This window comes from Chiloscyllium plagiosum, unplaced genomic scaffold, assembly GCF_037043375.1.
Source record: "Chiloscyllium plagiosum isolate Xiang-an unplaced genomic scaffold, Cpla_swu_hap1 HiC_scaffold_25, whole genome shotgun sequence".
In the NCBI taxonomy this organism is placed as follows: Eukaryota; Metazoa; Chordata; class Chondrichthyes; order Orectolobiformes; family Hemiscylliidae; genus Chiloscyllium; species Chiloscyllium plagiosum.
The window spans coordinates 28,165,857-29,265,374 of record NW_028270163.1 but is presented as its reverse complement, the minus strand read 5'-3'; the positions used below and the strand labels follow the sequence as shown (position 1 = coordinate 29,265,374).

At 40.4% G+C, this 1,099,518-nt stretch overlaps 3 protein-coding genes and 2 long non-coding RNA genes across 17 annotated transcripts; 3 read left to right on the top strand and 2 right to left on the bottom strand.

The window, feature by feature from the left end:
- Positions 1-11,121: 11,121 nt before the first annotated feature.
- LOC122562111 (SEC14-like protein 1) lies at positions 11,122-59,669 on the top strand. 2 transcript variants are annotated; one of them, XM_043714639.2, is made up of 16 exons: positions 11,122-11,446; positions 11,673-11,758; positions 38,171-38,320; positions 40,043-40,174; positions 43,823-43,951; positions 45,583-45,826; positions 46,178-46,287; positions 48,224-48,413; positions 49,705-49,793; positions 54,067-54,137; positions 54,662-54,833; positions 54,937-55,071; positions 56,194-56,328; positions 56,487-56,738; positions 56,941-57,119; positions 58,702-59,669. In XM_043714639.2, exons 2-16 carry the CDS (start codon positions 11,696-11,698, stop codon positions 58,805-58,807), a joined length of 2,157 nt encoding a protein of 718 aa, XP_043570574.1. In that variant the 5' UTR covers positions 11,122-11,446; positions 11,673-11,695; the 3' UTR covers positions 58,808-59,669. The 2 variants fall into 2 exon arrangements, with proteins under 2 accessions (XP_043570574.1, XP_043570575.1); XM_043714640.2 differs by having other exon boundaries at positions 11,159-11,192.
- A 229,079-nt stretch (positions 59,670-288,748) lies between these two features.
- rasd4 (rasd family member 4) lies at positions 288,749-290,531 on the top strand. The gene has a single exon (XM_043714638.2). The coding sequence runs from the start codon at positions 289,298-289,300 to the stop codon at positions 289,922-289,924; it is 627 nt and encodes a 208-aa protein (XP_043570573.1). The 5' UTR covers positions 288,749-289,297; the 3' UTR covers positions 289,925-290,531.
- Positions 290,532-293,833: 3,302 nt separating this feature from the next.
- LOC148145307 (uncharacterized) lies at positions 293,834-308,167 on the bottom strand. Its single transcript, XR_015761403.1, has 2 exons — positions 299,882-308,167; positions 293,834-298,619 (listed from the first exon to the last, which is right to left on the bottom strand). It is a non-coding gene; the product is annotated as an uncharacterized LOC148145307 (long non-coding RNA).
- A 6,184-nt stretch (positions 308,168-314,351) lies between these two features.
- Positions 314,352-1,007,735, bottom strand: tnrc6c1 (trinucleotide repeat containing adaptor 6C1). Of its 11 annotated transcripts, none has more exons than XM_043714631.2 (27): positions 1,007,512-1,007,735; positions 996,469-996,823; positions 924,929-924,976; positions 874,748-874,822; positions 697,241-697,305; positions 464,221-464,320; positions 464,110-464,131; positions 434,925-435,275; positions 403,080-405,692; positions 390,364-390,570; positions 386,066-386,253; positions 385,848-385,928; positions 374,394-374,451; positions 366,547-366,692; positions 363,287-363,436; positions 358,168-358,308; positions 357,530-357,649; positions 355,857-355,940; positions 352,726-352,948; positions 347,895-348,062; positions 347,021-347,212; positions 344,288-344,437; positions 342,123-342,239; positions 327,833-328,033; positions 326,778-326,848; positions 325,132-325,271; positions 314,352-318,555 (listed from the first exon to the last, which is right to left on the bottom strand). In XM_043714631.2, the coding sequence occupies exons 4-27, from the start codon at positions 874,817-874,819 to the stop codon at positions 318,195-318,197; spliced, it is 6,021 nt and encodes a 2,006-aa protein (XP_043570566.2). In that variant the 5' UTR covers positions 874,820-874,822; positions 924,929-924,976; positions 996,469-996,823; positions 1,007,512-1,007,735; the 3' UTR covers positions 314,352-318,194. The 11 variants fall into 11 exon arrangements, with proteins under 11 accessions (XP_043570566.2, XP_087856672.1, XP_087856676.1 ...); XM_088000546.1 differs by having other exon boundaries at positions 363,287-363,460; positions 1,007,512-1,007,734; XM_088000550.1 differs by lacking the exon at positions 342,123-342,239 and having other exon boundaries at positions 363,287-363,460.
- On the top strand, positions 512,227-569,860 carry LOC122562106 (uncharacterized). 2 transcript variants are annotated; one of them, XR_015761402.1, is made up of 6 exons: positions 512,227-512,374; positions 521,180-521,341; positions 562,308-562,777; positions 563,658-563,827; positions 567,863-568,020; positions 569,557-569,860. It is a non-coding gene; the product is annotated as an uncharacterized LOC122562106 (long non-coding RNA). The 2 variants fall into 2 exon arrangements; XR_015761401.1 differs by having other exon boundaries at positions 521,180-521,365.
- Positions 1,007,736-1,099,518: the final 91,783 nt, after the last annotated feature.

The window sequence follows — 1,099,518 nt, the reverse complement described above, 5'->3', positions numbered from 1 at the left end:
CATTAATTTGATTGGGTTTTTTGAAGAAGTAACAAGGAGGATTGATGAGGGCAGGGATATGATCTATATGGACTTCATTAAGGCATTCAACAAGGTTCCTCATGGTAGATGTGGAAGCTTTGGAAAGGGTTCAGAGGAGATTTAATAGGATGTTGCTTGGTATGGAGGGGAGGTCTTATGAGGGAAGGCTGAGGAACTTGAGGCTGTTTTCGTTAGTGAGTAGGTTAAGAGGTGACTTAATTGAGACACATAAGATAATCAGACGGTTAGATAGGATGGCAAGTGAGAGCCTTTTTCCTCAAATAGTGATGACTAGCATGAAGGGACATTGCTTTAAATTGAGGGGTAATAGATATCGGACAGATGTCAGAGGTAGTTTCTTTACTTGGAGAATAGTAGGGGCATGGAACGCACTGCCTGCAACAGTAGTGGACTCACTAACTTTAAGGACATTTAAATGGTAGACATATGGATGAAAATGGAATAGTATAGGATAATCCAACCTATAATGCGGAGACCAGAACTGTGCACATTGCTTTCCTTTATTGGTCAGTGCAATGTTGGGAGGTCATGTTGCAGCTGTACAGGACATTGGTTAAGCCACTTTTGGAATACTGCATGCAATTCTGGTCTCCCTGCTATGGGAAACTTGAAACGGTTCAGAAGAGATTTACAAGGATGTTGCCAGGTTTGGAGGGTTTGAGCTATAAGGACAGGCTGAGTGGCTGGTGCTATTTTCCCTAGACCTTCGGAGGCTAAGAGGTGACCTTATAGAAGTTTGTGAAATCATGAGGGCATGGACAGGGTAAATAGACAAGGTCTTTTCCCTGGGGTGGGGGGAGTCTAGAACTAGAGGGTATAGGTTTAAGATGAGAAGGGAAAAATTTAAAAGGGACCTAAAGGGTAACTTTTTCATGCAGAGTGTTATGGGCTAAGTGCTGACAAATGGGACTAGATTAATTGAGGATAGCTGGTCAGCATAACAATTTGGACCGAAGGGTCTGTTTCCATGCTGTACATCTCTATGACTTTCTCCTCTTTGATACTCAATGGCATTACCGTCACTAAATGCCCTACCATCAACCTCCTGGGAGTTACCATGACCTGGATTAGCCATATAAATTCTGTGGAAAGAAGAATAGGGATCCTGCAGCCACTAACTCAGCTCCTGATTATCCAAAGCCTGTTGACCATCTACAAAAGCCAAGTCACAAATGTGATGGATTGCTCCTCATGTGCCTGGATGGGTGCAACTCCAACAAGACCATTCAGTGCAAAGCACCACATCCACAAACATTCACTCCCTCCGTCACAAATGCTCAGTAGCAGCATTGTATACAGTCTATAAGACATACTGCAAAAATTTGCCAAGTATTCTTAGATAGCACCTTCCAAACCCACAATACTATCAGTAGAAGGACAAGGGAGCAAATACATGGGAACACCTGTAAGTTCCCCTCCAAGCTACTCACCATCCTAATTTAGAAATATATCACCGTTCGTTTATTGTCACTGGGTCAAAATCTTGAAATTCCCCCTAATGACATTATGGGTCAACCTATGGCACATGGACTGCAGCAATTCAAGAAGGCTGCTAACCATAACTTTCACAAGGACAACTAGGGATGGCAATTAATTCTGGCACAGCCAGAGATGTCCATATCCTATGAAAAATCTTAAATTGCAAAATGAAAAATCTCAGTGCAAGTTGTTAGAACTGAGAAGAAGACCATTCTGTCTATCTTTTCTGCTCTTGCTCTCAACATGAGTACTTCACTTGGTGCTACCCTCCCACCTTCTCCCTGTAACCCTGCACCTTGTTCATTTTCAAATAATAGAATGTTTTGATTGAACCTGCCTTCACTAAATTCTCAGGACAGCCATTGTAAACCTTAACAAATTCTTGTGCGAGAAAGATTTTACTGAAATTGTTTTTGCTTCCTTTGTTAATTGCTTAAATCTATCCTCTCTCATTCGTAATTCGTTGACAGAATAACGTTTGCCTATCTTCTCTGTCCAGACTTCTACTGATTTTGAATACCTTCATCAGAAAAACAGCGTTAACTTCTCCAGTCTACTTAACTCAAAGTCCCCATCTCCAGAACCATGACATGGTGAGGCTGCTATGTGTTAGGTGTCAAGATCGCCAATCCCAGTGCATGTAGATGCTGCCTGTGGAGTGTGCCCTGAGATGCTGGCACTTGGTGTCCACGATGGAGATCTGGAGGACCAAGTGGTGAGTTGTAGTCTACAGATAATCATTAGACTTTAATCGTTAGGGATTGTCACCATCTAGTTTCTATCCAATGAGTATGAGAATGGGAACCTGCACACCATTGAGGTGAGATTAAGTAATGATAAAATATTAATGTATGCAAATAAGCTCCTCATTATTCACCAGCAAAAATCTCAGTTTGCTATTCAAAATTTGGTTGGAAAATGGAACCTTTTGCTGTCAACATTGAGAAACATCTCGCTGACTAGTTCACATCATTTTCCCAACTTTCTCACTAACTCTCATGTATTCAGGGTCTGGGAGGTTTCCACCAAGTCTGTTCACAATCTTAGCATCACAGTTACATTGAGATAAGCTTGCAGCATCAAATCCCTGTCATCACTAAGACTATTTTTACCATTGTGATATTACTCAACTTCACCCATTTCAGCTCATGTGCTGCTGAAACCACAGCTCATACCTATTTTTACCACTGGGCTAAGCTAATGCACTCTAGGCTTGTCGGTCATAACCAGCTTCTGTAAAATTTAGATTATTCAAAACTCTACTGTATGCGTCTTAACTCATATTAAGTTCTGTTCGTTTTACCCCCATGCTTGCTGATCTATTTTGGCTCCTGGTCAATGTTTTCTCATTAAAGTTCTCATCCTTGTTCTCAAACTGTTTTATGATCTTATCCTTCCTATCTCAGAAATCTCCTACACAGCCACAACTTTCTGTGAAATATGCATTCCTAATTCTGGTCTGTTGGGCCTCCTTGATATTTAATTTCAGCTGGAGCATTGCAAAAGACTGTTATTGCTGCAAGTGGTACCTTTTATCTCTTACTACTTCTGTTTTTCTTATAAGACTGTATCTGTATTCGTGCCAAAGTAAAATTTCACTTCCTATCTGCTTGGTACAATAGTGTGATACATAATGGATGTAATCTTACAATATTGCAGAGCATTCATTTCTATTGTACCTTATCCAAACGCGCAATGTACATGAACAGTTTCCAAGCACAGATAAATAAACCAGGCAAGTCAGAAATGTAAATCTTTTGCCTGATTTCTGAGAAAAAGACAAATTAGCTCAAGAATTTCAGTTCTTAGTTTAATCATACTTCATGAAAAAGAAGGACAAAAAGAAACTCAACCATGAGTGAATAAATGCTTAAATTGCTAGAAATTGTTTTCCTTACGGAACGTGAGGGAGGCTTCACACGCCAGTAAAACATGTAGGATGTTTTTATTCACACCAGTATTCACACAGGAAAAATACATTGATTCACCTCCGTTTCTGGTGATATGTGGCGACATCTAATTGTGCTCAGTACTGCCAAGTACTGTACATTCCGTGCTGATTTCTCCACAAACAGATTTGAATATAAACATTTCTATTCCAGATAATATTTTGTAAACTTATTTGTCTTTCCTCCTTCTGAAAATAATTCTTCGCCAGCATTAGATCCTGAGGAGTGTTGCTGAACAAAGTGATCTCGGAGTGCAGGTTCATAGTTCCTTGAAAGTGCAATTGCAGGTAGAGAGGATAGTGAGGAAGGTGTTTGATATGCTTGCCTTTATTAGTCAGAGCATTGAGTATAGGAGTTGGGAGGTCATGTTATGAATATACGGTATGCTGCTTAGGCCACTTTTGGAATATTATGTTCTATTCTGGTCTCCCTGTGATAGGAAGGATATTGTGAAACTTGAAAGGGTCCACAAAAGATTTACAAAGATGTTGCCAGAGTGGCAGGATTTGACCTATAGGGAGAGGCTGAATAGACTGAATAGATGCTGAATATTTCCGCTGGAGCATTGGAGGTCAAGAGGTGACGTTATAGAGGCTTCTGAAAACATGAGGGGCTAGGATAGGATAGATAGACAAGGTCTTTTCCCCGGGGTGGGGGAGTCCAGAACCAGAGAACATTGGTTTAAAGTGAGAGGGAAAAGATTTAAAAGGGACCTAATGGGTAACCTTTTCATGCAGAGGGTGGTACGTGTATGGAATGAGCTGTGAGAAGACATGATGAAAGCTGGTACAGTTACAACATTTAAAAGGATGGATATATGAATAGGAAGGGTTTAGAGAGATATGGGCCAAATGCTGGCAAATGGGACTAGATTTATTTAGGATATCTGGTTGGCATGGAAAAGTTGGACTGAAGAGTGTGTTTCTGTGCTGTACATCTCCATTTCTCTGAGTCTATTTGGAATAAACACTGGATGAAATGTTACACCAAATCACAGAGCACCCACCCAACCCCATATCTTACCTCTCATGGCACAGTTCATGATAGGGAGAGCATTTAATCAGGCAGGAGGGTGTGAATGAGGATCCTGCTACTTTCCTGTGTCCAACCCTGTTTTCATGTGAAGGAAAGGTAGCTTTCATACCTGACAACCAACTGAAACCATTAAGTGAACAATATATGCCCATGTTAAGGCCTCTTGCTGCCTCCACTCACATTAACCCAATAGTGTGCAGGGTGGGTACAGCATACAGGAAGCAAGACAAGCCCTGTGAGGGTTCACTGTGAGTTCCCAGGGGTGGGTTTCTCATTCTAACCATTTGGTACCTGATGGAGGCACCTAGCGTCAGAAAGGGTAGGCAGGTTCACTGAAAGCTCACCCTGCTGCCAACACTCCTGCCCACAACTCCCAGTCTGCAAACCCACATCCCACCAACACTCACCCACATCTCACCAACACTTATCTGTGGCCTGTGACCAACAATATTCAGCCTCTGTTTGATGTCCTCCTGGTTGCAGACACTACCTCAGCCGTAGTTCTACAGAACAATTGGCCTCTGATGAAGCAGGAGTTCTTTGTGGGCAGAACTTCCAACCCTGTAGTCCATGATTCCAGTGAAGACCTGCTAAGTGACAGTGTAGCATGTTACATGGCAGACCTTCCCTGAAAAAGATATGAAGACCTCTTGCATTTCTTTAGCTGGTGGGTAAGGTTAACATCACTTCTATTAAATACTTCCCATTGTTTCACCTGTCTGTTGTTCCTAACAAATAATTATTTATCCCTTTATAAACAAGTTGCTCATGAATTTACAAATTAGATTCTCTTCAATGCATTAATTTACACCAGTTCAGTTTGTACAAAACTGAAAAATGCACATATCGTGGTGTTCAAATAGATTGATTCCAAAATGTCAGCTTTAATACTTCTTGAGTAAACAGCAGTAATTGGTCATTCAAGTTGCAAGTAGGAAGTGTTCATTCTACATTCTTTATAGTTATGTAATACAGTAAAATCTATAATCTGCATTCCTACTTCCTAGTCTCTTTAGATTACTACTCACCAAACCTATTTACCTCATGAAGGCCCTGAAATGTACTGATATATTGTGATGCATCTACATAATTTGCTATACCTGAAGAACAATGACATAAACATAGTGATTCAGTGTATCCAAAGAATTGCATCAACAATAACAGTTGAACTTCAGGTTAAGTTATTCACTATTTGTTGAATTTGACAATTCATGGCTTTATCTGTTTGTTTTATTGTAATCCACTTTAATGCAATCAGATGACTGTGCCCTTGTCCTGGATAAAATCCATTCATTGCTTTATAATTTCCATTTTGTGATATTATTTTACAACTAACAAAGTTTTCTTTGTTAATCATTGACTGCAATTTTGATGCCCTGAGGTAGTGAAAGTCACGACATAAATGCAGTTCTTTCTCTCTTTCTGTGTTATTTCCTTTCCTCTGCTGATGATGCTGATTCTTGTTCAGATTGGATTCATGATTGTTCAAGTCAAGTGACCATTTTCAATATTTCAGTATATACTAATCTATTTCAGATAATATATTACCCGTAGCTGCAAGCCATTACTAAACAGCAGCATTATTTTACTGAATAGTGTCAATAATGTATCTCATACCAGCATCAATAAAATCTGGCTTTCAGCTGTGAACCTTTACTCTGCGGTATTAACTAAGCAATCACAAGTATTTTGGTTCTGCTAGTGATTTTAGAATGTAATAGTTTGTTCCTGTTATTGGTACTAAAGAAAGTCAAATGCTGTTGCTCATTGTGAGGGATCAACAACAATGGCAGAACATGACTCAAAAATACCAAAACCGTCTGGAAAATATCACTCAGTAGACATTTACCATCAGTAAACCATTACTCACCAGCACCATGACAGTAATTTAATATTAGAAGTTAGCCTGAAAGTATCCCCAATTTGCTGAATTAAATTGCTTTCAGCCATGATGTCACTAAGAATTTCTGGTGGGTGATGTGGTCAGGTTTGTCACTCTGGATCATTATTTGGTACTGAATACTATCAATAAATAGGCAAAGGGATTGCTTATGATTCCTCTTGTGATTGAATTACCTCCAGGATGATTTTTTTTGTGGTAATCCTTTATCCAGGCCTTTATTTTTATTCAATCACTAGATATGGGATTCACTGGCTAGGTCAGCAATTAGTTCCAGTCCCTAATTTTCCTTGAGAAGATGGTAATGAGCAACCTTTTTGACCATTGTAGTCCATTGGGGCACTTATGGTGGTATTAAGGAGGGAATTCCAGGTTTTGACGTAGTCATAACGAAGGATCAGTGATATATTTCTAGATCAGGATAGTGTGTGTTTTGGAGGATAACCTGCAACCTGCATGGATCTATTACTTTTGTCCTTCTAGATGATAGAAGTCACAGTTTTGGAAATTGCTACTGAAAGAGCCTTGGTAGTTTGTTGCTATGACTCTTGTAAATTATACTGCTGTTACTGTGCATTAGTGGTGGAAGGAGTCACTGTTTAAGGTTATGGATAGGGTAACAATCAAATGCTGATGGTGCTAAATGGTGTCAAGATTCTTAAGTGTTGTTGGAGTTGCATTCATCCAAGCAAGTGGAGTGTATTTCATGACATTCTAAACTTGTTGTGTGTAAGTAGCGGACAGCCTTTGGATTCATTACAGAATTCCCAGCCTCTGAGTTGTTATTGTAGCCATGGAATTTATACAGCTAATTTAGCTTAGTTTCTAGCTAAAGATAATCTCCCGGATGATCACAGTGGGTGTTCAGTCAAGGTAATGCTGTTGAATTCCAAGAAGATTTGGTTAGATTCTCTAGTATTGGAAATGGCCAGTGCCTTGCACATTTGTGGTCTAAATTTTACTTGCTACTTATCAGCTCAAGCCTAAATGCAAATCAGATCTTGATATATACAGACAGGAGCTGCTTCAGTGAGTAATGATTTTAGAACAGTGAGTAAAGATTTTGCTTAGAGAGTAGGTTTTCTCCCCAGGGAACAGTGAGTATTATTTTCTAGACAGCTATCAATTTTTGTTTTCCTGGCAATGAGTGATATGTTTTGCAGGGACATTGTGCTATGCTTTTTGAGATTTTTTTTTGTTCAGTCTGTGTGTAATTTATTTTGACCAGGTAGTGAGTAATTGCTGCATGTGCAGTGAATATAACAGATATTAATGCAGTGAGTATTATTTACTAAATAGCCAGTGGCAATTTTGCCCAGGCAGTGAGTAATATTTATTCCCCAAGAAGTGAATAATTCTTTTTTCCTGGATATTTTCTACCCAGTAGTATTTTCTACCCAAGCAGTAAGTAATTGCATTTGCCCAGGCAAATTTGTTAGTATTTGCTGCCATTTAGTCCAGGCAGTGAGTAATATTGTTTCACAAGCAGAGAACAATATTTGCAATGCAGACAGTGAGTACCATACTTTGACTGATATTTATAGCTCAGACAATAAATAGTATTTGTTCCCAGGCACTGTGGAATATTTTACCCAAATAGTGAGTATTTTATTGCTCAGACAATAAGTAACATATTCAATCACACAACCAAGGTACTGTGTAGTATTTATATGCCAGACATGAGTATTGCTTACTCCTCAGGTAGCGGGTATTATTTATTCCCCATGCAGTATTATTTATTGCCCAGGCAGTAAGTATTGTTTATTCCCCAGGTAGTGAGCAATATTTATTCCCTGGCAGTGAGTAACATTTATTTCACAATCAGTGAGAATTAATTATTGCCAAGCATGAGAATTTGTTATTCCCCAAGTAGAGTATTATTTATTTGCTGGGTTGGATGTTAATTTTTTACCCAGGCAGTGACTAATACTTATTCATCAGACAGTGAGTACTAATTATTGCCAGGCAGAGAATATTATCTATTCCCCAGGTAGAATATTAGTTATTTTCCAGGTGGTGACTATTATTTATTCCCAGGCAGTGAATGTTATTTATTTCTCAATTGGTGAGTATTATTTGTTCCCCAGGCAGTGAATATTATTTATTTCCCAGGTGGAGTATTATTTATTCCTCAGGTGGTGAGTGCTGTTTATTCCCCTGGTGGTGAGTATTATTTATTATCCAGGCAGTGAGTATTATTTATTCCTCTGACAATGAATACTATTTATTCCCCAGGCAGAGCATTATTTATTCACCAAGCAGTGAGTATTATTTATTCTACAGGCAGTGAGTATTATTTATTCCGAGGTGGCGAGTATTATTTATTCCCCAGGTGGTGAATATTATTTATTCCCCATGTGGACTATTATTTATTCCCCAGGCAGTAAGTATTATTTATTCTGCAGGTGGTATTAATTATTATCCAGGCAGTGATTATTATTTATTCCCCAGGCAGTATTATTTATTATCCAGGCAGTGAGTTTATTTATTCCCCAGGCAGTGAGTATTATTTATTCTGCAGGTGGTATTAATTATTATCCAGGCAGTGATTATTATTTATTCCCCAGGCAGTATTGTTTATTATCCAGGCAATGAGTTTATTTATTCCCCAGACAGTGAATATTATTTATTCCCCAGATGGGGTATTACTTATTCCCCAGGCAGTGAATATTATTTATTCCCCAGGTGGGGTATTATTTATTCCCCAGGCAGTGAGTATTATTTATTCCCCAGGCAGTGAATATTATTTATTCCCCAGGTGGACAATTATTTATTGCCCAGGCAGTGAATATTATTTATTCCCCAGGCAATGAGTATTATTTATTGCCCAGTCAGGGTAATATTTGTTTCCCAGGCGGTGAGTATTGTTTATTGCCCAGTCAGGGTAATACTTGTTTCCCAGGCAGTGAGTATTATTTATTCCCCAGGCGGTGGGTAATATTTGTTTCCCAGGCAGTGAGTATTATTTACTCCACAGGCGGTGAGTATTGTTTATTGCCCAGTCAGGGTAATATTTGTTTCCCAGGCAGTGAGTATTATTTATTCCCCAGGCGGTGAGTATTGTTTATTCCCCAGGCGGTGGGTAAAATTTGTTTCCCAGGCAGTGAGTATTATTTATTCCCCAGGCGGTAAGTATTGTTTATTGCCCAGGCAGGGTAATATTTGTTTCCCAGGCAGTGAGTATTATTTATTCCCCAGGCAGTGATTATTGTTTATTGCCCAGTCAGGGTAATATTTGTTTCCCAGGCAGTGAGTATTATTTATTCCCCAGGCGGTGGGTAATATTTGTTTCCCAGGCAGTGAGTATTATTTATTCCCCAGGCGGTGAGTATTATTTATTGCCCAGTCAGGATAATATTTGTTCCCCAGACAGTGAGTATTGTTTATTCCCCAGGCGGTGAGTATTGTTTATTGCCCAGTCAGGGTAATATTTGTTTCCCAGGCAATGAGTATTATTTATTCCCCAGGTGGTGAGTATTGTTTATTGCCCACTCGGGGTAATATTTGTTTCCCAGGCAGTGAGTATTATTTATTCCCCAGGCGGTGATATTGTTTATTGCCCAGTATGGGTAATATTTGTTTCCCAGGCAGTGAGTATTATTTATTTCCCAGGCAGTGAGTGTTGTTTATTGCCCAGTCAGGGTAATATTTGTTTCCCAGGCGGTGAGTATTATTTGTTCCCCAGGCGGTGAGTATTATTTATTCCCCAGGCGGTGGGTAATATTTGTTTCCCAGGCAGTGAGTATTATTTATTCCCCAGGCAGTGGGTAATATTTGTTTCCCAGGCAGTGAATATTATTTATTCCCCAGGCGGTGGGTAATATTTGTTTCCCAGGCAGTGAGTATTATTTATTCCCCAGGCGGTGAGTATTGCTTATTGCCCAGTCAGGGTAATATTTGTTTCCCAGGCAGTGAGTATTATTTATTCCCCAGGCGGTGGGTAATATTTGTTTCCCAGGCAGTGAGTATTATTTATTCCCCAGGCGGTGAGTATTGCTTATTGCCCAGTCAGGGTAATATTTGTTTCCCAGGCAGTGAGTATTATTTATTCCCCAGGCAGTGGGTAATATTTGTTTCCCAGGCAGTGAGTATTATTTATTCCCCAGGCAGTGAGTATTGCTTATTGCCCAGTCAGGGTAATATTTGTTTCCCAGGCAGTGAGTATTATTTATTCCCCAGGCGGTGAGTATTGCTTATTGCCCAGTCAGGGTAATATTTGTTTCCCAGGCAGTGAGTATTATTTATTCCCCAGGCGGTGGGTAATATTTATTCCCCAGGCAGTGAGTATTATTTATTCCCCAGGCGGTGAGTATTGTTTATTGCCCAGTCAGGGTAATATTTATTCCCCAGGCGGTGAGTATTGTTTATTGCCCAGTCAGGGTAATATTTGTTTCCCAGGCAGTGAGTATTATTTATTCCCCAGGCGGTGAGTATTGTTTATTGCCCAGTCAGGGTAATATTTATTCCCCAGGCAGTGAGTATTGTTTATTGCCCAGTCAGGGTAATATTTGTTTCCCAGGCAGTGAGTAATAGCTGTTTATTTTTGCTCCTCCTTCTCTGGCGCTGGCTCTGACGTGAATCCCTCATTGGACGTCACACACCGGCGGGGGCGGTGCGCAGGCGCAGTGAGCTCGGCCACTTGCCGGCCGGGGGGCCGAGTCCGGGGGCGGAGCCGGAGCCGTCCGTCAGTCAGTCACTTCCAGCCGGAGAGAGAGAGAGATAGAGAAAGGGACAGCGATCCCGGAGCGGGATCTTGTTAGAGTCGGCGGGCGATCGGAAGCGGCTGGGTAAATCACGGGCCGGACCGTTGATCCGGTGTGGAGGCCTCGGTGTCGCTGTGTGACGGAGGGCGAGAGAGAGAGAGGGGAGAGGGTTTACCGAGAGCCAGGGCTTTGGAGAAGCGGAGGCCTCGCTGGGGTCGAGTGAGAGCTGTTCCCTGTCGAGCCGGGGAGGCGGCGGTGTCCTCCTCCTCCTCCTCCACCACCATCGGGCCAGGGCCTGTGAGGTCCCCGAGTTTCTGATAACTTTGGAGCGGACACAGGTAAAAGGATCATTTCCCAAACCCAGCCCGTCCCCTCCTCAGACTCCCAGGCGCTCAACTCGTTCCGCTCTGACTTTCTAACTCCTGGTGTTTCCAGCCATGCGAGCGCGGACTTGCTTTTCGGATTTGTTTTTGTTTTTGTTTTGATCGGCAGCACAGGAAGCGAGCCCTTGCAGTTTCTTAACCAGATGTCTCTGTTTCTCTTCCCATCTCCTGTTTGTTTTAGGTGCCTTTGATGCAAACGCAGACATGGTCCAGAAATACCAGTCCCCCGTCAGGGTTTACAAACATCCCTTTGAACTTGTTATGACAGTAAGTGGATTGTGTTTATTTTCGGGTCGCTCCTTGGGCTTTTTAGAAACTCGAACGTAAGAGTGTAATTTCACCCTCGCATGTTTTAAGTTAGATAAAATCGATCCTTACATTTTATGTTCGGTCATTAAATAATATAAAACGTGCCCCGAAGAAGTTCGGATTAAGTGTATTTTTTTTAATTTAAACTCTTCAGTGTTAAAAAATGCATTCACCCGTATACTTGGACGTAAAAACTCCCTGTAACAAACACATTTGTGTTACACGGCCAAGGAACTGCACTATTTACTTGTACAAAAACACCTTGATTGTATGACTTACAATATTTAATTTTTTTGTTGGAAAATGGTGTCCAGCTGCACTTTCTCATGGGGCTTCAATGTTGTGACTTTTAACATTTGAAATAGTTTAATTCCATCTCGAACCTGGCTATGCATGCACATGAAATGAAATCTTAATTGCAGACTAGTGGAGAAATCCAATGCAGAACTGCAAAATGTGCTGCACTGGTTATACTGACCGTTTTATAGCAAAAGTGAGAAGATAATATCGCACTTGCTTACTATTGATAGCTTTTTCCATTATCTTTGCACATTGTAGTATAATTTCTGAGCAGTGGATAATCACTGGTTCCATATGCTCTTCTGATTTTAGGTTATAATCTGACTATATTCGCAACAGTAATCCTTCGGGCCAAAATGTGGTTCAAACAATCTAAATAAGCCAACAATTTATTTTAATAAGGTTCGAGGGTGGAAGTTACAAATTCCAAGTTACAATTTATCGCAATAAATACTCTTAAAGTTAGAATATATGTATTAACATAAGATCCAGTTTCCAAATGTGAAAATTTAGTAAGCTACTTAGTTGACAGCTTGAATTTATATAGCTGCTTTAAGCTAGAAAACATGCCAAGGAATTTCACAGATGGTGTTCAGGAATGAATGCTGATTAAGAGGAGGAATCTGAAATGGAATGGGCAGCTTTGTTGACGGAAAGGGATTCTGTCTTCCAAATGTTTCAATTATTGAAATTTTAATGCTGAGAAGAAAAATAATCCACTTTCCATATTCAGCATAAACCAATGATTACAACAAAATAATAGGGTCATTGATCACAAGTAATATTTATGTAAATTGTGCATTGAATGTAACTAACAATTGGAATATTAATTCAGTTTTTTACAGAAGTCATATGTTGATTGCAGTTGATTGGTATTTCTTAACCAAATTGGGAATTAGAATCTAAGAAGACAAATATGTTCTAATAGATTTTTGATGTTTTGGCATTTAGATAAAAACAAGGACTGCAGATGCTGGAAACCAGATTCTAGATTAGAGTGGTGCTTGAAAAGCACAGCAGTTCAGGCAGCACCCGAGGAGCAGGAAAATCGACATTTCAGGCAAAAGCCCTACATCAGGAATAGAGGCTCTATTCCTCATGAAGGGCTTTTGCCCAAAACGTCGATTTTCCTGCTACTTGGATGCTACCTGAACTGCTGTGCTTTTCCAGCGCCACTCTAATCTAGAATCTGTTTTGGCATTTATTTCGCAGAAATTAAGTCGTCACTTTTTTTTTCTTTTTAGTTGCATCACATGGCAACAAGGAAGCGTTAGTTTAACTCTGTTCTAATTTTGGCTGCCTGAAGTAACAAGATTTTGCATTGAATAATCGTTATCTTTCAGTGCAGCTGTCTTAAGCCCCTAAGGAACACATACTTAATCATTTTAGATTTTAAATATATTTCTACAGATAACACTTTTTTAATTTCACTATTTGCAATATTATTCAGTTGGTCAATAATTGTTTCAGGATTTATAACGTTCAGTGTTCTACTGTTGTTGTGTTCACAAAATCGGTAGATTTGTGTTAAGTAACATCTTTATATTTTTATGTTGTCTTGTATGGAAATATATAAATATTTTCTGTAGCAAATTAAGAGAAAATACCGTTTAATACTTAAGAATGGTTCAGTATGCTTTACTTTAGAATATAACTTTATGTAGGTGACTTTTCTTTATAATAATTTTTAAAATTTTGATTGAAAAGTAATTTTCTGATCTTGAATACATCGTGACCAAGATTGGAAATGGTGCAGTTTTGACTGCACAGGTTCTGCTGGTGATCACGCAGTGAGATTATTCTTAATACAAAATATACTTCCTCTTGCAAAACAGAAGTTGTACATAATGGCAGCTAGTAATATCACTTGCTGGTCATGAGACTGGCTGAGAGACACTGGCCTGTTGCTTTTGACGTACATTTGCATGGTAACTGAATATATTTTTGTATCTTTTTGTGGTTGGTCTGAATAGATTTTTCTTCAAAACATTCATTTATTGTCTAATCTACGTAAGCACAAAGAGTTCATAAACGGGTTTCACTGTTCGTTTTTCTTATTTGTTACTCATTGACCACATGCTAATGTATATAAACTAGATGCAAAGCAAGACTTTCTGGTCTTTCCTGGGGCCAGAAGGTACACAGAAATACACTGTGCTGTGTCCCCACTGTCTGAATGGTATTCTCATTTCCACGTCGTTAGTCCAGTAAATGTGGTTACATGTTTGTTTTTGTGACAACACACCCATGATAACAATTTAATGGTAATTCACTGCCTCTGAGGTGGAAGGTTGCCTTTCAGACTGGAGGCCTGTGTCCAGTGGTGTGCCACAAGGATCAGTGCTGATTTCATTGTGAGCATAAGAGATGTAGTTAGTAAGTTTGCAGATGATTTGAAAATTGGAGGTGGAGTGAACAGCGAAGAAGGGTACTTCAGAATACACTGGGATCTTGATCAAGGGGCCAAGGAGTGGCATACGGAGTTCAGTTTAGATAAATGTGAGGCATTGCATTTTGGAAAGGCAAATTGGGGCACGAATTATACACTTAAGTGGTAAGGTCCTGGGGAGTGTTGTTGAACAAAGAGACCTTGGAGTACAGGTTCATAGCTCCTTGAAAGTAGAGCCGCAGGTAGATAGGATAGTGAAGAAGGTGTTTGGTATGCATTCTTTTATTGGTCAGAGCATCAAGTATTGGAATTGGGAGGTCATGTTGCGGCTGTACGGGACATTGGTTAGACCATTTTTAGAATAATGTATGTAATTCTGGTCTCCCTCCTCTAGAAAGTTTGTTGTGTAATTTGAAAGGATTCAGAAAAGATTTACAAGGATTTTGCCAAGGTTAGAAGATTTGAGCAATAGTGGGAGGCTGAATAGGCTGGGCTGTTTTCCATGGAGTGTCAGAGGCTGAGGGATGACCTTTGAGATTTATAAAATCATGAGGGGCATGGATAGGGTAAATAGACAAGGTCTTTCCCCTGGAGTAGGGGAGTCCAGAACTAGAGGGCATAGGTTTAGGGTGAGAGGGGAAAGAAATAAAAGGGACCTAAGGGACAACGGTTTCATGCAGATGGTGGTGCATGCGTGGAATGAACTGCCAGAGGAAGTGGTAGAGGCTGGTACAGTTACAACATTGAAAAGGCATCTGGATGGGAATATGAATAGGAAAGGTTTAGAGGGTTATGGCCCAAGTGTTGGCAAATAGGATTAGATTAATTTAGGACATCTGGTCAGCATGGACAAGTTGGACCATAGAGTCTGTTTCTGTGCTGAACATCTCTGACTTTATCTTGAGGTAGTGAAAGGTGCTACATAAATACAGGACTTTCTTTTGTTTGCGGAATACAAATAAATTGTACATAAATGAGGTAAAGTAAGGTCTTTCTTCAACTTTGCTGTTTGGGCCATATAGTCAGCATTGTGTGAATGGTAGGTTGCCAAGAGAAATTATTCCTGGCAGTTTTCATGTTGTGTGCAAAATTTTTTTTTTCCCCCTGAGGATCTTGTGAATCATCTTAGATCTGTGCGTTTTGCAATCCTGAGGAGGAGAATTGAACATTTTTTAAAAACAGAAAAGCTCCTATTTGCAAGAAGCACAGAAATTGTCATCATAGCATTGCACTATTTTTAAGCTTAACTCCCTAGCACAGGAAGTGCAACCATTTCAAACTAACCCTGAGGTTGGAACGTTGTTCATGATGCCTCCAAGACAGCTAAACATTACCTTCCCCTCGAGATGCATTCCAACAGGAGGGCCACAGTCAGTCTGGATCCTAATGTCCTCATGCAGGTTTAACTGATTTGACTCTAATGCCATCAGAATCTGCTTGTCATCAAATTCAAGCCTTGGCTATTTAAAAGGTGTTTAAAGATTGACATATCATTTTGAACTTTTTGAATCTTAAGAATGCATTAAATTTTCATAGTTGAGATGTTAACATATCTTGAACAGAATTGCTTTGGGGAATGTTGGGAGAGATACATTGGCATGAAATGGGACTATGCAGATTCATTCATGAGGTAGATGATTTGGCAATGTACAGTTACTGACATCTCTTAATTGGTTCAAAGGACAGTGAATTCTAATTCTGCTACATGGTTAGTAAGCACTGTAATGTTGCAGTTATGCAGAAGCCAGATTTCTGATACACCGATAAATACATGTGCTGGGAATTTTAATTTTAGCATGAAGACCATGAGTCGTTTGTAGCAGAATTGTTGTTTTTGAGTCATTTGAATTTACAGCAAATGTTGCAAGAACTATATGAAATTAAATAGAGCTTAGCTCAAAATATTGTGAAAACACAATTTAAGTTGAGTTGAATATCTTAGAGTTGTGATCAGTGTTGAAGAGTAGAACTGAGCTAAAGTAACATAGTACAACTTTTAAAAAATCGATTATGCATTGCTAAATGGCAGTAGAAAGTTAAAAATCATACAACACCAGGTTATAGTCCAACAGGTTTAATTGGAAGCACACTAGCTTCCAATTAAACCTGTTGGACTATAACCTAGTATTGTGTGATTTTTAACTTTGTACACCCCAGTCCAACACGGGCATCTCCAAATCATGACTAAATGGCAGTAGGTTGACAAAATAGGATAGATAGTTCTTTTTTGGGGTTTTGTTTAATCGTATGTAGTATTGTAGGGTTTTGTATTTAGATATGAAACAAATAACTGTTCAGTGGTCTGAATTTGCAACATCTACGTTGAAGGCAATAACAGTTTTTAGCAACCCGAACCCACATTGAAACTAATCAGCTAACTCTAACTGTCATCTGGTGCTTGCTTTTTGTGCAGCCTTCACATTATGCCCGAAGGGATCACCTTCTGTTGAGGTACAATTTATTTGGAAGCTGTTCTTTCTTGTGTATGCATATTTATCATAAGATTATCTGATTATCATAGTTATCACTTAATACCATTGCAGTCATGATCTCAGTTAAAAGGGTGCATATTTCAGAAGAGTTTGCAGATCACCTGGCATGCTGTAACAAAGAACGAGTATTGAACTGGGAATGATCTAATTTTCTGCCACTGCTTCACCTCCAGTTCCACTGCTCAATGATCATATATGGTGAGAAACTGAGATGTTCTCTGTGACTGGGTCTAATCTGAAGTGACACTATAGGTTTTTAAGTTGGCCTCTGTTTCCTGTCAAGGACAGAACTGCTATCAACTTCTTTTCATCGCTTATTTGTAAAATTTGTTGGAAGAGCTATTGCAATAATGGGATATGCTCAGGTATGATGCCATTTATATGGAAATAGCTTGTTGCTAGTTACTGTTGGGGCTGATTGGAACAACTTAGAGCTTATGGAATTGTATCTCAGAAAATGTTTTGTGCTTCAGGCCAAAAGGGGAATGCTGCAAATTATTATAAATGTGATGGAGGAAGGTTTAGAATTCTCTCAGATAATGGGAATATCCTAATATTATTATGGCTTCATTCTATAAGGGATGGTTCATTATCCAACAGAAAATAGCAACAGATTTTAATTTTATAAGCATGCTTAATTGAGTTTCAGAATAAGTTAACTCCATCTTTTCATACACAGTTCATTGTTTTAATATTAGTAAGGTTGTGGTATGTTTTCAGCTATCTCATTAAGCAACCTCTTCAGAAATGTTTGTATGCCTACCAAGCCAAACCAGCACTACATGTTGGAAGGATGTTGTGAAACTTGAAAGCTTTCAGAAAAGATTTACAAGGGTGTTGCCAAAGTTGGAGAATTTGAGCTATAGGGAGAGGCTGAATATGCTGGGGCTGTTTTCCCTGGAGCATCAGAAGGCTGAAGGGTGAGCTTAGAGGTTTATAAAATCATTTGGGGTATGGATAGGGTAAATAAAATCTTTTCGTGGGGGGGGGGCGGCATCCAGAACTAGAGGGCATAGGTTTGGGGTGAGAGGAAAAATTTAAAAGGGACGAAGAGGGCAGCTTTTTCATACAGAGGGTAATGCATGTATGGAATGAGCTGCCAGAGGAAGTGGTGGAGGCTGGTACAATTACAACATTTAAAAGGCATCTGGATGGGTATGTGAATAGGATGCATTTAGTAGGATATGGCCCAAGTGCTGGCAAATTGGACTAGAATAGATTAGGACATCTGGTCAGCATGGACGAGTTGAATCAAAGGATCTGCTTCCGTGCTATACATCTCTATGACTATGTGAATAAAATCCAACACTTTTTGATTGTATGATAACATTGGTTTGCCTTACTGCAAGCCTGAGTTGCTCTGTTGCAAAAAGTTAAATTGTTTTGTTCTGTTGACTTATTGAAAATAAATTCAGCAAAATCTGATTAGCTTTGACACCCACTAAAGATAAATATTTTTCCAATGTTATTGACTGTGTATTTTTATCACTGTGTCCATGACTGCACTGTCAGCTGACAAATAGTTACATATTGTCTGACAGCTGTTTACTTTATTCAGCTGTATTCTGATGCACGATGGGATTGCTGACTGCAGCATACATACTTGCTTTATCGTGGTCAGCAGCTTTTGTGAGCTAAAAGCAAGTTTTATAAATACTGTAACCAGGCAATTCAGCAGCTTCTGTGGCTTGTCTTTTCCAGTAATTGTGTTGGCTGATTTACAGTTTATAAATCACTCCTTTGTTACAAAAGCAACTCAAGTAAAATGACCTGGAAGAAAGAAAAAATGCTAAAAGAAAGCAGAGCTAGTTTAATTGTTTGCTGCAGTATGACTATAACATGAACACAATTTTGTGAAATAATCTTTTAATCTGAATTCTTGAAAAACTTGGCAAATTTATTACTTGTTTGCAATATTCCGACTTCAAAAAGATGTTTCAACCTTTTATTGGGGTGGGGGGGGGGCGGTGTGTGATTACATCATGGATGTAACTTTTGCAGTTTTTAATTGAACCTACCTAGACAAGTGCCTTTTTGCTTTTTGGGGAATATTATAGAAATCCTGGTCAGGTAGAATTTACTGAGGAGAATCATTGCAAGGACGTGATGTCAATTTTGCCATCTTGATTCCTAGTTGAGTTGGCCCAATTTTGATGCATCAGATTATTTTGCTGCATAATTGAAAAGAAGAATTTTGTAAATCATCTATTTTCATCTGTTTCAATATTGAAAAGTTTCAAAAGAAATACAAGTCCAATTAATTTATTATTTTCTCAGAGCCATTTGTTAGTTTATTTTTCACACTACCTTTCTAAATTTTAGAAGTTTCACACACCAGTTATCTTGTGTCATGCATGCTAACAGTGTGCCTCATCACATCTGTTGTATAATCACAAGGAAATTAGGTCAGAAGCACATAGCTGCAATTTCTGAGACAGTTAACAAACTGAAAGGTCAGAGTGTTCTGGAGCAGTTAGACATTTTTTTAAATTTTAAAATTATAAAACAAAACCATGCTATCCAGGTCAAATAAATACAAATGCAGTTTGGTTTGGTGTTGATCTGCCACCAGATTCTAAAGGCATATTGAATAAATCATATTCTTAGTTAAAGATGTCCAAAGAAAGATGTCAAAGTGATGAAATGGCCAGAGTGAATTGGTACATATACACAGTAAAAGAAAAGTTGGGCAGGATATATAATATGCCTTTGGTTTTGTAATGCCCATTTGCTCCTCCACCTAAGTTAAACTTTGTCACCTAATTCCAGATTTTTTTCTGTATCTTTCTTGCCAAGTTTTGCAATTTGGTCATATTTTACAGACATAACAATGGTGTTGCAACTTTGTTTAATGGAAGTGGCCAGGGATAGCAAAACTCAATCTGTCTGGATGCTGCGTTACTTTTTATAGTAGCCTGTCTTTGTTCTTGTTGTACAGGTACGCAGTCCTTTATCTGAAACCCTTGGGGCCAGCTGGTTTTCAGAATTCGGAATTTTTCAGATTTCAGAATAAGTGACCGTTTCACAGTGAAATAAAAACAATATTACCAAACAGCAGATGCACCTGTGAGTACTATGAGCACTGAGACAGAATTGATGCTTGCCAATGCTGGGCCATGCCGCCACATCACATCTGAGTGATGTGGGTTGAGTGGGTGTGGAGTTGGGTTAACTGCACACCAGACAACTTTGTTACGGAGAAAAATACTTCACAAAAGAAACTTTGGATTTCAGAGCTTTTCGGATTTTGGATAAAGGATTGTGTACCTGTATTATGCTAAATGGCTGTCTAGTTATATTAAATAGGTGAAAGTGAGTTCTGCAGATGCTGAAGATTAGAGTCAAGAGTATGGTGCTGGAAACGCCCAGCAGGTTAGGCAGCATCCGAGGAGCAAGAGAATCGATGTTTCAGACAGAAGCCCTTCATTATATTAAATGTCTGTTGATTGTATATAGTATCTATACATTTGTTTTGGAATCCAGATGGCAGAGTAATTAATTATTTTTTTCACTCTGCAAAATCTTGTATATGGAGATGAAAGTTTTGGGGAAACTTTTTAAAGAGTAGCATCAGAGCACTTAACACGTTTGAAAGAACAGCTTTCCTTTTCTCAACCCTCTGTCCTCTTCATGTGATGACTTCTGTGGTGTTTATTTATATATCTGCATTCTGACTTCTAAGCTGTATCGTAATAAGTGGTGGGTTTGTTTAACAGACCATTGTGGTCACCACAAGCGTCATCAGTAAAGTGATGAAAGGTGACATCAATAGTGCCATAAAGCAAGATCTGCCCAGAAGTAACCTGCTCAGTGACAGGCTGTTTGTGTTCTGCTAGGGCCGTTCAGCTGCTGACTTCATTTCAGCATTTGTTAAAACATGGAAAAAAGAGCTGAATTCCAAAGGCAAAGTGAGAATGACAGCATTAGGGAAGCCTAGCAAAACTTGAATTAATGAGTATCTGGGGGAATCTCTCCACTGGTTGGAATCGTGCTTGGCACGTAGGAAGATGGTTATGGTGGTTAAAGATCAGTCATCTCGGCTTCAGGACATCTCTGCAGGAGTTCCTTAGGGTAGTGTCCTATGCCCAACCTGCTTCATCAATGACCTTCCTTTCGTCATAAGGTCGGAAGTGAGGATGTTCACTGATTATTGTACAATGGGGGTTCAGCACCATTTGCTGCTACTCCACGACTGAAGGAGTTCATTTCTCCAAATGCAACAAGACCTGGATAATGTACAGGCTTGGGCTGACAAGTGGCAAGTAATATTTCCAGCACAGAAATGCCAGGCTATGACCATCACCAATAAGAGCCAATCTAACCACCATCCCTTGCCATTTAGTGGTGTTACCAACACTATCAAAATCCTGGAGTTACCATTGACCAGAAACTCAACGACTCACCACATAAACAAGAGCAGGTGAGAGGCTCGGAATACTGCGGTGAGTAACTCTCCTCCTGAATCCCCAAAGCCTGTCCATCACCTGCAAGTCAGGAGTGCGATGGAATGCTCCCCTCTTGCTTGGATCGGTGCAGGTTCAACAACACTCAAGCTTGACCCCATCCAGAACAATGCAGCCTACTTGTTTGGCACCACACTACAAGTACTGATTGCCTTCATCACTGACACTCAGTAGTAGCAGTATGTCCTATCTCCAAAATGCACTGCAGAAGTTCACCAAAGATCCTTAGACAGTAGCTTCAAAACCCATAACTATTTCCATCTAGAAGGATAAAGGCAGTAGATACATGGGAATGCACACCTGCAAGTTCCCCTCTAAGTCACTCACCACCCTGACTTGGAAATTTATTGCCATGCCTTCATTGTCACTGGGTCAAAATCCTGGAATTCCCTCACCAAGGACATTGAGTCAACCCACAGCATGTGGACTGCAGCAGTTCAAGAAGTAATCTCACCACCACCACCTTCCCAAGGGCAACGAGGGACGGGCAATAAATACTGGCCAGCCAGCAATGCCTACATCCCATAAATGAATTTTTAAAAATTATCTAGCATGCATAGAGTTAGCTTGCTTCCTGATTTTGTTTGCCGTTTTGCTTCTAATTCCTGACTCTGGTCTACATCACTAACAGCAATGTGAAAAAGAGGACCAAATGTTGTAAGTCTCTTCCTGTGAGTATACAGCCTGCCCCTTGACTAGTCTTTGGTTGTGTCTCATGCTAAAGTTTCAGAGGAGGAGATAGTTTAAGTGACATCCTAATGGAAGCTTTAGGAAAGAGTAACATCGAGTAATGGAATTTTACATCAAATTTAAAAGTGATGTCATTGCTTTCAAAATTTGCTTCCAAAATTTAATCTAGATGAACAACACTACAGACGTATGAGGGACAAATTTGGCTGTAGTGCATTTGGAAACTACATTTAAAGGGACAGTGATATGTGGGCAATGGTTAGCAGTTAGAAAATTAATACATAGTTTACAACAGCTTACCTTCCTTTGAGAGACACAAACCTAGCATTAGCAGTGGTCTAAATATGGCTAATAAGAGAAGTTAAAGATTGTGTTAAATCAAATGAATCATTTGGATCATTTTATAATTCAGAAAAGGAGGATAAAATAGAATATGCAAGTAAGCAAGTGATAAAGAAAAAGAGGCTTGTTTAAAAACTTGCTGGCATATTTTAAAAAAAATAAAAAGACTAGCACAGACAAATGTTGTCCCATTACAGACAGAGACAGGAAAATGGGAAGTAAGGACATAGCTTGCATTCCTCCTCGAGGAAGAAGATACAGAAAGCCCACTGGATATTATTAGAGAACCAAGAGACTAGTTAGAATGAGGAACTGAAAGAAGTAGTACAATACTGGAGAAATTGATGGGACTGAAAATTGATGCATCCTGGATCTGATGATCCGCAGCCCACAGTGGCTGTGGAGATGTTTGACATACTGGTCAATTTTCCAAAATTTTATAGATCCTAGAACAGCTCCTGCAACTATAAGCCGCACTACTTAAGAAAGGAAGAATAAAGAAACTATTTACTAATTCGCCTGACATCAGTAGTAGGCAAAATGCTAGAATCTATTATAAAGGGTGTGATAATTGAAACTTTGCAAAAGTGTGCTCAAATTGGGCAGTCAGTGTGGATTTATTAAAAGGCAAGCCATGTCTTACAAACTCACTAAACATTTTGAGTACATAGATAAGATAAAACCAAGTTGCTGTAATATATTTGAATTTTTGGAAGTCTTTGATAGGATCACACACAGAAGGACTACTGGATGTCAAATGGCATGATTAAAAATCTGTTAATGATGGAAAAAGACAGCAGGACTAAATAGGTCATTTTCTGGCAGGCAGGCTTGCCTGGTGGGGTACTGCAAGGATCAGTGCTTGGGCCTGAGCTATTCACAATCAATGTTTTTGATATGGGACCAGAATAAGATTTTGAAGTTTGTTGATTTACAGAAAACTGAGTAGGAGTTGATTTGAGAATGTTAAAAAGAGCTTTTATTCAGGGCTAAGTAAGTGGACAAGACACTGGTTTAAATCCTTGTGGCTAACTGAGGACTTTGAGGGGGATCCAATTCTTCCCTCTTCATCTGGCTATGACATAATTTGCATTTGTAATTTTATGGAAAACTTGTCTTCCAGGTAAAACTGATTTAGTATATTTTTAATTTGTATGTAGATGCTGGTAATAACTCAAGTATTGAGAATATTTTGAAAATTACAGAACTAATTGCTTAAATAAGCTTCAGTATAGAATGCAAAAATAAGATTATTTGTGCTCAGTTTTTCAGCTTCCTTTCTTTGTATTCTCTTGGTATCTTTAAAATTTTATCTTCTAATGTAAGCAGTAGTTGAAGCAACATCACAAATGCACTTAACAGGAAGCTAGATAAGTATATGTGGGAGAAAGCAATAGAGGGATATGGACATATGGTTGGATAAAGTAGTATGTGAGAGAAGTGTAGAGTAAGAGTAAACCCTGGCATATATCAGTTGAGTTGAAGAGGTTGTACATTTTGCATAACATACCTGCCAAGTGTAAGTTTCCCTTTTCTCTATTTTCAAGCTATCCTGCTCCGATTCAAGGTGGGAATGACTTTGGAAAATATTTGTACTTTATTTGCTAACAATCATTTCTCAGCCCTTCAAATGTCTGAGCTAGAGTTCCACCATCCTTAAATTTTAATTTTGCCACCAGATCCAGAATCTGTCCATATTTCTTTTTTTTTCCAAAATTGAATAATTTATTATGATATTTATTGCAACTATTATATTTTATTGTTGCTATGAGTCAGGATTTTCATGAATAATAGGTGGAGGCAAACAGCTAGTTTAGTTTTTATATTGGAATATTGTATTGTATTATATTCAGTGTTTTTATGTGTAGCCCCATGTATGCGGGTTGATTATATAGACTGATATAGCAGTGCTGTTAATGCACAGAGGCAATAATGCACTCTACAGTATACTATGTAACTGAAAACTATTGTATGTGGCTTGATGTAGCAATCTAGCAGCAGTCAATTCAAAGTTTAAAATTTTCATTTTCATATTTAACGTGTGAATATTTAGATTTTTGTCAACAAGGATGAAGTTCTTTTTTCCCTTGGTTAATAGCCAGGTGGTCTGACCTCAAGCTGCCACTGATGCAGAGGTATACCAGCTGCCAAGAAATGCTCATCTGGACTTAATGCTTCCTGTTTTCCTTGAATGGGATACTGCCTGGCCTTTATGCTGTGCTTTCCACAGTGATATGGCAGTAATTAGCAACTCATTTGCTTGGGTCCTTATTGGATCTAAAGATTTATTTAGCAGTTCACTTAAGTTTTTCTAAGAATTAGTTTATTTTTATACATTTATCAAAATGGAGGACGACCGCACAGTGGCTCAGTGGTTAGTACTGCTGCCTTACAGCACTAGGGTTCGATTCTAGCCTTGGGTGACTATCTGTGTGGAGTTTGCACATTCTGCTTGTGTCTGCGTGCGCTTCTTCCGGGTACCCCGGTTTCCTCCCACAGTCCAAAGATGTGCAGGCTGGGTGAATTGGCCATGCTAAATTGTCCATAGTGTTCAGGGATGTTTTGGTTAGGTGCATCAGAGTAGAGTTAATACGGTTGGGGAATGGGTCTGGGTGGTCAGTGTGGACTTGTTGGGCTGAAGGATCTGTTTCTACACTGTAGGGATTCCATCTGTGATTAATGTTAGAGAACTAATCATATTTTTGGTGAACTCACCACGTGCTTTGGAATACCCCAGCTCTTTTGTTAATAAACTTCCGTTTTATTATTAAAGCAGAATCTGCAGCTTTACTTACTTATGTTTAAATGAGGGGCCACTTTGCTAGATTATACATTGGTATAATGTATAAAATCAATTCATATCTGGGATCTGACTTTTCCAGTAACACACACAAATTCAATAATCTATCATTTTTCAATTGTTTGCATTCATTCTGTTTGCGAAACATTGATGTTAGTGAACACTTTGAAAAGACCATTAAATAATGTGAAGAAATTCAAACCTTTTCACATCCTCCATGATGCAAGGTTTTCTTCTTAAACTATTGAATTCTAGTTTCCCTCCTGTAGAAAGGATATTATGAAATTTGAAAGGATTCAGATAAGATTGACAAGGACGTTGCCAGGTTTGGAGGGTTTGAGCTACAGGGAGAGGCTGAATAGACTGAAGTTGTTTTCCCTGGAGTGTCAGAGGCTGAGGGGTGACCTTCTAGAGGTTTATAAAATCATGAGGGACATGGATAGGGTAAATAGACAAGTGTTTTCTTTGGGATGGGGAGAGTCGAGAACTTGAAGGCATAAATTTAACGTGAGAGGGGAAATTTTAAAAGGGACCTAAGGGGCAACTTTTTCATGCAAAGGGTGGTACATGTGTGGAATGAGCTGCCAGAGAAAGTGGTGGAGGCTGGTACAATTCAACATTGAAAAGGCATCTGGGACAAAAACATATGAATAGGAAGGGTTTAGAGGGGCATGGGCCAAGTGCTGGCAAATGGGGCAAGATTAATTTAGGATATCTAGTTGGTATGGACAGTTGGACCAAAGGGTCTGTTTCTATGCTGTATATCTCTATGACTGTATTAATGCCAGTTAAGTAGTTTGTTTGTACTGTACCCAATCTCAAATAGGTACTAATTTCTTAATATCTGATAATAAAAAGGCAGGTCATACATATTGCATTTGCTTTAAGTTGTGTTAAAGTCTCCTGAAAATGAGAATAATTGAATTCATAAGTGCTTTGGAAAAATACTTTAATAAAATCATGGAGCTGGAAAACAAAGACAGCAATGGATCTTTTAGAAAGAGCTGGCCGAACATGTAGTAAAACCACACTGGGAGCACATAAAGGAACAGTTGGCTGAGATCTTATGTTGTTGGAAAATGCAGTGTTTCTTCCACAAATGTTAACCTGTTACTGTTGTAGAAATAATCTTTTGGCACAGTGGCTTTTCCCACAGATTTGAAGAATTTTTTTTAACCAAACTTAATTTTTTCTAGCTGAATTGATAAGCTTTTGGTAAAATCAGTGCTATAAATTACCTTTTGAATAGCACTCAGTAATTTAATTTAGAACAGGGTATGTCGGGCCACATGTATTTTATTGCTTTCAGTTATGCTTGTTAATAAAATGCTAACAAATGGCCAGATATGCAATGTTATAAGTTTAAAGTTTTAAAATAAGTTGTGAGGTTAGATGGTTCTTATTAGATTTTCGCTACTGTATACTTCATTATCATTAAATTTCAGCAAAGGACTCTGACAGACTCCCAGGTGGTTAAGGAATGCTGTCCAATCCTGAAGCTATTCTCCAGATATTGTTTCTTTCCCCCTCCCTTGTGCTTAGTTCAACAACTCCTCTGCTCCTATTTCTATTCCTGTAACCCTTTCTGAGAATGATGTAATGAGCTCTCAATTCCTTTGACTTCAGTCAATTGTGTCTTTTCTTACATTTTTCTTCAAAATGGTAGCCAAGCTTTCAACCTTCTAGGCCGAGTACACTAATTGCAGCAATACACTCTCCACCTTTTTTATTTCTCTCTTCTCTTTAAGATTGATTGTGAAACTCGCCTATTTGTCAAAGTCTTTGGCACCCCACTTAACCGCTCACTGATTTTGGCTCAACATTCATTTTTATTTTGGAGTTTATTGATTAATGCAATGTTTTATCGTTCTTTTTACATTAAGTTAGTCAAATAAGCTTGTTTAATCTGTGTATCTTAGTATCACTGTTATGTTAGGAAGGTGTTTATCCTCCCACTTTAGCCGAAGTAGTAATTGAGTAACAGCAGAGAACTTAAATTGGCTTCACTGCACAGTTTTACTAAAAAATGAGTTTGATGTTGCAAAAGTCTTGTTTAAGTATTTTTCTGATGTGAATTCCTAGAAATTCAACAGATGTACATCAAACTAAGCACTGGGTTTTTGCAGCATTCTTAAATTCAGCTCGATCAACCAAATCATATATAGTCAAACTGATACTACTTGTCACACCATTGCTTCCAGTATGGTTTCCTTTAGATGAGTCTCTTACCTGTCTCATGACTGACAGATCTCTTAACTCTTGTCTGTCTCATTTCCTGCTTTTGCTCTTACTTCCTTCTCTCTCTATCCCCCACAAACACAATACGGTTCCTTTTTGGGCTTGTTTCCCTAACCCACAAGCCACAATATTCAAACTATTGTCTCTGTCATTACAGTCACTTTAAGTGTTACTCTATCATCAAATACCCCTCCTTTGAGCACACTGAAGGGGCAGTTTTCACCCATTCATCAATCACACTCTCTGCTTTCACACGAGTACAGGTGATGCAAGCCCTGAATATTTACCTACTCCCTTTCTATTATCCATAATTACAAGCACTCCTTCCAAGTGTTACAGATATGTACTTTTAGTATATTATAATCATGGATTACAGTGGGGGGTGTTTTTAGTAGTAGAGAGGTCAAATGTAGGTCCGTGTTGTTCTGCAGAGCAATCGCCCGAACAGACCACAAGCATGGTCTGAACATCTGGTTATCTGCTGTTATAATTCAACTCCTGATTTTCATCTTTCTGGCCTCATACATATTGTTCAGTAGAAACTCTATGGAATCCAATCCACAGCACTGAATTCTTCAGTTAAATTGTTTGTAACTTCAGAACACAACATTGATTATGATCTGAAATTGTTAAATTTGACAAAGCAAGTTTTTTTTTAGAGATTTGCTGTTGATGTTGATTCTGAAATTGCCATTTGCACCTTTCTTAGACCTATCTTTTGTTCATGCTGTATTACCTCTCCTGTTGCCCTGCACCAGAAAACTTGAATCTTTTTGTCAAGAATTTATGATTACATTTATAACAGGTTTGTCCAACAGTAATCATTATTTTAAAAATGTTCACTTATCGTTGTATATATTTTGCTCTGAGTCTCTAAGGTGGGTAGGGCAAGAGGTAAGTGGGTGAGGGATTTTAGGACAAGTCAGATTAGAGGATGTTGGCGATTTGTTGGAATGGCTCTTTCTTAACAAGTCATACAAAATAGCAGGATTAGGCCATTAAACCCCTGAAGCCTGCTTTTCCATTCAATCAACTTTAGTAAGAAAGGTCGAGAACGTGCCCCCATCTCCATCAACAGAACTGAGGTTGAAAGGGTGGAGAATGGCAAATTCCTCGGAGTGACGATAACCAACAACCTGTCCTAGTCTTCCCATGTAGTTGTGACAATCAAGAAGGCATAACAATGCCTCTTCTTCTTCAGGTGGCTCAGGAAATTTGGCATATCTATAAGGACCCTCACCAACGTCTATAGATGCACAATTGAAAGCCTACTGTTGGGTGCATAATGACACGGTATAGCAACTGCTCTGCCCAGGATTATAGGAAGATACAGAAGGTGGGGTACACATCACATCATAGGAGCCAACCTTCCATCCACAGACTTACGTGGCTTGTGGCCGCGGATTGGCTGATAACATCATCAAAGACACTTCACACTCCGGTAATAATCTCCTACAGCTTCTTCCACCAGGCTGAAGATACAGAAGCCTGAACGCATGCGCCAGTATGTTCAGGGACAGCTTCTTCCCGGCTGTTATTAGACTATTGAATGGACTGTCTAGCTTCAAATAATGCTGATCTTGTTAACATTGATCTCTCTCATATGCTGTGTGCAATGTTGCCTTTATACTTCTGTACATCCTTGCTTACTATGATCTGCCTGTACTGCTTGTAAGCAAAAATTTACTGTACTTAGTACAATTGATTTATTTATTGTCAATGTCTGATCTTTCACTTGAACACCATTTCCTGTACTATCCTTGTATATCAGGCTGAGGGGGAAAGGTGGTAGAGTTAGGCCAGGTTGAGAGGAAGGAGATTGGGTAGATAGGACCCTCAATTTCAGAAGGGTGTTAGAGATAAGTCAAGAAAATTGGGTTAAGGTGGGGTAGAGGTCAGGTGAATTGTAAGAATCTGCTTAACAGTTACTTTGGGTAACTGTTAAGCCAGGTGCATCTGAACCACCTGAGCTGTCAGACTCTATTGTGGCTTTAGGACTTTTATGGAGAGTTCTAGATGTTGGGTAATTGCCCATTGGAGGTTTCAACTTTCTTTGCAAGTCCCACAGAGTCAGCTCCGTGGTGACTTTCACATGGTTTGGCTATGCACCTCCTGCCTATGTTGTTGCAATAACCAGAAGATCTGGGCCTTTACCTTAGCTGTCTATGACCTTGTCTCAGACCTTAGAGTCATAGAAATGTCCAGCACAGAAATGGACCCTTTGGTCCAACTTGTCCATACTGACCAGATATCCTAAGTTAATCTACTCCTATTTGCCAGCACTTGGCCCATATCCCTCTAAACCCTTCTTATTCATATACCCATTCAGATGTATTTTAAATGTTGTAATTATACCAACCTCCATCACTTCCTCTGGCTTCCTTTCCTTTTCCCTTTCTCAGCTTCTGTACTTATTCTAAAAGTGTAAAACAAATTTTGTTTCTTGTTACAGTGAAAGCTTAAAGTATTAACTGAACTTAAAATATTAACTCTGTTGTTCCGGACAAATGCTGCCTGACCACCTGAGCTTTATTCTGTTTTTGACCTTATTTCACTTGAGTCAGATTTTCAGTATCAATAGCATTTGTTTTGACTTGTTTTTCCCCATTACTAAACTGAGATTTCCTAACGTTGACAATGACATGTCGTAGGATGTCAGGTGAGATGTGGTTAGGTGTCTGTAGTCTGCCAGTTTGGATTTATTGGTCAACTCAGCTGAAGCTCTTCAGAGATTTGCAGTTTCAGTGTCTTGTGTATATTCACATTTTGTTTGTATTTTCAAGGAATCACTTGAGTCGGAATGCTGTGATTCTTGTTGGTAACAGAAGAAGCTTCTGAAGGAGGGTCACTATACCCAAAACATTAAATCTGATTTCTCTACACAGATGCTGCCAGACCTGCTGAGTTTTTCAAGCAATTTCTGTTTTTGTTTTTGTTTCTGATTTCCAGCATCCACAATTCTTCCGTTTTATGTATACTTAGGTTCCTGCCTGTACTGTATTAATGCATTTGCTAGCCGATTTAAGATAGATTAGTAACCTACAATTATTTTTAAATTCCTCCATGGCCTCACCCCCTTCCTATTTCCCTAATCTCTTCCAGCTCCACAGCTTCTCTAATCTGGCCTGTTGAGTTTGCCAAATTTTAATTACTCCAACGTTGGTGGCCATTACTTCTGCTATCTGATCTCTAAGCTCTGAAATTCTATTCTTAGCCTTCTGCAGCTCTATGCCTCACCTTTTTCCTTCAAACCTACTACAGACAAACTCGATTATCCGAAGGACACGAGTATTTCATTCAGTTAATCGAATTCTGCATAATTAAATGCCAGATAACATAGTTTAGCCAAGCATCAGGACCTTGCGATCTTGCCGGATAATCGAGGTTCCTCTACTTTGGAGTTTAGGTCAAGAATGTGCTCAAAACATTCTTGAAGAGGTCAAATGTACCAATTGAATGCATGACAGACTCAAACTTGTAACTGATCAAAATGGAGAAGACTTATTCAGGAAGTCACCAAACACATTGAGAGTCTTAAATGGGAACTTAATGTACTTAATTGCTTAAAACACCAGATGCCCCCACATTTGGCAGCGACTGCACATTAGGTTTATGAACCATCACAGAATCCATTGAACAAAAATGGAAGCAAGCCATCCTCCATACCGAAGGTCAACCTGAGTGTATTCATCAACTGATCGTGGTATTGATATAAAATTTTACTTTTTATTCAAACTTAGTTAATTGTGAAACCTCCTGTTCTGAAACTCATTAGAATGAATTGTGAGGATCATTATGTTTGGGCTACAAAGTAACAATAGTTCTTTTTATATGTTCACAATATTCTATTAAGCATTATCTATCAATGCTCAGTTAATAATCAGATGATGATTTTGCCTGGTAGATGTATACGTTGGAGGAACATGTGTAGAATGGTGAAGATCAGGGATGAAAATGAGTAATGGGGTGGGCAGAGAGAATAGAAAAAGCAAAGATGTTCATGTATTAGAATAACATTTCTCATTGATTTATTATGCAGATGATTATAGGTGCTCCATTTTACTGTTTCCACAAAACCTGAGATGTCAACTCTCGACCAGGGTTTTGTTGTTTTTGAACTTGCCCCCTCAGTTATTTGTTCAGCCTTTGTGCAAGATAGCACCCTGTGTGTTTGTGACCCAAGCAATGGTTCCGTTGAAGAACTAACATGTTCCACTATAAATTTGCAATTGACAATGTTTAATGTGTTTTCTTTATGTTATGCTTAGAACCACAGTTAACCAAGGAAGCTGAGAGTATCAAATTGACAGGAAGAAAAACCTACAATGTAGTAAACAAGGAAAAATTTTAAAAGTCAATGAAAGATAAAAATAAAAAGAAGAAAATAAATTGAAGGCAAACTAGCTAGTAATATAAGAACTGATAGTAGGAGCTTTTTGAAATATATATAATTTAGAAGCAAGAGGTCAAACTGAGCAGGGTTTCCTTGTATGAGGGAACCAAATGCAATATTTCCAAGTTTGCAGATGGTGCAAAGCTGAGTGGGATTGAGAGTTGTGAGGAGGATGTGTGGAGGCTTCGAGATGATTTAGATAAATTGAGTGAGTGGATAAACACATGACAGAAACAGTGCAACATGGCTAAATGTGAAGGTATATACTTGTATGTCAAACACAAAAGACAGTACTATTTAAATGGTAACAAATTGGAAAATACAAATGAGGAACAAGAGTAAGCCACTTGATTCTTTGAGCATGCTCTGTCATTCAATAAAAGCATGGCTGATCTGATTATAACCTCAACTCTACTTTCCTACATATCCTTGATTATCTTTCATCCCTTGATAATCACTAATTTGTATACCTCTGCCTGAAAAATATTCAAAGATTGTTCATCCACTGCCACTGAGGAAGTGAATTTCAAAGACACTCAAGCCTCTGGGGAGGGGAAAGAATACTTCCTTATCTCTGATTTAAACAAACGACCCTATATTTTTAAACTATGATCCCAGGTTCCAGATTTTCTCAACAGGAAACATCTTATTGACATCTACCCAATCAAACGCTTCAGGATCTCCCTTCAATTAAGTTATCTCTGACTCTTCTAAACTTCAGGCACAGTCTGTCTAGCTTATCCTCATAAGGCATTCTGCTCATTTGAGGTGTTAGTCTCGTAAAATATCTCTAAACTGCTTCCAATCCATTCTCATTCTGTAAGTACCGTGACCAGTCCTACATCGAGTGTTTCAGATATGGTCTCTAATGCCTTGTATAACTGAAGCATAACCTTTGTACTCTTGCATTCAGTTCCCATTGCAATCAGCATGGATGTACAAAAAGATCTAGGTGTCCTTGTACAACTGGCAGTGAAAGTTGACAGGCAAGTGCAGCAAGCATTTAAGAAGGAAAATTAAATATCGGGCTTCGTTTCAAGAGGATTTGAGTTTGGAAGCAGTTGTATAGAGCCTTGGGAGACCACACCAGAAGTAGTGCATGCATTTTTCATCTCCCTATATAAGAGGATATACTTGCTATAGAGGGTGTGCAACAAATGTTCACTGGGCTGATAGCAGGGATTGTAGAATTGTCCTATGAGAAGAAATTGTTTTGATTGGTCTTATGTTCACTAGAGTTCAGAAGGATGAAAGGGGATTTGATTGAAGTGTATAAAATCCTAACAAGTCTGGACAGGCTTTTTAATGGTTGAGGGGCCTAGAACCAGGGCTCATTGTCTCAGGATACAGGTTAGGTCATTTCAGACTGAGATGAGGAAATACAAAGAGTAATAAATCTGGGATTCTCTATCACAAAAGGCTGTGGAAGTTAAGTTATAGAACACATTCAAGAAAGTTTTTTTTAAGATATTGAGGGCATTAAGGGATATGAGGAGAAAGTGGAACGTATAATTCCGATAGATGATCAGCCATGATTGTATTGAATGACAGACCATTGTCAAAAGGCTGAACGGCCTATTCCTCCTAGTTTCTATGTTTCTACTAGAGAGCTTGCCACCATGGATTTTTCTTTATGGTATGCCTAATGGTCAATATATCAGTATGCCTTTAAGTGACATTTCATGGTATCATCACTGTATCATAGCATGTTCTGAGGGTATAAAGTTCTTAGACTCCAAGGCAAGATGAAGAATACTGCTCTGGGTATGACATAAGTGTCTGGCCAATTAAGCTATTATGTATCTAAAGAATGTAGAATGTGTACATATTAGTTGTAATGCTATGCATAACCAGATGCTAATGTTACAGGTGAAAGCTTGAGCATTGACAGATCAGATAAAACGCAATGTTGGAGGCTAGCTCACACTAAAAATTGGTTTAAAATTGCCAGATTTTTAATGAACCCTCTCAGTGGTTTGAAAACTCCTCATATTAATGATTTTTGTCTCTGCTCCTGACTATGGGCAAAGCAATCCCAACAAAATATTTAAATTCCAATGCTAAGTTCAGAATAACCATTATTTGGACTACTCTATGGGAACCCATTTCTGTGGATGCAAAAAATGTGTGACTGTAAAGATTATTTTAATAAAGCTGCATTGGCTTTGTGTCATGCTGCCTTGGTGCAGCAGTAACAGAGCACTTTTATACCTGTCTGAGTAGGAAGCCTGACAGGTGCAGACACTTTTTTTTTTGCCAACAGTACAGTAGTTTTATGAAAAACTGATTTGGAGGCTTACTTCTTTCTAACAGTTGAATAAGAATACTTTGCATAGTTGATTTTGGAAGTCATTGCTTGATGGAATGTTGATGGTTCATTTCAGAGTGATGCAGTATTGATGGATGTCAGTCACTGAGACCAGAATGAGCTAAATGAAAGCCATTAATCAAAGTGTTGTTAGCTTTCAATTAATGTAATTGGTCAATAGTATTGTGACAGGATTCCCCAATGATTTCTGTTAAATAAGCAGGTAACTGGAATCTACTGAAATTTACATTTCACAACCTTGTGCCTACAAGGTTTACATACAATTTTGTGGAGACAGATGTCAATAAATATCCTTCAAAATTCCTGGAAATGCATGAGTAATGAAGAGTGACAGAAGGATTACGCACTCCAATTCTAAAATCTATCAATTGGCACATCCATGATATTAGTCATTAGACAAGTCACAAGATCTGTGCGAAGCGGTGAAATTGTACCCCTTATTGAATCTCGCTTTTAAAAGTAAAGAAATGGCTGACATATTGCAGGCATATCAAGTTACTCTGCATTAACTTTTAGAGCTTGTATAAAGTAAAGCACAAACAATAAAAGGGATCTGCTTATCCGTCAAATGTTCTCCAGGAATTCCTGTACCCCCAATTACTCAAAGGCATACAGAGCAAGGAACTATTATAACAGCAACAATCATGCCAACTAAAACAGAGTCCAGCTTTCTCTTGATCTTTGCCTGTGGAAATTCTGCATTGTGATGCATGTCATCGAGGGTGTATGTGAAATGAAATCTAGTTTAATACTGTAATGTGTTTCATGATTTTATTCATTTAGGTTCCCCTTTACCCGGTCATTCACATTGGAAATTAATGTATAGTGATTTTGATCATAGAGTTCCACATCCAAGTAATGGGTGCCAATCATGCTGAGTTTATAGTTTGCACAAGGAGTCAGGTCTCAGAACTCTGGCTTGCATATAGAAGCTGTTCTGAGATTCTGACATAATTGCATTAGTGTTTTGATGAATTTGTGCAATGTGCTTCCACCAAAAGTTTCGTTTTTTTTGCTTCTGAGATTGCAGCCTTTGCATTATCCCCCCGATAGGGCTGCTGTCTCATTAAAGAGGAATGACTGGTAGTTTAACTTGAGGGTCACCATGCCTCCGGAGAGGAGAGATGTTGAGAAGTATAGTCTTTCATGGTAACCTCAGCTGGTGCGGGTATTGCACTTACATTGTTGGCATCAGTTGGCATCTGCATTCCAACCAGCTATCCAGCTAATTGAGTTAAATAAATTCTTACACAGCTGAAGTTAGCATGAATTGTCTCCTCAGCCTCTTCTCTTGCCTGAGATGTGGTGACCCTAAGATTAAAAGACGACTAGTCTCTCTAATGAGAGAGCATTCCTACGGCCTCTGAGACTTATCTTTACTTTTTGTACCCCACTGCATTTTAATACATGTATAGTATAATTACTGTAATGAGAAGATAATATTTCTGATAGTCATTGAACATTGTCACACTTCTAATTAAAGTAATCATAGATTATCTAAATTCATTAATATTTAATCTTTACACAAGATGATGTAACACATGCAAGCACTTCACCAAATTTATTTTTTACATTGCCTCTCCTCTCAGAGGGTTTCTCACTGGGTTTAGGAATACCTAGTATGATTAGCTATAGTTTCTGAATAAAACAGGTCTGCATCTGGCCTTGGGTTTATGGAAATAGTTTAAACATTTTTTTAGTGAGCCACGAGGAGCTTTATTCCTTAAAGTTTCCAAATGCATCTTGCAAGAATAAAGTAATTGCTTATGAACTGTCTTAATGTGATAACTGTATGAATGGAGATGCTTAGCTTCAGCTTTAACTGAAGATTACGAAGAGCCGCTGATGAATCATAATCCCTTTAAAACACATTTCATAGAGTTTTGAATATAATTAGTTACATTGTAGGTTAAGCCGTGGGTCATGGCCTGATTCAAGAAGTTGTTCTTCTCCAGGGAACTCAGTTGTGACATATTAATATTGAGCCATTGGTATTGCATTTATAACACTTTCTTGATTTGCCATTGCATAAAATGTTCCCAACCTTTAATGTTAAGAGCTGTCCACAACTAATGTCTTCTATAATGACTCGCATTTACCTCTTCCAAAACAGTGAATAAAGACCATTTTAATGTAGGAAATATCAGTGAGGCATTAACACTTGTTCTCAAATATACAAACTTTTGGAGCATCAGAGCTGTCATTAGCCTTTAATGTTCTGTCTAACAAACCTTGAAAGTATCAAGTCTACACCTTGAATACGTGTTTTCTTTATTTGCAACTGAATCTATTGTAGAAGTTATGCAGCAAAAGAGATGGTGCTAGTGCAGATTCAAGTATATTTTGGGGATGGTGGCATTGTTGTAATGTTGTTGGATTGATAATCCAGAAACTTGAGCTCAAATCTTACCTGGAATGAATTTAAATGGGGACGAGACCTGGTTACACATGTGGTTGTAGCCTTCCTAGTGGTGCATCTCTGTGGTGGTAATCTGGCAGTTTAGCCATTTTTTTTTAATTTGCAGTTTATAAACTTAATGTGACAGTGCTACAGGATGGATTGGGACCTCTGTTTCACCATGACATCAATATCCTGGCAAAATCTTGCTGGAGACTTTCTTCCATTATGCACAAAAGTCTTAACAGGAGCTCTAGTGGAGGCATCCAAATTGTTCTAAAGTTTCTGAAAAAGTCATACCAGACGTTAAATGTTAAGTCATTCTCTCTCCACAGGAGCAGCCAGACCTGTTGAGTTTCTCCAGCATTCTGTGTTTGTTTCAAATTTCCAGCATTTTAATGTTGGATTTTGCTTTTATCCAAATTATTCGTTGAGTAAAAGAATTCAATTTATGAATGTCACAAAAGGAATGACTGATTAGGTCAGAACTTCCTTGTTACAGAGAATTGATAATATGGTCATTGTCCTATCAGGTTATGTGCAACAGCTATAATAGTTATGGGATGAGTGGAATACTCTGATTTCCAAATAGACATTCACAGCAGTGTTGCTATTTGGAGACTTGCTCGCCAATAAAAGACACCAATTTACACTTTTAAATCGAGTACAGAAAAGAGGACTTACGGAACTGTATATATGCAAATCTCAAAAGTGCCAGAAAAAGTTGGAAAGGCTGTTAAAACAGCATATATAATTTGATAAGTTAAAAGATAGCATATAAATCAAAAATCTGCTAAGGGACCAATAACAAGAGAACACAAATTTACAGAGATTGTGAAAAAGCAAGAGGTGATAGGTGAGAGCGTTCATTCAACATCGCAATAACTTGATGTATAAATGTGTTACCTAACAGGAATGTGGTAACTGATTTAGTTGTAATGTTCAGTAGCGAATCAAATATATCCGTATTTTATTTTTATAAAAGGGATCAAAGTGCGAGAGCAGGGATGTGGGATTAATTGAATGGTTGTACAAAAGACCCAGCACAAGCATGATGGATCAAGTGGCCTTTATTTCTGTGCAGTATCATTCAATTATTCTGTTTAATTACTGGCATTTACTATAGTCTCAATGGAGCAGTAATGAAGTAATTACCTTTCTTTTCAGCTGGAAAAAGTTTGCCTATATTCATTTGTAACGACTCAATTATTATTTACCTTTTTATTGGGACTTTAAGCCATATTCGTTATGAAGGGCATCACCAAGAGCAGTGTATGGTAATGTAAATCAGCAAAATTAATGAGGCAATTTACAAGTTCTTGACTTTTAAATATGTGGCTACATTCTTTTATTCCAGTTTCTTTATGTTTGCAAGAATGTTACTTATTTTCATTCTCTGCTGAAGGATTGGTAAAAGTAATATTCTTTGACAACCTGCAGGTGATTTGCAGATGTATTTGCTGGAGCTTGCAGGAAACTTAACATCAGATGTAAATATTTCAATATGCATAATTTTAATAATTGCCTTTTCTCTAGGCTTATGAAAGGCGATTCCCAACATGCCCATTAATCCCTATGTTTGTTGGAAGTGACATTACCAGCGAATACAAGAGTGAGGATGGGGCTATTCACGTTTTAGAAAGGCGATGCAAACTGGATGTAGATGCCCCAAGATTATTGAAAAAGGTAAGGCTAAGAATGAATAGAGGATTATTTATAAGAAAGGTGTTCAGTAAGTAAAGAGAAGTTATTATGTAGGGAAACCTGCTCAAGAAAGGCATAAGAAGATACCTTAAGATGTTGAACTATGATCTGTAACCTCGCCTATTCATTTTTGATGCCCTACAAAATATTTTTGTAACATTTATTTACTTTATTTCATCTGCACTAAATTACCACAATCAGCATTGCTGTGGACATTCTACTCTTGTTCTTCTTTGATGTATTTTATAATGCTTCTAATTTTCTACAACTTTTTTTTAATATTAAACAAGACTATTTTCTTTCGAAGCCCCCTTTCTCTAGCAGAATCAAAGTTAGCTGACAAAGGGTTGGCACAAATTGTTATTTGAAAACGGCACCATCTGCTGTAGGAAGGTAGTGTTACAGTTTTGAGCTAAATAAAATCAAGTGCCTTTGGTTGGCATTGTAGAGCATCAGCAGTTTAGTCGTCTAATTGCTTCAGGCACCTGGAATGTTTCAACCATGCTCCAAATAACTAATATGTCCCTGCATGTATTCTACTGCTCCCTCTTCCTTGTGCAAGGAAGATTTATCCATTGCTGCTGAGAGAAAAACGACTATCATAGACTTCCTCATTCAGAAATTACTTTGTTATCTTAGGATAATTTATTTCAGCAACTTTGAAGAGAGAACTCTTCTATGGTTAATATAAATAGCAAAGTTAGAAAATGGTAGGGCAGAAGAAAAGCAATCATCTGTTTTTAGCATTTGAGGTGTCAAGACAAAGGTCCAATAAAAATATAAAAGACTTAAAGGGACAACTTCTTTGCCCAGAGAGGTCTAATGCTGTAGACTTTAATTTTGAATTAATAGTTCTGGATGTAGGTTTGCGCACTGAGCTGGAAGGTTTGTCTTCAGATGTTTTGTTACCTAATATGGTGATGAAATGTCTGAAAATGAACCTTCCAGCTCAGCGAGCAAACCTACATCCAGAACCTCAACCTGAGCTGCAAATCTTCTCAAAACTCGCAGCATTAATAGTTTCTGCCTTTAACCATGTCAACATCCAAGGTTAGATAGGGCAGGTTGTCAAGAAGTCATGCAAATAGGCTGCGTAAAAGAGATTAGACTTGTACGGAGAGTAACTATTTTTGTAATTTTGGCATTTTTGTGCATCTGTTGGGTAGTTTAGATCGCATAAGGATCCTTAATCATATTTGCTAGTATGTGAGCTGTGGATTATGTGGTAGATTAATGATCTAATTATCATTAGATTCCATGATTTACTTTGACTTTATCAAGTCTTGAAAGTGCTATTCTGTCATTAGATATTGAATTTATTTTAACAAATGAAGTTTACATGATTACTAAGAAGGAACACTGCATTAAACTTATACCAAACAAAAGCCTGTAGCATTGAGTTTTGTAATATTTCCACTCAGTCACGTTTACAGGTTGGTGTTTTTTAACATATTTTGTGGCTGTTCTTGACCTTGAAGATTGCTTTGAGGATTATTGATGTTTTGTACATTTGAAATTGCTGGACGACTAAATAAATAACAATATGCACAACTGCTTTATTGCAAATGTAGTTATCCAAGTTAGTTTTGTTAATAAGTTCTGATTTATGAAATATTGATTGTGATCACCTTGAGATATTTGATACAGTAATTATACTTCACAACTATACAGATGCATCTGACAAAGCTGTTTAATGTTATCCAGATTGCAGGTGTTGATTACATCTACTTCATTCAGAAGAACTCCTTGAACAGGCAGGAAAGGACATTGAAGATAGAAGCCCACAATGAAACATTTGCTAACAGAGTGGTCATCAATGAATTCTGCTGTTACACTGTATGTAATCATTTGCAAAAATTTGAATGTAATTAATGTAACAAAAATCTGGACTCCCAGAAACTTTATCTCTTGAAGTGAGGGAAAATAGAGGGTAATTGAAGAATTCAAGAGGAGAATGAAAATTTCATAGCACACGGAGGACACATAATGCCATAAAAAGTGCCCTTGTGTACTTTGTCAATTTGTGTATAGATCTTTCAGTTCCATTAGGCCTGAGGTTCAGGCTAGCTATTGGTGTTTAAGTTCAAATTGTAATTATCGTCATACTCCATAGCAAATATGTTCATGCTTTATTTGTCTTGCAAAGCTCTTTCACCTACGATACCAAATGCATAATGTATAAATCACAGACAAATTCTCTGCACCAATGCTGTGGCTACTCATCCAAAGAGTGTTAGAGAAAATGTAAAAATATAGTGAGATACTGTTGCCCCCATTGCAACTCATTTTACACTGTGGCTAAGGAAACTAACAAACCATAAGGGTAGAAAAGTGAAATATACACATTTGGAATATGAAAAAGGAATGAAACATTTCTGCCAAATTTTTATCCTTTCACCAATGGCCCCTGTGATGACTTATGGCATGGCAGATATGCAAATTTGGCTTTTTGAATGCCCTAACCTTTAACAATAAATTTTAATCTCCCTTATAAGTAGGTTATATTTTGCAAGTTTCTTTTTTTGTATAATGGTGCAAAGGGAATGAAATTGTGGAAATTCTGAACTGTATTTAACTCTTTTGCTGCTAATGGCCCCAAAGAAATTAAGCATTGTCTCTCTGGCCAGTTTTAACTTTTCATTTCAGGCTGAGATTGAAATAATATTAACATCACAGTTATATTGAGGGAATGTTTGTATAGTGATATTAATGCACACATTTCTAAAATACACCCATTTATATAGATTGGTTTTAACAATGTCAAAATTTAACACTTGTCCTATTTGCTGAGTCATGGAATTATACAATACAAAACAGGCCGTTTGGTCCATCGAGTTTGCACCAACAAAAAAAAACCTCTAAATCTTCAGAAGTTTCACTTTCTAGCACTTGACGTAACCTTGAATATTTAAGAACACATACAAGTACTTAAACGTTGTGAGCTTCCTGCCTCGGAACTATCTTCCCAGACAGTACATTCCAGATTTCCATCGTCCTCTGGGTAAAAAAAGTTTTCTTCAAATCCCCTCTTAAACCATCTGCTTTTCATCTTAAAATTACATCTATTTGTTATTGACCCTTCAATGAAAGGAATTACTGTTTTCTATCCATGAAACTGATACCCTTATAATCTTATACATCTCATTCAAGTCCTCTAATCAGCCTTTCCTGCTCCAAAGAAAACAACCTGAGCTTATCCAGTGCCGCTCCGTGGCTAAACTGCTCTATTGCAAACAACATCCTGGTAAATCTCCTCTGTTCCTGCTGCAGTGCAATCACATTCTTCTGATCGTGTGGTGATCAGAACTGCACTCTGACTATGACCTGTCCAAAATCCTGTAAAACTCCAACATAACCTTCATGCTATTATAATCTTTGGCACAATTGATAAAGACAAGTGTCCGATATGCTTTTTTAACTACCCTATTAACCTGTTCTGCCACATTCAAAGATCTATGGATAAGCACCTCAAGATACCTCTGTTCCTGCGTTTCATGGTGTCCTGCCATTTGTTGAGTACTCCCTCATTGTGACTTCTTCCAAAGTGCAACACTTTGTGCTTAAATTCCATCTGTTACTGATCTGCATGTCTGACCGATTCGATTATATCTTCTTGTATCTGAAGACCTTCTTCTGCACTGTCAACTATGTGGCCAATCTTTATGTGACCCGCAAGCTTATTTATTCCACTTCCCCAACACCACCACTGCCACCACCCCAGCATTATCTATATGGTTTAAATAGATCGTGAATATTAGGGAATCTAGTGCCTATCTCTGTGGCGTGCCACTGGACACCAGCCATCTCTGTCTCCTTTACTCAGCCAATTTTGGAGCAACTTGTCAAATTGCCCTAGATCCGACATGCTTTTGCATTCTTTATCAGTATCCCGTGTGGGACCTTGTCAAAGGCTTTGCTGCAATCCATGTAAACTGCATTCCCCTCACCTCCACATTCCAGGTCACTGCTTTGAAAAATTCAATCAGATTTGTCAGGCATGATCTCCTTTCTGACAAAGTTATGCTGACTATCCCAATCAAATCTTGCCTGTCCAAGTAGGGATAATTCTTTTCAGAATTTTTTTTCAACAGTTTCTCACTGACCTGAGACTCACTGGCCTGTACTTCCTTGGTTATCTGTATCACCCTTTTTTGAAAAGTGGAACCGGATTAATTGCTCACTAGTCCTTTGTCTTTCTCCTGTGCCATAGAAGTACTAAAAGATTGGGTGAGAGCTTCTGTAAATTTCCTTTGTTATCATTCACAGCAACCTGGGATACAGCTCATCTGGACCTGAGGATTTGTCCACTTATAAGCTGACCAAACCTTTACTCTATACATCAAACTTGCTCAAGAGCCTCTCGGTTCCTCGTCCAGAATTCTGTACTTTGATCCTCCTACCCCACCAAAGTGAAGACAGATAATGAAGTAAAACCAGAAATTGATGGAAAAGCTCAGCATGTCCAGTAGCATCTGGGGAGAGAAATCAGTTAACATGTCTGTACTAGTGACCCTTCCTCAGTTACTAAATCCAAAATGTTAACTCTCCTCAGATCCTGCCAGACCTGTGGAGTTTTTCCAGCAATTTCTCTTTTTGTTTCTGATTTATAGCACCAGCAGTTCTTTCAGTTTTTATTACAGATAATGATGTACTGTGTTTAACATCCTAACAATGTGCTCTTGCCCCACTTGAAGATTGGTCTCTAATCACCCCTACTCATTCCCTGGTAATTCTCTTCCCCTTGATATATTTATGGCATACGTTAGGATCCACCCTAATCATAGCTACCAATTTTTTTTCACATCTCCTCTTTGCTCTCCTAGTTGCTTTCTTAAGTCAGTCCACCCCCCGACCCCGCACTTTCTATGCACGTTGTTCTGTGATAACGTGTGTTTCGTTAATGCGAATTCACTATAACGCGATAGATAAATTGTGGACAATGTCTCTGTTTATTAATCTTTTGAAGCGTGTATTAGTGATTCTGGCCCTGTTATTTCAAATGGTGCTGCTATCGCGTGATTTTCTCTCAACATGGGATTGCATAAGAATGGAACTACCATATTATAGCAGAACTGACAGTACCTCACTAATTTTTCTTCTCATCCAGTCCTGAATATTCCTAGACATCTAGTGTTCTGTGGACTCTCTCCAGTTCCATTTAGATTTAGTCAGAAGTAGCTGTTTCCTGTTGAACCTGGCCTGATTCTACCTTTTTTTTAAAAATGTCTGCCATCCCCCAATCCAAAACCCTTTTCATAGGCCATCCTTTTCCTTTCCCACAGCAAACTTAAAATGTATGGGGTGGTGTTCCTCATCATTAAAATGCTCTCCTACTGCTACCTCGAACACCAGTCTGGCTTTATTCCCCAGAATTACATCAAATACTGCTCTGTCTCTTGCGGCCCTTCTATATGTTGAAATGAAAAGAACTGCTTAAAATCAGAGCTGCTCCTGACATGTCTTATTTTATGTGCTTATTGTCAGGTTCATCAAGAAAATGAAGATTGGACCTGCTTTGAGCAGTCAGCAAGTCTTGATATCAAGTCATTTTTTGGTTTCGAAAGCACTGTTGAAAAAATAGCAATGAAACAGTATGCCAGCAGTATCAAAAAGGTACATTAATAAAGAGACATTTTGGTTTTCAAACGAATTCTCCCTTGTCTTTCCAACTGCAGTTATGTTTGTATTGACGAGAAGTACGGTATCAGTATTCACAATGCGGGAGTTACCTGGTCAAGAAGAAAACACATGAATGCAAGAATGTTCATTGCATGTAAATTTATTTAGCTTTGTGGTAATTTTCAAAAAGGTTAAGTAAAATATCTGTGTCATTCTGCTAATGTGATGATTGGAAATGCTATTGATTTAATTTACAAAATAAACTTTTAGTGCATGGATCAAGTACAATGGCTGATGTATAATTGCTGTTGACCATCCTTATTCTAATTTGATTTTAATGTTGGTGTTCTATGTAAGAACCAAGTTTTAAACCTATGAGACTATTCTTTGCAGTCACTTTAAAATCTGCATTAGTAATCCCACTTCACAATTATCCTGCACATCTGTAGCTGCTTCTGCCACCAATTGCCATGAAAAGGTGAAAAGAGTAGCCTGCTGCTCATACTCGTGGCTCATAGCTCTTACTCAGTGATTTTCCACAATTGTATCGTCAAGTGACTGGCATGTTCCTATGAATAATTTTTCTTTACAGTCCTGAATTAATCAATAGGTTAGCTATCTTAAGGGACAATAAAACAAAATATAACTTTCACTATTAAGATAGCTATGGACATCCAAGATCATCTTTGACAAAACAGCTAAAAGACTTTTACTGTAACCAGTAGGTTGAATAAGAGGGAGCCAGTGACTGTCATCTGCAGATTTTCAAAAGAGATTAGCACATAAAATTAGCAGTCATGAGGTTAAGAGTAATGTATTAGCATTGATTGAGAACAGAAAATAAGAGGTGGAATAAATGGCACATTCTCTGGTTGGACTTAACAAGCAGGATTCAACAAGGATCAATACTTGAATTTCAATGTTTGCAATCTATAGTAATGATTTAAATAGAATTAATGTAATGTATCCAGGTTTGCTGATGATACACAGTTAAGTGGGAAGGTAAGCGATGGGAAGTGCAGAGAAAGTTTGTACTCAACTGCTTTCTGGGTTGAGGCACTTGACAAGGTAAGCAGAATCTAGAATAGAGGATCACAGTGTCAGAGTGAGGCATTGACTAGTTAGAATGGAGATGAGACAATCATTAACTCAAAGGATTGTGAATCATTGGAATACCCTTAACCACAAAATGTATTCACTCAGAGTATATTCAAGATAGATGCTTATAGATGTTGTTTTGCTGAAGAAATCAAAAGGTATAATGAAGAGGAAGTTTAGGCAGAAGGTCAACCAGGATCTGGATGTATGATTCACAGAGGGCAAAGTGAAGTTCTCCTTTTTCTTCGTGCTCTTAGGACCATTTTAAGATCTTAAAAATCTGTCTCTGATTTAATTATCCAGAAAGGCCTTCTCAAAGGACTCTAACTCTTAAATCAATGAAATAGTGGAGAAAAATATTGGCATCAATAAAAGGTGATGTGGATATCATATACTTTCTATTGTTGCAAATTGGCTAAGTTCTACTTGAACTGAATTAAATTCCACAACACACAAATGTTTAATTTTTGGAGTTTTGTATGTGATATTTTAATATTGAAAAACTATGAAGTATGTTTTTTTTTAAGGGAAAAGAAATAATTGAATACTACCTAAAACAGCTCGAGGAAGAAGGAATAACTTATGTACCGCGGTGGAACCCAGTAGTAAATACGAATGTGGAAAAGACTGTTTTTGTTCAGAAATTGACCTCCTCTCCAGCTGTGGCCATACCTGGCCGAGGTGATGCTGCTATAAAGGAAGAACATGTTAACAAAGACTCAATTTCTGGTTCCAATAATTCACCTGATTCTCTCTCAGGAACACCTGATGGTAAATAATTTTTTTAATGATAAAAATGCACCTTTTATTTATTGATATTTATAGAACTATTGCACAGTCTGAAACTATGATCTATGCTAATTTTATTGCATTTAGGTTCTTGGGGGAAAAGTTTTCTTTTTCCGTAAATATTTAAAGCTAAGTTGAAAAATATTTATTTTTGTGCCCTTGAAACAGATGTTCTTGTTAACCTAGATATAAAAAAGTTAGTGTGAAGTATTCAGAAAATAACATTTGTCTTTTCTTCAATCTAAAATAAACATTAGGTAGTTAACCGGGTAATGGGCTTCCAGGTGAATTAAAATAATAAACTGATGTATCATTTTGCACTTATGCTTTTAGATAAACTGGATGCTGATTATATCGAGCGTTATTTAGGTGACCTAACACCACTGCAGGAAAGCTGTCTCATTAGACTTCGAACGCGGCTTCAAGAAGCACATAAAGGCAAGGTAAGGGGATAATAGATGTAATAATCTACTGAAATAGCAAGGACACAAATTACTTCACCTTATTTTGTTGATTGCTTGATAGATAGTGGCCAGGGCACTGAAGATAACTCCTTCTCTCCTTCAAAGTAGTGCCACAAAATATTTTACTTCTATCTAAGAGGCCAAACTGAGCTTTGATTTAATGTTCCATTTGAAAAATAGCACCTCTGATAGTGTAGTGCACTCTTAGTACCTTACTGAAGTATGAGCCTTGATCTTTGTGCCCAAATCCTTGAGTAAGACTTGAAACTACTATCTTCTGACTCAGGTGAACTATCAACAGGTCATGACTGAACACCGTGAAGGGATTAAAAGTGCAGAAAGAATCTATGCGAATCATTCCAGGGTTGGGACTCTTCCTTGGCAAGGGAAAATTGAGATGGATTTGATCAAGATTTAAAATCACAAGTGAGTCATGACCATTTAATTAGGCAAAGCTTTCATTGGTGGAAGGATTGAGAAAAGACAATGCAGAGGTTCAAGGTAATTGAGGAAAGAAGCTGTGGCAACATGAGAAAAAAATCTTTTCATATATCAAGTAGTTAGAATCTGGCATGCATTGTCTATGTGTATGGTGGAAGCACATTCAATCTAGATATTCATGAGGGAGTTGGATTATTACTGGGAAAGGATGTGCAAGGCTATGGCAAAAGGCAGGGAAATGTAATTAGACATATTGCCTCTCCAGAGAACTAGTGCAGATGTGACCGGCTGAATATCATCCTTCTGAGGTGTAACCTTGCTATAATTCTGTTTGTTATCAGAGTGCTTTCATCTTTCAGTGTGCAATAGGTCAAATGTTTTAGTTGTTTTTGTGTTAGGATAAACATAACAATATTCTGTGCAGCTAATTCATGATAAAATCGAAACTCTGGCTTTATATATCAAAATGGCAGATTTTTGAAATTATACAGGAAATGTTATTTGATTACTAATTTTAAGATTTAAAGAGAGTAAATATGACTACAAGTTTTTTTGTTGATTATTGATAATGCACAAAGCTTGACAACTGATTTTTGTTTTCCCTAAATTGAGCTTATCAGAAAAACATGATTACTTCTGAAAAGTAATTAACAATAGAATCCTTGTGGAAATACTTGAAACAGAAAATATTGTAAAATCACAAGTGCTTTTTCTCCTTCTGAAAATTACAATAATTTTTTCATACACAAGCTTGTCCCTGTCAGGTAACTTTAATTTACATTCGTGGAGCTTTGATGTTTGAAGTGGACCTTCGATAAAAGCTCTTTGTGGAAAACAAGGGTTGAAATGCCAGAGTGCTCAATACCAGTGGATGCTTTTTATCATCTCATTAGCGCAATCTGTCACAATTATGACATTTCCCAGCTTCCACACAAAAAGCTTAAATGATTTTACCTAATTTTCATTCTGTAAACAATCTGAATAAGTCAAAGACTTAAAAGATAAGAGGAATGGAGTGGATGCCACAAAATAAAGAGGGCTCATTGCAGTAAGTTTTACAGAGTAGTCGTGTTGAATGTGAAGTAGCAGTGGCTCCCCTTGACTTCTCGCCTGCCAATGTGTTGCTGTACTTGCCCTGTATACGTGCCTTTTTAAAAAAAGTTTTGGTTTGAAGAAGGCAATTTGCCGATTCATTATTTGACTTGCACTGATAAAATATGACTTTTAAAATACTGATCTTGTTGCATTTGGAACCATTTTAAAATTTTATTAATTGTATTTTATGAAATTCAATATTTATAATGTAGTCAGCAGACTGCAATTTTAATGTAAGTGAGATTTGGATGAGAAGCTGTGGTACTTGGATAAAAGTCTGATCGAGAAAACATCCATAAAGGAGGTATTGATTACATTTAGACAATCAGAACATTGCTTTGTTCTTTCAATTGAGTAAATTTAATTATCATATAAACAGATCCCCAAAGATGAGCACATCCTACGGTTCTTAAGAGCACGTGATTTCAATATGGATAAAGCAAGGGAGCTTCTGTGCCAGTCTTTGACTTGGCGCAAACAACACAAAGTAGACTACCTCTTGGAAACATGGACACCACCTCAAGTGCTGCATGATTATTACACAGGAGGTTGGCATCACCATGACAAAGGTATGCCAGATATACCATATATTCAATATATTACTTTCACCAACAGTATGATAGCATTACATAAATTTTATTTCCTGACAGAACTAGAATTTATTAATCTAGAAACTTATTGATAGCATTATGTTTCATAATCAGATGTGAAGGTGACTGTATATGTAGTTTAAGGGTTACTTTTAAGTGGCTAGTTTCAGCCTTGAATCATGACTGAAACTTTCTAATGTTTAAAATACAATATAAAGTGAGGTTTGTGTGAGTACCTTGTTAATATTTAGTTATGGTATATCCACTGCATGCACAAGTTCACAACTTGCAAATTCTCTTTACACCAACAAGTAGGTAGCAACAAAATTCAGCGTCTATGGGCAAGCTAATATATCCACATTTTTTAACCTGTAGTTTTAATGGGCTCTGCACTCGCAAATTTCATCATTCACTGGGATTCTCAGAAACAGAATCCTCGAGTATGGGGAGGAATTACCCTATATTTTGCTGCAAAGTTAGTAATTTTAGTTTGTAGGAAATCAGAGCAATATGCTTGTGCAAAAAGGAATCACTTTCTGGGCTAAGTTTAGGCATTAAACTACTGCTTGTCTGCCTTAATTTTGACAGAAGAAACATGAAAGCTAAGGGAATAAAGTGTAGCTGATTATGTTGATATTTGGATTGCTTATGGATTTTTATTCATTGAGGTTATGGGAACTAAGCCAAGCTCACTGCTGGAAATGCATGTTTGTTATACACTCCATTTTAAATTGACAGCTTGGGGGTGCAAGTGGTGGGTGTGCAGCACTTCTTCCAGACAGTTTCAAGTGATTTTGAACACTCACTTCCAACATTGGCTGGAAAATTAGGAAAATGGTCTAACTTGAGCATTATGAAAAAATTGACATTGAGCCACCCAAGGTGATATTAGGGCAGATCGCCAAAGACAGAGTTTAAAGGAATGACTTAAAGAAGGAAAAACAATAGCGGGGCACTGAAATTTAGGGAGAAAATTCTCTGAAGGGCTTGGCAGCTGAAGGCATGGTCACCACGGAGTAAAATCGGGAATGCTCAAGAGAATAGAAATTAGTAGAGACCTTAGAGGTTTTGGTTTGGAGGAGATTAGAGATTGAGCGGTCAAGATCATGGAAGATCTTGAAAGCTTAATTTTAATTTGAGAATCTCAGTTGGATACTGTAAGGATTAGAATCCTTAAAGCTCTTCAGGAAGATTAATTTTCTAATTTGGTATTTTGCATGTTATAGTTGAGACTGGCAAAACAGTTTAATGATGTTTTGTTTTCTTACAGATGGAAGACCCTTGTATATCTTAAGACTTGGGCAGATGGATACCAAAGGGCTCGTCAGAGCACTTGGAGAGGAAGCACTGCTGCGGCACGTAAGTGTACTTCAATCATTTACTTTCTTGATTAAATTGACTTCATGTGTATTTCCAGTATTCTCTCTGCTGAAATTGTGAAACTCTACAGTCAATAAAAATGCTGTTTTTAGTTTCTAGTTAATTATTACTATATTAAAAGTGCTTTCTTTATATAGCATTTAGAATTATGTTATTTTCACATTTGGGGTTTTTGCTGTTGTGAAGAGGATTGAGAATGATCAAACTCTATCTGATAGAAGAGCAGAGAGGATGATGATTTTATTTCTTTACTGTGCGTCAGCGACAAAGTTGCCTGAGGTGCAAATTGTCTACAAATCCAAACTGGATTCAATCTTTACAAATTCTATTCTGGTATTTTTATTGTAGGAGCAGTAAATACACAATGTTAATTGGCGCAACATTTTTATGTTGGACAGTTCAGAAAACTTTACCTAGTTGACTGAATGATTATTAAGCCATTACAGAATGTTCATACATATATGATCACAGTGGGCTTCATCCTTTTCCCCAATTCTGCTAAATGCTAGGTAAACCAGAGCATTATCTGTATTGCCAATGAAATGACAAACTGTCAAATTCATTTGAAGTTTCACTCATTTAATTTAAAGATTGCAATAAACGTATCCTCGTGTGCAACGAAGGATGGAGTTTTTAAACTTTAAATGAAGCAATGATTTCAATACTTTTCTATTACACAATAGTGTGTTTATTACTTTATCCCAGTATTCAAGATTGGGCTTCATTTGTGCCATTTGTTTAGCTTCAGATAACATGACTGAATTTTTGAAAGATAAGTGCTCACCACAGATTTTTAACTGCAATCATTCTATGATATTATTTCAACAAAATAAAATTGAAAATAATTGATAACATATAATGCACAACTATTATTTGTCAACTCTGTGGCATTTCATCATGCAGTTTATATTTTCTGAGATTATACATACTTGAAAACATTTTTGTACCAGGCTAAAATCTCTCAAAATTTCTTGTAATCACAAAGAGCATGTTATATAAGCCTTTGAAGTAATCTTGTTAGGGTTATAGACTGGTTACCTTATCAAATGTAATCAGTTTAAAAGAGAGCCACATTTTGGATTATTTCCAAGTGTGTAGATCTGAGTCATTAGAATTTCTCTTGTCAATTATGGATGAATAGTGAGCAGCTTTTAATGATATGATTATGGAATTCATGATGCCAAAGTGCTGTACAGGAAATTGTCCACTTGACATTGATCATTACTCTCTGGCAGTCTCAGTACGTTGTTGCAACCTTCAGTTTTACCCTGATTTCTTTATCTTTATGAATACCCCTACGCTATTTCATTGAAGCAATTATTTTACTTTTAACTACTTTATGTGGTTGTCCGGTCCACAACTGTCATTTTGAAGAATCTTAAAGATGGCATTTTGTGTGCACAAAGGAGCATTTATTTCTGTTTGAAGAAATGGACTTAAAATAATCTACTTGGTGTAAAATTGGCATGAATCCAAATTTATGTAGGGCAGAGGAGTTATACTAGAAAATCAGCATCAGTGCTAAGGAATCCATTAGGGCTCATCAGGGAGAGCCAGTAATAATTTGTAAAGGCTAAATAACATCTAATAAACATTATTGAATTTTTTTAAATATTCGGTATGCACTCAAATTGTCAGGGATATTGGTGCCTCTCAGAGATTTGTATTTGTGCCCCTGTTCACAATGTACACATGACTAGATGAAGGAATAGAGAATACAATAGCTATTTTTGCTGAAAATATCAAGCTATGTAGCATAATAAATTGTGTAGTTTGGAGTAGAAATTTGCCATGGGGCATTGATAAATTGAGGGACAAACTGGCCTTCATTGTGGGGACTTCATTGTGGGGAAATGGTAATGTAATGCACTGTGGATCATAACAAGATTGATTAAACTATTTACTATATAATAAGTGGCACTGTATGGGAGTGGTGATGTTCTGGAGCCCAAATGAAGAAATCTGTATGATCCTTTTCATTAAACAACCAAAGGAGTGTAATAGAACAAAATTTAACACTGGACTACATAAGTATTAGGTCAGATGATCAAAAGACATCGGTTTTAAAGGGTGTGTTAAACGAGGGGAAAATGGTGTGGACAACTTGGGGAATTATTGAATTTAGGTCTGGACAGTTGAAAGCACAGAACTAGTACTAATCCAATTTAGGAATGCTTGAAGCCAGAATTGGAGAATTTAACCTAGAGATTAGACCACATCGTAGAGTTAAAGGAGGTGATAAAGGTAGGGAGGATTTTGAAAATGAATGTGGAAATTATTATGTCAAGATTTTGGTTGACGTGAAGCCACTGAAGACCAGAAAAGCACAGGGAGAAAGATTTGATGCAAATGACAGTATAAGAGGTCGAGTTTTGAAAGATCTCGGGTTTGCATATCATAGGATGAGGCCAGGAGTGCATTGGAATAACCAAATCTAGAGATCACAAAGAAATGGATGACCATTTCAGCAACATATCAGCTGAGGCAGGGTAGAGTCACATGATATTATGGAGGTGCTGGTAGAGGTTCTTGATGAGTGTCTGAATGATTTGTACGTGTGACAAATATGACACAAGTATTGCAAGCAGTTTGGTTAGCCTCCAGTGTTGTCAGGGAAAAAACTGGAGTTGATGGCAAAGAAAATATGGTTTGCGATGAGGATGAAGGAGCAATATACATTTGGGAAGCAAAATCGTGCTCAGGAATTTTGTGAATAAAGGGAAATGATGTGGTACCTTCCGAGGACTGAGGGTTCAGTGTCAATTTTTTTTTTGTTTTGAGGAGAGGGCTAACAAAAGTTATTTGGAAGAAATTGTTACAATGCCCTATGGGAAGAGAGCTTTTAATAATATCAGTTAACATGGGAGCCAGGAAGGAAAATGGAATGGCCACTAACTTATTAAGTTCCAGAGAGTAAGAGATGGATGTTATGAAGACAGAATTAAAGGACATAGGTTTGAATTAGCAGCCAAAGCATGTGTGGACAGAAAAGCAGGATAATTAAATCTACATAGTTGGCCAGAGTGTACATTCAATCAAGGTACTAAAACTTCGAGTTCCATGCAGGATAGAGAGGAACAAATATACTGGTGGATGGGGAAATAGTTAAAGTCAAAGTTATATGAAGTTGTACAAAACTGACAACAAATTGAAAACCAGGTACTCTGAGAGCAATGATGAGTGTATTTTCAAAAGTATTGAGTATTTTCTGCATCTATTAAATTTCTATTGCTGGAGCCAGGGTGACTATAGTTGACTGTGGATGAGACCCTTTGGAGTCAAAGCAGATAACTCTTGACAGTTCAACTGACAAAATAGTAGATCAAAGCCAGTCTTTACATCACAGGTTATGTTTCAAAAAAGGAGTAGCCAGAGATTGACAAATTTCTTTAACAACGGTCCCTAGTAGCTGGTCGAAATGAGCAGGGTGCAAATAGCTGTTTTGCAATTACTCTGAACCACGGGATTGATCCATCGATGTCCTTGCCGTGTCAATATTGGTATTGTCTATTTCAGTTAGTGCATTGGGTAGAGGTAGTTAATAGTCAGTAGTGTTTAAACCCAAAGGACAAATTCATCCAAGTAGATCCAAATCAGCTTCTGCCAAAAGGGTGGAGGTAACCTTACAGCTGTACAGAGATCTGTTTAGACTCCATTTGGAAGCTGCATTAATTCCAAGGCACCTGCAGGTGAATGTATTAACCTTAGAAGGATGGACTGTGCAGATTCAACAGAGTGACATGAGCAGTAAAAAGTATGAAAGTATGAGAACAGATTGCAAAATGTTTTATTTGCTGAATATACAAGTTTCAGGTCTGCATCTAGTTGAGGTATGTTAAGGTGGTCATAACAACAGTTAACAGAATGTTCTCTGGTGGGGAAGCCTAGAACAAGGGAACATAACCTTATAATTAAAACTACACTTTTCAGAAGTGATTTCAGAAAACATTTTCTCACACACAAGAAGTGGAAATCTGGAGGTCCTTTCTCCAAAAGACTGGTAAGGCTAGGTCAATTGAAAAATGCAAAACTCACTAAGTTTTTATTTGGCAAGGGTGTTAAGAATTACAAGACCCAGGCAGAAAGGAGAAGTTGATGCTCAATGTGTTGAATGGCTACAAAAGGATTTTTTTTAAATGAAGCTTTGTGAGGTTATTTATAATTAAAACATTAATTTAGAAAATAAGGTATTTTTTTCTTTTAAAATGGGGTTACACAAATTTATTTTGTTGAAATTTTTGTTCTGAATCAGGTTCTGTCTATTAATGAAGAAGGATTACGACGATGTGAGGAAAATACCAATGTGTTTGGAAGACCAATCAGGTAATCACGAGTTTAATCTTGGTCCCATTATCAATTAGTCGAGGAGGAAACAGTGTGGTGGTATTATCACTAGACTATTAATCCAGAGACCCAGGCAACATTCTGGGCACTTTGGTTCAAATCCCGCCATGACAGATGTTGGAATTTGAATTCAATAAAAATATGGAATTAACAGTCTAATAGTGATCATGAAACCATTTTTGATTGGAAAAACCCATCTGATTCATTAATGTCCTTTAGGGAAGGAAACTACAATCCTTAGCTGGTCTGGACTGTAGGTGACTCCAGACCCACAGAAATGTGGTTGACCTTAATTGACCTGTATGCAATTAAGGATGGGCAATAAATGCTGATCTAGCCAGTGACACTCTCATCCTGTGAATGAATAAAAAAAAGTATAGAGCAATTAAGGACATGGCTGGAAGAAACGATGTCATATTTATGTATTGCATTATTATATATGTTATCTTTAAGTTCAGTGTCTCACATTGTTCTGCTCTTAATTATTTGGTTTTCTTAAATAGCTCTTGGACATGTTTGGTGGATTTAGAAGGCTTGAACATGAGACATCTGTGGCGACCTGGTGTAAAGGCACTGTTGAGAATAATTGAAATTGTTGAAGCTAACTATCCAGAAACATTGGGTCGACTATTGATCCTTAGAGCACCTAGAGTGTTTCCAGTTCTTTGGACATTGGTAAGTTGTGTTGCAGCGTCTGAGAAATAAATCATGAATTGTTTCATGTTTAAATCACCATGCATTTTAAATTGCAATACAGTGCCCTTTTTTTTAATTCCAGGTTAGTCCTTTCATTGATGACAATACAAGAAAGAAATTCCTCATCTATGCAGGAAATGACTACCAGGGGCCTGGCGGTCTGGTTGATTATATAGATAAAGAAGTGATCCCTGATTTCCTTGGAGGAGAATGCATGGTAAGAATTCACAACACAATCAGCTTTGTTTCTGAGGATACTGAGTCATAATTTATCAAAACTAAGTCACTTCACCTGATGAAGGAGCAGCATTTTGAAAGTTTGTGATTTTGAATAAAGCTGTTAGACTCTGATCTGGTGTCATGTGACTTCTAACTTTGCCCATCCAACCCAACACATATTAAGGGTCTGAAATGAGAATCTTACAAGTGGAAGTAGATGTCTCACTGAGTTTTACATATAAACAGTTGTGTTTTTGAGCTACCAATACCAAAAAGTTGAATGTGAAAAGAATTGTAGAATTCTGTGACGAAAATCATGTCTGCTCCACAGATACTGTCTGACTTGATGTGTTTTTTCCAGCTTTTTCTGTTCTTAGTTTGCAGTCCTTATTACTTTACTGATAGGAAAATTGAGTGGATTGTTGACAAAACTGAATGAAATTATTTCAAATAAGTCATTTTGATTTAGTGTGATATCTTTTCAAACTGATAAGACCTCTGCAAGGTTGTTTGACTTTGTTGGAGTTTTTTGATTCAAAATAATGGAAAGTTGTTTGGAGTGGTGTTTCCTGGAAGGCAGGTCCGCAGGGACATATTAATTTTCATTCTTGCACATTTTCTTACAGGTAACAGGATTATGGGGTGAATGGCAAAACAAAGTGTTCCATTTAAAATAAGCAAATGTGCAGCAAAGTTTATAATTAGTATTGAGTTGAAATACTGCTGTACTCTATAACATGACAATCAAATGACAGCAATAGTTTTAATTTTGAATGTTATCAATATCAGAAGCCTGACCTATTTATCTATTCTCTTGAATTTCCAATGTCATGTAATCCCCATGTTACTGTCCTGCAAAGAAGGGGGATGTAGCTATTTAAATACTTTCCCAACAGCTCAATTAAGATTGAGAACTTAACATGTTGGAAATTAAGACCATTTAGGCAAAGTGCATTTTTTGCTGTAGTATTTTAAATGGACGGAATTTGTTAAGGAGTTACTTAGAAGCATTCTGACCAAAGGGTCCTAGTTATCCAATTTTTAGGTTACAGGAATATCTCTTTGCGTACTGTGTATGAATTTTAAAAAATTATTTAATGATTTATTTTACCTTTTTTAGTGTGAAGTTCCAGAGGGTGGTCTAATCCCCAAATCGATGTATAGAACAGCAGAAGAACTTGACAATGATGATATCAGACTATTGACTGAAACTATTTATCAGTCAGCAAGTGTTTTCAAAGGATCACCACATGAGGTAATATTTGTGCTGACCTTTTAGCTGTTCACATTTCTAATCCTTAATATATTGTTTGTATTGTTGCTATTTTAATTTTAAACCCCATACCCTGATGGTTAAGATGAAATAGGGCACTTTGTATTAATTACATTATATTTTGTTTTATTTGCATCCAGCTATTAATTGAAATGGTGGAAGCATCTTCTGTGATAACCTGGGATTTTGATGTGGTGAAAGGCGATATTGCGTTTAACATCTACCATTCAAAACGAGCACCCCAGCTTCCCAAAAAGGATACCCTTGGAGCACATGGGTTAACAGGCCCTGGAGGAAATAACGTGCAGCTTATAGATAAGTCATGGCAACTGGGCAAGGACTATAGTATGGTGGAGCCCCCACTCATCTGTAAAGAAGGAGAAAGTGTGCAGGTCAGTTTAATAATTCCAGAGAGCAACATTGAGAGGCCAGTGTAATCTGGTCTAATTGTTAATTGTGGTATCCAGTGTGAAGCATTCCAAAAATTTATCTTTGCTGTAATGTTTAGTGTAAGTGGCTTTTGCATATTTTAAAACATATTAAAAAATATTTTATTATAAGGTTATAACCAATTCTCCTGTTTTTATCTTACAGGGTTCGCATGTAACAAGATGGCCTGGTTTTTATATCCTACAATGGAAATTTCACAATATGCCTTCCTGTGCTACAACTAACCTGCCTCGTGTAGATGATGTGCTGGCAACATTGCAGGTCTCTTCCCACAAGTGTAAAGTTATGTATTACACTGAGGTCATAGGATCGGATGATTTCAGGTACAGCATTTTAAAAAAAACTATTGAGAATTCAGTACTATGTCTAAATATGCTCAGATGTTTATTAGGTACAATTAGTCTTTACTGAATGTGGATGAACCTGTTCATTCTTCAGTTTTCCATGGAGATTCTACCTTGATTTTGGATCAGGTTGTGAATTATTCCAGTATTTCATAAAACTGAGAAGAGTTGTACAGTTGAACTGCAGACAATCTTCCTGAAATTCCTTACTTTTGCGCAGATCATGGAACCCTCTACCCACAATGCCACTAGAACCACTATCACCATCTACTTTGCCTCAGTAAGATGCAAAATTTTACTGAAGGAAACCCATGTTTTGTCATTTTTATGTATTTTGGTGGTGATAATTTATTTTTGGTTATAATATACTTAATGTTTAAAACTGGTGTAACCTGGTTACTTGACAAAGTTATAATGTTTCATGGTCACACGTTGGCTTGATTGTTTTTGGTTTGTACCAGCATAGGAAAGGAAGAAGTTCAGATTCCAATTTGCAAATTACATACTGGGAAATAGCTGAGTTGCACTTTACCACAGTGCTAGTGTTAAGTCAAGGCTTTTCAGGTCTTCTGTTGTCATGAGTTCTTTTATGTTGCCCAGTTTTTTTTTAAATAAAAAGTGCTGATAAAAGTGTATTGCATTAAACAAACAAGTCTGTTTTAACATAATTCTCATCTGCCATGTGGGGAAAACATTTATCCTGCCCACATGTATTTCTGATGTCCCCTCCCAGTGAGTGAGAGTCACCCTTATGACTCTGTTTTTGTATTAGATTGGAAGAGCAGTTATCCAATCTCAGGGATATTTACTAAAACATGGATAAAGTTTGTTGAACTGCTTTGATCAATTTTGAAATATCCATAATTTGGACCAAACTTTACTTTTTCAAGGATTTAGATGTGTAATTCCATAAAACCATTTTGAATTTGATACTTCAGGGACAAATTGAGGCACTAAAGAGTTTCACCTACTTTTAATGTACATATATATGTATGAGCTTTATATTAGAGAAAAAATTGATATGTGATGTAAAAATAATAAAATAATTACACCATCTGACTAGGTATCATTTGAAAGCTGCTTGATACTTAATCAGCTTTTAAATATTGATGGACTAGTGATTGGGGGTTTCTAACCCCCTTAAAAGATTAGGTCTGATTCAGAAGTTCAAATTTGCAATGGATGCAAGAATCAAAGCTATTCTTGGAGAAAAACCTGCCTAAGTGAGTTAGAAATTATAAATTGAACATTGTCAACAGAAGAATAAAGTAGAGAGGCTTTTTTTAAAAAAAATAAGGTGCTCCATGAGAGACCATAATTTGAGTGTGGGGAAAGGACAGGATGTACAATTAAGTGAATAATGCTAACAGGAGCCTGTATAACTGCAGTGGGAAGTTGATACTGCTTTGGATTGTAAACTTTCATGTTACAATATTGTTTTGGATACTGAAGAAAATATTTGCAATAAGCAAAATCCAAATGAATATGCAAGTTACTTTATGTAAATGAATGTTTGTATTGCATTGAAACCTGAAAAAAAACTTTGTTAATTTTATTTCAGGGGATCCATGACTAGTCTTGAATCTAGTCACAGTGGGTTTTCACAACTCAGTGCTGCTACAACATCATCCAGCCAATCACACTCCAGTTCGATGATCTCCAGGTAGTGATTCAGAATGCCTGCAATTAAAAAAAAGTGCAAAACAGGACTCTTTTTTTTGGTGGAAGCTGATTGGAATGATGGTGCAGCAACAAAAATGCGTATTTGACTTTGATAATGCAAACAGTACAATCAGTTCAATTTCTTTGTATCCTTCAATTTCTCCTTACATTATATATATGAGTGCATCCATTGTTTGCAATCAAGACTTTTAAAATGTACTAATTCATGTTTTAGTCAGATGTCATAAAGGTGTTAATGTTTACAGAACTGCATTTTCTAACAGACTGTAATATGTTTTAAAGATAGAACTGAACTTTAATTCCTACCTGTTCTGGAAATGTCACCATCTTTCCTGAATTCTTAAGATTGTTGTTACAATGCATTGGAAAAAAGCACAAGGTCAAAGAAACAAGTATCTTTATTCTCAGTTTGACACTTAAATGAAAAGGAAGTTGTGTAATTGAAAAAAATAGTTAGTACAAGCACATGCTAGGCATAGAAATGTGTCTTTTGCACTTGAACTGGATAAACTGCTCAGAAACATGAGGTGACATTTGAAACCATTGTTGTAACCTACTTGAATGTAGTTATAGCCAAACGTTTCATCTTTGTTAAAAAGTTGCTGTTTAACTGTATTACACATCTTTCTACCATTCAATTATCTGTATTAATGTCCTGAAGCCAATAATGTTCCCATGACATGAAATCATTGTGTTAATATTCCTGTTGTGTCTACCAGTACTTTATACATTGCATATCAATCTTTGTTTATGGAGCAATACGTGTTACCACTGGGTTGGTAATAAATCATTCAAATATCTTTTGAGCAGCCTCTTTTTAAGTAATAAACTAAACTGAAATACTAATGTCTGTCTTATTTTGCATTCCAATTATATTTGTGTTTGAGTTGGATTCTTGTGTAACCACAGATTTTCATCAACCATTTCTGTACTGTTTCTATCAATTAACCATTAATCTGTGCATATTTTAGAAGCCAGGTGGACACACTGGTGATAGACAACACAGTTTTCTGCAGGAGGGGCCGTGCCTCACTAACTTGTTCGAATTTTTTGAGGAGGTGACAAAGATGATTGAGGGCAAAGCAGTTGATGTTTACATGAACTTCCATAAAGCAATTAACAAGGTCCCACATGGCAGACTGGCACAAAAGGTAAAGTCACATGGTATTAGGAGTGAGATGGCAAGATGGGTACAGAACTGGCTTAGTGATAGGAGATAGGAGGTAGTGGTGGAAGGATGTTTTTGAGAATGGAGCGTTGTGATTAGTGGTGTTCCACAGGAATCAATGCTGGGACCTCTGCTGTTCATGGTCTACATAAAGATTTGGAGGAAAACGTGACTGGTCTAATTAGTAAATTTGTGGACGGTACCAAGATTGGTGGAGCTGGGGATAGTGAGGAGGATTGTCAGAGGATAAAGATTAGTTGGAGGCATGGGCAGAAAAATGGCAGATGGGGTTTAATCTGGACAAAAGGTGATGCATTTTGGAAGGTCAAGTATAGGTGGAAATTATCCAGTGAATAGCAGAACCCTTAGGAGTGTTGATATGTAGAGGGATCTGGGTGTGCAGGTCCACAGATCACTGAAAGTGGCAGCATAGGTAGATAAGGCAGTAAAAAAAGGCCTATGGCATACTTTCCTTCATTGGAAGAACATTAAATATAAGGATAGCCAAGTTATGCTGCAGCTTTATAGAACTTCAGTTGAGTTACACTTAGAATATTGCATACAGTTCTGGACAGCACACTACCAGAAGGACATGGATGCTTTGGAGAGGGTACAGAAAAGCTTTATCGCCATGTTGCCTGGTATGGGGATTATAGCTATGAAGAAAGGTTGTGTAGACTGGGTTTGTTTTCATTGGAACACAGAAGGTTGAGGGGTGACCTCATAGTTTATAAGATTGTGAAAGGTGTGGAAAGTATGAGTTTTTTTTTCCCTACAGAGGAGGGATCAATTACTAGGGGACACAAGTTCAAAGTGTCATGGGGGAGGGGGGGGGGGATGGAGTTTAAAAGAAATGTTGAAGTAAGCTTTTCATACAAAGGGTGGTGAGTGCCTGGAACCCTTGCCAGAGGAGGTGATGGAAGCAGACATAATAACAACATACATGGAGCACCTGGATGAATAGGAAGGAAGTAGAGGGATACAGATCCTGTAAGTGAAGACCTTTTTAGTACGGAAGGGCAAAATGTGTTGGTACAGGCCTGGAGGGCTGAAGGGCCTGTTTCAGTGCTGTATTGTTCTCTCTATGTCTCGTTTGATATTATGAAGGATGCCACATTGCTTCATAGGAGCATTGTTAAGTGTAATATGAAACTGAACCATGATCAGTTTTTTTTAAGGGCAAGTTTAAGGAATGTGATTTTATTATACACACATGGGATGTGGATGTCTCTGTCGAGGCCAGCATTTCTTGCACATCCCTAATTGTCCAAAGGACAATTAAAAATTAACCACCTTGTTGTGGATCTCGCATCATGTAGACCAGATCCAGTAAGGATGGCATATTTTCTTCCCAGTTAATAGACATTAGTGAACCAGATGGGTTTTTTTCCCCCAACAATTGACAGTGGCTTCATGGCCATTATTAGACCCTTAATTCTAGATTCTTTATTGGATTCAAATTCCACCATCTGCCATGTTGGGATTCAACCCGAATCTACAGAACATTAGCTGAGCTTCTGGATTAATAGTCCACCAATAATACTACGAGGCAAGTGAGGTGTGGGGAAAATATTTGAGCTTGAAGCTGAGACACCTGAAAGCACAGCTACTAATGGTGAAACTTTTAAAATACGGATGCACAAGGAGCCAGAATTAGAGGAGAAATACAAGCGTTTCAGGGCTGCAGGTGATTGCACAGTTGGAGTTCTTGTTGAGACTGTGGAAGGTGTGCAAGCCTGGGATAGCAGCAAGAAAACCAAAGTGTAAATTACTGCAATAAAACCAAATTGCTGGAAAAACTCAGCTGGTCTGGCAGAATTATCTGTGAAGAGAAAGCAGTTAAAGTTTCCAGTCCTTTGACCTTGAAGAACCTTCTGAAGAAGGGTCACTTGACTCAAAATATTAACTCTGTTTTCTCTCCACAGATGATGCTGCCAGACCAGCTGAGTTTCTCCAGCAATTTCTGTTTTTGTTTCAGATTTCCATGTCCATAGTTATTTTGTTTTATTATGTCCAGGGGTATTGACAGGTTGCAGTAGGGAGTTAGAAGGACTTAAATATCTGAGAATAGGGAAATGAAATGAGACAAGAATGTCTATGAAGAGTTTTTTAAAAAAAAGAGCAGCAGTGTCAATAGATAGTTAGGATTGGCTACAGAGTGACAGCCCACGTGAATTGACACTGGAGAAGTCAGGTTACTGGAGAGCTAAATCGACCAGAAAGAGCAGTGGATTTCTCTTCCACTATTCCTAACAATTTCTGTATAAATTGTTTTTTGGTAACTTAGCCAATAGGTTGTCAGTTCTTTCATTTTTCATTGTTCTGTTAAAAACAAACCTGCCTAAGGCAGACCTTAAACATTTTTCATTATAAGTTAATGTGACATCCAATATACAACCTCCTGTGGCGTAATTCAGTTGCAGCTCTCAATACAATAATTGGCAAAGAGAAATCTGAGGAGAAAATGGGGGCAGCAGATCAGAGTAGAGAGTGTGTTGCTGGAAAAGCACAGCGAGTCAGGCAACATCCCAGGAACAGGACAATTGACATTTCAAGCAGAAGCCCTTTATCAGAAATGAGACTTGTGGGCAGGGGGAGTAAGAGATAAGTGGGAAGGGGTAGACTGGGAGCAAGCTAGCTGAGAATGCGATAGGTAGATGAAGGTGATAGGTCAGAGGGTGGAGCGGACAGATGGGAAAGACGAGGGACAGGTCAAAAGGGTGCTGCTGAATTGGAGGCTCGGGACTGGGATAAGATAGGGGGTGGAGAAATGAGGAAACTGATGAAATTCTCATTAATCCCATATGGTTGCAGGGTCCCAAGGCAGAAGATGAAGTGTTCTTTCAGGTGTCAGTTAGGTAAGGTTTGGTGATGGAGAGGCACAGGACCTGCATGTCCTTGGTGGAGTGGGATGGGGAGTTGAAATGATCAGCCATGGGATTGTGGGGCTGGTTGGTGTTGGTGTCCCAGAGATGTTCTCTGAAACGATCCGCAAGTTGGTGTTCTGTCTCCCCGATGTAGAGCAGACCACATCAGGTGCAAAAGGTACAGTAGATGATGTGTGGAGGTACAGGTAAATTTCTGTCAGATGTGGAAGGATCCTTTTCAGCCTTGGCAGAGATGGGGGGGTTAGGTGTGGGCACAGATTTTGCAATTCTTGCGGTGGCAGGAGAAGATGCCAGGAGTGGGGCATGGATCTGACAAGGCAGTTGGGGAGGGAATGGTGTCTCCGAAACACTGATAGGGGTTGGGAGGGAAATATATCCCTACTGGTGGGGTCTGTTTTTAGGTGGTGGAAGTGGTGGAGGATGATGCAATGTATAAGGAAGTTGGTGGGGTGGAAGGTGAGGCTCAGGGGGGTTCTGTCCTTGTTGCATTGGAAAGGATGCGGTTCAAGGGCAGAGGTGTGGGGAGTGGAGGAGATGCGCTGGAGGGCATCATCGGCATTGTGGTCTTTGAAGAAGGAGGCCATCTGGGATTTTCTATGGTGGAATTGGTCATCCTGGGAACAGATGCAACAGTGGCAGAGGAATTGTGAATAAGGTGTGGTCTTTTTACAGGAGGTAGGGTGGGAGGAGGTATAAACAACGAGGTAAAAACAATGACTGCAGATGCTGGAAACCAGATTCTGGATCAGTGGTGCTGGAAGAGCACAGCAATTCAGGCAGCATCCGAGGACAGGCAAAATCGACGTTTCGGGCAAAAGCCCTTCATCAGGAATAAAGGCAGAGAGCCTGAAGCGTGGAGAGATGGGGGTGGGGAGAGAGTGGCATAGAGTACAATAGGTCAGTGGGGAAGGAGATGAAGGTGATAGGTCAGGGAGGAGAGGGTGGAGTGGATAGGTGGAAAAGGAGGTATAGTCCAGGTAGCTGTGATAGTGGGTTTTTAGTCGATGTCTGTGGTTAGTCGGAGATGGAGAGGTCCAGGAAGGGGAGGAGGTGTCAGAGATGGTCCAAGCGAATTTGAGGTTAGGATGGAAGGTGTTTGCGAAGTAGATGAACTGTTCAACCTCTTCGTGGGAGCACGAGGTATTGCCAATACAGTCATCGATGTAAAGGAGGTAAAGGTGCCGATGGTGCCGGTGTAGTTGCAGAAGATGGACTGTTCCGCATACCCAACAAAGAGGCAGGCATAGCTGAGGCCCATGTTATGGCCGTTTGGTTTGGAGAAAATGGGAGGATTGGAAGGAGAAATTGTTAAGGATGAGGACCAGTTCAGCCTGGCAGATGACAGTGTCAGTGGAAGGGTACTAGTTGGGACAGTGTGAGAGGAAGAAATGGAGGGCTTGAAGGCCTTTGTTGTGGTAGATAGATGTGTACAGGGACTGGATGTGCATGGTGAAGACATGGTGGGGGGGGGAAGGGGGAGCAGGGAAACAAACATCTTGGAGGAGGTGAAAGGCATAGGTAGTGTCCCAAACATAGGTGGGGAGTTCCTGGACTAAGTGGGACAGGTCGGTGTTGAGGTATGCAGAGATGAGTTCAGTGGGACAGGAGCAGGCTGAGACAATGGGTCGACCGGGCAGTCAGGTTTGTGAATTTTCAGTAAGATGTAGAATCGGGCGGTGCGGGGTTCATGGATGATGAGGTTGGAGTCTGTGGGTGGGAGAAACCCAGAGGTGATGAGGTTGTAGATGGTCTGGAAGATGATTGTTTGGTGATGGGAGGTGAGGTCGTGGTCGAGGGGGCAATAGAAGATGGTGTCTGCGAGTTGCTGCCTGGCTTCAATGGTGTTGAGGTCAGTGTGCCAAACTATCAGAGTTCCCCCTTGTCTGCTGGTTTGATGGTAAGCTTGGGGTTGGAGCGGAGGATGTGAAGGGTTGCACATTGCGAGGGCGGGAGGTTGGAGTGGATGAGGAGGGTGGACAGGTTGAGGTGATCTATGTCACGGTGGCAGTTAGAAAGGAAGAGGTCAAGAACCAGCCAGCACGGGTGTCAGGTGGATGGGGTGTTTTGGAGATGGGATAAGGGGTCCCTGGGGGGTGGGCAGGAATCTTGATTTAAAAAGTGAGCCCAGACTTGGAGGCAGCGGAAGAAATGTTCAATGACGCAACGTGTGTTGAACTCATAATCTGGGGGCATAGAGGGGTGAAGGTGAGGCCTTTGCTGAGGACTGAATGTTCATCTCAGTAAGGGGAGATCTGGGGAAATAATAAATACATGGCAGGGCTGGGAGCTAGGACCTGGGGTGGGACAGGAGCTAGGGATGGGGACGGAGACTGCCACTGGAGTGGGCCTGGTTATGGGGTCAGGTATGATGTCACAATGGAAGTGATGCTCACTACGGGGGAGGAAGTGGGGCCTAAGGCGGTGCCCACGGGGGCAGAAGTGATGTAATGCATGATATCAGCCATGTAGCCAGCTGAGTCCCGGTGAGTAATGTCACTGGCGGCAGAGTGAGGTTGGCGATGCAGTCATCGGTATTCTGGTGAGAGGTATCTCTGGGGGTGGAAGTGGCTGCGGCAGCGCCAATTGCAGGGCGGAAGTGACGTGCAGAGTAGGAATCGTGTCGGTACCAGCGGCGGTGGATCTTGTGGTGGTCATGGCAGCGGTGGATTCTGCAGTGGTCGCAGAGCTGGTCATCTTCCGGGCAATCGTGGTTGTCTGGACAGCGATCACGGAGGCGGGAGGTGAATCCAGCAGTGGCTGCGGTCTGTGGGACGGCAGTCGCGGAAGTGATGACATCACTCACTGTGGCGGGTGGTGGCTGGAGCAGCTGTCTGGCTAATGGCATCCGAGCAGTTCCAGAGGCCAGGAGAAGTTTCTGGAATGTTCGAGTATTGAGGTAAGTACAAGAAAGTTTGTTTAACTTACGTTCTTTGCTGTCTGATATTATGACGAAAAAATGTTTGTTGAGCATGTGAATTCTTCTGAGGATGTAAAACAGCAGAGGTCCATTGCAGGTCTGGGAGAGTGTAGCCTGAGCTGGGGCAGGGCTGACTGCAGAGAGAGTAGGTGGCGGTGGATGGCTGCGAGTGTGGAGCGGAGGATTCCAAAAGAGAACCGTTTCTGAACGTTTTGGATTTGTAGTATATTCTGGTTGTCGTGTTCTGGTCCAAATTGTGTTGGTCTGAATGTGGTCCAGAGTCTATGCGGGATCTGTAAGTTCCGTAGGCAGACACCGAGGAAGGAGGTGTGGCTGTGGTAGCGAGTCTGCTTCAGGATGTGGCTGGAGAGCTTCAGAGCAGAGGAGATGACCTGGGGGCTGCAGTGAGAGAGAGAGAGACTCATTGAGATCTTTGTAGAGAGAGGAGAAATCATAGGAAGAGGCTTCACAGTAAGGTTGAAAACAACTAGGAGGAAGTGAGGTCTGCAGATGCTGGAGATCAGTGTTGAAGAGTGTGGTGCTGGAAAAGCGCAGCAGGTCAAGCAGCATCCAAGGAGCAAGAGAGTCGACGTTTTGAGCATAAGCCCTGCATCAGGAATGAGGCTTGTGGGCCAGGGGCTGAGAAATAAGTGGGGGGGGGGCTCGGGGAAAGGTAGATGACCTGTACATCGTTTTTCCCAACCATCCACTCCACCCTCCTCTCTGACCTCTCACCTTCTCCCCTACCTATTGCAGTCTCAGTTGCCCTCACTCCAGCCCACCCTCCCCTCCCATTTGTCTCTCAGTCCCCCAGCCCACATGCTTCATTCCTAATGAAGGACTTATTCCCAAAACATCGATTCTCCTGCGATGCTGCTTGACCTGCTGTGCTTTTCCAGCAACACATTCTTGAAAAAGAAATCTGAGAAGAGATTGTTAAATGTGCTTTCCTTCAGAAACTCTACTGGTGAAGGGATAATGTGAACTTTTTTGTTGCTGTCAGATGAAGTGGACAGAGGTAACACCATTTTAACGTGTATTTTCTAGTCAACCTGTCTTGTTTCTTTGTGATGTCAAATAATGACCACCAGATGGTGCTAAATGCCTTCAAATCACATACTTTAATAAAGTAACTTAAGGAAATGGAATTGTCAATCAAAGGTGCTGAAATTTGGTCATCAGCAAGTCTTAATTTGGCTGTGGAAGCTGACAAAATTAGGTAGGCATCAGAGGGAAAAAAAATCACACATGATACTGTTGTCTTTCATGCGTCACAAGTTGAGGTGTAGTTCAGTCTTAATTCAGATTTCCACATTCAAAGTTTTTATGCTCACCTTGATAGAAGACATGAATGTACTGAGTTCACATGTATCACAGGTTTTTCAGCTCCAAGCTTGCATTACTTGCAGATTTCTCTTCATATTTGGCTAATTTGCAGGTAATAATTTAAATAAAATGACAAATCAATCTGTGATTTGCCAATAACATGAAAGTCAAGACACTGATCTCTTTTTATACTCACTCAGACGGAGAGAGTAGGTCTTGTTTAAATGTGTGTGAGAGAAATGGCATTTCGGACAATGCAGTATTATACCCAGATCTGCAGAGTAGAATAGTTTCTCTCTTTCCCACTCCTCATTTAATTACAACAGTTTTTAAGAGAGCACCTTGTCACACCTTATGATTGATGAGCTGTTTACATGCTTTGAACGTAAGAAAAAATCTTTGATTAAAGCAAAGAAATGAGAAAAATACGTTTCAACTTTCACACAAACATTCGAAGGTTCACAAGCACACAGAAGTTACAAAGTGGGAAGACAGGCCAAGTTTTTCTTTTAGGTCAGAATTCAACAGTATACAGATCTTCAAGGTGATTTCGGTTTCAGACTGGGGCTTGGGGATCTCTAGGCTTGTATCGAGAAGCTTTCAAAATCCTTATCAATATATTTTCTTCTAGAGACAGCAGCTGATTCTTAAAATACAGCTTGCAGCGTATAATTGATAAATGAAGCAGGGCTCAAGTTTGCAGGGTGGATGTCCTGGTTTTGCAGTCTCCTTCCTCTACAGCTTGGAGGGTTTTGTTGGCACATCGCATGGTCCATTCATCAACTAACCATTTGTCCAAATATAATCAAAGCAAGGTTAGTTCATGCTTCAACTATAATTCGATTGTAACACAGCAAGTCTGATTGTCAAAAGTAATTGCAACTGATGATTGTCCTCCACTCAGTTAAAGACACAGTTGATCGTCTGGACATTGATGATTTTTTGGATTACTTTTTGTCTGACATCTCCCTCCAACTTTGTTACAATAGATAGCCTTACCAGAAGGAAGGAGTTTGCAATGGCATATCTCACTGATGACATTAAGGGATATGAGGGTAACACTGCAAGGTGGCATTGAGGTCGATGATCAAGCCTAAGACCTTGAATGGTGGAGCAGATTCTAGAAGCTGTATGACGTACTGCCTATGTTTCTATGACTCTAATTGGATAAGGCATTGACTTCAGCAACGATCCAGTGAATGGCTGTCAGCTATTTTGGTGAGTTGTAATGAGCACAGTGCATGTATGTATTCTTCCTGCCTGCAAAGAACAGGGCCTTGTAAATTAATACATCTAGTTTCCAGTGTGTCCAAGTACATGACACTATGGATCCAACTGATAATCTTAAAATGTTGTCTGTATAATTCTTAGGAAGGTTTACACCCAAAACGTTGACTTCTCCACCTGCTGATGCTACCTGTGTTCTTCCAGCCTCCTGCTTGTCGACCTTGGATTCCAGCATCTGCAGTTTTTTTAGTCTCTAATTGTTCACACAGTCTTATGTTGCAGAAATTTCTGGAGTCTGATTGTTGCCCTGCTATCCTCTGACCCTTATCCACAGCAAATGACCAGAGGTCTTCAGAGTGTTTAAACATCATCATTGCTTGCTATAGCAAGGGGCTACAGAGTACAATCATGTTAGTCACTGGAGATCCTGAACAAAGGATCTCAGAGGCAGTTATACTCTCAGATTCAGCAAGAAGTAATTAACATCTACCAATTAAGAGGTGTACTGTTATCTAAATCCAGTCACTTCTATTGATTAGGTTTACATCATGCATAGAGTATGAGCATAACTAACATAAATATGCCTATCTAATTGTAATATATAATTAGTGCAATTTGTTTTTAACATGACAGTTTATATCTGGTTTTATTTATCAATTATCCTCCCCTGTGTGATGTATCTGGTCTTTTAATGATTTCTATCTAAGCACAGAGGTTCAATGGATAAACAAGCCTTTGTGGATCTGTGATCATTACCATTTCCTTCACAATCTTGCAGACAATTGGCTCCTGAAGTAAATGGTATAGAGATCTCACATATTTTCACATACATTGTTTCTGTCCCTGGGTACTGACGACTAACAGCTTTATGTCTTTGTGCGCTTATCCACAGCTAGCAGCTGCCAACTATGTGCCATTAAATATTGTTTGGCAAAATTGATTTTTCTTAACCTTTTCACTTTGGACAACATTTACTAAATAATCCTATGTCAGAGTCACGTTTAATGTTGGTCACTGAATTCTTTAAATATAGTTTTATTGGATACAGTCGCTTTGTTAAGAACAGGCAAAGGGATATGCTGTTGGTTACAATCTACCAATTTTTGGAGGGGACAACGTAAATACTAAGCATCACACCAGCGCTGATATTTGTTTACCACATGTCTCATCTGTGTAATGCACAGAATATCTTATTAGTTTGACAGTGGTATCTAGTTATTGATGAATACCACCCACTTTGCTACAACACTATCACAGCATGAAGCAGCTAATTTTGCCTTGTTGCTCATAAGTTTTATATATTTAACTCCCCCAGGCTAATTTGAGGTAATCTGGACACTTTAAGGACCAAAGGTGACACTCTTAAATCTGTTCATGAGCTTGTGATTTACAGTGTGAAATGATCCGACCAGGATTGCCATTATCCCGCTGGGTAGCTTTGATAAACCATATTTCTTCATCAAGCTTGCACAGTGACCAAGTGGCTCACACCCTATTTATAGGGTTGCTGATATGGTCAACATTACACCGTAAGACTCTCTATGTTTATTGAGGTAAACAGAAGTAGACAGCTCCCTGGTCAATTTTGCAACTGGGACATCAAGGAAAGGAAGCTCATTTGTTGCCTTTCAAGGTCAAGTTCTCTTTATCTTGGCATTTCTAGTGAATTGTCCTGACCAATGCAAGATAAAAATCTTCAAAAAAACATCTTTGTTTCAGCAATATTTTGTTGAGGCATATTTTCACAAGATAAGTCAATAATTGACACGGTAGTATTGAACACCAGGCCTTGTCAGCTCCTGAAAAAGAAAGATTTGAGTTAATCTGGATAGGATTTCCATAAAGAAATTACTATATTAAAAAAATGAGTTTCATTGACAGAGACCCTGCTTTAACATAAGAAATGGGAGCATGAGTAGTCCATTCAGCCCTTCAATCTAGTGTTGGTATTCACTGAGATCATGCCTCATTTTATATATCAATACCATTTTTCTGCACTATTACCATGTCTCATATATTTTTACTATGTAGAAAGCTATCAATTTCAGTCTTGAACAAAGTCAGCAATTGCCTTTAAAGCCCTTTGAGACAAAGAACTCTAAAGATTCACTGGTCAGTGAAGAAATTCACCCTCATCTCAGTATTAAATGGCAAGTCTTAATTTATCTTCACGCAATAGTTTCAGGCAGTCCGGTCGCTCAGTGGTTTGCACTGTTGCTTCACAGCGCCAGGGACCCAGGTTCAATTTTAGATGACTGTGTGGAGTTTGCACATTCACCCTGTGTCTGCGTGGGTTTCCTCCAAGTGTTCCAGTTTCCTCCCACAATCCAGAGATATGCAAGTTAGATGGATTAGCCATGATAAATTGCCCGTGGTGTCTAGGGAGATGCAAGCTAGGTGGATTAGCCATGGGAAATGCATGGTTACAGGGAGTGGGTCTGGGTAGGATGGTCTTTGGAGTGTCAGTGCGGACACAATGGGCTGAATGGCCTGCTTCCACACTGTAGAGATTCTTTGATTCTATGAAATGAAGCATTTGCAAATTTACAGAATGTGACTGGGAGAGCATTTTCAAGTTCAATACTGGGGCTTCAGCTATTTACATTGTATACTAATGCCTCAAAAAGATAAATAATAATATATCTAATTGACTTAATTTAAGTTATGCAGTATGATTCGAATCCACCCTCGGCCAACTGTCTCTGTGTGCACATTCTCCCCGTGTCTGTGTGGGTTTTCTCCAGGTGTTCCGGTTTCCTCCCACAATCCAAAATTGTGCAGGTTAGATGGATTGGCCATGTTAAATTGCCCATAGTGTCCAGGGATGTGCAGCCATAGGAAATGCAGGGTTATAGAGACGGGATGGGTCTGGGTGGGATGCTCTTTGGAGGATTGGTGTAGACCCAATGGGCTGAATGACCTGCTTCCACACTGCAGGGACCCTATGATTCTAGTAACTATACAGGGAAATCAGCCTTGAGTTTGTTCAAAGTAGTATAGACCAAAGAGGGTTATACAATGTGCAAAGAAATAGGATATAGATTGGTTAGACAATGACAACACGCTGAATGATCTAAAACTTAAGCAGATGGGAAAAATTGGAAAATTTAATTTAGTTTGTGTTATATTGAATTATCTTTGCACCCTAATCGATTGTGGTGCAATAATAAGTCTTGAAGTGTCACATAGCTGAGCAATGTCGCATGGCAGGTTTTCATTCAGATGCAGATCATTATGACCTTCCAATTTGGTCACATTTACCTGAGCACAATAAATTTACATCTCATTGTATTTAAAGTATATCATCCATTTGGGACTCCTTAATTTAATTGCTAAAATCACAGTTCATCAGCGTCAAATTAATCTGTTGAATCATTAAATTTCTAATTATACCACCACAGACTGAACTTCATTCATTTTGAAACTGTCATTGAAATGGTACTGAGCATACTCCCATCATCTTATTAAAACACAAATTAAGGAGTCCAAAATATATGAATTGACAGTAGTTACTTAGGTGAGATTAATGAGATTTTATAAAGAAATGACACACTCAACAGAAATTGAAATTTTGCATGGCTTTCCTATGGCTAACTGTATTAAATGCAAGATATTTTTGTAGTTCCTGCTACAAAATGAACCTACTTAGATTATGATTTCCTTCAGTATCTTTCTTGTTTATTGACTCATTTGCATTGCTGATGACACAATCTAAAAGTTACGCACAAGTTAATTACTCTATATGTCACACAAGTGCTATTTAATTTATTAAACAATTATCTATTTTCATTTTCACAACAGTAAATTTAATCTGATAAGTCAACCTTTTTGAGGATTAGTACATGCAGGACTATTTTTCCCCTTTAATTTCCTCTCCTGCACTCATTGATTAATGAAAACAGAAAGAATGTGGATGCTGGAAATCAGAAACAAAAAATAAAATTGCTGGAAGGCTCAGTGGGTGGAGAGAATTTGTGGAGAATCCTTAGCATCTGCGGAGAGAAATCAGAGTGAATGTTTTGGGTCCAGTGGCCCTTCCTCATTGTTTAATGCTTGGTTTCAATTCTGAAGGTTGCTGGCATTCCTTGATACATTTGTCCAAATTGCATTATTATCATGTTTGAGTCTGTATCCTACTCACCATCATAACTTTTGCTTCTAATATTTACGACCGCCAGAACCAATTTCCAGTTCGGCAATCTCCATATCTTCAGACTCGACTGGTCTCCAATGGTTTCCATTGTAGTTATCTATGGTCTACCATTCACAAATTTGATCATATTCAAACTCTGTTGCTCATGCCCTGTCCTCATTCCTGAAGAAGGGCCTGTGCCCGAAACGTCGAATCTCCTGTTCCCTGGATGCTGCCTGACCTGCTGTGCTGTTCCAGCAATAAAGTTTCAACTTTGATCTCCAGCATCTGCAGACCTCACTTTCTCCTGTCCTGTGCTAAGTCATACATACCTTTGTTGATCCACAATAACTTTCCTTTCTTTTTTATTTGTCTAATCAGGGTCAGAAATAAGATACACAGATTCCCCACGAAGGAGTTACCTAAGCAAACCTCCAGACCAGGAATCTTTACAGTTCAAGCTGTCTAGCCCAGACCAGGGATCCAGGCACACCCAGCAATGTGGTGGTGTAATATTGAGACCATACCCTTTCTTGTGACACTAGGTGCCATGTTCCAAGTTTTAAATATCCTAAAGTCATGTTGACAGTTGTTGAGAGAAGGTAAATGTATATAATAAATTGGAAAGGGTGTAGGTTGACAAGTGGCTGAAGAGGTAGCATGGCAAGTGGGTCAGGGGCAGGGTGGAAGGTTGGTGAGGAGTTGGATGTCAGGTGTTGTTTGATGAATTCTCACCACAGCTTTTTGTGATGTAAGATCTAATAATGGATTTGCTATGGCCATTCAATTTCCTGGTTGGGATCTACAGGACCTGCTTGATTTAATGTGGTAGTGGAAAGCCACTTTATTGGTGAATGAGAAAAAAGTTCTTGTCTAAAACAAGATGTATTTTACTGAATGATCGCACCTATATCCAAATTATGCTGATATGATAAACATTGTTACCGAGACTATGAGGGAGACGTCAATTTTAGATCGTAGTCCTTTGAAATCCAAATATTTTCCCCACTCTAATTCATTTAGAATAGGCTGTGTATAATACATTCCTGAACATTAGTCCTTTCAAACCATTACATCCCAGACAACATATCCCCCAAGCTTCTTTCTTTATTATTGATGCTCTGCATTTGTGTGGAGAACTACATGTGTCATAACCCATCTCCCCAAAAACACTGACTTCACAAATTCAGGCAGTCTAAAGATTCCCCTATTCTCCCAGAACACATTCTCTTCAGACTTGGAAAGATTGGTGAGTCTCTGGGTTGACGTCTATTGACCTTTGATTCATTTCTTGATAGTGAGGTTTGTAAGTCAGTTAAATTATGCTGTTCTTCATTTGGTTTGACCCAAACAAGCATTGGTGGCCAATTGATCCATGATGGGAGGAGGTTCTTCCAGTTCCTTCATACAACTCTTTGAGGTTTGTGAACACTATACAATCACAGCTGCTCTGCTGCCTCTTGAATGACTGAACTATTCCTATGAAGGTTCATAACCATATTTGTTGCCTTTGGCCCAAATGTGGTGACAACTATCTTGCACAGTCACACGGATCCATAGAATCACTAGAGTGTGGATAGCAGGCCATTTGGCCATTAGGTCCACACCAATTCTCCGAAGAGCATCCCACCAGACCCATTCCATACCCCCTACCTTATCCCTGTAATCTTGAATTCCCACGGCTGATCCTGCACATGCCTGAACATGGCCAATCCACCTACCCTGAACATCTTTGGACTGTGGGAGGAAATCTTAATACCTGGAGGAAACCTACACAGACATGGGAAGATTATGCAAACTCAGTGGGTAACCTATTGTTTAGGGTAGGACTGCATCTTGCTAGGCTTATGGGTGTAAATGTGAGGACAAATGAGGAATATTCCAGCTCAATCTTCGGCTGTTCTACTCCTGAGATCATTTGAAGAAGATTGAGGGCAATAAATGGATTTCAACTCAATTACACAATTTTTTCATTATGAAGTATTTTTAAGTTATCTACAATGTAACACATGTTGTGTTGCAGAGTTGCTTGTACTGGAACTTTAAAGTGAAGGTGCCAGTGTTGGACTGGATTGGACGAGGTCAAAAATTGCATGACACCAGGTTATAGTCCAACAGGCTTATTTGAAAATACTAGCTTTTGCAGCACTGCTAAAACTTTTTACCTTAATTTTAAGTGTTCCCTCTCCTGGGCCATGTAGTTGTAATGCTATGGGGGCTCTAAACATTGTTTCCTCAACTATGGGACACTATTTGATAATGTCTCACTTCTGCAGTCCTGATCAATCCAGTTTCTCTTTGTACACCAATGCTGCTATGCCAGAAATCAGACTAGTAAACCCTCCTCAGATAAGGAGACAAAAAGTGCACAGAATTCTCTAGATCTGGTCTTACCAATGCCTGGTACAATTGCAGCTTAACATTTTAATGCTGTTGATATGAGAGCCAGCATACTACTTGCCTTCTTCACCGCCTGCTGTACCTACATGTTTGCTTTCAGTGACTGATGTGCAAGGACACCCAGGTCTCAATGCATCTCCCACTTTCGCAATCTATCACCATTCGGATAATAATCTGCCTCCCTGTTTTTGCTGCCAATGTGGATAACCATGCTGACTCTGTCGAAACCTGTTTTCCAAGTGCATTGCTTGTGGATCTTTTATAATGGACACTAGCATGTTGTCTACCAATCTCAGACTAACTGGTCTATAACTTCCTGTTTTCTCTCTACCTCCTTTTTAAATAGTGGGGTTAGCTACCCTTCAATCCTTAGGAACTGTTTCAGAGTCTATAGAATCTTGAAGAGTGGCCATCAATGCATCCACTTTTTCTGAGGCTACTTTCTTAAATACTCTAGGATGCAGGTTATTGGCTTCTGGGGACTTCTTGGCCTTTAATCTCATTAATATTCCCAACACTGGTTCCCTACAAGTAGTGATTTCCTTCAGTTCCTCCCTTTCAGCAGACTCTACGGTGACAACATTTTTGAGATATTGTGTTCTCTTTCGTAAAAACAGAACCTCAGTATGTAGTTAATTGGTTTACAATTTCTTTGTTCCTGTTGCGACACAGGTAAACTCCCCAGCTTAATATAAACCAGCAACACAGAAAAGATTTATCCTGTGCAGTAATCTGTGAAAATTCGAGAGGCCAAGAACTATTGAAAGTAAAAATTAACTTTAATTCTTAAAGTAGTACAAAGAATAATTAACTAACAACTATTTACAATTCCTTCCCCTAACCTATCTGTTACTTTCCCTTCTATAATACTAGTCCAATAAAACCCCGAGTAAGCTTTATCAAAAATTCAAATTTCAAAACCAGGCAGCTATTGAATCTTCCCTTTATATCTTCCTCTGTATATTTACTACTTCTTAGGGATTTTTGTTTCACAGGTCATTGATAGATAAAAGTACTTTTAAGAGAGCTGTGTTTTGGACAGTCTGTACATGCTGGTGGCTTGGCAGTTCTCCGTTCAACTTTTCAATTTTTCCCGGATTTATACCCAAATCATTGGATTGTTTCATCAGTTTTTAATATTGTCATAATAATAAATTCACCCTTGATTGGAGGTTAGTATTTTGGGGTATAATTTAAACTGATTGACCAAATTTGAATTTGTTTTTTTTTGTGTCTTATAGCAACTCAGCTAGTGCTAGTTGCTGGACCAAATGTTACATGGTAAATTCTCCAGCACTCTGTGTGCATGCTAAGTCCTTCACTCTCTTAAAGGTATACTACATTTCCACACCTTCATAACATCCCCGCCTTAAGAAAAAGTGAACCATCATAATGAAAAGGTAGCTTTTTTTTCCTATTCTTTTAACACATTAGCATAACATACAGATAAATTGAATATAGGTTCACCTCACCTTCTTCCTTTACACCTGTATTTATTAAAGACATTAAATAATCACAAATCTCATCTAAACTTTATCAGTTAAATCCACGATAACGCATCTGTAATTACATTCTTATGACCGCAACGTGGATGATTTTTAAATTGGAAGTCTGTAACATAAGACTCCAACAAAATAGTCTCATTTTCTTGTCTTTAAAGTGTTCTAAGAATGTAACAGGATTGTGATCAGTGTACACAGCTGTCTTCAACACATTGTTCGTGACATACACATTAAAATGTTGTAAGGCCAGTACCAAACTCAATAGTTTCCTTTTTGATTGTAGAGTCTTTCCTTTGGTGGATGTTGATCTTCTTTGAAAAGTTACCAACTGGTAATTCAACCCCATCCTCATCTTCCTGCAGGAGTACAGCTCCAACTCCTATGTCACTAGCATCGATGGTAAATTAAAAAGGTTTTGAAAAGTTTGTTATAGCTAAAACTGGTTTGGTGGTTAATATTGATTTCAAATGGTCAAATGCCTCCTGGCATTGTTGTGTCCAACGAAACTTTGTGTTCTTCTTCAGCAAATCGGTTAACAGTGCCACTATACTGCTGCAGTTTGGAACAAGCTTCTGATAAAATCCACTGAATCCCAAGAATCGAAGCACGTGTTTCTTCGAGGTTGGTCACGGAAATTCCTCGATGGCCTTCGTCTTTGCGTTCCGTGGGGTCAACCTTCCATGACCGATGTTATGTCCTAAGAACATTATCTCTGTTTTCGCGAATTCAGTTTGATTTAAGTTTATCACCAGTTTTGCTTCTCATAGTCCTTCAAAAAGCTCTGCCAACTGTACCATGTGATCTTTCCAGGGCTTACTAAAGATCACTACATTGTCCAAATAGAATACACAGCTTGTTAACCCAGCCACAACTCTGTTCATGAGTCTTTGGAATGTGGCGGGTGCATTCTCCTTTCCAAAGGGCATCACTTTAAACTGATATAGCCATTTGGGGTCACAAACGCAGAAATTTATTTTGTCGGCTCTGATAAAGGTATCTGCCATTAACCACGCAGTAAGTCCAACTTGGTGATGTAACTGACTTGCCCAACTTTCTCAATACAGTCGTCCAGTCTAGGAATCGGATATGAGTCTGATTTTGAAACAGTGTTGACTTTCTGATAAACCAGGCAGAATCGTTAAGTCCCATTCGGTTTGGGAACTAAGACAATCGGCAAACTCCACTTGCTCTGGCTTGGTTTAATGATACCCTCACCAAACATGGCCTCCACCTCTATCTGGACCTGTCTGGCTTTGAAAGGATTAAGCCGATAGGAGTGTTGTTTTATCAGAGCAGTATTCCCCGTGTCCACTTCATGTACAATAGCATTCATCCTCACCATCTGATTCTTACAGATGTCCTTGTACTGCGGTAACAAATCTTTCAACTGCGTTCTATGCTCCTGAGACAGGTAGCTTACTAACCTATCCCACTCCTCAAGGACTTCATTTCTTAATCTATTTTGAGGTGCCTCAAAATCCACATCATCTGGATTTGATTACTCATTCTGTGGGGCAGTAACTAACACCTGTTTCTCCAGATCGTTCTCTCTGGTATAATACAGTTTCAACATGTTCACATGACATACCCAATATCTTTTTTTCTATCTGGCACCTTTACTAGATTCTGGATTAGTGGTGCAGGAAGAGCACAGCAGTTCAGGCAGCATCCGAGGAGCAGTAAAATCGACGTTTCGGGCAAAAGTCCTTCATCAGGAATAAAGGCAGAGAGCCTGAAGCGTGGAGAGATAAGCTAGAGGAGGGTGGGGGTGGGGAGAAAGTAGCATAGAGTACAATAGGAGAGGGGGGGAGGGGGGGAGGGAGGAGTGGATAGGTGGAAAAGAAGATAGGCAGGTAGGACAAGTCATGGGGACAGTGCTGAGCTGGAAGTTTGGAACTGGGGTGAGGTGGGGGAAGGAGAAATGAGGAAATTGTTGAAGTCCACATTGATGCCCTGGAGTTGAAGTGTTCCGAGGCGGAAGATGAGGCGTTCTTCCTCCTGGTGGTGTGAGGGAGCGGCAGTGAAGGAGGCCCAGGACCTCCATGTCCTCGGCAGAGTGGGAGGGGGAGTTGAAATGTTGGGCCACAGGGCGGTGGGGTTGATTGCTGTGGGTGTCCTGGAGATGTTCCCTAAAGCGCTCTTCTAGGAGGCGTCCAGTCTCCCCAATGTAGAGGAGACCGCATCAGATACAATAAATGATATTAGTGGATGTGCAGGTAAAGCTTTGATGGATGTGGAAGGCTCCTTCAGGGCCTTGGATGGAGGTGAGGGAGGAGGTGTGGGCGCAGGTTTTGCAGGGGTAGCAGGGAAAGGTGCCAGGATGGGAGGGTGGGTTGTTGGTGGGGCGTGGACCTGACCAGGTAATCATGGAGGGAACGGTCTTTGCGGAAGGCGGAAAGTGGTGGGGTGGGAAATATATCCCTGGTGGTGGAGTCTGTTTGGAGGTGGCGGAAATGTCGGCAGATGATTTGGTTTTTGCAAAGGTTGGTAGGGTGGAAGGTGAGCACCAGGGACGTTCTGTCCTTGTTACGGTTGGAGGGGTGGGGTCTGAGGGCGGAGGTGCGGGATGTGGACGAGATGCGATGGAGGACATCTTTAACCACGTGGGAAGGGAAATTGCGGTCTCTAAAGAAGGAGGCCATCTGGTGTGTTCTGTGGTGGTACTGGTCCTCCTGGGAGCAGACACGGCAGAGGTGGATGAATTGGGAATACGGGATGGCATTTTTACAAGAGGTAGGGTGGGAAGAGGTGTAATCCAGGTAGCTGTGGGAGTAAAAAATGTCAGTGTCAAGTCGGTCATCACTAATGGAGATGGAGAGGTCCAGGAAGGGGAGGGAGGTGTCGGAGATGGTCCAGGTAAATTTAAGTTCAGGGTGGAATGTGTTGGTGAAGTTGATGAATTGCTCAACCTCCTCGCGGGAGCACGAGGTGGCGCCAATGCAGTCATCAATGTAGCGGAGGAAGAGGTGGTGAGTGGTGCCGGTATAATTACGGAAGATTCGACTATTCTACGTAGCCAACAAAGAGACAGGCATAGCTGGGGCCCATATGGGTGCCCATGGCTACCCCTTTGGTCTGGAGGAAGTGGGAGGATTCAAAGGAGAAATTGTAAAGGGTGAGGACCAGTTCGGCAAAACGAATGAGAGTGTCGGTGGAAGGGTACTGTTGGGGACGTCAGGAGAGGAAAAACCTCAACTCCTTCATCTTTCTCTTTACTTTTCGTTTCTGCTGTGACTTATGACAGTGGCATCTGGTTACCACACAGTTTGGGGAAAATACCAGGATATTTCTGTTTTAACTCCTCAGTTTCTTGGTCTTCCTTGAGTTTCTCCACAACAAGGGGTGTCACTCCCACTTTGGATCCTGCCAGATCATTCCCAAGAACAAACTGGATTCCTGGAACTGACACTCTGTCAATCATTCCCACTGTAACTTCTCCAGTCTTGAATTGGCACTCCAAACTGAGCTTACATAGGGAAAAGCTAAATTTCTGTCCATCTATCCCACGAATTACCATACTCTTGGGTAACAGATCAGAAAGAGTGTATATTCGCTCATCCCTTACTGTCAGTGACTGGTTAGATCCTGTATCTTTCTAAGTTGTTCTTTCTGAGTAAACTTTACTCCCATGTGAATTCTTTGTAAAATCAGTACTAACTCCATACCTAGCCCCTGCCTAGGCTGTGCACTCTCCTGCAGCTCCTCAGCTCTTCTTTGGGTCTCCTTTACTAATACCTCTGGCTTAGCTTCTTTTGCCACATCTTTTCCCACAGTGCCTTTCTTTAATGACCAGCACTGTGAATTTACATGTCCCACTTTACCACAGCGGAAACACCTGAGGCCTTTCACCTCCTTTCCACCTGCTTGGGCTTCTTTTTTATCCTGTGGTAAATTCTTATCGGTGCTTTCAGAGTGTAGGATCTCCCCTTCTCCCAACTTCTAACCCTCACAGGATGAAATTTTGGCTGGAAACTTGTCTTATGCACCAACATGTACTTCATCTGCTAATTCTGTTGCACTTCTCACTTCCTGAACTTTCTGTTCCTCCACTTGAATTCTTATCATCTCTGGAAGTGAGTTTTTAAACTTCTCCAGAAAAATACTATCTCTTAGAGCCTCAAAGGTCCTATCTATTTTCAAAGCACCCACCGATCTATCAAAGTGACCAAGTTTAATTCTTTCGAACTCAACATAAGTCTGCCTTGGTTCCTTCTTTATGTTTCTGAAACACTATCTCTATGCTTCTGGTACCAATTCCTAAGCACTTAAAATAGCCTTTTCATAATCTCTTGACCCCTCATCCGACAGCGCGGCAAATACCTCACTAGCTCTGTCTACCAGTTTAGTCTGAAATAGCATTATCCAAAATCCTCAGACCACTCCATCTGCCTGGCCAATTTTTCAAATGAAATAGAGAAGGCTTCAACATCTTTCTCATCAAAATGTGGCAGAGTTTTGACATATTTATATATATCACTACCTTCTCTTTTAATCTCCATCCTGTCAACTTGACTTTGCTGAGTAAGTCTCTTTTTGTCTGTCCCTTTCTTCTCTCTCTTTCTCTCTCTTTGTCCTCTCTCTTTTTGCTCAGCTAAGAACCTTCTCTCTCTCTCTCCACCCCCCCCCCCTTCTCTTTTTTTCTCTCTCTCTACCTTTGTTTATCTTCTCAATCCATTTTCCTCAATTGTAATTTAAGTTTTTCTACTTCTGCTGCACTTGGTCTGTTTCTCTGATACACCTAAGTATTTGAGTAACTCCCTTACAATTTCAGTTTTACTTTTGTCCTTGATTAAACCCAAATCTACCTTATTTGCTGATTCTGAAAGTATGGCCTTTTTCTTTCCACCTAAAATTTCTTGGCAAATTTGAGAATCATCTTCAAATCCCAGAACCTCTTTAGCAACTTTAAGAGCCATTTCTCTCACTTTCAATTTAATCAACCACAAGTCATTAAAATCAAACAAATTGTCTCACCTGTGTTTTATTTAAAGATCTAGGACACAAACCTGCAAGTGTTCAAATCTGCTGGGACTTTTCATACCCCCAAATCTATTCAAATCTGTCTGAACCTGTTGAAATCCCTAACAACGAGCAGGTACCTACATTCGACACCTTCATAACTGTTCCCCATTATAACATCTCCTATTTCTGACTGTAAACACTTCCCATGTTTGTTGCCACTAATCTTTTTTCTCTATATTCCTCTCCTTAATCAATCCCCTTGTTCTCCTTTGCTGAAATCTAAACTGCTCCCAATCCTCATGTCTGCTGTTGGGTTTTTTTTGGCCCATTTGTATGCTCCTCCTTTGGATTCAATACTCTGCCTAATTTCAAAAATCACACAAAACCAGGTTATAGTCCAGCAGGTTTAATTGGAAGCACACTAGCTTTCGGAGCGACGCTCCTTCATCAGGTGATTGTCTGACAATCACCTGATGAAGGAGCGTTGCTCCGAAAGCTAGAGTGCTTCCAATTAAACCTGTTGGACTATAACCTGGTGTTGTGTGATTTTTAACTTTGTCCACCCCAGTCCAACACCGGCATCTCCAAATCATGACTGCCTAATTTCATTTGTTAAATGTTGCTGGGCCATATTTCCCATTTTATTTTTGTGCCAGGCAGGAATGAACAATTTTTGCAGTTCATCCATGTGCTCTTTAAATGTTTGCCATTGCCTGCTGACCATCATCACTATACATAATGGTCACCAAGTTATCATAGCCAGCTCACACCTCATATCATCATAGTTTTCTTTACTGAGGTTGAGAACCCGAGTCTCAAAATGAAATATGTCACTCTCTACTTTCATGAAGAATTCTAGCATATTATGGTCATTCTTTAAAGGGCCATACACAACGAGATTTTTAATTATTCCTTTCTCATTACACATACCCAGTCAAGGATGATGATCAACATGGCATGATTAACTATGTTCCCAATTGTATATAGAGTATTAATTTGTTTAGGTTCATTAGTATTTAATTTGGAAACAATTCTATCTCTTAAGAGCACGCAAACTTATGAGTTAGGAGCAGGCATAAGTAATTTGGTTTCTCAAGACTACTCTGCTATTTAATAAGATCCTAGCTGATCTAATTGTAACCTCAACGCCCCAAGCAAATCTCAATTTTCTGTGGAGTCTACCCTGAGTCCATGCACAAGCTTAACCAATTAGGCATAGGGAGTTAATCAAACTCAGAGCAATTGAACACTACACTATCAGCTACTCTGAAACATGTGAATTATTAGCATTGAACAGATTTTCACCAAGCTTATTATTGCAAAATCTTATTACTTTTCCTTCGCATTCAGCATGTGAGATAATAAAAAGGCAGAACTATCCATATTCCACAACAAAGGATCTGTGGATATGTAATAAATATGAGTTTCATTAAATATTAGATTGGCACCATTCATCCACCTGGAGCTGCCTACAGGCTGCAAACTGTCAATGTAAGCTTTTAGAATTCAAGGGTAATGGAAAATCTAGCTTATACATGCAATAAATCTATATTTCAGAGAGTGTTTTCTTAAAACAAATGTGCTGTTAGATATATTTTGTTCTCCTTTTAAGTGATTTTTTTATTTATATAAATTTTACAAATGCAATGATGTAACGTTTGACCTTTTGTTGGCTCAATAGCCAAACCAGATTTTTTTTAAATGAGACTTTATACAATTGAGCTTTTTAAATGTTTGTGTCTTGTGTGTTCTGCACAGTAAATGTAACTAGAGAATACATGTTTCACAAACACCTGAGTTTACTTGGTGATGTGAACCTTGTCATTTTAAAGATTGAAGCTCATCTCTCAATAACCACAGCAACTCACAATGTGAGCATCATATTCATTAATCCCCCTGTATGCATAGCACTATACAGCACTGAATAAGCATTGGAAATCAAGTTTAATTCATTTCCCTTTAACAGTACTTATAAATACATTTGCTGACATTCTCCTGGGATACAATGCTTTAATTTTGCTGAAGTTGATAAAATATTGAAATGTTTGATAGCTCCCATGATGCTGTGGCAAGTCAGTGAAGCTTTTCACTCTCTGCCTGGGTCATCTGTATAAATGAAGCGATCTTTTAATGAGTCTCCAGTGATTTTCAGCACACAAATTCTAAATTTGTGTCATTCACTTAACTTCCATGCAAGATCATTAGATCAGCTCTGTGCAGGTAGCAGTTTATGCAATAATATGTTTTATATTGTTGGAACTGTTTTCCCTTTGACCCATTAAATTTTGTGTTTGAAGATGACTTAGAACGATTGCTAGCTGTATAAATTGTGATGTATAAAGAGCAGAAGGGTTTTTGATATTGGTATTCATAAGCAACAAAAACAAAACAGTTACAAAAATTCACTATTTATCAAATAATATTCCATTGTTAGCTTATATGATATCAATTGGTAGAACACTGAGCTATGCAGGCAGCAATGCTTAGCATCCTAGTCAGTGTTGAGTCAATTGATGTACTGCCAAGCATTTTTAAGAACAATCATTTGGGTTACTGTCACAAACCAGGGAAGGAGAAATTAGCCTTCGTTTCAGGCACCAGCTGCTATTGGACATTACACATAGGAAAATTTCAAATAAGAATAATTGAATAGGGAGCCAACACTGTTGCAATGCAACTGAAACTGCATAGAAGAAAGGCCACACATTTTTAAATGGAAAATAGACAAAAAAAGTTGCATTGTCAATGATTTTTAATTGTTTCAATGATTTTGTAACATTTGGCTGTTTCTGGTAATAAAATATAGAAAATACATAAATATTTGTTGAAAATGTATGGATTCACATACTACAATATCTCCACATTCAGAGTGTTATCAATGGATATTTCTCAAAACTCAAATGGTGCTGAACATGGTGCAAATCTCAGCGAACATTCTTATTTCTGACTCCATGATGGAGGGAAGCTCATTAAAATGAAGCAATTGAAAATTATTGTAACTAGGACAATACCCTGAAGAACTCCTGCAATGATGTCCTGCAGTTCCAATAATCACAACCATCTTACGTTGTGCTAGATGTGACCCCAAGCATTAGCACCTTTACTGTTAATTCACAGACACTCCAGTTTGGCAAGAGTTTCTTAATGGCATACCTGGTCAAATGTCTTGACGTTAAACAGTGTTGGGTTCACTTCACCTGTGGAATTCAGTTTTCTTCGTCCTTGTTTGAACTAAGCCAGTGGCCCTAGCAGAACACAAGGTGTGTACAAGTGCATACATTACTACTGAGCCAATGCTGCTTGTTAGCACTATCAAAAACCTTTCCAAACCTTTTCTGCTAATTGGGCGTAAACTGCTATGGCAGTCATCAGTTGGATTGGATTTGTTGTGCTTCTTGTGGACATTACAGATCTGGGCAATTTTTCATTCTGACTGTATTGAAACGGCTTGGTTTGGGGCATATCAGAGCACAAGTCTTCAGTACCGGCCACTGGAATGTCATCAGTTAACAATGCATTTGCTGTATCCAATGTTTTCAGCAATTTCTTCGAAATTAATTGAAATTGTCGAAGATGTATTCTGTTATGCTGTGCACCTCAGGAGGAGGTTGGAATAGATCAACCACTCAGCAGATCTGACTGAAGATGGGTGCCAATTCTTTAGTCTTGTCCTTTGCACTGATGTGCTAAGGACCCCATCACTGAGAGTGGAAATATTTGTAGACCCTCTTTCATTGGTTTTAATTATCCACCAACATTTATGACAGCATACTGATGGGCTGCAAATGTATAATAAATCTGATATCTGCGGGATGAGTTACCCCCTCCTATTGCATGCTGTTTCTGCTCTTTAGTATTCAAAGTAGTCCTATTTTTTAGCTTTGCCATCTTGACACCTCACTTTTAGGTACGCCTGATTCTGCACCTGGCATATCCTCCTGCACTCTTCACTGAACTAGTATTGATCTTCTGGCTTAATGGTAATAGTAGAGATGGGATATCCAGGCCATAATGTTGCAGACTGTGATTAAATACAATTCTGCTGTGGCTGATGGCCCACAGTGTCTCAAGGATGGCCAGTTTTCAGATGTTAGATCGGTTCAAAGTCTATCAAATTTTGCACAGTGGTAGTCTGATTGAGAGTATGCTCAATGTGAAGCTGGGACTTCTCTACAAGAGCCATGTGGTGGTCACTCCTACTGGGACTGCCATGGTTAGTTGCACCTGTGACAGGTAGATCAGTGTGGAGAATATCAAGTAGGTTATTGGCTCCTTTTTGTTTCCCTCACTGCCTGCTAGAGACCCAGTCCAGCAGCAATGTCCTTTAAGATTTGGTCAGCTCAGTCAGTAATGGTGCTACCAAGACATTCTTGCTGACAGACATTGAAGCTCCCTAACCCAGAGTACATACTGTGGTCTTTCCACTCTCAGTTCTTGCACCCAGCTGGTGTTCAAAGTGTACTGATTCACCAGCTGAGGAAGGTTGGTATGTGGTAATCAAATATCATGGGTTCAGGAGTCAATGTTGAAGACTCCCAGAGCAACTCGCTGCCAACTGTTATATCACTGTGTCACAATGTCTGATGGTCCATCCTACCAGTTAGTTAGAACATATAACAGGATGGTGGTACCTTCTCTAAAATGTATGATTTCATGGCTATGACTGTGTCAGACTGTTCCTTGAGTAGTTTGTGGAATGACTCTCCCAACTTTGACACATTCCCTGAGATGTTAGCAGTTGGACTTTGCCAGTGCTTTGGTTGGTGCCAAACAGTCTGTCTTTCAATCCTTTTTTATCAGGCTTTGTTACAAGTGAGTGGCTTCCTTGGCCATTTCAGAGTTAACCACATTATTGTACGTCTGGAGTCACATGTAGGTCAGAGTCACATGTACCCTCGCCTAAACTGGAAAACTGGTTGGTTTTTATTAACAATCATTAGAGTAGTTATTAATTAAAGATTTATTTCTTGAATGCAAATTTTAACCATCTGCTAGGCCAAGATTCAAAATTTCATAACATGAGTGTAGGTAACTGGATTACTAGTCCAATAATATGACTAGTATGGCATCAGATTAAAAGTCCTAAGGAAGTTTAAGAATGTATGAGATACTGATGAAGATCTGGAATTAAGATGTGATGGTATACAAAGGCCTCTGGGAAAAATGAAAAATGGAGAGAGATATCAGATGGAAGATTAATCGTTTAGAGACTCTGTGTGATCAAGGAATTTCTGTTTGCATCACAGGAAAATTGGACAATATCTTTATTTTGATTACTTGCTAAGGGCAAGTTTATACCCATAAAATCAATGTTCTAAGTTTTTAACTGATGGAAACTTCAGAAACTGGAAATCAGCACAAGATGAAAGTAGATGGTTCCAAACCAGGTGTTTTAGAATTGAAGGCAGGAATTCTATTTTTTGATATTTCTCCACTTAACTTGACAGTTTTTATAGGAAATGAACTAAAATTTGACTGAATGCAAGAATTACTGGATTATCTGTAGTGCTAGAAGTCATTAGTTCTTCATCAATATTTGTCCACTAACAGTGACCTATAAATTAATTTGTACACATAAACTAATTTTCAAATGTAAAGTGGGTATGCTGAAAGTGCAACAAAAATGTTTGACAATTTGAAGTTGTTGTGTTTGGGAATGCTTTGGAAAGTTGCTCTGGTCTCACTTCTGTCTTGATTAATTCTTGACAGGCAAGGATGAAGCATGTCTCTATCATGCAGGTATATTTAGTGTTGGTGGCATTGAAGTAGACTTGGTAAGAATTCTGATGGATGGCATTATTGTGCCAATCCCATCTCTTCTGAAATGAGTACTCCTTCAAATGGGCTCATAAGTTGTCCTTGTCCATTAATGGACACTGGTGACATTGAACAATTAGAACAGAACCCCAGCAGTTCTTGGTCCAAGAGTTCTTGGCGTTCAATCTTGACAGCATCCTGATTCTACCTTCCCCATCTCTATCCCTTGCAACTGCAGCAGGAGTTATGAACAACTATAAACAAAGGAACAGAAAGAGAACTGTTCCACAAAACAATTGAAAACAATGAGCCACAATCATCTTTCAAATCATGACATTTTAAATGTTTTAGTGATTATTGGATTGGGTTGAAGGAGAATGTAGCTTGGAATAAAAGACATAACTGAAGTGACAAAATTGCTGAAGTATCTGGAGTTAATAACATTAGCTGTGGGTGTTAATTCAGCTATTTTGCAACACGTTAAGCATCTCCAACAAGCCAATGCTCAAGATGATAAAATATTACAATTTAAATTGATATATGGAAACAAGCAAGCAGAAAGAAAATCAGCTTCTATTTGTTGTCAACGTTCTAAAGAGAGTACAATGGTGAAACACACCCCACATCAAAATATTGGTTTAGAGGTGTGTCTGTGTTTACGCGTGTGTGTGTCTGTGTGTGCGTGTGTGTGTGTGTGTAAGGTTGATTTGAAAATAAATGCAAACTCATTTTGCCTTGACAGTTGTGTGATTTCAAATTCAATTACTATAATTTTTATTTCCTGAGACTATCTAATATCAGCAAGCAATACAACAAAAAACAAAGCTCTTTAAAGCAAGTTGTTATTTCACTGTGCCCATATTTCACTTGTTAAAATTAAATGTAAAGGTTACAGAATAGTTGTCTGCAGCATCAGCTGATTAGATTTCACAATCTGAGTTTACGCAACTTTAAAATGAATTCTGAAGACTGATTCAGCACTTCGGTATTTTTAATGCAAATTGATATTTAGAATGATTTAAATTCAGGTGACTGTTTTGCTCTGAATTCTCTTAAATCAAAAAGAACTTTGCATCAGTATTTAATATTCTGTTCGCAAGACACAACGGAAAGTTAAGGTCTAATTCAATGTGCACTGCAGATTGAGGACAGATCCTTCTTTTGGCCATTATTTTTTGTAATTAAAACTTAATTGTGATTTTACAGATAAAATACAGGTAATTTTAAAGTGGTTAGTTTGTATTTCATTTGTAAAATATATTTAATTAATAAGAATTTAGCTGATTATTGTGGAATTTCAACTACACGTAGTAGTAGTTACATTATTATATCAATATACTAGGAAGGAATAAATTTCCACATCTGGTTTGAATCAATCTAGTAGATATAGTTCAGCGTAAAGTTAGAATAATTTATATATAAATAGGATTCTTGGTCATCAGTATTTATATGTCGACATAAAATAAAGTGTGGAAATAGTGTACTTTTCAATCTTTGAACATTTATTCAGTAAACAATCAAACAGCAATGCCTAGTTTATTCTCTAAAATATATGTTAAGGAAATAACTAGTTTACATAGCTTTGTTGAGCCTCTTCACCTGCAATGGAAACTAATAAAAGAAAAACCTTTGTAACTTTTGGTCAATATTTCCACATTTCAAATGATTGAAGTTTTAGAAGCTAACTATTTGTTCACAGGTGTATTCTATATATACATTGGTCTTGCTGCAAAAATGAATGCAGTTGACCATAGCTTAAACTAAATGAATAATCTAATATCCTTTGGTTACAAGCAGCATAGGATTGGTCAGTTAGGATATTACTTGCATGGTAACATTAAATATTCAAATATGACAAAGGACCCTGACAATATTTTGTTTTAATTCGTTATGGGATTTGGATGTCATTAGCTTGGCCAGCATTTATCACCTATCCCTAATTACATAGAACATAGAACAGTACAGGCCGTTCAGCCCACGATGTTGTGTTGAGCATTTATCTTAATCTAAGATCAACATAACCTACACACCCCTCAATTTATTGTCATCCATGTGCTTGTCCAGTAGAATGTTGCCCCAGTGACAATGAAGGATTGGCAGTTTATATCCAATCAGGATGGTGAGTGGCTTGGAGCATATTTTGCTGGTGGTATTGTTCCCTTGTATCTGCTACCCTCGTCCTTCTCAATGGTAGTGGTCATGGGTTTGAAAGCTGCTGTCTTAGGTGAGTTTCTTCAATGCATCTTGTAGATGTTACACTGCATTGCTATTGAGTGTTGGTGATAGTCGGAGTAAATGTTTGTGAATATGGAATCAATCAAGCCAGCTGCTTTGTCCTATTTGATGTCAAGCTCTTGAGTGTTGTTGGAACTGCAGTCACCCAGACAGTGTGGAATATTCCAATAAACCCCTGGCTTGTGTCTGTGGACAGGCTTTGGGGAGTTATGAGGTGAGTTATTCACTGCAGGCTTCCAAACCTCTGACTTAGTCCCAAACCTACAATATTTCTATGTCTGGTCCAGTTAAATTTCTGCTCAGTGGTAAGCCCAGGATTCAGTGATGGTCATGCCTCTGAATGTCAAGGAATGATGGTTAGATTCTCTGAGATTGGAGAGGTTCATTATCTGGTGCTCGGTGTGGCATGAATGTTACTTGTGAACCCAAACCTGGGTATTGCTCAGTTCTGACTACATTTGGACATGGACATTTTTAATGTCATAGGAGTCAGGAATGGTGTTGAACATTATGTAATTATCAATTAACATCTCCACTTCTGCCCTGATGATAGATGGTAAATCATTAATGAAGCAGCTGAAGATGGTGGGGACTAAGGCATTACCCTGAGGAACTCCTGCAGAGATATCCTGGAAATGGAATGACCATCAACAACCATAACAACCTTTATGTGTGTCAAGTATGACTTCAACCTGTGGACAGTATTCCCCATGATTCCCTTTTATTCCAGTATTATTTAAATTCCATGATGCTATTCTCAAACAAATTAGATTGTCCATCATTTGAACAGCAAGGAGATGTTACTGACATCAATTGACATATTGTTTGAATGATATTTTGCCAAAATAATTACTGGAACTTTTAATCTGAACATTTTAGAGATTTTTAATCTTACTTTTAGAATTAAATAATGCATTTAGAGTTTTTTTTATTCTCCTTCATGTATACTGATTGATGAAAAACCCACAGATACAGTTTTGCTAGACGTTGTTCCTTTAAGAAAACATTGATCGTCCCACTGTATAAGATGCTCACTTCCAAACAACAACTCCCTTCCTTCTTGGCATTTTCTGCCATCCTCTGAGTCATTCGCATCTTGAGTTGCTGCCGGTTTTATATGATGTATTCTATTTGTTTCCACATTCTATTCTATTTTATTCCTAACACAGTTTGCAAAGGTATATTAAATATTGGTTTCGTGTATTCGTGTAACACTGGAAGCTTTTCCTGTTAAGATGAAACACTGTATTCACAGGATGTAGAGGGGAGCATTTTTGAAAAATCCTCTTGGTGGAAGCCAGTAATGCACTGCACCAGCCTCCTACTGAATCCACCCACTTTTAAGATAAAAGGATACAGTGTCAAAAACAATTTTTCTTGTAGCCAGAAGCATTAGCAGAGTGGTATTATTTGTTCTAGCTAGGTGTTTTCAAGTCAGTCACGCAGTTTGGGACTGGATTCACATATAGAAAATAGGAGTGGCAAGGCTCTTTCTCTGAAAGACATTGGTGAACCAGTTGTGTTTCTACGACATGTTTACAGTTTTCAAGGACATTTTCGTTGGAGTATAAAAATGGCATGTGCTACACATCTTAAAGGTCTATAGAAGCTACAAAGGCAGTGCTACCATGAATATCACTGTTTCCATGATTCTAACCTTGCCATTTTTTGTTGAAGATAAATAATGAGAGTGTGACCTAAATAAAAATAACATGTGCTTCCAGGGCCCTGGTGGAGTATTATGTGCAATTCTGGTTGCTCTGCTATAGAAATTACGTTATTAAACTGGAAAGGGTGCAAAAAAAATCTACAAGCATGTTACTGAGACGGGAAGGTTTGAGTTATAAGGAGAGACTGGATAAACTGGGACTTTTCCTCTAGAGCATAGGAGGCTGAGGTGTCACCCTGGAGAGGTTCATAAGATCACGAGAGGCCTTTTCTTCAAGGCCGGAAAGTTCAAAACTAGAGAGCATAGGTTTAAGGTGAGTAGGGAAAGATATAAAAGGGCAACTTTTTCACGCAGAGTATTGTGTGTGTATGGAACAAGCTGCCAGAGGAAGTGGTAGAGGCAGGTACAATTCCAACATTTAAAGGACATTTGGACAAATACATGGATAGGAAAGATTTAGAGGGATATGGGGTAAACATGGGAAAATGGGATTAGTCCAGTTTAGGAAAACTGGTCGGCATGGACAAGTTGGGCCTCAGGGCCTGTTTCCATGCTGTATGACTCTGTGACATCCATTCCCTTTTGAAGGTAATAAGCTCCATTTTGATTAAATGATGCATTTAAAACAATAGTATTTATCATTTATATAACTGGATGCAGTGCAACAAAATATCCCAAGAGTAATCTATTGCAAAGGTGGTAAATGTGGACTATCGAATTTTAACTTCCATCATCTGGTTGGTGCGTGTGAGTCCTTTCACAGGCAAAAAAGAAGAAACATGGATCTAAAATGGCTGCAGGGTCACCTGACCACCGATCACAACAAGTTTTGTGAGACCCATAAAGAATAAAGAAAGCACTGAAATTACCATTTGATGTGAAGACTTTAAAGCCAGGCAATTGAGTCAATGCCAAGAAATTTGAATCATTTACTTCAGAGATATGATAATTTCATATTTCAGGAGATAAAGGGATTACTTGGCAGTTACATAATTTGGAAAGACAATGGAGCTACACACAACTGCATTTCAACGATTGCTATTGAACAGCAGAGCAAAAAGAAGAAAAATGATTCGTAACAGCAGAACTTAGAAGGATTTAGATCATACGACTGTAAGGCATAGGAGCACAAATGAGGCCATTCAGCCCATCGGGTCTGCTCTGCCACTGAAACATGGCTGGTAAGTTTCTCAACCACTTTCTCCCATAACCCTTGATTCTCTTGATTCTCTTGATACTCAAGAACCTATCCGTCTCAGTCTTAAATATATACAATGATCTGGCCTCCTCAACCGCTTGTGGCAATGAATTTCATTGATCCACCACTCTCTGGCTGAAGAAGTTTCTCCTTATCTCCATTCTAAAATGTCTTCCCTTTAGTCTAAGGCTCTGCCTCAGATCCTTATCTCTCCTGCCATTAGAAACATCTTCCAAACATCTATTCTGCCCAGGCCATTCAATATTCTGTATGATTCAATTAGATTCCCCCTCATCCTTCTAAACTCCATCGAGTATAAACCCAGAGTCCTCAAACGCTTCTGATATGTTAAGCTTTTCATTCCTGGGACCATTGTCATGAACCTCCTCTGAACACGCTCCAGGGCCAGTTCATCCTTCCTGAGACATAGGGCCCAAACCACACACAATACTCCAAATATTGTCTGACCAGAGACTCAGAAGTACGTCCCTGTTTCTATATCCAAGTCCTCTCAAAATAAATGCCATCATTGTATTTGCCTTCCTAATTACTGACTCAACTTGCATGTTTACACTGAGAGAATCCTGGACTAGAACTCCCAAATCTCTTTGCACTTCAGACTTCTGAATTTTCTCCCCATTTACAAAATAGTCCATGCCTTTACTCTTCCTACTAAAGTACATGACCTCACACTTCCCACGCTGTATTCTATCTGCCACTTCTCACTCCTTGCCCATTTCTCTCATCATCTGGGAAAAACAATGCTCAATGAAAAACCAATTTGGGAAAACAACCATTTACATTTGAGAAATTTTAACAGTAAAGGATCTAAAGTGTAGTAGATGTTGTGTACAGACACCCTGATAGCAGCTCTGAAGTGATAGATTGTATAAATGCAAAAATTAGGCAAGTGTGTCGCAAAGTCAGGGTAGTATTAATGGGGAATTTCAACTTTAACATAGGTTTTGAGAGGCATAAAGATAATGAATTTCTGGAGTCTGCCTGGGATAGTATCCTGCAGCAATATGTCCTGGATACAACAAGGAGATAAGCAACATTGGATTTAATTATGAGTAATGAGCTGGATTTAATTAGTAACTTAATTGTGCATGAATATTTATCAAATAGTGATCATAACACGATTGAGTTCAATGTAGCATTTGAAAGTGAAAAGCATGAATCAGCCACTAGTTTCAGATATAGGTAAAGTCGAAGTTGATGAGTTGAGATACAGACTGTCTGCAGTAAACTGAGCAAATCCGCTCATGGGTAAAAGAACTGAAGAGCACTGGAGGATGTTTTAAAGAAATATTTAATATGTAAAAAAGCAGTTTGTACCCCGAGATGAAAAAACTCCTCTTCGCGGAAATAAAACAGCCATGGACAATAAAAGAGATAAGGAATACCATAAAACTAAACACAAGGGGCTTACAAAAATGCAAAAATCAACACAGATCCTGCTGAATGGGAAAGATACAAAGACCAGCAAATGGTTACAAAGCAGCTTATAAGAGCTACTAAAAGGGATTATGAAAGAAATCTTGCCAGATTCATTGAAATCAATAAGAAGAAATTTTATTGTTACATCGTGGGAAAGTAGATGGTCAAGAACAATTTTAGCCCATGAAAGACAGAATGTGGGGATATTGTCAATGGCAATGAGGAAATGGCAGACATGGTGAATAATTATTTAGCTTCAGCATTAACAATAGAAAAGGAGAATAGTTTGCTGGAAGTCCCGAGAAAATTACTGGTGGATGGGGAACAGGGACTGAATAAAATTAATATAAGTAAAACATTTCAATGAGGAAATTAATGGATTTAAGGACCTAATGATTTCCATTAAGCATGTTGTAGATGCCCTAACTCTAATCCTTCAGAGTTCCCTAGAGATAGGAGTTGTCCCTCTGGATTGGAAAATTGCATGTTCCTCCACTTTTTAAGAAGTGCAAAAGAGGAAAACTAGGAAATTACAGACCATTCAACTTAACATCTGTGATGGGAAAATTGTTGGAGATTATCATCAAGGATGGGGTAACTAAACACCTTAAATTTTCAGTTATTCAGAGAGTACCAGTGTGAATTCACGACAGGTACGTCATGCCTGACAAATCTCATTGACTTTTTAGAAAAAATGACTAAAATATTGGACAGCCTAATGTTTATGGATGTTGTTTGTATGGACTTCCAGAAAACATCTGATAAGAGATTGTTAACTATGGTAAAAACCCATGGAATTGAGGGCAAATTATTGACATAGCTGGGAAATTGGTTGAGTGGCAGGTTACAGAAAGTAAGGCTATAGGTACTCAAATTGACACCATGGGACCAGTGGTGTCCCACAAGGATCTGTATGAGGTCCTCAATTATTCACATTGTTTATTAATGACTTGGATAATGGCATAGAAAGTCATATATCCAAATTTGCTAATGACATGAAGTTAAGTGGCATTATAGACAGTATAGGTGAAGCCATAAAATTACAAAGGGACATTGATAGACTAAGTGAATGGGTAACCTGTTTCAATGTAAGCAAGTGAGAGGTTATCCATTTTGGATCAAAAAGGACAGATTGATTGGTGTACTTACTAGATGGTATGAAGTTAAAGAGAGTGGATGCCCAAACAGAGTTGGGGGTTTAGGTACACAGATCTTCAAAATGTCACAAACCGATGCAGAAAATAATTAAGGTGGCTGATAGAACACTGGCCTTTATATCTAGAGGACTGGAATATAAAGTTGCATACGTTATGCTGTAGTTTGGATGCGAGCATAAGAGGTACAGTTAGTAAGTTTGCAGATGACACCAAAATTGGAGGTGTAGTGGACAGCGAAGAGGGTTACCTCAGATTACAACAGGATCTGGACCAGATGGGCCAATGGGCTGAGAAGTGGCAGCTGGAGTTTAATTCAGATAAATGTGAGGTGCTGCATTTTGGGAAAACAAATCTTAGCAGGACTTAACAACATAATGGTAAGGTCCTAGGGAGTGTTGCTGAACAAAGAAACCTTGGAGCGCAGGTTCACAGCTCCTTGAAAGTGGAGTCGCAGGTTGATAGGATAGTGAAGAAGGTGTTTGATATGCTTTCCTTTATTGGTCAGAGTATTGAATCCAGGAGTTGGGAGGTCATGTTGCGGCTTACAGGACATTAGTTAGGCCACTGTTGGAATATTGCGTGCAATTCTGGTCTCCTTCCTATTGGAAAGATGTTGTGAAACTTGAAAGGGTTCAGAAAAGATTTACAAGGATGTTGCCAGGGTTGGAGGAGCTGAGCTACAGGGAGAGGCTGAACAGGCTGGGGCTGTTTTCCCTGGAGCATCGGAGGCTGAGAGGTGACCTTATAGAGGTTTACAAAATTAAGAGGGGCATGTATACGATAAATAGACAGAGTCTTTTCCTGGGGTCGGGGAGTCCAGAACTAGAGGGCATAGGTTTAGGGTAAGAGGGGAAAGATATAAACGAGACCGAAGGGGCAACTTTTTCATGCAGAGGGTAGTACGTGTATGGAATGAGTTGCCAGAGGATGTGGTGTACAATTGCAACATTTCAGAGGCATTTGGATGGGTATATGAATAGGAAGGGTTTGGAAGGATATGGGCCTGGTGCTGGCAGGTGGGACTAGATTGGGTTGGGATATCTGGTCGGCATGGACGGGTTGGACCGAAGGGTCTGTTTCCATGCTGTACATCTCCTTTACTCTATGCCAAGTTAAACCCCACTTGGAGTACTGTGAACAGATTGGGCACCACACCTTAGAAAGGATTTATTGACCTTGGAGGGAACACAACATAGATTTACAAGAATGAAACCTGGACTTCAGGGGTTAAGACATGAGGAGAGATCATACAAATTAGGCCTATTTTCTCCAGAATTTAGAAAGTTAAGATGTGATATAATTGAAGTCTTCAAGATATTAACAGGAAAACATAGGGCAGATAATGATACACTATTTCCACTGGTTAGGGTTTCTACAACATGGGGGCATATTTGAGAATTAGGGCCAGACTGTTCAGGAGAGATGTTGAGCAGCGCTTGTACACATAACGTGAGATAAGTGTTTGGAACTCTCTTCCACTAATGGCAGCAGATGCTGGATCAGTTGTTAATTTTAAATTTAAGATAGATTAATTTTTGATAAGCCAAGGATCTAAGGGATATGGGCCAAAGGCAGGTAAATGAAGCTTGGCCACAGATTAGCCATGATCTCATTGAAGGGTGGAACAGGCTTGATGAGCAGAGCGGCCTATTGCTGTACCTATGTCCCTATTTACAAATTTTCCTGAACTGCAAATGTGAGCTAACATTTAATCAAGTGTGGTCTCAGGTTAACATCTGACACCTATAATGTTCTAAGAACTCAAACAGTGTAAGCTTATTAATCAAATCCCCACCCCACACCGTCTCATCCGTACTCCCCCCCCCCCCACCCCGCCTTTATGGAACTTATTAAGTGTGTTTGTGTGTGTGCTTCTTCTCATGTTTTTATGATATTTTCCTTGGGGTTATTGGGAATTAAATTCCTCTTTCTTTCACTGAAGAAATCTTTGATCATTGGATCTTTCAATCCTTAGCAAATAACATTGAAATATGCTAACTACATGCTGAAAAGAAAATATTTATTCAACTGAGTAAGAGAAAATCAAAAGGAGGGGAATAGGCGTTCCCCTCTTCATTTTGTCATGACATTGCCAATAGAGTTTGACAACAAGTGACTCAAAGAGATATTTATAGATGTGACCAAAAACCCCGTGGAGAGGTACATTTAAAGAAGCATTTTAAAGGAGGAGAGAAAAGTTCAGTGATGTCAGGCTGTGTAACCCAATCAGTACCATCTTGGAGTGGCCCAAGCCTCGCCCTAACCCACCCTCTTGCTGCTGACCATTCAACCTTCAGCCACTCCCTGACTGGCCCTCCAGCTGCTCCTTGTCCTTGATGAACACCATTCTCCAAATCTGTCATCTTCTCCTCTGAACCCCATTGCAGAGAATATAGGAGCTGCGGTGGCATGAGAACACAGCGGATATTTCTGCAATGAGAACAATAATTCCTACCCAGCACATCTGCACTGCCAGAACCCATGCTACCACAAGCTTGGAGTTCAGGTTTGGGATCTACATTCCCTTTGAGGAAGGTCTGAGGTTCATATCTGATCTGAAGATGGTGTCCTGGGTTTGTTAAAGTTCAAGTACAGTAAATGCATATTTGCTGAGCTGGGGCTAATATAACTACTGTCCTCACTACAGTTTCATCCTCAGGTTCCTAATGCCACTACAGCTCCCGTGCTGACAGCAAGGATAGAAGTGATTAGCAGCACTGGGAGGATTGATGAGAAAAGGACTGGAGGGAGGGCAAGTTACATTGTGGCAGAGATTGTAAGTTGGTGGGTTCCATTCGGGAGTGGGAAAGTCTGTAAGTTGAAGGGTCAGAGAAAGGAAGAACCTGCTGGGACCAGAATAGTCAGAAAGCAAGATGTGTGAACAAGCAGGGTCAGTGGCAAGCAGGAGGTAAGTAAAATTTGTTACATTCTTTTAGTATATTTTTTAAGATTTATTTTATTCCAAAAGTTGTTTTTGTATACAGATATATGAATTTAGCAATGTAAAGTATTTCAACTTGCAGCATATAAATTTTTTACATTATTTTCTGATCAGGAAGTTTTTTTACAAATCTAACTACAGATTTTGTAATAAGCATTGGTTTTAATGGGAAAATATGGTTTGTTTCAAGTGGTTTCACTTAAAGTCATGATATTCAAGAACACAACTGCAACTTTAAGTGAGGACTCCCGACACCAAGGGAGAGAGATTTAGCAAAGTGGTTCCAGAGTTTAGGGTCTAGGCAGCCATGGACTCCATTTGCATCGCTTGTTGCCGTGGAAAGGCTGTCTAGATTAGAGTGGTGCTGAAAAAGCACAGCAGGTCAGGCAGCATCTGAGGAGCAGGAAAATTGACATTTTGGGCAAAAGCTCTTCATCACGAATACCGCCGTGGAAAGGCTGCCAACATTATCAAAGACTCTTCACACCCTGGTAATGCTCTCCTGCAACCTCTTCCGTCAGGCAAAAACACATACACACACACACAACAGCAGGTTCAGGAACAGCTTCTTCCCTGCCGTTATTGGACTGATGAATTGACTCTCTAACTTCAAATAATGCTGGCCTTGCTAATGTTGATATTGCCCAGTGCATGCCTTGTGCGATGTAACCTGTGTGCCTCTGTGTAAGTTTTTTTTTCTCACCTTTATAATCTGTATGTCCTTGCTTACTATGATTTGCCAGTACTGCTCGCAAACATAGCTTTTCGCTGTACTTAAGTACCCGTGTCAGTAAATAAACCAATACAAATCAAGCTGAAGGCATTGAAACAGTTGAAACCTGTACATTTCAAACATTGCCTTTATGAAGGAGGCATGTATTTTCTCTTCAGCTTGGGGAATCTTGGCATTTGGCAAAACCTTCCACTCAATCCTAATACAGAGGAACCTTGATTATCCGGCATTCAATTATCCAAACTTTGGATTATCCGGACAAGTTCACAAGGTCCCGATGCTTGGCTAAACTGTGTTATCTGGCATTTGATTATCTGAGCATTCAATTATCTGAGCAAAATACTCCCTGCCCATGTTGTTTGGATAATCGAGGCACCTCTGCACTTCTAATACATGGAACAATTATACATTTGATAGGTGTTTCAAATAATGGCTTAGTAACCATCATTATATCTCTATCAACTGGCCATTGCCTGCAGTTGCTGAAATGCCCACAATCAGCCTGGAGAAAACCTGTGATAAAGATGTTCATGAGCTGAAGTGTCTCATAGCAATTAACAAGATCACGAACCGCTGAGATTTGGCTGGATGTCACCTTAAAACAAGTACAAAACTTAATCCCATTAAGTACAAATAATTATGCTACGGTTATTGGATACAACCAATATTACAGTAGGTAGGAGCCTTCTTGTATTCAGCTTTTGATATCCATGTATTCTTCTTCTTTCTCCACCTCTTACAGTAGAACAGGTATGCAAGATAAGCACAAACTAATTTATTCATCTGAATGGTATTGAATTAGCAAAATTGGGCAATTTCATAACTCCAGTAGAAAATCATTTGCACATATTATGATGAACTAAATAAAGATTGCTGAGAAAAAGCAATGTGAAGTCAGCTGCATGTTGCTGATGAACCCTTTACAATTTCCTGACATTTAAAAAGCTACAAAAGCTGATTACTCTATTTATCTCAAATGAATTAAGTAGTAGATTACTTCCAATATTCAGCTCAGAGAAAGGCTTCCATATCTTAATGATATGAATATGCTGTGATTTCACATTATAATGAAGCTTACATCTGTCTCTATGACCCAGAAATTACTACAATGTGTAAATTAGGTTGACTAACATAGTAGGCTTCTGACCTTTTGATGGCTACTAATATTCCATCTGCCAGTTTACAGGATGCTACAAATGCAAGGATTAACCTGAAGATCTCCAAAATGATATGTAGGCATAATTTTTGTACCTCTGTGATATTTATTTACATTATAATTAGTAAAACTGCCATAGCATTTTGAATCCACATAACTCTTAATGTCCTTCCTAGGGTCTGTGAGTATTCCTTGGATTTACCACATTCTTTGATATGGGCTGTAGCAAAGAAAAAATAAGAAAGGGAGTTCACTTTCCAGAGAAGTTGCTGTAAAGATTTCAGATAGAATTTTCCCCTCCCTGGTCTGAGTAATGGTGAGAAAGGTCTGAAAAATTCATTGTGAATAAAAATATCTGATCTTGCCACTGAGTGTTAATAATTATATCTGGAGCCATGATTTTAACCCAGTAGCTGATTTAGGGTCCTTCTGGAGTGAAAGTGGGAACGTTTTTGTGTTGTGAGCGTTTCAGAACTGGAGAGAGTAATCATTTGAAGGTAGTAATTTACTTTTAGTTTGGAAGAATCAAGAGTTGGTTATGCTTAGGATAAACCCATAGATTCAAATGCTTTTATTTCAATTTGCAGAAGACCTACCTGGGGACAATATTCAAAATGGAGAAAGACTTCCACATCTTAATGGTATGAAGATGGTATGATTTCATCTTATATTGTTAGGCAGATTTCTCCTGGAGAAAGGATTTAGTTCAGAATGATCAGGTAATAGATTACCTCGAAAGGGTTTTAGTTTGAAGGTTCCAGACCAGAGGTGTTTGGTTAGAAACATGAAGCTAAGAAAAATTAAGCTCAGTTGTGTGAATTATCAACAAAAAGTTATCAAGATCTCAAGAGCAGGAATGAAAGGAAACATTTAAAACAGAAATAGCATAGAATAGAATAGTCTTTATTGTCACATATACTCAATGGGTATAGTGAAAAATTTATACGTCATCAATTACAGTGCTGACTTAGATACATAGACAGAAATAAAAATGTCTAGTATTACAGAAAAGTGTTCAGTATAGCAGACCATGCTGACACTTAGCTTCCAGTCCACACTGGGCCCTGGCTCCACACTGAGCTGATGACACACTGGGCTGGGAGGCCACTGTTGTGCCAGGGGCAGGCTAGGAGATTGCCATGCCACGCTGGGAAGCTGCTGTGAGAGGCCACTACACCAGGACAGGATGACACAACACCTCAAGACCACTGCACATGCCTGTTCTTGGATCAATTCCTACACCATTTCAACCCTTCAATGGATACTTTGGAGCTCAGCATCACGTGACCTATATGTTTCTCCAAAGTCATTTTGCAGGAAAGGACTTAGCTTACTTTTTTATCACTCACTCACTTTGCACTTACGTGGAAGCTGCCAGTCTCTATATACTTCAAATTGCTTGCTTAGCACAGATATGCGGACTTCATAACTGACTTACTGCCTGCCAGCGTCAGTGTGTTTCATATTATTTTCTTATCAACCTCTTTATGGCTTGCATTGCTTTCTTCGTGCAAAGGTTCTCAGTGCGCAGTTACACATTGCCAGCTTCTGTGACTTGCATTGCTTTTTAGCACCAAAGGAGAGGCAGGCAGCACATTATGTTGGGAAGGACTGCATAGTCAATCCAACAAATAGGTAAGGGGTAGGCAAGTTGCTGTGCAGTACCATGGTAAGCAAAGGTCAGATCTGCAGCATAGAATTTTACAGCATGGACAGCGGCCCTTCAACACATTGTGTCTAATGGGCATGTGATAGTAGTTTATACGCCAACACATTACACTTGATTCAAGTAATTGCTTATGTTGAATGTCAAAGGGAAGCAATTCTTAGTTGAATGAAGAGACACAACAATCAGTCAGGGGTGTTCCCAATGTCAGTCAAGAGGGTTGGCCAAACACATTACAAAAATTAGCCATGATCAGTCAGGCAACTGGTCCAACCAGAATCCAGGGATCTGTGCCCTTATATCTAAGGATTAGCCACTCCTGCAAGTTAAATGTGGCCAGTTTAGGAATTACAGGTCCGTCAATCAGGGTGTTCTGTGAACATTAACCTGGAACCTGGATTTAGAGCATGTGGGCAGTTTTTCCTGCAATGAGGCAAATGGCAGGATTGGGTATAATGAAAGTGGATGGGAGAGCCATTACTGCGGATGCAGGGGCAAGAGACATGGTGAGGTGTTCCCAATGAGTGAATAGAAAGTGTAAAGGGTAGGAAAAGTTAGCATTTTGGGAGAATGCAGTGGGTGAGAGTCACTGATGCATGCAAATGGGCCAGATATTCACGCAGGAGTTGGGAAGGGCCAGTTGAGAAACTTGCCAACCTGATAAAGTCATCTTCTCCACAGGCAGAGCTGAGGAGGGATGGAGGTAGGTGGTGACAAGACCAGCACTGTAGAAGATCCACCTCAATTAACCTGTAGAACATAAGTATAATTTTAAACATGAATGGGAGGCACTTAGATCTTCATTTCCACACCACATGCCACCAACCTCATACACGCTTGTAACCCCTGTTCTCCATTTGTCTCCTACATTCATATCCTTCAAGAGTTATTCATGGTCCTTCAGATCTCCATGCCTTCTCATTACCTCATGCTCTCTGGATGCTTGCTCATATTCTAATGCCCTCTACATGACTTCTCACAATTTCTACGTGTTTAGATAGCCCTCACGTATCTTCCATAACTGCTCACCTTGTATCTACTATGGGGAGACCTCGAGGGGGACATCTTTGACATGGAGCTGATAGAGTGAAATTTCTATCAATCAAATTGAAATCTCATTAAGTACTCTTAACACTGTAATTTATGAAATATATTTTAAAATGTAAGTGTCCTCAAATGGTCAATTTGTTGTAAAAATAAATAAAAATCTATGTGACTTACCACATCACAAACAAATAATCCTTTTACAGCTGTTTCAAACTAAACATGTTTTGAATGACCCACCCTAAAGAGATAAATGGTTTTGGATCTTTGAAATTCAACCATTCATCCACAATGGACTCAATTATAACAATAACATTTGGGAATTCTAAACAATGGCTGAAATTAAAACTCAGATATGACTCTTTCTTTCTCAACTATATCAATGACTTACCAAACAATTGTTATGAAGCTATGGTTGTAGTGTAATTTTAAGACAGTTAAAAGCAGCAGAACTACCTGACAGCACCAAGTTATCTGAAAAACGATATAATATAACCTTTTGGTCCAGCAGTTGATGTAGCTGGTTGCCTGGAAACAAAAACAGATTCAAATTAGGCCAATCAGTTTAAATTATACCCCAAAAAATACTCCAATCGAGTTTAAATTTAGTATATTGACATTCTTTAAAGCCAATGACACAATCCAATGCTTTGGCGGTATAAGACTGGGCAAAATTGAACAGTTGGGAGGAGAACTGCCAAGCCACCCACATGTAAAGACTGCCTAAAGATAACTCTCTTAAAGATATCTTAATCGATCAGAAACCTGTGAAGCAGAATTCCCAAGAAAACAAAAGACAGGAATACAGAGAAGAACCGAAAACTGCCTGGTTTTGAGAAAAGAAGTTTTGTTTCGTAAATCATAATCAGGATTTTTATTGGACCAACATTGTAGAGGGAAAAGTTAAAGGTAAGTTAGAGGAAGGAGTCATAAATAGTTGTTAGTTAATTATTCTCTGTTATATATGAAGAAATAAAGTTGCTGATTTTTAGTTTAAATAGGTCTTGGTCTCTCCCTTTTTCACAGATTACTGCACGAGATAAATCTTTTCTGTGTTGCTGGTTTAAATTTAGCATTTACCCCATGTCATAACACAATGCACTCCAGCAGCAAGTCAAAGATGTAGAATTTTTAAAAATCAGTTTTAGAAAGCTAGGAACTTTAGACCATGACATTGAAACAGACCATAACTCCACCATCACAGTGTCTATACCTCCTTTATAAAATTGTGCTTCCCACATTGAGGGTTAAGTCTATTTAAGCAATGAGTATTGGATCTCTTTATTCTCAGCATTAATTCAAAATGGGCCTGTTGAGTTTGGATTCCTGGTTTGTACAATTCATACCCCCATCTCCTCATCTGGCGGCAAAAAGGGAATTTGCCAGAAATGGAGGTGGGATTTCTACATCTTGGACCTACCCATCATTTTCAAAGGCTGCCTGAGTTGTCCTGACTCATCAAAAATAATTGAGTTATCTTGACTCAGCATAAAACTGAGTCAACATGTCTATTCTATAATAATTGGATCTCATTAAGAAGGATATTCTGGGTGCTTTTAAAGGAAAAGCCCTGAAAAGGTGAACCATGCTATTCATTGGTTCCACCTATCAGCAGCCAAATCATTAATTGCTAGCACTACATAGAATTAATCTGCGTGTTTAAAGCTATCCTTCACCTCTGAAAGGGGTTGTGCACTGTAGCTGCTGATGAGATTTGTAATAAAAGCAAAAAGGCAGCTGAATAGGAAAGAATCTACAACGTGGTGCTAGAGAGCTTGGTAAAGGAGGTAGAAAGATAGAAAGATCTCCTGTATCCATGGAGGGCCACAAGGCCTGCAGACACACATTGAGGATGCAGATGTTCCTGAAGAGGCTTCAGATGAGGATATTGTTTCAATTTGAGCATTTGGCATGAGCTTGGCACAGTGCTTTTTCCAAAGCTTGAAGCCCATCTGTTAAAACATGCAATTGGAATCTCAGCACGTGAAGTCAAAGGTAGCTTTTCGTTACGCAGATTGGCTGTGGTCAGGAGTCTGGTTGGGGTATTTTCCATCAGAGGGGTCTGTGCCTCTACAATCTGGGAGGGGTCACAATCTGCCCTGTAGCTCCATAGCAGCCATTCTGGGAGTATAAGCCAAAACAGTGTTGTGTCCTTCTCTGCTGGTCGTCAAGGAAGAGGATGCTCCCTCCTCTGCACCACCTCTTCCTGCAGCGTTTCCAGGTCCCTGTTGGTGAATCGTGGTGCTGTCTTCCCTACTCTACCATCTTCTGACTGAACGTGCAACACCAAGCAGGATAGCTTCAGAATACCCAGGGCATCTGGGTGCACAGTGGCATTTAAAATATGGCATGAGCACAAAGGATTCTGGCCCTTTAGAGGACATCTGGTGAGTGACAACTTATTCTGGTCAGGTAGGATTAGAATTAGGCACAAGGACTGTTATAGGAGATGGCAAAGTAGTTAACACCAGTATGGTAAGGACTTGGACAGGATAGGAGAGCGGGCATGAAAAGTGTGCAGTTATGCATTTTGGTAGGAAGAATAGAGGTGTAGCCTATTTTCTAAATGGGGAAAGGGTTCAGAAATCTGAAGCACAAATGACTTAGAAATTCTATCTCAGGATTTTCTTGAGGTTAACATGCAGATTGACTCGGCAGTTAGGAAGGCATATGCAATGATAAATTTCATTTCAAGAGGCTCGAATACAAGAGCACAGATGTTGTGCTGAGACTGTATAAGGTTGTGGTCAGACTGCATTTGGAATGTTGCAAGCAGTTTTGGGCACCGTCTAAGGATATGCTGACATTGGAGAGAGTCCAGAGGACATTTACAAGAATGATCCTGGGGATGAAGGACTTGTCATATGAGAAGAGTTTAAAGACTCTGGGTTTGTAGTCAGTGAAGTTTAGAAGGATAAGGGGGAACTGAAACTTACAGAATACTGCAAGGACTGGATAAAGTGGATATAGAGAAGATGTTAGCAGGTGAGACTAGGACCCGAGGGCATAGCCTCAGAGTGAAGGGACAACCCGTTAGAACTGAGATGAGGAGGAATTTCTTTAGCCAGAGGGTGGTGAATCTGTGGAACTCATTGCCATAGAAGGCTCTGGTCACCAAATCATTGAGTATATTTAAGGCAGCAATAGATAGGTTCTAGTAATGATTAGTAATGGGATTAGGAAAAGGCAAGATAATGGAATTGAGAAGCATAACAGCCATGATCAAATGGTAGAGCAGACTCAAAGGGCTGAATGGCCCAATTCTGCACCTATATCTGATGGTCTTAGGGTCTCACGGTAAGATGGGGTTAGAGACCTTGTTAGGTGTCATGGCAGAAAATCTTCTAAAAAACCCAACACAGTTGACACGACAATAAGATTCAGACCCTACTGTCTCTCTATCAGACTGACAGCATCATGTTCAAATTCTCCTGTGCTTTCTGTTACTCTTTACCTGTGAACCAGCCAGCTCAGAATGCTATCACCATTGCTGGGATAAGGTGAAACCAAAAACCTGAAACAACAATGGAGTACGTCTATTGTAGCTTTGCAGCAAGCTTCAGAAAAATTGAACTTCAATCTATCTATACTCATGGGGGATCCTCATAGAATTGTGTGTGATTAATGGAGGGTGTTGCTAGAGCTCAGAATTCTAAAACTGTTTTAAATCATGGCATCTGCCTAATGTTTGTGCTGCAGCTAGATATTAAATGTCCCTGCTATGGAAACCATTTTGGATCCTCAAAAGCACTCAATGAGTGCAAAAACCAGGTACTGCCAAGCCTGTAATCTCTTGCATTTATTAAGCAGAACAGCTAATGAATAATGATAATGAGAGCACAGATTTTTACAGTAATTTTATTGCTGGGAGAAAATCCTATGTTTCTTCCCAAGTCATTTGGACAAAACAATTGTTTAACTATGTGCAATAGGTGGCAGTAGAGTTCTGATATACATCAAAACACTAGCCCTTAAAATTAAGGAACAAATAATTGAGAAATATTCAAAGATGACCACAACAAAAGCAACATGAAATATATTTCAAATTTAAACTCTAGAACAGATATAATATTAGAACAGTTTGATGGTTAAATTCATTATTGATATCACATGTAACAAACTGCCAAGGCCCCTGAGACAGTACCTTCTAAACCCACAACCTCTACCATTCAGGACAAGAGCTGCAGATTCATGAACACATCAACATCTGCAAGTTCCCCTCCAAGACTCGCATCACCTTGGTTTGGAAATACAGCACTATTGCTTCACTGTTGTTGAGTCGAAAACCTGGAATTCCCTCCCTAGCAGCTTTGTGAGTGCATCTTCATCATATGGACTGCTGCAGTTCAAAAGGCAACACACCAGCACTTTCTGAAGGACAGTTAGGGATGGGCAATAAGTGTTGGGCATCAATATCTCATGAGTATTTTTTTAAATGAACTAAAAACTATAAAAGAAACTATTCCATTAAAAGCACCTATCATGTTGAGCTTTAAGTGATTTCCTTTTGCAGTTTTCAAACTGTTAATTATTTTCTACTCAATTACAGCAAAAGGATTTTCAGTCCTGAACACGAATTGGTTAAATGAAAAGTAAAATATAATGCAGTTTTTAAAACAGCAATCTCTCATGGGATGTGGGAAGTGCTGGCAAGTTTAGCATTTATTGCCCATCATTAATTGCCCTTGCACTGAGTTTCCTGCTCAGTCATTTTCAACTTAAGAGTCAACCACATAGCATGTGGGAGTCGCATGTAGGGCAAATTTCCTTCCCTAAAGAATTTTAGTGAATCAGGTGTGTCTTTTTTTAATCATGATAGGGTGATGATTACTATTACTGAGAATAGCTACCAATTCCAAATTTATTAACTGAACTTAAATTCAAACAGCTGTCTGTGGCATTTGAACTCATATCACCAAGCCATTGGCTAGGCGTCCGAGTTGCTAGTTCAGTAATATTTCCATAGGGTCGGTATCATCACCTAAATTCATTATTATTAAAATTTATGGCACTTCATTTCCACCCCATGTAGCCCTTCATGTTGTGAGATTGGTCAGACTTTCTCTGAGTATTATTCACTTGTTTATTGTTGGATCTGAAAAATATTCATGGTTTAACATCCTGAATTAGAATTTTATAAACATAATTGAGATTATATTACCACATATAAAATTAAAACATGAGATATTCACCATCAACCAAAGCTACAAGTGATTGATGTCTTGAAGTTATTGAGGCTATATGCAACTGTTAGAAATTGTGATCATTTCTCCTCATTATCGACATTACCATTCCTTTCAAAAGCAATCAGCACTGAAGTGAATTATTCCTAGAATGATTTAGTGGATAAATGCCAAGTGCAGTAAACACTGAGACCAGGATTTCCAAACCCCTCGGGCTTTAACACCTGGCCCGGGGGCCCCCGAGCCCGAGCCCTGCCCAACCCAGCCACGCCCTGGCACTAACCTGGGGGAGGCCACCGCTGTCCCGCCTCCTGCAACGGCCGTGTCTCCGGGCCCCGGAGAGGGAACTAGGCCCCTGCCCCGCCCACCCTCACCTGATAAACCGGGGGTGGGGAAGGAAGTGACACGGCTGGCCCTCCCCACCCTGGCCACGCCCCCTGTCTTCCCCCAGCCATTCGTATTCCGGGAAAGGCTGGGGGGAGGGACCCCGGGCCCCATGACCACCGAGGCGGGCGGGGAGGGGAAGGCCCAGAAATCCCCCCCGGTCTCTCTGGGGAAGAGGCACCGGCCCTTGGAGGGGAGGGACTCTCCTGCAGCGCGCCGGCGGCGCTGCCCCTCTCCGGGGGACGAGCCAACGGTGCCCCTCGACTGTCCCGCACCGCGGCCCGACTCGCCCAAACCCCTGGGGGCTACAGCAGGGCCTCCTGCTGCCTTGACTCCTCCGGCCCCTGGGGAGGACCTCGATGACCACGAGGGCCGTGGTGCGGGCGACGACGGAGGACCCTCTGCTGGGTCGTCGAGCGGTGGAGGGGAGGAGGGTGTTATCCTCGCTCCTCCCTCCCAGACTGTTTTTCCGGGGGCCTTGGCCCTGGGGGATGACCTTTTCCTGGGGGATGACCTTTTCCCCGAGGAGCCAGGCGTCCCGGTGTCGGGAGAGGAGCGGGGCCCCGAGCCTCTGCCGCCCGACGACCCGAACTCGGGGCGTTCCGGGAAGGGGTGCGTCGAGGAAGGTACCGCCGGTGACCCTGGGGGTGGGGTCGCCGGGGGTTTGAGGCCGGTTGGCGGCGCCGGACCAGCCCCCATTCTCTCGGTGGGGGAGGGGTCGGTGACCGAGGGCGACCTCCCGGAGGAGGGTTCGGGATCGGTGGCGGACACCGGGGACGACGCGGACTCCGTCTGCAGTGACTTTTTTGAGTCCCGGGTGCCCCCCACCGATCTCTCCCTCATCCCCCTCGAGGAACTCCGGGAATTTGTCGAGGAAACTCGGAGTCGCCGGGATAGAGCCCAACTGGCGCTCGACCGCTGGAGCTCTTTTGAGAAAGTTTACTGGTCGGCCCTCGCTGCCCGCCAGGCGCCTGGGCTCGATGTCAATGAGCGAAAGCGAGTCAGGAACTTCCTGGGAGCACTCCTGGTGAGGGCGAGGGACTTCAGTGCCCCTCCCTCGTCCTCCCTGTAAATATATACACGGGTTTGTTAACTGTACTGGTGGTGGTTGCACAACGCTTCCGACATGGAGACAACTATAGCCAGCCTCAACATCAACGGCAGCAGGGAGTCGCAGCGCAGATTCCAGACCCTCTCGGTCCTTCGGGACGGGAGGTATGCGGTGTGCTTCCTGCAAGAAACCCACACTACCCCGGGAGACGAAGCCACCTGGCTCCTGGAGTGGCGAGGGGGGGTCTACATGAGTCACCTCACCCGCAGATCTGGCGGGGTGGCTATCCTGTTGGCCCCGCATTTTCAGCCGGAGATCTTGGGGGTCAGGGAGCCAGTGCCAGGCCGTTTGCTTCACCTGACGGTTCGGCTGGGGGGCGCGGTGCTTCACTTGGTGAACGTCTACGCTCCCCCGGCCGGGCCGAGGCAAGCGAGCTTCTTCCAAGAAGTGTCCGCTCAACTCGCTTCCATCGACGAGGGCCAGTGCGTCGTCCTCGGGGGAGATTTTAATTGCGTCCTCGAGGGCAGGGACCACGGCGGTGCCCGCACTGACCGCGCGTCAGGGAAGAGGTTGGGGGACTTGGTCAAGTCCTTCGACCTGGTGGACGTCTGGCGGAATCTCCATCCCGACTCCATCGCCTTCACCTTCGTGAGGCCTGGGGTCGGAGTGTCCAGAATCGACCGCCTGTACGTTTCGCGGGCGTACGCCTCCTGTTTCCCGAAGGCCTCCATGCGGCAGGTGTCGTGCACGGACCACCACCTGGTGTGGGCGGAACTCCTTCCGTTCGGCGCCAGGCTCGGCTCCGCGTACTGGCACTTTAACAACCTGCTGCTGGAGGACGAGCGGTTCCGGGACTCGTTTCGTCGCTTCTGGGCCGGCTGGAGAAGGAAGCGGGGAAGCTTCCCCTCCCTGAGGCTATGGTGGGACGTGGGCAAGGCTCACGTCCGCGTCTTCTGTCAGGAGTACGCGAGGGGGTCGACGAAGAGGCGGAAATCCAGGATCGGGGAGTTGGAGAGGGAGTTGCTCGACCTGGAGTCACGCCTCGGTCAGCCCGACGCGGACCCGGCCCTGCGCGGGGTGTACGAAGAGAAGAAGGCCGCGCTCCGGGACCTGCAGCTCGTCGGGGCTCGGGGCGCGTACGTGAGGTCGCGGATCCAGCTCCTCCAGGACCTGGACCGCGGCTCCCCCTTCTTCTACTCGCTGGAAAAAAGGCGTGGCACCCGTCAGCAGCTCCTTGTGCTGCTGGCCGACGACGGGTCCCTCGTCTCGGATCCGGAGGGCGTCAGGGCCCACGTCCGAAACTATTACACAGCCCTGTTCTCTCCGGATCCGTCCAGCGAGGATGCTCGCAGAGTTCTGTGGGGGGACCTGCCGCAGCTCGGCCCGGAGGACGCCGGAAGGCTCGACGCTCCCGTCACTTTGGAGGAGCTGACCGGCGCCCTCGACCGGCTCTCGAGGGGCAAAACCCCGGGGCTGGACGGGCTGACTGTGGAGTTCTTCAGGGCGTTCTGGGACGTCCTGGGGAGCGACTACGCACAGGTCCTGGGGGAGTGTTTAAATGCCGGACAGCTGCCCCTTTCTTGGCGCAGGGCGGTCATCGTCCTGCTGCCAAAGAAGGGGGACCTTCGTTCCTTAAAGAACTGGCGTCCGGTCTCCCTCCTCGGCACGGATTACAAAATCTTCGCCAGGGTGTTGTCTTCTCGCCTGGCCTCCGTGCTGGCCCACATGATCCACCCGGACCAGTCCTACACGGTCCCGGGCCGGAGGATACACGATAACGTCCACCTGGTCCGGGACCTGATCCATTTCTGTCGACGGGCTGGTCTGCCGAGCGCCTTCCTGTCTCTCGACCAGGAGAAGGCGTTCGACAGGGTCGATCACGAGTACCTGCTCGGGACTCTGCGGGCATTCGGGTTCGGAGCGCAGTTCGTCGCCCGGATCCGACTTTTGTACGCCGCCGCAGAGTGTCTGGTTAAAGTTAACGGGTCCCTGACGGCGCCCCTTCGCTTCGGGAGAGGAGTGCGTCAAGGCTGCCCCCTGTCCGGCCAGCTGTATTCCCTGTGCGTGGAGCCTTTCCTGCGCCTCTTGCGGAGGAGGTTGTCGGGGCTGGTTCTGCGCGGCGCGGGCACGGGGGTGGTCCTCTCGGCCTACGCCGACGACGTGCTCCTCACCTTCACCGACCCGGCTGACCTGGGGAGGATGCGCGAGTGCCAGGCCGTGTACTCGGCGGCGTCTTCCGCCAGGATCAACTGGGCCAAATGTTCCGGACTACTGGTCGGCCCGTGGCGGGTGGACTCTCTGCCGGAGGAGTTACGGGGGTTCAGCTGGAGTACCACCCATCTCCTCTACCTGGGGGTCTACCTCAGCCCGGCTGAGGAATCCTGGCCGGCCAACTGGCAGGAGCTGGAGGCCAAAGTCTCGGCTCGCCTAGGCCGCTGGACAGGACTGCTCCGAGTGCTATCTTACAGGAGTCGAGTGCTGGTCATAAACCAGCTGGTGGCCGCCATGCTGTGGTACCGGCTGGTCACTTTGGTCCCTCCTCTTGGCTTTGTCGCTGGCATCCAGAGAACGTTGGTCGATTTCTTCTGGGACAAAAAGATGCACTGGGTCGCCGCGCAGGTTCTGAGTCTCCCTATTGAGGAGGGCGGTCAGTCGCTGGTGTGCGCCCGCACCCAGGTCGCGACGTTCCGCCTTCAGACCTTGCGGCGATACCTTTACGTCGAGCCTCCTCCTAGATGGTGCGCCCTGGCGACGTATTTTTTCCGCCAGGTGCGTAACCTCAACTACGACACGCAGCTCCTGTTCGTCGACCGTGACGGTTTGCAGGTCGCCCTCAAGACGCTGCCTGTCTTTTACCAGGACCTGATCACTGTCTGGAACATGGTCGAATCGCGTCGCGCCTACCCTCCGGCTGGAGTAGCGGCTGTCGTCAGGGAGCCGTTGCTCAGGAATCCGCACCTCCGTACTCGCGGGTTCGAGTGGCTGTCGGAGGAGAGGGCCGCGGCGGCGAGGGTGACCAGGGTCGGGGACGTGCTGGGTGCCGGGGGCCTGGGCTGGACGCTGCCGCAGGACATAGCAGGCAGGGCGGCGGTAGACGTCCAGTACGTGGCCACCGCCATCCGACGCCTCAAAACGGCGGTGCTCGGACCCGACGTAGTACACCAGTTGGAGGACGCTCAGGTGTGCGGTGGGATCCCGTCCGAGCTCACCCCAGCCCGGACGGAATTTCACATTGGCCCCAAGGTCCCGTACTTCCCGCGGGAGCCTGTGCCCCACAACCTGAGCCGCCTCCGAAATTTTAACTTTGTTTCGTTTAGGGAGGTGAACAGGAGAGCCCTGTACAGACTGCTGCTGCACACCGTCCACCTCTTCTCCCTCATCCACCGTCCGGACACGCCTTGGCGTGCCCATTTGCCACCGGGCGGTGGGGATCCCCAGTGGAGGGCTCTCTACGCGGGAGTCCTCCCCCTTTCTCTCGGGGATCTGGGGTGGAGGGTGCTGCACGCAGCAGTCCCCTGCAACCGCAGATTGCGGTGGTTCACGGACTCCCAGCCCAACTGCTTGTTCTGTGGCGCTGTGGAGTCCGTGGACCACGTGTATATTGGGTGTGGGCGTTTGCACTCCCTTTTTGATTTTCTGAAAAACCTTCTCCTCTGTTTTTGGCTGCACTTCAGTCCCACGCTCCTGATCTTTGGGCACCCGGTACGGAGGAAGGAGGGCAGGTCTGAAGACCTCCTCGTGGGTCTGCTCCTGGGCCTGGCCAAACTGGCCATCAACAGGTCCAGGCAGCGGGCCGTGGAGGGGGTCGTTAGGGCCGACTGCCTGCCCCTCTTCCGCGGTTACGTTAGAGCCCGGGTGTCCTTGGAGAAGGAGCACGCGGCGTCGACCAACACCCTGGAGTTGTTCAGGGAGAGGTGGGCGCCGCAGGGAGTGGAGTGCATCATTTCTCCCTCCAATTCTATTTTGATTTAGTCCCTACCCTCCCCTTCACTGTTTTGATCACACAGCACTGTCCTTTGATGTGAAGGGCAGTGTTTGTCACTGGCCACCCGGGTGTTTTCCTGTCTTCCTGGTGGTGGAAACTGAATAAAGATTCGTGCACTTTGTAAAAAAAAAAAGAAGAGAAAAAAGAGAAAGAAAAAAAAAAAACACTGAGACCAGGATTTCCATAGAGTGATCACCCTCTAGTGGCTTTTGCCGGAATTGCATACGGAGACCCCTTAAAGCAACAAAGGCCACATTCTCTGCAGCATCTGCATTACAATTAAAGCCAACACTGGAATAACTGGGACTGACCATTGTTTTCACATTTTATTCATAGGGACATAGGAACAGGGATAGGCAACTCAGTTCTTTGAGCCTTTTCCACCATTTAATGAGATCATGGCTGATCTGTGATCTAACTTCATATTTGACCCATATCCCTTAATCCCTCATCAAACATTTATCTGTCTCAGGTTTAAAATTTACAACTGATCCAGCAACCACTGCTGTTTGTGGAAGAGAGTTCCAAACAGATACCATCCTTTGTGCGTATAAATGCTTCCTAACGTCTCTCCTGAACGGTCTGATCCTAGTTTTCGGACTATGCCCCCGAGTTCATGAATTCCCAAAAAATGGAAATAACGTACCCTTATCTGTCCTATCTTTTCCAGTTAGCATCTTGAAGACTTCAATCAGATCACCCTTTAAGCTTTTAAATTCTAGAGAAAATAAGCCTAATTTATATAATCTCCTCATAACTTAACCCCTGAAGTCCAGGTATCGTTCTTGTAAATCTGTGTTGTACCCCTCCAAGGCCAAAACATCCTTCATAACTTGAGGTGCCTAATTTGAGCCCCTATCGATTATCCCTACTTTCTGTCACCTGCAATTTCCCAGCCATGTCAGTAATTTGCCCTCAGTCCCATGGGCTTCTACCTTAGTGAACAATCTCTTCCGTGTGTCTTTATGAAAATCTTTGTATTGAGGATGGTTGCTGAATCAGCCTACTCAAGTATAGCTTGTATATTCAGATTGTGTATATTCAGATGCCATTGAGCATCACAAAGTCTGCCATTAGTTCATAATGCTGGACATTAAAATCACCAACAGGACAGTGTGTGAAGGAGAGATCCATTATGGAGATGGGAATCCTAACTGACTTTTCCAAATCTGATGGTTCACAGAACATTAGTCAGGGTGAGCAATAGCCACACAAACAGGCATTACCAAGCCGCACTAGGTGCTCGTCAAAGTGGAACATTTTGGCTTCATTTCCTAGAATTCTATTACAAATACAACAAACAGACTGTGAAATACTTGGATTGTGAAGTTGTAGCCCTTAAAGAGAGCCAGAAAATCAGTAGAAGAAATCAGAATGGCTGATAGAACTGATGAAGATATTCAAGAGATAGTCAAGTTACATCCTGAATATATGCAAAGTGGTGGTGCAGCCTAGTCAAGCTTAATTTCACCTGTGAAAATATTTTGTGATTTGTCCCGCATTGAAATACGATGGAACAAGATGACAGTGCAAGCAGCGCTGATAGCCAGACGGTTTGTCTATTAAAGGAATATACTGGCGAGCTGGATCTAAGTTCTGACAGGCCTGCATCTTTTAAATGGTGTTCATATGACAATCAATTGAAGGTAGACTTTCTGCTACCTGCAATAAACTGTGCGATGTGAAAGCTCCCTGATTTTCAGATTGTGCTCTGAACAATCTAGTCCCCAGAATCAAGACAAGGACGGATATTCTTTTCCCATTGAATCAGAAAAGTATGCATCACACAGGGATAGTCTGAGTTGGCAAAGCATGTCAATATCAAAAACCAGTAATGGTGCAGGAAGAAATGTAATGTTCTCTACCATGTTGCTAAGGTGATACTTCCACTCACAGTTCTGAAGAAGGGTCACAGGACTTGAAACAATAACTCTGCTTTCTCTCCACAGATGTTGCCAGATCTGCTGAGTTTCTTTTAATTACTGATTTGTAACAGCATGGATTTAATTCCCATATCTGGCATGGTGGCACGGTGTTTAACATTGCTGCCCCACAGTGCCAGTCACCTGGATTTGATTCTAGCCTCAGATGACTGTGTGGAGTTTGCACATTTTCCCTATTTTTGCTGGGTGCTCCAGTTTCCACCCACAATCCAAAGATATGCAGGATAGGTGGATTGGCCATACTGAATTGTCCCATAGTGTACAGGGATGTGTAGGCTAGGTGGGTTGGCCATGCTAATTGCGGGGCTAAGGAAATAAGGTGTGAATCTGGGTGGAATGCTGTTCAGGGGACTATACAGTCATCATGGACTGAATGGCCTCTTTCTATATTAGGGATTCTATGATCTAGCTGAGGACTCCCTGTCTCAACCTCTCTTCTCACCTGAGGTAGGGTGACCCTCAAGTTAAATGACCACCAGTCATCTCTGCCATTCAATATGATTCATGTAAGACTCTGTTAACTCATTGTTTAGATTAGAATCAGTCTAAACATTATGGCATAGACAACAGGACACGGGGGCTAACACCTTCAACATCTTATCTGGCTGACACCAATTGTTACAGTTAACCTGAGAATACAACTTTTAAAAAACGTTTTGTGATTTACATATGAAAGAAGTGAAACTATCATGGTCATTCTAACAGATGAGAGACTTAACAAACAATCAAGGTATTTTTCAATGTATAATTTCAGTTACATCACACTGTAAACCTTTGCTATAAATTCTGTGTTTTACAATTATGTCCTCCACAACCACCTGAAGGAGCAGCGCTCCAAAAGCTAGTGCTTCCAATTAAACCTGTTGGACTATAACCTGGTGTTGTGTGATTTTTAAGTTTGTACAGCTCAGTCCAACACCGGCATCTCCAAATCATTAATAATTATATCCTGCCTCTTTATGCATTGTGAAGAGAAACCTCTAGGTTCTCCATACAAAATGTTACCAAAGTTCAAATCCTATCGCAAAGAGAGAAAATGGTGCTAAATATATTTTGATTTTTCGTGCAGATTGTAGAACCTTTATGAAGAGATCTATGGAGGAAGTAATATGCAAATGAGTTCTTATTGCTGTCAATATTGATGACAGAAATTTCTAAGTTATATTTGATTTTGCTTCATATATTGTTTTGAATGTAATGAAAGATCTCCTGAGTTTTGGCAAAGAAACTCCAGGTCATATTGACCATGACGGTAAGATATATTAGAAAAGAAGCAAAATTTGCTCTTGTATTTTTTGAACTCAAATGCCAAGCCATCGGTTTTACAGTAATTCCTTATGACATGTTAAAAAAACAAGCAACCCAATGTGAGGAATTGCTGAAAACCTTCTTCCAGAAATTGACTATAAATTGGGTCAAGAAAATGCAAAGTTTTAGGATTTGATCTTGTGAATTCTTTGTGAATTAACTGTGAAAAGAAATACGTGTTGTTGGAGCAACTGCATTCCGAACGTGAAAATGTCAATCTCATATCATCATTGACTTATGCTCTTGAGTTTATGATGTAATCTGAATTCTAAAGGTCAATGTAACTTTTGTCAGCAAAGTAGCCATGTATCTGTAACCTCCTCCAGTTCTACAACCCCACAGGGTGCTGCACACAGGCAACTGAAAAAGGTAAGGGTCCATGTGTTTAGAGGCAAGGTGCCAGCATGGATAAAATCTTGGCTATCTGGCGAGAAGCAGAGAGTGGGGATAAAAGGGTCCTTCTCAGGATGGCAGCCAGTGACAAGTGGTATTCCACAAGAACTCAGTGTTGGGACAATTTTTCACTTTGTACATTAACGAGCTAGATGAAAGAACTGAGGGCATTCTGGCTAAGTTTGCAGATGATACGAAGATAGGTAGAGGGACAGGTAATGTTGAGGAGGCAGGAAGGCTACAGATAGGTTAGGAGAGTAGGCAAAGACGTGGCAGATGGAATACAACGTGGAAAAGTATGACGTCATGCACTTTGGTAGGAAGAATAGAGGCATGGACTATTTTCAAAATGGAGAGAAAATTCAGAAGTCTGAAGAACAAAGAGACTTGGAAGTTCTAGTCCAGGATTCTGTCAAGGTAAACTTACAGGTTGAGTCAGTAGTTAGGAAGGCAAATGCAATGACAGCACTTAACTTGAGAGGATGTGAATATAAAAGCAGGGATGTACATCTGAGGATCTCTAAGGCTCTGGTCGGACCAGAGTGTTGTGCGTAGTTTTGGGCCCTATATCTCAGGAAGGATGTACTGGCTTTGGAGCATGTTCAGAGGAGGTTCAAGAGAATGGGTGCAGAAATGAAAAGCTTAACATATGAGGAACATTTGAGGACTCTGGGTTTACACTTGATGGAGTTTAAAAGGATGGGGGGGGGGGTTCTAATTGAAACATACAGAATACTGAATGGCCTGGACAGAGTAGATGTTGGGAAGATGTTTCCATTGGTAGGAGAGACTACGACCCAAGTGCACAGCCTTAGAGTAAAGGGAAGACCTCTTAGAACAGAGATAAGGAGAAACCTCTTCAGCCAGAGACTTGTGAATCTATGGAATTCATTGCCACAGAAGGCTGTGGGGCCAGGTCAATGAGTGTATTTAAGACTAAGATAGATAGGTTCTTGAGTATGAAGGGGATCAAGGAGTACAGGGAGAAAGCTGTAGAATGGGGTTGAGAAATGTATCAACTATGATTGAATGGTGAGCAGACTCGATGGGCTGAATGACCTAACCTTTGCTCCAGTATCTTATGGTCTTAGCCTGGAATTTTGTATTTTCATTGCAACATGGGCTGTGATGTGTTGGTATCTATAAAAGCACACTGGTAACAAATACAGTGGAGCTCTGCTGCCTATCATCCACTTTGACCTGCAAACCTGACAATGCTGTGTAGAGTACACCAAAATGAGTGCTGCAGTACAAGACAGTTTGGTTATCACTTTGGTTAATAATATAAAATACATGATGGTGAGTTAGTTGCAGGTTATACAATGTTTCATTTATATTGACTTGAATGAAATATGGACTGATCAGATGGGAGCCACCTTCATGAAAGGGACCTGAAATAAGTGAGGACAATCCAATTTACATGCACAATGGACCAGATGCCTGTTTCAGCTGGTTGATCTGTTTGACCTTGAGGTGCCCTAACCAATTTGGTGTGCATGCACGCTCACCAGAGAATGAATATACACATGCTCACAGTCACTTGAAGCAGTTCTATTTCTAGACCCAGATCTTAATAAATTTGTTTTTCTTTCATTATAGTTGCATTGGAGATTATAAGGCTCATTTGCAGTGGTTCTTGGGTGGGGGCATCGGATACAGGTCTTCATTACAAACACAAGTCAAACATCAGGCATTTTCATAAATCACTCTTGTAATATAAACCAAACAAAAGCTATCTGTTATCATTCAAGTTTTATAATCTCCGATCAAGATGGAGTGAGTTGTTGCTTCCAAACTTCAGAATCTTTGTTCTCTTTGAACATTAAATGACATGTCAGATTTCAGTATTCAATGATTTAGTGAAAACTCAAATTAATAAGGGCACAATGTTTTTAATTACATGCTGGAAAGTGGCCATCTGTACTTAGAACCTTCGCGGCTGCATTGAAGTGGCCGTCTGTCCTTTGCAGTTAATTTGTCAATACTGCAATTTTGTAATTTTTGTGACTCATTTTTACAAGATATCTGTAACTATTGGCACTAACATATTAGGAATTAGTAATTTGAACAAGCAAAGTCTATTACACCACTCCATTGGGATGACAATTTAATTTAGAAGTTCAAAGAAAAATGTATCGTTTAATCCTAGGTCCATTTATGTTTCAACTTTGAAGTGATTTACAGCAAGCAGTACACATTGTGGAATTTCTAATGTGCCCTATTGAAATCCTCAATTTAATTGACTTGCTCATGATTTCAAATGGTCTTTTATTTATGGAAATTGGATTTGATGGCAGCAACCAACTGCATGTCTAAATTTAAAATAAAGATAAAATGTAGGAATCTGTACACAGCTGGCAAAGATCACCATCTCTTGTTACCGTTGAGAAGGTAGTGTGAATGCGACTGATGTGATAAACAAATTAATTGAGGAAATCAGTAGAGAGTAAACAACCGCATGGAAGAGCCTAACCTGCAATTATGTGCAAACTCATCCTATAACATGCAGTTATATTCACCTTTCCTGTTCCCAGCTGTTATAAATTGGAAACACCCCCTTCAGCTTGGAAAAGCTAATTGGTATTTTCTATTAGCTCTTGAATGTCTTTCTAGTCCAAAAAATAATGTAGAGATAGGGAATTTAGTATAATGTAGTCTTTTTAATTGGTACCTGTTGTCAAGGGAAGCACTATCATAAGTGTTTTACTTGCAAGCAGTTCTCCACCAAACAAGAGCAGAAGCTTGCCAGACCTGATGGGTTTTATTGTTTGCAAATACTTTTCAAACAGTAGAGATGGCCAGAACAGAATTTGCTTCACCCAAAATATTATGTAATATCTATTCAATTACAACATTGCATATGTAACATTGCTGTTGAACAAGAGGGAAAACCAGCGAATTAAAGAACTGTTAAGAGTATATCTGTTGTCAGGAAATTACTAGAGTCTAGAATAGGAGTGACTAAATGACTTAAAACCTTTCAGAGAGAGCCAGCTTTGATTTATAGATGGTAAATTGTATCAGACAAATTAGATTAATACTTTTCTTTAAAAGAATAAAGTGAACAGGTAAGTATCAATGGGTACTTTCTTTTGTGTGAACTTCCAGAAGGTGCTTGGTTTAGCTAATGTTGAAATTCATGTGCCTGTGACATTGTTGGGAAGAGCAGTGAGAGATAAGCAGTAAGAATAATTGGCAGGTATCTTTGGTTGGTTGAATGTAACCAGTAGAGTCGCAAGAGGAACTTTATTGGGGTCTCAATTATTCACTATTCAGTAACAACTTATATGATGAAGTAGAGTCATAGAGTCATAGAGACATACAGCATGGAAACAGACCCTTCGGTCCAACCCGTCCATGCCGACCAGATATCCCAACCCAATCTATTCCCACATGCCAGCACCCGGCCCATATTCCTCCAAACCCTTCTTATTCATATACCCATCCAAATGCCTCTTAAATGTTGCAATTGTACCAGCCACTACCACATCCTCTGGCAGCTCATTCCATAACTAAATATCCAAGTTTTTTGGTGACACAAAGATAGACAAATATAAATATAGAAAAGAACATGAAATTACAGAGACATTGATAGGTTAGGTGGGCAAATCTGTGGCTAATGGATTTCAAAGTGGTAAATGTGAAAGTGTTCACTGTGGACCTAAAAATTATGGAAGAAAATCTTTCTAAATGATGAAAATCTAGAAACAGTGAAGGTCCAAAGAGAATTAACAACACACAAAGGTCATGAAAATATAATGTATAAGGGAAAACTTCAAATGGATTAATGAGATGCTGATTTTATATTTAGAGGATTGGAATACAAGAGGGTCAAGTTCATGCTCAAATGATGCAAAGACTTGGTTAGGCTATACCTGAAATACTTTGAGTAGTTTTAGGCAGCATATCCTAGGATGCATATATTGACCTTGAAGGAGTGCAGCATAGATTTACTAAAATGATACCTGAATAATGTTAAATTAGGAGAAGAAATTACACAAAATAGTGGTATATTTTTTGGAATACGGCAAGTTAAAGGGTGATATGAGTGAGATTTTCAAGATAGTAGAGCCATTTTTTTTAAAACAGTAAAACTAGAAAGTATATCTATGCAAACAGTCATAAAGGCTTAGAATCCCCTTCCTCAACCAGCAACTTATTCAAGATAAATAGTTAAACTTAACTTTGAGTTAGGTAAATTTTTGTTATCCAAAGGTAATAAAAGATAGAGGACAAATCCTCATGAGCAAGATTAAAAGCCACAGCCAGATGAATGTGGGATAAAGAAGGGCATTGACTCTGGTTTAAGTATTATAAAAGGGTGCTTTTGGGATTGTAGGATTATCCAATTATATTGTGCCTTGGCACCTTTATTCACAAAATACATGCAAATCGTTTGGTTTATTCTATTTTATCTTCATCTCTTTTGCCTAATAAACATCTATCCTATTGTTAAAACCAGACTTGCATCATTGCATTCTTATGTTTCAGTTTAAAAAAATGTCTATCAAGGCAGAATTCAGTCTCAGGTTTGATTTGTCCAGTAATAGTATCAACTATTATCATAACCGTTAGCAAAGTCAAGTATTAAGCGAAAGAGGAAAACCTTGAAGCAGTCAACAAATTTACCAATCCTAGCCACACACTCTCCACAGGAGTCTACATTGACAACATGACCCAATGTCAAAATACCTAATGATAAACTATAAAAAGCTGTCTGGAAGCAAAGCAGAATGGGATAAGCTCACACAAGATCACTCTTTATTGTTCAGTTTCATCACTTCCTATGAACAGAAAAGTCCACAAATAATATGACCTTTGCAAGTCCAAAGCCACTTCTACCTCTTTTTCACCAATAAGCCTAGTGGAACAGACTGGAGAGGTCAATCAGTCTACTTCGGCTCTTAGCATTAAAATTTATATTTTAAAACTTGAATATGTAACAAAATAATTGCATTTAATTAAATAATTGTGTTGATAAACATGCAATTAAACTCAATGAAATGCATTTGATAGTGAATCTAAATGATTTTGATAGAAACTGCTTCATTATTAAGTATTAAAACTCATTTTTTCAGACAACCTTTAAATATTTTAGTCATGTATAAAAAGAGATTAACTTCGGTTGGAAAAGAATAAATGGATTATGTGGCTCATGAGCAAACTGGACTGTTTATCTGTTTAAGATTTAAGCATGACATTTAATCCAAAAGAAATGGAAATGTAATCTAAACAGAACATGTAGGAAGTGTAAGGAGTAGGCGAGGTGGAGACAGATGAGATTAAGAACTAAAATGTGGCTTCAGGACATGATGTAACTCGTAAACAAGGATGAGAATAACACAAAGAGACAGAAGGAATCAGGTCCAAGGTAATCCAAGGACAAAACTCTGAGTGAGAATTAACCCTTGTAGTGCAAACTGTTCTTTGCAGTGATGAAAAAGTACTTTGCTAAAGAATATATACCCTTGTAATGTTGAAAACTGGGGAGAATTCATGATGATAAACATTATACTCTTATTATATGTTGGAGATAAAATCTTGCTTCAGGCCTCACAGGGAAAATAGAAGATTATACAGGGACAAGTGAACATAGAGTGAGGAGACAATGACTAGAGAAGCAGAAAGCTTCTTTATGAGTCACAAAATAGAGATGGAAAAACAATTATTATACAACTCTGAATATAACTAACAAGTTTTAAAGGAGAAATTCACTGCAATATAATTGCAATGTGGTATGCAAGAATGGTGTATCAAGGTCTTTTGAAAAATATGATTAAATCCCAAGAGATAGGTAAACAAAAAGCAAGAAAGTGATTTCCACGCACAATCTTCAATATATGCAGGGAGTGGACCAGTGTTTTCTGTTTTATTTTTCTTAAAATTGTGTTATAAAGGTATGGAAGAATTTTTAATATACATCAATTTCAGGAGCTGGCATTTTGCATGCTCTATGCTGCTAATCTGCATTCTTCATTACTGGGTTGCTGTCAATCAAAGAGCCTGAAGCAAAAGTAGAGGTCAGCTATGTGAGCACACATTATGTTCCTGGCACTTTTTTCTCCTGAATAAATTCATATTTAATGATGGCAGGAAGAGTTGTTTCTTGTTTCTAATCTAGACTGCTTTTAGCCTATAAATCAGGAAATATAAGAGGCAACCTAGAGATTCGATTGCTTTAATATGATCCTTTGAGCTACGATCTTTGTTTAGGAGCTCGATATCTTTGTGTGAAATCAATTAACATCTCCCTGCCTTCTCATAGTCCAAGGACGGCAATGTGAAGCTGAGAAATGACAGCACGAAGAATCAGATAGCTGCAGATTAGAAATGTTGCTTTTATTTGCCGATCTGAGGATTAAATAAAATACTTTGTTTAAAAATTGTATGCCTCGTTCTTTAATCATATACTTCAACTGCATTACATTTCACTACATCCCCACCTGCTAAAAACTCGGGACATTACTCACCAAAACATTAAATGCATGAAAATACTTTACAGCCAGAATTAGTTTGAACACGACTGTTTAGCTATTTTGGGTTCCTAATTTGAAGTTCAAAGTCAGCTTGAAGTTGGCCACAGCCAAAATCAACTCATAAGTAGAAAAGTTATTTTGAATTCATTGATATTAAACTGGGAAATAGGTGGAATAGTCTCTTGACAGAAAACTATTATTTATGCAAAATCCAAACAACTGCTACTCAGAGAAGCAGTGGATATAAAAATGCAATTACAATCAATGCAAATATGAGTCATAACTTAGTTTAATGAAGCATCAGACTAGACCAGTAGCTCAAGCACTTGGAACATTTCTCTCCTGCAAACAGACAAGAAGATTCATAGTGGACTCAAACTTTGGCTGTTTCTCTTTCCACAGATGCTGCCAGACTTGCTGAGTTTCTTCAACATTCTGCTTTTGTTTCAGATTTCTAGCATCAGCATCTTGCTTTGAGATAAACAATCTCAAATTCATTTCTACTCCATTGAATCTGTTTTCATTGTTAAGTTTTAGTAATTTTTGGGTAGTTGGAGCCCAAGTGGATGCATTTCTACTTCTACCTTAGACTCCTATTTCATAAGATAGAGAGATAGCTCATCCTGCTTATATCATATCTGTATTTAACTATGGTGTAAGACTGAATAGTGTCCCCTGACCAGGACAAAAGGTTGAAAGCAGAGACAATTGGTAGAAAATAAATATTTGTCGGGAGATGTTATAACCCATCATCAGACTAGAACATAGAATTGAGATTTGAAATACTCAGAGATACTATGGTTGCTAAAAGATTTGTTTCAAAAGTAACTGTTTAATTTAAATCATAAACTGTGTTATATATTGTGCACATGTAAATGTAATAATTGCAATATCTGTAATAAATATGCTTTTTTTTTCAAAATTGCAACAATTTTAAAGCAAGCTTATTATAAGTACTCAAAGCCCCTAAACAACTAAGGCACATTTTATATGGTCAACTTATAGCACAATGAGATGACATCATTTATAGATAATTTATGGTTCAGTCAATGGTTTAGAAGCAAACTCACGTCCTATGGACTAGTATTCCACCTCTCAGACCACAAAGTTGAATTTCCTTGTTTGCATTGGGAAGGTATCAGATGCATTTACAACAAGACAAGCCATTTCACAGTCTACTATCATCAATGTTGGTTGTAAAAACTCTAGAAAGTCAATCAGAATATGAATTCATTGGGCTCATGCCTGAAACGTCAGTTGTCCTGCTCCCCAGATGCTGCCTGACTGCCTGTGCTTTTCCAGCATCACACTCTTCAATGCTGATGTCCAGCATCTGCAATCCCCACTTTCTCCTTTCCGCCTGCAATCCAAAGATGTGTGAGGTTTGGTGGAATGTCCAGGTTAATTTGCCCATAGTGTCCATGTATGTGCAGGCCAGGTGGCTTAGCCATGGGAAATGCAGGGATAGGGTAGAGGATATGGGTTTGAGTGGGATGTTCTTTGAAGAATTGGATTAGCCTGCTTCCATGCTGTAAAGATTCTAGACAGTTCCACTGTGGAATCAATAATGACAAAAAGTATTTCAAATATAGGTAACAGACAGATAAACAACATGCTAGAGATGTGAATGAAAAATAATTCTTACAATTCAGAGATGAAACAAGTTGTTACATAGAATATAGTCTTTTATTTAGGAATGATTTACTTGCAAATATTGACAATCTTGATCAAATCTCTAAGAAATAAATTTAGATTCTTAGCACATCACTGCTGCCAGGAAACAACAGAGAATACATAAAGAGGTAGTAAAACACAGTATTGCAGCTTTTCAGTTAGTTAAAATGGAGGATCGTACCTGGATTAACAATTCATCGTTCAGTGTGAATGATTGCAAAATGAAAGAAGGCTTTCAGGATTTCATGTAGCTTGCTGTTGCAATTTCCAATATCTTGTGATATTTTGTTGTTCCAGTGTGTGCTTAGGGATATTTTTGTCTTGTTTTTGCAACTAACACTCAAAGACAAATAGAATCTAAGTGATTAAGTATAATAAAGAATAATTAAACCAATATCATGGCAAGCACACAAAAGCTAACAAATAAATGTCGCTCGGTTTTATAGATCCCTGCAATATTCTAGTGGTTGCTATGGAAACTTTTAAAGCGCTTAGGTTCTGCTAATAATTTAGTACCTTCGGAAATTGAAGCTCTGAATGGGGATGCTTCATTGTTACATTAGGCTCAGTAAAAAGCACTCCGTGTTCAGGTTCAAAGCTAATCAACAGAAACATGCAGAAGGAGAACATTCTGTGCCCAGGTTCTTCGTGTGTACTACTGCACAATTAATATTTGATTGTTTCGACAACTTATTCTCGTCATTCTGGGCAGAATCGATCCAGGCCCTGAACAATATGGGCCCTGATGGGAAAATCTGATGAAATCGTAAAAATGAGATTTTCCACGTCGAGGTAAACACTCCGATTCTGCAGCTAGGTTCTGGGGATAGCCAAGAATCTTGCTACTAGTGGAGAGAGTCGATAAAGTGTGGCGCTGGCAAAGAGACAGCAGGTCAGGCAGCATCTGAGGAGCAAGAGAGTCGATGTTTTGGGAATAACTCTTCGTCAGGTCCTGATGAAGGGTTATGCCCTAAACGTCAACTCTCTTGCTTCTCAGATGCTGCTTGACCTGATGTCCCTTTTTCAGCACCACACTTTATTGACTCTAACTCTCCAGCATCTGCAGTTCTCACTATCTCCTACTGAGTGGAGAGAGGCCTATTTACATGCAAAATGAGGTCCTTCAAGCAGAAATACTATGAAATAGACACCCTCATGGTGATGGACCTGCGTTATTTCAAATACTGTAAGTGGACCTGACACACGATTAGCCATATCGATGGAAAATCTTGGCTCTGAGCATTCTTCACCAGATGAATTCAACAGAACAAATCAATCCCACTAATGGCTGTGAGGCACAAATAATGTCATGTGAGCTGGAAAGATTTAGCTCAGTTCCCGATGTAGCAATCATGTTCCATAGCTCTTTCACCTGCACAAGGTGCATAAACTGCTCACTTCACAGTTTAGGCCATAGAATATCCACACCATGTATAATCTGAGATGCAATGCTGCCTCTCTTGGGTATTGTGGGGATTGGGGATTGGAGGAGACATCCTCATGATTGCTGCCACATGAACAATCTGCTACTCTGGGTTCATCCAAAGGATTGAGTAACAGATGTCTCAATCACATCTGAGCTCCAACCCAATACAGAAAGGATTCCATTTGATCTTCAGAATCTTTGTTCCAAACATCAAAAGGCCAAACCAAGACTCTGGGATGGATAATGGGAATCTATGCAGCCTTGTGCTGAGTCAGAAAACGAGGATGTTCCTCAGATAGAACAAGACCTTCAACAACATACAGCACAGCATCACGGCAAAGCATCACAAGCAGGACTCCTTGTGAACATTATGCAGTGGAACTGCGTTCCATTAAGTCATTTTAGACTGATGCAAATATTTTGATGCTGCCAAGGCCAGCAACCTCTATATAACCCAAACAGCATGAGCATCTGAACATTTGGATCGTTCTATGTGGTTAATGCTGTTTAACAGAAATTCCGATTTCACATGGATGGAAGCCTTCACAACATCCAATGTTCCTTCATTTAATCCTGACAAAACTTTTGTGCTAGTATGGATGCTATGGAAAGAACAGCTATCATTCAGACAGGTTTATAACACTGTTACATTAAGGATGCCTAGCCTTAATTCTTCTAACAATGACACTCACTCACATAGCTGATGATGTAAAGTGAACATATATTTACAATCGTAATTATATGTTTATAAAGTAATGCATTTACCTATGCCACTTATGTCTTATACATTATAGGATAAATGTCTTTGAACAGAGTCCAAGTCCACACTTTTTTAGTGAGAGCTTTATTTCAGATGAAACAGTCCATAAAACTCTAACCCCTAACCTTAATGATTTCTCACCCCCCCCATATTCATACAACTAATTATATCCAATTAACCCTTAATCAACATATTCATCATCTGTTCCTTCATTTCATTAGTTCTCAGACATCCTTTCAGACCTTATTGGATGTTAACACTTTGTGCCATCAAAATATCTTCTTTCACTTTCTGCCACAAGATTTAGGCACATTCCTAGTGTCTGCACCTGGGGTGGCAAGAGCATGTTAGCTCTGGAGTTTTGGGCCGATGACCCAGTCATGCTGAGTGTGTTCTGCCAGGTAGGTTTATTCTGCTCAGTTTGAACTCTCACAGGTTTGAGGGTGGCAGGCAGTAGGTGGAGGATTTCCTGGGAGGAGATTTCTGGGATCCGAGATGTGGTTCCTCCTCCAACTGGGTCCTTACTCTTACTGTCTTGTCTCCTCATCAAGGTCAAAGTCCCTTTGTCACCCTATTGCCTTGCCTTAGTAGTGAACACCAATTTCTTTAGGAGAGTTATGCCCAAAACATTGACTCTCCTGCTCCTCAGATGCTGCCTGACCAGCTGTGCTTTTCCAGCATTGCATTCTTTGACACCAATATTGTTAGCCAATACTTCTGCAGAACTGCCCCTGAACTGAAACCAAAATTAAACCATTTGTTCAGCTGTGTATGACTGTGTATCTTCCACAGTCACAACTGTTCTAATGTTAGGAACAGCCCTGAAGGCTATCTCTTCCAACCTACTTTAAATAAATCACCATGGCTACAGAAATACTTACAAGTTAATCATTAAACCCATCAGAAACACTGAAAAATCTATATATATCACTATTTCAAAATTCAAAAATCCAAACAAAAAAAATGTAACTCACAAACCCTACTTCACAACAGAACCTGATTATTTCTGTAAACATTAAACAGTAAACATTCTGTAAAGAAGATTTGCTTGCATTAATCAAGCCAGAAGCACAATCATGCAAAATTTCAAGGGGAAACAACAATTTCTCTTGTTGAATTTTGCATGTGCACCATTTGTAACTTTGCAGTGTATTTCTCCAAACATTATATTACATAGATGCTATCAGAATAATAGTTGGATTGAATGCAAGTTTGCTCGCTGTGCTGGAAGATTCATTTTCACATGTTTTGTCACCATACTAGGTCACATCATCAGTGAGCCTCTGGTGAAGCACTGGTGTTAGTGACCCACTTTCTATTTATGTGTTTAGGTTTCCTTGGGTTGGCAATGTCATTTCCTGATGTTTTTCTCAGAGGGTGGTAAATGGGGTCCAAGTCGATCTGTTTGTTGATAGAATTCCAGTTGGAATGCCATGCTTCTGGGAATTCTTGTGAATGTCTCTGTTTGACCTGCCCAAGGATGGATGTGTTGTCCCAGTCGAAGTGGTGTCCTTCCTCACCTAGTGTAAGGATACTAGTGAGAGTGGATCATGTCCTTTTGTGGCTAGTTGATGTTCATGTATTCTGGTGGGTAGTTTCCTGCCTGTTTGTCCAATGTAGCGTTCGTTACAGTTCTTGCAAGGTATTTTGTAAATGACATTCATCTTGCTTATTATCTGTATAGGCTCTTTCAAGTTCAGTAGCTCTGTTTTAGTATGTTGGTGGGTTTGTAGGCTACCATGATGCCCAGAGGTCTGAATAAGTCTGGCAAACATTTCCAGAATGTATTTGATGTAGGGGAGAGTGGCTAGGGTTTCTGGACATGTTTTGTCTGCTTGTTTGGATTTGTTGCTGAGAAATCTGTGGACTGTGTTCATTGGATACCTGTTCTTTTTGAATATACTGGAAAGGTGATTTTACTCTGCTCGTCATCGTTCCTATGTGCTGCAGTGTGTGGTGGCTTATTGAAATAATGTTCTAACGCAGCTTTGTTCCTGGGTGTTGGGATGATTGCTTCTGTAGTTCAGTATTTTGTCTGTAGGTGTTGTTTTTCTGTAGACTCTGGGTTGAAGCTCCCCATTGGCTGTTCACTCTACTCTGGCATCCAGTAATGGCAGTTTGTTGTTGTTTTCCTCCTCTTTAGTGAATTTTATGCCAGTAAGGATATTCTTGTTGGTCCTGAAGTTTTCCTCTAATTTTGTCTCATTTAGTGATAACAAAGGTGTCATCCACATAGCGGACCCAAAGTTTGGGTTGGATGGTTGGCAGAGTTTGTTCAAGTCACTGCATTATTGCCTCTGCTAAGAACCCTGATATCGGAGATCATGGATGTCTGTTGGTTTGTCTGTAGGTTTTATTATTGAAAGTGAAGTAGGTGGTATGGCATAGGTCCACTAGCTTGATGGTGTTGTCCTGGCTGATGAAGTTGGTGGTGTTTGGTGTAGGTGTCATTGGTTCTTCTAATCGTGTAGTCAGTGTTTCCTTGACAAAGTTGATGTTGATGGAGGTGAACAGGGCTGTTATGTCAAAGGGAACCATTATTTTATTCTCTTCTATCTTGGTGTTTTTGATTGTGTTCAGGAATATTTGGGTGGAGTGGATGGAGTGGTGTGTCTTCTACTAAGTGTTTTAGCCTTTGGTATAGCTCCTTCACTAATCTGTACCAGGTAGTGAAACTATGGATCTGAGGGGGGCTCCTGGTTTGTGAATTTTGGGTAATCCTTAGAAGTATGGAAGCCGTCTGGTTTCATTTTTTGGAAGTCTAAGCTATTTAATTCTCCAGATTTCTGAAGTTTTTTAAGTAGGATTATGATTCGGTTCTCTAGTTGTGGGGTCAGGTCTATCGCCACCTGTTTGCAAGTGTCAGTATCTGCAAGCACTGCATTTGCCTTCTCAGTGTAGTCTGTTTGATTTAAAATGACTGTGAAGCATCCTTTGTCTGCACATAGGATAACAATGTTTTTTTTTTAATCTTTTTTGAGTCCTTCTAATGCTTTCCTTTCTTTTGTATTGAGTGTGTTTCCATCTTTTTTTCCTGCTTAATGTTGGTGCAACTGTCTGTCTAATGGTTTGCTACATTTCTTCTGTGAGTTTGTTGTCTTTCAGTGTTGTTTCTAATGCTGCTAAGAAATTTTTCTTGTCCGCATCCTGGAAGTTGTAATTTAATCCTCTTACTAAGCTGGCTTTTTCAGTGTCTCTTAAAGGTCGATCACATAAGCTTTTTATCCATGCTTTGGAGTTATCAGTATTGCTATTTCATGTGAGTTTGTCTAGTTTCTTTCTGCAGGTCTAGTATTATAATTTTCTGTGTTTGACGCTGTCTAATGTCTACGGCTTGTTGTACTGTGTCTGTCCATTCATGGTCTGTTGCATTAATGAGTAAAGTTTTTGGCACAAAATTTCCTAGTTGTATTTATAGCATCTGATGTATGCACATTAATCATTTCTCATGCTTGTCTCTGTTTGGCCTGTCCTATGATGAATGTATTGTCCCAGTCAAAGTGGTGTCCTTCCTTATCTGTGCGTAAGGATACTAGTGAGAGTGGGTCATGTCTTTTTGTGGCTAGTTGATGTTCATGTATCCTGGTGGCTAGTTTTCTGCCGGTTTGTCTAATGTAATGTTTATTACAGTGCTTGTAAGGTATTTTGTAAATGGCATTAGATTTGCTTGTCCAGAAAAACTCTAGCCATCTTCCGTACATCAAAGACATCTCGGAAATGACTGCCAGACTACTCAGACTTCTTAGCATCATGGTAGCCCACAAACCCACCAACATACTAAAACAGCAGCTAATGAACTTGAAACACCCTATACAGATAACAAACAAAACTCAGGTTTGTCTTGAGGTAAACTTGCAGATTGAGTCTGTAGTTAGGAAGGCAAATACGATGTTGTCATTCATCTCGAGACTTCTGGAATATAAAAGCAGTGATATAATTCTGAGGCTTTATAAAGCTCTGGTCAGACCACTTTAAGTGCTTGTGAGCAATTTTGGGCCCCATACCTCAGGAAGGCCCTCGAGCGGATCCCGAGGAGGTTCATGAGAATGATCCCAGGAATGAAAGGCTTGACGTATGAGGAACATTTGAAGACATTTGGAGATTAGAAATATATGAGGGGATTTGATTGAAACTTACAGAATACTGAACCGCCTGGACGGAGTGGTTGTTAGGAAGATGTTTTCATTGGCAGGAGACAAAGACCCAACGGCACAGCCTTACAATAAAGGAAAGAGCCTTTAAAATGGAGATAAGGAGAAACTTCTTTAGCCAGAGAGTGGTGAATGTGTGGACTTCATTGCCTTAGGAGGCTGTGGAGGGCAGGGCATTGAGTATATTTAAAACAGAGATAGATAAGTTCTTGATTGTCAAGGAGTTCAAAGGTTATGGAGAGAAAGCCAGAAAATGGGATTGATAAACCTATCAGCTATGATCAAATGGCAGAGCAGACTTGATGGGCCGAATGGCCTAATTTCTGCTCCTATGTCTTATGATCTGATAATGTCATTTACAATACCTTGCAAGAACTATAACAAACACTATATTGGACAAACAGGCAGAAAACTAGCAACCAGGATACATGAATATCAACTAGCCACAAAGAGACATGACCCTCTCTCATTAGTATCCTTATATACAGATGAGGAAAGACACCACTTCAACAGGGACAACATATCCATCCTAGGATAAGCCAAACAGAGACACACACAAGAATTCCTAGAAGCATGGCATTCCAATTGGAACTCTATCAATAAACACATTGACTTGGACCCCATTTACCACCCTGAGAAAAAAACAACAGGAAATGAAATCACCACAGCAAACGGCTTCACCACAGGAAACAATATCACCAACCCAAAGAAACCTAAACACATAAATAGAAAGCGGGTCACTTCTACCAGTGCTTCACTGGAGGGTCATTGATGATGTGACCTAGTATGGCGACGAAAAATCTGAAAATGAACCTTCCCACTCCATGAGCAAACATACATCCAGAACCTCAACTTGAGCTACAAATCTTCTCAAAACTCAATTATAGTTGTCTGAATAATTATAATACAATGGCCATTGTTTAGCCTTTGGTATATTTCAATGGAGAGATTTCATACACTTTACTAATAGCATAAGCTATAGTATAGATCTCAGAGAATGATCTATATGCCACAGTGGAAGAAGGAATTATTTCCAAGTACCTGTTCCATTGTTATTTGATAGAAATTTAATTCTTCAAATCATAAAGTCTATGATCACTGCCTGTTACGTTGATTCACAATTTCAAGAGAAAATGTTTGTGATACCTTCATCCTAAACTGAACTAGTATCATCCTAAATTCTTCCAATGTTGGGATAGTGTCAGTTCAAATCAAGCTACTGACATGTTTCTTGACAATCGTATTATCTTTGATTGCACAGAGGAGTGATATAAATTAGATTAGTCTATAGATTTGTCCTGAGTGGAAAAACAAGATAGGCACTAAACTATTGGCAACCCACTAAGCACCCCACATGATTTTCTTTTCCACTGAGGTCATTGCAAGTTATAACAGTAATGGTCAAATAGTGGCTTGATCAATCCTAGATTAATCAATTTATGAAGGACAGTTCAAACCGAATAGAAGGAAACTTAGGAAAAGCATAAACCCCAATATATTTTATGCATGATGTTGGAAGATACTCAATAGATATCTTCCATCTTACATGCATTACATACTGAAATGTCATAAACCCCTTGCTGGATGGAATCAAGAACTGCAATGGTCAGCTTCCTTGTAACTGAAGAAGTGAAATCACGGTTGATATTGTAGAGAATGACAGAACTGGACGTGTCTCATGTTCAGTCCTTCTTCTGTGGCTGAATTAGAAGAAATGAAAAGTGATAGAACAAATGGTAAGAGCTAGGCTGGTGATAAATAAATGTCAGGCGGCATTCCTGCTTTTATTTGTCAGACAGTAGAAAGTTGGCCTCTGTGAGTATTGGGTGATTGTAAGACAACATGTTTTTGCTTTAGTTTTATTGGGTTACTATAATAAAAATTGCTGTCAACAATTGAGCAATATTATGAGGATCATGTTAAGTTTCATTTCACAGTTACAGTGTCTTGAAGGGGGATGATGGATTGTCAGAAGTTCTTAAAATGAGCCTTTAATTTCAGGAACTTGAATTAGTACAATATAGTCTCTTCAGTTCTCCGAATTTGATTATTTTAACACTGTTGGTAAAGTATTTAAATTAATGGACAGCAGAATCAATACACCCTTTTTAAAAATGTGGAAACATTTCAAAACGTTATTTCACTTTTTTAACATGTGTTTAGTATCTGAATGATAAAATCAGAGAAAGGCAGGAGGAGGCCATTTAGCCCATCAATTCCTGTGCCAGCTCTTCCACATCGTAATTTGGTTAGTGCCAATCGTTCCCCACTTTCACTTTGTCCCTGACATTTAATTACTTAATCATATCTTTTTTGATACTATTATTGAATGAGTATTCACCACCCTACCAAACAATACATTACAAATTCCAGCCTCTCACTCCATAAAATATTTTCTCTTTATATCATTTCTGGTTCTTAAGACCAATAGCCTCAAATCTGCACCTTCTCAGTCTCAATCTTTTAGCTTATAGGAAAAGTTTTGTTTAGTTTTCTTACTCACTTGCTGAGATGTGAGCATCACAAGCAGGCCAATATTTATTACCCATCCCTAGCTTTCCTTGGAAGGTGGTGGTAAGCTGCCTTCTTGAACCACTGCAGATTAGACCCACAGTGCCAATATGGAGGGAATTTCAAGATTTTGACCCAACAACAGTGAAGGAATGATGATGCATTTCCAAGTCAGGATAGTGAATGGCTTGGAAGGTAATATTCAGTTGGTGGTGTTCCCATGTATCTTATGGCCTTGTCCTTCCAGGTGGGAGTGGCTAAGGGTTTGTAAGGTGCTGTCTAAGGATCTTTGTGAATTTCTGCAGTGCATCTTGTAGATAGTACACACTATTGCTACTGAGCATCCTTGTGGTAGAGGGAGTGGATGGTTGTGTATATGGTGCCAATCAAGTGAGCTGCACCCATCCAAGCAAGTGGGGAGCATTCCATTACACTCCTGACTTGTGCCTTGTAGATAGCGGACTGGATTTGGAGAGTCAGGAGGTGTTCATAGCCTCTGACCTGCTCTTATAGCCATTATGTTTATGTAGCAAGTCCAGTTGAGCTTCTGGTCAATGGTAACCCCCAGGATGATGACAGTTGGGATTCAGTGATGGTAACAGCATTGAATATTCAGAATGTGTGAAAGACCTCTACACTGCAGAGGTTGAATACCAGCTCACAGATATGTCCTTCTATCTCCCCTGGACCATACTCCCCATCATGGAACATCAGGCCATTGTATCAATTATGGTTACTAACCACATTTCATCTGGTGATAGTATCCCAGGCTGATATTATCCCAAACCCACTCAGCTCACTTCTACCTCCTTCTGAAAATCCACAAACAGGACTGCCAGGGCATACCCATTGTTTCTCCCTGCTCCTGTCCCACAGAACTCATCTCTTCCCACTGCAACTCAGTCTTTTCTCTCTGGTCCAGTCCCTGCCCACATACTTCCACGATTCCTCTGACGCTTTATGACAGTTTCGGAATTTCCAGTTTGCAGTTTCTAGCTGCCTCCTCTTCACCTTTGACATGCAATTCCATTCCCCTCACCACACCTCCCCCCCACCCTGCCACCGCCCCACCCCCCAGGGTGGTCTCAGGGGTCTCCACTTCTTCCTGGAACAACAGCCTAAACCATCCACACCCACAATCATCCTCCTCTGCCTGGCTGAGCTCATCTTCACCTTCAACAACTTCTCTTTTAACTCCTCTCATTTTCTCAGGTCAGTGGAGTTGCGGGAACCTGAAACATTCCTTATTCTAGTCTTCAGGCCCCCACCTACAACTCTTTCTCCAATATATCGATGATATCATCGGTGCTGCTTCCCTCCCTCGTCCGAAATTGGAAAGGTTTATTGATTTTGCTTCCAATTTCCACCCTGCCCTCACTTTCACCTGATCCATCTCTGACTCTTCCCTTCCCTTCCTCAGCACCTCTGCTTTTATTTCTGGGGATAGACTCGCCCCTAATATCCACTATCAACCCACCAACTATCACAGTTACCTGGACTGTACATCCTCACATCCTGATACCTGTAAAGACTTAATTCCATTCAACCAGTTCTTCCGTCTCCATTGCAGATGTTCGATGATGCCAACTTTGACAAGGGAGCCTCTGAAATGTCTATCTTCTTCCTCAACTGAGGATTCCCCAGCACTGTTGCCGACAGGAACCTCAACTGGGTCTAACCCATCTCCCGCACTTCCGCCCTCACCCCCCTCTCTTCCTTCCCACAACAGCGATAGGGTTCTCCTTGTCCTTACCTGCCATTCTACCAGCATCCACCATCCAGATGATCATCAGCCACCATTTCTGCCACCTCCAGCGAGATGCAACTACCAGACACATATTCACCTCTCAACTCTTGTCAGCTTTCCGCAAGGACCATTCTCTCAGGGACACCATGGTCCACTCCTCCTTCACTCCAACACCCCTCCACAGCCCCACTGTACCTTCCCCTGCAATCACCAAACATTCAACAATTGCTCATTTACCTTCTCCCTCCGAAGTATCCAAGGGCCGAAACATACCTTCCAGGTGAAGCAAAACTTTACCTGTACTTCACACAATCTAGCCTATGTATTCGCTGCTCGTGTTGTCGTCTCCTCTCCGTTGAGGAAACCGCTTCACAGAGCACCTCTGATCCGCTTGCAACAAATACCCTGAGCTTCCAGTTGCCTGCCACTTTAACACACCACCCAGTTTCCTGGCCAATATCTCTGTCTCAGGCTTGCTGCAGCTCTCCACCGAAGCTCAGCGCAAGCTGGAAGAGCGAGATCTCATTTTCCACTTGGGGACCCTGCAGCCCTCCAGACTCAATATTGAGTTCAATAACTTTAGAGCTTGAACTCTCTTATGTCCCAGCCCCTACCCCCAAACATTAGACATTGTAACCACATAGTCTGCTATTATACACAACCCACTATTAGTCACTAACAGTCCCCAATAACAGCTATTCACCCTCCTAGCTAGATCATAATCCACTGCTTTGTCTGTCCAACTGTTCTTCTCTTTCTTTAGGCTCTATTCCCAACTATTATTTACTCATCCCCTCCCCCAACCTATCTTCTGCATAAAAAATCAATATTTTCCTAGCTGCCATCAGTTCTGAGGAAGGGTCATTGGACCTGAAATGTTAACTCTGATTTCTCTTCACAGATGCTGCCAGACCTGCTGAACTTTTCCAGTAATTTCTATTTTTCTGATTATCCATGGGCAGTGGTTAGATTGGCTTTTACTGGAGATGGTCATTGCCTGGCATTTGTGTGGTGTGAATGTAACTTGGCACTTGTCAAATCAAGCCTGGATATTATCCAGATCTTGTCAGATATTTGAACATGAATAAGTATCATAGGAGTAACGTATGATGCTGGACACTGTGCTATCATTGGTGAGCATCCTGAATTCTGACCTTATGATAGAGAGAAGGTCATTGAAGCAGCTGAAAATGGTTAGGCCGAGGACACTACCCTGAAGAACTCCTGCAGAGATGTCCTGGAACTGAGATGACTAACCTCCAACAACAACAAACATCTTCCTATGTGCTAAGTATGACTCCAGCCAGTGGAGAGTTTGGCCCCGATACCTATTAATTCCAGTTTTGCTTAGGGTCCTTGATGCCACACTCAGTTGAATGCATCCTTGATATCAAAGGCTGTCACTCATCTCACCTCTGGAATTCAGGTCTTTTGTCCATGTTTGAACCAAGGCTAGTTATTCTAGCTAAACCTTTCATGATTTAAAACACCTTTATAAAATCCTCTCTTCTCTATAAAACCTTTTCTGTATCTAACAGAATAACCCTAGTTTCCATAGTCTATCCACAACTGTAATCCTCATTACCGGAGGGTGTATATCCTTACCAATGTTTTGACATCCTTCCTGAAGCTTGGTGCCCTGAAGTAATTACAATATTCCAGCTGGGGTCTTTGGAGCATTTTACATAAAGTTTAGTACAGCATTCTTGCTTTTGTATTGTATATTCCTATTCGTAAAGCCTAAAATCCTACGTTTGTTACTGGTTTGTTACTTCGCCCTGTCATCTCCGAAGCACTCTGAGGTCTCTTTTAAAGCTTCTCTTACTTTGTAAACCTTATTTTTGCTACTAAAATGTATTAACTAACACTTTTCTGCCATCAATTTGCCTTTTGTCAAGACATTCCACAAGTCTTTTATTTCTCACTATTAAAAATATAATGCTCCAAATATAAAGCTATTCATTTTAATGGGAATTTTTAAAGCTATTAATAACTTTGCTTTATAAGCAACACCACTCTGAATGTCATAGAAACCAGGAGCAGTTGCACACCATTTGACCTTTTGAGCCTGATCCATCATTCAATATGACCATGGCTGATTCTATATCTCAATGCCTTGTTTCTGCTCTTTCCCCATAGCTCTTGACACTTTTAAAAGGCAAAATTTTAAACATCTCTTTCTTGAATATATTCAGCGTCTTGGCCTTCTCAACCTCCTGTGGGTGAGAATTTCTCAGGTTCACTTTGAGTGAAGATGTTTTCCTCATCTCTGTCCAAAATTACCCAAGTGTTATCCTGAGACCGTGACACCTAATATCAGATTCCCCAGTCAGGGAAAACATCCTATTCACATCTAGTCTGTCTAGCCCTGTTAGAATTTCATACATTTCCATCAGATCTCCTCTGTATCTTCTAAACTCTAGTAACTACAGCCTTAGTCAAATTACTCTCTCATCATAAGATAGTGCTATCACTCCCTGTACCGACCTAGTCAACCTCCACCACACTCCTTCCATGACTAGTATGTCCTTTCTTAGGTAGGAAGACCAAAACTACATGCAAAGTTTCTGTACAACCATCATAAGACATCCCTACTTCTGGATTCAAATCCTCTTCCAATGAAGACCATACACATTTGCCTTCCTAATTCTGCACCTTGCTGTCTATTTTCATTGTCTGATGTACCAGGACACTCAGATTCCTTTGTCCAATTCAACTAAAAAGTTGAACTTTCTATTTATCTAAACTCATATTTTGCAATAAAGCTGTTTAAACTGGTGATGATTTAAGACTCTAACATTAAAAATTAGCATACTATTAGGAATTCAATGTGAGACTGATATGTTTGTATTATTTAAAACTTATTTTCTTTCCAAAATGAACGTTTTTGAAAGAAAAGCTTTTAGTCGACAAATAGACCTCGTGAATACACGCTTCATTTCACAACTCTTTGTCATTTACATAAAGTCTATCAAATCTGGTATTAATACTTTCAAGCTGATGGCTTGCTTCAAGTATCCAATAATGTCATTAGATTTGTACCAGAATAGAAAGTTAGTGTGTTTTAAAAGCTGCTTTCATTTCCCTTCAAACATGGATAGATCCCACAGAATTAGAAGAGAAATGATCTTACATTATTTTTGCTTTGATTTAACTAGCAAAGAATCTTTGTGATGAAAAATTGGCTGCCAATTTGCTACCAACACATTTAGTCACCTCCTGAACATTATTAAATGCTTATAATCAGTAATGAAACTCAACCTTGATAATAACCTCACAAAGAGAAAGACAGATACATGGTGATGACATTGTTTGAAGTGCAACAGTTAGGTGCATATTGTTGCTTATTGTACTGAAATTGGCTTCGCTTACAATGTGGGAGTCAGTTTGTTGGACAGCTGGTTTGTGATGGAAAGTGACACTAACATCAATCATTAAATTTCACCGCGAAGGCTCTGCTTTCTCAATCTCACCCTTTGAAGCACAGTGACCCTGAGGTTAAACTCATTATCAGCCATCTCTCTAATGAGAGAAAAACCTTTGAGAATTTGGCAACATTTATTTCTACATGCTCATCTATAAGGGTTCAAAATTTTATAAAATCAGCATAAATGATTTTATGTTTCCTAAAGACTGTTGTCAAGCATGAGCATAACAATTTCCCTGGGTTATTGCTAGTGACTAAGTCTCTTGTTCACAAACAGACATCTGAGCACAAGCTTGGAGCAAAATGAACATATCATGTTGAATTTTTGTATATCATGAGATTTGATTATATGGACAGTCCAAAGATCATGAAGCAGGAATTCTCCTTTCCACTGACAGGTCATTACAAAAATGAAGAGAAATTGAGGCTGAACAAGGAAGTATTTACATGGAATGAACCTTATTGTTTACACTGGGTTGAAGAATCCTTTGCCTGATCTTTCTTCCCATGAGGCCTCCTTCCACCCACTTTTCCAGAAAGGGTCTGATCAATATTCCAGCTGCGCCCACCACCACCACTTCACGATCATCATCCATTGTTGGAGGTCCTGGCACAAGTGCTCGAGCTCCTCACTGACACCACCTGGAGGGTCCATCATCAATATCTGACCTAATGGATTATAGCAAGCATCAGTTATTTGAAATATAGTCAATCTTCCATATCCGCAAACTCACAATCACGAATTTGCCTATTCATGCCAAATAAAAACCCAACTATTCAAAATCCACAGAAAAACCTTGCCTATCCATGACCACTTTCATTTACATGGCAATCTCACTCTCACACCTGTGCCGTGATGGCTCCCTAGTGAAGTGGTAGTGTGAGTGTACCTAAACACAAGGAGGTGGTAATGAAGCTTAATGAAAAGGTGAGAGTGTTGGATAAAGTGGTGTGCTGGCTACTGCTGTAGGCTGTGAGTTTGGCCTCAATGACTCTATTGTTGATGGATCAGGAGCAAAGAGGCTGTAATAAGAAAAGCTGTGAACGAACCTCCTCATCAAACAGCTAAGATAACATCTGTGGTGCAGGATGCCCACAACAAGATGATGGAAAAGAGGCTTAATTTGTAAATTAAGATGATGGCGATGAAGAGGTCTGTAGTGTATGGCTATGCACTGCAACAGCAAGCACTGTGTCCAGGAGTACGTGACGAAAGATGTGCAGGATGTGAAGCCTTTCCTCCCCCAGTAAGGGTTAGGATGGTTTTTGAATCACAATGGCTTCACAACATAAGCTGAGTGGGGATGCTGGTTCTGCCAACTCAGAGACCACTGACACTTTCATGCCAAATGTTCCTCAAGCTGGTTGACGAGAAGGGATCAAGCAGCGCGTAAGTATTTAATGTTGACAAAACCAGCCCCATCTTCAGGTAAATGAGATCCTGCATGTACATCACCATGAAAGTCACCAAAATGCTTGGATTCAAGGTTTTCAAGGACTGAGCCACATTATTGCTTGCTGCCAACTCTAGCGGAGACTTCAAGTGTAAGCTGCTGATGGTTTATTGATGACCTCAAAGAAAAGAACAATAACTGTATGCCTGGGCATTGGAGATCTAACAAGGCCTGGATGTCCATTCGAATCTTCAGGGATTGGTTTAACAACTAGTCCCAGAAATAGAGAGTTATCTCCAGTCAAAGGACATGGCCTTCAAAGTTTCTCTCATTCTCAACAGTGCACCTGTTCATTGTAAAGATCAGACACAGAGCGGCACGGTGGGCGGCACGGTGGCACAGTGGTTAGCACTGCTGCCTCACAGTGCCTGAGACCCGGGTTCAATTCCCGCCTCAGGCGACTGACTGTGTGGAGTTTGCATGTTCTCCCCGTGTCTGCGTGGGTTTCCTCCGGGTGCTCCGGTTTCCTCCCACAGTCCAAAGATGTGCAGGTCAGGTGAATTGGCCATGCTAAATTGCCCGTAGTGTTAGGTAAGGGGTAAATGTAGGGGTATGGGTGGGTTGCGCTTCGGCGGGTCGGTGTGGACTTGTTGGGCCGAAGGGCCTGTTTCCACACTGTAAGTAATCTAATCTAATCTAATCTAATCTAGAGTAGCCAACCCAACATCAAAGTTCTCTTCACGCCACCCAACACATTGTCATTGATTCAGCCACTCGATGAGAGGACCATCAAGGCATTCAGGAACCAGAACATCCAGAACCTGTACCAGAACCCACTGGCTAAGCCTTGTCTACAGATAAAAACCTGATGATGATGGTGGATTTCTGGAAGCAGCTCCGCAGCTGTGATATCATCACCTTTGGCCATGCTGCTTGGGAGGAACTCACACAATCTGGAAGAAGGTCTCCGCTGACTGTGTGACCAACTTTGAAGTTTCCCCATGGTGTCAGCAAGAACATAGTACGTCTGACTAAGGAAAACAGAAGGGAAAGCTTTGAAGACATGAGCGAGGATGCAGTTGAAGACATGCTGACACAAAGAACTGAAGAACCAACAATAGAGGCATTGGATGAGATGGATAATAAGGGGTTCAATGACAATGACAATAACATTGAAGATCTCCCCAAGGTCAAGCCTCTTACTTTCACAAAGCGGTTATCCCTGCTTAACATCATTGACACCATCTGCAAGGAACTGCAAAAATCTGATCCCATACTTGAACAGAGCCTAAAGTTCAAGAGGGCAGTCAACGCAGCAAGTCTTCCCTTCATCAAGTTCCTCGAGGATATCCGGCAGTGGGCATGACAAACAACGCTGACACAATTTTTCCGACCTGTTCTGGTACTCTACTCTTCCTGTCAACCATCCATGAGCAAAGGCATAGGCATTCGGGAGGATGAACAGGTCAAGGACATCAGCCAGAGGAGGTAGAGGAGGAGCGCACATCATCGGGGGAGAGTGGCTGAGAGGGAGGCACGTCTGCACCATTCTTCCCCTTCCCCACAGCCAGTAACCACCCATAACCAGTGGCATAGTAGCTCAGTGGTTAGCACTGCTGCCTCACAGCGCCGGGGACCCGGGTTCGATTCCCGCCTTGGGCAACTGTCTGTATGGAGTTTGCACGTTCTCCCTATGTCTGCGTGGGTTTCCTCAAGTTGCTCCGGTTTCCTCCCACAGTCCAAAGATGTGCAGGTCAGGTGTGCTAAATTGCCCGTAGTGTTAGGTGGATTAGTCAGGGGTAAATGTAGGGGAATGGGTCTGGGTGGGTTAATCTTCGGAGGGTCGGTGTGGACTTGTTAGGCCAAAGGGCCTGTTTCCACACTGTAGGGAATCTAATCTAAACCTCACCCAGCCCTGGTACATAGAACTTTTCACCTTTATCATTGTTACAATACACTACAATTATTTTAAATATTTTATTATATTAACTTATATTTCAGTTGTTTTCATGTTTATTTTAAACCAAACAAAAACTCAAAAATATTTGTCAAAAAGTTGTAATCTTGGGGTCCAGGAATCCAACCAGTCCAGGAACTCTTCTATTTCATCCGCATTTATGTGTTGTTTTCGTTCTCTGTTTTTATTAATGTTTCCAATTATTATATATACTATCAAGATTCAATGTACCTTCTTTTAATGGCTTCGGTTGAAGCATTTTCCCAACTCGATGACGAGGTAGCTTCCAGCAGCCTGGCATGGTGGTGTTGGCTCAGCGTTGTGATCTTGGTTCAGCGTGGAGGTATCAGGTCAGCGTGGAGATCTCGGCTAAGCGTGGTGGTCTCGGCTCAGCGTAGAGGTCTTGGCTCAGCATGGTGGTCTTGGCTCAGCGTGGTGGTCTCGGCTCAGTGTAGAGGTCTTGGCTCAGCGTGGAGGTCTCAGCTCAGCATGGTGGACTCGGCTCCGCGTGGTGGTCTCAGGTCAGCGTGGTGGTCTCGGCTCTGCGTGGTGGTCTTGGCTCCGCGTGGTGGTCTCAGCTCCACGTGGTGGTGTTAGGTCAGCATGGAGGTCTCGGCTCAGAGTGGTGGTCTTGGCTCCGCGTGGAGGTCTCAGCTCCGCATGGTGGTCTCGGCTCAGCATGGTGGTCTCAGGTCAGCATGGAGGTCTCGGCTCAGCGTGGTGATCTCGGCTCAGCGTGGTGATCTCGGCTCAGTGTAGCGGTCTCAGGTCAGTGTGGAGATCTTGGCTCCGTGTGGTGGTCTCGGCTCCGCATGTGGTCTCAGCTCAGCGTGGTGGTCTTGGCCCAGTGTGGAGATCTCAGCTCAGCATGAAGATCTTGGCTCCACGTGGTGGTCTCGGCTCAGCGTGTGGTCTTGGCTCAGCGTGGTGGTCTCAGGTCAGCGTCAAGGTCTCAGATCAGCATGGAGGTCTCGGCTCTGCGTGGTGGTCTCAGGTCAGCGTGGTGGTCTTGGCTCAGCGTGGTGGTCTTGGCTCAGCATGGTGATCTCAGGTCAGCGTGGAGGTCGCAGATCAGTGTGCAGGTCTCGGCTCAACGTGGTAGTCTCAGGTCAGCGTGGAGGTCTCGGCTCAGCGTGGTGGTCTCAGGTCAGCATGGAGGTCTTAGATCAGCGTGAAGGTCTCGGCTCAGCTTGGAGGTCTCCACTCCGCGTGGTGGGTCTCGGCTCCACTTGGATGTCTTGGTTCAACGTGGAGGTCTCGGCTCAGCGTGGTGGTCTCAGCTCAGCGTGGTGGTCTTGGCTCAACATGGTGGTCTTGGCTCAGAGTGGTGGTCTCAGGTCAGCATGGAGGTCTCAGATCAGTGTGGAGGTCTCGGCTCAGCGTGGTGGTCTTGGCTCCACGTGGAGCTTATGACTCAGCGTTGTGGTCTCGGCTCCGCATAGAGATCTCGGCTCAGCGTGGTAGTTTCAGGTCAGCGTGGTGGTCTTGGTTCAGCATGGTGGTCTTGGCTCAGCGTGGTGGTCTCAGATCAGCATGGAGGTCTCAGATCAGTGTGGAGGTCTTGGCTCAGCATGGTGGTCTCGGCACCGCATGGAGATCTCGGATCAGCGTGGTGGTCTCAACTCAACGTGGTGGTCTCAGTCAGCATGGAGGTCTCGGCTCAGAGTGGTGGTCTCAGGTCAGTGTGAAGGTCTCGGCTCCGCGTGGTGGTCTCGGCTCAGCATGGAGGTCTGGGCTCAGCGTGGTGGTCTCAGTCAGCATGGAGGTCTCGGCTCAGTGTGGTGGTCTCAGGTCAGTGTGGAGGTCTCGGCTCCGCGTGGTGGTCTCAGTCAGCATGGAGGTCTCGGCTCAGTGTGGTGGTCTCAGGTCAGCATGGAGGGCTCGGCTCCACGTGGTGGTCTCGGCTCAGTGTAGCGGTCTCAGGTCAGTGTGGAGATCTTGGCTCCGTGTGGTGGTCTCGGCTCCGCATGTGGTCTCAGCTCAGCGTGGTGGTCTTGGCCCAGTGTGGAGATCTCAGCTCAGCATGAAGATCTTGGCTCCACGTGGTGGTCTCGGCTCAGCGTGGTGGTCTCAGGTCAGCGTGGAGGTCTCGGCTTAGCGTGGTGATCTCGGCTCAGTGTAGCGGTCTCAGGTCAGTGTGGAGATCTTGGCTCCGTGTGGTGGTCTCGGCTCCGCGTGTGGTCTCAGCTCAGCGTGGTGGTCTTGGCCCAGTGTGGAGATCTCAGCTCAGCATGAAGATCTTGGCTCCGCGTGGTGGTCTCGGCTCAGCGTGGTGGTCTCAGGTCAGCGTGGAGGTTTCGGCTCCGTGTGGTGGTCTCCGCTCAGCGTGTGGTCTCAGCTCAGCATGGAGGTCTCAGCTCAGCATGGAGGTCTCAGCTCAGCGTGGTGGTCTTGGCTCAGCGTGGAGGTCTCGGCTCAGCGTGGTGGTCTCGGGTCGGCGTGGTGGTCACGGCTTGCCGTGAGGTCTTGGCTCCGCGTGGTGGTCTCTGCTCAGCATGGTGGTCTCGGCTCAGCGTGGTGGTCTTGGCTCAGCGTGTGGTCTTGGCTCAGCGTGGTGGTCTCAGGTCAGCGTCAAGGTCTCAGATCAGCATGGAGGTCTCGGCTCTGCGTGGTGGTCTCAGGTCAGCGTGGTGGTCTTGGCTCAGCGTGGTGGTCTTGGCTCAGCATGGTGGTCTCAGGTCAGCGTGGAGGTCGCAGATCAGTGTGCAGGTCTCAGCTCAACGTGGTAGTCTCAGGTCAGCGTGGAGGTCTCGGCTCAGCGTGGAAGTCTCGGCTCCTTGTTGTGGTCTCAGCCTAGCGTGGTGGTCTTGGCTCAGTGTGGTGGTCTCAGGTCAGCGTGGAGGTCTTGGCTCAGCGTGGTGGTCTCAGGTCAGCATGGAGGTCTTAGATCAGCGTGAAGGTCTCGGCTCAGCTTGGAGGTCTCCACTCCGCGTGGTGGGTCTCGGCTCCACTTGGATGTCTTGGTTCAACGTGGAGGTCTCGGCTCAGCGTGGTGGTCTCAGCTCAGCGTGGTGGTCTTGGCTCAACATGGTGGTCTTGGCTCAGAGTGGTGGTCTCAGGTCAGCATGGAGGTCTCAGATCAGTGTGGAGGTCTCGGCTCAGCGTGGTGGTCTTGGCTCCACGTGGAGCTTATGACTCAGCGTTGTGGTCTCGGCTCCACATAGAGATCTCGGCTCAGCGTGGTAGTTTCAGGTCAGCGTGGTGGTCTTGGTTCAGCATGGTGGTCTTGGCTCAGCGTGGTGGTCTCAGATCAGCATGGAGGTCTCAGATCAGTGTGGAGGTCTTGGCTCAGCATGGTGGTCTCGGCACCGCATGGAGATCTCGGATCAGCGTGGTGGTCTCAAGTCAGTGTGCAGGTCTCGGCTCAACGTGGTGGTCTCAGTCAGCATGGAGGTCTCGGCTCAGAGTGGTGGTCTCAGGTCAGTGTGAAGGTCTCGGCTCCGCGTGGTGGTCTCGGCTCAGCATGGAGGTCTGGGCTCAGCGTGGTGGTCTCAGTCAGCATGGAGGTCTCGGCTCAGTGTGGTGGTCTCAGGTCAGTGTGGAGGTCTCGGCTCCGCGTGGTGGTCTCAGTCAGCATGGAGGTCTCGGCTCAGTGTGGTGGTCTCAGGTCAGCATGGAGGGCTCGGCTCCACGTGGTGGTCTCGGCTCAGTGTAGCGGTCTCAGGTCAGTGTGGAGATCTTGGCTCCGTGTGGTGGTCTCGGCTCCGCATGTGGTCTCAGCTCAGCGTGGTGGTCTTGGCCCAGTGTGGAGATCTCAGCTCAGCATGAAGATCTTGGCTCCACGTGGTGGTCTCGGCTCAGCGTGGTGGTCTCAGGTCAGCGTGGAGGTCTCGGCTTAGCGTGGTGATCTCGGCTCAGTGTAGCGGTCTCAGGTCAGTGTGGAGATCTTGGCTCCGTGTGGTGGTCTCGGCTCCGCGTGTGGTCTCAGCTCAGCGTGGTGGTCTTGGCCCAGTGTGGAGATCTCAGCTCAGCATGAAGATCTTGGCTCCGCGTGGTGGTCTCGGCTCAGCGTGGTGGTCTCAGGTCAGCGTGGAGGTTTCGGCTCCGTGTGGTGGTCTCCGCTCAGCGTGTGGTCTCAGCTCAGCATGGAGGTCTCAGCTCAGCATGGAGGTCTCAGCTCAGCGTGGTGGTCTTGGCTTAGCGTGGAGGTCTCGGCTCAGCATGGTGGTCTCGGCTCAGCGTGGTGGTCTTGGCTCAGCGTGTGGTCTTGGCTCAGCGTGGTGGTCTCAGGTCAGCGTCAAGGTCTCAGATCAGCATGGAGGTCTCGGCTCTGCGTGGTGGTCTCAGGTCAGCGTGGTGGTCTTGGCTCAGCGTGGTGGTCTTGGCTCAGCATGGTGATCTCAGGTCAGCGTGGAGGTCGCAGATCAGTGTGCAGGTCTCGGCTCAACGTGGTAGTCTCAGGTCAGCGTGGAGGTCTTGGCTCAGCGTGGTGGTCTCAGGTCAGCATGGAGGTCTTAGATCAGCGTGAAGGTCTCGGCTCAGCTTGGAGGTCTCCACTCCGCGTGGTGGGTCTCGGCTCCACTTGGATGTCTTGGTTCAACGTGGAGGTCTCGGCTCAGCGTGGTGGTCTCAGCTCAGCGTGGTGGTCTTGGCTCAACATGGTGGTCTTGGCTCAGAGTGGTGGTCTCAGGTCAGCATGGAGGTCTCAGATCAGTGTGGAGGTCTCGGCTCAGCGTGGTGGTCTTGGCTCCACGTGGAGCTTATGACTCAGCGTTGTGGTCTCGGCTCCGCATAGAGATCTCGGCTCAGCGTGGTAGTTTCAGGTCAGCGTGGTGGTCTTGGTTCAGCATGGTGGTCTTGGCTCAGCGTGGTGGTCTCAGATCAGCATGGAGGTCTCAGATCAGTGTGGAGGTCTTGGCTCAGCATGGTGGTCTCGGCACCGCATGGAGATCTCGGATCAGCGTGGTGGTCTCAACTCAACGTGGTGGTCTCAGTCAGCATGGAGGTCTCGGCTCAGAGTGGTGGTCTCAGGTCAGTGTGAAGGTCTCGGCTCCGCGTGGTGGTCTCGGCTCAGCATGGAGGTCTGGGCTCAGCGTGGTGGTCTCAGTCAGCATGGAGGTCTCGGCTCAGTGTGGTGGTCTCAGGTCAGTGTGGAGGTCTCGGCTCCGCGTGGTGGTCTCAGTCAGCATGGAGGTCTCGGCTCAGTGTGGTGGTCTCAGGTCAGCATGGAGGGCTCGGCTCCACGTGGTGGTCTCGGCTCAGTGTAGCGGTCTCAGGTCAGTGTGGAGATCTTGGCTCCGTGTGGTGGTCTCGGCTCCGCATGTGGTCTCAGCTCAGCGTGGTGGTCTTGGCCCAGTGTGGAGATCTCAGCTCAGCATGAAGATCTTGGCTCCACGTGGTGGTCTCGGCTCAGCGTGGTGGTCTCAGGTCAGCGTGGAGGTCTCGGCTTAGCGTGGTGATCTCGGCTCAGTGTAGCGGTCTCAGGTCAGTGTGGAGATCTTGGCTCCGTGTGGTGGTCTCGGCTCCGCGTGTGGTCTCAGCTCAGCGTGGTGGTCTTGGCCCAGTGTGGAGATCTCAGCTCAGCATGAAGATCTTGGCTCCGCGTGGTGGTCTCGGCTCAGCGTGGTGGTCTCAGGTCAGCGTGGAGGTTTCGGCTCCGTGTGGTGGTCTCCGCTCAGCGTGTGGTCTCAGCTCAGCATGGAGGTCTCAGCTCAGCATGGAGGTCTCAGCTCAGCGTGGTGGTCTTGGCTTAGCGTGGAGGTCTCGGCTCAGCGTGGTGGTCTCGGGTCGGCGTGGTGGTCACGGCTTGCCGTGAGGTCTTGGCTCCGCGTGGTGGTCTCGGCTCAGCATGGTGGTCTCGGCTCAGCGTGGTGGTCTTGGCTCAGCGTGTGGTCTTGGCTCAGCGTGGTGGTCTCAGGTCAGCGTCAAGGTCTCAGATCAGCATGGAGGTCTCGGCTCTGCGTGGTGGTCTCAGGTCAGCGTGGTGGTCTTGGCTCAGCGTGGTGGTCTTGGCTCAGCATGGTGATCTCAGGTCAGCGTGGAGGTCGCAGATCAGTGTGCAGGTCTCGGCTCAACGTGGTAGTCTCAGGTCAGCGTGGAGGTCTCGGCTCAGCGTGGTGGTCTCAGGTCAGCATGGAGGTCTTAGATCAGCGTGAAGGTCTCGGCTCAGCTTGGAGGTCTCCACTCCGCGTGGTGGGTCTCGGCTCCACTTGGATGTCTTGGTTCAACGTGGAGGTCTCGGCTCAGCGTGGTGGTCTCAGCTCAGCGTGGTGGTCTTGGCTCAACATGGTGGTCTTGGCTCAGAGTGGTGGTCTCAGGTCAGCATGGAGGTCTCAGATCAGTGTGGAGGTCTCGGCTCAGCGTGGTGGTCTTGGCTCCACGTGGAGCTTATGACTCAGCGTTGTGGTCTCGGCTCCGCATAGAGATCTCGGCTCAGCGTGGTAGTTTCAGGTCAGCGTGGTGGTCTTGGTTCAGCATGGTGGTCTTGGCTCAGCGTGGTGGTCTCAGATCAGCATGGAGGTCTCAGATCAGTGTGGAGGTCTTGGCTCAGCATGGTGGTCTCGGCACCGCATGGAGATCTCGGATCAGCGTGGTGGTCTCAAGTCAGTGTGCAGGTCTCGGCTCAACGTGGTGGTCTCAGTCAGCATGGAGGTCTCGGCTCAGAGTGGTGGTCTCAGGTCAGTGTGAAGGTCTCGGCTCCGCGTGGTGGTCTCGGCTCAGCATGGAGGTCTGGGCTCAGCGTGGTGGTCTCAGTCAGCATGGAGGTCTCGGCTCAGTGTGGTGGTCTCAGGTCAGTGTGGAGGTCTCGGCTCCGCGTGGTGGTCTCAGTCAGCATGGAGGTCTCGGCTCAGTGTGGTGGTCTCAGGTCAGCGTGGAGGGCTCGGCTCCACGTGGTGGTCTCAGCTCCGTGTGTTGGTCTCGGCTCAGCGTGGAGGTCTCAGGTCAGCATGGTGGTCTCGGCTCAGGGTGGAGATCTTGGCTCAGGGTGGTAGTCTCAGCTCAGCATGGAGGTCTCAGGTCAGCATGGACGTCTCGGCTCCGTGTTGGGGTCTCGGCTCCACGTGGTGGTCTCGGCTCAGTGTAGCGGTCTCAGGTCAGTGTGGAGATCTTGGCTCCGTGTGGTGGTCTCGGCTCCGCATGTGGTCTCAGCTCAGCGTGGTGGTCTTGGCCCAGTGTGGAGATCTCAGCTCAGCATGAAGATCTTGGCTCCACGTGGTGGTCTCGGCTCAGCGTGGTGGTCTCAGGTCAGCGTGGAGGTCTCGGCTTAGCGTGGTGATCTCGGCTCAGTGTAGCGGTCTCAGGTCAGTGTGGAGATCTTGGCTCCGTGTGGTGGTCTCGGCTCCGCGTGTGGTCTCAGCTCAGCGTGGTGGTCTTGGCCCAGTGTGGAGATCTCAGCTCAGCATGAAGATCTTGGCTCCGCGTGGTGGTCTCGGCTCAGCGTGGTGGTCTCAGGTCAGCGTGGAGGTTTCGGCTCCGTGTGGTGGTCTCCGCTCAGCGTGTGGTCTCAGCTCAGCATGGAGGTCTCAGCTCAGCATGGAGGTCTCAGCTCAGCGTGGTGGTCTTGGCTTAGCGTGGAGGTCTCGGCTCAGCGTGGTGGTCTCGGGTCGGCGTGGTGGTCACGGCTTGCCGTGAGGTCTTGGCTCCGCGTGGTGGTCTCGGCTCAGCATGGTGGTCTCGGCTCAGCGTGGTGGTCTTGGCTCAGCGTGTGGTCTTGGCTCAGCGTGGTGGTCTCAGGTCAGCGTCAAGGTCTCAGATCAGCATGGAGGTCTCGGCTCTGCGTGGTGGTCTCAGGTCAGCGTGGTGGTCTTGGCTCAGCGTGGTGGTCTTGGCTCAGCATGGTGATCTCAGGTCAGCGTGGAGGTCGCAGATCAGTGTGCAGGTCTCGGCTCAACGTGGTAGTCTCAGGTCAGCGTGGAGGTCTCGGCTCAGCGTGGTGGTCTCAGGTCAGCATGGAGGTCTTAGATCAGCGTGAAGGTCTCGGCTCAGCTTGGAGGTCTCCACTCCGCGTGGTGGGTCTCGGCTCCACTTGGATGTCTTGGTTCAACGTGGAGGTCTCGGCTCAGCGTGGTGGTCTCAGCTCAGCGTGGTGGTCTTGGCTCAACATGGTGGTCTTGGCTCAGAGTGGTGGTCTCAGGTCAGCATGGAGGTCTCAGATCAGTGTGGAGGTCTCGGCTCAGCGTGGTGGTCTTGGCTCCACGTGGAGCTTATGACTCAGCGTTGTGGTCTCGGCTCCGCATAGAGATCTCGGCTCAGCGTGGTAGTTTCAGGTCAGCGTGGTGGTCTTGGTTCAGCATGGTGGTCTTGGCTCAGCGTGGTGGTCTCAGATCAGCATGGAGGTCTCAGATCAGTGTGGAGGTCTTGGCTCAGCATGGTGGTCTCGGCACCGCATGGAGATCTCGGATCAGCGTGGTGGTCTCAAGTCAGTGTGCAGGTCTCGGCTCAACGTGGTGGTCTCAGTCAGCATGGAGGTCTCGGCTCAGAGTGGTGGTCTCAGGTCAGTGTGAAGGTCTCGGCTCCGCGTGGTGGTCTCGGCTCAGCATGGAGGTCTGGGCTCAGCGTGGTGGTCTCAGTCAGCATGGAGGTCTCGGCTCAGTGTGGTGGTCTCAGGTCAGTGTGGAGGTCTCGGCTCCGCGTGGTGGTCTCAGTCAGCATGGAGGTCTCGGCTCAGTGTGGTGGTCTCAGGTCAGCGTGGAGGGCTCGGCTCCACGTGGTGGTCTCAGCTCCGTGTGTTGGTCTCGGCTCAGCGTGGAGGTCTCAGGTCAGCATGGTGGTCTCGGCTCAGGGTGGAGATCTTGGCTCAGTGTGGTAGTCTCAGCTCAGCATGGAGGTCTCAGGTCAGCATGGACGTCTCGGCTCCGTGTTGGGGTCTCGGCTCCACGTGGTGGTCTCGGCTCCGCGTGGAGATCTCGGCTCCACGTGATGGTCTCGGCTCAGTGTGGAGGACTCGGCACAGTGTGCTGGTCTCGGCTCCACGTGGTGGTCTCAGGTCAGCGTGGAGGTCTCAGCTCCACGTGGTGGTCTCGACTCCATGTGGAGATCTTGACTCAGCATGGTGGTCTTGACTCAGCATGGAGGTCTCGGCCCGGCGTGGTGGTCTCGGCTCCGCGTGGCGGTCGCGGCTCAGCATGGAGGTCGGTTCAGTGGGGAGGTCTCAAGTCAGCATGGAGGTCACAGCTCAGCGTGGCAGTCTCAGCTCCGCGTGGTGGTCTCGGCTCAACATGGAGGTCTCGGTTCAGCGTGGAGGTCTCAGCTCAGCGTGGAGGTCTCAGGTCAGCGTGGTGATCTTTGGCTCAGAGTGGAGGTCTCGGCTCAGTGTGGTGGTCCAGGCTCAGTGTGGAGGTCTCGGCTCAGTGTGGTGGTCCTGGCTCAGCATGGTGGTCTCGGCTCAGAGTGGAGGTCTCGGCTCAGTGTGGTGGTCTCGGCTCCGCGTGGTGGTCTCGTTTCAGCGTGGAGATCTCGGCTCCGCTTGGAGGTCTCGGCTTCACATGGTGGTCTCGGCTCCGCGTTGTGGTCTTGGCTCAGCGTGGAGGTCTCAGTTCAGTATGGAGGTTTCGGCTCAGCGTGGTGGGCTTGGTTCCGCGTGGAGGTCTTGGCTCAGTGTGGAGGTCTTGACTCCGCGTGGTGGTCTCGGCTCAGAATGGTGGGGTCGGCTCAGCATGATGGTCTTGGTTCAGAGTGGAGGTCTCGGCTCAACGTGGAGGTCTTGGCTCAGCGTGGTGGTCTCGGCCTAGCGTGATGGTCTCCGCTCAGCATGGTGGTCTCCGCTCAGCGTAGTGGTCTCAGCTCAGAGTGGAGGTCTCGGCTCCACGTGGTGGTCTCGCCTCTGTGTGGAGGTCTCGGCTCAGCATGGTGGTCTTGGCTCAGAGTCGAGGTCTCGGCTCAGCATGATGTTCTTGGCTCAGAGTGGAGGTCTCGGCTCCATGTAGTGGTCTCAGCTCCGTGTGGAGGTCTCGGCTCCATGTAGTGGTCTCAGCTCCGCATGGAGGTCTCGGCTCAGCGTGGAGGTCTCAGCCAGCGTGGTGGTCTCAAGTCAGCGTGGAGATCTCGGCTCCGTGTGGAGGTCTCGGCTCCGCGTGGTGATTTCGGCTCTGCGTGGTGGTCTCGGCTCAGCATGGATGTCTTGGTTCAGTGTGGAGGTCTCAGCTCAGCCTGGAGGTCTCAGGTCAGCATTGAGGTCTCGGCTCAGTGTGGTGGTCTCGGCTCCGGGTGGAGATCTCGGCTCAGCGTGGAGGTCTCGGCTCAGCCGGGAGGTCTTGGTTCAGCGTGTAGGTCTCGGATCCGAATGGAGGTCTCAGGTCAGCGTGGAGGTCTCGGCTCAGCGTGGTGGTCTCGGGTCAGTGTGGACCTCACAGCTCGGCATGGTGGTCTTGGTCAGCATGGAGGTCTCGGCTCAGCGTGGTGGTCCCAGCTCAGCGTGGAGGTCTCAGCGCCGCGTGGTGGTCTTGGCTCAGCATGGTGGTCTCAGGTCAGCATGGAGATCTCGGCTCAGCCTGGTGGTCTCAGCTCAGAGTGGCGGTCTCGACTCCGCGTGGTGGTCTCGGCTCAGAGTCGAGGTCTCGGCTCAGCATGATGTTCTTGGCTCAGAGTGGAGGTCTCGGCTCCATGTAGTGGTCTCAGCTCCGTGTGGAGGTCTCGGCTCCATGTAGTGGTCTCAGCTCCGTGTGGAGGTCTCGGCTCCGCATGGTGGTCTCGGCTCAGCGTGGAGGTCTCGGCTCAGCGTGGAGGTCTCGGCTCAGCGTGGTGGTCTCAGGTCAGCGTGGAGATCTCGGCTCCGTGTGGAGGTCTCGGCTCCGCGTGGTGATTTCGGCTCTGCGTGGTGGTCTCGGCTCAGCATGGATGTCTTGGTTCAGTGTGGAGGTCTCGGCTCAGCCTGGAGGTCTCAGGTCAGCATTGAGGTCTCGGCTCAGTGTGGTGGTCTCGGCTCCGGGTGGAGATCTCGGCTCAGCGTGGAGGTCTCGGCTCAGCCGGGAGGTCTTGGTTCAGCGTGTAGGTCTCGGATCCGCGTGGAGGTCTCAGGTCAGCGTGGAGGTCTCGGCTCAGCGTGGTGGTCTCGGGTCAGTGTGGACCTCACAGCTCGGCATGGTGGTCTTGGCTCAGCATGGAGGTCTCGGCTCAGCGTGGTGGTCCCAGCTCAGCGTGGAGGTCTCAGCGCCGCGTGGTGGTCTTGGCTCAGCATGGTGGTCTCAGGTCAGCATGGAGATCTCGGCTCAGCGTGGTGGTCTCGGCTCTGTGTGGAGGTCTCAGCTCAGCGTGGTGGTCACGGCTCAGAGTGGAGGTCTTGGCTCCGCGTGGAGATCACGGCTCAGCGTGGAGGTCTCGGTTCAGCGTGGTGGTCTCGGTTCAGCGTGGTGGTCTCGGTTCAGCGTGAAGGTCTCGGCTCCGCGTGGAGGTCTCGGCTCCGCGTGGTGGTCTCGGTTCAGCGTGGAGGCCTCGGCTGTGCGTGGAGGTCTTGGCTCCAAGTGGAGGTCTCAGGTCAGCGTGGAGGTCTCGGCTGTGCGTGGAGGTCTTGGCTCTGAGTGGAGGTCTCAGCTCCGCTTGGTGGTCTCGGCTCCGTGTGGAGGTCTCGGCTCAGCGTGGTGGTCTCAGCTCAGCGTGAAGGTCTCGGCTCCGCATGGTGGTCTCGGCTCCGCGTGGTGATTTCGGCTCTTCGTGGTGGCCTTGGCTCAGTGTGGATGTCTTGGCTCAGTGTGGTGGTCTCGGCACCGCATGGAGATCTCGGATCAGCGTGGTGGTCTCAGGTCAGTGTGCAGGTCTCGGCTCAGTGTGGTGGTCTCGGCTCCGCGTGGAGATCTCAGCTCAGCGTGGAGGTCTCGGCTCTGCGTGGAGGTCTTGGCTCCGCGTGGTGGTCTCGGCTCAGCATGGAGGTCTGGGCTCAGCGTGGTGGTCTCAGTCAGCATGGAGGTCTCGGCTCAGTGTGGTGGTCTCAGGTCAGTGTGGAGGTCTCGGCTCCGCGTGGTGGTCTCAGTCAGCATGGAGGTCTCGGCTCAGTGTGGTGGTCTCAGGTCAGCGTGGAGGGCTCGGCTCCACGTGGTGGTCTCAGCTCCGTGTGTTGGTCTCGGCTCAGCGTGGAGGTCTCAGGTCAGCATGGTGGTCTCGGCTCAGGGTGGAGATCTTGGCTCAGTGTGGTAGTCTCAGCTCAGCATGGAGGTCTCAGGTCAGCATGGACGTCTCGGCTCCGTGTTGGGGTCTCGGCTCCACGTGGTGGTCTCGGCTCCGCGTGGAGATCTCGGCTCCACGTGATGGTCTCGGCTCAGTGTGGAGGACTCGGCACAGTGTGCTGGTCTCGGCTCCACGTGGTGGTCTCAGGTCAGCGTGGAGGTCTCAGCTCCACGTGGTGGTCTCGACTCCATGTGGAGATCTTGACTCAGCATGGTGGTCTTGACTCAGCATGGAGGTCTCGGCCCGGCGTGGTGGTCTCGGCTCCGCGTGGCGGTCGCGGCTCAGCATGGAGGTCGGTTCAGTGGGGAGGTCTCAAGTCAGCATGGAGGTCACAGCTCAGCGTGGCAGTCTCAGCTCCGCGTGGTGGTCTCGGCTCAACATGGAGGTCTCGGTTCAGCGTGGAGGTCTCAGCTCAGCGTGGAGGTCTCAGGTCAGCGTGGTGATCTTTGGCTCAGAGTGGAGGTCTCGGCTCAGTGTGGTGGTCCAGGCTCAGTGTGGAGGTCTCGGCTCAGTGTGGTGGTCCTGGCTCAGCATGGTGGTCTCGGCTCAGAGTGGAGGTCTCGGCTCAGTGTGGTGGTCTCGGCTCCGCGTGGTGGTCTCGTTTCAGCGTGGAGATCTCGGCTCCGCTTGGAGGTCTCGGCTTCACATGGTGGTCTCGGCTCCGCGTTGTGGTCTTGGCTCAGCGTGGAGGTCTCAGTTCAGTATGGAGGTTTCGGCTCAGCGTGGTGGGCTTGGTTCCGCGTGGAGGTCTTGGCTCAGTGTGGAGGTCTTGACTCCGCGTGGTGGTCTCGGCTCAGAATGGTGGGGTCGGCTCAGCATGATGGTCTTGGTTCAGAGTGGAGGTCTCGGCTCAACGTGGAGGTCTTGGCTCAGCGTGGTGGTCTCGGCCTAGCGTGATGGTCTCCGCTCAGCATGGTGGTCTCCGCTCAGCGTAGTGGTCTCAGCTCAGAGTGGAGGTCTCGGCTCCACGTGGTGGTCTCGCCTCTGTGTGGAGGTCTCGGCTCAGCATGGTGGTCTTGGCTCAGAGTCGAGGTCTCGGCTCAGCATGATGTTCTTGGCTCAGAGTGGAGGTCTCGGCTCCATGTAGTGGTCTCAGCTCCGTGTGGAGGTCTCGGCTCCATGTAGTGGTCTCAGCTCCGCATGGAGGTCTCGGCTCAGCGTGGAGGTCTCAGCCAGCGTGGTGGTCTCAAGTCAGCGTGGAGATCTCGGCTCCGTGTGGAGGTCTCGGCTCCGCGTGGTGATTTCGGCTCTGCGTGGTGGTCTCGGCTCAGCATGGATGTCTTGGTTCAGTGTGGAGGTCTCAGCTCAGCCTGGAGGTCTCAGGTCAGCATTGAGGTCTCGGCTCAGTGTGGTGGTCTCGGCTCCGGGTGGAGATCTCGGCTCAGCGTGGAGGTCTCGGCTCAGCCGGGAGGTCTTGGTTCAGCGTGTAGGTCTCGGATCCGAATGGAGGTCTCAGGTCAGCGTGGAGGTCTCGGCTCAGCGTGGTGGTCTCGGGTCAGTGTGGACCTCACAGCTCGGCATGGTGGTCTTGGTCAGCATGGAGGTCTCGGCTCAGCGTGGTGGTCCCAGCTCAGCGTGGAGGTCTCAGCGCCGCGTGGTGGTCTTGGCTCAGCATGGTGGTCTCAGGTCAGCATGGAGATCTCGGCTCAGCCTGGTGGTCTCAGCTCAGAGTGGCGGTCTCGACTCCGCGTGGTGGTCTCGGCTCAGAGTCGAGGTCTCGGCTCAGCATGATGTTCTTGGCTCAGAGTGGAGGTCTCGGCTCCATGTAGTGGTCTCAGCTCCGTGTGGAGGTCTCGGCTCCATGTAGTGGTCTCAGCTCCGTGTGGAGGTCTCGGCTCCGCATGGTGGTCTCGGCTCAGCGTGGAGGTCTCGGCTCAGCGTGGAGGTCTCGGCTCAGCGTGGTGGTCTCAGGTCAGCGTGGAGATCTCGGCTCCGTGTGGAGGTCTCGGCTCCGCGTGGTGATTTCGGCTCTGCGTGGTGGTCTCGGCTCAGCATGGATGTCTTGGTTCAGTGTGGAGGTCTCGGCTCAGCCTGGAGGTCTCAGGTCAGCATTGAGGTCTCGGCTCAGTGTGGTGGTCTCGGCTCCGGGTGGAGATCTCGGCTCAGCGTGGAGGTCTCGGCTCAGCCGGGAGGTCTTGGTTCAGCGTGTAGGTCTCGGATCCGCGTGGAGGTCTCAGGTCAGCGTGGAGGTCTCGGCTCAGCGTGGTGGTCTCGGGTCAGTGTGGACCTCACAGCTCGGCATGGTGGTCTTGGCTCAGCATGGAGGTCTCGGCTCAGCGTGGTGGTCCCAGCTCAGCGTGGAGGTCTCAGCGCCGCGTGGTGGTCTTGGCTCAGCATGGTGGTCTCAGGTCAGCATGGAGATCTCGGCTCAGCGTGGTGGTCTCGGCTCTGTGTGGAGGTCTCAGCTCAGCGTGGTGGTCACGGCTCAGAGTGGAGGTCTTGGCTCCGCGTGGAGATCACGGCTCAGCGTGGAGGTCTCGGTTCAGCGTGGTGGTCTCGGTTCAGCGTGGTGGTCTCGGTTCAGCGTGAAGGTCTCGGCTCCGCGTGGAGGTCTCGGCTCCGCGTGGTGGTCTCGGTTCAGCGTGGAGGCCTCGGCTGTGCGTGGAGGTCTTGGCTCCAAGTGGAGGTCTCAGGTCAGCGTGGAGGTCTCGGCTGTGCGTGGAGGTCTTGGCTCCAAGTGGAGGTCTCAGGTCAGCGTGGAGGTCTCGGCTGTGCGTGGAGGTCTTGGCTCTGAGTGGAGGTCTCAGCTCCGCTTGGTGGTCTCGGCTCCGTGTGGAGGTCTCGGCTCAGCGTGGTGGTCTCAGCTCAGCGTGAAGGTCTCGGCTCCGCATGGTGGTCTCGGCTCCGCGTGGTGATTTCGGCTCTTCGTGGTGGCCTTGGCTCAGTGTGGATGTCTTGGCTCAGTGTGGTGGTCTCGGCTCAGCGTGGAGATCTCGGCTCAGCGTGGAGGTCTCAGGTCAGTGTGCAGGTCTCGGCTCAGTGTGGTGGTCTCGGCTTCGCGTGGAGATCTCAGCTCAGCGTGGAGGTCTCGGCTCTGCGTGGAGGTCTTGGCTCCGCGTGGTGGTCTCGGCTCAGCATGGAGGTCTCGGCTCAGCATGGAGATCTCGGCTAAGTGTGGTGGTCTCAGGTCAGCGTGGTGGTCTCGGCTCTGCGTGGAGTTCTTGGCTCCAAGTGGAGGTCTCGGCTCTGCGTGGTGGTCTCGGCTCCGCGTGGAGATCTCGGCTCAGCATGGGGGTCTTGGCTCAGCGTGGGGGTCTCGGCTCCGCGTGGTGGTCTCGGCTCAGCATGGGGGTCTCAGCTCAGCGTGGGAGTCTCGGCTCAGCGTGGAGGGCTCAGGTCAGCGTGGAGGTCTCGGCTCAGTGTGTAGATCTCGGCTCAGCGTGGAGGTCTCAGCGCCGTGTGGTGGTCTTGGCTCAGTGTGGAGGTCTCGGCTCAGCGTGGTGGTTTCGGCTCCGTGTTGAGGTCTCGGCTCCGTGTTGAGGTCTCGGCTCCGCGTGGTGATTTCGGCTCTGCGTGGTGGTCTCGGCTCAGCATGGATGTCTTGGTTCAGTGTGGAGGTCTCGGCTCAGCGTGGATGTCTCAGCTCCGCGTGGTGGTCTCAGCTAAGTGTGGTGGTCTCAGCTCCGCGTGGAGGTCTCAGCTAAGTGTGGTGGTCTCAGGTCAGTGTGGAGGTCTCGGCTCCGCATGGAGGTCTTGGCTCAGCGTGGTGGTCTCTGGTCAGTGTGGTAGTCTTGGTTCAACATGGAGATCTCGGCTCCGTGTGGTGGTCTCGGCTCAGCGTGGAGGTCTCGGCTCAGTGTGGTGGTCTTGGCTCAGCATTGTGGTCTCAGGTCAGAGTGAAGGTCTCGGCTCAGCGTGGAGGTCTCGGCTCAGTGTGGTGGTCTCAGGTCAGTGTGGAGATCTCAGCTCAGTGTAGTGGTCTCAGGTCAGCGTGGAGGTCTCGGCTCAGCGTGGTGGTCTCGGCTCAGCGTGAAGATCTCGGCTCAGCATGGTGGTCTCAGTTCAGTGTGGAGGTCTTGGCTCAGTGTGGAGGTCTCGACTCCGCGTGGTGGTCTCAGCTCAGAGTGGAGGTCTCGGCTCAGCCTGATTGTCTTGGCTCAGAGTGGAGGTCTCAGTTCCACGTGGTGGTCTCGGCTCCGCGTGGTGGTCTTGGCTCCGTGTGGTGGTCTTGACTCCGCGTGGAGATCTCGGCTCAGCGTGGAGGTCTTGACTCCGCATGGAGGTCTCGGCTCAGTGTGGAGGTCTCGGTTCAGCGGAGGTCTCGGCTCAGCGTGGAGGTCGCGGCTCAGCGTAGAGGTCCCGACTCAGTGTGGAGATCTCGGCTCAGCATGGAGATCTCGGCTCAGCGTGGAGGTCTCGGCTCAGCCGGGAGGTCTTGGTTCAGCGTGTAGGTCTCGGATCCGCGTGGAGGTCTCAGGTCAGCGTGGAGGTCTCGGCTCAGCGTGGTGGTCTCGGGTCAGTGTGGACCTCACAGCTCGGCATGGTGGTCTTGGCTCAGCATGGAGGTCTCGGCTCAGCGTGGTGGTCCCAGCTCAGCGTGGAGGTCTCAGCGCCGCGTGGTGGTCTTGGCTCAGCATGGTGGTCTCAGGTCAGCATGGAGATCTCGGCTCAGCGTGGTGGTCTCGGCTCTGTGTGGAGGTCTCAGCTCAGCGTGGTGGTCACGGCTCAGAGTGGAGGTCTTGGCTCCGCGTGGAGATCACGGCTCAGCGTGGAGGTCTCGGTTCAGCGTGGTGGTCTCGGTTCAGCGTGGTGGTCTCGGTTCAGCGTGAAGGTCTCGGCTCCGCGTGGAGGTCTCGGCTCCGCGTGGTGGTCTCGGTTCAGCGTGGAGGCCTCGGCTGTGCGTGGAGGTCTTGGCTCCAAGTGGAGGTCTCAGGTCAGCGTGGAGGTCTCGGCTGTGCGTGGAGGTCTTGGCTCCAAGTGGAGGTCTCAGGTCAGCGTGGAGGTCTCGGCTGTGCGTGGAGGTCTTGGCTCCGAGTGGAGGTCTCAGCTCCGCTTGGTGGTCTCGGCTCCGTGTGGAGGTCTCGGCTCAGCGTGGTGGTCTCAGCTCAGCGTGAAGGTCTCGGCTCCGCATGGTGGTCTCGGCTCCGCGTGGTGATTTCGGCTCTTCGTGGTGGCCTTGGCTCAGTGTGGATGTCTTGGCTCAGTGTGGTGGTCTCGGCTCAGCGTGGAGATCTCGGCTCAGCGTGGAGGTCTCAGGTCAGTGTGCAGGTCTCGGCTCAGTGTGGTGGTCTCGGCTCCGCGTGGAGATCTCAGCTCAGCGTGGAGGTCTCGGCTCTGCGTGGAGGTCTTGGCTCCGCGTGGTGGTCTCGGCTCAGCATGGAGGTCTCGGCTCAGCATGGAGATCTCGGCTAAGTGTGGTGGTCTCAGGTCAGCGTGGTGGTCTCGGCTCTGCGTGGAGTTCTTGGCTCCAAGTGGAGGTCTCGGCTCTGCGTGGTGGTCTCGGCTCCGCGTGGAGATCTCGGCTCAGCATGGGGGTCTTGGCTCAGCGTGGGGGTCTCGGCTCCGCGTGGTGGTCTCGGCTCAGCATGGGGGTCTCAGCTCAGCGTGGGAGTCTCGGCTCAGCGTGGAGGGCTCAGGTCAGCGTGGAGGTCTCGGCTCAGTGTGTAGATCTCGGCTCAGCGTGGAGGTCTCAGCGCCGTGTGGTGGTCTTGGCTCAGTGTGGAGGTCTCGGCTCAGCGTGGTGATCTCAGCTCAGCGTGAAGGTCTCGGCTCCGCGTGGTGGTTTCGGCTCCGTGTTGAGGTCTCGGCTCCGTGTTGAGGTCTCGGCTCCGCGTGGTGATTTCGGCTCTGCGTGGTGGTCTCGGCTCAGCATGGATGTCTTGGTTCAGTGTGGAGGTCTCGGCTCAGCGTGGATGTCTCAGCTCCGCGTGGTGGTCTCAGCTAAGTGTGGTGGTCTCAGCTCCGCGTGGAGGTCTCAGCTAAGTGTGGTGGTCTCAGGTCAGTGTGGAGGTCTCGGCTCCGCATGGAGGTCTTGGCTCAGCGTGGTGGTCTCTGGTCAGTGTGGTAGTCTTGGTTCAACATGGAGATCTCGGCTCCGTGTGGTGGTCTCGGCTCAGCGTGGAGGTCTCGGCTCAGTGTGGTGGTCTTGGCTCAGCATTGTGGTCTCAGGTCAGAGTGAAGGTCTCGGCTCAGCGTGGAGGTCTCGGCTCAGTGTGGTGGTCTCAGGTCAGTGTGGAGATCTCAGCTCAGTGTAGTGGTCTCAGGTCAGCGTGGAGGTCTCGGCTCAGCGTGGTGGTCTCGGCTCAGCGTGAAGATCTCGGCTCAGCATGGTGGTCTCAGTTCAGTGTGGAGGTCTTGGCTCAGTGTGGAGGTCTCGACTCCGCGTGGTGGTCTCAGCTCAGAGTGGAGGTCTCGGCTCAGCCTGATTGTCTTGGCTCAGAGTGGAGGTCTCAGTTCCACGTGGTGGTCTCGGCTCCGCGTGGTGGTCTTGGCTCCGTGTGGTGGTCTTGACTCCGCGTGGAGATCTCGGCTCAGCGTGGAGGTCTTGACTCCGCATGGAGGTCTCGGCTCAGTGTGGAGGTCTCGGTTCAGCGGAGGTCTCGGCTCAGCGTGGAGGTCGCGGCTCAGCGTAGAGGTCCCGACTCAGTGTGGAGATCTCGGCTCAGCATGGAGATCTCGGCTCCGCGTGGAGGTCTCGGCTCCGCGTAGAGGTCTCGGTTCTGCGTGGTGGTCTCAGGTCAGCATGGAGGTCTCGGCTCCACGTGGAGATCTCAGCTCAGCGTGGAGGCCTTGGCTCCGCGTGGTGGTATTGGCTCAATGTGGAGATCTCGGCTCAGCGTGGAGGTCTCGGCTCCGCGTAGAGGTCTCGGCTCCGAGTGGAGGTTTCGGCTCTGCGTGGTGGTCTCGGCTCAGCGTGGAGGTCTCAGTTCAGTGCGGTGGTCTTGGCTCAGCATTGTGGTCTCGGCTCCGTGTGGCGGTCTTGGCCCCGCGTGGTGGTCTTGGCTTAGCGTGATGGTCTCGGCTCAGTGTGGTGGTCTTGGCTCTGCGTGGTGGTCTCAGGTCAGCATGGAGATCTCGGCTCCGCGTGGAGGTCTCGGCTCCGAGTGGAGGTTTCGGCTCTGCGTGGTGGTCTCGGCTCAGCGTGGAGGTCTCAGTTCAGTGCGGTGGTCTTGGCTCAGCATTGTGGTCTCGGCTCCATGTGGCGGTCTTGGCCCTGCGTGGTGGTCTTGGCTTAGCGTGATGGTCTCAGCTCAGCGTGGAGGTCTCGGCTCCACGTGGTGGTCTCGGCTCAGCGTGGAGGTCTCAGTTCAGTGTGGTGGTCTTGGCTCAGCATTGTGGTCTTGGCTCCGTGTGGCGGTCTTGGCCCCGCGTGGTGGTCTTGGCTTAGCGTGATGGTCTCAGCTCAGTGTCGTGGTCTCGGCTCCGCGTGGAGATCTCAGCTCAGCGTGGTGGTCTCGGCTCTGCGTGGTGGTCTCGGCTCCGCATGGAGATCTCGGCTACGCGTGGTGGTCTCGGCTCTGCGTGGTGGTCTCGGCTCAGCGTGGTGGTCTCGGCTCAGCGTGGAGGTCTCGGCTCCGCGTGGTGGTCTCGGCTCTGCGTGGTGGTCTCGGCTCAGCGTGGTGGTCTCGGCTCAGCGTGGAGGTCTCGGCTCCGCGTGGTGGTCTCGGCTCAGTGTGGAGGTCTCGGTTCAGTGTGGTGGTCTTGGCTCAGCGTGGTGGGCTCAGCTCAGTGAGGAGGTCTCGGGTCAGCGTGGAGGTCTCGGCTCAACGTGAAGGTCTAGGGTCAGCATGGAGGTCTCAATTCGGCGTGGAGGTCTTGGCTCAGCGTGGAGGTCTCGGGTCATCGTGGAGGTCTCGGGTCAGCGTGGAGGTCTCGGTTCAGCATGGTGGTCTCGGCTCCGCGTGGTGGTCATAGCTCAGCATGGTGGTCTCGGCTCAGTGTGGAGGTCTCGGTTCAGCGTGGAGGTCTCGGCTCAGCGTGGAGGTCTCAGGTCAGCGTTGTGGTCTCGGCTCCGTGTGGTGGTCCTGGCTCAGTGTGGTGGTCTCAGGTCAGCATGAAGGTCTCGGCTCCGCGTGGAGATCTCAGCTCAGCGTGGAGGTCTCGGCTCCGCATGGAGATCTCGGCTCCGCGTGGTGGTCTCGGCTCTGCGTGGTGGTCTCGGCTCAGCGTGGTGGTCTCGGCTCAGCGTGGAGGTCTCGGTTCAGTGTGGTGGTCTTGGCTCAGCATTGTGGTCTCAGCTCCGCGTGGTGGTCTCGGCCCCGCGTGGTGGTCTTGGCTCAGCGTGGAGGTCTCGGCTCAGTGTGGTGGTCTCGGCTCAGCGTGAAGATCTCGGCTCAGCATGGTGGTCTCAGTTCAGTGTGGAGGTCTTGGCTCAGTGTGAAGGTCTCGACTCCTCGTGGTGGTCTCAGCTCAGAGTGGAGGTCTCGGCTCAGCCTGATTGTCTTGGCTCAGAGTGGAGGTCTCAGTTCCACGTGGTAGTCTCGGCTCCGCATGGTGGTCTTGGCTCCGTGTGGTGGTCTTGGCTCCGTGTGGTGGTCTCGGTTCAGCTTGGAGATCTCGGCTCAGCGTGGAGGTCTCGGCTCCGCATGGGGATCTTGGCTCCGCGTGGAGGTCTCGGCTCAGCATGGAGATCTCAGCTCCGCGTGGAGGTCTCGGCTCCGCGTAGAGGTCTCAGCTCAGCGTGGAGGTCTTGGCTCCGCGCGTGGTGGTCTCGGCTCAATGTGGAGATCTCGGCTCAGCATGGAGATCTCGGCTCCGCGTGGAGGTCTCGGCTCAGTGTGGAGATCTCAGCTCCGCGTGGAGGTCTCGGCTCCGCGTAGAGGTCTCGGCTCAGTGTGGAGATCTCGGCTCAGCATGGAGATCTCAGCTCCGCGTAGAGGTCTTGGCTCCGCGTGGAGGTCTCGGCTCCGCGTGGTGATCTCGGCTCAGTGTGGAGGTCTCGGCTTCGCGTGGTGGGCTTGGCTCAGTGTGGTAGTCTTGGCTCAGTGTGGAGGTCTCGGGTCAGCGTGGAGGTCTTGGCTCCGCGTGGTGGTCTTGGCTCAGCGTGGTGGTCTCAGCTCAGTGTGGTGATCTTGGCTCAGCGTGGTGGTCTCAGCTCAGTGAGGAGGTCTCGGGTCAGCGTGGAGGTCTCGGCACAGTGTGGTGGTCTTGACTCCGCGTGGAGATCTCGGCTCAGCGTGCAGGTCTCGGCTCCGCATGGAGATCTCGGCTCAGTGTGGAGGTCTCAGGTCAGCGTTGTGGTCTCGGCTCCGTGTGGTGGTCTTGGCTCAGTGTGGTGGTCTCAGGTCAGCATGGAGGTCTCGGCTCCGCGTGGAGATCTCGGCTCTGCGTGGTGGTCTCGGCTCAGCGTGGTGATCTCAGCTCAGCGTGGAGGTCTTGGCTCCGCGTGGTGGTCTCGGCTCAGCGTGGAGGTCTCAGTTCACTGTGGTGGTCTTGGCTCAGCATTGTGGTCTCAGCTCCGCGTGGTGGTCTCGGCCCCGCGTGGTGGTCTTGGCTCAGCGTGGTGGTCTCGGCTCAGTGTGGTGCTCTTGGCTCAGCATGGTGGTCTCAGCTCAGTGAGGAGGTCTCGGGTCAGCGTGGAGGTCTCGGCTCAACGTGAAGGTCTTGGGTCAGCGTGGAGGTCTCAGTTCGGTGTGGAGGTCTTGGCTCAGTGTGGAGGTCTCGGTTCAGCATGGTGATCTCGGCTCCGCGTGGTGGTCATAGCTCTGCGTGGTGGTCTCGGCTCAGCGTGGAGGTCTCGGCTCAGCGTGGAGGTCTTGGCTCAGTGTTGTGGTCTCAGGTCAGCGTGGTCTCGACTCAGTGTGGTGGTCTCGGCTCAGCGTGTTGGTCTCAGCTCAGCGTGGTGGTCTCAGGTCAGCGTGGTGGTCTCAGCTCAGCGTGGAGGTCTCGGCTCAGCGTGGAGGTCTCGACTCAGTGTGGTGGTCTCGGCTCAGTGTGGTGGTCTCGGCTCAGCGTGGAGGTCTCGGCTCAGCGTGGAGGTCTTCTTCAGCCTCAGCTTCCACGTATTCCAGCAACCCGGTGGGCGGTCTCAACCCTGCATGGTATACTGATCAAGGAATCGCGGTCTCGTCCCAACTGCGTGTTCTGGATATTCCATCATTTCTTAATCAACTTTCCCTGAGCCCAGGAGCCATTAACTGAACTGTCGTGATCTTTGTCTTAATTTTACTTGTTTTTGATATTAAGCATGACTTCTGTCCTTAATATAGGTGCCATGGTAGAGCAACTTTTCACTGTGTTATTCATGTACAAATACACATGGCAATAAATTTCTATTCTATTCTATACTGTTCTGCAATAGTGAAAATAAATCTTTAAGTGGTTATCCCTCTTGAAGTGTTTTCAACTGTTATGAGGGGTACTGTTACAACCTGCTCCCATTAGACTTGTACAGCAAACATGTGCCTGATTTCATGTAGGAAGTCTTGTATACTTGTGAGTATGAAATTCATGTCTGCAGATTATTGTCCATTGAAAGCCAACTTAGAACTTCTCTGGATTTGTGTATATGTTCTTCCTTTGTGCAAGAAACTGAACCATCATTAATTCACACTTTTTCGAATAGGTATGGACAAACTTATAAAGCTACTGTAAAAGAATTGATATAACATAAGGCCATTTCAGCAGAGGAAATATTTATTTCCTCCCACTGAAATACATATACACTATCTGGGTTAAGCTTCAATGTTGATGTACCAAATCAGTAGCATGGAAGCTGGTGCAGCATTACCTATGCAAGCATTGAAAAAGAGAAGTTCCTCGCATAATGAAACTGGCCTTGAGCTGGGAGTTCAGCAAAGAGGAAGGTGACCATCCTATCATTTGGTTACCTGTCCTGTGTAATTGGCTAGAAGGACAGAATTAGGTGATTGACATAATGTAGACTTGCAGGTCTAGAAATAGGGTGTATCAATACATGCTCAAAGTTGGGGACCAGTCTTCATCAGATGGCAGTACCCAGCCAGTTGTCTTTTTCAGATGGAAGATGGACCAGAAGAGGAGAATGAAAACCCAAGGTGAAGACCTAACACTGGCTAGAATGCAGGATGCCAACCTCACACACTGTGGTATCCGTTCACTCTCTTGTGTTAGTGAATCATCTTTAATTGTCACAGATGAACCTAAGGGTCCAGGGCAGGGGTGGGGAACCTGCGGCCTTAAGGCTGCATGTGGCCTTCCAGGCCATTGTGTGTGGCCTTTTGAATGAATCCAAATTTAGCAGAACAAATCTTTTATGTTTTTTATCGTCCTTTATTATTTTTATTTTAATCTTAAAATGAATGTATTTAAAGTACCAGAGAGTAAAAGAAAATTCAACGAAATAATGCTCACAGACTGAGCATTGGGCTATTGGTAAGTCATAAGGGCTATTTCGACACCTGTTATGCTCATGATTTAATTATAATGTGACTCTAGAATGTTGATTATTTTCCCCACCTGACTGGCACCACTACCGCCCGAGGCTGGTTGGTGAGAGCCTGTGGGTATCCAGTACGCCAGTGTTTATCAGCTTATGACAACAGTGCACGTGGCTTTCCATTTGAAGTGAAATTTGAGAATAGTTACACAGTCTAACCGTATCAACATTTATATAATTGAAGTTTCTTGGATGCGGCCTTATTAGATTACAACTAACATAATGCGGCCTTCCAACATGAAAAGGTTCCCCACCTCTGGCCCACGGTGTTAGAGGCAAGGTGCTAGCAGGGATAGAAGCAGAGAGTGGGGATAAAAATGTCCTTCTCAGGATAGCAGCTGGTGACAAGTAGTGTTCCGCAAGGCTCAGTGCTGGGACCACAACTTTTCCCTTTATACATTAACGATCTAGATGAAGGAACTGAGGATGTTCTGGTTATGTTTGCAGAGGATACAAAGATAGGTAGAGGGACAGGGTAGCATTGCGGAAATGGGGAGGCTGCAGAAAGATTTCAACAGATTTGGAGAGTGGACAAAGAAGTAGCAGATGGAGTACAACATGGAAAAGTATGATGTCATAGTAGGAAAAAATCCAGAAGTCTTAAGCACTTGGAGGTTCTAGTCCAGGATTCACTCAAGGTAAACTTGCAGGATGAGTCAGTAGTTAGCTCTGAAAATGTGTTGCTGGAAAAGTGCAGCAGGTCAGGCAACATCCAAGGAGCAGGAGAATCGACGTTTCGGGCATGAGCCCTTCTTCAGGAATGAGGAAGGTGTGCCAAGCAGGCTAAGATAAAAAATAGGGAGGAGGGACTTGGGGGAGGGGTGTTGGGAATGCGATAGGTGGAAGGAGGTTAAGGTGAGGGTATAGGCCGGAGAGGGGGTGGGGGCGGAGAGATCGGGAAGATGATTGCAGGTCAAGAAGGCGGTGCTGAGTCCGAGGGTTGGGACTGAGATAAGGTGGGGGGAGGGGAAATGAGGAAGCTGGAGAAATCCTCATTCATCCCCTGTGGTTGGAGGGTTCCTAGGCAGAAAATGAGGCGCTCTTCCTCCAGGCGTCGTGATGCCATGGTTTGGCGATGGAGGATGCCAAGGACCTGCATGTCCTTGGCGGAGTGGGAGGGGGAGTTAGTGTTCAGCCACAGGGTGGTTGGGTTGGTTGGGGAGACAGGCCACCTACTTGCAGGTCCTTGGCCTCCTCCATCGCCAGACCATGGCAACATGACGCCTGGAGGAGGAGCGCCTCATCTTCCGCCTAGGAACCTTCCAACCACAAGGGATGAATGCAGATTTCTCCAGCTTCCTCATTTCCCCTCCCCCCCACCTTATCTCAGTCCCAACCCTTGGACTCAGCACCGCCTTCTTGACCTGCAATCTTCTTCCTGACCTCTCCGCCCCCACCCCCTCTCCGGCCTATCACCCTCACCTTAACCTCCTTCCACCTATCGCATTCCCAACGCCCCTCCCCCAAGTCCCTCCTCCCTACCTTTTTATCTTAGCCTGCTTGGCACACCTTCCTCATTCCTGAAGAAAGGCTTGTGCCCGAAACATCGATTCTCCTGCTCCTTGGATGCTGCCTGACCTGCTGCGCTTTTCCAGCAACACATTTTCAGCAATGGAAATATCTTCCCAACATCTACTCTGTCCAGGCCATTCAATATTCTGTAAGTTTCAATTAGATCTCCCCTCATGCTTCAGGAATGAAGAAGGGCTCATGCCCGAAACGTCGACTCTCCTGCTCCTTGGATGCTGCCTGACCTGCTGCGCTTTTCCAGCAACACATTTTCAGCTCTGATCTCCAGCATCTGCAGTCCTCACTTTCTCCTCGAAGATATTTCCATTGGTAGGAGAGACCAGGACTGAGGCCTTAGAGTAAAGGGAAGAGCTTTTAGAATGGAGATGAGGAGAAACTGCTTCAGCCAGAGAGTGGTGAATCTATGGAGTTCACTGCTACAAAAGGCTGTGGAGGCCAGGTCATTGAATAGACTTAAGACTGACTGAGTTAGATAGGTTCTTGAGTATCAAGGGGAATCAAGGGTTATGGAGAGAAAGTCTGAGAATGGGGATAAGAAACTTATCAGCCATGATTGAATGGTGGAGCAATGATGGGCTGAATGGCCTAACTTCTGCTCCGATGTCTTATGGTTCTAATTCAAGTCCTAACTAATGTACCATATCTGAAGTGCTGCTTCTTAACCAACTCAATAAACTATCTGAAAATTACTTACAAATAATCAACTACAAATCTTAGATAATCTCATGATTTAGAGATGCCAGTGTTGGACTGGGGTGTACAAAATTAAAAATCACACAACACCAGGTTATAGTCCAACAGGTATATTTTAAGGCAGTAGCTTTCAGAGCACTGCTCCTTCATCAGGTGATTGTGGAGTATAAGATCATAGGACACAGAATTTAGAGCAAAGGTTTACAGTGTGATATAACTGAAATTATATATTGAAAAAGACCTGTTGGTTTCAGTTCTTTCATATGCAAGTCACAAAACTTTTTTAAATTTACATTCTCAAGTGAACTTTAATAATTAGTGTCATATAGGCCCAGGTAAAGCATTGAAGGTGTGAGGTGCCCTTTGTGACACTGTCTGTGCCACAATGTTCAGACTGATTCTAATCTAAAAAATGGATTTTCAGAATCTTACATGGATTCATGCAGTTTTTGAGCAAAGTAAAATGTAATTCTGCAAGTGTAAAATGTAATTGCAAGTACAATTCTCCAATTGTTAAAGTTCACTTAAGAATGTAACTATAAAAAGTTCTGAGATTTATATATGAAAGAACTGAAACTAACATGTACATTCTAAAAGATGAGAGACTTAACAAACAATCCACTCTTTTTCAAAGTATAATTTCAATTACATCATACTGTAATCTTCTGCTACAAATTCTGTGTCTTATGATCTTATACTCCACAACCACCTGATGAAGGAGCAGCACTCTGAAAGCTAGTGCTTCGAAATATACCTGTTGGACTATAACCTGGTGTTGTGTGATATTTAACTAGGTAATCTCAGGAATCCTGAATCCTAAAAGTTAACATTTGCAGCCAGTGCTTAAGAATGACTGTCATATCCATTCAGGACTGTCTTCCAACGGACTGTCTTCCATTGCTGCAAAGTAATTGTTTAATTTTCATTATCTTACTGCAATTAATTTTTATTGTTCAGACTATTTGAAATCTGGAGAGATCCTGATACTAATTTCCAGCAATAATAATGTGAAATTAGGGACTTAAGGTCATTACAAGCATAAAATGTTTCACCCCTTCCCTACTCTAATCAATGAATGATAATAGCATTGAGTGATTCTTTGAGTACTATGGGAGTTGTTGATCCTGACCTGATACTAATTAATCAAATGCAGATTTAGTCATATCCAGTAGTAGATATTAATATCAAAGAGTTAAACATGTCACCCCAACCACAGTCTAAAACATTTTACTGGTATTTGATGTTAAATTAATTTTCTTGTCTTCCAATCAAATTTAAGATTTTTTCTACTGTCCAATTAGTGTTAATACATAATCTATTAGAAACATTAAGCACTTTCCTCACGTATTTAACAAGATTGAATAGTTTTATAAAAATAAAATAAGTAAAGGAAAGGAATTTTTAAACTTCATTATGGCATTATTTTGGTTTTTAAATAAAATGTACAAGAATTGGGACATGGGTTGACACAGGTTCCTGTTGTACCACTTTATTTATCACAATTAATGAAGTTTGAAACACAAATAATCTTCATTGAAAGTTGAGATTCCGTAACTTTTGGGCTAGTTTAAATTGACATGAGAAGTAAACTCCATTTGCAAACCTAGGCACACCCCCAAATCAAATTAACTCTCCTTGCATATTTGCATTAATTGTAATCATCTCAAGGAAATAAGGAGAACCTTGCATCTTTTATGTCCACCAAGTCATGTTTTAAAAAGATGCAATTTGTAAGTAAATTAACATACCTGGTAAATGATTCAGTATAGTTTTTTTATTGAGTCATAGTGATAAAGATCTATAGCACAGGAAAAGGTCCTTCACCCATCAGGACTGCACCTGTCAAAAACAAACACCTAACTATTGGCCCTGAGCAGGTCCAGAGGAGGTTTCCAAGAATGATCCCAGGAATGAAAGGCTTAACATATGAGGAACATTTGAGGACTATACTCAAGAGTTTAGAAGGATGAGTGGGGATCTGATTGAAACTTTCAGAATACTGAACATCCTGGACAGTGGATGCTGGGAAGATGTTTCCATTGGCAGCTGAGACGACAACCTGAGGGCACAGCCTTAGAGAAAAAGGGAAGACCTTTTAGAACGGAGATAAGGAGAAACTTCTTTAGCTAGAGAGTGGTGAATCTGTGGAATTCATTGCCAGAAGGCTGTGGAGGCCAGGTCATTGAGTATATTTAAACCAGAGACAGATAAGTTCCTGATTGCCAAGCAGATCAAAGGTTGTGGGGAGGAAGCAGGAAAATGGGGGTGAATAACCTATCAGTCATGATTGAATGGCCAAACTTCTCCTCTTATGTCTTATGGTCTTCTTCTAATCCCAAATTCCAACACTTGGCCTATAGCTTTGAATAGGCAAAAGTGAGGACTGCAGATGCTGGAAACCAGAGTTTAGATCAGAGTGGTGCTGGAAAAGCACAGCAGGTCAGGCAGCATCCGAGGAGCAGGAAAATCAATGTTTCGGGCAAAAGCCCTTCATCAGGAATACAGGCAGAGTACTTTCTCCCCAGCACCCCCTGCCATTTATGTCTCCACCCTAAAGGTGCCTGAAACATCGATTTTCCTGCTCCTCGGATGCTGCCTGACCTGCTGTGTTTTTCTAGCACCACTCTGACAAAAACTATAGCTTTGAATGCCTTGGCATGCAAAATGCACATCAAAAATACTTTTTAAATGTTATGAAGGTTCTGTCTCTACTACCCTTACAGGCAGTGAGCTCCAGATTCCACAACCCTTTAGGTGAAAACGTTTGAACCATCATTTTTATTTATTTACAATGGATCTATTCAGGTAGTGGGCTACACACTGATTTATAACTGCTTATTTCTTCTGATAAACCCATTTTGCATTGCATTAATCAAACTGCACCAACTTCCTATTCTTAGATATATCGAGAAATACACTTGTTATGAACAGATTAGAAAGAGAATCAATTCCCATCCTTTAATCCCCTTATTGAGCATTCACAATCAATGATTTTATTTCTTTTAGCATGCTGCTATGTCACACATCAATCAAATATGCCATTAATTAGATCAAGCTGAAGAAAATGTGAAAACATTCAGTGGATCTGATTGTAACTAGGGAGGTACAGAACTAATATTTTAGGTCAGCAACCCTCTATCAGGGTAAAGGGTTAAGCATGCCACTATTAATCACACATATCTTGAGAATATTTACTAAAACATCAAACAAACCTGATCCATCACAACTGATAGAATAAGGTGTTGTATAAGGTAATAGTTCTGAATGAATTAATCCTTGAGTGGGACAGCAGTCACTCACAGTCTCTGAATGGAAAATCAGTTGGATTCTGACATGCTTTCCGGGAGAAGAAACATGTCTTCTCTATCCCTTTTTAGGTGCAGTCAAGATGCTTAAGAGTTCATGCAAACTGTACACAGACACTGTGATATAATAAGTTACACCTTGTTACCCAAGGGATGCGGCTCCTCTACTGACACTTTCTTATTCTCCAAAGATGACTGAACAGCTACCGAGAGTAGCATAGGAAGTGTGAATGCTGGGTGTGAATTGTGATGAGCAGAGATTATTAGTGGATCAGTGAAGAGGCTGCCATACATGGATAGTGGATGAGGCTAGCAAAACAGTTGATAATGTATCACATTTAAAGATCTTTTTATGATAAAGCATCCACGTCCTTTATTCTGGACAATTGGTATTGACTGCCAAGACTATCTTCTCTGCTTGCCTTTGTGAAATTAGTCAGGAGGATCTTCTACCCATTTTAGATAGATGGTATCTCTTTTCCTGTTCACCTCCGACAACAAAGCTTCCAGGGCAAAGTCAGAAATTCTTGAAGCTCAATCTTTGCTATGTCATACTTGTGTCTTTCCTAGGAATAGAAACAGTGTAGAAATCTGCCCAGTGCCTGCACTAATCCAAATTTACCAGCTTTTTAAGAACAGCTATTTGGATTTAAGTGGTACAGGTTAGATTAAATTTGCACTTGACTCTCGCAGTTTTGCCCCTCCCCTACCACTCAGATGCATGGACATTCAACAGTGTACATAGTGCTGGTTGTATGCTATAGTCATTTAATGAACAAGCAGCTCGAGGTTTACACACTGCACATTGTGATCTCTGTGCTTATTTTCTGGGGTTAACAAATTTTGTGGGTTTGAAGATTTATTTACGAGAGAATTTCACTGCATGTGCATAATTTGCTGTAATAAGTTGTTACCACAGATCACAGCCTGCATTAACAGTTTAATAAATTAAACCGTACATGCCTTTGATAACTTCAACAAGAGAGGCTAATGATTCAGTATCAGATAAAATTGGGAGAGTCATGTTGCACGTTATTTCGGGAGGAAGGTTAATTCGCATGTAGTTGTTGACATCCAGAAATATGCAAAATTGGATTGAAAATATTCTCAGCAGGTGACATTGCCTCATGAATTTGCTGATTTAGTTAGGATGCATTTATTCAAAGAAAAATATTCAGCCTTCCATTTTCAGATCAGAACATAAATAATGTAATTAGAATTCAATTTCAGAGTTATATATTGTAAATATTTGTTCCAGTCCACAAGAGCCTTAGCAGGAAATAGAATTCACCCAGAGGCCATTTGGATTCAAAACATGTAAATTAATGCAATTGTTCCAGAAGTTAACACTTTAAAAATTCTTAATATACAGAGAATAAAGTGCAGAAAATGCTAGAAACCAAATTTAATTTATAAATCAACACGAGTGTATTTTAAATGGCTTACTATAGATCCGCATCATGTCCACAAGCAACATTGTCATTTCTTTTTTAATTGTGTAACTAATTTGGAGAAAATCCTTTCTGATTTTAAATTAATTTTTCATTACCAACTGTCAGTAACCCATGCAAGTGCATCACTTGTCTTCCATTAGATATATCAGGAGCCAGCCTCAAACTTCTATCCAAAACCTGGAACCCCAAAAACTCACAATAACTTGTCGTGCCTCTATGTGTTCAAAGACAAAGTAACACTGCGCTACCTGATTTACAAAATAATGTATTTTTATAGTTGTTACATTAGGTAACAGTTCTGAGGAGATTAATGTTTATGCTACGCTGGTTACACTAATTTTATTGATGCCAGAGAAAGTCTGTGGTTGGAGACCAGGAGCTCAATTCGCATATTTTTAGGCTTATTGTTATTTCGGGGGCTTCTCACAGCCTCTGGCAGAGGTGGTAGTGCTCACCAGTGCTGGAACATTACACCATTCATATTGCTGGTGCTGTATTTAGAACCCAGTTGCACGTCACTTCAGAAACTACAAGCCAAGAACTGCCCTCCACACAGTTTTGTTGGACTGTTTTCACAGAGGAAATGGCATGGAAGGGGAAAGCTTGCATTCCGCTTAGGTGTTGAGGAAAAAGTATCGTACTGAACTCGAAATATTCACTCAGTTTCTCTATCCATAGATGCTGCCAGACTTGCTAAATTTCTCCAGCACTTGTAAATAATTCAGTAAATTGGAGCACGATTTTTGCATCAAATAGGTTTATATTAGACTTCATACTGTGCTGGTTCCTGCAGCGACATACATGTTGTTCTTCGACTAGAAATGGGGTAGGGTTTGCACAGAATACTTCGATTTGAATATGCTGCTATCAAGTTGTGTGGGATGTCGCTGGGGATATTTAAAGTACATTTATGTCATAGTTTATGGTTCATTGGAAAGTAGTCATATGCTGTTCATTCATCACATGAAATACTAGGAAGGAATATTGCCCTCTACCGTATTTGAACTTAGATTATGTAACTGTGGATGCTATTTTTGTTTTGTCTTGTAACAATATTTTTGAGGCATTTATTCTGTTTTAGCTCCAAATATTTCACAGCATCTTTCCTATAGCAGGGAGACTAGGACTGAATGCAGTATTTCAACAGTAGCCTCACCAATTTCCTGTGTAAATAATTTACAATAAAACACATACGCATTAATACATAGAAATAATTGAGGTCATCTCAGTTTAAATGATATGAAAATGGAGAACAAGTTTACAATAATCAGCACTTAAAGCATTACTAAGTGGGTTGTTCCAAATGTCACTGCATTGTCACTATAATTTAAAAGCCATTTATGAATTTTAAAAAAAGTACTCAACATTACTTTATGCCATGACAAAGAATTTTTCAATCAGGCATATCAACAATAAACTATATTGAGCAGCAGGCTTTTCCTGTTTTATTTCAGAAATTGATTTGATCTACGACATGTTGAAGAAAGATGCCTTTATACTTTAACAGTGAAACCAGCAGCTGTTATGTCAAAAGTAGGTTAGAATTGTATCTGGCAAAGGCACGACTTTCAGGAAAAGAAAATTAATCAGTCCCTAGGAAAGTAGCAATTTAGAAAATGGTGTTTGCTAATAACTGACTGGAAGCTGTTCAAGTGCTCAAAAAGCTTTGTTTTGTATTTGATATGCAATGCAAGGCATTTTATGACAAAACTATTGTTTGAAAACAAAGTTAAGAACAGCTTGGTGACAACAGAAAATCAATTAGGTTTTACAGCAATTTTCAAAATGAATTCCAGCATGTCCAAACTGTTGTATGCATAAGACTACCTTTGTACTCTTCTTTTTATAGTGAATGCGCAGAGCTTAAAAGTAGTTGGCAAAATGTATTTTTATCTATCAACTAGAGAAAGTAATTGTAAATAGTTTAACATCAGGCTGCATCTAAGCATCAAATGAGTGATTTTAAATGGCCTATTTCTGCACTTTATATTCTAGGTAAAGCCAGTGGCACAATGCATTATTACTTTTTGTATCCTTAATTCATTGATAAGAAAAATCAGAATAGGTAATGATTTGGAGATGCTGGTTTTGGACTGGGGTGTACAAAGTTAAAAATCACACAACAGCAGGTTGTAGTCCAACGGGTTTAATTGGAAGCACACTAGCTTTCGGAGTGATGCTCCTTCATCAGGTGATAATGGAGGGCTCAATCCTAACACAGAATTTATAGCAAAAATTTACAGTGTGATGTAACTGAAATTATACATTGAAAGATTGATTGTCTGTTAAGCCTTTCATCTGTTAGAATACAGTGATAGTTTCACTTCTTTCATGTGTAAATCACAAAATCTTTTTTTTTAAAAGTTGCATTCTCGGGTTAGCTGTTAACAATGGTGATAGCTAGACAATATGTTGAAGGTGTTGGCCCCCTGTGTTCTCTGTCTTTGCCATGATGTTTAGATTGACACACATACACACAGACGCGTACACAGACACCCACACACTCCCTTACAGACACACACACACTCCCACACTCACACATGCACCCCTCAAAGACTTAAGACACTCTGCACTCACTACACACACACATACACTTTCTCACACTCACAACCCCCAACCCAGACAGATAGACACACACACACACACAGACAAAGACCCTCATGCACAGATATATTTTGTGGGGTGAATTTGTACTTGCAGGGTTACATTGTACTTTGCTCAAAAACTGCATGCATTCATGTAGAACTCTGAGCTCAAAAACTGCATGAATTTATGTAAAACTCCGTTATCTCACTTTTTAGATTAGAATCAATCTAAACATCAGGTCATAGACAGAGAACACAGGGAGCTAACACCTTCAACATATTGTCTTGCTATCACCATTGTTAACAGCTAACCCGAGAATGCAACTTTGTGTAAAAAAAGGTTTTGTGATTTACACGTGAAAGAAGTGAAACTATCAATGTATTCTAACAGATAAAAGACTTAACAGACAATCAATTTTTCAATGTATAATTTCAGTTACATCACACTATAAATGTTTCCTATAAATTCTGTGTTAGGATTGAGCCCTCCACTATCACCTGATGAAGGAGTGTCGCTCCGAAAGCTAGTGTGCTTCCAATTAAACCTGTTGGACTATAACCTGGTGTTGTGTGATTTTTAACAGAATAGGTAAATAATTAACAGCTGATCCACTATCAGTAGATTTGCACCCCCACTGAATATTAGAGACATCACCTTTGTTTGTGTGAAACTAGAGGACAGAATACTAAAGAATAGAATTTGGTACTTTTTGAAACTTCAAATTGACCAAAACTTAAAGAATTCAAGAATAAGAGATACATGAGGAACATCAAAAACATTTTTGGAAAAATGAAAGGAAAATTAGAAGAATCTAAAAGCGAACTTTTCAAAGTAGCAGATGATATAAAAGGAAACGGTGAGAGCTTTTAGAACACAAAAAATAAAAAATAATAATTTTATATAAACCATTCGCCTCAACATTTAAGCATGAACAGAGGACTATATAATATTTTGGAAATATACATGGGTTCATAAGTGGATAGAAAGATGATAAACTTAATTTAATGTAGCTTATTTAGAAGGTAATATAATAGAGTAATAGAGTCATACAGATGTAAAGCATGAAACAGACCCTTCGGTCCATCTCATTCACGCCAACCAGATATCCTAAAATAATCTAATCCTCGTTTGGCAGCATTTGGTTGATATCCCTAGCAACCCTTCCTATTCATTTACCATCCAAATGTTTTTTAAATGTTGCAAACGTACCAGCCTTCACTACCTCCACTGGTAGCTCATTCCTTACACATCCCATCCTTTGCATAAAAAAATTGTCCCTCAGGTCCCTTTTAAAACTGTTCCCTTTCACCGTAAACCAATGCTCCCTTACCTTGTGAATAGACCTCGGCTATTCACTCCATCCAGGCCACTCATGATTTTATAAACCGCTATATAATCCCATCAGCCTCCAACACACCAAAGAAAAATCCCTAGTCTATTCAGCCTCTCGCTATAACTCAAACCCTGGCAATATCCTTGTTAATCTTTTCTAAACACTTAGAAGTTTCACAGCATCTTTCCTATAGCAGGGAGACCAGGACTGAATGCAGTATTCCAAAAGTGGCCTCACCAATGTCCTGTATAGACACAACATGACCTCCCAACTCATATATTCAATGTACTGACCAATAAAGGCAAGCATACCAAATGCATTCTTCATTACCTTGTCTCCCTGTGACTCTACTATCAATGAACTATGAACCTGGACCCCAAGGTCTCTTTGTTTGGCAACATTTCCCATGATCCTACCATTAAGTGTATAAGTCCTGCTCTGATTTGCCTTTCCAAAATGCAGCACCTCAAATTTATCTAAAGTAAACTCCATCTGCCCTTCTTTAGCCCATGTAATGGAAAAATACAAAAGGATATTTATGTAATTTTGGGGTTCTGATTGAAGGCATGTATGCAAGTTGTTAGACAATAAAAAGACAAACAGCATTTTTGATTTTAAAAATAGGGTCATAGAAAAACAATAAAGAAATAATTACTGTATTTCTTAGGCCACAGTTAGGGACACATCCTGCCATATGCAGTTTTGGATGCCTCATGATGGCAAGGTCATTAATGCCATGGGTTGTATATAATGTAGTTAGTCCAAGATGAATCCAGTCATAAAAATGATTATGAGGACAACTTTATTTCCTGGGATTATTTTCACTTGCCCAGAATTAAAGAAGGTTAAAGAGTCTTATTTTAAAATTACACAAAGTTTAATGTAAGGAATACGAATGGCCTAGCTCATCTGTTGAATAAATCATTGAAAATAGTCATTACATTCTCAACATAAAATGAGAGAGCTTGGGAAAAAGGTTAAGTTTAAGATTAGATCAATGCTTAAAGCAAAGAACACAATCATAGTGAAAATCACTAAAATTATCTCCTGATTGCTCTATCAAAGAGCAGTGGCTTAAAAACAGGAGGAGTGAACATATTTTTTCTGAATGAAAACATCTATGTTTCTATTCTTCTGTATTAAAGGATAGACATATTTTGAATACATTGCAGGAAGGCCAGAACTTTGTTGACAGGCTTACGATCAAAATTGAAGCAATTGAAATTAAACAGACAATGACAGCATAGGAACAAAGATATCAGAGTGACAGGAAAGCATTGATGATAGTTTGTTTATCAGATTGGAGGAGGACAACATATATTTTCAAGTAATGGTCAACCTGTTGTAAAAGTCAATCCTAGCTTTTAGCCAGAAACCTAAAGTCTTTGTATTTATACTTGCTCGCTACTGAAGTCAAACTTGCCTGAGTGCAAATCTAATTAATAGAATACAATATCATTAAAGGCAGATTCTTGTCTCTGTACATACCAACATCTGAATGAAGCTTTCTGTATATCCAGTAATCTTTCTCTCTCATTTGCCAACATGGTCTCAAGAAGGGTCAGTATGTATAGGAGAAAGTGAGGACTGCAGATGCTGGAGATCAGAGCTTAAAAATGTATTGCTGGAAAAGCGCAGCAGGTCAGGCAGCATCAAGGGCTTATGCCCAAAACGTCGATTCTCCTTCTCCTTTGATGCTGCCTGACCTGCTGCGCTTTTCCAGCAACACATTTTTAAGCTCAGTATGTATAGTCCAATTCAATATTAAAATCATTGAGATTGCACAGCAGACAATAAATCTGCATCAGCTTGAGAAAACCTAGACATTGGAAAAGATTATTAAAGAGGAGAGGAAACTTGCTGCACAGCTTTGGCAGATGCCAACGAATAAATGTGGATCTAAGACCTAGACTTTTTAAACTTAAAACGGGTCTGATACTCATATTTTAAATCTAAATGGGGGAAAATAATAAGGGAATGAAATTAGAGCTTGATAAAGTGTATAGTCACATTGGGTTAAGGGTAAGTCAAGAGAGATGCTGCAGCAGACAGTTAAGGGATTATTTCAGAAACCCTGAATTATTACAATCCAATGAGAAATACAGATTGTGAGGGGAGAATTGCCATCCATAGTTAACTAAAGAAAAGGTTGATAGTATTACAACAAAAGTAGTAGTTTTTAATTGCACAAAGATGTGTGCCAGGTCAGAAGATTATTGTAATTTTCTTCTGCTTGGCACGATGTAAAAGTGGTGCACATGCCACAGGAATTAGGGCAGGAGCCTCAAATTTTATTTAATTAATGGAATGGTGAGACCAAAAGTATGGTTGTTAAATTTATTGGTGACACAAAGATAGGTGTGAAAGAAAGTTGTGAAGAGAACAATAAGGTACAAGATTGGGCAAACACCTGGGAAATGTAGTATAACCCTGGAAAGTGTGAAATTGTCCATTTTGGCATTAAGTATAAAAAGCATATTGTAAAATGGTTAAAGATTGCAGAGTTCTGGGATACAGAGGGATCCGGGTGTCATAGTGCATGAATCACAAAAGCTTTGTGCGCATGTAAAGCAACCAATCAGGAAAGATAACAACATATTATGGATTATTGTGAAGAAAATGGAGTACAAAAGTCATGCTTCAGGTACACAGGGCATTGATGAGACTACAGCAGGAGCATTGTACAATATTAGTGTCCTTGTTTAAAGAACAATGTAAATATGTCAGAAACAGTTCAGAGAATGTTTATTAAAGTAATTTCTGAAAAAGGGCAGATTACCTTATGTGGAAAGGTTGGATAGGCAAAGCTGGAGTTTAAAAGAAGAATAGGAGTGAAACACAGAAAATCCTGAAGGATCTTGACAAGGTGCAAGTAAAAAGAGATATCTCCTCTTGTGGACAAACATTGAATCGTAACCCCTAGATCTAAGTAAGCGGTCATTCATTTAAAACAGAGATGGGGAAGTTTCTTTCCTCTCAGGGAGGTTTATGAATCTTTGGAATTCTTTTGCCAAAGTCTGTGTGGAAGCAGAGGCCATGAATATTTTTAAGATGGATTGATTCTAGATAAATAAGGGATGAAAGATCACTGGGGTATGTGAGAATATGGAGTAATCAGATCAGCCATAATCTTATTGAATGCTTCAAGTGGACTAGTCCTATTCCCATGTATGTTCACACACTTTTTTGAAAGCAAGAGCATGTGATCATAGTTGGAAAGTGAAGCAGTAAAACATATCAGTTTTAGAGGCAAAGTAGTGACATAGATAGAGAATTGGCTGATTGGCAGAAGGCAGAGAGTGGTGACAAAGGGGTCTTTTTCAGGATGGCTGCCAGTGACTAATGGAGTTCCACAGGGGTCAGTATGGGGTTCACAACTATTCAGGTTATACATCAATGATCTAGATGAAGAATATAGGGCATTGTTGCTAGGTTTGCAAATGACACAAGGATAGTTGGAGGAATAGACAGTATTGAGAAAGTGGAAGGCTGCAGAAGGACTTGGACAGGCTTGGAGAGCAAGCAAAGAAATGACAGATGGAATACAATGTTGGAAAGTGTAAGTTTGTGAATTTTGGTAGGAATAATAGGGGCATAGACAATTTTCTAAATGGGGAAAGGCTTCATAAATCTGAAACTCAAAGGGACTTAGAAGTCCTATTTCAGGGATTTTATTCAGGTTAAGAGCCAGTCAAGAGAATGAATGTAATGTTAGCATTCATTCCAAGAGGGCTAGAATAGAAGAGCAGGGATGTACTGTTGAGGCTGTATAGATTTCTGATTGAACTATATTTGGAATATTGTTAGCAGTTTTGGGCCCTGTATATGAGGAAGGGTATAATAATGTTGGACGGGCTCCAGCAGAGATTTAAGAATGATCCCAGGTTGAAGGGCTGGTCATATGAGGATCAGTTAAGAACTCTGGGTCTGTACTTGATGGAGTTTGAAGACTGAGGAGAGATCTCATGGAAACTTACAGAATACTTACAGGCCTAGATAGAGTGGACATGGACAAGATGTTTCCACAATTTGGAAAGACTAGGACCTGAGGGTATGGCCTCAGAGAGAAGGGATGACACTTTAGAAGTGAGATAAGGAGGAATTTCATTAGCCAGAGGATGGCAAATCTATGGAACTCATTGCCACAGAAGGCTATGTAAGCCAGGTCATAGATTGTATTGAAGACAGAGGTTGATAGCCTCTTGATTAGTGAGGGGATCAAGGCTATGGGGAGAAGGTAGGAGAATGAGGTTGAGAAACATATCGGCCATGATCAAAAGGCACAGCAGACTCGATGGGCTGAATAGCCTAATTCTGCTCCTATACCTACGGTCTTACGGAATTATTCTCATAAATCACCAATAAATGACATTGGTGGATGTGCAGGTAATGCACACAGTCTTTAAAGTCCTCACATCCTTTAGTTGGAGAGTGGATTCTAGCTGAAATACCAAAGCAGATCTTTGTAAATGCTCACCATGGTGTACTTGCATTTATGCTCTCTGCCTCTCTATATAGTGTTCAGGATCCCTATGCCTTATTAACCACTTTCTCAACCTTATGCAATCTTTAATGTTTTGACACATTTCCCTTTAGGTCTGTCTGTTCCAACACCCTTATTTAGACTACTTCGAATAGTACCCTTTACTTTCTATTGAGCTGTCCTGACTTTTCTGACTGAACTGCATCACTTCACACTTCTGTGCATTAAACTACATCTACCATGTGCCTAAAAATTCCATCAGTCCATCTAGGTCCTCTTAAAGTCTCTCACTATCCTTCTCACAATTCAGCATGCTCCCAAATTTTGGTTCATCTTCAAACTTTTAAATGGTGTCTACATATCCAGATTACTATATATCAAAAAACATAATGGTCCGAGCTTAGATCAGAGTGGTGCTGGAAAAGCACAGCAAGTCAGGCAGCATCTAAGGAGCAGGAAAATCGACGTTTCAGGCAAAAACCCTTCATCAGGAATAGAGGCAGGAAGCCTCCAGGGTGGAGAGATAAATGGGTGGGGGGCTGGGGCTAAGGAAGAGTGTAGCAAAGAGTACAATGGGTGAATGGGGTTGGGGATGGAGGTGATAGGTCAGAGGGGAGGGTGGAGCGGATAGGTGGGAAGGGAGATTGACAGGTAGGACAGGTCATGACAGTGCTGAGCTGGAAGGTTGGAACTGGGGTAAGGTGGGGGGAGGAGAAATGAGGAAACTGGTGAAGTCCACGTTGATGCCCTGGGATTGAAGTGTTCCGAGGCAGAAGATGAGGCATTCTTCATCCAAGCATCGGGTGGTGAGGGAGCGGCGGTGGAGGAGGCCCAGGACCTGCATGTCCTCGGCAGAGTGGGAGGGGAGTTGAAATGTTGGGCCACGGGGCTGTGGGGTTGATTGGTGCTGGTGTCCCGGAGATGTTCCCTAAAGCGCTCTGCGAGAAGGCGTCCAGTCTCCCCAGTGTAGAGGAGACCGCATTGGGAGCAACGGATACAATAAATGACATTAGCGGGTGAAACTTTGATGGATGTGGAAGGCTCCTTTGGGGTCTTGGATGGAGGTGAGGGAGGAGGTGTGGGCGCAGGTTTTGCGATTCCTGCGGTAGCAGGGGAGGATGCCAGGACGGGAGGGTGGTCTGTTGGGAGGGCGTTGACCTGACCAGGTAGTCACGAATTAATGGTCCGAGCACTGACTCCTGAGGAATCCTATTGTGTACTATGTATACTCTTGTAAAAATCATAGTTCTCAGACTGAAGTTTTAACATAAAATTAGGTGAATCAACTTTTATACCACTAACATTTTGGAGGGGTTCAAATTCACCTTTTCTCATGCTCGATTCTCAGAATTGCCAGGTCATAGACCACAAAATCCATCCTTTAAAAAGTAGTACAAAAATGAGCCAAAGAATTTTTATTAATGGAATTTTATTTCAAATGATGTGAAATCTTAGTCTCTGCTTGGAGAACAAATTTGCTCCCATTCACAAACCTTCAGAACTGACTTTGATATCTGCAAGTCTCAAGTTTGTTGCTTGTTTCAGGGCAGAGGTATATCTTTAAGAAACTGACAGTCTAGGAAAATCAACGTTTCGGGCAAAAGCCCTTTATCAGGAAGCCCTGATTAAGGGCTTTTGCCTGAAATGTCGATCTTCCTGCTCCTCAGATGCTGCCTGTTCTGCTGTGCTCTTCCAGCACCACTCTAATCTAGACTTTGATGTTGTGGTTCTGTTCGCCGAGCTGGAAGTTTTTGTTGCAAACGTTTCGTCCCCTGGCTAGGCGACATCATCAGTGCTTGGGAGCCTCCTGCGAAGCGCTTCTTTGATGTTTCCTCCGGTGTTTATAATTGTCTGTCCCTGCCGCTTCCGGTTGTCAGTTTCAGCTGTGTGCTGTAGTGGTTGGTATATTGGGTCCAGGTCGATGTGTTTGTTGATGGAGTTTGTGGATGAATGCCATGCCTCTAGGAATTCCCTGGCTGTTCTCTGTCTGGCTTGCCCTATGATAGTAGTGTTGTCCCAGTCGAATTCATGTTGCTTGTTGTCTGTGTGTGTGGCTACTAAGGATAGCTGGTCGTGTCGTTTCGTGGCTAGTTGATGTTCATGTATGCGTATTGTTAGCTGTCTTCCTGTTTGTCCTATATAGTGTTTAGTGCAGTCCTTGCATGGTATTTTGTACACTACATTCGTCTTGCTCATGTTGGGTATCGGGTCCTTCGTTCTGGTGAGTTGTTGTCTGAGCGTGGCTGTTGGTTTGTGTGCCGTTATGAGTCCTAGGGGTCGCAGTAGTCTGGCTGTCAGTTCCGAGATGCTCCTGATGTATGGTAGTGTGGCTAGTCCTTTTGGTTGTGGTATGTCCTCGTTCCGTGGTCTTTCTCTTAGGCATCTGTTGATGAAGTTGCGCGGGTATCCGTTTTTGGCGAATACCTTGTATAGGTGTTCCTCTTCTTCTTTTTGCAGTTCTGGTGTACTGCAGTGTGTTGTGGCCCTTTTGAATAGTGTCCTGATGCAGCTTCGTTTGTGTGTGTTGGGGTGGTTACTTTCATAGTTTAGGACTTGGTCTGTGTGTGTGGCTTTCCTGTATACCCTTGTAGTGAATTCTCCGTTCGGTGTTCTCTGTACCATCACGTCTAGGAATGGGAGTTGGCTATCCTTTTCTTCTTCTCTCATGAATCAGATTCCTATGAGTGTGGCGTTGATGATCCGGTGTGTTTTTTCTATTTCCATGTTTTTAATGATTACGAACGTGTCATCGACATATCTGACCCAGAGTTTGGGTTGAATTTGTGGTAGGACTGTTTGTTCTAACCTTTGCATAACTGCCTCTGCTATGAGTCCCGAGATTGGTGATCCCATGGGTGTTCCGTTGATTTGTTCGTATATCTGAAGTGTGTTGTGAGGCACAAGTCCAGTAGTTTAAGTATGCCGTCTTTGTTGGTAGGTTCAGCGTCCTGTTTTCTGTTCTGTATGTCCAGTAGGTTGGCTATTGTTTCTCTGGCTAGGGCTTTGTCAATCGAAGTGAACAGTGCCGTCACGTCGAATGATATCATGGTTTCTTCTTTGTCTATGTGTATATTTCTGATGATGTCCAAGAATTCTTGTGTTGATTGTATAGAGTGTTTGGATCCGCTGACCAGGTGTTTCAGTTTCTGTTGTAGTTCTTTGGCCAGTTTGTATGATGGTGTCCCTGGCAGTGATACTATGGGTCTGAGTGGGATGTCTGGTTTGTGTACTTTAGGTAATCCATAGAATCTGGGGGTATTGTTGCTTTCCGGTTTCATTCTTTGTAGGTCAGCTCTGGTTATCTGTCCGTTTTTTTGTAGATTCCTTAGTGTGTTATTTATCCTATTGGTGAGCTGTGGGGTGGGGTCAAACTCCCTCTTTTGGTAGGTGTTGGTATCTGCAAGTAGTTGTTGTGCTTTTTGGATGTAATCAGATTTATCTAGGATGACCGTCATTCTGCCTTTATCTGCTGGTAGTATGATTATGTTCTTATCGTTTCTTAGTGATTTCAGTGCTTCCCTCTCCTTGGTGTTGAGGTTATGTGTTTGTCTTTTCCTTATTATCATAGGTACGACAGTTTGCCTCACTGTTTGTTGTGTCTCTTCTGTCAGTCCATTGTTCCTGAGTGTGCATTCTAGTGCTGCTAGGAAGTGTGCTGTCTTGGCGTCCCTGTGGTTGTAGTTGAGTCCCTTGACCAGTATTGTTCTTTCCGTGTCTGTGAGCTGTCTGTGGGAGAGGTTTTTAACCCAGGTGTGTGTTGTGGTGTCCTCTTTGTTGTGTGTTAGTTTGGCCATTTTTTCTTTTAGTGCCGTTTTTTTTCAGTGTGTTGTCCTGTTCTGTCCTATTGTGACAGCCTGTTCTATGGTCCGGGTCCATTCCTGATTCGTGGTTTTTGAAATTAACGACTTTTGGCGCGCAATTTCATGTCTGTATCTGTGAAGTCGGTTGTGCACGTCTGTGATCATTACCTGGATCATCCTGAATCCGTTCTGCTTGGCTGTTTCCCTTGCTTGTGGGTTGTTGACTGGCGGTCTGTATCTGACACATTGTGGAAGGATTCGATTCTTTCGGCATTCATGCAGGAACTGGAGTTGTTTGTATGTGGCGCTTAGTCGGCTAGCGCAGGATTCCCATTTCCTGGCTTGTCTCAGCGTCTCTCGCCCGTAAGTGTTCAAAGTTTGTGTGAAGATTTGTAGCTCGGGTGCTCGGTGTTGTGGTTCTGTTCGCCGAGCTGGAAGTTTTTGTTGCAAACATTTCGTCCCCTGGCTAGGCGACATCATCAGTGCTTGGGAGCCTCCTGTGAAGCGCTTCTTTGATGTTTCCTCCGGTGTTTATAGTGGTCTGTCCCTGCCGCTTCCGGTTGTCAGTTTCAGCTGTCCGCTGTAGTGGTTGGTATATTGGGTCCAGAGGGAGTTTGACCCCACCCCACAGCTCACCAATAGGATAAATAACACACTAAGGAATCTACAAAAAAACGGACAGATAACCAGAGCTGACCTACAAAGAATGAAACCGGAAAGCAATAACATCCCCAGATTCTATGGATTACCTAAAGTACACAAACCAGACATCCCACTCAGACCCATAGTATCACTGCCAGGGACACCATCATACAAACTGGCCAAAGAACTACAACAGAAACTGAAACAATTGGTCAGCGGATCCAAACACTCTATACAATCAACACAAGAATTCTTGGACATCATCAGAAATATACACATAGACAAAGAAGAAACCATGATATCATTCGACGTGACGGCACTGTTCACTTCGATTGACAAAGCCCTAGCCAGAGAAACAATAGCCAACCTACTGGACATACAGAACAGAAAACAGGACGCTGAATCTATCAACAAAGACGGCATACTTAAACTACTGGACTTGTGCCTCACAACACACTTCACATTCAACAACCAGATATACGAACAAATCAACGGAACACCCATGGGATCACCAATCTCGGGACTCATAGCAGAGGCAGTTATGCAAAGGTTAGAACAAACAGTCCTACCACAAATTCAACCCAAACTCTGGGTCAGATATGTCGATGACACGTTCGTAATCATTAAAAACACGGAAATAGAAAAAACACACCGGATCATCAACGCCACACTCATAGGAATCCGATTCACGAGAGAAGAAGAAAAGGATAGCCAACTCCCATTCCTAGACGTGATGGTACAGAGAACACCGAACGGAGAATTCACCACAAGGGTATACAGGAAAGCCACCCACACAGACCAAGTCCTAAACTATGAAAGTAACCACCCCAACACACACAAACTAGACTCTGATCTCCAACATCTGCAGTCCTCATTTACGCCTACTAATTTTTTAGGGTCTAATTAAAAAAGATGTAAAGATGCAAATATTAATGGTTAATTGACATACAACAATTTAGTACCAATAATGTTGATTAAGCCAATAAATTATGAGTTATGAGAAATAGAGAGCTGAACAGTATTAATTTTCTGAGCTGGAATTTGGTGTCAATGTGCTAAGTCTACAATGAATGGTTTTGAACATAACCAGTGATGCACTGATGCCTGAGTACAGAGCAGCGCATTGCGTGAAATGGAGAAAATTTAATGTAACAAGATGGTAATCTGGAACACAGCAGCAGGTTGAGAACATCCAGCTGAGTTAGCTTGTGAGGAAGTAAATTAAATGCTACCACTGAAGAGAAACGAGCTGCAGAGTCCTAGGCTTTGCGATTTATTGAATCCCACAATACTTTCTTCAGAGGAACGAAGCATTACACAGAATTACAGAGACCATGCCTCTAGATTTCAGGTTTGTGTTTTCTGGTAACAGCAACCACCAGAAACGGCCTAGATATATCAAAAGCATGATTGTGTAGAGGATGCCAAATAAAAACTACAAAGCAAATAAACTGAAATTACATTTTTCATAGAAAATCACTTGTTGTGAGTTATTGCCTTTGTTAAGTGGTGCCTTAAAAATTGCAGTTGAAACTCATGGATAAAGCGATGAATTTTAAGTGGTAAGGATGAGTGGGGTTAGGGGAGTTGGATTTCGGAACTTCAATCTACCAGATGAGTAAGGGAAGTTGCTGTGTTAGATTAAACCTCAGATCAAGCCAAAGAGCAGCAGCAGCAATCTAAACAGTAAAACCAAGAGTTGAAAATGTGTTGCTGGAAAAGCGCAGCAGGTCAGGCAGCATCCAAGGAGCAGGAGAATCAACGTTTCAGGCATGAGCCCTTCTTCAGGAATGAGGAAAGTGTGCCAAGCAGGCTAAGATAAAAGGTAGGGAGGAGGGACTTGGGGAGGGGTGTTGGAAATGGGATAGGTGGAAGGAGGTTAAGGTGAGGGTGATAAGGTGAGGGCGATAGGCCGGAGTGGGGGTGGGGGCGGAGAGGTCAGGAAGAAGATTGCAGGTTAGGAAGGTGGTGCTGAGTTCGAGGGTTGGGACTGAGACAAGGTGGGGGGAGGGGGATGTAGCGGAGGAAAAGGTGGGGGGTGGTGCCAGTGTAGCTGCGGAAGATGACTGTTCCACATATCCTACGAAGAGGCAGGCATAGCTGGGGCCCATGAGGGTGCCCATGGCCACTTCCACATATCCTACGAAGAGGCAGGCATAGCTGGGGCCCATGCAGGTGCCCATGGCTACTTCCACATATTCTACGAAGAGGCAGGCATAGCTGTGGCCCATTCCACATATCCTACGAAGAGGCAGGCATAGCTGTGGCCCATTCCACATATCCTACGAAGAGGCAGGCATAGCTGCGGACCATTCCACATATCCTACGAAGAGGCAGGCATAGCTGGGGCCCATTCCACATATCCTATGAAGAGGCAGGCATAGGCTGGGGCCCATTAGCTGCGCCATGACATTAACTGCCTCAACGTTTCCACCCCTCTCATCCACTCCAACCTCTCACCCTCGGAACGTGCAGCCCTCCACTCCCTCCATTTCAACCCCAACCTCACTATCAAACTGGCAGACAAGGGAGGCGCGGTGGTAGTTTGGCACACCGATACATCGAACAATTCTTCCGCTGCCTTCGCCTCCGCGCCTACTTCTTCAACCAGGATTCTCGCCCACCCTCTGATGACCCCTTCTCCCGCCTCCAACACACCCCATCCACCTGGACACCCCGTGCTGGCCTCTTACCTGCCCTCGATCTCTTCATGGCCAACTGCCGCCGCGACATTAACCGCCTCAACCTCTCCACCACTCTCACCCACGCCAACCTCTCACCCTCGGAACGTGCAGCCCTCCACTCCCTCCGCTCCAACCCCAACCTCACTATCAAACCGACAGACAAGGGAGGCGTGGTGGTAGTTTGGCGCACCGATCTTTACATTGCTGAGGCTAAATGCCAGCTCGCGGACACCTCCACCTACTGCCCCCTTGACCATGACCCCACCTCCCACCACCAAACCATCATCTCCCAGACCATCCATAACCTCATCACCTCAGGGGATCTCCCATCCACCGCCTCCAACCTCATAGTCCCACAACCCCGCACCGCCCATTTCTACCTCCTGCCCAAAATCCACAAACCTGACTGCCCCGGCCAACCCATTGTCTCAACCTGCTCCTGCCCCACCGAACTCATCACTGCAGACCCTGACACGGTCCTGTCCCCCTTAGTCCAAGAACCCCCCACCTATGTTCGGGACACCACCCACGCCCTCCACATCCTCCATGATTTTTGCTTCCCCGGTCCCCAATGCCTTATCTTCACCATGGACATCCAGTCCCTGTACACCTCCATCCCCCATCACGAAGGACTCAAAGCCCTCCTCTTCTTCCTTTCTCGCCGTGCCAACCAGTACCCTTCCACTGACACCCTCCTTCAACTGACTGAACTGGTCCTCACTCTGAACAACTTCTCTTTCCAATCCTCCCACTTCCTCCAAACCAAAGGAGTAGCCATGGGAGCCCGCATGGGACCCAGCTATGCCTGCCTCTTCGTAGGATATGTGGAACAGTCCATCTTCCGCAGCTACACTGGCACCACCCCCCACCTTTCCTCCACTACATCGATGACTGTATCGGCGCTGCCTCGTGCTCCCACACGGAGGTTGAACAGTTCATCCACTTTACTAACACCTTCCACCCCGAACTCAAATTTACCTGGACCGTCTCAGACTCCTCCCTCCCCTTCCTAGACCTCTCCATTTCTATCTCGGGCGACCGAATCAGCACGGACATTTACTATAAACCGACCGACTCCCACAGCTACCTAGACTACACCTCCTCCCACCCTGCCCCCTGTAAAAATGCCATCCCATATTCCCAATTCCTTCGTCTCTGCCGCATCTGCTCCCAGGAGGACCAGTTCCAATACCGAACAACCCAGAAGGCCTCTTTCTTCAAAGACTGCAATTTCCCCCCAGACGCGGTCGACGATGCTCTCCACCACATCTCCTCCGCCCTTGAGCCCCGCCCCTCCAATCGCCACCAGGACAGAACCCCACTGGTCCTCCCCTACCACCCCACCAACCTCCATCTTCATCGTATCATCCGTCGTCATTTCCGCCACCTCCAAACGGACCCCACCACCAGGGATATATTTCCCTCCCCTCCCCTATCAGCGTTCCGAAAAGACCACTCCCTCCGTGACTCCCTCGTCAGGTCCACACAGCCCACCAACCCAACCTCCACTCCCGGCACCTTCCCCTGCAACTGCAAGAAATGCAAAACTTGCATCCACACCTCCCCCCTTACTTCCCTTCAAGGCCCCAAGGGATCCTTCCATATCCACCACAAATTCACCTGCACCTCCACACACATCATTTACTGCATCCACTGCACCCGATGTGGCCTCATCTATATTGGGGAGACAGGCTGCCTACTTGCAGAACGTTTCAGAGAACACCTCTGGGACACCCGGACCAACCAGCCCAACCACCCCATGGCTCAACACTTCAACTCCCTCTCCTACTCCACCAAGGACATGCAGGTCCTTGGACTCCTCCATCGCCAGACCATAGCAACACGACGGCTGGAGGAAGAGCGCCTCATCTTCCGCCTAGGAACCCTCCAACCACAAGGGATGAATGCAGATTTCTCCAATTTCCTCATTTCCCCTCCCCCCACCTTGTCTCAGTCCCAACCCTCAAACTCAGCACCACCTTCCTAACCTGCAATCTTCCTGACCTCTCCGCCCCCACCCTCACTCCGGCCTATCACCCTCACCTTAACCTCCTTCCACCTATCGCATTTCCAACGCCCCTCTCCCAAGTCCCTCCTCCCTACCCTTTAATTAGCCTGCTTGGCACATTTTCCTCATTCCTGAAGAAGGGCACATGTCCGAAACGCTGATTCTCCTGCCCCTTGGATGCTGCCTGACCTGCTGCGCTTTTCCAGCAACACATTTTTCAGCTCTGATCTCCAGCATCTGCAGTCCTCACTTTCTCCTAGTAAAACCAAGAGTGACCTGCTACCCATCGGATCACTAGGATCCACAGAAAAGAGGGGTTCAGCAGAGAGGTGTAGTTCACAGAGGCTATAAATGGCACATAACACCCAGCAACAGAGGATATGTGTTGTTTGTGGACTCGAGTTTGTCCACCATGTAGCAGACAGTCTGTTAGGTGAGTTAATGTAACTGTCACAAAACCTTTTAAATCTCACTCCTTGAAGAAGATACTAAATCCAAGGTCATTTCTCTTGCAGCAGTGGGATTCCAAGCCATATCTCTGGGTTACCAGCACAGCACTTTGAACCGACATCTTTCATGTCCTCTTTCACTATCATCAAAAGCAGCAATCCATTGCCCTATTGTTAGCAATGAATTGGAAAGCACCTTCCTGCAGATCAGTGTTGTGATGAAAGACCAAGATGTTAGGATTTCAATCCTATTTAGTGTGGGCATTCTGAGTATATAAGCCTGCACCAAGCTGTTTGATTGCTGTATTCAACATTCCATGCATTTGATCACCATTCTCAAGGCAAAAAGACAGCAGCTCAAAGCTCAGGGACATTATGCAATGTGTATGAAGTAGCAGTAATTAAATTATGAAGTGAATGATAGTCCAAGAAGTCAGAGAAGATGGTAATAAGATAAGTTAAAAAGTTTCTTTATGTGTTCCCAATAGCATTGGAATGCCTGCTGGCTTAGTACACATTTACTAAAGCTTTCAAGAAATGTCCCTTTGATTTCCATCTCAAGGTATAACATCTGTGTTTAGCTGGCCAGAGCTTGGAGTGTCCTGTGCCCTCCAAAGAGACTCCATCTTTGCTGCTGTTTTTAGCTCCACTTCAGCTCTTGTTTACTTCTGAAGTGCAAGTCACCATCTAAAACCCAACCAACTCACCATGTTCACCCACAGAAGTATTTAAGCTGCAGTCTAGCTGTGACAGTGCACTGTCAGAGGCTGTGTACTCTAAGAATTCACTCGCTCTATCCTGTCTATACCTGACATATGCTTCCTTCTTTTTCTTAATCAAACCCCCAATTTCTTTAGTCATCCAGCATTCCCTATACCTATCAGCCTTTCCTTTCATCCTAACAGGAAGCTTCCCATTTTCCAGCCTTCCCTTTTCCTGCGGACATCTGCCCTCAATCAGCTTTTGAAAGTTCTTGCCTAATACAGTCAAAATTGGCCTTTCTCCAATTTAAAACTTCAACTTTTAGATCTGGTCTGTTTTTTTCCATCACTATTTTATAACTAATAGAATTATGCACACGTTGAGAGGGATAGGCACATAGGCACACTATGAGGGATAGGCACAATTTTACATAAGAGTGAATGCGAATGTTAGCGGCGGATGGACCAATAGTATATGAAGAAGTTTATCGACAGAATAGGATAATGCCCCAGATGGGGTAAGATGGCATGAGGAGTAAAGAATTGGAGTAAAACATGTTAAGGCAGAGTGATGAGATTGGTTTGAGATACAGAAGGAATGGGATGCTCACACGTTTCCTGCCCTGCTGAGGTCACTGAATCACTTGTTGCATTAAAGCCAGGAGCACAGCACCAAGGTACTCCAGTGGTCCTCCTCCACAACCTTCAGCTACGTCTTCTTTGTCTCAGCTGCAGGCATCTACCAGGCTTCTGTAATAGCTCCTGACAACACAGTCAGGGTGACATTGCTGAAGCGAGGAACTAAAATTGGTGTCCACTTTAACTCTCTGTCTAAGGATTTATGGTTAACTGTTTTGTTTCCAGGTCAGTATAATTTGTTTGTTTGTCATCAGATGGGTTCTTTACACTTGCTTTTTCTCCTTTTCTTTCGACCCCTCCTTCTGACCTGCGTTCCACTAACTTCTCTATTCTGACCCTCCGTTCTTTCTCTTAAGGTGTGTAATAATAGTCCCTGGTATTCTCACAGTTAAAGCAGTGCTGCATTTTGAAAGAAGCAGCTTTTTCCCCGTGAGAATAAAACAGGACAATTTTATGTCTTCATTTCACTGCTGTAGGCATCATGAGGTCACAAAGAAATAGAGGGCAAATGAGTAACAGTGGTGCAAACAGTGCAACACAGGCTTGAAGGATAGGCCTGAAACAACTTCTTCAAATGCCCCAATATTGATTTTCCCTATGTCAAACTGTCCATGAAATGAAGGACAAAAACTGGGATGTCCCCCATGTTCATATTCACGTGCTTGACCATAGGTGAAGGCACTTCGCTCACATCCTTCTGATGAGTCAGATTTCTTGGATACATTAGACAGACATATCATGGCCACCAGTTTCTTAAAGGTGTATGGTTGCATTTGCACCAACAGCCAACAGTGTCTTGTCTACTTGACAACTGTTTTATGTGCAACCATTGACAGAAAGCATTATTATAGTGTTCGACTATGGATAGTGTCATACTTAAGTCTAATATAGAGTGCACTATAATTTCACAAACAAAGGCATTGTTCACTGAGGCTCATTGAATAAGCATCAGGAGAAGGAATCCTGGTTAACTATTTTACCCTAAATATCCATGGTAATAAATTAATTATACTGCTTGGTACGTCTTAATACTCAGCTGAACACATTTTGAACAATGGAAATGCCATGTTAGAGACTGTAATTATTGCTATTGAATTTACTACCAATGCTTTAAACTGGTGTTAGAAACAAAAATGTATTTTAATACCACTACTATTCAGTTTTGGCTCCGATATGTCAGCCAGTTCAGAAGATGGTCAGAGAAGCACTGATAAAGAAGATTTTTTTTTGTCAACACCCTTACATCTCTGAGATGAAATGTTGTAATTTCAGGAAATCAAATCTGCTGTGAAGTAGAGTAGGTTGTAACAGTGCACTGCTAACAGGAGGCAAAATAAACCAATCCATGAGAGGTAGATTCTGCCCCAAGTGCCGCACATGAAGTGGGTACCAGATGTCATTGTGAGTGGTTGTTTTTGGTGTTGGTACCTGTTGGCAAGACTCTATAGCCAGGCATTGTAATGGTGGCATGCACCATTGGAGTAAACAAAACACATAATGTGGAAGGTTTTGGTCATGTTTTACAATTTACAAAAAATGTGTCCATACATTTGTGGAAAAATTGCTGTTTGTTCATAGAGCAGAACTAAATAATATCATTAGATGTTTTGAGATCCACTTGAAATAAAAGTTTCACACGGATTTCTATTACAAAATCATATGTCCCTCTTTACTAAAGTACTCAAGATCAAACCCTACTCCTGTGATTTCATCTCATAATCTGATATCAGTGTCTACTTTAAATATTTAACCAATTTCTCAAATTGAAAGTAACAGCCTTTTCCTTAGCACACACCCAATAGTACAGCTACATTGTTAGGGAATTAATTATATTTGTGTTACATTATGGGCAGTTCAGTGGCTCAGTGGTTAGCACTGCTGCCTCGCAGTGCCAGAGACCTGGGTTCAATTCCAGCCTTGGGTGACTCTCTGTGTGGAGTTTGCACATTCCACTCCCGTGTCTGTGTGGGTTTCCTCCAGGTGCACTGGTTTCCTCCCACAGTCCAAAGATGTGCAGGTCAGATGAATTGGCTATGCTAAATTGTCTGTAGTGTTAGTGTCAGAGGGCAACGGGTCTGGGTGCGTTACCCTTCAGAGGATCAGTGTGGACTTGTTGGGCCGAAGGGCCTGCTTCCACACTGTAGGGAATTTAATCTCATCATCTATTCAAAACAGGAATAAACAGTTCTTCTCTATTATTGAATTAAATGCTTTCATAATTTAAACAAACAACCTTAAATCTATTTTAACCTTCTTCATTCAAATGGAAATAGGCCTAGTATCTCAGGTTTCTTTTCATAATCAAATACAGTCTTAGAGTCATAGAGATATACAGCACAGAAACGGACCCTCGGTCCAACTCGTCTATGCCAACCAGACATCCTAACCTAATCTAGTCTCATTTGCCAGCACTTGGCACATATCCCTCTAAACCCTTACTAATCTTATTCCCATCCAGATGCCTTTTAATGCTGTAATTGTACCAGCCACCACCACTTCTACTGGCAGCTCAATTCATACATGCACCACCTTCTGCGTGAAAAAGTTGCCCGCTAGGTCCCTTTTAAAACTTTCCCCTTTCACCATAAACTTATGCTCTCGAGTTTTGGACTCTGCTGTGGAGAAAAGACCTTGTTTATTTACCCTATCCAAGCCCCTCATGATTTTATAATCTTCTATGAGGTCACCCTCAGCCTCCTTATTTACACTTACTTCTTACACTATTAATTTTAGTTCATTTTATAACCATGTGAGTACTTTGTTCAAAAGCTACCCACTTACAGAAATTGAGAATTTCAGAAATTCAAAGAGGTTTCTAATAGAGGAAAGAAGCAATAACAGAACCTGAAGTAATTGGAAATTAACTTACTGGTCAAACTGAATTTCTATTTTGAAGCTTGTAAGACTGGTCCTACACAGGACCAATACGTCTCATTCACCAATTTTATTAGTCTTTGCTTCTGGAAGAGGGATTAGTTTGCAAGACGGATAGCTGGGGGAGGGGGCGGCGGTGGTGTCATGCGAGGGAAGCAGGGAGAGTGAACAGTAAGGATAGGAAGTAGCTGTCAGTGAGACTACCTTCTTTGCATCAGGACACTCGATTAGATGCTCAACATTTTTGGATGAGGGGCCTCCACTACTCCCGAAACCCATATGCAACCCTGACAGGTTTTGCTTTCTGCGCTTCCTACGTGGTGACAGTACTGCTTGTCACTGGGTGATTATCAATAGTGGCAGGATGAGGCCCACACATGGGTATTAATTGATGGAAAAGTACCCACTTCCCTTCCCACCACAGACTTAGCCTCTGCAAAGGTTGGAAGCAGCAGGATCCTGACTCAGCTTGCCTCTGGGATGATTGTTAAATTCCACCCAGATCTCTCCACAGATTACATTTTCAGACTGTCTATTTGAAGGTGCAACTATTATTTCTTCAATGTATTTTTCCACCTCTCTCGGAAAACTTTTCTATTTTACTATGTCTTGTAGACTACCTAATTGAGACCAGAAACCCAAAAGAAGAGTGAGTCTGCAGAGAAAAGTATTAGTTTTATGACTAAAACCACTGATTTCTGTCAAAGTTTGAGAAATTAATTCAATAAACCTTTCTTTTTATCATCAGTAGAATCAAAAACAATAATGAACGTAACGGAATGACAAAAATATGTAGTCATGAATTTTGTTCAGTAAATTTCTGGAAACGATAATAAGAGCTTTTGTATTTCTTTAGTTAGAAGAAAAAAGGCTCTAAGAAAGGGTTTAATTGCAGTGAATGAATATAATTGATGAATTTCAGTGGTGTCGAGGTCAGTGTGCCACACTATTACTGCGCCCTCCTTGTCTGCTGGTTTGATGGTGAGGTTGGTGTCGGAGTTGAAGGAATGGAGGGCTGCACATTGTGAGGGCAAGAGGTTGGAGTGGGTGAGGGTGTGGACAGGTTGAGGCAGCAGTTTGAAATGAAGAGATCAAGGGTGGGTAACAAACCAGCGTGGGGTGTCCAAGTGGATGGAGTGTGTTGGAAGTGGGTGAAGGGGTCCTCGGTGGGTGGGCAGGTGACTTGGTTAAAGGTGAGGCATTTACTGTGGACTAAACTTTTGTCCTCAGTGAGGGGGAGGTCTGGGGGAATGGTGTACACACAGCAGGGCTGGGAGCTAGGACCTGGAGTGGGGCTGGAGCTGGAGGGGGAGGGGACAGTCGCTTGAGTGGGCGTGATTATAGGGTCAGGAGTAACATCACCATCAGAAGTGATGCAAAAGGGAGCAGAAGTGGGGCTTATAGCAGTGACCGCAGGGGTGGAAATAACATCATGAGTGATGCGGACAACATTTCAGTTAAGTTCTCGGCGGAAGTGACGTTGGCAATAGAGTCTCCAGTATCTAGGTGAGTGATGTCTATAGGGGCAGAAGAGGCAGCTGCAGTGGCAACTGCAGGGGCGGAAGTGTTGTGCAAGGGAGGTATCACGTCTGCGGTGGGGGCAGTGAATCCAGCGGCGGCGGTAGATCCTGTGGTGTAGTCTTTCTGGTAGTCACAAAGGTGGTTGGATGGACGGCGATCATGGAGGTGGCATGATCGGCAGTGGCTGTGGTCCGTGCAATGGCGGCGGGAGTGGAAGTGATGTAATCGTTCACCCCGGTTGTCTTGGAAGGAACAGCCCATAGCTAATGGCATCTGGGCAGAGGCCAGCAGAAGGTTTTGGAAGATTCGAGGAAACCCACGTATTGAGGGAAGTGCATGAAAGTTTGTTTAACTTGGGTTCTTTTATGTCCAATGTGGCGGAGAAAAACCCATTTGTTGAACGCAAGAATCCTTCTGAGGATGTAGAAACGCAGAGGTCCGCTGCGGCTCTGGACTGCGTGTCTACTAAGCTGGGGCAGGACTGACTGCAGGTAGAGTAGATGGTGGCGCATGGCTGATAGCATGGAGCGGAGGATCCCGAAATAAAATCGTTGTTGAAGGTTTCGGATTTGTAGTGTGTACTGGGTATCCTGTTCAGGCCCAAACTGGGCTGGTCTGAATGTGGTCCAGAGTTCATATGGGATCAGACAGTTCTGTGGACAGGCACTGAGGAAGGAGATGTGGCTGTGATGCGAGTCTGCTTCAGGGCAGAGGTGAGGACCTGGGGGGTACAGTAAGAGAGGGACTCACTAAGATCTTTGTAGAGAGAGAGCTTCAAGGTCAGCATCTTTGGAAAAGGCTTCACAGTAAGGTTAAAATCAACTCAGAGAAAGTGAGGACTGCAGATGCTGGAGTCCTCCCTCCCCTTTCTAGACCATCTTGGACACTTCCCTACCCTTCCTTGATCTCTGCATCACCGTCTCCGGCAATTGTCTAACTTCAGACATCTACTACAAGCCCACTAACTCCCACAGCTACCTAGACTACAACTCCTCCCACCCTACCTCGTGTAAAAGCTCCATCCCTTATTCCCAATTCCTCCGCCTCCACCGCATCTGTTCCCAGGATAACCAATTATATCTCAGAAAGTCCCAGATGGCCTCCTTCTTCCTAGATCGCAACTTCCCTTCCCACGTGATTAGAGTCAAGATTAGAGTAGTGCTGGAAAAGCACAACAGGTCAGGCAGCGCCGAGGAGCAGGAAACACCCCACCAAACTCCGCATACATTGCGTCATCCTCCGCGACTTCCGCCACCTCTAAATGGACTCCATCACCAAAAGGTATATTTCCCTCCCAACCCCTATCAGTGTTCTGGTGAGGTCATTCCCTGCGTGACTCCCTCATCAGGTCCACGTCCCACAGCAGCCCCCATCCCACTCCTGGCACCTTTCCCTGCCACCGCAGGAAATGCAAAACCTGCGCCCACACCACACCCCTCACCTCCGTCCAAGGCCTCAAAGGAATCCTTCTGCATCTGTCAGAAATCTACTAATGTCATGTACTGTATCCGTTGCACCCGATGTGGTCTCCTCTACATCGGGGAGACAGGACGCTTTCTTGCAGATCATTTCAGAGAACATCTCTGGGATACCAGCACCCACCAACCCCACCGGTCCATGGCTGAACACTCCAACTCCCCCTCCCACTCCGCCAAGGACATGCAGTCCAGGGCCTCCTCCACTACCAAACCATTACCACCCGACCCTTGGAGGAGGAATACCTCTTATTCCGTCTTGGCACCCTGCAACCACACGGGATAAATGTGGATTTCAACAGGTTCCTTATTTCCCCTCCCCCCACATTATCCCAGTCTCAAGCCTCCAACTCAGCAGCACCCTCCTGATCTGTCCATCACGCCCCCCCCCGACCTACCACCTTCTCCCTCACCTTCATCCACTAATCGCTTTCTCAGCTACCTTACGCCAACACCACCCCACCACCTCCCCCACCCCATTTATCTCTCAGCCCCCAGCCCACAAGCCTCATTGCTGATGAAGGTCTTATGCCCAAAACATCGATTCTCCTTCTCCTCGGATGCTGCCTGACCTGCTGTCCTTTCCCAGCAACACACTCTCGACCCCTATCACATTCTTGTTTGTCAGTGTAGGCTTTGCACAAAATTTACTGTTGTATTTCCTACTTTACAACAGTGACTACACTTAGAAATGTATTTCATCAGCTATAAGGCATCGTTGGTCATGCAAAATGCTACATGAATACATGTTTTTCTAATTAGTTAAATACCATACAGCAAAAATCATCTGTAAACACTTGAATCAATTTAATGATAATGATATGCTATATAGTTATGAGAGTTTGAAATGTACGCAATGATATGTTGCCACTAACACAAAAGCAAAATTCTGCAAATACTAGAAATTTGAAATAAAAACTAAGATGTGGGGATACTCAGCAGGTTAGCGAGTATCTATGCAGAGAAAAAGAGTTAACACTTCAGGTCAATGAACTTTCATCAGAGCTGACACCAGAAATGTGTGGGTATGCATATCTCAAAATGATTGACAGGGAATTCAGAAGAACTGTCTTTACCCAGAGGGTGATGAGAATGTGGAACTCATAACTACAGGGACTGACTTAAATGAAGAAGACAGTTGCATTTAAAGGGAAGTTAACCAAGTAACTCAGGGAGAATAGAATTGAGCGTTATGATAGTAAATGTAGATAAGGATGTAAAGACACTCAAGTGGACTATAAACACAGGACCAGTTGGCTTAATGTCTATTTCTCTACCATCCTATGTTAACCACACAATTTTGTTATTGTAATAAGTCATCAACCTGAAATATTAAGTCTGTTTCTCTGTACACAGATGTTGACTAACCTCCTGTGCATTGCCAGCATTTTCTGTTTTTATTTTATAACATGCTGACACTACTTGGCTGTGTGGCTCCATGTTTGATGTCCAAATTAAAAAGTTAATCAATGGCTTTGAGGCCTGATATCATTTCTTCCATGCAGCATAATAGCAGAACAATATTACAAGCCTCATGCGAGAGGAGAGAAGAGACCATGACGACAAGAAACCTATTGAAAATGTATTTAAGTACAGAAAATATTGATAACAGAGTTGAAGTTTGGGAAGTACCCTCAAACATATGTTTTGCCTTTGACTTATAGAAGTGGAAATTTCCTTCCTTGTAATAATAGAAGCAAGTTTTATGTAAATTAACCCCACAAGCAAACAGAAATATTTCAGAAAGGTGTTTAATTAAAGATACGTTTTTTGAATTTTATTAACATGAGTATGAATAAATAATGAAAAGAAAAATAAATTCATCATTACATAACATATGTTTTCCGAAGGATCTCAAAACTTAATTTTGAAACAAACTTTACAAAGTATGGCATCTTCAATATCTAAGCCCTGCTAACTATTTTACAGCGTAGTTACTAATCCAGACTTTTCCTTTTGAAGATTATCTGAAATTCATGCAAAATTTCTGTTTGCATATTTCAGCTGATGGCAAAATAAATACAAGGGAAATGGATACTTCTAAGAGATTTATTTTAATCCATCCAGTGTAGGATGAACACGCCACAGAAATGTTATCAGTGCATTTCAGGCCAGGCTGAAGCCAAAGGCTTGGGTGATAAAGAAACAGCCAAACAGTTCTTTCTATTTCATGGCCTTTATCTTTCAGAGGCAGTTACTTCTGTCAAATTTATGTTTTCATGCCAATAATATTTGTGTATATGATGAGACAAGCTTTTTTTGAATCATGTTTCTCCACAGTATTATCTGCATGAAAAGTGACTGTAAGCACATAGAAGTCATTTAAAATAAAAATATAATTAAACAAATTCTCATTGGGGTAGTCATATCAGTATATGTGCCAAAGCTGGTGCAGACACAAATTACAAATACCAAAGGAATTTCACTAAAAATAGATTCCATTCAGAGTGCAATATAGAATTAGGTATTGCCATATAAATATTTTTAAACAGAACTGTATATCTATTTTGACTTCACCCAATGATGAGTGCAAATAAAATTTAAATCAAATAATTCTGATTTGGAATTTGTATCTCAATGATGCCATGTTAAGATGGGAAGAGAAACGAAAACTGCTGGAAGATTCCAGCTGAAAATGTGTTGCTGGAACAGCGCAGCAGGTCAGGCAGCATCCAGGGAACAGGAGAATCGACGTTTCGGGCATAAGCCCTTCTTCAAGATTCCAGTCAGGCGGGCAGTATCTGTGGAGAAAAACTGAGAATGCACTATTCTGATGAAAGATTATTGGTCCAAATGTGAACTCTGTTTCTCTCCATGAATGCTGCCTGACCTGCTGAATATTTTCAAAGCATTCCTACAGTGTGAAAGCAGGCTATTCTGCACATCAACTTCACATCAACCTTCCAAAGAGTATCCCACCCCTCTGCCTGTAATCTTGTATTTCCCCATGGCTAATCCATCCAGCCTATAGATTCCTGGACTCTATGGGAAATTTATCATGGCTAATCCACATAACCTACACATCTTTGGAATGTGGGAGGAAACTGGAACACCCAGAGGAAGCACACGCAGACACAGGGAGAATGTGCAAACTCCACACAGTTGCCTGAAGCTGGTCCCTAAAAGTGTGAGGCAACAGTGCTAACCATTGAGCCACTCGATTAAATTTTGTTTTCTTAGATTACCACAATATTGTGAAAGTTTTCATTAATACTATTAAGGACAACTTTTCTACAAATCTGTCATCCCACAAAATCTAAACAAGACAAAGCAGCAAACAAGACAATGCAGAAATAAAAAGAAACATTATTTAGCTGCAGTGACCAGATTTTATGGTCTCATACAGATTGAATCAACCAGGATCAACAATGCTTGATTCAGCTCCGATATCCTAACTGTGATACTGCTGGTGATCTGTTTCAAGGTAATAATCGTAGGATACAGTCAAGTCTTTGAAATAGGTGCATTTTGGATGTTTATTAGAGATTAGGGATAAAATAACACTAGAGCTTCTCATTTACCAGTCAGCACCAAAGTCTAAGAAGATATTCTGAGCGGATTACCCAACCTACATAAAGACCAAGGTAATCTTTGTTTGATTTCAACAATGATTTTCTAGACTATGATATTGATGATGTTTGAAAGGTTGATCTGTTACACTCTCTCCAGAGGCAGAGTGAAAAGTAGCAATCAAGCAATGACAAGAGTTGCAAAAAGATCCACAACACAAAAGAACTACCTGAGAAGATTTGTTCACTTTGGCCATACAGAGGTGAACTCAGTATGTCATTTTCAATGGTAAATAAGTCCTAATATTAGAAGCTTTATGTTGAAATATCATGTCCACGCCACATTAGGGACGCATGGGCATTGAATCAGCAGAAGGTTAATATGTGAATCTGTGAACTGGCCAGGGATAAATCAGGAGATTCAATGATTTGTGGATTCATCTAAGTCATGCCAAAAGTATCAACTCCTGTAGAAGAGCAAGCTTCTTTGTTCCATCCACCCCTTTGATGAATATAGCAATAAACCTATTCATAACGCAAGGAGAAAATTATATCCTTGAGACAGGATACTTTTCCAAATTTCCCATTATTCAACAATGTAGCAACACAAGGAGCATGATGGGAGCTAACACAACAAGAGCAATTTTCAGTTTATTCAGTGTCCTGGGACGAATACTATCTGACAACAGACCACAGTTCACAAGCAACATTTCAAGACCTATTTACTAAATGAGGAATGTCCGTCATCACATTGTAATCCCGCTGTCCATACTCAATTCATCAGCGGAATGAATGGTATGTAATAGCCAATCAATTGTCATGAAGTATTGAGCAGCAAATGAAGATTTCATTTTGTATTGCTTCTTTTTTAATGTAGCACCAATGGAGAATAGGCAACCATCCCCAGCACAATGGCTCAGTGGTTATCACTACAGCCTCACAGCACCAGGAACCCGGGTTCAATTCCAGCCTCGGACGACTGTGTGCAGTTTGCACGTTCTCTCCATTTCTGTGTGGGTTTCCTCTGGGTGCTCCACTTTCTTCCCACAGTCCAAAGATCTGCAGGTCAGGTGAATTGACCATGCTAGGTGCATTAATCAGAGGGAAATGGGTCTGGATGGATTACATTTTGGAGGGTCAATGTGGACTTGTTGGTCCAAATGGCCTGTTTCCACATTGTAGGGAATATAATCCAATATTTTGAAGGAAAGCATGAATTAACATGCCCAGCAACCAATTATCTAACCTTTCTGAGACACAAAACACTCTTCTTTAAAAACAGAAAAGAATGAAAATGATACATGATGAGTGAGCAAGTACAGAACAAACAAAACTATACACTGGGCAGAAGGTAAAAGTTAGAAGTATAAATTCTTGGATAACAGCATAGGTTTCAAGAATATGCAGTCAGTCCAGTCCCGTGCAAACACAATACTGATTGTGGAGCTACATTGCACAATAAGGTGGACATGGATATTTCCACTGGCTTGTGACTCTAAAATTGGGAAACATAATCTCAGGATGAGGGAGCAGAGTATTTAAGACTCAAATAAAGGAGGAATAGGTGATGAATCTTTGAATTCCTTACCCCAGAAGGGTATGGAAACTCATTCATTGAGTAGGTTAAAGATTGATAGATTTCTGGAGATTAATGACATTACAGGGTAGTGAGATAGTGTGAGAAAGTAGCATTGAGGAGATGACAAGCTGTATCTAGAATGGTGACAAACTCAATGGGATGTATTGCTTAATCCTAATCCTGTTTCTAAATTTTAAGATTAGTATGTTAATGTGTCTTTAAGAGATATACTCATAATATCATTGAAACATTGAAAATAGGAGCAGGAATAGGCCATTTGGCCCTTCAAGTTTGCTCCACCATGCAATATGATAATGGTTAATCATCCAACTCAGCATCCCATTTCCGCATTCTTCGTATACACTTATATCCCTTTAGCCCTAAGAACTGTATCTCATACTGTCTTGAAAACATACATGGTTTTGGCCTCAACTGTGGCAGAGAATTCCATAGGCTCATCACTGTAAGTAGGTGAAGGAATTTCTCCACATCTCAGTCCTAAATAGCCTACTGCACTGTGGTATGTGATCTGAAGGTAAACATTTGCATACTTCTAAATTGCCCGTAGTGTTAGGTGAAGGGGTAAATGTAGGAGAATGGGTCTGAGCGGGTTATGCTTCGGCGCATCGGTGTGGACTTGTTGGGCCGAAGGGCCTGTTTTCAAACTGTAAGTAATCTAATCTAATCCATTTTAACTCATCTCATTTAAGGCATGACATGCTCCAATGACCATTCTGTTCTGTGTTACTTTAATTGCTTAATATCAGCCCAGGTGCTTACATTGCCTGAAAAATGTCATGTTTGTGGATAAGAGTGAGCTGTAATAAACATTTGTTGGATTCTTCAACACAGCAATATCTATTACTAGTTTCTTACATGACAAGGAATAACATTAACATTGCAGCATTAGGTAAAATGCACTGTTAGAAGCAAAACTCCATCAGCCAGATGAACTTGTCTACTTTCGTTTCAGCTGGAGTCTCAGCCCTCTATTTACAGTTTTAAGGTTAGCTTCAGGACAAAACTTTTTTGGCTTTCGACTAGCACTGAATTTGTGCCAGTTGAATAACACTATTAGTCACACAGTGAGCGTTAGTTTCACAGCAGATAGATTTTACTTACTGAAAGCTGTCATTGGTTGCTGTGGAGAAATCACTTGGAGGTCGCTGTAAGCAGATGGTATCATGTTACCTGCTAACTGAAGTTACGTAGCAATCGAGGAGTTCGATGTTTTAATCAGTTCACCAGTTGGTTTCACGTATTTCCAGTGACATTGCATTATTTTTGTCTGACCCTGTGTATTTCAAATGACTAGCAATTCATCCCATTTAAAACAAAACTGATAAAATAAAGGGTGATGTTTGAGTTTATTCTTGCTACAAACCATGTGAAATGATATTTAGTATAATGTCAACATGCATGTTAAATATCCAACTCAAGTCGTAGAACTAGATAATTAAAATTTTAAAATATCAATCACTTGCAAAGCTCCCTCCTAAATCATCCACAAAATGCTGGAATCAACAAGCCTTTCTGGGTCCTGTTTTCTGCTGCTCCATAGCAATGCCGACAGGAGTGAATCTGAACTGAAAGGAAAAGAGAAGAGGAACTGCAAGATTAATTTTCATGCAAAAAAAGCGGTAGAGTTTTGATGTATTGCTTAATTTTAACCCTTTCAAACAGGCAGGCATTGAAAGATGCAGAAGGAAGGTATCAAAAGTGAGCATGAAAATGTTAGCTCGCTTTCCACGATCAAGTGAATTCAAAACAGGAGCAGCTATTCTGTTGGTAGAGGATTTCTGTTTGAGATGGATTTTGCTGCAGATTGTTACATTAACTTCTTCAGCGTCAAAGAAGGACTTCCCGGGAGTGCAGACTGCATGAAGACAAAGTATCAATTTCAGAAACTACTATTACGCCCTCAGAACAGCTGGCTGAATTGTGCTTCCCAGCAGTTTAATTAACTGAGCAGCGCTCTGCCCAGTACCATTTTAAAGCAACGTGTGGCTCAGCTGTACATTGTAACATCTTTCATTAGAAACAGAGTTACCAAGTTATCAGTTTGACTAATTTATTGCAAGGAAGAAAAAAATAATTTCAAGACATTTTCCAATACCAATTGCAACAGTAGACAATGCACACATTTATTTCTGGATTAGTGGTGCTGGAAGAGCACAGCAGTTCAGGCAGCATCCGAGAAGCAGTAAAATCGACGTTTCGGGCAAAAGCCCTTCATCAGGAATAAAAAAAGGCATCACTAATCCAGAATCTGGTTTCCAGCATCTGCAGTCATTGTTTCTACCTAATGCATACATTTACTTTACCATTGTACTGTAGTCTTAATCTATTTTTGAGTTCCAACATTCAAAGTTTTACTTTAGACATAAAGCAAGAAATTGTTTTAACATTTTTAAACCTGTAAATCAATTGAAACATTGAAATGAGCGAATCAGGAAAGCATTCTGCTCTGTTTCCTTCTTTATATTTTCCCAGTCTCTGAAGATACATTAGATTTTTCAGATGGGTTTTTAGACCAAGGCTCTGTCTGCTCCCTCAGATAAAATGTAAGGTGTTAACAACATGTGGTACTGTTGCAAAGTGCCCCTCCAATATTTATTCTTCAATCTACATCACTAGAAGACTATCATTAGCCATGATCATGATGCTGTTTGTGGGATTTTCCGGGCGGAGATTGGTTACCATGTTTTCCTACATTACAACGGTGATTACATCTCAAAGTAAGTTAACCGGCTGTCCTGAGACCACAAAATGCCATATATAATTGAACAAAAGCAGAAATAACTGTTGTTGCTGGAGATAAAAAAAAAACAGAAATTGCTGGAAAAGTTCAGCAGGTCTAGTAACATCTGTGGAGAGAAATCAGGGTTAACACTTCAAGTCCAGTGATGCTTCCTCAGAACTGACGGTAGATAGGAAAAAGTCTTTTTTTAATGCAGAAGGTGGGGCAAGGAGCAAACCTTAGGCAGAGATACAGCCCGAAGAAAGAGAAGAACAATTGAACAGAAAAAAGAGTGGATAATAGTCAGTCTGGAAGAATGAATAGCTGCTAATGGGGACAATTAGTGGCTTATAATGGGTTATGTGTAATTACACACATTTACTCCTTCCCCACCCTATACTCTGCATAAGCATATCAGAGCAAGACTTATACACTTAATGGTAAGGTCCCAGGAAGTGTTGCTAAACAAAGAGACCTTGGCGTTCAGGTTCATAATTCCTTGAAAGTGGAGTCGCAGGTAGATAGGATAGTGAAGAAGGCAATTGGTATGCTTTTCTTTATTGGTCAGAATATGGAGTACAGGAGTTGGGAATTCATGTTGTGGCTGTACAGGACGTTGGTTAGGCCACTGTTGGAATATTGTGTGCAATTCTGGTCTCCTTCCCATCAGAAAGATGTTGTGAAACTTGAACGGGTTCAGAAAAGATTTACAAGGATGTTGCCTGGGTTGGAAGATTTGAGCTATAGGGACAGGCTGAACAGGCTGGAGCTATTTTCCCTGGAGTGTCGGAGGCTGACGGGAGACCTTATAGAGGTTTATAAAATTATGAAGGGCCTGGACAGGCTAAATAGACAAGGTCTTTTCCCTGGGGTGGGGGAATCCAGAACTAGAGGGCATAGATTTAGGGTGAGAGGAGAAAGATATAAGAGACCTAAGGGGCAACTTTTTCCCGCAGAGGGTTGTGCATGTATGGAATGAGCTGCCAGAGGAAATGATGGAGGCTAGTACAATTGCAACATTTAAAAGGCATCGGGGTGGATATATGCATAGGAAGGGTTTGGAGGGACATGGGCTATGTGCTGGCAAATGGGATTAGATTAGGTTAGGATAGCTGGTCAGCATGGACGAGTTGGACCAAAAGGTCTGTTTCCAAGCTGTACATCTCAATGATTCTATGACTCTAATTGAATCGTTGTCTTTCTTGTAAAGCCCTTGGTCATCAGCATGGCTCATGAAGCTGATTTTGAACCACTTACCTTGCAACATGCACTTAATTGCGGATGAGTCCCAGTAGGAGACACATGTTTACGTGTGTTAGACTAACAAAATTATTTTGAATGTTTTCAAGAATCAGGAAACTGAAGAGATTAGAATTTTATTTGTGCTTCAAATTTTGAAGCTGCCAAATTAAACACCCTGGTTTCTAAAGGCCAAGATCACCCACTAAACAGGCTGCAGTATTTAGTCTCAAATTGTGCATGTGCAAAATCATGCCTAAATCCCTAACCCTCCTAGAAAATCTTATGTGACTTACCAAAGTGATTGCAAAGAAAGAATTTGAAGGAGGCCTGTCTTTTAAAAAGGTTCAGAGCTGAAAATGTGTTGCAGGTATCCTGAAGAAGGGCTCACGCCCGAAACATCGATTCTCCTGCTCCTTGGATGCTGCCTGACCTGCTGCGCTTTTCCAGCAACACATTTTCAGCTCTGATCTCCAGCATCTGCAGTCCTCACTTTCTCCTAAAAAAGTTCATACACTTATAATCATATTCCATTATTGAATGCTATTTCGCAAGCAGTGATCATTCATTTTTTTTCCCCAGAATTTTAGACTTCTCCATACATGACTGAGATTAATTGGGGGAATGAAATGCAAAAATACAGGGATAAAAACTAGCCACTAGAGGGAGCCAGTAGGCACACGTTTGCCAATCGACCAGCTTTGTAAGCCGAAAGAAAAGCAAATGCCTGATTTATTATTAAATTAGGTCGAGCTATCTGCAGAATGTCTGTTAGAATAAAACTGATCTGTATGATTTGGTGCATTCAAATTAATCTGACATATTTACTTAGCAGCAAAAGAGAAATTGATTCAGAAGCAAATTGATCCTCATTGTGCCTATTTATCGGCAAAAGACGTGGGCTGGGTGACTCGTTTCAGATTGTGATTTCTTATATGCCATCTCTATTGAAATACTCTGGCTGCCCACTTGGGATCCACGACTACCAGGCATTCATAGTGCTTGATTAAAACAGATGCCAGGTGAGAAATGGATCCTAAAGACCATTTTAGAGCTCCACTCTAAGTTCCACATTGACTATCTCAAGGATATGTGTCTCAAGGGTGGAGAAATATTCTTCCTTCAGTAAATGATGTTCATGATAGAACCTGACCCTGAGACATGGTTCCCCAATTCATTTTGACTCCAGTTGGATTGCCCCAAACTGTGAAGCTCCTAGCTGAGGTTGGATCAACTATTTTTCCTTCTTCCAACCCTTTGCTTGGTTTCATTAAGGTTAAGTTAAAAAGGATCCCTTCTATAGTGATTGCAACAGGGTCAGCCAGGTGGCTCTCATAGAATGTAAATTCCCTGATTGGGGCTGTTAATCTTGTCTAATCAGGGAGCCCTAGCTGACAGGTATAAGCAGAAGAGCCCAGGTGTCTCTGGAAAAGGAGCACGCGGTGTCCACTGACACCCTGGAGTTGTTCAGGGAGAGGTGGGTGCCGCAGGGAGTGGAGTGCATCATTTCTCCCTCCAACTCTATTTTGATTTAGTCCCTACCCTCCCCTTCACTGTTTTGATCACACAGCACTGCCCTTTGATGTGAAGGGCAGTGTTTGTCACTGGCCACCCGGGTGTTTTCCTTTCTTCCTGGTGGTGGAATTTGAATAAAGATTCGTGCACTTTGTGTCTTTCATTGTGTCTCACACCTGCACACACACACACCATGGGTGCTGGGAAAAAAATAAGCCAAAAAAAATAAGCAGAAGAGCCCAGGTGTCTCTGGAAAAGGAGCACGTGGTGTCCACCGACATCCTGGAGTTGTTCAGGGAGAGGTGGGCGCCGCAGGGAGTGGAGTGAATTATTTCCCCCTCCAACTCTATTTTGATTTAATCCCTGCCCTCCCCTTCACTGTTTGATCACACAGCATTGCCTTTTGTGAAGGGCACTGCTTGCCACAGGCCACTTGGGTGTTTTCCTATCTTCCTGGTGGTGGAAATTGAATAAAGATTCATGCACCTGTGTCTCTCACTGTGTCTCACACCTGCACACACACACCATGGGTTAAAAAAATTTAAGCAGGAGAAGGGCCAGAGTAATTCTGGAAAAGGAACACACGGTGTCCACCGACACCCTGGAGTTGTTCAGGGAGAGGTGGGCGCCGCAGGGAGTGGAGTGCATTATTTCCCCCTCCAACTCTATTTTGATTCAATCCCTGCCCTCCCCTTCACTGTTTGATCATGCAGCATTGCCCTTTGTGAAGGGTACTGCTTGTCACTGGCAACTCGGGTGTTTCCTTTCTTCCTGGTGCTGGAAACCAAATAAAGATTTGTGCACCTTGTGTCTCTCACTGTGTCCCACACCTGCACACACACAACATGGGTGCTGGGGAATGAATAAGCACTACTGCAGTTAGGTGGTAGTGTGGAGGTTTATAATAAAAACAGGAGTGTCCAACATCCTGAAAAAAGAAATAAAAAGAGAGAGAAAAAGGAAAGAAGAAAGAAAAAATAAATAAGCAGGTGTCTCTGGAAAAGGAGCACGCGGTGTCCACCGACACCCTGGAATTGTTCAGGGAGAGGTGGGCGCCGCAGGGAGTGGAGTGAATTATTTCCCCCTCCAACTCTATTTTGATTTGATCCCCACCCACCCCTTCACTGTTTGATCACACAGCACTGCCCTTTGATGTGAAGGGCACTGCTTGTCACTGGCCACTCGGGTTTTTCCTTTCTTCCTGGTGGTGGAAACTGAATAAAGATTCGTGCACCTTGTGTCTCTCACTGTGTCTCACACCTGCACACACACACACCATGGGTGCAGGGGAAAAAATAAGCACTATCACAGGTGGTAGTGTGGAAAAAAATAAATAAACAAGAGTATTCATGCAGCATTGCCCTTTGAGGAGGGTATCGCTTGTCACTGGCCACTTGGGTGTTTCCTTTCTTCCTGGTGGTGGAATATCAATCGAACAAAAATAAAAAAGATTGTTAGAGGTTCTATTCAATCTAAGAGCTGGCTCTGAGGAAGCTGGATCAGTGTCAAGAACTTTCCATGGGTAAACGAAGGGTGATTTGGTCATGGGTTACTGGCATCTGTGAAGTTATTTCATCTTCTGTTGTAGATACCTTTCTCCATACCCAAATGAACTTGTTTTTTAAGTTGATCAATTTAACCAGTTCTTTTTAACTTAAAAAAGTGGGCTTATTCATTACTAAACAATAGAAAAATTAGTAACAACAACACACAGAGATCGGAAATCAGCAGTAAGTCCAAAAGATCAAAGTAAAATAAAGGTTATATGGATCATCCTCTGAATTGTTTGCGAACAGCAGATAAGACAATGTTGCAGCCATTATAGAGTCATACAGGTGTACAGCATGGAAACAGGCCCTTCGATCCAATTCATCCATGCCGACCAGATATCCCAACCCAATCTAGTCCTACCTGCCAGCACCCGGCCCATATCCCTCCAAACCCTTCCTATTCATATACCCATCCAGATGTCATTTAAATGTTGCAGTTCTACCAGCCTCCACCACTTCATCTGGCAACTCATTCCACACACGTACCACCCTCTGCAAGAAAACGTTGCCCCTTAGGTCTCTTTTATAACTTTCCCCTCTCACCCTAAACATATATCCTCTAGTTCTGCACTCCCTGACCCCAGGTAAAAAGCTTTGTCTTTTTATCCTATACATGCCCCTCATAAATTTGTAAGGTCACCCCCCAGCCTCCAACACTCCAGAGAAAACAGCCCCAGCCTGTTCAGCCTCTCCCTGTAGCTCAGATCCTCCAACCCTGGCAACATCCTTGTAAATCTTTTCTGAACCCTTTCAAGTTTCACAACATCTTTCTGATGGGAAGGAGACCAGAATTGCACGCAATATTCCAACAATGGCCTAACCAATGTCCTGTACAGCCACAACATGACCTCCCAACTCCTGTACTCAATACTCTGACCAATAAAGGAAAGCATACCAAATGCCTTCTTCACTATCCTATCTATCTGTGACTCTACTTTCAAGGAGATATGAACCTGTACTCCAAGGTCTCTTTGTTCAGCAACGCTCCCTAGAACCTTACCATTAAGTGTATAAGACCCGCTAAGATTTGTTTTCCCAAAATGCAGCACCTTGCATTTATCTGAATTAAACTCCATCTGCCACTTCTCAGCCCATGGCCATCTGGTCAAGATCCTGTTGTAATCTGAGGTAACCTTCTTCGCTGTCCACTACACCCCCAATTTTGGTGTCATCTGCAAACTTACTAACTGTACCTCTTATGCTCGCATCCAAATTATTATATAAATGACAAAAAGTAGAGGACCCAGCACCGATCCTTGTGGCACTCCACTGGTCGCAGGCCTCCAGTCTGAAAAACAACCCTCCACCACCACCCTCTGTCTTCTACCTTTGAGCCAGTTCTGTATCCAAATGGCTCGTTCTCCCTTTATTCCGTGAGATCTAACCTTGCTAACCAGTCTCCCATGAGGAACCTTGTCGAATGCCTTACTAAAGTCCATATAGATCACATCTATCGCTCTGCCCTAATCAATTCTCTTTGTTACTTCTTCAAAAAAACTCAATCTCGTTTCTGGGACATGATTTCCCATGCACAAAGCCATGTTGACTATCCCTAAAATCAGTCCTTGCCTTTCCAAATACATGTACATCCTGTCCCTCAGGATTCCCTCCAACAACTTGCCCACCACCGACGTCAGGCTCACTGGTCTGTAGTTCCCTGGCTTGTCCTTACTACCCTTCTTAAACACTGGCACCACGTTAGCTAACCTCCAGTTGGAACAGATGATGTTCGACATTCTTGACTTTGTAAGCTGATTGAAATTTCTTTGTCCTCATTTCCTTTCTTAGATGGTTTGCAGCAGTCCAAGTGAAAGACGGCCTTCCTTTTCCTGCATCGCAGGGGTGACTAGGAGATAATGCTTTGACTTTTCTTGACTTTCACAGCATGCTAACCTTTGAACACAGAATGCACACCAGCATTCAGTTCCACTAATCCATTCCAGTAGAGTTGAAACTGGCTTTTTAGCCCCTGTCCTTGTGTATTCTTCAAAAGGAAATACATAAAGTGTATCTGCAGTTTGAGATCTAATCCATGAAGGGTAGCTCGTTGTTAAGCAGGCGATCATTAGCTCCTCATTATCTTTCTCGTCAGAAGAGATCACAGACCAGTCTGTTTAAGTTCTTTTCTGACTTTAGGTGTTACATTCTATCACTTCCTCTCTTTCTCTCTCTCTTTCTTTCTCCCTCCTACTAGACGGTCATTTAATTTACATCTGTTGCCATTTATGAAACCTCTTTTCAAAAAAGCAGTTTGGACTTACAAGGAAAAAATGTTCATGGCAAATTGGGGTTCTGTCACAACATCATAACAAGTATTGAAGTAAAGCATCTAAGTTTGCATTCAGTTACGGTCATATATTTTGAGACTGAAGTCATACAATGGAAAAGGAATGGTAAAATAGCATGATAATTGAGCTTGGACTAAGGCCGTGTTAATGCACAAAACAGTTTAAATACTATTAGCCAGTTTATGTGCCACATCAAGACATTGCATATAGGGTGGTGGAAGTGAATTGCTGAAATAATTTAAGAAACAAATGGGTGTCACAATGTAGAGAGAATAGGGTCTCTCTATGGGTGAACTAAGGTAGGTCGTATGGTATTCATCAGTTGTAAGCATCGTGCGATCATTCCAACTCTTCTCGGCTAAGTGGTGGAAAAATCCTACACCACACTAATGGAGCGGAATAAAATCTGCTTTTGCATGCTGTTAAATATCATTAGTGTAACACACTATTCAGAGGTGACAGAAGGGAAATAAAACTGATTAATGGATTCACATTTGAAAATATCAAAATAACACTCACTACTGGGAAAAATTTCCTAGCTGACCTTTGATGGATCTAATTGAGGCTTAGCTACCATGTCACAAGCATTTAATCACAGTCAGAGCTAAGAGTGTTTTTTTTTAAGTGACACAGCATGCAACAAGAAAAATGGAAACATCAACAATCGCTGTCATGGTGACCATAAAAGGTTTTAATCTACTCCACCCCTCAATCCCAGGTGATCTGCAAGTCTCCTGTGATCCTAACAACAAAAATTCAGTTGTGTCTCCCAAATTAATGAATATGACTGTGGTATAATTATTTAGGCCCAGAAATGTAATTTAAGAAAGAACTCATAAAGCAAAGCTCAAATAAAATAGGTTACAAATGAACTAAATTTCTGTGTGATTCTACAGGGGTCTCTGATTTAATCTGAATTATTTGTATGTAAACAAGTATCTTGACATGGCATAACATAATAAAGACCTGCGTCATGGGCTGTCTGTTCTCTGATCCTTGGAATGATAAGAGTGTTGATATACATTAGTTAAAGCTGCTTTCTCTTTTTAATTTTGTGTGCCTTCTACTTGTTGCAGGATTGTTTGTGGACATGAGTTTGTGAAAGATATGCTCATGGTCTGTTGGCTGAGTAAATATAACTGTCACAAAACCTTTTAAAGCTCAATCCCCGAAGAAGATGCCCAAATCCAAGGTTAATTCTCTTGCATCAGATAAATAGATAAAGCAGACAATCTTCTGTGGTTCAACAAGACTTTACCAGGAGAGTTCATTTTTGTTTCAATAGAACAAATAATAAAGTTTAAAATCACACAACACCAGGTTATAGTCCAACAGGTTTAATTGGAAGCACACTAGCTTTTGGAGCGACGCTCCTTCATCAGGTGATTGTGAGGAGCAGTGCTCCAAAAGCTAGTGTGCTTCCAATTAAACCTGTTGGACTATAACCTGGTGTTGTGTGATTTATAACTTTGTGCACCCCAGTCCAACACCGGCACCTCCAAACCACAAATAATAAATACTTGTAAACTATAGCTATGGATGCCATTATTTGGAGCCAGAGAATAAGTGATTGTTATTAGACCTGTGAATATGAACATTTTAACTTGCATTCTATTGACATTGCTTTACGTACCTCCATTTTATATTTTTTTCAAATGCTGATTGAATTTAAGATTTTACAAATTTGAATCACCAATAAACCATGAAGTTCTTAGATTTTGTACTCTCCTTTCCCACTTCTGGCATAGGCATAATATACACAAATGTTGTCCACACTACAGGAAGTGTACACAATTCTACAGTTTTCTGTATCAAGGGATCTGATTGGGAAATACTGCCACTGTCACTGATAGATTCAGTCTTCCTGCATTACCTGACTGCAGGTAGCACCTGATGTTCCTGCTTCTGTTTGTGTGAATTCTTGAGGTGAATTTGAAATTTCCTTGTACAACTCAATATGCTTAACGAAGAAATAGGTTGTTTCCACTTGTGTCTTTATGTGACTCAATGCAGTGATTATACTGAAATTTCAAAATTGTGTTCATTAAATCACTCTGGGTCTTTACTAATAATCAATGAGCTATCTGAGTGGGGTAAGGGTTTGGAGAAGGTTTTCAACAATTTTATGTTTGCTGCTCACAGCCTTTTCTCCCAGAAATTCGGATCCTCTACACAACCTTTTTAACATCTGAAGCAGATCAACTTGCCAAACTATTTGTGGCCATCACAAGTTCAGTTCGTCATTGAAATAATGAATATGCATAATACCATACTGGCCGACATTAAAGTGAAGTAATTATCAGACTTAAAAAACATACAAAAAAACTGCTATGGGTTTATGTTAGCAAAAGGATGAGCAAGTCAACATATTTTCAGGTTGTAATGTCAGTGACCTTTAAATTTGCCACTAATTGTGCAGTAATCAACGTCTCTTTTCAAAAATATGTTATGCTGCATTTGTGCAATACATTCAACTTTGTTTTATTTTGTTTGATATTTTATTTTATTACTATTTATATAGTAGAATGCTTCAGATTCAATACTTCCCTAAGGTGTCAAGATTAATAAATTGCTCCATCACCATTTTTTTCTGTATTCTGTTTCCATTTCAACTTACATCTATTTTCTGCATTCCCTTTGGTAAATGCTTAACTGAATCTTTACATTCCTCTGATCCATTCTTCATTTTTTTCACTGCTTCCAATGTTTCTTCTCCACAAGTTTCAATGTAAACTGTATATGTCACAAATCTGCCTATATGCCACACCTTCCTCATAGCTTACCATGTCCCCTAACTTGGTGTTGCCATCAAATTTTGGTACCACTTTTACTCTGCCTCTATTCACATTATTTATGCATATAAAAACAAGTAAGTTGCCAACACAGAGCCCTGGGGTATACTGTGCTGACATTCTGCTGATCTAAAAAGATCTGTGGTCTCCCCAGCACCTTTTAACCACACTTCTATTCCTGTCATCTCTTGATGTTAGCAGTATGGAATGTAATGTTCACATTCACCATTATTTTGACTGGGTCTTTGTCTGATTAAGGACCATTTATCCAAATTTTCAGTGGATATCTGTCAAAGTTATGGCAATCAAACTGGAGAATTCTCATGGAAATTTAACCTCTTAGTCTCTTAGAACATGAGGCAGAATGGTGGTCCATGGTGAGATTTGTGGCAGAATCAGATGAACGTCGAGAACATCTCGCTCTACCCTTTATGCTTTTGTTCAGTGGTGCGGCAAGTTTCTCACTGGGCAGTGGCAAAATGCCAATTAAGAAGAATTATAGCTTGTTAAACACCTTGTTCATAGCTCAATGCAATTCAGTGAATTAATATTCAGCTCTTTATCTTGGTGGATTCAGCTTGTCACTTGCTCCACAGCACCTCCAGACTGCAGAAGACCAAAGTGCATCTCAGGGCACGATCCATGGGCACCAGCTGCAAGCGCCCTTGTCCATGGACATTGCATCTGACAGTTGCCAACCCCTCAGGATCAGCAGAGCCCCCCTCTGATATACTGGCAGGGCACTCTGAAAGTACAGACTAGCATTGCACAGCATTATGGCAATGAACATTGGAACCCTGCTGGAAGGATACTGTCTGTGCAAGACAGGCAGGTAAGGATTGGACCAATCTGCAATCTTAGAGTTGCTTCCTGCTCTCTTAACACTCACTCACTCAGTCCCTACCTGAATGCACGCAGCATTCATGACCTGCCTTGCCATGCTGTGCCATGTATCATGTCTGTTAGTGCATTAGCACTTCAGCCAGCATCAGTATGGACATGCACTTTTCCGTAGACACACAGAAAAGTTGTTTGACATGCTTGTTAGTAGGGATTTGGCTGAGCTTGGGGAGGGGAAGGGATTGTCTTCCTGCTCGGAGAATTGAGACATCGTTTGAACACTTTCAGCCTGTTCCAGCTGCCTGTGTGACATACTCACTGCATGTTTTCTCCTTGAAAGTGGAGTCGCAGGTAGATAGGGTAGTGAAGAAGGCATTTGGTATGCTTTCCTTTATTGATCAGAGTATTGAGTACAGGAGTTGGGAGGTTATGTTGCGGCTGTACAGGACATTGGTTAGGCCACTGTTGGAATATTGTGTGCAATTCTGGTCTCCTTCCTATCGGAAAGATGTTGTGAAACTTGAAAGGGTTCAGAAAAGATTTACAAGGATGTTGCCAGGATTGGAGGATCTGAGATACAGGGAGAGGCTGAACAGGCTGGGGCTGTTTTCCCTGGAGCGTCGGAGGCTGAGGGGTGACCTTACAGAGGTTTACAAAATTATGAGGGGCATGGATAGGATAAATAGACAAAGTCTTTTCCCTGGGGTCGGGGAGTCCAGAACTAGAGGGCATAGGTTTAGGGTGAGAGGGGAAAGATATAAAAGAGACCTAAGGGGCAACTTTTTCTTGCAGAGGGTAGTACATGTATGGAATGAACTGCCAGAGGATGTGGCGTACGATTGCAACATTTAAGAGGTATTTGGATGGGTCTATGAATAGGAAGGGTTTGGAGGGATATGAGCTGGATGCTGGCAGGTGGGACTAGACTGGGTTAGGATATCTGGGTGGCATGGATGGGTTGGACCGAAGGGTCTGTTTCCATGCTGTACATCTCTATGACTCTATGATTGCTGTGTGTTTGGAATAGGAAGGAATTTGGAATGCAGCAGGTAGTCCCTTTGATCTCATATGCTGGTCACTCAGATTGTAAGGTAAATTATACAGCCCTGATCTGGAGGCTATGTCACCACTGAGAATATATTTCCCTCATTGTGTTTTCAATGTACGTCATTTTTCACCAAGAAGGGAGCTGAAAATGTGTTGCTGGAAAAGCGCAGCAGGTCAGGCAGCATCCAAAGAGCAGGATAATCGACGTTTCGGGCCTGCGCACAGCCTCTGGTCGGTTGCTGATCACTGTGGTTGCCTTCCTAAGAGGATGAAAGCAGATAAAAGAGGACCAGGGCTGTCAGCAGATGTATTCAGGCACTGAAGCAGCCATATCAAAACACTGCACTATTCATCAGTAGGGAGGGGTTCCATTTCATTAATGGCCAGACTTTCTAGAGGTGTATGCCCTCTACTCTGCCAACTGCCACAACTCCTCCTTATTGGAGCACTGGTTTGTACATGTTGTGTGTACAGTACACTGCCTTAGAGGGAGAGGCCCAGTTACTGAGTGACAAAGGCTAGCCACTGGGATCATGCTCATGACAACATTGCTCAACCACTCTGCTTCCAACCCCACCCCCACCCCTGATGGGGAGCACAGATACAGTGTTGCCCATGTCTCAACCAGGGATGTGTTAGAGCAGATAATAGAGCTGCTGAAGATACAGTTTCACTACTTGGATTGCTCAGGTTATAACATCCTTGTGTGGCATGCTCTGCACAATTGGAGCAGGCAACAAGGCAATGTGCTCGATGTTAAGTGACTGGTGGATTTCTTCCAAAGAAGAGGATGAAGACATTGGGAGAATGAAGCTCTCATTGTGCATGACAGAGCTCAACTGCATTAAACTCAACAGAGCTTGACTGACACTTGGTTCCAGTAGATGAGGAGGGGTGTGACAGACCAACATGGAATCTAACACAATTGTTGGTCATCATTCTCACATTTGCTTTGCACTTTGGGGTCAACCTACAAACTCTATTGGTTTTGTCTATGGTCACTTTTGCTGTTTGTAAATAAAAGCTGTTGTTTGGAATTGTCCATTTGGCTTCTTGTCCATGATGATCCCCCCTGGATAATGATGACGTGTGGGTCTTTAGTGGACATCGGGAATCGAGTAATGGTGATGAAGAGCTAAAAGCAGGTAAAACATGTGGTCCGGTTATTAAACAGAGACTAGGGTGAAAGAATGGTGTCTTATTGGTGAAGGAGTGTCAGCCAAGTTATGTGCATTGTGGCATTGCGGTTGCTGTTTTTGATGTTTCTGGTGAAGGTAACAACAGATTTTCAATGCTTAAATCGGCAGGCAGCAGTCTTCCGAAGAAGGCACAGACACGAGGGATGTAAATCATACAATGGTGAGACGTTCTGGGAAAGGTACATAAGATAGAGATGGAATTGGACATGAGAGACGACATAAGCTTGGGTGAGTTTGGCAATATACAAAAAGAAATTGCGTTGGGTCTTGAAGGGAGATTCCCTCTAAAAAACCCAATGCAACTTGCACTTAGCCAAATAAGTGTAAGATTCGGCCCTCGGTGTTTAGTATACATCCTTTTAAAGGTCATTTATGGAAAACATTAAATGTTTCAGGCCATTGTTTTCAGTCATTGACAAAAGGTCATGACTTGCTCAACAAATTACCTCAGGTGGTGGCAATAACACAACAAAATTCATACCTAACTATTGTGAAGATAAAAGTGGGTGATAAACCCAGAGATTCAACTGACAAAGAAAATCAAGGGCAAACAGTAAGAGGGAATGAAAGAGACTGAAAGAATAGAAGTCAATGATTGATGGGGAGTGAGAAAAGAAACTATATTTTTATTTTGGTATAGAAATATATTGAGATTTTATAACTCATAAAATGCATAATTTTATAAGATCCAATTTTGATCATGCTACAAAAACATATTTCTAAAGATGCTGGTAGGGCTTGAAAAGGGTACATTTCTGAGTTTTGGACCTAACCTAATGTAAGTGGCACACTACCCCATTGTTTTCTAACAATGTCATATATTTTATGTCCTTTTTTGAAAACTATGCTATGATTACAAACAACCATGAAAGTCATGACCTCGTAATTTTATCTTTTTCATTTATACTTCGCCCTGACAAAATCACTAAAAGAACCTCCTGGCAGTAGATGCCTGCTCCTTTAGTTCATGTTGTATAGGTTCTTTATCCTTCAAGAAAAGCATTTAACTATCACCACTGTTCATCTCTCTCACATACAAATACTAACTCACATATGGTACAGGCTGCTTAGAATCTTCGGTCATTATACATATTATACAGTGTACACAATCCTTGCCAAACATTAGATAAAAGGAGACAGAAACATGAGCTGAAGAACCCATTTATTCAAACAAAATCTTACAATGGGTGGTTCAGTTTTATAAAATTGGATTAGTTAATGACAATGTTGAAACTATGTTTCATTCTTATTGCAATTATTCATTAATTGCATACTAATATGTTTCCAAATGAAGTACACCAATTACTTCAATTCATATGTGACCGACTTAATTGAGTGTGCTATCATTTAGATGAAAGAGCAATGAGGTCTTCTTCAACTCCATGTTCATGTGTTTGCATTGTAGGATATCAGCTACACTAGTTGCATAAAACAGGCACAGGCCCAATATTAAATTAGGCGAGCTTGCAATTGCCATGCTTTCCATCCAGTTCCTCAATTTTACCTGGATTTCCAAGCATTGAAATGCTGGACAAATTTCTTTCCAGAGCTTCATTAAATCAATGCAATAATATTGAAATGCCTGCCATATTTCCTGGGTCATATATTTTCTGAATACCAGTGGATTGTTTTCCAGTGGGTAGACAGAATGGTGAAGAGGGCACACTTACCTTGATCGGTCAATGCATTGAATATAGGAGTGGGATGTCATGTTGTGGCCCCAAAAGATATTAGTGAGGTAACTTTTAGAATAATGCATTCAGTTCTGGACTCCCTGCTATAGGAAAGTTGATGTTAAACTTGAAAGTGTTCAGAAAAGATTTACAAGGATGTTGTCAGACTTGGAGGGTTTGAGCGAAAGGGAGAGGCTGACTAGGCTGGGGCTAATTTGCCAGGAGCATCTGAGACTGAGGGTGACCTTATAGAGGTTTATAAAATCATGCTGGGCATGGATAGGGTAAATAGACAAGGTCTTTTTCCCCAGATTAGGGGAGTCCAAAACTAGAGGACAAACATTTAATGGGGAAATATTTAAAATGGACCCAAGGAGCAACTTTTTCACACAGAAGGTGATACATATATGGAATGCGCTGCCAGATGAAGTGGTGGAGGCTGGTATAATTATAACAGTTAAAAGGCATCTGGATGGGTATATGAAGAGGAAGGGTTTAGAGGGATGTGGGCCAAATGCTGGCCAATGGAACTAGATTAATGTAGAATATCTGGTCAGCATGGACATGGTCTGCTTCTGTGCAGTACATTTCTATGACCGTATCTCTCCGGGCACTTTCAAAACCAAAGGAGCATCTGGGCAATGATAAGACTGCATGCAAATTTCAGTGAGCCCTATCACTCGGGGGCGTGCTGACATATTACACAATTAGGTTGTGCTATAATGAAATCATGTGTTAATCTCTTGGAAAATACTGACATGCCATAAGACTTTCTGATTTATAGTCTAGCTTGCACGTGTGCTGTGTGTATGAAATACTATCAAAGATTTGTCAGGCATGCTGCACTGTTGTGTTCTAGGAAGTGTATTCTGGAACATCAGATAGAATGATACCCTCTTTGTCCACTTCATGTTACAAAACTTTACTTCAGCAGCAATTGAACAGCATGTGGGTACTCCACCAGTCATAGAGTCATAGCGATGTACAGCATGGAAACAAACCCTTCCATCCAACCCGTCCATGCAGACCAGATATCCCAACCCAATCTAGTCCCACCTGCCAGTACCTGGCCCATATCCCTCCATACCCTTCCTATTCATATACCCATCCAAATGCCTCTTAAAATGTTGCAATTGTACCAGCCTCCACCACTTCCTCTGGCAGCTCATTCCATGCATGTACCACCTTCTGTGTGAAAATGTTTCCCTGTAGGCTTATTTTATATCTTTCCTCTCTCACCCTAGACCTATGCCCTCTAGTTCTGGACTCCCCGACCCCAGGGAAAAGATTTTAGCTATTTACCCTATCCATGCCCCTCATAATTTTGTAAACCTCTATAAGGTCACCCCTCAGCCTCCGACGCTCCAGGGAAAACAGCCCCAGCCTGTTCAGCCTCTCCTTATAGCTCAAATCCTCCAACCCTGGCAACATCCTTGTAAATCTTTTCTGAACCCTTTCAAGTTTCACAATATCTTTCCAACAGAAAGGAGACCAGAATTGCACGCAATATTCCAACAGTGGCTTAACCAATGTCCTGTACACCCGCAACATGACCTTCCAACTCCTGTACTCAATACTCTGACCAATAAAAGAAAGCATAGCAAATGTCTTCTTCACTATCCAATCTACCTGCGACTCCACTTTCAAGGAGCTATGCACCTGCACTCCAAGGTCTCTTTGCTCAGCAACACACTCTAGGACCTTACCATTTATCTGAATTACACTCCATCTGCCACTTCTCAGCCCATTGGTCTGGATTTGTCTTTCCTTGGTTATGGCTTGCCCCTCCTACCCCTCACCAGACTGAATGACTGGCAAATATTATTTTCAGTCTTTAGATAGGTTTAATCTTTTTTTTCACTCTTTAGACTTTCCCAAGCATTCATGTAAGAGCTACAGTAACCCAGTATCTTCTACAGGACCCCACAGGCTGAAGTGTGGGCTAGCCAGAAGCAACACATAAGTCAAATTCGGCTCCATGTGCAAGTGATTTGCTCACAGCAATTCAGCGATCCAGCCCCACTGTATTTGTGCTGAAACCAAAACATTGACTAGAATAGCACAATGAATCATACTTGGGTAACATTATTCATGTTGCAAAAAGAATAAAAGGAAGACTTGCATTTACATAGCACCTTTCATAATAGCAGGGCAACCAAAGCACTTTGCAGCCAACAAATTACTTTTTGCAGTACCATTGTTTTGATATGGGAAACCAGTTTGAAAGCACTGAGCTCCCACAAACAACAATATGATAATGATCAGACAATACGGTTTTATAATGTTGATTGAGGGATACATATTGGTCAGTAAACTGCAAGTAACATCCCAGCTTTTCATCAAGGTAATGCAGAGGGACTTTTTGTACCCAGAAGAGAGGGGCCCCATCATGTTCGAAAGGCTACACCTCCAACAATACTGCACTCAGCCAACTTCAGTGCTTAGATCTGGGAGTAGAACTTGTAGCAACAACCTTCTGACTCAGATGTGAGAGTGCTCCCCACTGAGCTAGAGCTGCCATATGCAGCAGAACTGGCAGACAACTAGGGGTAAGAGGTTAAGCTCAGCATCTGAAATTTAAGAGGGAAGTTGTCTAAAGTGTTTGGAAGGGGGTACGTGGCAGTTGGAGGAGGTAAATGTTGAAAGGTAGCTGTTGTGAAGGACCTTCACAATGCATACACATGGGAAGCTATCTCCTCACTTTCTCCCACATGGGAAGCTATGTCTTACATGATGGTTTAGAGAATTTGATGGCATTCCAAGAGTCTGGAAAACATTGATGCTGAAAGAGCTAAAGGCTGAATATGACATATCCCTATCAGGTGTGTTTTGGGCATGTAATGCAGGTTGGGGTGGCCAGCTTGCCACTTGCCAACCCTCGCGTGATGAGTGGAAGCCCCATATTTAGACGTTACAGATGTGGAGAGGGTTTCCTTCTGGTCCATCGGATTTATTACACACTTTCCTTCCAGCGATGAGGTAGCAGTCATCATGCCTGTAATTACCAGTCCAGTATTTCAGGCTGATAGCCTTTTATTGGTTTCATTGATCAGAGATGGTCACTGTTTTTCTGTCCCTAGAGATGCTGTCTGCTCCCAACATTCTGGACAAAACCTTATTTTTGAGTGATGTGGGCTTGTGGCAAGAAGTGTGGCAGAATCAGATGAGGAGATCTGAGGAAAACTGTTTCCACCCAGAGGGTGGGAGATATATGGAAGGTGTTGCCTGAGAGGGTGGTGAAGGCAGGTATACTCGTGTTTAAGTTACAGGGCACAATATGGAATGAACCAAGTGTGGTTAAATGGGATTAGTGTAATTTGGTGTTTGTTTGATATGATGGGTCGAAGGGCCTGTTTTATGTTGTACCACACTATTACTCTACGAAAAGACTAATGAGGCCCACCTTGACTTTAAGAGTTTCTTACGCTGTCTTTTACGTTTGTACAAGTGATGTGGTGAGTTCCTCATTTGACAGTGGTGAAAAGCCAATTAAGGAGAATTATAGCAAGTCAAACACCTTCCTGATGGCCCAACTCACCTTATCAATGCTCAACTTTCATACAAAACTAGCCAAACAAGCAGGACATCCAAGAAAACTTGCCACGCATGGAGGATTCAATTCATTGTTTACTTCCACGTTGGACAGCAGGCATTAATATCTCAGGGCTGAAAATGTGTTGCTGAAAAGGACAGCAGGTCAGGCAGCATCCAAGGAGCAGGAGAATCGACGTTTTGGGCATGAGCCCTATCTCAGGGCATGGTCCATGGAAAGCTGCCATATGTACCTGATGTCCAACATTTGCCAGCCTTTAACAATTTTCATGTCACATCTTCAAGCCATCTACAGGATGCTTCTGCCCATCAATACAGCAGCTCCGGCTGCACTCTCACAGTAATGCTGCATCCAGGAAACTGTCCAGTCAGGGACACACACCCAGCTCACAGTCTGGACCAGGCTGTATCTCTGAACTCTTCACTCATGGCCTTAGCACGCATTCACTCTGAGTCTACCTGGATGCTCATAGCATCCCTTACCTTGCCTTGCCTTTTTGTACTTTGCCCCCTCCACCAGAGATACCAGGCTTATATTATTACTTCATTGACATTTAGTACAGACACAAGGAAGAAAACTTGACATGTTTATCAAAAGGCCTCAGTCACGTTGAGGGGGATGGTTTCACTCAGAGGTTCCCAATACAGTAAGTCATGGGCAGCCTCTAATCCCAGTTCAGAGCCCTGCTCAGGATAGCCACTGTCAGTATTCTCTCCTCATAAGGAATCAGGAACCAAGTGTTAGGCAGCCCAACACCTGTCTTGCCCTTTTGTGGGCTGTTTTCCTCCTGGAATGAGAGAGGGGCAGATATTATTGAACATGAAAGTGAGTGACACAGCTGTTATTTTTGGAGGAGGTTGGGAGATGTCCAAGTGAGTATGCAGCATAGAGATCATGCAGCATTAGGGATGCCATGGTTTGGGGTGGGTAACAGCAAGTGAGGGAAAGTGTTGCAGGCAATGGTGAGAGTGGTGGAGCATGAGCCTTGGTGGCAAATGGGTATGATAGTAGAGTTAGAGTGAGTATAGGGTTTCACAGAGAAGATGGTGGCATTTATACTGATGGAGTGGAGAAGGTCACTGATCTTCTTCCTACAATGCAATGCATCCCTTCAGATGGAGGAGACTGCTTTAAATCAGCTGTCTGCTGCTATGATCTCCACTGCTGATCATGGAAGGAAGAGGTAGTTGAACCCCTGCATTATTCTTTCCAGTGGAACCTCCAGGACCATGGACTGATTTCCTTCTTTCTGCCAAATCTAAAGCAAATATCAAGTTCAGTGCAGGGCAGCTACAGACTATCAACATGTGTGTGGCTGCTTAATAGGCTTTCAAAGATGGCACAGATTCAAAGGAGGCTGGTGAGGCTTTGAAACTTCAATGAGTGGAACGTTGTTTTGGGAATGGTGTGCAGTAAGACAGGGCTGGAATTGGATGTGAGGGACAACCAGAAGAGCATGATGGGAAATTAATGCTGTGCATATGGTAAAGTACAGTGAGAGAACTCACTGGGTTTTGCAGCGAAAATCCCTCCAAAAAACACTACGCAATTCAGACTTAGGCAAAAAAAAACAATAGCTTATTTATCTGGGCCACTGACTTTTATACATTGGCCTGTTGGAGTTTTTTCATTCGTTCATGAGACATGGGTGTTGCTGGCTGGGCCAGCAGTCATTGCTCACCTCTAATTGCCCCTTGATCTGAGTGACTTGCTTGAGCTGTTTCTGGCGACAGTTCAAAGTCAACCACATCATTGTGGGTGAGGAGTTCAATGTATATCAGACCAGATTAGGACAGCAGATTTCTTTCTTAAAATGACACTCATGAACCAAGGGAACTTTATTCTAAAAAACATTGGCATTATAAGTATTACCACTCAGCAAGCTTTTTTTTCCACAAAAGTTCAGTTTTCTCTGTCTGGTATGGTGAGATTAACCTGGACTTTTGGGTTCCTGGTTCACTGGCTGTACCCTGCAGCACTGCCTCCCTTTACCCTTGCAATTAGAGCCATAGAGTCATAGAGATGTATAGCATGGAAACAGACCCTTCTGTCCAACCCGTCCATGCCGACCAGATATCTTAACCTAATCTAGTCCAATTTGCCCAATTTGGCCCATATCACTCCAAACCCTTCCTATTTATATACCCATTTAGATGCCTTTTAAATGTTGTAATTGTACCAGCCTCCACCACTTCCTCTGGCAGCTCATTCCATACATGCACCACCCTCTGCATGAAAATGGTTGCCCCTTAGGTCTCTTTAATATCTTTCCCCTCTCACCCTAAACCTATGCCCTCTAGTTCTGGACTCCCCCTACCCCGGGGAAAAGACCTTGCCTATTTATCCTCTCCATGCCCCTCATGATTTTACAAACCTCTATAAGGTCACCCCTCAGCCTCCGACACTCCAGGCAAAACAACCCCAGCCTATTCAGCCTCTCCCCTAGCTCAAATCCTCCAAACCCAGCAACATCCTTGTAAATCTTTTCTGAACCCGCTCAAGTTTCACAACTCTGTGACTCCTTCTGAATTCCGTGAGATCACCAGCTGAGTCTATTTGTGTGAAGTTCCAAACATAAACCAGCAAGCTGTCCAAAATAGCTGAGTGGCTGGTAATCTAATTAAATCTAATTTATTTTACAATATTCTTAATTGAAGCATTAAAACAATAAAACTTGAATTACTAAAATATAATATCTCAATGGAGAAGATCAGTTAAAACTGTATATATCAACATAGGGATTGTGATTGAATTTAATCTTTAGTGTTTGGCTTGAGCAGAAAGCTAACATAGAATTCTTTAGCTATATATTGCAATGTATTATTTTAAGAAATTGTCTCTTGACATTCTTCTGGCTTCTTTCAGTGCATCACAATTATATTTTTCTTTGAGAGTTAATATTGTTTAAGTATTATGAATTATGGTTTTGTATTTGCGACAAGGCAACTTCACAGGCAAATAACAACGTTATGAATCCTCTTCCATACATGGGATGACAAAGATTGGGCAACAGTTTTTTGTTTCCTTGCACAGTATTGACAAAGGAATGTCCATTGGGTCTAAGGATGGTAGGAAAACATGTCCAATGATGAGCAACTGACCAGTTTTGCAGATGTATAGGACAAGTGGATGCCAGGAATGAAGCCATATTCCAGACATTCAAGAGTATATACTCAGGAACAAGAATTCCACTGAGAACTTTTTTGCAGCTCTCATCTGTCATGAAAAACATTCTCTCCTGGTCATGCACTGCTTCAATTTCAAAATCAAAGTTGTACAAAGGATTTTATTTCAAAAAAATCCTTAAAATTATCTAAATATTACAAGTGAATTGAATTTAATTGCAGAACAGCAATTACCTAAGATTTGGACCATGAAGAGTTTAACAACCATCTGTTACATAAAGTGGTATCATTTAAATTGAGTCATTGATTGCCTCCACCAGCTCTTTATGGTATCTAAGTTTAAAGTTTTCACTTTTCAACTATAGCATGCATAATCTTCCAGGTTTTTGCCTGGTAATGTGATGTTATGTAGCAATGTATGAAAGCATCAGAATTCCTCTTTGAAAAGTATTGCTCTAATGTAAATCCAGCCAACAAACGTGTAAGATCGCATGCCTTTGACATGTGCAATTTCTGACACCTTGATAATAGGTTGCTCATTATGCAGGAAAATAAATGTATTTCATTCCTCTCTACAGAGGTGATATTATGAGTACTGATACCTTATTGTTTTCTTAATCTACTTATTAAAAATCTTCACGGGCTGAACTCCATGGGAAACTAGATACAGTGAAATACATTTAATGCAAGGATTACTTATTAGGAAATGATTCTCTTTCTCTCATGAGCATTAACTTTAAAAAAAATTGTTATTAATAATTTCTGTGTCCCTTTAAGTGCATTAGCTTTTAATGGAAGCATGACAATTTTTTTTGTGTTGACAAAATACTCATCATAATGCATTCCTATTCAATGAAGCTGAAAGTGATTTTGTTCAGAACAAACCGATCAAGTTGTTTTTGTGAAATCCTGTGACAACAGTATACTGTATTCGTCACAGTTATGGTTGTGAAACAGGGCAAGAACTCACCTCTTTCATAATCATGTCATGGGAACTTTTAATTTCATCAGGTGGGCCTCTGACTTTCCATCTCACCTGAAAGATGACATTTCTAAAAGTGCAGCACTCCCACAGCTTACTCGTCTTGCTTAAATTTGAGTCAGATGTTGGAGTGGAAATTAAACCCATAAATTTCTGACACAAAAATGAAGATATTCCCTATTGAACACAACTGATTCCTGCACATAGAATATTTATTTAGGAGATCTGACTTTTTGCTGTGATAATCAAGCAACCGAACTATCCCATTTCTATTTGTTGTAGAAGAGTAATAGTTGTCTGATGCACTTGGGTAAATGATGCTCCCATCAACCATAGTATTAATTATATCGTTAATGTATTTCAATATATGAAGCTTAGGACGAACAACTGAGCATTAATGTTTTCATTGTTCCTCCTCTTTAGTGTGTAATAGCCTTTTGAAAACCTTTTGGCTAATGTTTTTGTATACAGAATATCTTTTTATAGCATGGTCTCACAAGCTCCAAAGAAGGTGGGAGTTTGAACTCCTAAGTTAGTTTATATGATCCAGTACAGTCATAGATGCCTGAGTGATGACATCACAGTCAATGAGCTAACAGTGAGAGAAGGCAGAAATCACTTACTAATGATTGATAGACAGCAATCACTGCTGAAGGGTAAGCTGATGAGGGCAAGGTTTTGTTTGCTTACTATCTTCCAATTTTGAGTAACCTTCCCACATGCTAAGTCCAATATTTCATGTGTTCAACTTATTACAATAACTGTCAATCAGCTCTTTGTCATTTTTAGCTGGCACAGTGGGAGGCTGAAGAAAGTCTGAATTATGTGACCACATAATATAACTCGTAATATTATCGTGAGATTGCAAAGAGAATAATATTGTTGTTGTAAAGAATAATGTTATAATGAATTAAGTTATCAAGTTTAAGATCAGAAAGCAAAATATTTCTATTTATTTTTTTCAGAGAAGATGGGTGTTGCTAGCTAAGCCAGCAATTATTGCTCATTCCTGATTTCCCTTGAGAAGGTGGTGGTGAGCTGCCTTCATGAATCACTGTCGAGAGTGTAGTGCTGTTAGGGACGGAGTACCAGGGAGGGGGGGGAAGTACCAGGAATTTTACCCAGCAGCATTGATAAGGCTGTCCAGGCCTGAAGCAGTATAAAATAGCTGAACATGGTTTTCAGTTAACATAAAATGGCCGAGGAAGATATTTAGCTGAAACAGCAACTTCCATAGTTTAAAGTTTGAAGTTAAACTACAAGCTAGTGTATTAAATGCCTTCATAGAAGGTGGATGTCCAAGGCAACTAGATTAAGATAACACACACAGGGCCTTGTGAAATGTATACAATAGGCCCTCTGGAACAGAAGCAGATGAAGCTGCTTTTGTGGAGACAGTTATATAATATGGTGGAGGAGCTAAGCCTGGAATGTGGTTGAATAAGATATATTAGGAAGGCCCTAGGATAATTGTTAAGGGGATCTGGTAAACATCATGAGATCCCAGGATGACCTAAAGCTATCAATGGACTAATTATGCAGACACATGATTAACCTGATTGGATTTGTATATAATCAATTAATAATATGATTGGTTTGTAACAGCCAAAGTGGGCTAAAGCAAATGTATAAACAGTGTATGTTTTCCTTTGATCACTGGATAAGTCCTTGGACTGCCCAGAGGCTCTCTCCCCACTGGTGTAAAACAATATACTCTTTGATACTTGAATTGGACTTGGATGCAGACTGATTCATATAGTCATTCCACCCCATTGGGCAGTAAGGGAATAGTGTTATAGTTCAAAATCAAATTGATGTGTGGCTTGAATGGGTCTTGAAGTTGGTTTTGTTTTCATGCATTTACTGTTCTTGTCCTTCTGGGTAGCAAAGGTTATGAATTTGGAAGATGCTGTTAAAGGAGCATTGGTGAATTTCTGCACTGGATCTTATCAATGGTACAGACCTCTGATATTGTCTGTCAGTAATGAAGAGAGTGAACTTTTAAGATAGTGGATGGTGTGCCAGTCAAGTGGGCTGTTTTATCTTGAATGGTGTCAAGCTTTTTGAGTGCTTTTGGAATTGTACTCATCCAAGCATGTGGAGAATATGCCATCACATTCCTAACTTGTTCCTTGTTGATAATGGACAGGCATTGGGAAATCAGAAGAGTTACTCACCACAGAATTCCCAACCTCTCATCTGCTCTTATAGCCATTGTATTTATATAACTGGTCTAGCTCAGTTTCTGGTTTCTGGTAACCTCCAGGATGTTAATATTGGAAATTCTGCAATTATCTTGCCACTAAATGTCAATAGGCAATAGACAGTAGGTGGAGTAGGCCATTCTGCCCTTCGAGCCAACACCACCATTCATTATGATCATAGCTGATCATCCTCAATCAGTATCCTGATCCTGCCTTATCCCCATAACCCTTGATTCCACTATCCTTAAGAGCTCTATCCAACTCTTTCTTGAAAGTATCCAGAGACTTGGCCTCCACAGCCCTCTGGGGCAGAGCATTCCATACACCCACCACTCTCTGGGTGAAGAAGTTTCTCCTCAACTCTGTTCTAGGTGGCCTACCCCTTATTTTTAAACTGTGTCCTCTGGTTCGGGACTCACCCATCAGCAGAAATATTCTTCCTGCCTCCAGAATGTCCAATTCTTTAATAATCTTACACGTCTCAATCAGATCCCCTCAGCCTTCTAAACTCAAGTGTATACAAGCCCAGTCGCTCCAATCTTTCAGCGTAAGATAGTCCCGCCATTCCGGGAATTGACCTTGTGAACCTACACTGCACTCCCTCAATAGCCAGAATGTCTTTCCTCAAATTTGGAGACCAAAACTGCGCACAATATTCCATGTGCGGTCTCACCAGAGCCCTGTACAGTTGCAGAAGGACCTCTTTGCTTCTATACTCAATTCCTCTTGTTATGAAGGCCAGCATGCTTTCTTCACTGCCTGCTGTATCTGCATGCTTGATTTTATTGACTGATGTACAAGAACACATAGATCTCGTTGTACCGCCCCTTTACCTAACTTGACTCCATTTAGGTAGTAATCTGCCTTCCTGTTCTTGCCGCCATTGTGGATAACCACACATTTATCTACATTAAACTGCATCTGCCATGCATCCGTCCACTCACCAAGCCTGTCCAGGTCACCCTGTATTTTCCTAACATCCTCCTCACATTACACCCTGTCACCCAGCTTTGTGTCATCAGCAAATTTGCTAATATCACTTTTAATACCTTCATCTATATCATTAATGTACATTGTAAAAAGCTGCGGTCCCAGCACTGATCCCTGCGGTACCCCACTGGTCACCGCCTGCCATTCCGAAAGGGAGCAGTTTATCACTACTCTTTGTTTCCTGTCAGCCAACCAATTTCCAATCCATGTCAGTATTTTGCCCCTAATACCTTGTCAAGAGAAAATAATTAGATTCTTTCTTGTTGGGGATGATCATTGCCTGTCAATTGAGTGAATGTTTTTGCATTGTAGCTGTTTGTTAGTCACTGCTTTGAGTGTTATATTACTAATATGTGCCATCTCCTGTGGCGCACAGATGGAAGTCAAACCAAGTGCAGTATTTAATTGATTGAAGCAAATTTGGGAGAAGAGGATAAATAGGAATAATTCAGCCTTTATTTTAAAATTACGTATTTTTCATTACCAATTCCATTGTACATTGTATAATGGAAACTACCAATGATAACTTGTCACAGTGAAATTACACCTTGCCCACAATGACTTTTGCTCTTTGAAGGGATTCATTGTGGTAGGCACTTGAGTAACTTAGTGTAATTGGTCCAGATTTTCCAATTCGGAGAAGAAATATAAACACTTTCCTTCACATCAGTTTTCTGCTCAGATATTCCTGACCAGGAACCTTCTCTTCTTAAACAACATAAACAAATCGAGTCACAGGAGTTGAATAGGTCAATATGGAAATTGTGCTATCTTTTTCAGCAGTAGGTGCCACGTTCTGTGGTTTGAAGATCATGTAGCCAGTCAGATTGGGGGTGGCATCAGGTAGATGGGGGTATGCTGGTATGTATCAGGTCTAATTGGAAGGGTGTGGGGGGGATGTTGGTTCTAGTTGTGTCAGTGGTGAGTTTGAGTGTTTGTTTTAATAGTTACCCAGAAGTCACAGTAGGTATCTAACACCCTTAACCTTTCCTTGGTAAGTGTAAAGCATAAGTCAGATGGAACCTTCTGAAATCTCTGATTCTAACTCAGAGTTAGGAACGTTTTCACAGGGTTCCAGGCACCATGTAATTGCCCAAATGCAATAAGAATTTCCAAAGCAATTCCCATAGAGCCAGCTGCAGTAAGACTTCTTTATGGTCCCAACACTCATCTCCAATCTACACTGCTGCATGCATTATCTCCTCACTGGAATTTCAGAGACAATGTATATTGCCTATAGAATGTTTGGGAATTGACAAGTACACTGTAATTAGCAGCTCATGTATAGTTCATTATTGTCAATCTGCAATCTGGACTTGTCTACATCACACTGATTTGTTAGACTTTATACACTGCTGAACATGTCTTGCTGGAAAAGCGCAGCAGGTCAGGCAGCATCCACGGAGCAGGAGAATTGATGTTTCGGGCATGAGCCCTTCTTCAGGAAGGGCTTTCTCCTAGAAGACTTTATACATTATCAAATATCCTGCTTTTGTGTTCTAATTAGAATATTTCTTCCATTAATTTGTATCAAGTATGGTCAAGGATAGTTTTATACTGATCAAGTTAAACACATTTAGACATGTTTAATAAATGGTAGAAAGGTTCAACAATTTTCCAGACAATATTTTTTAATGAACAATTTAAACTGATCTAGGCAATGGCTGTTAAGGATTGGAAATGACACTCTTCCCATTTCAGCGGTCAAGATCACCATCAATCATACTCTCTGTTGTGTGTATCCAGAAATAAGCCAAACTCCCTCCACTGTTCCAAACAACATAAATTAATTCCAACCTTGGACAATTTCCCTTAACTCTATCTGTGTCTTTTTTTTTCTCATTTCACACATCTAAGTGAAATCGCCAGGAATGCTCATTCATTGAGGGAGAATTTTCTTCTGGAGGCGCAGTAGAACTGGGACTGAATTTCAGGAGGGCCCTTGTAGTAAACAGATTAGGAAGACCTCCTTTTCCTCAGTATGGAATAATCCACTGGGTCTAACCCACTGCACTTTCTACACCTAAACAGCCAGGATTGGATTATATTAAGTGTCAAGGTCTCCATCACCAAGGCAACAACCCCACCCCCATTCTGCAGAATTAGTCACGGGCAAACCTTTGAGAGCAGCTAACCAATCAAGTGGATGGCAGCTCTCTGGTCCCAGTAGCCCAACTGGGAGAGGTACCACTTCTGGTACTGCCTTCAGTCCCCAGTGATGAGAAGACTGGAGACAGAATCAGAAAAATGTGATGGATGAGGGAGTTACAACAAGTTCCATGCCGAAAAGCCTCATTGAATAGACAGAGTTGGGGAAGTCAGAATGGAGAGGACAGAGTTAAAGAAGATACTTGGGGGACTGGGGATTCTGTTGGCACCTGGAGGCCCATACCAAAGAAAGCCCCGGTTTGAGCTACTTCTATAGTTTCTCTAACAGCATGAATGCAAAACTATGTTGTTCTGCCAATCATTAAGTCTGTACATTGAGTTTCTGTCTTGCACTCTGAAGTCTTCTCTCTTAAATTAGATTGTCAACAGTCAGAGTCTACTGCCCTCCTAACTCTTCTTTGGAACAAGAAACTTAGGCCAGAACTAGATAGTCAAATAAACAAAGTACTGCTGGTTAAATCTTAACTATTTTTTCATTGGGTGCTGTATTATATGTGAAATTATATTCCTAATTCTATCCACTTCCCCATTCCTTTAAGGTGATCTTTAAAACATATCTTTATTTGATCAAGGTTTTGATTTTCTGCCCTGAAAGCAGCTCTCTCTCTCTCTGGTTTGGTACATTTAATGATATCTCTCTTCTTAAAGTGTTTGAGATGTGCTATATGAACGTTGTTGGTTCTCCTGTACACAGAGTCATAGAGATGTACAGCATGGAAACAGACCCTTTGGTCCAACCAACGCATTTTTGTTGATATCCATAGTAATCACAAATAGATAAGCTACATTGTTTCACACTCAGCCTCATTTTCCATCTTTGCATTCTTCCCGGTATTTCAGCCTTTGTTCTTGTCTATGACTTTGATGTTTCATGCCTGCTTTACCGCCAAACTATTAATGGACTTCCATTGTCTTTGTTTGCATGTTAAGAACTGTAACATTTAGTTTGTAAATCATGACTTGCATTGTGTATGCTTGCCTTCATTCATCCAAGTATTGTACCCTTAACAGATATGTTGGCCAGTAGAAAATTATTCATACCAGTTAAGTACTGACTTAAATATTTTAGATTTTATAATGGTGTTCACATTAGCAATCTGACACACCAATCCTTCCGAAAAATCTAGAATAAAGTTGTATTTTTGTATTGGTGCAAGAGAAAATAAATTGAACTAAATAATCAATTTGTACTGAATGTGAAACATCTTGCTCTCTTTTTAGCATTTATGTTGTACCAAAAGATCAAGTTGCTGGAAGGTGAGTAACTTATCTCCTGACTCCACAATGTCTGACCACCATTCAAGGCAGAGCTCATGAGTGTGATGGAATACTCTCCAATTGTCAGGATGACTGTAATTCTAACAACACTAAGGAAACTCAATACCTCCACAACAAAGCAGACCACTTGATTGGTAGGACTTCAACCACTTTCAACATTCACTATTCACTCCCTTCTTCACTGACACAGAGTGACAGAAGTTTGTGCCTTCTGCAAGATGCACTGCACCAAGCAACTCACCAAAACTCCTTCAACAGCAAAGCCCAAAGCTGTGACCTCGCCTGTCTGGAATGACAAGGCAGAATATGTATGAAAACATCATCACCTGCAATTTCCCTTCCCCCACACTCATCACACCAACTGGACATGGAACTATATCACCATTCCTTCACTGATGTGGAGGTGCCAGTATTGGACTCAGGTGGACAAGGTCAGAAGTCACACGATACTAGATTATAGTCCAACAGTTTATTTGAAATCACAAGCTTTCAGAGTGCTACTCCTTTGTCAGGTGAAGCTTGTGTTGGACTATAACCTGATTATAGAACCTTCCCTGTCACTGAGGAAAAATCCTGGAACTCCCTTCCTTATAGCACTGTGGATATAGCACCTTCCCTTAAATTGCAGTAGTTTAAGAAGGCAGCTCACCACCACCTTCTGAAGGGAAATCAGGGATATGCAATAAATTTTGGCCTTGGCAGAGACATCCACATTCAATATATAACTAAACACATATGAAGGTTTATTAACCAATTTAAATATTACCTCATCTACTGTTATTATATCATATATTATGGGCAATATACCACTGCATAACATGATAAATAAGCAAATAAAGGGAAGTATTAACTTCTGAGAAGTGGCTACAATAATACGACCTATGGCCAGCCCTAATGTACATTATGTATTAAGATTCCACATTCACATTGAGGCAGATGTGAAGGAGAATCTGCTGGAAATTCATTTTGAGCATGCAAATTAAAATTATTTATAAACTGATTTGCATAAACCTCCATCATATTATTGTAGTCTGTATTTGGGATGGTTAAAAGCAACTATGTTTCCCTTTGACGGCACTCCGAACAATACTAATTCACTTTCACCTAAAATAGCACACCAGTATTATGCTGCAGGAAAACTGACTCTGAGACCCATTCTCTAGAACAAGCAGTTTATATCTGCAGGAGGAGCAGCTTTGCAGAAATGAGAACTGACAGCATTTTCCCTCCAACACTATAACCTTCAGCCCTATCATATGATAAATAATTCAGGATGACAGTTTGTAGGAGATTGCATATCTGTCAAGCTAATTTGGGTTCGTCAATGCAGAAGCAAGTCTGAACTAGCGTGTGATATAAATTACTTTGGTGTTTGTCCTTCATTTCTCGGTCTGCAAATGTCAAAGTGTATCACAATTTTTGAAGCTTTGGAATATTTGGCCTTAATTCCGCTCTTATCATTTTTTTTCAGAATTATGTGCATTTAACACTGTGTTAATTTGATCATAACTGATCTGATGAGACAATCCTTCAAAAGATCTTGAAGGCAAAACGTGGTTTTTTGCCCCATTGTATTTTTACCATTGAATGTAACAGGGTAATTATCATATGATTCCAAAAAAAATTGGTAACAAAACACACAGGTTGTGTTTTATAATATTCTAACAAGACACACAACTTGTGAATTATAATGTTCTACATACAATGTGTATCCAATACAAACAATTGCTATGCAAACGGTATTAGCCCTTGTTAGTATTTTGCCCCGTTACCACAGCTATTATTCTGCACTCATGAACACAGATTGTGTTGTTATAAGTATTGATATTTAATGGAATGAGAAGTAGAATTATCGTCCTAGAATAGTTTTAGCAAAGGAGGAGGCTATTTTGCATGCCATGTCCATGTCAACTTTTTTACAACAGCAACTCAGCAAGTCACACTACCCCACTTACCCATATTTCTTCTTAGCCTTCCAATTCTTTTTCTCTTTTCCCACCTCGAAAACCTGCCCATACACTCCCAGGCAGTGCATTCCAGATCCTGCCCACTCAACGCATAAAGATATTTTCCTGAATGTTGCCATTAGTTCTTTTGCCATTCTCTTTAAATCTGTGCCCTCTGGTCACCCTTCTAACAATGGTAGCTTTTTGTCTCTCTACACATAGTCTAGAACTCTGTCGGCTGTGAACTTTTCTATTAAATATTCTCTCAACCTGTTTTTAATCCAAGGAAAAGAACAACATTTCCAGTTTATTCACGTAACTGAAGATCCACACGCCAGAACCATTCTCTGGAAGATTTTCTACGCCCTCTTTAATGTCTTCACATCCTTTCTAAAGTGTTGTGCTCAGAACATAATACAACAAAATAAAATGCAATGTTTTAAGAAGTTTTTTTTTCCATTTTATATCTCAAATTATTAACCCCAGGAATCTTTTTCACAATTTCTTGCAATTTGTTTTAACAGCTGCAAAAAACTGAGTGACAGCAAGTTGCAGCAGGATAGAAGTCACAAAACTATGGCAGCCTGCCAGTCCATTAGATATATGCCCCATTTCATAAAAAGAAAATTGTATGCACATTGATTAAATTCCTTACAGTGTGGAAACAGGCCCTTTGGCCCAACCAGTCCACACCGATTCTCTGAAGAGCAGCCCACCCAGACCCATTTTCCTCTGACTGATGCACTTAACACTCTGGGCAATTTAGCATGGCCAATTCACCTGACCTGCGGGAGGAAACTGGAGCACACCCACGCAGACACGTGGAGAATGTGCAAGCTCCACACAGACAGTCGTCTGAGGCTGGAATCGAACATGAGACCCTGGTGCTGTGAGGCAGCAATGCTAACCACTGAGCCACCATGCCGCCCAACATTTATGATCTACTAAGAAAATTCTTGTTCAATATTAAAACTATAGCAATATCTGAATAATGTGGGCTATGGCCAGAAATTTGGGAGACTTGTGTGAGATGTCCAATGAAGCCTTTCTTGACATCATGACTGACAAGTTGAATTTTCCAACTAAGTCCCAGTCACATGGCATTTGTCGAGAAGAGATTCCTGTTAGTGAGTAACGAGAAGCCTATTAACCGGGATTATCACTCATTATCCCCCTCAATACTACCTAATCTCACCTTATCTCCCTGCTCACAGGCTGGACCAGGTTGCATCTTAGGGTTGCTCATTTGCTGTTTTAATGCTCGGTCATTTTTCACCTTACAGCATCCCTGATTTGCCTTGCCTATTTGGCACTTTGCTTCCTCAACCAGACTATAAAGGCATGACAAAGGTTTTTGATCTTCTGTGCCCCTCCACTGTTACTTTCCAAAAGATTACAATTTATTGCCTGCCTCATTGTCATCTAGCATTGAATGTTATGATTCTGCTGAATTGCATGGTTGATATAAACTAACCCTATCAGAGATATTTAGGTCCAGTAATTAGACATGTAAGTGTCCCTTTAATAATGTTATTGTGAGAAACGAAGCTCACTCACTTCAATAGTTTCAGTCCAAGACAAGATCTGAATCAGTAGTATCATTTATTTCGCTCTTGCAAGAGGGGTGTGGTGTCTACTGTGTACAAAGACAGTCACACACACACACTGAATTCAACTAGTACACAATTTATGTAATTTGTTTCCCTTCTCTCCTCCCATTGCTCACATCTCCGTCTTCTCTAAGACCGGCGCACATTACTCCTGTTTATCTCTTGCCTTATCCGGCCTTGTCTGTGACAAAATGCTTACTTCTGGCCTCACAAGGCCATTTGACCACATCCTGCTGTGGTCCATTGTTAGGTATATCCTCCTTCACTACCATCTGTTTCCCTTACTTGTTATGACCTTATGACCTCATGACTTCTTGATTGTGGTTTATTCTTGTTTTTGCAGAAGTGGGAAATAGATGCTTATAACTACTGTTTGTACAGGCATATCTAGCTTAACTCCCTCCCCTCATCTATCAATTTGTCTGTAACATCTACCATCTATTTGCAGGCACGTTTCATTCTTGTATGCACATTTTAGCTAATACAAAAACAATTATGTATTTCCTTCACATAGTTTTCATTCTTGTTGACTCAGTTCTTGGCTGAAACAATTGTACACTGGTGCGAGTTCATTTACTTTGCAAGTAATTATGATTGCAGAAGTAACACTACTTTACCTATATCTCACATTGTGATTGTTAATATGGAACAAAAACTGAAACAACTGTAGATACTGGGAAACGGAAGCAAAAGCAGAAATTGCTGGAAAAAACTGAGCAGGCCTATCAGCATCTGTAGAAAGAAAGCGGATTTAATGTTTCGGGTCCAGTGACCCTTCTTCAGAACAGTTCTGCCACATGACACAGCATGATCTTGTAACATTGCATCACTTTATGGGATGATGTATACCATGTTAACTTTGGCATGCCTATCCTGCCATGGATTTATAAGATATTGCAAAGGCAGTGCTGGTAATGCAAGAGAATCGAGACAATGGCTCTCTGTAGACCTTGAACTTACTACTGGTTTGAGGTCTCAGATTTCAAAAACTCTGTTCCTAAGGAATCTGAAACTAGCACTGATGAATTGTAGTTGATATTGCATTTCATCATCTTCTCCCAGGTCAGTATCAAGGCACTGATCATCCATGCTGCAATGGTTAAGCCACCTTGTCTGCCATGCCTGATATAAGACTTCCGAACTAAGTCTAGTACTCTGAGCTCCACAATGGTAAACAATTATTGGAAGGCAGAGTAAACAATGCAAGTTCCTGAAAGCTCCCTAAACGAATGTGATAACTCCTTCAACATCTGGGAGTAGTCTGCCAAGAATGCACATGCTAAAGACACCAACTGCCTCAAATATTACTGAGTGTAGCCTGTGGAAGCCAGACACAGAAAACAGAAAGAGGGTGCAGATTCCAGAATGTCCCACTCACCCACTTCCTCACACACCACCCGCCCCACCCTATTTCAGAGTCTGCAGCTCCAGGATTGAACTATTCAGCCACTGCAGAACCCAAGCCCCCAGAGTGGCAGCTAATCATCCTTGACCTTGAGGAATTGCCAAAGAAAAAGTATACTGCATATACTTTTCCTCTGCTAATATTTGCTATATTTCCTAACTAATCATAGATTTCATTCGATGATCAGCCATAGCAAAATATAGCCCATGATTATGTTATAAAATTGGCATGGAATTTTTGGAAGCTTTACAATGGAATGTTTCCTCAACAATCTTCCAAATACCTATCTGCATTTGAATAGTTGCCTGTTTGAGTTCAGTGCTGTCTACAAATCAAGTCTTTATAAACTGCTTGAGAGAAATTACTGTAATTCTTTTGTATCCTGACTGTTCTACATTGACTATGGTAGAAGTAAAACAGATTAGGTTCTTATCTCGATAGAAACTCAATAAATTGAACTGGAGATATTCCAAAAAGTAGGACAAATATGGCTTTAACCTTGCTTGAAACAGGGTTTATCCGTGAGCAATTAAACAATAATAATATGCCATTATGTTTTCTGGTTAACAACAAGACTCTTTTATGTTGCCAACTAATTGAGAACAATCATAAGCAAATTTTAATTTAAACCCATATTCAAGCTTCTACGTCAGCATCACAATCATTGTTTGCTCCTATCCAATTGGTTCATCTTACTTCACCATCGTTTTTCATTTTTATCCTGTTCTTGAAAGAAAGGTCTATATTGAATATGCACTAACTCTGTTCTTTTTTTATGATTAGATTAGATTACTTTAGATTAGATTACTTACAGTGTGGAAACAGGCCCTTCGGCACAACAAGTCCACACCGACCTGCCAAAGCACAACCCACCTATTCCCCTACATTTACCCCTTCACCTAACACTACGGGTAATTTAGCATGGCCAGTTCACCTAACCTGCACATTTTTGGACTGTGGGAGGAAACCGAAGCACCCGGAGGAAACCCACACAGACACGGGGAGAATGTGCAAACTCCACACAGTCACCTGAGGCAGGAATTGAACCCGGGTCTCTAGTGCTGTGAGGCAGCAGTGCTAACCTCTGTGCCACTGTGGGTAACTTTCATAGTAAGTTTTTTTTTCCATATTTAACTTTCATAGTATAATTGTAAATGAAAAATAACTGTAGTATAATGACAAACTGCATAATCTTACCACATTCCAAAATACCTTCATCTTAATTTGCAGCACTCTCTTCTCTCAGAGCCAACCATACCTTGCCATTAACCCTGCTGATAAGATGGAACATGTTAGTTGGCAAAGCAATCTCTACCTTCCTCTCTTATGGCAGTTCGTCAGATACTTGCCATAGAGCACAGTCTAGAGAATCAAGGGTTATCAGCTGCAGACAGAAAAGTAAAGCTGAGACCATAATCAGATTAGCCGTGATACTATTGAACAGTGGAACAGATTTAAAGGGTCAAGTGTCTTTGCCTGTTCATTAAGTCCAATGTTCCTAAGACAAAGGAAGTTGTTGCATTGCCAGATGTCTTTTTTTTTAAATTAAGATCAAAGCAAAGAGCAGAAAATAGATCAGGAAACTAGTTGGCAAATTTGAATTGCACATAACAAAAATATGAATATTGTCTGATGAAGAGTTACCAGACTTGAAACGTTAATTCTGCTTTCTTCCCACAGATGCTGCCAGACCTGCTGGTTTCTCCAGCAATTTCTGTTTTTGATTCACATCTTCAGCATCCACAGTCAGCATCACTGAGAGGAATGGGGCAAGTTGCTACTGTAAGATAGGCGGTCAGCATCATTGAGAGAAGTGGATGAGGTGAGGGCTCTTGCACAAAAGCAGATAGACCAGTGGTGAACCTGAATTGGACTCAGGACAAAGATGAGAATAAGATTGCTCTAGTCTGTACTTCAGTAGGAGTAAGGGTAAAATTAAAGTGAGGGCATGCTTGATCCAAATTTTTGCAGGCAGGAAGCAGGGGGTAATGGCAGGGGAATGTTTCTGTAACTTGAAGTCTGTTTTCTGTGGGCTTCCATAGCACTCGGTGCTGAGCCCCTTGTTGTTTGTGATGCACGTTCATGATTTGGACTTATATGTTGGGTAAATGATGAAAATGTTTGCAGATAACACAAAAAATGGTAGGTTGTTAGTGATGAGGGTAGCTATAAATTGTAAGATAACATCAATGTACTGGTGAGGTGGGCAGAACAGTGAAAAATGGGATTGTACCATGAACAGTGTGAGGTATTGCACTTGGGGAGAGCTAAAAGGCAAGAATGAATGGTAGGATCCAGGAAACTACTGAAGATCAGAGGGAGCTGATAGTCCCTGAAAGGAGCAGGACAGGTAGAGAGGTGGTTAAGGCAGCAATTGAGATAGTTGCCTTTATTAGCTGAGGCTTAGAATACAGGAGCAGGAAAGTCATCCTGAACTGTATAAAATGCTGGTTAATCCAAAACTGGAGTACTGTACTGTGTGCATTTTTGGTCACCACATTATAGGAGGGCTGTGAAATGCAGAGAAAATTTCCTAGGAGGCTGCCTGGGCTGGGGGATATGAGCTACATGGAAAGATTGGTCAGACTTGAGTTGCTTTCTTTAGAGCAGCAATGTTTGAGGGGAAAGCTGTTAGAGATATATAAGGTTATGAGGACACAGATCTGATGGATAGGAAGGTATGTTTTCCATTAGTAGAGGGATCAAAAACAAGGGGTGTAGATTTAGTCTAAGAAGGTTAAGAGAAGAATTGAAGAGATTCTTTTTCACTCAGAGTGGTGAGAGTCTGGGACTCACTGCCCAGAAGAAAGGTCGAGTCAGAAACTCTTTATATTTAAGCAGTCTTTAGATGTTTACTTGTATTGCCAGGGTCTGGACTATAACCTGGTGTTGTGTGATTTTTAACTATGTTATAGCAAGGGGTCATATTGTCAACAGTAACCATATCTTTACTCAATTTAAACTACTTTTGGAAAGAAACTGGAAAATATTAATTATAAAAGTGCTCAACTAAGGAAATATAAATTTTGGTGTTTTAGGAAGGCACCTGGTACAGGTGGATTAGAAAAGCTGATTATTAAAAAGATTTCAGGGGAAACGTAATAACAGATGAATGTAGGACATTCGAGGAAGAGATATTTTAGGTAAAAGCTGAACATGTTCTTTCAAGATGTGGAGGAGCTGGTGTAGGACTGGGGTGGACAAAGTCATAAGTCACATGACACCAGGTTATAGTCCAACAGGTTTGTTTGAAATCACAAGCCTTCGGAGTGCTGCCCCTTTGTCAGGCCACCTGATGAAGCAGCAGAACTCCGAAAGCGTGTGATTTCAAATAAGTCTGACTACAACTTGGTGTTGTGCGACTTCTGATTATATTCTTTCAAGGGAAAAGCTGGAATATCCAAACAAATGTACCCGAGATGACCAAGAAAATATAAATTAAAAGAAAATATAAAAAAAGATGCTCATGAAAACGTCTGGAACATGATTCAGCGAATAACGAGGAAAGCTGTAGTAAGCACCAGAAGGAATTGGGGAAAAAATGGGAGCTGAAGAGATTGCAAAAAAAGCAGGTAAGCAACTTTGGATTAAACCATATAGCATTTTACCACCATCAGAATGTAAGTAATTTGCGAGTGTAAGGGCTACCAATATTTGAAAGACAAACAGACGACAAGGGGATAAACAGAATTAAAAAGTCTGCTCCAGCAATTACACTCAAAATGGAGGTCAAGTGATTCAAAAAGAATTAAATGCCTGCTCCAGCATTTAACTGAAACACAATGGTACCTTCAAACAGGGGTTAATCCAAGGTGACTGAGAGGCTCTGCACAAACAGGAATCGAAGACAATTTGATAAAAGGATGTTCAAGAGCAGACAGTTTGAAAATTTTTTTAAAACATTGAAGAAGATGATAAAACTTCTGACAAACACAAACACAATTTTTTTTAATGGGATTGTGGCTCATAAAAACTTAAAGGATCAAACAAGTTCATTAAACTATGACAAGCATTTGATTCCAGCCTCTTTAATGAAAGGATGTTGTGACATTAGGTGAACAACATCAGTTCGGTCAAGGGGTGTAAATCTCATTTCAGGAGACAGCCAAATGTAGCACCTAACTCATTATGCAGCTGTGAAAACAGCAGCTGAAGTTATTTTGTAGTAATCAGTTGTTTCTTTGGAATTATTCACAATATTAAGAAATTGGTTCTGGTTAAAGATTCTTCAGATAATCACAGAGATAGATTTCAACGTATTTACAGATACACATATATAACCAAAACATAATAAAAGCATTAGGGGAAAACCTTCAAACATAGTTGTGAAAGTTAATTAGTGTCAGGAAACTTTTTCCTTATCATGAAAGGGATGCAAATTGATCTCAACTTATTAGTTAAAGAGTACTAACAGTAGAAGTAGCTATAAAACTTTAATTATAATTAACATTATAATAGAAATTAATATTACAAACTTTATAGCCGCCTTTTATATTTTTTTATAAAGAGTTGGGACAATGGAAAAATGTAAGAGGGATAACAGAATATGATAGAGATAGCACGTGGAATACAGTGAATAACAGAATTCAAGCAGTTCTTCGAGATAAGAAAGCCTAGAATATGTCCAAAGGCCAGTAACTTTTGGAATGCAAATTAATAGGATGCATAGAAAGATGCCAAGGCTTGGAGATCACAATGTCTGTTAAACACCATGAGATCATGGGAACCTGGGAATGTCCATAGGAGTGCCCATCATTGGTGTTTGACAGGATTGGATGTATAGATTAAGGCGAAGGACACAGTGACCATGTTGTATGTGATTAGTGTAACATAAACTATGAAATGGTGTATTTCATTGTAAAAACTAGAGTGTCATTGATCTCTTTCTGACCTGAGCAGAAGATTAAGGAAACAACTGTGTTCTCATATGTCGAGGCCAGATTCAGGGGAGATCCTTGCCCCTTTCCCTGCATGAACCGGTGATTGTTTGAATAAGAATAAAGATCGCCACTGCCAGAATCCTGGGGGGTGGGGGTTCACTCCTACAGCTAGGAAAATAGTTGAATCTGTTAAGGAACCAAAGGACATATTCACGGTTAAGATGTACATTAGTCTTCATAATGAAAGCAGGTAATGTGATACTACGAAAGGAGTGAAACATTAAGGAAAAATATAGTGGTGGATCGAAAAAGTACACTGGCAGGATTAGAATTATTGAAAGTTGGTAAGTCACCAAGTCCAGCTGGAATAGATCCTTCTGAAAGGAATAGTAATAACAGAAGAAATAGTCACAATTTTTCCACCGTCAACAGATCTAGATAAAGTAGTTTTAGGAGTACCAATCATGAAAGATTGTGACAATTACTTCTATTATTTCCACTACTGTGGGGTGATGAATAAAAAGCGAAAAGTAAGCTTTGAGAGTAAACATTATCATTATCAAAGAAGCAAGAACTTCTTTACATATATAAAAAGGAAGTGACAAACCAAAGTGAATGTAGATGCCTTAGAAAATGAGGCTGGAGAAATAATAATGGGAAAGGAGGAATGGCAAAGGGCTTAAATAAATACTCCATATCAGTCTTCACAATAGAATAAACTAATAACAATTCAAAATTACTAAATATTCAAGGGACAAAAAGAGGAGGAGAAAAACTTACACAAACTAGAGAAAAAGTGATAGGAAAACTAATGGGTCTAAAAGCAGATAAGTTCTCTTGACTTGATGGGATGTATCCTGGGACATTAAAGGAAGCAGCTACAGAGATAATAGATGTACTGGTAGTAATCTTCCACGATCCTTAGATTCTGGAAAAGTCTCAGGGGATTTTGAAAACGGCCAATGTAACACTTTATATTCAAAATAAAAGGAGACAAATTAATAGGTAACTATCTACTAGTTAGCTCATTGTCTATTATTAGAAAAATATTAGAACCTATTATAAAGAATGTCATAGCAGATCATTTAAAAATACATAATATGGATAAGCAGTTAGCACAACTTCATGAAGAGGAAATCATGCCTGACACATTTACTGGAATTCTTTGAGAAGGTAATAAGCAAGAAAGATACAGGCAAGCAGTGGATGCAATATGTTTAAAGTTTAAGTAAGTATTTAATAGGGTACTATGCATTAGGCCACTTAATAAGATAAGAGTCCATGGTGTTTGAAGTAGTTAATTAGAATGGATGAGGATTAGTTAACTAATAGAAGGCAGTTGGAATAAGGGGTGCATTCTCAGGGTAGCAACCTATAACTAATGGAATGCCAGAGGGATCAGTGTTGAGGCCACAATTATTGACTTTACATAATATTGACTTGCATGAGAAAAGTCCTGTAGCAAAGTTTGCAAATGACAGAAAAATAGGTGAGAAGGAAAGTGGCGAGAATGCCATAAAGATTCTACAAGAGATTATAGACAGGTTAAATGAGTAGGCATAAGCTTGGTAGATGGAATATAATGTGGGATATTGAGAAGTTATGCACTTTCGCAGGAAGAATAGAGAATTTGAATATTACTTAAGTGGAGGAAGACTGCAGGAAGCTATGGAAAAGAGGAATTTGTGAATCCTCATCCATGAACCACAAGAATCTAACTTCCAAGTTTAGCAATAATAGGGAAAGTTGGCCTTTATTCCAAAGGGGATGGAATATAAAAGTAGGAAGGCACCGGTCAGACCAGAGCTGGAATATTGTGAACAGTTTTGGGTCTCTTATTCCCTTGCTATGGTTCACTCGGCTGATAGCAGGTATGGAGGGATTGTTTCCTGAGGAGACATTGAGTAGGTTCGGCCTATACTCATCGAATATAGAAGAATAAAATACAACCTTATTTAAACATGCAAGATTCTTCAGGGATTTGACAGGCCAGATGTGAAAAGGCTGTTTTCCCTTCGGGGAAGAATCTAGGACCAGACAGCATAATCACGGAATAAGGGATCACATATTTAAGACAGAGATAAGCAGGACTTTCTTCTGTCAGAGGGTGGGTCAAGTGTATTCAAGGCTGAGTGCTTAGAACTACACAGACCAGAAACCACTTCAGCTGAGGTGACTGTTTTCCCTGAAATGAACTGAAACACTTAAATCTCCAACTAGGAGAAAAGCTGTTCTCCTCTGAACTAAAGTTTGGGTTCTGTTCTGCAGACAAAGCAAAATTAATTGCCTTTCTTCACTTCTCTCTCTGTCACAAACTCAACAGATGAACATTGTATCCATTAATAATACAGGGGTTCTGTCAAACAGTGGACTAAATTCAGATACATTTTTAGAACTATGTATTTGAGTCAGTCTACAAATTATTTACTGCTCCTTTTTAATACAAAAAAACCTTCACTGAACCGACCAAAACTCATCTGCCTCTATTTCACAGAAGTCCTAATTCCAGAATTGATAATAATATACTATCCATGTTCATCACAATGGCAGTAGTTGTAGCTTTCAGAATGGCATATGCAGACTGGTAAATTGGTCAGAAGCATAGCAGATGGAGTTCAGTGTGGAGGAGTGTGAAATGATTCACTTTCAGAGAATTAATATGAAAGGTTGTACATTATAAATTATGTGATTTTGAAAAGCATACAGGAGCAGAGAGATTTTAATGTTCTGATTCACAAATTCTTGAGACAGCAGGGCAATTTGATAAGGTGATTTGAAAACATATCTATTACTTTTATAAATAAGGGAATACAGTATAAAAGCAAAAATATTATGCTAAAAGTTTAGAAAGCACCGATTTGGCCCCAACTGGAGTGAACTTTTCTGGACACTGTATTGTAGGAATGTTTTAAATTCACTCGAAAAGTAATAGAGGATGTTCACCAGAATATGGCCAGAGAGGAGAATTCAGTTATGATGAGAAATTGGAAAGGAAACGACTGATCTCCCTAGATCTGAGAAGGTTAAGTAAGAGATTACCAAATAAAAGTTTTGAAAACAATAGAGTTTTAATAGAGTATGCAGAGAAAAATAACTTGTTTTTGCTGAAAAATAGAGGTTGAAAATCATGGCCCACATATCAAGAAAGGAGATGAAGTAAATTACACCCTGAGTTCTTAGGGTCTGTAACTCTATCTGAAAGAATGGAACAATTAATTTTAAAAGGTAATGAAACAGCTACCTGAGGTTGAGGAATGTACAAGATTATGTGAAAAAAGGATATGCATGGTCAATTCAGTGAATTTTTTTTGTATTAAAAAGGAGCAGTAAATAATTTATAGACTGACTCAAATACATTATTTCTAAGCATAACTGTTTTTTCAAACAGGGTGTCACAGCTGTGATGAGCCTAATGACTTCCTTCCTGGCCGCAAATATCTGAGACTCCAAGATGACCACCGTCCCTTTTGCCATTTAATCATTCCCTGCCTTATCCTTGACTTCCCCTTTCATTGTTTCCACCTCTTCCCAACATCCCAGCCTCTGGACTTGTTTAAAAAATGTTAAAAATGGAAAAATAGTGGAGTTGTGGTAATGTAACTAAGCTATAAGCCGGAAGATCCAGGTGAATGTACATGCGACATACATTCAAATTTCATCATAACAGTTGGTGAATTTCACATTCAAAGAACATTGGGAGTCTAAAGACTAGCCTTAAAAACTCATCTGATTTGCTAATGCTCTTTAGGGAAGGAAATTTGCCACCTTTATCTATTAAGGCTTTCATGTGACTCCAGGCCCACATCAATACGATTGATTCTTAACTGCCTCTCAAGAAAACATGATGGCTTAGCCAGTGATATCCTCATTCCATGAATGAATAAATAATAAAGTTTCAGCTCTTTTATTTTCACTCTATTTCTTTAATGTTGTAGTACACTATACTTGATATAGGTTCATGAAAAAACTTAGTAATTAAGTGGAGCTGTGATTTCCACATAAGGACCATTGAATTTTATCTCCTGAACAGAAAATTCAAAATTACAGCTAGTCTTTTCACAGCATACTAAGCAATAATTCCTCTTCCAATTACATATTAATTGTTACATTCATTTGTAAGTGTTTTAGACTTATTGATGTTGACATTTCTTTGATGTAATTAATATCTTGCGGTATTGTTCTGGCGAAACATCATTGTGGTATTTAACGGCTAAAGTTGTGCCTTAAAAGGCCAATTGCATTGCGCTATGAACACATAAATCAAAGCGATTAAAGCTTCTTGTATATTTCCTCAGGTCAATTTCAGTCTCTTATTTAAGTTTACTTTGTGGCACCTTGAATAGTACTATGGGGAGCTGAACTTTCAGGCTGAATGGGGAGATTTATCAGCACCCAAAGTTCTGCCACCTTGGTGAATCGCTCACCTGGTACCAACCTGATGTGACACTGCACCTCTCTCCTCTACCACTGTCCATTCTCAGAACTCAGTCTGTTATTCTAAAGGATCCATCCACACAGAATGTGATGTCTGCCTCATCGAAAGGCTCCTCCTACACTCTCCATTCTTGTCCTGCAGATTCAATTGTTCCAATCTATGGTCATCCTACCATTCCTGGGTAATCATAGACTCTCCTGTTGTGTTACTTAGAATCTGAGACAAATTAGAGCTGACCAATGTTCAGATCTGTGCCAGTGTGCATGGAGTATATAACACCAACTCGCCTAGCTCAGTTCATTGGCCCATATCACCCATTCAGCTTGCACACACCTCATCATTCTGTTCGTTACTGGCAATTGTTTGTTTGAATAATATGTGACCAGGCATTTATAATCCCCACGTCATCGTGTAATCTGTGGCATAATAATCATCAATGGTGCTCAAATGTACATGGAAGGGTTGATTAAAGTTGGGTAAACCCAGGGCTGGAGCCCTAGAAAGGATCTTCTTAACCTTTATGACTACTTGTTCACATTACAGTATCCAATGTGGATAATATACAATGTTGTCAAAGAATACAGCAGGATGTTGATCAGTTGCAGATATGGGTGGAGAAAAGGCAGGTGGAGTTTAATCCGGAGTAAGTAAGTGTGAGGTACTGTACTTTGGGAGATTAAATGGTAAGGAAAAGTATACAGTTAATGGCAGGACCCTGAACAGCATTGACATAGAGGGATCTTGGGGTTCAAGTCCATGGCTCCCTGAAAATGGCCACACAAATAGATAGAATGGCAAAGAAAGCATAAGACATGCCTGTCTTTATTGGTTAGGGAATTGAGCACAAGAGTCAGGATGTCATGTTGCAGCTTTATAAGACTTTGGTTAGACCACAGTCTTACTGAGTATTACATTCAATTCAGGTCGCCACACTACAAAGGATGTGGAGGCTTTGGAGAGGGTGCAGAAGAGATTTATCAGGATGCTGTCTGGATTAGAGGGTATGAGCTATAAGGAGAGGCTAGAAAAACTTGGGTTGTTTTCTCTGAAGCAGCAGAGACTGAGGGGAAAATTGATGGAAGTCTATAAAATTATGAGATGCATAGATAGGGTTGACAGTCAGAATCTTTTTCCCAGAATTAAAATGTCTAATACTAGGGAGCATGCATTTAAGATGAGAGAGAAAAGTTCAAAGGAGATGTAAGGGGCAAGTTTTTTTTTTATACAGAGAGTGATAGGTGTTGGAACACACTGCCAGGGTGGTGGTGGGCAGATACAATAGGGGCATTTAAGGAACTTTTAAATAAATATGAATATGCAAGGAATGGAGAAATATGAACCAAAGGACAGGCAGAAGGAGTTAGTTTAATTTGGCATGATGCTCACCACAACATTGTGAGCCGAGGGCCCGTTCCTGTGCTGTACAGTTCCATGTTCTATCCTCTCATGGGACACAGTGGCATCCCAATTACGAATTCACATCCTCTCTTACATTAGTCTGATCACAGCCGAATAATTATCAATCAAGTTTCTGTGGAATTAAAAAGTTCCAGAACTTGTTGTACTTCCCTACCTGTTGTTGGGCATAGCAGCAATAAGGTTGCTTGTCTCAATTAAAGGGTGAATTAGATTCTCTCCATGTGATACCAAGAAATGATTGCAAACACTGAATGCTGCAAAGGCTGCAGGTCCTGAAAACATTCTGGCAATGGTACCGAAGACTTGTTCTCCAGAACCAGCTGCACTGCTAGCCAAGCTGTTCCAGTCCAGCATCAATAGTGGCATATAACCAAGAAGGGGGAAAACTGCCATCAGACAGATCAAATACAAATCATAGGATGCAAATACAGTAAAAGCTGTCATAAAGCAAAAGAAAGCATGCCCAGCATGGGAAAAGTGATATTTTAATTGCAAAATGCAAAAACACTTTGCATTCAAATGTTTAGTTAGGAAGACAAAATAGCTGATAAAACCTATGAAGATAATTGCGCCAGAAATGTCAGATGATAATTTTGACAAATCAAGCATAGGTTCTTGAGCATTGTTGAGTGAAGTTTCACATTATTTAATTTACACCTTGACAGTGTGGAGATTAAACAAAACTAATGGTTGACAACAATTGCAATGAAAGCAGCAGAATGAGAGCACCAAACAAAGATGAAGTGTCAGATAGACTCTGATGCTTCCTGCAACATTATGAGCTTCACAGACCTCTGTCAAGTTATAGCAGATGACAATGTAAAAGTAAAACCCATGAAGTTGCAGCTAAGGTCCTGTGACAGAGCAATACACACCCCAATAGGGGGCAAATTAGTCTGAGTGTCCAATGCTGAAGGTTTGGAATTCCAGACATTAGACATGACACTGGAGCCACTCACATCAGCAGATGCAAGTGAAAAGCTCAAATGTTTCAGAAGAGATTTATAGTGTTTTGCAGGTCAAATTGTTGACAGTGTAAATTAGCGGTCAGCCAAGAAGAACAAAATCACAGAGCACATCATTCTAACCAGCAGACATTGAATGAAAAGTTAACTATCTGTATGTTTGTAAAGAGATTGACAAAAATGAAACTAACTTGAATAACAAACAGTTAATTCATGAGAACAGTTCTGTGAAAACTTGGGTAGCTTACAGTGTAGATCATAATGCAAACAAATTTTAATTTTTGTTATTATTCATGTATGAAGAGGAATGCAATTCTGTATTAATATCCTTCCTAGCTTGATATAGGCATGTGACCTATGACATGCAATATATTCATGACAGGCAGCCATCTTATAGCCATTGCAATAAATTCACAATAAAATGAAAACTGTTATCCTGTGAGTGCCTCACATATATGAAGGTGTGTCTCTCAAAGTCCAAAAAAATCTGATATTCATCAGTATTCAATACTGTGCCCAATGGGTTCAATTCCCACATTGGCAGAGGTTAACATGAAGGACTCTCGGGTTACACTACCACCAGCTCCCTCTTTCTAATGAGAGCGCAGCTCTAGTTTGGTAGAAACTTGCTTACCTTACCTTACTCATAAAAGTTTTAGATATCAGAAAAAGTCTCCGATTTCCAGACTTCTGGTTAGTGGTACAAACTATCCAAAGCAGTTATTCGACTTTTATAAGTATCCACTCATATCTAAAGCAAACCATGATGTCCGGCCAGACTGGAAGACTTTGGAAAATGAAGTATTGAATAAGCACATCCATACAACTGTACAGGAATAGAGTACTTTGGAGAGTATGGTTGGTTTTAATTCACTGTCATTCAGTAATATGGCTCATTCTATTCAAGCTTTGTAGTCAATTAATGTATAAGTGATGTTATTTTCTCTCTCATACCATTTATCTTTTGTTATCATAGCCTGTGAATTTTTTTCAGTTCTGTGTAGTTTGGTATAGTGTGTTAGAGTTTGTTATGAAATGCTAACAATGTTGATTTCATTGTATGAATTTCAGTTTGGATGGAAAAATGGTGGTACTATGTTTCAGTAGGGTTGTTACAAAGAAGTAAATTTTTCCATTAACTCACATCCTCTCCTGAAAATACTGGAGAAAACTTATCAATGTGCAAGTGTAAATATTGTAATGTGGTTCTATAGTTTGCTGTTAACTTTGGCACTGAGTAAATTTCCACCTTAAGAACTTGCAGTGGTCATTATTCTTCATAGGTTTCCATCTGACTAAAGACCCAATCATCTGGTGTAGAAAAAAAAATCAACACTAATGATCCAAAACATCAAAACAGTATGCAACAAATGTTGGCAAAGGATAAGCTTCACTGTGCAAAGAGAAATATTTTGTGGCAGCTTATTATAGTATATGAAACATTAACAAATATAATTAAGGTCACAGACTAATAGAGGTGTACAGCATGGAAAGAGACCCTTTGGTCCATCTTGTCCATGGCGACCAGATATCCCAACCCAATCTAGTCCCACCTACCAGCGCCCGGCCCATATCCCTCCATACCCTTCCTATTCATATACCCATCCAAATGCCTCTTAAATGTTGCAATTGTACCAGCCTCCACTACTTCCTCTGGCAGCTCATTCCATACACGTACCACCGTCTGTGTGAAAAGGTTGCCCCTTAGGTCTCTTTTATATCTTTCCCCTCTCACCCTAAACCTATGCCCTCTAGTTCTTGACTCCCCGACTCTAGGGAAAAGACTTGGCCTACTGACCTTATCCATGCCCCGCATAATTTTGTAAACCTCTATAAGGTCACCCCTCAGCCTCCAATGCTCCAGGTAAAACAGCCCCAGCCTGTTCAGCCTCTCCCTATAGCTCAAATCCTCCAACCCTGTCAACATCCTTGTAAATCTTTTCTGAACCCTTTCAAGTTTCACAACATCTTTCCGATAGGAAGGAGACCAGAATTGCACACAATCTTCCAGCAGTGGCCTAACCAATGTCCTGTACAGTCGCAACATGACCACCCAACTCCTGTACTCAATACTCTGACCAATAAAGGAAAGCAGACCAAACGCCTTCTTCACTATCCTATCTACCTGCGACACTACTTTCAAGGAGCTATGAACCTGCACTCCAAGAACTCTTAGTTCAACAACACTCCCTCGGACCTTACCACTATGTGTGTAAGTCCTGCTAAGATTTGCTTTCCCAAAATGCAGCACCTCGCATTTATCTGAATTAAACTCCATCTGCCACTTCTCAGCCCATTGGCCCATCTGATCAAGATCTTGTGGTGATCCCAGAGTGCTCCTTCCACATCAGTTGGAGCAAGAAATATAGATGATCCTAGGACCTAAACAGAGCTAACCATTTCGAACAATTGTATAAAACAAAGAAACAAATCAATAACATTAGGAATGTTCCAAATGCAGTTAAATGCTGGACTGTGTAATTTAGAATTTGAGATGGAGAAGTTTCATTCCCATATAGTATTTTCAAGATTTATTTATTTCCTTAAAATCAGTATTGCGATCTTGTGTTTATGATCATGGTCAAAACAATGACCAGCTGTATTATCAAATCTATCATGTACAATCATAGGATGATTTCCACATGCCATGAGTAGAATTTGATGCCCCAAACTAGTGAGCATGCTGAGTGTGGGGAGATGGGGAAGGGGTGTCAGGGTAGCAGTTGTTATACCCATGACCTCTCCATTTGTGCTGGTACTTCTTTCTCCCCCCCCCCTCCCCCCCTCCCCAGTAGCAGAGTTGATGTTTGGCAATACACCTTCAGCCCCATTTCAGCCTTTAATGGACTGGTCAACCCAGGGAGCTTGACATAAGGATTGGTCGGGTGGGGGTTTGCAATTATGCTCCCGATGGAAAATTCCCTGGCAGAAAGATCAATGCCTGTGGAATGATACCAAGATATCTTATATCTCAGAGAGTAGGAGACATATTGAGGAGAATCAAAGTAAATTCCTAAGCTTGCTCCAAGGAGAATTAAAGGAACACTAATATCTTGTGACATACAGGGTAACTTTGGAGTGGAAATAAACATAAAACAAGGAGCGTCCTGATGACTATACATATATCTAAAATTGAAGCATTTATAAAATATACAGTGTCAATCTAGTGTTAACGTTCTTTGTTAATACTTATACAGTGAAAGTTTTTGTTTAAAATGTGTAGCTTTCTGGTGTGATTCTCCTGGTTAATGTTCTCTCTTGAAATCACAATTCTGAGGCAATGAAATTATCTAAACTATTCAAAATTACATCATGGTTCCTGGCCTGGAAGAGGTGAGCTCAACTCTAACTCTACTGTTGTTTGATGGGGATACCATTATCACTCAAACCCCCAACTATAACTAGGCAGAAGTGGGTACTGCAGATGCTGGGAATTAGAGTCAAGGTTCGAGTGGTGCTGGAAAAGCACAGCAGGTCAGGTAGCACCCAAGGTGCAAGAAAATCAATGTTTCGGGCAAAAGGATGAAGGGGTTTTGTCCAAAACATTGATTTTCCTGCTCCTTGGATGTTGCCTGACCTGCTGTACTTTTCCAGCACCACTCTAATCTTGACTCCAAATATAGCTGCCCATTTAGAGATGGAAAGGAATGGCAAATCCACAGACCAGTGTAGGGAAAAATAAACTTGGCTTTGATTCACAAAAAATACTCAGGCAAGTTCCAAGGTCACTTATCTATCAAAGTTCTTTCCAAGGTTCATTGAATCACAAGGAAGCAGTAGTCTTATTTTTGTTCCGTTCACATTTTGCACTTTGCTATCTGTCTTGTAGACTATTCCAATATTACTGATTATTTACATAAATACTTTCTTCAAAATGAATACTTCTGAATTTATGTGCTCTGATGCTCAGGACTGATTTAAGTTATTAGACTGGATGCACTTTTTTACTTAACTCTAACACTCCCAAGCTGGTATCAACCTGCTTATTTTAAATGAGGCCAATGTCTGCACCTATTTTTGATTATACACTGACTTTGTCAAATTAGGATAATTCTACCACTACATGCTGCCTTTAGGCTAGAAAATCAAGGCAACATATTTTAAACCATGCTCTTGATGAATGAGGCACCCCACCAGCACCAACACTCCCTATGTGTTAGTGTTATATTTCAGAGTTGTCTCATTATAATGCCAGTGCTGCAAGGTCACAGATGTAAGTTATGATGTCTTTTACGACCAACAATTAAGTCAGTCCCCCTACACAAAGGTAAGTACAGTATCAAGGTAAGGTCATCTTAATAATCAAACTTCACCTGGAATGTGCTGTCCACCCTTTCATTTTCTGTAGGCCTTGTTGCCTTTGTTACCAGTAGATAGTGCATCCACCAATTGTCACCCCACCTTTCTCCCAGCCCCACACCCTTCCTATATTTATTTTGCAGCCCCCTTCTCCTCCCCCAGTCCTGATGAAAGGTTCTGACCTGAAAGATTGACTCCCATCCGCCTCTGATGCTGCTTGAGCTGTTATGTTTTTTCTAACTCCACTCTTTATCCACTACCTGTAAACCTGTATGGTTTTGCTTCCACAGGCTTGGACATTCCATGGTAAGCAGCACACACTGAAGTTGCACAGTGGGACCCTGAAGCATCTCAGATGCACCTGACTCCTTGGGAATTGTCCAGGGAAGTAAATGTTCTCGTCAGTAATTACCCTGTATCTGGAAGCCTCTGACAAAATCCTGTAAAATCAAAGAACATGGAGGCTTCCGCTTCCATTAATAGGAAAGGGTTGACAATTGAAAACCTAGTTGAGTTCCTGGGTATCAATTAAACTGACCACCACCCCTTCCATCCAACTTACCACACACCCAGCAAACCATCTCCAACCCTTACGCTGCCTAAACTCTTGAATCAGTCCTCTGAACAGAACCCCTCATCCAAACATGAGTCCTTCCATCTCCACCAATGGCTGGCTCTGACAACCCCACCCCCGCCCATCCATGGCTGATGGTCTGAACCCAGTCAGGCAGCAACCAAGGAGCAGGAGAATCGATGTTTCGGACATGAGCCCTTCTTCAGCCCTCCTGAAGAAGGGCTCATGCCCGAAATGTCGATTCTCCTGCTCCTTGGATGCTGCCTGACTTGCTGCGCTTTTCCAGCAACACATTTTGAACTCTGATCTCCAGCATCTGCAGTCCTCACTTTCTCCTGATGGTCTGAACCCCTCAAACACCCCCGCTGCTGGTTTAAATCCTAGTGGTTTGAACTAATCTTCTTATCACTTGTCCTGAAACACTTCACCTACCAACCCAGAAATCCCCCCAACATGCCCATCCCCCAATGATATGAACACCTATGACGACACCCTCTCCCACGACCAACCCCAACAACCTCCACCTCAGCTGGTCCTGTACAATGATCTGGACCTGCACACCCTAACAACCACCTATTTAGTCCCACTGTCCCCATCTGCTCCCCCACCAATCCCAACCCTGACAAATCCATTCCAACAAAACCTAAACACTCCATCACTGCCTGACACACTAACCACCTGGCTTACCTGAGTTCTACCCAACCAGCATCCTAATCTCTCAACAGCCACAAGAACCCCACATTGTATCTTGCATTCTTTGCCTTTCACAGCAGCTGTCAGATTATCTGGCTGAGCTGCTGGATATTTAAACACACCACCCTGATTGCTGCAAAAGGGATCATGGTTTGACCTTTCCTGACTACCTTGCACTACAGACAAACTGTATTGATTAAAGTTTCACTGTGCATTTCTGAAAAATCGAGATCGGGATTCACAGCTGAAAGTGAGGAGCTCAGTACCAACAGAAAAAATATGAATAGTATGACTGTGATTACCTCTCCTCAGAATACCTAGGCCAAGGTTGTAATCTTGTCTTTGATCTTGCATATATATTATGCACTGTCTATTCTGAGTGTGCAGTCAGAAACATCTGTTTCTGTTTTCTTAACCAGTAGGTCAGCCTCTCCAACACAATGAAACATTGCGACTAATGGTCACAATATGATTACTGTATCATCTGTCCTTCTAACTGAATTTGTGCATGTCACTAAGGAAGTGGAAGATTTTACATGGCATACGTGGCATGTTTGCTTTTCTGTTGCACTTTATATTAGTGTTTACTCAGCAGTACATGTGCACACTAAGGAAATTCTGTTTGAACTTTGCTATATACTAGAGTAACCCTTTCAGGGCTACAAATAAACAACAAAAAAACCCAGCAAAGCAAGAATGTAGGACAATCAAATCTCTTCATTTCATAGGTCAAGATCAATCAAACAAAAATGTCACTCACACATTAAACATCAGCTGCTAGTCTAACAGCAGCATGTATAGACTCCTATGGATGCTGTCTTCACAGTTAACCATGTACACATATAGGATGGTGCAACAATCAATCTGGCATTTATACCACAATATGGTTTAATGGAGCTTTGTTTCTGCACATTTGAACAAAATATGGATAAATTCACAATTTATATCAGTGACTGCAGAAGTGGAGTGAAAAATGCGCACAGAAGCTACAGAAAATCAATTTAATGGAAAATGAGCTTTAAAACAATCTGCACAACCATTAGAATTGGGATTGCTTCATTTCCATTAAAGTAGAAAATTGCACAGTGTTTGTGATAGCTACATGATGGTGATACAGAGACAACAGATGCCAGTCAGATCAATCATTATCTCTTGTCTGGAGAGCCTGTTGTTGGACAACTCTACTTGCACAGACTATATATTGATCTGATCTGTAAACCATCAGTGGTCTGTTTCTGGCTTCTTTTCAATTAGATCAAAGCTCATAAAAAGTAAAAGCATAATTTCCCCCATGTGAACATCTGGAGTATTTTTTATATTGCCTCAATCCAATCACTGTAACAGTCTCTTAACCACATATAAGTTTTTAATATGAAAATTGAGCACTGTCATGAAGAAAACCCAGTGGCTAAAAGTTCCTACCTTGGGAGCAATTAGCAATTTAGGCACAAATTGCACTCAAAACTGGATTAGTTTCCAGGAGTACTGTATTGGGTCAAGATTCTGCCCAAACTTTGTTTCACATTGCTGAATGAAAAATGGCTTACTGACAGCACAATCATTTTAAAATGTAATGTTGTAAAGTAAGTTGCATTAAAAAATATCCCTAATATATTGAAGTGTGGAAACATAATACAGAATTACAAGGCAGCTGTAAATGGCTTTATCCATAAAAAGTAAATCTTTTTAATTAGAGTATCTAAGCAATTGCCTGTGATTAATCCAATTTTAAATAAGTTAAACTTAAAGAATTTTAAAAATTAAAGAGAATTATTTACTAGTATCCAGTAGTTACATTTCTTAATAAATGTGTTAAAATTAAAAGCTTTAAATGGGTGTGTAAAAAACCCAATTTTAGACCTCCTTGAAGACCTGTAAAAGACACAAATAGTTGAAAACATCCACGGTAATTAATTCAATCTGAGGGTGCAACCAGTTTTGTGGGTGGGCTGGTTTCTAGTATGATTATTATTAAACTAAATGCTAAAAGGTATGCAAAGTCAATTTGTGCTGGATATAATTTGAATTACAACTTCATCAATTTTTTATTTGACTGATTTTGGTGCATTTGCACTGGGAAACAGTAGCAACAAGCAAATACTTTTGCGACGTCTGTCAACATATAGATCACAGTGTATATAAATATCGCATTACAAATTTTGAATACGTTCATTTGAATTCTGATTAAATATATGGCTTTGGTTATTCTAAATCAGTGAGATATGGAAACTTCCATATAGAGCTGTTATTGCAATTCAAAGTTAACAGCACTGAGTCATAATGTTGGCTTCACATCATCATCTAGGCAGACAAGCAAAACTCTTCATTTGCATGCTTACACATAAAGCAAAACTTCTCTCCCTGGCATTTAAATGCTACTGAGATTTATGGCATCAGAGACAATATGAAACTGTCAATTTTTTATAATAAACTGTTTACAAAAAAACTTATAAAGCTTGCTCTACCCAGTGATAGTTGTACAAAGAAAATGCTTTAAACATTCAGCAAGTTAGCTAGGATTGCAGAATCATTATTCTGGATCAGTGGTGCTGGAAGAGCACAGCAATTCAGGCAGCATCCGAGGACAGGCAAAATCGACGTTTCGGGCAAAAGCCCTTCATCAGGAATAAAGGCAGAGAGCCTGAAGCATGGAGAGATAAGCTAGAGGAGGGTGGGGGTGGGGAGAGAGTAGCATAGAGTACAATAGGTCAGTGGGGAAGGAGATGAAGGTGATAGGTCAGGGAAGAGAGGGTGGAGTGGATAGGTGGAAAAGGAGCTGGGCAGGTCGGACAAGTCCGGACAAGTCGAGTTGCTGTAGGTTAGAAACTAGGATGAGATGGGGGAAGGGGAGATGAGGAAACTGTTGAAATCCACATTGATGCCCTGGGGTTGAAGTGTTCCGAGGCGGAAGATGAGGCATTCTTCCTCCAGGCGTCTGGTGGTGAGGGAGCGGCGGTGGAGGAGGCCCAGCACCTCCATGTCCTCGGCAGAGTGGGAGGGGGAGTTGAAATGTTGAGCCACTGGGCGATTTGGTTGATTGGTGCGGGTGTCTCTGAGATGTTCCCTAAAGCGCTCTGCTAGGAGGCGCCCAGTCTCCCCAATGTAGAGGAGACCGCATCGGGAGCAACGGATACAATAGATGATATTAGTGGATGTGCAGGTAAAACTTTGATGGATGTGGAAGGCTCCTTTAGGGCCTTGGATGGAGGTGAGGGAGGAGGTGTGGGCACAGGTTTTACAGTTCCTGTGGTGGCAGGGGAAAGTGCCAGGATGGGAGGGTGGGTCGTAGGGGGGCGTGGACCTGACCAGGTAGTCACGGAGGGAACGGTCTTTGCGGAAGGCGGAGAGGGGTGGGGAGGGAAATATATCTGTGGGGTCTGTTTGGAGGTGGCGGAAATGTCGGCGGATGATTTGGTTTATGCGAAGGTTGGTAGGGTGGAAGGTGAGCACCAGGGGCGTTCTGTCCTTGTTGCGGTTGGAGGGGTTGGGTCTGAGGGCGGAGGTGCGGGATGTGGATGAGATGCGTTGGAGGGCATCTTTAACCACGTGGGAAGGGAAATTGCGGTCTCTAAAGAAGGAGGCCATCTGGTGTGTTCTATGGTGGAACCGCTCCTCCTGGGAGCAGATACGGCGGAGGCGGAGGAATTGGGAATACGGGATGGCATTTTTGCAAGAGGTAGGGTGGGAAGAGGTGTAATCCAGGTAGCTGTGGGAGTCGGTGGGTTTGTAGAAAATGTCAGTGTCAAGTCGGTCGTCACTGATGGAGATGGAGTGGTCCAGGAAGGGGAGGGAGGTGTCAGAGATGGTCCAGGTAAATTTAAGGTCAGGGTGGAATGTGTTGGTGAAGTTGATGAATTGCTCAACCTCCTCGCGGGAGCACGAGGTGGCGCCAATGCAGTCATCAATGTAGCGGAGGAAGAGGTGGGGAGTGGTGCCGGTGTAATTACGGAAGATCAACTGCTCTACGTAGCCAACAAAGAGACAGGCATAGCTGGGGCCCATACGTGTGCCCATGGCTACCCCTTTGGTCTGGAGGAAGTGGGAGGATTCAAAGGAGAAATTGTTAAGGGTGAGGACCAGTTCGGCCAAACGAATGAGAGTGTCGTGTGGAGGGGTACTGTTGGGAACGTCTGGAGAGGAAAAAACGGAGGGCTTGGAGGCCCTGGTCATGGCGGATGGAGGTGTAGAGGGATTGGATATCCAAGGTGAAGATGAGGCGTTGGGGGCCGGGGAAACGGAAGTCTTGGAGGAGGTGGAGGGCGTGGGTGGTGTCTCGAACGTATGTGGGGAGTTCCTGGACTAGGGGGGATAGGACAGTGTCGAGGTAGGTAGAGATGAGTTCAGTGGGGCATGAGCATGCTGAGACAATGGGTCGGCCAGGGTGGTCAGGCTTGTGGATCTTGGGAAGGAGGTAGAACCGGGCAGTGCGGGGTTCCCGGACTATGAGGTTGGAAGCTGTGGTTGGGAGATCTCCTGAGGTGATGAGGTTGTGTATGGTCTGGGAGATGATGGTTTGGTGATGGGGGGTGGGGTCATGGTCAAGGGGGTGGTAGGAAGAGGAGTCCTCGAGTTGGTGTTTGGCTTCAGCGGTGTAGAGGTCAGTGCGCCAGACTACCACTGCGCCCCCTTTGTCCGCTGGCTTGATGGTGAGGTCAGGATTGGAGCAGAGTGATTGGAGGGCTGCGCGTTGTGAGGGTGAGAGGTTGGAGTGGGGGAGGGGGGTCGACAGGTTGAGGACAGAACGCCCCTGGTGCTCACCTTCCACCCTACCAACCTTCGCATAAACCAAATCATCCGCCGACATTTCTGCCACCTCCAAACAGACCCCACCACCAGGGATATATTTCCCTCCCCACCCCTCTCCACCTTCTGCAAAGACCGTTCCCTCCGTGACTACCTGGTCAGGTCCACGCCCCCCTACGACCCACCCTCCCATCCTGGCACTTTCCCCTGCCACCGCAGGAACTGTAAAACCTGTGCCCACACCTCCTCCCTCACCTCCATCCAAGGCCCTAAAGGAGCCTTCCACATCCATCAAAGTTTTATCTGCACATCCACTAATATCATCTATTGTATCCGTTGCTCCCAATGCGGTCTCCTCTACATTGGGGAGACTGGGCGCCTCCTAGCAGAGCGCTTTAGGGAACATCTCAGAGACACCCGCACCAATCAACCAAATCGCCCAGTGGCTCAACATTTCAACTCCCCCTCCCACTCTGCCGAGGACATGGAGGTGCTGGGCCTCCTCCACCGCCGCTCCCTCACCACCAGACGCCTGGAGGAAGAACGCCTCATCTTCCGCCTCGGAACACTTCAACCCCAGGGCATCAATGTGGATTTCAACAGTTTCCTCATCTCCCCTCCCCCCACCTCATCCTAGTTTCTAACTACAGCAACTCGACTTGTCCGGACTTGTCCGACCTGCCCAGCTCCTTTTCCACCTATCCACTCCACCCTCTCTTCCCTGACCTATCACCTTCATCTCCTTCCCCACTGACCTATTGTACTCTATGCTACTCTCTCCCCACCCCCACCCTCCTCTAGCTTATCTCTCCATGCTTCAGGCTCTCTGCCTTTATTCCTGATGAAGAACTTTTGCCTGAAACGTCGATTTTGCCTGTCCTCGGATGCTGCCTGAATTGCTGTGCTCTTCCAGCACCACTAATCCATAATCTGGTTTCCAGCATCTGCAGTCATTGTTTTTACCTTGCAGAATCATTAATTCAATGTTTCTGGTCAACAACATTTCATCAGTAGTTTTGCCCATCCAAAGTTAGGTGAAACAATCTTTGCAAGAGGCACTGCAGCTAGAAGTTTAGATATATATTCATACTGCTCAATTGAACAATCACGTAGAAAAGTTAATACTCAATAAATTTATTAATAATGCAATAAACTATCTTTAAATTTGGACACATTTTTAACAATCAGCACATGTGCAACATGGATATTTGATAATATTTCAGAAGGTTCCATTTGACCCATTCTAATGAGAATGTTGGTTCTTAATTTGACTATTTGTGACTTGTTTTTCCTATAAGTGGAACATTTATTTGTCCTTGCTAATACCAGTATTTATTGCAAATGCCTGATTGGCTTTGAGGAGGTGGTGATTCATATTATTTGCCCAATAATCTTCCACTTTACATTTGGTCTTAGGTTTATGCCTTGGAATAATAACTACAGATCAAACATTCATTTTTCATTACTGTGTTGGTGCAAAATTCAGCTTTCAATGGCATTACTCTTTTCAGATATGCAGGCAGTGCAGTGTCATTTCATACAGAGCCAAACCTCTTGGGCCAAATCAGAAACTTCCAGCACTCCCTGATAATTTAGAAAGTTGACAGGACTTTGTGTAAGAGATGATTAACATGGTTTGTGGAAAAAACATCTCGATTAGCCTCAAGTTTTTTCTCAGTGTATTAATCTGTATCTTCTTATAGAATTTTTCATAGAATTTATTTACAGTGTGGAAGCAGGCTATTCAGCCCATCAGGTCCACAGTGACCTTCCAAAGAGCATCCCACCCAGATCCACTCCCCTACCCTGTAACCCCGCATGCTCCCATGGCTAACCCACCTATGAGAAAGTGAGGACTGCAGAGTCGAGAGTGCAGTGCTGGAAAAGCACAGCAGGTCAGGCAGCGTCTGAGGAGCAGGAGAATCGACATTTCAGGCATAGGCCCTTCATCATAACCCACCTAGCCTGCACATCCCTGAGCTGTAAGGACAATTTCCCATGGTCCATCCACCCTAACCTAAACACCAGAGCACCCGAAGGAAACCCACACAGACACAGGGAGAATGTGTTAACTCCACACTTCAGTACTAGCCACTGAACCACCATAAGACCATAAGACATAGGAGTGGAAGTAAGGCCATTTGGCCCATCGAGTCCACACCGCCATTTAATCATGGCTGATGGGCATTTCAACTCCACTTACCCACATTCTCCCCGTAGCCCTTAATTCCTTGTGACATCAAGAATTTATCAATCTCTGCCTTGAAGATATTTAGCGTCCCGGCCTCCATTGCACTCCGCGGCAATGAATTCCACAGGCCCACCACTCTCTGGCTGAAGAAATGTCTCCGCATTTCTGTTCTGAATTGACCCCCTCTAATTTTAAGGCTGTGCCCACGGGTCCTAGTCTCCTCGCCTAATGGAAACAATTTCTTAGCATCCACCCTTTCCAAGCCTTGTATTATCTTGTAAGTTTCTATTAGATCTCCCCTTAACCTTCTAAACTCCAATGAGTACAATACCAGGATCCTCAGCCGTTCCTCGTATGTTAGACCTACCATTCCAGGGATCATCCGTGTGAATCTCCGCTGGACACGCTCCAGTGCCAGTATGTCCCTCCTGAGGTGTGGGGCCCAAAACTGGACACAGTACTCCAAATGGGGCCTAACCAGAGCTTTATAAAGTCTCAGTAGCACATCGCTGCGTTTATATTCCAACCCTCTTGAGATAAATGACAACATTGAATTCACTTTCTTAATCATGGACTCAACCTGCATGTTTACCTTTAGAGAATCCTCGGCTAGCACTCCAAGATCCCTTTGTACTTTGGCTTTATGAATTTTCTCACTGTTTAGAAAGTAGTCCATGCTTGTATTCTTTTTTCCAAAGTGCAAGACTTCGCCTTTGCTCACAATGAACTTCATCAGCCATTTCCTGGACCACTGTCCCAAACTGTCTAGATCTTCTGCAGGGAGAAAGTGAGGTCTGCAGATGCTGGAGATCAGAGCTGAAAATGTGTTGCTGGAAAAGCGCAGCAGGTCAGGCAGCATCCAAGGAACAGGAGAATCGACGTTTTGGGCATAAGCCCTTCTTCAGGAACATCGATTCTCCTGTTCCTTGGATGCTGCCTGACCTGCTGCGCTTTTCCAGCAACACATTTTTAGATCCTTCTGCAGCCTCCCCACTTCCTCAGTACTACCTGCCTGTCCACCTATCTTCGTATCATCGGCAAACTTCGCTAGAATGCCCCCAGTCCTTTCATCCAGATCATTAATATATAACGTGAACAGCTGCGGCCCCAACATTGAACCCTGCAGGACACCGCTTGTCACCGGCTGCCATTCCGAAAAAGAACCTCTTATCCCAACTCTCTGCCTTCTGTCAGACAGCCAATCCTCAATCCATGCCAGTAGCTCACCTCGAACACCATGGGCCCTCACCTTACTCGGCAGCTTCTCGTGTGGCACCTTATCAAAGGCCTTTGGAAGTCTAGATAGACCACATCCACTGGATTTCCCTGGTCTAACCTACTTGTCACCTCTTCAAAGAATTTTAACAGGTTTGTCAGGCATGACCTCCCCTTACTAAATCCATGTTCTTGTTCTAATCTGACCCTGCTCTTCCAAGAATTTAGAAACCTCATCCTAACGATGGATTCTAAAATTTTACCAACAACCGAGGTTAGGCTAATTGGCCTATCATTTTCCATCTTTTGTCTTGATCCTTTCTTGAACAATGGGGTTACAACAGCGGATTTCCAATCATCCGGGACTTTCCCTGACTCCAGTGACTTTTGAAAGATCTCAATCAACGCGTCTGCTATTTCCTCAGCCACCTCCCTCAGAACTCTAGGATGTAGCTGATCGGGGCCAGGAGAGTTGTCAAGTTTAAGACCTTTTAGCTTTTCTAGCACTATCCTTATTTTAATGGCAACCATTACAAAATGGTTGAGGATTCTTCTGTTAGTTTGTCTCAAAACATTGCAGGAAAGGCATTTTTGTTCAGCATATTTATTCAGACTCACTAATCTTCACAAATCTTGGAATATTTGCTGGTGCCAATAACTTGAGAAGAGAAAGATTTAAAAAAGACAGGAGTGTTTTTTTAATACAGTGTAGTTCACACGTGGACAAAACTTCCAGACGAAGTGATGGATGCAGGTACAGTTACAATGTTTAAAAGATATTTAGATTAATATGTGAATAAGAAATACTTGGAGGGATCTGGGCCAAGCGCAGGCGGTGGGACTAGTTTAGTTTGGGATTATGGTCAGCATGGACTGGTTGGACTGAAGGGTCTGTTTCCATGCTGTATGAGCAGACAGTTAACTGTGAGAGTGTTCCATTAAAAGATGATTACTTTAGCACCTGTATTCAAGATATGAGATGGTCAGAGGTGATATGAGGAACTTGATCTTTAAAGCTAAACCACCTTGAGAAATAAGTGCAAAGTAAGTGTCTATTTAATAAATGTGGCATTGATGGATTAAGGTTTATTAGAATTTGATTTTATTAAACACTGTCTGTTATCAAATCGCTGAATATCAATCCGCTGTAAAGAATTGAAGGCAAATAAAGTTAGAAATGCCATTCTTAAGCAAATTTGAGATATTTTGCCTAACAAATGTATATTTTGTAAATTTAAAAAACTTACTCAAAGTAGCATAGGTTACAAAATAAACTTTTACAAGCATTGTCTAAAATTTATTTCTGAGCTTTAAATTTATGTTAAATTATATGGTTTCTGCAGTTTCTTTCAAAACCATAAACATCATCCAGGGCATGCAGTGATGTGAACATCCTGCAGCAACTTTGATCCAGTGGATTGTATTAATTTGCCTAGAGGGAAGAGCAGAGGCATGGTGGCAGAGGAAGATGAAGTATACTCAATAATTACTTTGGTGATGAAGAAATGTTAGGAAAACATTTTGACAGACAGTATAAACCATTATTTAGGAAGGCTTATTTAATAAAAGACAGTCAGCATTCATTTGCTGACTAAGTTGAATGAATTTTTCAAGGCGATCTAATGAGGTTAGCACATTTCCTGTTATCTTCATGGATTGTAACAAGGCTATTGACTATGTTCCATGAGGCAAGTGGTCAACAAAATAAAAACTCATGGAACTCAAAAGGATAAAGTCAAGTTAGATCAAAAAAAATGGGACAATAACAGGAAACAAAGGGCAATGGTCAGTGATTAGCGAATGTTGTTGTGGTTGGATGGCAGATTCCCATGGGTTCTAGAGAACTCAGGAACTTTATGTCTTGCTTTAACTAGTGCATGTCAATATTTTAAGTGTAACTGCAACAAACATGATTACGAGGTTTACTGATGATACAAAAATAGGCCATGTTGATTATGAGTAATAAAGATTACAGACTACATAAATTTATCAATAGACTGGACAGGTGGTTTGCAAAATGACAATTGGAATTAAATCCAGAGTAGTGTGATATTGAGAGGGCAAACTATAATACACTATAATTGGCAAGATACTGAAAGTGTAAAAGGAATAGAAGTGCCTAAATTATATGCCCAGAGATCCTTGAAGGTAACAGGTTGTGTAGATAAGGTGAGTAAGGAAGCACACGGATGCTTTCCTTTTCGAGCCAATGCTTACAATATAAGAGCAGAACTATATGAGACATGAGTTAGGCAACAAATAAGAGTGGTGAATTAGTCACTGCAGTACAGGAATGGTTTGATCATACTACAGATGCTACAAAGAAGATTTACAAGATATTGCCAGGAATAGAGAATTTCAGCTATGTGGAAAGACTGGGTAGATCGTGATTGTTTTCTTTGGAATACATAAGGCTGCAGAGAGATCCAATTGAGTTGGATGGATTTATGAGAATTTTAAGTGGCTATGCAGAACTAAGATTCCTCAGCAGAGTTAAGTAATTAAAAGCATACTTTAACGTAATCAGGAGAAGCATTAGAGAGTTGAGGTGATTTGTATTATTGAGGTATTGACTGGGGTCTGACATCCTCTGCCTGAAACTTTGGTGGGAACACATTCTCACAACATTTATAAAACAGCTGGATATGCACATTATAACCTACAGAGTTACAGAACAGGAACTGGTACAGAAATTAGGATGGATAGATCTTTCCCAGCAGGACAAATGGCTGCATTCTGTGATGTTAATTTTCTACCTTTCAATTTTTTAAAAATGTCTTTCCATAATATGATATTTGGAGCATTTAATGAATCTGCAAAACAATATAACGTTTTAGTTATACACAGTGGGCTCTGTCACAGAATGAATGGAGCACTTAAAAAAAACAGCAAGTAGCCCAAAACCTGCTGATCAGGCAGGATCTGTGGAGAAGGAAAGTGGGTTAGAAGCAGAAATCTTAGCATTAAAAAGTGGGCAGATTCTGGGTGGATTGGAGTTAACATGTTTAGAAATTCACTTGCAATTGAAACTTATCACCAACCTGCCCACTAGCAGCATTAATTGAAGAGAGAAGGTAAGCAAGCAACTAACCTGCTCCAAGGAAGTGGTCTGGCACTTTACACAATGGAATGATTGTCAGAATTTCTATTACTTAAGATTTGAAACTTAAGTACGGAGCACCTTGACAACCCGATAGATAAATCCAGGTGAGGTCAGACAGATTTAGGAGGTGGCTGCCTGTTCTCTTACCTGCTGGATTCAGTGCACTTTCCTAAACTATCTGCTGTGACTGAGTGAGTGCCACCACGTAAAACCCCTCCTCCAACCCTTTCTCTCTCTGGAGTGAATGTCTCTGTTTCAAAAGAAAACTAGGAGCTCATAACCATTTGAATAGTACAGGCTGGGCATTGTACTGAAATCAAGCCCCACTATTCCTGGAGTTGTTATGATGTATGAAAACATTTAATCAAGCTATCTGAAGTCCAATATACCTGACTGACAAACCCAGATGAAAAGAAAATACTCATCAGGTTTATGGGCTTAACAAGAAAACTGCGATTTATTGCAAACAGGATATTTTTGACCGATGGCAGGAGAAAAATGGAATTGCTAACTTACAAGTCCCAATGATTTAAATTCTATCCCAATAACAACAAACATACATTTACAAATAGACATGCAAAGAGACAAGACAAGGGGAAGAAATGAAATAGTCAGTGACGCACAGTTCTGGCACCAGTCCAGATTACAGGGGTGGAACAGATATTTTCCTGCAGCTCTCTGCCAATTCATTTTGATTCTTTGAGGAGGACGCAAGGTTGTGGATACACTGATCTTAACCGTTCATTCACCGGCTGAGTATTCAACATTTTAGTGTCACTCAAGATGGTTTACCCCTTTTCTTCCTGTCAAGAAGAGAATTTCCAGATAGAACGAGTAACTAGCTGCTCAGGATTTCCTTTAATCTCTCCACTATTGGAAGGAAAATAGAGATATTTTATTCTTCACAGGCTGGACATTTGCTGTATTGTCCAAATATAAGGCTGTAGCCACTCACCCAAAAACCAATCAAGACATTGGTACTATGCTGAGTACTCTTGACCACACACAATGTGTCCTGATTGAAAAAGCTATGAAATATCTGTCACTGAGCAAAACTTCCCTCAACACACATACACAGAGCCAAAGTGTCTAACTCTCGGTTTGAATGAGGGCAACATTCTAGGTACAACACACAATGACTTCAGATAACTCATATTTTTGAGAACTGTAACATCTGTTTCCATGGTCGCTTTGTTTAAAGCAGAACCTTTTCCCATTTTAAGTCCACAGTCCAAAAAAGAATTAAAATAGTCTGTGCAACTGCAGTTATCATTTAAAACCCTTCCCCAGTCTGAACAATGCACTTTGAGTCAGAGTTAGGGGCCTGAACTCCCCTGTTTCCTAACCCACACATCAGGTCTTGTATTCACATAGTCTGCCATTACATATTACCTATTGTTAGCCACTAACAGTATCCATTAACAGCTATTCACCCTCCCAGCCAAATTGTTAACCATTCCTTTGTCTGTGTAACTGTTCTCCCTCTTTGGGCCCGAGCCCTATGTATCATTTACTCCATACCCCATCTTCTGCATTTCAACTGACATTTTCCTAGCTACCATCGGTTCTGAGGAAGGGTCACTGGACCCGAAATGTTAACTGTGATTTCACTTCACAGATGCTGCCAGACCTCCTGAGCTTTTCCAGCAATTTCTGTTTTTCTTTCTGATTTACAGCATCTGCAGTTCTTTCAATTTTTATTCTCGAAGATATATCTGTTTTTTTGCACAGAGATAGAGCTGGCATTGGAAGGAGTTGATCTTTTAAGAGTGATGTCTACTACTGTGCGGTCCGAGCATGCTCTGCTGGTGCCTGTATAAGAGAAGATGGAGAATGAGTTGTAATTGAACATGTTATGAATTTGTTCAGTCATGAGGGAGCAGTACACAGCACATACAGTGATGTTTGCTTGGCAACTGGGACATGGAGATCACAGCATCCTGAGTTAAGCAGTCTCAATCCTCTTCCACTCAATCTAGAATCTTTTCCTTGTATGGGGTGAGGAGAGGAATGTGAGCCACCACTGCCATCTTTATCCACTTGGCCTATTGCGGGCCATTTTCTCCGCAATGAGACAAAGGGTAGGATTGAGTGAGAGAAAAGTAACTGAAAGAGATATTAGTGACGGTGCAGGAGTAGAGAAAGTGGTGAGTTGATTCAATTATGTGAGTGGGAAGTGCAGAAGGCAGGATGGCTTACTAGTTTAGGAAGGTGAACTTGGTGAAAACGTTAAGTGAACAGTCTGCATGTCGTAGTGAGAGTGGTAGACCATAGCCGTAGTGGAAAATGTGTGCAGTGGCAGATTCAGAGTGAGTGTGAAGCCTCAGAGAGAAGATAGTGGCACTTATCCTTGTAGAGGGTAGAAGATTATTAACCTTCTTGCAGCATTGCTGTGTGTTCCTCTGGATTGTAGACACCGCACTGACCTGAGTAGGTATTTCTGACCAGACTGGTGCTATGGTCTCTCTGGCATTCCTGAAGTAAGAGGACCACCCTATCCACCAGGATCTCCAGGGCACTCTTTGCAAACTGGGATGTCTAATTCCCTCTCTTAATCCATTTCCTTCTGAAAATGCAGTGTCCCAAAAGATGTGGAATGGTTACTTTTGTCTTGCAGTATTTGTGGTGGTGTGGGGGATGAGTTTCGAAATGATGCCTGCAATTTAGATCAAGGTGATGCTGGAAAAGCACAGCAGGTCAGGCAGCATCTAAGGAGCAAGAAAATCGAAGTTTCGGGCAAAAGCCTTTCATTAGGAATCATTGGTGCCTGCAGTGCGTATGCTTGAAGGCCCCTGCGGGGTAAGCATTTCTACCTCTGCGATTCAATGAGACAGGTACCATGGAGGGCAGTTGCATAATCAATTAGGTGAGCAACATAAGATTTTGTGAGAAGTATCAACAGAGCTGAAGGAGCAAAACCCTCCATGAAACTCCCTGAAATGGACACTGAGCCAAAATATGGGAATAATCAGCCTGAGACCTCTTCATTGCTTCAATGGAGCTCATATATTGTTTGATCATTTTTACCATTAGTGGTGACTTAGAAAGATCCAGTGGTGTTTAAGTTACAATATTAACCTTCATGCTCAAGTCAATAGCCTCTTTTGCATCACAGGTTCTCTGTGGGTGGCCATCCAGGAGATGGCAGATGTCTATTGCTAATATGTGGAGGAGGCACCATCTGTTCCTGGACTAAGAATGGATCTGTACAGATTCAGATACTGAGAGTACTTTCACCAGAGCAGAAACAGTGGAATCAACTTTTAAAATTATGGTATTAATGCAGAGGTCAACAAAAGAAAATGAATTTTCCTTGGTTGGGGAATCAGGAACAAGGAGTCTTCCAATTTTGCTGCGCATTCGTTAATGATGTCATCTCATTTGTGCACAAAAAGTCAGTGCCAGTGCACGTCCCACTTTTATTTCACATTAACCTGATTTTAAAAGCATTAACCAATTCCCCGTACTGCCTCAACCTTTCATTTTGTGTTCCCACCAGCACCTCACAATGACTCAGGCCAGGGTTGAGGCAAGGTGGCAGTGCCTTGTGCCATGTAATTTATTCTCTTTTGTTTTATCTCCTTACTGTATATTTAAATTAGTTATTTAACTCCCTGCATAATCTCAGTATATACCCTTTGTGCTGTAGCTGGTCTGCTTGCTTTCAGGAATTAATCTCAGGACATTACAATAATAACTTCCTTAAACAAAAACCTAGAGATGATAAAAAATTGTCAGTTTCCTATTTCTTTTGAAAATCTTTCATTCATTCCAGCTATTATAATAGTGTCTATCTCTTCCGAATGATGTCAGCTTCTTTATACTCATTGTGCCACCTGGAGGTGACATTTGAACATTTTGCAGCTAGGAGTGTGCGGGTTCATTCAGAGAAAAAAGGTCTGTAACAGCAGAAGTACTGTTAAAATCACAGAATCCCTACAGTGTGGAAACAGGCTCTTTGACCCAACAAATCCACACCAACCCTCTGAACAGTAATCCACCCAGTCTCTTTCCCCTACCCTATTACTCTACATTTCCCCTGACTAATGCACCTAACCTACACATCCCTGAACACTACGGGCAATTTAGCACGGCCAATTCACCTAACTTGCATATCTTTGGATTGTTGGATGAAACCGGAGCACCCAGAGGCAACCCACACAGACACAGGGAGAAGGTGCAAACGCCACACAGACTGACACCAGAAGATGGAATCAAACCCGGGTCCCTGGCGCTGTGAGGCAGCAGTGCTAACCATTGACCCAACATGCCACCCCAAAAATGACACTAGAGTGATAGTTTTTATTATAGAATCCCTACAATGTGGAAACAGGCCATTTGGCTCAACAAGTCTACACTGACCCTTTGAAGAGTAACCCACCCAGACCGATTCCCCTACCCTATTACTCTTCATTTTCCCTTACTAATGCAGCTAATGTGCACATCCTTGAACACTATGGGCAATTCAGCATGGCCAATTCACCTAACCTACACATCTTTGGACTGTGGGAGGAAAGCAGAGCACCTAGAGAAAACCCACACAAACACCGGGAGAATGTACAAACTCCACACATCACTCCAGGCTGGAATTGAACCCTGGTTCATGGCGCTATGAAGCAGCAGTGCTAACCACTGAGCTACTGTACATTCGCACCAGAAGACAAAAGTTATTGAAGGTCAGGGGTTTCTGAATTCATGTCAAATAAGTAGTAAGCTGTGCTAGCAGTTTTCTTTAAGAGTCTCAAGAAGAAATATCAATTAAAGAAAATAACATTAAATGAATTCAGAAATTTAACAAAAATAATTAGTCATGCCAACTACCAAGATGTTTTAAAACGGAACCAGGGTTGGTTTTTCACTGAGTTTTGAGTGCCTATGTTGTTGAAAATTAAAAAAAGCTGCATCTTTAGTGCTGATTGTTGTAATATAATCCTTTCACATAGTTCTTGTACAGAGTTTGTGTAGTTTCTTTGCGTTTTGTAAACTTTCACATTCTTTTGTTAAAATTACATTGACACCCTCTTGTGGACATGGTCATTGACCAACCACTGTCAGAGTTAGAACTACAGATCCCTTTCAGACTCAAGCAGATTAACTCCAGAATTTATTGGGAGAAGGTGATGTTCATTGGACTTTGCAGTTTGTACCTCCCTCTCTTTCCTCACTTCTGTTGTTATTGCACTCACCCTACTGGGCAATGCTTCCAAATTTCTTGCTTAATTAGAAAGGTGGATGATTTGAAGGTGGATAAATTTTATTAAAAACATGATTTGGTGATCATAAAAGCATTCAGGGGTGTGTAAAAAAGCAGCACTGGATAGAGAAAAGGATGTTTAAAAGCGACAAGACTGAAATACTAATTTTAATACATGTAAAACAGCTCTTCCAATGATAGCTAAAATTATCTTGGCCCTCATTATGTAATCAGAGTACAGATGTAACTAACAATAGTATTGAGACTTAATAGCCCTTAACTGGGGTTGGACTAGTCTATTACTCACATGTCCCCATTTGTATCAATTGTCTTTCCACTGTCAATGCTTGCTAACATCAATGGATGCTTCTGCAGGCCTACTTCTACAGAACTGTTCTGAAGAAGGGTCACAGGACCCAAAATGTTAACTCTATTTTCTCTCCACAGATGCTGCCAGACCTGCTGAGTCTTTCCAGCAATTTCTATTTTAGTTTCTGATTTTTATGTTCAGCAGATTTGTTTTTTGCTTGTTTACTGGATGCGTCTAGTTAGCTTCTGTGTATATGGGGTCAGCTGGTGATCATGCTGGCTTGGGGAAAATGGCACTGAAAAATTCAAAATTTCAAATGATATAATGCAGAGACTGGTTTAATGAGTTAGCCCTTTATAGCTGAATCGTTTTTTTTTGAAGGAAGTCTCCGCTTTCTAGTGGGTTTCATAGGTTAACATCAGTATCACTGAAGTCTAACTGCTTACGAAATCACAATAGGAACAATTTCTAAAGTAACTAAAGTAAATACATCATTTTATAAAGAATTTCATTGGTTGATATGAGTATCTCGGAAGCCTGCATTTATTAAAATTCATTTCCGGGATGTAGGCTGGTCTTCATTACCCAGTCCAAATTGCCTCGGTTTAACGACTCAGTGGCTTTATTTTGCCGCCGTACAAAGTACATAATCATTTCCTTCCAATCCCTGATAGCTAATGTTTACAAACACTTTCCTTGAAATATAAAACAAATAACAGATCTGAGGCACTAAACTCTATGACTCAAAATCTAATGGTTCATGTCTCTTATCATTGTGTGAATGTTTAATGGGTTTAGCCAGTGGGATGGTTACAGATATTTTCTTTTACTTGTCAAGCTGAAAAATTACAGAATGTCATCTGCCAAGTGACAGTTAAGATTGAATTTGAACATTTGTCATTGGAATAGAAATCCTTTAGTACAAACATACAAGCAAGGTCACTATTTAAAGTCCACTTTTTAACTACTTACTGAACAATGGAAAAACAATTTTTAATTTGTGTTGATCCAATCTGAACAATGAATGTCCCTTTTAAAGTTTATGCATTGGTTTTCATTGCACGTGGTGGAGGATTAATATTTTGTCTGTAAAGAAGCTGGTGTCATTTCCAAGTTAGATGTAGATATTTTCCAAATCAACCTGTTCAGACATGTTTTTATACACCTCTGAAGCAAATGGGAAGTGTACTCAACCTCATCAACAAGAGGCAGGGACACTGCCACTGCACAACAAGAGCTCCTCGAGATTAAGCGTCAATATTTTTTAATCAACCTTTTCCAAGATGTCGTTACACAGCTCTGAAGAATGTGGGATGTGAACCTGGTCCTCCTACTCCAGAAGCAGGGACACTACCATAGCATTACTACAGCCTGAAATGAGTATATTTTGCTCTGTTTAATGTTAATCACCTGCTGTGAAATGCGAAAAAGGAATTGTTTAAGCTTAGTATAAGTAAAAATGTCAAAACTTAGGAATGGCAAATGAAAAAAGCCTGTGAATGTACTTTTAAAAATTAACAAGGAAAAAGAGAAATCCAATTGAAATTCAACTTTCTGTTTGATAAATGAACATTTGGCTTGCATATTTCTGTGTGCTAAAGAAATGTTTTATATGATTTTGTCCAATTGCTACACCTTTATGCAACATAATAAGATCAGGATAACCTGGAGGGATTGGGAGTACTGTGAGCAGATCTGGGCAACACATCATAGAAAAGATATATTGAACTTGAGGGTAGATTTACAAGAATGATACCTGGACTTCAGGGGTTAAGTTATGCAAAAAGAGTTATGTAAATTAGGCCTGTTTTCTCTAGAATGTTATGTCAATCTGATCAAGTCTTAAGATATTAACAGGAAAAGATAGGGTGGATAAAGATAAAATATTTCAACTGGTTGGGGATTCTAGAATCGGGGGTGTAGTCTGAAGATTAGGGCCAGACTGTTCAGGAGAGATGTTAGGAATCACTTGTACACACAATGAATGGTAAAGGTTTTGAACTCTCTTGCACAGCATTTGATGTCAGGTCAGTTGCTGGTTTTAAATCTGAGATAGATAAATTTTTGTTAAAAATCTCTACAGTGTGGAAACAGGCCCTTTGGTCCAACAAGTAGACACACACCCTCTGAAGAGTAATCCACCGAGACCCATTCCCCTCCTATTATCCTATATTTACCCTGACTAATGCACCTAACCTACAAATCTCTGAACTCTATGAGCAATTTAGCATGGCCAATTCACCTAACCTGCACATCTTTGGACTGTGGGAGGAAATCGGAGCACCCGGAGGAACCCACCCAGACATAGGGAGAATGTGCAAACTCCACACAGACAGTCGCCCAGAGGTTGGAATTGAACATGGGTCCCTGAAGCAAAGGTATTAAGAGATATGGGCCAAAGGCAGGTATATGGAGTGAAGCCATAGCCATAGTCTCATTAAATGGCAGAACAGGTTCGAGGTGCTGAATGGTCCCCTCCTGTTCCTGTGTTCCTATTTAAGTGTTCCTTGATTATGTGGTTCATTAGGTTGCAGCATGACTGAAAACTGTACATGCTTGATTATTTTCTGGGTTCAATTTAATATCTGCAGGAATGAGACACCACCAATTGTTTGTTTTCTCCAAGAGGGGTTAAGTGGTATTGCAGGCACCTAAACATGATCAGGGAAGGGTCCTTACATCATTAAATAATTGTCCAAATTTTCCGAGGTGGTTTTATTCTTTTCATCAGCAACAATGTAGCAATTGCTTGAAACTCATGGGGAGGTTTACATCGAGCTGCCATTTTGGTGAGACTAATGACGGAAGCCACAAATATCCATTTATTCCAAACAATGTTCTCTATGACTGATTGCATATTTACTGATATGATTTTAGTGCCATTATTTTCCCAACAGATATGTCCAATATTAAAGTAAAAATAAGTAGATTTTTTAAAAACAGGATCTATTATAGATTTAAATCTCTGAAACATACTTCAAAAATATTAAAGACATAAATGCAATTTTTATGGCACTTGGATTATAAAACAGAGTGAGGTGCTGGATAGTCATGTAACCTAGGCAACCTATTACAGAGAAAAAGTTAATAAAAACAGTTCCAGGTTGGGGCCAGTACCAGGAACAATGAAAAAATCCAGTTCATATCTTGCCTGCAAAATTATTTTGTAAGGCATTTAATCAAAATGCTCATGATCGTTTCAAAATAAATTTGAGTACATATTTAAATTTAAGAAGATGGAAGTTCTTAAGATATAAAATAATTAATCTCATGCACGTTGCCACACATCTTGGCGAGATCGCACTGCAATGCAATAGAAGCTTTGGTACCTTTCGTTAGCCATTCAAATCCACCTTAATTGACAATATAATTTCATTTCATCTTCATAGTAAGGGAAATGGCTTTGTTCTATTATTTAAACAATGCAATAAATAAGAAAAAAAAGGCTTTAAATTGTTAACAGTTTAGTTTGCAAATCTGAACTTGCAAATGAATAATTTATTAGATTGCAAAATAATTATATTTTCTTGGGAATAATTTATTAATTTGCAGAAATACTCAATGTTATTCAATCCATATATTTTGACCATATAAATAATTATAAAAGAAACCAGGCTGCCAGTAGAATCACTCCCAAAATTTCAGTCTTCTTACACATTCACATCCAACCAGTATTCCATATGGCACGGATATTCCCCTTGTTTACACCTAGGAACAATTAGTATCTACATGCAAACAAGAAGAAAATGGGTCAGAAATGCCTTGGATCTCCTGTGGTGTTTCCACATTTATGGTAATGCAACAAAGGAAGACTGGAGTCCTGACAACTGAGGTGAGTACAAGGGAGCATATGCAAATGAGGTGCAGGATTGGGCAGCGATGCCGTGCCTCATTTGTTCTCTGTCTTGACAGATGGACATTCACTCCACATAATACTAGTTGAAGTAGGTATGATGTCCTTCAACAAGCTGTCTTCAGACCAAAAGACCCAAGAGAAGAAAACAAGGCTGCAAACACTTTTAAAGCTGCAATTTCTATTTGTCCAGCAGGAGGTTTGTTAAGATCAAAAACTTTTTTCTTGACAAATACCACAGCTGACAGTCTTAACCCTTCTCGGGTCTGTTGAATTTCCTCTCCCAATACTGGTTCAAGACCAGTAGGTTCATTGAATTGGCAAATTAACGTTAAGCTAATGAAATGGACCAAAAAGTGCAGACAGATTCACTTTAGTTTACCAAGAGTAGGCTTTGGGCACTTGACCTATGCAGCATTCAAGCAGAACAGTAGATAAATATTGAGATCAAGCTGCATTGTTTTCCAAACTGCAAATAATATTAGACTTTAAAATTCAAATGGCTGAAATGTCAGATATCTTTTGACATTATGGGCTCCCTCTTTTGAATTTTCCACACTCAGTATTCATTTCAAATTAATTAATAAAATGTTGCATAATTAAACTCCCATTTTCCCCTACATAACAAGTTATTGCACATTAAAAAACAAGTTATTGCACATCAAATATGAAATCTAATATAATCTAATCATCATCTCATTCACTGGGCAGAGGGGAGCACTTTGGGGCCAGTGACCATAATTCTATTAGATTTAAAATAGTGATGGAAAAGGATGGACCAGATCTAAAAGTTGAAGTTCTAAATTGGAGAAAGGCCAATTTTGACGGTATGAGGCAAGAACTTTCAAAAGCTGGTTGGGGGCAGATGTTCGCAGGAAAAGGGACGGCTGGAAATCGGGAATCCTTCAGAAAGGAGATAATGAGAATCCAGGGAAAGTATTTTCTTGTTAGGGTGAAAGAAAAGGCTGGCAGGTATAGGAAATGCTGGATGACAAAAGAAATTGAGGGTTTGGTTAAGAAAAAGAAGAAAGCATATGTCAGGTATAGACAAGATAGACTGAGTGAGGAGTATACTTAAGAGGGAAATCAGGCAAAAAGGGGACATGAAATAGCTTTGGCGAATAGAATTAAGGAGAATCCAAACAGTTTTTACAAATACATTAAGGACAAAAGGGTAAGTAGGGAGAGAATATGGCCCCTCAAAGATCAACAAGGCGGCCTTTGTGTGGAGCCGCAGAAAATGGGGGGGATACTAAACGAGTATTTTGCATCAGTATTTACTGTGGAAAAAGATATAGAATGTAGGGAAAAAGATGGTGACATCTTGAAAAATGTCTATATTAGAGAGGAGGAAGTGCTGGATGCCTTGAAACGCATAAAGGTGGATAAATCTCCCGGACCTGATCAGGTGTACCCTAGAACTCTGTGGGAAGCTAGAGAAGTGATTGCTGAGCCCCTTGCTGAGATATTTGTATCATCGATAATCACAGGTGAGGTGCCGGAAGACTAGAGGTTGGCTAACATGGTGCCACTGTTTAAGAAGGGTGGTAAGGACAAGTTAGGGAACTATAGACCAGTGAGCTGATGTCAGAGGTGGGCAAGTTGTTGGAGGGAATCCTGAGGGGCAGGAATTACATGTATTAGGAAAGGCAAGGACCGATTAGGGATAGTCAACATGGATTTGTGCATGGGAAATCATGTCTCACACACCTGATTGAGTTTTTTGAAGAAGTAACAAAGAAAATTGATGAGGGCAGAGAGGTAGATGTGATCTATATGGACTTCAGTAAGGCAGTTGACAAGGTTCCCCCTGGGAGACTGGTTAACAAGGTTAGATCTCATGAAATACAGGGAGAACTAGCCATTTGGATTACAGAACTGCCCAAAGGTAGAAGACAGAGGGTAGTGGTGGAGGGTTGTTTTTCAGACTGGAGGCCTGTGACCAGTGAAGTGCCACAAGGATCGATGCTGGGTCCTCTACTTTTCGTCATTTATTTAAATGATTTGGATGCGAGCATTAGTGGTATTGTTAGTAAGTTTGCAGGTGACACCAAAATTGGAGGTGTAGTGGACAGCGAAGATTACCTCAGATTACAACAGGATCTTGACCAGATGGGCCAATGGGCTGAGACATGGCAGATGGAGTTTAATTCAGATAAAGTGCGAGGTGCTGCATTTTGGGAAAGCAAATCATAGCAGAACTTATACACTTCATGGTAAAGTCCTAGGGAGTGTTGCTGAACAAAGATACCTTGGAGTGCAGGTTCATAGCTCCTTGAAAGTGGAGTCGCAGGTAGATAGGATAGTGAAGAAGGTGTTTGGTATGCTTTCCTTTATTGGTCAGAGTATTGAGTACAGGATTTGGGAGGTCATGTTGTGGCTATACAGGACATTGGTTAGGCCACTGTTGGAATATTGCATGCAGTTCTGGTCTCCTTCCTATCGGAAAGATGTTGTGAAACCTGAAAGGGTCCAGAAAAGATTTACAAAGATGTTGCCAGGGTTGGAGGATTTGAACTATAGGGAGAGGCTGAACAGGCTGGGGCTGTTTTCCCTGGAGCATTGGAGGCTGAAGGGTGACCTGAGAGGTTTACAAAATTATGAGGGGCATGGATAGGATAAACAGACAAAGTCTTTTCCCTGGGGTCGGGGAGTCCAGAACTAGATGGCATAGGTTTAGGGTGAGAGGAGAAAGATATAAAAGAGACCTAAGGGGCAATTTTTTCTCGCAGAGGATGGTACGTGTATGCAAGTGGTGGAGACTGGTACAATTGCAACATTTAAAAGGCATTTGGATGGGTATATGAATAGGAAGGGTTTGGAGGGTTAGGGGCCGGTGGGACTAGATTGGGTTGGGATATCTGGTCGGCATTGATGGGTTGGACTGAAGGGTCTGTTTCCATGCTGTACATCTCCATGACTCTGTCTCTGGGAGGTGACTGAGGATTTTATTCATGCAAATCTTCCTCTAAAATTTAAAATACTTGCTGGACATTTGTGTTGTTTCTTTCTGACTTGTGCACTTATGAGTTCAAATTATTTCCAATATTGATGAAAAAGTTTTAATTTTCTTATTCAAGCCAATGGCAACCCAATTATAATATTGTCTTAGAAAGTAAATTTACAATGATTATACTTAGTTGTTTGGCTGCCTTCTTCAATGAAAGTATTATCTAGATCAACTCTAAGCAGAAAAATTTTGGAAAATTGATAGCCCTCTATGAAAGTGCCATTGACCCAGTTGATTTTAACTTCCAAGTCACATTTCAACATGATTCATCAACATAATTGGATCACAATTACTGGCAAACTACGAACTATGTAAAGTGGAAATGCACCTCTAATAAGAAGGTTGCATTCCCAGATCCCACATTTCCATCAATAGTATGGACACAATTCTTTGGGCAGGTGGGACTTGATTGGGTTGGGATATCTGGTCGGCATGGATGAGTTGGACCGAAGGGTCTGTTTCCATGCTATATATCTCTATGACTCTATGTCTCTGGGAGGTGACTGAGGATCTTATTCATGCAAATCTTCCTCTAAAATTTAAAATACTTGCTGGACATTTGTGTTGTTTCTTTCTGACTTGTGCACTTGGTCAAAGCATTGCTTGTCGTTCTTCTGATGCTTTCTTGAATGTCTTGGTGGAAGAGGTAGGAGCTGAGAGGGAACTATCATTTACGAGCACACCCAAGTCAAATATTGGTCTATGGAGGTACACAACTGTTTCAGAATATCTGTCAACTAGATGAAATACAGAAAAGGAACCAGAGAAAGGTATGCTAGCAGTCTCAAAACCAAAGACCACTTCGACCTCCCAGAAACACCTGCCAAATGTATGGTGGGAGATGTGGCTCTAGGATCAGGCTCATCAGCCACAGAGCCCATGACTAGTGACACCAAATTGGACACCTAGTTGGACAATCATTCTCGTTACTGAGTGATTGCAATGCTGACGACAGAGAGCGAGGAGTATCAGTGCTAACAGCATCACTGGGTTCACTAAAAGAAGTGGGTCACTCACCACAAGATAAACAAGGATGAATACAGCGCTTCATCTCTCTCACCAAACACATAGAACAACAAAGGTGCTAATGACTGCATTGTTCTTTTTATTTAACATAGATATTCTTCTTGAATGAATTGTACTTAAGCAGTGAGTAGCAGAGAAATCACGTAGCGATCAATCTATTTCTGATGACCTGTACAAATTGTCAGCGTTGAAAGAAAAGTTATTTTTTCTTTCAATCAGTATCTGCACACGTTCCACGTTGATGCAGAGTGGCTCATTGTTTTGGTGTGATCACTACACATAGCTCAGGGACAATGACAGTGTACTATTTTGTTTATTTATACTGCTTTCTGCTTAACCTGCTTTCTTTTCCTGTGCTTCTCTAAGTTATTTGGGCTTCTAAGTTATGTTGGCAATCTTTGACGTGTCAAGTATTATCTCTTTATGATCGCAAAGAACACAAATCTCAGAAGATAATGAAATTGTGAAGAAGAACATCACAAGTGAGCAGCACTTTCCTTACCCAAAGATTACATCCATCCTTGAAATGGCATGGATAACATTACAGGTAAATTCTAGTTAAGTACCTGGATGACGTAACGCTCAGCAAAGTAGACATACATTGTACAGTTTATAAAAACAAAATAGTGTGGATCCCAGAGATCTAATATAAATCTGTTCTGAAGAAAAGTCATAGAACTCAAAACTTTAGCTCTTTTCATTTCTCTACAGGTGCTGCCAGACCTGCTGAGTTTCTCCAGCATGATTTGTTTTCATACAAATTACACATTAATGAGCACTGTTGTTGTGTGTCAAGTGACATTTGACCCAGAAAATAATTAGAGTTCCAAACAAGGCAAAGGCTCATTGTATTATATGCATACAACTCAAGAGACTGTTCAATAAGTGGAGGCTCCTTTATATTCTTATAAACTTTGCAGTTACCATTTGTCATACGATACACAGTATAACATATTTATAGAAATGAATTAAAAATCACACAACACCGGATTATAGTCCAACAGATTTAATTGGAAGCACTAACTTTCGGAGCACCGCTCCTTCATCCGGCTGAGATAAATACTTTCCATTGTAAGGCTCATCAAAATTCTGGTGTATTCATGTCCAATGACCATGTCCATTGAAAATGTAAACAAACTCCCACTTACAGCAATTATTTATTTATCACCCATTAACGAGGGTCTTCTTCTACATATATTATCATGGTTACATCTATTTGAGTAGCTAAATGACTCATGTCTTCTCTATGAATATGAGGTTCTAAATTAGTTTATAATTAATATGTTTTGCTTTAACTCTTAAAGCCTCAGGCAAGTATCACCCTACATTAATCTCCAAGCCTGCTATATACCTATATGCCCTTCTATTACTTCTACCTAGTCTCCTAAGCAATTTCTGCATCCTATGGGCAGCCACAGGCAGCACTCTATACAACGGTTAGTGACAGAGGAGTACTTTGTGTGTATATTTGGACGCATGGAGAAAAGCTTGTTCTCTGATGTGTATTTTTCATGTTTAGAGAGCACAGGTTGGATTGCTTGCTTTGAACTTAATAGATTATTGAAAAATAAGACTGGAAATCTCCCAGCAAGATCATATGCTGTAATCATAAAACTTGTAATAAGCAATACAACAGCATTTTAATTTGAATCTTAGAAGTCTTGCCATAATATTCAAAGTGTCCCCATATGCTATGTTCCACTCAATGTCTACAAAACAAATCCAATTGGCTATTTCAGGAAGTGCAAAAATAGTAATACTTTCCTCTGTACATGTATCTCAAACCATTTTCAATACTTTTGTTTTACAATGTCCCTTCTTGTAAGGTACACACCCTGATGGGGTTTTTGACTTTCTAGCCCCTCTGTACATAATTACTAAACATCTTAGATTACAATGTTATCCCCATTGCATCTCTACAACAATTTCCCCAGGTTTTAGTCTGTTCCTCAGCACTAATCTTGGACCTTGGATTGTGCCAAGATAAGCCAGTCAGTTGAGGACAACACCCTGCACAGGAACGATCAGCTGGCTTCAGGCAGACCAAACGGCATTTCTTGCCAAGTTGATGGGCCTCCACATGCATTTGATGTTTCCCTCAGTGTGCTTCCCTAGCAACAGTCTTTTGAGCACAGAGTAGGAATTGTAGGAATTGCTTGGGATGAACCTCAATAAAAACCACTGCATCCTTACAGAACCTTCTTTGCAAAGGCACATTTCACAAGAAAGTGGACAACAGTTTCTTCTACTCCACAGCCATCTCAAGAGCAACATGCAAAGGAGATGACACTCTGGAACGGATCTGACAGGAAGAGCCTTTCTCGCCACCAGACATTCTATGTCTTGGTGCTTGTTTGTAAGTTCTAGCAATAAGGCATACAGCCAAATGACTTTGGTAGTCTGCTCAGGGAACCATCTGACAGGATCTACCATCTCCTTTTCCTGCAGGATGTTGAGGACATTACATTGTGACCACTGCCTGATGGCCTTGGTGCATTTCTGAATAAATCTCTCTATGTTGGACAGTGGTACAACATAGTCTAACTCCTTGGAGCTCTCCACAGCAACATGACCAGATCAATCCTTCAGATCAGCAGGGTCAGATAGAACCTCAGCATTTGATGACATTTGTTTGCAAACTAAGGATTCAGCTGCACACACGCGGTGGCCATCAGGAAGAGGGTGATGTTGGGTATGACTCCTTTCTCTTTATCTAGATGTTTGTATATCATGCCCCTGCAAACACTGGTCATTTTTGACTTCCACGCAAAGTAGAAAATGGCGAAGTTAATCACCACAGCGCAAGAGTAAGGAATGGGTCAGACCTATGCCATGTACTGCAATACTGAGACCCTGATAACTAGTTTCTTGCCTACAATGGACAGGGAGGATTGCTCCTCCATGCCCAGTTTTTGTTTGACCTTCCCATTTTTAACATGTACCCCAGTGCATCCAAACTAAGTCCCCAGCACCTTCAGATAAGCTCTCTTGACTATGAAGGAGATAAAGAATTGGTCACCCTATTCCTAAAGAACATGGCATTGCGCTTGCTTTGATTTACTTTGGCATCTAGGGCCAATGCAAACAGATCACAGGTGCTAACCAGCCTGTGCACTGATGATGAATCAAACAGAATATGGTGACATCATCCATGTACAGGGAAGCTTTAAGCTGTGTGCCACTGTTACTTGAGATGGTCACTCTTATCTATCTACATTCTTCCAGATGGTCATGGCAAAGCTTTCTATGCAGCACATTCACAGAACAGAGGAGAAAGGACAGCCCTGAGTAACTCCAGATTTAATTGGAAAGATTTCAGTTTCCTTCTATTGATTGAAACTGTGCCAGTGACGTTTGTGTACAGCAGCTGGATCCAACGGTGGATTCCATCCCTAACCCCCATTTTGGAGATGGGGATGAAGCATCTGAGGATGAAGCATCTTTTGACATTTTCCCTGATATTTCCCATCATAGTTCTCAAACCTTTGAAGACCAATTTGAGATTTTCCATGTTCCCTGGGGTCAGCAGACTCACATTCAATTCCCATATCTCCTACCACAACTCTGGACTTCCTTTAGGGGACCATCAGCCAAGAGAAGGCAATGGCCAGAGAAAAACTCCAGCTTGACATCAATGGATCTAAGTGTGACAGCACGAGACACAAAGAGGAAGTCTGTCCAGAGATAGACCGAACCCTGTCTAACTTAGACCAGGTGACTCTACACTGCTCTCTAACTGAAGAATTGCTGAACAAAGTGTGCAACTTGGCATTTCCTATTGTTTCCTTCAGGATAGAATAATAGACTCCCTACAGTGTGGAAAAAGGCTTTTCAGCTGCACTGACCTTGCAAAGAGCATGCCACCTAGACCCCACCCTATGGAAACTGAAGAACCCAGAGGAAACTCACACAGACATGAGGAGTACAGGCAAGCTCCACATAGATAACCACTCAGGCTGGAATCGAACCGAGGTCCTGTGAGGCAGCAGTGTTAATCACTGAGCTACCACGTTGCCCACCAACGACCTTTTGGTTCACAGCCAAAGAGTCTGCCTGCAACTTCCAGTTTGCTCCAAGACTTTGGGTGGCCGACATAGTCCAGATAACCACAGTACCCCTGTTGGCAAAGCTCAAGTGAACGGGGAAGATTCCTCCTTCATCATTCACCTTCAGAAATAACTTGACCTACTATTTGCTGCTGCAGATCCCAAAAGTATCCTCAACCTCGGTGTAATTCACAACAATGAACCATTCTGGTTAATTGATAAAGTAATTTACATTACAATTAAGGACAGTTAAGACGCTTAACTAAATACGTCTGATTAGTACTTACCCCTTTTGGGACACAATTGGTTATAGTGAACACCTTACTGAATACAATCTCTAAGGTATGTAATACATGTCCCTCCGAGCAAGAGGCCTGGGTTCAAGTCCCACTTGGTCCAGAGGTGTGTAATAACTTCTCTGACTAGGGTGATCAAAAAAAAATCTTTGCACCCTGCGATGGTTATATCGGAAACTCCAATTTTCTAGTTGGAATTCTTACACATCACTTCAATACACTTCGAAGTAAGAGTACCGAATGCTGCTTAGTTGCACTTTCATTTTAATAATACTTTACAGTTCAACACAGGAACAGGCCCTTCAGCCCAACAAACTAGTGCTGATCCTTAATCCTTATTTAGACCCGTTACTTATTGCCCATATACAGTTTCTATCTCCTGTTTGCATCCCATTCACATATCTATCAAGACATATCTTATATGCTGCTAATATGCCTGCTTCCACCACCTCCCCAAGCAATGTGTTCCACACACCAACCACCCTCTGTGTGAAAAATTTTCCCTCTACTTCTCCAGTAAACTTACCTCCTCTCACCTTGAACCTGTACCTTCCTGTAAGTGACCTTTCCAACCTGGAAAAAAGCCTCTGACTTTGCACCGTATCTATGCCTCTCACAATTTTTCAGACCTCTATCAGGTTGCCTGTCAGCCTGTCTTTCCAGCAAAAACAATCCAAGTTTCCCTAATCTCTTATAACCAAAACCTTCCAGACTAGCAACATTCTGCTAAACCTTCTGTACCCTCTCCAAGCATCCATGTCCTTCTGTTAGTGTGGTGACCAGAACTGCATACAATATTCCAAATGTGGCCCAACTAAAGTTCTATATAACTGTCACATAACTTGTCAACTTTTATATTCGATAACCCGGCCAATAAATGCAAGCATGCAGTATTGTCTTCTGACCATCACCAGGGGAGTACAGTGGTTCATTGGTTAGCACTACTGCCTCACAACACAAGGGACTCAGGTTTTAATTAAATGATTTGGATGCGAGCATAAGAGGTACAGTTAGTAAGTTTACAGATGACACCAAAATTGGAGGTGTAGTGGACAGCGAAGAGGGTTACCTCAGATTACAACAGGATCTGGACCAGATGGGGCAATGGGCTGAGAAGTGGCAGATGGAGTTTAATTCAGATTAATGCGAGGTGCTGCATTTTGGGAAAGCAAATCTTAGCAGGACTTATATATTTAATGGTAAGGTCCTAGGGAGTGTTGCTGAACAAAGAGTCCTTGGAGTGCAAGTTCATTGCTCCTTGAAAGTGGAGTCGCAGGTAGATAGGATAGTGAAGAAGGCGTTTGGTATGATTTCCTTTATTGGTCAGAGTATTGAGTACAGGAGTTGGGAGGTCATGTTGCGGCTGTACAGGACATTGGTTAGGCCACTGTTGGAATATTGCGTGCAATTCTGGTCTCCTTCCTATCGGAAAGACGTTGTGAAACTTGAAAGGGTTCAGAAAAGATTTACAAGGATGTTGGCAGGGTTGGAAGAACTGAGCTACAGGGAGAGGCTGAACATGCTGGGATGTTTCCCTGGAGCGTCGGAGGCTGAGGGGTGACCTTATAGAGGTTTACAAAATTATGAGGGGCATGGATAGGATAATAGACAAAGTATTTTCCCTGAGGTCGGGGAGACCAGAACTAGAGGGCATAGGTTGAGGGTGAGAGGAGAAAGATATAAAAGAGACCTCAGGGGCAACTTTTTCACGCAGAGGGTGGTGGAATGAGCTGCCAGAGGATGTGGTGGAGGCTGGTAAAATTGCAACATTTAAGAGGCATTTGGATGGGTATATGAATAAGAAGGGTTTGGAGGGATAAGGGCCGGGTGCTGGCAGGTGGGACTAGATTGGGTTGGGATATCTGGTCGGCATGGATGGGTTGGACCAAAGGGTCTGTTTCCATGCTGTACATCTCAATGACTCTATGACTGTGTGGAGTTTGCACGTTCTCAGTATCTGCATGGGCTTCCTCTTGGTGCTCTAGTTTCTTCCCACAGTCTTCTAGGAGGAAGTGAGGACTGCAGATCAGAGATGAAAATGTGTTGCTGGAAAAGCGCAGCAGGTCAGGTAGCATCCAAGGAGCAGGAGAATCGATGTTTCGGGCATGAACCTGAAGAAGGGCTCATGCCCGAAACGTCGATTCTCCTGCTCCCTGGATGCTGCCTAACCTGCTGCGCTTTTCCAGCAACACATTTTCAGCTTTCTTCCCACAGTCCAAAGATATGCAGGTGGATGGGCCATGTTAAATTGCCCGTTATGTCCAGGAATCTACAGGATAGGTGAGTTAGCCATAGGAAATACAGTGTTAGAGGGATAGGTTAGGGGAGTGGGTCAGGGTGAGTTGAGGATTGGTGCAGACTCAATGAGCCAAATGGCCTGCTTCCACACTAATGGGATTCTATGATTATCACCAGTGGTGCCACTTTCAGGGATCTATGGATCTGTAAGCTCAGCTCCCTCTGCATGCCAATACTGCTAAGGGTTCTGGCATTTATTGTATAATTCACACCTGAATTTGATCTTCCAAAATGCATCAATTTTCATATTACTGGATACTTGAGACAGATTCATGCTGATGTGAAATTGGTATTATAATTATACTCAAGGTTCCAATCTCGACTGAACCAATTTTTTACATTCATTGTCTTCTTGCACAGTTCATGGTTAATAGATGAAGTAATTTACATTACAATTAAGGACAGTTTAAGACTCTTAATTAAGGCACCCAACTTCCATCTAAACGAGAGACTGACAATCTGAACTTGAAATATGAGACCAGTTTGCATAATATTGGCTCGTATTCTCTTGAGTATGGAGGATTAGGGATGATCTCAACTCATTAAAAAGATTAAAAGAATTGATAGGTCAAATGAAGAAATATTATTTTCTCTGATGAGGGATATTAAACAAGACAAATTGGAGCCAGGATTGGAAGTTGCAAGCAAAAATCATGCATTATCTCCTCAACGGTTTGAGAATGCTGGGTTAATTAAAATGTAGAAGAGTAGAATTGTATTTTTTTAAAATGTGTTTAGAGAGTTAAGGTTTATAGAAAAATGCAAATAAATGGGATAGAGTCGCGCATTAAGAATGGTGGGACCGACTGAGAAAATGATTAACTTCATATAACAATAATAAATAATAGTCCAATCAGCGGTTAAAACATACTCCAGAAACAAAAGATGATAGCGCTGGATTTTTTTAAGTGTCTGGTTCCATAAAATCGGCACCTTTCCACCTGTCCACATTGTAATCTGTCAGAATAAGGGAACCGCGGGTTTGCAGATCAGAATCGTTCCAAATACTGTTAAAGCAAAACAAAGCGGACCCAAAACATTAACTGCTTCTCTCATTACAGATGCTACCGGACCTACCGAGTTTCTCCAACAACTTTCTATTTTTGTTTCAGGTTTCCGGCATGCGGAGCTCTTTATTGAGAGAACAACGTTAAATCACTATAGCATTCACACCAGACTCCAAACCTGAACCCCGTGTCCACGGGCGTGGGGCGGGGCCTCAGCTGGGGGCGGAGTCTCACGGCGGGGCAGGCACACAATGAGCGGGCGGGGCCTCAGCTGGGGGCGGAGTCTCACGAATGGGCAGACTCACAATGAGGGGGCGAGGCCTCAGTTGGGATGGGTCCAACCGTACGGAACCCACACAGAGGGGCGGGGCCTCAGTTCATGGAGGACTCTGGTACAGGAAGAACCGTAATGAGGGATTCAACAATGAGGGGTGGGGCCAATCCGAAAGGGGCGGTGTCCACGCTGCTCATTTGCCTTTGATCCTCCGATTGGTGCGCGGTTGCCATGGAGGCCCGGCTTCGCCCGGGCCGCTACCTTTATAAGGGCGGAGCGAGCCGCGGACACAGAAGCAGCACAGGAGGTGCTGCCGGAGAGCGGAGTGGGAGTAGTGTCGCTGATAAATGTGCATGAACGACTGCAACCCCTCTGAACCGCTTTCCTCCACAACAAGTCACCTCAGCAACTTCACCCGTACATTAGTTGAAGAGTTTTCAAAGTAAGAGAAAAGTTGGGGGCGAAGACAAACCAATAAAGCGGCGCCACCATGTCTCTGGCTGTGAAGGAAAGAAACCAGGTCCGCCTGGTCTTCCTCGGGGCGGCTGGGGTGGGGAAGACGTCGCTGATCCGGAGGTTTCTGCTCGACACCTTCGAGTCGAAGTACAAGAGGACGGTGGACGAGCTTCACCGCAAAGAGTACGACTTGGGGTCCATGAAGGTCACGATCGAGATCATGGACACCAGCGGCAGCTACTCATTCCCGGCCATGCGGAAGCTCTCCATCCAGAGCAGCGACGCTTTCGCCCTGGTCTATGCTGTGGACGACGCCGAGTCCTTCGAAGTGGTGAGAAGCCTCCGGGAGGAGATCCTCGACATCAAGGAAGACAAGTACACGCCGATTGTGGTGATCGGCAACAAGGCGGACAACCTGAGCGACAGGCAAGTGTCCAGTGAGGAGATCATGTCCCTGGTGGAGCTGGAATGGAACAGCCGCTACCTGGAGTCCTCGGCCAAAGACAACGCCAACGTGCTGGAAGTTTTCCAAGAGCTCCTGCGGCAGGCGAACTTACCGAGCCGCCTGAGCCCGGCCCTGAGGAGGAGGCGAGAAACTTTCCCCACGGAGAGCCATGCCCGACCTCCCATGAACAAAACCAACAGCTGCCGCATCTCCTAAACGCCCGGTTTCCCAACGGACGGACTTTCCGTTTCGATTGATCCGATCAAAGTTATAGCACAAATAATACGTACATAATTCTTCACCGTCGCTGAAGGTTGAAACCAGACCGAATGGATCCGCGTTTGGAAGAGCGCGTCTCCAAACTGGACAAAATCGTGCAACTGAACTTGTCGCGGTGCTAAAACATACAGGAGCGTTCGGCACGTATCTCAAAAACTGCTACTATTGATTAGGCTGAATTTTAGTTTCATTTTATTTTGAAGATGCTGATATTTATTCAGTAAACTGAACAATTGACGCTTGCATTTACGGTAAACACCATGTAGGGTTGACATCGAACCTGTTGTGTAATACTGTATCAACATTGATCGAAGTTTCCCATACGGTTTGTAACATGCCGTGCGGCCTGGGAACTTAGTTTACAAAGTGTAAATAAACCACCACCGTTATCCAACACCACTCTAATCCACCATCGTTATTTGTTAATTAAGGGGTTGGCGTTTGTTTGTACATCCATGTTATTAGATTGTGTCGTCAGAGTTACCGAGAATGCATATTCTTTTGTATATTTATTTTATAAAGTTGTTAATAAAATCTTTATCCCAAATAACTTGTTGGCTTCGTCGCCCACTAGCTTTGGACATACCTGTATGTTTTTTTTCCCCCCTATCTGCCCTGTCAGGGATTCCCATAGTATATCCTGTACCCATACACATTCAACAATTGTTTCCACATTCATTTTATGTTCGAGACAGGACCAAGAGGCCTTTACGAAAGGACATCCTCAATAAAACTCACATGCAGGAGAGTGCCCCCAACAGCAATTAGGGAGCACTCGGGAGTTACACGGAAAGAGCCCATATTTTAAGAGAATACAAGAGGCGGTAACCCGGCAGTGACTCAAACACCAGGATTACAGTAAATTCTACACGTTGCTTGGAGTTTGTGGGAGGCTAACGCAACTCCTAATTTAACAAAACAATACTAAAATAGATACATTTTAAATAAAAATAGCTTTCATAATCTGTATAAACGACCGGTAAATGGAACAAAATTCGTAAACTCGAATGGCACAGATGAAGACTGCGACCTGGGACCAGTGGGAGGATTTCAGATTCACTGAGAGCTCATTACTACGGAGATATATGGCCTATGTTTTAAACAAACACTAAGGCTCTGATAGACGCAGATTTTATACATTTAACCGGATAATCGTTTAATCACAGTTTTTCACCAGGTTAATGTCACTTACTGGAGAATTACCCAGGATCTCCCTTCCCCCCCCCCCCCCCTTTTGCGTTGCGAGGCAGTTGAGATCCAAGAAGTTGCGGGACTCGGTTATACAGACAGAATTCCCCTTCCTTCACCCAACAGTCATGTTAGACTGGAGCGCAGCGAATTGTATCGGTTCAAGTAACTGAAGTTAACTCAACTAACCTCTTAACTTTATCTGAATTATCTTGGATCGAAAGTACTCCTGAAACTGAAGTTACCTTGATGCGTAGATATACACGTGTAGGGCACGATACTCTGATTTGGACTATTTGGATTTCTTGCTATAGGTAACACACTATTAACTACTGTCTGGAAAAAAATTGAAAACCATCGTCAGTGTTTTCCCCAGATTACCGAAATCATCGTGTGCTCTGTTCCCTTGAGACTGCTCAATTCATTTTCTAATCTCTCACCACCTAGCGGAATATCACGAATTTGCACGGGATGTGTTTTATTTAAATAGAGTAATCGCGAATGTTTTCATAGCGCCACCTTTGGTTTCTTTTTCAAACAAATCAATGTACAATATTTTATTTGAGGTTTGCTATTTCTTTGAAGGTTGTACTCGGCTGTGCCTTACCCCGCACAATTCTTAGCGTGAGTTTTCCTGACAGTACAGTGATTGGTGATTCTGGTATGAACTTTGTGTAGCAGGGGTAAGGGTCTGTCCAGCTAGCCCCATCATTCAATGTGATCACGGCCAATTTAATGCTTAAGTGGGTTTTACCCACCCCGTTCCCATAACTCTGGTAATCGGAAATCTAATAATCTCTGCCTTAAACATACTGAAGGACTAAGGATCCACAGCCCCCTGTGATAGAGTTTTAAAGATTCACAAGCCTGAGTAAAGCCAAACGCATCCTAATTTCAGACCGAAGTAGCATCACTCTTATTTTGAACTTGTGCGTCTTATTCTAGATTGCCCAAACAGGGAAACCTTTCACCTGCATTTATCCTCTTTATCCCTTTATGCCTTCTGTAAATTTCAATGATATCACTTTTTATTTTTCTGAAACTGTAGAGACTGCAGACCCAGTTTATCCGATGTCTCGTCATCAGACAGGTCTACCACCCCAGGAATAATTCCAGTGAACTTTGCACTCCAATCTGGCAGTAATATCTCTCCTGAGATCAGGAGACCAAGATTGCACAGTTCTCTCGGTGCAGTCTGACCATGTTGCTATACAATTGAAGCAAGACTTCACTCGTCCTGTACTCAATCCTCTTGTGAAAAAGATAAACATTCCCAATAGCCTTTCTAACACCTTGCTGCACCTGCATATTGGCTTCATCAGTGACACGGGTACTTATATTCTTTTATACATCTATACTTTCCAACCTGTTACCATTTAAGAACTATTCTGCACATCTGTTCCTCGTACCTAAGTGGATTACCTTTCATTTTTTTCCCCACATCATATTCCATTTGCCTGTTCTTGCTCATTCACTAATGCGATCCAAATCCTCCTGAAATAAACCACTTTTACATCTTCCTCAAAATTCACATTCACAATTAGCTTTGCATCATCTGCAAATTTGGAAATATTACATTTGGTCCCCAACTCCAAATCATTAATATATTATTGTGATTAGCTGGGGCCTAAGCTCTGATCCTAGTGGTACCCCATTAGTCATAGTTGCAAATCTAAGAATAATCCATTTATTCCTCCTATGTTCTGTATGTTTGCAATCATTAATTCATGCCAATACATTACCACCTATCCCATGTGCATTTTTTTCTAACCAGTGTCCCATGGTGGGGGGGGGGGGGGGGGGGGGGGGGGGGGGGACTTTATCAAAAACCTTCTAAAAATCTAAGTATATCATATCCAACGGCTCTCTTCTATCGGTTTTGTTAGGAACAGAGAACATAATACTGCTTGCAATTATGCACAATTCCACAATCTTTGAGACCAGAGGGGATTGATTTCCATCAGCAAGCTTCAACCATGAAAAGGCTAGATGCAGACTTCAAAATATTCCCAGAAAAAGGTCTAAATGCTGATCTATGTATAGATTACCAGCAGTAAAGAGTTCTCCTTCACCACATTCTGCCTCAGCCAACTGCTGCATCTTAGTGAGAGCATGGGGGTGATCCCCAACCTTAGCAAGTGTGGGATGCAATGTCCCAGGGTGGTGTGTACTATGGTGTGGGAGGGGTTTGGGAACAGGGCATGGTAAACCCCTCTCTAAAACTGTCCTTGTCTTCTTTCAGCTGCCAGGATGCAGGTGCCAGTTTTATGCTGAGGATTTATTTTCTCGAGGAATTGAATTCCCAAATTCATTCCATGAAGCAGCTGAGGAAGGGAAGATTCTCCTTTTATGTGTATAGGCTTAATTCAGTTTCTACATGTGAAAGGTCAATGTTCAAACCCATGTGTCACAAGAACTAGCCAAGATTGAAAATGTAACGATGGTCCATTGACTGATATATATGTAAAGGAAATTGCTCATTTTCTCTACTGTATAAACTATAAATATTGTTCTTATATTAACAAATTAATATTTTCTTTTACACCAAACCATTGGAATGAAAGTAAAGGATTTGCAGAAGAGATTTGCAGAAGTAGGAAGTGCTATTGAACAATATTGTGCTTTCTGACTCAGAGATGACTCTCAGAAACTTCAAAGTATGAATAAGAGCTTTATTACAAATATTTTCAAAGTACTAGCAGCCACCAGCTAACATCCAGGTTTCAGTTTCTCTAACTATAGTTAAGAGGCTTGACTAACAGCACACAAGGACAGCAAGCAGTCAACACACACACAAAGCACTGAATAATTGAACACAACAAGTAAGTCATTTTGTTGTACTTTATATGAAAAAGGTATATAATTGCAGTGTGATTACAGCCGTGAGTCCACTGTGGAGATGAACTACGTTGTGGTAGAATTTTGTACCCCAAGTGAAAGTTAACAAAAATCTATAATTTGGATAAATGTTTTAATGCTAGATTCAAATAACTGCTCAAAAAGACACTGTACTTCAGTCTCTCACTCATGGTGCAGCTAGGAATCTTCAAGAAATGAATGGGCAAACTAATGTTTTTAAAAAATCTTCAAAGTAATACTCTTTTAATGTGCTACTGCTCCGAAAAGAATTAGCAAGTACCATTTTTTAAAAGTGTGTTGTTTGTTTAAAAGGAGAGAGAAAAAGAAAAATAGATTGGCAGTAGGCCACACTTAGTTTCACTCTTTTGATTAATTTTGTATCTTAAAGCCAACTATTTATGAAATACACTAGAACTTAACAGAGAAAATGAAACAGTGAAATAATTAATGTCTATACATTAAACCTGAAACATTTGTTTACAGCACCCATTCATACAAAAGTCAGATGGACAAACAAATACACAGTCAAGGGATTAATAAAATAAATTAACAAAACTGGTTAGATTACTTAAGTGACTTGAATAATGCAATTATAGATGCATATTCCTTGGATGCTTTTCCAGAGATGTTGATCATGGAAACCCTCTCAGATCAGCCAGGGAAAGACAGCAATACTTCTATCTCAGCTTTCACTCCCTGGACTACCAAAAGGTGGTATGGCAGATTAGGAAGGGAGCTTTCAAATCTCATGCTGTCTCATCAGTTTGTTTCCTCTGAAAAACACAGTTTAAAAAAAACACTTCAATTCTGGTTCTTCCAAAAATAATAAACTCACTTTTTTCCTGAGGACTCAATTATCATTCAATAAGTGCCATTTGCTTGAACACAAGATCTCTTTCAGACTTGCCACAATCAATTCCCAGGTACTGACCTTGTTAAAAGTCAACTTTGATCATCTGGTTAAAACAGTGCTTATCCCAGGGTCACTATTCTCAGCCCACAATTAGCTTCCAGGCCTGGCTTTACACTTAAACAATGTTTGCTTGGTCTCTTCTTTTCCTTTTACCACAAGCTATTCAAAGTCCAGAAGTAATTTTCAGCAAACAATTCCCAGTCCCCAGCTCCAAATCAAAAGTGATAAAACAATAAAAATAAAAACAACAAAATGTCCACAAGGGCTCTAATAACCACAACATTTACCAGTTCCACTTCATCATCTTTGCTCTTTACATTCTCAAAGAACTTTAACAAGTTTGTCAAATATGATTTCCCTTTCACAACTTGACTGTTTGATCATGTTACCTTTTCTAAACCTCTTACTATTTCTTTGACTGTTATGGACTCTAGCATTTTCCCAATGACATAGGTTAGGTTGACTGGCCTATAGTGTCCTGCTTTATATCTCCCTTCTTTCTTGAACAGGGGTGTCACATTAGTGGTTTTCTAAACTGCTAGAACTCTCCTGAATTCCAGCAAGTTCTGGAATATTTCAAGCAATTCTTCCACTACCTCTGCAACCATTCCTTTAATACCAGGTCCTGGTGACTTGTCTGCCTTTAGCCCCATTAGTTCATCAAATACTTGGTCCCATGTGATAAAGACTATTACAAGATCTTTCCTCCCATTAGTACTTTTTAAATCTGTTATCTTTGTAATGCTTATAATAAAATCATATGGTGCATTGCTCTGTTAGTAACTGGGAGTTAAAATTTCTTTCTAAAGTAACTGGTCTTCACTGAGACCATATCAATCTATTGATGATATTTGCACTTTGAATAGGTTTCATTCAAAAATGTATAGTTGTGGATTTTCTTAAACATCAGAGCATGGCACAAAATTGGAAGATGTGGTGCTTATTAAAGGTAAACACTTTGATTGACAACTCAGTAAGTGAATCATCACCAGAGAGCAAAGGGGAGGAGACATGGGAGTCTAGGTTAGCTTCAACAGTTTAGAGACTTACACAATTAGACCCATATCAAAATGGTAAAGTTGCATAATCTATTCTAATATTAGGAGCAAATTATAACCAATTGTTTGAATTCCATGAGAAAACTGTACTTTGTTCACTCAATTTTACCTAAAATAAAATCAAGTTTGATGGTTAATGATAAACTTGGTTAGACTTAACTGTTTATTGACCACTTTTTGAAACTAAATTGCAAAACGTATTTGGCAGAATGACAGGGGGAGGCCAGTGATTATAATTAACTTGGAGTAAGTCTTACAGTGCCATTTCCAAGTTACATAACTGTCTTGTGTCTCATATTTAATGTCACTTTGCCTTTGGTAGACATGCTCATGATATCATCACTGCATAATAGCATATGTCCTGAGAGTATAAAGATCTCACATTCCATCTTACGGTGAGTCACTTGAAGTAGGACGCTCTACTGTATGTATGCTGCTCTATTGTAAACTACTAGCCTAATGATGATCCAGATACAAATCTACCTGAGAAGTGTAATTTAAGTATAGTTGCAACAGATACCTTTTGAATTCTTTACCAACATGATATCCACACTCAATTGCTTCTGGTACAGATGAAAACATAAGCATTAGTGCATCAGTTAAAAACGCCATGTTGGAGACAAACACATATGAATAATTACTGAAATAGACACTGGGTAATAAAGCAGTAAAGGTATTTTTTCAGCCTCAGCAGCAGAGGCAACTATTTGCAAATATTCCAACAGAATGCTGCAAGTTATAATAATTGACTAAACTTCTTAACTGCACTGAGGTCTGCAATACATCCAAAAAATGGATGAAGAAAAGATGTAGTAATAAAAAGTCAGAAAAACATGTTAATTGCAAGGCACAAATGGAACTGGCTCTTTTTTGACTTTTGCAAGATTGCAACACAGTCAATCAAATGGAATTTATCAAATTACATTTGCTATAATTACCATTATTAAAATTTGCATTTGAACTGATGCAGATATTAAGAAAGGACATGTGTGAATCAACATTCAGTTATAATTGCGAGTCAATCAATACATTAGCAATTTTTAGCAGCCAGCATTAAGTGGCTAATTGGGACCCAATAACTCTTATAATGTGCATCTAAGCTTTTGGTTTCCTAAACAAAGATTTATCAATCAAACATTTGTGAGAACTGCAAAGGCCCATTTCTTATGCTTCAAGCACCTCTTTCAATTTTTTAACATGTTTGAGATGTAATTTTACTGGGACTGATACACTAATGATGTTGTTGCAGGCCTATATGCTGTGAATATGGTTCGAAGAAAACTAGTGATTGAAATAAAATAAAGACCGAACAGAACTGAACTTCTTGACTGACTTTGTACATAAAAGTTTTTTTAAAATGAATTAAGTATATTTTTTGAAATTTAAAAAAAAAGTGTGTGTGTCCTGGAGGGAGAAACCTTCAACTTGTTTAAAAGGTATCAGGAACTGCAACTGAAGTGATATACTGTGGGGTATGAGAATGGGTGGCTAGTTTCTTTCTCTGTGCCTGACACAGTTGCAAAGGGCCAAATAGTCTTCCATGCTGTAATTTTAAACTGCGATTTATCAGCAATAAATAATTACCCTGGTTATAGTACTGGAAAAAAGTATTTATGGTATTCGTTATTTGACTGAATATTATTATTCAAAGCGGCTACCAACATACTTTTTTTTGTATAGTATACAGCTTCAACTCAGAATGCTCAATAGAATCTACTACAAGATTTTTTTTTCCAGTGTTACCCAGAATAAATATTGTGTTGAATGAACAATACCCACAGTTGTGGTAACTTGTATAATAACTGTGAACTCAGCCTGAAGCACTGTAGACAGTACTTGGCAGCTATCCTGTGTCAAAGTGGCAGACAAAATAAGTGAATTACTTGTACTACAAGAATTGAAATGGCAATACAGATACATAATAGCTCGTAAGGTAATAGGATGGTAATGAACATGATCTCTAGCAATAACAACATATATCATTTGTGATCTATGCTAGACAATCCAGCAGAACTGAAAGATTACATTATACCATGATGCAGATGGTGTATTTAGTCCTAACAGCTTCTTTCTGATACAGAAGTGGTTAACAGGAAATAAAGCCCATATTCATGTTAACTACTGCTCCAATGAATGCCACTTAATATTGATTGCTTTGTAATCCATCAATTATCAATCCATGAGATGTTGCTCATGTTAATGCAAGTTGAAAGATAAAAATATCTGGGGTTCTCAAAAGTTATTAAACTTCTGTAAAAAAGGCTATTAGAACTTATCATGCATGGAAATGTACTATACAGAAGCATATTCCTAACAAAGTGTGGTAGAGTTATACTTCTTCATGCCAAGTTTCTTTAGCTGCTTTTTTACAGAATTACATTTAACTTTGAGGGAAAAGTACATATTCACCTGATATTCTTTCATTTGGCATTTAAAAAAAACAATACAGTGGTGGCGGTTTGTGCAAAGGTGTCAGCAAGACCCCATGCCATGTTCCACTTGCTTCCAGAATGCAGTAGACTCTCAGCACAGGTCTCAATCCATAGAACTTCATCTGTGGCCCTTAAGTGATTGCTGATGCTGCCACAATGTCATTTAGGCATACACACGCAGCCTAATTATTAGACACAAGATTAAAAAGTGCAAAAATACAAACGTGCAAAATCCACTACAAACGATTTTCACCCAAGCCATTGATGTGCTCTCAATATATTTTGTTCTCCTTATTTTACCCACTATTTCTCCATGTAGCCCCTGGATCTGCAACTGAGGTGGGTTGCGTTTATTCATCACTGAGGCTTATTTGCACTGTATTTTTGGTTGGGGCAACCCTGGAGCAATTGTGCTTGGACAGGCCAGATCCATACAAACATGAAAAAAACAGGTGCAGGAATAGGCCCTTTGGCTCTTCGAGTCCACACCACCATTCAATATGACATACTGATCATGCAGTCTCTGAATCCCATTCCCACCCTCTTCACCTTGATCCCTTTAGCTGCAAGAGTCATGTCCAGCTCCCTCTTGAATATATCTAATGAGCAGGCCCCAACAGCTTCCTATGGGGAGAAAAGTCTACATGCTCACAACTGTGAGTAAAAAAATTCTTCCTCATCTCAGCTCTGAATGGCCTACCCCTTATCTGCTGAGGGTCTTCAATCCTTGGTTTCAAAATTCAAGGGTCAGAGATGGGCAAGCCCAACATCCTGAGAAGTGATGCATGATAAGACTACATGTTGATCCACCTCCAGCTGAGGCTTCATGATATTGTCCCGTCTCCCTGTGAGGAAGGGGCACCTGCAGTGTATGCCTGGTTGTCCATGTCCCTGTAGGTCTGTATGTCTCTCCAGCAGACCCTGAGGTTACTGGACCCACCAACTTGCCCATAGAACAAAGAACATCTTGCGCCGACTTGTGAAACCAATATGAAGCCTATCTAACCTTCAATATTAAATCATCCATATGCCTATCCACTGATCATTTAAATGCCCTTAAGGTTGGTGATTCCACTACTGTTGCAGGCAGGGCATTCCAGGGCCCTACTACTCTGAGTGAAGAAACTACCTCTGACATCTGTCCTGTATCTATCACCCCTCAATTTAAAGCTATGTTCCCTTGTGCTAGCCATCACCATCAGAGGAAAAAGGCTCTCACTGTCCGGCCTATCTAACCCTCCAATTTTCCTCTGTCTCAATTAAGTCACCTCTCAACCTTCTTCTCTCTAATGAAAACAGCCTCTCTCAGCCTTTCCCCATAAGGCCTTTCCTCACAAGACCTTCCTTCCATACCAGGCAACATCCAAGCAAATCTCCTCTGCAACCTTTCCAAAGTTTCTATATCCTTGCTATAATGTTGGAGGCAGACAGACAGTTGCATTACCTACTGCACTGATGCAGCTTCTGGGCAATGAGGATCGTTGAGTGCCACAGACCCGTCTGCCACTCCAGTTCATCCCTGTGCGTGTGAACAAAATTCCTGATTGCAACCACTCCCTGGGACTGAGCAGGTCCCTGATGTCTAGCAGTCTTCCAAGCAGCAGTATGCTGGGCAGGATGTAACCATGCCAATGTTTCCACTGAGGCTTCAGAACTCTCACCTTCAGAGATTGTGAATATGACATCTGGGGGGAGCTGGGTGTCTCTCAAAGGACGAAGGAGATACTGGTGATTCCTCTAAGATGCAAGAGAGAAACAGATATTGTGTAATGAGTAGCACTGACAGAGGGATAAATGTAAGAGTTGCAATAGAGTGAAGAGTAGTACTTCCTTGGTCAATGGGGCGTGGCCTCCCCTTCTGGTCCTCCAGAAACAGGTCAGTCCCTCTTTGCACCACCCTCTCAAACAGGATCTCCAAGTTTCTGTCAGAGAATTGCAGTGCCATCTTCTCTTTTTCCGACATTTTCACAACGAGTCAAGGGAGCTTTGGAATGACAGTGATTGTCCGAGACCACAGCAGCCTTTTAAAAATGGCATGCCTGCTCGTGATACCAGTGAGTCGAGAGTTGTTCTCAGAATGGCATGTGGTAAGATGGGTCTTGAAATGGATGTGAGGGGCACAATATGGGAGGGTTGGTAGTTAATGAAGTGAGTTTGCTAGGATACGGCGAGTAACCCTCCAACAAAACTGACATAATTTGTACTTAGCCAAAGTAAAATGGACAATTCAGCCCGAAGGATTATTGAAATGTGATCTTCTAAAATAAAAGAATAATTTTTAACAGCAATCCTTATATTATTGCATGGTATTTTTACATGTATGGACAATTCTGTGTATAAAAAACAGTTTAAAAAACGATAAATTGTACCTGACAGGTATTGACTTATTCCATATAAAATATTCTGCTTAATGAAAAGGTTGAAGAGAATATTACAGAATATGTTTGAAAGTTGCAAGCTCAGAATTAGCATTGAAATATTGGTGTCCAAACTCATTATTCCTGAAAGAATTAAAGCCTGTTTGCATGGACTCAATGTAATTCAGCACTGAATTTGTAAAATCTGTACAAGGAAATTTGTTCGGACAGTTGTTTTGTAGAGAAATGGTTGTTTAATTAAATGACCAACATCTATTTACATAATAAAAATCACTTCATAGATGCTGAAGTTATTCCTCTAATGAACATTTCCCAGAAGAGAGATTATCTTCATTGCTTGGTGTTTCTGCATGTTTTAAAACTACTTTCTTTCATTAAATCACTGTGCAATTTCATCCTCTTTTGACAGTGAAATGCTTTGTTTAAAAAAAAATCCCTTGATAGTCACATCGCTAAGACTCATTAAATTGCATCTCAAATGTTCCGCATCTTGAATATTTAACTTTTAAATTACAGAGTGCACTGAATTTATTGCTGAATAATCCTGTTAATTTGAGTGTCCTGATTCCCATGACAATGAGATGTAATTCCAAAGATGCATTACAAACTGAACAGTGAAAAAGGAAAGAGTTTACAAATGAAAGAGAAATCCCCGTAGCCAATGATATCTGACCTAAATGTGTCAAAGCTGATCAACAGACGCCATGATTTACAATAGCCACTTAGACAAGAATCCTTAAAACCTGTTTTAAATGAATTGCTGTTTGTAAATTCACTTACCTAGTGATAACAATCAGTGAAAACAAATTGTTGAAACACATCCCAATAAACTGAAGATTTATAAGTACATTGAAGCTAATAACGCCAGTGGCAACATTGAGGAAAGATTTGAATCACATCTTAAATCTCTGAAGAACTGAACATAAGTATCTTAGAACAAGGAGGATCAATAATCAAAGCAAAAATCAAATCATATAGATACTAACAAATAAACCAAAATACAAAAAACACAACTTATTCACTTGTATAAATATTAATTGAAATTTCTTCATAATAATTCTTTACTTTGCATTTTGAAAACTGACTCTCATATGTATAGTTGCCTACTTTAAAATCATATAGTTAGTTTTGTCTCCAGTTTAGTGAAATGAAGCATCTTATTACAAAATGTGGGCAAACCGAAAAGTTTCAGAGTGGAAGCAAAACTATGGACAGAAGTGGAAACATCAGATTTTTTCCTTCTGGTTATCATAAAATAACTCAATTCACTATAGGTGTCTTTATCAGCTCCCCAGCCAGAATTAGTTGACCTTGGTGCTTTGAATTTACTGGAGTTTTTTGTTTAATGCAATTGTTGCTGAATGTCATCATGTAGCATGACAAATTAATTGCAGCAACAATGGATAATATTTGTGCAAGTTAAAATCAGGCAGCTTCCATTTTAATTCTCTTAAGCCAACTTTCTAAGACATCTGTACTTTGAAATTCCACAGTCTCTTTTTCAAAAAAGACTTGCTTGCCTATTCAAAAGATATTTCCATGTAAACCTATGCAGTATCTGACAGACTGATTACAGTGTTCATGATCCTTGTGCTTTGCTTGACAGGAAACCTAGCTTGTGTTCTCAGCATTCGCTTGAACAGATTAGAGCTGCTTTTATTTCTGTCTTCATGAGGTATACACAAATGACTATTGTTTACTATTTATATGCTTATTAGCTTTGTAAGATTACATTTGCAGTGTGACAATTTTATCTGAAAATGTGTAACATTTTGGGTTGTTTCCTATTCTATTTGCTGACAGCATCCAATTACACTCCATTTGGTTCAGGTTTATAATGGGCATGTAAATACATGTTGTTAATCGAACATACAAAGTCACATTCTCACAGATCACTTGTTTATAAATATTGCACATGGAAATTTACAGAATATAATATTGATACCAATCCTTAGTAACTATTACATAGAATTAATGGATTTCCTGAAGCAGTATTACTGTTAAATTGGAAGACACTTTGTTGATAATATATTGGTTTTTGATGATGCAGATATTTTGCTTTCAAAAGTCATTTATGAAAAAAATAGAATGAGGAAATGACGTCTATATGGATTTGGTTACCTGTAGCACACTTAGCAGTAGATACTTGACAAGATAAATGGTTAATTTAGAAGTTCAATTGGTGCAGATATTGAAAATAGAACTTAACATGAATACAGGCTCTCAGTTATTACCACAGCTTAAAACACTTCTTGAAATTTATCCCTACACAAAATTATTTATTTTGAATACTTTTGGTTATACAGAAACAAACAAAAACATCCTCTTTCATTTTTCGTGAGTATTTCTTCAAATAATATGGTCTTCATCTGAACCAGAGGGGTACGAATATCTGGGGGGAATTCGCTAAGGCTATGGGGCTTGGGTTTAAATTAATCCAACAGGGGGATGGGAACCAAAATTGTAGTTCAAGTATAGAAAAGGTTGAGAGTAGGGAGGTCCGAAATCAAGTTTCAGGGACAAAAGATGGCACCGTCAAGCAAGAAGTTGGTTTGAAGTGTGCCTACTTCAACGCCAGGAGCATCCGGAATAAGGTGGGTGAACCTACAGCATGGGTTGGTACCTGGGATTTCGATGTTGTGGCCATTTCGGAGATATGGATAGAGCAGGGACAGGAATGGTTGTTGCAGGTTCCAGGATTTGGATGTTTCAGTAATAACACAGAAGATGGTAAAAGAGGGGGAGGTGTGGCATTGTTGGTCAAGGACAGTATTACAGTTGCAGAAAGGATGTTTGGGGACTCGTCAACTGAGGTAGTATGGGCTGAGGTTAGAAGCAGGAAAGGAGAGGTCACCCTGTTGGGAGTTTTCTATAGGCCTCCAAATAGTTCCAGAGATGTAGAGGAAAGGAGAGCAAAAATGATTCTCGATAGGAGTGAGAGAGACAGGGTAGTTGTCATGGGGGATTTTAACTTTCCAAATATTGACTGGGAACACTATAGTACGAATACTATAGATGGGTCAGTTTTTGTCCAGTATGTGCAGGTGGGCTTCCTGACACAGTATATAGACAGGCCAAGGAGCGAAGCCACATTAGATTTGGTACTGGGTAATGAGCCCGGCCAGGTGTTAAACTTGGAAGTAGGTGAGCACTTTGGTGATAGCGATCACAATTCTGTTATGCTTACTTTAGTGATAGAAAGGGATAGGTATATACCACTGGGCAAGAGTTACAGCTGGGGAAAAGGCAATTACGATGTGATTAGGCAAGATTTAGGAAGCATAGGATGGAGAAGGAAACTGCAAGGAATGGACACATTAGAAATGTGTAGCTTATTCAAGGAAAAGCTCCTGTGTGTCCTAGATAAGTATATACCTGTCAGGCAGGGAGGATGCTGTAGAGCGCGGGAGCCGTGGTTTACAAAGTAAGTGGAATCTCTGGTCAAGAGGAAGAAGGTGGCTTATGTTAGGATGAGATGTGAAGGCTCAGTTAGAGCGCTTGAGGGTTACAAGGTAGCCAGGAAAGACCTAAAAAGAGAGCTCAGAAGAGCCAGGAGAACACATGAGAAGTTGTTGGCGGATAGGATCAGGGTAAACCCTAAGGCTTTCTCTAGGTATTTAAGGAATAAAAGAATTACAAGAGTAAGATTAGGGCCAAGTAAGGATAGTAGTGGGAAGTTGTGCGTGGAGTCAGAGGAGATAGGGGAAGCACTAAATGAATATTTTTTTACAGTATTCACTCTAGAAAATGACAATGTTGTCAAGGAGAATACTGAGATACAGGCTACTAGACTAGGTGGGATTGAGGTTCACAAGGAAGAGGTATTAGAAATCCTGCAGAGTGTGAAAATAGATAAGTCCCCTCGGCCGGATGGGATTTATCCTAGGATCCTCTGGGAAGCCAGGGAGGAGATTGCCGAGCCTTTGGCATTGATCTTTAAATCATCATTGTCTCCAGGAATAGTGCCAGAAGACTGGAGGTTAGCAAATGTGGTTCCCCTGTTCAAGAAGGGGAGTAGACACAACCCCGGTAATTATAGACTAGTGAGCCTCACTTCAGTTGTTGGTAAAGCGTTGGAAAAGGTTATAAGGGATAGGATTTATAATCATCTAGAAAAGAATAATTTGATTAGGGATAGTCAGCACGGTTTTGTGAAGGGTAGGTCATGCCTCACAAACTTTAGAGTTCTTTGAGAAGGTGACCAAACAGGTAGATGAGAGTAAACTGGTTGATGTGGTGTATATGGATTTCAGCAAGGTGTTCGATAAGGTTCCCCACAATAGGCTATTGTACAAAATGCAGAGGAATGGGATTGTGGGAGATATAGCAGTTTGGATCAGTAATTGGCTTGCTGAAAGAAGACAGAGGATGGTGGTTGATGGGAAATGTTCATCCTGGAATCCAGTTACTCGTGGTGTACCGCAAGGGTCGGTGTTGGGTCCACTGCTGTTCGTCATTTTTATAAACGACCTGGATGAGAGCGTAGAAGGGTGGGTTAGTAAATTTGCAGACGACACTAAGGTCGGTGGAGTTGTGGATAGTGACGAAGGATGTTGTAGGTTACAGAGAGACATAGATTAGCTGCAGAGCTGGGCTGAGAGGTGGCAAATGGAGTTTAATGCAGCCAAGTGTGAGGTGATTCACTTTGGACGGAGTAATCGGAATGCAAAGTACTGGGCTAATGGTAAGATTCTTGGTAGTGTAAATGAGCAGAGAGATCTCGGTGTCCAGGTACACAGATCCTTGAAAGTTGCCACCCAGGTTGACACGGTTGTTAAGAAGGCATACAGTGCTTTAGCTTTTATTAATAGAGGGATTGAGTTGCAGAACCATGAAGTTATGCTGCAGCTGTACAAAACTCTGGTGCGGCCGTACTTGAAGTATTGTGTACAGTTCTGGTCACCGGATTATAAGGAGGATGTGGAAGCTTTGGAAAGGGTGCAGAGGAGATTTACTAGGATGTTGCCTGATATGGAGGGAGGGTCTTACGAGGAAAGGCTGAGGGATTTGAGGCTGTTTTCGTTAGAGAGAAGAAGGTTGAGAGGTGACTTAATTGAGACATATAAGATAATCAGAGGGTTTGATAGGCTGGACAGGGAGAGCCTTTTTCCAAATGTGATGACGGCGAGCACGAGGGGGCATAGCTTTAAATTGAGGAGTGATAGATATAGGACAGATGTCAGAGGTAGTTTCTTTACTCAGAGTCGTAAGGGCATGGAATGCTTTGCCTGCAACGGTAGTAGATTCGCCAAGTTTAAGTACATTTAAGTCGTCATTGGATAAGCATATGGACGTACATGGAATAGTGTAGGTTAGATGGGCTTCAGATTGGTATGACAGGTCGGCGCAACATTGAGGGCCAAAGGGTTTATGCTGCGCTGTAATGTTCTATCAAAACACTGAGCAAGAATCACTGGAAGCCAAATAAATATTTTATAAAACTCAACACGAGGACTAATCTTGCTGCTTTAATAAAATACTAATTTGAAATAAAATGAATAATACAATAGGTATAAAAACTGGAGCAGAAGTTCAAACAGAACATTATTTCTTAGATTACACTAAGAAGGGAGAAAAGACCATTCCTATTAGACAGATCAACATATACAGACCAACATATACAATGAATAGCCCCAGTAATGGATTAAGCCCTTGCCTTTAATTAAAAAAAAACAATTTTTGAAGAACCGCTTAGCAGTGTCTTAATAGATTGTGTAGGACCCCTACCTAAAAGCAGGAATGGGAACTAGCATCTTTAAACTATTATGAATACTTCAACAAGATTTTATGAAGCACTGCTTGTAGAGAAAACAAAATGCAAATATGGTACTGAAAAAGTTCCCACAAGATACAGATTACCCAAAGAAATGCAATTGGTTCAGTGTTAAAACTTCACATTTCAAATATTCAAAGAAAATAGGACTGATTTATAAATGAAATAATTTACATCTTCTGCTTACCAGGTGCATTAGAAAGCTGGCATCAAACTTTGAAGACAACAACTGAATGACAATAAGCTCAATTATTGTCAAAATATCCAAATGATTGGGATAAAAGAATTGCCTTTTTACTGTTTATCATTGGCGATGTTTCTAATGAATCCACAGCATCGAATCCTTTGGAACTGAAATATGAACATGAGTTGAGGGGAAAACTTAAATTGATTAAAGAAAACAAATTGATTAACCAAAGCTCAGAGTCTACGTTAGCTTACAGTTGATGTTTCAGGTTCCAGAGGGATCCACAACAAAGTTTATAAGTTGGTCAATAAGCATTTGAAGAGTTCAAAATATAATGAGAACTAGAGCAGATTAAACAGCCAAAGTTAAAAGATTTGTTGCTGGAGTAAAGGTATTAGTATTGTTACTGGTCTCTGGGGAAGGACTGAAAGCAAAGTTCTCAAATCAAAAAGAAACTAAATGAATAAGTTATGTACTAAGTATTTCAGACAGGACAAAGAGTCAGTGATTAGGTCATTTCCTTTCCTTAATGAGATATTATAATAGATGATAGTCAAGAGCAGAGTGTTTTCAGCAGTGGGGAAGAAATAGGGAACACCAAAACAAAACTGGAGAATATATCAGAAATTTAAAATTCAAAGTTGTATACCCTTCATTAGTTTATCAACCTCTATAAAGATAACCTCTCAAACTCCTACATTCAAGTGAACAAAGACACAACCTATTCAGCCTCTCCTTAGAATTCAAGCCCTCAGTTTGTGGCAACATCCTGGTAAATCTCTTCTGAACCCTCTCCAGCTTATTAATATCCTTATAAACAGGGAGGCCGGAACTAGACACCATAGTACAGAAGAGGTTTCACCAATGTCCTAAACAACTACAACTCCTATACTCAATGGTCTGAGCAATAAAAGCAAGCATGCTCAATGCCTTCCTAATCACCCTATCTTTACAAACTTCAAAGAATCAAGTATCTGACCCCCTAGCTGTCTCTGTTCTAAACACTACCCATGGCCTTACTTTTAATTTTGTAAGCTTTACTTTTGTTTGCTTTTCAAAATGCAATACCTTTCATTTATCCAAATTAAACTCATCTGCCACTCTTCATCCCATTGACTCAATTGATCAAGATCTCTTTGTGGTTCTAAACTGCCAGAGTCAGAGATGTACAGCACAGAAATAGACCCTTTGGTCTAACTCGTTCATGCCAACCAGATATCCTAAATTAATCTAGTCCCATTTGCCAGCACTTGGCCTATATCCCTCTAAACCCTTCCTTTTCATATACCCATCAAGATGCCTTTTAAATGCTGCAATTGTACCAGCCTCCACCACTTCCTCTGGCAACTCATTTCACACATGCACCAGTTCTGCGAGAAAAGGTTGCCCTTAGGTTACCCCTCACCCCAAACCTATGCCTTCTAGTTCTGGACTCCCCCAACCCAAGGAAGAGACCTTGTCTATTTACCCTATCCATGTCCCTCATGATTTTATAAACCTCAGCCTCCAATGATCCAGGGAAAACAGCCCCAGCCTATTCAGCCTTACATATATTTAATGATGCAGGCTTGATTGACCTCAGCAATAAAGAATCCCACAAATTCACTCCCCAGCAGAAGTTCCTCCTCATCTCGGTCTTCAGTGTGCAACTTCTTCTTCTGAGAAGATGCTCTATGGTCCTGGACCTTCCCAAAAGGGGAAACCACCTCCCTCCATTCACTCCAAGTTCCCTAAGCATCTTTCAATAAGGTTGCCCCTCATTCTTCTAAATTCCAATGACCACAGGCTCACCCAATCTTCATAAGACAGTCCTTCCTTACCCATTAACAGCTAATGAACCTTCACTGGACTGCCTCATTGCCAGTGTATCTATCCTTAGATTAGAGGCCCAACAATGTTCACAGTATACCAGTGGTGATCTGACTTGTGACTTTTCTAATTTTTTTGCAAAACCCTTCTACTTTTATACTCCACTATCTTTGAAATAAAAGAGAAAAAACATCATTTGCCTTCCCTATTACCTGAATTTGGATGTTAGATTTTTATGCTTCCTGCATAAGGACTCTAAAATCCTTCTGTTCTGTAGCTTTCTGCAGTCTTTCCCCATTTAAATAATATTCAACTCCTCTATTCTTCCTTTTAAAGTGCAAGAACTTTTTTTTTCCACATTATATTCCATCTGCCAAGTTTTTACCCACTTGCTTATTCTGTCCATATCCCCCTGTGGATGTTGTGCTATCCTCATCACATGCCTTCCCAACTATTTTTGTGAATCCCCAAACTTGCCTTTGTGCATTCACTTTCCTCATTCAAGTAATTAGTATTGGTATGGGCCAGGCCAGGCCCCCTCAAAATATTTTAAGAATGTAGCTCAGACCCTAACTTTGTTTTAGGCAAATGTAAGGTGGATCTCCCAGGAGTTATGCAACTGGCCAAACCACACAGCTTCAAGTAAAACAGAATTTATTACACCATATGGTAGAAACACAAACAAAATAGAATTTAGACTAACTATTGGAAAACCCAACCAACTTGACCCTGCACCTTAATAAAGGAGCTGTTCCAATTTCCTGCAATATTCCATAAACATAGCCCTTGGCATAAGTTAAATTCAAACACAGGTTCTTACAAACAGGATAGATGTCAGAGAGAAAGTTCAGGCAAGACCTCTTTTCACTGTAGCTGCATCTGTTACCAGCAGTGCTCTAACTGCTAAAACTAAACCAAACAAGAATCACCCTGAACTGGGAGAACTGGCTGCTTCCTTTTTATTGTACAAGTGTTTTTAAAAACACTAAAAGCATTTTACCTGATTGCTACCTTGGGCAGTATGTTGGCCATTAAGCATAGACCCCAAAACTCAGACAAATTGGAACATCTGCGTTTTACAACCCCTCTTGAAGGACAACATAACCTTGTTAAAGGAGCAGCATTGTCACAATATACAAATAATTGTGGCTCCAGTATTGGTTTTCTCAGGCTCTCCACTATTTTCAGTTTACTACCTTGAAAATACCCCTCTTATCTGAACATCGTCTTCTATTTTCTAGTTAATCCTCTATCCATGCTAACATACAACATCCAACACCATGAGCTCTTATTAAAGTAGCCTAATTGTGGTATCTTCCCAAATATCTTCTGAAAATCCAAATATACAACTACTGCTCTCCTTTTATCTGACCTGCTTGTAACCTCTTCAAAGAATTCTGGTAAATAGGTCAGGCATGATTTCCCCCTCATGAAGCCGTGCTGATTCTGCTTGATCATCTTAAGTATGTCTAAAAGCTCTATTGCAGCCACTATACTAGATTCTAGGATTTTGCCAATTACAGACGTCAAACTGACTGGCATATAGATATTTTGTGTTTTGTCTCCTTTTCTTAAAAATGAATGTAACACTGTTACATTTCAATCCTCTGACATTTCCAGTATCTGAATGTTTGGATGATTATGACAATTGCATCCACTATATCTGTAGCTACATTATTTCACATCCTAGGTTGCATACAGGGCACTTTTCAGTCTTTAGATCCGTTGGCTTCTCTAGCACTTTTTCTCCAGTGATAGTGTATTTATTTTCTCTCCTCCTTTGCCTGCAGCAGATTTGGTAATTTTGGAATCTTTAAGTAGTTCCTACCATAAAGATGCAAAGTATTTATTTCACTCCTCTGCCATTTCTTGGTTCCTCACTGCAATTTCCTCAGCCACATTCTCTAAGGGGCCGATATTCACTTTGATTTCACTCTTTTTTAAACACACAGAATTTCTTGCCATCTATCTTAATATTACTTTCAAGTTTACCCTCAAAGTTTACCTTCTCCACCTATTATTTTTTGGTCACCTTTTTGCTTTTGAAACTTTCCCAATCCTCTGGCCTACCACTAACCTTTGCACGTTGTACAGGTTTTCATTCAACTTGATGTTGTTCTTAACTTGCTTGGTTAGCGGTTGTTGGCTCACCCCCTTCTGAGAATACTTATCTTTGCTGGGAGCCATGAACCATTTTCTTAAAATTCTGCCATTGTTCCTCAACCTCTGTTAGGGACAAAAAAAAACTGCAGATGCTAGAATGTAAGGTAGACAGGCAGAAGGCTGGAAGAACACAGCAAACAAGCCATCTAGCACTAGGAAGTAGAGAAATCGATGGGAGGAATGAACTGACTGGACTTCCTAGTCACCGGACATTTTAATTCCCCTTCCTACTCCCTTTCTGACATGACCATTCTTGGCCTTCTCCATTGCCACAACAAACCAAACCACAAATTGGAGGGTTAACACCTTATCTTCCACCTGGGCAGTCTACAGCCCAGAGGACTCAATATAGAGTTCTCCAATTTTAAATAGCCTCCCTTCCCAGCCTGTCCCCATCCCTTCCACTCCTCCCAGCCACCTGCTGGATTCATTCCTCCCTGACCAACCAGGTCGTACCCTCGGCCCGTCTTAACCTATCCCCACTTCACTACCTGCCCCCACCACCCCCTACACCCAACCCCAGTCCTGAAGAAGGGTACACCCGAACCTTCGACTTCTGCACCTCCTGATGCTGCCTGGCTTGCTGTGTTCTTCCAGCCTCCTGCCTGTCTTCATTGTTCCTCAACCGTCATGGCTAAATTCCTTTCCCAGTCCACTCCAGCCAGCTCTTCCCTTATTCCTTTGTGATTAGGTTATTTCAACTTAAGAGCTATTTTCATCTCAAGTTCCTCCCTCTCAAACTGAATATTAAATTCGACCATGCTGCTTCCTAGGGAGATCTTTTGCTCTGACATAATTTATTGAACCTGCTTTATGACACAACAGATCCAAAATAGCTTGATCCCTGGCTCGATGAACATATTGCTCAAGAAAACTGTGAACATACACTGATTTCTTCTTAGCTACCTCTTCCAATCTGACTGTCCCAATCTACAAGATTAAAGTCACCTATAATTAATATACTGCCTTTGTTACATCACCTCATTATCTTATAATTTATTTTCTGTTCCACCTAATACCTACTTGTAAGATTACACGTATCAGTTGCTTCCCTGCCTTTTTGTTTCTTGCCTCCTCTGTAGGGATCCACCTTCCAATTCAAAATAATTTTTTGCCACTGTACTTATGCCATCCTGTACCAATAATGCTTCACCAAAACCCTTTCTTTCCTGCTTGTCCTTTCAAAAATTCACATACCCCAAAACATTTGGTTTCCAACTTTGATTTCCTTTTGATCGTGTCTCAATAAAACATAGGTATTTATGAAGAAACTGAACACACCAACAGAAATATTCAACAGCAGCATGTCCCTGATGGTCCTACGTTATTTTGAAATATACATCATTGTGAATTATACTTATTTATATAACAAACAATCATTTGATTTTTTAAATTATTTCAATGGAGTTTAATCCTTCAACAATTTAAAAATGCTTCATCGGTCTGGAAAAGTCAATGTTCTAACAGATATCTTATCAAGAGCACAATGAAGGAAATTGAATGCTGTTACGTGAGCAGACTTAAGTATTAACTACTGTAAGGTTGCATTGGAAGTGTTGAACATAATTTTTATGGGAACTGAAAATGCCTCATACATTTCTATTCTTTAGGAAGGTATTACAAAAGATGCGATTTATATATAATTGTCTTTTCAATCTACAGATTTCAAAGAAATTTGGGGATTTTGTTTTGCCATATATTTCAAAATTGTTCAAATTGTTATGTACAAATTTAACTTATTTTGTGTAATAAACTGGTTTTATTGTTAAAATCAAATACAAAGCCATGTGTTCTTATGTTTCAGTGAAAGACCACCATGCTATATTTTAAAAAAAAAGGGATGATTTATCAAGCCAAATTTCTGTCTGGGATCTGACTTGCCCAATATTAACATAAACTGTAATTAAAAGAACCCTTGACTCCCCGATTTCTTCAGCATTAAGCACAAACTTTCCTTGGACCATATTGTCAAGTTACTTTAAAACCAATGTTTTACTATTCCATTATGGCACACTGATGTTTATATAATGACCCTGATTTTTTGGATGCTTTCTATAAAATAGAATATACCTTTGTTTAATCACCTGTGTGTATAGGTACAATTTGATAATAGGCAGTTAACGAGTGGTGGGTGGAACGATGGGTTGACAAAACAACAGGGAATCTGAAGGCCCATAAAGTCCATTATCTGCTTCATTATATTCTTTGAACCCAGCTACATAGAACCTTACTAGATCTCTGGATTAATAGTCCAGTGTTAATACCACTACCTAGATAACAGTCTAAATTTTGCCGTCATTGCCAAGCAATGGTGCTCCCTATGGCTTCAAAGAAAACTGCCTCCCAAAGATCTAGTGATCTCTGCCATTGTTTTACCCATTACTCAACAGCTGTTTAACTCGGGAGCCAAGTCAAAGGAATGCCTTGGGATGTAGTTGCAATGGTATCACCAAGTAAGCAAATTAGCAAACAAACATGGCTGAAATATTCAGCCTGTCAACCTGGAAGATAAAATTGTAAGGCATGTCAGGTTTGAAAGCTCCAATGTTTTTAGACATATTTTAGGCACAAATCTTCTCTATTGCTAAGAATGTCCAAGTATACCTGAGAAAACTTCTCCCTTTCCAAGGATACCTGACCACCTTAACTGTAACTGCTTCCCAACCTCCCCCACAAAAAGTGCTTCAGGATCACATCCATAGGGGCACCTTATCTCTCCAAAAGGGTACTGTGGCTATCCAAACAAATTAGGAAAGTTCAGACCAGCTTTCACAGGTTCAATGTGCACACTGAATTCCATGCAACAGTGATGCCACAACTCCACTCCACTCTGGCTAGCTGCCTCCATAGACATTCACAAAACAACCTGGCAGTAATTTGCTCCTACACTGTCCTGATTACACCTCTGCTCCTGTGCAGTGTTTGGGATTGGAATGTGTGATTTCAAACTACCTACACTATTTCACTACAATGAAATGCTCTCTGTCATAGCAAAAATTTGGGCCCTAAGCATTTTTAGTTTCCTAGTTGGCAGGTTGAATATTTCAGCAATGATTTGTTGCTAATTCGTTTATTTGCTGATACCATTGCAGCTACATCCAAGACATTCCTTTGACTTGGCTCCTGAGTTAAACAGCTGTTGAGAATAGGGTAAAACAATGGCAGATCTTTCGGGGCAGTTTTCTTTGAAGTCATAGGGAGCACCATTGCTTGGCTGCTGACCGCAGAATTTAGTCTATTATCTCGGTAGTGGGATTAACACTGGACTATTAATCCAGAGATCTAGTAAGGTTCTATGGACCTCGGTTCAAAATACGTAATGGCAGATAATGAATATTTAATTCAATAGAAACATGGAATTAATTGTCTAATGATGACCATGAAACTATTGCTGATTTTTGGAAAAAACCCAAATGATTCACTAATATTCTTAATGGAAGGAAACTGCTAGCTTTACCTGGTCTCGTCCATGTGACTTCAGTCTCACATCAATGCGGTTGACTTCTAACTACCTGCTGGGCAATTAGGGACTGGAAATAAATGCTAGTTTAGCTAGTGACACCCACATGCCATGAATGAATAAAACAAAAATTTGTACAATGAATCCAGATAGATAGTTTATCTCAATCCCACAGTTGCATAAACTCCTTGTCCTATTTTATTACAGGATTAAGCAAAAACGCCTTGTTATTTTACATTTAATACAATTTCACTGAAAAGATAATTGTAAAATCTCATAGCAATACAACTTTGCCAACCATATCCATATTAAAAAATTGTACACTGCTGCCCAAATTTGATTAAATGACAATAATCATGCTGAGCATTAATTTGCAGATTATAAATGATCATTCAAAATAGAACTCTGCATTCGTCTGTAATTTTATTCATATGCACCTATTTGCTCTTGCCTAATTACTTCAAGATTATTAAAATACATTTAATTCTAAATAGGGAAAACTTTTTTTTAAACCAATGGACCAGAGTATATGGCTAAGTATGTTTATATCCTTAGAGGTCAACTCAAAATGAATTCTGGTCTTGTACTATACTTATACACAGCATTGCTTGGTGTTTATTGATAATAATGCATTTCCAATGCAAAACATCATTCCAGTTGTGTGTTCAAAAACAAAAATTCTGCTGTAAAATCCAATGCTTAACTTATAGGAGTTAATAGCTCAAATGTGGCAAGCAAAAGCATATAGCTTGAAGAGGTAAATGGAGGCGTAATCTTTTATTCATTGTTGATTCAATAATACATACTCTACCAGCAAAAATGAAAATATGTTTTAACATTACAAGGTGAAAACTTGATTTGGACGAATATTTGCTGCACAAAGTATGCACGCACAATGGTTGTCACAACTTTTCAATGCTCTGGCTTGTGTCAGTTCTGTTGCTTGTTCTGTTATAAGGAAACATGCAAAGGGAGGGGTATCCATTAAAGTAAACAAAATGGATCAAACTTGTTTACTTATGTGGGTGAATCCAAATCAAGCTTTAATTTCAAATGCATTTAAACATCCAAATGTTTCACCTGAAAAATCCTTGTTTCTCTGAACATTTGTTTTTATTTGTCATTTAATTAAGCTAATTGTGCTTTGTTATCTCAACAAAGTAAAGTTTGGACAGTTTCTTTAAAAAACAAGTTCCACTTTTTAACAAAATCACAAATTCCTCTTAGTGCTGGAGGTGGCATTGACATTTGATATCTCACATCCATACTGAACACTTCCATTGGGCTCTGAAACTGCTTAAAAGTGAGTAACTAATTTCAAATTACAACAGTGCTTTGACATAACATATCTCTAATAGAGTTTGAACCCTAGCAGATTATATACAAAAGCCTTTTATATACAGCAATCTAATTCTTCAAAACAAATTTCAAGGTGAGCAAACCTCCATGAATCATTTGGCAGGTTAGGATAGTCAAATTTCACAATGTGCACTGAAACCCAAAACAAATGCCACCTTTTTTTTTCCAAAAAAAGGAGGTGCAGCCAAAATTCTTCATTAACACTTCCAATAGCAATCGGGTATTAGAAGTATAATTCCTCTTCAAATCAGACCACACAAATTTGGAATGCTGGTGTTACTTTGCAGTTACAAATTAAATCTCAGTTAATCACAGGGTTTTGTATAGGCTGCACTTGACAAGCAAGTGGGTGGATATAAATTGCCAACACACATATAATATATATACATATACACACACACACACACACACACACACACACACATACATACATACACTGGTACCAGACCAGGGCGTCAAACTCATGGAATGGTTTGATGATTAGTTTAAATTGGGGAATTTTATCAATAGACTTTCAACATAGCACTATATACTTCGGGAAAAAAGGTTTCCTAAATTGGTTTAAAAGGTTTGTTTCTGATGTAGTTTATTAAGTATTCACCATTTAATGTTTCAGAGCCACTTAGAGCACCATCTTTATAGAGCTGATGGGGCAACCTCTTTAGTAAACCGAGTATATCCAGTTAATGCAATACATCATGGTAATCTGCTACCTCAGAGTAAACAATGAATAGAACAGGAAAGCAGCTTAACCACAACATACTGACTCTTTAGGATCTGCTCAGTGTAAGTGAATGAAAATTATCCTTCATTTCAAACAGATAATGCATTAATTGATCTTGTTCAACTGCAAGGGAACAAAACCTGCAAATGATAGTTCTCAAGAAGCCCAACAAAGCAATCTTCTGTGCATATGTTTTACAATCACATTCTATGAGGAGAAAATGTTAAAAGCCACCAACTTTAAAAACAAAACTTGGATTATCAACATTTATAAATCAAAGGCAAAAATGAAATAACACAGACGTTCATACCCATTTCCGCCTCCGCACCTCCCGCACCCCCCCCCCCCCCCACCTCCCACAACCCCCTAAATCTTTAAAGTCAGGCTTTTTCTACAACTCAAGACTATTTTCGGCTTGGAATATACATAATGGCAATGAGATGTAAATACCTTCTGAGAAGAAACAAGTAAATACACTCTACTAAAATCCAGGAAAAACAAAGTCTTGAACCCATTTGTGCATAGTTCATGATCCTCTAAACCAGCTTTTCACTTGCCAACAACAGCTCGATAAAACCAATAAAAACCTATCCAAAGTTAATGCACAAGTTACCTGATCAAAGCAGGCTGGGACAAGGAGAGTTTTTACAGTAACATACTGTAAAGTATGTTAGTCCATTGTCTTTAACACAATCAAAAGCATTGATTTCTTTTTAAAACATAAAGCATTTCATAAAGCACTCTTCAAACATTGTTGTGTCCATTATTTGGTAAATAAGTAACTGCTACAGAATAAACAGGTATTTTCTTCTTTTCTTCAGTGCTAGAGGTTGGGTTAAAATACATGAAATGGCGTGGAGTAGCTCCCCAGAAAATTCAGGCCTTCCTGAGACATCATCCACTGTGTGCAAGAAAGTGAGCAAACATTTACGAAGGAAAAAATACACAACAATGGCCAAAAAAATACAACACTGTTCATTCCCAGAGTTCTGAAGTAGCACATCTTCATTCTGAAAATAGGTTTTGATGGAAGAGTAACTGTCCTTTTTTCATTTTATTTTTCCTTTTTCTAAAGTTCCGAAAAGTTTGTAAACAGGAGGATACCAGACATAGGCACCTCCAAATCAGTCACAAAAATTTGCAGTCCAAGTGCTTCCCCTTGCCTGCTTGCAGGCTGGGTCCGCTCTATTGTGTAGCTATGGCCACAGTTCAACTAGAGCATTTTTAAAATTTTTTTAAATTTTATACTCTGAAAGAAAACTGGTGCAATACTCCTGTAATAATTCTCTTGCATTAGTCCACAAAAAAGCCACTAAAGGTAGGTATACACATCATCTCCAGAGCATACACTGTTTAAGAGCGTCCTTGAGTAAACATTTACACATGAATTGCTGCTGGCCCCCTTTGTAAGATTAGCTGGAGGGGCTGCATACACTCAGTGCAAAGTTAGAAGCTAATAATTTGACTGACAAGCAAATAAAAGCATATACTGTATAAAGAAAGAAAAACACACTGATTTCATACACACTCATACATCTGAATCCTCTCTCTCTCTCTCACACACACACACACAAACAAACCTTTTTTTGTTTGAGCCTATTTGTGATGACAACATCTTGGAAGTGTAAATTAGACGGTTTTCACATTTCATTATTGGCCTGCTTGATTCAAGTATTTGTGTTGATATGTTTTTGGGATCAAACGAAATAATGAAAGCAAGGGTAATGTGCATACTAAACCCAGGCTCACAAAAGTAGACTTTTCCATGCCCCTTTCCCTCCCTCCCATTTCCCTGCCCACCCTCCATACCCAACCAAAAAAGGTTGTGGATCAAGGGTCAATATGATGCCCAAAATTGGGTTGTTTAGTGCTGATTGTTAGCTCCACAAGATAGTCAGTTTTCCCTACATGGATTCTCCACTGAGAAGGTCACCAGGGAGCAAGGTGTTTATAGGCGTAGGGCTGCCAATTACTCTGGTATCATCACTGTTTGGAGGCCCCCAGAGGCTGCTGGAGTATTGGGGGACACCACTCCATAGAAGGTCATTTGCTCCTTTCCCACTCAGGCTTGTAGTATTCCAGTGACCCAGGTCATTGCGGACCAATCCGTGAGAGTTGGTGCTTGACCCAAGTCGGCTCTGATTGGTTCCTGTGTTAGACTGCCAGCTAGAGGTCTGTGTCAGTGTTTGACCTTGTGCAAAGAAACGGTTAACTTCCTCGTCACTAGCAAATTCAGCGAGGATGGTAGTGTTTCCCAGAACGCACCTGGTTAAAAAAAGGAGAGTTGAACATGAGAGACGAAGTTGAATTAACTTTTCTGAAAAACTTTGAATGACACTATTCATGACTTATTTATTTAAGACAGGTTTTACATAACTCAACCCCCTTTCAAAATACACATCATCTTTCCGATAGGAAAGAGACCAGAATTGCACGCAATATTCTAACAGTGGCCTAACCAATGTCCTGTACAGCCACAACATGACCTCCCAACTCCTGTACTCAATACTCTGACCAAAAAAGGAAAGCATACCAAACGCCTTCTTCACTATCCTATCTACCTGCGACTCCACTTTCAAGGAGCTGTGAACCTGCACTCCAAGGTTTCTTTGTTCAGAAACACTCCCTAGGACCTTACCATTAAGTGTATACGTCCTGCTAAGACTTGCTTTCCCAAAATACAGCACCTTGCATTTATTGGAATTAAACTCCATCTGCCACTTCTCAGCCCATTGGCCCATCTGGTCAAGATCCTGTTGTAATCTGAGGTAACCCTCTTCGCTGTCCACTACACCTCCAATCTCGGTGCCATCTGCAAGCTTACTAACTGTACCTCTTATGCTCGCATCCAAATCATTTATGTAAATAACAAAAAGTAGAGGACCCAGCACCAATCCTTGTGGCACTCCACTGGTCACAGGCCTCCAGTCTGAAAAACAACCCTCCACCACCACAACCCTCCGTCTTCTACCTTTGAGCCAGTTCTGTGTCCAAATGGCTAGCTCTTCCTTTTTCCGTGAGATCTAACCTCGCTAACCAGTCTCTCATGGAGAACCTTGTCAAACACCTTACTGAAGTCCATACAGATCACATTTACTGCTCTGCCCTCATCAATCCTCTTTGTTACTTCCTCAAAAAACTCAAATCACGTTAGTGAAACATGATTTCCCATGCACAAAGCCACGTTGATTATTCCTAATTACTCCTTGCCTTTCCAAATACATGTACATCCTGTCCCTCAGGATTCCCTCCAACAACTTGCCCACTATCGATGTCAAGCTCACTGGTCTATAGTTCCCTGGCTTGTCCTTACCACCCTTTTTAAACAGTAGCCAACCTCCAATCTTCCGGCACCTCGCCTGTGACTATCGATGATATAAATATCTCAGCAAGAGGTCCAGCAATCACTACTCTAGCTTCCCACAGATCAGGTCCTGGGGACTTATCCACCTTTAACCGTTTCAAGACATCCAAGCACCTCCTCCTCTCTAATATGGACATTTTTCAAGATGTCACCATCTATTTCCCGACATTCTATATCTTCCATGTCCTTTTCCACAGTAAATACTGATGCAAAATATTCATTTAGTATCTCCCCCATTTTCTGTGGCTCCACACAAAAGCTGCCTTGCTGATCTTTGAGGAGCCCTATTCTCTCCCGAGTTATCCTTTTGTCCTTAATATATTTGTAAAAACCCTTTGGATTCTCCTTAATTCTATTTGCCAAAGCTATCTCATGTCTCCTTTTTTGCCCTCCTGATTTCTCTCAAGTATATTCCTACTGCCTTTCTACTCTTCTAAGGATTCACTCGATCTCTCCTGTCTATACCTGACATATGCTTCCTTCGTTTTCTTAACCAAAACCTCAATTTCTTTACTCATTCAGCATTCCCTATACCTACCAGCCTTTTCTTTCACCTTAACAGGAATATACTGTCTCTGGACTCTCATTATCTCATTTCTGCAGGCTTCCCATTTTCCAGCCGTCCCTTTACATGCAAACATCTGCCCTCAATCAGCTTTTGAAAGTTCTTACCTAATATCTAATTCCTCCAATTTAGAACTTCAACTTTTAGATCTGGTCTATTCTTTTCATTCATATTTTAAAACTAATAGAATTATGGTCACTGGCCCCAAAGTGCTCCATCACTGATTCCTCAGTCACCTGCACTGCCTTATTTCCCAAGAGTAGGTCAAGTTTTGCATCTTCTCTAGTTGGTACATCCACATACTGAATCAGAAAATTTTCTGGAGGATCTTGACAGGGTTGCAGGATTTGAGCTGTAGGGAGAGGTTGAATAGGTTGGGGCTGTTTTTCCTGCAGTGTCTGAGGCTGCGGGGTGACCTTATAGAAGTTTATAAAATCACAAGGAGCATGAATAGGACAAATAGACAAAGTCTTTTCCCTGGGGTAGGGAGTCCAGAACTAGACAGCATAGGTTTAGGGTGAGAGGGAAAAGATATAAAAGGGACCTAAGGGGCAATCTTTTCATTCAGAGGGTGGTACGTGTATGGAATGAGCTGCCAGAGGAAGTAGTGGAGGCTGGTACATTTGCAACATTTAAAAGGCATCTGGATGGGTATATAAATAGAAAGAATTTGGAGGGATATGGTCCAGGTGATGGCAGGTGGGACTAGATTGGGTGGGATATTTGGTCAGCCTGAATGAGTTGGATCGAAGTGTCTGTTTCTCTGCTGTACATCTCTATGACTCTAATTAAATGATAACTGAAATTAAGATACAATCTTAAACATAGAGAATATACCTACTGTACAATTTGAACTGGAATTTTTAGTTTTCTATGTGAAGTATACATATTTCAGTTTCTTTATTATATGCCTACAACAAATCTATGACTTGTTATCCCATGACAGTTTAAATACTGCTGTATTAAGGAAGTTGATTTAAGCTTTGTGACTTTTAATAAAATGGTATTGAGGGTGTTAAGTCATTCTAATTCTGCTTACATTGGTTTTCAAACATAATGGTATGCAGGGGGCACAGAGTCAGCAGACAATACCTGACCAAGAGGGAGATTGAATGTCGGAGTGAATTTGGTGCAGATAGGAAAGAAGTACTTAAGAAAGGTTTATTGCAATTTTAAAAAATGGATTTAGTATCAGTTGAACTTTTCAGTACTAGGAAGGCTTTATTCAAAGTTGTAATGTTTATTCAGATTTTTTTCAAGCCGTAGCAAGTTATCTAATGAATAAAGGAATGGCAGGCTGCTTTAATCTCAGGCATGCATACCTCCTGTGCTTTGTGTGAACTCCGGGATGTTTCCAATATTCTGGATAACGATTTATGCAGGAAGTGCCATCAGTTGCAGTAGCTGGCACCATTACAATGCATATGAGACTGAGAGTGATGTGGATAGCATTTTATAGATGGCATGACTCTACAGCTTAACAGTATGTGGGAAAGTAGACAATGGGTGACCTATGGGCATGCTCTCCGATCAGCCTACAGTGCTGTACAGAGAATTTTCAAGTAAGATTGGAAGAGCAACAGTGATAGGCAGTTTGATAGGCTAGGAAGCAGAGAGGCTTCTGTGGCTGCAGACTTGAATCAAGGATAGTGTGTTGCCTCTTTGGTGCTAGGATAAAGGTTGTCATGGAAATGCTTCACACGACGCTGGGGGAGGGAGGGTGAACAACTACAAGTTATGGCCCACGTTAGAATCAACAAATTCGGTTGAAAAGTGGACATGGTTCTGTAATCAGAATTTAGGGAGTTAGACAGCAAGATAACAAAGACCACAAAATCACTGGGTTGTTCCCAGTGGCACATGCAAGTGAGTATAGAAATGGAAGGAGAAGACAGATGAATTATGGCTGGGAAGTTGGTGTAGGAGGGAGGGTTTTAGATTCTTGGGACATTAGACTTGGTTCCTGGGGGAAGATCTGACCTATATTAGCCAGATGCATTGCACCTGAACAAAGTCAGGACTGAGTTTCTTGTTAAATGCTTTGCCAGTGCTTCTCGGAAGGGTTTAAATTAACTTGGTTGTGGTATGGGACAAGGAGATAACAGAAGAATGCCAAGATGTGCAGACTACCAGAACATATAGATAGCACTAGAGTAGAGAAAAGTAAGTTAATAGGTGGGGTCAGTGTAAGGGAGAAAGTAATCAAATCTAAATCAGGGCTACTGTGCGTGCATGTGAATGCAAAGTTTGTAAATATGATTACTGAGTTGGAGATGTATGTTGTCAAGAGGAAATATGATGTAGTTTTGAGAGAGATTTGGCTTATGAAAAGATTAAGAATGAGAGATCCCACATATAAAGTAATTAGTAAGAAAAGGGCAAGTGGTATGAGGGAAATATATTTTTTTGCAGCATATGGCTAGGATCTACTGTCTGAGTGTGGTGGAGGCAAGTTCCATCGAGGTATTCAAAAAAGACTTAGGTGACTATTTGAAAAGGAACAATGTGCAGTATTTTAGGGCAGGAATGGAAGTTAAATATTAATTACAGTATTAATGCAGGAAAATTTAAAAACTGGATGAAGGTGGTACTTTGATTAAAGATAGCCTTACAGCACTGAAGAAAGAGAATGTCCCACTGGGGCCAAGGATATATCAATTTAGCTGGAGTTGATGAATAAAAACAAAAAAGCTGTCATTACATTGTTCGGTATATATTTCGCTCAGTGTTCAGGAATAAATTTGCAAGGATGTTACAAAGAGGAGTGAAAACCATCAGGTAGTTATAACAGGGGCTTTGGGTAGCAGTAGTGTTACAGGCAGAAGGAATTCCTACAATGAATTCATGACAAGGATCAACTAGAAAATACAACTGAGGCCCAGGGTGAACATGAAGAGTTGGGGAAAAAGAAGAAAAGCAAAAATCCAGTATAGAGAGACTGGCAACTATTGCAGAATTTTTGAAAGAATAATAATAAATTGGTGGAGTGGGGGTGCAGCCAGCAGATGAAGTTCAATGCAGCAAAGAAAGAGGTAATATATTTTGGTAGAAAGAATATGGGGCGACAATATAAAAAAAGTGAAAACTCTAAACTGAGTGCAGTTTATACCTGAATGTATAAATGCCTAAGTCATTAAAAGTAACAGGATTAGCTGAGAAAGTTAATACAGTAAATACAGTAGCTCAGGGCTCTACTAATAGAGGCGGAGAATACAGACCAAGGAAGCTGTGGTGATTTTGTATAAGACACAAGGCCAGCCTCAGTTGAAGTACTACTAGTTAGGAAGGATGTGATGGAAGGAGTTGGAAGGGTTGTAAAAACAATTTATGAAAATGGTTCCAGAGGAATCATAGAGTTACAAAGATAGACTGGAGATGCCTTGGACTGCTCTTCTTGAAGAGAAAGCAGATTGGAGACCTGGGTGAAGTATGTATAATCATTCAGGTTCTGGACAGAAGAAACAGGAGAAAACACTCCTCCTCATGAAAGGACCAAGAATGAGAGCGCACACATGGCACAATTTTTTATTCAACACTGTTCTAATAATTTGAAAAAAATTCATTATTGCACTTTTTTTTTAGTCAGTTACTGTTCTGACAGCTGCATAGGGATCAACGGATGTCGGTGGTGGAATTTCTAAATGTTGACGTCTCAACTACAGAGGAACCTCGATTATCCGAACGAGATGGGCAGGCACTATTTCATTCGAATAATTGATTATTTGGTTAATCGATTCAATGCCCCTCCTCTGGAGCTCAGAGTTTTCTGTTAAGTCTACTCCACATTCAGGAGAGGAGACTGCAACACACAGAATGCGAGCCGCTGCCTCCAACCTCACCTAACACCACCCCCACCTGCCCCCCCAGCCCCGTCCAACACTGCACCACAACACCGCCCTCCGCCTGCTCCCACCCACCGTCCAACCCCCGTCTGTGCCAGCCCCATCAGCCACCCTCCCCTCCGGGGCAGCCAGAGTGTAGACCAACAGCAAGACTGCTGCTGCCTTTGTGTGCTAAGTCTCCAAACAGCACGTGTGCGCAGACACACACACACGTGTGCACATGCACGCACACAGACGGACAGAACCTTTTGACAAGTTCCACCTCTGCCCTGTACAGGACAATGTTAGAAAGAATATCTGAGGAAAGGTGTTTTAGGCTTCACCCCTATGTAAAACTCCAGAGAATGTGTGGGAATAGGGAGAGTTGGTGGCAGGTTAGTCATTTAGAGATGGCGCCTGGGCTCCTATCGATGTCCAGGACTGTTCTCAGCAGCATTTCAATGAGCCAAGATAGTTTTTAAATCCCTGTAAACAAAAGGCGTGATGGGTTGAAACAGCTCTTTGATGTAATATTTCTATCGGAACCTAGAGATCTTCTTCGGGTAATCCGATATTTGGATAATTGATATTAGGATAATTGAGGTTCCTCTGTACTTAGCTTGGAGGTTTTCCCCTTCAGAATACAAAATCAGATTCTGTTTTAGACACAATGCTTCCCTAGATTGGCTAGATCTGCAAAATCAATAAACTAACATCCAAGGTTCAGAAACAGTTGTGCACAGGAATTTAGTAAAGGAGATGTTTGAGGAGTATGTTGTGTACATAGCTGGAGGAAGTTAAATGAAAAAAAAAAGAGGACTAAGGGGAAGGATAGGAAGTGCATTCTTGACCCCAACCAGAAAAGGTTGACCCATGAGCATGGAGCAGTGAGGTAGCCACCAATGCACGAGTGAAAGTTTAAAGTAAATACACTAAATCAGGGCTAATGACAGGCTGTGGGAATAATCTGAAACTTTTCTTTTCATTTTTATCTGCATTTTCCTAATCTTCAAGAGGCTTGTTTCTGATTTAAACCCAAGGAAAACCAAATTATGACAAAACCTTTTGCTAGAATAATCTAAGACACTTACATGTGCAGAGATTTCTGGGCCTTAGCTGCTTCTTCCTTGGAACTGTAGCGAACCACAGCATTTCCTTGGGTCAGGTTCAGATGGAATGTTATCAATGGACCATGTTGCATGCATAAAGTCCGCAAAGTCGAACCATCGATCTGCAGCAAATAAGTGAACCATCAATACTTGTATTATTTTGAAATCTTCACATGGACAATCATGTCCATAACTTTACAAGTTTGCTTGGCACACAGTTATGGAAGTGACAGGAAATATTTCTTTCACTCAGAGTGGTGGGAATCTGGAACTCAATGCTTATAAAAGTGGCAGAGACAGGAAACCTCATAACATTCAAGCAATATTTAGACATGCACTTGGATTCCCAGACAGACAAGATTATGGGTCAAGTACAGGCAAATTGGATTAAAATAGTTAGGTTCATGTTCTTGACCAGTGCAGACTCTGAGGTGAAGGGCCTTTTGCTGTGCTGTAGACCTCTATAAGTTAAAACAAATTATTCACAAATAAAACAAAGAATTGCAGATGCTAGAAATCCAAAACAACAAAAGAAAATTGCTAGAAAAACTCGGACTGGCAGCATCTGTGGAGAGAAAGTGGAGCTAATGTTTCAGGCCCAGTGGTTCTTCTGAGTTTCTCCAGCAACTTATGTATTTGTTAATTACTTAAATAGCAGTCGTCATTTAACAAACAAAGACATTTTTAATGTTTAACAAAATTTAAATGAGCTAACTAAAATTACGAATGACCAAACCCTACACCCTGCAGGATCTGAGTGGTTGGTTGAGTAACATTATGGTGATTAATCACATGTGAATAGATTGGCCTCCTGAGTTTTTCCTACTCAGGAAAAATAAAGCACCCATGAGAAAGGAAAATAAACCATTTAATATAACTGCCTTCAGTTGCTCCATTAGATAAATTGTCCCAAGGCTCTAGCAGTCTATGAAGGAGAAAAGCTTTTCGTTGTGGGAATGGGAGTAGAATGGAGAGGAAAGAATACCTGGTCTAGCAATTATATCCTGAGGTTTTACAGAAGCTAAGGATATCATGTGAAACAATGCCAACACCATACTCTCAACTCCTTTTCAGACAGTCATTCAAATAGAGATTTTGAGATTCTCCTTAAGGTTTTGGACTGTGGCTTGAACACATAACTCTGACACAAGAATGTTATGACAGAATTATTGCTATAAGGAGTAATGAATTAAAACAAACTCTACCATTGCAGTTTTTTCATTGTTGTTCATGTCGCATTTTTTTTCCCATTTTGTGTAATCCATATTACCCTAAATGGATGAAAACCTTTTTATTTTCTTCTAATTCTGCAAAATTTCTAGTTGTGAAAGCGATCAGACATAATGGTATCATAAACCTAAATTTTATAAAATATAAAATAAGCTTCATCATAAACTTGGAAATAGGTTATAATATGATTATAATGCTATTATGAGACATACATTTAAAGGAATAACTTGATGATTGATTGGATGTTAAATAAATTCTATAAATTCAGTTAAATAGAATTTGGAAATTTTAGATTACTGATTTTCGAGCTCAATTGCAACCAATGGCATTGGCACGAGTGAAATTATTTTCAGTTTACAGTGAAAGAAAGCTACAATCTTCCTCAGTTCAATTGTTACCTGGGGTGTGAGGTTTCGGAGAACCAGCCAGCTATTGTTTCTTCCAGAGCTGTCAGTACTCCAAGCAGAATCTGAAAAGGCAAAAGGTATGTTACATACTTTTAACATTGGAAAAACGATACACTATTCTTCTGGAAGATTTGGATTTCCTCTGTATCCAATGGACTCATGGAGCAAGATGGCACTTCATCTTAAGAAAAGCAATGTGATTTGTTTCTCTGTTCAGTTTTGAGCAAGTTAGTAAAGGTCAAATATGGAACTTACGTATGACTATATTGCTATTGATGATTACTAATTTACTATACTGAATGTCATAAAGGGTCCTGATAAAGGGCAATTTAATTTCATAGTAATGCAATACCTCTAATGCTAGAATCGAAGGAAACTAGGTAGATTGAATTAAATTTGAAAGGAAGGCACAATACCAAAGTAAATTTTCTTGCTCCAATTGGGAGATTCTGGTCCAAAGTTGAATTTCTGTGCTAATGGGGATTTTTAAAGATTTCCTTTCTGCAAACTTGATTCACTTGCAAAATTAGAAAGCTCAAGTTATACACCTACAAAGCAGAGAGAAAAAAAGAAGTGCTTTAAAGAGAGGAAATTCACTACCAAGTATATACGGGGTTTCCTAATTTCCCTCAATAAGGAATTTTCAATTCTTAAGGTGAAATAACACCTTTCTCCAGGAGTCCTCTGGTTCACTGCTATCAAATGTGTACCACAAACATTATCACAAACTAATATGCGGGATTCCTTGAGCCATCAAATATCGAACAATACATGGTATAGAATATAGGAAGTTTTCTGGTTGTGAATTGCCATTTCTTGAAAAATACCTGATCCTCTAATATTTCAAGATCTCAAATTGTTTCAAAATAAAATGCAATTACACAAGATAATCAAGTCAACTGAAACTTGAACCACCATTTTATTATTATGGAAATCTTAACACCTGGAAAATTAAAAGTCATAATGCAGCAGAAATATTAAAATTCAGATAATAAGCAAATTTCAAATGTCTAAGGCACGAGGCATTGCAACAAATCACATCTTACTGGAGGAATAAGAGCTTGGCCAGCTTGAGACAAGTCCGAGTGAACTGACACCCCAGGATGGTGATGGCTTGGTGTTTGTCAGGCCTGGTGGTGGCCTAGTGTTTTTGGATCCTAGCGGCACTTTCCATAATTCATGCGATAGAGATGGTTGAGTTTGAGCAATGGGTCCAGATGACCAAGTGGATTTATCTGTCAGTTTAGCTGAAATGCAAAAAAAAATTCTCCTTTAGACAAATGAAATCTGATTAATAAACATATTTATTTCAATCACAGGTGCACAGCTCTTCAAAATATATAGATTTCTGCATGTGTTTTTAGAGCATTGAATTTACCCTTTCTGCATTGAAAGTCATTTTGAATCTCAAAATACAAAGTCCCTCTAGAAACGTGTAAAGTCTTAGTCTGCTTATTTATATTTGAGATCACGAAGCAACGCATATAACCACAGAACATATTCTAACACACAATACAGTGTAGTACCATTATTCAAAGTTTTAGAAAAGCAGCACCCACTTTACTGTGACTTTTGTTGTTAAGCATTTCAAATGTTCAAACTCTCAATATTGTTAACAAGACCTGTACCATCAAAGAAAAACTGAAAATATTCAGAAGATTCACAAGTCTATCAACACAATTTGTCTTCCTTAATATTTCTGGTATGAGAATATCTAAATGCACACATTTAGATATTGTGCATGTTTTCATACGGCAGGATAAGTTACAACTTCCAAAACAGTTTTCAGATTTATGCAAATGTTCACTGAGAATACTCCATCAAAATCTAGAAGAATATAGCTTGGCACACAAACAAAGTCTCGAAACCCAACCAGAAATATTCACCCAGCCTGTGACGAAGACCCCTGGAAAAGGGGATATACACACAAATTCCTAAGTTGTTCTGTCCATGTATCCTGTTTTCACATTAAATCAGGTCACTCAAATCCAAATGGTCCAAAATACAAATTTCAATGAATGATGGACCAAATTAAACTTCTCTGCTAATCTGTGCAAGCAATTCGAAATTTTGGTTGTACCATTTCTGTTCATAAAAGCAAGTGAACTACAATTCCTGCATTCTCATCATTCTACAAGGCAATGACTGACTGTGGAATGTTGAGAAATGGATTCACTGAACAGGACTTTTCAAAACCACATTTAAAGTAATTTTACACAATCCAGTACTCAATGGACAGCTTCATTAGCTACAAGTGCATATCAGGAATTCATATACACCTTCTCATGAATGGCAAATTGTAGAGACAATGGAATCAAATCTCAAATATTCAACCACCAACACACAACACAATTTCATAAAGATGGTCCTCATGTCCTTTTCAAAGTGAAGCAAGGATTTTGGTGCATTTCAATGCCTTTCTTTTTCAAATTAACAATTTTCTCGACACATTCTGATGGAATGTTCTACAAATTTTATCCATGAGAAACAACTAAAATACAGGAGCGTACATGAAGCAAATGTTGGGACGATAGTATTTGCGAGGAAAAGAATGAGAAAAAGAGCCCAAAGTTGGAGGAAGACAGCAAGCATTCAGATAGAAAATGCACAAAGATAATCCAAGGTGGAGAACGGGAAAAGTTTCTGGCTGTTAGAGCTGCTCCTTTTTTGAGGTACTTTAGGTGTTGGAGGTGATTTCCTCGAATTCCAAGAGCAGCAATTACTGTTTTATATGCTGCTGCATTGTTTTGGAACTTTGGAAAAAAAAGTCAAAACAACAGCAGTTTAAAAGGGAGAAGAGCAGACAAAGGAAGCACGTGGTGAGGACAATGCAGGAGGGAGAGAGAGAGAAAACCTGCACAGTTACTGTCTTTGCTGTTTGAATTCGTGTATCGCTGGACATCGGAGTTCATCTGGGAAAATTAACAAACAGTGAAATTCACAACTAATCTTGGAGGAACTGTTGGGCGAAGTTCACAGCACAGAATCAGATAAGTTAATTGTTGTTTTAAGTCTGTCCGAGAGAAAGGCTGCAGTAGTGGGTACAGTGGATTCTTTCTTGATTATATGTTTTTGGAGAGAAGTCTCTTGATTAAACTTAAAATATAAGCCATAGCTATTAATTTAACTTGGGGCAGTGTTTGTGGAGGAATAAGACGGTGTTATTTTCTGGGTCTGTAGATTGTGAAGGAGTAAAAATGGCCTTTGCAGTGATATGTACTTCTTGTCAGATGTGGGAGTTTAAAGAGAGTTTAAGGGTTACTGCAGATTATATCTGCCATAAATACTGTTGGATGCGAATCTTATCAGATCGAGTGGATCGGTTGGAAAGCCAAATAGAAGAGATGAGGAATTTGCAACAGCAACAGTGTGATGGATGGCAGTTTATAGAAAGGGGGGAAAAGTCTCAGATACAGTTACAGAGATGGGTTAACTTCAGGAAAGGCAAGAGAGGTAGGCAGCCAGAGCAAGAGCCTTTTGTGGATATATCCATTTCAAACAGGTATGCGGTTTTGCAAAATGTAGGGGGTGATGGATTCTCGGGGAAACGTAACACGAACAGCCAAGTTTCTGGTATTGTGACTGGCTCTAATACATCGAGGGGTACATCGGTTTCCAAGAGATCAATTGTGTTAGGGGATTCTGTAGTCAGAGGTACAGACAGACATTTCTGTGGCCAGCAGAGAAAAAGCAGAATGGGAGATAGTGAGGAAAGAGATCGATCTGAGACGGGTACAGCCGAGAACAGAAGTGAGTCAAACAAACAGTCAGGGGAGGCAGGGACAAGGTAGGACTAATAAATTACACTGCATTTATTTCAATGCAAGGGGCCTAACAGGGAAAGCAGATGAACTCAGGGCATGGTTAGGAACATGGGACTGGGATATCATAGCAATTACGGAAACATGGCTCAGGGATGGGCAGGACTAGCAGCTGAATGTTCCAGGATTCAAATGCTACAGGAAGGATAGAAAGGGAAGCAAAAGAGGAGGGGGAGTGGCATTTTTGATAAGGGATAGCATTATAGCTGTGCTAAGGGAGGATATTCCTGGAAATACATCCAGGGAAGTTATTTGGGTGGAACTGAGAAATAAGAAAGGGATAATCACCTTATTGGGATTCTATTATAGATCCCCCAATAGTCAGAGGGAAATTGAGAAACAAACTTGTAAGGAGATCTCAGCTATCTGTAAGAATAATAGGGTGGTTATGGTAGGGGATTTTAACTTTCCAAACATCGACTGGGACTGCCATAGTGTTAAAGGTTTAGATGGAGAGGAACTTCTTAAGTGTGTACAAGACAATTTTCTGATTCAGTATGTGGATGTACCTACTAGAAAAGGTGCAAAACTTGACCTACTCTTGGGAAATAAGGCAGGGCAGGTGACTGAGGTGTTAGTGGGGGAGCACTTTGGGGCCAGCGACCAGAATTCTATTCATTTTAAAATAGTGATGGAAAAGGATAGACCAGATCTAAAAGTTGAAGTTCTAAATTGGAGAAAGGCCAATTTTGACGGTATGAGGCAAGAACTTTCAAAAGCTGATTGGAGGTAGATGTTCGCAGGTAAAGGGACAGCTGGAAAATGGGAAGCCTTCAGAAGTAAGATAACAAGAATCCAGAGAAAGTATATTCCTGTCAGGGTGAAAAGGAAGGCTGGTAGGTATAGGGAATGCTGGATGACTAAAGAAATTGAGGGTTTGGTTAAGAAAAAGGAGGAAGCATATGTCAGGTACAGATAGGATAGATCGAGTGAATCCTTAGAAGAGTATAAAGAAAGTAGGAGTATACTTAAGAGGGAAATCAGGAGGGCAAAACGGGGACATGAGATAGCTTTGGGAAATAGAATTAAGGAGAATCCAAAGGGGTTTAACAATTATTTTAAGGACAAAAGGGTAACTAGGGAAAGAATAGGGCCCCTCAAAGATCAACAAGGTGGCCTCTGTGTGGAGTCACAGAGAATGGGGGAGATAATAAATTAATATTTTGCATCAGTATTTACTGTGGAAAAGGACATGGAAGATATAGACTGTAGGAAAATGGATGGTGACATCTTGCAAAATGTCCAGATTAGAGAGGAGGAAGTGCTGGATGTCTTGAAACGGTTAAAGGTGGATAAATCCCCAGGACCTGATCAGATATACCTGAGAACTCTGTGGGAAGCTAGAGAAGTGATTGCTGGCCTCTTGCTGAGATATTTGTATCATCGATAGTCACATGTGAGGTGCCGGAAGACTGGAGGTTGGCAAATGTGGTGCCACTGTTTAAGAAGGGTGGTAAGGACAAGCCAGGGAACTATAGACCAGTGAGTCTGACCTCAGTGGTGGTCAAGTTGTTGGAGGGAATCTGGAGGGACAGGATGTACATGTATTTGGAAAGGCAAGGACTGATTCAGGATAGTCAACATGGCTTTGTGCATTGGAAATAATGTCTCACAAACTTGATTGAGTTTTTTGAAGAAGTAACAAAGAAGATTGATGAGGGCAGAGCAGTAGATGTGATCTATATGGACTTCAGCAAGGCATTCGACAAGGTTCCCCATGGGAGACTGATTAGCAAGGTTGGATCTCATGGAATACAGGGAGAACTAGCCATTTGGATACAGAACTGGCTCAAAGGTAGAAAACAGAGGGTGGTGGTGGAGAGTTGTTTTTCAGACCACAAGGATCGGTGCTGGGTCCCTCTACTTTTTTGTCATTTACATAAAAGATTTGGATGGGAGCATAAGAGGTACAGTTAGTAAGTTTGCAGAACACCAAAATTGGAGGTGCAGTGGACAGCGAAGAGGGTTACCTCAGATTACAACAGGATCTGGACCAGATGGGGCAATGGGCTGAGAAGTGGCAGATGGAGTTTAATTCAGATAAATGCAAGGTGCTGCGTTTTGGGAAAGCAAATCTTAGCAGGACTTATACACTTAATGGTAAGGTCCTAGGGAGTGTTGCTGAACAAAGAGACCTTGGAGTGCAGGTTCACAGCTCCTTGAAAGGGAGTCGCAGGTAGATAGGATAGTGAAGGCGGCGTTTGGTATGCTTTCCTTTATTGGTCAGAGTATTGAGTACAGGAGTTGGGAGGTCTTGTTGCGGCTGTACAGGACATTGGTTAGGCCACTGTTGGAATATTGCGTGCAATTCTGGTCTCCTTCCTATCGGAAAGATGTTGTGAAACTTGAAAAGGTTCAGAAAAGATTTACAAGGATGTTGCCAGGGTTGGAGGATCTGAGCTACAGGGAGAGGGTGAACAGGCTGGGGCTGTTTTCCCTGGAGCGTCGGAGGCTGAGGGGTGATTTTATGGAGGTTTACAAAATTATGAGGGGCATGGATAGGATAATAGGCAAAGTCTTTTCCCTGGGGTCGGGGAGTCCAGAACTAGAGGACATAGGTTTAGGGTGAAAGGGAAAAGATATAAAAGAGACCTAAGGGGCAACTTTTGCACGCAGAGGGTGGTAAGTGTATGGAATAAGCTGCCAGAGGATGTGAAGGCTGGTACAATTGCAACATTTAAGAGGCATTTGGATGGGTGTATGAATAGGAAGGGTTTGGAGGGATATGGGCCGGGCGCTGGCAGGTGGGACTAGATTGAGTTGGAATATGTAGTCAGCATGGACGGGTTGGACTGAAGGGTCTGTTTCCATGCTGTACATCTCTATGACTCTATAACAGACATTTACTAGGGTTGAGAGGTTGGAAAGAAAGAGAAAAGAATTGGTGGAGGAGTAGGTGGCACTGTAGGCAGTAAGAAATCACAAAAGAAATGGTAGAATGTCTGCAATGTAAAATGCATGAATTTTCCAAAAGAAAACATTTTTTGTTTTGTGCAACAGAAGAAAGGTTTGTTAATGGCACTAAACTTCAGACAAAAAACTCAGCCAAAATAAAGTATGCCACCTTTGCAACTACTTTCTGCACAGGGCTCAAATCAGCACAAAGAAGTTTCAGCCAGAAAAAACACTCACTAAATCCTTATATATTTTTCCATAAAACTCAGCTACTTTCTACATATACCTATGTCACAATTGCCAAGTCAAAGTTATGGAACTTCACATTTGACCTTAAAACTTGAGTAAAATCTCACGTGACCATAAGATTAAAGTGGCTGAAGTGATCAGCTGCAGAAGTGTGGCTTTCATTCATAGATATAGTATTGAATGAGGTTCAACAACGTTATCAAGACATGAAAGAGCAGTGAAATGCCACGTAAAGCGCCAATCCCCTTACTCTGATTTCCCCAGTTTTCTTCTGTTCAGTACTTTAGAGGAACACAATGTTTTGTTCCACCAATTTTTGAAATGAGATACCTTCTCAAATCTCCATATGAACAGCTCTCACTGGCATTCAGCCTCATCCTGTTGCCATCTCACACCCATCCTGACATTTATTTTCCACAAATACTGTCCTTTAATCCTCTCATCACAAACTATTTGTCACAAAGCAAAGAGTATATGTGTTGTTGTAGAGATTTTTACACTTTTGTACAAAGAGAGAGAGAATGGAGGGCTGATCCTGCAGTAGCAGCATTCTGCTTACTGTAGAGATCCCATTAGGAATGGAGAGATGGATACCTAGATACCCATTGACAGAATTAGACATCACTGAGGAATGTGACCCATAACAATCACTGATTTGTCACCTGCACAATGACTATTTTAAACCTTTATCAGCTTTTAATTCGTATAATTTACATCTGACAGAGGGTCACTGATAAAAGAATTATTCAGGCATTATTTATTTTAGACATTCTTCAGTTCATTGGAGAGGGAATACAGGAATCTTTCTCTCACATGACTGTTATTGTACCCAAGGCTTTGCATTGATGCTTCCATCACCATTGGAAGAATGGTCACCTATCTGATGTTTACGTTGGCCATCAGCAAGTTTAAAATCACACAGCAGGTGTTGTGAGATTTTTAACTTTGTACACCCCAGTCCAACACCGGCATCTCCAAATCATCAGCAAGTTTGTCAGCTTAAACAGGATGGAGGGAAGTCTTGCCATGGCTGTTCAGCATCTCACTGAAATGCAGAAAAATTCTCTCCCACTCTTGTTTGTCAGCAAGTACAGCTGGGCTGCATGTGGGAAGATGGAGAAAGGACACATGGAATTGAAGACTCTTCTCAAGATGCTTCCATATCTTCCACAGTGTCAGAAGACTGTGTGCTAAGTCCTGGTTTAATGGCTGACTCTATTCCTGTATTAGGGTAGATTGGACAATCCTTGGTGGAATGCCTCACAGGTTCCAAAACCTCGCGGACACCAGCCAAGAGCATCTCAGCAAATGAGTAACATAACCAGCAACTTGCCTCTCGTCCTGTTGAAGTTCCAAGGCCAAATATATAAAGGAAAAGAAGCATTTTATAGTATCAATGAGAAAAATGAGTGATTAAAGTCTGTTAGTGTCAAAATTATTTTAAGTTTATGAATTATAAAGCTTAATTTTTAAGTCTCCATTGGTCAGTCATTTTCATTGCTGACTCTTGCCTGCCAAGTAGACATCAGCACGTGAGCTTGATAACCACTGGCCTGGCCTGATAAAGCAGGTCTGGTTGTTCAAATACACAGCACTTCATCTGGTGGATACAGATATCAGCAATGACCTGTTGAGAAGATCTGAGACTCCAGAGGGACATTTGCTTTGCCACGTCCAGAACGATGATCCACAATGAATACCCTCAGATAGGAATACTGACCTTTGCATGTTCATCCACTGCGACCTGCGGAGCGTCAAATGGCTGAGAAGAGAGCAGTTGTTACTACTGGTGTCTCCCCTGTTCTCATGGTCTCAAAGCTCATGTTTCCACCAGAAGTCCAAAATAGTGACTCAAGTGCTGCTGCCAAGGTTGGCAATTTGGAAATATGTTTAATCATTTTCTTAAAACATTCGGAGATAGGTCAAATTGCCTCCAAAGCAATGAAGATACATTCTCAGAGTAAGTCCTTTGAGTAAAAATCCTTCACTAAGGCAAAGCAACTTTGTTGTTTCAGTATTTGATATTCTTGCAAACCTTGGGGTTTCCAACATCACATGAAACGTGCAAAGTTAAATGTGGAAGTCATCAGATTCACATTGGGTACCTGACTTGTCAGTATTCTCACCTTCTTTAAACCAGTGTGTGCCACTGAATGCATGCTTTCATCCTTCTCCTCCCTTGGAGACACAAGTTTGAATCCCATCATGGAAAACATCAAAATTGGAATTCAATAGCCTAATGATGACCATGCAACCATTTTCGATTCTTGCAAAAACCTACCTAGTTCACTGTACAGAAGGAAATCTACCATCTTACCTGGCCTGGCCTGCATGTGACTCCAGATCCTTAACAATTCATTCTTAGCTACCCTTTGGGCAATTAGAGGCAATAAATGTTGAGTTAGCCAGCAATGGCAACATCTCTCACATATAAAAAATAATCACATGCACTATAGCCTTCAACAGAACCTACAGCAAAGCCAAAACAAAGCCTACCTTGTGTATATCACTGCCTATACTCTACATACTCCTCTTTTCCATCTTAGCCCTTACTACTTCTGCCTAGTAAGCCTCTTCTTGACTTAATCAACCACATTACAAAATTCCAAGATAAATATTCTCACTAATCTGAGAGAAGGAATTGCCTATAAATATTTTATTTGATTGGTTGGTAGCTACCTGATATTTATGCTCCCTTGCTCTAGACTGACCCACAAGAGGAATTTCTATGCCATGAACTATCAATAACGGGGGACCAGATCTGCTGCAAGATGCCAACATTGGCTAGCAAATAGTTTACATAAAAGTTTTTACTTTTACATTCATGCCCCTTTTTGCAATTTCTTCCTGAAAGTGACATTTAACAACTTAACCAAAACCTCTCTGTTCCTCTGTTTTTAGGAATCTTACTAATGATGGTGCACTTGCTTTCACCATTTTCTTCTCAGGATTGAATTGCTCGTGTGTTTGCATTTTACTTGTCTCTATCTTCAAGAGGCAAATTAGGTCTACACCTTTTCCATTAAATGGTACATTCCATTAGATTTATTTTGATTATCCATAACTTATCTTTTCATTTTCCTTCTTTATTGGTCAAGTAATTATTTTACAAACATTGTCATTGTAGATAGCATTGAGTCCTCTGAATAATTCCTAACTTGTATGGATGCCATGCTGAGAGTACTCAACATTATTTTAAATAGAAATTAGACCTTCAACTCAGTAAACTGACTGGATTTGAACTCAGGTGAAAATATATTATATGGGTATTTCCCGATGATTTTTCTCTTCTGTTCTGTTATATTCCTTGAATGAAAACGAAACAGAAGTAATAACAAAAGAAAGCATTTACCAATCTTGTATCAGTAAAAATTAGCAAATGGACAATTATTTTTCATCCAAAGTTTTACCTGCACATCCACCAATATCATTTATTGTATCCGTCGCTCCCGATGCAGTCTCCTCTACATTGGGGAGACTGGACGCCTCCTAGCAGAGCGTTTTAGGGAACATCTCCAGGACACTCGCACCAATCAACCACACCGCTCTGTGGCCCAACATTTCTACTTCCCCTCCCACTCTGCCAAGGACATGGAGGTCCTGGGCTTCCTTCACTGCCGCATCCTCACCACCAGACGCCTGGAGGAAGAATGCCTCATCTTCCGCCTCGGAACACCTCAGCCCCAGGGCATCAATGTGGACTTCAACAATTTCCTCATTTCCCCTTCCACCACCTCACCCTAGTTCCAAACTTCTAGCTCAGCACTGTCCCCATGACTTGTCCTACCTGCCTATCTTCTTTTCCACCTGTCCACTCCACGCTCCCCCCCGAACTCTCACCTTCATCCCCTCCCCCACTCACCTATTGTACTCTATGCTACTTTCTCCCCACCCCTACCCTCCTCTCACTTATCTCTCCACCCTTCAGGCTCTCTACCTGTATTCCTGATGAAGGGCTTTTGCCCGAAACTTCGATTTTACTGCTCCTCGGATGCTGCCTGAACTGTTGAGCTCTTCCAGCACCACTAATCCAGAATCTGGTTTCCAGCATCTGCAGTCATTGTTTTTACCTAGTTGATTTTAACCATACTGCAAATCCTCTTGCAAGGATGCCTGCCTTGAAGAAGCTTTCCTCCTCTCTGTACAAGAATCTCAGGGAGTCCCTCTCCCACTGCAACTCCCAGGTCATTTCCTCTGCCCTGAAGCTCTTCAACCATGTCCTGAAACAAACTTGCTACCACAGCCACATTTGCTTCCTCAGTGCCTGCCTCCATAACCAACTCATCCCACACCAACTCCGGACCACCTTTAAACCAGCAGAGTTCGGAACCGAACAGTACAAACAGTACAACTACAGATTCAAAAACACCAGCAACAGTTCTCTTTCAGGATCCTCTGCTCCATGCTCGCAACAATGCGCCGGCACCTAACCTCTCTACAGTCAGCCCTGCCTCAGCTGAGGGTCACACTCTCTCAGAATTGCAAAAGATCCCTTCTGTACTACATCCTCAGGAGAATTCATAATCTCAACAAACAGTATTTCAACTCCATCTCAAATATCAAAAACTGCAAGTACAACAAACTTTTATCTACCCACCTCCATAACCAGCGCTCCTCAAACATTCCAGAAGATTCCCCCGGCCTCTGGAACTGCTTGGATGTCATTAGCCATGCAGCTGGTGCAGCTGCCACCCCCACGCTGATTGATGAAGTCACTTCTGCCCCCATCATGGCCGCTCCCACAGCCACATCCGCCCCTCACAATTCCTCATGCACCACACGTGACATCACTTCCACCCCTCACATCAATCGCTGATGTCACATGCTCAGTGACTTCCACCTCCATGTTTGCCACCACTTCCATCCCCACCAACGCCACTCACCTGCATTCTGCTGACACGCCTCCCACATACCCCACTGTCACTATCCCCACTCCCCAGAACCCCGAGGGGAACACTACCCCTGCTCATGACTCCACCCCCATTCCCCCACCACCACACCCACTCCAGTTACCGGCCCCACCCCCACTCCCAGCTCCACACCCACACCAGATCCCAGCCCTGCTGAGTTTTCACCATCACTCCAGACCTCCCCCTCACTGAGGACGAACGATCAGTCCTCAGCAAAGGACTCACCTTCATCCCCCTCCACCCACGCATCAATGAATTTAATACATGCCGTGACATCGAACACTTCTTCTGCCGCTTCCACCTCAGAGCTTACTTTCACAATCAGGATTCCCGCCCACCTTCCGAGGATCCCTTCGCCCACCTCCAACACACTGTATCCACCTGGACACCCCGTGCTGGCCTATTACCCGCCCTCGACCTCTTCATCTCCATCTGCCGCTGGGACATTAACTGCCTCAACCTGTCTACCCCTCTCCCCCACTCCAACCTCTCACCCTCACAACGCGCAGCCCTCCAATCCCTCTGCTCCAATCCCAACCTCACCATCAAGCCAGCAGATAAAGGGGGCGCAGTGATAGTCTGGCGCACTGACCTCTACACCGCTGAAGCCAAACACCAACTCGAGGACTCCTCTTCCTACCGCCCCCTTGACCATGACCCCACCCCCCCATCACCAAACCATCATCTCCCAGACCATACAGAACCTCATCACCTCAGGAGACCTCCCACCCACAGCTTCCAACCTCATAGTCCGGGAACCCCGCACTGCCCGGTTCTACCTCCTTCCCAAGATTCACAAGCCTGACCACCCTGGCCGACCCATTGTCTCAGCATGCTCCTGCTCCACTGAACTCATCTCTACCTACCTCGACACTGTCCTATCCCCCCTAGTCCAGGAACTCCCCACATACGTTCGAGACACCACCCACGCCCTCCACCTCCTCCAAGACTTCTGTTTCCCCGGCCCCCAATGCCTCATCTTCACCATGGATATCCAATCCCTCTACACCTCCATCTGCCATAACCAGGGCCTCCAAGCCTCCAGGGGCCTCTTCCTCTCCCGACGTCCCCAACAGTACCCTTCCACCGACACACTCATTCGTTTGGCCGAACTGGTCCTCACCCTTAACAATTTCTCCTTCGAATCCTCCCACTTCCTCCAGACCAAAGGGGTAGTCATGGGCACCCATATGGGCCCCAGCTATGCCTGTCTCTTTGTTGGCTACGTAGAACAGTCCATCTTCCGTAATTACACCGGCATCACTCCCCACCTCTTACTCGGCTACATTGATGACTGCATTGGCGCCACCTCGTGCTCCCGTGAGGAGGTTGAGCAATTCATCAACTTCAACACATTCCACCCTAACCTTAAATTTACCTGGACCATCTCTGACACCTCCCTCCCCTTCCTGGACCTCTCCATCTCCATTAATGACGACCGACTTGACACCGACATTTTTTACAAACCCACCGACTCCCACAGCTACCTGGATTACACCTCTTCCCACCCTACCTCTTCCAAAAATGCCATCCCATATTCCCAATTCCTCCGCCGTATCTGCTCCCAGGAGAACCAGTTCCACCATAGAACACACCAGATGGCCTCCTTCTTTAGAGCCCACAATTTCCCTTCCCACGTGGTTAAAGATGCCCTCCAACGCATCTCGTCCACATCCCGCACCTCCGCCCTCAGACCCCACCCCTCCAACTGTAACAAGTACTGAACTCCCCTGGTGCTCACCTTCCACCCTACCAACCTTCGCATAAACCAAATCATCCGCTGACATTTCCGCCACCTCCAAACGGACCCCACCACCAGAGATATATTTCCCACCCCATTCCGCCTTCTGCAAAGGCAGGCTGGTACACTGATTTGACCTGGCCTCAGCCAGGTTGAAGAAAGCACAAAACACAAGTACTTTGCGCAGGGACAAAAAGAAAATATGAGTGAACCATTAAAATGAACAAAGGCTTAAAATCAAATTACCGACAACTGCATAATTTGCAAAGAGATAGTCAAGTATAATAAACCAATAGAAAAAAGCAGCACATTTTATGTTTCAACATATGTCTTCAGTAGAATTTGCATAGCTTACAAGTAGAAATCAAATCTTTGAACATTTAAACTTAGCGAACATTTACATTTTGACTCTCGTTGCAAATGCTTCAAGATAAACTGAAAAGGGTTCTAACTGTGGAATGAAATTAATGTTCCTTGCATGATTATGTGAGAAATGGTAAAATGACATTTTTATGCAATTAATGAATTGAGTAAAACACTGCTTTGAGAGTTTTGTAGTTATGACTGACCTCCAGAAGAATCTATTTACATTTTTGTAAGTGAGCATGTCAGACCAAAAATGTTTTCTAGTACAAACTGGAGTACCCAATTGCAATCAGATGAGTTCTTAGTATTGAGGTTTACAGGGAGACTCTATTTTCAAGTTGCTCCTTTGGTGCTATTTTACTTCATTGTTCCTGTTGTTAGGATCAGAAATCCCATTGAGCACTGAGAGATTCGTATTCCAGCATCTCTCATCTTTATCTGGCCATACTGACAGCATTTTGGATTCATCTCACTCGCTCAAACTTGAAACTGCTCCAAGCTTTCCAATTTGTGCCCTCTCCCTATGCTGCACCAGCCTATCTAACCCACACCACCTTAGGACACCCGCTGAAGCTATCAGCCAACAACATGCCTTCAAGAGATTTGTCAGTGATAGCTTGGTCACTTACAGGAGGCACTGTAAGTAGCGTGTTAAATTTTAAATTATGAGTAATAAAAATGTTATTTTAACAGTTATTTAATCTACCAATGTAGGAATTAGGCACTTCACATACTTTATTTCAACTCAAAGGACACATGTATAATGTTTTAATTCCTTTTTGCAAAGGAAAATCTACGGATCCTAACTCTAGTTTTAACGTGAACTTAACTCCTACAAGAATCAATGCTTCACAAAATCCTTTCACTTAAAATCTCGATTTTTAGGAATGGAACCTTGAGTTTGGATAAGGACATCCGGGATACATGTAAAAGAGGTCACTTTCATGAAGATAGCAAAGAGTCTGTTGAACCATATTCAGGTATCAATTATTCTGGAGTGGACAAGGAAAAAATGTTGATGGACATCTAATGGGAGGAGAGAAATTCCCATCTTTGCTTAACAAATGTCAAGGCATTAATGCTGAATTGAATCAAAACCATAATCTAGAAGAATTTAGATAAATTTGAATTTCATGATGTTCTACACTTAATTACAAGTAAAAGGGTTATTTTTAAAGAACTCACTGAAAATTGTGTGCTTGATTTCATATTAAATTCCACTTTATGAGCCTACTTTCTACATGAAGCAGTACTCTGATCTGTGCTTTTAAACCCACATTAAGACTGTTGCAATCCTGCTCATTCCTTATGATGAGGTTCAGTATGGTCAGCAATGGAAGCAAAAGAACCCTACCTGCAGTATTAGGTGCAGATGTAGAGCTGCTGAAAGAGCTAGTATAGCCAGAGGCACTGAAGGACCAGGCACTAGATGAAGGCAGCGTGGCGTTCTGAGATGATGTTGGGGATGACCCTGTATAAACAGCAAAAAAGCAACTAAGGAAATGGAAAATGATTTAAATTAAATCTCAAAATGATTAGCATATTTTGTCGTGAAAGACACGAGAAAAACAAAGGAATGGAGAAGGATGACTTTCAATGATACTATTGTTTAAATTAAATTCACAAGATTCCTCAGAGTGGAAACATTTAAAGATGTTTGGATTTTCTTTCATAATTATGAAAATATCAGATTAGTTTCATAAAATACTCAATCCATTCTGTCTCTCTCAATTCCAACTAAAACTCTATTTATGCACTTCGCCTGCCAGGTACAAAACTACATAAATATAGTTGTAAGTACTCCAGTTTGTAGAAAATACACTCTAGACATTTGAAATGCTGTATAGTCCAAGATATAAAAAAATGTACAAAGCAAAGAATATAGTAGCAAAGTCTAACTTAAGATATTATTGTCACACAAAAATATTACAAAACTGAACAAAGCTGAAGCCAAAACAGCATGGAAATAGTGAAGATAGGAAGAGTACTAATGTTGCATGAGGCAAGCACTATAGTGTGTAATCGTTAGAGACAATGTATCCCTGTATCAGGAATGGGTTTATATTTTTAAAGAAAACGTTAGGGTGAGTAAATTGAGTTTTAGGTTCTATTTCAAGCAATTTTTTTGAGTTTAGAATGAACTAGCTACAGAGCAAGGAAAACCTCTTTAAAGTAGACTTCAGTTGAATGTGTGTGTGGTGGTTCAAATAATTTAGAATCATTCTCAAATGAACCAGAGTCCCTCTAGTGTGGAAGCTGGCCATTCAGCCCATCGAGTCCACACCAACCCTTTGAAGAACATCCCATCCAGACTCATTCCTCCACCCTATCCCTGCATTTCCCATAGCTAATCCACCAAATCTACACATCCCTGGACACTATGGGCAATTTTGCATGGCCAATCTACCGAACCAGCACTAGTTTGGCCTGTGAATGGAAACCAGAGCATCCGGAAGAAACCCACGCAGACAAGAGGAGAAAGGTACAAACTCCAAATGCGCAGTTGCCAGAGGGTGGTATTGAACCAGAGTGTCTCCCGCTGTGAGGCAGCAGTGCTAACCACTGCCATCCACTGTGTTGCCATGAAAGATGCCATGAACCCAGAGTTCCGGGGTAGCCAAGCTGAGGGAGAATGGCAGAATGAGAGGAGAGACAGAAAAAAAACCTTTCTGAAAGTCAGAGGTTGAGTCAAGAAATCTGAACCATATTTGAATATTTAAACAGTATTCCAGCTGAGAAGCTAAGCTTCACATTTCTGATAAGTATCTGACGTACGATTATTGAGAGTGTAAATGAAATGTGTAGAAGAAAAGTTAAGTTTGGTTTAGAAATATCTGTACTCATTGTACTTTTAATATCGTTAACATAACTGACTACTCAGGAGTGTGTGGCTTTTAGTGTTTATATTCTTTGACTTTAGTTGGTTTTTAAGCTGTCTTTTTGTAAATACCTGTATTTTTGGATTCTAAAAAATAAACAAATATGTTACTGGATTCATTTTAAGAAATATGTAAGGAAAAAAAGGTTGTCTGATCTCTTGAGCTTGCTGCGTCATGAACTAAGATTAGTTTACATTCTATCTCAAGACTATTTTCTCATAACATAAATAAATCTAGAAAACTATAACTTACAGCTAAGTAGTCACATGATTGAGGACCTGGTGAGATGTCCTTTAAGACATTGTGTATCATTTTTATAAAAGGATCAAATCTAAAGTCCCAGGTTCTTCAGCACATTTAAAAATTAGTGACATTCATTTTACAACACTAGCCTAAATACCAGTGTATTTGTATGTGGATTACATCTACATATTTTAGTTAACCATCAAGTTCATTTATAAAGGCATTTATTAAGACATAAGGCAGACATAAGGCTTACTGTGTATTTTACAGACTTTTTCCCTTATAAATAAAACATGTCACAGCCTTTTCTCAAGGAATTAAATAAAACCTCTGAGCAAATTACTTGAAGTTGCGGAGTCTGCTTTGTGTGCCACACTTCAGTTCTATACTGTCTTACCTCCACTCCTGTCCCTGAGCAGGTAACGATCCACATCCCGGATAGTAGTATTAATGGAAGGTCCACTGGGGACACTTCCAGGTGTAACATTAGGATCAGTCTCAGGGTCGATATTCTGTAGTCCTTTCCATGGCTCCCCAGGACGAAACTCTTTAGTAGTTAGGAAGTAGGCAGTAGAACAGTAAATCGCTATTAGTAGTTAAGTAGTCAAACATAATAAAACTATTAGTTTATTACTGATTGTCTAATGTTTTAAAAATTAAATGCTAAACTAATAAAATTGATTTCACAATATAGTATTTTGTGTTTCTCCGTATGCATTTTTTTTCTCACATTGCTTGAAGGCATTGCCTCCTTGCTGGGACATGGTCCCATAACCTTCAGTTGCCCTTCAGCACTTCAGCTAAGAAATTTATTTACATAAACCTTAACAGATCGTTCAAACCTAAAGGGCACCACAGCCAAGTCTGATTCGGTCGTCAATGTTGATTAAAATAAAAATTACAGGCAAAAATTGCTGCATAGTGATCAGCTAAACAAACTGTCTCAAAATTCTCCATTTCTCATACACTGAAGCCAAATGTCAGCTCGAAGCACATCAGCTAAGTCGAAGATTAGTAATTGAACCTGTGACTACCTTCCTCAAAATTACTCAGCTTCTCAAAAGATTATGAAGTAAATTTATTCAGCTGAATGAGCAGTCCAATACTCTTGTTTTAAAATACAACATAATGTAATTCTGATTAGATATACAAAGAAAATAAGGTCAGTGGTATTTTATTTGAAAAAGGCTGCCAAAATATTTGCCCACAAGTTTAAACATGATAAAAAGATTAAAACTAAAATTCTTATTTGAGATTACAGATGTTGGTCCATTTTTCTGGTATTATGGACCCACAGTTTCTGACAAGTACTGTTCTATCAGCATGCTTGAGAGAGAGATCCTGATGTAAACTTAATCAACATCTTAAACTTTTTAATTTACTTACAGAAATACACTACCAATATTTATTGTTATATTATTTTGCAATGAAATGTCTCATCAAAAAAAAGATTGTGAAACAATCATATCTACTGCAAATCAAAAGGACAGCCACACATTGCTAATTTTGTGCTTTAAGACCAGAAAGTGTTCTCCAAACATACTGCATAATCACAATGAAACACTCGCATTTACTCATATCAAAGAAATGATAACTTGAAAGCATCTTTCAAATTAACTGCCAGTATGCCTTTGCTGGCACCCTATAACGGCCCTTTACACGATCATGCTTGAAGCAATATTTAACTAATGCAGTATTAACAATGCTAAACATTGAAGGGATATTCAACAGGGGGTTTGAAAATAAATTAGTCTTTTATCTATTATAGTGCACTTCAAAATGATTCTCAACCACAGTGGCCTTTTAAAGTAGGAACACCCACCTTTATGTGCACAACGCAACTATTTTTGTGTGGTACAGTACCACATCTCACTTCAAATATCAAGTTTACAGCCTTGCAGTTGTTAAATAATTTTCACAGAGGTTATTTATTTTGCATCTCAGTTAAGAAAAACTTTGTTATTTAATATGATAGCAAATTCCATACTTAAGTCTGAAAAAGCTATTAGTATTGTTTCTACAAAGTTAATCAGAAGAAAATTACCTAGGCCAAAATTGGGTTTGAAATAATTAAATGAGGCATTCATAGAATTATAGAATCCCTACAGTGTGGAAGCAGGCTAATCAGCCCATTGGGTCCACAGCAACCTTCAAAAGCATCCCATCCAATCCCCGTATTTCCCATGGCTAATCCACTTACCCTGCACATCCCTAGATGCTTTGGGAATTTTAGCATGGCCAATCCACCTAACCTGCACACCTTTCGACTGTGGGAGGAAACACATGCAGAGAGGGGGAGAATGTGCAAACTCCACACAGACATACACCTTATGGTGGAACTGAACCTGGGTTCTTGGTGCTGTGAGGTAGCAGTGTTAACAACTGAGCCACCGTGCCATCCCAGGCAAAGCATGATACACAAGATTACACTACTCAAACAAAACAAAATCCAAAGTTGATGCTAAATCTATCTGGCTAGTGCATAAAATAACCCTGATCCACACATACTTTCCAGGCCATGCTTATATATACTTTGGTTCAGTTTCCTCAAACTTATAATGTCACAATTCCCATGCCTCAATGGGTGTAATAACATGTCAACTTGCTGAGAAAAATGAAGCATCAAATAGGCGCATGGAAAATACAACCTAGCTGTGCACACTGTATTTAGTCTGTTCCTTGGAAATAAGCCCCAACAAATGTGTGGATTTGGATCAGTGGGTAGAATTGAACAAAATGTGAGATTATGCAATGACGTGATGGCATGCAGTGGATTACAAGGGAGATCATAAGCTAGATCTAAGAACACAACCAAACTCTGAGTATCACTAAACCAACTCCTCCAATATAGTGCAACTGTCTCTAGAAAGCCCTTCAAAAATTCTCAATATGCATTTATAAGCTCCTGTGGCGCAGATTAATCCTAAAGATTTTGAAGGGGTCCAAATGAATGAAATATTTTGCTTCCATTATTAAGTGATATATGCACTAAATTAGCAAATCTTGTTTAAAACAGTTGGCATATGTTTTCAATTTACTAATTTCTCTTAATGTGTAATAAATATACAGGTCTCAGTCAAACACAACATTCTTAACACCTATTTTCTTTTTGCCAGTCTTTGGGGTTTACCTGGTGGCCAGTTAATGTTGGAGCCATTTGAGATCTTATCGGCAGGGGATTTGGCACGTGTCCAGCTATCACTGACTGGTACCGGAGGACTGGCTGGTGACTCACTGCTGGTTATCAGATCATATGGACTGTAGGAGTCCTCAAGGGAGGGCTTGCTTGTTGGACCAATATTGAGACCTCCAGGGATAGCACCTGAATATGCGTCAAGTGGGATAGAAAGGCAAGGTCATGGATATAAAAACATTTTTCTATGGACCTGACTCTGAATCTCAACAGTAGCTAAATTAGACCCAGTTAGTTTTATTAAATGCTGATGTAATTCAGATTGAGACTTTGATGTTCTATTGTTTCCTTTATTACAGTATTAAATTTCTTCAGCACTAAATAAGTCTTGTAGGTAAAATAAAAGTAAAACAATTTATTACAGTTAATTCTGAAAATATCACAAATGAAGAAATGCTCTGTGCTCTATTGTCCAAACTGAAATTTGCAGAGAAAATTCGGTACTCAAATGGCTAAAATACATCATTGCATGTTTTCAAGTTTGTCCTCTGTTTTAGCTGAAGGTGCAAGACAAGAAAATGAACTGGCTGTTTTGATGCCAATACTGAATAGTCAGTTTGCCAAAACCAATGTTTTATTCAAGTTTAGGAAATAATAATGTAGCATGCTCTCAGCATTTTAAATGTGTTCACAGAGATGGTAAGTGAAGAGCAACAGAACCTTTTTTTTTCCCGTTTGCCAAGTCATTAATGGGCATTAAATTACATTCTTGCATTTTCCAAGAAGTTTTCTGAGACTGTGCAAGAACTTAATACCAAATGATGAATGAAGTATTTTGGCCTGCAAGTACTCTGCCCTTAAGGGCTCTTACCATGCTTGCTCTGGCTCTGGTCCAGCGGTAAAGAATTACTGCTTAAATTTTCTATCGAGTTTGGGTGGGTCCACTGCCTCAATCGAGATTGAGCTTGAGCTGAATCCTTCATGGATATACCACCACTTAGCTCCATGTTGCTTACATTCATATTCGGGATCAATCCAGCTATAAGTAAAATACATAGAAAAAACAAAGTATAGAAGCAGTTGGATCATGCAGCCTATGAAAATGGTTGCCTTCACAAACCGTGCAGACTTTGGATCAACCAACTCAGAAAGTTGAGGCAAGTCTTCACAAAGTTGAGATTTTTATTTGTGTAAAATACAGAATAGAAAACTATTTGAACGTTAAAAAACATTTTGTAAAATAAACTGTTCTTTCCTTTGTAAAAACACTGATTTCGGTTTAAGGAAAGCCAATAATGATGATCAGCTGCGAGCAGAAAGTGAGATGCTGCTTGAATATCCAAAGCAAAATCACTAAGGAAGCATTAGTAAGAATGGAGATTACAACTGTTGAGAAATGGCATAAAGCTTAAAATCAACAATAGAACAGGGAGGAAATGCTTTTATTTGTACAATGCTTTGCATCCTTAAAACATTTCAATGTCGTAGAAGCATAGCATATTTGTTTCTAATCGTCAGCAAATGTGGTACAGGTCCTACAAACACTAATTTGTTTATTTTCATAAGAACTGCAGTTGCCATTCAGCTTGTTGAGCCTGATCTGCCATTGAATATCATGGCTGATCAAACACTTCATTCACACAATCCCCATTTGTGCTATTGATAGGCATAAACAGCTTTAAATACTCAAGGACTGAGCTCCACAACTCCTTGAAGATAGATAATTCCAAGTATTTACTACCCTGTGAGTAAAAGAAATTTCCCCTCATCATGATCTCCCCTTTATTTTAAATTCTGCTCTCTGGTTCTTGCTTCCTCAGAGGAAATATCTGACACGGTTTATCACTAACTATTTTATAGGTTTCAATGAGATTATCCCTTCATTCTTTGCAAGTTTAGAGAATACAGGTCTAATTTGCCCAATCTCCCTTCATAGAACAGTCCTGCCATCCAACGAACAAGTCTAGTGAATTTTTGTTGCACTTCCTTTATGGTAATCACATCTTTCCCGAGATAAGGAGATCAAGATTGCACACTGTATTCCAGGCATTGTCTAACCAAGCTCCTTTACAACTGAAACAAGACTTCACTTGTCCTGTACACAAATTCTCTTGTGATAAAGGCAAACATTCTCAATAACATTGCTAATAGCTTTCAGGACCTGCATGTTAGGCTTCAGCGACTTGTTGACAAGGACACTTCCCAACCTTTCATTATTTTGGAAATACTGTGCACATCTGTTCTTCCTTTCAAAAAGTGGGTAACTTGCCAATTTTTTGCTTTATATTCTATCTGCTAGGTTCTTGCCAAATCACGATGCCTGTCCGAATCCTTCCTCACAACGTACATTCCTGCTTAGCTTCATATCAAGGGCAAATTTGGAAATATTACAGTTAGTCCACAACTCTGCCCTTATTCCTTTGTAATCGCCTTTATTTAAGCTTAGCACAGTTGTCCGCAAACCAAGTGCTTCTCTCTCAAACTGAATGCTAAATTTGACCATGTTATGGTCACTTTACTCTGATATTAATTTATTTAAACTGCTTCATTACATATCACTAGATCCAAATTAGCTGAAACCCCAGCTGGATCCACAACAAGAAGTATATACCATCGCCACCACTAAAGAAGTAGTATTAGATAAAATAATAAGGCTAAAGGCAGATAAACCCTGTGGTCTTTAAGGCTTACATTTCAGAAACCAAAAAGAAATAGCTACTTAGATACTAAATGAATTGGTTTTAATTTTTCAAAAATTCTTGGATTCTAAAGAGGTACTACAGGATTGGAAAGCTGCCAATGAGACACCCCAATTCAAGATGTGAGGGATGCAAAAATTGTGCAACTATACATTGATTAGTCTAATGTCCATTGTTGGAAAAATATTGGAATCAATAAATAAGGAAGCATATTTGGAAAATCATCATCTCATCAAGCAGAGTCAGCATGGCTTCATGAAAGGCAAAATAGCATCTCACTAGCCTATTAGGTTTTGAGGAAGTCTCAAACAGAGTGGTTAGAGACGAAACAATAGATGTACTGTATTTGAACTTCCAGGGTACCTCACAAAAGGTTAAGAGCCCATGATGTTGGAGATAGTATTTTGCTTGCACAGAGAACTGGCTAAGGGTTGTTTTCAGGTTGGCACCCTGTAACCAGTGTGGTTCCACAGGGATCAGTGCTGGAATGTAACTATTTACAACATATATTAATAATTTGAAGGTAGGATGTGAATGCACTGTGTCCAAATTTGCAATTAACACAAAAATAGGTAGAAAGGCAAGCTCCAAAGAGGTTGCAATCACTTTACAGAGAGATATTTATAGATTAAGTGGCAGAAAGATGGCAAATGGAATATAATGTCATTCATGTACAGCATGGAAACAGATCCTTCAGTTAAACGCGCCCAAGTCGACCAGCTATCCTAAGTAGACAGGCATGAGGCTGGAAGAACACAGTAAGCTAGACAGCATCAGGAGGTTGTTAAGTTGATGTTTTGGGTGTAACCCTTCTTCAGTACTGGGGGTGGGTGTAGGGGGAGCTGCAGATAAAGGGATGGCGGAGGCAGGGTGGTGAATTAAGGATAGGTGAAGACAGGTAGAGGGTACGACGTGGTTGGTCAGTGGGAGGAATGAACCAACTGGACGTCCCAGTCACCGCCCATTTTACTTCCCTTTCCTACTCCCTTTCTGACATGATCATTCTTGGCCTCCTCAATTGCCACAATGAACCAAACCCCAAATTGGAGGAACAACATCTCACCTTCCACCAGGGCAGCTTACAACCCAGAGGACTCAACAGTGAGTTCTCCAATTTCAAATAACCTCTCCTCCCAACCACCTTCATTCTAGCCTGTCCTCCTCCCTTTCAGCCCTCCCTACCACCAACCGGATTCATTCCTCAAACGTTGACTTCTCCGTTTGCCAAGTTTGTTGTGTTCTTCTAGCCTCCTACCCATCTACTTTGGATTCCAGCATCTGCAGTTATTTTTTGGGGTCTGACCAGATATCTTAACCTAATCTAGTCCAATTTGCCAGCACTTGACCCACATCTCTCTAAACCTTTCCTATTCATATATCCATCCAGATGCTATTAAATGTTGTAATTGTACAGCCTCCACCACTTCCTCTGGCAGATCATTCCATAGATGCACCACCCTCTATGTGAAAAAGTTACCCCTTAGGTCCCTTTTATATCTTTCCCCTCTCACCCTAAACCTATGCCCTCTAGTCCTGGACCTCCCCGCCCCAGGGAATATATCTTGTCTATTTATTCTATCCATGCCCCTCATGATTTTATATATCTCTATAAGGTCACCCTTCAGCCATTGACGCTCCAGGGAAAACAGCCACAGCCTATTTAGCCTCTCCCTATAGCTCAAATCCTCCAACCTTGGCAACATCCTTGTAAATCTTTTCTGAACGCTTTCACTTCATTTTGGAAAGGAAAACAAAATAACAGAGTATTACTTAATTCTGTGAAAAGCTGCAAGACTTGAGGGTACTTGTGAACAACACACCGAAAGCTAGCATTCTGGTGCAGCAGAAAATCAGAAATGTTGGTCCTTATTTCAATGGGTTAAAGGATAAGAGTAGGGAAGTCTTACTGCAAATGTAAGAAGTGCTGCTGAGACCACACCTAGAGTACCAAGTAGTCTTGATCCCCTTATTGTAGGAACAATATCATTGCATTAGAGGCAATTCAGAGAAGGCTCACTTGGATGATCCCTGGTATGAAGGGACTATTTTATGTGCAAAGACTAAACAGGCTGAGATTCTACTCACTGGAAATTAGAACAATAAGAGGTGATTGCATTGAAACATAAAGGATTCTTAAGTGGCTAAATAGGGTATATGCTGAGAGGATGTTTCCCCTCATGGGAGAGTCTATGATCAAAGACCATAATCTCATAATAAAGAGGTGCTAATTTAAGACTGAGATGAGGAGGAATTTTTTTCCCCCTTTGGAAAGTTGAGTGCCTTTAGAACTCCTTGCCACAGCGTGTGGGACAGAGTCGTTGTGTATATTTAAGGCTGCAATGAATAGATTCTTGATCAGGTAGACAAGGCTTGACGGACCAAATGGCCTACTCCTATTTCTTCTGGTCTTAAATTGTTCTAGGAAAATACCCAATATACACTATGATTTCTTCCTCATGATTTCTTCTGCCAATCTGACCATCCCAAACTTCAAGATTTAAGTCACCCATGATTAATGTATTGCTTTTGTTACACACCTCATTATCTCCTGATCTATTTTTACCCCACTGTATATCTGATGTTTGGGACTGTACCAATGCTTCTTTCCCTTTTTATTTCGGATTCCCACCTATAAGGATTCTATTTCTCCCAACTCAAAATCGCTTCTTGTGATTGTTGATATGGATTAAAATAAGTACAATGTCACATCACCACCAATGTCACATCACCACCCTTTCCTTCCTGCCTGCCCTTTTGAAACGTAACATACCCTTGGATACTTAGTTTCCAGATTTGATCTCCTTGTAACCATGTTTTTGTAATGGTTATAAAGTCATATTCATTAAACTGTATTGGTGGTCACAACAGATAGTCTTTTATGAAATATAATGCTACTGGAGGTGGTATTTATACAAGCATGGCAAAGACATTACACAGCTGTGTGTTTTTCAAAGAAAGCAAAACTTAAATAATATTAAAATATTGTTCCGGCAATGTACTTACCCAAGGAATATGCAGGGAAAGAATTGGGTGATGTTTGCTGCTCTTTGGTCTGCAGGTCTGAAAGGCTGGGAGATGGGTGATGACTCAGATTATCAATGGTTACTTTGCCTGCAGATGGGTGCAATGGTGGATGTGGAGGTTGCTGTTTCATAAGCAAGGCCTGGGTCAGCTGCCGCTGGTGTTGTTGGATCTGCTGCTGCATGTTGTTGATTGTACGTGCAACCTAGCAAGAAACAAAAGGTCTTCAGAAATGCTGTGAATAGTAGGTTTGAGCAGAAGATAGAATTCACTTCCAATGTACATTATTCAGTTTTAAGAATAAACTAAAATACTAACACTCAACAGGAGTAGTCATCTTTACTAATAGCATACATATTCTTTTGAACTGTCATCTACATGAGATGTTTGAAGTAGATCACAAATTAGTTGCTTCGGTATCTTGGCTGAAATTTACACTGGCAGAGCTGGGAATGGGGGGTAGCGAAACCGGCAGGTGAGATCATATTCCTCCTGGTGACAGATCTGCCCACCTGCCAGGATTTAACTGTAGGTGGAGGTGGTATTGAGTGAGCTGCTCATCTGTGGCTCAAATCATTGCTCTCAGATGGACAGTTAATACCCAGTTAAAAGGTACCATGCTACCACAGATCTAAGTAAACAGAGGGAATGACATACCTGCAACCAACATGAAACCTAATAGAATTAACCCTGCAAGCAGCAGCTCAATGCAAAACCCGTGTTAGAGGCCACCTCACACAGGTTTGAATCCCAACATCCAGTCTCCCATAAACTGTCTTTCCAACATGCTCCCACATCAGGGTATGCCAACTTATCCTGGAAGAGATCCCAAACTTACCAGAATTTTGGGCATTCATGATTTTATTTTCTCTCTGGACTCCTGCAGTATTAACTGTGCTGACCACCTTGATGTGCACAGAACTGCTGATCTCAAATTGTCCAGGAGCTCCATCAGACAGGTCTCACTCCCAAAGCCTGACTGAAGCCCCAATCCATATTAATTAAAGGGATCTCACTCAGCCATGCAGACACTTATTGCTCTTGAAACATATACTTGTGCTTGGAACCCATCGAGTGTATAATCCAGCCAGATCATTTTATGATATAGGAACTATTGCAGTTGCATACTTTAATCACATATCCATATCTATGTATAGAGCACTGTAAATGCATTGAGTGTCATACAGCACAGAAACAGACTCTTTGGTCTAGCCAGTACATGCCGAACATAATCCCAAACTAAAGGAGTCCCACCTGCCTGCTCCTGGCCCACATCTCTCCAAATCTTCCCTGTTCATGTATCCATCCAAACATCTTTTAAACGTTGCAATTGTAGCCACATCCACCACTTCCTCAGGATGTTCATTTCACATTCCAACCATCCTGTGTAAAAATATATGCTCCCAAGATTTTTTGAATTTCTCTCCTTTCACCTTAAAAATGTACCCCCTAGTCTTGAAATTCCCCAGCTTCGGAAAAAGACAACCACCATCAACTCTATCTATACCTTTCATTATTTTATAAACCCCCTTCCAATTTCCGCTTGATAGCAGCTTGCAAAAGAAATATTGCTAGTTTGTTTACCTTGCTTCCCCAGGCACACTTACAATTGTGAAGGAGATGGAATAAGGCACTTAAGTGGTCATTAATTAGCTTTAAGAGTGCCAATGGGCCCAAGGGCAGATGAGCTGATTGACACATTGCCCATCCACTCCAATGCAGGAGACATATAGAAGGTGGATGACAGAGTGGTGGGATGGCCACCTGTTTTATTGTTAGCCTCCTGTTTGCCCTCACTGATGCAAACCTGGCTAGTCTTGAAACATACAAATGGGGAACTGTAAAATTCATGGCACTGATCTGTTGACCATATATAGTCTTTTAATATTGGATGAACAATTTGTGATCAGACAGGAAAACTGATCAAAATGTTTCAGATAAAAACTTATATGGAAAAGAAATCAACAGATAAACAAATAACAAATGCTATATTATTCGAAATATGTACAAGTGGGCTAAAGTACTTGAATGCCATTATAATATTTTTGTAACATCTGACAATAGAAATGAGCTAAACAATTGTATGGAGAATTTAAGATATTCCTGGAGTAAGTCTTACCAAAACAAAAGCATAAAAGCTACGCTGCCAGGAAAACTTCCATTAGTTATAGGACACAAGTTACTGAAAAGGATGATTCAGGTAACACATTTCAGTGTTTTTCACTAAGTGCAGATTTCATCTCTGTTCGCATTCTTATTTGGAGTTGCTGCCAACACTAGATAACTGGCTCAATATCTTATGTGCTGTATTTATAAACATTCAACAAAAGAGAGTAAAATTAGCCCTCCATATTATTTCAGCAAAGTCAGCATCAGTATATCCACATTTTAAAAAAAAAGCAACTCTTGGGACATGAAGTAGACTTTGTTTGGTTGAAAAGCAATACTATACTGCAAACAGTTCACAAATTAGCCAAAAATTGATTCAATTGCCTTCCAGGGATTTGCAAGATTATTTTTACACCAATAAGACTAAAACCTTCCATTTGTAATTCAACTCATTTGATGTATAATTTTATACTTTGAAATAATATTTCCTACAGGTTAAGCATGCTATTTTCTTGATAAAAGTAATTTCTACATGTTTTCTTGAGGGTGCAGAAAAGGAAGGAATAAAATTTGGGTGCAAACTAATTTTTAACACTGTCTTTTCTATGTAACTTCAGCAATATATGCAAAAGATGCATTGGACAGTCTTGAACCAAGGTGATAATACACACACCAAAGTTTTACTATTCCTTGTCAACAGTACTGCATCATCGGCTACAGAGAATGATCGCTGTTTAAATACCAGAACAGTGAAAAAGACCAGGCTGATTACTATCATCTCACATACATAAATAAGGGACAAATAGGACATTAACAAAAGTAATTTAATGATTCGAAAAATCATTAATTAGATAAATCAATTGTGTACAGAACACATATTTTCTTCCTAATCACAAATTGCACATTTGTTTGTAGAGGCTTATATTAGAAGAATCCCTTCTCTGCCCTATTGTCACCTGACTGCAGAATATCTTGAAATTGGGTTGCAAGCTTGCTATACCTACTTGCTGCTCTTGTTGTCGAATGGTTCCAGAAACATTACGTTGGGCCTGTAACATCTGCTGCTGGAAGAGTAAACGCTGGTAGGCCTGCAAACACAAAATGAAAAATGAATCTGAATAATGCCTCAAACGAAAGAGGTCAGTAAATTTCTGGAAGTATTTCAACAATATGATATAAATATGCTAAGTTCATCTGGTAAAACTACAAATGACCCTATCAGCTTGATTTACACAATAATTTTCTACGGAAATTGCAGCTTTAGTATTCTTTTCTGAATTCTCACTGCATGTCTGATTCACTAAAGTCAAACTCCAATTTATTTGGAATCTGATTTAATTAACATTAAGCCACTTTCTTCACACCAATTTTCCACAAGGAACTATACAATTTCTGCATTTACATGTTTAAAAATAGCATGATTTGTTTCGAAAATGCACACTTAATGCTGCCATATTAATGTCTAATAAATAATGATAATTCAGCAAGTACTAGGTGAATATTAGTGTGGTATTTTCCCAAATGATCACTCCTGGCACATTGTGATGACACCTCTACTAGTATGTGGTACTGGGGAAGGGTCAATTGTGGTAGTTTTCAATCACCAATCCTCCTTTGTCTTGGGCCTGGCTAGTGATAAATGGGAAGAGGATACATCACCACACAGTAGATAGAGAAACATTGAAAGTTTATTGCATGAAAGCAAAAGTGTAACTACAGTTGTTCAGCCCAAATTACCAAGACCTTAGAGAGCTGATTCAGATATATCTACCTCATTCCAAAAGCTAAAGTAGAACTTCTTGTCTCCACCCACAAACTATTTATGACATCAATGGAATGACTGGAGCCAATGTAATATAAACATTAACTCTTCAAAACAAATACCTTATATCTTGCACTTCTGAAAAGCTTTTCTTCCCAGCAGTACTTAAAACACCATTATATTATGTACATAATTATATTATATTTACCATCAACCCATCTCACCACCTGCGCCAGTGCAAGCAGTTTTGATGTCTCACTTTTCTCAGATTGCACTCATTTTGGACTTGGAAGAATGGCAGGTCTATACTTACCAGGGTATTACAGATCTAGTTACTGGCTCTGAACGTTGGACTGGAATACCTTGTCCTTAACCACAGACTATGAGAGACATCAGCAGAGTGCGCAGAGCTAATACAAGCATTAACTTCTTTCAAGACATTACCAGACACAATTTGCTTCCCTTGTTCACACTACTTCTATTCAACTCTTTCAAAATTGGCAAAATACAACATTGCAAATAGCTAGAGAACTATTTCATCTCATAAAAAAGGAAAAACAAAAAAATCAAAGAACTTAAGGTAACAATTAAAATGTATGCGATTTCTGCCAATGGGAATTATACTGACGTGTCATAGGAATGTACGGATTTCAGAGGTTTTTCTCTTTTTAGACTAAAAGACAGTATGATGGGTATGGAAGCTATGGAACAGGATTCAAACTGGTCCACAGAATCAATTGGTACAGCATCATGGACAATATACACAACATATTCTAAAAGTTAAATTGATCCTGCAGAAACCAAATATAAAAATATATATGTTTGTTGTTTCAATGAAATTATGATTACCTTTTAATTATCACTGTCATTAATTTTATTCCAATCCACATAAATGATGACAGCAACATTACTTACCAGCTGCAGCTGATAGAGTTGGTTTAACATAGTCATATGTTGAGGATTAATTGGCGAGGCTAATAGTGCAGGGTTGAGACCCATGTTTTTTGCTGCAAACTGCAAGAGCTGTGCTTGAACCTTTAATGAATATAGAAAAATACTTAAGCATTTAGAAATACCCAAACCAAAATTTTGCACTTTTTAAAATAGCCTTTCCTAAAAGTTGTTAATTACTTAACCTGTAGCCTTGAAAACTGTTTGTATAGCTTTTACAATCTTGTTACAAATATCATGAGACAATGCTACACAAGATGATATTTCAAATCCTTAGCACAGTCCAAATATCCCAGTTTAATCAACTTGGCAGAAAGATATGATGCTCAAATTTTATTGCTGTGACTTCAATTGTGAACTAATTGATATGCTTCGTAGCTAGACTCATGCATTCACTATGAGAAATAAAAAAATAAGCAATTAGAATGAGTCATACATTGGTATTGAGGTACAAAATTGAGGTACACAATGCACTATACACCACTCTTTACCCATGGCCTGAAAAAAGTAGTGTGACATGAAGGTCCTAAAGAATTCCGGAAATCTAGTAGATGTGAAATGAGCACATTTGCTAGCTGCTCATGGTGAGCAACTTTATGTACCTGAGGGGATAGAAACTGAGGCACTTGAGCACGAAGACTAGGCTGGGATGAGTTAAGAGGTTGCACTGGCGGCTGCTGTTGCTGCTGCATGGTCCTGGCTTGTGCTGCTCCACTATTGCCAAACATACCTAGATTGCCACTCTGCAAACAGAGAAAAGAAAAATGTAGTTGATCAGACAATCACAAACTGGAAATAACTGGACATTTGGGTCTGATTTGAACATACTTGAACGTTTCTTATAGACTTTTGGTGGAACATTACCAAGATAAAAAACAAAGGACGCTGCAAAAAAAAAAGAAATGCCATTTGTTTTACAGCTTTAAAAGTATAGTCCACTTCATGAATTGCAACCAACATGAATCATTTAATTCAATACCACAAGCAAATACCCATCAAAGAAGTATAAAAACCGAACAACCTTTTTATTTCTTAACCTTTTAAAATATATATACTGTAAAGACAGATAGATGATCTTGAGGGAAACATGTCCAACACCTAGTGTACTGAATTAAGGTAGGAATTAAATGTCAAATTCCATTTTTAATTAAAAACACAAATATAGAAACAAATATTCCTTATCTCACTTTTAACTTTTTTTTTTAAAAAAAGAGGGTGGAAAAAATCTGAAAAGATATTGAGATCTTCTCAACAGAAATTTTAAGAAGTTATATGGAAAGCAAATGTGTTCCAAAACAAAGCTTAAATAACTTTACATGCATTGGGTGTGGCTATAGTATAGGTGATGCACTGCAAAAGAGTACAAGTTCATTCCTTCAAAGGGTCTCACAATACATGCAAGAATAACGGCTGTGTTTTTCTGCAAACTGGTACCAGAACACTATATAAAACAAACATCCAGAAGATAAATTATCTTGGATTACTAAGCAGGTTGAGAATGTCAAACGTCGACATTTTGAGATAATGCACAGTTTGAGTAGGATAATTTTTACCAGAATTAGCTTTTAATCAGAAGTTAGCTAGAATTATGCAAACATTCAATTCTATATGACCTGAAAGAATGTGAACTATTGCAAATTCAAGAACAGAAGTAAAAAGGAGCTGGTGCTGGCCATTTGACTTGATGGAGGGAACTGTTCCACCATTCAAAAATGTAATGGCTATCATCTTACGCAACCCTACCTTTCTGCCTGAACCAATATCCCATAAAAATTCAAGCTCAGTTATAGTGATTGTGAGGAGGTCAGCCCAGTGGATCTCTCAGAATGAGTTCTTTGACTGGACCAGATTAACAGCTCCAAATAGGGAAACTTGGCTGACAGAAGAACAGGAGTGTCAGACACACAGTTCACTCAGAGCTGGCTCTGAGGAAGTTGGATCAGTGTCAAGGACACTTCACATGTAAATAAAAAGTGACATGGTGATGGGAAACTAGCCTCTGTGGAGTTACTTCAGTGATGATGTGAGAAAGGCATGGTCTTGAAGAACTTTGCTCACAGCAGTCGCCTTTGAGTTGGGGTAAGCATTTCGGGCATCATGCCGTTATTGGGGAAGCTTGCCTTGTTCAATCTTGCCATTGAGGACTGGGCCCAGTAATGTGGAGAGAATGCATGATTTTCTTTTACCCCGAGCAAATAACATTGAGACATATGAAAAACAAGGAGCAATTTTCCTGACAGCTTGTGGATCCATAGCTTTTTTGGTTGAGTACTGAATATTTCCTAAAGTCAAATGGCATTCAACATAAAGACAGCTCAATACCATTCATCATCCAATGGTCTGGCAGAAAGTGCAGTCCAAACATTGAAGGCAGGCTTAAAGAAACAGCCTACAGTTTCACAAGATACCAAACTTTCCTGGTTCCTATTTGATTAAGGGATAGCTCCAGCAGCGTTGCTAAATGGGACTCTGCAACAGGTTAAATTGGATTTCCTGACCTAACATGGGGTGGGGTGTGACAGGTCAGGCCCAGTGACGTATACAGTTCAGGGAGGCATGACAGCCTTGAACAAGCATGTGGAGCATTTGAAATTGCAAACTCTCAATAGGTGCTGGAGCAAAACGTGCCTGCATCCTCAACAGCCTTTCCAACTGTTGCGGAACCTGTGGGTTCTCCCTCTTTCTCATATGTTGAAGATCTCTCAGAATCTCAGATGGACAAGGCAGATGTCACCACCTTGATGCCTTTGCCACCTGAAGAGCAGAATGAATTTCTTCTGAGACAATCTGGATGCAAGAGGTGAGCTACTGTGCGTTACATGCAGTCTGTATTAAGAGGCAAAGATGGAGGAACCTGACCTAATACTAAAACTTCCCAGGAGGAGCTACAAAAAAAAATGCCTATGTCCTCAGACACAGAGGGAAAGGGGTGTAACGATTGTGACAAGGCCAGCCAGGTGGATGTCACAGAATGAGCTCCTTGACTGAGGCTGTTAATCTGGTCCAATCTGAAGGCCCAGGCTGACAGATAAGAAAAGGAATGCATACGTTAGGGCCCGGGTGTCCTTGGGGAAGGAGCACGCGGTGTCCACCCCAACACCCTGGAGTTGTTCAGGGAGAGGTGGGCGCCGCAAGGAGTGGAGTGCCTTATTTCTCCCTCAGTATCGACTGCTGATGCACACCATCCACCTCTTCTCCCTCATCCACCGTCCGGACACATCTTGGCGTGCCCATTTGCCACCGGGCGGTGGGGATCCCGAGTGGAAGGCTCTCTATGTGGGAGTCCTCACCCTTTCTCTCGGGGATCTGGGGTGGAGGGTGCTGCATGCAACAGTCGCCTGTAACCGCAGATTGCGGTGGTTCACGGACTCCCAGCCCAACTGTTTGCGCTGTGGAGTCCGTGGACCATGTATATATTGGGTGTGGGCGTTTACACTCGCTTTTAGATTTTCTTAAAAACCTCCTCCTCTGCTTTTGGTTGCACTTCAGTCCCACGCTCCTGATCTTCGGGAATCCAGTACAGAGGAGAGAGGGCAGGTCTGAAGACCTCCTCGTGGGTCTGCTCCTGGGCCTGGCCAAACTGGCCATAAACAGGTCCAGGCAGCGGGCCGTGGAGGGTGTCGTTAGGGCCGACTGCCTGCCCCTCTTCCGTGGTTACGTTAGAGCCCGGGTGTCTCTGGAAAACGAACACGTGGTGTCCACCGACACACTGGAGTTGTTCAGGGAGAGGTGGGCGCCGCAGGGAGTGGAGTGCATCATTTCCCCCTCCAACTCTATTTTGATTTAATCTCTGCCCTCCCCTTCACTGTTTGATCACACAGCATTGCCCTCTAAGAAGGACACTGCTTGTTACTGGCCACTTGGGTGTTTCCTTTCTTTCTGGTGGTGATAATTTGAATAAAGATTCGTGCACCTTGTGTCTTTCACTATGTCCCACACCTGCACACACACAACATTGGTGCTGGGGAAAAAATAAGCACTACCGCACTTAGGCAATAGTGTGGGGGTAAAAAACAAACAACTGGCTCTGAGGGAGCTGGATCAGTGTCAAGGACTCCCCATGTGTAAATAAAGGGTGACATGGTGACGGGATACCAGCCTCTGTGGAGTTATTTAAAAAAAAAAGAAAAGGAATGTCAGACATCTTGTTCAGTCAGCTGGCTCTGAGGGAGTAGAACTAGTGTTAAAGAACGAAAAGCAAGACAGCACTGGAACAGGGTCTTCAGCCCTCCAAGCCTGCACTAACACATTTTCCCCTTCCATACCAAAAATGTCTTCACTTATAGGATCCATATCCCTCTATTTTCTTCCTCATCATATATTCATCCAGTTGTTGCTATTGTTGACACTCCCACCATCTCTTCTGTCAAGGACTCTCCATGTGTAAATAAAGGGTGACTTCACGACAGGATACTCACCTTTGTGGATTTATTTCAATATTTGCTAACAAAAAAAAAATACTAGTCTTACAAGTTATAAAAAGAACAAAGTACAGGAGTCAAGACTACCAGACCATAAGAAATAGGAACAGGTTTAGCCATTCAGGCCCTCAAGCCTGCTCTTCCATTCAATAGGATAACAACATTTCTCATAACCACTTTTCTGCATTCTCGCCATAAGTCATGATTCTCTGACTAAGAATTTATCTATCTCAGCCTTAGTGTACATAAGGAATCTGCCCCCAAAGGTAGTGCTTGAAACTGTGCAAAATTAATGTATGATGTAGAGTAAATGCAGTTATATACACAATTCTAATTTATAAAAGGTTTTACACAATTCCATGGTCTCCAATACAAATTCAAATTTTGGAAATATTAGAAAGCCTTGAACTCAAAAAGTCTCAAAACATTTTGAAATAACAGATCCTTTAAAATTAGTACAGAATTTTGCAAGATTGTCACTTATGATAGTTTTTATATCAGAAGAGCAACTTCTCTACATGATCAAAAAACACATGATTCAGAAAAACAATAAGTAAGCTTGCAAACATTTGATTCCCTGAAACTTTACTAGTATTTAATTTTAAAACAGCTAATGCTTCAAAAAAAAAATGCATGAAATTTTCATTTAAAATGAAGATTCTTTTTAAATTTTCTGAACAAATGAACTGAAACATTTTGATAAGAACTTCAAGGACATTTGAACAGCAAATTCTCCTTGGGACTAATGAATGTGCATACTTGGCAGCAACAATAAATACAAATTTACAAATATGACCTAAAGTACCATGCAAGAACATATTCATTCCTTAAACAGAATGAATCTAAAGGGATTCCCAAAATGTATTTGTTAAATATTCAAACAAGATGCATGCCAATTTTATAGACATATTTACTTAATCCAGTTTGCTTTGGAGGTATTTTCTAAGTGAAAGATTGTAAACATGATTTTATTAATCTACCAACAAAATAATTCAACCAGACAGGAGGAAATTAGAAAAAATGTTCATTTCAGTTTTAGTTGGTCAAGGTGTGTCATATTTGGAGAAGATTATGGGGGATGAAATGTATCTTAAAGATAAACAAATTACAAGGTTAATGCAAAATTAAAACAATTATGTTTGAGAGTCAAAATAAAAGCACAAGTAACCATCACAAAATGGCAGGTAGATTTCTTAATATCTGCACAGAACAAAATATTTCTGCTATCTTCAAGTTCAAGAAACTTGCTGTTTTAATATTAAGTGAGTTAAAGCAATAAGTCATGAATGGCTAGCCTTACCTGTCTAGAAGAATTCAAGTTTTGCATGCCCAGCCCCGAGGCAATGGCACCAAGGGCCTGATTAGGGTGTGCACTATTTGAAAGGGCAAGCTTCAGGCTTGGTGAAGGCAAAAATGGTGAAGTAGGGGACTCTTCCACTAGGCCGCCATCCTGATTAGAGAAGGATAGGGTGAGCTATGCAATGCCAACCACGGCACAAGGGAAGTGCAATGGATGTCACAACAAGCACATAAAAGGAATTCCATTGTTTTCAAATAAAAATTGGATTAAAAGGATGATGGAAGTGTGTGTTCCAAAATATCAAATGGTGGTGGGTTGGGAAGAGAGAGAGAAAGAGACAGAGAAGGAAACAAAAAACAAGAAAAAGAGTTAAGGTGCATGACTAAAAACCTTTTGTATACTAAAGATGAATATGCAAAGATTAAAAGCAACAATTGCTGCAATATTAAATGATCAAGCTGCAGGTACAAAATACCAACAGTGACAGAAAATTCACAACCTCTATTTCATGAAATTTGCATTATGCTGAAACTAACAAGTTTCATAACCTGGCTATAATTTCAATACTTTTGATAATAAAATACATCCCCTTTATTTAAATAGCAACCAACATTGCAATATTGGAAAATTCCTTTTGATGCAGGCTTGTAAATGTTAAATGTAGATACAAAGATTTTTAACCCAGAAAAAACACCATTCATGAAATTCCTCCTACAACATTCAAACTATCCTATTGAGAAGTCAAAACATTCTTGTCATTAGACATTCACACAGTAATAAATGTACTTCATTGGCAAACGTGACAGGTATTGTACATGAATGGTTGAGATGCTTCACTAAACATATATTTCTGTTGTTGTTTATGTACTAAGAAAGCCGCAGGTTAATGAACAGATATAGTTTTACAAAATTTAATAAATCTCTGACAAACTATTACCAAAACACCAAATTTGTTAATGATCACCTTTTGCAATTAACAGTAACAGCAGAAAACTTATAACATAGAAACGATCCCTGGCATTTTAAAGTAAAAGGTGGAAAAATAAACAGTATTGGACAAGGGAGTAAATGCTAATTAATGTAGGAACCAATTAAGGGCAATAGCGCATATGCTACATATCCAAATGTTATTGCATTAAAGCCCAAGATTGGTATATTAAATGTCAAAATTTAGAGGAACCAAACGTCATTTGTACAAACAAGCAAATTTAATTATCATTTAGTGAGGAAATGTAACAAACAGATCATGAGTAGCAAAGGCATTATATATGTGAAAGTTGTGTGGTTCATTACCAAACAAATAACAGATGATCCAGAGTGTGATGGAATACTCCTCATTTGTGTGGATAGGTGTAGTGCCAGCAACATTTAAGAAGCTTGGTACTATCCAAGACACAGCAGCTCACTTGACTGGCGTCCCATCCATCACCAGCAGCATTCACTCCCTTCACCACAGGCATACAGTGACAGCAATGTGCATCATCAGTGCACAAGATGCACTGCAGCAACTCATCCAGGCTCCTTTGACAATACCTTTCAAACCCAGACCTTTTACCACCGAGAAAGGAAAGTGCAGCAGATGGAATGGGACACCATAACCATGTTCCCTACCAAGTCATATACCATCCTCACTTGGAACTATTTCACTAGTCCTTTAACTTGTGTGGTCAAATTCCTGGAAGCTCTTTCCTAACAGCACTGAGGGTGTACCTAAACCCAAGAACTACAGTGGTTCAAGAAGACGGCTAACACCTTTCTTCGCAAAGACAATTAGAGATGGCCAATAAACACTGGTCCATCCAGTGACCCCTACTTTCTACGAATGAATAAAAAAGAAACCTTCCCCAAAATATATGAAGCAGTAAACACGAGAGAGGTTTCTAATGACATCCCTGCATGCTTTAGATTATTGAAGTGAATCACTTGAATTCTCTCTTTGAAACATTAAGAGCAACAGATTCATAGTGTGACTAATATCTAAATAATATCAATCACACTGTAATCTAATCACCTTATAATCATTTATCTTTCCCATTTTTCTGTATTCCAGAGCTTAAGGCGCTAAACACCACACTCCTCAGTAAAAACTAGTCAATTTTGTAACCACAGCTTTGCCAAACCTAGAGCATTCTCTGTAGCCTGAAAACATAAAAAACTGTAATTACAAATATAAATCTACTGGGGTCACTTTCAAATAAATATTTTAACTGTAGCAAGTGGTTGTAACATGGCAAAATACATCTATTCTCAAACAGGTTATTAATACATTTGACCTTCTGTAGCAACAATTTGAAACTGCAATAAAAGCATATTGGTCAGTCTACAAACCAATGAAGAAAGAAATCCAGATTTTTAAACTGGAGCAGAAAAATAGTGGCTCTCTTCACTAACAGAAATAACATATGCTGTAAATGGTTAAAACACATTCTATTGACCATGTACTTCTTTCTTTTAAAAAAAAGTCTCATTTCACACCATCATGTTGTCAGTACACAACGTTTTATAAAACGTTAATAAACCAAATAGGGTATTTGGATTCTCCCCACTTTGCTAGATTAATTTGCTTAAAAGTAGAATTTCCATTTAAAACTTTACGCCTTTACTTTCGAAAGGGAAGTTGTTCGCTCCTGCAGACCACCCTGTTAGATCTCAGAGCTGCCTGAATTGCTATGAGTTGCAAGGATTTTCCAGTTTAGTTTTCTGTCTGAGTACAAAACAGTACATGAATATTCTATTATAATCCAGAGAGTTGGCAAAATTTTAAAAACATGAAGCAGTTTTGCTTAGTAGTTTAAAGAACATGGTAAGCATGGTGCTGGAGAAAGCATAGCAGGTCAAGCTGCATCCGAGGAGCAAGAGAGTCAATGTTTCAGGCATAACCCTTCGTCAGGACTGGTGACGGGGAAGGGAACTGAGAGATAAATAGCAGTGGGATGGGGGGGAAGTGGGGCTAGGGCACAGGTAGATGAGATGGTGATAGGTGGGTGAAAGTAGGAGATGGTGGTGATAGGTCGACGGGAAACATGGAGTGGATAGGTGAGAAAGACAGACAGACAGGTAGGTCAGGTCAAGAGAGTGGATGTGAGTTGGATTCTCTTGCTCCTCGGATGCTGCCTGACCTGCTATGCTTTTTCCAGCACCACATTTTATCAACTCTGACTCTCTAGCATCTGTAGTCCTCATTTTCTCTTAGTCGAAGGAACTTGCCATCAGGGCACAGATATTTTTGGTTCATTTTCTGTCATTCATTCATAACAAACCTTGTCAAAAAAGGTGGGCCGATCCATGGAAGACTCTTTGGGGATAGAAGGTGGTCGGCAGCCAAGTGGTTTAGAAACTATTCCATTGTAATCTGACATTCCCATTCCACGTTTGTCCATCTCCACTTTTTTTTCTAATAGTGTACCTGGAAAAGGGGAAAATTCATCTTAACATAAAACAAAAAGGAAAGAAAAAGAGAAGACAAACATTAACTTTAACTAAAAATATTACTTGGTGACTGTAGGTAAAATAACAGTCTATATAAAAATGGGCCGAAAAGACTTGTTTTGTGCAGTCGACCTCTAGATCTCTAAAAAGAGACCAACATAAAGGTCAGATTGTAGGAAGCATTTTGAAGGAAGAATCTGAGATTTTGTTCGTAATTCACCACAGTAACATATGCCATCTGGTGAGCTTTAAAATAAAGGACGTCTCAAAAGTTTCCCAGCACTGAAGGAAAGTCAAAGATGATAACCAAAACTGTAGGAGCCCCTCAGGAAGATACTGAATAACTCTAAAGATAAATATTGAAAAGGAATTCATAGTTAAAGTCTGTGAAACTCTTAAGCATAAAAGCCAGAAGGTCTAGTATGATACACACTTCAAAACACTGCTGAAGCAGACACAAAACCATATTTTCTGAAAATCTTTGCAAATGGGATTCTGCCACCTCTCCCAACCCGCAGGGTATGAAGATGGCAATTATTATAAATGCCTTTAACAAAATGATACAAGCAAACTATAAACTTATAAAGCAATTAATTTTGACTTGGTTTGTCGATAAACTTATTTGTACAAGGGGTGGTTCCATGTATTTGAATTGAATTTATTGTCACGTGTACAGAGGCACAGTGAAAAGCTTTGACTTGCGAGCAATACAGGCAGACCACAGAGTCAAGTAACATAGATAAGTAATAGGTAGATAGCGGCAAAAAGCAAAAACACAGGTACAGGCGAATGTTAAGAGGTGAGTCCATTCAGTATTCTAACAAAAGTAGGGTAGAAACTGTTTCAAAACAAGTTGGCGCATATATTCAGGCTTCTGCACCTTCTCCCCGATGGTAGAGGTTGTAGAAAAACATTGCCAGGGTGGGATGGATCTTTGAGGACGCTGGCGGCCTTTTCTTGACAGCGGGCCTAGTAGATGGATTCTATAGATGGGAGGTTGGCCTTTGTGACTATCTGGGCTGAGTTCGCCACTCTCTGTAACTGTCTCTGTTCTTGAAAGGTACAGATGCCATACCAGGTAGTTATACATCCAGACAGAATGCTCTCGATGGTGCACCTATAAAAATTGGCAAGGGTATTCACCGTCATGCGAAATTTCCTCAGATACCTGAGGAAGAAGAGACTTTGTTGGGCCTTTGTAACCAGTGCATCCACATGAAGAGTCCAAGAAAGCTTGTTGTGGATGACCACTCCCAGGAGCTTGACACTCTCTACTCGTTCCACCTCAGTACTGTTAATGTGTGGCATGAGTAACATTCCCCCGAAAGTCAATAGTGAGTTCCTTGGTTTTGCCGGGGGGGGGGGGGGGGGGGGGGGGGTTTGAGTGTTAATGAGGATGAAATATTGTCCCCAATCTTCACTGATGGCCTGTGGGTCAGGAAACTGAGGATCCAGTTGCAGAGAGTGGGGCCTAGTCTGAGATCACTTAGTTTAGCAATCAGTCTTGAGGGGAGAACAGTGTTGAAGGCTGAATTGTAGGCAATGAGTAGGTATCTTATGTAGCTGTTCTTGGTGTCAAGGCGTTGTAGGGAGGAGTGAAGGGCAAGTGATATGACATTTGACGTGGATCTGTTGGCCTGATAGGCAAATTGGAGTGGGTCAAGAGTAGTGGGGAGGCTGGAATTGATTAATGCCATGACCAGCCTTTCAAAGCACTTCATGACCACCAAAGTTAGGGCCACTGGGCGGTAGTCATAAGACAAGCTGCATGAGCCTTCTTAGGCACAGGGATAAGGTTGGCCTCTTGAAACATGCCTGCTGCAGGAAAAGGTTGGTTGAAGATATCCAAAAAGACCTCTGCCAGTTGATCTGCACAAACCCTGAGTGCACAGCCTGGTATTCCATCTGGTGCCGTTACTTTCCTTGGATTCACAGGAAGGAAAACTGATCTTCCCTCTGATGCAGGTGACTGTTGGGATAGGTTTGTCAGGACTTGTCGGAACAGGTGTTACCTCTCCGCCAAACCTCTCCTGCACAAAGCGAGCATAGACTGGTAGAATGCCTCCCTGCCCTCAGAGATAGCAGTGGTCATGGGCTGGCAAGTGTTGTCTAAGAAACCTTCGTGAATTTCTGTAGTGCATGTTGTAGATGGTACACACTGTTATTACTAAACATCTCGTGGTGCGAGGACTGAATATCTGTGAATGTGAAATAGACAATGGAGATGGGCTGCCAGGAAACAGAAGACGACTAAAGACCAGAAGAAGACTAAAGACCAGAAGAAAAAGGTTGTTGTAGCAAAAAACGTAAAGACAAAGGGGCTAGAACAGGAATGACGACCAAGATGAGAAAATAAAAAGGATGATTATTGTCATAACCCCAAGTAAAATAACAGAAATTGACACATCCCACAACATACTAGATTACAAATGGGATCTCACATCAGGTAAGAGTTCAAAAGAGAGTTGTGACACTTGCACCACAGCAGCTGAGACAATCCACTACATTCTAAAACAATAACTTGCAAATAGAATGACCCACAACACTTGTTTTAAAAAAAGTAACTTCACATTGAGAGATAATGTTAACAGATCCTTTAAAAAAAAAAACCCAGGATGTAGATCTGAATTTGCATCGTTGTCAAAAACTAATCAGGTTTTCCTTGGACCATAAGCTGTGTATCATTGTTGACATCTGTCCACTAGTTTTTGAGATACACTGATCACAGGCAAACAGACTAAAAACAGGAGCAAAAACATTACCTCTACCCACTTTCAGGGATAGAGGTAAAAACAGACTGAAATAACACAAGCGACAGAGATACAAATGAAGGTAATTAGTAATAGAAAGCAAAGAAATAGCAGAGACTTTGAACTGATATTGCATCTGACTATGGTGAAAGGCACTAAAAGCATCTCAATAACAGTATAAAACAGTAGGCAAGAGCAAGCAGCAGTTCAAATCCGGACTACTGGAGACTAATGCATGAAAGGCCACAAGTCCCCGAAACAGGATGGCCTGACTTCAAGTCTTAGAAGTGGCTCCACAGATAATGGATGCATTGTTTGCAATCTTCCAAAAATCTAAGATTGTGAAAATGCCAAGGAACATTGAAAAGTCACAAGTTTCATGCCTCAATTCAATAAATGAGAGAGACAGAAATCAAGAAACTATAGACTAGTTAGCCAAAAAGCTGCCACTGGTAAAATGCTTGAATACATTTAAGTAGTCATAACCATAAATATACAAAACAAAGAACATCAAACAGTCAATATTGAATTATGAAAGGGAAGTCATCCTTAACAAACTTATTTTAGATTTTTGAGAATGTAACAAGCAAGGTGGAAAAACAGGAACCTACAGATATACTACATTTGGTTTTCCAAAAGGCATTAGTTAAGATGCTACATAAAAGTCACTGCACAAGATAAGAGCTCATGCTGTTGCAATATATTAGCATGTTGACAGGATTGTCTAATTAATAGAGAACAGTCATGTGGGTCATTTTCAGGGTAATAAACTCATTAAAGGCTGTATCACATAGATTAGTGTTGGGGTCTGAACTCATCAGAACCAGTATTAGTGACTTGGATAAAGTGGCCGAGGTCACTGCAGTCAAATATGCTGATGATACGAACCTACATGGGAACACAAGTTGTGCGGAGGGCACCAAATTTATAAAATGGTTTCAAAGGTTAAGTTAGTAGACAAATTTTTGGCAGATGGAGTGGAATGGCAGGTAGAATTCTCTTTGATGGGATGAATTGAAAAGCAATGTACAATTTAAATGAAGAAAAGCAATAAACTGCTATGATAGTAAAACCTGGCTGTCTTCATACATTAAATATAAACGTGCAGATCCAGGAACGAATTAGGACATTAATTATATGTTAGCTTTTACTGCAAGGAAAATAGAAAATTAAAATAGAGAATGCTTTCTACAAATGTACATCAAGTTTGAGAGATTGAACCGATAATGTCATATAGCTTGGGTCTCCTTATTTAAGGAGGGGTTTACTTGCATTGAAGCAATTCAAAGAAGGTTCATTAGGTTTATTGCAAAAATCAAAAGTGTGAGGACAGGTTGAATGGGTTAAGTCAACACTCAAATTCAGAAGAATAAAAGGTGTTCTTATGAAATATCAAATTCTGAGTTGGTTCGAGAGACGCTTATTCTCCTTCATCTAGGGAGAATTTAGAACTAGGAGCACAGTTTCAGAATGTCAGTTTAGCTTGTGAGAAAATGTTTACTTTTTCAAAGGGGTATGCATCTTTGGAATTTCTTACTTCAGAGAGTCATGGAGGCTGAGACACCGAATATCTTTAAAGTTTGGATAGATAAATGTTTGAAAGGCAACGGAGGCAAGAGTCATGGGATATAGATTTGAAAAAGGAATTGTGGCTAAGACCAACCATAACCTTACTGAATGGTGGAACAAGTTCAAGGAACCAAATGGCACACTCCTTTTATGACTCAATTACAACTCAGCACATAAACACTGCATGTACTCAAGTAAAAGTTGACACCCTATTTTGGGCCAAAAAATCTGGAATTTTCCCCATATATCTTTCATGTAAAATCAATCCTAGTTCTTCACAGATAGCAGATCAGCATTTGACAGTTAAGGTATTAACCTGTACATAAATGTTACGGTGAATTGATTTTTTTCACACCAATATGTGATTAATGTACAATTCACACCAATTCAGCACAGAAAGAGTTAGGTGAAAACCAACCTCGTGAAATACAACCACATACCTAGTTGAGGTTTTGAAATTTCTTCATTTTATAGAAAATTGCCCTCCAGAGAAAACAAAAAAAACATACAGCAGCGTTTAAACCGAAAAGCTATTGAAGGTGCAGAGAAGCAAAATAATTGTGTAGCAGCAAACGAACGGTGTGTTTTGGAGAAACTTGAGACATACTGGAGAAAGATAGCGAACTGACTTTAAACAATGCTAAAATGGAAGCGTGCCAACAGAAGTAAACTTAACAAGTGGCCACAATGGGAGAAAAAAGGTGTTGAGTGGGTACTTGAAATTTGTCAAAATGGAAAATTTGTTAAGTCATGAAGCCATCCAAATCCATGCACGAAACAAATCAATGAAGATAGAATTTCTGATTTTAAGGCAAGTGCTGGATGGTGCACAAGTGCTAACAAGGCATGACACAGTACTTCGGCGGAGAACTAAGATCGCACAAAAGCTGCCTGCTGAACTAGAAGATAAGGTATTTCAGTTTCACCAGTTTGTAATCAGAAATCAGCAGAAGGAAGGCTGCAAGTTATCATGCATTGGAAACATGGACAAAGAGCCTATTACTCTCGACATGCCGGAGAATCAAACCATGAACCAAAAAGCAGAAAAACAATTGCACCGGTGAGAACCACTGGCCATGAGAAAAGTAATTCTGGATCAGTGGTGCTGGAAGAACACAGCAATTCAGGCAGCATCCGAGGACAGGCAAAATCGACGTTTCGGGCAAAAGCCCTTCATCAGGAATGAGAAAAGTAAGTTTACTTCAGTTCTTTCTTGTATGGCTAATGGCACTATGTTAAAACCAATGGCTGTTTTTAAGAGAAAAACTTTGCCAAAAGACGAATTTCCAAAAGGAGTTGTTGTCTATATGCATCCACAAGGCTGAATGGATGAAGGTGGATGTAGGAAATGGATAATGGAAGTTTGGAATTTATGTCCTGTTGGACTATGCAAGGAAAAGAGTTTGCTTGTGTGGGACCAGTTTAGATCACATCTCGGTGAAGAATGCTGTTGATAACATCTGGTCACAAAACACTGACGTAGCTGTAATTCCCAGAGGACTTACAAGTGTTTTGCAACCAACAGATGTTGGTATCAAAACAGCATTAAAGGACATGATGAGAATAAAGTGGAATAACTGGATGCATGATGGAGAAAAAAACATACAGAAAAGGAGGAAGTATGCAAGCTCCATCATTACCACTGATCTGTGAATGGATTGTTGATTCATGGAAGAAAATAAAAGCTGACACTATTTTCAAATCATTCAAGAATTGTGGGAATTTCAAATGCATTAGGCGGTACAGAGGACAATTATCGATGGGATGACATAAATGATGAGAACACAGTGAAGATGAAGAGGATTCATATGATATCACTCATCCTGCTGTTGAGTATGAAGCTTTATTCGGTGCTGAAGATGCTGAACAGTGTGATTTTGCAGGATTTTAATTAACTTTTTTATTTTTTCAGGTTTCATTGAAGATGTAACATGTAATTGTGATTTAAAGCCATATTATATTCTACTTTTGCTTTTTGTATGCATAATTAAAGGCTTACTAATTCATTTTTGTCTTTATCCGGTAATTACTGTAATTCATTTCTTTTTTCTTTAGTTGTTTAGTGATCAATTGGCCTTCTGCTCATTACAAGGTATTTTGGACTGTAGCATGAATTTCAGCTCCTCAAAAGTAGTATCCACCTAATACTCGATCCCATAAATTTAATCTTAAAAAGTAGTCTAAAAAATTCAACTTTTACAAGAGTATATACAGTAGTTAAACTTAACTCAAAGATTAAAATTCATATTGGACAGTGATATCGAAACAATGTGACATACCGGAAATGAAAATCCAGTAGCACGATGTTAATTATTCTTCTGATCACTCAAACACAACTGGTCTGCTGAAGTGAATTTTACATTAGTTTTGCAGGGCCAAGGTAGGTCGCTGAATTTAATAGGGTCACATTTTCTTTTTTTTGGAAGATTGGTAAAAAGCAGCACCAGGAAAGGTTCATCACTTCAAACAAAAACCCAAGCAGGAAAAGTTAACATGATTGAATGGACCAGCTATAATTCATGACCAATCAGAGGACATAGAAATACACATAAGCAAGGAATGAGGGCATTTGGAAAGACAATTTGTAAACCAAATTCATCGGTCATGTGTACAGTGAACAAATGTGACTTCAAAAGTATTTACTTTTACTAATGCAAAAGGTTGAGGGAAACGTGGGTTATCCAAAGCACCAGCTGAACACAGAAAAGCCATTTGCCATTACATTTGATGGTCAAATACATCTACAAGGTCTAAAGGGAGAGTGCAAAAGTGGGCTTGTCTTTAGAACAAAGTACAGAATGGAGAATGACTTAAATATACAATTCGATGGCTCGATAAGTTACCCAGGCTCTTTTTTTCCTCTAATTGACCAAATAAGTAACCTTATGCTAATTGAGAGAAGTCATTAAGATCAAGGAACAACCATTTAAATCACATTTCCCTCTTGCCTGATATTAAGTAGAAAGCACAGACTAGGCAGAGGGAAGCAGAGCCCAAAGTTGGCATAGTTTTTATTCATGGCTATAAGGATGCAAGATAACTTTTAAAGCAGTTTTTGTAAATTTCATAAGGATGTCTTATGAAGAGACCAAGTCTGAGCACTGTGGCCAGTGAATTAATGAAACTGAGCAACTGAGTGGAATGGTAACACTCATGGCCTTCATAATTGGGTTTGAAAGTCTTAATTAAATATATTTATTTTCTTGGGTTTGGATTGACAGGTCTGGCAATAAGGCCTAAATCCAGCGTAAAAAAAGTTTTATTTGTAAACTAGGATTTAAATGACTAATGATCATGTTTATGGGTCACAGTTTCTGTAAGAAAAGGCTCCACTTCAGCACTCTTCTCTCAAGACTTACCCATAGCTTGATCTAAATTCAGGTTATTACTTTTCAGAGCCTCTTCTGCTGGTTCCCTCTGTAAGGTAAATAAATGCAATTGTAGATTAGTTGATCATTGGCATCAGAAATGCAACTGGATCATAGGAAAATAAATGAAATTATTTGGACAGCATAGTGGAATACAGGAATGGAACACATGAAATCATAAGAATATCACCATTTATAACTTATAAATTGCTACTGTCAAAGTTTGACTTCTTCCTAAAAAATTAACTTCAATTACATGCATTTGCCCTGTAGTTACCCACAGCAAATCTGAATCTAACCCTTGCAAAAGGTTGTTGAAATTTGTCTTTTTTAGTATTGTCTGACTCAGACATGAGGCTGGATTCTGGATTAGTGGTGCTGGAAGAGCACAACAGTTCAGGCAGCATCCAATGAGCAGTGAAATCGACGTTTTAGGCAAAAGCCCTTCATCAGGAAATTTTACCCGAAATTAACTAAGTGTAATTTCTGGCCAGTTTTATTGAAGGTTTCTCTCTGAGCCCTGATGAGATTTCTTAACTATTCTCCAAAACATGCCTCATTATTTATATACACACTGCTACAACACCTTGTTTATGGTGTCTTCCTTCTGACCACAGGAGGAAGCACTCTCCACTGTTGAAATCTCCTGGGATTCCCAGCGTCAGTGACATTTTGAAATGCAGTCATGTACCAGCGAGGTGTTGTTCTTCACCATATACATAGTGGGAGGGGAACAAAAAGGAAACGTTTCTCGGGGCACACAGATGGCACGGCTGACACTTCATTGAAAATGGAAGTGCACATTCACAAAGCTACTGTTATTTAAGAACCAAGCTATACATGTTACCTGCAGCCTAATTAATCTTGGAACCCTGTCTAATGGAGAGCTACTCATTCCTCAATACCCATTGTAGCTTGTAACCCCCCCCCCCCCCCCACCACCGTCAAAGCTAGCATGGTTGTGACCAAGGATCCACATTCCCATAGTAAACCATGTCCTCCAATACACCACCAGCTCCTCCACTTACATGTTGTGTTTCCTCTCTTGACAATTATTCACCTCTATGCATCGCAACTTCCCTATTACAACAGTAGCCCCTGATAACCCCTCAACTTTGATTAAGCTGATCTCCAGGAGTGCCCATACGCACCCTGACTGACTTGGACAGATATCCCAAAGTGATAAGTGAATAAGCCCCTGATTAATCTGTGCATTGCTGCTTGGCTGATGTTCCAAGAAATCCTAGACTGGTTGTACTGGACCTGCAGGACTGACCATAGCCCACTCCACAGAATATAGAGGTATAGATACCTTCACACTGACTGCTCTAAGTGGCCAACTGATCATTCCAAGTCCCTAGACAGAGTGTGAATGCTGCTCTTGTCTCACCCTTGCCTATACCACTTAGCTGTTGGTTATTACCTTTGACCTGATGGAGGACTAATCCCTACAGAATTTGAGACATGGCCATTCAGTTGAACCATATGCAGTGTTTTATGTGTTGTGCTGGCACATCGTACACGTATGAGGTTGACAGACATAGTGCCATACAATAATATGTTGGAAAATGGGGTTAGAATAGTTAGGCGGTAGTTTTTGACCAGTGCAAACATGACAGGACAAAGAGCCTTTTTCTGGTGGTGTAGATCGATATGACTAAATCCGCAAGTTGACTTAATGCTCAAAATCACAACAAGCTGACCGACCTTTCTGCACTAAACAGCAATGCAAGGCAGAAATATGTCAGCCTTTAACTTACAGATGAGGGAGCAAATCACAAAAAAAGCAATACAAAGGAGAGATGCCATGAGCAGTCAAGTAAGTGCAAAGTGAGTAAGTGCTAAGAGAGGTAGCAAGGAACCTTAAGCGCACCCTGGTTCAGTCCATGAATTTGATGCCCATCTCTGAGCAAAGTGCTCCAGCAGCAGCAAGATAATGAAAAAGCGTTGACTGGACAACCTTATTGTAATTTGATTGCAGATCTGCCACCAGGATGAAAGGGAGAAGACTTTGGAGCATGCCAGAGTCAATGCTGACTATGGTGGCCCAGATGGGGTTGGATGAGTCACCAAGTAACCGCTCTGATTTTCATGTTGGAAATAGTTGCTGCCTAGTTTCTATCTGGTGTTTGGGAGGATGGAATAATGCATGACAAGGGTCAAGATAGTAATAATAGAATGGTAACTCATGCAAATGGAACAAATCAACTTCCTGTCCCATAGATGCGATATTCTCATCTCATCATTCAAAACTTGGTCAAAGAATCAAACTTTTCTCCTGCTGATTTAACTCTATTTTCATCCCTGACTTATTAATTCCCACTTCATTCAGAGCTTGGAAGGATTCCACCCAGTTTTAATTTTTGATCTGTCCCTTTGCTGCATTCAGTTTTTAAACTATAACCGTACACAATATTTTAAATAACATTTGATTATTGAAGAATATGCATGGATATTTCAGTCTGGTTTTGTTCCAAAACCAACTTGGTTGACCGTGCAAGGTTCTCCTTATGAACATCTGGAGTGTATGCACCTAAAACAGAGCTCTCCACCACCTGCAAGGTGCACTCCAAGGCACATGCTGTCCTGTCTTGGAGTTTTGTGGCTATTCTTTACTGTCTCTTGATCAAAATCCTGGAAATCCCTTCCAAACAGCACTGAGTATACCTAATTGTCAAGTACAGTTAGGGATGGAAAATAAGGGCTAGCTTAGCCAGAGATGCTCACATTCCACAAATCAAAATGAAGTATCCAATTAACTAATAATCAGAGTATCCAGTTCTCAAAAACTAAATAATGAAAATAATTAGGTAGGCATTGGATTTGATACAAGTCTTCGCAAATATCAAGACTGTCACCTTATTTCAATCTGCAAGAAAATCCTTTCACAGAATAAGGAAAATCAGGGTTTTCCATTTTTTTTAACTGGAAAAAGGCCAGAAATTTTAAGCAGCTGGCAAAGGACAAACACACCATTCTTAGTTTTGCAATAATTAAATTCACATATTTATCACTTCCTTTCAAATCGTAACTTCCCAAATTTGACTTTTACCCCTCTGGTTTTTAACTTTCCCCAGTGAAGTATCATCTCAATACTTTCTAAAGTATCATTAGATAATTTCAAGTGTCTATTCTTATTTGCATTTTTAAATGCAGCAATTAATTAACCATTCAATAGGTGTCTCTGCAATAATCACTAGTTCTTTTCTGTTCAGTATTTTGCATTAATGCTCAACTTAACACATACCTCCAGAAATAGGTTTCCTACTTAAAAAGAGTTACATTATGGGATTGCAAATTTGACTGAGTTATAAGAAAATGTTGTGCATTCATTCTTATGCTTGTGGGCAAGACGTCCATTCTGTCTTTGTAAAACATATTTTCAAAACGCTGTTTCAAGTTTCCAGTGTATTCTGAACGCAACCGAACATGCCAGGCTTTGTTAAATAACCTCCTTGGAGGAGGGCTCACATATCATTCTCCACAGTTTTAGTCCATGTGCCAGTTTTATATTGCTATTATGAAACAGCTTTATTTTTAACAAAGGTCCATGATGTACTACAACTATGCCAGTCAAGAATGCAAATTTCCCAATCTGCCTTTATTACACAAATTTGGTATCAATCACAAAATTCAAGATTTTGCTCAAAATATTCTTAACCAAATAATTTACAAGACAAGACTCAAGTCTGAAAATTCCCACTAATTCATTTTTTTAAAGCCAATTTTCTTTTTAAATTCTTTCACAGGATGGGAGTGTCAGTGGCTGGGCCAGCATCTCGTTCCTCGGAGAAAGTGAGGACTGCAGATGCTGGAGAGTCAGAGTTGAAAAGTGTGGCGCTGGAAAAGGTCAGGCAGCATCTGAGGAGGGGAGTTGATGTTTCGAGCACAAGCCCTTCATTAGGAATTGGAGTGGGGGCGGGGGGGTGGGGGGGCAGTGGTGGCCTGAGAGATAAATAGGAGGGTGGGGTTGGGGCAAAGTTTGCTGGGAAGGTGATAGGTACAGGGGGGAAGATTGTGATAGGTCGGTGGGGAGGGTGGAGCGGATAGAACATAGAACATTACAGCGCAGTACAGGCCCTCGATGTTGCGCCGCCCTGTCATACTAATCTGAAGCCCATCCCATCTACACTATTCCATGTACGTCCATATGCCTGTCCAATGACGACTTAAATATACTTAAACTTGGCGAATCTACTACCGTTGCAGGCAAAGGATTCCATACCCTTCCTACTCTCTGACATCTGTCTTATACCTATCTCCCCTCACTTTAAAGTTGTGTCCCCTCGTGGTTGCCGTTCCCATACTTGGAAAAAGGCTCTCCCTGTCCACCCTATCTAACCCTCCAATTATCCTGTATGTCTCTATTAAGTCACCTCTCAACCTTCTTCTCTCTAACGAGAACAGCCTCAAGGCCCTCAGCCTTTCCTCGTAAGACATTCCTTCCATACCAGGCAACATCTTAGTAAATCTCCTCTGCACCCTTTCCAAAGCTTCCACATCCTTCTTATAATCTGATGACCAGAACCGTACACAATACTCCAAGTGTGGCCGTACCAGAGCTTTGTACAGCTGCAGTATAACCTCCTGGTTCCGGAACTCAATCCCTCTATTAATAAAGGCCAAAACACTGTATGCCTTCTTAACAACCCTGTCAATCTGGGTGGCAACTTTCAGGTATCTGTGTACATGGACACCGAGATCTCTCTGCTCATCTGCACTCCCAAGAATCTTACCATTAGCCCAGTACTTTGCATTCCGATTACTCCGTCCAAAGTGTATCACCTCACTTGTCCACATTAAACTCCATTTGCCACCTCTCAGCCCAGCTCTGCATCCTATCTATGTCTCTCTGCAACCTACTACATCCTACGTCACTATCCACAACTCCACCGACCTCAGTGTCGTCCGCAAATTTACTAAACCACCCTTCTAAGCTCTCATCCAGGTCATTTATAAAACTGACGAACAGCAGTGGACCCAACGCCGACCCTTGCGGTACGCTGCTAGTAACTGGACACCAAGATGAACATGTTCCATCAACTACAACCCTCTGTCTTCTTTCAGCAAGCCAATTAATGATCCAAACTGCTATGTCGCCCACAATCCCATTCCTCTGCATTTTGTATAATAGCCTACTGTGTGGAACCTTATCGAACGCCTTGCTGAAATCCATATACACATTAACCGGTTTACTCTCATCTACCTGTTTGGTCACTTTGTCAAAAAAGTCAATAAGATTCGTTAGGCACGACCTACCCTTCACAAAACTGTGCTGACTGTCCCTGATCAGATTATTCTTTTCTAGATGGTTATAAATCCTATCTCTTATAATCTTTTCCAACACTTTACCAACAACTGAAGTAAGACTCACTGGTCTGTAATTACCAGGGTTATCTCTACTACCCTTTTTTGAACAAGAGAACCACATTTGCTATCCTCCAGTCCTCAGGCACTATTCCTGTAGACAATGATAATTTGAAGATCAATGCCAAAGGCTGGGCAAACTCTTCCCTTGTTTCCCAGAGGATCCTAGGATAGATCCCATCCGGCCCAGGGAACTTGTCTATTTTCACACTCTGCAGTATTTCTAATACCTCTCCCTTGTGAGCCTCAATCTCTTCTAGTCTAGATGCAAGTACCTCTGTATCTTCCTCGCCAACATTTTCATTTTCTATAGTGAACACTGTCGAAAAATATTTATTTAGTGCTTCCCCTATCTCCTCTGACTCCACACACAACTTCCCACCATTATCCTTGATTGGCCCTAATTTAACTCTTGTCATTAGGTGGGATAGGTGGGATGGAGGATGGACAGGTTGGACAGGTCAAGAAGACGGTGCTGAGCTGGAGGGTTGGATCTGGGATGAGGTGGGAGGGAAGATTTGGAAACTGGTGAACTCTAGTTGCCCTTGAGGTGGTGGTGGTGATTTGGAAATGCCGGTGTTGGACTGGGGTGTACAAAGTTAAAAATCACAAAACCAGGTGAAAGTCCAACAGGTTTAATTGGAAGCACACTAGCTTCCGGAGCGCCACTTTTTCATCAGGTGACAGTGGAGGACACAATTCTAAGGCACAGAATTTATAGCAAAAATTTACAGTGTGATGTAACTGAAATTTTCAATGTATAATTTCAGTTACATCACACTGTAAATTATTGCTATAAATTCTGTGCTTTAGAATTGTGTCCTCCACTATCACCGGATGAAGGAGCGGCGCTCCGAAAACTAGTGTGCTTCCAATTAAACCTGTTGGACTATAACCTGGTGTTGTGTGATTTTTAACGTGGTGGTGGTGGGCTGTCTTTTTGAACAGCTGCAGTCCATGTGCTACAGGTAATCCCTTAATGTCATTAAGGTGCAAATTCGAGGATTTTGACCAAATGACAGTGAGGGAATGGAGGTAAATTTTTAAATCAGTATGGTGAATGGCTTGGAAAGGAAACTTGCAGGTGGTGGTGCTCCCAAGAATCTGTTGCTCTTATCCTTCTAGATGACAGGCACTGCTACTCAAAGGGTCAGTGGTCAATGAAGTTTGTGTTTGTGGATGTGCTGCCAATCAAGTGGGGTCCTTTGCCCTGTATGTGTCAAGGCTCTTGAGCATTGGGGCTGCACTCATCCAGACAAGTGGGAGTTTTCCATTACACTCCTGACTTATGCCTTGCAGATGGTGGACAGTCTTTGGGGAATCTGTGTCGAGAGTGTGGTGCTGAAAAAGCACAAGTCAGGCAGCAACCGAGGAGCAGGAAAATCGACATTTCGGGCAAAAACCCTTCATCAGGAATGAGGTGATAATTGGCTGGATAGATGCCAATATACAGGAACAGCCATGCTGGGCTCAGCACTATTGCCAAAATGTTGTCAGGGCCCAAAACCTTTCAGTACCCATGCCTCCAATCACATGGAATTAATTGTATTTGCAATAGATTGGCTTGTGTTATGCTGGGGACCTCTGGAGGAGACAAGATAGAGCACTTCTCACTGAAGATTGTTGCAAAAACTTCCACCTTATCTTTTACATGGAAGTGCTGAGCTCCCCCATCATCAAGGTTGGAGATTTCTGTGCAGCCTCCTCCTTCAGTGAGTTGTTTGATTGTCCATCACCCTTCATCATTGGATGGGCTGGACTGCAGAGCTTAAAGCTGATCCATTGGTCGTAGGACCGCTTAACTCTGTCTCATGGATGCCAAACTTGAGTTGCAAGTACGGTTTAAAGTCTGGTTGATTTAGCTCGGTGACAGGGTCATACAACAAAATCTAAGGTACAAATAAACACTAATAGTTGTAAAAGCTCGGCAGGTCGGGCATCATCTGTGAAGAGAAATCAGAGTTAACATTTCGGGTCCGGTGACCCTTCCTCAGAACCGAAGGCAGCTAGGAAACTATTGGTTTATGTACAAAACATATGGTGGGGGGAAAAGAGTAAGGAGTAAACGATAGATGGGGTTAGAGTCGAAAGAGACAGAAGAACAGTTGGACAGACAAAGGAGTGGATAACGATCTGGCTAAGAGTGTGAATGGCTGTTAACTGAGACTGTTAGTGGCTAACAATAGGTCGTGTTTAATGGCAAGGTGCGTACAAAAACAAATCCTGGTATGTGGAGGAGGGGGCTAGGACGTGGGAGGTTTTACAGATGCTACCAGACCTGTGAGCTTTTCCAGTTACTTCTGTTTTTGTTTCTGATTTACAACATCTGCAGTTCTTTTGGTTTTTACAATGTAAGGTATTCTTATTATAAAAGAGGGACTTCATCTCCACCAGGACTGTGCAGTGCTCCCTCTTACTGATACCGTCATGGACAGATACATTGCCAGCAGGTAGTTTAGTAAGAATGAGATTAAGTATTTCCCCCCCTCCCACTCCCCCCAACTTTGTTTGTTCCCTCACCACTTCCTGCAGTCCCAATCAAGCAGCAATATACTTTAGGATTCAACAAGCTCGATCGGTAGTCCTGCTGCCAAACCATTCTTCGTGGTGGATACTTAAATTCTCCACCCAGAGTATATTTTGTTCTCTTGCCATCCTCAATGCCTTCTCCTAGTATTGTTCAACATGAAAGAGTTGCTGACCCTGGTTCTCTGAGCTAATTCTAAGGTTTGCACGCATGTATCAATATATGAATGCTTATAGAGTCATAGAGATGTACAGCATGGAAACAGATACTTTGGTCCAACCTGTCCATGCCGACCAGATATCCCAACCAAATCTAGTCCCACCTGCCAGCACCCGGCCCACATCCCTCCAAACCCTTCCTATTCATATACCCATCCAAATGCCTCTTAAATGTTGCAATTGTACCAGCCTCCACCACTTCCTCTGGCAGCTCATTCCATACACGTACCACCCTCTGCATGAAAACGTTGCCCCTTAGGTCTCTTTTATATCTTTCCCCTTTCACCCTAAACCTATGCCCTCTAGTTCTGGACTCCCCGACCCCAGGGAAAAGACTTTGTCTATTTATCCGACTCATGCCCCTCATAATTTTGCAAACTTCTATAAAGGTCACCCCTCAGCCTCCGACGCTCCAGGGCAAACAGCCCCAGCCTGTTCAGCCTCTCCCTGTAGCTCAGATCCTCCAATCCTGGAAACATCCTTGTAAATCTTTTCTGAACCCTTTCAAGTTTCACAACATCTTTCTGATAGGAAGGAGACCAGAATTGCACGCAATATTCCAACAGTGGCCTAACCAATGTCCTGTACAGGTGCAACATGACCTCCCAACTCCTGTACTCAATGCTCTGACCAATGAAGGAAAGCATACCAAATGCCTTCTTCACTACCCTATCTACCTGCGACTTCACTTTCAAGGAGCTATGAACCTGCACTCCAAGGTCTCTTTGTTCAGCAACACTCCTGGGGACCTTACCATTCAGTGTATAAGTCCTGCTAAGATTTGCTTTCCCAAAATGCAGCACCTCGCATTAATCTGAATTAAACTCCATCTGCCACTTCTCAGCCCATTGGCCTATCTGATTCAGATCCTTTAAAAAAAATTCCTGGAATTGGAGATGGGGGTTCAGATCCATCTTTCCCATCCACCACGACTGTGGATCAGGCCTATATGGTCCTATTCTAAGGTCTGGATATAAAGACTATAAATCAGGCAATCACTGGGGCAAGAAACCTGATAAGGCCAAAAGATGCAGGTACCGATTTGAACCTCCACTCCCCCTTCAGGATAACCCATCTTTGTTCGTATCCAAAGTAAGTAGAGGATGGACAATACGTTGTAATCAGCATGAAATGTTTTGCTCACATTTGACCAGGGACATTCTGGAAGTCAATACTGAGGATTTCCAGGGCAAGTCCCACCATCATCATCATTGGCAGCCCCTCACAGATGAGGATAACTGTCTTCCACTCTCAAGTTGAGTCTGTAGGTGGCAGCACAGACCGATGCAGTTTCTGCTAAACTTGGGGCAGAAGATGGTTGCAGAAAGGGGCGGGTGGGACATTGGTGTGGCAGCCCACTCCTTACACTGTTTTCACTTGGCTTCCACTTTTTCCCCTGATGGCAAGTCTCAAGGTGCTTGATGCCTTCCTAAATGATCCTCCTCCACTTTGGACGATTCCCAGGTGTCTCGGGGAATGCTGCACTTTGCCAGTGAGGCCTTAGGGGTATCACTGAAGAACTTCTTCTGTTCACCTGGGTTTTGCTTGCTGTTTGGGAGTTTACAGCACCTGCTTGGGAAGTCTCATGTTGGTCATGCAGATGATGTGCCCAGCCCATCACAACTGATCAAGGATGGTCAGTGTCTTGATGCTAGGGATGCTGGCCTGGTTGAGGATGCTGGTGTTGGTGCATCTTTCTTTCCAGTGAATTAGTAGGATCTTGCGCAGGCAGCATTGGTGGTACTGCTCATGTGCCTTGGAGGAGTCTGCTGTAGAAGTCCATGTTTCAGAGCCACAAAGGAGGGCAGGAATCATCACAGCTCTGTAAACCATGATCTTGGTGTCAGAACTGATGTCGTTGTTCTTGAACTCCCTTTTTCTTAGGCAGGCAAAGGCCATGCTAGCACGTTGGAGGCAGGGCTGGATCTCTTCATCAATAGTTATTTTGGCTGACAGGACACTCGAGGTATTGAAAGTGATTAACATTCTCAAAGGCCCCCTGTGGACCTTGAAGATCAGGGGTTCACTCCACAACGTTGGACCAGGTTGGTGGAGGACCTTTGCCATAACAAAAATTCAGGGTGAGATCCATGCTCTGATACATCCATAAAGGTGATGACGACATTCTGGAGTAGATTCTCAGATTTCTCATACTCAAGCTTTATCTGCATATTGTAGCTTGATGATACTGGTTGGAGTGACTTTGGTTTTGGCGTGAAGGCAGCAAGGTTGATTAATTCTTCGCTAGTTCTACAAGTTAGGCTGTCCGCTGGAGTGAAGCTATCAGTGGTGAGGTGAAGCATTGCAGCAAGGTAGCTGGAGAACTGTGCTGGAGTGATATCACAGCCCTGTTTGACACTGGTCCAAATAGGGAATGGGTCAGTGGTGGAGCCATTTGTTCTTACCATGACTTCCATGCTTAGTGGAGCAGGTGAAGGATGGTGACAAACTTTATGTTGCAACCAAAATAATGATGACTTTAAAGTCCTTTGTAATGTCAATAAAGGCCATGCGCAGGGGTAGGTTCTTTCTTTCCATCTGTATGTGGGTCTGTGTTGTTGGCACAAGACATAAACAGGGATGGTTATGGTGGTGTCTGGGACACTGCAAAGCATGATTCAATGGGTCTGACTTTGCCAGGCTGTGCATGATTTGTCTATGAGATAGCTCTCCCAATTTTGTCACCAGCCACATGTTTGGAAGGAGAACTTTGTCAATACCGCTTCGCTCGATGTTGTCATTTCCAGTGCCTAAGTTAGGCCAGGTAGCCTGTTCAACTTTTATTCCCCCAATACTTTCTAGCAGTTGTTACAACTGAGTGGCTTGCTACGCCATCAGATGGTGGTTAAGAGTGAATTACATTGCTGTGGTCTGCAGTGATATGCAAGCCAGACCAGGTGAGGATGGCAAGTTCCTTCCCTAAAGGACATCAGTGAACCAGACATTTGACATGGTCATCCCTGGACTGTTACCTCCAGACTTTTATTGAATTCAAATTCCACTATCTATTATGGTGAGATTCGAACACTAGTCCCCAGAACTTTACCAGAGTCTCTGAATTAATATGCCAACAATAATGCCACTAGGCAGCAATACCTGATTATCAGTACTGTGCCATATTTTTCCACTAGTCAGTCAGTCACTCTCTCTTTAACTCAACCATGATGAAACAGTTGTGAAAATAGTTGTACTTGCTGATAAAGAGAGAGACTGAGAAAGCCCAACATAATATTTCATTTTGAAATTTGACTTGTGATTGGAACTGCATTAAAAGATCTGATTTTCAAGATTTTCTTGTGCAAGAATGAAGAGATTTAATAAAAACATACTTACAGGGAAGCCCATATCAGTCAACTGTTTAATCAGGCGGTTCATAAGCCAAGTCTCCTCTTGTTTATTTGATGCTTTCATGCCCTGAAAAATAAGCACCTTGTTCAGATTTCTTTTCCCACAAACTGTAACATCAACAGCAGTCAAACTCATGACTTCCATCATTAACACAAATTAAGTATTTCTGCAAATTTCCAAAATCAAAATAAAATAGATGCAACCTTTGGATGCACTTTCTTGTTGGCATTCCCCCAGCCTGATGAATTGCAGGAAGAGTTGCTCTCCTGAGAAGCCGCGTTATTCCACATTCCCATCTCTCCATCGTCCTCTTCCCAGTTAGGATGATGGCTACTAGTCAGGCCTATTTCATCTCCACCGCTGACCCAACCTTCTTGCATAGATTTGGAGGCTGAATAATAAAAGCAAAATCATTTCGTTGTCAATCAAAACAGTTTTGGAAAGATGAAGCTCACAACCTATTCCAGTTAAACATCCTTGCTGTCCTATATTCAAAGTGTATTTTAAATTATGCAAAACTTTGGTATGTTTTTTTTTTACCATTTCCACCAGTTTCATAGTTAAGGCACAACAAACTTACACAACAATTAAACACTATTTCACAAATAAAATGTTTGGAAGAATTCTGGCAAGTGGAACTTTCACCATGTTATAGACCATAGTTGGAATTATAAGCATAAGGAGAGGGGAGTGTGGCATTATTCATGGAAAGATTGGGGTAGAGACAGCACCCACAGGGTGTCTCACCCATCCCTCCCCTTCTTAATGCCTCCCCTACAGCCATGTACCATTGGTGACCAGCGACTCACTTCTGGGCTTTATAGACGCAACCTATAGGCTGGATGGCCAACCTATATGTTTAGCTACTCAAACACACAGCCCATTTCCTTGGCCTCAGGGTGAGAATAGATGTGGGGAGAACATAAATACCTTTCCAGTACTGCTTGTGGATTGGAGGAGAAGTACTGACCCCTCACTTCCTGAGCTAATTTCAATGTTTGTGCACATGCATCTATATATGAATGCTCATATTTAAGAAGACCACTGAAATTGGAGATGAGGTTTCAGACCAAATGTCCCTACCCACAGCAACTGTGGATCGGGTCTATCTGGTCCTACTCTAGAGTTTCTGCATAAAGAGTAAATCAGGAAAACATTGGGATAAGGAACATGTCTAGGTCAAAAGACAAAAGGACCTATCTGAAACTCCACTTCTCCTTTGAGATAACCTACTTTTGTTATTATCTAGGGCAATCCATAGCACTAGATTCTATTTTGCAAATAACATAAGTTTGATATTATAGGGTTAACACCATCTATCTAAATATCAATAAAAATAAACCTAACACCAAATAGCTGCCATTGGGTCACTGAACTGATCCCTTCTGCAACATGTATCGCTAATCTTACCTGGCCAGTTATTTTGTGATGGAAGACATGACAGTTATTATCCCACATAATAAGAGTAAAATAACTTATTGGAAAAGGATTTGTACTATTAATCCAAAAGGAGGGAAATCACATTTGTCAAATTTGTTAAGAGCTCTTAGAGGATGTAACGGGTTTGGATTTTCAAAAGCAACCATCATAAAAGGTTACTACACAGTATAAGAGCTCATTGTATGCATGTATTCAAGTGTTGTTGTTGTTGGGGGGGGGGGGGAAAGAGTATAATAGCATGGATAGAGAAGAGGATTGGCTAACTAAAAGAAACAAATGAGGATCAATGGGTCATTTTCAGGTTGACAAAATCTAACTTGTGAAGACTCACGGGGAGCTGTACTATGGTCTTCATTATTTATAATCAACATTAATAACTTTGATGAATGAACCAACAGTACTGCAGTGAAATTTGCTGATGGAGAGACATTTGCAAGGAGCCTTTAAAAATCTGCAAAGGCAGATGGAAACAGGGGGTTGTCATTTTGGCAGGAAGAATATGAGAACAGATTATTTTTTTAAATGGAAAGAAACTACAGCATTCTCCAGGACAAGGATATATGGGTGTCTTATATATGAATCACAAAGTATTATCATGCAAGTGCAGCAAGTGATTAGACAGGCAAAAAGAATACTGACAGTTTTTACGAAGAGTAAGCAGTATAAATGTAAGGAAGTCTTTCCACAACTGTACAATGTATTGGTGAGACCATACCTGGAGGACCATAAGCAGTTTCCATCACCTTACATAAGGAGAGACATACAGTTCACACAAAGTTCACTAGGCTGATCTTTGGGTTGAAGGGTTAATCAGGTTGGGTGCATAGTCATTAGTGTTTAGAAGAATGGGAGTTAAACTTATTAAAACTCAAGCTTCTGAATGGGCTTCACTACATAGACACTGAGATGATGTTTATTTACCTGGAGAAATCTAGAAATGAGGGGCAAATTTTAAAAATTACATTTTTCCTGTTTAAAATGGAGATAATGAAGAATTTCTTCTCTCAGACGTTATCAGTGCTTGGAATTTTCTTCTTCAGGAAGAGTGAACGTTGGATCATTAGACTTTTCAAGGCAGAGTGAGAAAATCTTTTGATGACAATAGTGTAAAGGCTTCAGTGTGGGTTGGTGGATGTAGGAAAGCGGAGTTAATGCCACAAATCTAACAGCTATGATTTTATTCAAAGTAGACTCGATACTACAATCGACACCTGCTCCTTTTTTAAAAAACATTCTTAATTCAATAGTTTGTAGGTTACTATTGAGGATACAATCATAACATTGTTAAAAACCCAACTGGCACCCTAATATTCTTTAGGAAGGCAAGTTGACACAGCTATTCTGATTGACTCAAACATACACTAATCCAAGTCTGATTATTAATACTCTTTGAAAGAAAACTAATGAACATTCAATGTGGCCTAGCAACACTTTTCAAGGGAAACTGGGAGAGAGAAATAATTCAGATTTCCCGCAACCCTACCCACATCCAGAGGGGACCTATTTAAAAATCCATTGCTGTGCACGTGTCCATGGGTATTCAACAATATGCATTCAATCTGACAATTCGCATGATTAATTTTTGACTGTTTGTATTGGTAAGCATCAGATTTCCATAATTCCAGTAATCTGGAAACTGTTGCATTTAAACAGTATTATTGCAACCTTCAAAACAAGTCCTAACATTTTTATATTTATTTGAAGTGTTAACTGATGCAACTTTACTTGGAGCCCAGCCTATAAATTATCCTCTATTCTAAAATAGGAAATTGTATTCCAAACTCATTTTGCCATACTTGCTTTTGAGTCCTCTACTCCTTCCTGCTCACAGCCCAATTAAACAAATTGTTTGGATCCAAACCTGGCATTTTAAACACCTGGTTGATGCATTTTATAAATCTATTCTTAAATACATATAAACTCCGTTGTCTCTTGTTGTCCCAATGCCCCAGTCTCTTCCCTATGAAAAAAAATGGTACACAGGCATAATAGCACTCAAAATGAGAGAAACAGTCTCAATGATATTTTTTCTATCGTTGAGTATTTGTGTTGGCTTAGTATTCTAAACAAGTCTATTCAAAATTATGAGTTACAACATCTTAAAATATTGCCATTGTTACATTACAAGCCAAAACGTTGAGACATCATATTCACCAGCAAGGATCTTTAACAACCTCTCATATGCCTTTAACACAGCATCGCAAGACTGCAACAACTTACAATGCTTGAGTTTTTTTTCTTCTTTTGATTGTACCTTCTCCCGGCATTTTTAAAATGTGTATTATTACAACTCTGAAGATCAAATAATTTTCAAATTTAACACATGAAACAAAGTGGGCACACAGTTAATGAGAATGACATTTGCATCACCTTACATAGAGAATCTTAATCTCTCATGCTCAGAGAGCCAAGACAGACACAATTTTGTGATTCTCTATCTTAGTGCTACATAATTTCTACTGGATTTTTTATGATGTAGTTTATTCCCATGTATATTTTTAAACTTCCCACTTTGTTTCATTTATCATGATGATGATAATCCCATTCTGCCATATTGGATTATGAAGTATCAATATATGGGAATTGTTATTTATCGCAGTATTATTATTCCCAAAACTTCTGCATTTAACATATTTCTCAATTAAAATGAGAGTCATTTTATCTCATATGCCAACTATGGTTGAAGGATATTTCACCAACTCAGCTGCTCATAACAGATACTGTTGAAGATTTTCAGAGAGAACAGTGGGCACCTGAATCAATCTCAAACTTCAAGCAAATATCGAAGTTCTCAATTATAAATGAAAACCTTAAAGGATGATAACATGCCGATATATGTATAAAAGTTATACAAAGCACAATGCTACTCCCACCCATGTCAGTTCACTGACATGGATGATGGATTATTCCAATAATGTGAACCCATAGACCTATTGAAGTAATGTATCAAACTGCTCTCAACAACTTTATTTTGGTGACGTTCGTGCATAAGTATTTAAACAAGTGACCACACCAACTGACACTGCGACACAAATAAAGAATCGCTCTCATATTTTGTTACCTGGTTTGCACATTGTCGGGACAGCAGCTGAAGCATTCCCTCTACCAAAATTCCCCGTTGACTCTGCAGTATTATCTGCCCAACTTGAGCTGCCATTGGGAGGTTTGCCCCATGCTGAAGTTCCATTATCGACCGTGGTAGATGGAAGTGGCGGCTCACCCCAAGAATTGTCAGTCTTTGTAGGAACGCTGAGTGTTTCTCCCCAGCCTGGGAAAACATTAAAGACTTCACCATATGAATCCAAATTGACCGTGTATTGTTCAAAAGGTTCTTCCATTTGAGTTTAGCCACGCAATTAAAACTGTTAACATCCTTAACATTTAATGGAATATTATTTAGCTTAAATATGAAATAGTTGGTTAGTCTGAAGATTCTGTATCTTTAGTTAAGATAATTAAAATACCAAGGTTGAAGACTTGATTAGGAACCACTGAATTTCAATACGTAAGGGCAGCATGGCATTCTTTTCTTATAACACAAAGTTTTGCATGGGTTTGCCCCCTGCTCATATCCTCTCAAGCATTCTCTATGACTTTCCTGTACTGAGAATTGAATTAAATTCAAAGACACAATTCCAACTGATTTTTAATTTTTTTCTTGATGCCTTAGTAAATCTCATTCAGTTGGCAATGTACATTGACAAAGTTAGTTTGCTATAAGGGAGGGGAATGTTAGAGGGAGATGAAGAGAGAGAAGAAAATACAATTTAGGAATGGATATTTTTAAATCAACCAGTTCAAGCATCTATGGGGTTGCTGAGAGTTGAACTTGAACCTGCTGGCCCAGGGAAACGAGAGCCCTGTTGAGTTCATAATTAATTTTCTTTTCTTTTTCTAATTTTGATTTGGAACTAAGAGTTGAAGTTGAGAATTGAACTTTGAACTGCAATTTATTTTAAAGAGGGGAGGGAACAAAACACAGGCATAACCAGTTTGAAACTGGCCTGGAAATTAATTACTGCTCTAATGACACTAGATATTTTGACAGAGATGTTCCTCTGCTCAGGGACTAGCATCTCGTTGGATATTGAATTGGCTGATCCAGGGAGGACTGGGGCTGACGAGCCAGCCATAAAAATGTTGAAAAAAAAAGAGAAAAAACAAAGACTGAACTGGCACTGACTGGGTTTTGGGGCAGGAGACGTTTCTGGAATACTTTTTAAAAGAAAATTCTGTCTTTAATTTCTCTCCAGTTATCAACTTGTTGAATATTCTCAGAAAAGAATGGCGATCTATAGAAAATAATTACAAATCTACTGAAGACTGTTGCGGTCATTTCCATGAAATGATAATTTTGGAATTGAAGCAAGATATTCAATTCCATGTGCCTGTAATGCTACTCATTGTCCAAGGATTTCATGACGGTCTGTTATTCATCACTGAAAAGGTTATTGAGTGAGGAAATTGCAAATTCATTATTTTAAAAATTATTCCTTCACTATATCCACCCAGTGTGAGTGTAGGGGTTTATGATCAAAAAGTTTGGGCCTATGTCAAAGACCTGGTATTTGTAAAGTCTGAATATGAACAATTGAGCAAATGAGGGTCGTTCAATAGTCTAATTTTATTCTGCTGCAAATCCAGGATAATGAGGCTGTTTTGATTTGGTTTGCTATGGCTTAACAACCCTGACTTTATGATATAACGATTAGATCACTTAAATCATTGAGCTGAGTCAATCAAACAATCAATCAGATCATTGTTGATCTGTACCTAAACTTTATTTATTTCTTCGCTGATGTTTTGAAACCCTTACCTAAATTAAAAAGAAAATCAATCTCACTTTGAAAGCTACATTTGTCCCAGGATCCAGAAATTTTGGAGGTGCTCCACTTGTAAAATTATGCTTTCTAATTCCTCTTCTAAAAGGATGTAGTACCAAAACTAACATTGTGCCCCTCATACTTGGCTCTCCCAGCAGAGGAAATAGCTTCTTAAATATTTTTAAGAATTTAAACACACTGATCAGATTATCACTGAATCTTCTTCACATAAGGAAATAAAAGCCAATTTTACACAAACTGTGCATGGAAATAAACTTTGTATTTTAATGCAATTTGATACTTCAAGGTCAAATGTGATTTGGAAACTTTCATTAGATCCAAAACAGTGTCGTTATGAAATACATAAATATTGCAGTGTTCATTTTTAAGTAAACGCTTTTGTCAATTATCCATCACATCTTGAACAGGAGTAACTGATATGAAAGAAACAAGCATATAGATCATTGCAGCCGACAACTCCTAGGCAAACAGAAATGTTACTTTCTTAAATTCCTACAGAAGTATGTGCTTGTGCCTAATATATTAATTGGACGTGAAACTTCTTCACCAAAAAGTAATAAGAATGTTGAACTCGATACTACGAGTGGTTGAAGCGAACAATATATATGTTTTAGAGGAAGCTCGACTAGCATTTCAGGGAGAAAAGATTATACGGTTGAAAGGGTAGACTTAGATAAAAAAAGGTGACAGGAGGCTCAAGTGGACCATAAACACCAGAGTAGTTACACTGGGTTGAAAAGGTTCTACAACAAAGAAATGTACCAATATACATGATTACATTATAAAGACTTTTTTTTATTTTTCTATATTTTTGACTGTGAACTGAAATGGGAAAAGAACAATTTTAAATGCCAAGGATTACTGTAAATCTTTAAAAAGACATTTCCTGACATTCATGGCAAGTGCTGTTTAAACAGCTTTTTGGGAAAGTAGTAGGAAAGGTCTAGTTACAGATGAGCTGGAGCCAGAGGCTGTGTACGAATGGAGATTTGACTGGCAACAAGTAGCTGATTACACTGTAGACTTAACACCAGTTATTAACGACAAAGCCTCCTCCCTGCCCACATCTATGTGAATGGTTCCCAAATAACTGTACAACTTGGGGTGTGAATGCTTGTGGCAGAACCATCTGACCTCTCAAAGGGAAGGAGCTGCAGAAAAGCATTTAACCCCCGAAGATAGCCGGTTTATTTCCTTTCATCAGTTGCTGTAAGCTGTAAATTTTTAATTAATAAGCTAGAGACTTCTATAAGTGAGAGCTAGTCAATTCTGCAAGTGAAATGAATGTTCCTGAAGGAAGATTAAGAAGCAGCATTTTGATCAGCAAAACAATACTCTCAACAAATCCTGTAGACAGGGACCACTGAACTGCTTAACCAGTCTTTCCCTCTGCCCATAACATCCATTTATTTGGAGTGTGTGTCTTAGTACAATGGGAGTCTATTAGTGGGTTTGAGTTTCAACTAGTAGAGTTAAACATCAACGGTTCATAATTATCACCTGTCATTAAAATCTATATGTAACAAATAAATCATTCTTGTTAAGAACAGAAACCTGGTCTGAGCTTTCTCAACTTGGATCTAAGAGATAGGCACCCTGGGAGATTTTGGCTACTCTTTAATATCTTTACCTTTTGCAAGGATGCAAGCTGTAGCAGGCCTTGATTATCAGCATGCTACTTCCATGAGGCATAACAACATATATGCATATTAATATGCAATTTAAAATAATATTTGTCTTTTGACAGGGTACAAATCCATAACATAATTTATGCAAATAAGTTTGCAGTTTCAGAAAAGGATTTTCATAATGCATTAGTTCAGGAAAGCATTATCAAAATAGTTTTCTCAAACGTATTACATAAAGTTAAGAACCCTAATTATAGTTAATGCTAGAATATTTGGAGAATTGACGTCAATAAAATTTAACATTCCAAAGACAATCTTCTGTACAGTTGTAAGGCACTTTAAATTTTAGCATACAACTAAGTGCAGTACATTGAACACAAACACAATAATCAGGTTTGAAGGCTAGAAGTGTCTTTTAAATATAGGGCCCATTCAATTGAAATCAAGTTATTATTTCTGATTTCTTAAACTTTTAATATAGACATTAATGTTAAACAAAATGAACACATTTCATGAAAGCACACTTAAAGCAGTGGTTAACCACCAGGGGGCAAAGGATTTCTTGAAACATGAATACAGTACTTCCATTTTGTTGCGGTTTGTTTTGATCTTTTAGGACTCAGTCTTAACCCTAAATTATGAGACATGCTCAACTGAACCCATTTTTTTTCAGTATTTAGTTTATCGTAAATGAGTCATTGCTACTGTACCGTATTGACCATAGTATTTGCAGTTTCTTTTCCATTTTTGATGTTTGCCCAAAATAGTTTGCGGCTTTAAGAACTGATTCATAAAATGTATTTAAAGTAACCCGTCAAACATTTCAAGTGTTGACTATCTAGTAGTCATTTTAGATCCCATAGAAGTGACTTTGAAAGGGTCATTTGTAACAGTTAATACATGAATGTACCACTACTGCTATCCAGACAAACTCAGCCACTAAATAAATAATGTTGTATATTTTGCATCTTGGAGTTTTGCAGAGTGGACAGCTGATAGGAGAGAACACTGTTTTTACCCCCTACAATGTTTAAAATGTTTGCTCCTTGCTTCTAGATTTAGGTTCGAACAACTACTCTAGTTCTTTGTTTTAGCACTGTCTACAATTTATTTACTTTCCTCCACATTCACACTTAACTAAACTAAGCACAGTGAACATCAATAATTAAGACTCTCCTAATCAAACATAGAAAGTTTGAACACCATTAGGAGCACTTCAACTTTGTTCAAAAATACCTCTTAAATAAGTCATAGACAGCACATCTTCCTTAAGCTATTTTCCATAAAATTGACCTTTTAACTTTGTACAAAATACATTAGCAGATGGAGTGTAATATGTCCTTGAAATCTGGGATTCAAATTTCATTTTCACTAGATTTTAAGGGAGACCTTTCTTTTGGGGAACATAGAAGCACAATGACCTTACGTATAAGGCAAAGTCACCATAGTTTTATCAGACCATAAGGGTAGTCTTTCATGAGAGGGAACTGGTAGTGGCTTAACCAATGGGTCACCACTCCTTAGGTGAGGAGATAGATTGAGAATGAGAATCCTTCATGATAATCTTAGCCAGTGCAGAATTGAACCCACACTATTGGCACTACTCAACATTGCAAACCAGCCATCCAGTCAACTAAGCTAACTGACACACTGGGTTATGTGAATGCAGTAAAAATGAACAAAACATTTTCCTCCAAGAGAAAATGCATGTTTCAATGCAGCAAAATACTTAGAGGTCATAAATTTATACCGCACGGAAACAGACCCTTCGGTCCAACTTGTCCATGCAGACCAGGCATCCCAAATTAACCTAGTCCCATTTACCAGCACTTGGCCCATATCCCTCTAAACTCTTCCTATTTGTGTACCACATTGAGATGCCTTTTAAATGTTGTAATTGAACCAGCCTCTGACACTTACTCTGGTCATTCCATACATGCACCACCCTCTGCGTGAAAAAGTTGCTTCTTCGTTCCCTTTTAAAACTTTCCCCTCTCTAAATCTATGCATTTCGGTTCTGGACTCCGCCCAACCCAATGAAAAGACCTTGTATATTTCTCTTATCCATACTCCTCTTGATTTTCTAAACCTCTATAAGGTTACCCTTCATTCTCTGACAGGGAAAACAGCCCTAGCCTATTCAGCCTCTCCCTATAGCTCAAACATTCCAACTCTGGCAATATCCTTGTTAATAGTTTCTGAACCCTTCAAAGTTTCACACCATCCTTCCGATAGGAGGTAGACCATAATTGCATACAATATCCCAAAAGTAGCCTAATCAATGTCTTGTACAGCCGCAGCATGACCTCCCAACTCCCATACTCAATGCACTGACCAATATAAAGGAAAGCATACCAAACACCCTCTTCACTATACGACCTACCTGAGACTCCACTTTTAAGGAACTATGAACCTGCACTCCATGATCTTTGTTTAGCAACATTCCCCAGGACCTTACCATTCAGTGCATAAGCCCTGCCCTAATTTGCCTCTCCAAAATGCAGCACCTCACATTTATCTAAATTAAACCACATCTGCCACTCCTCAGCCCATTGGCCCATCTGATCAAGATCCTGCTTAACTCCCAGGAACCTTCTTCATTGTCCACCATACCTCTAATTTTGGTGTCATCTGCAAAGTTACTAACGATACCTCCTATGTTCACATGCAAATTGTTTATATAAATGACCAAAAGTAGTGGATACAGCACCAATCCTTGTGGCATACCATTGGTCAAAGGCCTCCAGTCTGAAAAACAACTCTCTTGAAGTATTTCAGAATTGGCTACATCATAACGGAAACATATTCATGATATTGCCTTTGCTAACAGGCCCATTAACAGGTTGCACTGCATATTTCACTGAACCTAAAAATTATTTTAATACCATTAAATAGCCTCTTGGCAAATCCATTTTCAAAATGCTTAATTGTTTAACATTATTAATTTATGCAGAGCAATGTATGGAATCAATGCGGGAAGAGGCAGTTTGGCCAATCAAAATCTGCACCAACCCTCCAAAAAGTATCCCACCCAAGCCCAGTTCCTATACTACCCTGCCTAAACCTGCATTTACTATAACTAATCCATGCCTGCACACTAAAGGGCAATTTTAGCATGGTCAATCTACCTAATCTGCACATCTTGGGACTGTGGGATGAAACCAGAGCACCCAATAGAAACCCATGCAGACTGGGGGAGAATCTGCAAACACCATGCAGACAGTCACCCAAGGGTCAAAAAGTGTGGTGCTGGAAAAGCACAGCAGTTCAGACAGCATCCGAGAAGCAGGACAAGTGATGTTCTGGGCATAAGCCCTTCATCAGGAATAGCTGATGAAGGGCTTATGCCTGAAATGTCAATTCTCCTGCTTCTCAGATGCTGTCTGATCTGCTGTGTTTTTCCAGCACCACACTTTTTGACTCTTATCTCCACCATCACTTTGTCCTGGTCACCCAAGAGTGGAAACAAACCCAAGTCCCGCCACTGTGCCCCAATGTCATCCTTAAAAATATTAAAAAGATATACTTATTTACAGGTAATTTAGGTAACCTGAACACTCATTCAAGAATTATGTTCTGCCTTCTTTAATGTTGCTGTCTTTAGAATTGGCAAGAAGTGCACAAATCTAGAGCAATGAATGAACATGTAGCAGTAACTAAGCAAATAATATGGACATACTTAAAATAAAACACACTACTTGTTAATAACAGACAAAGCATTAGAAATTAGTCAAAGAAAGCATTTGTCACTGAAATTATATTTTAGGAAGTATTTTCTTGAATGAAAAGGTAAAATAAAATGTCTGACCAATTGATTAAATTATCAACTGTTTTCAAGGAGGCCAATTTTTGGCTAAGAAGATTCTTAACTAAAATAATTTTAGGAGACTACAACATTTTCAAATATTTTACTTCATATAACATAGCAGTTTCCATTAGGAATATATAAATATAATTTGCTAGATAGCAGCACATTATGTACATGAACGGTTCTTATCAGTCATTATGTGGATATTTCGACAAAACTCAATTCTTTTCAAACCTCAAATGGTACAATATGCACTACAAAGCATTACAGAATGTCCTACCATTTCTTCCATTAATGAAACGATCATTTAAAACTCAACTGTCATTTTGTTTACAAATGAAAAAGTCCTGGACTTCAAGTAATTGTATTTTTAATGGGTCAGATTTTCTGTTTATTTCAAAAAGTAGCTAAATAAAACAATTTTACATAATCCTGTATCAAAACCGAAAACCACAAAAAAACCACTCTATTATTACTTCAATATACATTAGGCTAAATTCCAAGCTCCATGTAAATCATATAGAAAAAATAATTGACAAAATATGCACATGATACTGAAGAGATTTGGAGACTTGTGCACTTACATTTTGCATACTTTGGCTATTTCAGACCCTCAATTGGCAGTATCTTTAAATATCACCTCCAAAACAAACTGAAGTTTTGTGTTACATATATGTTTTGGAATCTTAAGTTTACTTGGACGAATGTAACAATTAAAAATGAATCATACAAGATTAATCTCAGCCATAAACACAAATAAATTGAGGTATAAATTAATAGGTTCGTTTCTAATCCTTTATTATCTAACAAGCTCAAGAAACAAGTGCTTCAACTGCTGCAGAGGAGAGGCCATGATCAGGAAGGTGTCAGCTATAACCAATGATGCCCCTCAGGAAGTGGAGATGATGAAACACTTCCTCTATGGATTGTATTTTATTCATCAAGATGGTTCTAGTTCAGATATGATTTAAAGCAGTGGGCCCTTAATTGTCTGCAGCACCTCCCCAACATTGGATACTTCAATGAGACTTAAGAATATTGCAGTTGTGTAAAGCTTTTCAAGGTCTTTGAAGACAAGAACCATCTTCCACAAGTGAAAATGCTCACAGCAGGGCCATTACTTAATACCAACACTGCAACTTTAGAACTCTCATGCTCCCAGCCAGGATGTATTCATATTCTCAACCAGGTAATACTGACAAGGTTTGGAACTGCACCGGTGATTAACCCTCTCTATAGCACAAATCGGAATTTTTTTTACAGGAGTTAACTTGGAAAATTAAAAATGATGCAGAAAACAAAGGAAACTGAAAATATGATCCATCAATATATGCAAGACATAAATTAAGCAGCAAAATTTAAGTTCACACAATACATTTCAATTGCTATTTTAAGTGGAAAAAGTAGGTTCTAGCAAAACACAGAATCTAAAGACTGCACTCTCCAATTACAACTCCCTTCCTCCTCAGAGAGGAATTGTCATTTCTGCAGTTCTCCAAGGCAGAAACCCTTTTTTCAAACAGAGGTGGCTTGATGGGAGGGAGCAGTTCCAGTGCTAAACTTAATTACCTTTGGAATGATTAGTTCAAGAATAGTTGACCTGCAAAAAAATGCTTTTTGTGGTTTGAAAGCAAACAATATAGACACAGTATACCGAATGTCTAGTTTCTTTAACTAAACTGGTGTTAAACTTGCTTTTCCCCATATTTATATATTCATTGTCCTCTGTAATACACCAGTAATACAACATCCTATGGGAGCTGACGTCGAATTACATAATAAAGCACAGAAGGAGACATCTTTGTCTGTCATGCCCCAAAAGCTATCCAATTAATCCCATTTCGGTTTTCATTCCCAGAACCCTGTAAACATTTCGACTACATGCATTTATTCACTCTATTCCCCTTAGTAACAAAATCACTGAAAATGCTTCCATCACCCATTCAGGCAGAGTACTCTAAGCCACAAGTCAAATGTTTCTTTTAGCAATTATCTTAAATTGGTCTCTGCTAGCTATTCCATTTAAAATGAAAACAGGTAATTTCCTACCTGCTTTGTCAAAATATTATAAACATCTCTATTAAATCTTCCCTTAATCACCTTTGCTCAATACAAAACAGCAACAATTTCTCCTAATCATAAAAAATTCTACCACTGGTATTGATGGTTCTAAATTAGGACTGGATAATAACTGCTGGCTTATACACCAGACCCACAATCAATGCTTGGCATTAACTTTATCTGCCAAGTGCCGATATAATTCAACAATCTTTTATGTTCTCCTTAAGTCTGCTACTATTCTCATGGTTACTTTAATTGAGTCTCATGATATATCCAAACTTTGGAAATACACACTGCATTCAATGTTAGGTTATTATTTTAATGGTTTCTGTTCAGCACCTAATTAAGCAGTTCAAAATGAACGAAATAATGTTGTGTATTAAAAAGATTGGGGATCACATAATATAAGTTACTCACTTCACAAACAGAACATTGTGCACATACATCATTTTAGCGTCCAGTTATCCAAGTATCCCACAATAAGTACAGGTTCAATAAAAATTGGATTCGGAGTACTTTCACATTTTTGTGCTCTGGTGCAGCATTCTATCAACTGGAAGTTAAATTTAGAATTTGATGCCTACTCCCCACAATTTAAGGAGGATTAATGAATGTTGTTGGGGAGGTTTTAAACTAATGTGGCAGGGGCCTGGGAACCAGAAGAGGAAACAAGTAGGCAGCGAGGTCGAGACTGGAGACTGTAAGAATCATGAAGATAGCACTAATAAAAGGGAAGAGTAGGCAGAGCAGATGAGCGCAAAAGAACCGGCGGCCTGAAATGCATCTAGTGTGCAAGGCAGATGAACTTAGGGCTTGGATTGGTGCCTGGGAGTATAACATTATTGCAATCACAGAGACTTGGTTGAAGGAAGGGCATGATGATTGACAACCAGGATATAGACACTTCAGACAGGACAGGGATGGACGTAAAAGGGGGGGATGGAGTTGCATTGCTGGCCAGGGATGATATCACGGCTGTGTTAAAGGACGACACTATGGAGGTCTTGGGTAGTGATGCATTATGGGTGGAGCTGAGAAATAAGAAGGGTGCAGTACATATTACAGGCCTCCCAACAGTGAGCATGAGGTAGAAGAACAAATAGGTAAACAGATTATGGAAAGATATAGAGACAATAGGGTAGTGGTGATGGGAGATTTTAAATTTTCCCAACATTGACTGGGATACACTTAGCGATTGAGGTCTGGATGGGGTAGAATTTAAAGACTTATCCAGGAGAGTTTTCCAGGTGACCAGTGGTGTCCCACAGGGGTCAGTGTTGGGGCCACTGTTGTTTGTAATATACATTAATGATCTGGAAGAGGGCACTGTTGGTATGATCAGCAAGTTTGCAGATGACACGAAGATTAGTGGAGTAGCAGAAAGCATAAGGGACTGTGAAAGAATACAGGAGGATATACATAGACTGGAGAGTTGGGCGGAAAAGTGGCAGATGGATTTCAATCCAGACAAATGTGAGGTGATGCATTTTGACAAGACTAATTCTAGTGCGAATTATACAATGAACGGAAAAGCCTTGGGAAAAGTTGACAGGCAGAGAGATCTGGGAGTGCAGGTCCATTGTACCTTGAAGGTTGCTGCACAGGTGGATAGAGTGGTCAAAAATGCATATAGTATGCTTGCCTTCATTGGACGGGGTGTTGAGTATAAGAGCTGGCTGGCAAGTCACGTTAAAATTGTACAAGACATTGGTTCGTCCGCATTTAGAATACTGTGTACAATTCTGGTCGCCACATTACCAAAAGGATGTGGACGCTTTGGAGAGGGTGCGGAGAAGGTTTACGAGGATGTTGCCTGGTATGGAAAATGCTAGCTATGAAGAAAGGTTGAGTAGATTAGGTTTATTTTCATTAGAAAAAAAGGAGATTGAGGGGGGACCTGATTGAGGTTTACAAAATCATGAAGGGTATAGACAGGGTGGATAGAGACAAGCTTTTTCCCAGGGTGAAGGATTCAATAACGAGAGGTCACGCTTTCAAGGTGAGAGGTGGAAAGTTTAAGCGGGATACACGCGGTAAATACTTAACACAGAGGGTAGTGGGCGTTTGGAACGTGTTGCCAGCAGAGGTGGTAGAGGCAGGCATGGTAGATTTATTTAAGATGCGTATGGACAAATGCATGAGTAGATGGGGAGCAGAGGGACACAGATGCTTAGGAATTAACCGACAGTTTGAGACAGTACATTTGGATGGGCTCAGGCTTGGAGGGCCGAAGGACCTGTTCCTGGGCTGTAAATTTTCTTTGTTCTTTGTATGGAAGATGCAGGTCCATGTACTGACTAATTGTCATGGTTCTACAGGCAAGTCCCTGCCACATGGTGATCCTGACTTGGGGGCTTTTCTATGTGGTGCATGTTAGATCAGCTGCAATAGAGAACAACGATTGTGTACATTATTTTGTTCAAAGGCATGCCATTCGCTATATCATTTATTATTTTACAGCTTGCCAGAGAGGGGAAAGAAAGAAAGAATAAGTAATGCCTGGAAATGAACATTTTGAAGATGAAACAAGGCGAACTAGTCTGTGTCTTTTACTGAAGGCGGCATACAGGATGGTTGCCTTCATCAGCCGAGGCATAGACATAGGGGCAACAGAGTCTTTCTACAACTTCATAAAACATTGGTTAGGCCACAGATGGAATACTGTGTGTAGATTTAGTCGCCTCAATTTCAGAAGAGATGATTACACTGGAGAGGATGCTGTGGCAAATGTATCTAAGATCAGAAGACATAAGGAGGGGAGTAAGTGACTTAGAGGAGATCTGAGAATTTTTTTTTCCCCCCCCCAAGAGGTTGGTAGAAATATGGAACATGCTGCCTGAGTGTGATTGAGGTAGGTATGCTCACAACATTTTAGTAGTGTCTGGAGGAATGCTTAAAATGCCACACATAGGCTACTGACCAAATGCAGGTAAACGGGATTAGCATAATTCAGTGTTCGCTGGTCAGCACAAACATGGTAGGCTGAAAGGTCTGTTTCTATGTTTAAATGACTCTATGACTCCCAATATCTAAAACTCCATGTTCGAAAAGCTATTCAGAAAATTGCTCCCATTATATTGTATATTTACTGACTGCCAGACATACACAGTAGTCAATTTAAGCTGCCCTAATGCATATGAAACTCATTAATTTTAGAGCAGCAAGTGATTGTAATAAGTCACCCTCCTTCCCACTTTGCCAGATAGAAAAAGAAAGCAGCAGACCTTGAAAGGAATCAAGATGAGGGTCAAATTACTTTAGCATTGCATACCTAAGCATAAAGATCATGATTCAAATGGCAGTGTGCATCCTGCAATTTCTCTTTCAGGAATTTCAGGTATGTTTCCAGAATTTCATGAAAATATCAGACTTCCATCACATATATCAACATAATTACATGTTTGTAAAAGAAAATTGAAATGGTAGTGAATCCTACCTGGACCAAGTAGGGGGGACCGGTTTTGCGTGGCACTTGACTGATGGGGCTGAGGTGGTTGTTCAGCCACAGCGTTGCTACTACTTTGATTCACAGGATTGTTTCTATCCCACATGTTTACAGTCTTCTTATAATTGGTTGGGTCTCCCCAAGCAGAGGTACCATCATCAATCTCTATTTTGCGGCGAATAGATGGTGGGGAAGGTTCTTCCCAGCCAGTGGGTTCACTGTCCTTCTGTTTTGTAGGCAAAGATCCACCAACCCAACCCGAACTAGACTGTTTAACAGAAGCAGCTCCTCCCCAGTTGCTAAGATTATTATCCTGAAGTTTATTTCCCCAGTTCTGTGGTGCATTTGACTTTGAAGGCTCTCCCCAGCCTGCATTTGAACTTGATTTGCTGTTGGTACCGCTATTCCATCCACTAGCCTGTGATCTGGTTGTCTCATTCCAATTGGGTCCAGTATGGTTGTTTTCATTCTCCCAACTAGATCCATTTTTTTTTGCCTCACTTAAAGGTCCTGCAGCAGTATCAGTCCAATCTCCTCCACCACTCCCTACTACTCCCACTCCTCCTGATGTCCATCCTTGATTGGTTTTCTGTCCTTCACCCCAATTTTGAGGCTTGGGTTTCTGAGAGTCTGCCCAGGATGGTGGTTTCTCCTCCTGATTAGAAACCCCACCCCAGGCATGGCCACTTTTAGCAGCAGCAGCAGTAGAATTAGCAGAATCTCCCCATCCCCCCTGGCTATTAGACACTTTGTCTCCCCAACCTGCGTTATCAGACATAACTGTTGGTGGAAGATTTCCCCAACCAGATACTAAAGAGGTATTCGTACTGCTTATGCTGGACCCATCACTTCTCGCCCCTGAGTTTGAAGACTGGGCAGCAGCAGAACCCCAGGCCTCAGTTCCATTGTCATTTTTTCGCTCAGACCTAGGGGATTCTTGAATTTCCCAGGAAATATTTTGCTTTACTGGTGTCTGTCCCCATCCAGAATTACACAAGACTCTAGGGTCATGATCTGGCTTTGACATAACACTCTGGACCAGCCCTTGCTGTTCATTCATCCCTTTATCAGCCTTTCGTCGGCTACTACTATGCCTTCCTCCACTTCTGCTGGTGCTTCCTTCATGTTGGCTGCCAGCACTTTCATTACTTCCCTCACTACCAGTGGTACCTGAATCAGAAGGTTTGGCCAAAGAGTTAATTTGTTCATTACCTTGCTGCAAAGCAGGTGTTTGGCTGTTAACACAAAGACCCTCCCATCCTTTCCCATTTCCATTTGCTTCATTACTGGAATGCTGGTTAGAGAGTTTGCCCCATTCTCCATTTACACCATTGCTAGTGTTCCTGTTAGATGGTGTGTTACCCCAAGCTCCAATGCTACTGGGACCAGAGTGCAAGCCCCCAATGGTACCAGCCCTTGTCCATGGCAGTACTCTAGGACTGGTCGGGGGACCGGAGTCCCAAGCATTGTTTCCAACATCCTTTTGCACAGCGTTATTGGAATTGTTTGCTAATGTCTGTTTAGCACTTAAACTTAATGCAGAATTCACAGTGTCTCCATTCCCCTGACTAAATGCAGAGTTACTGTTGGTGGTTGTAGGATTAGTATGTGGCACTCCCCACACTGAGTTGCATGAAGGACTGTTCATTCCTTCGCCATTGCGCCCGCTGAGTTGAGAAACTGCAGATGACCCACCACCACCAGAAAGGTTTTGAAGATGAGATGGGTTTATTGTACCCATGCCTACTGTCATTGCCCAGCCTCCTGGTACAGAAACGTTGGGCAATCCATTTGCTTGCATTGCATTGATAGGATTTGGTGAAGAGTTTATGGGGTTAGTGTTATTTGGTCCATCAGTGTTAAGGTTCTGAGGTTGTATGCTGAAAGACACATTCTGTGAAGTGGACGTTTGTGTATCTGTGCTCTCTGGCTGCAGCAAATTTCCCCAGGTATTCAATGTACCTGCTGGACCATTATTAGGGTTACCATAATTCTGATCAATGGGATTACTTGGACTACAAATATTTGAAGTGCTTCCTCCTCCAACAGTTCCTTGAATTTCCTGGCCAACTACAGGCCAAGCAGCTGGATTGGCATTGGGATTAAGATTCAGATTAATACCAGCAGTAGGTGTAGAAGTGCCCCAACAGTTTGGATTTACACTTACGATACTATCAATCTTTCCATTTCCACTGGGAGCAGAGCAGTGCCCTACACCAGGGGCAGACCCTGGGGCAACAGCCCACACCCTGGATGAATTTCCATTTCCGCCATTTGCTCCGCATCCAATGGCACTCTGGTTTGAACTGCTTTGGACAAGTGCTCCATTGCCACCATTATTGCAATTTTTGTTTTGTCCATTGAAGTTGCCTGGTGCACTCCCTGTAGCCATGCTATTATTATCTGAGCCACAATTTGAGGCAGAGTCAGTGTCTGTGCATTCTGAGGCAGTTTCAGTCTCGTTACCAGAAATGGAAGGCCAAGCCTCTTTGTCACTTCCGTCTATTATCACTTTATCCCAGATGCTGTTTGGTTCACTCCGAAAGGGGGGCTGTCCCCAGTGGGAATTTTCATATTGCGTTCCCAGACCACTGTGGCTAAGATCTAGAAGAGACCAAAACAAAGTTAAGAAATATTCTGTATCAATCAAAATAAAGAATCACACAATGCAACTGCAGACCAAGTTATAGTAACAGCAAATTGTGAATGCATCTTTTCATTCTGTTCAGTTCACAAGCTAAACACGACAAACCTAGACAAAAAGGGAAAAAAAAGTAAATTCAAGATCAAAGCTACAATCAAACATGAGCAATATATTTACTGATCATAATTCAAATATTGTTAACCAGGTATTATAAAAACGATTGACAAAAACAGTTATTTTGGATACATGGAAGCATTTAAGATGAATTCTTTAAAATTCTGAAAGAAACTGAACTGCAAAACAATGATTCTGATTGATAGTTTGTAAAAAGTTTCTATTCAGATACAGTAAGAAGCTAGCAGATGTACAAGAATGACTTGAATGTTCAGTCTCAGCTCTTCCCTTAGCCCATCTGAGAAAGCATATTGACACACCCCTTGGTTACAAGCAGCACAATGATGTGAAAGATTGCAAACATAACTGCTTCTGGACATGTTTTGCTCTCATGTTATTCGTCAGTCCAGTTTCCTTAGTTCAGGTATTAAACTTACTGAAGCTGAATTCTAATACTCTAGGGCAGCCATTTCAAAAGTGAGGGTCAGAATCCCAAGTGGGGTTGTGAGCTCTGACAAAGTTAAAACAGTTGTACACCAGCTGTAATAGACCCCTGCTTTTTCAGCTCACACTCTCCACTGTCTCAGTTCTTACTGATGGTCCTCGATAATACTAAAGCCTCAAAATTGGGCCACAGTTGAAAAACGTTTGGGAAGCACTGCTATAGGGCCCTCAAAAGATCCATCTCAATTGTTGTTCTTCCTCATTGAAATCTATTTTGGTGATTGCCATCAAGACCCATAAACATATTGACAGCTTGCAGTTCCACTTCACCACCTCACTATTATCACACTACATGTACAAAATCTATCTAGTACTGAGAGCTGCAATTAAATTAAATATTTAGAAGACAAAAAAAACTTACATCTACCTTCCCAGTGACACTCTTCACAGCTTGGTGTCCTCCCAGAATCCAAATTTAGCCTCTGAAAACCATCAGAAGTTGACATATATCGGCAAATCTGCTTTTCTTTTTTAAAAATCATCTACATTACAATGATCCACATGTAAATCATTGATTTGTATCCCTGCCTCAACTCAATTTCTGCTGACACTCTCTTCCATGCTTTTGTCACTTTAAGGCTTGATTAGTTTTGATTAGATTAGATTAGATTACATTACATTACGTGTGGAATCAGGCCCTTTGGCCCAACAAGTCCACACCGACCCGCCAAAGCGTAACCCACCCATACCCCTACATTTACCCCTTACCTAACACTACGGGCAATTTAGCATGGCCAATAATGCCTGGCCAACTGTCCTCGCTCTCAGTAAATTTCACCTCCTCTCAGTAAATTTCACCTCCTGGAGAGTTCTGCTGAACAGAGACCTTGGAGTGCAAGTTCCTTGAAAGTAGAAAGTGGAATCACAGGTAGACAGTATAGTGAAGGCAGCAATTGATATCCTTGCCTTTATTGGTCAGTGTATGGCAAAAAGTGGGGTTGGGAAGTCATGTTACAGTTGTACAGGACATTGATTAAGCCAATATTGGAATGGAGCATGCAATTCTGGTTTCTCGGTTATAGGAAGGATGATATGAAATTTGAGAGGGCTCTGAAAACATTTACAAGGATGATGCCAAGGTTGGAAGGTTCGAGCTACAAGAAATGGCTGAATAGACTGGGGCTATTTTCCCTTGAGTCTCGGAGGTGTGAACTTTTTAAAGGTTTATAACATCATGAGGTGCATGGATAGGGTTAATGCCCAAAGTTTTGGTTGGGGGGGGGGGAAAGAGGTGAGAAGATTTAAAAAGGTACCCAAGGAACAACGTTTTCATGTAGAGGGTGGTGTGTATGCAATGGGTTGTCAGATGAAGGGGAGGAGACTGATACAATTACAATGGTTTAGAGGGATACAGGCAAAATGCTAGCAAATGGAATTAAAATTGATTTAGGATATGGAGGCTCTGTTTCCATGCTGCACAGATCTATGACCGTAGCTCACAATGCACTCAGATTATCTCACCTAGCATCTGCTTACATGTGCCAATTTTCCACTCCACCTCCCCCATCTCCCACAGACACACACAAGTCACTCAAATGACTTAAAACGTAAGGCCTCATCTCTTCATGTCTGTAACCTCCTACAGCTCACCAAAACACTGCATGCCTTTATCTCAAGCTTGTAAGTAACCTCCACACCCTTCAGCCTATTATTGACAACTATGCCCTGAACTATCAAGAACCCAACCGTAGGAATTGTTGTGCTTAGCCTCTCCAACATGTTGCCTTTTTATGGCTATCCTTAAAACATGCAATTTGACTTGGTTTCGGTTATCTCATTTAATGTCTCGTTTGGCTCAGCATCAATTTTATCTAATTATAGGTCTAAGAAGGAATCATTGGATTGTTTTCTCTGTCAATGGCATTATGTAAATGCAAATTACTGAATGTTTTAATTGCATGTTTTTCATAAACCTAACCCTGAACTTCACAATTAGAATCACAGAATTCCTTCAGTGCAGAAAGAGGCCATTTGGCTTATAAAGTCTGCAACACCCTTTGAAGAGCATCCCGACCAGAACCAGAATCAGCACTCCCCCTGCAGCCCAAACCCACATGTACCAATGCTAATCCACCGAGCATGTACATCCCTGGACACATTGGGTAATTTAGTATGGCGAAGCAAATCAACCTGCACATCTTTGGATTGTGGGAGGAAACTAGAGCATCCACATATACATGGGAATTGAATGTGGCCCCTGGCGCTGTGAGGCAGCAAGTGCTAACCACTGAGCCATCGTGTTGCGTGGCCCTCTGTGCAAACGTGATTCGAAATCGAACATTTTTTAGTCATTACTTGGCATCTGGTCCAATAAGATCTGCGCTTGCATCAAAGTCATCCAGTTATTTTGTTCAGTATTATTTTTTCCACTTGTAGTTCATCCTGTAAATAAATTGCAATTTTGGCCCACTAAACTATACTCGCCCATAGTAACTGCACCTGCTCTCAATTATACCACTCTTACTTGTCTCAAATTCTGTCATCGCGACTTCACTCCTGCTCATAAAAGGTTTTTTTATTTATGAAATTATTAATCTCAGAACTCCCCACTTTAATTAGAAAAATAATTAAAACTATTTAAGTGTTTGGTAAAGTTGAAATCTTGTGAGCTATACATTACATAAAGCAGCAGCCTAATTAACGATAGGTAACCCCTAATCTTTCGCTAATACACTATACAAACCAGTAGCTAATATCCTGCAAGCTACAGATGTCTCAGTTTCGTACACCCGTAACAGCACACTGAACATCCTAGAACAAAATTACACACAATCTTTCTTAGTAACGTGACAGAGAAGCTAAATAAAGCCAATGTTCCCTTCCATTTAGAGAGGGGAGGAAAAGGGATTGGGGAAATGTCTAATCTTTATGTCATAAACATTAGACATCAATATATTCCTACCAGGAGAAAACTGGAGAGGAGTTTTCTTTTCAGAATGTGAAAATCTCAAGTGTTAGCCCTTCCCTTTTCTACCAGATTTGCTTCCCTTTCAGAATGCTGCTGCAACAAGTATTTCAAGAGCAACCACAGCAAGTTATAGGGGAAAAATGTTGAGAAAGTCCACTAACAGACCATACACAACTAAAAACTCTCAGATGAGAAGTACCAGGGCAAAGCACTGATTTTTGAGCATAAATCTAATATTGATTATTTAAAGATTCAGACAAATTAAATTCTATGTTTCCATGGATAGAGTGCAAAAAAAACTGAGATATTGTATTAAGGCACCTTAATTACAACACTACTGATTTGCATGACCTTAAAGTTGTCTTAAATCCATTCTTCCATGTGGAAATGTTTTAAAACAGGATTAAACTAAGTAGGTGCAACTGTTCAAGTATTCCAAGCTATCAAATACAATGTTCATTGAAGCAGTTCTCACAGGATCATTTTTTTCAATGCTGTATTCCCAGGGGCTAAGTGCAAGCTTTCTCCAAAACAAGGCAGAACATTCCATAAGTGGAAAAAAAACAGCTGCTCCTCGATAGAAACAGACATTGCACCTATTCAGTAAACAATGAATTGACAGTACAGAAACCAAAATTAACCCTTTTCACTACTCTACCTGCTATCTCTTAAATGTGCACTTACAAAAAGCAGATAGTTTATCAAACTACTACCTCGTTTGGGCAACGAGTGAGGTAATAAGATGGTGAGTCAAGGGAATTTACACCATCTTGCTGCCCTCATCATTTTATCATTACTGAAATTTAGTGCAGGTAGTTTGCATGGTTCATGGCTGGGAGCAGCCCAAGTCATGATTCAACTATTGTATTGGGACAATAGAGTTGAAACTTTATTGCTGGAACAGCGCAGGTCAGGCAGCATCCAGGGAACAGGAGATTCGACGTTTCGGGCACAGGCCCTTCTTCTTCGGCCTGTGCCCGAAACGTCGAATCTCCTGTTCCCTGGATGCTGCCTGACCTGCTGTGCTGTTCCAGCAATAAAGTTTCAACTTTGATCTCCAGCATCTGCAGACCTCACTTTCTCCTATTGGGACAATAGACCCAAAATAACTCCAGGATTCAGGAGACCCATTTAGTTCTGAACTCATTAATAACCACTATCAAAATGTGCTAATCAACCAGAAGAGACTCAGCCAAAACTATAAGATGCAGAAGTGGAATGAGGCTATTCAACCCATTGGGCTTGCTCCGGCATTCAATCTGGTTGATGTGTTTCTCTACTCTATTCTCCGGCCTTTTCTCCATAACTCTTGATCCCTTACTAATGAAGAATCTCTCTTTGCATTAAATACAGTCTCTGTGGCAACGAGTTCCACAGATGCACCATCCTCTGTCTGAAAAAAATTCTTATTTCAATTTTAAATGTCGTTGTTGTGGTTCTGTTCGCCGAGCTGGGAATTTGTGTTGCAGACGTTTCGTCCCCTGTCTAGGTGACATCCTCAGTGCTTGGGAGCCTCCTGTGAAGCGCTTCTGTGATGTTTCCTCCGGCATTTATAGTGATTTGTACCTGCCGCTTCCAGTTGTCAGTTCCAGCTGCCCGCTGCAGTGGCCGGTATATTGGGTCCAGGCCGATGTGCTTATTGATTGAATCGGTGGATGAGTGCCATATCTTGAGGCATAGCACTCATCCACAGATTCAGTCAATAAGCACATCAACCTGGACTCAATATACCGGCCACTGCAGTGGGCAGCTGGAACTGACAACCAGAAGCGGCAGGTACAAATCACTATAAATGCCGGAGGAAACATCACAGAAGCGCTCCACAGGAGGCTCCCAAGCACTGAGGATGTCACCTAGACAGGGGATGAAACGTCTCCAACACAAATTCCCAGCTCGGTGAACAGAACCAAAACAACGAGCACCTGAACTACAAATCTTCTCCCAAACTTTAAATGTCATCCTGAGGCTGTGTCCTCAGCTCCTAGAATCTCCTACTCGTGGAGACATCTTTCCTATTTCGACTCAGTCCAGGCCTCTCAGTTAACAATCTCATTGAACCCTCAGAGTACTAAGTGTTATTTTAATTATTATAAGTATATTTTAAATTCTGTTAAGACTTTCAGTAGCAACAGATCCAATGAGGAAATCTAGGGTCTTCTCATCCCTGGGATTTCTCCCCTCTACCCTAACTGATCCAGCTTATTGCTCCACCTTTCCAAGTTTGAATTGGGGTCAAATATTTGCATTCCTTCCCCTTCCTATTATTTCATTTTTTTCTAATACCTCATTTCTCCAAAGGTAATTATATATGCTGGAGCATTAATTCAAGCTTTCTGGCAGTGCACACAAGACAGGCTATTCAACTGCTGGGAAAATCACATTCAAGTTTTACACTGTTTTCCTCCACATATGCAAATACTCTCCAATGCGAGGCAATGGAATAATGATCAATGAAAATTGTTACTTGTTTCTTTCATCCTTTGCCAGGGATACCCAACACCAGGTTTTGTTATTTTCTTTGTAGATGGGATGTAGACATTGCTGATTAGGCCAACATTTGTTGTCCATTTGTAATTGTCCTGGAGATGGTGGCGATCATAGAAATCATAGAATCCTTACAGTGTGGACACAGGCCATTTGGTCCAGCAAGTCCACACTGACCCTCCAAAGAGCTACCTTTTTGAACAGCTATAGTCCTTGGAGAGCTGGAACACCCATAGTGCTGTTCAGGAGAGAGTTCCAGAATTGTGGCCCATAAAGGTGATGTGCAGCTTGAGAGGAACTTGAAGGTGGTGTTTCCATGCAGCTTCTGCCCTTGTTTTGCCAGTTCATAGTTCATATTAGTCCACAGGTAGCGGTACTGGACATTCCTGATGAAGGGCTAATACCCGAAACATTGACACTCCTGTTCCTCGGATGCTGCCTGACCTGCTATGCTTTTCCAGCGTCATAATGTTCGACACAGTACTGGAACAGTTTGGTTAAGTATGCAGCACACCTTTAGAACTGACTTCTACCTGTGAAATGAGGGACCACAGAAGGAGGCCAAGATGAATCACAGACATGATGATTCAGGTTGAAGACAGAGACAAGTCCTTCAGCATGATCTTTTGCACCAATGTGCTAGGCCCTCTCTATCATTGAACAGTAATTGTTTGTGGACCCAACCCTTCCTGTTTGATGTTTAATTGTCTATCATTATTCATGACTGGAAGTAAGAGTGCAGATCTTAGATATGATCCATTAGGTGTGGGATCATATAGCCCTGCCTATTGCATATTGCTTACATTATCGAGTTTTAGAGAAGATTTGTAGCTCGCTGAGCTAGAAAGTTCATTTTCAGATGTTTCGTCACCATATTAGGGAACATCTTCAGTGAGCCTCTGGACGAAGCACTGCTGATGTTTCCTGCTTTCTATTTATATGTTTGGGTTTCTTTGGGTTGGTGATGTCATTTCCTATGGTGATGTCACATTATTTGGCATGCAGGTAAACTATGCTGTAGCCTCACCAGGGGTTGATGCCTTATTTTAGGCGTACCTGGTGCTATTTCTGATATGCCCTGCTGAGTATTTACAAACCCAGGATGATCTCCTGACTTGATGGCAATGGCAGATTTGGGTAAACAGATTGGGCACGAATAGAATTGTGCTTTTGACTCCCCACAGCATCTCATGATGTCCAGTTTTGAGTTGCTCAATATATGTTTGAAGACTGTTCCATTTAGCACGATGGTAATGCCACATGACGCAATGAAAGCTATCCTCAATGTGAAGAGGAGACTTCATTGTCACAAGGACTATACAGGGACCATTCCCACTGACAGTCATGGATGGTGACATCTGCGACAAATAGATTGTTGAGAACAAGGTCTATTAGATTTTCCCCTATTGTTGGCTTGCTCATTACTTCCCACAGTCCCAATTTGGTAGCTATGTCCTTTAGGATTCAGGTAGCTCAATAATCATTAATCATGCCAGTCTTAATGATTAGATTAGATTACTTACAGTATGAAAACAGACCCATTCATTCCCCTACATTTACCTCTTCACCTAACACTACAGACAATTTAGCATGGCCAATTCACCGAACCTGCACAACTTTGGACTGTGGGAGAAAACCGAAGCATCCGGAGGAAACTCACACAGACACTGGGAGAATGTGCAAACTCCACACAGACAGTTGCCCGAGACGAGAATTGAATCCGGGTCTCTGACGCTGTGAGGCAGCAGATTATATTCTGGGCCATTGCCACTTTCAAATACTTCTTCTATGTGAAGTTCAATATGGGAAAGTACTGATTCATAGGGGATGTGTTTGTTGGTGTGCATGTGTTTGTTGTTTTGTGTGGGATTTGTGTAGTGTGCAGATCTGTATGGGCTCGCAATCATAATTCTCCATGTTTGACCTGATTCTGAGATTACATATGGTTCAGAGTTAATGTTGAGGACTCCCAGTGCAACTTCTTTCCATTCTGACATTGTCCGATGTATCTATTCTCTTAGAGGGCAGAACACATTCCGGGGATTGTGTCGTCTGGGGCATTGTGGTATGATTTAATAAGAAGGATTATCTCAGGCAATTACCTGACTAACCTGTGGGACAGCTCTCCCAATTTTGGCTCAAGACCCCATGTTTTTAAGGAGCAGATGCTGTTAAAGATGGTGAATTTCCTTACCCAAACAAGACTGGTCTCTAGGACAATGGTTACATATCGCCATTATACTTACTTTTAATTTCAGATTTCACCATCTGCCACAGTGGGGACTAAACTCATGTCTGCAGAACATTAGCCTGAAGTGTTCGATTGCTAGTTGAGTGAGTTTATCATTATGCCACCAACTCGCCATTATGGAGTGCTTCAGCAACAATCAGCAGGATAGGTATATGAATAGGAAGGGTTTGGAGGGATATGGGCCAGGTGCTGGAAGGTGGGACTAGATTGGGTTGGGATATCTGGTTGGCATGGACAGATTGAACCAAAAGGGTCTGTTTCCATGCTGTACATTTCTATGACTCTATGAACCTGAAACATTATGCTTTAATTTAGACCAGTACCAAGGCCATACTTTTCTTTCAGAGTACTTGATTTCAAAAATAATTTGTAATGAAAGTTGAGGAAACAATTTAAACCACATTCTGGTTTGCATGCTGGAAAAAGTTCATTTTCCAAATCTATATTAATCATTTTGTGCATAAGTCAGTCCACAAAAACCACAACTGCTACTCAGAATTATTTCAATTGGTTAAAAACTTTCGCTCAAACTTACATTATTTTATTCAAAGCAACCACAATTTAACAGCATATCAAAATTGAATGCCAATGATAATGTACACAAATATTCATATATTTTCCAATAGTTTAAAGCATCACTATCACCTTCAGAGAATAAGTACCAAACCTGCAGTCCTTAGTTTAGCTATTTATTTTTAAAAGATAGATTAGCAGAGTCCAAAGGGACCCCGAGTTTGACTGGTCTTTTTTTCGCAAAAATCATTGACAAGAAGCTTTTCATGAGACAATAAGTAATTTTCAAAACGAGAAGCAGCATCTAAGTAAAACATTTGTGAATTAACATTTTATTACTGTGTAAGTGCAAGATGCAAAATATCACTTCCACAAATAACCAAGTGTTAGGTCGCCATTTTCTCAGTTTTAACAGACAGCTACTTCAGACTGCATTTAGTAGCTTTCTAATTTAATACAATATTTTCAGAGAACAAAGCAGCAATTATTTGGTATGTTTCTGCTCTACAGGGGACTGCTGTGAAAAATACCTGACTGAAGGTGACGCCCAACCATCCTAGGAAACGCTACATTTTGTGCAAAGTTGCCTTCATGTCTGCACCTACGCTCGCCTGTGCTCTCTGTTTCAATATGTCGTCTGTGTACTGTTTAAGCCTCATCTTGTCTACATGCCAGAAAAACTACTCTGTGTACTGTACGCTGCTGACAACCTACACTTGCTCAGCCCTCCCCTGCTTGGAAATGCCCTTCTGAGGTGGGATTCAATATTAAGATATCAGCGACAAAGAATCTAGCTTGATTATCTAATTACTGATGACATTAAACCTATCTTCCTTTCTTTAAATTCTTTAACTGTCACAAAACATTTTCTCCTGGCAATGCAATTAACACTAGCCGTTTTTTTGAAAGTCAGCCAAAAAAAACAACCGCATTCATTGGTTGGCTGCATGCAAATAAGCTCGGTTGTATGCCTTATAAAAACATAATCTGGCATACCACTGCAGCTTGAAGGTTCAATATAGAACTAATACATAAATGGGCGTTGCGCCAGTTCCTTGCTTTATTGTTTAATCTAGTCCACGCTGCAACTAAGCATTTTAAAAATCGTCTATCGTTCGAAAAGATTACTCGGGGAAAAAAAAGCCAGAGCCCACTGTAAAACACATTTTATTTGCTACGATTAGCATTTGTTAGCACACACCCACACGATCATTCTCAAGTCCCTGGATGGAAAGGGACGCTGCGTGCTTTAGTTACAGTTCATAAACATATGCCAACGTCCATGCACAACAGCTCCCGAACAAAATGCCTTTATTGCTTGTTTGATTGCAAGTTAAATCAGACTCTGCATAAAAGACCCAGGCAGAAAAAAATAATGTTGTGGAAGTGCCAAGGTGAGCTGAAAGTCATTGAAAGCTGCCTATCTTTAAAAGCATTGAGCACAGACTTGCAACGTGGTTGCTAGGTCACAACCCCTTGTTATCCAGATTGCAGTGTAAATTAAGCCTGAAGCTTAGGCACCGTCAGGTTCTGCAGAGTATGAGCAGCTCACAGCTGCTCCATCAATCAGCAGTGCAAAAGAAACTGAAAACAATGTCTGCACTCAAGACTCAAGCAACCATAGGTGAAAGAGAATACAATGAGAAGTCTTTCTACTTTACTTTGATTAATTTTTGTTGTTCTGGAATTTGCAGTCAAATGTGGTACATTCGCTCAGCTGCATGGAATCACCTCAATAATTTGTACACTAGTGCAAACAAGAATATTCCACCCAACAGTAACTTACATTTATATAATATCTTTAACATAGTGAAATAGCAAAAACACTTCAAAATAGTATAAATCAAATAAGAAGTGTCAAGCAAGAAGATATTAAGACAAGTGATTAAAAGCATGGGTTTTAAATAATACCTTAAGGATGAGACACCAGTGAAAAAAAAAAGAGGGTTAGGGAGGGAATTAAAGTTTACAACCCAAATGACTAGTGGAGACAGAACTGGGGGATGCGCAACAGGCTAGTGTTGAAGGAACGGAGGCTGGGAAAAGGTTCAGATAAACACGCTCAAAACGATTAAGAGGGCAAGCAACTTCCTTTTGAAATTTAGTCAGACTTGCAAACTCATCAGAGTGCTGTAAAATCTTGGGATTTATTTGCTGTTAACAGTTGAAAATGGAAGCTGACCTAGGATGGAGTTGCTGCCTTTGTCTGTGAATTGTCAACTTTGTTACAGAGAGATACCAAAGCCAGCGAAGTTTATTTTATTGGTAAGCATTCTACACAAAGCACTGGAAATGATAAGCAGAGAAGACCAAACAGGGAAGGAAGGGGGGGGTGGGAAGGAAGGGGGGGGTGGGGGGGTGGAATGACTATCACTTTTCTCTTTCAATCTTTTGACGAGGTCACAATAGAAGCCATTTGGGAGTCAAGATTAGAGTGGCGCTGGAAAAGCAGAGCAGGACAGGGAGCTTCGGAGGAACAGGAAAATTGACATTTGCCATTGGGAGTTGACTTAAATTTTCAGGCCACTTTTCAAATTTGTGCATGCACCCACTCCTACCAGCTATCTTTTTTGCAGTTTTTCACTTATTCACTATTTTTGACCCCACACGTACAACCCAACATATATTGCCTATTTTAAAATTCTGGATGACTTTATTTCTATTGTACTTTTACTTCAACTTTACATTTTTTTTAAACTTTCTCTTGTTCTTAGCATCCATTGTGTTGCATTCAATGTAAAGAACTTTCACTCCCCACCTTTTCACCATAACCCACAATTTTCCTCTACCTCTGCTTAAAGTGTATTTAGAATTTCAAACTGTTTGTAGGTACTGATGTAGTAGTGAGATAGTAGTGCAGGAAAAACAGGGAAAAAATATATATAAAGTAGGGGTATTCAAATTGGGGGGGGGTGGAACTGAGGTACCTTGGCAGACAGGTGCACTAATCATTGAACAAAAAGGCATGACAGAGACAGCAGTAAGATATAACACCTTTTGCTTTATTAAAAGTGGCATAGATTATAAGAGCAAGAAAGTGATGTTGAACGTGTAGAAGACACTTCTCAGACTTCAGCTTGAATACTGTTGTTTGTAGTTTTGAATGCATGGTGACTCAGTGGATTGCACTGCTGCCTCCCAGCATCCAGCCTCAGGCAACCGTCTGTGTGGAGTTTGCATATTCTCCCCATGTCTGTGTGGGTTTCCTCCAGGCGCTCCAGTTTCCTCCCACAATCCAAAGATGTGTAGGTTAGGTGCATTGTCCATGCTAAATTGCCCATAGTGTTCAAGGAGGTGTACATTAGGTGCATTAGTCAGGGGTAAATATAGGAGGGAATGGGTCTGGCTGGGTTACTCTTCGGAGGATTAGTGTGGACTTGTTGGGCCGAATGACCAGTTTCCACATTGGAGGGATTCAAGAAGAAAAGGTTTACAAGAATGGTTCCAGTCTGAGGAACTTCAGTTATGAGAATCAATTGAATAAGTTGGGTCTGTTCTCCTTAGAGAGAAAGTGGCTTAGATTTATCTGATACAGGTTTTCAAAATAATGAGCAAGTTGGATAAATGCAAGGAGAAACTGTTCTCGCTCGTAAAAGGAACAAAACATGAGGGCATAGATTTAAAATACTGTTATAAAAGGAAGCAAGGGTGAAGGGAGGAAAAATATATTTACTCAGCGAGTAGTTAGGGTATGAAATTCACTACTTCCAAGTGTGGTGGAGGCAGGTTCAGTTGAGGCATTCAAGATGGCATTGGATGATTATTTGATTAAAATAATGTGCTAGGGGATGGGGAAAAGCAGGAAATTGGCACTAGGTTATGATGTTCATGTAATGAGCTGATGCAAGCACAATGAGCAGAATCGCCCACTTCTGCGTTGTAACATATCTGTGATCCTATGAAATACATTGTTCACCATTATTCTACATGACCATGTCCATATGCATTATTAAATTATTTCAGTACAGTGCAAGTGAAAACAAAACTGAAATAGCTAATAGACTGCTAATTGAAAACATTTCATTTTATGCATGGATAGCATATAATAATACACAAGGTATCACGTGGGACAGGTTGGATTGACAGTTTTTAAAAATCTCAATTATTATTTACACTATGAACCTAACTGCCATAAACATATTTTGAATACCTCAAATTTTAATTGCTGTCCTACTGTGCATATTGCATTAAAATGCATTTACATTGGGACAACCAAGTTTCATGCTTGAATTAGAGAACTGCTCAAACTTGGGTGATAGTAAGACTACCCGTAAATCCATTTCACCTATTTGCAAGAGCAATTCAGTTTGTTTCACTTCAGGCTCTTTCCCTGCAGCCTTGTGTTTTTTTCTCCCCACTTTTCAAGTTCTTGACCAATTCCCCTTTGAAAGCCACAAATTAATTTGCCTCTACCACAGTTAGGTTCCAGATACCAATCACTGACCACATGAACTAGTCCCCACATCACCTTTATCAATCATAAATCTGTGTTCTCTGTTTCTCCAACCTGTCATCAATGTGAATAATTTCTTTCCATCTAATTTATCCAGCCCCCTCGTGATTCTGAATAACTCTCAAATGTCCTCAATCTTCACAAAGGAGGACAGGCTCAGTTTTTATGATTTTCCAAAAAGTGCTTGCATTCTGGAATGGTACTAGCAAATATAACATCACTATTCAGAAAAGGAGTGACAGAGAAAACAGGAAAATTCAGAGCAATTAGCCTTCATCAATCAGAAAAGTGCTGGAATCTACGATGAGGAAGGCTCAACAATGTATTTAGAGAATAGTACATTAAAACAAGTCAAGATGGTTTTATGGTAGGTTTAAAAAAAAAGTGTATGACAAATTTATTGAAGGATTTTTATCTTTCAGAATGTAACTAGGAAAGTAAATTAAGGGGAACCAGTATATGTAGTATTACTTGGAATTGCAAAAAGACATTGAAAAGGATGCCAAATCAGCAGTTAGTACACAAGACAAGAGCCAAGATCTTCTCTGGATCAGTGGAAACCAAATATACCCTGCAAAATGTGCATCTGGACCGCTTAAAAATCCATTAAAGTCCTAAAGTACTATGTGGTAGTTGCCTGGAAAAGTTAAGCTTTTAATAGCAATGTTCTAATGTCTAAAAGGTTCCAAAACATTTTTAAAAAGTCCTCAAATTTGAGTTAGAGGCAGAAACTTCAGGGGGTTTTGATATAAGTACCTTAATATTGAACCATGAAAAATTAGAGAATTAAAATCTGCACTTAACACTTGGCTAACTATAATACCTGACACTCACCACCACCCACTCTCCACTTCATGGCATATGGCTGCACTGGTTACTAATTTCTAATTGTCCTTAAACTGAATGACTTACTATGCTATTTCAAAGAGCTGGCGAGAACCACGTTGTTGATCTGGAGTCACATATAACCCCAACCAGGCAATGATGGCAGATTTCATTCCCCAAAAAAATTAGTGAACCAGATGGACTTTACAACAAGTGATTGTAGTTCTATCATGATCACTATAAACTTAGATTACCTTTACATTTCATATTTATTAATTGAATTTAAATGTCATCACAGAATTTGACCCTGCAACCTAAGAGCATTAGTCAAAGCCTATGGATTACTAGTCCAGGGACATTACCATTAGGTCACTGCCTCCTCGGATGTTTGCATGCGCCAGTTATTTAAAAAAAAACTTCTCTTGCTAACTTATGCTTGTTTTCTTGTGCCAATTTAAATACTGAGATACCTAGGAAATTCATGCTTTCCATGTTTGTTGTGGCTTTAAGTTTAGTGGAGAGTTCATAATTATTGAAAAAGAATTGACAAATTCATATGATTTTGCTTAAGAGTCCAAATACCATGTATGACAATGCAAACATTGCTCCTATGATAGATTAGAAAGAAAGTGAAAGGTCAAGAGCATGCTCTAATGTGAAATGCTCATTTAAAGAAAACTGTGAACAATATTACACTAGGGGGAAAAAAAACTGGAAAAGTTTTCTTACAAATAACAGAAAACCAATTAAATTCAGCTTATTTCTTTCATGCCCAGCAAGAACCTTCAAATACCAAAAACTTAGTTCAGAGTCATCACTATCTCCCCAGTAAAACTTTCTGCTCAGGATGGCATGGCTGCAACTGGTTTCTTCTCTCTCATTTCTTTGCATTCAATAAGTGCCATTTTCCCTCCAGCTGGTATTCCTCCCGGAGATACCAAATAAAAAATGCAAACTAAACTGGCTATTACTTCGATTTCACAGCAACTAAGTGTTCCATAAGCTTTGTTTTCAGCAGTTTTCTTACCAGGCTTCTTACTAAGAAAAAGTGCTAAATATTTAAAATGTTCAAAAAGCCTCTATAATGAGTCATAGAGTCACAGAGATGTACAGCATGGAAACAGACCCTTCGGTCCAACCCGTCCATGCCGACCAGATATCCCAACCCAATCTAGCCCCACCTGCCAGCGCCCGGCCCATATCCCTCCAAACCCTTCCTATTCATACACCCATCCAAATGCTTCTTAAATGTTGCAATTGTACCAGCCTCCACCACATCCTCTGGCAGCTCATTTCATACACGTACCACCCTCTGCGTGAAAAAGTTGCCCCTGAGGTCTCTTTTGTATCTTTCCCCTCTCACCCTAAACCTATGCCTTCTAGTTCAGGACTCCCTGACCCCAGGGAAAAGACTTTGTCTATTTATCCTATCCATGCCCCTCAATTTTGTAAACCTCTGTAAGGTCACCCCTCAGCCTCCGACACTCCAGGGAAAATAGCCCCAGTCTGTTCAGCCTCTCCCTATAGCTCAGATCCTCCAACACTGGCAACAGCCTTGTAAATCTTTTCTGAACCCTTTCAAATTTCACAACATCTTTCCGATAGGAAGGAGACCAGAATTGCATGCAATATTCCAACAGTGGCCTAACCAATGTCCTGTACAGCCACAACATGACCTCCCAACTCCTGTACTCAATACTCTGATCAATAAAGGAAAGTATACCAAACATCTCCTTCACTATCCTATCTACCTGCGACTCCACTTTCAAGGAGTTATGAACCTGCACTCCAAGGTCTCTTTGTTCAGCAACACTCCCTAGGACTTTACCATTAAGTGTATAAATCCTGCTAAGATTTGCTTTCCCAAAATGCAGCACCTCGCATTTATCTGAATTAAACTCCATCTGCCACTTCTCAGCCCATTGGCCCATCTGGTCCAGATCCTGTTGTAATCTGAGGTAACCCTCTTCGCTGTCCACTACACCTCCAATTTTTGGGTCATCTGCAAACTTGCTAACTGTACCTCTTATGCTCACATTCAAATCATTCATGTAAATGACAAAAAGTAGAGGGCCCAGCACCAATCCTTGTGGCACTCCACTGGTCACAGGCCTCCAGTCTGAAAAACAACCCTCCACCACCACCCTGTGTCTTCTACCTTTGAGCCAGTTCTGTATTCAAATGGCTAGTTCTCCTTGTATTCCATGAGATCTAACCTTGCTACTCAGTCTCCTAGGGGGAACCTTGTTGAACGCCTTACTGAAGTCCATATATTTATTATATAATTGATTGCATGAGCTCCACATGGTGTTTTTTGAAAATTGCACACTGCACTTTACAAAGTCATATTAATTCCTTTATTTTGTTTAGAAATCTTTGGTCTAACTCAAAGTTCTCATATTTTTCTATCTGAACAAATTGCTATCCCATATAAAAACTTCAGAACAGTACTTTCCGTGATGCATTAACCTCAACACAGTAGCATGATCACACATTCAGAACAGCAACGTGAATTCAATTCTCGATGCAGGAACATTCCACATATCTCTGCAGTTTGTTCTACATATTCCTTTATGCACTTTCCGAGGTCACATTGATTAGTGCTTATTGGAAATGGATGTGGACAAAACTCTCTTCCTTGCCCTACGATAGCTCACATGATAAATGAGTCAGTGACTTGGCATATCGTTCTCTTTTTAAACCTCTGTTGACATCCATCTGCAGTAAAGCCACCCTCATTCTCTCTGCTATTCCACCTCAGCTTCCAAACCTGCTTTCCATTTCAATGCTTGTGAATATGTTTAGATTAGATTACTTACAGTGTGGAAACAGGCCCTTCGGCCCAACAAGTCCCCACTGCCCCGCCGAAGCGCAACCCACCCATATCCCTACATCTACCCCTTACCTAACACTACGTGCAATTTAGCATGGCCAATTCACCTGACCTGCACATCTTTGGACTGTGGGAGGAAACCGGAGCACCCGGAGGAAACCCACGCAGACACGGGGAGAATGTGCAAACTCCACACAGTCAGTCGCCTGAGGCGGGAATTGAACTCGGGTCTCTGGCGCTGTGAGGCAGCAGTGCTAACCACAGTGCCACCGTACCTCCCAGTTTCATCCATTACTACAAGTTTAAGTTTGAATCTTTCCAAGAAAGTTCCTGCCTGTCACACTAAGGACATAGTCCTCATCAAATTTTCAAATGACATCTTCAAGTGATTGTAACTATGTTGCAGAAACACCACAGCCTTTGCCACAGTCAGTATGATCATCTTCCAATGCCCTCCTTCTGCTGTCCTGCTCAATGCAACTACACTCACTTGGTTTCCCGACCTACAAAACTGTAGCCAAAGCATTGACAGTGAAAGCCACATTTAGTATCCCTGTATTTTCAATTTGACAGATCTTAAGGAATTTATCCTGGACTCACTTCTCTTCATCTCCTCCATTTCATCTATAGCAAGGTTATCAGAATGTTGAGATTAGTTTTGAAAACACCCAATTTAACCCATCAATTATTTCAACCTTGTACCATTTTTGTGCTGTCGGTCGACTGGACTATCAATTATGAATAAAGTTTATAAAGATAATGAACTGTCTCTTTTAGGGTAAAACAGATGAAAGGGTCCTCTGACCTTGTGAATTCTACCCAAAAACAAGCTGTGAAAAGGTTAAAGTGTGGACTCAGCTGTCTTGATAGCAAAAATATGCAACTTATGTATACTTCTCATAGATGCATCCATTCATGAAAATATCAGTAAGAGAGACCACCACACAGTCATCATTGGAAACAAAGTTCCACCTTCACATGATTACACCTTACATTATGTTGTATGGCACTGTCACCATGCTAAATGAAACAGACTTCAAACAGAACTAGCAACTCAAGACTGGGCATCCAAGGAGGTGCTGTGGGCAACGAGCAGCAGCAGAATCTCCAACACAATTTACAACCTCATAGCCCAACAAATCCCCCTCTCCACCATTAGCATCAAGTCAGGGGATCAATCCTAGTACAATGAAGAGCTCAGGAAGGCATGTCAAACTTGGCATACCTAAAAATGAGATGTCAACTTGGTGAAGCTACAAGATTACTTGCATGCAAATCAGCATCAGCAATAAAATGATAGACACAGCTAGACACAGCTAAGCAATCCCAGAATCAATTGATCAGATGAAAACTGTGCAATCCTGTCACACCCAGTCATAATTGATGGTGGGCCATCAAATAATATAGGAGGCTACACAAATATCCCCCATCCTCAGTGATGGGAGAGCCCAGCATACTAATGAAAAAGCATTTCAGCCAGATGTGCTGACTGGATGATTTTTCCACCTCCTTCAAAGGTCCCCAACATCGCAGGTGCCAGTCTGCAGCTAATTTGATTCAACCCAATTGATATCAAGAAATGTTTGGAGGCACTGGGTACTGTAAAGGCCACTGGCCTTGATAACATTCCAGCAATAGTACTGTAACCTTGTGTCCAGAACTTGCCACATTCCTGTCCAAAGTCTAGTACAACTACAACTCTAGCATCTACCAGAAAAATCCCCAGGTATGTCCTATACACAAAATACAGGACAAATCCAACCCAGCCAAATAATGCTCCATCAATCTACTCTCACTGTCAGTGAAGTGATGGAAGACATCATCAACAGAGCTATCATGTAGCACCTGCTCAGCAATAACATGCTCACGGATGTGCAGATATAGATCTGCCATGGGCCACACAGCTCCTGAACTCATTACAGCCTTGGTTCAAATATGGACAAAGAAGCTGAATTCCACAGATGAAACAAGAGTGATATCTCTTGGCATCAAGGCCACATCTGACATTAAGGAGCCCTAGCAAAACTGAAGTCAATGGAAATCACGGGGAAAACTTTTTAATATTTGGAGTCATACGTGAAACATAGGAACATAGTTGTGATTGTTGAAGGTCAGTCAATTAACTCCAGGATCTCTCTGCAGGACTTCCTGAGGGGAGTGCCCGAGACCCAGCCACCTTTAGCCACTTCATTAGTGACCTTTCCCTCCATCATAAGATCAAAAGTGGGGATGTTTGCCAGGGATTACACAAGATTCAGCACCATTCACAACTCCTCAGGTCTAGGTGCAGTCCACATTCAAATGCAACAGAACCTGGACAAATTTCAGTCTTGGGGTGACAAGTAGCAAGTAACATACATGCCGCACAAAATCTGACATTCCTTGTGTTTTGGAGAGTTAGTACTATCATCCCTTGTCATTCAATGGCATTATCACTGAATCCCCGACTATCAGGATCTTGAGATTACCATTGACCACAAATTGAAGACGACTCAACATATATGCAGCAAGTTACCTCCTGACTCCCCAAAACCTGTCCACCATCAAAAAGGCATGTCAGGAGGGTGGTGGAATACATTGATGAGGGCAGTTACAACAACACTGAAAAAGCAGTCTGCTTGACTGGCACCGCATCCACAAGCATTCAGTCACTCCACCTCTGATCCTCAGTAACAGCATTGTGTAACATCTACAAGACCTACTGCAGTAATTTGCCAAAGATCCTTAAACAGCATCTACCAAACCCATAACCACTTCATCTAGAAAGAAATGAGCAGCAGATACATGGGAACACAATCACCTGCAAGATCCCCTCCAAGCCACTCACCATCCTGGCTTGGAAATATATTGCCACTCCTTCAGTGTCACTGAGTCGAAATCTTGGAATTCCCACCCTAACAGCATTGTGGGCCTACCAACCGCAAATGGACTGCAATGGTTCCAGAAGGCAGGTCACCACCACCTTCTCAAGGTTAACTAGGGACAGACAACAAATTAGGAGAACTAAGCCAGTGATGCCCACATCCCATGAACGAGGGAGAAATAGGTATGGGTAGGTAGTTCAGGAAAGTCGCATTGATGGTTAATAGTGTTAACTCTCCAAAACACAGGGAATGTCAGATTTTGAAATGATTATAAGAGATCTACTGAAGTTTAGGATAGAATGGATTTGGCGATCTTCAGGGCAGAAAATCACATTTTTGCATGGAGACAGAAGGTTATAAAATCTTAGTTGCTATGGAGATGGGCTTTCAGAGGAGAAGAGTAAGTAGCAAGCCATCAAGGTGTCAACTTCTGTATGGGGCGAATATATTTGAAAATTCCATAGATTCTGGAAGGATTTCTGCAAAGTTCATGTTTCAGGTCAAATGATCCTTCTGAATAAACGTTAACACTGCTTCCTTGTTAAAAATGCTGCCAGACCTGCTCAATTTCACCAGCAATTTCTATTCCAACTTGGATACAAATGATCTGATTGGGCAACATCAGCATGGATATACGAATGGGTAAGAGTGCTTGACAAACATCTTAAGGAGAGTCAATGGACATAGTGCATGGATTTTCAAAAGGCTTTTGATAAAGTGCCACACAAGGTTGAGTAGAAAAATTAAAACATATGCAACACGAGGTAATGTACTGGCATGGATTAATTATTGGCTTATATACAGAAAACAGTAGGAATAAATGGGTCATTTCGCATTAAGCAGGCTGTGACTAGTGGGATACTGTAACAATCAGTACTTGGGCCTGAATGATTTGGTGCAGGGGGCTAAATGTAATCTTAGTTTTGCATGTGCAAATTTTAAATAGGAACATGTGCTGTAAGGAAGATGTAAAGCAGCTTTAGAAGGTTTTGGACCGGGTTAGTGAATAGGCAAGAACAATACAGATGGAATATATTGTGGAAAATGCGAAGTTATACACTTTGATAGGAGGAACAGATGTACAGAAAACTTTTTAAATAGTAAGAAGTTTTAAAGTGTAGATATACAAAGGGACCTTGTCAGTAAGTCAATGAAGGTTGACATGCAGGCACATCTACCCATTAGAGGGGCTACTAGGATGTTTGCCTTTATTGCAAGAGGATTTGCAGTAAGGCTTTGCCTTAATTATATAGAATCATATGGTTTTACAGCGTAGAAGGCCATTTAACCCATCATGTCTGTACCGGCTTCCAAAAGAGCTACCCAGCTCGTCCCACTTTCCAGCCCTATTTTCCACAGCCCTCTAATTTAATCACTTTCAAATATATATCCAGCTTCTTCTGAAACCTCCAAAGGAATCTACCTCCACCACACTCGGGCAGTGCATTCCTCTCACCCAGAGTTGTCCTCCTGACAGTCCTGACTGTCTTGAAACCGTGACCCAAAGTTACTGACATACCAACTAGTGGAAACAGAACATGCTTCTCTCGCCTGTCAAAATTGTTCATAATTTTGAACACCTCAATAAGATCACTCAACCTATTCTGTTCCAAGGTAAATATGCCCAATCTCCCTAATCTTTCTTTGTATCTAAAATCCTTCATTCCTGGTATCATTCTAGTAAATGCCCTACACACACTCTCCAGGGCTTTACCATCCTTCCTTAAATAAGGTGCCCAGAATGGAAAACAATAGTCCAAATGTGGGCTGACCAATGATTTGCAGAGGTACAGCTTCCTTGCTTTTACACTATGCCTCTATTTATAAACTCAAGGATCCTTTAAGTCCTCTTAACAACGGTTGCAATTTGCCTTGCCACCTTCAGAGAATCATGCACATGAACTCCAATGCCACTCTACTCCTGTACCCCGCTCAATATTGTACCACTGAGCTTGTATTGCCTCTCTACCAAAATGCATTACCACACATCCCTCTGTATTGAAATTCATTTGGCAGATTTCTGCACATTTGGCCAACTGGTCAATGTCCCTCTGAAGTCACTCAGCATCATCCTCACAATTCACTATTCTCCTCAGCTTAGTATCATCTGAAAATTTAGAGATTTGAACACCTATCTCCAAATCATTTATATAAATCAGAAAAAGCAAGGGACCCAACAGCAATCAATGGGGAACACCACTTTCAACTTGTCTCCACCTTGAGAAATATCCATCTATATCCAAACTCTGTTTCCTATCTTTTAGCCAACTTTTAATCCATGCTGCCAAGTCCCAAACATTTCTAATTTGCTAAACAATCTGCCATGTGGCAACATATCAAATGTTTTCCAAAAGTCCAAACGTACAAGGTCTACAACACTACCCGCATCCACTGCTTGTATCACCTTGTCAAAGAACTCAATAAATTTGTCAGACACGACTTGCCCTTGACAAAGCCATGTTGACTGTCGAGTACTAACTTATCTTGCTCTAAATATATATTTACCTTATCCCGTATTATGGCCTCCATTAGTTTTCCCACACTGATGCCAAGCTGACAGGTCTATAGTTTCCTGGGTTATCCTTTGTCCCTTTCTTGAACAATGGTGTCACATTTACAATCCTGCAGTTCCCAGGGACTAGGCCTATGTTCAGAAAGACCTGGAGTATTTCTGTCGAAGTCTATGCAATTTGCTCGCTTCACTCTCAGCAATCTAGGATACATCACATCCAAGCCTGGCAACCTCTTTAATTGAAGTGCTACCAGCATTTTCAGCTTCCCTTCTTTATTTATCACTATACTGTTCAATTGCTCAACACCCATTTTCAACTAGGCCATTGTCACCATCTTCTAATTTGGTATAGACCGAAGCAAAGTATTCATTGGATACATCTGCCATATCCTTTGCTTCAGTAAGCAGCTTACCCTGCTTGTTCCTTTTGGTACCCATTATATCTTTCACTAACCTTTTACTATAATATGCCTGAAGAAGAGGCAGCACGGTGGCTCAGTGGTTAGCACTGCTGCCTAAGAGCCAATGACCCAGGTTCGATTAGCGCCTCGGGTAACTGTCTGCAGAGTTTACACATTCTCCCAGTGTCTGCATGGGTTTCCTCTGGGTACTCGGTTTCCTCCTACAAGTCCAAAGGTGTGCAGATAAGGTGAATTGGCCATGCTTAAATTGCTCATAGTGTTAGGTGCATTGGTCAGGAGTAAATATCGGTTAGGAAAATGGATCTGGGCAGGTTACTCTTCGGAGGGCCAGTGTGGATTTGTTGGGCCAAATAGCCTATTTCCACACTGTAGGGGTTCTAATCAAAGAACATTTTACTATCTGTCTTAGCGAAGCCTGCTATCCATTCCTCATGCTTCACTTCAGCTTTCCGTATTCCAACCTTAACTTCTCTCCTGCATTTGAGATATACTTCTTGATTTCTGCTATTATTATTTTGGTACACATTACATACCTAGCTTTTCTTCCTTTTTTTTTTAAAATCAATATTCTTAGTCATCCAGGGCACTCCATCTTTGGATTCCCTGTATTAACTTTTCATAGGTATTTACCTAGCTTACACCCTATTCATCTCCCTTTTGAAATTCTCCCATTTTGCATCACGATTGTATCCATTGTATTTATAGGAGCTTGGTTAGAGCACAAATAATCCTGTCAGAGAGGGAGTGCAATAAAGGGTCACCAGACTTGTTACAGAGCCATAGAGTCGAAGAGTTATATAGCATGGAAATAGACCTTTCGGTCCAACTTGTCTGCGCCAACCTTAAACCGGTCTTGTCCATTTGCCAGCATTTCCCTCTAAACCTTTTCTATCCATGTCCCCATCCAAATGCATTTTAAATGTCATAACTGTACCAGCCTCCTCCACTTCCTGTGGCAGCTCAATCCATACATGACCATCACCATTCACCCCCCCCCCCCCCCCCCCGGTGAAAATGCTGCCCCTCAGGTCCCTTTTAAATTCTTCCCCCTTTCACCTTAAACGCATGCCCTCTCATTTTACCCATTGTGTTCCTTCAGCTTGCGCTGTGATTTACTGAAGCACTGCAGCATGCCAAAGACAGACCAGTGGGCATGCAAGCAGGATGTGGTGTTAAAGTGACCGGGAAAGTCAGGGTCATACTTTCGCATGGACTGGAGGTGTTCTACAAAGCAGTCACCCAGTCTGCTTTGGTTTCTGTAAAGTAGATAAGGCCACACTGGGTGCAGTAAACGCAATAGATAAGATTGCAGGAGACGATGATGAAATGCTGCTTCACCTGGAAAGACTGTTTAGGCCCTTGGATGGTGATGAAATTGAATGTTCTGGCAAGCTTAGATGTAGATGTGTCTTCAAGGTCAGATGAATATATCGCAGGTTGTTAAGTGAGGCAAGAGTGGAAATAGCAGGAGCGCTTGCAAAAAATTTTGATTCCTCTTTGGTCACAGGAGAGGTGCCAATGGACTGGAGGTCATCCAATATGGTACCATTACACAAGAAAGGAGCAAGGGATAAACTAGGTAAGTTTATGTCGGTCATTCTAACCTCAGTGATGAGGAAATTATTGGAAGCAATTCTGAACAACAGAATTCACCTTAATTTAAAGAGACAGGGATTAATTAAGAACAGTGAACATTGTTTTGCTAAGGGGAGGTCACGTCTGACAAACCAATTTAATTTTTGGAAGAGGTGACCAGGTGTATAGATGAGGGTAATGCTTTTGATGCAGTCTAATTGAACTTCAGCAAGGCTTTTGATAAGGTTGCACACGAGAGACTCATAGCAAAGTAATAGCCCATGAAATCCAAAGAAACTTTGAAAATTGGACCCACAATTGGCCAAGTGGCAAAAAACAGAGAGTAAGTGGTTGAAGGAAGTTTTTCAGACTGGGAGATTGCATCCTGTGGAGTCCCACAGGGGTCAGTATTGGGGCACTTGTTCTTGTTTAAATAATTGATTTAGACGTGAATACAGGAGGTTCAGGAAGCTTGCAGAAACTTCAAAAATTAGTAGGCTGTTAAAAAGAGTGCTGAGGATAACCTTAAACAACAAGAGGATATAGACAGGCTGATCAGTAGTAAATGGATTTCAATTGGATAAATGTGAGATGATGCATTTTGGCAGGATAAACAAGACAAGGTAATACATGATGAACAGTCGAAGCCTGGGAAGCACTGAAGATCAGAGGGACCTTGGTGAGCACAGTGATGTATTAGGGTATCAGGATAGGTGGATAAAGTGGTTAAAAAGGCATATAGGATACTTACCTATATTAGTCAAGGCATCCAGTTTAAATGCAGGGAGGTTATGCTGGAACTGAACAAAGTGTTGGTTAGGCCACAGTTAGACTGTTGTGTGCAGTTCTGGAATCCATATCACAGGAGGGATGTGACAACAATAGAGACTACATAGAGGACATTTACCAGGATGTTGTCCAGACCAGACAGCTTTAGCCATGAAGGAAGATTGGACTGACTGGGGCTAACTTCCTTCGAGCACAGGAGATTGAGAAGGGACATGACCAACATTAATCGGGGTAAAGACAGGAAGAAACATTAAATCCAGAACCCTGCATAGGTGGTAGAGGCAGGAACATCCAAAAAGTACCTAAATGCATTCTCAGAGCACCAAGACACTGGAAAATGGGATTCAAGTTGTTAGGTGGAAATCCCCAACTGGTGCAGATCATATGATCTGTCAGTATTTACTGCCACAGCTCTATGGTTGAATATCCAAAGTATTAGACCAACTGCAATACTAGCTAAGCAAGAGACTAATACATTTCAGTAAACAAGATGAAAAGTTGGAAAAAGTGCAAAAACACATGCGAAAAAACTGACATAAAAGTCTAAACTTAAGTTCATAAAATTGAAACATATTGCAGAACTGTCAAATTTTACTATATGATCACTTTATGCTTCTTTACAAGAGCAGATGGTTAATTAACCAAGCCAATAATCTGCTTTCGTCTTATTATGCAATGGTGTTATGCAGTCAGTGCAGTCATCATAACTGGACACATGATTCTTGAGTTACTTACTTCAATTTCCCTTGCATCAGCTCTTATTCCAAGCAACAGCTGTTTGTCAAAGAACCAATTAAAATTATCCTCAAAATTGTCACACAATCCACTGAAAAGATAGGCAAATTCTAATGGTTGAGCAAGGTTCATGACAGTAAGTTCGAGTAAAAAAAATAAATACTGATGAACTAAAATCAGTATGGCACGGTGACACAGTGGTTAGCACTGCTGCCTCACAGCGCCAGAGACACTGGTTCAATTCCCGCCTCAGGCAACTATCTGTGTGGAGTTTGCACATTCTCCCAGTGTCTGCATGGGTTTCCTCCGGGTGATCCGGTTTCCTCCCACAGTCCAAAAATGTGCAGGTTGGGTGAATTGGCCATGCTAAATTGCCCATAGTGTTAGGTGAAGGGGTAAATGTACGGGAATGGGTCTGGGTGGGTTGCTCTTCAGAGGGTCAGTGTGGACTTGTGCCAAAGGGCATGTTTCCACACTAAGTAATCTAATCTAAACTAAATGAAAAGGCTGATTTGTTTGATTAGCTTGTAATAGTTTATCCATCTGCCAATATGGATTTAATGCCCTTTGTGGTTTACTCAGATATACCGCTGTATAGAATGATATGTTGTGAGGTTTGTTGGGATTAGTTTAGGATTTCTCCAACTCAAAGCTGTGCAAGTCTCCATTAACCATATAATGAGCTCAAATACTTATTTTTAAGGTTGGTTATTAATGTTCGTCAAAACTTGTAATTCTGCACTGAGAACTCATTTCCTACCTACCCAATGCCTCTCCACATCACAACATGTGTCACAAGTGTGATGAAAAAGACTCTCCACTTGCTTGAATAACTGCTGGCCCAACAACACTTAAGTTTGATACCATGCAGGACAAATCAACGCTTGATTTGCACCCCATCCACAACCTTCAATGTTTACTCCCTTCATCACAGACACAAAATATGTGTACCATGTACAGGATGCAATACAGTAACTCAGCAATTCTCTTCGGACAATATCTTCAAAATCTGGGACCACAAGGGCAGCAGGTGCACGGAAACACAACCCTCTGCAACCTCCCCTCCAAGCCGCATACTACCCTGACTTGGAATGATATTGCATACCTTCATTGTCACTGGGTCAAAATCCTGGAACTCTCTCCAGAATAGCCTTGTGGGTATCCCTATGCCCCATGAATTACATCCTGACACCTCATTCAGCTTATCACCATGTCCTCTAGGGTAATTAAGAATAGGCAATAAATATTGATATTGCCTGCAATGCTCAAATCCCATGAACAAACAAAGCACATTGAGTACTGTTCAGCAAATTTGATAGAAATGTAAAATCACATCAAATAACAGACATTTTATTTTGGGTTTGCAAGGCAAGCTCGTAGAGTACACTCTGACTCAAACAGCATGTTCCTTAAGTTGTTTGTAATAGGCAGAGTACAATCAGTCAATCATTGTGATGTACAGCATACATACCTGGCAGTGTGTATGAATTTGTGTCAATGTTCAAATGGCAAAAGATTTTTTTGAACTTACAGTAGCATCCTGTTAGTGACAATGCCACTTGCACAGTTGATATTTAATAGCAACATCAAATTACTTATTGAATCTGTTGCTCAACTTTTAAAAACAACTTGTTTTTCCAAGACAAAGGACAAACTGGGAACTGTAGAGATTTGAAAGTAATGGTCTTTGGTTTATTTGCCAGTTTGTACAATACACAGAGAATGATGATCTTGTCAAGATAGCCAGTATTCTGCAGGATAACTTTGACCTACTTTATTTCTGTATCAAGTTTGCAAGGTAAGCAAATGGCTAACAGCTATTGTCACAAAGTTTATGAAGAAGCCAATCTAATAGCACATGGAGTTTTATAAATTCCAATGGTGAAGACAGTCTTGTGCTGGAGTGTAAGGGATAGGCCATTCATAAAGGGAAAGGCAGCATGCTAGACCAGTATTACCAACTGAGGAGAAATATAAAGGATGCTTAATCCGAGGAGCTGGGAGTAGTAGGGCTTGCTGATAGCCTTAAGGTATGTGGTAGTGCTCATGTTTGCAAATGGTACTTTGGCAACAGCAAAATTATATTTAAAAAAATTCTCATTGAAAGCATTCCCACAGAGGAGTATTATATTACCAATTGTACATCTTTACTGGTTAAGGGAAATTGAACCTCCCCAGGAAATCGCCATCTTTTCACAAGAATATCAATTACTGTTGAGACAAATTGCTTTATGTTAAAGCCTACATATGCAGCCTCATTTGGAGCAATTATTTGTCTCACAAAAACTATGGAATCTTCAAGATTTATCAGAGGTCCACTACTGACTTCAAGTTCTAAGGCTTCAAGCCCAAGTTTGGATATCAACGAATCACAGAATTAGAAAGATACAGCACAGAAGGGAACTGTGCCAAACCAGCGACCTGATTAATATCAGACCATGCCTGCTCCAAAAGCCCTGGCTCTACCTCCCTCCCTTAGTCTCACACTCTTAGTACCATCCAAGTAAATCTCATCAGCACCATCTCTAAACTGTGATGCCAGGAATTGAACCCAGTATTCTAGTTAAGGCCAAACCAATGTTTTAACCATCACTTCTATACCTTTGTGATTCATATCATACCATACTCAATTACTTCTATTTATACTACCAATTCATCTATTTTGTTATGAATGCAGCAATCATTTAGATAAACAGCCTTCAAGTTCAAGCTTACTCAAGATGAAATATGCTTCAGATCACACAACCAGCAATAAACAAGCTACAACACTTACGAAAACCTCAAAAAGTAAAAAAAAACTTATTTTTGCCAACATTGCAGAACTTGTTCTTCACTTTACCTAGTTAGTCAAAAGTCCCTTTTTCTACACAGCTTTCAATGGTTACAAGAAAGTAACTCATGAATTTCTGATCCTCAACAAGGATTAAAGAAATGACGAGGGGGGCAAAATATTGCTCAGTTTAAAAAATCAAATAGAAAGTAATCAAATTAAGTTTCTTATTGACTGAAAGAGATACTTCTTCTATGGAATGCTCAGAACTTTGAGCCATCTTAAATGTCAAATATTTCAATACAATACAGCCAGAAACCTTGATACCTGTATTGTATTCAACTAATGTAACTGAGAAACATTGGGCAGCCAATCAAGCTTGCTTTAAAATATTCAAATCTGACTTTTCCTCTCAAAAAGGAGAAGTGAAATGGTAACAAAAAGAATTTGGCATTTTAACCACTATTCAAAACGTAACACTCTACACATAACAAATCCAGAATTCAATGACAAATTTTGAAATGTATGCTTAAAAATTATGAACAAATGTCATTATCACCAAAGCCCAATATCCAAAGGTTTAGCTTGAATTTAACTCTTAATTGCTCGCTCATTTGTGCAGTTTGCCAAGCACTCTTACCTGTCTGTCCTTTGCTGGGATGCTGGAGTTGCTGTTGTCCACCTGATGCCTGTTGAACACTGTGCTGAGAAGGATTTGCTGCCGCTTGCCCTGTAACTTGTGCTAAACTATTGCTGATGACAGTCCCAGGTGGTAGTGGCTGACCCCTTTTCAATAGCTGTTTCTGTTCTTGATGCCGGAAGCGTGGCGGCACTTCGCGAGGTGGGTAGCGGGACAAGGCCTGTTGCTGACAATTGATAGAAGCTCGCTTGCCATTGTTTCCACTACTGTTAGTAATGGTGGTCGTGGAAGTGCTGTTGCAGGAATTGGCAGGCTGTGGCTGGCTTTGACTGGTCTTGGTAGGTTCTGGCACTGAAAGATAAAATTAAAACCACATCGTAATTTGAAAATGTCACTGGAAGAAAATGGACATTTTTCTGGACACGTTCTAGAATTTCAAAGTAATGATTTGCTTTTACTTTAATACTGCAGTTTATATATGCTAGATGTTGTTTTGGGCATGTTAATTTGGACTTGGAATCACTAGTGTGGAAGCAGACCATTCTACCCCTCGAGTCCATGCTGACCCTCTGAAGAGCATCCTGCCCAGACCCACCCCCCTACCCGATCTCTGCATTTCCCAAGGCTAACCCACCTAGCCTGCACATCGCTGGACGCTATAGGCAAATTAGCATGGCCAATCTACCTAACCTGGACATCTTTGGAATGTGGGAGGAAACTGGAAGAAACCCTCACAGACACTGAGTGACTGGCTGTGTGGAGTTTGTACAGTCATCCAAGGGTGGATACTGCAATTATTTCATAAGAAAATGCTACAGTTTAATATCAGTGAAAATTAAGAAATCGGATAGATAAAGCAGAATCCTCTACTATGCCTAAATGAATCAAAAAGTGTTATTTTTCATCTATCAATTTAAAATGGTGGCAGCACAGTGGCTCAGTGGTTAGCACGGCTGCCTCACAGTGCCAGAGACCTGGGTTCAATTTCAGCCTTGGACAACCATGTGGAGTTTGCACATTCTCCCTGTGACTGCACAGATTTCCTCCAGGTGCTCCAGTTTCCTCCCACAATCCAAAAGATGTGCAGGTGAGGGGATGTGTAGGTTAGGTGCATTAGTCAGGGGTAAATGTAGAATAATGAGTTTGGGTGGGATACTCTCTGGAAGGTCGGTGTGGACTTGTTGAGCCAATAGGCCTGTTTCCACACTATGGGGATTCTATTAAGAAATAGCTCAACAGAAAGTTTGGAGCAAGAACCAGTCCATCAATTCCATGCAGAGACAATTTAAAACTAACTGGCAAAACAATAGTATTTTGTTTCTTGGTTACAAAAGACATGATTTTCATCCCAAGTCCTGAACATTTTCCCATTGAACTGGCTAGTCAGTAATGAACAAAGATTAATCCAACCAATGAACCAATGAACTCAGCAACTAAATGTTTTCTTACATCTCGAACAGGATGAAAAATGTGTTTGAACAATTGTTCATTGCACCTTTTCAACTTCGATGCCAATCTTGCATTTCAAACTATTGAATTTACTTGTACCATAGTTTACCTATGCATTGTAGTGAACCTGCTCAAAGCTGAATGGCAACAATATTTACGTAGTACACTTTTTTTTTTAAAAAAGGGTTGTGGAGAGGAAGGGAGGATGTGAAAACCAATAAAGCTCTGTATGGGACTAATTAAAAAACATTTAGGAAGGATAAAGTCGAAAATTATTTCGCTCTAAAACCTCTTCGGTTGGACAGATCTAAGCATTCGATCAAATTCTGTTTTTTTTTGTCCAATTAGTAGCTACTATTTAAAAAGGTCAAAATAAATTTCTTCATGTAATGGGGGCCTCCTTAAAATTCTAAGGGTGAGGTTTTCTCCATTATTTCTTCAGTGTAGGGATAAGCGTGCTAGGTGGCAAATAACAAGGCAAAAGTGAGGACTGCAGATGCTGGAAACCAGAGTTTAAATCAGAGTGGTGCTGGAAAAGCACAGCAGGTCAGGCAGCATCTGAGCAGCAGGGAAAAAAAAAGTCGATTTTTCGGGCAAAAGCCTTTCATCAGGAATGGAGGCAGGGAGAAGTCCACCAGTTTCCTCACTTCCCCTCTCCCCACCTTACCCCAGTTCCAACCTTCCAGCTCAGCACTGTCCTCATGACCTGTCCCACCTGCCAATCTCCCTTCCCACCTATCCGCTCCACCCTCCCCTCTGACTGATTATCTCTATCCCCAGCCCCATTCACCTACTGTACTCTTTGCTATCTTCCCCCCACCCTCCTCTCTACCTATCACCTCCATCCCCATTTGCTACCTTCTTCCCAGCACCACCCCCACCTCCATTTATGTCTTCACCTTGGAGGCTCCCTGCCTCCATTCCTGATGAAGGGCTTTTGCCCGAAACGTCGATTTTCCGGCTCCTCGGATGCTGCCTGACCGGCTGTGCTTTTCCAGCACCACTCTGATCTAAACTCTAGGTGGCAAATAACAGTCCATGTCCCATTACCTACTTAACTCAGAGATAAGCAGCAGCACAGAAGCAAGTTTCTTCACTAAGATCACTAGACAAGGCCGATTTTATATGGGATCTCGGAGCAAGTCATTTCATCATCTTCTTATTGGAGGCTAGATATCATGGTGGCAATTGAGGATCAGAGATAAGGGCAGTTGGATGACTTTCAGAGGCCGCAACTTTGCCCGCTTTCCATACCTCTGAACGTTTTTCATTGTGGCCACTGAAGACCCCTCCCCCCCCCCCCCAACCCCAACAAAAAGTTCAACATTGTGGTATCCCAGCTGGGAATCTGCCATTTGCATCCACCATGGAGGCAGGTGATCAGGGAAGTGATGCGTTAAGACCCTTGTATGACCATTAATTGATCACTTAAAGGTCTTGATTGCTGACAACTTGAGAATGTTATGAATGAACCTTCTTATGCACACTGAATTGCAGAGGTAGCAAGACAGGAAGGCGAGTTTCTCTGCTGGACAAACCTATCCATTTTTGTCCTTCTCACCCCATCCAGGGAGGAAAGAAAGTTCTTAACAAAGAGTTCAATATCTACTGAATTTAAACTAAAAATCATGCAGAATATCACTCTCAACAATATATCTTTTCCAACCTGCATTAATCAATTATTCCTCATCAAATCCTATGTTTCAGCATGCAGATTCCTCCAATGTATCTTCCATTACTCCAAGATGGGAGCAATTCAGCTTTGCACCTTTCATGCTTAGAATTCAGATCTGCTGCATATTCCCTCCTTATTTTGTTCCAGTTAGTGACAGCACGAGATCCATCTTTCTCCCACTTAAACCTTTCTTTTAACCCCTACAGCTTCCTGTGTTTGGTCTCAGCGTTGTAAATCCTCTTCAGACCCAACTCTTCAATCATGCCTTCAGCAATCGCTTATAATCTTTCCTATTCCATCTCAGAAGTAACCAACTTTGGATATTTTCCTACATTAAAATGGTAAAAAGTAAATGCAACCTGAAGTTGTTCAGTGAAATGCATAATGTGGATAGTAATATGGAACTTGTTTCACAAATGTTAAAAGCACACTTTTACCAATATGGAACGATGGAATAGTTAATATGGAACAGGTGGACATTTGGCAGACTGAATTTCACCATGGAGAACTGGCATAGACCCAATCATTCCTATTCCCCAGCTCTATTCCCATGGCCCTACAAGAGTGCAGATCCAATTTCCTTTTGAAATCATTAATCATCTCCATTACCATCACCCCTGTAGTCAGCAAATTCCAGATAATTCTGACTTACTGTGTTTAAAAATGTCATCCTTATATTCATTAGTATCTCATTTCTAAGACCTTAAATCTGTATCATCTAATCCTTGTACTATAAGCTAACAGAATTCCATCGTGAGGGTTTTCTATGTCAATCGAAATGCTTCAGATATGGCATATGTACAAACTCACAATCATTTGCAAAAGGCAAGTCATGCAATTTTAATTTAAAAACTTTTCCTGCTTGACCCTTTGATTCATTCTTAGTGAGGAATCTGCCTACCTCTACCTTAAAAATACTGAATAACACTGCCTCCACTCCTTCTGGGAAAGAGAATTTCATAGACTCTCAACCCTCAGAAAAAAAACTCATTAATCTTAAATAGGAGATCCCCTATTTTTAAGCCATGTACCCAGTTTTAGTTTTTTCCACAAGAAAAAAACATGCTCTCAGCATCAAACCTGTCAAGTTCCCTCAGGATCTTATGAATCGTAAGACCACCTCTCGTTCTTCCAAACTACAATGTAGCAGGTTAACTCTGACTAATTGTACCTAATAAGAACCTCTGCATCCCAAGAATCAGTTGAGTGAAACTTCTCTAAACTGCTTCTAATGCAATTTTGTCCTTTCTTCATTAAAGAGGCCAAAACCATAAGCATTAGTTTCAACAAACTTCCCTACTCTTACACCTCATTCCCCTTACAATAAACATTTGCTTTTCCTTCATCATTTGCTGTATTTGCACAGTAATTTACTAGAAATGATTCCTCAGTACCTCTCAATTCTGTAATATATATAATTGTAAAAAAACAATTTAAATAATATGATACTTTTCTATTCTATCGAAATGGACAAGTTCACATTTTCCTACATTATACTCCAGCTACCAAAATGTTGCCCATTCATTTAACCTCATGCCTATTCACAACTAACTAATTGACATATTTTTGTATCGCCAGCAGACTTCTCAAATGTACATTTGGTCTTTGATAAATTATTCAGCACATAACTTCAGCTGGCATAAAAATTCAGCAGGTTATAGGTAAGGCAAATGGAACATTGGCCTTTATTTCAAAGGGGAAGGTATCTTGAACTTCTCGTTTGACTTAGAGAAAATTAGATAAGTTAAAAAACAGGCTTCAACGAGAGTCCCAGCTATGCCCATCTCTGCTGGGGTATATTAGATTAGATTAGATTACTTACAGTGTGGAAACAGGCCCTTCGGCCCAACAAGTCCACACCGACCCGCCGAAGCGTAACCCACCCATACATTTACCCCTTTACCTAACACTACGGGCAATTTAGCATGGCCAATTCACCTGACCTGCACATCTTTGGACTGTGGGAGGAAACCGGAGCACCCGGAGGAAACCCACGCAGACACGGGGAGAATGTGCAAACTCCACACAGTCAGTCGCCTGAGGCGGGAATTGAACCCGGGTCTCTGGCGCTGTGAGGCAGCAGTGCTAACCACTGTGCCACCGTGCCGCCCCATTGTATATGTAACATTCCTCGTTCCAGTTCTACTTGCAGGATGTCACCCATTATTCTTTCGCCAATATGTTCATGCCATCTTCAGTGGTGCTTCCTGCTCTCATCTAGAATTGGGAAAATTACGTTTTGCTTCCAACAGTCATCATTTTCTCACTTTAATATAGTTCCATCTCTGACATTTTCCTTCACTTCCTTGACTTTACTAGGCTTATCAATAATAATAATAATAATAATAATCATCAATCTCCATTATAAGGATGATTATCAATATCCATTATAAGACTCTGTTACGTCAACTACACCTACTTGCACCCTATTTCCCATAAAGATTCCATTCCCAGTTTCGCGGTGTTTGCTGCAGCTACATTGCTGCTGTCTCCAACAGAACCTGCTTTTCCTTCAACCAAGCCATAACCACCTGCATCCTTATGCAAAATTGTGGTTGATAGGGCTTTTAACGCTGTCCAATCCATTTCATGCACCGGCCCCACCCCTTCCACTCTTTCCCAGAACAACAACAGGGTCCCCGTTATCCTTACTTCCAGGGGAGCACAATGCAAGCTTGAGGAATAAAACCTCATTTTGCACTCAGGCACCTTACTGCCTCAAGATCTCAATACTGAATTCCAAAAGTTCAGAAAATGACTTCATAATTAACATTCTCCATTTTTCTTGCATTCTTTTCTCCCTGCCCTTGTTTGGGTTATTTCGCTTGAGGAGAGAGGACCCATTATGTTCCTTCACATTTTAATTTACACCCACTTTACATCTCTTTCTTTTTCAACATTAACAACTCCTGTTATCTTCTGCACTAGGCCTCTTTACCATCTGCCACTCCCTCCCCCCCCGCCTCTGTCAAAATTATATTTAAAAATTCCAACATCTTTCAGTTCGAAGAAGTCATATAACAGATTTGAATCTTTGACTCTGTTCCCCTCTCCACAGATACTGGCAGACCTGCCGAGTTCGTCCAGCTGGGACATACTTTCCTAGCTGCTTATTGCTCCACCAATCATACTGCCTTACCACCAACAGTTCCATCCCTGAACAAATGGCAGAAGATGTAAAGTGTTATTGTTGTTATGGAGAAAAATAAACTGCTCAAAGTATCCCAGATATGATGTCACGAAAGCCTTCTATAACTATAGCAAGACTTTGTTTCTTCTATTCCAATCTCCTTGCAATAAGGGCCAAAATGCTATTTGCATGGGAACCGGAAGTGTAGTTGCAGTGCACAAGAGGATGAGAGTAGGAAGGACAGGAACAAGATTTCAGGGTCACAGGAATGTGCTGGCAGATAGCGAAGTGTGTCTACTTCAACTACTTCAACGCCAGAAGTATCCAAAATAAGGTAGGTGAGCTTGCAGCATGAATAGGTACCTGGGACTTCGATGTTGCGGCCATTTCGGAAACATGGATAGAGCAGGGTGAGGAATGGATGTTGCAGGTTCCAGGGTTTAAATCTTTCATTAAGAACAGGCAAAGAGGTAAAAGAGGGGAGGCGTGGCCTTATTAGTCAAAGATTGTATAACGGTGGCTGGGAGAACTTTTGATAAGGACTCATCTACTGAGGTAGTGTGGGCTGAGGTTAGAAACAGGAGAGGAGAAGTCACACTGCTTGGATTTTTTTAATATACGCCACCACAAAGTTCTAGGGAGGTGGAAGAGAAGATTAGCAAAATCATTCTGGGTAGGAGTGAAAAGAACAGGGTGGTCATTATGGGGGACTTTAACTTCCCCAGTATTGACTGGAAATGCTATAACTCTAGTACGTCAGATGGATCAGTCTTTGTCCAACGTGTTCAGGAGGGTTTCCAGACAGTATGTCAAAGGGCCAACAAGAGGGGAGGCCACACTGGATCTGGTGCTTGGTGATGAACCAGGCCAGGTGTTTGATTTAGTTGTAGGGGAGCACTTTGGACAGAGTGACCATAATTCAGCAACGTTTGGTTTAGCGATGGAAAGGGATAGGTACATGCCACAGGTCAAGAGTTATTGATGGGGCAAGGGCAATTATAATGCGATTAGGCAAGAATTAGGATGCATAGAATGGGGTAGCAAAATGCAGGGGATGCAGACAATCAAAATGTGGAGCTCGTTTAAGGAACAGATATCGAGTGTCCTTGATAGGTATGTCCCTGTCAGGCAGGGAGGTAGTGATAAGGTAAGGGAACCGTGGTTTACAACAGAAATTTCATCTCTGGTTATGAACAAGAAGGCGACTTATGTGTTGATGAGGCAAGATGGTTCAGATGAGGCGATGGAGAGTTACAGGTCAGCTAGGAAGGATTTAGAGAGAGAGTTAAGACGACCAAAGTGAGGAAACAAGCAATATTGGATTCTTACAACAGCTGATGCTGGAGCCGACCAGGGAGAAGGCAATTCTGGATTTGGTATTGTGCAATGAATCAGAATTGATCAGGGACCTCGAAGTGAAGGAGCCATTGGGAAGTAGTGACCATAATACTTCAATTTGAGATGGAGAGGGTGCAATTGGAAGTGACAATATTTCTGTTGAATAAAGGGAACTATGGAGTTATGAGGGAGGATCTGGCCAAAGTTCAATGGTGCAATACCTTAGCAGGGATGACAGTGGAGGAGCAATGGTAGATATTTCTGTGTATTATGCAGAAGATGCAGGATCAGTTCGTTCCAAAAAGGAAGAAAGATCCTAGGAAGAGGTATGGGTGGCCGTGGCTGACGAGGGAAGTTAAGAAACATATAAAGTTAAAAGAGAAAAAGTATAACATAGCAAAGAAAAGTGGGAAAACGGAGGACTGGGAAACTTTTAAAAAACAACAGAGGATTACTAAGAAGGAAATATGCAGAGAAAAAATGAGGTACAAAGTTAAACTGGCTAAAAATATAAAGGAGGATAGTAAAAGCTTTTTCAGGTATGTGAAAGGCAAAACAATGGTTAAGACTAAAATTGGGCCGTTGAAGACAGAAACAGGGGAATATATTACGGGGAACAAAGAAATGGCAGAAGAATTAAATTGGTACTTCAGATCTGTGTTCACTGGGGAAGACACAAGCAATCTCCCTGAGGTAACAGTGGCTGAAGGACCTGGAAGGGAATTTATATTTGCCAGGAATTGGTGTTGGAGAGACTGTTAGGTCTGAAGGTTGATAAGTCCCCAGGGCCTGATGGTCTACATCCCAGGGTACTGAAGGAGGTGGCTCGAGAAATCGTGGATGCATCGGTGATTATTTTCCAGAGTTCGATAGATTTAGGATCAGTTCCTGCGGATTAGAGGGTGCCTAATGTTGTACCACTTTTTAAGAAAGGAGCGAAAGAGAAAGCAGGAAATTATAGACCAGTTAGTCTGACCTCAGTGGTGGGAAAGATGCTGGAGTCTATTATAACAGGATAGGTCAGAGTCAGCATGGATTTATGAAGGGGAAATCATGCTTGACTAATCTTCTGGAATTTTTTGAGGATGTAACTCTGAAGATAGATGAGGGAGATGCAGAAGATGTAGTGTACCTGGACTTTCAGAAAGCTTTTGATAAAGTCCCACAGAGGAGGTTAGTGAGCAAACTTAGGGCACATGGTATTGGTGGCAAAGTACTAACTTGGATTGAAAATTGGTTGGCTGACAGGAAACAAAGAGTAGTGATAAACAGCTCCATTTCGGAATGGCAGGCAGTGACCAGTGGGGTACCGCAGGGATCAGTGTGGGACCGCAGCTTTTTTACAATATATGTTAATGATATAGAAGACGGTATTAGTAATAAAATTAGCAAATTTGCTGATGATACTAAGCTGGTTGGCAGGGTGAAATGTGAGGAGGATGTTAGGAGATTACAGGGTGACGTGAACAGGTTAAGTGAGTGGTCAGATGCATGGCAGATGCAGTTTCATGTGGATAAATGTATGGTTATCCACTTTGGTGGCAAGAACAGGAAGGCAGATTACTACCTAAATGGAATCAATTTAGGTAAAGGGGCAGTACAGAGAGATCTGGGTGTTCTTGTACACCAGTCAATGAAGGTAAACATGCAGGTACAGCAGGTAGTGAAGGCGGCTAATAGCATGCTGGCCTTCATAACAAGAGGGATTGAGTATAGAAGTAAAGTGGTTCTTCTGCAGCTGTACAGGGCCCTGGTGAGACCACACCTGGAGTACTGTGTGCAGTTCTGGTCTCCAAATTTGAGGAAAGACATTCTGGCTATTGAGGGAGTGCAGCGTAGATTCACGAGGTCAATTCCTGGAATGGCAGGATTACCTTACACTGAAAGACTGAAGCGACTGGGCTTGTATACCCTTGAGTTTAGAAGACTGAGAGGGGATCTGATTGAGACATATAAGATTAAAGGATTGGACATTCTGGAGGCAGGAAACACGTTTCCGCTGATGGGTGAGTGTTGAACCAGAGGACACAGCTTAAAAATACGGGGTAGACCATTTAGGACAGAGATGAGGAGAAACTTCTTCACCCAGAGAGTGGTGGCTGTGTGGAATGCAGTGCCCCAGAGGGCAGTGGAGGCCCAGTCTCTGGATTCGTTTAAGAAAGAGTTGGATAGAGCTCTCAAAGATAGTGGAATCAGGGTTATGGAGATACGACAGGAACAGGATATTGATTAAGGATGATCAGCCATGATTATATTGAATGGTGGTGCAGGCTCAAAGGACAGAATGGCCTACTCCTGCACCTATTGTCTTTAGCAAATAGAATAAAGGAGAACCCTAAAGCTTTCTATAGGTATGTATGTGAGGAATAAAAGGATGATTAGGGTAGGAATAGGGCCAGTCAAAGACAGAAGTGGGAAGTTGAGTGTGGACCCTGTGGAGATCGGAGAGGTGCTAAACCAACATTTCTCATCGGTTTTCACTCAGCAAAAGGAGAATATTGTAGAGGAGAAGAATGAGGTACGAGATTTTAGACTAGAAAGGATCGAGGTTAGTTATGAACAGGTGTTATCAATTCTAGAAGAAGGAGTAGAATTCTAGATTGTAGACAAGTCCCCTGGGCTGGATGGGATTTATCCGAGGATTCTCTGGGAAGCTAGGGAGACAGCAGAGCCTTTGGCTTTGATATTTGAGTCATCATTGTCTACAGGTTTGGTACCAGAAGACTGGAGGATTGCAAATGTTCTGCCCTTGTTCAAAAAGGGCAGTATAGATGACCCAGGTAATTATAGACCAGTGAGCCTTACTTCTGTTGTAGGAAAGGTTTTAGAAAGGATTATAACAGATAAGATTTATAATCATCTAGCAAGCAATTTGATTTCAGATAGTCAACATGGTGTCTCACGAACCTCAGTATTTTTTTGAGAAGGAGACAAGCACGTAGGGTAGGGTTGATGTGGTATACATGGACTTCTGTAAAGCCTTCAATAAGGTTCCACATGGTAGGCTGTTGGAGAAAATGCAGAGGCATCGAATTGAGGGTGATTTAGCAGTTTTGATTAGAAACTGGCTTTCTGAAAGAAGGCAGCGAGTGGTGGTTGATGGAAAATATTCACCCTGGAGTCCGGTTACCAGTGGTGTGCCACAAGGATCTGTTTTGGGACCACTGCTGTTTGTCATTTTTAATAAATGACTTAGACACAGGCATAGGTGGATGGATTAGTAAATTTGCAGATGACACTAAAGTCAGTGGAGTAGTGTACAGAGTGGAAGAATGTTACAGGTTGCAGGGGGACTTGGATAAACTGCAGAATTGGGCTGAAAGGTGACAAATGGAGTTCAATGCAGCTAAATGTGAGGTGATGCACTTTGGGAAGAATAATAGGAAGGCAGAGTACTGGGTCAATGGAAAGATTCTTGGTAATGTGGATGTGCAGAGAGATCTTGGAGTCCATGTACATAGATCCCTGAAAGTTGCCACCCAGGTGGATAGTGCTGTTAAGGCGGCATATGGTGTGTTAGGTTCTATTTGTAGAGGGATTGAGTTTCGGAGCCGTAATATCTTGCTGCAACTGTACAAAAACGTTGGTGCGGCCACACTTTGAATATTGTGTACAGTTCCGGTCGCTATATTTCGGGGAAGGATGTGGAAGCATTGCAAAAGGTGCAGAGGAGATTTACCCGGATATTGCCTTGTCTGAAGGGAAGATCTTTTGGAGGAACGGCTGAGAGATTTGAACCTGTTCTGATTGGCAAGGCGGCGGCTAAGAGGGGATTTGACAGAGACATACAAGATCATCAGAGGATTAGATAGGGCAGACAGTGAAAGTCTTTTTCCTAGGATGATGACGTCAGCATGTACAAGGGGGCATGTACAAATTGAGGGGTGATAGATTTAAGAGACAGATGTCAGAGGCAGGTTCTTTACACAGAGTGGTAAGGGCGTGGAATGCCCTATCTGATAATGTAGTCAACTCAGCCACATTTGGGAGATTTAAACAATCCTTAGATAAGCACATGGATGATTTTGGGATAGTGTAGGGGGACGAGCTGAGAATAGTTCACAGGTCGGCGCAACATCGAGGGCTGAATGGCCTGTTCTGTGCTGTATTGTTCTATGTTCTATGCTTTCCTAATTACTTGCTTTATCTGCATGTTAACGTTTTATGTTCTTCATGCACGTGATGCAAGTTTGTCTGAACCTCAACATACACAAGTTTCACACCTTGTGAAGAGTATTTTACTTTTCTGTTCTGATAACCAAAGTGAATAACAATTATACTTCATTTGCCACCTTGTTGAACATACGTACCTGCGTTTATCTCTTTGCAAGTACTTGTCTGTAGTCTGTGTCCATCTGACAGTTTATATTCTTAGCGAGCCTTCTATCGTCAACAAGTGTATATAATCTCAGTCTCTGTTTCAAAGTCATTTATATAGACTGAAAGGAATAGAGGCCTCAATGACCTTCACAGCATTTCACCAGTCACACCTTGCCAACATTAAATTGCTCCATTTATCCTGCCTTTTGATCCTGCAGTCATGCTAAAATATTAACCAACTAAAGGCACAGTCTCCAATGATGAAACAATTAAAATCAGAGAAACCCAAGAGGCCAAAATTGGAGGAACAAAATATCTCGGAGCACTGTGAGATAACAGAAGAGATTAGAAATAGGCAGTGACAACAGCAGGGTAGGGAATGGTTCAAAACTGGTTACAGTGTGACATCAAATACGAAGGGTTCTTGTCGTACAGTGGCAGTGTATCTGACTCTGAACCAGAAGCATGGGTTCAAGTCTCACTTATCTTAGATGTGTCATAACAGATCTGAACACAGTGACTAAAAGTATCTGTAGTAACTATTATCCCGATACACCTTTAATAGAGATTTATATACTTATATAACAAGGCAATTAAGCAAGGCAACTACAATTCTGATCAAGTAGCAACTAAATTTCCAGTGGCATGAGCTCAGGGTGAAAATAAACCCAAAAGGTTGTGTAGTCCATTCATTTTAAACTTAATCAAACTTAGGATTTGAGGGCAAAAAGATGAGCTAGTTTTTTTTTAAAGTTTTGGCGCCACTTCTGTTGAAGGTGGCTCCAACCCAGAAGCATGTGTGCTTGGGATCTTTGCATTCAAAAATGGATCAATATCTGAGATGCAGAAAGCCATGACAAGCAGCCAAGACATTATGGCTCAACTTCGTAACATGATGAATTTGATTGAATTGGCTAGGAAAGGAGGAGATTCAGCCAATCATCATTTGATGTATATTGAAAGGGACCACATTTTTTCCTTCATGTGATTATAAATTAAAATGTAAGTTGGACTGCTATATAACAAATACCACGATAGCATTACAACTTGAAAGTCAAGTGCAGATTTTTCATCTGTGAAATTCAAGTTGATTTTTGAAGCAGTGAGGGGAAGAAAAGAAAACTCAGAGGCACAAAGCACCTTCTGAGTTAAGGAAATTTTGCCTGATGACAGCCCTCTCAATGGTGGAGCTGCAGGGAGTTAAAAGCTGGAAGTGTCAGAGCAGCAGAGAGAGAATGTAGCCATCTCTCCCAGGGCCTGGGAAATGAATATTCAAGGATACACGTGTTATCGTAAGGACAGACTGACGGGCAGAGGGGGTGGGGTGGCCTTGTTGGTAAGGGACGATATTCAGTCCCTTGCGCGGGGGGACCTAGAGTCAGGAGATGTAGAGTCAGTGTGGATAGAGCTTTGAAATACTAAGGGTAAAAGGACCCTCTTGGGAGTCATCTACAGGCTCCCAAACAGTAGTCTGGATGTCGGATGCAAGTTAAATCAGGAGCTGAAATTGGCCTGTCGCAAAGATGTCACTACAGTTGTTATGGGGGATTTTAACATGCAGGTAGACTGGGAGAATCAGGATGGTATTGGGCCACAAGAAAGAGACTTTGTGGAGTGCCTCAGAGATGGATTCTTAGAGCAGCTGGTGCTGGAGCCGACCAGGGAGAAGGCAAATCTGGATCTGGTATTGTGTAACGAACCAGAATTGGTCAGAGACCTCGAAGTGAAGGAGCCATTGGGAAGTAGTGACCATAATACAATAAGCTTCAATCTGCAATTTGAGAGGGAGAGGGTACAGTCGGAAGTGACAGTACTTCTGTTGAATAAAGGGAATTATGGAGCTATGAGGGAGGAGCTGGCCAAAGTTCAATGGTGCAATACTTTAGCAGGGATGATCGTGGAGGAACAATGGCGGATATTTCTGTGTATAATGCAGAAGTTGCAGGATCAGTTCATTCCTAAAAGGAAGAAAGATCCCAGGAGGAGGCATGGGCGGCCGTGGCTGACGAGGGAAGTAAAGAAACATATAAAGTTAAGAGAAAAAGTATAACATAGCTAAGATAAGTGGGAAAACTGAGGACTGGGAAGCTTTTAAAGAGCAACAGAGGATTACTAAGAAGGAAATACGCAGAGGAAAAATGAGGTACGAAGGTAAGCTGGCCAAGAATATTAAGGAGGATAGTAAAAGCTTTTTTAGGTATGTGCAAGGCAAAAAAATGGTTAGGACTAAAATTGGGCCCTTGAAGACAGAAACAGGGGAATATATTACTAGGAACAAAGAAATGGCAGAGGAATTAAATGGGTACTTCAGATCTGTGTTCACTTGGGAAGACACAAGCAATCTCCCTGAGGTAACAGTGGCTGAAGGACCTGAACTTAAGGGAATTTATATTTGCCAGGATTTGGTGTTGGAGAGGCTGTTAGGTCTGAAGGTTGGTAAGTCTCCGGGGCCTGATGGTCTGCATCCCAGGGTATTGAAGGAGGTGGCTCGGGAAATCATGGATGCGTTGGTGATTATTTTCCAGAGTTCAATAGATTCGGGGTCGGTTCCTGAGGATTGGAGGGTGGCTAATGTTATACCACCTTTTAAGAAAGGTGGGCGAGAGAAAGCAGGTAATTATAGACCAGTTAGTCTGACCTCAGTGGTGGGAAAGATGCTGGAGTCTATTATAAAGGATGAAATTACTGCACATCTGGATAGTAGTAACAGGATAGGACAGAGTCAGCATGGATTTATGAAGGGGAAATCATGCTTGACTAATCTTCTGGAATTTTTTGAGGATGTAACTATGAAGTTGGACGAGGGAAATCCAGTAGATATAGTGTACCTGGACTTTCAGAAAGCTTTTGATAAAGTCCCACAGAGGAGGTTAGTGAGTAAAATTAGGGTGCATGGTATTGGGGGCAAAGTACTAGATTGGATTGAAAATTGGTTGGCTAATAGGAAACAAAGAGTAGTGATAAACGGCTCCATTTTGGAATGGCAGGCAGTGACCAGTGGGGTACCGCAGGGATCCGTGCTGGGACCACAGCTTTTTACAATATATGTTAATGATATAGAAGATGGTATCAGCAATAACATTAGCAAATTTGCTGATGATACAAAGCTGGGTGGCAGGGTGAAAAGTGATGAGGATGTTAGGAGATTACAGGGTGACCTGGACAAGTTAGGTGAGTGGGCAGATGCATGGCAGATGCAGTTTCATGTGGATAAATGCATGGTTATCCACTTTGGTGGCAGGAACAGAAGGCAGACTACTACCTCAATGGAATCAATTTATGTAAAGGGGCAGTACAGAGAGATCTGGGTGTTCTTGTACACCAGTCAAAGAGGGCAAGCGTGCAGGTAGTGAAGAAGGCTAATAGCATGCTGGCCTTCATAACAAGAGGAATTGAGTATAGAAGTAAAGTGGTTCTTCTGCAGCTGTACAGGGCCCTGGTGAGACCACACCTGGAGTACTGTGTGCAGTTCTGGTCTCCAAATTTGAGGAAAGACATTCTGGCTATTGAGGGAGTGCAGCGTAGGTTCACGAGGTCAATTCCTGGAATGGCAGGATTACCTTACACTGAAAGACGGAAGCGACTGGGCTTGTATACCCTTGCGTTTTGAAGATTAAGAGGGGATCTGATTGAGACGTATAAGATTATGAAAGGATTGGACACTCTGGCAGCAGATGGGTGAGTGCCGAACCAGAGGAGACAGCTTAAAAATACGGGCTAGACCATTTAGGACAGAGCTCAGGAGAAACCTCTTCACCCAGAGAGTGGTGGCTGTGTGGAATGCTCTGCCCCAGAGGGCAGTGGAGGCCCACTCTCTGGATTCATTTAAGAAAGAGTTGGATAGAGCTCTCAAATATAGTGGAATGAAGGGTTATGGAGATAAGGCAGGAACAGGATACTGATTAGGAATGATCAGCCATGATTATATTGAATGACAGTGCAGGCTCGAAGGGCTGAATGGCCTACTCCTGCACCTATTGTCTATTGTGTGAAAAAAAACACAGAAAACCAAAACATCTGAAAATAAAAGTTCATCCACTCACTATGAAACTGAAGAACAACCAACACCCTACACACAACGGCATGTTATCATTGCTAAAAATCAAAATGAGTGTGAATGATTATTTAACCCATCCTTGAAATCTCGACTTTTGATCTTCAGAATTTTGTTTATAGTGTCTATATCCTTGATTCACCTATATTATGTATCAAATTGTCCATCTTTTATGTCTTAAACGTAAATAAGTGAATGCGTAGGTATGTTGGTTGAGGTTGTACGATTTTAAGTTTCATAGTAGAAAATTAGAAATCATTTCTCTTTGATTTTCGATGAAGTTAAATGTGTTACAACAGAGAGAGGTATTTTCGGTGAATAATGAAATCAGGTATGAACTGCTTTTGTCCTGAAAGCAGTCAGGCAGGCATTTTGGTCATCTTGCTGGTTAAATTGGAATTTAATACATTTTGGTATGGCTTGTGGCAAATTGGGGCACAAGTTTTGGTACACTCTGTCCATTTAAATGTAACCGTATAACTGATAAATGCAAACCCAGGTGTTCCTAGGCTCCCAGCAAAATTTATACCGAAGCAAAACAATTCATACGAGTACAATTAACATGAGTTCACCGCAAGAAGTGTAAGTGTCTTTGCAACAGACTTGGTTGAACATAGAATCTAAGTGCAGATTTAACACCAAACCCATATAGTCCTTACCATCACTTTCAGTTAACTTCATTGCCTTCTCTCTTCATCTCAGCAATATAGATGAACAGTATAAAAACTTGCTATCCGAATCTCACATTATGGTGCTATGCTGTTTTTGCTTATGCATATGCAGAGAGTAATAAACTGAAAAAGTTTCAAATCATTGCTGCTTTCTGTTGGTTTAAGGAAATTCATCAATTATTTAGTAATTTTTATGTAAGTAATGGAATAGCTTTTTCCTTTAAATCAGTGTTCTTAGGCAACTGGCTTGTAAAGGCTGATCCATCCCTTCCATTTCTTCAAAGTGCTTATCTGAAAGTATGTAGATTGGACTTGTTACAATAGTGTGTTTCTGGTCACTTCTAAAGTCGTGCTCTATTTAACTTAGGCAAACTTTTAAACTCAACTTACATGATTAATGAAACAGCTATAACTACATATGATCTTTTATATCTGCCATTTTGACAGTTTGCTAGGAGATATCAGTTTAGCAAGGCTGGACTCTCCAGAGAAATCTCAAGAAAAGCAACATACAGGAAACAGCATTCTATAATCTCCCTAAGATGGCCTCATTAGAAAATGGGGTATAAGTATGTAGAAGTTGGTGTCATTTTACAGTCTGCCTTCAAGCACTGTAGAACTAAAAAAGTTGACGGTTATCTAATTCTAATGGTAAAAATAACACAGCCGCTTTGTCAACCTTGGTGTGAAGAGGCAATGGAAACTATGAATGCGATACTTTACAATTCTAATAATTTAAAAATTACAAGGGCTCATGACTGTCAAATATAAACTCCAGAAAAGACAAATATTTATAGGCACCGTTACTTCAACTTCCAAACAAAATTCATCACAAGACGTACTTTCCCTCAAAAATTACTTACAGCCTCGAACAGGTAATTTGAAACTTCTTTCAATACAAATTACTTTCTATGACAGCAATCAAATTTACAAAAAATTTCCCGACACTGGTTTCTGCATTAGACATCCATATAAAACAGTCACCTCCCCTTGCAGTAAGACTCAGAGCCCAGTTGGCTCCAATTAATCTAAATAAACTTACAATTCAAATCTTTTTCAAAAAAGCAATGTTCACCTAGCTCCCACAAGTTTTTATGGTGAAGGATGGGATGAGTAGTGGAAACAAGATACAAGGATGAAAGTCAGTCAAAATCTACAGTCCGTGAAATTACACACAGCGAAGCTAAAATGTAGATTTACTCATTTTCCCCCATAATCCGCAGATAACAAAGTTCTCCAAAAATAACTGATTTGCTGAGGAATTTCAGTTAAGTGCCTGATATACTTACCGTGTTCTATTTATATTTGGAAGCATTTAATAACTGACTAAGTCATTAGCCAACACCACATAAAAAAATCAATTTTACGAATGTCCAATGCTACAGATGGATAAGAACATGAGAAATAAGAGATCACCTTATGGTACTTGAGCATGCTCAACCAGCGTGATCATGGCTGATCTTCAGGTTTAACCCTACTTTACTAGCCACTCCCCCTAGCCTTTAAATCCCTGAAACCAGAAATCTCTCTCTTGGGGTCTCAAATATATTCAGCAATGGAGCGTCTACAACTGATTGGCGTAGAAAATTCCAAAGATTCAATCTTTCAAATGAAAGAATTACTTCAATTCTTCGTCTTAAATGATCAGCACCTTATAGGACTGTGTCCCATCTTCCAACTTTACGATTGTGGTCCATCTTGCTGCTTGAATGTATAGTCCTCTAATTTTCACTGGTTGAAAGGTTTCTAGTATGTGCATTAGGAGGAAGCCATTCACCCAACAAGCCTGCGCTACCATTAAATAAGATCACAACTGATGTGATTAATCTACATTCCTACTTGCTCTTAACCATTCTCCCTTTCCTTAGCAAGAATCCATGACCTCTGCCTTAAAAATATTCAAACACTCTGCTTCCACTGCCTTTGAGGAAGAGATCCCCTGAGTAAAATAATTTCTCCTAATTTTGATCTTTAATATGCAACTCCTCATCTTTAAACAGTGGCAACTCATCTCTTCCACAAGAGAAACCTCCAAACCTTTCAGGATGTTGAGGAGAGTGGTAGGAATCCAGGGGACTAAAATATTTTCCTTTCAAAAAAAATACCTTGGGAGATTTCCAACAATTCAGACAGTCATAGAAACGTACAGCATGGAAACAGACCCTTTGGTCCACCTTGTCCATGCTGAGCAGATATCCTAAACTAATCTAGTTCCATTTGGCCCATATACCTCTAAACTCTTCCCATTCGTATGCACATCCAGATGCCTTTTAAATATTGTAATTGTACAAAACTCTACCACTTCATCTGGCAGCTCAATCCATACACACACCACCCTCTGTGAGAACGTTGCCTCTTAGGTTGCTTTTATAGCTTTCCCCTCTCACCTTAAACCTATGCCCTCTAGTGTTGGATTCCGCCACACCAGGGAAAGGATCGTGTCTATATGCCTGATCCATGTCCTCAATTTTGAAAAACGTCCTCAGCATCTGATGCTCCAGGGATTACAACCCCAGCTGAATCAGCCTCTCGCTATCGTTCAAACCCTCACAAAAATATTGCCAGGGTTGGAATCTTTTCTGAACCTTTTCAGGTTTGACAATGTCCTTCTTACAGCATGGAGACTGAAGTTGCATGCAATATTCTAAAAGTTGCCCAATGTCCTGTACAGTCAGAACATGACCTCCCAAATCCTATACTCAATGCACTAATCAATAAAATTATACCAAATGCCTTCTTCGCTTTCCTGTCTACCAGTGACTCCACTTTCAAAGGACTATGAACCTCCACTCCAAGGTTTCTTTGTTCAGCACACTCCCCAGGACCTTATCATTAAGTGTACTAGTCCTGCCCTGATTTGCCTTTCCAAAATGCAGCACCTCACATTTATCTAAATTAAATCTCCCACTTGTTACGAAGATGTGCATGTACTTTAACAGAATTAAAAGCAGCAGAACTACCGGACACAGCACCAAGTGTTCTCAATAAGGCAACAATGTAACACTTGGTCGAACAACTTGACTAGCTCATTGCCTGGAGACAAAAAACCAATTTGAATTCGGCCAGTTTAAATTATACTCCGAAAAATATCAAACTCCAATCCAGTTTAAATTGAGTATATCTACAATCTTAAAAGCCAATGACACAATCTGTGGCTTTGGGGGCATAAGACCGTGGAAAATTGAACAGTTCAGAGGAGAACTGACAAGCCACCAGCATGTAAACAGACTGCCTGAAAAATAGCTCTCTTAAAAAAAGGTACCTTTCCGATCAGTAAACTGTGAAGCAGAATTCCAAAGAAAAAGAAAAGACACAGGAAGATCTTAATAGAAGAATGAAAGCTGCCTGGTTTTGAGATAATAAGTCTTGATTTGTAAATCTTAATTAGGAGTTTTATTGGTCTAGTATTGTCCCTGACAATACTAGACAAGTATTGGATTTGGTTTCATTTTTGGATATTTGTCTTGCTTATTTGTCCTGATTTATGAAGTATTTTGTTTTTAATGTGAATGTGACACAGTTTTCTAGTTGTGGTCCACAACACACTGCAGCACCCAGGAACTATGAGCAGTAGAAGAAAAATAGCCATACAGCATATTCAAGACGACCTAAGTCCGCCAATTTCTCAACAACAAATTCAAACAAGTAGACAACGCACCCTGAAATTCTAGCCACATTACCATATCAAAGACCACTCCAAAAATGACTTCAAGACTACTCAGACCCCTTGGCATCACGGTAGCCCACAAACCTACCTACACATTTAAACAGCAGCTGATGAACCTGAAGAACCGTATACAAACAAGAAACAAAATGAATGCCATTTACAAAATACCATGCAATGACTGCAACAAACACTACATCAGACAGACAGGCAGAAAACTAGCCACCAGGATACACGAACACCAACTGGTCTCCTTCCTATCGGAAACATGTGAAACTTGAAAGGGTTCAGAAAAGATTTACAAGGATTTGCAGGGTTGGAGGATTTGAGCTATAGGGAAAGGTGGAACAGGCTGGGGCTGTTTTCCCTGAAGTGTCAGAGGCTCAGAGGTGACCTTCGAGAGGTTTACAAAATCATGAGGACCATGGATAGAATAAATAGACAAAGTCTTTTCCCTGGGGTGGGGGAAGTCCAGAACTAAGGGCATAGGTTTAGTGTGAGAGGGAAAAGAGACCTAAGGAGCAACTTTTTCACGCAGAGGGTGGGACGTGTACGGAATGAACTGCCAGAGGAAGTGGTGGAGGCTAGTACAATTGCAATATTGAAAGGCATCTGGATGAGTATGTGAATAGGAAGGGTTTTGGGGGGGGTGGGGGGGGGGGGGAAAATCGGAGCCAGGTGCTGGCAGGTGGGACTAGATGGGTTGGGATATCTGGTCAGTATGGACAAGTTGGACCATAGGGTCTGTTTCCATGCTGTACATCTTAATGACTCTATGTCTATGACCCACTATCACTAATATCCTTACATACAGATGAAGGAGGACACCACTTTGACAGGGACAACACATCCATCCTAGGACGGACCAAACAGAGACACGCACAGGAATTCAGAGGGGCCTGGTATTCTAACTGGAACTCCGTCAATAAACACATCGATTTAGACCCCATCTACCATCCTCTGAGAAAAAAGAACCAGAAATGATGATATCACCCACCTCAAGAGACCAAGACACACAGATAGAAAGTGGGACATAACACCAGCGCTTCACTGGAGGCTCACTGTTGATGTTACCTCCTATGGTGACAAAGCGTCTGAAAACAAACCTTCCAGTTCTTATTTCTCAAGCTGATAAAGTTTACATAATATGCAACATGCAATGACCATTCAAGAAATAGCAATGACACCACAATAAAAAACAGTGATTAATTGGTTCTCCACACAGTTCAGATTTTCCACTGTATACCAAGTTGATAAAGCAAGTGAAGTATGAAAGATAAAATTATTGGTCAGATACTTGGCATATTGTTGTGAAAATCTGGCAGCAGAAATGGGTAAACATTGATTTAATTAACAAATCCACAACTTATTGTTTCAGACCAATTACTGGCAAACAAGTTAGATTTGCTGATCATAACTGAAGACTTTCTTTGGACTCCAAGCAGAATAAATCCAATGACACGTGGCCTGACATGGTCTAGAACTCAGTACAACACAAATAAGCCAGTTTATTCCACTAGAAATGACAGCAATATTACTTGTGTAAAATGCATTCGGTCATTACCTCTAACCAAATAAGTGTCTTTGTCCCTCCAAAAACACGTACCTGCCTCTGGCCAAGTAACATTATTCACTGGCTATTTGTTAAACTGATGAGTAAAGTAAGAATGTAACAGCACTCATTGACACTGCCAGTTATCACCAGTACCTCTTTTTAATCCTCATGTGGATTAATGTTCCTTTTTAGAATATCTGGACATCTCAATTATCATCATTCCCTTATGGAAGTATCGTTCTTGCAAGTGAACTTATGAACTGTCCGTCCATCTTTATGAGCAAAAACCCTTTTGCTAAGTTTTGAGCAGTTAGTTTGTATTTTTCATTCATAATAATAGTCATTCTCTAAACCCAAAACAAAATACTACTTGGACATAAAATTACAGAATCTGCTGTATGTTGCTCAAACTAAATTCCATAAGGACAAACTATATTAAGTTTTAAAATCTGAACAAATATCTAGTGAATATATATTAAAAACAAACACAGACAACCATTTAGTCAAAGATAAGTGAAAACCAGAACCAAAACCATTCTTGTACCAGATTTTTCATTTGTTTTTTCATCATGTCTACTTCCTACATTGTGAGGACATTCCTCCCTTCACTCTCCCTTTTCGGTCTCTGAACTCGCTTAAAAACTGTTACTATTGCAATATTTGAGTTTTGCTAAAAGATTGATCTGAAAAGTTAACTGTTTCTCTCACAAAGATATTACCTAAACAATGTGTACTTCTCTTTAAGTTTCAGACTTCTAGCATGAGCAGAACTTTTCTGAAAGGTGCCTGAATGGTTTCTTTCTGTAACCCATGTTAAATAGCATTAATAACAACATACCCATAAGCAAGGGCAGTTAATCTAAAAACAGCAAGTGAGAAACAAAGTTAACGATTCAAGTCTGACATGACTTCTTCAGAACTATTGTGAACTGAAGAGTCATATTGGACTGAAACTGTTAATTTATTCTCCCTCCACAGATGCTGCGAGACCTGCAGTGTTTCTCTAGCATTTTCCCTTTATATTTTAGATTTCTAACATCTGTAGTATTTTGTTTTTATGCAAGTCAGTACTTTCTACATAAAAGTCTTTATTGCGGTCAATAACACAAATATTCAACATTGCCTTTCAGACTGAACCACTGTAGTATTTAAAGGAGCACTAGTGTACTTTTATCTTACAGATTAGATAAGCAGGGTAGTATTATGAAAAATCAATGCTTTGAAAACACACCTTGTGAAGTCTCATTCATAACTCAACAAAAGCAAGCAAATGGAAAGGTTTTGAGGCAAAAACTAAGGCATATTAACGGATCAACTCTAGTTTGCAACAAGTTGTACTGCGCCCACTTTAACTACTGGTATAATTGGGTATAGAATACAATAGTATCCCGTTTCCAACATTCACATTCATTGCATTAAGTTCACAAAAACCTGATTTTTCAAGACCCTCTCCAATTTTTTTTATATACTTTGTAACATTTCTTGACTACAAGACATTTTAGGAAGGATCGGAAGGTCAACAAATAGGTCATACATATGTCAACTACAAAATTTATTTTGTGCAAATCTGAAAAAATCAAAAAAAACACATTTTCAAAGAAAATCACGAAATATTTCTATATGTTAAATCTACGTAAACTGCAAATTTATACTGTCAAAAAGGCAAAAGACTGACAGACAATATTCTATTTATAAAATCAACATATGCTGTTTCCACAGACTGTAAACTTTCATGCAAAGGACACTTATTACTTGTTTTTGGAAGCAACCATGTAAACATAGTGATGCCAGTGCTGTCAGGATACCAAAACTTCTGATGGCAACAAATTTCATTTGAAGCACAAAGTTAGTAAATTCACCATAGTCACAAGCGATCATAGGGCTGCTCTCTTATAAGAAACGACTGGTGGTGGTTTAATCAGAGAGTCACGACACATAAGAATGAGAATTCTTCATGGTAACCTCAGCCAGTGCAGGACTGAACCCATGCGTGTTAGCATCACTGCATCACAATTCCGCAAAACCTTCTTTAAGCACAAAATACTAAAAAAAAGCAAATGCAAACGGATGCCACAAGAGCCCTGAAGTTAAATCAACGATTTTCAATCTGGCCATTTCATATCTAAGGTGAGCTCTCAACCTAAGTCAACAATGCACATTACAAGTGGAGTCATGTACCTTTGCTCATTAAACTTAAACTTCAAGGGAAGTAGTTCAATAGTAAACAGGCTGATACCACACCAAGTTAGAGTCAAAGAGTCATTGACATGTACAGCACAGAAACAGATGCTTCGGTCCAACCCGTCCATGCCGACCAGATATCCCAACTTAATCTAGGCCCACTTGCCAGCACCCAGCCCATATCCCTCCAAACCCTTCCTATTCATATACCGATCCAGATGCCTCTCAAATGTTGCAACTGTCCTAACCTCCACCACGTCTTCTGGCAGCTCATTCCAAACACGTACCACCCTCTGCGTGAAAATGTTTCCCTTTAGATCTCTCATCTTTTCCTTCTCACCCTAAACCCGTGCCCTCTAGTTCTGGACTCCCCCACCCCATGGAAAAGACTTTGTCTATTTATCATATCCATGCCCCTCAATTTTGTAAACCTCTATAAGGTCACCCCTCAGCCTCCGACACTCCAGGGAAAACAGCCCTAGCCTCTCCCTATAGCTCAAATCCTCCAAACCTGACAACATCCTTGTAAATCTTTTCTGAACCCTTTCAAGTTTACAAACATCCTTCCAATAGGAAGGAGACCAGAATTGCATGCAATATTCCAAAAGTGGCCTAATCAATGTACTGTACAGCTGTACCATGACCTCCCAACTTCTGTATTGAGTACTCTGACCAATAAAGGAAACCATACCAAACATATTCTTCACTATCCTATCTACCTGCAACGCTACTTTCATGGAGCTATGAACCTGTACTCCAAGGTCTTGGTTCAGCAACACTCCCTAGGACCTTATCAGTCCTGCTAAGATTTGCTTTCCCAAAATGCAGCACCCCGCACTCATTTAAATTAAATTCCATCTGCCTCTCCTCAGCCCATTGGTCCACCTGATCAAGATTCCATTGTAATCTAAGGTAACCTTCTTCATTGTCCAATACATCTTCAATTTTGCTGTCATCTATAAATTTACTAACTATACCTCCTGTGGTCACATCAAAATCATTTATATAAATGACGAAAAGTATGGACCCAGCATGATTCTTCTGGCACTCCACTGGTCACAGGCCTCCAGTCTGAAAAACAACCCTCCACCACCACCCTCCGTCTTCTACCTTTGAGCCAGTTCTGTATCCATATAGCTAGTTCTCCCTGTATTCCATGAGATCTAACCTTGCCAACCAGTCTCCCATGAAGAACCTTGTGACTGCCTTACTGAAGTCCATATAGATCACATCTACCGCTCTGACCTCGTCAATCTTTTTGTCACTTCTTCAAAAAACTCAATCAAGTTTGTGAGACATGATTTCCCACGCACAAAGCCATGTTAACTATCCCTAATCAGTCCTTGTCTTTCCAAATACATGTACATCCTGTCCCTTAGGATTCCCTCCAACAACTTGCCCACCACCGTCAGGCTCACCGGTCTATAGTTCCCTGGCTTGTCCTTACCGCCCTTCTTAAATAGTGGCACCACATTAGCCAACCTCCAGTCTTCCAGCACCTCACCTGTGACTTATCAATGATACAAATATCTCAGCAAGGGGCCCAGCAATCACTTCCCTCGCTTCCCACAGAGTTCTCAGGTACACCTGATCAGGTCCTGGGGATTTACCAACCTTTATATATTTCAAGACATCCAGCACCTCCCCCTCTGCAATATGGACATTTTTCAAGACGTCTCCATATATTTCCCTACATTCTATATCTTCAATGTCCTTCTTCACAGTAAACATTGATAAAAATTACTCGTTTAGTATCTCCCCATCTCCTGCGGCTCTACATAAAGGCTGCCTTGTTGATCTTTGAGGGGCCCTATTCTCTCCCTAATTATCCTTTTGTCCTTAAATGTATTTGTAAAAAATACATTGGATTCTCCTTACTCTATTTGCCAAAGCTACCTCGTGTCCCCTTTTTGCCCTCCTGATCTCTCTCTTAAGTATACTCCTACTGCCAAGGATCCACTCGATCTATCCTGTCTATACCTGATATATGCTTCCTTCTTTTTCTTAACCAACCCCTCAATTTCTTTAGTCACCTAGCATTCCCTATACCTATCAGCCTTGCCTTTCACCCTAACAGGAATATACTATCTCTGGACTCTCGTTATCTCATTTCTGAAGGCTTCCCATTTTTCGGCCGTCCCTTTACCTGTGAACATCTGCCCCCAGTCAGCTTTGGGAAGTTCTTGCCTAATACAGCCAAAATTAGCTTTCCTCCAATTTAGAACTTCAACTCTTCTGGTCTATTCTTTTCCATCACTATTTTAAAACTAATAGAATTATAGTTGCTGGCCCCAAAGCGCTCCCCCACTGACACCTCAGTCACTTGCCTTGCCTTATTTCCCAGGAGTAGGTCAGGTTTTGCACCTTCTCTAGTAGGTACATCGACATACTGAATCAGAAAATGTTCTTGTACACACTTAAATTCCTCCCCATCTAAACTGTTAACACTATGGCAGTCCCAGTCTACATTTGGAGAGTTAAAATTCCCTACTATAACCACCCTATTATTCTTACAGATAACTAAGATCTCCTTACAAGTTTGTTTCTCAATTCCCCTCTGACTATTGGTGGGTCTATAATACAATCTCAATAAGGTGATCACCCTTTCTTTTTTCTCAGTTCCACCCAAATAACCTCCCTGAATGTATTTCTGGGAATATCCTCTGTCAGTACAGCTGTAATGCTTTCCCTTATCAAAGATTCCACCTCCTCCTCCTTTCTTCCTGCCCTTTCTGTCCTTCCTGTAGCATTTGTATCCTGGAACATTAAGCTGCCAGTCCTCTCCATCCCTAAGCCATGTTTCTGTAATTGCTATGATATCCCAGTCCCATGTTCCTAACCATGCCCTGAGTTCATCTGCCTTCCCTGTTAGGCCCCTTGCTTTGAAATAAATGCAGGGCATGCGCATCATCCGCCGTCACTTCCGCCACCTCCAAACAGACCCCAGCACCAAGGAGCACCTCTGGGCCACCCGGACGAACCAACCCAACCAACCTGTAGCACAGCATTTCAACTCCCCCTCCCACTCCACCGAGGATATGCAGGTCATTGGACTCATCCACCGCCAAACCACAACAACCCGACGGTCGGAGGAGGAGCGTCTTATCTTCCGACTGGGAACCCTCCAACCGCAGGGGATGAACTTGGACTTCACCAGTTTCTTCATCCCCCCTCCCCCCACCTTGTCTCAGCCGGATCCCTCCAGCCCGGCACCGCCTTCCTGACCTGCAGTCTTCTTCTTGACCTCTCCGCCTCCATCCTACTCCGACCTATCACCCTCACCTTGACCTCTTTCCACCTATCACATTTCCAACGCCCCTCCTCCAAGTCCCTCCTCCCTACCTTTTATCTTCTCCTGCTGAACACTCTCTGCTCATTCCTGAAGAAGGGCCTGTGCCCGAAACGTCGAATCTCCTGTTCCCTGGATGCTGCCTGACCTGCTGTGCTGTTCCAGCAATAAAGTTTCAACTTTGATCTCCAGCATCTGCAGACCTCACTTTCTCCTTGAAATAAATGCAGTTTAATTTATCAGTCCGACCTTATTCTCTGCTTTGTCCCTGCTTGCCCTGACTGTTTGACTAGCTTCTGTTCTTAACGGTACCAGTATCAAATTGATCTCTTTCCTCCTGGTTCCTCCTCCACACCCCCCACCTTACTAGTTTAAATCCTCCTGAGCAGCTCTAGCAAATTTCCCTGCCAGTATATTAGTCCCCTTCCAATTTAGGTGCAATCCGTCCTTCTTGTACAGGTCACTTCTACCCCAAACGAGATTCCAATGATCCGGAAATGTGAATCCTTTTCCCATACACCATCTCCTCAGCCAAGCATTCATCTGCTCTACCCTCCTATTCCTGCCCTCACTAGCTCATAGCAGCAGGAGTAATCCAGATATTACTACTCTTGAGGACCTCCTTTTTAAATTCCTGCCTAACTCTGTGCATTCTCCCTTCAGAATCTCAACCTTTTCCCTTCCTATGTCATTGGTTCCAATGTGGACAATGACCTCCTGCTTGCCCCTCTCCCCCTTGAGAACATTCTGCACCCTCTGAGACGCCTTTGATCCTGGCACCAGGGAAGCAACACACCATTCTGATTTTTCGCTGTTGGTCACAGAAACATCTGTCTGTACCTCTGACTAGAGAGTCCCCTAACACAATTGATGTCTTGGACTCCAACATATCCCTCATTGCATTAGAGCCAGTCTCAATACCAGTCCCAATACTCAATACCAGCATACCAGCTGTTTGTGCTATGTTCCCCTGAGAATCCATCACCCCCTACATTTTCCAAAACAGTGTACTTGTTTGAAATGGCGATAGCCACAGAAGACTCCTGCACAACCTGCCTACCTCATTTACCTTTCCTGGAGTTAACCCATCTATGTGCCTATAACTACCATCATACCCCCTTGCTCTTGTAAATTTCTCACTACCTGTAACTGTCACTCCAAATGATTCATTCGATCTGATAGGATTCGGAACCAATGGCATTTATTGCAGATTTAATTCTTAGTTACACGTAAACTCTCAAACCCCCACAGCTGACAAGAAAAGCACATCACTGTACTAAGGGCAATGTTTGCTTCTTCCATTCTACAAATCCAGAAAATAGAACAGTCTTATTCCTCTAAAAAAAAAACACTGCTCCAGGCTAATTCAATACTTATCGCTTCTATTTTTAAGTTTAATCAAGAGACATATTCTCAAATAAAACATAATCGAGAAAGAACCCACTCTACTCACTATTGTAGATTTACAGCAAGGCTATACTTAAAACGATTCACATATCGGTTTCTGTGCTGTGACTTCTCCCAAACAGGTTCCTCCAAGATCAGTTTGAATTGCATTGTTTGTTAATTAACAAAGTGTCCTGAACTAATGTTTACTGTTTCATACAATAGATCAGACCCCAAAACAGAATTTACGATGAACAATATTTTACATAACCCTTTATTATACTGTTCATTAATAAAAAAAATTATTTTAATTGGGCAAGTTCTTTTGACCAAAACACAAATATTATATATTTATCTCCTACTCACAGAAAGTAACTGAGATAATGTTATACTTGATGATTGAGTCATTTCCCCATAATGTGATCAGAAAGAAGTTTACCTCTATGAAGAATTAGGAGTAAATAATAGCTAACCTTTGGTTTTATGTTCAGCAGCCTGAAAAAAAAACAGAAGAGAAAAAGAATGGGTTCAAAATAGATTTTCTACCAAGTATGAGCAGAGATGACCAATGTCAAATGCAGTACCTTTTTTTGAGCAGCTTCCTTCTTTTTCTTCTCTTCTTGCTTTTTCTTTTTCTTTTCTTCCATCAAACGGTCCTCTCCTTTAGTTTCTTGTTCTTTCTCACTATTTCATTGAACAAAGACATTGGAAAAAAAATGAGCCTTAAAAGTCTAAAAGCAAAATAAATTCAAACACATACTTCCAGAATTGAAGCAAATGAAACTATACCTAAACAACCAATATAGATAAATTACATCATGTTCCAAAGATGCACTGTTGGTCTTCTCCACCAAAGTCTTGAACTGTTACTCATATTTAGTTTTCTATAATGTTGCTAAGCATAACATATTGCTTTTAAAATAATAAGTCACATTTCCAGGAAATTTCAACAGTACACTGTGGCAATTTAATTCTCCTAATTGATGCTCAAAATTAACTAGAATGATGCATCAAATTTGAAGTTTTTTTCTGAAAAAACACTGGGTAAAAAATATCTTCAGTTTAAAACTGGGGGCTACACGTAAAATAGGCATTAACAAATCGAAGTCATAATTCAGCAGAAATCTCTGTTCAGAACATGGAAGTCACAAAATAAGGCAAGTGAGATAAATAGCACAATTGCAAAGTGGAAAATGGAAAAGTACACAGGAGAGAAGTAGAAGTACACAGTATGTTGGTTACAAGGGATGAAGTACGTCAAGTGATTGGAGACTCCTGGGGAGTATAAACATCTGTTTGTATGTGCTAAACTCGAGGCAATTAGATGATGAAATGAGTCCAGCTTTTTATTAATTTTCATTTTCTACATCAACTGGTATCTTTGAGTCACTTGCTCCATATTACAAAATAATATTTGATGCACCAAATATCTGCAGTTCAATTTTAAACATTTTACTATTAATTCTAAACAGCTATTTTATTGAAATAATATACGATCAGCTACAGATATGAATAAAACCATCCATTCACAAGTTACAGTGGACATCAACCATCTTCTGTTTACAAGTTTATAACCAGACCAGCAATTCAAAAAGACAACAGTTATTTTCTCAGTCCGTACAAAAACTTGTACTGCCTTTCAGTTTGGGGTGCTGCTTGGGACTATGGAATTGCAAAGAACTGTAAAATCTATATTTGGAGAGTTATACAATACAAACTACTGCTTGACCTCGCCCACCCACTTCTGCACAGGAAATTGGTAAAGAGAAACATCAATCACTACTGACAGGACTCTGTGCCCCAATTCCAAACACCAAATATGACATAAATAGTCTCACGCTCACATTTGAGATGGAGGAGAGGATGTGGATGAGAAAATGGCAGGTGAGCAAGAGCACTGAGCAGATCCCTGTTAAGCTAACAGAGAAGGTTACCGTTGATATTAGGGTTGATCTTGTCTATATGAAACTCCAAAATGTGTTTGATAAACTGCCACCAAACAGGCTTACCAGCAAAGTTAAAGCCCATGGCATAAAAGAGACACAGTGGGAACATGGATTCAAATTTGGCAAGTGACAGGAAAGAGCAATGGTGATTTGTTTTGTGTGTTGGATTGAAGTATACAGCAGGATTCCACATGGGGTCAGAATAAATACTGCAGCTGTTCTTGATAAGCATGTTTATCAAGCATGACTCAATTTTACAAGGCACAATTTCAAAATTTGAAAATTACACAAAACTTGAAAGAACTGTGAAGTGCGAGAATGACAATGGCAGAATCCAAGAGGATAATCGACAGGTCGGTGGAGCTCTGGTGCCCACAAAAGGTGGCAGAAGCATAAACAATTATTTCAAAATTTATGGGCACTTGAAGAAAATAAACTTGCAGGGCTCTTGGGCAATTGGGGGGAGGGAAAATGTTTTGAGGTATGTTATCATGGAGAGCTGAATGGCCTTTTTCTGTGTCATAAATCATTTTGGTTCCAAGTCACACTGCTTCCAGTGCAGGCATATTTAGACCAAAAAAAATCCAGATTATATATCGATACATTCCTCTTGCAAATATGAAGCATTAATTTAAGTTGAGCTATAAAATATGTAAAGAAATCTTGACTTCCATGAATTACACATGGAATTTTACAATGACCTAAAATGGGAGTGTACAGTGTATTACATAATTTTTCCATAAAATATGCAGAAATATAAAACTACCTATGTATAACATCTTCAGAAACTGAGTATTTCTTCATATGAATATAATTTCTTAAGTACAAAATCCAGAAATCCATTTGACCAATTTGATGCAATTATTAATAGCAACATACTTTGCATCTTGAGCTGCAATTTTCAAGAATCAATGTCATGTTTGCACACATAAAATACAGACCAACGCAAGAGGATTTAGTGTTACCATTTTGGAGAATGTTTTGTGGTAACTATTTAAATTGAGATATATATGTACCATTGGTTAGATACAGGATAATTGAAAACTAAAATGTACAGATTATTTGGATTATTATTGAATCAACGTACTATATGCCACAGGTTACACAACAAATCAATTGAATTTAATAAACTAATAAATGTGGGTCAAATGATTCAGCTCCTGTATATTCCATCAACTCCTCCCCCATCCCAACAGCTCTCAAGGATCTTGTAACCACTGAACAATCACAGGGAGCTGGACTCAAGAGACATCTCATGGGTTCCCATTCCCACTCCACCTCCTGTCTTTGATCACAGACCACGTTTGAATGATTTATCTAATGGGTGTGACTGGCTCCTGGAGCAAAAGAAAGAGTGCCCAGGAAATGTTCCCCTCCTTGTTGTTGTGCTATGGCTGCAGGATGGAGTCCTGCTCCTGAATTTGGACTTGAATTTGAGTCAAAAAAAAGTGTCAGGCAGCATCCGAGGAGCAGGAGATTCGGCCTTTCGCGAGAAGCTCTTCTCTTGTATGTTATGAACCTGAACAACATTGACAAATTTGTCGAAGAATTAAAGATATACTGGTATGTCACTAATATCTCAATTGTTTTCAGATATAATTGCACAATTAAAATGGATTAACTTTTTAACGTTATTAACTTTTGGATGAACAAAGTGCAATAAATCGATAGAACTTAGTATCGGTCTGAATGAATGAATCAATCAAAATGTGCTGTGGTAAACCAAGTCAGTAAGTGGAGTTTTGAATGAAAGAAAGAATAAATACAGACGCAGTATAATAAACAAAGAGCGATGAATTTACCAGTTATGAATGAATGAATGCATGCAATTTCTTTTAAGTGGGTAATGGGAACATGCAGTTTCCTTGGTAAGAGGTTTATAATAAGATATAGTAGGATAGACTTATATACAAGATATATGGAAAATACAAAAGATATTTTGGATAAAAATAAGGGATCTTCTGATATACGAGATCGACCAATACATGAGTATATCTGGCACATACTGCAGTACAGCTGCACAACAGCAACCTTTGAGACTTTACTGGAATATAAAGCAGTGCAGCCAAATACTCCTTTTTGAGTAATGCAGAACAAACTAGTTTCATTTATCCACAATATATTAAAGATACTGATATTGCTGTGGACATTTCACGTTTTCACTGTGAAAAAAGCATTTTGATCACAAAATAAATAACCATGAACATAAAGATGATTTTCTGATTGGTAGTTAGTTAAAAATATTATGCCTGTTTGGAATGTTATCAAATCTGGAAGAGAAACCCTACATATCTCAGGTTGTGAACAGAACACTACCCAGTGCATTCTTAATAGTCAGAACTGTAAATTTTAAAATTAAACTTGATGGTTACTTCCCATGGAGTTGTGTGTCTGGGAAACAGTGAGAACAAGAAAGGATATCAGACAGAAGTCCTTCAGATAGTAAATTAGGAAAACAGTTGCTCAAATGAATATTATGTAACAATTATTGTAGGAGGGAAAAATATGAAGAATGGGAGAAAAGACAACAGAAATACATATTTTCAAATTAACAAAATAGACTTCAATGACCAAATCTTTAACTCCCCAAATGTACAATTAAATAAATGAGGTTTTGGGTGTCAGAGAGTAGACACAGCTTAAAAGTAAAATATTTACAAGGCAAAGCTCAGACAGAGTACAATACATTCTCAGCACGCCTTTACAGAAAATAATTTAGTCAGATCAGTCCTATTGCTTCTTTTAAGGGAGAAGTATTTGAAGTAGCACAGTCTACGGCTTTTGTGCAAAAGCAATATTTAGGGACCTCAAAACATGTACATGGTTGCTGCTTAAGTTTTAATGCTAAAATTAAATACCCACCAGAGGGCTCATTCTGATGATAAGGAAAAAAACCCATCAAACCCAGTGAGGCATTGGCATACAGCATTTCCTTTTACAGAGCCTTCAAAGATTAATCCTGCCCTTGCAGCTCTTTTCTACAATGATATATCTACTCCTCCAGAAAGTGAACAAGCTGATTGGTCATAACCATCTTAAAGCTCTGTGGATCAGCTTGGTTCAACGGTTGAGTTACAAATGTTATGATCCTAGCTAGTAATACCAGAATGAAATCTGGTTTCATAGATCATTTTAAAAATTTTAGTTATCACTAACACATAAATCATAAAAGACCACAGTTTCTTTAACAACATACTTCACAAAAGATGAAAACAAAAAAACAAGCTTAAACATAGAATGACCTTGAAACACACAGTGAATCAAAGTGTTCACCCGACTGCCCAAAACCATCATTTTACAAAGATTCAAATCCAGAGGAATTACCCTTCTATATCAAATCTTTAAGTCTGAATCAATGGATTCTCCCCAGTTTGACCTGTGAACCTCCGGTTTCTGTCACTATTTTACCTGCAGTTAAGGCCAGATAATTGTATCCGAGGCGGTTTTTAAGAAAAGCCAGGAGGAAAGAACAAATACTCGGAGGATCATTTTCGTATCCTCACAAAATACCAGGTGATTGAAATCTGCAAACAATGTACCATTATTTTAAAAAAAAGGATGCGATGAATAGGCCAAACATCTGACCTCAGTAACAGGCAAATTATTAGAATTAATATCGAGCAGTAAGACTGACTGTTAATTGGAAAGGAACAAATTAATCAGCATCATTTTAAGGGAAGATATTGTCTTACTAACATTGAACTTTTTTGAAATAATAAGGAGAATCGATGAGAGTCGTACAGAGGATGTTGTCAATACAGATTTTAGTAAGGCACTTGACAAGGTCACTCATGGCAGACTGGTCAGAAAAATTCAAGTCTTGAGACAGAAGGGAGTAGGACGAGTTGGATCCAAAACTTGGCTCACTGACAGGAAATAACGTGTAATGTTGACGATGGTTTTACAAATGAAAAGGAGATGCCAGTTATATTCCACAGGACTTAGCTTTGCGTTACCTAGACTAGAAACATTAGCTCGCCCTCTCTCCATGGGTGCTGCTTGACCTGCTGTGATTTCCAGCCTTTTCTGTTTTCAGTGCAGAATCCAGCATCTGCAGTAATTTACTCCTGCTTAGTTTTGGGACCCTTGCTGTTTGAGGTATGTATTTAGATTGAATTTGGGAGGTGTGATTGGGAAGTTGGTAACTAACAAAAATTGGCCGAGTGATTGATAATGAAGAAGAGGATACCAGTCAACTACAGGAAGATATCAGTAGTTTGATTCATTGGACAGAAAAGTGAAAAATGAATTCAACCTGGAGAAGTACAAGGTTATGCATTTGAGGATAAATAAATCAGGGGAATACAAAATAAATAGGAAAGTATTATGAAGGGTAGAGGAAGTGAGATGGTAGAGAAACTGGACTCCATGGCCACATGATCCTGATGGTTGCCTTCCTTCACTGGACAAGATATTGAATATAAGAAGAAGATATAATTCCAAAACTATGGAAGATATTAATCGAGCCACAACTGGAATCTTGTTGACAGTTCTGGTTGTTCAGTGGAACAAATTGCTACAGGAAGAGTCCACAGTACACTTAAGAACGCTGCCAGAAAACAAAAGGCATGAGGAAACAAAAACAGAAATTATTAGAAATTGCTCAGTAGATTTGTCAGCATCTATAGGTAGAAAGCAGAGTTCATGTCTCAGATCCAGTGACTCTTCTTCAGGGATGAGGAAAGACTGGATAGGTTTGGATCATTTTCCATAGAACAGGAGGCCAAGGGGGTAAACTTAATTAAGGTGTACAAAGTAATGAAGCAGGGCTGAAAATGTGTTGCTGGAAAAGCGCAGCAGGTCAGGCAGCATCCAAGGAGCAGGAGAATCGACATTTCAGGCATGAGCCCTTCTTCCAGACAAGTGATCTAATGCAGTACGTGTCAGGGAATAGGTAACTGTGAATCCCTAGACTTAAACCAAACTGCAAGCAATTTTTAAAGTAGAATCAATATTTGAAGATCATTCGCTTGCCTTCAGTTCAGAAAATGAAAGAGTTATTTGGTTTAAGAAGTCCAGATATTGAAATTTGTTATGACTCTTCAGAGGAGACCCGAGGGTTAAAAGCAAGCATAGTTTCATTCCTAGGAAAAGGTTGCTCAAAGCAAATTAAAGAAAAAGGTTGCCTCAGTGGACAAGTCTAGGTTATGCAGCTTCCAGATCAACATTGTTTGGTTAGAAATCTGCAGGTAAATTTAAAAACTGCAGTTTTAAAAAGAAGGGCTCATGCCCGAAACGTCGATTCTCCTGCTCCTTGGATGCTGCCTGACCTGCTGTGCTTTTCCAGCAACACATTTTCAGCTATGATCTCCAGCATCTGCAGTCCTCACTTTCTCCTAAAAGTAATGAAGCATACAATGAACAGCAGAAACAGGTCTACCAGCAGCAGACACGTCAATTACGGGGGCCGGGGGGGGGCTATATTTCAGCAGAAGGATGAGGAGACATGGGGAAAAATTTACCTTTTGCTGGAATTCGCTGCTCAGTTTGGTGGTTGACTCAAACTTTCAACTATTTAAAAGGAACCTAGATCTGAAGTGAAGCACTGTAACCTGCAAGACTATGGACCAGGTTCTAGAAAGAGGAATTAGAACGGGCGACTAGTTTATCTAGCTGGAGCAGACCCAATGGGCTGAATGGCCATTTTATGCAGTAACATTTCTATTGTATTTCAAATCGAGAGATTAAAGCTTCAGTTTTTAAACTTACCTGCAGATTTCTAACTAAACAATGTTGATCTGGAAACTGCATAACCTAGACGTCCACTGAGGCAACTTTTTTCTTTAATTTGTTTTGAGCAATCTTTTTCTAGGAATGAAACTATGCTTGCTTCTAACCCTCATCAGGTCTCCTCTGAAGAGTCACAACAAATTTCAATATCTGGACTTCTTAAACCAAATAACTCCTTCATTTTCTGAGCTGAAGGAAAGCGAATGATCTTCAATTCAAATATTTATTCTACTTATCATAATTTAAAAATTGCTTGCAGTTTGGTTTAAGTCTAGGGGTTCACAGTTATCTATTTCCTGACACGTACTGGATTAGATCACTTGTCTGGAAGGAGTGGCTGACTCAGTTTTTCTTAATAAAAAATTAAATGATTAAAAAAAAACCGTGTGCCACAGTTTTAAATTCCAAATTCTTAAAATTATATATAGTAACTGAAAAAAAACCCACCTTCCATCACGAAGTTATTGATCCACAAAGGCCGCAATGTGCTTCAAGCATCTGACATATCATTTTGAAACTATCACAATCCCAGCAACTCTCTTAGACCTCACTTAACCCAATGAGGATGAAAACTATCCAATGAATACCTCAAATAATATGAGTTTAATCCTGACTTAATGAACACAGCTATTAACAGTGCCATTTGTGTGGAGCTGCTAAGTACACAACTGATATGCAAGTGCATTTGCACAAGCCTCCTCGCCTTAGCAAGAAATACCTTATACCCCAGGAACTTTTGGCTTAATCGCTTGAAGTACAGAAGCCCAGTGGCATCCTCAGTGAGCCCAAATTTTTCAAATTTCTGTTTTCATACATTATATAATGGTCACCTGCTTTCTACATTCCAGTGGACCTACATCAGTGCTTCCCAGACTTATTTCTACTGTCATCCTATTTAAAGGCTTAAATATTTGCTCTGACCAACTGTTAAGAACGGAGCGGTAAGAAGGACTTTGCATAAAGGAGATGGGCTGCGTACAGCTCTGTGAAAGCCATTGTTGGTTCAGTGCCTATGAACCAAAAATTCCAATTCAACTCCATCTGAGACCCTGACCCACACAGAATAACTTCCATACTAATATTGCACACTGTATAGGGTGTAGGTTTGCTCGCTGAGCTGTAGGTTTGATATCCAGACGTTTTATTACCTGGCTAGGTAACACCACCAGTGGCAACCTCCAAGTGCACTTCAGAGCTGTTGTCTCCTGCTTTCTATTTATATGTTTGTCCTGGATGGGGTTCCTGGGGTTTGTGGCAATGTCACTTCCTGTTTGTTTTCTGAGGGGTTGATAGATGGTATCTAGATCTGTGTTTGTTTATGGCGTTGTGGTTGGAGTGCCAGGCCTCTAGGAATTCTCTGGCATGTCTTTGCTCAGCTTGTCCCAGGATAGATGTGTTGTCCCAGTCGAAATGGTGGTTTTTTGCCTCCGTGTGTAGGCTACGAGGGAGAGAGGGTCGTGTCTTTTTGTGGCTAACTGGTGTTTGTGTATCCTGGTGGCTAACTTTCTTCCTGTTTGTCTACGTAGTGTTTGTGGCAGTCCTTGCATGGAATTTTGTAGATGACATTGGTTTTGTCCATGGGTTGTACTGGGTCTTTTAAGTTTGTTAGTTTTTGTTTGAGACTGTTGGTGGGTTTGTGTGCTACTAGGATTCCGAGGGGTCTTAGTAGTCTGGCGTCATTTCTGAAACTTCTTTGATGTATGGCAAGGTGGTTAGGATTTCTGGCTGTGATTGGTCTGCTTGTCGTGGTTTGCTCTTGAGGAATCTGCGGACTGTATTTTTTGAATATCCGTCCTTCTTGAATACATTGTATAGGTGGTTCTCCTCTGTTTTTCGAAGTTCGTCTGTGCTGCGGTGTGTGGTGAGCACACCCAGGACAAACATATAAATAGAAAGCAGGAGACAACAGCTTCGCTTTACTTGGAGGTCACCACTGATGGTGTTACCTAGCCAGGTAATGAAACGTCTGGATATCAAACCTACAGCTCAGTGAACAACCCTAAACCTCAACCTGAGCTACAAACCTTGCATTGCACACTGTGTTTAGTTATGCTGTTAAATCACTGTTACAAGTGATTTAACAGTGCTTCAACTCGAAAAAAAGTATCCAGGTAAGAAGCATGTATATTGCTCAAAACCCTGACACTCAATGCAAAAGACATTTGTGGAGGTTCGAGGGCAACATGAATCAGCTCATCAGAACTTCAAACTTCCCAGGCAGGGGGGATCCAAGATGGCGGCGATCTGAGTAGATCTGCCTTGAGGTCTACAACCCAGCCTAGCGGTTTTAATCCCCCACCCTACCTTTATTCAGAGAAAATTGATGTTAAACAATTGTGAAACCATTTAAATCCAATTGCAGTGGAGCCTTGATTAGCTGCGCAAGACAGGCAGGGAATTCAGGTGGCCAGAAACAAGCGACAATCCAGGAGTATCGGTTATCCAAGTGTCTCTCAATTATCCGGCAATTAATGCCATAGTGCCAGTTAGCCTATAGCTGATTGAGTACCGGTTATCGAACATCTCTCAATTATCCAGCTATACACGTAATAATGCCGTTTAACTGATAACACAATGCAGGGTTGCCTGGTGCCATCCCTGCAAGTGCCTTGGGATCTTGTTCAGATGGTCCAGGATTCGGATGGTTGATGTTTGGATAGTCGGTGTTCTACTGTAAATCTTTTTTGAACGAGTGAGGATGACGAAAGGAAAGCATACAGCCAAGCCCTAACACACGGGACACTCGCTAAAGGCATCAGGCGTGCCCACGGCTGCGACTGTGGATGCAGCCACAGCTCCGTCGGCAGCTGAGAAAAAGGTACCTGCACAGCAGAACATTGCTGAAGAACTCGTGGTGATCCACGAGATGATCAAGCACTTGACGGAAGACCATTTTACTCAGTGGCAGCCGATTTTGGTCATGCAACAAAAGCATGAAAGGAGTTGGAAGGGTTCAGGAAGCAAGTTCAAGAGGTCGAGCAGCTGACCACAGCGTCAGAGACCAAGGTTGAGTTCTCGGCGGGGGATCTAAGCCCCAAAGAAACAGATCTGGGCCTTGACTGAACAGGTCGATGATCTGGAAAATCGAGGTAGGAGGAAACATGTTGTTGGGCTGCTGGAGAGAGTGGAAGGTGGGCAGCTGATAAGTTTTTTTTTTGAAGACTGGCTGCCACAGTTTCTTGGCTAGGATGCAGGAGGTGGACAGGGTGAAGGTTGACTGAGCTCACCAGGTTGTGATGTGCAGCTCCGGTCTGGATCGGCACCCCCACCAGTCCTGGTATGATTTCAAAGCTACAGGGACAAACAGTGTTCGAGAAGGATGGGGAAAGATCCACAGGTCCTGACTTATCAGGGAACTAAGATACTATTTTTCCAGGACTTTCTGCGGTGCTATCCGTAAAAGGAAATAGTTTGATGAGGTCAAGAGAAAATTAAGGGACCTTGGTATTCAATATTTGATGAGATACCCAACGATGCTTCATATTACTCACGAGAAGACAGTGAGGTCATTTGACTTCTCGGAACAATTTTCTTGGACACTTCAAAATAATTCGGATGGATTTATATCCTGGAGAATAATTTTTTTTTTCCTTTTACTAAGTTTCTTATAATGTTACCTTTTCTTAAAGCTGCTGTTGGTGTGTTTTTTTTCCCCTCCAATTAGGATTGATGTTGGTATAAAGTCGGGGATGCACAGAGTGCTCATTATTTTGTCTATTTCCTTCTATTGTTTGAGTCTGGGGTGCGTGTTGAACTGGAAAGAGGAGTGAAGATGTGCTTGGGACATGTAAGCGACCTCTATGGGCAGGGGGTAGAGACCCCCATTAAGTGCCTTTTGTGTTTTGTAGTTAGTTTAGTGTTGTAGCTTTCGTAAATAGATTTGACTATTTTGAATATGCCCAGCATGCTATATGTCGAATTCTTCCTCTCGGCAGGTCAAAGACAGTTGTAAAGGATCATGGATAGCAGTGTTCTTAAATGGTGCACCTGGAATATCAGAAGGATCTATTCACCAGTTAAAAAGAAACAGCGTTGTCGAGCCTTAAAAAGGAGAAAATGGATGTTGCCCTGTTACAGGAGACTCACCTTAATGACAAGGAACATTGATATTCACTGTTGTTACAGCAGGACGGGTTTGATCGGGTGTTTTTCCCATCTTTTAACACTAAGCGGGCAGGGGGATTGGCCATAGTCGTTCAGAGGAATCTTCCATTTAATATAATAGATTGTGTTAAAGATGAATATGGTCAGTTTGTTATCCTTAAGGCCCTAATACATGGCAAGGAATATGGTATTTTGAATATCTATTGTCCTCTGGCCCAACCCCTTAAATCTTTGACTGATACATGATCTAAACTGATGGTCTTTGCATCATGTCATATTATTCTTGGGGTGGGGGCTTTAATTGCCTTATGGCTCCTGTGTTGGACGTAATGCCCTAAGGCCTCCCAAAGCTTTCTCCACAATCTAAACAGTTGAGTGATCTGTGTGTGGAACTGGAGTTCGTAGATGTTTTGAGACATCTCCACCCTACAGGCAGGGACTTTACATTCTTTTCCAATCCTCATAAATACCATACGAGGATTGATTTTTCCTAACTCTTGCGGCTCTTCTAGATTCGGTGGTATCTTGTTCAATTGGGAATATTGCCATCTTTGATCATGCAGCAGTAGATTTAGTGGTCGAGATTAAGGGTAGTGCAATGAGCTCTCGGTGCTGGCAAATGGATCCCTTCATCCTCAAGTGGAGTACTTTCCTAGGGAATTTGAAGCATTTTTGCACACCAACTCGGGTACAGCTACTAATCCGTCCATTCTTTGGGAGACAGCTAAGGCCTATACTAGAGGGATAATTATGTCATACTCGGCCAGTCAAAAGTGACAGAAGGGAGAGCAGCAGCGTCTGCTTGAGGCACGATTGTAGGTAGCTGAGACGGCATATTACTGTAGATAGTTAGTGACTAAGCTGCAGTGGATCACAGCCCTTCGATCTGCTTTAAACTCCATGCTTATGCACACAGCCAGGAAGGAACTTTCCTTTGCGAATCAAAGAATGTTTGAGCATGGTGATAGGCTGGGTAAATATTTGGAATATCTGTTTAGGAGGAAGAAAGCCTCCCAGTCTATTAGGGATTGGGAATGGGACGCTTACTTGCAATGCTAAAAAGATTGGAAGCTCTATTCTAAACTGCATCAGTCTGAATGTTGAGAGGATAGATGGGAGTCTTTTTGGAACTTGGATCTTCCGGGGGTGTCTGCTGAGCAGGTTTCTCTCCTTAGTGCGCCATTAACAGCACAAGAGATACAGGAGGAGGTGAGGCAACTTAAAAGTGGAAAGATCTCCAGCCTTGATGGTCTTCCCAGTGAGTTCTATAAAGAATTTGTAAACATACTGTCAGGATCGACATGTATACCTATTCATATCGTTGCGAATGCCTCCCGCCATTCTTGAGAGATGCTAATATCTCTCTTAGGAGGAGAAAGTGAGGTCTGCAGATGCTGGAGATCAGAGATGGAAATGTGTTGCTGGAAAAGCGCAGCAGGTCAGGCAGCATCTAGGGAACAGGAGAATCGACGTTTCGGGCATTAGGCTAATGCCCGAAACGTCGATTCTCCTGTTCCCTAGATGCTGCCTGACCTGCTGCGCTTTTCCAGCAACACATTTCCATATCTAATATCTCTCTTACCCTCAAGAAAGAGAAGGCCCCGGAGGATTGTTTCTCTCATAGACCTATATTGCACTTAAATTAGAAAATTTTGTCCAAGACGATGGCATTGAGGTTGGAAGGGGTGTTGCCCTCTAACTGTAAAAGAAGGTCAGATGGGCTTTATAAAGGGTCACAGATCCTCTAATGTTAGGAGGTTGCTTAACATGATTCAAGTGTGTCAGCAGCGATCAGTTCAAGGATTGCTGGTCTCTTTGGATGCTGAGAAAGCATTTAAATCGGGTTGAATAGCTGTCTCTCTTTTATACTCTGGAGTGGTTTGGCCTGGGTGAAGAGTTTACTAGATGGGTAAAGGTCCTTTACGGTGATCCTCTGGCAGCAGTTCTCACCAATGGTATAAGGTCTGACAATTTTAACATTGGTAGGGGCAGTCGGCAAATCTGTCCCCTTTCACCTTTGCTCACTGGGCCAATGGCAGAGGCCATTCGTGGGGACCCTAATATAGCTGCCCCAAAAGGTGGTGTTGAAAGTGTATTAGATGATAGTATATGTGGATGATATTCTTATTTTTCTTTCAAACCCAGCAGTCTCGGTGCCCTGTTTGGTTCATTTGGTTCTTTCTCAGGTTACAAAATCAATTTTTCAGAGGCTATGCCTATGGGGGTGGGGGAGCGTTAGGGGAACACCTGATGAGGAATGTGGGTTCCACTTTAAGTGGGCACTTTACTTGGGCCTCTCTGTCACTCAGTTATTCAAGGCTAATTTTGTTCAATTGACAGGATTAATCAAGACCGTCAAAGATGGGGACCCCCTTCCAATATCATGATGGGATCAAGTCATTCTTATCAAAATGAAAGTTCTTCCTCGCTTGATCTCATGGAATACAAGAAGAATTCGCCATTTGGATACAGAACTGGCTCAAAAGGTAGAAGACAGAGGGTGGTGGTGGAGGGTTGTTTTTCAGACTGGAGGCTTGTGACCAGTGGAGTGCCACAAGGATCGGTGCTGGGCCCTCTACTTTTTGTCATTTACATAAATAATTTGGATGTGAGAATAAGGGGTACAGTTAGTAAGTTTGCAGATGACACCAAAATTGGAGGTGTAGTGGACAGCGAAGAGGGTTACCTCAGATTACAACAGGATCTTGATCAGATGGGCCAATGGGCTGAGAAGTGGCAAATGGAGTTTAATTCAGATAAATACAAGGTGCTGCATTTTGGGAAAGCAAATCTTAGCAGGACTTATACACTTAATGGCAAGGTCCTAGGGAGTGTTGCTGAACAAAGAGACCTTGGAGTGCAGGTTCATAGCTCCTTGGAAGTGGAGTTGCAGATAGATAGGATAGTGAAGGCGGAGTTTGGTATGCTTCCTTTATTGGTCAGAGTATTGAGTACAGGAATTGGGAGGTCATGTTGCGGCTGTACAGGATATTGGTTAGACTATTGTTGGAATATTGCGTGCAATTCTGGTCTCCTTCTTATCAGAAAGATGTTGTGAAACCTGAAAGGGTTCAGAAAGGATTTACAAGGATGTTGCCAGGGTTGGAGGATTTGAGCTACAGGGAGAGGTTAGACAGGCTAGGGCTGCTTTCCCTGGAGCGTCGGAGGCTGAGGGGTGACCTTATAGAGGTTTACAAAATTATGAGGGGCATGGATAGGATAAAGAGACAAAGTCTTTTCCCTGGGATCGGGGGGGTCAAGAACTAGAGGGCATAGGTTTAGGGTGAGAGGGGAAAGATATAAAAGAGACCTAAGGGGCAACGTTTTCACGCAGAGGGTGGTACGTGTATGGACGGTGGTGGAGGCTGGTACAATTGCAACATTTAAGAAGCATTTGGATGGGTATATGAATAGGAAGTGTTTGGAGGGATATGGGCCGAGTGCTGGCAGGTGGGACTAGATTGGGTTGGGGTATCTGGTCGGACAGGTTGGACCGAAGGGTCTGTTTCCATGCTGTACGTCTCTATGACTCTATTTTACTCTTTTCGGATGCTCCCTTTACTCTTTCCTAGGCAAACATTTTGGAAATTGAATGGCTGGTTTAATTCTTTCATTTGGTGCTACAAGCAATCCCTTATTCAGCTTGTGAAACTGCAATGGCCCCAGGGAATAGTTGGGGGGGGGGGGTGGGGGTGGAAAGAGTGGATCTCCCAGAAATTAGAAGGTATCAACTGAGCTTCTTCCTATCTTTTGTAAGTGACTGGGCCTGTGGGGACTCTACGTCAACATGGTTGGACATTGACATCTCCCAGACGAAGTGTCCTCTTATCAACCTGTTGTTTGTAGACAAAACAAAAACAGTTGCGGAACATTGCCATAATCCAATTGATACTAAGCATGGTCAAAGCATGGAGGGCGATGTGGCAGATGGAGAGTAATATGTATAAAACTTTCTTCCTTGCATAGTTGGCATGCCGGGTTTCTGGCCAGGGACAATGGATCTTAAACTTTGGGCAAATAGGGGAGTCTCTTGTTTGGGTGATCTGTTTGTGTGAAACATTGATGCCATTTGATCAAATAAGTTGGAAATAAAGATTGTCGATTCGCGACCTCTTCCATTTCTTTCAGATTAGAGATTTTATCTGAAAGAAGACCATGTTCTTGACTGAGTGTTACAGATCTGATATGGAAAAAAGAGGGTGCTTCAGGCTAAGGGTACTCTTTCAGTGAGTACTCTATCATTTGTTAGGGGGAGGGTCCTTGGGTGACATTGAGTGTCCACGTGGGGCCTGGGAGAGAGAGTTAGGAGTTGAGACCGCTTCAGAAAGGTGAGAAGGACATTTGTGATAATGAGAGGAAGATTTTGATCTGTAATAGGACCCATGGTATGCAGTTAAAGATTCATAGGGCTCAATCTGGCCCCAGATCATCTTGCGAAATTTAAGCAGGGAGCATCTTCAGTGTGCCCCAAATGTAAAATAAATACATGTATCCTCACTCATTGTCTGTGGTCCTGCCATAGGCTCCGAGCGCATTGGAGCACTTTGGCAGGAGTAATAGAGGGGGTCTTTGGGGACCAAAGTCAATCGGAATTTACCTCCCTTAGATGTACTTGGGAAAAGGCTTTTTAACATTTTTCCTCTCACAAAAACACACTTGATTGGTTGAGCAACTTGAAATGACCAGAGACTGTGAAAGATGCAAGATAAATCAAAGTTTCTCCTTTCTTTGAAAAAAGGAACAGTCCTCGGCACAGCATCAGCATCCCAGATTCCACTGATGAGCAAAGTTGGCATGTCAACTGTGCCCTGAAATACTAGATATCTTAATCTACCTATTGTAAAGGTGTAAATACATGGACCATTATAATTAAAGTGTAGATGGAGAAAGCCATGTAAAAGGTACAAAACCCCACTTAGGTATTGGGCATGTAAGTTGAAAGCAAAGTGGTTGATGTTAAATTCAAAGTTTTGACGTTTTACTCAATGTGTGCTCCACACTTCCCTTATGCATTAATATTTAGTTGTTTTATTTCATTTTACCAATCTTTTAAAAGTACAAGGAGGAAGTAAGCTGATAATGGTGATGACAAAGTCATGAAATTAAAAATTGAGAAATATAGACATTTCTAAAATTTGATTACTTACATGGTTATCAAACAGGGAATATTAAGATTCAGAAAGGAGTCATAACTGTAACTGCACAAAAAGAGCTGTATTAGATGGTATTAAAAAGTTGAAATAAAGCAAGGATCCATGAAAAATGGACAGAAGGAGAGAAGAACAAAAAAAATTGAGCTTGAACTATAAATTAAAAGTAACAAGGAGCAAGAGATTGTGAGCTATTCCAGTTTGTTATCAGTAAGACACCCATACATTTAAGAGAAGATCAGTGATGTCAAATCACTCATTTGGTCAATAGTAAATTTTAGTTAGAATACGAAGTTCATTTCTCCAACTATTTTATCAATGGGAACCAGGTATATACTTGATGGAAATCAAGAGGCAATATTGCACTTCCACAAGTACTTATATTTCACAAAATTGTAGCAGTTTAATGACTTGTTCTATTACTGTTGTACTGAATAGTAATTTATTCTAAATATGTGGGCAGATAGAATCAGCTGATAAGGCAATAGGAGCAAGAGAAATAACTCATGGCCCAAGTGGGTGGGTGTGGAAGGAGAATATAGAATAATAAAAAGAATGACAAATTAACTAACAGTGAAGATTCACTTCAACCAATGCATTCCGTATCAGAAGGAAAGAAAGATTGGTTTGTTGCTGGAAACCTCCAAGAAATATAGACTAGACACAAGATATGCCCCACTACTGAATTTGAGTCAAGGGCCAATCTAAATTAACCAATCAGAGCAAGATCATTAGTTTTAAAGTGGCAGACATCTCTGTCTCAGGCTTGCTGCAGTGTTCCAACAAAACTCAGCACAAGCTGGAAGAACACCTCATTTTTCCACTTCGGGATCCTGCAGCCTTCCAAACCCAATATAGAGTTCAATAATTTTAGGGCCTGAACTCTCCCATTTCTTAGCCACCAAACCCATACACCAGGTCTTGTTATCACAGTTTGCCATTACACACAACCTGCTGTTAGCCATTAACACAGTCTCCATTAACAGCTATTCACTCTCCTACCAGATCATGATTGACTTCTTTGTCTGTCCAACTCTTGTTCTTCTCTCTTTGGGGTTTATCCCCACCTATAGTTTACTCCTTACCCCCAACCTATCTTCTGCACATAAACCAACATTTTCCTAGTTACCATCAGTTATGAGGAAGGGTCACCAGATCTAAAATGTTAACTTTGATTTCTTTTCAAATGCTACCAGACCTGCTGAGCTTTTCCAGCAACTTCTGGTTTTGTCTGATGTACAGCATCCGCGATTCTTTCAATTTTTATTTAGACAACAAATTAATAGTCTTAAGTTGCTGCATTTTTGAATAATTGGATGTTGGTGCTAAAAAAAAACATACAAGGTACCAGATGAGTACATAATTTTCAATAACAAATAGATAATTATTTGGTCAAATATTGTATACTGCAGATATTGGAAATCTGACAAAAATATTGTAAATAATTAGTAGGCTAGGTAGTCTCTGTGGAGAGAAAAACAGAACAAACTTTCTCAATAGAAGATCAGGACACCAATCACAAGTGTTCAATGGTATGGCAAACGAAAAATTGGGGTCACATTCAAAGATGTACTGTAAAACTACTTTCTTACCCAGTTTGAACAAACAAGATTAGAAGCTATTTGTACCTAATCTTGGAAATTGAACATGTAAAATAAATAAGGCAAGCAGGGAGCACTCAGGATCCAGTGAATTTTTAATCAACAAACTTGAAATGCAATCAGGAGGATCCTTGGATAGTGAACATAAAAGGGACTTTAACAGAGAACAAAAGTAAAGTCTGCACATCCACCAGATGTCTGAAAAGCTCTTCAAAGCCAATGAAGAACTTTTGAAATGCAGTCATTGGTACAATGTAGGGAATGTAGTAGCCAGTTTGCGTACAGCAAATTCCCACAAACAACAATGTGACAATGGCTAGATATTTTCATCATGTAAAGGGTAAACATTGACCAGGGCACAGGAGATTGCACCATTTTGAAGAAGAATATTGGACTTATAGGTTTATTTACGTCTAAACTAATGACCCATCTGCCCATTTGGGTAAAGTCTCATTTAAATAAGATTAAGCAGGAAAATGCATGGCTCCAAGTTTCATGTGGGAGAAGTAGGTTTGAATTCATGGGACATTGGCACCAATACTGGGGAAGAAGGGACAGTCTTCATCTGAACCATTCTGGGACCAGCGTCCTAATTGGTGGGTGGGGGGTCGTCCCATTATAGGGGAAAATTAGAAAGCCCAAATTAAAAAGGTGCTGCTAAGAATGCAGACCTCAGGAAGGGTTATTAAAGCCTCCAGCAAAGATCCAAAAATAGAACAGAATGCACGGAAAGAGTCAGCAATCAAACTTCAAGCACACTGGACAAACAAATGACGATAGAAGAGAGACGGTTAATACAGGATTGAAGAAGGTTTTATATCTCAATGCACGCAGTATAAGGAATAAAGTAAATAAGATTGAAAAATTGTCAGGTATGATGTAGTGGACATCAGGGAAACGTGGTTGCAAGGGGATCAGGACTGGGAGCTGAATATTCAAGGATATATATCCTATGAAAAAGATAGGCAGAGGGGCTTGGGTTGCCTTATTAGTAAGGAATGTAATTAAATCAATAGTAAGAAATGAGGTAAGGTCAGATGGTGCAGAATCGAGGAACCACAAAAAGGTAAAAAAAACAATAGTTCGAGTTATGTACAGGACTTCAAATAGTAGTCAGAAGCTGGGGCTCAAGACATACCAAGAGATAGAAAAGTTATGTAGAAAAGGCAAAAAGTTACAACGATCATGCGGGATTTTAAAGTACGGGAGGACTGGGAAAATCAGGTTGGTCATGGTTCACAAGAAAAGGAACTTGTGGACTATCTAAAGATGGCATTTTGGAGCAACTTGTGGTAGAGCCCACTAGGGAACAGGCAGTACTGGATTTAGTGTTGTGTAATGAGGCAGACTTAATAAGGGGGCTTAAGATAAAGGAAACGTTACGAGACAGTGATCATATGATTGAATACTCTGCAATTTGAGAGGGAGAAAATAGAATTAGAGGTAATGGTATTGCAGCTGAATAAAGGCAACTACAGAGGCATGAGGGAGGAGCTGGGTAGAACTACTGGGAGACGAGCTTAGCAGAAAAGACAGTGGAACAGCAATGGCAGGAGTTTCAGGGAGTAATTCAGGAGACAGCAGAGAATTATCCAGAGGATAAAGCAGCATGGTACAGGGAGGATGAGGCAACCATGGCATAAAAACTAGAGAGAGCATATAATATGGTGAATGACAGTGGGAAATCTGAGGATTAGGAAGCTTACAAGGACCAACAGAAAAAGAAATAAGGAGGGAGAAGATTAAATATGAGCATAAGCTCGCCAATAATATAATGGAAGACTAAGAGTTTCTTTAAATATAAAGGGCAAAAGTGGATATTTGGCTGCTGAAAATTATGCTGGAGAGATAGCAGTGGGGAACAAGGAAATGGCTGAGGAACTTCACATCAGCCTTCAAAGTCGACGATATGAGTAATGTCCCAAAACTTTAAGAGTTAGGGGCAGAGCTGAGTATGGTGGACATCAACAAGGTACTAGAAAAACTCAATGGCCTGAAGATGGATAAATACCTGGATCAGATGGACTAAGGGAGGTGGCTGAAGAGATAGTGGAGGCATTAGTGGTGATCTGTCAGGAATCGCTGGAATCAGGGAAGGTCCCCAGAAGACTGGAAAATCACTAACATGACACCCCTGTTTAAAAAGGGATTAAAGGCAAAAGACTGAAAATTACAGACCCATTCATTTAACCTTGGTTGTGGGCAAGTTGCTGGAATCTATCGTGAAGGATGAGATTTCTGAATACGTGGAAGTGTGCGCTAAATTAGGGCAAAGTCAACATGGTTTCATCAAGGTGTGGTCATACCTGACAAATCTGCTAGAATTCTCCAAGGAATTAACAAGCAGGTTAGACCAAGGAGAGCCAATGGATGTTATCTACCTGGACTTCAAAAAGGCCTTTGATGGAAGGCTACTGAGTAAGAGAAGAGCTAATGGTGTTGAGGCAAGGTGATAGCATGGAGACAAGCTTGGCTGTCTGGCAGAAAGTAGAGAGTGGAGATAAAAGGGTCCTTCTCAGGATGGCAGCCAGTGACAAGTGGTACTCTGCAAGACTCAGTGTTGGTACCACAACTTTCACTTTATACATTAGTGATTTACATGAAGAAACTGAGGGCATTCTGGCTAAGTTTGCAGATGATACAAAGATAGGTAAAGGGATAGGTTGAGGAGGCAGGAAGGCTGCAGAAGGATTTGGAAAGGTTAGGAGAATGGGCAAAGTGGCAGATGGAGTACAATTTGGAAAAGTGTGAGGTCATGCACTTTGGTGGGAAGAATAGAGGTGTGGACTATTTTCTCAATGGAGAGAAAAATTTAGAACTCTGAAGTGCAAAAAGACTTGGGAATTCCAGTCCAGGATTCTCTCAATGTAAACTTGTAGGTTGAGTCAGTGGTTAGGAAAGCAAATGCAATGATGGCACTTATTTTGAAAGGACTTGAATATAAAAGCAGAGGTGTATTTCTGAGGCTCTAAAAGACTCTGGTCAAACCATATAGTGTGCACAGTTTTGGGGCCCATGTCTCACGAAGGATGTACTGGCCCTGCAGCATGTTCAGAAAAGATTCAAGAGAATGGTCCCAGGAATGAAAAGCTTAACATACGAGGAACATTTGAAGATTCTGAGTTTATACTCGATGGGGTTTAGAAGGATGAAGGGGATCCAATTGAAACATACAAAATACTGAATGGCCTCAACTGAGAAGATATTTTCATTGGTAGGAGAGACTAGGACCTGAGGGCATAGCCTTAAAGGAGAGACCTTTTAGAACAGAGATGAGGAGAAACATCTTCAGCCAGAGAGTGGTGAATCTATTGAATTCACTTCCACAGAAGGCTGTGGAGGTCAGGTCATTGAGTACACTGTATTTAAGACTAAGATAGAGAGGTTCCTGAGCATGAAGGGGATTAAGGGTTACAGGGAGAAAGTGAGAAAATGGAGTTTAGAAACTTATCAGCCATGATTGGAAGGCAGAGCAGACTTGATGGGCTGAATGACCTAATTTCTGCTCCTATGTCCTATGGTCTTAAAAGGTAGCATCTCTGATAGTGAAGAGTTGCACTGGTTTTTGTGCTTAAGTTCTGAAATGGATCTGGTTAATATTTGGTTTCAAACAATTTAATTTCAATTTACCATAATTAAAAACAAAAGGTTATGTTTGCCATTATGAAATTTTCAGGGGGTGTACTTACTGCCATGCAATCACAAGTATATGCAACGTTACTGCTAGCAATGCAACTGCTCATTTCAGTAACACAGTGATAGCCAAAACTATTACAAATTGCTCCCTGATTGATCAATGAGCAAATATAAATTGTAATGCAGTATTGTCATCAATAATCTACAACCAATGATAAAAACAAAGAAACACTTGCATTCATTTGCCCACCCCATTTGAGTGCTGCGGTCAACTTTCTGATCATGGCAGTGAGCAGGGGACTGTCTGGAGTAGTTTCTGCAGTGCCTAGTGGATGGCAAACGGGGCAGCAATTTATAGCATCAGACAAGGTACCAAGCAGGGCAGTGACCACAATGCTAAAAGGAGACTAGAGTACTAAAGGGCTGAGTGGGTTCGGATTTCCACTTCTGGACACACATTGATGATGTCAACAGCACAGACTTCCTGTTCTAGTGTACCAGTAGAAGACATACTGTAAAAGAAATCCATGAAAGTGCAGATAAGAAACAAATTTGACAAACTTAAGAATCCGCAAGAGAAACTGCAATTATGTTTCATTCCAACAAAGTCCAAACAGCAAAAATGGCAATAGACTCTAACTCTTAGCATTCACCTGTACCTATGTTTTTGTCGCTATTTATCTATCATTTACTTACCTATGCTACTTAACTATGTGATCTGCCTGTATTGCTCGCAAGACAAAGCTTTTCACTGTGCCTCTGTACACATGACAATAAATTCAATTCAATTCAACAGAATTCAAAGTGATTAAGCAAGGATGCAAATGCAGTAAAGAGAATTGATAAATAAAGTTAGGTAAATTAAGAGTGGCCAATGTGCTTCAGTAATGTATTGCTGCCATGAATATTTTAATATTTTGTTTGTGGAGCACCTAACAGTGTACAAGGGCAATACATTAGGCTATGTTTAGGAGAGAGAAGCAATGACAAGTATGTTTTCTGAACCTTTGGAAATGAACATTCAATATTTTAGAAGCACAAGGATCAGGGTCAACTCAATATGCCCAAGAAATGCTGTCAAGTCAATGTAAAGGCATTTCAATATCCTCATAAATATTTAATCACCAGTGCAAAAATCACACTGACTCACTGCATAGGTTAATTAGCAACTCAAAGCTGTGCACATTAATTCAAACAGTACACTGGTTAATAAAACACAGCCCAACAGAGGTTTTGTTTTTGGAAAAGCAGGCAGGGAACCAAGACAACATGATGATTAGCCATTACCTCTGGAATGAGTCTGGAAGTCTGTTCTGCTGGTTCCAGGAGTCCTATGCGGACTGAGTTTAGCCTAGATTAATGAAGTTCCCATTTGGTATAAAATATACCGATCAGGCAGACAGCTATTCAATACAGTGGGAAACATGAGTTTATGGAGCTTCCTCCTCTAGCGGAGTTATTTTAGTCATTCACCACCATTCACGACTGAATGTGCACAGCTTAGATGTGATCCATTGGCTGTGGAATTGCTTAGATCTGCCTATCTCTTGCTGCTTATGCTAGTCCTATTTTGGAGCTTCACCAGGTTGATACCTCAATTTTAGGTATGCTTGGTGGTTCTACTGGCAAGTCCCCCTGTGCTCTTCATTAAGCCAATATTGATGGTAATGGTAGAGAAGGATATGCCGAGCCATGAGGTCACAGATTGTATAGCTGTAAAATTCTGCTGCTGCTAATGGCTCACAGCACCTCATGGATGCTCAGTCGAGTTGCTAGATCTGTTTGAAGTCATTCCTATTTAGCACTTTTGCTGTAAATGGTCAGTCTTCCCATCATGGAAGAATATATCTGCAGCATGCAAATTTGGTGAGGACGACATTGAGGTCAAATATACTTTTCCCCCACCACCTACCGCAGACCCAGTCTACCAGCAATGTCCTTTAGGATTCAACCAACTTAATCAGTGGTGCTGCTGCTGAGCTACTCTTGGCGGACACTGAAATCCCTCACTCAGTACATTTGACACCCTTGCCATCCTCAACGCTTCCTCCAAGTAGAGAATTCAACATACAGGAGTATTGATTCACAAGCTGAGTGGAGTGTGTGGTAATCAGCAGGACTTTTCCATGCCCATGTCTGATGTCATAGTGGGGATAGGAAACACCCAGGTGATGGTGGTGCCTGGAATATCTGGGTAAGTAAGGTAGAATTAGAGGTGTAGGAGTATATAAGGCTGTTGCTTGACAGGTCTATGTCACGGCTCTCCCTTGTAGCTCCTATTTAGGGAGCAACAGGATCAAACCCAGCTCACAAATATCCTCTTCCGAGGTCTTTGATGAAAACATCTGGCAAATTCAAAGATAGTACAAGCTGAACCTGTTGCAAACTAAAGCCTTATCAACTACTTTATAATAGGAGGAAAGTTGTGACAGTCCAAAATAAATAAGATAATAGCAATGTTGCTTCCTAACAGAAACTAGAAACTAACTTTGTCCAAATTAGACCTTGAGGCATGCAGGAATTATGGGAATCAACAAGATATCTATTAACTTTACATGCTGACACAAGAGTGATGAGAAAAAACAATTATTTCAAATGGTTCAATTGAAAGTTACTCAGATTCACATAGATGCAATCAAAAGGATGAAAAGGTTTTACATTTAAAATCACACAACGAACACCTTTGAAATTCCCTCATGGAACCTATCCCAAACAGTCACTGCATCAGAGGTCAGATTAGTTTTCCTTTGTGTGATTCCAAGGAAAACAATGGGAACAGAAAGAGTACCAGGTCGTGCACTCCAGACTTACACAGATCAACTGGCAAAAGGCTTCTCAGACATCTTCAACCTCTCCCTGCAGCAGGCCACTGTCCCTGCATGTTTCAAGAGGGCCATCATCTGTCCCTCCGTGACTACCTGGTCAGGTCCACGCTCCCCACCCCCCCAACAAACCACCCTCATTCTGGCACCCTCCCCTGCCACTGCAGGAATTGCAAAACCTGCGCCCACACCTCCTCCCGCACCTCCATCCAAGGCCCCAAAGGAGCCTTCCAAATCCATCAAAATTTCACTTGCACATCCTCCAATGTCATTTATCGTATCCGTTGCTCCCGATGCGGTCTCCTCTACATTGGGGAGACTGGACGTCTCCTCGCAGAGCGCTTCAGGGAACATCTCCGGGACACCCGCACCAATCAACCCCGCCATCCCATGGCCCAACGTTTCAACTCCTCTCCCACTCTGCCAAGGACATGCAGGTCCTGGGCCTCCTCCACCACCGCTCCCTCACCACCCAACGCCTGGAGGAAGAACACCTCATCTTCCGCCTCAGAACACTTCAATCCCAGGGTATCAATGTGGACTTCACCAGTTTCCTCATTTCCCCCCCCACAACTTACCCCAGTTCCAACCTTCCAGCTCAGCACTGTGCTCATAACCTGTCCTACCTGCCAATCTCCCTTCCCACCTATCTGCTCCACCTTCCCCTCTGACCTATCACCTCCATCCCCACCCCAATTCAGCTATTGTACTCTTTGCTACCTTCTCCCCAGCTTCCACCCCCCCCCCCCCAAATCTCTCCGTTCTGGAGGCTTCCTGCCTCTATTCCTGATCAAGGGCTTTTGGCCGAAACGTCGATTTTCTTGCTCCTCGGATGCTGCCTGATCCTCTGTGCTTTTCCAGCACCACTCTGATCTAAACTCTGGTTTCCAGCATCTGCAGTCCTCACTTTTGCCTAATACCATTTACAAGTTCGCTGATGACACCGCCATAGTCAGTTGAATGTCAAGATGGCAAAGCAACAGACTACAGACAGGATGTGGAAGACCTGTAAAAAATGAGGCACTGAGAACAACTGCTCTCTTATTGCCAGCAAAACCAAGGAATTCATTATTGACTTTTAGCAGTATGTTACTTATGCCCCCTCCACATCAGCAGTACAGAGGTGAAATGAGTGGAGAGTGTCAAGCTTCTGGGAGTGGTCATCCCCACAAAAAGCTTTCTTAGACTCTTCATGTGGATGCACTGGCTACAAAGGCCCAACAACATCTCTTCTTCCTCAGGCAGCTGAGGAAATTTGGTATGATGGCAAATACCCTTACCAACTTTTATAGGTGCGCCATGGAGAGCATTCTGTCTGGATGCATCACTACCTGGTATGGCAACATCGGAGACAGTTACAGAGAGTCGTGAACTCGGCCTGGACAATAACAAAGGCCAACCTCCCATCTACAGAATCCATTTACCAGGCCCGCTGTCAAGGAAAGGCTGCCAGAGTTGTCAAAGATCCATCCCACCCTGGCAATGTTTTTCTACAACCTCGACCATCGAAGGGAAGATACAGAAGCCAGTTTTGAAACAGTTTCTACCCTACTGTTAGAATACTGTATGGACTCACAAACTCTTAACATTCGCCTGTACCTCTGTTTTTGCCACTATTTACCTATTATTTACTTATCTATGCTACTTAACTCTGATCTATCTGAATTGCTCACAAGACAAAGCTTTTCACTGTGCCTCGGTACATGTGACAATAAATTCAATTCAACTCAATGGTATACCCACAAATTGATGATGAGTGGGTTGAATAGTTGCAACTTATTCTATGACCTCATCTAACATAGCATTTGAAAGCAGCAAAAACAAAATGGTTGAAAACGGAGTAGTGTTCTTTACAATTCCAATTGATATTACATGGACAAAGTAATATATCTGTTTTCTTGACAGCTTACTAAGAAACATTTGAGGAATTCAGACATACTTACCTGAAATTGACCATCTGTTTTATTGGTCAGAAAATATGCAGTGAATATCAAATTTCTAATGTGTTTCGTGGTAGGCATGCTTTCTACTGGAGCAAAGACTCAAAATTATTGTCTTATGAAATTTTGCATTGACATAATTCCTTAAATGTAGATAAATGGCCAAAGTACATCATATAAAGACAATTGTTAAAACAGAGTCAAGAAAGAGGAGGGGAGAATAAAAATCTTGGTCAAAAAAAAAAAGCTTCTAAACTAATTTTAAGAATAGACAAAAGTAGTAAGGTTTTACATTGTTAACAGCCATCTACTGTCCCAATGCAGCCAATGCTGGGTTGAAGGAAATGGGGAATGCACAAGAGCTGTGGAAGTACTGAAGTGGGCCAAAGTGGGCTGTAGAGACACAGCCACCGAAGTATGAGAACTTACAACTTAAGGCACTTTGTTGACTAGGAATCAAGCATTGGGTGAGAAAAACTTGGTTTGAGGAGAGAACAGTGTCAGTACCTGACTTATAGATTGCTGCCCCAGTAATAGGGAGCCGTACTATCCAGAAAGCATCCAGTGAGTAATGCACTAAATCTGACTGATTATCAACTAGATCAATAAACTCTCTATATGGGATTCAGAATTGTTTTCCTGAGTCTGGACTAGCAGGAATTAATGAATCAGAATCAGTTTGTCTCATGCTGCAGAAACTAGAGAAATAAAGATGACTAATCCCAAACTGCATACATCTCATATCTAACAACACTAAAGGAGGTTGACAAGGATACAGCTAAAGTGCCAATCATAATTCCCAGTAAAAGCATTGGGAATTAAACCAAGGGAATGGAAGATGACAAATTTAAACACTTACTCAAAAAAGTCAGGAAATTATAATTCAGATCAGAATCAGTTGTTGACAAACTTCTAGTGTCTATAAAGTAGAATAAAATTATTTAACTATTGGAAAGGTGAGGATTATCAAGTTGTCAGGTTTGACCATTTAAGGTTCGACCATTTAGGTTCTGAGCAAATTGACGTCCAACTGATATTGCAAATTCAGATTTCCAGAAGACATCTGATGAGATGCTTATAACATAAGCAAAATGTAGGTTTGGCAAATAGTTACATTTAAATGCCACATTTTAAAAGTCAATTCACACAATATTTTACAAAAAAAAAAGCACCATAGAAATCTGGGTTTGGTAACCCAACAACAATAGATATTTTAAACAAATTGTTCAGACATATGATGACAGGTGAGACTTGAACCCAAGACTTCTCACCCAGAGATACAGAGTCACTACTACTGCATCACAAGTACCCCTCGAATATTAGTTTGGGGTCTGGATTGCCAATCCACAATGCCACCACCTCCCACCACACTTGACAAGTGTGCGGATACTTAATTTCCTCTAACATAGAGAATGGAATTTTACATGCTAGCATACGTTTGGGGATGAATAATACCAGAGTTGGTTCACCTAACTGGCTTCAGTTAACAAGTTTGAGTCAAAACAAAATTTCCTAATCCTCAACATTACCTCCCACATGCTACTTTGTGAGGGAATTCTATTCATCGCCAAAACATCAAGGAATGGAACAGGTCTGACTGCAAGATATGCATAAATGTAATCATTTATGTAACTGAACAACAAATCAGTAAATGAAAGCTATTGCAATGAGAGCAACACAAGCAATTCAGTATGTCAGAGTTCTGAAAATTAACTATATCAGTGATCAGAATCGAAAATTGGAAACAGATTACTCAAATAGCAGTTTTTCCTTTTCAAATGTCTTTCTTTCAGAGGATGAGGACATCACAAGCTTGGTCAGAATTTACTACCCATTCCTAATTGCCCTGGAGAAAAGTTGTGAGCAGTGGAAGAGGAGGATGGATAGGGAGGCCATAGGGCTGTTTGGACAGGACTACCAGGATTTGATGCAGTGACTGCAAAAGGAATGGTGAAAAGTTTCCAATTCAAGATAGCCTGCAGTTTGGAAGGGAGCTTGCAGGTGATGTTTCTATCCATCTACTGTTTTTGCAATTCTGCGTCATAGAGGACACAGGTGAGGTAGTGCTCTCAAAACAACAGTGCATCCTGTAAATCCATAGTTTTCAACACTTAGATTAGTCGATTGCAGAATTACTGACAGGTGATCATGCCATCATTTGCATTCCATTGCCATTCTGCTGCATCACTTCTGCTTCCAGGAGTGCAACGAGAGAAATTACATGCTTTTAAACTGGCTTTATTAGCTTGCTGCATGGTGTTTCAGTTTGGTTCAGATGGACTATCATTGCAGGGCAAAATAAGTTTTTTTGGTGGCATTGCAAAGGAATATACTAAGAGCTGTGAAGCCAGTACATTACAGTACTAGAAACAAAGACGACTATACAGCCATACAAGTGTATATGCAAGAGGAGCCGAGTTAAAACCACACCTCTGCCCATAGACTTCACTCTATCTACAGCTCCTGGTTCTATCTAGGATGAAGAAAAATTACAGGGAACGCTATGACACTTCACATCTGATATCCAATTGTCTCAAAAACAAAATCACAACCACAAAAAGGTACCTCCCATAACCCCACACTTGAAAGCAGCCATCAACATTCTGAATGTTCTAGAGGTATAGATCCAGAAACCAAGTGGAAACGTGACAGCAGAGTGATGGCATGAGCTACAAGATGAAATAATAATGACAAGTGATAAATCTGGACCATCTAAAATGTAACCAAAGTACAACTTCGATGAGGAATGGGAAAATGAATTTCTGTACACAACTATAAAAGATAATAACTTTTACCATATATGCCACAAAAATAGATCTTTAAATATCAATAAAGTAGATTAGATTAGATTAGATTACTTACAGTGTGGAAACAGGCCCTTCGGCCCAACCAGTCCACACCGACCCGCCGAAGCGCACCCACCCATACCCATATCCCTACCCCTACATTTACCCCTGCATCTAACACTATGGGCAATTTAGCATGGCCAATTCACCTAACCTGCACATTTTTGGATTGTGGGAGGAAACCGGAGCACCCGGAGGAAACCCACGCAGACACGGGGAGAATGTGCAAACTCCACACAGTCAGTCGCCTGAGGCGGGAACTGAACCCGGGTCTCTGGCGCTGTGAGGCAGCAGTGCTAACCACTGTGCCACCGTGCCGTCCACAAAAGTAAAAAGGAGAATTTGGAATTATACCATACAATGCACAGTAAACTCAAGGATAGTTTTCCCTTGGCCAGCATGTTTCAAATAAAAAGTTCACATACTAACATCTGTCTGAAAACTCAACAGTCACCTTCTTCTAAACTAGCACCAAAACAGGTGAGGCCTAAACTAAAGCATCATTTCATATATGCCATATTCTGCCAAAACACATCATTCTCAAATTGCTAACAATTAAAGAAGCAATCTAATGTGGCCACTGACTCTTTATTCAAAGACTTGAAAAGCAAAGAAATAATAACAGTAATCCAGAGCATGTCATTTGGCGTTTCCACAGTAGCAAAATGAGTGTAATCATTGTCTGAAGAGGATATTATTCAGTAACTACAGAATTGAATAAGCAGAACTGTGAACTGCAGAGAATGGACAGAGACTTAACACATGCAATCAGTGGGATGAATGCATTTAAAATTGAAAATGGGTTTGTGGTCTTCCCAATTTACACAAAACAAAATTTCAGCCTCATTTAGAGTCTGGATACTGAAAAAGAATGACAAAGAAAAATGGTTCAACCTAGAAAACATCTGTTATTACTAGAAGACATTAGCACAGGAATTCAACAGGCAATTTCAGAAATTAGATGTGACGTATCAAATTGTTGCATTTGTCTTAAAACCTTCAAGTTGACATTGCTGCGTTGGCTATGAAAACCCACGAGATATTCGATTTACAAAAGCACTGCAGTCAATATGGAGTTAGTAGCAATCCAAAATAATATTGAGCTGAAAGTCACATCAAGGAACAGTAATTTTTGGAGACTCCCTTTTATCATCCTGTGCTTTTCAAGTGAAAGTTTACTTTGGCTTCACACACCTCTGTCAGATAGTGTTCTCCCAAATAAAGATGATCAAGTCCAAATATCACACCGGCCTGATAGATGGACATTTGATGCAATGTATACAAATGAGCAGTCTCAAACTATCTGCTTGTGATTTGAAATTTAGGTTGAAACGTGGTCACACAGTCCAAAAAAGAAGTTATATGCTCTTTATGGAAGATTGATATAGCAGAAATATCGATGTTCTGCTGGATATATCCTGGGTTGCACTTCAATTCAAAAAATGATTGTGTTGGAGACCATTGTTGTAGATGGCACATACTGCCGCCCCTGTGCTGCAGAGAGTGAATTTTGATTTTTTGCTAATGCACAGATTTCCAGTTCCAGTTTTGAGTATTGTTGGAGTTGCATTCAGCTAGGGCAAGTGGAGAACCCTCATCACACACCTGACTGATATTTTAAGGTGGCAGACCATCTTTCAAAGAGTAACAGGAGTTACTCACTGCAGAATTCCTAGCCTCTGATCTGCTTTTGCAGCCACAGTATCTATATGACTTTCTCAGTTCAGTTTCTAGTCTACGGAATGTTGATAGAGGGGGATTCAGTGATGCTAATGCATTGAATGTCATGGGGAGATGAATCCAACATCTCTTGTTTGAGCTGGTTATTGCCAGTGCTATAAATGTTATTGGTAGTCAGCACAAGCCTGAATGTCTTTCAGGTCTTCCTGCATATGGATAGAAATGGCTTGTGTGTTGAAGGTGTCAGTCATTAATAGCACTGAATATCGTGCAGTGAACATCCCCTTTTTTGACCTCTTGATGGAAGGACAGTCATTTATGAAGCAGCTGAATATATAGTCAGATCTGGGACAACATGCTTAAAAATTTTAAGGGTTCTTGCGGTGCAGGGGTAGTGCTCCCACTACTGTGTAAGGAGGCCTGGATTCAAGTCCTACTGCTTAAGAGGTATGTTTTAACAAGTATGAACAGGTTGATTCAAAATATCTACCCTGAAGCTTTAGGAGCTGTTATAGTACTGTGGTAGCATTTGTACCTCTGGGCCAGGAGACCCAAGTTCAAATTCTACTCCGCCAGAGGTGTGTAATAACATCTCTGAACAACAGGTTGATTAGAAAATATACACAATGAGGTTTTCCTTCAGTGACGTACCAAGGCTAAGATAACTGACTGCCAACAACTGCAATTATTTTCCTTTGACATATTTTCCTTTGCCCTCAACTGCCATAAACTTCAGTTTTGCTAGGGATCCTTGATGCCATACTCTATCAAATGCTAAAGTGATATCAAAGCAGTCACTCTTACCTCACAGCTGGAATTCAGCTCTTCCCCATGTTTGAATCAACATTAGGAGCTGAGTGGGTCTTGTGCAGCTACCATTCCCTCTAAACTGCACAACCACAAAGCTGCTTGGAAATTCCATGCACATGCTGGCCTGCGTGCTAATGCATGGATTTCCAGTTTCAGAAGGTGCTGACAAGCAGAGATCATGGAGATCCACTCAGCAAGTTTAAAAAAAAGGAAGAACATAGGGTGAAACCCAAGCCAGGTGTCAGTAAGCAGGTATTGTTGAGCAAGTGTCCCTTGGTAGCACTTTTGACCACACCTTCTACCACACTACTGATGATTGAGAATGGACTGATGGATGATAGATGCCAGTGTTCCCATGCTATAGCTTTAGTAGACCAGATTGCTCCGATGCAGTTGGATCAGCAGCATGCCTTCAGTAGTTTTGCCAAATGTTGTCAGGGTCTTTACAGCATCCAATATCTTGAGTTGTTTCTTGATATCATATGGAGCAAATCCATTAGCTGAAAACTGACATCTGTGTTGCTGGGGTTCATAGGAGAAGGCAGAGATGAAACATTTGGCACTTCTTGCTGAAGGGGATTACAAATACTTCTTTAGCACTGATGTGTTGGGCTATCACTCACTGCAGATGGGAATTTCTGTTGAGCCTCTTCCTCCAATGAGTTAACACACATTACTTCTGTGGCTAGATGTAGCAAAACTGTAGAACTTACGATTTCATCTGCCAGTTTGGCATCTCTCATCTCTGTTGTTTGACATAGAAGTAGCCCTGGTGTTATAGTATCACATTCCTGAAGAAGGGCTTATGCCCGAAACGTCGATTCTCCTGTTCCCTGGATGCTGCCTGACCTGCTGCGCTTTTCCAGCAACACATTTTCAGCTCAGTTATAGTATCACAACCTTGACACCTCTTTTTGAGCTATATCTAGTATGTCGACCATAATAATCCATAGACTGGGAGATGTGCTAAACCATGAGGTTACAGATTAAGATCAAATAAATCTGCAGATAGCCACAACACCTCGTGCAAACCCTGTCTTGAGTAACTAGATCTGTTCAAAATCAATGTATTCAGCATAGTGGTTGTGCCTCACAATATGGAGACATTACTTTGACCCCATGAGGACAATACAGTAAATACGCCTAACAATACCATCACAGGTAGATACATCTGTGTAATTAGTCAATAATCGAGGACAAAGAACAGCTCTGAATTGACAGCCTATCAGACTCATTTGTGGTTAACAATGTTAAGAACGAACACAATCCTAACCAGTGTTGTGGCTGTATTAAGTCATTTGCACCAGCACAAGAAGCTCATCAATTCAGTTAAACACAGCTTTTGGAGAACTTTGAACTTCGGATTAGACTGAATGTACTTTTCACTCAAGGTTTCCCTTGCACTATTGAGATACTCACACTTATGTTGGTTCTGTCATAAGTAATTTAACTTCAAATTCAGACACTTTACCCATAAAAAATACTTTGCACTGGTATATAGGGCTCTTACATCTGCTGGGTAAAAGTTCTTAAAAGAATATTTCACGAAATATGGATAACTCCTAATGACAAAAGATAAACAGAAAAACAGCTACTTTCCTCAAAGTTAGTTCCCATATAATCTGATGATCTTTCCCTTTTCACCTCAAACATCTCAGATACAAATGCACTGCTGTCCAATCTTATGTAGTCATTCTTACATATCCACAACGGTTCAGTTCCCGAGAATCCCCACAAATGATTAAATTCACGAGTGCAGAACTAGCTTAAAAAAAAGTTAACATAGTTAAAAACAGCATTGATACGTGATTTTTGCCCATGGATGTTGATTTCACAGATGCAGAATTTATTGCACTAAAAAAGTAACTTGTAACATTATTTAACCATTTATTTGATAGTACTCAGTTCAACAATGGAACTCATGTCGTATGCATATCACAAGGAAGTGAAGCATGAAACTCAAAGGCAACCCCCGAAACAAACTTACATAGCACCATTCAGAAACAAAAAGGTTTAAAATGTTAACGAACCAGGAATTGATGCAGTTTCCCCAGAGACCAGAAACAATAAACCATAAACTAACTTCCAGGATAATTCAATAAATATCTTAATTCCATTGAACTGGGGAGACCTCAGTCCTACGTCTTCAAGTAGGTATGGTCTAAAATAGGTCCTTTGTGAAACAAATGCAAAAAAATGCTAGAGAAATTCAGCAGATCTGGGAGCGTCTGTGGACAACGAAACATGTACAATTAGTCTTCAGAATTGAGGGAGAGTCATATTGGACTCAAAAGTTTAATCTTGTTTGTTTCTCGTTCCATAGATGCTGCTAGACCTGCTGAATTTCTCCAATATTTTCTGTGTTTCTGTGTTTTCTGTGTTTGTTTCAGAATTCCAGCATCTGCAGTATTTTGCTTCTATTCTTTGTGAATATATGGAAATAAAATAGAACAAGATACTCTAACTTGAGTTTTTGATCGAGGATGATTTTATCCAGACTCATAGGTTTAGAATAGATAGTAGTGTAGGTTATAAGAACATTTTAAATTGAGCAAGACAACCTGCTGCAGCTCATTCCATACATGCACCAACTTTTGCATGAAAAAGTTGCCAGTTAGGTCCCTTTTAATCTTTCCACACTCACCTTAAACCTATGCCCTCAAGTTCTGGACACCCCTAACCCAGGGAAAAGACCTTGTCTACGTACCCTATCCAAAGACAAATAAAGTTAACCAAATGTTTACATCTCAATGACATAACTACAGATAAACACTGGGTCTTCAATACAATATTCCTTTATAGGAGCAATTAGTACTACTACATGTGCAGGAATAAGGACCATACACAAAATTTGTAACCATGGTATATTGAAGAGCTAGAACGCACATGTTAAAGGGCTTATGTGTCGCCAGGAATGAGACAGTCTAGTTGAGAGTTTAGAGTTGGAACAAATAGATGATTAGTTAGACTAACGTTATTCAACCAAAGAATCTTTTGTAAGACTCTTGATATCCATTCATCATTTAGGTCCAGGAATTTGTGAATTTTGATAAATAGAATAATAGTCAAAGAAGTAGGCTATTAAATATGACTGAATATAGTAGAACAGCAAGCAGATCTGGAGATACAGATACACAAGTGTTTTGAAAATGGAAATACAAGTTAGAGGCACAAAAGGATAACGGAAAACTAAATTGCAAGAACCTTTGTTTTTATTAAAAAGGGGAATTTATTTTGAATTTATAAAATTGTTTTTTTTTTCATGAGAAAACAAAGAGCTACCTAGTTATCCTTCCCTGAAATGGGAAAAGTGAGAAAAGTTGTATCCATCACACAAGGGATGAACAGGATCCTGAACATTAAAGACAGAGGTGTCACCTAGTAGAGGTTTTAAAATTTATGAAATGTTGTGACAGATTAGACAGTGTTTCTATTTGCAGAGAAGAGCAATACAAGAGGCAATCAATAAAAGATACCGTCACCAGAAAACAAATAGTGAAGTCAGAAGAAACTTCTTTACTAACAGTGGTGAAAGTGTAGTATTTGTTACCAGAGGAAGCAAATCAAGGAAAATAATAACACACACACACTTATATATATAACAGGGGAAGGCCAGTTGAATGTAAGAAGCAGAAAGGAAGAAAGCATTATGCCGATAAGAGTTTGGGGAAATTAGAATTGAGCATAAATGCCAACATGAATTGGTTGGATTGAATGGCTTGTTTCTGTGCTGAATATTGCACGTCATTCTAAGAAAGATGCACAGTACTAGAATGTTGCCTTTCATATTCCCTTATAACAATGAAGAAATCAACACAGAAATACTAATATAAAACCAATTTCTATTTTTGCCTTTGACTTACAACAAAAAGCCTGCACATCTTTCACCAGTGAAAAAGGGAGCTACTAAGTTTGAAAAGTGATGATAAAGCCCAATTATGCAAAGTCAGCAACTCCTATGGATGATGCACAGTTTAAAACTGAAATACCTAAAAGTATGGAGACAGGGAAGAATTTAGTTTCGGAGGGTGACTGATGTTTGAAATTCTGTTCTCTAGCAAGCAGTAGAGTTTTGGCCATTGTTCATGGAATATGGGCATCATTGGCTAGGCCAGCATTTGTTGCCCATTTCCAATTGCCCACAAGCTGGTTAAGAATCAACCACACTACTGTGGATCTAAAGTCACAAATACCAGGGCAGTGGTAAACTAGATGGGTTTTTACAACAATTAACAGTGGTGACATGGTTGCCGCTAGACTAACCTTTTGTCCAAATTTTTAAAAATTGAATTCAAATTCCATCAGCAGCAATGGTGAGGTTTGAATCCATGTCCACAGGATGCCTGACAGTTACTGGATTACCAGTCCAGTGATATTACATTGCATCACTGCCTAACTCACAACTGAGTTGGACCTTTGCAGGGCAAGGGAATCAAAGGTTATCAGAGACAGGAAAGAAAGTAGAATTAAATGCATAATCAAATCAGCTATGATCTTATTGAATCACAGAGATGAGAGGTCAAATGGCCAAGTTCTGCTCTAATTTATGCTCTTGAACATATTTCATGCAGCAAGTGGTAAATATTCCAATTTTAAACTACTCAATTCAGATTTGAATTAGTAATTCCTGTACCCATAATTATTGGGTTTATATATTGAACCCATGTCACACTGAAATAAAGCATAACTGAGGTTTTTTCCACTTATTACAGGTTCCAGAAAAGCAAAAAGGTGGGTCACAGCTTGAAGAGTTAAACCTGCAATTATCACATAAATAGAGCTAACACTACTGCAGCACAGTAAATAGTAAGCTCATGATCTGCTGGGTATTAGTAATAACCATTCACAGTAGATAAAAAGGTTCCTGTTTTAGAATACAACTTTATATTTCAAAATAATATGCCAAGAACGTGACATATCACAGGACAATGAATTAATTACTTTGAACATCACATTTGATAGATGTACAAAAGACACAACACCTCACAGACAGCAATGAAAGGAAACTTGATAATGTTAAGTGAAAGCAATGTTTATATATGCAGTCAGTTATAGTTATTTTAGTCAATGTACTCAGGCATGCAACAACACTTCCGGGGCAGGACTTATACACATCATGGTAAGGGCCTGGGGAGTGTTGCTAAACAAAGACACCTTCATAGTTCCATGAAAGTGTAATCACAGATAGATAAGGTAGTGAAGGCAGTATTTGAAATGCTTGCCTTTACTGGTCAGTGCACTGAGTATACGAGTTGGGAGGTCATGTTGTGCCATTGGTTAGGCCACGTTTGGAATACTGTGTTCAAGTCTGGTCTCCCCATGGTGGGAAAGACATTGTGAAACTTGAAAGAGTACAGAGAAGATTTACAAGTATGTTTCCAGGGTTGGAGGGTTTGAACTATAGGCAGAGGCTTTATAGTTTGGGCTAATTTCCCTGGAATGTTGGAGGCTGAGGGGTGATCTTATAGAAGTTTACAAAACCATGAGGGGTGTGAATAGGGTGAATAGCCAGGGTATTTTCTCCACAATAGGGGAGTCCAAACCTAGAGGGTTTAAGTTTATGGTGAAAGGGGAAAAAGATTTAAAAAAGGGACTCAAGGGGTAACTTTTTCACTGTGTGGTGAGTGTATGGAATGATTTGCTACAGGTGGTGGAGGAGACTGGTACAATTACAATATTTAAATAGCATCTGGATGGGTATACGAATAGGAAGGGTTGAGAGAGATATGAACTATGAGACTAGATTAATTTAGGGTATCTGGTCAGCATATGGAGATGGAGGTCTATTTCTGGACTGTACATGTCTATGACTCTATAAATGAATATACTGCTTTGTAGAGCATTGGTGCAAAGTCAAATTACAAAACTGTTCTGACTGCCGAGGGAGTAGCATGATCAGAAGGATAAAAGGGCAGCCCTGGATCATTTTCTCAGAGTGAATAGAAATGGGTAACAAGTGTTAACTTCAAGGCCCACCCAGCTTCTCAGGTCACCAAAAACAGTTACAAACTGAAAACTAGGTCAACAGCTTCCATTTTTGTACATTCATAATTAAAGCAAGGACTGTCACAAATCAGTCTTAAACTAGAACTCGCACTACTTATGTTCAAGTGAATGCAACCCTGCTCACCCAATGTTTGTTGACTCAATTACCTCAGTCTTTATATTAAAAAACTAAAACTTTCAGTCATCTTGCCGTTAACCTTCAAATCAGAAATCCTGTAATTTGAAACAATTTTACATAAAGCACTGAACTGGACTTTTGGTCATCTTTCCTTAACATCTAAACTGTGGGATCAAGGAGACCTCGCAAAACTGGAGTTGATAGGAATCAGCGTGAATACTTTCTATTAGCTGGAGTCATACCGAACATATAAGCAGATGGCTGAGGCTGTTGGAGGTCAGTCATCTCAGTTATACGACATTCGTATAGGAGCTCCTCAGGGTAATGTCCTAGCTGCTTCATCAATGTCCTTCCCTCCATCATAAAGTCAAAAGTTGAGATGTTCATTGATAATTGTACAATGTTCAGTAGCATTTGAGACTCCTCAGACACAAAAGCAGTCCTTGTCCAAATGCAGCAAGATCTGGACAAAATCCCAGGTTTCAACTGACAAGTAGCAAGTAACTTTCGTGCCATACAAAGGCAAGGCTATGACCATCACCAATAAGAGACAATCTAACCGCTGCCTCTTGACATTCAATGGTGTTACCATCACTGAATCACCCACTATCAACATCCTGGGAGTTATCATTGATCAGAAACTCAACTGGACTCACCAAATAAATGCAGTGGCTACAAGAGCAGGTCAGAAGCTGGGAAGGTTGCAACGAGTAATTCACCTCCTACTTCCCAGAAGCCTTTCCACCATCTACAAGTCATACTCCCCACTTGCCGAAATGAGTGCAGCCCCAACAACTCAAGCAGCTTGATACCATCCAGGACAAAGCAGCCTGCTTGAATGGCACCGCATCACAGACATCCACTCTCTCCACCACCAACACTCAGTAGCAGCAGTGTGTACCATCTACAAGATGCACTGCAGAAATTCACAAAAATCCTCAGATAGCATCTTCTTAACCCCCGACCACTTCCATCTAGACGGACACAGGAAGCAGAAATATGGGAACACCACCATCTTCAAATTCCCCTACAAGTCACTCACCATCCTGACTTGGAAATATATTAGCATTTCTTCACTGTCGCTGGGTCAAAATCCTGGAATTCCCTCCCTAAGGGCATTGTAGGTCAACCCACAGCAGAAGGTAGAAGATGGCTCACCACCACCACCACTTTCTCAAGGGCAACGAGGGACAGGCAATAAATGCTGGCCCACCCTGCAATGCCCTCACACGCGCAAAGTTAATAAATTAAATAAAAACCATCTAGAATGACAAACACAACAGATGTAGAAACAGCACCACATGCAAGTTCCACTCCAAGCCACTTAGCATACTGACTTGGAAATATATCACTATTTCTTCAGTTTTGTTAGGTCAAAATCCTGTAATTTCCTCCATAGTGGCACTATCCGTCTATCTACAGCACATTGACCACCACACTTCAAAAAAAAAGCAGCTCACGCTCCCTTCTCAAGGGCAGCAATAAATGCCGGCCTAGCCAGTGATGCCCAGGTCCCACGACTAAAACTAAACACTGTCCTAATCCAGCACTAAACTGAAGCAGAGACATTTTGCAATAGTAGAAACAACTGGAGTAAAAGTGAAAAAACATATTAAATCATAAGGATAGCAAATACTGGGGAAGTATGAAGAAAATGCATTATGAGGATAGACTGGACTTGTTTCCATTGGAGCTTATGAGAAAATGAGGATGATTTAATTGAACTATACAAAATCTGATCAACCTCACAAGATAGCTTTGGAGAAGATGCTTGCTCTTGTGGCTGAGTACAGAACTAGGGTCCACTGTTTAAGTTTTCGGCATTGCCCTTTTAGATCTCGGAGGAAGGAATTCTGTTTTCACTGAATATTTTTAATTTGGACACAGATAAGATTCTTGTTAGGGAAAGGAATTAAAGGTTATCAGAAACAGATCAACCATGGTCTCACTGAATGGTGGAACAGCTCAGCAGGACAAAGGACCTAATTCTGCTCAGAATTCAATTGCTCATATGAATAAACATAGGTATCAGAGGCCAGTCAGCCATTGTGTCTGATTGATGGTTGCATTAAAAAAAAGCTCTGTAGACTTTCATAAAATAAGTGCAGTTTTGGGGACAGTTGAAATGAAATGAGTGCTTTGCCTCAACCAACAATCCAGGCAGCAAATTACAGATGCCCACCACTTTTCAGGTGAAAATGTTTCTCATATGTCCCCTCTGCTACATCTGTGTCCCTTTGTAATTGATCTCCTTATCTGGGGAAACAGGTCGTATCCACTATATCTAAGCCCCTCATAACTTCATAATTTTATTCCCCATTTATAAATCACATATTCCCTTCCAATAAATGTAACTTGCACAACATAGGTCTATTAACATTTGGAATTTTCTTCCCCAAACAGCAGTGGAGGTTGAGGTCATTAATTGAATATATTTCAGGTTAAGCTAGAAAAACTTTTGGTCCACAAGAGATGTGTGTGTCATGGGCAACGGGTACAGTCAGGAAAGTGGATCTGTCATGATCTTAATGATAGAATAGGCTTAAGTTGCTGATTGATCTCGTGCTGTTCCTATTTCTTACAACCTTATGATCTCACATCCTTAACGTTTACCAAAATACAGACTTTTTATTGAAACATGAAACCCCATTAATACCAACGATATAGCTAATATGCTTATTATGATATTACTACTTTAGAATGAACACTGGCCAAGTAACCAGGAGAACTTCTTGCTCATCTTCAAAATGTTGTCATGAGACCTCTTACATCCTCTTGAATTGGGAGTTTGGGAAGTTTCATACAAAGGCAGCACATTAGTACTGCAATAATGAATGCTCTATAACTCAGTTGTTCATATCAAGAACAAAAAAAAACTGGCATTCAGTAGAGTGCATCCCTCCGTCTGGCTGTGTTAACTCAATATTACATAGCACTTCCTGAGGCTTTTCCCTACTTACTAGATGCCCTGTAACTACAAAAGCTGAAAAAGTAAGATTAGTTTATGGAAAGCTTCAATTTCACGAAGGAGGCTTCAAAGCAATCCATATCCAACAATCTGCTCCGAAAACTCTATTCACATTTTGACAGGTGCAACAAATCCCATATAGCAGCTCAGATATTCCATAACATTTCAGATAAAACCATCCATAATATTGTGAAGATTAAATTTGTCTTTTTCACCTCTGAATGTTAGCAGATCCTTTAAAAAGCAATTTCAGTATCCAGATCTTTGCCAATCAGTTTTTCCTTGGGCAATACCCTGTGTATCAATATTCATAGAATTTTCTCCATTTAAGATACACTGTTTACTGATTAACAAAGCAGAATAAAAACATTTACTCACAACATGTTTTGTAACCAAGATAATTATTTTCCATTCATCACCGCAGTCTGCTACATGATAATAATACACTAGCTTTGTAGAAATGGTCACAACTGGTAAATAACCTGATTAAAACATAAATTCACTGTTATGACTTAGCTGTGGAATATCTGCTAAACAAGTTAGCAAGTGTTATAAGTAACAAAAATTAAAAACTGTGGAGAAACCAAAATTACATTACGCTGTAAATAATTTTGTTAAGTCAATGCCCTAATTGTTGCAACAATTAATTACATCTGTAAACAGTTCTCAAAATGGATAGATTTTGCACTGTAAAGTTGTAGTTAATTAAAGTGACAAGTATAATGTATCAAGTTAATGACATGCAACTATGATAAACATGGAAACTGACAGGATGCTTAATTATGTGTAGGGCTCCCCAAGTATAAAAGACGGCACCCCAATTCTTTAGTCTATTAAAAAAGGAAAATTAAAGAAATAAAAAGGTTAAAGAAATTTGCAGGTTGTAACAAAGATTATCACATAGTATTATCTAGTGTATTCTCAACAAAAAGAAAATTAATATGGTGAACATACTGGACTCAATTTAAATAAAACAGGACTGAAACAAATAATTCACATGATCTTTTGAAAAAAAAACAGATTTCTTTGCCGCAGTAAAAAAAATTAAAAGATCATAATCGACACACAGAAAAACAACTACTTATTTTTGGTGAGAGCTTAGTTGGCAATAGTATTAGCCTGCATTACAACAATGGTAACTGTATGTTGATGATACAAGCAAGTTCAAAGTAGCATGAGGTCAACTACCACTCTTCCTTCATGCCAATTCACAGTTTCCGGCTCAGGCCATTCCAAGAGTGTGTAATGACATTTTCCATTAACCTAGGGTTGGAGGGACTTTACCACCAGCATAGTGTCAAGATATTTTGGTTTTCTATGGTTTGTCTGTTGGTTTAATCTGTTACAAATACGCAAAAACATACTTCACAACTGCACTGTTTCATTTGAATAGTGATATGCTTCAGGCAAAGATCCCAAAAGTGTCACCAATTCACCAAAGGTCCCCAATAAAGGAAACTTGAAAATCAATGAAATGGAATATAAACTATAGACTTAATAGTCATTTAGACGTAGACCTATTTCTGCATATCCACAGAATAAAATATAACCAAACTCTTCTTCTACTCCTCCCAAATAATGGTGAAAGGTCCTCACAAACTTGGAACAGAAGGTATCACCTGCAATTGTGTGTTGGTGAAATTAGTTCACAAGTGTGAGCCAACAACAACTCCCCAGTATCAATTTCATCTATCATCACTGTTCTCCGCTAGACCGATTAAGTTACAAACACATTGCTCGAGGGTGACTCTATGACTCTATATAACTCTGTAAATTCCTACAGGGTCATAGAGAAGTACAGCATGGAAACAGACACTTCGGTCCAACCTGTCCACGCCGACCAGATATCCCATCCCAACCCAATCTGCCAGCACCCGGCCCATATCCCTTCAAACCTTTCCTATTCATATACCCATCCAAATGCCTCTTAAATGTTGCAATTGTACCAGCCTCCACCACATCCTCTGGCAGCTCATTCCATACACGTACCACCCTCTGCATGAAAAAGTTGCCCCTTAGGTCTCTTTTATATCTTTCCCCTCTCACCGTAAACCCTTTAGTTCTGAACTCCCCGACCCCAGGGAAAAGACTTTGCCTATTTATCCTATCCATGCTCCTCAATTTTGAAAGGCCACCCCTCAGCCTCCGATGCTCCAGGGAAAACAGCCCCAGCCTGTTCAGCATCTCTTTATAGCTCAAACCGTCCAACCCTGGCAACATCCTTGTAAATCTTTTCTGAACTCCTTCAAGTTTCACAACATCTTTCCGATAGGAAGGAGACCAGAATTGCACACAATATTCCAACAGTGGCCTAACCAATGTCCTGTACAGCCGCAACATGACCTCCAAACTCCTGTACTCAATACTCTGATCAATAAAGGAAAGTATACTAAGCGCCTTCTTCACTATCCTATCAAACTGCAACTCCACTTCCAAGGAGCTATGAACCTGCACTCCAAGGTCTCTTTGTTCAGCAACACTCCCTAGGACCTTACCATTAAATATATAAGTCCTGCTAAGATTTGCTTTCCCAAAATGCAGCACCTCGCATTAATCTGAATTAAACTGCAGCTGCCACTTCTTAGCCCATTGGCCCATCTGGTCCAGATCCTGTTGTAATCTGAGGTAACCCTCTTCGCTGTCCATTACACCTCCAATTCTGGTGTCATCTGCAAACTTACTAACTGCACCTCTTATGCATCCAAATAATTTACGTAAATGACAAAAGGTAGAGGACCCAGCACCAATCCTGGTGGCACTCCACTGCTCACAGGCCTCCAGTCTGAAAAACAATCCTCCACCACCACCCTCTGTCTTCTAGCTTTGAGGCAGTTCTGTACCCAAATGGTTACTTCTCCCTTTATTCCATGAGATCTAACCTTGCTAATCAGTCTCCCATTGGGAACCTTATCAAACGCCTTACTGAAGTCCATATACTGCTCTGCCCTCAATCTTCTTTGTTACTTCTTCAAAAAACTCAATCAAGTTTGTGAGACATGCTTTCCCACGCACAAAGCCATGTGGACTATCCCTAATCACTCTTTGCCTTTCCAAATACATGTACATTCTGTCCCTCAGGATTCCCTCCAACAACTTGACCACCACTGAGGTCAGGCTCACTGGTCTATAGTTCCCTGGCTGGTCTTTACCGCCCTTCTTAAACAGTGGCACCACGTTTGCCAACCTCTAGTCTTCTGGCACCTCACCTGTGACTATCGATGATACAAATATCTCAGCAAGAGGCCCAGCAGTCACTTCTCTAGCTTCCCACAGTTCTCAGATACACCTGATCAGGTCCTGGGGATTTATTCACCTTTAACCATTTCAAGACATTCAGCACTTCTTCCTCTGTAATCTGGACATTTTGCAAGATGTCACCATCTATTTCCCTACAGTCTATATCTTCCATATCCTTTTCTAGAGTAAATACTGCTGATGCAAAATATTCATTTAGTATCTCCCCCATTTTCTGTGGCTCCACACAAAGGCTGCCTTGCTGATCTTTGAGGGGGCCTATTCTCTCCCTAGTTACTCCTTTGTCCTTAAATGTATTTGTAAACCCCTTTGGATTCTCCTTAATTCTATTTGTCAAAGCTATCTCATGTCCCCTTTTTGCCCTACTGATTTCCCTCTTAAGTATACTCCTACTTTCTTTATACTCTAAGGATTCACTCGATCTATCCTGTCTATATCTGACATATGCTTCTTTCTTTTTCTTAACCAAATCCTCAACTTCTTTAGTCTTCCAGTATTCCCTATACCTACCAGCCTTCCCTTTCACCCTGACAGGAATATACTTTCTCTGGATTCTTGTTATCTCATTTCTGAAGGCTTCCCATTTTCCAGCCGTCCCTTTACCTGCGAACATCTGCCTCCAATCAGCTTTTGAAAGTTCTTGCCTAATACCATCAAAATTGGCCTTTCTCCAATTTAGAACTCCAACTTTTAGATCTGGGTCTATCCTTTTCCATCACGATTTTAAAGGTCAATTAAATTAAGGTGTAAATGGTCTACTCCTGTTCTTATTTCTTTTGAACCAGTCAATTTAAGCCAGTCAATGGAAAGTAAGTGGGGATTTTATTACTAAATTTCCATTTGTTACCAAATACATAATACCAACATGGGTCAAATTTGTAAAATGACAGGAACAGTACTTGTAAACATAGCAACAAAACAGTTGCAATGCAGAAACACTTAAAAACAAAATGTACCGCATAAAGGCTGTGAGCTGCAAAAGCTACTCTTCAGCATAAGATCAGCAATGATCCAGATGTCACAAGAAGGGAATTATTTTTGATAAGTGATTTGATGTTAAAACAATGCTAACAGGAGAGACAACCGTTATATTTTTAGCTACCGGCTCCATCACAGTTTTAACATGAAACCTGCATGTGTGGCCCAACTCAACATAATTTTATATCAAATGGAAACAAAGTGCAGAAATGCCGAAAAGGTCTAGTAGCATATGTGGAGAGAGAAACAGAGTTAAAATTTTAAAATCAATGACCTTTTTTCAGAATTTCCTTTAGCGTTCCGAATAAAAGTAATTGATCTGAAATATGAATTATTTCTTTCTCCAGGGATACTGTGAGTATTTCCATGTTTTTCTGCACGTGCAGACTTACAACAGCCACAGTATGTTTTCATTTGGGGAAAAAAGGTACCTTGCTTTTTACATATTGACTCCTTGTTGGATTACTATTATATAGCAACCATTTACTGTCTTGGATCTCATCCAATTGCTTGGTCATATCCAAACCTCAAAATAGTGTTGAAAAGGTATTTCTAGTCAGATCTTCTGATAATTCTAATCATCAAATCCTCACCTGCACATGAGACGAACCAAGCAACCTGGCCAAATTTTCTTAGTTTAACCCAAGTGAAAGGCACTTTGTAGTAAACCAACCCAAGAAATCAATTTACTCAGTACATTAATTAGTTTTGAAGTTGAATACTCCAAATCTTTAAAGTTGCACTGTCCACTGATCCATTAGGGAAACATTTTGCATTATTTCTATCCATACAAATCCTTGAACACAAACCGTTTTACAGTACATCCAATTTCTTTAAATAACTTTAGATTTTACATGAAGTGTGACAAGTTTGCGCAGTTTCTTCTGAGCACTATGCAATATATTGTTTAACAACAAATGTTACACCTCTGGGTAGGAAACAGCCAATAATTTTCTTAAATCTAATTATATTTTCGTAAGCAAGTTTTGAGAAGATTTGTAGCTCAGGGTGAGGTTCTAGGTGTAGGTTTGCTTCTTCCAGCTCAGCGAGGAAACCTATATCCATATTTTTGTAAAAATGTTGATTACAGGAAATAATTAGTTTATTTGGATTTTTGGCAAATTATACAAAAACATAAGTTCATAATTTTTTAGAAGGTTACATAATGTAAAGTGTGTATACTTGATGGTAAATTGCAGAATGCTGGAATGCATTAATTTCCGGAATACTTCACAAAACAGGGCAATATCTATGACGTTTGTAAAAATGATTGGTGCCAAATACATAGACATAACTTGCTGCAAAGGTTCAAAATAGATTTTTTAATGCACGCAAAGAAAACTCCAATACGGATACTTATATTACACAAAACAAAATATTCCTGGAATACCTACAAACTATAGACATGCCCTGCCCACGTTATATTGACTCTTTTTTGTACTTGTAATTCGATGCTCCATATATTACCATAACAAGGTAGCGTTTCAAATACTTAAAATCTTTCGATTCTCAAATGAAACGAATTCTGCTGCATGTTTTAAAAATTATCTAGTTTGTATTCCTGGAGGAGAACATTTCAGACTAAAAAAAAGCCTCCACACCGCAGCTGTTGTCAAAAGATACATTCCACATCCAAAGAGATCTGGATGATAAGATACAGTACAAGAACTGTGCGCATAGGGAGACAGACAACGTGGGCAACGGTCCAAAAATGCCAGCGCTTTGACGATAAAACAGAAGCCAGTCAACACCAAAGCTCAACATGACTCAAAAGAACAGAAGTGTTCCTTAACGACCACGACTGCACAGAACTTTCAGTAAATTGCATTGTGTAGTAAAAAGTAGAATGTATTCCTAATGTCAAACAAGTACTGCAGAAATGTCCTACTTCACGTTGCAGTGGTTTTACCATTTGCGAAAAAGCTACGACATCTCTTTGCGATAGTGCTGTCATTATATCCAACTTGCACAGCGATCGAAACACGTTTTATTCAGTCAGTCGATTTCAAACCCCGCTGCACCAACTGAGCCGGTTTTATAAACGAAGAACGTTACATTTCAACCTTCACTGCTCTGACCTCTTTTCATTTCACTGGCTGTTGGAAAACCAGTGCACAACCTTTTGCTATTTCATGATTCCTACATTGACAGTTCCTCAAAAGAGAAACAAATCTACAATTCAATCTCTTTTAACATTTAAGCCCGCGAAGAAGACAGACGTTACAAAAACAAAAAAAAGCTACACTCAAATCATCCGTCTTACCTTTTAATTTCTTCCTGAGGCTCTTTGGCAGCTTTAAACTCGGGGTCTCTGAAAACGTCGGGGGGCGGGAGAAGGAGAGACAGGAGGAAAATAAAAGCCTTTTTTTAAAAAGACTCAAATTTGGCAGATCTGAAAACATGCACGGGGGCTGACAGCTGCAGTCAGGATCGCTCAGGCGATCGACGAGAGCGGGGGCTATTTGTACACAAACACACGGGGAAAGGAAGAAGCAGCTAGCAGCAACAGCAGCAGCGCCGCCCGCCGAGTCTCTTCCCCCAACCCAGCAGCAGCCTCTAGACGGCACAACACATTCACACACACCCCTAGCAACAGCCGACAGGTACAAACCTCATCAATTTAAAGTGCAAATAGAAGGTGGGGGGAGGAAATATCCAACAGTAGACAAAACAACGTCAGAGTGGGGTGGTCGGAGAGGGGAGGGGGCTGGAGAAAGGGAAAAGTTGAGCTAGTCGCTCTCGCCGTCAGTTAATTATCAGTAACGGTGCTGCTACTGCAGCCATTTTGTTGTAACTGACAAGAGAAGGGTAATCGTGCTAAGGAAACGACCTCTGACCCTGTCTGGCTGACATGTGATCACAACGAACACTTTCTCTCACCACCCCCCCCAACCCCGAGCTCGCGCCCAACCGTCCCGCCTCTTCGGGTTACCACGACAACCACACCGACCTGTCACTCACTTCGGCTGCCAGAACGTCACGTGACCGCCGCGGAGACCGCAAACTTTTTTTTATTTTTGTTGGGGGTTGGGGAGGGTGAAAGGGGTTTTTTTGTGTGTTTGGGCCGGGGATTCAGACCTGCTCGTCAGACTTTCCTGCTGTTCCTGAACCGCCAAAACAGGGAAGGGAGAAATAAAACAGCCAACAGGTAAACACCCGGGGACGGGAAAGGGAATTGATGGTAATAATAATAATGATGAAGCCACATAACTTCCAAAAGCAGATAGGGCCCGCCTCGGCTATCAGTCTATTTGTCAAATCCAACCAATCGGGTGAACGCGCTCACGGCACGTGATCGCGTCCCCTTCTTCGCTGGTTGCCCCGGTAACCAGTCTGTCCCCAATCATCTCGAAAAGTCATCACAAACAAGCCTGTCCTCAACATATACAAACGACCCGGTAATTGTCAATTGTACACGATCTGATACAGCTCGACTTCATCTACTTAATAGGTGCAGAGCTTATCTAATTTGATCCAGTGAAATAACCCAATCAAAATCAAATATATTAAAGCTGAATTGGCACGCCACTGTGCAGCAGCAGGAGTAAATATTCAGAAAAACAGCCTCTGCTCCATTCCACTCTGGTCAGATCACTTGATGGCTTGCATTTAGAAAATTGATAGTGTCTTTCTTTCAAAAACAATAAAGTGGGAAAACTTTTATCTTTGAGTCAGGTTGTCTTTGTTGATTTTTTTTTCTAATGTGACAATCATAGTAAAAGCCTTTGTGATCAAAGTGCAGGCAGACAAAAATTGGATTTCTTGAGCCAAATATTTCAGGAACGTGAGCAATAAAAACTCAATAGTAATAATTATAGTTCTTTGAATTTCAAAAGAATATGAATGTCAATTTTTTTAAAAAATTAATGTTTTTAAATTGAACCTACTGTCCTGATCTTCAGCCACACCTTCATTTCCTGTTTAGAAGGCATTCATTCTATAATTGACTATGGTTTTGTAGGTCCAAATCCTATTCCAACATATTTACTGGGCGGCGCGGTGGCTTGGTGGTTAGCACTGCTACCTCACAGCTCCAGGGACTCTGATTTGATTCCAGCCTCGAGCGACTGCAAACTCCACACAGACACATTCTCCCCGTGTCTGCGTGGGTTTCCTCCCACAATCTAAAGATGTGCAGGTTAGGTGAATTGGCCATGCTAAATTGCCCATAGTGTTCAGGGATGTGTAAGTTAGGTGCATTAGTCAGGGGTAAATGTAGAATAATAGGGTAGGGGAATGAGTCTGGGTGAGTACTCTTCAAAGGGTCGGTGTCGACTTGTCGAGCTGAAGGGCCTGATTCCACACTGTAGGGATTCTATGCGATCACACAAATGATCATTAAACATATAAGCCTAAGCAGTCAATGTAAGACAATTGCAGGAACAGTCACAGCAAAGCTCCTTAAAACTATACGAGTCCACTTTGCAGCCAAGATTGATTGATGGATGGCAATCAGGTAAGAAAATCCAAGCCCTTCACCCAAAAATAAACAAAGTAGTTTTGGCACCCTGGTTAGAGATCATGTAGCTAAACACATATTGGTGATTTAGGATCTTTCTACTTTGTATGGTTTAGCCATTCACAAAGTAAATACATTGTGCCATTATACAGCCATCACTAAAACGTTTGAAAATGATGGTTTTTGTTTCACCCATATCATGACTTATTCCCTAACACAGCACAAAACATCCAAGGCTGAAATAGCTGCTGAAAGGTGTGTGAAAACAGTTTAAGATTACTCTGCAATTTTTTTCTCTTTCTCGCAATCCCTCACCACGAAACATAACCACACAATGTGAGAGTCACAGATGTGAACTGATAGATTTGATTTACACTGTTCCATTAGGAGAGCAAGCAACCTTCTCATTGACTTTGGAATGAAGTTCCCTATAGCAGGGGATTCTTTTAAAGTATGTCAATTAGTCACCATTGATTTATACAAGAGTTTGTTTGTAAAGTACTTGAGAAATATTTTACAATTTTTTTTCCTGCTGAGATTTATTATACTCATTGTAAAATCTCAATGAGTAACTATTTGTTTTAAAGTCTTTTGAACAGTGTGTAAGTGGACAAGGAACACTAAGATCAATGCTGGTGTGTGGGCACAATCCCAGTGAATCCCCATGACGAATGTCAGTGAAGTCCACCTGTTTCATCACTTCTTTTCTGAAATGTCACTCAATGGTATAAAGAGGAGACCTACTGTTATTTAAAATTAAAACCTTTACATATAATATGCAGTATATTTGTAGAAGTTGTTTACATTTTCATTGTACTAAAAGATACCTTATTATCTTTATAGCCATGAATTTAATTGTTAAAAGTATTTCATGACTTTTAATGCTTTTTTAAAATTATGAAATAGTTTTTGAAAACTCGTCTTCCCCAAACTTAAAAAATATATTTAATAATAAAGCAGTTCTTTTATTTTAAGTTTAAGTAATTGACATTCTAAAGATCAACATGTAATATACACAAAAATAGCTTACAAATGTTTTATGAACTACATTGTAGTGACAAGCTGTTAAATTTTACTGATAATATACATTAAAAAGAGAAGTCATTTATTTACAAATAGAATTGCATTCCCATAGAGTCACTATCAGTATTATGAATGCTACCATGGCATCAATGCACTTTATCGAAGAATGCGAATTTCAGAATCTAGATGATATTCTCTGAGAAACTCTCTGTAGATTCCACTTATTGCTGATACAACTTACTATTAATTAAAGTTAAAGATGATTGAAAATATTGTTAGTGGATAAGTTCATTCAGGAAAAGACAATAAAACAAATAGATTTCCAAAAAAAATTCAAATTTCCAAATTCAATTCAAGATTCAATTTTTTAATTAGTGTTTTCATTATAATGTTAAATAATTATTGGAGTCATAAAAGTTTTTGATCTGCACACATTTTGTTTACTAAAATGCAAGATATCACAATATTCGTATTAGCTGAGTTATAATCATTCAGCTTTTACAAGAGAGAATTAAATGTTTTTTGGAAGATACCCAAAAAGGGAGCAAATAAAAAAGCAATAATTTAAGATGATATTCTAAATTGCTGTTTTGAATATGGCAAAGAACAGCAAACCTGATATCAAACTCTTGGGGCATCTTTAAAATGAGCTGCTGCACTGATATGGTAATATGAGGCATTTCTATTCAGTTTAACTGTTCCGTGGAGTTTCAATTCCCACACAGAAAACCTATGAATTTTGTTCACAAAATTATTGGAAAGAATCAAATACAATTAATTACTTCTTCTCAGTGAAGAAGGGAAAGGTGGAGTTTGACTGTTAGGTGTTTAAAGATTGGCACCGGTATTCACTTAGTGGCAAGCTGCATGTTTTCTTTATCAGAATAATGCAAAACACATTAAAACCTTAAAAAGGGTGAATTTAAAAAATTAACAATGGGAAAATTATAAGTAAAAGCCCACAATGGAATTCATCTGCATTATTAGAAAGGCAAACTCATAATTATCATAATTCATTATCAGTAGCAACAGATATCAAAAAATATAAACGTGTTCTTGTTCCAAATTGTTTTTGAACAGTTGAAAGAAAATGTGATTGAAAGGTGCAAACCAAAGGGATAAGAATACATACTTAAAATAAATTTGAAGTTACTATGTACCAAATTTTCAGTGTTTTGTTGGGACTTAAAAATCTCATATCAATATCTATAATTTTTTATCTAAAGAGAGTGAGCTAGAGAAAAATCATCTGATTTGAAAATAATTTTCCATTATATTCTGACATATCACCAATTAACACTAGTGATTGAACTTATATATCAGTTTCAACAAATTAAAGCAAAGGAATCTTGAGTTCTGTGGCCAAGTAAGGTTAGATTATACCTGGTTATATTATATAATATTTCTAAATTAGACAAACATGTAGCTTTCCTGAGCTAGATATTGTTTGTTGTGTTCAATTGTACTGGGTGAATGCATTAGCTGAGCTGATTTATAATTCTTCCAAGGGCACTGCAGGGATTCCACAGAGATCAACACATTCATAAATAGAAAACAACTGTCTAGCAGAAATAAGAGGTGGCATCTAGCACTGCCAGTGCAGTATAGACAAGCTGGTTACTGCCAGTTTGATAAGATAAAGCTCTCTAATGTTTCAACTATAATCTACATCTCTCACATGACTATCTCTTTCTAATATAGATTACCAATGCAGCTTCAGTTCCCTCTGCAACTAATGAACAAGCAGTAAAATCAATACCTGCAAAATGTGTATTTGTGTGCTTTCCTTGCAACAAATAGTGAATGGTATGCAGGCAGCAGAATGCTCAGGTGGGGGTGGGCTGCATGAACCCCCAGAGGCCAGTGTATTTGTCATTTGGCAAACCAAGATAGATGTAGAGCACAAATTCATCAAAGCTTTCTCCAAAAGGAACACAATTCTTGTTCCAGTGTTACACTCCATCTATCTAGAGTCTAAAAAATGAATAAATAATGAACTGTTCATGTCAGATTGCAGAAACAAGCAGCATGTAGTGGTACAAAATAAGAGCTAGATAAAGAACTCACAATAATCTTTTATAATGAATGCAATTGTATAGTTCAATATTTTAGCGAGTTTCAGAGCTGTCATAATGTAATGTTTTGTCAAGATCCCAATTTTAAAATATTCAAATTCAATCACAAATAGAGAATTCAATAACATTTTTCAGTTTATATTTTCACCACTGCCTTAAGCATGGTCCAAACAGTAACATTTCATACTAGCACAAATTCTATCTGACATTGCAGATGAAATCATTTTAAGTGTATTATAGCTGTGAGGAATGGGAGCATAAGTAAAGCATTTATTTAAAACAGAAGTACCGTATAATTAAACATTTTCAACTTTAAAGTTCAATACTAAACTCAAAGTATGATTTTGCTTCAAAAACGCGATCTCAGAATTTTGCAGCGAGTGGCTTTGTCTACAAACAGCAGAGCAGCTCAAGTTATCGAGCTAATGTCAACACTGCAGTGCCGGTTCCTTTGTTTCTCCACCAGTGATAGAGCCAGGACCTAACATCTCATAAATTATATCAGTGATTGACAATGATGGTGCTGTTTGTAAACAGAGGCAGGGATGCCAAATATTGTAGCCTATTAAAAATGAAATAGCTTCACAACAAAATGACCTAGAAGTACAGCATTTGGAATGCAGATGTTTTAATGTTAATCTTTAAATAGACAAATAGTTAAAGTGTACAACAGCTGTTACAGGTCTGGTATAGGAAGAAGCCAATGTTTTAATACATTAGTCTGATTATTGTTCAACTATAACAATACTCCTTTTTCTTTTTATCCATCTTAATAAAGAAATCAATGCAGCCAGCAGTCTGTGATATAAATTGTCATCTGTTAGTCAGCTAAATAAAACATGAAACGTAATAGCTTTGCTGCATTAAAGGTATGAACTGTAGTTATTGGTTCAGTTAAAGTGCAGAAAATTTACAAACAACTCTCTTTATAGACATTGCATTAATTGCATTTGTAAAATTATATTTAAAACATTTTTTATTTCTATTTAAACATTTCTACTCTTGATCATGTAAGCAAACAGCAGCTGTAATACTTTAACTGTTACCCATGAGAAAGAACTGAAATCAATTCTATGCACTACTCTGTCAATGATAATGTTCCTGCAATATGAGCAATTGTTGTACAACCTCCTTTATCCTTTGTGAAAAACTGAACTTTGACAGGCATGAAATGGTTTTCTTTATGTTAAAAACATACATCATCGAAGAGCTCCCTTATTTTATTTTATTGAACACATTTCTTTTCTGTTGAAATAATTCAGCTTTGTAATTGCTGCAAATTGAGATATAAACTGCATTTATTTGCAATGAATTATTTTCACCTTTATATTTCTGCATTGGGTCACTTCTGTTGCATGTGAAATTCTTGTCATTTGCACTTTTTATACCTCATACCTATGATTTGAAATTAATTTCTTAAAAAGTCAACTACTGTTTTGATAACCATAAAACCTACTACATAGGCTAAATCAAAGGCAACATATTTGACTTAATCAAAACAAGTAAATTGCAATGAAACATAATCACAAATTGATTGTGAACAAATCTGTTATCTTTTCAGAAATGGCTGAGAAAAGGCTTTATTGTACAAAAAATTGTCTTTTAATGAAATGCAGTTTATCTATAATGAACACATCAGTGAAATTTTGTCACGTTAGCTAATTGCTGAATTTATAGATTTTATAGGATACATATATTTTTAAGAGTCATATTTTGCTTTCCTTAGTTATCTCCTCATCACATCACACAGCATTCATTGGTCTAAGGGGTGTTAAACAGTTTGCTCCCCAGTTCCTGCCAGTGTTCTTCTCTAATCAACTGTTAAGACAAGCACAAGTGTGCCTAGGGTTACTTGGCCTCTGACTTTGCTGCCTTCTCCTATGGGAAAGCTTCTGCATCTCACAAGCAGTTTTCCTTAAAGGCTCAAACTAAATTTAGAAATTGATTTTTGCCAGCCTGAGTTGAATACTAGGTCTTGAAACTGGAAGTTACTACTCTCTTTTCTCAGTCTGCTAAATGGATTTCTAAGCCTCCAATTGTACACTAGTTATGAATGGAAGTGCACTGATTTTCTACATTGATGTTAAGGACATCTGCATTATTGGCAATCCTGACTAAAACCAGCTTGGCTTGCAATGTTCATTAAACAAGGTTTAAATGCAGCCTAAAGTCAGTCCTTAATCAAGAAATAGGTGCATTGAGATACCTAACTGTTATCTAAGAGGTGTGTACCTGACAAGATGGATTGTTTTTCCTAGACTTTGAAATAAGTAGTCGCTGTAGTGCCCTCCTCAAGGACTGTTTGTAAATGTCAGGAAATTGATTGAGATCACGTGCTGTTACCCTAAACTGTGCAAAGGTCAGACAAGGAAGGGAGGTTGGAACAGATGCTCGATAAGGTGCCTGGGAGCAGAGGCTGGACAAGGAAGCAAAAGTATTACAATGACACCCAGGGCAAAATTTTGCAATTTGTGACAGTTCCAGTTGGGATGCCCCAAGTACCCTCAGTAAGGAAGGATGAACTGGCTCCCTTTATCCAGGAGAAAGGGACCCAGTATTCTATCTTCAGGAATCTGGTTGGGGAGGGCAACATCTCCTGGTCTGGAGTTTCCAGTTTCATGGTACACAGGGTGTAAGTGACACAGCAAAGCTAGTTTGATTTTGTTCAAGGGTGACAGTTGGAAGCTCAATAATATACGAAGAAGGTTACATTGAAATAACTTCTATTACTCAGGTCACTGCACACTACCTCTAAGTTTGTGAATGTTTGAACAAAAGTACAACTCATCTATGGCTCTCCAGTATAACCTTCACCATACTGGATTGGAGGAGTCCAGGGAAGATTATAAACCAGAAAATGAAGTTGGTCTGTGTTATATAGCTAAAAATACCTGGGGAATTTTGCAATTTCAGAATCAAATAGGATTGTGTGTTGTGCATTATAAAGACTCAAGATTATGGATGAAATATTCAGAGGCCTGAGTGACATCAGCTATGGCAAGATCTATGGTAGGATTGTGCTTGAAATATCATGAGGTCTAGCTTGACATTGGGATCAACCCACTGCACCTTTATGTAGCAGCAAGTTGCTAAATATAGCTTGTTAATGCCACAGTGCACCTCATTAACATTCAGCTCTTATCAAATGCACTGCACAACTAGGTGTGGAAAATTCTTCACATGGAAGTTAGAGCAAGTACCTGGCAAATTCAGCTTGTCACTTGCTCTGAGGGACCTCTTTGTTGGACACTGGGCACTCAGGACATGGTCCATGGGCAACAGCCACATGCATCCCACATGAGAACCAGGATCTGGAGTAGGCAATTCAGCCTTCAAGCCTGCTCCACCATTTGATATGATCATGGCTAATGTCATCTTAGCCTCAACTTCAGTTTCCTGCCCCGTCTCCATAACCTCACCTCATTACTAATTAAAAATCTGTCTATCTCCTCCTTTCATGTCCCAGAAATGCAACACACTCTGAGGTAGTGAATTCCACAGATTCATTACTATTAAGAATAGTAATTTCTCCTCATCTGTTTTAAATGTGCTCCCCCTTATTCTAAAACTATGACCTCTTGTTCTAGATAAGGAAATATCCTTTCTCCATCTACTTTGTCAATCGCCTTTAGCATCTTACATACCTCAATTTAGATCTCCCCTCATCCTTCTAAATTCCAGACGGCATAGGCCTAAACTGCACAATTTGTTTTCGTAAAACAAACCCCTCATTGCTGGATTCAATCTAGTTAATCTCCTCTGAACTCCCCAAGTGAGGGGACCAAAGTCTTACACAATACTCAAGGTGTGGTCTCAGTTATGTATAGTTGAGACAACACTTCCCTACTTTTTGCTCTATTCTTTTAGCAATAAATGCCAAAATTGAATTTGTCTTCCTTATTACCTACTGTAACTGCATACTAGTTTTCTGAGATTTACGTTCAACACCTAGATCTCATTGCACCGAAACACTCTGAAGTTTCTCTCCTTTTCGAAAGAATCCTTCATTGTAACCTACTTTCCCACCTACTTTAGTGTCACTTGCAAATTTGGCTACAATATTTTCTAGTCCCACATCCAGGTCATTATGGACATTGGCTCCAGCCATGTACCAACCTCTAAGAACCCTCATGGTACATCTCCGATCCACTTATAGTGCGTGTTTGAACTTTAATGCTCTGCCTCAAAGCTTCTCCGGCAACTATCACTGTAATGCTGTTGTGAGACTGCTATGCATGCAGAGATACGTCTCAGCTCTTCCAGTGGACCATGCATCTCCAGCCAGTTTTCTTGCTGTCACTCACACGGTGTCTATCTGGATGAGTGGCCTTTTGAGCTTTGCCCCGAAGCCAGAAATACCAGGCTCACATTACTTCTGTTTTGCCTTGCTATTTAGCACAGAAACAAAGCCAGGATGCTCGGCATGATCACGAACAGGCCTCAACTAACACAAGGGAGGTGGTCTTCACTCATGGGTGCTGGCACAGTTAATCAAGAATCACCTCCTATAACCATCCAGGAGTTGGACACAGTCATTCAGCAGCTCGAGGCAACCATGGTAAGGATACTCTCCTCATAAGGGGTGAGTAATAAAATTTTTCCAGCCTGCCACCTATCTTGACTCTTTCTGGACTATTGTGAGCCAAAGAAGATTTTCTAAGATTACAAAGGGATCTTGATCAAATGGGTCAATGTGCTGAAAAATGGTAGATGGAGTTCAAACTGGATAAATGCAAGGAATTGCATTTATGGTACAACAAACAATGGGCTGGGGTAGTGCTGTTGAATAGAGGGACCTAGATGTTCAGGAACATAATTCTTCGATGTTTGCGTCACACATAGACAGGGTGGTTAAAAAGACATTTAGCACGCTTGCCTTTACTGCTCAGTCCTTTGAGTATAGGAGTTGGGAAGTCATGTTGAGGTTGTACAGGACATTGGTGAGGCCTCTTCTGGAATATTGTGTCCAGTTCTGGTTGCCCAGTTATAGGAATGTTATTATTAAGCTGTAAAGGGTTCAGAAGATATTTACCAGGATGTTGCCAGGTATGAAGGGTTTGAGTTATAAAGCAAGACTGGATAAGCTGGCACCCTTTTCATTGGAGAGTAGGAGGTTGAGAGGCAACCTTACAGAAGTTTATACAATAACGAGGAGGATAAATAGGGTTAATGGTAGTTGTCTTTTCCCTAAAATGGGGTACTTCAAGACCAGAGGGCAAATCTTTAGGTGAGGAAAGAAATTTAAAAAATACACAAGGGGCAATTTATTTTCACAGAGGCTGGTTCATGTGATGAATGAACTTTCTGAGGAAGTAGTGGATGTGGGTACAATTACAACACTTAAAAGACATTTGGATAAGTACATGAATAGGAAAGATTTGGAGAATATGGGCTAGGTGGGACTAGTTTAGTTTGGGATTATGTTCAGCATGGACTGGTTGGACTGAAGGGTCTGTGTCCAAGCTGTATGACTCTAAGAGTGGTAGGTATTACAGGAAGTGATAGTGGATGGCACTGCTGTCACATCTGTTGTAGATGGAGTGGTGTCTCTCCCCATTAGGGAGAGTGGTAGAGCATGAGCCTTAAGATACTAATAAGAAAAAAAATACAAACAGTAAAGCACAGACATATTCCTGAGATGAAGAAGGATTCTCAGAAGAAGATAAGCCAATTATGGTTAACCAAGGAAATTAAGGATGGAGGTATCCTGGGAAGCTGCTGAACTTGGAAGCATTGTTTGTGTTTTACTCTCTCTAGTTTTACATTCAGTTAAATAATTATTGAATGCTCTGAGAAAAGGATCCCAGTCATTAGAAATAAGTCAATATACCTCAGGGTCTGCTGGAAGATGTTTGCTTCAACTGGTGACTTCGTAATTCAAGCAAGATGCAATACCATGTACCTGTACATATAGTCATAGAGATGTACAGCATGGAAACAGATGCTTTGGTCCAACTCATCCATGCTGACCAGATATCCTAACCTAATCTAGTCCCATTTGCCAGCACTTGGCTCAGATCCCTCTAAACCCTTCCTATTCATATACCCATCCCGATGCCTTTTAATTGCTGTAATTGTACCAGCCTCCACCACTTCCTCTGCAGCTCATTCCATACATGCACCACCCTCTGTGTGAAAACGTTGCCCCTTAGGTCCCTTTTATATCTTTCCCCTCTCACCCCAAACCTATGCCCTCCATCCATCCAGGGAAAAGACCTTGTCTATTTATCCTATCCCCCCCATGCCCCTCATCACTTTATAAAGCTCTATAAGGTCACCCCTCAGCCTCTGACTTTCCAGGAAAAACCTCTCAGCCTCTGACACCACAGCCTGTTAAGCCTCTCTCTATAGCTCAAATCCTCTAACCCTGGCAACAGTCTTGTAAATCTTTTCTGAACCCTTTCAAGTTTCACAACATCCTTCCTACAGGCATCATTCAATGCTTCCATTAAAACGTGGTAATCCCCACTGAAATGGTTATTGAATTGGCAAATTCCAAGTCTTTTTTTTAATTTATCCCTTAACTGTGTCTATCTATGAACATGAGTGGGGGTTACAATCAAAGAAGATTGGGTTTAAATCATTGACATTAATTAGATTGCCATGTGGTTTAGTTTTGTTCTGCTAAGGTTACCGTATTAATAATAATTTGTTATTTTCTCTTTAAGTTAAAACTTGGTGTCAGACATCTGATCTTCTTAAAGTCTGGTTAGGAATAATTTTAAGGTTCTTTAAATGTTTTACTTTCACTGTGTTGCAAAGTCAGTGATAGTGAGTCTGATTTGGTCTGGCTTGCTATCCTTTTATCATAACAACAACATTACTTCTCTATGGGTGGAGGCATATAACGGACCATGTTGTTTTCTCAATGAACTAGAAAATGCAAGTTGAGCCCTGCTAAATAGGTAAAGACATCGGGGATGAAAATCAAGTGAGATTGTGTAATGTAGCTACACAAGATTTTTACTGTATGAATGTTCAGTTGGTACATGGATACGTAAAAAAAATTCTCCACATTTGTGCACACTATCTAAGGACCTGAAATGATGCTTAAGTTCCTCACTGCTTCACATGTTACAAATCTCTGATGTGCAGCATCGAGTGCAGGACTGTTGAGAGATACGGGATACCTCAATAAGACCTGGCTGATTATACCAGTTATGAAGCCTTAAAGTGCCACTCAGAAGAGGTAAATTGCCTGCACAAGGGCCACTATTGAGTAGACATTGATCTTCTGAAAATGAGATTCAGATGTTTGGACTGCGAAAGTGGAACATTTCAATGTTACTCATAAATCATGTCCCACATCATTATACTGCTATGCCCTGTAAAAAAAACTCACTCAACAAGGGAGGATGCTTTTCCAGAGGAAGAGATGGAAACCCGAGATGTTTCCACCAATCAAAATGGGGAAGGCAATAGAGTTGACAGAGGCCAAGATTTTGCAGACGGACATGAGGAAACCAGGGCAATACTGAGATGAGGTGGACAGGCCAAGGACAATCTAAGAGCTAACAGTTCTCAGTCTGACTGAGTTACTGCTGATTTCCAAGGTTCTGGGTTCCTATGTGTGGAAACTGTTACTGTTTATTTTAATTAACATTGTTTTTGTTGGCTTAAAAAAAGTATTTCATGTTCGCTCTTACAGTAGTCAATCAGTCTTTAAAGACATAGGCATTGATTTAGTTGCATGCAGTGGTACCTGCGTAACATTGCATACTCCTGTGACCTTTGTCTCCTGAGGGAAGAATGATTATGTGCCTTGGCTCAAGAAGGCTCATATATGTACTACTATACATTGAAAACCATATGCTGCCTTACATTGACTTGGATGCACTCATGTCATCCTGATGCCTGTTCTAAGTAGGGACAATGTGTTTCTGAGAGCTCTGTTAGCTGGAAATAGCAACCTGCTCCAAATATCCAGCATTATTGGACCATTGTGAGTGCTCCCACCTTTTCTGAGTGCTTTTATTCTGCAGACAGATGGGAGTATTGAGTACCAACCTGATTTGTCGATGGGCATTGTATGAGCACCCATGCCTTTGCTAATTCCTCAAGCTTTCCTAGTAAATGATTAGCAACTGCTGCTGTGTCCTGCTACTGGCAGAACATTAACAGCATGAAATGACTGCTACACTTTTGGTGCACATGTTCCATAAAGCTTGCACACAATCCTCCTCTCTGACATCCCTCTGCATTCATGTAGTTACAGTGCTTGATTCCTTTTGAGTGTCACTTTTCTGTAACCTTATTGTGCCACAGTAGATCATTCATCCTTTGCTGGCACTGGAGCTGGGGTCTTCTGTGGGCCCCACAGGAGCGAGGCTGCAATCTCCTCCAGGTGCCTTGATCCTCCTGTCGCTTTCCCTGGGAATAGTTCCTTACATCTTTCCCAGACTGCCTGGAGGAGAACCTACAGCATTGTTGAAAGTGGAGCCATTCACAATCATGTCTATGATATCTCTGCGTGGCAAGGGAAGAGGAGCATGTTGGGGGTTGCGAAGGCACTGATAGATGCTGATGGATGCTCCTGACTTGCAATGGGCCATCTGACTACTGTTAAATATTGCACCAGGAGTTTCGATCCCAGAAAGTCCTGATGGGATGAGAAAGTTCCTTTGTTGCACGCAATTCACTAAACTCTTTGTGCATGCATATATATGAACTTAGAATAATGTAATCACACAAGTAAAGCCAATCTGCCTCCCAGCAGAGGTCATATATGCTTCCACAGCCAAGGCTGAACTCAGACTTCATAATGGAAGGCTATGCCTGTAATGTTGAATATTGCAACATTATGGATTCTTTTGAGAAAATCAGAAAGGTTAGATCAATACTTCAAAATTATTTTCAAATGCCTATTTTGCCTAATCCACTCTCTTACCAGTATCTCCTCACAGCTTGCTACAGTCTTCAGAATTATTTATTATGCCTCCTATTTTAGCATAATGTACATATTTGGTCATAATTCCCTCCAGCCTGACAGCCAGATCATTGATGTACACAATGAACAACAGTGGACTCAGAATAGAACTTTATGGGTCAACATTACCCACTTCCTACTAGTCTGGAAAAACTGCACTCAATTCTTTATGTGTCTTTTCTCCTTTCTTAGTAATTGTTTAATCCTAATAGTTTTAATAATTTCCAAGGTATGGTACCTTGTCGAAAGCCCTCAGAAAGTCCACATGCATCGTAACTGCAGTATTTTCCCATTCCAAATATCACACTCAATAAGTTTTGTCAAGCCAAATCTTCCCTTCTAAAACCTCTCTATTTATCAACTCTATTTATTTCTCTTCATCTAAATATTTAGTAATTTTACCATTAATATTAAAGAATAAATTACCTCCATCACTTCTGGCCTAATTTATTCCAGTATTCCCTGCAGATCCATGGATGCATCCCATTAGATCCTTGAAATGTGTCCCTTTATATTGTTCAAACTTCTTTAATACTTTCCTGTTTACTATTATATCTCTCGCGAACAAATTAACATTCACCTTTACTAGTATCTTCCTCTTTATTAAAGAAAGGTGTAGAATACTTTTGATGAATCCCTGTCAAATTTATTATTTTCTATGCATTTACATTAACACAAAATAATGATTTACCTGTTTACTTGGTGCAAACATTACACCTAAACTCATGGAATAAAATAACATTTATGACATTGGTAATTAGGTTAGATTAGATTACATTACAGTGTGGAAACAGGCCCTTCGGCCCAAAAAGTCCACACCGACCCGCCGAAGCGCAACCCACCCATACCCCTACATTTACCCATTATTTAACACTACGGGCAATTTAACATGGTCAATTCACCTGACCTGCACATCTTTGGATTGTGGGAGGAAACCGGAGCACCTGGAGGAAACCCACGCAGACACGGGGAGAATGTGCAAACTCCACACAGTCAGTCGCCTGAGGTGGGAATTGAACCCGAGTCTCAGGCACTGTGAGGCAGCAGTGCTAACTACTGTGCCACCGTGCTGCCTACAAATGGTTGGAATTTAATCCAGGTGAAAGTATGGATCATTAATTTGTTGTTTGGTCCAATGTATTAAAATAAACCACAGGCATTCTTTAAAATATGTAGGAATTTATCAGCTCTAGTGGACACAAGTATCATTGCCATGATGTATAACATGATTTATAACACATTTCTCACTTCAGCTACAAATATAGAAATAATATTCATAACTGCAGACAATAAATAACTTTTTAGAAATACAAGTTGGAAGAATTGCATGAAAAACCAAGATAACTATTTTCATAAATCAGAAACTTGTTATTTAAAATAGAAAGCCATAGAACAGGTATGATGCAAGTACATTAAGATTAATTTTCTTCTTGTTACACCGAGTAAACAATATCTGGCTGTGAATATATTAAATCTCGACTTATTACTACTTTCATATGCAGTAAGAAGAATGAACTGAGACCAAAGCCAGTCATACTGACCGATTTTGCAGAACATGAGACTAATCTTCAGTTTCTGTCTTGCAACTTTTGACCCACGACTTCATGAGCTGCCACTTCAGGTGCATGCTGTTGTTTGTAGCCATTCCTGTCAGGACATCTGCTGTCATGGTATGCCATGGTCATCTGTCTTGTGTCAACCTCACACATGCACTATAACTTATCTGAAACCACTTTGTGATATCTATCATCTAATTATGTTCAGGTAAATCCTTTTTTCAACTGCTTTCCACTTTATCCTCAAGAGGAGATTTCTCTGGCTTTTTTAGTTCTGATCAAATGGTCAAAATTTTGACATTTTCTTTTCCATCTGTCACTTTATAGAGTTTGCTTGCTCTTGCAATTTCAAGTAGCTCTTCATTTGCTTGTTAGCTGCATTTGGAATATATAATGTGCATTCTATTTTCTTCTGCAGACCTTTATGTATTGTCGAGGTTTCTGAGGCATGTAGGGAAGTGGATAGAATATAGCATCTTATGAATTACTTCTTTTGCAAGCTAAGTTTTATTGTTAACATCCTTCATCTTTACAAAATTACTTCTGGCTATCTTTATCTTTCTAACTTCTGCATCACATGTGCCATCTTTCCTGTTTATCATCAGCCCTAAATAGACAAATCTATTTGTTCCAGTCTGACATCATCCATTTCAAACTTCACATCTAATCTATGTCTTCTAACTACCATTGTTTGGGTCTTTTTAGTTTTCGTATTCAACTCATATTCTAAACTTGTAGATTTTGCTTGATCGACAATGTTTTGTAGAGCCTCTTTGATTTAACAAGTATCAAAGTGTTATCAACATTTGCACATTTGTCATGTTCTTTTCCCCAATCTTTACCCAAGAAATGTATCTACTTCACTGAATATTTGTTCTGTGTATGAATTGAATAATTTTGTTGCACTCCTCTTCACTTGAAACATTTCTAATTATTCCTGTTCTATCCCGATGTTCATTAGTTGGTCCCAATGTAGGCACTGGGAAAATCTCACACCTTCACTGTCATTATCAAATTTCAACAATATTTCTATTGACTTTAGTCACAAAATATTTTCAAACAATATTTCATTATCTATGAAGCATATATAAACATTCTTGCTTACTTCTAGATTTTATTGAGAATTGAAGAAAATTCAGTAGCAAATATTTGGACAGGAAATGTAAATGAATTGTATGATGATCCTCATCAAGGGAGTCCTCAAGATACTGAGGCAAATGATGCTTTGAAATTGATAAGTACAGGAAAAGCTCCAGCAGTAGATGAAATAACAACAAACCATCTAAAAGGTCTTACAGAAACTGTAATTTGTGATTAAATATACACTAAAGGGTACATTTCAAGTGACTTACGACATTCATTATTTAAGTTACCTAAGAAAGCAATGAAGTGCAATAATTTTAGAGCCATAAGCTCAATGAGTCATCTCATTAAACTGATTTTGAAACTCATAATAGAAATAATAACACATTTGCAGTAGACATTGGTGAAACACTGTCTGAATTTAGACTTGAATTAGGAACAAGAGTCAGGTATTTAACATAAGAACAATCTTTAATATTTATCTAAAAGTAAACAAGAACAATTACACATGCTTCACAGACTATGAAAAATGTTCAATCTTGTTAATGACAAAACATTAATAGACTTGTTGCTGAAATGTAACATTGACTGTAAAGATTTATTAGTTGCAGGAGTCATAGCAAAATTTCAAGTCCCTCCTGCTCAGAATTCTACTGGCTCAATATCTACTCGGAAACCTTGCCTTCAGCTTCTTCCACTGTGACATCTGCTACCACTCCAACATTCCTGACAGTTTTAGGGAAAATGCTGAGAAACATGATATTCCCATTGCCCATACAAAATATTGCAAAGTATTTACAGTACAGAACCAGGCCAGTTGGCCTCACAGGTCCAAGCAGTTGTTTATGTCCACATAAGCCATCTCCCACTCTTTATATAACCTAACCAACATACTGTTCTATTCCTTTCTCCCTCATGAGCTTTAAAACTTTCCCTTAAATGCAACAATGCAAGTTGCCTCAACTTCATTTTCTGTGATATAATTGGCCTCAACTTCTTTTTTGTGGTCACATTTTCTACATTCTAGCAATTCTGTTGTTAAGAAGTTTTTCCTGAATTCCCAGTTGTACTTATTAGTTACTATCTTATATTTATGACCATAGTTATAGTTTCATTGTCAGGTAGAACTTACTCTGTCCAACTTATCAAATCCTTTAATAATTTTTAACATCTCTATCAGTTCATACCTCGGCCTTCTTTTGTCCAGAGAAATTAACCCATCTTTTGATAGATACAACTTTTCCAGTCTAATTCTAATAAGTCTATTTGCATGTTATTGCACTTATTTCCTTTTTTATAAGATGGAGCCATAAATGTGTACAATACTCCAAGTGTTCTCCAATGAAGGTACTGTGCTAATTTAACATAAATGCACTGTTTATTAATTCTACCCATCTGGAAATGAACACTAATGCTGTTTTCTTTATTTTTGGCCTTACTAAGCTACATCGCTCCCAAATGCATCATCTCACATTGATCAGGATTATAATACATTTGTCATTGTTCTGCCCATCTGATCAAACTGTTTATATCATCCTTAGTGTAAGGCATACCTTCTCACTCTTTGCTACACCAACAATTTTCATGTCACCTGCAAATTTATTGATTAAACTACCTACATTAATGTCTAGATCAATAATGTAAATGAAAAGCAGCAAATGACCCAGCACTGAACACTGCAGTATGCCACTGGACACAAGCTTCCACACTGTAAGGGCTTAATTAGACTGCACCTTGAGTACTGGTGCAGTTTTGGTTTCCTTATTTAGTCAAAGATATTATTGCCAAAGATTGAGTGCAATGAGGGTTCATCTGACTGTTCCCACATTGGTGGGACAGGCCTACAAAGAGAGATTGGGCAAACTGGACCTGTATTGTCATGTTTTGAAGAATTATCTCTTTATAAAGTTCTCAAAAGGATAGACTGAGAAGATGCAGGTAAATTGGTTCCCATGACTGGGGAGTCTAGAACTGACAACACAAGTAAAAATTAGGGAATTGTGACTTCAGTCCAAGGTGAGGAGAAATTGTTTTTAATTGGGGTGTTGTGAACTTTTGGAATTCCCCATTGTAGAGAGCTTTGAAGGCTCAGTCTTTGAATATGCCTAAGGTAGAGATTGACGGATTTCTTATTACCAATAGCAGATGGGCGGCACAGTGATATGGGCGGCACAGTGGAACAGTGGTTAGCACTGCTGCCTCACAGCGCCAGAGACCTGGGTTCAATTCCCGCCTCAGGTGACTGACTTTGTGGAGTTTGCACATTCTCCCTGTGTCTGCGTGGGTTTCCTCCGGGTGCGCCGGTTTCCTCCCACAGTCCAAAAATGTGCAGGTTAGTTGAATTGGCCAAGCTAAATTGCCCTTCATGTTAGGGGTAAATGTAGGAGAATGGGTCTGAGTGGGTTGCGCTTTGGCGGATCGGTGTGGACTTGTTAGGCTGAAGGGCCTGTTTCCACACTGTAACTAATCTAAAAAAAAATGGGATTATTGGAATGAGGTGAGTAAAAGGCATTGAAGTGTTTGATCAGCAATGATCATGTTGACTGGTGAGCTTGATGGACTTAAGGCCCTATTCTTGTTCCTAGGATCCTAAAACATGCATGTTGTGCAATTAAAACACCATGGCATTTAGATCAGAACAATATTCAATCCTTCCTCAGTAATCTCACCTCAAAAGATATCAGAGCCTTATTTTCCAAGGAGCATGTGGCTCCTTATTATTCTTGCCAAAATGTACCTTGTCACACTAATTATTTTGAAGTTCAATTACAAATTAAGCAAACATTCTGCAACCATATGTCTTCTGCATTTTCTCATTTTCTATATTATCTTTACCCCACAAATTTGATGTCCCCTTCACATTTGTAATTACACTTCCAATTTTCATGCCCAAATCATTTATGAAACTGGTGAATATTCTCACCAATAATCGCAAACTGATTATTTTGGAATATCACTTCTTACAGTTGCCAAACTGAAAACTAGTTTGACCCCGATTCTCCGTTTTTTTTATTTTAAAGGCATAGCTTGCTATCCCTTCTGTTCCTTGTCTCCTGACCTCACATGTTCTGACCCTGGTCATAAATCTGCAGGGTAGTTCTTTATCATTGTAGCAATGAACTGCCTAAGGGCAGGTCATCTTTTAATCTTTCCACATTCTTGATCTTGCACTTTCTGCATCAATTGCTCATAGAAGTGTTCTATTTTCAATTCAAGTTATCTAACATCATTGTTTTTGTTTCCTTTCTTGATCCATATCCCTTTAATCTTCCTTAAATTATGTTATAACTGCAATACCTGCCAGACCTGAACTTTATACACATTTCAATTATACTTGATGCTTCATTCCAGATTGTTAACTTTAGTTTCCCTGTTAAATATTGGATACAGAGTACATTGTTTTCTAAGTATAGTTTTTTTGTCTCATTGTCCTTTTATATTTTATTTGTAAACTGTATTTATTGTTTATGCAACCAATCTGACTTTTAGTCTTGTTTCCTATTTCTTTTATCTTCAAATTTGTTATTTCACAAATCCCTCCCTTGTCTTACTTGTTGAAATAAGTCAAATTGAGACATGCTGTTCGTTTCAAACAAGTTGTAAGCATACAGTACATGACCTACACTGGTGAAATTGTTAATTGTATATGAATTATATTTAATGGATAGTTTTCCACAATTTATTTTTCCTTATTTAAATAGACCAATATCAAGAGACAGAATTTACATTAGCACAGACTAATTTTTTTTTTGGATTGGAAAAAAAAGTGCTTGTTTGTACTTATGTTTTTGGCATTATTTTTATTCTTCTGTTTTAGCTCTCTTCATATCATATACCCATGCCAAGCTGAAAGGATGAGCAAGAAATATACTGTCAAGCCTCAGTCAGTTGAGTATTTGGTGCTTTTGACATTGGGCCACTTACAATCTCACAAAACTGCTTCATAGCAATGTACGCTCCTATCCTTTCTCAGACCAACTATCATCTACTTGACAATATCACTGAAATCAGAAAATTTGCTATGTTAGACTTTGTAGAACCAAATTAAAGTTCTTCACCTTTCTTGTTATTGTTGTGAATTTTTTTTTTCTTTAATGCTCTCAGTTATGAAACATGTTTTACAAGTTACCTCCAGCACATTGTCCATTCAAAATAGTTAGACGAATGGTTGTATTAAAATCGCAAACATTGGAATATTGTATAAATGCTTTAAGCGTTTGCTAATATTACCCAGAGAAACTTGTGAGGTCTAAAGAAAAGAGAGCATAGAGCATTGACCACAATTCATTCATTCCTCTTATCCTTTAGTTGAACATCATGCATATTTTTGCCACACACTAGAGAATGTGTCCTTTTCTCCCAAATAAGCCCAAAGTAACTCATTGCATCATATTTAGTCTCAGAGCTCAGCAATTTTTTCGAGGCTTCAGTCTTTTATTATGTAAAAAAATTGGTTAATGATGCCAGTTACTTAACTTCCTGATGTCAACATAAGATAGTGGTTTCTTGTAGGTCAACTCAAACAACAGCAGCACTGAGTTCTGCATGCTGGATAACAGTACCGAACTCTGTGGTTCTCAAAGTTTTCAGGCCACTGCAATAATAAGCAGCTAATCTTGGTCAAGTCAACTGACCTCTGTTCAATAGGGAAGCATCATCGGTTAGGTTAATTGGCACCAATCCTTTTTACTAGTATCAGTCTAAGTTCTACCATGTGGAAAATGATGCCCACATGAACTCTTCAGTAGAAGATAAAGTCAGTCTTAATGAACAATAAATAGGTTTATTACGTATTACTCAGCAACTAGTTACAGTGGGCTAAGTTTTATGATGCAAACTTAGAGAATGCTGGAGAAACTCAGCAAATCTGGCAGTGCCTGTGGAGAGAGAAAAACAGAGTTATCATCTCAAGTCCAGTTTGACTCTTTTTCTGAACTTCCACTTAAACTGGTCTCAAACTTTTCACACTAGAAGTTGGACCTGAAAGCCATCTGGAAAATCCCAAGTATCCGCTTGCAATAAGCCTCAATAGTCCAGTACCTTAATTACTTCATTTGGTTACCTACTGCATGCTGGACACCGGTTGGTTGGAGCTTTGAAACATGCAGTAAGGCATTAATGCTAACTTTATTGGCCACTGCCTCTATTCTCAGCCCCAATGGGCATGAAATATCCTTCTCTTTGTGTCCATGCTGTGGCACAGATTTTAGAAATAAGTGGAAAACCAATTTTTTCACAGTCAAAATAATGAAAAGAAATCTAATCATAATATATTTCATATCATATCTGATTTCCATTTTCAGTGTGATATCATTGATTTTTCAAGATATATTATGAATTAGTTTCTTCTGCTCCTTGAATTTCATAAATACGTAGCTGTCACTTGCCTCAATGGGTCCAGTTATGAGGGCTATGGCAAGAAACACAAGATTAGATCGTGTCACCCATTAACACACTCAAAAGAAAAGAGAAAGGAAAGGTATTAGAGTTAAAGAGACATAACATTTTGAATAATAAAATATGGCAGTGGAGTCACAACAGGGGCAAACAGTTTAATTTGTATGACTGTAAAAAAGATTCATGTAGAGAAGAGGATGCCAGGTTAAGTTAAATATGGTAGCAGTACATATGTTGAGGATGGGGACTTATTCAAAACTGTAAGGAAGCTGCAAAGAAAATAAATAGTTTGGTTGCAACATTTAAGAGGGATTTGGATGGGTATATGAATAGGAAGGGTTTGGAGGGATATGGGCCGGGTGCTGGCAGGTGAGACTAGATTAGGTTGGGATATCTGGTCAGCGTGGACAGGTTGGACCGAAGGGTCTGTTTCCGTGCTGTACATCTCTATGACTCTGACTCTGTCTCCTCTACAGGAAACTATCAAACAGATTTTCCTCTTGGCAAAATTCCTTTCAGAGCATGCAGACACAGGTTGCACTTATTGCTACCTGTAAGTAATGAAGCAATGGAAAATGCTGCAAATGGTGATATTGTTGAAATTATGTTTTGGCTTCACCAGAGGATGCTCATGACCTGATCAGCATTGGTGCTTGGACATATTCTGGTAAAATTATGGGGCTAGTTGGGGTGCACACCTCCATACAATTGCATTGCATAAATACAAGAGAAGACTCGTGACTCAATGCTTTATTGAATATCTCTGGTTTCCCAAAATGCAACCTTTGACTTTCTTTATTATCAGCACGTAATGAAGTCTAGCCAGCAGTATTCATTGCTGATGAAATTTGCATTTTTTCATTCACATTAACCTATATGAATGATCAATTACAAGCTTAACATGAAGAGGAATTGCTTGCAGGTCATATACATGCCAGTCCTTTTTTGCGAGAGGAAGGAAATGTTGCCAGTTGGAAAAATTATATAACTCGCTGCTGTTGTTCTCTCGAAAATTAATTTAGTTGTTTTGTCAATGCCTCATCTTCCGCCTAGGAACCCTCCAACCACAAGGGATTAACTCAGATTTCTCCAGTTTCCTCATTTCCCCTCCCCCCACCTTGTCTCAGTCAAATCCCTCGAATTTAGCACCGCCTTCCTAACCTGCAATCTTCTTCCTGACCTCTCTGACCCCCACCCCCACTCCGGCCTATCACCCTCACCTTGACCTCCTTCCACCTATCGCATTTCCAACGCCCCTTCCCCAAGTCCCTCCTCCCTGCCTTTTATCTTAGCCTGCTGGACACACTTTCCTCATTCCTGAAGAAGGGCTCATGCCTGAAACGTCGATTCTCCTGCTCCTTGGATGCTGCCTGACCTGCTGCGCTTTTCCAGCAACCCATTTTCAGCTCTGATATCCAGCATCTGCAGTCCTCACTTTCTCCTAGTCATACAAACAACATGTTAGGTTGATGCACCTGCATATTGCAAAACCAACCATCGTGGCTGATGTTCCTGCTGGCAGTCTTTGGAAAATACCAAAGCAAATGTTATCATGGTTTTTCTGGCTTTCACTGGCAAGGCAATGTTTCCCCTCAGGTCTAGAGATCCCCCGTGGAGCACATAGCACAATTAGATTTCAGCTGTTGAGTGAATCTGAATAAGTGCACTATTGCTGCTCTATGAAGTTGAAGTTGTGCTATGGTTGATATATTCAGCTTGCTGGGTAATGGTGGAGGTTCTCCTGTTTCCTTGACATTCTAAAATTCCACTTTCTCTTCTTTCAAATGTCAAATATAGATTTCTGTTTTGAAGTGAGCACCCATCAAGTGAAGTGGGAAATGCGAGCAGTGCTCAAACATTCCCATTACTGAATAGAAAACACAAAGAAGCTTGAAATTTATTGCAAAAGCTTGTCAAAAGTATTGAAATTAAACAAAGACATTGCTTATATCCTTCAATAATATCTCATTCTAAAGGTGCAGCCTAATACTGGAGAAAAAATGTCTCTTATAAGGTTTCTGAAAGCTGTCCATTATACACCAGTATTAGACCAGAAAACAGATGAGGAAGCATATGGGAATATTTTACTATATTAAAGCCACAAGTTATTGTTGAACTATTCCAAATAGTCTGGAGAATACTGGCTGAATTTTACTAGCCTTCATGACTTAGGCTGGGGGCTGGGAGGTGTTAATTTTGGCAAAACAGTGCAGAAAATGCCTTGTAATTTGGAAAGGTTTGGTGGCCTGCACGACACATTCCTGCTTCCATGCCATTTTGCATGTACCTAACAGGAGCTTATGAGCCACTTTTCAACTCTGGACAGGGAGTTCCAGGAAGAGAACTCCTTTTTGAACATAACATGAAGATGTGCACTGATGGCAATAGCCACACCATTGCAATGCTGTCCCCTGACCTCAACAACACCCACCTCCATACCCACCTCACGTGGGTTTGTCTAACTGGACCTGACAACCTCTGATCCTACTTGCCTGGTCTTCAATGTATCCTCATTCCTTCCAAGTGCTCAGCAATAAGCATTGCTAGCAGTGGTGTTACTGAGACTGCTCTTGTACTGCCACCACTTTTACTAGGATGGTTTTTCTGACTCCAGTCTCTTCTGACTGGCACTGACAAAATGAAAGCCCAGGTACCTGTCATAACTTGTCAACGTGTTTCAGAACAAAGAAGGGTCTCTGGATTCAAAACATTAACTCTATTTTTCTCATAACAGGAATTGCCAGACTTGCTGCATTTTTTCGAGCAATTTCTGCTTATGTCACATAAAACATAGAAAGACTAGAACTTGTATATAGGTCAGAACATAGAGTTTTCTAGCCTTGCTATCATGTAGATGTTGTTAATAAATGGTGCTTAAAAAAAACATGGAAGTCTGGCCCCAGCTTGTATGAAGAATGGAAGAATCCATACTCAAGCATTGTAGCAGAAAGTAAAAACACCTTTCTAGGGTAGATGATGGTTTCTCAGAAGTACCTGAAGACCTTCAAGTTAAGCTTGAACAATTGCAAGGCAAGGTTGAAGAACACTGCAACAAATATCCTGAGGAGACTTTCAGAATACAACAAACTAAAGTATCCAAAGTGGGAGCATGTCCACACCAGCCAAGTAGCACCTGTCCTAGTACATTCTTGGATGTGATTAAAGCCTCAGCTGCTTTTCAGTCAATCCTAGCAGACTTTGAAGCTTATTTTAGTTCTGAAAACCTTGTTAATGAACATGTCTGATTCAACAGAGTTTCCCGCAGCCAGCAGTTAGTATACTCCATTGAGGACTTATGTAACGTGGATAAATCATGCAATAATGCATAATTGAGGAATGAGCTTTAAATTCTTGACAACAGACATCATGGTTTATTGCAGTCTGAATACAGTTTGGTTCTAGAACGAGCAGTCCAGTGTATGAGAAAAACTGGGAAAGGGTCTGAAAATTGGAATGATTCAGCACAACTGTAAGGCTCAGCCTAAGCTCATTAGTTGACTAGGCTCAGGTTGTCCACCATACTCAACAAGAAGTCCATTAAGGTCAGGGAAAAAGTGGGAACCAGCTTTTGGCATTCCGGTGCAAGAAAACATCACACACAACAAGATTATCTCGGAGAGGGTGTCCAGTGTTTTCATTGTGATAGATGTGATCATTTCAGAAATTTGCAATATAAGGTAATCTCTTAAAAGTAAATGTAAAAGATTACTTCCCCAATGAAGGAGAATCCAATGAATTGAACAATAGGAAGAAGAAAGGTTTTGAGTACTGTTTTAAAATAAGGGATTGTCCTTTTATGATCAAGAGGAGAGAATTTCTTTTGTCAGAGGGCTGAGCAGCCTCACTGACTCAGAAGCATAGAGGTGGTGTCATTGAATGTTTTAGTGTGGAGATAAATTTTTGTTAGGCAATGGAATCACATGTTTTCATGAGTAGATGGGAACAAGGAATTTGGAAAGCAAACAGACCAGCCATGATCTTATTAAAAGGTGGAGCGGGTTTAAGATGCTAAATGGCTTACATCAGCTCTTAATTCATATGTTCAGATGGAAATTAGACTTTCTTTATCAAATGGATTTTGTTGGCACTACAGCAGAAGATGATGATGTAGATCAGGATTATTGATCAGGAAATTTGAAAGTAAAGAATTTTGATCCTAAACATTTCTTTGATTTAGGAGAAATTATAAAATGACTTCACACAGCATGCCTTTTTGTCATCAAACTGAAAATCTAAGGTCTGGGAAGTCACATCCTTTTAGTAAAGGACCTTTTCAAGCAACACCTTCTACAATGGTAAAATATTACAGTCAGTTTACATCTGACAGATTCAGAATCAATTCTTGTTGATTTAGCAGGTGTATGTCCACTAAGGTCATCCAGGATCATGGCTATATCTCATTTTGTGATGAATTACCTAAACTGTTTCAGCAAATGAGCTCCTCATCTAAGGAGGATTTCTTGCAGTTTTTTCAGCCTATTGAAACCTTAGCATAAGAATGTTGGATGATTTTAATTTGAAGACATGTTTCCATTTTTCCAAGCATTTGATCAGTCTTGGATACTCTTCCAGAGATATTATAAGATAAAGAGCCTCTTTCATCAGAGATTCCTAAACAGAAGACACATCCAGCATTTGAACCCGATCGCATATTATTCAGGCCCAGTTTTCATCACTTTCATCCTGTGTTACCTACCACTTTATTCCTTGATGCGGATCATCAATTCCCTCTAACATTCTTCCAGATCAGATGAGCAGAATTTCTCACCTTTTATGGTAATACCAGCTTCAGGGACCAACAATTTTGGCTGCGTGTTTGCTCATTGGTTAACACTGCTGCCTCACCGTGCCAGGGACCCAGGTTCAACTCAACCTTTGGGTGACTATGTGGAGTTTGCACCAGGGATCCGGTTTCCTCCCACTGCCCAAAAATGTGATACTTAGGTGAATTGGCCATCTAATTGCCCACAATGTTCAGAGTTGTGCAGGCTAGGTGGATTAGCCATGGGAAATCTAGTGTTAGAGGGATTGGGTAAGGGATTGGTCTGGGTGGGATGCTCTTCAGAGAGTCAGTGTGTATCAGTCGGGCCAAATGGTCTGTTTCCACACTGTAGAGACTGTATTCTATGACTCTAACATAAAAGCACATTTGACAATTGAAAATGTGATAGAAATTAAAGTACCTGCAGCTTGACCAAAGTGGTTACAATGACCTTTCAATTGATAACAAACAGAACATGTCTGATGAGATTGTGCAGGATTACAATGAACAGCAAACTTTGCAAATACAGGAAAGTCCTTCAGGAATACTGAAATACAAAATTGATGTTCTACTTTTGTATGATAGTCGAGAAAATTTTTATATGTATCTATTGTCAACATTAAAAGGCAAAATTCAATATTGCTGTACCTGTCATATTGTCTTTTCATCTAAAATGACTTGTAGTAATTATGGACATGGACTCAAGATTCTTGATTGCAAAACTTCTAGTTTTAAAAAAATTTTTGGTTATCATTCACAAACCTTGCGCAAAGTTTTTGAAGTGAATCTACACTGTGCAGTCTTCACAATGATTTATCCTCCAATTAGCCTAATTCTGAGAATACAACACAGAAACCTCAAGATGTCATTATACACCTTGCATGGTGATACTTCTCAGTTCTCCTTCAACAGTGCAACTTCACCATTCAGTTGTCTTTCATTATCAGATCATCTCTTCAACAGAAGATATCCTTAAAGAGATAAGACTAATCACTGTCCCATCAAGCAGAAGTTATACCCTCTTGATAAACAGCCACCTGTCTTCATCCTGATGCAACAGCCCACTGGCAATCAGCTCTGTCAATACTAAGATTTGGGATGACATCCCTAATCCTACAGTTTGCTCTATGCTGTTGAAAGTATAGTTCCAGTTCATCCTTCCAGCTATCGCCCTCCTTCATTTTGAATGACCAGATCAAGGAGAACTGTGAGATCTGACAGCACTTGAACCTATGAACAATGGACCATTGGGAGAAATAGTTGAGTCAGAAATACATGCAGATGAATGGGAATAGTTTTAGTTGAATCTTGCATTTAATAATATTAAGGAAATAATTTTAGTTAATAATGAGATCTTGGAGAAGATTTGTAGCTCAGGTTGTGATTCAAGTTGTCAGTTTGCTCACTGAGCTGTTTTCACACATTTTGTGTCCTGTCCCGCTTGCTATTTATGTGACGTGGTTTATTGTGGTGGGTGATATCATTTCAGGTTCTGTTTCTGAGAGATTGGTAAATGGGGTCCAAATCTATGTGTTTGTTAATGGAGTTCTGGTTTGAATGTCTGGCCTCTAGAAATTCCCGCACATGTCTTGGTCCTAGAATGAATGCATTGTCCGAGTCGGAATGGTGTCTCTCTTTATCTGGATACCAGTGATAGTTGGTCATGTCTTTTGGTGGCTAGTTGGTGCTCATGTATCCTGGTGGCTAGTTCCCTGCTGGTTTGTCCAATGTCATGTTGCAGTTCTTGCAGGGTATTTTGTGTATTATGTTCACAGTCAGCAGAACAAACGTAATACACAAACCAGGATACATGACCACCAGCTAGCCACCAAAAGACATGACAAACTATTACTGGTATCCAGAAAAAGAGGGACACTAGTTCAACTGGGAAATGCATCCATCCTGGAACAGGCCAAACAAAGACATGTGCGGGAATTCCTAGAGGCCTTGCATTCAAACCAGAACTCCATTAACAAACACATAGATTTGGACCCCATTTACCAACCATTTGGAAATGGAACCGGAAATGATATCACCCATCATAAGAAACCATGATACAAGTAGCAAGCAGGACAGAACACCAACGTTTTATGGGAAGCTCTGATGATGTTACCTAACATGGTGATGAAACGTCTGAGAACAAACTCACCAGCTCAGTGAGCAAACCAACAATGTTAGTTAATAATGTTGGATACTGATAAAGTACTTGGTTGGGGTGGGGAGGAGGGGGACAGAATATGTAGAGATAGGTTTTTAAAACCCTATATAAATAAGCATATGCTATGATATAGCTGTAACTCAGTCAGCAAGAGATATAGCTTTGCTAATCGGTTGCAATTTGTACAGCTCAGAACATGTAACTCCATATGAAATCTTACAATCATGTACCTATTATTAATAAATGTTTTTAAAGGAAATGTAGATGTCTGGCCTGAGCTTGTTTGGAGAAGTACAGTCTAAAATAGCTGCTTCCACTATCACCTCCACAGAAGTATTGAGCTCAATATCATCATGATATCTTGAGAATTTGATTTCAAGTTTAAAATCTGGAAAGAAAAACCTCTTAATAGTAAAACCAAGTATAAAGCTTGTTGTAAAGGTGCAACTGGATTACTAATTTTCTTTAGGGAATGATAATGCTGTTCTAATCAGCCTGGTTGGTGTGTGACTCCAGTCCCTTTGCAACATTGTTGACTGTTCCCTGCTCTCTGAGATGAGCTAGTCAGCCACTTAATTGTAGTAACTAGATGTTGCCAATAAATGATAACTTTACTGGTGATGCCTATTATCTGTGAATGAATATACTACTTTAAAAGTTAAAAATCCACATGGGATGACACAAGCTGACATTTTACCAGCAGTGATGAAGTCCTGATGTTGGTGCATAAAGTGGGGAGAATGGGGACACAAGTTGGGTGGGGTGCTGGTGTTGATGTCAGAAATCAGATAGTGATATTGTCAGGGCTGGCACTTGTAGGAGCTAGGCTGTAAGAACACATTTACTGCCTCAGGCATGCTACTTGCCATCTTCAATTGACAGCCAACAGTTATCTTAAATTCAGTTGCCTGCAGGAAACAGCGTAAACCCTGACATCCAACCATTCAAGATTGTGAGATTGTCATGTAAAGTTAATAGATTCATGGGATGTTTGTGAATAAAGAATCCATAATTCAATGAACCTAGCTGTGATCTGAAGATTGAGCAAAATTTGACTTCACAAATAACTTGTTTGGTTAAAATGAGAAAGAATTTTGGTCACAAGCTTAAATATGTAGTTTTTTTTGTATCTGACAGTGCTGTAATACTCTTTGTAACCTTTATTGGTCAGTATAATTTGCCGGGCTAATGAGAGTTGACCAGATATTTGCCAATTGAACAGCGGTCAATTTATGCCAGCACAGAAAACTGATAAGGGCTGCATTAAGCTCTAAGTTGTATAAATGTTGGATAGTTACTGTTTTTTCAAGGTGCTAGTATAATTATTGCACTGTATCACAGCATTTAGTTCTGATACATATTAAAGCATTCTAAAGGGGAGGAACGCTTTAGAATCTTCATCCCTCTGCATTTCTTTCTGAAAAATGGTGATGCTACTCTTGCCATCACCACAAAATAATGTTTCTACAGAGAAGTGGAATATGGAAAAACACTTGATCATTCTTTTCTCTCTTTTTTCTGCTTGTATGTATAATATATGCTAAAGTGATTGTTTATATAAGGAGGTCCTGCTTGTAAAATGGCATCACAATTAGCTAATTAATAATTATTTGGAGACACAACACTGTATTTCATACTTTCAAAAAGATTAAACAGCACAGAGCTTTGAGGGATTGCGAAATACATTAAAATTGAATTTAGCCCAAAGAATTAATATATTGAAGTCACAGAACTTTAAAATCTGTGGAATATTTGATTGATAAAATTATAGATGAAAATGCTTACAAAACACAAAGTAAAACAAAATAATTTGCAAGTGAAACACAGTGTTGAAATGAACCATTCATTCTAAGTAACACTGTCACAACAGTAAATGTCAATACTATTTAGCTGTCACACCATGAAGTTACGGTAACCATTCATAAGGGTATGTAATTACTTGTGTTTTACATATTCACCTGCCATTCTTAGTACTTTCTTTGTAATCACACAAGTTATTTATTATGAAGTGGCCACTAAAAGCTCACATCATAATCACAAATACACAGGTGCAAAAGAAGCTTTCATTCTCAATTTTCATTTCATATACTTAAGTGTGAGCTTTCAATTAATTTAATTGTAGTGTATATGTGGGATAAATCTGCATGAATTTACTCAATGATTCCATTATAATGTTTTTCAAATGAAAAATCTAATACAAAGTAATAGTTATGGTCTCTGGAAACAAAAATTATGCACAAATAAGATTTCTGAATATGTTTTACAGAAAGAATTTCAGCTTAATTTAGTGTAGTACTTTCAATCTGTAAATGGAGTACTACATATTAATATGGTAATGTATTCCCCTTGTCCAGGACCAGTCTGATTATTTGAACTATCAGGTAATAATACCAAGAAAAACTATTTTAGGAACCCAAGTAGTTGAGACATAATTATGTTTTGTCACTTATTCTGGACAATACTATCAATTTATCTGCTTGCTTCTTACATTGATGACAATAGCAAGAAACTTTAAGGAAAATGTGTAAGATTAAATTGTAAGCCCTAAGTTTGCAATTTACCCAACATTCAAATTAGATTTCATTTAGCTTAATCATAAAGTGCATTTTTTGATGGATGCTAAAGAGCTGGGAGAGTGGCAGTGGTCTTCTGAGGAGGAAGATGAGGACTTTGAACAGGAGGGACATCTCAGTAGAGTGCAGTGTCGGACACCAGGGGCCAACTGTTAGTATAGGAGAACTTGTACATTCTACTGGGTAGAATTTTAGCAAAAACTGACCAACTGCCAATTTTAGGGAAGACTTACTTAATACTCTGATCCAATAAATGTGAACTGGGTGCAGTGCTTACTTATTGACTGTAGTTATTGCTCAAGAAGCTAGCAGTCCCTTTTGTTCTTAGAAGCAAATGCAGCATTTTTTGTCACTTTTTGCTGTTGCTGAATAAAAGTATATTTTTTCCATCAACAAAAGCTTTCCGAATGTGATGCTCACAAATAAGATACTGTTACGCTATACTGTGCAGTAGGGAAACAGCAGCACTCCCTTAGGTATCGAAGATGGTATTGTGCTAAGGGTAGTAACCTGTGTATTTTGATTGTCACAGCTGCAGTTACCATTGACCATTGATCAGATAAATAATGATGTAAAATAGCAATGCAATAAAATATGAATGTGCACCTGTGTATGCAAATGAAGTGTCACTCTTGCCACTAATGTGCCCTCAGAAGCTTTCCTTTGTCATTCTCCTCCCACCACAATCACTGTGAAGGAAAGCTCCTGGCTAGGCAGTGCTTGACCTGGTGCGTGGCAGAGCTTTAAAATGTGCCACAGCTGGTAATCACAGGAGGTCAGGAAGTGGAAAGTAAATGCCAGTCTGGCTGAATTGTTGATAGTGTAGATGGAGTATATTGGATGGATTATGTGGTGCATGCATACGGAAGTGAACTGCACAGAATTGCACGAGAGAACGCGCTAGAGCTCACAGAGAGAAACCATTCATGAATTTCACTGAAATTGGCACTTGGTCCGTTTTTGCTAAAATTCCACCCAATGGAACATACAAGTTGTCCTATACTAACAGTTGCTTTGAACAGCGAAGCAGAGACAGATGTGAACTGATAACAAGTAACTGGAAATCTCTTTCCCTACCTATCTGCAAAGTCAGCCCATATTAAAAAGCAACTTTGGACAATAACCATTTGTTGAGAACTTAGGGATAGCTGCAGAGGATATAAGGCAAAAGCTAATGATCTCAGATTTAAAATTTAACACTTCAAAAACGCTATTGACTTTGTTTTAAAAAAATACTGGATTGCCTGTTCTTGTCTGTAATTTTTTTAAAGTGTGTATATCTACGTTTCATGTTGCCTCAATGGGTCCAGTTATAAGGGCTATAGCAAGAAACACAAGATTAGATCGTGTCACCCATTACACACACTGAAAAGGAAAGAGAAATAAGAATGGCATAGGTATTAGAGTTAAAGAGACATAACATTTTGAATAATAAAATATGGTAGTGGAGTCACAACAGGGGCAAACAGTTTAATTTGTATGACTGTAAAAAAGATTCATGTAGAGAAGAGGATGCCAGGTTAAGTTAAATATGGTAGCAGTACATATGTTGAGGATGGGGACTTATTCAAAACTGTAAGGAAGCTGCAAAGAAAATAAATAGTTTGGTTGCAACATTTAAGAGGGATTTGGATGGGTATATGAATAGGAAGGGTTTGGAGGGATATGGGCCGGGTGCTGGCAGGTGGGACTAGATTAGGTTGGGATATCTGGTCGGCGTGGACAGGTTGGACCGAATGGTCTGTTTCCGTGCTGTACATCTCTATGACTCTATATTGTATTTTTGTTTTTCAGGTTAATAGATAATAACATTGGTCATTCTTAATTAAAGGAAACCTTGAAATTTAGCTCCTTCATTTTGCTCTATTTAGTTACATTTAATTGAAATATGATACTCCTTGCGTTTAAAAAAAGGAATTCAAATTATTTTTTGTGACCGACCAAGAGGTGAGTTAAAAGGAACCAACTCTCCATTCCTGCTCCTCATAATAACATATACTTTAAAATGATTTCCATGAATTAATGTTATATCTAATTGGAGTATTCACAAACGAAAATAACATTGTGATTCAGAAATGTTGAATGAGCTAAAATTGTTGACAAAATGATTATATTGTTAACATGTCCTACACCTCAATTCCTCTCTATAAAAACCTCAAGTAGTTTCTGCTGCATCAAAACCACTTTAAGATTATTTGATGATACAGTCAATTGCAAGAATATGCCACAGTCCCTTCAAATCTTTGAGACAAGAACTGTTAGAACATCCTATGAGAGAGGTGCGTCTTAACCTTGTAGATCATATTTTACCATTTGCTAGCTCAGAACCCACTCCTTCCTGGCTCTAGTCTCCGGTCGTTCTTGCTCAGCTACATATGTTGCAGTTGCTCTCACATGCTTCTTTCCTGCCATATTCAACTCTCTATCCAATATCTAGCATCCAGTTCATGTACTGTTCTTCAAAAAGAAAAATAATAAAGCACAAATTGCTTAATCAATGAAGAAACATCTGAAAGAACTTGAATAGCAAGGTGGAATGCATAAAGTAGAGAACAAACACAAAGCAGAAGCAGGCAGTCTTTTCAAAAGAGAGAGAAAAAGTACCAAGATATTTGAAGCTAAGTGAGATATACATTCAGGTTAGAGTTTAAGACAGATGAGATGTTAATTGGGATATTGTGAAGGGTTTAATAGATATTGAGCATAATTGTCCAGGCCAGGAGGTAGAAAGTGAACTTAATTAGGTGAGGTGATGACACACCAAAACACATTCCTACCTTGTCCGAATTAAGTTCTGTAAGTTCCTTAAGTTCTGTAAGGCCCTACCTCAACCTTTCCAACTAGCTGCCAAGTGAGGACCTTACATGACCAATTTATGACCATTTAGGGCTTATTTCTGCCTGGGCTTTAGAAAGCCATGATTCTCTTCTGTCTTAGTTTCTGACCTTCAACTGCAGAAACTCCCTCAAACAACTTTTATCCTGCTTATTGACAATCCCCATCCTAGTAATCCAGGGCATGTGACGTGTTGTCCCAACAGCAGCATTTCCTCCTCATGCCATATTCTGGAACTGTTGTCTTCTGATGGGACTGCAAGTCGTAATTCCGGCAGAAAGCCCACCAGCCAATCAGCTGCCTAATTGCGAAACAATCCATCCAGCTATCTCATTGTAGACTGTCAGTTTCCTTTCCTGGATACTCTCCTATTTTCTGAATTCACCAAAGAGGGGAAGATGTTGGCCATTAAAATAGATATGTTTCTAATTGTCTTATAAGGATCTTTTCAAGGTAAAAGCAAAAACTTTGTAGATTTTGTATGTGCAGTGTTTGAAAATAAAGCAAGGCAAATTATATGTCACAGCTGGCCTAAATTTTTTATGAAAAATAAAAATGCTAACATTAAAGAAGTTTAGTACAGAATATAAATGTCTGGAGTACATTTGCATGTACAGTGGTAGATCAGATATTCCTTTGATCCTACTTTGTTGTATTTCCTCTCCCTGTGCAAAAAAGTATCAACATCAACTTTATGTGAGTGCAACACTTGAGTTCAGTTATTCAAAATTAAGCCTGCAAGTATCATACCTTAAAGTAATAAGGGAACAGTGTAATTTGAAGCAAAATGAGGAATTTTTCAGTTTATTCGGTGTGTAAATTTTGAGAATTTTTACGTTTAGTTCAGGTCGAATATAGTATCTAATATCCTGACCACAGAGCTGTCAAAGGGAATTGGATGTAAACTATAGGCTATGGTTCCTTCATTTATCAATGATATTGAAATATCAGCTTGATTACAAAGCATTATTCTTTCACTTGATACATATTTCAAAAGGTAACATTTGTTAATGATAGAAAGTATACAAAGCACTTCTATTTAGCTAAATTGTCAAAATTCCTATTTTGCAAATCCTGTTAAATAATGTCACATGTGGCAAGATATAACTATCCTGCTAACGTACATCATCCCCATATGTTGCATTTTCAGTTGAATTATCTTCTGTCAAATTAACTTGATTTAATTTGACATGTTGGATAATCACCCCAGTAATAGGGAATCATGGGCATATATGCATTTTGTTATATTGTTGTATCACTCCAACCAGATAATTAGACATGGGAATCATTCAGTGACAGCATTTTAATTTGACTTCTCTGGAATCTATTTACGTAATTTTGTATGCTGTCACATTATGCCAAATAATGTCACATAATTTACAGACTTAGTTGCTTAATTTGTAAATAATAGTCACTGTAAGTACAATAAGATCCATAAATTAACTGACTAAAGATAAATTATCCAACTAATTCAATAATAGCAAGTGCTGATTTCCAAAGCATTTAATGTAAATAAGGGGCATGACGCAAATCTAATTTCAGAGATCGGTAATAATCTATTGCTGTTTTACAACATCAGAGGAAAAAGGATGATAGAATCTACAGTTATCACATTGTACAGTCTTGTGCTGGAAAGTGAGACAATCTAGATAGCTGTGGGTTCCAAGGGCGATCTAAGTTGTTTAAATGCCTAGCATGAGAGTACTGCTCATGATCAGGAATGAGCATACAGTTTTTCTCGTAGTGGTGCAATTAGAGTAATTGAGATATACAGCACAGAAACAGACACTTCGGTCCAACTTGTCCATGCAGCCCAGATATTCTAAGCAAATTTAGTCCCATTTGCCAACATTTGGCCCATATCCCTATAAACTCATATTATTTATATACCCATCCAGATGCCTTTTAAATGTTGCAATTGTATCAGCCTCCATCACTTCCTCAGGCAGCTCATTGCATACACGCATCACCCTCTGCATGAAAACATTGCCCCTTAGGTCTCTTTTATATCTTTCTCCTCTCACTCTGAACCATGCCCTCTAGTTCTGGACTCCCCCATTCCAGGAAAAAGACCTTGTCTCTTTACCCTATCCATGCCCTTTACGATTTTACAAACCTCTATAAAGTCATCCCTCAGCCTCCAACACTCCAGGGAAAACAACCCAAGCCTATTCAGCTTCTCCCTGTAGCTGAAATTCTCCAAACCTGGCCACAACCTTGTCAATCTTTTCTGAACCCTTTCAAGGTTCACAACATCCTTCCAATACGAAGGAAACCAAAATTGCACACAATATTCCAAAAGCGGCTGTACCAATGCCCTGTACAGCACAACATGACATCCCAATTCTGATACTCAATGCTCTGACCAATAATGGAAAACATACCAAATGCCTTCTTCACTTTCCTATCTATCTGTGACTCTACTTTTAAGGAGATATGAACCTGCACTCCAAGGTCTCTTTGTTCAGCAACACTTTGTAGGATTTTACCATTAAATGTAAAAGTCCTGCTCTGATTTGCTTTTCCAAAATGCAGCATCTCACATTTATCTAAATTAAACTTATCTGCCAATTCTCAGCCCATTGGCTCATCTGATCAAGATCCCGTTGTAAACTGAGGTAACCTTCTTCGCTGTCCAATACATCTCTAATTTTAGTGTCATCTGTAATTTTATTAACTATACCTCATATGGTCACATCCAAATCATTTATATGAATGATGAAAAGCAGTAGACTCAGCACCGATCCTGGTGGCACTCCACTGGTCACAGGCCTCCAGTCTGAAAAGCAATCCTCCACCACCACCCTCTGTCTTCTATATTCGAACCAGTTCTGTATCCAAATGGCTAGTTCTCCCTGTATTCCATGAGATTTTACCAGAGTCTTATGAGGAACTTGTCGAACACCTTACTGAAGTCCGTCTAGATCACATCTACTGCTCTGTCCTTATTAATCCTCTTTGTTACTTCTTCAAAAAACTCATTCAAGTTCATTAGACATCACCTCCTACGCTCAAAGCCATGCTGACAATCCCTAATCAGCCCTTGCCTTTCCAAATACATATAAATGCTGTCCCTCAGGATTCCTTCCAACAACTTGCCCACCACTGATGTCAGGCTCACCGGTTTATAGTTCCCTGGCTTTTCCTTACTACCTTTCTTAAATAGTGGCACCACATTTGCCAACCTCCAGTTTTCCGGCACCTCACCTGTGACTATCGATGATACAAATATCTCAGCAAGGGGTCTAGCAATCACTTCACTTGCTTCCCACAGAGTTCTAGAGTACACCTGATCAGGTCCTGGGGATTTATCCACTTTTATGCATTTCAAGACATCCAGCACCGCCTCATTTGTAATGTAGACATTGTTCAAGATGTCACCATCTATTTCCCCACATTCTATACCTCCCATGTCATTCTCCATAGTAAACGCTGATGCAAAATACTCATTTAGTATCTCCTCATCTCCTGCGGCTCCACACATATGCTGCTTTGCTGATCTTTGAGGGGACCTATTGCCTCCCTAGTTACCCTTTTGCCCTTTGAGTTCTCCTTAACCCTACTTGCTAAAGCTATTTTTATGTCTTTTTTTGCCCTCCTCATTTCTCTCTTAAATATACTCCTACTGCCTTTATACTATTCTAATTATTCTCTCAATCTCTCCTGTCTATACTTGTCATTCGCTTCCTTCTTTTTCTCAACCAATACCTCAATTTCTCTAGTCATCCAGCATTCCCTACTCCTACCAGCCTTTCCTTTTACCCTACCAGGAATATACTGTATCTGGACTCTCGTTTTCTCATTTTTGAAGGCTTCCCATTTTCCATTGCAGTTATTTTTCCATTTTCTGAAATTGCCTTTCTCACCATCAAGAATACCTGTCTCCATCTCTGATTTACCACCTGCCACGGTAATCAACTTAATTCATGTTTTTGTTACTTATATATTTGACTGCCCCCACATTCTTCCCATGTCCCCAACTACATAAAGTTGAATTAATCCAAACATTTGCTGTCTGTATCTTACCTTGCACCAAGTCTTGTTCACCCATCACACTTGTACACAGATACCTAAATAGGTTCTGGCACTAGCAATATCTTAATGTTAAAATTGTCATCCTGGATTTCAAATCCATCCAGGCCCTCCCAACCTTCTAGCTTTGTAACCTCTTCCAAACCCAGAATGCCCAAGATAGCTATCTTTAAATCCTGTCATTTTCCACATCCCTAATTTTAATTGCCCTGCTATTCCTCTTCATTTCGCAAGGTTTGTTAAGGGTTGTAGCTCAGGTTGAGGTTTAGGGTGTAGGTTTGCTCACTGAACTGTAGGTTTGATATCCAGACGTTTCATTACCTGGCTAGGTAACATCATAAGTGGCGACCTCCAAGTCAAGCTTGACTTGGAGGTCACCACTTATGATGTTACCTAGCCAGGTAATAAAACGTCTGGATATCAAACCTACAGCTCAGCGAGCAAACCTACACCCTAAATCCTCTTCATTTTTCTACTCTTCCCTTTTCAGTTAATCCTTAATCTTATCTCTTTGATGTAAGCATTGGTGATCCATCCCATTATCTCTTTTTGCGAATCTGTGACAAATATTATTTGGTAATACTCATATGAAATGCCTTGTTTATCCACATTAAAAATAAGTTATTGGTGTTTCTTCAACTGTTTTCACAACATGGTAATCAGATAGCACTCATGGAATGAAGAACTCGTCCTAAATATCCACATCAAAGTCTAAGTTCAAAGACACTGAGAAGTTTCTTGAATTTCATACAAAGATTAGTTTTCAGGCAGTTTAAAGTCTTATTTTGGTCAAGAATTATTTCATTCATACGTTTATTTCTCCTGGATGGATTTGCAAATAAACATCACGGCTGTTTATAAAAAAAAAGTACATATTAAAGGCACGTTATTGTTGTATCAAAACATCCCAATATATTTTATATCCAACAGATTACTTACAAGATTACTTTTTATTAACTAGTTGAATTTTGCACACAGCAAGATTAAAAAAAAGCCATGAATAAGCTATTTTTGGTTGTGTTTACTGAGGGATGAATATTTAAGGAAATAACAAGAGCTTTCTTCTCTGCCTTGTATAATAGCTTGTGATCCTTTGTATCCATCTGTATCTGTGAGCAAAAGTTTCAGTTTAATGTCAGTAAAATAGACTGGAAGCAGAGCCTAGCAGGGAAGACAGTAGAGCAAAAATGGCAGGAGTTTGTGGGTAAAATTGAGGACACTGTACAGAGGTTCATCCCCAAGAAGAGAAAGATTATCCGGGGAGGGATTAGACAGCCATGGCTGACAAAGGAAGTCAGGAAAACTATCAAAGAAAAAGAGACAGCCTATAAAGTGGCCAAGAGCACTGGGAAATCAGAAGATTGGGAAGGCTACAAAAACAAACAGAGGATAACAAAGAGAGAAATAAGGAAGGAGAAGATCAAATATAAAGGTAGGCTAGCCAGTAATATTAGAAATGATAGTAAAAGTTTCTTTCAATACATAAGAAACAAATGACAGGCAAGCGTAGACATTGGGCCACTTCAAACTGATGCTGGAAGTCTAGTGATGGGAGATAAGGAAATAGCAGGAGAACTTAATAAGTACTTTGCGTCAGTCTTCACAGTGGAAGACATGAGTAATATCCCAATAATTAAAGGGAGTCAGGGGGCTGAGTTGAGGATGGTTGCCATTACAAAAGAGAAAGTGCTAGAAAAGCTAAAAGGTCTTAAAATTGATAAATCTCCTGGCCCTGATGGGTTACATCCTAGAGTTCTGAGGGAAGTGGCTGAGGAAATAGCGGAGGCGTTGGTTGATATCTTTCAGAAGTCACTGGAGTCAGGGAAAGTCCCGGATGATTGGAAGATCGCTGTTGTAACCCACTTGTTCAAGAAAGGATCAAGGCAAAAGACGGAAAATTATAGGCCAATTAGCCTAACCTCGGTTGTTGGTAAAATTGTAGAATCCATCATTAAGGATGAGGTTTCTAAATTCTTGGAAGAGCAGGGTTGGATTAGAACAAGTCAACATGGATTTAGTAAGAGGAGGTCATGCCTGACAAACTTGTTGGAGTTCTTTGAAGAGGTGACAAGTAGATTAGACTGGGAAACCCAGTGGATGTGGTCTACCTAGACTTCCAAAAGGCCTTTGATAAGGTGCCACACGGGAGGCTGCTGAGCAAGGTGAGGGCCCATGGCGTTCGAGGTGAGCTACTGGTATGGATTGAGGATTGGCTGTCTGACACAAGGCAGAGAGTTGGGATAAAAGGTTCTTTTTCGGAATGGCAGCCGGTGACAAGCGGTGTCCCGCAGGGTTCAGTGTTGGGGCCGCAGCTGTTCACATTATATATTAATGATCTGGATGAAGGGACTGGGGGCATTCTAGCGAAATTTGCCGATGATACAAAGTTAGGTGGATAGGCAGGTAGTACTGAGGAAGTGGGGAGGCTGCAGAAGGACCTAGACAGTTTGGAGGAGTGGTCCAGGAAATGGCTGATGGAATTCAATGTGAGCAAATGCGAGGTCTTACACTTTGGAAAAAAGAATAGAAGCATGGACTACTTTCTAAACGGTGAGAAAATTTGTAAAGCCAAAGTACAGAGGGACCTGGGAGTGCAAGTTGAGGATTCTCTAAAGGTAAACATGCAGGTTGAGTCCGTGATTAAGAAAGCGAATGCAATGTTGTCAATTATCTCAAGAGGGTTGGAATATAAAAGCACCGTTGTGCTACTGAGACTTTATAAAGCTCTGGTTAGGCCCCATTTGAAGTACTGTGTCCAGTTTTGGTCCCCACACCTCAGGAAGGACATACTGGCACTGGAGCGTGTCCAGCGGAGATTCACACGGATGATCCCTGGAATGGTAGGTCTAACATATGAGGAACGGCTGAGGATCCTGGGATTGTATTCATTGGGGTTTAGAAGATTAAGGGGAGATCTAATAGAAACTTACAAAATAATACATGGCTTGGAGAGGGTGGACGCTAGGAAATTGTTTCCGTTAGGCGAGGAGACTAGGACCCGTGGACACAGCCTTAGAATTAGAGGGGGTAAATTCAGAACAGAAATGCAGAGACATTTCTTCAGCCAGAGAGTGGTGGGCCTGTGGAATTCATTGCCACAGAGTGCATTGGAGGCTGGGACGCTAAATGTCTTCAAGGCAGAAATTGATAAATTCTTGATGTCACAAGGAATTAAGGGCTACGGGGAGAATGCGGGTAAGTGGAGTTGAAATGCCCATCAACCATGATTGAATGGCGGAGTGGACCCGATGGGCCGAATGGCCTTACTTCCGCTCCTATGTCTTATGGTCTTATAAAAACTGCAGTATTTTTTAGGGCTTGCAATATACTCCTGGTGCAAATTACAGAGTGCAGGATAATTAAAATCTGAAAGATATAGTAAATTCCAGATGTGTGTTTTGATTAGGATCAGAGGCTGATTTCCAGTGGGGCCTAAAGAAGGATGCACCCTCTGTTCAGCACATACTAGCATCATGAGGAGGTGATGCTAGTGGCGTGAATTTCATAGTGGACTTCCAATGCCTTCAAAGTTTGAGCAGTGATCTGAATTTTGGGAAAGAATCTGTACCATGTTCATTGTTGGTTTAACAATGAGTCTTCAAATCAAGACCTGGAAGATTTCTGAGGTTGCCTGTTCCAATTCTTTTACTCAGCACATTTATCCAAAACCACTTAGCCACCATTCCTCACTTCTATACTCTCAGATATATTTGTGCATTTTACCTATAAAAGGGGTTAGGAGTGGAGAAGTATGTAGTAGTTCAAAGATCTTCAAAGTACACAAAACTTCAGTGTTAAACCAATCTGACAGGGGTTCCAAGATGGCAGCAATCTGAATGGACTGCTTTGCTGGGCTCTGCATCACAGCACAAGCAAAGCAGTGCTTTAACCCACCCAACTCAAACCATTTCGCTAAATTTCAACACTGAAATAGTTATAGAATCTCGATTGATCCCCTTTTATTCTGTGGAATTGACAAACAACGGAAAAGGATCGACAATGTCCCAACATGTGGGGCACCTACTGGAGGCACCTAGTTTGTCTGCAGGTGCGACTATGGCACCACACACACGCACGCCCCAACATACACCAGTTCGGTGGACCCAGTTTCTCACCAGGCCCTTGTCGAGGAGCTCAGGAAGTTGTGCAAAAAGCTCGAAGAAAAGTTTAACAGTAAGTTGGCCCTGCTCTCTGCATAATTTAAAAACATAATCGGCAGCTTGAAAACCTCGAGTGCCGAACCTGACGTCGAGCGTCAAACCACAATGGCAGAGACCGTGATTGTTGCACCCAAAGATCGGATCCAAGCCCTTGAAAAGCAGTTCCATAATTTAATTGATCAAGTTGATGATCTCGAGAGTAGGGGCAGGAGGAAAAATGTCCGTTTCTTTGGTCTGCTGGAGGGGATGGAAGGCGGTCAGCCAGTGAAATATTTTGAGAACTGGCTGCTGCAATTCCTCAACTTAGACGTCGAACAGGGCGGGTGAAAATTGAAAGAGCTCACCAGGTTATGGCATGCAGATCAGGTTCAGACCAGTGCTCGCACCTTATCCTCGTGCGGTTTCACCGCTTCAGGGAAAAACAAAGAATCATGGAAGCCTCCAGAACCCTGGGGAAAGATCCAAAGACCTTAGTTCACAAGGGCTCCAGGTTCATGTTTTGTCAGGAGTTCTTGGCGGCAGTGATCCAGAAAAGAAACTCTTTTGATGATAGCAAGAAAAGATTAAGGGATCTCGGGATCCAGTACACTTTAAAGTACCCAGCAGTGCTTAGGTTTGCTTTCAATGGATCTGCTTACTCATTCGACTCTCCAGGGAAAGCAAAAACTTTATGGACACTTTAAATTAGACTGGACGATTTAATAGATACAGGAAATATTTTTTTTTTCTTTTCAAAGGAAGTCTTGTTGGATTTTCTTCTGCTACTAACCAGCATTAATTTAGACTTGGGGATGGACAGAGTACTCACTTTTAACTCCTTCCTCAACGCTACTATTTTTTCTCTTTTTGCTTTTATCTATGGTGCAGCTGTAGGTAGAAGGAGGTCAGCAGGTGTTTGCAATGGCTAGATGCCTAACTACGGGCAGTTCAAGCCCGGTTTTTGTATTCAATTGCCCTGGTTGCCATATTGGCAATGGGGCAGAAGACAAGGTTTTGGGATGTGTAGTGCCCCCTTTGGGTGGAGGGTAAGTGCCCCTACTCAGTACCATTAGCACTTTGTATTTTCTTTTGTTTTTTGGTTCTTGTTGTACATAGTTTTTGAAAGTTTTGAAGATTTGTTAGTTGTAGCTGATTTAGTCTGTATAGTTTTTATGTTTTGTGCATTTGCTTTCATCAAGGCTCAGCAATTTTGTGATTTGAATTCTTCCTTTCTGGAGTCGAAATGTTGCTACAGATTATTATGGCTAATGACATGCATGAATGGTGTACCTGGAACACCGGGGAGAGCCACTCGCCAGTCAAGAGGAAAAAGATAGTTTCCAGTCTTCAAGGAAGAGGGTAGATAGTGCCCTAGTGCAGGATATGCACCTAAATGTTTGGGAATTTTTGAAATTACAACAGAGTAGGTTCGAATGGGTTTACTTCTCATCTTTTAATACTAGGAGTAGAGGAGTGGCCATACTTGTTAGGAAGAATCTCCCATTTAAGTTACTGGATTGTATGAAAGATATATATGGAAGGTTCATAATCCTCAAAGCCACGATATATGGAGAAGAGTACAGTATTTTAAATGTCCCCCTACTCATCCCCTTAAATTTCTGGTAGATGCATTTTCCAAATTGATTAACCTTTTGTTGCAGCACATTATTATGGGGGGGGGGGATCTTAACTGTCTTATGGATCCAATGGTAGACAGAATGCCCAAAGGCCACCAATACCTTCTTTACAATCTCAACAATTAGTTGATTTATGTGCAGATCTAAAACTAGCTGGATGTCTCTATCCCATAAGCAGGGAGTTAACATTCTTTGCTGAAAATGTGTTGCTGGAAAAGCGCAGCAGGTCAGGCAGCATCCAAGGAACAGGAGAATCGACATTTCGGGCATAAGCCCTTCTTCAGGAATGCCCGAAACGTCGATTCTCCTGTTCCTTGGATGCTGCCTGACCTGCTGCGCTTTTCCAGCAACACATTTTCAGCTCTGATCTCCAGCATCTGCAGCCCTCACTTTCTCCTCGAAGAGTTAACATTCTTCTCCAACCCACACAGGTGTCATACTAAGATTGATCTCTTTCTAACCCCTGCAGCTCTCCTGGGTTCGGTGGCGTCCTGTACAATATGGAATCTTACCCTCTCTAATCATGCATCAGTATACTTATTAGTTAAGATTAAGGGCAATATAACAATATATCTTGGATACTGACGAATGGATTCCTTCATTCTTAAGGATAGTAAGTTCATTGAGTATTTCTCCAATGAATTCAGAGCTTTTCTAGCCATTAATTCAGACTAGGCCAGTAACCCATCCATCCTCTGGGAAACTGCTAAAGCTTATGCCGGGGGATAATTATTTCCTACTCGACCAGTAAGAAGCGGCAGAAGGGAAAGCAGCAATGCTTGCTTGAAACACGGTTGAAAGCAGTCAAGGAGGCGTACTTTAATAGATCCTCAGTGGTTAAGCTACAGAGGGTCACAGCACTTTGATCTACACTGAAATCCGTGCTCACACGGACAGCCAAAAAAGAACTCACTTTTTTGAAACAAAGGTTGTTTGAGCATGATGATAAACCAGGCAAGTACTTAGCATAGCTTGTCAGGAAAAGGAATGTCCTTCAATCAGGGAAGGGACTGCAACCCATACTGTGATTCTATAAAGATTTATGCAGCATTTTGGAGATTTTACTCCAAATTATATCAGTCTGAATGCTGGGAGGATGAGCGGGTTAAGATGGAGTCTTTTTTTCAAGAACCTGGATCTTCCAGATGTAACCCCCGAGCAAGAGTCTTTCCTTAAAGCCCATTATCAGTGCGGGAGGTGCAGGAGGCTGGGAAGCAGCTTCAGAGCAGAAAGGTGCCCGGTCCTGATGGACTTACTAGTGAATTAGTATACCGGGTTTCCAACCAGGTATAATGGATTCTGGGTTTAAACTCTGGGCAACAAGGTGTGTGTCTTGCCTGGGTGATTTCGTTGAGGGGGAAACAATGATGTCCTTTGACTTGGAAGTACAAGTACCTAGCAGAGACCTCTTTTGTTTTCTTCAAATCAGGGATTTCATTCAAAAAAGAATGAAACTTCTAACTGACCCTTATAGATCTGACACAGAGCAGAGGGTGCATAGCGCTAAGAACACACTTTCTGTCAGCATTCGTTATCACCTGTTGGGGGTGTGGCCCTTCAGGCGAGGTTGTGCAGTTTTGTAAGGTCTGGGAGAGAGAGCTAGGAGTCAAGATCTTCTCTGAGACGTGGGAGGAATATTTGGGAAAATGCAAGAAAGATTACGATTTGTAACAGGACCCATGTCGTACAGCTGAAGATTCCCCACAGGGCCCATCTGGCCACAGATCGCCTCACAAAATTCAAAATGGAAGTATCCTCAACATGTCCCAAACGCAGTAAAATGAGCACAGGACCTCTCACTCATGGCCTTTGGTCCTGCCGCAGGCTCTGGACATACTGGAGCGCTGTGGTAAGTGCAATACAGAGGATCTTGGGGACAGAATTGGAGATGGACCATTCCTCTCTTCTGGGCCTGCCCAGTGTACTTCCTTTAGATGCACATAGGAAAATACTTTTTGCCCAAGGAGAAACATTTTGCTCTGTTGAGTATCTGAAAACCCCTCAGGTCTGTTGGGTTGGCGTAAGTTAGTCATGTAGCATATCCCTCTGGATTTTCTTACAAGTATGGTACACCAAAAAACTGAGAATTTTTATAAGACGTGGCAGCCCTTTTTGGATTAACTGGACTCAGATTTATCTGCCAGGCTAATAAGGGCTTTTATATAGCCATGATGGTCGTGTCTAGTGAATCTAATACCCTGAGAGGAAGAATTACGAACATGTGAATATGTGCAAGTTAGTGCTCTCGATAGTCGAGAGTTTTTGTTTTGTCACGGTGGGTCATATTATTTATTTATTTATTTATCTAGTTGTTTCTTTTTACATGTATGTAATTGAGTGTAGTCCTGTTCTTTTTGCATTGTTGTGATTTGTATTGTTTTGGTTTAATGTAATACTAAAAAAATCTTTCAATAAAAATAGAAAAAAATCAATCTGACACTACAGTACGTTTCATCTTCTAGATAGATAACTAACAGTTCATGATGTGTATTCCATATAACCTGCAGTGCAAAATATTGAGTTAAATGGAACATCTGCTAATTTTATAATATCTTAATCCAATGTATGCAAATGAAAGGTGATAACTTTCAGACCATATGAGAAATAGACCTACTTAGGGAACTTATATTGTCTTGTGAACACATATAAAGAATCATTTGGACAAGATGCAGTTAGTGAGCAGTAAAGGAGGATGATTGTTACCTGCAGATCAAATCGACTGCGCGCAGTCTAAATTAAAGAACAGCAATTATGAATGTGTACAATGGAGTTTAGATGAAGCATAAGCAGAGAGTTAAAAATGGCATCCAGGGAAAGAGTGTCATTAACCTGTAATATACGGACTGAGAATGAAGAAGGATAACAATGCAGATTTAAAGGAAAGAAAGTAAGTATACAAAGAAAGAGATGGAAGCAAGTGCATGACAGCACAATTCAACGCTGATTATGAAATTAAGAACCTAAAAATGGACAAGCACAGGATAACATCGGGCATTGAGGGGAACTGTTCATGCTTACTACCTGCAGTTTGTAAATCAGAAGAATGTGAGAAGAGGGAATTTAATAGTTCTTGCTCTTTCCCTGGAAACAGCCTCAGCAATGGGGAGTCACAATTATAGCCAACATTGTTTCATTCATGAGGTCAGAACATATAGACCAACATGTCATTCCTCCCCACCATCTGCCCCCCCCCCCCCACCCCATTCCAGTTAGCTTTTCCCGTTGTGTCACCCTATCCTGTAAAGTGTGCCAGTGAGTGGAGTGGAATGTGCTCCCGTGATATGTAGTTGAATAACAGTTGAAGAATAAAAATGCTTTGAGACAAATCTGAATCTTGTAGCAGTATTAAGTGTATGGTCGAGCTCTTAGTTTCCAGGTATGAGTCCTGATTGATAGATATTGTTAGTAAGGGAATGATGGACATTTGGTGACTTGAACAGTATCCAAGACCATTTGTACAGCTGGCAGGATATATCATTTGAACTTGCATCCACTGACCTTAACCACTCATCTGAGGTCATGAACTTTATTTTTAGATTCCCTACAGTGTGGAAACAGGCCCTTCGGCCCAACCAGTCCACACTGACCCTCCGAAGAGTAACCCACCCAGACCTATTTCCCTCTGACTAATGCACCTAACACTATGGCCAATTTAGCATGGCCAGTTCACCTGACCTGCACATCTTTGGATTGTGGAAGGAAACCGGAGCACCCGGAGGAAACTCACACAGATGTGGGGAGAATGTGCAAACTCCACACAGACAGTTGCCCAAGGCTAGAATCAAACCTGGGACCCTGGTGCTGTGAGGCAGCAATGCTAACCACTAAGCCACTGTGCTGCCACAAGTTCTGCAGCACAAGTTCTCTCGACTCAACTGTTGGCATTGACATCCACAGCAAACTGCTCCTAATACTTTCTGAGCTTCTAACACAGAGTGCACTACATGAAAAGGTCTTGGCTAGTTTTAAGCAGTGCCGGCTCATTTTATTTTTTTTATTTTTTTTAATTTTTTTACATTTTGTAAAAACATTATCTCAAGATGTTGGTGCTGCTGGCTGCGCCAGCTCTGTTGTCCATTCTCAGTCCATCCTTGAGAAGATGTTGATGAACTGCTTTCTTGAACCATTGCTGTCCACGTGCTGTCTGTAGATGTTATGGACCAGGCCAGACCCCCTCAAAATATTTCAAAGAAGTAGCCCAGACCCTATCTTTGCTAGTTGTTTTAAGCGACTGTACAGTGGGTATTCTAGGAGTGATGCAACTGGCCCAACCAGTTAGCTTTAAACAAAACAGAATTTATTTGCAAGATTACCGAATGAAACACAAACAAAAGAGAACAGAATATAGAATAACAACCTCTTTGAATATCCGATCGACTCTATTGCAACTTAATGATGCTGTTCCAAATTCATGCAACAATCCCCATAAACACCCCTTGGCAAAAAAGGTAAAATCAAACACAGAGTCTTACAGGACAGAGAGATGACAGAGAGATTCAGCACGGAGCATCTTCTTCCATGTAGCTGTTTCTTAGACCAGCAGCATCAAAAAACTGACTGCTTGCTCTGAACAGCCAGACTACTTAAACCCAAACCAAACCAAACCAGAGAAAAGCTGAGCTGGGAGAGCTGGCCACTCCTCTTCCATTGTACAAGTGTTTTTTTTTAATTTAAAAGCTTCAAGTAGATCAACCCAAACATTTTGGCTACTCTGCTTTGTATAACACTTTTGAAAAAAATCAAGGACAACACAACCTTGTTAAAGGAGCAGCATCATCACATAGACCCACAATGCCATTAGGGAGGGAGTTCCAGGATTTTGACCCAATGCCTGCTCTATGCTGAATGGTTGCTTTCCGCACTGTAGGGATTCTATGATTCTGTACCAGAAGAGTCACATGGTCTGGGGATACATGACACATCTCCCATGTTCCACCACTTCCTTGAGAAACTCCATCCAGTACAGCGTTAAACATCTCCCAAGTGATTATCATTATTCAATGTTTCACTAGCCATGTCTATTTTTTGAGAGAAAGTGAGGACTGCAGATGCTGGAGAGTCAGAGTTGAAAAGTGTGGTGCTGGAAAAGCACAGCAGGTCAGGCAGCATCTGAGGAGCAGGAGAGTCGACGTTTCAGAATTCCTGATGAAGGGCTTATGCTCTCCTGCTCTTCGGATGCTGCCTGACCTTTAGTGCTTTTCCGGCACCACACTTTTCGAGATCCACTTATTGGCCAACTTCTAACACAGAGTGCACTACATGAAAAGGTCTTGGCTAGTTTTAAGCAGTGCCGGCTCATTTTATTTTTTTTATTTTTTTTATTTTTTTCTTTTTCTTTTTTTTTCTTTTTTGTCTTTTTTTTTCCCACACTACCACCTAAGTGCGGTGCCGGCTCATTTTATTTGGTGCTAGCTACTCATGTTATTGGTTGGATGCCTAAGTGGGGGATTACTTTAAAAAAGAAGGCAACACAAAGTTACCAAACTTTGAATAAATGGCTGCAAGTCCCTGTGTCCACTTTTCAGGGCATTACATTTTGCCCTATAGTCTTGAACTCTCAATGTTTGCAAAGAAATTGAGAATAAATGAATAAATGATTTCTTACTCAATTGGTACTTGTGTAAACTAGTGTAAACTAACAAGGAAAATATAATCCTGCATGTGATTAATATATTTTCAAGCTCATAGTTGTTAACATCTGAGGCAATGACCCACAGTTAAGCTTTAGGAGCCCCATGCAGATATGGGATATTTCAATTTTCCAGTATATGTACTTCCAGCATTGCTATGCCAAAGTAGAAGATTTAATCCCATGAGATCAGCTGTGACTTTATTAAATGACAGAGTAGGCTCGAGGGGACAAATGGCCTACTCCTATTCCTAACATGTATTTTTATATGTTTGTGTGTATTTTTATATGTAGTAAAATCTTTAACAGTCGATATGGAATTCAAAGTCTTCCTCAAAGACTCTGAGAATTGCTGTAATACTATAAATGGGAAGCTCCTCAGACATTTTACAATCTTTTTATAATTCATCACAAGCCGAACATTTTAGCTGAATTAAACTATTTCCATTCAATTGCATTATTTTCTGGTTAGTTATTCACAGCCCTATAACTATTTCAATACTGTTTTATTGCACATAGAAGTGAAACAAAGTTAAGGAGAATAATTAAATTATCAAATATAAATCCTTTTATATGAAAAAGATTAGTATGATAACGTTGAAAAGAAAAATAAAATATTTAATGTAAGATTAGCATTTATTGGTGTGAATAAAATTAGATTACAAGTGATTCAGAAGAGAAGCATAATACAAATATAATACTTTTAGTATCTTTTTTCTTCATTATTAATTTACATGTCTAACAATAGAATGACATCTAATGTATTATCTTTGTTTTTATTCCAATTCTCTTGATAGAATGGAAGATAAAATGGAAATCCCAGTGCAGAACATCTCCTAGCAACCTAGACACACAGCAGTCCTCAAGTAGTTGAAGAATATTTTTCGTGGTATTTGACTGCATAAACAAACATACTCAAAATTATATGTTTAATACTCATAGTTCATTCTCTTTAGGGATTTTATTTTGATTTAATATTTTAAATAGTATGCTCTATTCTGTTTGCTGTTCTGAAAATTATTACACAGCAATGAATTTCAACTAAATATATTTTTGCATTCTAGTGATTTCAGACCAATATTTTAATGTTGTATTCCAAAGAGTTTTAAAAATTATTTTGATTTATTTTTCAGGATTCAGAAATTTATCAATTATGTTTTCATAGATGGCAAAAACTTTATTTTTGAAATAATAAACCCTTTCATTGATTCAATACGGTAAAAAGAAGGCTCTTTTTCAAGTAAACTAAAAGTAATTTCCAGAAATGGTAAGGAATTTATTATTCAAGATAATCTTTCGGCTTTTGCTTCACATTATTTGCCAGGTAATAAATTAAACTGGCAGTGGAACGATAAAAAGTTGTTCATCCAATTTGATTTCCTAACATTTGCATAGTCAATCAAATAGTCTGAAGATAAATTATAGTCTGGACTTAGCAGTAAAAATAATGGTGAAGCTCTCAATGTTCACTATTATGATGGTGTAAATCAAAAAGCAACTTCCGGTGATCACACACTGCAGCTAAATACAGAAATCAGGAAGCTGCTATTTTCCACACTGGTATCTTGCCAAGACAATCACCATTAGAATGCATGGAACTGCATAAGGTTGTTATCCTCTAAACCCATCAGAAAAAGTTAAGACTTGTCCACTGCAGTGTAATTGGAATTTCAAAGGCATGATTATTGCCAACCACATTTATAAGTGTGAAGTCTTCATTACTACAGGTTTTAATTTTGTATGAGATTTTAAAAACCCTAGTCTTTGTTTATCTCTTATATCTCCATCTCTTAGTCCCATCTTTCTTTTTCTCTGCATATTTTCTTTTCTGTACAGGATTCAGTTTTGAATTAACTATTCCAATTCAAGCTTCCTGATTTAGATTTTGCATATTAAGAATTAGTCAGTCATGTTGTTTAAGGAGATACAATTGCTTCCCCAGTTTGTACACATTCTAGAGCCCCAGTAGGAGGTATTGCACTGAAATGAATTTGTAATTTCTGGCTGAATTTTACCACAAATGATCTACTCCTATTTGTGTCAATTTTGGCGAGTTTCGTGGAGGGTAAGCCCTTTGTAAACCCTTACACATTTTCTCATGCTATGGTCCACAATTCATCTCATTAGCTGTGCAAATACTTCTACAGGTCACTTCCTTCTCATGAGAAGTGGAAATTCTTGCCACTGCTGGGACCTTGCCTGCTGCTGGTGCCATTTTAAAGCCCAGCTGTGCACAAAGTCAAGTGCTGTCAGCCAGACTTTGCCCTTCAAAGTACGTGTAATGAGGGAGGAACCAAACAAAAATCTCTGAGGACACGTAAGTGGCATAGCTGACACATCATTGCACACACAAGTGCCCGTTTGTAAATGTATTGCTACTTAAGAATGAAATAACACAGGTTACTCATTCTTAGTGCCATCCCATTTTAGAACATTGTGTAAGGGATGCTGAACGTCCACTATAACCATTAAAACCTAACATCTTGCCATTGTTTAATGTGGAGAAAGTGAAGACTGCAGATGCTGGAGATCAGAGTCGAAGTGTGGCACTGGAAAAGCAGAGCAAGTGAGGCAGCATCCGAGGAGCAGGAGAATTTACATTTCAGGCATAAGCCCGTCATCATTAAGATGAAGTTTCCTGATGAAGGCCTTATGCCTGAAACGTCAATTCTCCTGCTTCTTGGATGCTGCCTGACTGACTGTACTTTTCCATTGTTTAACGTGGGATCATTACATGCTGGAAAACCTTCACACTTTTGAAAAGGTTTGTTATTATTCAGCACAACCAAAAGCAAAGTAAATATAAACAAAAGCTGCAATTTCTTCTGAGAACAGACAGGCATGTTTTGAGCAGTAACAAATCTACAATTGCTGAATGATCACTGCCCACATCTATTGGAACCAAGTGACAATTAAGTCCAGACTCGCTTGTTGAGCTTGATGCTGCAGTGCCGTATCATGCTGAAGATGATGTTCCTCCAGCTCAATGCCCTCATCTTCCTGCACAAAGGTTTCTGCCGCTCTCCTAGCTCTTCAGCGTTCATCATATCACCTCTTTACTTGCCTCAGCTGTGAAGACCATCAAAGAATTCATATACATTCTCTCTAAACTATACTGCAAGGCAGCCCCAGACCAGAACCTCATCTTCAGCAAAGCTATGTCTACAACATCCTGGTGCTTGTAGAAGAATGAACACCTTTGTATCTGTGCTTAGCCTCAGTCAATGTGTTATGTAATGGAGTCATCATCTATTTTGCAGAAGGTAGGCCACACTTCCCAGTAAAATCCTTATAAGCCCCTTGATGATCTAGCATAGTCCTTCATAGACTGGAATATGGAGGCCTCTGTTCAGAAATGCCTCTACATGGACCATTGATATAAGGACCTTATTGCAACAAATGCAGCATAAACCACGTCCCACAAATACTACATGTACTGTATGATTATTGAATACTTGTCCCACCATGTCTTACATTATAAAAGAAAGGCAGCATTGCATCTCAGAACATGTTGGTGAATGAATATAGTTATATTGGATTATCTTTGTAAATTGTGGTCGATAGATACTTCTTTTAAGGTCATCTCTGCTTCTCAGAGATGATTAACTTCAGTCTGTAATGATCACTGACATGGTGAAGATTGCTTGTGACCAGATTTGTATCCCACATATTTGGACATGGCAAACATCTCATGTGAAGGACCTTACACTACTCACAAGCATATTCAGATATCAAAAAAAACTCAGTCTACCCACTCTGGGTGTGGCTGCAGCCATTTTTCATTTCCAGTGCGCATTTACAATAGACAATAGACAATAGGTGCAGGAGTAGGCCATTCAGCCCTTCGAGCCTGCACCGCCATTCAATATAATCATGGCTGATCATTCCTAATCAGTATCCTGTTCCTGCCTTATCTCCATAACCCTTGATTCCACTATCTTTGAGAGCTCTATCCAACTCCTTCTTAAATGAATCCAGAGAGTGGGCCTCCACTGCCCCCTGTGGCAGAGCATTCCACACAGCCACCACTCTCTGGGTGAAGAAGTTTCTCCTGAGCTCTGTCCTAAATGGTCTACCCCGTATTTTTAAGCTGTGTCCTCTGGTTCGGCACTCACCCATCAGTGGAAATATGTTTCCTACTGCCAGAGTGTCAAATCCTTTCATAATCTTATACGTCTCAATCAGATCCCCTCTCAATCTTCAAAACTCAAGGGTATACAAGCCCAGTCGCTTCAGTCTTTCAGTGTAAGGTAATCCTGCCATTCCAGGAATTGACCTCGTGAACCTACGCTGCACTCCCTCAATAGCCAGAATGTCTTACGAATTATGTAAGTATGAAAGGTGTCACAGGTCACAGTTGGTACCGTACTGACAATTGCAGGTGCAGCCTGTTAAGCAAAGGGTTCCCCAAACTTCCACATTCCTTTCTTCCCTAGATATCCTGTGCTGTCTATCCATACTAAACTTTAATGTGTTTCTCCAAACCTCTTTGAATTATGACTTCATTTCCCAGCGTTACCCCCTGAAGCCTAGCCCTACAGCTTAGACGTGTCAGCCATTGTGCTGAACCACCCTCCAGTGTTGAAACCAGAATGTGTGTGACCACTGATGATCTCCCCTCCTGCAGTAACCCTGACCTCCAGTGCAATATTGTCACAGACCCTTATATGTTGAATTCCCTCAACCCCCACACAATTATTGTCCCCTCAGCATCCAAAATGCAGCGTCCAATCCCCACAACAAACTTCCCAATTTCAATACTGCAGCGGTGGACACTAATAATCCCTTTTAATTTTATTGAGTTGACCTGAAGGATTGAAGATTTTCCCACCCTGAGCTAACTTGACTAAGAGCTCCCACTGAAGATCGATTGGACCTTTACGTGATCTCTGTGCAGCTCCCTTACTGACTTCCCAATCCTCTCTGCATTTGTTGCACTGATTCTGTAACAATATAGACCCCGACCCTGACTGCCCTAAGTGGCCTACTCATCCCATTTATGCCCTTGCATTAATATCAGATGATGCCATTGATTTACTGGAGGCTGTTCCTCCAGGCTTGACTGAGGACTTTGAGATATAGTCATTTGGCTGAAGCACATGCAACATGTTTCCTGCATAAGCTGCTGGCACATGGCGTAGGTTTGAGCTTCACATAGCAAAGTGCCATACAACAAAACCCACTTCCTTGACTGATGTCTGCTGACAACCATGACAAGCTGCCTGGCTTTGTGTCTGTGTTCAGAAACACAGAAATAGAGTCATAGAGATGTACGGCATGGATACAGACCCTTCGGTCCAACTTGTCCATGCCGACCAGATATCCCAACCCAATCTAGTCCCACCTGCCAGCACCCGGCCCATAACTCTCCAAACCCTTCCTATACATATACCCATCCAGATGTCTTTTAAATGTTGCAATTGTACTAGCCTCCACCACTTCCTCTGGCAGGTCATTCCATACATGTACCACCCTCTGTGTGAAAACGTTGCCCTTTAGGCCTCTTTTATATCTTGCCCCCCCCCACCCTAAACCTATGTATTCTTGAGCATAGGACTCCCCCACCCCAGGTAAAAGACTTTGTCTGTTTATCCTATCCATGCCCCTCATGTAAACCTCTATAAGGTTCGATGCTCCAGGGAAAACAGCCCCAGCCTGTTCAGCCTCTATAAGGTTCGATGCTCCAGGGAAAACAGCCCCAGCCTGTTCAGCGTCTCCCTATAGCTTAAATCCTCCAACCCTGGCAATATCCTTGTAAATCTTTTCTGAACCCTTTCAAGTTTCACAACATCTTTCCGATTGGAAGGAGACCAGAATTGCGTGTAATATTCCAACAGTGGCCTAACCAATGTCCTGTACAGCCGCAACATGACCTCCCAACTCCTGTACTCAATATTTTGACCAATAAAGGAAAGCATACCAAACGCCTTCTTCACTATCCTATCTACCTGCAACTCAATTTTCAAGGAGCTATGAACCTGCACTCCAAGGTCTCTTTATTCAGCAACACTCCCTAGGACCTTACTATTAAGTGTATAAGTTCTGCCAAGATTTGCTTTCTCAAAATGCAGCACCTCACATTAATCTAAATTAAACTCCATCTGCCACTTCTCATCCCATTGGCCCATCTGATCAAGATCCCATTATAATCTGACCCTTTAAGCTGTGGCTGAGCCGGCAAAGCATAAAAAAGCAAGGGAGGGCAGAGCTATTGTTGGCATCCAAATACTTGCTAAGAAGGCATGTGAAAAGCCCTGAAATACGTACTGGTCAAAACCTTGAGCTGGGTGCTTTTCCCTGCATGCAAAATGTCTTGGCAGCAGCATTAAGTAGACTGTTGTATTTCACATAGGTCAGAGATGTGCATGAGGGTGCAGTGAGGCTGGTACACGTCTGATGCCAGCTTTTGTGTATGGGAGGTGCAGGCAGTCACTGCCTATGGAATGTGTCCTGAGATGTTGAGGAAGGCTGTACAACATGGAGGAACAAGCTGCAAGCTGGAATTGTCAGGTATCTGCTCTGACTTTCTCGAGTAAAATTATAACTGTTTAGTTTTCTATTGAACAGTGGCATGGTGGTTCAGTGGTTAGCACTGCTGCCTTACAGCAGCAGGGACCTGAGTTCGAGTCCAGCCTTGGGTGACTTTTGTGCGGAGTTTGTACATTCTCCCTGTGTCTGCGTGGGTTTCCTCCAGGTGCTCCGGTTTCCTCCCACAATCAAAAGATGTGCATGGCCATGTGAATTGGCCATGCTAAATTGCCCATAGTGTTCAGGGATATGTGGGTTAGGCAGATTAGTCAGGAGTAAATGTAGAGTAATGGGGAATGGGTTTGAGTGGGATACTCTTCAGAGGGTCGGTGTGGACTTGTTGGGCTGAAAGGCCTGTTTCCACACTGTTGTGATTGCATGGATTTTATGAGCCCATGGGACAACAAAAATCTGCATATCAATGGGGCAGAGTTTGCTAATAATGGAATGCTAACGCATGTAAATAGGACTCTTGCCACCTACTGGCGAGATTCTCATCTCGCTGTTCAAAACTTGATTGGAGAATCGGATTCTTTTTTCTCAATGTTGAGAATCTCATTTCTGCCTCACAACATTTTCCCAATTAACTCGCCAATGGCCATGTGGGTCAGAAAAGATTTACAAGGATGTTGCCAGGGTTGGAGGATTTGAGCTATGGGGAGAGGCTGAACAGGCTGGGGCTGTTTTCCCTGGCGTGTCGGAGGCTGAGGTGTGACCTTATAGAGGTTTACAAAATTATGAGGGGCATGGATAGGGTAAATAGACAAGGTCTTTTCCCTGGGGTCAGGAGTCCAGAACTAGAGTGCATAGGTTTAGGTTGAGAGGAGAAAGATATAAAAGAGACCTGCAGGGCAATCTTTTCACACAGAGGGTGGTACGTGTATGGAATGAGCTGCCAGAGGATGTGGTGGAGGCTAGTATAATTGCAACATTTAAAAGACATCTGAATGGGTATATGAATAGGAAGGGTTTGGAGGGTTAGGGGCCGGGCGCTGGTAGGTGAGACTAGATTGGGTTGGGATATCTGGTTGGCATGGATGGGTTGGACGGAAGGGTCTGTTTCCATGCTGTACATCTCTATGACTCTATGTCATAAAGGGGCTGGAAAGATTCTGTCCCACATTTTCCAGTGCAGAAAAACCAGAGAAAATATGGAGGCAGTAAAATCCATTTATTGTTGTTCATAAAATCCAGGCATTGTGTTTGGATATTTTGAATCTCACAGCCATATTAATTTGTCAATTTGTCATTATGAGCACACAGGAAAGACCTGACAAAGGGGGTCCCTTCGATCACCAGCCAAATTATGTTTTGGCAATGAAATTAGAAAATGCTGGACAAGCTTAGCGGGCCTGGCAGCATCTGTGGAAAGAGAAACAGATTTAATGTTTCAAGTCAAAAAATCTTTGGAACTTAATTGTGTTTTGGTGTTTGCATGGAAGTTCTATCAATCAGACACTCTTCCTTTGATAATCTGCTCTGGGAACTATTGACATGATTCACTTCCTTTTTCTATAGAGCCTGAGCAGAATGCAGCATACCAGACTCACCAACAATTGAAGTAGAGTCCACTTTCGAACCCACACCTGGGCACTCAGCTGTACCCTTAAGACAATCCTGTATCTCAAGTCAGCAATCGCTTGATAAGAGAGCTCAGAGAATTTCCATGACCTTTCTCCGGGTCTGGGGCTACCAAGAGAAAAACAGCAGCTGCCCAGTGATGCATGATGGAGCCACTGTTAGTATGAGACTGACTTTTTTCCCAGCACAGAAGAAACTGTGTACTGTCCAAATTAATAAAACTGATTATTATTCATTATTAGCACTGAGGGTTTGTTCTCTTTAATTGCATAGCACTGTAATTTCTGGGTTGAGATATACAATTTGCAAAATTTCTAACATCTAGACATTCAACCTCATTGTAAATGGAATTAGAGCTATCATTTCATGTCTGCCTTATATACTGTACATTAATAGTCTTAATATTTACTTGGAGAAAATAATATATGCAAATACAATTATTTAGATTATGTACATCTATAATGAAAGGATGTGGATTATTCCACAATTCCAGTTTGCTTGCAGGGTATTAACTGGCAAAAGTGCACAGTGGAGAAATAATTGTGTTAGGTGTCTCTCCTACCCTAAAATTACTTGGTATATATTTCTAGAACTAACACTTCTTCTATTGAACATTTGAAATCTGCTATTGTGTGTAATGGTCTATAGTATCTGAAAACTACAAAAGGGCTCCAACCCATTTCCAAGGTTTGGTTTAAGGGAAGCACTAAATATCACAGCTTTTTAATTCAAATCTCTCAGAAAATCTTCAGGGGAAAAAAAAACCTAACATCTAATTCAGTGGATAATAATTGTAGGTCTCAGTATACATAGTGGATGCTTAAACTGTAATAACTGTCCCAGTAATAGCTATCTCCTCTCCACACAATGGCACAAATCACTGATGTTCTTGTCAAATTTCCAAAATTGTGCATAACATTATGAACAGTCTCTTCACTGCTGCTTTGCTAGTCGATATGTGGAACAGATTACAGGACTAAGAGATGCTGGGTTTGAAAATACATACTGTATGACCAAGAAGCAAGACTATTTTAATTTGTGGAACTCTATATTAGGCTGGAAAGTAAATGCAACATGCTTTGTAATGTATAAGAGATAAACAATGATGAATATCACTCTTCAGAGACACACACAGGTGATTTGGCACCTATTTTCAAAGCATGTTAAGGTCTGGGAAAATATTTTTGATATGTTAATAACAAAAAGAAAGCAAACTAATGAATCGATTAATTGAAGGAATACCAAAAGAAAATTTTTAGACAGTGTAACTGTTCTTGTCAACTACTAACTATTTAGCAAAATAAATGAAGTGAATGTAAAGAACTATAAAGAACCAGTACTATAAAGAAGCCAACTTCCCTGGTAATGTTACTGACAGCAAAACTGTCACATGACAGTGTATTTGACCCAATGAACAAAGTATCAAATTTTCAAAGCGAATGGATTCACATATTACATAGCTGAAAACTTTAATTGTAAAATGAAACTTCTCGAGAGATTGACTTTAAAATGAACATGGAATAAATGTGTATTGTATTCAAGCGTTGTATTTACTGTAGATTCTGAATCATCATAGATGATGACTTAAGACTATGATAGCAAATTTTTAAGATTCATATAATTCCCGGTCTGACTGTCTTATCACATGTGCGTAGATATGTAGCAATAGTTACTGCTCCCCATGGTCTGATGCAGGGGGAGAGAAACCCTCTTCTCTGACCTGCTGTCATGGTCCAATAATCTTTATTCATTGATCTCTTCATCTATTTTCATTAAGGTCACTACTCAACATCACTAATTCGAGATTAACCCTGAGTCTGGCCCTATATGTTAAATTGGCTCTTTTTCATTAATTTTTTTTCACTCAGCTTTCTAAGATAATTTAAGGTGATGTGATCCGAAGAAAACATGCAGTTAGCTATCTATTTTGCCATTTTTACTTTTTTTAACTAACCATAGCAGACGACAAGTAAAATTTAATGAAATTATGGATAGCGTGGTGACATTTTAGTATGCTGTGCTCCAAATTGAACAGAGGAAAAGATTGCCTTGATTTCAACTGAGGTATCAACTGGAGAAAATACCAAGAAAATTACTGTCTCTTCAAAGTAAAAATAATTGCTCCATTTAATTTATCTGCTCTTTTCCAGCCTTTTGACCAGGGTGAACATAAAAGAAATAAAGGATAAAGAGCCTTGCATTATTGTGGAAACATTTTTTGTAACAAAATAACTACTTCAACTAAACAATGAACATAAAAAATGTGACCAACCTCTCTGATGGAATTAGTTCCAACTAGAACTCATTACAATGGCAAACGTTCTTTCTAGTGGTCTCTTAGTTAATGACTTAAGATTATTGAGGGGTTGTGTCATTTGTGAAGGAAGAGTAGATGCAAAAGACTTGTGAACGTTTCTTTTAAAAGAGTTGTGGGGCTCGGCTCAAAACATAACATTCTTCATCACTGCACCACCTTAGTTATTTTTCAAAGAATCAAGACAGTAGGAAAAGATTCTCGAGAACTGAAATTACAACAGCTATAGATGGATCTGATTTTAGTTTTGTTTATCCACCTGGTTTGGAAGTTCAGTTTAAAGTTTTATTGGTTTTGAAGACTAGAGCAGCTGCATTATGATATATATTACATTTTGCAAATGAGGTTGCTATTACTGAAACACGGGGCAGAGTTTTCCATTCTCTTAAGCCATGTGAGCAACTGCAAGAAAGTTGGGAAAATATAGCAAGAATGCAAAGATTATAATTTTGAGGTTGACAATATTTTGAGGTTGACAATATGTTTCCTGATTTCCCTCTTAGCGTTTCAATACAAATTAAGAATATCACAATTAAGCAGCATGCATTTGCATCTCATTATTAGCCCACCTCACTTAATTTGTGTGCCAATTTCAATTATCATCTCCATCTCCAAGAAATTAGACAGTGGCAATTCCCAACCTAAAAGTCAGAGCAGGTACTCTGCTATTTGCTTGTCCGGGCTTTCATCCAACTCTGTATTCATCACAATGACCCTGCATCTTCCAATGACTCCATCATTCTCCAACCTTCATACATGCATGTTGGCAATGTCAAACCAACAATCTCACCACGTAATCATGTCTGTTCTCTGTCCAGTTCTCGTGTAATTGCAACCTGTCAGCAATTTATTTTGCTTTCTTCCCATGTCAACTAAGTAAATATAACCAGATGCCAATTTAGTAGTGTTATTTGTGTAGAAGATTTTTAAACCCATGCTGTTGCTATCACTGGAGGATAATGCTTCAGAGCTGCCACATTTGTACATTGAACTGTAAGTGTGCAAGGACATGTTCAAGGGTGCCTTCTTTTAAGGGCATTGGTATCACAGGTGGCCTACTGCCAGAATTCCACTTCCACAATGTAGTGTGAATAATTTGGTTGTAGAACATATTTTTAGATAGGATTACATGCCTCATAGCTCCTTATTGAGGCAAGACATTGATTTTCTTGCAAAGCCTCCGTGGCATATTGTTTCAAGGCATAACATATTTAATTGTGACTGATGTGAGGACTCAGGTGTATTGTTGTTGAAATGGTGTTCTCTTTCTGACATTCTCCATAAATTGACTGTTCATACATCTGACATGGACACCACCATAGCTTGGGTGGGGAGTGGGGGGAGGGTGGGTGGCACGGCTTTGGCAGGAGTGGGGAGGAGGGGAGCAATGTGATCCCACATCCACAGATCCTGCTATCACTTTCTACAGTTTACAGAAACACAATGCAGACACAGATCAAGTATGTCCCAAGTCATCGTCACTGACTGTATTGTCTGCTGGACATGATTCGCCAACGGAAGGTCTGGTAGCCAACTCATTGCAGTGGTTATCAAGGTACAGCTGTCCTGAATTTTTAAGCCAGTGGCTTATTTCAAGGAACAATTGGTTTCTGTGTGGCATTTCCTAATCCTTAACCCACAAAAGCATCCAGGATATCATCGATACCATTTTTGCCAGACCATAGCTGTTCATTTCATTGTCCAGAGATAAAGAGAGTCAAGCAGCCCAGTCACTGGGATTTTCAATAATCTCTGACACAGCATGATAGACTGCACCCAAGTTGCTTTGAGGGCACCTTATTGTCAACCTGCAGAGTTTCATCAACAGAAAAGGCTTCCACTCCATCAATATTCAGGTTGTTATAGGTGACCATCAATGCCAGATTTTAAAAGTCTTTGCTTGGTATCATGAGAGCTACTATGGTGGGTACTTAGCAGAGAGGTAATGGGTTCCTGCCTCCTTCCTAGGTCCTCAGGACATAAAAGGATGGTTGATGATGGTGTTCTTCCAAAAATGGTTTACGGCACCATTCCAAGACCCTCAGCTGATGTAGAATGAAGATATGATACTTCCATCTGAGATTCTAAATATTTGTAAGTATAATACTTTCAGGTGATCCCATATTCAAGCACTGACACATTACAGCACCAACTAACCATTAACAAGAAAGCAACAGTCAGTATGATTGGGCACAAATATCATATTGTACTGAAACTTCAATCCGCATATGATATCCAAATGCTGTGCATCTCATGATGCACAAAAGGCTGAAAGGCATCCTGAGCACCTTTGTTTAACAGAGCCATCATTGATTATCCTTCAATGTTTCAAATTGTGCATAGACTGCTAAATTGTCCTGAGATGTTTGAGCATTCTGTAGGACAACACTTAACCTGGGAGAGCCAGTGCTTGGTTCAACTTTTCTCAGCAGATTAGTATGTTTTGAGGAAGAGTGGTCATGTGAATTGTCTTGTATTCCTCCCAATTCCTCCCAATTTGGAAAGCTGGCTGATAGAATGAACAATTCCTCTCAGAGATGTGTGGAATCATGACTGATTCCATCCTCTCAATGATGAAGTGGTCAGGCCTTAGCACAATCCCTCTACATTACCTTCAGTGTGTTCCATGTTAAAATGCAATGCCTGGCTATTGTCATCAAACTCACAATTCAAAGATTCATGATACTTGGAGGTAAATGCAGTCAAGGAGTCTATGAGAGGTAAGCAATGCTTGACCATTACAACTTATTTCATCCATAGGATTGTGAAGTGGCTGGTCATCTCTAACATGGTAAGGACTGCAGATGCTAAAGATCAGAGTTGAAAAGTGTGGTGCTGGAAAAACACAGCCAGTCAGGCAGTATCCGAGGAGCAGGAGAATCCACATTTCGAGCATGAGTTCCTGATGAAGAGCTTATGCTCGAAATGTCGACTCTTCTGCTCCTCGGATGCTGCCTGACTAGCTGTGCTTTTCCATCTCTCACATGGATGCAACTTCACAGAATGACAGAATTGTGCTGCAGAAGGAAGCTATTCAGCATATCATAACTGCAATGGCTGTCTGAGTATTTTAACTTCATGTTAATCTTCTGCCTTTTCCCCATAACCCTGTATTCATCTAATGCCCTCTTGAATGCCTTGATTGAACCTGTCACCTATGCCACTTTCAGGCACTGCCCTAACCTGATCCGACAGTGACTAAGACATTGGAGCAGACATCTTGAGATACCAGTGCATGTACATTTACAAAAGTGCAACGTTATCCAGAATAATTGTCACCTATGCTGTTTGTGTGCCCCGAGATTCCTTTCCCTCCCATTACACTGAATTGCAGTCCTGACTTCCGCAACTAGGGAGAAAGGAGCCTCTTTATAGTTTCCCTTCTTAGTCTGGAAGACTGGAGCTGTCATGCCTGGGGGCATTTGGATCTGAAGGGCACAGAGAGTGTCCTGCTCAGATGCAGACTTCTCTCTCTCTCCGGCTTGAACATCTGCAGGCTTTGGTATCAGAGGCATGAATGAAATGGAGGAGCCAAGCACCTTTGTTACATCCTGAGTGGAGACTTCTGGGGTACCTGAATGTGGCCTCTCCTCCCTATGAGTTGGCCCAACCTTGATCCCAGAGATGAAGGAGTACCTGGAGGGAGATTGAATTTCCTCATTACCCTTTCACCTTGCCATTAATCCTGAGCAGCTATGGCTACAAATATTGAGTGGAGGTCTGTGTGAAAAAATGGCAGAAACTTAACAAGCTGGATCTGGTTTTCCATTCAGTCTCCAAAATCTTCATGGCAACTGGCAAATGCATGCATCCAGAAATCAATACTATGAATTTGGTGGACTCCTTTATCTTTTGATCCAGTTTACTAACTGTCTGCTGTTCCTTTGCCTGTCTGTGCAATTTGATAAAGTCATTAATAGCTGGGAATTGCTTCCTCCCCTTGACTGAGCAGGTGCCTGGTCTCTAACTGTCTTCTGACTGCCTCAGTTTACTGATAGGTGCTGGTAGATGGGATGGTGGAGTGGAAGGCAGTGCTGTATCCTGCTGACTGGCAGAAGAAGCCATAACAGACCTAACCAGCCTGGACTCAGATTTCGTGGAGGGTGTAGGTGAAAGTCTAGCTGATACATCCTCTGAGGGTTCAGTTACATCCCTCTCAGACTTATAAATGGAGCTACAAGTCTCCACCACTGGCTGACACTTGGTAGGGGTTCTTTGGGTACCACTGATGCAAGTACTAGAGAGGAGAACGAATTAGTTGAGTAAGAAGGATAAAAGATTGTACAGGTTAATGGATGAGTTCATGTGAATGATAATGGGTGAGTACAGCAGCACAGCATAATGAAGCTTCTGAGTTGGTTCCCCATTGAGGTCTCCCTATTCCCAGATTAGCTGTGTGTTATTTTTCAGCCAAATCCAGGATTTTGTCTCACCTGCCATAAAAAAGGCTTAAATCTGCCTCTTCCTCACTAGTTTGGCCCTCTCAGCCTGGCTACGAGTCATGTTTCCTGCAGTAAGACAAAAGGAAGTTTTGAGAATGATGGAAGTAGATGGACGAGGAATTTGTAGTGCGTGAGCAGGAGAGCTGGCGAGGTGTGCCCAGTGAGTGACTATGAAGTGCAGTGGATCAGAATGGTCAGTAGTTTGGGAGGATGAGGTGAGAGAGTGTGGTGGAGTGGGCGTGCTGCACACAATAGAGAAAGTTATGGTTGATGAGCCTTGGTGAGAGACATGTGCAGTGACAGGTTTAGAGCAAGCGGTGGCCAAGTGAGATTGAAGTGGTGGGCAGAAGACAGTGGGACTTATCCTGCAGAGTGCAGATAATCATTGACCTTCTTTGTGCACTACTAGGCATTGTGTTTCACCAGGTCATTGCACTGACAAGGGACAACATCTGGGACCAGGCTGGCTTGCTCTCCAATGCCAGTCAGCAGGATATAACACTGCCGTCCGCTCCACCACCCCATTTACCAGCACCTCCAAGGTCCTGGTCAGTAAACTGAGGAACTAACATCTCTTTCCAGGCCATGTCCTGAATGTAGATGCTTGAGCACCAAAGTGTGAAGGGCAGTTCCTTGCTTGCGGTTTGTGAAGTTTTGTGCAGTTGGGTTTTAAATATGAAGCTAATAGCATATACGGAGGTAGGTCCAGGAAATGCCAAGTACTTCTACTTGTCCTGCTGTGTGTTTCCATTAGGTGGGCATCATTGAGCCCAACTGCATAAGTAATAAGGTGAAGAACATAAATTTGCATGAGAAATGTCACTATGAGTCATAGTGTCCAGACATCATGAATCTCACTGGAAAAACACTTTGCCTGAAAATAGAATGATATAGCCAAGGATACCAGCTATCAAATAAAATGAATTATTCTCAGGTAGTAAGCCCAGCACCATGTCTATAGGAGAATTCCACCACATAAACTCAAGACATTGATATATTAAATTTAGCCCCTTCCATGTTCCCATTTAAATAAACAGACAACTAATGAGAGAAGGTAACATCCTCACCTGTAATGCTGTTTCAAGTGGGAATGCACTGGAATGAAGAATAAGACTCAAGAATAATTTAAATTGAAGAAAGTAAAATTGTAATAGACAACTTAGATTCTGAAGCATGTGAGCTAATTAATGGTGACTTCAACAAAATAAATAGTGCAGCTATTTATAAATAGCCAACTCCTGTGTGAATAGGCAGTGGAGGAAAATATCTGAAGAGAACTGTCATCTTGCAAACCACATTTATTGCTTCTCCTGGATTCCTGTGGAATTGGATTGCAAATAAAAAAAAGCAGTGCTCTTCAAAATACAGCATGCACTAAACCACTCCATATACATGAATTGTCTTGGGTGAGCCAAGAAATGAGGTACAGTGCATATTGTTTGAGCCTGAGGTGAATTTGACAAAGGCTGCTCACTATAGGTTGCAGGGCTATTAAACTTGATGTGAAATAAAGTGGTTGGAGAGACTGCAGCCCTTAGAGAATTGCAATTCCATCTTACAGCAAACCTAGTCATTACAGGAATTGTCACAAATAACCTGAAACTAATTAAAAAATGTAATGTAGGCCCATGATGCTATAAATGTATTTAATATTTTTACTTTATTATATTTATGAAATTGAACATTTATTTACAAATGACTGTTCAGAATACCCCAGCCTGAAGATTAAATTACTATAAAATCATTTAATTTTGTTGAGGTAAGTGTTGTTTAATTTGATATTTTCTAGTTAATTGTAGAAAGGGGACATTCTAATCTAACCAAATTAGAAGCTAAACCAAATATATCAATGAATGTAGTTCGCAGGAGAGGCTGAATGGGAAGCCACATTCCAGACAAAAAGCTTCACGTATTGATCCATCTTTATTTGAGGACATTTTGCAATAGAACAACTTTCTCTGTTCGTTGTTTTCTGTTATACTTTTGCTTCTTCACTATCTCAATGTAGTGTTGCAGCATTTGAATGCATATTTCCATATGTTAAAAATAAAACATTAAATCCTAACATTGGCAGAATTAAATATTGTATTTCTTCCTTGTGTTAAAGATAGTTTTTAACCATGTTAACTTAGTATTACGTATTCCACTGATTTAGACCATCAAAAATATTATGTGAAATAGGACCATTCAGTGTCTAATTGTAAAAATTAGCTGCCTACACAGGAGCTGTGAAGTAAGCACTAGGTAAGATAAACTGTTCTTCAGTGTTGGATTACACTACACATATAAGGACTGTTTAGGTTTCTTGCCTAGTGTCACTTTGATTAATGCTGCTTTCCTTCAGATGACCTTGAGGTCACATAAATACTGAAAAACCTATCTTACTCATCGTGACGCTAACATGAAAATCATTCTCTAATTTACTTTATAAAAAGACTGGGGAAAATTCTGTTTGGGTCCATTGGTTATACATTTAATCAAAATGGCATATGCTCTGCAGTAAATAGTGAAAGGACAAAAGTATGAACTTGGAGTCATTTTTGGTGTATATTGTAAACTTCCTGAGCATTGTGAAGACAAGATAATATTTTGTTGAATCAGTTTGAAATTCTGCATAGGACACAAGCTATAATGTAAAATAGATCACAAAAACAATCTTGATTGACACTGTCTGACATATTTTTGAATCAGTGCAAAACATTGTTTCAGTTTGTAAAGAATACGTTTAGATGCTTTGCAATTTACACAACATTTTAGTATTTTGTATTCTGGCAGGGATAAATAGCACATCAGACGATTGTATAAAACTGAATATTTTCCATTATTGTCAATCAATACTGTTAGCATATAGTCTGTTAATGGTTGTCAAGATCCATATATTACAATTTCAACAAAAAAATTTACTATGCATTTGGTGGGAAGTTGTACTGTTACCAATACAGAATTCACAGAAAACGTGAACACAAGATTAGATATTAAGCACTGTGTTCTATTCAGTCAGGCAAATGTCCTGCTATTTATATTCATTCGTTTGTGTGTGCTGCGTCTGAAGGCAGCTCCTTGACTCACTGTCTGCTAATGTTTCTTTCTAATCGGTGTTTTGGTTGTTTTTTTCTTTGTGGTGGTTCGCTCTAGGCTTCCACTGTTACGGGCACAATGAGGGAACAGGAACCAAGTCTATCTCAGCCAGATGGAATTCAGTCTCATGCTGTTGATTTTAATCTGATCCTCGTGCAAACCAACTGATTTGAAGCTGAGAAGGATCTACATGGTAATCTGCAGTTTGATCACACACACACACACACGCATTTAGAGTCTTAGAGATGTACAGCATGCAAACAGACCCAACATGTCCATGCCGACCAGCTATCCTAAATTAATCTATTCCCATTTGCCAGCATTTGGTCCATACCCCTCTAAACCCTTCTTATTCATATACCCATCCAGATGCCTTTTAAATATTCTAATTGTACCAGCCTCTACCACTTCCTCTGGCAGCTCATTCCACTTCCTGTGAGCCTGTCTTACTTGTGAATGCATTGCGATGATACTTTGTCAGTGGAACAGTGCACTGCACTCTTTTCAGGTGCATCATAAAACAAAATACAATAAAACATGGAAGGAGAAATAGCCATTTACTTGATCAAGTTCATTCCTTCCAAGAAACATTAATTTAACTATCTGTCCTATCTTGGATTCCAGCCATTCTGTTTAAAATTAAAAGAGAAATTTCTGTATAAATATTCTTTGCTCTGTAAAGGTAATCAAGTAAACTTCAGCTTACTTATCTGTTACTACATCTATATAATTCAAACCTGGCTTCTGCTTTTGAGAGATAACTTTCGTTTATCTTCCGAGCTACAGAAACACAAATGTATAATCTCAAACCATACTGGTCACAGTTATCTTCATTCATATTTCTATACAGGAATGTATCCATCTGTTTTTGAGGAAATTAATCAATCTTCTGTCTCATTTTTTATTGAGAGTTCATTCTACATATTCATTGCTGTATACATTAAAAAAAACCTCTTATGTTATCTGACATTTCATAGTCCAAAGTTTGCTGTGGCGATGATGGAGAAATTTTCAGGGTTCAACTATGTTACTGCACTAAAACTTACAATAACTTTGGAAGACTTTAAGTCTGTATAATAGCATGGAAATCCAAAAGTGATTGTGAGTGATTCTACTCTTCTCCAAATGGTACACTGTAAGGTTATGCCCAGAGAAGAAACCCTGAGCAATCAGTTAAGTGTCAAAAACTTCCATTTTTACACCACTAATATTGTAAAAACACTTACATATCACACCATGTTGAATGAGATGTAGGCTGGGTATTTTGCAATGCACTAAGTTTATAAATATTACTAACTACTCTTACTGGTCCTGACAAGTTACTTTAATATTTGTGGAATATCAAGTTTATTCAATATTAAAACAATTCCAAATATTTTACATTTTTAAAGCTTGTTCATGAGATTTTAGCTTTTACTCTAATTGATCAGAATCAGTTATATCATTACTTAATATTTTAAGTTCAAAGTGAAGGAAAATCGGGGCTTTCTGTTTTGTTACCTTCAACATAGCTAGCTGTTTACTCCACTATCGTTACTGCTAGACTCCTAGAAATCCCCATCACTTGGCACTGGATTTAAATTTTCTTTTGGAAAGGGGAAATCTGCAGCATAGAAGTTAGCAGATCTTTGTGATCAGCTTTTCACAACCTCAATGGGGAGCACCACTGCTTTGATACTAACCATAAAATCCACACCATTGATTTGAAATTCATGCACTTCAGGTGAACTACCCCATATTTTTGCATCAGCTATGCTTTACATTTTAAGGACTAAAGTTCTTCTTGACTCAATGCCTTATTTGCATCATTATCCATGTTGTTCTTTTCTAAAATTCCTCCAATGCATTTTGAAGATAAAACATCCAAAAATATTCCCCAGATGTGACCCCACAGCAAAATAGTCAATATTAGTAGTTATTTATCATTGTAATACATCTTACTGTTCAGTTAGCTTGTTCATACAGCTTCTACATTCATGTGAAACATGCAGTGTATAATCTGTACTCAGCCTCAAATCACTTTATTCCTTACCACAAGTTGATGTAGTCAGTGCCAGTGTTGACTTTGTTGCACACAAGATTGATTTTAAAAGCAGCATTACATCACATCATCAATAAATATTCTTCTAAGAGCATTGATAACCTTTGTAGCATAGTTTAACCTGTTTGTCACCAATTTTGGTACAATTATCATTTGCTATGTATAAACTATCAGGGATGAAGGGAAACAATATTGACAAGATGTGTTGAAAATATTATTGGACATTACAATTTATGTTATCTTTCTTGCGTACACAGCAAAACCCGAAAATAGAATGACAACTGAATATTTAATAGTTTTCTAAAAAGATGCACAGAGTGATAGCTGATGATTCTTGAATTAAGCATTATTGCACAATAAAATAAAACTAACATTAATACCTTCGTTTTAATAAAATTGCCCAGGGAAAATTTTTTATCTGCATTTCATTGTCTTTAGTTGCATTGCATTAATGATAAACTATGGACTCTGACTATGTGAGACTTTCCATGGGTAATTTTAAGAAGATTATGTTATTAGACTAAATCAATGCTATATAAAAATACAATATTGTGCATTGTGAATTAAAGACACAAAGATTAACTCAGCCATAGGTATTTGTTTCAGAGGTTAATTATATTTAAAATGCACTCTGGGTATGCAGTTGCATGAAAACAATTACAGGCACTTTGCTTAGATTTGATTCATAAATTTCCTTGCCTATTCAATTCTGGTTAGTTTCTATTTTATGAAAATTAATTGGAGCTAATCAGTGAGTGTGACCTGCAGTGTTTCAAGGGAAGTTTGATTTTCTGACCAAACCAGAGGGAAGGAGAATGCTACTTATTGCAGCCACAAAATAATTCATTTAACCACAGCTTATTATGAGTTTTATATATACTCCACCAACTGTCAAGTTTCAGAAGTGAATACAGCATTCAATCTTTTATGTCGGTCTCTTGTGATCATTTTCTGAAGGCTGAAAATACCTGTATCATCAACCTATAAGTTGTTGCAACAAAGCAAGTAGCCAACTATAGATGTGAAAATGTGAATTGTGAGTGTAAGTGATTTCAAAAGATTGTTTCCAAACTACATATTGATAAAAGATCACAGATTTGTGTTGTATCACTTTTCCTGTCCTAAAATCTGGGATCTCAGACTTTAATGTCACACTTCGATTTGTTCAAATTTCATGTTTATCTAACAGCATAACAATGGGCAGTGAATGTGTGAATCTTGATTGAGCAAAATCATGTACGCTCAAATAAGTCTATGGCATTGTATAAATCTTGAAGAAGGGCTTACGCCCAAAACGTCGATTCTCCTGTTCCTTTGATGCTGCCTGACCTGCTGCGCTTTTCCAGCAACACATTTTTAAGCATTGTATAAATCTTCCCAGGTACATGTAAAAAACTATGTGGAACTTTTAGAAGGAAATGAAGATTTTTGCCAAATACTTATCCTACAATAAATATGACTAAAAATCAATTATCAAGTCTTTATCAGAAAGCTGCGTATAGGAGCTCACGTACAAATGGACGGCTGTGCTTCCAGTGACAAAATATCAAAAGTGCTTCATTCGCGAAGGAAAATCTTGCAATGTCCTGAGAACATAGAACAGCTATATAACTCCAAATCAATGAGCTGAATCAAACCTGCTGACAGGTGGTATTGTTATTCTCTGGTTTACTGACCTCTGCGTTGTGGAGGCTGAGCGCCAGCTCTCAGACACCTCCTCCTATCTTCTCTGGACCATAACTGTACCATTGAGCATCAGCCATTGTGTCAATGACTATCACAAATTTCATCTCATCTGGAGATCTCCCTGTGACATCCTCCCAGCTCATAGTCTCCTAATCCTATACAGCCCGCTTCTACCTTGTCCCCCAAATCCATAAACATTGTTTCTGCCTGTTATTGCCCCTCCTATTGGTACTCTTCCTCCCACAACAATGATAGGGACATCCTCAGATCACCTCACCAGCCTCTGTATCCAAAGGATTGTAAGCTACTACTTCTGTTACCTTCAATGGAATGCCACCACCTGACACATATTCTCCTTCCCTCTCTTGTCAGCATTTCGCAGGGTCCATTCTCTCCTAACATCTCCTCACAACCTTCCCTGCAATCTGTGAGTTTCCTTCCTCACTATCCAAGGCCCCAGACACACCTTCCAGGTGAAGCAGTAGTCACCTGTCAGAGAGTCATAGAGAGATATACAGCCCCGAAACAGACCCTTCGGACAACTTGTCTATGCCGACCAGATATCCTAATCTAATCTAGCCCCATTTGCCAGTACTTGGCCCATATCCCTCCAAACCCTTCCTATTCATATACCCATCCAGATGCCTTTTAAATGTTGCAATTTTATCGGCCTCCACCACTTCCTCTGGCAGCTCATTCCATACACGCACGACCCTCTGTGTGAAAAAGTTGCCCATTAGGTTCCTTTAAAATCTTTCCCCTCTCACTCTAAACCTATGACCTCAGTTCTGGATTCCCCTACCGCAGGGAAATGCCCCTCATGAATTTATAAACCATTATAAGGTCACCCTTCAGCCTCCGATGCTTAGGGAAAACAGTCCCAACCTCCTCAACCTCTCCCTACAGCTCAAATCCTCCAACCCTGGCAACATCCTTGTAAATATTTTATGAAGCCCTTAAAGTTTTGTAACATCTTTCCGATAGGAGGAAGACCAGAATTGCACAGAATATTCCAAAAATGGCCTAACTAATGTCCTGTATAGCTGCAACATCCTTAATTTAATCACTGTATTCACAGTGTGCTCTCCCCTATACTGGCGAGATTGGGTGACTGCTTTGCAGAACATCTGTGCTTTGTTTGCAAAAATGACCCCGAGCTTCCTGTTGCCTGCCACTTCAACACACCACCGTGTTCCCACATTACATTTCTGTCTCAGTCCTGCTGCAATGTTCCAGCAAGCCTCTGGAAGCTCAAATAATATAATCACATTTTCAGTTTGGGGATCCGGCAGCCTCTAGGACTTAACATTGAGTTCGATAACTTTAGAGCCTAATTCCATCCTTCTGTTTTTTTACTCAACTCCATACCCTGTCCTGTTATGACTTGGGTTGCTTTTAGCACAGTTACCCAGTTACTCCACAGCCCATTATCACATTATGTGTCTTGCATTAAGTACAGCTAACCCCTGTTCCCACTGGTAGATGTTATTATTTCTTATTCAGCTTTACTTCTGTTCTGCCCTGCTTTCCATTATTTCCTTTTTACTTACCCCTTTCATATCTCACTCTGTCTCTGAGCCGCAGAGTCAGACCTGTTGAGTTTTCCGACAATTTCTATTTTTGTTTCAGATCTTCAGCATCTTTGTTTTATAATACTAATTTGACTTGGCCTCTCTGTTTCCAATTCAGGCATCTGACCTCCTTCCTTCCCCTGCACCTGCATCAGCCGTAACGGCTATCCCAGGCACTCAATCTCACTCAATCCCTCTCTTTATCTCATTGCAGAAGAAAACTGCCCAAGTAGGGCTTCTTGTCCCAGCAATAAGTAAGATTTGTTGTCAAGTACTATGTGGCTCGCCCATTAGCATCTTTGTGAATTGATTCTTAACATGTCTAAGGTTCAATGCCAATTTGACAACTCATTATTTCTCTTGACTCCTGCAGCATTCACATGGTTTCCACCCTGAAGTGACCAGCCTCTCAGGGCATCATCTGCTCATTCACTTCTGAGGAATAAGTTATAGATCCCTCAGAGGAAGTACCAAGAAGATTGTCTCCTGCAGTCTCCACCAGATCTGTTAGTGACACTTTGGAGAGTATGTTAGCTAGATCAGAGTCAAGAGTACATTGATGTGAATACATTCATGCAGCTGGCTGAGGAACGAATGCCCCGGGTCACTAAACCCAGGATTGCCAGAGGCCAGGCACCTGCTCAGTCTCACATAGGAGAGTATCCAGGCAGAACTTCATTCAAAGGCACAGACGCACACAGGAATAGTAGGCGGTTTGTGAGGGAGACTCAGGAAATTGGATCGTAGGTTGGAAGAGTCGCCGATATTATCTGTATCATGCTGGCTCTGGCATGCTAGCGTCTGGCTGTCTCCATGGACAGCTTGAAAACTGCCATGGCAAACCAGTTACAGTACACTCAGTGTCTGCTGGATATATGCAGAGACCGGCACTGCACTGGTGTTCAGCTTCTAAGGTACCACAACCGGAGCTGAGGGACTGAGCTCTCACTCCAGATGCCCCTTCGTCACAAGGAGACAGGATGCTGCCAGTCAGCATCCAGCAAAAGGAGGAACCACATACAGGCCCCCTCCACCCCGTCCCCACAGAAGTCACCTCTCAGGACAGTCCAGAGGTACCCCAAGGCCTTCATCTCCACTCGGCTTGCAGTGCCCAATCTTGTGAGGTTCAGACAAAGGGAGGGTGAGCCTGCAGTTAACGAGGGCATTGTCAGCATGTCTGCGCTCTGAAAACACAAAGAGCCATGGAGGTCACTAACGCTCCAAGTCCCCCAGGTTCCTCTATAGCACTCCTGTCATCCCAGCTGGGAATGTGTGGAGATGTAGTGGGAGGAAAAGAAAACATTCTGAGGGCACATAGGTAGCAAGGGTGAAGTTTAATTGTGAATGCATCATCACATTTTTAAATATTTGTTCACTTTTCATTATCAGTTCTGTGAGTCATTATCATTGTAGCTGCAGCTATAAAAAGGAAGGTAGTGAGACCTGCCATTCTTAGTGCCACATAATATTCAAACCCAGTTTGACTGATAGCTATCCTTTCCACAGGGCCCAAACACTGTCATGGTTGAATGAGGATGTTGTGAATGCTTTCATCATTATGTAACCTTAACTTTTGTTAAACGACAGGGAAAGCATAAAAAGATCAAACCAATAAGTTGCTTTTGCAGTTGCTATGAGTCAAGGGATGCTGGACTCTGTAGCATCACAACATTTACAGTCAATGAAAGATGACCAGTCTTCAGCAGAGTCAACAGGGAGTATAGTCAGTCAGAGGTTGCTGCCACATGAGTCAAAAGATATTCTGATTCTAATCCAGGGGTTGCCCATGGTCAGTTAGGCACTTGGTCTTATTAGAGTCTGGAAATCTGAATCCTTGCAGTCCAGGGATTGGGTCACGTTCAGTCCTGCAGGTCAGTGCAACCAATCCAGGAGTTGCAGGTCAGTCAGATGAGCAACTGTGGAGACATCAGTTTGGGATGGGGGCAAATCTTTCTGCAACAAAGAGGGGAAATGAGTGTTGTGCAGTTGGAATGGACAGTGCAGCTGCATGAACAGAAGAACTGATGAAGTGTCTCCGTGAGTCAGAAGCAGACAGGTCAGGAAAGATTAGTTTGGGAGAATGGCACCCAAATCCCACCCACATAACTCTGCATGGTGTCTTTACCATGACTAATCCACCTAGCTTGTACATCCCTGGACAGTACGAGGCAACTTGGCATGACCAATCGACCTAACCTGCACAACTTTGAACCATAGGAGGAAACTGGAGCACCCAGCAGAAACCGACACAGAAGCTGCTGAGTTGAAATACTGCATTCAGTAATAAGAATCAACCTTGCATCAACCTTGATGAAAGGTTTGAGAGTTGAGAGTGAGTGAGGGCCTGTGAGCGTAAAATGCAGAGAGAAAATGGTGGCACTTAAATTTGCCGATCAAAAGATCCTTGCCCTTCTATTTGAACTACTGGGCATCCCACTTCTCCCAAGCCTAGTACTGCCTTAAGTGGCTGTCTGAGTCCAGGCCAGCTGGATTTGGTGATGTGACATCCTGTGGTGGTCAGATGGAAATAGGACTGTGCTCTTCCAACACCCAGTCCACTAGATTCCTGTCCAAGTGCAGGATACAGGCTTCCTTTCTGTGTCATATTGATCCAGAGCCAAAGTGTGAAGGGCAGTTCCTGTCTTGCAGTGTTGAAGATGCTGTGCAGCTGGGCGAGAAATTTGGTGTCAGCTATGCAAATGCCAGAAGGTCCTGGTGATGATAGACCCTTCTGCTTTTTTTATTATGTGATTTTAGAAGGAAGGTGCAAACAGCACAGTTACATAACTGTTGAAGTGAAGAGCAGTAGGTTGCATGTGAAAAGTCACAATGAGCCAGGGACTATAAATCTCAGTTGACAAAACACAAATTGGAAACAGGAAGATTCAAACCAAAATTTCTTGAAATAAAACTAGCAAATTATGAATTGACAGTAGGTAAAACCTACAAACAAAACCACAGAAGAGGATTCACAATTCTGGAAAAGTGTTGCAAAATTAATTTGAGATCAATGCTCGAATTTTAAAAGTAATGTTTATAAACATTAAAGAAATTCAAGTACTTAACCCTGCTTATTAAATTACTTAGGCCATATTATTATTACATAAACCCTTACAAATAAGTTTTCCAGAAGCCCATTTACAGGCAGTGAACCTGAAGCTCCAATGGGACATTGCCTGGAGCCTGAATTATTAGGTTAGGGCATCTGCTGATCATTTTTCTTAATTCCTTTCATTGTCTGCTACCTTTGTCTTCATTTTAACTTCAGGGACAAGTTAAAAGATTCTTCCCTGCGGAATCCAAGAACAGTGAGAAAATGAGACTTCATTTTTGTGTGCCTCCAAAAATGTCCAATTTTGTAGGAAAGCACAGAAACTTATCTGGTGTGTGCAAATATGATGAACTAAATGGCATCCTTCTATACTGTAACAATTCTGAGATTCTGTGATGAGTTTTTTTTAAATGAAAGCTTCAAAACCACATCAACAATTTATTATTGTTAGAATCACAGAATACTTACAGTGCAGAAAGAGTTTGTTGAGTCTGCACTGAACCTCAGAACAGCATGGCACCCAGACCCTACCCCTATAACCCTGCATGGGGTTTTAACCATGACTACTCTACCTCGCCTGCACATCCCCGGACACAATGGGGCAATTTAACATGCCCGATCCACCTAACATGCACACCTTTGGACAACAGGAGGAAACCAGAGCACTCAGCAAAAATCAACACAAATATGAAAAGAATATACAAACTCCACACAGTCAGACACCCAAGGTTGGGGAATTGAACTCGGACGTCCCGGTAATCCAATAATCACTGTGTCACCGTGCCATCTGTAATTCTCTAGCTCGGGGACAATGTGGGGAACAATGATAAAAACATATTGAAATGTATATTTGTTAAAACTATCTAATATTTATTTCCTGTTTCACAAACAGAAGATTGCAGAAGGTAATCCCTTGTGGAAGTATGAATGGGATGCTCAGAAGATGTTGAAACTCTCTGGACTAACTTTGCTGCTTCTGTTGCTGGTCAGCTGCTCAGCCATTTCCAGCAGAATAGCTAGACTGGCCAGAGAAGGAGATTGAAAACTTGATACCCTTGATGCCAATTCAGGACGAAAGCTTCTGGCAGCAAACAGGGGTAAAATTGCAAGATCCATGTAACTGGAAAGGAGGGGAGACCAGTATTCTTCCAATTATAGAGTCATAGAGTCATAGAGATGGAAACAGACCCTTCGGTCCAACCCGTCCATGCTGACCAGATATCCCAATCCAATCTAGTTCCATCTGCCAGCATTTGGCCCATATCCCTCCAAACCCTTCCTATTCAGATACCTATCCAAATGCCTTTTCAATTTTGCAATTGTACCAGCCTCCACCACTTCCTCTGGCAGCTGATTCCATATACGTACCACCCTCTGTGTGAAAAGGTTGCCCCTTAGGTCCCTTTTATATCTTTCCCCTCTCATCCTAAATCTATGCCCTCTAGCTCTGGACTTCCCCAACCGCAGGGAAAAGACTTTGTCTATTTATCCTATCCATACCCCTCATAATTTTGTAAACCTCCATAAGGTCACCCCTTAGCCTCCGACGCTCCAGGGAAAACAGTCCCAGCCTGTACTCTATAATGGATGGACATCTAAAATTGGCATCCCACCCAAGTATTTGTAATGAGATTCTTATCATATAACAAACAAAACCAATGGTGTCATGATTGCAAGTCAGTGACAACAATAGAAATACAGAATTTTCATTTTGACTGGATGACCATTCCTTTCTCACTGTTCCAGAAACATTAAAATCCCCAGTGACTCCCCAGTGAGTATCTTCAGCTTCTCTCAGAATGCTGCTTCTTTACTCCTAATATGTAAAAAATGTATGTAATGTTTAGATATTTATAAAATACATTAAGAGAGATCTAGGCTCATAACAATGTCATATTTTCAAGTGAAATCTTTGTTTCCTTACACAAAGTGGTTACAGCAGCATTTTTTTGCAATGCATTAATACTAGTAATTTAAAATTATATTTTTCATATTTATACTTAATTTTGCAACTGTTATTTAGTCAACATTAATTATTTCCATGACCAATCAAAAATTTTTACTGTAGATAGCGTCTTTTAAGAACTTTTAGCAAGTAATAATTTTCTCGTACACCCATTTTTAGTTTTCATACTCCAGCATCCCCCCCTCAAAACAGAAACCTTTAACTCAACACAATCAATGCCACAGAGACCTTATAGCGCTAAATAAACAGTGGGACAGGCCTCAATGGATTCATTGCAAATTAGTGTAAAGATGTTTCAATATGCCTTCTCTTGCTGTCAATTCTTATATTAAATGTGATAGTTACTTGCAATGGTACCAGTTAAAATCCTTTCTTTCTCTGATGCAACCTGTTTTTGAAGTACCTCATTAAAATTCAAGGAGATACTTAACAACCTGAACTAATTGGAGACACAAGGGGGTTGAGCTTTGAATTCAATGTATTCCCTTATGGTACAATGATTTTTGATTGATTAATTAAAATACAATATCCATTAATTAGCAAATATCCAGAAATACCCATTCTTTAAACATTGTAATGACTAATTAGGAGATATTGTATAGGCATTAGGCGTAACCCTAAGCAGTATGCTCTTTGACGATACAGCATCTTTTAGGGAAGCTATAATATATGCATGAATTGTTCAGTATGATATTTCAACATTGTGGTCAGAAGCTTATGACGTAACTGTGCACTTACAAGAAATATACCACAACAATGATAAAGGGCTTTGAGTGAGAATAGAAACTGAACAAAAGTGGCAAGATGGAAATGAGTATTTAAATATTAAAAAAATGCTAAAATACCAATGACTGATAATCGTATATTTTGATGTTTAGTTTGCCTGAGGTGCAAACATGTATTTTGAGTGGTTAGCAAAATGTGCCATGTGATAGCCATTGACAGCATATAAGGTAGTATTCATAAAGATATTGGACCAAGCACATGAGTGAGTGTGTTAAACCACAGTATCAGAGGTTCATCATGTTTTATTTGCCTTGGGCCATTCTTCACTAGCTGGTCTTTAGAATGACATGAAATTTATTAAACTTTACCAGAAACTGACAGGCACATTCTGGCCTTTCTCTCTGAAAATGGATTCTGCCAATCTTGCATGATTTTTATCAGTAGGCATAGGTAACTGCCTATAAGTATCAAAATGCTTAAATTACTTCCAATTTTTTTAAAGCAGTATTGCCAAATTATTGCCTTATCTGCTCTTTTACACTATATATTAAAAGTGACAAGTTCAGTATTTTTTAAAAGTAGCAGTTCTGTTTTTTTCATTGTAGGTTCAAATAAAGCACGCGTCATCAATATAAAAGATAAGGTTATAAACCAAGTAACATGTCATGCTGTGGTTCTTCATCTCCCCATGCCAGTCATAATTTATTTAATTTAAAGTTTGGTTAGGGATATTTTTGTGAGATAAATGACCAGATGCTAATTGTGCTGACGAACTCGTCACCAATTCCACCCTCACTCCCCCCACCGTCCCCTCAGCCAAGCTCAACCGCCTCCACCTTTAAAAGCAGCTATCCCTCTCCTATTTGCACAAAAAGCAGAATAAGCCTTGGTTATTACACAGTGATTACACATGCTAACAATTTAGCCTCATGAATTTTTCAAAGAAAACCAGACAATCATTCATGCATGCACCACAGGGCTATTGCTGGCTGCCACTATCAGCAATGGGCTGATAAAATGAAAAAAAATTAACAGCCCTTACAGTGACTGCCAAGTCTAAGGCTGTGAGAAGTTATTAATTAAGGCTCATTCATCTCATGTCAGCTAGTAAAAACAATGTGGCTGGCCACATGTCTCCTCTCACCATAAAACCAAAAATAAGACTCAGTAAAGTACATACATTCATAGAATATGGTTATATTTCTTAAAAAAAGATTATTATATCATTATTATATCATTATTGTACTGTTCATATTTAACAAATTTTGAGTCAAGATTTTGTATTAATACTATTTCAATATTTTACATTACATTGAAGAAACTAGTAGTTTCATTTTGTCAAAAAGCTTTTGTGTTTTTAACGCATAATTAAATCTGAATATTTGGAACAATAATATTAAAGCTTTTGCTTTAACTTCTATATTTTCCCATTTACAGAATATAACTAATTATTTCTCAGTAGCAGTATGTATTTTAATGTAATAGGGCTGGATCTATGGTCTCTCTCTTTCTGGACTAGATAAACATATCAGAGTTTCACTCAGCTTCCATTTATCTCGAGCCTTGGAGTGTATGCTGTGAAACACAATTAGCATCTGTTACTGGCTGTCTTATATACTAAATGACACAGTCTGAGCTATCTTTTATTGCTGCTTCACCCCAACACTCAAGCAAAAGAAAGCAGCACATAAATGTGATTTCATTTCAAGATCACTTGAGCAATACAATGTTTCCAGGTCAAGATCTATATCTCAGTAAAAAGCTATATTTAAAACATACACAGCAAAACCAAGCCAGCTCTTTGTAGTCTTTGAGCTCATATGCAGCAGTGCCGATTTCACTGCATTTTTTTATTGTATTCTATGCCCCTGGGGGAACGAAATAGGGCTGAGATGCCATTATTTCAACCTTCACATGGCAGGTGCTGTTCTGTGGTTCCCCTACCATCTATTAATAGTGATTTCTTGTCTCTTTGTGTGCAAGTACAGGAAATAATAAATGAAAGCACCAAGTTAAGAAGCTAAGACAATGGCATGCATTTTCTAAATGGAACAAGTAGGCCAATTTAAGAAAAAGCAAAGCAAATGACAAAATGAAAACTGAAGATTGAAAGTGTGAGCCTTTGAGGTTCAAAATAGTAATGGTCTTTTAGAGGTTCTTTTTTTTTTAGCAATTAGGTTTTAAAGCATAATCCATGCTCGATTCATGAAAAACAGCACCCCTGATTCAAGCTGCAAAATGTTTTTTGAGTCTCAAGTCCTTTTCCAATTTCGGGTACATAAAAGAAGAATTGTTAGGATCAAGCCACTTTTGACAAAATATGACTTCTTTTTTCTATCAAGCAAATATAATACTATTTGGATAGATTACAGGTTGTGACCTCCCTATTTGATAAATGTATTACAAAACATTAAATAATACCCTTCTACAAGAGACTAATGAAATTGTTCTTTTAATTTATGAATTCACTGTGAAGTAATGTATTCTTTTTAATATTTTGGAACAGTTGTTAATAGAATTTTAGAAACTGCCTGCAAAGCAGTACTTCCAATTTTTCTGTGAATTATACCATGCCAGGTAAGGAGGAAACTTGGAAAGAGCTTGCATTGGTCTTTAGACATAAACATTTCAGTTGCGCATAATGAAGCTGATTATACAAAAATATGCTCAACTGAGGTTTGCCTGCATTTCTGATTACTGCCAGTAATTAGTCATTTGTTTGGATGAGTTTGCTCCCTCTCTTGGAATGAAGGACTCCAGTTTACAACTAAAGAAGCCAATTGTCCATTTGCACTTTCATAATTTTCCAGTCAGATCATCAGCTCATGAAATATATGGATTACTCTTCTTAAACAGCATATATTAACTCTGTCTGTTCCTCCTAAAGATGATTAAAAAATAACTTAGACAGGAAATTGTGAACATATTTAGTTTAGTAGTTAACTACTCAACTGTAGATCCTTCTCAAATAATCCAAGATGGAGGATGGGAAAAAAAATTATTGCTGTAAGAGATGTTCGTTTTTTGGGGTATTTTCATTGTTGGAGCTAATTTCCTCAAATTCTAGGACCCTTAGTTACTGTTTTATAAGCTGTTGCATTGTTTTGGAACTTTGGGGGAAAAAAAGCAAAACAATGGCACTTCAAAAAGGAGGAAAACAGACAAACGTGGTGACCACATGGCAAGGGAAGCAAATGGAGAAATAGACCTGCACTGCTGTCTGACCCAGCAGTGAATCTGCACAGCTGACTGTTCTGCTGTTTGATTTCAAGTATCTCTGGAACATCAGAGTTGTCTAAGAAAAATTAACAAATAATGAAATTCACAACTGATGTAAGAGAAACCTCTGTGGGAGAGGTCACAGCAGGGGAGCAGCTGTGTTTTTTTTAAATATATTTTTATTGAAAAATAGATTTTTTTATTATTACAACAAATACAGAACAATACAACGAAAGAACACCAAAAAACAATTTTAAAAATCCAAACCGCCCTCATATACAAATGTGCATAAAAAAAATAAAAACCCCAACTACTTAACTAAATAAGAAAACTAACAACAAACTAATAAATAATAATAATAATAATAATACGGCTTAGCCAAACAAAACACTAACTCTTGAATATTGAGAGCATTAATTCACCTATTCATACGTTCGCAGCTTCCCCTCTCTAGATAATGGACTCGTAAAGCAGACAAATCTGTGTCCAGGTATTTCAAAAGGTGCCACCATGTCTTACAGAAATTCTCAGTCTTGTGGTGTACCATGCTTGTGAGAAAATCTAAGGGGATATGCTCCATAACAATATTCTGCCAACCCAATAGGCCCGGAGGATTTTCAAATACCCAACATAACAAGATATTCTTTCTTGCGCAGAAAGTGAGGATGTTGAAAAATCTTTTCTTAAGCGCATCTACAGGGCAGGCCAAGAAGAAGAGAGATCGGGTCCTTCTCCACCCTTACACTCAAGATCCCCTCCATTGCACGCGCCATAGTATCCAGTATGTTTGAAGCCAGTCACAGGAGCAGAGACAATGGGTAAGAGTGCCCATACCAACTTTACACTTGGGACATGTTGAAGATAGCCCTCGTTCAAATTTTGACCAATGATCCAGAGCCAAGTGGACCCTGTGGAGAATCTTCAACTGTAAAGCACAGGTCTTATTGCAAATTGATATCCTTCTTGCATTTTCCCAAATATCTTCCCATGCCTCTGAGGAGACTTCAATGCCTGGCTCTCTCTCCCAAACCCTGCAAAGTTGATCAAACTTATCTGAGGTCCCCCCCCTGCAATTTAAGACATAAAGTGCTGACAAAATGTGTACTGTTAGCACTGAGCACCCTCCTCTCTATATCAGATTTGTAGGGATCAGTCAGAAGTGTCGTATTTATTTGAATAAAATCCCTAACTTGAAAAAAAACGAGAGAGGTCCCTGTTAGATAGCTCGTATTTTCGTGCTAACTGGTCAAAGGACATATTTATGTCTCCCTTAAATAAATCATCCATGCAAGACACATGCCTAGCTGCCCAATGTTTGAATATTGAATCTATCATCCCCGGTTGAAAGCCCGGCATACCCAAGTTTGGTGTAAAAAAAGATGTTTTGCCAATATTGCCTTCCCTCTGCCAAATTGCCCTTCCATCCTTTAAGTGTATTTTTTAACTATTGGGTTATGGCAATATTTGTGGGTGGCACGGTGGCACAGTGGTTAGCACTGCTGCCTCACAGCGCCAGAGACCCGGGTTCAATTCCCGCCTCAGGCGACTGTCTGTGTGGAGTTTGCACATTCTCCCCGTGTCTGCATGGGTTTCCTCCGGGTGCTCCGGTTTCCTCCCACAGTCCAAAAATGTGCAGGTCAGGTGAATTGGCCATGCTAAATTGCCCATAGTGTTAGGTATGGGGTAAATGTAGGGGTATGGGTGGGTTGCACTTCGGCGGGTCGGTGTGGACTTGTTGGGCTGAAGGGCCTGTTTCCACACTGTAAGTAATCTAATTTAATCTAATCTAATCTAATCTAATCTAATCTAATCTAATCTAATCTAATCTAATCTAATCTAATCCTCAACTGTTCTCATTTTGTCCAAAAACAGCAAGCTAGTAAGGGGGCACCTTGCCTGAGAGGTTTCAATATCTAACCATATTGAAAGAGCCCATTTACTCACATAAGGTAAAAGCGAGCTTAGTTGATAGCTTTTAATGTCTGGAAAATCCACTTCCCCCAATCTGTGAGGCAATAGCAGTTTAGCTAATTAAATGAGGGGCTGCTTATGATGCCAAATAAAAGAGCTGAACCAGCCGTTCAGTCTCCTGAAGGTTTGCTTATCGAAAATCAGGGGGAGCATCTGTATAGGGCACAATAAACGGGGGAGAATATTCATCTTAATAAGCACTATCCGACCTAACCATGAGACCGGAAGTGCCTCCCTCTTTGAAGGTCTTGTTTGATTTTGTCGAATATTTAAACAAAATTAGCTTTAGACAACAGATCAAGAACCGGCGTAGGATTTTCTTTACTGGATCACAGCCGCTGAGAAGTCCTGGAAGAACATGATCTTAGAGCCCTTGTGAACTAGAGCCTTTGGATCCTTCCCCAAGATTCTGGAAGTTTCCACGATTCTCTCCTTATCTCTATAATGATGAAACCTCATCAAGATAGGATGAGGATGTTGATCCAGACTTGACCTCTACACCGTGACCCGGTGAGCCCTCTCAATCTTCAAGCCTCTCATTCCAGTCTCCAACTTAAGGAATTTTGGCAACCAGCCCTCAATAAATTCCACCAGCTGCTCACCTTCCTTACCCTCCGGCAGACTGATGATCCGAATATTTTTTCTCCTGCCCCTGTTCTTGAGGTCAGCAACCTGTTCAAGCAAATTATGGACTTGCATCTCTAAGGCCTGTATCCTATCCTTGGAGGGACTGGTATCAGGTCTCCCAGCTGCTGTCCATGCCTCTGCAGCATGATAGAGATCAGGGCCAGTTTCCTCTCTAGCTGCTTGCCCAACATCTTGTGAGATTTTGTGAGCTCCTTCACCAGGACCTGGTAAGAAATCGAGTCTGAGCATCCTGCAGCCTGGGCTTTGAGCCCAGCCTCTGACATACATCTTCCCTTCTCCGTCATCCCTGGAAGGTGAAAACCGAGGTAAGTTGCTCTCTGACTATTTCCTGGGACTCCACAATCTTTCCAGAATCCCTGGATATCGCGGTGATCTGGGTAGGTCAGGCTAGGATTTCATCCCTCTTGCGATGCAGTGCAGAGCTCTGCAATGCGGTCTTCCTAGATCGCTGCTACCTTGGACCCCCTAAGTGGCTTTTTAAAGTGTAATCTTACTGCTTTTTTTGTAAATCTACAATAGTGAGTGGAGTGGATCCCTTTTTGATTGTATCTTTACTGAGATCTTCTCTTGATTAAACTTTAAAAACATACAACACCTACATACTAAGTTAGCCTGGAGCAGTTTTTTTTAGTGCAATAAAACTCTGGGTCTGTAGATTGTTAAGGTACAAAGATGGCCTTTAATAGAGTGATATGCTCTTCCTGTCGGATGTGGGAGAGTAGGAGGAGTTTCCATTTTATTGATGATTATCTGTGCAGATTGATTGATTGATTGATTGCAAATCCTTTTGCATCGCGTAGATTGGTTGGAGTGGCAGTTAGGGGCAATGAGGAATTTACAGGAGCTGTGATGGGTAGCAGTTACAAGAAGGAAGATAATCCAAAGATCCAGTCAGGTTGATAGTTTACCTCTAGGAAAGGTAAGAGAGGGAGGCAGATCATGCAGGAGTCTCCTGTGGCTATCCCCAGCTCACTCAGGTATTATATTTTGGGGAAAATGTTGGGGATGATAGACTCTCAGGGGAATGTAGCACTGACAGCCAGGTTTCTGATACCAAGACTGGCTCCAATGTAATGAGAGGTACGTCAGGTTCCAAGCGATCGATTGTCATAGGAGACTCTCTAATCAGAGGTACAGACAGACATTTCAGCAGCTGACAGCAAAACATCATAATGTTGTGTTGCTTGGCTGGTGCCAGGATCAAGAATATCTTAGAGAGAGAATATTTTCAAAGGGGAGAGGGACCAGCAGGAGGTCATTGTACACACTGGAACTAATCACATAGAAAGAGAAAATGATGAGATTTGAGGAGACAATATAGGAAGTTAGGCAGAAATTTAAAAAGGAGGACATTGAGGGTAGAGATATTTGGATTATTCCCAGTGCCACGACTTAGTGAGGGTATAGGTTTAAGGTGAGAAAGGAAAGATTTAAAAGGGACCTTAGGAGCAACTTTTTCACGCAGAGTGTGGTGCAATTTATGAAATGAGCTACCCAAGGAAGTGGTGGAGAAGACTGGTACAATTACAACATTTAAAAGGCATCTAGATGGGTATATGAATATGAAAGTTTTAGAGGGATATGGACCAAATACTGGCAAATGGGACTAGATTAATTTCGTATATCTGATTGGCATGGACAAGTTGGACCGAAGGGTCTGTTTCTGTGCTGTACGTTTCTATGACTCTATGTTCAATATAGGCCAAGCTCTAAAGATATTGGTAATAGGCAATCACTTCCTCCATAAAAAAGGCACCACTCACCAGCTGGTAGAACAAATAAGTACTATTGTATACTTTAAAACCACAGGAGTATTTTTAGAATTAATTAAAGATGTAATGCATTTAAGCAGCACTGTCTATGCTGTGATGAAGGTTTATAATATAATATTTGGGAACTCAGGCTCTAAAGTAGAGGTTAATGAATTTTTAATTTTTAGTACTCTGAAGTTGAATTTTTTCAAGGGGTCAGAAGCTCATTTTTTGGCAGTGGATCAAAACTGCATTTCCAAGAAATCATGTGATTTCAACTAAATGGCTAGAGACACTACTTGGTGAAGTAATTGCTGAAGTATTGACTAAGTTGCGCTATTATGACCCGGAGAAAGTTAAGTTTAGAAGAAAAGATCCATCCCAACAGATGTGCTACTTAGTAGCATCAAAGTAGTCAAAGACCATTGCATTTGGCCAAAGTGCAGAAAATTGCCAAAAGGAAGCATTTGACCTTGTCATTTGAGGAAGAAATTAAAGGGCTATTAAATGGAAGTGATACATCACTAAACTTGAGCATCGGTAAGGGATTATTGGGGATAAAACTTGAATCCTTCTTTTTGCTACTTGTAAGATTCTTCCAAATTGTCACCAAGTATTGTTTTTCCTTTTGTGGACAATAAGTTTTGATGTGCTTTTCTTAAAATTACATTGGTGCCTCTAGTGCCTCTATTCAGTGACTGGACATCATGGTACCCAAAATACAAAAATTAAAACGTGTAGGGCACAATTGTCCTGCGTTTAGGGTGTTATTTTCAGTAAGTGTCATGGTGTCAGTCTTGTTGCTGCAACTCACGCTATCTTCCACTCACCTCATTAATGACACATCTGGGCTCTATGGTACCCTTCACATGCTACCATGTGGCAGCAGATGTAGAAGTGGCATTGACAGGACTTTGTGCTGTTGATGCTGATGATATCATATTTAAACCCCAGGTGTACATCACATCAAACTCTGCAAACCAGGAACTGGCTGTCACTCTGTGATATTCCATCATTATCACTAAGGCCATAACCAGAAAGGGAAGCTGATATCCTGACCTGCACCCAGCAGTGGACAGAAGAGTGGAAAGGAGGGTCATGTTCTTTTCTGCATTGACAAAGCAGGCCATGCGATCAGAACCAGCCACTTTGGGCCCAGATACTGCTCCCTGGTTCCTGCCATTTTTCAGGGAAAGTGGAATGCCTAGCAGGGCCAGAAGAAGGTGAATGATCTTCTGTGCTGTGCACAGTTAATTGCTACCATCTGTTTTCTGTTATCTCATACTCACTCTAACTTTGTCACCTCAGAGTAAGATTGCCAAGTCTAATGGCCTACCCCTGTTACAGCTACATGCAGTATCTCCACTCAACTCATCTTCCCAAATGACTAAGTCTTCCTACTCTTTGGGTTTCCTACTCATTCATGGTCCTGCCACATCACTAACAGCTTTTCCATTCACTTTGGTCACACTCATTATGTCCTTTTGTCTCATTGCAAAGGACCTTTTTTATTCATTTATAGAATGTGGGCATCTCTGGCTAGGCCAGCAATTATTGTCCATCCCTAATTGCCCAGAGGGTAGTTAAGAGTCAACCATATTACTGTGGATCTGGAGTCAAATGGAGTCAAAGGTAAGGATGGCAGTTTTCTTCCATAAAGAATATTAGTGAAACAGTTTTCTGACAATCAACAATGGTTTCATGATCATCATTAAACTTCTAATTCCAGATTCTCATCGAATTCAAATTCCACCATCTGCCATGGCGGGATTTGAACCCAAGTCCCCAGAACATTACCTGAGTCTCTAGATTAACAGTCCAGTGATAATACTTCTGGATCATCACAGGACTGAGAGGAAAAAGACGAGCAGAGAGTGCAGGTGGTCAACATTCAGCTTGTCACCCCTTCTGAGAAAATATTTGATACTTGAGACTAGAAGATACTTGAAGGTGGCACGGTGGCTCAGTGGTTAGCACTGCTGCCTCAGCGCCAGGGACCTGGGTTCAATTCTAGCCTTGGACAACTGTGTGGAGTTTGCACATTCTCCCCATGTCTGTGTTGGTTTCCTCCCACAGTCCAAAGATGTGCAGGTTAGGTGTATTGGTCATGCTAAATGCCCATAGTGTTCAGAGATGTGTAGATTAGGTGCATTATTCAGGTGTAAATGTAGAGTAATAGATTAGAGGAATGGGTCTGGGTGGGTTACTCTTCCGAGGATCGGTGTGGACTTGGGTCAAATGGCCTGGAGGGATTCTATGATATCTGGAGATGATCATGTTTGCTCATGTGGGAACTCCAAAATCCCCACATCCAGGCAACCCAGTAAGCATCATAGTACTGTGCTGCACTGCACATGCATTACCACCAATGTTAACTTATTCTTTAGATACTAAAGCTTCTAGCTGTATTGCAAAATTAATATCCTCTCTTCCATACTCAAGCACCAGCATTACGCACTCACAGACTATACAGTGAAGATGCCATCCTGAGGCCATGAGTTCATTCTCTACCTCTGAGAAAGAAATCCTAAAGGGAATGCAGTGGTAAGACCTTCTCCTGCACACTCTGATGCCTCAAAAAACAGTCACCTTGGTAGGTTCTCTTTCTAGATTAGATTCAGGAGCACAGGTGGTGAGCTCATCACTGCTATGTCTCTATGGCTGACCAAGCAAGAAATGCTCCAAGTTGCTGGTAGAGGAGGTCCAGAGATCAGGTGCTTGCTTAGGTCCAAGCAGAGGATGATCCCACATTATTAGCAGTTAATAACTTGGAGAAAATGCACAGCACAGTCACAAGAATAGCAGGTAGATGCGTCTGAGGCACTTGATAAATTGGATCAGCAAAATATTCAGTGGCTGTCAAAAATGCCATAGCTGCAGCCATCATTGCTTACTATTAACAGCAAGTTGAGAGGGAGAAGAGAGACCTTGACTACTCCAGCAGCCTGTTCTACTCAAGGAGATAGGATGATGCCAGCAGGCAGACAGAGAAGCCACTTCTGCCTTCCCCTAGCAACTCCCCAGAAGTCTCCTTGCAGGACATGCCAGAGGTGCCAGACCCCTCCATCTCCACCCTACCTGAGATTCCTAACCCTGTGGAAATTGCAGTCAGGGAGGGTGAGTCTGCATCTGGCCTAATATTCATAGGAGTTTTAGAGTCTCTCACCACAAACATGTGGGAACCACTCCTCCGCCAGCTCACCATTCTGTCTGAAATTGAATGAAGTCCCACTCTTCTCTTTTGAGTCTAATGAACTCCAGCCTCAGACTTAAACTTTTCCCAGGATTTTATGGAATGTCCTGACAAGCTGTCTGACTGGTAATTGCCTAAATCCCCAAGACACCCTGGACTAAACTGGGAGGACAGTCCCAGCACAATGCAAACCCTGGATTGTCTTCTCAACAGCCCTTTGACATACTCAGATTATTTGCACTTCACCTGCAAGGCTGACAGTGATCAATTCCTGGTCTCTGGGTCATGGAATTGCAGAACCTGGTCAACCTGGAGAGCACATCCGTTAAGAATTTGAGGGGGTGTGCGGGTGGGGGAGGCAATATACATTCAAGATCCTATATTCCTCTCCATGTATGAAAGGTTTAAGGATCAGAAACTGCCCACATTCATCCTTAATTTGGTCTAACAGCTGAAATGGTAGATTCTTCTGAAGAATATAGCTACTCCTCCACTTTTCAAATTAAAGGATTAAAAAATATACCTGGCCCAACCCTCCCTGCTGTAACTTTAAGTGCTCCTTATTGGTTAGCTGTGTTTCTTGCAGCAATGCTACATTGACCCTCTCCTTTCAAAGGCTTGGAAGTATCTTCTTTCTCTTAATTGTTGAATGACTCCCCTTGATGTTCCAGGTACACCATTTGAACAAGCAGTTAGCCATAGCAGTCCGAAACTGTCTGTGACCCCTGGGAGGAAGAACCCCACTCATAACACACCAAGTGAAAACAATAAACAGTCCATATAAACTTGAAAATACAATGATCAAACCTACCAAATCAAAACTTCCAACCACTACTTCTACAATTAAAAATAATTTTTAAAAATTAAAAAAAAGGGAACAGCACAGTGGCTCAGTGGTTAGCATTGCTGCCTCACAGTACCAGGGACCTGGGTTCGATTCCAACCTCAGGTGATTGTCTGTGTAGAGTTTGCACATTCTCCCCATGTCTTTGGGTGCTCCGGTTTCCTCCCACAGTCCAAAGATGTGCAGGTCAGGTGAATCGGCCATGCTAAATTGCCCATTGTGTGAGGTACATTAGTCAGAGGGTGGGTTACTCTTTGAAGGATTCTTGTGGAATTGTTGGGCCGAAGGGCCTGTTTTCACACTGTAGGGAATCTAATCTAATCTAACCATGAATGAACAAATAACACAAAAAAGGAGACTTTCTCCCTTGCCCACAATGGATGCCCACACTACCCACTAACTTCCCCATGGCTCCTTCTTGTTGAAGCCGCACCCCAAATGCAGACAAAACAAAGCGTATAAAAGTCAAATGCATCTTACAGTTATAGAGTCATAGAGATGTACAGCATGGAGACAGACCCTTCAGTCCAACCTGTCCATGTCGACCAGATATCCCAACCCAATCTAGTCCCAACGGCCAGCACCCAGCCCATATCCCTCCAAACCCATTTGCCTCTTAAATGTTGCAATTGTACCAGCCTCCACCACTTCCTCTGGCAGTTCATTCCATACACGTACCACCCTCTGTGTGAAATGGTTGCCCCGTAGGACTCTTTTATATCTTTCCCCTCTCACCCTAAACCTATGCCCTCTAGTTCTGGACTCCCCGACCCCAGGGAAAAGACTTTGCCTATTTATCCTATCCAAGCCCCTCATAATTTTGTAAACCTCGAGAAGGTCACCCCTCAGGGTGCTCCAGGGAAAACAGCCCCAGCATGTTCAGCCTCTCCCTATAGCTCAAATCCTTCAACCCTACAAACATCCTTGTAAATCTTTTCTGAACTCTTTCAAGTTTCACAACATCTTTCCAATAGGAAGGAGACCAGAATTGCATGCAATATTCCAACAGTGGCCGAACCAATGTCCTGTACAGCCGCAACATGTCCTCCCAACTCCTGTACTCAATACTCTGACCAGTAAAGGAAAGCAAACCAAACGCCTTCTTAGCTATCCTATCTACCTGCAACTCCACTTTCAAGGAGTTATGAACCTGCACTCCAAGGTCTCTTTATTCAGCAACACTCCCTAGGACCTCACCATAAGTGTATAAGTCCTGCTAAGATTTGCTTTCTCAAAATGCAGCACCTCGCATTTATCTGAATTAAACTCCATCTGCCACTTCTCAGCCCATTGGCCCATCTAGTCAAGATCCTGTTGTAATCTGAGGTAACCCTCTTCGCTGTCCACTACATCCCCTATTTTGGTGTCATCTGCAAACTTACTAACTGTACTCTTATACTCGCATCCAAACCATTTATGTAAATGAAAAAAAGTAGAGGACCCAGCACCGATCCTTGTGGCACTCCACTGGTCATAGGCCTCCAGTCTGAAAAACAACCCTCCACCACCACCCTCTGTCTTCTACCTTTGAGCCAATTCTGTATCCAAATGGCTAGTTCTCCCTGTATTACGTGAAATCTAACCTTGCTAATCAGTCTTCTATGGGGAATCTTACTGAAGTCCGTATAGATCACATCTACTGCTCTGCCCTCATCAATCCTCTTTGTTACTTCTTCAAAAAACTCAATCAAGTTTGTGAGACATGATTTCCCATGCACAAAGCCATGTTGACTATACCTAATCAAGCCTTGCCTTTCCAAATACATGTGCATCCTGTCCCTCAGGATTCCCTCCAACAACTTGCCCACTATCGATGTCAAGCTCACTGGTCTATAGTTCCCTGGCTTGTCCTTACCATCCTTCTTAAACAGTGGCACCATGTTAGCCAACCTTCACTCTTCCGGCACCTCACCTGTGACTACCGATGAGGTCCTGGGGATTTATCTACCTTTACTTGTTTCAAGACATCCAGCACTTCCTCCTCTGTAATATGGACATTTTGCAAGATGTCACCATCTATTCCCCTACAGTCTATATCTTCCATATCTTTTTCCACAGTAAATACTGATGCAAAATACTCATTTAGTATCTCCCCCATTTTCTGCGGCTCCACACAAAGGCCGCCTTGCTGATCCTTGAGGAGCCCAAAGTGGGCATTCGACGCATCCCATCCATACTTTGACCTTAGGCAGTCCTGGTAAAAAAAACAATGACGACTCCCCACCAAACCTCCAACATGACTCCATGCTAAAAAAAAGAGAAACAAAAAGGAAATGATAGAAAAACAAAGGATAACAGGAGGGGAGAAAGAAGGGAGAGGAGAGAGAAAGAGAGAGAAAGAAGAAAAAGGGAAGACCCTCTCATATTAAATGACAAAACCAGGTAAACTATAGAAAAAAAACAAAGGGAACACGATTGTCCATATTATTTGAGCTTGCCAGTCTATTTTAAGTTGTCCAGGAAGTCCTTTGCCTTTTCCGATGAGTCAAAATTAAACAGGGACCCTCCCTGGCTGAAACATAATATCGCTGGATATCTTACAGAGTACTGAATATTCAGATCTCTCAGCCTCCATTTTACCTCATTAAAGGCCTTCCTCTTACAGATCACAGCCACAAAAAAGTCTTGAAAGAACATAATTCTTGATCCTTTATATATCAGAGCCTGTGGATCCTTTCCGAGTGTTCGAAAAGCTTCCAGCGCTGTTTGTTTGTCTCTGGAGTCGCACTAGGACTGGATGGGGGCACTGGTACAATCTGGGCCTGCTCGCTGTGATACAGGGGGCTCACTCGACCTGTACCCAGTCTGCCTGACTTCCACCTTCAAAAACTGTGGGAGCCATTGCTCCAAGAAGATGATCAGCTGGCCTCCCTATTCCCAGTCTGGCAGCCCGATAGGCAGATATTCGTCCGTGGCCTCAATTTTAGAGATTGTCAATCTATTCGATTAAGGCCTGTACCTGCCATTCCAGGGCCTGGACACGGCCCTCCAAAGATTCCACTGTGGTTTCAGAAGCCGTGGCCTGTTGCTCCATATCCACAATGTGCCGCCCGAGATGTTGGATCTCCAGGTTATGCTTCTGCAGCATGGCCGATATCGATTCCAGCCTGGTCCGGGTCTCCTCCATTACTGAAGTGATCTTCTGTCAGAGTTTTATGAACTCCGAGACCAGGCTCTGCTCCACAGGTAAATCCTGGGGTGCTCGTGGAGACCGACGCTGCAGCCGCGGGTGTGTCCGATATTGCAGGGGTGTGCCCCGCTTGTTGCGATCCTTGTGATCCTTTTCCCTTAGTCATTTTCGCTTCTTTAAATAAAGCACGGAAACTAATAAATAACAGTTCTAGGGATCTAAAACCAGTGATTTACATCACAATGGGTAAAAAAGGGAGGGTGAATGCACCAGTTTTTCTGGGTTTCTGGGCAGAACCTGGCAGGGCAGACCTACTGGATTGCTGCCATCTTGGATCACCCTCAGTTCTTTTTTGACTCCTGCAATTTTTTCATGTCAAGGTGTGGCCATGGGCATGTGTCCCAGTTATGCCTGTCTCTTTGAGGGGTATGTGGAATATTCCTTGTTCCAGTCCTAATGGCTGGCTCCCCACATCTCTTTCTCTGGTATGTCAATGATGTCATTGATGCTGTTTCCCTCGCTGGTTCTGAACTGAAAAATTTTATCAATTTTGTTTCTAATTTCCACACTGTCCTCACCTTCACCTGATTCATCTCTGACTCCTCTCTTTCCTTCCTCAACACCTCTGTTTCCATTACTGGGGATAGGCTGGCTACCATACACCATAACCCAATTGACTCTCACAGTTACCTTGACGATACATCCTCACACCCTGCATCCCATAAAGACTCTATTCCATTCTTCCAGATTATCCAGCTCTGTTGCATCTGTTCCAATGATGCCTGTCTCTATAAGGATCCCTCTGAAATGTCCACCTTCTTCCTCAACCAGGCATGCTCCAGCATTAGTTGACAGGGGTCTCAACTGGATCTGACCCATTTCGCACACTTCTGCCCTCATCCCTTCTGTTCCCTCCCACAATAAAAATAGAGTTCCCTAGGTCCTTACTTACCACCCCATCAGCATCTGCATCCAAATGACCATCAGTCACTATTTTCAACAACTCCAGCAGGATTCTCACCCAAGGCACATAGAGTCATACAGCACAGAAACAGACCCTTTGATCCAACTGGTCCATGCCAAACATAATCTCAAACTAAATTAGTCCCACCTGCCTGCTCTTGGCCAATATCCCTCCAAACCTTTCTTATTCATGTATCCCGCCAAATGTCTTAAACATTGTAATTGTACCCACATGCACCACTTCTTCAGGAAGTTCATGTCATGTGCAAACCACCATCTGTAGAAAGCTAGTCTCTTATGTCTTTTTTAAATCTCTCTCCTCTCACCTTAAAAATGAGACCCTGGTCTTGAAATTCCCCATCTTAGGGAAAAGACAACTACCATTAACTCTCTCTATACCTCTCATTATTTTATAAACCTCTATTAGGTCACCTGTCAACCTCCTATGCTCCAGTGGAAAAAGTCCCAGCCTATCCAGCCTTTCTTTATAATTCAAACTTTCCATACCTGGCAACATCCTGGTCAATGCCTTTTGCACCCTCTCCAGCTTGATGATATCCTTCCTTTAACTGGACAATCAGACTGGGCATAGTATTCCAATATTCTATACAACTTTACCATAATGTCCCTACTCCTATACTTGAAGGACTGAGCAATGAAGGCAAGTGTGCCAATTACCTTTTTAACTATCCCCTCTCTATATGTGACGGAAACCTTAAAGAATTATGTACCTGCATCCCTAGGTCCCTCTGTTCTACAACACTACTCAAGGCCAGACCATTGATTGTTGTACCAAAATGCAATACCTTGCATTTATCCAGATTGAACTCCATCTGTTATTTTTCAGCCCATTGACCCATTTGATCAAGATCCCCTTGTAATCTTAGAAAACTTTCTGTATTGTCTCCTATGTCATCAATTTTGGTGTCATCCACAATCATGTATTCCCCTCCCCTCCCTTGTCAGAGTTCTGCAAGGATTATTACCTCTAAGACATCCTGTTTCATTCCTCCTCTACTCCCATCAACACCCCACACCCCCACAACATCTTCCTAAGCAATCACAGAAACCTGCCTTTTTACTTATTTCCTCCACACTATCCAAATCCCCGGGCATACCTTCCAGGTAAAGCAGCAATTTATCTTCACTTCACTCAATGTAGTCGACTGATCTCACTACTTACAGTATGATTTGCTCTACATTAGGGAGATAAAACACATTTTGGGTGATTGCTTTGTGGAACACCTATATTATTATGTAAAAATAACTCTGAGCTTTTTGTTGTCTGCTACTTCAACACACCAGTGTGTTCCCTGGCCATAATCTTTGTCTCAGGCTTGCTGCAGTGCCCCAGTGAAGCTCAATGCAAGCTGTAAGGAAAGCATCTCAATTTCTGCTTGGGAACTCTACAGCCTTCTGGATTGAGTAATTTTAGGGCCTAAGCACCTTCTCCCATGCTGTACGGGAACATGCCCACCCCATTGATTGTTCAGTCCTGCCAACTATGTCAAGGTGCCTGTTTTTTGTTTGCCGTTAGAGTTATGCAATCCAGACATGCTGTGAAACTCAAAATAACATTTAATCTGGAAAAATGCAAGGTCTAATGCAAGAAGAAAGTATGCGATAAATGGCAGAACACTGAAAAGCATGAACAGAGGGATCCAGGCACACAGGCCCACAGTTCCCTGAAAATAACAGGTGGATAAGATGACCAAGAAGACATATGGCATGCTTGCCTTTATTGGTTGGGGCACAGAGTATAAAAATTGGCAAGTCATGTTGCAGTTGTATAGAACATTAGATAGGCCACATTTGCAATATTGTACATAGTTCTGGTTGCCACATTACTAGAAGGCTTTGGAGAGGGTACAGAAAATGGTTATCAGGACGTTGCCTGGTTTGCAGGAGATGAGGAGAGCTTGGACAAACTAGATTTATTTTAACTTGAACGTCAGAGTCTGAGGAGTGACCTGACAGAAATTTACAAAATTATGGGAGCGATGGATAAAATGGAAGTTGGAGTCTTCTTCCCAGGGTAGAAATGTCAATTACTAGAGCACATAGGTTTAAGATAAAAGGGGGCAACTTTAGAAATGCAAGAGGTAACTTCTTACACAGCATTCCTGATTTAACAAGTTGAAAATACTGCAATTTATTGCTTTTGTTTCTACTTCAGTCAGGGTGCAGTCAAATCCTTGTAGTGAAACATTTGATTCCTCAAAAAGAGAATAAAGTTTCTCTGCCTGCTATGATTCTTCGGCTGGATTCCATTTTACATGTGGATATTTCTCTCTTTCTGCTACAAAAAATGTTTCTTATTAAGGGTCTTTTCAAAGACCAGTATAAGACCATAAGACCATAAGACCATAAGACATAGGAGCGGAAGTAAGGCCATTCGGCCCATCGAGTCCACTCTGCCATTCAATCATGGCTGATGGGCATTTCAACTCCACTTACCCGCATTCTCCCCGTAGCCCTTAATTCCTTGTGACATCAAGAATTTATCAATTTCTGCCTTGAAGACATTTAGCGTCCCAGCCTCCACTGCACTCTGCAGCAATGAATTCCACAGGCCCACCACTCTCTGGCTGAAGAAATGTCTCTGCATTTCTGTTCTGAATTTACCCCCTCTAATTCTAAGGCTGTGTCCACGGGTCCTAGTCTCCTCGCCTAACGGAAACAATTTCTTAGCGTCCACCCTCTCCAAGCCATGTATTATCTTGTAAGTTTCTATTAGATCTCCCCTTAATCTTCTAAATTCCAATGAATACAATCCCAGGATCCTCAGCCGTTCCTCATATGTTAGACCTACCATTCCAGGGATCATCCGTGTGAATCTCCGCTGGACACGCTCCAGTGCCAGTATGTCCTTCCTGAGGTGTGGGGACCAAAACTGGACACAGTACTCCAAATGGGGCCTAACCAGAGTTTTATAAAGTCTCAGTAGCACAACGGTGCTTTTATATTCCAACCCTCTTGAGATAATTGACAACATTGCATTCGCTTTCTTAATCACGGACTCAACCTGCATGTTTACCTTTAGAGAATCCTCAACTTGCACTCCCAGATCCCTCTGTACTTTGGCTTTACGAATTTTCTCACCGTTTAGAAAGTAGTCCATGCTTGTATTCTTTTTTCCAAAGTGCAAGACCTCGCATTTGCTCACATTGAATTCCATCAGTCATTTCCTGGACCACTCTTCCAAACTGTCTGAATCCTTCTGCAGCCTCCCCACTTCCTCAGTACTACCTGCCTGTCCATCTAACTTTGTATCATCGGCAGACTTCGCTAGAATGCCCCCAGTCCCTTCATCCAGATCATTAATATATAATGTGAACAGCTGCGGCCCCAATACTGAACCCTGCGGGACACTGCTTGTCACCGGCTGCCATTCCGAAAAAGAACCTTTTATCCCAACTCTCTGCCTTCTGTCAGACAGCCAATCCTCCTTTTAACTTGTTTGGAGGTGGGTGTCTATGAGAGTGATTCAACCTCTCACCACTGCAGTGAGAATGCCTGCTCAAACAAGTGCCACTGAAATAGTTCCCAGGCATGTTTCCCTGTCAATTGCTCCCTGGTGCAGCAGTGCCTGAAGCTGCTGGTTAGTCAGAGACCATCAGCCACTGTGAGCAGCAGTGTCCCTTTAGAGGCTCAGGCTGTGGCTATCACACCAGCATGAAAGCAGGAAAGTAAGTGACTTCTGCAGGGACATCAGAGTTAGGGGGGAGGTAGAATTGCAGGGAGATGGAGTCATTGGGTAACAATGACAAGAGCAAGAGAATGGGTCTCAGCAGGCAACGCCTCAACCCCCCCAAAAAATGCTGCATCACTGATTGTCCTAGATTGGGGCAAATCGAGGCTCTCCCAACCAGGCAGGCAGACTGTGCATTTTACCAATCCAGATATTTTGCCAATTGGAGGCGGATTGGGAGGGCAGACCATAGCTCTTCCTACCCAGAATTTCATTGCTCAGGTAGCAGATATCACCTTTGTGAATATTCCTGAGTGTGCAAAGAATTATGCTGACAACCAATTTAAGATTTTCAGTTGGACTCAAAGTGTGGTACACTTGCAAGTATTGGAGATAACAAACAATAATAAACAAAGCCCTACCTTGTACAGACAGAAAAAAATTCATATAGATACACCATGCCTGCTTTAATGCAACAGGCAATGTCTTGATCTGTCAAAGTCATCTGATCTTGTTTAAAAATTAAACATATCTTGGCAATTAACTTTCAGATATCATTAAAAAGTGCATTCTCATGGAAACACATCTAACATTCAGCTTGCTAAACCAAGCACTCAGGAGTCTCTTTTACAGCCTGTTTGTGTTTTACCTTTCTTTCAAATTCTTGTCATTGTCCTGATAAAAGCAAGATGAAAAGCTTCTATAGGAAGGATGTGGAAGTTTAAATGGTGCAGAGATTTACTAATATATTGCCTGGAACGGAGGGAAGGTCTTATGAGGAATGGCTGAGGGACTTGAGGCTGTTTTTAATTCAAGACAAGAAGATTGAGAGGTGACTTAATTGAGAAATATAATATAATCAGAGGGTTAAATGGTTGGACAGTCAGAGCCTTTTTCCTCAGATGGTCATGGCTAGCATAAGAGGGCATAGCTTTAAATTGTGGGGTGATAGATATAGGACAGATGTCAGAGATAGTTTCTTTACTCAGAGAGTAGTAGGGATGTGGAACACACTGCCTGCAACAGTAGTAGACTCGCCAACTTTAAGGACATTTAAATGGACATTGGATAAACATAAGGATGAAAATGGAATAGTGTAGGTTAGGTGGGCTTCCAATTGGTTCCACAGGTCGGTGCAACATAGAGGGCCAAAAGACCTATACTGCAGTGTATTGTTTTATGTTCTAAAGTGTGTCATTTTCTCAAAAATATTTGGAGCAAGGCAGCCATTAGCTCAGGGGAGATCTGATGCATTTTAACAACTTATCAAAAATATATCTCAAAAGTTAATTTGCATTTTAATGACTTGTCCAGACTTGAAAATAAGCTCAGGGGCCTTGAGTTATTGCATCTATATTCATAGGAAAGCAATGGTCACAGACGCCTCAATTCAATTCTGTTCAAAACTATCGATTGTCCATTTTTTAAAAAGTGTCCATTTTGAATTTGCTAACTCAATAAATTCATCAATCCATATGGCAATGAGAATGATAATGACAGAGCTTTCAATTATTCACATGGGCAAACAAATAGTTCCATAGATTTTACAACTTAAACTTCTCAACTTCTTTCTAATGGTCATAGAGTCATAGAGATATCCAACACGGAAACAGACCCTTTGGTCCAACTCCTCCAGGCCAAGCAGATATCCTAACCTAATCTAGTCCCATTTGCCAGCACTTGGCTCATGTCCCTCTAAATCCTTCCTATTCATATACCCAACCAAATGCCTTTTAAATGTTGTAACTGTATCAGCCTCCACCACTTCTTCTGACAGCTCATTCCATATACGCATCACCCTCTGCATTAAAATGTTGCCTGTTAGGTCCCTTTTAAATTTTTCCCCTCCCACCCTAAACCTATGCTCTCTAGTTCTATGCTCCCCCACCCCCAGGGAAAATACCTTGTCTATTTATCCTATCCATGCCTCTCATGATTTTAGAAACCTCTCAGCCTCTGACACTCCAGGGAAAACAGCCCCAGCCTATTCATCCTCTACCTGTAGCTCAAATCCTCCAACCTTGGCAACATCCTTGTCAATCTTTACTGAACCCTTTCAAGTTTCACAACGTCCATCCAATAGGAGGGAGACCAGAATTGCACGCAATATTCCAAAAGTAACCTAACCAATGTCCTGTACAGTTGCAGCATGGCCTCCCAATTCCTATACTCAATGCTCTATCCAACAAAGGAAAGCATACCAAATGTCTTCTTCACCATCCTATCTACCTGTAACTCCAAGGTCTCTTTATTTAGCAACACTCCCTAGGACCTTACCATTTAGTGTAAAAATCTTGCTATGATTTGCCTTTCCAAAATGCAGCACCTCACATTTATCTAAATTAAACTCCATTTACCATTTCTCAGCCCATTGGTCCATCTGATCAAGAACCCATTGTACTTTGAGGTAACCTTCTTCACTGTCCACTACACCTCCAATTTTGGTGTGATCTGCAAACTTACTAAGTATACCTCCTATGTTCACATCCAAATCATTTATATAAATGAAGAAAAGCAGTAGACCCAGCAGTGATCCTTGTTGCACACCATTGGTCACTGTCCTTCTTTCTCAGAAAGAATTCATTCTTCCTTGAAGCCTGAAGATGTAATTCAAAGTTTGAAGTTACAATATTGGCATTACATGTTCCCTCAGGATTTGGCATCCTTTTACAAATTGTGTTGTGACTGAGGTTGGAGAAGAGTACGATCTCTCTCTATTCCAGCAATCACAATGTAAATTTATATGCTTTATCCAGTTACCAATATGATGAATTGTATGCTTTATGTAAATTAAACTTAGATTGGAAAAAAAATCTTTAATAATTAAAATTATTAATTTATTATCAAATAGGATATATTCAGCAAAGATGTAAATCTGATTAACATGCACTTGGAAATATTAACATATAAATATTGACCCTTCTACACAACAACACACAGAGATACATCTGGTAACATGTATTATAAAAAGATTTTCATTGTGGACAGATGTCACTAACCACAGGCAGTGGTTGAAATGTCGCTTGCTCAGGGAATGCCGAGAATAACCCTTCAGTGCATTATTAGGAGAATAGATCATTAGATCAATGTTCCAGTTATTATGTTTGACCCTCCAAAAGGGTTTTCCTTGAAAGAGAGAAGATGAGCTGGGTAGCTTCTATTCACCTGCAGGCTGTATTCTGACTGAAGCCAAAACAGCATCCAAAGCAAAGCCAACACGTGATTTCAGTAAACAAGTGTAAGTTATTAGCTTAAGCCAAATGGCTTCCAAGAAGTGTTTTTGTTTAAAAGTTCCAATGTAATTCTAGTGAGACAATCAAGTTATCTCTTCAGCACTGCAAATGGACCATGGTCCACAAACCCTTAACAGGAATCTTCAAAAATATTAACAATGAAGCACCTTCATAACATTTGTCAGACCGTATAGGCATCTCAGACTATTTGTTGCTCTTATTTGTTACTCTACATGTTTTGTCTCCTGGACTTTTAATATTTTTATGGTTTGGGAATGGTTCTCTGTCCTGTTACCCAAAGATAATAAGTATGCTAATATTAGCATGGATAATAGACCTCAAATTTCAAAATCTAGCAAAATGAAATAGAGGAACAAGATCTACAAGCCAACCTGAGATTGTACTGGGACTGACAGTGCCTTTTGTCCTGCTGTAAGGGGACAAAATGAGGACAATTATCCAAGGATAGCATAACCAGCAAGGAAGCAAGAAGAGGTGAGTTAGGAACTGTAAAAGAAAATCAGCCTTCAAGTATTCAGCAATAGCCAGTAGGACAGCAACAAGAATTTATCAGTCGGAAAATGACAAGTTGTGACCAGCAGGAAAATTACAGTGTAGAGCAAGCTAGAGAAATGTGAGGTGTGACCACTGGGAGAGCTGCAAGATATGACTGGTAAAAGAGAGACTGCATGACAATTAGGTTAGCAAAGAGAAAGGCTAATGGGACAGGAGTGACAATCACAACTACATAACAGGAGAGTAGGGTTCAGATAACTGACGTGGACTGAAATCCTCCTTCACCCAGCCTTTTTACCTTGAACCAGGCAGGTGCCCAATGGTAATCTTTGTGGAAGGTGCAGTGACCTAATTACTGGGTTAATTAAGCTATGGCTCTACTAAACCTATTTTGAGCCTGTCATTGCCTGTTCTTGCTGATTTCAGCAAGTTACAAATCATCCGAATATATCCTAAGTTGCTTTAAAATATACTAAGTATTATTGACTCCAAATTCAATACAGAAATAATAAGAATATAAAAAAGACTACTTTTAAACATCATTGTCCTCAGTTGGATTAACTTAATCTGAGGAATTGCTATCAAGTCACTATTGATGGAATACAGATACTTGCTCCAAGAAATGACAGTCTGAGTGTGTATTGCTCTCTGGTCATTTGTGATTTTTTTTTATTTTGATATCTTTTCATTTATGCATAAAGTATGTCTCATGGGCATTTAATATAATCCTGCAAATATAGTACAGTCAATCAGAAACAGAAATCCTCAAGCAAGTGCAGAAAATGGTGTGGAGTGTATTTTTCATTTTTTTTCTGTATTTGTGGTAATATTGAATTATTGTGCACTTGATTAAATGACTATGGTATTTGGTTTGCGAGTGGCTATTTTATTTATTGAAATACTGATCCAAACAGAATCCTTGTTAGATTAATCATGTATGTATTAGGACAGAGACGTATTTAATTAAAAAGCATCTTTTCGATATCCAAGATAAATATCTGTCGGTTTCATGTCAGGCATTAAAATTAATGCATTGATTTTCTCAATTTATTGATTTTACAGTGCAGAAAGCCACAGAAATATGTTTAGACTGTGATTTGATTAATGCACAAATATGATCCCCTACATCCTAAATGGTTAAAATATAAGTGCAGTGGTTGGTTTTACTCGATTGACGCTACTATTGCACAAACCAAATCACTTCCAAATTTTCTAGACTCTTTAGTGATATCTAAAAGTGAGAAAACACTGGGTTTAAATAGGCAGCAACAACCAAGTCTGGTCATCAGCATATACTGCTGGTGTGTGTTAAATCCAGGAGAACATCAATTCAAGTGAATTTCACCAGATCCCCCTTTACAGCTGGCAATACAGTTGTGGGATATAACACCCTTGAAACAAGATTGACACTTAAAAGCAGGTGTTTTTTTGGTGGCACCTTCCCAAATTACATTCCTGCCATAGTATTGTAAGTATAAATAAATGATGCTAAAAAATAAAGTGAGCTGTAAAAAGAAGTTCATTCCTGCTGCTACTTTAGGTTGTCATTTTGTATAAGGTTGGCTCAGCATATTTTAGTTCCTCAACAGTGAATTGTGTTGTGATGCTGATTTGGATTTTGCTGTATTGGAATAATAAAGCTGGACCAGCAGGCTGTCACTCGGAAAACAAATGTACAACCAGGGTAGATGAGATGGTGAAACGGAATAGCATAGCTGAAACAAATTTCATTACAGGCAGGAATGTAGACTTTGACATTTTGTAGCTGAAATGCTGGCACTTTTTGTAACAGTGATGAGAAGTCCATTGTGTTAGTTTATTATAAAATGATGTGATGCCTTGGTACCAACTGTTTGTAGTTGAGGCAGAGTGTTGCCACCAATCCTCCTTCTTATTATGTGGTGGAGGATAGACAACAAATACCTCTCAGCAGGAGACTCAGATTACAGGATGATTAGATTAGATTAGATTAGATTATTTACAGTGTGGAAACAGGCCTTTCGGCCCAACAAGTCCACACCGCCCCGCCGAAGCGCAACCCACCCATACCCCTACCCCTACATTTACCCCTTACCTAACACTATGGGCAATTTAGCTTATATATATATATATATATATATATATATATATATATCTACCTGTTCAGAAATATTATTAGAATCCTCTGGAGCAGAACCCTGACAATATTCCATAAGTCTGTAAGTTAGCTCGCTGAGCTTGAAGGTTTCTTTTAAGATGTTTCATCATCATACTAGGTAACATCATCAGTGAGAAGCGCTGGTGGTATGCCCAGCCTCTCTATTTATTGGTCTTGGATTCTTAAGTTGGGTGATGCCATTTCTGGTTCTTTCTTTCAAGGGAAATAGCTAGGATTTAAATCAATGTATTTATTTAAAAAAAAAAGAACCGGAAATGACATCACCCACCTTAAGAAACCAAGACCTATAATTAGAGAGGAGGGACATACCACCAGCACCTCACCAGAGACTCTCACTGATGATATTACCTAGTATGGTAATGAAATGCCTGAAAACAAACCTTTAAGCTCAGCAAGCTAACTTACTGACTTATCGTCAACCTGAGCTACAAATCTTCTAAAAAATTCCACAAGTACAGAAAACTTGTGCTCCAGAGCTTGCCACACCCTGTTTCAGTGCAGTTACAACCCGGCATCCACCCAACTATGTGGAAAATTGTCCTGTACACAAAAAGCAGGACAAATCCAATTCATCCAATAACCACCCATCACTCTTGATCATCAGTAAAGTGCTGGATGGTGTCATCAATAACTGAGCTTGGGGCTGGTCTGCTCCTGTCGGTTTTATCTCTCTTTTTTGTCTTCTTTTTACTTTCTCTCCTTTTCTTTTCATTTTTCTTCATTTTCTTTCTTTAAAGCCTGGAGGGTGGCAGATGAAGGAGGAGGCCTCTTTGGCAGCGGCAACAATGCTCGGACAAGCCAGAAACTGTTTCACCTCAGATTGGGGTCTCAAGTTGAGCAAGGAGCTGGCCTTGGGCTGACTCCCCTAACCTGGAAATATAGGATGGGCTGGCTCCAAGTCCACAGCTAGGCCCGGGCACCTGAAGCAGTGGAAACATCGGCAAAAGGGACTGATGGCAGATCAGTGGCAGTGTCTGGAAGATTGTCAAATAGGGAACATGAGGTATCACCCGGCCCAGTAACGAGGTGGCTTCCAAGAGCCTGGCATGGCTGTCTTGGCCTGGCATGGTGTTCTTGTTCCAGAATGGTGGTCTCATCACATCTGCATCTTCAGGATATTCCATCATTCCTTAAACAGCATTCCTTGAGCCAAGAATCTGTTAACTGAACTGTAATGAACTTTGTCTTAATTTAACTTTTTTAAAAAAATTATTAAAATTACATTAATTTGTCATTAATATAGGCACTGTAGTGTAGTGACTTCTAAAACTTTTCATGTAAATGTCACACAGGACAATAAGTAAAAATAAATAAATAAGTTATGTAAAACAGCACCTACTCAGCAATAACCTGGTCAGTGACACCTAGTTTGGGAGTCTCCCAGGGCCATTCAGCTCCTGATCTCATTTCAGCCTTGGTTCAAACATGGAGGTTTAGGATGCAGTGATGGTCAAGTGGTATTGTCACTGAACAGGTATGTTCTGGGGACCCAGACTTGAATCCATCGATAACAGATGATGAAATTTGAATTCAATAAATATCTGGAATTAAGAGTCTAATGATGATCATGTCACCATAACGATTGTCGATCGTTGGGAAAACCCCATCTGATTCACAGATGTCCTTTAGGGAAGGAAACTTCCATCCTTACCTGGTCATTCCAGACCCACAGCAACGTGGTTGACTTTTAACTGCCTTCTGGGCAATTAGGGATGGACAGTAAATGCGGTCTAGCCAGTGATGCCCTCATCCTCTAAATGAATAAACAAAATAAAACCAGCTGAATTCCAGGTGAGGTGAGAGTGACAGCCCTTGACATCAAGGCCACATTTGACTGTGTGGCATCAAGAAGCTGAGCAAAACTGGAATCAATGGGTATGACGAACAAATTCTGCAGCAATTGGAGCTCTACTTGGCACATACGAAGATGGTTGTAGTTGTTGGAAGTCAGTCATCTCAGCCCCAGGACATCTCTGCAGGAGTTTCTCAGGGTAGTGTCCTAGGCCCAAACATCTTCAGCTGTTTATCAATGACCTTCCATCTGTCATAAGGGCAGAAATGGGGACATCTGCCGATGATTGCCCCACATTCAGCAATATTCGCAACTCCTCAGATATGAAGCATTCCATGCTCAAATGATGGACAATGTCCAAATTTGAGCTGACAAATGGCAAGTAACATTCATGCTACAGAAATGCTAAGCAATGACCATCTCCAATAAGAAACAATCTAATCACTACCCCTTGACATTCAATGGCATTACCATTGCTGAATCCCCCATTATTAACATCCTCAGGGGTTACCATTGACCAGAAACCTATCTAGACTCACCATATAAATACAATGGCTATAACAGAATATCAGAAACTAGGAATACTGCAGTGAGTAATTCACCTCCTGACTCCCCAAAGCCTGTCCATCATCTGCAAGGCAGAAGGCAGGAATGTGATGAAATATTTTCCACTTGCCTGGATTATTATATTCCAAATGTACTCAGGACGCTTGACACCATCAATGACAAATCAGCCTATTTGATTGGCACTACATCCACAAACATCAATTCCCTCCACCAGCGATGGTCAGTAGTAGTAGTGTGAACTATCTACAAGATGCAGTCCAGACATTCACCAAAGTTCCTTTGACAGCACACTCTAAACCGACTTTCATCTTGAAGTAGAAAGACAGCAGATATACATTAGAGTAAATGGAGTTCCAGCTTAGTTGATAGATTAACTTCTTCATATTCATTACCTTATACAACATTAGCTTCTTGTAATGCCCATGAGTGGTGCAAACATAGCTAAATGAAGATATACAGTGAAAGTCCATTATAACATATTTCAATATTCCACGAATTTGCTTATAGCATTGGGGGTCTCATGGTTCTCAAAAGAGGTAAATCTTTACTTAAATCTTAATTTGCTGGTTAAAAGGAATAATGAGGAGTTTCCTTATTAATGCAGCTTATTAAATGGTTTCATTTTTTGGCCCTCAGCATCCATATTACAATGAACTTTCACTGCACAATTCAATGATGTTGGTGCTGTGATAGTGCATTTTCAATGGTGTACCCATTTGTTATGGGAATTGGAGATGATTCAAGGGGTGAAAATTAGATCTCATTGCACCCATTTTTTGGATGAATAAAAGAGCAAACAGGTCTTGGGTTAGGACCTCTGGTACCCAATATATGCCAACTGACACATTAGAAGTTGTTGACTTCCAATGTACTGTCACAATGACTTGAAATGGCATTAAGCAACTGAAAAATGTACATCAGCGACCCAAAAGATTGTTTTACTACAATTTTCAGCCAATGAGTGAAGGAGCTCTGAAATTGTCTTTGAATTTTACCTTTTTAAATTGATTGAAACAATCATCCTGTCATTTTGAAATTCCCATTAATAAATATTTTTCAGAAACATTTCTGAGATTTTAACATTTTTTCTAAGTTATTTTCAAAGTATCTCAAATGCAATATGTCATGTTTAAAGTGGTTGGAAGAAAGCATGTCAGGTTCTTAGAAAACTTGGTGCAGTACAGTCAAGGGTGAATAATACAGCCTTGGCCTACTCTTGGTCAGCAAGAGAAAATTGTACCGAATCTGTGGCAACACAGTGATCACTTTCTCTGTAGATGATTAGCTTACTGGTATAGTATTCTGAAATGATTCACAAATAAGTTTGTTCAGGCGTATGTTTACTTTTATGAAAAGAATTTTACATCACTTACTACTCTATAACAAGAGTCGACAAAAGAAATAATATATTGTTCTGCTGTACATGGTAAGATCAGGAAGGAATACTCAATAAGAGCTACAGCATTTATTTGAAATAATGTAATTGTTTCAAATTTCTGGGAACCTCTAAACATAATATGGTGGTGGATGATGTTTGTGAGTAAAACCCAAGCATAATAAGCAAAATAAATGCTGAATTAGATTGCGAACAAAACTAGAATTAGTGCCAGGGAGAAAGAGCTGCTACTCTTCATCCTTATCAGTCTCATCCCTAATTTAACTTAGTTTTGGTGATGTCAGTAAATGCATGTCAATCTTATTGTTTTTAACAGACAGTTGTAAAGGACGACATCATACCAGTGCTGACACTGACTGTCTCTGAGATTAACACACCAAGATACAAAAAGATATAAGACATTTATTTAGTTTGGTCCAATGGATAAGTTTTCCATACCACACATATCTGAATACACAACAAATCTACAAGAGCTGATATGAGAAGGTTGCCCAGTATGGATGGCTAGAGTCACATTAAAGAAGTTTCAATAAACTCAAAGAGATGATGACAAATGGGAGATTCAATTGAAAGAAATCTGTCACTCTTCAATTAGATGTATCTCCAAAAGGATTGGAAGCTATCACCAGAGGGAAAGCTGATATTATTCACATCCAAAGCTCTGACATGATATGAGACTGTATTTTCCAACACAGGAGAGAGATTTTGACAGTGGTATACAGATGCAAAGAATTCCATATATACCTCTATGTTCACAATGGCAAAGTTTTATAAACTATGTTTTATAAACTGTTTTTGACTATCTCTTTAATTCATAGTAACATGCGGTATCTTTATGCTGAGACATGACAATATTTCAAGTTAGCTTCTGCTCATCTTTTGTGGTGATCATGTTCAGCATACATCACAGAACAGTGCCACTGCCAATGACCATTCAAATATTCAGCATTTCAGAGCAACAGCACATTAAATATAACAGGGCTCATGGTATTATGGAACTACTATGGCAGTATGCTGTACCTTGTTGTAACAAAACCCAAAAGCTATGACAAAGGAAAAGGGTAATGCAAGTCAAGGAGACAGCATTAAAACAGCTCTCCTCTGACAGCTGTCATCTGGATGATTGATTCAATTGCAGATTGATTACAGGGAGGGTTGTTTTGTTTTATCTTACACTTCACTGAGAAAGAATAGCCTATGATCAGTGCTTCAGCAGATTTCCTTGGGTTATGCTACATCAATGCATCTGCTTCACATCTGTAGTAGAATTATACATTGCTGTAATGCTAACAATAGAAATATACTTTCGTTGCTGGGATTCCTCTTAGTATATATTCACACTAAGTATAAATATGTAATTGCATGGTTACTTAATTTGGTGATAGGTATGTCTTACTGAGTTATGGGCAGGAGGATGTAGGGTCAATAGTAATGCTTTTCATTATATAGTCGCGCACACTAAGATTCAAACTTCATTGTTGATAATTCATTAATGCCAGTCCTCTCTGAGGTTTGCTGCTATCTGTCTTTACACTTATTTAAGCATGCATTCACTTCTACTTGCAAACTTCATTGACAAGTACTTTTTTCCTGTTTCTTCCCTGGGTTGTAACTGTTTGGCCAGCCTCCAAAAATTATATATTATTTGAACTATGTATTTATTTTATTGCTAATTAAACACCATTACTGACAGCCATATATTAATGTATTCTCATACTGGAACTGTGATGTATCGAAGCCTGATGATGCTCCCATTGGTATTACAGCTGCTAATGAACCTTTAAGAGATCGGATGGGTAGAACCATTATATAAAAAGTTCAGAAATGACAGAGTTGTTAATTTAATTTTATACATTTACAGAAGACATGTAATTCTTTGAGCTTGTCTTCATAAATGAAAATGGAGAATCAGTTACAAATCCAATCTTTTGATTCACAAATGCAAAAACTATTAAAATACAGCATTAATCAATCAATGGTCTCAATTTCTCACACAGAACATAAAAGTTGACATGAACCCAATGGGCTGATTGGCCTCTGTGTAGGTTGTAAATACTATGTGATGCTTATTTACAGGTTAAAATGGTTAACTTACCCATTATAAAGTTTATTATTGAGATGACATTACAAATTACCTCCGTAATCTTCACTGTCAGAAGAAAATTATGCATTAGGGAGATATCATTGAGAACAAGGTTGACCCTGAGGTTAGGACTCTAAATTATGAATAAGTAGCATTGAATAAAACCTGCCTTTACTGGAGAACTGAGCATGTGCCAGGAACCACACTGTAACTGTGCACACACATTATGTTTCTAAACAAATTGCTCACCACTAGCCAAACGTCTCTTCACTTATCTTGACCCCCTCACTCTCTCTGCCTATGCTCATACCTTCATTCCCTCTTACTCGCCACTTCCCAATGCCCTCGTTTCCTCCTACTTGCCATTTCACTCTCCTGACCTTGTTCTCAGTTCCCTGCTCACTATTTCATTTGCCACCCTTTTCATGGGTAACAGGGTTAGCATAGGAGGGAGCAAGAGAGTCAGCACAGGGAAATGGTAAGTGGGAGGGAGATGGAATTGGGCTGAAAAGGACATTGCAAGCAGGAACGAGGGAGTTGGGAGAGGGAAGTGATAGGCAGGAGGGAACAGTGGATCAGGAAAGAGAAACAACGAGCAATGGGAACAGAAGTAGATAAACTAGTAAGTTCTAAAGAATTGTAAGTTAGAAGGAGGACTTTTGGACCAGGTTTGTCCAAGATAATCCATTGGTTTTTAATGTAAATATTACAAGTCAGCAAGGCAGCCCACTGTTATAGTTTTTTTTAATGGGAAAGATATTTTCATTAAACATGGTTTTCTTTAGCAAATTGCTTTTAGGAGCAGATTGAGGGCCGACGAGGGATATAGCTGATAGCTGGGCTAGATTTTTCTCTTGACTGCAAAATGTACCTCAATCTGTTACTGTGGTTTATGGAACGTCCACTGTTTTAAACATCAACATTAAGGCAAATTGTTTAAGTCAGAGAAGAACATGAACCATTTCCATTATAGTCAGTTTTGAAATTCCTCCTTAGAGCATGTTATGAGCATTCATTGGCAGAAATGGGTTTTCACTCAATAGATTGCACTTGGTTAAGGCACAACTATCTAGCACTGGGTACAACAATAAGATAAACCATATCCTGTCATTGTTCAAAGCATTAAATAACTGGGAGGTATTCATCTCCACTGTAGTACAATTGTCACAACCTATCCTTACAGCCAGACTTCATTATTTTGTTTATATTTTAGCTTTCTGATTGTGCCTACCTACATCATATCTATTTCATTAATGTTTCGGTCCTTTCTTCTGTACATCATGGGTGTTGCAGATAGACAAGATAAACCATTCAACATGTACAGCAAACAAATCACATAGAGAGAAGATATCTAAGTAGTAACATTTATGAAACAACATAGCCTGTTAATATTATTTTCAATTCTGAGCTCGTCATTTCAAGAGCTATATGCCAATTAAGTTATTTTATTTCTTGGCAAAGGTAAACAGCCAATATTATATATCTTTGATGCTAAGATCGGCAACTTGTTGCCCTGCATCATTATGTGGTTGACTTGTTCTATCATACGTAACCTTTGAGTGGCTCCAATTCCAACAAAAGGTGATTCATAAATGCTTTGCAGATTGAATATGCAAAGAAATGTCTCCGAGAGACTTTACATCAGGGCACTTTTTGAATTCTTTTAACAGTTTTCCAGTGTTTAAAATATAAAAAGTATAAATAAGCTGCTTGTTATGTTACCTTACAGTGTTATTGATGCACTTGCACAGGACAGCTGCTATACATGAATGAATGTGTCCTTGAAATGTCATTATTGCTGTACTAGAAACTGCACCTCTGAAAGAAGCCATGTAATATGAGGTAGGAGTTTTATTAATTATGTAAAGCACAATTGTCATAGTCTATGCTATTATGTATGTGACCAAAACTATTAATAAATTATCACTGGACTGTTAATCCAGAGACACAGGTAATGTTCTGGGAACGTGAGTTTGAATCTTGCCACAGCAGATGATGGAATTTGAATTCAGTAAAAATCTGGAATTGAGAGTCTGAGAATCACCATGAAACCATTGTCAATTGTCATAAAAAACAATCTGGTTCAATAATGTCCAAAAGGGAAGGAAACTGGCATCCTTACTTGGTCTGGACTACACGTAGCTCCACATCCATAGCAATGTGGTTGATTCTTAACTGCCCTCTGCGCAATTAAAGATGGGCAATAAATGTTGGCCTAACCAGTGACACTCACATCCCATGAATAAATTTTTATAAAGATGCTGCATTGTACCTGTGTTTGAACATTTCATTACTGGCATACACATCTGACAGTCTCTGAACATATGTGGCAGAGGAAATAAATCACCAAATTCCTTCGTAAAGCAAAAGGAACTTCTGCATTAACTTTCAGTTGAAGTACTTAGGGACCTGATAAGATTTCTAAATCTCAGTGTTTTGACTATCTTGTGAACCCTGAAAAGCTGAACTGTGACCACTATTCAAAGAGATGGGACCAGCCTGATTTTTAACTGAACCAAAGCCATGTTTGGAATCTCTTCCACAATTTTATGACTGATGCAATATGATTTCATCAACAAGATACGGCATGGTTTGTGAGAAATGATCAAATTCTACCCTTGGTTTTGTAGAACATTGTTCAGTATGAATGATTTTTCTTTTGCCCTTTTTGAAATATAATCTCCGTATTGCCTTTGTTGTCTTTTGTGTTCTGTGAGTTTGTCTGTTTTGGGATTAAAAGGGGCATAGTTTTAATTCTGGTTATTAGTTGTTAACCAATTTTGTCCTTTTTTTTATAAGTAACTTTTGTTTTGAGTTCATTTAGAGAAGCCTGGTAAAAGACTATTTTATTCCAGATAGCAATACAAAAGAGAAACAATTGGCCATTTTTAGGATTGGGTTATAACATTCACACTAATGGTGTGACTTGTAGAGTGGTTGGTCTCGATTACCAATGAATTTCTCCCATCACAGTTGTAGTACCACTGATCTGAAGATGCAAAGAATCCTTCACACAAATGCTACATGACTGGAAGTTGTAATGAGGCACCCATCCTCAATAATTCTGTCTTCCCCGAGCTGTCAAAATAAGAGAGTCAATAAACATATGGCTAAGTAGTGGTGATTGTATCCCTTGTTATTTTGGGTGAATGATCCCTTTGAAAGATAAAGCTGAGGACCATAACAACAAGGCATCAGATTGGTCATTGATAGAGCTATGGAGGTCATAAAAGGATTGCTTCGATTGCCTTCATAGATCATGAAGGTTTTACATATGAGATTTACTCAACATATTCCATGTAAATGTTGGCATTCAAAATGCCTACATTGCCGGCTGGAGAGCATTTTGCAGTGTCCAGTAAATGGTCATTCTGATTGTGAGAGGCTGGAATTTACCCCCAGCATGTGAGTCCCACAGGTGGATGCAGACAAAGCCATAAAGACTGTCCTGTTGAGTCCGGATGTCCTATTGTGATTTCTCAACATCTGTTGAGACATTTATTAGCTTGAGGCAAGACCTTCACCGTCATCCGAGGAGGAAGCCCTAATGCTAAGAACTACTGGTCAATCAGATGGCTGTCATTCCCCAGCAGCGCCACTGGGAGCAGTGTTCGACTGCTAGGACTGCATGCAGGATGAGCTGGGCATGAGAACAGGTCAACTGCAAGAGAACTTCAGAGGTGATTGTAGTTTGTGAGTAGGGTGTCTCCATTTGAAATGTGACTTGCAAAGGACAAACCTATCCACTTCCTCAGCCTGGCCTGGATAATGTTACCTGCCAGGTTTCCAAATCTGTCACCAGCCACAGCCCAAATAGCAGTGGAGATAACAAGTGGTCATTAATTGTCCATCCTTGTGACTACTACCAAAAGTCCAATTTTCCATCTTCAAATGAATGAGATATCTACGGCACATTCTTCAGTCCTGGACTCATCCCAGAACATGTTATTACATCTGACTTTTTTTCCCGAAATAACTATTCAAATTTCATCATTAGACTGTAAAAGCTGCACAAAATATGTACGTTTTCCTCTATGATTAAAATTCATGAACAGCAGAGGGTCCACACTCATATCTTTCATTACTAGGAAGCAAAATGTAATCACAGATCAACCTAATCTCTCCTCACATCAAAATTCCCTATGATATTATGAGGCAAACTGACATTTATATGCATTTTTTTATTAGTTGCTGCAATCTTTGATTTCAAGGATTGCGTTAGTAACTGCTGGGTCTTTCTGTGTATCTGGTTAATAATTAATTTGAAAATAATTTTGTAACTATGGTAATTTTGTCTATAGTTTTTGAACCCTGGCTTTAGAGTGAATGTGTTAATGGACTTTTGCTTATTTTAGAGAGTTTGCGACTCAGCAGAGCAATTAATGGCACCTCAAAGGTCTGTTCCAGAATTCTGGAATTTGGGATTTTTTAAAGGCATTCTTTAAGGCATTCTTAGTGGAGTGAGAGAAACTTCGAGATGCATTTTGACTTTGTGTAGTGTTTTAGTCCTGCAAAGACCTTGGAACAGGATGGCTGTATACAGCACAATTAAACAACTTACTGTGGATGCTGGAAATCTGAAACAAAAACAGAAATTGCTGAAGAAACTCAGCAGGTCTGGCAGAATCTGTGCAGAGAAAGCAGAATTAACATTTTGGATTCAGTGGCTCTTGTTCAGAACAAGACAGTAGCTAGGAAAAGGTGGCATATATGCTAAAAACACGGGGTGAGGGGGCAATAAAGAAGCAAATGATAGGTGGAAACTGAGCCCAGCAAGTGAGAAAGATGGTTAGGCAGATAAAGGGTAAGCAGGATAAGGGTAAAAGTAAGCAGAGAGATAGAAAAGTTGATAATGGGGACTGTGTAGGAGAAAATGGTTTGGCTGTGCTGAAACCAGCCCATGTCATAATAAGGCTAGGATGTGGTGATGGGTAAAGGAAATGGAAGAAGGTGCCTAAAATTATTGAACTTAATATTGAGCCTAGAAGACTGCAGGGTCTTCAGGGTCCAAATGGAAAATGAGATGCTGAAAAACTGAGAAGAGGAAACGATACTAAATAATGTCTTTAGAGTTTGTTCCAGATCAGATAAAAACATAGAAGTGATTATTTAAGCTAAGCGCAGTGAAGCTCAAATATATGACAGCTGTATGAGGAAGATATCACAATTCCAGTTTTAAAAATTGACGACCCAAGTGACTTGGACTATCAAGGTGTTAGATATAGGGATAATGATATGAGTATTGTCTTAATGGTATTTTGAATACAGTGTCAGGAGGCATGGTTTAAGCACTAAACAAAGTGTTTTGCTTATTTCAATTTATAAAGGTGTGTTTTAGTATTAATGAGGTTATACTTTTATAGTGTTTTTAAAATCTTTGAATTTGTATTAATAAGTAGATAGCTTGTATTATTCTATTGTATCTTTGCTCCTATTGCAATAAATGTCTGTTTTGTTGTTAAAACAAAATCCACAGCATTGCCTGCTTATGGTTCAGTGAAAGGCAACTTTGTTAAAATGAAAACAAAGGAAGTTATGTTTTTATCAGGTTAGGTTCCTGCCTGGAATCTGACTCATCTGGTAATAATGCAGATTGGGTTCATAACAGATATTCTGAAGAAGGGTCATTGGACTCAAAATGTTAATGCTGCATTCTCTCCACAGCTGCTGCCAGACCTGCTAAGTTTCTCTAGCAATTTCACTTTCCCATTCAAATACTGTTCCCAGATGTAAACTGAAGTCCAATGTCATGAGAGATATTTGACTGTAGGATTCACTGGACTTATATTGTCCTTTCTCTTGCAGGACTGAGTACCTACAGAGGGAACAATTACTGTTTATATTTTTGGAGCTTCATCCTGAGAATCCTCATGCTCTAAGGAGGAAGAAGATGGCTTATGTCAGGATGAGATCTAATGGCTCAGTTAGGGTGCTTGAGAGTTACCAGTTAGCCAGGAAAGATTGAAAGAGAGAACTAAGAAGAGCCAGGAGGGAGCATGAGAACTCGTTGGTGGATAGGATCAAAGAAAACTCTAAGGCTTTCTTATAGGTATATCAGGAATAAAAGAATGACGAGAGTAAGATTTGGGCTAACCAAGGATAGGAGTGGGAAGATGTGGTGGAGTCAGAGGAGATAGGGGAAGCAATAAATGAATGCTTTTCATTAGTATTCACACTAGAAAAATACAATGTTGTCAAGGAGAATATGCAGATACAGACTACTGGACTAAATGGGATTGAGATTCACAAGGAGGAGGTGTTGGCAATTCTGGAAAGTCAAAAATAGATAAGACCCCTGGGCCAGATAAGATTTACCCTAGGATTCTCTGGGAAACCAGGGAGGAGATTGCTGAACTCTGGCTTTGATCTTTATGTCGTCATTGTCTATAGGAATAATGCCAGAAGACAGGAGGATAGCAAATGTTGCTTCTTTGTTCAAGAAGGGGAGTAGCGACAACCCTGGTAATTACAGACCAGCGAGCCTTACTTCAGTTGTGGGTAAAATGTTGTAAAGGGTTATAAGAGATAGGATTTATACTCATCTAGAAAGGAATACGTTGCTTAGGGATAGTCAACACGGTTTTGTGAAGGGAAGGTCGTGCCTTACTGACTCCTTTGAGAAGGAGACCAAACAGGTGGATGAGGGCAAAGCGGTTGATGTGGTGTATATGGATTTCAGTAAGGCATTTGATAAGGTTCTGCACAGTAGGCTATTGCACAAAATACAGAGGCATGGGATTGAGGGTCATCTAATGGTTTTGATTGGAAATTGGTTAGCTAAAAGAAGACAGAGGGTGGTGGTTGATGGGAAATATTCATCCTGGAGTTCAGTTATTAGTAGTATACCGCAAGGATCTGTTTTGGGGCCACTGCTGTTTGTTATTTTTATAAATGACCTGGATGAGGGAATTTGCAGATGACACTAAGGTCGATAGAGTTGTGGATAGTGATGAAGGATGTTGTAGGTTACAGAGTGACATTGATAAGCTGCAGAGCTGGGCTGAGAGGTGGCAAATGGAGCTTAATGTGGAAGGAGTAACAGGAATGTAGTGTACTGGGCTAATGGTAAGATTCTTGGTAGTGTAGATGAGCAGAGAGATCTCTGTGTCCAGATACATTGATTCTTGAAAGTTGCCACCCAGGTTGACAGGGTTGCTAAGAAGACATATTGTGCTGGTTTTTATTGGTAGACGGATTGGATTTCGGAACCATGAGATCATGTTGCAGCTGTACAAAACTCTGGTGCAATTGCACTTGGAGTACTGCATACAGTTCTGGTCACTGCATTATAGGAAGGATGTGGAGGCTTTGGAAAAGGATTCAGAGGAGATTTATTAGGATGTTGCTTAGTACGAAGAGAAGGTCTTACGAGGAAAGGCTGACGGACTTGAGGCTGTTTTTGTTCGAGAGAAGAAGGTTAAGAGGTGACTTAATTGAGACACATAATATAATCAGAGGGTTAGATAGGGTGGACAGTGAGAGCCTTTTTCCTCGGATGGTGATGGCTAGCACGAGGGAACATAGCTTTAAATTGAGGGGTGATAGATATAGGACAGATGTCAAAGGTAGTTTCTTTACTCAGAGAGTAGTAGGGACGTGGAATGCACTGCCTGTAACAGTAGTAGACTCACCAACTTTATGGGCATTTAAGTGGTCATTGGATAGGTATATGGATGAAAATTGAATAGTGTAGGTTAAAGATTGGGTTTCAGATTGGTTTCACAGATTGGCACAACATTGAGGGACGAAGGGCCTATACTGTGCAGTAATGTTCTGTGTTCTATGTTGCCTCTTATGTATTAGTTGCAAAGTGCTCTGAGGACGTAGGGCAGACGCCAAAAGAAACAACACCTCAGGCAGTACCTCAAGCCATTTCCCCAAATATGTGTCCCTGTCCTAGTGAACAATGGAGTAGGTGCAAAATGCTGACTGGCCTGCTCCTGCTCATTGCTTCTATGTTTCAGTGTAAGGATACTCAATACCCTTTGCTTCCAGTGCCTGAGATCTTTCCCTGACTGTGCATTACTTCCTGACTCTACCCAATTTCTATTTTTTTAACTTAATTTGTAGTTTAACACATGCAGTCAACAGATGTTCTCGCTCAAGTCTGAACTTATGTTGAAAAAAGCAAAACTAATCTGGTCAATTTTTCCATTTAAAAAAATGCAGTGCGAATTTTAGAAGTGCTGTAACATTGCAGATGCAATTACAGTGTTTCATTTTTATTGAGGATGACATTTTCAACAGAATTGTAAATCCAAATTATTTCCAGTTGAGGTAAGGTTTTTAGTTGCTAATTTTTGTAAGAAAAATATGTGGAAATTTGATTTTGTCACATTTCCAAAGGGGATTCTTTGGAAATATTGTACCTCCATTTGACATGCTATTTTGAAACCTATTCTCCCAACAAGTCACTAAAATATGACAAAGTGACTGATATCAAGTTCCTTAAACTAGTTGCAACGGGTTTACATGGATAGAGTACTGACAGAAACACGATGTTCTACACAAATGGTGACTGCATTTGCCAAATTATGCCACTGGTTGGAGAGGTTGAGTTATACAAAATTATCCAGTTGAGAGGGTCTTCCACCTCAGGGTGATATTCATAGATTAGTCAAATCTAAAGGTCACATAGCTGTACAGACTTGATTAACAAGCAAGTGCTGACTGGGGAGTCTCAGTAGATTAGATTAGATTAGATTACTTACAGTGTGGAAACAGGCCCTTCGGCCCAACAAGTCCACACCGCCCCGCCGAAGCGCAACCCACACATACCCCTACATTTACCCCTTACCTAACACTAGGGCAATTTAGCATGGCCAATTCACCTGACCTGCACATCTTTGGACTGTGGGAGGAAACCGGAGCACCCGGAGGAAACCCACGCAGACACGGGGAGAACGTGCAAACTCCACACAGTCAGTCGCCTGAGGCGGGAATTGAACCCAGGTCTACTGGCGCTGTGAGGCAGCAGTGCTAACCACTGTGCCACCGTGCCGCCAATGCATTGTGCATTTTACCACCACCATTTGAACTTTATTTAGTGATTTTGGTCAACACTCAGTTTGCAACATTGAACTATACCTCCTAAATCCTTGCTGCTTGACCGAATACCATAGATAGCCAGCTACTCTAATTTCCACAATCAACCCGAACTTCAGAACTAGGGATCCTCCCATTAGGACTGAAAATAGGGATAGGGCTGTTGGGAGAAATCTCCACTTCGGTGATCAGGAGTACCCAGGGTAACATGATATTCGTGGCACCCAATTAATTATAGAGCCACAAAATCATGCAGCATGGAGTTTCCCAAACTAAACTAGTCCCACTTATCTGCATTTGGCCCATATCCCTCTAAATCTCTCCTATTCATGTACCTATCCAAATGTATATTAAATGTTGTAACTGTACCTCGACTCACAACTTCCTCAAGCCCTCCATTCCACATATAAACCATCCTCAAAAAAAAGTTGTCCTTCAGGTCCTTTTTAAGTCTTTCTCCTCGTTTTTTAAAAATATGACCTCTAGTTTTGAACTCACCCATCCTTGGGAATAAAATCTTTGCTATTCACCTTTTCTATACCCTTCATATTTTTATAAATTTCCATATGGTCATCCCTCAACCTCCTACGCGCCAGTGAAAGTAGTCCCAGCCTATCCAGCATTTCCTTATAACTCAAACGGTCCAGTCCCAGCAACATCATGGCAAATCTTTTCTAAACCTTCTCCAGTTTAATAAAATACTTCCCATAGCCAGGCAACCAGAACCATACACAATACTTCACAAGTGGCCTCACCAATATCCTGTACAACTTCAACATGACATCCCAACTCCTACACTTAATGGTCTGAGCAATGAAGACAAGTGTTCTAAATGCCTTTTTAACCAGCCAGTCTACATATGATACAACCTTCAAAAAACAATGTACCTGAACTCCTGTCTGAGTTGCGATCCTCATAAAGAATAGTGGACTTGCCCCCAAGAGCTGAGAGATTGGAGTTTTCAGCCTGTTTGTCCTATATAGTGTTTCATGTAGTTTTGCATGGAATCTTGTAAATTACATTTGTCTTGCACATGATGGGTACAGGGTCTTTTGACTTGGTGAGTTGTTGTCTGAATGTGGATGTCAGTTTATGGGCTGTCATGAATCCCAGTGACCAGAGATGTCTGGCTATGAATTCTGTAATGGTTTTAATGAAAGGTACTGTTGCTAGTGAGGTAGGTTGTGGTATGTACTCATTACATTGTTTGACTGTTAGGCATCTGTGGGATGAAGTTGTGGGGATATCTGTTCTTGTTGGCAACGTAGGTCAGGACTGCTGCAGTGTGTTGTAGCCCTTTTTTACAGGATCCTAATGCAGCTTCGTGTGTTTGTGTGTGTGTGTGTGGTGATTGCTCTTAAAGTTCAGGTGGGTTTCCCGTACATTGTTGCTGTGCATTAACCGTTCTGTCTTCTTTCTACCATCACATCCAGGAATGGGAATTGGTTGTTGGTTTCCTCCTCTCTCGTAAATCTGATCTCTGTGAGCATGGTGTTGATAATCCGGTGCGTGTTCTTGATTACTGTTTTCCTAATGACAACAAAAGTGCCGTCCGCATATCTGATCCAGAGTTTGGGTTGGATTTGTGGGAGGGCTGTTTGTCCCAGTCTTTGCATCATTGTTTCTGCTATAATCCCAGAGATGGGTGAGCCCACAGGTGTTCTATTGATCTGTTCATATATTTAATTGTTGAGTGTGAAGTGTGTCGTCAAGCACACGTCTAGAAATTTGAGCATGCAGTTCCTTGTTGATAGGTTCCCCATCGTGTTGTCTGTTCTGCTTGTCCAGGAAGTGGGCTATTGTCTCTCTGGCTAGAGTTTTGACAATTGAAGTGAACAGTGCCATGACATTAAATAAGGCTATTGCTTCTTCCTTGTCTATGTTTTTGTTCATGATGTTGTCTAGGAATTCCTGTGATGACTGTATGCAGTGCTTGTTTCCACAAATCCAACCCAAACTCTGGATAAGATACGTGGATGACATTTTTATTATCATTAAGAGAACAGAAATTGAGGACACACACTGGGTTACCAACACTATGCTCACAGGGATCAGATTTATGAGGAGGAAACCAACAATCAACTCTCATTCCTGAGTCTGATGATAGAAAGAACACAGGTGAATGCACCATAACAGTGTACGTGAAAGCCAGACACACCAACCAGGACCTGCACTACATCAGCAACCACCCAAACACACACACAAGAGAAGCTGCATTAGGACCCTGTTCAAAAGGGCTACAACACACTGCAGCACTCCTGACCAATGAAGGGAAGAACACCTTTACAGAGTATTCGCCAAGAACAGATATCCCCGCAACGTTATCTTGCAGATGCCTAACAGACAAACAACATGATGAGGACATGCCACGACCTAACTCACTAACAATGCTACCTCAAATAAAAAAACATTTCGGAACTGACAGCCAGACTTGTCTGGTCATTGGGATTAATGACAGCCAATAAACTGACAGCCATGCTCAGACAACAACTCACCAGGACAAAAGACCCTGTCCCCATTATGTGCAAGAAAAACATAATTTACATGATTCCATGCAAACACTGCACATAATACTTTATAGGACAAAGAGGCAGACAACTAGCAATCTGCATCCACGAACACCAACTAGTCACTAAATGTCAAGAACAACTGTCCCTAGTAGTCACACACACAGATGACAAGGACCACAAATTCAACTGGACAACACAATGATCATAGGACAAGCCAAAGAGAGGACAGCCAAAGAATTTATAGAGTTAGATCTCATGGAATACAGGGAGAACTAGCCATTTGGGTACAGAACTGGCTCAAAGGTAGAAGACAGAGGGTGGTGGTGGAGGGTTGTTTTTCAGACTGGAGGCCTGTGGCCAGTGGAGTGCCACAAGGATCAGTGCTGGGTCCTCTACTTTTTGTCATTTACATAAATGATTGGATGCAGGTGAGGTACAGTTAGTAAGTTTGCAGATGATACCAAAATTGGAGGTGTAATGGACAGCGAAGAGGGTTACCTCAGACTACAACAGGATCTGGACCAGATGGGCCAATGAGCTGAGAAGTGGCAGATGGGGTTTAATTCAGATAAATGCGAGGTGCTGCATTTTGGGAAAGCAAATCTTAGCAGGACTTATACACTTAATGGTAAGGTCCTAGGGAATGTTGCTGAATAAAGAGACCTTGGAGTGCAGGTTCATAGCTCCTTGAAAGTGGAGTCGCAGGTTGATAGGATAGTGAAGAAGGTGTTTGGTATGCTTTCCTTTATTGGTCAGAGTATTGAGTACAGGATTTGGGAGGTCATGTTGCAGCTGTACAGGACTTTGGTTAGGCCACTGTTGAATATTGCGTGCACGTCTGGTCTCCTTCCTATTGGAAAAATGTTGTGAAACTTGTGATAGTTTGTGAGAGTTCAGAAAAGATTTACAAGGATGTTGCCAGGATTGGAGGATTTGAGCTATAGGGAGAGGTTGAACAGGCTGGGGCAGTTTCCCCAGGAGCATCAGAGGCTGAGGGGTGACCTTATAGAGGTTTACAAAATTATGAGGGGCATGGATAGAATAAATAGACAAAGTCTTTTCCCTGAGGTTGGGGAGTCCAGAACTAGAGGGCATAGGTTTAGGCTGAGAGTGGAAAGTTATAAAAGAGACCTAAGGGGCAACTTTTTCACGCAGAGGGTAGTACGTGTATGGAATGAGCTGCCAGAGGAAGTGGTGGAGGCTGGTACAATTGCAACATTTAAGAGGCATTTGGATGGGTATATGAATAGGAAGGGTTTGGAGGGATATGGGCCAGGTGCTGGCAGTTGGGACTAGATTGGGTTGGGATATCAAGTCGGCATGGATGGGTTGGACTGAAGGGTGTGTTTCCACGCTGTACACCTCTATGACTCTACGACTCTAAGCATGACCCTCATCCATGGACTCCATCAAGCAGCACAGACACATAGACTTAGTAGATCAGCCATTATAAGAAACAACTGGAACAGGCAACCGGAAGTAGCAGGAATGGAACCAAATAAATTCCAGAAGACACAGTACAGCAGCGCTTCACTAGAAGCTCCATAGCACTGAAGATGTCTGCTAAACACGAGACAAAACACCTGTAAATCAACTTCCCAGCTCAGTGAACATACCCACAACTACAACAACCAGCATCCGAACCAGAAATCTTTATGCAAACCTTGAAAGAGGGTGCATTTTTGGTGTAATACCCTGAAATTAATGTGTGCATGTCTGGGATGCTGGGAGCAGGCTGGCCCTGGTAATAGAGGTGGGATGGCTATGGGAATGTCACCCATGGCACTGACCATTACCAAAAGAAATCCAAATTTAATCTCTACATTTCAACCCATGAATCCCAATACAAGACCACTACAAGGCCCCAAGAATCATTTGTAAAATAACAGCAGTTGTGTATGAGCCCTTAGTTGAGCATTAAATGACTGACTGGGCTCCAGTGAAGTCTGCCATGCACTGCTAACAGGACAGATTGGCAGGAAAAAGATGAAGAGCATCACATCTGCCCACCTTGCCCTGTCATTTTTCCAGGTGTACCATTTCCCCGTGCTCACGGTAAAACTCAGCCCTGAAGTTACATATCTTCACAGGGTTTCCCATTGCTGTGAGGTCATCAAACTGGACACTAAACCCTTCCTGAAGCTGCATACACTTCCTTTGATCAAAACATTAGTTCATTCATCCTTGCTCATTTTGAATAGTAAATAAATATTGAGTTTGCTGAAAGAATGATTGCTTGAGTCCATGTAAAATTTTATAGCATCCAGAAGGTAGATTTTCCTTTTATTTTTAGGATCTGGGCATTGCCGTCAAATTCAACATATCTTGGCTATCTTTCATTACCCTGAGAAGATAGTGCTAGGTTGAAACTTTATTGCTGGAACAGCACAGCAGGTCAGGCAGCATCCAGGGAACAGGAGATTCGACGTTTCGGGCACAGGCCCTTCTTCAGGAATCTTGAAATCTTCGAGGAGAAAGTGAGGTTTGAAATCTTCGAGGAGAAAGTGAGGTTTTGAAATCTTCGAGGAGAAAGTGAGCCCGAAACGGGCCTGTGCCCGAAACGTCGAATCTCCTGTTCCCTGGATGCTGCCTGACCTGCTGTGCTGTTCCAGCAATAAAGTTTCAACTTTGATCTCCAGCATCTGCAGACCTCACTTTCTCCTCGGAGATAGTGCTAGGCTACAGTTAGGTTTGGAACTGATGTTATACACATCAGGCTGTGAAAGGACAACAACTTGAATAATATTAGTTTGTTTACACAAGTGTAATAGCTTTAGTTTTTTTTTGTTAATGAGATCATCCAAATTCAACTGGACTTACCACTTAAACACAATGGCTACAAAAGCAGGTCAGAGGCTAGGAATACTGTGGCCAGTAACTCACCTCCTGACTCCCCTAAGCTTATCCACCATCTACAAGGCCTTAGTCAGAATGTGTTGGAATACTCCCCATTTGCATTGATGGGTAGAGCTCCAACAACACTCAAGAAGCTCAACACTATCCAGGACAAAGTAGCCCACTTGATTAGCACCACATCCACAAGCATCCTCTCCCTCCACCACTGATGCTCAGTAGCAGCAGAGGCAAATTCTCCTCCTTGCCTCTCACCATCCTGACCTGGACATATTTTGTCTTCCTTCAATGTCACTGGGTCAAAATTCTGAAATTCCCTCTCTATGGACATTGTGGGTCAACCCAAAGCACATGGACTGTAGTGGTCCAAGAAAGCAACTCACTGCCACCTTTTCAAGGGCAACTTGGGTTGAGCAATAAATGCTGTCTAGCCAGCAACAGCCACATCCCATAAGTGAAATTTTAAAAATCCAGATTCATTTATATGAATTCAAATTTTCCAACTGACGTGGTGAGATTTTAAACTCATGCCTGTGCACTGCTAGTCTAGTAACAGAAACATTGCACATCCTGGTTCTGTTTTGAAGATGATGCTGATCACGTCTTTTATAAGCATCATGCCACTTGATACTGAATGTATTTTAGTTAATCAGATTGATTGCATCTATGAATGATATTGGACTGTTCTATCCTGTCATGACATGAATTATGTTACTGTCAAGTAAAGAAAAATCTAAACAAGTAATGGTCAAATTGGAGAGTCAGAGTCAGAAAGTAATACACCACAGAAACAGATCTTTCGGTCTACTCGTCCACACTGACCAGATTTACCAAACTAAATTAGTCTAATTTGCCTCTGCCTGACCCATATTCCTCCGAACCTATCCTATTCTTGTACCTGTCCAAACGTCTTTTAATTCTGCATCTAGCATTTCCTCTGGCAGATCATTCCATATACAAACCAGCCACTGTGTGAAAACTTTGCCCCTCAGGTCCTTTTCAATCTTTCTCCTCTCATCTTAAAATTGTGCCCTCTAGGTTTGAACTCCCTTACTTCCAAAGGAAAAAAAAACCTTTGCTATTCACTTTATCTATGTCCCTCAGGATTTTATAAACCTCGATAAAGTCACCCCTCAACCCCGCCCCCCCACACTCCAGTGAAAATCCTTGCCTATCCGACCTCGCCTTATTACTCAAGCCTTTCAGTCCCAGTAATATCCTTGTAAACCTTTTCTGCACCCTTTCCAATTTAATAATATCTTTCCTTTCGCAGAGTGGCCAGAACTGTACAGAGTACTCCAAAAGTGGCCTATTCAACATCCTGTACAACTGCATCATGATGTTCCAACTTCTATGCCCACTGGTCCAAGAAATGAAGGCAAGCATACCAAATGCCTTCTTTACCACCCTGTCTACTTGTGATGCGATTTTCAAAGAACTGTCTACCTGAACCCCTCGGTCTCTCTGTTTAACAATATTCCCCAGGGTCTTACCATTAACTGTGTAAGTCATGCCCTTGTTCGTCTTAATAAAAATGTGACAGGTGTGGAGATTTGTTTTCTCTCAGAGAGTTCTACACATTTGGGACATTTGTCTCATTGGAGGTGGAGTCATTGGATATTTTAAAGGCAAAGCTGGATAGATTCTAGTTAGGCAGGCAATTGAGAGCTATCAGGGTAGATGGGAATGTAGAATTTGATACAATGATTGATCATCTATGATCTTATTGAATGGCGGAGCAGGCTGAAGTGACCAAGTGGTCTACATGTGCTCCTGATTTGTATGTTCTTGAATGTAGGGAATGTGGTATTAGATAATTTATGTTCAGATTTGAGACTAGATGAATCAAAAAGAAACTTATCTTTGTAAGACACTCCCAGTACTTCTCTCAGGAATTTCTGAAGGTACTCAACTTGGAGTACTTTGATATTTAGTTGCTGTCTTAACAAGTAAATTCAAAAGCTAATTATTCATGCAGCAAGTTCCCATTAACAACAACAAGATGAATGATCAATTAATTTACTTTTGTTACTTGAAGAAGGAATGTTCGGCAAAGAACAATAGCATTTCCAACAATGCATCACTACTTACTCCAAAAGTGCAAGTTAAATCTTGCTTGTATCCTGCAGTCGAACATAAACTTCTGATTCAAAATCACAATGTCCTGAGGTGAATGAAACTAGCATAGAACTAATGGATACAGAATGATTTTTAGTTGGATATTTTACCAGTCATGGCCATCTGCTGAAAAAAAATGGAAAACTAATTTAATTACTGATGTTTATCTGGATAGACTGAGCACCCACTTTGTCCAGACAATGAACTAAGCAAGGAAAACTTCAGCTGTACTGCCACTCTAGGTAAGCATAAGACCATTATAATGTTCCATATTAAGCCTGGATTCTTCATACTGTCAAGTTATTGAGATACAAGGGCAACAGTTCAGTTTTGTATCAAGTAAGCAAATGGCCACAAGGTAGATTCCTAGTGTCATATAAATTAGCATGTAGCAAAATCTGGGATTATTTGACCTTGAAAATATTTGAATAAGAAAGAAAGTTTATCTTATGGAGATATATAAGGTGCAAATTGAAAAGAAAATTTAGTCTTTAAAAAAAAGAATAGTCAAGTCACAACTGCAGGATCAGGGGACATTCATACAAGTTGCTAAATATATATATCCAGGATTTATGAGGAGGCACTTCTTCATAGAAATAGTAATTAATATCTTGACTCATCTTCTATTGTTATGGAAGCAAAACCTCAAATGTTGTTCAAGTGGAAAGAAGGAGTTGTGAGTTTGTGTGGAAAGTTGGAAAGAATGAAGCTACCCATTAGAATTTAGCTGTCAACTTTAAATAATTAATTACTGGAAAATAAACTTGATTTTCCTGACTTATCATACTTAATGTTGTTCGTATTTATTCTGAGTATTAGCAACCTGTTTTTCAAGCAGAAAATTATTTCCTTGCCATTTTTATAAAAAAATTCTGAAACTCTTGTTTTCAGTTACTATGCTAAAGTTTTCATGTCTGCATTTCGAGAATGCTGATTAAAAGAGCCAGGCTTTCTTTTATTGCACACAACCAACATCAGTCAACCTCAATAAGAATGAATTCAATCTCTAATTATACTTTCAGGAAACCTGAACAAGCTGGAAGGACCAAAAACTAAAACCACTTACTGCACTAGTGGGGATTCAGATTGGAATTATTTTAGTGGGCAGCTTTAGCACTCTGTATTAACTTCCAGTGCAACTGAAGTATTTTATTTTATGTGAACACAGCAATGTATAGAATTTCAGAGCTGCTTTCTCAAGAGAAACGTTTGTGGGAAGAAGGGATAAATCAAATGGAAAGCTAGAATGCCCCTGCGGAAAGTTTTCTGAATTGTTTGTGAAACGATCAATACTACAAATCATGTTAATAAAGAATAAACAGAACTGATTTTGAAAAGAAAACAACTTTATAATTGTTGTGTGGAACAAACCGATGGTTCACATGTTTACTCTATGCAACTAAAATTGTTTGTGTTTTAAGTTATTCAGGGGGCGGGAGAGGATGGTGAAGTCGGGGAAGGGAGAGGAGGGTGAAGTCGGGGGAGGGAGAGGAGGGTGAAGTCGGGGGAGGGAGAGGAGGGTGAAGTCGGGGGAGGGAGAGTAGCAACTTCCTGAGTCCTGCATTTTGCACTTGTTCCAATGTCTTAATGCTGCATATACCAACTGGTCAAAGGAATGGAAAAAAGGTCCATTAATCTCAGCTTTTTTGAATTCGTTTTTCTAATTGGACCTCCAGTTCCACAGTAGTCAGGCTGAGTATTATTAGTGGCTGGCTGGCCATTAGTATGCAGACTCTGCTTGATTTTGTGAGGTCAGAGTAATTTATATAATGTGGGTGAGCTCTCTGAGCTGTCAGCCCATATCAGGCCTGCCATTTACAGGATGGGAATTTACTTATAAGTAGTTCAAAAAATAAAGATCACCTTAACAAGAGCATTGGTATATTTAGAAGATTGACTATATTTTAAAGATTTATTTTGTACTTGGAAGATCTGATTTGAAATTAAACAAAATCTAAATGGAAAGTCAATGCCTACAATGAATGGAGAGTTCTCTGTTACTAACTAACAAAATGGAAATGGTATTAAACAAGGTTATGAAAAGTCGACATCCACATTTAATTTGCCATGCCATTTTGTTCTGCAGTTCCTCCTGATGCTGAAAGCACTAATGGACACTGCTCCTAACAGTGCCCACCCTGTGATGAATATTAATTTAGATATCCTGTAGCAAATATCACAGGTCTGTATCTGGATGTCTGTAGATCTGCAGATTGTATATCCAGCTCTGTGCAGCCATTGCAGATAGACCAGTCTTCGTTAATTGGAAGATCCTGGCAAATTGGTGCATTTTGTCTCAGGCTGAACTGCTCCATTCACTGTTCCAGTTATTAATCCTTCATAAAACACATTAGTAAATGGATACAAAAACAAATGACTGCGGAGGGAGAGAATTTGAAATAAAAACTGGAAATGAATGGTGGAAATATTCAACAGATCAGGTAGCATTTTGGAGAGAGGAACAGAGTTTACACTTCAAGGCCAAAAATATTTCACCAGATCTTCATCTGCTAATTTTAATTCTGTTTTCCTCCCTCCATAGCTGTTACTTGACTTGGTGAGTTTTTTTAATCTTTATGTAATAAAATGGATTTCCATTTGGGAAATCCTTGTCCAGATATCATGGTCCAACTGAGAAGATGACAGTGGCAGAGCATGTGACTTAAAATTTCAGACTATCTAAGTAGGATATGAAGAAAAGTTAAAATAAGATGTAGAAATAGCCTCAAAACTATGCTTTAAATTATATTAGAGTTCTTTAAATGTAGCTCAATAAATAACACACTATAACATCCTAGCTAACTGACGGAACATCTTTTTGGAAAATTATGTGCATGTCAAAATTACTTCATGTCCTAGACATCATACTTACCGATAGATGAACAACAAGGCAAACAGAGTTCTTAATGCTAGTTGTATTGGCTGTGGTGTCAAAAATATTGAGTTATAATTTACAAAGTCCTCTAGCCAAACAGTAGCATTTAAATAATGCTAACCTCAATAACTGGCTGAAGATTGGCTCAGTTAATTTATTTAATGTAGTTGATAAGGTGGGTAACATACAAGTTAAACATGGAGTTTAATTTAGATAAATGTTGATAAGGGAAACCAGGGCAGGACTTATATAGTTAATGGTAGGGCCCTGGGGAGTGTTGGTGAACAAAGAGACCTAGAGGTGAAGGTTCCTTGAAAATGGAATCACAAATAGACAGGGTGGTAAAGAAGGCATTTGGCTTGCCTACATTGGTTAGAAAACTGTATACGAGTTGGGACATCATGCTGTGGCTGTAGAGGATATAGATGAGGCCACTTTTCAAATACTGCATACAATTCTGGTTGTCCCTCGATAAGAAGGATGTTGTTAAACATGAGAGGGTGAAGAAAAAATTTACAAGGATTTTACCAGGACTGGGGGGGTTTGAGTTAGAGGGAGAGGCTAAATAGACTGGGGCAATTTTCCCTGCATTGTCAGTAGATCAGGGGTGACCTTGTAGAGGTTTATACAATCACGAGGGGCATGGAAAGGATAAATAGCCAAAGTCTTTTTCCGAGGTTGGGGGTGTCCAAAACTAGAGGGCATAAGTTTAAGGTGAGATGGGAAAGATTTAAAAAGGACTTGAGCGGTAATCTTTTCACTTAGAGGGTGGTATGTGTGTGAACAAGCTGCCAGAGGAAATGGTGGAGGCAGGTACAAATACAACATTTAAAAGGCATCTGGATGGATATATGAATAGGGAAAATTTAGAGGAATATGGGCCAAATGCTGGCAAATGGGACTAGGTCAGACTGGAATGTCTGGTTGACGTGGATGAATTGGATTGAAGGGTCTGTTTACATGCTGTACAACTCTACAACTCGATGACTATGATTCTATGACAAAAAAGGGTGAAAAAACTGACAGTATGAAAACAAACAATGAACAATAGACCAAGGAAGTTCTGTAACTGAAAAGTGTAGCTGTAGAAACAAGTAGCTAATCAAAATATTTTAATCTTTTAGAAAAATCCTTTCAGCGGCCATTTTCATTTTCTTATAAATGAAATACCTAAAACATATGACATAACAGACACAAAAGTGTTACATTTCACAACAGTTCCTTGAAAAAATATTCATCTGACTTCTGTGGCCACACTATGAGATATCAGCTAACATATATTAAGATGTTCCATTCAGAAAATTATTTGGATCAAGTTGGCTCAAAATTCTGAAAAAGTAGTAAGTCCCAATTGAACATGTTTGTGTATACTGGCAATGGAAGTTGACTTACCAATGTAACCGTAATATTTTCTTCTGTCATACAAATTATTCTGATTATTTGAAACTTGTCATTCTTACATTTGTAGTAATGAGTCTAAGTCTGATGATGACTCCATGACTTCCAAAAAATGGTTTTACAATGTGCCAATTAGCAAGTTACAAATATGAATGAAAGCATTAAATGTACAAGTTAAGAAATGACTTGTTTGGTGACTGCCACAAAAAGAAAGTTGATTAACCAACTAATTAAACTTAATGCAACTCCTTTCCAATTCTGAAAAGAAGTCTTGTTTTATAATAGCAATATAGAAGAACATTCATTTAAACACATTTTATATCAGTACGAAAATGCAGCAGTCAATTAATTATAGTCATTGCTTTAACAAAGAGCATCTTGGCAACTAATAGTGTGGTTTCATGTCTGCCCATTCTGGGCCGATACAGTGGGATGAGGTCCTTCCGTCATTGTTAAATCCCCACGAAGGGCCTCAATTAGCAAGTAGTTGGGAAAGCCATCAATGGGCGTTCCTGACCTGCACTTAATGATGGAGGATATCCTTCTGTCTGTTTAAATATCCTCCCTCCTCCAAATATGCCATGTGAGACGGCATAAAATTCCATCTTTCATGAAAGGTTTAGAGGGATATGGGCCAAATATAGACTAACAGGAATAGTTTAGTTTGGGAAACTTGGTCGGCATGGAATAATTGGACCAAAGGGTCTGTTTCTGTGCTGTGTGACTCTCTTTTGCTATGAGTCTACGTTTTGGGTCATTGACCTCTCTTTAGAACAATTAGACCAATTGAGTCATTTAAAATAGATGTTCAAATTCTATTTGGCTGCCAGTTTACTTTTCCATTAAAGTAAGGATTGAAAGAAAGTTTGTGATAAAGAGAGAAAATAGAGACAAAAAATAAATAACTCATGCTTTAATTTATGTTTATTCTCACAGTTCAAAAGCAGTTTCTGTAAATAAATTGTGGGAAGACTATAGTCACTATTCATATTTGGAGGGTGGTCTTGTATTAAAAAAAAAGATTACGTTGAATTGCCACTGACTGGACCCTCCCACAATCTGAATATCCTTGATCGATCTCCCAGAATTGGGGTATTGCCAGTTGCCAGTCCAGCCTGTTGCTGGAACTCTTGATATTGCTGAAACCATTCACTGGTAAACCTCCCCATCTTACCATGTTGCTTTAAAAGCACTTTCCTGCCAGGTTCCCTGTTGTCAGGGCACTTGTGAAAAGTTTATTCTTATAGGAATCCATGGATGGAAGAGTAAAGGGAGAAAGTATTGAAAAAAAAAGGATTTTTTAATACACATTGTGCTATCTATGAGAAATCCTGTTTAAACATACTTCTGCTTTACGATTATAAGGATGAATAACTTTTCTTTTAAGTAGTGTTATTTATTGCAAGATCTTTATACTCATAATTCATAATCTTAATAAATCTATTTTCAAATTCATGTGCAACAATTTGCATGAGTTACTTTTACAACGAGATGGTTACATATTGAAGAAGGATTCTATCTTAAAATTACTACATTAAGAAATGGTCTAATCACCTCATCACAGGCAATTTGCTGAGTGTGTATTAAATTCATATAACTAGCATATGTAGACAAAATGCAGTGTCAAAAATGATTATTAATCATGTATTTCATGTGTTAGATTATACTGCTATATGCATGCATTATCACTTTAATTCAGGTATTGTTCCTAAAAGATGAATCACCTTTAACCCATCAAGCTTTAAAGAAGCAATTTAGAATTGAGCAGCTTAATGTGATAAGGTTGGATATGGTGAACATTTTCAGGTGAAACTGTATTGATTCAAGATCTTTTTCCTTCTTCTATTCCACTTTCATGAATATATTTTCACAATGAATGGTACTGTGAGAATAATGCAACAGGCATATTAAAATGTTACCGTCCATCTCAAAAGGTTAATGTTTGAACACATGAACAGGGATGATGAGCACAGAATGTGTAAATAACAAGTGATGCACAATCCTATTACAATATAATTTGACTATTAAGTCTTTGAACTCACTACAGTTTATTGAACCCAGCAGTGTACCAAATTGTGCACACATCTGGTGTTTCATCTAGTGTACACACTGAACCAGAAATGTCACATGTACAGGGCAACAAAGAATCTTATTAATTCTTCTAATTTACATTTAATAACGTATCAAAAAAATTATTTATGTGCAGGGGTTGATCAACACAGACATTTCTGGTCCTCCCAGCAAATTTGGATCAAGCAAAAGATCTTGAAAAATCTAAAACAAAGTCATGGCAAAGCTAGTTAATGGGTTAACGGTAATTTTGTTTGAATTCAAATATCAACATAGGTCTCTGCTCATTGATGTTTTCAGTGAATTTAAATAAAATCTTCGCAGTCTTCATTCTTCAATATGAGTTCTCTTCCAGGCAATTATGGGTCTCAGCCAAGTAATTTACAGCTCAAGCAATGCACAGTTAGTGCCTTCAAATTGCTCCTGAGCTCAAATCTCATGTGTTGTGCCATTTGACTTTACATTATTTGTCCTCTGTAAGACCTTCTCTGCCAATTTCTTTTCATATGACTTTGTCCTGATATAAAACAAAAGCTCAAGGCCTGCGCTCAAAGAATGAAAGCTATCCAGTTTCAGATTTTAAATTCAAAATGATCACAACACACAATACCCAAAATAATGAATGGGGAATCCGCAAATTGTTTCTTGAGAATCATTTCATATTGCACACAACTGAAGAGTAGTTAGAATGCTATAATTGTCCTTAGCACTGATGCTGTCATGCCTGTTGGAATTTATGTGAGAATTCATTTCTATTATTTTAAAGGTTACCTTATAAACATTTTTGCAGAAAATGCAAGTAATATTTTCGGTTGAAATTTTGCAAGGAAACTGGGAGATTTCACAGATCTCTAAGATCAGAGGGTGGAGTGTTGGGATTATGATAGCTTTTGTGAACAAACTAACACTTGCAAGTACAATGGTTTTCACATTGTTCTGAAGACACTTCATAAATTATTCCATTTGAAGATTCAGGTCCAGGAAGTCATATGAGCTTTAGCAGGTTATTGGCCGAGGTACTTTTTCAAAAACAATCTCCCGAATGGGGAGCCACCTCTCATTTAAGTCTGAATTTGATGCAGGGATCCAACACCATATCCAATCTGTGAATGCTGCCTTTAGGTGCCTAAGGATAACAGCCTGCTGCAGCTGCAACGTCTGTGCTGATATTGAGATCTTTATATAGAAGGTAATCATCTTTCTGACTCTTCAATATGGCTCTAGACCTGAACTAGTCTTGGACATTAATAACTGACAGTGGAACAGTTGCAACTAATGCCACTTCTGACAGTGAGTTTGAAGATGGAATGGTTCTGGGAAGATGGAAGTATTCATGGAGAAGAGTACAAAGTTAATGGCAGGTAGATAATATTAAAGTTGGGTTTTCACTCTATGGATTAAATAGAAACCTGGGAAATCCGATAACTCATTAATTTTATTCCAAATGCTTCATGCATTCAGATACAAAGCCGTTAAGTTTGTTGTATATCCTACTCTAGTACATTTCCTTGGTGCAAAATGATATTCACACATTCTGCTCATTCCTTTAATTTTCTGGTAACAATGATCTCATCACCGACCTGAACCTCCTATCAGCTCCTTTAACTTTGATTTCTAATTGTCCATGCAACTCAACCCTTGTCCCCCCACCTCCAATGACTTAGTTTAAAGCCCTATCTACAGACCTGGTTATACAATTTGCCAGGTTCCGGCATGATTCGGGTGGAGCGAATTCCATTGGAACAGGTAATTTCTTCCCCAGTATTGTTGCCAATATTGTTATAGGCCAGATCAAACCCCCTCAAAAAATATTAAGAAGATAGTCTAGAGCCTGAAGTTTTCTTATTTCAAAGATATGTGTAAGGTATTGCATTCCAGTTGCAATTTGATTGGTCAAACTATCAACTTTAAGCAAAATATACTTTATTTTTAAAATACAGACAAAATAAAAAGAAAAGAACTGGCTTAATTGTAACTCTATTGAAATGTTTAACAATGTTATATATATGTATATATATATATATATATACATATATAACTAGTACTAATTACTAATTAACTGTTCCAATATAGTGACCTCGTATAAATATACCCTTAGTAAAGGCTAATTCAGTAAAATAGATTGTTTCACATGCAGTTGTAGCAGCAGGAAGAGAATCCCAGATTTTAGCTGTAGCAGAGAGAGGAATAGAAGTTTCCACGTCTAGCTTCAAGACGCTAGTATACAGAAAGCTAAAACAAAAAATCCTGATTCTGTGGGAGCTGGACACCACCCATTCAGGCTGTTTCCAACTTTAAAAAAATCCCCAAAGCCTTCCAAGCTGTTTATGCTATTGCCTTGGAGCAGACTGCTTGATACCTTTGTCTCAAGCTTTCCTCATAAAAAAAAGCACAAAATGTACCTCTTAGAGCCATAGCATTGTTACAATATCCCATGAATTCAAACCAATTTCTTCCACACCAATCTTTGAGCTACATATTTAATTTTATTGACCCTGTGCCAATCAGCTCATGACTCAATAATTATTAGATTATTACCTTTTCGTTTCTGATTTTTGATTTAGCCCTGAGCTGATCATACTCCCTCAGTAGAAACTCTTTCCTTGTTCTACCTGTATCATTGCACTACTCATGCAGTATGTGAGGTCCTTGGATTTCATATAGCATCAATGAAAAATATTTTATATTGTTTGGGGGAGAAAATGATCCTCTCACCACCCACTGAAAGTCTCCATACCATCAGGACCGAGAACAAAATGCATTCTGCCATGTAAAGAAAAATATTTTTATATGTGTAATCCTATTAATTTGTGCCAATGAGCCAGAATCCACATCAAAGGCAGATCTGTTATTACAACTTACTGAAACCATCATTCATTCTCAAATGAATGGATCACCTACTACGCTGAAGCCCATTAGCACATGAAGGAGCATGTACAGATGCATGAGTGCCCTTCTTGTAAGATAAGACAGTAAGATACAGGAGCACAATTAGACCACTCAATCCATTAAGAGTGGGATGTCTGCTTCTCTTCTGACAACTGTGTTTCTGGAATTCCATTAGAAAGTTGATCTGTGAGAAAATACGCTTCTGACCAAAATCTATAAGAAACATTGTCATCTACTGTTCCAGATGACAATTTGATTTACTGGTTCTCATATTTCTATGTTGCAGGTGAGCTCCATCCTGAACAAGGATTTGCTTTACCATGAAGTCATGTCTAACAAATCGTTTAGATTTTTTTGAAGAGGTAAGAAAGAGGATAGACAAAGTGGATTTTGTCTATATGGACTTTAGTAAGTCCTTTGAAAAGGTCCAGCATGGCAGGCTAGTCATGAAGATTAGGTCACATGGGATCCAGGGAGAGCTAGCTAATTGGATTCAAAATCGGCTTGATGGTAGGAAACAGAGGGTGATTGTTGAAGGTTGTTTCTTGGACTGGAGGCCTGTGACTACTGGTGTGCCACAAGAGTCAGAGCTGGGATTTTTGTTATTTATTAGTTACATAAATGATCTGGTTGTGAATGCATGAGGCATGATTTGTAAGTTTGCAGATGATACAAAATGAGGAGGTATCATCGATAGCGAGGAAAGTTATCAGAAATGACAGAGGGATTTTGATCAGATGGGGAAGTGGGCTGAGGATTGGAAAATGCAATTCAATATAGATAAATGTGAGATCTGGAACTTTGGAAAGTCAAATCAATGTAGGAGTTTTATAGTAAATGGTAAGATCCTGAGGAGTGTTGTGGAACAGAGGGACCTAGAAGTACAAATACATAGTTCTTTGAAAGTGGCATCACAGTAGGCAGGGTGGCGAAGAAGGCATTTAGCATGCTGGCTTTCATTGATTGAGGCATGGAGTTCAGGAGTTGGGACATTCTGTTACAGTTGTATAAGTTGTTGGTGAGGCCGCACTTGGAGTATTGTGTACAATTTTGGTCAACCTGTTATAGAGAAAAATAATAGTTAAACACGAAAGAGTGCAATGAAGATTTACGGGGATGTGCCAGGACTAGTAGGCCCAAGTTATAGGGAGAGGTTGGCCATGCTAGGACTTCATTCCTTGGAAGGTAGGAGAATGCAGGTGGAAAAAATCGTGAGGGACGTAGATTAGATAAATACATATCGTCTTTTCTCTCAAGGATGGGGAATTGAAAACTAAAGGGTGTAGGTTTAAGTTGAGAGGGGAAAGATTAAAGAAGGACAAGAGGGGCAACTTCTTCACACAGAGAGTGGTGTGTCTATGAAATGGGCTACCAGAGAAAGTGGTTGAGGCAGGTACAGTAGCAACATCTTCAAAGCATTTGGACAGAGAAATGGATGGTTTAGATGGATAGGACCAAATGCAGACAATTGGAACTAGCTGAGTGAGGACCATTGTCAGCATGGACCAGTTTGGGTTGAAGGGCCTGTTTCCATGCTGCATTACTCTATGACTCTATGACAACCTTCTTCAAAATGAGAAGATTTTGAAGATTTTGAAGAAGATTCTTTTTCTCTCTGTCAAGAGTTTCTATTTCCTCTGTAAGGTCACAATTGCAGCAGAATAATATTGTCCAGTGATCTTTAAGCTCTGAATGTCTTGGGTCAATTATCTCTGTTGAGGTTTTTTTTTTGGAAATCCTTTTGTTTTTCTCTCTCCAAAGTTCAACTGCACTGTGTGAGAGCCAATGTCGAGCTTTCAGTTCAGCAGTTTTGTTAAGGTAAGTTGGGCCTAACAAACTTTTGGTTATGTTTAATATTACCAAACTCCTTTGATATTTTACAATAAGTTGTTCCAAAGAGTCTTCAGCATGAGAAACTGTCAATGGTATAGGCATGATCCAGATTGCAGTTAAGGATCTCTTTTTTTTATTCCTTCACAGGATGAGGGAGGCACTGGCTAGGCTTCCCTAATTGCTGGCAATTAAGAGTCAACCACAGTGCTGTGGGAGTCACGTGTAGACCAGATCAGGTAAGGGTGGCAATTTCCTTCACCAAAGGACATTAGTGAACCAGGTGAATTTTTATTTGACAATCATTAGACCCTTTATTCAAGGTTTTTTTCTTCATTGAAATCAAATTCCACCATCTGCTGTAGCAGAATTTGAACCCAGGTCCCCAGAACATTACCTGGGGTATCTGGGATTAACAGTCTAGTAATAATACCACGAGGCCATTGCCTTCCCAAACAGCTTTTGCTTGAATAGCTTTTTATCACTTGCTTTAAATGTTGAATCTCTTCTTGATGTGACATTTTCAGAGTTTAGAGTTTTTGTCTCAATATTTCAAGTTCATGTTGATGTTCCCTGTGCATGATTGTCAAGATGAATTGCATATAATTGGATACTGCACATGCCAGCGGGGTGGCCACCACAATCTTCAATGTTCATGAATCTACACTAGTGCCGTGAGATCTCTTTCTAGTTTGCTCTTGTATGTTCCTACTGCTGGGATACCTGCAGACCATATTTTTAAAAATTTGATTTTCTGAGCTGCTATAGCTATGATACAAAACCCTCTGTAAAATTGGTTGAGTTGAGTTCCCGTCTGTGGGGATCCTTAATATGGTGGACTGCACCTTCCTTCTTCACATACTCTCTATTGCTGAATGCCTCAACACTGTAAGAACATTCGATTTGCTGTAATTTTTCACTGCCTCTCCAAAGCCTGTCCATCATCTCTAATGCAAAAATCATGATGAGAGTGATGGAGTACTCTTCACTTGCTTGGATGAGTGCAGCTCTAACAACACTCAAGAAGTTTGACACAATCTAGAACAAAGCAGCCTTCTTGATTGGCACCCCATCCAACACTTTAAATATTCTTTCCTTCCGCTGCTGGCACTGAGAGGCAGAAATGTGCACTATGTATAAGGTGCACTTGGAACCAGTACAATTCACCAAGGCTCCTTGCCACAGTTCATTTGAAACCTGGGACTATACCACCTCAAAGAACAAATACAACAGATGCAGGGAAACATAACCACTTGCAATTTCCATCCAAAGGCACACCTTTCTGACTTGGAACTACCTCACCATCCTTCACTGTGGCTGGATTAAAATCCTTAAACTCTGGTGCTGAATCTGCACCAGATGGGCTGCAATTGTCCAAGAAGGTGGCTCCCCACCCCTCCTCTAAGGCAATAAGAAATGGCTTAGCCAGTGACACCCCATGATAAATGAAACAATGCAGTCCTTCCTGTTCCAATATTGCACACACATTTAGTACTAATCCTTTTTATAAGGCATTCTAGTCTTGAGATTATGTATATAAATTATTTATTTCATATTAGCCACGCCATGTACTTATTTTTCAGAAATAGGAACCCAATACATATTGATCATTAAGTCCTCAGAACAGTTTGATGAGCAAATCAATTTCTGAAAACACTGAATTCATGCACAAATGATGCAACAATCTTGTTTTAGTTTTATTTATATTGCTGTGGTGAATCCCTGAAGACAAATTTTAAATGATCTGACAAAGCCTTTCTTCACTGAGATGGTAATATTTAATTGTGATCAGTGAGAAATTTAAAACTTTACAATTCTGTGAAATGAATGAATGTACCTGATCATCATGAGAATGATGCAGACAGTGCAGAGGAATAGAAAGTGTTACAAAACTATATTTAGAATGCCTTCCTCAATCTGCAATTCTAATCATACGCTTTAATCTATGCACAGCTGTGAAAGATAATTCTTTTAGATGGAAACATTCATTTCATTATTCCCTATACGTTGTGAAATATTATTGCATTGAATGCAAAACAAGAAATAAAAACAAGGAGGTTTTTAAGTGTTGTCACTGTTATATTGTAGGTAAATATGACAGCCAATTTGTGAACAATAAATTTCCAAAAATAGAAATTACATAAATGACTAGATAAAACTGTTTTAATGATGAAGGGTTGAATGTTGACCAGGCCACTTGGGAAAATAAATGTTCTTCTTTGAATAATGGCATGTTTTCTGTCTATTTGAGTGAGAAAATCAGGCCTCAGTTTAACATTTCAGTTGGGAAAATACATCTCTGGCAGTGCAGCACTCCTTTAGTACTCTTAGTCCATATGTTGTGTATTCAAGCCTGCCTTCCAAGGCGAGAGTGCTACATCGAGTGAAATCAGTTTCATTTTTTTCTTGGTCCCACAGTGCCTTGAGGAAAGTAAAGAAACATCTGTTTGAAATGGACTTAGTGATGTAGGCACTGTTCCAATCTTTGATTCAATAAACAGTGTCTTAGATATAGCACTTAATTTCAATTCAATAATTGAGTCTGAATTGTCATCTAATCTTCTTGGTGTCTGCCATGTCTTTTTTTCTATACTGAGCTTGTTGAAACTCATTGTTCTAAAATGCCTGCACACTGAAAAAAAAGGAGCAGAATATTATTTAGTCAGCTTTTTGGCACATATTGAAAGACAAAGATTATATGTAGGAAGGCAATATTACCAGAACTCCCTGACTGAGGCCCTGTGCTCATCTCCTAGGCAACGACAGGCAGGAACACAGACCTGTTAAATGGAAGATGTCAATTACAACAGCTATGCAGATACTACAGGGGCAGACCCAGCGACAAAATGGGTCTAATGTTCAGAACCACTGACAAACAACATTAGTATGTAATACTGAATACTAGGTCAATAGGTGCTAGGTTGAATGAGATGTCATTTTCTAGCCAATGATCTATTTATCAAAGTTACCTTGCAAGCTCTCTACAATCTATTTAAAAATCAAAGATATGGGCACACATGAGTACATCTCTCTTTAATCAGAATATCAGTTGGATATTTACATCCAGATGTTGATTAATACCAAAGAAAAGAGTCTAGAAAATACCTCAAAAGTACTGCAGCATTATTTTATCCTTTGAATGGCTTTAGGTTTTTCAGTTTCTCTCGTTTTTGTTTGCTAACTTCAGCATTATTTATTCAGTACTTTATTTGTAGTGTGAAAAATTGACAGAAAATAGTTGGTGTTTTAATTCATTTGGACCTGGAGAAATGGTTCTGCAAAAGCCTGTCAAATCTCATGAATAAAATAATATACGTAATCATGTGGATTTGTGAGTGAACCACTTTGCATGGTTGCTGTTTGCTTTATTGAAAGTCACCAGCTTGAGGGTTTAAAGTCATTGAATTCTGACAGAGCTAAATAACTGGGAACTCATCCAATTAAAATCCACATTGTCCTCCATGTCAAGTGTCACTAAACTCAAATGATACCAAATTTTCCTTCCAACTACCCCAATTGACAATTAGCCTCACACATGAAGTAAATGTGTGATGGCAATTATACCTCACTCAATAAAGCTAAAGAATATTCTCATTATTTCTTAAAGTTCACCGTCAGTCAATTATGTCAGTATTTTACACGCTGCCTACATATGTAGGACTGTTGCTGCAGAACTAACAGTGTTACTATATGTATTTGAAATCTTTGGCATAACTATTTTATCATATGGGATTCATCAGCCAAACATTCAAAGAATGGAAGGTGGATTTGCACAGAAAACTATTAACAGATGTTGAATTAGTAAATGAGCACAGTTAAATTTATGTCAAATTTTCAAACACGTAGCCAGCTTTGTATACAGCTAATAATCTTCTTGAGGAAGTGGGAGATGATTTAATTGAATATGAATTTGAAGATAATTCTTTCTACATTGAAACTTGCACATTCAGTTAAATATTTAAAACAATACTACAGACTTACAAAGGTTATTGTGAAAACAAAAGGTGAATTCATAAACGTTCTCCTTTTATTCAGCATTAAATGATATAGCTGGTTAAAACATGTGCTGATAGAATCCTGAGCACAATATCACTACAGGCTAATGAACAAAGTTCTGATGGGTACAGAATCCTGAATACAAAATAAAAATGGAAAATCTGAAGGCTGGAAGAAAGTAGTTGCTGCATTTCCCTCTTTTGGATATGCAGAACTGCAGTCTGACTCTCTGACCTAACTATCACCTGCCCCATTCTGTTGGTTCGTGTTAATTAGGCTGCACGACACCAGCTACTGATAATGATATGGAATGCTGTACAACATTTGAGGTCCAATTCGTCTTAATAGAATCTAATCCCAGTTATACATCATATTAACTTGTGAACTGGAATCCTCTGCAACACATACCTGCAATAAACCCAATGGCTGTATATTCCACAACAGAAAGACAAAATTAACACATTGCTAACATATCTCGCTCCTAATGCGATATCATCAAAAGAATACCATATAAATCAATAACAATGAAAGGTCATAACAAAGCATCGCTTTTTTTCTTCTTTTATAAAATGATGAAATGACTGTGTGTTTCAAATATTTTCTGTTTTTAAAATCTTAAAGCATGAGGCCAGAAATTACTACTGACAACAAAACAAGATGAATGCTCATAAGGTATTCTTCTATTTAATCTGATTGTGCCATCCAGAGTAATTTCCAACCTAGATTAGCAGAGAGATTCTCCTGTATTGAAATTAAAAGTAATTATTGATTAAAATCCCTAAAAAGGATGAAGTATGGCAAAAACATACCTGCACATCATGAGCTGAATCTTGTACTGTCACATTCAAACTCTGTTTTACAATCCATTATCCTGTTATTAATGGATATCACTCATATCTCCCATGGATATTGACCTTTCTCATGTGAATACTTTGGGTTCTTCCCTGCTTCTTCCACTGTAACTGTGCCCTGAAAATGCTTTAATACTGAATATTAAATTCAAATTACTGCAGACTCTGGAAACTTGAAATAAAATCAGAAAGTATTGGAAATACTTTGCAGGTGCAAAGAGAAACAGAATGAATTGTTTCGCCACTATCTGATCAGAAGTGACAGAAAAAATCACATATTTAAGAAGTTTTATGTACAGAAGCAGGGACATTTTGGAGAGGCATAAAGCATAAAAGGAATATCACAAATGGTGTGTCAGATAGCAGCAATTATCATTTAGTCAATGCATATGTATTTGTTGGGACTAAACACATATTCACATCAGTAACTACAAATTATAGGTTATTTAATAACTAAAATAATCCAATTTGTTGATTTAACCATGATCCAGTTCCACTCATCACCTGCTTTTCATAGTTTTGACATATGTGCCATTTTCCTAAATTATTAGAGCTTCTGATACTGACAACCATTCACCCAAGGGAGTCGAATAGATCTTTTTTCCATAGCATGGGCAGGCTGAGGTGTGAGTTTAGGTTCTGATCATCAACTTAAAAGACTGATAGTTGGCAAATTCTGATAAATGTTACGAATGTTTTGAACTCATGAATGCATCCAGCAGACATAATATTGAAATAATATAAACCGTGCCAATATCTTCAAGCCAAACGTACCTGACTGTGGGTTAAACTGGGAACAAAGATTTGAGAGATGTTTGGCACATTGGGTTGACTAGAACTCTAAAGAGTGACTTCAATGAACAAAAACCAAAAGAATTGCAGATGCTGTAAATCATAAACAAAAAGAGAAATTGCTGGAAAAGCTCAGCAGGTCTGGCAACATCTGTGGAGACAAATCAGAATTAATGTTTTTGGTGCAGTGACCATTCCTCGGAACAAGCCATTGCATACATTATAAGTTTCAAATTCTTATCCTAGTGGCCATCACAATTATTTTCTATTTTAATTACATAATTTTGAACTACAAAGGTAAGTCATAGAGTCATACAGCATAGAAACCGGCCCTTTGGTCCAACTCATCCATGCTGACCTAATTTCCCAAACTAAACTAGCCCCACTTGCCTGCATTTGGCCTATATCCCTCTAAACCTTTCTTGTCCAAGTTTCTTTTCAATGTTCTAACTGTACCTGCATCTAACATTTTCTCTGCAGTTCATTCCACATTAGAACCATCTTATGTGTGAAAAAGTTGACCTTAAATGCCAGCTGTGTTTTTTTTTCTCCACAGATGTTGCCAGATCTGTTACATTCAAAATGTAATGAGAAATGCTTATGGAATAAGAAAAGAAGAAACTGGAGTAGAGTAGATCACTTGGCTCTTCAAGCAGGCTGTATAAAATTTCAGGATCATGGAGGTCTTATGACGTCAAATTCAATTCATCATGTCAGCTGTGAATCTTGGATGATCTTTTACTTCATCTTCATTTTCCCACATTATTCCTATATTGTTAGTTTCCTTGAATATCCAAAAATCAATTCCTTTGTTGAATATACTTAACAACTGAGCAGACATGACTGTCTGGAGTAGAAATTTCAAAAGGTTCATAATCGTTTTGCTTGAAAAATGTCTGCGCATCTCAGTCCTAAATAGTTAACATCTTATTCAAATACTATGATCACCAATTCCACAATTGTCAGCTAAGGAAAAACATCCTCCCACCATTTATCTACTAACACCCTTTAAGAATTCTTTATGTTTCAATGTGATCACTTCTAATTCTTCTAAACATCAGTGAAAGAAGTCAAATCTCATTGATATATTAGAATGACCGCTTTTATTTCAAGGAGCATGGAACTCAATCAGGGAGGTGAAACTTTACTTGCGAAGGTAAAGATGCCATAATCACATTGGACAGTTCTCTCATTAAAGGGAGAGATGATTAGTTGTTGTTAAACCTGAGGGTCACTACTCCTCAGGCAAGGGCAGAAGTTGTGAAGGAGAATCCTCATCCAATGTGGGAAATGAATCTATGCTGTTGGTCTCATTGTGCACTGAAAACCAGCCATCCATGCAACTGAGCTAACTGCTGCCCAACTATACGAACACAGACTGTTGGGCTATACACCATGTAAAGGCTGCTACATTCAGTTATGACAATCAAACCTCAACAAAGTAATAATGGCATTGGAGGAGTCAATTAAAGATTTAAAACAAAATGATATCTTGCTTAAAAGGTTAAAACATGATCACAGATTGCATAAATATTGGCTTGCATCGCCTTGAGTTTAGAAGGTTGAGAATGATCTAACTGATTAAATCAAAATATTAAAGGATTCGAAAGCGTTGATACAGAGAATCTATTTCTTTTGCTGAATGAATCCAGAACAATTGTAATCTTAACATTTAAGCTACAGCATTTATGAGTTAAATTGGTTTGCAATTCTTTAAACAACAGTCAGTGGGAATTTAGAATTCACTTGCACATAGACTCAGGATACTGAGTGAATTGAAATACAGAGGAACCTTGATTATCTGAAGGACACAGGCAGGGAGTATTTCGTTCAGTTAATCGAATGCCAGATATCATTGTTAGCCACGCATCGGGACCTTGCAATCTTGTCCAGATGATCCGAAGTTCGGCTAATTGAATGCCGGATAATTGAAGTCCTTCTGTCTTCAAGACAGATTGTCAGGCAATTGGATTTTAAAAGCTTTAAAACATATGAGTGTATTTAGAGATTGTTTAAACGCATATTAAACAAACATCCCTACAAAGGTCATTGCACGGAGTGGGTGCAGAGAAGATTTACAAGGATGTTGCCTGGTATGGAAGGTGCTAGCTATGAAGAGAGGTTGAGTAGATTAGTTTTGTTTTTGTTAGAAAAAAGGAGATTGAGGGGGGACCTGATTGAGGTCTACAAAATCATGAAGGGTATAGACAGGGTGGATAAAGATCAGCTTTTTCCCAGAGTGAAGGATTCAATAATGAGAGGTTACGCTTTCAAGATGAGAGGTGAAAGGTTTAAGGGGGATACATGCGGCAAGTATTTTACACAGAGAGAGTGGTAGGTGTCTGGAATGCATTGCCAGCAGAGGTAGTTAGAGGCAGGCATGGTAGATTCATTTAAGATGCATCTGGACAGATGCATGAGTAGGTAAAGAGCAGAGGGATAGAAATGCTTAGGAATTGGGTGACAGGTTTAGACAGTAGATTTGGATCGGCTCAGGCTTGGAGGGCTGAAGGGGCTGTTCCTGCGCTGTAAATTTTCTTTGTTCTTTGTTCTATAATCAAGTGATTGGATTTAGCAGTTTCCCTCTAGAAGCTTCTCAGAATCAAATATCAGTTAGACAATCAACACTTCAGGCACCTCCTGATGGGTCTGAAATACTAACTATAATCTGCTATAGAAGCAAAGTCGCCTCTGAGAAGAAAAGGCAACACAATAGAATTGCAAGTCTCCCTTATCCTGTGTGTTAATGGGCCTTCCACTTAGCTTCTGAAATGGAACATAGACAATTGGTTAAGAGCAATGTAGGGCTTTATCTCCATGGTAACTGCTACCACAGCACTCCCTACCCCATGACCAAGAAGACTTGGTTACATTACTCCCACAGTACTACTGCCTTTTTACCATATGGTCTGGAAATAGTTTGAATATAGTCGGATATGAGTACAACAGCATTAATGTTCCCAATGTAAAACTGCGGAAAAGTGTGGTAGGATATTTGGCATCATAGCGGATTAGAATTAGGCATGGAATCTTGGTGTCATTATTGTAGATGTGGAAGTTAACTCCAAAGTGTCAATACAACATCTATTGATAATATCAAAATAACTAACATCACTGTAAAGGAAAAGCCTTTGTGCTCTCCACAAATTCCCCAGATGAACTTTTCATGAGATTTTTAAAGAGAAGAACGATTCTATGGTCACTTGCTTCTGGATAGCCAATCAACCAATTGCCAACTCAATCGGACTCGTTCTTAAAAACAGGCATCTCCAGTTGCTTTGTAAATACATTGTGGCTAATTGAATCATCTCCGTAGCTATTTTGATTTGATCTCTCCTTTTAATGTTTGTGAGTAAGCCTGTGTTATTAAGTGATGATGAGATTTCAAAGATGATGTGTTGGTTGATTTGCCCTTACCACAGCACCATCTCAGAACATGTGAAATAAACTCAACTTCTGGCTCATTGCTACACCAATGTGGCTGCATTCCTTACAAACTGAAAATCCACAAGCAAAGTGAGAGGGAGAAATCACTACCCACCTCAACTGTTTTTAAAGGGTGAAAAATAAAACCTTTAATCTGCTTACAGACAAGTGGCAAGGGCAGAGAGAGCTATTTGTTTTTTAAAGTCACAATCTGCTTATAAAACAGATCAATGTATGTGAACGTATCAATTCAGGGTTGTTGAAAAAAAGAGGAGAAAGCACAAGAGAGTGAAAATCAGATATCTCTTGACTGGTGGAATGAGAATGAAAGAATGAATGGTCTACTCTTGTCCCTAGAATCAAGTTGATTAAAACCAACAATTCAGCGCATGTTTTGCAATCATTCAAAGGCACACAGAATGTATTTCAAGATATATCCTAGGTCTCTTATGCGTTATCTATATGCTGCTTTTTGGAAATGGGGTGGAGGCGATGGCCTAGTGGTATTATTGCTGGGTTGCTCATCTCGAGATGCAGATAATATTCTGGGACCCAAGTTTGAATTCTCCCATGGCAGATAGTGGAATTTGAATTCAATAAAAAACAATCTGAAATTAAGCATCTAATGATGACCATTGTCAATTGTTGGAAAAACTAATCTGGTTCATTAATGCCCTTTAGGGAAGGAAACTGCTAACCTTACCTGGTCAGGCTTACATGTGACTCCAGACCCCCAGGCAATGCGGTTGACTCTTAATTGTCCTCTGAGCAATTAGAGATGGGCAACAAATGTTGGCGTAGCCAGTGATGCCCTCATCCCGTGAATGAATAAAGGAAAGAAAAATCATCTATGCATTTTGGAATCAACTTGCACATCGAAAAAAGCGACACCAAGATTCCATTGCTTGTTCCTACTTGCTGTGTTGCTGAATATACTGGCCACACTTTTATCCAGTTGTACATTGGGAAGATTAACGCTGCTGTCCTCATATCCTACCATATTCATTGCCCCTGTGTAGTTATTTTCATTCTACTCACCAATAAGCTTCAACAGGCTGGGTTATTTCCAGTAGAATGTGGAAAGAAGGTGTTACTCTTCCAAATTTCAATACCAGATTTGGCTGGCAGGTTAATTACCAGCAATGCCAGAAGTATTTCATACATGCCTGCCTCAAGTGTGTCAAAATTTCAAACAATGTTCTCTTAAATCTACTTGACAGTCTGATACTCTGATTAATGATGTGCAATTACCGATGCTGGAATCGAGGCCTGATCATTGTGGGATCAAGATCTGATGTGCAACATGACCAATTGCAAGATCCTCTGGAATGCGCAAGTTGTGACTAGCACCAGGGCCCCATCAGGAGGACCCACTTCCCCCTTGCCGAGGCTGGAACTGCAAGCCCAAAGAAATTGGAGGCTTACTGGCCTCTCGCAGGTCCGACCTCATGGAAACCCTTAAGCAAGGCCCGACCGCCATGGGAACAAGATCTAACCCCACGGTGACCTGGTATCAAGGAGGTCCGACCAGACCAAATGCAAGACCGTCTGGAGTGTTTAAGGCTGTGACTGGCGATCAGGACCCCATCAGGAGCACTCCTTTTCCTTCCGGAGCAGTTGACTTCCCTCACCGCGCTTGGGATCAATTAGGAGCAGGCACCTTCCCAGGAAATGTGGGAGACCCACTGGGCCACAGGTGAGATTAAAATTATGACGTTTTAAGCACTCCTTCCTCCACAGCATACACCTCACAAATGTCCAAGTCATTGAGAACAAAATGGATGAACTTAAAGCTAGACTCAACTTCCAAGGAATTGAGAGGGTGCTGTGTGCACCGTTTCACAAAGTCATTGCTTGCTCCTGCAACACCTGACTGTGCCTTACAACCTGAGGACTTCTCAATTCACTGAATGGATTGCTCAGCATCCTCGGGCAAAGCAACATTCGGTGTGGTCTGCCTCCTAATCAACATCTCCGGGTGCACAGATGTGATGACCTTGGTGAGTCACTGGTCCCAGGACCTAGATTATTTAACAGTGAAATGCCGTCCACCCAATCTGCCATGTGCGTTCACCTTCACTATCCTGACAGTGGTTTACATTTGAACCCACACGGAAATGAAGAGTGTACTTGATGAAGTGTACAACGCGACAAACAACCTTGAGGCGGAATACCTCGAAGACTTGTTCGTCATAGCCGGTGACGTCAACCAGGCCAACCTCAAGAATGTGTTACTTAAATTCCACCAGCACATGTCCCATCCCACCAGAACATCCTTGACCATTGTTGCACAGCCATAAGAGATGCTTATCGCTCCAGCCTCACCTGCATTTTGGAAAATCAGATCACAACGCTGTGCTCCTCCTTCTGGCTTACAAACAGAAATTGAAGAATGAGGACCCAGCACAGAAAATAGTACAGTGCTGGTCTGAGGCAATGGACAGGCTTCTATGGGACTGCTTAGAGTTGGTAGACTGGTCCATATTCAAGAATTCAGTTGGCAACCTAAACAAGTAATCCACTGTCACAGATTTCATTTGTAAGTATATATACGGTGTGCTGAAAAAAGTTAATCTGAATGTTCCCCAACTGGAAACCATGTTTGAACGGGGACATCTACTCTCTACTGAAGCCCACGTCTGAGGCATTCAATTTGTATGACTCTGACCTCTACAGGAAATCCACATACCACCTTCACAAGTCATCAGGGACACCGAGAGGCAATACCAAATCGAGCTTGAGACACAGAGTAATCACATGGACACCCGTCATTTGTGGCAAGGCTCACAAAACATAACGGGCTACAAAATAAAGTCTAACAGAATCATGGGCCATAATATAGCCCTACATGAAGGGCAGTGAAATGATGACATCTGTCCCATCAGCCTCGGGTGCACCTACCCTCAGCCATCACCGCAGACATTAAGGGCTAATCCACAGAAAGTGACTGGCCTGGATGGAATCCCTGGCTGTGCACTCAGACCCAATGCAGACTAAGTGGCAGAGTATTCATTGAACATCTTTAACCTCTCCATATTCCAAGGTGAAGCCCCAGCAGCTTCAAGAAGATCACTGTCATCCCATTGTTGGGGGTCGGTGTGGACTTGTTGGGCCGAAGGGCCTGTTTCCACACTGTAAGTAATCTAATCTAATCAAAAAGATCATGTAGTGTGCCTCAATGACAACCACCCAGTGGTTCTGACTTCCATAATTATCAAGTGCTTTGAGAGGTTGGTCATGGCTCATGTCAACTCTAACCCACCAGATTGCCTTGATCACTTGCAAATCCCTTACTGCGGTAACAGTTTCATGTTAGATGCCATCTCCTTGGCCCTTCACTCATCCCTGAAAAATCTTGATAACAATGATACCCACCTCAGGCTCCTACCTATTGATGACAGCTCTGCCTTCAACACCATAATTCCGAACAACCTCATCTCAAAACTCCTGGACCTAGGCCACTGCTCCCCACCCCACCACCCCACTCCATAGCTGGATTCACAACTTCCTGACCAACAGGTCGCAGCCAGAAAGGATAAGAAACAACACCTCTTCCATGATAATCCTCAACACTGGTGCTTTGCAAGGCTGCATAGTCAGCCCCCTACTATACTACTCATACACGCAAGACTGTGTGACCAAATTCTGCCCCAACTCCATTTACAGGCTTGTTGGCAACATTACCGTTGTGGGCCAGATCTCAAACAATGGGAGAAAGTGAGGCCTGCAGATGCTGGAGATCAGAGTCGAGGGTGTGGTGCTTGAAAAGCATAGCAGGTCAGGCAGCATCGGAGGAGCAGGAGAATTGATGTCTCGGGCATAAGCCCTTCATCAGGAATGAGACTTGCGGGCCAAGGGACTGAGTGATAATTGGGGGGGGGGGAATGGGGTTAGGCTGGGGGAAAGGTAGCTGGGAATGTGATAGGTAGAAGAAGGTGCGGGTGGAAGTGATAGGTCGGAGGGGAGATGGAGCGGAAGGGTGGGAAGGAAGGAAGATGGACAGGTAGCACTGGTCAAGGGGGTGGTGTTGAGTTGGAGGCTTGGGACTGGGATAAGGTGGGGGGAGGAGAAATGAAGAAACTGGTGGAATCCACATTGATCCTGTGTGGTTGAAGGATTGCAGGGTGGAAGATGAGGCAGGTGTCAGGTGGTAAGGGTTTGACGATGGAGAAGGCCCAGGACCTGCATGTCTTTGGCGAGTGGGAGGCAGAGTTGAAGTGTTCAGCCATGGGGCAGTGGGGTTGGCTGGTGCGTGTGTCCCAGAGATGTCCTCTGAAACGATCCACAATTTGATGACCTATCTCCCAGATGCAGAGGAGACCAAATTGGGTGCAATGGATACAGTAGATAATGTGAGTGGAAGTACAGGTAATTTCTGTCAGATGTGGAAAGATCCTTTGGGGCCTTGGACAGAGGTGAGGTGGTAGGTGTGTGCACAGGTTTTGCGCTTCCTACGGTGGCAGGGGAAGGTGCCAGGAGTGGGCTGGTGGGGGGGCATGGATCTGACAAAGGAGTCACAGAGGAAATGGTCTCTCTGGAATGCAGGTAGGGGTGGGGAGGGAGATATATCCCCAGTGTTGGGGTCTGTTTTCAGGCGGTGGAGGATAATGCGATTTATGTGGAGGTTGGTGGGGTGGAAGGTGAGGACAAGAAGAGTTCTGTCCTTGTTGGGATTGAAGGGGTGGGTTCAAGGGCAGAGGAGCGGGAAGTGGAGGAAATGCGCTGGAGGGCATCATCGACCATTGGGAGGGAAAATGTGGTCTTTGAAGAAGGAGACCATCTGGGATGTTCTATGGTGGATTTTGTCCTCCTGGGAGCCAATGCAGTGGAGGCAGAGGAATTGGGAATAAGGCATGGTATTTTTCCAGGAGGTAGGGTGGGAGGTGGTGTAGTCTAGGTAGCTGTGGGAGTTAGTGGGTTTGAAGCAAATGTCCGTGTCAAGTTGGTTGCTAGAGATGGTGATGGAGTGGTTCAGGAAGGGGAGGGAGGTGTCTGAGATGGTCCAGGTGAATTTGAGGCCAGGGTGGAAGATGTTTGTGAAGTAGATGAATTGTTCAACCTCCTCGTGGAAACACGAGGTATCGCCGATACACTCATCGATGTAATGGAGGAAAAGGTGGTGAATGATGCCGGTATAGCTGCAGAAGGTGGACTGTTCCATCTACCTGAAGAAGTGACAGGCCTAGCTGGGACCCATGTGGGTGCCCATGGCTACTCCTTTGGTTTGGAGGAAGTGGAAGGATTAGAAGGAGAAGTTGTTGAAAGTGAGGACCAGTTCAGCTAGGAGAATGCGAGTGTCAGTGGAAGGGTGCTGGAGGAGAGGAGGAAATGGAGGACTTGGAGGCCATCATGGCGGATAGATGTGTACAGGGACTGGATGTCCATGGTGAAGATGAAGCATTGGGGACCGGTGAAACAAAAATCTTGGAGGAGTGGGTGGTGTCCCAAACATGGGTGGGGACTTCCTGGACTAAGGGGGACAGAAGGGTGTCAAGATATGCAGAGATGAGTTCGGTGGGACAGGTGCAGGCTAAGACAATGGGTTGACCGGGGCAGTCAGGGTTGAGGAGGTAGAATCGGGTGGTGCGGGCTTCTCGGACTATAATGTTGGAAGCTGTGGTGGGGAGATCCCTTGAGGTGATGAGATTGTGGATGGTTTGGGTGATGATGGCTTAGTAATGGGAGGTGAGGTCATGATCGAAGGGGCAGTGGGTGGAGATCTTTCCACATCCGACAGAAATTTACCTGTACTTCCATGCACGTTATCTACTGTATCTGTTGCACCTGATGTGGTCTCCTTTACATCGGGGTGACAGGACACCAACTTGCAGACCTTTTCAGAGGGCATCTATGGGACACCTGCACCAACCAACCCCACTGTCCTGTAGCTGAACATTTTAACTCCCCCTCTCACTCCACCAGAGACATTCAAGTCATAGACCTCCTCCATTGCCAAACTCTTACACCCGACACCTGGAGGAAAAACGCTTCATCTTCCGCCTTGCGATCCTGCAATCACACAGGATCAATATAGATTTCACCATATTCTTAATTTCCCCTCCCTCCATCTTATCCCAGTCCCAAGCCTCCAACTGGCACCACCCTCTTGACCAGTCCTACCTGTCAATCTTCCTTCCTTCCCACCCATCTGCTCCACTCTCTCCCCGACCTATCCCCGCCACCCCCCCACCTTTATCTATCTATCGTATTCCCAGCTACCTTGCCCCCAGCCCCACTCTCCCTCCCATTTATCTCTCAGCATCCGGACCCACAAGCCTCATCCTGATGAATCGCTTATGCCCGTGACATCGATTCACCTGCTCCTTGGATGCTCCCAGATCTCAAGATGGCGAGAAGGAATACTATCTCAGTACAGGTGACAGTAATAAATCAAATCAAATCTGTGTGTGATCCTGAACAAGTTATAACTTATGCTCATTTAGCAACTTCTTAACCAGTGAATGCAGGATATATCATTCCAAAATGGTGACACATAATTGTGCTCATCTACAATACCCTAGGTCTTAAGTTAAATCTTCAATCGATCTGTTTACAGGTCTTTGTGCTGTAATAATATGAATTATCTAAATATAAACAGCAGATCTTTCTGGCAGTATGTGTGGTTCTTCAGATGTTGAACAGATGAGAAGTACCTTCAGGTAGATGAGGAAGGCCAACATTAAACAAATGTTGATGATTGAATAGGCAGCATAAATGATTTTATGCAATTATGCTTGTGACAGAACCTGTGAAGCTACTATTTGACTTTGTTTTCATCAGCTGGAGCTGAACGTAGTGAAGTATTTAATGAGAGAAAGTGAGGGCTGCAGATGCTGGAGATCAGAGCTGAAAATGTGTTGCTGGAAAAGCGCAGCAGGTCAGGCAGCATCCAAGGAACAGGAGAATCGAAGTTTCCTGAAGAAGGGCTTATGCCCGAAACGTTGATTCTCCTGTTCCTTGGATGCTGCCTGACCTGCTGCGCTTTTCCAGCAACACATTTTCAGCTCTGAAGTATTTAATGTACAAGAGAAAATATACTTCCCATAAGAAAAATAATTCATTAGCTACTATGCATCTTATCAAAAATATGTTAAAAGTGAACACAATCCTGTGGCAACACTTGATAAGTACATTCGTACTGATGCTGTGTTAAGGTGATATCATTGAATCATGGAGAGAAGGAGGTCATTCAGTTCAAATTGATGAAAAGATTCTTTGAAAGAACTATCTCCTTAATCCCATTCCCCAGCTGTTTCCCCTTAGCACTGTAAAAGTATTTGTTTATTTATTTATGTATTTGTAGCAAGGTTGTTTTGAATATTACTACTGAAGTTGCGACCACCACACATTCAGTTCCTGCTGTCCTGACAATAATTAAGTACTATGTTAAAAAAAAGCCTTTCCCCTTTGGTTACTGAACCCTCTACTATTGGAGATAATTTCTCTTTATTTACTCTATCAAAAAAATTCATGACATCAAACACCTTCACCAAGACTCTGCTGTTGTTCTACAGAGAACACAATACCAGCTTCTCCAGTTTATCCACGTGACTGAAGTTCCTCATCCCTGCTATCATTCAAACAATTCTGATCTGCACCATGTTCTAAGGTTGACTTCCTTTCTGAAATATTCCTTCCTAAGAAGTGAACAACATAATATGTGAGCATGATATTATATCGGATACAGCAACACTTTAATACTCATCAAATAAGAAATTGGATACAGATATCATGGTATTCAAGAATTCAACATCACAGCTCCCCAATGTACACAAGCATGAAGGTACAATTTAATAGCTCACTACCAATGAGAGGTGGTGATGTATTGGTAATGGGTCTCTTTTGGTAACCTGGGTTAACTTTCTAGAGAAATGAGTTTGAATCCCAATATGGCAGATAGTGGAATATGAATTTAATAAATCAGAGATTAAAAGCTAGCCTCATGATAATAACCATTGTTGAGTATTGTTCATAACCCTGGTTCATTCATGTACTTTATGGAGATAAAAACGCTGGCCCTATTGACTATTAACTGCCCTTTGAAATGGCCTAGAGAACACTAGTTCAATGGCAACCAGTGATAGACAACAAATGCCAGTCTTACCAGTGACACCTGCATCTCATACAAAAAGAAAAGGATAAAGGAAAGGAGCATGTCATCTTGAAGTTTTTCTAGGATAAAACAGAAAATGAAATCTGTATATCCTCAACTCTTTAAAGGTACAGTAATGGACTGTCTATATCACAGCACGGTGCAAGAAAACCGGATATGATAGATAGATGCCTAGCTAGTGCCTTACAATGTTTAGCATGACTTCCTTGCTTTTATACTCTATCCTTATTTTTGTAAGAATAAAGATGTCATGAATTTTTCTGAAACAGATTTCTCAACTTCTATTGCAACCTTCAAAGATTTCAATTCATTCATAACTTGCAACCTCTTGAAAGTGACATCATATATTATTTGTATTTACTATCCTCATTATTCCTATCACAACATATCACTTCATACTTCTCTATCAAATTCTGTATGTCAAATGTCTGCTCACTTCACCGGTTATCAACTTTTGAAGATTATTACAATTTTTTCATTGCTTACTATATTTCTGAACAGTTATTGTGTTTTGAAGTTATGCACTTAGGTCAATGTTGTTCATATACTTCAAAAAGAACAGTGTATCTTCTACGGAATTCTGGGAAACACCCTTATGATCATCCAATGTTATAGTACCAAAGAAGATCATTCCATCTATTAAATCTATGTCAGAGCTCTCTCAGAACAATTCTGTTGGTTCCACTCTTTCGTCCTTTTCCTAACCCTGAAAATTTTTATTCAAGTGTTTATCAAATTTCGTTTGGAAAGCTGCAAATCAATTTATCTACATCACTTCCTTAGACAGTGAATTTATAACCCTTAACCATTCTCTACATAATTTATTTTTCTAATCTCCGTTTTAAGAAAGTAACTATTCAGTATTGTTCCCTGCTCTCTGACCAACAATTAATTTTATATCCAAGCTACTAGTGGCTTTTAAATCTAAGGGTTTTAATTTTGCCAACATAGGGATCTAGCCAAATATGTCCCTTTCATCCCAAGGATTTTATTTAAAGCATATCTGAATTTAAAGATATGTACTTGACACAAGTGTATTTGCTACTCTTGAAACCGTTTTCCACAAAATAATATTTGTAGTCAGTGAGGTCAAGGAGCAGTGCAGTTACAGAACATAAATCTTTACCTCTACATTGAATCTGCCCCCATAGTGTTCTCAAACAACCAGACCACCTGCATAGTTGGCAAGTAAAAGGTGTGATCAAAATGAGAAAGAGGAACGATGGTCAATTTTCTTTCTTCCAAGGTTCCTGCATAATTCTGCATTTTACAAAACAGTTGTTCATAAACCATTCTTAATTAGAATGGGAAGCTCCATGAAGTGAGATTGTTACTGTACAGTCAACAGAGTGCCGTGTTACGTCTCAAGGCCGGTAGATCAGTATAACTTTTGGAGACAAGCAAATGATATTATCAATGTACCATGGCATGTGACCTGAGGGTACAAAGGTCTCATATTCTATCTCATGCTGGAATCGCATTCCTTTATTCCTGTACGGGATATAAAAGTCACTGATAAGACATGTATTTGTTGCCCATCCCTAGTTGCCCTTGAATTGATTGGATTATGAGATCATTCCAGAGGGCAATTAAGAATCAACCATATTGCTGTGGATCTAGAGTCGAATAGAAGTCATACCAAGTAAAGCTGACAGATTTATTTCCCTAAAGGACACTAGTGGTTCTGATTTTTCTTTATGTCATAAATGTAATGACAGTGTTACATGCTTACCACGAGGCTATCTTTTAATTCCAGATATGATTGAATTCCAATTTCACCAGCTGCTTTGGTGAGATTCAAACCCATGCCCCTGGAACAGTAACTTGGGTCACTGGGTTATGAGTCGAGGGATGTTACTGCTATGCCACTGCCTGCCCACATGAAGCCTAATAAGAAGCTTGCTGCTTTGTATAATTTAATAGCTTAATGTTGGCCCAGACACTGATGTAACTGTATGTAACTGATGTAAATGTTTGTACATAACTACTGGTTGCATAAAAGTTTATCAAATTCTCCAATCCTGCTACATTCAAGCATGTGAGGGATGACATAAGCATTGTCGCATGAGGTAAAATACTGGAGGTTAAATTGTATCATACAGTAAACATTCTTTTCTTCAAGAATACTGCAGGATTACTTTGACTTTATTCCATGCAGTTTCTGGAAATAAGGATGCATTACATTCATTTAAATATAATGCACAACTGTGTCTTCAAGCATCTGCTGTAAATTAGTTGAACAGCTAATTTATATGTATAATTAATGTACTGTAGCCAATTCCAGCTGTGAAGGTCACAACGCCTGTGAGAAGTGGTAAATCCCAAACCATAAAGGGAGACTTACAGATTAAGGTTGAGAATATGTTACTACATGTAATACATGTCTTTGGTGTAGAGGAGCAAAGTCTTCAATGTCTGTTGGATAAAGAATTAAACAGATGAAGTAATCTTGTTTTATTCAAGGCCAGGTGACACTGAAATGCAGGCTTGCAAAATTATCCCTAAGGGAACAACATGGAGTTACAAACCAAGAGACATTGGATTCATATCTAGTAAAAAGTGCCAAAATTGAGCTGAGCTTCTGTCAAATGTCGATCACTTGGTAGCACACTCATCTTTGAGTCAGAAACTTGTGAGTTCAAGTTCCATTCCAGATTCATGAACACAAAGGTCGAGGTTGATATTCCAGGGCAGCAATGGTGGTGTGTCACATTGTTGGAGATACAGTGTTTGGATGAGATGTTAAATGGAGACTTTGGCTGCACTCTCAATACAAGTAAAAGATACTTTGGCATGATACCTAAGAAATGCATGGGAATTCTCCTTTATATTTTAGCCAATATTATTCTTTGAATCAGCATTACAAAGAAGATATTATTTGGTCACGACCACATTGATGTTAATGGGAACGATTTGCAGATCTTTGTGTTTCCTACATTACATCAGTAACACTTCAAAAGCTCTTTACTGATTTGGAACCGTGATATCAGGAAAGCTGCTGTATAAATGCTCCAAGTACTAAGAGGCAAAGTGGAAGTTAGAGTGCGTCAACTTAGAAATCTTGCTACATGTGACAGTAGCCACAGCTGCCAAAGTGTTTTACTGATATTGTTTGTCTGAGAGGGTTACTGGGTGGGTGGAACAAAAACTAGAATGGGGGTAAATGTAACTATAAGAGTCAGCACCACAAGAGTAATAGGAAGACTGAAAAAGATTCTGAGAAAACAGGCTTACAATAACCACTTTTTAAAAACTTTCCGCAGACATGTAATTTAATTAAATCATGTTTATGGTCATTTGCTCCCTAAAATATACAGCAATAAAATATTTTGTTCTTTAATGCATACTTTTCTCCTTATGGGAAAAGGCCATTGTTGATAGAAAGGATGGAACACAGATATGTAGAGTACAGATGGGTCAAGGGAACTGGCCAAATGTCCTGTCACAGAAGAAACCACTACGGGGGTAATTAGCTGCAAAGGTGTGCAGCATGGGTGTTCCACTCCAAATTTGAATAAATATAATCAGATCAATTCTCTGTGTAATCAGCTTCAGCATAAGTAATGACTGTGTTTTCCCATGGATAGTGCAATGTACTGTCTGGACAGCAAACTTAACATCCTTAATTATGTACACTGTTCCCTTTTCTTCTGGTTACAGAGGTGACACAACCACAGTAGCAACTATTTGGACCCTCTCACTAACGAACCTCACTCCAGCACTCAAGGAATCACAATTTCACATGTACACCAGTCCAAAGAAATACACTCCAGGGAAGTGTGATTTTAAAAAATGAACTTGAACCATACCTCTTGGACATTGATCATGCAGAGGTGGTGACTGAAGATTGGCTGACAGTTATGACATTGCGAAGGAATGCTTAGATATTACATTGTGATCTGACTACTGACCAGTTATGAAATGGAGAAAGTGAGTGATATTGTGCAGTGGGTGCTTGGTCTCTGCAGACAACAAATGAACAATGTACTGGCCTGTGCAGGAAAACCCTGAGACCTGCATATGCAACATCTTTCATAAATGCTTCCCTTGATACTGTTTTACACTGAGATCCATATCCAATTAATAATCATTCAACTTCAATATGCTCAGAGGCAGAAGCTGAAAAACACAGAATGAATGATCCACAGCCTCTCTGTCCTGCACTTCGCTATCCAATGTTATGACTGCAACTGATGTTAGCACTGGACAAATCTGACCTCAGAGAGAAACCTCAGTTTGGTTACAATGGGGGTCAGTCTCGAAGTATATTCACAAAAAACTGCTCTTATATTCTCCTTTCCAAGGAAACATACTTCACTTGTTACATTGCCACTGTTTTAATATCCATTTCCTTTCCTGATGCACCCCTTTTCCTAGGGTTCCTTCAGCATTCCTGTTATTGTAATTGATCACTCATTTAATGTCCAGCAATTAGCTTTATTGTGTCATCTTTATTACAATAGAAGCATGTTATTTTCTTAATATTTTCATTTACGTTCTAGCCTTTTTCCTTTATTATTTTGGTGTCATTCAGTTTGCTCCTTTTCCACTTGCAGATTTTCTATTCTTCTAGTTTCCTTGTTGATTCTCAAATAACCATTTCCCTCAAAGTAACTGTCTATTGGAGATATAGATAACTACCAGAATTGCCATTTCTTGAATTTTTCATACTTGACACTTACTGAAACGTTGGAGAAAATGAGGATTGCAGATGCTGGAGATCAGAGCTGAAGAGTATTGTGCTGGAAACACAGCCGGTCAGGCAGCATCTGAGGAGCAGGAGAATCGACGTTTCAGGCATAAGCCCTTCATCAGGAATGAGGCTTGTCTTACTGAAACATGTCTTCAGGGTTATCAGAATTCTTCGAAATTCACTGATTTGGAACTCTTCCATAATTATAATTTCCCTCACATACTCAAAAGTTTTCTTTAATTTCAAAGAACAAAACCATTGTCACTCTGCATTCTTTTTCTCTTGCAAATTCTAAAATATCTGATTAGCTTCCTTTCTGAGAGGCCTAAATTTTAATTGATAAGCTTCAGGAAAACCCTCATATGTATTGTATAATGCTCTTCAACAATTTCATTGTCTGCAGATTGCTCTTCTGACAAACTGATGTGGCATTCATAGCTGTACCTATCAGGACATTCAGCATCATAAAGGCCCAAACATCTTGAGGGCACTTCAGTTTTTCAACTATCCTTTCAAATGAGGTGAATATCTTTCCACTCCATCCTCTGTACATTTAGGCAATAAACACAGATTTCTAATAAAATCAAATCCCTCATTGGAATCAGAATCATCCCCCAGCTACAACATCTTCCTATCTTTACACTAATCTTTCCTCTAGCCAAGTCACGTTCTCAGATTTCCTTCTGTCTTGGCAATTCAAACTTTTGGAAATCTATTACCCTTTTTATTGTTGTTTCTTTTTCTTTCTCCTCTTTCTGTTTCTTCCCTTTTTCCTATTCAAGCATTTTGATTCCCATTCTCTTTCCTATTCTCTCATTTTACATTTTTCTTTGATTTTCTTTCTCACCTCCCATCTTCATTTTCTTTTCTCTTCTAATTAAAGTTTTATATAGTTTATATAAAATTTATAGTGTATATATAATTTATATACACTCAATCCCAGTTTAGTACCATTCTTATCTTTAAAATGTTTTACACAAGTGATAAGATCACAAGGAGTTTTGTTTTTGACACATTTTGGTACATTCCCTCATTGTAATTCTCCCCATTACTGTCTTTCCCAGACACAGTTTGCTCTCTAACATTGAAGGAAAACATCCTTAGGGCTTTTCCCTAAGTAGACAGTTCTATCGTATTAGAATGCTAAAGCTGCTTATGACTCCTTTCTAGCTCTAATAGCCTGGACACTGCCAAAACTAAACCACCCTTCCACAGTATGAATATATTCCTCTAATTTTCCAGCATTTTTTGTTTATTCCATTCCAGCATCCATTGCCCATCCCTAGTTGTTGAAGTGAAACCCCTTTCTCTTGTCATACCTTTCTTGAGTGTATGTGGTGTGTGCATAATAGCAATAACCGTTCTGGGAAAAGTATGTGTGTGAACACATAATGGTCCTCATTTAAAATATCATGGGATTTGCTGGTGGTGGCATTGTAAAAACTAATTACACACAAATGGGTTTGTGGGAACACATTTCAGCCTTATCAAAATTAAATTGCCATGGTTATGGACAAGGGAAGAAACATGTGGAGGGATGGTTGTGGGTGGTGTTTAGTCTGTCTCTCTTCCCCAAGATGCACGACAACAACCCACCAAGGCATCTTGCAAATCCTCAACCTCTACCACTTAAGAGAATAACAGCAGCAACTCCATAACACCATTTGCAACATCTCCTCCAAGTCACACTCAGCACTGCCTTTGTAAGATATCATTATTTCTTTGCCATCACTGGAGCAGTGCCACTTTACAGCATCATGGGAGTTCCTTCATATACAAATTGCCGCAGTTCAAGAAAGTGGGCAGCAGCATCACCTTCTCAGGGACAACTAAGGATGGGCATGAATGTCAGCCTTGTCAGTGATGCTTACATCCTGTGAAGTTTCCTCTTGAATTTCTTGATAACTATGACAATACACAGCTATAGTCTTCCCCAGTGAGGAAAGCATTCACTTACTGTCTATTCTATCAATAATTCATGATTCTTTTGCAAGTTGAAAGACCTCTAGTACGTCACAACTTAGCCTTCAATTTTCAAGAGTAAAGCGGTCCAGCCTCTCTATCTTTTCCAGTTACTTACACTGATGCATTTCTGATGTCATCCTGCACCTTTTCGGCACCTTTTCTAATACCTCTGCATCCGTTTTATAAAATGATGATCAGAACTGTATGCAGCATTCTCAGATTAATCAGGTTTCAAAGCAGTTTAGCATTATTTTGAAAATAAAACTAAGTGTATGGTTTGCCTTACCTATAGCCTGGCTAACCTATGGTTAATGTTTTATGATTGGTGTATTTGTAACCCAAGATTCATTTATTCCCTACCTCATCTAGACTTGAGCCTTTCAGGTAATAAGCTATACTCTCATCCTTCTGATCAAAATGCATCACGTCACCGTTATCTGTATTGAACTTCAGTTGCCAATTATTTCCCAATTTTACAGGTAAATTGTTTTCCTGTAAATTCTTGATGTCCTCCTCAGCATTGATTCTCTCTCCAGTTTAGTGTCATTTGCAAATTTATAAATCATGTCTTTGATTCTAAAGTTCAAATCCACAAATTTTGAACAGCAATGGATCAAGATGTTTATGGGATATCAATTTTCAGCTTCTGTGATTTTGAATAACTAACCATTATTTCTACTCTTTGCTTTCTGTTTTGAAGCCAACTTGCAATCCATGCTGCTACCTTTCCACTGACTCCAAATTCTCTGACCTTATTATGGGGTTATATAGAGCAATACATCACAGAAACAGGCCCTTTGATCTCGCATGTCTGCCGACCTTGAAGCCATTCTGAACTACTACAATTTGCCTGCACATGGTCTGTGTCCCTCTATTCCCTACCTGTTCATCTGTAAGTCTAAATGTGTCTTAATTATTGCTATTGTATCTGCTTCTAACACCTCCTCTGGCAGTGGTTCCGGGCACCTACCATCCGCTTTGTAAAAAACTTGCCTCTCACGTCTCCTTTAAGCCTCTGACACTCCAGCAAAAACCTCTCCATATTACTAAAAAACTCCAATCCTGGCAATATCCTGGTAAACCACTTCAAAACCTCCACATCCTTCCGATAATGCGATGACCAGAACTGCACACAATGTTCCAATATTCCAAACTATAGTTCTATAAAGTTGCAACATGACTTGCCAACGTTTACACTCAGTGCTCTAACAACTGAAGGCAAGCGTGCTGTACACCTTTTTTACTATCTTATCCACTGCTGTTGCCACTTTCAGGGAGTCACGGACATATATTGCAAGATCTTTCTCTATATCAATGCTCCTAAGGGTCCTGCCAGAAACTATGCACTTTCCTCTTTCAGTTGACCTCCCAAAATACATCACTTTACACTTGTCCAGATTAAATTCCATTATTTCTCTGCCTAACTTTCCAACTGATCCATATCCTGCTATATCCTTCTGAAAGCCTTCTTTACTCTCCACTATACAGTAATTTTCACGTTGTCTGCAAACTTACTCATCAAACTATCTATATTTTCATCTGAATTATTTATATATATTACAAACAACATAGGTCCCAACATTGATCTTTGTGGAACATCACTGGTCACAGACCTCCAGCCTTCTACAAATCTGCCTTCTATGACCAAGCCAACTCACTGTTGATCTTTCAAAAATCCTAATAAGTCACATCAAATGCACTACTATTGTGTAAGTACTGAGCTACCACTTCAAAAAATGCAATAAAGTTCATCAGCAAATTTTTCACTTTCAGATCCAAGCTGTTTAGTCATTGCAATATTATTCATTTATTCTCTTTGCTCCTTTAACAGAGGTTCCATTATTGTTCATAGCATTCATGTTCAGCTGATTGGTTTATAATTCCTTGAACATTATCTGTCCCCCTCGCTTAAGCATCTTCAATAGGCACGATACACTTTTCTAATTAATTTTTAGATCTCTATATAGTAAAACTTCAGCTATTACTTGGATGGTTTTGCAATATGTGGATGTAATTCCCCCAGACCAAATGCTTTACTCCTTTTGAGTTTGATCAGTTTCATCAAGACATCCTCTTTTTTTTGCTATTAATGCACTAATCGAATTTCCAACCTCATCATTCAATGTCATATCTAACTGTCTCATCTCCCTGGTAAATACTGGTGTAAATGTGTCCTGTGCTGATGTTGTTCCTATATTGAAGTGCTCATTCTAGGAAGTGATAGATGTCATCTCTGCATGTGATGCAACCTTTCAGACATTGCTTCCCACTGAGGTCAATACAGCTTGAACCTGGTAATAAGCATGCTGCCTGAGGGCACTGGTAGTTGCTGGTGGTCATCTTGAATTTACTCTTCTCTTCTGATGGTCCTTCTCTTTCTGGAAAACATGAGATTTTACTGATGTGACTATGCTGCACAAGCTGAGTCATTTTTTACATTGAAGGCTGTGTTGCTCCAAGATTGAAATATTAAAAATAATAGAACTTGACTTCATACAGTTCTGTTGAGGATCTCAGAACTTTACAGTCAAAGACGTACTTTTGAAATGTAGTCACGGTTGGAATTCAAGGAAACTTGGCAGCCAATGTGTGCACAGTAATTTCCCACAAAGAACGAAGAGACGATTAGCTAGATAATCTTTTAGTGAGCAGACAGAAAAAACTCTTCTGCTTTTTGAAAAGGAGACAAAACCCAGTTTAATGGCTAATAACAGCGGAATCTTGTTTAGCATCTGGAAAATATGAACAAGCTGTCCTGAATTCTGCAAGAAACATTGGCAGGAAAGTACAGTGAGAAATATTGGGTAAAGCAATGAATCCCTCTAGGATAGAAGGAGATTATGGTAAATTGTTGTGAGAGACTCAGATATTTTCAATGCCTTCAGAAATAAACAAGGCAGTGAACTCCCGTGAGACAATGGGAATGCCACAACAAATCAAGATAAACAAGGAACTTATAGTGAAATGTTGAGAGAAATGAATTAGAGGGAAGAGAAATTCTGCTCAAATACTGGGTAAAATGTCAATGTGCGACATTATAATGATTACAGTTGAATAATCATTTATCATTATTATATTGTAAAAAATGGCTCAAAATCTGTAATTAACTAACATCATCATACTAAGATGACACTATAGATGTATTTGTGATTATTCTCTAAAAAGTGGTTTTAAAATAATGATGATCAGACTTATTACATATATATCTTTATATTTTGTTAATGTTGTGCCTATATACATCCTCTATTAAGTCTTAATCGACATTCTGAAAATTCCCGTTGCAGTTGTTCATTGTCAAAAGGCCCCAACTTGCTCTCTTATGAATGCTCCCTTTTTATGTTTGACAATTGGACGGAAGGAAAACAGCAACTTACTTATATCCCCTACATTTTTATTAGATGTGCTTACTAATTCAAAATTAATTTGAGCTTGCAAATATAATCATAATTCAATGTATTGTTCTCAACATATTTCTTGCCAAATTTGTACAATTGAACTAAATATGTCTGAAACACTGAAAAGTATAAAAAAAAGCCATGCCATGCACACACAGAGAAACTTAATAAAACATTTCAAAGTATTTTCTTTTCTTATAAGTTTCATTACTTGAAGAAGTGATTATTTGCAGCCTTTATATTATTTATGTATTTTATTTCATTGGCTATTGTATCTTTGGTACTCATGCTCTATTACTACACTATTTTCAAACCAGAAAATATAAAGAAAAACATGTTGCTAAATCAATCTTACAATATCTTTGAATCTGATACAAATGGAGACAATAAATTTCTGAAGATTTAACAGCTTGACTCATTCTAAATAAACGTTCAGTGACCTTTTTAATATCTGGGATCGAACATAGCTTGATTACTTTGGATACTTCAACATCTACACCTCTTTCCTAATCTATTTCTGGAGAGAGGAGAGTTAACAAATAACTGTCAATCTTTCCCCTCCCTTCCCCCTTTACAATACGTGTATTCAGATTTACATTGTAAAAGCATCCCTTCATTCTTTATTACACAAAAATAAGGTTCTTGATTGAAAAGAGGCCCAGATAAAGGGGGGGAGAAAGCAAAACCTATTGCTGGCTTGTGATGATAACACATTAGTAAACATAATAAAGACAGTGACCTTTCCAATGCAGTGAAGAGATGAACCACTGTCTAATTCTTTCAGATACAAAAGGCAGACTCCTACTTGAAGGAACAGTGCAGCCAAAATAATCTCCAGGGATTTTCATGGTTGAAAACAGAGGGTCATTTTTGATTCTGGCGAAATAAATTACCTATTATAGAAATCTATTCACATAGAGGGGCTCATTTTTACTTCTCCCTATACATCAATTTCTTTTTCAAGGCAGCAGCTGGATAAACCTGTGAATAATATTCAGGATACAAATGTGTAAATCAGCAGATGTTTGAGAAGGCTATGTCTTTCTGGTTTTAATTTGAGGTGTTTTAATCTTTTATGCGTTTAAGACTTCTTCAAACAATTCATTCTGAGTTTGATGGCAGCCTGTTGTGTTGCATTTTCAGAATAATTCAGTTAGTGAGTTGTACTTTTAAACAGTGCCTGGATAGCCAGAACTTTGCAAATGTAGATGGTACATTCAATAATCTTTGGTTAAAAAAGTCACGTCACTGTAGTCAATCAATGTAGAACTCTATGCTGGTGGACAGATATTTATAGGTTGAAAGCTCAAATATCAACTCAACAAGTCATGAATTAGAAAGCTGCCGTTTGTTGCAAAACACCATCAGATTCACCTGCATGTGAGAGTGGAGGGGAATCTACCATCTGTTTCCCAAATTGGATAACATCTGACCTCTTATCACCCCATTTGTGGTTGACTCTTAATGTCCTCTGAAATATTATAGACTTAATTCCGACAATCTTTTCAATACTCAGTTGTAAAAGAACAACTGCCTAATAAGACACCAACAATACTGTTTAACAGATATTTCAGCAATGAGAAGACATCTAATAAAAATAAGGTTCTTCATTTTTTCATTTAGTTTTGTTGACATGACAGACAAACAACCTTGTCCCTGAATGTGATTCACAAAGTGGTAACCTGTTTGAAATGATTTTTTTAACAAGTCAGCTAGGCCCTCAGTTTAATATCTCATCCAAAAGATGGCACCCCCAACACTGCAATGCTAAAAGAGCATTACCCTCAATTTTGATGTGCTCAAGGCCTGGAGTAGACTTTATGGTTCAGAGCTGAGATTGCTATAAACTGAATTACAGGATTTAAAGCTGGGGAACGGTGCCCAAAGTCAGAGGTATCCCATAGTCTCGGCAAGTGTTAAGTTGACATATCCATACACACAGAGTCATATTTTCAGTCAACATCATAGATTTATCCATCATCATCCCTGAGTATGCCTTGACTCACATGCAAGATAGACTCACAATAGATCAATGGTGAAAGGACAGCTCATGCATAATTACTGCAAGTCTAGGAAGTCTACAGTTTCAAGTTCAAAAAGATCTGACATTCTTCAGGCTTTCCCCACTACATTGCAGTAGAATTCATGAATGGAACACTATTGAGTTGATTTGATTTGATTTATTATTATTGTCACATGTACAAAGACACAATGAAAAGTATTGTTTTGGGTGCTATCCAGGCAAATCATACTTCATGTAAGTATATCAGGGTAACACTACAGAATGCAAAATGTAGTGTTACAGCCACAGAGAAAGTGCAGAGAAAGATCAACTTTAATATATGATAGGTCCATTCATTAGTCTAATAATATTGAGGAAGAAGCGGTTCATTAATCTTTTGGTATGTGTTTTCAAAGCTTTGTATTTTCTGCCTGGTGGAATAGGGTGCAAGTCAGTATAACCAGTTTGGGAGGGATCTTTGATTATGTTACCTGTTTTTCGGAGGCTGTGGGAAGTATAGATGGAGTCAATGGAAGGAAGGACGGTTTGTGTGATGAACTGGCTGCATTCAGAACTCTCTGTAATGTCTTATGCAAGAGTTGTGACAAGCAATCAAACAGATGAAAAGGAGCCCTGATGTTATTCCAACTGAAGTCCTCAAGGCTCATGGGTTTTTGCTCACATTACAACTCCACATAATCATCTTCCAGCTTTGAGTGGAAAAATAACTTTCCCACAACACTCTACCTTACCTTCCACTCTCCCCACTGTCCCCAGCAATGCCACAGTTGTAATTTATTCTGTGGAAAGCTCTTGAGGCATTTCCCTTTGTTGTCCATGAAAATTATAGATGTTCATAGAATCTCTACAGTATGGAAACAGGCCATTTGGTCCAACAAGTCCACACTGACCCTCTGAAGAGCATCCCACCCAGACCCATCTCCCTCCTTATACCTGTAACCCTGCATTTCCCATAACTAATGCACCTAACCTACACATCCCAGGACACTATGGGAAATTTAACATGGCGAATCCACCTAATCTGCACATTCTGATATGAATTTCTCCTAAACTGCATGCAACAGTTGAGAAAATCCTGCCAGATAACCAATGTGGCTTTAAACTTTCCTTTGAAACCTCTGACCTAGTCTTTGTTGTCAGACAAATCAAAGAAAAATATCAAGAACCAATACCAGGAACTCTTCAGTGCAGTCATTGATCTGACCAAGGCATGTGACTCAATAAAGTGCAAGGCTGAGTTATCCCAGCTATGACAGGGGCCAGCATTCAAACATAAGAAACAAAGTGGTAGTTTCCATGTGCCTGTACGGTAAGAATACCAAATTTAGAGTGGCTCAGTGGTTAGCACTGCTGCCTCACAGCGCCAGGGATCCAGGTTTGGTTCCACCTTCTGATAACTGTCTGTGTGGAGTTTGCACTTTCTCCCCATGTCTGCATGTGCATCCTCTGGGTGTTCCAGTTTCCTCTCACTGTCCAAAGATGTGTATGTTAGGTGAATTGGCAGTGTTAATTTGCCCCGTAGTGTTCAGGGATATGCAGGGTTACAGGGATAGGATAGGTTACAGGGTGGGTTTGGGTGCAATGCTCTTTGGAGGATCGATGTGGACTTGTTGGGCAGAATGGCCTACTTTGACACTGTAGGGATTCTATGAATGATCATACTTGGATTTCTAGTGAGTTTTTAAAGTCCAGCTAGTTCAGTGCAGATAATATTGTAAAAACGTGATTTGCCCTCAGTCAAGTTAACATTTTGCCAGTGTTATTGTGGTAGCAACGAAGGCCTGAGACTAGGACAAGCTTGCCCAGCCTGTCTCTCACACAAGCTGTTTCTGTGAATTTCGAAACTGGGATTTATTTGTTAAACTTATCTGAACAAGCTAATCAAGCCAATTACTGGGCTATTAACCTCCTAGCAATTATCAGTAAAGTGGTATGGAGTCATCAATAGCCCCATTAAGTAACATGAACAACCTGCCAAGCTTATTACAATTTTGGTTTATCGAGAGACAAAAGCAGATACCATACCACATAAAGGCCAAGCAATGCATAAATCCAACTAAATCCAACTAGCTGGCTATCTGACAAAGGAACAATGCTCTGAAAGCTTTTACTTCCAAATAAACCTGGTGGACTATAATCTGGTGTTGTGTGATTTTTAACCTTAACAAAACCAGGCACCAGAACAGCATGGTTACAGAAATGGTCTGAGTGGGCATTCGATAATAAGTAGTTCACTTTGGCCCTTGATGTCTTTCTGCTGTTGACATATTTAAAAGTCAAGAACATAATGGAACATCCACTACTTTTCCAGATGATGTAATATGAAAGAAATTTCAACATAATGTCTGATAGTTTATGCTGCTTGGTTGCACCACCACATTGTAACTTCAGTCGGCCCATCTATTGTATACTTATCTATAGGAAACAGTGCAGCAACTTAGTATGCTTATTTTGCTGGTGCCTCACAGATTCGTGATATTTCCCATCAAAGCAACTATATCATCAGAACATGATCGGCCACAAGTTTTCCTTGAAGTCTTAGATGATCAAACTAGTCTCTCATCCTGACTGGGTCAAACTCCTGAAGCTCCTCATCTACCGTCATCACAGGGAATGAAACTGTTCAAAGAAGATGTGCACTTCCCCCAGCATCATCCTACATTCTGAAAACAAACTAAGAAATGTGTATGAAAGTTCTGAAATCTTCATGTCAGATCAAATACATATATATTTCTGGATCAAATTTTTCCAGGCATGTGGAATGAAATTTCCTTTTTTTTAACGCTTACTTTTTGTGCTAAAATATAAGTCAAATGAATTTGCTCCTGGTTGACAAAAATGGTGTTCTTGTTTTTAATGACTATTCTATCTTCTCCTAAAGAAATTGGTTACCAAAGTCTTTCATGAGGTCTATAACATTTAGCAATGTCTTAAAATTGGGTAGAACTTGTAACTGACAGATTTGCAAAATGGACAGAGGTAAGGTGATTTTATTTTCACTGAAGGTTGTGCATTTTTGGAACTCTGTCTCAGAAGGCAGTGGAAATGTGTCATTAAATATTTTTAAGGCAGACGTAAACAGACTTTTGCTAGTTAAGGGAATTGAAGGTCATCGGGGTAGATGGGAATGTGGAATTTGAAAGATAATCTATCAGAAATGATCTTACTGAATGGTGGGTCAAATGGTCCACTTCTGTTCCTATTTTGTATGTTTATATGCTTGTGTTAGCATATATGTCTCATAGTAATTTTCACTTACTATAGGAAGAACTAAATAGGATTTTTGAAACGCTTTAGGAGTGAATAATATTTTGGTTGCCAAATTCATCTTTGCACAGGGAAATTTAATTTCACAATTCATAAGGGCTTGTATATTGCCCTTATTTTACTTGATAATATTTGATTATAGAAATGTATCATTTGATTCACTGAAATATTTATTGAATATAGCAAGGACACACTATTCATAAGCTACAAAGGACATCAGCAGCGAAAAACATCAAGTGCATTCAAAGCAATGTTATTGCACATTAATTTGCGATAAACATAGATGATTTAACTTATTTCACTTTATCCAATGAATGACAGGATTTCTCTGTACATCAATGGATCCATCTTGCTACATACTTGACTGCAGGGAAACTAAACTGTCTTCCTTACATTTTCCTTCAGGCTGGAAAATGTCATTTTATTATCAGTGGAACAAGAGATTTGTTACAACCAGTTGTTCTGTTATTGTTCAAAGAAGCATGTTCACCACGGGGAGTTTTTTAAAAGAAAGGTGTAGAACTCATGCAACAAACTTTTCCACCTTTAGCAAGTGTAAAAATCTCTGTAAACTGCGGTGGAATGGCTCATTACCCCAAAGCATTGACTCTAATTAAAGGAGTTTGGCTGTATCAGCCTGAGCTGTTTATGGACCCTACGTATTTTAACCCAATGGAATGTCAATAAACATTCTAAAAATATATTCGAGAAATGCCACTGGGAGGAGTTAAGACAATGACTGGCAGCTACAACTTCCTGTGCATGAGTACGTAGTGACAAACAAAGTTTAATGATCTTACCAGAATCGAGTGATGGAATCTGTGCTTTCAATGTTTGTACTTTCTGAGGTGGATCCTAACTAAAAATGCAAACTGAAAAGGGAAATAGATAAGGAAACTAGAAAAGGAGATTGATCCCCTAATCTCTAAGGAAGCTAAAACTGAAAATGAGATTTGGAAACCAAAACTTCTGAGTAGAGTGAAACCAGTCGAAACTATAAAAAGAGATGCAGAAAGCCATCCAAGCTCAGCGGTGACACTGAGATGAGAGTAATGCATTATCTTTCTTGAGTTGCACTTCTCCATGGGCCACAACATAAAATTGATTTCTATAAGCCAGTTCCTGATATGGCCAGTTTTACACAAACTGATGAAATAAAGTTACAAAATTGGTTAAGACAAATAAAAATGCTCCTTGAAGAGATGCCTCAAACCACACTAGCAATATTGACCTTTTAGAAATGTTGTGTTCGTCAGATGATCCTATAAACCCCATAGGGGACTGTTGGTAGATACTAGCAAGTACCATCCTGCTTAACTATTGAGATTGTTGCCCATGGAATTTTAAACAACCATACCCTTGTAATATTTCAAAATTTTGCTCTAGTAGCATTTTCTCTATGTCGCCAAATTCCTCCTAATTTCTCATGCTCTCAGAAACAGGCTCTCTTCCACAAGCTATTCCGCTCTGCACCCAGCCACCCCTAAGTACCGTGCTCCCTCCTCCCATTGACAGCATTCATGAGAAACCACCATGCATGGAGGGACTGCCTATCTTATCAATATCACAAACCAATTTCTTTTTCACTGAATATTAATTGAAAGTATTCCTCTGTCCCTTCACCCTGATGATCAGATAGCCCTTTGGCCTTCCATCTTCCGAGCATTTCCCAAGACATCATGTAACCATTTATGATGACGTCAGATCCTCTCCTCAGTGCAACTGAACTGACATCAAAAAGTACTGTATTACAACACTGCTCCCCACCCACTACACGCTCCCAACTCACCCACCCACACAAATAACTTGGGCAAATATTACTCTTGTCAGTACCCTCCTGTAGACTGGGTAAGGTTTTCCTTGTCCTGGTTTTTCATTCCTCCATCTCTGTGCATCTCTCCTCCTTTTTCATTTTTCGCTTTAGTCTTGGCCCTTTTCACTGCTCCTGTCCTCTTCTTGCAATACTTTCTGTGTCTATGTCTCTGTATCCTTTCTTTCAACTCTTTTCTTTTACACTCTTCCCTCTCCTTACCCTGCATTGATGCTGAAGAGATAAGATATCTCAGATAACTAATAGATGGACCAAAGAGCTGATGTGGTGAGTTGAAGGAAAACTATATTTTGCTCGAAGTGCGGAGTTTCAACAGAATCCTTAAATTGAATCCTCCAGAATTATGAAGGACGCCCAAGTAAAGTAGAATGCAGTTAGTTGAAATCTCTCCGGAAAACAGTATATTTCAGTCATCAGGCATTTTCTTTTTTGTCAGTCAGGAAGCTAATCTATAAATTCTCTAAGTTTTATTATCACCCATGTAGGAGACAGCATGTGCTCTCTCTTCACAAGTGACAGAGATTTGGGCAATAGCTGCTTCTTCCCAGAAGCAAGCTTCTAAAAGAAGAGGATCAACTCAGCACCATTAACCTTGAGTAGGACAAGAGCATCCATCACTTGGTAGACTTCAAACCAACTTGGGTGATGTTACATGTATGTAATTCTCAGCAGGGGGGGGGGCATCACCAGAAAGGAGGAGATGCATATATTCATGTAACCATCAGATAGATGAAAGGTGCAGTCATGAGGGCAAAATGTGTTTACCAGCCTCCGGGATATTGATGAATACAGCTTCATATCTCCAAATGAAGCTATGCACCTAATTGAATTCCCAGTCTTCTATGTGAAATTGGTATGCTTGTTTTAGGTGGGAAAAGCAATTTATCTACTGCTATTTTGCATTTACCATTAAGGAGTGGGATTATAACCATTTATGTTGCAGACAACCTTCAGTGTATTTTTATAGAATCCTTACAGCCCATCGAGTCTGCACTGACCCTCTGAAAGCATCCCACCCAGACATACTGCTGTAACCCCACATTTGCCATAGCCAATTCATTTAACCTGCACATATTTGGATTGTGGGAAGAAACTGGAACACTAAGAAGGGACCCATGCAGACACAGAGAGAACAAGCAAACTCCACACAGTCACCTGAAGCCAGAATTGAGCCTGATTCTCTCACACTGTGAGGCAGCAGTGCTAACCACTGAGCCACTGTGCCACCTATTCTGTGTGATTCTGTTATTTTTTTTCTGGTTGAGAACATTCCACTAACCTAATACTGGCTTCAGATTAATTTCTGCACAGCAAGTTGTGCTAGTGGTAGATTATGTTACATAGTTGGCTGCATCTTGCTGCAAGTTCCACTGAGTTAAACAAGAGCAATTAATTTTAATGCTTTCAGATTATGGGTAGGAATGCTGCTTTTCTCATAATGAAGCATCTAAAATCATTCCCTAAAGTTCAACTACATTGTGGAGAACAATTGCCATGCAGCTTTAAAATTTGGTTTTATGTTGGACTGAAGTCAAACTAAATGCATTACAAAGGCAAGCTAATGTGGCAGTAACTGCAAGAAATTAATTTGCACCCCTTTTTGTTTTGTGCTTTTAGGAATCAGATTGCTGAATTGAGTTATCCTGACATAAATGTTCACACAAACTGTTTTGCATCATTGTGGAAATGGCAACATACAAACAGATGCAGTTCATAAAAAGAAGGGAACCCTAGGATATGTTTCCTACAGAATTCTAGATGTTCAACAGCTTAACAATGTAACATCAAACTGAATACAATTTTCTTTTTTTCTTTTTTGTCAGTCAGGAAGCTAATCTATAAATTCTCTAAGTTTTATTATCAATAGCATTTGGGATTTTAAGGTTTGAATGTGACCTCACTTGGAAAACAGCTGGAGCAATGAAAAGATGGCTGGTAATACAGAAGCCACACAGCTAATGAAAACAGAGGACAGTCATTAGTTAGCCTGGAATTATTGGCTAGGACTTTCAGTGTTCCCAACCCAATAACAAAGTGTTTTAATAATGTCACTGGACTAGTAATCCAGAATCCCAATCCCATGGAAGATGGTGAAGTTTTAACACAATAAAATCTGAAAGTAAAAGCTAGCCTAATGGTGATCATATCAACTAATCTAGTTCATTAATGTCTTGTAGAAAAGATGTCTGCTATTCTTACCTAGCATTGCTTATGTGTGACTCCAGACCCACAGCAATGTGTTTGACTCTTAATTGCTCTCTGGGCAATCATAGATGGGTAACAAATGCTGGCCTAGCCAGTCTTGCCCACATCTCATGAATGAATACAATATGTTGGTTGTCACAGTAGCCAGTGGTTAAAATCAGGTGACATTCCTGTAACACACCCACCTCTACTCCATTCTTTTACCAGTTGTAAGGGACCTCCTGTTCAGATGCCCTCTTTCCATTGAAGAGCATTCCAGCAGATGGGACGTCTTTCTTGTTTGAAACACCCATTTATATGAACTTGAACCTGCCCACCTTTATCCCCAGCCCCATAAATATCAGGTAACTATGACAAATGTGGTTATATTCTTTGCTCTCCACCCCCAACACACCCCAAGCACACACAATAAGGCTAGGATGCTCCTGTCCATGGATGAACCCCCTCCTGCATTACCCAGTTCCCACCCATGCTTCATCATATCCCCCTTGGGCCCCACATCACCCTCAGCCTTTTAGTTTATGGACTGACTCCCATCAGTGAGCTGTCCCTGCATACAAAATGTCCTTGCAGCAGGTTTTCAACATTCATTTTTGTCAGTCAGGAAGCATCATGCAAGTGAATTGGAGAGATGCCATGAGGATCCTGACAGGTTGATAATTATTTTATGCTAAACTCCATGGACATACTCCATATATAGCTGGTGCCAACGGATTGTGCCTGATTTGCTGTTCCTTGGTGACCAACATGGAGGTTCTTCACAGTCACCAGTGAACTGAGGTTGCCAGGCTCCCACTTTGACATTCATGTCGAAAATTCCCAGCATCTAATTTGCTCACTCCAAGGTCCTGTACAGCCATAGGAATACTTCATTGCTCCTATTCTCAAATCCTATCAATAAAAGTCAACATACAATTTTCCTGTCCTAACTGCTTCCCGTACCTGCATGCTTGCTTTCAGTGCATGTATACAAGGAACTGCAGTTCCTTTGTACATCTATACTTCCCAACCTATTACCATTTAATACTTTGTTACTTTGTTTCACTTACCAAAGTGAACAACTGCACATTTGTCCACATTAGGCAACATCTGTCATCTATTTGTTGACTCACTTAATTTATCTAAATTTCTCTGAAAACTCTTAACATCATCCTCACCACTCACAATACCACCCTAGCTTTGTGGTACCAACAAACTTATAAATACTCCATTCAATTTATTATGCAAATCCTTGGTATAGTTGGAAATAGCTGGGGCACAAGCATGAAGTTCTATAGCATCCTACTAGGACCTTTCTCATCAATTTATACTCCAAAAAGACATTTATTCCAATGTTATTTCCTGTCTATTAATCAATTCTCAATCCATGCCAATATCTTATCCCCAATTCCATTTGTTTTAATTTTGCACATTAACCTCATAAGTGAGACTTCTTCAAAAACTTTCTGAAAATTCAAATATACCATATCTACTGGTTCTCCCTTATCATGTATTCATTACATTGTCAAAACAGTGTATTAATATGATTTTCATTTCATAAACCCATGTTGAGCTTGTCTAATCCCACTGATAGTTTCTCAGTGTCCTGCAAATACACCAATTATTGTAGATGCAAGCATTTTATCACTACTTACGTTAGGCTCTATGATCTGTAAATCTGTCTCTCCCACCACCCTTTTTTTGAATAGTGTGATAACAATTGCCACTGACTAATCTGTGAGGTCTGTTCCAGAATCTATAGAATTTTGGAAGTTGATAATCAATGCATCCTCTATTTTTATTGCTCCGTTATTTTAAACCCTGGGATGTTGATTATCAAGCCATGCAGATTTATCAACTTTCAGTCCAATTAATTTCTCTAGCCTTTTTGTTTTTACTGATGTTAATTTCCATCATTTCCAAATTCTCACGAGACTCTTGTTTCCTTCACATTTATGGGAAGTTACTTGTGCTCCTTCCATGAAGACACACTTAAAAAAATTATTTAATTTCTATGCTATTTCCACTTCTGATTGATATGTCAGTTAAAAAACAACCTACGAATACAATAACACCATTATTGTAAGCATTTCTAATTTCTTATTTAATGTAATTCCGTACCTCACAACTTGAGTTTGGATGCCAAAAGAAACAATGATTTCCATCCCTTGTTGCTTCATGGATCCAACCAAACTGATTCTATGCCCAGATTTTCTGAACTTTCTCACTTTGTACTCTTTTAACCCTTCATCAACACCAGCCGACCCTTTTTCCTTTCTGCTTCTAAATATTGAATGCCCTTGGACAGTTGGTTCCTAACCTTGGACACCTGCAAACATTTCTCTGTAATCACATCATAACATACTGGTTGCAAGTGCTTGCCCTGCTAATTTGCTACGTTATTGCAAATGCTCTTTTTATTGGATTACTTTACCTTTAGATTTGTCATTTTAACATTTTTATACATCCAATTTCTACTTTGGCCTTTTTTGTTACTGGACCTTGTTTCCTCGCCTTCCGCTTTGCTTTCTATTTTTCTACCTTCTATTGCTATCTTTGTTTCGCTTTCTTGAGTCTTCTCACCCAGGTTCCCATCCACCCTGCCACTCTAGTTTAAATCCTCACGAGCAAATGCTCCTGTGAGGATGTTAGTTTTAATCCTGTTGGAGCGAAAGCCATCGAGCTTGTAAAAGGTCACATCTTTCTCAGAATCAGCCCTAATGCCTCAGCAATCTGAATCCCTCCCTCATACCTCAACCTTCCAGCCACACATTCATCCAGCATATTTGCTTATTCTTGATCCCAAGTAATCGTGACATTACAATTCTTGAGCTTTTTAATTTATTTCCTTGTGCACTGTATTCTGCTTACAGGATCTGACCTCTTTTTATCTGTGCTATTGGTGCTCACATAGATCACATCCTCTGGCTGTTCATCCTCCCCCACTTCAGAACGTTCTGAAGCTGGTCAGTGACATCCATGAACCTGACACCAAGGAGGTCATCCCAACCTCACATCAATGATCACAGAAAGGTCTATCTGCTCCCCTTGGGATAGAAGTCTTTTCCCCAGGGTAGGGGAGTCCAAAACTAGAGGGCATAGGTTTAAGATGAGAGGGAATGATTTAAAAGGGACCTAAGGGTCAACATATTTACGCAGAAGGTGGTGGGTGTATGGAACTAATTGCCAGAGGAAATAGTGGAGGCTGGTACAATTACACCATTTAAAGGGCACCTGGTTAGAAAGAGTTTTGACAGATATGGACCAAATGCTGCCAAATGGGATTAGATTAAGTTAGGATATCTGGTTGGCATGGATGAGTTGGAACGAAGGCTCTTTTTTCGTGCTATACATCTGTATGACTCAATTACTCTAAGTCATTGGCACTATTGCTTAACCTTTATCTCTCTTTATCTCTCTCTGCCCACTGCCACTATTGTGATTGGGCCACTCGTGGTAATGCAAAATTGGCTTTTATTGCATTCCGCTAAAATACAAAAAATGGAGTTGGACACAGGGACTCCTGCATTAGTTACCTATTGCCTTTACACTGTACAATGGCCACTCTCTCCCTTTCTGCCTGAGCACTCTTTACCTCAGGTGTGGTCACCATAGTGTGCACAGTACCCACGAAGATCTTGCTACCCAAAATCTGAAAAAATGGTTTTAGAGTAGCTGGTGACATTTCTAACACATGTAGTCACCCTGGAGACTGGAAATATCTCACACTACCAGGAAACAATTCCATGTGGCTGAACTGACCTTCCATGATTTAAATTACTTCCTATATATTTACCTCTAAAGACCATTACCTTAATTCCTTATCTTGCTTTTTATCCTTTAAACCCTACATAATCTGTGCTAAAGACCAACAGCAGCTGCTCAAACATAAATCAGCTCACGACTTTCCTGTTATGTCACAATTGGATTTCTTTCCCTGAATGTTAGTTGCTGAATGGGGTCCTGTTCCTTTCCCCAGTTACTGGCTAAGTGAAGGATCTAAACTTTAGTGTGGACTTGTAGCCACCCCTCTGCCATCATGTTACATCCAGATCTGATTCTGTTCAAATGTTTCTCACCCTAACTGCAAGAACATTAGTGATGACCTCAGAGGCAATCTGCAATGACCCCATAGTGGAGAAGTCACCTGTCACTGGCAGTGTGCGACCTATGATGAAGGTTAGCTGCAGGTCAAGATGCAGAATGTAGCCTGACTAATTAATGGCTTCATTTGCAAGTTGCATTCTCGATAAGCATCAGTACTTAGTCAACTGGTGATAACAATACAGGGTCTGCATATGTCGAAGTGAGTTTATCTGTGTGCATCCTGCCATGTCATGCTGCCAATGGGAGACTAATAATGGAGAGGAATGTTATGAATGTGATGGCGAAAGACAAAAATAAATGTATCATGACAAAATGGCAATTGTCAGAAGTAAACAAAAGCAAAAATGTTTCAAAAATAAATATTTTTCAATATATTTTGATGACTATATACTTGGAGGTGCTGGTGTTGGACTGGAGTGACAACCACCTGATGAAGGAACAGCTCTCCGAAAGCTAGTGCTTCCAAATAAACCTGATGGACTATGACCTGGTGTTGTATGATTTTTAACAATGACTATATACTATTAATTCTGTCTTAATACAGTATTGCACAATATTGGTTGTCTGTTTTAATGAGGGATGCAATATGCCCAACATTTTAAGGTATTAATTCGGGAAAATAGGGCAGCTAGTATAACTTTATTAGTAAAGGTATAGCTATAAGTACATCACTATCTTGTGAAAGTGACAACAGCATGTCACACAGATTTTAAAATAAGCAAGGTTTCAGTATGCAGACCCTGTATTGTTATCACCAGTTGACTAAGTACTGATGCTTATCGAGAATGCAACTTGCAAATGAAGCCATTAATTAGTCAGGCTACATTCTGCATCTTGACCTGCAGCTAACCTTCATCATAGGTCGCCATCACATTCCCAGATTTTGTATCCACTATGGTTGTACTAGATCTAGTGATACAAAATTGGAAAGTAACCCTATTATTCTATTTTAGGGAAAGACTAAACAATAATTGTGTATTATAACTAAATTTTAAAAAAGTGTTTTCTAAGCAATCTTAAAATTACAACTTTTTAAAAATTCACTCGTGTTACATGCTGGGCCAACCTTTAATGCCCATTCCTAATTACAGTTAAGAAGGTCATGGTGAGCTGTATGTGTTGTAGGTAAACCCAAAATACCATTAGAGAAGAATTTCTGAGATCTTGACCCAGCAATAATGAATGAATGATAATATATTTCCATGATATTGAGGTGTTGGACTGGGGTGAACAAAGTTAAAAGTCACACAACACCAGGTTACAGTCGAATAGGTTTATTTGGAGGTACAAACTTTAGGAGCACTGCTCCTTTATCATGTAGCTAGTGGGGCAGAATCATAGGACACAGAATTTATAGTAAAGGCTCAAAGTGTCATACAACTGATGCAATGTACTGAACAAACCTAGATTGCTGTTAAGTCTTTAATCACTTAGAATGGCTTGCAGGTTTCAATTCATTAATATGTAAATCCCAGAACTTTCTTTGAAGTCACATTTCTGAGATAACTTTAGGTTTTATATTAAAAAAAACTCATCTCAGACAATGCATTAAAGGTGTGAGGTTAGAATCTATCTGTATTCCAGCCTTGAGCCAGACTGGTTCTATTTCCAAAGTAGGAATTTATGAAAAGTCACATGGACTGACTACCTACAGATTATGCGCTTTTTGAACAAAAATATAAATCTGCAAATGCAAATTCACCCAATAGACTAGATATATTTCCAAGTCAGGATGGTGAGTGGCTTGTAGGTGATCTTGCGTGGTACTGTTTTCGGGTATCTACTGCCCTTGACCTTCCAGATGGTGGTGGTTGTAGCCCTGGAAGGTGCTGTCTAAGCAAACTTAGTAAATTTATGTAGTGCATCTTGTAGATAGCATACAATACTGCTACTGAGTGTCAGTGGAGGAAGGACTGGAATATATGTGGTTATGATCCTAAGCAAGTGCGCTTCTTTGAGTTGAATGGTTCAAGCTTCTAGAGGGTTTTGGAGCTGCACTGTTAACTGTTACTTGGTACTTGTCAGTTCAAACCTCGATACTGTCGAGGTCTTGATACAATTAAGCTTATGGAGGATAAAAGCTCAGGAGGTTGGCAAAGAGGAGTTAGTGAAGGTAAGGTTGATAGTGGTAGTGATAAGGTTGATGCAATACTTGACAATGCTTCAGAGCTGAATCTACTGGATATGATACAGTGATTGACCACACAGTTAAGAGTAGGTAGGATACAGGTATTTGTTTACAATCAGAATTGGTCTAGCCAGTGGCTGAAGTGGAGAATGCAACTACTGGCTTAAGCATAGAGTTTCAAATGACAGGCACTCATGACAGATTAGTCCTGTAAAATTTAGCTCTAAGAAGCTTTATCTCAAACCCCACATGACAAGCAGGAACATGCTCTATAAATAATTTCACATGAAATTGCAGTTGCTTTATAAATAAACATATTTATAAAATTAAGCTTCACACCTGCTTATTCTACTCTATATTTATCAATGTTTCTGAATTTAAACTACGGTGACCTACTTTACTCAAAATACTGCTCATTGTTTTTGTCAATTGCTCATTCATACTTAAAATACTTGGGTAAATGATCTATCCATAATTATGAATTGAAAATAATTTTAAGTCAAGAGGAATAGTAATATACAAGGTAATGAGTGTGTGAGCTACAGAACATGAATGTAAGCGATGTCAACTGAAATGACATTGCCAGCTGACCTGCGTGCAGGAGAATAATTTTACTATTAGCACAAAGGAGTGGGAAATAATTATAAGGTGTAAAACGTTTTGAAGTAAATCACTGATCATGCTGATTGTGCCTGAAGGAATAAAATGAATCCTTTTTGTGATGATAATGACCATGATTAATTTCACTTTACATTATCTGAGGTTAGTGTCATCTGCTTGCAATGCTCAGTAGATGACCTGTCTCTTTTGCATGGTGGGAATGTTTTGATCCAATCATGAAACCAATGGCAATTTTATTAGATACTGCGGTAAGTAGCCTTGTGTTTCTCATACCCTGAGACTTAGTGTAGTAGTAGAGGATAACAGGGAACACAACAGTTTTTATTAGCGTGATGTAAAAACTATAAAAGTTAATGACTGTTTAGGTGCACTAACAATAATGTGCTCATTAAACTGTCTAAGCAGTCTTCCACACACACTTGGTTAATTCACAGATCTCCTGTGCCATTGCTCTTATTGAATTAGAGGGGATGCTATTTCATAATAATGGCATGAACACACCATGCAATATATAATAGATTATAGTATAATTTATATTGACCATTTACAAATGCTAAATCTAGGCATGGAACCTGTTAGTTGCTCATCTCCAGAAACTGGTCAGCACATTCCTTCTCTTTACTTCTCTTTTCTTTTTTCATTAAAGTTAATCTGGCACAAAGGGTCATATTAATAAAATTTACCTTATAATCTCTGCCTTTGCTTTGATGCTCTAGTTTCTCTTATGTGAATGTTGTCTTTCTTCATTATTGTTGCCATGTTGTTGCGAAAACTCTAGCTTTTCTCCCACCTTTCATCTACTCTCTTTCTTTCCTTTGTTTCATACATTCCTAAGGTCCTGGTATGGCACTTCCTTACTGATGAACAGAGTATCTACATTTCATGGTAAGCAGAAAGTAAAATAGACTGGATTGGAAATGATAGTAAAAGAAAACCAATCAGAGAGATACCAAACCACTGAGAGAGGTGTCAACAAAAGGGAGATCAGGAGAGGCAGAATAAGAAGCTGAAAGTTAGGACAGAATGCACGCATAAGGGAGAGATGAATTGTTTGTCTGGGCAGTGATTATGTGGAAGTGTTTCAGGGAATGCTGGCTTTGAGGAACTCAAGGGCACATTAACACAGTACACAAAAAACTGGGACCAATGAAGGCTGAATGTGGCACCGTGGGAGGAGGTGGGTAGGCTGGCATATGGGAGCGCTAAGGATAAATGAACTAGAAAGAAATCACCTTGAGGAAATAGTGTATGATTAACACTAAGTGAGACATGGGGTGTGGAAGGACTGAATATTTGAAACTGGAACTTTGGAAGTGGAAGCTGTCCAAGACGCACAACTGAGCACTGAGAATAAACTCCACTTGAGTAGCAGGTCAAAGAGTTCAAACTTTAAGAATGTTATTAAATGCAAACATTTTACCAGATTCAGGCAACATGTGGCAGCTATTTTTACAAATATGTGAATTTTTAATTGTTAGACTGACAGCAAGATATAGTTGCCTTAGTTGTTGGCATACATAAATCTTATGTTAGCAAATGTGTAAGAAAAAATACATAAGGGAGAATTTCAACAAGAGGGAGAGGGTTTGAAACCCTGTAGCTGACATCAATAATAATAATATAACTGAGAGGTGAACTTGAAATGAATTTCCAAATATGAACAGTTCAAATTTATAACATTACTCCTTGTCTATTGTTATGGGTGACTCAGTGGTTAGCACTGCTGTCTCACAATACCAGGGACTCGGGTTCTATTCCACCCTCTGGCAACTGTCTGTGTGGAGTTTCCGCATTCTCTTCGTGTCTGTGTAGGTTACGTCTGGTTTCCTCCCACAGCCCTAAGATGTGCAGGTTAGGTGGATTGGCCATGCTAAATTGCCATAGTGTCTAGGGATGTGCAGACTAGATGGTTAGCCATAAGAAAATGCAGTCTGGATGGGATGCTCTTTGGAGGGTTGGTATGGTCTGCTTTTACACTCTAGGAATTTTATGGTTCTAAAAATTATTGTGCATTGCAATGGGTAAAATTTACTTTATTTTCTTATACCAGTTTCAAACTAATATGTGATTCTTAATCCTTAGACAACTTCTGGAGACAAATAGAAAGAAATGGTTGGCATTGGATTTTGTTTTCAAGGACAAATTTACACTCAAGGGCTGGCTTTTCGCAATCAAAGTGGGGAACTCAAATGGGAATCTTCTTGATTCACTGAACACAACATGTCCTGAATTGTGCAGTCTTCAGCCCAAGTTGCAGGGTTGCATCAGGTCTCCCAATCCCTGACACATGGTGTAGGTTGACATGGGGAGTGTGCATGTTGGTTGGAAGGCCTTCTTCAATTTGCTGGGAATTTCTCATGCTGTTTTGGAAGGTACTCAGCTTTCTAGCCTTCATAACTCCACCACTCACCTCCCACCACAATTTTGCACACCTACCACATCAACTAAATGCCAACACTTAACCACACCTATCCACAGTACCTCATATCCTCCATGCCACATTGATAGCTCCTCACCCATTATCCATCATGAGCATACCCCAGGAGCAATGAAGATATGAAAAGAAACAAACTTTAATGGTCTAATCCAATCCTCACTCCTATGCACTTGATACTGGAAAATTACCATTTATAAAATCTATTCAAAGCTTTTAAATCTCAAGTAGTTACCAACTTATAAAAATAAGCAAGCTTCTATTCAGACCCCAAATTAAGGACAATTAAACCTTTAATGTACTCTTAAAGCCTATTTATTGCCATGAACTACAATGAAAATATTACATTCTTTAGGCACATAAGTGTCTTGGCTAAAATTAAGTTGTTAGTTCCACAGTAGAGTGTCATGGCTCAAGTGATCTGGCGTGAGATGGAATCTGAACTCTCCATACCCTTCACATGCTGTAATACAGTGAGAATGTCATGGACATGCCACACTGACACGTCCTTGAGACATACAAAACCATTATCTCTCTCATGCTCCCTGAACTTCATTCATTTTTGCATATGTTAGCAGGAAACTACATAGAGGCAAAGTTATTCATTTCATTGAATATTATCTTATAAGCATAACAACTTAGCATAGGGAGAAAATGGCCACTTGGTTCATCAGGTCTAGCATGACCTCTTACCACATTATTAACCTTAACTCCTTCATTATGAAATGTGTTTTTAAGGTGAAATATGGTGACTTCAGCTGATACATTGAAATGTACAAACAACACGTGATATAAAACAAGAAAATGCAAGAAGTGAATCAAACAAATTGTTGTGAGCATAGACTTATAATAAACCTCTACTTGGGATGTTGTTATTTTGTTCATTCATTGCATTCAGCACATTTTGTGAACCATACTCCAGCATAGCCATTAAGTTTACCACAAAGCAAAAGTTGGCAGAGCCGTATAGTTGTAACAGTATGTGTTACAAATTCAATTTTTTATAGGGAATATATAGCTACTGTCTATATTGTGTAGCTGCAGAAACCCAATTTTGGGGGTTCCATATAAACTCATAAAATTGTCAATTATATTTTCGTGAATTAGGACATCAGAAAATTTTGATTGAATTATAATCTTGAGAATTGTATCAGTTATCCATTTTTGTTTCGTACTTTTAAACTTTTTAAAAAGTCTCAGCATTAACCCTGACACTACCTTCTTGTCTGAGGAATGATTGCTTCTCCTAATTTCAATTTGTATGTCGTGATACTAAAACAACTAATATAATAGAAATAATGTGCAAAATATATACAGCACTTTGTCCCTTATTTATTAAGAACATTTCATTAAGTTTCTCTATGGAGTTAAATGACACCTTTACAAGCTCTGACTGCATGAAGATATCAACAAAATACATTGCAAATGCTGACGTATTACAAAATTAATAAGTAGCTTCGAAATGATAATTAGGAGGAAAATAGCCAAGTCCATACTCATGTACCCAATTTCTCGACAATATTAATCCAAAAATAAGACCATATCCCTTTCCCTCCTCAGCCATCATTTCATAATTCAAATTTAGTCTAGAAATTTAGCATTAAAATAAGTTGTGTAACTTACTAAACAACTGGCTAATGAGATTACAATACTCAGCATTGTTTGTGAAAAATTACACATCTGAAACCATATGGTAAATAATTATAAGCAAATCCCATGGTTATTGATGGACACCCATTTAAAATATGTTCTCAGTATCACATTTGCTTTAAGAGTAGACGTTTCATGATTTTGTATGGTATCATAACACAACAGACAAAAATACTTGAATAAAAGTTCATTTTTATATTATCATTAAAATTAAAACACATCACAATACATGCAGTAATTTATTCACAGTAATTCTTTGACTTTCATTCTGTGTTGATTATACTGTTCACCCAACCAACAAATAGACACTCTTCTTGATATTGTGACTGAGAAAAATTGAATTTGTTTACTAATTAATTACATCCACTTTGAATTATTTTTTAGTTAATGCTTGTATTTTTAGAATGGTAAAAATCTCAAACGAACCACGTTACTTTCGAAGTTTGCTGTTAAATAAATGCATGCTGAGAAAATCACACAAGCAATTTATGAAAGTAAAACAATATTTATAGTCTGTAAACCATACCTTATTTTTCTCTCTTCAAAGACAGCTTTTTGCCATGCATCACTTTGATATGCATTTAATTTTTGCTGTAACACAAAAGCATAGAATATGATTTAATGAAAACCTAGCATGTTCATTATGGGGTATAAAGACAGAATGCTACGTTTAACAAACACAAGTTACTGTGGAAGTTTGAAATCCGAAATAAAAAGAGAAAATACTCAGCAGGTCAGGTAGCATCTATGGACAGAAAACCTGAGTTAACATTTCAGGTCAATGGTCGTACATTAGAACTGCAAGATATTAGACATATGTAGTTTTTAAACAAATAAGCAAAGAAAAATCAGGGCAGGAAAAACTAAAGATACATACCTATTGACTATTGAATATTACTTATAGAAGTAAAATCTTACACAAAACACAATGGAATAAACAGATCAAATTTATTGAATAAAGAAATCCTTTGTGTGTGTACGAAATATGGATTTGTTTGCCAGAAGTGCTGAATTATTTTGATTTTCCAGTCATATATCCACATTAATATAAATTGCACAACGGTACTATTCCTTGGAAAGAGGGATAAGGTGCCCACAATTTGCAAACCCAAAAAGTGTGCTATTATAGACTTCAGAATTTTAATAACTGCTCTTTGATTGAAGGAATCAGCAAAGGATAAACAAAAAGAAGCAGCAATCACTGTGCAAGGAATAAACTATTAAAGGACAAAGATAAATTTATACAGGCAATTGAAAGCAATTAGCCATGTCTGGCAAAAGGAAAAGTGGAGGCTATATGAACAAAACTGATTTGACACAGGCTTGATAAACTAAAGGCTTTATTGCCAGAAAGGAGAAGGATTGCCCTGAGAAGAATTTAAGGAGTTAACTGCAGGAAAGCTGTCTTCAATCAGACAGTTAAAGCCAAATGTAACAAGGAATAACAAAGCTACTTCTGATATTAAGGCTAGCTGTAGACTTGCAGTAATGTGAATGAAAGGACTTTTAAAAAAAATCATCAATGTAGACCAAAGCACGAAATCTTATAAGAATTGGACAGTAGAATTCTGGACAAAGGATCAAATCTTGGACACAGCGAGAGGCAGACCACTGTTAGTAGGTTTTTGGCCAATGTTCCACCATTAATCAGATGATAGCCAAGTTGGGTTGTGAGGCTTAACTTGCTTACTTGAGGTTGCTACATGTAATAAAGTTGAAATCATTGTTTCAGTACTTGATTGCCTGCAAGAGTTCTTAATAAGTAGCTGAATTAAAGGTAACTTGTGGTGATTTAAGCACAGCACAAGGCTCATCACCGTTAATGGCTCATCATGAACTATACCATGGCGAATCACAGCAGGTCAGGCAGCATCCGAGGAGCAGGGCTCCTACCCGAAAAGTCGATTTTCCTGCTCCTCGGATGCTGCATGAACAATACCATGGTTTATGTATCACTAAAAACAGGAAAAAAAAATCACTTATTATTCCCATTCAAAACATTTTGGAATTATTTTGTTTTGGGATTATCAGAAATTGCAACATAAAACAAACCCTGCAATTTTGACATATACAAAGATTTTAATGCTAATAGGCAGCTACCAAATTATACATTTCCATTTACATTAATAGGTCAAATGAGAGACAATTTGATAAAGCTTAATATAAGCATATAACTTAGATGTAAACATTTTCATTTACTCAGAACCGAACTCAATTAATGAAAAATGTGTTTTTTTTGTTGTTTAGATTAGTCTAAAATATAACAACTCTGAAAATATGAATAATAAACTGCTGGAAGCCACATACAGCACTGGATATAGCAGACTTCTGTTTGAAATATTTACGACTTGGCTGAATTTACAATCTATTTCTATCTTTTAAACTGCATTTTATTTCCTGAAGAAGTTACTGGAAATGTGTATATTATATTTTATGCATTTGGATTTCATGATTTATTCTCGTTTATCCTGAGGGAGACACTTCACATTATTGTTTTAATAAGCAATTATGTGTGGAAATAGATTGTGGAATATCAAGTAACGTAATTTAATCAACTGGGAAAATAAATTATGAAACAAATGTCCTTCACAAATAGTCTCAAGTAATTATTTTATGATGGCAACAACCTAAAATGCATTTGCCACCTCTGAAACCATGACTTTTGTTTTCAGGCGGTATTTTGTCAAAACTGTCACTTGTTAACTATTTCATCACCGGCAAAGCTCGACTTTCTTGGAGGATGTATTCTTCATCTCAATCTTATTTCATGCTATGACTCAAACTGATATAAACATTGTTATTACATAGCTTGCATAAAAAGTTGAAGTGTCTGCTCATGGCTGTGAGTAGATAGCGATTGATAAATTACTGATTTTTTTTGTACCAACTTTGAAGTAATTATTTTATTGAAAGAAAAATTAGGTTTGAACTGATAGAGTTGCAATGATATATCTAAATGTATCAATATTGAAGATAACTATATTCTTCAAATTAAAATTATTCCTGAAACACACATAATCAAAACTTTTATAATGCATATCAATGGATTCTTGCAAGCACAGTGAAAATGAGATGTTCAAATATAAATTCTATTTTCATGGGGAAATATATGTTTAACAAAAGCTCCATAAACTGCAACATTGATAACTAATAAAACACAGATAATCATTAAAAATGTAATTTTCAACTATACCTACAGGTAATAATCCCAACACCTGATTATGCGATCTACAATCTACACGGAAATGTTACTTTGTTGAGTCCTGTATTTTCTTCTTCAGGCAGGCCACAACCAGTAACCATAGAGGGAGGATTCACATAATACTTAACAGCCTAAGGAAATATTTTGAACTGCTTTCTGTCCAGTGCCGTGTTTTTATGATGAACAACTGCTGCTCCAAATCAAAATGGATAATGTCATAATGTTTTACTGCGCACTCTACAAAATAACAATAATTGAAGCAATCTGGTAAAGGTGCTTGAGAAGCAATTTAACATAATCTATGATGATTCAGTTTCTCAATGGTGTAAGTGGATTAGGGCTCCATGGAACAGTTGAACACTCTTGCCAGTCAAAGCTCAAGTATATTAGAAATCATCTCAGAATTGTGCTGCTTTCAAAGTGATATCTAACTTAAATGACTGAAATGAAGATGCACCTCTTATTTGGTCATATTTTATTGACATGATTCAAATTATTCCAAAAGTATTATCAAATATGGGCCCATTCCCAGAACCAAACAAAAAAATAGGGATAATGTTTAATTTAGTCAAAAATAATATATTGCAGGAAATAGAAAATTTTATCCGAATAGAATTTTTGTGGAACTATTTAAAGTAAACCTTATTACTGTAGATTTCAACCTGTTTGCCATATATTGATGCCTTGAAAGAAATCCCTCCAGACAACAAGGGTAGTCTTATGCACTGAGTGAACAAGTGAACTGCTGGCGTGGCATCTGCTCAATGTGAGCATGTCCTAAACAGCAGCTCATCTTTGCAAAACACCCTATATTACCTGCTTCATCCCTTGCATCAATGAACAAAACTTCCGTTTGTTCATTGAAACGTTGAGGTTGACTACTGATATAGCAAGCTGTGGCTGAATGGGAAATTCAATATATACACCAAACATTTTTCCTAAATTCATTTATGGGATTTGGGTGCCACTGGCAATACCAGAATTTATTGCCCATCCCTCTATTTGCCCAGAAAATAGTTAAGAATCAAATACATTGTTGTGGGTCTGGGCCCACATGTAGGCCAGATAACAACAGTAGATTTACTCCTCAGTTGGATATTAATGAATCAGATGGGTTTTCATGACAATTGATATTGGTTGCCTGGTCACCATTAGACTAGATTTTTTAATAATTGGATCCACATTTTAACATCTGCTGCGGTACAATTTGAATCAATAAACCCCAGAGCATTAACCGAGGGGTTTAGATTACACGTCCAGCAACTGTATCACTATGACACCACCTCCACAAATGCACATAAACATATACTTTTGGGGCCAAGCAAATTAGGTTATTTTATACCCCAAATAGATTTATATGTCCCGATCTACAAAAAACAGTTTTGTCAGAAATGAAGCTGTCATTTTAACAAGGTTAGCAGTTTATTAAAGTTAATACAATCAAGCGCATTATTCTGTATATTGTTTAGTGGAGAACTGCTGCCACATATTGTTAATCCCACTTTTATTAATCTGACACTGTTGTCAGATTAATAATAACATGGATAATAAAGTGTGACACTGGTTGTCCATTAAAAGCTCTCATATCCCTCTGACTGAAACTGATGTATCTGTCACCTTTCTGTTCATGTCAACTATTCACATCATCACCATGAGAAGTTGGTACATCGGAAGTTTTCTATATATGTTCATAGGTCTTGTTGGATGAAGATATGCCATAACCAGTTGCTGCCTTGTGTTCTGTTGGGATTTCACTGCTGCTCTCAGGCAGAATGTGCATTTGTTAAACCAATATGAGCTAACGTACAAATTACTAATGCAGAAAATCAAAATGAAAGTAAATATCATCCTCTTCAACCTTTTGTTCCCTCATTAAAAATGCATGTAAGTCATTCTAAACCACTATATTAGTTATTCTTGTTTAACAAATACTTTAATGAACTTAAAATATATACTCAGCATGTAACAATATTGGTCATTGAAAGGATGTCATAGTCTTTCATATGATGTGACAATTAGTGGAGAATAGTATGAGTCCTGTCTTTTTGCTACGGTGCTAGTTTAAAACAAAAATAGTGAAATTAACCTACTTGCAAACAATCATTTGCCATCAGCATTACTTCAATCATATTGAAGGTGCCTTAAATTGCTGAGACAAGATTTTACAATTTTCAGAGGGTTTCCACTACCTGGCAGGCTCTCTTCTCCAGCCACAGGAACAGGGCAGGAAGAGGTCATTATTTAAGAGTTTCATTCGGTCGAAGGCAGGAGGGATGTTCAAAGCTTCACTTGCCATTTTTGAAATTGAGTTGGGGTGAGCAGGTAATATGCCCCATGGCACTATGTCAAATTTCAACCCCTCCCACCTGCCAATGTCAGGAGACAATAAAATTCGGCTTATGAAGTGAGAGATCATTTTAGTTATCGTTTAGTGTCAGCCTCTACAGCAAAACAAGAGAAGGAACATTCCCTGCTAAGATAGGACAAGACTTTTCTTCAAAAAAACAGAGATCTTACATCTTTCCAAATCATTAATTCCAATACACAGTTTGAAAATAATGGCACAATGGACAAACATTCATCTGAAGCACTCAAACATAATTCACTGAAAATTGCTTGAAATGTTGGAGCACAGGGAATGAATATTAAGGTACATCACTCAACAGTATGTACTTTGCAATAGTGTAAAAATATCAAGAATAACATTCAGCCCTATGAATCAAATTCTGAGTTTGTAGAAAATAGGCAAATGATTATGTAGTCATAATGTGATTGAGTTTTGAGGGAGAGAAGAGCAAAGTAATACAAGCATTTTAAACTTTAACAAGGGCAGTTATTAGGGCATGAACACAGAGTTAGCTAAATTGAACTGGGAAGTTAGGTTAAGAGATAGATCAGTAGAGATGCAATGGTAGACATGGAAAGAAGTGTTTTAGACTAATAACGTCTCCAAAAACAACTGACTACATGCAGGAATGAAATTGAACCATTTAAATTGTTCCCTTTTCATGACTTGGAAAGTTGATTGACATTACACTAACAATTTTCATGCTGTACTTGTGATGTTGTACTCATGTTCTTAATGCCTGAACTGAAATTGATGCAATAAGTTTAATAGACAATACGTGCACATCCAGCAAATTCTTAAAAATAACATGAAGTTTAAGGACAAGAAACATGGTGCATCAATGAATCTTCTGATCTTGCTGGCTGATTTGCATATTATTTTCCAAAATGATTGAATATTGTGAAAATAAAGTTAAGAGTTGAACCTTAACAACTACAAAATGGTAAGGAGTCATAGTTCATATGGAGATATAAATGTATTTACAAATTGTAAAGCATATTTTTATGAACTAACTAGCATCCTAATGTTTTTCACAATGTTAATGATGCAAATCTGGATAATATCACAAAAAATGCAATTTATGATAAAATATTGACTTGTAATTCCTACAGTCCAATGCACCTTTTTTAGCATAATAAATTATAAGTTTCCAATTTGGCAAACACTGTTTAACATTGGAATAATTTTGCTGTTTCACTCACAGTGGAGATGACCACCTATTGTTTATCCTGTAAAATTATCCATGCCAGTCCCTGTAAACTGATGAAGCATTTAGTGTACAACAGACATAGCCTGCTTGTAACACAGGTGGAACACATGGTAGCATATTCAAGAATTAATTATGGAAATTGTCTCTCAATAGGGGTATTTGGAATTTGTATCTTCATATCTTAATCACTAATATGTTTTGAGGCTTTTGTCACATCTAAACACATTACAATTCTCTAACACATCAAAAGAATCATAATTGTCAGGAAGTAAAATACAAATATTCTTAAGGATCCCACATCTAGCCGTCAGTATATATTGTAGTCCTGAAGTACAACATCACTAATAGAACGTCCAATTAGTGTCCAGAGTTCTCTTTCATGATCTAGCTTATCCAAGATGATTATTAATTGTATTCTGAGAACTGTTAGAAGTTTGCCTGCTTGTTGGAATGGTGAGTGTTACAGATGTTGAAGGGTTTGGAGGAACTTACATCCAACAGAAGAAGAGTTAATGCATGCTGGTTTTGTAAACAAACAGTGACCTCACAACAAAATTGTAAGCTGACTGGCTGGTGACTATCTAAAGTAAGCATGTTTGCAAACAGCTAGATTCATTGATGGGTTTTTTATGTTCAACTTTACAGCTTGAAAAGAGTCTTAAGGCATGGAAGGACAGCATAGCTGTGTGGAATGTCCTTCCTGTGTCCCATGGGGAACCATAGGTGGCTCTCTGTGGCATGATTGATCACAGATGCAGTACCATTGAATGCAAAAACATTAACTCTGGATTTTTGAACTTGAGCAGAGGTTGGAGTCATCAATGAAGCTGAGAACCACATGAATTGTAAGATTAACAGAATGGGCACACCACAGATTAAGACCATGCAGCCAGTGACGAAATGGGTGACCACCAGACAGTTTAGATACATCAGACAGGTAGTGCAGGAGCTGTCTAAGTCTATCTCACAAATTAATCTGTTTTCAGTTTTGGATCGCAGTTACAGAAATGGCTAATTTGAGAATCCTAGCAAGAGCCAAGTTTGCGGCACCACAGAGACTCGGCTCAGAACAAAAGGCTAGCATTTAGGACTAAGATGATGAATGTTTTCATTCAGTGGATAGTGAATGTTTGGGATTCTCTGTCCCAGAGGGCTGTAAAAGTTTGAGTCTTTAAGTAAATTGAAGATAGAGATTGCAAATGGATTGGGGGATAGTTTGGGAGTATTTGAAGGAGTAGTTGAAGTCAATAATGTAAATGTCTTTGAGGGAGAGCTACTTAAGGTCATGCAGGTGAACGGAGTAGAAAGATGTAATGATATGATTACATGAAGTCCACATATGTGGAGAGTAGATACTGACATACACTGGTTGGGCCAAATGGCCTGGCTCTGTCATATACACTTGACATAAATCAGACATTTGGCAGAAAAAGACAGTCAAAGTCACCCTGCTGTTTCACCAAATTATTTTCATGCACAATTGTTGTCAGTTCCACCAGCCCAAATAAGTTATAGAGCCAGCTGATGCAACTGCTAACACACCAGAAACAGTGTGTTCCAGGCCTCATGCTGTGATATTTGTGATGATTTAGATTGATTTCTAGTGTGGAACAATGCTAACACTTACATCCCTCATTGTAAAAAGGAGCTGGATTCTAGAGAGCCCCACTGATGGGCTTGAAAGTGGGTCCTGAGTCCATGCAAGTAGATGGCAGAGCCCAGGATGGGACTTTTCTATTAGTATCCAATGAAGAGGGCACCACTGGAACTGCTGACCAGTTCAGAATGCATGCTACCTCTGTCAGTGATTCTAGACCTAAAAAATGGCTGATTCCTCAACTTCCTGGCAGCACCATTGGTCAAGGTGACCATGTCTGAGAGAGAAGAAATCCCTTCCATAATGAAGCACCCTTGAAGAGCAGGTAAACCAGGGAGAGCGATCAGAGGGTGAACTGTAGTCAGTGGCTATTGTAATTGGATTTCCCTCTGTGTTTCAGGAAGTCATTAAAAAAGAAGGCTGTCCCCACTCCCTCTATGAGGCCACCTCGACATAGCTGGTAGTCTCTGCACATAGCAAGGCCTGTTATAAAGTCAGTAAAATGCTGTCAGAGGGTGGGGGTAGTAGAGAGTAGATGATGTCACAGTGGTTGTCAGCTCTAATTTCTGGACAACATGGTCTTTATTCAAGGATAATATGATTTAAAATAAATACTTTGCTTCCTAAGGGACACTCACAAAAATCAAATTTCCAAAGGAAATTTCCAAAGTTCAGCTTAAAATATCCTTTTATGGGTAATGGTGCACCTCAACTCCTGTGGTGCCCATCAGTCACAGAAGGTCTAAAGGATAGGGATAACTAGGATACACTAATAGTCAGTTTGAAGGATTTGATATATACTAGGAACTTCAGCCAGAAATAAATTAGCTGTAAAGGGTGATGAAGCAAAGCCAAACAAGTCCTGGCTCATCAGTTTCATATCAATTTTGAAATATAATGAAATTAATTATTAGATATTACCCTGAAAATCATCTGCATCATCATAGGCATCCATAGATTCATAAGGATAATAAGCAACATTTTACTATTTTTAGGAGAGTGACATACCAAATAGACTCTGTATGTGGTGTGTCATATAAAGATTTCAGAAATGTTTTAAACAGCTTTACAGATAAAAGAAAATTATCAGTCTAACTCAATGAGCGAGAGATCCAAGGCAAAACAGTAAATAAGAGTCGATCCAAGTCCAGAAAAAAAGTGGGTGTTAAATAATACCTCCTCCTACACCCTTGTATATCACGGAACGTGTCCTTGTATCCTTACAGTTCAGTACCTGGATGTAGCAGCTGTGTAGCATTATCTGCCAGTCCTATCAATGGAATGTGCTTCTAATACAAAAAACTCATGTCTCCTCTCATTCTGCGAGTAACTGGATGTTGCAAATTCATGGCGCAAAAATCACCACTTGCATGGCCAGGGCATCCTCCAGCTGTGTACTCGGCACAATGTTCCTGCATGGTCAGACTGGAATTGAACATAGACTTTGACTGAGTGTGATGATATTTACTTACTGACTCCTTGAGCCCACTAAGGTCTGCTCCAGTTTGACTTTCAGACTTGCCATTTAGACATGGCACCATGAAGCACGGTTACTGTGCTGCTGGTGTGATGTGACATTGTGTACTCCCATCATGACAAACTGTGTGCCAGCCCTTTGTACTAAAAAGCAAACGTAAGTTACAGAGGCTGGCAGCATCCAGGTAAGAATGCTGTAAGTTAGGAAAGCAAGCCAAAAGCCATGAGATGCTTCCTGTCTTGATGGATGACATGTGTGCATGTGTTGCACACAAAGCAATCTGGCAGAAACACACATCATAGCTGTCTCTGAGCTCCAAACTAAAGTATTGAAAGTGATATTATGAGGTTGGTGTTTTAGCAGTGTCACCCTGCTTGAATGAAGGCTGGTAGAGCATAGTGTCCATGAAGCAGGCAGGGACCTTATGCTCAAGCAAGTGGTGAAATGCAGTCAGGTTACTGCTCAGATTTTCAAGTCAGGAATTTGCAACATCTAGTTTCTCACTGAATGAAAGGAGACTTGGAAATGGTGTGAAATAAGGTGAGTTTCCATTAATGAAGACAATTGCATGAATTGAAGTTGTTGGTGCTCAATAGTGAGATTCCGAAGTCGTCATTTAAAACTTAAGGAAAATCACAAAACTTTTTCTCAACATAGTAATTCTTATTTTTTGATTCTTGCTGTATTCTCCCTACTATGTTGCCTTTGCCCATAGCAGTCCAGAGAAGGGAAAATTCCAGCCATAATTCTACAATGTGGTCAATACATTGGGGGATATGTCAGAGAATGTTATGCTTTTAAACTGCAGAATGTTTTATCCTTCAATTGCCACTGGGACACAAAGGAGACATTCAACAGTGAGAGATTCACAAATCTGAAGCTCAGCATCAGAAAAGTGAGTTTTGATGTTGCTGGGAGAAATTTCAAATGAAGGAGCTGACTGAAAGCTTAAAGAAGGTATTTAGACTGTCAAGCAGATCCTGGTCAGAATGTGAGTTAAAATCCAAACAATGTGCTCGCTGTGTGTTCCTTGTCCAGCAGCCTTCTGAATACAAGGTATCTGCTGAGGTTATTCAGGCAACCAAAAACTTTGTGAATAAAAGCAAATCAGGCTCCTAAGATGCAATTAGGAACTAAAATTAATTTTAAAGTAACACTGTAAAAAAACGGTGACTATATCCATTGGTCAATATTAAACATGACTTTGTATTTTCAGAAGGAGCTCATTCAGACCCCACTAGAGAGAGTTTAAGCCCTGCTATCTTCATCGCCCTGTTCCTCTCCACCCTCCGGAAAGCCTACACCACAGCTTGCCTGACTGCCATATTTTCCACCACACAGACTTCAGGCCCAAAGCAGGTTAGCTGTTGACACTCACGTTGGGTGGGTAGCTGGCAAATGGAAAGTTAATGAGGCAAGACACTTAACATAGACTGAGCTTTTCCCTGTAACTTCAGGGTTAACCGTCCGGTCCACATGTCCTGCTGGCTTCCCTCTCAGCACCTAAGATTTTTCATATTATAACGATTGGAACAGTGATAATTCGAATGAGTGAAAGGCAATTTAAAACTGATGTAAAAAAATCTTCCAAAAAAGATCAACGTGGAATAGATGCCTGTATAGGACAATGGAAGCAAAATCTCCGGAACAGTATAAGAAGCAGTTGGATACAGCAACGGGATAGCAATTTCTTTTTCTTGATGGCTTTGTTCATTTTGGACAAATGGCCTTTCTCAGCTATATCTATTGTGAAAACTTCAATGGCAATCTCTCCAGAGGCAGTGAATTGGACTGAATTCAGACACCAATGGAATTTGGTAAAATGAGCTGTTATTATTACAAAATCTGGAAATGAATAGCGCTGTGGCATTGTAAATATAATTATATTTAAAAACTGATCGAAATAAATGGCATGAACCATTGATATTTTTGCACACCTACTGAGATAATCAAGCAAAATTAAATATGAGTCAAATCATGTGGCACCGGAAAACAGGTCAGGCAGCATCTGAGGAGCAGGATAGTCGATGTTTCGGGCATAAGCCCTTCATTAGGAATGTGGGGTGGATAGTGTGGAGGTGGAAATGAGCTGAGAGAAAATAAGGGGATGGGGATGGGGCTGGGGGAAAGATAGCTGGGAAGGTGATAGGTAGATGCATGTGGAAGGTAATGGTGATAGATCGGAGGAGAGGGTGGAACAGATAGCTGGGAAGGAAAATGGACAGGTAGGACAGTTCAACAGGGCGGTGCCGATCTACTGTGTCTGTTACTGTCGATGTGGTCTTCTCTATATAAGGGAGACTTAACAACAGTCGAGGTTTGTTAAATACATTATTTTACTTGCATGACACTGTAATATTTTGCTATAAATTCTGTCTTATGGTCCTACTCTATGGCGCTCGAAAAGCTAGTGCTTCCAAATAAACCTGTAAAATATAACCTGGTGTTGTGTGATTTTTAACTACACTAGGGAGACAGGACATCAACTCGCGAAACGTTTCAGAGAACATCTCTGGGACACATATACCAAACAACCCCACCATCCTGTGGCTGACCACATCAACTCCCCTCCCACTCCGCCAAGGACATGCAAGTCTTGGGCCTCTTCCACCAACAAATCCAAGCCACCCAACGTCTGGAGGAAGAACGCCTCATCTTCCGCCTTAGGATCCTTCCACCACATGGCATCAACGTCAATTTCATCAGATCCTTATCATCCTTCCCCCCACCTTATCCCAGATCCAACCTTCAACTCAACACTGCCCTCTTGAACTGCCCAACCTGTCCAGTTTCCTTCCCATCTATTCATTCCACCCTCTCCTCCGACCTATCACCTTCACCTCCCACCTCCATTTACCTATTGCTTTCCCAGCTACCTTGCCCCCAGCCCCATCCCTACTCTCCTATTTATCTCTAAGTGCCCTTCCCCCCCACTCATCACCGCTCCCCCCCACAAGCCCCAACCCAACATTCCTGATGAAGGGCTTATGCGCGAAACATCAACTCTCCCGTTCCTCAGATGCTGCCTGACTTGCTGTGTTTTTCCAGCGCCACACTTTTCGACTCTGATCTCCACCATCTGCTGTCCTCATTTCTCCTAAAATTAAGTATGATCCTCAAGTAACTACTACTTGGTCCTTTTGGCAGTGAAAAGCAAGACTGAAATGTAAACTGACCTAGACTGTTTGACTCATTGTAAAGTTTGCCAATACGCATGTAGCCTGAAGAAAGAAAAAACACAGATGAAGATGAATTAAAGATAATTCAAATGCATAAAATAACTTCTTAGATAATCTGTGCATCTTTTAAGAAAATTAATACTTAAAATTTTCTTGTGGGAGTTTACTCAAATAATGCATTAAATAGCAGTAGTCTTCAATCAAAAATTAATCTTATCTGTTAATGTTTTACCCACTGTTTGATACTACCCTGTCCATACATAATCAATTAATAATCTTTGAATTTTTATTAATCCAAATGCAGTCATTAAATATTAATTTTAACTCTTTATATATATTATATATATAAAATAGATTTTAGAAGTGCTCAGTAGTTTGGGAAATAATTTCCTGTCACTTTCTGATGCAGACTCAACATCTTATCATTGCCTGCTGTGACAATATAAAGCCTCATTTAATCAAGATCCATTTAACACTGAATCACGCTAACAGGATTAGTTATCCAAGGCTAATTCCACATTAGCTGAAGTGCTGTATCCAGGGAGAATAATCTCCATGTAACTATGGTGGGTCCACAGGCAGGTTAGCTTAGGGTTGATTGTCAGAGAAAAAAGACCTGTCAGTATTTTCTGTGTTGTCAGCTCAAGTGGGATTGGCAGGCAAGATTTTCTCACACTTCTCTTGCATTAAAATCTTAATTTGGTATCCAAAAAAAAAATCCTATACCTGGCTGACACAAAATAAGTTATCTTTAAACTTCAATGTAAAAATATACAGGTAATTGTAATGTTGAAAGATGAGGTGCTGATAGGTATTATTATGAACTCAATGAAACTTTACAACGAGTATCTCACCTTCCAGTTCAGCACTTCCCAGTACATTGCATTCAATAATGGCAGGTTTTATTGTCTTGCCACCCAAAGGCAGTGGATACATCCCTGCTAATACTAGTCTTCTACAACTCTGTAATGTTTAGCAGAAAAATGAGACCTTCCATCCAGGAAGGAGACTGTACCTTGGACAGTTCATGGCTACCCTGTAGTCCCAGGAACACCAAGTTCAAGCAATGGCCACTCCTGTAACTAGAGGAAGTCCTGAAAGAAGAAAAGATAAGGGAGGCTAGTTTCCAGCTAAGTGTGGGATATCAACGAGACAGGTCTGGCAAAACCCAGCCAGGGGTTGGGGTGGGTTGATAAAGCCTGGCTTTGATTCGTTGAGGAGGAGAGAGAAGACTTGATGGAGTGGTGTCTCTGATAGGCACAAGGGAATGCGAAAGGAAGCTCCCACTGGCTTGACTGAGGCAAGGTAGCTGGAGAACATAAGGAGATCCAAGAAGAGATGGCTGAGAGGAGATTGAATGTTTGTATTCAAAACCATGAGATATCTATACAGAGAATGAGAAGAAACTACTCCCACTAGTGAGGGATTGAGAATGAAAGGGTGCACACTCAATGTAATTCATAAAAGAAGCAAAGGTGTATGAGAAATTTTTTTCACGCAATGTATAATAAGTTGCAGAATGCCCCTCCAGAGATTGTGATGGAGGCAAGTTCAACATATAAAATGGAACTAGACTGCTATCTAAAAAGTATGATTGTGCAATGTCACGGAAAGAAGGTAGGAGAATGGAACTAAGTGAATTGATCATTCGAAGAGCTAATGCACACACAATAGGCTGTTAGGCCTCTGTGCTGTAGCATCTCTGTTATCCATAAAAGCAGCTGACGAGACCCATTTGGTTTGGGCCTCAGCCGGTGTTGGAAACTTTGTGCAGGGGGTGGGATGAGGTACATTAGTGGCTTAATTGACTCAAAGGCCCAAGAGTGGGTGGACCATCCATCCAGTCCCTGTAAATGGAAGAAAGGATAAGTAGTAAGGCGACCTGGTAATGGACAGGCTATGCTTTAAATTCAGTGAGATCCTACCTTCACATTTAAATAGACCAATGGGGAAACCATCAATAATTTCAGATCATAACCATTGATGCAACATTTTGAAGAACAGTTGTTGGCAATGGCAATGAAGCTGCAATTGTCATTTCCAGTTCTTCTAGACCAACTTTAGTTTCTTAACTTGTCCCCTTAACAGCTCATTTTGCACATACCTTCCTTATCATTCTTTCTATTCCTTACTTTCCTTGCTCCTGTACTTGCATAAATATAGAAACATCAGATAAACATGGCAGTCTCCTGATTTGAGGAATCAGGCAAGACTTAATCCTTAAATATTCGATTGTGTTGCTGATGTAGTAGGTGGCTGGTTCAGTGGAGTAGTTGTCCCTCCATTATCATGCTCCAACAGCTGTGACCTTTTCTAATCCCTAACCTGTAGAGGGTGTCTCCATTGTGAGCTACTACCTCTATTTATTTCCCAGCATGAGTGCCGAACAACTCTGATGATAGGGCTACTGATGGAATGCCCAGTTTTGGTCTTTCAGTTTTGAAATCTCACTTGCCACTTAAATTGACTGATGGCTGCCTCTAATGGGCCAGTCTAGTCCTGACATAGGACATTGAACCTGAGGTTGGGATCCTGATCCAAAACAGAAAATCCTGACCTTGGTTTCACCAGTTTACATAAACCACAACATGCAATCTCAACAAGAGCCCAATAAGAATGTTGAGTTTTGGTTTAAGCAACTGCTAATCAAATTCAGAATGTCTATATCATTCTGCATGAAAAAGGAACTGGCTAGGACCTAATGCTTTACATCCTAGAGTGCTGAGGAAAGTGGCCCTAAAAATAACAGAAACATTGGTGATCATTTTCCAGCATTCTGCAGACTCTGGAAGAGTTCCAATGGACTGGAAGGTAGCTAATATAACCCCACTCTTTAAAAAAGGAGGGAGAGAGAATGGGGAATTGTAGGCTGGTTATGCTGATATTGGCAGTGGGGAAAATGCGAGTCAATTATTAAGGATATAATAACTGAGGATTTTGAAAGTGGTGACAGACTCGGTCCTCATCAGGATAGTTTCACTAAAAGGAAATCATGCTTGACAAATCTTTTTGAGGATGTGACCAGTAGAGTGGACAAGGGTGAATCAGTAGATGCGTATTGGGAATTTCAAAAGGCTTTTGACAAGGTTTCACAAGAGATTAGTACGGAAAATTAAAGCTCATGATATCAGAAGTAATTATTGAAATAAATAGAGAACTGGTTGGCAGACAGGAAGCAGAAAGTTGGAATAAACGGGTCTTTTTCAGAGTGGCAGGCAATGACAAGTGGGGTCTTGCAGGGGTGCTGGGACCCCAGCTGTTCATGACATATATTAATGATTTGGACAAAGGAATTGAAAGCAATATCTTCAAATTTGTGGATGACATTAAGTTGGGTGGCAGTATGTGCTGTGAGGAGGATGCTAAGAGGCTGCAGGGTGACTTGGACAAACTGGCTGAGTAGGCAACATTTGGCAAATGCAATATAATGTGGATAAATGTGGAGTTATCCACTTTGGTTGGAAAAACAGGAAGGGGAAGGCTATTATCTGAATGGTGGCAGTTTAGGAAAGGTGAGGTGCAATGAGACCTGGGTGTTATGGTGGAACAGCCGCTGAAGGTTGACATGCAGGTGCAGCAGGCAGTGAGGAAAGTTAATGACTTGCTCTCCTTCACAGTGAGAGGATTTGAGTATCAGAGTAAGGATGTCTTGTGCAGTTATACAGGGCCTTGATGAGTCCACACATTGAGTTTTGCGTGCAGATTCGGTCACCTAGTCTGAGGAAGGATATTCGTTCTATTGAGGGTGTCCAGCGAAGGTTCCCAGGATGGCAGGACTGACATGAGGAAAGACTAGATTGACTGGGCTTATATTTGCTGAAATTTTGAAGAACGAGGGCAGATCTCATAGAAACATAGAAAATGCTGATGGGATTGGACAGGTTAGATATGGGAAGAATGTTCCCCCTATGTGGGAAGAACATTCCCGATGTTGGGGAAGTCCAGAACTGGAGTCACAGTCTGAGAGTAAGGGGTAAGCCATTCAGGACTGAAGAATTTCTTCACTCAGAAAGCTGTGAACCTGTGGAATTATCTCCCACAGTAAGCTGTTGGGGCCAGCTCATTAGATATATTCAAGAGGGAGCTGGGCGTGGCCCTTGCAGCTAAAGGGATCAAGGGGGAAAGAGAGAAAGTGGGAATGCGATACTGAGATTGCATGATCAGCCATGATCATACTGAATGGTGGTGCAGGCTTGAAAGGCCTATTTTTATGTTTCTTTGTTTCTGGCAAATGTGCAACTGTTGCAACTTAGTAAAGTCTGAATGCCTCACAATAGCTAAGTTAAAATGGTCTGTCAATATTACTTAGGCTTGTGAAATATAAAGACCCTCAGAGCAATAAGGAACAGGTGCAGAAGTGAGAAATTCAATTCAACATAATTCTAGTCTCTTCATAATCTACTTGTGTGCTGTTAAAAACAAAACAATACACAAATTGGCAGATTTTTGAAAATGTGGAAGATTATATGAGTAGGTTCATCTTAATTTTTTTCTGAACACTTAATAAACATGATGTTGTTTCTGCAGCTAAATTAGTTGTAGATTGTTGAGCACAGAGCTTCAAAACCAAATTCAGATTCCACCAGCAGTCGCTAATGGCTGTAGAATGATGCCAGCAAATCAAGACTCCAATCTCCTCAATATAATTGTTGCCACAATATTTACTTATTTACAAATGATCTGTGTTGTTGACCCACTTTTTATGATAAATTTGTAATCCTCATTATAATCTTGGCCTTTGCTAACAATACAAATGGTTAAGAAATACAAATGCAAGACCTCTTTTGCAGATTTATAACATGGGTAGTGAACAGGTCTAGCCTGTGACTAACTCCGAGCTGAAAATGTTCAACACTCAAAATGTACAAACCATAGGTTTTGCATATATTATATGGTAGAAAGAAAGTTGAAATTTATCAGGAGATTTCAGTTGTAAAGGGATCAATGTGGTCATTTTAATTCACATTACAATGGATGTAACAATATTTCAATACAATGATGGATAAAGCTCCCTCATCTGTTCATGTTACCATTATCAATACTAAAATCAATGCAAGCAGCAATGTTTCATTATTCCTAAAAATCAGGTACGATTTCAGTCTCCATTCTTCAGAATGATTACTTTAACATAAAAGCGTAACTAAGGAACTGCACTAAAGCAACAATGCAAATTAATGTATGAATAGTAGGTTATTTTTAAAAGGGAAAATACACAATGAAAAAATAATCATTATTAAATTGTTATTGAAAATAATGATTATCATTTTCAGTACTCACTTCTAAATTGCATGTTTCTTCATACATCTGGGAAATAAATGTGAGTTTTAAACAAAATTATAAAGGAGAATAAAATAAACTCGAGTGTTTTTCTTCACAAGTCTGTTAACTCAAGGGAACATAACCAATTTATATTGAACAAAAATTGAAATTCTCAGACTTTACTGAGAGCCAGGTGTTGTGTTTGCACATCTTGAAGCAGCATGAGCCTATATCACATTTAAATACATTACATAGCTTGCTATATCTATTACCATGGCAAGGAATATCTTACATTATAATATGTTGGACATGTCATGATTCATCATTACTAATGACAATATTTTCCTACACCAATATTCTGAAATCCTGCAATTCCATTGATGGTATACAGTTTCACCTTTAAATACATAAACAAATGCACTGTATGAGCACTAGCTTTCAGAGCACTGCTCCTTCATTAGGTGGTGATGGAGGTTAAGATCACACTCACTGAATTTATATGATTTGGAGATGCCGGTATTGGACCGGGGTGTACAAAATTAAAATCCACATAACACCAGGTTATAGCAACAGGTTTAATTGGAAACACTAGCTTTCGGAGCGTTGCTCCCTTCATTAGGTGGTCCACCTAATGAAGGAATAGCACTCCGAAAGCTAGTATTTCCAATTAAACCTGTTGCTACAACCTGGTGTTGTGTGATTTTTAACAGAATTTATAGACAGAGAAATCCAGTGTCATGGAGATGTGATACAGTAAACAATCTTAGATTAAAACTTTCATCTTTTAGAATGAGATATACTTGTTTCTGTTCTTTGATATGTAAATTTCAGAACTTCTTTCAAATTACATTCTAAAGTTAGCTCAGCCTTTTAAACAATAGGTGTGAAGGCTGTCTGGATCCCAATGCTATGTCAGACTGACTAACTCTCTGTGTAGTCTTAAAGAGTTTTACATGGATTCATGCAGTTTTTGAGCAAAATAAAATGTAATTCTGCAAAAACAAATTCACCCCATAAGCTTATATGTGTGCGCATGTAGGAGCGACACATTGAGTATGCATGTTTGTGTGTGGGTGTGGGTGCATGTGATAGAGTGTGTATGTAAGTTTGGTTATGTGTGTGTGTGAGTGTGATGGGGTATGTGTGAGAGGGTGCATGTGAGTATGTGTGTGCATATGAGAGTGTGTGTGTGTGAGACGCAGTGGGGTCACCTGTAGTGTGACATTAACCCAAGGTCCCAGTTGAGTCCATTTCAATGGGTAGCGAACTTTACTATCAGCTTGTGCTCAGCCACTCTGCATTGTTGCTTGTCCCAAAGTTCGCGTTGGAGGATGGTCACCGAAAGGTCCGAGGCCGAATGGGAGGGAACATCCTGCCTGGTGAGTGTTGTGCCTTGTCCATGCATCCATTGTCATAGTGTCTGCTTGGCTTCACCAATGTACCATGCTTCAGGGCATCCTTGCCTCCAGCATATGAGATACACCATGTTGGCTGAGTCATATAAGTCCTCACCATGTACACCTCCCACCATATACATGGCGAGTACTCATGTGACTCGGCCAACGTGGTCTGTGGCATACATTGCAGACAAGGATGCCCTGGGGCATGGTACAATTGCAAGATCAAGCAGACGCTATGACAATGGGTGAATGCACACCACACAACAATCACCAGGCAGGAAGGTTCACTCTCCGTCAGGGAACACTTCAGCGGTCCTGGAAATTTGGCCTCGGACCTTGGGTGACCATCCTCCAAGGCGAACTTTGGGACAAGCAACAATGTAGAGTGGTTGAGCAGAAAGTAATAGCAAAGTTTGGTACCCATGGGAAGAGCCTCAACCGAGATCTTGGTTTCATGTCAAACTACAGAAGACTCCATTGCACTACACACACACATAGACACACACATACACATACATACTCATGCCCACGCAGACCCTCCCTCACACACAAGCTCTCCCATATGCACGCACATACACCCCCTGCACTCACACCAACACACACACCTCTCACATATTCCATTACACTCACACACACTCTTAAACAAGCTTGCACACACACACACACATATATATCCCACACACTCTATCACGTGCACTCACACTCACATGTGCATACTCAATGTGTCACTCCTACATGCGCGCGAATATAAGCTTATGGGGTGTGTTGGTTTCTGCAGAATTACATTTTATTTTGCTCAAAAACTGCATGAATCCATGTAAAACTCTGTAAAACTATACAGAGGGTTTGTCAATCTGACATAGCATTTAGAATCTACAAACCCACAAGAGTGGAAACAGGCCCTTCAGCCCAAGAGTAACCCACCCAGATCCATACCTCTATATTTACCCCTGACAAATGTACTTAACATACACATCCCAGAACACTATGGGAAATTTAGCACAGCTAACTCACCTGACCTGCACATCTTTTGATTGTGGGAGGAAACCAGAGCAAATCCCCATAGACACAGGGAGAATGTGCAAACTCCACACAGACATAGCATTAGGACACAAACAGACTTCACACCTACTGTTTAAAAACCTGACCTATCTTGAGAATGTAATTTAAAAGAAGTTCTGGGACTTAACATATCAAAGAACAAAAAACAGCATATCCCATTATAAAAGATGAAAGTTTTAATTAAGATTGTTTACTGTATCACATCTCCATGACATTGGTCTCCCTTGCCTATAAAGTCTGTGAGCATGATCTTTACCTCCACAACCACCTGATGAAGGAGCAGCACTCTGAAAGCTAGTGCTTCCACATAAACCTGTTGCTCGATAAACTGGTGTTGTGTGATTTTTAACTTTGTCCACTGAGTCCAACATTGGCACTTCCAAGTCCTACATATGAGATGTTGCTGAATAGAAAATCTCCCCTCACCCTGTGCTTCAGATCTAGATTCCATTTTTCAAGAGTTGGTCATTCAGCAGCCAAAGAGATTTATCCTTTTTGCTGCCTGAGCAAGTAAAGTCAGGCCTCAAGTTTCAGCTTAAAATACCTTTTCAGTTCTTGGTATGTTGTAACCAAAATGCACAATAAAGTTCTTGCTCCTCTACTCAACAGTTTATCTTAATTCCAAGCTCAGAAGAGCACGGGAGGGTCAATGCAACATTTCCAATTCCCAAACCAACATGCTTGCACCTCCTTTGACTGAGATTGTCCATTGGGTACCAATTTAAAACCATAACTGAAGCAATAAAAATGCATCTCAACATTGTTTATTTTGAATTACAAACATATCCCTCAAAACATCTAATTGCATTTTTGCAAGGTTTGTGAAGGTTTGTGCAAGGTTGAGGTTTAGGGTGTAGGTTTGCTTACTGAGCTGTAGGTTTGATATCCAGACGTTTCATTACCTGGCTAGGTAACACCATCAGTGGCGACCTCCAAGTGAAGCGAAGCTGTTGTCTCCTGCTTTCTATTTATATCTTTCTCCTGGATGGGGTTCCTGGGGTTTGTGGTGATGTCATTTCCTGTTCATTTTCTGAGGGGTTGATAGATGGCATCTAGATCTATGTGCTTGTTTATGGCATTGTGGTTGGAGTGCCAGGCCTCTAGGAATTCTCTGGCATGTCTTTGCTTAGCCTGTCCCAGGATAGATGTATTGTCCCAGTCGAAATGGTGTTTTTTTTCATCCGTGTGTAGGGCTATGAGGGAGAAGGGGTCGTGTCTTTTTGTGGCTAGCTGGTGTTCATGTATCCTGGTGGCTAACTTTCTTCCTGTTTGTCCTACGTAGTGTTTGTGGCAGTCCTTGCATGGAATTTTATAGATGACGTTGGTTTTGTCCATGGGTTGTACTGGGTCTTTTAAGTTTGTTAGTTTTTGTTTGAGACTGTTGGTGGACTTGCATGCTACTAGGATTCCAAGGGGTCTCAGTAGTCTGGCTGTCATTTCTGAAACTTCATTGATATATGGTAAGGTGGTTAGGCTTTCTGGCTGTATTTTGTTTGCTTGTCGTGGTTTGTTCTTGAGGAATCTGCGCACTGTGTTTTTTGAGTATCCGTCCTTCTTTAATACATCGTATAAGTGGTTCTCCTCCATTTTTCGAATTTCGTCTGTGCTGCAGTGTGTGGTGGCTTGTTGGAATAGTGTTCTGATACAGCTTCGTTTGTGTGTGTTGGGATGGTTGCTGGTGTAAACTACCATCCCAACACACACGAACGAAGCTGTATCAGAACACTATTCCAACAAGCCACCACACACTGCAGCACAGACAAACTTCGAAAAACAGAGGAGAACCACCTATACGACGTATTCAAGAAGAATGGATACTCAAAAAAAACAGTGTGCAGATTCCTCAAGAACAAACCACGACAAGCAGACAAAATACAGCCAGAAAGCCTAACCACCTTACCATATATCAACGAAGTTTTAGAAATGACAGCCAGACTACTGAGACCTCTCGGAATCCTCGTAGCACACAAACCCACCAACAGTCTCAAACAAAAACTAACAAACTTAAAAGACCCAGTACAACCCATGGACAAAACCAATGTCAACTATAAAATTCCATGCAATGACTGCCACAAACACTACGTAGGACAAACAGGAAGAAAGTTAGCCACCAGGATACATGAACACCAGCTAGCCACAAAAAGACACGACCCCCTCTCCCTCATAGCCCTACACACGGATGAAAAAAAACACCATTTCGACTGGGACAACACAACTATCCTGGGACAGGCTAAGCAAAGACATGCCAGAGAATTCCTAGAGGCCTGGCACTCCAACCACAACGCCATAAACAAGCACATAGATCTAGATGCCATCTATCAACCTCTCAGAAAATGGCATGAAATGACATCACCACAAACCCCAGGAACCCCATCCAGGAGAAAGATATAAATAGAAAGCAGGAGACAACAGCTTCGCTTCACTTGGAGGTCGCCACTTATGATGTTACCGAGCCAGGTAATGAAACGTCTGGATATCAAACCTATAGCTCAGCGAGCAAACCTACACCCTAAATCTAATTGCATTTTAAATAATTTTGAAGATTGCTTCACAGAATTAATTCTTTTCAGAAAAGAACTCACTACGCACTCATTTTCATAGAATGATGGAAACATGCAGCACAGAAGACCAGCTAAGACCATTGTGCCTGAACTGGTTATTTTAAATTGTATGTTTATTTTACACTTAGATTTATGGGTCAACATATAGTCTAGGTATAATTTTGGTAAGATCAGGGCTATACTCAGATGTGTGAACATTAACAGGACTCATTAAATCTAACGCAGTGAACTAGAAAGATGCCTCTAGGCTCTGGCCACAACATGTCCAGGAAGAAATGCCTGTGCTGGCAAATAGCCCAGACCTGATGAGCAAATGCCCCCCAACTGTAAACCCTGGTCATGTTCCTATCTTACAGGGTCTACTGCAGGAGTTTCTGCACATAAAATGTTAAATTTAAAAATATTTTTAACAAGATATTTTATGTAAATCACTGTTTAATTTGCCAATGTAGGATTTTAGACATTTGAAATACTCTAATTTTACGTCCAGGAATAGGTTTCACTTTCTTTTCTCTACTCTGGAAGATCCTGTGGAACCTTATTCAAATTTTAACATTGATTCCTACAGGTATCAATGTTTCACTGAAAGTTATTTCGCAGTGACTCAGTGGTTAGCACTGCTGCCTCACAGCACCAGGGTCCCAGGTTCAATTCCAGCCTTGGGTGACTGTCTGTGTGGAGTTTGCACATTCTCCCCTTGTCTGTGTGGTTTTCCTCTGGGTAGTTTGGTTTCCTCCCACAGTCCAATGATGTGCAGGCCAGGTGAATTTGCCATGCTAAATTGCCCATAGTGTTAGATGCATTAGTCAGAGGGGAAATGGGTCTGGGTGGGTTGCTCTTCGGAGGGTCGGTGTGGACTGGTTGGGCCAAAGGGCCTGTTTCCACACTGTAGGGAATCTATCTAACCATAAAGTTGGGATTTTTCAGGAATACAACCACAATTTTAAACAACAAATTCCGTAATGAGATCAAGTTGATACTCAGGTGATTGAACATTGGCAGGTTTTATTAAATATAACAATACAGTTCATGAGGGAAGGTAGCAGAAAGCCTGTCTATGACCCTATCTACTCAGGGCATGGTTCCATTTTATTCTGGCATAATAATAGATTAGATTACAGTGTGGAAACAGGCCCTTCGGCCCAACACCGACCCGCCGAAGCGAAACCCACCCATACCCCTACTTTTACCCCTTACCGAACACTACGGGCAATTTAATATGCACATCTTTGGACTGTGGGAGGAAACCGGAGCACCCGGAGGAAACCCACGCAGACACAGGGAGAAAGTGCTAACTCCACACAGTCAGTCACCTGAGGCGGGAATTGAACCCGGGTCTTTGGCGCTGTGAGGCAGCAATGCTAACTGCTGTGCCACCGTGCCGCCCACGACATATGCCCTTGCCTAAATGCTCTGTATCTACTAATAATGACACAGTTTACCCTTCACACCACAATAATGTAAGTTTATAGAAAAATAATGACATCAAATCACTTTCCATTTGATTACTTTCTTTACACATCATAAGGTTAATCATTCCTCAAAAATGATCCCCTTACATTCAAGATTAGGCTATTTGCTCCTGTTTGCTCATCACATAAAGTTTGTATATTGCACATAAAGTGATGGAAACTAAACTTGGCATTTGATTAATACACAAACCGGAGTTCGACTTTCGTCCTTTTGTCTCTTCCCTGCAGAGATTCAAGTACATGAATTCATCTCATTTTGGACTGCTATCATTCTTCCTGCAGCAAACATGTAAAGTAATATTCAGTTTGTTCTGAAGCTGATTTGAGACTGTGTGAAATAGATGCCAGAGGTAGGAAACGGCTCCATTCCCTAAGTAAATTCTCATCTTGACAGTACAAAAAAACGGTAGCACATACTCCTGGAGTGAAGGATGCTAAATGATGGCCTACAGGCAGCAGTTTTATGGTTTGAATTTTAAGAACTATATTTATCTCATAAAGTATGCAGTATGACTTCTTAAAGCAATTTATTCACGTTACGCATATTTTTTAAGTACTAACAATTTAGGTGTTGTAAATTGTGGGGTCATATTTAAAGACCTTATTTCACTGTGACAATATTCAAGTCGAGAACTTCTAAAACTTGGTTAGATCATTGTAAATAATGGGATTTTCCTTCCCAAATTGTAATCAGTTCCAGCTGAGTTCCAGATCAAACAATATCTGCATAGCACTTGGAGCAGCTACCTGGCAGAATTTGAAGGGAAAAAAATGAAAGACAGTACAGCAATCGGCTAAATAAGACTTTTTTTTGGAAACCTATTTCAAGTTAATTATGTTTAATTGATTGCATTGCAAATATGATGTAAAATGCTTTATTTGCGGTCTCAGAAGAAAATGCTCTACTTGACAATGTTTTTAAGTGACAGTATGTAAGGAGATTACATTAATGAAAGTTTGTTCAAATTTCTGAATTGTAGTCCATTTAACATCATTCTTCTAGGTCATTGCTGCCTATGTTTTCTGCATAACCCCATTTCCTTTTGAGTCATTGATGTTGTTGTTTAGAAGTTATGGTAGGGAATTATTGGATGTTTGAATACTTTTATGTCTCAAGAGAGACTTTGTCAGAAACATGCAGAGGCAAAGTTATGGCATGAAAAAAAGTGAACAAGCCTCCAAACATCTTATCTATTCCACTCTTCAAGGATTACCTTGCCCTGCCTTTAGCAGAATGTGTGGATTAAGTGTTGGAATTAGCAGTTATGTCAGAATCCATTCGACCAAGCTGGATAGAAGTCATCCTTTATCTCAAAGGACTGCTGAAGAATGTTTTTTCTTGATATTAGAACATAGAACATTACTGCGCAGTACAGGCCCTTCAACCCTCAATGTTGCGCTGACCTGTGGAATCAATCTGAAGTCTATCTATCCTATACGATTCCATTTTCATCCAAATGTTTATATAATGACCATTTAAATGCCCTTAAAGTCCTGAAGAAGGGCTTATGCCCGAAATGTCAATTCTCCTGTTCCCTGGATGCTGCCTGACCTGCTGCGCTTTTCCAGCAACACATTTTCAGCTTAAAGTTGGCAAGTCAACTACTGTTGCAGGCAGGACGTTCCACGCCCCTTCTACTCTCTGAGTAATGAAACTACCTCTGACATCTGTCCTATATCTATCACCACAAACAACAGTGGATCATGATGTAAATAATTTGTAACCAAGGTTTATGCACGTTTATGAATGTGACAGTCAATGATAAAAATTACAAAACTTGAAATCAAACTTAATTCAACTCACTAGGCTGAATTTGTCAGTGGCACACAATTCCCAATGGCAGGACCATTTTTTCTGTTTCCCACATGAGTACAGTTCAAATTTAATGTGCTGGCAATGTGCACAGGGGAGACATGCAATTCCACAGTGGGAATGCTTTTCAGTTGTGAAACCCACCATCAGTCAACAATGCTATAATTACAGGAGGGCTAGAGATGAGTCTTCTGGAGGAACCAGGCGGCTCTGCATCATGCCCAAAATCTTCCTGCCCAACACAATTGCCATTCATGTACCACTTGAGAAGACTAATTTCACTTACAAATATTTCACATTATATTAGTGTCACTTTATTCATGGGTGCTTCACTGTTAACTATTGAGACTAATATAGTAAGTAAGTTAAATGTACTGGCAAGATTCATGGTTGGCACACATTGACAGTTGCAGGGGAGTTAAGGTCTCACAGTTGATAGCTGCCCACTCTGAGCTGTCTGTTTGCGGGTCCAATGTTGCTTTGAATCCTAGCCTACAGCTGACTCCCTGTCACAGGGTCCTCACCTTGCTGCTCCTCTAGGTGATTGACATTTTTAGCTTACCTACAAGCCCACTCCTCTCGAGCTTGCAGGTTTATTTGGCCCTCCCTTCTATGTTCTGTCATTGACATTGTCTGAGATCACACTTAGCAAAGGTAATTGAAATGCTGTAGATAATCTCAAAGCCCTCTAGGACTCTGTAAGCCAACATCCTGAGGTGGACCCACATCTGGATGGTACTGACCCTTTAGATCCCTCATTTCCAACTTTGACAGGGTATTCACACATCCTGTAACTTGCACCATATCCAGAATGCCAGATCCTTTCTATATCACTCTTCGATGCCCTTGACCTCACCTTCTGTCCTACCTTGGATCTTCTACTCCTTCATGTATTGAACACTAACCTTCCAACTTCACCTCAACCTTCACCACTTCTAATCTGCTCCTATCAGTCCATAGCCTCTGCGCAAGATGCTATTCTTTTGCTCCCCTTCCATGTTTTATTTCTTCATTCATTCACAGGATGAGGGGGCTACTGGCCAGGCCAGCATTTATTGCCCATCCCTAATTGTTAAGAGTCAACCACATTTACGTGGGTCTGGAGTCATATGTCGGCCAGACCAAGTAGGACTCCAATTTCCTTCCCTTTGAGCTACAGGGAGAACTGAACAGGCTGGGGCTATTTTCCCTGGAGCGTCAGAGGCTGAGGGGAGACCTTATAGAAGTTTACAAAATTATGAGGGGCATGGATAGAATAAATGGACAAAGTCGTTTCCCTAGGGTTAGGGAGTTCAGAACTAGAGGGCATAGGTTTAGGGAGAGAGGGGAAAGATATAAAAGAGACCTAAGGGGCAACTTTTTCACGCAGAGGGTGGTACATGTATGGAATGAGCTGCCAGAGGATGTGGTGCAGGCTGGTACAATTGCAATATTTAAGAGGCATTTGAATATGAATAGGAAGGGTTTGGAGGGATATGGGCTGGGAGCTGGCAGGTGGGACTAGATTGGGTCGGCATGGACAGGTTGGACCGAAGGGTCTGTTTCCATGCTGTACATCTCTATGACTCTGAAAGACAGCAGTAAACCAAATGGATATTTCTAACAATCGACAATGGCTTCATGGTCATCGATCGACTCTTAATTCCATATTTTTGTTGAGTTCAAATTCAACCATCTGCTGTGGCAGGATTTGAACCCAAGTCCACAGAACATTATCTGGGTTTCTGCGTTAACAGTCTTTGAACAATACCACTTAACCATCATCTCCCCTCTTTGTGCTGCAGAATTCAATAGGGAAACTATGTACAGTATACATGTCTGCACAAAGCTGACTGATACACAACACCTTTAAACAATGGGGACCGAAGAGCCATGAGATTCACACTTGCCACTGATTTTACCTTGAAATTAGAGTAAAATATTTCAAAAGTAACATGCTATGAGTCATAGTGTCATAGAGATGTACAGCATGGAAATAAACTTGTCAGTCCAACTAGTCCATGCCGACCAATTATCCTAATCTAATCTAGTCCAATTTGCCAGGACTTGGCCCTTATCCCTGTAAACCCTTCTTTTTCATATACCCATCCAGATGCCTTTTAAATGCTATAATTGGCCAACCTCCACCACTTCATCTGGCAGCTCATTCCATGCATGCACCACCCTCTGTATGAAAAGGTTGTCCCTTAGGTCCCTTTCAAATCTTTCCCCTCTCACCCTAAACCTATGCCCTCTAGATCTGGACTCCCCAGCCTCGGGGAAAAGACCTTGTCTATTTATCCTATCCATAATTTTATAGACTTCTGTAAGGTCTACCCTTAGTCTTCAATGCTCCAGGAAAAACAGCCCCAACCTGTTCAGCCTCTCCCTATAGCTCAAATCCTCCAACCCTGGCAACATCCTTGTAAATCTTTTCTGAACCCTTTCAAGTTTCACAACATCCTTCTGATGGGAAGGAGGCCAGAATTGCATGCAATATTCCAAAAGTGGCTTAACCAATGTCCTCTACAGCCGCAATATGACTTCCCAACTTCTACACTCAATGCTCTGACCAATAAAGGAAAGCATACCAAACTCCTTCCATGAATAGTCATTAAAATAAAATGTATTAAAATATGAACACTTCATGCCTGGTGTGAGGCTCAACACACTGCAAATAATCTCTGTTTCTCAACTGGCTATTTGGGAATTGAGATTTCTTATCTCACATAATTAATCATCTCACACATATCTCGTTGCTGTGGGCTTCATCAAAATCACTCCACTGACTGCCACACCTATAGGAGAAACCTACACAAAAGTTCCAGGCTACAGTTTAGAATGGGCATACAGGAAATTGCTGAGAAAGAAGAAAGGCCCACTGCGTTGGTTTAAAGAGGGGTTGGGAATTACAATCCCAGACCACAAAGGTAGCTGGAGTGCAAGTGCAAAGTTCCACAATCTGTAAATGTCAAGAATCTTCCTTTCACATTGCTAACAACAATGATTGGTAGAGCAAACCACATTTCTAATACCCTCTGGTATTTGAAACCTTAGGCATCTTGAACACAAAGGAATTTGAAGACCTCTGCTCTCCTGTCTCAGAGTGCAACATTCCCACATTGGCCTTCCTCATGGCATGTTTGAGTCAAATTGTCAAATGAGCATCACTTTTTAGTCTGTGTTTTCTACGAATTGTATCAATGCAGTCCCAAGCAAGTCTTACCACTGACACACCTTCATTCCAAAAATATTCAAGTCTCAAAGATTAAAGAGCCATGTTTTAACCTATTGAACCATTGTTATTCATTAGTGTAACTGAAGTTCAGTGCACATACTTAACTATATAATCATCCTTAATCCTAAATAAAAATACATGGTGCTCCTTCTCAGTTTCTAATGTTCCTAAACTCTCGATTTATGTTCAACCCTGGTGATTGATGAAGGGTTTCAGACCTGAATTGTTAAACTGTCTTTATCTTTCAAGCTTCTGAGTGATGTTTCCAGTATTTGCAATTTTGTTTCCCTTTTACTGGGAATGGGGATCTTGAAAAGTGAGTGAATGTGTTAATTTTGTATTGCTGACCAGTCTAGAAGCAATGGTGCAAGGTTATTGTAGTGATTATAACAAGGTCAGCCAGAGTGGACCTCATAGAAAATGTGTTCCCTCACTCAGGCTGTTAACCTGCTTCAATCAGGGAGCCTTGGCTGACAGAAATTAACAGCAGCATCAGAGGTTCTGTTTACCCTGACAGCTGGTGCTGAGGAAGCTGGACAGTGTCAAAGTCTCTCCAAGTGTAAATAAAGGGTGACTTGGTGACAGAATATCAGCCTCTGTGCAGTTACTTCCGTGGCGATGAGAGAAAAAAAAACATTCCTGACGAAATTCACTCTCAACAGTCTTTTTTGAGTTGGATTAAGCATTTCTGGCAACGTACCATTTTTGGGAAACTTGACCCATTTGACCCTGCCATTGAAGACTGGGCCCAGTGTGTGGAAAGAATCCATTTTTTTTCCTAGGTAAATGACATTGGGGCACGTGAAAAGCAAGGAGTAATTCTCCCGACAGCTTGTGAACTCACAGCTTTTTGGTTCTCAGGAGCCTAACATTTGCTGTGGCACCAGATACTAAAACCTTTCAAGAGTTGACGGATTGAGTTAAGAAAAATTCCAACCCCACACCTTGTCTAATTCTGAGATGCTATCAGTTTTACTTGGCAATTCAAGAAACAGGGGAAGCTGTGTTGGGATTTTGGACGAGGTTAAGATGATTGGCAGAGGCATGTTAGATGCGAGATCAGCTCCCAGGACGTACAAAGTTTGGGTAGACGAGGCAGTTCTGGACAAGCACATGGATCACAAGGAAATTGCAAACTCACAAATGGGGCAGGAGGAAAACATACCCGACCCCTCAGAACAGCTAGAAAGGTTTTCGGAACCCATGGCTTCTCTCCCTTTGTATAGCAACAAAGAAACCTTAGAGTCTGAGATGAACAAAGCAGATATCACAGCCTTGATGCCTTTACCACCTGAAGAAGAGGATGAGTTTCTTTTGAGACGTTCCAGGTCCAAGGAGCAGGCTATGGTCTGGTGCATGCCACTCGTAGTCAGGACTAATTTGGAGAAACCAGACCCAGTGCGAAAATGCTCTGGGAGAGGCTCTAAACTAAAAGAACAAGCCTACATTTCCAGACCTAGAAGGGGAGAGGGGGAAGGGGTGTAGGGGATGTGGTGATTGTAGCAAGGTCAGCCAGATCAACCTCATAGAATATGTGTTCCCTGATTGGGACTGTTAATCTGGTCCAATCAAGGACTCCTGGCTGAAAGATATAAACAGGAGTGTCAGAGGTTCTGTTCATTCTGAGGGAGCTGGATCAGTGTTAAGTGCTCTGCACATGTAAATGAAGGGTGACCTGGTAACGTGATGCTGGCCTGTGGCATTATTTCAGTTTTGTCTTCATTGCTTAACTGTTGCTGTCTACATCTTGAAGAAATTCAAGTTTTATTTTACTTTTCAGCAATGATGTACAATAACAGTATAATAAATCTCTCCAAGGTAACAAAAAGTGTATTTCTTTGTCCTTGCCTGATGGCAGGACATATCAGAAAATAATAGATCGAGCGATAAAATTGCTTTCAGCATTTGTTCCTGTTTGCCAGCTACCTGATATGCTGAAGCTGTTAACTCTGTGCTGGGTTGCAGTTCCATAGATGGCAGTCACATTTCAAGGTCCTTGATGCAAAATGTTATCTTTATTCAATCAAGATACTAGGGGGAATGCTAACAATGGAGACAAATTCGGCCCACAGGTGCCCACTTCCAGCTGCAAAGTGAACAGGTCCATAATCCCTGAGCTAATCTTGCCTAAACTATCATAGTACTTTTACAGTACTTTTACAGAATCCTGGTTCAGATTGTTAGTTCAACAATGACTGGGGATCAAATGTTTTGCGTTTAGCTATACGTACCACATAAACTTTGTCAGATTATCAGGGCAACTTTGTTTAACGTGTTACCTTCAATAGAGAACATCTTTAAATTTGTAAAGTACACACACCTAAAACATGACCAATAAAGAACCCCAAGTAGGGTCTGGACTTTAATTTTGGGTCCAGGCCAACATTTTTGGTCAAGATCCCTCACCACATTGATGTCAGTTATCTGACATGATCCTTGTAGGGATGGCGAGTTCACTTACTATCCTTTTGATTCTAAATAAAGTAGGCCAATAAGAACCCTACTGTCTGAGTTGGGAGATGCCAAAGATACTAGAGAAACCACAACGCTGTCATTAGAGCAAAGGAGACCCTAATCAAAGGCACAATGATATGCTCTCTGAGTGTGACCGTAATGTATGATACCCTTTCATCCTTCTTGACTTATTCACAGCCTCCAATATGGTTGCATAAACCAATTAGAAAAACATAATGCCAACAGATCTGTACAGTTATAATGGGAAAGGTTTATGTAATACGTGTTGGAAGGGCAGCTTTTTGGATAAGCAAAGTAGTGATGTCAATCTGCCTAGCATAATCATTTCATTCAAAAAAATTTGGATCAATGAACAGGAGCGATTTGTTGAGATGAGATATAACAGCAAACAGGAGTGTGAATTGAGAAGTGCCAGCATAATGGTGTCAATGTGCTGTGTTGTTCTGGAAAGTGAGCTTATCCAGAAACTCCCCACTGAAATCATACACCACTTTAAAGTGCATTTTGTCCAGCTTTTGCCCAAACTGGACAGCATTTATAAATAGGAACTGTAATTCACCCAATGTAGATTGAAATAGTCATAGTATGGATGGCATTGACTTGCCCTCTAAATAGCTTTAGTGGGGGATTGTGGAATGTCATTATTATAAAATTGCATCTATTGGTGGAGCTTCCTCACTCCTAATATGACTGCCAAACCTTCATTCTTTATCTGGGCATATTTACACGTTGCATTAGCCAAAGTCCTGGATGCATATGCGATGGTGCGCTCCTCCCCATTGGGGCACCTACGAACTAACATGTCCCTCATACTGTTTGGGATGGCATCCCATGCCAACACCTTAGGGGATGAAAACTGTTTCTGCACTTCCCTGAAAGCTATGGCTTTGCTACGTAACCATCTCCGAGGTTGACCCATTTTTAAGAGTTGATGAAAAGGTGCCAGGATGGAGGCCAGATTATGTATAAACTTTTTGTAAGAGTTCACAAGCTCAAGAATCATTCTAAGCCCCTGTACTGACATGGGAGCCGGGGAGTAGGACCATTGATCACCCTCACCTTATCTTCCAACAGGTGTAACCTGATCTTGTTGACTCTGAAGCCCAAGTAGGTGACTTGGGGTGCCTGGAACACTAATCTTTCCCACCTAATGCATATTCCCACCTGGAAGAAATGTTTAAGGACTATGTCCAAGTTTTTTAAGTGCTCCTGATTGGTGTTCCCTGTTATTAGTAGGTCATCTAGATAAATGGCAACGTGGGGTAGACCTTGTAAAATGCTCTTCATTGTCTGCTGAAAAATTGCACAGGCTGATAATATCCCAAATGGCAATCTCATATATTGGTATAAACTTTTATGGGTATTAATTGTTGCATACTTCTGGGAATCCTTATCTAACCACAATGGCTCATGTCCAGCTTCATGATAGACAGTCCCCCTGTGCATAAGTCCTTTATGTGAGGGATTAGGTATATATCTAGCTGTGAAAAGCGGTTTACCATTTGTTTGAAATCCACACAAAGGTGAACAGACTTGTCAGGCTTCACAATCAGTATGAATGGTGCTTCCTATTCTGCAAACTGAACTGATTTGATGATTGCTTCGCTTTCCGGCCTTCTGATTTCTGCCTCTGCTTTTGCCCATAAGGCAATTGGTGCTGGGTGGGCCTTGCAGAATCGTGGATTTGCTTCCGGGTCAAAATTATAGTCCCTTGACCTTCCTGAAAAACCTCTGAGTATTTAAATAGGACTTCACTGAGGTAGCCATGTTCTGATTGAAAAATGTTGAGTCAATTGAAGTGAATCTTTTTCAACCAGTTTTGTCACATCAAGCTGAGGCCCAGGCCTTTTACTACAATCAGTGGTAACTGAACAAGCTGCTTCTCATAACAGACTGGAACCAAAGTTGTTTCCTTAATCTGTAAAGGTTTCCTAGTGAAGGTTCTCAGTCTAGCTGTTATCTTGCATAAACTTAAAGATTGGAGTCCAGAGTGAATCTTTTTAAAGACTGGTTTTACAATCGCTGAAACGGCTGTTTCCTTTAGAACTGGGTGACTATTAACCAGACATTTATTTTGATTGGTTCTGATTTGGATGCTGCTATTTAACTGTTCTAAACCAGATGTAGGGGGACTTTCCAGGGTGTACACTCTCCTGGAGACTGGCTGATGAGTTCTCTTACTCAATTTAGGTCTCGTGGGATTCTTTTGCTGTCTTGTGTCTGCATATTGACAGCAATTACAATGACTTGCTTGCCCAGATAGTGACAAGATGTTAACCATTTGGCCAAGGCCTGGCTTTGTTTTGGGATTTTGCAGTGGGCTCACTTAGAATCCCTCTGTTCAGGATATGTCCTGAGTGAGGTTATGCAATTGCTTTCACTCTAGTGGTGTTGCCCAAGCTCAGTTGAACCGGCGAGCGTGTTCACTTATTGGAATATCCTACAACTCGTGCCCCACTTGCCTCATTTTCCAGTGCTAAACCCAAGTGTAGTGACTGAAGTCTACTTGGGCTTTAGCTGGTAGGCACTTTTTCATGGTTACATCATTAAACCCACATACCAAACAGTCTCTCAGCATCCCATTAAGGGTTAAACCAAAGTCACCTGCCTCTGCCAGTCTTCTCAACTTTGTCAAAAATTCTGATTCAGATTTCCCTGGTTTTCAAATTGCTGAGTAACACAGACAGCATCTCGGAATTAGAAGATGCTTAGGCTTATAATATTCCTTAACTAAATCTGTCAATTTTTGAAAGTTCTTAGTATCTGGTGTCTCAGGGAAAATTATGCTCCTAATAATTGAAAAAGCCGTGCGTTCACAAGCTGTCAGGAGAATTACTTGCTACGTTTCATCTACCTCAATGTTAATTTCCCAGAAAAACCAAAACATTCTTTCAACATTTTGGACCCAGTCTTTGATGGCAGGATCGAATAAGTCATGCATCTCAAATAACTGCATGATATCAGAAATACCTACCAAACTGAAAGATGACTGCTGGGAGTGAATTTCTTTAGGAGCATGCTTTTCTTTTGTCACCACTGAATTAACTCCACAGAGGCCAATGTCCCCATCACCAAGTCACCCTTTGTTAACACATGCATAGTCCTTGACACTGATCCAGCTCCCTCAGAGCCAGCTCTCAGAGTAAACAGAACCCCTGACACTCCTGTTTGTAGCTGTCAGCCAGGGCTCCCTGATTGGACCAGATTAACAGCCCCAATCATGGAACTCATATTCTATGAAGTCCCTTGGCTGACATAATTGTAGTCATTACATTGTTAAGTTGAGCCTTGTGAAGTTTTATTGAGATCAAAATTTAACATCTTTGATCTTTCACAGTAGAATGAAAGTTCACAATAAAGCACACTTCGACAGATCCTTAATTCTCATTAAAATGAATTTGTTTCCAGAGTGCAGTTGGCCCATTTCATTCCAAAACACAAGTGAAATGACTGACACATTTGTCTTGGAACAAATGCGTGACTGCTCTGTAAACAGGCTAAATAAGTTCAAGACCACATTTTAATTTGATTCTATCTTCACCTGACAACCAATCAACTGAGCAAACAGGCTCTCTCATTATTGAGGTTAATAGTCGACCTGCCCTTGTGGATTATGGTCTGTGAACAGCAGCTGGAGCTTATTGCATACAGTTAAATGACACAGAGGGAAAACACACTGGGTAAAAAACAATCTGCTCCTGACATTATGCATCATCTAAAATTCACATAATGAAGTGTTTTTTGTGATCAATTATTTTAATTAATGATTATGAGCAAATAGCAATGATATTTTAAAGAACTCCACACTGAGTTTGAGCTTTCAACTGTTGAGTTTGCCATGGGGCACAGCTTATACCCCACAGTGTTTGGAAAACCTTTTCCATTGTTTGCAAAACACTTGCACACGATTCTACCATTTGTGCCAAATTGCTTCATGCTGTGAAAGTGCCATTGTGTTGATTTACTTGCCCAGGACCACCATGATAAAGAAACACGTTTTTGTTTTTCTTCAGATAGTGTCTCTTTCAGTGAAGTGACAGTCATTGTTGCCACGGATTCATTAGAAGAAATGTAGTGTCAAGAAACTTGTAAGTTTTATTCTTAGATGAGGCCATGCTTCATTGTTAAATGGTTCACAAGATAATACATGCAGCAAAAGCTTTTTTGAAATTTAATTCCATAATCTCTACTTGTAAAGCTATTCTCAATCATGACATTCTTACTCTACAAGTTAATTAATGAATATTTCTCATTGTTTTCGTTACGGTCATTTATTTCATGGACTTCTGGTGCTTTTTTCCTCGAAAGTATTATGAAGAATTGATGTAATTAAGAGCTCCTACCCCCAGTATTGAGTTCAGCATTCTGTAACATTAGAAAATCAGTCAGCTGGGTGCTGTAATGCACAGAATAGAGAAAATTGATTTTAAAGTGACTTTGACAGAGGAAGCCAAAGGGTGCATCAAGAACTAATGGTCATTTTGAATGAATTAGTAAACACCAGTGAGCATCTGATAGACAAGGTCCAAGCTAGTGTTGTTCCCATCTTCATCCACAGATTTATTAGTTTAATCTCAGTAATTGGAACCAATCATTGGAATCAAAATTGAAGACTTCCTGAATCATAATAATTTATTAAATGCTGTTCATCTTCAACATGTTTACAATAAGGAGTGGATCCTGTCAGATATGGCTTTTGGAAGGGGGTCGTTATGTGATGCAATTTACCTAGAATCTGAAAACCCTTTGAAAAAAGTCCAGAAAATACACATCTTTACAAAATAAAGTTAAAAAAATAATTCTGAGGGAGGGTCACTAGACTCAAAATTCCTTCCCACAGATACTGCCAGCTCGGCTAAGCTTTTCTAGCAATTTCTGTTCTTGTTTCAGAAAATGTGAAGACTGATTTGTAGATGCGATTTGTAATTGTCTAAATGGAAGAAAGTAAGGGGTACAGGTAAGGTGTCCTGGGTCAAAGCAGAGGAAAAATATTTACTCAGCTCAAATCCAATGGGGCGTTCCATGACAGAGCTCCAACTCCAGTGAACCAAAACTTAACCTTCTGCTCGAATGGAAGGATATAGTTTTACAATCTACTCTCTTGTCAATCATGAGGCCAGGAACATTATTCATTGTCTACTTTCTATTCCTGTTCTCTGCAATAGTTGGAAAAACAGCATGCTAAGAAAAAATGTAAACATAGGCTAAAGCCATCTGAATCTAACACATGGCAAAATTGGATAGAAATAAAAGCAAAACAAACTTAAAACAGTGCAGTATTAAATTAGCTCTGTTTACTGGAACAATTTTCTTAAACCAAAATAAATAGCACGTCACTTACATGCTTTATTTTGCTGAAATGCACAGTTATGCCATGCATTTAGAAGTTTTGTCTCTTCACTGCCATCTAGAACCATTGTCTAACTGAGCAAATTTAGATAATCCACTCATTTCCTTTTTTAAATGTAATTGCTTTTCTCTAAAAAAAACCCCAGATATTATATAATTAAAATGAGAATTACAGTTAGTGAACTAAGCTATAAACTTTCAGGTAGGAATACAAATAGTGCACATTCCCAATATGATTTCTGAAAACTCAGTTCATTCAGCAATTTAGCATTGTGTTTGTCTTGGTTACTGCTGCACAGATTTCTTCAATATGCTGACCAACAATCAGCTAATACCCTCAGATTTCAATTCAAGCATTGTTTCCAGATTCTATCCAAAGTAACGTTGCTTAAGATTTCAAACAGGAACATTGGCAGTATCATGACCAGAATCGTGTACAAGCTGGTGAGCATTAGAGAGGCTAACTTTAATTTTGCCAGAACTGGACTGAAAACAACTGACAATAGCAGAATATCTGTGAAAGAATGGGTGGACACATGCTCAGGGAATAAAAAGAATGCAAGCCCAGAATAGATATCATTAGATCTTTCTTTACACTATGGTCACAAGAAAGTGGAATTGATGTTAGGAAGAGTAGTTGAGGACCTTGATGGTGAAGGTGTTTAAGAAAGAAGTAGATAGAATGAAAGACAGTGAACCTTTCTTATTTATTCACTCATGGGATGTAGGCATCATTGGCTGGCCAGCATTTATTGTCTGTCCATAGTGGTCCTTGAGAAGCTGCCATCTTGAACTGCTGTGGTCCATGTGCTGGAGGTTGATTCATTATACATTTCGGGAGGGAATTCCAAGATATTGACCCAAAAACAATGAAGGAATGGTGATATATTTCTAAATCAGAATAGTGTGGCTTGGAAGGGAACTTGCAGGTGGTAGTGTTCTGAAGAATCTGCTGCCCTGTGCTTTTAGTTGGGTTTGGAAGGTGCTGTCTAATGATCTTTGGTGAATTTTTGCTGTGTATCTTGTAGATAATACATTCTGCTGCTACTCACTATCAATGACGGAGAGAGTGGATATTTGTGGATGTGATGCCAATCAAGTGGGCTACATTGTCCTAGATGGTCACAATTCTTCAGTGTTGTTGGAGCTGTACCCATCCAGCCAAGTGGGGAGTATTCCATCACACTCCTGACTTGTGGCTGATAGATGTGGACAGGTTTGGGGAGTCAGGAGGTGAGTTAATTGCTACAGTGTTCCTAGTCTCTGATCTGCTATTGGACCACTGTGTTTATGTGGTGAGTTCAGTTGAGTTTCTGGACAATGGCAACCTCCAGGATGTTGATAGTAGAGGATTCACGAATAGTAACACCATTGAATGTCAATGGGTGATGGTTAGATTATCTCTTATTGGAGATGGTCATTGCTTGGCATCTGTGTTGTGTGAATGTTACTTGCCACTTATCAGAAATTCCTGATGAAGGGCTTATGTCCGAAACATCGATTCTTCTGCTCCTCGGATGCTAACTGACCTGCTTTGCTTTTCCAGCACCACACTCTCGACATTTAGCAGCCAAGCCTGGATATTGTCCAGATCTTATTTCATTTGAACATGGAGTTGGGAATGGTGCTGAACATTGTGCAATCATCAGCGAACATCCCCATTCTGACTCTATGATGGATGGAAGGTCATTGATGAAGCAGATGAAAATTGTTGGGCCAAGAACACTACCTAGGAACTCCTATAGAGATGTCCAGGAGGTCAGATGACTGACCTCAACAACCACAACCAGCTTCCTATGTATCAAGTATGATTACAACCAGCGGAGAGTTTGCCCCCTCATTCCCATTGATTCCAGTTTTGCTCGGGCTTTACAAATGTGGCCCTGAAGTCAAGGGCTGTCACTCTCACCTCAAATCTGGAGTTCAGCTCTTTTGCCCACGTTTGAACCAAAGCTGTCAAGAGGTCAGGAGCCAAGTAACTGGTCTTATTTGATCGGGTTGAATTTATCCAGCTTTTTGTGTATAGAACATATCTGGGCAATTTTTACATTGTCAGGTAGATGCCACTGTTGTAGCTGTACTGGAACAGCGTGGCTGTGATATTTTAAATGAGGTTAAATATCCCCTGTATCTGAACCTCATAACCCTCTCAGAGGAAAACGTAAGTTGAATAGTGAGACGACAAAAAAATTCAGAATAATTATTACTGTAAACTGATTATCAGCAGTGCGTGTTTTCTAAATATAAGCTACTGTTTCCCCTAATTGAAAGATCTGGTTGATGTAATGATCAGACCAGATAAGCAGGAGGAAATGCAAATAAAAAGATTTTAAACTTTTCCAGTTACACATCCTACTTTTGCTTAATTTTATCTGCCTTGAATTTTATCCCCTCCATTCTTCCCTGTTCACAATGACATTTAACAGTGGAATTCTAGTCTGACTGTGAGTGCCTGATTTCCCATTTATGCATGATATGCACTCTATTCTGGGAGAGGTGAAAACATTTTAATGATGCACATTTATATTGCAATTCATAAATATATTAGGACAGGGCATATATTTAGGAGGAAGTAAAATGCCATTTTAGTGCCACTTTGCAATCTGGTTGTAATTTATAGCCAACACTGGTGAGTCGTACATTGGATATACTGAAGGCAAGTCTGAAGAAATATATTTCTCAGTCTCTTTTAAAACTGTTTTCAAAATCCACAGAGATTTACATTTGCAACATAATACTGTTGTAACAATTCATACTGGAATAACAATTTAAGTGCAAATTGTGTATAATTAAATGAAGGGAAATGAATGTGTAATGAAATGGAAGGAATGACCTCACCACTAGGGTCTAGTCTCCTGTATACTGCAGTGAATTGCTCTCTAATATACTGTTTATTCATTGTTTTTCCTAATCTACTGCTTTTTTTATCCTGATAAACTTGTATTGATGATGACATTACAGAGTATAGAAGCAAATTAACCAGTCAGCACACAACACTGAGACAATCTGAAAATGCACAACGTTAATAGAAATAGTACAATAATCACCAAAGAATGTGCAAAAAATGTGAAATGTATAGAATTCTGAAATTGTGAAGAAAAGCAGAACAATTACAGATTTTGACTTTTTCAACTTGGATTGTGTTTTCAAAGTCTATTTGTATGCTGTGACAGTAAGGTGTGGCATTAACTGTTACAGGTTTGACTCTAAAAGCTGGGAAGCTGCTAGAAAAGATTTCTCCAGTTTCCTCATTTCCCCTGCCCCCATCTTGTCTCAGTCCCAACCCTTGAACTCAGCACCACCTTCCTAACATGCAATCTTCTTCCTGACCTCTCCGCCCCCACCCCCACTCCAGCTTATCACCCTCACCTTAACCTCCTTCCACCTATCGCATTTCAAATGCCCTTCCCCCAAGTCCCTCCTCCCTACCTTTTATCTTAGCCTGCTGGACACATTTTCCTCATTCCTGAAGAAGGGCTCATGCCCGAAATGTCGATTCTCCTGCTCCTTGGATGCTGCCTGACCTGCTGCGCTTTTCCAGCAACACATTTTAAGCTCTGATCTCCAGCATCTGCAGTCCTCACTTTCTCCCAGAGGATTTTAAAGCCAAGATACCATTCCTGAAAAGGGCTCTTGTAGTACCCAGGTAGCATCCCTATCTCTGGGCCAGAGGGTCCAGCTTCAAGCCACACCTACCCTAGAGGTGTGGCTTAACATGTCCTAATAGATTGAATAAAATACCTATAATCCCTGAAGGTTCCTTCCTGAAGGCTCCTACTTTCGAAATGCTGATGAATGGAGATGTGTAATCTTATATATGTAATTGTTAACAATGTGAACATCTGACGTACACTTCCGGCATCTTCAACCAGCTGTTAGGACTGACAACAATGAAGACTTCAGGCTGAATCAGTCTGACTGGATCTGCTTGACGACCTCACTTTGTTTAGAATCAGTGAGGCTTCTAAATCGGTTAAGTACACGCTAAGTGGTTATTGAACTGAAAAATAAAATGTTAATACACTTCTTATGATTTTAGAGGCATTTTTGTAATTGCGATTTATGCTAAAGATAATAGTTAGCAGTATATTTGATTTTGGCAGCTAAACAGGATAAGCCATGGTGATATAAGGGTTGGGAAGACCTATTCCACACTTTCTCACCTTAATGGGCTTTGCATTTAATTTATCCAATTGGAAACAAGTGTGTTTATTTGTGGTGGTTAATAGATGGCGAAAAGATACCACAGGTGATTTTGGTGATGGGGATAAAATGTTGATTGTGTGTAAGATCACTTCAGGATATAAAGAACAATAAGGTGGCAGGGATTATAGAAATGGTTTGTAAGTACCAAGCTTTGACTTGAGATTGGCCTGAAAGTGCTGACAACCTCCGATCTCAGGCAAACATTGACTTAAACTGGGCATGGTGGTACCTAAGCAATTTACTGTTAACCATTATTTTGACTAGAAATGTTGTCCAAACAGGATCACTGATTATTCAAAAGTTTGCAGGTGTCCCTTAGTTCAGATTGATGTCCAAACACTTCTTGTGTGTAAATTTTCCTCTACTTAATGATTTTGGTGAAAAAAGTAGATGTTAATCCAAGTTGCTATTTTCTGCTTGACACTCACATTGATAGGTTAGTGAAAAGACAAATAAATTAGTGACTTGAAACAAATATCTGATTTTTTTTGGAAATATGTAATATATAAGATATCAGTATTTGCAAGTAAAACTGCTAATTGAGATTCTTCATCAGAACTAATCAGATTTTCCTTTTATCTCTTAGATAAGAACAAGCTGCTGAGCATTTAATATTTTCTTATTTTATTGACATTTCCAACACACTTAGCTTTTCTCTTTATTTGATGCTGAGGAAATGAAATTTCTCTTGATATATACAATTGGCTGCTTTTCTCAATAATTAATAGCCATCAACAAACTTGTACAAATGGAACAAGTGGAGCTAATGTATGATTTGTGAGAATGGAATTTTATTTAGTAGAGAGAGTAAAAAGCATTCACTTTCTTTTGTTAGTTGAAGAGTGTTAGCCCTGAAAGAATCTCCTCTCTGTAAACCATGACTCCAAGTCACTTATTTGAAATACATCACAGATTTCATGTCATAACGTCATCTCCACTTGATCCAAACATACCCAGTATCTTTGAGGCTCAGTGCACTTGAATAAATGGTGTCCTGAAGGTATATTCGATCACTCAGATAATAATATAGATACTGACTGCAATCCACTGATTAAAGTCCTTTGCCTCTAGTAGAAAGTAGAAATGAAATAAAACTTTTGTAGTAATTGAAACCAATATTTTTTAGCTGCTATATAAATACTCCACGTTCCACCTTATTATTAACCCTTTTAGCAGCGAAAGGATTTCAATCAGTGCGAAAGCATGATACATATCAGGAACAGTAAAAAACATGGGTAATTTGGAAGCAATTTATGTTAAGAACTCAAATGTACAACTTTTCATGTCACTGGAGGATTTGCACACCAAGTTGTGCTGGGGATAAAAATTACATGCCCTTCATGCACCCTTCTACCTTCATAATGACCATAATGTTTCACACTCACCTTCCCAGCCCAAACCTCTGCACCACTGTCTCTTAACTGCATTGCACTCACTGCAGTTTAGAGCCTTTAAGACATGTAAAGCCCAGGATACACCCAGTGGTATCGGTGCCCTCTTGGGCTAAATCCATCCAGGAACCATCCCCAACTCCCCAGACCTTGATGGTGTCAATGTGTGAGTGGGAACATCCCAGGATTTAATCTGGGGTGCATGCCTTGCAAGTTGTTGACCCTTACTTTTGTGTGGGCACTGCAGAATTTTATTCATCTGGTGAACCTCACTCAGTTTGCTTTCCTTTGTCAGGACAACGATAACATTCTTTACCCAAATAAAGATGTTAAAACCATCTCTTCAGCACACATCCGATTTTACCAAGTTACTTTTGAAAAGTGAGGAATTTTGAACCATTTAATGCTAACTTCCATTTACTGAGTCAAATGCCACATTGAACTTTCATGCTGATTATAACAGAAAAATGTGAGGTCTGAACTTAGAAAAAGATACAAATCATTTTAAGTGAACGACTAATTGCATACAATGTCCACTTGGAGCAGAAGAATTCCTTATGTTTATTTTTCCCAGTTGCATTGTTCGTACTGGCTGCCATCCATGCTTGAATGCACATTCACATCTAATTTAAATTGCAAAGCATATTAATGTGCTGCTCACAATGGTTGACCTGAAAATTATTTTTCTGCATGTAAGATGAATGCCAGACTCATTTGACCACAGATTTGCAAATACAAGCATTTGCCTGCAGTGATGGCAATTAGTTTCCAAAGGTTTAATAGCAAGTGATAACTCACTAGCTTAGGCAGGTAATTGCAGTAATAAGCTTTAATAAATATTAGAAAGAACATGCAGCAAAAATAGACTGTAGCATGTCACACATCTGAGGCAGATGGATTTTTGCTTTTATGGCTGTATTTTGTTGGGTATTGTTGTTATTCAGTTACGAATTGCAGATTCAATGTTTGCTCAGTTCAGGTTTCCCCTTCGAAAAACTGTTCAGCATACAGGTTGCAATCAATTTGTGGCTTTAGCTCACTTTATGTGATTACTTCTCTTGTTTAATTTCTTCCCCATCCTTTACCAAACCAAATCTTTCATTCACAAACCACAAATATGGTATATGCTGAATATTTTGAATAAGAACTGAAAATGCTGGAAGTACACGGCAGATCTGGAAGCATTTGTGGAGAAAGAAACCCAGTTAGCATTTCCAGTCTGTTTGTCTCTCTACAGATGTTGCCAGACCTGTTGTATAATTCTCACGTTTTCTGCTATTTCTTCTTCAGTGTCCTAATTTCAACGTTTTACGCCACAAAATAAATACTAATTACTTTTCAAAATCTGAACAAACATTTCAAATGTAATTAACAGGTAGCCATTAGTAACTATTGCCTGTAGTTTGGTCTTAACCAGTAGAAGTAAACAACTGCAACCATCAAACTCTTGCTGCTATTAAATCTGCAAACTAACTGTTTTAATAATAATCCTGTTCTGGTTATGACTCAGAATAAAACAGAGTAGCAGTAGTTTTTGCTGCAATGTCCTGACTTGACATGACCTGTTGCCACACAACTAGTAACAACCATGGTGGGGTGGAATTACTAATAAAGTGTAACTTCACTGACAGTTTTTCTTTCGTTTGAAGGCCCTAACAGTTCTAATGCTGTGAAAAAAGTGCTTCTTTGAAGAGCAGAACAGCAAAGGTGCTATGCATCACTTTAACTGGGATGATATCTGATCGTACATGAGTGAATTTTGATATTAGATACAGAACCATAAGAATTTACAACATGGGAAAGGGTCTGTGCCAACTCAAGACAATCCAAAACTAATCATAATGTACCCCCTTGACCTGCAGTCTATTTTTTCCTTAAATGAAGCAATGATCTCTACTCAATTACTTCCTCTGACAAAGTATTCACTTTACCAGCAAACTTTAATGCAAAAAACGTCTCACTTATTGTCTGGCTTTCTTAGTCAGCTTTAATAAACGTTAGAAAGAATATGTAGTAGAATTGGGCAGTAAGATCCAAAGCATGTCACATGTTTAAGTTAGGTGGATTTTCTCAATAAGTTTAAACTGCATGAGGATAGTGCTTACATAATTGGACAAGTAATCCAAGAGTCTGAACTAATGTTCAACTCCTCTCACAGCAACTGGAGAATTTAAATTTAACTCATTTAATAAATATGGAATAAAAGCAAGTGTCAGTAGTGGTTACCGTAAATTCTCTACAGGGTTGCCATAAAAATCTAGCTGGTTAATTAATAACCTTTAGGGAAAGAAATTTGCTTTCCTTACAAAGCCTAGCTCATATGTGACTCCACACTAGCATTAATGTGGTAGAAAGTCACTCGATTGCACTGACCTCTTCAGGAAATTTTAAAGAAATAGAACGAGAACCAGGCATCAAACTAGGCATCAGAAATGTCAATGATGTACCCTGCCTAATTGCTCGGGTGACATTATGCCAACTAATATCTGAAGATGTGTACAAAATTTGGAAGAACTATTCTACACACCAGTAAAGCAACAGCCTGATATAGTTATATTCATGGAATCATGACTTTCAGCCAACATCTGTACTCCTCCAACACGATCCCAGGGTATGCTCTGTCACACAGCAGAGCAGACCCATCAGATGTGGATGCACAGTGGTATACAGTCAGAAGTGCTCCTTCAATTCTTCAGCCTTGATTCTGAATTCTATGAAGTCTCATCAAAGCTGGGCAAACATAGAGGGATAGAAACCGCCTACTGATTACCACATACCACTCATTGCCAACTGAACACTACTTGGAAAAGGAAGTGGTGCAATGAACATATTCTGGCTGAGAACTTCAATACTATTGAGGAAGAATCACTGTGTAGCATCACTGCAAATTAGGCTGATTTTGTCCTGAGAGACTTATCTGCTGGACTTGCCCCATGACAGCTGGTCAGAGAACCAACAAGAGTGAGAAACTTACTTGACCTTGACCTGACTACCACATCTATGCAGTAAAAGTAGTGGTGACCACTGCATAGTTCTTGTGAAATTTAAGTCCCCGTCTTTACAATGAAAACACTCTCTCCACCATGTTGTGTGCCACTAGCACCATGCTAAATGGGATGGATTTGGATTCAGAACAGATTTCATAACTGAAAACTAGGTATCCAAAAAGCACTGTGAGCCAAATGCAGTAGAGCTTCATTCCACTACAATCAGTAACCCCATGGCCCTGCACATCACTCATGCTATCAGCATCATCATCATCATCAAGCCTGGAAATCAACTCGGATTCAATGAGTAATGTAAAAGAGCATGTCAAAAGCAGCACCTGATCTACTCAAAATCTGGTGAAGCTGCAACATAGGAACACACATACTAAACAGTAAAAGGAACATATAATTTGATTTGATTTATTATTGTCACATGTACTGAGATACAGTGAAAAGTATTATTTTGCTTGCTAAACAGATAAATCATACCTTACATAAGTACATTAGGTTAATAGAACAGAAAGCAGAATATAGTGTTACAGCTACAGAGAAGGTGCGGAGAAATATCAACTCTAATATATGAGAGATCCATTCATAAGTCTGAAAATACTGGGGAAGTATCTGTTCTTGAATCTGTTGGTACGTGTTTTCAAACTTTTCTATCTTCTGTCCAATGGAAGAGGTTGGAAGAGAGTATAGCCAGGATGGGAGGAGTCTTTGATTATGTCGGCTGCTTTCCTGAGGCAGCACCAAGTGTGGACAGAATCAATGGAAGGAAGGCTGGTTTTGTGATGGACTGGATTGTGTTATCAATTCTCTGTGATTTATTTTGTCATCTTTGACAGAGTGGCTGTTGTATTAAGCTGTAATGCATCCAGATAGGATGCTTTCTGTGATGCATCTATAAAAATCAGTGCGAATATTTGTGGACATGACAAATTTTCTTAGCCTTCTGAGGAAGTAGAGGTGCTGATGTGCTTTCTTGATTGTAGCATCGACATAGATGGATAAGGATAGATTGTTGATGATTTTAACTCTTAGGAATTTGAAGCTCTGAGCCATCTCCACCTCAGCATCATTGATACAGACCGGGGCGAATCCCTCACTTCGCTTCCTGAGGACAGTGATCAGCATCTTCATTTTGCTGACATTGAGGGAGAGATTGTTGTCTTTATAGCAAACCACTAAACTGCCTATCTCTTTCCTGTACTCTCTCTTGTTGCTATTTGAGACCCAACACACTATGGTGGTGTCATCAGCAAATGTGTGAATGGAGATAGAGCTGAATTTGGCCACACAGTCATTACTGCATAAAGAGTATGGTAAGGGGCTGCGTACACAGCCTTGTGGGTCAGCTGTGTTGAAGGTTATTGTGGAGGAGGCATTGTTGCCTATCCTTACTGATTGCCATCTGCAGGACAGGAAGCCAAGGATCCAGTTGCAGAGCTAGGTGTTCAGCTAACCAATAGATTAGATCAAAGTTCTGCATGTCATGATGGTGAAGGAAAGATGGGGGAGCAGGCGCACTAAACATTCTCCTCCTTAGTGAAGGTAGAATGCAGCTTGTGAGTGCAAAAGAAAGTTTGAAGTACTAACAGCCATTCTTCAGCCAAAAATGACAAGTAGATGATCCAACTCAACCCACTCCTGTACCTCCCACCATCACAGGTGCCAGGTTTTAGACAATTCAATTTACTCCATGTCACAAAGTCACAGATGTACAACACGGAAACAGACACTTTGGTCCAACCAGTCCATGTCAACCGTAATCCCAAACTAAACTTTGTTTCTGTCTGAGTCAGCCGGTAATAATGATTATTGTCTGTTCCAGTCAGTGAGAATCATTTCATGGAAAATCACAGCAGTTATCATCTCAAGGGGCTCGGGGCTGTTTATATACAAAATAACAGATACCTGGGAGGGAGTTACAGACTGGAATCTAATCGAGGGGTTTGGGGTGGTTTATAGACAGAATAGCTGGTGTTAACATCACTGAATTCCCCCTTCCCCCCACTATTAACATCCTGGGTGTTCCCATTGACCAGAAACTGAACTGGATCCAGCCCATATAATCACAACGGCTCCAAGAGCAGGTCAGAGGCTGGGAATACTGCAGCAAGTAACTTCCCCACCCCCACCCCAAAACCTGTCCCACAATCGATAAAGCACAAGTCAGGTTTGTGAGGGAATATTCCCCACTTGCCCTTGTACGTGGGGGGGCAGCTCCAACAACACTCGAGCAGCTCGACACCGTCCAGGGACAAAGCCCCCTCCTAACCCCCCCTCAATTAGCACCACACCCACAAACACCCCACCCCCCCATCTCACCCCCCCGACGCGCTCATTCGCAGCAAGGTGTACCATCTACAAGACCCACTGCAGCGAGGCTCCTTAGACAGCACCTTCCCAAACTCTTCACCTCTACTCCCAGAGAGGGGGTGGGAGGGGGATGCGAGGGGCAGCAGATACATGTGGAACACAAGCCCTCAGCAAGTTCTCCTCCGAGACCCCCACCCATTTTGGAAGGCTGAATTTGAATGCTGAATACAGGGTTAAAGACAGGCTCCTTGGCAGTGTAGAGGAACAGTGAGATTAGATTGGATTAAATTAGATTAGATTAGATTCCCTACAGTGTGGAAACAGGCCATTCAGCCCAACAAGTCCACACCGACCCTCCGAAGAGCAACCCATCCAGACGCATTGTGATATCAAGAAAGTGGCGACCACACTGAATGCTGCAAGCTTGGAAATTTTCCCAGCTGCTATCCTGGACACTGTGCTCCATAACTACTTTGGCTCTTTCCAAGCTGTTGCAATGTAACAACTAGAATCTACTAGACTGACGTCGAGCTGACAATATGGAAAATTGCACAATTATGTCCTGTCCACAAAAGAAAGGACAAATTCAATTCCAATCGAGCCTCATAAGTCAACTCTAACTAATCTGGAAAGTATTAAAATCTATTGTGAATAGTACTATCAAGCAATATTTACTCAGCAATAACTCATCAATAAGCAATTTTGTTTCTGTCAGAATCACTTGGCTCTAGACCACATTATAGATTTGGTCCAAACATGACAAAGGAACTGAATTCCAGAAGTGAGGTGACAATCACTGCCTACGACATCAAGGCAGCATTTGACTGAGTGCGGCATCAGGAAATTCAGCAAAGTTAAAATCAATGGGAATCAAGAAAAACAACTCTCTATTGGTTGGTGTCATAACTATCTGAAAGGAAGATGGTTGTGGTTGCTTGAGATTAGCCATCCCAGCTCCAGAAAATCTCTGCAGGAGTTCCTCAGGATTCCAACCCCAGCCACCTTCAGCTGCTTCATCAATGACCTTCCCTACATCATAAAAGTCAGAAATGTGAATGTTTACTGATGATTGTGTAGTTTCCAATTCCATTCACAATGAGGGAAAAATATTGGATTGATATAACACTTTTCACAACTATCAGGTGTTTCTTAACACTTTATAGGCAGTGGACAACTTTTGACAAATAGCATCTTGTCAGGTAATGTAGCAGACAGTAACTGCATGCATCAAAACCTGGACAAGTTTTAGGATTATTTGTACTAAATGCTGCATTAGATATACAGTGTATAAAGTGCTGAGTTAAAGGGAATTCAGTGTGGAAGAGGAAAAAGGTGCTCCTTTTGCAGCCTCTTGCAGTTGGTTCATATTTCAAGACAGAGGAAAATGCTGATCAGTGACCACTGGTAAAATTTCTGCTACTCTAATTGTAAGAATTAATTTTCAAAGTTACAGGATGGTAGGTCAGCATGGCCAAGTTGATTGCACATCATCTACCAATAAAAGCTAACACACCATATGTCTTCTTAACAGCCTATCAACCTGGATAGCAATTTTCAGGGATCTATGTACATGGACACTGATTTCTCTCGGCTCATCTACACTACCAAGAATTTTACCATTAGCTCAGTACTCTGCATTCCTGTTACTCCTTTCATAGTGAATCACCTCAGACAATTCCACATTAAGCTCCATTTGCCATGTCTTTGCCCAGTTATGTAGCTTATCTATGCCCCTCTGTAACCTCAACATCCTTCGGCACTATCCACAATTCCACCGACTTAGTGCCATCTGCAAATTTGCTAATCTTTCTATGCCCTCATCCATGTCATTTATAAAAATAACAAACAGCAGTGGCCCCAAATCAGATCCTTGCAGTACACCACTAGTAACTGTAGTCCAGGGTGAACATTTCCCATCAACCACCACCCTCTGTCTTCTTTCAGCTAGCCAATTTCTGATCCAAACCACCAAATCACCCTCAATCCCATGCCTCCATATTTTCTGCAATAGCCACCTTATCATGTGCCTTACTCAAATCCAAACACACCACATCAACTACTTTATCCTCATCCACCTGTTTGGTCACCTTCTCAAAGAACTCAGTAAGGTTTGTGAGACACAACCTATCCTTAACAAAACTGTATTGACTATCCCTAATCAATTTATTCATTTCTAAATGATTATAAATCCTATCTCTTATAACCCTTTCTAACACTTTACCCACAACCTGGTCGACAATTACCAGGGTTGTCTCTACTCCCCTTCTTGAACAAGGGGACAACATTTGCTATCCTCCTGTCTTCTGACACTATTCCTGCAGACAATGACAACATAAAGATACCTCCCCCTCCGCTGCATCTGTTCCCAGGATGACCAATTCCATCTTAGAAAATCCTAGATGGCCTCCCTCTTCCAAGATCACAATTTCCCTTCTCATGTGGTCGACGATGCCCTCCAATGCATCTCCACCTTTGCCCTTGAGCCCCACCCCTCCCAATGCAATAAGGACAGAACCCCGCTGGTCCACTCTCCACCCCACCAACCTCCACATACATCATATCATCCTCCGCCACTTCCGCTATGTACATATGGACTCCACCAGCAGAGATATATTTCCCTCGCCACCCCTAATAGCATTCCAGAGAGACCATTCCCTTCTCGTCAGGTCACCAGCCCACACCCAACTCCCAGCACCTTCCCCTGCTACCGCGGGAAGTGTAAAACCTGCAGCTATACCACTCCCCTCAACTTCGTTCAAGGCCCCAGAGGATCCTTCCACATCTGACAGAAATTTACCTCTACCTCCACCAATGTCATCTACTGTATCTGTTACACCCGATGTGGTCTCCTCTACATAGGGGAGACAGGACACCTACTTGTGGATCATTTCAATGAACATCTCTGGGACACCTGCACCAACCAACCCCTCCGCCCCAGGGCTGAACACTTCAGCTTCCTCTCCCACTCCGTCAAAGACATGCAGGTCCTGGGCCTCCTCCGTCACCACACCCTTACCATCTGATGCCTGGAGGAAGAATGCCTCATATTCCACCTTGGGACCCTGCATCCACATGGGATCAATGTGGATTTGAACAGTTTCCTCATTTCCCTTCCTTCAACAACATCTCAGTGCCAAGCCTCCAACTCAGCACCGCCCTCCTGACCTGCCCATCACCTTTCCCATCTATCCATTCCACCCTCCGCTCTAACGTATCACCTTCTCCCTCACCTTCATCTACCTATCATTCTCAGCTACCTTACGCCCCAACCCATCCCCCGCTTTCCATTTATTTCTCAGCCCTCTGGTCCACAAGCCTCACAAATTGAATTTGTGTCAATGTATTCCAATCATGTAAACCTGAATCAACCAGACAACCACAAGCCTCATTCCTGATGAAGGGGTTATGCCTGAAACGTCGATTCTCCTGCTCCTTGGATGCTGCCTGACTGGCTGCGCTTTTCCAGCACTATACTCTTGACTCTGATCTCCAGCATCTGTAGTACTCTATTTCTATTCAGTTCAGCACCATGAGTGGCTCAGCTGTACAAAGGTGGAGACTGAGGAATAGAAGAGCAACACTAATAGGGAATTCCACAGTCAGGAGATCAGACTAACATTAATGCGATAATCGATGTAGCTGTAAGATTGCATGTTACTTCACTGTTGCCAGGGTAAAGGTGGCATAGCGTGGACTGGAAAGCCCGGAGCAGGAGTCTGGCAGCAGTATGCTGTAGCTGCGGAGGAGGAAAAGTTAGACTCTCTTTAAGTGATGCTCTTTAATTTTGTTCTGTGAATGGCGCTTATGTACGAGCAATGGTACACATTTTTCACTGTATTTTATATTGAATGCATGTGACAATAAAGGATATTCAAATTCAAATCTGGAGTGATTGGAGGACATTCTTCTGGGGGAGGGTGATCAGCCAAATGTCATAGTCTATGTTATTACCGTTGACTTGAGTAGAAATGGGGTTGAAGTCCAGAAAGTAGATTTCAGGGACCTCGAGGACTGAATGGTAGGAGTCATCAATCAGTAATCTCAGGATTGCTCTCAGTACCACATGTTAATGAGCATCAAAATAGGAACAGTGAATGATTAAATATGTGGCTGAAAATTAGTGCAGGAAGTCAGGCATCATATTTCTAGGGCATTAGGACCAGTTCTGGGGACAATTGGGCCTGTATGTGCGGAACAGGCTATAGTTGAGTCGGAACATGATAAATATTCTTACAGGAAGATTTGCTAGTGCTGTTGGGAGACCTTAGGGAAGTGGTTAGAAACTTGAGGGTAAATTCAGAGCAATGAATGGAAGGCAGAAATTTAGCAAGTGACTCTGAAAGACAGAGTACAAAAAACTGGTGCTTAAAAGGTATATACTTACATGTAAGGACATTAGCAAATAAAGTCAAAGAGCAGAGGGTACAGATTAGCAACATGGTGATGTGATATCATTGCTATAATGGCTACTTGGCTTAAAGATGGACAAGGATGGCATTAAGCAAGGTTCCACATAGCAGACTGGTCAGAAAAGCTAAAGCCCAAGAGATATAAGGGAATGTGGTGAGTCAAATCCATTGGCTCAGTGACAGAAAATGGGCTGATGGCCTTTTCGGTACTATAACTTTTCTATGGTTCTTGGATTCAATTATTGGGAACAACACGTTTTAAGCCAACTAAACAGGCAGGACTAGGGAGCAGCTGGATTCACTGGATGTCACATGTTTTCAGGTAACTGTTGGATTGAATGTATGGGGTTTATGACTTTGTTTAGGATATCGTTTGAAAGTCCTACTGGATTGGTATGCACAAAGAAGGATGTCCTCTTTCCTCAGGACCATCAGTGGTATGACACCAGGTCATGCAAGCCTGTCCAAAATTGCCACCTGATGAGTATAGTGTCAGCCATCTGGAGGAATGCACAGCCATTTAGGAAGAAGGCCAGTGACTTTCTTCACTCTGCCATCATAACTGCCACTATCTTCTTTCCAGTACCACACACTCATTCTATCTCTGCTACTGTGTGGACTTCCTACCATGCTGTATATGCTCACTGTTGGCTGTGGCACCTCAAGCCCTGTCAACACCAGCCCTTCATGCCCTCTGTGCTGCTGATTCATTTATACAACACTTTCCCAGCTGCAATAAAAATAACACCTTGCCACTTCCATCCCTCTTAATAATAGCCTCTCCCTCATTCCCAAGAATATCAGCCCAGAATTAGCCAGGATTGTTGGTGGGCTTTCTGACATTCGGCTCCTCAATTGTTACATGGAGAATGTCCTGACTCTGACAGTTCTGAGTGGCTTACTGTCCGTGTTCAATCCCTCAGTGCAAAGTATCCTTGCTGCAGCATTTCAATGATAGTTGCCAATGCAGCTCCAAAGTGTGGCAATGAAATGTGAAAGCATACTGTACATGAATCAGAAATATGTCATCGGAGTTCTCAGAGGCTGGCACAGGTAAGAGATAATGAGGAAAGAGATCAATCCAAAAGTGGAACAGTTGAGAACAGAAGCGAGTCAAACAGTCAGGGCAGGCAGAGAACAAGGTAGGACTGATGAATAAAACTGCATTTATTTCAATGCAAGAGGCCTAACAGGGAAGGCAGATGAACTCAGGGCATGGTTAGGAACATTTACAGAATTTAGCAATTACAGAAACATGGCTCAGGGATGAACAGGACTGGCAGCTTAATGTTCCAGGATACAAATGCTTTAGGAAGGACAGAAAGGGAGACAAGAGAGAAGGGGGGTAGGGGTGGGGGTGGCGTTTTTGATAAGAGATAGCATTACAGCTGTACTGAGGGAGGATATTCCTGGAAATACTCCAGGCAAGTTATTTGGGTGGAACTGAGAAATAAGAAAGGGATGATCACCTTATTGGGGTTGTATTATAGACCTCCAAATAGTCAATGGGAAATTGAGAAACAAATTTGTAAGGAGATCTCAGTTATCTGTAAGAATAATAGGGTGGTTATAGTAGGGGACTTTAACTTTCCAACATAGGCTGGGTTGTGTTAAGGGTTTAGGTGGAGTAGAGTTTGTTAAGTGTGCACAAGAACATTTTTTTTGATTCAGTATGTGGATGTACCTACTAGAGAAGGTGCAAAATTTGACCTACTCTTGGGAAATAAGGAAGGGCAGGTGACTGAGGTCTCAGTGGGGGAGAACTTTGTGGCCAGCGACCATAATTCCATTAGTTTTAAAATAGTGATGGGAAAGGATAGACCAGATCCAGAAGTTTAAGTTCTAAAGTGGAGAAAGGCCAATTTTTACGGTATTAGGCATGAACTTTCAAAAGCTGATTGGTGGCAGATTTTTGCAGGTAAAGGGACACTTGGAAAATGGGAAACTGTCAGAAATGTGATAATTAGAATCCAGCGACTGTACATTCCTGTTAGGGTGAAAGGAAATGCTGGTAGGTATGGGGAATGCTGGATGTCCAAACAAATTGAGGGTTTAGTTAAGAAAAAGAAGGAGGCATATGTCAGGTATAGACAGGATAGATCGAGTGAATCCTTAGAAGAGGAGAAAGGCAGTAGGAGTATACTTAAGAGGGAAATCAGGAGGGCAAAAAGGGGACATGAGATAGTTTTGGAGAACAGACTTAAGGACAAAAAGGTAACTAGGGAGAAAATTGGGCCCCTCAAAGAACAGCAAGGCTTTGTGTGGAGCCGCAAGAGATGGGGGAGATACTAAACAAGTATTTTGCGTCGGTGTTTACTGTAAGGACATCAAAGATATAGAATGTAGAGAAATAGATGGTGACATTTTGAAAAATGTCCATATTACAGGTGGCGGGTGGGCGGCACGGTGACACAGAGGTTAGCACTGCTGCCTCACAGCGCCAGAGACCCGGGTTCATTTCCCGCCTCAGGCGACTGACTGTATGGAGTTTGCACACTCTCCCCGTGTCCGTGTGGGTTTCCTCCGGGTGCTCCGGTTTCCTCCCACAGTCCAAAAATGTGCAGGTTAGGTGAATTGGCCATGCTAAATTGCCCGTAGTATTAGGTGAAGGGGTAAATGTAGGGGAATGGGTCTGGGTGGGTTGGCGAGTCGGTGTGTACTTGTTGGGCCGAAGGGCCTGTTTTCACACTGTAAGTAATCTAATCTAATCTTATCTAGTCTGTTTCCGTGCTGTACATTTCTGTGACTCTATGAATATTATTGATTCTGCTCTGGTGTTAATAGAGCATTTATCAAGCAACAATCCTCCTTAACTGGTAATTCACTGCTGCCCATTGAGAAACTCGCCTCATTGCAGATGCATAAAAGATGCAATGATTTGCTCGGGGTAAGTTTCATTGTATTTCTTAATGCAATTCCACCACAAATCTCACCACAACCCCAGCCATTTAAAAGTCCCCGTAAAATTCTGCCCTTTATCACCATTCCTTCATGTTCACTTGGGTCAAAGTCCTGGAACTTGCTCCCCAGTTGCATTTGGGTGTATCAACACTACAGAGACCTGCAGTAGTTTAAGAAAACAGCTCACCTCTACCTTTTGAATGGGAATTAGAAATGGGAAACAAATGCTTGCAGGCCATGATCAAATAGTAAAAAAGTAATATGATGACACCTCATTGCTGATTCCCTAATGACAGGATATTGTTTTGACTTATTTAAACTTTCAAGAACCTTTATGATTGAAAAAAAAATGCATTAATTAAAACCTCCTTTTCGTTTGCTCTGCTCAAATGGAAATAGCCTTTTAAGCCTTCCTTCATAACCATAGTTCCTCATCCCTGACATTATTCCATTGAACTTGTATTGTGCCCTGTCTATGATCTTAACATTGCTTTTATATTAGGGAGTCTAAAAAAGTGCACAGTAGTTAACTTTGATACAATGATTTTTTTGTACTCTTAACTTCTCCATCCCTATTTGTAAAACTGAAGTTGTGATTCATTTAAGTGAATTTTAGTTTGTATTGAGAGACTTCTTGCACTTAAATATCTAGACCTTTGTTGCCTTGCTCCTTTTCATTCAGTGGATACTTTCAATCCTTTTATTTTTCTCTCCAAAATGTATGAATTCACATTTCTGTGCATTTAATTTATTTCCCCGTATATTGACTATACTGCTTGACTGTCCAGAAGAATGTGAATCTTTCCTCTGTCTGGATTAATGTTGTCTGAGTCATGCATGCCTGTACATACAGCAGTGAAAATGAAATCAAAGCTGACAGTATTGGAAAAACTCAGCAGGTCTGGCAGTATCTGTGGAAAGAGAAACAAAGTTAATGTTTTGAGTCTGATGTGACTTCTTCAGTGCTGAAAGGAGCTGGAAAATGGTTGATTTTTTAAACTGTTGACAGAAGGAAGGAGGAGCAAGTGGAAGAGATTATGAGGATGCTCAGAACAAAAGACAAAGGACGTGATAGTGGTAGTTAGGGGAGAAAGAGATATGAAAAATGAGGTGTAAATTTTAGTGTGAGAAAAGGAGAAAACTGGTCCACTTTGCCCAGAGGAAAGCCAATAAGACACAAACAAGACACAGCCACTCAATTTTGAGTTTTGGATGCTGTAAGGTGCCTAAACAGAAAATAAGGTGAACTTCCTCCAGCTTTTGTTGAGCTTCTGTGGAACATAATAGTAGGCCAAAGAGAAACATTAGTGCAGGAACAAGGTGGTTTGTTAAAATGGCAAGCAACTGGAAGGTCAGGGTCATTCCTACAGACAGAACAGAGGTGCTCTGCAAAGCGATCACTCAGTCTGTGTTTGGTCTCATCAATGTAAAGAAGACCACATTCTAAGAAGCAATTATTTAGCAGGCTAATACCGGCCTGATTTGAGGCCTCCAGCTTTATTGACGTATTTGGGTGAACTGAGTGAACTGAGGGGCCTCTAGTGATATTACCAAATTTTAAAAGGAAGCTTAAAGCAGATGTTGTCATTGAGGCCTCGAAGGCGTCAGGCAGATATCCTTACCAACCCCTTGGATGATAATAGGAATAGAGGCATCGAAGGTTTAAGTTCCTCTGTTTACCTGTCTTACAGAGCATGAATGGGGTGAAAATCACTCTGATAGACCTTTAAAGATGAGAGCTGCATGTGACAAGCTAGCACCAAATTCATTATGTATATTTATTCTGTGAAACGAGTTTAGGTCATTTAAATTGCTGCATAGGGAATGTTACCAAAACTGAGCCATTAGGGCAACAATTTTAATAGTGGTCTTTTTTTTTAAACTAAGAGCAATTGGACTGAAATCTAATTCTGATCAAATATTAAGAAATGTGAATTTAAATTCATACACATCCCAATAGCTTCTTCTAATTGTCAGATGAATATTTACACACCAAGCACTCAAATTTCACATTCCTATTTAGGAGATGGCAATCAGCAACACAGGATCGTAAATGTAATATGAAAGCTCATCGTTTTTATTGAAGTGTATTGGGTGGTACGGTGGCTTTGTGGTTAGCACTGCTGCCTCATAGCGCCAGGGACCTGGGGTTGATCCCTTCCTTGGGTGACTGCGTGGAGTTTGCACATTCTCCCTGTGTCTACATGGTTTTCCTCCCACAATCCAATGTTGTGCAGGCCAGGTGAACTGGCCATGCTAAATTGCCCATAGTGTTAGGTGCATTAGTCAGGGGTAAATAAAGGGTGGGGGAATGGGTCTGGGTGGGTTGTCCTTCAGAGGGTTGGTGTGGACTTGTTGGGCCGAAGGGTCTGTTTCCATGCTGTAGGGTATCTAATCTAATGTATTCAAAAGAACAGCTTGAGTGTGAACCTAGTAATGTTAGCCACTTTTACCTGGAGGATGCTTCTGAAAGGGTGATGGAAGCAGCTTCAACAATAATTTTCAGAAGCGGTGAAGGTCCCACCAATTTAACCCACTCTCAGCAGATTCCATTAGTGAGTCAGGATTCTTGTAGGTCTGTTGGTTACCCACTGACTTTCCCACTGGGGAGGGAGGTGAGGAGTGCATTACTTGCAACAATTCTACCTCCCTCTATCTCTTTATTCTTTTCTTTAAATGCTTATCCATTGTATGTTACCAACACTTAATAGCTGATTACTTCTGTTATGCCTGAATGGGGGTTAGTGTACTTGAAATCAAGCCCCATTATTCTTGGAGTTATTACAAAAGTTAAAGATTTTATAAAATTACAAAAACATTCCTTGAATTAGTTGTTTTTTAGACCCAGGTTTATAAAAAGTACAGACCAGTTTTCTGCACTTAACAAGAGTTGCTATTTATTGCAAATAAATTAGACTGTAACAACAGTTATGAGCTGTCAATGTAAAACTCTACTAGTTAAAACCCTAATAGACTTATAAATTTCCCCTCTACCCAGATATACAGAGACTGCCAAAAAAGATGATACTGTTGGAGGGAAAGACTGGGAAAGCATTAAATGGTCCCAGTTCACAGGGATGATCTTTTTGATAATCAGAATGTTACTTTTCAAACTTTCTCCTCCAGATATTTTTATCATTTGCTCGAGGCACAGGGTAACTAATTCACAGATATAAAGATATCTGACTTGTTAATTAAAAGTCACAGTTTACAGCAACTGATGAGGGCAAATAAGTGGGTGTCTTCAGGCTTCAGGTGCTTTTTAATGCAGAATAGAAAACTTCCTTCCTTCCTTTCAGAAGTCCGTGACTTCTCCTGAACATTCACATCCCTAAGTTGTTCAGTTATCTGGGGTGAAAATATGTTGCTGGAAAAGCGCAGCAGGTCAGGCAGCATCCAGGGAACAGGAGAATCGACGTTTCGGGCATAAGCCCTCCTGAAGAAGGGCTTATGCCCGAAACGTCGATTCTCCTGTTCCCTGGATGCTGCCTGACCTGCAGCGCTTTTCCAGCAACACATTTTCAGCTCTGATCTCCAGCATCTGCAGTCCTCACTTTCTCCTCCAGTTATCTGGGGGCCAAACACATAATTAGAATGCTCTGTCATCAAGAACTGGTCAATTGTTCATAGATTTGTAGCTGGCCAAACTCCATTTGTACATGGCTCCAGCTCATATGTAAGGAGACTTCCACAATCGTTTGATCAAGCAATTGTGTAAAGTGTCAGGTTACTTGCTTATAAAAAGTGCACCAATCCTTCATCAATCCTTGGTTTTTAAAACATTTTGTTTCCCATTTCAGTTCACAATCAAAAATAAATGAAATTTTAAAAATTCTTTCCAACTCTAACTAAATTCCACAGCAAATATCAAGCCTCAAGTAATATTTGGCTCCATGTGTGAATAATGCACAAAGTGTACCCATATATATCTTCAAGCATTAATGCCATGATGAACATTGGATATAGCATCATTTGTTCAGAGATGATTTATTAACACAAAGTAAATATTTTCTTCCTGTACCTTTTTCTTATTCTTCCATTGTGTTCTTTTTCCATCTTTATAATTTTCTCTTCCTTGCCTATACTTAACCCTCCCTTGCTCTGAAGCCCTTATTCCCATGCTCTTGTTAAGCTCATATTTGACTTCTCCAGTGTCTTTCATATAATTCTCTTAGCCTCTAGTTTTCATTAATTCTGACTTGTCAGAATCTTCAGCATCTGAATCCTGTCACCACGCCATTCCAAATGCCTATCTTTCCTCATTCTTGCCAATTTACATAAGCACATCATTTTTCCATCCTTATACTTTGTGAATGAATGTAAAAGCTTCCTTTTATTTACAAATCCATCCAATGCCTTAGAGCATCCAATCATTGACATTACTACTCTATGTTCACCTCCATGCTCTTTGATCTGAATCTCACTACTTATGTTCTTTTCCTTCCTTCACTCTACTTTTGATGGCAATAAGCATCTCAGTGCTATTATCTGGACTTTATACATGAACTCCTCTAACTTTCTACCTGTTCTCTATCATTACTAAAGAATTTTAAACTTTTTTGTATTATCAAGTCTTTGGTCACTTTTGCTGAACGTCTTACATGGGCGAGGTGCCAGTCATTTTTCTCACGATGAAACCTCTTGGGAGTAATTTTCAGTCTTAAAGATGTTAAATAAATGTAAGTTGTTGTCACAATAACCTTATATCTTCATTCTTTGTTTTTTTGTCATATAAATATTTAATCATTGACATTTTCATTTCTCAGCCTCTGCTTAATTATTTTTCAATATCACAGTTTCATTTTTTGTGCATAATTTGTTTACAGTGTAGAGAGACTGAAATTGAAACAGTAATATTATTTGAAGACAACTTCAGATAGGGGTCAGATGTAGTTAAAAGTAGAACATCATTGAATTTTGTTCTGGAAAACCATAAATGCACATCATACAAATACACATAAACATAATTAACACTATGGCAAAATACATTTATTTCTTACTTTCTTGTAATAGTTCCTGAGTTATTGAGAATACATACTGATAACGACAGTTTGTTTTTCAAAAGACTGAGGGCTCTACTATCTTTCCTATTCCCATAATGCCATAAGGCAAGCTTGAGGTGAAGTACATAATCTCTGCGAACCTCTAAGCCATTATAAACCAATGTGTCTGCCATTAACAAGCACTTAAGTGACTGAAAATTTGCTTAATATTTTCTTTTAAAATTTGTAAAGTACAATATCACTGAAATAACACAATTGTAAAATGTATAATGCTTTGCTAAGGTTATAAAATTATTAACAATTTCCACCTTTCATGGAGCACATTTCATCTGGTTCATTTCTGTGTTCTAGTCTACTCTTAATTATGTCTTCATTTTCTGAAGTAAGAGTCAACAGAGCAATTAACCTTAAGGAATGACTTCCATTCATCTCATCTTCCTGGTTGCCAAACCTAACGTGATAAAGACATTGCTCACGCAGCACCATCTTAATTCTTTAGGTTCGAAAGTCATACAGCAGCGAAACAAACCTTTCCATCCACCATGTCCATGACGACCAGATATCCTAATCTGACCTACTATATATACTTGTGTATAAGTTGAGTTTTGAAGACCATTTTTTTGAAGCTGAAACTGGGGATCGATTTATATATGAGATATTGCTTTCGAGGGGTTGAAATTCATGCTTGTCATGAGTCATAAAGTGGACAGTCATAAAGTGCCAGATCTCTATATAAAATAATAAACAATAAAATAAAAAAAGAATTATGGCCATTATTGAATAGTTATCTCAAAAATAACTGTCTCTCTTCTGCCTGCTACAGTAGAATGATACTGTCATACCAAATTCGAGTTACCAGTACCATAAAGTGCAAGTAGGTCTACACATATGTGCAAAAGTTACTAGCCATACCAGCAGGTGGTCAGGCCATCTAGCAGGGGTATTTGTACAACACACAATTCATGGTCAGGAAGAGACCCGTGAAAAGCTAGAGTCGACTTATACACGAGGTACATGAAAAAGACCAGATTTTTTGGCCAAAAATAAAGGGGTGTCATATGACAATAGACAATATGCAATAGGCGCAGGAGTAGGCCATTCTGCCCTTCGAGCCTGCACCACCATTCAATATGATCATGGCTGATCATCTTTAATCAGTATCCTGTTCCTGCCTTATCTCCATAACCCTTGATTCCACTATCCTTGAGAGCTCTATCCAACTCTTTCTTAAATGAATCCAGAGACTGGGCCTCCACTGCCCTCTGGGGAAGAGCATTCCACACAGCCACCACTCTCTGGGTGAAGAGGTTTCTCCTCATCTCTGTCTTAAATGGTCTAGCCCGTATTTTTAAGCTTTGTCCTCTGGTATACATGAGATTGTCCTATACACAAGTATACACTGGAGTCACATTTGCCAGCATTTAGTCCATATCCCTCTAAACCCTTCCTAATCAAGTATCCATCCATATGCCTTTTAAATGTCGTAATTGTACCTGCTTCCATTGTTTTTTTCTGTCAGCATTTTCCATACATGCACTATCCTCTGCATGGAAAGGTTACCCCTCACGTTACCTTTAAATTTTTCCCATCTCACCTTAAACATATGCTCTCCAGGTTTGGATTCCTCTACCCCAGGGAAAACACCTTGGCTATTTATTATATTCATGCTCCTCATGATTTTACAAACCTCAGCCTCCGATGTTCTAGGGAAAATAGTCCCAGCCTATTCAGCCTCTCCCTATAGCTCAAACCATTTGATCCAGGAAATCCAGGTAAATCTTTTCTGAACCCTCTCAAGTTTAATGACATCTTCCCTATATCAGAGAGATCAGAACTGAATGCAGTATTCTAAATGTGGCCTCACCAATGTCCTGTACAGCCACAACATGACATCCCAATTCCTATACTCAGTGAACTGACCAATAAAGGCAAGCATACCAAATGCCTTCTCCACCCCCCTGCCTTCTTGTGATTTCACGTTCAAGGAACTATGCATCTGCATCCCTAGGTCTCTTCATTTGGCAACACTCCACAGGGTTCCTACCTTTAATTATATAAATCCTGCTCTGATTTAACTTTCAAAATGCAGCACCTCACATTTATCTAAACTGAACTCCATCCATCACTCCTCAGCCCATTGGACCTTCTGATCAAGGTCCTTTTGGCCGCTGAGATAACCTTCTTCACTGTCCACTCTGCCACCAACTTCCACCAATGGCAGCTGTTAATGCAGAAAAATATCCATTGGCCGAACTTTTTCCTGTTGTCTTAAATATTCCAAATAGATAATGTACAACGGTAAGTACAGGTCAATTCTTTTGACAATAAGGGGAGGAACTACAATCTCAAATCTTACAGATATACAGGTAATTCACCACACCTCAATATGTTTGTCTTTTTAATACTAACCAGTAGGTGAAGTCTGCATTACAGTCAAACTACGTGGAAAAGTAGTACACACTAAAGATAGTACATGCTTACAAATATATTTCCCTGAAGAACCAGCAGCCATACTGATGGTTACTTAAACCTTTTACATTAAGTTGAAAGAACACTGATTAGACATCAGCTCATGCCTTTGGGAGAAATGTCACTGACCCATCTTGCAATTACAAAGACTAACAGCTTAACTATCACGTGATTACTCATCTGAATGACAGAAATGCATGCTCATCTGCTTTATACTTGGATTAAATGAGCACATTCTGTTAATCTTTATGCAAAAATTCCCTTTTTTGTCAACCAACTCCAGCCCTACTTGGCATCTCTAGTGTCCCGAAAGTGCTGCTATTCTCAAATCCATTTGATACTTGTTGTCATGGTAACCATTGCAGAATGGCATGCTAATCAACTCAGATCCTACTGTTCACAAACAACCCTAAAAGGCTAGCCATGCAAGCAACCACCGCCTTGAAATTTTCCATACAGCTCAGCAGAGTCTCAGAGGAAGAGAGGTTAATATAATGGATTACTCCACACAGATCAGGAAAATCAAAACAAGCACTTAATGCAAATTTTATTTCAAAACAAAATCAGTCACAGATCAAATTCACGGTTATCTGAGAAAAAACAACTCAGGTCAGGATCAATTCAACTGGGTTTTCTTTGTTCTATTACAGCTAATAATTGACTAAAGCATGCAATTGTTCACTAGGTAATTTGTATAATGACCAACATCACTTCATTTGTTTTGAGGGCACCAAGTACAATATATTTATTTTCTTCAAAGAATCATTGTATTTTAATTAGGATGTTTGCAGCAAAATTGCCAATATTGCAATTCAATCAAAACTCTGTTAAAAAACTTATTTTCTTTGATCAATTTTAGCCAGCAATGCAGTCTACCCATTTCACCAAACTCATCATTTTAAATGTGTATCAGCTAGGCAGGTTGCAGTTTCTTATCCCTCTATTCAGCCATACCCTGGTCCCATTTCCAATGCAACATATGGTACAGTGAAAAATGCTTTGTGATACCTATCATATGCATCATTTTAACTGATAGGCAGTGAGGTAGGACTGTTTGGATTGGGGAAGTTTGGTTTGACAAGCTATTAATTTTTTTAAAAATCACTAAAATAATTTTCAAGTTAACCTCTAGAGGATGAGATCCCATTGTATTCTCATTTTAAAGGTTCAGAAAAGAGAGACCACTGATTTAATTATATGGATAATCATTACATTCTCACAAGTCATCAAAAAGAAATAGAGTACAATTATTTTTTCTAAGATCGTTAACTATTAAAGGTTTTGGCTTCAGAGATATATTTCTGTTTTAACATATAATTAATTTTCTATACTGGCTTAAAAGGATCAATACTTTTCCTGCAAGATTTTTGAGTCAGCTACAGCTGATTAATATTAAAATAAAAATAATCTTTAAAAACATTTGTTGCTTCTAGAAAAAGCAGAAACATTGATTAGGTTACCTACAGTATGGAAACAGGCCCTTCGGCCCGACAAGTCCACACAGACCCTCTGAAGAGTAATCTACCCAGACCCATTCCCTACCCTATATTTACTCTGACTAATGCACTTAACACTATGGGCAATTTAGCATGCACATCTTTGGATTGTGGGAGGAAACCCAGGCAGACACAGGGGGAATGTGCAAACTCCACACAGCCACACGAGGTGGGAATCAAACCTGGGTCCTTGGCACTGTGAGGTAGCAGTGCTAACCACTGAGCCACCATGCTGCCCCCAAGGTGCTCTGTTTTTGGTAAGTCATAGTAAAAACAAAACACAGATTCACTTGCACAGTGTAATCATGAAACTTAAGATTAATACTGTCATATGCATGGACACAGTGGCATTGATCTAAACTGAACAAGACTTACAATTTAAAAACAAACCGCAGAAGTTAAAAAAATTAAAAATATTTAATCCAATCTTGTTTTTAGGCTCCAATGCCTGCTATTAACATTAAAACATTGTTGCCACATTCACGATTCTCTGTGTACATATCAAAGCATTTACAACATATAACTGATTGGCAAATAGAACTCACAATAAGAGCAAGCTCAAAAACAGACCCAGAGCAGACATAGGTTCAAAAGTGTATTTCAACAGGAAGCTAAGGTCTAGGAAACAGTCAGATTGAATTCACATACTGATCTGATAAAGACTAGCACCAAGTTACACATTTTGGCATTTGAACAAATTTCAGTGTATGTAGAAACAACTGCTCTAATCTTAGAATTAAGCAATAAAGAATGTCTTCATTCATCAAGATTAAATAGATTTGATCCGAGTTTTAGAAGTTTCAAGTATATTCAAAGTATGAGTTCCAAACTGTTTGATGTTAAGCTGCTCCTGGTAAGTAGGGATGAGGAAGGTCATCCTACTTATTTTAGTTCATAAATCCTAAAGCATGCACCTCCCAATTTTTGTGTCAGATTGCTTATTAAATGATTTTTTGAACCCTTTCCTTTTTCGGAAATTTATTTCACAAGTTGATTAAATTGAGTGATTAAATTATACCTAATCACTATCCTCAGATTACTGTTTATTAGTTTCAGCCTGCCTCCCCTCTTTCAAACTGGTCCACCCTTGCCTCATAACTTAGAACTGATATTGAGTGTTGACCTGTGGCTTTTCTTTGATTCAGATTTTGAATGTCTTTCATTTTTCTTGGCATTCAATATGAAGACTCACTCAAGTTATAGTCCAACCAGTGCATTAAATTAACTGATCATTAACCTATCTTACATATAATACAGCAATTCTGGTAGCAGATCTGATGAAGTTATCTAGACTTGAAACATTAGCTTGCTGTCTGACCTGCTGTGATCTCCAGCATTTGATGTTTTCAGTACAGATTCCAGCATTTGCAATAATTTGTTCTTAGATATAATCTAGTCTCCCAGCTGTGTGCTAAACATCCTACTTGTTTTGTTGATTGTTGCTCTGCATTGGTTTTGCCCAGTCGTCGTACTCCTCCAGCCAATCCCATTGACCAGGCAAATTGATGTGCCCACTCATCCTCCTCCTCCTTGTGCGGTGAGAACATGATGTAATCATCCCTCTTGGCACACAGGGCCTTCATAAATTCCAGATGCATCGATGGAGCTCATACTCGGAGTTGTTGGCTACATCATTGTTCTTGTTTGCAAAGATTGGCTTGTTCAGAGTTTTAATGTCTTTGTGACTTCACACCAGGGTGTGAGGCTCCAGGTCATGTTAAAAGAAGTAACACAGTTCCGTCCCTTTATTAGTGCTAGTGAGGCTTCTCTAATGCTAGTCCTGCTACAGTGCCTTGCATCTTTAACCTAATTTTTGCCACTTATTATTTTCCCTTTAGTAACTGAATCAGTCTGATGCTACTCTGTATATTCAACTGGTCTATGAGAATTGTCACTGCATTCTAGAAACTGTTTCACAAGGTAAATTCATAACATGAAAAGTGATGAATACTCTTTACTTAATAATTTAATATAAAATAACAGATAAATGCTCCAAAGGGAACACTTCAGTTCACTGGAAAAAGAATAAGCAGATGCATGTCTCTAACCAATAATTCAACTAAGACGACTAAAAGGGTCAATAAGTAACATGAATTTAAAGACAATGAAGAAAACATGGATCAAAATTTAACTGCCTAATTTAAAATCATATAGCTTCTCTAATAATACACTCTTTTTTGCAGTCTCCTGCTTTACACATTTGCTTTTGGTGAAACAATTGATGTTCTTTAAATAAGAACCAAATAATTGATAGATGTAATTACTTCTAAAAATAACAAAGCTGTGCTTCCTTATTACAATAATTTAAGTAATTTAATTAGCAACAGGCTGCCATTGAATTCACACAGAGAACCATACACAGGTATTGTCATTAACATTGCATAGCACTGCTATTATTCACAGCTCAGTGCAACCAATTTTATTTGGAATATGTGCTGCTGGGAATGAAAGAGGCAAGGCATGACTATTAGAGGTTTCTTTGATTATTCACTTACTGACACTGACTTACAAGATCTAAATTTAATCATATTAATTACATAGCAAAAAAAAACCCAGATGCTTTTACACAAAACTATTTATCTGTATTCTTTATATTGGACAATATATGTGAAATACAAAATGAGTCTTTGCATTGTTACAGAGCCTACTATTCCTTTGGCTATGTCAGTGAAGCGGATGTTTGATGAAAAATGCATGTTAATTTTGTAGGTAGGGCATTGCATATATTTAACATGAAGCATGCTATTTCACTGCTGCCAAACACATATGCGCTTTATAGTGCATGCAATGTAGCCACTCGTTTAAGTCAGAGACTCTGACTGAGTTGCCATGACTACATGGCAGTAAAAAAGCTTCCTTTCTTTCAGTCATTTTCAACAAAATTGTTTCACACCACAAAGGAACAAAAAGTGTGCATTTTAAATTCACCTAGATAGCACAGCCATTTATGTTATATTTGGAGTGAGACTTTGGTTATCATTATCATAAAGAACAAACAAAATTCAAATATTGTTACACAGTAATTTCCAATCCTTTTCTTCACATATTGTGGAATAATGATTTTAAATGCAACCTAATATCATAAGCAAGCATTACTGATCACTTGTGAATGTTGTATGCTGAATACTAATGGTACAATATATATCCACTGTTATATCTGCTTTTGTTTGAGTTTTTTTTCTGGAGTACTATTTCCTTTCTTTAATACAATATTCCCTGTTGGCTTTTTACAGCTGTGATGATTGATCTTTTTCCTTCTTTTGCTTTCCTTGCTGTCCTCAGGTAACATTTGCGCACCACACTACCACTTACAAAGCATCATTTTCTTAATCTCTGCCCATGCATATCTGATTTTAAAATTTAATACTTCAAATGATTAAATATTCTTTCACATTTAACAAATACACTAATTACTTTCACACATTTCTAAAACTATTTACTATTTACAAATGTTTTGCATAAAAACATAGCTATTAGTCTCGAGCATATAGATGCTGATTGCTGCCTTTTTTTGTATGAAGAATTCATTTTGAGCATATGCTATGATAATTATAGTCCTAAGATATGCACTGCTGTCTGGAATAGTATTTTTAAGGGTAATACGGCACCTGAGTACTTAAAAAAATATTCTATTCCCTCGACCATTTAAATAACGAAAACCACTTAAAAGAAAAAAAACAGCAGGAAGCGAAATTATGGCCTTTGCAGGGTACAAATGTGAATTTTGAAAACTGTTACAAATTGGATATCTCTACAAACAGATTTACACGGTTCAAGACACTGAGCATGAGGTGATCAGTCTTGAAAGTAAAACCCTGTCCCCAACACTGGATAAGAATGAAATTCGATGATGTGATTCAACTTAAATTTGCAATTCCATCAGAATCCCAAGGAAGGGGTTCTATTGATGCCATAACCTGTTGGGGGTGATGCTTAAGTGGATTGTTAGTAATCTTAACACCAATAATAAATTGCTGCCACTCAACTGTTTAAAAAAAATTGGTGATTCAATTTGCCTAACTGCATTAGATGAAATTGCAGTGGAAGTGCATGAGTTCGATAATGTTGTAAATATTTCAATATTTTTGATTGAAATTCTTTTATAATTGTTTGTGCAGGCACATCAGTTGAAGGGTAGGGGTTGGGGTCAGGTGTGGTATTGGTTAACTCAGTTAGCTAAATATTTGGTTGAAGTTAAAAATCACGCAGCACCAGGTTATAGTCCAACAGGTTTATTTGGAAGCACTAGCTTTCAAAGCATAGCTCCTTTGGAAGAGACTTCTTCCAAAGCTACCAGATGAAAGAGCGATTTGGAGATGCCGGTGTTGGACTGGGGTGTACAAAGTTAAAAATCAGACAACACCAGTCCAACAGGTTTAATTGGAAGCACACTAGCTTTCGGAGCAACGCTCCTTCATCAGGTGATAGTAGAGGGCTCAATCCTAACAGAATTTATAGCAAAAATTTACAGTGTGATGTAACTGAAATTATACATTGAAAAATTGATTGTCTGTTAAGCCTTTCATCTGTTAGAATACAGTGATAGTTTCACTTCTTTCATGTGTAAATCACAAAATCTTTTTTTTCAAAAGGTTGCATTCTCAGGTTAGCTGTTAACAATGGTGATAGCTAGACAATATGTTGAAGGTGTTGGCCCCCTGTGTTCTCGGTCTATGCCATGATGTTTAGATTGACTCTAATCTAAAAAGTGAGATAACGGAGTTTTACATAAATCCATGCAGTTTTTGAGCTCAGAGTTCTACATGGATGCATGCAGTTTTTGAGCAAAGTACAAATTTGTACTTGCAGGGTTACATTGTACTTTGCTCAGAAACTGCATGCATCCATGTAGAACCCTGAGCTCAAAAACTGCATGGATTTATGTAAAACTCCGTTATCTCACTTTTTAGATTAGAATCAATCTAAACATCATGGCAAAGACAGAGAACACAGGGGGCCAACACCTTCAACATATTGTCTAGCTATCACCATTGTTAACAGCTTACCTGAGAATGCAACTTTTTTTAAAAAAAGGTTTTGTGATTTACACATGAAAGAAGTGAAACTATCACTGTATTCTAACAGATGAAAGGCTTAACAGACAATCAATTTTTCAATGTATAATTTCAGTTACATCACACTGTAAATTTTTGCTATAAATTCTGTGTTAGGATTGAGCCCTCTACTATCACATGATGAAGGATCGTCGCTCCGAAAGCTAGTGTGATTCCAATTAAACCTGTTGGACTATAACCTGGTATTGTGTGATTTTTAACTGATGAAAGAGCAGCGCTCCAAAAACTAGTGCTTCCAAATAGACCAGTTGGACTATAAGTTGGTGTAGTGTGTTTTTTTAACTTTGTCCACCCCAGTCCAACACTGACAGATCCATATCAGAGAAATTTGGTGTAAGGTTCAGATTGATGCCAACAGGCTGAAAGCCAGTCTCATCCAGAACCAGGATAATCTTTCGTTACGAGGTCAGATTGGAGATTTGGGACTGTTTTCCTTGGAAAAGAAGGTGATTCAATAAAAAGTTTTCAAAATGGTGAGAAGTCAGGACAGGGTAGATAGAGAGAAACCTTTCCTGATTGTTAAATAATTGAGAAACAGAGGGCACAAATTTAAAATAATTTCAAAATAAAGCAAATGTGATTTGATTTATGTATCGCCAAATGTGTGTAAGTAGGGTGAAAAGCTTTGTTTACGAGCAGTGCAGGCAGATCATAGTAAGCAAGGACATACCAATCATTGGGTGAGAAAAAACTTAGACAGAGGTGTACAGATTACATCGCACAGTGTGCACTATGCAAGATCAACATTAACAAGATCAACCTTATTTGTAGAAAAGAGTCCATTCATCAGTCTAATAATGGCAGGGAAGAAGTTTTCTCTGAACAAGGATTCTGGGTAACCCAAGATGGAGGATGGGAAAAATTTCTGGCTGTAACAGCTGCTCCTTTTTTGAGGTATTTTAGGTGCTGGAGTGATTTCCTCGAATTCCAGGAGCAGCAAATACTGTTTTACAAGCTGTTGCATTGATTTGGAACTTTGGAAAAAAAACGTCAAAACAACAGTGGTTTTAAAAGGGAGAAGAACAGAGAAAGGAAGCACATGGTGAGGTCAGTGCAGGAGAGAGAGAGAAAGAAACTGACACCACAGTGAACCTGAACAGTTACTACCGTTGCTGTTTGAATTCATGTATCGCTGGACATCAGAGTGCGTCTAGCAAAATTAACAAACAGTGGGTCTGTAGATTGTGAAGGAGCAAAAATGGGCTTTAGTAGAGTGATATGTTCTTCTTGTCAGATGTGGGAGTTTAAAGAGAGTTTAAGGGTTACTGAGGATTATAACTGCAATAAATGCTGTTGGTTGTGAATCCTATCAGATCGAATGGATCGGTTGGAGACACAGTTAGAAGCAAGGTAGAATTTGCAGCAGCAACAGTATGTGATGGATGACAGTTATAGGAAAGGGGAGAAGTCTCAGATATAGTCACATAGATGGAGTAACTCCAGGAAAGGTAAGAGAGATAGGCAGCTAGTACAGGAATCTTCTGTGGCTATACTCATTTCAAACAAGTATGCTGTTTTAGGAAATGTAGGGGGTGATGGATTCTCAGGGGAATGTAGCACTAACAGCCAAGTTTCTGGTAGTGAGACTGGCTCTAATGCATTGAGGGGTACATCGGGTTCCAAGAGATCATGTTAGGGGATTCTCTAATTCGAGGCACAGACAGACGTTTCTGTGGCCAGCAGCAAAAAATCAGAATGGTGTGTTGCTTCCCTGGTGCCAGGATCAAGGATGTCTCAGAGAGGATGCAGAATGTTCTCAAGGGGGAGAGGGGCTAGCAAGAGGTCATTGTCCACATTGGAACCAACAATATAAGAGGGGAAAAGGTTGAGATTCTGAAGAGAGATCACAGAGAGTTAGGCAGGAATTTAAAAAGGACGTTCTCGAGAGTAGTAATATCTGGATTACTCCCGGTGCTACGAGCTAGTGAGGGTAGGATTAGGAGGATAGAGCAGATGAATGCATGGCTGAGAAGCTGTGTATGGGAGAAGGATTCACTTTTTTGGATCATTGGAATCTCTTTTGGGTAGAAGTGACCTGTACAAGAAGGATGGATTGCACCTAAATTGGAAGGGGACTAATATATGGGCAGGGAGATTTGCTAGAGCTGCTCAGGAGGATTTAAACTAGTAAGGTTGGGGGGAGGGGGGGGGGAGGGATGGTGATGGGCAGGGGCAGTGGTGGGGCCCAGGGAGACAGGGAGGAAAGAGATCAAACTGAGACTTGTACAGTTGAGAACAGAAGCAAGTCAAACAGTCAGAGGAGGCAGGGACAGGGTAGGATTAATAAATTTAACTACATTTATTTCAACGCAAGAGGCCTAACAGAGAAGGCAGATGAACTCAGAGCATGGTTCGGAACATGGGACTGGGATATCATAACAATTATGGAAACATGGCTCAGGGATGGGCAGGACAGGACTGGCAGTTTAATGTTCCAGATACAAATGCTACAGGAAGGATAGAAAGGAAAGCAAGAGAGGAGACGGAGTGACATTTTTGATAAGGGATAGCACTACAGCTGTGCTGAGGGAGGATATTCCCGGAAATACATCCAGGGAAGTTATTTGGGTGGAACTGAGAAATAAGAAAGGGATGATCACTTTGTTGCGATTGTATTACAGGCCTCCTAATAGTCAGAGGGAAATTGTAAGAGCTATCTGTAAGAATAATAGGGTGGTTATTTTACGGGATTTTAACTTTCCAAACATAGACTGGGACTGCCATAGTGTTAAGGGTTTAAATGGAGAGGAATTTGTTAAGTGTGTATTAGAACATTTTTTGATTCAGTATGTAGATGTACCTACTAGAGAAGGTGCAAAACTTAACCTACTCTTGGGAAATGAGGCAGGGCAGGTGACTAGGAATTCAGTGGGGGAGCACTTTGGGGCCAACGACCATAATTCTATTAGATTTAAAATAGTGATGGAAAAGGATAGATCAGATCTAAAAGTTGAAGTTCTAAATTGGAGAAAGGCCAATTTTGACAGTATTAGGCAAGAACTTTCGAAAGCTGAATGGACGCAGATGTTCGCAGGGAAAGGGACGGCTGGAAAATGGGAAGCCATCAGAAATGAGATAACGAGAATCCAGAGAAAGTATATTCCTGTTAGGGAGAAAGGGAAGGCTGGTAGGTATAGGAAATGCTGGATAACTAAAGAAATTGAGGGTTTGGTTAAGAAAAAGAAGGAAGCATATGTAAGGTATAGACAGGATAGATCGAGTGAATCCTTAGAAGAATATAAAGGCAGTAGGAGTGTACTTAAGAGGGAAATCAGGAGGGCAAAAAGGGGACATGAGTTAGCTTTGGCAAATAGAGTTAAGGAGAATCCAAAAGGTTTTTACAAATACATTAAAGACAAAAAGGTAATGAGGGAGAGAATATGGCCTCTCAAAAGTCAGCAAGGCGGCTTTTGTGTGGAGCTAAAGAAAATGGGTGAGATACTAAATGAGTATTTTGCATCAGTATTTACTGTGGAAAAGGATATGGAAGATATAGACTGCAGGGAAATATATGGCGACACCTTGCAAAATGTCTGTATTACAGAGGAGGAGGAAGTGCTGGATGTCTTGAAACGCATAAAGGTGGATACATCCCCAGGACCTGATCCGCTGTACGCTTGAACACTGTGGGAAGCTGGGGAAGTGATTGCTGGGCCTCTTGCTGAGATATTTGTATCATCAATAGTCACAGGTGAGGTGCTGGAAGATTTGAGGTTGGCTAATGTGGTGCCACTATCTAAAAAAGGTGGTAAGGACAGCTGGGGAACTATAGACCAGTGAGCCTGCTGTTGGCGGTGGGCGGGTTGTTGGAGGGAATCCTGGGGGACAGGATGTACATGTATTTGGAAAGGCAAGGACTGATTAGGGATAGTCAACATGGTTTTGTGTGTGGAAAATCATATCTCACAAACTTGATTGAGTTTTTCGAAGAAGCAACAAAAAGGATTGATGAGGGCAGAGCGGTAGATGTGATCTTTATGGACTTCAATAAGGCGTTCAACAAGGTTCCCCATGGGAGACTGATTAGCAAGGTTAGATCTCATGGAATACAGGGAGAAGTAGCCATTTGGATACAGAACTGGCTCAAAGGTAGAAGACAGAAGGTGGTGGTGGAGGGCTATTTTTCAGACTGGAGGCCTGTGACCAATGGAGTGCCACAAGGATCTGTGCTGGGTCCACTACTTTTCATCATTTTTATAAATAATTTGGATGTGAGCATAAGAGGTATAGTTAGTAATTTTGCAGATGACACCAAAATTGGAGATGTAATGGACAGCGAAGAAGGTTACCTCAGATTACAATGGGATCATGATCAGATGCGCCAATGGGCTGAGAAGTGGCAGATGGAGTTTAATTTATATAAATGCGAGGTGCTGCATTTTAGCAAAGCAAATTGTAGCAGTACTTATACACTTAATGATAAGGTCCTAGGGAGTGTTGCTGAACAAAGAGACCTTGAAGTGCAGGTTCATAGCTTCTTGAAAGTCGAGTCGCAGTTAGATAGGATAGTGAAGAAGGCATTTGGTATGCTTTCCTTTATTGGTCAGGGTATTGAGTACAGGAGTTGGGAGGTCATGTTGCTGCTGTACAGGACATTGGTTAGGCCACTTTTGGACTATTGCGTGCAATTCTGGTCTCCTTCCTATCGGAAAGATATGGTGAAAATTGAAATAATTCAGAAAAGAGTTACTAGGATATTGCCAGGGTTGGAGGATTTGAGTATAGGGAGAGTTAGAATAGGCTAGCGCTGTTTTTCCTGGAGCATTGGAGGCTGAGGGGTGATCTTATAGAGGTTTATAAAATCATGAGGGACATGGATAGGGTAAATATACATGGTGTTTTCCCTGGGGTGGGGGAGTCCAGAACTAGAGGGCATAGATTTAGGGTGAGAGAGGAAAAATATAAAAGAGACCTAAGCGGCAACCTTTTCACACAGAGGGTGGTACATGTATGGAATAAGCTGCCAGAGGAAGTGGTGGAGGCTGGTACAATTGCAACATTTAAAAGGCATTTGGATGGGTATGTGAATAGGAAAGGTTTGGAGAGACATGGGTCGGGTGCTGGCAGGTGGGACTGGATTGGGTTGGGATATTTGGTTGGCATTGACAGGTTGGACCGAAGGGTTTGTTTCCGTGCTGTACATCTCTATGACTCATCTCTATAACCTGCTGTTGTGTATGTTCAGGCTTCTGTATCTTCTGCCTGATGGAAGAGGGTGTCAGAGAGCATTATTGGGGTGCAATGGGTCTTTGATGATGTTGGCAGCCTTTCCGCGGCAGTGAGCCATGTAGGAGAAGTCCATGGATGGAAGTTTGGCTTCTGTGATGGTCTGGGCTGTGCACACAACATTCTGTAGTTTCTTATGGTCCTAAGCAGAGCAGTTGCTGTACCAGGCTGTGATGCACCTGGATAACATGCTTTCAATGGTGCATCTGTAAAACTTGGTGAGGGTCCTTATGGACATGCCAAATTTTGTAAACTGCCTGAGGAAGCAGAGGCCTTGTTGTGCCTTCTTGACCATCACATCTATGTGGGAAGTCCAGGATAGGTTGTCGGTTATCATCACTCCTAGAAACCTGCCACTCTTAATTCTCTCAACCTCAGCTCCATTGATGTAATTGGGTGCATGTTCTCCTTTTTTTTTCTGAAGTCAATGATCAGTTCTTTAGTTTTGCCAACATTGAGAGTGTGGTTGGTATCTTTGCACCATAACACCAAGCCCTCTATCTTCTTTCTGTATTCTGACTCATTGTTGTTTGATATCGATCCTACCATGGTGGTGTCATCTGTTAGCTTGTTAATGATGTTTGTTTGGATTTTGGCAACATAGTTGTGGGTGTACAGGGAGTACAGTAGAAGGGTGAGGATGCATCCTTGGGGGTCTCCAGTGTTGAGTGTTATCATAGAGAAGGTGCAGTTGTCTATCTTCACTGATTGCGGTCTGTGGATCCAGTTGCAGAGGGTAAAGCCAAATCAAAGGTCTTAGAGTTTTGAGATCAGTCTGGAGGGAAGAATGGTGTTGAAGACGTAGCAATAGTCAATCAGCAGACATCTGCCATAGGTGTCCTTGTTGTCCAGATATTCCAGGGATGAGTGTAGGGCTAGGAAAATGGCATCCACTGTGGACTTGTTACATTGGTAGGCAAGTTGTAAGGGGTCAAGGCAGGTTGGGAGACCAGAGTTGATGTGGGCCATGGCCAGCCTCTTGAAATCTTTCATGATTATTGAGGTCAGAGCTACTGGGCTGTAGTCATTAAGACATAGTGCATGTGCTTTCTTTGGTACGGTCTTCTTGAAGCAGGTGGATACTTCGGCTTGTCGGAGGGAGAGGTTGAAAATGTCAATGAATATCTCTGCCAGCTGGTCTGCACAGGATCTAAGTGCTTGACCAGAGATTCCATCTGGGCCCATGGCTTTCCTTGGATTGATTCCCAGAAAAACCGATCTGACGTCTGCAGCGATGGCAGTGGACACAGGTGCGTCCGAGGCTGTCAGGGCAGGTGAAACCACACAGCTGGCATTTAGCTTGAACTGAGCATAGAAAGCATGCAGTGCATCAGGGAGGGATGTGCCTTTGTCCGCATCTCTGATAGCTTTGCAGGGGTCATACCTGGATCTCCTATATAGGTCTAAGTTGTCTGACTTGAATGCTGCAAGTCTGGACTTCAGTAGGGAATGGATTTGCTGATTCATCCAAGGTTTTCAGTCGGGGAACACTCAGATTGACATCTTTGGTACACACTCCTCCATGCATTTGCAAATGAAGTCTGTGACAGTGGTGGCATACTCATCTCAGTTTTCCATTGAGTACTTGAATACAGACCAGTCCATCAATTCCAAGCAGTCTAGGAGACACCGTCCTGCTGCCTCAGATCAGCATTGTACTTCTTTTTGTGAAGGGTCCTCACGTTTTAGTTTCTGGGTGTAAGCTGGGAGGAGAAACATAGTACTGTGATCTGATTTTTTGAAGTGTGCACTGGGAATGGAGCAGTGGGCATCTTTGATAGTTGTGCATCAGTCATCCAGGATGTTTGGAGTCTTCTTCCAGTCTTAGATTTCCAAACCCGAATGTATAATGGTAAGGTCCTAGGGAGTGTTGCTGAAAAAGAGACGTTGGAGTGCAGGTTCATAGCTCCTTGAAAGTGGAGTCACAGATAGATAGGATAGTGAAGAAGGCGTTTGGTATGATTTCCTTTATTGGTCAGAGTATTGAGTACAGGAGTTGGGTGGTCATGTTGCGGCTGTAGAGGACATTGGTTATACCACTGTTGGAATATTGCTTGCAATTCTGGTCTCCTTCCTATCGGAAAGATGTTGTGAAACTTGCAAGGGTTCAGAAAAGATTTACAAGGATATTGCCAGGGTTGGAGGATCTGAGCTACAGGGAGAGGCTGAACAGGCTGGGGCTGTTTTCCCTGAGCGTCAGAGGCTGAGGGGTGACCTTATAGGGGTTTACAAAATTATGAGGGGCATGGATAGGGTAAATAGACAAAGGCTTTTCCCTGGGGTCGGGGAGTGCAGAACTAGAGGACATAAGTTTAGGGTGAGAGGGGAAAGATATAAAAGAGACCTAAGGGGCAACTTTTTCACGCAGAGGGTGGTAGGTGTATGGAATGAGCTGCCAGAGAATGTGGTGGAGGCTGATACAATTGCAACATTTAAGAGGCATTTGTAAGGGTATATGAATAGGAAGGGTTTGGAGGGATATGGGCCGGGTGCTGGCAGGTGGGACTAGATTGGGTTGGGATATCTGGTCGGCATGGATGGGTTGGACCGAAGGGTTTGTTTCCATGCTGTACCTCTCTATGACTCTATGACTCTATCGACAGTACAAGTAATTCTTCTACATCGCAATGGTGCAACCCCACATGATAGAAAAATCACGCTTTAGAAACAATGCTTAAAGTGTTGCCAATGTAATCACATTTCAGTCAACACACATTTTAATAGTTTGTGCTTTGGGAAACAGTGTCCCCAATTTGTCAATTGCGTTACAGTGAATTCATGTTAACAAAATGAGCATTATAGGAGAATCATCTGCATCAGATGCTGTTGAACAACGGATCAGCACTTGAAATTTCTGATTTCTGCTGCACAAAGATATTGTGCTAGTGTCCATGCTTTTCCATGGATTCCTAATCTCCATATTTCTTGAATTTAATTCTGTATGTTCGATAATCATCCTTTTTGAATTCATTTTCATGCTGGAGGGACACTGAATAGTACTGTACTATTTGCGAGCACACTGTAGTTCAATAATAAGAGAGTTATCGAGATGAAGCATTGAATCTTGACCCATACCTTTGTTCATTAGAACAATGTATCTTTGCATTCTGAACTTTGATAATATGATGTGCTACAATTCCTTGATTTAAATTTTACATTATTTATGTTTTCAAATGTGCCATTAAGCTGAGGTTTGAGCTGCCCACTCCAGAGGATATAAAGAAATCCCATGGTATTATACTGGCAGAGGAGCAGGGGAGATCCTCTCCCACTCCCGGTGTCCTGACCAATATTCATCACTGGATGACATCACTAAAACAATCTATCTGGCCATTACCATATTGCTATTTGTGAAACCTTGCTCTGCACAAATTGGTTGCTGCATTTCCGACACTAGAATAGTGACTGATCTCAAAAACACTTCGCTGACCATAAAGGGGAAGCATTGCATAGCTTCATTATTGCTATAATATTAATTAAGAAACTGGACTAATATTATGGGAGCCAGGTTCAAATCCTGCCACAGCAGAGCATGGAATTTGAGTTTAACAAAAATAAAATCTGGAATTAAGAATCTATTGATGACCATGAAACCATTGTCAATTGTTGGAAGAACCATCTGCCTTACTAATGTCCTTAAGGGAAGGAAATCTGCCATCTTTACCTAGTGTGGTCACTTGTGATTCCAGATCTACAGCAATGTGGTGGACTCTCAACTGCCCTCTGAAATGGCCTAGCAAGTCAATCAGTTGTATCATTCGCTACAAAATCTCAACAAAGAAATGAAACTGGACAGATCAACTGGCATTGACCTAGGCACCAGAAAAGACAATGGCAGACATAGCACTGTCGACCCTGCAAAGTCCTCCTTACAAACAATTGGGGACTAGTGCCAAAATTGAGAGAGTTGTCTCACAAACTAGTCAAGCAACAGGCTGACATAGTCATTCTCATGGAATCATACCTTACAGACAATATCTGGATATATCATGTCCCACTTGCAGGACAGACCCAGGAGAGGTGGAGGCATAGTGGTATACAGTCAGGAGGGAGCTTTCCTGGGGTCCTCAACATTGACTCTGGACCTCATGAAGTCTCGTAGTTTCAGGTTAAACATGGGGAGGGAAACGTCCGGCTAATTACCATGTACTGTCCTCCCTCAGCTGATGAATCTGTACTCCCCATGTTGAACAACACTTATCGAGTTATAGAATCATAGAGGTGTACAGCATGGAAACAGACCCTTCGGTCCAGCCCATCCATGCCGACCAGATATCCCAACCCAATCTAGTCCCACCTGCCAGCACCCAGCCCATATCTCTCCAAACCCTTCCTATTCCTATACAAGTGCCTTTTAAATGTTGCAATTGTACCAGCCTCCACCACTTCCTCTGGCAGCTCATTCCATACACGTATCACCCTCTGCGTGAAAACGTTGCCCCTTAGGTCTCTTTTATATCTTTCCCCTCTCACCCTAAACCTATGCCCTCTAGTTCTGGACTCCCCCACCCCAAAGAAAAGACTTTGTCTATTGTTCCTATCCATGCCCCTCATAATTTTGTAAACCTCTATAAGGTCACCCCTTAGCCTCTGACGCTCCAGGGAAAACAGCCTCAGCCTGTTCAGTCTCTCCCCATAGCTCAAATTCTCCAACCCTGGCAACATCCATGTAAATCTTTTCTGAACCCTTTTAAGTTTCACAACATCTTCCCAATAGGAAGGAGACCAGAATTGCATGCAAACTTCCAACAGTGGCATAACCAATGTCCTCTACAGCTGCAACATGACCTCCCAATTCCTGTACTCAATACTCTGACCAATAAAGGAAAGCGTACCAAACACCTTCTTCACTATCCTATCTACTTGCGACTCCACTTTCAAGGAGCAATGAGCCTGCACTCCAAGATCTCTTTGTTTAGCTTGAAGAAACACTGAGGATAGTAAGAACTCAACATGTGCTCTTGGTGAGGGATTTCAATGTCCACCACCCAACACTGGCTCAGCAGCAACACTGACTGGGCTGGTTATGTCCCAATGGACATTACTGCTAGACTGGGTCTGCAGTGGGTGGTGAGGGAAAAACCATACTCAATCACATCCTTACCAATCTGCTAGTTGCAGGTACTTCTTTCCATGATATTATCAGTAAGAGTGACCACTGCATAGTCCTTGTGGAGATGCAGTCCCACCTTCACATTGAAAATAACCTCCATTGTGGTGTGAGGCACTATCATAATGCTAAATGAGACAGACTTTGAACAAAACTAGCAACTCATGACTGGGCATACACGAGGCACAGCGGATCATCAACAGCAGTAGAATTCTCTCCAAACAATTTGCAATCTCATTTCCCAGCATATTCCCCCACTCAAACTTTACCATCAAACTAGAAGATTATAGAGTCATCGAGTTATACAGCACAGAAACAGATCCTTTGGTCCAACTTGTCCATGCTGACCAAGTTTCCCAAACCTAACCTTTCCTATTCCTATTCATGTACCTGTCCAAAGGTCTTTTAAATGTTGCAACTGTACTTGCATCTATCACTTCCTCTGGCAGTTCATTTCACATATGAACAACCGTCTGTGTGAAAAAGTTGCCCCTCAGGTCCCTTTTTAATCTTTCTCCTCTCACCTTAAAAAGCATGCCCCTAGTTTTGAGCTTCCACATCCTAGGGAATGGAGTTTTCAGGAGGTTATACCAAGAGCAGCACCATACATACCGAAAAATGAGGTGTCAACACGGTGAAACTACTAAACAGGCTACTTGTGTGGCAAAGAGCATAGGCAGCAATTGATAGACAAAGCTAAGTGACCCAACAAACAGTCAACTAGTGGATCAAGTCTAAGCTCTGCAGACCTGTTAGATCCAGTCATGATTGATGGTGGAAAATTAAACAACTCATTGGAGAAGGAAGCTCCACAAATATCCTGATCCTCAATGATGGAAGTGCCCAGTACAAAAGATAAGGTTGAAGCATTTGCAGCAATTTCAGCCTGAAGTGCTGAGTGGATGATCCACCTTAGCCTACTCTAGTCGTCCCCAGCATCACAGATACCAGTCTTCAGCCAATTTGATTCCCTCCACGTGATATCAAGAAATAGTTGGAGACATGGGATACTGCAAAGGCTATGGGTTCTGACAACATTCCTAGTTAGAGACAAAAAAAAACTGCAAATGTTGGAATCCAAGATAAACAAGCAGGAGGCTGGAAGAACACAGCAAGCCAGGCTGCATCAGGAGGTGGAGATGTCAACATTTCGGGTGTAACCCTAAAGAAGGGTTACACCGAAAACATTGACTCCTCCACCTCTTGATGCAGCCTGGCTTGCTGTGTTCTGACAACACTCCAGCAGTAGTACTAAAGACTTGAGCTCCAGAACTTCTTGTTCCCATAGCCAAGTTTTTCCAGTACAGTTACAAGACTGATGTCTACTTGACAATTTGAAAAATCAGCCAGTTTGTCCTATACACAAAAAGCAGTACAAATCCGATCCAATTAATGCCCGATCAGTCTACTGTTGATGATCAGTAAAGTGATGGAAAGTGTCATCAACACTGCTATTAAGCAGCACCTGCTCAGCAATAACCTGCTCAGTGATGCCCAGTTTGGGTTGCATCGGGGATACTCAGCTCTTGACCTCATTACAGCTTTGATTTAAATATGGACCATTGAGCTGAATTCCAGAGGTGAGGCAAGAGTGACAGCCCTCGACATCAAGGTCGCATTTAATTGAGTGTGTTGTCAAGGAGCCCTCGCAAAATTGAATTCAGTGGGTATCAGGGTGCTGATTAGAGTCATACCTGACACAGAGGAAGATGATTGTGGTTGTTGGAAGTTCGACACCTCAGCTCCAGGACATCTCTGCAGGAATTCCTCAGCATATCATCCTTGGCCCAACCATCTTCAACTACTTCATCGATGACCTTTCTTCTTCTATAAGGTCAGAAATGGGCATGGTCATCAATGATTGCAGAATGTTCAGCACCACTCACAATTCCTCAGATACTGAAGCAGTCCATGCTGAAATGCAACAAGATCTGGACAATACCAATGCTTTGGCTGACAAGTGGCAAGTATCATTCACACCTCACAAATGTCGGGTGAAGACCACCTGCAATAAGAGACAATCTAACCACTGCACCTGCACATTCAGTGGTGTAACTGTCACTAACTTCTTCCACTATCAACATTTTGTGATTACCATTAACCAGAAATCTAACTGGACTCGACATATAAATACAGTGGTGACAAGAGCAGGTCAGATGTTCTGAATATTGTGGCAATTAAGTCACCTCCTGCCTCTCCAAAGCCTGTCCACCATCTACAAGGCACAAGTCAGGAGTGTGATGGAATATTCCCCACTTGCCTGGACGGGTGAGCTCCAATGACACTTAAGACGCTTGACATCATCCAGGACAAAACAGTCTGCTTGATTGGTACCACATCCACAAACACCCACTCCCTCCGTCACTGATGGTCAGTAGCAGCAATGGGCACCGTCTACAGGATACACTGTGAAATTTTCTAAAGATGCCTTCACAGCATCTTTAAAACCCATAAGCCTTTCCACCTGGAAGAACAAGGGCAGCGGGTACGTGGACACACCACTACCTTCAAGTTCTCCTTGAAGCCATTCACCATGTTGACTTTGAAATATATTGCCGTTCCTTCACTGTCGCTAGGTCAAGATCCTAGAATTTCCTCCATTAGGTTATTGTGCCTCAAACTAGAGCATGGCAATAGTTCAAGAAGGCAGCTGACCACCAGCTTCTCAAGGGCAACTAAGAACGTGCAATAAATGCTGACCACTCAATGCGCCATGAGTGAATAGAAAAAAAACAATTTGGGCTCATTAAAGGTACTGTATAAATGTAGATAAATTTTAAAACCTAGCTTTGATAATTTAAGAATGACAATCAAGTTGTCATGAAATAAAATGGCATGGTTCACAACCACCTAATGAAGGAACAGCACTCCGAAAGCTACTTCTTTCAGTTAAACCTGTTGGACTATAACCTGGTGTTGTGAGATTTTTAAACATGGATGATGTAGCATTTCATAGAAAATAAGGTGATGGTACTAGATATGACGGACCTTTGCATCAGTGTATTACACGAGTCCTTGGCATTCTGCATGCAACAAAACAACTTCAATATTGCTCGGTATCATTTGTACACAGTTATTATTAATCTGAGTGTTTTATTAGAACAGAATGTCCACTGTATAAAATACAAATATCCTTTTAGACCTACACTCGTGCCCCTTCCCTTCATACCGATATTTGTCATTACATTTAAAGTATATTTAATTATGAATATTCAGTTTTAATTAACTAGTTCTTAAATACCCAAACAAAGTGAAAGCACAGCAATTATGATATTTATTAATTCAAATAGGTACCAAATGGAAATATTGAAGTTCTACAGGGTCTTCAAAATTCTACACCAGCGAGGTTTACTCGGTGATTAAAAGAAAACATTACGCAACTGCTTTTTTGAACTTGTCACAGTGGTTGAACTTCGAAGAATATTGGCTTTTCAAAATAAAATTAAACTGTGTGCTCTTTAATTTAATACCAAAGAATGTTGCAACTGTGTTGAACATATTCATAAACCATGCTAAATAATTCAAAAACCTGTTCATTGACAGAGCAATCTTTATTTTTTATGGATTTAGGTTTTAGTTCAAAGTCAAATCAATGTGGCTGACAGAGCATTGAAATGAACTGTTCCCACTCCAAAAGTATGCAACCCAGGCAACACTAATTTATGAAAGTAGTTTTCATCTTACAAACTTTGTGTGACCTATTTCAAAAGGCTTTGCACAAAACCACATCTACCACAATTATAATTAAATCATTCGATTCACTTCAAAAATGATATGCCATGACACTCCAGCACAGCTTGCTACCTCCTCTTCCTAAGGATTGATGTCAATGATGTCTTTATCAATGCTTATACTTGCCTCCAGTTCTCTCAATTACACTATTTCATCAGAATCCGAGAGGTACAAAGCTCTGAAATGCACCTACATTTTAGATGTTCATTCATCTGGCTTTTGGCATTTCAGACAGTTGAAACATTAGGATACACAGAGTTGAATATTCCCAGCCCCTCAACAATGTATGCGATGGCGAGTCAGTTGGGAAAACGAAGCAAGATTGGAAAATTAGATTCTTGACAGCAAGAAAATAAGTCTGATTTTCCATCCAAGGTTTGAACAGTGAAATAGCAATCTCACTAGCCAGTTGTGAGAGGCCTATTTGCATGCATTTACATCCCATCAATACCTAATTTATATGCAATTTTGTATTCTCCCACATAGTGGAGAGAAACTAGATGGTGGCAATTTCCAATGTGAAATTCAAAACCAATACCTGATGGCATTACGTCGACTCTGAGCAGGTGTACCCTAGAACTCTGTGGGAAGCTAGGAAAGTGATTGCTGGGCCCCCTGCTGAGGTATTTGTATCATCAATAGTCATAGGTGAGATGCCGAAAAAGTGGAGATTGGCTAAAGTGGTGCCACTATTGAAGGAAGGTGGTAAGGAAAGGCCAGGGAACTGTAGATCACTGAGTCTGACATCAGTGGTGGACAGGTTGATGGACGGAATTCCTGAAGAAGGGCCTGTGCCCGAAACGTCGAATCTCCTGTTCCCTGGATGCTGCCTGACCTGCTGTGCTGTTCCAGCAATAAAGTTTCAACTTTGATCTCCAGCATCTGCAGACCTCACTTTCTCCCTGATGGACGGAATCCTGAGGGACAGGATTTACATGTATTTGGATAGGCAAGGACTGATTAGGGATAGTCAGCATGGCATTGTGTGTGGGAAATCATGTCTCACAAACTTGACTGAGTTTTTTGAAGAAGTAATAAAGAGAATTGATGAGGGCAGAGTGGCAGACGTGATCTAAATGAACTTCTGTAAGGCATTCAGCAAGGTCCCCCATGGGAGACTTATTAGCGAGTTTAGATCTCATGTAATACTGGGAGAACTAACCATTTGGATACAGAACTGGCTCAAAGGTAGAAGACAGAGGGTGGTGGTGAAGGATTGTTTTTCAGACTGGAGGCCTGTGACCAGTGGTGTGCCACAAGGATCGGTGCTGGGTCCACTGCTTTTTGAATTTTATATAAATAATTTGGATTTGAACGTAGGAGGTATAATTAGTCATTTTGCAGATGATGCCAAAATTGGAGGTGTAGTGGGCGGCGAAGAAGGCTAACTCAGAGTACAACCCAGTCTTGATCAGATGGGCCAATGGGCTTTAGATAAATGTACATGCTGCGTTTTGGAAAAGCAAATCAGAGTAGAACTTATACACTTAGTGGTAAGGTCCTGGAGAGTGTTGCTGAGCAAAGAGACCTTGGAGTGCAGGTTCATAGTTCCTTGAAATAGATGGCAGGTAGATAAGATAGTGAAAAAGGTGTTTAGTATGCTTTTCTTATTGGTCAGAGTATTGAGTATCAGAGTTAGGAGACCATGTAGCAGCTGTACAGGACATTGGTTAGACCACTTTTGGAATATTGAGTGCACTTCTGGTCTCTTTTCTATCGGAAGGGTATTGTAAAACTTGAAAGCGTTTACAAGGATGTTGCCAGGGTTGGAGGATTTGAGCTGTAGGGAGAGACTGAATAGGCTGGGGCTGTTTTCCCTGGAGCGTCAGAGGCTGAGGGGTGACCTTACAGAGGTTTATAAAATAATGAGGGGCATGGATAGGATAAATAGGCAAGGACATTCCCCTTGGTGGGGGGTGTCCAGAACTAGAGGGCATAGATTTAGGGTGAGAGAAGAAAAATATAAAAAGGACTTGAGGGGCAACTTTTTCACGCAGAGGGTGGTGCGTGTATGGAATGAGCTGCCAAAGAAAGTGGTGGAGGCTGGTACAATTGCAGCATTTAAAAGGCATCTGGATTGGTATATGAATAGGTAGGGTTTAGAGGGATATGGATCACGTGCTGGTAAATGGTGCTCGATTAGGTTAGGATATCTAGTTCGCATGGATGAGTTAGAGCGAAGGGTCTGTTTCCATGCTGTATGCCTTTATGACTCTATGACTTGCTTCTCCAAGATTCCATCTGGCCTAATGCCCCCTACATCTCTGAGTAAATTGCATAGACAGTGACTGCCTACAACCCTCCCCATCCAAGGAATTTAGCATTGGATAGGCACCAGCCTCACCATATCATGATGGAACATTAATACATCGAATATACTCCACCACTTCAATCTGCACTTTGGTGCCCACTGGCACCTTTAACTGTCATGCAGCTGATCACTTACTTTGGACACTGAAACAGACACCCATCCCACACATCAGAACAGGGTGCATCTCAAGGTTCTTAGCTTGCTCATTTTGCACTTGCTCATCTTGGATGACTATAGGATCTCTGCCTTGCCTTGCTTTTATGCGCGTTCCCACATCATTCCGAACTTCCAGGCTTATAATAAAATTGAGTATCGTTTCAATTCTAACCCTTTTGTGTGATTTAATTTTCCAATTATTAACATGCAATAATGTTTCAAGCAAGTAGCTGCTGCAATAATGCAGCTTCCAAACATACAAGCTCCAATTCACCAATTATTGCAAAAATCAACATTGTTAAAATCTGAACTTTTTATTTTCATGCATATTCAGCCCCAAACATATCGCATACAACATTACTTTTGTAGTTGTCACATAGAATAACCCTATAAATGTTGCCCAGTGAAATTCAAGATAAAGAGTGATTATGAATGAAGATCAAATGTGAAGATGTGAAATTATTTGTTTTATGAGGAAGACAATGAGAGGAAAATAATAATTACATGAGTGTTTATTATGCTGTTAACTGTTCATTACTTTAATCTTATATTTATTTCAATCTCAATATTACCTTTCAAAGACTTTGATCGGAAATTACCTGAAGATATCACAAGATCAGGAAATACTTGCTTTCGTGCAGCAATAAAAATCAAATAATATGATGTGTTGACTGGCTGACTTCCTGCAAGTCTCAGCATTCTGGGCCCACATAGTCTCAGCTGCATATAGTCTCGGCTACTGCAGATGGTTCCAACTTCCCCAGCTTCAATGGCCTTTCCCAAGGTTTGAATAGTCCACAAGTCCACCTGCTTGCCTCTCAGCAGCCCCCTCACTTGATTCTCTCTGTCTACTCAGGCATCTCAATTTCCATTAGCTTCCAATCTGTCGTATTGCAGCAAGCTAACTGGAAGGACCGAAACAAATCCTTAAATCTTGCCTTTTCAAAGATACATTTAGAAATTTCTGAATAGGGTGCATTCATTGTTAATGAAAAGCTAATTTTCTTGCAGCCAGGAATTATTTTAAAGGCTCTTCTGACAGAGCCAAATGCTTTAAGATGAACTGGTCAAGTTGTGAGAGCTCTCTTCCACTTTCACACAGAATCACTGATTACTGGGGTGAACATTGACAACAATAAAATCTCACTGCTCCAGGAAAACTGCAGTTTTCTCCTCCCTGGAGGGGAAGTAATGGAGCAGGTTGGCCTTGGAGAGAAACCCACCCCCTTTGAGCTCAGTAATTAAATGCTAGTTGAGAAGGTAAACTTCAGATATTTTCTAATCTACCTGTTACTATAACATCTCTGGGGCAGATGAGACTTGAACCTAGGTATCATGGATTAGAGGTAGGACACACTCATTGTGCCACAAGGCTTTATTGACTTATCAACAGTGAAAGTCCTTAGATGGTCAATTAATACTCACTTGAAGGTTTCATGTTGTCACTGCCTCAATCTCCTTCAGCTCCAATTTCCTACCTTCCCAGTCACCTTCATCCCTAGTGGGACAAAATGTGACAAGTTTCTGAAGCTATGGTGACTTGCCTGCTGAGTTAGGGGAGGGGATCCAGTTGTCCCAATCTAGGGCAATTAGAAGCACAGATAACAGGCAAAGTGGTGACCTATGAAATACACCCACTTCTCTTGCCACCCATGAAACCCCCTGTACACCTCCCCAACAATACCCCTCTCCTTATGGATCCAGCCAGCAAAAAAGATAAAAAGAACATGCTGTTTTGCTACTGGAGTAGACCATGACAGTTGGACTTTAGGACCCAGAAGCTGCTGGCTCTTAATTTGCCTCTGCCTTTGGACTTCCATTAGAATTCAGTTCCAGGTTGCATGCCCCTGGGTCAGCCTGTCACCAATTGAATCCCTTAGATGACTGAATTAATGAACACTTCAGGCCTCATCCTTTGGCCACTGGTGTTAACCCAACTGAAAGTGGGCCCGTCAACATGCACAGCAACTGTCTGCGCCCTCTGTCATCTCCAGTAGGTGTCCCTGATCAAGAGACAAGGAAACCAGCCAAAGGCTGTCAGATGCCCAACACACAACTCCATAAATGTAGTTGAAAGTAATTTATTCACAAATCCAAGCTTGTTGCTATAAGTGAAAAAATAGAACACTACAATATTCTACTGATTTCTCCAAGGGTTTATTTAAGCTTCCCTCCTTTTCTTTTTAAGGATTAATGAAATTTTTGGGAACCATCAAAATTATAGCAATTCAAGTAATCAAATCCGCAAGCTATTCCAAAGATTTTGTACTGGCTTCTGACCTTTGCTTCACATCTATTGCTGAACATCACTGCTCCATTCTTACTCATTTATGTGCCCCAAATGTGTGGAGCTCGCAACCTCATAAAATGCACAAATATGCTACATATCAATACACCAGATCAGTGTGAATAAGCTAATTAAGAACCATTGACAATTTTACTTCTGAGAAAACTACGCACTTTGACTAAAATACTCACACTTCTGATCTATTGTGAACAGTGATGTGGAATTGTTTTTAAGCACATCTCAAGTTGACAACAACCTGCTTTTGTGCAACGTTACCACTGAAAGAGTTCAGTTTCAACAAATTCATTACAGCATTATTGTTCATGTGAACAGTAATTATGAAAGTGGTGTCTTACTTCGTATGAGATTATTTTTCCATTTAGATATTCAAGTTCTGAAACTCATTCCTAAGAGTGTATGACTTATTTATAAAGAGATTAAAGCAAATAACCTTTTTAAGAGCCAATATAATTTTGGTGAAAGATTTGAGAGATAAATTGGCTTAAATGTGCATTACTTAAAGCATGAAATGAATGCTACGATTCATGGCATTTTCACAAAGCAAGAATTTACATAACATTTTGTGTGGCTGCAATTCCATCAGTTTTGGAGCTGCAATTAGGTCTCAATTGTATTTCTCCAGAGAAAGAAAGTGCGTAAAAACAAAATCCAATTCCAAAACATATCACACGCCAGAACACATTTAAAATTTTCTGTGAATTTAACAATGTTCTATCAGAAAACCTCATGTAGAATCAGTCCCCAGCTTCTTGCCAATCCATCTTGCAATTCTCTGATGTCAAGCTGACATTTTGCTTTAAGATGTGACAAGCTGCTACTTAAAATAGGTGCTACTGATGCCACTAAGATACTGCAGTCATGATTACCAATCTTGGTGCTCAACTCCAGAAAAAATATGATTGAGTTTTCCTTTGTGTAAATGTATCAGAAATGTAAAGGTATAGACCACTGAAGATGAATGGGAATTCCATGCGAATCTCCTTAGAATTGGGGAATAATTTCCAAAAAACTCAAGAGAAAATGGCAGTGACCTGGTTGTTTTGGAGTCTCTGATACTTGTGAGCAGCTTTGTATTGGGCAGAATCCAAAGTCCAGTCTCACAAAACGAATGGGGTGGCTTAAGAGGCACAGCTGGTAACAGAGACTCTGTACACTTGAGATTCTAGCTTCATGGACTTTTTTGGGCTGGTGTGGGAAGCAGGCGTGGTTGCCTCAACCATTCCTGACTAACATTAACCTATGCAGATATCAGTCAGAAGGAATGGGATTCAGAGATTGCATACCTGTCCATTATTGTTCTCTTCGAGATTCTAAGGACATGTCCTCCAGCTGGGATGTGCAAAGACAAGTTAAGCACTTACTTGCCATCTTGTAAATGGCAATCCAAAGCCACAGTGTAACACTGCATTGATGATTGCATTTTAATTGCTTTTTCAATATAGCAGTTAACAGCAAAGCAACAACTTCCAATAACTTCGTTGGATATTTTTAGTTTACTAGACTACTGATAATTTTATGATTTATAGTTTGTACGGTCTCAGGATTTAGCATCAAAATAATACATTTTCCGTTGCTGAAGTTGAGAGGCTGCACAATGGAATTCACACTGATGGTACCAAACATCATAATCCTGCTGAATTGTCATGGGTTATCTCTCATTATGCATTCAGGCTGCCAGCCTCGATTTGATATCTCAAATGGACCCTGTATAATGGGGAAGGGGAGCTGGAATGTTCAGTATTATTAGATGGCAAAAAAATCAATGATTTCCAAATTGACCAAACTAAATGAATTTTGAGAGCTAGCGGAATGGCACAGAACTTGCACCCATCACTTGATAGGTGGTTAAGGTAAGTGTTAGACTTGCAATAACAGTGTAGCCTAACTTATGTGTCAAGTGCTTTCTATCAATTAGATATAAATTTACTTACGGGCCATGTAATGGCCCTCAGGCAACTTCTAGATCTTTCAGAGGACGTATTCTTAATTTGCAGCTTGTAACTACAAGCATTGGAAAGGCTTTAATAGTCACAAGTCACATCCTTACAGCATGATATGGTGTTGCAGTCACTGACTGATAAATCAAATTAGAGATAAAAAAACTGCTGGAATCCAAACTGCTAGACAGGCAGGAGGCTGGAAGAACCCAGCAAGCCAGGCAGCATCAGAAGGTAGAGAAGTCGATGTTTTGGATGTAACCCATCTTCAGGACTGTGGGTGGGTGTTGGGGGAACTGCAGATAAAGGGGATGGTGGGGCAGGGTGGTGAAGTGGGGATAGGTGAAGACAGGCAGAGGGTATGACCAGGTTGGTTAATGGGAGGAATGAATCTGATTGGTGTCAAGGAGGAGTGGAAGGGAGTCAGGGGCTGGGAAGGGAGTCAGGGGATGAGAAGGGAAGTCATTTGAAATTGATGAACTCAATGTTGAGTCCTCCAGGCTGTAGGCTGCACAGGCGGAGGGTGAGGTGTTGTTCCTCCAATTTGTGGTTTGGTTTGTTGTGGCAATGGAGGAGGCCTGGAAGGTGCGGTCAGCCCTTGCAGGCCCAGTTGTGATGCTCGGCGAACCTTTCTCTAAGTTTACATTTGGGCTCCCCGATGCTGAGAAGTCCACATTGGGAGCACCGGATGCAGTAAACTAGATTGCAAGAGAGGTAGGTGAACCTCTGTCTCATTGGAAGGACTGTTTGGGGCCCGGGATGGAGTGAGGGGACTGGTGTACAGGCTAGATTTGCACCTTTTCCACTTGCAGGGGAAGGTCCCTGGGGGTTTGGGGCGAGATGGTGGGGAGAGTGGCACAAACCAAGGACTGTCGAAGGGAACGGTCCTTGTGGAAGACAGAGAGGGGTGGAGAGGGTAAGATGGTCTTGGTGGTGGGGTCTAGTTGGAGTTGGCAGAAATGTTTTAAGGATGATGCATTGGAACTCTATCCCATTCTCCCAATTCTTTTGCCTCCGCCACATCTGCTCAGACGAGGAGACATTCCACTCCCAAGCATCCCAGATGTCCACCTATTTCGAACAATGTGCTTTTCCCCCCTCTGTCACACAGACAGTCCTCCACCGCATCACCTCCATTCCCCATTCCACTGTTCTAAATCAGCCCCACAAATGCAATAAAGACAGAGCCCCCCTTGTCCTCATCTACCACTCCACAGTCTCTACATCCAACGCATCATCCTTAAACACTTGGGGAAGGCAGAGAGGGGTGGAGAGGGGAAAATGTTCTTGATGGTGGGGTCCAGTTGGAGTTGGTGGATGTGTTTAAGGATGATCCACGCCAGGACATTGATTATCAGAATTCTTACAGGGTCTTGAGCTTGCTGCAACATTTCAATTATTCCTGCTGAGAGTGATCTCAGATGATGTCCTTCACAATACATAGAAGGGAAACTCGGTGCCTGAAAGCTTAGCCATCTCCCATAGAATGGTGAGTACAACATAGGACACAATCATGAATATTCAGTAAAGAATAAACAAAAAAAAAAAAATTCTTCCACCAGAAAGAAATGATCTTAAACACACTCCCATAACCATCGTTTTATACTACCTTTGAGGCATGCCAGTATATTTGGGTCACCCACTCATTTCAACATGTAACAATATGTAAAACCAGTCCAATGTGACATATCTACAAGTGAAATTTAAATTTGAAGAACACTTCTGTCATATGTTAATGGCAATGGGGTTGGGCAGGAACGTTTTGGCCATGCTGGAGACGGGGACGTTCTTTAATAGCAGCATTGCAAGTTGGCAGCAGTTTCAACATTAAAAGCCTCCTTGCCTCAGCATCACAAGTGGATACAGTGCACACCAATGATGCTTCAAGTTTTAATTATGACTGCATGGGAAATGGGGAAGAAATAAAAATGGAAATGATTCACCTGTCTGATTTTGCTATCAGGAACAGCGAGCCACTGATAAAATTTCACTCAATATGTGTTGTGCTGATTTCTTGTAAACATTTTCACTGACATTTTTGTGACCTGTCCTGCAAGGTACACTTACATTTGTTTAAATATAAGCATGTTGACATCAGAATTGTTCTTGCAAAAGTCACTGTTCCATTATACATGGAGATACTGCTTTAACTCATTTTATTTGGGTGAACTGATAGGACAGTAAGGTCCAGTGAGAAATATTTTACAAACCATGGATTATGATAATCACTCACTTGCATATTTTGTGCAATTTCACTTAAAAGCCAACTATTAATTCAAGCACATTGCAAACTGCATAAGGATCTTTTGGACTGCTACCCCATTAGTTGCCTCTCATATACCTGCTTTTTTACTGTTTTGATGAATCCCACTTGGTCAGAAGATCTATCCTTATGTTTTATTCATTAGCTATAAATAAAAGCATTAGTTTTAGGCTGTTACAAAGGAAAGTCCATGTGTATCTGTCCAATACCTTTATAAAAAGTTCACTTAATCCAAGGCTTTTCAATGTTTAGATGCATTGAAACAAATACTTCAATATAGATGAAAAATATTTTTCTTTAATATTCTTAATACAATTGATTTCAGTAATTAATCACAGTAATAAGTTAAATATTTCTCTGACACAAACTTGAGAACAAATAAGCAATGAAAGAATTGATCCTGCATTAGTGTCCAAATGTCCTTCATTGTTCAAATAGTTTATTCACGTTCCACAAATATAAACTCCATAAATTACTTCCTTCCATTTTTTATTTAGACCTGAATAACAAATATAACCTTCCTCTCAAGAATTATTTAATTAGAGGAACAATATTATAAAATTCATTTAGGCTGACAGTTCTCAAGAAATAAAGCCAATAAATATTTTTCATTACCAGGTTAAATCAACTTCTCAAACCTTGTTAGACTTGCTGAGTTTTCCCAGCAATTCTTGTTTTGTTTTTCAAAACTTGTACTTCTAGCTTATTGCTGTTTTGTTTTTCCTTTCAATAAAATGTTGGAAACTTCTTCACAACATTCAATTTTCTTCTCCAAGAGATGCAACACTGAGTGACCATTAACTTTGCCATCTTGTTATCTTAGTTTCAGCAGTAATGGACTTCAATTGTCAATCAAGACAGTGATTTAAATTTGGACCCTTGTTTGAAGATCTGATGTCTTCCAAGGCTATTAACAAATGCTGGCAAATGGGGCTAGGTCAGATTGGGATATTTGATCAGCGCAGAAGGGTTGGACTGAAGGGTTTGTTTCTGTGCTGTATGACACTATGACAGTAACTGATTACCCAACCAGTGATGCTCACGTCCCACCACTAAATAAAAAAAACAGGGTAATTTCAGTAGAGGAGAACAGGACAAATCTTCAATTCAAACTCCTGCCATCTTTCAAGGGAGTAGTTCTTGAACCTCCAAGAAATTTATGGCAAATTACAATAAAGTAAATATGAGAACAGTTATTAATTCAGAAAAGAGTTTAAAGCCTCTGGCTTCTAGTTACTGCAACCATTTACTTGCAGAGTCCCATGCACTCTCTAACTTTGGTTGTTACAAAGTTAAGTTATATTTAATAGCTAAAGGTAAAGTCGCCATAGACCCAGAGACAGTCTCTCATTAGAGACAATCAACCGGTGGTGAGTTTAACCTAAGGATCACCATACCTCAGGGGAGGGGAGAAGTTCAGATGATGGGACCTTAACCAGTGTGGGAACATTATGTTCATGCTTAATATTGCTTGGAGGACTTAAGTTTTGAAAGATATTGGAAAACAGAATTCATTTCGAGTACAGTGGACATACCTGGAGTGGTTTCTTTAAAACACATGGGAGGTTTTTTTGAAGAAAACTTTCTAAAAATGATATGATTGATGATAATTAACTTTGTTATAGATACTGCTGGGGCTGTTTTAAACAATGAGTGTCTTGAGGAAAAGGTTGACCAATGTGTGCATCTTTATTGAATAAGTTTTGTTTTGATAATAAATGGATAATTAAGAAACTTCTTTGATTGTTTATTTCATTTGGAATCTGAGATGAGGAGCATAAATGGTCATCTTGGTGAGTGGAAGGAGGATTTTTATTTTATGTAGCAGCTGATGAAGTAGTGGGCTAGAGCAATCGTGAACTCCTCCAGCCTTGGTTGTAACAGGTCACTTGCACTTTTGAGATCTTTTGGCCCAGTCTAGCCAGCACCAAATCCACAACACATAAAGCTTGAGTGAACAGAACTTCATTCTTTATCTTTCCAATCCTCCCACTTCCTCCAAATCAAAGGAGTAGCCATGGGCACTCGCATGGGCCCCAGCTATGCCTGCCTCTTCGTAGGATATGTGGAACAGTCCATCTTCCGCAGCTACACTGGCACCACCCCCCACCTTTTCCTCTGCTACATCGATGACTGTATCGGCGCTGCCTCGTGCTCCCACGAGGAAGTTGAACAGTTCATCCACTTTACCAACACCTTCCACCCTGACCTTAAATTCACCTGGACCATCTCAGACTCCTCCCTCCTCTTCCTAGACCTTTCCATTTCTATCTCGGGCGACCGAATCAACACGGACATTTACTATAAACCGACCAACTCCCACAGCTACCTAGACTACACCTCCTCCCACCCTGCCCTCTGTAAAAACGCCATCCCATATTCCCAATTCCTTCGTCTCCGCCGCATCTGCTCCCAGGAGGACCAGTTCCAAATCCGTATAACCCAGATGGCCTCCTTCTTCAAGGACCGCAAATTCCCCCCAGACGTGGTCGACGATGCCCTACACCACATCTCTTCCACTTCCTGCTCCTCCGCCCTTGAGCCCCAACCCTCCAACCGCCACCAGGACAGAACCCCACTGGTCCTCACCCACCAACCTCCATGTACAGCGGATCATCCGCCGTCATTTCCGCCACCTCCAAACGGACCCCACCACCAGGGATATATTTCCCTCCCCTCCCCTATCAGCGTTCCGAAAAGACCACTCCCTCCGTGACTCCCTCGTCAGGTCCAGCAACACATTTTCAGCTCTGATCTCCAGCATCTGCAGTCCTCACTTTCTCCTCATTCTTTATCTTGCCTGCATGCTAATATTATCGGTTCAGGCAAATAGCATTTGTATGTCCTCGTACATCCTGCCCAATTTTCAAGTAAAATTTGTTAACAGTTTTTCCTTTCAGCTCTCCTGGGAGGATACATGCAGCTACCTCATTCATTCTCTTTGTTTTAAAATCCCCTATCCAGCACAGACCATTGAACTGCCTTTGCTGCAACCATAACACTGTACTTGATTTGAAGAGAACAATATTTAATTCCCAAAATCACAAAGAAAATGGAGAAAAAGCCAGATGAGTTGCGTATCAGTAGTGGAGAGGTATAGAATGAGATAGGAGAACAAATGTTTTGTACTGGTCTTGGCTGCTAGCTTTGTTCAGGTCACGTGGCCAGTTTCTTCTCAGTACAACACAATGGCTCACATAAATAAACAGACTAGGCAAGGCACTCTTGACAGATTTCAAGAGAAAGAAAAGAAGTGTGTCAGTGTAAGATGAAGAAAAGCAACAAAAAGGCAGAACAAGTCACACACCCAGAAAAACAATGGGGGAATAAAAATAGAAAGAATTACAAATAAAAGACAACCAAATTTCCAAATACTGTGGCTTCTTTTGGACAGCATTTAGACAGCTTGCTCTTTCGTTTCTGTTCATAACGACTGTTCAACATTTTTAGCAATCTTCATGTTCCTTGTGTTCTCCTTCTGGTGTCAGAAACTCTAAAAGCTTTTGGAAACTGTACAAATTCTTTACTCAGCATATGTGATAATGAAAGCAGGATGGTAATAATGTCATTGTAAATAACCCATGTGAACATTTCTTGATTTAATGTAGATGCACTGCAAAAGCCATCTTTTCGTTTTTGCTATTTTGATGAGATGATATATGCAGCTTCGATTTTCATGTGTTTAGATTTCATGAGGTAGAACCCATCTGCTCGATGCCACAGGCTGCTATCTAATAAATGAACTCTAATGTACTTATTTTTAAGTCATGGTTCTTCTCACTTCCTCCACATTTTACTACACAGAATTTAATCAGCTCCTAAGAATCAGTATATTATTTATGGAGCTCCACTACAAAGCTACACAGTAATAAAGTTACAGCAAAGGCTAATCTGCAGTTTTATGAGCTAGACCTTTCAGGATGGAAACCTGGGCAAATACTTAAACGTATTTGGTTTCAAACTGATTAAATTTCTTGCATCCCTGAAGCCAACCAAAATAACTGAGCTTTGTACAAAAATAACACTGTAACAAATTCCACTGCTTTATCCGCCTCAGTAAATTAACCGACAAGAGGTTAAATGTGAAACAATAAAATGCTTTACAACCAGTATGCAATGAACAAATCACCTTGGCTATATTATGATATACACAAGACCCAATTGCACTGCCATTTTAATGTTAGTAGTTTAGGCGGTACATTTATGCAAAAGTGCCTGCCTAATATAATTCCTGTTCTGATAAAGGGTCTTGACTGATAAATTAACTCTGTGTCTCTCTCAACAGCTGCTAACAGACCTGCTGAATGTTTCCAGCATTTTCTATTTTTATTTCAGATCACCAACATTTGCAATATTTTGCACTTGGTTTGATTTATTATGCAACTTATTTATTTAAATTACTCTGAAATGCACTGAAACCAAGAGTTTCAGTTTAAACTTACATGACATAAGATCTAAACATTCAGAAGGCCCAAAGATCATTAAGCAGGTATGTTTTACTCCATTGTCAATACAAATCAGGTCAATACAAATATGGAAGGAAATTAAGATTAAACAAGGATGTAGTCACATGGAAAAAAATTTGTGGTTTACATTGATTTAAAGACTCCTCTGTCTTTCTGTTCCTTCTACCCCCAGAGACACCTTTCTTTCCAGAGGGATTTCTGTTTGACAGCTCCAGCTTCCCTCCCTCACCATTACCACCTGCAACTGGAACTTCCATTATACAGTTCTCTGTTCAAAACCACCATCTGGCAACAACACATAGCACACAGTGACCATTTGGTTAGCAGTTGCGTGACTAGCAGGTCATGTGTCGTGATGGCTACATCATTCAAGGCCACATTAGAGACTTTGAAATCTCTGCTAAAATGAAGAGGAGCCCTGACAATGAAAAGTGGACATTAATAGACAATTTGGACATACCTATGTTTTGACTAGTTTATACTCATAAAGTCTGGCTGTTGCTGGTGGGGCCAGCAATTATTATCCATTCCTAGGGCCCTTGAGAAGGTGGTGGTTAGCAGTCTTCTTGAACCACTGTAGTCCCTGTGCTGTTGGTATATCCACAATGCCATTAGGGACTAAGGTCCAGGATTTTAACCCCAATGATATGAAAGGAACAACAACATATTTCCAAGTCAGGATGGTGTATGGCTTGGAGGGGAACTTGCATGGGTTCTTCTTCCACATGTATCTGCTGCCTTTGTCCTTCCAGGTGGAAGTAGTCACGTGTTTGGAAAGGTGCTGTCTAAGGAGCATTATTAATTTCTGCAGTATTGTAAAATGTAGATTAGACATTGCTGCTACAGAGTATCAGTGGAGGGAGTGAATATTTGCAAATGTGGTGTCAATCAAGTGGGCTGCTTTGTCCTGGATGGTGTCAGGCTTCTTAGTGTTTTTGGAGCTGCACTCATCCAGGCAAGTGGAGTATGCTCCATCCAACTCTTGTACTTTGTAGATGGTGGACAAGCTTTGGGAAGTCAGGAGATGGATTACTTGTTGCATGATTTCTAGCCTCTGGCCTACTTTCATAGTCATAGTAGCTAAATGGCTAGTCCAGTTCAGTTTCTGAACAATGTAATCTCCAAGATGTTAAGACTGGGAAATTCAGAGATGGTAATACCATTGAATATCAAGGGGCAATGGTTAGATTATCTTGTGGAGATGCTCATTACCTTGCAATTGTGCACATGAATGTTACATGCCACTTATCAACTCAAACCTGGATATTGTTGAGGTCTTGCTGTATTTGGACATGGACTGCTTCAGTGATTGAGGAGGTATTAATGGTATTGAATATTATGTAATCATCTGAGACATCCCAACTACTGACTTTTATGATGGAGGGAAGATAAATGATAAAGCAACTGAAGATGTTTGGGCCTAAGATATCACCTTAAAGAACTCCCACAGTGATGTCCTGGAGTTACGATGACTGACTGTGTACAATCACAAATATCTTCCTTTGTGCCAGGTATTACTTTAACCAATGGAGATTTTCCCCCCAATTCCTATTGACTCTAGTTTAGATAGAGCTCCTTCATGCCACACCTGGGCGCATGTGGCCATGATGTCAAAGGCAGTCACTCTCACCCCACCTTATGGGTGATTATTAACTTCTGATGGTCCATTAAATTATCTAATCAGATTTGCAGCATTTAATGATAGGATCCATGGAATTTCTTTTAAAAATGAGGCATATGTTTTCGAAAATGCTAGCAGCCTGACTCTGCCAAGCAAGTTAAATCTCACAGCTGCAAAAATATTAAATTCTACCAGTCATTAAATATCCAGATAATGATGAGTAATCCTGCTAGATCAGAAACTCAGGCCCTGTGAAAAGTCAATTACGGACACTCAATTGCATCTTAGCTGCTTTATGCAAGGTTGCCCAATTAACCGTCACTATTGTCACCTTTCCTATGAACTCATAACGAACAGTGAGCTAAGAGTTTGGAGTGTACTGGTGCATCACATGAACAGTCCATCTCTTCATCATTAATTTAGCATGAAAAATTTCTTAGAAATCCACAATATGTGACTTTTAGAAAATAGATAGTATAAGACAAGCAAAATACTTTTCAGAACAGATTGTTCATTTCATATATTGAGATAAGAAAAATATTTGCTCATAGCTGGTCATTATAACATGGAGGGAGTAAAATTCCTTGCTGACAGCAGTTTAAAATTGTTGACTTCAACTGAAAACAAAATTGAATGCAGCGTAAAATAGGCTGTTGATTTACTGTCAGCCAGCTTTGTTCCACTGATGTGAACCAAAATCATCTTCAAAATGCCGTCCACAAGTAACTTTTGATGTTGAGACATTCACATATTTTTAAATTGAAGTTAATATACATTTGGAATGGAGGTGTTGGAAGATGCAGAAAAACTAGGAAACAGGATCAAAACACCAGCTGAGGAGCTGGTATAATCATGATGGGTTGAAAGGCTTTCCTTTCTGCAGGAATTTCCTTGAGAAGCAAATTAGACAAGGAAAAAAGAAACACAATACACATTTGAAAGTTGCAGAAGGGGCAAATGGAAAACAGTGAAGGTGATTTGTGATTTATTTTAAAATAATAAGAGAGGTGGTGCTAAGCAAGTAGAAAATGTTGTGGGTTGGAAAGACTGCAGATCCAGATGGGTCTTAGAAGAGGTTGCTAATGAGGTACAAGATGAGTTGGTGTTATTTTTCCAAAGTTCTCTAGATTGAGGATAAGTTCCTGTGAGTTGGAAACCAGAAAATGAACCCATCTATTCACAAGGGATGGAGGCAGGAAATAGGAAGCTATCAGCCTGTAAGTTTGACATCTGTTGTGGGAAAGATGTTAGAGTAGATTAGAGAGATTACAGATGTACCTTTAAGAAAAAAGAAGATAATTTGAAAGAGGTAACAACTTCATTGAAGAAAAATTTAATTGATTCATTGGAGTTCTTTGAAGGAGTAATATGCCCTATGAATAAAGGGGCACCTGTGGGCATACGATTCTTGGATTCCAGAAGCATGTACTAAAGGGTTACACAGAAGGGTAACTATGGAATGTAAAAGTTCATGGTATAGCGGTTAACATATTAACATGGATAGAAGATTGGCTGGCTGGGTGGCAGAAGACAGAGAGTATGCATTAATGAGTCTTTGATTGACCGAAATAGGTCTTTGATTGGAACAGTTCTGAGGATAGGCCACTCGACCTGAAATGTCAATTCCAATATCTCTACACAGATGCTGTCAGACCTGCTGAGTTTTTCGAGCAATTTCTGTTTTTGTTTCCGATATATAGCATTTGCAGTTCATTCGGTTTTCCTTTGATTGGCAGGGTGTGATGAGTCGAGTCCCACAGGGATCTGTACTTATGCTCCAACATTTCATAATTTACAGCAATGAGAGAGTGAAAGCAGGGTAGACAAATGGGTGGGAAAGTATATTATGAAGAGGACAAAAGGAAGTTGCAGGCTGATATGGATAGGTTGAGTAGTTGGGTAAAAAAACTGACAGAAGCAGTATAATGTGGTAATATGTGAAATTATGAAAGAAAGAATGAAAAAAAAAGCAGGGTATTGCTTAAACAAGAATGAGCGCAGAATTCTGAAGTACAGAGATATGTAGGTGTTCTGATGCATAAGTCACAAAATATTAGTTTGCAGGTAATCAAAATGGCTGGTCAAAGGTTATCTTTTATCATAAGAGTAGTTGAACATAAAACTAGGAATGTTATCCTCCACTTCTACAGGGCATTGTGAGACCACACCCCAAACACAGTGTGCAGTTTTTGGTATCTTTATTTAAGGAATCTTATTTATGGAACAACGTGAATGCATTTGAGGTAGCTCAAAGGAGATTTACTAGTTTGAAACCTGAAATTGGCTTAGTGTTGGCTTAGAGTCTTAGAGAGTTACAGAAATGTATAGCGCGGAAAAACATTCTTCCATCCAACTTGTCCATGGCAATGTGTTGGAGGCTGAGGGGCGACCTTACAGAAGTTTATAAAATCATGAGGAGCATGAATAGGGTTAATAGACAAGCTCTTTTCCATCAGGTTGGGGGGTCCAGAGCTAGAGGATATAGGTTTAGGGTGAGAGGGGAAAAATTTAAAAGGGACCGAAGGGGCAACTTTTTCACCCAGAGGGTGGTATGCATATGGAATGAGCGGAAGTGGTGGAAGCTGGTACAATTACAACATTTAAAAGGCATCTGGATGGGTAAATGGATAGGAAGGGATATCTTATGAGGATAGTTTTGGACTTGTTTCCATTGGAGGTTAAAAGAGTGAGGGTGACTTGATTGACATATGTAAAGATCCTGAATGGTCTTTGCAAGATGGGTGTGGAAAGAATGATTCTACATGTGGGTCAATCCAGAAGTAGGGGTCTCTATTTTAAAATGAGATTTGTTCTTTTAGGACAGAGATGATGAGAACTTTCTTTTCTCTCAGAAGGTTGGGTGACTTTGGAATTCTCAGTCTCAGAAGGTGATGGAGGCAGGATCATTGATTTTTTTAGGGAATCAATGGTTATCATAAGATGGGAATGTGGAATTTAATGCTCAAATAGATCAGCAGGCCCAGGGGGCTGTATGCTCTACCTCTGCTCCTATTTCCTATGTTTGTCTGATTCTATTTGTTAATTTAAAGACTAACCCCATCTCAAAATTAATTGATGTTTTTGTTCCCCAGTGAAATCAGAATATAGATTTTGGGTGATTTGGAGATTTACAGAGCTTACTGCATAACCCAAAATGGGATAGAAATTATGCATCTTTGCATCCATTTTCCAAGTGAAAAAAGACAACAATAAAAATGTCCAACTCAGCAGCCGAGGACACCTATAAACAACATTCAGCTCCATGTTGGATTTCCACAATTTGTAACAATCCCAATGAGAGGGTTGCTTCGATGTCACTCAAGTAATTGGGTTACCCTGAGTGCAACATGTCTTGCATTCACAGGGAATTATTTATACTCGTATTAGACAAATAATAGAACATAGAACATAGAACAATACAGCACAGAACAGGCCCTTCGGCCCACGATGTTGTGCCGAACATTTGTCCTAGCTTAAGCACCCATCCATGTACCTATCCAATTGCCGCTTAAAGGTCACCAAAGATTCTGACTCTACCACTCCCACAGGCAGCACATTCCATGTCCCCACCACTCTCTGGGTAAAGAACCCACCCCTGACATCTGTCCTATACCTTCCACCATTCACCTTAAATTTATGTCCCCTTGTAACACTCTGTTGTACCCGGGGAAAAAGTTTCTGACTATCTACTCTATCTATTCCTCTGATCATCTTATAAACCTCTATCAAGTCACCCCTCATCCTTCGCCGTTCCAACGGGAAAAGGCCTAGCACTCTCAACCTATCCTCGTACGACCTATTCTCCATTCCAGGCAACATCCTGGTAAATCTTCTCTGCACCCTCTCCAAAGCTTCCACATCTTTCCTAAAGTGAGGTGACCAGAACTGCACACAGTACTCCAAATGTGGCCTAACCAAAGTCCTGTACAGTTGCAACATCACTTCACGACTCTTGAATTCAATCCCTCTGCTAATGAACGCTAATACACCATAGGCCTTCTTACAAGCTCTATCCACCTGAGTGGCAACTTTCAAAGACCTATGAACATAGACCCCAAGATCCCTCTGTTCCTCCACCTCACTAAGAACCCTACCGTTAACCCTGTATTCCGCATTCTTAATAATTCTTAATAAAAATTAATAAAAGTCATTAATAAAAATTACAAACAGCAGAGGACCCAGAACTGATCCCTGTGGAACTCCACTTGTAACTGGGCTCCAGGCTGAATATTTACCATCTACCACCACTCTCTGACTTCGACCGGTTAGCCAATTTTCTATCCAATTGGCCAAATTTCCCTCTATCCCATGCCTCCTGACTTTCCGCATAAGCCTACCATGGGGAACCTTATCAAATGCCTTACTAAAATCCATGTATAGTACATCCACTGCTATACCCTCATCCACATGCTTGGTCATCTCCTCAAAGAATTCAATAAGACTTGTAAGGCAAGACCTACCCTTCACAAATCCGTGCTGGCTGTCCCTAATCAAGCAGTGTCTTTCCAGATACTCATAAATCCTATCCCTCAGTACCCTTTCCATTACTTTGCCTACCACTGAAGTCAGACTAACTGGCCTGTAATTCCCGGGGTTATCCCTATTCCCTTTTTTGAACAGGGGCACAACATTCGCCACTCTCCAGTCCCCTGGTACCACCCCCGTTGACAGTGAAGATGAAAAGATCATTGCCAACGGTACTGCAATTTCCTCTCTTGCTTCCCACATAATCCTATGGCACGGCGGCACGGTGGCACAGTGGTTAGCACTGCTGCCTCACAGCGCCAGAGACCCGGGTTCAATTCCCGCCTCAGGCGACTGACTGTGTGGAGTTTGCACATTCTACCCGTGTCTGCGTGGGTTTCCTCCGGGTGCTCCGGTTTCCTCCCACAGTCCAAAGATGTGCAGGTTAGGTGAATTGGCCATGCTAAATTGCCTGTAGTGTTAGGTAAGGGGTAAATATAGGGGTGGGTTGCGCTTTGGCGGGTCGGTGTGGATTGTTGGGCCGAAGGGCCTGTTTCCACACTGTAATGTAATGTAATCTAATCTAATGTAATCTAATCTAATCTAATCTAATCTAATATCCTGTTAGGCCCAGGGGACTTGTCTATCCTCAAGTTGTTCAAAATGTCCAACACATCTTCCTTCCTAACAAGTATCTCCTCTAGCTTACCAGTCCGTTTCACACTCTCCTCTTCAACAATATGGTCCCTCTCGTTCGTAAATACTGAAGAAAAGTACTCATTCAAGACCTCTCCTATCTCTTCCAACTCAATACACAGTCTCCCACTATGTCCTTGATCGGACCTACCCTCGTTCTCGTCATTCTCATGTTTCTCACATACGCATAAAATGCCTTGGGGTTATCCTTGATCCTATCCGCCAAAGATTTTTCATGCCCTCTCTTAGCTCTCCTAATCCCTTTCTTCAGATCCCTTCTGGCTATCCTGTATCCCTCCACTGCTCTGTCTGAACCCTGTTTCCTCAACCTTATGTAAGCCTCCTTCTTCCTCTTTACAAGACATTCAACCTCCCTCGTCAACCAAGGTTCCCTCACACGACCATTTCTTTCCTGCCTGACAGGTACATACATATCAAGGACACGTCGTATCTGTTCCTTGAAAAAGTTCCACATTTCCACGACATCCTTCCTTGACAGCCTATGCTCCCAATTTATGCTCCTCAGATCCTGTCTTACAGCATCGTAATAACCTTCTCCCAATTGTAAAACCTACCCTGTTGCACACACCTATCTCTCTCCATAACCAAGGTGAAAGTCACAGAATTGTGGTCACCATCACCAAAATGTTCACCCGCTAACAAGCCCATCACTTGTCCCGGTTCATAATCGAGTACCAAATCCAATATGGCCTCCCCTCTGGTCGGACAATCTACATACTGAGTTAGAATGTTCTTAACAGAAATTTTGCATCTATTTTGTTACCAATATGTACACTTACAAAAGCACAATAATTTTGCAGTTACAGTATGTGTAGTGGGGTGAATTTTCATTAACAGACCGATAGGAGAGGACCCTGCATTGGCTACATTCCTGAAACCCCAAAATACATTCCTGCCAAGTATAGCTCTTTGCTGGGAGTGTCAACAACGAAAATGTAATATTCCAACTAGTGTTTAAATCAAGACTTGTGTACAAAAAAGGTCTGGTAGTTCAACGTTCAAATTTATTTGAAATATTTTGTTGCCTGTTAACGCTTAAATTCCATTGGCTCTGGACTTCTGGTCAAGGTATTGTCCAAATTTACCTTAAAATACACATATAATAAACAACATCAAGATTGGGAAGAAAGATAGGCTTTGTTTAATTAGATCTGTTCTCTGAATAATTGACTCAGTTCATTTTTACCTTTACTGCTGTATAGTACCTGCATCAGAATTTCAAAATTGTCATTAGTATTAGAACCATGACACTCATAACAACCACTTTTTGTAAAGAATCATCAAATAATTTGTAACAGTATAATTATTGTCCTTCCCTCCAAGCATTTACATGTTGAGCATGTCACAAGTTAATGTTGTGAAATAAATGTTAAATACAAATCCTGCACTTTAAGAGCCAGATGTCAGAAACAACTGGACATAAATAGTCTTTTTTCCAATGTCTGCTTGTACAATAAAATGGCTCCAAAATTTATATGTAGCGCAAATAAGGTATGTTTTCCGGAGTAGATTTTTCCACATGTTCATTTCTTGTTGATGTACAAATGTTTCAAGTTCTTTGTTTCGAATTGGGGGAAGGCCAACTTTACTAAACAGATGTGATTTGGCAAAATGACCTGGAAACAGATGCTTGAAGATAAATTTGTGTCAAAGCAGGAATAAGTATTCAAGGGGAAGATAAAGAAGAATTAAATTATACATTCACAGAAACAAAAAGGATGGGTTTCTGAATATAGATCCACTTGGATGTAACAGAACATGGGGTGTAGGATAAGGCAATAAGAAAGGCATGTTTATGTCAGAAACTGACAACGGAATGCTATGGAAAGTCTAAATCATAGAATTATTAAGTGATAAGAGAAATATTAGGACAGCAAAGGGAGGGTGTGAAAAATACTGGTAAGCAGAGTCAAGGACACATAAAGTTGTTTTACTAATGCAAAAGAACAAAACAGTAACCAAGGAAAGAATTGGGCTGATTAGAGACCAAAAAGATGACTTGTGTGTGGGAGGTGGAAGAATGTGCTCATGGTTTTTATTAAATACTTTAGTGACTGTCTTCAAAAAGAGGAGCTAAAGCAGGCACTGTAGTTAAGATGAAGGAGTGTTAAATACTGAATGGGACAAACATAGTGAAGTATGAAATGTTAAGGCATATGCTACCTTCAAAAATCTGAAAGGCCAGATGAAATGCATCTCAAAATACATAAAGAGAACATTCAGCCGATTACATCTATGTTAGCTGAACCATCCAGCCTCATTACATTTTCCAACTCTTTGCCTTTAGGTGGCTATATAGTGGTCAGGAAGGTATATGGGATCACTTTATTTTGTTACCAAAAGCATTGAATATGAGAGCAAGGAGGTTTTGGTTGAACTGTATAAAAGTATACTTAGATCACGACTGTGGCTCTGCCTATAACTCTGGTCATCACATTACAAGAAGGATATTATCACATTAAAGAGGATACAGAGGAAATGTTTGAGTATGTTGGCTGGAGTAGAGATGTTTAGTTATGAAGAACAATTTGAAAAGCAGGGAAAATTGATGGCAGTTTCAGTTAAACATATAAACTATTACAGGTCTACAAAGAGTGAATAGACAAGAATTACTTCTTTTAGCAGAGAGATCAGTCAACAGAGAAACAGTATTAAAGAAATCGCTAATACAAATGTAATGGGCTGAATGATCCCCTTATATGGGCTTTAGATTAGCTATATTTCCATGCAAAATACCCATTTTTCTCATCCCTGCTATGATATTTACGACAATCCATCTCATGCACACTTAGAACCTACTGCTTCAAACTTGTATTTTTAAGATGACAAAGATTAGGTCAGTTGATTTTTCTCTCTCTTATCCTTAAAATTGCCTCTGGTAATCTTTTTTCAGCATCTGTTTAACTTCTATTCCATCTCTCTCTGCTCACTTTTCTGGTCATGTCTCTATTACTTTGAGTAAATAAGATCCCGCCATCAGTAGCTCACCATAGGTACATTATTAAATCAGTTCCCTGACAACAATGAGGATTGCTGAAAAATATTAAAATTTGTATTCAATATTGGGCTAGACGTTTTTTTTGATAACAGCAGATTAAAAGAAGGTGTTGCACTTCATATCCAGTGCAAACCAATCTGGTCTCCAAGGTGAATTAACCAAGTCTCATTTAAATGCAGCAACTCAATCAGTTGAAGCAAAGAGATTAAATTTGTCTTCTGAACCTTTGTCTAAGGAAAGATATTGGACCAAATAACACTAGAGCTCAGAATCCTAAAGCTTGATGCTACAAGTGACTAATCCATTCATTTACCCATTTCAGACAGATCTATGTGAAAAAAATACAAACATTGCACTTATCTATAAGGATCAAAGTCAAACCAGTGTCACTCCTTCATACTGAATGAATCAAATATTAGAAATCATAATGACAAACACTGGCCCAGAGTTTTTGCATGGTTATATGGTTTAATTTGGCACATTTAGCTTGAAATTCAATAACAATTTGGAATTTGTATTGCAAATTGCCTCAAAGTTACCTCAGTCACATTTTGAGTTTTTGTAATCTTTCAGGCTAGTTTAAAAAAAACATGCAAGCCAAGAGTCATATGTCCCCACAAGACAGACCTGCTGCTGAATTGAATTAATTTCTATTGAGAGCTTACATTAATTACGCTCATTCAAGAAGGCTCCATAAAATTAATTTGGATGTTTTAAACACAAAGCCAAAAAAAAGTAAAATAAATGTGCATATTCAATGTATTACTTTCTTGTTCATGATGAAATGTTTTTACCCCAATCTAACTGGTAAATGACTCTGTATATTATCAGAACTTTAAATTAGGGGCTGGGTTTTACAGACCTCTCCAGTGACAGATTGGCAGATGGGGAGATGTACCAAGATATTGGGTACTGTGCCGGGGCACCATTATCAGCATGTATCTGCTTGCCCTTGCTACAAATATACCAGCAATGGAAATGGCATTGGGCGACCCTGCCTGTCTGAGGGTCAGAAATAGCTAATTTATTGCTGCTTAGTTGCCTCCACCAGCCATCACTGGGATTTAGCCCATGGATGGAGTGGCCACGCCAAGCCTGTAACTCAGCAGTGTTTAATTCAAAGGCCAGCCGAATTGGGGTGTGGGGCTATACTTCCTTTATGATCCCTCTGTATCCTTTGGATGCAACCCCCAAAAGTTTTACACAGCCATGTTGTTCCTATCTCCATCCCGTCCACTCTAGCCCACCATCCTCAACACTGGTTCCGTCTAACCTAGCCTCAGCAAAATGCTAGACTTAACTCAAAGCCCAGCTCCATCACTGAGCTCGCTCACTGGGACTGACTGCAGTCCCAGAACTGGCCACTAGTCTTGGTGACACTACTGGGACCAGAGAGCTAGCTGCCATTTGATGAGCCAGTAGCTCTCAGAGGTAGAATATCCACCTTAGCTGAAGACAGAAAGCCTGCCTCAAACCAGTTAATGCTATCTTGAGTGCTTAATGGATTCAGATTGAGCCAGCCAAATGGAGGTGGGTTGGTCCTTGACTTTCACAGGAGGATGGAGCTTGCTTCAGGTTACATACAGGTGGCAGATTCGCAAAGTGACCAAAAAGTGATACACCCATTTTTCAAAACACCTTTAAGTATGACAAGGACTTACTTTTAAAGCAATATATATGTTTGTGCTGATTTATAGCATATTTAGCATTTGGCATTGTGCCTACTTTAGGTGGAGACATGAGAATTAAAATTAATTGCAACAACAAAAGCAATATTGGATGCAATTTGCACCTGGATGACTGATTCTATCCAAAACAAGAATGCTTCCCAACAGCCACTTCTGGTTGCTTTCTAAGACTTTTGTGTTGACCTCAGTGACGTGCTTTCCAAAAGTAGATCAAATTTCCCATGATTTTAGCAGCTGGCACAGTGGTTCAGTGGTTAGCACTGCTGCCTCACAGCGCCAGGGATCCAGGTTTAATTCCACCCTCAGATGACCATCTGTGTGGAATTTACATGTTCTCCCTGTGTCTGCATAGGTTTCCACTGTGTGCTCAGGTTTCCTCCCACAGTACAAAGATGTGCAATTTAGGCAGATTGGTCATGCTAAATTGCCTGTGGTGTTCAGGACTATGTTGGCTAGGTGGATTAGCCATGGGAAATACAGGGGTAGGGGATGGATCTGACTGGGATGCTGTTTGGTATGGACTCATTGGGCCAAATGGCCTGGTTCCACACTGAGGGGATTCTATGAACTTCAATCAGTCATATAAATTTCTCACACAAAGCCTTCAATGTGAGCAGAGTGGAAAGCTCTCTTAATGTGTAATTTTAATGCAGCTTATCACATTTCCAAATTTTTGATACCTGTGTACAATTTCAGATGGAAGAATAATAACTTGCATTTTACAGTCTTATTTGCACTGAGATGCAAACAAATTAGATTAGATTCCCTACAGTGTGGAAACAGGCCCTTCGGCCCAACAAGTCCACACCAACCCTGCAAAGAGCAACCCACCCAGATCCATTCCCCTACATTTACCCCGGCTAATTCACCTAACACTAGGGGCAATTTAGCATAGCCAATTCACCTGGCCTGCACATCTTTGGACTGTGGGAGGAAACCCACACAAATACGGGGAGAATGTGCAAACTCCACACAGACAGTTGCCCGAGGCAGGAATTGAATCCGGGACCCTGGCGCTGTGAGGCAGCAGAACTAACCACTGAGCCACCATGTCGCCTAGACTTTCTGGCTCTTAAATTCACAGAATAGCACATCTGGAGATACAGACTAAGATTACGCTTGGTAGGAGCTTTAAAATAAGGAGTTTTGTGGGAAATACCTATCCACATGTTTGTTGAGTGTTGACGGCTCTGGAGAGATATTTTTTGGTTTGCAACTTTTATGGTCCAAAATAAATATAACATTTAAAAGCCATTTGGATAAGTTAATGAACAAGATACGCTTGAGGGATATGGGCCAAATGCAGACAAGTGGGACGAGTTTGGTGTGGGACATGGTCAGTGTGGACTGGTTGAACTGAAGTGTCCATGCTGTATGACTGCATGATTCCATATGTAGGCCTTGTGATAAATTTCTTCTTTAACTCTCCTCCAAAAAAATCAGGAAATAAGGGAAGTACACACATTTTTTTACAGTATTTTTCTAAGTCTCAGAGCATCCAGAGCATTGCACAACTAATTGCTTCATTCTCAACTGTCTTCAAATACAGTCAGTTTGCATGCAGGATACCCCTGCTCATCTGTGAAATGGTACCACAGAAGTGGTGACGACAGTTAGAGCTTCAGTTCAAACTCTCATCTGAAAGATTGTTCCTTCAGCTGTGCAGCAGTCTTTCAATGCTGCACCAGATTGTGTCAGGCTGGATTTTGTCTCTCAAATTGCAACTGGGACTTACATACACAACTTTCTGAGATCGACTACTGAGCAATGACTGTCTCGTAAATAGTCTGAATTCGAGACTGCGTATATAATTTCTTGGGGGTCTTCTCCAGGATACAACCTCCTGGGACATCAAGCACAACGGTCAGTGTCTGAAAATATGGGTTATATTTACATTAGGTATTCTTGGTTACTGAGCCTTCATGGGACTTGGTGTAAGTTAAGAAACCAGTACATTGAGTGAAATAAAATTTACAGGTGCAACAGGGCATTAAAAATTCAGTAGAAAATGTTGAAGTGATTTTTTTTGACATATTGGAGTACTGGAGATAAGTCTCTGAAATTTGTACAATGCTCTCCCCAGTGGCCACTCACCTTTCTTCCTAACTAGTCAATTAGAAAATCTCCAGCCATGGAGCACTGGAATAGATTAGATGACAAGCTTTTGGTTTCCTTTTCATTTCCCACAGAATCGCGTGGGGCACCTTTCCAGTTAATACTTTCTTATGTTGGTAGAAATCTTGAAAAAAATAAACTGTCAGATTTATGTTCAAGGAACAGACCATGATCACCCCAGGGTGGAAGAAAACCTGATAATCTGTGTACATGCTGAAACTAAGTTATCGGGTAAATTGAAATTGAGTTGGTTTATTTTGTGCCAAAGTCAAGCAGAACTGCAAGTGGAGCTTAATAATTTTCATGCAGAATATCATCTGGCAGTGCTGTAGCTATGCAGCCAGTTCTGCTCAGTCCTGTTCGTCAAGCCAATGTCGAATGCAATTGGTGCTGACAACAGAAGAAAACTAATTGGAAAGAGACAGCAAGGTGACATTGTGTAGGGCATAGGAAAGGTTCACATAGCATGCTCTTCGAGGTCACATTTCTGGAAAGCTTCCCATGTAGGATTTGCAGGCTTCACAGCATTATCTATCGTATGTTGAGGTGAAGGAAATGTCTCATATGCACGTTGATTTAATGATGCAGCATCTGCAAATGACTGTTGTCAATCAAACAGTAACATCATTTGAAGGCAACAATATCCGGGGTCTTGTTATATTTTTGGAAGGGTTTTTTGAAGGCTTTCGTGAGCAATGATGCACTTGTCACTGAATGTAAAGTAGCAGCTCATTTGATCGAAGTGTTCCTGATGCAAAGTCCTTTGAGAATGGCAAACAAAATCTCTTATTCCAACACATAAATTCTTTTCCAGCATCTAGAGAACCAAGGTTAGATCATTAGCCTGGGCAGAATGATACATTATATTGAACAATCTCCTGACAGTATTAATGGAGTGCCCAACCTGAATAAAGCTGTTTGATCTGCTTGATTATTTTAGGAAGAGTCTCCAGGTGCATATCAAGCAAGTACCAATGGAAAAATGTGATGATAATTTAAAAGCATAGTCAGTCAATACTTAGGAGCATTGCTTGCGATCTTTCCCTTTCTTGGGAATAAGAGTTATTGATATCTGTTTTCCAAGAGACTACGATAGCTTTAGTTTTAATTAGATACTCAACTCAATTCACCAGCACAGAGCCACCTCTGATAGAAGCTTTTATATAAAACTCCTCATGATATTTAAAGTAGTAAACTGCCTCTGGCATCACTTTTGCAGAATTTCAAAACAAAAGCAACTGATTTCTTGACTACAAAATAAGTGGGATAATTTTCTTCTACATTAACCGATAACCAGCAAAGGCCAAATAATCAAGACTTTAATTGTGACAAACTTTCTGCTCTATTGGCCTTTCCTATAACAACTCAATGCTAGGTTGGTTGGAGAAAATTACCTTCTCGATGTCATCAGAATCAGTAATCTATAAACCTGCTGGGTTTACTTCTGTGCTTGCAATGTCTCGACAATGAACATTTTAGCTGCCTGCACTCTGTTATCGAACAGACAAAGATGTTGAACACAATCATAATCCAGATCAGTCTACAATCTTCATACCCTATCTTCTGGTAATCTTCAGTAATTTAGTGTTCTGCATTTCATTACTCAAATTTGTTTTATAGGAATTTTTCCTCCCTCTCTTGACTCCACGGGGTATCAAATAACTCTGATGAAAAAAGTCTTTGTTTACGATGTGATTTATTATTTTCATAATGTATGAAGATTGCCATCTTCATTATCTTTTGAATTAAACAAAGCCAGTAACCTAGAAGTTGATCACGTCTGAAAATGGTCACATAGTGGACTGGGTTTATCATTCACATGGCTGTTTTCTTGGTCCCAGTCAGCATATGAAATTGGTGTGTATATCTTTTTATCTTGAAACATACCTACAATTTTTGATATCTTGCAGATCTATGAGAAGATTATATTCATGGATGAATGAATATGTCATATATGAATATGTCAGAAAATGTCATAGCAGAAGTGTAACTTCTATAGAGGTTGAAAACAAAGGAAGGGGTAAAAGCAATAGCAAATGAAGAAGGACAGTAGGCAACAGAGATACCAACAAAATAAAAAAAATGAAATATATGTAGGAAAGATATAGCGAAATAAAGACATTTGAAGGTGAAAAATGGAAAGTTTGGAGACGAATAAACTGGAGAGTGTACAAGTTTCATGATCTACATAATTCCAGGTTTATGTTGTCAAATATTTTTTATCCCCTTTTCAATATATATTGGCAGTATTTCAAATATATGAAATTCATTAATATGTGTTGGATATAAAATAATAAGTTCTACATAAACTAATTCTATTCCTTAATATTTAGATATTTTGAAATCAATAAGCAGCTACAGACTTTATAACGTTGAAAGTTTGATTAGAATTTCATTTTTTAATAAACTCTCTCAAGATATTTATTTAAGGTGCCTTATTGTTCACATTGATTCCACAGTAAGTCAAACAACAACTGGTAAACAATGCACATGCCGTAAAATGACAAATTCTTTCTTCAGATTTGGGATAGGTCAGCTTTGCTTAGTAAGACAATAAATATAATGTTCCCAATGCCCTTGAAATGAGCATGAAAGCATCCCACCCAGTACAGCACCATGACTTGAGCTGTAAATATTTTATATGGGCTATAAAACATTCAGTTCAATATACACAGCTCAGGTTTACATTTTATATGGATGCCTTAGTAACAAAGAAATGGTTCACTGGATTCATCATCCAGTAATCCAATTCTCCAGCATCCACTGAAATAGACTGAACTTTGTGCTAAATATTTATTATCAGCTAGTAGACTGTGGGAATTATAGGGTTAATTTAATTTAATGGAAAAATCCAAATCTCAGCATTTCTATTCCTGGGGATGTAATTAAAGTCCTGGTAGAATGGATAGCCGAGTCTCCATTCAATTTATTGATTAACCATTCTCAGCACTTCATTGCCATCTAAAGCTTAGTAATTGGGAACCATTCTCCATGGTTTCTGAGCACAGACCAGCTTCACAATGATTAAACATCGTCACAACAGATCAGTCAATGTTTAGTGCTGCAGCTAAGGTAGAAGCAAAATAATATATCCATGCATATTATGAAAAACAAATCTCTGAGCAACCTTGCTTTAAGAACTAATCACTTTAGATAAAATAAACATTTTAATTCGGTATTACCTCTGCATTCTTGAAAAATCATTTTATGTTTCACTGACATATAATGTTTTAATTCAACATTTTAAGCAGTCAAAGCTGAGTTTTCACTTAATACCTGATCAAATATTTTGAGAGATCATCTAAAAGCAAATTTTATTTGAAAATGACACAAATAATGCTATTATTTAAGAAGTAGTCATGAATTTTTAACATCTGCTTTCATGCATCTATATGACATCTATCACACACATACATTATTCTCCTGTACATGGTACATAATGTTCTAGGTTTATGCAAATGATGCATAAAAGGAATAAAGCAACATTCGAATCACTGTCAATATTATATTTCCATATTGCAATGCAGCAGAAGGTGCTCAATCATATCAGATTATGTGACATTTCTAATTCTTTTATTGCTGATGTGGTAATATTAAAAGTTTTACCTTACACGGAATTGTTTGATTACTCAAACTATGTGTAAACACTGTATTCAGCCCTTTTGAAGATACTAAGTTAGTTTATATCATTTTATAAATAATCACTGGATTTAATGCTCAGTGGTTTTCAGATGTATAAAAGGAAACATTGGATGCATTATATCCATTTGACAAGTGTAATAAAGGACAATTTTGAGAATAGATCTCCTGCACAAATTAAATAAATAAAGCATGATCTTAATGCTTGTTTTAGACCCTTCTCCTGAATGACATTATGATGAGAAGAATAGGCTATAGCAACACAGTGATTATCATCAAAATGTCAGATTCTAAGATTCAAAAACAATCCTATGAAGACAAGAGGAACAGAGATATTCCCCATTATTCTAGTGTACTTGATACTTCCCCACCCCTCCAATCTAGTATTTCTTTTAAATACGAGATGGAATTAGAGTTACGTGATCCACCACAGAACAAACCAATGACTAGGCTTTGTAACTGTAGTTCACATGATAACATTAGGTGAGAAATATTGGGACAACAACGTATTATTGTTGATACTTATTGAGTAGCCAAAGATCATCTCAATGAAAAATGAGGTTGCAGGATGCCTCTATACAAAAACTATAATGAGATCTACGTAATCTATTATCCTAAAATGTAAGTATAACTCATCAAAAGGTCAAGTAAAGATTAAATTGTTGCCTTGTTGTAGTGTTAGTGCAGTTCCTTCTTTGAAAGTTAGGGTCAGTATTTCCAACTATTTTCTTTGACTCATAGACTCTGAGACTTAAAAAATAGTTACAGCACAGAATGTGGCCATTCTATCCATTCGGACTGGCTTTCTGTGAGAACAATTCACCAAGTGCCACTCACTCATTTTTTCCCCTAACCCAAAACATTTTTCGTTTTCATGACAATGGCCTGAATATGACCAGAAAGTGTCAGTTTTGGTGCATTTCATGAAGGGCTTCTTTCTGTGAGTCCCAGTGAGATTTCTCATACAATTGTTTGATATATCTCTCATTACCTCAGCACCACCACTCTAACACCACCTCTTGTGTACTATCTTCTCTTTGGTCAGGATCTGCTGGGATTTGCTTGTTTTAACACCCAATTACATATCAGGTCAAATACTGCCAGCCAGGAGTCACCCTTCACAGAGCACATATGAGGGGAACCATAAAGAAATGTCTCTCAAGGTACAAATGACACTGCGTTGTGTGTAAATGTATTGCTATTTCAAAACCAAGCTACACAAGTTAACCATATATTAGCATCATCTCTTCTTAGAACCCCGTGAAAAGGAAGTTGTACTCTTCCCCCAATGCCAAGCGTAGTCCAACATCTTCTCATTGTTCAATGTAGGAGCAGTACGTACTAGAAAGCCTTTATTTAACAAATGCAGAAGTAAAGAAAAAGAAACAAAAACATAATTTGTCTCTTGTAATACATAAAGGACCTTTTCCTTTGAGCAGCAACAAATTTACAGTCAAATGATCCCAACACCATCACATCACATCTATTAGTCCCAGGTGTTGATTTTAACTCTGATCGGCTGGTTGTGGCTGACACTACAATGCTCAAAAATGCTGAAGGTGATGTTCCTCCTGCTCAATGTTCTCATCTTCCTCCTCAGAAGACTGCAAATACTTTCTCAGCCATTCAGTGTCCTGGGACATCCTCAGTCTGGGATGACAATGTGCCTTGCTCATTTGGAAGAAATGGCATCAGGAACAATAGATTTTGGGCCTCCTGTACCTTCTATGCATCCTGAGGGGTCCCTCAGTTGGTCTGCTTCAGTAGCATGCTGTTCAGCAACTGCAGGAGGTTGCTGCTGGTTGAAGGTTTGTTGGTGCATTTATTTCTCCTTAATCTCTCCATCCCTATGCACTGCAGCAACAGTAACAATAACCCCTGTAGTAGCTGGATCCATTGGTCACTTTCCAATAAACGGTTTGGAGGGAAACGGAACAGGTTCTTAGTAATGTGAGCAGTCAGTATTCACACCACTCACAGAGGATGGTTTGGCACGTATTCCAAAGGGGGACAGGGAACATTCCAACAACAAGGGCCATAGACTGTCTCAACACGGATCTTTAACATGTGTGACCGTATTCTTATGATTCAGAAGGAGATTGAAAGTTCTGTATAATTACCTGATTCCTTGTTTCCCCCCACTCCAACATTACTCAAGAAAGGCAGCATTGCACATTAGAGCAAGTTGGTGACCAGGATGAGAAGATATCATTCCTGTGCCCTTATGCAACCTACGGTATCTTCAGTTGTTTTTGGAAGTTGTGGCTTATGATCAATCTGTAATGACCAATGACATGGTGAAGATTGCTTGTGACCAGGATTTGTATTCTGTACGGTTGGACACTGCAAGCATTTCACACGCAGGGTACCATGATTACAGATGATGTCAATCCAAATTGTGAAAGTGTGTGAATAATGCAATTGTCTTTGAATGGCCTCATATCAATTATGAATAGAGGCTGCATGCTTTGACAGAGGAAAAAATTTGTTCTGCTCACTCCGCATGTAATTGCAGCCATTTTGCATTTGGTCTGGAGGATAGCAGGCACCATAGTTCATACTTGGCAAAGGGAGGTGCACGTTCAGCTCGGTAATTAAGAGGCTCCCCGACACCCCCAAACTTATAACAGTCCTTTCTTCCTTGTCATCCCTGTTGAGCCCATCGGTACTAAGCTTCCAAACATTTCTGTTCAGCTCTTTAAATTTATTACTTTGTCTTCCATCATAACCCGGGTGTCATTGGCCTACAGCATAATTATACTAAAAATCATGCTGCTCTGCTACCCCCACCCTCACCAACTCCCCCCTCCCCCCCCATCCCACCATGCCATTCCTCCCCCATTTGAGCATCAAAGTAAGTGCAAACTGGGGAGTGCTCAGAAAGCAAGCATGGAACCCTAAGATGCAGCCTGGTCTAATCCGTGAGTTTGACACCAGTCCCTATGTGCACAGTGTTCTCGCAGCAGCATGGCAATGATAGTTGCTGGGTGCTTCAAAGTGCAGCATTGAATGCAGTAAGATATGGTAATTAGGTCTGAGATGTGCCACGAAACTGTGGCAAGGCTGGTACATGTCTGATGCCAATGTCCATTGACATGGGATGTCAGCAGCTGCTGCCCCCTGAAGTGTTTCTTGACATGTTGGGGAATGCTGGCCAAGGTGGTGACCCAGAGAAACATGTATTGAGCTGGAATTGCCAAGTATCTGTCTTGATGATCATGCAAGGAATTGTCATCAGCTCATTCCTATTTGGCTGGTGGGAGAATAGGGAATGGCATTTCAACAAGGCAAGATTAGGTAATGATCACATAATACATAAAAATGGATGCAAGTAAGCCTTTCACTTCCATCTACTGAGAATCTTGTTTGCAGATTGTACTTTTTTTCTTTGGTGTTGAGAATCTCATTTCTGTTGAATTTACTATAAGATCCCAACTGATTTACCTATGACCATGTCATTAAGGGACTGAAAATAAATTCCTACTTTTTCCAAAGAAACAATTCTAACTACAGGCAAATAAAACTATCAATTCTCAACACATAGATCCACCAAATGAAACTTCCCCTTCTAAACCCCTTCACAAACATACAGACTCACACAGACAAAAAAAACATGGATGTAATATTATGGGTAGAGAAAACAATACTGATAAAACATAGTTCAATAGAACCATTCAATGATGTGTTTGCTTTTCTTCTTCCAAAACCTTCTGTTCTTGAATCTCCTTACTACCAGAGACTTGCAGTTCTATGCTGAAGACACAGGGTAGTCAGCACACTAATTGTACAATCTTTTGGTCAGTGGCTAGAGGTACCAGGTTATAGCAGGAGGTCTTTGTACACACAGAAACAAATAGGAAGGGAAAAAGATGAGATTCTGAGGGGACAATACGAAATGTTAGGCAGGAATTTAAAAAGGAGGTCCTTTAGTATAATAATATTTGGATTACTCCCAGCACTATGAGCTAGTGTGGGTAGGAATAGGTGGATAGAGCAAATGAATGTGTGGCTGAGGAGCTGGTGCATGGGGAAGGGTTCACAATCTTGGATCATTGGAATCTCTTCTGGGGTAAAGTAGTGACCGGTACAGGAAGGATGGATTGCACCTGAATTGCAAGGGGACTAATATACTGGCAGGGAGATTTGCTAGAGCTGTTCAGGAGGATTTAAACTAGCAAGGTGGGGGTGGGGGGGAAGCCAGGGAGATAGTGAGGAAAGAAATCAATCTGAGACTGGTACACTTGGGAAAAGCAGCGAGTCAAACAGTCAGGGCAGGCATGGACAAAGCAGAGAACTAGGTAGACTGAGAAATGAAACTGTATTTACTTAAATGCAAGAGGGAAGGCAGATGAACTCAGGGCATGATTAGGAACTTGAAACTGGGATAACATAGCAATGGCTCAGGGATGGACAGGACTGGCAGCTTAATGTTCCAGAACACAAATGCTACAGGATGGATAGAAAGGGGGGCAAGAGAGGAGGGAGAGTAGCATTTTTGATAAGGGATAGCATTACAGCTGTACTGAGGTAGGATATTCCTGGAAATACATCCAGGAAAATTATTTAGGTGGAAATGAGAAATAAGAAAGGGATGATCACCTTGTTGGGATTGTATTACAGACCCCCTAATAGTCAGAGGGAAATTGAGAAATAAATTTGTAAGGAGATGTCAGTTACCTGTAAGAATAATAGAGTGGTTATGGTAGGGGATTTTAATTTTCCAAACATAGACTGGGATTGCCATACCATTAAAGGTTTAGATGGAGAGGACTTTGTTAAGTGTGTACAAGAAAATTTTCTGATTCAGTACGTGGATGTACCCATCAGAGAAGGTGCAAAACTTGACCTACTCTTGGGAAATAGGGCAGGGCAGGTGACTGAGGTGTCAGTGGGGGAGCACTTTCGGGCCAGTGACCATAATTCTATTAGTTTTAAAATAGTGATGGAAAAGGATAGACCAGATTTAAAAATTGAAGTTCTAAATTGGAGAAAGGCCAATTTTGACAGTATAGGTAAGAACTTTCAAAAGCGGAGTGGAGGCAGATCTTTGCAGGTAAAGGGACGGCTGGAAAATGGGAAGCCTTCAGAAATGAAATAACAAGAGTCCAGAGACAGTATATTCTTGTTACGGTGAAAGGAAATGCTGGTAGGTGTGGGGGATGCTGAATGACTAGAGAAATTGAGGTTTTGCTTAAAAAAGGAGGCATATGTCAGGTATAGACAGGATAGATCGAGTGAATCCTCAGACAAGTATAAAGATAGTAGGAGTATACTTAAGAGGAAAATCAGGAGGGCAAAAAGGGGACATGAGATAGCTTTGGCAAATAGAATTAAGGAGAATCCAAAGGGTTTTTACAAATACATTAAGGACAAAAGGGTAAGTAGGGAGAGAATATGGTCCCTCAAAGATCAGCAAGGCAACCTTTGTGTGGAGCCGCAGGAGATGTGGGAGACACTAAACGAGTATTTTGCATCAGTGTTTACTGTAGAGAAGGACATGGAAGATATAGGTGGTGACATCTTGAAAAATGTCCATATTACAGAGGCGGAAGTGCTGGATGTCTTGAAACGCATAAAGGTGTATAAATCCCCAGGACCTGATCAGGTGTACCTTCGAAGTCTGTGGGAAGCTAGAGAAGTGATTGCTGGGTCCCCTGCTGAGATATTTGTATCATCGATAGTTACAGGTGAGGTGCTGGAAGACTGGAGGTTGGCTAACGTGGTGCCACTGTTTATGAAAGGTGGTAAGGCCAAGTCAGGGAACTATAGATTGGTGAGCTTGACCTCGGCGGTGGGCAAGTAGTTGGAGGGAATCCTGAAGGACAAGACTTACAGGTATTTGGAAAGGCAAGGACTGATTAGGGATAGTCAACATGGTTTTGTGTGTAAGAAATCATGTCTCACAAACTTGATTGAGCTTTTTGAAGAAGTAATAATGAGGATAGATGACGGCAGAGCAGTGGATGTGATTTATATGGACTTCAGTAAGGCTTTCGACAAGGTTCCCCATGGGAGATTGGTTAACAAGGTTAGATCTCATGGAGTACAAGGAGAACTGGCTCAAGGTAGATGACAGAGGGTGATAGTGGAGGGTTGCTTATCAGACTGGAGGCCTGTGACCAGTAGAGTGCCACAATGATCGGTGCTGGGTCCACTACTTTTTGTCATTTATATAAATGATTTGGATGTGAGCATAAGAGGTATAGTTAGTAAGTTTGCAGATGACACCAAATTGGAGGTGTAGTGGACAGCGAAAAAGGTTACCTCAGAGTACAACGGGATCTTAATCAGATGGTCAATGGGCTGATGAGTGACAGATGGAGTTTAATTTAGATAAATGTGAGGTGCTGCATTTTGGAAAAGCAAATTTTAGCAGTAGACCACTTTTGGAATATTGTGTGCAATTCTGGTCTCCTTCCTATCCAAAGGATGTTGTGAAACTTGAAAAGGTTCAGATGTTGCCAAGGTTGGAGGATATGAGCGACAGGGAGAGTCTGAATAGGCTGGGGCTGTTTTCCCTGGACCATTGGATGCTGACGGCTGACCTTATAGAGGTTTATAAAATCATGAAAGGCATGGATAGGGTAAAAGACAAAGTATTTTCTCTTGGGTGGAGGAGTCCAGAACTGGATGGCATAGGTTTAGCATGAGAGCGGAAGGATATAAAAGAGACCTGAGAGGCAACGCTTTCACGCAAAGGGTGGTGCATGTATGGAATGAGCTGCCAGAGGATGTGATGGAGGCTGATAAAATTGCAACATTTAAAAGGCATCTGGATGGGTATATGAATAGGAAGTTTTAAATGGATATGGACCAAGTGCTGGCAAATAGGACTAGATTCGGTTAGGATATCTGGTTGGCATGGACGAGTTGGACTGAAGGATCTGTTTAAATGCTGTACCTCTCTATGACTCTATGACTCTAAATGGAGCGAGAGAATACCTAGCCATCTTCCAGATTTGGCTACTCCGCTGGAGACAGAGACAGAAAGACAGATACAGACAGACAGACCAATCATTAACTTGTTTCTGAGGGAAGCACGCTTTTAACACATACTCACAGTATCATGGCATCTCAGACATCCTCCCACACTGCTTGCACAAAGTAAAAACAACTCACAATGAGTTCCAGCAACTTGGTTTTAAAAGCGTTGCAACTCTTTGCACAATTCTTGTTTTAAAGCAGTGCTTTTCTCATCTTAGAGAAAGTGAGGACTGCAGATGCTGGAGATCAAACTCAAAAAGTGGGTGCTGCAAAAGCACAGGTGGTCGGGCAGCATCTGAGGAGCAGGAGAGTCGACGTTTCAGGCATGAGCTCTTCATCAGAAACATTCCTGATGAAGAGCTCATGCTCGAAACATGCACTCTCCTGCTCCTTGGATGCTGCCTGACCAGCTGTGCTTTTGCAGCACCGCACTTTTTGACACTTTTCTCTTCTTGCTCCACCATCTGAAAAAAGAAAATAAATACGTGTGATCTTTACTAACATCATCAATCCACTCTGATATCTAACCAAAATCTCAAGGAGATTTGTCAAACATGACTTGTGCTTTTCCTAATTAACCCTCATTTATCCAAGTGCCTTTGTTCCAAATTATTATTTGTAAAAATTTCAAAACCTCACAATTAAATTAATTGTTGGATTTATCTTTGCATCCTTTTTCCAGAACAAAAGGTACAACATTTGTAAATGCCTGGTTCTCTGACAGCATCCGTGTGGAGGATTGGAAAATTAGGTCCAGGACTTAATAATTTCCACCCTAATTTCCCTTAATATACCTGGATGTATCTCTTCTAATTCTGATGCCTTACCAATATATATACAACCTATTACCTGTTATATCTATTGCTTCCACCTTATTCATTTCAAATCAATTAAGTGTCTGCAAAACCTCTTTTTACACCTCCTCTTCCAAAATAGTTTCTAACTTTTAGGTTCTTAAATGTGTCAGAATCATTGGAGATTTCATTCACGTTCTATCTCATTATCAGAAACAACTTGCTCCATCTTTTAACTAATCTGGAAGTCAAGGTGAGATACTTGTGATGCAGTGGTAAGTTGTCTGTTATGGGGAATTATTGCTTATTAACTACACATCATGTCTCATCAATTTGCATCTTTTTATTGTACTGTCTGCTGCAAACAAACTGGATGCTAAGAATTTTCAACCTAGTGGTCAGAGTGGGTATCAGGACAATTCTGCTTGCTGATTGCTTTAACAAACCTTCAGGAACCAACATCTCAGAGTTACAGTTAGTCCTTGAATATTGACCTAATACAACCCACATTCATAGACATTGACATTTGACCAGGGTGGCACGGTGGTTCAGCACCAGGTGACCCAGGTTCGATTCCAGTCTTGGATGACTGTTTGTTCTCCCTGTGTTTGAGTGGGTTTCCTTTGGGTATTCAGGTTTTCGCCAAAAGTCCAAAGATGTGTAGGTTAGGTGGCTTGGCCATGCTAAATTGCCCATAATGTCCAGGCATGTGCAGGTTAGGTGGATTAGCCATGGGAAATACAGAGTTAGGGTCAGGGGCTAGATCTGGAAGGGATGCTCTTCAGAGGGTACCATTGGATGAGCTGAATGCCATTTTTCTGCAGTTAGGGATTCTATGAATTGTGCTCAGAGACATCTCCAATCCACTCATGATATGAATCTGCATTTTAATACTGAACCTCAGAATGTAAAGCTCCACTAAACAAACTTTGTGCGCAGGAAGATGCACCCAGCTCATGTACTGCATCAGTCTGTATCCACAGACTGGTCGCTTGATCTCTAAGCTCTCATTCACTTTGTCCTTACCTGGATGCTCACAGTAACCCTGCCTTGCTTTTCCTTTTCGCACTTTCCCCCCTCAGCACTGGGCTCACTGTACTACTTTTTCATTCAGAGCTGACAAAAAACAGTGGACATTAAGTCAAGGGTAGCATTAGATACCTGTCCAGGGGCTTGCACATGGTCTGTCAGCCACTCAGGATGCTCTCCTCATAAAGAGTGAAAAGCTGAATACTGGAGAGCCCATCGAACATTTCTGCTCTATTATGCTCCTTCTGAAATGAGAGTGGCAAGTATTACAGGAGATGAAACTGGGTGAGTCAGCTGTTACTTTTGCTGCTGTTGGAGATGTATTCTGAATGAGTGAGGGAGTAGGCAGCATAGAGAACTGACAAGGTTAGTGGTGTCACGTTTTGGTGTGGGGGTAATGGTGAGTGGGGAAGATGTTGCAGGCATTCACAAGTGTGGTAGAGCTTGAGGCTTGGATGGGAGGTTAGTGCAGTAACAGGGATAGAGTGAGGTCATCGACCTTCTTTCTACAGTGCTGCATACTCCTTGAGATGGCTAACAGTGCACTGACCTGGATGGCAAACCCAGATCAGGTTGGTGTGGTCTGATACTGTGGTCTGGTCCTGAGGAAGAGAACGTTCTGTCTTTGCACCACACCTTCTACTGCAGCACCAAGATCTCTGCCTGCACAGCAGGGCACAGATTTCCTTCTTTTTCATGTCTGGGGCAAATATTAGAAGCATGCAGGGCAGCTCCAGACTGACAGTGTTTGTTTGGGTGCAGAATGGCAGTTTAACATGGCGCCAGTATTAGGGATGCCAGTCCACCCTGGGATATCCTGGCAGTGGCAAGTTCTCCCAGTATGACGAGTGATAGAATGGGGCTAGAATCAGACAAGAGTAGCCCCATAGGGACAGAGTACAAATTCAATGAGATGAGTTTGATAAACCTGCTAAGCCTCATGGGGAGAAAGCGTCTGCACAAAGTGACAAAAGTAATTCTTAGTCAAATAAGCATGTAAGATTCAGTCCAATGTCCTTTATGTTAGAGTCGTTGAGGGGTATGGGGGTTGGCAGGTTAGGTGGCCATTAATACACCATTCCCATTGTTGCAAAGGTTAGTCCAATTGCCCACCAAACAGCTCATTCAGAGATGGCAGGCAAACATCGATGAGTTTCTCAATAAATCACAAGCCTCAATACTTGAGTTGTAGATTACCAGAAGCTGCTAGCCAATCAAGAATCAGGACATTCTGGGATCTAAAGTCTGCTGGTTGATGTCTGCTGCTCAAGGGATCCAGCAGTCAAAGATTAAATAATCTTATACACTTGTTGAAGAGATGGAAAGGGATTTGTGGGGACTGGAAGAAAGGGCAGGAGTTAGGCTTTCAGAGACCTTTTGCCTTCCATCTGTGCCTCCGATTGCCCTAGATTGAGGCATTTTGAAACTCTCCTTTAACCCAGTTGGCAGGCATCCCTGGTCTCCCAGTCAGGAATCTAGACACTTTTTAGGTGATCAAGGAAATAGCATGCTGAGGCACTTATGTGGCCATTAATTGACTACTAAAGAGTCTTAACCAGTGGTAGGTTGAGAAGATCACCCATGGACCTTCATGCTCAGAAATGAACCAGTGAGATGGTGAGAAAAGGTTAGGTTTCTTTCCAGAGTCAACTCAGCCAATTATTTAGCTTCTCACCACCACCATGGGGGAGAAAATTACATCAGGAGTCTTGTACATAGTTAATTTTGGATCAATTTGAACAATAATTCAACTGGCTTATATTCTAAAGCTAGGAAAGTATGGATATTAACTATTAAACTAAACTCAGTGAACAGATCAGTAGAAATACTCTGTTACTTCAACAAACACTATGGATTTGAAAAAGGATGACAATATGAACAGTCAAAACAACCAATACGTATCGAGAGATTCTAAAGAGCTGACCATCCTGTTAGAGTGCCTTACTGTGATATTCCTGAGAAACATATTTTCCAGATTTAAAGCAGCAAAATGTCAAAGGAGTGCTGCTGCAGATTTAACTTTTCTTGTTTTGAATGACAATTTTGGTCAATTACCCTTGCGTCAATTTTTTTAACATGTCAGTACCTAGCAAGTTATTTTCAGCTCACTGATTAATGACACGCAACGGTAAAAAGGAACACACAAGGGAATTTCAATGCCCAGAGGTATACTTAAAAACATTGTTCTTTAACCAGTTTTCTGCTGAGAGAAATTTATTTTCAGACTGAAATCCAGTCTGAAGTATCACATTTCCTTTTGCCTTTATTGATAACAACATTTGAGGTTAACAATGACCAGAAATGTTTCCATTGTTGCCAGATAATAGAGCCCATATACAATTCACAATCAAACTGAAACTGAGAAATAATTGGATATGATTCTTTAATAGTCATTTTTAACATCTTGTGATGATTTCAATTTTAGTGCAAATTTAGACTGAAGCAAGCATTTAGGACTTCAAGAATAACTGGTTTCCCAACCAAGCATAATAGCGAATGTTAATCTAATAATAGGTATTATACTTGCTCTGATTTGTACAAGTAGGGAACTGTTCCACTCATCAATTCTTCATCAATCTCACTAATCAGTCTGGATGTATAGTACTATTAGCAGTTTCCATTTACAGATACTGGCGAGACAGCCCTTTTTCTCAATTATACAAAAGCATCTGTCTGAATATCTAGAGGACAAGATCAATGGTTTTGCAAAACTGAGACAAAATATCATTGACCCTCTTGTCACTGTGACTCTGAATTGAAGGGCTTATTTCTATTAAAGACCTTTAAACTGACTAGGGAGATCATGAAAGATATTAAACAAAAGGGGAAAAATTCTTGTCTTCATCAATTTTAGCCTAAAACCTTAACATGCAAATAAAATAGAACAGTAGTGAACAAAAAGCTTGAATTTGTCGTAGAAATGTCGAATAAAACTGTAAGGATTTTGCAGTGTAAGAACATGAGGATGCTGATTTCAGCCCAGTCATTAGCAACTACTGTGAGCCAATGATGATGTTGAGACATAAAACGATAATAGAAAATAAACATCAATACTCAGACTTTGATTAGGTTTTTAACAGAGGATTGGGAGACAGATACAGGAAACAGTTCTTGGTATTGACACTATGTCACATCAGGGTTAATTACATGACATTATTTTTAAATGTATAGTGCCTAAGTGACTCAGGGGTGCCTGATCAGAAGTGCCAGGAGTGGAGCCTGGAGGTGGCATCCAGTCATCCGTCATCAACGGCCTTTTGGAAAGATGAGCATCTGCCAGGAGGTTTATTTTTGTTTTATTCCTTCATGGGATATTGGCATTACCCACTAGAACAGCATTTATTGCCCACTCCTAATTGTTCAGAGGGGAGTTAAGAGTCAACAACATTGTTATGGGTCTGGGATCAGCTGTAGTGAGACTAAGTAGGGATAGCATATCTCGCTCCCTAAAGGACATTGTGAACCAGATGGGTTTTATAATAATCAATAGTGGTTTCATGGTTATCATGAGGCAAATGTTTTTTTAATTCCTTATTTGTACTGAATTTAAATTTCACCATCTGCCATTTTGAGATTCAAACGCATGTCCCCAGAATATTAATCTGGATTTCTGGATTACTTGTCCAATAACTCACCAGTTGGCATTACCATTTACTTTCCATTAACAAAATGACACAGATGAGTTTGCAAAGGCCCAGCATTGACATGGGCAGCCATCAGTCAGAAGCTCCATTGGTCTCTTGATGCCTATCTTGATGTGATAACCAATTCAGTTGCTGAGAGGCAAGAGTTATTTTTCTCTGTGTCAGGTTGATGAAATCTGCTCAGAAACTCCAAAGGACATCAATAGGTATGTCTACACAGGCCAGAAAAAGAAGAGTGGTCAGGACAATATGGGTCCAATGTCATGAATGACCTGATAAGATCTCAATAGATGAGTGATACCCTAGTGACAGGTATTTAACTCCGTAGGCAGTAGCATTCCCATGAGCTGAGGAGATTGAATGGCCATACTTTAGTCTCCTTTAGATTGCCAGAGCATGTGGTCAATGGAATCATTGAGAAATCAGACATCTTCACACAGGAAAACAATTGAGAAGTGGGCATCACTGAGGATCACCACAGTTTATGGTCCTGTTATCCTGGAAAAAGTGAGGGATGACAGGCCATTCAAACATCGTTGTCTTTTCATCCTGGATGAATGGTCAGCTCACAATGCTTGCAAAATTCCTCAAATGATGCTGCTGTAGTTGGGCTGATCAACCTGACAACATTTGGATGAGGCAACACTGCACATTTCAGGAGTCTCCTGACACACTGGTCATACAAGCCACTTGACAATGGCAATAGCAATTCCATGCAACATGGATGAATCTTTTTTCATCATTTCTCAAATATGTCAACTAATTCCTCCCTCAGTCATCATGCTTCCCTGCTATATTCATGGTAGTTACACTCTGACAGATCCCGGATACTGTGGCCTGGCTATCTTTCCCAAGTCATGCAGAGAGAGTTGGGAATTCTTTCAGCTTTCAAACCCTCTTTGGACAAAGTGTCCAGAATTGCAGGAACATCAATCTGGGTGGGGATACTGGGTGAGGTGTGGGGGAATGATGGAGGTGGGTTGCATACATATGAAAGACGGAATTAGATCCCTCACATCCAGATGCAAGTGCACATTCAGGCTGCTGAGGGCTGTTGTGGGCTGTTTAAAAGGCCATTGTCCCAATCTATCACAATCTTTAACCTCACATCATGCCCACACATGCTAACTCACATCAATCCATAGTACACATCCACTAATGGCCTCTCATGACCATCATGCCAATACAAATATTTACCAACACCCTGATGCCTCTCAAACTTCCATGATAGGTCATGCTCCACCCACCCAACCCCATGGCATCTTATAATTTCAAATCCAACTTGGTGTCAACTTGGAAGAAGAGAAATCAGTTTGGACTCTAAACATTAACGTTTCTCTCTTCACAGATGCAGCAAAATCTGCTGAGTTTTCCCCGCAGTATTTTGCTTTGAATCTTTTGACAATCTCACTGAGCTTTCAGTCAAACTGTGAACTTACAAGCCACTCAGCACGACACCCTTCCCTCACTGATAATGATTGTGCGTGGAAAGCAGCCAAGTATTAATTATGTTAAAGTGATAGTCACAGAATCATGTCAATAAACTGGTACTGAAATTGCTGGAACAGTTTTCTTTCAATTCTCACAGACACCCTGGCAGGCATCTCCCCCCCCCCCCCCCCCCCACCATTTTCAGAAGGCTGACCATTTAAATAGCTACAGTTCTACAGAATAGTTACCATTCAATAGCAGGATAATTTGCAAGAATTGCTGAAATAAAATGAAAACATCATGTGTACTGGAGGAGAGTGCTGAGGAGAGTGCTGAGAGTTAACTTTCAGACTATGCAAGTATCGATAAATTTTATGTAATGTGACTGAATACACATGCATTAAAAATTAACAAGGAGAAGTTTATTTTTTTGACATCCTAGATTGCGGAGAACGTGAAAAAATTGACACCTGATTGGTGTTAAAACTTAACACATTATTGCAGTAACACAATAATGTTTGAGACAGAGGAAGACCATTGATCCATTCAGCCAACTCTTCCATCCATTAGTTTTCTTTACCCATGATGGAGCAGCAAATGATTGAGCCAGCCTCAATGGAAATTCATTCTGCCATTGCTTTCTAAGCCATTGTGCCTACTGACAATCTGTTTTATAATTTTAATTTAAAGTGCCAAAATATTCAATTTTCTTCCCAATCATTTTAACCTTACTTTGTATTCCTTAATACATGAGTCCAATGCCCATTAATGATCCTTTATGTATTCAAGTTCTCCACATTAATGAAGATCTTAAAGATTTTTAACATTTCTTTCCTTATCCTTCTCTCCCCGAGAAATCAAAGACCCAAGAGAGTCAATTGTTCTAATTCATCTTTCTAAATTCAGGGACTAGGTTGGCAGTCATTCCATTCTTTCTGAATAATTCTACACTTTGCTTGTATGAAAAATATTCAAAATGATCACAACAATCCAGAAGAAAAAGGGTGTTTGTTTCTACTGGATTTTAGAAACATGAGCACTGCCTTGATGGAAGTGTGCAAGATCCCAAATGATCTTGACAAGGTGAAAGTGGATGAAATGCTTCCATTTGTGGGAAAATCCAGAACTAGAGGACAACTATTTTAAAATTGCTCTTTCTACACATAGATGAGGAGAATTTATTTTCTCTCAGAGTGTTGAACAACTTTGAAACTTTTTCTCTGAAGGCAGTGGAAGTGACATCATTGAATATTTGTAGGATAGAGGTGGATAGATTTTTATCAGAGAGGGAATCAAGAATTATCAGGGGTAGATGGGACCAAATAACATTGTAGCTATAATTATTAGAAAAAATAGAGCCCATTTTAATTGGATCTCATTATTACACATCACAGTATTTTATGTAGTTAGAGAAATACAACTGCAGATGCTAGAATCCATTGTAGACAAACAGGTGGCTGCAAGAAGAGTTTTAAAGAAGGGTGTCTTGAAGAAAGGTTAATACTCTAAGCGTTGCCTTCTCCACCTCTTGATGCTGCCTGGCTTGCTGTGTTCTTCCAGCCTCCTGTTTGTCTACAATATTTTATGCATTTGCTTCACTGCCATTTCCATGTTGAATGTCTGAATGTCTTATAAATAGGTTTTTTTTGTGTGAAAGTCACCCAAAATCTTCCTGAAGACTTGTGGACATAACATAGTGATTGACTATATTGATATACTAGAACAAATTTGAGCAAAGTAGTTAGACATTGTAGAAAAGAAAGCATGAAACTACAAACCAGTTAGTTTAACATTGGTCATAAGGAAAATATTTGACGTTGTTATTAAAGAAGTTACAGCAAATCACTCAGAAAAGTTCAAGGAAATCAGGAAAAGTCAACATGCTTTTGTGAAAGGGAAATCATATTTGACCAATCTTTTCAAGATAATGCACACTGTGGATTAAGGGGACTGCTGGATATATTTTACTTGAATTTCCAGAAGGCATTTGATAAAGTGCCACATGACAGATTATTGTGGAAAATAAACTTCATGGTGTAGGTATAATATACTAGCATGGGTAGAAGATTGCTTAGCTAATTGCAAGCAGAGAGTACGTGTAAATGGGCCTTGTTCAGGTAGTCAAGATGTAACAATGATTTGTTACAGGGATTGGTGCTGCTACTTCAAGTATTTTCAATTTATATAAATGACATAGATGAAAGAATGGAAGGTACAGTTACCAAATTTGCTGATCTCATAAAGATAGATAGTATGCAGGTACATCAAGTAATTAGGAAAAGTTAACATTTATCACAAAGTGAATTTAAACAAAGGGAGGAGGGTTATGCTTCAGTCAGACAGGGCACCGTTGAGAGTGAAACTGAAGTACTGTGTGCATCATTGGTCACCTTATTTCTGGAAAGATGTAAATGCATGGCAGCAGTTCAGAGAAGATTTACTCGAATATATCAGAATATAAGGGGACAGAGTGATGAAAGGTATGGCAGTTGTCACTTGAGAAAAGGTTACATGTCGAGGCTTGTCTCTGCTGGAGTTTAGATGAATAAGACACAACTTGAGTGGAACATATAAGATCCTGAGAAGTATTGTCAGCATAGATGTGAAAAGAATGTTACCTCTGATGGGAGAATCTAGAACAGAGATGATGCAAGTTTTTTTTCTCTCACAAAGTCATGCGTCTTTACAACACTCTGAAAAGGTGGTGGCAGCAGACTATTTTTAAGGGCAAAGTTGGATAGATTTCTGTTAAGCAGGGCAGAGAAAGGTTATTAGTGGGAATGAAGATTGGAGATGACAGTCAAATCAGCAATGGTCTCAATGATTGGCAGAGTTGGCTCAAGAGGCTGAATTACCAAACGCTGTTCCTAATTCATTTGTTTGTATATTTGCATGTCCCTTTTGAACTCATCTGACCATGTCCTGTTAGATGATCACATCAATTATCTTTCATCAATGTCTCAGACTCCCATAATTTAGCAAGTTCAGCAAGTAATGGTTAATACTTAAATTAGAACTTCTGCATTTATAAGAAAAATTTTTGAGCATTTATCATTGTTTGTAAGAGAATTCTACTTGTGCCAGAATTTGCACTGTGCAGCTTAACTTCTGATGAATCACAAGGGTTTAAATACAGATTTTGAGTTTTCACTTTCGCAGTTCCTATTTTTCTGAGATCTTTCCAAATGGCAATTCACCAATCATAATCTTGTTCTGGACATACTGCCTTGCACATATTTTCTGGCACTCTACAGTTTGGACACTAGCAGACAACTGACCAAACACACCCAATGTATTGGTCCAAATGAATTTTGATTGGATAAGCAATGCAGACATCTGGAAGTATTTCATAATGAGTTCAAATGTGTATTTGCAAGCATTAAAAATGAAAATTTGATCGCCTTGTTAAAACATTTCTTCAACAGACCCTTAATATTGTGAACCCTAAAGAAACTTCACAACAGGTTGGGTAATCTGTGTACAAATGGAAATATATCATTCAACTATGAACAACTACAATTACCAGCCATCTTTGTAAGTGTTGCTGCATTATATTTGAATCTAAAGACAACAATGATAGTTCAAGCTATTGCAAATATGCTGTCTTTTTATTAAAAGAAACCTTGAATACTTGAGCTTACATATTTTGTGAGTTTTCATTACTATTCTCAACATCTGTTTCAATCAAATTTTTGCCACCCCAAGGTCAGCACATTTATAATTTGCTCAATGGCTTTGAGGAGTAACTTTGAATATAAAAATGTGCCTAGCTTTCATTCAGTCATACTGCATAATATTGTCAGTCATGTGGGTCATGCAAACTCTTCCTTTCCATTTAGAATGCATCATCATTATTCACAGGTTGCCAAGCATGGCAAGTTAGCCTAGAGCAGTTGGCAAAGCTGTTTCAAAATGTAACTTCAAAATGATAATCTGTCAGTCTTTTAAGTAATGTACTCAAGGAAGAATTCCTTTCACATTCCATAACTATGTAGAAAGGGTCTATATTCACCAGATTTACTATGAATCTTTTTAAATGGTTTATTTCATTCTAGTAATTAATAAGGTTCATGAAATAAACTAAAGAATACAGCAGATAGCTCTGAAAATAATATGTCTCAATGGTTGTTTTTCAAACATTCACATGAAGTCAACTCATGTCATAGGGAACACGATAGTATTACACTTCTATTGCATTATCTAAAAGAAATGCATCTATTTATCTGACACATCACAATTGGGTGCCTTAACATTCATAATTCATTGCTAATTATGCAGATTTAATCCAAAATATTTCATAATCACAAAATAAATTAATATAGGAACTTAAATAGCTTATATCAGTTAGTCTAGACTAAACAGGATACACCCTCAATTACTCAACACAAATGGTCCACAACATGTGTTAACTCTAATTTGATTCCAAGTTGTAAGACTGTTCACACAATGTTGTCATTGTCCCTATTTTGGACAAAATCTGCAAGATCTAGAGTAAGATTCTTTTATAAACTAAGAATTATACTGAGCACAATCTGTGTTCATATAGATTTGAAAGAAATATGAGGGCCTTTGGTTAAAAGGAGCATCCACATTTACTCCAAAAGGCACCTTAAATATTTTGTTTAGATGACTTTGTCTGTTACCGTATGTACACTGTCCTGCTATTTTTCTTTCAAACAATAAACTCTTACATTTTATAAGATGAATCTGATTGTCAAACTTTAAATAAATCAAATAAGCTTTAACTCAAATCATACTGAATCTTAAAAGAGAGTGAAAACACAAGCTGTGTTGAATGTACTGATCTGTAGCTTGTGTTTGTAAATTGGAGTAACAGTTTTTATTTCTGTATCCAATTTTTAAGTTGATTTTCTCACTTTGGATGCAATGATGTGAACTGCCTTTGCAGTGGGTTTTGAATCTGGTGGGGTATTTGTTCTGGATGGGGCAATGATTATGTTGTTCTTCCCCCTTGTGCGATGGTCTGGGACCAGAGGGCTCAGTTAAGATAGAGCTGAAGAAGAATTTCTTCTCTCTGAGGTCAGTGAATCTATAGAATTCTTTACCACAGAGGACTATAGTGGCCATGCCATTAAGTATATTCAAGAAGTTAGACAGTAAAGGAATCAAGGATTTGGCTAAAAGGCAGGAACATGGAGTTGAGTGTTATCAGATCAGTCATAGTCTCATTGAATGGCAGAGAAAACCCGATGGGCTGAATGGCCTACTTCTGCTCCTACAGCCGATTCTCTAATGATTCGTTCCCATAACATAAGAACTGGATATGGGTAAAAGTTCAACAGATGCTTTTTGCAACTCCTGATATTTACAAATATTACAATTACAGACATTTCAATGTTTGGGCTAATATTATGCTTTCTGGTTACAAGTTATAGTTTTAATCAGCATATCATGCTCCAAGTGGCCCAGTTAAAATGGAATCTGAGACTTTTACATCTTCAGGTCACATGCTATGATATAGTGATGCTGTCAGAAGCATGTCTATTTAAGGTACAATGCGCACCAGAAATTGGCTTAGTGTCAAGTTTCATGAAGGGTTCCTCTCTGTATGTTAAGGCACCCAACTGTAGTGTATCAGATAAATAGTAGCATTTCTTTTAGATAATGGAATAGAAGTATAATACGTGGCAAAATTTGCTATACTATTTTCCGAAACTTGCCTCATTAGATCGGCACTAAGCGTCTGTGGGACTGCTGTCATCCTATTTTTATACTGAACTGAGGTAGATATACTCACTGCTGTCCTGAACTCCCAGAATTCCCATTGCTGGTGCCATTTTAAAAGCCCAACTGTACATCAAGTCATGAGTTGCCAGCCAGGAGTTGCTACTCACTGAGCACCAAAAGCAAGCACTTCTCAGGGCACGGCAGTGATATGGCTGAAAATTCATTGCGAACACGAATGTACATGCATAACTGTATTGCTATTTGAGAACCAAGCTGCACTAATTACTTGTCCATAGCCTCAAACTTTAGAACATTGTTGAGAGGAGTGTTACTATTGTTCAGTGTAGCTTACAATGTAATCATGGTGACTGTCATCCTGCACTATCTACCTGTCGAAGCCAGGTTTTTTGTGAGCATCAATGACATACATTCTCACAGTAACGCAATGCACTATTGTCATCTGCCTTCTTTTATGTTGAGTTGGCCCTCCACCCTTCACAATTATTGTCCCCTCTGAATCCCTATCCACAGAACTGTGTTCCCCAACTTCGTTAGCAGAATAGTGATCCCTGATAAACCCCTCCTTGACTTTCATTGAGCTCCCCCCCCCCACCCCCCACAGAGATTACTGTGGCCCACACCCCTGACTGTCCTTGATGGACAGCTCTGGCTGATCTATGTGTAGCTTCCCTACTGACTTATAGATGACTCCCTAGACTGATTGCACTAGACCTGCAGGACTGACTGTTTCCCACTCCCTGGACTGTAGACATATGTGTCTCCTGACTTAATCAGCTGGCTGACCATTGCAAAGCCCCTGAACTGATAGTAAATGAAGCCCTTGATTTGAGCCATTGTCTGGACCCCCTGACTGAAGGCTATCACCTTGAGATGCCTATGGACTACTCCTCTGAGACTTGGAGACATGACCATTTGGTTGAAGCATGTGCAATATGTTTGCTGCATAAGCTGTGGCACATACTGTAGATGTGAAACCAATGTAGCATAGAAACAGGTTCAGCCCTTGACAAATCACTGCTGACAATCACAACAAACTTTTATGTCAGTGCTCAAAGGTAAGGCAAGATAGAAGTGCTTTAAGCCTTCAGGTTTTGGCTGAGAATGAAAAGTGCAAAAAGGCAAGGCAACGCAAAAATGCTGTCAGCATTAACTAGGTTTAATGCGAGTGTATGCTAAGACAGTAAGCGAAGAGTCCCAAGATGCACTCTAGTACAATCCATGACATGACTGCTTATCCCTGCATGCAGGGTGTCCTGACAGCAGTATTCCAATGGCAGAAGTGCAGAACCTTATCGAAAGAGAATTGGAGTGTGCCATGTAGATGTGGTGAGGCTCAGATATATCTGATGCCAACATCTGCAGACAAGGTTGTGGGCATTCACTGATCATGGAATGTGAGCTGAGATGTTTGTGACTGCTGACCCAGATGAGCAAATGACAAGCTGGAGTTGCCAGGTACTTGTTCTGATTTTCATGTCGGAAATTACCACCTTCTAGTTTCTTTCTGGTGTTTGGGAAAATAGGAAACTGTATACCATGGAGGCAAGACTTGATAAGAATAACATGCTGAAGCAGTAAAATGGATGCAAACAGGCCTCACGTTGTTCACTGGTATCATTCTTATCCCATGTTCATAACTTGGTTGGATAATTGATCTTTTTCCTCTTGACATTGAGAATCAAATTTCTGTCTACCTCACCCTATTTCCCAACTGACTGGCCAATGTCCATGTCATTCAAGATTTGGGAACATTCCAAATATGTTTACCTCACTGAAATATAATGCAAAACATGCTTTGCAATTTAGGAATATGTTAAAAAATATTTTTGTGTGTATAGACTTTGCTCATAAACAGTATTTATTTGAGGACACAGGCTCCCACACATTGGATGATGAGTTGGTGGAAAGCCTGTGTCATCGCTACTTATAACTTGTCAGCCAGAAAACAACTAACTTACTTGTGCTTTCATGAACCTATCTTTAAATCAATGCTAACATATCTGATAATATGTGGAAAAGAAAAATGTGTAGGGCTAAGTAAGGTGCTGGCAGAGTGACAGGAGGTAAATTACTCCTATGGTGAGCCAGCACAGTCACAGCAGGAGGTCATCATTACAGATGTACTTGATATGTGTGGCAAAATCTACCCCTCTGTCAGCAATTTTAACAAACAGTAAAGGCTTTGTTCATAGTGTTTCATAGCTAATGACAATATATTTGAGATACATGATCAGTCCTTGTGTGCCTATCAGGCTCAACCTAAGAGTTGGGTACATGGACTTTGCTTTAGAACAACGACACATACAGAAACCCAAAAGGTCTCTCCAAGATCATTCTGTGGTACCCTGATGGAAGTAGCTTATTGCATAAGGTCAGTTAACTCTTTCAGGTACTAAATATTTTATTCAAATGCAAATCTGATGTATTTTCTCCTTGTTACAATTTAAAAGGATATAAAAGGGACAGACATATTCTGTTCCTATCTAAGGAGTCATAGTTTTTTTTTAAAACAAATTCCGACTGCAAAACTGTTTTCTATTTACTGACTACAGCATCCTCAAAAATACAAGAACAATCACAATTTTATTTCTATGTTTCTTTGACTTAAATCCATTCCAGCTGTTCTCAGGCTGATCACAGAGAAGCAGGAGCAGATGCATTGGAGTGATGTACGACTATAAGCTGCTGATTTATTTGAGAGAGAATAACAACTGGGTGGTGAATTCAACGCGAGGACCACCACACCTCAGGTGAGAAGTGAATTTGAGAATGTGGGAACTTAGCTGATTCAGGAATTGAACCCAAGCTATTATGACCAACGTGCAATGCAAGGCCAACTGAAACATTTCCAAATGGCTATTTCTGTTTGTAAGCCTAAAATCGATTGCAGTGGACCTTGAAGCACTCTGCCACCTAATTCTTCTAACGTCAACACAAAGCCATACAGTCCTGAAAGTACAGTGACTAATTTGCACTAGGTTACATGATTTATGTGTGGGACAACAATAAAATTACCCAGCATCTTGAATTAGGAAAGTTGAGAAAGATAAAGTCAGAGTTTTTGCTCACAATGGAAGTACAGGCGTACAGACACTGCACAAAATTGCAATAAATTTCAGGACACACTCACCACTTAAGGCCACCTCTGAGCCATAGGTGATCATATGATACTTGCACTTGTAACTGTGCAGCTATATCAACTAGCTTTCATGGATAAGGAATAATTAATGGGGGGAGAAGACTAACAATATAACTTGATAGAAACATAATACTTTGCCATTCAGAGTTGAATGGGGAGAAAGCATTACAATGTTATGAAAACATTCGGTAATATGTTCCCAGGCAGTGTTCATTAATATATCCCTTAAACATTGTGTAACATTCAGGCATATAATCTTAGAAGCATTTCAGGTTTTTCCATGCCTCAGGCAGTATGAACAGGAAACATGGAAATAAGCCCATCAAAGGCCTATATGAATCAGTCACAGACAACCCTAAAGGTTGAAACACGTACTCAAGGTCAAAATTTGGATCTGAATCCACTATTCATGCATTCTTGGGAATAGATTATGAAAACTATCAAAAAATGCAAGAAAGCTTTCAAAATAAGATAATATTAATGTCTTTAAGAAATGGGTTGCTATTCCAGGTTTAAGCACCAACACATGTAGTTGCCTTTCTTTGACAACTTTAAGGGAGTGACAGCTCATTGCAGACTCTTGCCCTGCAATGTGGTACACCCCAACTTGAGAAAGCATGGCAATTATGTAATCTGACTGTACCGGTGATGCAAAATAAATCTTGGAAGTAGATAAAGGACATGCAATAGAGGAAAAAATAATCACTACTTATTTGAGCAGTTATATTGGAGAGGTAGGGGAATGCCTAAACGGAGTGACTCAGGGATTGAATTTAGCTCTACTCTTTCTAACTTATGTCAATGGCTTACATTGAGGAATTCAGTTACAAAATAAACAAAATTACAGGTGACATCAACCTAGAAAGGACTATGGAAATGAAAGAAGCAGAATTTACGTAATGAGCTCAACAAAATATGTAATTGGACAAAAAGAACAGAAGAAAATGAATGCATCTAAATGTAAAAGAAGAAAATGGATGATCTGCATGATTAGTGGCTAGCGAGATTTGAAACGATTTGTAGCTCAGGTTGAGGTTCTGGATGTAGGCAGAGCTGGAAGGTTCATTTTCAGACATTTCATCACCATACTAGGTAATATCGTTAGTGAGCCTTCGGATGAAGTACTGTGGCATGGCCCTCTTTCTATATGTGTGTTTAGGTTTACTTAGGTGGGTGATGTCATTTCATGTGGTGAAGTAATTTCCTGTGGGCTAGTCATTTCTTGTTCTTTTTCTCAGGGGGTGGTAAATGATATCCAACTCAATGTGTTTGTTGATAGAGTTCCAGTTGGAATGCTACATTTCTAGGAATTCTCATGCGTGTCTCTGTTTGGCTTGTCTGAGGATGGATGTGTTGTCCCAGTTGAATGGTGTCCTTCCTCATCTGTATGTAAGGATACTAGTGAGAGTGGGTCATGTCTTTTTGTGGTTAGTTGATGTTCATGTATCCTGTTGGCTAATGTTCTGCCAGTTTGTCCAAGGTAATGTTTGTTACAGTTTTTGAAAGGTATTTTGTAAATGACATTAGTTTTGCCTGTTGTCTGTATAGGGTCTTTCAAGTTCATTAGCTGCTGTTTTAGTGTGTTGGTGGGTTTGTGGGCTACCTGGAACACCAACTTACAGATTGGTCAAGGGGCTACACCAAAGCCTAAAACAATTAGTAGAAGACTCACACCACTCCATCCACTCCACCCAAGAATTTCTGAGGACCATTAAAGACATTGAGATAGACGAGGATGAAATAATGGTCTCCTTTGACATAACAACCCTGTTCACATCCATCAACATTAACCTGGCCAAGGAAAAAACTGACTACAATATTAGAAGAACCAAAGACACATACACCAAACACCACCAACTTCATCAGCAGGAACAATGTCGTCAAGCTAGTGGATCTATGCCTTACCACCCACTTCACCTTCAACAAAACCTACAGACAAACCAACGGAACACATATGGGATCTCTGATATTAGGATTCTTAGCAGAGGCAGTAATGCAGAGACTCAAACAAACAGCTCTGCCAACCATCCAACTCAAACTTTGGGTTCGCTGCATGGATGACAACTTTGTTATCATTAAATGAAATAAATTAGAGGAAACCTTCAAGATCACCAATAATACCCTTACTGGCATAAAATTCACCAAAGAGGAGGAAAACACAACAAACTGCCATTCTTAGGTGTCGCAGTAGAGTGAATAACCAAACCAGCGTCTACAAGAAAACAATACACATTGACCAAATACTGAACTATAGAAGCAATCATTTCAACACTCACAAACGAAGCTGCATTAGGACATTATTTCAACGAGCCACCATACACTGCAGCATAGAGGAACTAAACAGAGCAGAGGAAAATCATCTATAAAGTGTATTCAAAAAGAGTGGGTACCCAATGAACACAGTCCGCCGATTTCTCAGCAACAAACCCAAACAAGCAGACAAAACGCGTCCAGAAACCCTAGCCATGCTCCCCTACATCAAAGACTTCTCGGAAATGACTGTCAGATTATCCAGACTCCTTTGCATCATGGTAGCCCACAAACCCACCAACACACTAAAACAGTAGCTAATGAACTTGAAAGACCCTATACAGACAACAAGCAAAACTAATGACATTTAAAAATAGGTTTCAAGAACTATAATAAACATTACAAAGGACAAACAGGCTGAAAACTAGCCACCAGAATACATGAACATCACCCAATCACAAAAAGACATGACCCACTCTCACTGGTATCCTTACATACAGATGAGGAAGGATACCATTTCAATTGGGACAACACATCCATCCTAGGACAAGCCAAACAGAGACATGCATGAGAATTCCTAGAAACGTGCAATTCCAACCGGAACTCTATCAACAAACACATTGAGTTGGATCCCATTTACCACCCCCTGAGAAAAAAAACAGGAAATGGCAAGCCCACAGGAAATGACGTCACCACATGAAATGACACCACCCGCTCAAGGAAACCTAAATACATAAATAGAAAGAGGGCCATGCCACCAGTGCTTCATCTGGAGGCTCACTGATGATGTTACTTAGTATGGTGATGAAACATCTGAAAACGAACCTTCTAGCTCAGCGAGCAAACCTACATCCATGATTAATGACAGTGAAGGAACATAGGATCAATTGAATGATATCTAGGACCCAAATAAAACTAAACATGTCCAATCAGAACCAGTCAATACAGCTAATAAAATGTTGAGTTATACAGCATAAACAGTCATAGAAACTTGTGATTAAACCAGAAATACCTCTGATACTAGTCCTTTAGTATTTGTTTTAGTTCTGCTCATAAAGAGACAAACACTCAAGCATTGAAGGCAAGGCACAGGAAAAATGTTGATTCCTAATGGAAAATGTCTAAATTAAGACTGCAAAAGAATTGTCTTTTCAACCTGGATATCGAATATCAAGAGATACACAAGGTTATTCATGTAAAAGATAAAGCCTGATTATTTTAAATCAAATTGCTAAGTAGGAAAAGAAGGGCACAAAATCAATGTAAATGTAAGCCTAATCTTAGAAAGTTCTTCACATAAACAGTATTGACTAAACCGTGTTAATTATATTTACTTGTTTACAGAATTCTTCTGATCAACCTCCACTGTCACTCATTACTGAAAGAATTGCTACACTATAGAATTTACAATAGTAAAAACTATTTTGAACTCAGTCTCAAGTTACTTGAAAGCAATGCCTTCTTTTAAAGTATGAAATAAATCTTGTCCCAAATTTGCTCCTCATTTTCCAAACATTTGCATGTCAGGTAAATTTTAACTCAATTTTTCTATGTACACCACTAAATCATCAATAACAATTAATGTTAAAAGTGAATGACCTGGCATATAAATTTAGATATTTGAGCATGTGATGTGTGATTATTCAATAAGCCTTAAATGTATTGCTTTCCATCAAGGTCAAAACTTCTAAAATGTTCAGGTTACCATCAGTGAAAATGATAGATGTGACAGAGGAAATGGTGAATGTTGAATTTCCAGTGAACAATATTTTAACATAGTCATTTATCCCAGTTATTTGAATTACATAAAATAATTTAGATTTTAGGAAGTGTGAATTCTTCTCTGCAGGCTATTCCCCTGGAGGACAGCATTTTATAATGGATCTAGAGGATCAAATACTTGATAGAATAAGAAATAATAAGACTATGCTATTAAGTCCTTTTTGTCTTGTCCACGTTTCAGCAAGATCATGACTGATTTTCTAGCTCAACTTCCACACTCGCTTTGTCCCTTAATTCCTTTGGCACCCAAATATCTAACAACCTGAGCCTTGAATATACTCACTGAGCATCTAAAGTTCTTTGGGATAAAGAATTCTAAAGATTCACATTGTTTGATTGAAGAAATTTCTTTTAATTTCTGTTTTAATGGCTGACACCTCATTCTGAAATTGAGACTCCATGTTCTAGATGCCCCAACCAGGACAAATATTTTCTCAACATGTACATTGTCAAATCCTTCAGAATTTCATAAGTTTCTTCTTATGATGCATTTCTGCTTAACTTTATACACTGTCAAGTCCATCTTGAATCGACAAATCACATACTTTTCAATATTCAAACTCTCTTAAACCAACCTCAAGATTGGAAGGAAATAAACTTATTCACCCTTCCAAACTTGATGATATCGGATATAAATAGCTGGGACACAAGCATTGACCCTTGTGGTACCTTCAACCATGCAAAAGTGAGGACTGCAGATGCTGGAAACCAGAGTTTAGATCAGAGTTGTTGCCTGACCTGCTGTGCTTTTCCAGTACCGCTCTGATCTAAACCCCTTGTGGTACCTTACTAATTATGAGCTGCTGAATGGGAGATGATTCAATTATTGTTGATCTCCTGAACCAATCTTTAATCAATATCAATAGATCTTAAATGAATCCCATGTTATTTGAAAAGGATGAATATTCAGGGCTATAAGAGGAAGATGGTAATGTAGCACTAAGTGAATTACTGCCATTAAGAGCTGACACAGTCCTGACTGGCTGAATGTCTTTTTCTGTGTTAAATATCAGGTGGTTAAGAGGCAATGCCTCAAAATCTAGTGCTTGCAAATAAACTTGTTTGACTATAATCTTGTGTTGTGTGATTTTTAACTTGTCCATCCCAGTCCAACACCCGCACCTCCAAATGATTCTTCTGTGTTATAACAATTCTGATTTTGTCATATTATCTCCAAAGCTTTAATCTTTATTTTGTGCAATAATCTCTGATCTGGTATCTTATAGAATGTATCTTGAAAGTCCAAACACATTGCAACAACTAATTTTCTCCTAGCCATCCTAGTTGTTGCATCCTGAAGAAAAATAGACTTGTCAAACATGATTTCTCTTTCAGAAGTCTTTTTTGCCTTTCTTTATTCTCTCAATCAGATAATAAAAGATAGACCAGTCATTGAGCAGCATGAGTATCCGAAACCCCTAACATTTTTACCTTCTGCAAAACCTGGAAACCTCTGTCCTCTCTTCTGCTTGTTCCAATTATTTTCTAATCTTCTTTGCTTTCTTCCTTTCTGCAGAACATCCAGATCTGTTACCTAATTTTATTTTAATACTCTCTATATCAGAAATACTCAACAAATAAATATCTATTGGATTAAGGAAAAATTTCATGAATCTGACCCTGACCTTTACCTTTGCCTTAATGTGATAGAGGTAAAAATCAAATGCTGAAGAACAATACTTTTCATATCAGCTTTATTCATGTAGAGTATATTATTTGTCTGTCATAAATATCTCTTGCTATCCTTTCACAGGTATTGTACCAGTTATTTATCTTTAACTTGTTCTTGAGACAAGAAAACTGCAAAGAGGTCTTCAAGTGCTCAATGTGTTTATATACTCCAGAAACTCTTTTGTCCAATGATACCTTGTAATTGTTTTTATTTTCAGGAGCATCAGTCTGTAAACTCACTGTATGTATACACTCTAAGAGATAACTTCCATTGATACTGTCAAGGCAAGTTTCTGATTGGACAAATCAGATAATAGTTATTATAATCCCCTTTGTGACAAACATGTTTTGTTAAAGATACTGCATTTGATTTAATAATTTTACCAAGAATTAATTACCTCAGGTAATTACAAATACACTTATGTTGAAAGTAGTTAAAAAACTCAAGCCTTTTCCAGTGACATTATTGTAATTTGTTAATGCCTTTCACTGTTGCTTCACAAAAACTCCTTTCTTATAGCAACATATTACTTATTTAGGACCAAATAATGTGATCCAAGGATACTTTCACAACCTGTATGTTACCTCAGGCTATTTGATAGTTGGCTGTGCAAGACTTCTGCCTGTCCATGTGATACCAATGGAAAACTACCAAAATATCCTGTGGTATTCTTAATTATGTATGAGGTATACAGAGTTCAGAACAAGAACAACTGTTATGCTGCTGCAGCTTGTTAAAGGAGCATGGTTATGGAAAGGAATGGAACAAAAGGAAGGGACGGTCAGTGGAAATGTCAGCGTGAGACATAGCCTGAGGGAGTATGAGCAGCAGGAGGAGACTGCCTACTAACAGAAATAATGTTAAGATACTTTTCTTAAAGGTCATAGAGGCAAGGAGATTGTTAAAAGAATTGTGCAGACACTATGGAGGGAGACGGCTGAAGCAGTAGGTTCCACCTTCACCACTCCTTTAAAAACCACAAGCCATAGAAAATAATTCAATGACCTAATGCAGTTGAACAGTGTTCAATAAAGTCATTCATTCTGAAGCAAAGAAAGAATGACAGATGTGAGCATTGGGGGGAAAGGTAGGACTGCAGATGCTGGAGACTAGATTCGAGAGTGTGATGCTGGAAAAGCACAGCAGGTCAGGCAGCATCCGAAGAGTAGGAGAGTCAATGTTTCAGGCAAAAGTCCTTAAACTGCCCTTACATGCCAGTATTAAATGAATGTGATGCTTATATTAAAAATGACTCAACAATATATATACACATATCTTTGTTTAAAAGTGTAGCACTGGAAAAGCAAAAGAGGTCAGGCAGCATCCAAGAAGTAGGAGAATCGACATTTCAGGCATAAGGCATATCTTTGTCAACATACCATCGTAGGAGCATAAAAACAGGGTGATATCATCTAGCCTCTTGAATCTGATACAACCTTCAGTGACAACATGGCTAGTCTGTGACTTAAACAGCATGAAACCACTTTTTATGATACCCCTTAATATCTTGAATGAGCAAAAATTAATCAATTCCAGATATAAAATTTGCAATTGACCTAGCATGAATTACCATTCACTGAAGTGAGTCCCAATCATAGACCACTGTGCATTTCCTAATTTCACTCTTGAAAGGTCTTGCTCTAATTTTTAAAAAATTCTAGACTCCACAATAGCAAGAACATCAACTGTTCCTATACACATATTAGTTTCCTATATGACCTTGAAAGCTTTCTAAATTCTGGGAATACAGCCATAATTATGCTTTCCCTGAGTACATAATAGATGGGTAAGCATCATGGGGGAGATCATCATTGCTGTCCAGCAATGAAAGAAATAGCACCATGATATGGATTCACAAACCTACATAAAATTAATTTCATGCAGAAATCATATCTGTCCAACACAAAAGTCACCCACAATGAGTTGCACAGAATATCTGAGGGAGGTGAGGAACATTCAACCATCCAGAAGAGTAAGAAGCATTTCATTTGTGATAAAATATAATATTGTACCAATGTGGCTCTTGGATTGAAACCTTGTGGCCAATTTTCAGTAAAGTCATAGACTGCGTCAGACTGTTGTCTTGAGCACATCAACACAATTTGACGCTCTTAGTAGACACACAGAAGTGACCTTGGGAGATTAGGATTCAGAAGGTAAACTACTAGGATCAAGCTATGGTAAAGATAGCTTACAATGGTAGTGTCTGTTTTGCTGGGGGAGAAGGTCTGGGTTCAAGTGCCCTGGAGATGTGTAAAAGCATGTCTGAACAGTTGCTTCATAATTACAGTGAGTAGTTATAATCTTGAGACGTACAAAGCATTCTAAATTAACATTATTAAATTAGACATGGTTAAATTGACATTCAATAATTAACCCTCCTAAAAAGGAATTATCAGTTGAGTTTTGCTCTCATTGGTGAGTCACTGCTGTTATACCTCCTGCTTCAACTTCACCTACAGTTTTTAATTTGACTATCAGTTCCCAGATATAAACACCTGGGTCGACAAGAGCAACAAGATAGTTGGCATACAACTAGATGGACCAACAATAATCAAGAGCAACTGGGAGGGTTGAGGACGAGTGATCTGTGGCTCGCGAGAAAGTTAAAAAACAAATTCTTGATGGAGAAGCTTAAGATTAAGAGTCTATTTTAGAAGACTAACAGTGATAGAGGAGCAACAATGCCATTTGTAAACAATAAGATGTGTTCTAGTATATGCAAATGATGATACAACTGATGATATCACCCTGACATTAGTAAAGCAGATTGGAATAAGTCTTAGATTAGAAGAAGCATATAAAGAGACACTACCTAGATGGCTATATTGAGTAATGAGTAATATATTGATGTAAATAAAAGTATATCCCAATCCATTTTTTTTCCACATTTGGAGTGGGTTAGCCTTTCTCTAGGACAAAGTGCCAAAATTCTTGCAGAATGTCTGCATAAAAATCCCTGTGCAGCGATAATAAAGAGTAGTAAGCAATTATACTAATGAAAGTATGAGCGTATGGCATAGAAAAAAGCATGGTAGCAGCTGAGGAAACCTCTGAATGAAGATCTGATGTTAAGTTACAGTCCACAAAAGCAAGAATACTCCAAAAGTTAGGTCAGATCTTCGGAAGATATTGAATACAAAGCAGAAAATGTGCCAAAGACTCTTAGCCTAAAGATTAAGAGAGGATCTCTAAAGTCTTTGAACACAAGGTAGCAAGAGCAGGAAGTCTTTGAAGAGTGGAAGAAAATCTCCAGAGACTTTGAAGCCATGTCAAACATCAGGGATAGTCAAGAGAGTGTAAAGACAGAAATGGAACACATTAACTGACTCACTTTGGTCAGTAAGGCACAACATCTGATTGAGAAGCCAGTTCCAGTACAGACTTTAACCTAGTCACAGTCTCTCAGATACGTGAGGGACCACAACCAAAGGTGATGAAGGAGCTTTGGAAGTGGCACTTTCAGTTCTATAATACTGCATCTGACATGTATGTAAAGGAGCAGTGACACCAGGTCAACACATTGTTATGTACGTTCGGCCATACAGCTGATAACATTCTGGTAAGACAAGGCATGGACCCATTTACCACAAATTATTTCATATCATTTAAAACATATGATGTGTACTTTAGCCCCAAAAGAAATTTAGTAATTGAAACTGCAAAATTCAAACAACAATCTCAGCGACAGGCAGAATTGATTGAGGCACTTTTGAAGGATTTATACTGCCTAGTGGGAGGTTAGTCTTAAAGGATTAATGAAATAGAAACTGATTGATAGTTGGTATGGGGGAAGAAAACGAATGTCAGGTTTTCATCACATGGGAACTGGCAATCCAACATGCTGCTCAGGCAGAAATCAGTGCTCAAAATCAGTCTGTGCCTCAAGGAAACAGCTCCAAGATGTCAACAATACCTCTCAAAAGCCCACTAAAATGCCAGAAAAATAAGAATCCATGTTATCAGTCATGTTAGGCTGTTCAAGACATGTGTAAAAGTACCATCACAAACATAATGTGAAGGAGTCGGTGTTGAACTGGGGTGGACAAAGTTAAAAATCATGCAACACCAGGGTTTAGTCCAACAGGTTTATTTGGAAGCACTGGCTTTCGGAGCGTGATTTTTAACTTTGATCACAAACATAATGAGTGTCCAGCAGGGGGAGCTGACTGCTCTAGATGGAGCCAATTGGATGAACCTCAGTAAATCTTCAAGTCAAAGCACATTCCTCACCAGAGAAACAAAGGAAAAGTCCCTCAAAAGAATAATTTCTAGAAAGGTGGAAACCATACAACCAGGAAAAAGTTAAAGAAATTAAAGATGAACAACAGAAAATTGGGACAACTTTTCTAGATGCGGTTAAGAAAATGTCAACAGAAATTCTGGACCATCACCTTAAAGCTACAAGGTCTTGAAACAGAAATTAAACTCAGCACTGGAGGAGTTGTTTCAATACTAACTAATATTTTCCCAATGTTGAAGCCTGTGAAAGATTGTGAAAGTCCGACCTGCAAACATGAAAATTCAACATATGGGGCACAGATCTTCAGGTGCTGGGCCAATTCAACACAAAACATAGTCACAAAGGACAAGATCTTAGCATTTCACTTTACACACTGAAAAGTCAGAATTCTTCATTATTAAATAGAAATACATAAATTCAGCTAGAAGTCTTTGAGAGACACAGTACTCCAGAGTGAAAATAGCAGAGGATCGCAACATGAATTTCCAAAGCTATTCATAGATTTGGGTGAGATAGTTCAGGAATATCACATTATGCTACAAGATGATGTGAAGCCCACATTCTGAGAAAAATGCCTCATCCTTTTTATTTGCACTTGAAAATGATGAGTCTTTGTGAACTGTAGTTTTGTACAACATGCAACATTTGACTATGGCCCATGGGTTCAGATGTGAAGATTGTCATCAAAGCATTGTATTCTGAAAACTGCACTCTGGGACTTCTGATGGGCTATTACATGAAATAGATTCTAATTCTGAGTGAGAGTTGGAAACTTCCCATGGTTTGTACTCACTGCAACAACTCCCCAGGAAAGGTTAGAGAGACTAAAGCTGGTCTAATTCCTGGTTAACTGGTAAACTGACACACAGTTCAACTCGGGCTGAAAATGTGTTGCTGGAAAAGCGCAGCAGGTCAGGCAGCATCCAAGGAACAGGAGAATCGACGTTTCGGGCATAAGCCCTTCTTCAGGAATGAGGAAACTGTGTCCAGCAGACTAAGATAAAAGGTAGGGAGGAGGGACTTGGGGGAGGGGCTTTGGAAATGCGATAGGTGGAAGGAGGTCAAGGTGAGGGTGATAAGCCAGAGGGGTGGGGACGGAGAGGTCAGGAAGAAGATTGCAGGTTAGGAAGGTGGTGCTGAGTTCGAGGGATTTGACTGAGACGAGGTGGGGGGAGGGGAAATGAGGAAACTGGAGAAATCTGAGTTCATCCCTTGTGGTTGGAGGGTTCCTAGGCGGAAGATGAGGCATTCTTCCTCCAGCCGTCGTGTTGCTATGGTCTGGCGAAGGAGGAGTCCAAGGTCCTGCATGTCCTTGGTGGAGTGGGAGGGCGAGTTGAAGTGTTGAGCCACGGGGTGGTTGGGTTGGTTGGTCCGGGTGTCCCAGAGGTGTTCTCTGAAACGTTCCGCAAGTAGGCGGCCTGTCTCCCCAATATAGAGGAGGCCACATCGGGTGCAGCGGATGCAATAAATGATGTGTGTGGAGGTGCAGGTGAATTTGTGGCGGATATGGAAGGATCCCTTGGGGCCTTGGAGGGAGTAAGGGGGGAGGTGTGGGCGCAAGTTTTGCATTTCTTGCGGTTGCAGGGGAAAGTGCTGGGAGTGGAGGTTGGGTTGGTGGGGGGTGTGGACCGCTGATAGGGGAGGGGAGGGAAATATATCCCTGGTGGTGGGGTCCGTTTGGAGGTGGCGGAAATGACGGCGGATGATATGGAGATTGGTGGGGTGGTAGGTGAGGACCAGTGGGGTTCTGTCCTGGTGGCGGTTGGAGGGGCGGGGCTCAAGGGCGGAGGAGCGGGAAGTGGAGGAGATGCGGTAGAGGGCATCGTCGATCACGTCTGGGGGGAAATTGCGTTCTTTGAAGAAGGAGGCCATCTGGGTTGTACGGTATTGGAACTGGTCCTCCTGGGAGCAGATGCGGCAGAGACGAAGGAATGGGAATATGGGATGGCGTTTTTACAGGGGGCAGGGTGGGAGGAGGTGTAGTCTAGGTAGCTATGGGAGTCGGTCGGTTTATAGTAAATGTCCGTGTTGATTCGGTTGCCCAAGATAGAAATGGAAAGGTCTAGGAAGGGGAGGGAGGAGTCTGATTCGGTCCAGGTGAATTTGAGGTCGGGGTGGAAGGTGTTGGTAAAGTGGATGAACTGTTCAACCTCCTCATGGGAGCACGAGGCAGCGCCAATACAGTCATCGATGTAACGGAGGAAAAGATTGGGGGGGGGGAGGTCAGTGTAGCTGCGGAAGATGAACTGTTCCACATATCCTACGAAGAGGGAGGCATAGCTGGGGCCCATGCGGGTGCCCATGGCTCCTGGCATAGCTGGGGCCCATGCGGGTGCCCATGGCTACTGGCATAGCTGGGGCCCATGCGGGTGCCCATGGCTACACAGTTTAACTCCTCCATCATTTCACCAATAACTCTGTGACTTCAGAGGCATCCACTCTCCTCCATACTCTCTTAACTCTCCCAGATACCATCCCAACCCAACACCTGACCTATAACACCTGGACAGCTCTGGCCTGATCGATCTGAGCTGACCTTCCCCCAGTGTGTGACTGAACACCCATCCTGAGCTGACACCCTCCTGCTCCATCCTCCCCCCTCACCCACTAGCTGCCCCCCATACACCCAACATCAACCCCCAAAACACTTGTCTGCCACACCACCCCTTCACCCACTTTGCAGCATACAAGCTCACCTGACTGCCACCCTGACATGTCACACAAGCAGCGAGTCATAGGGCCCAACTCCTCCATGCTGACCAGGTTTCCCAAACTGAGTCCTATTGGCCCGTGTTTGACGATATCCTTCTAAACCTTTCCTGTTCATCATCTGTCCAAATGTCTTTTAAATGTTGTAATTGTACCTGCCTCTACAACTTCCTTTAGCAGTTCATTCCACATGCGCACCACCTTCTGTGTGAATAATGTTTCCCCTCGGGTCCCTTTTGAATCATTCTCCTCTCACCTTAACCCTATGCCCTCAAGGTTTGGATGCCCCTGCCCTAGGGAAAATACCTTGGCTATTCACCTTACAATGACCCTCTTAATTTTATAAAGCTCTGTAAGGTCACACCTCAACCTTCTACAAGTCCAGGGAAGAAAGTCACAGCCTATCCAACCTTTCCTAGATCTCCCACTTTCCTTATATCCTTATTATCTCTCTGTAGATTGTCAAACTGCCTGTGGGACCTTTAAACCCTGGAATATCTCAGGAACAGCAGTAAAAAGAGGTGAGACTAGTCCCCCACTATGATCCTCTGGTGTGATGGAAGGCATCTGGATCGGATAAGCTCTACATTTCTCAAAAAAGCCTGCTTCGAATGTCTGGGTAGAAATGCAGAACCTCTGGACCAGGTAATAAGACATGGGAGCAGAATGGCAAACCAACAGTTATTGTAACCACTCAGAAGATGTGATGTAATCATTCATAAAGCACTTGCTAGGCTGTATTGTGGGTAACCACTACATTTGCCACCAACCCTGAAGCTATAATTTAATTTATTGTAGGCAGTTTATTAACAATGTCAATTATCTTAAAAGTCTAATTGTGTCTGTCACCCTCTCCTATATTCAGGAAGCTCAGAATAGTCATTATTAGTGATGGCAGAGATTAGCGATGTTCCTGAATCAACCACAATATATTTTGGTTTGGCAACAGGAATAAAATTCCTGGATGACATACTAAAGAGTTAAAACAGCTCTCTGGAAGTGGATTTTAGCATGCTGAATCATAGTTGCATATTGATTAAATGAAAAATTAACAAAACTTCTGAAGAGTTTTCATGACCTTCTTGATGTCATGAAAAGCATTTGTTTGACTGGTATGTCAGAGGTCACCTGGAGTTTCCTAGAATGAATCAGTTCCTAGAATGAATCACCTTCCGAAGATCCCTTCGCCTGTCTCCAACACACTCCATCTACCTGGACACTCCATGCTGGCCTATTACCCGCCCTCCACCTCTTCATTTCCAACTGCCGCCGGGACATTAACCACCTCACTGTCTACTTAACTGTCTACCCTCCTCCCCCACTCCAACCTCTCACCCTCACAACGCACCGCCCTCCACTCCCTCTGCTCCAATCCCGACCTCACCATCAAGCCAGCGGATAAAGGGGGTGCAGCGGTAGTCTGGCACACTGACCTCTACACCGCTGAAGCCAGACCCCAACTCGAAGACACCTCCTCCTACTGACCATGACCCCACCCCACCATCACCAAACCATCATCTCCCAGATCATACAGAACCTCATCACCTCAGGAGATCTCCCACCCACAGCTTCCGACCTCATAGTCCGGGAACTCCACACTGCCCGGTTCTACCTCCTTTCCAAGATCCACAAGCCTGACCACCCTGGCCGACCCATTGTCTCAGCATGCTCCTGCCCCATTGAACTCATCTCTACCTACCTCGACACTGCCCTATCCCCTGAATTCAGGAACTCCCCACATATGTTCGAGACACCACCCATGCCCTCCACCTCCTCCAAGACTTCTGTTTCCTCGGCCCCCAACGCCTCATCTTCACCATGGATATCCAATCCCTCTACACCTCCATCTGCCATGACCAGGGCCTCCAAGGCCTCCATTTCTTCTTCTTCCGACGTCCCCAACAGTACCCTTCCACCGACACTCTCATTCGTTTGGCCAAACTGGTCCTCATTCTCAACAATTTCTCCTTCGAATCCTCCCACTTCCTCCAGACCAAAGGGGTAGCCATGGGCACACGTATAGGCCCCAGCTATGTCTGTCTCTTTGTTGGCTACGTAGAACAGTTGATCTTCCGTAATTACACCGGCACCACTCCCCACCTCTTCCTCCGCTACATTGATGACTGCATTGGCGCCACCTCGTGCTCCCGCGAGGAGGTTGAGCAATTCATCAACTTCACGAACGCATTCCACCCTGACCTTAAATTTACCTGGACCATCTCTGACACCTCCCTCCCTTTCCTGGATCTCTCCATCTTTATTAATGACGATTGACTTGACACAAACATTTTTTACAAGCCCACCGACTCCCACAGCTACTTGGATTACACCTCTTCATACCCTACCTCCTGCAAAAATGCCATCCTGTATTCCCAATTCCTCCGCCTCTGCTGTATCTGCTCCCAGGAGGACCAGTTCCACCACAGAACACACCAGATGGCCTCTTTCTTTAGAGACTGCAATTTCCCTTCACATGTGGTTAAAGATGGCCTCCAACGCATCTCGTCTACATCCTGCGCCTCCGCCCTCAGACCCCACCCCTCCAACCGTAACAAGGACTGAACCCCCCTGGTGCTCACCTTCCACCCTACCAACCTTCCCATAAACCAAATCATCCACCGACATTTCTGCCACCTCCAAACGGACCCCACCACCAGGGATACATTTCCCTCCCCACCCCTTACTGCCTTCCGCAAAGACCGTTCCCTCCGTGACTACCTGGTCAGGTCCACGCCCCCCTACAACCCACCCTCCCATCCTGGCACCTTCCCCTGCCACCACAGGAATTGCAAAACCTGCGCCCACACCTCCTCCCTCACCTCCATCCAAGGCCGCAAAGGAGCCTTCCACATCCATCAAGTTTTACCTGCACGTCCACCAATGTCATTTATTGTATCCGTTGCTCCCGATGCGGTCTCCTCTACATTGGGGAGACTGGGCGCCTCCTAGCAGAGTACTTTAGGGAACACCTCTGGGACACCCGCACCAATCAACCACACCGCCCTGTGGCCCAACATTTCAATTCCCCCTCCCACTCAGCTGAGAACACGGAGGTCCTGGGCCTCCTTCACCGCCGCTCCCTCACCACCCGACGCCTGGAGGAAGGACGCTTCATCTTCCGCCTCAGAACACTTCAACCCCAGGGCATCAATGTGGACTTCACCAGTTTCCTCATTTCCCCTTCCCCCACCTTACCCCAGCTCCAAACTTCCAGCTCAGCACTGTCCCCATGACTTGTCCTACCTGCCTATCTTCCTTTCCACCTATCCACTCCACCCTCCTCCCTGACCTATCACCTTCATCCCCACCCCCGTTCACCTATTGTACTTTATGCTACTTTCTCCCCACCCCCACCCTCCTCTCATTTATCTCTCCACCCTGCAGGCACCCTGCCTCTATTCCTGATGAAGGGCTTTTGCCCAAAACGTCGATTTTCCTGTTCCTCGGATGCTGCCTGAACTGCTGTGCTTTTCCAGCACCACTCTAATCTAGAATGAATCAGTGCCTAACAGAATCTCAGCAGCCACTGATAATATTTTTCTGCTCCTTGTCCACATGGGCTGCAACTACTTTTCCAACTTTCGGCATAATTCCCCAGCAATCTCTAGTGTAAGTGATAAGTGCTTCTTCAAACACAACTACAACTGAGCAAAAATAGTTATGACCTATAATGTTAGTAAACCCTGCGTTCTTCTGTTATTTCCTCCATCCTCTCTTCCAATCCACATCATCCTCTTCAAAACTAAATTGTGCTTTCAAAACAGCCTAGTCCAAGCTGTTCCACAACAGCTCCAACAGTGTCATCCACCTGGGGATGCATCAGCAAGTGGCTGGTCCCCAAGCTTTGTCTGGGAGAAAAAGGCATTGGTTTGACTGAGGAAAGGGCACTTGACCCAAAATGTTAACTCTCATTTCTCTCTCCAAATACTGCCATACTTGCTGAGTTTTTTCAGCAACATCTATTTTTGTCTCTGATTTATAACATCCTTGGTTCTTTCAGTTTTTATTGGTTTGACTTTAAACAAAATCTTGTCTGTCAGCAGATAGCTAATGCATTCTCCATGGCAAAACCTTTTCTGAGCAGAATCCACTTGCCAATCAACCAAGTTGAAACATACAAAATTCTGAGGAAATTTGACAGGTTTGATATTGAGAAGATGTTTCCACTGATGGGGAAATCTCAAACTGGGGAATATGCTACATTACATTACTTACAGTGTGGAAACAGGCTCTTCGGCCCAACAAGTCCACACCGACCCGCCGAAGCGGAACCCACCCAGAACCATTCCCCTACATTTACCCCTTAACCTAACACTGTGGGAAATTTAGCATAGCCAATTCACCTAACCTGCACATTTTTGGACTATGGGAGGAAACCGGAGCACCCGGAGGAAACCCATGCAGACACGGGGAGAATGTGCAAACTCCACACAGTCAGTCACCTGAGGCGGGAATTGAACCCGGGTCTCTGGCGCTGTGAGGGGAAATAAAGGGACATTCACTTAAAACTGAGATGCAAAGAAGTTTCTTCTCCCAGAGGTTCGTAAATATTTGGAATTCTCCCCGAAAAGGTGTGGGGATTAGATTGATGAAAGAGGAGGTGGATAGAATTTTGAAATATCAGGGAGTTGATAGCTATACTGAGGCCTGGGGCAGTTCAGCCAGTAATCTGTTCAATGGCAAGGCAGGATTTATGGAGCAAATGGCCTACCCCTGCATCTATTGCTTATATTCTTATAAGACGATAAGCCATAGGAGCAGAATTAAGCCATTCAGCCCATTAAGTCCACTCTGCCATCCATTCAATCATGGCTGACATGTTTATGAACCCATTCTCCTGCCTTCTCCTGTTATCCTTGATCCCCTGACTAAGCAAGAACCTATCTATCTATCTCTGTTTCAATACAATCGATGACTTGGAGTCCACAGCCTTCTGTGGCAATGGGTTCCACTGAATCACTACCCTCTGGCTGAAGAAATTCCTCCTTATCTCAGTTCTTGGGCCATCTAAGTGCGGCTGGCTTTTCTCTCTTTTCTGAGCCTCCACTTTCGCCCAAGTGCTTCTTACCAGCTACTGAATCACTTTTTTGTTTTTGGAGTGCTGAGATCACTTGTTTTGCTGCCTCAACAGTTGCTGACGTCTCTCTTTGTCTGTAATTGTGTTTCAGTCCTTTCGTTAGGCAGTAGAAGTTCTTGAAAGGAATAAACATACTTATTGATTTTTATTTGTTTCCCCTGCATGTTCTAGATATATTTTACTTTGTGATGAGTTTAGATCGGCAAGAACTTATGCCTGAAATGTTAACTCTCCTGCTCCTTAGATGCTGCCTGACCTACTATGCTTTTCCAGAGCCAAACATTTGACCCCATATTTTCCCAGATGCCCACTCCAGGTACCTTTACTATTTGCCACTTCTAACAATATGTGGTGCTGCTTGGGTAGAAGTTGTTTAAGGTCTGTACCCAAGTCATGCACCCACAATACAACAGGCTACTGACCAATGCTATTTGTGTAAGGTCACATTGGTTTCTTTTACTCCCAAATGGCAAGGTCAGTGCTGCAGCTTAGGATTCGGTAGCTGGGTATTTCCAAGTGCAGGGTGCCATTGACAGCACATGTTGCACTGAGAAGACCTTGTCACAACACTGCAGAATTCAAAAACAGGAAGAGGTTCCATTCAGTTAATGTCCAGGTGATCTGTGATCACCATTACCACTTCATAGAGGTGTGTGCCCTGGTAGCTGCTACACCCTCTACATCCCGAATCCTTTGCATGTGCTGAGTGTGTTGGAGGTCCAAGTGCCACATGAGATTGGTTACTGGGGGATAAGGGCTACCACTGTGACCATACCATCGAACAACTCCCTGACTGATGTGGAGTGCAGATACAATGCTATCCATACTTTGATCAAGGCTGTGACGGAGCAGATAATAGACCTACTGAAAATGTGGTTCCATTGCTCAGATTGATCTGGGTGGAGAAGGGCACTCCAGTGTAGTCCAGACAATGTGTGCCCCATTATCCTGTCATGTTGTGCTCTGCACATTTGGAGTGGACATCAAGGTATTTTCTGGATTCTAAGGAATTGGGAAATTGGAGTGCTCTGAGGAGGAGGAGGACATTGAGGAGGAACAAGCTGAGTCAAAACCCGTAAAATTCAGCCCAATGTTTTGATGGTGTTGATGTTTCCATCACATTGACACTACCCATTTTACTGATGTCACACACAGTGTGTAGGTGGAGTTTCACTTCAGCTTTTGGAGGAATCGGATTTATCTGCACCAGCTCCCTAAGGTCCAAGTAATCATGCATGAGCAAATGTAGTTATTTGCATGCAGTAAATCAGCTTGTCTCTGAGAACAGTTCCTTTTCTATGAATATTCCAGAGTGAAACATCCCTTACCACAAACCACAGATAGCTCAAGACAAAGAAAGGACAAAAGAAGATTGTTAGCAACAAATCACATCAAAACAACCCTTACCTAACATCACATACAGGCAGAGATGGGATATACCACAAGTACTAAGAATGGTCACCTGGGAAAATAACACAATAATATGCAACTTCCAAACAATTTTTGTGGCACGTAAGTATCACTGACAATACCAATCTTTTTTGCCCCTCGCTAATTGCACTAGAGGAGGTGATATTGGGTTGCTTTCTTAAATTGCTGCAATTAGTGGTGTAATATGTGGTTCAGGTACACCCTTGGTGCTTTTTATAAGAATATAGAATTATAAGCTAAATCTTAATGTATATATCCTTGATGGTGGAAATTGCAGAGTCAAGAATTGAAAAGCTAACCTATATCTCATATTATATGCATATAGTTCCCTTCCTGCTGGCCTCATGTAATCTACTGAGCTCAGTTTCAACTGATTCTTTCCAAAGTTCCCAGTCGGTTTGATTCAAGTGCACTTAGAAGTGTTGCGTATTTTCTTCTTTCCAGTTTTCAGCCTGTTTTCAAGATTTGTCCGAAATGCATACCTGGCAGTCTCATTTTTATATATCAACTAATTAAAAGTCAGTAAATATTGAAAATACTCTGTTACGTTCCTTCTCAGTCAGGTTACTAGGGAAACAATCTGAAATATAATGTAGCCATGAGATCAGAGTCTGCACATGGCTGGTTCAAATCTGAAGAATTGGTGCCAGATTTAAAATGATAGCTACCAGACCAGAACAAGATAAAAGTGCTCTGGATTTGTCACAGTGACCCCTGAGTTCTAGACTAACAGACGTTCATACAAATAAGATTAAAGGAATTTCTTCCATATGTATGTTTAATCAACCATCACAAGCCCATGCCAGCATTGTGCACTTAAATAGCAGTGTTTGAAATTACCAACTGCTATATCTTTTAAGCTTTGATCTAAGACATGTAGGAGTCCTTCTCCACTTCTTATCCTAAAATCCATAGTGAGTGTGAACACAATTATTAATGAACATTCATTAGGATGTTTCCATTTTAATTATCACAGGACAGGCCAAATACTGTCTGATTTTTACATTCAAATACCTGTTTTTCAGTGAATAGATATCGTAAGTAAATATTGCTTAGTATAGATTAATTCTTTGCTACTAATTATTCAGCCATTCATGCTAGAAGTCAGAGCACAGACTGAGTTTTTTCTTCAAGGAAGAGATCCAATCATACCGGAAGATTGGAAACTAGTTTCGGACTAGTTGCGCAAATTGAGATTACAGTCGCTGATCACTTCAAAGATATTAAAAGCCTATTATTCAACAGTGTAGTTGGCACTCTCATGGTGAATGCTGCGCACAGAATTATCACTGTGAGCAGGGCTAAATTTGACGCTGTGACATGTAGTGTCAAACAGCTTTCATTGTCCATGTTGTAACATAGGAGACAGCTGATGATGAAAGAGTTAAATCTAATGGTGCAGCCTCATTAATTCAAAACTTTAACATCCCATCTAAAATACATCTGTTTTAGCCTTAAATTCTGAAAACCATGGTTCAGGATTCCAATTATGCCCACAAAGAGACTGGGGAGGGGAAGTGCCCATGCCTACTATAACAAGGTAGCAAACATGCGATATTAGTGAGTCTTGATCCTTATCATGCAGATATGCTACTCATTGACTGCTGGTCATTAGGGATGTGGCAAAGCGAGATATAATGCCCTGAATTTAGTGGAGCCCACTAGAGTTGGACCTGTTGAGATTCTCCCGCTTTCCCTGTGTTTGTTTCAGATTTTGACCATCCGCAGTATTTTGCCTTTTAAGCTTGTCAAGGAATCACTTAGGGGAGGCGAAGGCCTAGTGGTATTATTGCTAGACCTGTTAATGTTCTCAAAACCAGGGTTCAAATCCTGCCATAGCAAATGGTGGAATTTGAAGTTAATTAAAATCTGGAATTAGGAGTCTAATGAACACCAGAATCTATTGTTGATTGTTAGAAAAACACATATTGTTCACTTATATTCTTGAGGAAGGAAGATGCTATACTTACCTGGGGTGACCTACATGTAACTCCAGACCCACAGTAATAACTCTTATCTGCCCTCTGGGCAATAATGGTAAACAATAAATGTTGGCCTAGCCAGTGATGCCTCATCCTGTAAATGAGAAAAAGTAAAAGCCAATTGTCAATGAGCCAACTCAAATTTAATGGTGAATCAAGGATTTAACAGGACTCACCCCTATTTGGATCTTCCAGAAAGTTGTGCTTGCATTTGATTCACCCTCTCTGTCTTGTTAGTAACAATTCCCTGAATCAGAACCAATTCTATCCACCTGAGAGGAACTCTGCTGAAGGCTATGAATCATTATCCAGAGCAGCCACTGTTTCCAGCAATACTGTCACCAGTTGCAAGCTGCCAACCTCTGACCAATCAGCATCTCTTGGGCCTGGGATGTTCACCCTCTAGGGTTGTCAATCATACAGCTGGCCAGTTAAGTGCTTGCTGTGCATGCAAATTATGTTGGGCCTCCTGCATGGAAATGACACAGAACTCCCAACATTTCTTGAAATGGAGAAAGGATGTCTCACTGGAATTAAACTGAACTTGGGACTTCTCTGACAGCACTGAAAGACAGCCAGGAGCTCTTAAGAGGAGAAATGGATTCTGGCTTCACACATCAGGCAATCTGTTCTGATTATATAGGTTAGGCACCAAATTTCAGCGATCCTGCATTGAAGGTAATGGCTAGGAGGATGGATCTCTTCATTAGCTCTGGGAGCAGGAGATCCTGTAGTTTCTACTCTGCTCATAAGGTGAAGAATTTAGAGAGTATCTGTCCTTAGACCAGGAACATTCATTCACCTAATGACTGCAGCACACTTCAATAAACCTGTTTCTCAAACAAAATCAGAAATTACTGGAAAATCTCTCCAAGTCAGGCAGCAGAGTAAACAGAGTTAATGTTTTGGGTTCTCTTTCTCACACATTCACCACTGTCCTCACTGACCCACAACACATGCTATTAGTGATTCACAATAAAGCCTCTGTTCCTGAAACACGTAACAGGATCATACTCTCGGCTTGCTTGGCATGGAAGGAGGAACAGCTTGTCCAGTCATACTCTTTTCCCTTTAAGCAAGGCAGCTTGCCATCCTGATAGGGCAACTTCAAGGCTGTGGTGACTGACAATATTGGTGGCAATATCATGCAGGATGTTTTCATAACTGATCATTCAGATCTCACAGAGCTTTCTATGATCTCAAAACAAAAAAACTCTGTACAATCGTCCAGCAAGCACCAAATACTTCTCCCTCTTTAAAGAGTTGCAAATAAGAGTCATCTCAGACTCAAAGCATTAATTCTGTTTCTCTTTCCATTGGTGCTGCCAGACCTGCTGAGTTTCTCCAGCACTTTCTGTTTTTATTTCGTATTTCCAGCATCCACAGTATTTTGCTTTTACATTTCGCTCTCTGTTCTCCTTATGCACCACAAACAAACTCTTATTTCTCACTTTCGTTTCAGATGCAGGGAAAATTGAAGCCCCTGAGTCAGTGGTTGAAAACAGTGCAGCCTTTAAGAAGAATGACTGCCACTCAATCTGTTCCTCTTAAATGGCAGTTCAGATATTGAGTCCCTGTGGACTTTACATGCTAGATTACAGAATGTAGCTGACTGGGCAGCAGTGCAGAGATGCTAGGGCAGGGAGATAGGATGACCCTAAATGGCAGTCACGTGAGAATGAGGTCACATACTAAATGTGCTATTGAAGGCCAAGGCTATCAGATAAGGGATTTTTACCAGAAAATGAAAAGTGTTTTAAATGTCAGCTTGGTGTCTGTTACAGATACCTGGAAGATACCCAGTTGGACTCCTCTGAGGTTAAATGTAAAACCTGTTATAGCAGGGTCCCACAAGGAATATATGTACTACTCTTAACATGCCACACACAAACTCCTCTCAAACACCCTCCCCAGTAACTTGCAATGACTATAACCATTTCTATCCCTTTCAAAATCAGAAAGCTGCCTCTGGCTACCCTCTTGAAGAGGAAAATTTGTTGGTGGATACAGAGGATGGCTGATCATTAAACATATCTGACCCTAACTGCAACTCCTGGACAAATGGCTCAAACCTCCTCCCTGGGAGCTAAAGTTCCCTATCTAGTCTGGAGTTGTAACAACGTATCTCAGATGTGTGAGAAATTCAGAAAGTCCAATGGAGGGTAACTTCCTAATTGCGGGCATGAATGGTCATTGAATAATGGTGCAAACAATTGAATTCTTTGAGAGCGTGAGGGAATACATTTATCTGACTGGCACATTTCTGTGTCTCAATAACGGTCAAGTAAAATAGAAGTAACATGTTTCTTTCCTCTATTTATAATATTTTATTTCTTCTGTTAAATGGCTTCTGGTATAGTTGTCATTTATTAATAGAATTATAATAAAACTATCACCTTATATATCACTCGTCCAGTGATATAATATGAGCAATTTGCACAACAGGGTCATTGTGCATGATCTTGACAACAAGATCAAATCAACCAGTTAAATATCTGAGCTACAGACAAAAGGAATTTCCCATCCAAATATTCCTGTACTGAAAAAGTGGAAATTCATAGCATCTGATTCCAACAACTGCAATTAAAAAAAATACTTTGTTTGCTACAAATATTTTAAAATTATTATCACTTTAATGATAAACGTGACCTGTAATCTATACTTAAAAAATCTGTTTTGTGTTTTGTCACTTGGAAGGCATCAAAATTTTACAGTAAACTAACATGAAATTGCCCATGTTTTTCAGAGATTAGTTATGTAAGCTTTGTGCTGCATTAAGCTCTTTTGTGAGTTTCACTCAGAAAGTGTTAACAAAGCATTTACTTCTTGGTGAACAGCTGTCCCGTCTGAATTGAAAAATGAGGTTTGTGATCACTTTGACCTATAGTGAAATGGTGGGAAGCACTTCAGCCTGGTCAAGCCGTTTCAGAAAGAAGGATCAGCAGGGTGGGGAATAAAAATGAATGGAGAAGACAGAAGGAATAACAGGCAAAAGACCCAGGTTAATTTCACTCTATTGTTTGTCTCGATTTCAGACGTCTTGCTTGACAGTACCCAGTGACTACAACAATGCTGCATATTTACCAGTCAATCTCATTTTTAATTCAGTGCAAGGTGGCAGCTACAGCTGCAGATTAAGGCTGCAGTACAGTTAATCAATATGCATTGTCTGCAGCTAATGTTCACTGGTAGGTTAGCTTGTTCAGTCCTGGTGATTAATTAGATGGAAATGTCAATATCCGCAACCAAGTACCTAAAGCAAAGGCCCTCAGCTGTAAAAATTAAGAACATTGCAAACACACTGAAAAATTTAATGCCCTGGATTTTGCTCTAGAAATAATGGTGTGATACTAGTGTTCATCATTATTTCTGGAGTAAATCAGACAGTAATATCTGGTGTGTATAATGGATCACTATGGAGGAGACCTTCATAGTTGAGCAGTTATCATGCTCCGTGGTAACATTCTGCATACGACACAACCTCACTATTATTAGGTATCAGAACCCAGTACAACCTATCAAACAGGAAGCTGAGGATGAGGAAACACAATACGATCTGGAAGCAGAGAGAAGGAAGGCTACTTCAGAGGCAGCCATATGCTGCGTGTTTGGATATGGAAAAACATGAAAATTCTCAGCCACAATTCTCCATTCACCAATAGTCTCATTTATAGAAACATAGATACTGCAGAAGGTTGAAATCAGAAATAAAACAGAACGTGCTGAAAATACTCAGTGAGTCTGGCAGGAACTATGGACAGAAAAACAGAGGTAACATTTTGAGATAAATATGACTCTTATTTTGATCTAAAAGAAAGTGGAAATGGTTGGATTTTATATTATTGAAAGGGGGTCAAGGAGAAGGAAGAACAAAAAGAAACATGTGGTTTAGCATAGAAGGCAGTAGAGATTAAATGGCAAAGATGTTGTAGAAAAAAGGTAAACATTGTAGCAAAGAATGACTGTCAATAGTTGAATCATGATCAACTCTTTCTGAAAGCAAAACCAAAACTTTTACCCTGCCATGTCAACATTTTCAATGATTGTTCCCTCCACAATACCTTGGTTTTCCCTCAAACATCACCAACACCCTCTTTGCTTCCCATGGCACTTCTCCATTCAAACACAACGGTGTATTTTTTGCTTTGCTATCTCCTCTCTCTCAAGATCTAAACCCTAAAGTTTCCTTCCAGACATAGCAGTGATTTTAATTTATTTAACTATATTCATTGCTCACAATGCGGCCTGCTGTACATCAGTGAGGTTGAGTGATTGGGTGTCCACTTTGCATATTATTCTATTGAATACACCACTAAGCAGATACAATCAATATCTAATGATTAAGATATGGCCAAGAAAAAAGCGTCTGATGTTGTAGGGATGCCCTGCTCCATGAAAGAAATACATGAGAGCAAAGGTCCTCCATTTCAGAAGAGAACTTCAGACCTCACGCCATCAGAAAGACAGCCAAGACAACTACCTTCAACACAACAAATTACCATTCTTCCATGTCTGAAGAGAACACATTTAGGGAGAAGAGCAAAACCTCAAGATCATCTGAATTTGTAAAGTCAAAAATTTGGGGAGATGGGATGGTGGTAAATGTAATTATCTAAACAAATGCATGACAGTAACAGTCATCAGAAAGGTGATATTGCATTTGGGTCTTGAAGGGTTTGAAATATTTATTACCTGATTAAATGCAGTAATGTGGTGATGTCATGAAGACTTGGTGGGAGAGAAATCTAGGATTTTGTGAAACACAGACTGAAGGCTAGGTCCTCCTAACATTCTTATACTGATTAAAATCTATTCTTATAGCCTGTAAATAATTGCAAAGAAGCAATAAACCTCATCTTGTTTACTCTACAAGATTTTATTCCAAAAAGTGGCTGTCATCGACACACTAAGCCAAAAACCTTACAAGATATAGATGATACAACAAATGACATGAGGGACCTACACTATTGGGCTCCATGCTAATGTTTGGAGGCAATGAACAACATGGAGAATGCAAGGGATAGGAAGAAATCATGTAGAACAAAAGGTAGCCCAAGTTTACTGTACTGACTACAAAACTGTCTGAGTGCCTGGGTTAATCATATATTGTGATCACCAGACCCACGGGTGGAGTTTGGCTAATTTCCTCCTCTTCATTTTGCAGTTGGGACCGGTTTGGGAGATATGTTGCTGCTTGTTCTGTCCACACAATTCCTGGACCTCTGTGGAGAGTACCATACTGCTGGTACTTTCGATTTTAAAATTTCATTAAATTATTTGTGGAAACCATTTCTGTTTCAACAAATTTTAAAATGACTTTCAAGAGTTTGCATCATTTTAAAGGGTTCTTGGATGATATAATTCTCTTGGATGATAAGAAATGTTGTTTCATGTGACCTGGCAGCCAATGACCTGGAAGCAGAATAGCTAGGTTAAGATTCACAAAGCTGTGTGGCGAGACACAGAAAACACAAACAAATAGTCTGTTTTGAGAAAAGAACAAAATAAATCAGAGAAGATATATTTGAAAGAAGGTCTATGTGTGTCTGTGTGTTTAATTTACTTGAACGGGGCACGGATTGTAATTTGAACAATTTTATTGCTACTACTTCAATTTTGCCCAAGTTGATTAGACCATTTAATGGGGTTTATGAATGGAGTCTTTGGGGCATCTCTGGTAGCAGGTCCCTGTAAATTTACCTAAGAAGGATCTGCAGAAGGGTGCCATTTGGGTGAGGATCACCTCTGATGGACTTGTACGGAATGGAGGTACCATTGCAGGAGACTCAAGTAACAAATCCATGAGAGAGAAAGTGAAAGATCTTACATTCTTACTGTGATGATTGTAATGAGGTCAGCCAGGATGGACCTCATGGAATATGAGTTGCCTGATTTGGGCTGTTAGTCTGGTCCCATCAGGGAACCCTAGCTGACAGCTATAAACAGGAGTGCCAGAGGTTCTGTTCACTCTGAGAGCTAGCTCTGAGGGAGCTGAAACAATGTCAAGAACTATGCATGTGCAAATAAAAGGTGACTTTGTGATGGATAGCAGCATCTGTGGAGTTATTTCACTTACATTCACAGTCCAGTTTGTGGACTGGATTTAGTACTGCCCACTAATGTGTTTGAAGGTGGACAGGGATCATAAAATCTAGGATCTCGCCTTCTTACCATTTTCCTGCCTGCACCCTTGACCTGACTTTTATGAAATTTTACATTGTATGGTGGGGGTACTGAACAGCCTGCATGCCTTTGGGTGTATTTAGTTATCTAAGGGCTTCATCCATCATCTGTCTCTATTTTCCTCAAAATAAAGGGAGGCAGAGACCAGGAAATCTTGGCAGCTCTTGCTGCACTGGCTACATTTGGACAAGGAGGCAACTTCCTTTGCAGGTCCTTCCACCCATTAGGGCCACACCCCATCCAAAAATCATAATTTCCCCTTTATAATGCTTCCAGCCACTCTCTTCCCCTTGCCAGGGTCTGACCCCAGTGAAATTCCATCTCACTCACTTTGATGCCTCGCTCTAGTGATGATTTTTACTTGGGCATCTCCTATAGTTCAAGTAGTGGAGACGGCTGTCATTTGGTGCTGTAGCAACAATGGGGCAATTCCTTGATGCAGAACACTCTGGAACTGAAGAACAGAAATTCCACCTCTGAACTATTAATGGTGAACTGATCGATGGGGCCCAGAAAATCCAGCATATGGTACCACATGTGTGCATTCTGCGATGTGAATTTTTCCTAACCTCATGAAGTAGAGTCGCAGGTAGATAGGATAGTGAAGAAGGCGCTTGATATGCTTTCCTTTGTCGGTCAGAGTACTGAGTACAGGAGTTGGGAGGTCATGTTGCGGCTGTACAGGACATTGGTTAGGCCACTATTGGAATATTGCATGCAATTCTGTTCTCCTTCCTATCAGAAAGATGTTGTGAAACTTGAACGGGTTCAGAAAAGATTTGCAAGGATGTTGCCAGGGTTGGAGGATCTGCGCTACAGGGAGAGGCTGAACAAGCTGGGGCTGTTTTCCCTTGAGTATCAGAGGCTGAGGGGTGACCTTATAGAGGTTTACAAAATTATGAGGGGCATAGATAGGATAAATAGACAAAATCTTTTCCCTGGGTTCGGGGAGTCAAGAACTAGAAGGCATAGGTTTAGGACGAGAGGGGAAAGATACAAAAGATACTTTTTCATGCAGAGGATGATACGTGTATGGAATGAGCTGCCAGAGGATGTGATGGAGGCTGGTACAATTGCAACATTTAAGAGACATTTGGATGGGTATATGAATAGGAAGGGTTTGGAGGGATATGGGCCGGATGCTGCCAGGTGGGGCTAGATTGGGTTGGGATATCTGATCGGCATGGATGGGTTGGACCAAAGGGTCTGTTTCCATGCTGTACATCTCTATGACTCTATGACTCTAGGTAATCTCTTACTGTAACAGCCATTCCACCAATAATTTATAATTCATACAAACCATAAGCTATCTGTTTATCAATGTTTAATTTATGTGTATTCTAGTTTGTGTTAAAAGAAGATACAATAAGTGGACTGTTGTTGGCAATTTCTTCATTAGGGGACATTTGGTTATTTTTATCTACAATTCTGCCACAGAAACCATAATACTATTTCATATGTTTCTAAACTTGGTTTAGTAGATGATCGTATTTTAATGATTGTCTCTGTATTTACGAAGAGAGGTTATGGTAGTTCAGAGGTGGCATTCAGAAGAGTATTCACTCACCATCATCCAACTCCTCTGGTCCCCTGAGCTTAAAGCTGTGATCCATAAAATACGCATATTCACACAAAAAATCTGGCATGGAAATAATATATTCATATCCAATGCACATGGATTATGTAAAATAGCATAATGTGAGACTGGAACTAATGGAGATGATTCATTCATAAAAACATGCAAATTATGTCTGAAAATATTTGCTGTATGTGAGCAAATGAAGCATTCTCATTCAAATTAGAAAACATTCCCTTTTTTTATAAGTTTTTTCATTTTCAGACAGATATTTAAAAATAAATATGAGTCTAGATATTAATTTGGAATTTGTGCTCATTTCTTCAGTAATTCAGGGGAAAATGTCAAACTGAGTCAATACAAACAGCAACTCAATTTAAAAGTGTTTTATGTGTCACTTAATAACTGCTTAAATGTCAAGGGTGTACTCATTTAAATGTTTTGACATTATGCTTTGATGTTTTTGACAGCTATTTTATTCCTGAACTTGTTTATTTCACCTTATATATGTTCAGAGCTACAAATTGGCATTACTGCATAAGATATCTGCAGGCCTTTTTAACTGACAAGTGTTAAACCAAGTTGAAAGTTTTAAGTAAGGAGCTCAAAGAATAGGAGCTTAATCTTCTTTAGGAGTTACACTGTTGACTGTAGGCTTAATACCACTAATAATGCACAAAATATAATTTAAATCAATTTTGTATTTTTACAAAAATGGCACTGCACAGAACCTATTCGGCATTTCACAAAAAATGTCTACTTCCTCACTTTTGTGATTCCGAAAGTCAAAGGTGTCAACTGTATATTCCCTTCCCCCACAGTTTCTACCTCCTTTCAAGGCAATCAAAATGGATAAATGTAGACAACCTACTATCAGTGTGAATGATTAATAGGAATTGATGTCAATGAGGACAGCCAAATTTAAGAAATACAATATAATAAATATCAAAAGTATGCTTAAATGAAGGAAAGCAATTACAATATATTCTGCAGCTTGGTGAAGTAAACCATGGTTGTGGTTTAAATAAAAAATACATCTATCCAACTGATTGCTTTGCACATACTGGTGCCGAAACAAAATTAATCTTTTGTCTTAATGGACGCTTTACTGCATTTGTATGCTGAAGTTTTCTCAATGAAATTATGTTGATCTTCATTACGCTTTATCTAATCACCACTTTTCCCAGTTTTATCCCTTGTTATATTCACAGCTTACAGCTGCCTCATTCAAAACCATCTGTTTTAACATGTGTAATTTATTTCACCATTTAATTAATTGTTTTATATCGGCATCTTCTTGGAATTAACTTTTCAAATATGAGTTACTGCAGTTTTAATGTTGTCATAATGCCAACAGGGGAAAACTAACACTATTTTGTTGATGTTTATAATGAATTCATTCAAAAGGTTCCACTGGGACATATTAAGTCATAATAATTAATCTAAATTACTAATGGGGGTTTGTTCTGATTTTTGATGAGAAAAATCATTTACAAAGAAGATTCAAAATGAGCAAGAAATCGCAGGAGGTGCTACTTTAATTGAATTTAGAATGGATAATCTCCCGCTAGTAACATTTAATGCTATGAGTTCGAAATACATTGACAGTAGAAGGAAATTTCTTTCAGCTGTACATTAATAAAGAAAGAAGTACATTATATTTCATTTATTAAAATAATTACAATTGTTTGCAGTTAACCATACCATATGATTAGCATCATCTGTACTTATCATAGGTGTTTAGTGCATGCAAATTGAATGCACAGCATGTTGACAGTTTCATTATAACATTTCACTAATATTCACTTTACCTGGAAGCTTGCTAGGAATTTTAAAATCATTGTGTCAGTTATAAAAAAATCAATAAAGCTTACCTTTCTAAAATATTGTCTCTCTCACCAATTCTCTGCCTTCCTTTGATGATTTTAGATCCTCGTTGGCTACAAGTCCATGAGCCTGGATTGTGTTCCAGTATCCAGTCATTATGGACCAATAGCAAGACCAGGCATGCTGCTGGATAAAGCAATCTCAAAAGCCCAACCTTTCCTGACCTCACCATTGTGTAATTTCAGCAAGGGTTATTGGATGGTAATCAAGAGGTGGGAATCTAATTTTCCCTAACCAACACCAATTATTATTATACAATTATAAATATACTTTGTAAATACAACTGGGAAATTTAGCACCAAAAACCTTTACTCAGTCATGCAACAGACCATGAATGAACAGAAACAGTACAACAAAAAACTAGAATTGCAGAAAAACCTAGATAAACTTACCCGAAGTAACAACACTGACAACACAGAAGCATGGATAAAACATTTATCGGACCGACCCTTAACAGACACTGAAAATTACAACTTCCAGGATGCAGACAAGAAAGATTTCTTAGCAGCTTTAGACAACCAACTCACAGAACAAACTATCAGACAGGTAGTCGCACCAACGTTAAGCAGGAAAAAAGGAAGGAAACACAGTCTATACACAAGAAAGGAAAGCACTAGAAAGACTAAAAAAAGACAAAAACATTGTTATCCTACCTGCAGACAAAGGATGCTTGACAGTCATTTTAAATCAAAGGGACTACATTGAAAAAGCAAACGCAATATTTGCAAATACCGACATTTACCAACAAGTGGCGATAGGCCGACCCCACAACTAGAGAACCGAATCACAGCCCTACTCAAAAAACTTCAGAAATCTTGAGAAGTAAATAAGACTGATTTCCAAAAAATGAAACCTGACGGATCCAACACACCATTCTTCCATGGATTACCCAAAATTCACAAACCAGGAGCCCCCCTCAGACTCATAGTCTCACTACCTGGAATGCCAGCTTACAGACTGGCCAAGGAGCCAATTGAACCAAAGACTAAAACACTTAGTAGAAGACTTATGCCATTCTATCCACTTCACCCAAGAAATCCTGAAGACCATCAAAGACACTAAGATAGAAGAGGATGAAATAATGGTCTCCTTTGATGTAACAGCCCTGTTCACATCAATCAACATCAACCTGGCCAAGGAAACACTGACTACACTATTAGAAGACCCAAAGACACATACACCAAACACCACCAACTTCATCAGCAAAGACATTTTCATCAAGCTAATGGACCTATGCCTTACCACCCACTTCACCTTCAACAACAAAACCTACAGACAAACCAACGGAACACCCATGGGATTTCCGATATTACGGTTCTTAGCAGAGACAGTAATGCAGAGACTGTCAACCATTCAACCCAAACTTTGGGTCCGCTATGAGGATTACACCTTTGTCATCACTAAACGAAACAAATTAGAGGAACCCTTCAAGATCATCAATAATACCCTTACGGGCATAAAATTCACTAAAGAGGAGGAAAACAACACAAACTGCCATTCCTGAATGTCACAGTAGAGTGAACAACCAATGGGGAACATCAAACCAGCACAGGATAACAACACATACGAACCAAATATTGAACTACGAAAGCAATCATCCCAACATCCACAAACGAAGCTGCATCAGAACATTATTTCCACTGCAGCACAGAGGAACATTGCAAAGCAGAGGAAAATCACTTATAAAGTGTTTCAAAAAGAATGGGTACCCAATGCATACAGTCCATCAATTTCTCAGCAACAAACCCAAACAAGCAGACAAAATGTGTCCAGAAACCCTAGCCATGCTCCCCTACATCAAAGACATCTCAGAAATGATTGTCAGATTATTCAGACTCCTTTGCATCATGGCATCCCACAAACCCACCAACACACTAAAACAACAGCTAATGAACTTGAAAGACCCTATACAGACAACAAGCAAAACTAATGTCATTTACAAAGTACAGTGCAAGAACTTTAACAAAGACTACTTCAGACAAGCAGGCAGAAAACTAGCCACCAGGATATATGAACATCAACTAGCCACAAAATGACATGACCCTCTCTCACTAGTATCCTTACATACAGATAAGGAAGAATACCACTTCGACTGGGACAATACATCCATCCTAGAACAAGCCAAACAGAGACATCCATGAGAATTCCTAAAAGCATGGCATTCCAACCGGAACTCTATCAACAAACACATTGACTTGGACCCTACTTACCACCCTCTGAGGCAAACAACCGGAAATGACATTGCCACATGAAATGGCATAATCACAGGAAATGACATCACCAGCCATCACCAAACATGTAAATAGAAAGCAGGAATCATCAGGAGTGCTTTGTCTGGAGGCTCACTGAAGATGTTACCTAGTATGGTGATGAAACGTCAGAAAATGAACCTTCCAGCTTAGCAAGTAAACCTACTTCCAGAACCTCAGCATGAGCTACAAATCTCCTCAAAACTCAATAATTATACAGCTTCAGATGAAATCAGTTTATGCAGCATGAGTCAAATGTGGAAACTGAAACTATCCCTGATTCCTCTGGCTGAGTCCCTGACTGGATAAGATCATTTGGCCAGGAATGGAGCAAAGATAAACTGTTCAAATAAATTGTGGTATGAAAAATGCACAGTTTTTGGTTTGTTCTACATCTACAGATACGAAAAGCAAAACTTATGGAATAAAAATAACACACTTTAGAGTGTTTTGGGAATTGGGAGAAAGTTATCAAAACCGCATACCTACTTTCTGATAAAAAGCCTGCATTATAATATTTTATTTAATTCAAATGAACAGACATTTCTGAATGAAATACAATAATTTTACTTATAAACAGGCCTGAAATACATACAGAACAACATCGATTATTTGAGGAGTATTTTGTTAGGATAACTAATTGTTTGGATAATTGATTATTCGGATAACAGATAATATTTTTACGGGACCTTGAGATCTTGATCGGATAATCCGAAATTCAGATAATTGACATTCGGATAACCAAGGTTGTTATGTATATACAAGAATGATTTGTTGAAACTGTGTTCTTCTAGGAGACCTTTTCCATAAGGAATGAGAACTGGGAATTTACTTCACCTGGCTTTCTGTTCACTTTAACTGATGGAAAACTGTGAAAATAATATATAAAGTCCTCTCATTGATACTGGTAGGCAAAGCTTCTGTGAAGGCTGGAATTTTGTAAAATCAGTTCTTACATACAATCAATTTTCAAAGATGAGGAGAATTAAATGTTATATAAAAAAGATCATGGTGATGCAGGAAGATGAAAGGTAATGGCTGGATCAGAAGGAAAGGCTTCTCCAAAGAAAACTGTTGACGCAAAGAAAGGCTTAAACCAATGGCAATTTGCAGGTTTAACTATGTAGACTGTTACAGGGCGACAGTAGATGTTAAAGGGATTGGAGTTGTTGTTAAATAGGGCAGGAAGTTCAAGGGACATTTATGATGAAGTGGTAGTGTCCCTTTCTCAGAGCCAGGAACCCTAGGTTCAAGTTGTACTTGTTTCAGAGATTTTAAAAATCATTAATAACATCTATGAGCAGGTTGGTTAGAAAATTGCTCCATCAAGAAGTTAAAATTACTAGAGAGAATAGCATAATGAGGAGCTTATTAAAAGTCAATCAGAATTGGACTTCTAAATTCTAAAAAAATCTTAACTGGGATTTTCTCTCAATCAGCTTCCACCAAGTGAGGTACAAATACCTTTCTAATGAATGAATTACAAGTTGGCTGCAGAGTGGGAATGGGAATTCAAAGTACTCAGACTGGCAAAATATTTCAAGAAACGGTTGGAGGCAATGGATACTGCAATGGCTATGGGCCCTGACAACATTCTGGCAACAGTACTGAAGACTTGCATTCCAGAACTTGTTGCTTTCCTTGCTAAGCATTTCCAGTATAGTTTCAACATGGACATCTACCTGACATCTACCTGACATCTACCTGAGAATTAGCCAGTTTTGTCCTGTATACAAAAACCAGGACAAATCCAACTCAGCCAATTACCGCCCTAACAGTCTACTCATAACCATCAGTAAAGTGATGCAAGTATCATGAACAGTGCAATCAAGCAGCACCTGCTCAGCAGTATCTTGCTCAGGGATATCCAGTTTTGGTTCCATCAGGACCATTCAGCCGCTCATCTCATTACAGCCTTAGTTTAAACATGGTCAAAGTAATTCCAGAGGTGACAGCCTTTGACGCTCAGGCTGCATTCAACCAAGTGTGGTATCAAGGAGTCTTGGCAAAATTGAAATCTGTTGGTATCAGAAGGCAAACTTTCTACTGGTTGGAGTTGCACATGGCACTTAGGAATATGGCATTATTGTAGGAGTGAGTCATCTTAGCTGCAGGACATCTCTGCAGGAGATCTTCGGGGTAGTGCCTAGATCCAACCATTCTCAGCTGCATTATAAATGACTTTTCCTCCATCAAGGTCAGAAGTGGGGATGTTCGCCTATAATTAAGTAATGTTCAGCATCATTCAAGACTTCTCAAGTACCAAAGCTATCCATGCTGAAAGGCAAGAAGGTCAGGACAATATCCAGGTTTGGTATGACAAGTAGCAAGTAACATTCATGCTACACAAATGCCAAGCAATCACCATCTAACCACTACCACTTGACATTCAATGATATTACCATTACTGAAACCCTACCATTAACATCTTTGGAATTACCACTGACCAGAAATTCAACTGGATTTGCCACATAAACACAATGGCTACAAAAGCAGGTCAGAGGTTAGGAATACTGTGGCAAGTAACTCACTTCCTGACTTCTCAAAGTCCATTATCTACAAGGCACAGGTCAGGAGTGTGGTTGAACGCTCCTCACTAGTCTGAATGTGTACAGCTCCAACAGCATTCATAGAATCACCAAGTCATAGAATCTGAATAGTGTGACATTAATTCCACACCAACCCTCCAACAAGCATCACATCCAGACCCACCTCCCTATCCTGTCCCTCGAACACTGCATATGTCATGGCTAATCCACATAGCCGACACATCCCTGGACACTATGAGCAATTTAGGATAGCTAATCTACTGAGCTGGATTACAGGTCAAAGCAGCTCTCTTGATTTGCAGCATATCCCCAAGCATTCATTTCCTCCACCAATGACACTCAGTAACAGCAAGGTGCACTATCTACAAGATGCATTGCAGAAATTTAAACAGCATCTACCAATCCACAACCACTTCCATCTTGGAGAATAAGGGCCGCAGATATGTGGGAACACCTCCACCTGCAAGTTCCCCTCCAAGCCATTCACCATCCTGACTTGCAAATATATCGCTGTTTCTTCAGTGTCACTGTGTCAAAATCCTGGAATTCCCTCCCTAAGGGCATTGTGGTCAACCTACAGCAGGTGGACTGCAGCATTTCATGAAGGCCGCTCATCATCACCTTCTCAAGTGCAACCAGGAACAGGCAATAAATGTTGTGCTCACATTCCATGAGTGAATTCTAAAAGCTGTGGTGTTCCATGAAGATCAGTTCTGGGACCACTGCTGATGACTATTTACATATGCAATTCAGATTTGAGAAATGATTTACAATTGAAAATTTTAAATGGCATCAAATAGAGAGTCGGGGTGAGGATAGAGTGCTGCCGGTATCATAGAGGAAAACTGTGACAAAATACACATCAGTAATAGATAAAAATTGCGGTAAATGACAAATAAACTTTTAAATAGTCCTGGTCATGTCATTACAGGAAGGGTGCAATTGCACTGGAACAGGTGAAAAGGAGAATCACCAGGATGCTGTCTGGAATGGAAAATTTAAGTGATGTGGAAAGGTTAGATAGGCTTGTGTTGTTTTACTTGGAGCAGGGGAGATTGAGAGGGCAATCTGATTGAGATGTACAAGATTATAAGAAGCATGGATAGTGTGGATCAGGAGGAGATGCTCCCCTTGGTTGAAGGATCAGTCCTGAGGTGACATAGGTTCAGGTGAGGGGCAGGACGTTTTGGCGAGTTTTGAGGAAAACATTTTTACCTTGATGGTGGTGACAGTCTGGAATGCATTGTCTGGGAAGGTAGTAGAAACATCATAACATTCAGGCTATGGGCCAAATGCCAGTAAGTGGGATTAGGTTAAAGGTCAGGTGTTTTTCATTTGTTGGTGCAGATTCAATGGGCCAAAGGATCTCTTCGGCACTGTATGATTCCATGAACTTTAGCACAAGTAGAAACCATATGGAGGCCATACACTTATAAAAAATACACAGAAAGGAATCTAACCAACAGCCCCTTACATTCAATGTCATTGCCATCACTGAATCCTCCTCCTACGTCCACCACATGAACAACATCCTCGAGAGTGCCATTGACAAGAAATCTAACTGCCACACAAATTCTGTGACTAGAAGAACAAGTTCATATTTTGGGAATTCTGCAGAGAGAATCCCAATTCCTGTCTCCCTGTAATCTCACTATCATCCACAATGAACAAACTAGGAGAATGTTGGAATAATTTTCATTTTCATGGATGAGTCCAGCTCCATCAAAACAAATGAAACTCAATACCAATCTGCTTGATTGGCATGCACTTCAAATCAAACATTCATAACCGCTGCCAGAGATTGATCATGACTATCATTTGAACCATAAACAAATTGCACAAGTTCAATTTGCCAAAGTTCCTTCTGTTACAACATGGCAGCGAACCCTTCTGTTGATTAAACCAACACTCAGAAAAGCTCACCTCACCTCATAATCGGTTAAAATATAATGACAGAGAACTCTTAAATTCCACTGTCTAAAGAAAATAAAGAAATAAGTGAATATTAAAGAACAACTATGCACAACTCTAAGCCTCCCTTTCTCTTAACTGCTTATTATCTGCCTCCAACTCTATAAAAAAACACTTATTAAAATTACATCAACTTAATTTCAAAACCATTTCAAAAAAAAATTCAAACTCAATTGGATTAGTATCATGGGGCATAATATAAACTGATTGACTAAATTTGAATTGTCAGAACAGAAACCAATTCAGGTATCTGTTTCACACCCAAATGCAACACATTTTCAATTTTCCAGGACACTCTGGGACTGCTAGTCAGTCATATGACTTGTGATTGTATGCTCTCAATGCAAAACAGTATTCACTCTCTCTTACAGGTACAGTATATGCCTTCAACATCATAACACTTTTCAAGCACATAATCTGTGCCACAAGAAAAACAAGGGCCACAGAGATCACCTATAAATTGCCTTTCAAGTCACACACCTTTCTGACTGAAAATATGCCACTAAACCTCCTCTATCACTCATTCAAGCTCATGGAATTCTCTCTCTAACAGCATTGTATGTGTACCTTCATCACACAGCTTACAGGGTTTCAAGAAAGTAGTTCACCAGAACCTTCTCAAAGGTAAATAGGAATGGTTAACGAATGCAAACCTTCCTAGCAACCCCCATACCATATGAATGGATGGAAAATGGTAAGAAAAATGGACAGAGCTAGGGTATAGATAAATTATTAAAATTCATAATGCAAGTTAATAAGACCATTAAGAAATTGCGGGGATCGGAGTGGGTACCTTTGCTGTTTGTGGTAATATAAATGGTATATGTAAATGTGGTATATATAAATATATTAAACACAGAAGGGTTGATTAGTAAGTTCGTGGATGTTATGAAAATTGGTTGGGTAGTATTTGGTAAGGTGCATAGCCTTAAATTATGGGAGGATTTAGATGAGCTGGTCAAATGGGCTGATTGGTGGCAAATGGAATTCAGTTTGGATAAGTGTGAAATTATGCACTTGGACGGGACAATTAAGGTAAGGGAATATGGGATGAATGTTAGGACCCTGGAAAGCATTGAGGATTAGAAGGAACTTGGTGTGAATGTCACCTGGTCCCATAAGGTAGTGGGAACAGTTGATAAAGTGATTAAGAAGGCATATGGGATACATGTCTCTATTGCTTGAGTTGCAGAACAGGGGAGTAATACTGGAACTGGACAAAAAATTGTTTAAGCCACAATAAGAGTAGTCTATGCAGTTCTGGAATCCACATTATAGGAGCAAACTGATTGTGCAGGAGAGGATATACCAAGATGTTGCTTGAGCCATTTTTGTTATGAAGCAAGATTGGATAGACTGGGGTTGTTTTCTTTGGAGCAGATGAGAGGGGACATGCTTGAGGTGTGTCTAATTATGAGGGGCATAGACAGGTAGCTAGGAAGGTGGAGGGATCAATGAATGGGAACATACATTTAAGGTAAGGGGCAATAGGTGTAGGGGAGATGTGAGAAAAGACTTTTTAACCCAGAGGGTGATGGAATTCTGGAACTCACTGCCTGCATGGGCTATAGGCCAAGTGACGGAAAATGGGATTAGAATAATTAGATGGTTGTTTTGGACTGGCACAGACTCAATAGACCAAAGGGCCTTTTCTGTACAATAGACCTCTGTAACTCTATAAACCCCCCAAAACATTGTACTGAGATTAATTTCTAGCACAACAATACTGAAAAGCAGAATTCCTATACTATCACATCTTCTTTAGACCATGACTGAAGGAAATGAAGGAAGTGCAAAATAGGTTCATGAGAATAATACAAAATCTGAGAACTTACAATGAAATGGAAAAATGGACTGACTGAGGTTGCGTTCTCAAGAAAAGAGAACACTGAAGGGTTTCCTGATTACGATCCTTAAGTTAATGAAAAGATTTGATGAGATAGATATTGAGAGTGTAATCTTGTGGTGCAGTGAGAAGCTCTGGTTTCAAGTCCCACTTCAAGACTTGATGGCTGTGCATGTTGAGTTCATAATTAATAATAATGCATCATTCATAATGAAAAAACATGAAGTTTTTAGGATGAATCATTTTCTTGAACATCCTTAAACATGTAATACAGGAACATGGGTCTATAATTGAGTGCTAGCTGGGAAATATATTTGAAAGTAGTTATAATTCTAAACTTGGCTACAATATTCAAAATTGAACTCAAAAGCTGGTAAGATTGTAAGTACATAGGTAGTGATAGAGAAACTTTCAAGAAAATGAATTCTTTCTTCTGTTATTAACATATCATTACCTGCTTCTGAGAGGAAGAAGTTTTAAAATATAAAGAAAACATTTCCTTCATAAATTATGACAGAATTGAAATGAATTGATTTGACTAAATTTCCTTACCATATAAAACAATCATGCAACCTTTGCAGACTGCAAAATACCTGAAAATGTATACAAACAAATATTTTCCAGGCAAAATTCCAGAATCCTAGAAAATATGTTTTAATGCCTTTAGCATGTGTTACCCCTTTAATTTCCTCCAGTATTGGTGAATAAAATTGGGTGTACTCATATCTCACATTTCAAGTCAATGTCCCACTGTACTTTCATTATAAGCATATGTCATTCAAGATCATTAAGTTGTCAAGCTTGTTTGAACAGCCTATTTTTGCAAGTTTCTCAAATTAATATGCATTGCTCCCAAATTTCATATTGGCATATGTATTAGTCTCTGTCAATAAAACACCATAAAACAAAATATCTCCATGGCAATGAGGTGCTGTGATCAGGAATGAAGCAAATGCCAGATACAGTACCGAAAAGCATAGATTTTCATTGCTTACCCCAGTGTTCCAACTGGTAATGAAGAAATAGCTTACTCACATTGAACTGTCAATATTTTACATTAAAATACTTTAAAAAAAAATTTCAGATTCAGAATCATATTGAAAATTAGGAAAACAAATTTCTTAAGAGTGCAAACTGACCAGCAGCAGATCTTTCTCCAGGACTGTTCGTGATTATTACTTTTTACTAATTATCCTAATACACAGCAACAATGGTGGACCACATACAAAATCAATTTCAATCTTTTGGGTTGGAGAAATAAATTCTTACCACTTTTGTCTTGTCAACAGATTCCTTCTCTTCTTTGGCCTTTTTCCTTTGATCATGTGAAATTTCTTCCATTTCCTGTCCCAAATAACAAGGCATAATTTAACAAAAAATGTTCATTAACAGGAAATATATTACTAGTTGGTCTTTTTGTATGTTTTGTCATTTAAATGATACAAGATCATGTTTAGAATACGAAAACAACTCAAACAATTTGGAATTGCATTGACTGTTGTCATCTGATGTAATTTATCAGTTATTTGTAGATTTGAAACATTTTCATAATGTTGTAGGCTAAGACCAAGAAGAACCTTGAAGAAACGATTGAGTTAACATGGAGTTCATGCTGGCACTGAATGGCAGAACAGTGTTCAGGGTCCAGAAGTTTACTCCTGTTCTTATAAAGTTGCATTGATTATCACTTACGTCCTGTTGATTCCATGGGCAGAGTTTCTGATTAGGGGCCAAGACCCTGACCTAGAGTTCAAATTCAGGACCCAAACCTGCACCATGTCAGGAATACTTACCTGACAGTGATTTTTTTTTTTGGTATTGGTAAATTAATGACCAGAGGATGTGCTGGCTGTCCAATTAAGGAAGGTGGGTGGCTTTAGAAGCTGGATGGTCAATAAGAAGCTCTCTAGCACTGAAGGAGCTGTGGCCTATAGTTTCAGGTAAGAATGAAAAACCAGGGCTCCACCATTTCTCAGTAAGACCATAATACACAGGAGCATTCAGTCCATGGAGTCTGCTCTGCCATTCAATGAGATCATTGCTAATTTGGTAATTTTCGACTCCAATCTCCTGCCTTTTCCCTATATCCCTTGCTTCCCTTGCTAAGTAAAAATCTGTCTATTTCAGCCTTGGTTATACTTAATGTCCCAGCCTCATCAGTCCACTGCAGTAAAGAATTCTGCAGATTCACACCCCTCAGAGTTGAACTTTCTCCTCATCTCTGTTTTAAAAGTGCAATCCCTGAACCTCTGAGATTATGCTGTCTGATCCAAGATTTTCCTGCAAAGGGAAACAACTTCTCTGCATTTACACTGTCAAGCTTCCCAAGAATCATACAGAACCGAAAAGAAATGCCCTCAGCTGGAAGACCAAGTAAATATGTCAGCTGCATATGTGGAAGGGTGGGGTTTGGTTGTGGTGGGCATAAAAGCTATCTTGGCATCTAGCCCACTGGTCTACCACTGGGATGTTGCTTCCAGGCATCTGCCATACTACTAACCCCACAGAAGGTTGTCTGTAAAGTGGCCTTATTAGCCAGATAATTGAGTTAACAAGCTTTCCACCACTCACAGATAATGGTCTGGAGTTGGAAGCATGACTGGGAAGCAAAATACTGGCCAGTGTCAGGAAATTCCATGCTCTCCACGTTCATTCCTGCTCTCCCATACTGACCCATATATTTGAACTGTTGCACAAAGGGGAAAACTCATAGCAGATCAAATTACTATATAGGTGGATGACTGTGTTCATTGTAATGCTTCAGTCATCGAGGGAAATTAAAATTCAGTATATAATTTTCACATTATCATTAGAACATCTGGTTGCAAGGTATCACAATCCTTTATTGTGGTTCAGATGCTTCAAATTATAAGTATTAGATATACCATGACCTTTAATTTACCCTAGAAATATCTACACAGTCTATTAACAGTTTAAATTCTGGATAAATTTCTTTTCATCCCTGAAAAAAATTGCCAAGGTGACTGAGAATTTCTGGCAACAATTTAAAACCTACATACATTTTAAACTGTCAGAATCTCACTTTATCTGCTGTTGGTCAGTGATAGTTACAAATATATTGTGCTATTTAAAGCATTACATTTCCACTAAACATTACATGGTAATACAGGACAGTGAAAATATTTCTAATGCAACAGCCCCTAGGTGGCATCATTGTGCTACAATTTTTTTAAAAAATTTGAAAACAATTAAAATATTAAATTCATATATTGTGCAGAAAGAATTAAATTGGGCAGCTAATGGTGTATGGAAGACTCACCACTCAGAATGACAGGCCAGTAACTCATGAATGGCACCAATGCAAATTAGTTACCACATCCAATGTCTTTCAGTTTACATTTCCGACACCAGTTTTTGCCATCTCACATCCTTTACAATGAAATTCAAATCAAGAGAAGCTACAGAGGATTTTACAATGCCTACCTGCTGTTAAATATAATGAGATTATTTTTTGAACATGACTTTCCTATAGCAGGTTTTGGGCTCACATACAGTCTGGTGAATAAAGGACGCTTCTTAAATAGCTTAAAGACATTGTACAGTAAACAGCGCAATCTTCCACAGACACAAGCTTCCAGCTCACACCATCTCTCAACACATCCACTGTCAATCATCGACCACACTACATTACCAAACATGGAATGGATGCACGCACATGGAAAACCAGGCTTCAATCTGAATAGAAAACCCATTATTTCTGTTGCTGTGAGACGTGAGATGATATTACGTGATATATTAAAAACTGTTTGCTTTATAAATCAGAATGAATACCAGTTGCTTTAGTTTGACTGGATAGACAGCAGGTGATAAAGCCTTGCATTTTAACGACAGAATTTAAATTTGAAAGTGGGACTGGAAGCAATTTAATAATAGCTGCAGTCAGTCTTCAATAAACTCCATTCTGAGTTAAGTGTTCACCAGCTGACAGAAGCACTTGGCTATCTCTTTGTACTTCAGTCAACTCTCCATTCACTGGTTAAGAAAGCACTGGAAGGTTCGATCAGCACATATAGCTTGGCAATCAATCCTGTGGGGACTGTAGAAATATAACCCCTGAAATGTGACTGGTCAAGGTGAATAATCCAGGTGGTGATAAATGGATACCCTGAAGCATAACACAATTTCTGCCACATGCATAAGAGACATTTTTATGGGATTTTCCTTTCTTTTTTGAAAGTTGAACCTGTAGTTATTTTCTGCCCTGATGTGAATTTGTCACAGTGAAAGCTTTGCAGTATATATGAAAGCAGGGGTGAAAAGGCTAAAAGTGCACCTTTAGTCCAAAGTGCATGGGAGTATTAAATTTTAAAGATTTTATTTCCAATCAGCACACTGTTTAAACTATTGAAATATGGATATTGAATGAGGAGTCATTTTACGATCCTGCTAAATTTAGAACAAGTTTATTGAAGAAGAAACAAAAATATAATTTCTGAAAATGGGTCATAGACAAATAGCGAGAAGTGAATGAGAAATCAATAGAAAAATGAGTTCAAACTAAGAATTAAGGTAAAGAAAGATTAAAGTTTGAATCTCAGGCTGATTGATTTACATTTGTACAGTACTTCACCGTACCTCTCGAAAAGTCTCAAGATGTTTCCATATGCAGTTAAGTGCTTTAAAAGCAATTGTTGTATTTATATACTGCTTTTCACAACTTCAGAGACTCCTAAATGGATTTTCATCCAAAAAAGTATCTTTTTGACTTATCGTAATAGTAATGCAAGAAACATAGAAACCAATTTGCGCTCAGTAAGCTCCCACAAACAGTGACATAAATGATCATATAATTTGTTTAAGGGACAGCAATTGAGGGATAAATATTATAGATGAACACAACAGCAATTTTGCTGAATGTAAGTCTACCTAAATATTACTGGGACAATGATTGGTTAAGGGAGGAATGTTGATCAGTTTTCTCATTTTTGGGATTTTTAACACCCCTTGAACTATTGCAAGAAGTGTCAGTTCAACGTTTTCTCAATACTACCATCACAGCTTCACAATGTCAGTAATTTCTGAGTAAAAACAAAATCACATAACACTAGGTTATAGCCCAAAAGGTTTATTGAGAAGTACTAGCTTTCGGAGCGCTGCACCTTCATCAGGTAACTGTGGAGTACCACTGTGAAACAAAGAGAGGTCAACAAAAGCAGGAGGCATTGAGTATGGGAGAGAGTGGAGATGGTAGAGAATGACTAAATGGTTAATCAGGATGAAACAAGTAGCAGAAAGCTGTAGCAGGTGTTTTGACAGGGTGATTGAAAATGGAAAAGGGTAAGAAGAAATAAACAGATGTTTTTCTTCTGTCCTCATTCCAGAGGGTACAAAATCACTCCAGAAATTGTTACAAATCAGATGGTGGAAGGGATGAGTAACTTCACAAAATTAGAATCTCCAGGAAGTGGTACTAAGCAAACTGATGGATGATAGGATGACAATTGTCTGGATCCAGATGGGAGTGAAGACATAGATAATAAATGAGTTGATGGCATACAATTGGCAAGAATCTATATTGTGAAGATATAAGGAGTGTGCAGATGGATATCAATAGATTATATGAGTGGGGAAAATTGGTCAGCTAAGTAAGGTTAATTATTGGTAGAAATGGTGCCAATTAAGATCTCATTCATATTCCATTTGCCAACATGGTCAGGCCACATTGGGTTCAGCAATGTGTAGGTCAATGTGAATGGCTCAATGTGGCAATGGGCTGGAAGGTAAACTGTATCAAAAGATGCCAGAATGTACTGGGAACATTGTAGGGGAAAGGAGATGTCTGTAAAGTGGTAGGGAGTTGGTTGGACTGTAATTAAAAAAAATGTATTTTTATGATGTCAGTGACACCAAAATTCATTATTGGAATGCAATTAAAAACACATTTCAGCTATACCATGTCACATGTCCACTCAGATTGAGACTCTCAGAAAAGTCTATCCAGGAAAATCTGTCATTTCTAAATGGTCTCTCTTGTACCCAGCTTAATAACATTTATCCATCATCTATTTCTTCTTCCATTACCTAAAATATAATACAAATTGGTTTTAAAATTCATTGCCACGGTTCAGCCAACTTGCATTTTCTCCTGTAGTTCCTCAACTCCCTTGAGTTTAGTATGATCTATGAATTTTTAAACTTACATTGCATATCTAAATCTTACCTCCAAAAGACCCAGGAGAAAGTGAGGTCTGCAGATGCTGGAGATCAAAGTTGAAACTTTATTGCTGGAACAGCACAGCAGGTCAGGCAGCATCCAGGGAACAGGAGATTCGACGTTTCGGGCACAGGCCCTTCTTCAGGAATGAGCAGAGAGTGTTCAGCAGGAGAAGATAAAAGGTAGGGAGGAGGGACTTGGAGGAGGGGAGTTGGAAATGTGATAGGTGGAAAGAGGTCAAGGTGAGGGTGATAGGTCGGAGTAGGATGGAGGCGGAGAGGTCAAGAAGAAGACTGCAGGTCAGGAAGGCGGTGCCGGGCTGGAGGGATCCGGCTGAGACAAGGTGGGGGGAGGGGGGATGAAGAAACTGGTGAAGTCCAAGTTCATCCCCTGCGGTTGGAGGGTTCCCAGTCGGAAGATAAGACGCTCCTCCTCCGACCGTCGGGTTGTTGTGGTTTGGCGGTGGATGAGTCCAATGACCCCACTGGTCCTCACCTACCACCCCACCAATCTCCATGTACAGCGCATCATCCGCCGTCACTTCCGCCACCTCCAAACAGACCCCAGCACCAAGAATATATTTCCCTCCCCTCCCCTATCAGCTTTCCGTAGAGACCACTCCCTCCGTGACTCCCTTGTCAGATCCACACCCCCCACCGACCCAACCTCCACTCCCGGCACCTTCCCTTGCAACCGCAGGAGGTGCAACACTTGCGCCCACACCTCCCCCCTCACTTCTCTCCAAGGTCCCAAGGGAAACTTCCATATCCGCCACAGATTCACCTGCACCTCCACCCACATCATCTACTGCATCCGCTGCAGCCGGTGTGGCCTCCTCTATATTGGGGAGACAGGCCGCCTACTTGCGGAGCGATTCAGAGAGCACCTCTGGGCCACCCGGACGAACCAACCCAACCAACCTGTGGCACAGCATTTCAACTCCCCCTCCCACTCCACCGAGGATATGCAGGTCATTGGACTCATCCACCGCCAAACCACAACAACCCGACGGTCGGAGGAGGAGCGTCTTATCTTCCGACTGGGAACCCTCCAACCGCAGGGGATGAACTTGGACTTCACCAGTTTCTTCATCCCCCCTCCCCCCACCTTGTCTCAGCCGGATCCCTCCAGCCCGGCACCGCCTTCCTGACCTGCAGTCTTCTTCTTGACCTCTCCGCCTCCATCCTACTCCGACCTATCACCCTCACCTTGACCTCTTTCCACCTATCACATTTCCAACTCCCCTCCTCCAAGTCCCTCCTCCCTACCTTTTATCTTCTCCTGCTGAACACTCTCTGCTCATTCCTGAAGAAGGGCCTGTGCCCAAAACGTCGAATCTCCTGTTCCCTGGATGCTGCCTGACCTGCTGTGCTGTTCCAGCAATAAAGTTTCAACTCCAAAAGACCCACACATGCAATAACTCCATGGAATCCCTACGGTGTGGAAGCAGGCCATTTGAACCATCGAGTCCACACTGACCCTCTGAACAGCGTCCCACCCAGAGCAACCCTATCCCTGTAACCTTGCAGTTTCTATGGCTAACCCATTTAGCCTGCACATCCCTGTACACTGCGGGCAATTTAGCATGGCCAATTCATCCTAACCTGCACATTTTTAGACTGTGGGAGGAAAGTGGAGCACCCAGAGGAAACCTGCATAGATGCAGGGAGAATGTGCAAACTCCACACGGACAGTTGCCCAAAGGTGGAATTGAACCCAGGTCCCTGGCCCTGCGAGGCAGCAGTGCTAATCACTGAGTCACCGTGCTGCCCACTCCCATCATTTTTCTTACTCTTACCACCTTCAGATGTTATCTAATGAATATGGCTGCAGAGATTTGTGAGGGTGTTTTTCAGCTATCATTACACTTGTACATTATCTTGGATCTGTCTAGCAAAACTGAATGCTTTAAAAGGGGTGTGGGTGGGGTGTGAGACAGGCAGGTCTGGGATAGTGAGAGGACTGGCTCAGTGCTATATTACATCAGGAATATCCTTTGGATGAAACATCTTCATCCATCAATCATATGCACTTCAATGTCCACATTTGAAAAAAATACTGAGGAGATTGCCAACATCATCCATCCACCCTACAGCTTCAGTCTATTTCAACGAGCTGTCACAATTCTTCTGGAGAAGATTAAACAGAAGAAGCTGTCCCTCAAGGACATAAACCACATTTTCAAACTGCCTCTCTGTCGAATCATACCAAGGGTTCTATCCTATTGAGGGCTGAAGTAATGGTGCTAGGAACTAATTAATTTACATTGTGTAATATATTGGTCTTTAAAAACAATTTAAATTAATAGGAAATATCGATGTTTCTCAAATGTTTCTTAGTTTTCAGTTTAATAGTTGAAACAATGGTACATAATTATTTCAACTTCTAGATTTATCAGCATTGATCAGTACGAGATTCATCCTCAGACACCAGTGGCTATTTTGTTGTTATGTGGTTTCTAAGAGAGACCCCACCAATAGCTGCATTAATATAGCTACAGGAAATATTTATGCTATTGGAGATGCAGGCATCAATACTTTCCCCATTTATAATCTCTGGTGTCTTGGCAATTGAACAACATCATCCTCTTTCAATATCTGATTGACTACACATCTAAGTGACTTCAATAGTCTTCTTATGTCTACCTTTTCTCCCTCTCCTAATATTACTGCTATTCTTTCCTCCCTAACTCTTTCCTTTGATATGAACTCTCTTACCCACATAAATGGCTACCCCTTTGATCATGATATGCAGCTGCAATACCCCTATCATTATTGTCACTGGTGAGGCAATTTTGGATTCTTTCCTTGCATCACTTTCCACCAAAATACCCCTTTCTGTCCCAAACCCACTTTTTTTATGTTTCTACCTTGGAAATAAAACCTCTCCTTCAAGTTACTTACCTCTACACTCTGCCAATTTTCTTGGCCCATAAGTCATCATGAATAGGAAAGGTTTGGAGAGATATGGGCCAGGAGCAGGCAGGTGTCACTAGTTTAGTTTTGGATTATGTTCAGCATGGACTGGTTGCACCAAAGGGTGTGTTTTCTTGATATATGACTCTATGACTCTATGATATTTCTGCAGCTATCAATTTACTGAATAACTCCCATTCCACCACCTCTAATGCCTTATTCCATTACTTCTCCTAATCCTTGTCATTTCCTTGGAATAAACTCCACATCTCTGCTGCTTTATGTCCAAGGCAGATTTGAATGTCTTTGGTGGTCAATTGGTGTAAATATCTACAGTCCAATCTGACTTCATCATACGGAGCATCATAAGGTTCTGTTCTCCATCACTGAAACTGCTCACTCTTCAAAGATCATCTAGGCATATGTGACTTATTCTCCCAATAAACTATCTTTATAAACCACTTCCTTCTCTGGCCAAACTACATCCTAAAGTTACCTCCAGTGCCCTGGACTTACACTTGTCCCTAGATTCTATTCCATCTACTGTTTTTCGCTCTTCAGGAACAAATGGTCCACAAGACTCGCCTCCTGTTCAGACAATCATATTTCAACCAATCTTTCAACCTACCTTTCTTGGTTCAGTATTTGCTGATGTTGTTAATATTTCTCTGTTCTTGCCACTGTACTCTCCTTTATCAAATTTTTCATCATCACCCTTCTTTTTAAAAAAAAGCCTAGATCCTAACTGTATTTGCAAACTAACGCCAGGTCTTCAAAATCTCTTTATCCTCAAAAGTTCTCAAACATTTGCCACCTCTCAAATCCATTGTCATCTTTATGAGGAGATGTTTGAGTTCCTGCAGTCAGATTTCTGCACCAAGGTACTACAGCAGCACATATCAAAGCCATGTGCTGTAAATATAAAAGACAAACAATAGTCTTATTCTCATTCTTCTTGATATACCTGCAACTTTTGATATTGTTGAATACTCTATTCTCCTCCAATAAATAGGGGATTAGGTAGCTCAGTTGTCTGGATGGCTGGTTTGTAATACAGAGTAACACCAATAACGTGGATTTGATTCCTGCACTGGTTGAGGTTACCATGAAGGTCTCTCCTTTTCGACCTCTTTCCTTTCCTGAGGAGTGGTGACCCTCAAATTATACCATCATCAGTCATCTCTCTCTAATAAGACTGGAGTCTTCTGAGGCTAAAGCAACTTTTATGTCCTCTGTCATCAAACTACCATTGATTGTATCATTTTTATCTATTGAATCATAGCCATAGATCACGTCTAATGGTTTACTTTGATTCACTAGTATATTTTCACCTGGTTTCTCTTAAGGGCCTATCCTTGCTGCCTCCCCCTATTTTTCACCTGGAAGCTGCTCCTTGGTGACATGAATTATTTTCTAAATATACTAACAACACTTAGCTTGACTTCAATACTGCCTCTTGTAACTCCTTTGCCATCTGTACACTATCAAATTGCTTGATCAACATATATTCTGGAATAAACAGAAATGCCTTCCATCTAAATGTTGGAAAGACAGAAGCCATTGTTTTTGGTTCAAACCATAAACTCCATTTCCTGACCATTGACTCCACTCTTCCCACTGGCTACTGTCTAAGGCACAAACAGGCTATTCCCAACATATTGTCATATCTGACCCCAAGATAAGCTTCCAACCATGTACTTGTGCAGTCACTAAATCTATCTATTTCCATTTTGATAGCAACAACCTATTCTCAACCACCTTATCCCTCTTCTCCTGAATCCATCATCCAAGCTGTCTCGAGGCTTAACTACTCCAATGTACACCTGGCTAGCCTCTAACATCCTACTATCTGTATAGTTGAAGTCACCCAGAACCTTGCTGTTTATTTTCATGCTATTTGTGCCACCATTTCTCCTTCCTTGACTGTGTCTCACACTCTATTTAATTTACAGCAGTAGGCAATAAACCATTCCAGAGTGTTCACAAGGAAAGGGTCTTGTCTTAACACGATATAGTTTACTGCATGGTAGCAATTAGATACAAGTAATAATACCTTGTTAGGCATAGTTACTAAAATGATAAAACCACTTGTGGATCTCAGACTGCATTCCATTGGATCCAAAGATGTTCTGCCTTATTCCCACCCAGCTGTTATTATAATATCGGATTGGGTGAAGGTTAACGCAGTCTCCAACATTAACCCTTTCAGAACCATGACCTTACAGAAGAGTAACCATGTCTTTCCCAGCCTATATCCCTGCGGTCTCTGATCTTTATTGGTCTCTGGTTAAGCAATGCCTCAATTTTGGAATTCTGATTCCTGTTTTACAATTGATCCTTGGGCTCCTTTCTCTCTCCTCCATCCTTTCAGATAACTCTACTGCTTTAATTCTATTCTTTTGAGCACTCTCAATTTCAGCTGCTCTATTTTTGTCAGCATGGAGCAAGGCTTGAAACTCTGGAATTACCTTATCCATATTTCTGCCTCATCATTTCTTATTCCTTCTTAAACATTTAAAAAAAAAACTTGCCTCATTTTCATCATCTATCCTAACATCAACTTATGGGCCTTTGTACCAAGTTTTATTTTGATAAGAGCTCCCTTCAATGTTTTACTACATTAAAGGAATAATATAAACATAAGATTTTATTATCATTATGCTGAATAAAAACTTGGGTCAAACTATAACTGTAAACATTTACACTGGCACTAATTAATTCTAACAAATGCGTACAGTTTTGAAACTATATCATGTGGTACACATTCAGACATATAACTTTTGTTCAAGCCTTCCTATTAAATGCATATGTTTTCTAAGTAATATTGAAACACTCAACACTTAAATATTAAAAATCGCAGAATATAATAATTTTTGATGATGGCAGAGTTAATACTGTACAGAATGAGGCTGTTTGGCTCATCATGTCCTCACCAGGTGACTGAATGAGTATTCTGGTTTCTTGCATTCTCCTGTCTTTTCCCTGTAATCCTGAACATTGTTAATGTTTAAATAATAATCTAGTGTCCTCCGCAATGTTTCAATTGAATTCATCTCCATCTCATTTGCAAGCAGTGTGTTCCAGATTCTAACCCCTCACTGGGTGAAAAAGTTATTCTCATATCACATTTGCTTCTTTTGCAAGTTAACTTAAATCAATGTCACCTTGTTCTTGATCCATTAAAAGAAGGAACAGTTTCTCCTAATCAACTCTATCCAGTCTCCTCATGATTTTGTAAACTTCTACCAAATCTCTCCTTAGCCTTCTCTTCCGCAAGCAAGACTGTCACACCTTCTCTAATCTAACTTCATAGCTGAATTTCTCATCACTGGAACCATTCTCATAAACCACTTCTTCATTCTCTCCAATGTTTTCACATGCTTCCTAAAGAGTGGGACCCAGAACTGTACACTACTTTCCAGCCAATATCCAACTAACATCTTATACATGTTCAGGATGACCATGTAAAGCTTAGAATACTGTATAGTTTATTCATTTATCACTAGATCCTGTCCTATTACCGTAAGCCATTTATTGACTTATGCAGATATACCCAGGTCTCTCTGCTCCTACAAATCCTTTCAGGCTGGCACCCTTTATTTTATACTAAAGCTTCATGCTCTTCCCACCAAAATATATTACCTCACAATTCCCGGCATTCATTTGTCACAATCTCGATGGGGAAAATATGCTGGAAATTAAGTCCCACTATTCCATGAGTCATTCCAAATGTGAAATATGATTAATTTAATCTCAAGGATGGATTGAAGGTAAAATAAACTCATGAGGTCTCATCAATGAACAAGAAATAAAGTTATTTATTATAACAAATTTACCTCTAACATATGGTAAAAACAGATTATTTGTATAAAATTATGCCCCCTTAAAATCCAAGCACACACATATGTCATGGATGGAAAATATAGCAAATGGGAACAAGGTCTGAGGATCAGAGTTCAAAGTACAAAGGGAAAAAGAGTTAACTATCCTGCTTTTTGGTTTTTCTGATGGCATCACGGTGGTTGACCATGGAGAGCCTCATTTCAATAGCAGGTCAGTTTGAATTGGGTCTTTGAGTGTTATTTCTTTCCATTTACACATTTCCATGTAATTAATTCTCATGAGGCAAATAATTAATGAGTATGATTTTAATAACTTTGTGTTGTAGGCTATAGTTTTGAAAAGCAAGTTTTCAATTGTAAATATAAGGCTGGGGACAACTCAATGTTACCATCTTCTATCGCTATTTTTCCAGTAGCCAGCACTAACTATATAAGATTAAGATAATTTTGTGTCTCACGGAAATCATAACTTCCATTACTGCTGCCAAAATACTTGGCACAAATAACTGAAAAATATACTTTGCTGTGACTAATTATTAACAACTTAACAGTTTATCCCACATTGAGCTTTTTCTGAAATAAACATCAGTTCTCTTACAATGTAGACACCAGGTATCTTATCTGAAGTAACATGTTTGTGAAATAGAAGCATTTAACTTGATTAGCTTATTACAAAGAAGAAACAGTAGATGCAAACTGTCAATTATTTAATAGTGCAATGCATCTTCCTAGATTTGTTGGGACAATTGCATGGAATAGCGCAGACACAATTTTCATGCGTTGAGCAGAAACAACACTTTACCACTTTTCACCTATTTAGAGGGAAGATAATTACATCACTTTCATAAATTGATACTTGGTTGCTAAAATAAATAAACAATTTTACATTGAACAAGTGTGGAACAGTGAAAGGATATTGCTTTGTTGCCAGTTTACAGCTAAGCTGGAATTTTATATTTTTTGATATCATCAATGAAAACTGCATTCATTATTCGATCAGAATGTCCAGATAGGTAGGAAGACAAACCTTAGAATAACAAGGCAGTCAATTAGATCAGAACTTTCGTATACTGCTTATGTTCTTATAAATGGAAAGTCGACATATACAAATCTTTGATACATGGAACCTTAATTCAAACCTGCTTACTAACTTGCTCATTTCCTGCTCCCTCCTCCCCAGCCAAGTTACTGAATTCCCTGTGGATTCACAAATGTACACATATCGGTTACTCATATGTTGTTGTATTCAGATCAATGTTGTTAATATTTAAAACAAAATTTTGAAAACTGAGTGTATGTAACAGAAATTTATCATATTCGAATTGCTCAGAATTTGGTGAAAAAGAATTTTATATTTATGTCAATTGATAGCATTTAGCTTGTAATTCTATGGAATGTGTGCTGAGTTCTTCATTTTGTTTCACAATAACGATTAATCTTGAAGTGAGTTTGAACAAAGGTTTTTATTCTATCAGAAGAAGAAAATACATCCAATTTTTGCAAAAAATATATGGGCAACACTCAATGACAATTGTAGCGTAAATGGGCTTAGGTTGCAGGAGCGATCAAAAAAAGGGTTAATTCAGAAAACCTGCAATCTCCATGGAGTTTAATCAAGCAAACTTCTGATAATGATCTGTGCATTGTTTTGGCAAGGGTCAACGCAAAACTCACAGGAAAATGTCATGCAATGTAGCTAATGATGTGAGTCACTTACACTTACACCATGCTTTGTTCTTTCATTTGTACTTTGCAAATGGCCCTACGGAATTATATAATTTATAAAAAGACCAACGGCACCTTGATAATCCTCAGTCATTTGTAAAACCGGGTCACTTTGAATCCTTGTGGTGTAAAACAAAAGCAGAGCAATGAATCTCTCAGTGAGACTAGAAGCAACGTGACAAGCCTGGCAATAACAAGAGCCGGGAGGTAAATCTCAGAGAAACTATAACTCAGTATGAGAAACAAGAGCCTTGTGGTGAACCTTTGTATGGGACTGAAATGTAGCAGGGAATGAAGGACAGGACCACTGCGATTATCACAATTGAATTAAGAAACCAGACTGTTGTGATGAATCCCTAATAGCATTTTGCCAAATTGGTGAGGAGCTATGATCAGTCAACACCTGTGAGAAACTGGAAAGACAGGACATATTACTGTAGGAAATAAAAGTGTTGTATGAAAATTGCTGTGAAAAACAGGACACAATGAAAATGCAGTAGTGCGTCAATGCAGAGAAATAGCAGTGTTACAGAAGATTACTGTCAGACTGACAGCATTGTGACTTCAGCAACCAGCCCTGTGAGGAAAGAATACAATGAATGTCACAACAAGTCCCCATGCTAAACAAGATCCCGACAGCGATCTTATGGAAGAAAAAAATCTGTGTAACTGCAAGATCATCACACTAAATTACTATGAAAAAGGGAAGGTGGTGCCAAAATCTTATGAAAAGCACGGATGAGTACTGTACCGGGGCAGTTGAGAGTCAACCACATTGCTGTGGATCTGGAGCCACATAGAAGGTACTCCAGGTGAGGATGGCAATTTCCTTCCCTAAAAGGCATTAATGAACCAGATGGGTTTTTCTTGACAATTGGCAATGCATTCATGGTTATCATTAAACTCTTAATTACAGATTATTTTTCAAATTGAATCCAAATTCCACCCTCTGCCATGGCAGGTTTTGAACTTGAGTCCCAGAAATATTACTTGGATCTCTGGATTAATACCATTAGGACGTTAGCTCCCCTGTTAAGACTGATGAAAGATAGTCCTACAGCCTAAGAACTCTCCGTATTCCAAATGTCTTAGAAACTTTGTACAATCAGCTGCAACCCTGAGATCTCCACTATGTACACCCTTTTCACTGCATTTTCTATTAAATACAGGTGACAATAAAAGATATTCTATGTTATCGTCAAATGAAGTTGCGGCACTGCAGGAACGTCTAAGGAAAATATTAGAAGGGTAAATGGATGTAAATGACAAAAATGAAAAAATAGAAGCTGCATTTGTGTAACACCTTCCACAACTTCAAGAGCTTACGGTTACTGAAGTAAATTTCCAATGTGGTCAATGTGGGAACATAGAGAAATGTCGAGAATGAGGCATTAGCTGGGGTACAGTAATGCAAAATTATGGATTTCTGTGTCAATTACTTATTCCAGATGCCATCCAAAGCCATAACAATGCCACTTTAATGACAATTTATACACCAAAGAAGTTTACCTAAACCTCTTTGAATATTTTCATATTGAGTCCATTCAAAAAAATACTGATTATACGCTTATCATGTTCTACTCAGTAATTACTAAGCACTTAGCACAATGGCTAAGTGCTGATTCCTTCTTTCCTCTGATACATAGGGTGCAATTGTTGGCAGCTTAGGTCAGTATGATACTGAATTTTCATATTGGTGTTTTCTATATGATGTCTCAGGCTGAACCAAACAGTTCACTATCGTATGTGCATCTTTAAGTGAGTTCACTATTAAGCACTTTGTGTGTTGTGTATAACAATGTTGCGACTCTACCTGGCAGTTGGTCTGCTTTTGATTTACACCCTGCACACTTAGAAACTAGTTGGTTTATTGAAATGTCTGCTTTAGAACTTGTAATGCGTATCAATTCTTCATAGAAGTTAACCCATAGAGTAAATCAATCATTGATGAATGAGTTTGTTAGATCATTATCATTAACAGACCATGGTGAAGAATGGTGGAAAGCATTGTGCTAATGAGGCCTATCATGCTTGAACAGTCAGTAAGAAAATCAGTCTACAGGTGGCATACATGGTCAACAGTCTTAAATTGAACTGAAGTACCTTGAGACAACCCTCTGTCTTTTTTTGTAATATCGGAGAGTGTTGAAAACACAACTGGCTAGTAAATGGACAAAATCCTATCAAGAGGCCATTTAGCAATCTTGAGGAAGCTAAGTGATCATGGTGTGTGTTGGATTGATAGTGAACACTGGGAAGGTCTTTTGCCTGGTTTAATATGGAGGCCAACTGCGAAACCTCACTGATGTATCAACTAATATAATCTAACCGAATAGCGGCCCAGGACCAATTCAGCAACTTTCTGAATCTGTGAGGGTCCTTTTCATTGTTCTGACATGTATATTCTCATCAGCTCTAGGATTGGAATTCAGTGATGACTGCCAGATAAATCATGAGCAAATCGTGTAGCCCCAAAGAAGTTATATATGAAAAATACAAGAAGGTGGCCTATTAATAGCTCCATAAAGTGGGGAAAAAGCAAGGGATAAAAGATTTAATGGTTAGATTTTTCTCACTAACATAATGATAAAAACAAAAGATGATCTTTTTAGACTGATATTTAGAAAGAAATCAGTTTCCTTTCAGTTCCCTATGGGGGACTTATCTAGGTCATAAGTTTTTTGTTCCTCCCCACATGACTGACAAAGGCATGATTTGCATGGAACATGAGCAGTTCTGACAGGTTTTATCCCATGCTCCCGAGCAATGCTAGATATTTCATTTAAACATTCTGCTCAAAGCCCCCAGATGAACCCATCAAAACTCACACTGATTATAGTAAATGTCCTTCAGTCCCTGGTCTTAAACTTGTGACCATCCAACTGCTTTAAGACCAAGTTTATTTTCTTAACAACAACATACGTTAACTTGCAACGTTGAACTAAATTCTACGCATTCTACTGTTCCAATTTTCTCTTCCCATAATATTCAAATGCCACATAAAAAAAAATGTTTATCAAGCCTCTCAGTTTGACGGCCCAAAATAGTATTGCAGTTGCCTAGCAACCAGTACTTATAAAGTTGCAGTGATATGCAAAAAAAATCTCCTTCCTGACGCAGCTTGCAAACATGAATGTGTATGATGAAAAATGTTAATGTTAACTTCATGGCACATTCATCCAAGGTAAATTGAATGGGAAAATGAAACAAAAATTTCATGCAGCTGGGATTAGGTAACCATAAATACCAACAATTCCAGAAAATGTCATCTCCTTCTCTCCCTATACATTTGCAAACATATAAAAATATTTTGGTTTCTTGAAATGTTCTGATAAATGATTCCCTAATGGGATACTTGCAGTTTTATACAGGTAGGAATTGCTGTTATATAGTGTATAATACATACAGGGCACAAAAAAAATCACACACTACTATATAAACCTGAAGTGAATTCCAAGATCTGTAAAGGATTAGTGAACAGCAGCTGATGTTAGTTGGAAGAGACATCAATATTTCATGCATCCTGTGAGTTTAACTAGGATTTGTAAAATTGTCAAACTTAGGAATGTTGATAATTTAGGACAATTTAGAACCAAAGCCATAGTGAAGTCAAATTTGTGATTAGTTATAAGTCTTGGGTTCAAACTGAAAAGAGAGTTTCTAACCATGTTACACTTGATTAATTCATCTCTAGTATCTTAATAGTGAATTCAAACTCTCTGTATCTTTAACTGTGTCTGTCCTTGCCTGGCAATTGAAGTAATGTGGCCATGAAACAAAAGCCCTTGTTAATCATTGAAGCATAATGTCAACACCATGCAGTTCTGATATTGAACATTTTTAAGAAACAAACTTAAAAGAACATTTCCAGTTTAAAATCTGTAGCATGGGAAAATAAAACCCCAAAATTAAGTTTTTAAAATTCCTTTCAAGGTGTCACAGCCGACAACCATTTCTTATGTTGGGCTGGTTCTTGTTGTTTTATCCCAGCATCAATCACAAAGTGAGACATTTAGAATTTGATTAACCCTTGGACAACGCAATGGGTTCTTCTAAAGGTTTGGAAATTCAATGCTTCTGGGAGAACAGGAGACAGAAAATGACTTAAACATCATTATCTACTTTGTCTAATAGAAAAATGGCTCATTTGTAATTTTCAAAACAACCATGTTTCAATAAGATTCTCATTCTTCTAAACTTCAACAAATTTAAGTCCAACCTGATCAACCTTTCCTCAGGATCCGAAGCCCTAATTTCCTCAGTTAGAGAACCCTGTTTGAAATTCTTTCAATACAAATATATGCCTCCTTAATTAGGATGAACAAACCTCTTCATAGTACTCTAGGTGTTGTCTCAGTGGCCTGTACAATTATAGCAAGAAATCCATATTTTTAAACTCAAATCCCCTTGCAATAAAGGCTGTCATTGCATTTGTCTTCTTTATTATTTGCTGTACCTATATGTTAACATTCTGTGCTTTACGTACAAAGGCATACCATGGATTTTAATTTCCAGTTCTGTTGAGGTCCGATTTGCAGTTTTAATGGTCAAAGATTCATTTTGAATAGTGGGTTCAAAACATTATTTTCAGGAAGTCATGTTATTTTAACGAAATGACTAGCAAGACATGATTTGAGACACTGGAAAGAGTGGGGTTGGCAAAAACGAGTTCATACGGAAAGAAAAGGTCCATAACAACAGAGGTACATTCAGGGCTGGGGACAGGTCCTGAATAGCTTAGAATTCAGTTTACAAGCAGAAGGTTGTCAAAAAGAAACATATCCTACAAGACTGTTTAAGATATATGATTAGAGAACCCATGTTAAGTAATAGTGAGTTGAGTTATCCACTTGTTTTAAAGGTCTTACCCGAAGAACTACCTGAATTACAAGAAGAAAATAGCATCTAAGTAGGTGAAGATATTTGTCAAAAATAATCTGATCACGGCCATGTAAGCTGAGCAAGAAACTTAGTGTGGAGCTAGGGGTGACTGTTCACTGAGGTTTAAATGTCTGTAAGGTTATTGCTGAGATAAAAGGAATTAATTGTTTTCGCTGAGATCTGTAATTAAATTATTCCATTAGTTCCTCTGTGGTGTGGTGTAATTTGTGTTTTTCTTTACTTTCTTTTCTTTTGTTAAAAATACATTGACTGCCTCTTGTGAATGTATTCAATGACCAATCTCTATTGTAAACAAAAGAAAAATAAAATTCAAGACCTACCAAGCCAACTTTCACTCTGGGATTTGATTTGTCAAACATTACCATTAGCTGGGGTCATAACACGTGGGTCTGTAATGTGATTGGGCTTAGTGAGCTGCTAAAGCTCCTGTATATTATGATGGAACACTCAAGTGATTGAAAATGCCCAGATACCCAACCCATTTTCCTTAATTCATTCATATGTCAAAAAGCTGAAATACTTCTGAGAATACAAATTCCTCCTTAAGAACCAACTTCAATTGTCAAACTCAGTTAATTGAATGAAGCACAATAAGTTTACAGGATAAATTTTCTATCGTGGAGCTTTCAGTAAGTTTTTAATAATTTTTAATCAATGCTTAAACTTATTAAGAAATGTTTACTCATTTTACGCAAGAAAATATGAGCCTATTGAAATTTTGGATTAACACTGTGAATGTGTCAAGTCTATCTAAGCCACAAAGCATGCTCCAGTGAAAATAAATAACTGAAAAAAAAACAGCAGGCTGAAAAAATTAAAACATTAAACAATGCTGCTGTACTATTACCCTGCAGACTGTCTTCTGTAAGAAATAACATTTTTTTCCTTGCAATGATTCGCCCAGAAGCTAATAAAAACCTAGAAATTAAAATTAGAAGAAAATGCCTATAATAATTGAAATGATGCAATAATGTTAAAGGAAACATTAATAAATATAAAATATGTTTATTTGCTTCACATTCTGATGTATTAATAATAAACACATTATTTATTTGTTTCACAATTTCCTACTTTGAGTATAAGCTACATATGGTCAGAACAACAAATTGCATTTAAATAGCTCTTTTAATATAGCAAAATGTCCATAAAGTGAGCATTGTTGGAAAATATTGACTCATGCCACATGAAATGATAGTAGGATAGATGACAAAACACTTGATTGTGGAGTTGGATTTTAAGGAATGTCTTTAAGGAGGAAGAGTTTTAGGTAGGAAATTGCAGGGTCTGCAGCTCTTAGCTGAAGGTATGGCTATTAATAATAGAGTAATGTGGGAAATGTGCAAGATGTTAGAGTCGGAGGAGTGCAGAAATCTAGGACTGAGTAGAGCTGGAGGAGACAAACCCATGGAGAGTGTTGATCATTTGAGGGATAGTTTTAAAACAATTTCTGGTCATGAGTCTGTGTAGGATAATGGGCACAGACATAATAGGTGACTGAAAGTTGTTGTGAGTCTGGATATAGGTAGCAGAGGTTTGGATGAGTTGAATTTTATGAGCATTGAAAATGGACGGATGGCCAAAAGACTATGTCTGGAGATAACAAAATATTGAATGAAGATTTTATCAATAGTTCAACTGAGGCAGGGGTAGAGTTAAGAAATATAACTTAAGATTTTACCTGCCCAAACGCACCCTGATTTACTGATATTCAGCTGCTTTGATATCAGATATACATTGTTTCTTTCACTACCTGAGGTTTCAACTCTTTCCTGCAGCAGTAGAATATAGAACAGAGAACATTACGCACTGTACAGGCCCTTCAGCCCTTGATGTTGTGCTAATCAGTGAAACTAATCTAAAGCTCACCTTACCTACACTAATCCATTATCATCCATATGTTCATCCAATGACCATCGAAATGCCCTGAATGTTGGCGAGTCCAACTGCTGCAGGCAGGGCATTCCACGCCCTTACTACTCTCTGAGTAAAGATCCTATCTCTGACATCTGTAATTTATCTATCACCCCTCAATTTAAAGCTATGTCCTCTTGTATTAGCTGTCACCATCTGAGGAAACAGGCTCTCATTGTCCACCCTCTCTGATATCCTCTGATATTCTTGTATGCCTCTATTAAGTCACTTATTAACCTTCTTCTCTCTAACAAAAACAGCCTCAAGTCCCACAGCCTTTCCTCATAAGATCTTCCCTCCATACCATGCAACATCTTGGTAAATCTCCTCTCCAATGCTTCCAAATCTTTCCTGTAATGCGGCAACCAGAACTGTACGCAATACTCCAGGCGAGGCCGCACCAGAGTTTTGTACAGCTGCAACTTGACCTCATGGCTCTAGAACTCAATCTCTTTACCAATAAAAGCTAACACACTGTACACCTTCTTAAAACCCTATCAACTTGGGTAGCAACTTTCAGGGATCTATGCTCATCCACCTTACCACTAGCCCAGTTCTCTGTATTTCTGTTACTCCTTCCAAAGTCAATCACCTCACACGTTTCCACATTAAACTCCAATTGCCACCTCTCAGTCCAGCTCTGCAGCTTATCTATGTCCCTCTGAAACCTGCGACATCCTTCCGCACTGTCCACAACTCCACCAACTTTAGTGCCATCTGCAAATTTACTAAACCATCCTTCTACGTCCTCACCCAGGTCATTTATAAAAATGCCAAACACCAGTGGCCCCAAAACAGATCCTTGCAGTACATCACGAGTAACTGAACTCCACAATGAATATTTCCCATCAATCACCACCCTCTGTCTTCTTACAGTAGAAGTATTTTTTTTCAGAAAGCAAATTTTAATTGGTAAACAATAAGATTAAACCACATGTTAAAAAAAAGTTGGACTTTTTCTCCACGTCTGACTTAGGGCCAATGGAGCTGGTCACAAAACATCCTGAAAATTCAATCTGCAATCAGCAAATATCATATTAAATGAATTACATAAAGTGGCATTAATTTCCAATGTATCTGCATGTCACTGCTGAAGTGAAGGTTCACATCAGGAGTGTGGGTTCACATTACATAGACATAATTCCTCGACAGTGTTTTGTTAATAATAGCCGCAAGTACAAGTGTCATTTATTTTAACATTTCATATATAATAGATTTGGTTAACCTGAACAATTTCTTTCTTTTTAATCATCATATCTGATGTATTTCTAGGAACGTGGAAAACTGACATGTAGGACACCTGATCCAGCATATGCTCTAATTGCCTCAGTGATAAGGACCTGCTGCTACTTCACAAATCAGTAGCAGAATCCATGTCAAAGAGCACATGATTAAAATTAATGCATTGTCAGAGACCACAGATAAGAGCTAATCAAATCATAGTATTTAAAATGTACTTATGTTAAATGGCATAATTTAAAGTACTACTGTGTTACCTTCTTAGGCCTCCCTTTGTACTCCCACACACAATTTCTTATTTGTTGAAAAGGATGTCTTTTTCCTCTTTCTGGAAAGCTCAGAGACCAGTGATGTTCATACAGAACTACGAAAGTGTCATTTCCATATGCAATTTGTTAAAGATACAATCAAGTATTTATTTTCTTAATACAATCGATGGTGTATTGGGTTTGAAGCAGTTTTCTTCCTTTGAATTCCATCATTTTTGTGCTGGATCATGAAGCTAATTCATTGTATTTAAGTAAAATATTCTATCAGACTACAATTAGTCTCTCTTTGGTTGAATGAGAGGAAAACGCCAAAATGATAACATTTTTCATTTAGGCTGAACTATACCATACAGATGTTCTGTAGGTCATATGTTTAACAAATCTCCATTGTCATATACGGACGGCATGGTGGCTCACTGCTGCCTCACAGGGACCTGGGTTCGATCCCTTCCTCAAGAGACTATCTGTGTGGAGTTTGCACATTCTCCCCATGTCTGCGTGGGTTTCCTCCCACAATCCAAAGATGTGCAGGTCAGGTGAACTGGCCATGCTAAATTGCCCAGTGTGTTAGGTGATTTGTCAGGGGTAAATGTAAGGGAATGGGTCTGGGTGGGTTACTCTTTGGAGGGTCAGTGTGGACTGGTTGGGCCAAAGGGCCTGTTTCTACACTGTGGGGAAACTAATCTAACATGTGATATAGTGAGCATAGAGCCAGAAATTTTAACAGATATTGATCATTTCATCGCTAGAATTTCTTTGCTATTATCCACAACCACTAAAAAACTACAAAAATCTACTGATGATCAAGAAACCATTGTCAGAAAAACACATCTAGCTTACTAATGTCCTCCAGGGAACAAAATCAGACATCCTCACCTGGTCTGACCTACATGTGACTCCAAACTCACAACTTCCCTTTGAAATGGTCTGGCAAGCCATTCAATTGTATCATTTGCTATGATGTGTTAACAAAAAAGCGAAAGCGGGCAGACCATCTGGCAATAGGAAGACAACAGTAGAAATAACTCTGTCAATGCTGCAACCCCCTGTTAACATCTGGGGGCTAGGTCAAATTTGGAAAGCTGTCTCAAAGATAAGTTAAGCATAGTCATATTCACGGAATCATACCTTCCCAGACAATGTCCCAGACACCACTATTACCATCCCTGGATATGTCCTGTCCCACCAGCAAGACAGACCCAGTAGAGGTAGTGGCACAGTGGTATACAGTCAGGAGGGAACTACTCAGGAGTCCTCAACATTGATTCTTGGCCCCATGAAGTCTCATGGCATCAGGTTAAACGTGAGCAAGGAAAGCTGCTGCTGATTACCACATACTATCCTCCCTCGGCTGATGAATCAATACTCCTCCATGTTAAACATCTCTTGGAGGAAGCATTGAGGATGCCAAGGGCACAAATTATACTTGATCCACAAATATCCCCACCTTCAATGATGGAAGAGCCCAGTACATCAGTGTAAAAGATAAGGCTGATGCATTCGCAGAAATCTTAGACCAGAAGTGCTGAATGATTGATCCATCACAAATGCCAGTCTTGAGCCAATTTGATCCATTCCCTATGATATCACGGAATAGTTAGAGACACTGGATACTGCAAAGGTATTGGGCAGTGACAACATTCTGGCAATAGCACTGAATTTACGCTCCTCTAGCCAAGCTCTTCTAGTACAGTCACAACATTGGCATCTACCAGAAAATGTAGCAAATTGTCCAGGTATATCCTGTACACAAAAAGCAGGACAAATCCAACCCACCCAATTACCACTCCATCAGTCTTCTTCGATCATGATGGAAACGATGGAAGGTGTGATCAAGCAGCACCTGCTCACAATAACCAGCTCAGTGACACCCAGTTTGGGTTCCTCCAGGGTCACTCAGCTCCTGATGTTATTATAGTATTGGTTCAAACATAGAAAAAAAAAGAACTGAATTCCAGAGGCGAGGTGAGTGAAGCCCTTGGAAGCCCTTGACCAAAAGTGCCATCAAGGAGCCCTAGCACAATTGGAATCAATGTGTATCAAGGGATAAACTTCCTGCTGATTGGAGTCATATCTGGCACATAGGAAAGTGGCTGTGGCTGTTGGAGGTCAGTCATTTCAACTCCTGGACATCTCTGCAGGAGTTCCTCAGAGCAGTGAACTAGGCCCAACCATTTTCAGCTGCTTCATAAATGACCTTCCCTCAGTGATAAGGTCAGAAATAGGGATGCTCGCTGATGATTTCACAATGTTCAGCACAATTTGCGACTCTTTAGATATTTAAGCAGTCCATGCTCAAATGCAACAAGACCAGGGGCTGACAAGTGGGAAGTCATGTTCCCACCACTCAAATGCTGGGCAATGATCTGTTCCAATAAGAGGTAATCTAACCAACCCCCTTGCCATTCAATGGTGTTAATATCACTGAATCCATCACGATCAGCATCCTGGGAGTTACCATTGAGGAAAATTCACTGGACTCACCACATAAATATAATGGCTAAAAGAGCAGGTCAGATGCTAGGAACACTGCAGTGAGTAACTCATCTTATGATTCCCTTAAGCCTGTCCACCATTTACAAGGGACAAGCCATGAGTGTGATGGAATACTTCCCACTTGCCTGAATGGGTGCAGCACCAACAACACTCAAAAAGCTTGACAACATCCAGGAGAAAACAGCCTACTTGATTGGCACCACAACCACAGGCATCCATTCCCTGCACCACGTATGTTCAGTAGCAGAAATTCAGCAAAGATCTTTAGACAGCAACTTCCAAAGCCACAACCACTTTTAACTGGAAGGAAAAGAACATCAGATACCTGGGAACAGCACCATCTGTAAATTTCCTTCAAGCCTTTCACCATCCTGGTTCCGAAATATATCATTGTTACTGCACTGTTGCTGATTCAAAATCCTGAAATTCCCTACCTAAAGGCTCCAGCACATGGACTGCAGTAGTTCTTGAAGGCAGCTCACCATCATGTTCTCCAGGGCAACTTGGAATGGGTAATAAAAGCTGGCCGAGCTAATGATGCCAATGTCCCAAGTGTGAATTTAAAAAATGCCAACAATTATGCCTTTAAATTATGTGTACCTGTTAAAAACAAAATTAATCATATATTTATATAACTGCTTCTAACTTAAAATATGTGATTTACGGTATAGTCTGAAACATGATTTGGTCTTTCCTAACTGACTCCTATGGTTAGCTCAGTTAGCTGGGTGGCTGGTTTACAATGCAGAATGACGTCATCAGCATGCATACCATTCCCACTCCAGCTGAGGTTACCATGCCTGAGGTTAAACTACCCCCAGACATCTCCCTGTAATGAGAGAGTAGTCCTATGATTTGCTAGGACTATGACAACTCTAGCTTTATAACAGCACTTGCCTGAACCAGACAAAAGTAAAGCAAACAACAGTAGATATGCAAAGTCCTGATTTCAAAGAGAACTTATCTCCTGTGCCATCGTAATGTATATAGTATAAGGTGGTAAAATATGAACTTGTCTATTCTGCAGGAAGAATAGAAAAATTGCCTATTATACAAATGGAATAAAAACTGAGAATTCTCAGGTACAAAGGAATCTAGCGGCAGAATTATTCTAGCTTTTGAGTGGCATGGGTAATGACGAGAAATTTGGAAGAATGCAGCAAGAATAAAAAATGAAATTTTTGACACAGAGAAAAATGTCTGATTTCCCTCTTAAGGTTTCAATGACTACACAAGAATCTTGTTAGTATGTGTCAAGAACCTTATTTGCATGCATTAGCATCTCATTATTGGCTAGTTTTGCCTCATTCAAATGCGGTTTACAATTCTGCCAGGTACCAGTGAAAAGCTAAATGGTGCCAATCCCCAGTCACCTGGGGCCTTGGTTACCTGATGGGTGCAGCTAACCAATGTCTTCTCTAAGCTTCTATGTTGGCCATTATTCTTTTGTGGTACACCATATGGGTAGCAATTGCTTCCACCTTTCATCTTAGGAAGTTGGCTTTGGCAAACCACCAGCCTCCTTGCATTATCATGGCAGATCTTGAACTACCTCAGAACACACCTTAGCATTTCAGCACTGCATTTTGAAGCATACTGACACCCTACATTGTAATGCCCTGGCAGATTGCATTATGTACAGGGACACAACCACCTCATGGACCCATCCCAAGGCTCTTAGCTTCCTTTATTAATGCACACTTGCTTTGTGCTTCCTTGCCTGCTGTCAACACCTCTGCCTTGTCTAGTCTTTGAGCACACTGCCACTTCATTTAGAACTTGCAGGTAAGAAATCTTTGTCTTGCCTTGCTTCCTGATGTAAATAGTCAGGCATGACGACAAAATACTGTGGGTGCTGGAAATTATACAATCAGTGCTTAAACCTGTCTTCAATGAAACTAATGTATTAGCAGCCGAGTTTGGATGTTAATAGGGTATTTGACATTATCCATCCTCTGTTCCCAACGCTATCATGCTTGATCTTGGATTACGGTGCCACCACCTCTGCTGAGTATACAGAGAGGATAAAGTTGACCTGGGAGTTCACTACATTGACTGCAGATACCATGAAGTCTCATGACATCAGGTCATGGGCTAGGAAACCTCCTGCTGATTACCAAGTAATAGCAATGTTGGAATAATTATCAGGTAGCAGAGGGATGATGGTCGCATTTACTCTTGCGAAGCACAGAAAATCATTGAGCTTCTTGTGACACAGCTATGTACTCCTTCCAATCATTGGAAATGGCAATGACCTGAGGGTTATCTTTGACCCAGCTGGTAGGGTTTGATGCCACTGCCTACACTGGTGGTCCTGAGGGAGATCATGGCCTGTCGCTCCACAATCCCATCGACCAGGACCTCCAGATCCTGTCCACTCTAACTACACATTCTTAAGTTAAAAATCACACAACACCATGTTATAGTCCAGCTAGCTGACTGACAAAGGAGCAGTGCTCTAAAAGCTTGTACTTCCAATTAAACCTGTTGGACTATAACCTGGTGTTGTATGATTTTTAACTTTGTCCACCCCAGTCCAACACCGGCATCTCCACATCATGGTTTTCCTTCCTCACCCACCTCCTTTCAAAATGAAAACACAAACTTGGAATGGACATTTGTGGCATTTTTGTGCAGCTAAGGTTTAAAGCCTCACACCCAAAGTTTTTATGCTGAAAGATTCCAGCTTCAGTCAGCACTTCCACCTCCACAACTACATAATTCAATAAGAAGGGTGCAGTGATCCTAGATGTATAGTAAAGGAGCTTAATTAATAATAGTGAAAGATTGTGTGAGAAAAATTGCTATGGTTCACTTAGAAAAACATTCCACAAAACTCCTCAAACTGACACTTCACCAAAATAGGGAAAGATCAGGCCTGGGTATCCCAGCATAGCAAATGAATTGCAATAACTTAATATGAAGGTGCAGCAAGTAGTGAGGAAGGCATGTGATATGGTATTGTTTATTGCAAGGGGAAGGGAATATAAATTTTGGGAATTCTTTTCACATTATGTTGGAAAGACCAAATCTGGAGTGCTGTGTAAAGTTTAGCTCTCCTTATTTATGAAAGGGCATAGATGCATTGTGCACAGGTTTACTTAACTGATTCCTGGGATGAAGGGCTTATCTCATGAGAAAAGTTTGGAAAGGTCAGACCTATGGAACTGTATTTCCCAGATAGCAGTGGAGGCAAGATCACTGAATATGTTTAAGGCTGAGTTAGATAGATTCTTGATTGACGAGGGATTCAAAGAGTGTAGACAATAGACAGGAAAGTGGAAGCTGCATTGAGATAAGCCATGATCTTATTAAACAGGCTCAAGGGTTGAATTTTCCTCATATGTCCTAATTTGTATGTTTATATGCTTGTTGGCTTGAAACCCATTCGTTTACATAGAGTAGTAATTGAGCCAAAGCTGCTTGAGACTCACCTGCAGAAGGCAGTCTCCTATTTTCCACATTGAGCACTGTGATTCAAATACTGTGGACACACGAAAAACATTAAAATTTCAACTCTGTTTCAGGCAGAAGCATTTCATTTGGAGATGGTGTGATAAATGAAGCTAGAACCAATACTGCATATACTTGTCTCAGCCTGGTGGTTGCACTATAAAAGGATGGCATAAAGCAATACAGCATTTGGCAGCTTTTCAAATGAAGTATATTTCATGATGAAGAAAGGACCAATCAACGAAAATGCAAATTGCAATGAATCAGTTGATGCAGAAGACTCAAACTCAGATAATTTTGAAGACATTAAACCCCTTTCAGTTAAAACCATGTCTTCTATTGCCTTTATACTCTTTGATCATACTTGCATCATTCAGGGCATATCTCAAACCCTTTCAAATGTTAAGAGGAGATCAGTGTGGCTGCCTACTTCATTTTGAATTTGAATTTGAATAATTTATTGTCACTTGCATTTTACAGTGAATAATACAGTAAAATATAGTGAAAAGCTTCAATTGTCTGTTTTTATATTATGTAAAGCCTGTCTCTTTTTTTCCTTTTGGCAGCCCATACATTAAGGATGTTTTGTTTTTCAAAGTACTTCAATGCCCTGCTTTCAGTTCAAAACATCTAATAGCAGCCAATTTGGTTCTGAAATACAGTTTGCCAGGTCCTACATAAATGACAAAACGCAGCCACTGTCAGCTTACAATGCTGATCTGTTTTACTGACATCAGCTCAGACGAGCTATTGTAACATCTGATTTCCAAACAAAAGAAGCCACATATATTTCATAGCTTCTTAGATCTCTCTTTCTTCTTATGGTTTCTCTGTTTTGGATAGTCTAGTTATTTCTTCTGTGAAACTCCAATGACTTCTGCAAATTTTGAAGGTGAATGGATAATGATTCCTGGTCCAAGCACTTACAACAATAAAATCAAAACAGCATGGTGAACTTTTAATGTTCTTAAGTATGCATGACACATACCATTTTGTGTTTAGTTCATGCTCGCTTTTCCATACTAATGTACTTGATTGGTATGAACATAGAACTTTCACAACTGGATGCAAACCGGAATAAGTTTTGACTTATTATTCAACAGAAACTGTATCAGTTCCAAATCCTGAGGTTATAATCCAGACCTTTGGCAGATGGTAAGGAGGATGCCAGCAGCTACATAACTGCCATGAAGACAATTTTTGCCCCAAAATGTCCTTCCAAATGAAAGCCCTCAGAGTCTATTTCATCCTTCATGTCCTACATTTAAAAGGACATTAAGCTGGTGCTAGAACAATTGAAATTCAGCTAAGGAAAATATTTTGCTTATTTTAGCTACAGCAGGGATATCAGTCCTGTTTAACTCACCAACAACAAAACTAGACCTGCTGCGCTTTTCCAGCAACACATTTCCAACAACAAAACTAAATCTAGTAACTAAAATTTTGTTATGTCAACAACAGCTTTTCAGTTTAAATACTCCAAAATGATCAATTTGTTCAGTCAGTTGTGCTGACACTTTCCATGCGTTTCATAGTTACTCTGATTATACTCCTGGACTGGAAATGACACAGCCATCCTCAAGAGTGCAAAGACTCCTTTATCCATAATCACATTGACAGGCACCCTCCTTCATGAAACAGAACCCACATAACCCACAGTGTGAGGACTAACAGGCAATGGTTCATGCTGATAGTTGTAAACTGTTGCAGAGAATAGAAACAATGCTTAAAAAAATGTACAGGTTGATAAGTGACCAGATTTACGTGCAACTCTCAGCCCTTCAGAGAAAGGCTATACTTAGCTTTTTTTTACAATGAGGACAATTTTATTTAATTTTGAAATGCAACATTATCACTTCATTTGAACACATCTAAATTTAGGATCCAACCTGGTGCATGAGAGAGTTCAGAGAAGAAAAGGATTCAGGATTTAAAGGTTTGAAATTATGAAGCTCATTATGTTAATCTAGTTTATACTGGTGAGAAAAGTGGGGATGGCTAACTCTTCAAAATGCTAAAAAGCATGCATAATAAAAACGTAAACAGGTAATTCATTATTCATTTTATCCCTGACAGAGGAAGAGGACACAACTATAAATTAATGAGCCTCAACAAATGGACAAATTAGAATAATTTTGTTTTTGCTCCGGTAGATATGTGGAACTGACACTCGTCAAATGTAAGTAATACTGTTTTGACTGTTTGAGGAATAGTTTGAAAGCTGTAACACAAAGAGATATCATGATCAAATAGTTGACTTCAACAGTGATGTTTCTAGACTGCTAGGACCATGAAAGTGACATTAATGGTTGTCAAATTTCCATTGGGTAAGTTGTAATGCAAAGCAATATACGGCAATTTTAATCAACTGGTTTTAGAGGCCTGGGAGAAATCTACCTGAATTTCATCACCTTGAAAGATTTTCTTGTTTCATTTTTTTTCCCTTAGTCATACACATAAACAAGGTGAATGCAAGAAGTGCAGTTATACATGGGACTGAACTTTCTCAGTCACTGAATGACATGGGTGAAACAGTTCTGAAAATATAGTAAGATATTTTTCACTTTGAGAAAAAATGCCCAATTTATCACTTAAGATTCCAATGGCTGGTCAAGAATCTCTCTAGTGATGTGGGGCATCTATTTGCATATAATTAGTATCATATTATTAACCTTATTATGCTTCATTTATATCCAGGTTGCTGTTTTCCCAGATACCAGAAAGACACTAGACAGCACCATTTCCAACTTGAAAGTCAAAATTATTAGCTGCAGCTCGCTAGAGTCTCCTTTGGGCCTCCTTTTAACCAGCACTGTTCAACATCTCAGAGTATACTCTGTGGGCAGCAACTGCCTGCACCCTCTGTCCACAGCGGTTGATATCAGCAAAGCACCAGCACTATCAAACGATCATGATACATTTCAGACTAATATAAAGTACGGCTCATCAGTTGAATACTGCACTTTGGAGCTCATCCACCCACACCTTCTGCTGAAATGCCGCTGTGAGATTGATTTGCTTGCAGGCAGGGGCATCTAACTTACACTTTGGAACAGAATGTGTCTTAGAGATCATAATGCACTTAGCATGCACTCACTTTGTGCTTACTTAAATGCTCACAACATCTCTAACTTGCTTGTCTTGTCATTTAATACAAAGAGAAAGCCAGACATGGCTGTTAAGTTTGCCAGCAATGAATGGTCAAGGGATAGACATGCTGGTGTAAGACATCTTGCCATCATGTCACATCTATAGCAGGTGCAGCGAACACCGCTGCAAGTGCCAGCACCTGAACAGCAACAATCCTAGGACTGCACTTCAATGATATGGCCATGTCTGAAAGTCTAAAGGGAAGTAGTCCTTAGTCCACTCAAAGGTAGCTATGTTCAGTCACGGGGCTGGACTGTGCTCAGTCAGGAAAGGTGGTGGGGTTTCACAAGTGATAGAGTCAGAAGTTCAGAGGGCAGAAAACATTAGTAGTTTTGGGGAGATCCTGATGGGTGACAGCCATTGTGGGAAGATGCTGCATGTAATATTGGACGTGGTAGAACATAAACCTTGGTGGGATCTTGCAATGGCAGAGTTAGTGATTGTGGTATAGCAGAGGGGAGATAGTGGCACTTCCCCTATGACATGCAGTCATTGACTTTCTTGCACTAAAGCTACACATTCCTGAGACCATGGATACAGCACTAACTTCAAATCAAGCTAGTAGCATTTGAAAAGGTGCTCAGCTGGGGTTTAAAATGTACTGGTAGTTTGAGTACCATGAGATCTTCAATGCTAGATTGCAGAAGTGCAGCACCATGCAGGCACAGAGCATATTTAATGGCTGAGTAGTATGAAATTGTTTGAAAAAAGTTCCCCAGAGGGAAACTCTCCATTAAATATCCCAAGACAGATAGTTACCTAAATTTTGGGAATATTCAACTTGTGGTACCCAAGAAGAAATGATCCTGACAGATTGTCTTTCCTTCATTAAAGACCTTAAGGTGGAGATTTTCAATTTTGTGGCCTGTGTATAGGGGCAAATGTGTTCAGTAATGACTGACTCTCCAATCAACCACCAAGAAAGTTGGCTGAATGAGCTGCAATCATTTTGTTCAGTGCTGACCTGAGAGTTATGCATTGTAATGGAGACATCATCTTCAGGGGACCAAACAATAAGGAGGTTAATACAGTCACAGAAGCATAGAGTTGTACAGCACAGAAACATACCCTTTGGTCCGACTCATCCTTGTTGACCAGATATCCAAAATTAATCTAGTCCTATTTGCCAGCATTTGGCCCATATCCCTTTAAACCCTTCCTATTCAGATACCCATCCAGATGTCTTTTTCATGTTGTAATTGTACCAGCCTCTACTGCTTCCTCTGGCAATTCATTCCTGACATGCATAACCCTCTATGTGATAACAATTGCCACTTAGATCCTTTTAAATCTTTCCCCTCTCACCTTAAACCTACGCCTTCTAGTTTTGGACTTCCATACCCTGGGAAAAAGACCTTGACCATTCACCCTATCCATGCCCCTCATGATTTTATAAACCTCTATAATGTCACCTCTCAGCCTTCGACATTCCAGGGAAAACAGCCCCAGCCTATTCAACCTCTCCCTATAGCTCAAACCCTCCAACCAAGGCAACATCCTTGCAAATCTTTTCTGCACCCTTTCCAGTTTAACAATATCTTTCCTATAGCTGGGAGACCAGAACTGAAAGCAGTATTCCAAAAATGGCCTCACCAATGTTCTGTGCAGAACAACATGACATCCCAACTCCTATACTCAATGCACTGACTAATAAAGACAGGCATACCAAATGCCTTCTTCACTATCTATCTACCTGCAACTCCACTTTCAAGGAACTATGGACTTGCACCCAAGATCTCTTTCTTTGGCAACACAACCCCGCGACCCTAACATTAAGTGTATAAGACCTATTCTGATTTGCCTTTCCAAAATGCAACACCTCTCATTTATTGAAATTAAACTTAATCAGCCAATTTGGCCCATCTGATCAAGGTCCCATTGTACTCTGAGATAACTTTCTTCATTGTCCACTACCGCAACAATTTTGGTGTAATTTACAAAGTTACTAATCATTCCTCCTATATTCAAATCCAAATCATTTATATAAATGAGAAAAAGAAGTGGACCCAGCACCGATATTTGCAGCACACTACTGGTTACAGGCCTCCTGTCATAGCAACAACCTTTCACCACCACTCTCTACCTCCTACCTTCAAGTCAATTTTGTGTCCAAATGGCTAGGTCTCCCTGGATTTCATGTGATCTAACCTTGCTAACCAAGCTATCATGTGGAACCTTGTTGAAAGCCTTGCTGAGGTCCATATCGATAATGTCTACGTCCCTGCCTTCACCAGCCTTCTTTGTCACTTCTTCAAAAAACTCAACCAAGTCATTGAGACATGACCTCCCATGCACAAAGCCACGTTGACTATTCACAGTCAGTCCCTGCCTTTCCAAATACATGTAAATCCTGTTCCTCAGAATTCTCTTCAATAACCTACCCATCACTGACATCAGGCTCACTGGTCAATACTTCCCGGTTTTTCCTTATCACCTGTCTTAAATAATGGCACCACATTAGCCATCCTCCAGTCTTCTGGCATCTCAACGGTGGCTATCAATGATACAAATATCTCAACAAAGGGCCCAGCAATCACTTCCCTAGCTTCCCAAAATGTTCTGGAGTACATTTGATCAGATCCGGGGGACTTATCCACCGTTATGCGTCTTAAGACATCCAGCATTTCCTATGTAAATCATTTTGTTTCATTTCTCATGGGGTGTGGAGGGGGGGTGGGGGAAGGGGGGGAGAATTGAGAGGGTCAACATAGGTGTCAGAGGCAAGGGCAGGGAGGTGACTTTTTTTTTCTGAACATCTCCAGGGTGTTGGTCGACACCGCGTGCTCCTTCTCCAAGGACACCCGGGCCCTAACGTAATTTCCTGGTTATATATTTTTTTTTTCCATGGTGTGTGTGTGCAGGTGTGAGACACAGTGAAAGACACAAAGTGCATGAATCTTTATTCAATTTCCACCACCAGGAAGATAGGAACACACCCGGGTGGCCAGTGACAAACACTGCCCTTCACATCAAAGGGCAATGCTGTGTGATGGGAGGTGACTTTTTTTTTATTTTATTAAACAAATTACAAAACAGTTTACAAAAAACATTGACAGCTGTACACAAAAGACAGCAGTTTTACAAGGGAGAGGAGCAGCAAAGCTAGGCCCCAAACCCTACCGTTCAACCATTTTACAGGGAGAGGAGGACAAACCTCAAATCCCAGTTCCACGTATGACAAGACAGTGACAATGACATTTGTACATTAGACAATACCGTTACATACAAAAGTGCAGACAATACAGACCTAGCAAGCCCCCGCCCCTCCCACCTTCCGACCACTCTAAGGCAGCCCGCCCCTACCCACCTTCCGGTTCTCGGTCCACCCCATGCCCTTTCCAGTTCTCGGTCCGCCCTGACACACCTTTCGACCACCTCTAGGACAGCCCGCCCCGGTACCCGCCCAGGGTGGGAGGTGACTTTTAAGCACCACCTCATGGCCTCCCATTGGCTGCTTTGGGTTGGTCTTAGATTAGGACAATTGAAGGCCCCACCTAACCTAGTTGGCAGAGGGTCGTGGTCCTGCCACCTTTCTTACTTGCTGGGAAACAGGTGGTGCGACCTAAAGTGACAACACGACGGCTTCAATTGCTGGCAAGCCAGGACAGTCATAAATGATATTCCTCACCAAGCATTTAATTGCTGAACTGGTGAGAAAAGCTCTCCAGAGCCAACTCGCCCAATTATTTCTTACAGTCTCCAGGCAGGGGAAAATTGTGCCCAAAGTGTTTGGGAAATAATTTGGATTATTTTCTTCCCAAAATATAATAGAACTCATGAGAAAATCCAAAACTAGGAAAGACCAAGCTGGATGTGATGAAAACTCTTCTCACCAGATAACCTTCAAAAATCTGACTAAATTTAAAGTATTAAAGAAAATAAAAATTGCTCAAAAAGCTCAGCAGGTCTGGCAGCATCAGATTTAAAGTTTCAGGTCCAGTGAACCTTCTTCAGAACTGGTCATAAACCCAAAACATGAACTCTGATTTCTGTCCACTGATGCTGCCAGACCTGCTGAGTTTTTCCAGCCATTTCTGTTTTTGTTTCTGATTTACAGCATCAGCTATTCTTTCGGTTATTAAATTTAAAGTATATTCTGACTTCACCCACTATTGTGGGAATGGTAATTACTGAGTTCTGTTCAAACATTAAAAAGGTTTATCTCAATTTCTTCCTTTTCTCTAAACTGCTCCCTTTTTCATTCTCCTCCCTTCAACCTGGCCGACTAACTATCTCTTTGACCTGTATCATGTTCTTTCTTTCACCATGTCCTAACTAGTTCTTATCCTGGGCACAAACCAATAGTATAGATAAGCTTTTATGAGATGGATGTGGGTGTAGGTGCCCTGGATGTTTATTGACCAATTGACTTTGAGAAGATGGCGATATCTTTTCGACCATTTCAGGGAGCAGTTAACAATCACATCAAGACTAGGGAAGGTAAGAATAGAAAGCTCCTTTTGCTAAAGGACCTTAATGGGTTTGTTTTTAATTGCAATCCAATAGTTACATGCCTTTTAAAAAAAATCATTCACAGGATATGGGCATCGCTGGCTAGGCCAAGATTTATTGCCCATCTCTAATTGCCCAGAGGACAGTTACAAGTCATCTATATTGCAGTGGATCTGTAGCCAGGAGAGTGGTTTCTTTCCTCAAGATCATTGGGGAACCAGATAGGTTTTACCTGACACTGGATTCATTATTATCATTAGACTCATAATTTCAGAATTCTGTTGTATTTAAATTCCACAATCTTCTGTGGCAGGAGTCAAACATGGGTTCCGAGAACATAACTGAATCTCTGGATTAATATCCTTGAGATAATACCAATAGGTTACTGCCTCCTCATATTATCGATACTAGTGTTTTATGTCTGATTTATTTAAATTCATTGAAAGTACATTTATTGACTGCCATATGAATGCACATCTCAGAACTATTCATTCAGATCTCTAGACCAGTAACAATATCACAACACCACTGTTGCCATCTGCAGTGACAGGAAAGACAAGCAAAATGTTTGAGGCTGATTTGATTTTTCTTAAAGACACGGAGAAAAACATTTGGAAAAAGTTACAAGCAATGAAGCAAGTTAAAAAATGAGTCTTCAAGCAAAATGGCTGGAAGAGAAATGTATGAAAGGAAACAATAAAACCATAACATTTAGCAGACACTACCTGGCAATTTGATGCAAACAACAGGGTAATCCAAGATGGAGGATGCAACAGCATATGAAAAAGTAACAGCTGCTCCTTTTTTTTGAGGTATATTACATGTTTGAGGTTATTTCCTTGAATTCCAGTAGCAGCAATTACTTTTTCATATGCTGTTGCATTGTTTTGGAACTTTGGAAAAAAAAAGTCAAATCAACAACACTTTTAAAAGGGAGAAGAGAGGATGAAGGAAGCATATGGTGAGGTCAGTGCAGGAGAGAGAGAGAGAGAGAGAGAGGGAGAGAGAAAGAAACTGACACCACCACAGTTACTGCCTTTGGTGTTTGAATTCATGTATCACTGGACATCGGAGTGTATCTGGGAAAATTAACAAACAGTGAAATTCACAACTAATCTTGGAGGAACTGCTTGGGTGAAGTCACAGGACAGAATCAGAGAAGTGAATAGTTTTAAGTGTGGCCTACAGAAAGTCTGCAGTAGTGAGTAGAGTGGGTTCTTTCTTGATTACATATTTTTTGAGATATGTCTCTTGATTAAACTAAAAATATAAGCCGTAACTATTCATTTAACCTGGAGCAGTGTTTTGTAGAGGAATAAGATGATGTTATCTTCTGGGTCTGTAGATTGAGAAGGAGCAAAAATGGCCTTTGGTTGAGTGATATGCACTTCTTGTCAGATGTGGGAGTTTAAGGAGAGTTTGCGGGTTACTGTTGATTATGTCTGCAATAAATACTGTTGGTTGCAGATCCTATCAGAATGAATGGATCGGTTGGAGAGACAATTGGAGGCAATGAGGATTTTGCAACAGCAACGGTATGTGATGGATGGCAGTTATAGGAAGGGGGGGAAGTCTCAGATACAGTCACATAGATGGGTTAACTCCAGGAAAGGTAAGAGAGGTCGGCAGTTAGTGCAGGAGTCTTCTGTGGCTATCCCCATTTTAAACAAAGTATGCGGTTTTGGAAAATGTAGTTGGGGGTGGGGGATCGATTTACAGCGGAACGTAGCATAAACAGCCATGTTTCTGGTATTGAGACTGGCTCTAATGCAACGAAGGGTACATCGGGTTCCAAGAGATCAATTTTATTAGGGGACTCTATAGTCCGAGGGACAGACAGACGTTTCTGTAACCAGCAGCAAAAAATCAGAATGGTATGTTGCTTCCCTGGTGCCAGGATCAAGGATGTCTCAGAGAGGGTGCAGAATGTTCTCAAGGGGGAGAGAGGCCAGCAAGAGGTCATTGTCTACATTGGAACCAATGACATAGGAAGGGAAATGTTGAGATTCTGAAGGGAAATTACAGACAGTTAGGCAGGAATTTAAAAAGGAGGTCCTCAAGGGTAGTAATATCTGGATTACTCCCGGTGCTACGAGCTACTGAGGGCAGGAATAGGAGGATAGAGCAGATGAATGCATGGCTGAGGAGCTGGCGTATGGGAGAAGGATTCACATTTTTGGATCATTGGAATTTCTTTTGGGGTAGAAGTGACCTGTACAAGAAGGATGGATTGCACCTAAATTGGAAGGGGACTAATATACTGGCAGGGAGATTTGCTAGAGCTGCTCGGGAGGATTTAAACTAGTAAGGTGGGGGGTGGGACCCAGGGAGATAGTGAGGAAAAAGATCAATCTGAGACTGGTACAGCTGAGAACAGAAGCGAGTCAAACAGTCAGGGCAGGCAGGGACAAGGTCGGACTAATAAATTAAACTGCATTTATTTCAATGCAAGAGGCCTAACAGGGGAGGCAGATGAACTCAGGGCATGGTTAGAAACACGGGACTGGGATATCATAGCAATTACATAAACATGGCTCAAGAATGGGCAGGACTGGCAGTGTAATGTTTCAGGATACAATGCTACAGGAAGGATAGAAAGGGAGGCAAGAGAGGAAGGGGAGTGACGTTTTTGATTAGGGATTACAGCTGTACTGAGGGAGGATATTCCCAGAAATACATCCAGGGAAGTTATTTGGGTGGAACTGAGAAATAATAAAGGGATGATCATCTTTTTGGGATTGTATTAAAGACTCCCTAATAGTCAGAGGGAAATTGAGAAACAAATCTGTAAGGAGATCTCAGTTATCTGTAAAAATAATAGGGTGGTTATGGTAGGGGATTTTAATTTTCCAAATATAGACTGGGACTGCCATAGTGTTAAGGGTTTAGATGGAGAGGAATTTGTGAAGTGTGTACAAGAAACTTTTCTGATTCAGTATGTGAGTGTACCTACTAGAGAAGGTGCAAAACTTGACCTACTCTTGGGAAACAAGGCAGGGCAGATGACTGAGGTGTCTGTAGGGGAGCACTTTGGGGCCAGCGACCATAATTCCATTAATTTTAAAATAGTGATGGAAAAGGATAGACCAGATCTAAAAGTTGAAGTTCTAAATTGGAGAAAGGCCAATTTTATGGTATTAGGCAAGAACTTTCAAAATTGGATTGGGGTACATGTTCGCAGATAAAGGGATGGCTGGAAAATGGGAAGCCTTCAGAAATGAAATAACGAGAATCCAGAGAAAGTATATTCCTGTTAGGGTGAAAGGGAAGGCGTATGCCTAAGTAGGAATATACATAAGAGGGAAATCAGGAGGGCAAAAAGGGGACATGAGATATCTTTGGCAAATAGAATTAAGGAGAACCCAAAGGTTTTTACAACTACATTAAGGACAAAAGGGTAACTGGGGAGAGAATATGGCCCCTCAATGATCAGCAAGGTGGCCTTCGTGTGGAGCCGCAGAAAATGGGAGAGATACTAAATGAGTATTTTGCATCAGTATTTATTGTGGAAAAGGACATGGAAGATATAGAATGTAGGGAAATAGATGGTGACACCTTGAAAAATGTCTATATTACAGAGGAGGAAGTGCTGGATATCTTGAAATGCATAAAGGTGGATAAATCCCCAGAACCTGATCAGGTGGACCCCAGAATTCTGTGGGAAGCTAGGGAAGTGATTGCTGGGCCTCTTGCTGAGATATTTATATCATCGATAGTAACAGGTGAGGTGCCGGAAGGCTGGAGGTTGGCTAGTGTGGTGCCACTGTTTACGAAGGGTGGTAAGGACAAGCCAGGGAACTATAGACCAGTGAGCCTGATGTCAGTGGTGGGCAAGTTGTTGGAGGGAATCCTGAGGGACAGGATGAACATGTATTTGGAAAGGCAAGGACTGATTAGGGATAGTCAACATGGCTTTGTGCGTGGGAAATCATGTATCACAAACTTGATTGAGTTTTTTGAAGAAGTAACAAAGATGATTGATGAGAGCAGAGCGGTAGATGTGATCTATATAGACTTCATTAAGGCCTTCGACAAGGTTCCCCATGGGAGACTAGTTAGCAAGGTTAGATCTCACGGAATTCAGGGAGAACTAGCCAATTGAATACAGAATTGGCTCAAAGGTAGAAGACAGAGAGTGGGGTGGAGGGTTGTTTTTCAGACAGGAGGCCTGTGACCATTGGAATGCCACAAGGATCGGTGCTGGGTTCTCTACTTTTCGTCATTTATATAAATGATTTGGATGTGAGCATAAGAGGTACAGTTAGTAAGTTTGCAGATGACACCAAAATTGGAGTTGACATGCACGTTGCCAGGGTTGGAGGATTTGAGCTATCGGGAGAGGCTGAACAGGGTGGGGCTGTTTTCCCTGGAGCTTCAGAGGGGTGGCCTTATAGAGGTTTACAAAATTAAGAGGGGCATGGATAGGATAAATAGACAAAGTCTTTTTCCCTGGGTTGGGAGAATCCAGAACTAGAGCGCATCGGTTTAGGGGAAAGATATAAAAGGGACCTAAGGGGCAACGTTTTCATGCAGAAGGTGGTATGTGTATGGAATGAGCTGCCAGAGGAAGTGGTGGAGACTCGTACAATTGCAACATTTAAGAGGCATCTGGATGGGTATATGAATAGGAAGAGTTTGGATGGATATGGGCCGGGTGCTGGCAGGTGGGACTAGATTGGGTTGGGATAACTCGTTGGCATGGACGGGTTGGACCGAAGGGTCTGTTTCCGTGCTGTACATCTCTATGATTCTATGACAAAAAAATTCAAAGTATAATCTTTCGGGTTTAGGAATTTTTAGTGACAGGGCCTTTTGGATTGAAAAGGAGGAACCACTTTGTTGTTTTACTTTGAATATGTCTGCTGAAATAAACTGTTTTTGTCAGCACTTTTCTCATGTTCCCCCAAATAATTTAAGCTATTTTCTTTCAAAGTATTCGATATACCGTTCAAAAGCCAATAACCTTAGGCATTCTTAAGTTGATTAATGAAAAATCAACATTTCAGACACCTTAATATTTTACCTTTAAAAAGGGCTTCTGATTAGAATCCCATTTTAAAGCAGGTTAAATTGGGTCGGCTTTTGTGGTAACGGAACATAAGTGGCATTAACAAAGCAACGTGCTGTCAGTGATGTGACAGGCTCCTGCTGCCTATTTCAAAAGCTGTAAAAGGACAACAAAGAAAAATCAAGAGAGAAAAAAAGTGTTGTGTAATGGCAACTGCTATGTTCCACAGGCATAAATTACTCTGCCAGTAAATTATTTTGATTTAAGCAATCTGTTCATCTGAATAATGAACACTCACAGCTTCATAGTTCATACACAGTAACAGAAGGGGGCAACGGAGAGCAGCAAAACTCAAAGACACAATTGGTTGCGCTAAAATAAAGGAAGAGCAGTCAGATTCTAATTTTCAATGCATATTCTCCCATGGTGATACAGTCTAAAACATGTCAATCTAAATGAAACCAAGCATACACCCTGTTGTTATATTTCTATCCAGATTTTGTTTAAGCATAGATAACTAAAATAAGACTCCCAGCATTACTTTGTTATTTTATCCTCAACAACTGCCCTGTACTGTCCTCTCGCAATCCCTCTGGGTTGTGGAACAATTCATCGTAAAAGCGTTGAAACTCTAATGTGAACTTCATAGGATTGGGCTCCAGTAGGAATTGATTGTTTTACCCTTGTGCAAGTCAGGCAGTTGGAATCATCAAGGTTCTCAGAAAGCACCGAAGATACTGGAGAGCTGAGGCAGCACCAAAAACTGGAGGGCTGTTAATCTCTCTTGTATATTTTAAGTCACATGGATAATTTTCTAGTGAAATTATGTTTTCAAGATATAAAAACAAAAAAGGGCTATGTTTCTTCAATTGTTCCCTGCTGATTAGCCAATGTTATCAGTGTTTCCTCCATCCTATTCAATGTTTCTGGCACCTGAACATTTTCACATTCTTGATTTGTATCAGTATCAATGCAAAGTATCTACGTCATATTTCACTTAGGGATTAGGTCAAAGATTGATCGAAAGCTCTGCCCTTCAGATATTGTTCTGTACATACAAGCTGTCTCCCTTTCTCAGTGTGCGCAACATGAACTGGAGAGAAATAGGGGTTTATTTTATAAAAAAAAATAAAAACACAGACATTATTTATTGGGAATAGTTACAAAGGAAGCAAATCTGAACAAAATAAAGCTGTATTGAATAGTTATAATTTAGAAGACTCTTGATTTTGTTGATTTCTTGATAAACATTTAAAAAGATGAATATATTTTATTACTGCAAGGAGCTATCTGTATTAATTCAACATCACTGCTTCTGAAATTGCCAGTACTGCTGTCCCACTAATAACCAATCATCACAATAACAATTGAGAACAAACAACGTTTGTGTTTAGTTTCAAGCTGGTAACAGAGTGTAGCCATAATTTTGCACACAGATAGGCTCAGTGAAATGCAAGTGCATCCACCATCACGTGAACAATTTGATCTTGTGTTGCAAGCATTGTTTGGAACCTTAGGCTGGCAGGTGGAATGTAAAGATTTAAAAACAAAATATACTCTTCAATAATGAATTTTTCATTATGTTCTTTTTGATAATGTTTAAAGTTTCTCTAAACTGCTCGCTTTCTACACAACGAAAGGAATGTTATTTTGTGAAGGAATAGGTTGTGTTATTGGTTGTACTCTCAATTAGCAAAATAACCAATGTGCAAAAATTGGATCTTTCATAGCCCAATTTTTTTTTTATTTCACCAAACTAATTGAAATCTTATTGATGAATTGACAAGCATGCAGATGCAAAATTCAAAATGCTAAACAAAACACATTATTCAGTGATGTGGAGAAAAAATAAATTATATTTTTCCCCTCCTTCTTCCTGTGAACCACAAGGAGAAAATCAATTTCACATTTGTTTGGCTATTTGCATTACTGCCTGCTCCATGCAGCATAGTTAACCAACCAAAGAGCTGTAGCAGATATACAGATCCACTCCCTTGCATAAATAATCATGCTTATATAAGAAGCTGCTACTTTCCAGACTTTTCTGCCAACTGTCATGTATTCAGAGAAAAAAGAAATACACATTAAAAGCTTTATTTTTCACATTTACAGCCTGGATGTTTGATATGAGGAACTGCACAGTGGATTGGTGATAATTAAATATTATATTTAAAACCTACAGAACTGATAGATTGATCTATTCTATTTTCAGTTGAAGTTTTCCAAATAACCAGTGGTGTCACTATAAAGCATCCACCCTATCAACGAGTCAATCTAATTTTCAATCATTTCAAATCATTTCCTTCAATTAATGGGCATCACTAAAAAGCCCTTTCAACTTCCTTGTGTCATGATGATCATACCTTGAGTATTTTTTTCTTGAAGTACAATAATAATCTTTTCCATTGCCTCCAAATTCAAACGATGGTGAATAATGTGGGAACCTACATTCTGAAGAAAGAAACAATGCTTCCGTTTATAGGAGAGAAGGTAAATTGTTTTCTAAATGTAACAACAATTCCTTCTAAAGTAAACTACTTCTGAAACGAATTTAAACAAAACTCCCTACATTCTTCTGAACTGAAATGAAATATAATGGCCTTATGTTTATTCCACTTCTTTTAAACACTACAGTATAAAGATCTTTCCATTAACATTTCAGTGGTCTGCAGTTAACTGCTATTTGGCAAATACAAGAGCAAGTCACTACTCCAGAAGGACTTTATCATCTTGATTTTTAAAGACACTCCTTCACAAAAGTAGCTAGCCCTTGTATATCAATATTTTGAAAACCAAACTACATTTGTCATCACAATTGACATAACTGAACCTGACTAGGCGAAAGTGAGGACTGCAGATGCTGGAGATTAGAGTCGAGAGTGTGGTGCTGGAAAAGCACAGCAGGTCAGGCAGCATCCGAGAAACAGGAGAATCGACATTACAAGTAAAAGCCCTTCATCACCTGAGAAAAGTTTCTATCCACATATTTAAACCATCACAAAGACTGTCGATTTGTACATTGACTTTTTCCCTGTCTCAGCTCATTTGCTGATGAAACCCTCACTCATAGCTTTGTTAATTCCAGGCTTGATCTTTCTAGTGCACCTCAAGCTGGCCTCCCACCTTCCGCCCTCAATAAAATGAAATAATTGAAAACTTTTCTGCTCATGTCTTTACTCTCACAAAGTCCTGTTCCTCTATCAGCGTTCACTGCCTTAGATTGGTTCACGATCAAACAATATCTCAATTTTAAAATTTTTAACCATATGTTGAAATCATTTCATTTGTCCTCATCTTTATAATCTCACCCAGACGCACAATTCACGGCAATCTGAATTGGTCAAAATCTTACCTCTTGAGTATCCTGAATTTTAATTCATCCTCCTCTGTCACTGTGGGTTGTTTCCCTCATAGCCTAATTGCCCCGAGCTCTTGAATTCTCTTCGTACACCTCTCTGCCTCAATACCTTGCATTCCTCTTCAAAGATCTTACAATCATGAGAAATAGAGGCAGGAGCAGGCCATTTTGTCCCACAGGCCTGCTCTGTCACTCATGGATGATCTGACTGATTCATTTTACTGCCTGATTCCCATAACCCTTGATGTATGGGGATACACTGAGTACTCAATAAAGCACCCTCAGAATCTTACTTACTTCCATGAGATCATCCTTTATTTTTAAAAATTCAAATGAGTACAGGGCCAACTCAATTATACTTTTTCTCAAAAGGCAACTCTTTCATTGCAAAACTAAGCTTCGTGAACCATCTTTAAAGCATGTCCAATGCAAAACTGTATACAGTATTTGTGAGGTTGTGGTTCTAATGCCCTCTAGTTGTTGCAAAACTTTCCTACATTTAAGCTATATGCCTCTTGCAATAAAGTCCAACATTCCATTTGCCTTCCTGTTGCACGTCCACACTAGGTGGTCTAGTGTCACAATGTTACTGCTCTGGGTTCAGGCCCCATGCCAGAACCAATGTTCAAGGAAGGTAATTTCACAATGGGCTGAATAGGTTGAGTATCAACCTGCAAATTCTTTCAACACATGTTAATCACATGCATTTGGAGTGGGGGAGATTCCTTGTCAGCCATGTGATGGGAAGAAAGTTGGAGTCCTTATCCATCACCATCCAAAGCTCCAAGCTATAACATGCATGTGAGTGTATATGCTTCCACAGATACTTTGACATACAAGGATACCTAGATCTCTCTTTATAACAACATTCTGTAATATTCTTTCAGTCAAAGTGGACAAATTCACACTTATTCGAAATATTACATCTTTTCTGACTCACTTACGTTAGCTACATCCCTTTACAGATTTGTTGTATCTTCCTCACATCTTACTTACCCCTTCATTGTATTGTCAGTGGCCACACTGAAGTTTGTCTCTTCATCTAACCATTTATGATAGACTTTAAATATTTGAGGTCCTCAAATGAGTTCCTGCAGTATTTTGTTGATTACAGTTTTTCAGCCTGAAAATTATCCATTTATCCTACCTCTGCTTCCTGTTTGTTAATCAGACCATGCTAACATGAGCTCTTATCTTATACCTTAACTTTTTATGAGACACCCTTATCAAATGCCTTTGAAAAATCCTTATACACTACTTCAACTGAATGTCCTTTAACTACCATGCTTGTTATTTCTTCCAAGAACTATAATAAATTTGTTAAATGTAACTTCCCTTAATAATGTTGGCTCTGCCTGATTGCACTATAATTTTCTAAATCTACTGCTTAACTTCCTTAAAATGGATTTTTAGCATTTTTCTAATGACAGATATAGAGCTAACTGCCTATAATTTCAGGCTTTTAGTCTCATTCCTTTTTAAAATGGAGATTTTATGTTAATTGTCTTCCAATATGTTGAGACTTTTCCAGAGTTTAAGAAATTTTGGAAGATTACAACCAATTTGTCCATTATCTCCATATACACTTATTTAAGATCACCCAAAGAGTATTTGTTAGCCATTAGTCTCATTAGTTTTACCGATATCATTTCTCTAATGATTATCACCTCTGATTACCAATTCTGAGGATGGGTTCCTGGACCTGAAACATTAACTTTGATTTCTCTCCTCAGATGCTGCCAGACCTTGTGACAAACCTGTTCCTTTGACAAGGTTAGATTGTCCTTGGCTTTTTTCAGAGAGATTCTAAATGACCTAAGGCTCCTACTTGGCTCAGTTTGAAAGGGTTATTGGGGCCTTTTTTGTTTACCCCTAACAGATAATGCCTCTGGCCAAAGCCTTTCATGCCTTGAAAAAAACTGGTATAATCAAAGGGCTATGGAGCTAGCCTTGGTTTAGGTTAGAGTTAATTGCAGCAGAGCATGTGTGAAAAAGGTTGCTGAACTCTCTGACATGAAACCTGTAAGGTTTTTGTGTCATTTTTAATCTTTGTGCTCAGGAGTCTATTTATGGGGATTGTTGCAAGTATCTTTGAAACAGCATCATTAAGTCGGAGATAGTTTGTTGGGTTTGGAATGGATAAGTTATCCGGTATTCTATTTTCTGTTCTTTGTGCTTCATGCTGTAATTTTGTAAATGAATTCTGTTTGTTTATAACTTGACAGTCGGACCAGATCATTCTTTCCGGGAATATCCACTATGCCCTTATCAAAAACAAATAGCAAAGTTACGGTATGGGCTACCTGCTTCAAAATGTTTTGAGGTGTCAGGTCTGGCCATAACAACCTGCTGAGCTATTCCAGCAATTTCATTTTTGTTTTCCATCCACAGTTCTTTTTTTTTAATTCTCTAATGATTATGATTGTTTTAAGTTCTTTCTTCCATTTCATGCGTTGTATTTCCATTATTTTTTTGAATCTTCTACTGTGAAGACAGATACAAAACATTCATACACATCTCTACCATTTCCTAGTTTCCTAATATTAAATATCCAGTCTTATTCTCCAAGGTACCAAATTTATTTTGAGCAAAACTTTTCCTAATTATGGACTTGTAGAACCTTTTACTGCCTGACTTTAAATTTTTTGCTAAATTTCCCCAATACCTATCCATTTTGTCTTTTAGGCATTCTTTATTGATTCAATATACACACACATATACACTCTCTCTCGCAGATACTCACAAACCTCCCCCCACCACACATACACATACACACACACACACACAAATCCACATGCACACATACGTATACACTTTTGTGGGGTGAATTTGTACTTGCAGAGTTACATTGTACTTTGCTCAAAAACTGCATGAATCCATGTAAGATTCTGTTAATTCATATTTTTATATTAGAATCAGTCTAAACATTATGGCACAGACAGCAGCACACAGGGGCTAATACAATAACATTATAATCTGGGCTGACACCAATTGTTAAAGTTAACCTGAAAATGTAACTTTTTAAAAACGTTTTGTGATTTGCATATGAAAGAAGTGAAACTATCATGGTCATTCTAACAGATGAGAGACTCAACAAACAATCAAGGTATTTTTCAATGTATAATTTCAGTTACATCACACTGTAAACTTTTGCTATAAATTCTGTGTCTTACAGTTGTGTACTCCACAACCACCTGATGAAGGAGCAGCGCTCTGAAAACTAATGCTTCCAATTAAACATTTTGGACTATAACCTGGTCTTGTGTGATTTTTAAATTTGTACACCCCAGTCCAACACTGGCATCTTCAAATCCTGAATATTCAGGTCCAGGATTTGCTCACCTTGCAACTATGTTGCAATGACTTTTGTTATACTCATTTATTATGGATGGTCCTATTAGTTCATCCATATTGATAAACGTACTTTGCACATGCAGATAAAGAGCGTTTAATTGTGCATTTTTAACATTTTCCCAACTCTGGTTTTAATTGATGGTGCATTCTTCAGTTATCTGCTTGGTATCCTATTACCCTTTGTTTGTTATTTCCTGTATTGTTACTTTTGTCCTTTAGCACCTTATCCTTTAAATTTGCAAACCAGTAAGACATTATATGGATCCTCTTGCTACTAAGGCCCTTAAAATCTCCCTCTCTGACTAAGCTATTGGTCATATGATTTAATTTCTTATGTGATTTATTATCATATTTCATTTATATTGTTCCTGCAAAGCAGGTTAGGATGTTTACTGCATTATGGTTTGTGTGTAAGTATAAGTTGCCATTTTTCCAGAAGAATTCCTTTTCTCACTGCATAATAATCACGTTGCACTTATAACAACTTGCCTCGCAATACTTCAAAACCTAAAAGTTCAAGTGCAAGTTATTTGCTGTGCTCTGGAAATATCTGGCCTGTTTTGTGTATCATTTTCATAGTTGTTAAATGCACATTGCTCAGTTATTTTGGGGCTGTGGAAGCAGTTGTGTGCAGTGCATCAGCCATTGAGAAATCTGACGAACATATGTAGGCTAATGGCCAGCTCTCAGGGTTTCCAAAAACAATGAGACACCTTATACAATGTGTGCATGAAATGGGTTGTTGGTGGATGGAACTCTTGGGGGAGGATGGGCACAACTAGGAGAAAGAGACAGAGTTTTGTTAACTGAAAGAATTAAGAAATGTGAGACAAAGGCAAGTACATAAATTCATGGCTAAGATCAGTCCCGATAACACTGAAAAGTGGAACAGGCTTGAAAAACTGAATTCTACCAGGAAAACAGTCAAACAATTGCAGAAGGAGGGGGAAAAGTATCAAAGAAAGAGAGGAAGCTCACGTGGAACAAGATAAAGGGAACAGCCCCCCATGAATAATTAAATCACAGCTCACACTCTTACTACTTAAGGGTGGAAAGGTTACCCTGAAAACCTGTGGGACACCTATTAACCCAAGGAGCTGTCCTTGAGTACCTGTGAAATGAAAATCTGCAATCAAGCGTTGAATCCAATTAACTTAAATAAACACTGCATATTTCTATCCCTGAAAAGTGTACAAGACCAATGCTGTAAATTACATTTGGATCAGGCTCCAATACCAACAGACTTAAGGTAACACATTTCATTTCTCGCTTACGAAGATGTGCTAACGTTTTGCTCTTAAATGAATATTTATGCTCCGCTGATGCATTAGGAGAAATCATGAAGCAATCTGTGCAAGGAATCTGACTGGATTGCATCAAATAAATGCATTTTTCTGAGAAAAAGAGGTTGAATTCTGATGAGGAAATAATTTGTGCGTTGCAGTCAGGTGTGGAACTACCTTCATGTGTATGCTAACGACAGTGTGCTCCAATTATCAAACACACTGACCTGGAATTTCTGCTTGATTGTGCATGGTTTTTTTCTGTCACAACTCACCTTATAAATCTGTAACTGGCACAAAAGATTGCAGAATTTTAAGAGAAATTGTATTCTGCAGTCCATTGTGCTAGCTTATGTTTGGGGAAAAAAATCAGTCCAGAAGTGGGACCTGCCCACAACATGGACCATATTCCTCAGGGTGAATTAATCACAAATGATATTTACACTTCTTGCAGGTTTTTGCAGGACTAAGAAATTATTCAGAAACTATTCTGGGCTGTATCTTACCAAATGTAATTGCCTCTTTGTCTCACTATGTTATACTATCTTGTTCAATGTTAAGGATCTGGATTTAGAGAAATCACTTTTGGAACGTACAGATGATACTTGCATTCATTGAGCTGGGAGCAACTGTCCACAATATTTTTCTAATAAGGCTTCAGACAGAAACAAAAACAAAGTATGAAGCATTGGGAATTTATAGAGACAGAAGACTTTGCCATGCAATTTGTATTAAATACTGGTAAATATTATTAGTAAGCCAGTTATAAGGGGGACATGACATAGAAACTAGGAGCAAGAGTAGGTCATTCGGTACTTTGAGCCAGCTTCCTAATTCATTATGATCATGACTGATCATCCAGCTCAGTAGCCTGTTCCACCCTTTCCCCCATATCTTTTGATCATTTTAGCAGCAAGTGCTATATCCAACTCCTTCATGAAATCATACGATGTTTTTGCCTTGATTGCTTTCTGTGATAGCAAATTCCACAGACTCACCACTCTTTGGGTAAAGACATTTCTCTGCATCTCAGTCCTAAATGGATTACTCTGTATCCTTAGGCTGTGACCTCTGGTTCTGGACTCCCTGTCATTGGGACCATCCTTTCTGCCTCTACCCTGTCCTAGTGGTGTTAGATTTCTATAAAATTCATGAGTTTTTTCTACATTATTTCTGCAAGTGGCATTTGTAGGGATCGGCAAAATCCTGAATTTTACAACTGCTCAAATGTTTCTCCATCTCACAGAAAAACATCGGTCAGTGTGGCACATCACCCAGATCATTTGACTCATCATATTTTCCAAACTGTGCATACAGCAGCTTAAACTGACTCATCATATTTTCCAAACTGCGCATACAGCTGCTTGAACGGCCTCATCGTACTTTCTAATCTCTGCATATAGCAGCTTCAACCTATTTAGGCAAGTAAGTAATCGAAAGCTCTGTTTTCTGAATGTCAGTGAATTTATACCTATTTTAATACCTGTTTGCAACTGTGTTCTTAAAAGTACCTCGCATTTTGCCAGTTTCACTTCATATTATTCCTACAGGGTTTTAAAGAGGGTCACTATTAAAGGCTAAGTAGAAAACCATACCATATAAGCATGAAGCGCAGAAAATACTCAATAACTGTCAAACTTTGGGATAGATCTGAAAGAAAATTTAATGTAGCTCTCAATTTCTTAATTAAGGACAAGCTTGCAACTTGTAGTGCTTCTCAGAAAAGTGGCATAGTCAAGATAAAATATGTTTAAATCTTGATAAACTACACCATTTCTCCAATCTGAATAGTGTTTCTCAGTTGGCAATGGATGGACATTACAGAGCTTTATTTGATACGTTCACAGTTACTGTTTAGACCATGTAAATAGTTTATTTTCTGGATTATATCCAATTGAAAAGTAAATGGTGTTCTTACCTTCAGATCAGATTACTTTCCAGGAAATGTCCCCTTCTTTTTACAATTCTGTAAAAATAAAGCATGATGGTTAAAATGCTAATTGTTGATAGAGACTTTTAAGAAACAATGATTGGAAGATGAACGATATATTTTCCTCAATTCTTTTGTGCTTTTGCAATGCATAAATAACATTACATAACACTTAAATGCACAAAAGAACAGACATTGCCATTCCAGCAGTAAAAGTAGTATTCAGTGGCTTCAACTTATTTTAGTGAATTTATGAAAAGCCAAATTCTAATGCAGTGACTACTCAAATGGTACTCTTGGACGTAACACTAGTTGTATTACACATTAGTGGGACTGGAGAGTTGGTAGCTGGATGACCCTTCAAAGATGACTTCTCTTTATGCAGCTGTGATATTGTCCTTAATCAGTAATGCAACCCCCCCACACGTTTTAGAGGGCAAGATGGTCGTGCTTTCTTGAAAGTAGGTCATCTTAGCTTCAGGATATCTCTGCAGGAGTTCTTTAATATACTGTCCTATGCCCGACCATCTTCAGCTGCTTAATCAGTGACCTTCCCATCATCATAGGTTAAAAGTAGGATGCTTGCTGATGATTGCTCAATGTTAGAACTGGAATTACAATTAAAATTAGCTTTATTGTCGCATGAGTACAGACAAAAGTTTACCAATCATCACGTATGGTGCCATCTTAGGTACAAATGTACCTAGGTACAGATTTGTAAGTACAAATTCTTAGGGAAAAATTAGAAAAATAAAGAAATAAAATGTCCAGTATTTCAGACCTTCACATCATCTTAGGTATAAAAGCAAAAAACATAGAAATATATTTGAGAAATAAAGAAATAATACATTTAGAATAACAGTCCCTTCAGTACGTGCTGGGTTTAACGTCAGGGCTCTCGAGGCCAGGAATGTTAGGAGTCTACTCTGGAATCACCTCACGGCCAAGAGTCTGAGCTAAGCCCAGGAGTCCACACTGGCTTCACCTTGAGGCTCATGAGGCCAGGAATCTGTGCTGGGGCCGGGAGTCACGATGACATCATGTGAGGCTCTTAAGGCCAGGAGTCCATGCTGAGGCCAGGTGTCCACGTAAGGCCAGGTGTCCGTACCGAGGCCAGGTGTCCATGCTGAGACCAGGTGCCTGTACTGAGGCCAGGTGTCCATAGTGAGGCCAGGTGACCTCAGCATGGGCACTTGGTCTTAAACGGACATCTGGCCTAAGCATGGACACCTGGCCTTAAGCTGACGCCTGGTCTTAGCATGGACACCTGGCCTTGAGCGGACACCGGGCCTCACTGTGGACACTTGGCGTCAGCACAGACGCCTGGCCTTATGCGAACACCTGGCCTCAGCATGGACACCTGGCTTCAGTGCGGATACCTGGCCTCAGTACGGACACTTGGCCTCAGCGCGGACACCTGGCCTCAGTGCAGACATATGGCCTCAGCAAGGACACCTGGCCTTATACGAACACCTGGCCTCAACGCAGACACCTGGCCTCAGCAAGGACACCTGGCCTTTTACTAACACCTAGCCTCAGCGCAGACACCTAGCCTCAGCATGGACACCTGGTCTCAGCATAGACACCTGGCCTTATGCGGACACCTGGCCTCCATGTGAACACTTGGCCTCAGTGCGGACACCTGGCCTCAGTACGGACACCTGGCCTCAGCACGGACATCTGGCCTCAGTGCGGATACCTGGCCTCAGTACGGACACTTGGCCTCAGCACGGACACCTGGCCTCAGTGCGGATACCTGGCCTCAGTACGGACACTTGGCTTCAGCGCAGACACCTGGCCTCAGCGCAGACATATGGCCTCAGCAAGGACACCTGGCCTTTTACTAACACCTGGCCTCAGCGCAGACACCTAGCCTCAGTGTGGACACCTGGTCTCAGCATAGACACCTGGCCTTATGCGGACACCTGGCCTCCATGTGAACACTTGGCCTCAGTGTGGGCACCTGGCCTCAGTGTGGGCACCTGGCCTCAGCATGGACACCTGGCCTCAGCATGGACACCTGGCCTTATGCGGACACCTGGCCTCCACATGGACACCTGGCCCTACAGGGACACCTGGCCTTATGCGGACCCCAGCCTCAGTGGATACCTGGCCTTACACAGACACTTAAGGCCAGTTGTCCATGCTGTTAAGTGTCTGTGCTGAGGCTACGTGTCCGTGCTGAGCTAGGTATTCACACTAAGGCCAGGTGTCTGCTCTGAGGCCAGGTATCCACGCTGAGGTCAGGTATCCACACTAAGGCCAGGTGTCAGCACTGAGGCCAGATATTCACGCTAAGGTCAGGTATTCACACTAAGGCCAGGTGTCTGCTCTGAGGCCAGGTATCCACGCTGAGGTCAGGTATCCACACTAAGGCCAGGTGTCAGCACTGAGGCCAGATATTTACGCTAAGGTCAGGTATCCACACTAAGGCCAGGTATCTGCTCTGAGGCCAGGTATCCACACTAAGGCCAGATATCTGCACTCTGGCCAGGTGTCTTCACTGAGGTCAGGTATCTGCACTGATGCCAGGTGTCTGCGCTGAGGCCAGGTATCTGCGCTGAGGCCAGGTGTCCGTACTGAGGCCAGGTGTCCGCACTGAGGCCAGGAATTCCGCACTGAGGTCAGGTCTTTGCATGGAGGCCAGGTTTCTGCACGGAGGCCAGGTTTCCGCACCGAGGCCAGGTGTCTGCACTGAGGCTGTGTGTCTGCACTGAGGCCAGGTATCCACACTGCGGCCAGGTGTCCACGCTGAGGTCAGGTGTCTGCATTGAGGCCGTGTGTCTGCACTGAGGCCAGGTGTCCCTGCTAAGGCCAGGTATCCATATTAAGGACAGGTATCCACACTAAGGCCAAGTATCCACACTGAGTCCAGGTGTCCGTGCTGAGGCTGGGATTCCACGTATGGCTAGGTGTCTGCACTGAGGCTAGGGGTCCACACTGAGACTAGGTGCTCGCACTGAGGCCAGGTGCTCGCACTGACGCTGGCAGTCTGCAAAATGCCAGAAGTCTGCTCTGAGGCCAAGAGTTCTCACTGAGATTTGGAGTCTGTGCCGAGGCTGGAGGTTCTCGTTGGTTTCACGAAAAAAGAAGACAAAGAAAATAACATGAAGGAAAAGACAAAAACATAACAGAAACATTTAGCACAATTCATGGCTCATCAGATACTGCAGTAGTCAATGTTGATATGCAGTAAGACCTGGCCATTATCCAGGCTTGAGCTGGTAAGTGGCAAGTAGCATTTGCACCAAACAGGTGCCTGGCAAATACCATCGCTAACCAGAAAGAATCTAACCATTGCATTCAATGGCATTACCATCACTGAATCCCCCAATGTCAAAATCCAGGGGTAAGGGTTGTTACCTGCCATGATTGGGACAAGGTTGACCTCATTGATTTGTTAACCTGGGCCAGTCAGGAGGTTTCTGGCTGACCAATATAACCAGGAGAGTTGCCGATTGCCTGCCCCTCTTCTGCAGTTATGTCAACGCCCGGGTGTCCCTGGAGAAAGAGCACGCGGTGTCCACCAACACCTTTGAGCTGTTCAGGGAGAGGTGGGCACTGCAGGGAGTGGAGTGTATTATTTCCCCCTCCAACTCTATTTTGATTTAATCCCTGCCCTCCCCTTCACTGTTTGATCACACAGCATTGCCCTCTAAGAAGGACACTGCTTGTTACTGGCCACTTGGGTGTTTCCTTTCTTCCTGGTGGTGGAAATCTAATAAAGAGTTGTACACCTTATGTCTTTCACTATGTCTCACACCTACACACACTGGGGAAAATATTAGTACCAGTTAGGTGGTAGTTTGGGGGCATTATATATATCCAAAAAAAAACAGGAGACTCCCCCTCCAACTCTATTTTGATTTAACCCTGCCCTCCCTTTCACATTTTTGATCACGCAGCATTGCCCTCTGATGAGAAGGACACTGCTTGTCACTGGCCACCCTGGTGTTTCCTTTCTTCCTGGTGGTGGAAGATTAGATTAGATTATTAGATTACATTACAGTGTGAAACAGGCCCTTCGGCCCAACAAGTCCACACCGACCCGCCAAAGCACAACCCACCCATACCCCTATATTTACCCATTACCTAACTCTACGGGCAATTTAACATGGTCAATTCACCTAACCTGCACATCTTTGGGATTGTGGAAGGAAACCGGAGCACCTGGAGGAAACCCACGCAGACACGGGGAGAATGTGCAAACTCCACACAGTCAGTCACCTGAGGCGGGAATTGAACCCGGGTCTCAGGCGCTGTGAGGCAGCAGTGCTAACCACTGTGCCACCGTGCCGCCCACGAAATTGAATAAAGATTTGTACATCTGTTGTCTTTCATTGTGTTTCACACCAACACACACACACACACACACACAAACACACACACACACCATGGATTGGGAAAAAGTATGAACTGGGTTTCCTCCGAATGCTCCGGTTCCCTCCTACAATCCAAAAGATGTGCAGCTCAGGTGAACTGGCCATGCTAAATTGCCATTGTGTTAGGTGCATTAGTCAGGAGTAAATATAGGGTAGGGAAGGGTCTGGTGGGTTGCTCTTTGGAGGTTTGGTGTGGACTTGTTGGGCCAAGAGTCTTGTTTCCATACTGTAGGGAATCTAATCAAACCATTTAAAGATTAGAATCTCCTCAGAAAAAAAATATAACCAGGAGATTAGAATCTCCTCAGATCAGGCGACTGACTTTGTGCTGGCTGATGCCACAGTCAGTGCGTTCCTGCTGGTAGGAGGAAAGTTTCTTTGTCTTTTCCCCCTTGTTTAGGAAAGCTATTTGTTCTCTTTTTTGGGTTTCACTATTGTTTGTGTTTATTTTTTTCTTTATTTTGAGCTGTGCTATAACCAGGAGACTATGCTCACTACTGCTGCATGGGAGTACGGGGGAGGAGGGGGTGGGGTGGGGGGGGGGGGGGGGGGGGAGGGGGAATAATATGGATATAACCAGGGCATTTGAATCTCTTCAGTTCAGAGACTGACTCTGAGCTGGCTGGCCACAGTACTGTGCACAAGCAAATAAAGGGTGACTTGGTGATGGGACACCAGCCTCATTACCATTGATCAGAAACTGAACAGATTGAACCACATAAATAATATAGCTACAAGCACAGGTCAGAGGCTCGGAATCCTGTAATGAGTAATTCATCTCCTGACTCCCCAAAACCTGTTCACCATTGACAAGCCACAAGTCAGGAATGTGATGGAGTACTCCTCACTTGCCAGGATAGATACAGCTCCAACTAACTCAAGAATATTAATACCATTGAGGACAAAGCAAACCACTTCATTGGCATCGCATTCACAAGCATCCACTCTCTCCATCATGGATGCATAGTGATTGCAGTGTGTAACATTTACAAGATGCATGGCAGAAATACACCAAACCTCCTTATACAGCACCTTGCATACCCACAACCGCTACCATCTAGAAGGACTTGCATGGTAGATACATAGGAACACCATCATCTGCCAGTTTCCTGTCCAAGCCATTCACCATCCTGACCATGAAATACATTGCCATTACTTCAGTGTTGCTGGGTGCCTCCCAATAGCATTTTGGGGTTGCCAACCTCAAACAGAAACATGCAAACACAGCAACTAAGAGCAGGTTATTTAGCCCTTTAAGCCTGCTCTTTCATTCAAATAATCACGTGATCCATTATCTCAACTCCATATTCCAATTTTCTCCACAAAACACTTGATGGCTTTAATACCTAAAATATCTCTCTCTTTCTTGAATAAATGGAGTGACCTGGCCTCCATTGTCTTCTCTGGTCCAGAATTTCACAGATTACTATCCTTTGAGTGAAGAAATGTGTTCTCAGTCCGAAATGCCCTACTGCATATCCTGGTTTTAGATTTCCCAAACAGGGAAAACATCCTTCTTGCATCTCGTCTTTCCAGTCCTGTTGGTTTGTTATACATTTCCATTAGATCTTCCCTCACCCTTTGAAACTCTAGTGAATACAGGTCCAGTTGAACCAATCTGTCTTCACAGGATAGTTCTGCCATCCCTGGTATCAGCCTAGTGAACCTCTGCTGCACTCGCTGTATGTCAAGTATATCCTTCCTTAGGTAGGGAGGCTAAAACTGCATGCAACACTCGAAGTATGGTCTCACTGAGGCCCTGAACAACTGCAGTAAGATGTCCCTTAATTCTGATCTCGAAATTCTCTTAAAAAAAAAGGCTTTCCTAACTGTGCCTGCTGTCTACTTTCATTGACTAGTGTACAAGGACAACATTTCCAAACGTATCACTATTTAAACGATATTCTGCCTTTCTGTTTTTCATACCAAAGTGAATAACTTCCATGCTATACTGCTTTTGTTTTGTGTTTGCTCACTCATTCAACTTGTCTAAATCACCTTGAAGCCTCCTTACTCAGTGGACAACCTGAATGAGTACGCCACCATTGTCACAGAGTTCACTCGCAAGTTTATGGAGGACTGCCCGCCAAAGAAGTTAATCTGAGTGCTCACCAACCAGAAACCTTGGATGAACTGGAAAATCCATTGCCTACTGAAGACCTAGTGGGCAGCATTCAAGTCAGATGATCCAAACCTATTCAGAAAATCCAGAGATGAACTCTGCAAAGCCATCAGACATGACAAGGGACAGTACCAGACCAAGTTAGAGACCCAGACCAACCATAAGGACACCCACTGCCTGTGGCACAACATAACAGGATACAAGATGAAGCAGAACAAGATAGTGGACAAAGACACATCCCTCCCTGTGGTGCCCAATACTTTCTATGCTCAGTTCTAGCAGAATGCCAGTGGTGTAGTGTCACATGCTCTGACAGGCCTGGATGTACCTGCTCCTTCTGTCACCACTGCAGACGTCAGATCGGTCTTCCTGGGAGTCAACCCAAGGAAAGCGAGGAGCCCGCACAGAGTCCCGGCCTTGCACTTAGATCCTGGGTGGATCAATTGACAGAGGTATTCACAGACGTCTTCAACCTCTCCCTCCGACAAGGCAAAGTCCCCACCTGCTTCAAGAAGGCCACCACCACCCCCGTAGCTAAGAAAGCACAAGCAACATGCCTTAATGACTACTGCCCTGTGGCTCTGATCTCAATAATCATGAAGTGCTTTGAGAGGCTGGTCATGGCTCACATCAACTCTAGCCTCCCAGCCTGTCTCAATCCCTGATAATTTGCCTACCGCGTAACAGGTGCTTAGCAGGTGCCATCTCCCTGACTCTACACTCATCCCTGGAACAACTAGATAACAAGGGCATCCGTGCTAGGCTCTTACTCATCAACTACAGTTCCTCCTTCAACACCATAGTCCCTGCCAGACTAATCTGAAAACTCCAAGACCTTGGTTTCTGCTCTGGCCTCCGCAACTGGATCCTCAGCTTCTTGACCCACAGACTGCAATCAGTGAAGATAGACAACTGCTCCTCCTCCACGATAACCCTCAACACTGGCGTCCTGCAAGGATTCGTCCAAAGACTGCTACTATACTCCTTCTACAACCACGACTGTGTAACGAAATTCCAAATGAACGCCATCTACAAGTTTACTGATGACAGCACTGTGGTAGGACAGATATCAAACAATGATGAATCAGAATTCGGGAAGGAGGTAGAATGCTTGGTAGTGTGGTGCAATGGTAACAAGTTCTCTCTCAGTATTGGCAAAAGAAGGGAGAGAACACGCCCCACCTACATCAACGGAGCTGAGGTGAAGTGAGTTGAGAGCGTTAAGTTCCTAGGAGTGATGATAACTGACAATGTGTCCTGGACCTCCAACGTAGATGTGTTGGTCAAGAAGGCACAACAATGCCTCTTCTTCTTCAGGTGGCTCAGGAAATTTGGCAAGTCCATAAGGACCCTCGCCAACATCTCCAGATGCACCATAGAAAGCATTCTATCCAGGTGCATAACGACCTGGTGTGGCAACTGCTCTGTCCAGGACTGTAGGAAGCTACAGAAAGTTGTATCCAACTCCAATTACACTTGTTGTTACCGCTGAAAGACTGCCAACATCAAAGACTCAACCCTGTCTAACCACCCTATGATCTGTACCTCCTTGTTTGCTATGATCTGCCTGTGCTTTTTGCTATACTTAGGTACATGTGATTACAATAAAATCAAACTCAAACTTACTTTCTCCTCATAATTCACAACCCCATTCAGTTTTGTACCATTGCAAATTTGGAAAAGTTACATTTGGTTCCATCATCCAAGTCATTTATATACTGAGGCCCAAGCACTGAGACACTGGACTACAGCATTCCAAGAAGGTGACTCACAATCACCTCCTCAACAGCAGTTAGGGATGGGCAATAACCAGAGACCCAGCCAGTGAAGCCCACATCCCATGGGTGAATAAGAAATTGCCTCACCAGAACCACAGACTACCAAGCCTGTTTTAAATTCAGACACTTACATTCTGTATGATGTGCTGAGAACTTTTCATCCTCAAATAAGAGTGAAAGTCTTTAAAGAATAGCATTTCCAAGAAATTATGAAACCAGAAAAGTTTATACATTCCTTGGAGAAACTAACAAACTAAAAAGCAAATAGTTGAATGCTAGTATAGAGGTCAATGGAATAGCTAACAGTTTTAACTCAGACATGGGAGCAGCAGTTTCAGTGCTCTCTGAGTAAGTAGAATAGCCATATCAGATAACATTGCAACTTTCATCAATTAGTCTATAAGGTCCAGAAGGAAACGCACTGAAGATCAAAGGACAACTAACTGCAAATCTGAAATGCAAAGAGAGAAATTTTAGAAATCATATACAGAATCCAGAATCTGGTTGCACTTTATTAACTAGGAGCGCATGTAAGATCTAAACTAAATTTATAAAACAGACAAAATTGATGAAAAGGATCAAAATGATGAATTCATAACTAAATTTCCAAATGTTTTCAAAATGTTGGTTGAACTCGAAACTGTTTTCACATGTCACACATAATGCAAAACTCGTTTGTCTGTTTCCACCCAGGAAAGTCCGATGCCCAAGAAGAAAGTGAGAAGTAAAATAGAATGTTTCAACAAGGGGTTGTTCAATCAATAAACAGACAAATGCAGTAGGGAACTGTTATAATACCTGTTCCCAAACAAAATAGTTTATCAAAGTTGATGTTGACCTGATTGAATTGCAAGTGTGAAGTACACCCAATGGCTTCAGTAATGCAAAAAATACAAAGAGTACCATCTTTAGAAAAATGGACACAAACAGTGGATTCTGTCAGTTATCATGAGATAAATAGTCAAATCTTCCAACAGCCTTCATTTCATCATTTGGATATTATTGTATTGACCACATATTCTTAGTATCATTGCAACACCAAAGATAGTCCAGAGGATAATGTCAAACATGCTGGTAGGAATTGAAGGCTTCATTGAAGGCTTCATTTGTCTTAAGAATTTCATCCATGGATGTAATTCATCCATGATTACAGAGTATGATCTGAGTGGGTCACAAAAAAGTGTTCAAAACCCAACAGGATATGGGATTAACACTGAGCAGGCGACATGTTACTTAACGCATGGAAGACAGATACTTTGTAAAAATCCTTATTTTTTATGGCAATTCCATTTTAACTGGGGTACTTTAATGAATATTCTTTAAGTAAACTTAGTAAACAATTATGTTACATTACGCTAGGTAATTGTTCTTCTTCAAGAAAGATTTTTATGCATGTGATTATGCAAATAGGTTTAGTCAGAAACCCAAATCGTAACTTTGTTTCAGAAATAAAACAATGCAATTTCAAGGCAAATTAGTGCTCAGATTACATCCAATAGCAGCTTTTATCCTGATGACCTGCGTCTGCCATTCTTTCAACTGTAATCTCTGTTGGGACATTAAGGTCACATGGAGGATGGCTAGTTAAACACACCTCCAATAATTGATATCAGTTAATCAAGATCACCCTCTGCTTCTTCATTGGTGGGCAAATTGTTTTTACTTAAGTGCACATCAGGCATCGTCTCTGCTTTGTTTCATGTTTACTCTAAATTACTGAAATTCGTAAAATCTTGAAATTTGCTCTTTCTTAATAACTAATCATCAATGTCAAAATTGCTGCTCTTCTGAGCTTTCTTGTCTATCCTTTTTGTCAAGGTCTAAAGAACAGAACTAAATGCAATGTTATAATCCTGATAGAGGTGGATAATGTTTAAAGAAGAAATTTGAGCAGCCAGAAATGAAGTATACTGCAAAATTTTACATTTCTTTTGAATAACAAAAAAAATACTGTATATGAAGAAAATCTAATAAAAGCAACTTAACAGCTTATAAAACTTATGCTATCAAGTCATTTTTACTTTTTACTTCCTCCATTATGGTAAGAAAACTTCAAGGTCCATTCATGTTTCCTTGGAACAACCTTAAAAGTTATGATATAATCCTATGAAATTGACTCTAATCTCTTTAGGATTCCAGCTATTCCTCAAGACAGAAATAACTTGGGGGTAATTCCATTTGCTTCTGGCTAAGTAAGCCTTCAATTTTTCATGAAGGTCTCACAATTCTGAACTTATTAGCTCCTTGCCCTGATCTGAATATACTTCGGCTGTTTCCTTTTTGCATTTTGCTTCTACAGATTCTGAATCATTTTTTGAAAGCTAACAACTCAAGTTTACTGCTTTCCACCATAAGCCTCCATGAGGACCAGTGGAGTGCCACAAGGATCGGTGCTGGGTCCTCTACTTTTTGTCATTTACATAAATGATTTGGATGCGAGCATAAGAGGTACATTTAGTAAGTTTGCAGATGACACCAAAATTGGAGGTGTAAAGGACAGCGAAGAGGGTTACCTCAGATTACAACAGGATCTAGACCAGATGGGCCAATGGGCTGAGAAGTGCACATGGAGTTTAATTCAGGTAAATGCGAGGTGCTGCATTTTGGGAAAGCAAATCTTAGCAGGACTGATACACTTAATGGTAAGGTCCTAGGGAGTGTTGCTGAACAAAGAGACCTTGGAGTGCAGGTTCATAGCTCCTTGAAAGTGGAGTCGCAGGTAGATAGGATAGTGAAGAAGGTGTTTGGTATGCTTTCCTTTATTGGTCAGAGTATTAAGTACAGGAGTTAGGAGGTCATGTTGCGGCTGTACAGGACATTGGTTAGGCCACTGTTGGAATACTGCATGCAGTTCTGTTCTCCTATCGGAAAGATGTTGTGAAACTTGAAAAAGTTCAGAAAAGATTTACAAGGATGTTGCCAGGGTTGGAGGATTTTAGCTATAGCGAGAGGCTGAACAGCCTGGGGCTGTTTTCCCTGGAGCGTTGGAGGCTGAAGGGTGACCTTATAGAGGTTTACAAAATTATGAGGGGTATAGATAGGATAAATAGACAAAGTCTTTTCCCTGCGGTCGGGGAGTCCAGAACTAGAAAGCATAGGTTTAGGGTGAGAGGGGAAAGATATAAAAGAGACCTAAGGGGCAACTTTTTCACACAGAGGGTGGTATGTGTATGGAATGAGCTGCCAGAGGATGTGGTGGAAGCTGGTACAATTGCAACATTTAAGAGACATTTGGATGGGTATATGAATAGGAAGTGTTTGGTGGGATATGGGCCGGGTGCTGGCAGGTGGGACTAGATTGGGTTGGGATATCTGGCCGGCGTGGACAGGTTGGACCGAAGGGTCTGTTTCCATGCTGTACATCTCTATGACTCTATGCCTCTAAATGGCTGTCTGCAAATCAACTATGTCAATGAGGGGCTGCCACAACATTCAGTCGAGGGACTCATCTGATTTCAGACCATGGGGTTGTTGAGAATATCCTGCCCAGATGCAGGCTTTCCCTCCTCAGGTGCAACTTCTGCAGAATTGGGGATAGCAGGCAGGGAGCAGGTGAAGGGGCTCAGCACTTCTGGAGTATCCTAACAGGAAGTACCTCTGTGAGCTATGTGGTGACTTGCTGTGTGAGTGCCTGTCAGCAACTTCCTGTCATCTTGTGTGGAATGGGCACAAGCGAATGAAGTTGAGATTCTCACCAGCCGTTGCCTCCTCACCTTGTCTTTGATGATGCTGCTGAGCTCCTGTGGCCGATGTGCAGGATGTGTAGGTGTAGGGAATGCTGGGTGAGAAGAGAAATTGAGCTTTTTGTTAAGAATAATAAGGACACATATGTCAGGAATAGACAGCAGAGATCTAGTGAGTCTCTAGAAGAGTATAAAGACAGTAGGAGGGAAATCAAGACAGCAAAAAGGGGTCATGAGATAGCTTTGGCAAATAGGGTTAGGGAGAATCTGAAGTGATTCTACAAATACATTAATGACAAAGGGGTAACAAGGGAGAGAAGAGGGCCACTTAAAGATGAACAAAGACCACCTATGTGTGGAACCAGAGATGGGTGAAATACTAAACAAATATTTGAATCAGTGTTTATTATGAAGAAGGATATGGAAGATAGAGAACTTGGGGAAATAAATAGCGACATTTTGAAAAATGCCCATATAACAGAGGAGGAGGTGCTGGACATCTTAAAATGCAAAAATATGGATAAATCCCCAGGGTCTGATCAGGTGTACCCTGGATCTCTGTGGGAAGCTAGGGAAGTAATTGTTGGGCCCCTTGCTGAGATATTTGTTTCGCCAGTACCACTGATAAGGTGCCGGAAGGCTAGAGGTTAGTTAACGTGGTACCACTATTTAAGAAAGGTGGTTAGGAAAAGTCAGGGAACTATAGACCAGTGAGCCTGACATCAGTAGTGGGCAAGTTGTTGGAGGGAAACCTGAGGGATAGGATTTAAGTGTATTTAGAAAGGCAGAGACTAATTAGGGATAGTCAACATGGCTTTATGTGTAAGAAATCGTGTCTCATTAACTTGATCAAGTTTTTTGAAGGAGTAACAAACAGGATTGATAAGGGCACAGCAGTGGACGTGATCTATATGAACTTCAGTAAGGCATCTGACAAGGTTCCTCCTGGTAGATTGGTTAGCAAGGTTAGATCACATGGAACAGAGAGTGAACTAGCTATTTGGATATGGAACTGGCTTGAAGGTGGAAGACAGAAAGTGCCACAAGGATCGGTGCTGAGTCCACTACTTTTCATCATTTATATAAATGACTTGGATGTGAATATATGACATATGCTTAGTAAATTTGCAGATGACACCAAAATTGGAGGTGTAGTGGACAACAAAGAAGGTTACCTTGAAGTACAAATGGACTTTGATCAGATGGGCCAAGGAATAGCAGACGGAATTTAATTGAGATAACTATGAGATGCTGCATTTTGGAAAGGCAAATCAGGGCAGGACTTGTATACTTAATGGTAAGATCCTGGGGCACGTTGCTGAACAAAGAGACCTTGCAGTGCAGGTTCATAGTTCCTTGAAAGTAGAGTTGCAGATAGATAGGATAGTGAAGAAGGCATTTGGTATCCTTGTCTTTATTGGTCAGTACATTGAATATAAGGGTTGGGAGGTCATGTTGTGGCTGTACATGACATTGTTTAGGCCACTTTTGGAACTCTGAGTGCAATTCTGGTCTCCCTCCAATAGGAAGGATGTTATGAAACCTGAAAGGGTTCAGAAAAAATTTCCAAGGACATGATTGGAGGGTTTGTGCTATAGGGAGCGGTTGAATAGGCTGGAGCTATATTCCCTGGGGTGCCACAGGCTGAGGGATGACCTTACAGAGGTTTATAAAATCATGAGGGGCATGGATAGGTAAATAGACAAGGTCTTTTCCCACTGGTGGGGTGGGGGCGGGAGGGTTAAAACAGGGTACAGGCTTAAGGTGAGAAAGGAAAGATTTAAAAGGGATCGAAGGGGCAACATTTTCATGCAGAGGTGCCTGCATGGAATGAGCTGCCAGAGGAAATGATGGAAGCTGGTACAATTACAATATTTAAAAGGTGTCTGATTGGGTATATGAATAGAAAAGGTTTTGAGGGATATAGGCCAAATACTGATAAATGGGACTAGACGTATTTAGGATATCTGGTCAGCATGGATGCGTTGGACTGAAGGGTCCGTTTCTGTGCTGCAAATCTCTATGACTGTATGCTGGACTGTGAAAGGTCTGCATGCATTTCTCACAGTCACTAAACATTATGCTGGACCTGGCTTTCCATGGAGTTATCAACCAGTCTGTGGAAACTGTCAGATGCATGAATGCTGGAGCAAACTAAGGTATGTCTTCCCCAGCCAAGGTCAGAGACATGGCATTGAAATGCTCACCCCAGATTGTGCCCCTGAATCTGATCTAGATAGAGAACCCGCCAAGGTGAAAGTCTCTGAGCTGGTGCAAGGTGCAGGAGAAAGCCTTGTTTGTGCATTTTTGACAGATCAGTAATCCTATCCTCAGAGATGGTGAAGGGGCTAATGGAGTAAGTCTAGCCTTTATACAGTGAAGGCTTTGCAGGTTTCTGCATTAGAAAATAATGACCACTAGTTGCTCAATAATGGTAGAAGCCCGAGCACATGAAGTATAAACTAATAGTAAGAGTGAAAGACTTAAATGTTTGCAGTTAGGTGTCTTTCAGTAAAATAAGATGAAAGTAGAAAAGAACAGAACAGAAGATTGTCAGATGTACTCTCGACAGGATAAGGAATAAAATGATCAAAGAGGCAGCATGGTGGCTTAATGGTTAAGCACTGCAGCCTCACAGTGCCAGAGACTTGGGTTTGATTCTACCCTCAGACAACTGTTTGTGTGGAGTTTGCATGTTCTCCCCAAAACTGAATGGGTGTTCTACGGGTGCTCATTTTTCCTCCCATAGTTCAAAGATGTGCAAATTAGGAGGATTAGCCATGGAAATACAGGATTACTGGGATAGGTGGGAGTGGGGTGGGGTGAGTCTGGATGGTATTCGTGTGGAATTGATGGGTCAAATGGCCTGATTTTAAACTGTAAGGATTCTATGAAAAGTATAAGCACAGAGAGAGGATGAGAGAAATGAGCAGCCTAGACTCTAAATCCTGTGAGTTATGGGAAGCCTAGCATGGAAGATAACCATCTGGGGTGGTACGGCGACTCAGTGGTTAGCACTGCTGCCTCACAGCGCCAGGGCCCCAGGTTTCATTCCAGCCTTGGGCATCTGTCTGTGTGGAGTTTGCACGTTCTCCCTGTGTCTGCGTGAGTTTAGTCCAGGTACTCTGGTTTCCTCCCAACCAGAGAGGAAAGATGTGCCGGTCTGGTGAATTGGCCATGCTAAATTGTCCATAGTTGTTAGGTGCATTAATCAGAGGGGCGTGGGTTACTCTTCGGAGGGTCGGTGTGGACTTTTGAGCCAAAGGGCCTATTTCCATACTGTAGGGAATCTAATCCCTGGTGTATGTACACCTTGTAATAAGGAACTGAAGCCAGAGATATCTGTTCTGCATGTGATTGTAAGTTGTAGGAATGAGTGATGATTATAGGTACATACAAGGAGTGAACACTTGTCAACTTTTAGAGTACCCTCTTCGACTGCCTAAAGTAGCTCTCCTTTTGTGGACTTCAATAAATGATCGTAACCTATTCCTGTCATTATTTATATAGTCGCAAGACCTCATTTCACGTTGCTGCCATTGACACCGCAGATGGGCGGTAGGTTTTAAATTTACCACCCATAGGTAGGGGAGTTAGGCTCAGCAGACTGATGCAGGTGAGACGTAAAGAGACTAAAGGAAAACTGGGTGAGGAGGCAGACCTATGCTGGTGGGTTAGGAAGCTGAAGCATTGCAAGTATGATATTGAATTGCTGATGTTGGACTAGGGTGGACAAAGTTAAACATCGCACAACACCAGGTTATAGTCCAACAGGTTTATTTGAAAGTACAAGCTTTCAGAGCACTGCTCTGTTGTCAGGTAGCTCGTGGGGCAGGATCACAGGATACAGAATTTATAGCAAAAGATCATAGTGCCATACACTGATGCGGTGTATTGAACAAACTTAGATTGCTGTTAAATCTTTAATCACTTAGAATGGGATTGCAGGTTTTGATTCATTAATGTGCAAACCCCAGAATTTCTTTCAAGTCACATTCCCGAGACAACTTAAAGTTTTATAAAAAAAAGTGATACCTCAGCTCAGACGATGCATGAAATGTGTGAGGTTACAGTCTGTCTGTATTCCAACCTTGAGTTAGACTGGTTCTATTTCCAAAGTAGAAATTTATAAAATGTCACATGGATTGACTGCCTACAGGAATTGGGTACTGCAAATGCTGAAGATTAGAGTCAAGCCTAGAGTGGTGCTAGAAAAGCATAGCAGGTCAGGCGGCATCTGAGGAGCAGGAGAATCAATGTTTTGGGCTTTTGCCTGAAATGAAGGGCTTTTGCCTGAAATGTAGATTTTCCTGCTCCTCGATGCTGTCTGACCTGCTGTACATTTCCAGCACCACTCTAATCTTGACTGCCTACAGATTGTGAGCTTTTTGAACAAAGTAGAATATATCTGCAAATACAAATGTGAAGAAGCAATACTCCAAAAGCTTGTACTTCCAAATAAGCCTGTTGGACTATAAAGTGGTGTTGTGTGATTTTTAACTTTGCAACTAGGTCAGACCTCTATAAATTGTGAGCTAAAACGATGCAGGTCTTGCAGGGTGGATGAAACTCTGAAGGAAAGGCATGAAATGATGTTTTCAGAACAGAAGAAGGAGTCAAAAGGAACTGTGGATCCTGACTGAGTCATAGCAAAGAAGCAGAGGAAGATCTCCAAGTAAATGCAGAATGATTACTGGACATTTGGAGGAGGACCGGAAGAGAGAAGACTGAGGCAAACACCCCACACTTCCAGATGGCTGAGATCGCACCTACCTGGGTAACAACCTGGCAGAGTCTGGAGTTACGGCCTCCTGTGACAGTCCAGGAAGGAGAAAAGATGGCCCTCCTCCACAACCCCATTCAGGAGGACATCCAGCTCCCTGTCCACAAAATTCCCTCTATGTGCCACATCCAGGGCAAATATCACAACCAGTAGTCCTTTAAGTTTCTTCCTGGCTGTGCAGGCCACTGAAGTTCACTTGCAGCAGCAACCTCTGGTACCAGAACTCAATGCTGTGACCTGTGAGTGAATGCTGATCACCATGTGTGGAATCTTATGGCATCTCAGAGGAGCCATTGATCACAAACCACTCAGTGCCGCCCCCAGGCTGATAGTGCTCGATCAGCTGCAGAAGATGGCACTGGTGCCAGGATCCCAGTTACTCAGGTAGCGGTGAGTGCTTCTGGCTATGTTGAGTGGGAGATTCTGGATTGCATCAGATGAGATGGACTCCATAGGTGCCTGATAGGTAGCTAATGAGGTGTGTTTGGGTTGAAAGACAAGAAGACGAGTGGAGAAAAATCTTCGATGAAACTTGATACAAATTACACATTGCAAAAAATATGATGGTTGAGATTCAGCCTATAAACTATAAATCATATTATTGCAACACCTTGCCTCTGGAAAAAAAAATAAAGGTCCATCATATTTGTAGCTGATATAATTGAGATCCCATTTTTAAACCATTATGTTCTGCCCTAATCGGTTGCAGCGTATGTGTTTTTCAACAGGATAGGTTAGGAAGGTGGAAATGCAAAACTGACGTACTGCAGTATTACCACTGATAGGAGGATAAAATTACAGCATGGCAACTTTTTGTTATAAACATGGACAGCATAATTTACATTAAAAAAAGTCAAGTCCCTATGTGGTTTTAAATATATGGTAAACAAGAATTGTGCAGAAAAAAATCCATTAAGCATGTTCTAATGTTTATATCTCCACATAAGCCACATCATATAATTCACTCTCTTATTTGGTTCTCAGTCATTTTAATACTTTTCATTTTCAAGCAGCTTTTTAATTCCCTTTCTGTTTCTAAAAATTTATTGGCTGCACTTCTACAAATGTTTGTGGCAGATAGTTTCCCATTTTAACTGCTCTGTGTAAGGAAAGCTTTGGTTTTAACTAGTCCCATTAATTCTTTTAATGCATAATTTCCATACACTTGGTCTGCATTGCTTGTGTAGTTACAGTTCTGAACAAAGGACAGCATTGCAGTTGTTCTTAAAGTGACAAAAACCTGGCCTGAGAAAATTTACAAGCAAAATATTGGTAAATTCAAAGCCTAAATAATCTGTTATTCTCTTATGATTTGTTGGAATGTTGAATTACAGTGGACCACTTTGTTATTCGGCCCATGTACTGTATACACCAAGGGATTTCCAGTGATCATACAGAATCATTAAGTACAGATCTATTTGTTGCATATGTACCTTCCTGTTTCTTCTGATCATCTTATCTTTTAACATTGTTTGTTACTATGGAAATTTATCAGCCAATCATAAGTTCTACCTACTCAAAGGTACTTTATATTCACTACTTTTTCAATCCAGTTAGTCAAATATTAGCATTCAAAAATTCTGTCAACCTCTGGTTTTGTGCATTTATGGATGCAACAATCAAAGCATTTACTTTTTGTTCTGTTTTATGCCAGGCTTAGTACAGCAACAAAGATTATGTTATGGTTTCTGGCAATAAATGAGTTGATAATCGAGTCTCTGTTCTAAAATCGGGCAATGTTCAAAGAAAGCACACTTTTTAAGGTTTAATCTCAATTACAGATTTTTCTTTAGTTCGGCAAAGTTACAGCATTAAAACTCATATTTGTGTTTTAAAAAGGACTACAATTTCCTGTATAGCTAGGCAATAATTTTAAACCACCAGTTGTGAATAGTGAAAATATCTCTTGTTGAAAAGATGCTTAGTGACGATGTGAATTAGTGACATAATATTGATTAATTTTTAGCATTCTATTTTCTTCAGCAGGTAGGAAAGATTGGCAGTCAGGGAAGGGGATGAGGTAGTTAGTGCTAACAACATTTGGACATAGTCAGCAACTTTTAAAATTTTGTTTTTTGTAAAGTTGGCAAGAATGGGTGAAATTACATTCAACTGTTAAATTGAAATATGTGTTAAATGTCCCTGTAGTGGGGTAGAGGTATAGATCCAAAGAAGTTGTTGGAAAAGCTCAGCACATCTGTGAGAAGAAATCAGAGTTGACATTTTGGGTATGGCAGCCCTTCCTCAGTTCTGAAGAAGGGTCACCAGACCCAAACGTTAACTCCAATTTCTCTTCGCAGATGCTGCCATACCTGCTGAGCTTTTCCAACAACTTCTGTTTTTGTTTCTGATTTACAGCATTCACAGATCTTTCAGTTTTTAATAGAGCTGCCGATCCATTGCTAGCAGTATCTGTTGTGAAGATACCATAGAATGTGACATCCAGATGAATCTTCTTCTTGGTTGCAGAGACAGACAAGCATCAGCAAGTTTTCATTCACTTGCCTCCTGTCACCTGACTAGATGTTAGTTCATTGCTGCTAAGTGATCTGTGTCTCTGTGTGGACTCTTTCTGCCAGCAGAGTATTTGTAACTGATGGGGCAATACTCATTAACTGCTATACCATGAGAAGTAAGTATGGGTAACATAGTACTGAAAGATTTAAGAGATGTTTATTTCAGCTCCTGATATAAATATATAATTGCAGACTTGTGCAATATGTATCTGGACTAATGCTAAGCTGCCTTGTCACAAATAGTGGCATCATGTATGTCAGTGTTCAAACAGCTCCAGTTAATTTGGAGTCTGTGATCTTTATATCTTCAGGTCAGGTGATAATAATATGAGAATTCTGCATATAATCAGCTCAATAATGAATGCCTCTGAACATTTGGGAAAAGATTTGAGGCAGCCCTGTGCTCCTGAAACATTGCAATTGTATCATGTATGGAATAGATTTTTCTCCCTTATTAGTCAGAGAGGGGTGATCATAGTACTAACTTATCTGAAAGAGTATAAGAAAAGCACATTACTAGAAACAAAATAGGAGTGGGTAGGGCTAAATTGCACAACTTCATAGCATTGTTAGATCTGACATAAAATCACTTGCCTATTTTTTCACTAAAGCATGGCATTCATTTATAAAATAAAGAAATAACTTGGAAAAAGAAGCATTTTTTCCATCATTACATTCCTCCCTTGGACTTCGCCATGTCAGTTGGGCTTGCTGTCATAGAGTCATAGAGATGTATAGCACACAAACAGACCTTCCGGTCCAATTCATCCATGCCGACCAGATATCCAACCTAATCTAGTCCTATTTGGCAGCATTTGGCCCATATCCCTCTAAAACCTTCCTATTCATATACTCACCCAGATGCCTTTTAAATGCTGAAGTTGTACCAGCCTCCACCATTTCCTCTGGCAGCTATTCCATACGCATACCACCCTCTGTGTGAAAACGTTACCTCTTAGATCACTTTTAATTTTTTCCTCTCTCACCCTAAACTTATGCCCTCTGGACTCCCCCACCCCAGGGAAAAGACCTTGTCTATTTATCTTATCCATGCCCCTCATGATTTTATAAACCTCTATAAGGTCACCCCTCAACCTCTGGTGTTCCAGGGAATCTAGCCCCAGCTTATTCAACCTCTCCCCATAGCACAAACCCTCCAATCTTGGCAACATCCTTAAAAATCTGTTTTGAACCCTTTCAAATTTCACAACATCGTTCTGATAGGAGGGAAACAAGAATTGCATGCAATATTCCAAAAGTGGCCTAACATGTACAGATCCAACATGACCTCCTAACTCCTATACTCAATGTTTGGTCCAATAAAGGAAAGCTTACCAAACATCTTCTTCACTGTCCTATCCACCTTTTGTAGTGTTCCATCGAATCCCTACAGCATGGAAACAGCATTCGATCATCCAGTCCACACTGACCCTCCCATCCAGGCCCAACCCCATTACTGTAACTCTGCATTTCCCATGGCTAATCCATCTAAACTACACATTCCTGGACACTATAGGCAATTTAGCATGGCCAATCCACCTAACCTGCACAATTTTGGACTGTGGGAGGAAAACTGGAACACCCAAAGGAAACTCACCCGGACATGGGCAGAATCTGCAAACTTCACACAGTCACCTGAGGGTAGAATTGAACCCAGGTCCCTGGTGCTGTGAGGCAGCAGTGCTATCCACTGAGCCACTGTGCACCTCGCCGCCCCCCCCCCCCCCCACCCCGCCTGCATTGAGCCACCATGTCACCTGTAATTGTAATGTTGATTCTCGATGGAAATTTGTGTGATATTTCACTTTCAGATTTTGTGATAGTCTTCTTCTATTTCAACTAATAGCATGAGCAACTTGTGTTATATTTTTGGTATGTTAATTTCTCATATCATTTTAATGTGGAATTGATTTACTTTGAATTGAAAAATGCTTGAAATTGATGCACAGCCATATGTATGGTATTTTTCCAATCTCACTCTTTACAATATCTAGTGAATCTATTCTCTCAGCCATTCGGTGTAATATTTCTCACAGTTGCTGTGAATTGGAACACAGGTTTCTCCCCATAAGACCTTGCAATGTTCTAATTTCCCATAGGGATACATTAAGCTGTTTCACTTCTCAGAGGGGCTACCCAGAAGAACAGTTACTTGCAGTCCACAATTAGCATTATTTACTTTTAGGTGGATTCATTGTCTTAAATCTCATTTCCAACAATTCCCAGTTTCCATTCAGAGGTCTTTTACACAAGATTCAAATCTCGCACAAGTTAATCAAAATGTAACTATTCACATAGATCTATCACAATGTCCATTCCTTGTGGCTGACCCCTGTTTGTGACCAATTTCTCATTACAAAGTAGATTCTCAAACAGGAATCCCTTGCGTAGTAGGTACGGGAATGAATCAAAGATCGTCATCACATTTCTGTCATTGTGCCATCAAAGGTTCATCCATTTGTTTATATGCAATGAAAGTACACTATAAAGCTATGTACTCCATGTTAGGTAAATGCACAAGTTGGGAATTTAAATTCAATAAGTCCAGCAGAGATTAGTAGAAATATTTTCCTGCTGTAAATAGATTTCCTTTTACCTTATGCCTGATGTGTTGTATCAGATGGATGAAAGACTGTCACGCCTGAAATATCTGGTACTTTTATGTTGCAATAAATATTCTCAATTGTCTTAAATAATAAAGACAGAGATATAGATTTTAATAGTTGGGCTGGCATCTGGATTGAGTATTCCAAGGCTATGCTGAAGACTTTTCTCTACATTGATTACTTTTGCAGAAAAGCTATCATCACCAGGAGTTCTGTAAGTGTGTGATATTGTCAGTTTGCTTGGGATACTTGTTTTTATGTGGACATCAGCATTCATCTGCAACAGGTACTGGTTTGAGAGATCTGTTTGGTTTGGACCTGAGCAATATTTTTAGGAGATTTGCTTAGTTACTATTGCTGATGGGATTCAAATCTTTTACCTCAGCATTTTTGGTAAGTCACAGTTTCATTTTCTTCCTTGTTCTCTACAGTTAACCTGTGAGTTGCTGTAATTACAAATCATTCTAATTATGAGCATGCACACTTAATATAAAGCAAGATCTTGTAACATACTTTGTGTAATGTGGATTCATATTGACAATGCTTTGATTGCCAAAATACAAATAAAAGCTGAAATCTCTTCTTTATCCTTATATAGGATGTGGATGTCACTGGGAAGGCTGGCATTTATTGTTCATCCCTAATTGCCTTAAATTGATTGGCTGTCTAGGCCATCTTTGAAGTCAATTAAGAATTGACTCCTTTTCCGTGGATCTGGAGCCAGATGTGGGCCAGTCATGTAAAGATGGCAGATTTCCTTTCCAAAAGGACATCAGTGATCTAGACATGTTTTTTATGACAAATGACAATAGTTGAAAGATTGCTATTGAATTACCAATCTACTGCTTATTGATATTGACTGTATTCATTTGGTGATCACTGTTCATATGTTTGTTGATCCCAAACTGGATTGTAACACATATGAAGTTAACTGTTATATTATGTCCTCTTGGAGTTCATGGATAGCAATATTTTCTGCAATAATAGACAATGTCAAGTAAAGCAGCCCTTTCAAAATCTAGGCAAGAATCGCTGAGAACCTTTCAACGCTGACATGACCTTGAGATAGTGTCAATAGTTGTTGAGATTCCCTCCAATAGAAAACTACAGATTACGGCTCCAACTTTGACTCAAAATAGCCATAATGACTTACTACAAATATAAAGTATTTTTCACAATAAATACTCACAAAATCTTCACTTCTCAAAGAATTTAACATTGCAATTGTTTTTCTGCATGTACCTTGATGCTTTAATTTGTGCAACTGAACAAAATGACTACATTTGTGCATAAATTGTGACAACTTTATAGATCTCTACATTTGTGGACGTACTGTAATTTCTCGGTAATAAGATTAAGACCTGCCTGTGTTAATTTCCCAGTGTTAACCCAAATATTTTCTAACTTCTCCAAGGTACTCATTAAATTACGTAGTTAACTGCCATCAATGAGAACAGTGTCAGGATCACAGCTCCCAGTGTTGGCCACATTGCCCTTCTACCCATTCACTATAAAACAATTGTGCTCAATGAGATGGAATATGTCATTAGTATCATAGCATCAGGAGTAGGCCATTTGGCCTGTCAAGCCTGCTCCACCATTCATTAAGATCATGGCTGATCTATCCATCATCTCATCTCCTCCTACCTGCATTATCCCCATAACCCTTAATTCCCCGACCATACAAAAGCCCAGCTAACTCTGTCTTGAATATACTTAACGAAGCTGCCTCTACTACTTCCTGGGGCAGAGAATTCCATGGATTTACTATTCTCTGGGCAAAGCAGTTCTTCCTCATCTCTGTCCTAAATCTACTCCCCCTAATCTTGAGGCCATGTCCACTATTCCTAGTCCCATCAGTGGAAATGATTTGCCCACCTCTATCTTGTCTATCCATGTATTTATGGAGGGTACCCTCTCATTTCATCTAAATTCTAGCAAGTATAGTCCCAGATGGCTCAATCTTTCCTCATAGGGTAACCGCCTCATCTTCGGAATCAACCTGGTTAACCTCCTCTGCACTGCCTCCAAAGCTAGAAAATCCTTCCTCAAGTAAGGAGACCAGCACTGTGCACAATACTCCATGTGCGGCCTCACCAACATCTTGTATAATTGCAGCAGATCCTTCCTGTCTTAAAATCAGTCCCTCTCACAATGAAAGCCAGTATCCGTTTGCCTTCTTGATTATCTATTGCATCTGCAACTTTTAGTGATTCCTAAGTCCCTCTGCACACCAGCATGCTGCAATCTTTCACCATTTAAATAATACTCTGTCCTTTTTTTTACTTCCAAAGTGGATAACCTCACATTTACTAACATTGTACTCCATCTGCCAGAAGCTTGCCCACTCACCTAATCTATATAAATCTCTCTTCAGACTCTCCATATCCTCTGCACAGTTTGCCTTTCCACTCAGTAAACCTGGATACCTTACACTGGGTCTCCTCTTCCAAATCATTTATGAATATAATGAACAGTTGTGGGCCCAACACCGACCCCTGCGACATTCCACTCACCACTGATCTCCAACCAGAGAAACACCTATTTATCCCAAGTGTCTGCCTTCTATTGGTTAACCAGTCCTCTATCCATGCTAATACATTCCCCATAACGCCGTGCATTCTTACCTTATGGGTGAATCTCTTATGCAGCACTTGATTGAATGCCTTCTGAAAATCCAAGTATACAACATCCACTTGTTCCCCTCCATTCATTGCGCTTGTTACATCCTCAAAGAACTCCAGTTTGTCAAACACAACCTTTCCTTCTTGAATCCATGCTGCACCTGCCTGATGGAACCCTTTCCATCAGATGTCTCATTATTTCTTCTTTAATGATAGCCTCCAGCATTTTCCAGACTACCGATGGTAAGCTAACTGGCCTATAGTTACCTGCATTTTGTCTATGCCCTTTTTTAAACAGAGTTGTGATATTCGTTGTCTTCCAGTCTGCCTGAACCTCCCCGGAGTCCAGTGAATTTTGGTAAATGACTCTAAATGCATCTATTATCACTTCTACCATTTCTTTCAGCACCGTGAGATGCACTCCATCACGGCCAGGGAACTTATCTAACTTTAGGCCCTCATGTTTGCTCAACACTACCCTTTAGCGATAACAATTGAATTGAGGTCCTCACCTCCTACCGTATCCTTAACATAATTCTTTGGCATGTTAGACACATCTTCCACTGTGGAAAAAATGGGGACAGCAGATAGTGGTGATCAAAGTCAAAAAGTGTGGCTCTGGAAAAGCACAGCCAGTCAGGCAGCATCCGAGGAGTAGGAGAGTTGACATTTTGAGCATAAGGTCTTCATTATGAACATTCCTGATGAAGAGCTTATGCTCGAAACATTGATTCTCCTGGTCCTCAGATGCTGCCTGACCGGTTGTGTTTTCCAGTGCTACACTTTTTGAAATCTTCCACTGTGAAGACTCACATAAAATAGTTATTTAAGGCCTTGGCCGTTTCAGTATTATCCAATATTAATTCCCCTTTCTCATCCTACAAAGGATCTATGTCCACTTCAGCCAGCCTTTTCCATTTTATATATTTAGAAAAACGTTTTCTACCTGTTTTTATATTCTGTGCTAGCTTGCATTCATAATCTATCTTTCCTTTCGTTATTGCTTGCTTTGTGGTTTGTTTTGTTGCTTTTTAAAGTTTTCCCAATCTTCCTGTTTTCCACTACTCTTGGCTACTTTGTAAGCTGGAGCTTTTAATTGGATGCCTTCCTTTATTTCCTTAGTTTTCCAAGGTTGGCTTTTCCTACCCTTGCTATCCTTGTTTTTGAACAGAATATACTTTCCTTGAGCATTATGAAAAATCTCTTTGAAAGTCCTCCACTGTTCCTCAACTGTTTCACCATATAACTTGTGTTCCAAGTCTAATTTTGTCAACTCCTTCCTCATCCCATTATAGTCTCCCTTGTTTAAGGATTACATCCTGGTTTTAGATGATACTATTTCACTCTCTATTTGTATCTGAAATTCAATCATACTGTGATCACTCTTTCCGAGAGGATCCTTAATTTTACATGTCTCATTACACAGGACCAAATCTAACCTTGTAGGTTTGGTAACATGCTGTTTAAGAAAGTTATCATGGATGAATTCTACAAAATCCTTTTTAAGACTCCTCTTCTGACTTGATTAGACCAATCAGTGTGCATGTTAAAGTCCCCCATGTCTACTGCTGTTCCATTCTTACATACGTCAGATATTTCTTGATATTTCACCTGTGCCACTGTAGCATTAATATTGGGTGGCCGATAGACTACTCCCACCAGTGACCTTTTCTCCTTACTATTCCTGATCTCCATCCAAATGGATTCAACATTTTGCTCCTTAGATCCTATATGGTCTTTCACTATCGCCTTAATCTCATCCTTAATTAAAAACGCTATCCCACCTCCCTTAATTTCCTGCCTATCCTTCCTAATTATCTGATATCCTTGAATATTTAATTCCCAGTCATCACCACCCTGCAGTCTGGAATGGCAACTAAATTATACCGCTTTGTACTGATTTGCACAATAGGTTTGCGACTTTGTTTTGAATACTACGGGCATTCAGATAAAGTGCCCTTATATTCATTATCCCTTTAGAATCTAGCAATCTCCCTGTCTTTTGCATTTGGTTCTGTCACCCAATTTTTACTTTTTTCTTTTCTAACTTCGCTCTGGTCTTTGTATTGCTTCCTTCTGCCTTGTTGCCTGCACTCCCATCCTCTTGCCATTTTTGTCTGTCCTTCATCACAGTCTCTCTGCTTGTTGCTTCTACCTTTACACCAACTGCTGCATCTTCTGACCTGAAACTCTGGTTCTCACCCCCCTGCCAACCTAGTTTAAAGCTTCCCCAGTCATAAGTAACACTGACCTCTCAGTTCACAGAGATTTGAAAAAAAATACCGAGAACATGTTTAAAAACTATGCCATCTAATCTAGGAAACAATAACTAATGTTCATGCAGTTTGTACCAATCCATTATTTAATTGGCTGGAATTGTGGAAAGCAAGTAGCATGCAAAATCGCAATTATTACAGGGCAGAAGGAGGCCATTCATTTCACTGTGTTTGTGCTAGCTATCAGAAAGAGTATCCTACCTAGTGCCATTCTCCTGCCTTCTCCCTCTTACCTTATACGTTCTTCCTTTTGAAATAACCATGTAATGCTAAAATTGAACCTGCCTCCAGTAGACTTTTGGCGAGTGCATTCTAGATCCGAACCATGTGCTGTGTGAAAAAGTTTCTGTTGATATGATTTTGCTTCTTCTACCAATTACTTTAATTTATAAAAAAATTCACTTTTTCATTGACCCAACAGCAGACATGGCTGGATTTCTCAAAGATGATAAGTTTAGGGATGACCCATAGAGTGATTGTGGCTTCAGACCATGAAACATATACCATAGGTTGGCATGGTGGCTCAATGGTTAACACTGCTGTCTCATAGTGCCAGGGACCTGGGTTTAATCCCAGTCTTGGGTGACTGTCTGTGTTGAGTTTGCATGTTCTCCCTGTGTCTGTGTGGGTTTCCTCCCGATGCTCCTGTTTCCTTCCTCAGTCCAAAGATGTGCAGGTTAGATGGATTGGCCATGTTAAATTGCCAACTGTGTCCAGGGATGTGTCAGCTAGTTGGGTTAGCCATGGGAAATGCAGGGTTATGAGGATAGAGTGGAGGGCCTGGGTCTGATGGGATTCTCTTTGGACGGTCAGTGCAGACTCAAGAGGCCAAATGGGCTCCTTCCGCATTGTCGGATTTCTATTATTCTAACTCCCTGTCCATTAGGATCTATTGTGGGACGCAGCTCATTTCTCCACACAGGATCTCAGATGGCTATTGAATGAAATGCCAAAATGAACATTTTCTTCTTCCCTATTGTAGTACTCTTTACAATGTGTGAAGCGTGCTAGAATTTGCATTAAGGGGGTTGCAGTTCTCTGTAGCAAAGGGGCTACTTTTTGCTAGCTCAGGAATCTGATGAACCATTTTTGCTTTCCTCAGTGATGCTGGGTGAAGTAAGGACATCCCAATTTAACATTATTAGTTGAAAGGTATCATTGATTCGTTATGGCAGTCTCTTTTTATAAAAACATTAATGTAAATATCTCTCCTGAAAGACGTACATGGATTTGTACTGGAAACAACAAATGCTGGAGATTATAGTTGGTCAGACAACATGTATGGAGAGAGAGCAAGCTCACATTTCAAGTTTGGATTACTCTTTATAGAGCTGAAATGAAATGTGATGGGGACAGTATTTATGCTTTAAGTTTGGGAGGGGGTGGGATGGGGGTAGTGAATGTACGGTCCTGATGGAGAAAAAATGCTGATAGTTCAGATTAAGTGATCATATCAATATATTTGCTAACTGGCTATGATGAAATCAACCCAAAAATGAATGTAATCAATTTCCAGTTCCTTAGCTCTGCATTAAATCCATGCATCTGCAAATATTTTTGAATACGTGTCATGCCAATTTGAATTAGATTCTAATTATGGTTCTCATTATACTGTGCAGCAGCCTTGCTCTTTCATCCTGAATTGTGGACACCAATAACTTATTAACGAGAAAAGGTAGATAATTCCTGTCCTTTGGTCACACTCTATGCAAAGAATATTTGGTTTCATTGACAGCTTTTGCATATCCACATTTCCATGTTCACACATTAACTTAGGTAATGATGAAGTACTACTGCCAGATGAGATAACCTAGAAGATAGTTTTAATCACAATTTATTTCATACTTTTTTTTTCCAGACATCTCAGTATGTAGGCCACCACTGCCCTCTAGCTCATTAATCAGAATTGCCAAGTAGTCATTTTCAATGTTCGGTTACCATAGTTACCATCAAAACGGCTGATAAAAATGAGGCAAGAATGTGTTCAGGGTGTTTCATGGTGTTGGCTTATTTAATTTTATTCTGGTACAAAAAAGGAAGGGTTAAAACCAGATTCATTCACAGAAATCTTATCCTAGCTTAAATTATTAAGAGTTATTAAATTTTAATCTGTGATTGATGTCCAAAAGGGAGGCTAATTCATGCAATGTAAGTACAACTAATCTGAAATTTGTTAGCATATATGTCTAGTCAATGACTTTATATCTATTTTAAAAATAAAAGTTCTTTAAATGTGCACACATATGATTATCCACAGCTTAAATCAACATTATGTATTTTATCACCTTTGAAAACACAAAGAGAATCAGATACATGAACTCAAAAGTGGAGATGGTTCTTCATTTGTTCCTAACTTGGCAAGTGATTAGATTCTTTAGGATAAACCTGGAAGATTTGTCCCCATTAGAATGCAAAAAATAGTGAAAGCCATAACGAAAATCTTGAGTAAAGAATAATAAAATAATGTTTAAGGTCCAACAGCAAGGATGGTGATGCTTTTTAGTGACTTCAGACAGGAGTAGCAAAGATGTCTTCAAACCTTAGAGCTCAACAACCTATAGAACCGAGTTGCTTTTCCTCAAAGAAAAGATGATTAAGAGAGGGATCTTCAGCCCAACACATATTTACTGGAACAATCTTTGCTCTGTACGAAATCAACCATAAAAATACTTTGTTTTCACTCAGGCTGCACCATTTCATTCATTATTCACAAGAATTTACTACAAGGGTTGCAGAACGCTTTCAGATAGTGATGTTTTGAGACTTTCCAAGTATTGCAATTGTTTTATTTCTCTCACAGATTCTCTTTCATAAGAAACATTACAACAATTTTTGTATGTTGAATATCTCCATGAAATCTGGATGGGAATTATTTTGCATTCTATTTTATATAAACCAGAAATCAGCACAAGAGATACCAAACAATTCAAGCTCATCTGTGCAACAGAATGGGCCAATTTCCCACTGTATTCTTCCTGGAGAATTGTGCGCAATGTTTGATTCATTATAAAATGTATCTTTTGTGTTCTGGTATTTCTTAGTTCCTTTTACTTATTTATCCCTATTAATTTAATAATGAGGAGAAATTATCTGCACTGTACATCAATTCTATATTGTTAATCCAGATTTGCACATTTTGAAAGGAATTTTACATATCTCAAGACAATAACTTGAAACTGCTGATGTCCAGAACAATGAGCACGAAATGAATAATACTGAAACTCATGAATCTTTGTCTCTTTGGTACGAGAGATCTACTAATCAAAGACAGAATAGAGAAAATAAAAGTTGTTCACATGTTCATTTGCAACAAGAACACATTAGTCATATAACTACTTTTCACCAATGACAATCCTAAAACAATCATGTTATTAATTTAAACAGTAATTATAATTACTATTGGGCTATGTTTGCTGAAATATTAAACCTCCAAATTTTTTTCTGTGCTGACATGAATCATCCTTGATATTGTTGTGTTCAGTTCATTCAGATATATGCAAACAAGAATACAATTCTGCAATTTAAACTGGATGTGGAGGTGGTGGTGTTGGATTGGAGTGGGCAAAGTTAAAAATCACACAACACCAGGTTATAGTCCATATTTGGAAATGCTAGCTTTTGGAGTGCTGCTCCTTCATCAGGTAGCCTTGGAGCAGGATCATATCAGTTGCATGTATATGATCCTGCTCCAAGGCTAACCTCATGAAGGAGCAGCACTCCGAAAGCTAGTACTTCAAAATAAATCTATTGGACTATAACCTGGTGCTGTGTGATTTTTAACATAGTTTAAACTGTCAGTTCTATCAAAAAAAAGTAGTTTTCACTTACATTCATTATCTGGGAAGATTGGATAGGTCTTGTGATTATTACCTTGAGTTGGCACAGACTCAAAGACACACATTTATTGGAATGTACTTGTATTTAATTATACTGATTTTAAACCTACAACAAACAAGCTCAAGACATTGGTCTAATTAAACTCCATTTTCTGACCTCTTTGTTAGAAAGTTTTGTTTTGCATTACTTCCTGGATGTTGGGTGCTCCATCTCAAAGGATATAAGGTACGCCATGAGCTGAAATGATATGAACTATGTAGGTAAACAGTTTAATTACTATTTATATAGTGCTCACAAAAAAAAACCTGGGTGCAGAAGCAATGTTTTGAAGCTTAGCCATTGATGGCCACTTTAATCTCATTAAAGTTACTTTCACTTCTTTCATTGTAAATCTCATTCATTCCGATACAAACTCATTTATGTTTTGTGTTTGTGTATGTTGGACTGGCATTTTAAGAGTGCAATCACATGATACAATGATGAGGTCATCCGCTAATTTGGAGGAAATGTGCTCACTGTTGGTTGCTGCCTTGTAGACTGAACACCCAGTTAATAAAAGTTCTTGTTTCAACTGTGCAGCCTCCAGCTTTTCTTCAAATGTAACATTTAAAGCATTTTCATTCAAAATCATTGTAAAAGCTTGTGGGCCTGTTTTTTTTATATACAGTATCAATAGACAAAATATTTGTGCAGGCATTGTTTATGAAGAAAGAGAAATGGGTTGAATTTTACAAAATTCGGCAAATTGTCCATTTTGGCAAGTTTAATGGAGGGTCCCCTTCTGTGAGCTCACAACATTATTGACAAATATTCTATACCTCACCTCAATTATGTATGCACCACAGATCAATGGCATCCAACTGGTATTAGATATTTTCTTATCAACCTTTCAGAAATATTTTCAAACATCTCTGGAGCAAATGGGAGTTGAACCTGGGCCTTCTGTCCCTGAGGTAGGGACAGTACCAATGCACTACAAGATTCTCGTATTATTATGCGTTCATCAACAATTCACAGCAGCTACTATCTTCCAGGGTTTGCACCACCAGTACTGTATTTCAATTCCAGCTGTGCAGCAAGTCAAGCTCTGCAGGCCAAGAACTGCTCTTCACAGTGCGTTCTGAAGGACATGGCTGAGAAAGAGAATTCAGCACCCAACTTCACCCGAAAGGTACCTGGGGGTTCTGGAAGATGGGTTAGTGGAGAGGAGGACTGTCTTCTTTCTTCAGGATCACCTGACCTTGTATTCCTAGTGCAAAAGAGCCACCCAAGTTTTATAGATATCCATAGTCTGGAGGAACACCCAGTAACATCACAGAAAGATTAATGACCCTCAGCATAGCACCATGGTGAGTATCCACTATCTTCTCTCTGCTGCCACACACACTAACTCTGGTACTGGCTCCACTTCCCACCAAGATACAAGGTTTACTATAGCTGCAGTTGCATACAGCATCTTCCTTCAGTGGTTCTCCCCCAACTCACACACTACTATCACAGCATGCATCTCTGTGCTTCCCACTCACTCATTCAGGACAACTCACTACCTTTATTCCACCAAGACTCAGAGCTGTACTGGCCACTTCCATCTCCTTCAATTACTTTCTTTGTCTCATTCCAGAAGAAAACAGCTCACCAGAAGGCAGAGAGTGCCAGGCAGGTGGTGGAGCACCCAACATACTTCTCCATCCTCTGAGGAGAGAGTCCTTTCCTTAGTGGGAGAGGACAGAGACCATTCATGTGGTGATGCTGAGACCTCCTTGTTCTGTGAACCACATAAGGTTTGCTGTCAATTGCTGTGTGTCTTTTCCAGGACTCTGAAAGTATTCTTAACGTGCAGAAAGTTCTACCCTATTTCTTTCTCTTTTTTTCCTGCAGGTTTCAGTGACATCTACATTGTCTTCATCCTGAAAAGCGACAGACCTCTTCGGGCATCATTTCCTTCTCCATGTCTGAGGCAGAAGCCACAGATCCCTCAGAGAATGCATTGCCAGTCTGTCTCCTTCAGACCAATGCGTTCCTCATCCATTTGTATAGCAGCCTTATTGTAGCCAACATGGGGTTAACCACAGCTTCTGTTACTGGATCCATTGGGATCGGTTCAAATAAGCCTATATGGGAAATATCTGAAACATCGTTCTTCAGTAATGTGGCCATTTGGTACTTTTTGATGCGCTTACAGGATCAGATTGTACATGTGACAGCATTGGTGAAGACTCCTTTCCCCCCACCCACAATGTCACAGTCCACAATCAAGTCAGTGCTGCATGTGGGATATTGGTGTGGATGTTTTATGTTCCAAGATGTGAAGTGAACAGCTCATGTGGGAGATGGGATCTTGAAAAGCGATTGCTACTTTGGCAACAAACAGAAATCTTTCTAGTCCACAGAACATTATTTGTGCCTTATAACCATGTCCTGTATGATATGGGTGAGAGTGTTTGGTGCCAGGACTTTTAGCTGTCATAGTACACGGTAGCTATGTAGCATTTTGTAATCACAGATGTCTTTGACAAAAATGGACCACTCCTCCCTTGGAAAATGATACACTTACTCCATTCACTCCAGGGATGGTAACAGCCATTTCCATCTCCGTTGTAATTTGGATGAGGACAGAAGGCAACAATGGTTGCACTTCAAGAAGGGAGTCATGGATTCAGCCTCTCAGTCCAAACGACCTCCTAAATCTTCAAATTCTGCTCTTACTGTCAATATTATCAGATTTGATCTTCTTCACTTTCCCATCCAACCCACCTATTTCATTGTTCATTTCCTACTTCAGCCCTCTGCCCCAGGCATACTGTGTAGTCATGCCAGATGTAGTAGTGCATTATCTGCCCATCAAAGCCATGGTGGTTCTGACCGTCAATCAGCCCACATCTCCCCCCCCAACTATAGTGCTCCTTTACTAACCATGCTTTTTCATCTTCCCCCTTATATGTTGAATTGCCCCCCTCCAGAATTTTTATCCCCTCTGCATCCCAGTACACTGATAGTGTCCAAACTTCACAATGATTATTTACCCCGCTTTGCTATCACAATTGTAGTCCCGGCTAACCCCCGTGACTTTTGTGCACACAATCTCAGGGGTGTCAAAACCTTAGGTGGAAATTTGAAGTTTATTCTTGCAATTGAGAATCTTATTTTTCCGATCTTGCCATATTTCAGCAACTGACTTGTTATTGCCCACATTGTTCAGAGGCTGAAAAGATTCTGCTTCAGAAGTCACTTATGACTACCTTGGATTTGGTTTGACATGACACTCGTGGAAGCCTGAGGACAGACTGCTTACCCACTCAGCCGTAGCAGGTAAACAGAGGCTTTCTTTGGGGCTGTAAAAGGACAGTAAACCCGGCAGATATATCCTGACAAAAAAGTTTGAGTTTTTTTTGTTTCATGTCAGCGATGATAATAAAGATGATATTCATTCCACATGTGAAATGGAGTCTAATTCATGAACCATAAAATTCTGCATCATTAAAACATTAGTTAACAAATGATTTATCACAGTCTTATTGCCAAATATCAGGGGAACTTTGTGAGGAATGCTGCCTATTTATCAAACAGCATAAATGTTTACAAAAAAACTTCTCTTCTTATAGCTAAACCTTTATATTCATGAAATATACTATGTTCACTAATATCATCTTGAATTTTTAGATTCCAACCAGCATATCCTCAAGGATATTTTAACTCTTATTAAAGCATGAATGATGTCAGTCTTGTTTCAAGGTTAGGACCTTTGTCCCAAGTTGAAAATTTGCAGGTTCAAACCCCATTCCTAAAACTTGAACGTATAGTCTAGGTTAAGGCCAGTATTAAGACAAAAAAAAATGCTGGAAATCACAATGGGTCAGGTAGCATCCGTGGAGAGAGCAAGTTAACATTTCAGGTCTCGCTGACTCTTCATCAGAGCTCAGACCAGTATAATATTGAGGGAGTGCAGTAAAATTGATGTTGGCATCTTTTTGATGGGCTATTAAACCTGGATTTACGTCTACTTTATCAGGTAGATTTAAAAGACTTGCAGCATCATTTGATGAACAGTGACCTGATCACGAAAGCAAAATACTGTAGATGCTGGAATTCTGAAACAAAAAGAAATATTGCAAAAGACACTCAAAAAATCACATAGAATTTGTAGAGATAGTTATTATCATTCATGAGACTTTATTGTGTGTTGTGGGTCCCACAATTCCCTATTCAAATATACTTCATTGGGTGTGAACATGTTTTCACATCTCTCAACAGGTTGATTAGAATATATCTGTAACAAGAACAATAACAACTCTTCTGGCACTGTGCTGGTGTGTGTCTACCTCTGAGCCAGGGGGTCAGCTCCAGAGATGTGTTATAACATAGCTGATCAGGTTGATTAAACAATATCTGTAACAAGGGCAATAGGAAAAGACAGAATGTGAAATAAGAAATGTGATTGACAAATAATTCCAGTGCAAGAATCAAAAAGGGTCAAATTGCAAAATAATGCAAATGAGCCTAAGAATATTAAAAAGATAAGCCTGAAGGCCTTGTGTCTTAATCTGCAGATCATTCATTACAAAGTGGATGAATTAGTCACGCAAATGGGTATGACAGATTACGGAGATACTGCAGAGTGACCAGGGTGGAAAATGACCACCAAGGAGGACTCAACATCTAAGTAAAGTCAGATATAATGGAAAAGGAGGTGGGGTAGCATTGCTGGTTAAAGAAGATTTACTTCCAGTGAGGGAGGATATTACCTCTAGTGGGAACTATGTGGGTAGAGCTTTGAAACACAGAGAGGCAGAATACTATAGTGAGGGTTATACATGCATGGTGTTGATAATCTTTGAGTAAAGGAATTAACAAGAAAATTAGAGACCCAGGTGATAAAAGTGTAGATGTAATTATGGGTGACTTTAATCTACATATAGATTGGGCAAATAAAATTAGTACCAACTAGTATAGCGGAGGAGTTTCTGGAGTATATATGGGACAGATATCTGGATCAAAACATTCAGGAACTGGAGAACAGGCCATCCTAGATTGGTTATTGTGTAATGAGAACACAATAATTGGCGATCTAGTGGTGTGAGGCCTCTTGGGGAAGAGTGACAACGATGTGATAAAATTATTCATTAAGATGGAGAGTAATGGGGTTGATCCTGAGACTGACATCCTGAATCTAAATAAAGGAAACTGTGATTGTTTGATGCATGAGTTGGCTTTCACAAATTGAGGAACATTTCTAAACAGGATGACAATGACAGTGCAACGGTAAACATTTAAAGAGCACATGGAGGAACTGCAAGAGGTTCGTACCTGTCTGGCACAAAAATAAAACAGGAAAGGTGGTGTGACCATGCCTAACAAGGGAAATTAAGAATAATATCAGATCCAAGGAAGAGGCTCACAAATTAGCCAAACAACGCATTAGTTCTGAAGATTGGGAGCAGTTCACATTTCAACAAAGGAAGAAAAGGGGTTAATTAAGAGGGGGGATTAAGTATGAGGGTAAGCTTGTGGCAAACATACGAACTGAGTGTAAAAGGATGTGGAATAGGTCACTGAGAATGGAAATGAGGAGAAATTTCATCACTCAGAGACTGGTGAGCCTTTGGAATTCTTTGACAGAAAGCATTTGAGGCCAAAATATTGAATGTTTTCAAGAAGGATTTAGGTATGGTTCTTAAGTCTAATGGGATCAAAGGATATGAGGAGAAAGCTGAAACAGGTTACTGAATTGGATGTTTATTGGTGATCATATTGAATGATGGTGCAGGCTCAAGGAGTTGAATGGCCAATTTCTGTTCTTATTTTTTATGTTTCTACCTTTGCGTCTGTTTCAACTCTATTGTCAAATTGGATTGTGACTTCGTGATCTTAGAAGCCCAGCAAGCAATCCCAGTCTGTATCTTCAGGGACAAAATATGATATATACCTGCAGTAGTGCCCTTTCAGACTCCACATAACCACCTGCCTCCCACCTACCTAGACTTCTGCTCTTTTAGTTATCTGCTGCTCCGATCTGGTGTCTTCAATTGCCCAATTTCACAATCCCATCATAACTGATGCAGTATCAGTGATATACAAGCAAATTCTGCAGCTGCCGAACATTTTGGGCCTATGTAAAAATTATCTGTTTCCAAATTCTTGGCCAAGATCTCTAATAGTAGGCAATGTGTGTTGTAAGTAGCAAACTCAAATTGCTATGCTGAAAACCAAGCCTCTGGGTCAATCTAGATGGGCCATGGTTATATTTTATGCACAAGAACAAATGTAAAACTGGTGTATGAATTATATAATGAACATGAGTTCTGAATTCTCCAATCCCCCAGAAAGACTGTATTTTTTTCAATAAATGCACTCTTGACAGGTAATGGTTTCACATTTGTTATTGTCTCTATATAATTTATATTCTACATGGTATTACTTCCATGAAATATGGATAATCTCACTCCACATTCCAGTTACTGGAACTACTTTTCCTTTGAAGATTCATCTGAAGAGAGATCCAAGCACAGATTACACATACCACACAGTGATAGTTTAATTAACACTGGTGCCCCTTTCAGTTGCATTGAAATCAACTCACAAAGGACTACGATGCCTCTGTTAAACCTTGTTGTTTTTTTACCTCTTTACTAATTCATTTTTAAAGTATGGCATAATGATGAAGATTTATAGGTTATGATTCATATCCCCATAGCTCCATGTAATATATTCTCTGTCTAGCTTGTAAATATTAACTACTCATGCTGAGGTTGCAGAAGAATGTTGGTGGGGCCTTTTGTGATTATTATGTACGGTTCTGTTCGCCCTGTTATAGGAAGGATATTATTAAATTGAAGAAGGTTCAGAAAAGATTTAGCAGGATGTTACTGGAAATGGAAGGTTTGAGTTATAAAAATAGGCTGAATAGGCTGGGATTTTTTTCATTAGAGCACAGGAAACTAAGTGGGTGACCTTGTAGAGGTTTATAAAATCATTAGGAGCGTAGTAAAATAGAACAGCAAGGATATTTCCCTAATGTGGGGGAATTCAAAACTGGGGAACATATTTTTAAGCTGAGAGGAGAAAGTTTTAAAAAGGAAATGAGTGGCAACATTTTTACACAGAGAATGGTTCATGTGTGGAATGAACTGCCAGAGGAAGTAGTGGATGCAAGTACAGTTACAACGTTTAGAAAACATTTGGATAAGTACATGACAAGGAAAGGTTTGGAGTGATATGGGCTAAACAGAGGCAGTGGGACTAGTTTGGTTTGGGAACATGGTAGGTGTGGGCTAGTTGGACCGAAGAGTCTGTTTCCATGCTGTAAGAATCTATGAGTACTATTATCTTAGTAAATTCTGTACAGAGGAAGAAGATGGATTGAGCACCAATCCAAACAGAAATGAAACAAGGTGCACAATAAAACTTCAAGAGCTTGCTACTCTGGAGCTGGGATCACAAAAGCTTTTACATTTCATCTATTGCTAATGTTTGTGAACAATGGAAATACTTTATTTAAGGATAAAGATAATATTTGGGTTAAGGGCTGCAGCCAAAGATAGAATTGAAAATATAAAATCAAGTCTCAAAATGTCACAAGGCTTGAATATTTTGCTATGTTTGGTTTTATTTGAACAGACTCCATTTGCTTGTAGAGAATGGGCCCTTGCCGGTGAATGTATGCTACTTCCAAGAAGTATAAGTGATTCATATTATGAAATTGACTGATTATCTTAAATTTGTTGTAACCTGTAGCGCACTCAGGATTATTCAGCGAGTGCTGCCTAATCATGAAATCACATCTAACAATATACATTTTGTATTAGATTTCACAAATGCAGGCTGATTGACTATGATCTGTACTCTGCATATTAAACACAACTGAAGCAACATGTTTTTGATTCAACCAATCACTGGGGCCAGCCTTTGAACACCAGCACTGAAAATCCAACACTATGTTGTTCAATTGTGTGGTAAGCAGACTGTTGTCTTGGACTGACATTAGCATCCTGTTTGTGGAAAATACCATACATAGTAGGAACCTTGAAATGATAGTTTAAATTGTTTATTTTTACATACTTTGCCTTTTCAGGGTAATTTGGGGTAGGCCTCTACTTTGCAGATATTAATGTGACGATAAATTTTGAGTTTGCATGATAAAGAGCAAATCTGAATATTTTATTAACAGCTTAAGGAAGCCATTCCCTGCTATTCTAAGCAATGGTGATGCATTTATGTTTCCATCACTCTAGGGATCTTTCAGTTAAAAGAAATGTTCTGCCTATCACATAATTAGGCACTATCGTGTACAAATTCCAGTGCTGGCGTGATGTTGTATACATACTCCATACATCCTAATAATTGTCTGATCAAATCAAAGAGAATGTTCCCATGGCTGTTTGCAAGACATAAAATGTTGACTGCACTTAACCAATCCGCACTTGCAAAATCAAAAAAAAATTGTCTACTGTGCTTCCATGATTCGGCTACACTCGCTGAACAATCCTGACTGCTACACTAATAACCAGTTTCAGTTATTCAGTTAACCTTGTAATGTAGCTCATTTACAGTTGATGGAAGTGACATGCATAAATTGGCAAGGACCCTTTCTCTGCAAATAAAAGGAATATGTTCAAACCTTGCATTTTTAAAGTTATTCTAGGGCTTGGGGAGCCTATATTTCCCAGTATCTTGATAATGCTTCACTAACCAGAGTCCTCTTGCTAAGTATTATTCTGCTGTAGTATAAATTGTTGTGATCTTTCCAAGTTTGGCATTCTTGCATTTGTTTTGATGAAAACCAAAATTTTTTTTTGGCAACTCACCTATTTCTTGTCAGCATTATTCAAGTTTGTGCAACCAAGTGACTGAAATATAAGAATGCGATTAATATTGATAGATGCCACTTGTTAGCCTCTATAGATAAAAGGTACTGAGACTGTCAAAGCTATTAGTTTCATCTGTACTGCAGAAATTAGTTAATGCATTTCTGTTGCAGTCACACTGTCCATGTTAAAACATTTTTGCAAACTTTTTCAGCATATACACATCTTCCTCAATTCCACACTTCAGCACACCGCCCCCCTTTTAATTTCTGTCTCACCTTGAGCAGAATATCTTATGCAAATGCAACTGCATTATGCAGAGAAACTACTTTGAATATATGTACTAATTGAGGACCTGTGGCAAAACATATTCTTCTAACAATTTTGAGCTGGATCTTCCACAAATGCAAAGCTGGCAAGTGAAGGTGTTAAAAAGGTATTTGGATCATTTTCTAATTTGGCAAATGTCAAATTAGATTTCCCACTAAGGAACATTATATTGTTATTGATATTTTGTTTACAATAGTTGGCCACTTAACTACTGAAATTCAGTAACAATGGTAAAACTGGTGCTCAGTACACTGTATAACTTCATATCATGCCTTGGTCAGCCAAGCATTTTCCGCATTATATAAACTTGAATTTATCCTAAACTAGGAGCCCCTTTCCTCCCCCTACCAATTCCTATTCACTCATCATCTCTGCGCTCACTGAACCTACATCGGCTTCTGCTCTGACAGTGCCTCAATTTTAAAATTGTCCGCCAGCTGCCTGACCCCAACATTCAATGCCCAACTCCCTCACCTGACCTCTGATGTTTTATGCTCTTCCCTCGCTAATTGATCCATGTCCAACTCCCTTACTTCCAACTCACATCCAGTCCACTTCTTGCTTCTTGATTTCCCACCTTCCCGATAGCAAATCAGTCACTCAAGCTATTTGTTAGGGTTGGAGGGAGGGGGAGAGAATGTGACAGGAGGTGTGAAAAGTGTTGTATGGACCTGCAGGCTCACTACACTGTACAAGCTATCACTCATCATGAAGGGTGCAGTCACCATCCTGCTTCAGTGTAGGAATGTGCACAGCCCCATCAGTCTACTTTGGTCAAGGAAAATTGCTTCCTGACCTAACAAAAGAAGGTCTCTGGTAGTTAACAGGATCCAGTTTTTTTTTCACATTAACAATTAATTACATGTTACATTGATCCAATGAACATAGTTACAGAGACTTTTGGGCTAGAAATTAGGTCTCATTCACTTCATCCCATCCTAAGCTGGTCTCCCCACAAGTCCACATGACATCATTGTAGGGGGCAATGGCTATGGTGCTCCTCAGTATTAATCCTTTCAAACCCATGTGCAACAGCAAAGTATTAAAAATTACAGGGAAAACAATTGGACAAAATTCAATTGGGCCCTACTATTAAATTTAGCAGAGCCAATTTGACACCCATACTTTTGTCATTCTTTTCACACATCTTTATTGGTAGTCTAATCCTCAACTGTTATTTTTGTCAAATTGTCTTTTAAAGTTCTCAATTTTGCAATAATCGTTCGTTTCTAATAACATGTCAACTCTTTGTTGCTCAGACCTCTCATGACATAAATAACGGTTAATGAGATCAGCAGCATCACACATGAAACAGCACCACTAATAGAATCTGCCCAATAAATAAATTACTTACTAATCTCATACACCCTGTTCTTCATTTTTACTATAATAAAGTTGTCAGATTTTCAATCTCACAATGAAATTTATAAATAATAGCTGCGCTCTAATAAACCATGGAATATTCTTTATAGATTGTTACTATGATTATATTGTTGCTACTGTGGTGTCAAATCTTTTCTTTAATATTACAATAACTACCATTTCAGTGTTAAGTACAAACTAGTTCAATACTTGCTAATGACCGTATCAAAGTAAAGCAGTACTAGTAAGTGGACTTCAATGGTACAGAGTCTAGATTAGAGTGACGTTGGAAAAGCATAGCAGGTCAGGCAGCATCCGAGGAGCAGGAAAAGTGACGTTTCAGGCGAAAGCCCTTCATCATTCCTGACTCAAGTATAAAGGTTGGTTTGGTTAATTTGTCTTCACCTCATAATAAAAATAAGACTTTGGGATTTCACTTTTGACTGTTGTATTTGTACCATTGAAGGCTGGTGAAGGGCTTTTGCCCAAAACATTGATTTTCCTGCTCCTCGGATGCTGCCTGACCTGCTGTGCTTTTCCAGCACCACTCTAATCTAGACTCTGATTTCCAGCATCTGCAGTCCTCACTTTTGCCTTCAATGGTACAGATACAACAGCCAAAAGTGAAATCCCAAAGCCTTATTTTTATTCCAAGAGAGAAAATGCTGGAAAATCTCAGCAGGCCTGGCAGCATCTGTAAGGAGAGAAAAGAGCTGACGTTTCAAGTCTAACTGAACCTTTATCAAAGCAAAAAAAAGGGAGAAGTAGGGAGGTATTTATACTCGGCTGAGAGAAGGTGAGTCATGGCTCCAGAAGCAAAGGTAACAATAAAGAGGTGATAATGACAGTGCGTGGAGAGATTATAGGGAGATTCGGAGCTGTTAATGACAAGCCTAATCTCCCTATAATCTCACTGTCATTATCACCTCTTCTCCAAATCATAACTATTTATTGTAATTATTAGATACACAAAAACTTTAGCAGAGACAAAATTAAACAACATGGTGAGCTGATTAATGTCTGTGTTGTAAATGCAAAATATTTATTTTCAGGACAATTCACACAAAATATAGACAAACACAATTAAGAGAGAAATTGCAGAAAATAACAAACTGAGAAGATTACTTAAATGACTTTCATGATGCTTCGTTTCACAGGCATAAATGTGGAATCCTTGGTCGTTTTTCTGAATCATTGATCAGGGTCATCTCCTCTCTTCACCCCGACAAAGGCAGCAATACTTCTGTCTCTTGGGGCTTCCAGAAACTGATGAGACAGGGAACTTTTGAATGTTCATACTGTCTCAGTCACAGCCCAGAATGAGCTCTCAGAAAATATAATTTAGAAAAAACTTGAAGTATAGTTCTGCCCGGACTGACAAATCAATTGTTCCCAGGCCTCAAATACCATTCAACAACTACCATCAGCTTGAACATTGGATCACTTCCAGACTTGCCAAAACCAATTCTCATCATCAATAGCCAATTTCTGCTATCTGTTTAAAGACATTGTTCTTCCCTGGGATTGCTGTGCCTGTTTGAACCTTTTTTAATCAAGGCTCAGTCTGAAATTAGCCTCCAGGCTTGGACTCACAAATAAACAAAGCTTGTTTGTTCTGTTATTTTCCTTTTTCCACAAGCTGTTCCACAGTCCACGAGTTATTTCCAGCTTGCAATTCAAAATTGATTGAAGAATAAAAATAAAAATAATAAAAATCAATGATTTTAGCACTTGCTTCACTAAATATCTCTGTACTTGGTTTCAGCCAATGAAAATAGCATATGTAATATATCTGCATTAGAGATACCTTATCCAGAATTCTCACTGTCCACTACCAATCCCCACCTCTACAATCTCACCAGCACCTGAACATAAGAATGAAAGTATGCCATTTAGGTTCATGAACCTATTCAGTTAGCCACTATTCAACCAGATCCCAGCTTATCTAGACTACAACTTGATTTATTTCTATGAGTCTTCTTCCCTTACCTTTAGCTAAGAAAGAACTTTGGTTATGCCTGAAGAACTATACTGTCCTTCTTGCTTGAAGTAAACTTTGTCCTTTTTCTCTCTTACACGCTCATGAATAAAAGGGATATTGGTACCTCTCAGTCAGAGTGTTATGTATCAAAATGTCTCTGAAAATAACAGTACAGCTAAGAGGGCTCACCATTATTTACACACAAAGGATATAAAAACATCAGACATGGCTGGTGCACAGTCAAAATACAAAACTTCAAAACTTGCTGTTCCAGACGTATTGATGTTACTTTTCTTAGAAACACATCTTGCTGTCTGACGCAAACTAGAATTGCTCGAATGGCGAGGAGGTGCTGTATTTGTACAATAGGTAGAAACCAAACTTGCAATAGAATGTTGATCTGATACTGATATTGAATAATCACAAATATGGATCTCATTCCTTTAAGTTTTAATTGATTTTAAAGGCTTGTAAAAGTCATTCCCTTTTTATTATTTGTTCTGTTGTTTTTTTCTCTGATTTTTAATGCTATTTTTCTTTCCATCTTTATTTCCTTATCTGTGCCCAATTTGGCATTAAATTCACTTCCTTTGTACTCTTTTCTCAGTCCTTCTGCTCTAAAGATTACATCCACCAATTTGACTGAAAACGGATTCACTAGGCGTGTTTACTCAGATTCTCCTGTTGCATGTTATCTGCTCACACGTTGAATCATTTTCCACAAAAACATTTTGAACATGTAAAAGAACAAGGGCAAAACAACATTGATAAATTTCGAGTGCGGAGTTGCACTGGTTATCCTATCATTACTTATTGTTATTTGGTACGTTAATGAACTATTGCAATTCTTTCAACAGCAACTGGATTAATCAGAAATACAGTAAATAAAATATTAAGAATAAAAATATCAACAAAAACTCAATAAAATGGAATAATTTAGTGAACAAAAATTATAACGGGTGTAGATGGAAAATTGTTGAGCATTCTTTATTTCATCTCACTTAGCCACTGATCAACCATTTTAAACCAGCAGAATAGTAATGTGTTATTTCTATTTATCGAACAAAATTAACCTCTATGAAATGGATTCGGACTATCTATAAAAAGCCAACACAAGACTATTTTGAATGGACCGTGTGACGCGGATGAACTCTGACTGCCCCCAGAATTGCTTCCAGTTTCTAAAAGCTAATTTCCTAGGAAACAGCCATAGCAACCACTAAGATACCAAAGGAGAAAGGAATCCATCTGCTTCTGACAGCAGACTTTCTCAGAGGTGAACTGAAAACACTTTCCCCTTTGAATCTCCTGCCAAAATCCACAGTAAACATCAGCATCCTTAGAGATAACAGCTTCACTCAGATTCATTGACATTCTATTTCTCTGTAAGGGAAAGAAGAGGCCTAAAATAAAATACAGTATTTAGGGAAAGAAACTTAGATACTATGTAAGTATAACAGCAATTTGCAAAGTAGTTCCCTGTGAATTTCTTTGTGGGGGAGATGATTTTACACTGATAAATTTCCAGGAGATACGAAAAATGTATATTACGCGTGCCTACAATCATGATTATGCATTCATTATTTATAAATATACAACTACTTGTCATCCTAATTCCCCTTTGCTTAATCACTTTAAAATAATGTGTAATTTTAGAAATCCTCACAAAATTGAATTTTGTTTGAAATAAAGCATTACATTTTCAAAAACAATTCACAGAATGATGCAATACCTATTAAAAATATTCAACTGCATTTAGGAAATATAAACTTGTCTCTTGTATACAATGTCAGTGTGGGAAAAGATGTGCGAGGTTGAGCTCTTCTCTTCCTCCACAGTAAAGTGACTGCATCATTAAAAATAAAGCCCCCCAAATAGAGCATTGGGTCAATCATCTGATGATTGAACAAAGCATAAAAGTGCTTATCACAAATGCCAAGCCAAAAAAATGTACCTACTGTGCAAAACTCCATTTCCATATGTTGGTCTGAAGTTTAAAAAAAATCCAGAAGTCAAGAAACTAGTTGATGATGAAAATGGAGAGAAATGTCTTGTTTGTTATTCATGTAACACTGAACGACTTTGCCACCTATAGATTATAGGTATCCTGGCTGATAATTTAGTGACAATTTTAAATTAATGATACCATGTCACTCAGTCCCCAACCAGAGAAAAAATGTTTTCCTAATTCATTTGATCAAAGCCTTTCCATAATTTCAGACACCCAGTAGAAATCTGTTCTTAATATTTGGGGATCCAATGGAAAAAATCTTGCAGCTGAAATACCTTCACTGCATCTTTACAATCCCAGGTATCATCCATGGTGGAATCTATACTGAATGTTCCTTATTGTTTAAATGTGCCAAATCTGACAGTCTGCTCAAATGATTTAAATGTATTTGGATCCTGTTAAAGTCCTGGTCCGTGGATTAATATAAGAATTGCCAAGGAATTTTCAACTTCCAATGGGCTATTCCCCACTTCTTGTGAGCCTCCACAAATATCTCCACCATAGAGTCAGAAACTTTGCAACAGAACTGATGTCCCCATCACCCCCTCTCATTCTCATCTAATCCCCTGACCCCTCAACTAATCCCCAACCTCACCCAACTACCCCTCCCACTGAGCTCCTCAACTGGACTACACCCTTTAACCATCTGACTACCCCATTAATGTGATTATTTCACTGACCATCCAACTAACCACCCTTACCTGACCACCTCCAACCAGACTACCTGATTACCTTTTTTACCTCACGCACCTATCCACCTCAGCTCCTACCACTTCCTTAGCTTACCCCTTACCCACTTTATTCATCTTAACCACCTCATTTGCAACTCATTTACTTATCCCACCCACCTACCCATTTATTTACTTCAACCTCATCCACCTACCGACCTCAGTTCCTATTATATACCTGACTTCCCCCCCCAAAACCTATCCACTTACCCACCTCACTCTGCTATTCCTACCTATTCATCTACCATTCAATTCAGTCACTCAGCTATTATTAATACTCAAAGACAGGACTGTTAAACTTACTATTTGACAGTCAGAGAAAGGCATATATTCTGACTTCCCTTTACATAATGGCACTTTAACAGAGCTTCCTGATGGATACTGTATTGCACATTACTGTGAGAGGCTGCCTTGGAAGGTGAAGATAGTAATGTCTAGTAGCATCAAGTCAAGGGAAGTTACAATCACAGTGGCAACAATCCAAGAATCATTGTCACTGCTTATATAATCTGGGCCTATATCTTTTGTCCTAAATGGGAGCCTTGATGTCCTTTGTTGCTGATAGCATGTTTAATAGTGTACAAAATATTCTAACAATGGCTGAACCAATGTTTTGCCCACAATTCTTATTTCCTTTCTGCCCACAAAAAAATATATGCAATCACTTCTAAATGATTCATCTGTGAACAGATTTTTATTATTGCTGTTAACATTTTGGTTGTGCTCTGTCAACTCCAGTGCTGGCATCTGAATATTTCAGCACAGTTTCACGTTGAACTCCAAACATGATTACCACTGCCTATGGTTTTGTCACTGAACATCTGGGTGAACTATCTCTTTATGACATTGTTGATTCTGGGATTGGGACCCAACTATCTTGCATTGAAAGACTCTGCAGCAGATTCTGTGATGTTTTAACAGTGAAGTTAGTAGCATTCACAATCATAGTTTGGGTAGCAGCTTCTGCCATCTGCCTATGCACAGGCAAATTGCTCTCAGAGACACCCCATTACCTCACAGGGTGTAGTGTTGCATTTCTTGAGGATTGGCTCAGCACTGCAGTGAATGTGTTGGGTTACTTCCAAGTCTTCCTCATGAAAAATGGCAGAAAATGTTTAGGCTGATACTTTCAGGAATACGTGAGCTTTTAATGCATGATGATTAGAAAAATCTCTCTGATGTTGAAAGTTTATATGTATCCACATGGAATCTCCTTTCATCAAGAAAAACAACGGTTTTAGAGATTTAGACATTAATTCTATTATTTCCCAATCTTTATTTTCATTTACATACGATATTATCTCATGGACGTTTATAAATTTATGCTTCCTATTTTCACAGCTTTTAGGCAGGTATTTATGACTGAGGCTGGCAACTTGAATTTGGAAGTTTCTCAGGAGAACATGCCCTGAGTGATGTGATTTTCATTCTTAGGGGGTAAGCATGGGATAGATCAGGTCTGAGGCACCCACACAAAGATTGTAGTTGGTATAGTGACCACAAAGTGCCTATGTGAACTGGTTAAATAACCGACCTTATTTCTCTAGGACTTTACCCTCCTTGTTTTGTTAAATATTAGTCTGGTCAGCCCTCAACCATACACACACCTCCCCCATGCCCCCCAGCCCTCCCCCAGTCACCGCAAAAACTTTGCAAACCTTGTGAGGTGAATGGTAACATTTTTCTATTATTGGTTTCAAAATCTGTGTCATTATAATTAAAAATAGCGATAGGAAATATTGTATCTCTCATGTCCAATATCCGTCCCTGCTCACCATGTGCCATTTCCAGGACAACTTGCCATTCACTGGATAGTGGATGAAATACCAGTATCCCTTGTGCTTGTGCAAACATTCCTAGAGTCATAGAGTTATGTAGCATGGAAACAGACTTTTCAGTCCAACTCGTCCATGCCAACCAGATATCCCAATCTGACACAATATCATTTGGCAGGAATTGGCCCATATCTCTCTAAGCCCTTCCTATTCATATACCCATCCAAATGCCTTTTAAATGTAATTATACCCACCTCCACTACTTCCTATGATGGCTCGTTCCATACACGCACCATTGTCTGTGTAAAAAATGCTACTTCTTGTGTCCTTTTTCAATCTTTCCCCTTTCATCTTCAACCTGTGCCCTCTAGTTTTGGACATCCACACACTTGGAAAGAGATCTTGACTAATCATTTTATCCATGCTCCTCATGATTATGTAAGTCCACCCCTCAGACTCCCACACTCCAGGGAAAAAAGCCCCAACCTATTCAGCTTCTCCCTGTAACTCAAACCCTCCAGTCCCAGCAGCATCTTTGTAAATATTTCTGGCATGGTGGCTCAATTCTGAGCATTGCTGCCTCACAGCACCAGGGACCTGGGTTCGATTCCAGTCTCCAGTGACTGTCTATGTGGAATTTGCACATTCTCCCCGAGTCTGCTCAGGCTTCCTCCAGGTGCTCCGGTTTTCTCCCACAGTCCAAAGGTGTGTACGATAGGTGAATTGGCCATGCTAAATTGCCCATCGTGTAGAGGGATGTGTCGGTTAGGTGCATGAGTCAGGGGTAAAATGTAGAGTAACAGGGAATGGGTCTGGGTGGGATACTCCTTCGGAGGGATGGTATGGATTTGTTGGGCCAAATGACCTGTTTCCACACTGTAGTGATTCTAAAAAAAAGTTTAACAACATCCTCCCTATAGAAGGGAGACCAGACTTGTATGCTCTAATCTAAGATTGATGTCACACATTGCTGTAGAGCAAAATATATACTCCCTAGAGTGACAACTGCAAGGTGCCTGTTTTTGTCACTTTGTTAATTAGCACAGCAAGGCATGGCAAGGCAATGAAAGGCAAGGCAGGACAAGGGTGTTGTGAGCATAATGGTAGATTTTGTGAGTGCCAAGAAAGCAAGTGAGTATCCCTGAGATACTCTGTGGGCTGGTTGCTTATGTCTGTTTGCAGTGTCTCTACTGCGGTCATTCAATGCCACTTGCTGTATGGCTCTGTGCTTCCAGAGGACACTGCCAGTGAATAGTGGAAGTGCTAAGATGGTAGTGGGGGTTTGGCTGATGCTGGATCCCAATGTCCATGGGGGAGGGGTGCATTTGGCTGGTGTTCATTGATTATGCTGGAGGTTACAGTTTGCTCATAATCAACAAGGAGATTGTTTGGAACAAGCAGTGAGTTGGATACACAAAGTACACGCTATGGTTTGTTTGTCGAATTTTCCTGACATCTAACTTGTTTGACGAGTTTGGTCAAACAGAAGGTTGAATATTAGTGATGCAAGTTGTGATACTAACAAGTTGTTTATCAAGTGCTAGACCATTCAATTGGCATCTTGATGCTGCTGAGTGTTTTTGAAGCTGCTTGTGAAAAATATAAAAGAGTGAGCAAAATGATCTCGACATCGAAATGGACTTTTCATCCAATTCTGCCACTTATCTCACCATTGGTCTATTGCTCAGACCCCTATCAGATTCCACCCAGTATTTTTGCATCATTCAGCTCAACACACCATGCACCACAGCCTGCTGGAGATTTTGTAACCTTGCGACAAGTGCTTTAGAACTGAGAGATGGTATAGCCTCAAGGGGTTAATGGTCTCATTACGTGCTATATTGGCTCTTTGATATTTGGGAACAGTGGCATCACCTGTACATCTCCTTCACTAAAAGGAGTTAAAACCTGAAGAAAAATATTAAAGGGATAATGGAGAAAGGTGATTTTTCAATGTTTTCCTTTTGAATTGGTCAAAAGAAGTACAGAAATAAAAAGAGAGAAGGAAGGCTTGTGCTAAGAGAGAGACAGAGTAAGAAAGACAGAAAGGATAAATAAGAAACAAATTTTAAAATTCTGTAGAAACATTTTACGTGGAGGAATGAAGCACAACAATTTAAAGGATTCCCTTTCTGAATCAGAGAGCTTGATTGGTATTGCATGAACAACAAACATATCACTAAGTGGATACCTGTGAACTTAATTACTAGACACAGCATTATGCATTGAATATGTGAGAAATAAATGGCAGAATGGCATCAACCAACCACCAAGCTCTAGAGATTCACAACTCATGGTCTGTCTCTTAATCTCCCCGTCTGATTAGTGCATCAATAACTGCATGCATCACTAATATGGTATTACTTTTCTCAGAAGAACTTGGCTTAGTATGTATTGTTTGAGGAGAAAGTGAGGTCTGCAGATGCTGGAGATCAGAGCTGAAAATGTGTTGCTGGAAAAGCGCAGCAGGTCAGGCAGCATCCAGGGAACAGGAGAATCGACGTTTCGGGCATAAGCCCTTCTTCAGGAACATAGTCCCATGTTTGAACAAAAGAAAGCACAGAATTCTAACACCAGAAAATTTGATATGAATACACCTCTAAGAGACATTCATTGTTTGTTTTTTGAAAGATTCTCCATTATGTGGCATTGTTGTGTGTTAATTAAGTCATGGACAGTGCTGCCTACTCATTGTCTTATTTTATCAGCATTCAACTCAATTGTCCCCATTTTATTCAAAGGAGTATCGACAGACCAATAACATTTCACCTCAGTCTCAAATGATACTCTATGAATGGAACCAAAGTTAATATTCTTGGGCAATGTGGGTGCTCATGATATGTTGGTGCCTGCCAATCATAAAAACTGCCAGATCTGAGGGCTGTAGTGCTCAGTTGCAACCAATAGATTGTAGCTTGTAGCTTGTCGGAAGAACCAAAACCCGCTTAAATACGGGTTTGAATTCTAATTTCTGCATTTCTAAATTGCAATGTAAATTTCATAACGGTGCAGTTGGCTTTACAGATAGCTCCAGTCATTATCTGTGACAACACCTGTCACTCTACTTACACAGAATTAGAAACTTGGCATCCCAAGGCTGAATTGATCTGGGTTGAGAAAATTTGCATAAATACGAACCAATCTGCATCAATTCAGACTCAGAAACTGCTTCAGAGTTTATCCCTGGCAGCCTGGAAGATTTAAATGGCATCCACAGACTATGAAGTAACCACAATTTGTGCCACAATTTATACTTATCTGAATGTCACTTCTTTAAATTCAATTATTCAAATGCCTGATTTTTTTATCCTTCATGTTTTGCGATGAAATTTGTTAAAATTGCTCACAACTCAACCTCAACTTTCAGTTGCGAAAGAATACTACTAGTAAACATTTCTGAGTATGTTGGTAATTGGAACAACTAAACTGAGAAAATTGTCAGTTGTTGAATAATTTAGTGGCAAAATGGCTTGCCTCATAGGTCAAAATTATGCATCTCAAGCTGCAGAATCAGTTGGCTTTAGCTGAATGAATTTCCTGGCTTCTTTTTCAGGCCAGTACACATTGTAGGTAACAAGATTTCAAATCTTCATCCTATTCAAAAGGCCAGTGAGTCATGGTTAAAAGGTACAACTTTAGAATTTCCTTAGAGTTTTCACCTTATCAGTGATTGCAAGGTGGGAAGATGATTAGCAGAAATCCTATGTCTCACTGTTGTGACAGCAGTTGATCAGGAGAATCCCTACAGCAATGACCAATTATGAAATAACTTTTGTTGTGTTACTGAAATCTTAAAATTTATCCAATCTGAATTAAGTCATTCCAGTAGCAAAATATGGGAATACACGAGAATAGAATTGCAAATAATTGTTGTTGTTGGATTAACTAGTGATTGAGTAGTTAGGGAACTCAGTCATCTCTACATATTAAAATAAACAAGATTAATCTCTGCATGACACACAGTGTCTGCCATCTGTTGGATCAGCTATTGATGTATAATAAAGGCCAATTGCAAAATATTCTCTGTCTTATTTCTCTGTTGTAGAAAGATAATAAAGAATAAACATCAATGATAATATTGAATAAAAGGCCAAGGAGATTATTATAAATCTGCAAAAAAATATCCAGTGACACTTGTGTCCACGTAAGTCTACTTATTGGAGATGCACTGCAAGGCAGTTGCAGTGTGTTATCTGCAGTCCACAATGAGATTAACCGTTATAAACTGTTTAAGCTGCTTTGTAATAAATTTACTGCTCTTGCCTACAGCAACATAAACAACACGACTTTAGATGAAATACTCAGGTCTAAACACAGTCCTAGGTATATCTATATTCTTACCAATCTCAGGATACTGGCTGAAAAAATTCAGTTGGTTACTGAGAAAGAATCTGTGTGGTTCCATTAGCGACCTAGAGATATATAATTTACAATCACTGACACAAAAAACTCAAGAGGTTGAGTACTTTAAAGCTAAGATATAACCGCAGATAGATTTGGACAGGTCCAGGGGAAAAAGAGACAATGTAATAAAGACAAACAATGCAAAGACAATAATTTATATCTCTTTTCCAAACATATTGTAAAACTAGAACTTTACTTGGTCACTCCATTGTCTCCAAAAACCCTTTGAAAAGATTTAATATAAAGATGCCTCCTCTTTCAACAGGATTAATAAAAATAATAGACCTCAGTTTCTGCATAGATGAAAGCACAAAATAAGTTCAGCATGGTTTTAGTAAAAGACTAAGGAATGTGATAAGTTTTAGTGGAAGATTAAAGAGTGTCATGAGCCAGTTGTGCAAAATGTAGGAAATCTCTTTTTTTTTAGTTTACAAATAGGCATTTAGTAGAATGGATCTTGAGTATCGCTAACAAAGGATACATTTTACAGAGCATCAAAGCCAGCCTGCAAAATGATGACTACCTCGATCAGATGATTTCTTCCCATATATTCTGCAAAATCATGAAAGGACTCAAAGCTGTCACATATTGGCCTGAAAAGTGTCTAGTCTACCTCAGAGATATCTTAGAGATTTGAGCAACAGGTGATTCTCGCTATTTCATGCTGTTACTGTGCGGTAACACCATGAGTGATGTTCACCGCTAACAGGATGCTGTCATTAAGTGTAAATGTCCTTCTGCCTATCACACAAATGAAAAATGTTGTGTATGATTTTCAGTGCTGCTCTGCTCGATAATGTAAACCTTATGTGCCAGACAATGGCAGATGGAACCAATCAGCATATCACAATAGGCAAAAAACTGACCATACCCAATCAATTGATGCTTGCAGAATGCCCAAAACAATGTCCAACATTAGATGAAACTCAAGAATTAGACAATATTTTCCACATCATCCTGAGTATGCAACAATTATTTTGTTAAAATTTAGGATTGTCTGTTGAGTTCAGAGAATGGCATACCAGCATGTACTGGAAGTTAAATATAGGATTATATTGTGTCCTATTCTTTGCAGAAAGAACATACACAAACACTACATCTGATTTAACATGATCAAGTGGCTAACAGCCATTTTCTGGTACATTTCTCAGGACGATGCCTTGAGCAATTAGAGTCAATCTATCTTGTTTAAAATTTAAACAAAGCTTCGTAGTTAACTGCCAGTCATCATTAAGTGGTTCATTCCCTTTGCAAAAACTCTACCAAGCACAATTCACTTGCCAACCACTCAGCACTCTCCTTGAATACAGTATAGCTGCTACTTTCCCTTTACATTTCTTGTGAAAATTGTCCTGCCAAGTCAAAATGCTTTGACAAAATGTGTTTTTTTCACCTGTACTCAGTTTTGAGTTTATCTATTAGGTGTACTGACAATTAGGTGTACTGACAATTTATTTAGTTAAAACCATGCATGAATCCTTCATTGTTTCTTGAATTTTCCAGAACAGCTTTGCAATGACACAAGTCTGCATCAATAAAAGAGCTGGTTGAGGACTTGTTTTTGATAATCTGGAACCATTTTGAAAGAAGGTGCCATTTCAAACTAAAATGATCACTTTATGAAAGAAAACCTACATCTTTAAATCGCCTGGAAATTTCTTTCCTTAATTATAACGTGGGGATGTTGAAGAATAGCACATTCCAAGGTTGGCCCATGGTTTTTGTAGTCTTTCTAAAGGTTAGATCAGTTAGGTTTAGTCCAATCCATTACTGCTGAGCAATGGCCACCCATAATTTAACACTGTTTGATCATATATTATTTAATAATGTTTGATTAGACATGATTAAAGAAGAATACCTCCTTAGGTTTTAGGGTCACTTAAAAAAAGTGGAAGTTACTGTCGTTATTAAATTAATCCTTGACTCTCAATTATATTATATTGTAGTGTATTCTTGTACAACAGTACCCCTGTTACTGTGATGCCACTTGATGCAGACAATATCAGCTCCAGGTAGTTGAAATGAAGCTGCAATATGTTAATCCACATGTTAGGATATAGGAGGGTAGAAACATTGGGAACAGGAATTGGCTACTTGATTGCTTGAGCCTGCACAACTACTCAATGGAAAATGACAACTTAACTCCATCATCCTACTTTAACACTTTAGGACCAATTTAAATTTAAGAAACTACTGAATGATACCCAAAAGCAATTTTTCAAAATTAAGTGGATCAACAGGTTTAGAAAGCTGTTCTAAGGAAAAAAAAATCCATATTGATCAATATTTAAGGACTTGGCTGCAATAATTAATAGTAATCCATCATAAAATTAAATGCACAATTTTATCAGCCAATACGCTGGAAAATAGATCAATTCCTCTGTTAAGCCTGATGGGCTATCAAAATATTAACATATATAACTTTTTTTTTCATTTTCTTTGTGGATCTATTAAATTGTTTTATATTTATATGTGTTTACATAAATATTTAAGACAAGATCGCGAGATAATGTGGAAAGTCATTGATAGAAATAAAGATTGTTGGGAACACCCAAAATGGTTTTATTGCATTTTCAGCATTTTTCCAACGTGCCTTTGAATTGGCCCATTCTACTCTTTGAAAATGTGTAAGACATGTCTGCAATTTCTATCTTGCGTAGCTGAACCGGTTTTCTCCTTATTTCTTTGATTTTCAACACCCGCTTATTGCAAAAAGACCTCATTATTCTTCTTTTGACAGTACGTGTGTTAAGTTATTCATTGATTATATCCACTGATGTTGGCCTATTTATTATTCCTGTGTTACATTAACAGTTTTTGAATAGTACCAACACCATCTGTGCTGAGGAGCGAGCAAAATGTCTAGTTACATTGCTATTTGCTTGGCAGTGATGGGGAGTTGCTGTCAAGTCTGTGATGTATTTTTTCTGACTGAAGAAATAACAAATGGAAAATTGTGGGATTTCTATAAAGGAGATGCTGATCTGAAATGTCAGTTTTACACCTAGCTTGTAAGTTGAAAATCCGTCTGAAAATGTATGTGCCTCTGGAGGCATTCAAGCCAGGGGAACAGTGAATTTGTTCAAGGTGTTTATGTGGATCCTAAACAATGGACAACCATCCTAACCCAGGCAAAGAGATTGACAGAAATTGCCACAAGAACTGCAAACCCAAAATGTGGAGTACATATGAACACGTAAATTGAAGCAGACCATTCAGTGCATCGAACCTGTTCCACCATTTCATTATATCATGGCTGATCTGATAGTGGCCTCAACTCTTAGTTCTTACTTGCCCTGTAAGGGAAATGGAATCTTTAATTCCTAAACAAATATCTCAGAAGGAGAAGGGAGTTTTGCATTGAATGCAACTGAAAAATAAAATGCTTTAGGAGGGAAAAATAAGCTACTTACAACTCCAGTAAGTTTTGTAAAGTGGGGTTACACTAAAACATAAATATTATATCTGTGATATCTGTATTCACTTACTTATTTTAATGAAGATATATTCTGAAACCTTGTCTTGTTGATTACAGACTATCAGATGGCCCCTTTAAACTTACATCAGGGAAAACCAAACTGGAAGAGGAGTTTTCAAAAAGGTCCCATGCTCACACATAGGTATACGGTTGAACATTTGTTTCAAGCATGAAGACTGCACGTTCATTCTCTTTAACCATTTGGCTAGTAGTGCAGGTAGCTCTGCCCAGTAGTGAATAGTATATGCAATTCCTGCCTGCCATGTTGGAAGCTGAGAAAATCATTTGGCATTGTGAGATAGCAGAGCTTACCACTGTGCCACCTACTGATTCCATTCATAATTATCAGCACTATCCCATTTCATTCCCCTTTTTGCATGTTGAAGAACCAATATGGGCACAAACTATTTTTGATCTGGTATTAAGCAATGGTAGAGGGCAAATTAATAATCTTGTTGTAAAAGAACCTTTAAGCCATAATATGATAGAATTTTCCATTAGGTTTGACAAAGGTGTAGTTCACTTTGAAATTAGGGCTTTAAATCTAAACAGGGCTAATTAGTAAGGTATGAGGAGGAAGTTTGCCATGGTTGATTGGAAAAAATACATGAAAAGTTTTCATTTTAGACAGGCAATGCTGAGTTTAAAAAAAAACTTGGTTTTCAGAAAGCTTAAATCCTTTGAGGCCAAAATAACCAACACAAAAATCCAGAGAGCCATGACTCTGAAGGGAAGTTAAAGATAATATTAGATTAAAGGAAGGGGCTTGTAAAGTTGCCAAAAAAATGTATGTCTGGGCATTGGGAAGACTATGAAATTGAACAAAGGACAACAAAGGAATTGATCAAGAAAGAGAGAATAGAATATGAATGTAAAGTAGCAATAAACATCGAAACATTCTGTAAAGCTTCCAAATGTATATAAAAAGGAGCTTAGCAATGACAAATGTGGATCCATTACAAGTAGAGACAAAAGAATTTGTGACAGGACATAAAGAAACAATAGAGAAGCTAAATAAATATTTTGTGTCTGTCTTCACAAAGGAAGACACAAGAAGTTTCCCTGAAATAATGAAGATCCAAGGGTCTAGTGGAAGTGCGGAACTGAAAGAAATTAGTATTATTAAAAAGTAGTATTGGAAAAAAGTAATGGGACTGAAGGTTGACTAATTCCTAGGACCCAATGACCTTCACCTTAGAGTGTTGAAAATGTTGGTAATAGAATTAGTGGATGTACTGTTGATCATCTTTCAAATTTCTATCAATTCTGCAACAATACCCACAGATTAGTACATTGCAAATGTAACCCCATTGTTTAAGATAGAAAGGGAATAGAAAACAGGAAACAACAGAGCTGTTTGCCTCACATCAGTAACAGGACAAAGTCTGGGATGTATCATAATTGATGCAATTTTAAGGAAATATTTAGATGCAGATATTTAGAAAATACTTGCCTTAATGGACAGGGTCAAAAATCAGCTGATAAACAAGAAATCATATTTCACAAACCTGAAAAAGTTTTGAGGTTGTTACTGGCAGAGGTAAGTGGAAAACAGTGCATGTGGTGCATTTTGATTTTCAGAAGGCTTCAGATAAAGTCTCACACAGAAGATTAATAAATAAAATTAAAGCGTATGGCACTGGGGCCACCCACCAGCATGGATTGAGCATTGGTTAAAAGAAAGAAAGCGGAGACTCAGGATAAATGAATCATTCTCAGGTTGCCAGGCTATGTCCAGTGATGTATCTCAAGGATAAGTGCTTGGGCCTCAGTTTTTCACAGTCTTTATCAATGATTTGGATGGAGGGGGACAAATTCAATATTTCTAAATTTGCAGGTGATACAAAATTTGGTGAGAATGTGAATCATGAAGAGGATGCAAAACAGGGACAGGCTAAGTGAATGGTCAAGAACATGGCAGATGGAATACAATGTGGATAATTGTGAATTTATTCACTTTGGCAGGAGGAAGTGAAGAACAGAGTATTTTTTAAACGACATGAGATTGGAAAGTGTTGTTGTTCGACAGGACCAAGATGTTCTTGTTCATAAGTCACTGATGCAGCAAGCAATTTGGAAGGCAAATGCTATTACAAGAAGATTTTAAGTGTGAAGCAAATACTTCTTCCTTCAGATTTAAAGAAGTCTGCTGAAGCAGCATTTGGAGTATTCTGGCTAGTTCTGGCCCCCTAAGCTAAGGTCACTGAGGAAGTACAGCAGAGGCCTGCTAGACTGATTCCTTGGATGGTGAAACTGTCTATGATGAGAAATACAGAAGGTGACGGGACCAGCATGGTCTCATGGCGGTGGAGTTGTCGGTTGAGACAAGATGACTCCAAAGCATGGCGACATGGTTCTGCAGTGTTGGGTGAAGGGTGCCTGGCCAATTGCTTCATGCTAGTGATCGTCTCAGTGTCAGGGTGGAAGAGCCCGAATTCAGGCCCATGGCTAAGCACTTAAAATGTTTTACTTCTAACTTTATTTTTCCACTTTATGCCAAAGATTTTGTACCTGGGTACCTTTGTACCTAAGATGGCATCAGAGAATGGTGAATTTATGCACATTTCACTGTCATCCCGTGTCCCTGTACTTGAGTACAGGTGTCAAAAAGAATCCTAATTTTAATTCTAATCTTTGGGATTGTCTACCCCAGAGGGGCTCTGGCAACTCAGCCATTGCAGACGTTCAAGACAGAGATTGAAAGATTTCTGACTGCTGATGATAAAATAAATATAGGTGTAGCATAGGAATATGCTAAGAGATTGAATATTCTACTCCTGCTCTGTAATATTGTAAGGAAAATATGATGTTACAATCATGAAAGTGGATGATTAATGTCTAACTTTTATCAGGTATGACGTTGGAAAAGCACAGGAGGTCAGACAGTATTGAAGGAGCAGGAAAGTGAGTTTCCTGCTCCTCTGACACCGTCTAACTTGCTGTGTTTTTCCAGCCTCACATCTATTGACTCTCACTTCCAGCATCTGCACTCCTTACTGTCTCCAACTTTTATCATTTGACTTACATGGAATAAAAATGGATGCATAAAGGACAAATGCAGACTTAAAGGGGCTGCAATGATCACCTGACTAGTTTTAGCTAACTCGTGAAATCATTGGTAAACAAGGATTAGTCCAAGCTAAAATTAGCTTAGTTATAAAAGGCCACTGAAACTCAAATCTCCATCTCCTGATTGATTCATACCTTTCAGGAAGCACTGCATTGAGCTGGCAAATTGTTTTCCTAAGCTGAAAACTCCACAGGCAGTTTGGAGTTGCAGAAATACATTAATGGACCTTTCCCAAATGTGTCCTCTAAGCAACAGGTCAGAGAAGAAGGGAAGTGGATTTGTAAATAAATAGGAAATGAAAAACACTCACTCTGCTAGTCTCTCTCTCTCTCGCTTTCTCTCTCTCTCTCTCTCAATCTCAGAAAACAGTGCATGGATGAAAAGCTACTTGAAACAACAATAATTTATTGAGAACCTCAAGATATCTACTGTGTTGCCATTATGGAGGAAATGAGACAGTAGCTAAACAGCTGAACTTTGTATGTTTTCATTCTATCAGCTCTGCCTGTGTTAGACTCCCTTCTCTTGAACCCTTTTCTTTTTGAAATGCTATTACCTGTGCTGCACGTATTTGTTAAGAGTCACAAATTCATGTTTTTTACATGCATAATAGTTAACAAAACTCCACCCATTCACTCAAAATCAACCTCAACAATGGATATCCTTTATTTTTGATCTGGTTGAATTGAAGTGTGATTGCTATGTGCAAAAAGAAAAATAATTTGCCACGACTGACGGAAAGAGGGTTAACAAAGCGGTAACAATGACTCCTGCCCACTAGTGATGCCAAGTTCTTCTTGCAGGAGACCTGAACTGGAGGCAAAACATCAATGAGGGCAAGTAGATCTTCTTGGGAATAGTGAGGCGTAGTGGGTGGGATAGCGAGAAATGAGATAGAGGTTATTGAAAGGTTGGTAGTAGAGAAGAAGATTCTTGTCAGTCTAGGATCAGCTCTGATGCATCTTTGCCCCGCACAGTTCATTGACAGCTACATGTTCATCCTGACTTTAGGGGAATCAGCTCCTGTTATTGATGGCTGCTTAGACCACTCTGTGCCTGGAACACTACTGTTTAACCCATTATTCCATCAACATTGTCTTGGAGCTCCAGAAACAGTAGAGCATCCAAATCAAAATATTTAGGTTAAGACATTTGACTGGAAATCTGACTATCCATTTTGATGCTACTCGGTAACTAGGTCGGTGAGTTAATGGGATTAAAAAAAAATGTGTCCTTTATTTCAGTATGAATGAGACAGTGAGCAGATGAACATTGTCCTCAATCCCTGACTCCTTCCTTAAGATTTGATCCAGCAAAATGAAAATAAGTTTAAAGATTCTCTAAGAGAAGGGTCAACATTACAAAGGTTACCTCCACTAAGAATCTCACCTTGATGTTGACCACAAGTTCATTCTCCCTCTTTCTGTCTATTTGTTCTCATTTGTCAGATCCTCCCAGTCCCTACAATTCTATTGCTGAATTCATTCTCTTTCTGGTAATTGCTCCTCTGGGACTGAATTGAGACAAGTATTTCACCGATGATATCATTCATGTGTAGGGCAACTTCATTTCCCCTATTTTTAGCTTAGTGCCTCTTACAGAAGCACACATATAAGGTATCATAAATCCTTATCCTATACCAGATGCAAGCAAAGCAAACCTATTTTCTAGTCCATCCTGATTTTATTTTTGTTTCAAAGGCACAGAGTTACTTCATGTCAAAGGAATAATATCTAAAGGGAAAATAGCCCAAGGGGTCAAATAACCTATGGTAGAGAAAAATTAGCATATTGTGTATTGTAGTGAAGCATGCTTTTTCTCTATTTTTTGTGAAATAGTTCAAATGAAACAAATCTGGTTTATCTGACATTTAGATTTTAATTAGATGCCATACTGGTCATAGGATTTATGAATATAACTACAAATTCATTAAATGCCTTGGGGCTTAAGGAAAAAAACATTATTTAATAAGTTGGCATATCTCTCCGACATTTTGCACAGGATTGTATTTTTATCATGAACTATATCAACGTCAAACCAACTCTATAAAAAGGAAACACCCCTTGCTAGAAATGTAAGGCCTGGTAAAAGTTAATAATTATGCTGCTATTCTGCAGATACCTGTCTGAAATTGGTGTCTGAATCAGTGTACATCATATGTTAAAACTGGGTCATGACCAAAAATACTGCTGGCACTGATCAAGCCACAACTTTATCTTCAGGGACAGGGAAGATGAAAATTTAGGAGCCAAAGATATAGAGATGTGAGTTTATGCCAGGCTGACAACATGTTGAATGCCACATCTACATCATTGTGTTTAAAAGTTTCCTTTTTCAGCATCATTAAACAGTGTTAGTAAGCTGTGACATGAGTGCTATTTAGTAACGCAGGATAAATTATAGCACATCGCTACTTCAGTACCAAGTCAGAGAGACCAGATGGTCTCATTGTTAGCTCAGTTAACAACTTTGAATCTATGTTTAGCCACAGTACTCTGGATGGGGGTAATTTTAAAAAAGACCAGTATTGACACACTTATGATCCTTGCTGAAAATGATGAGCTGGATTTTTATCCTAGAGACAGTTAATGGGAGTCGGTAAAATTCCTGGCTTGCCTCAAGAGGAAATTTCATAAGTCAGGAGTTTTGTTCTGAGGGAGAGGTAGGTGGTGACTGAAGTCAGGTCCATCACTCCCAGAAACAGTTTGGAGGCAGTCACAGAGGCTGCTTAAAAGGCTGATAAAAAAGATAATGTTTCTTTAAAGGTATCTCCTTTTACTATAACATTTAAAAATGTCAATCATTCAATATCAATAGCAGAAACTGCAAGCACCTAAATTAATTTTATCAAGTGTAAATGAACATTGGCAGAAACAATCACAGACCAAAAGGATCCAATCAAGCAATATTTTCTTCAGAACATAGCTGTTCCAGCATCCTCATAGATGTCTGGACTCTCAGCCATAACTGCATAATGAAATTTGGCTCAGAGGTCAGACATTCATACTGGTGTAGAAACAGCTACATCCCAGGGAACATATTCCTTCATTGATTGCTTTTGGACTGTGATCTTTTTTGTGAATGGAACAATATTTATTTACACCAAGTGGAGATATATAGAATACTTTGTTTTCATTTAAAAGAGTAGAATGCTTGTTGCTTCTGATTCTTGCAATTTAGGAGGTCTAGGTGATTGATGTTTTCACAGGGCTGTAGAAAAAATGTATTTTGAAAAAACGATGAATGAATGACTTTTTTTGTGCATTCTAAAGTTAGCATAAGGTTCATTCATGGAATTACAATGGGTGAATGGAGATCAATGTGCCTCAACTTGGCGTGAAGCATATGTGCTACCAAAGGGAGGAGATGGCCTAATGGTATTATTGCTGGACTGTTAATCTAGAGACTCAAGTAATGCTCCAGGGAGAAAGTGAGGACTGCAGAGGATGGAGATCAGAGCTTAAAAATGTGTTCCTGGAAAAGCGCAGCAGGTCAGGCAGCATCAAAGGAACAGGAGAATCGACGTTTCAGGCATAAGCTCCCGAAACGTCGATTCTCCTGTTCCTTTGATGCTGCCTGACTTGCTGCGCTTTTCCAGCAACACATTTTTAAGCTCTAATGTTCCAGGGACCCAGGTTCGTATCTTGCCAAGACAGATGGTAGAATTTGAATTTGATTAAAAATAAATCTGGAATTAAGAATCTAATGATGTGATTGTTGAATCCATTGTTGATTGTCAGGAAAAACCTATCTGTTTCATTAATGTCCTTCAGTGAAGGACATCCACTATCATTACCTGGTCTGGCCTACATGTGACTCCAGACTCAAGTAATGTGATTGACTCTTAACTGCCCTCTGGGTAAGTAGAAAGGATAATAAATGCTAGCCTAGCAGTGACACCCTCATCCTGTGAATGAATGAAGGAAAAGAAAGGGGCTGACTGGAGTGGCATCGATTGCCATGGGGATATTGAAAAGCTGTTTTGCACTACTTTTTAAATACTTGATTCATCAAGAGTGTGGTTCATGACACCTCTGAGGGACAAGCACCATGTGTCATTTAAAATCTGGCTCAAGTATTGAGAGGGACTCAGATAAGCCTATCCCCAAAATGGATCTGACCATGTCAGGATTGCAGGTTGCAGGCTCATGACCTGTATCAGCCCACACACACCTAATTCACACTGGTGAGAATTGTAGGAGAAAGGTAAATGACCATCACCACTCTGCCAGCATACATGCCCCATATCTGCAGCTGTACCCACCTCCTATCAGGGCTCAAGTTGTACCATTTTCACGACTGACTACAACATCATTGCTGTCACCTACCCCACTCCATGACACCACTAACCCTGCATAGCCACTGTGCTGCCTCGCCACTCACTCGGGACACCTCTGCACCTGCACCAAAAATAACAGCTGCCACCCACTTTCAACTCTCTTAATACCTGTATCTCTTTCATTTCAGGAGAAAAATATTTCACAATGGGGCAGAAAGAATCAAAATGGATGTGTGCTTACTGGTGTTTGGTTCTTCAACTTTATGTGGAGAATATCCTGACTGACCATGCTGAGCAGATGACTGACCATGTCCAAGGCCTGGGACTGGTATTGGAGGCTACACTTGACTTACCATGCTGGCACCCCCTGACTAAAGGTGATTTCTCTTGGCTTGACTGAGAACTGCTGGTGGCCATGACTAGCTTCCTGCCTTTGTGTCTGTGCTAATCAGCATGGCAATACAGCAGTACTTTCACCATTGTATCTATGGCACAGGAGGCAAAGCACAAAAATGCAAGCAAGGCAATACAAGGCAGGGATGCTGTGAGCATTCAGGTCAACTTAGAATGAGTGAGTGCTATGATAGCAAGAAAATAAGCTACAGATGCAGTCAAGTCCACTTCATGAGCTTGGTGGATGTCCCTGAACACAGAAGCATGACGATGATAGCTAGCAATGTAACCCAAGGTGCAACATTGAAGTGCAGAAGCACCATCCAAGTAGATGAGAGATGAGCCATGAGGGTTGTTAGAGGCTGCTACATGACAGATGCCAATGTTTGTGGGCATGGGGTGCATGTGGCAGTATCCATGGAGCATGCCCTGAGATGTTGATGCCCAGTTTCCAACATAGAGGTCGTTCAGACTGAGTAGCAAAATGTGCAGGGCCACTTCAGACTGAAAGTACCTTTGTGCCCTGAAGTGTTGAGCAGTCATAGAAGGTCCCAGCTATAGTTGTGGGAGCACATACTTCCTGTCTAGGATTGCTGGACATGGACAACCAGAGCCACCCTCCCCAGAAAACAAAAGACATGTGGAACTGCTCATTTTAGAAGAGGCGGGTTTAAATGGGCAGCAGACAATGTACTTTCAGTTATACAATTCTTCATAATCCATGACTGAATGAAAAAATATATTTAATGTGACTTAAAAGAAACAAATGACTTGTAATGTTCAGTTGATAGTGTTCTTAACTGGAATTTGGAGAATATGGGGTACCATATCAGCTTCAAAATGTTTTTATGAAGACAGGAATTAACAAAAAGAAACATAGATGCTGTTCAAATTAACTGACTTTTTCGCAATAAGTTCTAGCTGGAAAAAAAAAGCAGAGCCTTAAATTACAGCTGTTTCAGAACCAAAAGCAATTTAGACCAGCAGTCCATATATGCATTTTCCTTGATACTCATGCAATTTTTAGACATCTTTCATCGGTTACATGGTTTATTCATGCTAATGAATTTTAATTTTCAAATTAAGTCTTCTCCATTAAAACTGAAACAGTATTATCAGTAAATCTGCTTGGAGCCAGCTGGCATATCTGCAAACAAGTGCAGGTTTCCTGCCTGTCCACAATACATATGTAGAGCATCAACTAATCATTACCAAGGTTAATAATAAATTTAAGATCAACAGCTACAAAGTGTATTTTTTTAACCATGATTTGCATTGTAAACAGGCTAGACGAAAGCCAGTCCAGCATTAAATCGGTCCCTTAATTCAAAACCAACAGCACAGCTGCATTATTGCACTGTCATAGTCTCTCCCCATTGACGCAGTTTAGTCTCACATTTTTTATGTATCGAACCTGAATCGTAAACTTCAGGTGCAGCCCTGCCTGTTACCCCATATCCTTTCATGAACTCCAGTTCATCTTAAATGACAAATATGTTACACACAAAATCTTGCTGAATCCAGTTCTCAGTGTCCTGCACTGAGTGCAGTTTCATGGAAACCAGAATGGTCACATTCTCAGCATTGGATTGAAGTTCCTTTATTCTATAACCTCAAGTCCTACACCCCCATACAACATAGTGCCAAACTCAAAAATAAAACTCACCTCTTGTGCACCTCTGGTGGAAGTGACCTAAATTGCTTTGTGGAAATGCACAAGCTGTCTCAGGAGGAGTGACATGCATTGAAATGAAGTGGAATCTTAGTTTCAGATCAGCTGATGCCCTGATACGTAGGGCTCACACTGTGTCAACTGTTGGTAATATCCTTGAAGATTGGACAGAACCATCTTTGTGGCCACATTGTCTTCTTACTACAATGCTTCTTACATTCTAGCTAAAATGGGATGTAGCTTTCTAGGGACTGGTAGTCACTGCACATAAGAGTCCAAACAATTCTTTTGCACTTTAACGTGTTAGCAACTGAACCTAACATGGACACAAATGACAATTAGTCATTTTATGCAAAACCTTAAAAGTTTCAATGCTGTCAAGTAATTAAAGTATGCCAAAACATGGCAAATAGTTTTGGGAATGATGGAGGTAGCCATATGATGTCTCTACCTCAACTGAGGAATGTTTTAGTAAATACAATTTCTTACAGCATTTTCACATGATGGTTGACTTGCAAAACTTGACCTATTCTTGGGAAATAAGGCAGGGCAGGTGACTGAGGTGTCAACGGGGGAGCACTTTGGGGCCAGCATAATTCTATTAGTTTTAAAATAGTGATGGAAAAGGATAGACCAGATCTAAAAGTTGAATATCTAAATTGGAGAAAGCTAATTTTGACAGTATGAGGCAAGAACATTCAAAAGCTGATTGGGGGCAGAGGTTCACAGGTAATCGGATGACTGGAAAATGGGAAGCTTTCAGAAATGGAATAACGAAAGCCCAGAGACAGTTTATTCCTGTTAGGGTGAAAGGAAAGTAAGGTAGGTGTAGGGAATGCTGGCTGACTAGAAAAATTGAGGGCTTGGTTAAGAAAAAGAAGGAAGCCTATGTCAGGTATAGATGGGATACATCAAGTGAATCCTTAGAAAGTAGAAAGGCAGTAGGAGTATACTTAAGACGGAAATAAGGAGGGGAAAAAGGGGACATGTGATAGCTTTGGCAAATAGGCTTAAGGAGAATTCAAAAGTTTTTTACAAATACATTAAGGACAAAAAGGTAACTAGTGAGAGAATAGGGCCCCTCAAAGATCATAAAGGCGCCCTTTATGTGGAGCCGCAGGAGATGGGGGAGATACTAAATGAGTATTTTGCATCAATGTTTACTGTGGAGAAGGATATGGAAGATATAAAATGTAGGGAAATAGATGGTGACATCTTGAAAAATGTCCATATTACAGCTGGATATCTTGAAGTACATAAAGGTGGATAAATCCCCAGGACCTGATCAGGTATACACAAGAACTCAGTGGGAAGCTAAGGAAGTGATTGCTGGGCTCCTTGCTGGGATATTTGTATCATTGATAGTCATAGGAGAGGTGCAGGAATATTGGAGGTTGGCTAACGTGGTACCACTATTTAAGAAAGATGGTAAGGACAAACAAGAGAACTATCTATCAGTGAGCTTGACATCGGTGGTGGGCAAGTTGTTGGAGGGAATCCTGAGGGACAGGATGTATCTGTATTTGGAAAGGCAAGGACTTATTAGGAATAGTCAACATGGCTTTGTGCATGGGAAATCATGTCTCACAAACTTGATTGAGTTTTTTGAAGAAGTAACAAAGAGGATTGATGAGGGCAGAGTGGTAGATGTGATTGATATGGACTTCAGTAAGGCATTTGAAAAGGTTTCCCATGGGAGACTGGTTAGCATGTTTACAGGATATTATGTAATACAGGGAGAACTAGCTATTTGGATACAGAACTGGCTTGAAGACAGAAGACAGAGGGTGGTGGTGGAGGGTTATTTTTCAGACTGGAGGCCTGTGACCGGTGGAGTGCCACAGGATTGGTGCTTGATCCATTACTTTTCGTCATTTGTATAAATGATTGGATGTGAACATAGGAGGTATAGTTAATAAGTTTGCAGATGACACCAAATTGGAGGTGCAGTGGACAGCGAAGAAGGTTACCTTAGATTACAACGGGATCTTGATCAGATGGGTCAACAGGCTGAGGAGTGGCAGATGGAGTTTACTTCAGATAAATGTGAGGAGATGCATTTTGGGAAAGCAAATCTTAACAGGAATTATACACTTAATGGTAAGGTCCTAGGGAGTGTTGCTGAGTAAAGAGACCTTGGAGTGCAGGTTCATAGCTCATTAAAAGTAGAGTTGCAGGTAGATAGGAGAGAAGAAGGCATTTGGTATGCTTTCGCTTATTGGTCAGGGTATTGAGTACAGGAGTTGGGAGGTCATGTTGCATTTGTGCAGGATGTTGGTTAGGCCACGTTTGGAATATTGTATGCAATTCTGGTCTCCTTCCTATTGGAAGGATGTTGTGAAACTTGAAAGGATTCAGAAAAGATTTACAAGGATGTTGCCAGGGTTGGAGTATTTGAGCTATCGGGAGAGGTTGAATAGGCTGAGGCTGTTTTCCCTGGAGCATCAGAGGCTGAGGGATGACCTTATAGAGGTTTACAAAATTATGAGGGGCATGGATAGGATAAATAGACAAGGCCTTTTCCCTGGAGTGGGGGAGTCCAGAACTGGAAGGCATAGGTTTAGGGTAAGTGGGAAAGATATAAAAGAGACCTAAGGGACGACGTTTTCACACAGAGGGTGGTGCGTGTCTGGAATGAGTTGCCTGAGGAAGAGGTGGAGGCTGGTATAATTGCAACATTTAAAAGGATTCTGGATGGTAATATGAATAGGAAAGATTTAGACTGGGTGCTGGCCAGTTGGACTAGATTAGGTTGGGATATCTGGTCAGCATGGATAAGTTGGACCGAAGGGTCTGTTTCCATGCTGTACCTCTCTATGACTCTATGATTTAAAGATGAGTGAATGTCAGGAATTGCAGTACTTTTACTGGCATCCTCAGGTAAATAACATGAAGAGTAAAATTATTATTTTCATAACATTATTTTATCAACCGTTGTCAATTTTTCAAATCCATGTCTACATTTTGAATACTTTTACCCAGCATATTTAAGGTATTCTCATTAGCTATTTAGATGACAATAAACTTGGACCTATATTTTCTTGTTATGATTAAAGAGCATTATATCTTCCACTTCATATCCTTAGGTAAATCATTTCATCCTGACGTAATTCTCTTTAAAGTAATGAGACAGCTGTGCTCTATTTTGACAAAAAGATCTTGACTTGACTTTAATTCAGATTGTCTCGAAAGATGCTACCCAACCAACTGAGTGTTTTCCAGCATTTTGTGTTTTTAATATCAGATTTCAAACATCTTCAAAATTTTGTTTCTTTTATAAATAATAACTTTTCATTTAATTGGAAGGTGTATAATAAGTTCTGAGAACTTAAGCTTGCTTAACTTCCTAAAAACAGTTGACAAATCAAGATATGAGTGGCAAAGTGACCCTTACACGTTTGCTTTGGGACCAACACCTATACAGATTGAGTGCTGTCTTTCCCAGTGCCACACTGGTAAGCTTTGTGCCATTATTAAAACATAAAACTGGACTCAACACATACCAATTTCCCCCCTCGTATTTACAGATAGAGATTAGCCCTGAGCATTCAAAGAGCTTTGAATAATTTGTTCATATCTTAGACCTCTGATTCTGTAAACATTCTGCAATTTGTCTTCCTGGCTTAATCCATCCAGCATGGCAAACAGGACCTCACATTGCACAAGGTCAAAAGATATTTCAGTATCTAAGGAGACCACCAAAGCTCTTAATCCATCAATCTCACCATGCTGAATTTCTTGATAAATTCACACATCATTTTGAAAAATATAAATCCTATTTGATCAGATTTAATCAATGCAGGACATATTCCCTTAAGACTAGTTGGTAACATCTTTGCAAATGCTTAAAGTCAACATTTAATGAGAATATATATACATCTGTATAAGCAAGGACTGAGGGGATCCCTATCCTTCACATGAATTAATGAAGCTGTTCGGAGACTTTCAGGTCAGGTGAGACAGCAAACAGAAATAAAGGTGTTCTCACACATTTGTAACTTCAAACAAGCTGAGACAGGCCAAATTTTTTTATGAATTGCAAATTTTCTGGGCCTGGGGCAGTTGAGCTCTGAATAGGAATGTCTTTTTTTAAAAGTTGCTCAACAAAAGGTGCCTTCTCATTACCCTCAAGAACCTTTTGAAAGGCATCAATTGTTAAAGGGACTCTGAAGTTGCATCTGTGAGAATTCTCAAGTATGGAAGAGGTTCCTAATGAGAATGGAAAGTGTGATTAATTTTAATCAAGTCCTTTAAACCTTTAGAAAGTCACATCGGTGTTTCAATTTTTGTTGCATTCTTGTATCATCCAACATGAAATGTCAACAGATGTTCTGCAATGAACAACAGTCACATACCAACAGTGTTTAACAGCAGTGTAGTGGCTATGAGCATGTTCTTCACCTTCTCAAAAGAAAATACTGATGATTCATTTGTTTCACAAAGAGGAATTAAAGATCAGGAACTTTGAATTTCCATTTCATGCAATTCTAGAGCTGTTCTCATGAATTTCTACCAGAAATGATCAATATCATAGGGTGGAGAACAAGACAGCTTAGTGTTCTGGTTTGTTATTACTGAAGAAAATGTGTATGCGCAACGTAAACTAGCATTGTCTTTTTTTACAGTATAAAGAAATAGGTACAACTAACAATATTGGACACATTAATGTTTTCAAATCTGAATCACTAGCTTTGCAGATAGTGTCAAGTTAATTTTCCAGTCTATCCAGTTGCATGTTCACTGGGAATTAAAAATCTTCTAAATATATATTTTCTATTTTTTCATTTGGAGTGGATAATTTAAATGAAAATATTATTCTGGCAGATGTGTGATATGTAGTTTCGGGTTTGCAAGCAATCAGTAATGTTATTAGCTTTGCAATGAATCTAATAGGCAGCTGAACATGGGTTAGTAATTTGTTAAAAGATAAGAGCAGATTATTATCAAAGATAGTTGCCATTCACCCACTGCTGGATTTATAAAAAGAATAAAACACTTGACTGATTCTATTAAGTTTTAATTTGTCACATGCCTCCTTACTTAAATGTGTTTCTTGCCAGAGAAAAATCTTTGAGTTTTTTCAAGCCCTTTCCCCCTATTTTATGGATTAGTCTAACCACAGTATATTATATATAGACAGATATGTCATTAAATCATACATTTTTAAGAAAGAACTGTTTGTATTTAGATAACGAGGCCAACAGCTTCTTTTATAAAACCAGATAATCTCTAGTCAATGTGAGACCCCACCCAAGGGGACCGACAGAGGGTTTTGTATTAATTACAATTTTTTTCCCTAGTTTGTTACATTTTCATTCTCAGTGTGAATAGGCATTTGTGTGGGTGAGAGAGAGTCTATTTCCTATGCATAACTTATCTCAGAGAAGAACAAGTGTTGAGGTCCCCAGCATGCTCATTAATCCAAGTACACAATGACAATCCAGTGACTAACTCATCCCTTTGCTTCAATAAACCACAACTAACAAACTCGAGAGATGCTGGACAAGGGATTGAAACAAAGCACCTGTAAATGTAGCAATTAGGAGCAGGAGTATGCTGTATGGCCCTTTGAGACTGCTTCACTATTCAATATTATCATGACTGATGATTCAACTCAATGTCTTATTCCCACTTTTGCCCCATACTTTTTACCATAAGAACAATATATAACTCCTTCTTGAAAACATTCAATGTTTAGCTTCACCACTTTCAGTGACAGAAGGTTCCACAGGCATACCACTCTCTGGGTGAAGTAATATTTCCTCATCTCAGGCCTACCTCATATCCTTAGATTAGTGGTTCTGGACTCACTAGTTAGCAGGAACATTTTTCCTGCATTACCCTATTTAGTCCTGAATTTTATAGGTTACTATGAGATCTCCCCACATTCTTCTAAACTCGAGTGAATGTCATCCTAACCATTCTAGTCTCTCTTCGTATGTCAGCCCTGCCATCTCAGGAATCTGTCTGGTGAACCTTTGTTGCACCTCCATAACCAAAAGGTCCTTCCTCAAATAAGGAGACCAAAACTGCACATACTATTTTCTGTGTTGACTTACCATTGCCCTATACAATTACAGCAAGGCATTGCTGTTCCTGTACTTGAATCCTCTTATTTTGAAATCCAACATACCATTTACCTTCTTCACCGCTTGCTGCACCTTCATGACTACTCTCAGTGGCTGCTGTAGAAGGACACCCAGATCTTGTTGCACCTCCCCTTTTCCCATTCAGACAATAATCTGTGTTCCTATTTTTGCTAGCAAAGTGGATAATCTCACATTTATCTATATTATACTGCATCTGCATTTACCCACTCAATCAACTTATCCAAATCACACTAAAGCATCTCTGCATTCTCCTCACAGCTCACTGTCCTACCTTACCTTGTGCCATCTAAAAACTTGGAGATATTACATTTAATTCAGTTTGGTCTTACAACAAAGCATGTGGGTGATTGGGAGAAGAGGGCAATAGGAAGAGGAGTTAATATGGTTTGGAAAATACTGGAGGGTGGAGACCTTGAAGGGAGTGGGTAACAGGGTGAAGGAATGTAGCAGTTATCAGAAAGGTGGATGGGTCAATCAATATTTAGCAGTGTCCACATATCTTTAATTTGGCAGCATTTTGTCTTTACCTTTTTGGTCATGGCATGTAGAAGCTCCTTTAATAACTACTCGTTAGGCTATACGTAGACTTGGTCTTCCTGAACTCAGTCACGCTAGTTTTGGTGTAGTCCCGGAAAACCTCTTCCAATTCACATGGCCAATATAGATTTCTTTTGAAGTACAGCCACTGCTGGGTAAGTAAGTTTTAAACTCACGCGCAGCCAGTAAGGTGAAGGATCAATTACTCAGTTCTTTGCACCTCTAGAGGGGTATGTAATGTTGCCATGAAAATTCCCTTCTCTTCTTTAAATTGTACCCACAGATCTTCATGAGGCAGAAACAAAAACAGAAGTTGCTGGAACAGCTCAGCAGGTCTGGCAGGATCTGTGAAGAGAAATCAAAATTAACATTTTGGGTCTGGTGACCTTTCCTCAAAACTGATGGTAGCTAGGAAAGTGTTGGTTTATATGCAGAAGATAGGGCAGGGGAGGAGGTAAGGAGTAGGTATGGGTAGAGCCCAAAGAGAGAGAAAAAATTGGACAGATTGCTCACCACTAACAGTCTCCGTTAACAGCTATTCACCCTCCAAGCCAGATTGTTATCTACTCCTTTGCTTGTCCAACTGTTCTTCTCTCTGCTTGGGCTCTACCAATAACTGTTCCCCCATCCGAACTTCTGCAGATAAACCAACATTTTGATTTCTCTTCACAGATCCTGCGAGGTCTGCTGAACTGTTCCAGCAATTTCTGGTTTTGTTTCTGATTTACAGCATCTGCAGTTCTTGCATTTTTTTTCATTTGGCAGGCATGGGTGCAAATGGAGTATAGCATCTGAAAGACAGCACAACTGAAAATGCAGCTTTCCCTTGGTATTCTGCTAAAATTCCAGTTTAGGTTAAGTGCTTAGGTCCAAGAATGGGACTGGAACCCAAAGCCTTCTGACCCGGGTCTGGAAAATGGAGCAAGCTGACCCCACTGTAATGCATCCAGATTGACCAATACTATGAACTGCTGCTCGGATGACAAAATAAGTAAATCATAGGATATCGTACCATTCTAGCAGTTTGCTACACATCTACAGAGGTTACATAACCAGAATCTCCACATTCCCTTGCTTTTCCAACTTGCATTTACTGTTGTTGTCATCCACCAGGACAACATTAGTATTGCAGTGCATTGCCAAATTATGAAGGATACAACATCCAACCAAACACTGAAAATGTTTCTGTGAGTTACATGATGATATTCCGTCCCCCACAGGAAAGTGCAAATTTCTGAATATCATTTTTCAACTGTCAAACATGTACTTGGAGTCTTCTCATTATCTGTCTCTTCTGCATAATTTGGGAATTATACTCGAGTTATCAACTGTGACTTTAGACCTTATCTCACTCACCTAGGAGAATGACATTACATTAAAATAAAACTGACAGAACACACACCGACATATAGATTAATATTTTATCTTGCAATTTATCCACCCCCGTCATCTGTCCTTTCAAAAAATTCCTACTGATTTTCAAACTGGCAAGGATGCATGAGTCACTGCTTCGAGATAGATTGTACGAGTATCTGTGGTATCAATTTTGGTTTCATAGATTACGTACATAATTTTAGAATGGAAACCTTTCCAGTAATTTTACTAAACATGTACAAATGATTGTGAAAGAAATCCAGCGTTTTACACATTAGTGATAAATCAGATGTTTTTTCACATAGGAATCTGAATTTGAACATTACAAACGAATGCTTATTGTAATCCCTGGAACTAGTTAATTTAAACATGATCCCATTGATCATATTCTTTGGTTGAATGCATTTGGTACCATTTTAGATTCTAATATCTAAAAAAACCCCACTGATCTCTATGAAACCACTACAATAGTGATTCATGCATCATGAATAAAGTGGATGTGTCATATTAATACTATGAGGGTAGCTCTTTTTTTCATCAACTGTGGCCTTCATTTTTAAGTAACATCCAGCATTCTTTGTACATCAACAAATAATACTGAATCAATAAACATTTTGCACTATCTCATGATTTACTCAGTTAATGGAGAAGAAAATTCAGGCAGCATGTTGAAGCACTTTCTTTGTGTGCTTTGAATTTACAACAACGTATATTATATTTTCAGAAATGGTTTGCAGGATGGTGGGTCTGCTGCAAAACATCTTTCCAGCCACAAGCAATGGGCAAGCAAATTGGCCCCTTTCCTGCACCAGGTGGGAATTTTCCTGTTAGGTAACTGGGTCCCTTTCTCTTTTTTTAGATTAGATTAGATTACTTACAGTGTGGAAACAGGCCCTTCGGCCCAACAAGTCCACACCGACCCGCCGAAGCGCAACCCACCCATACCTCTACATTTACCCCTTTAACCTAACACTATGGGCAATTTAGCATGGCCAATTCACCTGACCCGCACATCTTTGGACTGTGGGAGGAAACCGGAGCACCCGGAGGAAACCCACGCAGACACGGGGAGAATGTGCAAACTCCACACAGTCAGTCGCCTGAGTCGGGAATTGAACCCGGGTCTCTGGCGCTGTGAGGCAGCAGTGCTAACCGCTGTGCCACCGTGCCACCGTGCCGCCCACACCGTGCCGCCCAATGACTGAAATGAGGCCGACTCAGTGCAGACTACAGAACCAGTGATCCATAAAGTTTTAAGTATTGCCTGACACCCCTATATGGATACTGTTGCCATTTTTATTTCTGAAACATATTCAAAGTGTTGAGATGGTACCTCCATTGCTAGCTTGAAAACTAAGTGTTGAAATGCTTCCTATTGGGTCACCAACATTGGAAACCTGGCCACAATCCTTAACTGGATGGTGATCACACATTAGTCATTCCAAGGGAAATTGTATCTGATAATTAAACTCAGCAGCATGTGGACTCAGCAATGTATTTGATCCCAATATCAGGCTCCTAACCACTAAAGGAAAATCTGATTTTGTGTCAGAATAAGATGGTACCACTGAAACAAGATGATAAGAATTTTATTCATGGAAGTTCTAGTCTAGTAATAAACAAATATGGGCATGACCTTTGGAGACTAGAATGTATACTCAAACAAAGAGAGATACTACATTGAAAAGTACTCATTAAAATTATAATTAAGTACACATTAAAATGTTAGTTAAGTAGGAAGAGATGGTTTAGACAGAAAATTATATGTGGATGTAGATTGGGAAACAAACAGATTACAAATCTAGAAATCTTGATTAATTTTATACAACATACTAATACAAGGAAACTTCTCTTTTCACGATGTACAAAATGATGGAATAGTATACGTTGGACTGCTTTTTGTCATCATGAACACATGACATCAGCTATACTTGCACTTGCCTATAGGTTTTTCATTGGCTTTTGTGTCAGGTATTCTTGTCAACCAACCATCAGTAAAGCTCAGTGTTTTCCACAGATATCTTGGACACATGAACAAGTAAAAAGAAACTGTACAATAAAACAAAGACAGTAGATTCTAGGGATCTGAAACAAAAACAGAAAGTGCTGGAGAAATTCAGCAGGTCTGGCAGCATCTGTGGAGAGAAGAACAGTTAATGTCTCTGATGTTATGTAACTCTTACAATGAAGGGTCACTGGACTCAAAACATGAACTCTGTTGTTCTCTCCACAGATGTTGCCAGACCTTAACCAATCAGAATTATTCATTGGCAGAATGGTTGTTAAGATATTTAATTCAAAGTCAAATCAGGTATAGAATGCAAAATAAAGATAGGGAAAAGGAACTTGATTAAGATAGAGGTAAAAGAAGCAAAGAAAATGTAAATTAAAATTATTCTATTTAATGGTATACTTTTCAAGGTTTATAACAGTATAAATAAAATTTGAAGGAATCCAACTTTACACAAAGTTAATTTTCAGTTCTAGAATGGCACTTGGCAGACATCAAGACCTAGCACATAGTAAACATACTCTTACCAGACCCAGTTTGTTTTGTTGTGTACGTTTAGTTGGTATATATCATGTAACATCAGCAATTTCACACTGTTTCTGTACATTGATGTTGAATTTTTCAATGTGATGCTATTCCCCTACTTATTTGCAGCCTTTGGAAGAATAGGGTGTCTTGTACAACAATCAAGTCAAACTGTGCATGTGTAGTTACCAGAAGTTGCTGTTCAATTTATATCATAACATCAGCAATCTCTGTTGGCCTCATCATTATATCCAACACAAAGTCTAGAGCATTGTCTGCCTGCATCCAATTAGTTGATAAAGAATTATGTGTGTTAGCAGAATAAATAGAATGTGAATGGCTGCAGTATTTTGTCAAATAGAAATGCATCTTTCCATTTTTCTCTGCTTTGAAAAGGTATTAGCTGTCAAGTGGAGAAAATAGTTAACTTTTGATTTGCTTAAGTGTTTTGAAAATAATGGCAGCAAAAGGTTTCTCAAATTTGTAGAGTGCCCAGACTTCTTCAATAGGATGAGGTCACAAATTATATACATGTTCCCTAATTTAATAACAATAATAGATAATAATAGAAACACCTTAGCTGCTTGACCCAGTAAGAATGTTGGATCACAAGGCAGCCTTATGGATTGGATCATGTCGCTGATGCCTTTTTTAACTTGAGTATATCATTTCATTATTTTTTAAAACATCAATAATTTGAATAATTTGTGGAATCGTTCCAAAATATAACCTTAAAAGCTGCTGCGTTGTCATAAAATCCAATTGGTTCTTGAATGTCTTTCAGATAAGGGACTTGGTCATGCCGTCTCATCTGGCATGTCCATGGCTTCAATCCACTGTATGAGCTTGATATTTCATCTTGAATTATGGTAGAGATTGCAGTCCTGACAGGCACTGTTCCTTTAAGACAGCGATGTGACAACACACTATGTGACGGTCTGGCTAAACATATTACTGTGCCTTCTATCAATCTGTGTAATGGAGTTAGTATAGTCAGTTAGTTATGTGTAAAATGTACAGCAACATGAGGGAGCACAGGACCCACACTGTGTGTAAGTCTGTGACAATATTTAGTGTTAAGTTTACCTCAGAGAGCTCAAGAAGAACCTGTCAGTGTTAAATGTCAAGCAAAGTAAGAAAATAGTAAACATAAATGGCATACTTCATGTCCACTTAAGTGGCTTGATTCACCAGTTTGTGGCGAATTGGAAGGTTAAAAAATGCCAGCAAAACTGGATAGATTTATTGGCATCAATTAAACTCAGACCTAGGCAACTTGCATCACAATATTTGCAGGCTCATGCCAAATTGAAAGATCTATTCCACAGATTGATCAAACCACAATTTGAAATAGTCAAACCCACAAAACTGCGTAAGTGATTAATTGCAACTAACTACCAAAAATTGCAGACTCAAGTAGAGCTAAACTGTCATCCAACAAATGGTTCACAGCAAAGTTATTCTGCCTTAGTGCAACTAGTCAAGGATAGCTGTATTCAAGCAGCTAAATAACTGGAGCCTCTACAATCGTCCACTTTATCAATCATTATAAAGTTCAACATGTGGGGACAAGAGATAAGGTATAAATATTTGCATGCCTTTTCAGCCAAAGTGCTGAGTGTGAGATGCTAATTGGCCAGTTGCCAAGGCTGCATGCACTCAATGAAAACAGCTTATATTCATATAGCACCTTGAACTGAATAAAATGTCCTGATGCACTTTAGAGGACAATTATTAAACAAAGTGGGACTTTGAACCGCGTAAAGAATGACCGGAAGTGGTCAAGGAAGAAAGATGGCATGATCAACAGAGTCACAGATGTTGAGAAGGACCTGGAGGCAAAGCTTACCTTTATTTAGCTTTCGTTCCCTTTACAGACCAAAATCTAATATCATAGCTGCAATGTTGAAGACCTGGGCACCAGAACTAGATCTTTCTTTGCGAATCTGGTCCAGTAAAGCTATAAATCAAACATTTACTTAACAATATGGAAAATGGACCAGAATTGTCCTAACTACAAAAGTTCAAACATTTCTTAACCTATCAGTACTTTATTTTATCCTTCCATGAAAGATGTTTCACTAGATAATGTAGCATTTGTTGCCCATCCTTAATTGTCCTTGCAAAGTGGTAAGCTGCCTTCTTCAATTACTGTACTCCTGCTTGCACTGGGACACTCACAGTGCTGTCTAGAAGGGAATTCCAGGATTTGAGCCAGTGACGTGAAGGATTTGTCATAATGTTCCAAGTTACGATGTTGGGTTGCTTCAAGGGAAACTCATGGCTGGTGGTGTTCCACTGCATCCTCTGCTCTTGTTTTCCTAAGTTGTAAAGATTAGGGAGGCATTGTTGGAGGAGGTTTGTTGAATTGCTGGAATAAACCTTGCATACAGTATTTGATGTTGCCACAGTGGAGGGAGTAAGTGTTTAGAATGATGGATATGTGCTTGTCAAATGGCCTGCCTTGACTTGAATGGTAGAAAGTGAGGACTGCAGATGCTGGAGAGTCGAGAAGTGTGGCACTCGAAAAGCACAGCAGGTTAGGCAGCATCCGAGAAACAGGAGAGCCGACGTTTTGGGTTTAAGCACTTCATCAGGAATGGCTGATGAAGAGCTTATGCTTGAAGCATCAACTCTCCTGCTCCTCAGCTGCTGGCTGACCTGCTGTGCTTTTCCAGCACCACACTTTTTGAATTTGACTTGAATGGTGACAAGTTTATCATGTGTTATTAGAGCTACACTTGTCCAGGAAAATACAGCATTCCAGCACACACATGACTTGAGCCTTGGGATGTGATGGATAGGTTTTGGGAAGTCAGGCAGTGAGTGACTCATTGCAGAATTGCTAGCTTCTGACAAACTCTTGTCGCCACAGTATGTTTATGACTGCTCAGTTCAGTTTCTAGTCAGTAGCAACCACAGGATGTGGTCAGCATAGTAATGGTCTTGAATGTCAAGAAGAAATGATTAGACTCCCCCTTGTTTGAAATGGTTATTGCCTGGACTTGTGTGGTGAGAAATTCAATGATTTTGTGATAATATTAACAATTCCACATTTCTCTCTAATTTACTTACCAGCCTCAACTGGATATGTATCAATGTTCCTTTGGTGACACCGAGTTAATTACCTGGAATGTTTTGATTTGATACCATCATTGGAGCATTATTGTAACATGGACTGATATTGTTCAAAAAGAAAGACCACCACCACCACAATCAAAAGGGCAATTTTCAGTATTGTACACATTCCAAGAACAAAAGAAAAATCAAATGAATCTGGAACAGCATATTAACTTGTATTAAATCAACCTCATTATCTGGAGTGAAAGGAGGTTCAGTGGGCATCTTACATACTCTTCAGCAAATGATGAGCTGGGAGTGGGGTTAATTAAGCTACGGTTGCAAGTGCAGAGAAAACAGACTCTGCTTCAATCCATAGAAGATTCTTCTATGCTTATACAAAATAAAATCAAGCCGAAGAAAGATCTTAAGGAAGGAAGCAGGAAGGAATGACTTCTGTAACTTTATCGCTATATTTGATAATCTGTAGTAAATAAATTGAATTTTAAAATTGCCTGCTTATTTACAATAGAATTATTAATTGGGAAAAGGCACCTAATTGGCACTGACACAAAATAAATGCATCAATGCCCAGAAAAAATTCAAATTTGCTATAAAATACAAAATGCCTCAGGGTATGCTGTTACAGGATTTACCCACACTGACATTTGCATTGAATTTTCACCAGCTGAGTTCAGATATAAAGGTTAGAATTATAGAATTAAACTTTAAAGACTCCCACACACAGAACTTGAAGATTAAGTAGCTACTTCAGTGTTTTGCTACATTTGATTCTCTTACCCTGTTTTTCACACAAAAGGTCAAGGCAAGGAAAATAAAAGACTAATTTTATTGACTTTCCTAGAAATGGGCTATTTACAATTCTGACACAAGTAAATACTTGCTTTTCTGTGGCCTGGCTAAGCATAGTTTGTAAGTCAATGATTATACTGTCAAGAGGGAGGGATGCATGTCTAAAGCTTTGCCAAGGCTTTTGCCAGTTTCATAAAGGGGTTCTTACTCCTGTCAAAAGAAGCCTTATCAGAATGTGAAAAGGAGGAAAGAACTGTTTAGGAAGCTGCCAGGGATGACTCGAGAGCACCTGAACCACAGTGTCATTGAATATGTTTTCTAGTTGGCCGCCTAAATTAGATCTTGAACTCCTGGTTCCATCAAGAAAGCAAACACAATGAGGTGCAAAATTTCTCTGAAAAGTCCTTGATCTTGTTTGTTTCTCCACAGTTTTGTTAACACAGGAGTCATAAAGAACATTCAAGTGTACTGTTCACCATGTCTTGAAATTTTCTTTGTGAATGTGTAATAGCAGTCCCAGAAGTTAAGAGACCAAAACGGAAATGTTTTCAAAGTCAAATCTATTCACTTTTTCTGAGTACAAAGGCAGCATTGTGTAAATGCTTTCTGCAGTGATGCTTATTAATTAACGCATCTCATTTCATCAGCCAGCTTCTCCTCACAATCAGCACCTGTCAGGTCACAGGAATCATAGCTGGTCTTCAGTGGAGCTAATTAATTTTTCTTTTAAAAATATTCGCATCAAACAAGGCAACAAATAGAAAAGAGGATAACCATACTTCCTGAGCAGTATAATGGAGTTTAATATTTCTTCTTTAATAGGGCCAACTTATATTACATGTCCTACATTAAATGAACTTTCTACTTACCATAAATAATCATACTTAGTGAAAACTATATTTATTATACCATTCATTCATTTTATTTTCACATGTTATCTCTTAAAATATGATTGATAAATTATATATATAAACACATGATTGCAAAACACACATTGAGTGGAAATCACTAATTTTATCCTTGCAAATATTCAATCTGGCATATGTTGAGTATTGAATTCTATTACATCAATTTTGAAGATAAAGGGACTCAATAGACGACATTTCTCAAACATAAAATATTTAAATCAAAAGAACATGGTTCTTTTGCTACATAAGTTTAAACATAACCAGTAGTGAGAAAGATCAAATTAAGTTTTATTCACTGTAATTATAGTTCAAGGAAGTTGCTAGCAACCCTGTGCCCTTTGCAATCAGAAAATCTGTGACCTGTAAAGGTTGGCTTTGCGTCAACAATGACAAATGATACTTCTTTGAAAAACTACAGGATAAAACTTATGTGTATTCCTGCACACACAACTTAATTAGGACAACATTGTAAACAATTGGCTCCATATCAGGCATACAAACTATTGAAAACATGCAAGACCAATGTGCTTTTAAAAATAAATGTGGTTCGATCAGGCTGATATACTTTCATATTTACACATTGGAAGCAAGCTAATTAGTTTGTCGAATTCTACATACCAAGATGATGGAACAAGACTGTCCATTTAACTGAATGTGAAAAGGAGCCCCATATAACTGAACAGAGCTCCACTGATTGACATAGTTAAAACAAATCCCCTATTCAGGCTTGTTCCCTCCTACTATACTAATTTATTACTGTATGCCACCAGAATGGATAATCACTGCCTTTTAAATAAATAACATAAATATTAAATGAGGTATTCTCAGAATGCCTGTTGTATTTTTTCACAGCACATCACTGCGGTATCATCTCTTTGACAATGACTTAAAAATTATGTTTAATTTTCGTTAGCCATGGGAAATTATCAAAGTCTATAATCACGTCTGAAAACTGATCTCAGTTGTCAGTGTTAACAATCACTATTTAATGAAGAATTTCTTAGAAAAAGTTTCTTAGATTATATAGAAGACCAAGTCATTCTACCAAGCCCACACCTCCAGACATTGTTGTGGTATCCCAATCCTGTGCTGGGTTCTAAAACAATCTAATCATGTAAGCCAGGTTAAATAAGGATTGAGTGTTTTTAGAGTATGTTTTCTTTTCCTGCTTTTTGATTGCTGCCTATAAAAATAATAAAATAAAGTTTGTCAATGCATGGAACAGCATCAGAACGGCTGCATTAAATTAACACAAACGCATTATTTATGCCAGCTTTATCATAAGAAATTGTCAACATTTCTTTAGCTGGCAGTTTCTATTCTAATCTTTCTTTCTGCTTTGTAATTGTCTGAAGCTACACTCTTCCCTGCTGGAAGATTAATTAGCCAGTTCCCCCTGCACAATATACCATACCTCTGAATGCTGTGGAATCTGGAATGATGCCAACTCTCTTATTACAATTCAGCTGGCTGCTGCTGTGAGAGGCTCACTGCTCCCCTAACAACAGTTGCTGTGCCAACTTAACCCCAGCACTGGCTAACTTTCAAAAATCACAGGCCAGACAAACTTTGATTGGCATAATTACTCACAGTCATTAAGCGCAGTCGCATTACACATGCAAAACAGGCGAGTGGAGTGCACGCCGGCAGCTCGCATCAGTAAGACGTGCAGTTATTCAACAGTGTACTGTAATGGAGAAGGCAACCAGCTCCTACCTAATGGATCTCAAATACTAAAGCGACAAAAAGCCTCAGTGCAGAATCTACTTAAAGAGCAGCATTGAGATCATCTGAGGAGGGTAACCTTGTCAGCCATGTTGGATGCAAGGCTTATGGCAAACACAGTAGGATACGTTAACCAGACAACGATTTTCCCACGGTCTTATACTAAGTAATCAGTAATCAGCTCTTGAACAATTTTTTTTTCTACAGCTGCCATTAATGAAGACAAGACAAATCTGCATACTGCCATTCTTCATTGTGCTAACTTGGCAATGAGCCTACTGCTCGTCTGAATAGCCAAACATAGGGCCTTGAGGTGAAAATGTGGAAACAGCTGAACGCTGCAAAACTGCCTCACTCAAAACGGTGAAACAATTAACAAAGGGTGGGAAAATTAGAAGCGAAAGCACGCGTAGACTGTTGAAACTCTCACTTTTGCATTCTTTCTATATCTTCGACTTGCTGTCCGTGCGGGAAGGAATTTAGTAATCACCAACTGAAGTACAGATGCAAAATACTGTACAAAAAAAGTGGACCAAACAAAAACAAAAAAAAAATGAGGCCAGGCTGAAATTCCTGCGCACTCTACAACCATCACTAATTAATTAGCGCTAAATTACCTCACAGATCGGCCAGGCATCAGCTTCGTGAAGTTTATTCAGCTCAAGGCGACAAAATCGAAACAAAGCGAATAAAGAATATCCAGCAAGACCCAGGATTCAGCTGCTGGATATGAATCAGAATTTATGGGAGAATCTGCTGCATGTGAAAGCAGGTCATAAGCTCTGCAATACAGGCTGCAACAGCCAACTGCAAAATGAATACATCACACTCAAACAGGCTGACGCAGCCACAGCACACATCCTTACTTCACACCATCAAAATATTCGATGAAACACACTTGCGAAAATACTAATGATGTTGGCCATTTTATCACACTTTTAATTTTTTGTGCCATCGGGAAGTCCTTGCCTCCTTAAGCTTTTTGTTACCAACGCGGCTATTTTCAAGGAAATCTAGTGACCCGCTATGAGAGTTGGAAATTTGCCTAACTTTGGTCCAAAATGATTGTTTACTTGCAAATTAGCAATTACCATAGTTATGTCCGGGATTTGATTACTCCCAGCAGTGACAAATTATGCTTCCGTGAAAAAGTGTTTTGTGCGTAATCCGCTTTGTATTGCAGCATATTTGTGCACCTGTAGTATGCCAGCCTTGTACTGTGCTGAACGGTACGTTAATTAATCATATGAAGCTACAAAGCACCACTTTGTAAATGAACGAGAGGGGACTCTTTTGTTTCTCCCACTGGAAGTTACAGTACAAACCTGGCAAATCTATGTGGCTAACCTAAAGGCAAGCAGATACTGTTAATGATTGTGCACAGAGCAAAATGAGACGTGATGCCATACGTCTCATTTTGTCAAGCCAGAAATGAGGAGAGATGCAGCAGCCATTTTATAAACAGAATAACACTAAACAATGAAGGGTTCTTAATGCAAACAATGCAAAGGTAATTCTAAAAATCTAATTTCAATGATGATGTGCATGTTAGGACTTCTACAACATCAGTATTAGAAGGAGGCAAACAAATATAAATAGCAGTGATCTTCAAGCTGCTAAGAAAGGAAGCAATTTTGATTCAAATCTCAATTGCATGGAATGAATTAAAAAATGAAATACTTACAAAAAGTCCTGAGTGGAACACAATCATGCCGTTCCTACTCCAGTATCATGTTGTGACTTTAAATATTAAGAGCTTTTGTCTGGGGGGAATATTTAAAGGAACACTTAATTGGTAAAGAACAAACTAAATCTGAAATGAAAAAATGATCCAGATTGGTTATTCAATATATAACTAAAAAACATGACATAATTTGCATCCAGCCATTAACCTATAATTTGTTATTTTGTCAATTTATTTAGTGTATTCAAACGACCTATTCACATTTGATATATCTCAGAACATGCACTATTTCTAAATTTGCACATTACCTGACGTGTGTAAATCTGAAAAATCTAACTCATACTTGCCACAAACAAAATGAGCCACTTAGCTCATTCACTAATTCCTTATACTTGCCTCCATTCTCTTGAACATGAAAATGACCATTTTCTGTTGACAAACCTCAACAATTAGCACAGTCTAATTCTCAGAATCTGACAGGTATCTTGTTCCTGCTGTTTAAATAATGAACCACCTTATGCCAATTTTATTCCAAAAATCGTTGAGGCAGCTGAGATCAGCTGCAACTCTGCACAAAAACAATGGATTGTTTTTCCTCTCGAGTTGAGAACTAGTTCATATTCCATGGATTGAAACATACAATGAATATTCTGCTTAAGCAGCTGGTAAGAAACAAAATACTTCTCACTAGATCTTTATGCGTGATTTTGTCAAATTAGTACACACACACACCCGCATTTTTGGGTTTCACATAGCTCGTCATAGCCCCTTACATAAAATGTACCATCTCACAGCCATCCATTGTCAACTATTCTGCCATCATATCATACATTAAAGATCTTACAAATTAATCTAGTTTATATTTTTCACAAAAGCTCAAATATCTTGTCATTTATAAGGTTCTATTTTCAATAAATTATCAAAATATATACAGCTGCATCTTAATTTTGGTCGCATGTCAGGTGCTTTTCTTTCATTTATCAATGAAATAGGCAGAGTTTCCTCAGGCCTTTGGAGGCAGGTTGGAGTGGGTATACTGGGAAAGTTTCAGAAATTGACATTGGGTTTGGATACTGATGTGACACCACCCCTCGCTCTCATTGATGGAAAGTAAGCAACCCCGTTGGATTTGATGGCAAAGTAATTAAGAAGTTTTTGAAATTATTGAATAACCAAATATAAGTAGCATAAGCTTCAAGTCTTGGATTTCCAACTGTAAAACCTGTGTTTTTTTAAAACTGTCAGCAACTCAGCAGGGTCAGCAAGATGAGTGCATAGCCCAAAGGCCTCCTTCAGTGAAACTGACAAGCTGGAAAGCTTTTGATTAGTCACTCTGAAAAGCTCCAGCACAGGCCACTGAGAGACTGCACAGCACTTCTTCAGGGTACGTATTCTCTGAGAGTGTGATTACTATGTGATAGGTGATTGCCAACTGCATGGAGAGAGAGAGTCAGCAGCACAAACTGACAGGAAGCAAGAGTAGTGGGAACTAACCTACTTTTGAGAACTTTTACTTACTTGGAGAGGAAGACAGAAGCTAGAACAGTGGGAGACACATTTGAGTTTATAAACATGCAATAACAAAATCAAATTGATACATTACAGGAAGGCTATGAGTTAATTGACTGGTGAGTATTGCAACTTTTGTTTGCTATAACTGTCTTCCACTGAAAAAAAGCATATACCTTAAGAGAAATAGCTGAAAGGTTATTAAACATGGACAAATGTAATAGCAGTTATGACAGAACACATCCACATTATTTATTTTTTAATCTGGAGAGTATTCTCTTTCCCTAATGTTCAGTCACTGTTCACTTCTCGAAGGCTGATTGGCAAAAGGCTGTTTTAATTGTACTCCATCCAAGCCAGCAATAGATCAGGATTGAACTGAAGATGTTAATTTTGATTTGTATCCACTGTATGCTTTTGAGTTTGTACTGAAATGGACCACTCTGACGTCACAATTCGCACATGCACAGGAAGTCTTAGTGTTGATGACTGGGAGATTCCACGAGAAAATCAGATAAGATAGTTTCACAGACCAAATGATAGATTATGAGTAAAGAAAAAGTTTGCATTTATAAGCGAATATTGTATCTCCCTGGCTTGCAAAGCATCATGTGCACTGATTTGTGCAGGTAGCTGGCATGGTTCAGCTTCCTCATCATTCAGCTCATCCTCAGATCCCCATTAAATGATGGGCCTCATTCTACTCGTTACTCTGACAGGGAAAATCAAGTTGTGCAAGGCACACTATACCACAACCCAAGTGAGACTCATGTGGGAGAACATTGTAGAACACCATCTGACTGGTCCAAACATCAAAATCTACTTTCATGTATGCCTTACATATTTATAACTTTTATTAGGCTGAGTACATATATTTCTAACTGGAGTCATTTACCATCTCTTCAGGGAATCTCCCTTGTCACCCTATGCCACCAAAAGTTCAGAATAAATAATATCCCTGGCACCTGTAAGCATTTCAGTATGTAGGCAAGATCATATTGAGAGCGCACATGCATCATCTTTTGACATGATCACACACAAGATGCTCATCAATGGAATGGAAGAATGTTCTGTTCAGGAATGCCCCTGGCTTTCCCAAAGAAGTTTTATTTGTCACACATGTGTAATCTATGACTCCTTGTACTTTTAGATACCATACAATGTTAGCAAAGGCTCTGGTGCAATTTGTTTGACTCATGTTGTCAGTGCTAAATGAAATAAACACTTGAATGTTTCATTTATGAAAACCTTTGTGTGATTATGAACTACTGGCTACAGGATCCCAGGAAGGTCTCCAGATAATGAGATTAGCTTCCCACAGTGTGAAAACAGGCCCTTCAGCCCTACAGGTCCACACCGACCGTCCGAAGATTAACCCACCTAGACCCATTTCCCTCTGACTAATGTATCTAATACTATGGGCAATTTAGAATGGCCAATTCACCTGACCTGCACATCTTTGGATTGTAGGAGGAAACCGGAGTACCCAGAGGAAACCCATGCAGAAACAGGGAGAATGTGCAAGCTCCACACAGACAGTCACCCAAGGCTGGAATCGAACCTGGGTCACTGGCGCTGTGAGACAGCAGTGCTAACCACTGTGCTACCATGCAGCCACGAAGAAACACATCACCAAAAATTTGAATGCTATCGTGACCTTCCGCACCACATGTATAGTGTCCACTAACACATTCTCCTCAGCCAAACCATACCAGGTTGTTGCCTGGTATGGTAGGAAGATCGTATGAGGAAAGGCTGAGGCACTTGGGGTTGTTTTCATTGGAGAAAAGAAGGTTTAGGAGTGACTTGATAGAGGTGTACAAGATGATTAGGGGTTTAGATAGGGTTGACCGTGAGAACCTTTTTCCACGTATGGAGTCAGCTATTACGAGGGGGCATAGCTTTAAATTAAGGGGTGGTAGGTATAGGACAGATGTTAGGGGTAGGTTCTTTACTCAGCGAGTCATGAGTTCATGGAATGCCCTGCCAGTAGCAGTGGTGAACTCTCCCTCTTTATGGGCATTTAAATGGGCATTGGATAGGTATATGGAGGATAGTGGGCTAGTGTAGGTTAGGTGGGCTTGGATCAGCGCAACATCGAGGGCCAAAGGGCCTGTACTGCGCTGTATTCTTCTATGTTCTATGTTCTATAATGTGACAGTGCTCTTGAGGTGAAACAGTCTCCTCAGCCATTGGCATTCTAACATTGTTGGGAGTGTATTACCCACCACTGGTACACTATCTTGGCAGAATAGAGCTTTCTCCTCCCCTTCTGTCCTCCTGCTGCTGATGTCTTTTCCCACAGAATCTTGTTCAGTTGGAGGTCCACACTTCCTGAAAGATAGCATGAATCATTCCCCAGCCGGTTTCCACATCCTTTCCTTCCTGTTTGCAGTAGGAACCTTCTCCAGAATAGATAATACACTTAGGGACATCTGTATCCAGGTCCAATACTAAGGTGTAGAAAATTCACTTGACACCTATCTCAGTGCATTTCCATAACAATATGTCCGAGGGAAGGTTCAAAACAATTATTAAAATGACTTGCAATACTAACAAATTCTTCCACCTTCTCCGAAAGACTCTTGTATTAAAAGTCAACCATAATCCTGCATGTAAATTTCAAACGTTTTTGCAATGCCTCCCCATATTGGCACAAACTCTTTGGAATGTTTGTTCACACACCAACCGAAAATGTTGTAGGCAACATTAAATTTGCATTTCACCAGTATGATACCTAACTGTGATGGTTGGAGTAATCCACACATGTCCTTTAGTGATCAAAGGGCTTGAAAGTAAGGAGCAAATGTGACATTATAGGCAAGGTCCCAGGGTTCTGTTGTGTCTGTGAATCTGCACTCAGCATTTGTCTCCACCTTTGGAGTGAGTGCATAACTGAAAATAAAATGCAAGTTTGTTGGACACGTGCATTGCTAATCTATGTACAGAGGGTCCCTGAATTACAAATGTCCAACTTACTTATGCTTGTAACTATGAATGCAATCTCACACAGGGGTATAGTTTTAAAGATATGGAATATGAGTGTTCCTTCATACTTATGAACTATTATTTTGTATTGTCTTGCATTGTGTTCTGAATTATGTACCAATTGACTTGTGAATTGACTCCAGAATGGAATATATTTACAACCCAGGGATAAATATCAATTCTCATTACTTAATTAGAGCAGTAGCTAAGCTCAGGAAAGAAGGAAGAGTCTGTTATCCGAACTTTAGTTTTGAAAACAAACTAAAATCACGCAAAGGTAACACCAGTATAAAGTAGTAATAATGATTCTACAAGGAAAAGATTCTACAAAGAAATCAAGGAAATTGTGAATAACTGGATCCATATGCCATAGGACTAATTACAATAATAAGAGTACTGGCATTTAATCTTCAAAATAGCTTCTGGAAGATAGGTTGCTGTTCTGTTATTTATGTGGACTCCAAAGACCTATATGCAAATTAATAGGTGCATTAATACGTTTTCTTCCTACACAATTGACTATATGTTGAACTTTGATGACATTCACTTTGTAGAAATGGTTGCCTGGTGATTGTGTAGGTCAAACAAGGTTGTTTTGATTTGGAGTTACTCAGGAGATCACACAAGAGGTTTCAGTGCTCAGATCTATTATAAGCATGTTATAAATATAAGCTGTCTTGTGGGAAAAATATAGTGAGAGTCTAATATTTGAAATTCATGTGTCTTACATTCATTACAAAAAGTTACTTTTGGAAAATGGTGAGATTTACCTTACACCCTATATACATAATAAAGATCTCAGAATATCTTTTCCATTGTGTCTCTTACCTTCACAATACAGAAGATTTTGATGCACATTCTTAATTTCTCAAGAATTAGTTGAGCCTGTAGTTAAGCAAATTCCAGAATCTCAGAATTGCTCCAGCATAGAAGATGGTAATTCAGCCCCTTTGTGTCCAGGCTGGTTCTCCATAGGAACAATTTTCCAATTGCTGCTCGACAGCCTTCTCCCCATGGCCTTGTACATTCTTTTCAATAACTGTCCAATACTTTCTTGAACTCCTTGAATGATTCTACCTCCACCAAATTTTCAAGGTCGTCCATTCCAGATCTTAATAACCCACAGCCCCAAAGTTTTTTTGTTATTGTTGCCATTGCCTTTTTTGCCAACTTTCATCAATCTCTGCCCTCTTATTCCCAATATCTAATCTATGCATATCACTACGATTTCAAAATTCCTGATCAAACCTCCTGTCAACTTTCCCTTCACCGAGGAAAACGGTGTCAACTTCTCTATCTATCTAGTTAAATGACGTTCTTCACCCCTGAACCAATCCTGTGAATATTTTCTGCACTTCTCAAAAATTATCACATGTTTCCTAAAGTGTGGCACCGAGCACTGTGTAGAACTCTTGTCTGTACAAATTTAACGCAACCTCTTTGTTCGAATGAGCTATGTCCCTGCTAATGAAGCCTTGTATACTATTTTCTTTATTAACTGCTGTCTCAAACTGGCTTGCCACTTTCAATGTCTTATGCACATATACGTCCAGATCGCTTCCTTTTTTTTTACCTCCTTTGGAATTTTTATGTTGTTTCTCTATTGTTCTTTCTTCCAAGATGAATCAATTCTCAATTCTCTGCATTGAATTTCATCAGCAACCTGTGTGTCCATTCTACCAAGCTACCTTGGTCTACCCTGTCCTCCACATAATTGACAACATTTGTATCATCTACAAGCTTTAACACTGTAATCCAGTTATCCAGGCCTAGGTCATTAATGTACATCAAGAAGAACCAACACTGACCTATGGAGACTTTTAACTCTAAACTTTCCTCCGTTCTGATAAACATCCATTAATTACTACTTGCTATTTCCTGTCATTAAGTCAATTTTGTACCCATATTGCTACTGTACCTTTTATTCCATGAGCCATAATGTTACCCAAGTGCTCATAACAGATGCTTGCCTTCTGTAAATCAATGTATACCAATGAGCACTATGCTCAACCATTTTTGCTATCTCATTGAAAACATTAGCAAGTTAATTAACATAATTTTCCACAATAAAGCCATGCTGGATTTTCTTACTAAAAACACATCTGTCTAAGTTAGTATTAATTTTGTCCCAAGATATAATTTCTAGAATCTTCCCCACCACTAAATTTTAACAGATTTGACAGTAATTTCTGGACTTCTCTTGATACCTTCTTTTGAATTAGGGTGTAATATTTGTAAACCTTCAGTCTGACAATATCCATCTGCATCAATGGCCTGTTCCTCTGCAATTTCCAGTCTCACTCCCCTCAGTCTGCTTGAAAGCATCCCCTCAGGTTTTGAGGCCTTATCAAATTGAAGTGCAGACTATCTATCCAATATTTCATCCTTATCAATTTTGAAATTTTCCAATGTTTGAATTACCTTATTTTCCATAGTGGACAGTAACTTTTTTCCTAGGTAATAACAATTAGTGTCCCTTGCCTTCTTGCCTAATCTCAATTGTCTCTAATTGTCCCCTGTCCTTTAATTATTCATTTATTATATATGCTTAGAGAAGACTTGGGTTCTCGTGATGCAGTGGCAGTATCCCTACCTCTGAGTCAGAAGATTTAAATTCCACTTGCTCCAACAGTGTACCATAACAAGTAGTACAACACTTAACACAAGTGACGTGAAGGTGCCGGTGTTGGGCTGGTGTACAAAGTTAAAAATCACACAATAAGTTTATTTGGAAGTACAGGTAGACAAACCTTTATCCAAAATCCCGAATCCAAAAAGGTCCAAAATCCAAACGATTTTTCGTAAAGTTTTTTTCTCGTTAGCAAGGTTGTTTGGCATGCAAACAGTTAACCCAATTCCACACCCACTTGATGCATGTCACTGAGATGCGATGTGTGGGAAGCATGGCCCAGCACTGGCAGGCCTCAATTCTGCCTCAGGACCCGTAGGACTCTTCTTATACTCGGTGATTACTTTACTTGCTTTTTCACATCCTCTCTGAAACTCTTATTTCCCACCCTGGATTTTGGTTACATTGTCCACCTGACATTTGTCACATTTTTTTCTTCTTCTTCATCTCTATCGCTTTTGCCAAGCAGGAAGCTCTGAATTTGTTTGGCCTGTCTTTCCACTTCTTGGGAATATACCTTGTCTGTAAACAAACTATCTCTTCTCTAAAGGCTGTCCATTGCTGCTTTTATTTTTAAACTACTAGCCTTTTATTTCAGTTGATCTTGTCCATTTTCATCCAATTGAATTTGACTTTCCCGTAGTTAACTGTTCCTTGCTCTTTTCCAGCTTGGATGTTTCTTAAAATGGCTATTCCTAATAGCCACATATCTACTAACCTGATTCTCATCCATGATACAAAAATAAACCCTCTGTTACATCTTTAGCAGCCTAGCTGTTGCCCCTGGTGAATTATTAATTTCAATTAAAACCTCAAGATATGCTCTGAACCTTATTAATTCATTCGCTACTACAATGTTGGTGGACATTGTGAAAACCATAATTTAAATTCTTAATTTTCCAGCTCCTAATTTGAAACAAATATCTGAACTTCAATAGAAATAAACAAAATACTCACCAGTTAAACATTAATTCAGTTGCCTGTGATGTCACACATTGACTTTCTTTGGAGACCTCAGCTGGTCTCGCAGTGACTCTCTTATCCTCACTCTAATACTCCTTTTATCCCCACAGTATTCTCTTCTCTTCCTCTCATGTCACTATTCTTATAGACTTATATTTTTCATTTTACTATTTATTCTTTGGATCTGCAGACAGCATGTTAACTGGGCATGAAATGGACTTTTAAGATCTGAACTGATAAATGCTGTGGCCATTTCTACCCTGTTCCCCAGCTTCATGTTCATTTTAAACCTATTTAATAATGGCAACAGTTACATTCACATATCTCTTTAAACATAGGAAATGTTCCAAAGTCCTTCACAGGAGTGTAGATGCCATGTCAAACAGAGAGAGGTAGGAAAGTGTGACTAGAAGCTTGGTCAATGTGAAGAGACATGAAGGAGGAGTGAGAAATGGGAGAAGTAGGGAAGGAGTTCCAGAAGACAGGCATAGAGCAGGTAAAGAGACAGCTACCAATGTTAGAGCTGTTATGATCTGTGACTCCCAATATAGGTCCTTTTATGTTCACTGTTGCCATTTTGTTATAATATTGCCCATATCATTTGATTTGAATGCACTGGACGTATATGTCTGCCTTTGCACTGCAGCTATTAGCCCCATAGCTAATGTTCCCAGCTGGCTTCCATCCTTTTCACTTTGACATTGACATTGTATTAATTTGTCCTGGTATGTGGCTATCACTGCAAAGCCATTGCCCATTTCTAATTATGTTTGACAAGGTGATGGTGAGATGCCTTCCTAAGTTATTAGAGACCAGATATTGTCTGTACATATACAGTGTTGTTGGAAAGCTAACTCCAGGAGTTTGCTCCAGTAACAGAGAAAGAACAATGATATAATTCCAAGTCATTATTTAATGTGCCTTGGAAAGTAGCTTTCAGATGGTGGTGTTCACATAAGTTTGCCCTTGCCTTTCTAGGCAGTAAAGGTTGCATGTTTGAAAAGTGCTGTCAAAGGAGCAACGGATGGTGCTGCAGCGTATCTTGTAGGGTGGACACATTACTGTTTCTGTGTGTTCTAGTAATGGAGGGACTGAATGTTTACAGTGGGTGAATGACGTGTCAATCAAGTTGGCCGCTTTTTCCTGCAAGCTGTAGAGTTTCTTGAGAGTTGTTGGAGCTGCATTCACCAGGAAAATGGAAGATATTTTATCAAATTCCTGACTTGTGCTAGAGATGGTGGAGACACACTAGGGAGTTTTATCACCACAGTTAAACACCACAGAATTTCCAGCCTCAGGCATCTACGTGTGTGAGACTATCACTTCCATGGGATCAAAATGTAACAGTATGAGATTGCACTTTTCAAAAAGAAATTGCTTAACAGCAACACCAAATGCAGCCTTATAATATTTGCAGCATATGCATAAAACATGAATTACAATTATCTTTGCTGATAAAAACAGACCATTAATGGTGAATTATAGTGTAATATAAAACTACTTATTGAATAAACACAGTCTTCAGTTGTCTGAAGAAGGGATTAAAAATTAACCCACAAACGTGCAAGAGTTTTCTTGTTTGTTAGTGGACATTGTCAAAACCATAATAAAAAATTAAATAAAAGCAAAATACTGTGAATGATGCTCAAATTCTGAAATAGAAACAGAAATCACTTGACTGGACTGGTGCATCTGTGGAAAGAGAAACAGAGTTTATGTTTTAAGTTTGCTGTTACTCTGTTTTGGAATCAAGTCATCCAGGACTCAAAACACTAACCTTGTTTCTCTTTCTACAATTGCTGCCAGACCTGCTGAGTTCTCCACCATTTTCTGTACAATGAAAAGTGAATGTGTGGTTAATTTTCTCACCCTAGCCACTTCTTTGATTAATTACTGGAATTAATTACTGGAAACAGTACCTACTGTCATGGATCCATTTGGCAATGTTTAACCTACCACAATGATTTGGAGATGCCGGTATTGGACTGAGGTGTACAAAGTTAAAAATTATACAACACCAGGTTATAGTCCAACAGGTTTAGTTGGAAGCACTAGCTTTTGGGACACTGCTTCTTCATCAGGTGGTTTGATAGGAGTTAGATAATGTTTCATTCTCCCAATGTTTCCAGATGAGTATCACCTTTGGAAAATGCTCCCAAAGTGGAAAATATAAGTTTTATAGTGAGCATCATATTGGATGAAATTACAAATTTGTGTTGAAGAACTTCTAGTCCTTCAGTTTGCTGCAGAAATCAATCTGAAGAGAGGAGGGGTTGGCAGGTGGGTGGTTGTGTTGTATGGTCATTCAGCCATGCACTTCCAGGTCAGGCTGCCACCCACAACCAAGCACATCCAAAACTAGAAAATCCATCCTCCTGTTTTGTTCTGGCTTTTGTTCATGTCACAGATGTGAAAAGTTTGGCAGAATTCAATGTTTGCATCAGGCATGTGCCAGGTGGTGAGTAGTTTATAATCGGGAGAAATACATGGAGTGGAGAGTCTATCACTATCGTGACTTCCTTTGATTCAGTGGAGTTAGGAAAGCTCTCTGGGACTACCGTCATGACTATTAAATTTAGTCCATGACCACTTTTTCTCTTCACAGGTACCACCAAATTTGTTGAGTATTCTGAGCATTTTCTGTTTTTATGTCAGATTTTCAGCATCTACAGTATTTTGTTTTTTGAATGGAATTCCAATTGATTTTAAATCCAGTTTGCAATAGATTTAGGGGATCCCTGTTAGACTCCAGGAACCTGTCTGATGCTAATTTCAATGTGTGGACATGGTGATTTACCATTCCTTTTAAACATGTAAGTCATTAATCTCAGAAGAAAGTTCTACCCATGCAAATATCTAAGTTAGTTTTGACCTCTGTCCGAGACAGGACAATAAAACATTCAGTCAGGTAGAAGCCCAGTAATATGATAAGGACTCTGCTGGGGTACAACCAGAACAATAAGCAAAATCAGAGGTAAAAACCGAACTTGTTGGATTAACTCAGCAGGTCTGGAAGCATCTGTGGAGGGAAAGCAGAATCAACATTTTGTGTAGCCTGTTCTGAAGAAAGGTTATTGGATGTAAAATGTTGACTCTATTTTGTCTGTGTAGATGCTGCCAGCCCTGCTGAGTTTCTCCAACAATTTCTGTTTTGTTTCAGATTTACAGCATCTGTAGTTCTAAGTTTTATTTTAGGCAAAAACAGAAATTGCTGGAGAAACACAACAGGTCTGGCATCATCTGTGGAGAGAAAACAGTGTCAACATTTTGAGCCAGTGACCCTTCTTCAGAACAACAGACCACTGTATCAACATACCCTAACAATATACCTTAAAATTTTTACTTTCAGTCCTTTCCAGAACACATTCTAAGTCTTGATCATTTTTCATTTAAAAAGAATCTTCTCCTTAAAGTTTTAACAAGATCTCTTTTTTCTGCAGCCAATATCTTGGTCCAAAGATAAAAACCATAGTGCCAGATTAACTCATTAAGCTAATCTCATGGAGTTTCTGATGCACAATACAAGACTTGGTGTAAGAAATTTACTAGTCTCACCATTAGCTTAATTTTCAATGTTACCTTAACAGGACAATGTAACTGAGCAGGTTCTAAAGGAGCACTCTGCAATATTGGCATCACAGTACAATAGTCCTGTGCCCTACTTAACCTGCAAACTGATAAACATCAAACATGCTGCCAACACAAAGCACTTGCTTGCTACTTATCTCCACACTCCATTTATGCTATGGCATAAACATTTATGATGTAGTTTATTTTAAAATAGAATCATATAATGATACAGAAGGCAGCCATTTAACTCAATATGACTGTTGGAAATATCCAATTAATTCCCATGGTGTCACTATTTTACTACAGTGATGTTAATATTTTTCCCTGTCAAATATTTATCCAATTCTCTTTTGAATAATTCTAGTGAACCTGCCTCCACGCTTTCAGTCAGTGGATTTCAGGTCAAAGTAATTCATTGCAAAAAGTATATTTCTTCTTATTGCCTCTGGTTCTTTCAGCAATTCTCTTAAATCTGTACTCTCTACCATTGGCCTTGCCTTTGAAGCAGTGCACTTTTGCTACCTGCCTGCCTGAGATGTGATCATGTGATCAAAACAAGCACCTTGCAGACAGGACGAATGTTATTTAGACAGTAATCGTCAACTGCTTACAGAGAGAAGACTGTCTGAAATGCTGGGTGAGAGACAGTAGAGGAAATGGGAGTGGCAAACTCAAAAGCCTTCCTTGAATTTTGTGGCAGTTTCTTTGCTTCTGTCATACAGATATTCTTCAGTTTTCTCTTTATAATCAGTTCAAATATCTTGAATGGAAATTAATAGAATTAAATCTAGGTGATTGTGTATGTTTTGTCAACTTCTTTTGAATGTGGATATGGCATTAACGTGTTTTCAGTTAACTGCATTGCTCAAGCATTCAGTCAGATCTATGAAGATTATCATTGACATACATACCTACCCCATATGTCCCAGCTACTTACAATTTACATTAACAAATTGGATACAGAGATAGAAGGATCTATAGCTAAATTTGCGCATGACACAAAATTAGGTAGGAAGGTAAATTGCAATAAGGAAACAAAAACTTTACAAATGGATATAAATTTAGAAGAATGGGCCAAAATGTGCAGACAGAGTTTAACATGGATTGGTGTGAGGTCATGCAATTTGGTTGGAAAAATGGGAAGGTGACCTATTATCTTAATGGGGACAGACTTTCGGGTGCTCCGATGCAGGGGGATCTGGGTGTCCTTGTACATGAGTCACAGAAAACTAGCATCCAGGTACAGCAGATAATAAAGAGAGTGGATGGAATGTTGGCTTTTAGAGCTAAAGGAATAGAATATAAAGGTAAGGAAGTATTATTGCAACTATACAAGGCATTGCTGAGACTATACCTAGAGTATTGTGCATAGTTTTGGTGCCCTTATTTGAGGAAAGATGTAGTGGCATTGGAGGCAGTTCAGAGCAGGTCCACGAGATTGATCCCAGAGTTGAGAGGGGTTTGTCACATGAAGAGAGATTGAACAACTTAGGTCTATACTCCTTGGAATTTAGAAGAATGAGTGGAGATCAGGTTGAAGTATTCATGATAATAAAAAGTATGAAAAAAATAAACATGGAGTGGATGCTTCCTCTTGTGAGGTATTCTAGGATGAGAGGGCATTATCTTAAGATACAGACAGCACATTTGAAACAGAGTTGAGGAGAAACTACTTCTCCCAAAGAGCTGTGAATCTGTGGAATTCGCTACCCCATAGTACGGTGGATGCTGGGACAAAGCGTAAATTTAGGGAGGAGTTAGACAGATTTTTAATTGGTAGTGGGTTGAGGGGCTAAGGGGAGAAGGCAGGAAGATGGGGGTGAGGATCATATCAGCCATGATCGAATGGCAGAGCAGACTCAATAGGCTGAATAGCCTAATTATCCTCCTATATCTTATGAACTTTTGTACCTCTGTTATAGTCTCTCTCTGAACTCCAGGGGAAATATAATCTCTTCCCGGATTTATCGTTTATAGGCCCTTTAAACTAGTCTAGCACTTTAATCTCAATTATGTTAGTCATTAATTTTGTTTTAGTTATGCTTGTTTGGAGCAGGTATGTTACTGGCTGGAAATAATAACCCAGAATACTTTCTATCTTAGGCTCATTCTTTGCTTTAAATACATTTGTATGTTATCTAATTCACTGCTTAAAATAATGAATTAATATTTCCAATTATATTTGACCTGTGCTGTTGTGGGATTTTCTTCCAAGTCTCTTTGCCCTCCAACATATTTTGCCCTGCTAATGTTTTCCTGCTTGTTATTATATTCATCACAATGAATCCTCTTCCCCTTTTTCTTTCCAAAATCATAATTTCAAATTGAATATCCTCCTTTTGTTTTATTTTATAGGAGAAAGGGTTTGGAAAGGATGTTTGCAGGCCACATAATTGGCTGTGGGATTCCAATTGTTCATGAATCACTTTGAAACTTGCACTTTAAAATATAGAATGGGGAAACCTTTGTAGAGTGCTCAAAGGATTTATAATTTATTCCAAATATAATTTTCACTCAACGAGCAAACCTCCCAATGACTGATATCACCTACGTATTGACATGACGAATTCACAATTAAAGAAGGGATTCTCCACTCCTCTAGTGCTGAAAGGATCAAGGTTTAAAGAGGACCTACATTGACATGAAGGAAAGCAGCCTGAAAGGACAGCAAATAGAATTAGCAAAAGCTATCTCTAATAAAGAGATGAATACAAGTATTAAATATATCTTCAACTTCATCATTTTACTTTCCACTCATTTTCAAAGTACTCCCCAGCAGGACTGATTATGAATATCCTAAAATCATTAATGATTAAGAAGAAAAATCTTTTCTCCTTTTTGATTAAACACCAGCTGAAATATCCCATCCCCCACTTCAGTTATTTTTAAATCAATAATGTTATTATGGTGAATGAAACAAACATTACATTTATTTTTGTAAAGGACAACAATTCAAAAAACAGAAGAATGAAAATGAGCGTAAGCTCATTCGGAAATGAGAAAAAAGCCTTTATCACCCAGGCTTCTGAAGGGACCTGCACTATTAATATGCGTTACAACAGCTTGCTGCAACCAGGAATCAAACCTTCTAATAATTTACAGACAAGTGGCTGGAGGAGACACAAGCAGGCGGATGTGATTTCTTTTCACTGATTCGAGCTGATTTGAATCTTTTTTACAGACAAGCCTAATTCTATCTGTTTCCTTTATATTACTGGCTATTGCCTTTGCAGAAGTTGATAGGTTCTGTGTGTATTTCAAACCTTTCAATATTTAAACTTACACTCTCAATTTTCTGATTGAATATTTTTTTCCTTCTTTCTTCTCCATAGGTGGCTGTGGTTTTTGTAGAGCTGAACATTTCTTCAGGCTATCACCACTGCGAGCATATTTTATGAGATAATGGTGCCAACCGCTGCTACTGTCTTGCACAGTACAGCTAAATCAAATCATAAGTTGTCCACCACTATCACCATCATTGGTTTACTGTTTTCTGCTGGAACAATCTGAAATGCACTGGTCAATTCTCTGCCATCTATCCTTTTTGTGAATAATAGTCTAGATTACTGATAGCATTCAGAGATAGATGAAGAGTAGAGATGGAGAATTAGGAAGAATTTATATTGAATTTTGAGAAGCAGTACATAGGTTTATTGCATTTATTTAATAATTAGTTATATAACTTGCATGCATCTGTGGTGTAACATTTGGACCACACAAGTGTCAGCCAATGACCATGTCCATCAAGAGAGAATCAAACAATCATATCTTGATGTGCAATAGCATTACAATCACTGAATTCTCCACTATCAACATCCTGGGTGTTACCATTAACCAGAAACTGAAATGAGCGAGCCATATAAGTACTGTGTCTATAACAGCAGTTCAGGGTTTTGGAATTTTCCAATGGGTAGTTCACCTCCTGTCTCCTCAATGCCTACCAAGCACACAGGTTAAGACTGTGATAGAACAGTCTCCTAGATGAATACAGCTCGAACAACAGGCAAGAAGCTTGATATCAGCTAGGTCAAAGCAACCTCCTTGGTTTGCATACTATTGACTGCCTTCAACAGAGGCATGGTAGTTGGTTTTGAAAATAGAGTTAGAAATGAACAAAGATAAAATAAATCCAGAACTTTGGCTGTGTTGATAGGGGAGTCCTTACCTCCATAACAAATGCTGTGGCCAAAGGACAGGTTGCAGATGGTACAATTCCTGTGGCACAATCCTGTATAAAGGGAAATTGCGCACTGCATGAAAAGGTTAATGTTCAGGTTTTCAGTTTTGCAACAGAATGAAAATGACATGACTTTGACAACTTTTGATTAAGCCCAATAACCACTCACCCGATTCTTTCTCCTACTCAGGGAGCATTCTGAAGGAGGATTTTGTCACCTGATGCATTAACTAAAAGAAAGCACTGAACCAAAACTCTTCTTTACTACTGAATGTTAAAGTGAAATATTGGCATCTCCAAGTTGTCTATTGTGGTTGGGAGTCGGGGGGGGGAGGAGGGGAAGAAGAGCAGTGAGTGGGGTAAATGCTGGAAATTGACAGCAACAGGTCAAGAAAACTGTTCACACTCATCTTCTTTATTATAAATGGGCAATAAATGTTGACCTTGCCAAGGATATTAACATCTCTTGAAAAGACAGAACACTACTTTTGTCAACAATTATAGCAGCATTGACATACCACTGTGGCCTATGAAAGTGATACATTATTAGGCATGTTGGAAGATGTATTTGTCTGTTATGCATTGTGTATTTCCTATATCAAGTGAGTACACTGTCTTTGAGTTTTAATGAGTATCATAGAATCATAGAATCCCTACAGTGTGGAAACAGGCCCTTTGGCCCAACAAGTCCACACTGACCCTCCAAAGAGTAACCCACCAAGACCCATTCCCATACCCTATATTTATCCCTGATTAATGCACCTAGCCTATGTATCCCTGAACACTACGGGCAACTTAGCATGGCTAATTCACCTAACCTGCACATCTTTGGACTGTGGGAGGAAACTGGAGCACTCAGAGGAAACCCACGCAGACATGGGGAGAATGTGAAAACTTCACACAGACAGTCACCCAATGCTGGTTGGTAGTACAGATTGCTTAACTGTGGCAAGAGTATTTATCTGTAAGAAATAGTCATTCTTATGAGGTACAGTACCTGATCTGCGCTTTCTGTCAATCTGTGTCTGAAATTCAAGTAAACTGGGACATTGTGTATTTTAAAATCTTTATCTTCCATGATGATTCTGAGGTTAGCAGGGCTTGATTTTCAGCATGATGCCTCTGTGACGTGCAACACAAATTACAACTGACTTTGATCCACAAGCATGTGTAGCAATCCTAAATAATGCTCAAAAGTGCCAATCTACCTTACTGGCATGTGTGCTCTGTTCCTTTTCCTCTACAGTTTGTATGTGCAAAGAATTATATAGACTTTTTTGGAGAGTTTTTTGATGTGTATGCTTGTTACCAGTGCTGAATTAGATTATTTTTTTTAGTAAATATAATGTGGGCATATTCCTATTTTAAGCCTGACATCAAGCAAGAAACCAATATTATATTTTCAATTTTTTAATTAATTGGACGTGGTGTCACAGTACGGGCCAACATTTATTGCCCAGCTCAAATTGCCTTGGAAGAGGTCTTGATGAGCTACCATCTTAAACTATACCTTGAAGTTTAAGGGCATCCGGAGTACTGAAGGAAAGGGAATCCAGGATTTTGACCCATGACAGTAAAGGAACAGTAATATAATTCCAGGTCAATATGGCATGTAACTTGGAGTAGAACTTGCATTTGGATGAGAACTTGAACTTGAGCTAGCATAGTCATGCATGTGATGCCCTTGTCCATCTATGTAGTAGAATCCACGGATTTGGAAGATGCTGATAAAGAAGACTTGGTGAGCTACTGCAGTCCATCCTGTAGATGTACACCCTGTTGCCACTGTATGTTTGTGGTTGAAGGAAGAATGTTGAAGGCAGTCAAATGTATGTGAACCAAGGAGGTTGCTTTGACCTAGCTGGTACCAAGCCTCTTGGCTGTTTTAGAACTGTATTCATCTAGTAGAGTATTCTATCACAACCTTAACCTGTGTGCTTGGTAGGCACTGAGGAGACAGGAGGTGAGCTACCGATGGGAGAATTTCAAACCCCTGACTTGCCATTATAGACACAGTACATATATGGCTTGCTCATTTCAGTTTCTGGTTAATGGTAACACCCAGGATGTTGATAGTGGAGGATTCAGTGATTGTAACGCTATTGCACATCAAGATGTGATTGTTTGATTCTCTCTTGATGGACATGGTCATTAGCTGACTCTCGTGTGGCCCAAATGTTACATCACAGATACATGCAAGTTATATAACTAATTTTAACATAAATGGAATTAACCTATGTACTGCTTCTCAAAATTCAATATAAATTCTGCCTAATTCTCCATCTCTACTCTTCATCTATCTCTGAATGCAATCAGTAATCTAGACTATTATTCACAAAAAGGATAGATGGCAGAGAATTGACCAGTACATTTCAGATTGTTCCAGCAGAAAACAGTAAACCAATGATGGTGATAGTGGTGGACAACTTATGATTTGATTTAGCTGTACTGTGCAAGACAGTAGCAGCGGTTGGCACCATTATCTCATAAAATATGCTCGCAGTGGTGATAGCCTGAAGAAATGTTCAGCTCTACAAAAACCACAGCCACCTATGGAGAAGAAAGGAGGAAAAAAATATTCAATCAGAAAATTGAGTGTGTAACTTTAAATATTGAAAGGTTTAAAATACACACAGAATGTATCAACCTCTGTGAAAGCAATAGCCAGCAGTAAAAAGGAAATAGATAGAATTAGGCTTGTCTGTAAAAAATATTCAAATCAGCTAGAATCAGTGAAAAGATTGAAAAAGTTCATGCCGACCCAGTAGCATCTCATCAAAGCTGGAAGGGGAAATGCCTAAATTGTAATTCTGGGATACTGTAGCCAATATCAGTCACCCAATGTCTTAGAGAAATGGTGAACTGTGTTGCATTTAAAGAAAAACATCTAAGATACAGGAAATCTAAAAATGCTTAATGAATAAACAAGCATTTTTTTAAATTGGAAAAGCTCAGAGAAAAGCATGCAGGTCCTTGGACTCTTCCATCGCCAGACCATGGCAACACGACGGTTGGAGGAAGAACGCCTCATTTTCTGCCTGGGAACCGTCCAACCACAAGGGATGAACTCGGATTTCTCCAGTTTCCTCATTTCCCCTCCCCCCACCTTGTCTCAGTCAAATCCCTCGAACTCAGCACCGCCTTCCTAACCTGCAATCATCTTCCTGACCTCTCCGCCCCCACCCCACTCCGGCCTATCACCCTCACCTTGACCTCCGTCCACCTATCGCATTTCCAAAGCCCCTCCCCCCTACCTTTTATCTTAGCCTGCTGGACACACTTTCCTCATTCCTGAAGAAGGGCTAATGCCCGAAACGTCGATTCTCCTATTCCTTGGATGCTGCCTGACCTGCTGCGCTTTTCCAGCAACACATTTTCAGCTCTGATCTCCAGCATCTTCAGCCCTCACTTTCTCTCCAGGGAAAACAGCCCCAGCCTATTCAGCCTCTCCCTACAGCTCAAATCCGCTAAACCTGGCAACATCCTTGTAAATCTTTTCTGAACCCTTTCAAGTTTCACAACATCTTTCAATAGGAAGGAGACCAGAATTGCACGCAATATTCCAACAGTGGCCTAATCAATGTCCTGTAAAACCTCAACATGACCTCCCAACTCCTGTACTCAATACTCTGACCAATAAAGAAAAGCATACCAAACACCTTCTTCACTATCCTATCTATCTGTGACTCCACTTTCAAGGAGCTATGAACCTGCACTCCAAGGTCTCTTTGTTCAGCAACACTCCCTAGGACCTTATCATTAAGTGTATACGTCCTGCTAAGATTTGCTTTCCCAAAATGCAGGATCTCACATTTATCTAAATTTAACTCCATCTGCCACTTCTCAGCCCATTGGTCCATCTGATCAACATCCCGTTGTAATCTGAGGTAACCTTCTTCGCTGTCCACTGAACCTCAAATTTTGGTGTCAAACTTACTAACTATGCCTCTTATGCTCCCATCCAAATCATTTATATAAATGATGAAAATTAGTGGACCCAGCACTGATCCTTGTGGCACTCCACCGGTCACAGGCCTCCAGTCTGAAAAACAACCCTCCACCACCACCCTCTCTCTTCTACCTTTGAGCCAGTTCTGTATCCAAATGGCAAGTTCTCCCTGCATTCCATGAGATCTAACCTTGCTCACCAGTCTCCCATGGGGAACCTTGTCAAATGCCTTACTGAAGTCCATATAGATAACATCTACTGCTCTGCCCTCATCAATCCTCTTTGTTACTTCTTCAAAAAAACTCAATCAAGTTTGTGAAACATGATTTTGCATATATAAAGCCAGCTTGACTATTCCTAATCAGTCCTTCCCTTTCCAAATAATTAAAGTATTTAATTTCCAATAAATTAATTAATTTCCAAGTAATTAAAGAAAACATGCGGAAGTGAACTGAACGTTTAATAATAATTAAAGTGATTCAGCAATTTAAAAGTACTGAACAGCAAAGTCAATTATATCTATAAAAATAAATTCCTCCAACAACTTTCAAGTAAATCATTTAAATAATAGAGCCGATAGCAGTCAAAGGTTAAGTCAATGAGAAGAATATTACATCTCTCGGCAGCGTTTATAATCACAAATTGTTTAGACAGAAAACGGAACTGGACCATATGCAAAAGGTAATTTGTACAAGACAGAATTGCTTCAGGATCTTACAAGAAATCCAGAGAAAAACAAATAAATACATTTCTTTGCTCAGGGATCAGTTGCAGGTCATATTTTGGAATGAGAAAATGTAAGCAAATTTATCTTTGATAGGAATAACAATGACTGTACATCAAATATCAATCATATATTGGAGAGCACAAAATGTAACAGAAGATACAACATACCAGGGAGCCTGTTCTAGAGGCATAGAGATATATAGCATGGAAACAGACTCTTCTGTCCAACTCATCCATGCCGACCGAAATAAATCTAGTCCCATTTACCAGCATTTGGCCCTTATCCCTCTAACCCTTCATCTACACATCCAGATGCCTTCTCAACGTTGTAATTGTACCAGCCTCCATCACTTCCTCTGACAGTTTAGTCCATGTACACCCCATCCTCTGCATGAAAACATTGTCCCTTAGATCCCTTTTAAATCTTTCCCTTCTCACCTTAAACCTTTGCCTCTAGTTTTGGACTCCCCCATCCCAGGGAAAAGACCTTGTCTATTTACCCCATGCATGCTTTCCATGATTTTATAAACCTCTGTAAGGTAACCCCTCAGCTTCCGACACTCCAGGGCAAATAGTCCCAGTCTATTCAGCATTTCCCTATAGCTCAAACCCTCTGACCCTGGTAATATGCTTGTCAAGCCTTTCTGAACCCTTTCAAGTTTCGCAACATCTGTCCGACAGCAAGGCGATCAGAACTGCACACAGTACTCCATAAGTAGCCTAACCAATGTCCTGTACAGCCACAACATGATCTCCCAACTCCTATGTTCAATGCACTGCCAATAAAGGCAAGCATATCAAATGCCTTCTTCACTATCCTATTTATCTGCGCCTCCACTTTTAAGGAATTATGAACCTGCACTCCAAGGTCTCTTTGTTCAGCAACACTCCCCAGGACCTTATCATTAAGTGTTGACAACCTTACGAGTGATTTTAACACACTGTCAGAATATTTGATTATGGTGATATACTAGAGTTAATTTGAGACAATTATTGTCGAGTGTTATGATCAATTGAGACCTCATAATCAGAAGAGCTATTCAGATGATAGTAGAAGCTCTAATCTGAAAACAGCACAAGTTTATAATGAGAACAGAAAGTCAACCTCACGCAAAGAGCTTATCAGGCTTTGTCAAAATTCTAAGGTAGCAAAATGTCACATGATGACTAATGAAAAATTTAAATCTTTTGATCTTTGGAGTGACTATGCCTGCTGCAGAATTTTTAAAATAATCACAAACTGAAAGAAATTTCTTGAAAGAAATTTGGACGCTTTCAGAGAATATGCAGGATTCCCAATAACCACTGAACAACAGAATTAAGAATGCTAATGTGCACAAGGAAGATATGACATTGCAACAAGAAAGAAGACCCAGAACACCAAGATATATCTGCATTAGGAGAATCATTACATGGTGATAGGTTACCTATGGTGGATACAAATCAACTTCTTTTCGGGGTAGTAGACGACAGTCATGCAACTGGTTTCAACCTTGACATTGAGGCAAACAATATTATTTTATCTAAGAAAGATAATTGAGAAACTGAAACTGCAACTGAATGATGCCAATGAATCCCCACTCAGTTGCAAAGAAATGCAGAATGCACTCTTAAAATGGAACACGTACATCATCAAAAAAAAATTTCTTTCTTCTGAGCACTAAAGTTTGCTTCACTGTTAACATTCTATTATACATTAAAGAACCTCAACCACCTCAGAATCCCAACGATCAGTGTAAATCTACACAACAAAAGGATCCAAACACAAGAAACTGGAGAAGTAGATTATTTGACCCTGCAAGCCTGTTCCATCACTCAATAAGACCACTGCTGATCGGTTTGTGTTTTGAATTTCGCATTTTCACTTACCTCTGATAACCTTGAATTCCCTTGCCTCACAAGAATCTATTTACTTCTGCCTTTAAAATACTTAATGCACTTCCTCCACTGCCTTCTGAGGCATCACAGTTGCACAACCCACAGAGAAAAAGTTAAAAATCACAACACCAGGTTACAGTCCAACAGGTTTAATTGGAAGCACACTAACTTTCGGAGCGACGCTCCGAAAGCTAGTGTGCTTCCAATTAAACCTGTTGGACTGTAACCTGGTGTTGTGTGATTTTTAACTTTGTACACCCCAGTCCAACACCGGCATCTCCGAATCACAGAGTAAAAGATTCTCATCTCTGTCCTGAAAGGGTGATTCCTAATTTTAAAACAGCGCCCTCTAGTGTTGAACTAACCCACAACAGGAAACATTTTTGACATGCAAACCACCTGAGGAAGGAGCAGCGCTCCGAAAGCTAGTGCTTCCAATTAAACCTGTTGGACTATAACCTGGTGTTGTGTGATTTTTAACCTTGTCAAATCTTATAATCATGTAACCCCCTCTCTTCTACATTTCAGGAGAAACAAGATCAGCTTATCCAACCTATCTTCAGCAGACAAAGCCTAGGGCAGCACAGTGACACCGTGGCTAGCACGGCGGCCTCACAGCACCAGTAACCCGAGTTCTACTCCAGTCTTTGGTGACTATCTGTGTAGTAGTTTGCATGTTCCCCCCATGACCGTATGGCTTTCTGCTGTGTGCTTTGGTTGGCAGTTCAGCAGATTAACCATGTTAAATTGTCTGTGGTGTCCAGAGATGTGCAGGCTAGGTGGATTAGCCATGCTAAATGCAGGGCTACGAGGAAAGGATGGTGGTGGGGGCGTCAGGTCTGGGTGGGATACTCTTCGGAGAGCCAATACAGGCTGAATGGACTGATTGGCCCCTTTCTGCACTGTAGAGATTCTATGATTCATTCCTGGTATCATTCTAGTTAATCTTCTCAACTGCTTCCAATGCACTTCTAACATTCTCAGAAGATTGTTCTCTGAATCAAGGAAGAGAATCACAATCACTTGACATTAACTACATTTCTGTCCCACACTCTTTATACAAAGAGATCAGAAGATACCACTGGTTTCATGGGTTCCAAAGAATTATGCAATTCAACAAATGAGTGTCGCTCTAAGGGTCGTGCGAGGGAGCCGTGGTTTAATAAGGAATTGGAATCCCTTGTTAAATGGAAGAGGGCGGCCTATCTCAAGATGAGACGTGAAGGTTCAATTGGGGCGATTGAGAGTTATAGGGTAGCCAGGAAGGACCTGAAGAGAGAGCTAAAAGCAGCAAGGAGGGGACATGAAAGGTCCTTAGTAGATAGGATTAGGGAAAACCCTAAGGCTTTCTATAGGTATGTTAGGAATAAAAGAATGACGAGGGTAGGAATAGGTCCAGTCAAGGATAGTAGGGGGAAGTTGCGTGTGGAGGCGGAAGAGATTGGGGAGACACTGAATGAATACTTTTCTTCAGTATTCACTCAGGAACAGGGCATTGTTGTCGATGAGAATACTGAGGCACAAATAAGTAGAATGGATGGCTTTGAGGTATGTAGAGAAGAGGTGTTGGAAATCCTGGAAAAGGTGAAAATAGATAAGTCCCCTGGGCCTGATGGCATTTATCCTAGGATTCTCTGGGAAGCAAGGGAGGAGATTGCAGAGCCATTGGCCTTGATTTTTATGTCCTCTTTGTCTACAGGAGTAGTCCCAGAAGACTGGAGGATAGCAAATGTGGTTCCCTTGTTCAAAAAGGGGAGTAGGGATAGCCCTAGTAACTATAGGCCGGTGAGTCTCACTTCTGTTGTGGGCAAAGTCTTAGAGAGAATTGTAAGGGATAGGATTTATGCACATCTAGATAGGAATAATGTGATCAAGGATAGTCAGCATGGTTTTGTGAAGGGCAAGTCGTGCCTCACAAACCTTATTGAATTCTTTGAAAAGGTGACGAAGGAGGTTGATGAGGGGAAAGCGGTAGATGTGGTATATATGGATTTTAGTAAGGCGTTTGATAAGGTTCCCCATGGTAGGCTACTGCAGAAAATACGGAGATATGGCATTGAGGGTGAGTTGGAGGTTTGGATTAGGAATTGGCTGGATGGAAGAAGACAGAGGGTAGTAGTTGATGGCAAAGTTTCTTCATGGAGTGCCGTCACTAGCGGTGTTCCGCAAGGATCTGTTTTGGGACCATTGCTGTTTGTCATTTTTATAAATGACCTGGAAGAGGGGTTAGAAGGTTGGGTGAGCAAGTTTGCGGATGACACGAAAGTCGGAGGAGTTGTTGACAGTGAGGAAGCATGTGGCAGGTTACAGCAGGATATAGAGAAGCTGCAGAGCTGGGCAGAAAGGTGGCAGATGGAATTCAATGTAGCTAAGTGCGAGGTGATTCACTTTGGGAAGAATAACAAAAAGATGGGGTACTGGGCTAATGGTCGGATACTTGGTAGTGTGGATGAGCAGAGGGATCTTGGTGTCCATGTACACAGATCTCTGAAAGTTGCCACCCAGGTAAATAGTGCGGTGAGGAAGGCATATGGCGTACTGGCTTTTATTGGTAGAGGAATTGAGTTCCGGAGTCCTGAGGTCATGATGCAGTTGTATAAGACTCTGGTACGGCCGCATCTGGAATATTGTGTGCAGTTTTGGTCGCCATACTATAGGAAGGATGTGGAGGCATTGGAACGGGTGCAGAGGAGGTTTACCAGGATGTTGCCTGGTATGGAAGGAAAATCGTATGAGGAAAGACTGAGGCACTTGGGGCTGTTTTCACTAGAGAAAAGAAGGTTTAGGGGTGACTTGATTGAGGTGTACAAGATGATTAGGGGGTTAGATAGGGTCGACAGTATGAACCTTTTCCCGCGTATTGAGTCGGGTATTACAAGGGGGCATAGCTTTAAATTAAGGGGGGGTAGATATAGGACTGATGTTAGGGGTAGGTTCTTCACTCAGCGAGTCGTTAGTTCATGGAATGCCCTGCCAGTAACAGTGGTGGACTCTCCCTCTTTATGGGCATTTAAGAGGGCATTGGATAGGTATATGGAGGATAGTGGGTTAGTGTAGTTTAGGTGGGCTTGGATCGGCGCAACATCGAGGGCCCAAGGGCCTGTACTGCGCTGTATTCTTCTATGTTCTATGTTCTATGTTCTAATATTCAAGAAGCTTGACACCATCCAGGACAAAGTAGCCTACTTGATTGGCACTACATTCACAAACATTCACTCCTTTCACTCTCAGTAGCAGCAGGTGGGTATAATCTACAAGTGGAGAAAGTGAGGTCTGCAGATGCTGGAGATCAAAGTTGAAACTTTATTGCTGGAATAGCACAGCAGGTCAGGCAGCATCCAGGGAACAGGAGATTCGACGTTTCGGGCACAGGCCCTTCTTCAGGAATGAGCAGAGAGTGTTCAGCAGGAGAAGATAAAAGGTAGGGAGGAGGGACTTGGAGGAGGGGCGTTGGAAATGTGATAGGTGGAAAGAGGTCAAGGTGAGGGTGATAGGTCGGAGTAGGATGGAGGCGGAGAGGTCAAGAAGAAGACTGCAGGTCAGGAAGGCGGTGCCGGGCTGGAGGGATCCGGCTGAGACAAGGTGGGGGGAAGGGGGATGAAGAAACTGGTGAAGTCCAAGTTCATCCCCTGCGGTTGGAGGGTTCCCAGTCGGAAGATAAGATGCTCCTCCTCCGACCGTTGGGTTGTTGTGGTTTGGCGGTGGATGAGTCCAATGACCTGCATATCCTCGGTGGAGTGGGAGGGGGAGTTGAAATGCTGTGCTACAGGTTGGTTGGGTTGGTTCGTCCGGGTGGCCCAGAGGTGCTCTCTGAATCGCTCCGCAAGTAGGCGGCCTGTCTCCCCAATATAGAGGAGGCCACACCGGCTGCAGCGGATGCAGTAGATGATGTGGGTGGAGGTGCAGGTGAATCTGTGGCGGATATGGAAGTTTCCTTTGGGGCCTTGGAGAGAAGTGAGGGGGGAGGTGTGGGCGCAAGTGTTGCACCTCCTGCGGTTGCAAGGGAAGGTGCCGGGAGTGGAGGTTGGGTCGGTGGGGGGTGTGGATCTGACAAGGGAGTTGCGGATGGAGTGGTCTCTACAAGTGGCATTGCTGAAAATATTTAAAACTCTTCTGACAGAACCTTCTAAACCCACAACCATCTAGAAGACCAGTAGGTACATGTGAACATCTGCAAGTTCTCCTCCATGCCACTCATCATCCTAACTTGAAAATATATCACTGTTTCTTCAGTGTCGCTTTGTCAACATTCTGGAACTCCCTCATTCAGGTATTGTGGGATACCTACACCAAATGGACTGCAGGTGTTCGCGACTGCTCACACCACCTTCACATGGGCCACTAAGGATGGACAATAAATGCTGGCCCAGCCAGTGCTGCACACATCTATGAATGAATAAAAACAAAAACCATTAAGCTAAAGACCTTCCAAGGGAGGAAATATGTTAACCTGTGACTTTGACCCCAGGAGATATGGTGAGCAAAGAACATTTTTGAAATGAAAGTTCCACAATGAATCCAGTATGGTAAGGAATAGTACCTTAATCTATTGTTCCGTGGAGGAACAATGGCGGATATTTCTGTGTATAATGCAGAAGTTGCAGGATCAGTTCATTCCTAAAAGGAAGAAAGATCCCAGGAGGGGGCATGGCGGCCGTGGCTGACGAGGGAAGTTAAGAAACATATAAAGTTAAAAGAGAAAAAGTATAACATAGCAAAGATAAGTGGGAAAACTGAGGACTGGGAAGCTTTTAAAGAGCAACAGAGGATTACTAAGAAGGAAATACGCAGAGGAAAAATGAGGTACGAAGGTAATCTGGCCAATAATATAAAGGAGGATAGTAAAAGCTTTTTTAGGTATGTGCAAGGCAAAAAAATGGTTAGGACTAAAATTGGGCCCTTGAAGACAGAAACAGGAGAATATATTATGGGGAACAAAAAAATGGCAGAAGAATTAAATGGGTACTTCAGATCAGTGTTCACTGGGGAAGACACAAGCAATCTCCCTGAGGTAACAGTGGCTGAAGGACATGAACTGAAGGGAATTTATATTTGTCAGGATTTGGTGTTGGAGAGACTGTTAGGTCTGAAGGTTGATAAGTCTCCGGGGCCTGATGGTCTACATCCCAGGGTACTGAAGGATGTGGCTTGAGAAATCGTGGATGCGTTGGTGATTATTTTCCAGAGTTCGATAGATTTGGGGTCGGTTCCTGAGGATTGGAGGGTGGCTAATGTTATACCACTTTTTAAGAAAGGTGGGAGAGAGAAAGCAGGAAATTATAGACCAGTTAGTCTGACCTCAGTGGTGGGAAAGATGCTGGAGTCTATTATAAAGGAGGAAATTACGACACATCTGGATAGTAGTAACAGGATAGGACAGAGTCAGCATGGATTTATGAAGGGGAAATCATGCTTGACTAATCTTCTTGAATTCTTTGAGGATGTAACTCTGAAGATGGTGAGGGAGATCCAGTAGATGTAGTGTACCTGGACTTTCAGAAAGCTTTTGATAAAGTCCCACACAGGAGGTTAGTGAGTAAAATTAGGGCGCATGGTATTGGGGGCAAAGTACTAGATTGGATTGAAAATTGGTTGGCTGATAGGAAACAAAGGGTAGTGATAAACAGCTCCATTTTGGAATGGCAGGCAGTGACCAGTGGAGTACCGCAGGGATTCGTGCTGGGACCACAGCTTTTTACAATATATGTTAATGATATAGAAGATGGTATCAGCAATAACATTAGCAAGTTTGCTGATGATACAAAGCTGGGTGGCAGGGTGAAATGTGAGGAGGATGTTAGGAGATTACAGGGTGACCTGGACAAGTTAGGTGAGTGGGCAGATGCATGGCAGATGCAGTTTAATGTGGATAAATGTATGGTTATCCACTTTGGTGGCAAGAACAGGAAGGCAAATTACTACCTAAATGGAATCAGTTTAGGTAAAGGGGCAGTACAGAGAGATCTGGGTGTTCTTGTACACCAGTCAATGAAGGCAAGCATGCAGGTACAGCAGGTAGTGAAGAAGGCTAATAGCATGTTGGCCTTCCTAACAAGAGGAATTGAGTATAGAAGCAAAGAGGTGCTTCTGCAGCTGTACAGGGCCCTGGTGAGACCACACCTGGAGTACTGTGTGCAGTTCTGGTCTCCAAATTTGAGGAAAGACATTCTGGCTATTGAGGGAGTGCAGCGTAGGTTCACGAGGTCAATTCCTGGAATGGCGGGATTACCTTACACTGAAAGACTGAAGCAACTGGGCTTGTATACCCTTGAATTTAGAAGACTGAGAGGAGATCTGATTGAGACATATAAGATTATGAAAGGATTGGACACTCTGGCAGCAGGAAACATGTTTCCGCTGATGGGTGAGTGCCGAATCAGAGGACACAGCTTAAAAATACGGGGTAGACCATTTAGGACAGAAATGAGGAGAAACTTCTTCATCCAGAGAGTGGTGGCTGTGTGGAATACTCTGCCCCAGAGGGCAGTGGAGGCCCAGTCTCTGGATTCATTTCAGAAAGAGTTGGATATTGCTCTCAAAGATAGTGGAATCAAGGGTTATGGAGATAAGGCAGGAAGAGGATACTGATTAGGAATGATCAGCCATGATCATATTGAATGGCGGTGCAGGCTCGAAGGGCTGAATGGCCTACTCCTGCACCTATTGTCTATTGTCTATTGTTCTCAGCTACAGACTTTCAAGTTGTCAGGCAGACTTGGGGAAACAATAGGGTAGTGTTAAACCTACTTTACTTCTTTGAAATAATTATATAAAAGCTTGTGGGTGGAGCTGTGTATAAGGCTGTTGGATCTGAAATGGTGAGATGTAGTCTGTCTGTCTGTTAGATTATAAGGACTATCCTGCGAGAGGCTGACCATCTCTCTAGATAATTACTAGTGCTCTATGCTTGTTACCAATATGGTGAGAATGCTTTCTGAGTTGTAAGGTAATTTCATGCTTAAGTGGTGCCTGATATCTCTCACATTTCATGTAGTTTGTGATGAAGAAATATGCAATAAAGGTATTTACAGTTCATTAAGGATGAGCCTATCCTCTGCCGAGACACTGTGTAGGCTTCCCATATAGTACCAATGGCCTAGACTAATACCAACAAGAAAGATTGGTATCAAATCTAGCTGGACATTCCAGATGGTTCCAGCATAAAATCAATATGTATAAGAGACTTCAAAACTATATTATGCTGTGCCTGGTACTTAACATCACCATCACTGCTGAAGATCATTTTATTGGCAAGAAAACTATGTAGACTAATGTTTATGAAATGTGAAAAATAAACACATATCGCATAAAAAGTTATCAAAGCAAAAAATGATGGGACTAATTAGTCAGCATGTAGTATCAGTTAATACTTGCAAATAAAAATCGAACAATAGCTTCCAGAAATCTAGAATGCAGCGACAATTCCAGAAACATATTGGGTGAGCAGTATTATAAAGTAAGTCTTCCACACATTGAATTTTTGAAATTCAGTCAAGAAACAACATTTAAAAAAAATAATTCAAAGAACATTGACGGAGTGCAGGAGCAGTGGAACTGGTTTATCTATGCATGCAGATCATTGACAGTGGTACGACATTTGGACAGAGCAGTTAATTACACATGGAGAGTTCTAGACTTTATTAATAGGGCTTTGAGCAAGGAGGTGCGAGATTTGTTAAGACCTCAGCTGGAAATTTGTGTACGGTTGTGGTGCCACATTTTGGGGAATGTTTGAATGCATTGGAGTGAGTGCAGAGGTGATTTACTAGAATAGAAATGAGAAACCAGTTATGAGGATAGATTGAACATGTTAAGACTGTTCTCCTTGGAGAGAAGAAGGCTGAGAGGAAATTTAATAGAGGTTACAAGATTTTGAACAGGTTGGATACAGTAGATAGGGAAAAACTGTTCCCACTCATTAAAGAAAAAAATATAAGATGGTATTATTTAAAGTGATATTTAAATAAAGTAAGGATGATGTGAGAATTTTTTTTCCACAGCATGTGGTTATTTTATGAAATGCACTGTCTGAAAATGTGGTGGAGACAATTTTAATTGAGGCATTCAAGAGGGCATTGAATGATTATTTGGATAGAAATAGTGTGCAGAGATATGGAGAATATGCAGGGAAATTTAACACAACATAATAGAGCTGGTACAGGCACAATGGGCCAAATAGCCGCCTTCGGCACAATAACAATTCTGGTATTCTCAACCACCCCAGTTGCTCTCATGAACGTTGTGGTAAGCTGCCGGAACCGCCAGAACAAAGTACCCGACATGATGTAAGTTACAATGAAGATATCATCTCATCGCAGTAGCTGCCAACAGTCCTGTCGTAATAAGCATACTCTACAGTAGGGAAGTAGAAACTGATATAAGACACTTGTATGGTAAAATTAATGTTGTAGCTCATTTTACATTATAATACAGACTGGGAGATATGCACTTCATAATTTACTCAAAAGCCCTTTCCCAGTATGTAATGTGCTGAAGCATTTATTTCACTAAGTAATAGAACAGCAGTTTTTCTTCATTGTTTCTCCTCTAACTTATGGCTAATCGACTATCATTTAAAAGAATAATTCTATTCACTGTGTACGTCTACTGTAGTAGATTTGAGTAAAGGAATGTTTGTGATTTCATTTAAAGGTAAAGGTAAAAAATAAATCCACATTTATTTTTTTCTTTTAAATTTTAGTTATTACATATAACAAATTTGGTCATTGTTTAACAAATAAATTAATTTAAGTAAAAATGTGTCATCATATAATTAAACAATTAAGCATTTTAGGCAAAACTTACATAATAAGCTGATTTATTTAAATAACACTGCCATTATTTTAAAATCACAACTGGAATGCAATATTTTTGTAAACTACCAAAAAGTGTTTACAATGGCCTGACATAATTTTTCATGATCTATTTATAACAGATGATATTAAATGCAGTTAATGTTTAATTTTCCAATCATATTTATTATATTTAGAATAAAATAATGTTGGTACTTTGGACTAAACATAATGAATACAACTGTACAAATGAACTCTTTCAAAATCCATTTAGATCTTTGTACTCACCATAGCCCAGTCTCCTTTCATTATGAAGTACAATATAAAAGGTTAATACAAATAAACAAAACTACTAGTCATTTAATTATTAGGTACGGTCTTAGTTTAAGCCTTAACACAGTCACCCGAAAGCATTGAATTTACAACCTTTTGGACTTGAAATAAGGAACATGCTGGAGGCAGGCATCTAACCCTAAGTGCATTGTACTATTATTAATGGGTAATTAATTTTGTGTCACATATTCACTCCCAGAAAATTTGTTTGTAGGGTGTTATTTAGGTTTGTTCATTAAAATTGTTTTTCTGCTATAAGCATAAATTGAAGTGCTGAGAAAAAGCGTGAAAAATATTACTGGTAAGAGGAAAAAAAACACTACTTACTATTCATAGATCAGTCTTTAAAACTCGGTTAAATCTTTGTCTTAAGATAAAATCCAAAAGATCAATAGTCCATTTTCCCCATGGTGAATTATTTTGACGCAATTCATTCCTGCATTCTTTTTGTAATTTTATTTCAGTTCTTAGATTTGTAGCAGGCTCCCTACCTCCTCCTCATTCCTCTCTGTCCTCAATTCTGTCAGATACAGGAACGTAGACCATTCAGCCCATTGAACCTGTTATAGTCATAGAGTCGTAGAGTCATAGAGATGTACAGCATGGAAACAGACTCTTCGGTTCAACTTGTCCATGCTGACTAGATATCCTAACCTAATCTAGTTCCATTTGCCAGCACTTGGCCCAAATCCCTCTAAACCCTTCCTATTCATATACCCATCCAGATGTCCTTTAAATGGTGTAATTGTACCAGCCTCCATCACTTCCACTGGTAGCTCATTCCATACACGTACCACACTCTATGTCAAGAAGTTGCCCCTAAGGTCCCTTTTATATCTTTACCCTCTCACCCCAAACCTATGCCCTCTAGTGCTGGACTCCCCCAACCCAGGGAAAATTACTTTGTCTATTTATCCTATCCATGTCCCTCATGATTTTATAAACCTCTATAAGGTCACCTCTCAATATCCAAGGGTCCAGAAAAACATCCATAGTCTATTCAGCCTCTTCCTGTAGCACAAATCCTCCAACCCTGGAAACATCCTTGTAAATCTGTTCCTCAATTCAATTAGGTCAGGGCTAACGCCTTCCTTAATTCCACTTTCCCACAATATCTCAATATTACTTGATGAAATTAGTCAGCAAGTTCTCAACATCCCTTTCAAATACAACAAATCACTAGAACTCCTCCAAACACAGCTTAGTGCTTTCACAAACAGAACAACAGTTAATCAAAAGCAGTTCATCTGCAAACAGAATGACTGGCCTATCCGATAACGATAATTAGGAAGGGTCTCTCAGGCAGGCAAATATTAGTGTTGTTGTGAGTGGTTAGCACAATGCATTTACTTGATCTGTGCTGTCCAGGTTTGCTGAACGTGCATTAGTTTCATTTGAGAGGCTATTTGATATCATAAACTATCGATTGTGAAAGTATCCAGAAAATGCACAGCATCCTTGCTTGCCTGGACTAGCACCCTTCCCAGTGCAAAGAGTTCACAGATTGCTCTGGAAACTCTGTATGTGACGTTTTGACTGTCACTGACATTCTCAGCACTGACTCATGCCACTACTGAAGAAAGCCTTGTTGGCAGAATGCCACAAAACTTCCAAATGTTCATTGTTAAAACATACTCTAATGATATGACAAAAGTTGGTCTTGTTGATTTGAAATCATAATACATTAATTGCGTATTATGTCTCACAGCTGCTTCCAAAGCAATGATAACCGCTGACATAAAAACAGATGGAATAGATTTCTGCAATAAATTGAAATAAATGATACATTAAAAAAGATATTGTGAAATGATTTCAATGTTGCGATCAAATCTCTTCTAAGTCACACTATTGTCATCACTCCTGATATCATTATTCTTTAGTTAATCAATTGTTTTAAACTCTAATATGTTTAATTGGTCTTAATATTAATAATGTTAAAACATACAAACATAATTATTCAAATATTTAAATTTCTGAAATTAAGCTCTTTTTGATTAAGGTTTCATTTCATTAAATTGATGTCCTAACTGGGTTTTTATTAAATTGAATAAAATCCTGGTGATTAAGATGATTGATGAGGTATCAAATTAAAATAATTCTATAAATTAAATTTTAAGGTTATTCAGAAGATTCATTTTTCATTTTAATATTAACGAGTACTCAAAATAAATAAACACCTGTCTGATAGCTAAATTTAATATAAATTTCTGCAATTGTTAATATAATAAGGTTTGCCTCTTTAATTATTGCCAGGTAACAAAGTACAGTGTAATATACGTTCTAGAGATACTTCAATGATGAGATACTGACTACATAAAACGATAAGCCCCACTTCAGACAAAGGAGAGCAACTAGTTTATGAAAAGATTATGAATTTAGAATTAAATTTTAGCAACATTTTTTCCTTTGAGATGATTTATTTTAACACTAATATAATACTGGCCATCTATCCAGTGATGAAATATTGTATCAACTCTATATTGGCACAAAGTAAACAATCAATACTATAACAATATTAGTGAAAAAAGTAGTGCAAAGAAACCAAATTAAAATAAAACTATAGGCCATCTAGTCTACATATATTTTCATGGAAAAATTGACCAGGAAATTGTTTCTAAACAATTATCTTTGATGTTACAAAAGATGTTACTGATCAAAAGTTTGATCAAATTACTGTTTTATATTTTTCCTAAGTACTCACTATTCTCAAGTTAAGTAAAAGAAAATCCTCCAGACACTCATGGATGATTAAAAGAAATATATTATGCCCAACCCCACAAATCTATTCATATGATCATGAAGAAAGGTAATTATTCTGATTTTTGTTAAATCCTCATTAATACACTGAACAAATTGCTAATGGAAATATGGAATAAATGCATGTTCCATCACCTTGCTGCATTAATTTGACAAGAGTGAAACTATAACATTGTCTTAGAAGTCTGAACGGGTTTGTATTTTCTAATTCCTTCACCACACACTGGCAAAGCCAGCATGTATTGTCCACCCCCAGATGCCTTTGGGAAGGTGATGGTGAACCACTTTAATGGCACAACTACCTTTGCAGGCCATTTCAGAGGGTGGTTAATAGTCAACAACATTACTGTGAGTTAGGAGTCACATATAAGTCAGACTGGGTAGGACTGCAGACTTCATACCCTAAAGGAACCTAGTCTTATGATTGGAGCAAATTATTGCAGATGCTGGAATCTGAACTGAAAATGAAAAAGTTGAGGATCACAGCGGGTCAGGCAGCATCCATGAGAGAAAGCAAGCTAACGTTTTGAGTCTAGATGACTCATCTTCAAAGCTGAAGTGAAGTGTGGAGGGGAGGCATGCTAAAGTGGAGGGATGGTTGGAATGCTGGGGAAGAAAGGATGTTGATAGTTCAGATTAAGTGATCAGAATGTGAGAATGACAGAACAATGGTGTGTCTAACTGCTGGACTAGGAGGAGTAGAGTGGGAGAAGGGAGAAGGGAGAATGTAACAAACAAAGCTAAAAGAAAGGGAAGGAATGGGTTCACTATTTGAAGATGGGAACGCAATGCTGAGCCCAGAAAGCTGTAAAGTGCCTAGTCTGAAGATGAGATGTTGTTTTCCCAGTTTGCGCTGTGATTCACTGGAACACTGCAGCATGCTGAGGACTGACAAGTGGACATGCGAGCAGGATGCTGTGTTAAAATAACCGGTTATTTTATACTTGTGCAAGGACTGGAGGTCACATAGTCTGCATTTAGTTTCTCCAATGTACAGTAGGCCATATTGGGTGTAGCGAATACAATACTCAAGATTGGAGAAGGTATAGGTGAAATGCTGTTTCACCTGGAAAGGCTGTTTAGGGCCTTGGATGGTGAGCAGGGAGAAGGTGAAGGGGCTGATGTTGCACCTTGTGCTTTTACATGGGAAGGTGCTGTGGAAAGTGGAGGTGGCGTTGCTGGTGAAGGAAGGGGATAGTGTGTCCCAGAGGGAACAATCCCTGTGAAATGCAGGCAGGAGGGGTGAGGGGATAGTGTGTTTGGTGGTGACATTCTACTAGAATTGTCTGAAATGATGGAGAATGGTTCTTTAAATGTGGAGGCTGGTGGGGTGAAAACTGAGAACAAGGGGGGGGCAGGATCACACTATTGTGTGTGAAGGGAAAGGGCAAAAGGGGAAGCACAGGTAATAGGTCAGATGCAGTTGAGGGCTCTGTCAACCACCGTGGTTGGGAAACCACAATTATGGAAGAAGAAAGCCATGTCAGCAGTGCTGTTTTGGAAGGTGACATCGTCTGAATAGATATGACGTAGGCGAAGGAACTGGGAGAATGATATGGAAACTTTGTAGGACATGGGATGGGAGGAGCTGTAGTGAAGGTAACTCTGGGTAGTTATATGGTAGTCTCATGATAGTTCAACAATTCCATGATTGCCATTACTGATCTGTGCATTTTTATTCTACATTTATTAATTAATTGAATTTAAATTGTAAAACAGTTATGACAGGATTTGGACTCGGGTCTCCAGACCATTGTTCCACGACTTGGCAAGTCCTTAAGAATCATAGAATCCCTACAATGTGGAAACAGGCCCTTCGGCCCAACAAGTCCACACCAACCCTCCAAAGAGTAACCCACCAGACCCATTCCCCTACTGTATTATCCTATATTTACCCTGACTAATGCACCTAAACTACACATCCCTGAACACTATGGGCAATTTACCATAGCCAATTCACCTAACCTGCATATCTTTGGATTGTGGGAGGAATCCGGAGCACCTGGAGGAAACCCACACAGTCACAGGGAGAATGTGCAAACTCCACACAGTCACTCGAGTCTGAAATTGAACCCGGATCCCTGGTGCTGTGAGGCAGCAGTGCTAAACACTGAGCCATCATGCTGTCCATAACTGTTATGCTCCCATATTGGGTGAAGGGAATATTTTAAATCATATTTAGTCAATAGTTACTTAGGTGTTCACCTCGGCTAATTTTACACTTACATTGCACGATAGATAATGAATTCACTTTGGCTATTCACACTTCTTAGCATGAAGAACCTAGTCATATCTTTATTTTAAGCTGTCCCTCAATTGTAACAAATGCAATTGTTACAGACTAATCATTAATTGGAGTCTAGGTGTCTCACCCTGGATTGTACATTCCATAGTTACTCCAACATACGGTTACCTTTTGAAGGTCGATGGTTCTCTGTTCTGTGGTGTGGAACGAGCAGTCACATCCACAAGTGAATGTCAGCTTTTCTCATAGTTATACAATTGTCAGCTTATTACATGCATATCTGAGGAGCACAATGGAATCCCATGGTAAATGGGTAGAAAGTTTACACCACTCTTATATGGGTCAAAAGTCCAGGTGGCATATTTCAAGGCTATCTGCAAAGGTATTCAGGCCAGAAGCATCACTTGGGACATAGAGTAGAAAACTGGCAATGGCATATTCAGATTCTTCTTTGATCAACCTGACTCTCTGCCCCAGCAACATGTTGGTTTTTAATAAGACAGACCTCGACCCTTGGCCAGTCTCCTTGACCAATGCTCATTACACTCCAGCTTCCCTTCTTCCCGCAGACATTTTCTGTTCCCAGTGCAACTTAGAATGACACCACATGATCTTAAACATTGAACAAGATAAATGAAAGTTTCCCAATGAAGGCAAAGCAGTAGTTACAACCTCTAAAGTCCAATAAGTCCAGTATCTAACCTGCTGCATAACCCTTGTGTGCAGTCAGGGATCAGGACACAGATATTGCTCTCCCGTGAACTGCAGGCCATTGTCAGATACAATTTGATGAGGTATACCAACCATCATAATGATAGTGGTCAATGAGCCAACAACCATTGCATTTTTATCTGTGAGTGTTTGAATAAAAAGCAATTTGTCAAATAATCAGTCACCAGAAAGTATTTCTGTCCTTGGACATGGAAAATATGAGTCACAATCTTGCATCATGACATAGGAGGAATCTCATGTGAAAGAAAAGAGATTGTTTCAAATGCTGAGTTTGGTAGAATTGAAGTGTTTCACATGACTTGAATAGTTGATCAATTTCCTTACTAATGCCAGGCCAAAACATCGATGAAATGGTAACAATCTCTTATTCTATGCAAATGGCCGCTTCCAAGGATTAATGGAGACTTGAGGTGTGTCCCAATGCTGAATCCACAAATGTAACAATGCTGTTATCAATCTACCCCTCCATCTCATTTCCCCATGCCAAGATCAGTGCTGCAGCCCAGGGCAGTAGGATCTGCCAACACAGCTCTCATGATTGGAACAGCACCATAGGCTTTTCATACATCACATTGGGAGCACCATACCATAACACAGCAGAGGTCATCAACAGAAAAGGTTTCCATTACATCAATGAACAAGTCACCTCTGAGCATCAGTACACATGCTTGAAGTCTGCATCAGGTGTCCTGAGAACTGTCATATTCCTGCTTCATTTCAAGAACCAGATGCCAGAGAAGGAGAACAACTGGGACACCAGTCTTGACAACGATGGATGTTGACTCTGTTACACAACTGCTTGCCTTTCAACCGAGGCCAGACTGGATTAGATGTTAGGCCTGATCATGTTTGGACCAGTCTAGGAGTGGCCTTGAAGTGCATTCCAGGCAGAGGCTGCAACATAATCTGTGCTCTGCTGAGCTGGAGCAGACAAAAAAAGGGATGTGATGAATACTGAAGAGTTGCAAGAGTATCAGGTGGTCTTCCAACATGGAACACAATGACATTGAGAAGGAGGAACATCACTTTCAACATGATGAGCAGCATCAAATACAGCAATCGAGACAGGACTTGATTGGCTCTGCTTCCATTGAATGCAAATTTATTGTTTGAAAGGCATATGGTGCCTTTTTGTTCACAAAAGCAAATGCAAATATTTTTGCTTGTTGCCCCCTTGCTTTTGCTGGTTTTAGATAAAAGTTAACATTTTTAACTATTTGAAGGTTTTCCAGCATGTGGTACTCCCACATTGAACAGTGAGAACATGCTATGCTGGGTTTTAGGGAAATGATAGTGCTCCCTTTGATGGGGCTTCAAGGTGTGAACCTGTGTAGCTTGATACTTGTAAGTTGTGACAATGCTGCTCCTTTAACAAGGTTATGCTGTCATTGCCTTTTTTTTCAGAGAGGTCATAAAAGCAGCAATTCTCAAATGTCAAGGTTTGAAGGGTTACAAGGTAACTTTGATTATAACTAACAGATACCGTCTAAAGCAAAAGGCTTTCAAGTTTTAAAAATGTAAGGGGAGTGGCCAGTACTCCCAGCTTGGCTTTTCTCTGGTTTGGTTTGGTTTTAGCAAGCTGTCATTGTGAAACTGCTGGACCCAAAGAAGCAGGACCATGCTGATCCTCCCTCTCTCTGACATCTCTCCTGTAAGAACCTATTTTAGACTTTTCCTTTTTTGTTTGCAAAGAAGTGTTTATCGGGATTGTTGAAAGTATTTGGAATGGCACCATTAAGTTGGAACACTCTGTTGGATTTTTAGATAGGTTAAATTATTCTATATTCTGTGCTCTTTTGTTTGTCTTTCAGTCAGTAATCTTGTAAATAAATTCTGTTTTGTTTAAGACTAAGTGGTTTGACTAGCTGCATCACTCCTGGAATATCCGTATCACACCTGCTTAAAACAACAAAGTTATGTTCTGGCTACTTTCTTGAAATGTTTTGAGAGGGTCTGGTCCGGTCCAAAACAAGCTATAGTAACAATGACAATTAATCAGTCAGGTGAGGAAGTAGTTATGAAGTTGTGGGTGAACTATACCTTTTAAGAGAGTAAAAGCTAGCAGTGACAGCACCAAGTGTTCTCAATAAGACACAATGTACAGATGCTCTAGCTACTGGAGTAACTGGTCACCTAGAAATGACAAAAAGCAGATTTGAATTAGGCCAATCAGTTTAAATTATTCCCTGAAAAATACCAATTTCCAATCAAGTTTGAATTGAATATATTGACAATCTTCAAAGCCAATGACACAATCCAATGCTCTGGGGTATAAGACCGAGCAAAATTGAACAACTGGGAGGAGAACTGCCAAACCCCAGAATGTAAACAGACTGCCTGAAAAATAGCTCTCTTAAAAGTACCTTTTTCAGTCAGTAACCTGTGAAGCAGAATCTCTAAGAAGAAAAAAAAGAAGACACAGGAAGATCCAAATTGAAGAACCAAGATAAGAAGTCTTGTTTTGTAAATCTTAATTGGGGGTTTTATTGGATGAGTATTGGAGAAGGGAAGGTGAAAGATAGGTTAGAGGAAGGAGTTGTAAATAGTTGTTAGTTAATTATTCTCTGTTTTGATTAGATTCCCTATAGTGTGGAAACAGGCCCTTTGGCCCAACAAGTCCACACTGACCCTCCGAAGAGCAACCCTCCCAGACCCATTCCCCTACATTTACCCCTGACTAATGCATCTAACACTATGGGCAATTTAGCATGGCCAATTCACCTAATCTGCACATCTTTGGACTGTGGGAGGAAACTGGAGCACCCGGAGGAAATCCACACAGACAATGTGCAAACTCCACATAGACAGTCGCCCGAGGCCGGAATCAAACCTGGGACTCTGGTGCTGTGAGGCAGCAATGCTAACCACTGAGCCATTGTGCCACCCCAAACATCACACACTTGCCAACCGCAGCACGACTCTTGGTCAGTGTGGGGATTGAACCCACGACCTTGACATTATTAACACCACGCTCTAACCATCTGAGCTAACCGTTATACATTAAGAAATAAAGTTGTTAATTTTTACTTTAAATAATTCTTGGCCATTTGAATTTTTACAGATTACTACACACCATAAATCTTTTCTGTATTGCTGATTTTAAATTAAACAGGAGGGTTTACCCTGTGTCATAATAGTTTGGGGTCTCGGGTCTGGATTTGAACTGATTTAGACAGATTTGAATAGATTTGGGAGTATGAAAAATCCCAGAAGATTTAAGCACCTGCAGGTTAGTGTCCTAGATCTTTAAATAAAATGTAGGTGCATCAATTTCTTTAATTTTGGTGACTTGTGGTTGATTAAATTAATAATGAGAGAAATGGCTCTTAAAATTGCTAAAGAGGTTCTGGGATTTGAATATGATTCTCAAATTTGCCAAGAAAGTTTAGAAGGAAAGAAAACTTTTAGAATTAGGAAATAAGTTAGATTTGGGTTTAACCGGGGACAAAAATAAAGCTGAAATTGTAAAAGGATTACTCAAACACTTAGGTGTCAGAAACAGACAAGTCAGTAGAGGTAGAAAAACTTAAATTACAATTGAGGAAAATGGAGTTAGAAGATAAACAGAGAGAGAGAGAGAGGAAAAAGAAAAGGAGAGAGAAAGAGAAAGAGAGAGAAGAACGAGAAAGAGAGAGAAGAACGAGAAAGAGAGAGACAAAAAGAAAGAAAATTTGAACTTGAGAAGTTGCGACTTAGTCAGCAAAGTCAAGTTAACAGGATGGAGATGAAAAGAGAAGGTAGATATATACATATAAATATGTCAAAACTCTGCCACATTTTGATGAGAAAGATGTTGAAGCCTTTTTTATTTCATTTGAAAAATTGGCTAGGCAGATGGAGTGGTCCGATGATTTATGGGTAATACAACTGCAGACTAAGCTGGTAGGCAGAGATAGTGAGGTATTTGCCTCACTGTCAGATGAGGGGGTCAAGAGACTATGAAGAGGTTAAACAGGCTATTTTAAGTGCTTATAAATTAGTACCAGAAGCATATAGACAGCGGTTCAAAAACACAAAGAAGGAACCAGGTCAGACTTATGTTGATTTCGAAAGAATTAAACATCAGCATTTTAAAAATAGATAGGACATTTGAGGCTCTAAGAGAGATTATTCTGCTGGAGGAGTTTAAAAACTCACTTCCAGAGATGGTACGAATTCATGTGGAGGAACAGAAAGTTCAGGAAGTGAGAAGGGCAGATGTTGGTGCAAAGACAAGCTTCCAGCCAGAATTTCGTCCTGTGAAGGATAGAAGATGGGAGAAGGGGAGATCCTACACTACGAAACCAAGAGTAGAAAGCACTGGTAAGAATTTACCACAGGGTAATAAAGAAGCCCAAGAGGGTAGCAAGGAGGTGAAAGGCCTCAGGAGTTTTCACTGCGGTAAAGTGAGACATGTTAAGTCACAGTGCTTGTTGTCAAAGAAAGACACTGTGGGAAAAGATATGGTAAAGGAAGCTAAACCAGAGACATTAGGGAAGGTAGAAAAGGAAACCCCAAGAAGAGCTGAGGAGCTCCCGGAGAGTGCACAGCCTAGGCAGGGGCTAGGTTTGGAGTTAGTACCTGATCTCCATAAAGAATTTGCCTCCGTGGGTAAAGTTTACTCAGAAAGAATAGGGGAAGAAGGACACAACGTTGTAATTTTGACAGATACAGGATCTAACCAGTCACTGATAGGAAGATATGACCGCATATGCACTCTTTTTGACCTGTTACCCGAGAGTGTTGTAACTTGTGGGATAGATGGACAGAAATTTAGCATTCCTCCATGTAACATCAGGTTGGAGTGCCAACTTAAAACTGGGGAAGTTACAGTGGGCATAATTGACAGATTGTCAGTTCCAGGAATTCAGTTTGTCCTTGGGAATGATTTGGCAGGATCCAAGGTGTGAGTGACACCCCATGTTGTGGAGAAGCCCAAGGAAAACCAAGAAACTGATGTATTAAAACAGAACTATCCTGGTATTTTCCCTGACTGTATGGTAACCAGATCCCACTATCATAAGTCACAGCATGAAGCAAAAAGTAAAGAGAAAGATGAAGGAGTTGAGGTTCAGTTAGCAGATATCCTATTTGATGCAATAGTGCACGAAAAATCTGAACAGGCAGAGGGTCAGACAGAAGTGCTTAGCCATGAAAGGCAACAGCAAGACAAGACAATAAAGGATATATATGTGGATGTGTACTCTGAAAAGGAGGGAGAGAATAGTCCAGAGGGTTACTATCTGAAAGATAGAATCCTAAGATGGAAATGGAGACCACGGCAGGTTAGTGCAGAGGTGAAATGGGCCGAAGTGCACCAGATTGTTTTGCCGATAGCATACAGACAGGAGGTGTTACGAGTAGCACATGAACAACCTGTAGGAGGTTACCTAGGGGTATAAAAGACTCAGGCTAAGGTACAAAAACATTTCTATTGGCTTGAAATGCACAAGAATGTAGCTAACTTCTGCTGTACATGTCATATGTGCCAAATGATAGGTAAACCGCAAATGGTAATAAAACCAGCACTTTTGTTGCCAATTCTTGCATTTGAAGACTCTTTCACACGGGTTATAATTGATTGTGTAGGTCCCGTCCTGAGAACTAAAAGTGGGAACCAGTACTTGTTAACCATAATGGATATGTCTCCCAGATTTCCGGAGGCAATTCCATTACAGAGTATCAAGGCAAAATGGGTAGTAGAGGAGTTAGTAGCTTTCTTCACATGGTATGGGCTACCCAGAGAGATTCAGTCAGACCAAGGGTCAAAGTTTACTGCTAGGCTGTTTAAGGAGGTTATGGATAGCTTAGGTATATAGCACTTTAAATCCAATGTGTATCATCTTGAATCCCAGGGATCTTTAGAAAGGTGGCATCAGACCTTGAAGACCATATTGACAGCATACTGTCAGGATTACTCGAATGATTGGGATAAAGATATCCCATTCGTATTGTTTGCCATTGGAGATGCCCCAAATGAAGCTACTCAGTTTACTCCCTTCGAGTTAATATTCAGTCATGAAGTGAGAGGCCCTTTGAAATTAATTAAACAAAAATTGACAGGACCGAAGTCGGAGATCTGACACCTAGATTCTGTATCAGAGGTGAGGGAGAGATTAAACTAAGTAGATGAGTTAGCTAAACAGCATGTAAAGAGGCACAGTATAGAATGAAGCAGGTGGCAGATAAAAGCTCTGAGACTCGGACGTTTTCCCGAAGGGATAATGTGTTAGTACTGTTACCAGTGATGGGGGATCCGTTCAAAGCCAGGTTTAGTGGTCCCTATTAAATTGAAAAAAAGTTGAGTCAGGTGAACTATTTAGTAAAGATGCCAGATAGAGAAAAAAGGTATCGAGTATGTCATGTGAATATGTTGAAATCGTATTATATTAGAGAGAAAGAACTGGAGAAACAGGTGTTAGTTTTTGCCCCGCAGAATGAGGAATCAAATCCAGATGGTGTGGATTTTCAGGTGCCTCAAAATAGATTAAAAAATGAAAATGTCCTTGAGGAGTGTGACAGATTAGTAAGCTATCTGTCTCAGGAGCCTAGAACACAGTTGAAAGATTTGTTACTGCAGTACAAGGTCATGTGTAAGAATCAGAAGGGGGAGGACTAATGCTATTCTACATGAAGTAGACATAGGGAATACTGCTCTGATAAAACAACACCCCTATTAGCTTAATCCTTTCAAAGCCAGACAGGTCCAGAAGGAGATGGAGGCCTTGCTCGATGAGGACATCATCGAACCAAGCCAGATCGAGTCGAGTTCACTGATCATCTTAGTTCCGAAACTAGACAGGACTCAATGATTCTGCGTGGATTATCGGAAGGTCAATGCTATTGCAAAATTGGACTCATATACAATTCCTTGATTGGAGGACTATATAGAGAAAGTTGGACAAGGCAGTAATATCACCAAGTTGGATTTAATGCGAGGTTACTGGCAGGTACCTTTATCAGAGCTGGCAAAAGAAATTTCTGCTTTTGTCATCCCAAATGAGCTATATCAGTTTAAAGTGATGCCCTTTGGAATGATGACCACACCCGCCACATTCCAAAGACTCATGAACAGGGTTATGGCTGGGTTAACTGTGCAGTCTATTTGGACGATGTAGTGATTTTTGTAAGTCCTGGAAAGATCACATGGTACAGTTGGCAGACCTCTTTGAACGACTATGAGAAGCAAAATTGGTGATAAACCTAAATAAAACACAATTCGCGAGAGCACATAACATTGGTCATGGAAGGTTGACCACATGGAATGCAAAGACGAAGGTTATCGAGAAATTTCCATCACCAACCTTGAAGAAAGAGGTGCTTCAATTCTTAGGACTCAGCAGATTCCATTGGAAGTTTGCTCCAAACTTCAGCAGTGTAGTGGCACCGTTAAATGATTTGCTGAAGAACAACACAAAGTTTCAGTGGACAAAACCATGCCAGGAGGCATTCAATCATTTGAAATCAATATTAAACACCAAACCAATTTTAGCTCCAAAACACTTTTCAAAACCTTTAAAAGTCGCCATTGATGCTAGTGACATAGGAGTTGGAGCTGTACTCCAACAGGAAGACGAGGATGGGGTTGAACTGCCAGTTGGTAACTTTTCAAAGAAGATCAACATCCACCAGAGGAAATACTCTACAATCGGAAAAGAACCATTGAGTTTGGTACTGGCCTTACAACATTTTAATGTGTATGTCACAAGCAATGTGTCGGAGACAGTTGTGTACACTGACCACAATCTGCTTACATTCTTAGAACGTTTTAACAATAAGAATATGAGACTATGTTGTTGGAGTCTTATGTTACAGACTTTTAATTTAAAAATCATACATATTGCTGGTCGGAAGAATGTAATCGCAGATACATTATCACAGATTTACCTGATAGAGTTTAGGTGAGATTGGTAAATCTGTGATCATGCATCTGCGATTACATTCTTCCGACCAGCAATATGTATGATTTTTAAATTAAAAGTCTGTAACATAAGATTCCAACAACATAGTCTCATATTCTTATTGTTAAAACGTTCTAAGAATGTAAGCAGATTGTGGTCAGTGAACACAACTGTCTCCGACACATTGTTTGTGACATACACATTACAATGTTGTAAGGCCAGTACCAAACTCAATAGTTTCTTTTCCGATTGTGGAGTATTTCCTCTGATGGATGTTGATCTTCTTTGAAAAGTTACCAACAGGCAGTTCAACCCCATCCTCGTCTTCCTGTCGGAGTACAGCTCCAACTCCAATGTCACTAGCATCAGTGGCGACTTTAAAAGGTTTTGAAAAGTTTGTTGGAGCTAAAATTGGTTTGGTGGTTAATATTGATTTCAAATGATTGAATGCCCCCTGGCATGGTTCTGTCCACTGAAACTTTGTGTTGTTCTTCAGCAAATCGTTTAACGGTGCCACTACACTGCTGAAGTTTGGAGCAAACTTCCAATGGAATCTGCTGAGTCCTAAGAATTGAAGCACCTCTTTCTTCAAGGTTGGTGATGGAAATTTCTCGATAACCTTCGTCTTTGCATTCCATGGGGTCAACCTTCCATGACCAATGTTATGTGCTCTCGCGAATTGTGTTTTATTTAGGTTTATCACCAATTTTGCTTCTCATAGTCGTTCAAAGAGGTCTGCCAACTGTACCATGTGATCTTTCCAGGACTTACAAAAATCACTACATCGTCCAAATAGACTGCACAGTTAACCCAGCCATAACCCTGTTCATGAGTCTTTGGAATGTGGCGGGTGTGGTCATCATTCCAAAGGGCATCACTTTAAACTGATATAGCTCATTTGGGATGACAAAAGCAGAAATTTCTTTTGCCAGCTCTGATAAAGGTACCTGCCAGTAACCTCGCATTAAATCCAACTTGGTGATATAACTGCCTTGTCCAACTTTCTCTATATAGGGAAGAAGTTAAGGTGAATTTGTATTAAAGTTAAGGTAATATATTTAAAAAGTAGAGAAAAAATATAGCCATATTTTCATTATGATGGTTCATTTTGTCTTGGGGGGGGGGTGTTAGGAGGTATAGTTCACCTACATCTTCATAAGAGAGTTAAAAGCTGGCAGTGACCGAACCAAGTGTTCTCAATAAGACACAATGTAACATGTGCTCCAGGAACTGGAGTAGCTGGTTGCCTGGAAATGACAAAAAAAGATTCAAATTAGGCCAATCAGTTTAAACTATTCCCCTAAAACAACCAATTTCTAATCAAGTTTGAATTGAGTATATTGACAATCTTAAAAGCCAATGACACAATCCGATGCTCTGAGGTCTAAGACAGCAGAGAAATTGAACAATTGGGAGGAGAACTGCCAAGCCCCCGCATGTAAAAGACGCCTAAAAATAACTCTCTTAAAAGTACTTTTGTCGATCACTAACTTGTGAAGCAGAATCCCTAAGAAGAAGAAAAGAAGACACAGGAAGATCCAAATAGAAGAACCAAAAGTTGTCTGATTTTAAGATAAGAAGTCTTATTTGTAAACCTTAATTAGGGATTTTATTGGATTAGTATTGTAAAAGGAAGGTAACAAATAGGTTAGAAGAAGGAATTGTAAACAGTTGTTAGTTAATTATTCTCTGTTATACTTTAGGAGAAAGGTTGTTAATTTTTACTTTAAATGGTTCTCGGCCACTCGAATCTTTACAGATTACTGCATGGGATAAATCTTTTCTGTGCTGCTGGTTTTAAATTAAGCAGGAGAATTTACCCCGTGTCATAACAAGTAAACTAGGAATACAGTTACAAATGTGAACTTACATTTGCAATGAAGTGTCACCTGTGTCGGGTGTCCTCCCAGAAGCATGTCTTTTCTTTCCCTTTCTCATTATGTGCATTCTGAAGGACATCTTATTGTTGGCAGTGCTTGGACTGGTGAACATCCGGGCTTTAAATATGATATCAGGAATCCTGTGCATTCCTAACAGTGGCTAGTATCTCCGCTATCGCTGAGAATGCAATAGTGTGAGTGGGAATCTGCTACAGGTGGGAGAGGACAAGAGGACCTATAACATGGAATGGGATAGCGGAGCTGGAAAGGGTAGGTGAGGATCTGAATCTAGTGGAAAGGTTCTGCAGAGGATGGGAAAGTCTGAAAGGGGAGAAAGGGAGAAAACAATTTTAAACTTTTCAATGAAGGAATACACAGCAACTGGAAAAAAGAAAACTAAGGTGATGATTTCCTCGCACATTGATGTGGGGCCTGTAGATTTATAGGAGAAAATATACTAGATGCTTTTGCAATAAATGCTGCCTCAATATTAGAATGTTGAACAGCTTTACCTCAAACATTTGCATCTGTGTGTTATCATATCACAAAGTGTCTGATATACTATGAATTACTTGAGGTATAATGGCTATGTTAGAGACAATAAAAAAAAACTGTTAGCTGTACTCTCATCAGTCCATGGAGTGCGTATTTAGGATGACAGCTTTCTGCGTACAGAGGTGTGCCAGTTATTATATTGTTCTGTGCTGGAAACTAATGCTGCTCATGCATGTTGTAGTTTTAAGCTTAATGAAGCAGTCATGATTATTGGCGATATTGATGAATAAATCGAATTCTGCTTCAAAGAGCATACAAATCCCTCATATTTCAAAACAATACAGAAGGTAAGGTTAATAAGTGACTGCACCTCCTAATGAAGGAGTTAGTACAACTCAAAAAACAAACCTTAAAACCAAAATAATACCCCAAATCAAAAAGTAGCACCTAAGAAAAAGAAATTGCAATCCGTATTGCACTTCTTGAGGCTAATAATCTGGATGAGAAATTTACTTATGCTTCATTGATGAAAACTGACATTACGTCATTTCCTCACTCTAAAGGATGTGTTATCCCTTAAAGGGCCTCAATACACAATAGAAATAATGTTGCAGTGCTCTTGCAACCACCTGCACTTAACTATGACCCTTTTCTGAAATACTTCATTTAATTCTGATACTATTTAAAATACACCATCATGCAAGCAACATCAAACATGAACAGAAAAACAGGTCGAGAGAAACCAAAAACAAATGAATCCTTTTTGGTCATTAAAGGACCGAGAATATGCATTAGCGAATTTAACTTGTGTGAAAACTCCAACTTTTTATTGTGTTTCTTAATTAGAGAATGGTGGTGAATTTAAATACATGGAAATGCACCAATTAAGTAGTCATGTCTTGAAAAACAGAGCTTGACTCAGGAGGCAACAATGAGTGCAATGATGTGCTAATACATTCCAGTTACTATAAATTAAAAGTGAATAGATTCTACCTAGTTTACAAAAAAGACATAAGAAACATGAATTTGCCAGTGTATTATTCCTGAATTTGCTTCCTGCTGTCAGAGACTTCAAAATATTATTAATTTCTATTTGCTTTATTTATACTGACAATGTATTTGACAAGCAATACACAATATAAGAAGCTTCAATGTTAGCATTTGTGACATGGATCAGGTCATTATTTTTTGACATAAATACGAAAGGTTAGGAGGATTGAAACCATTTTTAAAACTCAATGCTGAATACAGTTTTACATAATTCCATTTGAATTACACAATAGAGTTTATTATATGCTGCACTCTTGATTCCCTATAATTTATTAATATTATCAATACCAATGTGAGTTTTGACAAAACATCATTTTACAATAAAGAAATACTATGTTCCTCACTGTGCATTTGTATGAAAACCAGGCGCAAATTCTGCTAAATAGATGCAGCAGTAAGCAAGTTGCTTATTGTTTAATCAAAATTGATATCAGTCATAAAAACATGCAGACAGAAAACTAAGTCCTTTGAATATACGAATTAGAGGTTTGGGCACCTGTTAAAAATATCCATTGGAGGCAATGGAGTTTGCAGAGGGAATTCCAAAAGATCAAATGAAGGCAACTAAGTGTCCCAGTACAAAGTGTGAAGTAAGCACTGGGGGAACCACAAGAGATGAGAATCAGAATTAGCATTATTGGTAGCAGAAAGGATTTCGGAGAGTTGGTGGGGCAAGGCTATGGTGGTAATTATTGATATTAACAAGAATTTTAATTTGGATTTAAATTGAAGTCTAACTATTAAGAATGTCTTGGACTGAGCCTGCCGTTTTTAGGTCTGTACCTAATCATAGTCACCCCTATGTTTCATTAAATATCTTTATTGTTAGAGATTAATAATACAAAATAGCTGATTCCATTTTGCATATTGACCATTGTTGCCATCTGCTCCTAGATAAATAAAGGAGCAGAAGAACATATTTGAGATTGCTGGCAGAAGGATATCCTTCAAACAAAGCTTCACATGACAAGCGTTTTTTTAAAAATAAAACCATGTGTGAGAAAAATGATAGTACATCAGCACCCAAATAAAGTTCACCTTATCACCAATATGGGTCAGAATTTGAAGCTTTCCTAGTCTGTGCTATACGGGAAGCTATAAAAGTGATTGCTGGGCCTCCTGCTGAGATATTTGTACCATCGATAGTCACAGGTGAGGTGCCAGAAGACTGTAGGTTGGCAGACGTGGTGCCACTGTTTAAGAAGGGTGGTTCTTAAACCACCCTTCTTAAACAGGGAACTATAGACTGGTGAGCCTGAACTCGGTGGTGGGCAAGTTGTTGGAGGGAATCCTGAGGGACAGGATGTACATGTATTTGGAAGGACAAGGTCTGATTAGGGATAGTCAACATGGCTTTGTGCATTGGAAATCATTTTTGAAGAAGTAACAAAGAGGATTGATGAGGGTAGAGCAGTGGATGTGATCTATATGGACTTCAGGAAGGCGTTCAATAAGGTTCCCCATGGGAGACTGATTAGCAAGGTTAGATCTCATGGAATACAGAGAACTAGCCATTTGGATACAGAACTGGCTCAAAGTAGATGACAGAGGGTGGTGGTGGAGTGTTGTTTTTCAGACTAGAGGCCTGTGACCAGTGGAGTACCACAAGGATCGGTGCTGGGTCCTCTACTTTTTGTTAATTTCATAAATGATTTGGATGCGAGCATAAGAGGTACAGTTAGTAAGTTTTCAGATGACACCAAAATTGGAGGTGTGGGTTACCTCAGATTACAATAGGATCCTGACCAGATGGGCCAATGGGCTGAGAAGTGGCATATGTAGTTTAATTCAGATAAATGCGAGGTGCTGCATTAAGTACAGGAGTTGGGAGGACATGTTGCGGCTGTACAGGACATTGGTTAGGCCATTGTTGGAATATTGCATGCAATTCTGGTCTCCTTCCTATCGGAAAGATGTTGTGAAACTTGAAAGGGTTCAGAAAAGATTTACAAGGATGTTGCCAAGGTTGGAGGATTTGAGCGAGAGGGAGATGCTGAACTGAAAATGTGTTGCTGGAAAAGCGCAGCATCCAGGGAACAGGAGAATCGACGTTTCGGGCATAAGCCCTTCTTCAGGAATGATGCTGAACAGGCATTTTGGGAAAGCAAATCTTAGCAGGACTTATATACTTAATGGTAAGGTCCTAGGGAGTGTTGCTGAACAAAGAGACCTTGGAGTGCAGGTTCATAGCTCCTTGAAAGTGGAGTCTCAGGTAGATAGGATAGTGAAGAAGGCGTTTGATATGCTTTCCTTTATTGATCAGAGTATTAAGTACAGGAGTTGGGAGGACATGTTGCGGCTGTACAGGACATTGGTTAGGCCATTGTTGGAATATTGCATGCAATTCTGGTCTCCTTCCTATCGGAAAGATGCTGAACAGGCTGGGGTTGTTTTCCCTGGAGTGTTGGAGACTGAGGGGTGACCTTATAGAGGTTTACAGAATTATGCAGGGCCTTGATAGGGTAAATAGGCAAAGTCTTTTCCCTGGGTTCGGGGAGTCCAGAACTAGAGGGCATAGATTTAGGGTAGGAGGGGAAAGATATAAAAGAGACCTAAGGGGCAACATTTTCACGCAGAGGGTGGTACGTGTATGGAATGAGCTGCCAGAGGAAGAGGTGGAGGCTGGTACAATTGCAACATTTAAGAGGCATTTGGATGGGTATATGAATAGGAAGGGTTTGGAGGGATATGGGCTGGGTGCTGGCAGGTGGGACTAGATTGGGTTGGGATATCTGGTTGGCATGGACGGGTTGGACCGAAGGGTCTGTTTCCATGCAGTACATCTCTATGACTCTATGACATGCTGAAGGATGTCGTAAGAGTATGTTACAAACACAGGGCGACTGGATATACAGCTAGCAAATGCCTCTGTTCCAAAGAAGAGTCCTGGATAGAATGAATTAGAGGAAGATTTCCATTAGAAGCAGAGACTAGGACCCAAGGGCAAAGCCTCAGATTGAAGGGTTGACCCTTTAGAACTGAGATGAGGAGAAATGTCTTCAGCCAGAGGGTAGTGAATCTGTGGGAATCATTGCCACAAAAGGCAGTGGAGGATAGATCATTGAATATATTTAAGATAAAGGTTATTGTAAACCCTATTTGGTTCAATAACAAACATTAAGGAAGGAAATCAGTAGTCCTTACTCAGCCTGACCTTTGGTAAATAGCCCTCCGTGACCGATTGAGCCACTGAATCATATCAAATTATTACAGAAAAATTGAATAGAATGAGATAGCGTGGAACACGCAGCATCAAACTAGGCTGCAGAAATGACAAAGGCACACCCTGAGAAGTATCCCCAACTACATCGAGGGAATTTACTAAATTCACTGATCCAGAGACGAGCAATAGCTCAATAAAGGCAATTTTACTAAGTCATATCAATGTTTGCCAGATCTACATTATCATTCCCTGGCAGGCCAGACCCACCAAATTTGGCATTAAAATGTGGAGCCAAAGCAGTCTTAGGTTTTCTCTACCTTAACGCTACACCCCAAGATGTCTCCTGGCGTCTACACCCCAAGAAGTCTCCTGGCGTTTGATATGAAACCTCCAGCTGACCACTGCATAGCTTCCTCCCTTAGCTGATGAATCAGTATTCCTTCATGATGAACACAACTTGGAAGAAGTACCAAAGGTGACACGGGGCTCAGAATGTATTATTTGGGGGCCATCAATGTCCATTACCAAAAATGACTTGGTAGCTATAGTGATTGTAATGAGGTCAGCCAGGTGGTCATCACAGAATATGATTTCCATGGTTGGGGCTATTAATCTGGTCCAAACAGGGAGCTCTACCTGACAGATAAGAATAGGAATGTAGGCATCCTACTCACTCAGAAAGGTGGCCCTTTGGATCAATGTCAAGGACTTTCCACATGTAAATGTAGGATGACTTGGTGATGGAATATCGGCCTCCGTGGAGTTATTTCAATAGCACCACCACTGACTGAACTGGCTAATTCCTGAAAGACAGATCTGCAGGCAGGGCATGTGACAAGTGGATAAGAACCAAAATGAGTTTTCTCAAGAAATATTGATATGAATGATCGCTACATAGTCAATTTGGCAATTATGCCCGGCCTTCACACAGAAGACAGTCTCCATTGTGTTGCTTGACATAATCATGGCTAGATTCGGATAGATCTAGCAGCTCAAATTTGGGGATTCATGAGGTATTGTGGACCATCAACAGCAGAATTCAACCATAATCTATAACTTTATGGCTGAGAATATCTATCACTCTACCACTACTATCAAACCAATAGATTAATCCCAAATGAATGGGTACCACCAGGTGCAGCACTATGCATACCTCTTACCTAAGATAAGAAATTTCTTTTTTCATAAGGTCGCAAATCTTTGGAATTCTTTACAAAATAAGGCTCTGGATGCACCATTATTGAATACATTAAAATTTGGGATAAACTAATTTTTGCTGTCTTGGAAAATTGAGAGATGTGGAGTAGATGGGAAAACGGATTTAAAGCTCAAAAGCAGCCACAATCATATTGAATGGTGAATCAGACCCAATGGGCCAAATGACCTTCCTCTGCCCTGATCTCTTTGATCTTATACAATTAAATATCAGATCATTGGAACTAGAACTCTACACTACATGCATATTAGAGAATGGTAGATCTAAGGAATCTCTTAACCATATCAATCCGATATCAATCCTCAGAAATCTTGCTCCTTTCAGTTGTGAATGGTGATAGACAACTAACTAACCGGAGATGGAAGATCAACAAACAACCCTATACATAACAGTGTGGGAGCCCAGCAGATCACGTAAATGAATGATTTTATTGTCACATGTATGAATGCAATAAAATGCAGTGAAAAACTTTCATTTGTTGCCCTGACTCTGTCATTTTAAATAATTTAAGAATAAGGACAAAAGAGAGATATAGCTTAAAGACATTTCATCATCCCTAGTCAGCTAATCGTCAACAACACCTGCACCACCAACCCTCCTCTGCCACATCGCTGCCAGCTACACTGGATCCAACCAACATTGCAACACACCAATCAATAGAAAAAGATAAGCTTAAAGCATTTGTGACCATCTTCAGCCAATTCTTTTGAACAGTTGATCAACACCACCTCTTCCTGATATTCTCAATATCCCAGACTTTGTCCAATTTGATTCACTCCATATAATATCATAAACAACCAAAGACATTGGTAACTGGAAAGACTGTTGGCACTGACACTATGTCAGCTGGTAGACTGAAGATTGGTATTCCAAGCTGGCTGCAGCTATAGCCAAGCTGTTCAAGTAACACTGGCATCTACCCCACAATATGAAAAATTGCCCAGAAGTGTCCTGTGCACAAGCAGCAGGATAAATACAGACTTGCCAATTGTAGTACCATCAGCCTCCTCTTGACCATCAACAAAATGATGGAAGGGGTTGTCAACAAAGATAGGCAGGAATGCAATTTCATGGTTACATTCAGATTGGCCATGATATTATTAAATGGTGAAGCAGCAGGAGAGGAGTAAATAGCCTGCTTTTGCTCTTAATTTGTTTAGTCATATGTTCATATGACTCGTAGTAGCCCAAATCAGTCAACAATTCGGTCATAGATTCAGAGAATACCTTTGAGCTCCATAAGTGCTTTGAGAGCTTAGTGGTAGCTTACATCAACTCCAGCCTACCAAAGTGTATTGATCCTTTGCAATTCACCTACTAGCACAACAGGTCCACTGCAGATGCCATCTTCCAAACTTATGCTCATCCCTGGAACATTTAGAGTCAGAGAGTCCATAGTGAAGGGAAATGCTGTTGCCTGGGGAACTGGAAGGTTGTGCAGTCCTTATACGTATCCATACCCCACAAGGATGGCCTCCAGGCCCTCCACTTCTTCCTGTCTAATAGACTAATACATCAATACCCTCCTCCATCTCACTGAACTGATCTTCACCCTGCATAACTTTTTCTTTGACTCCTCCCATTTCCTTCAAATCAAGGGGGTAGCCATGGGCACCCAGATGGGCCCCAGCTATGCCTGCCTTTTTGTCAGCTACATTGAACAGTCCCTCTTCAGTACCTACACAGGCACTGTGCCCTAACTCTTCTGCTGTTACATCGATGACTGCATTGGTGCACTGTCCTGAACCCAGGCTGAACTGGAGGAAATTGACTTTGCCCACAACTTCCATCCTGCCCTCAAATTCACTTGGTCTATCTAAGAAACCTAGGAGAAAGTGAGTACTGCAGATGCCGGAGATTAGAGTCAAGATTAGAGTGGTGCTGGAAAAGCACAGCAGGTCAGGCAGCATCCGAGGAGCAGGAAAATCAACGTTTCGGGCAAAAGCCCTTCATCAGGAATGAAGTATCATTCATTCATCAGGATCAGTGTCTCAGAAACCGCTCTCCCCTTTCTTGACCTCACCATTTCCATCTGCGGTGACAGTCTCCAGATAGATGTTTACTACAAACCCACAGACTCCCATAACAACCTGGACTATACCTCTGCCACATCTGCTCAGACGAGGAGACATTCCATTCGCAATCATCCCAGAAGTCCACCTATTTTGAACAACGTGCTGTTCCTCCCTCCTTCATCCAGACAGTCCTCCGCTGCACCACCTCTATTCCCCATTCCACTGCTCCAAATCCCCTCCCAAAGCAATAAAAAGAGTCCCCCTTGTCCTCACCTATCACCCCATTAGTCTCTGCATCCAACACATCATCCTCAAACGCTTCCACCAACTCCAAATTGACCCCACCACCAAGAACATAATCCTCTCCTCACTCCTCTCTGCCTTCCACAAAGATTGTTCCCTCCAACAGCTCCTGTTGGAGGAAACTGCCTTATCTTCTGCCTGGGCACCCTACAGCCTGGAGGACTCAGCATTGAGTTATCCAGTTTCAAAACCTCTCTCTCCATCCCCCGACTCCCTTCGCAGCACCTCCTATTCCCTTCCATGCTCCCTGCCACCAACCAGATCCATTCCTCCCATTGACCAACCAGGTTGTAGCCTCTACCTGTCTTCACCTATCCGCACTTCATCACCCTGCTCCTGCCTCCCCCTTTATCTGCAACACCCACCCCCAGTCCTGAAGAAGGTTACACTTGAAACGTCGACTTCTGCACCTCTTGATGCTGCCTGGCTTGCTCTGGTTTTCTAGCATCCTGCCTATCCACTTTGGATTCCAGCACCTGCAGTTTTTTTTTGTCTCATTTCTAATTTGTGTCAGCTGTGAGTTTTTATTCCATTAGCACCAGGTTATTATGTAAATAAAATTATCATGTCAGTTATATTGGGCTGAGGAAATCCTTTATCTGTCGGCTCTACTTTCCCAGCAACGTTTTTACCACAAAAGACACTCCATTTTCCACTTAGAGTTCATTCAACCACCTCAGATGCCCTCGCTTATCTTTACCACACCCTGATGGAGATCCTGGAGAACTGCACAACTCCCTTGCTCAATGACCACCATCACTGACACGAGGCGAAAGTGAGGACTGCAGATGCTGGAGATCTGAGTCAAGATTAGAGTGGTGCTGGAAAAGCACAGCAAGTCAGGCAGCATCCGAGGACCACCATCACTGACACTACCTGCTGCTAGAGGTCCCATTACATATTCATATACTTCTCAAATCTAAATTTGTTGCAGTCAGTTGTGAGGCAGAAAAAAACAGAAAATTATCCATATCTCTTTCAGTCCATAACAATAGATTAAAAAGCCAATATTTCCTTCTGGTCTATTCTATCACAATATTTAATAATTTTAGTAACCTCTGTTATGTCAGCACTGAGCCTTTCCTTTTAACAAAGCGGAGAGGCAAGTTGTCTATCCTTTCTTGATAAGTATAGCCTCTCCCAGTTCTAGTACCAACCTTGTAAACTATGTTTTGAAATCTATTTATAACATGATAACTTTACAGCAAGTTTCAAGTGAGAAGGGAGAATTTTTTCATTCACTTTCCAATGCCATTCGGAACTCACATCTGGAAGAATATTTATGTCTGTTTAATACAAGACCCAATTCCTCAAAACAAAGAGCATTTTTGCGATGTCTCCACACAAAAAAAAATCATAAAGTGCTCCAAATTTATTAAGCATACGTTTTAATTTTAAACTTTTGTTCAAGCGTTCTCCTAAATTATTTCCCACAACCCACCAATTATGCAAACTACTGCTGCCAGGACTATGGATGTTCTAAGCGGTTTTGACTTCTTTATTGTTGTCACTAAAATCATGTCATGATTTGCCAATGGGAGATATTCAACTTCAGCAATCCACGACCTTATACTACTCTCAGTAATTACATGAAGCCTAACTTGCAGAAGACATATATCCAGTTTGTAACACTACACGTCCTTGTAAAAAGAAACAAAATGAAACAAGCAAAAAGGCATTGAAATAAACATGGTCTTATAGTTTAAAAATATACAAGATATGAATAAATGTGTGAGAAGTATAAATAATTATTGTGAAGTAAATAAGAATGCCATGTACTGCAGTATTTCTGGCGATGTCAGGCAACTCCTTCAGCATCGATCCCTACCATGTCCAAAGTAGCCTGAGGCTGCTGTCAGAATCAGTCTACATCACATTGTTTCTATTTGAAGAAACTATCCACCAAGGCCTGATTAATGCAGTTGCAACCTATCCAAGTCTGTATTAGCAACCCATTATCTAACATACAGAAAATACACTTTGCGCCACACATTTCAACAATTGGCCATTTGTTACAGACAAAGTGAATAACTAAAAACCTGTCTGGTCTGGCAATTCATGCTGCATCACCTCAGTACAAATATTTGAATAAAATCCATATTACCCGCTAAAAGATGTTTCTACTAAAATTGGATCAGGTATCAAATTTGAAATAGTGGCATTCTGTTGATTTGTAGGCACCTCCATCTACGTTCAGTTCAAATTCAACTGTATGGCAACAGGTAGGCATTGTGAAATACAGTTCTTGTAACATTGAGCTGCAAAATACATGGACAATTCTCTTAAAGTAGCTTGCTATATATGATCAGGAGTAGAATATTCAGCTCCACCATTCAACTGTATCATAGGTGACCTTTAAAAACACCATTCACCCATCTTAAATCCAAATCCCTGATACTCTCCAACAAAACTGTGAACTCTGTGGTTGCATGTGAAATGTAAAATTTATAGAACCTAGCATTATCAAATGTGACAAACCAAAAGACATGTGGCTTGTGGTCAGTCATTGGACAAGTTTACATTGTTGCTAAAAATGACAATCACTGCACCCACAAAAGTTTGCTCTTGTACTGAACACTTTTATCATTCTTAAATAAGCTGCTTCTCATAGAAATCTTACAATGTGGAAACAGGCCATTTAGCCCAACAAGAATAGTAGAAGGCTCAACCGCACCCCCCCCCCCCCCCCCCATCCTATCCTTGTAACTCTGCATTTCCCATGGTTAATCTACCTAAACTACACATCTTAGGACTGTGAGAGGAAACCTTCACAGACATGGGGAGAATGTACAAACTCCACACAGTCACCCAAAGCTGGAAATAGTCCCTGGCACTATGAGACAGCAGTGCTAACCACTGAGCCACGATTCAATATAATGCAGCAAAGAAGTAACACACAAGGATACTCTGTATACTGAACTATTCAGACATAACAGGTTGTGTGATATGCACAGGTTTCTGCATCATTCCAGGCCAAACTTATTACAAGGCAACATATTATAAAACTAAAACAGCAGTTTTGTTCAGCCTAGACATCTCTCAGCCTCAGAAGAACTTGTTTGCTCTTCTAATCTTAAATCTTATTTCCTGCTTAACGGAAGCTGAAGTGTATTTTGCAGAATGAAGAACATTACCTTGACCTCTCTGATCAGGATTGACTATTCTTTTCTGTTTGCAAACATTGGGAATTTTTTTTTTAAACTATGTATGTATGATGAGTAATAACAAATTAAAAACGTTAAATTAAAGTGAAGCTGCCAGCAAAATATGCTGTAATACAGTTCGCAAGGTGAAGATGTTGCAAGCCTGCATACAAACTTGCTTGAAACACATTAGGTAAAAAATAATGTAAAAATTAAATGGGGTGGACACTCCCAAATGCAATTGGAATGCCTGCCTGAGCAGTGCTACTTTAGCACAGCACTCTTTAGAGAAATTGCAGGGATTTTTGTTAAGTAAATCTAAAAACTCTCTCCTTCACTCTTGCATGTGCTACCTCTGTCTCAACTTCCTCATGATCCCATTCTCTGTGATGAGTGCAACTTTCATTTATGAAAAGTGCTGCTCTTGCTCTCACATCTTGTTAAGAATAATGTAAATTAACGTATAATGAATAACATAAAAGTCAGTTGTTCTGGCCCAGGACAGATAATTCCTGAATAAGGCAAGCTTCATTGGGGCTGTCTGGGAATATCCCTCCCTCTCTGTTTATATTTGTTTCCTTCAACCCAGCTCCTACTTTCTCAACCCAAGTGTTTTGAGACATTTTCCAAGAGAGAGGCAATGTCAGAGAATATCAACAGTTATCCAGGGGCTTTGAGATATTTGCTGAGAAATATTCTTTGTGATTGTGGCCTGTGACTCATCTTTGGCATCCTCAACGTCTGATCACTCCATCCTCTTATTCTTAATCTATTTCATCATTCTGTTGTTATGGACCAGACCAAACCCCCTCAAAATATCTCAGGAAGATCATCTAGACCTTAACTTTTCCTTATTTTAAAGGTAAGTATAAGGCTTTTGCTCCAGATGCAACTCAATCAGTCAAACTATCATACTTGAAACAAATTACATTTTATTCATACACTGTGCTGTAAAACTTTAAAGAGTTCAGAAAAGATTTACAAGGATGTTGCCGGGGTTGGAGGGTTTGAGCTATAGGGAGAGGCTGAATAGAGTGGGGCTGTTTTCCCTGGAGGTTGGAGGCTGAGGGGTGAGCTTATAGAGGTTTATAAAATCATGAGGGGCATGGCTCGGGTAAATAGACAAGGGTGTGTGAGTCCAAAACTGGAGGGCATAGGTTTAGGGTGCTTCTATTGTTCCAACTTAAAAGAAAAAACCCAGAGCCTCACAAGCTGCTTACTTTATTGGCTCGTCACTCGGTCTCAACTTTTCTTCAGCAAATAAAGCATAAAATACACTTCTTAAAGCCATAGTCATGTCACACTGTTATCCTTTGATTGCAATGTCACAAATGACCCAAGACCTCTTTGTTCCCTCCTCTCTCTGGTCATACTCAGTGGTAGGTAGGGTTCCATGTTGATCAAAACTAATCCTAACTGTTCACTAACATCCTGAATCACAAATGGACTTGTATTATTCATTTTGCAGGATGTCATGAGATGGTTAAGAGCCTTCTTCAATGTAACATCAGCAAGACAATGCTACCATATTTGGCAATCACTGAAACGAATGAGATATGAACTCAAAATTTATCTCCAACTACTCTGTGATCTGAAACCCAATATATACTTTCACAGTGGCACTTTGACTCTGTTTCAATGCCATATCTCTTATCAATCACTGTGATCACAGGATTCCATATTGCTCTTGGGAATTTCTTAGTGCTTGAACTATGCCGCAGCTTAGTTGACTCACTACATTAAGATATTTGTGCAAGATACAATGAGTCCTATTTATTAGCCTACTGTTTTTCCTGAATTTAGTTATATTTCAAAGGTTCTCAGCAGTGCATGGATATTTTACAGTTAGTTTGTATGCATGTCCAAAATACAAGTTATTCTTGTGCAACACCACAATGAAGGCCTTACAAGAGAACAATAGATTCAACCCAGCACTCAAGCAACATCAGAATCAAAATAGCTCCCACATTTGTGATATGAATGATCATAAATGCAAGCAGCAGTGTAGTCTAAGAGCAAAATTTATCTCACTGTTGATTTTATTTGATTAATATAGGTGTAGGATGATTAATGGCTACTCAAAATATGGTAGAGATTTAGCAAAACATGAGGATCTTTCAGATGTATGTGTTCTTTAGTAATATTAATATATAATAGGAAAATGAATATACTTTTGCATCTGGTATGACAATAATTTGCATGTGATATTTTAAAATAAATACAGAGTTTATAACAATTAATTGTAAATAATATTTTATAGTTTCAATAAACTCCTTTTAATTCCAAAGACGTTTCTCTGCAGTGATAAGAAAAGGCTGCCGGGCTCAGAGCAGAACAAGGTCCATTGTGATTTGTGGTCTACCAAGTTGTACTGTATTAAAATCCTTGAAATTATTATTGCTCAGTTTCAATTGACAGATACACTTGCAAGGCTGCTTAGCTTGAAATCTATTTTAACATTGATATTTTATTCTGTAGTTATTCTGCAGTTTTTCCCCTTTTGTTGATATTCATCACTCAGATTAATTTGCGTATTATCCCACACATTGGTGGATTGCCATATTGCACAATGAAAACACGAATAAACTGCATGCAATTTAATTTGTCTGCTTTTCTCCCTCAATTTGAGTAGCAATTTTGTGTAGTTCTATTGTGATACCTTGTTAATTTCATGAATAGCTTAGGTTGACTGTGTAAATATTTCTAGCTCTGACGTTAGGCAAACAGATGTGATAATTGGTGAAGTTCATGCTCTGAATTCAATTTGGTGTCAGTTGTTTGTCCATGTTCTATTTAGTCATAGTTAATGCTTTGCTATAGAAAGAAAAGCCAAAAAAAGGTGTGTAACACGTGCACAATGAGATGTGTGATTTACTAACCCAATACATCACTCATCTTAAGTGTTACTTAACAACTTGCGTCTCCAGCTAAATGAAAAATACATAAAATTTAGATGCTACTGATACAACACTATGAAGTAGCCATGTCTTAGCAGTTCTAACTTTACTCCTATAAGTGCAGAAACAATGAAAGCATGCATTTTACTCTATAGCCATGGAACCAAGATTCTTCCTTGCCAAGTGGTATTCGAGGCACTCCATTTCTTCCATTACTTTTTTATATCTAGTAAATCATTTCTTGCTTCTGGAACAGAAATTCCATTTTATATAGGCAGGTCAAGAATCAAAAAAGGGGGACTGGTGAAATGCCAGGCTATGATATTATTTTCTAGTTAGGGACCAGCAACATTTAAAGAAAAATCCAAACAATATATTAACTAATAGAACTACCACAAAATCTCACAACTCATGCTTTAAAAAAAACACAAGCTTTTATTGATTATACCAGTGGTTTTTGTAATTTTTGTTAACTACATAGTGTGTAACTATATATGTTATGCACTCAACTTTATTTCTCACTTTAAAAGAATTCTCTTGTAAATATTATGATCCCAGCTGATGGTAATACTGGACTCAACATCCTCCCACAGGAATGCTCCTAATCCTCCCAGCAGGGGTCAGGAATCTCTCCTTAGGGGGTGAAGGTCCATCTATCCATCCAAGCCCTTTCAACCGTATTGTCGGCTCTCTTCTCCTGAAATTAGAGAATGAGAATGATTGTGAAGAAAGTGGATGACACAGCTGGTAGTGCTGGTACAGGTGGTTAATAGGCGGTGAGGCGTCCCAGGTTAGTGAGCAGGAAGCACCCAGTGCATGCAGGCTTAGTGGCCTGGAAGGCTGGGCTGGAGGCAAACGAGAGCGAGTGAGGGAAGCTGTTGCAGCTAATGGGCAGAGTGACACACCATGAGTCTTGAAGGGATGTGGGTGCAGTTGCAGAGAGAAGAATGTGGCACTTACCCTGGGAGAGCAGTGAAGATCATAGACCTTTGTGCAGCACTGCTGGCCAATCCTCCAAACAGCAGAGCCTATGGATCTCACGTCGTGGCCGCCTCTACCCATTCTCTGAGAAAAGGACATCCCTCCAGCAGGATAGCTATATTCCTGTCGGACAACCTGGCGCCATTTTCACTCCTCAACATCTTCTGAATGGATGCCTGCTAGCGAGCAGTGCAGCTTCAGAAAGCCTGTATTGGCCAGACTGCACAGCTGTCATTTACATATGGCATGGGCACCAGCAATTTTATACCTAGTGAGTGGTGAGTTCTTCTGTGAACAGCACCTGGTAAGATCAGGCTAGAATCAGACAAGGAGAGGGGCACAATGGGAGTGCAATAGGTAATTTAACAAGGTACATTTAGTCAGATACGTCAAGAGATCTCGCTTGGCCTTGTAGTCAGAAACTCTTCAAGGAACTCAATGAATCTGACAGGGTCAATAATGAAGTTACTTTTTACTCCACTTACAGTGCAGGTCTAGTAAATTAATGTTTATTTTGGCTAATTTCTTTCAATGAGCTGAAAATTTCACACAATATTTGAGGGTGGAACTAACTCTATCTTCAAACACTCAGATATATTGAAATCAGAAAATGCTCTTAAACTCCACCCTTCTTGGTAAGGACACAATGCTCCACAATATGTCTGAGCTGACCTCTCGCTTAATTATCCTTCATTTACAATTCCTTCTTTGATCTGACGAATTAAATAGATTTTAAGACCTTTTGGTGTTTACTGAATGTTTTCAATTGATTTAGCTCTAACTCTCAAAACAAAAGCATCTCTCTCGGGTCCCCTCATTCTTGCAAGATTTGCAGACATCACATTTCAGCTTTTTAGTTCAGTAAACCCAGTTGCTCTTTAATAGTCCCATCTCTTCTATTCTGACTTTGTTGAGCAAACATAGAGCAATCATCCACAAATGAAGCTGCATCAGAACATTATTTAAATGAGCCAACACACACTGCAGCACAGAGGAACTATGCAGAGCAGAGGAAAATCACCTAAACTGTGTATTTAAAAAGAATGGGTACCCAATGAATACAGTTCGGCGATTTCTTGGCAACAAACCCAAACAAGCAGACAAAACATGTCCAGAAACCCTAGCCACTCTCCTCGATATCAAAGACATCTTTGAAATGACTGCCAGACTACTCAGTCCCCTTGGCATCATGGTAGCCCACAAACCTGCCAACACATTAAACAGCAGCTAATGAACTTGAAAGACCCTATACAGACAGCAAGCAAAACTAATGTCATATACAAAATACTGTGCACAAACTGTAACAAACACTACATTGGACAACCAGGCAGAAAACTAGCCACCAGGATACATGAACACCATAGCCACAAAACTAGTTCCAACCAGAACTCTATCAACAAACACATCGAGTTAAACCCGATCTACCACCCCCTGAGAAAAAGAACAGGAAACGACATCACTACAGGAAATGACATAACCAATCCAAATAAACCCAACCATATAAATAGAAAGCAGGAATTATCAGCAGCGCTTCGCCCGGAGGCCCACTGAAGATGTTACCTAATATGGTGACAAAACGTCTGGAAATGAACCTTCCAGTTCAGCGAACAAACCTACATCCAAACATAGGGCAGCTGATTATCTTGAGATGCTGTGCAACCTCTAAAACCAGCATTTTTCCAAATTTCTTATTGTGAAAACCAAGTCATTATCTCAAAAATATTGTAGTGAACCACAAATGAGGTATTTGCAACAAATGGAATTGTACTGATCAGACATATATAACCTGCTACTTGTCAATTCAGAGACTGCAACTTTGGTCTACTAATGGAAAATGTAGGAGATTCATGATGAAATTGTGGGTATAGGCTGTGTAGTTGTTGGCCCCCTTTAAGAATGAGCTCTGCGGAAGGAGTCATATGACTTGCTAGTCCACTCAGGGACAGAATGGGAAATTGCAGGAGACATGCGGGCAATTCCTAGCATTGAAATGGGGAGCTCAACATTTAAGGGCTATGTACTGCACTCTAAATAATTCTTCTTAGTTGAATTAACTCATTGTGTTTTGTGCATTTAACTGATAGAGCCAATCTCTCAAGTTATTACAGGCTACAGTATGACAGAGCTCACAATGAAAAACAGACATTTACCCTACTTAAAATATCACACCAAATTATCACAAAACTTCAATTTGTCCATAAACCCTGGAACTGTAGCTCTTTCATAATTAGTTGCCAATTTCCCAATAATGTGATCCAGTTCAAACATTTGTCTTAACAGTTATACTGGTGAGGAAGTCAATTGCAAAACTTCTCCTGTAAAATGGGGAAACAATCAATATGATAAGAATAACCTTGTACAGGTAGCAACATAAAATTTAATAATGCCATGAGTTTAGATGGCTTAACCTGTGAACTCCGGTCTTAGCTATAGGTAGAAGGCCAATCATGATGAGATACTCAAGGCAAAAATTACAAGAAAAACTGAATTGTGATATGGTTGCTTAAATAAGGATTTTAATTTTCCAGGCCATACATTGGCATGAGTGTACCGTGAAGGTGGGTGAAGGCCACGAGGTTCCCTTACTTGGCATGGATGGGGAGAAAAACTCTCAAACATTAAAAAAAATCGACTATTTTAAATTCCTTCAACCAAAGACACACAAAAAATAATGAATCAAGTACAACATGCATTAGTTATCAAAACAATTTGTAACTGTCAATCAAAATATGAACTGGAAGATATCCTACTGTAAAGGTGAATCCTTGTATAATCTGTCAAATTGCACTAATACAGTATTGGAAAAGCCAACAGAGGAAGTGAAATAGAAAGCATTCATTTTTAAACTGGCTTGAGTTGATTAAAAGAGTTTTCATTTTATATGCTTTAGAAGTCTTGACAGGTCCCGTGACAGTTCTTTGACAGCCTGACAGTTCCAATCAGCTTATATACTTTTACACAAATGCATTTCTACTTTTAGCAGTCCCAAAAGACAGCTGTCATCTTTCAAAGGCGCACCTCACCTCTCCCAAATGTATTTCAAGACCATATTCAAACGTGAACCTATCTTTCCATAATGGTATTCTGGCAATCCAAATTAGTCCTCAAGTTTCAGACTTGCTCTAACCTGATTTAACCTGTATTTTGCAGCTTTAAACCATCTTTTACACCAAAATGATGCAGAATTGGAGGTTGCTGATGATTTAAATTGCCAAATGACTAAGTATATCACACATACATAAACACCAAGCCAACCCATTCCTGTCACTTCAAAAATGGGAAATCTCATTTTCATTCTCATGAATTGCAAATTCTGGCCACTTCCATAAAGATGGAAAAACTTGCTGTCTTGGAGAAAATCTGGGCTAGAGGTTTTGATGATGTTAAAGTTACAAAGAGTGAACAAATGCAAGATCAAGCAGGAAAGCTAGGATGTCATGAAGCCAGAAAGTGGAATTGGCTGGTGAAATATTTTGTGAAAATGATGTCAATGGAGCAAGAAGTGAATCTCATGAATGGGATGAGGACAAACAGAGCCTGCACATAGGTAAGAAACAACATATATAAAAAACACACCCTAAACCAGGTGTGGAGGAGCTGGTGTTGGACTGGGGTGGACAAAGTGTTGTGTGATTTTTACCCCTGAACAAGGGCAGCCAAGTACATGGGAGGGATAACAGCAGAGGCAGTTGAATAGATGGTCTCAATCTTAATGCAAAGAAACAGCCCCTGTCTCATGTTGGAGAGGAGAGTGGAGAGGGCAAAGAATAAGGGATGAAGATGGTGATTAGTAGTGGGCCAAAGAAATGTGGGTTCATCTTTGCTCTCCTCAATACTCTACATTATTGAATGGATTTGTCTGAAGAGTGTGGTCTGATACACCTTGATATAATCCAAACAGAGCTGGTGATGGATGGCTAAACTGGAAGTGTACCAGGTCAATTCATTGATGCAAGACTTGGAGTAGACAAAGCAAAGATGGGGAAATTCATTGCATCAAAATTGAAGATCAGAAAGTGCTGGAGAAAATTAAAGAGCCACAGAAGCACTATAGTACATGGAAGATCAAAGTTAGGAATTCGAAGGAGCAGTTCAATGTGACTTGGAGATTTCTTTTGTAGGTGACACAGAATGAAGTGAAGTTAAAAGGAGATGGGAGAATGAGAGTAGTGAGGGAATAAAGAAAGTAGCCATGGATGTTTTGTCTATGATTGAGCCTGTAGGAGAAGAGGGGCCACAGGAGAAAGCAAATGATTTGGATGGGAGAAATTTAAGGAAGAAAGGTGATAATGTTGTTATTGTAAGAACACAATAAATAGGAATACACAATGTGGCCTGTTAAATCTAGTCCACCATCCAATACAATATGAATTGCCCATTGTAATATCAAATCACAGGCCAAACAAATTCAGCTGGAGAGGCTGGAGCACATTTTTCTACTTTAAGTTTTCTAAGGTCTTGTAACCGAGTGAAATAATATATTTAATGATCAAAATGAGGCAAAATGTAAAAAGGTGCTGGGAAACGGATTCTCGACGTGCTAAATTCAGGTTGAGTGTGAACACAAATTCCTTTCTATGGTGACTACATAACTTCTACTAAATGCAACCTGATTCTTTAAATATAAAACTCATGCAATATTTCTAGCATCAAACAATTACCTCCTCAGAAATATTTACAACTTTTAAATTCATCATTGTTTCTATAAGGTTTCTCTGTTAACAAAGCCATGTAGACAGATAATTAGTATGAGAAAGATTGATGAAATTCAAAAGGTTGCAGACTAATTAAGTGGATAGACAGAAGAATGGCAGATGGATTTCAGGGCAGATTAATCAAAGTTAATGCACTTTGGAGAGGAAACACAAGACATGGGTACACAATGAATAGATAGTGCTGTGAATTGCAGCTAAATTGACAAAGGATGTGGATAACACTATCAACCAGTGAAAAGAAAATCCAGTCAATGTGAAACTGTTATCAACAAAGTTAATCAAGCAGTGGATTGCATTTCAATACAATTGGAAGCAGGTTACTTTAACGCTGTACAACTCGCATATGGAATGCTGACCTGACCTTGAAGAGATTATTGATGTTTGAGACGAAGGAATCTAGGATTTAGATTTCTGTTTCATGAAACAGGACACACAAAACTAAACCTGCATTAAGTTGCAAAAACACAACATTAGATATTCTAAGGAATGAAAAGTGTGTATTAAAGAACCTGAAAATAAACTTAGATTTCAAAGATGGTGACACAAAATTAGCATTTGGATGGGAGATTGGAAGTTTTATTTCTATTTGATAACTGAACTTTGAATAGGTTACAACAAAATACTTAATCAGCTGCATTGATTCTTTCAACAAATAACTAATTAAGGACCACCTCTAGAGTTTTAAGAATGAAGGTTAACTCTAGTGTGGCAAATATTTCTGCAGATTAATGCATTTTATGATATTACAGAATATCATGGACTAATATAGCAAACCAAATCTATTGGCGGATATAGTTAATGTGATGGCTACAGTTATTAATGTATTTTTGGTTACCAAGAACAGCCTATTATTGTTGAAAATCTACTTTAAAAAAAATCTAAATCATCAATTTGGCATTTGGATGCCAATATGAAGTAAGTTATGTAATGAGCAGTAGATGCATATGGAGAAATGTGCTACCCAGCAAGTAAACATCCATTGTTACCTGCTTTGCCTTGACTCAGCCATTGTAAGTGGGCATCTAATGTCAGGATTTGAGAGTGTGGCGCTGGAAAAGCACAGCAGGCCAGGCAGCATCTGAGGAATAGGAGAATTGACGTTTTGGGCAAAAGCCCTTCATCAGCAATGGCATTACCTGATGAAGGGCTTTTGCCTGAAACATTGATTCTCCTGCTCCTCAGATGCTGCCTGACCTGCTGTGCTTTTCTGGCACCCCACTCTCGACTCTAATCTCCAGCATCTGCAGTCCTTACTTTCACCTAATATCTAGAGTCATAATCTTCAATTCTGTTCAGTTATATTGTAGGGTTTTACCCTGATTTAAATAAAATTGAGATTTTGTTAGGTTTCCCTCAATGCTCCTTTTTTTTCAATTTATTTTAATCAACCAATGCTAGTTTCTATAAAGTGCCCATTCTTCTGGCTGACAACACAATATATTATAATATTACATGCACTATTATTCAATTTGATACTATCGTTAATTTCCTTACTTAGCTAAGAACCGTGTATCCTACTCAGAGCTTTTCCTTCACATTGGAATATCTCTTTGCTGAGTTATGTAGCAATTCCTTAAATAACTGTCACTAATCTTTTACTCTCATATGTTTCAACATTTTCCCAGTTTTCTTTCACCTTTGTACCTTTACTTATGTTTATCACACTAGACTCAAATACCCACTTCCAACATACTTTATCCATCCATTTACACTTGAACAACTATCTGTGCATTTACAATCACAATACATGTACATGGAGCACTACATGCTATCAGAATGCTAATATTTATTATGTGAATGTGGATAAATTCTGGTGTCCAAAACCGTTCTGATTTCACACTTCCAGGTCTGGTCTGTATGGTTATTGTGCATTCAATCATTTGGCAATCTCAGAGCATCCAGCACTTGCTGGAAGAAAACATTTACAATCATATAAAAGATATATAAAAGAACTTTAATTGTCTACATATTACATAACTGCATTTATTTAATATCTGCATGCCAATGGTTTGAGCTGGCAGTTTAAACTTAAATTTTCCTTCCAGTAATGATTTCGACATTTGAGAGAGATTAGGAGAAAATTATGTTCAAAAATAGGCAAAATGAATTTGATAAGAAGTGTATTGTGTAAACAGAGGGGATTGTTTATGAATCTGGTGAAGTTATACCTTTACATTTTTTTTGACCGAGTAATGTTTAAACACTAATTTCAGTCAGTGAAGCTCTTTTGGTATCATTCAACATAATTGTTCTCTCAAATAAGGAACAGAGGAAACTTCCCTTAAGAGATACAGGAATTTCTATTTAACTAAAGCACTAGGGGAATAACTAGCTTGAGGCAAGGTCTTTTGCCTCAAACTAATTCTTAACTGCATTATTCACCAGCACTTTGCCCCAGTTTACTGGGTCTCTCAATCTTACCAGTCCCTTGATAGCAATACAATGTTAATCAGAATATTTAAAATAGGTTTCAGCTTCAGGGTAAAATACTCTTAGGAGTTTAACTTTGCGTTTGATTCACTGTGAAACAAGCAAGGTTTCAAAGATGCAGTTTGAATATACTACTGCTTATAAAATCATATAGGATAGAATCAATACTCTTGGTCTCTCTAGTTCATTTCAAACCACTATCACACAGATCAATAACCTCCATTTTTATTTTTTAATTGCAGACCATTTTTACTTTAGATTTGAAAAATAAGTATTATTTCCTTGTAAATAACAAATCACATTTTACATATTCTAGGACAGTTTACAAGAGGAATTAAGCCACCTAAACAAATGTCTGTCCATGAAGCTGTTGTGGATCTCATTAATTTCCATTTGTTTGCATCTTATACGGGGAGTTAGAACAGTGGTTGCCTGTTTATAATCTTTATTTTGTTATTCTGGCCAAAAGTGAGAGCACACATTCACTGCATCGTAAACAAAAACTCTTTTTGAAAAAGACATACTTCAAACACCACTCTGACACTTTGTGTAGCCATCCACATAACACAAAGCAATTAAAGAGATATCTCATCTTCATCCCTTACAAAGTAAAAAAAAGTGTGTTTATCAATGTTAGATAGAATGCCTACAGTGTGGAAGCAGCCAGTCAGCCCATCAAGTCCACACTGACTTCTGAAGAGTGTTCCACTTGGTCCTACCCTATTCCTGTAACCCTACATTTCCCATGGCTAATCCACCTAACTTGCACATCTTTGGTCTGTAGGAGGAAACCCCACACAGACACAGGGAAAACATGCAAACTCCACACAGACAATTGCCAAGACTAGAATTGAACCCAGGTCGCTGGTGCTATGAGGCAGCAGTGTTAACCACTGAGCCACTATATTGCAAAGACAGTTATTATATTAACTCACATCTGAATTGGATAGCCTGCAAAGAATACTTGAGCCCAATTAAATCGTAATCCTAAAGGAGTAAGCTCATTGAATCTGATAAAGGAAAAACTACTGAAATGTTAAGAAACAAAAGTAAAGTGAGAATGTTTATATAAAAAGGTTTTTAAAAAGGCTTTTAAAATTATTTTTCTACAAAACATCTCACTGCTCCACATTCAATTAATTATAGTAATATGGGTAAGAGCATAATTCAAGGTGATTCAAATATTGTGCTGCTGGTGATTGGAGGTACCTTGAAATTACACCATTGTGTTCAGTAAATATACTTACTATTATTCAGAATTAAATTACTAATTTTAATTTTCAATTAAATTATACTAATTTATAATGCTTTTGTGACAACACATTTTTAACATGATCACATCTCAAAACATACATTGATTAGACAGAAACAATCCATTGTTAACCACAGTAATTGATTTAAATAGCTCATTAGCTGCTACATCTCTGTACTACACTTCAGTCTTTCACTGGCTGGGACAAGATGCTACATAACTGGAATATCTTTATTTGTTCCTTCTTCCTTCCTCATAAATCACAAAACAATCAAAATAGAATTAGCTCAACCAGGCCAGTATGAAATTTACAACAATCAACGTGAAGGAGCAAAGGCTGCAAAAACTTGCAGTTTGAAATAAACATTTTGGACTATAATCAGGTGTTGTATTATTTTTGATTTTGTCCACCCCAGTCCAACACTGGCACCTCCACATCAAAGTTCCAGCAAAGCATTCACTCAAATTACTCAATATCTTTTCACAAAGATGCACATCTGGGAGTAGAAATTCAAACAAAAGAAACCAAATTGCTTTTTAATTTCTTTACCTATACTTGCTATTGAATCTGAGAAATACCTGCAAGGCTTCTCTCCTTACAGACATAGTGCTCTGTCTGACACATTGACGATTGAGCTTTCACCCAGACCTTGTCTTCCTCTTGAAGATTTCCAGCTGCTTCTGATGGTATGTCCTTGCAAGTGTGTGTGTGTATGGCTGTATCTATGTGACTGTCTGCCTAACTGCTAATGTGATATTACAGGAGTCTGACCAACGTGGAGAGTGGTGTGATGTGAGACAGAAATAGTCAACAAGTGTTGCGAAGCCCATTTTTTAATATTTTTCAACAGTGGTGAATAGAGATTCTAACCAGGCAGTTGAGAGATGCCAAGTGATAATCATCGTTGTTTGATAAACTTCCAGTTAACACAATGACTCAACACATTAATATTCAGCTTTGCATCTTACCAAATTCATCAAACTAGACATCAGCAAGCTTTGATAAGGAACCCAAAGCATGTACTTGGAACATTCAGCTTGGCACCTGCTCCAAACTTCTCCATGTTGGATACAAAGCAATGACATTGCAGGGTATGATCCATGGAAACCAGCCATACACATTCCCCTTCATGGTCGTTGGCATTCAGGACCAGCCAAAACCATCATGGTGTCCTTGCATTTTATCTACGCAATGTACTCTGGAAGTACAATATTGCATTGCAGGGCACAGCAGCAAATAGCATTGAAGTAAAAGCAAAATACTGCAGATGCTGTGAATCAGAAACCAAACAAAGTGCTGGAGAAACTCAGCAGGTCTGGCAACATATGAGGTGAGAGAAACGCAGAGTTAATGTCTCAAGTCCAGTTTTTTAAAGCCCTGCTGTGAAGTCTATTGGTTCTAGAGTTTTGGTAGGATTACCTTCCCAGGAGCAGGTTTCAATGGGCTAAACATGCCAAGTAACTTCTTGCAAAAGGCAGGCAATCCTCCTCCCATTCAATTTCCAACAGTTGGAGGGGAGGGGCAGACTGGGTGGTGGTGGAGGGTCCAGCTACCTCTGCGATGTCATGAATGGAAATTACCGTGTGTGTGATTCGCCTCTTCTAGGCACTTCCTGGCATCACCCTGTCTCTTTTTGATGAGGGGACCTGGACTAGGGACAGGCTCCCCGTTTCTCTGCCATCATGCCTTCATCCTGGGGAGTAATGCTTTGGGCAGTGGAGTGTGTGTGAGGGACCTGGACCTGGCACTGTGGGGGCAGCTAGATGGTCACAGGATTCATAGCATGGTGCAGTGGGGGCTTGCATGAGGCAGCCTTGCTGATGCTTCCTTGGAGGCCTCTTCAACATTAGGATTCAGGAAGGCCCTTCTTCCTCAGTTGGCCCATTGGTAAGCTGGCAGAGCCCACAAGACAAAGAAAGGCAAGCTGTCACAGCCAGTGGTTTGAAGTGGTGTCCACTGATTAAAAATGACATTGCAGTTAATGAGAAAGTGGCAGCGAATGAGGAGTGTTACCTACTCAGTTAGCAGGAACAAGAAGTCTCAGCATAACAACCGGATGGTTTTCTCCTGGGAGGGTCAGGACTTCCTTCTCTAAGTGGCACGGTGGCACAGTGGTTAGCACTGCTGCCTCACAGCGCCAGAAACCCGGGTTCAATTCCTGCCTCAGGCAACTGTCTGTGTGGAGTTTGCACATTCTCCCCGTGTCTGCGTGGGTTTCCTCCGGGTGCTCCGGTTTCCTCCCACAGTCCAAAAAATGTGCAGGTTAGGTGAATTGGCTATGCTAAAAATTGCCCGTAGTGTTAGGTGAAGGGTAAACGTAGGGGAATGGGTCTGGGTGGGTTGCTCTTCGGAGGGTCGGTGTGGACTTGTTGGGCCGGAGGGTCTGTTTCCACGCTGTAAGTAATCTAATCTAATCGAATCAAAAAGACAGCGAGAACACTTAATGTCAGGCACCCTTCTAACAGGATGGACTCTCTCTACCCTAGCATGTGCTCTTGTTTGTTGCAGAAACAATGACAGTGGTGGGATAGGAGCCTTGGCGAAAGGTGTATGCACTGCCAGCATTAAGTGCGAGGTAACAGAGACAAGAATGAGACTCTTACCCTGGCAGAGTAGAGTGGATTGCATTGCTGGCTTTTCCTCCATACACTTGAGGTGGCAATGAATGGGATGGTGACCCCAGACCTGATTGGTAGTGTCTGATGGGCTGGCCTCTTAGACAATAGACAATAGGTGCAGGAATAGGCCATTCTGCCCTTCGAACCTGCAGCACCATTCAATATGATCATGGCTGATCATCCTTAATCAGTATCCTGTTCCTGCCTTATCTCCATAACCCTTGATTCCACTATCCTTGAGAGCTCTATCCAACTCTTGCAGGAAGAGTTATGTCATCTCCATTCATCAGTTTCCTGTCGGAGAAAATCCATCTTCCTTTCTGCTGAAATGTTCACATTCCCTCTGACAATGAGTAGGGAAGCTTCAGAATATCCATTCCAGGCCAGCAGACTTTTAAAAATTGTGTGGGTGTCAGGCAGACTGGCCTTTTAGTGGATATGTGCTCAGCAGTGAGCTGTTGGGTAATGGTATATAGCAGAATGGGGTAGAAACCAAATGCGAGAGATGCCATTGAGGCATGCGAAATAATGAAGCATATTTGTCATGTTCGGGCAAGGCCTCATAATGAGAAACCCTCCAAAAAATTCAAACAACTCAGACTTAGCAAAAACAAGTGAGGGATGTGTGGATGGATGGATATGTGGATGTGTATGTGTGGGTGGACGGACGTTGGGGTGTGAGTGTTGATGTGAATGTGGATGTGGGACTGTCTGTCTATCTGCGCCCTAGGCTCAGTCAGTACAACATCTCCAGCTCACCCAGTCACAGATTGTGTTGTTGGAATGCAGCAAGAACTGGAGAGAGGGAACCTCGTGATTGGTGGAACTGGAGCAGCAGCATAGAAAGAAAATATGTGAATGGAGGATCCATTCTGTTTATCCCATGTTCAGCGCTGATGTTTGTTCAATTGATCAGCCTCCAATTGACTTTTTGCAGGTGTTTTGGAACTTTAAAGCAGAGAATTCACCTCCTGGCCTTGTATATTTTGAGCGTTGAACTGCACTTTCTACAGGCTGGCACATCTGCACCATTGTCCTTCACAAAATAGCGATCCCCCGCCTCCTGCCATTTTTAGTCACGATGCCAAAATCATGACCATCACAGAGCTAAATTCTATGGCCATAGCTATTGTTTCCACATTTATAATATTTTTAGAACTACCAATGAGACATTCATGGATATACAAACTAAAAACATAATTCTCCCATGAAGTTTCACTTGAGGTGTCGAAGCAGTGTACTGGGGATTAATTTTCATTCCTGAAGATGCCAGGATAATCCTGGAGGTTTGGCCAGACTAACCCCAAAACTCATGTTATTTGTCAGATTCGGTGTTTACACTGCACAGATTGCAGCTGAGTTGTCAGGCATTATACCAGCTGCAACTGCAGCCAGTTGTAAGATAGCTAGGCTAAAGTGAGCACTGCAAATGCTGGCGATTAGAGTTAAGAGTGTGGTGCTGGAAAGGCACAGCAGGTCAGGCAGCATCCGAGTAGCAGGAGAATCGACGTTTCATGCAATGCTCCTGATGAAGGTATTTTTGCCCGAAACATCGATTTTCCTGCTCCCCGGATGCTGCCTGACCTGCTGTTCTTTTCCAGCACCACACTCTCGACTTGTATGATCATGCCAAGTGTCAGAATACATTTGACTCAATCTTTGATCCACATTGCTAACTAGCTGCCTTACATTGTTACATGCCAGAAATCTACAATGAAATATTCTAAAATATTTTGTTCCACAGAACTCCGTGCCCTTCCATATCTTTAGTCCAATTTCTTTTCTCACTGGCCCATGTAACGTTTCTTATTAAAGGTACTGAAGAACGCTACATAGACTGCATAGATATTGTCCAGAATACCACATGAGTACTGCACAGTATAGACGAAGGGGTACCCCTAGAATTAAATTCTGCCCTTCAGAAAATATCCATCAGCATCTTTTCTCATCTCAAAAAAATTTATTAAAATTCTTTCTGTGCATTAAAGTACAGGTGGGTCTCTGAATTACAAACATCTGACTTACCAGATAGTTATGAATGTGATCTCATACAGGGGTGTAATTTTAAAGATCTAACACACAAACGTTTCCCATACTTACACGTGGCTGTTTTATATCGTCCTTCATTGTGTTCCAATTTTGCACAAATTGACTTGTGAAACGACTCAGGAATGGAACCTGTTTGCATTCCTGGGGACTGCCTGTACACTGTTTTATTATGCTGTGTATGTACGCTGCAAAACAAGGCAATTGATTGATAGACAGATTAGTAGTTTTTTTTCCTAAAGATTGGATAAATCAACAATTTTTAAAAGTGGGATTGTTGAAGTTTTGCTCACTTGGAAAGATATGGAACCAAGTAGTGGTTTTGAGATGCAGAACAACTAAGTGATGAATACATGTGAGGCATAGAGTGACCTATTTCCCCTCCTGATGCACCACAACATCTTGGATTTGAATGCATGCAAACCAACATCAGACTTTGAGAAATGCAATGAAAACAGAATGGAAGGCCTTGAAAGAACTTGTCAGTCAAGATTTCATATAATTTCAATCTGAGTGAGCTGAGGAACATTGAGACAGTCAGTGTTAAAGACACGTAGTTATTAACAAAAGACAACAAGGATGCTTTCAGCTTACTTTACAATATGCAGAGGAAGTACTAACTATATTGAGACTCTTTTACAGAATAGCAGATAGTACAATAACAAAATGTAGATTTAACTTATGAAAGGCTTGGAATCAATTATCCTTTGGGTTCATGCAAGAAATGTGAGCAAAATCAGAACTCTAGTTGTCTTCACCTTCCAGTTAATATTAACAAACTAATACATACAGATTATTTCTTGCTCTTGGGTGTCAGATCTATTCCCAGATCATGTTAATTGTAGAGGGAATTTAGGAGAGAAGAAATGGTGTAAATATTCTGGAACTCTAACCAATAAGTATGAGCCAGACATGTGCAATGTAGGAGATTCCCAGGTGAATAGATCACTGAGACTTGTGTCATGTGTTAAAGATAAAAAAAACTGCTCATGAAAATGTGACAAACCGTTTTTAAAAATGGTAGGACATCTGGCCACCAAGGCAGCCTGAAAGTGGAAAAGATGAACTGGATTTGTGACATGGAAATAAGTCATTCAGTCCAACAGGCACATACTGATGTTTACATTCCATACAAGTTGTAAGTTCTCAAATTCACTCACGTGTGAGGGTTGCTTTACTTGTATAGATAATTTTAAAATAAACTATGAAGGCTATTTACACTCTATTGAATATTAAGAGGAAGTACTGGTATTTTGGATTGGATAATGTTCAAAATGCTTTTTTTCTCCCATTACTATTGTGACTCCATTCAATGGATCGGGAAAGTTCTGCATGAAAGATTTCAGTGTTAATCTCAGAATGATAGATATACATAGTAGCCCCTGTAAGTGGGTTATAAATTGGCTGAAGAATAGAAAAATGTAAAGTATTTGTTCAAAGAGATATGTCAGGATGGTTTTAGGTTGAGTCCTAATAAAAGGAAGAAGAGAGAGGGAATGATCAGAGCTTTAGGGAGGAACAGTATATACTCAGTTTAGGTTTAGGGGATAGATCAAGGCTTTGAGGAATGATATTGGGGAGCAATGGAAAGGAATTTCAGGGGCCTGGATTTTTCCCAGCTACTCAGCAATTTTATATCAGGAGAACCAAATGGGAGTTGTAAGGTACTGGAAGGTTAAAATGACCAGTCCATTCCCACTACTTGTCATTTCCCCAGATCAGGAAACATGAAAGCTGGTACTCTGATCACATATTTTGTCAGAATAATTACTCAAATGTCTGTTACAAATGAAATTTTCTCGAATTCTGCTATTTTTGTTCAGACTATGGGTATGAACCATGACAGGTAAAGTCAGTTTATAAGTCTCAGTGGAAACTTGTTGTGGAGCTGGGAAAATGTTGATTCTACCTCACAACCTTATCAACAAAGCTGATTGAACAGATGGTCAGACATCTGTTTTGCCAGATACGCTCATTATGAATGCCTGGCTGGATTCCAAGACTCACTGATAAATTCAACCTTTTTGAATCTGGGGCAGACAGTGGCTCAGTGGTTAGTGCTGCTGCCTCACAGCAGCAGGGACCCAGGTTTGATTCCCACTTTGGGCGACTATCTGTGTGGAGTTTGCACATTCTCCCTGTGTCTGCATGGGATCCCTCCCACAATCCAAAGATGAAAATTTTCTGATTCAGTATGTGGATGTACCTACTAGAGAAGGTGCAAAACTTGACCTACTCTTGGGATTAAGACAGGGCAGGTGACTGAGGTGTCAGTGGGGGAGCACCAGCGACCATAATTCTATTAGATTTAAAATCGTGATGGAAAAGGATAGACCAAATCTAAAAGTAGAAGTTCTAAATTGGAGAAAGGCCAATTTTGACGGTATTAGGCAAGAACTTTCGAAAGCTGATTGGAGGCAGATGTTCGCAGGTAAAGGGACAGCTGGAAAATGGGAAGCCTTCAGAAATGAGATAACAAGAATCCATAGAAAGTATATTCCTGTCAGGGAGAAAGGGAAGGCTGGTAGGTATAGGGAATGCTGGCTGACTAAAGAAATTGAGGGTTTGGTTAAGAAAAAGAAGGAAGCATATGTCAGGTATAGACAGGATAGATCGAGTGAATCCTTAGAAGAGTAGAAAGGAAGTAGGAGTATACTTAAGAGGGAAATCAGGAGAGCAAAAAGGGGACATAAGATAGTGTTGGCAAATAGAATTAAGGAGAATCCAAAGGGTTTTTACAAATATATTAAGGACAAAAGGGTAACTAGGGAGAGAATAGGGCCCCTCAAAGTCCAGCAAGGCGGCCTTTGTGTGGAGCCACAGAAAATGGGGGAGATACTAAATGAATATTTTGCATCAGTATTTACTGTGGAAAAGGATAAGAAAGATATAGACTGTAGGGAAATAGATGGTGACATCTTGCAAAATGTCCATATGAGAGAGGAGGAAGTGCTGGATGTCTTGAAACGGTTAAAGGTGGATAAATCCCCAGGACCTGATCAGGTGTACCCGAGAACTCTGTGGGAAGCTAGAGAAATGATTGCTGGGCCTCTTGCTGAGATATTTGTATCGTCGATAGTCACAGGTGAGGTGCCGGAAGACTGGAGGTTGGCAAGTGTGGTGCCACTGTTTAAGAAGGGCGGTAAAGACAGGCCAGGGAACTATAAACCAGTGAGCTTAACCTCGATGGTGGGCAAGTTATTGGAGGGAATCCTGAGGGACAGGATGTACATGTATTTGGAAAGGCAAGGAGTGATTAGGGATAGTCAACATGGCTTTGTGCGTGGGAAATCATGTTTCACAAACTTGATTGAGTTTTTTGAAGAAGTAACAAAGAAGATTGATGAGGGCAGAGCAGAAGATGTGATCTATATGGACTTCAGTACGGTGTTCGGCAAGGTTCCCCATGGGAGACTGATTAGCAAGGTTAGATCTCACTGAATACAGGGAGAACTAGCCATTTGGATACAGAACAAGCTCAAAGGTAGAAGACAGAGGGTGGTGGTGGTGGGTTGTTTTTCAGACTGGGGCCTGTGACCAGTGGAGTGCCACAACGATCAGTGCTGGGTCCTCTACTCTTTGTCATTTACATAAATGATTTGGATACGAGCATAAGAGGTAGAGTTAGTAAGTTTGCAGATGACACCAAAATTGGAGGTGTAGTGGACAGCGAAGAGGGTTACCTCAGATTACAATAGGATCTTGACTAGCTGGGCCAATGGGCTGAGAAGTGGCAGATGGAGTTTAATTCAGATAAATGCTAGGTGCTGCATTTTGGGAAAGCAAATCTTAGCAGGACTTATACATTTAATGGTAAGGTCCTAGGGAGTGTTGCTGAACAAAGAGACCTAAGGGGCAACTGTTTCATGCAGAGGGTGGTATGTGTATGGAATGAGCTGCCAGAGGAAGTGGTGGAGGCTGGTACAATTGCAATATTTAAGAATCATTTGGATGGGTATATGAATAGGAAGAGTTTGGAGGGTTATGGGCCATGTGCTGCAGGTGGAACTAGATTGGGTTGGGATATCTGGACGGCGTGGACAGGTTGGACTGAAGGGTCTGTTTCCATGCAGTGCATCTCTATGACTCTATGTGCAGGTCATGTGAATTGGCCACGCTAAATTGCCCATGGTGTTAGATGCAATGATCAGGTGTAAATATTGGGAATGGGTCTGGTGGGTTACTTTTCAGAGGTTGGGCCAAAGGGCCTATTTACATACTGTAGGAAATTTAATTTTAATTTTATTTTATTGCCAGATGAAATAGCTCCACAGAGACCAGAATCCCATTACTAAGTCACTCTTTATTTACACGTGGAGTCCTTGACCCTGATCCAGCTCCCTCAGAGATAGCTCTCAGAGTGAACAGGATGTCTGACACTCCTGGTCATTTTTAAAATTTTATTAAACAAATTACAAAACAATTTACAAAAAACAGTTAACATTTACAGCTGTATACAACAGCAATTTTACAAGGGAGAGGAGCAGCAAAGCTAGGCCCCAAACCCTACCGTTCAACCAGTTTACAGGGAATTGATGACAAACCACAAATCCCAGTTTCAAATATAAAAAGACAGCAACAATGACCTTTATACATAAGACAATCCAGTTACATAAAAAAAAGTGCAGACAATACACACCCAGCAAGCCCCCGTCCCTCCCACCTTCCGGCCACTCTAAGGCAGCCCGCCCCTACGCACCTTCCGGCTCTCTGTCCACCCCATGCCCCTTCCAGTTCTCGGTCCACCCTGACACACCTATCGACCACCTCTAGGACAGCCCGCCCTGGTACCCGCCCACACTCCTGGTCTTATTTGTCAGCCAGGGCTCCCTGATTGAGGCTGTCAATCTGGTCCAATCGTGGAACTTATAGTCTATCAGGTCCACCTTGCTGACCTCATTACAGCAGGTTTATGAGCTTGTAATGTGTTTATTTTCTTTTGAAGTCCTTTATCAAGCCCAGTTTATGTGGTCAAGAGGACTATAGATGGCTTTGTTTGATTGACATCTTTGTGAGCTGGTACAAACATAACTTTCAGGGGGATTTTGAATTAAAAGATTATTCTGCATGAGTAAATCAAATACTGACAAGCATTAGCGTATTGTGAGTCAAGGAAAAGTAGACATAGAGGGGATGTGGAAAACATGAGGTTGCTTTGGAGGAGCTAAGGAAGTAGCATATGATATGGAAGGTATCTGGATGTGAAGGAATGGGGATGAACAATGAGGGCTAAGGGGCTGAACTTCCATCAGTCAAACTGGGCAGCTGTCCCAGAGATTTGAAATGGGCCCTTTCCATCCAACCAACCTTATGGTGGGCCTCGGACCTGCCTCAGGAAGCAATGGCCATGACCTTAGCCCAGCCTCATCACCTCAGAATGAAGTTGGAAATGGGATATAGGAAGCATTCCTGCTCACTGTTCCCAATTACAAGGGGAGGATTTGGACATGGATGTTATAGGGAAAGAAGTGCATAGTGCCTCAATTAGTTCTACATTATTGTAGTCTATGATGAATGGGAATATGAGTAAAGAGCTACAATTGTAAAGGTGTATAAGCGTAAAACAAACTGCATTCAGGGGGTAGCCTTTCTTGAGGTGTATTCCCTGAATGCACAGTTGTAGGTGATAAAGTCATTGAGTCATAGAGATGTACTGCATGGAAACAGACCTTTTGGTCCAACCTGTCATGCCGACTAGATATCCCAACCCAATCTCGTCCCACCTGCCAACACCTGGCCCATATCCCTCCAAACCCTTCCTATTCATATACCCATCCAAATGCCACTTAAATATTGCAATTATACTCGCCTCCACCACTTCCTCTGGCAGCTCATTCCATACTCATACCACCCTCTGTGTGAAAAGATTGCTCCGTAGGTCTCTTTTATATCTTTCCCCCCTCACCCTAAACCTATGCCCTCTAGTTCTGGACTCCCCGACCCCAGGGAAAAGACTTCGCCTATTTACCCTATCCATGCCCCTCATAATTTTGCAAACCTCTATAAGGTCACCCCTCAGCCTCTGAGGCTCAAGGGAAAACAGCCCCAGCCTGTTCAACCTCTCCCTATTGCTCAAATCCTCCAACCCTGGCAACATCTTTGTAAATCTTTTCTGAATCCTTTCAAGTTTCACAACATCTTTCCGATAGGAAGGAGACCAGAATTGCACACAATATTCCAACAGTGGCCTAACCAATGTCCTGTACAGCCGCAACATGACATCCCAACTCCTGTAGTCAATACTCTGACCAATAAAGGAAAGCATACCAAACGCCTTCTTCACTATCCTATCTACCTGCGACTCCACCTCCAAGGAGCTATGAACCTGCAAGTCAAGGTCTCTTTGTTCAGCAACACTCCCTAGGACCTTTCCATAAAGTGTATAAGTCCTACTAAGATTTGCGTTCCCAAAATGCAGCACCTCGCATTTATCGAAATTAAACTCCATCTGCCCATTGGCCCATCTGGTCAAGATCCTGTTGTAATCTGAGGTAACCCTCTTTGCTGTCCACTACACCTCCAATTTTGGTGTCTTCTGCAAACTTACTAACTGTACCTCTTATGCTCGCATCCAAATAATTTATGTAAATGACAAAAAGTAGAGGGCCCAGCACCGATCATTGTGGCACTCCACTGGTCACAGGCCTCCAGTCTGAAAAACAACCCTCCACCACCACCCTCTAACTTTGAGCCAATTCTGCATCCAAATGGCTAGTTCTTCCTGTATTCAGTGAGATCTAACCTTGCTAATCAGTCTCCCATGGGGAACCTTGTCGAACGCCTTACTGAAGTCCATATAGATCACATCTACTGCTCTGCCCTCATCAATACTTTGTTTCTTTCTCAAAACTCTCAATCGAGTTTCTGAGACATGATTTGCCATGCACAAAGCTATGTTGACTATCCCAAATCAGTCCTTGCCTTTCCAAATACATGTGCATCCTGTCCCTCAGGATTCCTTCCAACAACTTGCCCACCACCGAGGTCAGGCTCACCGGTCTATAGTTCCCTGGCTTGTCTTTACCGCCCTTCTTAAACAGTGGCACCACGTTTGCCAACCTCCAGTCTTCTGGCACCTCACCTGTGACGATCGATGATACAAATATCTCAGCAAGAGGCCCAGCAATCATTTCTCTAGCTTCCCACAGAGTTCTCGGGTACACCTGATCAGGTCCTGGGGATTTATCCACTTTAATGTGTCTCAAGACATCCAGCACTTCCTCTTCTGTAATATGGACATTATTCAAGATGTCACCATCTATTTTCCTACATTCTATATCTTCCATGTCCTTTTCCTCGGTAAATACTGATGCAAAATATTCATTTAGTATCTCCCCCATTTTCAGTGACTCCACACAAAGGCCGCCTTGCTGAACTTTGAGGGGCCCTATTCTCTCCCTAGTTACCCTTTTGTCCTTAATATATTTGTAAAAACCCTTTGGATTCTCCTTGATTCTATTTGCCAAAGTTATCTCATGTCCCCTTTTTGCCCTCCTGGTTTTCCTCTTAAGTATACTCCTACTTCCTTTATACTCTTCTAAGGATTCACTCGATCTATCCTATCTGTACCTTACCTATGCTTACTTCTTTTTCTTAACCAAACTCTCAATTTCTTTAGTCATCCAGCATTCCCTTTCTCCCTGACAGGAATATACTTTTTCTGGATTCTCGTTATCTAATTTCTGAAGGCTTCCCATTTTCTAGCTGTCCCTTTACCTGCGAACATCTGCCCCCAATCAGCTATCAAAAGTTCTTGCCTAATACCATCAAAATTCACCTTTCGCCAATTTAGAACTTCAACTTTTAGATCTAGTCTATCCTTTTCCATCACTATTTTAAATCTAATAGAATTATGGTCACTGGCCCCAAAGTGCTCCCCCACTGACACCTCAATCACCTGCCCTACCTTATTTCCCAAGAGTAGGTCAAGTTTTGTACCTTCTCTAGTCGGTACATCCACATACTGAATCAGAAAATTGTCTTGTACACACTTAACAAATTCCTCTCCATCTAAACCTTTAACACTATGGCAGTCCCAGTCGAAGTTTGGAAAGTTAAAATCCCCTACCATAACTACCCTATTATTCTTACAGATAGCTGAGATCTCCTTACAAGTTTGTTTCTCAATTTCCCTCTGACTATTGGGGTGTCTATAATACAATCCCAGTAAGGTGATCATCCCTTTGTTATTTCTCAGTTCCACCCAAATAACTTCCCTGGATGTATTTCCAGGAATATCCTCCCTCATCACAGCTGTAATGCTATCCCTTAGCAAAAATGTCACTCCCCCTCCTCTCTTGCCTCCCTATCTATCATTTCTGTAGCATTTGTATCCTGGAACATTAAGTGCCAGTCCTACCCATCCCTAAACCATTTTTCTGTAATTGTTATGATATCCCGGTCCCATGTTCCTAACCATGCCCTAAGTTCATCTGCCTTCCCTGTTAGGCCCCTTGCATTGAAATAAATGCAGTTCAATTTATTAGTCCTACTTTGTCCCTGCCTGCCCTGACTGACTCGCTTCAGTTCTCAACTGTACAGTCTCAGATTGATCTCTTTCCTCACTATCTCCCCTAGGTTCCCCCCCTCCAACCTTCCTCGTTTAAATCCTCCCGAGCAGCTCTAGCAAATTTCCCTGCCAGTACATTAGTCCCCTTCTAATTTCGGTGCAATCCATCCTTCTTGTCCAGGTCACTTCTAACTCAAAAGTGATTCCAATGATCCAAAAATGTGAGAATCCTTCCCCCATATACCAGCTCCTCAGCCACGCATTAATTTGCTCTATCCTCCAATTCCTGCCCTCACTAGCTCGTAGCACCAGGAATAATCCGGATATTGCTATTCTTGAGGACCTCCTTTTTAAATTCCTGCCTAACTCTCTGTAATTTCCCTTCAGAATCTCAACCTTTTCACTTCCTATGTCGTTGGTGCCAATGTGGACAATTGGCCCCTCTCCTCCGTGAGAACATTTTGTACCCTCTCTGAGACATGCTTCTTTATTTAGCTTTAAACTTCAATCAGCTCCATGTTGGATTTCACTTGAAATATGTGATTAGTCTGTTAACTGTGGCTTAGACCTCAGAATTCGGGGATCTTGAGGTCTGTCAGTGGCAGCATTCAGTATCGTGATTCTGGTAAGTAACTTCTCGATACACAGCAGCGCTTTCAATATTGGTAAGCTCAAACCAATCTGGTGTTGCAGTAGGAACATTTGGCATGGGTTAAGGATGTGTCTTGTTTGTCCATGCTTAATTTGGGGCAAATTTTTCAAGGCTTAAGTCCCATAAGTATCTGATAAACAGATGCAAAGCAGCCCAGCTTAATCCCATTTGATTCCAAACAATAACCTGCTTTCACAATGAAGAATTCCTTAAGATTTTAGAATAATTCTCAGAATACTACACTGTGAATGTCTGAGCCCGATATCAATTATATGTAGTCCTGCCATCTGTTATGAAGCAATCTTATTTTAATTTGTCACAAATTGTTCTCAGTCTATTTTTAGCCTAAATTCCAACCTGCATCACAAACAAGCTTTGAATTTGTTCCACTGTGAAAAATGAGCTTTTAGCTAACTACCATACAAATGTTCTAACTGGGGGAACCGTGAATATTAAAACTAGTTGCTTATTAGAATAGTTCAAGCTGCCTATTCAATAATTAGAATTTTACACTAGTTAGAAATATGACCAATGGAAGTATGCTAAAGAAAAAGGCTGCGTTCAAATCGAATGTATTTTAAAAAGAACAGTTTAATCAAGGAGATACTGTCAATTTGTTACCTTAGCTCTTTGAGTCATTGCTTGGCAAGAATCTGCAGTGACACCAAAGGTTGTAGGGAAAAAACAAAGATTACATGATTGTTCTTGATCCCTGTTGGAAAGAGTAAATATTCTTTGGACGTTGTTCATAATAGAACTGGTTGGATGTCCCAGAGATCAGAGGCAGACATTGTCACCTCTGCCCACCTCCATGGCAGCAGCAGGCCAGTATTAAGAGATGATGTTCCCAGCTCTATCCTAACCTCCCAACCTGGGGTGAAACGACACGGTTATATTTCAGAATCTGGGAATATGATTAGATTAGATTACATTACAGTGTGGAAACAGGCCCTTCGGCCCAACAAGTCCATACCAACCTGCCGAAGCGCAACCCACCCATACCCCTACATTTACCCCTTACCTAACACTACGGGCAATTTAGCATGGCCAATTCACTTGACCTGCACATCTTCTGGACTGTGGGAGGAAACCGGAGCACCCGGAGGAAACCCACGCAGACACGGGGAGAATGTGCAAACTCCACACAGTCAGTCGCCTGAGGTGGGAATTGAACCCGGGTCTCCGGCGCTGTGAGGTCGCAGTGCTAACCACTGTGCCACCATGCCGCCCATGCTCAGGAAATGCCACACTTGTCGCTCCAATTATAGAGGGAGGTGGTGGTGGTGGTAGTAGTGTATTAAGGAGATCACTGGACTGGTGATCCAGAACCCCGAGCTAAAGCTCTGGGGACATGGGTCCAAATTTCACCATGACAATTGCTGGAATTTAAATTCAATTCAAGGACAAAACAGCCATTTCACTTGAATTCCATCCACATCTACTCTCTTAATCAGAATCCACAGTGGCAGCAGTGTTTACCATCAACATGATTCCTTGCAACCACTCACCCAGACTCCTTCGACAACACCTTCAAAACTCAGACTCTCCTGCTGTGTGTTAGTTCATGTAACACATACCAGGTTCTTGCTGGGACCAATATGCTGAGGTTTCTGAACAACACTATTTATGTTGCTGTATCACAGACTCATACATAGCCTGTGTTCTGTGCTTACAGATGTTGCTATGCATAACACTACATACAAATAGCTGCCAACATGAACATACTACACTAATTCCATTGCACTGAGAGGTGACTGACGGTGAGATGGTTACTTTTATACTATTATGTCACGTTACAAAATCATGTAACTGCCCTGCCTGGTGTGGAATCTATGCAATAATCTAACACATTTATCTTTGCCTCTGCAGTTTTAATTTTAGCTATGCACTGGCCTCTTGATGACATGACCCAAATACGATGCTAGGTTTCATAGGGACACTCAGGATAGTCAGCTCTACCATCAGCCACTAATTAGACACCCTATTCAACATCCCATTGCGGTTGTGTAGAAAATGAAACCCTCCATTCCAGGCAACATCCTGGCAATTTTTTATGAACCCTCGCTAGTTTAATAATTTCCTTCCTATAACAGGGTGACCAGAACTGTAGACAGTACTCCAGAAGAAACCTCAACATGACGCCCCAACTCCTATAATTTACTTTAGTTCTTGATTACGAATGCTCCAATTTCAAAATATTCATCTTTGTATTTAAATCTCTCCATGACCTCTTTTGTATCTCTGTCAACTTCTCCAGTCCAACAGTCCTTTGATAATAGGTGCACTCATCCAATTCTGGTCTTTGCATATCTTAGGCTTTAAGTGCCTCACCATTGAGGCTTTGCCTTCAGTTGTTCAGGCCCAAAGACCTGGAATTCAGTCTTGAAACTGTTTTCCTGCTCTAATTCCCTTCCGTTCTTTAGGAGTCCCTTCAAATAATAGTTGTCTCGTCAAGATCTTGATCATCATAATAGCCCCTCGCTTGACTTGGTGTCAATTTTTGTTTGTAAACATTTCAGTGAAATGTTTTATATCATTTATATTGCCACATTTATCATGATATATACCTCAGGCTTCAGGACATCAGTCATATTAATGCACATTTGGGCAAATTTACAGAGGTCCTACCTGGAGCAGGATGTGTAAAATAGTTCCTCCTGATGAAGGGAGTGAGATAAAAACTGTTAAGAAATTACACTGTTTCCTCAGTGTAAGGAAGTTGGTCTTAAAGTTCCAGAATCATAAGCGTTTGATTAAAAGCCTAAAGGGATTACTTGAAGTGGAGAACATCAAAGCTCAGTTGTCAGAAGATTCAAGGAAGAGCTCATTAGATTTTCAAGACGGGAATTGAAACCAGAGTTAAAGTTAGCCATGTAGATGTGATTGAGAAGGAATTCTCCTTAGCAAGTACCAGGAAGGATACATTTTTTGGGGATAAATGAGATTGCATTTTACCATGTGCTTTCATATCTTTGAATATGCATTACATTTAAATAGCTAGGCTTAGTCTATTTTGATTTTCTTAGGTGTAATATACTTTTATTGTTAAAACAACATTGTGCATGAGTTTATTTTTTCTTTTAACGAGGTGGCATGTCACTTAAAGTTGAATTATGCTAAATTTCAGGCTGGAATCGGACTTGTCCAGTAATAACTCCAGCTAAAATCAGAACAGGAAATCAAACAAAGAAATACGGGAGCAAAATATGAAACAAAAACCCACATTTTTCAATTTTGTCAGTACTGTTTATCCACTATAGATGTTAGGAAGCAGAATATGGACAAACATTTCGGATTTCTAAATATGGCCTCATGCTTCATGAGTCAAAAATCACCCTTGTTGCACACCTGATGTGACTTTAGGCTGATTTGGATCCCAAGTGTTGATTGGTTTTGAAATTGCCTTTGAAAATTCGAATTGCCAATTTCAACCAAGATTGCAGTTACAGCTTCCATCTCCCATATATATGATGAGATTAATAGTGTGGAAATCATTTAAGAATTAGCCAATGGTTTAAGAAGAGGAACATTGGGTTGAATTAGTAAAACTGAACAAAATTAGGCAAAACAAACCAAAGTAGAAAGGGATAGCACAGACAGTAGTTATGAAGAGAGAAATGTGAGGAAGACAAATGAAGGAGCATCTTAATAGGGATAAGACTTTTAATGATTTTTGTACTTTTCAGCATCAGTATTTTCTAAAAATGTTGAAACTATGCAGTCCAACAACAGGGATCTGCTTAGATGCTTGTAAAGTTGCTTGAATAGATTGTAAAAAAGGGAATGTACAAAATCAATTTTAGACTTGGTTAGTTCATCATTTTTGATACCATTACAAAAGTCACTTTTTGAAACATCACATATCAGTGACCTTTATTCTAGTGTAGGGTGTAAAAATACATCATTATCTCTAACAGTTTAAAAAAATGCAATGTTACAAGATGCCATGCTCATCATAGAATGTTAGCTGAGAAGATTCTACGTAACTGCACAAATTATTCATTGCTAAATAAAATCAGAATATAGAGCAGAAATGTGCTAGAGTACAACTTGTGTAATCTGCAGCTGTTGAAATGATAATAATGCAGATTTTACTTAAATTCTAAAGTGACACAATTAAGAGTTAGCTGGGTATTACTGCACTGCAAGGTTAATTTCAATAGTTTTCTTTTAAGAATCTTTCTTCACGATTTTGCTGCACACAATCATCACTAGTAGTGTTCACGGAACCAAATAAAAATTTGGTATCTGCACTGACAATCGTAAGCATGCAAGCCTGATCAGTCCTGTCCTTCTATTTTACATAATTATACTCTGTGGTCTATGCTGCCTCTCAATGAATTGCTTGTGTTATTGCACTTCACAATAGGCAATCAAATCTGCATTCCAAGTGTTTATTCAGAAACATGATATCAAAAGTCAAATATTAAAACATACTTGAAAATTCTATTGAATTTTATATCTTGCATTGCATAAATTTCTTACTCTGTCCCCTTCATGGCTCTGGCATTAATCTACCTGCTAAGGTTCTCTATCACCTTCAAACAGATCATACAACTTGAGCATAACTCTGTGGCACAATGCACTGGCTCCACAATGAGATGCTCTCTGTTTTGTTTTCTATTTAATTGAATGACCAGATTCCATGTGAATTTATATGGAAGCGAGGATGCTTTTAGTCAGAGTCATATTGCTCAGAAAAAGACCCTTTGGTCCAATTTGTCCATGCTGACCAGGATTCCCAAGCTAATCTTATTTGCCTGCATTTAATTCATGCCCCTTTAAAGCTTTCCTTGTGCCAGTCTAAATGTTGTAATTGTACTTGCCTCCACCACTGCCTCTGGCAGCTTGTTTCATTTATGGACCACCTTCGGTATGGAAAAGTTGCCCCTCAGGTCCTTTTTAAATCTTTCCCCACTCATCTTAAACTTATGCCTTTTAATTTTGGAATACCCTAAACTTGGAAAAAGACCTTTGCTATTTACCCTATCCATGTCCCTCATGGTTTTACAAACCTGTACAAGGTCAGCCCTCTGCCTTCAATACTCCAGGCAAAAAAGTTCCCACCTATCCAGCTTCTCCTTATAATTCAAACTGCCCAGTCCCATCTTTGTAAATGTTTTCTGCATGCTTTCAAATTTGATGACGATATGGAAGTGCTAGTGTTGAACTGAGGTGGAAAAAGTCAAAAATCACATGACACCAGATTATAGTCCAACAGGTTTATTTGAAACTACAAGCTTTCGAAGCCACACTCCTCCTAGTTAGCTAACTGAAGGGGGAAAGAGGGGCTCCAAGATCTTATGATTTCAAATGAACCTGTTGGACTATAACTCAGTGTTGTGTGATTTTTGACTTAATTTAAACAACACTCTTCATTTAGTAGGGCAATCAGCCTTATGATACAAAGAATTGCTAAACTTGACTTTTAATGGAAGCTTAATTGATGTATTACCTGAAAAGATTTGATGGGAATTAAGTTGAGCCAGTCTTACCCTCATTTCATGTGGGCAAGATACTTCATCATAAAACTAAGAAACTTGACAATCTTATTGGAGATGTAGCAGGGATGACAAATGAAAAACATTATTGAAGTAGTTGTGGTGCCCTACTCTGGAGAAGGGGAAGCTGAGTCATTAAGGTATACTATTGAAGTCCAACAAAGGAAGTTTTACTCTGAAGGTATACTCAACTTTCGTACCTTTCCTGCTACCATTGACACATGAAATAGCATTTTATCTGTAACCAATCTGATGCAAATCACGTGAACTTTGATTTGTCTGGTGCATAATGAAGGAGGAAGAATTTGGAGCACATGAAAGTATAGCATCCCCAGCAAGTGTAATTAAATAACCTGTTTTAGTAACCAAGCAAAATGTTAGACCTGAAGTGTGATCAATTCATATCTGATGTACATTCACAATGATCATATCTGTGGCAGTGATTTATACTTGATTAACACCATCAGAAGTAGCACAACTAAATATTTTGCACCATTCACATTGACATTTGATGTCAATAAACATCTTCCTTTAAATTGAGAGGAGAGCAATAAGTTTTTTTGAAGTTAACCAATCATCATAAGTGTAAAGAACTGCACAGTACAAACACTTTTCAATTGAAATGAACTAGTAAAAGATGTTATGAGGCTAATTAAAGAGAGGTAATAGTAGAGGAACCATCATTCTTGGGTTGATTATGTTGAAACTTTATTGCTGGAACAGCACAGCAGGTCAGGCAGCACCAGGGAACAGGAGATTCGACGTTTCGGGCACAGGCCCTTCTTCAGGAATGATTATGTTGAACAAATGTGATCTATGCGAATTGTCACAATGAAGCCGTGTGTGCTGACCTTCAATGAAAACATATCCTTCTGTATAAACATTGTAGATTCGTAGAAGAACTGAAATAGCATCAAACTACACTACCGACATTTAAATGAGGAT

What these genes read in the sequence shown, in the direction of transcription:
- LOC122562111 (XM_043714639.2), top strand. Translation starts at nt 11,696, where the DNA reads ATGGTCCAGAAATACCAGTCCCCCGTCAGGGTTTACAAACATCCCTTT. An exon ending in ATGAATTCTGCTGTTACACT is followed by an intron (nt 40,175 to 43,822) that starts GTATGTAATCAT and finishes GCTTATTGTCAG; the next exon opens with GTTCATCAAGAAAATGAAGA. An exon ending in GTGTTTGGAAGACCAATCAG is followed by an intron (nt 54,138 to 54,661) that starts GTAATCACGAGT and finishes TTTCTTAAATAG; the next exon opens with CTCTTGGACATGTTTGGTGG.
- rasd4 (XM_043714638.2), top strand. Translation starts at nt 289,298, where the DNA reads ATGTCTCTGGCTGTGAAGGAAAGAAACCAGGTCCGCCTGGTCTTCCTC.
- tnrc6c1 (XM_088000546.1), bottom strand. Translation starts at nt 874,819, where the DNA reads ATGGAAGAAATTTCACATGATCAAAGGAAAAAGGCCAAAGAAGAGAAG. An exon ending in AACTCTATCAGCTGCAGCTG is followed by an intron (nt 355,941 to 357,529) that starts GTAAGTAATGTT and finishes TTGTGTTTGCAG; the next exon opens with GCCTACCAGCGTTTACTCTT. An exon ending in TCCGAAACCTCACACCCCAG is followed by an intron (nt 325,272 to 326,777) that starts GTAACAATTGAA and finishes TATTTGCTGCAG; the next exon opens with ATCGATGGTTCGACTTTGCG.